We start from the raw sequence: 1,153,433 nt of genomic DNA, 5'->3' as shown, positions 1-1,153,433 counted from the left end.
TGTATAAATTACACAGGGCTTTAATGACTGAAATATCCTAGGGAACGTGCTGCTTAAATAAACCTTAAACAGACTTTTGTTGCAGTGGCTCCTTTAAAGTTCCCCAGAGCGTAAACCAGTGAACCAGCAGATACAATACCAGAGCCCTGGAGCTGACACACCTGTGTTTTGACAAGTCGAAATGTCCAGTGCGAGAAAGGTGTATGAGAAATTAAACCCTCTGATCATGAATTTAAGTGCCGACTGAAGAGCATAAGTACAGTAACATTTATGGCTTCACGCTGGTCTTTTAAGGATCAAATGAAATCATTTGATCCCTTAAAGTAACTGACTGAATTCTGTTTCCACACCTTAAAAGGTGTAAATAATATGGTTCTGTTTCCATGAGAATGTAAAGCAAAACTGCAAAAGTGACCTCAGACTGCACAGGGTTAAAGATATGCTGCGTGGGAGTATATTTTGGTGTTTTTGTCTTGTTTGCGGCTGCTTTGTTGCCATGGACGATATTATCTGCTAAGCTGTCTCGCCCTGACAGCGCCTGCTGCATCATAGTGTGCGGCCTTTTGAAGCAAAAAGCAGGTCACTTTGAAAGCTACAGGCCCTCCCTGTCCACTGCAGAGGGGTCAGGAAAAAGCAATTTGCATTTTAACACAGGGAACAGTGTGAGTGGAGTGTTGCTGCTGCTCAAGCTCCCTGAAGGGCGGAGCAGAGCCCTCCTATCACGTTTGACACCTTCTTAATAGAGAGGCATGGCCACGCCGCAGCCTGCCAACAAAAAAGCTAGATTTATAATCCTGCACTGATACATGCCTTTGATTTATTACATTTCATTGTTTATTTTTCTGTTTATTTGCCTGAACATGGGGTCAGTTCATTCTACTCAGTGATAGTTCAGAATCTAGTTTGCGACACTAAAACATTTTTTTAACTCACATTTGACCTCAACATATCAATGGAGGGATATATTTCCACTTCAGCCTCCTGTGCAGCTGTTCCATACACCTCTGCAGCTCAGTTCCTGCTGAATCGGATGATTTCTGTCCAGGTCAGGACCAAGATTGTAAATCTTGCTGCCGCTTGTGAAGGGTACACAAAATGTTCTCTGAATAATGATGTTGATCACAGCCATCAATGCTTTGATTCATATAACCTGTGATAGCAATGAAAGTTTGTATTGTCTCAATCAAATTTCTTTTCATATATGTAATAACATGCCCTGGTTATTAAGACAAGCCTCGCAGTTATTAAGGCTTCAAAAGCTCCCAGGAGTCCCATTTTAATATTACGTAGCTAGTTAGTTAGCTTAGCTAACCTAACTTTTGCAAACTAGTGAACAGCTGCAACCTATGAGTAAGACGTTCCCCCGTGTTATTTAGCAACAGTGCACCACCACATAAATAGAAAATAGACAAACATAACTTTATCGGTTCTTTTTATTTGTTTCATGTAATACCACCTGTACTAGGGCATTTCTTATTTCTTGTTCCCCCCTGTGCTACCTCATTCAAAAAATCCTGGAAAACAGTAAAGTTGTCCATTTTTTATCTATCCAACAAATTAAAAAAGTTAAGTAAAAAGAAATGAACAGTTTGCAAGCGTGGCGACAGACTTTCAGTTTTCTGTCCTTTGGCATCTCAAACATGTGACCATTAGACTGTTGAAGGACATTATAATGTCACATATTTCCTGTGCAGGTATGTCAAGCAGAAGGCATTTATAATAATGTTAAACGACACTGCCATCTGAGCCAGAGGAGGGACTGGTGATGGATGGCTCGGAGCTCAGCAGGAGTGTTGGAGATCCTGGACGTGCCGCTTTGATCAATGTCTCTCTCCACACAGCCAGTCAAGAGATGTAGTGCCTGCCATGTTCGGACCCCATTGTTTAATCCAACATATCATTTGCACACAGGCGAAGGTTAACGAGACAGAGATAACCCATTAAATGATCAATTTATCATTCTGAATTTTATCTCCAATTTTGTCCTTTTGTCTCAACTCACATACACTTGTTCACAAACAGGCGCAGCAACTTACAAGCACATCTACAAACACAAACACTCCAAAACTTCTGATAAAACCCTTCAGTAGTTGTTCTGTTTTTTTTATTCCTTGTACTTTCCTCCTTGTGTAATTTGTCTGCTTTATCTCAGCTGAGGGATTGAGCTGGCTTTGGGTGCATGTTTAGATAGCCCAGACATCCATTATCAGTCAGAGGCAAACCCGATTTAGAACCTCAGTAAAAGAATTACTCAGGAGGAGAGGAGAGCGCCGTGATTCTGTCACCTTCTCTTCCAGCCTCGGCCCCCATCGCTGCTCTTTAATTGGGCTGCTAATCAATTAAGGACTGTGTGCAAAAAGATCGTCTCAGCCAAGTGCATAAATGAGCCTGACAGAAGGAGCTGTGAGACACAGAGCGGTGACTAAACAGAACACATTATACTGTGTTTCATATCATCCTGCTTATCAGAACTTACCAAAGTTACCCCACCGACACAGAAATTGCTCTTTTCTAAATGGCTGCAGCCGCTCAAGCACGCTCAGTCGGTCTCAATGCGACCTAAGGGCGAGCCAGTTGTCATAGAGAGCGGTGGGACAATCTCTCCTCAAAGACACGCGAAAAGTGACAGAAGTAGCTCTGTGAAAAAGGAAAAAAAGAGAGCTTGAGAGAAAGTTCGAACCCTGCATTCTCTCTCACCTCTGCACACCACTGAAGCTACTGGAGCTGTTAACCCAGGCCTAACAGGGTCTTAGGCCAGGGGTGTAAATTAAAATTCAAACCTGCCTCTCATATCATAGCATACAAATATTAAATCCACTTACACAATCACAGCAACAGTTTGTTTGGCAGCTGTACAGTGTGTCAGGTATTTTGAAATACCACTGTACTGTTATTATATTTGCACCAAAGTGCATTTGAAATATTAATGAAATAAGGAATTGGCATGTAGAAAAAATGAAAACAGTTAATTGTAATTCTTTTTGTGCCCCTGCTTCCCTGGACCGCTGTTAATATGACTGAGCAGCATGTGAGCTCAGACACAGTGGACATGATTTCACAGAACCACCAGATGGGCCGCTGAGGATTCTTCTGTCCGTAAACAGGCTCTCGGTTTGGTGTCGACGCCTCTCTCCTCACGGCTGCAAACCTCCCGCAGCTGTTTTGCTGCTGCTCGTTTGATCATTAAGATCTGGACTTTGTGTTTGACTTTCACACTTCAGCCGCAGCAGGACATTTAAAGAGGTCTGTGACGTGTAGAGACTGACAATGCCATGAAGAATGAGCGGCCATTTCCACAGTTATTAAGACCGTTTAATAACTTAATTCCTGCAAATCAAACGGAGAGAGGCCGGGCTCCAGCGGCTGTGCCTGGCAGTGTGCCAGGCTCAGACTAAAGCCGTACAGTGGTCCACCTCCTGCTTTATTCTGTGAAGAGATTAGCGGGCTGCAGAACTTATGGACTCAGATTTCTCCTCCAGGTATAGACTAATTAATGTAATTAGGCCCTCTATCTCCACTCAGGCCTCTTATCAAAGCTGTTTCCTTATCACTTCTGGAAATTTAATTAGAAAAATCTTTCCAATGAATGATTTTGCAAAATTAAAGTGAACTTCAACCAGTTGATTCTCTTGTTAATTGTTGGCCAGAGGCATATAAAGAGAAGAGATGGACAGCTGGGCAGAGGTGGAAAGGAATAACAGTATGTACATTACTTACTGTAGTAGTGTACTTACAACTCTACTAATCAATATATTTTATATTAACAATGAACCAAATAACATTTGTATATAACTGGATATTTTTCTCAGGAGTTGGTGGAGATCAAACTAGGAACGTGATTATTGGACTTACATTCATTAAGCGGACAAAAATATGACTCCAAATGAACGATAATGTTGGTCTGTCTCTGCTTGATTTGTCGATAGGCTTACTGTTTATTAACACGTTAGACATGCCGACTTTATAAGATAATACGGTATGTATTATCAAGGCTGTGTGTCTGTCAGCTTGCTGTGGAGTTCTGCCGCCCTCTGGTGGCCAAAAGTCAATGACTGCAGCTTCACGTACAGGATTCAGGTACTTGAGTTTTTCATTCTCTCAAGGTCCCTAGAGAATGAATTCATACAACTTTGGTGATCGTCTGACTTTTCCTCTAGCGCCACCACCAGGTCAGTTTTAATTTGTCCAGTATTTCAGTACTCCAAACTTTGGTTTATGATCAAATATCTGTAAAACTAATGACATTCCCATCAGCCTCAGCTGTACTTTGTGTTTAGTGCTAATTAGCAAATGTTAGCATACTAAAAAACTAAACTAGGATGGTGAACATGGTAACATTATACCTGCAAAACATGCTAGCTTTGTCATTGTGAGCCTGTTAGCATGTAAGTACAGCCTCACAGAGCCGTTAGCATGGCTGTAGACTGCCTTCTTAAAATGTCAACTGTTCAAAGTTTCTGTAAATCAGCCTTGTATTAGCTTAATGTCCGACTTTCAGACATTTATATAAGAAGTTTTAGGAATTTTCCGCATGTAGGTGAGCATATAATGTAGATCCATAAGATCTGGGGTAGAAAATCCTATTTTCGGGGATTTTTTCATTCTTGATGCATTAAAGTGATAATTTGGCACCAAAAGGGACCACCCTTCACAATGAGTGCTTTTACTTTTGATACATGGGTAGGCCTACATAAATAAATACATTTTAATGCAGGACTCTAATAACGATGAGTAAATAAATGAGTATTTTTCTATTATGATATAACTAGGAATACCATTACTTAGATACAGGATTTGACTTCTTCTATCACTGCAGGCTGATATACACATCAGACACAAACGTGCACACAATAGAGATGGAAAGGAAAAGAAACAGTAAATGGTCATAAAATTAAGGTCATATTTCTTCATCTGGCATTTGGTTTCACCTTTACCTGCTGGTCATTTCTCTCCTCTACCTTTCCACACATTTGTAATAATGCCAGCAGACTCAAAATGCAAAACTCACACTCATAAATCACAAGTGTGTTTGTGTGCCTAAGTGACTCCCAGTCCTCTGCAGAGTGCTGTAGGGTGTCGGGCGTTGCGGCTCAGGGGTGTGAACAGAGAGGTAACCATGGTGCAGAAAGAGCAAACAGGAAGCCCGACACCTCAGGAAACTGCTTTTCAGACGCACAGTACAAGAAACAAGATCCGAGATCCAAAAGTAACCTTGGAAAATGGGAATGGAATGATTGTACATGTAAGTAAAGGATCATTATACAGACAGAAATTCTTGAGAAAACTGAAGAGAACCTATTTGTATGCTGCGCTTTGCTTTTATGGCTTCATGTGATAAACAAGGCCATCACTTTAAGAAAGGTTTGAGCCATGCAGCCCTCGATCAGCTGTGTGATTGATGCCTCTCCTGCTCTTTGTCTTTTTCTCCAGGGAATCCCGATCACATCACCTGCATCATGGCTCAGAAAAACACGTCTGGAGCAAACACAATCCCCAGACTTGTTGTCAAGATTATAGGCAGCAAACAAGTCAAGCAGTTTATTGAGGAGCCAGCAGAGTGAGTATAATAACAAGGCTGTTTATTTAGTGGCCGGATAAAGTCACTGTCACGATGTCACAAGCTACCGATCAAAGTTTACCCAAAAAAAACGATTAACCCATGACATGATGCTTGCTTACAGTAAGTTGTTGATTTTTATTTTACTTTTTGTTCCTTGCATTTTATCATATGTTTTGTTTATTATGTATGTCCATATTAGTGTCTTCATGTTTGCTCTGAGGCACTTTGTAACTGTTGTTTTCAAAAGTGCTACACAAATGTCCTTTCTTCCTCTTCCTCCTATCCTTCTGCTTCTTCTTATTATGACGTGCAGACATTTGGATTCAAGATGCTTCGTCTGATTTTTGACTGATGACTGTAAAAGGAATTGACAGACATTTAAAGTGCAAAAAAGATGCTCATAATCTCTAAATGTCAAAATGTATGAAATGTTCAATGCCATCACTGATTACTGCTTTTGTTTCTTATCTTCTTGTATTTTGAATCAATCCCGTTTTAGTGACTATGACTGAGGTTTATATGGGAGTTTTTCCTTGTTATCACAGAATGTTTATTATTTGTTGTGTTTGTTGTATTTTTGTTCATCATGTCATTTTGAAGTTTTAACTGTGATCAGAATCAGAATCAGAAATACTTCTATACTGATTATGTACAAAAAGAGTTGACTTGATTTGATTTGGCTTGCATTAAAGTTTCATTGGTGTTTTTCAAACGATGCAGCTCTCTTGTGTCAAACTCCACACAGAAGTACAACATTCATATTACCTTCACATGTTTTCCCCCAAACAGAGATGCTGGAGACTCGTCACAGAAAGAAGAAAATCCTCCAGTTGAAGCTGCATTCGATGATGATTTCGAGAAACCTCCAGAAAGACAAGATGTGTCCAGGTCTCACAGACAGGTCCAGAACAGAGTGGACTCTGCACTTTGGGCTGTTATCAACCAGGTATATGTGTGATAGTTTACTAATATTCAGATAAAGTAAAAAAAAAAGCAGACAAGTAATAAAATGTACCCAAATTTAAAGTGTTGGGGAGCTTTTATGCTTTTAGATATAAAAGGGAGTGAGGAATAGAAGACAAGAAAGAAAGAAAGGAATAGTTTTACCAAACAACAGCTCAAAGAAAAAAGTCACAATATTTCCCTCAAATGCAGTGAAGAAAAAGTAGAAAGTGCCGCAAACTGAAGTATTTCACTAAAGTCGCAGAACCTCAAAAAAGGAAATTAGAAGGAAGGATGGGCAGCAATATTTATTTCATATTTTATATGTAAATGAATGTGGAATCTGTGAAGAAAGCAGTAACTCCAGCTGTCAGGTAAATGCAGTCGAGAAAAAAGCACAATATTTGTCTCAGAAATGTTGTGGAGGAAAAGCAGAGTCTCCGAGAATGGAAATACTCAAGTACCAGAACTTCTAAACTGTACTTATGGAGTAAATGTACTTTATCTTACTGTCACTGGAATCTCTATTCTCAAGGTATTTTACTTACCATTCTGTATTCTGTGTTGTTTTTAGGTCAGTTCTAGGAGAGTGTAAACACAACAGACATTGGTACTGTACATACTGTATATATGAGGCTTACTTCACTGATGGTATTTGTGTTTCCCTACAGGTTCCTGACAGGCGGTGTGTGACAGCGCCCTCTGGTGATCGGTCCAGGTCCTACATTCACCCAAAGACTCACCACAACTCTGAACCCAGAGCAGCTGAAGTGCTGGAGACAACAGAACAGGTTCTTCTGCAAAATATAACGTTAAAAACACAGCTTTCAATAACACTTTACTACAGTCAAATTGTCTTGAATGACTCATCGCTCATAACACACAGAAATAAGTGGACAAAACCTACCAATGCAGATTCTGACCTTTTGAAGGTCATACAGCAAGGAGAAGCAGAGCTGTCATCTCTCGATTTTCTTCTGGGAACATCAAGGCAAAACTCCTGGGTATAATGAAGAGGAAATACTCTGAACAAAAGATTTAGCAGGGATGGCTACAGAGCTTCAACCAAAATGATAAAACAGAAACAAATTAGTGATAAAAAAAGGGTCTTTTTGGTGTTCACCCCCTTAATATAAACTCAGGCTTCCATAAGGCTTTGAATTGAATCTCTCAGATCCCCTTTGATTTACTCGATCAGGGTCCAGGCTACCTAAATAAACCTTAAATTATGTTCAGTTAAAGTTTCCGATTCCGAGCACATCCCATTTTAATGAAAACTTTTAGATGCTTTTAAGGAATAAAATAAATAATTGTTTCCTAATGAAGACAAAGCAAAATGGCAAAAATGACCTCATACATCTTTGGGTCTTCTGTGCTACATCATCCAGCTCTATGATCCACATCACAGATTCATATTACAGCACTGCTGGTAAACTGGACCGTTGCCACCATCACTGAAGATAAACTCGCTTTTTTTTCTCCCAGAAAGGTGTGCCTGAGGACAGAGATAAGGCCGAGCTCTCCTCGGCTGTCAGAGAGGAGCTGTCTGATTGGCAGCTCTCCTCTCTGAGATCAACAGAGGACGAGGTGGCGGCTCTTGATCTCACCTTCAGTGGGACACTGAATCGATCTGAGATCACTCACCTGTTTCTGAAAAACGAAGTTCCACTGAAATTACCAACATTTTCTCTGCTTCTCCAAATGTTTTCTGATAACAGTGATCCAGTCCAGGTAAGGTGGCAATAACAGTTCGACTCCACACACATGCAAAACTGTTCTCACCATTTTTTTGTTTAGTAATAAGGTACGAAATCGGATTTTTAGACACACTAGGGGTGGGGCTCTAAAAGTGGAAATGTCAATCAGTGTGAAATATCTTGACAACTACTGCATAGATTGCCTTGAAATTTGGTACAGAGTACAGTCTCCAGCGCTACGACAACAGGTCAAAATTTCTACTTTTCCAACCCTGCAGTTCATGATGATATTGCTCTACAACCAGGAATGTGATACGTCCTGGATGACAATCTTTTCTTTTGTCTTTATTAGGATCCCCATTAGCACCAGCATAAGCAATGGCTATTCTTCCCACCACACACACACACACACACAGTCATACACACACATACACACTATCGCCACATAAACACAAACAAAACAGCTCATCTCATTGAATTAACAATCAAGTACATACGGAAGAGAAATAATAGCAGCAAAATAACAATACAATATGTACTGGCAATGAGTTCCACCTGACCATGGCTCTGTACATGACTGTTTTCTGTATCCGACTTGTTGTTGAACCTTCTTTCTGTTGCATATCGTGTTTGATAATTGTGTTAAGCAGACTGAGAGAGTCACCTGTCATATGATATCTTTGGTGATCGTGTCACCAGCACATTTCTGACTAAATTTAACAAAGCATAGGTGGATCTCTGACTGACATTTAGCCAACTCAGACTGTCATGCGTGTGTCTGTTACATTAGTTCTGTAAGAGCACTGTAAAGCACAGCGTGCCGCTTTATTCTGAAGCTCTAGACTAAATCACGAAACAGTAATCGAGCTGACAGAGCTAAAGCATTTAGAACTTGTCTGATGACATCTGGTGGCATAACTTTTAAAACTCTTCTTACAACTGACACACACACCTTCCCTTTTTGCTCACAATGTTATCAATTTGTTTAGACAATGATAATTTATGATCCAAGGTTATACCCAGAAGTTTTGTCTCTTGTACGTGTTCAATAAGTATATTGTTTATATTTAATTTCAGTGTTGGTTCAGTTTTAACTGGTACCTTGATCCTATTATAACTTTCTTTTACCAACATTAAGCACCAATGTGTTGCTTGTTACCCTTCTACCACTAACGTTAACTCTTTATGTAAAATGTTATTCAGCTTTCCTATAATAGTCGTATATATCTGATGGAACCTGGGAGAATTTATAAAATCCATTACGGGGAGAATGTTGTAAATATGGATGGTAGGAAATCTTCTTTGCAACTTTCAAAGCAGGAAAAAAGAACATTTTAAAGCTGGTGTGAAGTAGCCTAACATACATACATGTCATACAAACCATGTCAAATCAAAGATGGCGAAGGATCATATCCTAAAGTTTAACATGGTAACGCACCTGTTAGCATGTTGCACTAACACAATAAAAGTTAGCATGATACCATCCTAATATGCTAATATGCTTACATGCTAAACAAGTGCTAAATGCTAAATCCTAATTGTAGGCCCATGCATGTCGACAAACTAATATTAGCATCCTAAAAGAAAATGTACGTTATAATAGTTAGACATTAAAATGTTAAAAACCATGTCAACTCCACTTAGTAGCTTTTCCAGGAGCTTTCAACTGCATCTCAAAGTCTTCTTCAGCAGAAGTTATCATTGCGTGACTTACGTAACTTTGGTCACGTGATTACAGATGGTTACGATAAATGGCATTATGTTAACAGCCTTGTGCAGTTGCTGGAGTGATTAAAGATATGTAGGATTTTTCTTAAAATAAACCCACCAAAGGCTGTAGGCCTAATTTTTTTTCAGAGCAGCTGTTTCACAAGTTTTAGATCATTTTGTTACCTTGACCCTTGTGGGGGATGCGTAAGAAACTTTACCCCAAATAACAAAATGCAATGAAACCAAGTGATGTCACCACACTTCATTTTTCACTAGTGGTATATGAGATCGATTCATTCAGTTTGTGTTGGCATGTGTTGTTACAGATTCATTACAGAAATCTCCTACAATTCATAAGACGTTCTGCATTCCCCGAGGAACTCCACAATGACAGTGAGGTAAATCTGCAGTTTTCAGGTGCAACATGAACTAACATTTCAGATTCTGTATCCACTTTATGCAAATGAACTAAAAATGCAACTTATTCTCCTTTCACCTCTCTGCAGCTTCAGCGTAGCTGAACAAGGACAAAGCTTATTCACGACTATGACATCATAAATCTGAGCGCACTGAGAATCGATGAGGCAACACACAGCAAGAAACCAGAGCCAAACTCATCTGGCCACAGCTCAAAGGACTATAATTCATCATAATGTTGTTGTGATAGAAACTGTGTATGAGTGAGAAGATTTGTCTACCTATATCATAGGATTATTACACTACATTCATTTGGCACGCATTTTGTCTAAAGCAACTTGCTATTCTTTTTTCCCTGTGCGGGCCTGCTCATCAGGAGCTATTTGGTGTTCAGTGTCTTGCTCAAGGATACTTTGGCATGCGGACAGGACCCAGGGATCAACCCACCCCACCACCTGAGCTGCAGCCGCCTCGTATGTATGAACGTTTGAAAATTAACAGCAGCAGTAGTTGGTGTCAAATGTTATTGGACATACAATACGTGAACGACTATACAGTCTACCCGTTTATCAACCATATAACGAGTTAGAGTCTTAATTCACACTTTTATATTCATTTACATACTTATTTAAAGGTTCTGTAAATGAGATTCTGAACATTAATATAGCAGCAAACAACTATTTGCTATGTGAAGATACAGTGGAGTAATGGCGTCCTGAGCAGAGGATGACGTCACACTGTTACCATTTGTCGTCACCCGAGCTTCTCTGTTCCTTGTTTTGGTAGCTGGTCCGGCCACGCACGCATGTTAGTGCATATTCGTCTGTGAGGAGAGCGATATAACCGTTTCTTTTCTCATCTAACGTGGTGAATTAAGGGTTTATTTCAACCAAACCAGGGTTGGTGATTGTTGGAACAGTGGAAAGACTAACAAAGACGGTTTTGATGAGTTTTATTTTGTTTCTGTAGAGTATGAATGAAGTGTGTTTAATGATGGTCCACGAGGTAAAATTATTGTTTTTTTTCCCCCCAATGGAGTCTGGTGGCAGGCAAGAGCTTTGAAGCAGCCGTTTCTGGTTAAAAATAAAGGATCTTACTGTTCAACAAAAAGGTCTGTCACTTAGAATAACAATCTGAGCCTGTCAGTGGCAAAAACAAGCACTTTTAGGAAGCACACTTTGACGGCGCATTTGTCCACAGCAGCCATTGCAGCCTGTTTGAGGCGCAGAGCCAGAATATTTCGGTGAATTAAAGATTTCTTTCGACCAAACCAGAGTTGGCGATTGTTGGTACAGTAGAAAATACTAACAGATGGTTTTGGTGAGTTTTTCATTTTGTTTCTGTCCAGTTTGAATTAAGTGTGTTTTACGATGATCTGCGAGGTAAAAATACTGTTTTCCCTCAATGGAGTCTGGTGCGCCGTAGCGCCCATTTGTTTTGGTCTGAGATGATGGTGCGCTAGTGCGACATTAAGTAGCAGTGAATGTCAATTACAGCTCCTTTAAACTGCTTTTTAGCCTGCAGGGGATTTCTTTGTTCCAGTACTGTGAGTGGCCACTGGGACAAACTGGCAGCAAGGCTGACTGAATGATGTTAAACAATTTGGCAATTCAATCTGATTTCTAGGCTAGCACAGCCGTGTATCCAGACAGGCTGACGTGTGGCCAGTGAGCGTTGCACTTTTTCAGCTTCCTTATTGTGTATGAAACCACATGGTATCCAGGATCATTCAGTAGTGCATACAAACATGCTGAAGAGATTAACCCACACGAACACAAGTTGTTTGCTTTTTACTTTATTTTTTGTAGCTTTTTTATATTAAGATGTTTTTCCCTTTTTCTTGCTATCCCTGCTTTTGGCACTACATACTTAGGGTGACATGTTAGATTGTTTTTAAAACAAACGTCTATTCAAAGCCTTCATCTTGTGGCAAGCAAAGTATGAATACAGCTAATAAAAATAAAGGTTTACATTTTTCCTCCTTACTTTACACATAAAATAAAAACACTTTTTTGGACCCCCTCAAAAATGGGGGTATTAAAATAGTTGACATTTGTATCACAAATCAATGTAATGAGACAAAAAATAAAACATAAAAACTGTACAAAAATGATAAAATTCATTTTAAAAATTCTTTTGATCAAATGATGCAAAGAGTACATAATGACTGATTTGTTATATTACTGACCATAAATCTAATTAAAAGGAGATGCGAGTTCACTTCTTCTGGATGAAATTCAGATTTACTTGATGTCGGACATGGGGGACCATTGGGAAGTTCGGATTCGGATGCACCACAGACCCTAATGAAAAAAGAGAACCAAAATCAGTACAAATGGAGACTTGTGATTATCTATTTTTCTCAGCAGCAAAAAATAAATAAATAAAAAACTGTTCATCATGTCTGACCTTGGGCCACGAAGGGTTTGCCGGGCTGGTAGCCTCCGTTGCCCTGCTGGATGAAGTTCTGGGGCATCCGGTAGGGCCAGGATGGAGACAGGGCGTACTGTGGTGCTTTTTTGTGCTCCCATAACCGAGAGGCTTGGCTCACACCTACAAACTGGGTCGGGTGGCCGGACTCTGTAGAGACAAGATCAAAACACACTCAAAAAAGACAAAGTTCAATAGAATCTAATAATAAAAGTTCAGTAATATTCCAGTTTGTGTAAACCAGTGTCCCTTCACCAGTGATGTAATGAACCATCCACCCACATCCTAAACAACTGCAGCTTACCTCATTTAACCCTTTACTGCCTAAAATGATCACATTTAATTCATTTTAAAGAGCAACTTAACACCCGTTTCAGCTCAATAACCCACCCTTCACATATTCCAAAAATGCATAAAGGCTGTAACTTTTGATCAGAAATTGAATCTATCGTTTGAATGTGGGGGAAAAAAACTGAATATTTTATCTGTTATCATCTGTTAAAATTTTTAATTCGATGTATAAATGCAACAAGGTCAGGCCTCGTACATCAGCAGGGGGCGTTCCCTACCTCCTATCGGTCTCATGCTCAATCTCTGTCTTACTACTGCAAACAAGAGTAACGTATGCAACTACAGCTGACAAAACAATATCGCTACACGGTCCATTTAGTAGCTGTTCTGAAGCTTTTGATAGTATCACACCATCTTCCTCGGCAGATGTAGTGTGCCCAGTTGTCATGGAATTGCACGTGTTCAGTTTCACTTTCTGGAGCCCTTTAAAGAAGTCTGTATGTTGGTTTTAACTTGAGAGTGAAAGTTGATTGACCTTGAAAACAGTAGCAGTCAAATACAGTTCTATGACGTCTGGATGACTGCAAGAGATGGTACGTAATATTTAAATTTGTTAGGGAAAATGAAACCGAACTCTCAGAACTGCTGAAATTTGATTTCGGTATGTCGTGATAGGGGGGCGTGGCAGAGTGATCAGAGTGAACGTGATGTCACCTTGTACTTCGGGGGACCTTGTGGAGTTCAAGGCAACATCATAGATTTTTTTTTTTATTATTACTACTCTGGAAAAAGGCAAAGAACTATTGTTAACACTATAGACTGGGACCAAAATCATTTGGTAGTATAATAAAGTGACTGTAGATATAATTTACTAATTAAATCTGTATTTAAAGACACAGAAACAGGAGGACACAAAGACAGAATCACACAGACGGTGCCACCAAAGTTCACCCAGTGAATACCTGACTTGACTACAGTGCCATTGCCCATAAGTGACCCAGGTTGTGCCAAGTGGTTGTGCCAGTGTCCTTCCCGTCCTGGCCCGCCGATGCCCAGCTGTCTCCCCGCCGGCTGGGCGAAGATGATACTGGGGTCGTTCAGGTTCATGGGGCTGGGGTTGCCCCCTGAGCCTGTGGGACTCCCGTTCCCCGACGCTGAACGCAGGGCAAATTTCAGGCCGGGTGGGGAGGGGGTGTTGGCAGAGGACGTGGTGAGGACTGGTCCGTGGATGGGCCAGGAGGTGGAAGGGATGTGGACTGGGTGATGAGGCTGCCCTTGGGAGTGGTGTGACTGGTGCTGATGGGAGGGAAGAAGTCCCAGTGCAGTGAGCGTACTTGGGTGGTACTGGCCTGGATGGGAGGTAGGGAAGCTGAAGAGAGACAGGGGGACCTGGGGGTGAACAGGCTGCTTCGGGGGACCAGCAGAACTGGTCTTACTGTGGGAGGGCTGAGGGGAACTGGAGGACTGGGTGGAACTCTGGGGAACAGCTGTAGGCTGCGGGGAGTAGGGCGGAGTCTGCCGACTATCTGACTATTGAGAAGAAGAAAGAAAAAGAATTAGAAATAAACAACCAGATGAAGGTCACACTTTTATTTATATATTCAAATATATAAATCATTAGATTTTGATTTCCAAATTGTGTTTCATGAACATTTTTGCAGCATCAACAGAGGTTTAAAATGGCCAGTTCACTCAAATTAGTTTAGATTTTATTTGCGAACATTTCATGATTTCATTGTGAACAATCTTTATAGGGACTGTTAATTATGGCAAACATTTGTCTATCGACAGGTGCGTAGTGTAGTGTAGTCTTGACTGAAGAAACCAAAAAATTGTCAATCACTTATACTTACACTTATCACCTTTTTCCTGATAAAATGATGATAAAATGATTTTACAATGTTATTTTTCACTTCTATCGGTCCAACAAATTCACATTCCTCCATTCCTCATTTGAATGGAGGCAGAAATCTCTATGGGTATACGTGAGAAAATGCTATACTATTTTGTAATTTCGGAGAACTGACTCCAGTGTAATGTCTGACTATCGTACTTACACATTCAGATGGCTGTCTGGTCCTTCCAGGACAGTCTGCTGCTGCCTGGGGAATGGGGATGGACTGGGAGCTCACTATAGTTCGTACCATGTGAGGAGCTGGGGAAGAATAAGAAGCCATAGAAGCAGTTTTATTTTCATCCCTAACGGTCTGAATATTAGTTGTGTCCTATTTTATATGTGTCAAGCCATTAGTTACCCTTAGCTTATAAAGCCCCTGTAAATTAACGTTTTAAAATATGTGTATCAGCATGAAAGCAGAAATACTCTCAAAAATATCAAAGAAATATTTTGTGTGGTTGTCTTCACTCTTGAAGTTATTTTCTGTGAGAGTTGACCTCTGTGAGATGGATTTTGCGGATACCTGGTGCTCCGGCGGTCCTCTGTTTGAGGTGGCGGTACTCAGGACAGTCCCTCCGTACGTGACCCATGTCCCCACACTGGAAACAACGTTTGTCCTTCGGCTCCCGCTCCTCCTCTTTTATGTCCTCGTCTTTGTCGTTTTCCTTCTTCTTAATCCTGGCAGAGAAAAGTTCAGGGCACAAAAGAAGGGATGAATAAATGGCACAGGCTGTCCTAAATATCAAATAGACTTGACTTCTGTTTCCTTCTAATTAAAACACCTTCAACTATCAATACAGTAACTTGACTTTAATTACAATGATAAAGATTCCTATATGTTCAAACAATGCCCTTCGTGGAACTAGCTTTAAATACTAAGATTCTTTTAGGTCGAAACAGCTTAACCTTCCTATGTTAGCCTAACTTAACCTATGTTACTCAGCTGGAGCTTCAGGAATAAGTATTTCTCTTACTGTTGCTGGTCTACTCGTTTCTGAAGTCTTTTCTTCTCAATCGCACCTTTGCCTCTCTGATTAACTCTCCACTGTCATCTGTTCTTTGCTCCTTCTCAAGGTGTTGCTGATATTACACAGCCTCTTTTTTTTTTACGTGTCTCTATTTTTGGGCCGTTGTGTTGCTGTTTGTTGGAAATAAAAATCACCTAAGTTCATTTTAGCTGATGTTTGAGGATGTCACTGTGGGAAAATGTATGACCGTGAACAAAATAACACATTTCTAGTATAAAAGCCTGGTTATGACTGAAAAGAAGAAAGGAAAATCAACTGAGTTGTTATCAAGATCAATGACGGCGTTTCACTTCACAGCCACTGTGTGATGGAAATGACAACACTCAGTTAGAAAGGTCACAAACAACTAGACCTGAAAACATAACTGCAAAGCTAAATACATATAAATAAAGTGAAACGGGCTATTTCTTAAGTGACTCATTTGGTAATGACACTTAATGAACCTACTCTTAGGTCAGTAGGCATACATCTAAACATTACTTATATTTCTGGACATCAATATGTCGCTGTTGCCATCGCAGCCATATGCTCACTTTTACCTTCATTTATTTTTTAAGGCAGCTACATCAAAACTGTATTGCTCCCTAATATGTTTGGTGTACTGCAGTACTGTTCAAAAAATGTTCATAACATTTTTAAATATATTTTTTACATAGTGAGAAAACACAAAGTAGCAGTTATATGAATTTATAACATATTTATTACTTCTCAGTAGTTTCTTATAGTTTTTCTTGAAATTCTACTGGGGTGAGAAAAATATTTCCATGAACGAAGTTGGGACAACCTGCGTCTCTTTGGACAGTCCTTCATGTAATGTCCAATCTTCCCGCAGATCCTGCAGCACCTGTCATTGGGCGCCAACTCGCCATCTGTCAACACCTTCGAGTCAAAGAAGTAGTCCTGCAGCAGAACACAACAGAAACAGCAGATATTAAAAACTGTTTCCTCAAGACACAGAGCAGACAGCATCGAATTCTTAACCTTTTGTGCAATTTGGAGTCATGAGTAACGTACCACTTCAGTGCCTGGGATGGGGTAGAACGGAGTTCCAAACAACTTCCTCCCATTTATAAAGGCCTTCATGATGAAGTTTGTCACTAGAGGACAGTCAAACAAGGAACATTTTCAGAGGTTTAGAGGCGGCTGAGATCACACCGTCATTACCAAAGTGCACAGAACCTTATCTTAGAAAGCACAACGTGACACGAACACCTGCTTCTTCATTCAAATATCAAACAGTCATAAACTGGTTAAAGCCTGAACTGAAAGAGCAGAACAGTTCAGCGATCAGATGTCTGTAGTAAAGGACAGAAACACCTCTGACTCAGTATCACAAGAGAACAATTATTTGCTCAATCCCAAACACTTTTGTTCTATTTTATAAAAATATTAAAAAAAAACCTTTTAGAGAACTTTATATGAGAAATACCTGAATGATACCCTCAGCAAAGTAAAAAAAAACAACGTATTGTTGGTTATGATTAAGTACACTGGAGTAAAACACTTACTTTTGCGAGAAACTCCAGCACCAAGATTATGATTCAAATCAAAGGGATCTGAAGAGAAGAACAGACGAGTGAGTAGAAAAAAAAACCCCTGACTATAACGTTAAGCTGGTAAAGACAGAGGGGATAAGCAGATCCGTGTGAGCACCTTCAATAGCGATGCATTTACTGGTCCACTGTTTCTCAAAGGTGGTGAGGCGTTTCCTTTGCCGGATGCTGATGACGTGCTCTTTGAAGTCAAATTCCTCAGTGTAAAAGCGCAGGAGTCCCAACCACAGCTCTCCCACTGTCTCTGTGTTGGGCTGCAGCTCTGACAGAACCCGACGCTGTGTAGACAGAAGAAACAACAGCTGTGACAGGAGCAACAGCAGATTTGGACTACATTCAGATCATGTCAAATAATGCAATACTGCCCCAAATTAAAGGAAACCCTAAGGAGTGTAAGTTTGAGTTTTTGTTTCATTAAACTCACCAGATCCTCAAGGTCATCACAAAAGAAAGCATTCCAGCCATCTACCATCCGCTGGGGAACAGTCTTCCCATCAAAAATCTAAAAAGACATCATACAGAGCTATTCATTATATTTCATTCAAAGCTAAACACCCCCTTATGTTTCAGGTATAGCTCATTTATTCTGTATGGTCATCAATCAGCGACTGGTACCTCCTGCAGGACGGGAATGACTGGCGGCTGCCTCTGCTGCAGGAAGTAAAGCACCATCAGGATGTAAGCATAAGATGAGAGGCTTCCTCTGGACGCATCCCCAATATCGCAGCGCTGTGAGAACAGAGGCAGGTTAGTTACACAGCAAGAGACGACACAGCAACACTTCAGTGCCTTTAATGGCTCCTCAGAAACATCTTATGTGGTGTTTAGTATATGAGATATCGGCACATCATCGATGTTGTTTGCACCTGTAAAGACACCCAACAGTGATGTCAATGTGTCTTGGAGTACACCTGTACATCCCTGCAGTAAGGTGAGAAGTTAAACCACTGGAGGTCAGCAAAGACCAGATTTTCAGGGGGTGTCAAGTCATTTAAATTCAAACTTAGCCTCGTTTGTGTGGATACCAGTAAGTGTAAGGGGAGATTTGCAAGTCATTAAATTAAAGTGATTTTTACCATACAAATTAGTTCTTACATACAAACATGATGTGCTACTAAAGATAGACAACTAATAAATTCTATATTAAACTGTTGCTCTGACTGAAGCAACCAACAAAACAAGCTTGTGACAAAAAATTCAACGTATGAGTCAATCAATGAGTTAACCACATGAAGGCAGAGACATGCTGTTGGGCTGGGGTGAGAAAAAGCTAGTTAGTTAAAGTTAAGACTGTTTTGTCAAAAAATATATTCCCCGCTTAGAGTGAGCAGAAGAGGTAAAATGGAATATAGACAACATATCTGGCACTAAAAATGGAAAAGCTGTTTTAATAAAAGGTGTAAATTGGGAGTTAAAATGTACAGGCTTCACTCTGTAAAACTATGAGGGACATTAACAAGAAATTACATTTCACAAAATGAATTAATATTAAAAACTGAATGTTAAAGTAATAACAATGTCAGGCTAAATTACCCAATAAGTTCTGTTAGGAAGCGTGATTAGCTCTTTCCCTCTCTCTTTAAACCGCATGCATTCTACTTATTCTGTACGTATATTTCTCCATGTATGCAGATATAAATGAAACTAAGTAAAGCACCTTTGCAGAGGATTGGCAGTTTCAAGTTTGATACATCACGTGGCCCACTTGGTCAATATTTCTTTTAATTGTTTTGTAATTGGCTGGTGCCAAAATCTCCACGCAACTGATTTTGTAATTGACATGAGGTCTGGCTGTTACAAACGGCTTTACTGGCTAACTTTTTTTTTTTTTTTTTTTTTTTTTTTTTAAAAGAGTTTTAATGGTGTATACCAATTTAGTAAATCACTAGTTTGAAGACCTTAATAAGAACTTTACACATAAATGTAGTAATGAATTTGCGAATAAGCTGGTGCAACCCTATCCAGATATCTAAATGTTTTTTGATGTCAGGATGGTGTAGTGTTAAGGCTGCATGCGTTTCCCTGTGCTGTTTGTCCCTTTTCCTCTTCTGTCCTAGTTCTGCCTAGGTGTGCAACGTCTGACTGCTTAATGAGGTGCACCTGGCCTGAGAATGAAGTGCTTAAAAGCTCCTGTGCCAGCATCAGAAGAGAGGCTTCTGCAGTGGGGCCACCTAAGGGTGGGGCGTAACAGTGGTGGATATTTCCAATGTCAATTAAATTCAGACAGACAAGTTTCTAACAAACCCTTGAAAGAAGAGCTATAAACAAAAAACTAAAGTGAAGAGTTACTGTATCAGTCTGTCAACCTTCACATACCTTTGCAAAGACCTTCATCGTGTATCCCAGGAACTGCACACGCGGATCCAAGGCTGCATACGTAGCCAGCATTCTGGTGTTGTGTTGAGCCTACAGAGACGACCCGTCCAAAGGAATTCATTCAGCACTTTCAATTAATAAATACATGTCTAAGCACTTTATATAACAGTGAAGGAAGGTTCTGGTATGAGGGCCTTGTTCACTCACCAGGGTGTTATAAAGGCTAATATCTCCCTCCAAACCACTCTGTCTGTGTTCAAACTTCACAATAGGCACTTTAGCTGTTGTGATGGGCAAGATGTTCCTCAGACCTGTGACGTTGGGAAAAAGGGAGGACCACAACCAGTCACATTCAGCCCTTGACACATAAACATATCACAGTTATAAAGAGATAATCAGTAAAATGTTAATTCACCTGTATGCTTCTTTAGCACTTTTGCAAGGCCTTCGATGATCTCTTTGCAGTTCAGCTTCTGTTCAGACAGATCAAAATTTAAATGTGACAGTGAAAGAATATAAGCATCACTCATCTAATCCTACTGAGGAAGACTGCCTTGCATTAAATGGCAGTGTGTGTGTTTAGTCCGACTACCTCTGCAGTCTCATGACCCTCCAGAGTCATGCAGATGTCAAGGTCACTGTCGCGGAAGCCGAAGCCGTTCTTGGAGGAGCCAAACAAGCAGAGCTGAGCTTTATCTGTGGATTCACACACACGAAGAAATTCAAATTTCTATTCAAATGTCAAACACACATTCTGTATCAATCACAGAAACGTTCTCAAATAATAGTCAGGGTTTCAGTCTGTTCAAAATCTGGGTAAAATATAGAAATAACAACAACTGTCATGTCATACTCACCACACTGTTGAGTTTCTCTTTAACAGAAATACGGTTCTCACTGTCTGATTTATTCTTTCTGACCGATTCTACTTTATTGTACTCTCACAGCGTTAAGCTGCTGTTAATGAAACTCAAATTCCTGCAGATGTTTCACAATAAATGCCTTCCAGGGAAGTCCATAAGTCTCATGAACTGCTGGAAGGCTTTTAACTTGAAATGTACAGAGGAAGCATGAAGTTTGCATTAACAGTAAACAACAACAGAAAATTAACACAGCAAAAAGGGAGAAAACAGGAAGGCTTGCTGCCAAAATATGTTAAAGACATAAATAAATAAATAAATAAACATTGCAGACATTAGAAAAAAGGCCTAGTTCTCTCTTCATTGGAGGAACAAATTGTACATAATGGCTCTAATCAATATTTGAGAATTTGTTGTCTGTAGTAGTTTATGCTTAATGCTCACCATTGTACTCCTTCCTTATAAACCTCTCCAGGCTGGCGAGGATCTGCTCCCTCTTCTGCTGCTCAGCATGTGTAGGTGACAATTCATCTACAAACAGCAGAACAGAAATTTAATCACACAGAGCTGCAATGATATGTCAATTAATCGATTGGTCAATTAATTAATCAATTAATTGGCAAATATTTATGATGGATTAATCGTCTAAGTCATTTTTCAAGCAAAAATGCCAAACAGACGTGAGAATTTGCTGCTTTTGTTGGTCTCAATTATAGTAAATGGAATATTTTGACAAGACATTTGATGACGTCACTTTGTGCTCTCGGATATTGTGAAGGGAATTTTTCAGTTTTCTGATGTTTTATAAACCAAACGATTATCGTTTAATCTAGACAGTAATCTGCAGATTAATTGATTATGAAAATAATAATTAGTTGTAGCCCTACAATCATATAATATTGATTATTTAAAACCGATTCACTGATAATATAGCAGCTTTACTAGTGGTGGAGGAGTACACCTACTAAATCCCTATCATATTATAGTTGGGAGTTAATGTAATGCAGTTTACTTTTTAATGGGTTCAAAGTACACACACAACACGTTGTGTACAACTGTCCACTATAATGAATATGAGCCAATGCCAATTGTTGCCTAACATGTTCAATGTGACGTGCAGATAGGTCTACACAACCTTTTTTAGGTTTTACTCAGATTCTTACCAAAGAGAATGTAACTTCAAACAAAGAGTTTTAGTGCAATGACTCTCTAGAAAAGACAGTGGTGTGCTATTGACTACGTACAGTAGCACAATTTGCAGAGTCCATCAAGGATTTCTCTGAAGCGCTCGTTCATAGGAGGCAGAGGCTTCAGCTCAATCTTCTTAAAGTCTTCGGGACACTCGTCCTTCAGGTGGCCATCTCGTTTGCAGATGCTGCACACTACTGTTGGAGGCTGGAACGAAAAAGTTCAAAGACCATAAATCAAATGATCAATTAGACATGACAGCCTTTATAAAGACAAAGTAAGTGCAAGCTAATGGCATAAGTAAAAACTGCAAAATTGTGACAAATAATTTCTGTGGGGCAATGTCCCAAAGTGCATAACTTGAAAATAATAGGGTTGCATTATGCTCTCTAACAACCACTGAAGCCAATGTATGGACTAAATAATAATGTGTCAATAATGCAATAAAGACCCTCGCTAAATTGAAACATCTCACCTAAGTGACATGAACCCATCGATGCTGACAGGTGAGATGATGCTTCTTCTATACTGCAGCTATAAATAAGTCTTGAAATCTACAATTTATTTTAGATTTTTTTTCAAATTAACTCTATCACGAACACTTTAGGAGCTATATAGAATAGTATTACATGATTTTGTATTTTTGGCAATACAGTGCGTTATATATATGCGATATTTTACCATTGTCAAAGTAAAAATACAATTAGTATTCAATTCAAATATCTCAATTAAATGAATTGTTGATTCCATGCTAGTGACTCTATATGAAACATGGATACAAAGGGTGAATGGTATCCATCATAATTACCTTCCCACCAGTGAAAATCATCTTATCAAACACATAGTGCAGATCCTCTGACGTAACAGGCCCGTCCGTATCCGAAACACTGCTTTCCTCCTCATCCACCTCCTCCCCCTCCTTGTCACTGTCCAGCAGGCCGTTGGGGGAGTAGGAAGGTTTGTTCCCCTCATTGAGAACCATGTCCATGAGGCTGGCATCTAAAGTCTTCTCATCCTTCTTTCTGGACAGATCTGAACCATCTTCATCATCGCTGTCAGGCTCCTCGTCATGGTTCAACCCCTGGGGCCCCCTCCGAGCGCTCTGACACCTTTCACCTTTCCAGTCGTCTTCTTCCTTGTTCACAAATGCAGCCTCCGTCTTCTCAACTCCTTCAAATTTTGCACCTTGCTTGCCTGCCTTCTTGCTTCTTTGGCGCCCCCCAGTGCCCCTTCTCTGAGGGCAAGCAAAGTATTTGTAAGCTGTTCGGAAGCGCTCCTGGATGTACTCAAACACCATTTGGCTGTTCAAGCTACGTGCAACATTCCTCTTCAAGGCAAAAGGATCTAAAAATGAAGAAAAAGATACACAGATTGAATTTCTGATATTTCTCCAGGCCTCTAAGATGAGTTTTCCAACAGAGTGGGCTCTTACCTTCAATAGCGAGCCTGCGACGAGGCCAGTTCTTCACTTCCCTAGAGAGGAGCTCCTTTAAGCGGATGCTGATGATGTATTCTTCAAGAGCAAACTCCAGTGTGTAGAAACGCAAGAGCTCTAACCACAACTGACCCAGCGACACACCTTTACCCAGGTCCAAGGTTAGGCGGGTCTTTGAGGGAAAGTCACAGAGGAACAGTTAAAAGCAGGGTGACAAAGCAAGATATCAACATTGTCCACCGTCAAAGGAGGATTTGAAATCTGGCAATCTAAATTGTTCTCTTACAATGTGATTGTGTGCTGTAGTGAGACTCACCATGCCTTCAGAAAAATGAGTATCATCAGGTTTTTTCTGCTCTGGTTTGGGTCTGCCTTCTCCTCTGGCCTCGTTCCGGTTCTCCCCTCGCACCTCCGTGGAGCTCGGAGCTCTGCGCTCCCATTGGACAAACATGTCCAACGTGATTCCAGTTAGATGATACTCATCCACACGTTTCACATCAAAGCCTTCAATCTGAACGAAGAAAATGAAGTCAAACATCACTGAGGAAAACTAGCAGTAAGCTAAGATATGATACTTTTTTAAAAAGCCAGTTAAACTCTGCAGCTCCTTCGTGGCAGACAGGTTTTTCATGCTGTATCATCATGTCGTTGGTGGTGACTTGGGGACTTGCTACAGTACACCAAGTGTGGTCATCTCACAGCTTGTGTTGCTGCCTGTATCAGCATTTAACTTGACAAGTAAAATGATTTCATAGCCAATAGGTTGTTTTTAAAAAATATGAAAACGTTTTTCCTTTTTCAGACACATAATTAAAATAAATTAATAAAGCCATTACATGAAAAATATTTGACCTTTGAGTCAAAAGTGTCACCAATTCATTGTCCAATCAACTGTGAAATATGGTGTTTTGTAGGTCACAGTGACCTTGACCTTTGAGAACCAAATTCTAATCAGTTCATCCTTGACTCCAAGTGGACAAAATTCCTTCCAGGCGTTCCTGAGATACCGCGTTTACGAGAATGGGACAGACAACCCAAAAACATAAGACCTCCAGCCAGGAGGAGGCATAAAATTGTATCAATTATTATACCTAGCATTTTTGGAGAAAAGCTCCAAGGACCTTGAGTTTTAGAAAGTTCAGCTCATTTGGGTCACTTGGAGTTTTAAGGTTTAGATTTGATTTGACTGTCTGTTATTCCTGTGTTTTGATTGTTTTGAAAAAAGGCTTCTGTAAATAGTTACCATGTGAAGCTTGCAGCACACAACTGACTTTTTAACACGTTAGTTCGGATCCGAAACACAAACTAACAGTTAGAGGCAGCGGTAAACCAGCCACTCCCGTGTTCTGCGAGGTAAAATGACTTTTTTTGTCAAAGGAGTTTGGTGGCTTTGAGGAGAGCATAGATGGATATATGGCTTCAGTTTTCCATCGGAAAGGGCTGTCTGACAGCAAGGTAAGCTGTGAAAATATTCTAAATATAGCGTACACTTAAAACTGATATTGATTTTTTGTAGGTGGGCCTTTTCTTAGGTGGCTAAAATACATTTTGCTGCTGCCCCCGTCCACAGCAGTACATTGCTTAGCTTCTGTGTCAGTACTCCTGTCTGGTTCTCCAAACTGGGGGGGCGCCGACAGCCATCTACTGCAGGTAATACACTGACTATGGATAAGTACCTCGTACAACCCCACTTCAAAAAATCAGAACTAACCCTTTAACCTAACCCCCCCGAAAATCTTGTCTTTGCTGAACCCCAGTGGTTTAACCTCTCACCTTGCTGCAGTGATGTACAGGTGCACTCCCGGACCTGGTGACATCACTGTTGGGTGAGGTTACAGGTACAACCGAGCACATTTCAGACCACACCCAGCAGTGATGTTAAATAAGCATGAACTTTCAACCAGAGAGGACAACAAAAAACTGTTTTGCAGCCTGGTGTTAAGTAACATGCAACGTGCAACTTCAGCTAACCTTTGTTCATTTTAATTACATATTTCCTATTCATCACGCAGCATCTCACATTTACAATCATCTCTCTGTGAGCACCTTGTGGCACAAATAGCCTGCAGGCCTGAAGAAAGGAATGTTCACCTCAGGGAGGGAAAAAAATGTTCCCACCTACACTTATCTAAACATTGCAGAGGAGTTCTTCCTGGTGGTAAATGCTGTGCACTAAAATACAGCTTCTACTTCATTTAAAAACAATTTCTACCAGTGATGCCAGAAATGATAAATGCATTCTTAGTTAAATGGGTCATTTTATATCTCCATGCAACTATGAATGTGAATTTGACATTTTAAAGAAATGAATCATTTGTAGCAGCTTCAAATCGGTTTTCCTCAGCATTATGCAAATGTGTTGTGTTCTTGAGTTAACGTGCCTGCTTACATCTACATCTTGTGTTAAACCCGTGTTTCCCAACACAGACCTGAGCCGTGTGAGGGTCTTTTTCACAAAACATCACACAAAATGTGGGTCATCCTGTACATTACATTAAATGGGCAGACACTGTCTACATTATACCAGGCTGTGACACTGTGACACAATTAATTGACATGATTTAAATTTCCTCCTTTATATCAAAAGAGAGACCACCTATTTAAAAGAAGTCTGGATAATGCACCACAAATAATGGGAAGTAGGCACAATTTTCATGCATTTTATCAACATAACCATTTCTCATTCACAAGGAAATTATAATAAGTACACTACCAGAAACAAGATGTAATAAAATGAGCAAAACTTTGGTTAAAGGAGAGACGTGAGCAGTTTTTGTGAATCATATTTTCTCCTTTAGAATCTGTATGCCAGAGCCCAGGTATGTATTTGTCTGAAAGCAAGTGGATCTTACAACCTCCTGACAAAGGTTCAAGCGTATAGGTTATATGTGTAGTAATTTCAATGATAACGATTGTCTTTATCATAAAATACGTCAGTTCAAAACAGGTCTCCGTTCTTCAGGTGACTTCAGGACCTGAAAAACACAACACGTCACCTACCCAGCGGCCCAGGTAGACGGGGAGGATGGGCTCTTTCCTCTGCTGCAGGAAGAAGATGACCATGAGGGCGAAGGAGTACGAGGGGATGCCGCCTTCAGCCTGGCAGTCAATGTGACACAGCTGCGGAGATAAACATACAAGGAAAAATTGCTTTGACTTAGCTTGCATTTTAGCCTTAATCCAAACTGTGAAACTGGAATTAATCTGTTCAATTATAAAATTCTCACTCATTATAGTCTGAACATTAAGTCACTAGTATACAGTATATAGAACAACATATTAAATTTCATATTTTTGCCACTTTGACATAGTGATACAGCTTGTTTGTGCAGAGAGTAACCTGGCAAGCATTGCCATTACAAGCATTTATTTCTGGTTTGTCACATTTAAAATCCAATGTGTCCAGTATCAGTATATATTTTCAGAGTGTTGAACTGGTATATTGTGCGTGTCATTTAATAAACATACTAATTAGTAAAAGACTAACACAAACAGGGTTTATAAGACCTGAGGTAAGCACATTATTTTTGAAAATTCCAACATGCTGACACCTGCTTTCGTACTAAAAAAAGGATATCAGTATTTGCTGATAGGCATAGGAATAAAAAGACACCAAGACCCATCAGAAGCTCTTTATGGTTTCTTCTTTCAGCTGAGGAGTCAGTGTCAGTCACAGCCTTACCCTTGCCCAGTAGCGGAAGGCGAGCACCAGGGGAACCAGTCTGGGCTCCAGTTTAGCCAGGGCTGCCAGGTGATTCGTGGTGAGACAAGCGACGTCATTACCTGCACTCACTTTACACAACAGGCCGCTGCACAGAAACAGAGGTGAGGGAAGACAACAATCAAAAGTTGTTCTTAAATCTTATATTATATGAAAAACACAATTATGTTACACTGAAGGCTTTATGTGTGCTGTATTGCTCTTTTGGTGTCAGACTGCAAATTAGTGTTGAAACTGCCTCAAAGGTAAAGCAAGTAGGAGTTGATATGTGCTGCAACAAAATGCAGTTACATAAGTACACTCACATTAGTTCAATTAACACAGCTGACTCTGTGCCGCCCAACATAATCTCAAGGTACCAGGTTGCAGTCGTAAAAATATTTCCTTCTTCTAAATATCAATTCAAAAATATGATACCTACATACTATAAATGATTAAAATAATCCCTAAACTCCATCTCTAGACATGTATGCAAATAATTTAAACATCAATGAGAGTAAACTGACAAAAATATACATATACACATGTAAAAATAGGCAAAAAACGGCATTGATGCATTTAAATCAACACTCACCTGCTAGCATCCCGACAGAACACAGCAGGAACTTTGGCATGAAAATCTGACTCAACGTCAGAAAATTCAGCTAGAGAAGAGAGACAGAAAAACCCAGTACGTGACCTTGAAGGTCGCACAAACACAAATTCATTGCAGGACTTTTACACAAAAGCTGAACTACACACAGTAGCATTAATCATCCAAACCACTTGGATTAGGTCCTTAAGGAGAAACATTTTATCAAAATTCAAGGCCAAAGCAGATGAGGAATTTCCAAGTAATGCGCTTCTTGAAAAAGTTCTGCTAAGTCTAATTTGCAAATGCTATCATATGAATATATCTGAATAAGGCAAAGCCAATAATTCCAGACAAACCAGAGCAATGGGTTTATGCAACTTAACAATGAATCGTGTCTCAACTCAAAGAAAATTTACAATGCACTGAGCAAAACTTACGACTGTTCTTAAGGATTTCCAGCACTTGAATCAAGACCTCAGGTTGTGTCATCTGAACAGACAAAAATAATGAGAGAAAGTGAGACCATCAAGACCAAATGTCACTGCTGATTTACAATGTCCACTTTATGTTATTAGAGAAAATACATCAGTATTTTGTTAAATAAAGACTTACTGAGGAAGGGTGGGTGACATCGATGTTGATATCACTCGTCTTGAAGGCAAATCGGGTAAGACATGACCCATAGAGACGGAGAGAACAAGCTGGAAAACCAAAGAAAAGATATTGGAAATTATATGCAGTATATTCCACACGCGGAAGGATTGCAAAGCTGTGACAAACTGCTCTTAATAAAAACAGAAGAATACTAGACACTGAGGATCAGCAAGGTCTAATTTCAGTAGGACTTGAAATTCAAATGTTTCTCAAGGCATTTCCTCTTTGTACACTACTCACTGTCTGAAATATAGACCAGGCTGAGAGACATCACAGCATACAACCTGAGAGGTGCCTCTTTATGATCTCCTCCATCCTGGTGACCACGGCCTTCCGAACGTCAAAGTCCTCCTCTGAGATCCCGTGCTGCCTGGCTGTTTCTAGGACAGCCGCGTCCACGGCCCTCAGCTGGGCAGAGGAGGCGGGCGGCAGGGCGCGCAGCTCGTTCTCCTCCTGTTTTTCCTGCACGCCAGAACCAGAATATGGAAAATACTTCATTCTAAACCCTTACTTTATGCCCATTCAGATGAGCATTAATAAAGCACAAGTCCTGGGATGAGTGACAACACAAACTTAAGATTCCCATACCATTATGTTCTTCTTGTGCCTCTTCTCCTTGATGTGTTTGTGTGCTCCTTGAATGTTCTCAATGTGCACAGAACAGAGCTTGCATAAGTATTGATAGTTTGGGTACTCAGGGGACTGCTGTGAAAACAAAGAGAGAGGCAAAAGCAATCAGTTTTTGCATGTTCGCGTGCTGTTTTTCAGTTGGAAATTTTGGGATATCTCATGTTGTCCTGCACCTGATCATAATCACAACCATTAACGCCACTTGCTCATGCTAGGTGGAGATAAAAAACAAACAAATCCGTGGTACAGGAAAAACACAGACTGGTGATGATTCCATGGGGCAAGGAGATGAGAGAAACTTAAAAAGGGAAAGAATGGAAGGGCCGTGTTTCCATTATTATCCTTATTTGTGTAAATAAGCCAAGCTCATCCAGTGCATCAGCGTTTAATTTTGTCTTAACACAAAAACAGCTGTACAAGAACTTTGGCTCTATAAAATACAGTCTCAAAGTATTGACATTTAACACCCAGTCCTGTAGAATGGACCTCTGTTAGTATTTTAAACTTAACTTGTTAATCTCAATAAAACACCAAGAAGATAAATAGCTATCAGCAATTTTTTTTCAAAAATATATTAGATCAAATTTTTTTTTTCTTTGTTTTTGCAATTGTAATGAAGTAACAAAGCACAGTTTTGCAGCCAGTTCTGGGCTAAGCTTTATAGTAAACTCCATATATGACACTGGAAAACAAGACCATATTGTTTATCCTCAATTGATATAATTACCTCTATGAAAGTTTAAAAATCCCCTCCAGACATGTTTTTATGACATAAATACTGGGAATAATAATTTGTGTCCGATATGGTTTTTCCACTAAAAGAAATGCTTTAAATTACATCTACTCCATTGAAAAAAACTGAAAATAACAATTTGTAAATATTGTTGTTATTTTAAGTTTAACTACTAGACACAACATGTCTTCTACTTAACTAAGAAGTCCATTCTCAGTGTTTGTGCACTGGGGGCTTCAAGTTTCCACATTAAGCAGCATACTGGACAACAATTAGCTTCCAAACTAGTTGTGATGTGACAAAATCATGCTTGTAGGTACAATGACCAACCCCTGCCATACATTTACTGTATATCAGGCATGAGTGGATTGTGTCCTTACTTTCAACAGTCGGTGGATGTAGTCTCTGTAGAGGCGCTCCTCTGCCTGTCGGAGGCCCAGCTGTTGCTCTGTCAGGGGTCCTTCCTCCACAGTGGGCCTCACCTCGGTGCCCTTTTCAACAGACTGATGCATCAATGCAGCAGCTTTCACCCCTACAAACAACAAAGAGAGCAGTTTAACAGAGATACATTTGGTGAGGAAGACATAATCATCTCAGGAAAAACATCTTGCAAACCCACCATGGGACTTTTCCTTTGCTGGAGCAACAATGGAGCTCTTGGTCTGCTCTGTGAGGCCTTTCTCAGGTGTACCGAGCAATGCAGGAGAGCTGGTCTCTCTGCTTGCTGAGGGGCTGCTGTCTGCAGAAAGAGACGCCCTGGAGTCAGGAGCTCGTGCTACCAGTTGCTGTTGTGAGCTTGCCACTTTCCCCTTCCCTCTCTCCCCAGAACTTGTTCTTCCAGTCAGTCTAGTCAGCCTCGAGGGCCGTCCTCTCTTCTTGTCCTGGGGGATATCTGTGAAAGTCTTGCCTTGCCCACGGCTTCCCTGGCTGCCTATATTATGTTCATCCTTTACAGCAGTGAGGTTTTCTTGTCTGCGGGGTGCAGACTTGGTACCCTCTCTCTGCGCAGGAGCCTCTTTATTTGACTTCTCGCTGAACAAAGCTTTGGCTCCTCTGGGCTGAGACTGTTTGACTGATTTTACTGGACTTAAGGACTCATCCATCCCTCCTGTCCTGCTGGTCTTGTCCCTGGTGGAGTCAACACCACACTGAGGATGACCAGGGAGGCAAGCCACCTAAAGCCTAGGTAAAAAAAAAAAAAAAAAAAAGAAATCATAGCTATCAGTCTAACTAGCAAGACTACACTACAAAAAGCATTGTGATAGCCTGTTGTGTCTGGATTTACCTATTCAGGTGACGCTAACTGACCAAATACATATGTAAACTTACTTTGCATGTAACTTACTAGGACATTTTTAACAAAGAGGAATCTTAATTCTTCAAACAAAAAAGAAGAAAATTTAGAAATACTGTAGGTCTTACCTACAAATATTATGGTCAACTAAAATGTTCTAAAAGTTATGTCAGAAAAGTTACTTACTACAAATTTTACATACAGTATCGCTGAAACTTTTGAATTTATTATTAAAACGAAAAAACAAATGCTTGGAATTTGACTATTTTATAATATATAATATGATATTTCCCATGTAAAATAAACAAGTGAATTACAAATAAAAAAATGTTTAACTTACCTGGTGAGCTAAAAATAAGATAAAACAAAAAAAGATTCCAAGAAATGTTGGTGTTGTCTTGAATCATGAAGCCACAATAGAAAATGCTTTTCAACTTTTGTACTTTAACAAATTGTGCCTTGATTTTTTTGGGGAATTCATTGCTTTTCTTGGGGACAAAACATGAAAAAATTTCACCTCCACAACATTACCAAGTGTCTGTGTCAAAAAGCTTTCTAAAATCAGTCCAAAACATATTTGTGTGAATACACTGAGAGAAGCAGTGGGAGATGGTTTTCTTGATCAGTCCACACAAAAAACCCCAACAACAAATGTAATCCTTATCTATTTTAAATCTTTCAAGTGCATTTATCACAGGATACATTCTATGTAATATCTTCTAGGGTTAGAACTAGCAGTTATTTTCACTTAATTAGTTAAAATTAAGGTAAATTAAATTAATTAATGTCTGAAAATAGTGAAAAATGCAAATCGCAATTTCCTACATTTCGAAGTGATGTCATCAAATTACTTGTTTTGTCACCAGTCCAAAATGTTTCCTAAATGCCTTAAACGGATAATACAATTAATTGATTATCAACATAGTCGCCAATTAACTTCCTGTCCAGCGATTAATCGACTAATCCTTTCAGATCTAGTGTAGATAATCAAACAACGGCAGCGGAGTAGTAATAACAGATTCTAGGTAAAAAGAAAGCTAAACGGTAAGTTTTTAAACAGATGCTTAAAAGTCTTGATTGATGTTTATGTAACGCCGTCACCCTATATGAGAATTCCACAGTTTGGGTCCACAACTACAGAAAGCAGTGTCAGTGTACTTCATTTTTGGTACAGTGAGCAGCATAGAGTCTGTAGACTCACAGGCTCTAGCAGGGACATAGCTTTGAATCATATAAACTGTAGTGAAGGCCAAGTCTATAAATACAGTTATCTGAAAACTAAGTGAAAGCCAGTGCAGGGAGTTAAGAACAGGAGTGATATGAGACCTTTTCTTTGTTCCAGTTAAAACTCTGGCTGCAGCATTCTGCTTTAACTGTAACTGCTTTATAAACTTTTAGGAGAGACTTGTGAACAGTGCAAATTCTATATAGTTTCTTTTATGACACTTCCTTCACGTCCTTGTTTGTAATACAGTGTAGAGCTGAAACAATTAATCAGTGACAGAAAATAAATCGGCAACAGTTTTAACAATAACTGACGATTGGTCAAGTCGTTTAATCAAGTAAAAATGCCAAACATTCTCCAGTTTCAGCTTCTCAAATGTGAGCATTTGCTGTTTTTCCTCTATTATATTACTGTAAAGTGAATGTCTTTGGGTTTTGAACTGTTGGTCTGACAAAACAAGAAATTTGAAGACATCACTATGGCTCTCAGAATGTGTGTTTGGTGTTTTCCTACATATATATATATATATTTTTAAATGGAGTAATCAACAGGTAAAAAATAATAAATCAACAGATTACTTGATAATGAAAATAATTGTTAGTTGCTGCCACAATGCAGTGCTTATCACACATTTCCCAAGGTTTATGCCACTGTATATCATTGAAAAGAGGGGCTTCTATGCATCTAGTGAAGTAGTTAACTAGTTAAAACGACAGTGGCGTTAACTGACCCCCTAAACACAAACTCTCATCTCATTTGGACAGAGCCGGAGCAGACAGTGCAGTGATGTTGTGTTCAAGTCTGTTTCCCCTGTCTATCCCGTACCGATACCCTGCAAGGAATTTGGGCAATGTTAGGTTTTGGTTAGGGCTAATGGTTCAGTTAGTGGAGAAACGAAACTGATGGGGAAGCAGACTTCGACACAACACCGGCACTTAACGTTATTTAGCTCAACTTCCAAAACAGAAACCAACAGGGGGAGGGGGGGGGTCATCACCCACGCATATATTATCGACTAAAAGAAATGCTCACCATTAAAACCAAAATGTGTTTCCTGCGTTATAGAGAGGATTCTCGTTGACTTCCTGGGTACTCTTTGCTTAGCCGACTTTCCTGTTTGCTGTCTCCGTAAGCTAACTAACGTTAGCTGCTGTGCCCGGTCGTCCGGCTCAGTTAGCTTACGGGAAATAAATAATAATGGCACACAGTTGCCACACAGCAGCAAGTCATTAAAAATAGAAAATACCGACTTCGACCATTGCAACAAAGAAGAACGCGTATTAACTTACTTTCGAGCTCTAAAGTTGATTTCTGATTATTGTTTAGCTGTCTCCATGGTTCTGTTCTACATAATGTTTTTCAAACCCCACGGCCCTGGTCAAAACAGCAACCATTGACGCCATGTTAACACATTACCCCGCTGCATTGTGGGAGGGCCAGTGATGACGAAGAGGGGCGTGTAACGCGCTGCGTTCAAATACCGCTCGGAAACTACTGTACTATCCCGAACACTTTTTATTTATTTTTTAATTTATTTTTTTTTGTCGTGTCGTCTCTTTTTTTTTCTTTCTTAAAAATATAAACGTTTCATCAGAAAAGGACAGGGACATTAAATAATAAAATACAAATAATTACAGATAGAGAAAACGGGATAAAAAAAACAGTTTTACAAGTTAACACATTTTAAATACAAAACATCAGTTCGTAGTGACCCAAAATTAGGGATATTTTGCATGGTGTTCTACTTGGATACATTCTTCAAGTAAATTAGCCACCAGATAATGCAGTTATTTTCTTCATCGTTTTTTCCCCCCGTTGGTTTGTCTATAAAGAATATAACTAACATTTCTTGACACAAAAAATAATCTGGATACTGGGTATTGCAATGCAACAAAAAAAATAAAGGACACTCTGTGAGCCACTTCATGAGGTAATTTGTTTATTTTGGCATACAGTATGTAGGCCATTCACTCAAACCAAAACTAAATTTCAGAACATAAAATACAACCAAAATATATCTCGTCTCAAGTGTGTGATTATTCTCTGGTTAGGAATGTGACATAGCCTACATTCCCACACAAATGAGACCCAGTTTGTGAAAACTTCTTACAGAGGAGGAGAGTTTAGGTTTTGTTCTGTATTTTTGGCTTGTGTTCATTTGTTTTATTCTAGAAAAAAAAGTAGGCCATGGCTCATTTGCCTAATGAGCTGAGAGTGAGAGGTGGAAAAGTTTTTGTTCCAGTTCTTCTCTATTCAATACATCTTCAGAATAAAAGCTCGAGACTCCTCATCTGCAGTAGAGCACACATTAAGTCCAGAAAACCACCAAAAGTGTCCCTCACTGCTTGTGATGAAAAGGACTCACAGCCATTTACTGGCTTTTACATTTTTTTAGCTTTTCTGTGGGCAATGAAATTCTATTATATTTTCATTTCAGTCTGCCATTTAAAGTTAAACGGCAGTCATCATCCAACAAATGAAAAGCTTTAGCCTTCTAGGATAACTCTGGTTCATGTACTATTTTGCTGTTAATCAGTGGTCATTATCCCTGACAAATAAACTACAATAATGAACTAATTTTACTACAAAACAAAAACAATAAGGCTGATGAAAAGTTTGAATCATAAAAATACTCGTGGTAGGTCATAATTATGATATAGTGAGTTAAAAATCTAAGAAACTGAGTGAAAATTAAATTTTGACCTATACTCTTATAATTATGACAAAACATAAATGTGTGGGGACTCACTCATTAAAATATAAATAACAATGACAAATGAAAAAATACAGAAAAATTTAAATAAGTTGATAAAATAAAACAATTCAATGTGTTTTATAATTGCATTTCAACAAGAAAACAAAATGAAAGAAAAGAATATCAATGTGTAGAGCATGCTGTATAAAAAAATAGGGATATTCACAAATCATAATGATTTTTGACTTAATACATCAAATTTTGGAATTATTTAGTTTCTACTTTTAAAAAATGTACTTTCAAAATTTTTATTCGGTATCTCCAATTTCTGAATTATTTATTTTAGAGTAATATTTTGTATATTTATTATCAGAATCAGAAATGCTTTATTGATCCCTGAGGGGAAACTCTTTTGCTACAGCAGCTCACTGTCACGTCAGTGCACACAGGAAGAGAAGTACTAAGCAAAAAAATATATAATACACTATAATACAGGTCAGATAATAAATTAAGTACGAAGTGGGTATAAGTATAAAATAAAATAAAATAAGTGTGAAGTACAAAGTGGATTTACCGGTTGATGATAATAATACGGTATAAATAGTGCATGAACTGTTAAGTTAAGTGTAGCTTATTAAGATTATAATGAGACGGAGGATATTGCACAGCAGTAATAGAAGTATGAATAAATATCAATAAATAGGGAATTTTAAACTGAGAAGAGTATATAGCACAGCAGTATTAACACAGAATATTGCACAATTATGTCAAGTATTGCAGAGATGTTATCTCAGTAAGCCTTTTTTTTTTACTTTTGACTTATCATGACGTAATTTATGACAAAAGAAATATTTTGACTTTAGACATTGCAGCTCTGCAACACAAATTCGTCAGCAAGGCTTTTATTTTGTAAGTGGCGGCCGGTGCAGGAAGTGTCGTCCTTCCTGTCTGTAACTTGACAGCCGGGACGCAGGAGCTCCGCAGGACCGTGAAGAAGTTTCCCAGTTTCAGCTGTTGCGTTGGCAGTTTGACTGTAAAGATGCTTCCTGGAGCGCTCACCGTGTTACTGACTTTATTCAGCCTCACTGAGAGCAAACAGAAAGACTTTTATACTTTTAAAGTAGTGAACAGCAGGGGGAAGTTAGTGTCCCTGGAAAAATACCGGGGTTCGGTAAGTCTGGGTCTGAACAGCTCAATCTTACAGTATATATCGGTGATGTTAGTGTCTCTCTGCATGTCAGCCGGTTGCATGAATGAATGTTGCATGTGCATGTTATTTTTTTTATAATTTTTCTTTTACTTCTCCCACATAACATTTGGGTTGTAGATTTCTAACATAGTCCTGCTGCGGATCAGCTTGACTGCAGCCTGCTCGGGATGTCCCGGCATGTAGCCCCGCTAGCCTACGTGGCAAGAGGCCTACAGAGCCCCTGCAGCTGCAGCAGCTTCATAGAGTTTTCATTAAAAAAAGAAAAAAGGTAGGGATCACTAGACCGGATTAGCCTTAATCTGCCTACAATAGACCGATCCAGCACTCACTACCTGTAACTAGTGCAGATTGTATTAAGATGGTCATTAAATGAGACGGACCACACATGGTTTTATTTGCAGGTAGGTTTCTACTTATGATTGCTGTTCTTTATTGCAATTAGCCAGTCACGTTTCAACACAGTTCTTACCAAAAGACATCACATGACAGCAAAGTAGAACAGAAGAAAGAAACTTTGAAATGTGTGGGCAGCACAGTGTTTGTATGACTGTAGTAGGAAAAATGTACTTTATATTATAAAGACTACATTTTCCTACCTGACATTTTTTTTAAATAAATCTTGTTTAAATACAAATACATTTATATATGAATAAAAGATTAAGACCAGACCTTGTGTAGTTTCCCTTAATTAGTCCTCTTAAACGGAGCTTCAAAGGATGCTCCCCTAAACTTTAAAATATCCCAATGTCCCCAGTTAAGATCTTTTTCTCAGATGTTTCCAAATTCTCACAATTACTATACCTAGTTACTCACAGTGTTTCAGACATTTCATATATAGTGTACTGTTGTTGTTTTAAGGACATTGCCGCCATTGTGGTTGTGAAGGATTTGGATTCTGTTTAGGATCTGTAATGTACATAACTCCATGAGGTTTTCAGATGCATCACACTTGGAACTGCTTCATCGTGACACTAGATGTCAGCACTAGATGAAACTGTCAGGCTGCGGTCCGACTGAGGGATAATTAATCAAAGAACGCATGTGCTTACTTTTGCAGTGAAGCGCTTCTTGTCTGTCCTCTTCCTTATTGCCTGTGAGCTGAAGCATGAAGCTGTAACATGTATTAACCTGCACTGACATACTCGTCTGTTTCTATGCTGTGACTCCGTACAGGTCCGTCCATGACCACTTCACTAACACCTAAGATAAAAAAAAGGTAAACAACAAAAGCGTTGATCTGATCAGACATACGACCTCTGATTCTGGATGGAAAACTGAACTTTTTTGTCTGAATCGCAGTTTAAATAGTTACATGTGATCTAGTTTTTTGAAATGATTTGTCAATCAGTCCAACAGAAAATGTATCAACAAAAATGTTGATAATGTTGATTAATTGTAATTTTTCAAGCAAACATAGCAATTTTTCTCTGGCTCCAGCTTCCACATAGTGAAGATATGCTGCTTTTTCTGTTTTATATCATTGTAAATTGAATATTGTTGGGTTGTTAAAACAAAACAAGACATTTGGACTCATGAACTTGTGATTGGAATTTCTTCTCATTTTAAAGTCGAAACACTCAATCGATTAAAGAGCAACTGAATAGCAGTTTAAGCAGTGGTGGAAGAAGTATTCAGATCCTTTACTCAAGTAAAAGTACCAACACAAAAATGTAAAAATACAGCAAAAGTACTCGTTTTGCCCCTGTGACTGAAATAATTCTATCTGACATTATTAGATTGTTAATACTGATGCAGTGCATAATTAGCATTTTACTGTTGTAGCTGCAGAGGTGGGGCTAGTTTTAACTTGTATACAGTTTGGTAGTTTAGTCCAGTGGTTCTCAATCTGGGGCCCCTCCAAAGATAAGATACATGGACAAGATATATGCATTTTGAAGGAGCAGGAATGAAACCACGAGTTATTTAAATGAACCGTGTGAGAAGTTTAGAGAAGTCTCTTGGTGTCACTGCTAACAACTCGTAGACTCAAAACAAGAGGTCCTAACTAGACACTGCTTTTTTATAAGATGTTACAAGCCAATAAGGTCCAAAGAATCAGGAGGAAATTGATCATAGTATCTGATGGAGAAATGATTAGGAGGTTAAGATGTGGAGATTAAAGATCGGCCCTGGTATCAGAATAGAAAACATATTCTGCCCTTCCTTTCACATATAGTCATATGTGAGATAAACACAAGCTAACAGATGATGTGCACAGAGCATGTTCTGTACATCTGCTCTCATTCAGGGATGTGGACAGCTGTTAACAGTCTCCCAGTTGCTGCTGATTGCTGTTGGGTGACTGTCAGAACCGTTACTGCAGTGTTTTCACAGTGTGTTCCTGTGGCTTTAGGTGTCCCTGGTGGTGAATGTAGCCAGTGAGTGTGGCTTCACTGAGGAACACTACAAAGACCTGCAGCAGCTCCAGCGGGACTTTGGGCCGTATCACTTCAATGTGCTGGCCTTCCCCTGCAACCAGTTTGGGCAGCAGGAGCCCGGCAGCGACAAGGAGATTGACAGCTTTGTTCGCAGAGTCTACGGAGTCTCCTTCCCTTTGTTCAGTAAAATCGCTGTTGTCGGAACTGGAGCCAACAATGTCTACAAGTATCTGGTTGGTGAGTGAGATGTGATGTTGTTGATGAACTGGTGTAAGTTTGTTCTTGTATCGCATGGAGATGTTTTCTTTATTAAGCAAATGAGCCTGAAAGACGACCAGGTTTCTACCGTAATTAACTCAGTGGAACCTGGTGGATCACATCATTATAAGGAAAATGCTAGATATTCAGAAATTACAAATGAATAGGGTTAGGGAAATGGATAACAGAATATGGACTGTACATACTGTATATTTGATACTGAAATTATATACTATTATTATATATTACAGTGTTAACCACAGGGGAAGATTTTATTTGTACTGGTCAACTCTGCTGGGGGGAAGGCGGGGTTGACAAAAAGTGAGATTTCCTAAAACTGAACACTTGAGTTGAGAAAAAAAAAGTTGAGTGAAGAAAAAAAATGGGGGAAGGAACTAAGAATGAAGGTAAAAATGTAAAGGCAGAATAAATGAGAAAAGGGTAACAATGAAATAAAGGAAGAAGTTCCCCCCCTGTTCATTTTCACTCTCCGCCATCAGCAAACTCAAAGTTTTAGTAGAAGTTTTGTCCCCTCCGCTGTAGCAGTGCTAAATTCCATAGCTCACTAATCACAGTTTTATATAACCCTTAAAAACAGAAAGAATGAATAGAAAAGCATTAGGAAGAAGGGAAGAAAGAAAGGTGGAAGTGTTTCTGGGTAAGAGGCCAAATGGAAAAAACACTATTGTTTGAAAGAATTTTAAATCGCGAAGGCTCTTACTTCATTTTCTTCTCTCATTCTCTGCAGAGTCTTCTGGAAAGGAGCCTGACTGGAATTTCTGGAAGTATCTAATTGATGTAAATGGCAAAGTGGTGGATGCATGGGGACCAAAAGTTCCTGTCAAAGAAATCCGACCCAAAATAGCTGAAATGGTGCGGCAGATAATCCTAAAGAAGAAAGAAGAACTTTAACCTCCTGTTAACAGACCCTTTACTACACAGTGTTCTGGAGTATGAGATTTAAATTTATTGGTACATGAACCAAAGGGATGAACTGAACACGTGTTCTGCTTGTACAATCTGACCTTGTTAGTATAAACCGTCACATAGCGAAAGCAAATTTTACTTGCTTTCTAAAGGCACTGATGAAACACCACTGTTTTTAAAGTCCATGTCAAGTTTTAAATCAGGTGTATAACATGTGAAACTGCAGCTTTAACTTAAAGAGCTCCTGTTCCCCTATTTGTTAGTCACGTGGATTATGTGTTTGGTTTTTTATTCATTCTGATTTGTGGAATAAACCTTTACTGTGATGAGAGCAATACCTTGCTACTGAGTTTATCTTACACGGTTTTATTTAATAGACATTTTCAGATCACAAATGTCTGTGCTTTCTTGAAAAGTCCTCATTCTGTGTTTCAAACATATTTCCCTTTCTGCTCCCTGTTGAAGTAAACCTATACACCTTCCCACTGACAAACTGTTATTGGCACTAGGCACTGTAGCTATAATAGCATACAGCCACTGAAAGAATATTTTGTCAATAGATATGGCAAGATGCAAGTTCATGTAAAAAGCATATGAATAAACAGAGCAGTCGTTCCCAACCAGACTGGTACTGGGCCGTTTGATACTGGGCTGCTAGGAAACTAAGATTTGGTGAAAAAGACCCCGGCCCTCTTAACAGCTCAAAAAGTATCGTTAACATTGTTTTATCAACTAGATACTTCATGACTTTCTAAATTTATGAGCCATGATTTTGAACTGAGGATGTATTTCAGAACCCTGCAACAGAAAATGATGCATTACTTCTGTTTGGGGTCTCAGAGACCTCAGCTGTAAAACATGATTAAATACAATAGATATTCATCTGCTTTATAGCGTTTAATTAGTGTTGACTGGACTTTTCGGATTTCTGTTATTATAATTACATATTTTGTTACATCTCTAAAAATGAACAAAGACAACACAACAAAGCAATCAAGTCAAAGTGGCAGTCATAAAGTGATTTCTTTACAACAAAATACCATGAACACACTATAAAAAAGGTTTTCAAAGTATGGGAGAGGATGGGACAGGGTAGGTTGTGCCAAACAGAATGAGGTGGAACAATTCAACAAAACCAGCCGTAGCTACCTCTAGAAACAAACGTACAAACAAAACGGCTCAACTGTCTTATCTACAACAAGAACTAAAAAAAAAATAATAATAATAATAAAAAAATACAGAGATGGCACCAACCACTAAACCTAGTGTTTCTAAACAGACTGAAAACTACATGAGTTAAAAAATGTACAGGGTAACCTAAATTTACTAACATACAACATCTTTACATATAACTCTCTTTACAACATTTCCAAGTTTGCTCATACACAAACCAGTCACATAAACAGCATCAAAGAGCCTACCCAAGACCTCCTCTGGCAGGCCTCTTTTATAGCTAGCATAACAATTGGCCAGCTTCAGAATTGGTTCAGAATCAGAAACACTTTATTGATCCCCGAAGGGAAACTTTGTTACAGTAGCTCGCCTTTACGTCACGGCACACAGGAGAAAGTACTAGCAAAAAATATAATACACTAAAAAACAGGTCAGAAAATAAATTAAGTACCAGGTGGGTGTAAGTATAAGATAAAATAAGTGTGAAGTACCAAGTGGGTTTACCGGTGGATGATGATTATGATACAGTATAATACAATGTAATAAAATAAGTAATAAGTAATAAGCAGTGGTGCATGTACTGTCGAGTTAAGTGTAGCTTATTGAGATTATTAAGATATTGCACAGCAGTAATGGAGGTATATAATATCAGTGTCAATAAATAGGAAAAACTAACATGGGAAAACTAAATATTGCACGGGAGTAGTACACAGAATATTGCACAATTATTCAAGTATGGCAGAGATGTTAATGATCAATGTCTAGTTTAGTGACCTAGGGTCATACAGACTAACACTTAGAGGGAGGAGTTAAAGAGTTTGATGGCCACAGGCAGGAATGACTTCCTGTGGCGCTCTGTGGTGCTTTTTGGGGGGGATGAGTCTTCCGCTGAAGGTACTACTTTGTTTGACCAGCACGTCATGGAGTGGGAGAGAGAGACACTGTCCAAGATGGCATGTAGTTTGGTCAGCATCCTCCTCTCTGACACCACCGCCAGAGAGTCCAGCTCCACCCCCACAATGTCACCGGCCTTACGGATCAGTTTGTTGAGCCTGTTGGCGTCCACTACCCTCAGCCTGCTGCCCCAGCATGCAACAGCATACAGGATAGCACTGGCCACCACGGACTCCTAGAACATCCTCAGCATTGTCCAGCAGATGTTGAAGGACCTCAGCCTCCTCAGAAAATAGACGCGGCTCTGGCCCTTCCTGTAAACAGCTTGCGTGTTCTTGGTCCAGTCCAGTTTGTTATCCCCAAGTGTACTCCCAGGTACTTGTAGTCTTCAACAATGTCCACACTGACCCCCTGGATGGAAACCGGGGTCGCTGGTGCCTTGGCCCTCCGTAGATCCACAATCAGCTCCTTAGACTTTGTCGCATTGAGCTGCAGATGGTTCTGCTCACAACATGAGACAAAGTTCCCCACCACAGCCCTGTACTCCGTCTCATCGCCACCGCTGATACATCCCACCATAGCAGAGTCATCAGAAAACTTCTGAAGGTGGCAGGACTTTGTGTGGTAGCTGAAGTCCGTGGTGTAGATGGTGAAGAGGAAGGGAGAGAGGACAGTCCCCTGAGAGGCTCCAGTGTTGCTGGCCACGCTGTCCGACACACAGTATAGGTTGCCCAATAAGCAGCAAAGCTGCATGGCACATATGCAAGCCAATCACCTTGTTAGGACCTGGAGAGGACACAGAAGAAAACAGAAGGAAAACAAACAAAGCCTGCTTGGCATGAACATTTTGTCAAACAAAATGAGTATATATATGAGTATATATATATTCAGGACTATAAATATATATTCTGGACTCTAAGAGACTTCATTGCAAACTCGATGAGGCTGTGGAAAACCACCCTTGAGGCCAATGGCAAGCCACTTGCACAAGTATCCATCAAATATGGCATATACCAAGGAGATGCTCTGTCCCCACTGCTGTTCTGCATAGGTCTGAACCCCCTCAGCCAAATAATCAACAAGACTGGCTATGGATACCGACTCAGGAACGGGGCCACCATCAGTCACCTCCTCTACATGGATGACATCAAGCTATACGCTAAGAGCGAGCGGGACATCGACTCACTGATCCACACCACCAGGATCTACAGCTCTGACATTGGGATGTCATTCGGGCTTGAGAAGAGCAGTCGAATGGTGACAAAGAGAGGGAAGGTAGTCCACACAGAAGGGGTCTCACTCCCAGAAGGAACAATAGCAGACATTGAGGATGGTTACAAGTACCTTGGAATACCACAGGCAAATGGCAACCTCGAAGATGCAACAAGGAAGACGGCAACGGCCAAATACCTCCAACGAGTAAGGCAAGTCCTAAGAAGTCAGCTCAATGGCAAGAACAAGGCCCAGGCAATAAACAGCTATGCCCTGCCAGTGATCAGATACCCTGCGGGAATAATAAGGTGGCCAAAGGAAGAGATACAGACCACAGACGTTAAGGCGAAAGCTCCTCACCATGCATGGAGGGTTCCATCCCAAATCCAGCACCCTGAGACTGTACGCTAGCCGTGAAGGAAGGCGGCCGTGGACTAGTGAGTGTGAGAGCCACTATCCAGGATGAAACATCCAAGATCCACAAGTACATCCAAGATAAGGCCCCAACAGATGACGTGCTCAGGGAATGTCTCAGGCAATGGGGAACAGAGGAAGACGTGCTGGAAGAAGGACCATCATGGGAGGACAAACCCCTACACGGGATGTACCACCGGAACATAACTGAAGTGGCTGATATCAACAAGTCCTACCAATGGCTAGAGCGGGCTGGACAGCACAGAGGCACTCATCATGGCTGCACAGGAGCAGGCCCTGAGCACCAGAGCAATAGAGGCCCAGATCTACCACACCAGACAAGACCCAAGGTGTAGGCTGTGCAAAGAGGCCCCTGAGACAATCCAGCACGGGTTTGTCGGGTGTAAGATGCTGGCAGGAAAAGCATACATGGAGCGCCATAACCAAGTAGCTGGCATAGTGTACAGGAACATCTGCACTATGGACTGGAAACCCCGAGGTCAAAGTGGGAAACACCCCTAAAGGTGGTAGAGAATGACCAAGCCAAGATCCTGTGGGACTTCCAGATTCAGACTGACAGAATGGTAATGGCGAACCAGCCTGACATCGTGGTGGTGGACAAACAGCAGACGAAAGCCGTTGTGGTTGATGTGGCAATACCAAGTGATGGCAACATCAGGAAAAAGGAACATGAGAAACTAGAGAAGTACCAAGGGCTCAGAGAAGAGCTGGAGAAGGCCTGGAAGGTGAAGGCGACAGTGGTGCCCGTGGTCATCAGGGCGCTCGGGGCAGTGACCCCCAAACTGGAGGAGTGGCTACAGCAGATCCCTGGAAGAACACCAGACATCTCGGTCCAGAAGAGTGCAGTACTAGGAACAGCAAAGATACTGCGCAGAACCCTCAAGCTCCCAGGCCTCTGGTAGAGGACCCGAGCTCGAAGGATGAGACCACCCGCGGAGGGTGAAGGTCAAAGTTTTTTTTTATATATATATATATATATATATATATATATATATATATCCCAATCTATATATATATATATATATATATATATATATATATATATATATATATATATATATATATATATCTATCCCACCTATATATATATATATATATATATATATATCCCAATCAATCTTCCCACCTGCATCTTAGTCCCTCATCAGCCACTTACCATATATACCAGTTCACTTCATTGTTCCTTGTCAGTTTATTATGTTATGTTGCAGTGTGCGGCTTGTTTTGGGCCCATTTATGCATGCCTTACCTGCGTGTTTGACCTGTTGCCTGTTTATTGGACTTTGGATACCTGCCTGCTCCTAATTGGATTTGTTTGCTTGTGTTGGACTTTGATTTGACCTTTGCCTGCCTCACCATCTTGTAAATTTGTGTACCTTGTGTGTGAATAAATACACAGAACTGCACTACCTCTGCCTCAGTTGTCTGCATTTGGGTCCTTCCCCTGTATTCCTGTTACCCTGCTTGCACCAACCCTGACAAATAATTAGCAAGTAGCTGCAAAACAGTTCTCATGTGATTATGATACACCACACTCAGGGCCTACATTAGGGGTGTTAGGCATATTGACACAAAGACTCGCCACCCAAGATAATACAATGGTACCTTTTTTAATTATTATGGGGCTATTATTAGAGCCTTACAAGTAAAGTAGATGTCAATGCCAGAACAAAACAGTGGCATGTATGAGTCATCGCTTTGATGACATGACATCAATGGAGTCAAAAGATGTCGCATCGTTACATTATGGAATACCTTGTGTGCAACTGGAAATGTTTTTGTAAGGGTGGTGCCACAGGAAATGTCAGGATCATCAAAATCAATTTCAGGGAATGGAGCTTAAAGTGATATAGCACTGGGACAGATTGTACTAATACACTTGACCACCTACGGATACAAAGGCAGTATGACACATGAGGTCCTTGTCCCAGTTGGGCAGATTATCTCTTTCTATCAGAAAGCAGCACAGACTAGTTCCAAATCATCCCATGAGAGACCACGCATGTTTTGTGGTTTATTTATATCTTGACTTGTACAGCTCATCTCAAATTGCATGTAAAGTCAAAACCGAGCTTTAAAAAACATTCCTGATACAATATGCCTTCATATTAGTTTGTGTTCCAATGAGTCTTGGTTAACCCTTTAGATTTCTTCAGTGGCTCCAGGACAGTGAGAACATCGCAACACCTTCTTTTGAACTTCCACTGCTACACAATCTATTTTTAAATCATTGTACTTTCTATTATTAACACAATGATGGACCTCTGAAAAATCAAAAATCATTGTACTCCAGGAGTGTTCTATTCAGTTAATTTTTTCACAATTGATGGACCGAAACGTCTTGATTCTGAAAACATCAAACACAAACACATGACGTTCACTTTTTCCAAACTCTTCAGTCAGCACAGCAGCAAATGTGTACTAAACTGTGGATACGTTTCATTTTACAATGCATTCAGTGACAATGACATGAAATTCTTTCTCACTCAACCACCACCAAAACTGTATTTACAGTCCATTTTGCACATGTTTAAACTAGACTACAATTTGTTCTGCTACATCTACAAAAATTAATAGAAAAGACCAACCACAGCTGATCACCATGTCACTTTTCCCTCCAGCTTACTCGCCATTCCTCAATCCCATAGAAAAATAATTTTTTCCTACATTCGGATTTTCTAGCCCCTGTAACTGCTAACTGAAGATGGCAGTGAACAGTAAACCCAAATCCTGGCTTCAAAAGGTCCTTTCAGAGTCCTTCTGGTAGCCTTACAGTTCTTCGTCCCTGCTTTTTCCCTGCTTTTTCTGTGTCTTCTAACTGAGGGTAAATATAAGGAGTGCGAGCAGCAGATGGATCATACCCAGTCTGATACAGCAGGCGTCACTGGCAGTTGTAGTTGTGACTGATTGTGTTGCTGTGGTGGTGGTGGTTGTTGTCATTGGGGCAGCAGTTGTTTTCATCAGTGCAGTGGTTGTAGTTGTCGGGGAAGCAGTTATTGTCGTTGGGGAAACGGTTGTTGTCATCAGGGCAGCGGTTGTTATTGTCGGGGCAGTGGTTGTGGTGGTCGGCGGGGAATTGGTTGTCATTGGGGCAGCAGTTGTTGTGGTTGGGGTGGCAGATGTTGTTGTCCGGACAATGGTTGTTGCTGGGGCAGCTGTTGTTGTCGGGACAATGGTTGTTGTTGCTGGGGCAGCAGTGTTTGTCGTCGCTCTAGTAGTTGTTATTGTCTGGGTGGTTGTTGTCTTTGGGACAGAGGTGGTTGTAGCAGTTGTCGGGGTAGCAGATGTTGTTGCCGGGGCAGCAGTGTTAATCGTCGGGGCAGTGGTTGTTGTAGTTGTTGTTCGAGCAGTGGTTGTTGTTGGGGTGGAAGTTGTCATTGGGACAGTGGGTGTTGTTGCAGGGGCAGTGGTTGTTGTTGTCGTTGGGGAGGTGGTTGTTATTGGGGCAGAGTTGGTTGTAGTTGTCAGGGTAGCAGATGTCGTTATCGGGGCAGCAGTTGCTGTTGGGGCAGCAGTGTTTGTCATCAGGGCGGTGATTGTTGTCGTCGGGGTAGTGGTTGCTGTCGGGGCGACGGTTGTTGTTGTCACGGCAGCAGTTGTTGTTGTCGGGGTGACGGTTGTTGTTGTCAAGGCGGCAGTTGTCGTTGGGGCAGCGGTTGTCATCAGGACAGTGGTTGTTGTTGGGGCAGCGGTTGTCATCAGGACAGTGGTTGTTGTTGCAGGGACGGTGGTTGTTTTGCTGGGGTGGCGGTAATTGTCATTGGGACAGCAGTGTTTGTCGTTGTGGCGGAGGTGGTTGTAGTTGTTGTTGGGACAGTAGTTGTTGTTGTTCGAGCAGTGGTTGTTGTTGGGGTCGAAGTTGTTATTGGGACAGTGGGTGTTGTTGCAGGGGCAGTGGTTGTTGTTGTCGTTGGGGAGGTGGTTGTTGTTGTCAGGGTAGCAAATGTTGTTGTCGGGGCAGCAGTTGTTGTGGTTGGGGTGGCAGATGTTGTTGTCCGGACAATGGTTGTTGCTGGGGCAGCGGTTGTCATCGGGACAGTGGTTGTTGTTGGGGCAGCGGTTGTCATCGGGACAGTGGTTGTTGTTGCTGGGGTGGCGGTAATTGTCATTGGGACAGCAGTTCTTGTTGTTGGGGCAGCAGTTCTTGTTGTTTGAGCAGTGGTTGTTGTTGGGGTCGAAGTTGTTATTGGGACAGTGGTTGTTGTTGTTAGGGTAGCAAATATTGTTGTCGGGGCAGCAGTTGTTGTCGTTGGGGTGGCAGATTTTGTTGTCCGGACAATGGTTGTTGCTGGGGCAGCTGTTGTTGTCCGGACAATGGTTGTTGTTGCTGGGGCAGCAGTGTTTGTCGTCGCTCTAGTAGTTGTTATTGTCTGGGTGGTTGTTGTCTTTGAGGCAGAGGTGGTTGTAGCAGTTGTCGGGGTAGCTGATGTTGTTGCCGGGGCACCAGTGTTAGTCGTCAGGGCAGTGATTGTTGTAGTTGTTGTTCGAGCAGTGGTTGTTGTTGGGGTGGAAGCTGTCATTGGGACAGTGGGTGTTGTTGCAGGGGCAGTGTTTGTTGTTGTCGTTGGGGAGGTGGTTGTTATTGGGGCAGAGGTGGTTGTAGTCTTCAGGGTAGCAGATGTCGTTGTCGGGGCAGCAGTTGCTGTTGGGGCAGCAGTGTTTGTCATCAGGGCAGTGGTTGTTGTCGTCGGGGTAGTGGTTGCTGTCGGGGCGACGGTTGTTTTTGTCAGGGCAGCAGTTGTCGTTGGGGCAGCGGTTGTCTTCGGGACAGTGGTTGTTGTTGGGGCAGCGGTTGTCATCAGGACAGTGGTTGTTGTTGATGGGGTGGCGGTAATTGTCATTGGGACAGCAGTGTTTGTCGTTGTGGCGGAGGTGGTTGTAGTTGTTGTTGGGACAGTAGTTGTTGTTCGAGCAGTGGTTGTTGTTGGGGTGGAAGTTGTTATTGGGACAGTGGGTGTTGTTGCAGGGGCAGTGGTTGTTGTTGTCGTTGGGGAGGTGGTTGTTGTTGTCAGGGTAGCAAATGTTGTTGTCGGGGCAGCAGTTGTTGTGGTTGGGGTGGCAGATGTTGTTGTCCGGAAAATGGTTGTTGCTGGGGCAGCGGTTGTCGTCGGGACAGTGGTTGTTGTTGGGGCAGCGGTTGTCATCGGGACAGTGGTTGTTGTTGATGGGGTGGCGGTAATTGTCATTGGGACAGCAGTGTTTGTCGTTGTGGCGGAGGTGGTTGTAGTTGTTGTTGGGACAGTAGTTGTTGTTCGAGCAGTGGTTGTTGTTGGGGTGGAAGTTGTTATTGGGACAGTGGGTGTTGTTGCAGGGGCAGTGGTTGTTGTTGTCGTTGGGGAGGTGGTTGTTGTTGTCAGGGTAGCAAATGTTGTTGTCGGGGCAGCAGTTGTTGTGGTTGGGGTGGCAGATGTTGTTGTCCGGAAAATGGTTGTTGCTGGGGCAGCGGTTGTCGTCGGGACAGTGGTTGTTGTTGGGGCAGCGGTTGTCATCGGGACAGTGGTTGTTGTTGCAGGAATGGTAGTTTTTGTTGCTGGGGTGGCGGTAATTGCCATTGGGACAGCAGTGTTTGTCGTTGTGGCGGAGGTGGTTGTAGTTGTTGTTGGGACAGTAGTTGTTGTTGTCAGGGCAGCAGTTCTTGTTGTTCGAGCAGTGGTTGTTGTTAGGGTGAAAGTTGTTATTGGGACAGTGGGTGTTGTTGTCGTTGGAGAGGTGGTTGTTGTGAGGGCAGAGGTGGTTGTTGTTGTCAGGGTAGCAAATGTTGTTGGGGCAGCAGTTGTTGTGGTTGGGGTGGCAGATGTTGTTGTCCGGACAATGGTTGTTGCTGGGGCAGCTGTTGTTGTCGGGACAATGGTTGTTGTTGCTGGGGCAGCAGTGTTTGTCGTCGCTCTAGTAGTTGTTATTGTCTGGGTGGTTGTTGTCTTTGGGGCAGAGGTGGTTGTAGCAGTTGTCGGGGTAGCAGATGTTGTTGCCGGGGCAGCAGTGTTAATCGTCGGGGCAGTGGTTGTTGTAGTTGTTGTTCGAGCAGTGGTTGTTGTTGGGGTGGAAGTTGTCATTGGGACAGTGGGTGTTGTTGCAGGGGCAGTGTTTGTTGTCGTTGGGGAGGTGGTTGTTGTTAGGGCAGAGATGGTTATAGTTGTCAGGGTAGCAGATGTTTTTGTCGGGGCAGCGGTTGTTGTTGTTGTTGTTGGGACAGCAGTGTTTGTCGTCAGGGCAGTGTTTGTTGTTGTCGGGGCAGTGGTTGCTGTTGTCGAGGCGGCGGTTGTTGTTGTCGAGGCGGTGGTTGTTGTTGTTGTTGTTGAGTGTTTTAAGCACATCTGACTTGTGCCTGTTGATCCCAGGAGAAATTGCAAAGAAAATCTTGATGATTTTGGTACCATCAGAAGATACAATTTTTTGCATATTTCTGGCCTGTTTTTGATAAGTACTCAGTTGTTATAAAAATTTAAGTGATAAGTGATATATGTTAGAATCTTACTTGAATTAGATATATAGTTTCTTTTTAAATTAAATTGTGAGTTTTAGCATGCCAGCAAACACACCACATACTGCATCAAGACAGTAGCTGCATAGTATGGTTCATTGCAATGACATAAAGCATGATAAGCATTTATAGTTTACATTTTTGTATGCAGCTTATATTAGTATACTGTTAAATAGACAATAAATGTGTATGTTTATTTATTTTTTAATTAACTTTTTTACCTGGTGAGCTTAAAGGGGCTAGCAAAGAAATCACACTATCTGGGGTGGATGTAAATCAATATAGCTAATTACTTCTACATGATCAATTTATACTTTTCATTTTATGTTAGTGCACCATATATAGATTTAATTCATATAGTTGTTTTTTAATGTCATGACCTAATGAATTCAGATAATTAATACCCATATCAATTACCTCAAAGAGCATAGGCCTACGTTTAGCCTAGGAGAAAGTAGAAATTGCTCAAATGTTGACATCTTTCTTGTTTATTTTGCTTTAGTTATAGGCTAATGATGCATAAGCTTCAAGAAGCTCACAGTGAACTGTATGTTTTAATGTTACTCCACAATGAAATGTGTTTTTACAATGTTTTCAAACTAGCCTAAATGTTTAAAATTAACATTTGAAAATCAATTTAAATTGTAAATCCTGAAATTAACTCATTTAGTATCCTTAGAACATTAGTACTGAACCTGCAAACTGTTTATCAATTGTCCTTTACAAGCCATAGGATAGGAGTAGAGACAAAATGAAAATAGCTATTGAGAGCTAAGAGATTACAGATTTGAATAGAAACTTAAATTGGTGCAGTATATATTAATAATGTCTGAAAAGCGGATTTGGTGGGCTTAACAGGGATGTTTACCCTAATGTCATTTATTGATGTCCTTTAATTTTCTTATTTTGTTATTTTTTTGATTTTACATAATTCTTTCTAGTTTAAATATGTTTCCTACCTCTTTAGACTGTTTCTTGTACTGCTGTACTGTAACATGAATTTTCCCTCTAGGATCAATAGAGTCTTATCTTAAATTTTATAAGATTTGAAATGAGTTGTGGTTAAATTTAAAAAGAAAAATCTGTTAACATTTAGATTTAAAACCCCTTCTTAAACAGTTCTGGTAAAAGTTCTGCAAAACCTTTTAAAAAGAGACAAGGTCTGTGCTGGATAAGAATGGCTTAAAGTGTCTAATATGCATTAGTAGACTCTACTTCTGCTCAAACATACCTGCACAGCTTCCAATACAATGCTCCAGTCATGACGAATATTGTAACTCATGTAATTTATTAATGTCCTTTACTTAATTTTCCTATTTTGTTGTCTGTTAATTAGATTTAAAACCCTTTTAAAGAACACTTCTGGTAAAATGAATAAATTGTGCTCCCTGCAGAAACTCTAATGTGATAATAAGTGGAGTTACCTGTGCTGGAGAGTGCCCAGATGAGAGTCAGAGACAGGATCAGCTTCATCATGATGAACAGGTAAGTGCTGTAGATCAGTTTTTCTGATAGAACTTATCATCGCTGATGCACTTTATATACTGTACAGGTGATGAATAAATTTATGACAGATGCATGCAGAAAAATGCCCCTCAGGGATTGGGTGTGTTCCCATTTTAACAGCGTGACCATTCAGGCGCTCATCTCCTCTTTTGTTACCTTAAAAATCACCATGTCAACGCATCTTCCCACACCCTTTATTCATTTCGAAAAAGTTTACTTGTGCAGCAATGTGCACCAAATCAAAAGTATAAAATATATTTTATATTTTTAATTTCTACAGTTAAATGAGAATTATTTCTTTTTGGGTTGATACTTTTTACCCTCACCTGCTTTCTGAAAATGTTTTGTGGATTTTTTGTTCATACAATTCAGTTTACTTGTTCTCTAGTTCTTATTTTTAAATATATCTTGATGTCAGACATGGAATGTCTTCATCTTGATAAAGGTTGGTAGACTGTGTAAACATCAGGGACAACAATGGAAATATATTCAGTGCTTAACTGTTAAATCCCTGATAAAGTCTGATATGTTGTGGTTTTTTTGACAATAAACCAAAAACTATTTTATCAGCAAAAGTGTTCAAAATATCAGATCTTTGAACATCTATATGGTACTGATCAATGCATTTTCACTGCCTCTTCTTTAATTTCATTTATGTAATATTATCATCTAAAATCATTTGGGTTACCTCCACAAAGTTGGAATTTAGCACAGCAGTTAGTATTTAATTTATCATTTGTTTTGTTTCATGCATTAGTGAGCCTAAAGAGAAAGAAAACCACAAGATTTTCCTTGAAGCAAAAACCAATGATCATGTCATTGTGTAGACATTGTTCTGACAAGGAGGAAACTGTCTGACATACTGTGTAAAGGAGTGACCTTACTCGTACCTTATAGTCCCACAGTTTGCTTCTCATGTGCTTCTTGTTTTTCATCATCTGGAATGAAACTGGCAACCCGTCCAACTCCATTCAATGGTGGCATTAATTACGTAGAATATACTACCGGTATACCACCAGGTGTGGCAGCTGTCTCACCTTGAGTGTCAGATCGTTACTCAGACTCACCAATGGTGTAAAGTTATTAAGTAAATTTACTCAACTACTGTACTTAAGCACAATTTTGAGGTGCTTAAACTTTACTTGAATATTTCCATATTATGTTTTATGCATCTAAATATTGTACACTTTACTCTAAATACATTTAATTGACAACTGTAGCTACTAGTTACTTTCCAGTAGGCCTGTAGCTAATGATTATTCCCATTAGTGATTAATCTGCCAGTTATTATCTCAATTAATTGATTCATTGTGTGGTTTGTAAAACATCAGAAAATTGTGAAATATGCCTGTCACAATGTCCCAGAGCTCAAAGTGACATATTCAAATTGCTTGTTTCGTCCAATCAACAGCACAAACCACAGAGATTTATTAATACAAATTTAAGATGAGGAAAAGCAACAAATGTTCACATTTGAGAAGCTGGAACCAAAGAAGTTATGGAATTGTTACTTAAAAAAATTATATAAACAATTAGTCACAATCAGTTATCAAAATAGTTGCTGTTCAATTTTCTGTTTTCATGCCAAACATATGATCAGTATATCTGATGTTTTAACAATACACTACAAACAGTATACAGTATATGGTATAAATTGACTGTAGTTCCACCTTGACCGGCTACAACTTAAAAAGGTTGCTTACATCTTACATTTTTTACAATTGCTAACACACATTTTTTTATACAGATATCACTTTTTCAGAACTCTTCACACAGTTCTCTTTTCTGACATGTGGCTCAACAGTTAATTTAACATCCAAAATGCACTAATGCAACCAAAACACTAACGACACGTAACATTATAATATACTGTATGTCACTATTGTCTTTGAAGTATTTTTTATATATTTATGTAGTATTATAAACCAATATTCCATTACTACAAAAAGAAGGGCACTTTTTTATTGCATGGATTGTGCTACCTTACAGTATACGTCACAGAAATGAATCAGAAAAGCTGTAGTATGCTTCATTAGGCTTTAGGCCTGTTTGTTTGCACAAAATGAAACTAAAGGAATTCCAGTCATGCAATACGACAGTTTTATAAATGCGAAAGTTGCTGAGTGAGTGAGTGAGTGAGTGAGTGAGTGAGTGATGAAGTCACACCATTGGTCGGTGGAGTGTTGGAGTTTCCCCACTGGTCGTTGTTCTTTCAAAATGAATAGGCGTGAATGTTAGTTACGTGCCGTAACTCCAGATGCTGAGTATAGACGGGCGCAGCCCTCAGGCTATCGCCAGTGGGTTCATTCCTTGCTCGTGTAGCACTGAAGAATTTTAGTTTACACCCACTTACTGTATGGGCCCCACCTCGGTCTCACCTTGCGTATGAGTTTAGAAGGCTGCGCCTATACTCATAGAATCTGGAGTTACGGTACATAACTAATGTTCTATTTCGTACGGGCTTCACCCTCTAAGGCAATCGCTAGTGGGATAAGGGCGAAGCAGGATGTGGTCCATGCCCCACTGGCTCCGTCCGGTACCCACAAGCACAAACACACACCCACTTCACGAGAAATCAATAACCAGTCCATACCTCGCCAATGTGTCACAGCACAGTGGCACATCACAGCATATGCGCACAGATGGCACAGAGGTCGTACAATACCTGATATTCACTGTGAGGGAATGAAACTGGAAAACAACATAAAACCTACTGCTGTGAGAAGCGGAGATGATGGTTACACTCTGCAACAGTCCAGCATAGAGCAGAGTACACACAAGACCAGTACTGCACACTGATGAAAATATTTAGTTCTCTCCACATTGTAAAATCAGTCAACACATCCATGCATCTCCAAAGGTTGCATTTTGCACAAAAAATAATAACAGAACCTTTTCTAAATAGAATATAGTACATAAACACAGCAAAAACTTTTGTGGAGACAAAAAAGAAAGCATGAATAAAAAAAATCTAAGCATCATCTCTTCGCTTAGCTGGATCTGGCCATAGCACTTCGTCCACATCACAGGCTATGTCCTCTCTCGCAAGAAAGCGAGGGAAGAATCTTCTTGAATGGTTAAACCATCCTTGCACAGACCCTGCATCAATTTGGTCCCAGGCCTGTTCCATGGCTTGAATGAGGGGTATCCTGACATAGGGCTCCTCAAGGGGGTTAAGGAAGGGTGAGAACGGTGGGAGGTACTGGAGTAAAAATTGTGGAAGCTTGTGAAACCAGTTTTGGACCAGAGCAGATCGGTGGATTCCACTGAAGGTACTCCTTTGTTTGACCAGCACGTCATGGAGTGGGTGGGAGACAGCTGTCCTGGCCAAACTACATGCCATCTTGGACAGTGTCTCCCACCCGCTCCATGACGTGCTGGTCAAACAAAGGAGCACCTTCAGCGAAAGACTCATCCCCCCAAAATGCACCACAGAGCGCCACAGGAAGTCATTCCTGCCTGTGGCCATCAGACTCTTTAACTCCTCCCTCTAAGTGTCAGTCTGTATGACCCTAAGTCACTAAACTGGACATTGATCATTAAGATCACTGCATTACTCTAGATAAATGTGCAATATTCTCTGTTTAATACTCCTGTGCAATATACTCTGTTTTCAGTTTAAAATTCCCTATTTATTGATATTTATTCATATTTCTATTACTACTGTGCAATATCCACCATCTCATAATCATCTTAATAAGCTACACTTAACTTGGCAGTTCATGCACTATTACTTACTACTTATATTATTACATTGTATTATTATAGCGTATTATTATCATCAACCGGCAAACCCACTTTGTACTTTACACTTATTTTAATTTTATACTTATACCCACTTGGTTCTTAATTTATCTGACCTGTATTAGTAGTGTATTATATTTTTTGCTTAGTACTTCTAATCCTGTTTGCACTGATGTGATGGTGAGCAGCTGTAACAAAAGAGTTTCCCCTCGGGGATCAATAAAGTATTTCTGATTCTGATTCTGATCAAATGAAAATGGAAAAGCTGTTTGACATGTAATTTTCAAAGTTGTAACCCACTGTACAGTGGACAATATTCAAATGTTAATTCAAATTTGAAAATGCACTATAAACCTTGTAACCTGATTTTCCATTTATACAAGCAATATTTAAGTCAAAATGAAAATAACATTTTCTAACAATTTGAAAATGAAAACTGCATTTGACATTTTATTTTAAAAGACTTAACCTGCTGTGCAGTGGACAATATTCAAATGCAATAAGCGAAACAGCGCTCCCGGTCTATTGCATTTACATGTCAGCGCGCTCTTATGGGGTCTAAATGAAAATGAAATCTGTCAGAGCTCTCATCAAGGCAGGTCTTCAGTTAGGACGTCACTTGCTTGAACATCTGCTGCTTTGTGCATGTGTGTTGTCCACTTGTTGCAGAAAGGCGAGAAGGCGGCCGGGCCTCACTGACTACTGGATTACTGTGCAAAAACTCAACTTTCTAACTGTATTCACTGATTTTGATGAAACTGGATGATGATGATGATGAAACTTCATTGTCAGATCGAGTCTGAAATGTTTCTTGCATCACAGCAGCTCCATTTGCAACATCACAGAGATCATATTTTATGGAGAGAATATTTTCTGGTTTCCCCTCTGATGTCCTCCGGCTGCTCTGCTTCAACTCTCTGTGATTTGCAGAGTTTCCTGATGGACAGATAGCTTTACTTGTTGCTAAAGTACTATTAGCTGACTCTGCCCGGCCTGGGAGTTCAGAGCACCGGCTGAGAGATGTTGTTTACACCGTTAGCACGGCTCCGACCAGGACTGACTCAGACAAAACATTCACCACAACACAACGAGACGTCACCTTGGGCTTTAGGAAAGTGTAATGGCCATTTTCAGTACATTTTAGAGCAAACAATAAATCGATTAATCAAGAAAACTATAGGCAGATTAATCGCTAAGTTTCAGCCTTACTGTGTCTCTTAAAATACAGAGGTAAAATGATTAGAATTGTTTCAGTCATTTTGATGCAAAAACGTCAAATATCTGCTGGTTCCAGTTTCTGCAGTGTGAGAACTGGTCCCTTGTCTTTGTCTTATATGATGATAAACTGAATATATTCCGAACTGCTTGGACTGGTTGCTGGTTGGACAAAACAAGCTATTTGAATATGTCCCCTCGGGTTCTGAAAAATGTAATGGGCAAATTTCACTATTTTCTTGCATTATATACACAAAACAATGAATTGATCAATCAAGAAAATAAGAGGGAAGGGGGGAGGGGGGAGGGAAGCACAATGCAAATACCACCTAAAATTTTAAAATAATAATAATGTAATGGTAGTGGTAATATTAATATTAATACATTTATAATAAGAAGAATGACAGCTATAGGAATAATAATGACAGTATTAGTAACAGAGCCAATAACAACAACTGTAGTAGCAGTTGTCGAGCAGGAACACGGGGGCAGCAGGCGGCCCACAATCATAGATCCAGACTCTGCAGATCCGGAGGCAGAAATACCTGCTGAAAGTGACAGAAGAAGAGAGGAGAGAAACAAGAAAGCACAGAACTACGGGAGAGAGAAGATGTCGAGTTAGGTACATACATTAATGGGATAAAAATGCATACAGACGGAGAGGGAGAGAAGGAGAGAGGAAAGAGGTGCATCATGGGAGGCCTCCTGGCAGTCTAGGCCTATAGCAAATAGTAAAGTACTGCAGAAGCCCTGGAGGCCACATGAAGTTGTATTTAAACTTGAGTACTAGATTAAGTATAGAGTAGTAGAAAATGGAAATACTTAAGTGCAATTTGGTGCTTCTAGTACTGAAGAACAGAACTTGAGTAAATGTATTTATTATATTTTCCACCTTTGCTGTCAACATAACAAAATAACTTTTAGTTCTTTTTCTGCTAGGGGACCTTTTTGAAATTCCAAGCTATCTGCAGGTCTTGAAAACTCTTAAAGGGCATTGAATTCAGTTTCCTCAAAAACAGGCATTAATAGGTATTAAAAAGTCTTGAATTTAATTTACAAAAGCCTGAAATAATTTCTCTTGCCTGCCATAGCACTAATGTTAGTTATAAAAGGAGACTTTACGCACATATCAACTAAACGTGGGATTGTTGTGACAGTGGATTGTGCTGCAGGAGGCTGTTCCATCCTTCTCAGTTTTTCAGTCAGCACCATCAGACCTGTAGCAAACACTGTGAATGAACCTAAATGAATTAAAGTGGTTAATCCATCTGTCTGCTTATCTGGGTCCCGGTCGTGTTAATTTAATTCATTGTAGCATTAGGAATTATTGTTCTATACAGCTGGGAAGTGTGATATAAAAATAAATCATTCTAGGCCATACGGTCCCTACTGATTTTCCATCATACTTTAATACTTTGGCCAGTATGATCGTGAAACAGCAATGAAATGACATTTTATGTGACATTAAAAAGGTTTTTAAAAGTCTTTAAATTCAACGTGAAGAACCCTGCACAAACCCTGTCCATAAAGTGCAGCTGTAAACAGAGTATTAATGTAACAGCGTAGATTTCAGCCCGATATTGCAATGGGTCAATAAAATGTGGCTAAAGTAGGACCACCAACTCAACATGAGGAGAACAACAACAATATCACATTCAGGTTACTTTCAAAGTAAGACAAAAGCAAAGTATTGTTCTTTTCCCTCTTTATTTGACTACTGACATTGTGTATCCATCTATTAATGATTTACTTGTAACTAGATTTTTAATGTTTTTACAGTTATTATTCCTTAAAATAGTATAGTTTATCACTGGTGTCTTCAATGAGAAGTCATTTTTGTGTGGACTTGCCATCATGCAGTAGATTGATTCTGCCAGGAGAGGGCACTGTACGGCCTTTTGTGCCTTGTTACCAGTTGCTGTTGTCACTGACGGCAACTAGATGTGAAATTTGCACCTGCACTGTGTAACCGTCGAGATACGAGAGTACAAAAAAGTCAGCAGAAGACGTAAAGTCCACTTGAAGTGTGAAACAAAGTCATAAAAACATGTTTTTTTTAAATATCAGGATAGTTTTCCCTCTCCCACTGAGTCTTCTGTTAATTACTGTGGAAGAGGATTAGGGCCACATGTGGAAAATGTATTTGACTTCTGACTTAAATAAAAATACATTTTTTAGCATTGAATTTAATTATTTTTTAATGAAGTATTTGTACACTTTGCAACAAAACTACAACTATAATAATAATAATAATAAAACTTTATTTATAGAGCACTTATCAAAACAAAGTACAAAGTGCTTCACAACAAGAGAAATTAAATACCCCAGTGAATGACGAAATATAAAGAAATAAAATACACAAAAGCAATAAAATAAACAGTAAAATAAACAACCAGTTCAGGTAAAATAATGTAACAACATTCAATCAGGTTTGATAGAAAATCCCCAGCGAGTATGTACCAAGTAAATGAAAGCCATGAAAAAGGTAGTTTTCCCTCTGTTGTGTGTACATGTATGTGTGTCTATTACATTGCTGCCTACGTGTTCCACCTCAGCTTCACCCAGACTCCATCCTCTTTGTCCTAAATTTGGATTTTCTAGCCCCTGTAACTGCCAGCTACAGAAGCCAGTGAGCAGTAAACCAAAATCCAGGCTTCAAAAGGTCCTTTCAGAGTCCTTCTGGTGGCTTCAAAGGTGCTTCCTCCATTTTCCCCGTGTTCTAACAGAGGGCAAAGATAAGGAGTCCGAGCAGCAGATGGATCATAACCAGTCTGATACAGCAGGCATCACTGATAGTTGTTGTTGTTGGTGGTGCAGCAGTTGTTGTTGTAACAGTATTACACAAACTGGTCCCACAACAGGATGGTCCGCTGGTGAAGTTAGCAACACTTGATATGAAAGGTAGGCTACCCTGGCTGGTAGCAGCTGCACACAGTTTTGCAGATACGCAGCCAAAGATTGGAAAAGAGCCGGACACACTCGTCACTGCAGATGAAAAATAACAGTTTTACTTTACAAACTATATTTTTTGTCAATTAGCCAATTTCAGGAAGAAGGATTCAAATCCTTCACTTGTAAAAGTAGCAATGCCACAATGTACAAATACTCCATTACAAGTTGAAGTTTTTGGCCCCGATTTCGATCCAATTCCTTTAATACTGGGCATCTGCAGATACCAAGTCCAAGCAGGAATTTGTTTGAAATACTTTGAGACAGTAGGCTAAAACACATTTGGAGACCAACTTTGTTAAACTATGTATCATAAAGACGGTGTAGTCCCTCATTTGTCCAGGAGTGTTCTATCATAGAAAAGGTTTCAGTCGTAGTCGTCTGCACACTGTTTTCAGAATCAAGACGTTTCAGCTCCCATCCGGAAGTCATTCTCAATTGTAAAGAAATGGGACGGGAACTAGAAATTTAAGCGTGTGTTACATAAGCCCTGCCCTCAGGGAGGAATCTGCTGAGCATCTGTTAATAGCTAGTTTCACCTGCAACTGACCTAATTGTTTCCATGATGGCCCAGTAATCAGTAAAACTATTGTTTTCTGGCTGCACCTACCTCATCACTGTTAAGTACCTGAAAAACATGTGATTGGTGTGACCAAGGTGTTAATACACAATTTTTCACAATTGAGAATGACTTCCGGATGGGAGCCTAAACGTCCTGATTCTGAAAACAGTGTCCAGAGGACTACGACTGAAACCTTTTCTACGATATGTATCATAAAGACTCACCATTCGCTTGAAAGCAGCGGTCCTCCACTCCCTTACATTGTAATGGAGTGGTGCATTGGGAGGTGATGGGGTCACAAGTGAAACACTGGAGGCTGTTATTTGTCTGAGCAGCAGGGACTGAAACAGAAAAGAACGACATTGTTTAATTGAGGAAGAGAGAACATTGAAGTGTCACGAAGTGAGAGTAGAACCTGCAGAGGACGGCAGGATGCCAGTGTTCTTTAAAAAAAATCAATGTTATCTTTTCTTATCTTAAATCAGCTACTTTTCCATCTGTACTTACAAGCTAGAGTTCCTGAGTTGCAGTTATCCGTGTTGCAGCACTTAAGAGATGTAACTGCACTCAAAACACCAAAGTTGAATGAAAATGTCTGAGAGTCCGTGGCTGGACACAGGGAGGACGGTGCACACGCCTTGATGATTTGCTGTACTGTAGTTCCAGATGAAGTGACTACAAAATCAAAGTGCAGTTTGTTCATGTTGGCGGAAAGAACACAAAACTGTGCAGTACGTGTATTTCACTGAAAAGTAATAGATGACTCGAAGAAAAGACTACCTTGAGTAGCAGCAGCTGTTACACATGACGCCTCTGAGGGACATGTTACTGATACTGTGCTTGAACACTGCACATTTAAGCAAGTTTGACACTGAAGTGCTCCAGCTGCAATGGGGAGAAAAATAGTCAATGAAACGATGATCACATCACAAGTCAAATGTCAAATCAAATGCCTGAAGTGTTTAAGGTTGCAGGGTTCTGATGGTCTATAAAGGCTGAAAATTCTTATTCTTATTGTCGTTTTGCAAAGGGATTTAAAAAGACACAAGGCCTGTGCTGGATAAGAATGGCTTAAAGTGTCTAATATGCATTAGTACACTCTACTTCTGCTCAAACATACGTGCACAGCTTCCGACACAATGCTCCAGTCATGACGAATATTGTAACTCACGTAATTTATTAATGTCCTTTATTTAATATTCCTATTTTGTTGTCTGTTAATATTTAGATTTAAAACCCTTTTAAAGAACACTTCTGGTAAAATGAATAAATTGTGCTCCCTGCAGAAACTCTAACGTGATAATAAGTGGAGTTACCTGTGCTGGAGAGTTTGCCCAGATGAGAGTCAGAGACAGGATCAGCTTCATCATGACGAACAGGTAAGTGCTGTAGATCAGTTTTTCTGATAGAACTTATCATCGCTGCTGCACTTTATATACTGTACAGGTGATGAAAAAATTTCCGACAGATGCATGCGGAGAAACCTCAGGGATTGGGTGTGTTCCCATTTTAACAGCGTGACACTCACCACCTCTTTTGTTACCTTAAAAACCGTCATGTCAGCACATCTTCCCGCACCCTTTTTAATCTCAACAATGTTTACTTGTGCAGGAATGTGCACCAAATCAAAAAAACTTTAAAACTTTCTACACTTAATTGAGAACGATTTCTTTTTTGGGTGTCTTTTTACCGTGACCTACTTTTTGGAAAGATTTTGTGTATATTTTTGTACAATTCACATATCTAGTTCTCTAGTTCTTATTTTCTAACACAGTATATCTTTAAAATCACTGAATGTCTCCGTCTTGATGAAATAATGGAAGTAAGTCCAGGACTTTTATATACCTGACAAAGTCTGATATGTTGTATTTTGATGAGCATATTAGGATGTTGTCAATAAACATAAAACAATGAATCTCATCAGCAAAAGTAATCAGATCTTTGAAAATGTGTATGGTACTGACCAATGTGCATTTTCACTGTAGAAAAATTATCTCTTCTTTACGGAATATCATCATATAATATCATTTGGGTGACTTTTGATAATTCTTACTGTAGTACACAATTACTGAATAAGTAAAATGTTGAATCACTGTTTCAGTAAATGTCTTGTTTCCTTGTGCCAGAACTGTAATAAATACATTCATTAAGATGATGGAGACTGAGACTTTGTTGATCTGGTAGAGATTGACCTGAGAGCGTTTTTAATTCATCACTAACAAAGTAGCAGGAATGTGGCACACAGGTTGTACAGCTTCTTTGTTTTGTGCGTGAGTTAGCCCAAAACGAAAGAAAAACAAGATAAGAATTTCCTTGATGCAAAAACAAATAATCATATCTTTATGTTAGACATTGTTCAGACAAGGAGGAAACTGTCTGACATACCGTGTAAAGGAGTGACCTTACCCACACCTTATTATCCCACAGTTTGCTTCTCATGTGCTTCTTGTTTTTCATCATCTGGAATGTTGGGAAACTGGCAACCCGTCTGTACCCTCCATTCAATGATGGCGTCAATTGCATAGACTGTACTGTTTTCCACTGCATTTTCTTAAGTTAAATTTAGGACTATTTATTCACATCTTGCACTGCACTGTAATTTTTATTCTACTGCTTAATCTGACTCGTTCTATTTTATCTTATTTTGGTCTTTTTTTACTTTGTTTTAACCCTTTTAAATCATATTTGTGTCTTTTTATATTGCTTTGTGTTTTTAAATCGTCTTATTGCCTTTAAAGGTGCTATACAAAGAAATTTGCCTTGCCCTGCACTACCTTACCTGTACTACCGTATAACATACATACCCTACTAACAGGCGGAACTACAGTCATTTTAACCACTTTGTATACTGTTTACATTTTAATGCATCGGTAATTATAATAATCCAATAATATAAAAGTATGTACTCTAAAGTAACAGGTGCATTGAAAGGTGATGGCGTTTCAAGAGAAACAATGCAGGCTTTATCCGAGTTAGAAAATAGAGCATGTCAGAAGATGGCAGGATGCCAATGTTCTTATTAAATCTAGGTGTGGCTTAAATCAGATACTTATCCAAATGTACTTACAAGTACAGTTTGTGAGTTGCAGAAAATCAAAGTGCAATTTGTTGAAGTTGTGAGAAAGCACACACAACTAAGCAGTATTTCACTGAAAAGTACTAGATGACATGAAGAAATGACTACCTTGAATGGAAGCTGACATCTGCTCAGACCTTAATGCAACAGCAATTATAATAATACAGTAACATAATATATTTGATCATAGCCCAATAATCCAATAAGATAAAGTATGTACTCTTTAGTAATATAAGACTCTGACAGAGGCCATTCTGCATCATGAGTACTTTCACATTTGATACTGAAGTACATTTTGATGATTATACTTAAGTAAATCTTTCACTTGTAATGGACAGGGGTGGAAGAGGTATTCGTGTTTTATGTCAGTAAAAGTAGCAATACACACTTCATTAAAGTGTAAGACTGGCAGGCAGGCAGAGATAAGGGTACAGGTAACAGGTTCTGGTGGCTGGAAAGCTCGAAGCAACATTGGCGATCTGGCCAGGAGTAGGTGGAGATGGGCAGGTATGAATACTGACAAGGGGTAATTGGGGAATGAGAACAGGTGAGCAGGTGGATGTGGAAGTCAGGTGACTGGGAGTGGTGTAAAAGTCTGAGGGCATCTAGTGGATGGGTGGAGAAAAGCAAGTCCAGAGAGTTGTTAGGAAATGCATGGATCTGAGGGAAGTGAGAGCTGGCTGAAGGGAGAGACAGAGAGGCACAATGGGAAAAAATAAAAGCAACTGAGGCAGACATTGTGACACTATCATCATATATTATACAGACCTACTTTATTTACGGTGGTATTTAAGGCTTTGTAAAACCTTAACCTGCAAACCTTCTGTTAACGGTTTTCTATTGGTTATCAGGGACCCCACGATTTATTTGTCGTATGGGATGCTGTATAGTGGTATGTGGACCCAAAAGCAGATGAAGAGGAAGCAGTATCAGGGTGAAGTAGCCGGATGACTACCGTATTTATTGTGGGGTGGTATGCAGGCAAGTACAGGCAGACCGGTAAGCAGACAGGTAAAGAACAGACAAAAAGCAGATAAGTTACCGGCTGGCAGAGGTGAAAGCAGGGGAGTGAGTCCAAGGTGGAAAACAGTTCACAAGGGAGCAGGCAAAATCCAAAATCCAACCAAAGTCCACGGGAGAACAAAGAATCCAACACAAACTCACGGTAACAATGCTCGGCAGAAACAACACCATGTGTACAACGATGATCCAACCATCAGAACTGGAGGGAAAACTAAGACAGGAAGTAAAAACACAAGACACACAAGGGAAGGAGAATACTACAAAATAAACCAGGAAGTGACAACACCTAAACTACCACATTATTTTTGAGTATAATTCAATTTTATTCACTTGTGAGAGAGTTTCGAAGCACAAGTTTGCTGGAGTTTACTACCACACCTCAGAGCACCTGACTCCCATGCTTATGTCCATTCAAGTGTCTGAATAGCAACTTAACGCCACTGACTGCACTTCTTGTTTACTTATCCTGATCTTTACCTCCCTCTTGGTTTGCCCAACAAAACACGGTCCCATAGGGGCATCTCAAAAAATAAACATTTTGTATTACATGTTTTACATTATACTGAATTCCCCTGTGTGGGTGACCGAAATAAGATGTCCTGATGTGTTTGTCAAGGTGTTTTTCAAAATTTAAGTCGAGGATATACCCCTTGAGATGTACCATCTCGTTTTAAAGGGGGTCCTCAGGCACAAGCCATGGCGGTTAACAAACATTAAGCAAAAAATAAAAAAGTAAATATGTAAATAATAATAATGATAATAAATTAAACAATCCAGTGACATAATACAATCAACGTAGTGATATCAACAAAGATATACACATAAAGATAAAGGTTCTCCCAACATCCCAAACCATGTTATCATGTTATCATGTTATACCTACATATGTTACAAGTGTTATCTGTAAAAAAAAAAAAGAAAGAAAGAACAAATAAAGGAACAGACCAAATAACGTGTGTTACTTACTGCTTTATTTTATGTTGGAATAAAATAATTGTTAAATATTTAACTGTAATGTAGTAATTCCTTTTTGATACCTTCACTTTTTTTGCATTAAGTGGGATGTTTGCTGAAATTGATTGGATGTGGCACAGCCCTACCTACCTACCTACCAGCCGCCACTGTTTAGGTTACTGTGCTGTCTTATGTCCATAAAATGTGTTTTAAAATCATTTTAGGATCATTTTAGGTCTGTGCTTCATCTTATTTTTCCAGGCTGGGGTTCTGACCTGTGGGTTTTCAATCAATTATCAGGCTCAGACTCAGCTTTGACTGTGTTTGTTACGTATAAAGTTTAACGGGAGATTTTGCCGTAGTCTTCGTTATAGGCTTACAGTCACCCATGGTTTAGTTTCCACTGATTCTTGAGACATGGGACGAAACACGTCCAGCAATTGTAACTGCTGTTGGGTTTAAAAATAAATCAAATTTTCAATTGTAGATGTTATGAGGGATTAATAATAGTATGCATTTAACACAATTATCAATTTATTTTAACCATTATTATAGGTATCAAATCTATCACACTTCTTCTCAATACATCTAAAACAGTGTGTCCACAGAGAAGAGTTCAATCATTCATATGCAATAAAATGGATTAAAATGTTTTTTAATAATTAAAAAGAGCTTGTTTCATCAAAAGCAGCACTTAATATCTCATATCACAGCAAGGTTGTTTTTCAACAACTCATGCGTGTTTCATAAGGTTTCAAAGTAGTGTCCCCACTTTTTGTCAACACCGTCAGAAATTCATTAAAATGTAAGACAATCAGGCAAAATCAGGGGCCGATGTCACTCTGAAGGACCCCCTGCCAACGTCAGACAGGCTCTGCTAAGTTTTCTAGTTTTAGAATATTTTAAATCTTAATGTTAATATTTCCTGTGTCACAACCGTGATATGTCAACACCCTCTTCCAGTTTCTGAGAAAATCATTTGAAATCTTTAGATGATTTTTTTCCCCTTAAGTAGGTTCTATTAGCATCTAGCATCAACAGAAAAAAAACATAAATGGCCACTACATGAACTCCATTTGTTTTGTGAAAGAAATACCTAATGTGTCTGTCTGACGGAGGTGACATTCAACATTTTTCTAATAATGTATAAATACTAAATATGTAACATGACAGCGTACAGTAGATTGATATTGTGGATTGATAGTCATCAACTCTAGCAGAGTTAGGGTGCAGACACATTGTTCTGAGATAAGACTGGTTGCTGGTTGGACAAAACTAGCTATCTGAATATGTTCCCTTGGGTTCTGAAAAATGTAATGGGCATTTTTCACTGTGTTCTGGCATTGATTAATCAAGAAAATAATCAGCAGAATAATTGATAAATAATCGTTATTTATAGCCCTATTAAAAAACATTGCCTAGATTTATATTATAGTCGTATAATATCTCCTACTGTAGATTTATATTTCAGTCATCTTAACTTCTCTGCAATTTGGGGCTCATGACATCACTATTACTAAATCTGGTTACACCCCTTACTGAGCCTAAAGTTTAATCTTGCATGGAAAAAATATTAAAGTTGTATTTAAACTTGAGCACTAGAGCATTAGATTAAGTATAGAGTAGCAGAAAATGGAAATACTGTACTGAAGCACAGAACTTGCATTAAATGTATTTATTATATTTTCCACCTTTGCTGTCAACATAACAAAATAACTTTTAGTTCAGTTTGTTTCCTTTTCAAATCCATCATGTCTTTTTCTGCTAGGGGACCTTTTTGAAATTCCAAGGTATCTGCAGGTCTTGAAAACTCTTAAAGGGCATTGAATTCAGTTTCCTCAAAAACAGGCATTAATAGGTATTAAAAAGTCTTGAATTTAATTTACAAAAGCCTGAAATAATTTCTCTTGCCTGCCGTAGCACTAATGTTAGTTATAAAAGGAGACTTTACGCACATATCAACTAAACGTGGGATTGTTGTGACAGTGGATTGTGCTGCAGGAGGCTGTTCCATCCTTCTCAGTTTTTCAGTCAGCACCATCAGACCTGTAGCAAACACTGTGAATGAACCTAAATGAATTAAAGTGGTTAATCCATCTGTCTGCTTATCTGGGTCCCGGTCGTGTTAATTTAATTCATTGTAGCATTAGGAATTATTGTTCTATACAGCTGGGAAGTGTGATATAAAAATAAATCATTCTAGGCCATACGGTCCCTACTGATTTTCCATCATACTTTAATACTTTGGCCAGTATGATCGTGAAACAGCAATGAAATGACATTTTATGTGACATTAAAAAGGTTTTTAAAAGTCTTTAAATTCAACGTGAAGAACCCTGCACAAACCCTGTCCATAAAGTGCAGCTGTAAACAGAGTATTAATGTAACAGCGTAGATTTCAGCCCGATATTGCAATGGGTCAATAAAATGTGGCTAAAGTAGGACCACCAACTCAACATGAGGAGAACAACAACAATATCACATTCAGGTTACTTTCAAAGTAAGACAAAAGCAAAGTATTGTTCTTTTCCCTCTTTATTTGACTACTGACATTGTGTATCCATCTATTAATGATTTACTTGTAACTAGATTGTTAATGTTTTTACAGTTATTATTCCTTAAAATAGTATAGTTTATCACTGGTGTCTTCAATGAGAAGTCATTTTTGTGTGGACTTGCCATCATGCAGTAGATTGATTCTGCCAGGAGAGGGCACTGTACGGCCTTTTGTGCCTTGTTACCAGTTGCTGTTGTCACTGACGGCAACTAGATGTGAAATTTGCACCTGCACTGTGTAACCGTCGAGATATGAGAGTACAAAAAAGTCAGCAGAAGACGTAAAGTCCACTTGAAGTGTGAAACAAAGTCATAAAAACATGTTTTGTTTTTAAATATGAGGATAGTTTTCCCTCTCCCACTGAGTCTTCTGTTAATTACTGTGGAAGAGGATTAGGGCCACATGTGGAAAATGTATTTGACTTCTGACTTTACATAAAAATACATTTTTTAGTATTAAATTTAATTATTTTTTAATGAAGTATTTGTACACTTTGCAACAAAACTACAACTATAATAATAATAATAATAATAAAACTTTATTTATAGAGCACTTATCAAAACAAAGTACAAAGTGCTTCACAACAAGAGAAATAAAATACCCCAGTGAATGACGAAATATAAAGAAATAAAACACATGAAATACACAAAAGCAATAAAATAAACAGTAAAATAAACAACCAGTTCAGGTAAAATAATGTAACAACATTCAATCAGGTTTGATAGAAAATCCCCAGCGAGTATGTACCAAGTAAATGAAAGCCATGAAAAAGGTAGTTTTCCCTCTGTTGTGTGTACATGTATGTGTGTCTATTACATTGCTGCCTACGTGTTCCACCTCAGCTTCACCCAGACTCCATCCTCTTTGTCCTAAATTTGGATTTTCTAGCCCCTGTAACTGCCAGCTACAGAAGCCAGTGAGCAGTAAACCAAAATCCAGGCTTCAAAAGGTCCTTTCAGAGTCCTTCTGGTGGCTTCAAAGGTGCTTCCTCCATTTTCCCCCCGTGTTCTAACAGAGGGCAAAGATAAGGAGTCCGAGCAGCAGATGGATCATAACCAGTCTGATACAGCAGGCATCACTGATAGTTGTTGTTGTTGGTGGTGCAGCAGTTGTTGTTGTAACAGTATTACACAAACTGGTCCCACAACAGGATGGTCCACTGGTGAAGTCAGCAACACTTGACATGAAAGAAAAGCTACCCTGGCTGGTAGCAGCTGCACACAGGTTTGCAGATACGCAGCCAAAGATTGGAAAAGAGCCGGACCCAATCTTCACTGCAGATGAAAAATAACAGTTTTACTATACAAACTATATTTTTTGTCAATTAGCCAATTTCAGGAAGAAGGATTCAAATCCTTCACTTGTAAAAGTAGCAATGCCACAATGTACAAATACTCCATTACAAGTTGAAGTTTTTGGCCCCGATTTCGATCCAATTCCTTTAATACTGGGCATCTGCAGATACCAAGTCCGATTCGATACTTATATTTACCTGAATGTTGATTAAATATGTATCTGACACAACTGAAATAACACCTGTAGCTACTAAATCTGACACACCTTATTTTTCACAAGCTTCTTTATCCAAATACTGGAGGTCCTGAATAAAGACTATAAAGTATAAAATCTGAAATTATTGATATGATGTGGATGAGAATGCCGTTCCTGAAACTGACTGATGAAAAATATTTTTCATGGAAAATAGAAATGGAAAATAGTTCCGACCAATCCACCCAAGTCCATTTTACCCCACACAATGCAACCCAAAACCGCCCGACTGGGTGGAAAACCGCCCGATCTGGCAACACTGGGTACAGGAGAGCAGCACTGTCCGAAACACTAGAGCAGGCTGAGGTGACAAAACACAGAAGAGATCAGATTTTGATCGGCGTTATTTCTGCCGATCCATTAAAATATGTCCAGATCGACCCTGATACCGATCCTTAGGATTGGCTTGGGACATCCTAAAAAGTAGCCTACATGAGTAGCTTATATCAGAAAAATGTATCAAGTCTCCAAACTAAAGAACTTCATGCAGAATAGTTCCTCTGTATTCTGTTACGATATATAGCCAACTTAATATGATTTGATTTAGAGCTGCAATGATTAGTCACTTAATCGATTAGTCGAAAATTAACTATTTTCATAACTGAATTATCGTTTAAGTCAATTATGAAGCAAAAATGGCCAAAAGTTAATGGCTTCATGTTAGAATTTTTTGCTGTCCTTGTCTTACATTACAGTAAACTGAATATCTCTTAGTTTTGGACTGTTGGTTGGACAAAACAAGACCTGTGATGTGCATTTCTCACATTTTTCTGCTGTTTTACAGACCAAACGATTAATTGAGAAAATAATTAGCAGATTAATCGATAATGAAAATAATCGTTATTTGTAGCCCTGATTGGATTCCTATTACTGATGTGTAACTGGTCAGGGTGGAGCTAATTTTACTGCTTTACCTGCTGTGGGCTGGTTGAATCTATGACCTTCTTGTAAAATGATCTGCTATAAAATGTTAATCTGTAAAGTAACTGGTCACTATATGTCATATAAATGCAGTGCAGTGAAAAGTACAATATTTACTTCTGAAATGTAATTGATTACAAGTATAAAGAAACATGTAATAGAAATGTAGTAAAAGTACCTCATACCTCAATGCACTTAAGTTTAGTACTAGTACTAGTAAATGTACTGCATTACTTTCCTCCACCAAATGATTTTCCACACCACACAAGTAGGAATTTGCTTGAAATACTTTGAGATAGTAGGCTAAAACACATTTGGAGACCAACTTTGTTAAACTATGTATCATAAAGACTCACCATTCGCTTGAAAGCAGCGGTCCTCCTCTCCCTTACATTGTAATGGAGTGGTGCATTGGGAGGTGATGGGGTCACAAGTGAAACACTGAAGGCTGTTATTTGTCTGAGCAGCAGGGACTGAAACAGAAAAGAACGACATCGTTTATTTGAGGAAGAGAGAACATTGAAGTGTCACAAAGTGAGAGTAGAACCTGCAGAGGACGGCAGGATGCCAGTGTTCTTTAAAAAAATCCATGTTATCTTTTCTTATCTTAAATCAGGTACTTTTCCATCTGTACTTACAAGCTAGAGTTCCTGAGTTGCAGTTATCCGTGTTGCAGCACTTAAGAGATATAACTGCACTCAAAACACCAAAGTTGAATGAAAATGTCTGAGAGTCCGTGGCTGGACACAGGGAGGACGGTGCACACGCCTTGAAGATTTGCTGTTCTGTAGTTCCAGATGAAGTGACTACAAAATCAAAGTGCAGTTTGTTCATGTTGGCGGAAAGAACACAAAACTGTGCAGTACGTGTATTTCACTGAAAAGTAATAGATGACTCGAAGAAAAGACTACCTTGAGTAGCAGCTGTTACACACGACGCCTCTGAGGGACATGTTACTGGTACTGTGCTTGAACACTCCAAATTTGTGCAAGTTTGACACTGAAGTGCTCCAGCTGCAATGGGGAGAAAAATAGTCAATGAAATGATGATCACATCACAAGTCAAATGTTTAAGGTTGCAGGGTTCTGATGGTCTATAAAGGCTGAAAATTCTTATTTCTTATTGTCGTTTTGCAAAGGGATTTAAAAAGACACAAGGCCTGTGCTGGATAAGAATGGCTTAAAGTGTCTAATATGCATTAGTAGACTCTACTTCTGCTCAAACATACGTGCACAGCTTCCGACACAATGCTCCAGTCATGACGAATATTGCAACTCATGTAATTTATTAATGTCCTTTATTTAATTTTCCTATTTTGTTGTCTGTTAATATTTAGATTTAAAACCCTTTTAAAAAACACTTCTGGTAAAATGAATAAATTGTGCTCCCTGCAGAAACTCTAACGTGATAATAAGTGGAGTTACCTGTGCTGGAGAGTGCCCAGATGAGAGTCAGAGACAGGATCAGCTTCATCATGACGAACAGGTAAGTGCTGTAGATCAGTTTTTCTGATAGAACTTATCATCGCTGCTGCACTTTATATACTGTACAGGTGATGAAAAAATTTCCGACAGATGCATGCAGAAAAATGCCCCTCGGGGATTGGGTGTGTTCCCATTTTAACAGCGTGACACTCACCACCTCTTTTGTTACCTTAAAAACCGTCATGTCAGCACATCTTCCCGCACCCTTTTTAATCTCAACAATGTTTACTTGTGCAGGAATGTGCACCAAATCAAAAAAACTTTTTTTTTAAAAATATAAATTTCTACACTTAATGTGTCTTTTTACCGTGACCTACTTTTTGTAAAAGAATTTGTGGAGTTTTTGGTCACAGAATTCAATTAGTAGTTCTCTAGTTCTTATTTTCTAACACAGTATATCTTTAAAATGAGACATTGAATGTCTTGGTGATCTGTACCTTACCTGTACTACCTCATAACAATACCCTATTAACAGCATTTTTTGTAAGTTGTAGCTGATCAAGGCGGAACTACAGTCATTTTAACCACTTTGTATACTGTTTACATTTTAATGCATCAGTAATTATAATAATCCAATAATATAAAAGTATGTACTCTAAAGTAACAGGTGCATTGAGGGGTGATGGCGTTTCAAGAGAAACAATGCAGGCTTTATCAGAGTCAGAAAATGAGAGCATGTCAGAAGATGGCAGGATGCCAATGTTCTTATCGAATCTAGGTGTGGCTTAAATCAGATACTTATCCAAATGTACTTACAAGTACAGTTTGTGAGTTGCAGAAAATCAAAGTGCAGTACATAAGCAGTATTTCACTGAAAATGTGTAGATAACATGAAGAAATGACTACCTTGAATGGAAGCTGGCATCTGCTAGCATCTTAATGCAACAGCAATTATAAATATAGCCGCAAGCTGCGATGTGCTGGTTCAAACCTTTTCGCACTCAACAGAAGGAAGCAACCGCGAGCAGGTTTCAGGCTTCACAAAGGTGAGCAAAGTCACGTCAGCTAGTTTAATTCTGTTTAAAGAAGGAGTGAGACCAAACACACACACGTTTCATCATCTCAATGTATGCAGCCTTTCAAGAATTGCGCACTCAAAGTTCCGCCGTTCGTCCCCCTTTCATTGGATTTGAACGAAACTCGGTGTGTATCTTCAGGAGATTTTTCTTGCGGAAGTCCAGATGCCAGGACAGTTTGCACATGTCAATTAGATGCAAATAAGGCGGCCGCAAAGGTAACATGTTGTAGGTAGACAGTAACTCAGTCATGGCCTATCAGGACTCCATCTCCCACTTCACTCAGTGGTGCACAGAGAATCACCTACTCCTGAATGTCACCAAGACTAAGGAACTCCTCATTGAAATCTGCAATAAACCCAGTACCCCCCCACTGCCTCCTTTAACAGTGAGCCAGTTGAGATGGTGGAGAGCTTGAAGTACCTTGGAATCACCCTTGACAATAAACTCAGCTTTGATTATCACACTACCGTCATCCATAAACGCTGCCAACAGAGGCCAGAGCACTCTCAGTCACACCCCACCTTCTGCTCCTCCTGTAGAGGAGCATCATAGAACCCATTCACGCTGCAGTAAGAGCTTCGTGCCCTCTGCCTCACTGCCCTCAATCAAATGACACAACAAGCTCTGTATTTCACTCTGTGTGTGTGCAATGCAGACAAGCTGTGTAACACCACATGTGCGCCCCAACTGCTGTAACAGTAAAATATGTGTATGTAACAAATATATCGCTGCTATTTCACTATTACTATATTGGCCCTAACATGAGACAACCCATGAGACAACAGCTGTTTTTGGGAAGACTTTTTTAAGATACAACTCGCTTTCACACTAGTCCTGTTGAGAAAGTTTCCCTGAGACACTATTTTTTTTAATCCAAGGAGAAAATAGTCTTCATACTAGAACGTTGGTCATACATTTGTTTACCTTGTCTATCAGTCACATAATCAAACTCTCTCCTGTCAGGCTCCTAGAAGCGGTCAGAATGATTTTCTCTTACAGCATTTTTGTCTTTTTACACGCCTCATCATTAGTCGCAGCAGTAATTCTTGGATACTTGACAGATTTTCTCCCTGGTTCGTTTGTACAGTAAAGATGTTGGGATATGCTTCAGACTTGCCTTTTCTCATCATGAATATATTTCCGCTGTGGCAGCAAAACACATTACACAAGTCTCAGAAACTCCTGCAGTTAAATTGGACTAACCAAACACTTGCTGACTAACTCTAACAGACACAATAAACAGACCCATAATGCAACACTCTCTGTAGGAGCTGGTGTGACAGCGGTACTCTCTACATTTTAAAAGAATATCTGATATTGTGAACGTGTAATTGCCGAGTCCTCAAATATAAGACGACCCCCACTTATTCAAACGTAATTTCCAGGAAAAAAATTAAAATAATATCACCTTACATTCAGGCCATGCGGTAATTACTAAAGACCTCACCCATTGCTGAGCTCCACAAAATTCCATGAATTGTTTACCAGCTCAGTTTGAAATTCAGCTACACACAAATATCATTTTTCTTTGACCCCCCTGTACTATCAGTCCTTCACTTTTCATCACAGAAATGTGGAAGTCACTTTTTGTCAGCACTAATTAGTCGTAAGTGGTGCAGTATGAGGACCCAAATGCAGAAGACCTGGAAGCGGTATGAGGATGAGGTAGCCGGATGACTACAGTATTTATTGGGTGATGTAGCTTACAGGCAGGTAGGCAGATACAGGTCCAGGTAATGGAAAATGGGTTACCAGCTGACAGTGGTTGAAACTAGGAAATGAGTCCAACCAGGCTTAACAAATCTGACAGGGAGCATGCAAAATTCAGACACAGTCCCAGGGAGACAAAGACTCCATACAAAAGAAGTCACTCATTTGTCGACCGACCTGGACTAAATACCCTAAGGGAGGTGAGACAATGAGACACAGGTGCAAACAATCAAGGGAGGGCCAACAATCAAAACTGGAGGGAACGCAAACAAAGACAGGAAGCAAAACCACAAGACACACAAGGGGAGGAGAATACTACAAAATAAAACAGGAAATATGAAACTATAACCACACATCACAGAAGACGCCCAGGTGAGAGCGTGTTCCCTTTTTCTACCTGTTTTTCTCTGTGACCAAACAGAGACCAACAGTTTTAAAACCCTGTAAATAAAGATAATACCATTTAAGTAAAAAATTAAAAAACAACAAAGGCGCAATTTACAGCAATTGATGAAATTTCTAAACTGTTAGCAAGACAAGATACAGAATTTGCGCCTGTTTAGCTACAAAAACAAGAGTTTCCTGTGGAGTGGAGCATGTTTAACTGATCAATGCAACTTATTATAAAAAAAGCATATTAGTTTCTTGCTGAATGTTCCTGCTTTGAAAGTCAAAGTGTATATAGTTCCTATTTTATTTGTGTGTGTACAGTATCTTCCTCTTTTTAAACACAGATTCCCTATACAGTGGTGTGCAAAAGTGTTGTCACACTTAAATGTTTCAGATCATCAAACAAATTTAACTAGTGGCCTAGTCACAGTCCTGACCTGAATCCTATTGAGATGCTGTGGCATGACCTTAAAAAGGCAGTTCATGCTCGAAAACCCTCCAATGTGGCTGAATTACAACAATTCTGCAAAGATGAGTGGGCCAAACTTCCTCCACAGCGCTGTAAAAGACTCATTGCAAGTTATCGCAAACACTTGATTGCAGTTGTTGCTGCTAAGGGTGGCCTGACCAGTTATTAGGTTTAGGGGGCAATCACTTTTTCACACAGGGCCATGTAGGTTTGGATTTTGTTTTCCCTTAATAATAACAACCTTCATTTAAAAACTGCCTTTTGTGTTTACTTGTGTTATCTTTGAGTAATATTTAAATTTGTTTGATGATCTGAAAGTGTGACAAACATGCAAAAAAAAAAAAGAAATCAGGAAGGGGGCAAACACTTATCCACACCACTGTATAGGGAACCTGTGTTTAAAAAGAGGAAGATACTGTACACACACAAATAAAACAGGAACTATATACACTGTATATACTGAATTTCAAATTGAATCAAAATAGTTTTAGGTAGATTTAATTTTAAATAAACATGAACAACAGAAATGCCTCTAATCCAGATAACATGTCATTTCACAAAGTGACTAAGGATGTAGGTGAGGCCAGTTAAAGTCTGTAGAAGGGATGGTGAGACGATCAAAGAAACCTGTAGATTTTCAGTAAATGCTGCAGCCAATTAAACTGATGAGTTAATGTCAACATAATTTCTGATATTTAAGAAATCCTCGCAGAACTGTTTATTGAATTTATTTTTGTTTAAAGAGTTAGTTCACCCAATTTACAACCTCTAGTGGTGCCTATATGTATATAGTTTTGATTTTAATTGTCCAGGGGGACACGCTGTCAACAGAGGGACACTGTTTCAGGAAAGACAGTTTGGTGTTGTCATTTTTTAATGCTGTGAGCATCACTAACTCAATTCCATTCACCTTCATTGTATTGTGGTGGAGGCAACAGATATCTCATTACCTAGTCAAATAAAGCCAGAAGTATCAGCATGACTAGATACTACGGCGGTAGTCACAACTACCTCAATACCAAAGCACAGCTGCTAGCCTGCCATTAACACTCTGGGGACTCTGCTGCAAAACAAACAGCTGCAACAGTCAAAATGTGATCTGTAAGTAAAGTAAGAAGAATCTGTGTTAATATTCAAGAAAGGAAGTGACATTTGTGTACTGTCAGCCACAGGGCAGGAGAGTGAGAAAATGTGAAATGTTTTGTTATCACACTGTGTCTTACAGTTTCTGGCATGTCTCCTGTTGTGTTTCAGACCCTGATGTTTAACCAAATAACACCATAAAGTGTTTCACCTGTGACGATGGTCAAAGTACCATCTGTAACAAGACAGTACAGTGTGAGGGAGTCGAGGACTGCTGCAGCAGTGGGCGTGGTGAGCCCTCGTGCTGCATAACATGTGTTACTGCTGCCTTCAGCTATTCCTTGTAATTTCCTGTTTCTGAAATCTGTAAAAAAAAAAAATGGGGTCTGGTTTAACAGTAATATTGTCATCTACAATGGCAGTTGGGAACAACACCAAAAAAGTATTTGCCTCGAAAAACCTGTTTGAAGCTGCTTCTGAGCTGAAGGACCTGCGTTTCCTGGCTGACCATCTGAACTTTACCAGTGGACCAAAATGTTGTGGAACCAGCTTTTGTAATTCAGCCTGGACTGTCAACTGAGTGTTGCTGCTTGGTCTCACTGCCCTTATTGCCTATTAGAACCAAGACCAGCGTGTAGAAGAGCTGAGAGGTAAACTGAAAAACAAACAAAAAAATGTCATTCAGAGCAGGACTACTAAATTTACCTAATTTGTGGTTTAGCAAAAGTTTCTCACACAGTATAAAAACTTTTGACAATTTTAATTTTTACATTTGACAGTTTTAACCACAACAGCAACACCCAAATAAAAAATAAAAAACACTCCTCCATTTAATGAAGCAAATATAGAGTCAGCTGCCAGTTTATTAGGTACACCAAGCTAAAACTAATGTAGTCTGATTCAACAGTTGTACCTTCATGAAGGTTGTAATGTTCAGTTTGTGTTGCAGAGAGGTGTTGATTCAACTGTATGACCATTTTGGAGGATGTAGAAACAGACAGGTGTCTCTGTTATTTAGCTTTCCCTCACTGATGTCAATGGGATGGACAAAATAAGAGAAACACCAGTCAACATTATAACCTTCATGAAGGGAGCATTTACTGCAGGACTGTTGTATTAGCCTGCATTAGTTTTAGCTCAGTGTACCTAATAAATTGGCAACTGAAGTGTATACGTTTTTACCAGAGGTGCCTAGAGTAGCTAAAACCTGCACAATATTCTTGCTATAAGTGAGTAACAATACTGTTTCAGAGGTAAAAGTTGCCATCAAAATAACTCAAAGACGCAAATCAAAGTAAATGTAAGAATTCTAATTAAAGACGACTTGGTTATTGAATAACTGGTAACTCATAATGTCATGTTGTTTATTGCTGGTGAGAATAGTACTCTGCATTAGTGTAAACAAGTACAACTGACCAGCCATAGCTGATCAGTTTCTCCCTCTTTATTATACAGGCTTCATGAATCTATCAGCAACCTACCGCCCAACCTGTTCATGGCCGTATGTTCAGTAAAAGCTGCCCCCTTAAAAACTACAACACCCAGTTGTCCTCCAGTTAGGTGTTTTCATCTCTTATATTTGTTCTCCACCTTGATGAGAGTTAATGCTATAGTGGGTTAGTATATTTAAATCATATTTCAGCATGTCTGTCTGAAAGCTCTATATGAAAATGAAAATCGTTCTTCTGTGTCACATGCATATTTTTGCTGTAATCTCTGGTTTGTTTAGTAACAGCTATTCTTCGATGTCCAAACTATCCTAATAAAGCTTTTGTGATATATCAGAATAAAACGGCTCCTGGTTTATCTGTGCTGTTATTGAACTCTGTGGTGTTTTATGATGTTTATTAGTGTATTTCACTGGTTTATATAATGAGTTCATAACTTAGGCAACCTGACCGGTGAGATAAACACATGTGAAGACAGAAAACATTTGAATCTAGCATTTTTTTAATATGTCATCACCTTTAAAGTGGCTATAATCAATATTTGGTAACGCTTTAGATTACGACCCGCAACATACAGCGTAATTCATCCCAATTTACATTGTCATTTTTTGTACTAACAATGTACCAGTACAGTACGTACAGCTACAGACATACAGGGGAACAAGATGTGAAGTAAAGGAATAAGGGGGTAACAATATGGGAACATAAAAAGTATTTTTTTAAACTATATTTTTACTATTTTTGTTTAAACTAACAGGTACTATTATTATTCTATTATTATGGTAATACTACAGGGGTACAGTATGACCTACGGAGCAACAATCTGGCATTTGGGAGGAAATTAAAGAGAAGTTATACTGTAAGTATTTCTAACTGGGTACCTATAATATTACGGGGTACAAGATTGTGACCATCCCTGAGAGCCGCACACAGGTTCTAAACGACCACGTCCCCCATCGACATTTGCTGGTGAAGTGAGTGGTAGCTGTCCTCTGTTGAGCCGTTGGTGAGGGACGCTATGTTTTCTATTGCCTATGGTTTTGTCATTAGGTTTGCTCAGTTTTGGATGCTTACAGCGTGCACAGGTCATAGGACTTTAGAATAGGTACCTAGTTAAAATACCTAGAGTGTAAATAATTTTAATGTTCCCAGATTTTTACCCTCTTTTCCCAAACTTCACATCTTGTTCTCTTATCATCTTAATTATATTGTGAACTTGTTAGCAAACAGTTGCCTTTTTACACATCCAACAGATACAGAGAAACATCGTTCATTTGGAGCCTTGTTTCTGGCCACCTGGTTCAGCAAGTTCAACATTCACTCTTTTAGCTCTGTGTTTGGTCTCTACCGACCCCTGAGGGAAATGTCTGGCTCTTTAGCTGCTAAATGCTCCACAATGGTCAGGTAGTCTCTCACTGTGTCTGTCTGCTGTTTGGTGCTCAGCAGATAGTGTACAGTGGCTTTTTAGAGCTGTTTCTCTGAAAACATCTGCCTGCTTTTGCTGATAACGTCATTATGAGAGCAGTGAGACTAAACAAAAACAGTCAAATTGCGGGACAGAAAATGAAAACAATTATCTGTTGGTTCATCACTTTGAGTTACCCCTTTCACATACAACTATTCATGTGATCCATTACAAATATTTATTGTAGCTGCTTTAAGTATTCCTCTCTAACAATAGATAATTATCAACAATCAAAGTTAAAGTTCAGACAAACATCCTGAATCCAAATTTTAATAACTGTAATAACTATTCATTAACACTTTAACAGTCAAAAACATAATGTATCGTGTATAGTGACAGCGACTGGCAATGTAAGCAAACAGCCACACATATCTCATCAGGTTTCAATTCAAATTTTGCTAAATCCTGATTGGTCCACAAAATGTTGTGACATCACCTTTTTCCAACAGAGCTTATAGTAAAATACTGATTGAGAAAATATGTTTTACTTTAAAGTTAATTTTGGTTTCCTTAAGATTTTATCCATATGATTTTTGGGGTAAGGAGTTTTTCCTTACCTGAATTGCGAGTCTCAGGATAGAGGGAGTCATGTGTTGTACATGTTGTGTTTTTTAAAATTATATTTAAAAAAATAAATAGCATTGTGCTTTGATCAACATTATTCTGGATTTAGACCGGATGTTGTTACAAACACTCAGTTGGACAGTACTTTAAATGTTCCCTCTTCATTATAGGCTCTTAGTTTTGCAGGTTGGCCAGAAACTGCTCTATTTCTCTACACATTCGGTTTCTGTTTCTTTCTTTAATCCTCTCCAGAGTTCTGATGCTGTTCCTACTATAGGGAGTTTTTAATGGTATCTCTGCTGCCCTCATGTGATATTCTATTGACTTGTAGCTCTCCTTTCGAATGAAATGTACATATTTTGCATAGCAGTTGTAAAGAATCTGTGCCCCTTCAGGATCCAGATCACTTTCTAACAGTTCCTTGAATATCTGGTCAGCTCTAACTTGGCAATTCGTCTCTGCGTATATGTTTGCAAGTTCTATCTTTTTTTTAAGTGAAGAATGGGGGTATAGAGAAATCACTTCCCTATAGAGACTGATTGCTCTGTCGACCAAGCTGCGCTCCAGGGGACTGTCCCTGTGTAAAAAGATCTTCATCTTGTAGCAGACTGCAGCACACCACTTCAGATAACGTTCATCTGGATGTCTTTCCAGAACCTCTTCTGCCAAATCAATAGCCTCATCAGCAGATACACAGATTCTGTAAACCTTTAATAATGGATTGATACCACTGTAGCTGCTGATGGGCTTTCTTAAAACCCTTCTGGCCAACTCACGTGCTTCATCTTCAATGTTTTTCCCTTTCTTAGCACGTGCCTCGAGGTAAAGAGCGGCGAGGTACAAGTTATCTGGATCGTGTTCCTTGGCGATTTTCATTTTCTCCAAGACGTCAGCCTCCAGCTCTTTGTTGCTGTGATTAAAGGCATTGACTAATGCTAACACATGGCTGGTGTGCCACTCCACCATGTCTGGCTGCATCCTGATGGCTCTCTGGAAGTAATCTGCAGCCAGCAGCTGTTTTTCTACGCTGAACTTCATCAGGGTCCAGGCTTTTTCCGCGTAGATCTCCGGATGGAGCTCGTCCTGGGATGGAGATGGGTATTCATTCATCAGGGCGTCGACCTTCGACAGGTAAGCCTGACTCTCTGCTTGTTCTCCCAGGTGGTGGTGCAGCCAAGCCAGGTTCCCGTAGTTCACCACTAACCAGGGACCCTCATCTGAGACGGTGTTTCTCATCTGGCGGAAGGCCTCTGCAGCCCTGCTGAAGAAACGCAGGGCATCATCGGTGAACCCCAGCTGGTAGTGGATGAACCCCTGCAGGTTGTAAATGTGACCCAGCCAGCTGTAGCCCTCCTCAGTGCCGATGTCCTCCAGGTTGTCCCTCAGACGGAAAAGTTTGGACCTGCTGGGGTCCATATCCCAGGTGAAGTGGCACTGCAGGGCCTCCAGTTTGGCCTCCAGTGTCGACTGATTCTGAGCAGCACTGATGGAGAATAAATATGACGAGTGTTAAATCACATGGTCAGTGCAGAAATATAATGTGCGCTGTGTTTACATAATCACTGTTTATCTCTTGTGGAGGTAGGAAGGAAGGAAGGAAGGAAGGAAGGAAGGAAGGAAGGAACAAAGAAAAAGAGCTTTTTTTTCAAATCAGTTTCAAAGCAATTGTGTTAATCTAACTCGTTAACTTGATTTGAAAAAACTTGTTTTCATTTGTGTGTGACCAATTGAAGTCATTTTTTAAAATTGGTTGACAATTTTCCTTCCATACAAGGAAGAAAGAAACAATGAATGGACAGAAAGGAAGGAGTGTATGGGGGACGCAAAGAATGTAGAAAAACGATTAGAGCAAACAAGGAAAAGAAGGAGAGAAAGAAAAGAAGGAATGAGGTAAGAAATGAGGGTATTAAGGTAGGACGAAAGACGAAAGTCAGAAAGGAAGCAGGGAAGAAACAGGGCATAATCCATAATGTTAAATAGATTAACAATGTTACTGGTGACAGATATGACATGCAGAAGACCCTCACCTCATCATCCAGCTGGTACCTGTAGTTTTCTCAATTTGAGTCTCTGGTTTCTGCTCTTTATGTATGCTGCTGCTTTGGGTGCGGCACCATAAAATCAGTAATGTTCAACTTCTATGGCGTTGTGAATGATGTCATGCTGAGCTCTGGATTTGGACCCAGAGGACTTTCTTTTCCCACTAATAGAAACCTACAGCCACATGTCTGTCATACTGAACAAGCACAATGAGTCATGACTCAACAGATCTGCATGGAGCTCACATTATCTTGTGGCTTTGATTTTTCTAGAAATAAGATCAAAACCTTGTCCCCTCCAAGTTTTTGTCTTTTACCAGAGGTGGGACACAGTCAGGAGGTGTCAATTAAGTCTCAAGTCATGAAGTCCTAAACAAGTTATTACACACCCTTCACCAAATTTAATCCCATTAAAAAATTATTGACAGAGAAAAATGGCAGTTGTTGCTCTCAAATAAACTTCACAGAATTTAAAAGCAAAATGATCAGCTGTGTCTTGGTGTGTTTTTCTTGTGACGCAGTTATAATCATTTGTTTTCTGTTAAACACATTGGAGTCTTTATGTCTGAATGTTATAATCCGAGGTTTCATCTGTTTGCCTGCACTGACAAACATACCTTTCCCTCCTGCTCGAGTAACACGATTGGCTGCTGTGATTCAAAGTATATCTGTGGTCAGGAAAATGAGCAGTTGATTCACTGCACTCTTTTTATTGGAACAAAATTTCTATCTTTGGCCATGGGTATGTTATATCTAGTCATTCCAAAACAGAAGGCAAAGGTCAAAAGGCTAAAGTCCAGGTGAAGTCGTGAGTCATAGGTGTTAAAGTCAAAGTCGACTTACAAATCTTTTAAAAATTTTATTAAGTCTAATGTCATCAGATTTATGAGTCCACACCTCTGTCTTATACCGTATAAAACCTGTTCCGTGTCAAAAGCTTTACCAAACCTTAGTGATGTTAAGGGTCTAAGGACAGAGGGTGTCGTATCCTGTTCAGACTGTGAAGGGTCAAGCCCCCTGAGGCAAATTTGTGATATCGTGCTATGTAAATAAAACTGACTTGACATTATAAATGTTTTGTTTAGGTCTTGGGCCCCCTAAGCCAGAGCCTCTATTTGAAGTGATTTGTCAATGGAGAAAGACAGGGATTGGTCGAAAGTAGGAATGTCCAGATCCTGTTTGTGTTCTCCTGATTTCAGAGTCCGATCCAGTATTTCTTTTTATGATGTAGTATTATCTATTTTTCCTACATAATACTGCTGTGGTAGACTGCAGTCAAATTATTAAGTAATTCAAAGATATTTAACAGCAGAGTAGCTGTAAAATACCTGTGATGCAAGAAATATAACTTGTCTCACTGGTTTCTCAAATTGCAACTCTACTACTTACTTCAGACTAAAATGGTAGCTGGAAATGTGACACTATCTTGCTCAATTTGTAGACTAAAAAGAGAACCAAAACTAGAAACTTTTATTATCAGTTATATGTTATATGTCTATATATTAGGGTTACTTGGATTATTTTACATTTTCACATGCAATACTGCAGAATGAGTTTTTGTGTTGTACAAAACGAGTAAGGAGAAATGTTATTTCTGGCCAACTAGAAAAGGTGCGCCAACTTGGACCCACGTCGTGGATGGAGTACTTTCTATCCGGAGTCTTTGAGGACTCGGTGGAAATACCATTAAAACATCGTTGTCCTCCAAGTGTTGTTAAACAAACTTTTGAGTTTTTTAACGATAGCCAATGATTTACCTTTCAAACAGCAGGTATTTACCTCCAGTGGTGGAATGTAACTGAGTACATTTTAAGTACTGTACCTAAGTACAAATTTGAGGTACTTGTCATTTACTTTAGTATTTCCATTTTATGCAACTTCATACTTCATACTCTGCTACATCACAGAGGAAAATATTGTACTTTTTACTGCACTACATTTGTCTGACAGCTTTAGTTACTAGATTAGTTACAGATTACAATTTTTCATACCCTTCCTGTTTCTCCAAACATGGTGATTTTGAATGTGAATGTTTCTGATAAACTGAAGGCAAGGCAAGTTTATTTGTATAGCACATTTCAACAGTAAGACAATTCAAAGTGCTTTACATAAAACATAAAAGGGAAATATAAAAAGACATTTAAAAACACTTAAAAAGAGTTAAATTGAAAATAAAAACAAGATAGAAACAGGAGAGTAAAAGTTACAGTGCAGTGTAAGGAGTTAATCATTATTTGATTTAATAAAAGTCAGCAGCAAACAGGAAAGTCTTCAGCCTTGTTTTAAAAGAACTGAGAGTTGCAGCAGACCTGCAGGGCCAGATATATGATGCATAAAGACTGAACGCTGCTTCTCCGTGTTTAGTTTTGACTCATGAAAACACTTTTTAGAGATACGTGGTTCTCACAGGACGGTGAGGCTACAAACATATGATGAATATGATGCATTGCTGTAGATTAAACTACCCAGCAGTATATAAAATAGTTAGAATTAGCTCAACCTTAAACATCTACAGCAGTAAAAATATACACATACACATTAATGCAGCAGGAATATTAATCCAGAAACATCAGATATAATAAACACTGACAGGGAACATTTTAGTAGCCTACCTTTTCTTTTCACACTTTAACTTACATTTTGCTGATAATACTTACATACTTTTATGCAGTAAGGTTTTAAATGAAGGACTTTTACTTATAGTGGAGTATTTTCACAGCGGGTATTGCTACTTTATTTAAGTAAAGGATGTGAATACTTCTTCCACAACTGATTACCTCGAATATCATGATTATACATGAGAGGCAGAAGCTGGGGCTGTCCGAAAAAATGAATGCTGGCTGGGGTAATTTATTATTTATCCTGTCGAGGACAGTAATACGCCTGACAGCGGTTATAGTACAGAAAATCGCACTAGACGCACTAGAAGAAGAAGAAGAAGAAGAAGAAGAAGAAGAAGAAGAAGAAGAAGAAGCAGCAGCAGCAGCAGCAGCAGCTTGGTGACGTCGATTGCTCTGCGACAGAAACACCGTGCATGTAGCATGTAGCAGCAGTTTCAAGCGACTTTGCTGGAGCTTGCTGCTGGTTACGAGATTAAAACGATAATGTGAAGTTTACTGACGACCCCGTGAGTAGTAACGTTATTATCTCCACAGAAAAGAGACGGCTGGAGTGTGTTAAACGTTGGCACAGTGCGCTAGAAGTAAAGTTACCTAGTTAACGTACTTCGCTGGTGTTTTTAGCTAGCTATCATTAGCTGAACTTGGTGACTAGGTAGCTTTATTTCTGACCCTTGTCGTGCTTTATTTGTGTTTTTCAGATGACGATGTGACAGCCAGCCGTGTTTCGGTGGTATTGTGGAGCAGTGCATGTCCCGGCCGCAGGAGGTGAAGGAGGGCAGGCGGAGGGTCTGAGCTCTGTGTCGGCGGCCGTCGGTGTCCGGGATGGAGACCTGGACCCCTAATCCCCGAGCCAAGCCTTTCATCCCCCGCCAACAAAGAAGCTTGTACCTCACCTGGAAATACAAACTAACCAACAAGAGGACGATTCGTCGGTTCTGTCAGGTAAGTAAAACACTGTCTCTGAAGATGGAGCTAAAATCTGGTGGTGTTTTGTGTTGCTGCAGAAGCACAGACTTGCTGTCTGCAACACTGCATATCTTGCACTTTGATCTAAATATTACAAAAACGGATACTTTAGTACTCATTAAGTTTACAAAACTGCACTAGGGTAGTTATTCTTACTTTTCACGTAGTTTTGGATTAACCAAACCATTTAAGCTCACATTTTTTCTGTTTCGATTGCCCAAAATGGAAACTCCCCTTAGGAAATGTTGCTTTGTCTTTTCAAGTTAAAGTTAGAAGAAACATCGCTACTTTCAGTCATCATGTTTTTTGGGGGACGGTTTAATTATTTTAATCCTGTTTCCTAAATAACTACACATAAGAAATCTGATCTTTTGCCATACCATTTATACCATGGTAGCTTTTCCTTTTAACATCTCTGGTTGTATTTGGTCATTTATGGTAATTTTACAAATAGATGAGCAAGACATGGAAAAGAGATGAATGTTTTTTCATTCTGTGATGGGAGTGTACAGTTAGTAGAGTTGAACATTTTAGTCACAGCGATGTGTGTGCAGTTTCTAAAGAGTATTTCATTGGACACTGCTGGTTGACTCTACCACAGTGTGTAACATTAACCCATGTGTAACAGAACTACGAAAGCCCTGACTAGAAATTAAGTAACTACAGATTTCACTACATTTTTTTTTTCCTTTCACAGGCTGGTGCTGTGCTGTTTCTGCTGATAACTGTCATAGTCAATATTAAACTCATCTTGGACACTAGAAGAGTAGCTAATGAAGATGCAGCAGCTCAAGAATATGGTGAGAAACATGCCCAGTGCTCTGTTTACATTTATGTCACTTTCACTTTATGTCACTGTATGCTCTAGTTTCAGCATTAGGCTAGAATGTGACTCTGATATGTATTATGGTCACATATTTTGATAAGTGTATACTGAATCGTTGTTTGGTCAGTCCATCAGCCTCCCCTCCCCAAACGTTTTTTAAACTTTAAGTTTTTTTAAAGAGGGTCACATGGTGCTTTGATAGCATACATTGGTGGCCAGTAGTGTATAGGCCTGTCCCTAGAAATATGACATCTCAACCCTCAATATTTGGTCTGTCTATAAGGCTTTTAGCAATTGGCATTACAGTAAGTAGGGAAAATACTGTAGTATTACTTTAGGTGGGCAAGGTATCCAGAGCAAAATTTGACAATCAAATCAGCCTTCCTAAACCTGTAAACCTCTTAAACTCTTGATTAGGGATGCCCCGATCAATCGGAGTAATTTAATATTGAGTATCTGCCGATGCCGAGTCCCGATACTTGTATTTTCCTAGATAATACAGTTGCACAGTGCACACTTCATGTACATTAAAGTTATTTAAATCAATCCAATGTATATGCTTGACAACTGAATAGCTCTGCAATGCATTAAGAAAAAAAATTGCCTGCATCCAAGCTGTTACTTAAAGGGATAGTTCGGGTATTTTGAAGTGAGGTTGTAGGAGGTACTTAACCATAGTCAGTGTATTACCTACAGTACACGGCAGTCAGCTCGTCCCCAGTTTGGAGAAGCAGACAGGAGTACCGGCAGGGAAGCTCAGCAATGCACTGCTGTGGGAGGAGGCAAAGTAAACAAACTAAATGTATTAAATGGCTTATACCACCACTCCACTTAGTGCAGCATTGGTTTTCAAAAGCTGCAAAAGACGGCGAAAACCTGTATTCTCTACCACAGCGATGGGCTGTCAGTTACCCTCTCTGTCATCTTTTTGGCCTTGTCGCTGTCTCGAGATAATTACTCTGTCCTGTTAAAAGTATCCTCCAATGTTTGTTGCTTCGGTGCAGCCTTTGCCTTAGTTACCTGAGTGAACTCACTGTATTCTGTTGAGTGTTTACTTTTTAGGTGCCGTATCAAATTGGTAGCATTGAACGCAGCTCTGTTACTACCGCCTCACAAAATGCTCACATTGCAGACATTACAAGTGGCTGTTGGACTGTTTTAAATAATTTTAAATATTTCTACACTGCAAACATTTTAACAGATTTTAATTGTGCTTCTGTGTCCTGCCACAAATTGTGCTCTCTGTTTACAACACCTGTGTGACAGCTGACGTAAAACAAAGGATCGGGCTTAGGGTCGTGCTCAATGTAACCGATCTATTTGTATCAGCTGTGTCTAACTCCTTATTGAAGCTTTATGATGTTTACACAGAGTGAAATAGTTAAAACCACGACTAGATGTCTTGTGCATAATTTCCCCAAAACTGACATATTTGGTATCTTTGAAAACTTCAGGATGTCCACTGGAATGTGTTTTCTAGAAGTTCAGTGAGTTGGTACAATGACTGGTCTCCATATGAGAATGTAAAGGTGGACCTATGGGTGGATCTGGCAGCTAAAAAAAAGTTTTAACCATTAATCTCACCTTTTTCTGGCTAGTCCAAGTCTGTTATTGAAGGCAAAACTTATAGCCTTAAGTGCCTTGTTTTGTGAATTGGTCATTAACATGCATCTCACCATGGATTTACTGTGGAGTACCTAATCTTGGTCTTACGCTCCTTTTTAGATGACGCAATACCCAACATGGAGACACCGCGCAGGCCGGCTAATGGACGCAAGGTCCTGGACATTGAGGTGTACTCCAGCCGCTCTAAGGTCTACGTGGCAGTGGACGGCACTACTGTGAGTTCAACTGATTGATTGGTGCACAGTCAATAATACCAAATCCAAATGAATAATTCTGGTTTAATACACGTTGGGTCTTATTTTCGTATCTTTGGCCATCATTTCAATCAGTAATAACAAAGTTTTACTCACCAAGTTAATTTCTGAGATCTAGTAATGCTGCAACATCAGATCTCTGATGAGGCAAAAAGCACGATCAGTCAGGTTGGAAGCTCCAGGTTAGCCAGACTTACTTGGAAGAGAAAATGAAGGAAAACAGTAAATGTATTACCCACCGACCTCCTGCTTCAACTTTGACCTCGATGGATAGATAGATAGATAGTCTTCGATGGCCCACAGTCTGCACGTGTACATGCGGTTTCAAGTTCTTTGTCATTTCAACTGTAAAATATACAGTTATAAATATACAGTGTGAGTGTACATCAGAACCTGCGTGTAGTACAAGATCTGAGTTAGTTCATATTAAGTGCAAGTAAAACGACAAAACAAGATACACAAAGACGTATAGACAAAATGGTGGTTTACTGCTTGTGTTTTTTGCACTGACGTCTTTTTAGTGATGTCACTGTGTTCCCAGGTCTCCGCAGTTAGCTTGGTGAGCACAGTGTTATTATTACTGATCGAAATGATGGACAAAACTATGAAAATAAGACACGCGTTTAATAAACCTAAACCTAGAATTATCCTTTAAAGTGACAGTGAAACAGAAGTTAGAGTCTTTTTCTTCAGTATTCAATGAGACGTATTTCCATGTGAAACAGAATATGTGGTTTAGTTACCAGAGGGATTTAGGATAGGACTAGAGGGATTTTCAAATCCTTAAAGCTAGGGTAGGTAATGCATTTCAGAAGAATCTTTTGTTATATTTGTTGAAATTCTCTTTACTGTAAATCAAATGCTCTGGGAAAAAAAAAGACAAATAAAATCTGGTATCTGTGGCTGTCGCAGGCCTGTAATAAGCCCATCCAGTCATTTCATTCGGCCCAAATGAAACGATTGGCTGGCCTACCTACCTGCACGCACTCTGCCCGAGCACTCATTGCGCATGAACATGTGTTTTGGGGGAGTGGCTTTGGAGGGAGGCCTGAAGGGAGGGGGTCAGATATTTGTTTTCACAGGTTTACCTGAAATCCAAACACACACATCTCACTACGATATTGCTCTACTAGCTAATGGTCAAGTGCGGTTTTATATATTGGACGGGGTTTGCTAGTCATGCCGTCACATTATATTGGATACATTTATGTAACCACCCCCAAGTTTGAACTAAGCTAGGCTAAACACTTACTAGAACTGTCTTTGTACCAGAGATGATGCGTCTTCTGGTTTGGGTGTGATGGTAAATAAGAGGACTTACCCATTTAAATGTGTAACTGTACTGTATAGTCCAGCAGACGGGGGGGAAAAAATCTTTATTTTGCTCATCTCCTGCAGGTGTTGGAGGATGATATGCGGGAGCAGGGCAGAGGCATCCATGTGATAGTTCTCAACCAGGCAACTGTAAGCATTTACTGTATATTCCTTATGTTTAATGGTAACAAATGACTTTTCTTTCATTTCAGTTTTAAAGCTTTTATTTGTTTGTAATTGTAGTTAATACTTATTTACCGCTTTCATCCATTGTTTTGCTGACAATATTTCTGATAGTGGTGTGATAGCCAACAAACTGCAGGCACTGAATTGATACCAGTGTCTTTGAGTCTTATGCAAATAAAGAGAATTTTGTTCCTTAAATTAAAAACACGGCGCCAGAAATAATATACAAGTTTTAATTAAATGGGGTCAAATCAGAAAGTTCAGATAAATCAGTCACTGTCTGTTGTGTGTCTCAGGGTCATGTGATGGCCAAGAGGATATTTGACACCTACTCGCCCCATGAGGATGAAGCCATGATCCTCTTCCTCAACATGGTGACCCGGGGTCGAGTCCTCATCTTCACCATAAAGGTCAGTGACTGCCACTGTCTCAATGATGAATCAGATATCAGTTATTCATGTTATATTCATGTGTCATACAGAACGGTGACAAATTACAAGAAAAATCTGAATGAATTAGTGGAGAAACATGTTTTTGTCCTGCAGGATGAGGGCACGTTCCACCTGAAGGATGCTGCTAAGAACCTGCTGAAGAGTCTGGGCAGCCAGGTGTCCCTCAACCTCAGCTGGAGGGACATGTGGACTCTGGTGGTGAAGAAAGGAGGTAGAGGAGCTCACTTTCAAGGCGACGTAACTCTGTTGTGACGAATGGCTTTACACAGTCACTCATCCCAGTGGTGTCTTGTCATTTTATTTCATGATGTTTTGAGATCTCCAACTCCACCTCAATACAATGGAGGTGAACAGAAGTTTGTTGTGGTCCCCAATGCGTTTGAGATGCAGAAACTCCACAGATGTCACTGAACAGCTTTCTTAATCCGCAGCTGATTTTTTTTGTTGAGTAAATCAGGGTTTGTTTTAAGTGGCCTGCGTGTTCATTTGTATCTAAATTAATTTCTTCCAGAAACGCCTATAAACTGTGGGCAGTTATTATGATTAATTATTTTAAGTATGTTTCCAAAAACATAGTGGAGCAAGAGGAGGAATTTTGAGTGGTAGCATTTTTTTCATAATTTTATTTATAGTTCAGATATCTGTTTAACTGCAGCTTTCATATTGCATTTTAGTACATAATTGCTTATTACATACAATAATTAATCAGTTATTGGCCAGATTAAGGACATTGCAGAAAATGGACATGGCAGAAAACTCTAGGAAAGAATGGACAAGATGCACTTTCACCTCTAGTTTACCACAACACTTTACAATGGTGTCTGTTTACATTTTTCACATGTAGTTAACTAGAGGAAAAAAAGGGTATACGAGCTCAGTGAAGGAGGACAGGCTAGGAATAAGTTTATAACAAGTTTAATCAACTCATCAGGCTTGCTTTATGCGATTACCTGTTTTGACCTGCTGGATGTGTGTTTGTGTGTGTGTTTGGGGTCCCAGGTCAGGTGTATGGAGAGAAGCACTCAAAGTCTCCAGCTCTGTCCACCTGGGGAGACCCGGTGCTGCTCAAGACTGAGGTGCAGCTCACCGCCTCTGAAGGTAAGATACAGTTCTAGTATGTTTGGAAAAGTGTAAAATATGTCTAACTGATCGTGTTGCGATGGCCAAAACCTAAACATGCCAAAAAGATGGAATATTCTCTTTATGTCTTAAATCAGAGCTACACCTGCCGGCCATTTTTGGCATCAGGTTTTAAAGCGCTTGGTGAAGATTTCTTATTAATGTCTAGCAAACTGAATGTGATCCCCCGTCCTGCAGAGGCAGAGTGCCACTGGGCAGACACCGAGCTGAACCGGAGGAGGAAGATCTTCTGCAGCAAAGTAGAAGGATACGGCAGCATCTGTAGCTGCAAAGACCCGGCGCCCATCGAGTTCAGCCCTGACCCTGTAAGACACGCAGCAGGACTCTTTACTTCACTGTTAGATTGTTTTTCACACTGTTTGCTTTATTGAGCTGCACATAACAGAGAAGGACAGAAGAGCCTAAAAAGTAAATGGGAGCTAAGGCTGACTCATTTAGGATTTTTGAGTCTAATATAATTGTTTAACATGACATTAAAGGCATTTTTGGTAACGACCTCTCAAACTTAGTTACTTTTTGGCATGATATTTTACAGCTGCACAATAAACTTAGTTGAAAATTTTAAAGAAATAGTTTGACATTTTGGGAAATACACCTATTTGCTTTCTGGCGGAGAGTTGGCGGACGGTATTTTTGCACAGAACAAGGATTGTGGATTTTATCCCCCATCACTTGCATTGGAAGCGCATTATGAAGGGATCTCCTAATAGCCAGTATGAACACGAGGAATGATTACAGCAAGCAAAACCTGTTCCAGTGTTCATATTTGCACCTGAGTATTGTTTTAAGACAGACTTGGAAAACTGTGAACCTATCCTTTAAACAAACCAGATATAACATGCAAATTAGTGCGTTTTAGAGCTGCTCGTAGGTGGATTTTGTTACTGTTTGACAGAGCCAGGCTCCCTTTTTCCGGTCTTTGTGCTAAGCTAAGCTAACCGGCTGCTGGCAGTAGCTTCATATTTATTGTACAAACATAAGTCGTATCGATCTTCTCATCTAACTTCCTGCCAGAAAGCAAAGAAGCCTATTTTCCAAAATGTCGAACTATTCCTCCAGTTACAGCTTATAAAATGATATAAATACAGTTTTAAAAAAGATTAACACAATTATATGTAGAAAATTGGTATGGTCTACCTATCTACTATTCTAAAAAGTCCGTAGAAATGTCTGTAGAAATATCTGAGGAGTGATACCTTTTTTATAAAGGCATACATGAAGGGGTTCATGTGTTCACTGTGAATGACTCTGGAGTTGAATGGAGACTATATATAGCTTTTTGCAGTTGAAGGTTAGAATAGTCTCTGAGGAGTACTGCAGATGTTGAAAAATGAAGTTCCATATTCAACACTTCCTTATGTGTATTTTTAACTCTTCCCACAAAGGTCATAGTTTTGAAAACAGCTAGGCCATATGTTCAAAGTTTCCAATCTAGCTTCACAATAAACTCGACACTGCACTTTATCGTCCAAATAAAACTCTGCTTTACGTCACAGTGTCAAACTGACAGTGAGTTTGTTTTACTCACTATATTTTCTTCCTCCAGCTGCCCAACAGTAACGTCTTCAATGTCCCAGTGGCCGTCATAGCAGGGAACAGACCCAACTATCTCTACAGGTAAGATCTGAAAGCTAATGATATGACTGATCAAAAGGACTGTAAAGCTTTTTTGTTCTTTTTCTATGAAATGAATCAGAAACAGCACAATCTAGAAATTTCCCCCAAAAGTCAGATTTGTATTTGTTTCAGTTACTCGGCACTCTTATTTCCTATCACACACAGTAAAATTGGAGGTTGTTCATCTATAAAAAAATATTTGTTGGTATTTCATAGATAAACTGCATTTCAGCATCCCAGAGTTTTACCCTTAAACAAATGAAGATAAATGCGCCTCATTTATCTTTGCATTTACAGACAGTAAATATTCCTAGAAGTAATTTACTTGCTCTACTTGACACTTTAAACCTCCCTTTTTTGGTATTGGTATTTTTGGTATTAGTATGAAGGGAAATTACAATCTAGCTGTCCACCTTTTGTGAAATTAGAACAAATCACATTCATACAGCAATACAGAAGCAAAAAGTAAATAGCCCTCATTTGTCTTTTGTGCCTAAATTAAAATTACGACCATTTGTCGTCTGATTTCAGGATGCTGAGGTCACTCCTTTCAGCTCACGGCGTCAGCCCGCAGATGATCACAGTCTTCATCGATGGATATTATGAGGTACTAGGGTTTTGTTTCCTCTTTCTTTTTTCTTACATCATATCCATCCGGTCAGTACTCCACTTATACTAACATTATGGCACTATGGGTCTAAATCCTCAGTACTTTATAAAAGATGGTCAGAAGCACACTGAATGCTTTGTCAGGTAAGATTCGCTTCCAGTTAAACACTAAAACGCGATTAGTCTCAACTTTTCATTATTTTGAATACTTCATTAAATATTGTGACTTATGGATGTTAGAATAATTATAACTTTGTTACCCACTTCTGGGTTTATACTGTAGACAATATTAAACATCCATACTTTTGAAATAATTTATTTAATCTATACAGCCAAAAGTATATGTCCATATACTATTTTTTGTTTTGTTTTTTTGGTCTGGGGCTATTTTCAAAAATGGGATGATAAAGGTTTCTCGCAGCTGTTTGTGACACTGGCAGGCCTTCTCCACTAAATTGATGACTGCACCAGCGGACTTCAGAATTAATTAGTTCACCTGTATGAATTCAGTACACCTTTAGGGAATAAAGGCGGGAGGTGTTATTTCAAAGGTCATGTTTAGGGTATTGTTTGAACATTATCAATAATAGTGTGATACAATCCCTGTGTTTTAGTACTGATTCCAGAATTATACCTTACTTTTATAAATATAACTATTTTTAAATAAAAAGTATTAATTTGGTGTTTGCGTTACTGTTGAATCATATTGCCCTGGTAGCTCGTATAACCATTCATACATTATTGTGTGTTTTCAACCCAGGAGCCTATGGATGTCGTAGAGCTGTTTGGACTGAAGGGAGTCCAGCACACACCCATCAGCATCAAGAATGCCAGAGTGTCCCAGGTATACAACATTTTTATTTATTTATTTATTTTAGATTAGATTAAACTTTATTGTCATTACACATGTACAAGTAAGGCAACGAAATGCAGTGTAGGTCTAACCAGAAGTGCAATAAGCAAGTGCAGGATATGTATGTGTGTGTATAAATGCAGGATAGAACAGTATTATGAAAATGTTTTACAAGTGGTACTATGGACATTATATACAGATGGCATTACTATGAACAGAAGTATACTGATGGATATGTACATTTGGCTCCTTATTTAAGGGTTAACACAGAATAATCCATATCAATGAGATCAGTTAACAAATTACAAGCTATTTTCACCCAGATTTTGTTTCCACTGTGTGTATCATTCTGAACTGAACGGTTCAACCCTAATATCAGTTTTGCTTTTATACTTTTTTGTTTCTGTTGTGAAAATCAACAGTCTGTGTCTGCTCTCTGTCGCAGCACTACAAAGCGAGTCTGACTGCAACCTTCAACCTTCACCCAGTGAGTACTCTGGTTTCCTTTTGTCAAGACAAACAACAAAAAGTTACTCTTTCATGTAGTTGATGAATGAGAGCAGTGAGATGTGTGTGGTTTAAGTGACGCTCCACCCAAAATCGTTTCAGTGTCAAACACTCAGACTTTAAAGGAGGCTCTTTTTTTGTTTTTTTTAGTTTGCCTCTTAATTCTTTTATTGTATTAATGGTCAGTTTATTAATTGATTCTAACTGTCAGTTATCACTTGGCTTGTGGGTTGCACTGAATACAGTAGATCTCACTAAAGCACTGACCCAGCGTGTGTGTGTTTGTTTTCATCAGGATGCCAACTTTGCCATCGTCCTAGAAGAAGACCTGGATATCTCCATCGACTTCTTCAGGTACGTCTTCCAGAATGCATAACCACAACTAAAGATGCTGATAACTGAGTATTATTATTATTATATAAGTGAGTAGAGCGGAAATAATAAGTCAACGTATCAATGAGGTGATGCACAAAACAGTAATAAACAAGTATTTTAATGATCTGTTAATTGTTTCAGTCATTTATGAAGCAACAATGCCAAACATTTGTGGGTTTCAGTGCCTCAAATGTGCAATTTACTGCTTTTCTTTGTCATACATGATAGAAAATTGAATATTTTTAGGGTTTGGACTGTTGGTTGGACACAAAGAGCTATTTAAATATGTAACCTTGGGCTCTGGGAAATTATAATGGACTTTTCTTTTTATATTTCCTGACATTTTATAGAAAAAAACCTGTGCGCACATTGAGGAAAAAAAATCTGCAGATTAATTGATAATAAAAACAAATGTTAGTTGCAGCCCCATATGTAAGAGTTCTCTTCATATTACAGCTCAAGGGTTTCACTTTTTTTCTTTATTTAACATTACTGTCTTTATGTCATATGTTCTTTTGATGATTGACAAGAATAAAATCTAAAATAAATGACTAAGATATACTAATATATATCAGCAGGTGTGTAGTTTAATTTTTAGTTAATCTTAAATTCTCTCATAAGTTTGGCTTGGAAAATAGTTTTTGTCTTGTCATAAGGGATCAGTGGGTAGAGGCCTTTCTTCAATATTGTAAGGACCTAAGACGGAGATGTTGATGCATCTCATCTGTGTTTGATTTTTTTCCTCTTTTATGAGACCGTTTGCAGATATTCATTTATGGATTATTTGTATGAGGGCATTCAGGCTCATTGGTGTTTATATTCCTGTACCCTCACCAAATTAAATGGGAAAATTAAATAAAAAAAGTTGGTTGCAAAAAAATCTTACATTCAAATTCTAAATTATCCATATTGATATTGGGCATATCTCTATACTGTGTACGGCTGTATGTACATATAGATGCTGACAGATGTGATCTGCACTATGTACACAGTATAAGACAACAACAAAAATTAACTCGATGTACAGAATAAAGCAGCTATTTTAAATTATTTCATCAAAGACCTTAGATGAGGCATTTTTATTATCATTTATATGGACATTAGCTATAATAAACATTTTTTCATGAATCTTAAGAGAAGTTTGTGTTGTGTTTTTATATCGAGCCCATTGCTACCGTGTTACAGAACCGGTTCTGGACTTTATAGTATCAGAAGAGTAGTTCCATAAACCCTCCCAGCTGCCAGAATCACCACTAGGTGGCAGTAGATCAACAGTGATAAAGCTGCTATCAGCCCTGTGAGAAACTCCAGCCTTCCTTTGTTAGGCAGACTCTGCTTTGAACTGTGTGTTTGCTGCTGTAAAAGCTCCAGCTCCCCTCCTGGGCTGACCGGCCTGTTTGAAGCGCCAACTTCAAATAGTTCAAATAGTTCAGAAGCACTCACAGACGTCATCTCGGCCAGCTTTAATGCCAGTCTGCTCTCTGAAACGAACGTCAAGCTCTCAGTTAGAGAGAGCATTGAAAACCAAATCGTGGCCTCCTGTTGACAAAAACAAGCCTGTTGTTTTTTTGTTTACTGCTATAAACTCAGCTCTTCCAGGGTGTCTGGGAGTCCTTACAAAGCCCTGAATTAAATTTTACAGACTATATATCAGACTATAGAAATAGGAAATTATTTTACATTTTAATGTATTCATTGATTTATGATTTGTTCAGTTTTCTTTTGTCAGAATTAGATTTCTTCAGCCAACCTAGTCTTCCCTCTGTTACAAAAACTTATTTACTGGCGTTACTGACCTGCTGCACTTACTGTACCTGCAGGGTCCAGGTAAACCTGACTACTAATTAACCTGCAGAGTCCCACTCCCAGTGAAAGAAAATCTTAATGCTACACCATACAATGTTATTTTAGACAACAGTTTGGGTTTGTCCCTTTCCTGTTTCAATATGACAATGTCACTGTGCACAAAGCAGCTCCATAAAGAAATGGTTCTCCCAGTTTGGTGTGGAAGAACTTGACTGGCCTGGACAGAGGCTTGACCTTAACCCCATCCAACACTTCACTAATGCTGTTGTGTCTGAATGGGAGCAAATCACTGCAGCCGGGTTCAACAACTGATGGAAAGTGAAGAGGGGACTCTTCTGGTTTCAGACTTTCCATCTTTCCATCAGTTGTTAAAGGCATTAATGTGCTGCTATAGCATCACATTAATGCCCATGATTTTTGAATGACATGTTAAACCATCACCATCATTAAAAAAATGTCACTTTGCCAGCTGTCGACTGGAACCTTCCTGCTTGACTTATATTTAAGTGTTAAATAGCCCTCCTTGATTTCTTCAGAGTTTTTATAATGATATCGTTATTAACACTGATGTAGCTGCTTTTGACTGCACTAATGTTGCTGTTGCCTTTCTGTTTTTTGCAGTTTTCTGAGTCAGACCATCCACCTGTTGGATGAGGATGACAGTCTGTACTGTATCTCAGCCTGGAACGACCAGGTGAGTGCCGACTGCTTCACCTGCTCAAACTGTACCTCCCCTTCATCCTAACGCCTTGACTCTCCTTCTGTCCATCCCTTTATCCATCTCTTTTCTGTGTCTTGTCTATTTAAAAGTGTGTAATGGCTCATTTTGCATGAGCATTTATCTGTTTCTGTCCACTGTTTTACATGGTGTTCCTCCTTTTTTCATCCCACACCTTCTCTTTTACACATGTAGCCTAATTCAGACAGCAACAAGCATGACAACGTACAAGCTCTGGTGATGGTTATTACTTTTACTGTTGCACTTGAGATGCAGTTGTGTGCGTCTGATGTCTGAATGTCTGAGCATCTCTGGAGGTTTTAGGATTGATTGGAGTGACCTCAACAATAGAAAATGAGGTGATCTGTTAGTTTTCTTCTAACCTGAGGGTGTAACCTAACATCGTTAACCCGTCACAGCGGGGGACACGACAGGATCTGTTCTAAAACATAGAATATCAACAAGACTCCCACTCTGTTTTCTCTCCTTGGTTCATTGTCCTCCATGTGGCCTCATTCACTTTCTACTCACTGAATGATCTGCAGAAAGACTTGATGCCCACCGAAAAGTTGCATGTGTCACTGACTGCTGCTGTTGTTGTTGTTGTTGTTTTTGTTGTACAGGGCTATGAGCACACAGCGGAGGACCCAGCCCTGCTGTACAGAGTGGAGAGTATGCCAGGCCTGGGCTGGGTGCTGAAGAAGAGCCTCTACAAGGACGAACTGGAGCCAAAGTGGCCGACACCTGAGAAGGTGCAGGATCGATCTTTTCTGTATTTAAATAACCCTAACCAGTGCTTTTTGATCATTTCCTACACTGGTTACAAGTTGTGCATATTTTACATCCCTGCTGACACTTTTCCAAATCACACTAGATTGATTTCCAGTCTTCCAGTCTGCCATTGGTTTTAGTTCATTTCTTTGAAAATGACTAGGTAGTCCATCACAGTCGTTTGGTCACCTTTGTCTTTATGTTTTATTCATGTATTGATTTTTTTTTTTTTTTTTAGTTAGACACTAGCTAAAGTGGAAATGGAATCAAACACAGATGTTGTGAAAGATATTTTGTGAATTTTGGTGTTGGAAGCATGGAATCAAACAGAATGAAATGAAACCCACGGCTGCCTGAAAGGAATGAAATCAGTCTAAAGAATTATGGTATAATTTGGAAAATTGTGAACAATGTGTTTTGTAAAGTACGCATAAAGTATACACAAGTCATAGTTACGGAGTTAAAACATGAAAAACCACCTGCATGGTCCTTTAAGTGTGTGAGATTTTATAAACTGTGTATGAACTGTGTGTGTATGTTTTGTGTCTTGAAGCTGTGGGACTGGGACATGTGGATGCGAATGCCGGAGCAGAGGAAAGGCAGAGAGTGCATCATCCCCGACGTGTCCCGGTCTTACCACTTTGGCATCATCGGCCTCAACATGAACGGCTATTTCCATGTAAGTTCTCAAAGAAAAACATTTTTTACATTTTTAGTTCTAATAAGGCTCCATGATACAAAAAAACGTTACCAGGACGACACAATTCAGCATCAAAATCTTCATCAATCATGTTACGCTTACATTGACTTCCATAATTTAGTTTGAAGTAACAAAGGATATTCTCTTTATCAGTCTTGTAGCAGACAAAATATTGCATTGTGTTTTGCAATATTTTTGCAAATATTAAAGGTGAAACACTGACGATATATATAGATTTGAATCGAAATGACATTAACATAACGTCTAATTGAAGTCTTTCCTTGTAGTCATTTCTGATCATATTTTCTCCCCCTGTCTTTTCTGTCTCACAGGAGGTATATTTCAAGAAACACAAGTTCAACACTGTTCCCAATGTGCAGCTGAAGAGCGTCAACAGGTGTGTACAACCAGGTTACGTGATTTCTGTTCACTGATGCAGGACTGAACTGTATGTGGAAAATAATTTGGCAACACAGTGACAGTCTTGGTGTTCTTGTGCTTGTTCTTCACAGCTTAAAGAAAGATGCTTATGAAGTGGAGATCCAAAACCTGCTGAAGTGAGTGCGATACAGAAGAGACAGTGAGCCTGTAGATGATTTAGATTACATTAAAAGCTTAAGATAGATGTTACACAATTTTATGGTGTGGATGTGTGTGTGATCCCAGGGACGCAGAGGTGCTGGACCACACTAAGAACCCGTGTGAGGACTCGTTCCTGCCTGACTCTGAGGGGAAGACCTACGTCATGTTCATTAAGATGGAGACAGAGATGGACACAACCACCTGGACAGAGCTCGCCAAGGTACTCAGTCAGAGCAGGAACACTGGTTGGTGGCCTTTTAAGAGGTCCATGTGAGTGGTTGTGCATATATGAGCCCATTAACTACTAACCAAGTTTTTTGGAAAGGATTGCAGACAGTTTTCCAAATCATACCATCAGTTTTTAGATTGATGTCCTACCTTCCAGGCAGCCACTGGATTCAGTTCATTTCTATAAAAAATCAACTTGATGTTGAGGGCTTTATATTTTGTTATTGTTACGTTGTGGTTGTGAGGTACTGCAGTTTTATGTTTTGTAAACTCCTCTCCGTTGGTCCATTCAACATTACATATTTATCATGGCTGTATTGTCAATAGTAAGGAGTGTTTTCACTTCCATTTTTTTTTTTTTGTTATTGATATTGTCTTGTCAATGTCTCGTCTTTGTCACAGGAAAAAAAATAATTGACAATAATGTTTTAGATTTTTGGCTAATGAAATTAATCCTAGCCTGCCATAAGGAATGGGTCATTAAACGCATTCTTGTCTCTCTCTGTCTCCTGCTCAGTGCCTCCATGTTTGGGACCTGGATGTTCGGGGATACCACAGAGGCCTGTGGCGGCTCTTCAGAAAGAGGAATCATGTCCTGGTGGTGGCCGTGCCAATCTCCCCATACTCGTAAGTAAAGCTCATATATTGTACTTTGTGCATTCGCATAGATGCGGGGGTCCGAGTGATGTAAATTGCGTCATCTGACCATGTTCCTGTGACGCACAAAATCTGACACGCAGACTGCACCTTTTATAAACATGTCCACCCAATATAGTATAAACAGAAAGGTGTGTGTCCAATGTCCACTTGGAGTTATATCATGGCCTTAACACCTCCACTTCTATACACACACACAGGTTGCAATAGCAATGTTTCTAAGTGTATCTTAAAAGGATAAAGGGCTCAGTAACATAATAACATGTAAAGTCGTGCTGCATTGATCCACCTTTCTTGTTGGGAGCGATTTATCCGTGCAGCACTGAATCTATATCATGATCAGGCTCGGCCTGTAGCAGTGTGGCTATCATTAGCTTTATAGATTGATCTGCAGTATTGAGTTTTGTAGCTTCAGACAGTACAGCTTCTGGTCTCTCACGGCAATTTGATCCCATGTTAACTCCTTGACTACACCGTCGGTGTAGTGAAAGCAGCATGTTAGCAGTCGCAGCTGCAGTCGTCTGTCAGTATCTACGCTGAATGTGTTTAGCTACAGCTCTGCTGTGCACTAGAAGCGTTTTAACAACGCTCACAGCCCAATGCACAATCCATGTAGTTAAGTGCAAAAGGTGGAACACAATACACATCGCAGCTACACCTGTACAGTGTGAGTGAAGCACAAACTGTTACACAGTCGACATTTTGGTTAACCTTTTTATATGAACAGGTAATTATAAATGAAGTTTGGTTTAATTAAGTAACATTTTTAAAAATGATGTTGCTATATCTCGCCCTGAAGCTAAATTTGCCCAGAAAAACTCCAAATGTAATCAATACAGCTGTCAGCTACACCTGGGCCTAGAAGAAACCTTTTGAAGTGTATCTGTTCATTTAGACACTTGTGAAACGGAAGACTGAAAAACGCATGTGAAACGGAGACATCCTGTAACTCTTATGGATCTGCGTTTTCACGAAAGCACATCCCCGCTTAAGGAATAGGGAAACCGTGGTCGCGCCATGGTGGGAACTGGGACTGGGGGTGTAGCTCACAGGTGTTAATGTCTCAAGAATGACACCAAGTGATTGCACGTTTAAAGTCATACATGAATTTATTACATGTGGAGGACGACAGACACGTTAGCAACGACCCGACATCAAACGTGACCCAACGTGCAATCCTCCCATCTCCCATTTTCAGCTTGGCTTATATAATTTTAGGACCGTTATGAATGTATAAGCTACTATACAAAAACAGGAAAGCACCCGGAGTCGTAATGTTGCTCTTTTTAAGCATAGCACATCCTCATCTCATGGAAGACAGACCCCATGTTAACTCATTTTAGTTATTGCCAAGTTATGCATTTTAGTCCTTCTGTTTGTCTACTTAAATGACTGTATGTTGTGTATATGTATTTTTACTGTTTGTTTTTGTATTGTTTGCCTGAGCTTCCTAGTGGCTTTTTCTCATCTGTAGTCTTATTTAAGTTTAGTTTATTTGTAGTAAAGCAGCAACAACAAGTCTTGATATTTGTTTGTATTTATTTTTTATTTCTGCCACAGGTTAAAAAATAAAATGTCTCAGAATATCTTTTATTCACCAAAATTTTGAGGAGAATAGAAAACAATCCTCATCCCCAGCAGCAAACACAACAAATATGTCACTATCTTTCCCATTCTTATCTTTTACCACTGCCTGTCCACTCTCTGTCTCTGTCCTCCTGTCTGTCCATCTCTTTGTCTCACGACCAGTGTGAAGAAACCAGCCAGTGTCACTCCCATTCACTTAGAGCCTCCGCCCAAAGAAGAGGGAGCACCGGTGGAGCAGATGTAGACCTGATGTTACACACACACACACACACACACACACACACACACACACACACACACACACACACACACACACTCACACTCACACTCTTCAACGAGCCCAGGCCTTAACTCCTCTTCTCCTCTCCCCACCAACAACCACTAATAATCCAGCCTGGGACCCGCAACTACAAAACTGACTTTTCCTAGCTGTTGAACTTGTTTATGAGAGGATACCTGGGAAATGGAGTCCTAATTTTTTTTCACTTTTGCTTTTTTATTTTTTATTTTTTTAACGAAAGAGGGATTAACACTACAAACTGCACTGCTAAATCCCTGCAACAGCTTGAGGAGGAACGGTGATGCTAAAAAACAAGATTGTACAACCAAAACGGTATATGACTGTCAACAGTTGTCTTTTTCATCTGTTTCGTGACAACTGTGGGTTTTCTGTTCAGTTTAAATTGAAGCTGTGACTCTTCAGCAGGAACGGTACGAATGACACAAACACACACTCACCGGAATTTTGCCAGTTTTCCTCTTAGTTTGTTGTGTTTTTTAACTACTGAGTGCTTTGACCATTTTGTACATACGTTTTAACTTATCTCTATTTATTTTACATCTATCAATCAAAAAGGAGTTTAATGGTTTGTTTGCATTTTTCACTTTTATCAAGATAAATGCATTTTTTAAGAGCCTAACGTTTACAGATAATGAAATAATGTATATACATGCATATATATTTTTTGATGACAAGTTTAAAGGGTCAGCATATTTTTCAGCATCAGATATTGAGTTTAAGTAAGAGTTGATAATAGCCCTGTGGGTTTTTACTACTATTGACTGCTTGGGTCAGTTGCCTCAGATCGGGTTTCATGAGGGAAAACTGAATGGGGGCTGGAAGAGACACAATGAGAAAATATTCACAGATTTAGCAACATACACTCCAATTAGAAACAGTACAACTGTGTACTCTGATCACTGATGAGTGCAAACATAAAAAAGACTTCCTGTTTATTTTTTATTTTTTGATTATATTGCTGATAGTTCCTGATTTAAATTTTAAAAATCCAGTTTTTAGCTAGATATAGGTAAAGTCCTTGCACAGCTACTTTTGACAGCATACACAAAACAGAAATTTGGCTCCTTTTTGTTAAATGAGAAAAAATGGGTTTTGTTGTTTGAATTCCTAAAGTTAGGTACAAGGAAAAGTATTGTTTAGGGGTCGGTATTGAAAGTGTGTCATCAGCACCAGCATTGAAAAATTTCAAACAATGCCCAGCCCTAACATTTACAGTACAAAATAAAAGTGGAAAATTATAAGAAATCAGTTTAGAATTTTAGTTCCCAGATTAAATTTTAGTTGCATTTTCTTGCTTCAGTATTTTCTTTTTGTTTTAGAAATGCTGCTTTTATTCTTTGAAAAAGAAGAAACATACCTGTCGGTCTTGCAAGGCACTGCTCCTTTCATTGTGCCGTGTGCTCACTGCAGTGTTGTATTTGCTGCATGTTCCTAAATGTAGCGTGTGTGTTAAATCTGTGAAAAATGTGCTTTTCTCTCAACCACCATAGCAGCTGGAGGCTCCAACATTAGAACAGAAAGTAGCGACATTAGCCAGGTTATACACTCGTTAGATGGGCATAATACAGAAAGCCCATCTGGGTATTTCCAGGCTGCAGGTAATTGTCAGATTACTTGAAATCTTAAGGAGCCGCGTCGCAGAAGTCACAGACAGATATTCAAAGGGTCCTCATGCATTTTATGACCTAAAACAATTGCTGTCATTGACCAGAAAATAGCAGCAGCGTTAACTCGTCTTTGTTACAGCTAACGATGTGAGGAAGGTATTTGTTTTGTTCTTTTGCCTTACTGTTTAGTTGTGTCCTTCATCTGTGGCAGAAATGTTGGGACAGTTGTTCTGAAATATCACTGGCCAGTTGTCAACAACACAGTCGATACTCCAAAATCCGTAATAAAAACACTAAGCAGTTTATATATGCTTAATAAACAGTTTATAACACTGTAATGTAGCTATAAGCAAACTTAAGGACATTTTAAAGTGTTTATTAATGTATGTCAACAATTATAATCCCTCTTATGAAGCATCTATAATGGTGTATAAACAGATAATGAATGCTTGAGAACACAGTTATAACATAGCTGTAAGCGCCAATTCATAACAGAAGTTATCTTATTGCACTCACTACAATCCCAGAAGGATGTATAATTCCACAGATGAACAGATTCACACTATGTGTTGTAAACCATTTATTAACTGTTTATACACAAGAACAAATCATGGCAGGTTTATAAATGTTAGTGCAGGAGCTGCCAATGACTCAGGTGTTAGAAATAAAAAGAACTAAAAGAAACATGTAGTGGGGATCAGTGCTAACGTTAGCAAGCTAGGCTAACTAGCTTCCACCTTCTCTTAGCCTAGCTTGCTAGCTTCCACTTTACTAGTAGAAAACAAAATTAACAGCATGGTGGTCTTCCTGACTGATAAATGTTGTAAAGTGGACAGACCTCTTAAATCGCTAACTGTACATGTGGGCTCTGAGAGTTTCCACCTGTAGCGCACAGCCGAAGTTGACAACTTGCTGCAGTATCATTGTATTTTAATATTTTTCTCTACATGAAAAGTGAGAATTAAAATTTCAGTTTGACATTCGATATCTGTTTATACACCAGTTACAGATGGTTCATTGAGAAGTTATTTATTGACAAATGCATTGTTATCCATCCAATGACCAGCTCAGCTGTGTTCTGACCATTTCAAGTAAAAGAAGAGTGTTTCTATGTGAGGAGGAGACTCCTCATCATCACCTACTTCCCCCTGGCTTTTAAGTGATGTCCAGCTGACGTAACACTGTACTGACTAAATGAATGAGCGTGTGACTCACGTTTCAATGCAGCTCGATCAGTATTTGCAGAGTGGTTTGATTTTAATGTGTGTGTATCTGTGTGTTCAGAAAACTACATAGGCTATTTACTATCTGCAGTCAGATAATCCTGTCAGACAGAACCACTGCAGTATTACAGCCCGTGTTGTGACTGAATTAATGTCCATTTGTTTCCTGGAATCTGACCACTGTTTAAGCTACTTTTTCATTTCACTCTAGTTTTTGTACGTGTGCTTCTCTCTGTTGAATCCAGAGGGTAAATAGATCATTGTCTCCTCAACGATACAGCAGATTTTGTTAAATGCTGTGAGATAATTTGGAAAATACTGGAAGGTACGTTGTATGTGTGATGAAGATCTGTGGACATACTGTAAGTTTCTGACAGAGTTTGACATGTATGAGTTCCTTTATCTTTTGTCATGGAAATGAATAAAGATGGGGTTTTTTACTGAGAAATCATAGTGGAGCTCCTTTTTATTTATTTTTTAAATTTCTTTTTTTCATTTTGAGGACGTACCCTACAGTATATTGAAATAATTCATACAGAAGGATTTATTATTAGTGCATATTTTTCATGAAATAAACTTGGAGCGATTGTTGTTAGCCCAGATTTTTGTATGCGTGCAGCCTTGTGCTGCCTGCAGATTTCCCAAGAGAGCTCCAGTCAAAGCGTCGGTGAGAGGAAACCTATGCAGCAAGGGAAATGTATGAAAATCCTCAGGGCTCGGTGGGTCTCCGCAGCCACTGCGGTCTAACAAGGACAAATGTGGCTTCCTGCCCTTTGAGCTCTGACTTTAATAACGTGTGATGTAATCAACCAGAAAAGATTTGGCCACTGTACATCGTCATAGTCCAATTATGAGAAAAACTTTCGGTTTTATTAAATCTTGAATCTTGTTAACATCCGTCACAATTTACAGACTCACTTCCTGGTTTAGACCTGACCGGTCGTCTGACTACTTGTTTCTTGACCTGTCTGACTTTTCTGTAGCAACATTGTCCTGTTTTAAGATCTCAACAATTAACATGGTACAAAATTATTATCACTGATAGAAACAATGGACAAAACTACGAACATAAGAACCAATAAACTAGAATTGATCTGATTGAAGACAGCTCAGGGTGCAGGAAAACCATCCGTCCTTTATCCACCTCATCAACAGGGACCACACTGGTGTTGAAGTCTGTCGTGTGTTGGTGAGCTGACGTCACTGTTTACGAATCTGTCTGCTGGAAAACATTTGCATCAGGTCTAATTAAGATGGATTTCCTGACTGAATGTAAAGTAATAGCAATAGGGTCATGTAGCAAGCATTTGTTTGATTGTACACACACACACCTGTCATCTCCAGCTCCAGCTCCAAACCTGGTCATTTGGGCCTGTCAGTCAGAAGTCGCTGGTTCGTATCGTTAAGTGTGTGTGTGTGTGTGTGTGTGTGTTTGCCGCTTTTTAAATGTCATTTTTGACCTATTGAGCATTCTGATGAGTCGAGCTCAGAGGCGTATGGCTGAGATGTAGATGGAATATTGATTTTGTGTGTGTGTGTGTGTGAGAGAGAGAGAGAGAGAGCCGGGGGTTATAGTTAAACATGGAGCTCAGCAGCACTGAGATGGTGACAGATTTAACTCAAAATACCTCGCCGGTGTATAATTGGATGGAAGAACAAACATGGTTTGTCTTCTTGCTCCCTTTCCCTCCCTGGATCTCCATTTCAAGAAGCCTGATTTCCATGACACACATTAGTGTGTGGCCACAGCAGAATATATAATACAACAAAGCTTATTTTGTATTATTGTATCATTAAACACATAAAAAAGGAGAACAATAGGAAGAACAGGAAGTTGTGTTCCCTTCATCCGCTCACATATTCACATTTAAACATACACACCCCCTCCCCCAACATGTGACAAATACAGTACCTCCACATACATACATACACAATGACACCTACAGTACATACACACCACCACAACTTATCATTGCACTTTATGAACTTCAACTGTACCTATTTAAATATATGAGCCATATTGTGTCAATATCAACAGTTTTCTGTGCTTTGTCTAAATAACCGCACATTTTGTTCCTTATATTATTGTCTAAGTCTCCTCTTATGTATTACATCTTTTACTATGGCGTTCTGCACTACTCAAAAAGTCCCAGTTGGAAAAAGGAAGGATTATGCACTTCGACTCCCTTGTAATGTGAATCGCCTCCAAGAAGTGCCAAGTTGAACTGACGGTAGCTTAAAATATAATGAAATGAGCAACTGGAATTAAATGCAAAGAAAATGGTGAATGAACAAAGGATTCCTGCTTAAAAGAGCAACTCAGCAACAGAGTGGTGAGTGTAAAGCTCATGAGAATGAGAGCAAGATAAGAGAACAAAAAAATGAATAGAAAAAAGAAATGACAGTGCCTTTTGTTTTTGATTTGTAAAATGCCTACAGAACCTCAGCTGCAGAGTTAGTGATAATTCTCTGTGGGTTTGTCACTATGATACTATAATAAATAGCAATAGCATGTCCTGGGAAGAATCTGTCTTTGTATTGTACTTTAGGTATCACGCCCTTTGTGTCTTTAAATGAGTGACTCTCTCGTACTCTCTCGTTGCAGTTTTCTCGTGTGTCATACAGAAACAGTTGAACAAAGTGTCTGGTTGCTGGTTGAGGAAATGGGATGAAAGCACTGTTTCAGGAGCGATAGATAACCTGCTGCACGGCTGAACAATGCTCTACCTCCTGTCTATTGTCAGGCCTTTTATTGGTCAATATTAACTTAGCCTCGTGTCACAATGCATGCAATCTTCAAGGGCAGGAGATTAGACCATTATTAAATAGTACAAAGGACAAAAGATGTACTAAGCTCTGCTGCTTTCTTTCACATGCATGGCCTAGAGGAAACAATAAATACATGTTTTTAAGTAAAGCAGGGCAGTACAGTCTTATTAGTATTGAAAACAAGGATAAATTGTAGCCTTGGACATCTCACTTATCAATGGATCATGAAACATTGGGCCCCTGGGCACAATTATGTAAAAGGCCCCCCACCTCTACTACATAGGAGCAATTGGGTCAAACTTAAAGAGATGCAAAAGTCGTTTTGGGTCTCTTTGGGGTCCTTTAGCGTCTCTTTCAGAGACATTTTGCAGGTGAAGCCCAGGGGCTCCCTGACCCCGTGGGCCCCAAGGCCCGTTCAGTAATCCATCCCTAATCTCAATCATGATACCGAGAATAAAGACAAAACAACATCGACAATTTCTCAGGAAGTGTTTATCATAGAGTTATGAAGTGGTTGGAGTCGCTGGTCCTGGATGCATTTTTCCCCATTGTAAATTGTCATTTCCAGGTTTTCTTTTAATATATCCTCAATATTCCTAAACATACAAACACAGGCATCTCCTGGATAATTTAACAACACTACCGGTTGGGGCGCCCGGTAGCTCACCTGGTAGAGCGCGTACCATTAAGGCTGAGTCCTTACCACAGCGGCCCGGGTGTATCACAGGGTGTTTGATGAAAACAGCCTGAGACTGAGCCAGTCAGGAAATGTGCCGTAAACCAAAACTAGGAGCTAAAACAGGCTAAATATCTCCGTAGAGCTGCAGAGTAGGTGATCATTTTCTACGGGTTCAGAACTGCAAGTGACACCTTTCATAATTCACATAGTAATTTGATCTATGGTTAATATAAAAAAAATATTGATTCATTGTGGCACCATTTACATTTGATGAAAAGTCTCAAGATCCAGAAAATAAATTCACAGGGAACAATCAGGTAAATGCAGTCAGCACTCAGTGAATGCTGTCTCATATATTTTATTGGCAAATATGAAATATATACACTCTGCAGGTGCTTATAAACTTTTCACTTTATATAAAATACAATCACTGGATTCTTTTCATCATAAACATTACTTTATAGTAAAGCTGGAAATCTCCCTGAAAAAAGGGGAAACCAGAAAGGAAAGAGACTGATTGTTAAATAATGCAGATTAAAAAACAAAATAATTCCTGTCATGTTTTCCCTGAAGGAGTCTCAGCTGACTCTGTTGTCCAGGTGGCAGTAGAGGTACATGGACACTATCATGGCAGCAATCTGAGGAAACAAGATAATACAAATGTTAATCTGTTTTTGCATTATATTTACTAAAACCGGGCGGACTTTGTAGTTAATCAGATGTTACAGAAGTCCATAGTAAAAAAAAAAAATAGACTATGAAAAACAATTTGAAACTGCTCTCATTCCTGCAGTGTTAACTCTTCACACACAAATTATACATCAAAAAGTTCTAACATGCATCCTTTCTCGTAAAAATGTAAAAATGTCACCCACAAGAGTTACAGATTTGGAGCTCTGACCCTTAATCCATGAGCAGAGAACTGCTATTGAAACTGAAGGCCTTGACTTTAACACTGTACAGATACTGTACTATTATCTGAATAAGGACTGTTATTTTTCAATGTTTCCCCCATAACTGCTTTCACAAAACTATCCAGCTCACATGGGCTAATTAGGCTCATGCTCAGGAAAACTGCAGCCAAGATGTCTGGGGTTCATATCTCCTGCCGACATGCATGTTTGATAATAAGGATATTACTATTACTGACTTTAACCAAGACAATCCCCTTACAGCTGGAGTTTGTTGATTGGGGATTTTTAAGCACTTTCATATGTACTGAAGCACTGTTTTTCAGCCAAAATGAGCACACGTTCAAATATGTTGCATTTCCTTTTCATGTTATTTTACCTCTAAGACTCCTATTCCTGCTGCGATGCCTCCCACAGTGTTGGCGTGTTCTTTGAGGTTTTCCAGGATATCTTTAAAACAGCCCTGAGGAGGAAAGTCTTTGTCTAAATATCTATAATTATCAATTCGTGACAAATCGACATGATACACATTAGACAACAAATGAAGGCACCAATGGCCGGAAATAATACATTCACTATGTTGCAATGTAAAACACATTTTCAGCATGAGGAAATTAATGCTCGCTGCACCTAATATACAGTAGCTAATATATCTAATTCTAACTATCAATTCATTATTATTATTATTCATTTATCAATGTTTTAAAAAAAAAAATCATGAAAAATCAATGTCCTTGAATTTTTTTATTTTATCTGACTTGTTATTTTTATCCACGCTAGTGACGGAGCTGAAGGCAGGGCACTGCTGGTTGGTCGGTCCACCACCTTGGTCCAGACTGAAATATCTCAACAACTATCAGATGAATTGCCATGAAATTTGGTTCAGACGTTCATGTCCTTCCTATGTATCATCAGGTAAGAATTTGAATTTGTCCAATACTTTGGTTTATGACCAAATACCTGCAAAACTAATGACATTCCCATCAGCCTCAGCTGTAATTGGTGTTTAGTGCTGATTAGCAAATGTTAGCATGCTAACAGGCTACACTGAGATGGTGAACATGGTAAACAATTGTCAGAAGTGCTTGTAGGATGGTCACATAGCTTCGGGAACCCCCTCCCCCACAACTTTCCGACACCGGATTGGGGGGGGGCTTTGTCCGACCATCTCCGTAACCTTCTGAAACCGACCGTCCGACATTCACACCCACTTCAGGTTGTGATTGGCCAGCTGTGCAGAGGTTAGAGAGGAGCCAGGGTTTGAACTCTCTTTTTTCTTTCTTGACGCAAAATTGATGTCACTTTTCGTGTGAACAACCGAGTGCAACACTATGAATGTCTTCCAGGAGAGGCTGAAATGTGCGCTCCTACCCCCATATTTAAACAATATCACGTGTCCTGCCCTTGAGTCTGTTTTGATTTCCGACAAGGTCGGGCAACATTGTATTGCATTATACTTCGAGATGTTTCTAATATCTGTCCGTCCCATTTATATCAATGAGGGTACACTGAATAGACTTTCCTTTTCTGCCTATACTTTGTATGTGTTTCTTATACTAAATTGCAGTGGTGTTTTCCATCTCACCGGCACAGCGCTGCGCTCTGCCTCGTCCGAGCTGCAGGCGGCACTGTTGGTCCCGCAGCAGCTGGGCGGCAGGTTTCCTCCGTTCTCCTTTTCAAACTTAGAACCCACAAAGTCTGTGTAGTTGGTGAAACCGCAACACTTCAGCTGGGAGAGGAAGGAAAACAAACCGTCATCACACAGCAGGAAAACATTTGAGAAGAATGTTTCGTGGATAACGATGTAGTTTTTATCCACAAGCATTATCCATCTCCATCGTGAATTCTTCTTAGTAAACTTTTGTCAATTAACGTTTAGTAAGCGCTTCGCTGCTGCGCGAGTTCATGTTGTCAGTTCAGCTGTTGTTACTCTGTATTGTTCTGCATTTACATTCAGAACAGAACCGTTGAAAACTTAACAGTGAAGTCGGTGGGTTATCTCAAGTGACCATGACTCTGTTTCTGGCAAAGTTTTACAAATGTCACTTTTAGAAACTTTGAGCACTATAAACTAAATTCCATTTACCTACGAACAGCAAGAATATATGTTTTTTTAACACAAGGTTTGACATTGCTTGACAGTTTTATTATACGTTGCCCATGTAAACCTAATCATTGGTAACCTGTCACACTAGTGAGAATAAAAGTTTCTTTTTCAGTGAGTGAGTTAAAATGTGAGATGGAAGCTCCCAGAGTTACTTTGACTGAAGCTATTGTGTGCAGGTGAGCTGAGGTGAACTAACGGACAAAAGCCAACAGATATTATGCACAGTGTGGAGTTGAGATTCCGTTAGTGCTTTTGTTTGATTTCAATCCAGAAACTTTAGCCACAGGCAGTTTGTCTAACTTTTATTAGTTCAGCTCAGTGAAGGACACAGCAGAACAGTGTTCCAGAGAGTATATTGAATTAGTCGGTTCAAGTAAGTCAGTTAAACCCTGCGCGTTCCTTTATATACTACAGTAATTCTAAACATTTTCTAGTATTTACTATGCTCACATTAAGTATAAAATGAGACATGCCAGCACGCAGACTGAAATATAATTCTGAATTGCCAAGAAGGCAACTGCACCACAGCCCCAAAATCCCCAGGGTTACTCTGTGTTTAGTATGTTTGTGGGTTTTTATTTATTAACTATTTTTAAATATGTGCCACTAAATTACACTATCAGCTGTGTCAAAAACTAGCTGTAATATCATCATTTCAGTGTATATTGCGCACACGGTGCATTTTCCAAAATAAACTGAATTATTCTACTTAAAGGTGACAGGATACATATACATGCAACAGAAATGGAGTTGCATTCAACAAAAACTAATATTTTTGGTTGCTAGTTGTGAATTTTTTAAATTATAAACTGGCAGTAGTTTTCCAGAGTTGCAGTTTCATTGGCATACGTTGGCGCACATGTTGTGTAATAACTTTTAAAAGTACAAAATATACTTCTTGTATACTGACAAAACACTGAACTGACAAAATATTACTGTAGTGTATACTTCATGGTGTGGAATTTGGATACAGTGTGTCTTTGTTGAAAACAAAGCTCATCAATGTAATATTTGTTAGCAGACAATTATCAGTTGCAATTTGTTGGAGAATCCTTCTGTGCACCACAGATGAGACACGAAAATACTTATAACTTATACTTATATAAAACAATAATGTCAATAATGTAACTTTCATATAAATAATAAATAAAACGCGTTTGACTGTGATAGATTATGCAGCAGGTTTCAAGATTCAGCAAGTTGATTTTCATGGAGACGAACTGAAAACAGTGGCTGCAAGAAGGTGGAAAATGAATTTAAAACCTGATTATGTGATTTGGATGATCAGCAGGAACATTAAGTATTCATACAAATGCACTTTATAGTTAAGAGCTAATGAATCCAAAACCAGTACATTCCTTTAAGCTCAAAACATGCACATGATATGATGCAGGACTTCAGAGATACTGTACCTCTGTCATGGTGGTGTTCCAGATCTTAGTGACCACAGGTGTACTGCCATAATCGTTCTGTAAAGCAGGGGTCGCCCACGCTCTGAGGATCCCCTCAGCCTGAGGAAAACACACATACACACACACACACGTAAGGACCCTCATTAACATTATGTATTCCCTAACCTCTAACCTTAAAGTGAACCCAATTCTAACTTTACCCCAAAACCAACTCTTCATCCCCTTAAACACATTTGAAGTTATAAGGACAGGGCAACAAGTCCCCACTTGCAAAAATATTTCCTTACTTTTCTTAAGTTTTCTCCCTGGCCAAACATGTCCTCATTTTCCAATATATCCTCACTTTCTAAAATGCCCACACTTTCCAAAAATGTTTCTGAAATGGCCCTGACTATCGAAAAAATGTCATCACTGTCCACAAAAGTTCACAATTACCAAAAATATTTTTACTTTCTGAAAATGTCCATGGGCATTTTTCCCAAAACACTTAGCCTAGCTCCATCAAAGGTAAAAAAAAAAAAACCCTTTTTAAAAGCCCCGGCACTACACACTATCTCTTGTAGAGTCCAGTGTGTAGATGAGAGGCCTATACATGCAAATACGCTCATGTGGATGGGTATAAAAGCACATCACATCACTGCAGAGCCTTTACCGCCAAAGTCTCAACAGTCTCACACATATACACACACTTATACACACACCACACTATAGAAACCCCTGAAAATAAAACACTGATTTCACGGGCAGGGAAGGTAATTCTCTGGGAGTCGCCTATTCATCAGAAATTAAATTAATCTTCTCTCACACAAAGCACTTGGGAAATAAACAGCCCTGGCCTGGCACCTGGAAAAAATGAACATAAATCAAAAATTGACCGAGCCATTATTCTCCATTCTTCTTCTCCTTTTTTAGGTCGTAAATGGGGAGGGGGGGCATTTACATATATATTGATGCTCCTGATGGCTTTGGTCAGGACCCATTTTGTCTGCTATTTGTGTTTATCCAAAGTGTAAAAAAGGCAGGTTATGTTTCAGGCAGGAGAAGAGTCTTTTGTTGTGAAAGAATTCCTTCACAAACACACAGGTTAGCCTTCTTTCACGCCTTCCCTCCTCCTTTCCTCAGTCTGTTTTTTCCATTTTTATTAATAATACCATCGCATACAGTCACACAAAGACCCATTTGATGAGGAGGGAGAGTGTGTGGTTTACTGTATGTGCATGTGGCCACGTGCAACCGTGTGTCTATCAGGCTTGTGTGTCTAAAAGTGCATTTTCTTCCTTCGGTGTGTGTACAGTGAAGGGGGCAGGCGTACGAAATGCCCGAGGGGATACTGGGATACATGCCACAATTAAAAGTGCCCCCCAAGAAGCTGGGAGAGCGGCTGAGATCAGCGAGGGTTATTACCAGCCAGCTAATTCATCACTGTCACTCGGCTGTGCGCCTCACCGCGTCCCGTTAAACACACACTCACATGCTTACACACTGATATGGGCCCCTACAAACATACCAACGCACACACACACACACACACACACACACAGAGACATGGTGGACAGGCAGGACAAAGCCTATAGTAACGCAGCACAGTGATGGGGGGACGATAACACATCTATCAGTAGAGTGTACACCTACACACACAATAACAATCTTCAAAGCTTCATGTGTCATAGATCTCTTGTTGCTTTACAGCGTTTTGCTGTTTTTGAAATAATTATCGATATCTTTTACTGCAGTGACTCACCGACTGCTAATTGGTTATTGTTCTTAAGAGGATACATTCAGCTGAGCATTACTTTGTTGTAATAAAAGGCGATGCTTGGTGGCATTAGTCATCAGGCACATTTCCATCCACTTGTTTGTATGCTTATATATAATTTGAAAATAATAGTTTGTGCCCCTCATTTATTACTGCATTCAAGTCACCGAGCTACACATCACTTGAAAAATAACTGATGATCTTTCTCTGAAAGAATTTCCATAATCCTCAAGGACTCTTCTAAAAATGTTCCATCTCCCGCACAATATAAATGATTTTTCACCTGTTTCCCAAGTTTCTACTAATCCAAACAGCGACGGTAGCTGGTTTGATACATGAAATGACAAAGACAAATATGTGATGTTCTTGTGTTTAGAAATAGCAAATAATAATAATAGTAATAAAGTGATGTTAATATAGACAATTATAACTAATAAAGTAAAGCTAAGAAGTTTTTAATTTGGTTCAAGTTGTACAAATCGAACAAGAAGATATCTTTGCTCATGAGTCTTTGAGGATCCTGGAAATATCTTAAGGACAGCAGACTTCTTTTTTTTTTTTTTTGTCAAGCGTCATTTAAAAGTCGATCCAGCAGACACACAGCAGCATTAGCATTCATTTGGAGTGGTGTTTGTGTCCACCCGATGAATTAAACACTTCTTTTCTCTCTGGGTTGCTCTCCACCAACTCATGAGAAGCATTTAGCTGTTAAACGCGTCACTGTGTTCACTAGCTAGTCACTAATCATGTCTGCTCTGCTTCACGGCTGCTACATCTTAAGCCGAATAGGTAGTGCACAGTGGGTTTATTAGAGCTTTTCGCTGAAACAGCTGAGACTGAACCTGAACAGTTCAGACTCATTGTAAAACTCTTTGTTTTGGGCTGTAAAACCGAAACAGTGAGCTGATAATTCTCTGTGGGTTTGTCATGTGTGACCCCTTTCACATACACATAGTTTCCATTATTAATATAAAGATATTTATTGGTGCAGCTTTAAAGCAGAAGTAATTGGAGTTGCATTATTAAATCGGGCTAATCTTTCCTCTTACTGATGAGATATTAAAGCATAGAGCAATCTGTATTGGATTACGTTTTGAGAGTACATTCCTAGACACGGAGGTCACTGTGATTCATTAAATTCTTTAAAATCAGCCCCAGTAATAAATCTCCGCCCTGGTCACTTCCGAATCACTTGGCGGAGAAAGACCACTGACGGCCTCTCATAACGCCTGCTGGAATTGCTCATTAAATCTCTGTTATTCTGACCACCTGAAGGTTATTGGCTCTTTGATTAGATGCGCCGCAGGGGCCCTGTGGCCAAAAGGCAGATTTATACCACAGATAAATAGAACAGAATAGATCAACACTTTATTTATTGTCTCCTTTCATTGTCTACGCCTCTGTCGCTTACTTATTGACACAGGCAGCTATATATATGCATATTAGATGTATATTGCCCATATTCATTATTCTGATGCTATTGTGTTTACTGCCTTATCAAAAGCAGGAGATGGGCAGCTGCTCTCACACAGTCATATCTGTGATGGAACTCAATGAAGTCCTTTGTGTTTGGAATGAACAGATTATGCTAAAGCTAACAAACAGCGCATTAAATTGATTCAAACCATATCTATGATCTCCTTAAAGAAGACAAATCTATGAGTTATGTCTTGCATTTTATTGAGCTTTAGACAACAGCTCACACCTCCCACTCTCTCTACACCGGCATGCTGGCTGTTGGTGTCTATTGACCTCCCGTCAGATGATGTTTACATCGCTCGCCTTGGTTAGCTCAGCCTTTGTAAATGACAGGCGAGAGATGGGGCAGATTTATCTCAACAAAACCGCCTGAGCAGCAGCGGCAGCAACACTTCCAGCTCAGCCTCCAAGGACATATGCACACAGAAACACACACACACACACACACACACACACACACTCGTTAGCTTCTTTGTGTGAGAGCAGGCACACTCAGGATTGGACAGGACCAGAATACATTTGATAACAGAGAAAGGGAGAAGTTAAAGGCAGACCTGTACACTGCAAAAAAACAAACAAAAAAAACCCGTCCACTTATCATATCTGTCTCTAGTTGAGTCCTAAAAACCCTGCTTTCTTAAAACATGAAAAAATCTGCCAGTGATGTAAAAATATTTGAACCTGTCTCCATTAGAAATCAACTTAGAGAGGAGTGTCTGCATCTTTAAACAGTAACTAGAACAATCGGGCTGAACACTGACTTGATGTTGCCAAAAAAGATTTGGGGCAGTCTAAGATTTTTTTTGCAGTGTGCAGCTGCTTCCCAAACTGGTTTACCCACAATACCAGCACAGACAAATGAAATTCCCAGACAGTGCAGAGTCCACTCTCCTCCGTTCATCAGCTTCTCCTGCAGATGGACGTTTGTTAGATTACCTCTCTTGCTCCTGGGGACTCAGATACATCCTCTGGATAAAAAACTCCACTTTGTAATTTCTTTATTAGGATCCCATGCCTTCACTAACCTCCTTCTACAGAGCTCATTTGAAATCCTTGTAATTATTATGCGTGGCACTAAATGGAAATGGAGCACGTGTGTGTGCATGTGCGTGTCTGAGAGGGGGACACATATGTAAATAGGCTGTTTTGCATATAAAATGCTTTAGCTTCAATATTCCAGAATAATAAATTGCTCAAAGTTAGAGACTCACACGGCCCCGGGCTATCCCGGAGTCATTAAGTAGCCAAATGTAGTGAGGCGGACATAAAGCCAGCAATTCAATGATGGCCGCAGCTATAATGGAGAATTTACATGGAGATAAAATCCAGAGTGGGATGAGGAGGTGAGAGGTTGACAGAGAAAGACAGAGGGACGAGAAGAATTAAGAGACAAAGGGAGGGGAGTGAAGAGGAGGAGTGGAGGAAGAGATGGGAGAAGGGAGGTGGTGTGAGGAGGCAGTGAATGAAAAGAAAGAGGAAGTGGGGAACTTACAAATGAAGAGTAGGCCAGAGTCACGACTGCAGCTGCCACTTCAGCGATGAATATGATGAGGATGATGGAGAAGAACTGCAGGGGGGAGACACAGAGAAAGTTTTGTGTTTTTAATTATATAAAAATAATGAAAATCTTCAATTTGTCGAGCAGTTTTCCAAAACCAAGTCTAGAGCTGCAATGATTCGTTGATCGAAACTAAATTAATCTGCTATTGAATGAATAAACTATTTTGATATATTAATCAATTAATCGTTTTTAGCAATTAATCAAGCAAAAATGCCAAACATTCGCTGGTTGCAGCTTCTTAAATGTGAAGATTTGATGCTTTTCTTTGTCATATCCAGTAGTAAACTGAATATCTTTGGGTTTTGGACTGTTGGTCCAATGATTATTCTCATTAGTGATTAATCTGAAGATTATTTTCTTGATTAATCAATTATTTGTTTTGTCTAAAAACATGTCGAAGTAGTGGGCCCAAGATGTCATCTTCAAACCTCTTGTTTTATCAGTCCAAAACCCTAAAATATTCAATTTACAATGATATAAGACAGAGAAAAGCAGCAAATCCTCAAGCTGGAAACAGCAAATGTTGGACAGTTTTGCTTGAAATATGACTCAAACTAATAATTGATTATCGAAATAGCAGATACATTTTTTGTTGATATAAAATAATAGATAAGGTATATAACATATGATGTAATAATATAAAAATAATATATAAGCTATATAATATAACATTTAATGTAATAGTACTATGAAAATCATCATTTTTCAAAAATCAAGTCACAAACTGCTTCACACAAGACAAATTAACCTGGGGCCTTCTGCTACAATGAAGTCAGACAGTTTGTCTAAACCACTTTATGTGGAGGTCAAACTGAAAGTGAGCGCGCCTGAAATGTCTGTAATAATCCCTCATCACACAGGAAAACTGTACAGTAGGTCAAAGCAGGAAGTTGGTCTTGTTTGGGTAAATGTTACGGTTCACCTTGGTTTTCTTTTCAAAATAAGTTTGTCTGACTTGAAGTTTTTGTTTACAATCTGTGATTGTTTGACTGCTCCTGTTTCCTGTCACGTCCTGATATTATTTAAGAGACATGTCACATGTTCTCAGATCTCAGCTTTTAACTTGGTAAGTATAATGTTGTTGTTCCTGATATGAACGATGGCCAAAATGATCAAATCTATAGGTAAATAAAAGACATTAAACGTGACCAGATTAGTGCTGTTCCAGCTTCTTAGATGTGATGATTTGCTGCTTTTCTCTGTTTTATATCACTGTAAATTAAATGTTGATGATATTCTATACACTAAACAATTGATCTAATAACCTATGGTTAATCAAACATAATGAAACGTTGGTTACGTATCGTAACCCCAGATTCTATTTCATATAGGCTTCGCCCTCTAAGAGCTGTCGCTGTTTGGTTTCTACTTGTTAGTTGCAGCCCTAGACCAGAATAAAATGAGGTAATCCAAGATCTAAGCTTTCAATATCTTGTGGTGCAACAATCCCTTCTCTTGAGCTTCCTGTTTATTTGAACATTGGGAACACACCTGTGCCTTTTCATGCATTTATGTTTGCATGAAAAGGCACAGGTGTGCTCTGCTTAATGTCATTATAAGTAAGCTGTGTGATTCCCTTTTGTCAACATTAGCTCTGATGAAGATCTGATTGGCTTTTTAATTAAATACTGCATTAAACCTAAGAGTATGGAGCCTCTCTCAAAAACCAAAATCTGATAAAATAATGAAAAAAAGAATAAATCAATAATTTAAATATCCAGGGTCCTGTTAGTTATCCAGGGTCCTAAACAGATAGTGTTGTACGTAACAATCACAGACTGTCGATAAAGCTTGGCTGATTACACAGAGGGACAATGAAGAGAGACAGAGCCTGAATGATCTGGTCTATCAGCTCATCCATTCTTTTTATTCAGTCCATTACAGCTGTTTCTCACGTGAGCCAGACATGCGCTGCGTCCTGCGCTGTCAGTCACTGGATCTGCTACACCGTCATCATTCAACTCCGTGGGAGATGGGGGCATGATGGGGGCTCTACGGGGGGAAAATGTGCTTCCTGTGCTCCTCATTAGACTCACTGCAGTGGACTAAGAGGTAGTTAGCCCCGTCATTAATGAGCATAATAATGTACACTGTACTGTTTGGGGGTTGGTGGTGTTGCTGATATGAATGAGGCAGGAGGGGTGGATGTGGATATTTGCTGAGCTGTTGATGATGTGAATGCAATGATAGGTGAGATACTGAATGTGGAGCAACTGGATGTAAAAGCACCTCATGAACCCATACATGATCGTTAGTGGTGTTTTACATCACACTGTCAGTGGCTGAACTCTTTTTTTAAGGGCAATGAAACAATACATGAGTAGATGGCTGAAATGTCTCACTATTGGCTTTACTACATGGTTTTACTTATTTACTTTTACCATCTTGAGTCTTACTGGGAGACACCTTGAGAAATCATCCGTGTTCAAATACATGGACCAACCACCAACTTCTTAGGAAAATATCTGGCTCTTTAGCTGCTAGATGTTCCATTTTCTTCACCAGCTGGTTGCTAACTGTGTCTTAGCATATTTAGCAAATTTTCAATTTGTCATTGTTTCCAGCATTGTGGTGTGGCTGTTTCTTAAAAGTCTGTTGTTTTAACTAACACAGCAAGCTAATGCACTATTTTTGCATGGAGTTGCATGGCAAAACTGACCAGTTATAGATATACACACTTATATCTCTTATTATATCTATCTAGAGTATGTTTTTCTCCACTTTCCCCTTTTCCTCATCTCTGTATGTTCATGACATCAAACAAATTTTTCAGTCGTTTTGCAAAGTTTTCGCCCAAGTTCAAACAATTTCAACAGACCTGGCCATACTATATGATAATTCATTTTAAAATTCACTTTGTGTTCCGTGGGAACGTTGGGAACGTTGGGCACGTTAGCGAAGTAAACCTCCACTACATCTTCACCTTGCTTCTGCACTAGTGTTGACACATTCTAAACCATGTCTTTTACACCTACCGTGAGCAGCAGACACTTGCTTTCCTTGTGGGCCGCACAACAGCCCAGGAGCCCCAGCAGCACCAGCAGGGCCCCGATAGCGATGCAGAAAAAGCCCACGTTGACGAACTGCATGCCTTGGCTGGAGAACGGCCCCAGCAGCTGGAGAAAGGAGCCCCCGTCCACGCTCACCCAGATCCCCATGGCCAGCAGGGTCAGGCCGCCCAGCTGCAGGAGGATCCAGGAAAACATGATCAACATACAGTACGTTCTATGCAAGTGTGTTATATAGGCGGCACACAAATCCCTGTCATTTATGAAAGTGGGGCATTGACCAGTTAGCTTTCTAGACGATGTTATCCGAATTTAACAATGGCGTGTAAAACATCAATAATTTGTTTGCCTTGAAGTCATTCAGGTGGGGTCAACAGCTCTTGAGGGGGTAACAGGTTTTGTAAATGAGAGGCCATCTTACATCACTAACCCTCTCTTACTATTACCTCTCAGTGACACCATGACACCCCAATCTCGTTCACTCCATTCAGAGAGGATTCCTTTTGTGAGACAGAGAGAGGTGCTGCCTCAGGCTTTCCATTACGTATCGAGGCCGAGCAACAACTTGACCTCTTTTTACTTTTCTGAGTGAAATGACTGCCTTTATCTCCCCACTCTTGTCACACAGGAATAATGGACAGCAATCCATTTAGTGATCATCTTGTGCCAGTGGATAAAGCCAGCCTTGGGGTGTACAGAAGTAGGCTATGGGGTTATGGCATGGACAGTCAAGGGGGAAGATGTTTACTGTCCTCTAAAGACACAGGTCTTTGGTGTTTCTTTTTTCAGCTCTTCAACTAAATTTGGCAAGTTTAAGCTGGACTAGACACCCCATATGTAACCAGTATTTCCACTGGTATACACTGTTACACTATTTTATTTATTACAGATCTTTTTACAGCAGACATGTAGGAAAACGGAATCATGGAGGTGCACAGACTTCGAGACAGCTGGACAAAATTTGAGTCAGGCCAGAAAATAATAACATAAGAATAATTCTTATGACACATTGCACTTTTTTACTGTTTTTCTCACCATTTACAGAATTTTCATTACTGATGGTCCTGAATCCAGCTGTAAAAATCAATCCTATCTCAATGTCAATGACAGGCTGCAATTGAATTAGAAGACAAACGATTAGAATCCTTCAACAGCACACGCTGTATGATTTTATTTCCTTACTGTCAACACTGATTGTCCCAGACTAGAACAGACTTGGTCCAGCTGGGGCCATCAGTCATGATGCCCTAATCATCACTATAAACGGCCCAATAATCGTAATGCTTTTCCCTGCCTTTAGTTTCACTCAGGAGGCAAATGTAAAAATGCATTGTGAGCTGCAAAGGCTGGTCCCATCCCAGAGCTGAAGAGACCCGAGTGTAAATTCAACACATGAATGCCTGATTTGGGCCGTTACATATGCAGTCTGTCAGACTCTGAAAGGACAAAATTAATCCTCAAAACTTGAGATGGGGGTTGCAGTTGTTGAGTTGTATAATACTGTACTATGTTACACTGTGACCATCTGCTACGAGTTTGGACAGGTGAGTTGGATCTTCAGGGTATTATCCTAAATTGGTTCAAGTGTTACACGGGCATTTTATGTTTGCCCCTCTTAAACTCCACTAGGATGCCTACGTCCTCACTGTCTTTCAGAGAATGTAGCGGGCTCAAAATTGGCAAGGCCATTTCTAAATGGGTCCCTTGACCTCCCTTTAGTACTTGCCATCCAATCGCCAAAAAATGCAATTCTTACAGAAATCTCCAAATGTCAAAAGTTTTCGATACCAAATCACAGCATGGATTTTTCTGTGGTGTTCCTCAAGGTCGTGGTGTTTTAATGTAGTATTTTGGAGGGATTTTTGGCCATTTTTATACATTTTCAAGTGGTCAAAAATGGTAAAGTTTAGCACCAAATCTGTGTAACAAATGGTATCAACCTATGAGACATAATTGGCCATCACATATTTCCATCATAAGGTTCTAAGCACTTATACACTCTAAACGTTCAAAATTTGAATAAGCGCCTAACCAAAACACATTGTTTATTACAGATTTATGAATAGAAAAACTTGCTGAGCTGTATCTCAAATCATCAGGTTCCCAGCTTTCAGATGATGTATACCACTTCTATGTGGCATATACTGATGACCTAAAGATCCCCTGTCACCCCCTAAAAAAGACAAAAATGGGTCTATGGTAGTGAGGTGTGGAGTGGAAGAGGTGATAAGCAAATTAAATTTTAAGCAGAAATTAGAAATAATGTTTCTAAAAAATAGAAATAAAGGTCTGTCTCTAATACAACCTTTTTTCAAATAAAGGCCCCACTGCAGTTTAGGTAAGTAAAGGCCACTATTTGAGAATTTACAGTAATTAAACTTGTTTGGTGATCTCTGACCATGAACACCAAAAAGGCAAGCAGTCACTTCACTAGCAGTCACTTCTTCATTCAAAGAAATCTACTGACTCAAAACCTGTAAAACCTGCTCATAACAAACAAAATCAGAACTATGTCACGTTTCACATTACAGTCTGGAAATCACCTGATCTCACTGCCATTATCTCTCCTGTCTCTCTGCCTGCCTCTCCCTCCTCATCTCTCCACCTCTGACCTTCTCTTCCTCTTCTTTTCCACCCTTTTATCCTCCTCCGCCCCCTCTGTGTATTTCACCCTGCACTACGCGCACTGAGTGATTTCTTCTTTCCTCCTCTGCAGAAACCATGTTTGAAACCTGATATTGTCTGTCAGGCTCCATCAAACCCGTTGCAGTCAGGGGGCCCCCTCTGCTCTCCATCAGGCCCCAACACTCCACATCTCCTGTCAGACGCTGAAGTCTCCCATGTGGGAATCATCTCCCCCTTCTTTTCTTTGTCTCTACTTTTCCCTACCTTGGCCCTACTCTTCCTATCTATTTCTTACTCTTCTTCATTCTTCCTGCCTCTCCCCACCTTTCAGTCCGGGGTTTCTTGTCTTTTGAACCAGTTCGGTGCCATCATTGCACCGTTGGCAAAATGTGATACGACAAGCATATTCCCCCTCTGTGTGCCACCATCATCCCTCACCAAGTATAATTATAGCTGGCATGCTGTCTTCCCTTTGATGGTGTGCCATGTGCAGGTGGATGCCTTGTCAGTTGAACATTCACATGGCAAAAGCACTGGAAGTAGATCAGATATTTGAAAGAGTGGGGGGTGGTGGGGAAGGGAAATATAGCCTATTAGGGTTAGAGGAGAGGTAATGAATAACAGGCTGCAGAGTAGGAGGCCACGGCCTCCAGAGAGGGGGAGGTGAATGGAGAGAAGAGATAGAAAGATACAGAGGGAGCAGGAAAGAGAATGGGCCCGTCCCACCCCAATTGAAATGGAATTGGTTCTCTTAGAAAGGACTGGAATGAGAAAGACGTCAGTATAAAACCCATCTTCATCAGTCATATTACCGGGAGAAGACAATCTGATTAAGTCCCAACACTCGACCATGGATCTGCACACACTGAATCACTTTCTGCTTTATTTCCAGTGTTTCAATCAGACAGCAGCTTTCATTAACACCAGTCATCTTAACTGCCAGTGCCTATAGACTCAAGAATAATAATAATCAAGCTTTGGCCGTAGCGTTGGCAGTTATGTGCATTGAAATCTTCAAAAGCTGCAGAGGAAAGTGTGAACACAGTCGTGGCCAGGGAAAAGGGGTAACATAAAATGCTGATTTTGCAAAGTAAGTTTGAGGTAAATATGTTGTTTTTTTAGTAGTATTACTTAGCTCATCACTGTATTTTTTTGTCATTTCATGACATGTTCTGATTGGTTGGTTTGTAGGCGTGGGTCGTAGCAGCATTCATATTGTGAGAATTTGGTTCTAATTTTCTAACTCTTCTAATTTTGACATAGGCTGTTTGGTCGCCAAAGCACCTTTTGGTCGGCTATCGCTGGACGTGTCTCACAGTGAGATCTAGGACTGCCAAAGATTTCAACATGTTTCTCTAACAATTGTCAACTTTTGTCAGGGACAGCCCAAAAGCACACAGTGTCAAGGGACTTTCAACATGACTCCTTGGCCTCCACCTGCAGAAGCCTGACGCTGGAGTCATCTGGAGTGATTGTAACACTACATAAACCTGTTGCAGTCAGCCAATCGCTCTCCCTCCCCTAGCGTACACACTTTTGGTTTGTTCTCCTTTAGTTCCTTTTCTCTTTTAGTTAAGTAAATTAATCAGATTACAACTTATGTGAGGGCTCCTGTCTTTCCATCCTTGAGCTGGATTGTGACACAGCGAATTACTGACATAAGTCAGTTCTCTGGTCTTATGGTGAATTCTGTTTCACTGTCGAATAGGTTTTGTGTTGTGACAATGTGTTTATAGCATCACAGTTAGCAGCTACAAATGAACAAATTTCGGATGTGCTGGCACAGTTTATATAGTGAAGAGAAACCATAACATTATTAATGTACAAGTATCAAGTTTTGGAATTCATGAATTGACTCAGATTCACATGAGAATATTGATTCTTACTACTTCTTACTGAACTGATTTTTTCCCCTGCCCCTATAGACAACAGGGGTTATTTCCTCAAATGATAAATTCTCTAAATGCAGATCTCCACTGGAGACGACTCGTCTGATGAAGAAGAGATGATAAAGTTGCAACACCAAACTTGAAATGCAGCTGCAATGGCTGAGCGTTTGCATTAAAGCATTGTCTTTATGAGCTGAAGAGAATAATTTTATCATTCTGCTCTGCTGGCTAACATTTCAAAAGGACATCATAATCAGTGTGCTGCTGCGACTTTTAGATTCTCCCGCACCACATTTATCAAGCAACAAATGGGAAGTGTGAGGAAAATGATGACTTGTGCTGGGAGCTTCATCTGTGACAGCAGGAGCCCAGGTGGGCCCGACTCGGCAGGCAAATTCAGCTTACCCCTGCCAAAGTTTCTCTCCATTTCACAAACCACATTAGTTATCAACATTAAGCCGAAGATGTGGCAAAATTAGAGCCTGTGAAGTTAATGAGATGAAAATTGCAACGGTGGAGAGAAAGTGGAGGAGAAAAGAGCATAATTTAGGTCTTCTGGCTCAGTGAGCCGAAATGTTTACGTAACGTCCCTGTTTGCATTGAAGGGCGGCATGAAATGATTTTCTATGGATTGTGTTGAAAGCTATTGTTTGTTTTTCTGCTTCACACGCGACTTGTAAAGATTTCACACATAACACCCCCCCTCCCCAACCTCCTCCTCATATGAGCATGCAATCAAAGCGGAAACATACTCACAAAGATAAGCAAGTTGAACAAGACCATCATCAATTTGACGAATGAGAAGCAGCCCATTTTAATCTGTAATAAAAGGAGAAGATAAATTGTAGCATTTCTTCTTACATCAGCCCAGACCTATCTCCCATACGCACGCGCACACACACACACACACACACACACACACACACACACACACACACAGGACTACAACGTCTACGTGGCCAGTCTTCACATGCATGCTGTGCTATTACATCCAGCCCACATCCCAGTGAAATTACTGTGAAAATTACACACTGACAATGAGTCTCAATGATAACACACACAGCTGTGAGAAACGGTAAAGATAACTGTTAGTGGGAGATCTATAGGAGAGGGAAAGCCATCTTAGGAAGGAAAATTTAAAGTGTTTACATGTAGCAGAGACATTAAGGCACAGAAAATACAAATCTTACCCTTGAAATGTGCTAATATTTCTTTATATCCAAAGTAGAGCAGATTTAAACCAGATGAAGAGTCTGAAAGCACAACTGACCTAAAGCAGCAGAACACCTTAAAAAAAGTTTAAAAAGATGCAGTTTTTTGAGTGCAAAGATGACCCTGTCTAAAAATATCCGTATAGTGATGATGTCCACGCAGGTAAAAGCCTGTGGCTGAGTGCTTTTCCTCAGGCCTGCTGGTGGAGTTAGCAGAGGACTGGGTGTGGTCCCAGAGGATACAGGTGACAGGTGAATGTTGTACAGGTACAGAGGCTTAAGTGGCAGCTCTGACCCCTGCAGGCACACAGTGACACAGATTCACACAGGATCACCTTTTCAGGGATTTGAGGTTGGAAAAGATGGATGTCTACAGTGTCTCTGCTGTAGACCTGCCAGACTCTGAAAAGACAAACATAATCCTCAAAACTTGAGACGGGAGAGTGATGAGAAGAGTGAGAGTAGAGAGAGAAGTGTTGCACAATACTAATAAAGCTGTAGCCTCTTAGGTTGAGTCTGTCAAATGTGTTTGTCATTTCTTAGCTGTGATATTGTATGAAACAACAGGAAGATACTCTTCAGTGTAGCTCTTCGAGTTGTTCTCTTACAAGTCGACTCACATTTTGTCACATTGGCTTGTATTCCGCTAAGAACATCAATGTAAAAAGACTCCCATACCCTCAACGTTCCCTTAAATGTATGTATTTATTTAATTTTGGCCACTAGGTTGCAGAAGAAACCTGACACATCAGCAGTGTAACGTTATAAGATAAAATATTTGGGATTCCTCCCCAAAAAAGCCTTTTCTGTGGGATCTTGCCAGAACAGCTCACTCTTCATTCCGCTTTAGGGCCTTTACACACCGGGGGCGTTTTTTTCGTGGGGTTAACGCCACGAACTGTTGTTTTTGTCATACTTTGTAGGACTTGAACACAAAACACGAATATTACACAGCGAAAAAGCGCCGTAGATGTTTTTCCGGAACGAGTCGATTTTTCGCACAGTGAATAAAGGCATCAACCAGTGACGTGGTTCAGAACAGACGTCACAACTCCTGACAACCTGTTTGAGTTTGTTTTTGTCCAAAGAAGCGCAGACAGTTTTTCAACCGTTAATGATCTAGAGAGGGTTTCTGCAGCAGCAGCGCAGTGAAGCCTGATCCCAGTGAGAGAGAGAGAGAGACCGCCTGGATGTGATGGAGTTGGTGCGACCATAGCACAATGGAGCCGTGTGAGGTCAGGCAGAGCACTGAGGTCGTGCTCACATTAGCTGATCAGCATCAGCTGCTTCATTCATGCTTCACAAGCATTGACTCATTCTTCAGCAGGTTGACTAGTCAAGTCCAATCATATTCATACAGGTGTAGCTGGGCTTTTATAAACCTGGCATTTCTCACTATTCATACGTCAAAACTAAACATATAACATACAAGACATTAAACAAAACAATTGACAGTTAAACAAAAGAACTCTGTTCATTTGTACATTCATCCTTGCATATTTATTTTGCAGGCAAATTTATGCTCATAAAAACGGTACTGCATTAGCACCCACTCTGGACCTTTGCCTCTGCTCTGTAGCTCTGTTGCTGCTTTCTGCTGTCGACTCTGTTGTTCATCTCTCCGTCCTTTGTTCCTGTGGCTCCTGAACACTGCAGTGGCCCCTGCTGACCACCAGAGGGGAGTAGTGAACTACCGAGACGGCTGTCGTAGCCTCCTCTCTTCATTGTTGTCCTGCAGCTTCAACTGGTGATCAGTGATTGTGTGGAGGAATGTGCTCTTCTTTGTCCAGGAAGTTGCATTGTTCTTTATGTTTACTTGTTATCACCACATCATGATGCTGTTAATTCAGTGGTACATTTTACTCACATTTCAAAGCCAGCCTCGAACTAAATATTTGATTACAGATCGTTGCATACGTTGACAGTTTTTCTGCATCCTTACCCCAGTATTTTATGTGTGAATGCGGGAGCTTACAGTGTCTTCCTTTGTCTCATCACTTGTTTCTTCCTGAGATTCTTCTTGAGTCAAAGCCCATTTACACTGAGATGCAGGCGAGAGAGAGAGAAAAAACGAGAGAGAGAGAGAAAAATGGCAGAAACCTTCCGCCCAATGCCACCTTGTTGGAGAGTAGAGCCCATATCAGCTGAAGACTTTCTCAGTAATATCACTTTAATGGCCTTATTGTGAGTTATGACAATCTCACCCACACCGTCATTAACCCACCGGTCCTTAATCTCAGTGAGAGGAGCACCTGTCAGGCTTCGTTAGCCATTAAACCGTTAATAATCTCTGCCCATGTCCACGCACCCACACACTCTGCGGCCGCGGCGCGTGGAAAAAGAAATGATTAGACGAGTGCTCTTTCATCACCTCTGATGAAAGCAGTGGCGGGCCGCGGAGATCTCGGGTGAGATGGAGAAGGTAAAAAAACAAGGGTGGCTTAATGAGGTCTGTATTATCATTGGCCCTCCAGGGCAGCTGCCACAGTTATACATCTACTGCTGCTGGGCTATTGCCATTACATGTATACCTCGTAAATCCCATGTGAGCATTGATTCATCATTTTTAGGTTGATATAATATCATCCAGTATGTGCTCAGCTGCTATAATGGTCCTAATGCTCATTAAAAGCTCCCAGAATCCTTGGTAGAGTTTCTGTGACTCACGTTAATCAGCCTGGAAATGAGGAATCAGTTAATCACACTGGCAGCTAGAATTTGCTGGTGACACATGAAAATCTCTTAAAACTCCATGTTTCTGTTTGGAAACTCTCCCTGACACTGGAGGTTTAGTAAATGTCAGAAGGGAACATTCCCTAAAAGTCCAAATGATACCCTCAAATTAGTAAATTGTGCAATCAATATACTTCATCCTTCAGAATGAGTGCCTTTGAATTTCTCGTTAATTATTACTTTTGGGGCATTTTTTATGCCTATCAGAAGTGACAGTAAACAGAGGACAGGATATGAGGGAGGAGAGCTGGGGCGTAGGCGTGTGATGCGCACCAAAACACATCAGCACGGTGCGTGTCAACTCGCCAGAAACGTAGCTGCTGCATAGATTATGTTCACCAACAGCGCTTTTTCCAGTCCAAAAAGGACTATGGCGTTGTGTCACAAAGGGAGTTGTTTAGGGTGATGGTGGGGTTAAACCAGGGGTTTCCAACCAGGGGGTCGCAAGAGGGTTACCCAAATGGGAAATTAGAGAAAAATAATTTGTCATACATAAATTATTATTTAGTTGTCTGACTTTTCTCCTGAGAGGGGAAAATCACTCTTGGATTGAACTGCTGACACCTGACACCATAGACATGCAACTTATCATGGGGGGTCGCAAGGGGTCATATTAAGGTGCAAAAAAGCTTGTGAACCTTTGGATTTAAGCTGCAAAAACACTTTGATTATAGTTAGGGAACTATGGTGGTTTGGTTAAGTTTTTAATTACTTAACCATCATGATGATCTTTCTTAACCAAGATCTTTAAGTTGCTTAAACATAACCACAAAAATATTAGTTGCCACAAGTGGTTATTATAGGAAACCCAAATAAATTGTATTCAGTATGAACATTTTACACCATTGCAGATACGTTCTTTAAAAATGTTCACTAATTATGTTGATTAAAAAAACTCAATAAGCATAATTTACAGGAGACAGGGTTGACCTAATCACTTCTTTCTTGTGGAATTTGAGGGAGCAAACTAAGGAATTCATCAGGAAGAAATTACAAAGCTGAGGTAAAGAAATAAGTGTATTGAGAGCTTAAATTCAGAATTTGGGGAAATGATTTGTACTTTGGAAGCAGAAATTACTAATTTTATGGCACGATTCGTCACAGATTTCCCCCTGGGCTCTGTAGAAACCCTCTCACATCTCTGTTATGTGATTTGTGCTCAAAGTAAAAAAACATGGTTGTTTTTCTTAGTTAGTTCCTGAAAAGCTGACATTGTGGAGATGAAAGGTTTTTACCTGACCGGGATGATACACTACCAAGTGTGTGTGTGTGTGTGTGTGCAGCAGGGCACTGACAGGCCCTCTGTCAGACATTTTCTGATATAGTAGTTCATGACCCCATGAACTATAAACCACCAGTACAGGGCCTCTTGACTTTGGACTGGCGAAAATAGCCTCTGGTCATAGAGTGTGTTTGTTACAAAAGTCAGATGATGATGATGATGAGGGTGATGATGGTGATGTATACTTGCACCTACCCTGACCTCTCCCCTCTGCAACCCCCCAAGCAGGATGTGTCACTAATCTCCGTGTTGTTGTCCTCGGTCAACAAAGGGGGAAAAAGTACGAGCTGATGAATCTCCTCCCAACGCGTCACTTTGACACGGAATAATGCCTTTAGTTGACATAATAACAATCGCTGGTCCCAGTCTTTGTGAAGTGCCTAATTATTTTCACGAGGCAAACGGTATTGAGAGACGTCATCTAAACGAGCACAGCAGTCACTTTATTATTGTTCATAATCCATTATGTTGACATTGCAAATTGATAATTTCTTTCAAGTGAGAGATGAAAATCAGGAGCCGGAGTGGCGCAGATTTAAACACCGTCGGTATGGAGAGTGGTACTCTGTGACCTCTTGTGTCTCCTGCTCTTTAATTTATCACACACACATAAGCATTGCATATTAATTCACAGCAATCCATTAAGCCATAGGGGGTCCGCAGTCTATAAATCAAAACTAAAGGGCTGGCTAATTGACTCGCACACAAAGGAACAGGACGGGCTATGAAGAGGCTGGGAAGAGATAAGAGGAGGGGGAGAAGAGATGAAGAAAAGAGGATGAGGAGGAAGGGGTTGATGGAAAATTAAGTGAAGGACAGGAAAAAGAGAAAAAGAGCAGCAGCAGTGTATCGCTGCCTTTGACCCATGTGCCTCCTTTGTTCTATGACTGATGGTATTCGGCGATGACACACATTGCTTATGAGCCCCTGTGGCCACGGGCTCGATCTCTGTGCAGCAGCAGCATATAGGGGCCAATTCTCACAGGGCTCTTAGCAGCGCTGCTAATTAGCTAAAAGGGGTCATTTGTATGCAGCTTCTCTGTCTCTTTATCGCCCGCTCTTTCTCTGTCTCTCCCTTGGTCTGTTTTTCTCTCTCGGTTATCAATCCATTTCCCCCCTCATCCTTATCTCAACTTGTCTCCGCGACTGTAATTGTATCTGGTCTAATAATTAGCGTAACGCAATAATCTAACAATCTAATAAGTTGACTGTTAGTGCTAACAGATTAGAGTTCAGAAACTTTCATTTCCTCCTCCTCAATGCTTCTAATGTACTTAAAGAAGTACATTGACGCCTTCTGATTTCTTAAATGTCTCTTACGTTTCTATATAGGAGGAATTAACAAAACAAGGGTTGATTTTTATTGAACTTTTACTTTTATACTGATAAAGTGTGCATGGAGATAGAGGTCTTCCAGGTCCGATCAGTTCCTAGTATTATACCCAAGCGGACTCGTGATCAGCTCTGATCGCATGATGGACAGGCCTGTAGCTACCATTGAGGACATGAGGTTTGTTTTCTGTATTGTTTTCTGGGAATTTGGGCGTTTTGGGTCTAGCTCTCCTCGGATCCCTTTCGGGTTAGGTCTCTTTTATTGAAAACAGATTTCTGCATGTCAAGTTTCAGAAGGTTTGCGGACTGTTTTGATAGTGTCCAAAATGCTGGACCTCTTTCTCTGATGTTGCATCTTCCCCTTTCTTGGTTTGCTTTCCCTCCTTTCCTTCCTTCTTTTTTTCCTCTTTTCCAATTTCCTTATTCACACACACCAACACACACACTCTGTCTCTCTCTGCCCTTCAGCCCCCCTTTCTGTTTCCCGGCTTGTGTAGGGGATTGATGGAGCTATGGGAGGCTGTCATGCAGTAAATAGCATGGACATTGGCTCCCCGCCACGAGATGGGAATCAAGCCTGCTTCTTGTGCTCTTAACGCTTCCCCTCTTCTCCCCTCTTTCACTCGAACTCTTGACCTCCTCCCACCTCCTCCTCCTCACCTGAAAAAACGTTAAGTGTGGAGCGTGGAGGGCAGCGAAGCCTCCGTGCCATCCTTCACTCTGACGCACGAGCCAAGCCACCATCCCTAACAAAAGGCTCTCCAAAACATCACTCCCTGTCCTTCAATCATGTCTTTCTCTCCTTCTCCTCTGCTAATCTACCCCTCCTTACTTTTGTCTCCCTTTCCTACTCCTTCTCGCCCTCTCCATTTCTTTGTTTGCCTGCTAAATGAGTTATTTCCCTGCGTCGTTTCATCAGGCATGCAAAGCGTCTCATCGCAGCATCATGGACAATGAGTCCCTCTGGCTCGTGAAAGGTTAATGCTTTGGATGATTGTAAATTGTTTGGGTATTTCAAGGGGCTGTGAAAGGGATAAGTCAACCATAAAATTTGATCGGCTGCCTCCCCTCTTTTCCTCCTCCACCTCGCTCGTCTGCAGCATCCCCTGTCACTTCGCTCAATCATTCTAATTTTCCTTGTTATTTCTATCTTTGCTGTCCTCATTTTCTCTCTCCCTCTTCACCTTCACAGTTCACTTTATCTTCATTTTGCCATTTTCCCTTTTGTTATCCAAACACGAGTTCAAAGGGGATGAGACTGAAATCTCATCCCTGTGGCGTCCTCTATGGCTTTGTCCCACATTAGGGAGGGATTTCAGGGAAATTGGCCCTCTCTCTTTATACCTTCGACCACAATTTACACCATGGGACTACAGTGGGGAATCATTTTGGCCGGTCAAAGAAGAGTAAAATGACTTTCATGTGCTCACATGGTTATCATTAGGCCCAGCTGGAGTAGACCGTGTCCCCATGTCGCCCTCCATAAAGCAATGACCCCTCAACTCTCGGAACAGTAAAGGCTGGCGTCTGGGTGGCTCAGTGGGCCGAGGCATGTTTCTGTTTCCCTTCACTGTACAGAGTGAACCGGAGTGACGGTATGCTAAGTTTGTTTTCTGAAATGATTATTACCAGTCCTCCAACAAACAAAACGTCAACTAAAATAACTTTGTTATGGTTAGGGACAGATCGTGGTCACTGGCGGCTGTTTGCAGGATACGAGCGCAGTGGTCTCCGATGTCAAAGTTAGACGCTTTTTATGCTTAAACATCCAGATCCAACATTACTCCCACCTTTGTTTCTCAGAGATTGCTGTCGTTATTGGCACAGCCACAAGAGGTACTTAGGTTTCATCAAAACCTAAACACAGGTCATTTAAAGTAATTAACCAAACGACAATGCTTTTGTTTTTATGGTGAGAATAGTCTCAGTTACTACTACTAGTGCATTGACTTAGACAATGGGAATATACTCCACTGAAAAACCTGTTTTGAGTATTAACTCACTCCTATTTATACACAAATTTGCCAAAATGGCTAAAAACTCAGCTTCTGTTTCTAGCTAGTGCAGTTGGCTGTTTAGCTTTGTGCATGCACAAACTGTCGTCCATGAAGGAACAATTAAGACTTCAGAGTCTTCCAAGTCTTCAGGGTGTGTGATAATATTGATCTTTTCATTGTTATCACAATATGCATGAAAAGACTAAAACCAACAATAAATTCATACTAACAAAAATAGCTGCAGCCAAGACTGGATTAACAGCAGGGCAAAGCAGGCAACTGCCCCGCGGCCTCAGACCCCAAGGGAGGCCCAAAAGTCACCGCATGTTAATCAGCTTGTTAATTTGATTAACTGCAATTTTGTTTTGGAAAATTTACACCAATAAAGTACATGTGGCCATGTCTTTTAGCCAGTCCTTCTGACCTTCTGTCCAAATCAAGTTTAAAGACCTTTATTATTTAAGTTTATATTGTGCTCTCACAGTGCATTTTAAAAAGACAGGGACCAGGTAGTGTTATTTGAGCACTGGGCTTCTGGTTGGTCTGGGTTTCCATTGTTGTCATTCGTTACCATTCTTTGGCCCCCTATTGTATATGAAATAAGTTCAGGAGAACAAAGTATGATCTGTCAGCCACTGACATTACCAGATATTTTGTGCTGAACATACTGTAAATGCCAATCCATGACCTACAGCATAACATTTTCCTGAGTCTGGCATTAGTAAACCCTATAATCTTCAGACTTTACAGTATGTTGAACCTTCAAGACTCTTTCTCAAAACATGAATAAACATTGCCAAAAAGATGATAGTTCGCTGCACTCGACAACACTTGCTACTAGAAAACTCCTGAAACATGCTGTATTAGAAACAAGAGAAATAGTTTGATTGTGAGGTTGTTAAACTGATGAAGAAATCAGGACTCAGTAATAAACTGGTGGATATCACATTTACAGTGTGTGTGCCCATGTTTTTTCATATGGCACAAATGGTGGCTGACTGTCACATGGGAGATTTTCTGTATAAACTGCCTCCGGGCAGATAATCGCCCGCCAACAGTACTGCTGCTCACTACAATACCAGTTCAGAGGTGTAGGACACTGCAACACATCTCAGCTCCAGTGAACTCACGTGTCAACACACATGAACAGCACGAGGACACACAAAGAAACCACAATCTAGCACAATGTCTTGTGACAATGTGTGTAATAAAAGAGAAGCATAGTAATCTGTGGTCTCAATCTACCCAATAAAAATAAGGATTGAATGAAACAGTCACAAATAGGGACTGCATTGAATTAGATACCATACATATTCATTAAGATAGGCTACATTCATATTCTGCACCTTATGTATTTACTTATGTATTCTGCAAAATATGTCATAATTTCTCATTTCATGCTGGTAAAGCTCAGTGCAGCCCGGCATACCCAGGAATTATGTTTATATTGGATGAATCTGCAGGACACAATTTATGTCAAATGTTAATTTAGTGCCAATGCAGGAAGCAGTGTGACATTTATGTAGCGTGAAGAAAAGTAAGGGTAATATGTACGACATGGACACCAGAGCTTGGCTGTCGCATCCTGTCTCAGAACGACAATTAATCTTTTTTTGCCACTACAATACATTTTCCATAACCTTAACCCATTGTTTTAGTTGTTGCCTAAATGTAACCGTAGGAATAATTCATTTCAAAGTTAAAAAGTAAAATAAAATAATTTTAAAAAGTGACATCAATGAACATGCTCTTAATAGCACAAAATTAGTTAGATTTTATCAACTAACAAGTAACTCATCATTACTGCTTATAAACTCAAGCTAGCTTAGACTCAATAACTCTGTCGTTAGTATTGGAAAACTGGAACTTGGCTTTATTTCATGCAAAGCCAGTGAGGTTTGACAATGTCAGATTTGAAGAAGTGAGCATGAATCTTGCGCTCTTGTTAGATGACATGATGATTATTTGCAGAGCTAGGTGGTGAACCCTGCTAGCACCAGTCAGCCACAACGACAGCCTGCGAAGCCAGCTAACAGTTTGTAAAATAGCTAGGTTGGCCACTACCTGGACAATAAGTTAAGACAGTTCAAGAGACGTATTTGTACCATTTAGTCCTGTTTCATGACTGACCGCAAACCATGCCTCTTATGTGGAGCAGTTTATACTCAAGGCAGAGCTAGGCTATATAAAATGAAATGGTGCAACTTACTCATTTTGGACTTTCTGACTCATTCCCTCAAAAGTCAGCACTGTCAAGACATTTTGCAAATGGAGCATGGTGTTAGTTTAAGCAGAGCACTGAAGATGAGCTTGGATTATCTGATCAGCTACTTCATCCATGTTCCATTCATCAGTAACTTGGATGTTGTACGACTCGTAACATCCAATCACATTCATATTCATATATGTAGGCTACAGCATGACCATTATACTCAGCTGCATCTCACCTGGCACAGTTCACGCTTCCTGTTTCTCATTGCCCTTCTTCAGAGGCTTTATTTAAAATTAGAAACTGAAAATAATGAGCCCGAGATGTTTTAGAAATATTTAGTTTCTTTAAACATCAATAACATAGAAATGGCCCTTTTAACGTGGCCATTTTATTTTCAACCCATACAGGCAAGTGGAAAATAGCCCTCCCAACACAAAGACTGAATGGGAGCTAGCGGAGGATGCTTGGAAATAACAGATTGTTCTAGTGACCTGCAGGGCTGATATTCAATGTAAATTCCATAAACACATATTTAATTTAACCCACGAAAAAACAAATAATAGTATTAAATGTGCACATAAACTCCTGTAGCAGCTCCTATAGAGTGAAGGTGTGTTACTGTGAAGTCATGCATGTCTTTGGAGGCACCTAGTGAGGATTGATATTGGACTCTTGAGAGGATATTTACTTTCTAGGGCGTTAGCTCTTCAAATTTTCCCTGTGGGGATTTATTTATTAAATCCATGGAGCCCAGACTGTCTGTGGAGCCAAATGTGGTCTGCTATAGTTATAATTACACAGCAGAGAGCTTGAAATGACATGACAAAATCGCTCAAACTGTCACACCAAATTTCACATTTCTACTCCAAATCCTTCAACTTTTTGACCTTGGGACTTGGACAAGATTGGATCCACGTGCTTGGAAAAAAAACTTCTGCAGGCGATCATTCATAACTACTGCGGGTGTTCAGCCTAGATGGGTTTTTTTTTCTTTTTTTGGACGTGGGGTGGAAAGAGAGGATGGTGAAGAGGTAGCTGCTATATTTGGCTGGAAGATAAATGTGACAAAATGGATAATCTGTAGCAACACACACCTTTCATACAGATTTTCATATCCTTGCACCTGACAGGGATTAATAACAGTATCTAAATAGTGTAGTGGCTCCTGCAGGCAGCAGGTTGTACACACATACAATAAACATCTTACTATGAGAGCGAGGACTCTGATTATTGAAACACATGCATGTGACAAATATACACTTACAAATAAATACGGCATACACACACACACACACAGATGCAGTTCGATCCGTGCCCTCCGGAGTCTCTGAAGCCTTTGAAAAGCCACTAGAGGATGAAGCCACAACAAAGGGAATTAAGAGGAGCCCCAACAGTCCGCCACCGGGCCTGAGAGAAAAAATAAAATATAAACTGGCCGGCAGCAGAACCGCTATCTCAAATTAAAATTTCATCTCCAGCTCCAAGAAGTATAAAGTCCGTAAAATATATATATTTATAATTTATTGGACATACAGAGCCGGTTGAGGGCTGTTAATCATATGCCATATATATACCCGCCATATATAGAGCCATATAGTTGAAATATGAATGCCATAAAAAGGATGCAAGATGTATGGGAGAGTGGAAAAAAACATGGAGTGATGTGAGAGCTTGTCTTTGATTGCAGGGAGGGAGGAACGGATGGAGGGAGGGAGGGAGGAAAAGAGTTGGCAGTGAATCTCTTTGTCTCTCTTAGCTTTTCTCCCGTTCCTGAGCGAGCCGGATCTGCCCTTGCAGCTTTTTTGTCTCGCGTCTTCTGCCCTCGCCGCCGATCGTCCCCTGTGCTGCTTCGGCTGCTCAACAGATGGCCAGTTGGCTCATTAACTTTAATAAATCTAACATCAATTAGACCGAAGGTAATTGGGATGCCGCAGAGGTGATTGCAAGGTAGCAGCGCTGCATACGAAAGCCCTTGCCCCTTAATGAATGGCTCTCATCACGCCTGAAATATGTGTGTGTGAGTGCCAAAAGGATGGCATTAAAGCATGGCACTGCCAGAAAGGATGGAAGGATGAACAGATGATTGAAGGACAGAAGAGACTATTCCTTTCTGATGTGTTACATCACATCAGCTGACCTTGATGGGTTCATGCTCTCCATCTGTGCTCAGACACCTTCTCTTTGTCCTCCTCTTTGTTCTTCTTTTTCCTACCTTCTCCTGTCATTAGCTCTTGAAATCCTTCATGTCTCATTCCCCGCATCTCTCTCACTCATTCCTGCTTTTTGCCACATATCTGTCCATCTCTGGTAACAAGCTCCTCTCTCAGCTCTTCACATAACAATACATCTCTCTCGCTGCCTATTGTCTGCCTCTCACTGCCTTTCCCCTTGAACTTTTTATTTCATTACTCCTTCCTGACCTTTGATGTAGCTCTGAGAGATGAGTATCCCTTCACTGCCTTTGTGTGCATGTTTGTATGTGTGCTTCTATGCATCTACACACTGTATACTGTATGTGCATCGTCTGTGCATGCATAATCAAAAATGTGTGTTTATTCTGTGTAGGTGCATATATCATTACTTTATTTTGCTGTACACGACTTTGTCTGCATATGTGTTTGTGTATTAGCGGGCGGACAGCTATCCATGTATCTGTCAGAGGGTTGTGCTGACTCAGCCAATCAGTGCCGTGTGTCTTCCACAAGAAGCAGATGCTTCTTGCACCTGCCAGCCTTCCTGTCTGGGCTGTAAATGTAGAAAAATTGCATGTTTGTCAGAACGCATACACAACATATGCCTTATTATGAATGCTTCAGTGCAGAGCATAACTTTTCTCAAAGAAAGGGACCGTACTCACATGTGATGCTCGCGTCTTTAATCTGAACAGATTGTTTCGTGTGGATCAAGCTGCTCTCGGCTCTGCGGGGTTCAGGCTGAACTGGAGAAACTGAGTCGTCTCTTCATGTCCACAGAATTGGTTTGTCGGCTCTACAAAGCACATGTGCTGAGCTGCTGTTGTGAGAGAAAGGCCCCCGAAAAGCTGCAGCATCGCCATGTTAATGGACAGATAGGGGTTGTAGAACCGACTGCATCAGTTTGGGGATGATTAAAGTCCAACTGAAATTATAATGCATGTTTTTTCTGCTACAGCATACAGGTCTGCTTTGCTAATTACTTGTCCTGTGCTATCATTAAAGAGAAAACATCAGTTCCCAAATAGGAGACATTAATGTGATATATTTTTTAGTTTTGTCATTGCGCCCCCTGTCTGTGATTTAACCAATCAGATTACTATTATTAAAGCAGTAACCAATCGCCATTCTGTGATGATGGCTGACGGTGACTCCGACAAACACTGACAAAAGACGGAAAGAGCTTCAGACTTTAACGCGTAACCCACATTAACTTTTTAACTAATGTTTTCGATGGGGTTAATGTTTTCGATGGGGTTCCCATCCCATGTGTTAACTAATGCAAAGTATGCTTCTGCATGACTAATTTTCAACAGCAAATGTCTTTTGAAAGGAATGTAATGCTGCCCAAATTATGTTTTTCACAAGCGACACACTTTCCTGAAAAACCTTCAGCTGTTGTGGTCATGGCTGGAGAAAAGGAAATAGATGCCATGACTTCCAAAAGCTGTTGGATGCTCTAAAGGTCTTTGGTTTGTCCAGAAACTGAACCGCTTCAGCTGAGGAACTCCCACAAAACAATGTCGATGCCATGTCCGTCTGTCCACACAGCGCGCACAGCCGTGTTGCAATGACCACAACCAAGTGACTGCGAGTTGTGATCACTATGCTGACTAATTTGAGTTTGGTTAGGTGGGTTTGTTTAGGTGTCAGTCTCTGAAAAGTTACAGTAAGTGTAAGATAGTACAATAGAAAGATCAAATAAAACATGAAATATGTATGAATTTTGAAAAAAACAACATTTTTCCGACATTTAAAAATGATCGTTAAAAAAAATCATAATTTATTTTCTGTGTTTACTATTGATACATTCGCTAAAGACACGAGGCATGTAGGAATGTTTGAAAAATGCATTTGCATGCACCCATGCATTTAAGGGTTAAGTTGTTTCTTTTTTATAAAATAGTTGCTATGTTTTTGTCTCTGTTCAGCTTCTGTTCCAGTGACACATACGTTAGTAACAGCGGCTCTGAATGAATGAATGTTTTTAGTTTAGTTACTATTTTACATCTGCAAAGCTGTTTTTATTATTTTAAAGTACCAACATTAATCAAATCAAATAGATCTAAATCAAACTGTAGGACGAATCTCAGAGTTTATGATGCGTTGAATCTTTACTAAAAGAACTGAAATCGATTTTGGTCAAACCATTGCACTCAGGCTTTTATCTGTTCGGACTGTTGTTCTTTGATTGAAGTCCCTTTGGAAAAAGGCACATCCTGTTTTCAGTAAAGCCAGAATATTGCACACTCGGGGGTGATTTGCTCAAATCTAAGACAGAGGATGGTGGGCAGGGAGTCATTTTCTCTAAGCCTTCCTCTGTGTACCATAACCTGCTCTAAATATAGGAGCACAGTAACCTCCCATCCCTCTTAAAAGACTCGCCTCTGATGTACCTTTTTTTTCCCGGTGAGTGCAGCTGGCGCAGCAGGCGAGCAGCGTCTTCTTGTCTTTGTGTAAATATCAGGGCTGGTCCCTCTGGGCTGCTGTATATGAGGATGATGTGTGTTGAGTATGGGGGTGGGGATGGAAGGGCGGGGGGGTAAAGGAGAAGGAGGAGTGGAGATGATAACCATTAACAAGAGACTAGCCGGGGTCATCCCTGATTTTATTAGACAACAGGAAATGGAATCAAGGTGGCAGGGGTCGCTTTCTTTGTTCGGGAAACTTGTATGGATCCTATGGAGAGCTGAGGCCCCACCCCCTCTCAAAGCTAGCTTCTGTTCCAGCAGCTTCTGTAACTCCATGGGTTTTCTCTTCCATCTGTCTCTCTTTAAAGACAAATGTCCCTTGGCTTTTCTGTCCATTTTCTAAGAAAAATTAGTATCTAACACTTTACCAGGCAGAAAAATTTAAACACTTGTCATTTTAACCAAGACAAAAAGATGATAACTTTGTTATAATTCAGCAATATATCTTACAAGTCTTGGCCTTTAGCATGCTGTCAAAGCATCGAGGGAGCAGTTGGTGAAAATCTATTTTTGTAAGAATAGCGTAGCCTGGTTTCAGACCTCTGAATTACGGCCCACATCTTACATTTTTTTTTAACAATTCAAAAGTTCCAGTGCTGAGCTCATTGACTCATTGGCTGTTTCCCCAGGTGGAAAAACAACCAAGCCAATCAGAGCTTTGTAGGCGGGATTAAGAATGGAGACGTCGTCTTCCTGTGCCACAGGCAGAAAAATGGCAACAAGTATGAATGCGGTCTGCGGGACATTTTCTACAGTTGCATACAACTTTCAAACAAACAACAAAAAAGGGATTACCATCACAAACATGCAGCCACATGTCAATAATGTTTGAAATACACTATGTGGCCAAAAGTATGTGGACAAAGTATCCCCAAAAGTCCTCCTTATTATTATACCACGACAGAGAATCAAAGGGCAGCTGTAAGAAGAGACTCACATTTCATTCTGCCTCTAATCAAATGAAAAGCTGCATGACCTACTTTTATATTAATGTTTTTCTGTTAATATAGTGTGTGTGGTATGAAATTTGTCTTGCATATATTGCTTTATTTGGCTCTGTGCAGAATTGTATTCGTACAGTGTGTGTGTGTGTGTGTGTGTGTGTGTGTGTGTGTGTGTGTGTGTGTGCGGGCATTGTATGAATAAAGACATCCATTTGGGAAATAAAAAATCAACACAGATGCTTTAAAGAGCTCAGCTGAACAGCGCTGAACACACACACCCACAGACACCAAATATATTAAAGTTGTCATACTTACAAACTAAATTAAAAAAAGGAATCCAACAAATGAAACTAAACCTTTTATCAAGACAAAAACTAAACTGAAATTATATAATAATAATAGACTTTATTTATACAGCACTTTTCAAAACCAAATTTACAAAGTGCTTTACATGGTTGAACCAGGATTAAATCATTTCAGGACTGAGGCAAATTAAATAATACTCCAACAATAAAGATAAATACTAATAATAAAACAGATGGACATGTTGGCAATAAAACGGTGTGCTAGAATTAATAAAAGGCTTTTTTGAAAAGATACGTTTTGAGAAGGGATTTAAAAGATGTCAGTGATTCAGCAAGCCTCAGATCATCGGGCAGGGAGTTCCAGAGCTGAGGGGCCCTGACTGCAGAAACCTTTAGTCCTGAGCCAGGACTCAGGAACAGCCAGCAGAGCCCTGCCTGAGGATCTGAATCAGGGGCGCAGCAATTCAGCAATGTATCAGCTGGGAGCTGAACCATGAAGTGCTTTAACAGTAAAATCTTAAAATCAATTCTAAAACTAACTGGTAACCAGTGAAGAGAGGCTGAAACAGGTCTGATATGATCTTGTCTTCTAGTATTTGTTAAAAGCAGAGCAGCTGCGTTTTGTACCAGCTGAAGGCACGAGATGGGTTTTTGGACGGACATTTTGTAGACCAAACAAATAATCAACTAATCAAAAAACAAGACCAAGAGTCTATAGCCACGCTTTAGTGGCTCTGCAAGACTGTACTTAGCTAAATGCTCAAAATGACCATGCTGATGTTTAGCAGGTATAATGCATGTTTACCATCTTTAGTTTAGTGTTATAGCATGCTAACTTTTGCAAATTAGCACTGAACACAAAGTACAGTTGAGGCTGATGGAATGTCATTAGTTTGCTTGCATTAGAGCATGTATTTAGTCATAAACTATAGGACAAAATAAACATTTTGACCTGATGATGGCGCTGGATGAAAAGTCAGGGGATCTAAGTTATCACAATTCATCCTGGTGACCACGAATGTCTATACAAAATGTCATAGCAATCCATCCCATAGTTTTTCAGTTATTTCAGTCTGGACGAAAGTGATCGACCAACCAGCCGACAGACCGACATTGCGATCCATAGAGCCGCTAGCATGACTAAAAGTGGATGATCAACATAATGAGTTGCAGTCTACTAACAGTTGGTAACATTGATACTTACTCAGAGAAATTACACCTGTGTAACCACGATGAGCCTGCGGGATTTATTATGCTGCATTATATCAAATCATAGGAATAATATGAGATACAAATGTTACCTGCCCTCTCTCAACACACACATCTAGCCGGATATTAAACTCCTCCAACTGTGTCTTCTCCCAGCTGACTGCTCTACAGGAGGATTCACAGCTTTCTCAGCTTTGCCTCAAGGCTGCTGTATTCACAAATACACAGACACAAAGTTCAGTGTGTTGACCCGCAAATTATCATTGTTTTGGTCGTGATGCTGCAGACGTGAACCCTGGAGGGCTGTTAGTCGAGTTTTCTGTTGTTGTCGTCTTGTGAAGAGTTTTACTGCTCTGTGTTGGTGTGTGTATCCCCCCTGGATTCAGTACAGCTGGATTAGATGAGGTTTTGATTCACTGTGGAAACCTCAGTGGGGATAAAAAAGGCCACTAAAGTGGTGAGGGAGAGGATCAGGAGGAGAGAGATGAAAAGAGGAGGGAAGAAGAAAGACAGCGTCAGTGTCTCCTGAGAGAGAGATTCCCTGACACTGTTGATCCTGCCAGTGTGTGTGTATGTGTGTGTGTGTGTGCGTGTGTGTGAGACATGGATAATGAGTGTCAACCTTCACGTTGTTCTGTATTTTGCTAGATATTCCCATGTATATGAAACTAAATGGACCATACAGATGCAATACATACATTACATGATCCCGCCTCCACACACACACAGGATGTTACATGTACCAGAGATGGGTGACTCTCACAGGAGATTCACATTTTGAATGTCAACCTGAATTATCTGTAGATAGTAGGATATTCTTGCCAAAATATACTTCCTTTTCCTGGGAAAAATACTTGCGAGACCCAGGGATTTTTATGTGTGCGCTTGTAGTGAAGCCTATCGCATGTCTGCCTTCTCCAAACCTTTTTACGCTAACTGTTGTAACTAAATACAAAAGTCAGACTTTGAAATGCTGTTATAGAGAGAGAGCCAAAGGGTAACTGGAACATTTGGGTTCTGTTCCAGAAGTAAGAAAGCCTCATTCAAAATCACACTGACGTTTGTTGTAACGAAAATGACTTTGACTTCATCTGATGGTATGCTGTGTGTTTCTCTCCGTAATGTCTAGATAAGAGTGGTGATAAAAAAAAGATTTCACAAAATGGCCTTACTATCCAAAATAATTGTCTCCTTTTCAAAATGTCCTCATTTAAAAATGTCATCCTTTTCCCCAAATGTAATCCCTTTCAAAAAATGTCCACAATTCCAAAAATGTCCCCACTTTCCCAAAAACTTCCCCACTTTACTAAACATCTTCACTATCCCATTATTCCCCCATTTTGGAAAAAGAGGTATTGACTTTCCAGAAGAATCCTCACTTTCCAAAACGTGTCTTTACTTTTCAAAATGTCCTCAGTTTCAAAAAAGTCCACCCATTCTAAAATGTCTTCACTTCACTGAAAATGATCCCATTTTTATGTTCTGACTTTCCAAAAACTCATCTTCTCACTTCCTAAAATATCGTTGCTGTCCAAAAAATGTCTTCAATGTGCAAAAAATGTCCATATTTTTCAAAAATCCACAATGTCCTCACTCTCAAGGTCTCTCTCTCTCTCTCTCACACACACGCACACACACACGCCGCCTCTTCTCGTCTCAGTGCTGATGAAATAATCAGTATGTTACAGAACAGAGTCATTAACATGGATAGATTGCGAGAATAAACAATTTGAATGTGATTGTGAGATGTGAGGAGCCCCAGGGTGTGTGTGTGTGTGTGTGTGTGTGTGTGCGTGTGTTGCGTGTGTTCATGCATGCGTGTGTGTGTGTGTGTGTGTGTGTGTGTGAATGTTTGTCAGTGTTAATACAAAACAGAGGCCCCCCTCCTGCCTCTGTGTCCCATCACAGAAACACAACCTGCCTATTTGCATGCTCACTGACTGTAAAATTGCGAACTCCCACTGAATCAACTCTTAACCAAACACATCTAATGATTTCACATTAAAATCTGATTGTTGGTTGTTGTTTTTTTCATCTTCTGTGGAGTTTGGTTTCGGGATCTAGGGCTTCAGGGAGGAGTGTGTGTGTATGCTTTTTCATTACGGAAACAGAATTAAACCCTGAGACGTGGAGAGAGAAAAACATTGAATAGGTGACAGATGGAGGTTTTGTGTGGGTGTGTGTGTCTTTATTCATAATGTTTGTGTGTTTGTGTTTCATGCAGAGACTTTTGGGATTATGTAAGTACCTGTAGGAGGAAAGAAATGTGTGTGTGATGTGAATCCCTTCCACCCTCAAAAGTCTTTTCCTCTTTCGCTTCTATTGTCCTTGTGTCGGAAACTATTTGAATTTGTTATCCGATGCTAAACAGAAAGCTTCATTTCAGTCCAACAGCTGGAACAAAGAAACTGGTTCACACCAGCAGACTTGAATGGGGTGTAATTCTCCAAAGCCCCTTTAGGGGGCACTGTAGGACATTTTTCTGCAGAGCACAAAGGATGAGAAGCTCAGAGAAGTAAAGTATAGAGCCTCTAGGATGCAGAGAAAGAGAACAAAAGAAAAGCAGAGGCATTCAAACTCTTTTCCTTTTTCTGCATTCACAGCACATTACATCTCTTTGCTGAAAAACATCCTCTCGAGAGTTGAGACTTCAAAGTTTAATGCTAAGTTTGCAAGGATTGTCAGACAAAAGGCCAACCATGTCCCTGTGCTGCATGTATGGGAATGGCACAATAACTACAAAAAATAAATAAGCTACTGTCCTTTTTCTTCCTTCATCTTTTTCTCTCCTCTCTTTTGTGCACAGGCTGTCAAGGCGTTCACCTTTGTAGTCGATAATAAGTCTGAGCATCATGTCTGAAAATAATTCCACTTTTCACGGGGAAGTATTTACATGCTGCTTGAGCTGAAAGACAGAAATCTGTAGGGATGCTTAGGAGGAGATACAGATTTGAACAACTCCAGAGCAGAGTTTACCTTGAAAATGAAAAGTCCTTTATTTATCAAACATACATATAAATGCATGTTTTTTAAGTAGAGGAAACTAATGTAACAATGAGATGAATGAAGAGCTTCTACATATTTCTGCTGTTATGGAAAAAGTTGAATTTATAGCTTGAAGGACGTCTTCAGTGTATCCTGGTGTTGTGCTCTGTTTTGTGTATGTGTGTGTGTGTGTGCGTGTGTGCGTGCGTGTGTGTGTATGTGTGCGTTTTCAGCTGAGTTCATTCTTAAAGAGAGCTGCAGTGTTATGAAACAACACTGCGCCTCTGCGGGTGAAAAGACTCTGACAGTTTATCCACATTGTCCACATCTGTAGGCAATTATGAAATATCACATGACTGTGTTTTAAATTCCAGGTGTTTGTGTTCAGGAGGTCACCTGTCACTGGTAAGTAAATGAACTTAACTAATGAAAAGCCACTGCTTGTTATACATTATGGAGACATAAACTCCACTATTCTTGTTAGCAGCTTGGACATGTTCCTCACATTGTCACAGATCAGTTGAAGTTCTATTGATATATTTACTGATACTAACCTGATAAACCATGTGTCAGTTGTCCATCAAGTGTTGAAGTTAATCATCCCAACTGGTGCTACAATCTCTGATATCCTTATACCATGGATACACTGTATTTAACCCTTTAATCGTTTAATGCATCCGCATTCTGGTTCATTACAGCTTGGATCTTATTTGTGTTGGTTTTTGGTTGAGTTTGAAAGACAGCGACTTCGTGAGAAACACTAGCAGTCAGACGATCAGGCAGTTTTTAAAGGAACCATTACCCAAGCTATGAAAATAAGACCCAAGGTGTAATAAACTGGAATTATCCTTTATGAGTGCTGGATGTGGTGTAGGGAGTAGTACAGCAGCAGTAAACTCGCCTGCGGCCAAACATGCGTTTTTCTTACCGCCGTTATATTCAAGCCTCCTGCTCATCTGAGGATACAAAATGATATCAGTCGGTCTACACCTCGTCCCTACTCGTGATTCCTTCATATAAAAGGCCCTAGCGTGCGTTATGTTATTTGCATTCTATTATTAATTGATGACTAAATCCCATCATAAGGGGAGTCGTGACTTACATTATGATTGTACTTGGACCCACTCGGTGTATGTGATTATTACGGCTGACATGGAAGTTGCATGTCCCTGTGTGTGTGTGTGTGTGTGTGTGTGTGTGTGTGTCTGATAGCATTATTAAGCCAACAAATCAACCTCAGTACTGTTGTCAAATGCATAAGAAGATAACACAGCACATGATGAAAATATGCATCAATGCATATTGAGTTGATGCAACTCTTTGAAATACACATATTAATGTATGTACACAGAAATGGGATTTATGTATGTATATATGTATATATGTGTGAATATTTGTGCTTCTTATTTTGAATAATATATTTGATATAAAGCAGCAGTAGTTGCTGATGATTAGCTGTTATTTTATATATATATATATATATATATATATATATACACAGTGGTGTGAAAAAGTGTGACAAACATGCAAAAAAATAAAAAATCAGGAAATCAGGGGGCAAACACTTTTTCACACCACTGTATATCTGTGTGATCTCACCAACAAAGAGATCTGTCAAAGTCCCCAGCAGTGTGTAAATGTGTGGAGGAATTTGTCAGGGAGCTCATGTGAGTGTACTCACGCTGTCCCATCTCTAGAGAAGTCTCTTTCTGACTACGGTACTTCTGACAGTACATTTACTCAAGTACGACTTTTAGGTTCTGGTACTTAACGGTATTTCCTTTTTAGAGACTTGCTACTTTTCCCACATTTCAGAGCGACATATTGAACTTTTTACTCCACTGTTCTGTGTTACAAGTTGTTATGCTGCCATATTTGTTCAAAATGAAAGTGTATCTGTTCTGTATGAGCGACTGAACACTTCTGGTGACAAGGCATTACGGCTGTAGTTAGTGAGACTGTCCTCACCAGAAAACGACAACAAAGATCATTTGTTCAGCCACTACACACACAAAGATGGATATATAAATATATATAGTTCATAAATTGTGCACAGCACAGAAGAAGCACACTCATTATGCCCGTATGACAGCTACAGGTCTTTAAGTAACTGAAAAGAAGGGATCCAACATTCTACAAGCAGGTGGGAGTAATTCAGGTTTATGCTCAATTACATTACCGGTCAGCTTTAGCCATTAATCCAGTTTATTCCAGACTCGGCCTTAATCACATCAAATGTTGTATTTTGATGCACAAAATGTGTAGCAAACTAAAACTACTACATGAAAGCTGCTTTGTGATTTAGTAGGGGTCAGTGTTCACACGCATCTGCCAGCTAAACTCACAAAAATTGCTTTGCCTTTGTGATGAAAAATGGTTTGAGCAGGTGGAAACAAACCACTCAAACTACCGCCCAAAGAAAATTGCATTGTGACTGTACTACCATCCGCCTTGCACTGGCAAGAAAATAGAACCTGGTATTTAATAAGATTTAGAAACTTGATTGAACCTGTAGTGGACCCTGTTCCTATTGTTGCACTGTTACTACATATTTCTTTGTAATTGCCTTTCTTTCACTGACAGCTCCTATCCCCAGATGGCAATGTTAGATAGTCCTTCCACCACTTGATCCAGACTGAAATAACTCAAAAACTTTTGGAATTGATTTCAATGCAGCAGACCTGCTAGATTTGGCTGCAGAATCATACTACATTATATCGTATGCCCTTTTGGGGGATTTTTTTCCTTAACTTCTGAGAGACCTCGTGCTAGTCAGGATCTGTTTATGTTGTAAGTTTGATTTATAAATAAATTAGAATTGTCTTTAGGATATTGTAATCCTTCAACAGTTCATGAAGCATGGACATCAAAATCAAAATCACATCAGCAAATTTCATGAAAATCTGGCCTGCAGTTGTTGAATTATCTTGCTGTAGTTGGTCAAACAGACCAACTGGCCACTAAAAACTAGTGGGACCAAAAAAACATACATACCTATAGGCAAATCCCAGAATGAGGGCTTTAATCCTAAAATGTTAAGTTGATTCTGCAGAACCAAGCCAAAATTTTCCACCAATAAAGACAACGAGTTAGAAAAAGCCCAAAATAATGAAGTATCAATTTGAATAATGCAGCAGGATTTATAGTGAGATGTTTTCAGTTTTAAAGATCATTGTTGGCCGCTGTAAACCCTTTGTGATGCTCATGCATGTGTCAAGTGCCCTCCAGAACTTGTAAAACCTTCCTGCCTACAGTTAAACTATTAATAAAAGAACACACTCCTTGGGTGAGTTTTTAATTGGCTGTGAAGCAACTTCGCATATTTACATGCAAATGACTACTTTGGTGGGAGAGAAAATGTGTTCAATGGGTTGAGAAATGTCACCTGTTCGGATGCAACCGGGATTTTCCCCCGACGCAATTCTAGTCGAACGTTACGTTGATTCCTCCACTTCCTTGCCTGATTGCCTGGAGCGAGTGTTGGGAACAGTGTGTTTTCAGTGACAGCTGCTAACAAGCGGGCTGTTGGTACCCGCCACTGCTCCATGAATTCGCTGCCTGTACAAAGGGGAGCACCTGGGGTCATGGATGAATATTTAAAACCACTTCCATATCAAATTAGATGTGACCTTGGAGTACACAGGCTTGTGCCCGATGAAGCCTAAAAAGAGCCTAATTTGCTTTCAAAGCCCCCCTCTGTCATACAAATGCCTGGAAGGGATTCCCAATGCATGAAGAAGAATTATAGAAATATCTATGCCACCCCCAAGCCCCTAAAAAACCCTTCTCTCTTTCTGTCCCCACTCTCTCTCTCTCTTAAATCATAATCTGCAGAGAAATAGAACAACGTGTGAAGAATATGAAAAGAAGCGGATGGAGGGGGAGGATGAAGAGATGGAGATAAAGGTTTGAAATAATGGTGGAGGCCAGGTTGTGCGTGAATGTGGGCAATGGTGGAAAATAACAATATAGCATCAATGAATGGATTTCAAGTACTGTATTTAATGCATGCGCTCAGATTTTTTCAAGTCTTTGTTAATACACTACTCGCCATATATACATTTATCGATTCATTCCTCCTCTCCGTGCTGGCCATTTCTTTATGGAGACTACACTGTAAAAGACTACACTTGTTTTGTGCAAAAATGCAAGGCTCATCCAAGGCTGCAGCAGTCTGAGTTAGACAGGAAGCAAACACAGTCTGTAGAAACACAAAGAGGGAATTTTGTGCTAAAAAGAAATAAAACTTGATTTGGAGAACTGAAGACTGCTGAAGCCTCATAACTCTCAAATGCCTTTTTTTGCATGGAACATGGAAATGGTCCCCCTATCTCTTAGAGTGTTGATGCATTAGGAAGGGATAGCAGTGTGGAGAGGAGCAAAGATTATAGTGACTAATAATTCTTTCAACATACCTACAGAATGTGAGTAATGAATTGAGATAGACTTGAAAAATCTATCCTTTAAGTACAATTAGGTCTGTAGGGCTGTCAGTCTACTCTGATTTGTCATCTTGGGCCGATGCTTTGAGTGTTTGTTGTCTAAATATTCATTTTTTGTTTTTAAAAATACTCAACATTGTTACTGATGTATTTTCATCAATACACCTAACACTATATACTATATCATTCCTCAGCAGAACAATTAGCTGCTATTCTACTTGAAGAATAGTTTTACAATTTTAAGTCCATGAAGCATTCTTGTGGACTCTGATATGAAAAGAGAGGGGAAAGATAGATTTTATTTCCCTCGCATGTACTGTGCAGTAACACAGTCACACCAACACAACTGCTCACATTCATAGTTCTCCTGTCAGTGTGAAAGCCCACTAGCCAGGACACTGCAGAAAAGACTGGGACCAGGGGAGGTGGGGGCAGCCTTGATGTATTTCTTGCACTGGAAAGGTTAAGAGGCTACTGGTTAATTTGTGGCAGTTCACGTGAACCGAAGTGTGATGGCTCTGCAGGACGAGCAGAGGCTGCTGGACGCATGGGACCACTGGGGCCAGCTAATGTGTGGAAGGCAGCTGTGTGTGTGTGTGTGTGTGCGTGCGTGTGTGTGTGTGTGTGTGTGATTAAGAGTGTGAGTGTAAGGATGAAGGCAGAGCAGTGGCTGTTGAGACTCTATTTCCCTCCATTTGTCTCCTAAACGGCCTCGCCTCAGGCCACGGCTGCAGACTGGATTGTACATTCTGACAGAGCCCAGCCCCCACTGTTTCTCACTGTGTGTGTTCATTTGGGTTGGCTGCTCCTATAAATATATATATTGATATACATATTTCATACACATTTTGCTGCTGGATATCAGTTTGATGTGGTATACTCTGCTGTTAATGGTAAGCCTCAGGCTCACGTGCCCTCCGTAAACCGTACCTCTCACTTCACCCTACTTTGGATATAAATGATATTGCATCTCCTGTTGACAAAGGGAAATATTGTGCTGCCCTCTTTGTTGGTTATCAAAAGCATTTGACACTGTTGATCATGCTACGTGATATAGGTTTTGATTATAAGTCCTGTAAATGGTTTCAGGACTACCTGTCTCATAGACAGCAATGTGGGATTTTGGGAAATGATCGTTCTGTATTTCTACCAGTGTCAAATTGCAAGATGCATCTTTTAATTTGAAATTAGTCCTGAATCCAAGACTAAATACATGCTATATATACATGTATATATACATGCCACAGTCATTCTACTCATTCTTGCATCTTGAAAAGGTTGGGTGGGCATCTCTAACAGTAAGACGTGACAGGCAGCGGTTTCTATTTATTTATAAAGCCCTTAATGGCAACTTGACACAATACATCACTTCCTTATTAAACTAGTCTCACAGTCATTATCTGACTCGATCTAGTGGTTGGTTGAAGCTTGATGTCCCACGTGCAAACATGTTTGGCTTTTGGTTTTTGCGCTGCGCAACATTTTACAACACACACTAAAACTCTACACCTATAGGTCAATTTAAACCCATGATTACAAACTACTCCGCACTTGAATGTAATTGTTTTTAACTGTGTTCTGTTGCTGAAAATGAGGGCATGCCCTCGATGATTCCTCGAGATTTAAATAAAGGTTGAATGAATGAATAAATATATACCGTGTGTGTGTGTGTGTGTGTGTGTGTGTGTGTGTGTGTGTGTGTGTGTGTGTGTGTGTGTGTGTGTGTTTTAATGCAGCGATTCTCTGTGGCAAAATTTTATTTCAACACTACATCTTCTTCGGCTCTCAAACATGAGAGTGCATGTGTTTCCCCAGCTTTGCTTTTCAGTATCGAATGTTTCTCTTTTTCACCAATCTCTTTCTTTCCTCTTTGTTCAACTGTGCATTTGTTACATGATTTGGTTACCCAATGGCAATGAACTCACGATGTACTGTGTGCGCATGCGTGTCCCTGTGAATGATGAGGTCAGGATCACACCAATCAAGCCTCTAACAATCAAGGAGGGTAATTAAGACTCTAACAGCTAACTGCACTGCAGGAACATGCACATACACACACACACACACACACACACAGGATCCCACACTCTTAACTACTGTATTACATTGAGATTTGACTGCTGAGGCCAGTCTGAAACAAAAATCAGATGTTTGTAAGACATGTAAGTGATAATGCAAAGTGTCTTATTATATAAAAAAAACAGACCAGGTCCATGAAGGTAAACTAATTTGTGCATTTACTCAAGTACTGTACTTTTTGGGAAATATGCTTATTTGCTATCTCTCTGAGAGTGAAGAGACGTTACGGAGCTGGAGTGTGGACATGTTAACCTAGCTTAGCATAAAGACTGGAAGCAGGGGGAAACTGCTAGCCCAGCTCTGTCCGAATTTCAGAAATACACCTACCAGCACCTCGAAAGCTCACTGATTACAAAGGTGTAGCTTTGGTTTCAGAAGTGGTGGGGGCACAACAAAGTCGGGGTGTCTTCAACCAAAAAAAGAAACTGATGAAATTGGTAAGTGTGATCTACTGATGCGTGTCCAACAAAAAAAACCCAAAAATTCATATTTACTTTAATTGATAGAGACCTATACAGTACTTAATGATAATGATGTTTTCTCTTCTGCCTGCAGATCTTCCTCCTTACGCTACGTACAGCCCCAACAATGTCCACCGACCTGCCTGAGAGGTGAAACCCAGGGCAAATCCATTACGCTCTTGGTACTGCTTGTAAAGCTTGTTTCAGTGAGCACACTGTAATAATGCAGGGCGAACATACCAACATTTATTCCAACTCAACCTGTTAAAGTGGTGGAGACAAAAATGGAGGTTTGAAAAGTGAAGACGTATTCACATTTCAGCAGAAAAACGAGGAACTTGCTCTCTGTGTTCTGCGTTGGCTGGCGCAGTATTTACCACTCTGGAACCGCTGGCGCTGTAGGCCTACTAAACGGTGCCAAATTAGCTTCAATGCTAATGTTAATAGTTTCAGAGACTCAAACCTGGCAGCTGCATCTGCATGCTGATATTTTTAGCATTTTCAGATTTTCAATGTGAATGTGCCTTGATGGAGGACTTGTGGCTGCAATCTCCTGTGGAAATTACACCCCTGACTATTTTCACACCTTCAGTATTGTTTGTTTAACACATACATGAACAGAAATGTAATAACAACAATTTGTGGTTTTAAAGTGAGGTTGCTTTCTGCACCAGTGTGCCTTAAAAGAGACCATTCAACCTAATTTACCACCATGCACTACAGCTGGAGACACAGTGCACAATACTGCGTTGAAGGAGCGGCACCATGTGTCTGTCAGGTACACGCTGCCTTTAATTGTTTATCTTGAGTGAGAAGAACAGAGAGTAAAAGGTTAATTGGACCATAATTTACTGGAAAAGTAGGAGTGAGGAAGAGAAGACAGGGAGGGAGTGAGTGATGGAGTGAAGGTGCAAGGTTCAGGTTGTTGACGGGAGGGAATACAGATCCATGACTGAATATACAGATGTGGAGGCAAGGGACACTATGCTTTTTCTAAGTCTGTTTATTGGCTATATCTTTAAAGACAAGTTAACATAAATGAAGGGCCTTTGTGTTTCTCTACCATAATTATATTCCTTTTTTAACATAATTAACATGAACTAAGCAGTTAAATTAATAAATGTGATGTCATAACAAATACAATTTACAGACTTTTTTGTGTCAGACATTTCTTAGAAGAGTGGGGTTTCGCTGGGGGAATTTGGACTTGTGACCTCAGTATTTCCCATGTCCTGATAGAGGGGGGTCAAGGGGGGTTTATTTAAACATTTTACATTTACATGTTTAAAGTTTTTGTTTCCACACTTTTCAGATCATTTTCTAAATGTCTTTCTTTGTCCAACTGAGACACAAAAACAACAGAAAATGTTAAACCTCTCATCTTGTTCTTTTAGTGTAATGCTGGTTCGCAAACATTGAAATAGTGCATTATCACCACCATCTGGTAAGAAAGTCTGGTTGGATAGATAGACTTTTTATTACAAACATGGTTTATCACAACAGGGTCTAGCTCTGTTTCTACTTTCTTTTGTGTTTCAGTGTAGCTGTTCTGCTGTTGTCTTCCTGTGTATCTTCTTCGAAAAGCTCCTTTTTCAGAGGTCCATGCTCTGAGTGAGTAAAGACATCCAAAGACACAAAAAAAAGAAGTGGTTCATCTGAGCATTCATGAAAAAGATATACAGAAGGTATGGACAGACAGAAGAAAGATGGGATGGAGAAAGAGGGGGTGGGGTGGGGTGCTCTTTGAGTAATATGATGCAGCGTGGTCCCCTGAGTCTCCTGGGTCGAGAAGTGAGAGATTAGCTGTCGAGTCAAACACAGAACTCCCCCCTCCACCACCATCCTCCATCCTGACTCCATCTGTCAGACACCACAGAGATGTCCACCAGCCTAACAGCAGGATGTCCACACACACCTGCATCTATACAAACACACACACACACACACACACACACACATGTTCTCCTGTATTTGTGAGGACTAAACACAGTGCTAACCCTAAACCTAGTTACATTAAGCACCTTTTGCCAAACAAAGAGATCTGATTTATGCCACGGCTGTCATGTAGTCATTCCTCATTTATATTCCTCACTTATTACTCACAGGTGTCTGTTATAAACATGCATTGTCCTCAATCATAGTTCTGGTCAACAGTTTAACCACTGTTCTCAATCAGAACTCAATGTATATTAAACTGCTAGTAAACATAGCAACGGTACTGATACTTCAGTTTCCATTGGCAGTTACCTGACTGGTGAAACTAACCTAATCATGGGTTAAACTGACTGCAAATACACTTTAAAACATCTCATACCCATAATTGTCTCTCATACCAAAACATGGTATCAGGGTCAGAATGGACTGCCAGGGGCAAAATGTATAAACCATACACATTAAAAGGACCTTCGCCATTTTTCACACAGGTTTCCGAATGTATGAAAATCCATGGACAGCGAGAATGTGCGCACTGGTACACATCTGTCACACCATGCGTACCATATATGCCGTCTTTTGAGTCCAATTAGTGTGATGTTGCGAGTTGGCAAAAAAGGAAAATAAAGGTGTGAGATTGGGTGACATTTTATAGAGCTTTTTACTTTCCCAATATTGTGTTAGGATGTAATCTATAGTTTTAAAAAACCTTCACTATGTGAGTGGTTAACAAGCCTTAATTTTGATGTAATGATCTTTATATAAATAAAGATTATTATCCCGATTATTAAAAATAACCTAAACCTTTAGGTGTGACCAATTAACAGGTTGTTAAAACTATTATTTTATTATATTATTGCTGATATACAGGAGTTACTTACAGTCTAATGTTTGCTGAGGACTGATGTAGAACACTGATTAAACTGTTAACAGGAACTATGTTTGAGGTGTCCTAGTATATGATTTTAATGAACACCTGTCAGCTAGTTTTTTCCTGGCCGTGTGTGTGTGGGTAACCTGTGTTTTCAACACTTTATGGGGACTCACCCACTTTCCCGAAAGTTGGTAAGTGCAAAGGATTAATGAGTAGAGCCCATGTGGCAGTATCCCTTCCATTTACATGGCACACAAAAGGCAGTTATTGTAAAATCTAAATCAGGATTCAGATCATATCGAGGTCTAATATTTAACTCCATTACCTGCCCTCTACACACACACACACACACACACACACACACACACACACACTGCCCTGTATTGGAAACATGGAGCCCTGAGGTAATAGAATTGAGTGGACACTAACTCTGACATCATTAACAGTTATCAATATCATTTCCTGGGGCAAATACTAGATTTTTGTGTTTGTGTGTGTGTGTGTGTGTGTATACTTGTACTTGCTACATAGTGAGGACTGAAACACGTTTTTTACCTACAGAGTGAGGACATTTCTGGAAAGCAAGGACATTTTGGCCGGTCCTCACAACTTCAAAGGGCTGTTTGAAGGTTAAGACTTGGTTTTAAGGCTTAGGTTAGAATTAGGTTATGGTTAGGGTGAGGGTTAAGGTTAGGCATTTAGTTGTGATGGTTAAGGTTGGGGTAAGGGGCTAGGGAATGCATTATGTCAATGACAGTCCTCACAAATATAGAACTACAAGGGTGTGTGTGTGTGTGTTGGTAGAATCATTGGGTTTCAAAGTTTGTACGTGATAGGAGGTTGATTTAATATTGATGTGCTCTTTGGCAGTGTGTGCACGTGTCTGTACACGGTGGCTGGTGGAGGGCTGGGATTGCTTCATTGGGATTCTAGCGGGATTCTAGATTCTTTCGTTTTGATACGTTTTACTTAAGTTGTCAGTTGTTAGCCGGCCAAACAAAATGTAGTCATCCCGCAAAAAAGTTGAGCCTGGCTCAACTTGCCACAACACAATGCAACAATATTTGGCAAGACACTGCACTAGCCAAGTTAAACACATGTAAGTGCACATTCCCGGTAGAATCATTTGTTATGTGAACAAACGACTCAAACAAGCCTGGATCATATTTCATCATCTACCATGGGATTTTTCAAAGTCTATAACTGTGTCCCCACCCGAAGACAAAATAGATACAACTGCAGCCCCCCAACACCCCTTGTTGCCGTGGATTCAGTGAGTTAGCTTCGGGCTACAACTAGCCCAGTTTTTTAGACTGTGTGTATTTACATTTTGAAAAACTGATAACATTAAAAGTATGCCGAATTAGGTATCAGCAGTTCCTGTTTGCAATGTGCCCATGTACAGACAGCTATCGCTGGATTACTTTGATACAGACGAAAACTTAAAAATGTGATGATTCTAAGGCAAGTTCTGGAATTACAAGGAGCGTTGTTTTTTCTATGAGCCACCGCTGCAGTTACAACTGCTGACTGTGTTGATAAGCGGCCAAATCAGCGGTCAAACTACAATAACTTCCTATTTTTTTCAGAACACCGGCATGCAACTCTCTTTGACCGCATGTCAATGTCAAATTGATTTATATAGCACATTTAAAACAACCACGGTTGACCAAAGTGTTGAACAGGGTAAAATACCAATTAAACAAATATAAAAGTTAATAACAACTACATAAAAAGAAAAGAAAACAATAAACATAATAAAATAACAGCAGCACAATAGGAAATGAAATCAAGGTGTCAAGCTCAACTAGAATTGAATGTCAACGAGAAGAGGTGGGTCTTTAGCAGCGACTTAAAAGTTTCCAGGGTCTGTGCAGCTTTTATATGAAGAGGTAAGCTGTTCCAGAGATTAGGGGCAGCCACCGCAAAGGCTGGGTCACCTCTCTTTTTGTGCGTGGATCTCGGAATATCCAAGAGCATCTGGTTGGTCGACCTCAGTGCTCTAACTGGAGCATGATAATGTAACCGTTCTGCCAGATAAGGTGATGCCAGCCCATTTAAAACCTTAAAAGCAAGCAATAAAATCTTAAAATCAATCCTGAAGTGGACAGGAAGGCAGTGGAGGGATGCCAAAACTGGTGTTATGTGATCGCGCTTTCTCTTTCCAGTTAAAAGACGAGCAGCTGCATTTTGTACAAACGATGAAGAGCTGACTGTTCTACACCCACATACAAAGAATTACAGTAATCCAACCAAGAAGTAATAAAAGCATGGATAACTCTTGCTGAAAGAAGCTAGTTTTGACAACTGAAGTAATCTGTCTATCAATTTTATAGGAGCTGTCAAAAATAACTTAGATTCTTAGCAAAAGGGGCCAAGAGTACCATGAGGGTCATTCAGTAGCTCAGGTCGTCCAAACATAACAATCTCTTATTTCCATTAAGAGTGAGAAAGTTTAAATACATCCAAGTTCTGATGTTGTTTAAGCAGTCCAACAAAGGCTGCATTTAATCTTTACTTTTAGTTTTTATTGGCAAATAGATTTGTACATCATCAGCAAAATGAAAAAAAATTAAAAGGACTATTATGTTTCTTAAAAATAAATCCCAATGGCAGCATATACAATGAAAAGAGGATGGGGCCCAAAATGGAGCCTTGAGGGACCCCACATGTGAGAGGGGCCGCAGTCGAAGAATGTTTGTCTAGGTGAACCGAGAAACTCCTATATGTCAGGTATGACTGAAACCATTTGAGGGCAATACCTTTGATACTTATGGAAAGCAGAAATCTTTCTAATAAAAAATTTAAGAAAGTTTTAAGAGTGTAGGTGTGGTGATAATTAAATGTATTAAAAAGAATCTGAGGCCTATGACTGTTACTAGAGATAAGCTCCTCGCTGGCCGATGATGTAGCACGACCCAGCGGGCGAAGGTTCCCGTGGTCCACATCGCTTCTACGGAACTGCATCAGCCAGGGTTGAGGATTCCCCATCAGCAGGTCAGGAACAGCAGTCGAACCAGGAACAGGAACAACAGGTCGTATCCACAAACCTCTAAAATCCGGTGAATGCTGGACAGCAGGAAGATGATAACATCCACCCCAAGAGACGCAAGGATCAGTCCCACAGGAGGACGTCAGATACGCCTTAAGTCTTACCAGTACACCTCCCCACTTTCCCCGTCTTCTAAACATTTCTTACAGGGAAAGACACAGGGTAGGTGGCGCAGGCCTGTAGGTATGTTAGATAAGAAGAGAGGAAGACTTGTAGTTTGGTCTCCCAAGTCATGCTTTGACAACAATTCTTCAGACTGATTCAAGTGCTTGGCGATCATAAACAAGTAAAGCAGAGACATCTCGACGACATACACAGAAAAACAAAGCAGCAGCAAACAATTCACTGAGCAGACAAGGCAGACGATTCACAGCATACACTGACGGCATCTTACAGCTCGTTGTTTTCTGTTTTAATTTTTCAATAAATAAATTAAAGGAAGGAACAAATTCTGAAGGAAGAAAAACATAACTAAACAAATGCAAATGTGCTCTGCTCACTCAAAAAGGTTAATTTCCATGGCATCAAAGTTAAGTAATAGTCAAATTTAGTGTATCTGTTGTATTTCAATGGAAGCCATTGACTGCATTATACTTACCCACAGGAGCCTCAGAGGGTCAGAACAGCAGGGTTATTACTTCAGAAAAAAGGACTGACTCCAACATTCAGTATTAATGTAAATGTCACTGTTAAATAGAACAGATTTGCTCTTCTGCAGGAGCAGCAGTGAGCATGCATTATAACTCTGGTTACAATATATGAACGTAATATGTAATTTACATATGTAAAATTACCAGTTGACTTCTGCAGCCCATTTCATTATGACAGATATTTACTAGTGCTGCATATTTCTGCGCTGTGACACATAAGCTTATACCATGAAAATTGAACAATTTCAAAGATTTGCAGTCGTCCGTGGAAAAGGTCAGTTGTAAATTACTCTCATTACTTTCAGAGGATTGTTCTCCTGCGTGGTTATTTAAGGGAGTTGATGTATAGAATTGACAGGTTTGTCTAATCCATGACAGTGGTAGAGGTACGACCTCGGTTCTGCAAGTTTAACACAAATCAAAATAAAATCTGCTTCCATTACAAATCAGCTTTTATTTTCCAACAATATTGGTCATATGAAAACAACCAAATTAATGTGTCTGAAGAAATATTCATGCTCATGTTCCACAACCTTTTCCAGACAACCCTTATGGAAATCTATTAAACATGGAAACTCAATAAGGAAATGTTAATGCTGCGGTCTTGATTTATATTAACGCAAACAGAATGTAATATTGAACATACTTTTTTTTTTTTAAAGAGCACAGTGCAGATTTTTTTTTCAAGAAAACTTAAATCCTTTCCGGACAATAAGAAACTTAAAATAATTTTCTTTCTTTAAAAATGTTTTTGTGCATTTGAGTTGTAATGTGTTTTGTGATTTGTCCGACTGATTCAAGTGAACACCAACATGGCTTAAAGCTGAACTCTGTGCTAAAGTGCCTTAAAAAAACACCCATGGTTCACCCTGACAGGTGTTTTCACTTATTTTGCTTGATGAGATCTCTTTGCAGGACTGTGTTTGATTAACATCTCCATCTCTCCTGCAGCTTTTCTTTCACCTGAGAGAATAAACCTTCATCACTCTTCTTCACTGTCCACTGAAAAACGTGTGTCTCCAAAATGTCAACTTTTCATGAAATTAGAAAATTAACCATGTTTAATTTCTGGTGCTCACAGCATTGAAAAATTAAAATTTCCAAAACCAGTGTCCTAGTTACAGTAGTCTGGATGATCCACAGACCACATGGTGAATAGTTTTCTTTTGAACTACTTAGTAGTCCTTCCTCCTACAAATCAACTTAGCTCATATCTGTGCCAAGGCGTCACTATTTTTAAATGATTGTTTTTAAATTTGGGTGTCAGATCTGCATCTTGCATCACTGTAGATATATTGATAGACAATCACTAGATGCATGTGTAGTGGTTAATGAGAAAATAACAAAAATGTTCAGTGTCTGGACTTTCTCCTATATTTCATTGAAATCTGTGAAGTAGTTTTTGAGATATTCTTCTAACCAACAAACAAACAATCTGACAAAAACACAAGACAAAATAAGTGACCTTCTTGGCAGAGGTGAATTTATTTGGTGTGCATCCAACACTTCTACACTTAACTGAAGGGCATCTGTGGAAAACAGATGATATCAGATAGAAATTGTCCCTAGTTTAATTTGTTTTAAATAGTTTCTCTCTAAACAGATTTATTTATTTTAGATTGCAAAGATGTATGACAGTCACAGCTTACGTTCCCAAGAACAATAATGTGTTTTTTTTAAACACCTCCAGCTTTAAAATGCCACTGCTAATATATATCTACAAAGTAATTGTTTTCATGCCATATTTAGTCATGAATACCAAACACGACCTGGTTGTGAGGACTCGATCTGCGTCTTCACTGCAGCGCATTTCCCTGCATGAAAGGCCAGAACAAACTGCACTTTGAGCTGTTTCATAAAGTAATACTTAAATTATCTTTATGTGGACAGATGTGGATCTAGTGAAGGGGCCACATGTCATGGGTGATTTCCACAGCTGGATTAATTGCTGTAGAGTGGTGAGGTTGCCCTTCGCTGAGCCTCCATCCTCCTGCAACTCTGACTCACGCTCTCATTAAAGTGCTGCCACAGCTGCTCAACTCCTGAACTCTGACTGCAGTCACACTAATGTTTGGCTGTGTTCATGGCAGGGCGTTCACCGTGTGTGCGCACAGGGCTCCGGATAGTGTCTGTTCACTGTGACTCTGAGTCGAGCTAATGCTGGGAGACGTGTAGAGCTCTCCACCCTTATTTTATTTTTCAGCACCATAGATACGGGCACAGGGTGGTGAGAAGGGAAAAAGTGTGAAGTATTCCTCACAAATCCAGATTTTGAACAAAGCTATCTCCAAGGTCATGCTGTTGGTAGGTGTTCAGTTCGCAGGGACTCGTATAGAGTTGTGAAGTTGGAGTAGTTATTTAGAGCATCCAGGGCTCCTGAAATAAGTCTTTTTCATTGTCTGCATTGAGAGAGAAGTCAACTACGACTCCCAAGGCGCATTTTGGTAAGAAATATCCAATCACAGACTTTAAAATTATGTTATGTGCTCCACTAACAGTGAGCTGAAGCTAAAGATTGACACTGGAAAATTGCAAAAATGTTGATGCTGATTGTATCAGTAAAATGTTCAATGACAATGTACAAAATACAATATACAATATCCTCTTGTAGTAACGACAGCATTATTAAACTTTTTTTATGGTTATGTTTAGGCACTTGGTTAAGGTTAGGGAAAGGTCTGGTTTAATACGGAAAAGGTGTGTTTATTAACATTTAACCAAAACCACGATCTTTCCTAACCAAAGTGCTTTTGTGGCCTAAACCTAACCTAAACCTAACCACAGACAGGACTCAGGATGTGAACCCTGGTCTCTGGAGTCAAAGTCTTGGGCTTTGTACACCCACCCTGACCACCTCCCAGTGACTCTGGTAAATATATGTCGCACTTAGTCCAAAAACGTTGCCTCTGAACATAATCCAAGCATCCAATTGTAATGTGTGTTAAAAACTTTTATGTGAGGTATTTCATTTGCTGTGCTATTCCAATATGACATGTGGGGACAGTACAATGGAGAGGCATGGTGGGTGGGGTGCCCTTTGTTGAACTGAGCCGCCGCCCCTCAAAACGTCCGTGCATGTTACTGGAGCAGCTTGAGGTGTTTTTTGTGGCCTGAGGCCTACTTTGGTTGCACAATTAAAATTTCATGGCACACCTAATTACTCTTTGCTTGAAAATGTCTCACAGAGACTTTAACATTATGATCACATAAGAGATTCAGCAAACTTAATGGGGTGTTATGCTTGGCTCCACCTGCCTGCACTGAACAAAACATTTTATAACCTCATAAAGTGAATTTTAATGAACGCGGTTATTGCATTTGACTTTATATTTTTGTTTAGATCTCACGGCACATCAGAATTTACTTGGCAGCAGCCCAGCTGATTGCCCCGAGGCTGCAAACCTTTCCTGTGAATGTTGATGTTAGCCTGATGCGAGCTGTTCTCTGGCTTCTGTTTTCTCACTTTATCACAACCAGAACCCACACAGCCGCCAGATCCCTATGCCCATCACGCCTCATTTACAGTCAAGCATTCCCAAATCCCAGCTCGACCTCGGTCATGGAGCATTTTTGCCTATGACCCAGGATGAAACCACCTCCAAAAAGCTGCTGCTGATACAGAACTCCCATTCCCATGACTTCTGGCTCCAACCACCCACGCATTCTTCACATGTTTGGTGAACTGAGAGAATTAATAATCTTTTAGATGTGTTTATGTAAGCCATGCTAACACTAATGGTTGCTTGCTGAAATGGAGGCTGACACCATTAGCCCGCTGGTGCAGCATGATGGATGTGACCCTTGTGATGAGTTCCTGAGCACCAGTCGACAGAGATTACATTATCCCGGACGGGCTCATATGGTCAATCTGTCTCTTTCTCCCAAGATCTCACCATCTCTCCACCATCTACACAAACACAGCGGTTGTGTTAGATTCGTAACAGCAGCCGGGACAAGCAATTAGCCTCCACTAATGCTAGACTGTTCGATTCAACTCCACCACGTGTTTGCAGAGATGACAAATCGATCAATAGTGCTCTAGGAGATACCAACATGACATCATCACCCAGGGACATTTGATACGTGTGGAAGCACATGCAACACAGAGACACAAACACCACAACTTAATCCCCAGGTTTTCATAGCTAATGCAGAACTGTCAGAGATCTCAGCCGTGAAGCACAGAGCCTACGGCATGGTTTTTGATTTATTGTTTAGCGTTGGATTTCACCTGTTGATATCGCCACCATAACGCTAAAATCGGTGTATCATATGTGGTCAGGCCGTATCATGCTTTAATTATGTTCCCCACAGTGTTTTTACATTCTTTCATTTACTTTGTGATACGAGCGACGGTGGAAACAGCCACCGTGTGTCTGCCGTACAGTCGCCATGTTTGTGGTCTTTCATTCACTGTGACAGAGCGGCGATCGTGGTGAGCACAAGGTTTGCAGTGGAAATGGCTTTGCTAGATGTGTGTTCCTGAAAAGGAAACGAAAACTGAGCTTTTTTTGAACAAGCTTCATGTTGTATTCACTCGCATCAGAAACTTGAAGGACAACACATAATCAACCCATGCTGACCAATCACAGTTCTCGCGGTCTCCACATGGTGTCGCTGTAGCCCCGATGTCTAGTTATATTTTTGAGGAGGCACACATCAACTACAGCGTAACCTGCAGAATATCTGCGGAGCCTACGCACATCTCCGTAGGCACCGAAATATAAATCCAGCTTTAGAATGAAGTTACTTTAAACATTGACAGTTATTAAGCTTTCAGTGTTACTTTCAAACCATCAGGTGTGCCAGCTGATTGCCCACTAGTGTCAGCTATGATGATGTCATAGCTGACACTACTTTTTTGTAAATTGATGCTTCTAAGCAAGCAGTGTGCACACCTGCCACAAATCACCTGTTGTTTCACAACACCTTAACCTCCTCCTGTTTTACACTGTCAACAAACCCCATGAAAAGACCAAAACCAACAATTAATTGATCCCACTGACAAGTCTGTGTATCCAACGCCTGCCATGTCTTCTTCCTCTGTGCCATAGGGCTCCATTGTTGTCCAAAAACACACACCAGTGAGCCGCACTTTGCACTGGGTGACATGTTCCTTCATCCGTTCATTACCATGAACACACACACTGTAGTTTATTTTGACTCAATCCCACATACACCATCCTGCTGCCCCGAATACTCACTAAAGCGCCAATTGTGGATTAATCCGCCGCTGAAAATAATCCCCAACAAATGCACTATTTCCTGCTGTCTGAGTAATGTTTGCTAAAAACTACAGCGATCAGCTGTTTTAGGAAATTACTGAGCCTTTTTTAAAGATGTAACTATAGCTTTACACCGTATCACACATTCTTTATCAGCAGATGCAGTTTGCTCAGTGTCATGAAACTGGAGATGTTCAAACTTTCCATTGAAATTTAGTGTAAAAAGTGGCTACAAGAATCTTATTTAAGGATTTCTTGACATTTCTGTGACATTTCGGCCTCTATAATCATACAAATCACAGAGTATGGTACACAAACACTGGGAGAACTAAATGTCTGGCTTCCTTCTACATATTACCTCTAAAATGTATTATTAAAAATAATGCGTGTGAAAATGTACTTATTGCCAACAACTCTTACTATTTTCAACACATTTTTTAAAGCAGGGGGTCTGGAACAGAAGGTGGTTTGTGGGAAAAAGGCTGAGGCTTCTGGATATTTTATGAAGCCACATCTTTTCCAAACTCCCAGCAACGAAACGTGGGCTCAATGAAATATTACAGGCTCCAGTTCACAGAAAAACAGAGGCAGAGAGCAGACAGGAGGGAAACAGCCAACTGGAGGTGGCTCCTGGCCACAGTCTGTTCAGTCCAGAAACTCATAGCGCAGACTGCTGGCTGATCACACACCAACATACCTGAAACAACCATGGTACATCCCTCTGTCACATGCACAAACAAATATCTGTCCTTACAGAGCCCCTCTTTGGGCCTCTCATGGACTGTTATTTAGTCATTTCCATTCAAGTTACTGAAACACTGCTGTGCTCCTCAAAAAGAAAGTAAAACTTTGATGATTTAACAACGCATCGTTTCAAAGACTTGTCTATCCTGCTGATACAAAACACATTTCCTCTGGTGTTTAGTGACATCACATTTTATCACATTTTACAAAGTGCGTCTTGATTCCTCTACCCGAACCAAAGAGGGCCACCAGAAATGATAGCTGCTTATTTGCTCGATGAGGAGCAGTCCTAATTCTATTTGTGGGGTTGTCACTGCACTCTGAGTACGTTATCCTAGATGCATATATACATAAAACGAAGAGATCTCTTAACTTAGCAATCCTAATTCAAAATCACTTTTTGTAGTAATGCAAATTACTACAGATTCAGCCTACAACACAACCCTGCTCAACATTATGCCATGCGGTTCCCTCCATTTGTCTAGACAGGGATCAAACTTTTTTTTTTCTTAAACAATGTAATATAGTTGTTGTATAGCTGCCTGCACCAAACAGCAGACCAAGTTAGAGACTAAGTGGTGAACATAGTGGAGCACTTAACAGCTAAGGACCCCGATATACTTCTCAGGAGGTGCTGTGACCCAAAACAGAACTAAAGGGTGAGTGAACATTGGGTTTACATTCCCCAGAAACACGACTCTAAATAAATGCTGTTGTTGCTCTGTGTGCTGGAAGTGTAAATAGGCAACTCTTTGCTAACACGTATGCCATATCAACTTTTTAAGGTATATATGTCAGTGTTGTGTTTACACCCCCAAGGGTGAAAACAATTAAAGAATGCAGGGTTATCTGTAGACGTTGTTAAAAAAAAAACTGCATTTGGATTTGTTAAAGAACGTGTCGTACAATAAGTCGGTAAACGCGGGCTAGATGAAGTTACTATAGGCCAGAGCAGCATATAGGTGTCACATACAAGTATTTCCTTCACTTTACCACTATACCTCTCTAGCACTTCAAAGTGGTCAGAAGGTGGAAACTGCCCCCATTTAATAACTGATTAATGAAAAAACATTGAATCAGTCACTGTTGTTTATGCTTCTGCCCTTCAATTTGGCGTTTGGTGCTAGATGGTGATGTCACTGCAGGACCTCAGTATACTGTGAAGATTGCAGATTTGTCTTCACTAGTTTTGTGCTTGTGTTTACTTCTGTAAAGTGTAGTCAATAAAAAAGTCTCAAATAAAATGAAAAATAAAAACAGTGATTGCACGAGAGGCACAATATCCATGCATCCATCCATCCATCCATCCACTCTGTTTTATCTCTTCACAGCAGCAGCTAATCTCATCCCCTCTTCGTTTAGCCGTCCTCTCATTCTTTCTCTCCTCATTGGCTTCCCTCAGTGAGCCGAGCTGGTTGATATGTTGGGGATTGCCCTTCGAGTCCAACCTCTCTCTCTTTCTGACACCCTTTAAATTACATCACATACAGCAAATCACTCTCAGCCTTTGTCCAGTCACATGAGCTGCAATTATGGTTCTTTAACCCAGTCTTCTTCTTTATGTGTGATAGATTGATCTTATCCTTTATGTATAGATTCAACACTACATTAAAATGCACTGAGTTGAACAAAGTTGTCAAGATGTCTGTCATCATCACTTATATCACATCTTTATTCATCGGGAAGGACAGCTGAGTTTGGAGTGCTTTAGAAATCAGGCATTGTACAATTGAAGTGTTTATTGTTTATTTGCACATATTTTAAAAAAATGATACAAAAGAAAAAACAAAGGGAAAAGAAATAGTTTTTAAAAATCGTCAAACAGTCAAAAAGGAAGGAAACTATTACAAAAACAACAGATTGTAAAGAATATAATATAAAGAGAAAACATCAGAAAAAAAATAGACATAAAAATAATTGAAAAAATAAAAAAATGATAATCATAAAAAAACATCAGCATGAAAATGCAGTGACCTGACCTGTAGTAGCTGAGGGTGTTGGTTTTTATTGAAGCATGTAATCTGCATGAAGACACAAAGGCTAGTAGGTCTTGAGAGAGTAACGTATGCATGAATGCCCATACATGCAATACGAGTACATTTCCCAAGTGAATTCAAAAGGAGCAGACTTTGTATCTCCACTTGGGGCTTAATTATGTAGACCTGATGGCTTCATTTGGTCGGAACACGTGCGAGGACAGTTGCCCTCACGTAAACTCCTGCTGCTGGTCTTTTACATAAGGAGAGGACTTTCTGTTTGTGCAGACTTTTACTCCAGCAGAGGAAAGTGTTTTACATAACCAACAACGCAAGCTGTGAGCGGAGTGTTTCCAAATTGAATCCTGAGCTTTCCCAGTTTCTTGGCCATCTGTCATGTAGAGGCAGCCACAGCAGCCCCCTCGATGGTTATTCTTAGCTTTCCTGCAGTCAAACACACAGATCATATTACAGTTACTGAGGAAGACATTTTATTCACCCCTCGGTTAACTCCCACTGTAAAAACTTACCTAACCATGGGTTCAACGTTTAACAAACACACAAACAAAACATTTTGGTTTCAACCTGATTTCACGTAAAATCAGGGCCACAATCTCCAATTTTGATACAATATTAATAATAAACATGGCTACTGAACTATAATGTGTGGGAAATATTTTTTAATGTTTTAAAAATTGTTTTATGTTGTCCACCAACTTCAATTTTATATTTTAAACAGTCTCAGCCAGCTTATTGAACTGTGCCCTCCACAGTTGTCATGGTTGTGAGTGTTTACAGGAAGTACTTAGAATGTTATCAAGTAGTATCTTGGTGACTACTACTGCTTTTTATTGTCCGTTTGGGCCTTCTACTGTCTTCAACCATCCTAACTACAACCCCAGCATGGCTTTGAACTTTCTTCTGTCCTGTTATGGTTTTCTACTGTCCTCACAATACTGCTGCCTCTAGAAAGGTTTCTACTTTCCCATTGTGATTTTCTGATTTCCCCAAAAATCTTTAAACAACCTCATTATGGATTTCTAGTGTCCTAGACCTTTATTTGTGTATTTAGTGTATTTGCATAAAAGCTACCCACTGTCCTCAGGTTGAATGTCATGGTTGGACATATTTATGTTTCCAAATATTGACACAGATGCATCCCTCTAAAACACAAATGCATCTGGAAAATGTTTATTAGTAAATATATTTAGTTCATTATAAGAATAATGCACACCTCTACCGCATGAATTATTTTCTTTTATTGAAACACCTTGTTGTATATTTTTAAATATACACATAGCATCCATTGTTATGCACATAGTGGGGCCCTCCAACTGGCATCTCTAACACGCTGTGAAAAGCATATTACTTTATATCATTTATCCATACATCTGTCATCCATCTAGCAGATGGACAGCAGTCAGTTTAATCTCGTCCTCCTGATTCTGTGTATCTGTCCAACATACTGCATACACTGCACCACTAGTTCACCTCTGCAGCACATAAAAGTTGCATAAACCCTGCGTGCCACAGCTGTGGGCCATCACAGGAAACAATAAAAAGACTCTTAAATTGCTCTGACCTTTTTAGAGAACGTTATTTGCTCCACATCAAATGTCCTCATTGGTTAACTTAGCCCCACAATGCACCTGGGGCATGAGTTTGTATGTGTGTGTGTGTGTGTGTGTGTGGTAAGCAGATGCCACCCTGAGCTCAGCCCCTTTATCATATGGATTTAATAGGCCATAACAATAAAAGCGGCATATTGAGCCAGCCCTGGGGAAATCAGCACTACTGTACAGCAACTTCAGACACGCACATGAGGCGAAGAAGCAAAGGAAATAGTAGCGACCTAATTTAAAGTCTGCACTGTTTCCCCCTGTGTTTCCCTTCCTTGTTTTCAATCTCACCGTCTACACTGCTGTCGTCTGATCAGAGTGAGTTATGGCTTTCAGTACGTAAACCTCAACGCTCAACGCTCCAAACAGACAGGGAGGAGGGAATACATTTTCTGCGTGTGTACATTCATTCGAAGCGTCTGTGTATATGTGCTCATGTGTAAAAGCATGTGTGCATGTCTGTGTGTACATCAGAGGTGCACAAGGCCCATACTGTATGTTGCATTATGCAGTGGGTCTTGTTAACGTCTGTGTCAGTTATGACAGGCTGTCCTCATGTCCGTCCCTCTGTGTCTCCCTTCATCTCGCCCCCCAAACTTCCTTTTCATCCGCCGACAGCTGTGCTTCACCCTTCCTGCTCCTCTTTGCTTTGTTCTGTTATTGTTTCATGTTTGTTTGTCACAGCTGGCAGATCATTCTTCATGAAACAAAGCCATCCCCAAGATGAAGGTGTTGGATTGTGCAGATTGTGTATTGTGTATTCAATACTGTTCTTACATTGAACAAAATGTGTTTACTAATAATTATTTCCCAAATGCCTCAGTATTTGGAAACATTGATAAATGCTGCCATGCCATTCAAAAAGATTCGTATCAACACTGAACAGTTATGACACTGGGACATTAAAAAGCCTTGTGCAGACAGTAGAAATCCACGATTGGACACTAGAAAACCTTTTGTGACAGCAGAACTCAGGATTGGAGTATAGAGGGCCTTATGAAGACAACAGGAAATCACACAAGGACAGTAGAAAACCCCAATGGAACTGTAGAAAGCCTCATGAAAACAGGACAAAGCCACGATGGGACACTAGAAAGCGTGTGAGCACATTAGGCACATTGGAAAATCCTGTAAGGACAGTAGAAAGCATTATGAAGACAGTAGAATGCCAGGATGGGACAGTAAAAAACCTTGTGAGGACAGGAGCACGCTATGACTGGGACAGCAGAAAACCATTATCGGACTGTAGAAAGCCTCTTCAAGACAGGACAAAGCCACTGTAGCTTTGTGAGGAGAGTAGAAAGATTTTTTGAGGACAGTGTTAGACCATGATTGGACAGCAGAAAGTCGTGCAGACAATAGAAAGCCACGATGAGACTAGAACTAGAGAGAGTAGAAAGCTTTGTGAGGGAAATAGAAGACCACAACGGGACAAAGAAACCCAGATGGGACATCAGCGACTTAGTGAGAACAGTAGAAAGCCAGGGCAGGACAGTAGAAGACCTTTTACTGGGACAGTAAAAATCCCTGTTTGGACAGTAGAAAGCCATGTGAGGACAGCAGAGAGTCCAGAAGAACAGGTGTTGAGTGATGATCTTGGATCCAGAAGGTGTGTTTGTGTGTGTGGTGTGATGGCTGTCTAAAGAGCCTTCGGCCTTCCCAAACCGGATTTCTGACCCATAAAATAAACTCTGATGTCTACAGTGTGTGTGTGTGTGTGTGTGTGTGTGTGTGTGTGTTATGATACGTGTGATTCATCAGACCGGTGTGTGCTGCAGGATTGCACATGTCTGTCTAAGACACCTGTGTGGAGCTTCATACCAACTATCACACGGCAAACACTTAAAGGAACTCATTGTGCAATTTGACACCCAGCATCCCCTGTGTGTGTTTCTACATTATTTGCCAGTGTCAGTGTGTGTGTGTGTGTGTGTGTAGCTTTTTTCAGGAGAGTGTTTACGTTTTCACATGTGAGCTGACCTGCTGTCTGTACACATTGGCCTCTAGTTGGGCTCATATTAACCAAACATTTTGAACCCTCTATTCTGCTCCTGTCAATCAAATCTAGCCGAGATGATTGACAGCTCGGGACAGACAGCGACAGTGAGTTGATGCTAGATTGACTTGACTTCACGCTGGCCTGATTTACCCAACCAGAATGTGCGGTTCAGACGTGTGGACATACAAACACACAAACAATTACCCCTCCAGGATTTATGATTATGCAGTCCTTGAATTATTTGTTACATTGGGAGGGCTTCCATTTTGTGAAACTTTGTAATAATAAAAAAAGGAATAGTTAAAAAAACCAGCCCCAAAAGCCCCTAACAAGCTCCTGTAATATGACCTATGAGTACAATCTGTAGGCAGATTATATTTTTGTCCTGCAAAGATTAATGCAATAGGACAAGTGATGAGTTTCCTTCTCTTGTCTGTCAATATTTATACACATTTATATTTTTGCTGTGCTATATGCTGAGTTTATTAACTATCTTATTCCTCTGTGCCATGGAGCACCATTGTCATCCAAAAACTATTAAAAACACATCAGTGAGCCGCTCTGTTGCACTGGGTGACATGTTCCTTCATCACCATGAACACACACACTGTAGTTTATTCTGACTCAGTCCCACACACACCGTCCTGCTGCCCCAAACACTCACTGGCACATATTAATCTAAGGCACAATTCTGGATATAATGTGAATGTATAGAGTTCCATACAGTAGTGATGTACAGTCGTAGTCTTTTAAAAGGATACTACACAGCAGGCTCACACATTCAGAGACTCACATTCGTATTCAGCCGTTCAGGTGTCCATTAAGTTTGGAGCGTTAGGTTGTGCAGGATGCAGCGCAGACAGTCAGATTACACCATATTCAAAGCCACGGCTCGCTCTTCACCTGTGGCTGTGAATCCCTTTTGAATTTGCCATTAAGCAGGGAATACGGCCGTGGGGAATGAACTGCAGGCAACGTGTCAGCAGTGTCGGGGCTGATGGAGCGCTGACCCTCCGCATCTCTTACAGGATCCTTGCCTAATGGAACGGTCCAGAGGTTGCAAATTGAGACTCGGCTTTGTTCGGCTGCTGATGGGATTCGGCGTGATTCATAGGCCTATTATCAACCTCCTTGAGACGTGTGCGTGTGCGTGAGCTCTGTCCACGCTGAATCCCACACAGAGTGTAATGGTCCAAGGGGCGCAAATGGAGACATGTAGTGTATTATTGCTGAGCTGATGATAGGACTCACATGCACATTATGGGAACTCTTGTGAGACACTGAGAGCTTTAATGGAAATGTGTGAGAAAGATGTTTTATGAGAGAGAAGATAGTTCTTTCCTTCACATGTCACTTTTTTTTTTCTTCCCTTGTTGGTAAGGGGAGGTGTTTGTTAGTGAGGTTTGTGTGTTTTGTTCACCCTTGGGTCCCTCAGCAGTGACCCTGATTAGATATCATTTCACCGTGTGGGGAGAAATCTGATTGAGTTACAACTAATCCAATCCCATCTTGGTTTTTACAGCTGACTACTGTTCCACTTTGCGTGTGTTTGTGTGTTTGTGGATTCATGAGTGGTTGCTGATGTGTGATCTCACTGTGAGACTTAATATCAGGCTCTGTAGTTTCATTGGGCTGTTGCTTGTGGCTGTGTGTGATCACACCTCTTTGACACCTGTAAAGATTTTCCATTACAGGGATTAGATGGCAGCTTTGGTCCCTGAGGATATATAAATAGCAGCGGAAAAATGTTAACATATGAGGTTTTTTTTATTTATAACTGAAAATAGCTGTCAAAAACCATACCAAATAATGTCGTCATTGTAATTATCTCGATCTTCTACATGTATTAAGATAAATCTTCCTCTTTCACTAAGAGACGAGTCGTTCTGCTGTGATTTAAAGAGTGCGACAGCGCTGTCAGCCCTCTGCCAAGGCCTTCGCTGTGGCCTCAATCAAGCATTAATGGATGAAGTGGGAAAATCATGTAACAGTGTGGATTTTGCCAGCAGTGTGAAGGTCAAAGGCCTGTTAGAAAACTCATAATCATTATGTTGGTGATAATTAATACTAACCTTGCCCTCTGGGGAAGCAGTGGACCAGATCTACACCGTAAAAATTGTCTCAAACTACTAAAAGGCCACTGAGAAACCACACACTGTAGATACACAAAGCAAACACAAAGAGGAAGTTTTACATTATACTTCCTACTCATAATGAGTTGAAAATGAATTTGTCAACAGGTGAACATAATCAAACCATTGAGTGTGACAGTGTTCATTACGCCCCATAACATACCGAAGGTTTAGCTATTCGTAAAGACTTACCTGTAATTAAACAAAAAAATGTACAGCTTGTCCTGAGGACGGCACGAAAGGAAAAGGGATCATCCTCTGTTGTCCATCAATATCCACAGTGCATTTTATGGCATCTGGTAGTTTTCCAGAGACCCTGACATGTACCGAAGTGTTGGTCAGACAGAAATTCTGACTTGATGGTGGTGCTGGAGGACAGTCCAGAAGGTCAGCACTAGAAGTGTCGGCAGTGATTTTGGCACAGTAGCCACAGTTGAAACTAGACATCACACGATGCTCTCTGACCCGGGGAGACTTTTTCAGAAAGTGATCTATTACAGAAAATTACAGAAAAAAGTTTTGCTATATGTAAAAACAAAACAAAGTCAATACCAAATGAGATGCAGAGCGCGACTCAGCGACCACCTTAACCAAATGATCAGGTTTTGCACTCTTCTAGAAATGTGTTATATAACTAACTGCACATGCAACATAAACTAGATAAACTAAATAACGTAATGACGTAATGTACAAAAGTTTCAAACTGTAAAAATGACATGCAAAACTCTAAATAAATACATTTTACTAACAATAAACAGACTCATCCGGAGCTGCAGAGTCTGGATCTGTGGTTGTGGGCCGCCTGCTGCCCCCATGTTCCTGCTTGACAACTGCTACTACAGTTGTTGTTATTGGCTCTGTTACTGATACTGTCATTATTATTCCTATAGCTGTCATTCCTATTATTACTAATTTATTAATATTAACACTACAATTACTATTCTACTATTTAAAAAATAAAAATAAAATAATAATTCTACATGGTCTTTGCATTGTGCCTCCCTTAATATTATAAAGAGTTCGGTCTAGACCTGCTCTATAGGAAAAGTGCAATGAGATCTGTGTCTGTTATGAATTGGCGCTATATAAATAAAATTGAATTTAATTGAATTGAATCATTATAATAATTCAATTAATAGACCTATGCAATAATATAAATATAATCACAAACTCAAATCAATTATTTCTTGTCAATTTTGGCTCTTACACATGCTCCACATTCATCTTTCATTTCATGTTAAGTTTATCCTGTTTTCATCATCGCTTAACCTGTTTCGATTAACAGTTTAGTAAAAAAAAAAAAAAGAAAATAGTGAAAAATTTCCTTTATCCCACAGTCCAACGTGACATCTTCAAATTACAAAAACCCAGAGAATGTTTAGCATTTGCTTAATAAATGACAAATGATCAAGCGATTCTTGTTGATTGACTAATCAACTAAACATTTCACCACTACACTTTAGGTGTGTGCATCCGACAATGATGAGGCCCGGAGTGCTGCATGAGGCAATGACTGGTGTGTCGTATTTCATCATAGTCCTCTCCCCCTCTCCGCAAGCCAGACCCACACACACACACACACACACACACACACACACATCCAACCACATTAAGCCAGATAGAATAAAGCAGAGCATGCTGGGATAGCGCTCTGATGACACCGTGACAAGACCGATCCCTGAGACAAATGGACAACATTACTGGCAACAGCAAACATGTTTGTGTGTATGTGTGTGTGTGTGTGTGTGTGTGTGTGTGTGGTGGGGGGGTGGAAAAAAGTGTGTGAAACCTTTATTTGACTGTATCCTTCTTTCACCTCATCTTCATCACTGCTGCACAACTTGTCTTTTGCTGTGAAATCTGGATAAATTGCTGCAGCATAGGTTCCTGCAGTCTCTTGATATCTATTGGCATTAGCGACAGTGTTGCCTGGAAACCTCCAATCAAACAATTCCAGGAAGTATAAGGCGATAATGTCAGTGATGGATTCTGGGCCTGCATCTCTTGGGTTCCTCACAGACACTTTTATCAGCATGAAGGACACATAATTAAGTAAACAGAACATGATGTATATCAGTGTGTTTGTTTGTGTGTGTGTGTGTGTGTGTGTGTGTGTGTGTGTGTGTGTGTGTGTGTTAGAGAGAGCAAACACTGCCATTAACTGTTTCTTTCATGCTCACTCTCTCCAGAAGCCAGATAGCAATTCAAAATCTGTTTATCTCCAGCCTACATACTTCATTCTGTGTTTTCCTGCTACAAATTGTCACAGAGCGATTGTGTGTGTGTGTGTGTGTGTTGTGTTTACACGTGTGGTCACAGGTCTGTTCAACTAATCGTATCGCTTTTGTGCGTGGAATCCTGAAGCTAAGCTAAAAACATTAAAGTGAATGGAGGGATAGCAGAGGGAGGAGAGATATGTGGTGATGAGGGATTATCTGTGTTTGGTGGAGCTGTGTTTGTCTTCTTGAGCTTCAATAAAATACCAATCCAGTTTTTTTCTCTCTACAGAGACCTGACAGTTTATTTGTTCAAATCAAACTGATGGTGCAGGGGGAGAAGTCGGGACTCCCATTTTGTACAGCTTAATACACTGGAGGATGCAGCAGGAATGAGGTCACTGAAAATGTCAGTCACTGAAAATGGTAAAGGTATCACTATGAAACAAGGTGTTTTGTCTGGTAGCTAGATATTGCTTAATTTTCCTATTCATTTTAAAAGGTGAAAACCTAACCCTTTAAAAATACCTTCATTTGAAAAGCAGTTAATTCATAAATTAAGTACATTTTATGAGATAGGCTATTTGAATGTTAAAGGATTAAGAGGGCCATCACTAATTAATCCTTTATTTACCCCTGAGGTGTTAGATATGGTTGCCATAGAGCCCATAAATAGTCAACAAAGTCCATTTCAAACATATTAAGTGGTTTTAAAAATTTACAGATTCAGTTCCAGTGTAGGCCTATTATTAGTGGATGTTATATGTAGGCTACTTTATTAGATTATTCAGGACACCTCAGAGTTTAAAAAATGGACGTTCAGCAAAGAAACAAATGGGAGGTTATGTTTCATGACTTAAGACAAATACTTAAGGCTGTTGAGAAGATATTTATCAGCCACATTTGATGCAATTTGAAGCACAGGTCTAGCTAGCCCCGTTCAGGACTGTTTCATCCACTGAATGGGAGACAGTCCCAGAAGGTCCCATACAAAAGCTCCAGGAAGTGGCTGTGCGCTGCTATTTAAAGCTCCAGTGTGTAACATTTAGGAGGAGCTATTGACAGAAATGGAATGTAATATTCATAAGTATGTTTTCATTAGTGTATAAATCCCCTGAAAATAAGAATCGTTGTGTTTTCGTTACCTTAGAATAAGCCATTTCATCCACAGAGGGAGTGGGTCCCCTTCCACGGAAGTCGCCGTGTTGCACCGCCATGTTTTTCTCAAGTTTCCCAGGCCAGGGGAGGGTGAGGCGAGCAGTAAATCCTACACACTGCTCCTTTAACAGAGGTGTGGCGGTTAGCCAGAAGTACATTTGCCAAAACAACCAGTTAGTCTTCAACACTGAAGTCTTTTCTCTTGTAAAACAAAAAAATCCCACTTCCAATAAAGCATAAATCTCACTTTTGTGTCGCTTGTCAAAATTGGTTTTCGAGTGTGAAGCTGGCTCTTTGTGCCACTTGGGCAACTGCAGTTCTCACCAACCATCACGTATCAGTGGGTGTTTTTCTGCCCTCCAGCCTCAGGGGGCAGTAATGGGCCCATTACAGCTTGGCGCAGCTCAATGAGGCAAAGAAGATGCTGTTCGAGAAAACTTACTTAGACAAGCAACACAAAGGGGAGATTTATGCTTTATCAGAAGTTTCAAACTATATTTTTCAGTTTTACAAGGATAAGGACTAACTAGTTAGTTTGGCAAATGTGTGTCTGTTTAACTTCCCCACCTCCATTAAAGAGCAGTGCACAGGCTCTTCCCACTGCTTTTCTATGGGACCTTCCGGGACTGTCTTCCGTGCAATGGATGGGACAGTCTCGAATGGGTTTAAGGCCTAGTTAACAACTAATGATGTTTCCAACATGCTTCCAAGAATGTTTTTAAAATGTTTTTTCCTAAATGCTGTGATATACAGACCTAACGGTAGTAAAGGATGTTCTATCTGTTCACTGAATCTAACTAAATTAGTCTTATTTGCATCTCAGGCATCTTGCATTCAGTGAACATTTGCAAAATGAACATCCTTGGAAGTCGGCAGAAATGTGTGTCACATCACCTCTTGGCTTGTGCATGTGCATTCTTGTCTTTGACAATGTTTTGCACACCATGAATGTTTTATTAAGGAACCAAATAATTAATAAATGATTAATTAATAAAGTGAGGACAAGTGACCAACAGTGTGATCAAAAATAATCAAAAATCACAATTAATTTGATGGCCTGCGATATATTTCACAATAAGATGTTATTTTGAAGGATTTGTTAGCCTTTTTAGCTAATTTTCAGTTGTGTTGTGCTGCGTGTTTTGTTTGCAGTTGGTCAGTGGTGGAACTACTGTGGATCACGTTTGTCTTTAATCAGTGGTGAGAAAGGCGGTTGATGGTATCATAGTTTCAAATTGGGCCTTATGGTGGAGGAGATGCCCTTCACTTCTCCTCCTCCTCCTCTGTCAGGTCAGACAATCATGCTTCTTGCTGAACACAATCAATACACACAACTGCTTTTTCAACCACCTTTCTCTGTCTCTGTTCTCTCTCTCATTCCCTCTAGTTGTTGTAATCTTTTTCTGATGTTCGCTCATTCATTCTAACTCCAGTCCAGCTTCTCCAGCGGTCCCAGGAGTGCCAGCAAAATGTGGAATTTCCTCCCATAGATCTGATTAAACAATTCAAATTACAAGTTAGTCCCCGACTAATTAAACTCTTTCCCGGCGTGCGTGCCAGGGACTGCGGAAGAGCGCTCTGTGCTCTTATGGGTCAGCATTGTGGAGCATGTCAAAGACGCTGTCTAACTGGGTCAGATAAGGTATAAAAATGAATTAATGCCCAAAGTACTGATGCCATCGATACTTACTCTTTTTTTGAATGTCAATACTAGAGTCAATAGGATTGAAACAAAGAAAAGTTCTCCTTCTTAGTGCATGCAGTATTTTCAAAGTGATCAAAAACACTGTAAATGGTCAAAATAGAGTGTTTGTGCTGAAATTTGTATTTTTATCAGATTTTTAATATACATTTCTGACATATTTCCAGATTTTTGTTCTTGTTTTCTTTTAAATAACGCCCCCATTCTAACAAAATAACCAGTTAGTATTCAGGATTAACTGAGAAGGCCATTATGGTGGCTCAAATTAAGGATTAGACAGTGGTCCCTGGAGGGCGGGAAGCCACACACTGATCAGCAGTAGAATTGATTTTTGCTGCCCAGACGTGAACGAACGGCCACAAAGCTTGTTTATCTGTTCAGAGCCCCCAGAAGATGAGGAAGGAGGAGGAAGAAGAGGAACAAGGAGAGGAGGTGGAAAAATCGAACAGGATCAAAAATCAAATGTCACACAAAGAAAGATCATATATTTAGATGGTGTGTCCATGTGTGTGTATACTAAACTAAATCAGTTTGTATTAACAAGTCAAGGTGACAAAATGTAAAGCTTGTAAAGCTCTAAAATCTCCTGCAAGGTGCAAAATTAACAAGAGACTGCATTTGCAGCCGCTTTGAAGAGAAAATCTTCCTCACATTCCTGTGTTTCCCTTGTCTCATTGTAATTCCCATGAAAAAAGGAGTCAGTAAGCTGTCGACAAATGCAGAATTGAGCTGAGATCGCAGGTGTGAATTCAATATGTGTCACAAAAAAACAAATCTTCTACTTGGAAAGAGATTAAATGCCAGGTTTATTTTCTTTTTACACGAGACAGAAAGCTTCCTGTCTCAGCAAAGGGCCGACCATCAGACACACTGACAAAAGAGAGGTTAAGCTGTCGCTTTAACATGTTTGTTGGGATTGAACTGTGTGTGTGTGTGTGTGTGTGTGTGTGTGCTGAAGCAGGGAGGGTACACATGGTTTTTCAATCCCTCTCCCACCTGCTTCTGCAGAAATTTTGATCACTGCACCTTTTCAGGAAATCATGAAAATCAGTCTGCTCCAAAATAAAAAAGGGGACGGACACAAAATTGTTGGGCAGATTATAGTCATGATTTGGGCATTATGGCTGATGACTGGACCGCGTTGTGTGTTTTGTGCATTTTGTGCATCATGTTCCTAATCGGCAGTCGCAATGTGTGTTTGGACATAAAATTATACAGTGCGCAATTTTCACAATTGAGAATGACTTCCGGATGGGAGCCGAAACGTCTTGATTCTGAAAACAGTGTCCAGACGACTACGACTGAAACCTTTTCTACAATAGAACACTCCTGGACGAATGAGGGACTACACCGTCTTAGTGCGCTAAAGGTTTTATAAACTTCACTCACCTCCAATTCCCTCTGTAGGCCCGCCCCTCTCCATCCAGGATCTCACCCAAACTCTTCTCGCTTTTTTTGGCCTTTTCAGCGCAAATTGCACTGCATATAAACAGCGCAAGTTTGTTTGTTTTAGTACATGCAACAATCGGCGTTCTCGCAGGATTTGCAGGTTCTTCTACCACCAGAACTCCAGTCGTTACTGACCAGTCGTTGAGTGTGTTGTCTAGTGGATTTACTCAGTCATAAGGTTTATGCTGACTGTCAAAGACCAACATCTGTGCAAGTTGGTGGAAGCAATCTTTATGTGTGAGTTGTCCGGTGTTTTTAGCTTTCAGCTAGTCTTCAGGTTTGTCCCAAGCTTAAGTGGTGTTAAAGGATTCTAACAGTTTGTCTTCAGATCAAGCTGCTGCTAATCTCTGCTTGTTCACATTATTCTAAACATTACTTTTTTTTTTTTGATTTTTTAGATTAGATTAAACTTTATTGTCATTACACATGCACAAGTACAATGCAACGAAATGCAGTGTAGGTCTAACCAGAAGTGCAATAAGCAAGTGCAGGATATAAAGTGTGTGCATAAATGCAGCATAGAGCAGTATAATGAAAATATAAGTGGTACTATGGACATTATATACAGATGGCATTACTAGAAACAGAAGTATACTGATGGACACGTACAGTAATGAAATGGACTGGACAGAACAGCAGTGCAGTTTATGGAAATAGCTAACAGTGCAGTAGATGAGTTACTGCAGTATTCAGTACATAGTACTGGAGTGCAAACTGGAGTCAGGACATCATGTGTGTCAACATCACGAGAGCCAGAAAATGAATAATCAGTAATGGCCAAATAAATGTGATGTGCCAAGAATGAGAATTGTTTAATGATGTAGTTTATGAGGTTTTATGGCAGAGCCACGGCTCAGTCTCTCTCTGCACAGTTAGCAGTCCTTGTTGTCCTCATCTCTCCATCCACTACCCCATTCACATTTAGTGTTATGTTTTACCTTTTCCAAACAGATTGTAGCATAAATTAGCAAGGAAACTGTTTTTAATGGATTTCCGTGTCTGTTTGAATATAGTCATGTGTGAGATTTCATGTTCTTGTGGGATTTTCGGGGATAACCTAGTGAGTGTTGTTCAGCTTTGTCCTCTGTGTTTACTCAGTCATTTAGTGTTTGCTTTTTTGTGACTGTCAAGAGGAAAGAAGTTGCTTCCTGTGGTGTTTCAATAATCTGTCTGTTCTTAACTTAAAACAAAAAAACACACATGTAGCCCTTATGTATTGTTGAATTCTAAAGCAATGTAAGTACAGTTTCCCAGCTGTTCAGTAGGCCATCTTTTAGATGAAACTGAAACTGAAAACAAGTTTAAATTCCTTTAAAAGTGATTTTGAGGCAGTGCAAACTCAAAGTAAATAAAAACATTATGGATTGTGTCCCTGTCTTCTAATGTTGGTTCCCATAGCAACAGATACAAACCAAATCAAACGCAAGTGATGATGTCATTGCGTTTACATATCAGATTTAGAGTATAGTTGGCAAGTTTTTATGTTAGTAATATTTCAATGAAATCTCATACAACTGACTAGTCTAACAAGAGAGAGTCACACACACACACACACACACACACACACACACACACACACACACACACACACTTACCCACACATTTCCTTGCGGGTGTCATTTTTCCACCGTGACATTCCCATCATCAGCATCATTAGAGAACCTGTGGCTCCTGTGTGTGTGTGTGTGTGTGTGTGTGTGTGTGTGTGTGTGTGTGTGTCATTCTATGTCTACAGTTTGTGATACATAGCTGTTATAGAACTGCACTTACTCCTCACTCTGCTTCTGTATTCAGCTTTGCTCATGTTTTTGGTGAACTGAACAACTGTCCGTTTACAACTAATGAATGTGAACATGAGCGTCGTTCACTCGTGCGAGAGTGTGTTTTAAGGCACCTGGCAGACGGTGTTGTGGGTCACAGGTAAGACCACGAGCCAACAGCTAAAACGTTCCTCCACCCAAGTCAAACTCACAGCATTTTGTAAAGGAAAAAAACAGAAGAAATGAGCGTGAACCGGTTCGTTTTAATCTGTGTGAGCTGAACTTTGAGCTCGCTCTTGTGAAGTGTGAACTTGCACAAAAAGCGCTCTGTCTGATCGGGGCCTTAGTTTGTGTTGCTCACAGCTGCAAAAAGTTAGAATAAATGGTGGATGGTTGTGAAACAGCTCCAGGAAACTTCAGAAAACATAAAATAAAATAAAAAGTATGATTGGCATTCTAAAGGCACAGTTTCATTGACATGTGGTGGCATAATTTCCTGTTAGTACAAAATGACATATTAATTTCTCGATGTAAAAAAAATTGTGACAGTTAATGTATAATACATACTGTATATACATTTAGTGGATTTTGTGGTATGGACAGAGCACTAGTGCATGGTCACACCAGAAAGTTGTAAAGTGATATTTATTTGCACGTCCTTGTGAAACTAGTGGTGCTGTTCTCTTAGTGACATAGTGACTACTTGTGGGGCTAGCTGACAAGACATTGTGGCTGGCAGGCTAACAGGTAAAATGCTAACATGCTAACACTAGTTAACCACAACTGCTTGCAAGCTAGCTTTGGCCTGAGGGGGGCTTTGATTGCTTTGAGTGTACTCACTGGGATTTATTTGTACTTATGGCATCTTGGTGTGGTATGCCAGCTGCACTGTGGCTGACAAAAAAAAGCCTTTCAGAGAGTCATCAAATCAGCACAGACAATCACCAGTACTCAGCTACCGTCACTCGAAGACATGCACAGACCCCGATGTCACAAACATCATCAGGAACCTTTTTGCTCTGCTGCCCTCTAGAAGGCGCTACAGGTCTATCAAGACAATGACAATAAAAGCATTCTGTTCTAGCTGGATTGGTCAGTTGGTCAACGGTGCAAGTCAGTTTTCACCAAAGTTGAATTCTGGGCAAAACCTCTGTGGAGATGTACGTCACCTCCAAGAGCAAACCCACTGATCATGGCAATTTCATTTAAATTAGTTGCCTTCAGTCTGAAATTAACATGAATCCGCATTAGTGCAACATCAGCTTGACTGCAGAGCTCGATCCATGATGGAGACATCATGTCATATTGCACAGCTCTCAGAGACATTATATAGTACTCCTCTTTACAGTCACGTCTCAATTTAGCCCACAGCTTCTTCCTGTGATGCTGCTTCACTTTGAATTACAGCAAAGTGAAAATGATGGGAGGATGGGGGAGGCAGGGGTAGGAGGAGGGGAGGTCCGCATGAAATGAAGTGATGAGAGGAAGAGGGAGGAGTGTGAATCAGTGTGTGTGTGTGCGTGCATGTCTGTTTGGGTAAACAAGAGTGAAGGTGGCAGATATCTGAGCTGAGGGGAGTCTGCAGGGCACAGATGCCAGTTGTCAAATCAGATCACTCTCTGTCACATGAACAGATGCCATCCCCGGGCTCACAATGTTTGTGTGTGTGTGTGTGTGTGTGTGTGTGTGTGTGTGTGTGTGTGTGTGTGTGTGTGAGAGAGAGAGAGAGAGAGAAAAGGTCTTGGTGGGAGGTGTCACCATCACTGTTTCCCTGGGGATTCTGGTGCATTTTACTGCCTGGAACCTGTTGCCTCTTCCAGTAAGGTTTTGTCTCTGTGGATCATTTATTTATCTAATTTATTTATCTATTTATCCATCCATCCATCCATTTTCTACCGCTTGGTCCTGTTAGGGGTCGCGGGTGACTGGAGCCTATCCCAGGATCATTTATTTATCTAATTTATTTATCTATTTATACATTTCATTCTTCATCGATGAAAAAACGATCTCCATATGGCTTCAACTTTATCTATTTATAAAGAAAACCATAACCTTAACCTCAAAACACTGATTAAAACAGCAAAAATAACGCATGGCATCTTGTACATACAGTTTTATTATTAGAAGTACATTACCGTCAGCTATAAAAACGGGCAGGTTTAATCGTCTCTCTGAAAAGAAAAAACTTGATTTTAGTGAAGATGAGGTCTATTTCATTGCTCATTTTATTGATCATTATATAATAATTTTAATTACCCTTGAGCTGTGTTTTAGGAAGGTAAGCTGTTTTTGTGGCAGATTTTATTTGTAGAGCTGAGACTGAAGACAGTTATTTGTTTACAATGTAATGTTAAAAGTAAGAAGTTCTGTTCTTGTCTGACAAATGTTTCACCACTGCAACAGAGTTTTTTTGGTGTCTTATAAGTCCATGCGTGATGGTCCCTTGTATGTAGATGACACAAAAAACAACAACTAACTAACTAACTATACTTAAATATGACCAAGAACAAAGCTCTGAGATGGCTGCATGAGACACATCTTCCTTCACTGTCACTGCAGCAGTATAAACTTCATGTCAGCTCTCTATAAAGGTGGTCAGCCGCTCCGCTGTACTGTAACCACTAAGATGTATTAAAACAGGTAAAAGGATATGCTGAAAAATAGAAGATCAAACAATAATAGATGATGTGTGTGTGTGTGTGTGTGTGTGTGTGTGTGTGTGTGTGTGTGTGTGTCCAAGACTATCTAACTAATTGGAAATAATAACATCAAAATTGAAAAGAAACATTATTTTATGATTAATTATCCGCATTTCTGTGTTTAAAATCAAACTTTATTTACGAAATCCTGTTTTTTCTGGGAAGTAATAGTTTTAGCTCTGGTGTCAGCAGCTCTGTGTGTGTGTGTGTGTGTGTGTGTGTGTGTGTGTGTGTGTGTGTGTGTGTGTGTGTGTGTGTGTGTGTGTGTGTGTGTGTGTGTGTGTGCTTCAATCAGAAAATGCCCCTCCATGATGATGCTGCTCTGTGTTTGATCCACTAACACAGCTTCTCTCTCTGTGTCTCTCACAGTAACACCACATTATGAAAACATGAACTTTGAAGTGCTCTGGCCTAGATGCTTCTCACCTGGAAGGAAAATCTGTTCTTCTCCCTGCAGAGAAATTATTCATGAGCACTGAGAGAGTGACAGAGAGATTATGCACTTTATTTCTTCCCTTCTTTAGATAGCTTAAGTTTGTGTGTGTGTTCACACTGTACGTTTTGAAGTCTGTATTTTTTGTGACGCTAGAGGCAGGGCTCCAGGGATAGCACAGTCGGTGAGCCGGTCTGTCCACCTCTTTGGTCCAGAGGGTAACAACTACAACAAAAAAAGCAGCAAATACTCACATTGGAGACATTGTAACCAGAGAATGACTGACATTTCAGCTTACAAAATGAGTTGAATGATTCATTGATTATAGTCGATAATCAATTTTTCTGTTGATTGAATAATAAACGTATCATTTCAGCTCCAGACCTAAAATAAAAAATAAAAATGATGGTGTAAATGTTCTGTTTTTTAGTCATTTTCCAGCTGTCATCATGACAGTTTTCCCTCTGCAGATTCCCTTTCAGGGTGCCAGTTCTGAAAGTGACTCTTTGTCTCGAGCTGCTCGCAGATGGCTGATGAATCTCTGTGATGTGTGAAGTTTTTTCCTCCCAAATGTATGTTAGTAAAACTTGTGCAGAGCTGCAGTGACACATCATGTGTTATTCACAAGAAACACTGAGATGTGGGTCAAGAAATAACACGTGAAACTTGCAACTCCTTCGTAGTGTAATATTCATCGTCTGCTGTGATGAAAAATGTCAAAATGTATTTCAGAATAAAACAAGGAAATAAAACCCACTTCAGCAGCTGAACCAGATCAGACACTCTGTTTTTTAATAATCTATGTTCTCTCAAATTCTTCCCTCTGCGGTTCAGCCTGTGGTCATTAATTACAAACCAAAGCAGAGAGCACCCAACTCAGATCCTCTAATACAGTACAAGCAAAAAAAGAGACTTGTTTAAAGCAGGACAAGATTCTTAGCTTTCGTTCTTGTTTGATGAGGCTAGTTTGATCTTTGCCTTTCTCCCTTCTCTTCGCTCTCACTCTCAGCAAATTAGAACATGACCCAGTTTCTGTCTGTTTTTAAGCAGAGTCTGGGTTTTTTTCAGCCGTGCCTGTCTATGGGAGTTAGATCACGCTGGCTTGCAGCCCCCTGGTGGGCGTGAAGGAGGGGGTTTTTCACCCATATGTACTGTATACTGTATATATGAAGAACTTACTGTACAGCTCAGTATGTTGCCTCAATGCCTGAAAAAATTGCAGAATTCACACATTCACTATTGATAGCACAATGCATCATGTAGCACTGGAAGGCAAGGAGGGAGCTGATGAAGTGAGAGGTGGGTGGGGGGACGATACTAGCCAAGGAAAGTACAAGAAGTGCAGTCTTAAATAATGTTTTTTGATGTTCGACCCTGCTCTTCTTCAATCAATCCCTCCATGCTGAGCTTGGCTTTCATCTCATCTTTTCTTCCTCAACCTCCTGCTGTGCCCTCTCCCCCCTCCCTCCACCATCCATCCATCCGTTCATCCATCCACTCCTCCTGCACATCGTCTCCATCACAGGCATCATCACCACGGCTCCATGCTGGGCCTCATATACTCGTCTGTCTTCCCTTCTTCTTCGTCTTCTAAGAGGGAAACATGAGGAGGAGAAGGAGGCACAAGCAAGACATGGCTTGATGAAGACAGAGATGGAGAGGGTGAGGAGGATGAGAGGACTGATGGAGATATTGTCAGGAGGATAGAGATGTGGAGTTGCAGGATGGGAGGAGTTTCTTAGCTCTGAGTGACTCATCTATCAGGAGGAACGACTGCAGTGCCCTTGGCTGAGATGAGTGGGGACCATATAGACACAAGCAGAGTGTAAGCATGTCCTTAAATGATCTTGTACACACTGATTCACAGCTGGATGTATGAGGGTGAAGTCATACACACACAGATGCTCAGCAATCATCCTGTTCATATTGAAGCCCCACAATTACTTGCTGTTTATTGACACACTGGTTTCAAAGTTCTTATTAATTAATTAATTGAATTATTATTAATAATTTCCATTGCAGATTCCGTATTTCTCATCCCAGAGAAGGAAAAAAACTCCAAATGTCAATGCCAGTGTCAAATGTATTTATATAGCACATTTAAAACAACCACGGTTGACCAAAGTGCTGAACAGGATAAAATACCAATTAAACAAACATAAAAGTTAATAACAAATACATAAAAAGAAACAAAAACAGTAAACATAATAAAAGAACAGCAGCACAATAGAAAATGAAATCAAGGTGTCAAGCTCAACTAGAATTAAATGCCAAAGAGAAGAGGTGGGTCTTTAGCAGCGACTTAAAAGTTTCCAGGGTCTGTGCAGCTTTTATATGAAGAGGTAAGCTGTTCCAGAGATTAGGGGCAGCCACCGCAAAGGCTGGGTCACCTCTATTTTTGTGCGTGGATCTCGGAATATCCAAGAGCATCTGGTTGGTCGACCTCAGTGCTCTAACTGGAGCATGATAATGTAACCGTTCTGCCAGATAAGGTGATGCCAGCCCATTTAAAACCTTAAAAGCAAGCAATAAAATCTTAAAATCAATCCTGAAGTGGACAGGAAGGCAGTGGAGGGATGCCAAAACTGGTGTTATGTGATCATGCTTTCTCTTTCCAGTTAAAAGACGAGCAGCTGCATTTTGTACAAACGATGAAGAGCTGACTGTTCTACACCCATGTACAAAGAATTACAGTAATCCAACCAAGAAGTAATAAAAGCATGGATAACTCTTTCGAAATCTTTGGGAGAGCGTTAGGACTTTACCTTGGCTAAAAGTCTGAACTGAGAGAAGCTAGTTTTGACAACTGAAGTAATCTGTCTATCAATTTTATAGGAGCTGTCAAAAATAACTCCAAGATTCTTAGCAAAAGATCGACTGTAAGATGTTAGAGGGCCAAGAGTACCATGAGGGTCATTCAGTAGCTCAGGTCGTCCAAACATAACAATCTCTGTCTTATTTACATTAAGAGTGAGAAAGTTAAAATCCATCCGAGTTTTGATGTTGTTTAAGCAGTCCAACAAAGGCTGCATTGAATCTTTACTTTTAGTTTTTATTGGCAAATAGATTTGTACATCATCAGCAAAACGAAAAAAAATTAAAAGGACTATTATGTTTCTTAAAAATAGATCCCAATGTCAGCATATACAATGAAAAGAGGATGGGGCCCAAAATGGAGCCTTGAGGGACCCCACAGGTGAGAGGGGCTGAAGAATATTCACCTAGGTTACCTTTGATACCTTACGGACTGTTCAAGGCGTGATAAAAGGATCCTATGATCCACAGTGTCAGAGGCAGCAGTTCCCTGAATCAGAAACAGTTAAGAGAAGATCATTAAAAACTTCTAAAAGAGCTGTTTCGGTACTATGGCATGGTTTAAACCCAGACAGATGAATGCCATGATTATCTAAAAATGTTTTCAGGTGATTAAAAACAACTCTCTCCAAAACTTTAGTTAGAAAAGGTAGCTTAGAAATAGGCCTGAAGTTAGAGAGAACAGAAGCATCCAGATTTGGCTTTTTAATAAGAGGCTGCACTACAGCATGTTTAAAAGCAGCTGGAACCCACCCTGAAATAAGACAGGTATTTATCAGAACGAGAGTACTAGACACAACCGTACTAAAAACGTCTTTTAGTAGATGAGAGGGAATACTGTAGGCCACACATTGTGAACTACCTCTGATAGTAAGGAAAGTGATACAGGCTCAAACTGATCGAAGACAGCTGGCCACAGAGGAAGAACAGAAGGGTCTAAGGCAAAGGAAGTGGGTGAAGGCCTAAGAGCAGAAATCTTTCCAATAAAATTATTTGTGTGTAGGTGTTGGCACAATAAGAGCTAAGTCACAGGGATTTCTAAGAGAATTAAAATGTATTGAAAAGAACCTGAGGCCTATGACTGTTACTAGAGACAAGGTTAGATATAAATTGTGTTTTTTGAATTTTAACGGCTCTCGGGTAATTTGCTAAGCAGTCCCTTAAGATTCCTCAGGAGACCTGCGCTTATCCTTCTTCCACTTCCTCTCAGCTTGTCTACATCCTCGTCTGAGAGAGCGGGTAGTATCATTCAGCCCTCCCACCTTGCCATTGGTCGGAGGGGAGCGGAGAAATGCACATTCAGGAGGAAGAAGTTCAGAGAAAGGTGTAAACTCACCAGCATGAAGCCAGAAACAAAATATCAGAAAGTCAAATATCTGTGTGTGTGTGTACAATATATTTATATGTATATATTGTATGTGTATTTACAGTATATGTATACATATATACACACATATACTGTATATGTATATACTGTATATATCTTTGGTTGACCTGTTCATACCCCGGAGACAATTACTTGTAGTGGAAAATCATCAGTATATCAATGAAAAAATCTCCTGCACTCTTGTACTGACTCTGAGCTTTAGTAAACAGGTTTGGAAATTTGTTGATAAAAACAACAAAACGAAAGAGGAAAAGGTTTGTGAGGTTGGCTGCTGGTGGATTCATCTGGAGCCAGCAGAGTTGTTGTTTATATAAATGTGACAGTGTGATACTCAAGTGAAATATTGCCTGAAGTCTCTGCTGCTGCTGAACTTGAGCCTCACAGTCAGTTTTCATTAGAACAGTGTGTTCTGCCATCATCACAGCCCCGAGCCCCGAGACGTCCTGCAGCACACAGCCATTCATCACAGCTGACACACACACACACACACACACACACACAAACACACACACAACAAATGATTCACTCTCTCAAACATACCCTCTGTTACTGAACCCTCCTCCTCTTATCCTCAGTTCACTAGCTGCTGTATTTTCTCATAGTTGGTTGTTTTATCAGTCTGTGTGAAAAGCTGAAACATGTTTCTCAGTTTCTCAGGCATGGCTCTAGGGATGGCAGTGTCGGTCTGTTTGTTGGTTGGTCCACCACTTTGGTCCAGACTGAAATATCTTAACAACTATTGGTGGTCCTCTGACTTTTCCTCTAGTGTAATCAAGTTATTAAAGTTTATCCAGTGAAACATCTCGACATCTACTCGACAGATTAGCGCAAACCTTTGTACAGACATTAATGTTTCCCAGACGATGAATCCTACTGACTTTAGTTGATCCCATTAGGTTTACATTTTGGGTTCACTGTGATAGTTTTGACAGCTATCGGATGGATTGGCATGAAAATGGGTACAAATATTTATCCCTACAGGATGGATCTTAATGACTCTTGTTATCCCTAAAAGAGCCATTTTAGCACTGAACTTCTGTAACATTGTCGGACCCACAATGGATGTTTTTTTTAAATAAGGATTTATAATAGCTGCAGCAAAACCACAGATATCATCGGTCAGAGATTTGGGTGTGTTATGCTAGTAGCAGGTAATGTAGCCTCTAGCCTCAAGCAGAGTGGGCAACAGATGTCTGGTAAGATCATTCTTTCTAATTCCACAACCTCAGATTATTTTTCAATTTTAAACTTGTAGTCTTCAGCTACAACCAACGTTGACTCAAGTGACATCACTCAAGGACATTTATCAGACTTCACACAGCTCCCCCTGGAGCCACAAAAGGCTTTATACAACTTTTTTCACATATGCTGCAGTACTCCCCAACACCTGTAAACAGACTTTGATGTGTAAAATAGGTGGAGTTCCCATTTAACTTTACATTTAATGTCAAAATGTCACATTGTCCAATACTTTGGTTTATGACCAAATACCTGCAAAACAAATGACCTTCCCATCAGCCTCAGCTGTACCTTGTGTTTAGTGCTAATTATCAAATGTTAGCATGCTAACAGGCTAAACTAAGATGGTGAAAATAGTAAACACTATGCTAGCATGCTGACATTAGCATTTAGCTCAAGTACAGCCTCACAGAGCAGCTAGTGTGGCTGTAGACTTTTAGTTTGGAAGTGCAATACTCAACTGATGGAGGACTCTCAATGTAGACTTTGAAGGAAGCAGAGCATAAATGGGCACACAACTATTATGATATATATGGAACTATAGAACTTACCACACAACATGTCATTTTTGGGGGCATTACATAGACTTACATTCATTTCCTGGAGACTTATGCTACCCTAACCATAACCGCTACTTGCCTGCCCCTTATGCTAACCTTAACCTAACCCTAACCTTAACCTAACCCTAACCTTAACCACTGACCCAAATTGTCCCCAGTGGTACAAGCCGTCCCCAGTTATACACACTTTTTCCACTTTCAACCCACGTATACACAAACACACAGATGCTCTGCTGCCACAGTTGCCTATTTAACTAAATATTTAATGAAAGTGTCGGAGCAGCTTACTGTATTCAGATGGGACGCCGTTCGCTTTTCACTGCTGATGGGATATTTATGCCAGAGCAGGGAGTCGGCTGCTATAACGACAACTGGCCTTTGAAGTTGTCGCCTCTCCTAAAAAAAATGAATAAATAAAGACATGAGGGATGGAGAGAACAGCAGCGAGAGATTTTACAGTACGAGGGAGAGAAATGTTGACACATTAGCAGCCACAGACTGCTTGCTGTTAATTGATTGCTCTCCGCTGAGGCACCTGATGTGCTGTTATTGCAGTGGGATTTCTGGCAGTTTCCCCGAGGTGATGTGGGAGTGCAGACGCTGCTGAATCAGAGTTCCGCCTGCTGCGGGCGGGTCGCTGCCGCTGCAGGTGGTGGAGAGCTGAACCTGTTTGTTCCTCCCTTGCCAAATTGTTGATGTTCTGAACCTGACAAAAGCCCAAACTGGCAACAAATTTGTCAAACAAATTTCTTATGTGTAGTTGATCTTTGAAATATTTTATGTCATGGAAATTGCAGTTGTAAGTTTTTCAACTTTTTTATATTTTTTAAAATATACATTATTTAGGTGTATATAAAAAGAAAGAAAAGTAGGAAGAAAGTGAGGGAGATGGCAGGGAAGGGTTTTTGGTTTTGTTTCTCTTTTTTTTGGTTTGCTACATTCTGATTTTTATATGCTGTTTAAAATATACAGTGGAAAAAGTCATGCATATTTCTTAGAAAAATTGAAAAAGGAATATTAGCCAATGTACCCTATTGGAACTCACAAATATTGGTAGCTCACCTGGTAGAGCGCGTACCAGGTACAAGCCCTTTCCTGTCTCTCTCTACTATCACTATCAAAGAAAAAGCAGAAATGCCAAATAAATAATCTTTTTTTTTAAATCGAGTATGGACCAAGCTCTATAAAAAAGATCTTCAACTACTGGAGTTTGCTCAGTTGTCATCATGTGACCTAATTGTGGAACTTTGGTCACATGATAACAGGTGGTTGTATACAGTGACCTCTCTCACTTCAGAGATGCTCTTTGCCATCAACTTTCAAAGATATAAATTACTGTAGTAGATAGACAAAAAAGTACATGTAGGGAAAAGGAAATGTACAATCACTTCCATCCTCTCTCCACTGCTTAGTTAAAAGTAAAGTAACAAAAAAGACGTATGTGTCTTCCTCACTCTTCCATGTAACCCAGTTTCTCTGTAGTCTCCTATCTGTTATTGAGATGTCTGAGAGGTAGAAGAAGGAGAATCAGATATTCAGTTTTGAGATCTCAGCTGGAAATCAACCAGAAGAGATCAAGAAAACACAGCGTTCTTTGTTGCTATCAGGAAATAACCAATCAGTTTCAATTTCTCAGAAACTTCCTGCTTTCAAACGTTTTATTTTATGGTTGCCTGTCAAACTACTTATGTTCAATTAGTGCAGGCACACTTAGGAGCTGCGTGTGCCTGACTTGTGTTAAATAGAAGTTATACATTTCAGATAATATTGGCTTTAATCATTTTATTCTGAGTTTACGCTCTGGAAGCTTTGAGAAGAAATGAGAAACATATCTGAAACATGTCCAAAGAAAAGATCAAACTCATCAATGAGACTAAGGTGCATGTGTTGTTTTTGAAGCTCATTTAGTGAAGTGATACTTCATGGCTTCAGGCTATGTGTGATTGTGCACAGTTACACTCTGTGTGTGAGGATCAACACAGATTTTGGCTTCAGTAAATTCATATGACAGGACACAAAATAGCTTTTTCAAGGATAGGAGGAGAGGTCTTCACAGGTCCACTCACTTCCAAGTAACTGAGACCTGACTTGAGTCGTGCCTGGTCCAAAATATATCCAGTCCAATCAGGTCTCAGGCTGCGTCCACACTAATGCATTTTAAAAGGAAAACAATGTCCGTACACACAAGCGCTTTAGCACCGTTTCAGAAATAATCTCCGTCCATACACGCCTGAAAACGCATATCACATGACCATTCACTTACACTGGGCATGTGCGCGCCAAACTAAAATAAGGCCAGCAGCATTTTCAAAAGTCTCCTTTTTAGGGGTTCGAAAACGCCAGAGTAGTGTGGACGTTAAAACCGAAAACAGATTAGTGTGGATGTAGTGTCAGAATAGTCCGGTTTTATTGCTGTCCGGCTCAGGTTTGTGTGTGGGTCCAAGCGGACGCTCTGTCTGCTCTGATCATGTGTGTCATAATCATCACAGGAGAACATGTGTTTTTTTTTAACATGAGATGGAGTGTGGGAAATGCAGGAGAAATTACATGTATCGTTGCTCTCGTCAACAATGCCAGTGTTGATGTTCTCTCTCTCTAACTGGGTCTGTTTGGGGCGGCTGCATTTTGGATTGGCTCTGTTATCCTGGGATCCCTTTCAAATATATATATATATATATATATATATATATATATATATATATATATATATATATATATATATATATATATATATATATATATATATAGATAGATAGATAGATAGATAGATAGATAGATAGATAGATAGATAGAAAATACCTCTTGTTTTTGGGTTGGGTAGGCTGCAACAGCTGCAACTATCCTATGGTTAAGAATTTAAATAAGCAACAACAAAGTTAAAAAACATCTCAAACAAGAGTTTAACACTCAAAAACTCAGCTAATCTGTTTGAAAAGAGTTTCCCCTCGCCGATCGTTAAAGTATTTCTGATTTCTGATTCATCAGGGCTGTGTGGATGTGGTTTGATCAGATTTGATTGACAGTAACCAAACCACCCACCAACTGTGTGATACCGGCCTTGAGGTCAGATATTATAATGCATTATATTATAGGCCTAAAATATAATTTATTATGTCATTGCATATTATATCACAGTATTCTATTCTATTCCTCATATTATATACAGTATGTATTATATATTATATTATTCAGACATATATCTCCATGTATATATATATATACTGTATACAGTGTTTCTGCTTCAGACTCTTAACAAGTTGCACAACTGGACTCACATTTTCACAATTATTTGCACAATTCATGTATATGCTCTAAGGTTTTGTAATGTACTTATTTGTTCATTTTCTTATTTTATTGTATCAATTTCATTTTAAAAGCTTTCATCTGTTTCCCACCTCTTTAGCCTGTTTCCTGTGCTGTTGGATGAATAACAGTTTTTATCTTATTCCCTAAATTAAAATGTATGTAAATTAAAGTTTTTAAAAAGTGTTACCATTGTGACAGTTCATTTTTAGAAGCCATGCTTTAAAAAATGAACCTCATTTATTTCAGCTTCATGTTGTCATTTGTAAACCTGATAACAATTTTGCTGTCATTTAAATTTTTCAAATGATCTCAGATTGGAACAAAACTTCATTTAGTGGCTTGAGACCATAAAGCTCTGAAGGAGTGCTGCCTCATTTTAGATGAACATTATTTATGACTGTGTGTGCTGAGTTTGTCGCTCAGCTTTCTCACTCAGTAATGCCATACATCAGAATGAATTGCTTCGGGGTGAAACATCAATTCGTGGCCTCTGATTTCATTTGCTTACGCTCTAATGTGATTTGAGTGCTTCCCGAGGTGCCATACCTAATGCAAATGGAACAATAAAAACAATAACAAGTATTTTATTGCAATAATGTTCCACACTGAGTTTACGATGACGTCTTCATGAGGAGAATTTGTGTTTCCAGCTTCCTTCCACTCAATCCTTTTTATCCTGATGTCTCTCTTCATGCTCGTCTCTTTCTCTCTTTGTCTGCAGATTTCATTGTTGTTTTATTGTTGTAGTGCTGAGATGTTGCTTTGTCTGTACACAGGAAACACACTGTCAGTCTGTGTGATAATGCATCTGTCTGTTCTGTTTGCATGTTTGTGAGTGTAGTCGAGTGGTTTGTCATTATGATCCCATTTGGCCGAGACTGTTCTGCCGTCAAAATAATCATATTTATGCACAGACTGTGGATGCAGTCTGACATCTGGCTGTCTTAATGTGCAAAAAGACTGTAAAATGCCAAAAATCCAACCTGAAGATTTGTTGATAAAATGATCTTTTCAGATATTTAACAATGAGAATGGATGCTTTCTTTGTTCAGGGTGTTTGCGGCACCAACAGCATGAAAAGACTGCGAGGCGAATTCACAAAGAATGAACTGCGGCCGCTGATAGCACCACGAATTGTTCATCATTCTCTCTCTGCGGCGTCTCAAGGTCCAATTCACAAAAGATATCGATAATGATATTACAGCGCAAACACGCCCATAAAGTTTTGCAGCTGAGTGCAGTGTGACATTGTTTTGCGTCTGTTAAATGTTCCTCTGAAATTTTCTCTAGTGGCCCCAGTAATATTTGTTCTTAAGGTGTACTGAAGTAGCAGATCACATGACATGGTTAAGCAACGTTTGAGTCAAAGAAAAGTTATGAATGCAGTTGCAAGAACAAAACTTCCCACTCATGTGGAAAGAGATGTTTGATTTAAAAGAGAAGTTATTCTAATTCTAATTCTTATTCTATTCTAATTCTAACTCCCCGTGCTCTTTCATTTGTTTCCATCTGTAGGATGTCTCTTATTTTTCTCTGACTCACTCTGTATGGAGTGATTGTTTTTTGTCGTATTCATGCAGGTTTCGCCCCTATATGTGAGATTGGTAGAATGAGAAATGAGGGAGATAACGATGCAGCAGAGCGGTGTGGTGTCAGAGTCAGAGTGAGCAGCGGAGGACAAAGAGAGATAGAACAACAGTCAGAGAAATATGAGGGCAACCTCTTCACAGCAGCGACACAACACCTGTGCATTATTAGCCTCCTTCTCCTCCCCTGGGTTACCTGTGATAAATACGCTGCTTCTCTGCTAAATGACTTCCTAGTTATCTATATCCTCTCTGCTGCTACAGACCCCACAGAACTGGAACACATAGAAATTGCACCTGCTGGTGTCCTCCATTATTTTCCTCTGGTATAAAAGATATAATATACTGTCGGTGTGCGCACTGGATGCAAACCCACTGAACTCAGTGCTTAATAAGAGAAAAAAATTGTGCCCTAGTATTATGACTCTTGTCCACCGGGGGCAAAGGAAGGAGTAGTGTGATGTTGTTATAGAGCCACAAGGAGGTCGGGGTGGATGGACGCTGCTGTCTTTTAAACACGACCATGATCTTTTCCTGGCCCAAGTCGGTTAACCTCAACCATAGCTGTGTAAGATGTAAGTTTTATTTTGTAATAGGGATTTGTAATTGTTTTGGAAGTCACTGACAATGATGTTGTGCTCCAGATTGGGGCACCAAAACACTTATTTGTGTCACACCTCCTCCTATTAAGTTGAGGCTATTAGTATTGTTGATTTAGCTAACAGCTTGTCTAGGAGACGTTTCAGCCGCATTTTCAGTTGTCTGTCTGTTACAGGAGTGACTGCAGTGATTGTGTGTTGGGCTCTGAGCCAACACTCAGTACTGTGCCTGAATGTTTCCTGTATACACAGACAGTTCAGCTGCTGCTGCTCTGCTAACATGCTGCTTTCACTACTCAGCCTGTGCAGACACTGCGTAAGATTTAATGTTGATGTATGTGTATACTATAAGGATTAATCCTGCCAGCAGAATTGACAGAGCCTTGCCTCTGACCGAAAAATAACAGGCGACAGTAACAAGTCCTGAACAAGTGACTTGTCACTGTCACGTGATTAGTGACCGTTCTCCATCAGAAACAAAATGTCTGACATCAGAGAACATGATTCGTATCCCATTTATGAACATTTAACTTTGGTCAACTTTAACTCGTGTTTGCAATCCTTCCTGAATCTTAACCAAGTTGTTTTAGTTGTCTAAACATAACCAGACCTAAACAATAGAGGGCGCACATCAAAAAATGGTCATATGAGTCATTTAAGGATTTACTGTATGTTTCATTTTGAAAGCCACTGACAAATGATTCAGATATTAAGAAGGTTGAAATCTCCTCATTTGCAAAATCTTAAAAATGTTGAATTGAGGCTCATGAATGAACAGAATTACATGAAAAGCTGGAGATTTAGGAAAATATACAGCTATAATGTAACATGCTGATATGCAGTGACAAGTGCACCAATCAAATGAATTTCAAGAACATCATTCAGCTGCTGCCTGAGTCCAATCTGTCCAGTCTGATTCTCTGCAGACACCACTGTTTCCTGCTGCGCTGCTCATCTGTAAGCAGAAACTCTCCTATGCTCCATATAGTACTCAAAGAAACTATATGCATGGCTTTATTACCTGATGACCACATGCAGAACAAGTCTACGTCCTTGTTAGTGAGAAAGTAAAAGTGAGAGAGAGCAGAGAGAGTAAACCCTCAGGGAAGAGCGGAGGAAAAGTGATGGGAGGAAACTCATCGAGAGCCGAGGGGAAAGAGAAAAAGACAAAGAGGAGAATTCACACCAACCAAAGCTCTTTCATCCTGACACTGAGTCAGAAAGATGTCTTTATGATGCCTGACTCTGTCTCAATATGAGATTACAAGACTTTGGGCACATGGGAAACAGTTTTTGACATCTATTTCACAAGAGAGAGGGTTTTTTGCTCTGTTGCTAAAAAATATAGGCCATATAGCATAGTATCATGTCTGAGACTGTATTCACAAATGTATGCATATGTACATTTGTGTATATATGCATACATGTTTGGTATTTTCCATTTGACTCATTTCTGTTTGATAATTTGTTTTATTTTCTCTCTGAATTATATTATATTTTAGTATATGATAGTCATATTGTATAAATTCTTGCTTTTTCAACAACAGCTTTTACCCATCCATGCAAAGAAATTCTTTGAAGTCCATTTCAGGTTTCAAGTTCAAGTTTATTTAATTGTCATTCCAACCATATCCATCTAAAAATACAAATGCGGCAGAAATCTTTTGGTCATAACTTTTAGACGTTTAGAACAGACGCTGCGACAAACATTAACACGTATATCCTGAACCTATGCACACCACCATCTTAACCATCTCTTCATTGTCAGAGGAGACAGAAAAGGGGAAAAGTTGAAATGGAGACGCAGGGAGAGAGACGGCCACTTTATTAGTCAAACTCAACCCTATTTGATTTATATTTAATTGTATTTTAATGCACAACCAGTGAAGCATCACTAAAATGATCTGAAAGCTAATTATGAGGGAAGTCAAGCTGAGTACCATCACATCATCCCTCTCCTTCTATATAAGGCATTTCCAGATGTACCCCTGACGTACAGTACAGTTTTAATGTATAAATAGCTGGAAATTGCTGCATAAAATGATTTAAAACTGCACGGCTGCTGCCTGGAAAGACTTCTGACTTTGTTCTTCCTCCATGAGACGATGGAGCCCTGCAGGTGTCAGGAGGGACGACGTCTGAGAGTTTATACCCTCAAATTACAAATGTTTACCTCAAATGACTAATTCCTGCTGAAGATAAACAAGCTTCCGCACAGCCGCTAGTGTGAAGGAACAGGTGTGAGTATAGAAAACAGTAGTATAGAGAAGTATATGATTCAGGATCTTTTATATTGAGCAACGTGTTTTGTATTTTATACGGCTCATGAAAAGGTACAGTGAGTCACAGACTTTAAGAAGTAAAGCTAGTAGAGCTAAAAAGGAATAATGCACTTATTTGGAATGGCACCCATGTGTGTAAAACAGGCATGAATTTAAACAAACATCAAAAACATGATATGCTATTTCACTCAGTTTTCGCCATCCCTAGAGCCATGCTCCCAGCTGGTTGAGATGGAGCTGATTTTAACTTATTTATTTACTGTTTAGGTAATTTAAGATAAGGAAAAAGAAGCACTTTATTGATCCCATGTAGGTAAATTCAAAGGTCACAGCAGGGATATGTGGTCCATGAAGTCCAGAGAGCATCCCAGGACAGAGCTGACTTCCAGTCTCTTTCTGTCTGCTTCTGCCCCAGCAGACCATTGCATAGAAGAGGGAGGATGCCACCCAGCCCAGTAACCCTTATTCCCTTATTGATGGATGATTCTGTACCTCATCATTTAGGTCCAATGTAAGCAATGCAGGAAGTAGTGTATCCTTTATAGCAAGACGAGGTGACTGGAGTTTGCGTCCTGCCACAGAACAGCATTTAACGTTCTCCTTTTTATTAATAATAACCACAGTCCTTTCTAACTCAAGTGCCAAGCACAGATGTTCAAGAAAGCAAGAATTTTAAAAAAGTTTGTCATTGAATAGTCCAAAATCAATGTTCTTGTCTGGAGATAGAGTTGGACCACCACAGAGTCATACAAACAGACCTTGGGCTCCTCATCAAGTGGAACTCTGGGCAGGGCCTGTCATGTTTTATGAGGTGAAATTCAGTGAATAAAAGACAATAAATGAGAAGAAAATTTCTCTCTGAAATGTAGTGGAGTGGAAGTATAATGCACATGTTCATACTGTGTATATCTCAGCTTACTGTTTATTGTATTTATTACCAATATGCTCTGCACTTTACTTCTGGTATGCTCGTCGCAGTACTTGTACTCACTAAAGTTGAATCTAATCTAATCTAATATAGAATAAAATGGAAATACTTAAGTAAAGTACAAAAACCTCAGAACTGTGTGGAGCTGCAGCAGTGAGACCTTTTGTGGCGATAACACTCTTGATCATTCCCTCAATGACAACATCCACAACAACACAGACTCCCCGCATGCTGCCAAAGAGAAGCTGAACCTATAGAGAGCGGATGCAGCTAACAGCTCTATCACCCATAAAGTTTTATTGAACTTTATGTGGTTTCACCTGTCAAATTACAGCTGCGAGGGAAACTCATATAGAGACACATCTTACATTGTCAGAGCTAATTTACTGCTATTCCAAGTGAGGAGTGCTGCTATCAAAAGGAGAGAATACCGTGAAATATGGATGGTGTGTACATACCAAATGTGTTTTCCTTCCACTAATTACATGTCTCTGCTCTGAGCCCCCAAACATTTTCCAAGTTGCCTCAAGCCTTTTCCCGTCACTTTGTGCAGAGATAAGAGCGTCGTCGCTGCTGCTTTTCTCTAAGTGCATCCCTGTGATCCTTCTGTTCCATATGCACAGTGTTTACTTTGCGATGCATGTGACATGAATGTAAAATATCCTCTTCCATTACCGTGAAATATTCCAGTAAAATATTAATGCATTCTCCTTTTGTTTACCCTTCTCTGAGAAACAGGGATGAAGGTCAAGCATTCTGACAGGTCTGTGCAAAGAGAGAAGCATTGAGAGAAAAAGAGTGTGTGTGCATGTGTGTGAGAGAGTGTGTGTGTGTGTGTGTGTGTGTGTGTGTGTGTGTGTGTGTGTGTATTTAGCTAGAAACACTGATTAAAGGAACAGAACAGGCAGGTAGAGAAATTGTGATAATAGAGATAATAATTGTTGGTTAAGAAAAGATTATAAAATATGTTCAGAGAAAAGGAGAGAAGGGAGAAGGAGGGAAAGGCAGGGGGAAGTAAAGGAGGAAGGAAAGACAGAAAGAAAGAAGGGAAGAAAAGAAGAAAGGAAGAAGGAAAGAAAAAATAGGAAGGAAAGAAGGGAATACATAAGGAGTGAAGGGAGGAAAGAGGGAAAGTAAAGGAGAACGGAAATGCAGAAGACAGAAGAGTGTGTGTGTGTGTGTGTGTGTGTGTGTGTGTGTGTGTGTGTGTGTGTGTGTGTGTGTGTGTGTGTGTGTGTGTGAAGCAGAGAGGACGGGGGCAGCAGACGGAGAGCAACACGATCTTTCCATTGGAGTCTTGTTTGTGTCCACCTGATGAATGAAGTCTTATGTTCACCCTCCTTTTTGCTCTGGACTGGACTCCATCACCTCCTGCAGTACATCTGGCACGCCCATCAATATATCTGTAAAATGTTCACCCACAATGCATTTCATTTGTTTTGCGACAAAATATCCGATCTTGCAATACAATACCCACTCGTATAAACTACAGCTTTATTAAACTTCTTTATGGTTATGTTTAGGCACTCACAGCACCGGGTTAGGGTTAGGGAAAAAAGTACAACATTTCCTGTTGAGATCAGGCCGCTGTGACTGTTGTTCCCGTTTCTTCCTGCCAGTAGTCGTGTTGTTTGAATGTAATTGTCCAGCGAATTTGAAGCAAACTTTTGAAATGAAAAAAAGAAAATGTGAATTAGGTGCATCTCCATCAACTGGCTTGGAGCGAACAAACTAGGCTACAGTGTAGTTGCATCAGAAGTTGGCGGTATAGGCTATGTTACGCATGACTATAATAAACAGAGTAGAAGAAGTAGAGGTCACAAACTGGAAACAAAACCAGTCGTTTGCCAACCGAAGAAGAAGAAGAAATAAAACCAGTCACCATGGCCATCTACGAGAGAAAAAGAGGAATATGGGAAATGGAAATATTGGGGAAGACGCCAACAGCTTAAACAGCTTCTTCTTCTCTCTCGTGGCGGAATAAGTGATCAGGATCAGTCATGTGAGTTAAATGTTTGCCACGCCAGATCTTTTTCGGAAAAGGTGTTTCCATCTCCCATTAAGTGCATCAACTCAAAAAACACCTCAAGCGAGCGTAAAAGCTTTTTGCGAAATTGAGGATGTTTTTTTCGAATTTTGCCATTTCCATCAACCTTTTCTAATGCGATACTTCAAAATGCAAATAAAAATATGTTGATGGAAACACGGCTAGTGTTTGATGTCCCTCTCTCTTATGTACAGGAGTGGGGGCAGACACGGGTACCTGTACATAAACAGCCTGTTTTCACTCAGCAGATGCTGCGAAGAAATCAGGTTCTCTGTGAGACCTGAGAATCAGCTGCTGGTTTCTGACTAAACCTCATTTGGCTTTGAGGTTTCATTTTTTTAAACTTTTATTTATGAGCTTCACATTACTCAGGAAGATATTAGCCTGGTTCAGAGAGCATTAACGCAATTTTTCATGCTGTTTTCTATGTTTTCAAAGCATAGTCATAATCGTAAAACATTTTTTGCAACTTGAACCTTAAAAGTGAGATGTGACAGTACAACATAAGCAGGGATTTGATGAATTTGAAGCAGAAGTCTTTCAGCCACAGTATCCTGGCAGCTTTACAGCAGCTAAGTTTCTCATGTTTGTTTAAGCAGTCTGTAACACAGGCAGCTTCACCTGGCTTCACCTTCATCCCTCTGATTCATCCCTCCATCCCTTCTGTCTATTCTGTTATCCTTCACTTTTCAGGGTCTTTACAGACAGTGAAAGTAAGTGTTTACTGTACACTGTAAAAAAAAAAAAGCTAATTCTTTACTGTTGACAGGATTAGGACCGGACATGCATCCTGATTCAGGCTCTGCTTCCAAGCTGGCATTACAAGACCAAATATGTCAAAGTCCAGATTTGAAGGATAAAACTGGAATGTGTGCCGGTAAAATGTTCATGTTCCAAGTGATATTTACCAGTTGTTCACGTGGTCACGACTCACTGTGAGTCCATCACGTGAAAAAGCCCCTGAAGGTTTTAGATCAACTCAGTGTGTTTTTCTGTTAGCAGCCTGGACATGTTGTTCCTCATCGCCTGAATGTGTTGGTGACTAATCATCGAAGGATCTTTCTTCAACTGTCCCTGCTTTCTACATGTTTAACCGACATGGGATTTTAAATATTCATCACATTCAACTTTCAGGACTAGCAACACATTCACTCCACAAGTTAATTTATGAACATCTGAGAGAAACAAACAGCATCTTCCATGGAAGAAGGACATAATTCTGGCTCCCAGCCTGTTCTGTCTCATCCACAACCTACAAACACACGCACATCAAAGAGACAGCAAATCTTTAGATAGCAGTCCACAACACTAACTGCTTCTTCGAATCTTTTATTTTTGGCTCAGTAACAAGGATCTGTACATTAATAATGATAATAATCCTGTCTTCTCTCTTTTCAAAATCCTACAGCTTTAGTTTTGCTCATTAACAGTTGTTGCTGTTAACAGTGTCCTCTTATTGTCCAGCCACCAAAATCCAGTAAATCCATGAAACATAATGATCTGCATTAATTACAGTTATTACTGTGTTCGTAGCAATAAGCTTTATGAGTAGCTGGTGACATTTTATGCCCCGGGTTTCACCTCTCAGGCTGTATACAAGCTGCACGAACCCTGCTGGGGGCGCTGAATTGAATATCAGTCATGCAAATGCAAATTAATTACAGCATTTACAAACATTTAAAAAAATGTTTTGCAAGCCATTATTATCGAACGCACCATTTTCATCATCACATCTCATTTGCTAAGTTAATACAAATGATATAAATGCCCCCTTTCCACTTTAATCCAATCACAAAGTGCTTCACAGGACAACAAATTAAAACCACTAATAATAAAAAGCAAATGGAAATATGTATAGACGACATTAAACTAAACCACATTTAACTTCCATTCAATTCTTTTTATATTTGTCGTAGTTACACAGATAGGATACTTTGCATTGGTTGTTGTCCTGATCTTTCTTCCCCTCTCCTCTATTTGAACCTCTCTTGTTGATTCATATTTTTGCTTATTTTGTATCCATCGAGTGGCCTATTTTATATTTTTAGGTTTCTGTTGTATTCTGGGGATCTTGAGATATATTACTTACATAATGTTGTCAATTAAAGATGACGTAATTGTCTCTGGTTTTTGTGAATTGCCCCCCTTTTCAACAGTGTTTTGCAGCTTGTGGCTCAAGTATAAAGATGTTGTTTCACATTGTGAGTGTAATGCCTGACGATGGTGTCCTGGCTCTTTCTGAGGTTTCTACCAAAAGGTTTTTTGGGGGGGGGGGAGTTTTTCCTCATCCGAAAGGTAAGGACAGAGGGTGTCTTATGTAGTACAGATTGTAAAGCCCCCTGAGGCAAATTTGTGATATTGGGCTATATAAATAAAATACTATGAATTGAAACATTGATATTTCAATAAACTTAGTGCTAAGAGTAAAAACACAATCCAGGTGAAATAAGAAAATGAATCTGTGCCAATTTCAAGCAAGCTCGTTTTTCCACTTGAACGCACCTCACATGGTTGATGCTCTCCAGAGGCAGCTCAGATCCAGCGTCACTGACCAGGTGCAGAAAACGCTCGATGCCTCTGGGAACAGAGCAAAACTGCTGCATATTTAAATGTCAAACATGTATATCCATACGTGGGGAAATCAGTTTTCCTCCAGTTTGAGGATGTGTGGAGTTTCTGCATGACAGTAGAGCTGTACATCCAGTGTCAGTCTGAGCTCACGTTACAGACATGAGTCACGTGGAGAGCAGGGTTGACATAATGAGCGCAGGCGTTCCTGCTCTCAGGAGTCCAGCTTTGAGCGGATGTCAGTTTTTGTTTCAGTCGTTCTTCACTTTTCTATAAAAATCCACCCAAGTTATTCCATAATAACACCCTGAATAAGTTGTGGTCTATCTGTGACATGGAGCGTGATGTCCTCGCAATGTATCCTCATACAACGGTTCGTATGATAACGAAAAGTAATGCACCATTTTTTGTGCATAATCCTGCGAATGTCCAGCAACCAACAACAGGTGTTCTGGACCGTCGTCGTCATGGTAACAATAACACGTGGTTAATGTTGTGAAACGGTCGTAGTTTGGTTAGGTTCAGGAAAAGCTCACGGTTACGATTAAAAAAAGTTACGTTAGTAACTCACAGTAAGTCACACGAAGTAAACAAGTGACTTAACTTACGTGGGTTGTGTAACTTACTTTCGTAGGTATAACTACGAAAAGTGAATGTGAACAGCCTCATGTGACAGTGAACTGAAAGGAAACCCAAGAACGACATTAGTTCCTACGTCCATTATATGTTGTAAACTAAGTGCTACTCAAAAACAATTTGCTCTTTAAAGGAATTGTTTTCTTTCCAAGAGTTAGATGAGAAGATCAGTGTTAATGTTATGTCTGGGTGTTAAAGGACAAACAAATGCATGAAAAAATGTGTTAGTCTGTCTTTCGTTACTTTCTGACTTCCTGTCTGTGGCTCTCAGCTCTCTAAGGATTACCTTTACCCAGTGACGTGTGCAGATGGTATAAAACATGTCTCTGTGTGTCTGTAAGTAAACCTGCTATAGTTGGACACTCTGGTCCGCACTCATTGCCTTCAGCAAAGTTTACACACCATCTGACAGATTAAACTCAGTCATCCTCCTGCCGCTCGTCTCAAATTGAGATCAAACTTGTCCTGAGGTTTGTCAATAAACCAGGTGTTTCTGTAAATTTACATCTTGCCTGCTCCTTCGTCCGACTCTCTGCAAATTCAAAACGCATGTTTGCCTGTGATAAGGAAAACAAATGTTCCCTGCAGTAATATGGGGAGTGTTTGACAACATAGCGAGGTCTTATCTGGCGGGTTTCTCCTGCCGCGGGAGAGGAGTGACGTGCCGAGCGAGCTCATGATGGAGGAAATGCTCCTTGGCCACCAATGAGCTCCCGACACCTGCTGCTCACTGGAGCACATCCTAACACAGAAGGGAGATGGGTTATATAAATGAGGTGTGTGTGTGTGTGTGTGTGTGTGTGGATCCGCAGGGCATTGATGCATCTGTGAAGGTATCTCGTTATAGCTCCCAAACGTGCCGTGGCGAGGTCGCAACATGCGCTCACACACTGACAAGAACACGCTTCCACATGCACATGGGACAAAACCAAGGGTCAGGGCTGGGTGGCAAAGGCCACTCATGTGTGCAGCTTTCACACACACACACACACACACACACACTGAGGTTGTGTGAGCAAACTCTGACTAGGTTGCCATGGCAATGCTGGTTTGGTCCCGCAGCAGATGTGCTTTGGTTTTGACCAGACTAATTACAGTGAGTGGAAAACAAAACAGATGTGTTCTTCATTATATCTGTGAGGTAGGCTGAGTGAAAGAAGAGATGGAGTAGTAAAGGTAGAGTCACATTAACCTGTCATCAAACTAATTACATCACATCCTTTTTGGGGCCACTCAGTTTCGTCCGACTCTCTGGGCACCCAGGAAACGCATTCTTGAATTTGTCAGCTGTACAGGCTTTAAATAAAGTAAATAGGTGGAGCAAATATTTGCACACTGGTGATTTACCTTAATCTGATTTTTTTAAAACTCTCAAATATCACATTTGGTATTGGCCTAAAAAAATCCAGTATCTGTTAGACTCCAGATGAATCTAAGGAGTGGTGGAAAGATGAACATCGGGTAGGAAATAATAAAAAAAACATTCTGCTACAAAACTTGTTTATTTTTCAGACTTTTCTCTAATCTTTGTCTTATACTTATAGTTCACCTGGAACTACAAATCCTGTAAAATTTTACCTCAGTATTTGATTGAACTACATGCAAGTCAACAACCAGTATGCACCCAGTGATGAAGGATTTAGAAGTAGACATAATTTCATCTTAAGGGGTCGCAAGCATTAAAACACTGATTTATATGTTGCAAAAACTGACACATCAATACACACTTAAATGCAGGAACCCGTCCTCAGGTACGTCCCCGTATGACATAAGATAGTTTTCGGTGTGCTATAGGCGTACACATGTTAAATACCCTGGGTTCTCACAGGTAGTTTTCCCAGGAAAAAGAAGTACTGTATATTTTATCAGTCTGCTATGATGTGTACTCTGTCCTGACAGCCTGCAGCAAACATTCTCTCGTGCTGCTCTGGGAACTCTGCTGTGTACACACAGACTCAGACAGACTCTTTGCATGTGTGAGTAATTGCGCACGCCCTATGTGATGGAGGTAGATGATGCCTGTATAATCTGACACATTTAATCTGGGACAACTAGCCTCCATCTCCTCTGGGGAGTCACACTTTCCTCTCATAAAGATTGTCCTCCCTCCGATCGGCCTGTGGTTATGAGAGACAAGACAAAGAGGAAGACGTGAGTTTGAGAGCCACGAGCATGACTAAACGCCTGTATCATCCTGATTATATCCTCTCAGTTTCTCAGTGAGTGCTTTATTGATTTCTATCGCTTTACATTTGCATACATGGCAGCGTGTCAGACTAAATGCCACATAACTGAAAGGGATGAATGGCAGAGATTTAACTGTGCAGAGGATGAGGAGTGGACGATGCTGCCGTGACAGACATTTGGGAGTGTGATGCACATGAACCAGATTGATGCATTTTGCCTCAAAATTCTTCAGAATCACAGCAGACTAATGGGGACTCGCAGACATCACTAACAAACTTCTGGAATCACAGAGACTTTTTACAGTCATGTCCGTGAATCCATTTAGAAATAATTTATGATGAAAGTGCTCCTTGTCACTAAGATGTTTTCTGCAGTATTAAAGATAATCCAGTTTATTTTTGTCTGTACATTTGCTGGTGTAAACAGAAAGTGTGTGTCTTTACTGCAACGTGACTTTTTATGGTGCAGATTTACCAAAATGTAAGAAAGTGTTGGCTAAAAATAGAGTTTAGAAAAACCATAGCAAAATCTCAAAATATATACATTTATAAGAATACAACAATTGAAAAATAAAATCAATGAAAATTTGCTATTTTTTTTAAATTTTACACTATGAATACATTTTTGACACATACATATATTTTCACTCTCACATTCATTTATTTTCATTCTGACACCCACACATTTTCACTCTCAGATTTATATATTTTCACACACACATTCATACATTTGCTCTCATGCAAATGCAGTCAATGGATACATTTAATATTATTTATAATAGATGTATGTAAGAAGAACATGTATGTATGTCTGAAGCGTCGTCCATCTTCATATACAGTCTGTGGTTTGTCGCGATGCCAGAGGCTTACAGCGGAGAGGACGGCTGGTCCAGGCACGATCTGTACGCAGATGTAAATCACGCTCTCCTTGCCCCCTTGTTTATTTTTATTTTGTTCATATTCCTAATAACATCAAGAGAGTTTACTCATGAGTGCCTGGCATGAAAAAGTATGAGACGAAAATAGCGTTTTTATTTGTATTGCTGTCATTCTCCAAACACATACAGTAGGTCAAATTAAAAAGGAAATCAAAACGGGCCCACTCAGAAAAAAAGAAAGATTTCCTATAAACCAGATTATGTTTGGAGAATATATTCAAATCTGTAGACACTGGAAGCCCAAAAGCCCTATATCACAGTGGTCCATTGGTTTGTAGTAAAGTGATTAGTTGTAACTTTGTTTGGGAATATGGGAATATGCTCTGCTAAAGCCCAGAGCTGACATGACCAGAGCCTTGAGGTTGTCCTGTTTTATTACCTGATCCTGAGGCCTTGTGTTGAACAGGGACCCTGTATCAAAACGTTCCATTAAGACCTTTTTTGTGCTTATATAATTAATTTGAGTTTAATTAAATTAAATTACCACCCAGCAAACCCGGGACCATAAGAGTGGGAGGACTGGGGGGTTAAAAGGAGTCCAGCAGCTCTTTTTTGCCCCAGGGCCCCCTGACAGGTTAATCCAGCCAGTGTGTCCCAGTCCAATGCGCTGGTGTACACAATTAAAAATGTCTCATTGTCCAAATGACGTAAAGGCGAGCTACTGTAACAAAGAGTTTCCCTACGGGGATCAATAAAGTATTTCTGATTCTGATTCTGATTCTGAAATACTGATGGTGTGCACTTATGAAAATCTCACCATCATCAATAAAGCTGACTGAGCTTTAGCTGTCGGATCACCTTATGATAACCCCCTGCTTGTCTTCAACATATTTAACTTCTTAAAACGTATTTTTAGAATTGAAACAAGTCTTTAATTGATAGCTCTTGTTTTAATGTTTCACTCATAGGGACTCTAATCTGTTTTGATCTATTTGGTTTTTATTTTACTTTGTTCCTCCTCTTGTCTCCTTTCTACTGCTGTCATTTTACCCTACTTTTAGTCTGAAAATGTTTTAATCTTGATTTGCCCTTGTAAAATGGTAGTGTTTTTGTTTTGTTTTTTCAATTTGCCTTCACAGTATACAGGGGATACAATGTCATTTGAGCATATAGATTCAGAATAAGCAGAAAAAAGGGGTAAAACTGAAAGAAAATTGTAAGAAAGTAAATACAGTAAATACCATGTTTTGACAAATTAGACATAATAGACCACCTATCCCAACCCAAACCCCACAACAAATGGACAGTAAAGTAGCATGATAAAGCACATTGTTGCCTCATTTGACAGGTGCTGCATAATACTTTATCATTCTTTATCTAAAAAGTGTCATATTGTTATCATATTGTCCAAATGTCTGATTATTCTCTTTTGGTTTTGCCACTCAGCCTTATGGACAGAATAAAGTTGAGGCGTGCACTTCTTCCTGCGCCTCGCTGTTTGTGCCTGAATGTTCTCTGCAGCTCTGAACTGAAAATGCGCGCACCTGATGACACAGCAAAGTGCTGCTGCTGCGTCATGTGCGCACCAGACAGCAACCAAGTCTGCACTGTTCTCCCATCATCCACCTCTGCAGCATCATCCCTCCGTGCTTTATCATTTATTTTATTTATTTCTGTTGTCCTAAAATGCGACCCTAGTGCTCAGGGCTACATGCGGCGACTCTTTTCCAGGTCACAGAGTTGTTATATAATTCATCACCTCTCCGCAGTTTCTGAACATCCAATAGGCTACTCCCACCTACATCCTCTGTGCCTCTGTAACATAACAACACCAACTCAGATTATAAAGCGAAATTACAAATGCAGCAGAAAATTAAGATCATCATAACAGGGTCACGCGGTGTTTTGCTGCAGCTGCAGCAGTGCACCGACCGTCCCGTCTCCGCCGCTTGCTGGCATAATTTGCAGACGGCAGGAGGAGGAGGAGGAGGAGGAGGGGTTTACTGACATCAGCACTGCCGCTCAGCACAGCACCGAGTAGGCTGCTTGTCTGCTGGACCAGACACGCCATCCGTTTATCCTGACGGGCTTCACGGATGTCTGGGCTCGCACTGCGGGGTTCAGGTAGTGTCAAAGCGGACAGTTCGCGCACCGAGGCGCCGGTGGAAGACAAGAGCTCGGCCGTACAGTTTGGACGGTGAGTTTACGGCGTGTTTGCGGGTAGCAGACAGCAGGGCAGACTGGCGCAGGGCGAGTTTAGTCGGGCACGCTGTCTGTCTCAAGTTCATATTCGCCTAGTCACGCTTGTTATAACTGATAGTCTTAGTGTCTTTCTGTCAGCCTGCACAGCAGATTGGTGAGAGATATTTTCATTAGAATATTCTCACATTTTTGTTTACTTATACTGATGCTTTCAGCATGCTTTGCCCCAAATCTATCTGTCATACAAAAAGAGTTTCAGGCCTGAGCTATATCAGTATGTTCTTGCATTTAAATCCTAATAACTACTTGTGTATGTGATGTTAACCTTAAAACTTAATTTTAAGTTTGCAGGAGCATCTGTCTGCGTCAGGAGGCTGCACAGACAAGAAAGGCGAAGCAGCAGGATTTCATACAGAAGAGGGCACACAGGGGCGCTCCGAATAAGAAGCCAAATTCTGCACTGCAGTGGATTTCCTCAGGTGTGCATGTATGTGTGTGAGTGTGTATAAGTGTGTGTGTGGGTGCCTGACTTGACAGTAGAGTCAGTACAGGCTCTGTACACTTTCTCATTAACATCGGAAGAACCTGCAGAAGCTTTGGGGCATCATCTGGAGGTCGCCCCGTCCTAGAAAACTGTGCCGCCCTCTAGTTTCCAGACCACCCAGTCTCTTCCCTCCAACTCCTCCTCTTTTTCTTTTCCCATCACAGACACAGTGTGGTGGCTAGTTAGTCTGCCTGTCCATTTGGATCAAAAAAGCCTGCAGGCCTCAGACTGGGGAGCTGTGACCGAGGGGTGGACTTTTAAAGAAATGCATGGATATTTAACCAAATCTGCAGTGTTAAAGCAAAGACCAGCTGACTGATCAATTCAGTTTCATTACACTTGGAGAACTTATATTTTTGGATTAAGAAGGTTGGGCCTGCTCTTCAGGGGGTTTTAGGGCTTAAAAAAAAGGTATTGAATTCCACCTCAGGGATCAGATTTTTATAATTTCCACTGTGTCAGCACGCCACAGCAAATCTCAGGCGCCAGTACAGGTTTACCAGGTTTAGGTTGAGTTCCAGTTTCACCTCAGGGATTTTGAACTAACAGAGTTTCCGTTTGGTATTTTTCAAGGCGTTGATTTTACTTTTAACGCTGCAAATCTCAGGCAACATCTGTATTTTTGGCTTTAGAACCGCCCTATGAACTTCTGTTGCCATGGCATCTGACAGTTTCCAGTACCGGGCGCTCTTTGAGTACAAGCGGGAGCGCGGTGATGACATCAGTCTCCAGCCAGGTGACCTGCTCACCGTCCCCAAGGCCTCGCTGATGGCGGTGCCAGGGCTGGACTACCAGGATGGGGACGAGCGGAGCCCCAAAGGCTGGCTGCATGGCACCAACGAGAGGACCAAGGAGAAGGGAGACTTTCCAGGGACTTTTGTGGAGTATGTCGGGGTGGTGAGGGTCAGCCCTCCTGCGGCTAAATCCTGGCCCAGGCCTGTACCACCAACCCCAGGGGGGTCACAGATCGCTGTGGGGGCTCAGCCTCTTGGAGCAGCTGCTGCTTCAGGTGAGTGCTGCCCCAACAGGATCGAACACATCATGTGGATGTTTGGGTTCTCTGTTTGGATCTTGTTGGTGGCTTATCAGTTGGATTGTAATCAACAGGACAGTGCTTTTCATGAAATCCACATTAATAGAACAAAAACATAACATTTTGTCAGTTTTGGCTGTAAAACCTGATGTTGGACTTCAATATGTGTCTAGTACCGGTGTGAGCTGCTCTGCTCAGACAGTATTTTGTGTGAGTGTGTGTGGTATTGCTGTGTTTGTGTGTGTGGTATTGGTATACATGGCATCTAGTTCAGTTGCTATCAAGCATGTGTTGTTTGCACAAAAAAATTTGATTTACAGATTCTGAACATTGCTTGCTTGAATTGATTTAGAATTTCAAGTTGTTCCTGGTTTGATCTGACTACAAAATTGCTGTGTAACATGAACTTGAGTTCTGGTTTGAAGATGTGCAAACAGCTCGAAATGAAAAGTCCAGCTCAAAGGTCTGCAGGTCAGTTCTTACTGTCCTTTCTGGCTGTGGTTGTATGTGGGCCTATCAGGGTCGGCCTGAATGTTTCTAGGACCCAAGGTGAGATTTTGCTTTGGGGGACCCCCTCTGCACCTTTTCACCTTTACAAAACCATTACACTGACACTAAAGCTTTGTGTGCGTCAGGGTGATCCAGGAAAGTGTGGGGCAAGGTGGTTGCCTTGTGTGTCTTGACTGCCGTCCTGGGGCCCATTTCAGAAAATGTTCAACATACAGGCTGCAATTTGCAACATGAGATCATTTTCTCTCCCATTAATTTTGACACATTCCACTAATCAAAACAAACACCATTCTTGTTACCCATGCATTAGCATGCAAGAACCCGGTAGGATTCACAAATGTACCTGCAACTTGCGAACAACAATCATTTGTGAAATGTGAGGTCCTGGGTGATGATGGTGCCCAGGAAGCGAAAGGACTTCACAGTGTCGACAGGGGAGTCACACAGGGTGATGGGGGTGGGTGGGGCTGGGTTCTTCCTGTAATCCACAACCATCTCCACTGTCTTAAGCGGAGCAACGGAGCAGAGCGTTGAGCTCCATGTTGTTCTGACTGCACAAAATCACCAGGTGGGCAAACTCCCACCTGTAGGTGGACCCATCCCCATCAGAGATGAGCCCAATGAGGGTGGTGTCATCTGCAAACTTCAGGAGCTTGGCGGAGTGGTGACTGGAGGTGCAGCTGTTGGTGTACAGGAAGAAGAGCAGAGGGGAAAGAATGCAGCCTTGAGGGGAACCGGTGCTGATGGTCCGAGAGTCAGAAACTGGAGGATGAAGTGGAGGGTCATGTTTACTGCATTATCTACAGACCTGTTGGCTCTGTAGGTGAACTGCAGGGGGTCCAGGAGTGGGTCTGTGATGGATTTGAGGTGGAACAGCACAAGGCGCTCAAAAGACTTCATTACCACAGAGGTCAGGGCGACAGGTCTGTAGTCATTAAGTCCTGTGGCCCTTGGTTTTTTGGGACAGGGAAGATGGTGGAGGATTTGAAGCAGGTTGGCTCATGGCATGTCTCCAGTGAGGTGTTAAAAACGTCTGTGAACACCGGAGACAGCTGATCAGCACAGTGCTTCAGGGTGGATGGGGAGACAGAGCGTGGTCCAGCTGGTTTGTGGGGGTTCTGCCTCCTGAACAGTCTGTTAACATCCCTCTCCAGGATGGAGAGAGTCGCTGTTACAGTAGGGGACGGGGGAGCCTCTGGGGTGGGCAGTTGTGGAGAGGCCCATTCCCCTGCTGAGGTGGCGGAGGTGGAGCAGGTGGGCTGGAGCTGGTGGATGGATTCATGGGGCATGGTGTCAGCACTGTTCCATTGTCTCTCAAAGCGACAGTAGAACTCATTCAGTTGGTTGGCCAGGCGCAAGTCGTTAATGGAGTGGAGGGGCTTAGGTTTGTAGTTGGTGATGTGTCTCAGCCCCCTCCAGATAGAAGCAGAGTCGTTGGCTGAGAACTGGTGTTGTAGTCTCTCTGAGTACCGGCGTTTAGCTTCTCTCACCGCCTTGCTAAACCTGTACTTTGACTCCCTAAACTGCTCCACTCCTGAACGCGTCTTCCTTTTCAGATGTACTCAGTGTACTTTGCAATTCTGTTAGTACAACGGTTGAAGGGCTGGTTCAGCAAAAATCACATTTTCTCACTTTCCTCTATTCATGCAGTTAGCATTGTTTTTATTTGTCCAGGTTTGAGATATTGTCCTTGGAAATATCTGCCTCCACTCCAATACAATGTAGGTGAATACATTTTTATCTAAGATGGTTACAATGTTGAGAAATGACAGAAATTTCAGAGTTGCATATCTCAAAACCTGAACAAATAAAAACAAAACAATCTGTAGATACCACTAGAGCAACAGAGTAAATGTTTTTTGTAATTTTGGGTGAAATGACCCTATAATTGCATTTACTTCTTGTATACAAACCACAAACATAGAGCACTGTCAATACTAGTACATATTGTACACCTCAAAGCCTCACTGCCTGCAGGCCTGTTTATCAGGCTACTGATCAGCTGATAACCTGCAGCTGTGCGGCTGCTGAGCTGATCTACCTTGATCCTCCAGCTCCAGTCCAGCCAAACCCCTCAGTCAAATACCAGCCCTTTTTTGAAACCCACTGGTCCTAAGTATCTCTTTTTCTTCTCTGGCTTAAGGCCATACTGGGTGTGTTAGTCTCCCAAGAAAATATCCTGTGGAATTTGGGTTTGAATTCTCTGCTCCTGCTCATACATTATTATCATCGGTTTGGTAATTTTGCCTCTTGCCTCTTCATGCTTTGACTGTAACTGCAAATGTTGTGATGATGGGTGCGTATGAGTTCTCCTTCTGTGGGAGATTGCACACAGACTGTCCTACAGTCCAACAGGAAGTTCAGTTTCTTGGTTTGCTGCCAAGTTTGGAAAATGGTTCATATTACAAAATATTATGGTGAGCTGCTTCCAGATTCCAGATAACGTGCCCTTGCTGAGGATTTCCATTAAGGATTCAGTTGGCCTTAAAAGAGGATTCCCATTTATTACAACTCGGGTAGTATTTTTGTAGCTTTGGCCATCTTATATCAGTTATAATGACATTGTACTCACCAAGTTATCACTGAGATCAGGGACCAAGGTGAAATGTCAGTAATGAACTGTGTATGCGCACAATTATGGCAAGTAAGGTAGGTACAAGTTAAACCAGGTAGCCAGTCTGTTCAAGACAAACAGTTTGAGTAATAGTTACCATTCACCATTGTTTTCTCTCTTAAATGAGTTTGAATAAATTGCTATTGATTCAGAGCTGAAACCACTAGCCGATTGACAGAAAAATAAGTGATAACTAGTTTAATAATCAAATAATAATAAAATGCCAAAATTTACCTAGTTCCAGCTTCTTCATAGTGAAGATTTGCTGCTTTTATTTCTATTATTTTGTATCTCTAGGTTTTTGGGCTGTTTCTCAATTTCATGACATTATCTTGTGCTGTAAGAAATTGTAGTGCGCATTTTTTACCATTTTGACATTTTATAGACCAAATGATTAATCAGTGTATAGATAAAATAATCTGCAGATTAACTGATAATAAAAAATAATCGTTAGTTGCAACCCTTGCTTGATTACTGCCTGTCTGATTACCTGACTGCTCATGTTTCTTGTCCCTTGATTGCTTTTTCAGTGATGTTATGTTCCTAGATACCAACAATTAAGTTGATGAGCATAATGCTGACTTCACTGATAGAAATGATTGCCAAAACGTCAGAAACAAGATCAAAGTTTTAATAAACCAGAATGTTCATTTAAATGTCAAAGACTAAGGTCTTGCTGAAGTCAGAATTATCATGGCAATAACAGTATTTCTTATTGACTCTGCAGCTCTCAGAAACATTCAGACATGTTGTCACTATTGACTCCCAATGTGATCCAGTAGCTCTCTTAATTTTAGGCGTTGACTGCTTTGCCTCAAGATTGAATGAGTGTTTATATTTATTATCTCTTACAGTATCTCTTGGTATTGGTTCCAGTTAGTTGAGTGCATGCTGTACACTAGCGTGCGAGCTGTGTGGATCCGTTCAGTGCAGCTGGATTTTTGATGATATATTTAGGACTGAGCAGAAACAGGCGGTAACGAGGACGAGAAGGACTGGCCCAAAGGCTGCCCCACTTAAAAAGCTATTCTGAATCTTGCAGGCTTTGATTAGCGTTTTTACAGGGTTGGGGTGGTTAGCTCTGTTTTAGCCCTGGCTGGCTGGTGCAGAGTCAGTTCAGATCTGCTGTGTTTATGGCTCTATTTGCTAAATAGGTCAGATGCAGAGCAACGTTCTCTCCTCTCCTTCTGCCGCCTCTCTGCTCTCTTTAATTGTCTGGCTGGTCGTCTGTTTTATGGGAGTGGGTTCGGTCCGTCATATATAAATAACATCCATACCGCTCTAGGCTCGGGTAAATATTGTTCTCATTTCCATATGTCCCTGCTCGCTGTGCTGATGCTCTTAGTTGTAGCATGTGTGCTGGCTGAGCCATTCGTCCCTCCCACCCCACCCTCCATCCATCCATTCATCCATCCATCCATCTATCCAGCATCCTGCAGCCACACAAGGCTGTATTTGTCCTGAATAAATGATTGACTGGTGCACTGTCTGCCTGAAATGCCACATTCCTGCAGTCACAAATCAGCAGCAGCAGCAGCAGCAGCAGCAGCACAGGGAGGCCTCTGCAGAGGGAAGCGAACTCATCTGCAGCCTCCATCACTGCTGACACTCAGGAATGCCCTGCTCTGTTTCAGCACTTTGGAACAACACTGCTGAGGGTTTTATATGTTTCTGGGAACAGGATTGATCAGGGATCATTTGTCAATTCAGATGAAGTCATATATAATGCATTGAGTCAGTGAGTGTGTGCAACATTTGACCATGCAGGCATGCAGCATGTTTTAGAGTAGCAAGGGCTGGAAAACTGCTTAAAGTGGGGATTTAAGCAAGAACAAGAATTTTCTAGACTTGGGGTGGATTTTTCAGGTAGAGATGTTATTTAAATCTGCACTAATCTTTATATTTATATATATATATATATATATATATATATATCGACAATGAATCAAATCACTATGTGCGCTGTGAGCAAACAAGCTCTGATAAAGCCACTGTACATTACCTGCCCAGCACCAAATGCACCAAAACAGAAAAGGTTAGAGACTAACTGGTGAACAACTTTAGCAGCTAAAGAGCCAAATGTTTTTCTTAGGAGTTGGTGAAGACCAAACCAGTGCTAAAGGGAGAGAGAATATTTGACTCGATAGCCAGAAACTCCAATGGGATGCTAATGTTGCTCCATATCTACTGGGTGTTGTGAATAAGCAACTGCCTGCCGACACATTAGCCATTAGAACTTTATATGGTGTATATGTCAGATGTTGCAATTTTTTTTGTTAAGTGATGAACCTGAAACTGTTTATGTGGGTGTGGAGGTTTGAAAACCAAATGACTTTTAGTGAAACTAAACAAAAAACATCAGTGTGCTATAACACAGTAAAACAATTTAAACAGAGTGCAGGTGGAAGGCGTGATGTTGAATTGACATTAGTTAATGACCAAACAGCAGCACGAAGTGGCTGAAGCAGGTAGAACAATATATTTAAATGATGTACATAATTTACAGCAAACTTTCTTCAATTCATCTTTTGACATTTTAGTACAGTTAAATATAGTCACAGTAATTTGTCCATCTAGATTTAAATGATAGACTGTATGTTTGCCATTTGTTTGTCATGGTGTTCTTGCCACACAGGCCATGGTTTCAGGTCAGCACAAGCGGCATGTGCCATTGCATTTGCTGACTATATATATAGTATAGAAAGCATGCCGAACCAGCACAAACCGGCACTGCGTTGGTCAGGTTTTGCAGCACTCCCATTGTGCTTTAAAGTCCGACTCAGCGGACCTTATCAACAATATAAGAACATGCATGTTTCAAAGCGGATTTATCAGAGGAAACTGAAACCTTGGTAGCTAGTGATCCATTTCCTACCACATGATTTGCAACAGTGAATCTGTGACTGTCTCATTGCTGTATGAGTGAACGTTATTTTACCTGCAAATGGCTCTCGGTTCTCTCCCAAAGTTAAGCTACATTTTTCCCTGTGGCCTTGTTTCCTTGTTCTTTCTTTACTTCCACATCATCCATCCATTTCTCTTCCTCTCCTCCCTCTGCCTTCCCTTCCCTCTTCTTACACTCGTTGTCCTGAACAGTTCAGTTCCCTCCCAGTTGCCTCGCTGATTAAATCAGGTGTGATACATAATAGCTCTAACAGGGCTCATAGCACTAACCAATGTGTAACACTATCTGACACCGTGCGATTGTGAACGGCCTCCTACATTTCCCTGAGGGGAGCTGTTTGCTGGCTCCATACAACATTAATTATGACAGCAAGCTAATGAATCCCCTGATGATTTCCTCGTCACTATCTACCTACAGATATATGGGAGAAATGTTAAGGTAATCAGAGTTCATGCTGAATCTAACAGGCTAATCGCATGCAGCGCACTGCTCTCCTGTGATAAGGCAGCAGTGTCTTTTATCTGCAGACGAACCCTGTAGCTCACGACACTCTGTTCCTCTTTTATGTAAATGAGGGATGCAATTAGAAGTAAACCAGAAGACTAGACATCATTGGTTCGTTCTACCAGAGCTTTTGATCAGAAGAGCTTGGTCAAGTAAAACAAATGTTACACAACATCCTCCATTTCATCACCACAGAGAGATTTAGTGTCGGACAAGAACTGAGTTCTTTGTATGACAACCTTCTAACCTGAACCGTAAAACCAAGTCTAAACCCTCCAACCTCAAACAGCTTTTTGAAGAAATGAGGACTGGACAAAATGTCTTCACTCTGAAGGTCTAAAACTCAAAAGATACAAGTACAAGAGCACACACATGCACTCTGGCCTCTCGTTTTACGTCAAAGTGTGCTGATGGAAAGATCAGTGGTGGAATGAACAAAGCCGGCGGCAACGATACTGAAAAGGTGGGAATAAAAAATAATGAGCTGTGTGGGTGGTCACTCTGCCAGTAAGTCAGTTACCGAGTTTAACAGAAGTAAATTTCAGTTTACCACTGAGATCCAATTTTTGTTCCTAAAGTTTTGCTAAATTCAACTTTGTCTTACGCTGACCTTTTCAAGGGACATTCAATTAATGCAGTCTCAAATAATAGTCGTTTGTGGCACGAACAAAGGCTGCCCATAAAGGAAGGGTGGAGTTACCTGTACTGTAATGGCTGTACTAAAATGCTAAATTTGGCATAAAGTACATTTCCAAAGCACTAATTTCATTAATACAATAACGAGGTCATGTCAAACTCACCAATGTTCGGTGAACGGTGTTAAACTACTGTCAATGAAACTCAACATTTCCTGTTTGTTTCACATTATTAATGTGCCAGGAAAAAGGGTGGAATTATGCCCTATGAGCCACTGGAGGGATTTAAATATGAAACATCTGAACAGGAAATGTTGAGTTTCATTGGCAGTGGCTTAGGAGCAAATGAAAAAACGCAAAGAAGAACTGACAAATAACAACAACTGGAATTAATCACTGTGTAAAAACAGCATTTCTCTTAATAAAATTAATACATTTTTGTTGTAACTGATAAAATTAACTACATAAATAAGAGCAATTGTGTACAAAATGTCATTTTCTTTTAACATGCTACACATGGATAATAAAGGAAAACTATACAATTAAAAATACTAGTGGTGAAGGTTTTGCATCTACACATAATATGAAAGTTCTATCTGATGTATTGAAGATAAATATAGATAGGTAGGTAAATACGATAAAGATAAAAGATAAATTAAGGCATCATTACATTTACTCCCATGTCAATATGACTCATAGGAGATGAGGCTGGACAAATACCTGCAGATTGGCCTGCACATTTTTCACCTGACACACACACATACATCAAACAGAGGTTGTCAGTAGGAATCACAGTTTTTAATTGAGCTCCAGGAATTTTGAGTGTCTCTGTGTCTTCAGAGGTGCGTCGGTGCTGAGCGGGGCAGCGGATCAATGTGATCAGGGAGGTGATGAAACGCCGCTGCACTCGATAATGACCGGGAGATCAAACACATGGAGAGAGAGAGACGGGAGGGATAACACACAGAGCAGTAATTGCCAGGCTTGCACAGTGACTGTCTGACGCGTGTGGAAGTGTGTGCATTCACTGAGGTGTGTGTTAGCGTTGATAGCCTGTGATTGCTGCTGTGCAATGAGTTCAGGGCTGGCTCCTGGAAATTTAAAAAACAATGCCAACCGCGATCAGTTAACGAGTGGACAATCTCCCCTCACTCTACCTCTCCTGGCTGACAATCGCACATGCTCTGCAGAGAAACACAGGGAGAGAGTCTCCTGTTTAATGTCTGTTTAAGGTCTACTTATGCTGTTGTTTTGCCGATGTCATTCGGTGCCACGTTGGTTTAGATAGTTTCCTCCTCCACATGCGGCTCACCTGCTGTTGTGAAAACGGAATTGCAGGTGAACAAATCCAAGACGCGAGTTGGGTTTTTTGGGCGACAGTTAACGGAGCAGAAACAGAAAGAGGCGGGGCGAGGCAAGCCGGTGTGTGTGCAGGAGTCCAGAGGTGTAGGTATGTGTGTGTGTGTGTGTGTAGAGAAAAGAAAAAAAGAACAGAAGAGAAAAGCAAAGTAAGCAGATTAAAGTAGTTTGTGAGTAAAATAAGGTGGAGAAAATCTTGTTATACACCCCTCTGTTGTAAAATGATAAATAAATCTACCTTGTATGTATTATCCCCCCCCCCCAAAAAAGGTAACGCTTAAAATGTATTATTGAGTGCCACCAATGTAAAAAGTTAGTCTGGAGGCCTGGCTGTACAGCGAAGAAAGAAGTGTTGTTATTCGGAAGAGATTTAGCCGGGCAGATGTCTCCGTGTGAGGATGAAGTGAGACAAGAGGAAGGAAGGCAGCTTTGTTGTGTTTCTGTCAGTGGACTTTTTTGTCTGTTTGTCTCTTTTTTTCTGGTACCTAGTTTCAAATTTAATAAGAAATTGATTTAAATCACAAACTATCTGATCAAAGAATAAGTAAGCAAGATTACGAATCTGACAAGACATTTGATGCCAACTTTCGTTACTTGACCCTTTTGGATACTGGGTGATACATTGTGACACATTTCTGTTGGTACCAAAAAATTATTGAGGTTCAATACCCAGCACTAATCATCATCCCTGAGGCTATTTGATAATTTTTTGACAATAGTGCCATTTTTTAAAATATCTTACTTTAGGACAAACCATTATACAAACCATTATTCCTATTTAGAAGATGCCAAAGTTCTCAAATGTTAAATGTTGTCTAAACAGAAGCAGCACAAGCTTAAATAAAATAGTCAAAAGTTGGCAAGAAATATAAATCAGGAACTGTCTGATCAAAGAATTAATAAACAAGATTAAGAACGTAACCAGACATTCAATGCATATTTTAATGATTTTTCAAAACTCAGTGATACAGACACCATTTTGTCTGTGGTGAAAGCATATTGAGGTTTGGTACCCAGCCCTAATCATTTGTGTCATTTTGTCTGTTTTTGTGTCCAGAACTTATTTTTAGAGTTTTGCACTAAGAAACATGTTTGAATTGGAACTAATTGCTAACATCAAAGAACCAGACGTTTGCTTATTGATTAGTAAAAAAACATTCCAGTGGCAATTTTTGGACCTGCTGAGCTTAAAAAGACGAAAAAGTATAGTTATAACAAGAAATAATCCAAAATGATTAGCTGCAGAGAGGAAGATGGTCTAACATGACTCCACATTTCCTGGAGCAGGTACAGTATATGAATTAAGTATTGTTGTTGTAACCAGTTGTAGTCATAATACGTCAGTTAGCTATTGCTACATTGTAAAACTCAAGTAAAAACAAGCGAAAAATAGACATTAAACTTGTACAGTTTGTGTTTTCTCACATACTAAAATTAAATTAAAAGAATCTGAACAAGGTTTTGATAAGGACTAGAAATTATAATCATAAAATTGCAATTTGAATCAATCTATGTAACAAATCAGACTTGTAATGAATGAAAACCAGGACGTCTCCAACTCCAGGTTGGTCCAAAGCTGCTCTGACTGCTGCTACGTGGAGTTATGGGTTAGCAAACTGTCCCTACAGCTGCTTCTGAGCCAGCACAGCCGCTCCAGACAGCGATGCTCACAACTCTCCTGCTGCTATAGCTAACATCACAACAGCAGCATATCTTGGCAAACTAGAAAGTAAACTGTATGTCTGTGGGCAAGTCATTTAACGTCAGCTGACACACAAATTATGGCTGGTATAGTGTTGTGTGGCTCGGTGCGAGCCGCTTTATTTCCCATTCACAGAGCCAGGGCTGCGTGCAAACACCAGAGTTCTTTTTCAGCGCGCACACTGAACGGACAGCTAGCGGACCGCGAGGAGATATTCGCTGAATTTGACAAAAGCACATGTATTGGATTAGTATTGCATACCCCACCTTTAATTCTCTGCCAAAGTTGGTCCAACTATGCACCCTTAATACCTAACCAAATCTGGCAGCTGTATATGGGCCAAAGATGGCTCACATTCAGCCGCAGTCGGCCCGACTTTGCTGGATAATGCAAAGGACAGTATTTCACTTGTTTAGGGATTTCAGTCTTCCTCATTCTGTCTTGATTTCAATGTACTGACACTCAAAAAAGGGATTATCTCAAACCGCTGGCAGAATTTTTTCCTATTTTGAGAATAATGAGTCTTGAAGGCTGAATTTGAGAAAGAATGACATATTGTGTATAGTAGCACATAAGAATTAGTTTTGCCTTTTGAAGTCATAGACCTTTTTTATATTTATAGTTCTACGTGTTAAAGCTCCGCTTTCTACTTATTTTTATTGTTTACACTGTATGTTGTGGTTCATAGTCGTGTCACAGTGAAACTGAGCAGGACAAGTCCTTGTCACAGATATTTGTGTGTGTGTTTCAGTGTTTTTTTCTCTCTGCTGTGACACCCATGTGGAAATGTGGAGTTGTGAATTGGCAGAACATCCTTTGGCTGCTTCTCTCTTCCTGTCTGTCTTTGATTTCATTCTCTCCTTCAGTTCTCCATCTGAGAAAGTCATTTAGTCTGTTTTTGTATTCAAAAATCTCACTTCCTTACACACTTTTCTTCTTTCTAATGCAGTGACGGGCCTCTGATCACAACACTGGTTTTAGGAAAGTGACTCATTTCTTCAAAATTGTTAAAACAAGTTGATTTTTACTGGAAACAGGTTGAAATAATCTCACTGTGTTGGCATTTTTTAAAACTTAATTTAAGAAAAAGAGATTTTTTGGACTCAGTAACAGACGCACACACACATTCACACAAACACACTGATGCCCTGCTTCGTGTTTTAAAGTCGGCACAGCAGTGCTTTGCGGTGCAGTGCGTTGGTTGGCCTCCCTCACTGCGAATCCATGCGGCGTGATGCCAGGGCTGCATGCCAATTAGGGTGTCGTAACAAGCGTCTTAACGACACAGGCAGTCTGCAATTTACTCCGTCAATATAACCCCCATCACAGACACACACACACACTGACAATACACACTGACAAAGAAAAGGTCACACGGTAGATAAACAGCTTCACAAGGTGCAGGGAGATGAACATATACTATCAGAATGGAAAACCGACAGTAAATTGCTGCACTCGTTCAAACTTCCCAGAATTTATGATATAGTTTCTTTCAAACATGCACTTTTATATACAAAATGCAATATTATTTTCAAACCAATTCACTTTTACTCAGTCATCTAATCTTAATCTGCCCAAACATCTCACTAACAGAGGTCAATTTTCATTAAGATACAAATGTCCTAATTTATGGAACTTTTTAGATTAAAATTAGATCTTTCTCAATGTCCTACAGAACCTGTTTAAAAGAGATTTAAACTTCTGAATAATTTTGTGGTATTTTTAATTCATTACCTATACTGTATTTATCATATACATTTTATATTACTTAGGTATATGTAATAAATAATTCCCTTTCGGAGGGTTTCACCTTTCTCTGTACATTGCCCGTAACTATTTTTATGTCATTTGTTTGATTTAACTTGTGCAAGTACATAAAGCGCAAACTCAAGACCATGACATGAAATTCAATTTGATAACTTTTCCTTTGGAGTAGTATGGTAACTGAGTACAGTTTTGAGGTCCTGTTAACTTGAGTGTTTCCATTTTGGAAGACTCTACGTCTCTACATCTCAAGAGGAAAATATTGTAAACTTTGCTTCACGAGTTACTGGTTACTTCAAAGTCACATTTTACATTCAACATGAGAGCCCAGTAAACAGGGCTGTTGTCGGGTCAAAAAGATCAAATAAAACTGTATTGACCCCGAGAAGGAAATTCAGCATTATAGCAGCACAAGAAACACACCATGGAGGTACTGTATGAACAAGATTGAGAAAAGTGAAATGATACCAATAACATAGTCGTTCAATCTGACTTTCTCTTGACAGAGCATTTAAAAAAAGCAGATAATAGTTTGGAGGAAAACAGACAAGTGCGGTGAATGATAAGAAGCTGCTTTAAGAAGCTGCCAACCAGATGGTGTGATTTATACAAAAGTGTGTACCTCCAAAATAAAAGGCTTCTTTCATATCTTTTCATTTTTCTTCATGTTTCTTTTCCCTTTTTTTCTCGTCTGCATGATACATATTTTCTCTTCCTTCTTTCCATCATAGCTGATCTGAAATCATGAAAATCCCCATATTTGGAGATAAAACATTTTAATATACTCTTCTTCACAATAAGTACTTTTACTGTAGACATTTGTGTACATTTTACTGCTAATATTGTGAAAGCAAAACATTTAAAAGCATGATTTAGATTTATTTTTTTTCTGTTGCTATACTCCTTTTTTTACTACAGTTAAGGCATTTGAGTATTATATTTTTTCCCACCGCTGCATGCTAATGTCTTCCATCTCTGAAATGCTATTGTTTTTGGAGGAGGTGAGATTTATTGTCCCTGTTTTTTCAGTTACGATGGTCTGTTTTAAACTGATGACTAGGGATGGAGCTGCTGAGTCGTTCAGTGAAAAGAGAAGGTGATACATATAAACACGGCAAACAGCCATGAATAAAACAGGAGCAGAGGATCCTGGGAGACTGCGAGGAGGCAGCGCTTTAATTCTTTGATGCTGCAAGGCGATGACCCAGCCATACAGTATGTTAAACTGCAGATCCAGACTGCATCCTGCTGTTCTGGGAACACATCTGTGAGAGGTTCAGGTCAGAGCTTCAGGAGGCTCAGCGAGGCGGACCGTCGGGGAGAGCTGTTGTCAATAAAGCTTTTATTTTACTGGCTGCCTAATTGGCCTTGGAATAACTGCGCTTAGTTGAGAGGCTTCTCCTCCTGAGCTGAGGAGGATTTACTTGTCAGCAGTAAAAGAATAAGCACACAATAACACGTACACACTCACAAAACAAACAGGCGTTATTGATTTATTTTTCTATGTGTGAAACAAAACTAAAATTCAAACCGGTTTTTAGCTGGAAAGCAAAATGTAGGGAGGGGAAATTGAAATATTTTCTTTTTTCCTTTCTCTCTTTTCTACCTTTCTCTTTTCCTTTCTTCATCCTCCTTTCCTTTCTTACCTTCTTAGCTGATCTTAAAACATAAAATCTCCATTTATAGAGGTACTAGATTTTCTCACTACAGTAAAACTAAACATTGCGCTCAAAGATCATTCTTGACCTCAGAAACAGCAGTTGAGAAAACATTCCTTCCACAAGGTCCATTTAGCAGCTGTTCTGGAGCTTTCGATTACATCACATGATCTTCATCAGCAGATGGCGTTTGCCAGGTTGTCAGAAAATGGAAAGTTGAAGGTGTACAATTCCATGACTACTGGGCAAACGGCATCTGGTGATAAGATTGAAAGCTCTAGAACAGCTGCTAAGTGGCCCTTGTTGTGAGATTGCTTAGCCAGCTCTGTACTCTTATTGTTATTTAGATTTTTCATGTATTATTTATTGAGTTAGCTGTTTGAATATATATTTTGCAATTATTATTTAAATTGAGGTTTTCTTTCAAGAAAATTCAACATCAACAGCTGCTTATAAACTCAACATACACAATTCTAACCCACATCACTGCCTCTGGACTTTGTACCAATTTTCTGTTTATTGGCACCAGATTACAAAGTTCTGTCCAGTAAACCCTCTAGGAAATTACTAGAAAATTACAAACCTGTAAAATAAAGCTGTTACCATTTTAATTTGCAACGTAAAGGTTTAAAATGCTTTCTCCACATTGCCCAAAATAAAAACTGTTGTTTTTCTGGGGGGAAATATGATCTCTTTTCCTAGTTTTTATCAGTATACGTGCCGCAGCATTCTGGATCAGCTGGAGAGTCTTAAGGGACTTATTCGGGCAGCTTGATAATAAGAAATTGCAATAGTCCAGCCTAGAAGTAACAAATGCATGGACTAGTTTTTCTGCATCTTTTTGAGACAGGATGTGCCTGATTTTTGCAATGTTACGTAGGTGAAAAAAGGCAGTCCCTGAAGTTTGTTTTGTGTGGGAGTTAAAGGACATATCCTGATCAAAGATAACTGTGAGATTCCTTATGGTGGGGCTGGAGGCCAGAGCAATGCCATTTAGAGTAGGCATGGAACAATATGAAAATTTCATGTCACGATAATCATCAAAATATGCTTAAAACTCTAAAACATACCGGAATCACTTTACCTTAATTTTGTTAAGAAACATATATTTCTCTTGCATCACAGATAGGACACACATCTTTTTAGTTCAAATCTAACACTCTTAAATAAGGTATAAAAGAAATGATAAGGTCTCCCTGCATAAACAAAGGATAAATACAAAATACCAACAATGTGTGAGTCTGTTTTTTAAATCAGGCTCTATTTTTCACGTCTCTACCATGATGTCAAATGGTGCAGACAACAATTCCATCAATTGCATCAGTATATTTACTCTTGACTTAAGAAATACAATAATTATCCATTAAGAAAATTAAAGTCCAACTGGCATTGTTGCATAGAATCAAACTGTACTACTTTGGATCTGTTTTAGTAAAAAAAACAAAAAAAAAACCTGAACAACACTGTGGCACTTTTTTTGTCATCAAACAGTACTGCTAGCCTTGTGGCCTAGAGAGTAAGACATGCCAAACCTTGGTAATTCAAAATAAATCAGGAAATCAATATTGGACTGTATGTTAGCGAGCTAGACAGATTTTTCAAGTCACTCGTGAGGATATTCATGATTATCGATCAACTTATCTTGAGTGTTTTTTAACCCGATCCGCAATAAAATCGTAGTAACTATATCTTTAGATAACGAGTTTTGGAGGTGTTTGGGGCCAAGTACAATAACTTCAGTTTTGTCTGAGTTTAACATCAGAAAATAGCAGGTCATTCAGGTTTTTATGTCCTTAAGGCATGCTTGAAGTTTAGCAAACTAATTGGTTTCATCTGGCTTGATAGATAATAATTTGGGTATCATCCGCATAACAGTAAAAGTTATGGAGTGTTTCCTAATAATATTTGCTAACGGAAGCATATATAAGGTGAATAGAATTGGTCCAAGCACAGAACCTTGCGGAACTCTGAGACTAACAAATATTTTCATTATCGATTCATCTGATAATTACTTTATTGATTAACACTAGAACCGCCAGGGGTCGCTGTATACCTAAAACCGCCCACGGGTAAATTTTACCTGCTGTTAGAATGCATTGATTTTGTGATTATTTCTGCTACACGTTGCTCAGACACACTTTGTGCAGACATTTAGCACCTTGGGTGTGCACTTCCCACAAACAGCATCCCAGCATTTCAGGCATTTACAGAGTGTTTTACTGTGTTTGCATTCCGCCTTCACCATACAGGTCATTTTCTCCTGTGCTCTTCTGCACCTGTGAATGGCACGTCCATGCGCAGTGGCTCTTTTGATGCCATTCACTCCACGCTGTTGTAGTTATATTGTAAACACAGTCTGAATTTAAATAAAGCATACAAGTTAGAAAAAATGATTGACAGTGTTTTTATAGTCCTACATGATAATAAAAATAATCTAGAATAATAATCTAAGGTGATCTTCCTGCTCGTTTGTTTCGGACTGGTGTGCATCCAAACAATTACGCACACATAAATATTTATTGAAAAGAAACAATTCGTATCAATTCCAAAATTCAAAGTAGATATTTACCCAATGAAAAAATGTATAATGACCACTTTTGCTAAACAATAGGCCTACACTGCGGTCTAAAACTCCTACTCTCCGCAGGTCAAAAAACACATAATAAGGGCGCCACAGACCACCTGAAGGGGCTGCAAAACACACCTGTGTCAGAGGGAAAGACTACTTTAGACTAAGTCTATTTCATAAATATTTATGGGCTACATTTGATAATATTAGTATAATAGTTTTGCCTCACTTTTCACGAAGGCTCTGGATCTCCGTCAATCAACCCTCGACACCTCTCCTTCACTCAATGCAGAGAGCAAGTCTAATGCCTGTTTAGCATTCCTAACTCTCTTTCTCTTATCCAAACCGAAGGTTAGCATATGACTTGACACAGCACGGTAGGATGTTTATTTAATGGCACGAAATTAACTGCTTTCTCTGTCGGGGTAAATTTTACCCGCTGGCCCTTTTTTTAAAACTCTGGCTTTATTTTTAACAATAGGGGGTGCCACGTAACACACTTTTAGGAAAAGTCCAAGACTGGGGGGCTTGAATATTGTATTGAAACAAAGGTACATACAATCGAAAAACAGCAGTGGGTTTTTACCCAGTGGCAGTTCTAGTGTTAAATGTTTGGTCCATAAAATGTCAGAAAAGAATTTGAAAAAAATGCCCATCTGAATTTCTCAAAGCCCAAGTTGACATTTCAAGACTAAGCCAACCGGTAAATATTTGCATTTGAGAAGCTGGAACCAGTGATTATTTGGTATTCTTGCTTAAAAATATGACTTAAATGATTAATTGATTATCAAAGTAATTGCCAAGTAATTTTATGTTAATCAACTAATCGATTAAACCACCAGCTGTTTGAGCTCTGAAGACATGACCTCAGTGTTGTTATTGGTAGCTACAGCCCTGCCTGTTTTTACTGTAGGAATAATTTTAAAGTACGGCTTTTACGTGTGAAGGGCAACCTCTTAAGAGTCAAGAGTTTGAAGCTATAAAGCAAATTAAAGTTGACGTGTTGCTTTGTTCAACAGTGGCATTGCTGCTGCTCCTGCAGAGTTAGACGATATACTGGAAGCCGTCAGCAGCTGAGACTCCACCTGTAAATCCTCTTCCTCCCTGATTCATGTGCAGTGACTCGGGACCAGGTTTTATGTTAAAAAAGGAATGAAGGGGTGAAAGAAATCGCTCTGACCTGGGGGAGATCTGCTTTCTCTCCCGTATCCCCCCGTTCTGCCGCCTGTTTATGGGCACCTATAAAACCACACAGCTTTTTACGGCCTCCTCCTCCTCCTCTTCGCTGCATTTAATGCTCTCTGAAGTCTCTAGATAGACATGGGTACAAGTCATTTGACCAGTTTAATTTCAGCAGACGGAGGCATTGTAAAAATAATTTAAGCAGCACGTTTTTATCTCAGAGTCAGTCTTGCGTTTCGGGGGTTTGATACATTACATTTATGCAGCTGCAAGTTACCGCAATGTTGGTATTAATGAGCAGTTACATTTTCACATAATGTCTTAATAAAAAGATCTGCATATGTGAAGGGTTGTGAAAACATCTTTTGTCTGTTTATTATTCATGCTTGCGCTTACATTTTTATTTTGTTTTTATCTTTTAGCAACAGTGGAATAAACTTTAGATGTTATACAACCAAATGTACCTGCAAGCAACAGTTATTGATTTATTTTTCTACTTTTTTCTCTATTTTGTAGTTTACTCAGTCCATCATTTCATTCTCAACTTTAAGCCACCACTTTACCTCCACCAGTAAAAATGATTTCTGAGATTTGAAGCAGCCCTTTGTTTGATGACAGTAGAGTGAAACTGCACTCTGGTCCCAAAGGTTAAAGAGCAGAGCGGAGGTTTTATTCTCTCTTTGCTCTGGTGGAGCTGTTAACGTTAATGCAATCAGAGAGAGAGAGAAACAAAAGACAGTACTGCACAAAAATACCACCTTAATATCAGCCATAAAACAATAAGAAAATATGAGTAGGCATTGCTAGCTCCCTCTAGAGGCTGCAAGTTATTGAAGATCCTGTGGGACTAAATAATGAAAAAACTGTTAAGGTCATGGGATCACCGTAGCCTGGCCTTGGTTCTGCCTCATTCACGCAGTGCACACATTCATCTCCGCAACAGGCAACCTTGACCTGCTGCGGAGTAGAAGGTTGTTGTGTCTGTTGAGCTGTCGATTTCTGACACTTGAAGGCGTGTTCGTCTTTTCCCCTTCCTAATGAGTTTTCCTATGGAGAGAGCTTAAAAAAAGAACCTTGTGGCAGTGCTTTTTTATGCCTTGCCGCTGTGCTCAATGTTGAATCATGATCTTAGGCTTACGATGATTTTGGAAAAAGGGGCCCAGAACTGTCCAACATCAGCTTAAAATTGTACCATGATTTTGGTTGGAAGACTGTAGCAAAGCCGAATGTCAGCCCTCAGAGGGGGTGGGCAAATAAAAAACAAAGGCGCCCTCCTGTTAGCTGGTTCATGTTGGTGATATAAGCATATGTTACACTCTGCACTGTGCTCTGCACCACACCTTGTGGTGAGCGCAGCTCATACTGGTGATCAGCAGAGGGCTTCAGCCAACGAGAAGTGTGGGAAGTGATAAATTGGGCTGTAAAAGTTATACTGAGCTGCAGATTTAGAAGGATCAAATCTAACAGAGCCACACACACACACACACACACACACACACACACACGCACATCCACCATCCATAAACCAAACCTCTCTTCTCAATTGAGCCATTGTTTTGGTATTTGAGCTGACGAGAAGAGCATTGTAGTGCTTGGCACCACTGGTACGGAGAGAGAAAGAGAGAGAGTGTGTGTGTGTGTGTGTGTGTGTGTGTGTGTGTGAGCCACAGAAGCCAACTCACGCTATGAGAGGTGAAAAGAGACTCTTTTAAACCAGAGGTGTCTAGGGACAGAGGCTAAATCTGACACACACACACACACACACACACACACACACACACACACACACACACAAAGCTTCTGCCCTTTTATAGACGGATCATTGAGATTTTTTTTTAAATGCCTCCCTTCAAAGGTTATGAAAAATACGATCAGTGACTCTCATAGTTATTTAATATGCAGAAGATTAACAGTTTGTCAGTCATTTAAGATTCACTTGAACATTTGTGGGGTACGGTCACACCCAGAAGTGTCTCTCCTGGTCAGACAACCTTGCAAAAATCCTCAGTGACAAAAAGTAATTTTCTTCTTCCCATTGGATTGGACATGCTGTAAACTACCTCTGACTGACTTCGATTATTTAAGAGCTGCAGTTGCTTTTATTGTGGATATTAAAGTTGGTTTCAGCCTCAGAAGCATCTTGAATACTGAGTTCGACATTTAGACCGGATAAATGTGCAGGCAGGTCACACTGATGGAGAGAATCTTTTATGAAATCCTGATTTGACCAGAAGAACGGTTTTGTTTACCAGTAGAAAAACAAGAGAAGCTGTGTGCAGAAGGAAAAGGAGGTCAGCAGTTTGTCCTCTTCTGCCCACATCGAGCCCACAGGTCAAACACTGCTTCTTCTTCCTGTCAGCTTTCATCTTCACAGAGAAGAATCTGCTCAAGTCCTCAAAAAAAGAAGAAAACTGAATGATACTTCAGCAGTCTACACACACAAACACACGCACACACACACAAACACACACACACACCTCAGGCCTCAGTTTATATTATCCTCTAAACATTTTTTTCTGCTGCCCTCCACTGCGACATGAAGGCGTTTCAAGTCCTTCCAGCAGGTCATCCAATACGTGAGAACACACTCAAACACACGGGTAGTGTTTGCTTAAACAGGACACATTTTGCCATGGCAACCCCACACACGTGTGTGTTTGTGGAGGCGGGTGAGGGTAAACACACAGGTCTGAGTTTACACAGTCAGCGTGTATGTGTGGAGGGGACAGTGACTGCAAGCTGGAGCGGAGCGAGCCTTCGTTTGATGGCTGAAATGACAAATCACAGGCCTGTGGCTGATTGCTGCCCTCGCGATCTGACAGGATCTTCAAATAAGACTGAAGCGGTGATATGATAGGAGGCAGTTTGGCGTCACGTTTGAGCAGATGGATTAGTTTATAATGTAATTCATACTGCTGCTTACTGCTACAGCATACTGCTTGTTTTTGTTATTGAATTTATTTTTGCCGACTCTTTCCAACCAGTAGGAGGCGCTAAAATATGATCCCTCACTGGCTACATATCCATTATTGTGTTTTTTGGAATAAGTTGGAGGTAACAAGACTGGGAATTGAACCGCATGGTTCTGATGTATGCATACACTCAAAAACCATGCATATGTCATTTACCACACATGAAGTGGTATTTGTAAAAGATGAATGTGTGCACCTTACGCATGATTCAGACGAGCTTACACATGGTGCTCTAGAGTGAGCCAAGGATGATACAACAAGGTGGAGATGAAAAATAGAGACTAAATAATAATAAACAATAATAATAAAACGATACTAGCTAAGCCGTTTTCACCGATTGTGTGTTTTTTTTTCCCCATAGGCACATTTTAAAAAAGTAATTTTGATTAATTACTATTTTGTTTCCAATTCGGTTTTATCATTCTTTTTATTTACATTGGAGACGTAATGTTATTTCCCTGTGTTAATGTTTTACATTTTATGGCGCCCATTCCAATGATAGTTGCTCTGTGGCACATACGTCGGAAAACTTCGTCGGGCTTCCTACGTCTTTCATGCTTTTAACCCCACAGAGCGCGGCCATTAAAGCCCTTCTCTGGCTGAGTTGGCTGACTCCCTGCACACATGAATGGCATGAAAATAATTTAATTGTATGGCTCTTCTCACAGCGTTTGTGACACTCAGAGAAAAATATTCTTTGTTTTACAGCATTCTCATTTGTAATGATTGTGGGGAAGATTGTTTTTGGGTCAGTGGGCATCATGTGACCAGCAATTCTGACTGTGACCACAGCACCAAAATCACCTCACAGCCCCGTGCTGATGCTGGGGTCTTGGATCTGGGACTGCAGGACCAAATGTGAGTTTGCTTAGGCCCCTTATGCCAGCTTTGGTTAGGTTTTGGGGGACTTTGGACCAGTTTGAGCTAAGAGTCATCTCCAGTTAGCAGCAGTCAGCACAGCTTTGGGCCAATTTACTTGGCCCAATTCAGGTACATCAGTCATCACCAGTCTGCCATGGATGCCGCAATAAGGCTATTGTTTTCCAACAGAGGTTTAACTACAAACATCAATAATGGCTGCATTCTATTTAGCTGTTCCAGTTTTCGAGCCCTAGCATCGTGCACGCTGGTTTACTGGCACGCTTACATGGAACACTGGCATCACTAATACCTATTGCTTTGATAAATACATGTTTTCAGTTACGTTCCTGTTCTAAAGCTTGATAGAACAGCACATTTATAGAACAGCACATTTTCTCTACTAAATTATTTTGAAATGGAATGCCATCATCTTACAATACGCTAACCATTATTCATTTCTACCAAGCTTTTTAAAAATCAATTTTCATCATCTATCATCACAGAAGTGGCTTTTCACAGTCACCTCGTGTTTTACTTCATCACCCTTTCATTAATAATGAGGTTCAGGTTGTCTTTATTTATCTTCAACTTTTTCCATTATAAATACCGAGTGGATTTATTTTTAGATCTGACTTGAGGGTTGGGAAACATGGGAATCTGAGTTGTAGATGCTGCAGGCTGTGGGAGGCTCCCTGTGACAGTTCTGCAGTGTCAGCTGAATCAGCGTGTGTTTGTTTGTGAAAACACACCTGATGCCTTATGGCAGATGTTGTTATGTTACACTTTCTTCACACATTTGTTTGGTTTGGAGGGTCAGCGTTTTGCTCCTCCTGACTGATTAACCTCCTCTCTCGCTCTCCGTCCACTGTTACTCGTTCCTGCCACGTTTGTAATTCCAGTGGAAACATTTTCCTTTTGGAAGTCCTTACCTTGCCTTTTCCTGGTCACGCTGCGTGGCTGCACACTACATGTATGGAGGCAGGTGTGTGGGAATGTGTGTGTGTGTGTGTGTGTGTGTGTGTGTGTTGGTGTGTGTTTGCTCCACTGACTGACTGAGTGTCATTATTCCCTCTGTCACACAGAGACAAGACGTCTTTATGGAAGTTTAATGACTCTCAGCTGTTTTCACACTCTGCAGCTAACTGATCAGAAACACCATCATTTATTAAACATAACCAGTTATGCTAACGTGCTCATTAATTATAGTAATTAATCAGCAAGTAGTGTGACTGTTTTTATCACGCTCATTTTCCCAGAACACGAACTATATTGATATAACTCTTTCTGAAAGTATTGAAGGGCTATTCCATCTAAACATACAGCATGAAGCCTGTTTCTTATCTCAGTTTCAGAACAACAGTTTTTTAAGGTTAAAAAGGGAGCAGAAAATTACTGCAAGCTGAGAATCTGAGTTCTCTGAAGCCAAGGGATATTTTGTGGCAGAAAGAAAACTGTCAACACATTTTTGGGTCAATTTTAAAAATGTGTTGTTTCCTCAAGAAGCTATGAAGGCGTAACTCCTTATCAAAGGTTTGTCTTTACTTTTTTTCCTTTTTAGCAGCTTTAAGGTTGGAAAGATCTGTTTGACAGTATACCATATATTCTTTGTCATCTTGTGCAATCTCTTCATTGAAGCCATGTGATGATGATTCCATCAAAAGTACAAAGATGTATTTGGTATATTGGGAAACTTTGGGATCTTTGCTAGAATGTGAAATAAAATTCTCTGAGTTTGAAGATTTGGCTGCATAGTTTGAGTTGATTTGTTTGGAGGGCCGTTTGCCTTATTTATTTATATTTGCATTATCCTTGTTAAATCATTTATGTACTGTATAGTTTTTATATTTTTTTACACTCAACTATTGACATTAGCATCAGTCAGACTCTATTAGAAACTACATCTGTGGGCTTACCCATACTGGCAGCTGAAGGGATGTTAAAATACCATGACAAATATTGGACATTCTGTCAGACATTCATGGTCCCCAGAGGTTGAGTTCTCTAGCCCCCTCTAGCAAGTCAAAATGTTCTGTGATTCTGTGAATTATCTCTATAATGTACTGTATTGGCTTACATTTTGTACAGACATTCATGGTTCCCAGACAATGTATCCTAATGACTTTGTTGATCCTATCAAGCACCATCAAAATGTATTTGGTTAAATACCAAAACCAAGGACTAAGGATCAAAAACAACCTGTGAACCAAAACTTTTATCCATTTTACAATTAGATTTTCTTTACAATGAGCATTAAAGCCTCGCAAAATTGCTTGCATGGCTGTAGACTCATCTTAGGCTTCTTAGTTTTAAGAATAATCTGTGGGAAAAGCGTCACCTTTCAGCTCTGCAATCGGCCTGTGAAGCCTGAGACGATACCTGTATTTACTGTCTTTGTTTGCAGTGCAGGAAGAAATGTGCTCTCTCCCTCTTTTTCTCGCTCTCTCCGTGCTTAAATTGTATACGCAATCTCACCTTCCAACCTTTCTACCTCTGATCCTTCTGATTATTATTCCTTCTCTCCCTCCCTTCTCGAACACCTGAACGCAACGGCCATTCAAATCTGTGGAGAGAAAAGGGGCGATTTTAGCAGAGTAAAGGGACTGTAATCGCTTCTCAAATGAAGGGCTTCTATCTGTAGATCTACTAGAGTGGGGAATAGAGAGATAATTATAGATGAAAAGTAACATTCTGTAGAGACAGTCTAATGTTTTATTAATGGAAGAGCTCACAGATGAGAGACATATTTACCGTCCGGTCATTAGTCATTACTCTCTCTCTCCTCCTCTTGTTCACTCTGTGTCTCTGCAGACTTTGTTCTGATCTAATTTTTCCCCTATTAACTTGGTTTAAAGTCACCACTGCTGCTGCACTCCAGGGTAGAGCTGAACTGCCCCTGAACTCACCACGCCACCTCTGACACACACACACACACACTTGGCTCGCTTGGTTTGGTCCATTAATGTCTGGCTCATATGTCTCGTATCTCTGCTCTTCTGTTCCAGCACTTCCCCCCCATCATTCTCTCTCTTGTTGTCTCAATGTCATTAAGTCCTCTTTCTCTTTCCTCCCTGTCATCCCCTTGTTCTCCCTCTGGCATCACAGCGCTGCGGTTAAAACCAGTTTAAATTAATATTGGATGACTTTCTCGCCCTTTTTCTCACTTTGGCAGCAGACAGCAGATAAAACACATGTGTGGCGAGTTAATACAAAGGAAAAAGCCATGACCCCTTTCCTTTAATGTGATTTTTATGTATATCAGTTATCCCATGTAGTGCTGGGAGTAGAGCTGGGTGTTGGTACCGAAATGGAAATGAGTACGTAACACAAGGTATTAAAAACTGCCAAGTACAGAAAGTTGGCATCCAATGGCCAGATTCTCAGTCTTTTTTATTGATCTTTTATCAGATGTCCAATAATTTCCAACAGCTTTTTGCCCTTCCCGTTTCTTTCTGAGGTCTTCTGACAAGGGTCTCCTGGCTGTTCTTAGATCCAGGAGTGTTAGTTGTTAATGCTCCCAGACTTGGTAATGCCTTGCCAGAGAAACTCAGGCTTGCTAGTTCAGTGTCACTTTCAAGTCCCTTCTTAAAAGAGCACTCCGCCAGCTTAGCATTGCATTGCTATAACATTGTCAGATTTAGGATGGACAGTTTCAAAAAAAAAAATCAAAATCTAAATTGATGCAGCAGAATCAGAGATATTGTCTTTTTAATTGCATTTCTTGTTCTTTCCTGTCACAACCTGGCGCCTACATTACCCACAATACAGCTCGACTGGTGGACCGTTTGGTTGGAGATTTGTGTGTGTTATGCTAGTAGTAGCCTCCAGCCTCAAGCATGAGATGAGGTGCGGCTACAGAGGTCTGGTAAGCTCACTTCTTTCTAACTCCACACCCCCGGCTTTGTTTTGTTTTCAAACTTTAGTCTCTACATTTATCAGACTTCACACAGCTCCCTCTGGAGACACAAAAGACAAATTTTTTCACATATGCAGTAGAACTCCTGCAAACAGACTGTGATGTGTACAATCGATGGATTTCCCCTTTAAGACATAATTCTACAGAACCTTTTCCTCTACTTATGTCATTTTCATTTATTTAATATTATTGCATTTAGGCAAAGCTGTGTTTATACAACATTAAACATTTCTGAACTTATTTTGTTGAAGGAAAAGAAGGGTGTTACAGAAAAACATGTTTTGTTTTCTCAAAAAAAGTATTGTTTTGGTATTGGTACTGAAACCCAGTTTCACATCAGCATTAGTATCGAAACATTTCAAACAACACCCGACCCCAGCTAAGAGTGGATGTTTTAGAATATCCAAGTACTACGCAGGAACTAGCTCATAGGTTAGGCACCTGTCAGCCAAGAAACTTGTTCCATTTGTCCTGGAGTGCTGCTTTGATTGCTCATCAACTCCTTTCACAATACCCGTTTTTATCAGTCAGGTTCTCGGCTGAGCTGGCTGTCAACCTTTCCCCTCGTGTTTCTTTAATTCATCCTGGAGGCCTCTCTAACTGGCTCATGGGAAGATCTTGGAAGGCTCAGCGTCAGTTGTACGAGCTGCTGTGCTCGAAATGCTGACAACGGTCCCGTTGACTCTAATCAGGAAGTTCCAGAGACTCTCCAAGACATGTCTCGACCCATTTGAGGCCCTGGATTTTGAAGGAAAACAGAAGTGGAAAACAAAAGTTCGGATTTGTTCTGTCACCCAAGACAAATCAGTGGAAAGGACATTTTTACCACGGCTGAGAGGAAAGAACTTGGCCGGGTCTGAAAAAGCACTTACCTCAGACTTTAGTGCACTTTTCTCCTGGTTTATTGGGAGGGCAGTGTGCCACAGCAGACTGGAACCAAAACAGCTGTTAATGGACCAGTTTAGGCTTTTTACGTGAAACTGTGCTCTGTGTTTAGAGCTAAAATATAATAAAGTAGCAGAAACTGTGTTTGGCAACTGTTGTAGCAGCTGTGTGGAGGTGGACACTTAATAAGCCTGTTTGCAAAGAAAACTTTTTAGGGACTAATTTCAGTTGTGAAATTGAAACTCTGTGGCTTACATAGAAGTGCATCAGTCACATCAGTGTTTTACCAAAGTCTCACTTCACAATGTTGTTACGCACTATAACAACATATCTTCCGTTGAACTTGGATGTATGAAACTGAATCTCGTCAGTCGCTTTGTGTTATGACTCCGATTAACTGAACCTCAGATTAACTGAAAAGTTACCAGCAGCGTTCATCCAGCATCCAGTCATAATTCCAGTATTATGGCTGAATACTGGGAGTTAAGAACCACGGTACTTACTGGGAACTCTCAAATCAACTCTCATTTTTAGCCATGGCATGGCTCTAGGAATGGCAGTGTTGGTCGGTCTAGCGCCATCATCAGGTCAACATTTCAGTCAGTCTAATACTTTTGTTTTTGACCAAATACCTGCAAAACTAATGGCGTTCCCATCAGCCTCGAATGCACTTCGTGTTTAGTGCTAATTAGAAAATGTTAACATGCCAACATGCTAAGCTAATACCTCAAACATGGTAAAGATTATACCTGTTAAACATCAGCATGGTAGCACTGTCATTGTGAGCATGTTAGCATGTACATGTATGACCTCTGTATGTGCGTGTTGAAGAGTATCGTATGTACTGAAACAAAGACACCTCCTCCAAACCTCATTACTGCTACCACACAGCTGTCATAGCTTCGTACTGAAGTCTGACATTAAATCTTGCTATCATAGTACAGTGTTTCCCACAGAATGACAGTGTAACTGTGGCGGGGACGGGGACGGCGGTATATTTGTCTTATTTGAAAATATTATATATATATATATATATATATATATATATATATATATATATATATATATATATATATATATATATATATATATATATTCTAGTAGGTTATTTCTTATTTCACCATTTTAATTCTACTTAATTCTCTTATTTTAGTTTCTACTCACAAACTACTTTACTCTGCTCACCTTGCTTTTCCCTTCAGTTCTCTGTGACATCGGCACTTACAAGCTTTTCCAAAACAGCGGCATAAGTTGCCCTCCATTAAACAGGAGACTCTCTCTGTGTTTCTCTGTAGAGCATGTGCGACCGTCAGTAGACCGCACAGGAGGGGTAGAGCCACAGGAGATGTGCACTAGTTAATTGATCGCGGGTGGCTTCGTTCTCTCGGATGGATAAAAAAAATGGTAAATTCTAAAATGGCTCGCCAAATAGACTTTGGCAGCCATTAATATACCTGGGCGGCCCGCCCAAGTAAAATCTACGTGTGGTAAACACTGTAGTAATATAACTGCAGTTTTTCTAGAACAAGTTCAAACAAAACCGGGTGAAAAATCTGTAAATAAAGAAACCGATAAACAGGCCTCCATCAACAAATTAGAGCACAAAATGTCAATTTTTAACTTCGGTATGACACTTTTGTGTTAGCATATTATGGTTTGGAGAAGGCGTCTTTATACAATATTCACATGCAATATTCTTCAGTACGTGCACTCACATGCCTATGAGTACATTTTGGTGAGAATTCCCCATAAATCCCAGGATCTCAGTTGGTGATATTCAACCCCAGAGACAGACTGAGTGACAGACATGTCTCTCTGGATTTATACAACTCTCTCTTCCTCGCTTCCTCTGTTTCACATCTCCATCATTTCTCATTTTGTGCGATCTGACCCCATTTCTCACATCCCTGACTTCCCCCTCTCTTCTCACTCACTGCCTCCATCTTTCTGTTCAGCCATCTCTCAGTCACTCTCCTCTCCTCTGCTAATTATTCAGTCCCGCCGGGGTTTCTCTCTCTCTCTCGCCCATTTTCTGTTTCTCCTCGCTCAGCAGGGCACTTCCCTTTGGCTGCTCTGTTTGCTTATTTCCACTTTACACAGAAAACGCAGACTATCAAAAATAACACACGGTGCTCCCCACTTGTGCTAAATATGACATTTAAATGTAAGCGATGTCTTTTTGATTACATGCATGTTTGCTGCATGCAATTGTTGTATGTGTGTGTGTGCAAGCGTATTAGTGCATTTGTCACCCCGTATTAGCCGACCTATGCATCTTCTGCTGCGTGCCCGCCAACTGCGTCCACGAGAGATTCAATTATACACTGTTTTAGGACACACAAACATCCATACACACACATTATGAAGCCCTCTGGTTCGTGTTATCCCCCCACACCCCCCTCCGCCTGAACACTCCCACCATCACTTACTTTTCTCATTTAATAAAACACCACTTCACTACACCATTACCTCTAAAACAATCTCTTCCTCATTTATCATTTTCTCCTCCATTTCTCTCTCACCCCCTTATCTAATCGTACCTCCAGCCCCTCTGAGCTCTCCTCTGTGGCAGATTTTGTTATACATCTTGCATTCTGCAATTTATTCTTCCCATTTATCATTTCATTACTTGGCTTTTAAAGCAACCAACCCCCCTCCTCTTCTCTTTCTTTCCTCTTTCCCTGCTGCTTCTTCTGTTGTAATTCTGTCTCTTTTTTCACTGGATCCAATTCTAGAAAAATCTGTTTCTAGATCTGTTTGATTTGATTTTAGGAATGGAAAAGGCAGTAGCAATATCGGAACCGTATGATTCCCTTGACTTTAAACCCTAGAAAAGCAGCATGCATTTGTCTCCCTCATATATCATTCATCGTCTCCTGAATTGTAAATCTATCGTTAAATCCATCTTTCAGAGCCCTTGATCGTTGGGTAATTCTGAAATGGAAGGTCATGCATTTTCCTCTGTGATCCAGATGGATCAGGCTGGAAACCTGACACCCTCCAGCCCAGGGAAGAGCGGCCTTGATGGTTCCTGATGACAGCACTGGCAGCCCTGTGCTCGTATCAAACAGAAAACGCTAAATCTCTGCAAATCCAGAAACAGTTATGGGTGGCGTTTTTCTCAAAAGAGCCATGAAAAGCAGCTGCACTGCCATTAGACACTGGCAGCAGAGAGAGACAAAGAAAATGAGCAAGGTATTAGAGAGGATCAAGGTGAGAGAAACTCATCACAGACTCAAAACGCCCGGCTCCTGCTCTCCACAAAGGGCCAATCGTTGTCAATTACTGGAGTAAGCAAGTGAGAGACGGAGGGAGCGTGAGAAAAAGAGGACAGAGGGATTTCTGAACCCCCGCTTGGTGCAATCACTGTCACGGAGAGAGAGCGGGGTGATGAAGAGAAAAAGTGTCAGAGCCTGATAGCTGCAGGGTGAAATTGCCATCATTAAACAGCAAGTGGCAGAGGAGCGAACAATTTCTGGGTCTAAGTCCTTTTTAAAAATGTTCTTAAACTTTACCCAGCAAATACTTTCCACCCTGCTAGCCTTCTGTTCTTTCTTCTTTCCAACAGCTGTTTTTTTTTTTTTTAGCAGAGCAGTCCCTAACTAACTAAGTTCTTGTACTAGTTAGTTAGGGACTAACTAAGTGTTTTGGAAGACTTTTCTTCCACTGTGTTTCAGAGAAATATTTTGTATTTTTATTTCACTACATTTATGTAACAGCTATAGTTACTAGTTACTTTGCAGATTAAGATTATGTAAACATTTTCATCATCTTATAAAATATGATACATTATTATAAATTAAACTATTCAACAGTATGTAAAGTAGCTAAAATTAGCTCCACCTCCACTAGCATTGTAGCTAGTGGAGGTGCTCTGTGGGTTCTTCACTATGAGCGAACCCTTTAAAACTGCAAAGACTTTTTTTCGGGGGCATTTTAGTCTTTATTCGGAGAGATAGCTGCAGAGAAAAACAGGAAAGGTGGGAGAGAGAGAGGGGATGACATGCAGCAAAGGGCCACGGCTGGAATCGAACCCGGTCCACTGCGGTAAGGACTCAGCCTTAATGGTATACACTGTACCAGGTGAGCTGTGGTTAGTGCAATAGGTACATTTTGCTGTCTTCTCATAGCATACTATACTACTTTTAATTAAGTACAGCATATGAATGCTTCTTTTGTTAACTCAGAGAAGGGGCTGATTCCCCTGATGCGCTGTCGCAGCCCTGTAGGATTTGAAAAAAGATTTTAGAGAAAAACTCTAAAACAAATGAAAACAGATCTTCTGTTGTTTGTTCAAAATCGACTAAAATTGCAGAGCACCATGTTGGATCTTCTTCCATTTGGTTTAAATTTAATCCTCTGGCACATAAAAAGACAATAAATAAATACATAAACATAGACATAGTCATATTTTGTAGACACTTGATTTTTATTTTTTTAGAGCAAGCAAACATTCATCTAGCAGCCATGTGTATTATGTGTCTCCAAATTGTCAGCTTTTCATTAAATGATTTTTGGTTAATTTATGATGTTTTTGGATTTTTAGCATAGGAGAATTTCCTCAACCCGTAAGCCTTGTTTTGCTTTTTAACAGGGGTTTTTAGCCAGTTTTACAAAGTGACTCACTGAAGAACAATATTTTTCGATTTTATTTCCATATCTTTCATGCTCTCTTCATCCTGCAGCTCTCCTACTTACTGCCTCACTCCTTCACATTTATTATTCCACTCTGAATTCTACCTGTACTCCTTTCTTCCAGCTGTAGGGAGTTATGTAATCTCTTCCTCTCTCCATCTTAATAATTCTCTTTATAGATCCTTGCAGCTCCCCTTTCTTCGCCTGCACACACACAAACAAACACTTTGGTGTCGTCATTGGTGACTAAAAGCTTGTCTCTGAATCTCACAGCAGTGGCAGAAGCTTTCCCCAAAAAAAGAACTTGGCTGCAAAAAAAAGATCAAACAGAAACACTGGCTCGCTCCTGCAGAGCTGGCACGAACAGCCGGGGGATTTGGGTACATGAAATAGCAGGTGGGGGGGATTCCAGGCAAAGGTTTGAAAGTGTGTGTGTGTGTGTGTGTGTGTGTGTGTGTGTGTGTGTGTGTGTGTGTGTGTGCTGCGTTGAGTTTTAAGCCTGTAAGAGAGAGAGGATGGCAGAGTGATTAGGATTGTAGTTTAAATTTGGAGCTGGGGAACCTGGTACCCAGAGGATTTCTCTGCTTCTTTCTGTCTTCTCTCTTCTCTTCTTTTGAAATCAGAACAGATAACTTTCAGAGGCGTATGGAGGAGTGTAGTCAAAACTTCTTTTGTTTAATCGCAGCGGCAGATATGCACAATGTTACTTACTTCCACAAATGTCTGTAGGGGAAGAGAGAGATGTGATTTAAGGGGTTGAGGGGGAGCGATGTGGTACTGTTGGAATTATACGAATTCTAAAATCCTTTGAGGAATCACAAGTAGAAAAATCCAAAGAGAAACGGGAGGAGAAACAGGAAAAAAAGCTGCTGTTAATTTGCTCCGGGGATAGTGGGCATACAGTCATTTTCAGGAGGTGATCAAGCCCAGTCATACAGTGCCCTACATCTTAAAAGGCAACTCAGATGAACTTTTCATGGTTAGTGCTACTCAGCCTGTGAACACAGCTGTCTTCTGTGGCTCTGCATGAGCTTGGCCTTGGCTCGGAAACTCATTACAAACTCGGGGTGTGGGGTTTACCAGGCAGATAGGGTCTAATGAAAAAATAGTTTTGGTTCAATGCTTTTTTCTGTGCTTGACCCATAGTAGGGACTGAAGGTCAGGATATTTTTCACTGCTGCACCTATTTTGACCTTTCCTTTTTAGCCATACTAGCAGCTCTCTTGGTCCAGACTGAAATATCTAAACGACTGTTGGATGGATTGTCATGTTCCCCTCAGGAGGAATTGTAATAACTTTGTCTTGTGCGATCTTTGTCTTTTATCTATTGCCACTATCAAATCCAAATTTCAGCTTATTGTCTCCAGTCCAATACTTTGGTTTATGGTACATACCTGCAAAACTAATGGCATTCCATCAGCCTCTGTACTTTGTGTTAGTGCTAATTATCAAATGTTGCTGATGTTAACATTTAGCAAGTACAGCCTGACAGAGCAGCTAGCATGGCTGAAGACTCTCGGGCACATCCCAATTCCCTTTATTTGATCGTTCCTTGATCCTTGCTTGACCCTGGAAATCTTTCTGGTCCACCATCATGGAGGCTGTTCCAATGCTCTTATTTCTGCTCTGAGAAGTGAGGACCTAGACATGAGGACCAACAAGGACACAAGACCAACCTTTGCAGAAGTCTTTTACCAGACTTATACATCCCTTTATTGGAAAAGTGTTAGTGATTGGATGCTGCAGCTGATCTGACCTCTCTGAAACAGCATCCCAACATCACTGCAGCTTTATACCGAAGTGGACAGACAATTTTGATCAGTTAGTTTTCCTTCTAATCTGCATCATGGAAAAGATGCAGTGAGGCAAATGTGGGATGGTTTAATCTGTGTCTCGCAGGTCTTCACTGGAATACTCCATAAAATTTAATTTATTCCACTGATCTGGTGGCTCTATCTTTTCAAAGTCATGCTGTGCAGCCAAACATTATTCAAATCCACAAAACTTTATTTTAAATTTTGGTAGAAATCCAAAGTTTCCAAAGATACCAAATATGCCATGCAAACGTTTGGGGAAATGTGTCTAAATTGATCAAAACTCAGTGTAAACATCATATAGCTTCAGTGAGCACCTGGAACAGATGATAGATGATGCACAGTATATTAAACGTTGACAAGAAAAAAGGCACAAAGCTTAGCAAAAGCAAGGGATTCCTCCTCCAGGACGTCTTTCCTAAAGTAGGATCCCACCTCTCCCTCCTCCCTCCACTCTCGCATGCATCCTAATCTCACCTCTCATGGTAATCTCGTAGTGTTTATCATATTAATCTTTATGTCATTTAAGTGCTGACACCTCGTTGCACGCAAGGACTCGTGACGTTCGTCACCCAGAAGCCTGCTTGTTGGAGTTCATTAATTTATCAGTCCATCAAACTAGATTTATGTTCTGAAGCACCCTTCACTCAAAATCTAAAAATATAGCAACAGTGAAACATTGGGAGGCATAGGTTAAACAACAAATAAACAAGGAATAAAAGTATGAGTCCTTTGCTAATTTTCTGCACTTTGGCTTATCTCACCTCTAGAGGCTGTAGTGTATCGATAAGTGACTGTTATAAGTGTTAGCTTTTATAAATGATGATGTCATCACTTAGCCTCAGCCTGCTCCCCGGCTGCCGTCTGGAAAGAGATACAGAAGTGCCTGCTGTCGTACCACCAGACTATGAAACTGATCTACTGTGTATATTTTTTTTGAGTAGCATAAAGGGAACTACAACACAAAATCTCATTATACAACACTGTGTTGTAAAATGATCAATACATCTATCTTGTATCTTGTATCTTCTACAAATGCAATCATTTTCAGAGTCTAAAACTCAAATTGGTCCTCGCAAACGTAGATACACGAGAACACACACATTTATGAGAGCTGACAGTAATTAAAGTACATTGAGTCAGGAATTCATTTGTATTTATTTTAAATATTAAAAAATGATGAACCAGATGAAATAAATCTTTTGTTCTTTGGTAGTGATGAGTCTTCAAGTTATTGTAACATAAAGCCTTTGTTACGCCTGGCTGTCATGGATCTGATGGCGCTAACATTGCTCACTCACTCACTCACTCACTCACTCACACACACACACACACACACATCACCTGAGATTAGTAATTCCCATCTGTCTATTGCGGTAGCGAGGTATTAGCTCGCTGAGCTAAATCTCTGAAAATCCTGATTTATCACACTTATGCATCCCACATTATCCTCCCCTAACCCATACACACACACACCCACACACACACACGAGTCATTGCCATTGTCTTGCAGATCAGTGGTTTGTATCTTACTCCAAAAAACAGACACACACGCACCAACACACATGGCTTAAACAAGAAAAACACCGGTTGCTAATAAAAGCCATTAGATATTGAGGGAAGGTGGATTTAATTACCTGAACTATAATAATGTCCATTTGCTCACAGCACTAATTCAGTCAGTACAACATACAGTCGTGCCATACTCAACACCTGCTGCTCACTCACTAATTATTTACTTTGACATTTGTTTGATGGCTGTTAAGCTTCTGTCAATGAAATGCAGATGTTTCACATTCAAAGCCTGCCAGAAAAGGGAGGGATCATACCCTTTGACTCAGTGGAAGGGTTTTAATGTGAAATATCTGTGCAGGAAGCGTTGAGTTTCACTGACTTTACATCAAACAAAAAAAACGGCAAAGTAGAAGTGATTGGAATTACTGAGGGAAAGAATGTGAGAACAGCATCAATGTGGAAAATTAGGAATAGATTACTGCATATGGCTAATTAAAGTCAGGCAAGTTTAAGTTCAGGAAATTTCCCCCATTGTTTTTGGAATCCTCCCTAATTAGACCAAACTAACATCATTCTTTTGAGTTTTACAAAACAAGAAACATCTGAGTTTGTCGAAATTGTTCTGGAAATGTATGGAGCGTGGCAGTCTTTAGTTTGTGGTATGATGACACAAGCACACAAACACTCACACATTCAGCAGACAAACACAGCAAAATTAACATGTTACCGTCCTCTTCAGTGTCCAGTGTCCTGCTTTTCATGCAGCTCGGCCTGCATTTTTAATTGGATCAGTGATTGGATTGATGATTGGAAGCTTTATTTATAAAAGCTGCTGATGTAGGTTGTGGGCTGACACTGCAACACTGACATATCCCACAATCCCACACTGCCTGGGTTCATTAATCCTTGTGCACAGTTTAATCCGAGCGCGCGGTTTAGCAGTCTGTGTGCACGCACCATTAGTATTTTTTCTACCATGTCACTCCTGATGGACTCTGTAGAAAACCTCTAGCTAAACACTAATTGGCTAAAAGCCACCAGTTCGCTAGCTTGCTCACTACTTGTCTAGTTAGTCTGCTCACTAGCATGTTAGCTTGCTAAAGTGCTCGCTAGACTGGACGATGACATGTCAGTGTACTCCACTGAGGGACGGTTCTGGGGATTGCCATTTTTGTCTCCCTTATTGTTACTAAAAGAGGTTTCATCATTAGCATTCAGCATTGAGACAATGGGGACCTGCATCTTCATTGTATTCAGATGTGATTTTCTGACATGTATGAAATATGATGGTCTTAATGGGGGAGATACACAGTGTGAAGGCTTAGTAGAACTTATCAATATGCAGCATAGTGTTGATGTTGTTTATCTTTTTAATTTTGGAAGGGCAGCAGTGTTGCCTAAGAGCTTATCAGTATGTCAGCATGTGTCATGTGTATTTGCATTTGGAGCATTTCTAAATAGATAAGCAATGAAGTCTGAGTTATTACTGGTTTATCTCAGGCAGCAACACCTGTTTGACACACGGCACGCACGCCGCATGTTTAAACAGAGAATGGAGCATGAATGTCAAACTCACATTAAGCCTTTGCTGAAAAATACCTCCTGAAATTACATGTCTGAGCTGGTGCTGTATGCTGCCTACATTACATATATGTGTGTATGAATGTGTGTTATGTATATGTAATATGTATGTAAATAAGTACAGCACTGGCCATGAACACACACATTAATCGCCAAGATGTTTGCTAGCATGTGGTGTCCCTATGGGTTTTATGTCAAGGGAGGTGTGACATGTGTGTGTGTGTTTGCTATCACAACAGGCCTGTTACTTGTCCACATATAAATGACTTTACCTTCTACCCTGTCATTTTCCCTCCTCATATTTCTCATTCCTATCCAATTTTTATTCGTTTTTCATCTTTCTTCTTCCTTTGTTCCTCTTTTCCTCTACTAATCTCTCTACTCCTCTTTTTGTTTAATCCTGCTCTTCTTCTGGTCTACTTTTATCTTCTTTATCTGCTTCCAGTGTTGTGCATGAACGTGTTAAAAGAGTGCCGTTCATTGAATACGCTCATGTTTTTGGTGAACAGTCAACTGAACATATCCGTTTGCATCCGTTTACTATTGAACGTGCGCGCTGTTAACTCCCGCGAGAGTTAGCGACGCTCACGCGCTGTGTTTTATGGCACCCGGCATGCCGGCGTTTTGGGTCACAGATTTTTGAAACGACACATCGAGCTGAAGCATCCGACCAGTCTTGGGAAATATCTGCGAGTGAATGATGATCACAAGAAATCATTAACAAAGGGTAGGACGAGCCAACAGCCGCAAAGTTCCTCCACCCAAGTCAACCTCACAGCATTTTGTGAAGGAAAAAAATGGAAGAAATGAGCGTGAACCAGTTCGTTTTAATCTGTGTGAACTGAACTTGCTGAGCTCGCTCTTGAGACGTTGAACTTGCACAGCGCTGTCTGCTTCTTCATCCCTCATTTTTCTCACTTCTTCCCCTCTTCTCCGTCTCCTCACTCCCCACTTAAACCATATTTCCTCCTTGTTCCACCCTTGTTTTGAATCATTTTTAAATACTGCAATTTCATATTTTTTCCACATGTGGTTTACTATAAATGCAGTTTTAAAGCGGTACAGAGTGATGCAGCTGAACAATCGATGGAATTAAAAGAGAGAAATCTAAATGAACAAAGGAAGACAAATAAAAATTAGCAGCAGATAAACTGACCATTTCATTTTTCCCCCTTTCTTTCCTCTTCCTCCTTGGATCAGTGTCTCCTGGCACATTCCATCCCATATTTTAGACATTTTAGTATCAGGTTTGACTCTGCATACATCAGAAGTAATAATGATAACATGACATTTAGAATCTGTTTGCATATGAGGTTTCTCATTAGAGGCCAAACACATATGATTAACTCCTTGCCTAACCTTGTCGGCTGATGCATGGCCGGCTAAAACCTTTCTGTTGCTCGGAGCAGAATTTCATTTGATGCCCCCACCCAACAATCGAAAAGGAAATTGTACATTATTATAAGCAGTGTTCTTTAATAAAATCATAGTAATATTTGAAAAACGTAGAAGGCCGTTTAACACAAGCCACTATCTTTGTTTGGATGAGGAAAATATTCACAGTGGACGGAAGTCTTTGAGGATTCTAGAAATACTTTAAAACAACCTTGTGTGTTTTTCAAAGACTGTCAGAGGGATTTATCTTCTAGAAAAACAGATGCTTCGCTCTCTAAATGTAATAATAATACAAGATGATGGCGAAGAAACAGGAGGACCTAGGCTATTGATATCATTCACATCTTTTTAAGGCTTTATGAAACCTTATTGGTTGGAAACATTCAGGTTTTCGAGCTGTTTGTATCTTTTAAGCGACAGTGGAAAGGGGACGGATGCACATAGGGACCCCCGCTGAGAGAGGAGAGGCTCAGCTGGAGAAGCTAGCCTAGAGATATTTAGCTACACCAACATACACATATTTATACATACTTCCATGCATATGCAATAACTTGTGATGTTCATACTTACATTTGCATAGGCATCTTTTCAAAAATACACACATAGTAAGAGCACATACTGTCCACAAAGACTTGCATGTCTGTTTCTGCTTCCACACATCAGCATACATACAGTATATGTAAAAAGAAAAGCACATTAAATTCATACTTAGATGCTGGTAGTGAAAATCATTTATAAGTTAGGGGCTCAGCTAAGGATGAGGATTATATTCTTTTTTATGTTGTATTAATCATTTAGTCTTTTAAACTTGAAAAACATACTTTTAAGAAGTTATCACAGACCATGTGATATCTTCAAACTGAACCGAACAAACACCCAACATATTTAATTTATAATGATATGAAACCTGTAAATACAAGCAAATCCACACAATTTTAATGTAGAAACCAACTTTTAAAGCAAACATTTAAAATATTATTAATATTGTAATTTCTTTCAGTTGATAGACTAATCGATTATCTAACTAATTGGTTCAACAGCTACTATGCTGTATAGAGTATGTATAAATGTACCACAGCACTCTAACTGCTATAATTTGTCAATTTGTTTAAAGCTAATGGTGACAATTCAGTTATGCTTATTAACGGATAATTCTGGTTTATTACAACATGGTTCTGTGGGTTTGTGTAGCTTTGTCTATTATTTCTGTTGATTATGACAACATTGTACTCACCGTCATTCCTGAGATCTTGGAACACAATGACATTGCTACGAAGTCAGATGGGTCAAAAAACACGAGCAGTCAGATGATCAAACAGGTTTTAAAGAAACAGTTTATTCAGATTATCTAAACCACTTGATTTGGAGGTAATACTGAAAGTGGAACCACCTGAAATGTTGGAAATAATCCCTCATTGCACAAGAAAACTGAAATTAAGTGTTTATTTAATGTAATCGTCCCAAATAAACATTTCTTTTTGACGTTGTTTCTGACACTCAGTTTAGTTGTCTAAACCAAAGCCATCGTACGACAACAGAACATACAAAATGTATGTCATGGTAATGTTTAAAAAATACCCCCCCCCCCCAGAGCAGTCTCTCTACCTGAAGGTGTCAGTCAACCAGCCTGTTAAATATTCCAAACAGCTGCTTTTACTATGGCTGTAATGCACACCTGATAACACTAATTGCATCCAGGGAACACAAATACACTGTCCTCCAACTTCACACACACACACACACACACACGCTCCATCTTTCCATTTGCAGTTGACAGCTAAGACGATTGCTGCTCTGGTGCTAATTCCTTATCTCTGCCTCCAAGCCAAACTAACTCACTCTGATCGCTTTTTTTCACATTAATGCCACTTAACTCCAGCTCTTCCTCCACCGACACCACTTCCCCCCTCACCCGCCTACTCTTTACCTTTTCATCCATGTGTATACTCAGCTGAATGGAAATTTCACCTTCAGTGTACTCTGCTCCCCCTTTCTCTTCCCGTATCCAGTAGGCAATGTGAGGAGGGATTTCTTCCCCCCTGTTAGCAAAATGAATCCCCCTTGTTAATCTGCCATCCCCCCTCTCCATCCCCTAGTAGCAGAGAGAGTGCAGGGGCAGAGGGTTGTTTAATTGAATATGTTAGTCGAGTCTGCCTGACTCATTGATCCTTTATCTGCCTGAGGTTTGTGCAAGTGGCTTTGAAAAACCAGCAGCCTGACTCTGCTGTGTATTGATAAATCCATGGCGCTGTCCGTGGTGCTGAAGTAGCAGACAGGTTTGTAATTGCACCTTTGTCTCTCAGTCCTGCCCTTCTGTCAGTTTCGTCTCTAAACTATATACTATAAATACTCAATTCTATACTATATTGTAGCCTACAATATATACTGATAGAGCAGTATCACCGTCATGATCAAAGTGACAAGTAGCAACATGTACATGTAGTCGTGCTCCCATTGGGCCAATATGGGGACCACTGTAAACTGACACCGCACATGGACTTGAGCACATCCAGTCACCTTGTGCAACATTTATTCACTAAATTATTTATTCACTAATATTCAACATTTATTTATGTGGTTTTGCAGACCTCATGGGGTTTCTCAGACCCAAGTATGACACGTCGGTCACAGGATAATGTTGATGTTAAGTGGATCTTCAGTAAAGATTTTCTTTTTGTCAAACTACTGTTTCCAAGGCCAAGAATGAACTTCAATGCTCAAAAGAAAAAAAGTCTTTAAACTCTTTTCATGACTCTGTAATAGGGACAGAATGAATGTAATAATTATAATAAACTTAATTTACATACCACGTTTCAAAAGAAGGTTATAAGGTTTGCTTTACAAGACACAGCAATAAAAGAGTCAAGTAAAAGAAATAACTAAAAATGGTAAAATGGAAAACAATCAGATTAGCTAAGATAGTAAAATGATAAAGATTAGCATCTTGGTTATGATCAAGTTTTTGGAGTATCTCAATTATGCGTTTGTATATGTAAACCTGGATGAGCCCTTATCTCAGTTTTGTGAAACCTGAATTTGCTACCTGCAGTAATATATATTTACATGCACACTAGTAATGTGGTTTTGATCACATTATTTACATGGAACATGAGAAACCTGGTTATTCAGCTCATCGTATACATAATTCCTAACAGGATCCTGGTTTCTGCTTGTCTGCGTCGCTGCAGGCATGACTTTGACTCTGTGCCATTCAGCGAATCTGTCATTTCTGGTCCGATTCATTTACCTCAACAGTTGAGGATGAACCCAGTTTGGTTTCTGGCTTTCTAGACTCTTGTGGATGGGACTGTTCTCTCCGTCTGATCGCCAGTAATGTGATTATGTACTCACTTTCAGTGTGTACATCATCAGCATCCTTTTATCTTTTTTTTTGTTTGTTTGTTTTACTGACCATCCACTGCGTAATGCAAGTCAGAATACTCCAGCTAGCACATTACATATTCCAATTCCCAATTTCAATTTAGTATGCATGTTTCTGTTTGTGTCTTTGTTACAATGATGTGTTCAGATTTTACCATTCAGTACAACAATAGTTATTTATCTTCAAATATCACAAAAAAACCCCACAGAAACAAAACACAGGTTTTCAGAACGACTGATGAAATAAATCGCCTTTGAGAAAGTACACTGACCCTCAGCTTGTACCTACAAAAACTTTCCCAGCGCCAACACTTTGACCTCACTTTGCAACAACGTCCTCTGACTCTCAAAGGTCTGAAACTCACAACTGGTTCTCACAAGGGTAGACAACTCACATCCTCCCACACATGTACACACACACGAGGTGACCCACCCCCCCTCCTGGCCTCTTTATCGCTGCCTCAGAATAGATGGTCCCTTTTCTCTGGAAGTTCATCCATTTTTCATGCTGCTCGCCTCCTGACTCCTCACCTGCCGCTGTTACACACGTAGCCCCCAACACCGCGGCCAACCACAGGAAATGTTTGCTGTCCGATGTCTGCCTCCAAAAACACTGGCGGACCTCACTGCCACACACACAAACACACACACAGTGATTAGATTCCAGCTTGCACACACACATCCTCACTGTCTGTATGCCCAAGGTTTGTGTTTGTACCTTTGTTTGTGTGTGTGTGTGTGTGTGTGTGTACTTGCTACATAGTGAGGACTGAAACAGGTTTTTTACCTACAGAGTGAGGACATTTTGGCCGGTCCTCACAACTTCAAAGGACTGTTTGAAGGTTAAGACTTGGTTTTAAGGGTTAGGTTAGAATTAGGTTATGGTTAGGGTTAGGCATTTAGTTGTGATGGTTAAGGTTAGGGTAAGGGGCTAGGGAATGCATTATATCAGTGATGGTCCTCACAAAGGTAGAAGTACAAGGATGTGTGTGTGTGTGTGTGTGTGAGAGAGAGTATAGGGCTCAGCAATATATTGTCAAATAATCAATATTGTGAGTAGATCTCTTGTTTGAATTGTTACATGATATCATGCTAGAGTGATGATACAGTTTCCGTTGTCTTTAAGCAGTGTTTCTTAAAGCTTTACTAAATCAATATTTTTCAGTGTAACAATGGATCAAATGACTCTCTGTAATGTGAAAGGTGTCGCTCGCAGTGCTGAACCCACATTGAAACCAAATCTGCAGCCCTACGGAGGATTTGAGCCTCTGTTAGGATTTTTGTTTTGCCACAACCAATTAGTAGTGACTGATGTGTCCACCTAGCAGACATCATTTTCAGTCAACACTGTGGTAGAGGTTGCTAGGAGAGTTAGTGTTTGTCATGCTAATCGAATGAATACTGTTTTGGCTCAAATAAAACCACCATGATTGTTATCAGATGACCCCCTCCCTTTTTTCCACCACCTGTTTATGGAAAAAATACTTTTTGAAGATAAGAAACACTATCAGATTAGTTCTATTTGGAAAAGACTATTAGTCCAAAGATAAGAAGCCTTGCCTTTGCTCTGGTAAAAGTGAAACATGAAATACTTCCGTTAAGATTAGTTTAGCTTGTCCAAGGGCCGCTAATTCTTAGTTCTGTTTATCACTCACATGCTCACACTTTCCCCTGTCAGGCTCTGGAAGAGCTTATTATCATGACATTGTGTGACACTGGTCATTTGTGGCAGCTTGACGGATGATTCTGTCCCTGGTCTGTTTCTGTAACGACATCGGTAGATCCTTTACGCTTGCAACAAGCCCCAAAGGTTAAACTGGACTTCCTAAATACTAAAACACTATAGATGCTATAAACAGACATATCCTGTCCAGACAAATGCAATTTCTCCAATTCAGAGTTGCTATTTCCATAAGATCTTCAGGAAGATGACGTCCTCATTCTTAATCCAGCCTACAAAGCTCTGATTGGCTAGTTGTTTTTCCAAAATTCCAAAACAGCCATTAATAAACACAACTGCTGCGATTCACACGTTTGGATCCAGGCTTTACTCACCATCATTGAGCAACTTCTACCTCTCTGCTTCTATCGTCTTTTCTTGCATCGGATTCTTCTGTTTCTGTGTCTGGTGTGGAACATTGCGTCAGGACTTTGAACACATTTGAGTCACATCAGTCTAAATCTTTGCTGATTGTCGGCAGTTATCTGACTGAGTCGGGGATATTTTTCAGATTTAAATCTTGTGAAAACTTAGCTTTGCAAGGCTTTTGTTCCCCAATGTATGGTCAATTTATCAATATCAAAGTAAATATAGTAATATAAATATTGTGGTATTTAATGTTACCAGTATCGCACAGGTCTATTTGTCTTTATATATACTGTATGTGTGCGCTCCTCCACTCTGCTCTCCATCCTGTGATGTTCTCTTAACCTTGTGCCTCGGCTCTTCGTTGTCCCATGTCATCCTGCTCTCTCTCTCTCTCTCTCTCTCTCTCTCTGCTTTATGTCACTTGACCTTCAGCTCTACACAAAGACAAGGACACTTCAGCGTGTGTGGAAATGCTACATATGAGTGTAGTAAAACTGTTATAGGCGTACTGTGTAACAGCCAACATCTGTCAGAATGTACAAATGTTCTCCTGTTAGTAACACAAGTGTCTCTATGGATAAATGTAGGGGGGTCGGGGCTGAATGTCACAGTGCTTCTTTCAGCCATACTTGGGGACGATCTTACTATCATTGTTTTTAACAATGTCACTTGTAAGTTTTTGGGTGTTCCATGGGAGTAAGTGCATATTTTATATTTTTTAAATACTGTATGTGCGAGTCCATCCATAAAGTTATGCTGTTTTGAGCTGGTCATCTCAGTTCTCTTAAGAAGACTTATAGCTTGCACATCAAACACTGCAGTTGCTTCTTGGCAACTTGGCGGCTAGTTCTAGAGATGGCAGTGCCGGTCGCTCAGTCTTGCGGTTCAACATTTTGGTCCAGAGTGAAATATCTCAAAAACTATTGAATGGATTGCTGTGAAATTTTATTTGAACGTCCCAGTGGCTTTCGTGATTCCCTGACTTTTGATCTAGTGCCACCAACAGGTCAAAATTTCCACTTGTCTAACACAGTTCATGACACCTAATGGCTAACTTCCTGTCAGCATTGGCTGTACTTTGAGTTTAATGCTAATGTAGCATGCTAACATGCTAAAATGCTTAATGGTACATGATAAACTGCAGCATGTTAGCAATTTTAACAGTTGTTAACATGATAACTGTGAGCATGTTAACATGCTAACATTAACAATAGCATATTAGGATAGCATACAAACATAGAGCTGAGTCTGTTAGCATATTTTGAGATGTCCTAAAGTGGCCAATTCACTTCAATACAACTTTATTTATCCCTACTCAGATCAGTTGTACGCAGCAGCTCGCGACCCAGGTCAACACACACACACACAATTAGTAAGTCAAAAAAACACTGTTGATCCCAAAGCTATAGATTTTTAGCTAGTAAGCCAGATTTTGAGCTAAAAGTGGAATTCAGTTAATAAATAATGTTGTTTATCCAAGATGAAATAGGTATGAAAGAGATACCAAAAGATTTACTTGATCTTAATCTCAGTAGATACATTTATTTGCAGAAATCTAGGGGAAGAAAGTGTTAACTTGCAAAAGGTCACATGCATAAATGCATCAATCTGTACTTGAACTGTATATTGCTACAGTATATACTGCACCGTACATGTGTGTTTGTGACACACAAGCAGGTGGACAGTGACCTCAGTAATGCAGAAATGCCCTCCATCAGGGCAGCGTATGTACCACAAGACTTCCTGTGGTCCTGTGTGTGTTGGTGTGTGTGTATACAGAGGGTGGCAAGGGGCCCAGAGGTGCGCAGGGTTAATGGATGGGGCCCCGTACCTCCTGCTGACAGCAAGTTAATAACCAGACAAACATACATACACACAAACACACACAGAGGCGGGTAGGTGGAGAGTGTGAAGGAGAGCAAAACACATCGGTTACCACAGGCTTTTCTGCTGATAGGAACAATATGAAGCGTTCATATAGTACCTCAAAACAATTCTTCTCTCAATAAGCACTCTTACTTTCGATACTTAAACATATTTTCCTGTTGGCTGTTTACTTAATAAAACGTAGAATACAGGGATTTTATTTAGTTTCCATTGTGATGGTGTTACTTTTACTTAATAACCTTAAAGGAGCATACCAGAGTTCTGAAAGGTTCTTAACAACAAATCATTCATACTTGAATGATTTTTGCTGACCGTTTTCAAATGCATGCTTTATAGAGACTTGGCACACTTGTAAAAGAGTGCTCTTGTTGCTCAGTGTGTTCCTTCTGAGTTTAAATAAAGGCTGAATGAATGGATAAATATTACGTTCTCAGTATGTGGTAATGCATTTTAAGTGCAGATTAATTAAAAATGTCAGCATAATGATGATCTAATTTAAAGCAGACTTGATGTTCACTGTGATGAAAGATTCTGGCCATTGACTTTCATAGAAATAAATGGAATAAAATGAACAGTAGAAGAAATACATTAAAAACGCAACAGTAAAGATAAAACAGTGCTGTGAAGTGTGAAATGTCCCGCTGAAAACACATGTGTGTTCAGCAAAATGTGCATATGTAAATAAGGGCAACACACACACACACACATGCAATGAGAGGGGGAAAGATTCAGAGTACGAGACCTCTGAAGTGAATCAAAAGCTGCAGAGTTGAACGAACGCCTTTGACAGGAGGATCAGCGCTAATGATTTTAATAGTCCAACATCACCCCATTAATACACACACACACACACACACACACACACACACACACTCGTTTACATATGACAGGGACAGACATTTCAAGGTTGTACTGCAAGCTGCTTCTCCCTCTGCCTTTTTCTCCCTTCTCTACCACTGAGATGTCTTTTCCACTAGGTCAGCATTAAAATCAGGTCTTAAGGAAAGTGACATTAGCGATGATAAATGAGTTACATGTTTCATTAATCACCAAGCTGAAAGGTGTGCAGAGAGAGGGAGAAAGAGGTGGCGAGAGGGATGAACGTGTGAGAGACGGAGCGCTCTCGTGCTCCTTTGGCCTCTCTTTGTTTGTCAAAGTGAGCAGCGGCTGATTTATGCGTGCCGGACGTAAAACGAACACTTAGTGACAAAGTCAAATAGCTGCGGAGCTTCCAGCTTCCAGGGAATAATCACATTTAATCATAAATTCCTTTTTGTCGGCCGTTGAAAAGCCCTGGCAGTAATTATGTGAGTTGAATGCACTCAACGTGGACGAAGTTGAGCCAATTACGCTGGAATTCCACCGGGCACGGCTTTATAACGTCGCGTCTGCGACCCGGTTTTGTTCCGTTCTCCAAGCTGCTTCATACCCCACCGGGAGCGTCTCAGAAGCAGAGTGGTTTGCCTGGCCAACATTGTTGACTTGTTGATTTGGTCCTTTTTCCTTGAGTTTAGTGCTTCCACCATGGATAATTAGCCTACGTAGTTAAATGGTTTCTATTTTTGTCTGTTTTAGTTGTGTCTTTTGTTGAGATACAACCAGGAGTCTGCACAGGGTGTTTTATTTTGAAAATTGCCCAGATTCTCTGTGCCGTTTCTGTGTCTAACTTCCTGCCCGGTTCATCTGCTCTGTGCAGCTTGACGCGGCTCCCGTCAAAAATGCGACGTAGCCGTGCCCGGTGGAATCCCGGGGTTAACAAACTGGGAAGTCCTTTCAGCAGCAAACCGCTCCGTTTACTTGTCCCGTTTGAACCCTGCCATGTTTGCGTGGTGACGAGAGGAAAAATGCTGCCAGGCGTCTTTGATGGAAGGAAAGCGTGTTGTGTTTAGCTTTTGATCTCACAGATCCTTCACAAAACTCTTACAGTGTGAACAATAAGAGCTTCATGTCATTATGACGACAATCACTGCAAGTAGAATGTCTTGTATATGTCGGTGTCAAAACGTTGTTCGGGTATTTACACCAAGAATTTAAAAAGTGTCGTAATTTAAATGCTCTCAAAACTCATTCACTTATTCCAATTTAATACAAGGAATCTGTCTATCTAGCTATTCACTGTGGCACATTTTAAAGTTTATTCCTGCCTGTTAACCAGACAAAGAATGCAAGGTGAAGAAATACACAGGATTTATTTGGCGTTATGTGTTGCTGTTCACTTTGTCTGTATTGACTGTATCCACTGGGCTGGCAAAATAGACAGGATTGGGATTTATCAGTTTATAAGATGTCTGAATGTTATCAGTTGCTTCTGAAATATATTTGCTGGAATATTCCTTCGTCTTTAAGTTTCAGGTCTTAGTGCCGGTCTGATTCCACCAAAATCCCATTATGAAATGAGAAAATCTATTTTTACAGGAGACCGCCAGCTGTCAAAGATATGATTTTTTTTTCACTGTTGTTTTCAACTCCGTATGGCTTTATAGATGGCAACGTCAGTCTGTGGGTCCAGACTGTAATATCTTAACAATTATTGGATGGATTGCCATAAAACTGTATACAGACATTCATGCTCCCCAGAGGATGAATCCTGTAGCGCCACTATGAGGTCAACATTTGTGGTGACATATCTCAACAACTATTGGATGGACTGTCATGAAATTTGGTGTTATATAATTGTGTTGTGTGATATACAGAATAATGTACGGGTTATTTTAAAGCTGCATTATGCGATTATTTTTCAACACTAGGGGGCAGAAATGCTGCAAACATAGTAGAAACACAGCCCTAATCGGCCTAAACTGTTGGGAAACAATCACACAAATGATTCAGTTTATAACGTTCTATTTTCTTCACTAACTTTGTATTTTGTCATTTTGTGATGGACAACTTGATTTTTAACATAAGTCATTTCAAAGGTCATCAGAAGTCAAACATAACAACTGGCAACCAAAACTAAACAGTGATCCAAAGCAAGGCTAAAAGCTACGTAGAACTGCACTGTTTGATTCTCATTGGGTTAAACATTACAAGCAGACGATTTCACAGCACACAGAGTCATTTTAGTCAATTTCACTATCTAAAAGAATGATTTATGCAGGTCTAAGGGCCTTCTCTGAGGCTTTCTGCAGGTTTTCAGAGTCCAGCTCTTCCTCTGAGCGTTTGGAGGACACCATTAAGATTACCATTTAGATATAACACATGGTGGGATCACATCTCCCTTAGCTCAGGACGGAGAACCACCTCGTCAAATACCACCACAGCACCGCTTATAGAGCTGCTCACATTCTCACAATCCTTTGTTCTTATTGTCTCCCATACAGTCACATACAGTCACGCAAAGCAGCTAATGTCACTATTAACCTGCATGAAAAATTAGCTTTTGCTTTCCTTTCTTCTTCTCTTCTGTCTCTCTTTTTGTCTGTATTTTCCTTGTCTTTCTGTAATTGTCTTATTTTTTGTCGCTTTTTGTTTGTTTGTCCTCATCTTTCTTTTTCGTCCTTTTCCTTCTGTCATTCTTTGTTTCTTTGTCTTTCTGTCTATTGCTTTCAATCATTGTATTTCTTTCTTTTTGTCTTTCTGCGTCTATATATTTGTATCCCTTTCCTTCTTCCTTATCTTTGCATTTCTCTCTGTTTCTTTGTCTTTCGTCCTGTCTTTTTGTCTTTTCCTGTGTTTCTTTCTGCGTTTCTCTTGTAGTCTCTTTCTCTCCTCTTTTGTAAGGACCAAATACACAACCAGGGCTTTCTTTCCCTCTCTAGGGGAAGTTTTCCGAGTTTTTACACCAGCGTCCTGCACCGAGAGCAAGATGAAGGAGCAGACAGAGTGAGGAGGAGGAGAAGGGATGGGAGAGGGAATGGAAATTAAAGAGGAGCGATAGCAGCGGACTCTTAGTCTTATCTTAATTATGAACATGATGACCCAGCTGGGCTGCTCGCTGTGCGACAGCCGTCTGACGGTGACCACTGACAGACACACATTCATCCACACAGACCTAATAAACCTGTCTGACTCCCCTAATCAGCTCATGTTCCCCCGGATGGTCCGTGTGTGTGTGTGTGTGTGTGTGTGTGTGTGTGTGTGTGTGTGTGTGTGTGTGTGTGCGCGCTCACTCTGTCCCTTGAGACCAGGTGAGCAGCGAGGATGAGAGATGATGCTTTAATTGCTTTTTCCTTCAGCTCTCCCTCATTCCATCTCCAGTGTCTGTTGTCTCAGCGAGCATGGCAGAGTAACACACACACACACACACACACACACACACACACACACACACACACACACACACACACACACACACACACACGGTGGTGCTGCTGCAGAGGATTTCAGTGGTTTCATTAATGTTGTGGTCAAGTCTTTTCTAGCTGAGCTGTTTTAATACAGTCAGAGCCAATGAAGATCTCTCTGTCTGAGTGTTGTAGCGGTCTGTGGTGGGACGGCATCCACTGGACCCATCACAAAACTTTCCAGTGCAGGAAATGTGTACTCATCTTGTATGCTGGATATCCGGGGCCGGGTCACGGTTGCAGGAGGCTAATCAAGGTAGTCCAGACGGCCCTCTCCCCAGCAACGTTTTCCTGCTCCTCCTGGGGGATCCCGAGGCGTTCCCAAGCCAGATGACATATATAATCTCTCCATTATTCTGGGTCTACGCCGGGGTCTCCTACCAGGTGGACGTGCCTGGAAAACCTCCAAAGGAAAAAGTTAGTCGATTGCAAAAATCCAAAGTAATTTTGCTAATCAATTTGTCATTTAACATTTTTTGCTGGTTTCACCTACTCAATGTGAGGATTTTCTGCATTTCTCTGTTTTATATCTTTGTAAACTGAATCTCCTTTGGTTTTGGACACTAAGTCAGAGAAAACAAGCAATTTAAAGATGTTTCTTGTAACATTTTATAAGCTAAACGATTAATCAGTTAATCAGAAAAATATTGAAATTAAATGATAAAGGCTAAATCATGAGTCGCAGACCTACTCCAATGCATGCAGGTCTGGACTGTAATGATCGTCATTGCTGAGAGACCTCTGAAACTGTATGTACTGTTGTCTCTGAGAAGCAGAGGAGTGTCATCGTGATGTTGTAGCATCGCACCTCTTATGGGAAAGTTCAGGGTGGATGGTTGCGCACACAGTTTCTGACTTTGACATCGTGTCACATTGCCTACTAACATTAACATTGGTTTCTTTCTGCTATTTCGAAGGTCAAGAATGAACTTTCATTCTCAATGTTTTGTGTTGTTTTGACCTTTTTTCCTTGGTTTCTCTACGGTGTCTTTAAGATGCTTTGTTGCTGGTTTCCCTTCTGCTAACACTGTTCAGGAAATAATGATGTTAAGGGGAGCTGTGTACTGTAATTGATGAGAAAATGTTACCACATTGACTATTGATGAGCTACAAACATCTAAAACACAAAAATATTGGCTAAACAATTCTAAACAATATTAAAAACCAAGCAACTTAAATTAGTTTACTCTACAGGGGAACAGGAGCGTCTGGGGAACAGGAACGGGTTAATGTGACACGGTAAAGTGCAGGGTTAGGTCTGGACTTTGACATTTAGCGGTTCATGTTCAGGTTAAAATATGGCTCCTAGGAATGAATACAAGTCAACACAATGTCCCCACAAGATTAGTAGTACCAACATCTGTGTGTTTTTATATTAAAGCATTGAAAGCTTTTTGCATTTAGATGTTCAAGTCCTTTCCTGCTCGCATTGGATGCAGTATAATGAAAATGATGGGAAGCTGTTCTGTTGTGAGACATTTAGATTATTTGCGAAAGTTGAAAGTTCATATTCAGCTGTTTGATAAATAATCCATGATTTAAAGGTGACAAAACCTACATAGGGGATTTATCTGGCAATGTGTGCTGTGTTAAAGTTCACTATCTCCCCTTTGAATGGACTTTAAGCCAAGAAAGAAAGGATTAGGGTCTGGCTTTATCCCTTTATAAGAAGTGTGAATATCATCGGCTGCATCTGAAATGTGTTTCCAGAGAATCCTTTCATTTTTACGGTCGGCTTGGTTCCTCCGAAGGACAGTCTCTGCCTCCCAAATCGCTTCGAAACGACTCCCTCGTTAAGCCGACATATTACTCCCATTCCTAGAGAGAGCCAGTTCAATTAGCTAATGAGAGACGGATAGCCGGGAGGGAGGACGCCCGGCGCTCCTCTGATCCTCAAGGTTAGAGCTGGACGGAGGGAGAGGGAGCAGTTGGTCTAATCTCCACAGAAGGGGTAATTACATTCAGCAGCCTCTACAGGGGAGAAAATAGCCGGCGAGCGATGGTGAGAGAAAGGACAGCTGGGAAAGAGAGAGCGAGCGATACGAAGACGTCCATGATCTCAGTGGGGAAAGCAAAGCCTGTTTTTATTACCGTTCTAAGAATTAAACCTAAAGGTCCACCTGAAATCTCAAAAGTCATCAATGTTTACAGTCAAAAATATTAAATATTCAAATTTATTGTTGATTTTTTTGATTAACTGAAAGTAAGAAGAAGGTCTTTCGTGAGATTTTGGAAATGCTTCCATGCCTCCAAGCCTCTGAGTGGGCGGGCCAGTGTGTGTGTGTGTGTGTGTGTGTGTGTGTGTGTGTTTGATTGACAGCTGAGCCAAAAGGAGCACAGAGATACAATGTTAACAAACTTGCTCTGCTAATGGTGGCTTACAAGCCAAAGACTGTAGCTCTAGCAGTGGCGTTAATGACTAAAGACCACACCATTTAGCATCTAAACTCACTGAAAATTTTAAAGCGGTATCTTGCAGACTGACGTTAGCAGTGCGCTGTTAATCCAGTGCAGCTGCTCCTTCAGCGAGCTGAGGTGCAACATAAGACATGTCCATGTTTGTACATAAGGAGGACACATTAGTTAGAAACGTCTGTGGCTCTTTTAGTGTCTTCGGCTGCTGTCTGACTGTTGGTCAGTGTCACCGCCGGCCCAAGACTATTACTGCTTTATGCAAATACAGTTTAAAATATCACTATTTGATTGGCTGTGTGTAAAAATGTTTCTTTCTATGCTGATAGAAAAACAACCGCCTTCTGCCTTGGTTTATGCAAAGACAGGGGTCGCCATGATGAAACCATAAAACACAAGATCTAACTTTCTTCCTTCTGGGTACTGATTTTTTTTCTCAAAAGAGAGCACAGGACATGTGATGTATATAGCTCTCTCTCTATATATATATAGCATTATATCACATTATCAATCACAGAGGTATAGCCAATCAGGATCAAGGATTTTAGCATATATCCACATACTGCATTATGTTGGGTTTTGGTCCTCCTTGTCTCTTTGCTTGTTAGTTGGCAGATTTCAGTGATACTGTATGTCGTATAAAGTTCGACCATGTGCAAGACCAAGTGATGAGTTTTTTCTTATGAACTACTTTAATGAATAATGATTGTATGTGTGTGTGTGTGTGTTCCGTGTGTGCATTTATGAATGTCTAATATAAGTAATAATAAAATAACACAGCTAAGCTCAGATGACTCCATCTGTTAGTGCTGCTTCCCCACTGAGAGGACAATGAAGCTTTTCCTTCCTCTACATCTTCCTATTTATCTCACTCTCAATTTAATGGCCCATTGGCCAGCTAGTGGAGGCCCCTGAAAAGATTAATCCAAAGCTCAGCCTGGGGGAGATTCAGTCCACAGGAAACCTGCTGGGGCTCTTTAACTGTATGAGGCTGGAGAGAGGGAACATGTAAATGAAGTGAACCTACGAGAAGCAGGTGAGTGGGAAGGTGTAACAATCTCCTGCTGCTGTGAGATAGGCTACATGCTGGATGTCTGTCAGGCAGAGTGGCAGTTTGTGGTTGTTTGGGCTGATTTTGTTTAAGTTTCACTGAAGAGTTTTAGTTAACTGTGATCTAAATCCAGTTTCGGTGGAATTACGCAGAAGTAGGATCCGTTTCTGTTCTCAGTAACGTAGTGATGTACTTCAGCAGGTGAACAATCACCTGTCTACAAAAAGGAAAAGAGAATATTTTCAAGCTGTCATGAGCTAGGTGATGTCACCTCGCCCCTTTGTCATTTTACTGAGAACAATTGAAAACAGTGTCTCGTCAGTCATCTGCCTGTGAAACAACATGCAATGCTCGATCCTTTGGAATTCTGTGTGGTGCACATTGACATGAACACAAAGCAGAAATCCGTTGATGATGATCAATCTGCAGAGGTTATATTATTAATGTTCAGTTACTTCAAGCAGCGCATTGCTTACATTGTAAATAGAAAAATGGACAAAGCCTTTGACCGTCTCTGACTTCCCTCAAACATGCAGAAGGAGCTCAGAGGAGAACCGCTGAACGGAGCGTGTAGAGGTTTTCAGCATCTGCTCCGGAGGACCCCTGGACGATTCCATCTGGGGGGCATTCTAGGCACATTCAACTGAGAGGAGACCCAGAACATCTGGCCTGGGAACGCCTGCGGATTGGCCATGAAGAGCTCGAGAAAGTAGCTTGGGAGGGATATCTGGGCGAGGAGTTTTCAGGGGTCCAACCGGGACATGTCCAATTTATATTCTGTCTCCAGTTAGGGACGAAGTGTCTGTAGCCTATAGTTCTACACCATCCTCTGCATAGATCAGCAAAGACATTTACACTTGACATTTATCATCTCAGAACTATTATTCCAGCTTTACACATAGGGTATGTTTGGTCAATACTTGATGTTACATATTTAGACACCAGAGAAACTCTTGTACAACCAGAAGTGTCACATTTCTGCTGAAGTGCCGCTGAGCAAGGCACTGAATTGCTGCCACCTTCAACAGAGTGACTCTGCAGGCAACTTCATGTTTTCACCCTACATGGGAGTGAGTGGAAATAGCATTTTCCTTCAGGGATCAATAACGAGTCACATTATTACCTTGACAGACCTGCATGTTTATGTACGTTGCATCAGCCTCCTGCTGCTCTCTGTTTTATTCTCTGACTGCACGTCATGAAAATGTATCTGAGCTTTGAAAAAGTGAATTAATTCAGGTTTAGCAGGTTTATGCTCCATTGCACCCCTGGGTGACATACTGTATGGGGGGGATGGTGTTTATGGCTTGTGTAACACAAAGCTAATTTCAGAGAAATGCCCGTGTGGTCGACAGATTCTGGCTCCACTATTATCACCATTTTGCAGTACGGGCATGTATATTTAGAAATGGCTGCCCACACAACATCACACTCCTGCAGTTTTTCTTCACCTCCCAGCATACTTCATATTAATGTACGTTCTGTATGCATGAATATTCATGTACGGACTTTCCGAGACGCAGTGAAACAAACATCCTGTGCAGCTTCTTTGTCTGCTGCTGCTTTGCTCTTGCCTGGTTCCTCACTGTCTCATACCTGTCTGCTGTAAATATTACAGTCTATGATCTGTTCATCAAAGTTTATAATTAACATTGTAGGAATTAATTAACGGTATTCATATCACATTCTCCCTCAAAATGAAACTAGTACATTCACTACAGTATTTATGTTGCATTTAGTTGTATTGTGCTTTTTCAGTTAAATTACCTCCAAATAGTAACACGTCCCCACCAGTCAACATGTGTGCCTTTCAAAGCAACCCATGTGAAATTTCCCAAAATGTAGTTAGAGAGTTAAGTTTAAGCAGCTATAACTACTTGGTTAAGACAAGATTTAAACATTTTAGGAATTATGCTTGCTGTAAATTCTCTAAACGCTGGTCTTCAAGTAATGAGTCTCAGTAAATAATGAACAAATATACTGTTGTTCATTCACTAATTGATTCCAGACACTTTTAATTTTCTGTTTTTCACGGCCAGAGTTAAGCTACTGTGATTTAAACTCAACCCTTCCTGCAGGAGTTTCACATTAAAAGCCTACCACGAAAGGAGAGGATTTTGCTTGTTTTGAATACCGGCTTTCATTTGAGAATTAATAGTTCTTGTTTGGTGCAGAAATACGAGTAACTTTTGAGATTTTGAGTAGAACTGTGGTACAGTTACATTCGAACTGTCACAGCTCTGGAGAAAGATGGGGATTCCTCTGAATTACTAAAACCACAGCATTTTCATTTTGAATCTCTAATGACACAGAGAGATGATGATATCATCCACAGTGTATTACATAAAGCCATTGTGTGTGTGTGTGTGTGTGTGTGTGTCACAGCTGAAAGCCATGTGCATTTCATCTGTGGTTGTATGTGAGTCCAAACTGTGACAGAACATCAGCTGACCACTGCGGTGTGGAGGGTTGTGCTCTGACTGTAACCTTGTTTCACTCGATTCATATAATTACAATTGATTTCCAGTTTTCTCTCTTTGTGTGTGTGTGTGTGTGTGTGTGTGTGTGTGTGTGTGTGTGTGTGCTGCAGAATTACAGATACTCTGTTCCTACTCTATAAATCACAGGCTTATTCTGTTAATTGTGACATTGACTTTTGTACACAAAATATTTTAGTTTATGTAGTTAATTATGTAGCTTTATTCTATTTATCTCTAACAGTTTCTGTGGCTGCAGCTTTTTCAAGCAGTTTACAGTGTATACAGTATTCTCCAACAGCATTCTGGGTAATCCCCCATCCAGGGTTGTTGTTGTTTTAATGAATAATTTAACATCTGTCCAAGGGACAACAGTTGAAAATTAGCAACATACACTATCACATTTACAGTGATGCCGAATGTGGATTTTTCTCACAGGATGCCAATGGGATTTAAACCTCAATACAAATGTTCACGCTTACTGTCAAGACTCAGACTCAGCAACATGACAGTATGACTTTATGCAAATGTCCTCTGATGCCCGTGAGCGAGGACCAATAGTCAAGTCAAGTCAATTTTATTTATATAGCTCAATATCACAAATTAGCTCAAGGGGCACTACAATCTGTACAGCATACGCCACCCTCTGTCCTTAGACCCTCGATTCGGATGAGGAAAAACTCGCCAAAAAAATACTCGGGGGAATAAATGGAAGAAACTTCAGGAAGAGCAACAGAGCACCGAGTAGTTTTTTTACTTCACTTCACAATGTAAAGGTGCTTTAAACAAAATGGAGGAAAAGCTGATCGTCGTGGTCACTACGTGTGTTTCCATCCACTGGTTTCTATGCACATTGTCAATTTTCATTTAAAAAAAAACAGAGGAAATGCGGGAAATTACAAAAAATGGCGAAATACTGCAAAACAGTTTTTACGCGTGGCTGAGGTGGAAAAGTTGGTGTATCGAGAAAAGCAAAATGCGACAAAGCAATGGAAACAGACTTAGCAAATAAATAATCACGTACATGAAAGCAGGTGACTTAACCGCCCAATCAAGCTTCTAGTGAAGAGACAAAAACATCAGATCTGTGTGGAGCGATGAGGAGGCTGTAACCTTCCTCACATTAATACATGAGCCTAACTGAAACGTCATCTTCCATCATGTCTTCCATCGTTTGAGCTTTGACTGGAGCTCTTTTATTTACATCACCTCATTGTGTCCTCTTCTTTAATGGTTTAATAAATTAGCTCCACCAGCTGTTTATCTCGATGCACCCAACTCCTAATACTTAGTGGACAGTAGTGGATGGAAACACACATTAATTCTCATTTTCTTTTGCTGATTAAAATTCTTTGCTACATTTGGATGGAAACGTGACTACTGGCTTCCCAGTTCTCTATAAAATAACTTTAACGAGCTACTGGGACTCACACCATTATAAAATGGTTGCAGCTGAGTATGTAAATGACATGGTTAATGAAGTTATTCAAAACATACTCATGAGAGGCAACAGACAAAGTGAATAAATGATAAAATGAACGATTTTAAATTCCCACGCAGACTGGATCAGCTGTCTCCGCCTCTGTTTCTCTCTGTGTTTCTCTTGCTCTCCTGCTGCCTTCGGAAAAAATGGATGGGGTCAGAGAGCTGTGATGGGGGTCAACAGCAATCTGTCACCGTCCCACCCCGCTGAGACAGACAGAACAAGGACTGTGTTAATATGAAGAGAAGAAATTAGAGACACTTCCTGAAAAGAAAAAAAGAAATGGTAGAGAGAAAGAATACAGAAATTTTACTAGAAATCTTTTGAGATGGATTCCCGAAGAGAAGAAGTATAAAGAAGCCTGAGATTTGTCTTAACAACTGCTAACAGCTTGGTGCTAAATTGACTCATGCAGAATTAGAACCAAAGAATGAAGTGTGTTCTGATACGTGTGTGTAAAACCCACCGAGACATTATATGTGACATTGAGCTACAAATTAACTGAGGCCGACATCTGTGGGTTGGCGAATGTACAACAGTGAGCCTCAGTGGGAAAGAAACAAAAATTCACCTGCAAGAAATTTCTAATCTGCTGGCCTCTTTTGTGAGTTTTAATTAAATTTAATATAAATGATATTACTGAAAGCAAATTAATTATTTAGCACCCTTTGTACACAAAACTACTTGTTAGTCCTTATTGTACTGTGGTGTGGAGAAACAAGAAGGTAGAAATTAACATCAGTAATATTAATAACAAAAACACTAAATAAAGACTTTTCCCTCCACCCAAATGCAGTGAAGGTAAATGATGTTTTGTTTGAGGTGCATCAAAAGATTTTTTTGACAACTTTTATTATCTTTTTTTATAGTTTTTAAAAAACAGATTGAGGTGACAACAACAAAACAATTAAATAAAGCCAGAACTGTCTACCTGGTACCCAGGGATAAGTTACATTAGGGGGTAAAGGTACGACAGTTACATTTAATGACAGCAGTTACTGTGCCTTTAATCTGTTCCACAAGGAGAATGTGGTTGTCTGCAAAATGTATTTGCATATACTGTAGATATATGTGTGTCTATACTGTATGTGTGTTTACGGTTTTGTCACTCGTTCCTTTGTCTCTCTGTAACTGTGCTCATTCATCTTAAACGGAGATTTGTCTTGTTTTTGTCTCCATTCGTGAGCTTTGTTCCAACATAAAGAACGACAGATCGCCTGGAGTGATGAAGATCTGAGGCTCCCTGTATATGCGTGTGTGTGTGTGTGTGAGAGGCGCTCGTAGCATGTCAACAGTCCTAGTGAAATATTTATGTGAGTCAGTGCCCACAGCTTTGTCACATACAGTATTATCAGCCCTCACAGTATTATAGAACAGCGCAGTATAGCAGATTATACACACTTCAGTAGGCAGCTGAGACGTCGACTTTAACTGTGTGTTTGAATGAAGAGGATGAGCTCTGCTGTGTCGTCTGAGCTTGTTTGGGTTCATGTCATATGTGTTATTATGTTTATATTTTCTTTATTTGCACTACAAGCGGCAAATATAAAGATGTCCCAAGCCGATCCTAACGATCGGTATCTGGGCCGATTCAGGTCTGATCCTAACTGAACTCTGCTGTGTTTCGTCCACTGCAGCCTGCGGGTGTTGCAGCGCTGCTCTCCTAAACAACAGCCTACAGCAGCATTTCGCTGCATGTCCAAGTGAAAATGTGTGTGAATGTGAAAAAATCATTTAGTTGCACTGGTGATTGACTCTGTTCTGACACCCGGGTTGGAAGAACTCCCTAAACTCTGATGGTAACAAATCTGTTATCTGTCCTCTCTCTTTCTCATTAGCAAAGAGCAAACATGTTTAGCTAGATTCTCAATTGTAGCCGTCGCCGGCGGCAGGTCATATCGGCTGTCTCTAATTAACGTTAATTCCTTGAGTAAGTTGATGGCAGGCCAGAATAACACTTGGTTTGTGTGCTCTCTTCAAGCTAGTGACTGTACTCAGCCAAAGATTGTTTACGAGGGAAAAGAAGCGCCACTCTGTAACAACTCCCAACAGAGTGATACGTCTTCTCTCTAGCTGATCGTCGTCAGTTTCTGGAGTCACATTCTTCCATTTAAACTTTCCTTAAGATCATATCAATAATTGAAGCTTATCAGCTTTATAGTTTAGATCGAGTAGCTCGTGATAAACAAGGTATGCCAAATTAGGAAGGCTACAAGTGTTACAATGTGTCAGATACGTATTTAATCAACATTTAAGAAAATATCGGATCGGACTCAGTATCAGAGATATCCAATATTACAGAACTCGGATCAGGGACAAAAAAACTTGACCGGGATCTTCCTAATAAAGACTAATGTCCATCTCTATGTCCCAAACCTTAAGTAAGGACTAGCAGGAATGTACTTATTTGTTGGGTCAACAGTCAAAACATCCCAAAAGCATTCACTCTGCGAAAATGATAGAATGATGATTAAAGCAATAAATCTGGAACAAGCGTGGATTTGGCATTTTTATTAAATAAATCAATTGTTAAATGGTAGATGTCATCAGTAAATTTTCTGTTTATCAACTAATCAATGTATTGTTTTACTTTCTTTTCTCATATGTGAACAAGCTTTTTTTGTTTAGAGCTCTCTGTTGTCCCACCTCTCTCACTTGATTCATCTTTCCATTTTGTCCTCGCTCATTTTCTTCTTCCATGCATCTCTTCTTTGTTCCCTCTCCAGGCATCTAGTGTACATTATAGTATATTCAGAGCACTTTCAGAGAATGGCTCTGGAGAAAGACTATATACATTTTCTCATTTGTCCTTCAAGGCAAGCCTGCACACTGGACATAAAAACGAAAGTCTTTTGCTGTTTTAGAGTCTTTCTGAGCATGATTGTGTTGCTGCTTCTTTTGTCTGCAGAAGGTGAGTGAAAACGGTTAAAGGTTGATGGCCACCCAGCGCATTTGTATTCATGAAAACAACAGTAATCTGCTGATGGGTATTCTATTCGAGAGCGGAAAAGTGTTGAGGTATCGTTTTACTGTGTTTGTGTTTAGTTGTGAGTGCACACCAGCTCTTGTGCTCTCATTAATGTATAATACAGACAAATGGTACAGGAGCTGATGTATGATTGTGTATGCACATGCACACACACGCTCTACAGTATACTGTGTGTTCTAGAGGCATAATTTAATAGGAAGGTTGTGGTCTCTGTGCACTCTAATCCTGAACTGTGGCAATTACTGGATGTGCAGATTCCTCTCTCTTTCTCTTTGTCCTCCGTGCGTATGTCATTAATGGTGGAAGAACTACTCAGATGCTTTACTTAAAAAATAAAAATAGTTATTCTATATATTGCTTATTGTCACCAGATCCCTTGAAAAACAATGTGTTAGTTTGTCTAAATGCCTTCTGACTTCCCTACCCTCTCTGTGGCTCTCAGCTCCGAGCCCATTGGTTCTTACAGAAGACGTAAATCTTTAGAAACACCTCACAAACATAGTTTTGTTTTTTAAAAAGGGTGCAGTTCAGTGCATTTTACAGAAAAATGGGTCCCCCATGTGTTTACTTAGGGTTAGGGTAGTATAAGCACAATCCATTATTTTGTATAACAGGATACCTTAGAATCCATTATGTCTCTTATACCATTGTTACTTACCACAGGAACCAAAAGGCTGTGTTTAAAACATGGAGGAGGATTTAAAGTGTTAGTAGTCAGTTTAATCTATGGTTAGCAGAGTTTCACCAGTCGGTTAACCTCTAACTGAAGCATCAGTACTGTTGCTATGGTTACCTCTAGGTTAATATACTTTTACTGTAGCACCGTGGTTACATTGTTGAGCGTAAGTGTGTTTGAGGTGACCTGATATATGATTTTTTTACATGTGACACTAGCAGCCCAATCAGGAAGTTGTGTATTTTCCGAATCTTTCACGGCTGACTTTGGTAAAAACATAAATAATTTCCACAATGACGCACACATACACACCCTCTGCCCTGTGTTTCACCCTCACTCTGGGCTCGGCCTCTTGGCTGTCGCTCTGGTTGGCTGTGACACTTTGTTCTAGTTTGTTCTCGCAGTTGTTGGCCAATAAAAAGAGTGAGGCATGATGGGAGTTTACCAAATAACATGAGTTCAGCCAAAGGCAAAAGTTTCAAGCAGAAATAAACTGAATTCTACGCCAAAGGCCGGAGTTGGGTTGGGTCCTGCAGAGGCTGCAACACATAGAGAAACACTGGCTGGGTTCTGTGTGTGGTATGAAATGTTAATGCTTACACAGAGAAATTCAAATGTATGGATAGCTGCTGCATGCATGCATACATACATGTAAATAGTCACCAGTGAAGTGTGACACACACATCATGCATGCACAAACGCATGCTGAAGGTCAGAGCTCAGTGTGACAGTCAGCTTCATGCTTAATGCAACGAATACATCAGGATCAAACATACAATGTTGCATCTTTTCATTGTTCTGTCGTTCGGTATCTGTGTAATTTCTTCACCTCTCATTTTTTTTGTGGGGACCAATTGCAGCAGCACATTTTTGTAAAGTGAGAACATACAGTATTTAGAAAGTCAGGACATTTCTGTCAGCAAGCTTACACACGGCTATCGGGATGAAGATAGCCACTTGATTTAGCTGACTCAGACTACTGTAGCCTCATTATAGCTTCGGCTGAACTTTAGATGCATTTTTATGCATCTAAAGTTCCATCTTTAAAGGACAAATCCACTGTGTGTGCCAGCTTTATGGCATTATTTAGCCTCTTTTAGCCCCTAGTTTAGGTTTTATGTCACATTTCCTGTCTGGTTGGCTGTGAGAAATTAGATGTTGAATGTGAACCTGTGGCATGTCCTCACATGTATCTTTAATAATGTATTTGAGGCCCTGTTGAGCAGAATGTCAGGTTGTTTGGTAACATGATGCCAGTGTGATGATGAGTAGCAGGAGGTGGGTGATCTATCAGCGGTGATAAATGAGAGGAAGGAGAGAAGAGGATGAGTTAGAGGGACTCTGTGGGGTCCCTGCCTGTTACAGAGAGGGTCAGACTAGATATGATGTTCCACTTTCAGCCAGCTTTTAATCAAACCAACTACTTACTGAAATCATATTTACTGGTTTAATATTATTATTCTGTAAATCTAAATTATGTAATGTAAGTAGTAATGAGAGACAGATTAGATGGCAAAAAATCCATGAAATTGAGTACAATGGGCCGTGAAAAGAAACACACTGGGAAAGGGAGTTTTCAAAACAGTCTCTCCTTACAACTACATTTTCACACAGCAATAACTTTGACCAAAAAAATATGAATGTGACAGAAGAGTTTTCTGTGATGAATGACTTTTCTGTGCAAGTTGATTTTCATAGCGTACTGAAATGATCCGAGCCCAGGGGCTGCTGGGAAGGAATCCATATAGAAACGTACAGTATTTATATTTAATTTAAGACTGTGTGCTGTGACTCAGTCATTCTGAGTCACAGCATGCGTTTTGCCTTTGACAGCTGATTGAGCACCTGCTATGACATCACTGACTGGGGTGTGTTCAGAGGTGCAGCTCGCAAATGCGGGGTAGATGAATTTGCTCCGAGTTCACAAGTATGAACTCCGGCTTTGAGTGCCGTTCCATTGTACTTTTTCTGTCTGCGTTCCAGACAGTGTCGGAGGTCGGAATTTCAAATTATTGTAGTCATGGATAAAAGAAACCAGCACTGACTGTTGGTAGGAGACAATATGCAACATTGATCCCCAATGTCAAAGTCAGACACACTTGCCACAACTAATCTTTGAGGCTTACCCTCAGAAAATTCAACCTAAATCAGTGGTAAATGTGTGAGGACCTGCTTTGTGTCCCCGGGTGAGATGTGATTGCCTTCAGTGTGACTGTACGAACTTATTATTGTCCCCAAAATGGGAATATACAATGACAAAAACACAAACACGCAGTCTTGTGGCAGCAGTTAGTTACATTAACAGCTACAAAGTCTTGGAACAGTTGTATCTGATGATAATAACATATCAGGGTTATACTGTGCATTGTAAAATATTTACCACAAGTTATACATGCCTTACATTGCTGCTGTCCATTTTCCAAAACACAGTCTTAAATGTTTCAATGTCTTTCAGAGCAGCCATTCATTTGACTTAAAGGCTTGAGACTGAACTTGCAGACCCCTGAACGGTACACATTCCTGCCAATGGTTTCACATTATTTCACTGACCTACAGGTGGCAGTAACATACCAAGATATGCTGCAATGCGCCAACAAAGAGAGGGAAGAAGAAGAGTGCAAGCTAGCACACATGTAAACAATGCTGGGTTTAAAAATACTTAAAAAATCAGCCTGGCAATTTTTTTCTGAGGAAGGAAATGCACTTCACACGTTTGTTAGAGCTCAAGGATACACACTGTTTTGGTGAGTAACACTGAATGTAAACGGAACCTTTGTCTGTTTACAAGAAAACTGCACAGGACGCGTTCAGTCTCAGCAAGTTCATTTTCATAGTGTAGTAAATTGAATGGAAACCAGTAGCTGCCTGGGAAACATCCAAACACCACGACAGGGTTTAAAATGTGGTCAACGGTAACTTAAAGTACATAAACTCAAATGTTTGATGCCGACTTTAATGTATGAGGTTCTATTTGTGCCAAAGATGTGTTAACAATTACTTGTATACCGTACTTAACTATACATAACTTTGATTTAGTTTATTCCTCATGAGGTTCTGTTCGTGCCTAAAGCGCTGTGTATCCTGGCATGAGGAACGGCATCTGTTTGACATCCTTACCATTTAATGAGGACTAATGTGATTTCATTGATGTGATAAAGTGATTTCCAAGTCAAGGCAATAAAAACTGAAATAAATATGTGCATCAACATATTTTTAGCACAAGTGGAACCTCATATTGAAGTATAAACGGTGCTGTACCGCCTAGAGGACAGATATAATGTGCATTTAAGCTGGATATTGAAAATGGGTACGCTAACACAGCAGTAATGCGGTCACAAAGCAAAATAAATGACTTGCATTTGTTTGTGTGAAAGACATCATATATAGCATTTAGTTGAATTTCCAGACAAAGGCAGTGTCCATGTTTGCATGCATACATATGAGTGTATGTGTATGCATGTATGCTAATGTATGCATATGTCTGTGTCAGAGTGTGCCCATACAGTAACCCTGTGTGAGTGTGTTCTGGCCTCGTGGCCCTGGTTGTCGGTCGGGGCCCCTGGGGAGCGGAGAGGCGGGGTTTCCTCGGAGCAGGGGGCTCTCGTGGGAGATCGGTCAGGAGGAGATGGAGGTTCAAGGTTTCACAGGGCTTTTTACGGAGGCTTAGCTGCTAATGTCACCACTGCACAGGGTCTTTCCGTTAAGATTCAACACATATGAGGAAGAAACATCAGGCTGTTTACACCAACTGGGACGAAAATGCAAAGCTAGCACTCGTTTTAAAGGTGAAACGTTTTCATGGGAACCGGTTTCTACTAATGAAATCAACAGTGACGTTCAGGAATTGAGTACTCAGGACTTTGTTTCTGGAAAGTCACGTGGCTGTTGAGTTTTGCATTTAATGCAATTCTGAAATGTTTTGCGCTGCACATGTAAAATTCCATTCACCTCCACTGTACTGGGCTGGCAGAAGTTTCAGTTGGAGATAAAGTCTCTATGGCAAACAACTGAGGTTAAGTGGGAAGATATGTTTCGTTTCTTTTGATTTGTGTAAACTGACCATTTAAAAACTTGGTTTTTGATTCTACTTGACAGTCTGACAGCAAATCCTGGACCTGCTGAGTGTCCGTGTACTTCGCCAGTTATGCATGAGTCAATGCACTTTTGTGCACTTAAATTAGCTCTCAATTGTTTGCTAAACTACAGTGATACAGTGAAATGTAATCACTGCACCACAATAAGAGCATGGAGCAAGGTGGTCTAACATGAGATAGTATTTCCTGCAGCTTTGATGTCATAATGCTGCAGAATCAGCTCATGCAGGAAATTCATTTCAAGTAGAACAAGTGGAAACAGCAAACATTCAACATGTGCATGGCAAGATGGATGATAGTCATAGCTGTCTTTGTTTAAGTACCTCCTCATTTCCCAGTACATGTGGTGTTCAAGGCCACAAAAATACTTGAACCTGCTCTGGAGACATAGCGCTAAAAGAGGGAGAGATGCTGGAGAATGGTAGAGCAGAAGCAAAGATCAGTACAGAACAAAGAAACAAAGAGGAAGAAGAGCAGCAGCAGACGAGGAAGAGATGGAGAAACTGGAGCAACTGGCAACCAAAGGAGGAGAAGGAAGAAGGGGGAAAAATGATATGAGCAGCGGTACAGAGGAGATCGTCATTTCAAGCCTTCACATTGGTCACAGGATACGGCCGTCACTCTCCAGCAGCCTGCAGCAGGTCACCTCAGCTCTCCACCTCATCTCTCTCTCTCTCTTCTACCTACCTGTCTATCTGTCTCGTATCCAGACCCACAGTTAATTGAACGCTGTGGCAGAACAGGACAAAGGTCTGGCCTCAGCAGAAGAACCCCCCCCCCCACACACACACACACACATCAAATCCAGAGAGAGTTGGCATTCCTTCAGCAAATCACAACCCAAGCTGAGTACAGACTCAGAGGGTAGATGGGCATCTCCCTGGGATTCTATGAACTCATGTTTGCAGCCACATGGGACACACAGAGATACCAGGTCAAGCTGAAGCAAGAAGAAAAAATCTTGATACTTAAGTACTGTCCATGAACACCAGTCCTGTCTCCTGGAAATGACGTTTATATACAACTAATTTGCAACAGCAAATATTTTTTTAGGGAAACGTAATGCCGACCGAATTCCGTTTTCTATTAACATAATGAGGACATGTTGATACTGAACATATGAGTAAAATGTTCACTGACAACATACTTTATTTGTTTTCTACAGAAATAGGCAATCTTGCAATACACCATCCACTCATAGTGACTACAGCACTATTTTATGAACTATTGACATTTAAGCGAAATCACAGTCTTTCCCTAATCTTAACCAAAGTGCTTCCTAACCCCGGAAGGAGTTCGGACGTGAACCCTTGATTCTGCGGTAGTATGAATTAATATTCAAGTCTGGGAATAAATTTTCACCAAGTGGGAAAACAACTGAAACAACTCAGATCAGACAAAATATAGAAAAAGCATGCATACAAATGTATTTAAGTTGAGTTAAATACATTCTTCCCTTCGTACTTCCCAACAGTAACAGTTCTGCGTGGTGCACAAGTCAGTTCACCTTCAGGTCAAACTGTATTTTGGCATCAGAGCTGTTTCGTTCAGTCACTTTTAATATGGGAACGATTTGTGGGAAATCATTTTTTTTTCTTCCTGAAACAACAGAACTGAACCGCTCACTGCTAAATGTGACTTCCCTCTGAAGCAGCTTTCAGAGAAAAGGTCACAGTCCTGTCCAGCCAGGGCTGGAGTCAGCTGCCCCCTGGTGTCACTGCACGTTACTGCAGGACTGAAGCCTGCCTGCTGGAGAAACAGGAGAAAGATCAGAGACTTTGAATCTCGACTCTGCAGAAGGACTCTGGATAAAGATCAAACGTACTTAGAATCTCCTGTGAACATCAAAAATAAATTTATTTAATTCATACTGAGTGTTTAAGCATTTGACCTAAATGTGATGCATTATACATCAAGAGAATATCCTAATGTATGACTTATCTGCAGCCCCATAGGCACCGTACGTCTCTCTCTGTCTATAACTGCACCCACTTACGTTGATGTTCAGGTTTATGTTCAAGTGTGTGTCTGTGTGTGTCTGTGTGTGTGTGTGTGTGTATTATCAGTTTAAATTGAAAAGAACTGCGGTTCAGGGTCTACTACATAAATCAGCCAACACTGATCAATAAATCATTTTCAAATATTGCTGATCAGAGACCACAGCTGTCTGTAGGCGGAACGCAGATGTGTGTGTGTGTGTGTGTGTGTGTGTGTGTGTGTGTGTGTGTGTGTGTGTTCCTGTCTCTTTGTGTTCATGCAGCAGGAGGGGAATGACAGCGGGTAGAGAAGGGTATGTGTGTATGTTTGTGTGTGTGTGTGTGTATACCAGTGCAGTATATGGTCTATGCAGTTCAGAGCAATGGAGCATGTTTGAATGACAGAACACCTCAGTGGCCGAGCGAGGGGAGGGGACTAAATACTGACACACACACACACACACACAGCACACACTGTGTGTCTTTGTCTCTCGCACTGTCCCAGCTGTACAGTGCTTACTGACTGTGTGTGAGTGTGTTGCCTGCTGCGTGTCTGTGTGCGTCCTCGCCACGAGCTGCCGTCTGCTGCAGAGACGCTCAGCTGCATTCTTCCCATCTGCCGCTCTTCTCTTCTCTTTGCTCCTCTTCTCCGTTGTCTTCCTATCTTCTTTCTTTGTTCTTGTCTTCTTTTGCTTTTGCCCTCCCTTCTCTTCTTCTCTGTCCTGCTCTTTCCGTTCTTCTCCTTTGTCCTCTCTTCTGTTTTGTCCTCTTCCCTCCTTCTCTTTTCTTTTGTTCTATTCTTTTTTGTCCTCTTCTCTGTTGTCGTCTCTTCTCTCTGTTTTCTCTTATTTGTTTCCTCTTCTATTTTGTCCTCCCTTCTCTTCTTCTCTGTTGTCCTCATCTTTTCTCTTTTGTTATGTCTTCTTCTCATCTCCTTTGTCCTCTTCTCTTCATCCTCTTTTTCTCTTCTGTCCCCCCTTTTGTCCTCTTTTCTGTTGTCTTCCTTCTCACTTTGTTCTTGTCTTCTTTTGTCCTCCTTGCTTTTCTTTTCTATGTCCTGCTCTTTTCATTCCTCTGTTTTGTCTTTTTTTTTCTTCTGTTTTGTCATCTCTTTCTATTCATCTACCTTTTGTCCTCTTCCCTACTTCTCTTTTCCTTTGTCCTCTGCTTTTCTTTTTTGTCTTTGTTGTCTTCTTCTCTTCCCTCTTTGTTCTCTTCTTTGTGTCCTCTTTGCTTTTGTCCTCCCTTCTCTTCGTTTCTGCTGACTTCTTTTTTCTCTTCTATTTTGTCTTTTTCCTCCTCATCTCCTTTGTCCTTGTCTTTGATGTTTTTGTTCTATTCTTCTTTTCATCCTCTTTTTTCTCTTCTCCTGTATTTTGTCCTCTTTTCTATTGTCCCTCTTCTTTTTCTTGTCTTCTCTTGTCCTCTTCGCTTTTTTCCTCTTCTTTTCTCTCTCTCCTTTGTCCTCTCCTCGTCTGTCCCCTTCTCTGTTGTCTTTCTTTCTTCTCTTTATGTTCTTGTCTTCTTTTGCCCCCTTTGCTTTTTCCCTTCTTCTCTGTGGCTCTTTCCATTCTTCCATTTTGTCTTCTGATTTGTCCTCTCTTTATCTTCATCTGCCTTTTGTCCTCTTCCCTCCTTCTCTTCTCCTTTATCCTCTTCTCTCTTTTGTCTCTGTTTTCTTCTTCTCCTCGCGTTGTTCTCTTCTTTGCTTTTGTTCTCCCTTCTCGTCTTCTCTGTTGTCCTTTTCTCATCTGTTTTGTCCTCTTTTTCTATTCTGTTTTGTATTCTTTTCTCCTTCCCGTCCCCTTTGTCCTGTTCTTTTCCCTTTTTCCTCATCCTCTTTTGTTCATTCTTAAGTTCCTGCTCTTCCCATTCTTCCCCTTTGTCCTCTTCTCTTCTGTTTGTCCTCCTTTTTCTCTTCTCTCTTTTCTATTGTCCTCTCCTCTCTTATCCTCTCCTTCTTTCTCTCCTCCCCTTTCTCTCCTCTGGGTGAGATGTTGCCCTCTGTGATGCATTGTGACAGTGATGTTAATGGAAGCACTGTACATTTAACGACCTCTGCCGCTTCTTGTTGCTCACACACACACGCACACACACACACACCTGAAACTATACAAAATACAATCGGTGCAGCAGATACAGGTCTGTACACCTGTAAACACGGCAGATATGTGTGCTTGTTGTTTCCTCGACAAAATTGGATCGTGTGTGTGAGCATCACAGGACCAGTGTCATTTAACTCAGCATGACTGACACTCGGCTGCATGTGTGTGTGTGTGTGTGATATGACACAACTGTCACCAGCACAACAAAAGAGCGAGGGAGTAGCTGAGCCGGGAAGTGAGGGTGAGAAAGAGGAAGTGAGCAGAAATGGAAATGATGAGCAGAAAAAAATGATGAATAAAAGGGATGAAAGGAAGAAAGACATGAGAACGGGTTGTAGAGGAAATGAGGGAGGAAAAGAGAAAACATGAGCGAGGCAGGAAGATGAAAGATGAAAGAGATAGAACATGGAAAAAGACAGGTACAGATTATTACGGTACACTGGTAGAGATGTTGTATCTGCATTCAGTACAATGTACAACAAAGAAGGAACAAGGTGAAGGTTCAAAACTCTAACAAATCTGCTTTTTGAATTAACAGCGTTCCATAGGATGGTAAAGTTAAAGCGATTGGAAAGAGTGAATTAAATCTGCATTTTTGGTTGAAGAGAGAAACTCCGAGCAGCAGAGCGGTCAGTATGGCATGACTGCTGCTGTACTGACAGAAATAGTGCTGTGGAAAATATTATACAGAATTTAGCTTGTGAGCCATTACAGTACAGCTAGCTGCAGCCCCTTTCATAATGTTCTGAACCAGTTCGGTGCCAGGCACATTGTGTACTTTACAGGTTGAAAATACAGCCTCATGAGTTCCACGTGAAAATGTGATTGTGACAATGGAACTGGGTGTGTTCATACCTCCAGCACCTCATCTCCACGTTCTCTGTTCTCCACCATCACAATATATCCTGCATTAGCTGAGCGGTTTGCATCGTAATAATTAATTGGAGAATCCTGTCTTTCTTCTAATTGATTCCCAATAGTGGAAGTTATGACAGCTGCTGCTGCAGCTTGTGGGCTGTAATCAACTCCCACATGTTGCTAAGCCTTTTCACATCCACTCCAGCGGATTAGCTGCTGTCAGACTGCACATGCACAATCTTTACATTTTTGCAGATATCTGATGATTTTCATGGTAAACATATACAGTAGGTCTGTGTAAAAATCTTTGGATGCTAGTTTTCAGAGGATGAAGAACAAGCGGCAGACGTGTGTGTGTGACATGCCATCAGCCTGTGGCATGTCAAGTTTTGACCTGAGCATGAACTCAACACTGACATTTACAAGGTCTTTACCCTGCTGTGTGTGTGTGTGTGTGTGTCGGTGCGCGCTGGTTATTCGGGCAGCAGTATACACTCCCTGGAGGGTACACACACACACACACACACACACACACACACATTCCCTGGTTTATCTGTTTAGATGGATGGATTGCAGAAATTGCTAGGTAAAGGCTCTCGGTCTTGCTGGTCTAATAACTGGCTGAGGAAAGTATTTGAGCTATTCTTCAGCGTGGCCTTTAATATCTTTTTCCCCCACTACATATATCCACCAACAGCCCCAAAACAATTCCCCTTCAGTGTAGTGTAAGACATAGACTACGCAAATGAAATGAAAGTTGTAATAAACCGGAATTATCTTTTAATGTTAATGATGTGTGATGATTTCCAAACACAATACTAATTAAATACAAAGAAAACTTCAATTAATATTTTACATAATGATCTCACAGCCTGACTTAAAAAAAAATCACGGTGTCATTTTGTTTTGTGCAGAAACCGGTTTATGGAGTAAAACAGCACCCAAAGGAGTGGTTTTCTTTCCTAAGTAAAATAATAAGAATAATAAAAGGCAAAGAAGGCACATTAAAAGTTAATGAGTTGGAGTTTATTTAACATTATTAATAAATAAATAGTTGGGGGTGTCGTAAGAAAGAAAATCATAAAGGGAGCTGTGGTTGTTTTTATGTTAATTAATAATGATAATAAAGTTCTCTCTCCCCCCCCCAGGTGTGGAGGCGGAGCTTCTGTCTGAAGTGGCTCCTGCGGTTGTTCTGAGACTCATCGAGGCCGTTGAGAAACACGGTGAGAGAATACAAACATGAACGCAGATGTGTAGCGAGCATGTTTATTCGAGGAACAACATTAAACAATCTCATGTCTGTGTGGTAAGTGCGAAAGGGAAACAGCTAGCCTGGCTCTGTCCAAAGGGAAAAAACTCTGCCTACCAACACCTCTAAAGCTTAATGCTAACCTCCTGCACATACCCAGAAATGTAAAAACAGCTATTTGAAATTGTAGGGGGAGTTGCATGTTGGAAGTACTGCCTTAGGAGAAAGGCAGGCTAGCTGTTTTCCACTGCTACCAGTCTTGTGAGACTGATATCCATCTTCTCATTTCACAGTTGGAAAAAGCTTAAACTGTATTTAAACAACAGCTTATTTAAAAAAAAAAAATCAGCTTCTATCTATCTATTTCTATCCCGTAAGGGCAGCAGGTGATGCATTTTATAATCCAGCAGGACTGCATGAAAAATGTAATTTAACTCAACATCAGTAACCTGGAGCCATAGTAGCAGACTTTACATCATTTGTAAAGTATAATATATACTGTATATATCAATCAGTAAGTAGCCTAAAGGAGAAACATGTTTTCATGTTGACACACAGCGACTTCCTCTCTCTTCTTCTTTTTTTTGTTCTGCAGGTTTGAACAGTGAGTCTCTGTATCGAGCTCCTCCAGTAGCCTCCAGTGGACCTGCAGAGCTGCGACAGGCTCTGGACTCAGGTACATACTCCACCAGATTAGTCAATTATTGAAGGACAGAAATTCAATCAAATGTGAGGATTTGCTGCATTTCTCTGTTTTATAGCATCGTAAATTGAATATGTTTTGGTTTTGGACTGTTGGTCAGACAAAACAAGCAGTTTGAAGATTTTGTTTTTGGCTCTGGAAACCTGTGATGGGCTCAGTATCTCCCTCTGAGCACCACTTGACACAGCTAACTGCTTTTTTCCTGGATTCTCACGTGTCTCCGTGTCCTGTTATATCATTTGTAATATACTCTCAGCTTGTCATCAGGCTGCTAGCTGTTGCCTGTTCTCATCTATGTAACTTATTTTACATCTTGCAATGTTGAAGTAGGGCAGGTCAAGGAAAGGGGTGAAGGGAAAAGCCTTCCAGTAGGAGACAAAAGAGAGAGGAAATGGAGCAAACGAGAGAGTAAAGCCGCTTTCAGACGTGCACTTCTTCGTCTGAATAAGCGAGCACCCAATAACACATTTACATCCATGCAGCACGCCTGTCGTGGCCGGGCAATTGATCCGTACAGTGTGAGCATAAACGTCACAGGTTCTGGTCGTGCAGAAAGGCCGATTAAAACGTGTAGTGTGTATTAATATAATGTACAAGATTAGTAAAAATGCAGTGTCTGTCCAGCTTAACTTTGATCTGTGCCAACTGCTTACAGTATGAATGTCCAGCAGCTGGTTAGAGGCACAGTTTTTTAACTGTGCTTGGATGCCATCTGACTTCATAAATTAAGCAACATAATTCTATATTCTATCTAATGAATAATGAATTTGATAATGATCCACCAGTGAAATGCAGGACGAGTGTCCCTCACACTCAGAACGGTCATTAATTAAACCACGCAGATAAACATTCAGTGGCAAAATAAGTAAATCCATCCCTGTGAGAGAACAGAGAACACTCTTCTTCCTTCATATCAATATTATAACTCAATACCACCGTTCCTTCTTGTGCACCAGGTGCCAAATATCATTACAGCTATTGTGGCTCTATCGGTAACTGTCCTGTCATGTTTGATTAGAGCCATAACGAACATTTGTACACAACAGACAGCTGTCTCTGAATGACATAAAGCCTTTATTTTAACAGATAAACAAAGCCAGCAATGTTGCAGATTCCATGTCTGAAAAGTGTACAACTTAAAGTAAGAAAAACAGATCTTCAAGATGTGTAGTGGTGTGATATATTTAGATTCTCTGCCGGTACAAAGCTATAGCAACATATTTTGTGGTATTTGTTCACTCGCATTAAAAGGCAGCAACACTTACAAGTGCTGTGAATCTCAACAAGTGGCTCATCACCAACAGCCAAACCTCCCGAATCTGATGATGAATCTTGCCCTCCTCTTTGTATTTAAACCAATACAAACTCCTGCTGAGGCTGAACCGGGTCGTATCAGGCTGCTGAGGCTGAACGGAGACGAACTCACTCAAACAAAAAAGTTGACCAAGTTTGAGTTGCTGAAGTTCAGGTTTGGCACCACCAGGGAGTGCTCTGACTCCGTACTTTTTTTGGGGGAGCATGGTGGGGAACTCTAGGCTCTACTTTGAGTTGGAGAGAGGAGAGAAAGGAGGGAGGGAGGGAGGACAACACTATTTCACAACACTTATTCAGCTACAGTATGATGCTAGTGATTGGAAAAAGGTTATTTAGTGCAGATATTTCATTCATCATTTATACGTTTATGCTTATGTTTATTTATGCTGCCTCACCTGCACACCGGGAATCATTATTTGATTCATTATTTTAGCATTATTATCTTATTTGCTCCTGTGCTTTTCCTGCTGTGACAAATCCGTTGTCTCCATTTTCATTCTTGAATGTCGGAGTCCATGACCACTTGCAAGAATGATTTGTCGTTTTTTTTTACATGCTGTTCAATAAGAAGTCATTTTCTTGCTGTTCAATAAGACCTCAAAGGAACTTTTCTGTTCAGGTAATTCATGACCGACTGTTAAGGCCACTTTCACACCTGTAGTTCGGTTCCTTTGGAAAAAAATATCGGAGTACACAGCCGTTTTCTCATATGAACTCTGGACAGTGTCCTGAGAATCAATTGCCCTTTCACACACGTAGCACACATCGGGAGATAGTCCATGTCAGACGCATTCTCACCTACTGGAAATACTCTGCTTGGTGTAGGCGAGGGGTGGAGCCGGGGTGGAGCCAGGGTAGAGCGTGCAGCAGGACACGACGCAAAACGTACGCTGGGGAAATCGCAGTATACAGGCAGGATGTTTGTATTCTTCCGGTTGCATGTCACATGATAGATAGATATTCACACATGGGCTGAATCGGACATTGCATGGACTTTGTACTAGGGTGCTGGCAGGGTAAAGTTTGTTTAGTGGCCAGTCCGACTGATTCGGACATTTGCGTTCTCACGTACAGCTCCTCCGGGTAATGTCTAGATAAGTTCAGGGTTGCAGTGCATGTGTGAAAGACGCTATACAGTAATATGGACTGACTCGTTGATTGGACAGTTTTGGTGGTGTGGTGGTCTACATCATTAATGTTATATGGACGCCAACGGGGAATCAAAGTCCAGTGTACGGAAAATGTTTTCATTTAACTTGTCATGTAATTTAGCACAATTACAGTACATCTCATATAGACTGCTTGAGAGAGCGCTTCCTCGAGAGTTTACAATCAGCAGGTGGATTTAATTGTAGTTTAGCTTTTGAATTGATGCTAAAACTGTATACGAATCATAAAACCTGTGGTTGGTCGTTTGCTTTCACACAACAAACGAAGCACTTGGAAGCAGACAGAGACTGTCCTAACCAATCAGGTTAGCTCTGAGAGCACCCTAAGGAATAGATTCATCTTGGTCCCATGTTTGCAACTTTGCAACAACAGTGAAGAATTTCCTGTGCCAGCATACCACTAACAAACTACTGCATCAAGTCGTGTAGCAGTTAGAAGCAAGCGGGTTGTCCTTGGAAATTTGCTTCCACAGTTCTTTATAAATATTGGTGATCCAGTTCAGCTTAGAAGGCATTCTTTGGATATAAAGTTGTTACCTCTGTTCCAAACTTAGCCCAAGTTAGATAAAAAAGTAAATACAAGTGAGTATGATACCTGAAATACTGAGTTAAAGCTGCAGATAATCAGCCTGTTGGCAGCTGTGAGAGGTAGCAGTTCAATAATTATTAATAATAAAATGAATAATAATTCCCCTCAAATTCCTCTAAGATAAACTCTTAAGATTTATTCTTATTCATTGTCAGTTTGAGCGCAAGAGCTTTATCTGGGCAAATATTCCATGAACTTATGGGATGTCTACTGCTCTTTAATTAACTTTCATGGAATCTGCAACATTGCTGGCTCTGATATTAGGGAGGAGACTGCTGGCTTTTTATAAAAATATTTCCTGGTGCAGCTTCAAAGTCCTGACCCTTTAAATGTTTCATTCAGAAGATAAAAGTCTACTTTTATTTTGTTTTAAGCAGTCAGGATCATAAGACCCAAAATGAGAATAAATGACTTATGATGGATATTTTTTTCAGTGCACACCCTATTGTCTGCAGCTCTGCAAATCGAATACAGTATATTGAGCAGCAAGAATAGATTTGGTGTAGAAGAAGACGTACACACACACCCGCACACCTGGCCTCCATGGGCAGTGGTGGGAGGTCAGCATGGGGCCAAAGATATGCACATACTGAAAGTAATTGACTGAAAAGAACTGACATGTAGGTACTTTGCAGGCTTGACACACACCCCCACATATATGTTGAGACAGCAAGGGGGCTGCATGAGAGAAATCCTACTGCAGTCACACCGGCTTTATGGACAGTAAGGGGTCTAATACACACGGACAGATCTTATGGAATATATATGAAAAGAGGTGGCTTGTGTGCTGATTTGTTCTGACATGTGGCTGGGAAGTTGTGAACACACACGAAGGACAAGTTTGGTTTGAATGTTGGAGGACAGAGAGGGATGGTCTGATGACTGTGATGTGTGGGAAAACCTGAGGAAGGTAAGTGGGACGGCAAAGAGAAAGAAAGACATGTCTCTTTCCTTTTGCCTTGCTGTTACATACAGAAATATCGCTACGTGTCTTTTCTCATTATCAGAGTTGTCGGTTTGAGTTGCACAGGCAGATAAGATGAAGGTAAAGAGGAGAAATACATAGTTACATACATTGTTTTATCATTATAAACTTTATAAAGATAAAATGAATGGCAGAGCTGTTGTATTGAATTGCAACAGATTGTACATGTGGATAACCATGCTTAACCTTAGTTATGTCAAAACCTGTACTGCTAGTTCAAAAGGAAACTGATTTCCATGTGTAATGTTGCCATGGAGTCAGTCTCTTAGCTTTTTGTGCCTGTATTTCTTTACCCTCTGGTTCTTGTGCAAATTCACAAGGAAATATCTTTATATCTTCTAAATTTGGTGATTGTGAGGCAAGTTAAGTTATAAGGAGCATCTTTTTTCTTTGCTTTCTAAGCAGATTCATTATCAAACAGTATATCGCTATTCCCGGAAAGAGATTATCGATTCAACCAGAATGTGTGTGATGTCTGTGTGTTATGACTCTGAGAGGAAGGGTTAATAAATATGATTCTGGGACTTTGTGTAACTCTGATTTTATTACGTTCATTTGTCAGTAGCCACGAACAAAAAGCATTAAGGTTATACAAAGAGAAGTAGACTGTAGATAAATGTAGATGGACTTTGAACTAACCAATGCAAGTGTGGAAAACCTTTTGGATGTAGTTTGAATGTGTAGAAAGTTAAAGATTTCAGATTAACTGTAAGATTCATACTTTAATAACACTGTTATACCTAAATGGGAATGGGATGATAAGTTATGTTTGTGCAGATGCATTCTAAAATAATTAAAGGATTTTGTTTGTTTGTTTGTTTTTTACAACTTGTTTTCATAGTTTTGCCCATCATACTCATCAGTCAAGATTTTCTTCACTGACTTCATAGCTGCAATCTAAGGGACTTTAGAGGGGTTCAAAGTGCATGAACCTTCAACTACACAGGTCAAGGTTTAACCAGGAGATCTGCACGTCTGGACACTTAAAACAGACCTCAGCTTCATTGTCATCATAACTGACAGGAATAATGTCCAAGACTAAAAGAAAAAAAAAAGAGTTAATGGCCTGTATCAGTGTTTTGCAGAACTGGTTTGGTATGTTTCATGGATCATTATTTGAACATGATGCAACACAGTCACTGTGCAGGAAGAGTATCAGGGCTGCTGCAGTGCTCTGCCTGTCTTTGTTGTGTATGTGCTGAATGAGTTATGGAATAATGTTATGTAACAGGGAGTTGTTGCATTGTACAGGCACTCTCAGGTTATTCCACAGCCTCTGATCCCGCCTAATTGTGTGTGTGTGTGTGTGTGTGTGTTTTATTCGTCTATGTTGTTGGTTGTTGCATATGTACAGTATTTTCATATCAAAGTAAGTGTGTGTGTACCTGTGTGTGTGTGTGTGTGTGTGTGTGTTTTATTCGTCTATGTTGTTGGTTGTTGCATATGTACAGTATTTTCATATCAAAGTAAGTGTGTGTGTACCTGTGTGTGTGTGTGTGTGTGTGTGTGTGTGCATGCGGGTGTGTGAGAGTCACACAGGCTAAGAAAGCTTTCTAGAACATTACCTCATCTATTTGACCTCCGATTGGTACACGGCCTGGATGTTGCCATGGTGATAGCTAGCCTTTTTTAGCCGGTTGGTTCTGCCGTGCCCACACATCGCTCAGTGTGTTGGCCCAGTAACGCTGTGTGTGTGTGATTGTACTTCTATCTTTGTGAGGACCAGACTGAGTTTTAGACCTTGAGGGTGATGACATTTGTGGAAAGTCAAAACATTTGGGATAGTGAAGACATTTTTTGAAAATCTGGGACATTTTGGAAAGTGTAAACCTTTACGGAAGGTGGAGACATTTTGGATAGTATGGACATTTTTTGGAAAGTGTGGACAGTTTGCAAAACTGAGGACATTTTGGAAAATTTGGAACACATTTTTTAAAATAGGACATTTTAGGAAAGTGAGGACATATGTAGAATGTGAAATCATGTTTGGACTGTGAGGACATTTCTGTCCAGTCCTCACTTCTTCAAAGGGCTGTTTTAGGGTTAAGACTTGATTTTTGGATTAAGGTTAGAATAAGGTTTAGGTGAAGGGTTAATGGGTTAGGGAATACATTATGTCAAAGAGTGTCCTCACAAGTATGGAAGCACCAACATTTCTGTGTGTATGTGTGTATGAAGTAAGTGAGCATATGGGCATTTTCATCACTGCTGGGTTTGTGTGTATTTGTGTCAGTGTCTTGTGTGTCTGTTTGTACACTTTGACCTAGTTAGAATTTGCATGATGATTGCATGGGTGTACTAACAAGCACACACACACAGACACACACTGTGCCAACTGGTCAGGCACAGAGTGGGCAGTCTCTGCTTTGGAAATGATGACTCATGTTGGCTCAGACTGTAGCAGAATATACTTTGTCTTCAACACAAACTGTACACTCACATACACAACACACACATAAACAGTACATGCTCCACAGCGTACATACAAACATATAGAGACCTACTACAGCTCAGTCTGCTAATGCATACACATAAACAATCAATAATTATTTTTGTGTGTTTAATAATTTCTCAAACTTTACATTTGACATTATGAGAACCCTCTGCTCCTTCTCTCACCTCTTTCTCATCTCTCTCTCCTCTCCATCCACCTCTTGGTTCAGATAGATGGAGACATACTTCCCATCCTCCCATCCAATCCGTTAACTGCTCACTGGTAACAACCTATCAACCAATCTGCGGCCCTGGAACCATTAAAAAATCTTTTTTCACTGCACCTCCTTTATGTACTCTTCAATATCCCCCTCTCGCTTCCCTTCTCATCTCCTATCTCTTTCTCTCCCTTTTTTATTCACTCATTCCTCACGTCTCTTTTCCCCCTCCCTACCTCTGTGACAGGAGCCGCTGAGTTCAGCAAAACACAAATTAACAGAGCTCCTCTGCTCCATCTCTCCGTCCGTTTCTTCCGTCTCCATCCCTCCATCCTCCACATCAGTCCTTCCTCTCGTCTGTCGGTCTCGGCCCTGCTATTGGTCAGAGGTGATGTCATCATCTTCCTCTGGCGCCTGCCAATAGCCTATCAGAAGCAGGTGTTTTTACAGTCAGCTGGGGAATGAAGAAGTGCAACCACACACACACACTCATACACTGACACACAATAGATGTGAGGTGGAAACATAACAGCTTCTGGCTGCAGAGGTGTGTCAGTGTGTCTTAATAGAATTTGGTAAAATTCAAAAATTGTGTTTTTAGTAACTGTAACCACAGTCTTTCCCTAACCTTGACCATATTGTGGTGATATTGTAGAGAGAGCTAGAGAACTTCGATAAAGGGGTCACTGGACTTAATAGATGTTCTTATTGTTTTGCAGAATTGTCCAATTTTGACATTTGTGTCTGGCGATATAGTTGGGGTTTTTGATGGTGGATACAGGTAGTTTGAAGTTTTGCTGATACACTACTGCTGATATTTACTGAACTGACTACTTTTGTGCCACAAATTACTGTCTCGAACCATTCTAGCCAGATGTTGAAAAGGTGTAAATGCATACGCCTCTCTGCGACATGTACATAATCTTTACTCATCCCAAGTGAAGTTTGTCTTTCTCCCTGACTTTGAAAGCCTGTCAGAAACAACAGCACAGCACAGCTGTTTATACAACACGTTCTCACGCGAACTCGTACTGAAGCTGGGTCAGTGGCCCTCTGCTTCAAAGGATGGCAGGGCTGCGGGGAGCCAAAATAAACTGTCACACTGGCGGTCGCACTCACAGGTTTAGGCACAAAAACCACTTGGTTAGGCTTAAGTTACATGAGGTACAACGCACTTCAGTTACGTGATAGAATAAATGAGTGTTCAAACGTTGTAAAGACATCATTTACTTTTGGTTTCACACAGGACTAGAACCCCGGTCTCCTTGGTGAAAGTCCTGTGTTTGTTTGGCCCATCCACCACTCAACACGTGGAATAAAAAAACCATCATATCCACCATATAATGACACATCAGATTTTTAATGCTGCAACTACTAGTTGCAGCGGTCAAAGTCGACTAAATTCAAAATGTACATGACACCCACAGAAAATTCTCTCCAGCGCTGTCCCTCCCCCTCCTCCTCCTCCTCCTCCTCCTCCTCCTCCAAGAACAATAAACAAGCTCCCAGCATCCATTCAATGATGTCAGCTGAAAACACACAACCTGACCCACTGTCTGCAAATACTGTGGATATACAGTATTTACTATATGTAAATTCCCTGATAACCTCCATATATACATATGTACGTATGTATGTGTCTTTTTCTTCTCTTCTCTTCGTCTCAGTGTGCTCACTTCCTGTCTCAGATTCTTATCTTTGCCATATGTTGCCCTGTAACATGAACGACTAAGGCGATACCTGTGGCTTCACCACACAGTTCATTTTTTGACATGTTTTATTCTCTTTTCTTCTCACTCTGCACCTGCAAGCTGTTTTATTTAGTCATGTCTTACTCTTAGTCCTAACCCACAATCACAGTGTGTCCCCGAGAAGGCACATTTGCAAATGTTTTTACCCGAGTTTAGCCTTACAGGTAGATCTTCCTTTTTGGCATACAAATCCCGACAGCTCCTTGGCTGGGATTGGTGGCCTGATGGTGCAGTAACACAGAAATATGCTCCCCAGTCTCATTTCCCTCGCTCACTACTTAATTTGAGTCGGTTCTACTTTGCCATTATTTCATTTATTTCACTATTAAGCTACTTTACTATTAGCTTTTACATTAAAAGTTCTCCAGTCACTTGAAAGACATAACTCCTCCCTTTCCTGGTAGTCTTTTAATTTGAAACATCTGAAGGATGTGTTGACTTTCTTTGACAGTAGTTTAACAGCGGTCAAAAAAGCAGCAAACTAGAAGTGATTGGAGTTAATAAGTGGAATGAATACAGTTTTTTCTGTTAGTGCTGGAAATGTACATTATCCTGAATTTCACATTAGTACAGGTAATTCCTCCCCTTAATGTTTTCACAAATCTATTAATTGTAGATTGTGGATGATTTAAGTCAACATTAGTGCCAGACTTCAGGTTATCAGAAAGTATGAAGATTGAATGATTTTCAGTACGGACGGATCAAATCATTTTTAATAGAATTTCTCTTTAAAGTCATATCTCTGTTCAAGATGCAGCATTTCTAGAGTACAAAAGCATACTTGGTCTGATGTTTTTTATGAATCTTAAGTCCTGACTCAGCAACTGGAGGTTTTCCACTTTGACCAACTCTCACACTGACGAGGCTTCTCTCAGATCAGATTGGTGGCTTTTCAAATCTGACATACAGAAAAATGAAAACACAAGTTTTTGTATGAATGCGGCACATTGAGTCTGAGACTGTCAAACAAAAACCAGAACTGTGTGAGAAATGTGCTTTTTTACAGAGGAGCTGACTTATCCTTTAATGCAGATTCTGTCTCAACTATTATTAAATTTTGGCCTTTGGATGAACTTCTCTCTGCAGTCTGAGTCTGTTCAGTTTTTTCACTTCACTTTGTTCCGTCTGCCAGTTTTTTTTTTTTCCAGAGTTTCCTCACCTCCGTTTCTTTTTCTCTGTATATTATTATTTTCTTTCTGTCTCTCCGTCCTGTTGCATCTCTCTGAGTACATGTTGTGATATCAGTGTGTGAGCAGAGCCAAGGACAGATGGGTAGATGGAGAGGTGAGCGGGTTCACTTGTACAAATATGCACACACTAACACATACATTTCCAAAAACACACACACACACCAGCAAACTCCTGCACAGCAGCAGTGATGGGAAATATTTGACTGTATTCAGTATAGAAACAGTATAAGTTTAGAGGGTTCAGACTGAGATGATCACCCCAGGGACCAAACACAAACACATACAAACACACATGCTGAACCCTGTCCACTTTTTTCTGTGGTCAGTGAAGAATGAATATTTCTGTCGCTATTTTCTTCCATTTTTTTTTTACTCCATAGTTTTTTTTAGTACATCACTCTCTTGTTTCTCTCTTGCCAAACTGCCGTTCAGAGCAGAAGTGGACACATTTTAAAGCAAGCCCCCTCCTCAGACCTTAAAAATGTCTCTAAATGACCAGAAAAACAAACACATAGAACTGTCCATACAGACACAAACTTTAAATTTTATTTTAATGTCATTTCATCTCCACCCAGTAAGTGACAAGCTTACTGGACAGCTTCCAGGTGTGAATGTGTAACTGTGTGATGATCCCCGATCGTCTATACATACTGTACACCTGTTCCCTAGCAGGATCTAATTGGATCTTACTGCAGCAACATTTTCTGCTTGAAATGAAAACAATAGCGCCGCTGGCAAGCAAAGCGATTCTGTTCTCGGGAAACAAACGGTACAACAGGAAATCTTCCTTGTGTGCAGTTTGGTGGCTCTGTAACAGGCTCCGAGCGTGAGTCCTGTAGTCAGATTACAATTTTGTTGTTCTGTAAAGAACAGGAAAATGATGAGACAGGCAACAGGTAGTGTGCTTCCTTCTCTCACTTCTGCCAGACTGAAGACGAGAGCCGGCTGAGGGCCATACCATGCAGTCTCAGTAGGAGGCGATGCCCCCTTTGGCAGAAATCCGATTTCCGCCACAAGGGAAACATAAACTTACACCACATGAAATAAGTAAGGCTCTTCTACAGCAATATACATATGAAAACTGTACAAAATATACATAATTAACCAAATAATGTGACCACACATTTCTGGGCGTCACAGCTACGTCAGAACACAACTGTCCAGTCGGAGCAGAGGATGTGACTTACGTGCTCAGCTCAACACACAGAGCTACTGAGACGGCAGAGACTGCCTACTGCTTTGTGTCTGTATGTGTGAATGCAGTGTTATTCCTGATATCTGTCTTCAGTCTTTTATATGTTTTGTTGTGTGATGCCAAAAACAATTACATATTGTGGTCAACCAGCCAACCAACCAAACACTGGAAAAGTGTTAGATCATCAACCTTTTTGGCCCTGCAGTTCTGTTAGGGCCAAGTCACACCAGATTGTGGCACAGCAAAATGTGTGCATCCTCACAAAATAGGTGGTGCTGGAAGCTTGGTTTCATAGTGACTTGTGGGGCTAGTTGGCAAGCTAATGTGGCTCTTGTGCTAGCCACGATCATGCTGGCACTAGCCAGCCAAAATAGCCAAGCTAGCTGGCTTGCTACCAGTTAGCTAACTATCAGTTAGCAAGCCAGCTAGCTCAATCACACAGTTTATTCAAGAGACATGTCTCATGACTGACTGCAGACCATGCTGCATGGCTTTTATACTCTAACAAAGCAAGGCTTTATAACATTTGATGGTAGACACTGCTGATATGATAGCTACCTTTCTCTGTTTTGGATTATTTGGCTATTCGCTCCATTAAAGGTCAGCACTGTCAAGACATTGTGCTATTGGTCAATAGTCAGTTCAACTGAGCTCTGCGTGGGTGTACTTCACCTACTGTATGCGACCAAATCCACTGATTGCTGCGAGTCCACTGGAACAAACTGATAATACTGAGATAATACAAAGGCGTCACATAAGATAGATACCAGTCACATCTGTGCATCCAGTACAGAGACAGGTCTACAATGTGTTTAGCCTAGCTTAGCACAAAGACTTGAAGCAAAGGGAAAACTTGTAGCCTGTATGTAAAGTGGAAAAATGCATCTTTCAATAACTCCTAAGAATTTCTATGAAAAAAACACACAAAGAAATATGGCCCTAATACATATAAAGTGCATAGTAAAACCTGTTGTTATAGGCAAATACACATAAAAGCAATCAAACATGCCTGTATGTACATAAACACACATAAACCCACTATCTGCATTAAAAAGTGTAATAAAGTTTTAAGCAGAAATATTTCATCACAAACAGTTACAATGTCTTTAATGGTGTCTTTAAATGTTAAATATTTCCTCAGATCTTGCCCTCTTTAACGTGTTACTAAAACTGCCATTAAACTGGTCACAAAGCTAAAAATTTAACTACATAAGAAGTACAAACACACAGCATTATAATGTGTCAAAAGAACGCTTATATGTTGTATATATGGATATCATCTTGTATAAAACATTAGTTTTTCCTTTAATCATGGCTGTGACTGCAGAAACTCATCTGACGTCACATCTTTTGACATCTTTTCTTCACATGCTGGTAACGGACTCATCTCAGACAGAGTCGTGTCTTTGACTCTGAGTGAAGAATAAATTCAGATTTAAATGTGAAGAATGGAGGCAGTTTCAACTCCTCAACATTACATTGTCAGGACCAGGGCTGGAGTAGGACGGTAGGGGGCCTCTGGGCAAAAGTGAGCTGTGGGCCCCTATGTTGTCCTCTTGCCTTTAGGTACCCATCAGGTACAGTGCACGCTTCATTAGCCTATATTTTGCTAATATTCTTGTTGTGGAGTGTTATGATAATCTGGCCTTGGTCAGCACTTGTGTAAAGTTGCCGTTGTCTTTTTATTTTAGTTGTGTTAATCTATTTCCTGTTTTGTATTGGTCTTATTATGGTCTTTTTAACGTGCACATCTTTATTAGATTTTTTTATTTGTATTCATGCAGTGCGATTTAGTCATTTTGTGTATGATGTGTTGAATGTTGTCCTGTTTGCACTAAGAGCTTACCAAATAAATTTCCTTACAGCTTCTGTAATGCCTTAACTCATCTCTACATACAAATTTAGTCATGAGATTGAAACCTTGAAAACAGCAGTTGACAAGATAGTTTCACCACAAGGTCGATTTAGTTCTGGCATTTTCAGCCATATCACATGATCTTCATCAGCAGATGGAGTTGGCCCAGTTGTCATGGTAATGTAGATATTCAACTTTTAATTTTTCTGAGCAGTAGGTCTGCGCGATAAAACGATAGCGATATGTACCTGCGATAGACACGTCATCAATAGCGATACGAAAATAGTTCGATAGAATGTTCGATAGATTCACTTTAATGCATTAAATGCAAACCGTCATGAAAGCATGAATACGCCCTGGCTCATAAACAACCTATCATATCCCTTGATAATGGAGCTGCTAAGAGTGAGTGACACACAAACAGCAAATTAGCTGTGCAGCTAATTTAACGGTCCTAGCACCAGAGCTTTAGACCGCCAGGAGGAGGAGGAGGAGGTTTTCAGGCCCAGGGCGGGGGGGACAGAGCGGGGAATGCTGGTGCGGCCGGACCGGAACCGACAGAGACTAGTTTGACGACAGGGAATACAGTACCGAGGTGATTTACAGCGGCTCCGACCAGGACTCTGACTCCGGAGACGGAGTGGGCAGGAGAGGCGTCAAGCAGGAGAGCAGCGAACAGAGCCGATCAGCAGAGAGCCAGAATATTTTTCACATCTAACTCGGATAATTAAAGATTTATTTCGACCAAACCAGAATTGGTGAAAAGAGTGTGGAAAGACTAATCAGTCTAATCAGAGTTTTATTTTGTTTCTGTTGAGTTTTAATGAAGCGTGTTTTAAGATGAGTTAACAAGGCAGTTGAGATGGTCTTAGTTCAGAAAAAGAAGAATTCAGAAGAGAGCTGGTGTAACGAATTCTATCACCTCTTGAAGAGTTATTACGAGACAGGACTGGCCGGGGCTAGCTGGTTAGCATGCTAACTTCAGTAGATATCTCTGCAACACAATACATAGAGGTCTTTGAAATAATGTCAAAACAGTTATTTCTTCACATTCTGATGATCATTTTAGTTAATTTCTGAACGTTTTAAATCTTTAATTCTTACACAGTGCACCTGGCTGGCTGTTATCAGATGTGTTGTTCAGTTGCACCATCAACATGTGACACGACAACAGAGAACAGAGAAAATGAGTGCAGACAGTGAGGTAATCGTTGTTGAAACTCAAAAGTGTGGTGGTTAAATTCTAAATAAAGTCGTTAAATTCAACCTTTTTTCTCTTGCTCTTAATTAAAAATAGGTAATTAAAAATGATCAGTAATTATCGATATCGACTGAAATGAAACATTTTATCGTGATACATTTTTCAGCTATATCACCCAGCCCTACCGAGCAGTTTAACGTTTAAGCCAACATGGATGAAAAGTCCTTAAAGTCTTCACATTTCTGAACACATTTTGGCTGCACAGCATGAGAATGACTGGCTTACTGTCGAGTTGTGTTTTCAGAAGTTCAGTGTGTGTGTGTGTGTGTGTGTGTGTGTGTGTGTGTGTGTCTAATGTGCAGCTGCTTTAGATTCGTGGTGATACACAAAAACAGACAAGTTCATTACAATGAGGATCCTCCATCATCATGTTGCGGAGGAAATTCACGAATCTATAGATGAACTTTCGGGACTATTTCACAAACTGCCATGATATTTGGTTGGTTTTTCATGAATCAGCAAACCCATGACCCATTTGTGTGTGTTTCATGTTTGCTGATTGGTCTGTTTCTTTAATAGGACATATAATAGGAGCTTAAGGAAAAGTTGGCTATCTGTCTGTGAGTGTGTGAGATGAAAGATGAAGAATAATTTATTCAATAAAAAGACACAGTGTAGTTTTGTTGTTGATGCATTAAGAAACAGCGACTCCACTGTTTGTCTCCACTTTGAGATTTTCTGCATCAAGGGTTTAAACATGATCATCTCTAAGGTCAGATGAGAACATGAAGCCACACAAAACAGTCAAAAGATGTGAATATCCTTCCATGTGTTTCCTTTTTGACATGTTAGCCCTGGTGGTTAACAACTCCCAGTGAGGGTACAGCAGTGGCGTTTAACATTTTGTTCATTTGACATTTTGACTTTTCTCATTTGGACCAACCCAAACGTTTGAAACTAAAAGGACACAAGAAAGTTGCGGTCAGTTAAACCGACAGTTAAACATAAAATTAACTTTGTTTTCACTCACATCAATCAACATCAAGCTGTAGTTTAAGTTTTCTAATGATGTGTTCACAGTGTTGCTTATTTAGTTCAACAGATGCTTCTCCTAAACCTGAGCTGTTGGTGTTTTCTGCTGGTTTGTTTGATTTTCGCCATTTTGTCTGTTTAATCTTATCAAGGGTTAAAGTCAAGTCAATTTTATTTATATAGCCCAATATCACAAATTTGCCTCAAGGGGCTTTACAATCTGTACAGCATACGCCACCCTCTGTCCTTAGACCCTCGATTCGGATGAGGAAAATCCACCCAAAAAATGGAAGAAACCTCAGCAAGAGCAACAGAGGAGAGATCCCTCTCCCAAGACGGACAGACGTGCAGTAGTGTACAGAATAGACCAACATAATAAAATTACAGAAACACACAAGAGGCCAAACTCAAGCACACCATTCACACAGGGAGGAGAAAGGAACAGACGCCTAGAGGGAGAGAGACATGGACAACAGGCACACCAGGGGAAGAGAGAGAGAGGCAAGAGGAGAGGCTGAATCTCCTGGATGATGAAGATCCAGATCCAAACATCTGGAGAGAGGCACTGACAGCAAGGAGTGGTAGAGAGAGGGAGAGATGCAGACATCTTAAAGTGTCTGTAATCTGTAATCTGACATGAGCCAATGAAGAGAAGCTAAAATTGGTGTGATATCATCAAGTTTTCTAGTTTTAGGTAAGATTCTAGCTGCAGCATTCTGAAGCCTTTTAGTACTAGCATGCGGTACACCTGACAACAACAAAAACATGTTTTAATTTGTCAAAAGATCTGGCCATCAGTGCGTTTAATTTAATAACAAAATTTCTCCCTCAATGTTTTTTAGACGATCTTTTCTTTTTTCATTAACATTGCAAGAGCAGTAACCATTTCACCTTTTCCCCCTGGAGCTTCTTGTGTCTCTGCTCATGTCATACCACATATCATATTCAGACTGCATATTTGTCTACTGTTGTACCACCTACCTCAGACAGTAGTTCTGCTTTATGCAAACTGTACATTAATATTATGTGACACAGCAAGCAGAGAAAACAAATAATGCCTCCTTTAATTTCAGCTGCATTATGTCAGATTATCTCTAAAACCCATGTTTCACTTTGAGTAAATACTGTAATCCACTGCACTGAATGTCAGATTCTGACATTTGGTTATGGAGATAATTATTTCAGGTGTGAGCAGAAATGCTGGCTGCTGCCATGGCAGTGTTGAGTCTAATAATACTTTACCACGTTAACACATTAGCTTTGGATTCCTCAAGAACCTGTTGTTTATTTCCAGGAGAACTGCTTGTTTAAGTGGAAGCTCTCCTCTCAAAAAGCATTGATTTAAATAAGAATCTCTGTTGTACTCTAATTCTTAGTTTGACAGCCAATTCTGCCTCTATCAGTCTCTAACTCTCTCTGCTTTAGTTTAATCACTGCCATTGGATTAGCCGGTACCAGATTTTCCACAAATCCACTGGATTCCATTGCAGTTTCTCGTCTGAAAATTGCTTGTTTGACTGAATCAGAGTGCTGTAATGCTGGCGAGAGCAGATGATCACACAGCTTTTGTACTGTAATGAGATTCTTATTGGAATGCTGCTGCAAGGGCACACACACATCACAAACAGGCAAACACAATGCACAGAGCTGAACACAGGTTTTTTGTAGTACATTAAAGTACAGCTTTATCTGATTAAACCATACTGCCGTCATTGTGTATGAACAAGGGATTGATTTTGTCCTTCAAATTTCCTGTGGCTCAAGTTCAAGTTCAACCAGAGTGCGTCTTTCTGCGGTGTCAGTTCTGGATGTTGCGGCCTTGGACAGCACACAGTACGAGACAGCCTTTAGTTCAAAAGAGATGGGGACCTTCACTGGGTCATTGAGCCTCTTTTACGTCTGTGATACGACCTCTATATATCCACTGTACCTGTACATTCTGATTCCAGATAGCAGGGAAACGCTCAAACAGGCCTTGCATTTCTTCCTCTTTTTTTTGTTCCTGGAAAGCTCACTGTAGCAGACAGCACTGAGCCTGTCTGTGATTTGACAACCTTGACCAACTTAAATTGAAACTTTTTAAAATCATTATTGTCAGTGTTGTGACAACCTTGAATGTTGCCTGTATTTCTATGAGCAGAAAATTGTTCAGGCACACCCAGGGTTGACTAAGAAAATTAAAAGATTTCCCTGCTGACTGAGAGTTAAGTTCTGACTGTTTTTATGTTACTACAATACCCAGTAGTCATTGCAAATGCTGTGTTGATGCTGCCTTCATGTGGGATGTAAGTTAGCATTGAAAAGATTCCTATGTTTACAGCTTGCGAGCGTTCACATGATCAACAAATCAAGACGTGTGAGGGTTAAAAACACTGTGTATAGTCTCTCAGTAACTATATCCATTAAATTTGCAGTTAATTACCTTGAACAACAGACTTTTGCTGACATGACATCTGTATTATTCATGTGCCAAGTTGGATAAATGCGAGCTTTCAGAAAAGTCCTAGTTTCCCAGTTGTAATTATGTGGCATTAGCCTAGCTACAGTTAACCCCTGTTAGCATGCTAACATTTGTGTCAGAGACTTAAGAGACTAAACCCGGTGTCTACGTACTGTTAAAATACATATCACCTGAACAAAGGCAAAAGTTTTAGGAAAAGTTCGTATCAAACAGTTATATTTTATTTGATAGCAGCTAAGCTCTGCTAGCAAAGTTTAGATCCATATAAAATGCTTTAATGTTAGATACTCCGAAGTTGTCTTATTTAAATGTTGTGTATTGTCACCTTTCTTGCTAATATTAGCTACTGGTAAGACTATGTTCAGGAATCACCTGGTTTTGTTAAGCGTTAACCCCGCAGCTTCACTGTGAGGACAGGACTTCTGAAATGATACTGCGTGCTGTCAACGAGGCTAATGATAAGCTAGCTCTTGATGCTCAGTAAATACCTCCAAAACATAGGCTGACTGCTTGTCAAACCTCAATGTCATTTTGTATTTCTACATGTGTTAAGTACAGAATATCAGACGTGTGGGTGTGTAGGCTTTAGAGTTGTTTAAGGGCACTTTTGACGGAGCTGACGGCTGAGTAACGAAAGTAAGGTAACGAGCAATGTAACTAACTAGTAATGGTAATGTAAGTACTTCTTCAATTAGTAATATGTTATGAGTAATTAATTACATTTTTACATTAATTGCTTACCACTGCTCTCTAGTGATGTTTGATCTTGAAGGAGGACACATATATTACTATCTTTTTATTATAGATGTGTTTATTCCTGTTTTTATTTCTGGTTTTGTTCCTTATTATTATATAAAAATACTTTTTATTTTATTTTCATTTAAGGTGTGATGAGTAACGTCAGGTCTGATTGTGTACCCTTCGTAAAAATGACTTCACTTGACCCTCAAACAAGAAATACAGACAAACTATTATCCACGTACATCTAACACTCCACCCAGTTTCATTCAAGACAATCAACCATTCCTGCCAAATGGATCCTGTGTAAGATGCAGAAATCCAATAACTAGTGTCTGCTCTTGACTATTGACCCAGCTTCAATCCATTCATTCATTCATCCATCCTTTCATTCATCTGCCCATCTGTCAACTGATCCATAGTCAGTGTCAGACAAAGGCTTGATTACCTGATCAAGTATGGAGAGGAAACTGGCCGTGTGTGTGTGTGTGTGTGTGTGTGTGTGTGTGTGTGTGTGTGTGTGTGTAAGCTTATGGTCAATGATATGATGTAAGCAAAAAGAGACAGAGGATAGAGGTAAAAAAAAAAAACAGAAGGAAAAGAAGATGAGAGAGTTGATGGAAAATGAATCACGATTGAGAAGACAGACAGAGACAGATCGAGGGTGAAGTGACCGGTTGAAGTTGTTCCTTCGGGAGGAAGATCAGAAAAATCAGCCTGAACCTGTCGATGCATCACAACACATGTACGTGAAGTCATAATCGATAATGACCTATTTGGGTATGAGTGTACACGTAGATTTGTGTATTTCTACATGTCTGTCTTTGTCACGTTAGTTAAATGCTAAACAGCAAACGAATGGACCTGAATCTTCAAAGCTTATCAGTCGTCCTACTGTGTGTGAGTCTGTGTGTGTTGAAATATTCCCACTACAATGGTAAATCTGTTCACCTGTTTAAAAAACATACAGCTTTTAGGACCCAATAAAAAGAAGGGGGGAAAAAAGAAATTACTTGATAAGATGGAGATTTTTTTCAGTGAACAGGACAGGTGACATAACATGATAAAAATGTAGACCGGGAAAGGGGACGTTTTCTAGAAGGTAAGAGTGGAACAGGGAATTACAACTTAAACTTTGGATAGAGAGACAGAGAAAGAAAGAGGAGAGGATTGAATTGATCTGGCGATTTTTCTTTCCCAATCCCTCAGTGAGCAGTGTAATGATGCTGCATTGGCTGTGGTCCCAGAGTATGAATCTATTTCATTAGGTGTGATTAAAGCTGCCCTGCTGACTTAGGCCTTCCTGCCCGGCACACCTCACCTTACTCCTCTGACCTAACTCAACCGAGCTCCCTCTGCTACCTTTTCTTTCTTTTTTTGCAGAAAACAGCTGGAAACAAGGTTGATGAGAGCGCTAAGACTGAATTAAACAGTAAATGTGCTGCAAAACCAAAACTATGAACTTAAAACACAGTCATTTGATCTGTTGTTGATATAAAATGTGGATTAGTGCAGCTTTAAGGTCATCAGCAGGAAAGGACATAAAATATGTTTTCTTCCTCCACTTCTGAAACCATTGCTGGGAAGCCCTGGTCATCTGTGTCATAGCTGGGAACACATCTGCAGTAAACAAGTCAGCAGACACTTGCCTCTCTTTAACAAAGGGATTTAGGCTACTAGCCTCCTTGGCTGAAAAACATAACACAGGCCTGTAGATTCCTCTGGGCTTAAACACTTTTCAGGCTCACACACACACACGCGCGCTGTACATCAAAACGGCATCTTAAGAGTGTGGACAGGCGAGAAAGGTGCACAGCAAAATGAATTTGTATGTCCTTGCGAAGTAGGCGGTGTTAGAATCTTGGTGATGTAGTGACTCTTTGCACGGCTGGTTGGTGAGCTACTATAGGTGGTGATCTTACAGTAACATGCTAGTTAGCTTGAAACATGCTAGCACTAGGCAGTCGTGATAGTCCATCTGCTAGCTCAGAAGCTAACGAGCTAGCTAGCTAACTGGACAAAAAGTTCACACAGTTTATACAAAAGACATATTTTTACCACAGACTCCTATCTTATACATAACTACAAACCAGGCTTATTTTGAACACCTAATATGATAGCTTCTTCCTCCTCTGGTTCTCCATTCCCTCAAAAATCAGCTCAATAAGACAGCTTAAAACTTGTCAAACACATTACTTTGCATGTATTGAGTTCACAAGTTGAACTCTATACAAATTCTTCTTGTGGATTTTCTGTGCGCAAATCCGCTGATCTGAAAGGAATGGATATTGTTTTTATTTATGCTTGCTCCCATAAATGCAGGTGTAACAGCAGTTCACATGTGCTCAAATTGCTACTGCGTTGGCTTGTTCTTTTTTCACATTGTATTTTTCGTTTTGGTTACAAATCAACTTGTTATTGTCTCCGTGTTGTGCGGCCCATCCTGACGAGCCTGCCCTGAAGGCCCTTTGGACCAACCAGAAGGTTAACTGGGTCACTCACGGCTCTGGAGTTGCCAAAAAGAAGCACAGAATAATCCCACTAGGACACAGACAGATCCTGTTTAAGTAGACCACCACTTTATCAGGTGATTTCTGATACAAACAAATAGCTGCTGTTAAAGCAACTGTCTGCGATTTCCATCATGGATTAAAAATAGTCATTTTTAACATTCTGTGAAAGGCCTATTCTTGTAAAATCTTATTTATTTGTGTCCAGATAACATTCGTCTGATTCTTCACAGCACTAAATAATGAACCCAGTGACTTCAAAGCAATCATGTGCATACCTTCAGAACAATCGTGCCATTTTGCTCTTAGCGTGGGAAAGTCGTGTGTCAGCAAAAGTTTTTGACATTGCTGCCTCCCTCCACTCTTTGAAGTCATAACTAACTCATGATTCATACATACATTATCTACTGTACTGAAACTCCTGTTTTGCAGACCTAAATATTGTCATTGTCCATTGACACAAAGTAGTTACACACAGACCTCGTCAGACAGAGTGACTACGCTTTTAACGTAACAACCAAATTAAACAAGGGGATTGGTCTGATTTCTCACTAAGGTCAGGGGTTGTTCAACCTGAAAAAGATAATAATCAAAAAATGTGAATAAATCCATTTATTGATACTAACCTAGCAAGTAACACATTTTAATACGAAGACCCTTTCACTATGCCATACAAATAGTAAAAAGTAGTATTATTTCAACAAGTCCTCCAACCCATAAGACCACATAGGTCGTTTGTTCTTACCCTCTAATACGACGAATGAGAATATAACGAATAATGATGAATATAATGGTGGTCTATGGGGAAAATGCCTTTTGGGCTGCAGGGAGTTTTTTGTTGCAGTACCACAGCTGGCCACTAGGACAAATTGGCAACAAGGCCGAAAGGCTGCGCTGAATCTAGCTCTGTTAATACATCCATGCAGCAAACTGACTGACTCCATCGTAACATCATACTTCCTGTTATATTCATCCTAAATTGAAATACGAAAATTGTATATTTTTGTTTTACACTATCACTACTTTTTTGACGGTACTTAGTCTCAGAATGTCCTATCAGCATTGTTCTTATATCCCTGGAACATTGACCTTCTCCTCTGCCCATTCATGTACTTACATACCAGTTCTGCATATCCTCACTTATCCTGTGGAACACGCACTGGCTGTGTCACAGAGTGTTGGATCATTTAATGTGTGTCAGTTGACGCCCATAGGACACACCGAACATGTCAGACAGAAGAAGTAGTCATGGTACAGTTGCCAGTATGTGCTGATCTGGGGAGGAAATGTTATATTTGCTGCTTTTCTGAAAAGTCGACACTTGATGACACATGTCAAGACTGTGTGTGTTGCCCTCAACAATATATGGCATGCATAGCTAACACATGTGGTGACTACGCCATAAGCCTGTTAATGAAGAAAGTAAACAAGAAAACAAGCTAAACTGCCTGGGGGTTCAAGGTTAACACACTTGTTGCTGATCACGATGCTTCTTGCTATGAATGCATTTTAAAAGTTAAAAGTTAACCTAGATATATTATCTGCATTATTATCAAAGTTTGACAGCTAGACAGCTGTTCAAGAGAGATTTTTAGCAGTCACTCAAACAACTATACAACTAAGTGGAGAAGAAAGAAGCTTGGTTGTAGCATCATAATTAGCCAGTATTGCCAGTATCTTTTGCGCATGATGTGCAAACTGATATAACACCATCACCATTGCCGTTTTTGTCACCAGCACAAATCCCAACCTAATAAAAAATAGCACTCAAATTAACAAATTATAACCTGCTCTTCATTAATCAAATTGTTTTATGCTCTAATACCCCACACACACACACACACACACACACACACACACACACACGAAAAAGTGTATTAATATCTTTTCATGAACCTAGGTCCCATGGCAACACCAAATTTGCTCTGTCTGGGTGTTGGGATGATCGAATGATCCCCCAGACAAATCACTGCACGATAACACAGGCCTCAGCGGTGCGATGTGAAGAGGTCATCCATTGATATTAATGGCCTGGTGGTTCACTGGCCTGTGGTGATTGGTTAAGTTTATTCAGGCATTAGTTAGAGGGGCAAATCAATGGGATTTAACAGTGTTTTGACTCCAGAGGGTCTGCTGCATGAGGGGAGCTGGAGGTGGAGGATGGGATGAGGAAGATGAAGGATGGAGGGAAACAAAAAGTATGAGAAAGAGGAGAAGGAAGGAAAGGAAAAGAAAGCAAAAAGAGGAGCAAGTGGAGCTGGTGTAGGAAGATGAAAGATAAAACGCAAACAGGAGAAAGGTCGAGGAGGAACAGGAAGAAGAGAAGCTGGGGAGGAAGGTTAAGAGCAGAATTGAGGAATGACAAGTAGAGGTAGAGTAGAGGAGGAAGGTTGAGGTGAAAGATGGATGTCCTTTGCTAATCTGCTGGAGCGCTCACGCAGACACGCAGGCTTGTTATCTGTTGTTTTGTCTGCCGTATAGTATAGTTTTGTAAATTCTCTTTATGTGTTGGACATCTCAGCATCTTTTTATCTGTGGCTGAGTGACAGTTTTCCCCTTTTCCCAGAAACAACTGACCGTGAGACTTGACTCACTCTGGGTAATCAGATCACCACTGATCCCTCATATATTTTCCTAATATAGAGTTTTTGGCCAAAGTTAAGACCCCATTAGTTCGTACAGTACAGCTTACAGTACGTGTTAACTACTTAAAAAGTAACTTAACACTAAATTCACGTTTTTAGTTAGTGAATTGTACTATATGTACAGTCGCTTTCTTTCATTTAATTTTGGTCCTAATTCATTGTAACAGTTGTTTGCAGAGAAAATCAGTCAATTCTGCCGTATAGACCGCAAAAAAATGAGTGAACATCCATGATATTGCCTTGTACTCCACTCCCCAAACCTACAAGGGTTCATCCTCTGAAAGCATGAAATGTGCTCAGTAAAGCTCATTACAGTCGTGGCAATTTGGCCAGATGGCGGTGCGCTATGCGGAGGAAAGTGACCAAAATTGTTACCATGCATCCAATCGGGACCATGAATATCAGTAGCACTATTTTAAGGGGAATATGGCATTTCAATTTCAAAATAACATCATCATGATCCAATCAGTGCAAAATGCCTAGTTCCAGATCTCTTGACCACTGCCCACATCTCAGATTTTTTCAGTGATTCATATCAGTTCATTTTCAGTGAAACATGAACATGATGTCAGAATGAATAAATTAAATGAAACGAAATGGCAAGTCAGTCTGATTATCAGTCTACCAATGGGTCCATTAATATCTATAGCAAAAGTTTACGAAAATCTGGCTTTTACATTTTAAAATAACCTTGAGCTTGCTTCCATGATTAGGCCCCAGATCAAAAAAACATCACTGTATCATATACATAATCTCTAACACTTCCCCCTTCTCTTCCTGTCTGTCTTCTGTCCTCTCAGATCCAGTCTCAGTGGACCTGGACCAGTATGATGTGGTATCTCTGACTGATGCTCTCAGAGGTTTCCTGCAGGACCTGCCCGCCCCCATCATCCCCGCCACAGTCTACAGCGAGTTGGTCTTCACTGCTCAAGGTACAGTGTGGTACACTGCAACATACACAGGTGCACTGATGTTAGCCCTGGCTAAAAATGTACCATGCCTCTGGTGGTATCGGCACTTATAGAGAGTTTTGGTTTTATTTGTCAAGGTTTTGACATATTCACCTCTCAGATTCCTGCCTCCAGAACAATGCAATGAAGGTAAATATCATTTGGTTTGTGGTGCTCAGCATTTAAATTAAAAATCAACAGCAAAAAAATCAGGTAATGCCAAAGTTAAAGATTTGGCAAACTTTTGGAAGCAAAACTACCAACACAACTATGACCCACATAAAACTTGAGATTTTGAGTTTTTCTGTAGCTATAAGCAGCATTTTCATGGCTGGTGACTGGTGTGAGTTCGCCAGTAATCTGCTCTCCACTCTCACGCACTGCAGGCTTACACTCTGGAGCTCAGTCTGAGCTCAGGGTGTTTTTTTGCCTCTGTCACTTGGCATGACGCCGACACTCATCACACCTGACAGACTTCTGCCATATCTGGATGTAAAGACGACAAGGCTGTACCCTCTCGTCAGCATCAAATTTCTTCTAATCTCCTGACAGCTTCAGGATTACAGTATATAAAAACAAGCTCTGAGCAGAAACGTGGCTCGGTGCCAGGTTCTCTCTCTTTTCTCATTTTCTGTGCAGCTGACCTGCCTGTTCACCCTTTCACCTGCCGCCCACCTCGCCCAACAGGCCCTCCTCTCTCCAGCTTTTAGGGACTCTCACACTCTTATCTATTTTTAATGAACCCTACCTACGTGGATGGTGTGCGTGCTGGTGTGTGGAAATAAAGGAGAGTCAAAGAGAGACAGACATATGGACAGATGAACAGACAGATGAGTGTGTATTAGCATTGTGCACGTTAGCGTGTGTTTGTCAGGACAGAGGCATCATCTGAGCTTGCAGGAAGTTCGCACCAGCTTCCCTGAAACCTTCTTTCCAAAATATTACTTGGCTAAGATCCTCAACATGATCTCCAACTGAAAACCCCCTCAATTATGTAAGTGCTTTTCTCTCTCTCTTGGTCCTCGTCCTGTTAAGTGACAGCCTTTTTTTATTTTACTTATTCATGGAAACATTTTAAGTCAGGATAAACCACTTTGAAAGGATGCATCAAGTACTTTGCGCAGGTCGTCCAAGGTCAAGCCCACTGAAATTGAACTTCTTATTTAGGAAGGAGTCACTTGAAAAGCATTGAGTGATTCCTTCTGTGAAATCAGAGGGCATTATAAAACTGGTTTTGAGGTCTTAAGCATTTCATTTGTACAGTAAGAATAAGTCACTCAATAACATTGAGAGATCCCTGAAAAATAAACTATTTGCTTGAGGAGCTTTTGGTGAGAATCTTTTCTGTCTCTTCCTGCTACTTCTTCTTCTTTTTTACCTGACATTTAGGTCTGTACTTCTGTACCTTAGCATCCGGGTTGACATACCAGAGGTTCTATTGGATATATTTCTCAGTGAGCATATATCTGCACATATTCAGCAACAACATACAAGTTGCCCAAGGTGCCAATGTGAGCTTTTTGTTTATTTTCACTCACTCAAACCTGTCATCTGTAGCCTTAATTAACAGTTAAGACTAAACTGCCATTTAGGTTTTTCTTCATTACTCATCGTGTTAATTTGAGTTGTTTGGGACTGGGTTTTTTCCCCTCAACCAATCAGCATTGACTGATGTGTCCGTCCTTTTGATTTCATATTTAGTCGACAATTTTTACAACAACTGACACAGAGGTGGACCTCATCCAAACTTGTCACCATTTTCTGTTGTCATTTTCCTGGCTCTAGCACAGAAAGATGGCATCCCCATTCTTAATCCTGCCTACAAAGCTTTGATTGGCTTGGTTATTTTTCCAACTGGGGAATAAGCCGTCAATGAGCACAAAACTAGACCTAGGTTTGGTTTGGAGGAGCCTTGATCGATATACTTCCCCCACAACCACCACGCAGTTAAAAAAATTAATACCCTTTGTCCTAACTAGTGCTGCAACTAATAATTTGTATTATTTATTTATTAGAATTATTTTTTTCCATTATTTGATTAATCTTTTTAAATGGCAGAAAGTAGTGAAAAATGCCCATCATAATGCCCAAGGTAACATCTTCAATATACTTGTTTTCTCAAACCAACAATCCAAAACCCAAAGATATTCAATTTAAAATTATATAAAACAAAGAAAAGCATATTAGATAAATGACTTAAACAATTAATTGATTATCAAAATTGCTGGTGGTTAAGTTTTGTCTGTTGACTACTCAACTAATAGACTAATCGTTTCATCACTAGTCCTACCAGCATGTCAGCCACAGACACTTTCCTCAAGGACAGTTTATAACAAACGGTTATACAGATAGATCTGACGGAAAAGACTCTGCTCTTTGAGAACGCTATCAAAGAATTTGCTGAGAATGAACATTCACATCTAAAGTCAACAATACCAAAAGTTAAGCACACGAGGAGGTGGTTGGGGTGGTGGAGGGTGCTGTGGCAGATTACAGTATTGGCATAAGTGTGTCAGCAAAGTAATAATGAGAAGCGTACGATTATAATGGCTAGTCATATTCACCTGTATGAATATGATTGGATGTTACAAGCCAACTAGTAGTCAAGAAGCAGATGAATGAGCCAGTAATGGTGGAGCATGAATGAAGCAGCTGATGCCAATCAGCTAATGTAAATAACTTCAATGCTCGTCCTAAACTAACCCAATGCTCTGTTTTTGCAGATATTTTCTGAAATACCAAATTCATGTGCCGTCAGTTCTTTGCTTTTCATAGCCATGTCTACCAAGTTGATAGGAATAAGTCTTAGTTTGACTCAGATAAAACAAATATATTAAACAGCACTTTCATCAGCAAACAGCAGTATCATCTGCAAAAAAAATTGTATTTGTTAATTTTTTGCAATTGCATTTTTTAAAACTTTTTTTAATAATTATAAATGTATACTCCATGTTTTGTATATACTGGACTTTGAGGGGGTGCCTTTGTGATTATATCCATATGGATGGAATCAGTAAAATTTGCCTCATATAAAGACACTTAGTCTGTCCCGTCTTAGTCTAATCCTTGGGATTTGTTGATGTTGTAACAGTTAAAATCCCCTCTCATTCCTTTGTATTTGTTACCTTTCCTCTGGCTGTCCTGCTCTCTGGGAGTCATGTCATTCTTTCATCTGTTTGATCTGTGTCCATTTTTCCAGTCAGTGGCTCATCATGGGAAATCCCCATACACTGTTAGAAATAAAGATAAAATGTCCAGAGTTGGAAGGGATTTTCAAATACCTTTTCAACCCTACTGACCTACCAGTGGGTCAGTTGTCATAGTCATCATCCACAATTCTGTTCAACCGCCCCAAAAAATAAGAAAAGGAGTAAAAAAGATCATACAGTCTTTAAAGATACTATGGTGAATTTGGGGAAATGTGTGTAAAAATATCACATTTGAACATGAAATCTGGCAGCAAAACATGTTTTTTTAAGCTAAATTAAATCTAAATATGTAGGCTTATGTGCATAGCTGAGTCAAATTCCATTTAACCCTCAAATTAGTCCAATCATTTTCTGTTTCAGAGCAATCTTCATTCTGTTGTTTTTTTTTTTTTCAGTAACAGAATAATTACATTTGTTGTCATCACATGGATGTAATCCTCCAATAATCCTCCTCTCATCTGTTCCTGAAACATTCTGACCACAATCAGCCTTTTGTTATTAGGGCTGTACCATTTTTCTGTTTTATTATTTCCAGCTTTTTTAAAGAAAGACGCGAGGATCGTGATGCTGTCACATGTGCGAAAGCGCCTTAAACCATTTCAAAGTAATGACTGCAGAGGAGAGATTAATAAATGTGATGTTGTTTGTGATTTGAGGTCAGTAGGGAGTTGCAGTTGAAACTTCTCACTTTTTAGGTTTCAGGTGGAAGAGTTTCCTCTGTATCTCAACCTTTTTATTTTCTAAATTTAAAAGTTACAGTTCACGCCTCCCTTATTCTTTCTCATCCTCCTTCTGTCTTTGGTCTCTGAGTTACTAATCTTAATAATTTAATCTTAGACCTTCTACACTTGCTCCCCTCTGCCCTTTTTATTTTTTATCCATGTTCCTCACCCCATGCCTATTTTTTAGTTTTGTGAGAGTTAGTTAACCTTAATGGTCTCACCATCATCGTCATCGTCTTGTGATGATAAAGGCCAGCTGGCTGAGAGTGACTGACCACTGTCCATCTAGACCTTCAGAGGAGACGGAGTAGAGGAGAGACGCTGATGCAGACAGGGACTGTGTTGACTCCTTTAGAGATGAGATGTAGGATAAACATGTTTAATGAGACTATAAGGATCTGATCAACACAACATTACCTTCTTATCAATCTGATAAGATGACTTTTTTCTATATTATTCTTTTTTTTTAATGTAATTTGCCTATTTGGATTTTTGTTCACCCAAATAACGTGTGTGTGTACTCACCCCAGCCCTAACCCCTCAAATCCAGTAACAGCCTTCTGCTTACAAGATGATGTTTAGCAGTTAAAATGTTTACCATTGTCACCATTTTTGTTTAGCGTGTTAGCATGCTAACATTTGCTAATTAGCACAAAACACAAAGTACAGCTGAGGCTGATGAGAATGTTGTTAGTTTTGCAGGTATTTGGTCATAAAGCAAAGTATTGGACAAGTAAAACCTTTGAACTGCTGGTGGCGCTAGAGGATGTCAGAAGGATTACCAAAGTCATAATACATTTTTCTCTGGGGAACATGACTGTCTGTACAAAATTTCATGGCAAACCGTCCAAAGTTGTTGAGATATAATGTTACTGCTATCAATCACATTTTCATCCTGTTTGATCTGAAATAAATCAGAAGGGCCAACCATCACCTCTGCTTTCTGAGGGCCTGGCATGATCTCATGTTCCTCAGTATCACAGCCGAAATGATGCACCTGGACTTGTGCTACCTAGACATAATCCCTCAAATTTGGCATTGCTTTGGCTGGCCAGCTGCCAAACACTGTGTCCTTGGAGAATATTGAGGCCAAAATTATCCTGCATCCCAGTCATAACAACTCCTTCTTTGTACACCTGTATGTACAGGTGGACAGGTTGGAGAGCACTAGAGCACCATTTGTCTTCGTAAAGCTTTTGACAGTTTAATGTTTAATTGATGTTTAAGAAAAGTATTTTATATGTGGATGGCTATTCTGGTTTCCTCAAGATACTTCATGCAACAACTGACCTCATTCCTGTGATCATCATCTGATCTGACTGGATAATTTATTAAGCATCTATGTATGTAAATGGAACTTGTGTAATGCAATAAGGTTGAAGTTATTTGGCAGAAGCCAAGCAACTTACAATAAGTGCTTTTAACATCCATCTCTAAAATAGTCCTGTGGAGAAGCTCTAGTTGACCCCAGTTCGCCCCCGATTCTCACGGGGCCAGATGGACGGGCCAAGTTCCCTCTCTAGCCTTGACCTCTATTGACCAGTGGGGTCAACCACAATCCATAATAACAGAGGGAGGAGGGCTGTGTGTGTGTCTGTGTGTGTGTGTGTGGGTGTGTGATGGTCGTCTATGATCAGTAGTGGTCAGACAGAGAGAGGTGACTTCCATGACCCCCATCAGGCTGCAGCAGATTGTCAGCCATCCATCACCACCCACCTGCCCACCCAACACACACACACACACACACACACACACACACACCTCAAGTGTCCCTGAACTTCCTTGAGCCCCCCAATGCTCCTTGACAGCTACAAAATATATTATTTATAATCCTTATGATAGTCCTTATATCAAACCCTATTTTTGACACTACTTGTGGTCGTCATTTTCTAACGTGACATGATGAATCCTCTCAGCCCACGGTTTGTTTGGCTACACTGCACATCACTTGCTCCTCTTCTTTTGCATTTCTGACATTGAAGCTCAGAGCATATTTGAAAGACCAGAATATACAGTAAAGACAAACATTACACTATTCAGACATTTGGTTGAGTAAATATTGAAGAGAAAGAGAGAATAAAACAGAAATGATGCTCGATGGTTGAGCTTATATAAGAGGCAGTTTTTCATATGTAGATATGGTTTCGGGGTATTCAGATTAATACCAAAATAACATAAATAACAATGAATACTTTCCAAAAATCAGAAGCAGAACCAAAAAACAGAGCTTTGAGCATGAGCCTTGTTTGCTGCCCCCAGTAAAGTGTGATTTCTAACCTGGATTAACAAAACACACTTTCCATTCACACTAATAACCACAGGTGTAGCCTGTGTATTATGACCTAATAACTAAACTTTTTAAAAAGTTTTTTTACATCACACACTCCCTGTAGGCCTGAAAGGTAAAACATTAGTTGTAAAATATGCTTAAATTTACTAATTTGTTTGTAGCTCAGTAATCCATTTACATTGGTTTTGAGCGACATAAACAATGTAAACAGCTCACATAAATGTACGCAGATATACAGATAATTCCTGTAGAGAAAGACACCGATAATTTACAGTACACCACACACACACACACACACACACACACACACACACACACACACACTAATGGTTATTAAACAAAGCCACTTTCCCTCTGAAACGTCTTGACCTCTCCTCTCTGTCTGTCTGACCTTTGACCTGTCGACACCAGCCCCCAACACAGGAAGATAGATACACGGATATATGCTTGAAGCTCATACACATACAGTATACTTTGATATATGCTTGAAGCTCATACACATACAGTATACTTTACACAGTAACACATGCACATGGACAAACATGTTCTTTTCACAATGTTTTAGCTGTAATCTCTGCTGTCGGTCCTCCCTTTCCATTCCCATAGTCATTGTTGACATCTAATTCATGGAAGACCTTGGGATTATGGGAAATGGTGTTTGTAGTAGGCCGCTAAAAAGAGAAATATGTTTTAAATAAGGATATTACTTTGTTTTTACAAAAATGACCATCCCTGTCTAGACAAATAGAGTAAAACAGACGTCATAATGTTATGTAAGGTTATGTTTTAGGGCTGGATTTTTATGAATGTCATTGTGATTTTGAATGTGTTTTCCTACTCAGGGAACAGCTGTGGAAATATGAAGCCTTTTTACAGCTAGTTCTCTCTTTCTTTCTCCATCTCTCTAATCAGTCAGCTGTTAAATATACAGTCAGTTGTTCAATCGGTTCTTCCAGAGTTATTGCTTAGTTATCGATTTGGAACACTTTAGTTCCTGCACAGAGGGCCAAATACACCAGTACCTCACATGGTCAATCAATACATATCAGCAGTCTAACACCTGGATACATACAGCATATACACATGCAGATACATATACATACACATGTAGAGCACTGCATCACACAAATCACTGTACAATATACTGTATATATATGTAAAGCAGCAGTCCAGTTTAGCTCTTTCCACAAACACTGTCCCTGTGTGTTTAACCAGTTTATTCTCTGCTACAAGCCAAGGTCCACTTATTTATCCACAACAACTGAAAAAGAGCATTTTGCATTATACCAGCCCTACTCTGCAGTCTTTGGTAACCGTAGATGACACAGTATAATCTTAAAGGGACGGTTAGTAAAGGACAGAAATGTAGTTTTGTGCATTTTATTTTCTGTTCACTTTAACTTTGTTTTAATGTGTTTCACATCTGTTTTAGTTGCTTTTGCAATGATTAAATAAAGGACATAATCCTGCAGTTACTGTGAAATCTCTTGGTAATTCTTTTGATCAAAGTACAAAATCCATACTTTATAAGAGGTTAATATTCAAGGTCATTCATGTATGCTTATCATGATCAGGCTAATTCTTATGCACCTCAGGTTTCTGCACTTAAAGCTCCAGGCAACACAAAGCCGACTTCTACGAATGTTCGCTCCATGGAAAGAAACAGATAACGGTTCTTCCTCACTGACATTCATAATCCTTTGAATAACAGAAGATGTTTTTAAAACAGGACATTCTGACATCAAAGAGATGTAGTACATTCTGGTTGTGGATGCAATGTTTTTACTTATGTATCCCCCATTGCTGAGCCATTGCTGTGAATCTAACATACTTGCAAAACAAGAATAATGACAAAATACATACAGGAAAACTGAATGTTAATGATACACAAATTCAGTAAATTTGTGTATCATTAACATTGAGTATTCCTGTATGTATTTTGTATTGATGGACGTTCTTAGGGCCCACACACATACTACTGAGCAGATAAGGCGTGTAAAAAAAAAAAATCACTATATTAAAAAAAATAGACAAATCAATGTAATGCAATGAGCTGTGATCCAGTGTACGTTAAAAATGACAAGTTGCGGTTTTACGGAGAGTTATGTGCTGGACTATTTCTTGGCCATGAGCAATAACTTTGGGAATTCTCCACTGGTTGCCTGGCAACTTCACAGCGACAACATGGCTTGCCACTTTTTCGGCAAGAAAAGTGAATAAGCGTGTTTTCCAGAATGTCAAACTATTCCTTTAACATAACAAAAAGTCATTGTGTTAGTTTTTAATTACTTTCAGAGTTGTGTTAAATAATGATATAATGATCACAGTACAATTCCACTAAAATATTGAATTATTGCTTCACACATTAAACACAGTCACAGTCAATGAACAGAGGGAAAATTAAGATAAAAGGGAACAAACATTTAAAACGAGTATTTGATTTTGCAAAAGATGAGTCCTAATCAGGTTTGGTTGGAAAACTATGGCTTTAATTTCACTGTTCGGTCTCAATTAGTCAGTCTCACCAGCACAAACTTGATTATAAATTCAGACTTATACTATAAAAATACTGAATCTAAAAGAAGAACTTTGTTACAAATGGAATCCCTGAGCAGACAGCAGATTCAGACAGAGATAAATGGACTTGATCAGTCTGGTGTTCAGTGGCAGATCTGTGCTCTCCCACTGAGTTTCCCCCCGTCATAAACCCAGCACATAGCAGGCTCAAGGACAGATGTTTTCTTGTTTGCAGCTTGTTTGTGGTAAAGGACCTATGGTGAGAGCTCTTGTCAATACATCTGGTCCTCTTCAAACACGGCCCATTGTCTGAACCCTGGCTAATACAAGAAAAGGAGTCGTATTATCCCCTGCGCTGCCTAGCTGTGTCACTTTTACAAGCATTCGTATGCGAAGCCCCGTGACTTTTTTTTCTAAGCGTCTGTTAGCTGGCTAGCAGCTGGCTGCTGGACTGGGTCTGAATTCAAATCACTGATGTCCTGCCAAGGCCATACATCTCCTGAAAGCCGACAAGCAGTTGGCTACATGTTTGGATGGATATTGAATGCATGTGGCATCCAGGGTATCAGCTCAGATCTCCACCAAGCACGAAGACACAGAGATGCATGCACTTTCATCTTACTTTATACAGCATGGTTTTCTTTACTTCTGTAAAACAGCTGATGTGAACATAATGTAATGTTGGAACTAGGGGCAAACTGTTAGCTCCATCAAAAAGAAAAAATAAACCTTCCGACAACTCCAAAGCTGATGCTTACCTTAGATGATCACTGCGACAGTCCATCCACCTGTTATATGTGCTTTCTGATTTTGCACTTTGAAATCATTTAATAGTTTAACATAGTATAGTATAACAGTGTTTTTAAAGGTTAGGTTACTTTTTCCATGTACATATTGTTAGTAAATTATAGATTTAAAAGACTTAAAAACTTGCAGCATGTCTACACAAGATGTGTTCAGGCACAGTGTTGAGTGTAGTTCACCCGCGTTTTGGCAGTGCTCAGAGCCCAACACACAGTCACTGTAAGTACACGCATGAAACTCAAGATAATGGATTGAAGTGTAAACATACACTAGATCTGCTCCATCAGACGCGTGTGAGACGGACGACTAAAAATCACGACTGAAACGCATCCTGAGACATGCCGTTACACTTAAAGCTCCTACCGATCCTTTCAGCTTTCAGTTAAGGACAAGTTGACGTACTGATAAAGATGATGAGATGAAGGCTGATGGGAATAGATATTTCAGTTTAAATAAAAAACAATATTGCGTGAGCTGCTTTAGCTTCTTCCTCTAAAAACTTTCCTCATTACATACTTCTGCTTCAACAGAAAGACAAAGAATAGAAAAATAATAAAATAATAATAAAATTGGCTCACAATAATGCTACATGGTATGTGTTCAAAATTCATTTATTAGAGTAACATAGAGTAAATGATCAATCTTAAAGGGGAACAAAAGGCTGTGTGGGACCAGGATTACCGATTAATTAGAGGTGAATTAGTGCTGTCCTTTCAGATATGTAATCTTGTTTTTCTCTCTTGAGAATATTCATACAGCATTTCACACACTGATTTGTATTTCCTTTGTTGGTTGGTTAGCAAGGAAATCATTTGGATGGAAAACATTCACTGTAGAGCCAAAGAGACAGGTGCTTTTGTTTTGTGGCTGGCTAGGCTTCGTAGTTACAATGAAAGAAAATCTTAATGCTACAGCATACAACTGTATTTATCTCATGTCAGTTGTGATAGTGCAGTGGAGACAGAAATGAATGGGCACATAAAAGATGGAAAAAGAGCATTTGATGAAGCATTAATTCACCTGGTTTAATGGTGTAAAGAAACCATTCCGGTGTTGTTTTTGTCTTGTAGAGAGTCAGAGTGTGGAGGAGTGTGGGGAGAGGCTGAAGAGGATCCTGGAGTCTCCCAGCATCGCTCAGGCCAACCACCAGCTCCTGGTCCACCTCAGCAGACACCTGGCCCGGGTCAGCCAACACAGCAACGCCGGTCCCCGGCTGCTGGGACAGGCCTTTGCCGAGGCCGTCTTCAAGCACTCTCCTCTCAGGTACGCGGGCGTCACCCTTCATTCATTCCCTCATTCATTTACACATTAACTGAGTGCATTTTCTTATCCGTTTAAATCCTCTGCCGGTACAGCTAAAACATAGTTCATCCTTTAGCCTTCATTCTTATCAGTGCTCAAGGTGTAACTGCAGTCAACAGGTTCCACTTTAACATTGAGGAGGATTAAAACACATCCTCTTTTAACTTTGGTAAGAGGTATAAGAGACATAACACATTTCCAGATGTTCATATATAGAAAGCAAAGCAATCCCCGTGGAAGCACCACTTCACCTTCCGGCATTCAGGGTTATATGTATGGTTGTTAATGACAGTATCAGTCTCTGGGGGACAGGGAAACAATGACGCTTCCCTCAAGCAGGTAACTGGGAAAATAGAACAAACCTTGAGTAACAGAAGAGGTAACCCCCTTTCTGTGAACCGCTGGTTGTGGAAGTATTTAGGCAACAGCATTTTAACCTCTGTAATTGAGATACACCTTGGGAATTGTAGTTGACTGCTTTCCTACAGTTTTTATGTCCACAGGTTTGTATCTTTGACTTTTTATCAAAGAGCCAGATGTTTTCTAACACTGTTGTTCATTTTTTGCACTGCTGATTCACCTAGGAGAGTTTCATGTCCATCTGAGTCTTAAAGTGCTCTAACTCGAATGAAGGTGACTTTTATTTTTTTATTGCATAAAAAAAGCATTGATTATTCCAAACACTTCTCTTACAAAAGTCCCACAGCATTTGGGTGGAGAGGGTATTTCCATTTCTTTTCTACATTTGTGAATCAGCCAGCCAAAGAACTAAACATTTTGACTGAATGTAGGACACTGAAAGTGGCACTTTTTTAAAACTCCATCCACAACACCCCCATTTCCATGACAAAACTCAAATCAATTGAGCGATATTGACTTGATCCAGCGCAAAGACCTGATATTTCTGTAGTAAAACCTCTGCCCTTGCTAAAAGGAAAACCAAGCCTGATATTTGGCTTAGCTGGAATATCAACATCCTGCAGTATAAGAGCTGGATGTTTGAACACTGAGAGAATGGCATTAACAAGGCTGATGGTATTGTTTTGTTTCTCTGGACCCTGTACAAGCTCGCCTGCGTCTGTTTTTCCAGAAATTACTGAGGAATTTCTCCTTGTGGCGTTGTGTGCGGTGGAGATGTAGTGGATTTGGGGAGGTAGTCAGTGAGTCAGAAGCAGCGATTGTTTGCATAGCCTGGTCAAGCAATTCACCTCTGACGTGCACAACGGGCGGATAAAGGGCGGTGCAGCGCATCATAGCATGCCATGCCATTTCAACCAGATCCCATGTTAGCTTATTTCGTGTGTGTGGAAATGTTGATTAGTCTTAGATGGTTCTGGAGTGTAGACTTCATCTGCAAGTAATTTGACAGTCACACATATTCTACTGTTTGGGCTTCTTGTCAACACGTCTCATGAAAAGACCAAGACCAAAAAACATTTTTTATAAAATTGATCCTACCAACAAGTTTTGTGTGTATATCCAAATCCTGATTGAATACACATAGTTCAGTGGTGTCCTTTACAATTTGACCACAATTTCTGTTCATGTTTGTGTTTTTGTCAACAGTGCGGACGTGATCCCGGAGCATCACGTCAGGATCTTGGAGGCTCTAATCGCAACAGGAGGTCTCATGGAGATGCAGGCTGCGCCAGGTAGGATAATCAACATGCATGTGCACACAAACTTTCTCCCTTTTCCATCTATACACATCATATGCATACACTCTTTTATTCTTTCTCTTAGCAACCTTAATATTTGTTTGTAGGTGTATAACAGTATATTGTGGCATAATATTGTGCAATATGATCTCGCTTGGCTTGGATTTTTTTTGTGACACTGAAAAATCACACCAAAGCTTATCTTCTCTGTTTCTCAACACTAATACATGAAGTTCATTTTCCAAATGTTCTGCTCATTGACAAGGTGCCTGAAGTTTGTTTCTCAAGCGTATCACCATACATTTCTCACAGTGGAAACATGACATTCCCTTTCCCTTCCCCACTGCACCACAAACTGCAACGGAAAACACACTTTTGGTTTATGAATATGTGGAAAACACAAACATTTTGCCCAAGCTGCTGTGATAAATTGGGCATGAAGCATGAAATAACAGCTTTAGCTTGGCTCTTGTTTAGTTTAGTTGAATGTACAGAGTTTATGGTAACAATTCTCAGACCTCAGCATCATTCCTCCGAAAGCATAGAAAAACAACATAATTTCTTAGAAGGTTAAAAAGCTAAAAGGTTCTGGCCAAGGGAGAAACATCGTGAAGTATGATATGTGTAACTGGACGTCAGATCAGGCCACTTCGGACAAAAGCATATGTGATGAAAGTTATACTCCAGAGAGGCTGTATTTAGCAAAGTTAAAAAGGCTACCAAAAAGTCGCCTATATGTCACCTGACCATCGTTCTGCTCATCACAGTGTCCCCACAGAAAAAAAATGGTATCGAACGAGGAATCTTCTGCCTTTCTGGTTTAGACATCTCCCATTCAAAGAAAAAGTAAAAACGTTTACAGGTGTTATTAATAATTTTGGCATCACAAATATAATAAAAGCATCATATTGCCAACGTTGGACACCCTGATCCTTCGAGCTGCTGCCAGCGCAGGAGCTCAGCTGCTGAAGTGAGGTGAAGTGCTCAAGTAAACCAGGGATGTCAGAAGATTTTACACGGCCATCAGAACTGGCATGTAAATTGATGATTTAATCTACTGGCCATTGTGCCCTTGGCAGTTGCAAATCCATTATGAGAACAGCTGTATCATCCCTACATTTTCTGCTTTGCCCGTTGCTGGCGTGATTGAAAGAAAGGCTTATAATTTCAGATGGAATGGGTCCAAAACTGTTCAGCCAAAACTTGACTCTGGAGCATAAGCAACTTAGGAAGCATCATTTTGCCCCATAAACAGCATGTTGGGAGTTATGGAATCCATGTTACTCACATTAGATTAATTGAATCCTATTGGCTTAGAATTGAGGATACCCTCAACCTCAACCAGAACTTCTTCTGTTCAACTTCCAACAGCAAGGTTATTTATCATGGATCTTATCTCCCTTTCGTATACATCTCAAAACTTGGGAGAATTTTGAAGACTTGAAGAATTGTGACATTTGAAAGCACTGTCTAATTAGTCACTGCACATACAGCATACATATTTTCATTGGAAAAACACAAGATATATATGTACAAACTCATTCAGGCCTGTACTTCGGAAGCACAATAGCCTGGCATCGGCAGACTAATTCAGTTCATTTCCAAGGGGCATCATCAACGGGCGCAGACCAAAATGCCCCAGGACGCAATTGGATAGACCTACAACCAATCAGAGCAACAAACGTGTGATGTAGCATAGTTGGTAAATTAAACTTACCAAATCCTGTCAGAAGTACGGCAAACACATCTTTCTTATAAAGAAAGCTTTAAGTGCAGTTGTATGTTCTATTCTGGGTTCTGCTATTTAGACTGAATGAGAAAAAGTCAGTGGTAGGTTTATGGGGATAATACTTTTACTATGAGAAGATTTACCACAAGTGCTATCGTTGTTGCTTCTGGTGGAACATTTTCAAAGTCAGCTGGTTCACCTGATACCATATGAGGCTGTTTGGTCTGATACTTAATTTTTTGCTGATATCGTTTATCTGAACCAGTTTTTCTCTGATGCTGTTTTGACAAATACTGTATAGTCCAAGGCCACATTGGTTAATGTCCACTTTATTCCATTTCGGATGACTCTGAGAACTGATGCTGAGGTCTAAGAAATGTCCTAAAATGTTCACTGTAGCCGTGTTTATAGATCAGGGCACAAACATGTAGACTGCTGTAGCTTGGTTTTTTAGCAATACTAAAGAAGAACTTGCACAGGGACGCTTTAACCTGCATGTGAATCTTTGGTGTATGTCTGCAGAAATAAAATGCTGTGGAGAGATCAATCATGCTCTATGAGGACGAACGAAAGGTCAGATAGCAGGTGTGTGGCTGATTGCAAGGGCCAAGCCAGTCTGCTGAGGTCATTGTCTGTGGGTCAGTGCATGTATGTGTGTATAAAAATGTCAGTAGGTCAATGTGTGTGTGTGTGTGTGTGTGTGTGTAAGGTTGTACTAGTCTGTTGAGGGCCATGGTATTGAGGCCAGGGTCGACATATTGGTTACAGCAGTGATTATAGTGGCTGCACAGGGGTTGTGTTTCCTTTATATGGAGCAGTGGTTCATTTAGAGGTGATGTTGGCAAGGTGCTGGACTAATAATCAGATCAGAGTCCTATTTATGGTTAAAAAATGACCAGGCAAGGACATAACCTGGAACATCAGCTTTGTCCAACACCGGATAGATAGGCTGGAACTTGCCTCAGACATTTCTTTTGCCTAATTTTTTCCTTTGACACAGTGGATCATGGCCCTTTGAATAAACATATTCATTACATGATTATTATCAATGTCACAGCTGGTTACGTTTTTAGAGCCAGAACCTTTTCAGTTAAATTGCTAATTTCTCATCTACCTTAACTAGTATCTCTTGTGGCGTACTACAAGGTAGGCCCTCTTCTTTTCTTTCCATTCATGCTACTTCTTGGTCAGAAAATTATCCAGTTTCCCTTCTTTGAGGAATCATAATCAAATCTTGTTTCTAAAACGTATTTCTAATCAAGCTAAGACATCTTAATAGAGCCATTTCCAAAATTGCCACAGAAATCACAAGAAGCTAAACCATCAATAGAGACCTTACCTTTAAAGAAACAGTTGTGACCTTTTAAATCTGCTATGGAGTCAGAAATAGTTTTGGAGCTAGCGACTACTGACCCTTAGTTGCTCTGTATCTTAAGGCACTTTGGCATTGGCTTCAGCTTTCAGGTACAGTGGTGAATACTCATTCCAAAGCAGTGCAGCAGACAATCACAGACCACACACACAGCTCATAGAGCCACAAATCAGACTCAACCATAGGTGGGACTCCAGTGTCATTTGTTCGATTTTCATTTTTTCTGGGTGACACACAAAACGACAGGATAATGTCTGGAGAACGATCAATTATTCATGGAATAAACCTCTGTCCTGCTGGGTGGGGAGATAGAATGGATACATCAGGGGTCGGGGCTGGGCTGCCACAGGAGATTCGTGATTTTTCCTGATTCTGAATATCTTTTAAATGCAAATGTTAAAATGTAGCCTGATGGGAAACACACACAAGGACATTCAACATGCTCAGGTTTATTTAAAAATGTCTAAACACTGTTGACATTTCACAGGGCTTCTCGTCAGGGTGTCCAGGTTTTGTTTGTGCGTCCTCATTTGCTCATTGGATCGTTTCATCATGTTAGGAATTACAGTATTTTGGTATTGAACAGAAAGTTATGTGTGAAATAAAGTCAGTAAGCTACATTTAAATTAAGCAGGAGAGAAAAACTGAGAGCATGTGCATACACCTGTGTAATTACTTGTGTGTGTCTCATAGGTGTGTGTGTGTGTGTGTGTAATGGCAGACAAGCTTACATCACAGCAACAAAAGGACCAGAGGGAGCTGTTTTGTGCTGTCTTTGAAGTGTGTCTTTTGTAACATCCCTTACACAACCCTCTCTCAGTGGGGTGTCTGAATAAAGCCTCAGAACTGTAATCAGGGGAATGATGTGGGATATTGTACTGATGTAACAGACTTACACAGTTCTCCATCGTCGTTTATTCTCTCAGGATCTCGGTCTGCGTCTTATTTACACAGTCATATCATGAGTCTTGAGCATCCAGGTTTTGTCCAGACAAGAATTGTCTGCTTAACAAGGCAGGCGTGAATTCAGCCAGGCCGAGAGAACAAACTGAAGTCATTAAATATGACTGACAGATCTGAATATAAAACAGCAAAAGGTAACAAGAGTTGCATGTAAATGATAAAATGATGATACATGGCCACGCTTGAAGGCGGGATGAAAAGCTTGCTGTCATAGAGAGGGGTAAGACGCCGATGATTCGTACCAATGGAGATGAAGAGCAGCTAAAGAGACACGAACAGTGACTGATGTAGTTGTGTGAAGAACGAAAAAGAGCGTTTCAGAATGAACCTATTTTCACATGTGGTCAATCACTGCACAAAGTGGGAGTGATTATTGGATTGCCTATTTTGGAAACTTGTCGGGTGCATGCCGCCAACTCCATCATTGGAAAGGGAGTTTCACATGCTGTTGGATGATCCAACAAGCACTTGTTTTGAACCATACTGAGGCGTCCCAAGACATGTTGGAGTATCACAAATGAACAACCCTGTCTCCTAGAAATTGCATTTATATAGTACTAAATAGTTTTCCCAGTTACTTTGTGGTGGCAAATGTAATCGCTGCACTCTGAATTACAAGTTTGCCCTGAAATACAATAATTCTGGAGTCTCTGTATGATTATGCCATTTTCAGAACCTGGCAACGCTGATCAGCACTAACATTGAGATGTTCAGTCATTTAATGGTTCAAGGTGTGGGTGCGTGTGTTTAGATCATGTTGCTGTTTCAGTGGCCGGACAGGGTGACTGCCTGTCTGACTGAGCTTCCCTTTGCTTGATGAATGCAGACGGAGGAAGACGGAGGAAGACGGGGGGGGGCAGAGAGAGGCAGGCTAAAACAGGGAGGTCAGGTTCATGTGTGAGCATTTTTCTTACCCATTACCTCCCCTGCCACCCCTGCAGACAGCATTAGTGGAGGTCAAGGGTTAGTGCCTGTTGGCGGTATGTTAACCCCTTAACAGAGGTTTGTGACTGTGTGTGTGTGTGTGTGTGTGTGGATGCCCATTGACCTCTCAGGAGAGCTGCCCTCCAAGCCATGTTCTCCAAATGGAGTCTGAATATACGACCGGTACTGCTCCACCTGAGTGCTCCTACTCGGGCATCTCTCCACAATGTGTGTGTGTGTGTGTGTGTGCGTGCGCGCTTGGCTCTCTATGTGCACATTACTTGCATGTGAAGCCTCAGTCTTGTCCAGCCAATCTGTCAACCAGCACGCTAGAATCAGTAGGAAAAAAGGGAGGATTGTAAACTCCCAAACACACCCATTCACATTCTGGCCCTCTCTTTCTGCTTTTGTTATGAGCTGTTTTCCTTCCCAGGCACGCAAACCGTGCCCGCAGCTTGGCAAGAATACGACATACACTAACTCACACATACTCACACACACACTGACACTTACACTGCACAGACTGGTTCTCTCTGCTCTCTCAGGCAATTTATTTGGCTGGTAATGTAGCCGAGGAGGGTTCGGTGGTAAAATCTATTGCTCAGGGACTTCATCAGAAAACTGGCTGGTGTTACGGCTGACATTGTCTCCCTCTGTTCACATCATTATAGCCCTCTGTTCAGATTCTTCCTTCTGTGTCTCGCTGGTTTTGTCCAAAGTTCAAAAATACACCTAAGAGCACCTCTACAGCTCATGAATTAACACGTTGTATTTTGTTTGTTTAACCTGTGTATGACCAAAAATCTAAAAATGACAAATTTTGGTTTTAGGGTTTCCCCCAGGTTACAGCAATTGATAGTAATAGTCCACCTGATCAATATGAACTTTAAACTAATTTCTACTCGATGCAGACTTTTGAGTGCAATGTGTATCTAACTGGTGAGTATCAAGCTAACTTTAGCCTGTTGTCTGACCTGCAGTGCAACTGTGAGGGGTTTTTCTCACAATCTGCAGGTTTCCTTTTTACCAGACATTGCAGTGTGCCGCTCTGATTAATTACTGTTAAGTGAACGTATCATGTCAGTCCCCTGCTGATTCTGACATATCTTGTTATCAATATAGTCACTACAGGTTAGGTTTGGTCCCTGTAAAGGCACAATGGTACCAACCCTGGCAACCTCACTGTGATGACAAGAGTCTGAGATGCTGCGCACAGTTATTTCCCAAGAAATAGTCCCAGCGTAAATATCCCCCTAAAACCACAAATTGTCATTTTTACATTTCTGTGTGCAGATTAAACACCAGGATACGTGTTGATAAGTCAGCTTAAGAGTTTTTTGTAAAGCTGAAACAATTAATGAATTTGATTCATCACTTAGTTGTTGACAAAATAATGTAGTCAATCCATTTTACAGTATTTGCTGACATGTTATAGACCACGTGATTCATCAATTTAGTAAGAAATTGGTATTGACCGATAATATAAAAATATAATATTTGCAGGCCCTTGTTGGAAGACATTTTTTTCTCTTTGGACAGAGCCAGGCTGGCTGTTTCCCCCAGCTTCCAGTATTTATGCTAAGCTGGGCCAAACACATCCAGCTCTGTATTTAACACACAGATATGAGATTGATATTTCATCTTAATTGGAAAGAAAGCAAATAAGCATATTTCCCAAAATGTTGAACTAGCATTTTGATATAAAAACCAATGAAGGGAAATCAGAAATCTAAAGCCCCTCAGCTGCTAATGTGTGAATGACCTGTATAAATACATAAACTGTATGTGTGTGTCAGTTCAGTAGCCAATGGAGTGAGTGTGTGTCCTGACTCTATCCCATTGGGAGGAAAGTGCCAGCTTAACATTCAGTATAATCCTACTGTACGGGGTCAGCAACAGGGCGCACACAGACACACACCAGCGTATCTGAGTATGTGTAGGGGATCATTATTGTATAATATGATTAAGGTCAAGCAAGTACTGAGCTTTTAGCTTGTGTATTTATTAGTATTTGGCATGTTTGTGGGTCTCTGTCCAGCCTGTGCTCCTTCAGCTGCACACAATTACATGGCTCAATGTACCAGCTAATAACACAAACACATGCACACACAATGCAATCTATCCATTCTCCCATTTTTTAAACTTCTATTTCATAAAATTCCCATGTCGTCGTTTTGGATAGAGAGGCTCTGATTGCGGGTGAATTGAGGGTTACACTGGGAGAGATTCATTTTTGTAATACTTACAAAAATGAATCTCAACAGGGGTTTTGTTTTGCACCGCAGACCGTTTTTATATTCACAATGTTGAAAATGTTCTTGTGGAGCTATGTTGGCTAAATATTGGGATATTATAATACACATGGCACATTAGGCCTTTCCTCCCTCCTCAAAAAGAAACTCAAGCAACATTTGTTTTTGTTTGCTAGCTCATGTTAGCTAGTTGCAACAGTCATAAGAAGAGATCGTGTCGCAAAGTGGGTGATGATGGACAGATAACCTACTTCAGTTCAAAATCAGTATCCTGTTAAAGGCATTTAATGAAAAATGCAGCACGGACAGAACACGGCAAGTTCAAGCTCATTACCCCACAAATTATTATTCACCTTGGTTTTGTTTTTTGTTTTTCCTGAATCACATTGTTTTGTTGCAGCCCAGTAGCAAATGTTCTGTGGCTCGATGGCTGGAAACGTCTGCTTTTTAATAATGAATAAACTTGCATTAAAATCCAAACACTGCGTTAAGATTGAAAGCTAATTTCTTAAGGTTTTTACTGATCCTCCTACAAAAACATTTTACCTGGATTTTACTGAGATCCACTTTGGATCTTTTAAGATCACCAAGCAGATCTTCCCTCTCTCTAGCTTTCTTTCTTTCTTTCTTTCATCATATCATGATGTCAGGGGTCACAATACAGCGTGAGATGAAGGTAATGGCCTTTGAAATGACTTTGTTAGTCCCAACATGAGGTCGGGGGGGGGGGGGTCATAAAACATTCACACACACACACAAACAGAGTCAGGGTCACTGCTGTCAATCTAAGGTGGTCATGAAATCGTGAAAGCCCTGATATGAACAAGTACCTCCTGATAATGTTCCTGATAAGGTTAATGATGTCACCAATTTGCACTGTTTGTCAATGTAGTTGTAATTTTCATCAAACTATTGGTTTCATCAATATGTGTGGACAGCCCTGTCCAGAGATACATAGTTGGTTTGTTCCAGGCCCTTTAGTTCCAATGAAGGAAAGCCTTATTGCTACAGCATACAATTATATTTTAGACAACAGTTTGCTTCCAACCTTTAGTCAACAGTTTGTGCTTGTCCCTTTCCCATTTCAACATGACAATGCCCCCGTGACAAAACCAGGTCCATAAAGAAATGGTTTTCCCAGTTTGATGTGGAAGAACTTGACTGACACAACTGCCATCTTGTTCCTCTTAGCACTGGTTGTTTCTTTTAGTTTGCTTATTATGAATTCAAGCCCTATTTGTCACAACCATTCAGAATTCCCTATATAATTGCATCCAAAACAGAATCCTATATAGACATACCCTCCATGGTGAAAGTCATTGTCCTGGAACTCACTTGGTTTTCTTAGCTGGCTTCATTCGGCTAAATTTCCAAATACAGAACTACAGATAGCGAACAAAAACAAGGTCATGCCCTCTAAGTGTAGCAGATAGGCTAACCAGGCAGTTAGTGTCCAACATTTTTAGCCATGTTAGTCGAGTGATTCTAAGGATAGCAATTCGGCCAGTCTGTCAGTCCACCACTTTGGTCCAGACTGGCAGACCTCCACAACTATTGGATCTGTTGCCATGAAATTTGGTACAGACATTCATGGTCCCCTCAGGATGAATTGTTATAACTTTGATGAACCCTTAATTTTTCATCTAGCTCTATCATCAGGTCAACTTCACCTTGTCCAGTACTTTGGTTTATGACCAAATACCTGCTAAACTAAACCCACATTTAGCCACATTTAAATGGTTCAAATTCAGCAATGAAGTCCTCTTCCCCACAACACAGCACCATCCCTCAGTCCTACACAGCCTTATCCCTCAGCTCAGTCTCTATTAGAAGATTATCTTATAATACCCGTCATCCAGCACACTGCTCTCTGGTTGAGTTGTTTTATGATGTATTCTGGGAAAAAGCACTCCTCTGGTTAATGTCCAAATTCTACTGTAATGTGCTCATGTAAAGCTTGAATTAACATCAGTCAGCCCCTGGCTCCTATGTTTATCCCTTCATTTGTAATTTTAAAGATCATAAGGTCTCAGAAGCTACACTTCCTGCCGTGTACTGCCCCTGTCTTATTATCATGTTTCTTTTAGCCCTTAATTAACATGTAATGTTATATACATTTTCAATCTAACATATATATCAATATCGGAAAATATCCTTATTAATATTGTGATTTTGTTTTCAACTAAAAAAATATATAAATTCTAGGTGGTATTTACATTGTGCCTCCCCCCCCCTCTCAAAACCTAACACGGCAGCGTCTAAAGTCTGGTTCTGTGCAAAGTTTCTGCCTCTTAAAGGAAGTTTTTCCTTGCCAGTGTCGCCAAATGCTTGCTCATGGTGTTGGGTCTCTGTAATTAATATTATAAAGAGTATGGTCTAGACCTGCTCTATAGGAAAAGTGCAATGAGATAACTTCTGTTATGAATTGGCGCTATATAAATAAATTGAATTGAATTTAATTGAACTATATTGCCCAACCCTATGTGCTGATATTGCTGTTATGCAACTTCATTCAGAACTACGGAACAAGTTGATTTTCTCTAAACACAGGCAGTACCGGCTAAGCATGGTTTTGGTAATTTGCAGGTGAAAAGACATCTAGACGTCAGGTTAAAACTCCACTAATTCTGATTGGGAAAAAAGGTCTTGAGATGTGTAGGTTACATATAATCTTTGTTTAAACAGTAATTATTGATTGATCCAATTGTGTTCTGTCTGACAGTCTTCTGTTGTCCATCTGTCCATCATTGCAATCAATTTGGGTAGATTTTCCGTTTGGCGGCTATACGCCACACTGGCGGGTAAATGTTTGTACCAAAATAGTCATGTAATAACAAAATCTGCTGAGAGTCTCTACCGCGTTTTGGTGTCATTTACGGGCGTGCTGCTTCTGTTCTCTGCTGTCTGTGTCGGAGTTTGACAAACAATCAATGTTAACTATTGGTTTCACACAGGAAATTAACCCCTTTCTTCTGTGTGAAAGCCTTGTGTTTGACCCATTACTTTTATGTTTAAGTACATTTAATAGCAAATACTTTAGGAGAATTTTGAGATCAAGACTTCTTGAGTTGCATTCAGGTCTGAATTGATTAACCGTTGATCAATATATTGAAATAATTTTGCTTCAAATTTTGCTCTGGCCTCTTTAAATCATAATACCTTATTATCTCAATGAAATGTACTGAAACAAATGTATATGTGACACAAAAAGGCAATTTATTATTTTGTCCAGTAAAAAATATGCTTGGCCAGTGGATACCAGTCCCAGACACTGGTCATTCTTAACATATTTTACCTCCGCTCTCTGTGTGTTATCTGACCACCCTGCTCCTCACCCGTGTGTTAAATACAGTGGACTCATAGTTCGAATTTAGTTTTGTGTTCAGTACCAAAATATCAGACCTTGTCTTGGGATGCAACCTCATTACAACAGAGTACTGCTCATATTGCATCATGTCTCACCAGTAAGAACCCTACAGACTTTTTAGTATGTGGATGCTCAGTGAAGGGAGCTCTGAAGTCGAGGCAATCTACTACTGAGAGAAGAATCTGTTACAGTAGAGAATCATAATAACATACTGCAAAAACTTCCAAGGAGTGAGCTGCAATTATTTCACTGGCAGTTTACGGTTAAATGATTTATTTTTCTCCACGCAAGTCATCAATAATGCATTGAACTTATGACCAAAAGTTATAATGATGCACATAACTACATGATAAAATGAAAATGAAACATGATTATCTCATGTAGCAATTCAAAAAGCTTGTTTTTGCTTCAGCTTGGGGGGATGACATGTGAGCATACATGCACGCATTCATAGGCGTGTGCATGTGATCGACTGTCCAGCTCTCCTGTGAACAGACGTGTAGTTTCCACCAGCTGTACATGAGACATTTGCTCCACTGAAGGGCAAATGTGATGTAAAGAATATGAGGCAGGGATGGATGGGTGAGCTGAAACCAGCCGTGAATACCAATGTGCTGCCTCCTGTATATGTCTCTGTCTGCCACCACCTCTCTCTCTTTCTTCCTAGCTCTTTCTCTTTGTTCAGCCTTACTTCTCTTTCTCTGACATCACCTGAAGGGGCCAGAGGCAGTCAGAGCAGCAGTGTTCTCTAAAACATCTGTTATCTCTGCTCCAGAATAAGAAAGGACTCTCAGAATGACAGGATTGTTTGACCAGGTTCAACCAGAAACATACAGTTTATGTAAGATAATACCCAACTAGCCTACGCACTGCAAACTCATGCAGCACTGTTCTTAACATCCCTGTGGAGGTAGAACACCTGAGTCCTCAAGGGGGCAACACCATTTGGGCCCAGAGTGTCACATACATTCAGAAAGTACTCTGAATTATTACAATTTTAGCCATTAGATTCAATAAAGATTTTAAAGTTTCACAGCCCAGTGTGTAACATTTAGGAGGACAAGTATACAGATGATGTAAACTGATTTATTTTATCATGGATGGGTTTTTTTTTTCTTTGCAGTGTAGCTGGCCGTAGAGGATGCTGGGAGAAAGGTAAAAAGGAGGATGGATATAGAGGGAGGGGAGAAAAAGAGGACCTTACAAACATCTACTTATCCCTAGATGTTCCTCCATCAGTTTATCCCTAAACTTAGCATAAACAATTCGTCACCTAGGTTAGCTAAGAGAGGCCTAATTCACATCATCTGGAGTCGTGAAACCCCGGAGGCTGAATTCACAAAGCCTTCCAAGGCTGAGAGCTGCGCCAAACTGACCAATTTAGGAGTAAAATTCAACAAAATAAAAGGCAGGATGAAGTGCTTTGTGCATGCTGATCAGCCCACTATGTGGCCAGCTGTTCCCAGAGCTGCCCAGAGGTAAAGAAAACCGACTCATTAGTAATTCAAATCGGGCTGAGTCAGGAGGAGAAAACAGTAGGTCTGATTTAAAAACAGAATTATTACTGCTGAAAAACAACAGATCCCCAGTGAAATGTGGAGGGAGAGAGGAGAGAAGATGTAGTGAGGCAAAAACAGACAAACAGACTTGGAGAGAGAAACATAAATATGGATGCAACCTGATACCATGACCCTGTGTTGAAAATACAGCATGTTTCCAAAAAACTGATGGCGAACCTGATGTTCAGAGATATCCCTTATATGACAGTTAAAGTGATACTCTGCCCAAAATCTACTGTGAGCCATGAGCATGTATTTATGTATGTGTGTGCATGTGAGCAAAAGAGAAAACTAAAAAAAGACTATTTTCAAGTCTACAGAGGTTAAGTCTTCTTAAAGGCCCTGTGTGTAGGATTTAGTGGCATCTAGCAGTAAAATTTCAGTTTGCAACCATTTGAATACCGCTTGCCTCACCTTCCCCTTCCAAGTATGTAGGAGAAACGGTGGCCGCGAAAACGCAAACGGCCCGGTCTAGAGCCAGTGTTTGGTTTGTCTGTTCTGGGCTACTGTAGAAACATGGCGGTGTAACATGGCAGCCTCCATGGAAGGGGACCCGCTCCCTATGTAGATAAAAACATCTTATTCTAAGGTAATGTTTTTCTTCTTTTTTGGCCATTGGGGGGCAGAAGAACATGTTGACACACATTGTCCTGACATATCTTTTCACAGGGGTACTTCAAGGATCACTGTTGGTCTCCTTCTCTTCTCAATATACACCACCTCCAATTATCCAATGACCTGGTTCCTCTTATCATTGCTATGCTGATGACACCCTGCTATATCCATCTGCATTGCATATTGTCTGTGTATCCAAAGCCTGATATATCTTATTCCTCTGTGCCATAGAGCACCATTGTTGCCCAAAAACTATTAAAAACACATCAGTGAGCAACAATGTAGTTTGTTTTTATTGAATCCCACATACACCATCCCACTGCCAGAAATACACAACAAATGTGGATTAATCCGCTGCTGAAAATAGTCCACAACAAATGCACCATTTCCTCCTGTCTGAGTAACATTTGCTGTGTCCAGCACCTGACACATTGTTGGTTTGGGTATTTTCATGATTTGTTGACAATAGTAAAAATATAGAATGAAGTCAACCTTGTCCTTTAACATTAGAATTTTTAACATCTTCACATTCAACAGACAACAAAGGGACTTGGATTTTTTTTTTCCACATCCTGACTTTGCAGCCTCCACCACCTGACCTGCTGTGTTGTTTTACAGGCTCGACAAGTTACGGCAACACACTTTAACAGCTAATCTGTAGCAAGCTGCCCTGCAAGCCTGCTGTGCTCTGCTTGCTCAACCACACGGAAAGTTATAGAGCCCCATTATGATGCTCTATCAAGCCCCTCATATTGCTTGAAGGTCAAGGGCACTTTATATGAAGGATATGAAATCAGCCTGATATTATAAGGACTGAGATGGATAAAAGAGAGAGAGAGAAAGAGAGAGAGAGTCATTTCCCTCCTTAGGTTCCTATAAAGAGACGATCTCACCTTTCCTCTGATGCTGGGAGGTTTATGGGCAGCCGGGGAGCTGTAATTGGTGGCTGGCAGGCCAAGCTTTGAGGCAGCAGGACTACGGGTGACTGTAATCTGCTGGATCTTATGGCACACATACATGTGGTTGCATATGTGCTGTAGCTACACGCACACACACAACCAGGCCACATGTTCTGATGTGTTTGTGGTGCCTTTGAGGGATCAAGAGTAATGAGTTTTGTATTCTCAATAGAAAAAATCTTTCCTTATCTTCTGTCTCAGACAAAGAGACATGTTTATTATATTTTAAGGCTGTGGAGAGTTTAATTCACTAACTTTTATAAGCAGACAGTGGTTCAGTGGTGAAAAATATACATTATACCATAGGGTTTCCCACATTTTGTTAGATATGATAAATATGATATACATGAAGCATGGTTTAATCCGACTGACCACCGTCAGCCTTTCTGGAATGCTCCACCTCCTTATATAAGTGACCTTGGAAAGGTACGGTGTCTTGGCACACAGAGGTGATGTAATTCAGTTTGTCTTAATGGCATATGACCTAAAAAGCATCATACAAACAATAATGTGAAGCCATTTGTGACAAAATGAAAGGTTGAAAAAGTTGAAAGTTAAAAAATGAAGGCTAAGGCTGGGTATTCAACATTATCAGTTATATGATGATGATCAGTGTTGTGCATGAACGTGGTCAAAGAGCGCTGTTCATTGAACGCGCTCATATTTTTGATGAATGGTGAACTGACTGTATCCGTTTGAAACTGATGAACGTGAGCTAACGCTTGTGAAGTATTAACTTGCACAACACTGATGATGATATTAACAAAGTGTATTGCTATGAACTTCAATTTGGATATATCGGTGATTGTGGCAACATTTTCCACATCATATAGATAAAAATGTTCCTTTTCATATTGTGATATTGATCTCAACCACTTTCACAGCCATAGTCCTGGTCATTCCTCTGGTCTTATTCTCATAGTTTTTGTCTATTATTTCTATCAGTTATGATAATGTACTCATCAATTTAACCTCTGAGATCTGGCAACATGGTGACATTACTAAAAAGAAGTCACACTGGGCATAAAACAAGCAGTCATTCGTTTTGTGCAAAATTTCAAACTGGTTTAATATTTCCATGCATCTGGACGGCTGTGTAATTTTTGGAGTAAAACCGAGATAGCCAATAAGAAGAAAAACTGACAAGCAGGAAGAAATGGTGGGGTGCTCCTGGTGTAGCTCAAAGGGTTGATGGACAGCTGAAATGTGGCAAGATGCACATAATGCATCATTAACACCATTCATATTGCCAGTGAGTTAGAGTGTGTGTGTGAGAGAGAGAGAGGTAGGTGACATCAGGCAGTGTGTGATGCAGTGTTATTTTCTGATATTGGTGTGAATCTGTTTGTGATTACAGAGAAGAAAATCTGTGAAATGATGCAACCTGATATCAAAATAGAGCCTTAACATTCTGTACTTTCACTGTTTATTGTATTTTTAAAATTTCTTAGAGGGTCTGATCTGCAGCATAATCAGAAATTCTTATATTTTCGTTCTTACAGCAACTTTCTGATGCGTGGGAAAATACAATCAATATGTGAAAATAAATTTAAACTTAATCTATTCCGTTTCAGAAATCGGAGTGTTTTGTCAGTGAAAATGTCTGAAACAGTAAAACGAGGAGCCTTACCTGTGTGTCTCAGCCTGGTGGTCAGTGTTTGTGTCCAGCAAGCTGCTCTGACCTCATCTCTGGCGTGGACTCAGACCCTGCAGTTAACGGCAGATGTCCTTTGCTTCTCCTCTTTCACCTTCTCTCTCTATCTCTTCTCTTTTTTCTCTATCCGTCCCTGCTTTGCTGTGTTTTTCTCCTCTCCTTCTTTGTTGTCCTATCTTTGTCTTCCTAGCTGATTTTGTCCTGCATCCCTCAACACCTCGATTCAAATTTACATCCTCCTCTGCCCTCTCTCCTGGACTTCACTTCACTGTCTCAGTCAGCCTTCCAAAAGGTATATGAGCATTATATGATCTGCCGCCTCTGTGATTGAGGTTTGATTAAGTTTAGGCAGCAGCTTAGCACTTAAGTCTTGCTTCTGTGCAAATGCAGTCTCAGTGGCCCTCCTTCCCATTTATTCTCACGCATGTACAAATAACTTAATTGACCCTCAAAAGATCTGCGATACTGTTTGTGCTTCAGTCTGCAAAATCTGAAATCTAAGGATATTTCAACATACTCTACAATACTGTGCGATACTTTTGCAATAATGTTGGTTTGGAGAGACAACATTATAGAAGATTATTCCGTCGTTGGTTGCTTAGGAAGTTGTGCTCAGTCTTGATGTTAGTGTTGAAAATCTCCTGTCAGTGTGAAGTGCTGCAGATGACTGCTTGAAATTACTTTCAGTAGCCACTTGATAAGCTAATTTTTTCTGACATCCTTAGTAACATGAGTAGATGATGACAGATCTGCAGCTGATCCACTCTCTGTGGCTGTTTATGAAACTGAGGGTAATGCTGTTTCGTTTATCAGCAAGCTAACTATTATGACACAAAAAATAATCATTCAAACTATTCTTTCAGCTATTGATAATAAGAATTATGATGGTAACATTTGAAAATACTGATAAAAACAAACTTTTAATTCCAGACTTCTTAAGGACCCTCTCCTATGTAGTTAGTTCTGCTTTTCCAGTACTACGATGCAACTAAAGGCGGGGACACACATTTCGACTGTAAGCTGATTGTGAATGTTACCAACTACAGATCGGTCCAAGTTGGACCCGGTCTGTTCCAGTCTGGGTCAGTTGGTGTTGACAGTCGGCAGAAAAAACATATAGTGTGTGATATGTAAAGATTCAGTCTTTAGATCCAGTCACTGCCAGTTGTTCTCATAAAGATTTTTTAAAACATGTTTGATATTTGCAACTGACATTGGCAACCGATGATGTCACTTGTGTGTTGCCCAAGGGAGACATACCGGTAAACAAACAAAAGAAGAATGGCAATTCCTCCAATTCCCTTTGTAGGCTATACAGTCCACGTTGCACACGCCTCTCCATTCTCCTCTCACCCAAAGCAGCTGGTTGCCGTCCATGTTGCAACAATTAGGGTAATCTACCGCCAGAACTCCAGTCATTTCTTACCAGTCGTTCAGTGTGTTGTCTAGTGTATTTACTCAGTCGTAAGGTTTATGCTCCTTCCTGACTGACAAAGGCTAAACTCCTTAATGTGTGGTTTGTCAGTCTTTGTAGGTTTTGGCTAGTCTTCAGGTTTGTCCCAAGCTTACGTTTGGGCACAAAAATTTGACGTGGCAAACTAGGTGGCAAGATATGACCCACAGACTTACTGTCAAAGTTATATGCTTTGTGCATCCAACGACAAAATGTCAATTACTGTAAGAGGTTTTGTGCCGCTATAACAATGTCACACTACTTCCTGCTTTGCTACTGAGGGAAAAGAGGCATTATTTACATTATTGCAAGAGGTTACTTGTCAGGAAGGTGTAAACATAGATAATTTGAAGCATATGAAAAATGACCATAGTGGTGTTTCCACATTATCCGAATCAGAATCAGGAATACTTTATTGATCCCCGAGTGGAAACTCTTTTGCTACAGCAGTTCACTATCATGTCAGTGCACACAGGAATAGAAGTACTAAGCAAAAAAATATATAATACACTATAATACAGGTCAGAAAATAAATTAAGTACCAAGTGGGTATAAGTATAAAATAAAATAAGTGTGAAGTACAAAGTGGGTTTACCGGTTGATGATGATAATACGATATAAGGCAATAGTGCATGAACTGCCAAGTTAAGTGTAGCTTATTAAGATTATAATGAGACAGAGGATAATGCACAGCAGTAATAGAGGTATGAATAAATATCAATATCAATAAATAGGGAATTTTAAACTGAAAAGGGTATATTGCACAGGAGTATTAACACAGAATATTGCACAATTATGACAAGTATTGCAGAGATGTAATGATCAATGTCCAGTTTAATGACTTAGGGTCATACAGACTAACACTTAGAGGGAGGAAATAAAGAGTTTGATGGCCACAGTCAGGAATGACTTCCTGTGGCGCTCTGTGGTGCTTTTGGGGGGGATGAGTCTTTCGCTGAAGGTACTCCTTTGTTTGACCAGCACGTCATGGAGTGGGTGGGAGACACTGTCCAAGAGCTGTTCTGAACTGAACTGTTCTGCTGGAGTTTCCACTTCAGCTTCCTCCTGTACTTCTCCTTTGCCTCCCTGATCTTCACCTTCAGGTCAGCGTGGATTGCCCTCACCTCCTCCCCATTACCATCAGTAAAGTCCCTCCTCTTGGCATTCAGGATGTCTTTGATGTCCTTTGTTACCCACGGTTTGTTATTTGGATAACGATGGACCATCTTAGTTGGGACATTGCAGTCCACACAGAAGTTAATGTAGCCAGTAATGCACTCAGTAAGCCCGTCAATGTCCTCTCCATGAGGCTCACAGAATGCATCCCAGTTTGTCACTTCAAAACATTCCTGCAGTGTCTCATAGGCCTCCTCCGACCATCTCCTCACTGCCCTTGTGGTCGCAGGCTGCCTTTTAACCAGAGGCACATAGCAGGGTTTGAGGTAAACCAGGTTGTGGTCTGACCTACCCGGGGGGGGGCTATATGCATCCTTAACGTTAGCATACAGCAGGTCCAGTGTCCTCTCCTCTCTAGTAGGACAATTCACATACTGGGTGTCAGTGTTATTGAAACACTGACATGGTTGAAGTCACCTGAGATTAATATGAGTGCACTCGGGTGTTGAGTCTGTAGTTGTGCTATGGTGGTGTGAATGGCGTTGCTCACCGATGCCGAGTTAGCAGAGGGGGGGATGTAAACAGACACAACAATGGCATGTGAGAATTCACGTGGCAGATAATATGGCCCACAGCTTACAGTTCAATGTCTGGGCTACAGATACTCAGCTTGATAGTAACGTCCATTTTATTCGCAAGCGATCTCACGTTGCCCATTACGAGAGAAGGCAGACATGGCTTAAATCTCTTGTTTTTAAGTCTCTTTTGTCTGCACCCCTCTCTCTTCCCTCGCCTATTTGTTCCACCTCTGCATCCTCGGTGTGTCCTCCTCCAGATCTCAGTGGGGACGTCGGTTGTCCTGGGCGCCATGCTGCTCGGCTTCAGCGCGATCATCTGCAGCGGTGCCCTGACCAAGTAGTAGGAGAAGAAGTTCCACAGCGAAAAAAGTACTAAAACACTTTCTACTTTCATTTTCGTAAAGAGCATAGTTTAAATTATACTTACACACAAGTTACCCAAGTTTGGAAGAAAAAGGAAAGCTAAAAGTTGGAAAAAGTAAGACGACGAGACGGAGGCAGCATGCACATTGGCACATGCGCACTCAACTCAATTCATTAGGCAATGAAAACCATATGAGATAAACATAATACAATGACAAACTCCTTCAGCAGCTCTGTGACATGTAAACCAATCAAACGTGTCCTCAGTTGGCCCTCAGTGAACTCCTCATTGTGGTGCGACTTATCAGGCGGCTGAGAGCGGCTGATCTGTCCCGAGCCCAAAGCTGTGTTCAAGGACCTGATTAAATTAGCTTTCCAATGAGCCCAGTGTGCACACTTTAATTCCCGATTTTCTGACTAATCTCATTAGCTTCATTCTGGCTCGACCCGCTCGCTCGACCTAAAGGGATTCCCCTCGACGTCTGCACCCACAAAGCACACATAGACACACATCTACAGAGGACTAAACACACATACACAAATCGACAAACAGTGGGCCAAAGGAGTTTTTTATTCAATTAGTCAAAAAGTGGGAGAGGTTCCTGATGCGGATCAAATCAAATAAGTGGATTGTGTGTGTGTGTGAGAGAGAGAGAGAGAGAGTGAGAGAGAGAGAGAGAGAGAGAGTCAGAGAGTGCTAATGCAGAGGTTCTGCTCCTCTACATATGAGATAATGGCGCTGATCTGTAACCTTTGGGTTGCTGCATGCCCCATTGTGGCTATGACAACATTCTCAAAAGTCTGGCTTTTTACATTATCTGTGCATGGCAACAACAACATGGTTAAGGCTAGGGAAATATCGTGGTTATTTCCATGTGTAGATATTTAGTAACTGCTAATCTCTACGTAGTATGCTGTGTCTGACAATAGAACCTTCCTCGCGTCAGTAAGTAAAACCAGTTAGTCAAAATCTCTGAGGGTGTCACACTGTCCCAGGTCAGCTGATAATACACTTAAAGGTGTCCCTGTTGGTCCAGATCCCAGCAGGATGACCAGCAAAGGTCAAAACAACGAGGGCGGTTTAAAGAGGAGAGAAGTTGGCAGGGAGCTGAAGCTTTTGGATATCAGTGAAAATGCGTAGGTGTTTGCAGTTTTAGCCAAGCAGCATCTTTTAGACGTCAATAAAAACTGGAGGTGATGGGGTCACAGCTCAAAGGAAGCTCTCTTTTTCCCATTTTTTACCAGTTCCAGACGAGTTGTATCCTATGGGAGCCAGTAAAGATTCACATGGTCACTGTTTTAGTTTCAGACAGCATCAATGTTTTATGTAAAGAGGAGCTAGCTGCCCACACTATTTCTTTTATTTATTTATTATTTAAGAGAGAGCAGTGAAGGAATAAAAAGAGGAGTGTGAAAGTGAAGCACGAGCCAGTTTTCACCCCATGACACGAGCACCGGGGCTCCTCCTGGCCAAAAACATTGTTCTGTTGTCTTACCGTGCGCTTTGTTGACTCTTTCAGTATCAATAGTTCCTATTGAGTTGTACTTGAGTCAAAAGTTGAAGAACTTTTCTATTGATTGAGGCTGAGAATTGACTGAGCCAGCTGCTGTGAAGTCTCTGAGGTAGTCGGCTTTGATCTCAGAGATCCACAGCGAGGCTGTTTAATAAGTGATGAGGCAGCCGATGACTGTGGCCAGGCCTCCTCATAGAGATAATCCATATCTGATATTATATTCACACACACACACACAGACTCACACACTCAGGCTCTCTTTGACATACTACTTAGAGCAGTATACTGTTTGATGGTCGATAACTGAGAAGTCAGCAGAAATGTGTACCACATCAACCCCCGTAATTGTGCGTGCACATGTGCACTGTTGTGCACATGCTCATAGAACACAAGGCTGAATCAAAATGTCTGGACTTGCAGACTCACAGACTTAACAGGCGAGTTCCTTGGAAGTCCACAAGTGTCGATAGCTGTCCAAATCCATAATTAATTCTATTCAAGTCCACATGAAACCTCATGCGAACTTTCTGCAGACCTCCAGAGAGTCCACTTCCAGACTTTGCTTGGATAATTATTCATAATCCACAGCAATATTGCTATGATGTAAAAGAAATTAATAATATGTGAGGTTTGATATTACACACAATGTATACGTAGGCTGAATAATTTGGACTTTGTTATAATCTGCAAAGCTAGACGGGCAGACATTTTTTTTCCATTTACATGGTGAGGATCCTCAGTTGAGGGTTTTGTGTGAATACAATATTGTGTTTAGCAGCTCATAAAAGGGAAAACTTCAGTGTGCATTCTGACCATAATTGTTATAGCTATGAACTATGTAAAGCAGCAGACCCTGCATATATCATGCATAAGTTGTCAATATCGATTAAGCATTGATCAGAAACAAGATCAGTCAAGTTTGAAATTTAAGTACAACTTCAATTCAACACAGGTTGGGAACTTTTACACACAACTCAGGTGAAGCTGTTCAGACATTTGTGGCTAGTTTCATGGAACAGCCAATCAAAATACAGATAATAATAATGATCATGATAGTGTTAGTGACAAATAATGATGGTGATGATGAGGAGAAGGAGGAGAATAATGGTGGTGGTGGTGATGATGAAGAAGAGCTAAGTGTAAATGATTACTTCTGTTTTATGAATGCTAAATGAGCTCTCATTATGTGTCATAATTGGCAGCAGCTCTGTTGTCACATATGATTAATTACTCTAAATGAGGATTATAAGTCTGCAATTACTCAGTGATAACAGAAGGACCAAGTCCTGATTATAAGGGTTAATTATTATGACCCACCTGTACTCTGCTGTTTGTGTGTGTGTGTTATAAACTGGGACTTCTCTTATTAGGGGTCTACTGCCCCCTCTTTCCTCAATGTCAATTAGGTGTCTGTTAATTCTTTGTAAATGTCATTTAGAAATGTCATATCTTAAAATAATCAAATGAAGATTCTGAGGTCTGTCTCTCTCTGCTCTGTCCTTTTTTATTGGTTTGGTTAAATGAAAAACTGGTGGCAAACACTCAGCTCTTCAGGAATTAGGAATTACTTGAATTATTGAAAAATGGCACTGAAAAATGTACTAGTTTTTCAAGTGCCACCAATAAATTACCAAATCCATAAATGAGTGTGTGATACCTTGATAGTTAAAACATAAAAATCACAAAATCTGGAGCTATTAACATATTTGTGCCTTTTGGTATACTTAATTTTACTGGGCATGGTCTGTGTTTTGGAGGTGAATTACTTATTTTAAAAAAAATCTTATCTGAAGCCCTACACAATCCCAGGTCAGTTTTTGTTGTACTAGCTTTCCCTTTTGAATTTATTTTCTCATTGAGGGTTTCAGTCTGTCAGAAAAGTTGAAAAATGTTTTCTGTCCTTAAAAATAGAGCATTTAACAAAGATAAAAGACCAATTATTTTGTTAGACTTCAACAACTACTGCTCCCATGACGCTTTGGCAGCACTTCTATGTTATACTACTAGTAATAATCCAAAAGCATGACATTTCTGCAAACTAGTTTGGTTTGCAGTAGTTGAATGAAGTGATCATTACTGTCTGCATTGTGTCTTCCTGTATTTTATGACTAGAAGCATGCTGGACTTCCTACAGTTCAACAGCGCTATAAATCTGGCACCTAATATCTATTATACTATACTGCTGCTCATTAATGTTTGCATATACACAGCAGCCATAGTAACTTGTGTCGGATTATGTGTGTGTGTGTTGTATTGAGCCTGGTGAATCCCCCTCCCTCTGGCTCTAATAATGTTAGGAGCTGAAAAAGCTTTTCTTAGAGCCTTATTTCTGTTTCCAGTGTAAGACTTTGTTGGAAGTAATGAGAGCAAGAGCGAGTTGACTCCGGAGGAGGCAGAGATAATGATGACATGATGAATGAAGCGAAACAGCATTATTATTTTTTCTTTTCAGAGTTGAAGTGGATAGACAGATGAAGGGGAAATTTGAAAAGAGAGGTGAAGAGAGGGGGGCAGAGGAAAGAAAAATCTAGGTAAAATGACAATCAGAGAGAGATTTTCAGGATATTTTATCTTCTCGAATAAAACTACAGCTTCAATTTGCTCATAAAAACCTGAGTGTAAAGACTAGAATTTAAAGAAAAAGTCATCCAAAAAAGCTTTTATGCATGGCTGAGGTGGAAAAGAAGGCATATTGTAAAAGAGAAAATGTGATAAAAGCAAAAACATTTTTTTAGATAGACTTTGATGTACTGTAGACAAAGCATTCATATCCCAATTTCACACACCGTTAAAGGCTCAACAGTAAGAATTGGTGATTGTCCAGGGCAAGTAAAATGGCACATCGGGCAAGTAAATCTAGGAACTCTAGGGGGAAAAAAACTTAACGTTGAACCCTGCCATTAAAGGCCTTCACTCCATCAGAAAGACCAAAAAATAAAGAGAATGGATGGTTGTCATAATCTCTCAGCAAGAACAGAAAAGTAAAAAACAGACATCCAAAAGTGCAGCTTCACCCCCTTTTCAACTCCTTAGTTCTTTCATTGTTCAGTTATGTGTTTAAGGAAGCACAGTTGCAGATTCAGCTATAGAACAGCGACAACCTGCCATTTACCCATGATCCATAATCTGATATGAAAGGTCAAAGGTGGGTTCAGTGTATCTGTTTCATGCCCAAGGTTTGAGTTAGCTCCCCATCTTCTGTTTTATCCCTACAATGAAAACATGGCTCTGTGTGTGTGTGTGTACTTGTTACATAGTGAGGACTGAAACACGGTTTTTACCTACAGAGTGAGGACATTTTTGGAAAGTTGTGCTGTTTGAAGGTTAAGACTTGGTTTTAAGGGTTAGGGTTAGGCATGTAGTTGTGATGGTTAAGGTTAGGGTAAGGGGCTAGGGAAAGCATCTTGTCAATGATGGTCCTCACAAAGATAGAAGTACAAAGAGCTGTGTGTGTGTGTGTGTGTGTGTCCAGTGTCTCGCCCAGCCCGTCCCTCCCTGCCAGGTCAGCCGGGCTGCTAATGATGTTGTCAAAGAGGAATGTGGAGCAAAAAGATCTTTCTGCTTCTTTGCACGCACATGGACACACAGATGCACACACACACACACACACACACACACACACACACACACACACTTTATTACACAGAGAGTCAGAACAGAGCTTGATTTATGCAATATCAGAAATAAACAATGCGTGTTGTTACAAACTGCACAGATGCTGTTTTTGAAGCAGCTTTCTCTGAGTTTGTGTTTGTACCCATCAACTGATTAAAGGGCACCAAAAGTTTTTCTCACACACACACTAACACACCTTTCGGGGTTTTTTTTAAATTTAGTTTTCTTACGTTTATTCACATACTGAACATTTCACTCACAATGTTTGTTACTAAAGTCTGGGGATGTGACAAGTGTTACAAGTTACTTAGAACATGTAATCAATTACACATTTTTGGATTTACTGGAAAGTGTGGTTCTCCTTCTCAGCAGAAGCAGTAGGACAGCAAACCAGCTTAAAAGTCACACTAAGGGCACATTTCTAACAGCAAAATTCCGTACTGAAATCAATTCATTTTTGTGGATTTGCTGGAATAAGTGGATTCACTTGCGGAGGCGAGGTAAAGCTGCACAGAGCTTTGTAAGAGCTGTCACTTACAGTAGCTGGCCAGTGCTAGCATATTACCAGCTAGCAAGGATGTTACTGGCTAGCTCACCATCCACAGTAGCTCACCTGCAAGTAGTCACACCATCACAAAGCTTCCAGCTCCACCTGCTTTACACACAAGGACACACAAATGAATTTCGCTGTGCCACTCTCTGTTATTAGCATTACTGGGATCAGTAACTGTAATGTAATTACTGAATTTCAAACTGTAAGCCCTTACACTTATCATTACTGATAAAAGTAATCATATTACCGGTGGACTGCACTTATTTAGTGCTTTTCTACCTTAACGAACAAAGCGATTTACAATTTGCCTCTAATTCACACACACACTCATCCAAGGCGCTGGCCTGCCCATCAACAGCAACTTGGGTTTCAGTATCTTGCTCAAGGACGCTTCAACATGCGGACAGTAGGAGCTGAGAATCGAACCATCAACCCTGCGATTAATGGACGATCTGGTCTACCTCCTGAGCCACAGCCGTTTAGGACACATTACTGTAATGCGTTACTCTTACTGTTACTACACTGATGCTCGAGCACGCTCATTTTAAAATCAAATTTGGTGTGTTCTCAAAAGTTGTCAAACAGGCTACTGAGTGCAAATGTCAGGATACTTGCTATGACTGGATGGTTGTCTGACTGCATGTGTTCTTTTGTATGTTTTAAAACTGGGGTCGGTCTCCAGATTTCAGCAATTGCAAATTACAATTGCCAAAACTATGAAAATAACACCTACTATAGTTTGTAAAACTAAGCAAAAAAAGAAACAAACTGAATTGTCCTTTAAACATTTGCAGATCCCTGGCTACACGGCCAAACAAACAAACAGATATCCTCATTCACATTTTCACACACACACCGACTGTGACACACATTTTCAGCCTCTCTCGCTCTCTCTCGCTCTCTCTCTCTCTCTCTCTCTCTCTCTCTCTCTACCCACATGTTCATGTTTTCACAGCAGCTGCTGACAAATTGACACAATCCTGGGAATTTTCCCCACATGGAAACCTACATTTTTTGTTTTATTTTGGATCTCTCAGCAGGGCGAGGTCACTCTAGGAAAAAGAGAGAGCATGCTGTCCCTGTCAGTCTCTCGCTCTCTCTCTCTTTCATTCTCTCATTCTTTGTGGTAGCAGCTTTTCCCAGGCACGACCTAACTGACGTATTGGCAACATTTAACACACACACACATAAGAAATAACACATCAGGACAAACTGTGTGTGTGTGTGTGTGTGTGTGTGTGTGTGTGTGTGTGTGTGTGAGAGAGAGAGAGTGAGTGAGTTCAGGCACATGGCTGCAGTGATGTTATGAGTCCAACAGCTAGCATCTCTTCTTCACTGGAGAATATATTTTCTAATCTTCTAACCTGAACCGTCTTACCTCATATTCTGTTTTGCTCGAATCGTGCTCTTCCTATCTCTGTTGAGGTCCGGAGGCCTGTTTCCTCCATCCTCGTCTGAACTTCTCTGTATTACAGTATTACCTGTTCATCCTCTTCCATCTCTGCTTTAACCAGCTTAAAGAGCAGCAGGTTTGACCCGGGCAGACCTCTTAGGTCTGGGTCCCTTCTGTCCTACATGTCAAAACCTGCCTCGCTAATACACCGATCAACCACATCACAGTCAACAGACATGAAACACAATCTCATACCTCATCGCACTATGAACACTATTAACAGTCAACCACAAGACTTAGCCGCAAAGGTGCTGTCAAAGCCACAGTAGTACGATAAACACATTTAGCTTTATGGGCATAAATTCCACAAACATGTTTTGGATTTTAGAAACTTTTTAGAAACATCACTGAAAGAAACATTTGAAAGTTTCTGGCCAAGGCTAGTGTAGCAGGTGCTAGGGAGGTAGCTCTACATAGCCTGCCTTGCTAATAGCTCAAAAAATAGATGAAGAGAGTGGTAATTTAACATTGAACTGGATGTGATCCACTATTAACACTTAGAATAAGAAAAGCGACTCCAAACTGAGGGAAAGGGTTATGGTAGAGAACTGGACCAAAGCCTAAGACAAGAAGATTTGTCTTCATCACAGACAGTATTTGTTCACGCCTGTACTGAACAGTCTGTGCTTCTGAATATCCTGAGTTGAAATTAGCAAACACACCCGTCATGATCAGATTCAAACTCTGAGCTCTTTGAGCTCTCTGTGCTGTAATTCACTCAGCTCCACCTGGAAATGTTCTGGCATGCTCTCGTCAACTGCATGTGGATTTGTAAAGAGTCTGAAGCTGAATTTCTTAGCTCTAAAGCTGAGAAACCATCCTGTAACTTGTTAGAGTGTGTTCAGTTTGCGCACACATCATCTGCTGTGAGACCGGCAGTCTCCAGCATCAACCTTCCTTCTGTTCTTTGAGCCGACCTCTGAGCTCTGAGCTGTCTGGTATCAGTTTATGAGCGAGCGAGAGCTGCAGCTTTTTGATATGCAGCAGGCTATAGCGTGCTCTGTGTGGCAGCTAAGACTTACAGATTACCACTAATTGCAACCAGAAGGGCCAAAATGAATTTACAACCTTCATTTGTATGCAGGCCAGATCAAAATTTGTGATAGTCTGAATCCTAGCCACAGTGCTTTGTTGTGTGATCTGATGCTGAAGACATTCAGAGTTTGGTGACTGAACAGCCTCATTACACGATAAGACGACAACATTTCTTCAGACATTAAGGGCCGCAGGAGTTAAAGGTCAGCTCATTTACTTCTCTTCCCTATGAGAGGTGGAGTTCACCAAATGTCAATGGTAAAAATAGAGTTGATGAAGTTATAGTGGGACTGATGCATGTTCTTTTCATTTTAAGTCATGCTGGTGACTCTGTGGATGGCAGGGTCAGTCAGTCGGTCCACCACTTCCAGACTAAACTATCTCTACTACTATTGGATGGATTGCCATGATATATGGTTCACATATTCATGAACTATTCTGACGTTTCACCAAGCGCCATCATCAGGTCAAAATTTCAATTTGTCCCATACTTTGGTGTACTTTTTGCAAAATGTAAGCCTGCTAATGTTACTGAGCTCAGCCAGACACCACTTTAACTGGCTAGTTAAGCAACCCCTTGACTGTGTTGTGTAATGATGGACGGGAGGCTTACTTCTATTTCTGCACTGCCGTTTATTGTCTGGATAGGAACAGAATATATGTACTGGTCAGTCATACAGTTGGCTTGCCCCTGTCATCTCAGACCCAGCACACTACAGAAGATCAACATATTACTTTAGCACTATGTCTAGCTAGCTAGATTATTGTTAAATGGGTTACATCCACTCGTTACACTCATTAGATGCATTACAATAAGTCACAACACCAACATAATCATTCAGGGGACATACTGAAATCCATTTTTGCAGAGTGCTGAACAACATACCTTGGGCATATATCTCATGAACTGGCAAATATTCACAGCTACCAGCAGCATTTACCTACTGAGAGAGGGAACCTGTGAGCCAATAATCCTACACTACTGAATTTATTGCTGTTGGACTAACCTATCCCATTACACGTGCTAAACTAAAATGAACATTACCTGCTAAACATCAGCATCGTCAGTTAACACTGTCATTGTTAGCATGCCGACGGAAGCATTTAGCCCGAAGCACCACAGTGCTTAAGTACAGCCTGACAGAGCTGCTAGCTTGGCTGTAGTGTCCTAGTGTTGTTAAGAATTAATCTGGCAAACTTTTCTCCACTTCTCCAGAGAGTTTGCCTCATTTGTATTTGTCTGCTACTGTTTCCCCATCAAGCTGAACTGTTGTTGTCTTTTGAGAACACACATTCAAAACCCAACTAACTCTAGCCTGATAATCTGACTAAATTGCCATTTTGTTTTACTTTACATTAAATTACTATATACTTATATTACTATTCATAACTTTTTGATTCACTAAAAATGTGATGTTTGCAGCGAGTCACGGGTCTGGAACCAGGCTAAACTAACCCAATGCAGTAACTCATCATCCTGCAGCTTTTGAGACATTGCGCGTTTGAGAACTGATTGATAATGTGGTATAAACTTACAATTTAAGCGAGCTACATCATTTTCATGATTCGTTATTGCTCCAACTGTGTGTGAATGTCGTCTTTGTGAGTGCTGGCAGCACTGATGTTTGGGTCAGGACCAATAGAAGAGCCGGTTCAGACCCTCTTCACTCAGGCCGACGGGTAGAAAAGATCCTTTCAGAGACGCAGTATTGTTGATGTCAAACTCATTCAGGCTGCCCTCTGGCTGACACCAACACGCCAGCATGTCCTCTTTCATACTGCAACCAGGAATGTGCAAGATTTGTATTATTTATTGGGTGGAATTGTTCATCAACCTGATTCTTTTCTTTTACTGATTAATTTTGTTTTTCTTTCACTTTTTTCACTCTTAAAAGAGGAAATTTGTCAATATTCCCACTTACACACACACACACACACACACTCTCTCTCTCTTTCTCACAGTGTGACATTCAATTCAATTCAATTTTATTTATATAGCACCAATTCATAACAGAAGTTATCTCATTGCACTTTTCCTATAGAGCAGGTCTAGACCGAACTCTTTATAATATTAATTACAGAGACCCAACAAATCCCACCATGAGCAAGCAGTTGGCCACAGTGGCAAGAAAAAACTTCCTTTAAGAGGCAGAAACCTTGGACAGAACCAGAGTCAATGGTGGGCGGTCATCCGCCACTGCCATGTTAGGTTTTTTTGGGGGGGGGGTGGCACAATGCAAAGACCACGTAGAATTTTTAATTTAAATTTTTTTTAAATAGTAGAATAGTAATTGTAGTGTTAATATTAATAAATTAGTAATAATAGGAATGACAGCTATAGGAAAAATAATCAGTCAGTCAGTATCAGTAACAGAGCCAATAACAACAACTGTAGTAGCAGTTGTCGAGCAGGAACACGGGGGCAGCAGGTGGCCCACAACCACAGATCCAGACTCTGCAGCTCCGGAGGCAGAAATACCTGCTGAAAGTGACAGAAGGAGAGAGGAGAGAGACGAGAAAGCACAGAACTACGGGAGAGAGAAGATGTCGAGTTAGTAACATGCAGTAATGGGATAAAAATGCATACAGATGGAGAGGGAGAGGAGGAGAGAGGAAAGAGGTGCATCATGGGAAGTCTCCCGGCAGTCTAGGCCTATAGCAGCATAACTAAGGGATGATTCAGGACTCACCCACGCCAGCCCTAACTATAAGCTTTATCAAAGAGGAAAATCTTAAGCCTACTCTTAAATGTGGAGATGGTGTCTGCCTCCCGAACCCAAACTTGGATCTGATTCCACAGGAGAGGAGCTTGATAACTGAAGGCTCTGGCTCCCATTCTACTTTTGGAGACTCAAGGAACCACAAGTAACCCTGCAGTCTGGGAGCACAGTGTTCTAGTCGGATAATAAGGTATTATGAGATCTTTAAGATACGATGGTGCCAGACCATTAAGAGCTTTGTAGGTGAGGAGAAGGATTTTAAATTCTATTCTGGATTTTACAGGGAGCCAGTGCAGAAAAGCTAATATTGGAGAAATATGATCTCTTTTCCTAGTTCTTGTCAGTACAGGTGCCGCAGCATTCTGGATCAACTGGAGGACATATTGGACATATTGCCTGGGTTTCCGGGTTGGTCATGAGGGCTCATGCCGGTGTGTGATTATCCCCAAATATTGCCCTCTTCTTCTCTTTATTGCATTTTACCTGTGTCACGCAGGGATTTCCTAGAATAAAAACCCTCCTGTCAACAAGCACACACCACGCACGCTAATACACACACACACATCATCAAATAATCTCACTCGTACTCTTGAAGACAGATATTCTCCCTCATAGTCTCATTTTCTTTTTTTTTTCCTTTTTTTTCCTAGCATGCGCGGAAACATTTTGACAGGACATGTCTGAGTCTGTTACATCACTGTCACCGAAATGTTTGAACTCAGCACATAGAGGAGCTTTTCTGTTTCACAGCTGCTGTCCCCGCTGGTTCCTATTCCCCCATTCACAGACTGCACTCTTTCACACTGATTTTTTCCTTCGAATTTCCCCTTAATTTTTACATAAGGGTACTGTATTAGCCTGAATATATGACGACCCCTCGGCTATCCCTAATTTTGCACCACCTGGTTTTGGATACCATAAATTCTCATATAAAAGGTATTATTCAAATAATGGTGTGGCAAGAATTAACAAATAAAGGTCAGTCCCAGATAAACACATTGTAAAAAACACTGCGGTTTGGTGGAATTACCTGCACTATAATGTGGCGCTGTAGCCACTGATTATTTTCGTCTGCTGATTATTTTCTCGATTAATCGATTAATCTTTTGGTCCATAAAATGACAGAAAGATAGTTAAAAATGCCTATCACAATTTTCCAAAGCTCAAGTCCAGATTATCAAATCACTTGTTTTGTCCAACCAACAGTCCAAAACCCAAAGATATGAAGTTTAATACCTTACCCTAAATCCTTTTCCTTACTCATCAGAATTTTCACACTGTTCAGATTTTCTGACCTAAATACATAAACCAGTTACGAGGCGTTAATCTCTCCACAGTGTCAGCAGCTCCGTCATTAGCTCATAAAATAACTCTGCATAATAAAGAAGTGCTCAGGGGCCTCAGTCACAGCTGAATGTTTGATATTTTAGAAAGGTTAACATCCAAGACAGTGTACAGGGTTTTCAGATGCTGTTTTTTGTAAAAGTTTGACCAGTAGAGGGAATGTTCCAGACCCAAAGTCCTCATATGCAAACAACAAAGTGCATCATATTGATGAATTCGAGCATTTTCTGATCTGCAACCTCTGTGATGGTCTGGCCAAGTTTAGGCAAAAATACTTGGTTAAGGTTTGAAAGAAACCAAAATGTGACTGTTAGTAGGAGACAGGACATGAGTCACAGTCTCTAGCGTGAAACTCCTTCCTTAGAATCTGAGAGTCATTATCAGCACGACCACAGACGAATCTTGTCAGGGAAAAAAAAACATAGGTCATTTAAGCGTTTTGGCAAACAATGAGCGTTTTTGTTTTCTGATGAGGGTTTTTTTTCATCTTAAGGCTGTTTTCAGTCTTATTCATTTTATGTGTATATGTTTGTTTGTTAGAAGAATATTTCAAAACCGTGTTCATAAATTTAAAAAATGTTTTGGTGAGGACCAAAGAACGTGATTAGATTTTAGTGTTAATGTTAAGAATTCTTAACATTGTTAAATGGACATTTTTTTAACTCTTTCATTATTTTTCTCATGACACTCAGATCTTGCCTCGTAATCTAATTTAGAAATTTTCTTCAATGTCAAAAGTAATTGAATGATTGTTTGTATCTATGGTTACAGTGCAGAAATATAGACTAAAAAATGGGGCAAAAATGTAGCTTACAACTTACTACTTAATGGCAACATTACACTTTTAACATCACCCAAAGCATTATGGAACCCTGATGGCAAAAACTCAAAACATATCCATCTAAAAATGGAAATATTGCAGTAAATAAAAAAATTGCAGTGACAAAATGCTGCAAAACTAGCCTTTTTTGTAATGCAAAAAAACCCAAATAATTTCATATCATGTAAAAGATTTTCTTTCTCATAAAAACTGCCCCAGAACATAGCACCACTGACATGCCAACTGTTGGAATTTCTGAATAGACTAACGTATCCTGAAAATAATATATGGCACATGTAGTGACTGTGCCAAAAGCCTGCAAGTAAAAGGGGCAAAAACAGCTGAGGGTTAATGATTGAAGGGTATCAGTGTGAGAGCTAAAGTAGATGTTCTTCAGGTTCCTTTTACAAGTAAGGATACATTTGTACTGTGAGATGAAGGTGATGAAGTGTCATTGAGTGTGTAAGTATGTAAAAAACATGTCCAGGAGTGACTGACTGCAAACACTGACCCCGAGTGATGACTGCCTTCACGCACACACACACACACACACCGCAGGCAACACAGAGTGATGAACTGCAGCACGCAAACAGTCAGAGATGTGCCACCTTCTATCACTGAAAAATGTTTGGTCTGTCACACAGTCCCTCTGAGAGAGCGCGCACACACACACACACACACACAGTGGGCTCTCGTAGTGTTGTTGCGTGACAGAGCCTGACATGTTTCAGCTCTCGCGCTAGAGTAGTTCACTCACTCCAGGAAAAGTAAGTGTGTGTGTGTGTGTGCACATGTGTGTATAAAAAACAGTGAATAAAAGACCAGTTTGGTGTTGGTTATGCATCATGGATCCAATGCTCCCTGGAGAATGCTCCCTTCGCTTCCTCACACTTTTCTCTTCCATCTTTAACTCCTCGTCCACCAGCTCTTCTTTTTTTTCTTACTCTCCCCTTTCCATCACCCCAATCCTTCTTTCTCTCTGTTCCATCTTTCTGTCTCTCCTCCCCTCTTCGATTTTCCTGTCCTTTCCATTCATCTCCCCTTCTCTCCTCTTCTTCTTACTCTTCTCTCCTCTCTTCTTGTCTCCTTTCTCATCTTTTCTTCTCTAACTTTTCCCAACATCCCTTTTATTTCCTCTCTCCTTGTTTCCTTCCTTTTCCTCTTCTCCTCTCCTTCTTTCTCTCCTCCACTTCCCCTTTCTCATCCCCTTTTCTTCCCCCCTCTTTTTCCCCTCTACCCTTTCCTTTCCTTCTCATTCTTTTCTCCTCTCTGCCTTCCCTTTCCTGCCTTCTCTCCTCCCCTCTCCTCCTCCCCTCTGTTCTCTCCTCCCATCTTCTCTCGTCTTCTCTTCCTTGCTCTCCTCTTCTGTCCCCTCTTCTTCCATCATCTCATTCCCCCATTGCTCGTTCATCCTCTCCTCCTCACTACATCTTCTTCTCTCCATCTCACATGATGGATGGCCCTTGGAGGCCCCGGTGGTTTGGACAGCTCGGAGATCTCTCATTGGCCCACAAGAAAGACAAGGACACGGCAAACTGTCTGTGTGTGTGTGTGTGTGGTGTAAAGCTGAAAAAAATAGTCCTGAGAGCACTTCAGCACATGTGTTTTTCTTCTCTGGAGTTTTCTCTCCAACAGAGAGAGAATGAGGTTGATATAACGTGTGTGTGTGTGTGTGTGTGTGTGTGTGTGTGTGTTTGTGAAAAGCAGCGCACACAGGGGGTGGGATTGCGTGCCCTCTCCATCTCCCTCTCACGCTACCTCTCCCTGTCGTCCTCCTCTTACTGTCAGGTGGAGGAAGCGGCGAGCGGAGGAATAGCTCTTGACATTGCTCTTTGCATGACACGGGATGTAGATTGATTGGCTCTGCCTGTGTGCACAGCAGCGTAAACAGCGAGTAAACAATAAGACAAGAGGACAGATCGATGAATCAAGCTGAACTTTGTCCTAGAAGCTCTCTCTTTCTTCTTTTTTTCTTTCTTCATTACTTTTTTCCCTTGAAACGGCAGTAGTCAAGACTTTTCTGTGTGAAAACATCTCTGAGATCAGGATGCAGTAGAAAGGAGCTTCAAATCCCAAATCACCTCCACCTAGAAAATGATCTTTATTTGAATAGTAGTTTACTAGCTTTTGATGACCATGAAAAAAGAACCAGGTCCAAACTGAATTTCAGATGCCAAAATGTATATCCCAAAAGAAAGAAAAATGCAAAAGTGTTCAAAAAGGACCAATGCACACCGAGACAAAACTGCACACTTTTTTATGTTCTGTTTCATTTTCTTATCACACAGCTGATGGTCTCTCGAGCAGTGATAATAAGATTTTGTTGTTGAGATGTTTGCTATAGTGGCAGGAGAGTTGTAACTATAGCTGTCTGGAGCTGGTGTGCTGGCTCTGGGAAATCTGGGAAATCAGATGTCCTACACCTCCTATTGAGGTATCCTGAGGCATTCCCAGGCCAGATGGAATAAATAATCCCACCAGTGTGTTTTGGGTCTGTCCTGAGGTTTCCGTCCAGTTGGACATGTCCAGAGTACGTCTACAGGGAGGCATCCAGGAGGCATCCCGATCAGATGTCCAAAACAACTCAAAAGAGTCATTCAGTGTCAAGGAGCAGCAGTTCTACTCCGAGCTCCCTCTGAATGTCCGAACTCCTCACCCTGTGAGCCCACCCACCCTGCAAAGGAAACTCGTTTCAGTTGTTTTTGTTTGTATCCACAATCTCATTCTTTTGCTCACTACCCAAAGCTTGTGACCATTGCCCAAAAACATCAAGATTCTTGTGCTCGTTATCTCAGAAGATCTTTATGTCTTGCATGCTAAATTGTAGCATCTTAACAGGTTATAAACTGGCATCTTGAGGCTTTAAAAGCATTGTAATGTCTTAGCGCCAAGTGTTGGCAGGTTGGGCTTTCACTTGTGTGGGAAGAAACTCACCCTAAATCAGTGACTTATACTTGAAGGAAAATTGGTCTACTTTTGTGTATCGTTCTTGTTTTGTCGTTTCATGGAACAGGCACAAGTGCAACATATGGAAAATTCAGACCATAGTGTAATAATGGACCTCTGCCTTGTGCAGTATTTTCCTGTATCAGGACATCTTGTAGGACATCATTTCTTATCACCTTTACTTCAGATAATTCTGGGCTCAGAAAGTTAACATGTACCCATTCATAGTCAAAACTGTGTTCAGTTTATGTTTGTATTTTCTGTACTTGATTATAAAGTTTTGCATTCATTCTTTGCCTTTACTATGATCCACAATGTCATGGTTCACAAACAATGTGTAAAATGCTTCAGAGAATAAAACTGGTTTTCTTAATCTCTAGGGAAAAGTGCTGACATGTTGAAATGCTTTAGACCCCTGGCCTACTTTCCTATCTGAACCCACTCATGTCAGTGTTTTAGTAGAAAAAAGTTTAAATATAAAATACGACATAACCAGACTTTGTCAGGACTTATTTCCATCGTTGTCCCTGTCGTTTTCATAGCCCGCTAACCTTTATCAAGAAGGACTGTTCTGAAAAATTGGGAACTAAACTAAAATCCTGGGAATTAGATCACAAAAGTAGGCAATCAGTATTTTTTTTCAAATAAATAACAAAAAATATCATATTTCACACATCAGTTGTACGACATTGTTCAAGGTGCAAACATCATTGGATTAAAAGATAAACCATAAACGAATGCAATACGATATCCACATTCTATTTAGGAATCCTGTCAAGCTGTCTATACTGTACACTAGAAATGTATACTGTCCTGTCCTCGTGTTTGCCAAATGCACACGAGGCATTCACTTCACACAGTTCCCTCTCTGGGGAATAGAGACTGAGAGTGGGAATTTTCCACTTTTACCACACCTTCTCTGCCTTTCTTTCTCTCTCTTGTACACACACAGATACCTCTGACAGGTTCAATGTATTGCCACACACACACACACACACACACACACACACACACACACACACACACACAATTACTTGAATTAATAAACCTGCCTCTCTCTTTGTGGACTTAAGTTCTCTCTGAATCTTTCTGCTCTAATGCACTTTAACCTAAGCTCGGTTTCATAACGTCGCCTAAGCTCCCGCTGCGCTACACGTACCCCTGCTTTTACGTGCGCTCTCATGCACTTTACATTACTAAAAGCATTGGCTAAATAGGATTCAGCGTGTCTGCCGTGTTTTCTGCCCCTATAAGCTCTGCAGGCTTTCAGCTGTGTCAGCTGTCTTTGTGTGGGTGGATGTGTGTGTGCACGTTTCGCCGTGTATATAGATACTTTATATGAAGTATGTTGTGAGTGCATCATTGTGTGTAGTTGTCTGTGAGTTTAAACAGAGGGAGAGTGAGAGGCAGAGATCAGTGTGGGTCAGTGGGATTGGCTTAGCCTTGCTGTATGGTTTTAGATGCAGCAGAGGGCTGCAGGGATGTCATGCTAAGCTGATTAAATGTTCACACTTGGGGTCAAGTCAAGCAGCCACTCAGTGTCCCCAGTTGAACTGCATCCAGCACTTAAAGCTTTCTGTGGTGTGAGTGGAGAGCTTGACAGCAGTGAGTCAGGTGTGAGTCACATATTTCTAACTAATTATTTGCACTTACCATACTGTTTCTAACTTTTTCTTTGCATTCACATGCATGTAGAGATAGGCGACAAATTAAAGGAAAAAGTAAGTAGTGTCTTAGTAAGGTGCTGAGCCACCAAAAGCCTCCAGAACAGCTTCAGTGCTCCTTTACGTAGTATGTAAAGGTCAAGGTGTACGGATCATCACTCTGCTGCAACATACAAGTTCAGAAATGACATTACACATGATTTAAGGTGATATTTTAACAATATTATGAACATAAAACATAATAACTATTATCTATGAGTTTCCAGCACAGATTCCCCCCCTTTGGGACTACAAGTCCCATAATTCTCAATCATATGGTTAAGATACACACATACTATTTGCATAGTTTCAGGAAGGAATCAAAACCAAAAAATGTCATTGATGAAACAATACTTATCTAGCCTGTGATGACAGAGTCCGTCTTAGGTCAAGCAACTTAGCTCTCGTTATCCTTTGGATGACCATAAATCATGGCTCCTCATCTTGAGGGAGTCTGTTAGCACAAGCATACAATCTAGTAAAACCTCTCCTCCCAAATTTAGTGTGGGGAGCGAGTAAAAACCAGAATGTACCTAACTTCCTTTGGCCAATACTTGGGAAAAAACCTCTGATGACATAAGATGTAGAGACATAAGAGAAGTATTAGCCTTAATTCTACTTTGTCATATACACATTTTTAATTCACAGTTATAACACAATTTGCCACGTGCCGTTTTTGGGCTAACATATGTTTGAGCAAGCCTATTAAATCATCTTTTACATCTCTCTTCGAAAGGATACAATGATACAATGTACAGATAAAACAGTTATTAGATATGGAATCATGTTAAATGCATCTAAAGTTAAACATTTAGCAGACTGATAACAAAAAAAGCTGCAGATGTGAGCAGAAATCACATGTCTTCAACCATTTATTCCTTCTTCAGCTGTGGTAAGTATTATTATGACTTACCCAATGGACTGGGTATGTCACCCTTGTTGGCAAGCAGGTCTTAGACCATGCTCGCTTGACCAAGAGAGGCCTAGTTCAATCTTTTGCTTATGGCCAATGTCAGTTGATTAATCATAAGGATTTGGGAGCTGGCCCCGACATGGCTTCCAGCTCCTCTGATTGGTTTGACCAGACGACATTACCTCCTACCATTACCTTGACAATCTCTGTGTCTTTCCAAGCTTCTTTGGTTACTCTTTGCAGGCTTGGATCATGACCTGTTCCTGGACCTTGATCTCTACATACCAAGTACTCATAATGGAAATGTCAAAAAACTAGATAGTATGTTCTTATCATAGTGGTCTGTGGTCGTGTTTGTGAAGTTGGAGTCAATCTAGAGGTGAATTTACCAAGTTTTTACTACTATTTGATACGGTCCATACATGTCAACTAGTGGTAATAGCACAAATTCACCCCTTTCCCATTTCCCAAATCTAACATTTAGTGTCATTCTTTCTGAGGCTTCTGTCATGTTGTGTGGGTCGTGACGCCAGTGTTCAGGCATCTCTCCGTGCAGATATAGTACTTCTTCCATAATCAAACTAGTGTTGTGTCCTCCTTACCAGAGTCATCAGTATCTGAATCGTCACCATCTGAGTCATGGTCTACTGTTGTAGAGGGTTTCAGGGACCCATTTGGGGAATTGGGTACAGATCTGGAAGGTTACTAATTGGGTGGTTAGATCTTATTAGCATTTGAGCACTCGTTTTGGAGACCACCAAATTGCCAAGGATTGGAATGCAACAGCCATTCCCAACGTTATTATACAGATTAATGCAGTTACTCCAGTTTTTACTTAAGTTGCTCCCCAATTACACAGGTTAAAGTTCAACCATGAAAACCAATCTTTTCCATGACCTCTTTTCTGAGACTTTTCAATTTAGCTATTGCCGTAGTGAGTGTTGCTGCTTGCACTCTTGCACATCTACCTGACCAACCTGAAGGGAGAGTGGACCGTAAGATAGTTTGATAGATCACATAGCCAAAACTGATCAACTATTACTTGAGTTTGGTTACGATATGGGCATGCTGGAGGTGATATCATTGCTTTGTACTTTTTTGCATCTGATTTTATTGTTATCATTGTTAAAAGTTTTAAACCCGCTTTGGTACAGTTTTCCGTCATATTCCAAATTACATTACACTTAGCTCTTGGAAGGCTTCCCCTTAGTGTTGGTCCTAAGTTCTCATAACATTCAAATTCTCCTACCAGGTGAAGGGTGGGATGTTTTTTGATTCAAATTGAGTAGGCAAACGAACATCTAGTTTGTGGAACCTTTCTCCTATCCTGCCTTTACCATCTGGTCTAGAGTAATTGCTAAGGTACAGATACTCTTTGGATCCCAAAAACATGAGACATTCAGTGCCCAACTAAACTTGGTGTTTGTAACATACAGTTTATCTAGTCTTGCTTATGAACAAACATAACAATTGCTCATTTTGTTGTGATTACTTGTGTATCGGATCCACAGGTACCAATGGTTGGTTAACACTTTCTCATACATTGTATCTAGTTGATATTCCTTGGGGTTAGAAGTAGGTTCTGTATTTTCTTTTTCTCTAGAAAAGAAAGCTGTGAGACTACTCAAGAGATTATTTACACTGTTCTTTAAGCCATTTGCCGTGCTTTGCAATATGTTGCCAACAATCCCTTCAGTTGGGGGAAGATTGGGGTTTTCAGAACTAGTATTTCTCTTTGGTCTTTAATTTTAATGCTTTTTGAGTTCTGTAGTTCTAAGTCCTATTCATTTAGCACTGGTTTGTGTGGTAACAGAAGCCGTTAGTGGTTTTACTGTGGGGACTGTTGTTTCCGGTATTTGGGTAATAGCATTCTGAATTTAAGGGGTTCTACTTTTTGGACAACTGTTGAATTGGTTCTAGGAAGAATCAAACCTGGTTTACCATGTGTTTTTCTTATTGTTTCCCACTGTAATCTGTATTTGTCATCATTGTTATTTCCCATTTTGAGCTTTAGTATTTTAAAGTTACATTGAGTCTGTCCCCATTATCTAATGCTATTAGCACAGTCAATTCCACAATATCGTCAGTAAGGATTTGAGGTGGTATTATAGCTTTCCATTTTATCTGTCCAAGTCTATCTGCTGGTAATTTTACAGCGCAATTATTGATATCTCTTACACATCCTTGTGGTAAGTTAAATGATACGGCCAATGTAACCAAGCTTGGTATTTTGACATCCATCTCTGATCTGGTCTATGAAACATACACTCATCTTTGTAGCATCCAATATTTAGATCCATGGAATAAATTTGAGTTGGCGGTTCACACGTGTTAATTTGAGTTATTGAGTAAAGCTACCATTACCATCTAGCATTCCTTTTAATTTGCAGATATTATTGTCTGGTTTCTCAGGCATCATTAAGACTATGGCCGTCATTAAGACATTTTCCATCAAATGAGATAGGGCCAAATTGTCAGGTTTTAGAGGATTATAATCTGCGTTTAGTCCTTATAGAGTCTCTTGTTGAAAAGGGTGTGTGCGTTCCTCTTCGGTTTTGTGTAACATTGAGCTCACTAGCCCCCACAGCAGGGCCTCTGGTTGGGTTACCCACTTCCCTTGGTCAATGACTTTAGAACACAGTTCTCCCTGACAAGCGATATTAAGGTTGGACCATGGAATATCATAGTTTCCATACTCCTGTTTTTGCTTTAGCCACCAAAAGGTAATTACAGGATTGTCTTGTCATTATGTACTATTCTGTTTCAATCTGGGTGACAGTGGTTCTTACACTCTATTTAATCTTTTACAAATTTACAAAGGAACACATGTTATACATCATAAATACAATAAATTAATACAAATCCTAAATACAACGAATTAACACAAATCCCATATCATTAATTTTTGTTGGACACCTTTCTGTCTTGTATCCATGCGGCCAATACACAATCTTCTAATAATTCCTGCAAAATAAGTTTTGGCAAGGTAAGAGTGGCTGTGGGTTTTCTCCATTCTTGATCTATTTGCTCGGGTCGTTGGTTTAGGTAAATGGGACAGCTGATTGTTGTTTCAAGATTACCTACTATTTGTAGTGCTTTTTGAGTGTTTTTGATATATACTCCTGTGGTTATTTGTAACTGGTCATCACTATTTTGAGCTTAACAAATGTTGTCCCAACATAAAACTGAATTAACATAGTAGGCTGAGTTTGGAGGTAACTGGCAATTGCGTTTAGTTTTGCTTAATACTATTTTCCACTATGAGTTTTCTAGTTCTACTGTTACAGTGTTTAGTGGTTTTAACCAGTAAATAAAGAATTTACATAAATTCAAAATTTTAAAAAAGTTTTCTTGAATGACTAAGGCTAACATGATTAGACCACACCGTAGGACCTGCTCTTCATCTTTCCTATCTTGTGTTAGTGGTTCATAGCTCTTGTCAGGAAAATCACTTCCTATGTTAAGGTTGCTGACTGGTCTCTCTAATTTTCCTAGTCTTTTGATCAGGCAACTGGCTTCTACCCCTTTCTGCCAAGGTGACCCCTGTGCAGTGCATGCCTCTCTGGCACATACTGCTCGAAACCTGTGTTTATACTCGTGAGTTAAGACGGTGTAGTCCCTCATTCGTCCAGGAGTGTTCTATCGTAGAAAAGGTTTCAGTCCCATATCATTGGGAAAATGAGACGGGATGGGACGGGTTCCCCTCCCATTTTTTCATAATTGAGAATGACTTCCGGATGGGAGCCGAAACGTCTTGATTCTGAAAACAGTGTCCAGATGACTACGACTGAAACCTTTACTCGTGAGGTGTTAAACAACATGTTCTCTTAGAATCAATTAACATTGTTCCCCAATTCTCATTAGTAGCTTCCCATCCCTTAGTACCACAATTACTTCAGTTTCCCTAAGTCTTCAGGACAAGGTACAGATAGTAGATAGTAGGGAACTCTGCAGTCATGTCAGCTGGACTGATTGGTTGATCCGCTTGATCTGGTCCACATGCTTCGTTGGATTCAGAGACCTGTCCTGAATCACAGTTTGAAGTTGGTTTGTTAGCTGATGTGTGTAAGTAATCAAAAGCAGAAAACTCACCACCATCGATGTCTGTGTGAAGGTTCGAGTCTTTGTTTCCCGACTCATCCTCCTCTCCATTGTTTTGATCTTTGGCATTTACTCCAGCTGGAGGAGATGGTACCATGTAGGTGAGCCCTTTACTTGGACCGCCACCTCATAGAGGCCCTCCCTTCTGGGTCCGTTCCACCCTTTGCTCCTTCTCGTTGGATTTTTCCTGTAACTGGATTTCTCTATGTATATTAGCAATCTTTTTTACAAACATCTCTTTTTCCAAAATATCTAATATTTCTCCCTCTTCTGTCTGTATCATTAGTGTCTCACAACCATGAGTAATTATCATCAAATATCAATGGGATCAATGTAGCTGGATGTGAAGGTTGATATCAAAGTTAGACAGAATGGTTGCATTGTAACTTGATTTGGGCAGCTCTTATGTGTTGGGTGTTAGAAGTCTACAATACAGATTTGATATACCCAAGACTTTACAAGTGAAGTCCCTAACAATAGTTGTAGCTGTAACAGCTCACAAACAGACTGTCATTCCCTGCGTTACAGGAGGCAGTGTAGAAGAATAGAAAACCATCAGGCAGTAATGAGAGCCCTGTTTCTGGACTAAGATGCCCATGTTGAAGCCGTTTGTCTCCAAAAAGGAAGATCACTGTCTGGTGCAAACGTGAGAGCAGCCTTCAAGTCTCTGACTGCAAATGTCATGGGTTCAGATCATTGAAGGGGTTCAGATGTAGAGTTCAGAGTAGCAGAATAAACAACAAAGTCCATTTCAGTGGCTGTGGATCCATGAATCCAAAGCCTGCCGAGGGAGCACATCTCTGCTATCTGGTAGAGGAGGAGACAACCATTTTTTCAACTCCCCAGTTAGTTGACCCAAGACTGACAGCTTGGTGAGCAATGCTTTATGACCTTGTTCAGTCAAAATATTTCAGGAGGAGAATAGAGTCTGTTCACATGCCTTCTCAGAAGCAACATGCCTACATCAGGTCAATAAGGCCAAGAAATCTCTCTTTTACCTCTGAAGCTTATTTTGTAGGATCAATACTAACTATCAGATCGTTAATGCCGAACACAAATGCATCACTGTATAAAATTTTGAGTCATGAGGTTATGAGGTCAAATTAGAATCAACACCAGCCAAATCTTTAACTAAGCGCCATTCTCCAGGTCTGTTAGCTTTAGAGATATAAATATATTACTGGCTAGAAGCAGGTGTCAGAACACCTTGTTCTAGAAGAGAACCAATAACAGATGTAATGTCTGTACTTGTCTTTTCATTAGGTATATGATATTGCCCACATTTACCCACTGTAGAACTTCTTTCATTAGTTCTCAAGCTGTTTGCTATTTCCCTCCTCTGTTTCAAACATCAAGTCTCCTCCATCCCATTGTGCTCCTCCTTTATTTTATGATTTTTGATGAGTTGCCATCTACCCTCACACACACGTCAAAAGCACCTCCCTCTGGCCATCTGGTTGCAGTGTTCTTTGCTCTTCGCACCCATCTTTGGCCAATCTAATCTTTTTTTATTTTCAAGAAGTGGATTTGCTTTTATTAAAATTTCTTCCGTTGTTATTTTTGTAGTTGCCATGATTATTTGTGCCACAAATTTCCTATGGTCATGTCTTGACTTATTTAACACTTTTGTTTTTAGATTTTTAGTATTTAAGTAAAATCCCAAGGCTTTAATTTTATCAGTTTTTCCAAGAGAAATTTAACATTATTAAATTATTAGTTAATAAGTTGAATTATTTAATTTGCTTATTATTTTCCTTTTGTCTCCCACCGTGCACACCATCTTAATTGTGCCAATGTTAACGTATAATTCAATTATTACATTTTTTATTTTTTTTGCTTTTAACATGCAACGTTTTATTACACGATCTTATTTTATGTATTCTTTATTGTACTATTGGACATTAATACTGTTATTCAAAGTATTTTTGTGGCTCTGTCTTTTGAGTCCCCTCCCCACATTATAGTTATTTTATTGATTTTTTTTCTGTGCTTCTACCACTGCTTTTTTTGTTTTATGGCTTTGAATGAGGTTCCCTTTAAAATGTGTTTTTAACCATTTAATGGTTTTAGTTAGAGAAACCCTCTATTATTTATTAAACAGATATGTCACCTTACTTTGTAATTTTACACAGGTCTTATTAGGAGATATTCTATTTGGGCGGGGTGTTTTTGCACAAAAATGTCCTTTTTCCAGGCTCATGTTTTTTAAGATAAACATCCTTTTTCAAAAGCACCGCCCTCTGGCCATTTGGTTGCAGTGTTCTTTGCTCTTCGCACCCATCTTTGGCCAATCTAATCTTAGTGCTCCTCTTTTCCTGTTATTTTCTCTTTATTTTTTTCTCCTTTATTGACCTCTATAGTTGTTTTCTCTTCCTTTTTCTAATCTTAATCTCCCAACCTTATCTCACTATCTCCTCCACAATACCCCTTTAAGTAGTGTAATAAAACACTGTCCCCAAAGCCAGCACAAAACACTCTGTCTGTGTTTTTTTACCTGCTCTGGTCTACTTTTCTATACACGTTATCATATAGTTTAATATTATAGTTAATAATTAATCAAACCTGTTTCTAAAGATTACACCCGGTTTTTCCGAAATTCACATCAATTGATACATGGCAAAATAACAGTTATGAACGTATAAAAAACTCAAGGTAACGGTTATGAGTTAAAGTAGTCTTAACATTTTTCTAGGCCATTCTGGCCTAAGGTCTTATCACACGGCCTCTATCTCTTTTACATTATTTATTTTACCTCTGGGTTTAAGGCTACTATAGTATTTAAAACAGGACCTCTTGTCCTCTTGCCCGTGTTTGACCTATCGTCCATGCAGACCTGTCTATACTAATTTTAGACACTAAACTTTAGCAGTAGCCAGTCATTATTTTCATTTATTATACTCTGATAACCCGCCTCCTCTTTATAGCCAATTGTTGGTTCTTTGTTTGTTTTTTTTTTATGCTACTTCTTACCAGTTTGCGGAACAGAAATCCAGAGTAGTATCTACACACAGATTTTTACTAATAATAAGCAAAAACATGCTTACCCTTTTTAGTGGCCACTCACTGTGTGAAGAAAAGCTCAGAAGTTCCATCCCCACCTGTGGTAGCTTGCTTTTGTCCAATCCTGTTCGTGATGCCAATTTGGTGGTTGAAATCAAAGGTTTGGAGGCAACGTCATCAGAGTTTTTAAAATCTTTATTAAAATCAATAGAGACCTGAATCGGTTTGCAAAGCGACTGAAATCACACAAGCATATCATTTAGTATTTATACATCTCATCATAACCCCACGCACCAATTACAGCAGGTCTCGATCGATCAGGGCCTGATTTACTTTTTTCATATCCAAATTAAAAGCACAAGCACTGATTGTATATTTGAGTCTAGACTTTGGAATAGCAGCTGAGGTTTGTTTGTCTTCATCAAAAAAACTTCTTGGGCAGACCAGCCCTGGGTCGAGGTGTACAGATCATCACTCTGCTGCAACATACAACTTGAATGTCATTGCACATGATTTATGGTGATATAACAATATTACAAACATAAAACACAAGTATTAACTATTATCTATGAGTTTCCACCACTAGTAGTGGTGTGGAGCAATGTTTTTATGAACTAGTACCGGTTTTATGTATATCTCTTACATGTGTTGAGTATGTTCGAATTTCTTTTTTGCAAATGTTTTATGACGAAGGAAACACGTTTCTTAGGTCTCAAGGACAAACACAATGCGTTTCAGTCAAAAGCACTGAATGTAAACATAAGTTTTCAAGAAAACTCCACAGGGTACCTTCAACACAGATTCAAAATATTTCAAAACCCCAAAATATGTAAAACCTCTGACATTTTTTAGCTTTTTGGGAAGACTGATGAATAAAATCATCCATAAGGAAATACATTGAGTTACAGAATTTGGGGGAACAGAGGCTAGCTAGGACTCTGGGTCTGTATAGTGCCCCCTCGCAGTCACACAAGTGTCACATAAGTATTTTTTAAATGCAACAATACATGAAACTTGTTTTATGAAGCTCAAAGTGTATGTATGAATGATAATTTGAATTGATGGAATATGCAGCTGATAATGCTGGAAAATACCTTCTTATTCTTAAATTTGCATTTTGTGCATGTACAATAGCACAAAGAAGACAATGAAATACATTAAAGAAAATTTTTACTGGAAATGAGATACAGTGGATGTTTCAGCATGGCAGATGGCACTTTGGTGTAAGCTACAGCTAAAGACTATTGTCACCATCAATTAATCTATTTTTTTATCATATTTTGATTATTGAATGAATCGCTTATTTTATACAAAGCCATAAAATAGACCAATACCCAACAAAATAGCAGAGCCGCAACATGTAAGATTTCTTACTTGATTAGCAGCCAGGAATAGCCCTAAATATTAATGATTTTTTTTAAACACACTAATCTTAGTATTTCTAAGTTGTTGCTGAAGATCACCAAAACGAAAATCAGTTATCAGAATTGTAGCAGATTCATTTGCTGTGAATCAACTAATCAATCGACTCGAGTTTCATCCCACACATCATCACTGCCTTAAGAATCGCGAACCACTTGTGTGAAATAATACCCACATACGGGTGTGTACTAAAAAGGGTACAAATCTTTGTCTTTGAGAGACAATTGTGTACCCTTTAATGCCAGTCCATTTTTGTACCTTATCAAAGTGTACCAGTTAAAGTACAATTGTGTACCCTGCAAGACATAAAAGTACCTTTTAAACTATAGTACAGCAATGTACCCATTGAAAGGGTACTGTTATGTCCTATTAAGGGTACCACCCCAGCAACAAGCTATTCTGGACTTTAAGGAGACAAAAATGTACAAGAATTCTCCACACAATAATTGCTTCTTGACTGTTTACTGATGTCAATGAAAAGATAATTTTTCAGATGAACATGACAGCATTTATGGTAATAAAAAGTTAATTCATTGCAAATATAGTTACAATATATCTATAATTTATCTATGTCAATATATAAAATAAGATGAAACAACATGTTAAATGATTAACATTATACACAGCATATTTTGTTGCAATAACCCACCCATCATCATTAAAAAAACAACATTCTTTTAATGACAAATAACAATCTACAGATGGGGGGGAAATTAAGGGAAACACCTGAATACGTAGCCTTTACTTTGAAGGGATTCAATGGTTCTATTATGTTCTGGAGGCCATTTTCTTTGCATGGATTGGGTCCAAATTTACCCCTTGATCCAAGGATCACTGCAAATTAATAAAAAGATGATCACCCATCCACAGAGCATAAGGGGTCACTGACTGGTGTAGTGAATACAAAAATTATGTGAATGCTATACTTTCAGTCACCAGATCTCCACCTCATTGAAAACCTATGTGAAAGTACAGGATGAAACTACACCTACTCTGAAACTACAGAATACATACAACAAAAGATACTTTTGATACTCCTTTGATTTGTCCCCCATCTGTATGTACAGTATGCATCAACAAAACAGTCTTATCAACATATTTAGTCAGAATACTTCAAGGTAACAAACATATTTAGTCAGAATACTTCATGGTAACAAACATATTTAGTCAGAATACTTCAAGGTACCAAACATATTTAGTCAGAATACTTCAAGGAAACAAACATATTTAGACAGAATACCTCTAACTCATTTCCTGGATTTAGCACAATCCAGTCATTGTCAACTGTGGCACGGTAAGCATGGAAAGATTGTCAAAAGAACAAGGAAATAAAAGTTTCCCACACAACACCCAAAAAGTCTCAATGTTCAGAATGTACTTAATTTTCAAGAATAAAGCGATGGCTTCAGTGTGTATATGACCTACAACAAAAACATCCTCAAGGGCATATTTGACACCATTAACAGATAAAGATGACATGCTGAAGCACTTTATCCTGAAACTGCACATGTTTAAAACTTTGGTTTAATTTCAGAGCGTTCTGTAAATCACCTGGAGATGAAAATAGCATACTAATGCTTTTGCTGAGCGTATTTTCAAAGTCACCTAAGAATCTATCTGAAGAAAACTCCCAGTATTGCTTCATTTGATGACGGTTGCTGAGAGTTGCAGTTATGTTTACAAAGTTCCTACATTTGCTGGCAATATTTTTGAAATATTGGTGCTTGCTTTCATACCTCATACACCACAAAGGGCGAAGAGGACCGTACATCAGCATAAGTCTAGGAAGGTGAATTAAGTAGTGGCTGGTGTGAAAACATTTCCAAAGACTTCAGTTGTCTTATCAAGGAATTCTTGAATCAGCAATTTTAAATGAGCACGCTCATCTTTTCTCACTTTTGCAGCCATTATAATATCCACGATTTCTGAGCATACTAAGAACACATGCCAATATGGACTATCAGGTGGGATATGGTGAGCTATTAAAAAAGGCAATAGTCTGAATAGGCACCATTTTTGACTGGCTGTTCCAACTATGTTAGAATTTTGAAGGATTTGTTCAGTCAATGGCACTGGTTTGTTTGGTCATTCTTCCCGATACATACATTTTTCAACTCATCATTGATTTCATGTATGGTTATGTGCATTTGATTATGAGCTTTACAGATGACCAATTTCATTACTAGAGGCAGATCTCCCTCCAGCAAATCATGCATTACATTTGGGGGATGACACTTGGTCACGTCAAAGTGAGGCAGTGCATCAAATGCACAATTACCATAGACACCGTACAAAGCAGCACTTTGTCTTTTATTTTTTACATAGTCTATGTGATATTTATGTACTTCAGTTGTTCTAAGAACAAATTATCCTCACAAAACTTTTGTTTTATCTCTTAGTGAGAGGCCATACAAAATCGACATATCCGGCCAGTATTGAAAGACATTGAAAACCGCCATGTCATATGAGCAGAGACGTTGTCACATGAAATAGTTGCTATAGCAGCTTGAATTGTGTGCTCTACTTCATTAAGAGTGAAGCCCTCTCTGGAGAGCATCTTGAGGTCAGCTATCAAGGGTTGTAGTATAGTTTCAAGCCCAGACTCTTTCACATGTGAATGGCGAACCATCAAGGCTAAGTGAATGAGACTCAACTTTGAGCGATATTTTCCACTTACAGTATGTTTCCAACTGTATAATAAAAAGCACAGATTTTGTACTTATTTCTTTTAGCTCCAAGTGGGTTCACAATTTCAAATTCATCTTCATAAAAATTAAGACTTAGAGCCTGAGGGTGATCTTTGAAAAGTGAGTGCTCTTTAAAGTATATCCCATCACTGTAATCGGTCAAAACGTCATCATCTCGGTTTCTGTGGTTATCCAAAACAATCTGTTCCCACACATACTCTACCTGGCAATATTTTTTTAATATCTGTTTGATTGGGACGTAAGAATCATTTTCATTCCTGAATTGTCTCTTACTGTGTAACTGTCATGTCCATTTTTGATTTGCAGTGTTCTTTTATTTTGATTGGTGACTATATTGAATTGCATGCTTTCTGAAAAAAATCTGAAGTAGACAAAAGTTGCTGGAGTTCTGGGCAATCAGAGGTGCGGAAACCATTCTTATCCAAATGATAAGAAATGAATGAGTCATAGTTTTCTTTAAAAAAAACACAAAAAATTTAAGTTATCAACAATATCTTGTTGGACAGAAAGAGAAAGATTATTTTTTTCAGTACAGTTGAGAATGAAGCCAAACAAATGGTCTCTTACATTCTCAAGCAAACTGTCCATACTAGGTGGTGTGGGCTGCTGAACTGTGTGTGTGTGTGTGTGTGTGTGTGTGTGTGTGTTCAACTAGTTCTTCGAAAGGTTCTTCAGTTACTTCTGAGCAACTCAAAATATTGTCTTTGTGTTTTCGATAAACATGCCACCTAAAAGAATGATACTTGGAAAAAGCCGACTGGCAGTTACTTATCCCACAGGTTATGCTGAAATGAGGTTCGTGGGCATGTACAAGTCTAATATGCTGAATCAGTTTCCTTAGAGTAAAAGTCTTCTTTGAACATTTTGAATATTGATGCAGTCCAGGCATAATCAGTGAGATCAGTGTCTTTTGAAAGTAAGAAATGTCATGTTGAAGACGAAGTACATGCAGAAGACTGCGATAAAGGCCTCATCCACTGAAGTGCAGGAACAAACCTCAATTCCTTCGACTTTTACAACACTCTGACATTGTCTGGAGAGGGCAGTTTTCCAGTCTTGGTCTTTCAGTTGAACGGTTGGATATGGAGTTGTTTACCTCTCCAAGAATAATGAAATCCTCAATCTTCTCCTTGAAGACGGATGGCTTAGGTTTAGGCATCATTTAGGGCAGCAGTAGAAGTCTGCAATAGAAGTCTATATGAACCTTTTTCAGAATTTCTGTTAAGTGTTAATGTACAGACTGGGGACAAATTTAAGCGCTTTAATTTGTCCCGTAGCTCAAGTTGGCATCAGCTTAACTGTTCTGATTTACCCCTGAGGATGTTCTTAAGAATGGATGTCTCCTCAAGAGATCTTCAGTAGGCATTCCTTCCGCTATTTCTCTGCATCTCCTTACAAAGGTTTTCATCATGTGGTCTTTCACCAGATTCACGTCGGGATGCAACTTTCTGTTTTGCTCAAGCAGTACCTTGAACTGAGTCTCAACAGAGGTTGCATTCTCCCCCACAATGCATGATTCCTTTATCAAAGCAGACAATACTGATTACAAATAATGTGCACACAATATGACTAGATATCTTGCCTTAGCTTTTGTGAGGCTTTAATAGGGTGTGGGGACTTACTAGAGATGGTTAGAGTCATTTGGGACACGAGGATGCAGATTCTGCTGTGGTCTTTGATGTTCTTGTTTGCCGAAACTTCTCTTTGACCCGTTTCACTTCCTCATTGTTGATTAATGGAGCCCGTTCTGTTTTAAATTTTCTCTTGAGTTGGCTGTGCCAGGTATGCTGGTTGTTCTAAACAGATATCATGAAAGTAAATTATGTATGCTTCTGTTAATTTGGAATCTGTTAAAGGAGAGACCAAAGTAGAGGTACGTACATAACCATTCCCATGTACATCCGTTAAGAAAGGGTACTTCACAATCAATGCTTTGACGACCTGAACGATATCCCAATTATTTTGTTGCAATACTTTTGTTCCTTTTGGATCGGTTCTTTGGCATCCAATCGGCTCTGGACATCTTGTGGGAATTGGAAATTACTGCAGGCAGTCTGTCGCAAGTAGGTTCCAAACTGCAGTATAGCAGGGGAATCACATTATCTCTGCCAATTTGCAACCATTTTAATGCAAGATTAGGACAATAACACCTCAATGCAAGAACAGAAAGGTAAAAAAGTTTCACATTTATTCCATTCTTACCTCTGGTTTGCTGGGGACACAGGAGCTTCACGATGTTTGTTGTTCTGGGTTGACTGCTTGCAAATTAAGGGTGACCTCCTTGAAGCGGAATGTGAAGTCTCTGAATTTGAACTGCTTTTTGAAAGACTTGTCAAAGAGATACCCGATCATACTTTCTGTGAGTCCGCAATCCACCATTTCTCCATCCACTTCATTGTCTGAAATGTAAATGAAAAAGCTGTTAAAGACACAGAAGCACTGAAACTCTGGACATGAAAGGCAAGATTACTACAGAGAATGACTGACTATTCATGAATTGGGTTAAGAACAGAACAAAGAAATCAATACTTGTGGTAAAAGGGTTCTCAACTGGTTGCAAAAAGAAGTCCGATTGCATTAGTCTTAATGGCAAACTGACCCTACAGACAGAGACAGACAGACACACAGTCAGATAAAGACAGAGAAACAGGCATACAGACAACTACAGACAGACAGACAGAGGCAGATGGAGACAGAGAGAGACACAGACAGACAGACAGACATTAATATACAGACAAACAGATAAAGAAAGAGCGAGAGGCAGTCAGACAACCAGAGACAGAGTCACACAGACAGAACGTAGTAGTAGTAGCTGTAGTAATAGTAAAAACTCTAGTAGTACTGTAAGTAAAAATTGGCTGATTGGCTTAGCCTGACGATGTTGTTTCTCATGTAGCCCTCACTGAAAAGCTGAAAGAACAAAAATCGCAGTCAGGGAAGGAAGAATCAAGGTGTGTCATCATCGTGTCATATCTGATTTTTTCTTTGCTTCTCTTGAAAAAAAGGAATAAAAAACACCTAATGTAAAAGCAGGAGGACCAAGATATATTATAAATAATATTTTGCAAAGATTTAGACTACCACACACCGACTGTACTTCGCCTCTCTATTGCTAAACTTTAATATCTTTTTGCTACCACCAAGGGTATCTAAAAGCCAAAAATATAGCCAGAAAAATTGGCCAACAAAAATGTATAATGGTCCCTGAAAAGGAAGAGCTTGCATTTTTCTGTTTTTACTGTCATTCATTGATGCCAACTTTGGAAATAGCAAATGAGCTACACAAGTTTTTCAATGATGCAGGTAATTGGGGTTGAAATGGTACAAATTTGTTCTGTTTTAAATCACTTTGTACCCTTTCTGTTAGTCAAAAGGTGCACTTCTGGCCTCTGTGAGACCAATATTGTACCTATGAGGGAACATTATTCAAAAGTGTACCTGTAATTGTTCTTGTCTCGTACCTCCATTTTTGAGTGTGTGTGTATGGTAATTTTTGCAGTTTTAATCATCATCAGCAGTAAGGCAAACCTGGCACAGCGACGTGTAATGTGTAAGAGCAGCTGAATGCCTGTGATTTTGAAGAGGTCTGTCCATGCACCTTTGCCAACTAAAGTTACGAAAATTTCCTTGCATTCCATTTGCATTTGTGATAAGGAGGCTGAAACCCAAGTGTAATTTCATTCCAAATGAGCACCAAAATTGCATTGCATTGCCCGATCAGCATAAACACAGCCACAGCTGCGCCACTCCACCCACCTTGGTCGTTGCAAGTGGGTTTGTTTGGAGGGGTAAGCACCAAAAAACATAACACTACTGCTGAATGAAACTGCATTGAGAATGCATTTGTGCTACCACTGACTTGGCAACAACACATAAGTAGGGTCCTTTGTCAGGAGCATCCTAGTCAAGATCAAATGTGTCATAAATTTGTCAAACTTAGCCTAACTGAAGCGAAAAATGTGTGCTTTTTCAATTGTTAAATATATTCTTATATTTTTGGTTCACTTTTATAAAAATGGAGAAATGCGTAATATATAAGAAAATATTTAGAACTTTATTTTATGTCTGCATGAAAAAAATCTTTTATTTTAGTTTTTAAAAAAGAGACGCAGTCACATGGGAGGTGTTTCACTGACTGAATCAGTAGTGACAACCAAAATAATCAGATCGTTTGAGGGAAAAGTCAAAAGATCTGAATTTTACAAAATCATCTTCTCGATGAGGCATAAGTCTAAAAAAATATCCACAGATCGCAGTATTTTGTTGCAGCTCTGACTGGTTAAATACCGAACTCATGTAACATAACCTGGCAATGCCTTATTACCAAAGTAAATACCTTTTGAGGCTTGCCAAACCTCAATGAGGCAAGAAAAAATTTTGGCTTTGGTTTTCCAGGCTAAAAGGGTGGCAACCTAACAGCAGAACCGTGACAACATGACCAAAAGCTCTGAGATGTGAGTGAGATCCTCAGTCACGCTCAAGTACAGAACGGTGGAATGCTGCAGAACCAGACAGACCAGTTTTGCATTAATGTGATGAAGGCACAATGTAGAACAATGCAATAATTGCTACAAAGTACAAAGGCAGAATTTGTGAGTGAGAGGTGTTTAGAAGCAGGGTAGGCAAGCAGAGGAGGCTCCGCTTTTTCAGGATTAGAGTTTATTGATGGTTTTTCATCACAACTCATCGATCCATTTTCTCATCTCCTCATTCCGTCATAACCAGTAGGTTGTGACTGGACGTGTGACCAGACTTGAGTGTGTGTGTGTGTGTGTGTGTGTGTAAACCGTGTGTATGCAGCATGTTATGTACCATCTTAGCACAATGCTGCTAATGCACTGCAATATCTCCTCCCTTATAACCTTAAGTACATCCAGTATTGTAGTGCTCGAGGAGAGCACACTGTTCATAAATTTAGACTCTTGTGGGCAGAGTCTATCACGTTTGACAGAATATTACTACATGTGTAATGTTTTCTGCACCGCCCCTACAGTCATTTAAATAATTAAAAAAAAAAACACACATTTGTTCTGATTTCTGACCAAGCCGTCATGAAACAGGTGATAAAAGGCTCAGTCAAACTCCAGCCATTTTGGTTATTACTCTGGGCTCACACCAAAGCATTTTAAGCAGGATCCATATGACATATGAGTGTTTTCTGATCTGTCACCTGAATGGTTGGCGCCCATATGGTTTTAGTTTTTATTTGATTAAAGCATACTTGAAATATACATTCAAATGGGATAAGTTTATGTTTGTAAATTATACATACCTTGGTTGCAGACCTGTGAATGACCCCCACATCAAGTGAGGGTCATTTTCTTTAACCAAAAATGGTTAATCCAACTCTCATAGGGAGGCAGGTTCGAAACAGAAAAGAAATAAATGTAAATGTTGTACAAATAAATCTCTACAGGTATTAAAGGCACAATGGGCACAATGTCAGACTGAATAGGGAAGTGAAAACAAAACACGGTTCAGTCCGATTGTCAGGCTATCCTTCCTTCCTTTCTTCTTTTCCTTCCTCCCTTCTTTCAAACTTTCCTCTCGACCTTGCTACCTTCTTTCCTCCTTTCTTCTCTTGTTCAAGTTTTCTTTTTAAAATTCATTTTTACCCACACAAACCAACAGTTGAATTATTTCTGATCAGAGTGCAGATCACAATCTCAGACAGTTTAGTTCGGACTCATTGAGTTTTTTTCCCCCCTTTTTACAGATAATTTGACCTGTATGTGTGCGTGCAGGACGAGACAGACGGGGTAATGACTCTCTAATAGGGCTTAGTTCAGCTGTCTGCATAATGCAGTCTGGCCTTTGTCTAATCTGAGCTCCGCTGTCTGACTCGACACACTCGGCCCCCGGTCAACACGGGGTTAACCTACAAAGAGAAAGGGGGAGGAAACGAGAGGGGGAAAGGAGAGAATGAGAAAGAAAGGAGATGTCATGAAAATAGAGAGACAAGTAAAGGGTTGTGGCAGTCATCCAGACAGACAGATAGCATCACGGTGGAAATGGGTGATCTGGATGAAGAGGCTGCAGTTAATGGCCGCTCAGCTTTGACCCTGAGCAGAGGTAATGATGCTCCGATACAGGCAGAGCAAATTAGCTGTAGAGGGAAGGAAGGAGGGACAAAAGTGGAAGAGGTAAAATAAAGAAAAGGGGAAACTAATAGAGACAAATACACAGCATATACAGAAGAGTGTGACAATAATGTTGAACTTTAACCCTGCAGAGGTAATGATGCTGCTAGTTGGGCTGCAGCAACAAATTAGGAGGACAGGAAACGATGGAAAAGAGAGGATGGAAGAGAGAAAGAAATAAAATGAAAGAGAGGAGGAGAGAGGGAAGGAAAGGAAACTAAATGATAAGAAAAGAAATGGGAAGGAGCGAGAGGAAAGGAAACCAAAGAAAGGAAATGCAAATAAAGGAAAGGAAAGTAGAGGAAATGAAAAGATAGGAAAGGAGATGTGAAGAGGGGAAAGGAAAGGCAAGGAAATAAAAAGATACAAAAGGAAATTAGAAGAAAACAGGAAAGGAAAGAATAGGGACGGAAAGACAGAAGGGAAGCAAAAAATAGGAAGGAAGCAAAGGAAAGAAAGGAAAGAAGACATGGGGGAAGGAAACAAAACAAAAGGAAATGACTGTAATAAATAAGCATATCTTCCAGTTTTAGAGAAACATCCTTGGTTGGTGGTGGTGACCTTTAACCCCTGCTACAATGCTAATGCTAAGACCAGCTCAGACACAGAAAGAAAGAAAGATGGGGGGATGAAAGGAGAGATACGTAGAATAGAGCGAGTGTGTTCACTGCAATGAGGTTGAACTGTAACCTCTGCGAAGGTAACGACACCACGAGGCCCCGGCTAACAGATTAGCCACAGTGCTAACTAGTGGAGTGTGAGCCACAGGGGAGCCATCTGGTCTAGAAGACATGAATCTTATGTATGTGGAGAGAGAGCGAGGTGGACCCGGGCTGGGGGTTGTTAGATTGATGGTCCCTTATCTCAGTCATGTTGGCCCACAATCCCCAACTAGACGGTCAGGGCCTCATCCTAATGATAATGTTCATGTTAGTATGTGTGTGTTTGGCAGATGAGGTATATATTGTGTTTCCTGAAAAATGATGAGCAGCACAGCAGAGTTCTCCACCCAGAAATCAATGTCTCATTTACATCAGAGCTGCATCCAGCACCGATGTTGTCCTTGTGAGTCACCAATCTAATTCTGTGTAGTGTGGTTTACACAGAAAACATTCATGTTTAATGGTATTTGTGGTTTTAAAATTACTTCCTTGGAATATATAATTCTTCTGAGGAAGAACATGATTGCTCTCATAAATAAAGTTTATTTTTAAACACAGAACTGAAGGCAAATAATCATAATATGGTCTTTAAGTAATAACATGTATATTAGATTGTGGTAATATTTTTACTATGCCACCATACAGAATTGTTTAATACAGAATTGTTTTTATCTATCATGTGGCTATATAACAGCATCTGCGTCTTTATCGCACGGAGCTGAGGTTATTACTGAGTTAGTGGCAGCTGAGGAGCCATTTCGGCTGTTGTTTTGGTGGTTTGATTAATTTCTCTTGGGCAGGAGTTTTCAAAGTCCAACACTGTGGGCCCCCCTCTTTGAGACAACTGTGCACGCCCAAACACCCCTGTCCTTGTTTAAAATAAAATTATGCCGAATTAGCTATTTTAGCAGTTCCTGTTTGCAATGTACCCATGAATGTACAGACACATCACTGGATTACTTTGATACTGAAGAAAACTTTAAAACATTCTGATTCTCAGGCAAGTTCTGCCGTTATAAGAATGATTTCTAAGCGCATTTAAGGATGTTTATTTTTGATGGACATCAGAGATACTGATACCCTCGGTTATGGGTTATGTTATGAGTTATAACTCAGAGAAGAAGTACTATTTTTGACGCAAATTGCAGACATCGGTTGCTAAGGGTTTTAAAGTACCTTAATATCCTGCATGAGCTGTGCGCCACAGCCGCTGCTGCTGTAACAGCTGACTGTGTTGATGCTCGGGCCAAATTCCTGTCGGCATGCACCTTTCCCTTTCACCTGACGCAGTATCTTTGCCTCACGTTTCTCCCTCCGTACTCCCCGTCAACTCTCCCGTGTTCCTCACAGTTTGACAACCTCTGCTGTTATACATTTAGTTGTAACATTAGAGCGATTTTCTGCACTCAGTGCTCCACCTGCTGAACTTCTTTTCCCTCTGCTTTGGTGATGGAGTCCTGCATCTCTGATTAAAACCCAGTTTGAACTACCTGCATAATTTACAGTTTTTGCACAGAAATTGCTGCAGATGAATGTCAATCCAGTTGTATTGTAATAACGGCATTTCAACATCTGACAGATGCATAGTAGCGAGGTTTGGACAAGGCTTCTTTGTTTCGTTACATTTGATAGTTTTAAACACAAACACATATGCTAAAAATCCCAGGGTCCCACAGGTATTTTTCCTGTGAAAAGGGACGTGATTTTGAAAAGAATTTCCAGGAAATACCAGGATCTCCCGATATTCAACCCTAATGCATCTGCATGATTGTGTGTGTAAGTATACAAAGACACTTTCTAAGTCAAAGACCTCCCAAATGGACAGTAATGTCTGTATATGATGGCACCAGGATGAAGCTGATTCTTTTGCTGTCACCAATATTTTTAAAAGACATTAACATTGATGTTAATGATACATTTAACAAGGAGAATGACACAACAAGACACAAATCAGCAGCTGTTTTGACAAAGAATAAACCAGAGGACCTATTTTTGGCACAAATGGAACCTCATACAAACATAGCCTCTTTCTTTTTCCTTTCTTTCTCTCCATTAACAAACCTCATACTGTGCTCCGATGTTGCTTGCTAGGTCGTCTAAAACCTTTCAAGTACAAACTCATGTTTTGGGGGATGAGGAGGTGACAGAAGTGGAGGGTTGTGTGTGTGTGTGTGTGTGTGTGTGTGTGTGTGTGTGTGTGTGTGTGTGTGTGTCACTTACAGTGACAGTGAGATCAGATTTCAAAGTATGCAGTGTCATCCTCCATTATTCCCCAGTATTGAAGAATAAACTCTGCTGCTGTTTATGTTACTGCACCTGCACCTATTTAGAGAAAAGAATCTGTTCACAGTTCACAGTTTAGTTTCACAATATTAGCAGCGTGCTGGGAGCAAATTTGGGGATTTTGGAGTTTGCCGCTTCCAGAAGTAATTGTTACCACTCTAAATTCCCTTTTGAAAGTCAATTGTTTCAAGTTTGTTTCTGAGAAATAATGTTGTTTCTGTCAGTTTGGTGTGGTCAATGGATGTACATACCTGGTACCTCAACAGCCATTTCTATGGAGACACTGGTCAGAGGTGCAAATCTAGTCTAATCTTTTATCTTAATCCCTTTTAAACTCAGTGATGGGATGTTTCTTTTGATGTCCACAGACTTGTACCTTTCAGGTTTTAGCCCTAGAGAATGAATTGTAATAACTTTGGTGAACCACTGACCTTTCATCAGGTCAAAATTTCCTTTGTCCAATACTTTGGTTTGTGACGAAATACCTGCAAAACTAATACAATTCCCATCAGCCTCAGCTGTACTTAGCAAATATTAGCATGCTAACACGCTAAACCAAGAAGGTGAACAAGGTAAACATTACAACTGCTCAACATCAGCATGTTAGCATTGTCACTGTGAGCATGTTAGCATGCTGATGTAAGCACGTAGCTCAAAGCACCGTTGTGCCGGCACAGCCTCACAGAGTTAGTAGCGTGTTTTTAGACTCTTGTTATCAAAGAATCCGATATTTTCTGACACGGTTGTTCATCTTTTGAACTGATAATACAACCAGGAGAGTTTCAGCCTCAAAGTGCTCCAACAGTTAGTCATCTTATATTGTCTATGAGAAAATGAACTGATCTTTACATCCCTGGACGCATTAAATAAATCCTTCACTTCTCTATTGGGAATTTTCAGCTTTGTGAAAAATTGACATATTAAGAACATTTTTGGTAGATTATTCTCATCAAAGAAAATTGATTTTATTCCAGCTCTCTTGTATATTGGTTCCTTTCACTTACCCAACTTCCACAGCTCATTATGTAAAGACCTGTGATCTTTTGGATCAGGGTAACATCCTCTAAACTTGGCATTATTTGAATGGTGCTTTTGACCCTTTCAGTTTGTATCGAGCAGCTTTTCTGCAGACAATAGAAAAATCCAGAACCTTCTCCACCTCAGTACAGCCTCAGTCTGTCCCTCCCACCATCCTTTTCTTCCTCTAATAGGATTTCCATCCATTAGATCTTTTATCATGACCTCCATGCATGTTAAGGAGGGAGAGATGAGCTGAGGTGTATGGATGCGGGGAGGTGATAGGGAATCAATAGGCCTATAAAATGGACAATCAGGCAGTGAGGCAGTCGGCTGTTAGCCCACAACTGCCTGTTCGAGGTCCTGAGGGGGAATATTAGCTTTGTCTGTGTGTCTGTCTGTCTGTCTGTCTCACCGAAGAGCCTCTAATTGAAATGTACAGCCTGTGTCCTTCTCATTACGTCTGTCTTCTGATTAAAATGTAAACCTGTCTGTGATAGTCTGGCTATGAGCTGAGATCATTTCACAGTGAGCTGCAGGTCAGTCAGCAATGCTAGGCTAGGAACATTTCACCCACAAAGAAAATTAAAAGAGAAAATGCATCATTAGAAGACTTGTTTCAGAAATAATTTTGTTTACTACATTATTTTTTACTCTATTACCTGGGATAATCAAACCATTAAAGGAATTAATCAAATTAAACCATTAAATGGTGAATTCAAATCATCTAAAAAATTGTATTTAAAAATCAAAAGTGAAATTGTGAAAATGCAAAAAGCTTTTATGGAGTAACGTCTTATCATATTACAATTTTACATTTAAAATGGAAATTATTTTTTTTATTTCTGATTGAATTATTTAATATTTAATCCCATATAATGATGGTCTACTGCTGATCTGAGTACAGAAAAAAGGTATTGAGGTCAATTAAAATTGCATAAGAATAAAACCTTTCCAATAGAGATAAACTATCAGACATAAATACACATGAAGCAGAAAGGCAAGGATTATATAATCTTCTGGAATAGTATTTCACATATGATGTAAGTGCAAGCAACAGCATCTGATTGGCAGAAACATCTCACTAAAAAGATTTCAGATTTCGTTAATATTATCATAAAAGTGTTGGACCATATTTGAACACTTTTAACCCTGATTTTCTCCCTTCAATGTAGCCTCTGAGAGAGTTGTAGTAGTAGTTTTAAAGTTAGAAAACCCACCCCTTGTTGTAAATGATGTTTACACTGAGTGAAAAGTTTTTTATGTCTGCATCATTCCATTAAATGAAAATACAGTAGATGTCTTGTGCATCATATTTCCCCTAATTTCAAGATATTTGGTATCTTTGAAAACTTTGGGATCTCCACTCAAATTTTAAAAAAATCATTTGTTTCAATCATGAGGGCCAGTAGATGAACATTTTCTACATTATTTACACTGAAGCTGTTCTAAAAGTTTTAAGTGGTGATTATAATGTGTTTTTGCATCATACTTAATAAAGCCACCTTAAGCCGCTTATACTTCCCTGTTTGCTATTAAAGGAAATTTAAGTAACATGACCCCATCTTGCAAAATAAACAACCTTTACTATTTGACAAAAAAATCTTATCACATAGTTTACTTTTTCCAGAGCTTTCAGCCACAACTACATCTGCTGATGAAGGCCACGAGATGTGTCTGAAAGCTCCAGAAAAACCAAGTGAGTGTGATAAGAATTCTTGTCAAGCTGTAATCAAAAGGTCAAAAATGAAGCTTCAAGCTCAGCAATCTCTATTTTTAGGTCTGTGTACATGAAGACATGATTGAGGGGAATTCTAAAGATTTTAAAAATGTTTAAGGGATGTTTGTCACCTAGTAACACACGCGCACATGCACAGATACAGATACACACACGTCTCATCTCTCACATTACCTTTGACCTTTCAGACAATGGTCCGGTCATGCTGGCGTCTCCTTTGATAGAGAACTCCACCTCCTGCACTGTGTCACACTTACTCACCCTATCTGGACAGTCACACGTACACACACACACACACACACACACACACATGCACATAAGAAACAGATACCGACACTCACATGAAGGAATATGTATATGTACGTGTTTGTAACAATTCAATTAAATTTTTATTTATATAGCGCCAATTCATAACAGAAGTTTTCTCACTTTTTCTATAGGGCAGGTCCAGACCGTACTCTTTATAATATTATTTATAGAGACCCAACAAATCCCACCATGAGCAAGGAAAATCTTCCTTTAAGAGGCAGAAATCTCAGGCAGAACCAGACTCAGGGTGGGCGGCCATCCGCCGCTGTTGTGTTGGGTTGAGGGGGTGGGGTACTATGCAAATTCCACCTAGAATTTTAAAATAATGTAATGGTAGTGGTAATATTAATAAAGTAATAATAATAAGAGGATTGATAGTCAAAGGAATAAGATATATGTAAGGAATGGTTATAAGACTAATAACAACAACTGTAGTAGCAGTTGTCGAGCAGGAGCACGGGGGCAGCAGGTAGCCCACAACCAAAGATCCAGAAATACCTGCTGAAAGCGACAGAAGGAGGTGAGAGACGAGAAAGCACAAAACTACGGGAAAGAGAAGATGTAGAGTTAGTAACATGCAGTAATGGGATAAAAATGTATACAGATGGAGAGGGAGAGGAGGAGAGGGGAGCTCAGTGCGTCATGGGAAGCCTCCCGGCAGTCTAGGCCTATAGCAGCATAACTAAGGGATGGTTCAGGACTCATCCAAGCCAACTATAAGCTTTATCAAAGAGGAAAATCTTAAGCCTACTCTTAAATGTGGAGATGGTGTCTGCCTCCCGAACCCAAACTGGGATCTGATTCCACAGGAGAGGAGCTTGATAACTGAAGGCTCTGGCTCCCATTCAACTTTTGGAGACTCTAGGAACCACAAGTAAACCTTCTGGATTTTACAGGGAGCCAGTGCAGAGAAGCTAATATTGGAGAAATCTGATCTCTTTTCCTAGTTCTTGTCAGTATACGTGCCGCAGCATTCTGGATCAATTGGAGAGTCTTAAGGGACTTATTCGGGCAGCTTAATAATAAGAAATTGCAATAGTCCAGCCTAGAAGTATCAAATGCATGGACTAGTTTTTTCATTTTGAGACAGGATGTACCTGATTTTTGCAATGTTACGTAGGTGAAAAAGGCAGTCCTTGAAGTTTGTTTCATGTGGGAGTTAAAGGATAAATTCTGATCAAAGATAACTCTGAAGTTCCTTACGGTGGTGCTGGAGGCCAGAGTAATGCCATCTAGAATAACTATATCTTTAGATAATGTGTCTCAGAGGTGTTTGGGGCCAAGTACAACAACTTCAGTTTTGTTAGAGTTTAACATCAGAAAATTGCAGGTCATCGAGGTTTTTATGTCCTTAAGGCATGCTTGAAGTTCCGCCAACTGGTTAGTTTCATCTGGCTTGATCGATAGATATAATTAGGTATCATCCGCATAACAATGCAGAGACCTTTAAATTAAACAGCCTGAAAAGGAGAGATCCTTTTTTGGTCGAACTGGTCAAAAGTCATGTCTACACTCCTGTGACAAGGCATCACAAGCCAAAGAGGTTGGTAAGCAACAGCTGACAAAGCTATCGACATATTTATGAACCTCATACTTCAGGACACTTTTGCTTTTAAATTTTTCTTCTACCTTGTCCACTCTTCGTTGCATTTCTCTCCTGCTGTCCCTTCATCATCTCATTCATGGATAAATATAAATGATTCTAGACTAGTCTATTTTCTCCTCCCTCCTCCTGGTTCCTGCTGGCTCTCCTCTGCAGAGCATTTTTTCCCATTTCCCCTCCGTGCTCCGAAATCAAAATTGCTTTTGTTATTGAGGGCAGGATTGTGTAACTCTAATCTGTGTAATCGAATTGCAACACTCAGCACAAGCATTTGCAGCCCACAGGGCGCTCTGAATGTGTTTGCTCGCATGCAGAGTCAAGTTTTTCAGATTTACATTATTGACCTCGTGTCTCAGGGTGAGAGAGAGAGAGAGCGAGAGAGAGACATGGGGGAAATTACAGAGGCTGTTACAGTCAAAATGGGCTTGTCCATCAGAGCAGCCAAGCATAGCAATGCTCACCGGTAGGCAGACAGTCACAAGAACACTCCTATACACAGTCAGCTGGTCAGACAGACAGACAGACAAGGACTGTACAGACTTCCAAACAACGTTTTTGGATTTGGCTTCTTTTAGATTTGCACTGACTACTAACAAGTGAACCAGGATGAAACCAGGCAATCCTAGATTAGCCAGACCACTATTTTCCTCTGGCACTTCAGGGGAAACATTGTTTTCAGACTGTCCACCTGTACACTAAGCCAGCTGAATTTGAAAATGCATTTTTCTTCTCTCCATTTTGGCCTTCTGTCCGCTAAAGGTGTATATATAACTAGAGAGCTTAGAGACTTAGTCGCCGTAGCTGTCGTGCACCTCCTCACTTCGGGGCTATGGAGTTACCACATGGAGAAGGCAAGAATTGTGACTGGTCAGTTTAGACTGTTTTCTCCTACAAGTTCCAGATGCCCGTGGAGATTGTTGATAGTGAGGACAATATTAAGCAAGTTAAAGAAAGACAGAATAGTCTTTCTACATCTTGTAAAGCCACTGCAAACCTTCTGTCTACCATGATAGCCTCTCACAAAGTGAGTGAGAGAATGTAAACACACCGATTGCTGTAGTCGCCTATTCAATTATGAGATAAGGCAAATCTTCACATCGTAGCTCTATATTACAAAGTGAATTAAAGACAGTTTCTGTGGGAAATTAGAGCATGATATGTACAAAACGTCTCTTTAGGATGGAAAATTAAGCTTTTTCAAATGTGATCAAATAATGATTTCATAGGATTGGATAGTGATGATTTTGGCATTTCAGTGTGCACAGAAATCCCAAAAACTTTACTGTGAACAAATTACGTTTGTCAGATTTAGCCAGTTTAGTACTAAAGCAAAGACAAACTGATGTCACAGAGGTGTGAAATCCTTCAAGTCTGGATCAGACAGAAAGTACTAGGAAAGAGATTGTTCTAGCAAGCTGCCTTCAGCAGACAGTTGTGGGATTTTTCCAGTCCTCAGCTCTTCTCAGACCTGCCTGATAACCCTTTGCTCTCTTTCCAACATTTATTTTGCACATATGGACTTGATTTGTGCTCAGGCAGATAAAGGGCTCCTACATTTGATTGCCAGGGTCCTCCAGGGGCATTTTTATTCAGAAATCACCTCCCCAAAGTATTCAGCCACTCGAAGCATAAGAACATAGCTTTAGGGTGAGATTTTAATGCAGCATCTCTTCTGCCTCTTCAGTCACACTGAAGATATTTTGATTTGATTTGATCATTGCCCCTTGAGCAATGCTGTACGTGAATGTATTGGACATTTTCAATATTCCTTGTGTGGCAGCTCATATATAATGAAGAAAATAATAAGGCATGTTGATGTCGAATTCTTAACAAAAACTTTATAAAACAGTCCACTTTTTGCAGAAGTTAAAATTTCTTTCTAAGTAATTTTTATCGACAGCTAATATGTCTTCCCTCTCCATCCAGCTGATGAATATTCCACATCACTCCTCTAACATCTCCCCGCAGACTGCCCGAGGCCTGGAAATCTTTACAACCCTGCCAGCCCGTGCCTACTTGTCAGAAATATCTAGTGCAAATGTGTTCTCATTTGCCAAAATTCACTAATGGAAGCTAATAGAGACAGAGTGAGATTACAGACACATGGCCTCATGGGAACAGTGTCAAATTCCTGATTTCTCTACATGCAGAGCTCTTGTCCTTTCTGTCCACATTGATGGTAGATGAATTTGAAAGTGCATATTATTTTCCCCCCCCATTTTAGCATCCTATGTAGAGTTCCCAACCTGAGTGTCAGGACCCCCAAGAGGGATCACAAGATAAATCGAAGGTGTCGGAAAATGATTAACAAGTTAAGAAAGAAGATAAAATGTATTTCTGATACACAGAATATTTTTTCTGACTTTTTTCATATAAAACGCTGGAGTGTTTTACTCATCAGAACTCTGAAAAAGCTATTCAAATAAATCAATCAGAGAAGGGAACATCTCTTTGGTTGAACTGCTCACAGCTCATGGACATACTGTACGCAGCTTGTGACAGTGGGTACTGAGTAGGCACTGCTTGGCTTTAAAGGTTGGGCAGCACTGATCTAGGCTAAGATGAAGTTTTCCACCAATGAAAATACAGCTTTTTATGTTGATACCGCTGTCAATTATGTTTTCGGTCCAATTTGTTTGTCTGTTAATTAGCTGGAAATCTAAAAAATCTGGTGACAGATTTCAATAAAATTTGGTGGAAAGATCCAGATGTAGACGAAACATTTCTAATTAAAAGCACATATTTACATGATTGATTACTCCTCCTTACTGATGAATATACGTCCGATACATTTAAATATACTTGCATTTTTCTGCAAAACCTTATTTTCATTAAACAAAGTTCTCAAATGTTAAATGTTGTACTAACACAAGCAGCCTTACATTAACTTTGCCTATATAATTGTATAAAATTGGCAGAATTTTGATCTAAATCAAGTATTGTATTAATCTGAGCTAACATTTGATACCAGCTTTAGGTACTTGAAAGCTTTCTATACTCTTTGGTCAGCACCAAAAAATATTGAGGTTCGATACCCAGCTCTATTTCTAAATGACCTCAAACATTTTTTACTTTTCTGCACTGAAATGTGTTGTTAATATTAGGCATCATATGCCCTGATACCAATATAACTGTGATATATATCCACCACGCTGATATAAATTTTCTACAGCAGATGTCGCACTTATTAGACTTGACTTGACTATTCGCTTCACACCTGCCTCAGACTGGCCTTAATTGTGACCAGGCTTTATTATCAGAAGGTTCTTATGTCTAAGAACGCGACCAGACTGGAACACCGAGGTCAAAACACTAATTGAAAATGCAAAATGCTGATCCTTCAATTACTTTGAACATGGACTTTGTCTGTCTGCCTGCCCTGCACCCCAACCTTAACCCCACACCTCAAGCCTCCATATGTGATCTCCATACCTCTCGCTCTTACTGTCCGGCCCATTGTTAGCGGTGGCGCTCACCCCCAGACACCCCACCTCACTCCCCTCACAGAGACCTGAGGATGCTTCCCATGGACAACGAGGGCACAAGGTCAAGACAGGGGCGGACATAAATCTGTGGCCTCGCCATCTATCCCCCGACCACCCCACCCTATCTACAACACACACACACACACGTACACACACACACACACGGGTCCAGCTAACAATAGGCCCTCTCCATCTGGGTGTAAATAATGATAATATCGTGGTGGTGAATGGTGCCCTGTGTCCAGGCGATAAGCCCAATATAGTTATAGCAGTATGCGGGGGGTGAAAGGGAAATGGGGGGCATTGTCCTTTATCTGTGTCATGGCTTACCCATCTTGTGTGTGTGTGTGTGTGTGTGTCACACTCTTAATTATTAATGCCTGAGCCCTCACCATTTTTCCTCATGCATCTCCTCTTAGCCGTTTCGCCATTCCCCCTCCCAAACACACACTCACCCTCCAGCCTCCCCCCTTCCCACCCGGCTGACGCCTCACCTCATTCTCTATATTATTGCTTTTGTTCTCTCTCCTCTCTCTCCTGGTGTTGTGTATGTTCGGGGATTTCCATTGTTCTCTAATATCCCTTCCTCTTCTTTCCTTCCTCGTCATTAATTATCCCAACACCACCACAATGGGCTGTTTAACTTCATTTGCATGTTGCTTTTTATGCTGTTGACAATCAATTAGCCTGCAATGATAAAATCAGAGACGGAAAAGGAAGGAAATGCTGTGACTGGATACAGTGTGAGGGGGAGGAGTCAGCTGGACAGGCATGGGCTTCATCAAATCAGTAATACTGCTCGGGAATGGTGGTCTAGCAAAATGATCATATATATCTGAAAACTACAGTAGTTGCTTCCAAAAAGAGAACTTCGAGGGATTGTGGCAGAGTAAAGGCCTCATTATGCTTCACAGAAACTAGGTTGTACAACCTGTCGACCAACCACGTCTAAAGGCAAGATTGTTTCTACCTGTGTCCACCCTCGAAGGTGGGGTGAAAAGCCCGCTGTCACAACCTCCTCCTGGCTGCTTCCTCAATATGTTTCCAGTTGTGTGTCTTTTGTGTGTCTTTGTAGTCTCGACACAATGAATTACAAATGGGCGCACACTTTCTCACAGTCGGTTGTCCTCGGAGGCATTCATGGTGTTGCATTCGGTTGTTCAAATAAATAGTGAATTAAGTAGTTGTGTGAAGAATGAAAAAAGAGAGTGCGCATACTTTCACACCTCCACACACCTGGTCAATCACTGTGTAAAGTGGGTGTGATTATTGGATGTCGGATACAGCCCCTGCTGTCAGAGAGGGGGTTTCAAAGGCTGTTCGTTGGAAGCATACTGAGATCTTAACTCTGTTACAAGATGCCGCTCATGTCTTTTACACATTATTAGAAGCAAACAAAAGACAAAACAGCCATGAGGGTGTAGATTGCCACCTTTTTTTTACTACTTGTGTTTTTCAAAGGCTTTTTTCCCATTTGATCAGAGGTTGCATTTACAATCCCATCAACATGGTTCTTACTGCATATCTCTGGAACGCTGAATGCCTCAGTATGCTTCACACAAAGTGCTTGTCTGATCATCTAAACTTCTTTCCACCATTGGAATTATGGGGGGCTGTGTCTGACAATTTTTGTAAAACAGAAAATTTTACTTTACTTAATGCATCGATTAGCCAGGTGTGCGAAGATGAAACGGTCTCTCTCTCAAGTGCTTTTTTTAATTTTTCACACACCTACATGTCACTTTCCGTGTGTACAACTGAGTGCAACACAATGAATGCCCTCCAGGTCCTTTCAAAAGTGAGCACTGTTATCCCCATTTGTATGTGGGCTACGTATTCCATCGCGAAGATACGGTGGCCGACAAGGGCAAGCGTACTGCAGCTTAAGAAAACACATGCAAATACACAAAACACAAGCAAATTAAGAAAACATCATCAATTTGACAACACATTTAGAACGTGCGCAACCTTTATAAAACACACTGCAAATAGCCTACACAAACGGCCTGCAAATACACACAACACAACCAAATACACAACGGAAGTGTTTCCAGAGGACACTAAAAAGTGCTGAACACGGCTTGGACACGCTTGTTGTTGCCACGGTTTGTGACTCATGAAGTTATTGAAGTCGGGTCCGTGTATCATCCGTTTATGTTTATGTTGTGGGCTTCTGACTTCGGCTACTGCTCTACTCTGCGCATACACTGCATGCACCTCACAAGACCTTGCAGAGCGAACAAGTGGAATTCTATCAGTAATTTTAATGATTTGTGAGGAGATTTATGACAACGTTCATAACAGGCTACAGTCTGTCTTTCATCACTGATGAACCTGGTTATTATATCTGATTAACAGTAGTTTTCCAACATTTCTTTCAAATACCTTCAAATTTACCTTAATTTTCAGTTTAAAAAATGCTTTACAAACGTTTTCTTTGAATCAGCGTGCTCCTGCACACTGCAGATCAGACTGTGCATGCGCAAAGTGGAGAAACAGTACAAAACAAAATAACAGAAAAACAATGAACGGATGACTGACTGTGTGACTTTTTTCACAAACCTTTTTAGTGTCCTCTGGAAACACTTCCATTATTGTTGTGTGTATTCTTAATTTGCTTGTGTTTTGTCTGTTTGCATGCGTTTTCTTAAGTTGCAGTGCGTTTGCCCTTGTTGGCCGCCGTACGATGAGACCACAAAGACAGAGAGGTCTTGGCAATGGGATGCAGCCAGGAGGGGGCTATGACGGCAGGGTTTTAGCCCTGCTTTCCAGTATGGACATTCAGGAAGAAACACTTTTGCCTGTTCATGTGGCGACATGTCATATGAACTCGTCCATTTAAAGCATACAGAACCTTAACACTCCCCTCCATCCAATCAAAAATGCCACTAATGCCTATAACTTGAAAAAAAGAATAAGGACTTATTTTTTCCAGTTAATATAAGAACATATGGAACATGGATTCTCAGAAACAAAGTTGAAATAATTAAAACTATATTCAGTAACTTTGAGGATATAATTAAAAGAAAACTTTCAAATGATAACTGTGGGTGAATAAACTTCCTGAACCATTTCAGAACTATATAAGGCAAACAGTCATTAAAATAATGTTAGATAAAGACGCCAAAGTTTGCGAGTGCAGAATGGATTTTGTTGAGCAGCTCTGACAGTGTTTGTTTAACATACATTGAGCACTGGGACGGCACTGAGGAGAATCTTATTAGTGTAATAAATTCAGGCAGCCGGGCAGACATCCTCCCTCATGTGTCACATTGGTTTGAAGGGAGCTGGAGCAGATGTCGCTCTCTTTTTCTTTTTTCTCCCCATTTTTCTCTCTTCTCAATGGCAAATCTCCATATCATCATTTTCTTTTGTTAGCCTCCCTCCTGCACCTTCTCCTCCTCTTCCTATTGGCATCCCTTCTGTTTCCATGTCTCTATCTATCTGTCTCTCTGACGACTCTGCTTCCTTTCTGTCATCCCTCTCTTTCTCCTGCTTGGGCACAGTAGGGGATCTGAGACGCTCACACACACACACACACACAGAGTTGTCATTTATTGATGTTGCAGGCGTTGGTGCATCTGGCCAGTGTCAGAGTGAGAGATGTCTCGGGCACGTCATTGTCATTAATGTTGGGCTGAAGCTTGTGACATGCAGGGAGACGACCTGACAGAGAACACACACATACAAACAAATGGAGAGAGATGTGTAGAGAGAGAGAAATGGGTGAATTTAACCTAAACTTTTTGGTTTTATTACATGTACAAATTTTTAACCACATTGACTCAACCACTCAGTTTTTTAACATCATAAAGAAAGTCAGGTTTTGGTGAGGAGTATCACTAAGTTTAACCCAAACTGCAAAAAAGTGAGCTCAAAGTTAACCAAGCAGGCACTGTGGCAATGTGATGAACTAAAAATAAAACTTGTAGCATTGTTGTGAAAAATAGATATACACTTCAGATATGATTTTAGTTTAACCATGGGCAGTTAAGTCTAAATTTGGGTAGTTGACGGCCTTAGCATACACTGGATGTACCGTACAGACAGAATCATTTGTGGCGTGTAGACTCTAAGGTTAACGATTATTATCGAGTAATCAGAAAAATGACGATGAATTGATGGCTGCAGATTTTTCTTTCTCTTGATTTTCTTTCAATCAACTAATCAATTCATCTTCAACTATTTCAGTTTTAGTTGACTCTTCAAATGCCGATGATGTGTGTTGCTTAACTAATGTACGTGAATATACCTTCAATTAAGTGGTTTAATCATTAATGTGAAGATAAACTGAGGAGCATAATCATTTCATTTCTTAAAAATGTTTATGTAATTTAAGAGTGATTTGAGGAGCTGAGGTAAGCTGTTCCACTTAGAGGCTCATTTACATGAAGATAAACTTTTTTTGCGTTAGACATCACGTATGTTGGAACTCCGCTAAGTAAAAATGACATGGATTAAGTACAATTAATTACACATCATTACACATAATCATTTTCACTTTTCAAAGAAACATTTTAGCTCTAAAGCACTATAATATCTGCACGCTGCATTCTCCAGCTCTAAACTAATTAGACTGAGTTTTGACTTTTGACTTTTTTTGTGGCTCATGTCTGATCTCTTCACGGCTGTCTGGACAGGGAAAAATGTAATTCTGTGTGGGCTTTTTTCCAGTTCAGACATCCATGAAAAGATCAGATATGTGCCATAAGGAGACCTGCCACGCTGCTTTGAACCTATGAAGCACGCATGGACCCGAAACAATCAAAACGTAATTTCAAAAAGTTAAACCTTATGGAATCATAGTCATCGTATGAGAAACCCTCCCTGCTGCTTCTTTAGGCTATGGTTTGGGACTCCACATTTGACAGAGCAACAACATTTGTGCCTTTACAGTTTTTTAATCCACAAAATATCTAAATGAAAGGGTTTAAAGCCCCACGGTTTGTGGAAATACTCAGAACTTCTGTTTCCTCTGATAACCACTTTGGGATTGGATTGTGTTTTGCAAGATTTGTACAAAAATTAGTTTTGGGACACATGGCAGCTCATTCAGAATGACGTTCAATCTGGGAAATCTAATATTTCATATTCCTCTGTGTGTGTGTGTATGTGTGTATTGCAGCATTGTCGTGACTCATCTCTACAGATTAGTGTGTTGACAATTTATTTCAGCAATCACTGCTGTCAAAGGGCAGTTTGTTTTTGCGAGTACGTGGGATAGTTGATGATGGAGTGTGTGTGTGTGTGTGTGTGTGTGAGTGTTTGGCTCAGGTTGCTGTTTACATTCTTGTCTACAATGGTTGAAGAGAAGGCGCCTGTTCGATTGTGTATTTATCTTTACTCTGAAACACAATCAAAATAATTTCATTACTTCCTTCTGCTCCTCTGTTTTATCAAATGTTTCACAGAATAAAAATTGATTCTGGTTCTCCAGAGTTCTCATTTATCAAAATGTGAATAGAACTGGTTCTGAATCTGTGCCTAAGAACTAACCGCATGCGCAGGAAAGTTTGCATTTGTGCACACCTGTACACAATGATAAATGATGAATCCCACCAATGCTACATCCATCTGCTCAGGCACAAATAGCCTTATTTACACAAGGAAGCTCCCCCAAAACACCATCTCATGTAAGATAAGATAAAACTTATTCCCAAAAGAAATTCCTTTGATAATCAATATACATAGGTAGTAAAATAAAGTATACATACTGCAATAGAATTTTTTTAAAGTAGGAAAAAAAAACAAAGTTGCATCTATATTACTGTGTTCCCAATGATACATGATTCAGTCAAAAAATAAACTTGCTTTTCCATTCTGCTTAATGATTTCTGTAAAAGTAAGATCTCATCATCGATACCTCATCCTCAATCACAAATAACTATATAAAAAACTGACGGGAATAATAGAAACATTGAAAGAAAATCAAATGTTTTCTTTAAAGGCTAAGGCAGGGGATATTCTACATTTTTCTGTCAACAAATCTCATGTGCAGACCCAAAAAAATAATGAATGTATCAACTAACAAGTGTTGTGTGTGAATCACAGCCTGATGGATCTTCTTCCTCCACTGTTGTCCAAAAACTATTAAAACACATCAGCGAGCCGCTCTGCTGCACTGGGTGACATGTTCCTTCATCACCATGAACACACACACTGTAGTTTATTCTGACTCCGTCCCACACACACCGTCCTGCTGCCCCAAACACTCACTAGAGCACCACATGTGGATTCATCCGCCGCTGCAAATAGTCCCCAACAGATTCACTATTTCCTCCTGTTTGAGTAACATTTGCTAAAAACTACAGTGGCCAGCTGTTTTAGGAAATTACTGAGCCTTTTTGAAGAATGAAACTATAAATTTGTGAGGTGCTTTTGAAGATTTACATCTTCAGTAGGAACCAATGGGTTTGGAGTTTGGTGCCACAGACAGGGTAGCGAAGTCAGAAAGTATGGAGAGACAGATTAACACATTGTTGGTTCGGGTCCTTTCATGGGATTTGTTGACAAAAACAAACATAGAATAATGCCAGCCTTATCCTTTAAGTATGTGTATGTCCAGGTTTTTCAAGGTTATTTGTATACTAAAGTAGCTGTTCATCTGGATGCACAGATGCCTCAATGAGCCGCATACACGTCACAACACACACACACACACACACACTGGTCACCAGTTGTCGGTAGCGTCTCTGCCCCAGGGCAGAGCTTTCATGCTACATTTCCACCACTCCGCCAAACCTCAACCTCTAATCCATCATTTTGGACACACAAGTGAACATTGTACAAACACACACACACACACATCTACAAATACATTCACTTTCATTCAAAGCTACAAACCTTCACAAGTTCATACACACAAACAATGATTATGAAATGTTTTTGACTTGTTCTCACACTTCTCACACACACATGATGTATCTGCCCTGTGGCCAGTCAGTGGTCTGGTGTTGCTGCCCACTGGGTTTGAGCTGGAAACAGCTGCTCAACCTGATAAGACCCCTGGACACACACACACACCCCCACACCCACACACATAGTTTAAAATCATGTGTTTAGATTAACACATCTCCTCGTCCTGAGCTCTGAGTCAGTTCTCTGGTGGGCTGAACGGACGTCACACTGTGAAACAGAGCGTCAGGCAAAAAACAAAGAAAACCTGCCTTAACACAGCTGATAGCTCACATAGCGTACAGCTGTGGTATTCACACCGTATGTTAAAGGAGCACTATAACATTTTAGGACATCCGCTCTCAGATGAGAAGATGGATCAGTTTAAACTTCGCGTGTCCAGTGCAGACATATGCAGATGTGTTGAAATCAAAATAAACAGCAATTTAAAATCCATACTGTGTAAATTGAACAACAAAAAGGCAGAGCAAACTAAACATCAACATCAGAAAGAAAGTTAAACATTAGCAATTATACAAGGAAAACAAAAACAAACTACAAGCCTCCCATGGAGCGAATTAGAAGCTGTGAGAGTGTGTGTTTGTTTATTTGATTGTGCACATGAGAGTGGTGTATGAAGGGAGCCGCCGAGCCTACACATACACACACCACACACACACACACACACACACACACACACACACACACACACACACACACTGTGCATGGCGTCGCTCTCTCTATGTAAAGCCTGATTAATACATGTTACAGCTGACCTCTCTAATCTGATTACACAATCTGTCCATAGAGGAGAAGCTAAACCTGCACATGCAGCATCAACACACACACACACACACACACACAAACCACACAGTAAAAGTGAAGATGTGAACTCTCCAACTTATTGTCACTGCACACACAGACACAACAATAGAAACAGACACAATGTTCATCGAATTAATGAAATAACTGCAGCCAGGGACGGTAATGACTTTGCGTCTTAATGCAGTGCAAACTGCAACCCAATGTCTGAAGCACCAACGACGTTTAGTTTCAACTGTTTTAGTGTTTCAAAAGGTAACTAGTGCATATAAGATTTCAGGTTCGCCTCGTCCCTGAGCACAGCGCAATTTCAGCTGCTGTCTGCCGCACAGACATCAAATGGGGTCAGCTTGTGACACTTCATACAACGACACGATTGTAATTTTGTTACACATTAAATTTAAATTTCCCTGGGCCAAAAATAAAATAAATAAGACAGCAGCTGGCAGGTCATAGCTTGCATAGCCTGAAAGCTTTAATATTGGTGTTTGCATTGAAAGGACTTGGTGTCAGTTATGCTTATGAAGACGTGAGACTACCCTTGAACCTGCCCTAAATGACTTGAGACTAATCTTTAGACTTGCTCTGACGGATGTGATACTTGACTTGGATTTATCCACAAAAACCTGAAAGCAGCTTAGCTGCTCTATTAACTATAGTGCATTAAAGAATTCTAGGTTTTGTACGATGCACTCACAGCCAGGTCTTTCTTTTACATAGTCATTTCTTTCTATATTTGAATTCTGAAAACCTTATTTTGTTAAACCAAGTTAGCAATTTTAGTGCAGTAAAATGTTTAAACCAGTTTCTAATAGAAATCAACTTGTTTAAAAAAAAATCTAAAAATGAGCGACAGTATCTTAAAATAAAAAAGAATATGACAGGTTGAAAAATAGAATAGAAAATACTTAGCTGGGAAACAGCTGGAAGCAGGTAGAATTAGTCTTACTGTACTGGCCAATTGCTTACTTGTTTTACAACAAGTAACTTAATTTTTGGAGTAGGGATCCCTTCAAAACAACTACAGAATTCTTTCATAATTGGCTGGTGGCAACGTAAATTATACAAATAGGCTATAACATGCCAGAAGCACTAGTATGGTCCTTTAAGATTTTGAAGATATGAAATATTAATGGGCAGGAGTGAGCACATGAAGCAGTCCTGCCCCTGTGTTCCTGTCTGGTGCGTGCTCTGGTTTACATTTATCTTTTTTCATTTGTGCTCAGGATTTGTGGATGTCACTGTCGGCCCACGTCCCGGCTATAATTATTCAGCAGACAACATGTGGGTGACAGCATGGCCTAGATTGGAGTGAAGTACGGCGCCCGCCTGGTCCCCATGTACAGTACAGACAAAGAGCAAGACGAGACACCTGAAAAGAGAGACAGAATGTATGTCAGAGAGAGGGGGAGGAAGAGAAAGAAGTATATGAAACAAAGACAGGGAGAATTTCCAAGCAAACAGATCTGTATTTCTGATATTTACTGTATCCGCTCTGTCTCCTTGGTGACATGTAGCCTCTTAGCCTGATTAGCTTGGGGGCACAGTAACTGACCGGGGCTAAAGTAACAGCTGGCCAATGGAAAAGAAGGATGAGGTGATGACCCCATGTCACCTCTGTGTCTTTGTGAGATGCACACATAGAAACTGGTTTTATTAGTCTCAATTTGAGCAGGAGAACTAGGTCACTGAAACAAATTCGCAAAATTGGCGTTAGCTTAAATTTAATAAAGAAAGAAGATAAGAGGTATAAGCTGTATCTACATTTGTTAACAGTAGTTTTTTAAGTCCATGAAAAAAAGTAAAATGATGTTGCTGTTTCTGTGGATAGATCCAAGGCTTTTGATTATGTCAGTCACAACATTTAAGCAGTTAAATAATCTGCTTTACATGGATTTTGATAATTGTGCAAACAGCTGGTTCAAGTCATATCTTTCTGGTGAAGACAAATCCCCAAATTGTTGATAACGCAGGTCCCGTGTTGTTTAATCAATACATAAAGATTTGGTTTCCAGCTCAGCACTGCAATATAAATGTTTATGCTAATGATACCTGATGATGGCGCTAGAGAAGAAGACAGGGGATCACCAAAGTTATTTATCCTGTGGTAAACATTGATAGCTGTACTAAATTTCATGGCAATCCATCCAATAGTTGTTTGACAAAATTTTCTTAACCCATGGTCTCCTTGCTTGCTGTTTCCTGAGCTTTTAATAATATACCGCAGTCTTCGTGAGTATATGGATAATAATGGGGAGCTGTAGAGACATTTCACTCTGAACCAAAAGTGGTGGACCGACCAACTGACCAACATCGATGTCCCTAAAGCCCCGCCGCTAGTATGGCTAATGATTCAAATTGGATTCCTGGACTAACAGAGCTTGTTTCTTCTTTTGGAAACATTATAAACTCTACTATACAACTATATCTACCTTAGATTATGGAGATATCTAGTATGTGCATTTTGCTGCCAATACCCCTAAACCACTGGATGACATTTCTTTATATTAAAGTATTATTTACTTTATTCTTTTTATGTACGCTTTGCCAAGATGTTTTTGTATCAAAATATCATGCCAATGAAGTTTCACCAAATTCAAAATTGAATCCAGAGAAAGGTAGAATAAGCAGACCCTGCAGAGAGAGAAACAGCTCTCCACCAAAAGGTCTTAATCAGGCTAAGTAAGGAGACACTTAAAATCCCATTAGAATTAAATGCCTACTGAAGCAGCTCCCATTACCCCAGCTCAGTGTGTTTGTGAATGTGTTGTGGAGTGCATCTTTGCCTGTGTGTCACAGTCATTCATTTATGGACAAGATACACTATTACATTTCCATTAAACTGAACCATGCTAACAAACTCACCTGGATTAACTTTGCTGTTGTCCTGTGTGGAGCTCTCCTCCGTCTTTGCTGTCCTGATCTGAACCAGTGTGGAAATCCAGGCCACCTCTGGAGCAAAGGGCTTTCTTTTTCATACACCACTTGGTAGAATAAAACATCGGTACTGTAGTCATTTCATAGGAGAGCGGATGTCAAGGCTCTGACATTGCTCTGTTAACTTTCATGGAGGGCTTATGTAACCGGGCTCCCTGGTTGAGTGGACCGGTGCATTTTGCTGTTAGCTAAACCATCCATTTACTGCTCCATAGCTCTCCCTTCTTTTCTTACAGTCATTTAAGTTTTCATTTATTCAGAGACAGCAGAGTAGAATATAAAACACCTACATATTCTTAACAAGAAATTAACAAAGAACCTGCAATAGCATTAATCCAGTACGTCCTACCATCATCCTGTCAGTGGATTGTGTTTACATGCCTTTCCGCCCAGACACGTAACAATGCAAAGATGTGGACTTCTCCAAAATTGCAATTAGGTTTTGCCTATTTTACTGTGGTATAAATGTTTACTTTAGTGCGTATTTAAATGTGCATCAAAATACAACTTTTAATGCTTTCAAGGCAGAGTTTGTACTAATTTAGATTAAGTCAGTGGTTCTCAAACTGGGGGATCTCTCATTCACAACTGCTAGTAGAATGTCCAAAGACACTGTCCTTTATTTTCAGTTAGTTAAATAATATGTGCATATGTTGTGTACATTATTTATGCATTTATGAATCTTTTGACGTGGCACTGGGATGTTATGGTAATTAACCTTCTGAGGTTCTCTACACGCGTGAGCTGTTCCAAAAGATTCAAAGTTTGTTCAGTGAGATCGTTTGGAGTATAGCGGCCGACTTTTTACTTTAAGCAAACCTCTGAACCATTTGAAACATTAGGAGATGTAATAAACTACAGTAGACTTTTTTCCTTTCTCACCCGTGGGGTCCAATGAAGGACTGGGTTCAGCTTGACTAATTATCAATATTGCATTTGAGCATGGAATTTCATTCTTGACCTTTGAAAACAGTATTTGTAACAAAATCAAAGCTCAAAGGTCCACCAACCCTCAACTGCATCCCAGTCTTCATCAGGAAATGGTCCTCTTTGCTGAGGAAGATTGTGAGATGCGGTTGAAAGCTCTGAAAAGACAGTAAGTGGACCGTTCAGCTTTCATTATCTTCTTACACAACAATATTGCAGTTCTATAATACACACTTTTTTTCAATGAATCTACTACTGCATCCTTCTCTGATGGCCGTGTGCAGCTCTGTCACCCATGGAGACCACAGTGATAAATATGCCCAAATCCTGTGGCACTTTTAGCAACATGAAGAAGAGCTGGTTAGTTTACATTCAGTGGTAATTGGATAGGCAGGTTAAAGGAATAATCAGCTGTTTTTCAACTTTGTCTCCATGTGGTGTATGCCTTTAAAGCATGATCCAGCTAAATCCAAAAATAGCTTTAGCAGTTAGAATGAAACTGAAACCACTGTGTGAGAAGGGTTTTATTATTATTATTTTGCTCTTATGGGCCTAAATCTGCTACAGCAGTCTTTTGCAAAATGAGGGAAAGGAAATGTAATGAAGTGTTTAGTCATGTGGAGGTTCCCCACTGTCTTCCTTATATCTTCTATTTGGTCAGCTTGTGCAAAAACTTTGATTGGATTTGCTTTTTTGTTTCTGTTTGAGCTTCCTTTATATCTGTTTATGCATGCATTTGTGTATTTTCTTGCTCTGTAAAGTTATCTTTTTCAGGCTGTTATGCTGCACTGGCTGCTGAGTTGAGGTAAAGGAGGGGATAAAAAAGAGAGGCATTGTGCCTCTTAGCTATTTCCACATTACTAAGCAATCCTTTCTGTCCATTTTCCCCTCCTGCTTCAACCCTGCCACACCTCTAATCTAATATGTAGTGGATCACAAGCTGATCACACTCTGCGTGCAACTTGCTGAGAGCTCAAACACACACACATTGTGCTTCGTGGCACTCCTGACTTGAACAACCAGTCTCAGTTTTGCGCCCGACACCAAAGGTCCTTTTTATGTCAGGCTAAAAGTCATTTCAGGCCATTTCAACTTTACTGTCAGCGATTCGCAGTCCAACTGTTCTGCTTTACCAAAGGGCCCTTGTGACATCTGATGAGTAATGAGGTGAGAAAGTTTAAAATAAAAAAGATCAATGGGTTTCATTAAAATCCAGCACCTCAGATCAGCACAGCAGGAGCCAGGGGAGTTTTTTTCGAGGTAGGGCGTTTGGTGATTGGGGGGGGCGGAGGCGGGGGTGTCTTTGGCTGTCACAATGATATTCAGATGCTCAGTTACACATTCTGTTCACCCTCTGTTTGGCATGCCAGAGTTAACTCTTTGCAGGCTCGTAGACTACAGACCAGGCTGGGTTAGAAGCCTGAGTCACAGATTATTAGTGCACTGTACTGACCTAGAGGAGCACACAGCTTCTGTGGGCCAGTACAGCTGGCCAGTCATGACCTTTAATAGTCAAAAGTCATAACTAGGAGTCATTCGTTCTTTTGTTTATGGTTTAATGTGAGAAAGATTTCACCGTTTAAGTTTTTAAGATCTACATATGATTTGAACCCTGAAACACTCACCGCCTGTAGGTTTAAAAAGTGGCTGCCATGCCATGTGAACGAGCAAGGTACAAACTGTTCAGAGCCACCTTTCAAGCATGCAGAGGGTGAGTATTTGATACTTAAATGTCAGAGTTTTAGTGGTTTATTCTTTCCACCGGCTGATCGATCAGGATTTTCTGAGCCACATCAGCTCTCACACAGAGAGTTCACAACAGCCACTGCAGACTGTACTTTTCAAACCTTCAAGAAGTGAGGGTTTACTCAAAACATAGATTTCGATCACTTTTATGTAAGCAGATGGCACATAAAGTAATACATAGACGATTTTATAAACTGGTAAGAAAGTTTGACAGAACAATCCCAAATCAGAGTCCACTCTAGCTTTTTCCAGGGCTTTGGAAAAGACCATGTGACAGTTGCAAGTTCTGGGGGAAAAGCTAGTAAATGGGTGATTAGATGAGTATTATTGATTGAAACTATTATTTCAAGGTCAAGAATGAACTTTGATGCTAAACTGTTAAGCCAACACGGACAAGACGTCCTAAAAGCCCTGTGGATGAAATAACATCTTCTGAGCTCTTGCATGTCAAGATATCCATCTCCAACAACTGAGCAAACGTCATCTGCTGATGACAACCATGTGGTTAAGTAAAAAGCTCCTGAAAAAGCTAGTAAAAGGACCTTGAGTTGGGATTGTTTTGTTAAACTATTTCCAAGTTTTAGAATCAGCTTTGGTGCTTAGGTAAAAGATTCTCTGAATTCTCTTTCTTTTGTCTTAGAATCACTTTTTGATGAATTCATCTCACTGGTTGGTGTTTACATCTGTAAATATGTTTCCTTACCACTGCCATGAAATGCATTCATGAGGTTGTATATTTCTATTAGAGATATAGATTAAATAAATGTAGTAAGTATCTTTTGGAAAACAAGCATTTTTAACGTCTGACTTGTGATGGGATGGAGAAGGTGCTGCTGGCAATGAACAGATCGACGCAGTGTTAGGCGCTCCTCGGTAATCCTCTGTAAAAAAGTAAAACAGCTCCTGATTTAAATTAGCCTAAAGGATGTGGCCTGGACTGTCCCGCAGTACACTCCTACTTACTTCTGGAGAAAAGTTCAATCTAAAGTCTCAGAAAACAAAAAAAAATACACATAAAATCTTTGTAAAAATTATAAAGAACATTGGTTTTTTTTGTATATTAACTGCAAAAACAATATACTTTGGAAATTATATTCTAATCAAACTGTAAACTATAGGTATATGTGGAATTGGGACACAGCAGTGATAAGGGATTTTTGCTCCCATATCACATCACTTCCCTCAGTGTGCTCTGGGTATCAGCTCAGTTGATGCCCACACTCAGAGGAGTCTGCTCTTGATCTCAAACACCCACAGCTCAGCAGCTCCAGCTCCAGACCTGTTGGCAGCGTTACCGCATACTTTTATCCAGCGCAAGACCATCACGTTTACCCCACATGCTCCTCTCCTCCTCTCCTGCTCTTTACTTTTCCTTTCTGCCGGCAGCAAATCCTCCATTTCCGCTCCAGGGGCGTTGGAATCCCTCTCATGTCAGGCGGTGTCGGTCAGCTTGGCTCGCTCTGACGTGTTTCATTTAGTTTAGTGTAAGCTTTGGATGTCGTGGAAATACAGTAACTGTGTGTGTGTGTGTGTGTGTGTGTGTGTGTGTGTGTGTGTGTGTGTGTGTGTGTGTGTTGGGGTGGTGAGGGAAATCTGTGGCAGGTGTACAAACAGATTCACCCTGAGAGCCAAAAGGGACAGACAGAGCCTGTTTGTCACACTCACACACTGCCTGCTGTGGGGACAAAGGTGGAGGGTCACCGAGCACGTAGGGGCATAGCAACACACACACACACACACACACACACACACACACAGTTACTGTATGTCAACATAACAAACATCCTGTAAATGCTGCTGCTGCTGCTGCTGCTGCTTCTCCTCTCACTGTCCATTCAAATGACCTGCTGTTTTGCTTTTACACCACAGCTCTATTCTGTATCCATTCCTAGGAAGCTATAGCCTGAGCACTGACACAGCTTCAACTGTGCTGCTGCTCGGCCTAAACTGGGATAGATGAGGTTTTCTCTGTTCCTTCTAGCTAGGTCATCAAGCTAGTATGGTAAGGGAGATTTACTGGCCACTACATCTACAATAATGCCATTGCAGTAAATCTAAATGGAGAAACAGTTGTAATCTTTTGAAAAATATTTGCTATTTACTAAATGTCTCAACTTTGCTCAAACGTCACTTCAGCCACGTTGCTGGTTCTACTCTGGACATTAAAAGCGCTTAGACCTTTGGGGGTCGGGTTTTGAAATGACTGCCGTCATCTTCAGACATGTAACATAACAGGTTTTCCATCCATCCATTCATTTTCTGCAGCTAGGTCTAGGTCACGGTGCTAGCAGGGTAAGCAAAGCAGCCAAGATACCGTTCTCACTAGCCTCAGGTGCCAGCTCCTCCTGCAGTGAATTAACTTTTCATTTTCCTAACAGATGTGTGTTGAATCAATCTGACAGGAGACAGACGAACAGATGAAACCTCGTATAATCACATACAGACACTAAGACAAACAAAACATGCAAAACTTTCAGCTCAGAAATTACAGGTGATTGTAAATGCGTCGCAGGTATAACACATTAAGACACACCTGATCAGGTCGCTCTAAAATGTTTCTGTAATATACAGTTTGTTTGAGAGTAAGAAATACATTTTAAAAGCATTCATTATTTCACTAAATTTACTACACTCATTTTACCTCTTTCTGAAATTTTGAAATTGCAGTCACATTTACAATTACATTTGTTGAAGGAGACACAATATTCTGCCACAGACAGTCGGTTGCAGTTAAACGTTGTGTTGCTATAGCAACCCCTACTGGCACAGTTCCATGGCAGTTGCAGTTTAACTGACACTGTTTAGCTACAGCCACCATTTTGTCAGATTTGTGATCAGTCAACCTGACAGGCATCTTTGATCTACTCCTCAAATGCCCCTCGTTGGCGCATTATCTGTAGCTTCTCTTTATTATAGCTGTTTTGTGATTGTTGATTTGGGATTATTTTAGTTTTTCTGCGTGCAGTTTACTGCTAACCAAGCTAGCCATTATACTAGCTGTTTGAGGCTAATGTGTTGCTAACATTCTAGGTAACTGTTAATTAGCTCTTGGGGTAACTGTTATGTGTTTTACTGTTTTTACTCTTGGGAACTTATATGTTTAATAAATTAGTAATAATTATTCATTACTGGACTGACTTGATGCTTCATGTCTTCCTGGAATCAGGGACAACGTAACTGATTCGACAGCTAGTCTATACTTTAGTACGTCAGGTTTTATGGTTACTGTACTAATTAATTTCAATACTTTTGGTCTAACTCTGTTAATGGTATCTTGTGTTTTTCTTATTTGTAATCACTATCGTTAAACTTGTTGTGTTCAATCAATACTGTTTTCATGGTTTCACAGTTGCTTGGGGCCAACTTCTGTCTTCAGCTTTTATTGGATGTGTGTTTATCTTGCTGCATAGCTGTGCACCTGAACGTATAGTGAGGACAGGAGACATAATGACTTGTTTACGACTTGAAACACAAAGTTTAGTTCTTGACTTGGCACTTGTTGGTCTTGACTTAATAGCCAAGACTTGAGACTTTCGTGTGACTTGCAGTTCAAGGAATTTATCCCATCTCTGCCTGAGCCCATACACGCCTCACGCTTGTATCTATGATATCATTCTTCCGGTCATTACTCAAAGCTCATGGCTATGGGTGAGGGTCGGAACGTAAGTGAACTGGCAAATGGAGAGCTTTGCCTTTGTGCTTAGCTGCCTCTTCACCATGACAGTCTGGTACAATGCCCACATTAATCTGCCAGGTTGGACATTCAATAAAACTATGTGAAAGATGTGTCCTTAGTAGCACATGTTGTATTTTTCCATCAGATTGTTTATAGAGGAAGCTTTGCAGTTGGTTTGAGCATGTGTTTAGTAGCTGCACAGTTGGTTTCAAACCCAGCTTTGTCTTGTTTTGTGCCCCTCCACAGATAACAGATAGGAGGAGGCAGATTGAGAAGGAGTGGTATAGTGGAGAGGTCTGAGTGGAGCAGGGGAAGATGGGAGGTCGTCCTCCTGACTGATGTGCTGTATTAGAAATCAGATAAGGAGTGTTTGTTCTCTGCTGTAATCTCGTCCAGGGCTGCTCTGCCTCAGTGCTGCTGTCTCTCCAAGAGCTTGATCATTGTTCGTTAGCTGTTGATAAAACAAGGCCTTAAAGGATTGAATGGGAAGTAGAAAAACACAGACATACACACAACCACACAGTTCTTCTGAAGCTCAAATGGTCTTATGTGCATTTCTTCACATTTGTTAGGCTTTTGTTGAGGCTTTTATACCTGTAGCATTAAAAAAAACGTTTGTTTTTGTAGCCTTTTTACTGCAGATCATATCCTGTGTACTTTACATTACTGTCAACCATTTTGCAAAGCATACCATTGTTTAAATGTGGTTAGTCAGGCAGCCATTGGTTTCAATTCATTTCTGTACACTATAAAAATCTACTTTTATAGACTTAAAACTTGCTAATATAGGAATCCATTACAGCCTGCTTTTATTTCGGTCAAACTTTTCAAATTAATCTGTACTTAAAATTACATTACCATGCAAAATAACATAACTGCTGCAACAACAAAAGGAGACAAAATACTGACTTTGATTCTCTGCAGAGTGATTCATTCTCCGGTGAAATTAATAGAAACCTATCTATCTACCTGAAGCATAGGACAGCATTAACAAAAACAAAATCAACTTATTAGGGTCATTTAACCAAATAGCTGTTTTTTTATTTGCAGTCCCAGGGCATGTTGATGTGAAGTAAAAATGGTGAGCAGTGAGGTATATGCCACTTTTTACAAATTCTTTAAAATACAGGGGGGAAAAAGTCTTATGCAAAAACATATAATGGCTCTTTAAGTTGAGGAACACTCCCAATAATTCCAGTTTTTTACAGCTGGCATTATCCTTTAAGATGGAGAGAGGAAAGAGTCCAGTGTGTTTCCAAAGCAGGTCTACCTCACTCTGCTCAGCCTGACAGCCTTGTAGCCTGCCTACTTGACTCTCTGTCCATCTGTCTGTCTGTCTTTCTGTCTGTCTGTCTGAGCGGCTGGCTGACTGCTACTGCATGAATAATGCTGAGCCATGGTGCCCTGCTGCCTTGACAACCAGTGGAGAGCGAGAGGAGAGGGACGGGGGGAGGTCTGTGTGGGTAGAGAGCAAATATAGAAAAGAAAAAAGGGGGACAGGAGGAGGAGGGCAGGAAGGATGGTGCTGGAGGATCTGATCAAGTGAAAACACTGAAACAATGAAAATATAGGGCAAAGAAAAAACGATAGAAAGATTTGGAGAGAGGGAGTAAAAAGGGAATACTTTATTTAGGGCAGAGAAATGGAGAGGAGATGGGAAGCAAAAACAGAGGAGGCATCCGAACAACACAAGAAGAAACAGAAACGAGTGAGAGGAAAAAGGAGAAAGAGAGGCAGCTCAGCAGTTTTGGATGCAGCCTGCAGCAACCTGTTTCACAGTGTCACCAGAGTGTTGCATCATGGGATCAGGACCAGGGGGACGCTCACATTGCAGGATGACATCACCCGTTACAGTCAGCTCTTGTCTGCTTGTCTCTGTCTTCCTGCCTACATAGGGAGAAAAAGATGTGGATTGTTTCAGTTTTTGTTTGCTGTCTGTCTGTCTGTCTGTCTGTCTGTCTTTCTGTCTGACTGCTCATCTCAAAGTAAGCAAAACAAAGAGCGAGATCGACAGATGAACAGACAGACATAAACGGAGAAGGGAAAAAGACGCAGATGCTCTTGGAGAGCTTCGGCCTTGTGTGCCAGCATGATATTGCAATCTGAAAAAGAGAGAAAAGGAGGAGGAGGGGTGTAGAGATTTGGGTTTGGCTCAGTTGGAGAGTGTGTATTAGTGTGTGTGTGTGTGTCATCCATCTCCTGCCCAACTCTAAAGCTGTATCCCTGTTTGGCTCTCTGACTGTCCACTGCACCCAAACACGGAGAGAGAGCTGGTTGAGAGGCAAGGCATCATCCCTATTTTTGACTGCAACAGCAAAAACCCATTTCACTGTGTAGCAAGACTTAGCTACTGTGGGTCCCTTGGCCTGAAGGCAGACACCGTGACACAGCGTACTGGTAATGACTTTTATTATTCCAACTGCTCCGGCTCTGAGCTTGCTCGATCCCCGCCTCTGGTTTGCCCGGCTAGTGGCAAACCATGCAACGATCACGATGATCCCCCGCTTCTCTAGCCGTCCGGCTGAGTTCCATGTGTGTGTGAGAGTCCTCAGGTCTCTCACACACAGGTCCCTCAGCATAATTAGTCCAACAACATCTGCGACAATTAGCTCTCCCTGGCACTGCTCACCTGAGACACTCCCCCACCTCTCCCTCTCTGCAGCTGACTCTAAACCACACGTACCTCCACACACTGCAACAGTAAAAATCATATTTTTTGTCCTTTTACCACCAAAAATGCACACAAGAGGGTGACACGAGAGGGAAATTTTCTTCCTATCTCACTCAGTGTATTTCTTATCTCTTTTGGCATTTTCAATCTTGCCTTCACCCAATCCTGTTACTATATGTAATTGTTTCCCATGCGGCTATTCCAGAGCTTCTGTCCAAAGTCCCTGGGTACGTAAAGTATAAATATGATTTTCTGAATTTAAATTGAGCAAATGCACTGCTAAAATGGCTTTTGTCATTTACATTCTTGCCTTCACCCGATCCTGTTACTGTCAGTCCCGATCCTGTAATTATGTCCCTCTCGACTATTCCAGAGCCTCCGTTCAAAGTCCCTGGATAGGTACAAATACCGTTTTGTCATGCCCTGTACTGAAGTCGTGACCCGACCCTGTTACTTTTACTCCCCATATTTCCCATGTGTCTATTGCAGAACTTCCATTGTATGGCCCTGGTTAGTTATACAGTATGCATGATTTTCAGTAGTTCAGTAGAAGTTCAGAAATAATCACAGGTCATTACCCCATGCTAAACTGGCTTTTGTCAATCTAATAGTAACACTTAAATCAGCTGCTTTACAGTAGACCACGGCAGTAGACTGAAAAGACACAGACACAAGCTTCTCAGTTTTCAATAATTAATATACTGTAAATCCTTTTAGTTACTTTGAGACTTTACTTCTGCCTGTCTGCCTGCAGTGTGAGCCTGCCTGTCAGCCTGAGTTTGCACAGGTGGAGCAGGATCAGTCAGTGCCAGGAAAGGAACTGAATCCACTCTGAACTAACTCTAACTGTTTGGTAACCATGGTAATTAGGGTTAGGACCTGATTTAGAAAAAAATCCATTACAGATGAACAGTTCCTAAGTCAATGTTCCTGTCCTAACTTAAGATAGGAAAAGTGTGTTACACAAGCATCCTAACTTCCCAACATCTTAAGTAAACTCCCCTAACTTTAGCATAACCGTTAAAGTACCCCTCCACTCAAAAATTGTGTTTTTCTTAAGTCCCCTAAACCTTGACTTTACTTTCTGTGTTTTTTGTTACTTTTTATGTAAGATAATCATGTTAAACAAAATATTAAACATAGATTATTTTTACTTTAAACTTTCACTTTTCCACCAGGCAGTGTTAGCTGACTTGTTTAATCCGTATGGCTGCTCTTTTATTGCTTTCACACAACCAATGAAATGTCAACAGGCGGAACTTATTCACTGATCCGGATCCAGCACATCGTTAGCGTTGGTCTGTCCCGAGTTAGCGTTTCCCAAAAACAACATCTTTGGATTTCTCTACAGATGTTCCCAACACTTCTAGCTCATCTGTCTTGAAGTTAAGTGCCCATCGTTGTTTTTGGTCCATTTTTTGTATGTTTCAATATATGTTTCAGTATGTTACAAAGTTGTTTAGCTCAGCAGGATGAGAAAAGTAGCGTTGGTTGCTACGTAACAGACATAAAAGCAATGTTGGATTGAGTATTCAGGATTTCCTAACCTGAGATAAGATAGAATGAAGTAAGATAAGACAGGATTCCTAAAGTTAGTTAGGATTTGCTTCTGTAATACCAAATTGGGCAATATCCTATCTTAGACTCTTCCTATCTTAAGACTTAAGATAGCAAGTTTCTGTAATATGGCCCCAGGAGAGCTAAGGAAGAAGAGAGCTCCTCATTGAATTAGCTGAGCTGGAAAGTTTGAGACAGCGAAGCTAATCTGTGTACTTGAGTTGGAGCACACATGACTCCAGGCCAGCACACAGCTCACTAAGACCCAAGCAGCCAATGTAAACCCAATGTGCAGGATCCACCGGAGGCAGTGGTGCTTCAAAAGGCCTGATCAAACCAGCCTCTGTGATGTGAACTACAGCACAGTGTTTAGTCCATGATGTTTAAGAGATGTTTATTCACTCAGAAGAAATGTACTTAGCAGGGGTCTTCTGAACGTCTTTGTCCTGGATGTGTAACTTAGCTGCGAATCTTTTTATTCACCTGGGAACTGAAGAAATGTTTCTGAAATCTGTTTTTTCACAAGAACAAGTTAACAGTGAACTACTGTGCTCATGATGAGGTCTATAGAGGACATGGGTAAAAATGATTTGATTAAATGTTGTTTTCTTGTGATCACAAGACGCTTACTTGGTTATCTCAACATAATCTTAATAAGTAATAATTTTTGCAATCATGAGAAACGAGTTTTTCTTATCATTTTCTGATCTCCACATCTCAAATACATATTGAATTCATGTCCCGTGTGCAGTGCTGGTGAAGGCAAGTCACACAGTCAGAAGTTCAAGAAAGGATCACCGCACACGAGAAAACTGAATGAGGAAAAAATGATTCATAAATATTATTTTTCTATGGAAAGTAATTCTTGACATTAAATGGTAAGGTTTGGCTACATGAAGGTTTCTTTGTAGACAAAAATCTCCGTTTTTAAATTCTGGATTTAAGACTATTCTTATTTCCAGTTCATTTTCTAGTTTTTGCCAGTTTTTATCAAGCATGACCATTAGTCAGCACACGGGATGAGCATTTGCATCCTTCAGATATCAGCAGCAGTATGGGGGGTTTGTGTCGTCCACAGTGTTTCATTGGCCATATGTAACAGAAAATATGGCCTCTCTGCATGGCTCACTGCAGTGACTCGATCCCACTGACACCGTGATTGCATGCTCCCCACACACACATACAATTCTATGGTAACCCTGAGCTCCAACTGCCTTTTTTGATCATTATTTGCTTGTTTTAACACTTTTGTTGAGTTCAATCCCAGCACACCTCATGGCTGCACCATCAGATCAAATATAAATATTCTAGATATTTTGTGCATCATTTTCTACACATTTCCCCAAAACTGAGTCTGATATCTTTGGAAACTTTGGGATCTTGACCAAAGACAGAATGTCTGCAGAACATGAGTTTGTAAAGATGTCTCTGGCAGTGTTTTTATGGCTTGCAGTGTGAATGTTGCCATATCAACAGCAACAGAAAATCTAATGCTGAGAACAAAAAGGTGACTCCTCAGTCACATTGTGCATTTTAATGATAATTGTAGCAGCGATGTAGGCGGATGACACACCGTGTACATCCCTGCACCTTCCAAAAACGCTTATGCATAATATATACAAAAGTGCCGCACCATATTACACAACTTTTTTGTGTGTGTGCGTGTGTGTGTGTGTGCTCTCCCAGACCCCACTCTGCCGATGTCTATGTTTAGCAGACTATTCGTGTCTACAGTTAAATTGTACTTTCCACTCTAGTTATTACAGTGGCAGACGAAATATGAAAAGCGCTGAGGGCCATGGATAATAAGCACAGAAATAGAGCAGGCAGTGAGCAAACCTCAGCCTCATCATCACTGTACAGTCAAACATCCCACCCCCCACACACTCATATATTTATGGACTGTTATTTCTAAATCCATGAGACAAACATGTCCCGACCAAAACTTCAGGACAAATGGAACCCCGTCTCCCTTCTTCTCTTCCTTTACCGTCCTCTTTCTGGCTCTTGTGCATCGTTTGCTTCAGTCTAGCACTGCAGCCAGGCAGCTGAGGATCTCTCCTCCCCCTCCTTCCATCCATCCTTCCCTCACTCTACTGCTTCTATTTCTCCCATGACAGCAAATGCTCAATCTGTAGGCTTTTCCTTTCAAAGAAAAAAGGTTTAACCACATGCTCAGTGGCTGATAGATTGTACAGTAGCTACTCCCTGACACCAGGGAACGTGTCAGGGAGATATACGACACTATTGTGTCTCTTTCTGAATCACTGCTTTATTACAGCACGTGCACACACACACACACACACACACACACAAAGTCACACAGACACATGCCCACACAGGGGACCAATTAAACATATAAAACACAAGACTGAAAACTGCACATATGCCCATTTGTTGACACAAGTAGAAACAAGAAAAACTCAATTTCTTTAAGTCAAATAGAAATTCACAAGTAAAATATTACTGATAGTCCTCCATTTCCAAATGCCACTTCAGTCAAAGTGTTCAAAGGCTGTCCTCAAAGACCAGCAGAAGACAATGAATATGGCTCCAAATTATGTCTACCAAGTTGTTAATAAGCCTTTCATATGTATTTTGCTTTAAGCGACACTACAGTGATGTTGTATTGCACTTGCATAAAGATGGAGGACTTCAAAGAAAGACATTAATTAAAGAAAATCGAAGCAGGAGACACCGAGACATCCTGTCTTTTAGTCCCTAGTACAGTATGTGTCACGCTCCTAAAACAGTGGATCCAACAATTTCCATAATACAGCTAAGTAGTGTCTCTACATCAGACCCTTGCAGACCCACACTCAGCCCAGACCTTCGTGTCTAAGACCCGAACCAGCTGAACTGGCAAATTTGAGACCCAAACCCCACCTGAGACCTTTGTAAATTCTGGCTTTATTTCTGTTAGCTCACCAGGCTAATGCAATGCATCAGCTACACTCTTTCTTTTCCCACTCCCACTTGGCATTGTGTGTACTTGCAACACATGGCACCTAGTGATGCAGATGACTGGCACAGTCAGAGAGAGAGACATTCAATACGGGCAATTTAATCACCTAACATGTCTTTGGACGGTGGGAGGAAGCCGGAGCTACGGTAACACGGGAGGACATGCAGACTTCTGGTCCGGTATCACATCAATTGGCACCCGCTACTCTTCTTATCACACTTCTCTCTTGCACAAAGTGTGGCTTCACAAGTGTATTTGTTAAATGTTTATCGGATTGCAACTTTTTTTATTTTTTCTGATACCTGATCCAGTGTGCCATGCTGACAACACAACATGGTCAAAAGTATGTGGACACCCAAACATTACACCCATATGTGATTGATGAACATGTCATTACAAAACCATGAGCATAAATCTGCTTCTATAACAGCCGTCACTCTTCTGATTTAATGCTTTCCATCCATTCAGCCACAAGAGCATTAGTGAGGTCCAATACTGATGCTGGGTGATCAGGTCTCATTCACAGTCGGCGACGGCGTTCCAGTTCACCCGAAGGTGTTGGATGGGGTTAAGGTCAGGGCTCTGTGCAGGCCAGTCATGTTCTTCCACATGGGAAAACCATTTCTGTATGGAGCTCCTTTGCGCACAGGGACTTCGTCATGTTGAAACAGGAAAGAGACACTGTTGATACAAAGCTGAATGGAACACTGTTGTCTAAAATATCATTGTGCACTGTAGAATTAAGATTGCCCTTCATTGGAATTAAGGAAGTAGTCCATACCAGGAAAAACCGTCCCAGACCATCATACATTGGCCATTATACACTATATGGCCAAATGTACATGGACACCCTTATACTTTTTGGCCATACAGTATAGTGTATTATGTTCTTTTTTTGGAGAGTCAAGTTAAATGAGTTTGTGTGTCTCTCTCGCTCTCTCTCTCTCTCTCACACACACACAACATAATGCAGATAAGCTGGTGGTTCACAGGTGTTGGAGGGTCACGATAGCTCCATTCAGCCGTGTCAGTGTGTGTCGCCCTCCTCGTGGTGTCTGGCTTTCTATCTCATTTCACAAAGTACAATAGCTGCTAATAAAAGAGTGTTTGAGTTAAATGATTACATGCTGTGGTTGTAGAAAATGACACTGTGTTCTGATGTGGTTTTGGAAGGCGTTGCTTTGGGCACAGGTGGTGTGTGACCTTAAATGTTCTTCACACGTGCACAAATAGATAATGCACAACTTAAAACAGGCACAAACCTCTGCGCACACACACACACACGTAGAAACTCACAGATTGCATCTAGTTTACTGAACTGCTTGTTCTTAAGGAGCGACAGCAGCAGTTAAAGTTTTTGGACTCAGACTAATTCCAGGGACGTATTTAGATCAGTTTTATCTGAAACTCACTTAAATATAATCCGCTAGACTGAAGCATAACAGACAAAACCCTGATAGAACCAGATGTGGGTCCATGATCCAAATATATGCTTCATGGCCAAACATTGTGCAGCCCCAAACAACTTGTTACACTGGATTTGTGGGAAATGTGTTTGAAATGATTCACAAGATCTCTTCGTATAGTCAAAATGAAGTGTTGGAACAAGCAGATGCAGGATATATTTATGTGATATCGCACAATGTGGAAAAAAATTATTAAAGGGGACATTTTTATAGGAAAAATCAAAGTTGAAGAGTTAAAGAGCATGTTACTTTAGCTTTGACATGCCTTCATGATTAAAAAATCATGTGTGCATGGATTCGTGCTTCCCTGCTGCATTCAACTCAGTAGGTGGCATATGATATGAGCTTCCAGACAGTGGATTTGTCTGTGCTTAAAGCCCCTTAAAAGAGACATTGTTAGTGCCTCAATGGACGTTATGGTCTCTATGGCGACAGAAATGGCAAACTCAACACCTGATTCCCAGGAGCTCACCTGGGCTTCTCTCTCTCATACACACACGCAGATTCTTTTCTCGAATTCTCTGTGCGACACCCCCCCACACACACCTGCACACACGCAAACAGGAAGAATTATTTAGAGGTATGATTGACTGTAGGTTTCTGCGTATTCTTACATTGTTTTGTCAATGTAAAAGTGCATACGTATTTTAAGTCAAATGTATTAAAGTATCCAAAGAAGAAGTAATCCTTCTGAACAATGGTCCCTTCCTGAGTGCTAAATTATTGATGTGTGAACCTGTAACCAATTATCTTTAATGTTGTTTCTGGTCCAGCTGGTGCCACGGCTGACTGCTTTTTTATTCTGCTGGGTAGTTTAAAGGTATTGTTCAACACTTTGTGAAATATGCTTATTTGCTTTGCTTTTGGCAGTGACATGCAGATTTCAATCTCATGTCTGTGTGTTAAGTACAAAGCTGGAGTCAGGACATGGTTAGCTTAGCTTAGCTTAGCATAAAAACTGGAAGCAGCAGGAAACATCTAGCCTGGCTCTGTCCAAAATAAAATAAAAATACATCTACTGACCAGGGCTTCCATGCTGGAATTATTTCTTAATGAACCACCTCCCAGGACTTCTGTGCAGTGTCTCCTGCTAAAGCACAGGTTGCCAGATATGGTTGGTAAGCACATTTTGGTTTTGGTCTCTGTACAGACACAACGGTACCAAACCTGGCAACCTCACTGTGATGACAAGACTTCAGGAAGCTGCACACACTCACTGCACCGACTATTGTTCAACGAGACATTGTTACAACATGTAGGCCAACTCTTCTAAAACCAAAAATTGTTGTTTTTACATTCCTTTGTATGTATGGTTTAAGCAAACAAGATACAACAAGTTAAATATTGAACTTTCCAGGTGAAGGTGGGTGTAATTTTGAAGCAGAGGTAGGCCAGCAAATTTTTTTCTGTTTCCAGTCTTTATGCTAAGCTAGGCTAACCACGTTCTGACTCCAGCTCCATATTGAACACATACACATGAGATTGATCATCATCTCACTCTTGGAAAGAAAACAAACAAGTGTATTGACCAAAGTGTTAAACTATTCCTTTAGCCTTTATAATCATAAGAACAATAATAATACATCATATTTCACGAGCTTATGCTTATTTAATGGTTAATGTAAAATCTGAATCTGCAAAGAAATTGTGGAGTAAAAAGTACCTTATTTCTCAAGTAGTCTCATAGAATGGAAATACTCAAGTAAAGCACCAGTACCTCAAAATGTTACTGAAGTAAAACTGCTGAATAAATGTACTTTTTACATTCAACCTCTGGACTCATCAGCTCCCCTCGTAGATTAACAGATCACCAATGGGTAATTAGGTAAGTTTCTATGCAACTGCAGTGCAAATTTAGAGCAATTTTTTTTTAAAGAACTTTGCCAAAACAAAATACCAATCAGTGTTTGTTTCTATCAAACAGTTTTTCAAATATTTTCAAGAGGGCATATCGACATTACATGATTAAATGAAGCCAGTAACTCTGGTCCATCACTGCATTCCACTGCTGCTTATAAAATGGCATTTATGTTATTTTAATGGATGAATTTGTGGTATTGTCTGGCACATCTCCCTTTATATTTTTTATTTTTGGTCTTTTTGGCAAAATGGAGGCACATACCAGTGACAGCAGTATGAAAATGCTGCAAAAGTGAAAGCTTAAGAAGGTTCCACGACATCAGCATTTATTAAAAAAATTCTGCTGTTATTGCACTTTTGCTTTTATCACTTTGCCAACATCTCCGCCTCAGCCAAGCTTAAAAGTTTTGTTCGACATTTTTGGCATTTTCTGTTTATTTCTGGCATTCAATTTTTTTCAAAATGCACCTAAAACATGTGGATGGAAACATACATAATTGGAATTTGAAGTTTTATTTGCAGTCGTAGGAGGGGTTGATTCATATGTGACTAAACTTCATATGTGATTATGCATACGCTATGCAAATAGGCCACTTGATGCCACTCGGCTCTATTGTTGGGAAGGTTAAATGGGGAGCAGTGTGCTGATGGCCGGGGACAGCGCAGATTAATACTGCTGTTCATCCTCCTCCCTCTGTCTGCCCCTCCTTCTTCCTCTCTCTTTCTCTTTTGTATGATGCGGGGCAGAGTCAGTTCCTGTGTCATTGTTAGGGATCCATCTGCCCGGCCACACACACACTCACTCACACACACACACACACACACACACACACACTCACACACACACAGCGGCAGCAGCAATTATACCTGTTTGACACACAGAGAGGAGCTTTGGGCTGTGTGTCCAGCACGAGCCATCTGTGAAACAACCATCCACACACACACACACACACACACACACACACACACACAATCATGATGTGTATGTGTGTCTGCTGCATTACATATAATTAATTCACTGACATTCCCCCAGCCCCCCTCTTTTTTTCTGTATTTGGGCAAGAGGACCCTCTGTCCTCCTTCTTCTCTTGTGATTGTCAGACGAGACACACAAGTTTAGGGAGGGGATGCATGGACGGACGGACGGATGGATGGGTGGGTGGATGTAGAGGGAGGACAGAATGGATGGATGGCAGATTGGGGAGCAGACCTTCATTTATTGTTGCTCCCTAAAGTAGGACACCAGGCAGACAGATAGATAGACAGAGCAGCTGTAATTACTGGTGGCAGCAGCCTCCATCTGAAGATATTGTATTGATATTAGGCTGTTAACAGGAGATTACCATGTGGATGACTGGGGGTCTGGGCCAGGCTGTGTCTCCACTTTGTGCTTTGAGGGCAGCTGATTATGATGAGGCCATTGTTCTTTTTGTATTTTAAAAGTGCTGTACTTTCTGTTCTTGGCACAGGAATAGAAGCAGAAAGAGGGATTAATATGCTCATAGTTTTAATTATTTTTTTAAGCAGTTTTCACCAAAAAAAAAAAAGCCCAGATTTATTGGAAACAGTTAATCAGCTTAAATAGACTGTCATCCTAATTTTTTGTTTGCACACACAGAACACCCCAGAATATGCTTCTGTAGATAGAAAATAAAGGTTTTAACTCTTCAAAAAACAGACCTGTGGAAAACCTACCCAAACCCAACATGAAAAAAATACATTTTAAAAACAGAGAGACTCACCCTATAAGATCCTAGGATGAGTAGACTGGATCTAAAATGCAGTCGACCCAAATGGACCCAAACAGAGAGAGAATAATAGAGATAGGATGAACAAGCAGGTGTGGTCAAAAAGAGCAGCAATGCATGTCCTAAGAATCAATGGAAAGTCGCCTCAATGAACACATTTTTCTCCTGTGATGATGATGGTGATGATGATGATGATGATGTACCATGTGATCAGAGCTGGTAGACGGTTCGCTTAGATCCATTCCAGTATTAGTCATATCGACACAAAAACTAGAGACCTAAGGCAATAGATCGGGACCCTACCCGGACCCAGTCAGACTGAATATGATCCCAGGTCAGGTCTCAGTTGCTAGGAACTGACTGGAACTGTGAAGTCCTCTAATAATAAAAATTAAGGAGACAAATGGAGAGAATGCTCAAAAGGTGATTTTGAGATATTTTGAACTGATTTAACTGTTTATCATAGTCAAAATGAATACTTGTAAATTCCAAAATGTTACATAAACCTGCATTAACAGATTGTTTGGCCATTTGGGGCAGCAAAAACTAGCTGTAAACACAACACTTAACATAGTATCACCTTTTAAGTTGATATGGCGAACGTGTTAGCAAACAGTTGCCTAATTACAAATCCAACGAGATACTTGGCAACATTATCAGTCATTTGGAGTCGTGTTTGTGTCCATCTGATTAATTTAAGTCCAAAATCCGCTCTCCTTTTAGCTCTGTGTCTCTACCAACTCCTGAGAAAAATATTTGGATCTTTAGCTGCTCTATGTTCCACTGTCTTCACTAGCTGTGTCTGTCTGCTGTTTGCTGCTGAGCAGGTAGCGTACACTCAGCTAGGAAACACGAAAATGAAGCAAAACAGTAAAGTTGTGGGACGCAAATCCTAAACAATGTGCTGAAAGACACTATAAAGCTCTGTAGAGCTGAGGGGAACTGCAGAGTTGGGTAATAATTCTCTGTGTGTTCGTCACTACGTGGGACCCCTTTCCCATAACACGCCGTCATTTGATACATTGTACATATAAAAATATTGATTACAGCAACTTTTAAAAAATTAATCTGAAAATAAGGAGCTCTACATACAGTATAAGTCCGAAACAGACCTGAAGCCACAATCCTGTAAATCCATAATATCCATTTTAGCAGGTGTGTGTTGATGTGTGTGTGCAGTAATCCCTGTATTATAGGTTTCCTAAATACATGTTTGCCCCTCTCTGGCATCCCTAAGCTCATGTTTAAGCTTCCATATCATTTACTGTAACTGTACTTACCTCACTGTAGGCGGCTTGGTTCACATTGTAAATGGTACCTTTCCCTTCACTGGAGTTAATTAAGCCCACTGAAGAAACAAACTATAGCTCCAAACACATCACTGCAACGGAAAAGGATATTATGATCAAAGGGGGTACATTTTCCACTGTTTTTGGGACAGGGGTCTTGTAAAGTAAGATAGTATAATTAGCTTGTGATAGTTTATTAAATGTGGCATAGTGTAGCATCAGCTACAGAGCAGCACCTCTGGAGCAGGCAAGGGTTCAGTGTCACACTACAGCAGCAGGGTAGATAGTTGCTGACGTGGGTGCCTAAACTCAGTCACACAGTCTGTGGGACCCAATCTATAATCTCAGAGACATTGTAGTCTCTGTCTCATTGCTTGTTTTTCTACTTTACATTGCTGCAGACCATTTTCCAAACCACACTGGAGTGATTTAGGGTTTTTTAATGTGTTTTTCCTACCTGTCCGTCAGCCATTGTTTGAATTCATTTCACTATGGTATGGAAATGAACTTGAAACAGAGACATGAAACATGCTTGATTTGTGTATTCCACCATTGTTGTCACTTTGCATGCTAATACAGCTGAAAGAGTAGATCCATTTGGGAAGTCTCCACTGTATTACCATGCAATGAAAACTTTTACAAAAAACTTGTAAAAAGAATTTTAGATTTTCTTATTGTCAACAAATCCCATGAAAAGACCGAAACCAACAACGTGTTATTCCGTCTCTGAATGCTTACCAACTTCCCTATCCTGTCAGTTCTTACCTAACTGCTCACAAATGTATAGTTTTTTTTTTTTTTAAAGGCTCAGTAATTTCCTAAAACAGCTGGGAAATGTTTAACAAACATTACTCAAACAGGAGGAAATAGGCCATTTGTTGGGGCCTATTTTCAGCGGCGGATTAATCCACATTTGGTGCTCTAGTGAATATTTGGAGGGTGTATGTGCAATTGAGTCAAAATAAACTACAGTGTGTGTGTGTGCTAATAGTAATGAAGGAACATGTCACCCAGTGCAACAGTGTGGCTCACTGATGTGTTTTTAATAGATTTTGGACAACAATGGAGCTCTGTGGCTCAGAGGAAGAAGATATATCAATCTTTTGACACAAACAATGTTTGTTAGCAGGATCAATTTATTGTTGGTTTGGGTCTTTTCATGGGATTAGTAGACAGAAGGAAAAATCTAGAATATCACCAGCCTTGTCTTTTCACATAAATTAATTAGAATATGGTATGGTAGTTCACTGTGATGGATTACATAACTCAAGCAAGTCTTTCTGTTTCAAGTTGATCTCCATACTTGTAGCTTAGGAAAAGCACATTCACAAATGCAAAAACATTCAGGTCTGCTTTGGAAAATGTAAACATGTGTGATTTGGCCTAAATGTGCAAAATGGTCCTCTACCAATGTTTGGTAGCTCATTATTCGTGTGGCTTGTTATGTCATATCCCAGTCTGGCTGCAGCAGGAGCAGCCAGTAGTTTGTAGTGACATGAGCGAGTCAGTAGGAGGGTGATGATCTTACTGGAGAACCACAGAATTTGCAACATGCTCTTCTGAGACTTAAGTCATTTCCCTATTGGCATTTAAATTCAGCTTCTGAGCTTGCGCACAGAGGCTCGGCCAGCGGTGGGCCGGGGAAAGAAGGGGGCTGATCAAGGGGTGACGTAGCATTAAATAAAATCCTGGCAGAATGAATGAGTGGAGTAATTTCCTCTTAGGTTAGATAAGAGTAAACTGTATTCATCGTGTGTTATTATCCATTACGGCAAGGATCTAATTTGTATTTAGTTTTGGTGTGTCACAGTTGAAAAAGGTTGTGTTCCCCCCCCTGTAATCCGCGGCGGAGTGGTTTGTCCCAGCCGTTGTCAGCCTCCGCCAGCCTCCTCTTGTCAGTGCTCTTCTTAAAATGAAGCTAGCAAGCCGGCGGTACCTGCGGAGGAGAAGGAGAGGGGACTGAAATGTAGAGCTGGCATCTACTCTCCCACCGTTTAAAGGACGTATATATATATATATACACATATATAGAGGGCCTTAATGAAGTGCCCCAAGTTATTAACACTATTATTATGTCGGAGGGAGCAGCCGCAGCCCGGTGCTTGCTGTACACAGTTCGTCTATTTATTCCAGTCTGAAGCAGGAATTCAGATAAAAGACTTCCAAGTAACGTTAGTTAGATAGATAGATAGGTTAACTTGTCTAACCAAGTGGGGTTTTTTTTTTTTTTTTTTTTTTTAAATACGTTTTATGCGCATTTTTTCCTTTTTGTGGAGGAAGACTGTCAGGTTAAGCCGCACGAAAGCAATGTATAATACAGTTTGGACAACGGAAAAAGCCGGTGAGGAAGGAGACTGGAGGGACGTGATGATGCCCTACTCCACAGAGCTGATATTTTATCTGGAAATGGACCAACCGCCAGGTAAGGAGGCCTGTGAAGCTAATATCGGACATGGAAGTGAGGGCTGGAGCTAGCTGGAGAGGAGAGGAGGTGTTTGGTTTGCTGTCTGTTCAAATTGGTGGAAAGTTTTAAAGCGCACATCCTGCTGCTGCTCAACCCCCCCGCCGCCGGTCCTTAACGATATTTGGGTCGTCTTTTTCGAGGGATTTCACGTGTGTCTGCTCATTTTTGGTGATATTTTTAGTTTTGGCAGTGCATTATTAGCCACTGTTCCAACATTCGCCTAGCATAAGGTAATCTTTTTTTGTTTGTTTGTTTTTGTTTTATGGGAGGCAGGCAACTCGAGTTTGAATAAAACGTCTTGGCGACATTTTGTATTTCAATTTGGTTATAATCATAACAGTTTCCAACACCAGTGACAACGCTGTAAACACATTACGCTCGGTGGTTCTTGCTCTACGGTGCAGAAATGCTCCTTTTGTACATGTATATGCTGATTTTTGCTTTGACACAGTAGCTGCTGCTCTCCAAACCTGCACTCAAAAGACTCATTTTGGAGACAATAGTCCCATGTAATCTGCACATAGAGGCAGCCGAAATCCTTCTCTGACCATCTGCATTTAATGTGGTATGATAAATGAATGGCAAAGATGGCAGACATCGTAGCCCAAATAATTTTGGACTAAAATGCAAAAAAAATCCAACGCAGTTCGTTGTAGCCGAATTTGCTCCTTGAAACTAGCAACTAATTTCTGCAACCGCCTGCGTTTGAATCTGTTCTTACTCCACAATCAAAATGTAAATGCATCCATCCGGATCATCCCGAAATCAGCTCTGCCCGGTGCCGACAACCGGAAAGGGGGGATGGGACACAGAGAACAGAGAGGGACCGGAATAATGAACGAAACCGGGAATAAAAGCTCCCGGGCATTTCATAGTCATAACATCGTTCACTGCCACGCACCTATAAGTCTTTGTGCCCCTTCCTGGCCAAGTGTCACACAGAAGGGAATATGTTTCATTCATTCGTTCCTTCATTCATTTGTTCCTCGGCAATTGTGCCGGTGTCATTTGATCTCCCCCCTCCTCCTCCTCCTCCTCCTCCTCCTCTTCCTCTCTGAATGGATCATGGCGCAGATGTGGGACGTTGTGTTGTTTCCAGGAGGTGCTGTTAAATGCAGTTTGCCCTGTAGCTCTGTGCCTTTTTCCCCTCCTTTCTCTTCCCCAATCTATCTATCTATTGAGGTGTGCTGTATATTCTGCAGCCACCCTAAAGTGCAGTATTATGTCTTGTCTTTGGCATGTTGCAGAAATAATGCAAACACAAAACTCCTCTTGGTTCAGACGCTTTTATCGAAGAACGCATTCCAGCCTTTAGATCCTATATTTCCTATAACCTATATTTCAGATGTATTTTCACCCTATGTGAAGTTTGTGTCAGCAAGAAAAATGTCATTTCATCTGCACAGCTACATTTTCTAGTCAGTTCTTGCATCCTGAAGTGCAATATGGATTCTTTTAAGTTTGAGGTATATTGAAGTCTAAGTAAAGTGGGCTGGTGCATTATGTCCAGCCTCTTTCTGCTCATTTAAAGTCAAAGCCTCCTTCTGGCTGCGCGAGAGAGGAATTCATTCTCTCTCTTCCCCTCTCCATTTGAGAAGCATTGTGTCGGAGCTACAGTTGAGTGAATGGACAGTGCTCCCCAATGCGTCGGGTGTAAATGCAACACGCTGACTCTTTGCTGGTGATTCACACACACTTAACTGCCACTGGACCTTGGCTTTTTATAGCATCCGGAGCCATTAATTCATTCATGCATATAAGGTGTCACTGTCATTGCTGAAAAATAGTGATGATAAAAAAAAACCTCAGCATTTGTTCTCATTCCATGCTGTGAATAATGCAATCAGCGAAGACAGAAATGTACAAAAGGGTGCATTTTGGACTTCTGCTAAAATCAGGAGTGATTCAAGCTACCAGCAGTGTGTTGTATGGTACTCTGTGTGTGTGTGTGTGTGTGTGTGTGTGTGTGTGTGTGTGTGTGTGTGTGTGTTGCCTGAATGAGCTCATCCTGTCATCAATTACATCAGCTTAAACCGCTCTGCATCTTTTTGTTTCGCACAGATATAGCCGACTCTCAGCTAGTCTTTGTCTCATCGTATGCAGAGTGTGTCTGCGTGTCTTTTGTCTTAACGTACCTGACGAGTAATCTAAAGAGCTGTGGAGTGAGGAGAAAGAGGCAAAGTGACAGAGAGGCTGAAAGAGGAGGAACAGTGGGAGAAATGAAAGAGAAGGAAGGAGGGATGATAAAGGGTTGAGGAGAGAGGTGGAGACGTTGGGAGAATAGAAGACAAGTGTCCCACAGATGTTCATTAGACTATTTATTACACTGGAATTGAAACCTGAAAGCCTCAGTGACAGTTATAGTGTGTGTGTGTGTGTGTGTGTGCGCGCCTTTGTTAGCAGAGGTGGAGTGCCACTGCTCCCCCGGGGGAGGGCAAAACCTGCGTTTCCACTGGTAACTTTGTGTGTGTGAAGGGAGTGTGTGTGCGTGCGTGGATGTGGTGTGAACAAAGAGTCTCGTCTTTCAATGGAAAATCACCGGGACATTATTGTTAAAGGACCATACCGGAGTTTTTTGGGGTTTTTTTTTTTTTTTTTTTTTTTTGCATGTCTTGGCTCATTTACAGCAAATCCCATATACTGCACATTACTGTCCAGTCTATTCACATCTAGCCAGCATGAAAATCAACTTGCACAGGCTTGAAACTTCTCCGATATGGCTCTTCATCAGTTTACATCATGTCTATATTTGATATTGGTGATATTGATGATGTGGTGCAGATTTTACAAATCGATCTGTACACTGCATTATTATGCAACAGTAATGTAACTTTGACAACAGTAAAAGCAGTAGATCTGCCTTTTCAGTGGAATCCTATCAGGATGATTTTATCATATTATGATGTTCTACAAAATTCGTTTGTCCAAATTAATGATTTGGAGCAAAATGAAATGAGTTTTTTTGTGACTACACTGAAAATCTATTTAAATATTTGTAAACCCGATTTTTCACTTTTATCAAGTGGTCAAAGAAATCCTTTTGACAGATATGGTGGCTACTGTGATGGACTAATTAATCACATTTCAAGCGCAAACCTATATTTTTAGAGTGCATGAAATAAGCAGAAATGGCTACCTGGGAAGTACAAAAAACTAGTTTGTTTTGGAAAACGGTAAATATACATGACTTCTTTCTTTGGGCTAGAGGCCTTCAGGTCTGTGGCATCATTCATGCACAGCAAAGATGTCAAAGCCTCTTTGCATATAGGACGTAATTATCATTTGCAGGATTGGATTGACATGTGGCCCATAAGAGATGTAATATTTCCATATGTGTCGCTGAGTGATGAGAGCCTTTTGTCAAGATCATAATCTGAACATAAACAAAACATTGTTCTAAACAAAACATCATACAGTTTATATATAATGACAAAAGTTATTACAGAATGCGCATCAAAGTTCATTCATGATCTTGAAAATAGTAATTTGACAAGATCCACTTTCTTCATCTGCGAATAGAGTTTGCTCTGTTGTCATGGAGATGGACCTGTTGACAGGAAGATTAAATTCATAGCTCTTCAAACAAAAACACCTAAAGGTCGGAAGGGTTCGGATGGTGATGATCGTAGAAGAAATTTTAATTTAAAAAATCCGTTTGTATGCACAACGCAAAAGCAGATTTGTATTACAGTATGTAGAGTCATACTGGAATTCTCAGGGGAAAAGGTTTTTTAAGTATTGTTCAATTTTAAAAAATGTATAGAGATCAAATTATTGGACTTCATGATTAATATTTGTATTAGTGGACTAACAATTGGTTGAATGTGTTTGGCAGCTTCTCAAAAGTGAGGATTTGCTGCTTTTCTTGGTTTTATATTATTGTAAATTGAACATCTTACGTTTTGGACTGTTGGTCAAACAAGACATTTGAAGACGTCACCTTGGGCTCTAATGAGAATTCGTCACTATCTTTTTTTTTTTTGTTGACATTTTATAGACTAATCGATTTTTAATTAGAAAATAATCAAAAAATAAGCATTTTTATTTGCAGACCTAACTGATTCCAGTGTATAGTGTATTAAGTGACTGAAATGAACCATGAATGAGTGACTAAAGGAGTCTTTTACAGACACATTCAGCTGCCAGTCGCACTGGGATCAATGGGAGATGACCTGTTGATTTAGCGCTCGATGCTGCACTGCTGTGTATGAGTGTGTGGTGTCCCAGAAGGAATGGATATACCACAGGGTAACTCCCCCTCCCTCCCTCCTTTCTTTCTTTCGCTCGTGCATTCCCCCCCGTCCCCCCCCGTCCCCCGTCCCTCGCTGCCCCCTGATTGGCCAAGGGGGCGGGCCTCCGTGTAGGGATTTGTTAGCGTGTCGTCTGTCTTTTAGGATCAGCCTTGCACGCTCTTTTCTTCAGTCTGAAGGAGCTGAGAGCAGGAGGAGGAAGGGGAGGTGGTGGAGGAGGAGGAGGAGAGAGAGAGAGAGAGAGCAATAGAGAGAGAGAGAGAGAGAGAGAGAGAGAGAGGGAGGAGGGAAACAGCTGAGAGACGAGTGGCAGCATGCAGCTAACTGAGAGTGCGATGGTTGAGGACGGTAAGAGACGGAACGGGACAGATTTGCAGTTTTGGTGTATTTTTCTTTTAGTTTCTTTTGTTGCTGCCTTTGTTTGTCTTTTCTTTCTTTCTCAGTTGCTTGACTCACTTTTCCTGTTCCAATCTGTCCATTTTATTTGCATGTTTTACTAGTTTTCCACTTCTTTCTTTTTCTTATATTTCATGTTGCAGCCCCCTCCTCTTTGATTCAACCTAAAGCTTCAGAGTGTGTGTGTGTGTGTGTGTGTGTGTGTGTGCATTGGTCTTCATTCTTTCTCTGTTGCTTAGTGTGTCAGTCGATCCACAGAAAGTCACTTAAGCAAAAATGCAAACACTCAGGTTCCAGCTTCTCAGGTGTGAGGGTTTGCTGCTTTTCTCTGTTTTGTATATTATCATTTTAACATTTTAGACAGTTGGTTGGGAAAAATGAGAAATTTCAAGATGTTGCATTGGGCTCTGGGAAATTGTGATTTTCACTATTTTCTGACATTTTGCAGACAAAAATTTTAAAATATTAGTTAGTTGTAGCCCTCGTGTTGCAACAATCTAGACTCAGATTGGAAAACTCTTAAGTCTTACGCTGTCGAGCATCTCCATGTGTGAGAGGTGTGTGCGTGTGTGTGTGTGCTTTCACAGCCGTGATGCTGGAACACACCCACATATTGTAGATGCTCAGACACACCACCTGCAGCTCCTTACTTTGTCCAGATGTAAAGTTGTGGAAGTAAAACAGGTTGAGAAGCAGATGTCTTTGGAACAGTTAATTCATGCCACATGCTTTGAGTTTTTAGTTGCTTTTGCAGTGTGTGCCACAATTTTGACTGTGTGTGTGTGTAAACTCTTGCAGTAAAGATATTTGGTAACGTAACTGCTGTACTGCGTCACCGATCAGCTTTGTGTGCACGCATGATTTTTAAAGCTTTCTGTGTTACCAACGGATGACTGAGGCTCGTACTGATGCTTTGTGTGTTTGTCAAGTGTGAGTTTATCGTGTGTGTGTGTGTGTGTGTGTGTGTGTGTGTCAGTCCGTGCTGACCGTCATTGTTTAGGAGAGCTGTGGGTTTCTGCCTTCATGTGTGATGACAAGTGAAATAGCTGTGTGTGTGTGTGTGTGTGTGTGTGTGTGTGGCTGAGCGCTGCTCCTTTGTCTGGTGAGGGGGGAGGAAGGAGGGGAGGGAGGCTGCGCTGACGATCGCCTTTGTTCACCGTCCCTCTTGCTCTTAGAATATTATGCAGTAGCTGTGACTGATATTTATTTATTTTTTTACAGATATATAGAACAATAGTTGTGTAATATGAATAGTTTTCATACTTTGACATTTTCTGATTCTGTCCTCTTTGGTAGGACGGTTGTCATTAGCAAGTTTGACTTGTTTTATTCAGGACAGCTGTTGAGAAGAGCAGACTTATCCGAAGTATATTTCTGTGTCAGAGGGTCAGGCTCCGTAGATGCTGCAGAAGTCACTGACACTGCTTGATTTAATGTTTCCAGCGGACCTTTGCAGGACGTGTGTGTGTGTGTGTGTGTGTGTGTGTGTTCATTGTCCTGTTGTTTCTCATAGTAGTGCTGAAACGAGAAGTTAGGCAAAAAGCAATGAGAATTTTTATGATGACAATAAAAAAACAAATCACTTTTAGTCATTTATCAGGTAATGTCACCAAATTTTAACTGGTTTCAGTTTCTTAGTCGTGTGGATTTGCTGCTTTTATGTGCTTTTATATCCTTGTAAGTGACAGATTTCTGGATTTTTTTTTTTTTAAGTGTTTCTCAAATGACAGCAAATTTTAAGATCTTTTGATACTGTCCTTTGTGTGGTCCATGTTCTTCCACACTGGGAACAACATGCAGACACTTAGCACAGTGTGTTTAAGTTATGTTAGAGTAGTTAGAAAATATTTTGTTTTTCTTTGTAACTTTTAATTTTTTTTAAAAATGTTTTCCTGAAATTAAATAAATCCACTGAATAAAAGCGTGTGAGAGAGTCCATAAAGTGCTGACGGAGGGGAACAGTGCAGCTGCAGTAACTGACTGACTGCCGTGGTGATGAGGAAAAGGAAGGAGAGAAACGAGTCAAAGAGTGAGGGAGAGGAAAAAGTGAGAAGGACAGCAGGGTTGAAGGAGAACAAAGAAGAGGAAGAAGAGCTGCCACTGTATCACCACATTCCTCTGAACTGAAACGAGTGTGTGTGTGCCCCATTTCTTTTTTATTAGCAGTCCGACCTCGTTGTTCTCAGCATGAAGTGAGCAAAAAGTCCTAGGGTGTTTACAGTTACCACTGTTACCAGTTATCAGTTGTTTGTGTAAATTCAGATTGTGTATTTCGCTGCTCATAACACACAATGCCCTGTAGTGTTTTGAAATCACACACATTACCAGATAGTACGTATAGATAGTCGGGTAACAAAAAGGATCACTGGCGTTCAGGGTTGATGAAACCCTTTGGGGGGCCCTAAGTTGAAGTTACAGGCCCACCACAACACTTAGCTACAGTTGAGTTGCTTTATATGGAGGTTTAAATATTAAAAGCAGCTGCAAAAATGTATTTGGAATTTTAATGGTGGCAAAATAACACACTTCACATTGTTAATTAGCTAGTTTTGGGGCCCTCTGCTGGCTTGCGGCCCTAAGCAGCCTAAGCAGTTTCTATTTGACAAACAGAACATGTATATGCTGCACATTAATGTCCAAACCAGAGCTAAAAGTAGAGCGACTGTTGCATTCATCAGGTGGCCAGAAACTCCAGTGATAATAAGATGACAGTGTTGCTCTATGACTGCTACAAGTAACAGCTGTTTGCTTACTTTTTTTACTTTATCATATTTTTACATGTCAGATTGTGTTTTAGCTTGTTCTGCTGCCCCCAAGTGGCCAAGAAAATAGTTAAAACAGCTTTAATTACTACAGAGAGATACTTTTTTTTTTATTTATTTTTTTTACAGATGTTAATGTTAATGAAGAAAACAAGAATCTAACTGTGTGTAACAGTGATCAGTAGAGTATGGGGTGTCAGTGTTACAATGACTCACAGTAACACAGTAGCCGTGAGTGAAGTGTCACGTTAACATTCGTTGGGACAGTGAGTAATGATCATGTTACTTCACATACGCAGAAATCATGTTGGGTATCATTTCTCCAGCCTTATTCATCTCTCCCTGTGCATTGTGGGAATTCCCCCTGTCTGTTTGTCATCCATGTGTGCGTGTCGTCTGGTAATTTGTGAGGCCAGAGTGTTCCGGGACGGTTCAGCCTCTCACATGTGCGCACTCTGCAGAAGGAGAATGCTCCTCCGGTGGCATTTCAGGGTACATTCATCAGCGTACTTTCCCCTTTCAAAGGACGCCGTCCACATCAGTGTGTGTGTGTGTGAGTGTGAGTGAGTGTAAATTGATTTGTGATGTAGGAGCTCTCCAGTAATTTCCCTGCTGTTCCCTAAACTGTATCCAGATGTGCCTGGAGACCGCTCCAACATGTACTGTTTGTTTTTTAGTATTGTGGGTTATATTCAGGCTAGCGCTGTTTGGCACACAGCATGGCAGCAAACACAAGAGTTTGTTAGCCTGTTAGCATTCACTCAGGCTGAATTTGCCTTTTAGACTTTGAAACGCTGTTTCAAATGTTTTTCTACAAACCCCCTTTTTGTCATTTAACAACAGAAGCCTGATGTTATATGATGTCTGAACACAAGCAGCCACACAAGAACTTCACCTAAATCAACTGTTTAAAATTGGCAAAATTATGATTTGTATCTGTTTACTGAATAAATAAACAGATAGATAATTGCAAATGTAAGCATGCTGTCTATGCCAACGTTTGCCACTGTGCCGTGTGCATTTGTGGTTTTGTTGATTGCTTGATTGCCCCACAAAATCAATAAACTTTTAATAGGGGGAAAATTATGATAATTATGATTTTTTTTAAGTATACTGTTCAAAAAGCCTTTAATAATCCATCCATTAGACTGTACAGTATTTCAGAAATGGAATTTGACACACACATATCTGTGTACTAATAACCTAAGTTATTGTTTTTGTTAATAATAAAGGGTATCGGTCATGAATATCATTCAGAGTGCCAACCAGAAGCTAAACGTCAAGTTTCTGCCAGATGGCTAACATTATCTGCTGTGATAACTACAGAATATTAACTACAGCAGGTCAGTGGGAGGATGAGTGTTGGCAGAAAACCTCTTACAGACAGCCAATAACTTTAACTCTGCTTTTAAGGTAGGTGTGTGTGTGTGTGTGTGTGTGGTTTATGACACACGGAATAATTACTGTGATGATGTATGGGCTGTGTTTGTCATGCCACTGTTTTCCTGTGTGATTAATAACAATGCGGTCACCAACTGCACCGCTGCATTTGTGTGGAGATAAAAATACAGCTCCTGTGTTGTAATTTGCATATGAAGTATGTGTGCATGTTTGGAAATGAAGTGACAAATTCTCTAGCTTTTTCTGGTGTGATTGTTTATGCATATGGTCATACAAAGCAAAATGTCCAAATGTTAGTGATAAAATATCTGGAGAGTCTGAAGTTGCTTCGCCTCCTCTTCATCTGCAGTCATGGATGGATGGTTTAAGTTTGCTGTAGAAAATACAAAAAACTGAGGTCAAGTTACAGTGTATATATACCAACTCTTTTTCAATAGTAACATATTCTCTCTTTCTCGCCTCCAGCTCTTCCTCCGAAGCCAGCGAAGCCCCAGCAGCCCTCCTCAGTCGGGGTGGGAGGGGGCAGCAGCAACGGCACCAAGGACGGAGGAGCAGTAGGCTCACTGCAAGAGGCTGAGTGGTACTGGGGTGATATATCCAGGTAACACACACAGGCTGTGTCTTAAGAGTGACTGATCTTCTTACCAAAAAACAATTATGAATCAATAACATTCTAATAGTAGGTAATCTATTAGTAGTCTAGTATCAGTTGGGCTCTACTTAAGATATCCACCAGTTTCCTTGGAGTTTAGTTTCAGAACATCAAAACAACTTCTTGATGTTTGGGAACAGAAATCCTTTTTATAAAATCTGTATTTATTTTTTTTTTTTTTGTGTAAATCTGTAAAAAGTGATGAGTCTTAACTGTCACTGCCTTACCTTCCTAAGTGCAGGTTAGCTCTCAGCCACAATCCACACACACTCAGATGATAACCACACCTACGGTGCAGACAGCCAGTCTGCCACCTTTAACACACAGACTCATCCAGAACAGAGATGCTGTTGGCTGGGACCAGTCTGCCCAGTCACTCCCTGCATCATTTAATTGATGGACTGGTGTGTGGCTGCGGGGAAAGTCCTAATCGCCTGCCACTGATAATTGGAGGCAGGCTTTTCAAATGAACACCATCTGTACACGGATCACTCAGCCAACTCAACACTATTTTTCTCTCTCTTTTCTGTTCTGTCTTCAGGGAGGAGGTGAATGATAAGCTCAGAGACATGCCTGATGGGACCTTCCTGGTTCGGGACGCTTCCACCAAAATGCAGGGCGACTACACGCTCACACTGAGGTAAAGTCTTAGTTTAGTTTGCAGCAGAGAGTCATGAATGGAGTGTGTTGAAAACCACAAGGGGATTTATGGACGCTGGAAGGGGTAGATTATTTCTTCTGCTCCACTTTTGTGCAGCGATCCCTCTAGTTAACTACAGATTGAGGGAAATCGTGTGTTGAGAAGCATTTTGCCTACGCAGCATCCTGGTAAACGAGCAAATCACCCACTGCCCTGGAAATAAAGTGCTTGAAAGGGAACTGAGCCCTGAACTAGAAGCTGTAAAAGTGTGAATATTAAGGAGCATGTGTGTTTTGGGATGCATGTTCAGCATTTTTCACTATAAAAGTTTGAATTTGGTGTTGATATGTACTCATCTTCTTGCCTGTATCTTCTTTTTTTCTTTTCGTGTTCAGGAAAGGGGGCAACAACAAGCTGATAAAGATCTACCATCGGGACGGGAAGTATGGCTTCTCCGACCCCCTGACGTTCAGCTCGGTGGTGGAGCTCATCAGCCACTACAGACACGAGTCTCTGGCTCAGTACAACACCAAGCTGGATGTCAAACTCATGTACCCCATCTCCCGCTTCCAGCAGGTCTGCACACACACGTCCATCCAACAAGATACACATTGGCCGATTATGACTTTATTTAAAAGGTCTTTACAACCTGGGTCTTATTTTGAATATTTGTTTTCACTTTAAACTATCTGCAGTAAACATCCAATACATTATAGACCTGCGGTTGAAACAAGGTAGAACAGGTATACATTGTAGAACTGCTTTCTAGTTCAGCTTTAATCTCAGTTACTTGGCATTGCTGCATGGCCGAAAGCATGCAGACACCCCTGTCCCCTTTAGTTTTTCATGGCTTGGGCTTGGCCTCTTAGTTCAAGTTCAGGAAAATCTTAATGCAGTGGTTCCCAACATGGGGGTTATAAGGATAAATCGGAGGGGTCACAAGCCGCAAAAGGGATGGATCCAGTATCTTAATGCCATACATACATACTGTATATTGTCAAACACCTTTTGGGATGGACCTCACTCATGCTCTTGTGGCTGAATGGTAGCAAATCCCTGCAGCCAGGTTCCAAAATGCTTTGAAGTGACATGTTCAACCATCACATAGAGGTGTAATGTGTTGCTGTTCACACACCTTTGGCCATATACTGTAGTTTATGTGAACAGGCAATTTTGCAATGCAGTGGATGACTATAAAGGACAGTTCAGGTGTGTTCCCTTTTTGTTTTCTCTTCCAAAGAAGTGGTTTAGAATATCTGTTTAAAGCCTGTCTGGTAGCTCCTATTGGTCTCATTTGTAAGGCTGTGTTCTCTGGTGTTGGCACATCTGCAGGTCTCTGCATTGAAGCTGGCGAGTCAAATGTGATCTTAACCAATAGGAAAAACAAAACGAAACACCTTTCCGACCAGTTTCTTCTTTAACCTCCCCACCTCCTTGTGCTGGCTCGCGCTGGGGGTTTCCACTCTAAACTGCAGTGGCAGCAAGATCTGTGCTTGCTGAAATATTGCACACATCCGCGGTGTCAAAGGCTCGTTGTTGCATTTATTCCCTTGCTCCACGCATTTGCCAGGCGAGCCATTACTTGGAGCGATGCAGTATCTCTGAGGGTGCACACCTTGCCGTTCACCCAGGGCATTGTGGGTGGTTTATTAATGATCCTGTTCAGGAGTCACCCTCAGTAAGCAGAATCAGGGAGCAAACATGCACTTTCCCCTCCGTCCTTAATTACAAATAGCTCTAACATGCAGCCTTTTCTTTTTTCTTCGTCCTGTCTCGAGTTTCTGTGCACGCTTGCTCTCTAATGCTTTTTATTTCTCCTCCTCAATTCCTCAGGACCAGCTGGTAAAGGAGGATAATATTGATGCTGTGGGGAAAAAGCTGCAGGAGTACCACAATCAGTACCAGGAGAAGAGCAAAGAGTACGACAGACTGTACGAAGAATACACCAAGACGTCGCAGGTACACATACCCATGTTATGACTGAAGTTTGGTTGTTTTTTTATGGTTGTTTCCCGTCCACTCACTTACCTCCTTTTCTCTCCTCCCTCAGGAGATCCAGATGAAGCGGACAGCCATCGAAGCCTTCAACGAGACCATCAAGATCTTCGAGGAGCAGTGCCACACACAGGAGCGCTACAGCAAGGACTACATCGAGCGCTTTCGCCGTGAGGGCAACGACAAGGAGATCGAGCGGATCATGATGAACTACGAGAAGCTCAAGTCTCGGCTCGGAGAGATCCATGACAGCAAGGTGCGGCTGGAGCAGGACCTGAAGACACAAGCCATGGACAACCGCGAGACTGACAAAAAGATGAACAGCTTGAAGCCTGACCTCATACAGCTCCGCAAGATCAGGGACCAGTATTTAGTGTAAGTACAGAAGACATAATTGATTGAGTACAGCAGACATGGGACATCATCTTGTTAGGACACAGAGCATGACTCAAGGACTTCAGAGGACACACACTCAGTTCATTAAACAGAGTGTGAAATACATTGATGAACCATGGCCCTGGGAAAAAAACATCTTGCCTGGAGTCCTGTTTGTCAGATCAGGAGGGTGATATAGTTAATTTACACTTTGTTTATTATCAAAACTAGAATAGCTACAAGATGCCTGTGGATGAGACTCACAGGCTGTCTTCAGACCCAGTCTCTTGTATCCAGACAATGTAGGGGCTTGTTTAATGGAAGCAGGATTATGTATAACTCAGGTGGGTCAATACTAAGTAAATGCTTAAACCCAACCACCAACAAAATCCGGACTGCGGGCTGAAGAAACAAAGTGGTTTTAGTTTTCCCCCAAACCCTGTGTAGGGTGTGCTCCTGTGAATGTGTATTTAACTCATGTTTGAACCCACAACTGTGATTTCATTTTTCATTTCTGTTGATTATTTTTTATTGATTGTATAGACAAAACGATTAATCAGTCAAAATAATATTGAAAAATGCCCATCACAGTTTCCCAGCGCTCAAATGAGTCTAAAACTCAAAGATATTAAATTTGCAATGATATAAAATAGAGAAAAGCAGCGTTTTTGTTTACATTACAGTTTCCAGAAGTAAAGGTAACCAGAAGACAAAAGCAAATCCTGTGACCCCTTTAGGGGTCCCGACCCCCAGGTTGGGAACCACTGATATGTTATGATCTAGTCAATTTTCTGTAAAGTCAGTGGAGAAACAGTTTATAAATTAAATAACCAAACCTAGAAATATATGGTTTTGGCTAATCCAGGGAGTTATCCGACAAATCAAGCCAGATATTATAACACTGTAAAGCAAAATCTCTGATATTTGACACCTTTCTATCTCACAATATACAGTATATCATCCTATCACCCAGGACACATTTTAGTCCCAAGGCCCAACAACACAGTCGTGGCTCAGGCTGCTCGATTGGAAACTCGTGTTTCCTTTTACTGAAGGTTCAGCTGGAGATTTCTTGCTTTATTTCTAGGAACGAGTTGAACAACATTTCAGCAGAGCTGGCCTCATTCTGAGAAGACATTTGTTGGAGGCTCGCTAATTTGATTTCTGTTTAGTCTCATGCTTGTTCACTGCACCATAAACAATGTTGTAAATGAAATTAGCCTTTTAAACCGATTCCTAGTAGTAGTAATGGATATCTCTCTCTCTCTCTCTCTCTAGCTGGCTCAATCACAAAGGAGTTCGTCAGAAACGAATTAACGACTGGCTAGGAATCAAGAACGAGAACACTGATGAGTGAGTCTCTACTTTTGAGTTTTTCTGCCAAACCTTTGGCTGAAGATTAAACAAAAATGGGGTTAATGCTGTAATTGTACATATGTCTGTGTGCACAGAGCAACTGTGGTGTTAATTTAATTTGTCCTGATTTTAAAGTACTGAGAATATAAAATTTCGTTCTGTGATTTAAGTCCTCCATGTATCTCTTGTGTAACTGTATGTGTGGGTGCAGAGGCTACTTTGTGAGTGAGGAGGATGATAACTTGCCTCACTACGATGAGAAGAGCTGGTTCGTCGGGGACCTGAACAGGACGCAGGCGGAGGAGCTGCTCCTCGGGAAGCCGGACGGAGCCTTTCTCATCCGAGAAAGCAGCAAAAAAGGCTGCTACGCCTGCTCTGTAATGTGAGTACACACAAGACATGATTTTAGTGATGTGCATCTGAAATGTCAATTTCCAGTTTTTGAGATACTACACTCACACGGTAATCTATACTCAAAGCCCTCAAGACATCATACAGGTGTTTGCAATATTTAGTCCTTCATTTACATACATGAGGACTATTAGAAAACCTTTCAAAATAATGCAGTTCAAGACAACACCATCACTAAATTCAACCATGACCACGAATTTGTTGTATCCAATACGGTTTTTACAGTTTCCCAGTTACTTCCAGTAACAGCCGTCAGAGGCCGTCTCCTGTCTTCGGCCTTTATGGGAAGCGTGTTCAGCTCGCTGCGTTCCTTGATTTGCTGAAGTATTATTCACAGGATTAGCCAATAACAGACATTTCCGTTTTCATTTGATCTATAAATATAATATAGTCATGTGATGAAACATTATTGCCAGACCTCCATCGTGTCAAGCTCAGAGAGGTGAAATAGTGTTGGAGTCGCAGTGGACTGTCTACGGAGTATTGATGGAGTCCGTTGCTGGTCCTCGCCCACGTACTGTAACATTTGCACGTCGCCAACAAATGAGGTTGGATGATGTGACAAAGTTAAAACTTGAGTGAAAGCATCAGATTATTGCTATGAAAGTGTAACTCGCTTCTGACAAGGCTGAGTTAGCAAATCTAACAGAACAGTGCCAGATCAGAACACTGACCTCGGATACAGGCTGCGCTAGTTTACACTCTTTTTTCTGGGCAGACTTTCTCCAGTCCTTCTTGAGCTGGACGAGAAGGAGTTCTGGCTTCACAAGATTAACCTCTACAGGATCCCATCTAGCATTAACCAGGCTTGTCCTGCCCGCCCCGCTCTAATTTCACCTACTTAAGGTAACCAGCCAGGGAACCGTTTTCTAAGGCAATAATTTGTAACTCGGAGAATCATTAGCTTGCTCCTGCATTTGGACCTCATCCACATTAAAGCCATGTCTTAGTCCTCTTTGTATTATTAGTGCCCTCCCCCACCGATGGTCTGATGATCACAAGTATCAACACTAATGCTGCTGAGAAGTTTTAATCTGTTCAGCAATTTACTTAATCTGAGTTTAATCTCCACTGGCTGCAGTCGCTCTGTCCTTTTTTGAATGTGTTGTTGGAAAGTTTAGGCAACACGGAGAGGCTGCAGAGAGAGACTGGAGGCAGGAAAGTAATAAGAACCGGCGACTAGAGGATCCATGACGAGCAAAACCCTTTTTCTGTAACCATGCTAACTTCATGTAATCAACCTGTCTCTGACACAGTATCCACAAAAACTGAACATTATGTCAGAGCCGTTGATACCTAACATACTGGTGTATACTCTGTGTAACACTTCTCAAAACACAGTCAACTAATTTACTTTTGTGTCTGTAAGAGTCCTAACTACTGCACATTAACCCAATTATTGGATTAATGAGTACAGGATAAAGCAGGTTTGAGGAAATAATCTGAAAATGCGGACAGAAAACATTCACACATCGTTTTAAAATGTATCTGCATATGTTTAACATGCAGCAGAAGATCGTGTTTTTCCCCTCCTGAATGCTTTAACATCTAAATTCCTGCCTTGCCAGCTTGATTGAACCTGTCTTCTGTTTGTCCTCAGTGTTGAAGGTGAAGTGAAGCACTGCGTCATCCACAGCACACCGCGCGGCTTCGGCTTCGCTGAGCCCTACAACCTGTACAGCAGCCTGAAGGACCTGGTGCTCCATTACCACCAGACCTCCCTGGTGCAGCACAACGACTCGCTCAACGTGCGCCTCGCATACCCCGTCTACGCACAGATGCCCTCCGGACGCAGATGAACCCCACCCCTGCCTGGCCACACCTCCACATAGACAACAAACCAACCCCCTCTTGGGGAAGGGAGAACGGGGAGAGTGAAGGAAGGGAGGGAGGGGGATTGGTTGAAATAAGTGACCCCGAACACCAGACCCGATAAAGATAGAAACAAATTAAACACTTGCTGCAACACACACGTCAGCCACCTTGGAGTTATATATTTTTACAAGAACAATTTCGGAGGGCATTCTTTCTAAAGACTGCTTGATTTGCACAAGGAAGTTTTAAATGTTTGTGAATGTGAAAAAAAAAAAAAGTGACTGACGGAAGGAAGGAAGGAAACTTGAGTTTCAGGTTGACCCCGCTGCTACCTAAACTCCAGCTCAGACTTTTTACCAGAAACTCAAAAACCACATGAATGACAACGAAGACGGCAACAAAACATTCCCATTTTAAAACTTTTGTTTTAGTTTCCCGTTATTTTCATTTAACACCTCAGATGATTATATTACGACCTTTTTGTTTTGTTTCTGGAGTTGTTTTCATGTTTCCTTTTGTTTGTGGTAAATGCAAGAGGAGATGATGTCAAGTGTCTGTTCTCTGTCCCTCTCCGTACGAAAAGCAAAAATAATGTAGCATAACGATACAACGGACACTTATTTTATGAAGTGTTCCTCCATGTAGACTGCTGCTGAAGGGTTAGGGAGGGGGGCACACAAGCGACACAAAACAGTTTTGTAGTCTTGAAAGAAGGACAAAAGGCTTGCTTTTATAATAACTGTATTGTGTTTTTTTTTTTTTGCTTTGTTGGGGCGGGGGGGTATTTTTTGCCAATGTGTACATGGCAATGTCACAGATCAGAACCAGAGACCAAAGTTGGTGTCGAGAGGGAGGGGGAGGGCAAAGAGTCAGGTAGTGTGTGTTTCTTAGGCTTTTTTTTTTTTTCTTCTTTCTTTTTGTGAATGAAGAAAAGCAAACGAATGGTGTGTTTGAGACCACACATAAAACCGAGTTTTGGGCCACGTGCTTGTGCACCAAATAGCCTTTTTGGAAAACCAAATGGTACGTAACCAGAAACACCAGGACCTTCTGTAAATACAGATGGTCAAGTAAGAAGCACTTAAACGAGTCCCATTTGTGACCTCAGCACTCTGTACGTTACTCTGTGATTGTCTTCCCTATGTAAATCCAAGTGGAAAAGTCAAAACTAAAGCTGAAACGAGTAGATAAATTAGTCAATCGACGGAAGAATAATTGCTAACTAAAGTTATAGTTTTAAGTCATTTTCCAGCAAAATCTAAAACATACTTCAGCACATCACATTTGACTTTTATACATTTTTCACTATTTTTTGACAGTTTATAGACCAAACGCGTAATTGAGTCATTGAGAAAATAACTTAGAAAAATACCGCTGAAGATGCAACTGATTCCACACGTCTTTCTGCCGGGACTGAAAATGTTTGTGGAAATATTGTATTCAAACGTAATTTTCACCCCAAGCAGACTTGACTGCTGGACATGCATTAAGTCCACTGACGCTATGGCAGGCCATGGCAGTTTGTGAAAAATGTTGGATTTTAAACACTTGCATAGGGAGCACTATGACCAAATCACAGCATAACATCCAGAGCGCTGAGGTAACAAATGTTGCTACATTTAAACAAGACAAGAAAAGATTACAAATGGTCAGTTTCACCAAAATCCTGAACCATGGAACCTGAAACCCATTTTATGTGTGGTTTAAAAAAAAAAAAAAAAAAGAGTGAGAGATACATGAATATATGCTAACGACTGTGGGTTGAAAAACTGGGACTCTGTGTTTTGTTACAAAACTTACAGAAATAATAAGCTTTGATAAAATGTTTAATGTGTAACACAGAGAGCAGGTAGATGGAGGCGATGTCCCGAGCTGAAGACACATGCTTTAGAAGTAAATACTGAAAACTTGAAAGAACGTGCAATCTAGCGTTGTGTAGTTCAGCAGTCAAGAAGAGAGTGAGATGCACTAAGGTCCAAGAGATAATCAAAGTGCACAGTGAAGCTTTTGGAGTGAATTTCCGTTTTGTTTGTCTGATTGCTTAGTTTCCTCTTATTTTGTGAATTTTTGTTTTGTTTTTTAAACTCAGAACTTCTTGCCGGTGCTTGACTTTATAACCAGTGGAAGCATCACACAATAAAAAATATCTTGAAAAACTGAAGAGAACAACACAACCAAGTTGCATTCTATTCTTCCTAAAAAAATTTAATTCTGTATTTCTGATTGGCTGTTGTCACGAAGATACTGCTCATCCATTGGCAGTTCCTTTTGGGGAGACATTTCTAAGACGGTCAACGGGGTTGACGTTGTGTCTCGGGGGACCTGGACCCAGGACAGTCATCCCGTCGCTGCCTGTCTGATAATCTGCAGCTATTTTAAAGATCCTAATGAAGAGGTTAGAGGTTAGCAGAGCGGTGAGGAAGAGGGCTGATTTCTTGACCCTGGTTTATGGCAAACAAAGGCAGCTGTTTTCAATTCACTCCTCCCCCCTTTCTCTAAAACAGAGATATACACTGATATACAGTTTTTTTTTTTTTAGTTTTTTGACAGGATAACATTTGAGAGGGCATCTACCAAAAAACTCTTTTAAAAGACAAGACGACGCTGGTTACAAAGTCAGACAAAGCACCACCCTCCCTCTGTCAGCTGTGGTGTTTTTCACAGCATGATAAGCCAGCATCAGAGTGTATGGACCACAATGTCTCTCTCTCACACACACACACACACAGAGGTACGTCTGAAGGAGTGCATCAGGTTGTAGGAAGAGGGCCATTGTTTGAGAAGCTGCAGAGGAGTCATTGAGTGAATGATACAACCTTGGTTGTACCCACCATGTGTTTATCTATACCCCCGTCTCAATGTCCTCCTCAACATCCTACAGTGTAGTAACCCTTGACGGTATCACCGTTGTCTACCCCCACACACCCCAGGCCTTGTTATAGTCTGTTCACATTAGGTAGATGACTCGGGGGAGGCGAGGTTTGTGGAGCTGAAAGCCATTGATAGTAAGCGGTCTGCCCTTAATTTCATTACTGGACACGTAATCAGTTTCCTAAAGCCGGCAGTACTTAATCCAGTTTGGCCTGTTTTCAGACTGCTGTCCAGTCATGTTAAACATCAAAATGGAGGTAAAACTACTTAAATAAATTTCAGAAAATTTGCCAACAGAAAATGCAAATCAGTTTGTGTTTCCGTCAACTAGGATTACGCAAATATTCCAGAGAAGGCGCAACAAGATCATGTATTTAAAACGGCACCGGTAACACTGGGTCGTCATGACATTTCGTTGCTGCTTTCTGTAATCCTACATTTTTATGCATTGTACAGAAGCAAAATTGGCTTCGTCAGTGTCTCTATTGGCATATTGATAAAGACGAGGTTTAAATAACGCCAATGGAAACATTTCCACTTCAAGTATAGAAACGTTTTGGTGATATCTTTTCAAATTGATGGCATTTCCATTTTGGTCTATTACCAGTGCCAGTTAAAAATGCACAAAAAAAAGTAGATGGAAACACAGTACTTACACGAAAGACCTGGAAGTCACAGTAACAGCGTCCATGCCGAGACAAGATTGGAACAGACGGGCGTGGCAAGTTCCTAAAAACAAAAAGTAAACAAACCTACATGAAAATTAGCATAATTGTAAGAGTAAATTGTTAATACAGCCTGCAAGCAGTTGAATAATATATTTGACATAGCAACAACTGCAGAAATCAAAGCCAAACATCACAAACCAATTGGCTTGTGAGCGACAGGTCAAATTGGATTAAGCTTGAAGCATACTGCCAGCCCAAGTTGTCCCTCGCTACCGTCCCCGTTTAGCTAAAGCAGTTATAGGAGAGACTGTAGTAACACAGCTGGACGCAACAGTTGCAGCATGAAGGATGTTAGCTGTGCCCCATTTCAGGGGCCACCTTGGAATTCAGCTGAGAAATGTGACTCTTTTGTCCAAGTTTGGACAGAAGTTTGTGGGCTTTCATATACCCAAACTTGACTTCATTTTGGTATATGTCTGACAAAAGATACAAGTTTGAGCGCTATATGACAGCCATTTCAGAGATAAAATGCTAAAACCATTTAGTAGATAACTGTCGCCATTTTCTCCACCGTCGGCTTTGCTTTGTTGCTGTCTGAAGCTTTCTCAAGCTCTCTTATTATTGATATTTGTTGCTCTGACACACTTTTCTCCTATTTAGCATGATGTTTCTGCAAACGTTTGTATTTTAGAGCCCTCCAAAGCTATTGCAAACTTCTGCAGTTTCCCAACTGCTTTCCTTCACGACAGGTCGCACAAACTGTGGCTTGTACCAAGTATTAACGTGATGTTTCAGGGTAAATTTGTCAATAAGATTTTAGCTTTTGTTTTTGTTCAGATAGCCAATCCAGTGTTTTTGTATCTGGTATCCGCCCCATACGGATACCAGAATCCACTGTGGTTACAGGCGGGAAATTGCGAGAATTAGTGAGGATACTGTGGTGAACTGCAATCTATCTCGTTTGCGGAGGTCTAGGTTTAGCCTTCCCCTTTGTAGCCGGCATTCTTTAAAGTCATCTGCCTCTGAATTGGGACACAGCGTTTTTTGTGTTTTGTATCTGTTGCTGTCCACCTGTGATGACGGTCTTTGTTCTTTCTCTTGGACTAACGGGACAGCAAGGCGGGGTTTGTCGATATAATCTTGAATGTACAAAAAGGATCAGTCCGGGTCCAAAGTTTTTTTTTTTCTCCTTATTTTTTAAGCACCGCAGTCATGTTCGTCCGTAACGTTAACAAGATGATCCTAACTCGCAAGGTGCTATCGGAATTGCAGGCCCATTCGATTTGGCAGACTTTTAATGCCTCCCTTCATTTCCGGTCATTAACCCTCAGGTGTTTCAAGTTTACCGTAGAAACTACCACACAACAAAGCCAGCGATTTGAAAAAAGAATCAGGGTTTTTTCTGCATCGATACTTAAATCACTCTCAGTCGATTAAGTTAGATCCCCACAACTTTGACTTTTGTAGTGTCCTCGCTTCAAGAGGCTTGTCCTTCACGGCTTCCTGTAGCTTAGACACAGCATCATCACCAAAAGGATGTCACAGTCTTTGCTTCCCCTCCATCACCACACAGTCTGAAGGTTTATTTTATTTTTTTTATTAGCCGATTTGTTTTTCGAATAGGGAACTCAAAAAGCCCTAACTCTATTACTTGAACAATATTGCATTGCTCACTGTTGAATGTCTTTATATGAAAATATACATTTATTAAAAGAAAAACAAACAAAAAACGAAGAGTTCCCTTTTGTTTTATGGTGAGCAGGGCCGAGGTTTTTAGAGTTTTATGACAGATGTACAGTATTCGTTACAGGCAAACGTAGAGCTACTTTAGGAGGGACGGCGGCGCTTTTTGAAACTTTTCTCAGCGATATTTTCGGATCTTTTCCTTCACAGAGGGCTTGTCTGAAATTGCACACATTATCATCTACAAGAGACTTTTGTTAATATTTACCTGTGAAGTCTGCGTATGCAACATGAGTCACATTTACACAGAGATGTCATCTATCATATATATAAAGCTAAAAGATATTACAGTTTGAAGGGTTGTTTGGAGTCGGAGTCGCTGTTCTTTGACTGTTTTCATTTTCCCCCAAAACATTTAGACCAAAGATTTCAGTTCTTGTTAATCCTTCAGTTGTTGATCATTGGAAATTGATGTTTCAGTGATGTTTTTTTTTTTTTTTATCTCCATTGCCTTTATATTATAACAACTCAGAAGATAAAACCATGTTGTGTGGATGAGTGTCCCATACAGCTAGCTAGGATTGTTGGTTGATCTGTTCATTTGTGTTGAAAAGAGTTCAGACATGTACTTTTGGCATGTCAGGAAGGATCCATCTTTAAAATCCTTGTTCCATGATGTCCCAGTGGTAAAATCAATAAGATTTAACTTGATCTGCACTCTTCAGTTTATGTGCTGTTGATATAAACTGACTTCTGTTGAGGATTTTAAAGAAAACTACCAAAAGGCACAGCTTTCTCACTCATGCTACTTCATATATTTGCACATGATGACCGTAGTTGGAGTTTAGTTTGGTTTGCAATTTGAAACTTTTCTAAATGTCCTGCAGAAATCTCAAGAACACAAAATGTATTTTGGGGGATTTTAGATTAGGTTCTCTTCAAATTGGTGGCAATGCATTTTTCACATTTTAAATATCTAGTTTGCACATGATATCTTGTTTTATAGGACTTCGGGAGCTTCATATCTTAAAAACACAGACACAGATTCGATTACCTTTAGCTTCTTTCTGTATTTGGTGCGTTTTAAGATGTCACCCTGTCCATGATTTGACTCAAATTAATATGTTTGATTTGGACACTTCCAAAAGAAGTACCTAAATCAAATTCAAAAGAATGATGTGAATCATGAAGGCAAAACTTTCACCTCAGACAACAGCACCAAGTGGAAGTTCTACAGAATATGGAAGGTCAACAGGGACGAAAATTTGGCATTAAGTGATTGGTTAACGCAGATCTAAGGTTTCTGCTATTCTGCGACTATTTCCCTTCGTGTCTCACTCCACCACAACATGCAATATTCCCTTTTCTGTCAGCGAGGAGTTCGTGATGGAGGGGCAAATGTTTTCCCTCAGGTGTGTCCACCCCCACAGTACAGGTGTTTCCGAATGGGCAGGGTTTCACTCGTAGTAGTACGAAGAACAGGCGAAAAGAAAAGCAGTTTAAGGAGAGTTAGTGGGACAAACCAAAATATCTGTTTTGTCAAGTTTACTTTTACAGACTGTTTAGTTGAGTTTTCACTTTGGAAAACTCAACTGTAACTCAAATAACTCCACGAAACAGGCTTAGGTTCACCTCAGAAAATAAAGGTACATTTTGATTCAAACAAAGGTGCAGTCTCTGTAACACAAAGGTACAATAAGTTACTGTCACTTTTTTTTCTGTCTGAGTGTTTATACTCACTACCACCCCAGGACTGTTAAAAGAGCAACTCTCGGTTGTTCCTGTACTACAACTATTACTACAAATACTACTACTTGCCCTCAAGCAGTCCTGCAAAGTTTTATTTGCAGCCAGGTTTGAATATGTTTGATTCTCACGAGGAGTCGTGTTGTGTTCTTACCACTGCTTATCTGATCACAGTACCCAGCACAGCTTCGAGGAGTAACAGCTTCTTATATATACGAAAATAAAGAACTTTAAAAAAAAAAAAAAAAATAACTAAAAAAAAGATTTTTAAAAAAGTGTATATGACACCCACCCTTCCCCTCCCAAACTTTTACCCCTTTTTGACATACGTACAGATCCAGCATGCATATTTGGTACTTGACTGTTGTTTTTTGTGTATAAAAGAAAAATGGTAAAAAAAGATGTCTTTGAAAAACAACTGTTACCTGTCTGTTTATGATGTATTCAGATCTGAATTTAATATAGCAAATTTAACATCACTGCTTACAGCTGAAACAAGTTCCAGTTCTTTTTGTGTCAGTTGTTTAATGCTATAACGTAGTACTGAGAAAGGGGGCCATTACTTTATAGAAATCTACATCGACTGTTGGCACATCAGATGAATAAGGAGATGTTATTTAAGAATATTGGGCTTTGAATATGTATGTCCTCATTATTAAAAGTTTTCCTAATGTCACAGATTATGTTCTGTAAACTGTAGTTAATGTTGTCTTATTGCAACAATGTGATCAAAGATTTTAAACAGTTTGGCGAATGTTGCTCTTCGGGTGCATTATTCGACGTTGCAGAAGACCTCTACAGAACTGATTAGATAAAGAAAAAAGAATTTCTGACTCTAAGGTGTCAAGATGCAAAACCTACATGCAAAATTACTATCCTCTGATTACAACAGTTTCATTCAAATGACTTGAACGTGGTAGAAGATTTTGCGGCCATTAACGTTGGTGTGAAAAGGCCCAAACACCCAACTGTTTGAAAGAAAAATTTAAAAGACAAAATTCAGGCTGTAAGACCGAAGAACCACAAACAGACTTGTACAGGAGGATGTGCGGCGATGATTTCCTCCTGTGCAGCTGTTTGACTGACTGTAATTGGTCTCTTTCTCAGTGTTATTCTCTGCCATACCTGCTGCCGGCTTCTATTGGTATTCTCATTTGAAATGGTTTTGGCCAATTACAGTTCACTTTACTTTCTCGTATTGGTTTCAATAGTTTGTTGGTTGTAGATTCTCCATTTGTTTATGAGCTGAACTCGTGTACGTTTATCAGTGGAGCTCCACCATATTCAGTTCTCTTGCAGAATAAAGAAAATATTTTGTTCAAATACAAACATTTGAGTGTCTGTATTTAATTTTAAACCTTTCCTGCACAGTTTATAGCCATGAGTATAACTACACTTCTCATCATTAAAGTATTATACATTATGGTTAGGTTTCCAGTGATATCTAATAAGGTAACTAGACCTTTAAGACGGTTTTGTCTTTTCTAGTGCTGGAAAAAAGTACATTTACTAAAGTGCTGTACTCAAGTACAGTTTTTAAGTACTTGCATTTTACTTGAGTATTTACACTTTATGCTACTTTATGCTTCGCTTAATTTCAGAGGAAAATATTGTACTTTTTACTCCACGTCACAGCAATTATAATTACTTGTTACTGCAAAGATTTAGAATTACACTGAAAATAAATGTCCGCTTGTAAAATATAAAGCATTACTATAATTTAAACTAAAAGTACAAAAAGTAGTTAAGGGCTGCATCAGTAATAATACATTACTATATATTATAGCACTCTGAAAGGGCCATTCTACATAATGAGAACCTTTACTTGTGATTACATTTTTAAGATACTAGTCATTTTGAATGCAGGACAATTAATTGTTATTGACTATTTTTACTTTGTTGTTTTGCTACTTTTACTTCAGAAAAGCTCGGAATATGTTTTCCAACACTGGTTATTGGTTGCTATACTTCAGCATTTGTACTAAGACTAAAACAAATGTGTTTATCATCAGCTTTGACTAATACATCAGCTTCAAAAGTGAGAGTCATGACTGAACTGTAGACATAATGTAGCTATAAAATATAGGCAACAGGTCAAAATATCACGAAATGCTGAGTTTGTCATGGTGTCAACATTGATCGCTTGATAACCATATTAATCACACTGTTGGGTAGATGTTTTGAGTTTAAAACAGTGACCAGATATGTTTATGTTTCCAACACACTTCATAGGCTTCTCAAAGCACCATCTATTGATGGGTTTGACTATTTTATTCATGTCAGTATTGTAAAGTCATCTACCATCTACCAGAGTTATTGAAAAATGAAACTAACTTTCTTTGGAAAAACAAGTTAAATGGAATAAAGTCCTTTAACTTGTGTCTGTATGTGTGTGTGTGTGTGTGTGTGTGTGAACCCGTTGGGTGAAATCAATAGTGTACGAGCATGAGTGAATCCTCTATAAATGATTCCTGCCTGCCGCATTAATCCAGACTCTGCAGCCTTGAGAGTGGCCCTCTCTGCCAGCCCTCACTTATTAAAAGCCTATTTCTCCCAGCAAGAATCCAAATTCATTATTCTGCTCTATATAAGGCTTAATTCTGATGCCTCGTTTTGAAAATGGAGGCCGTGGCCCCTCTGTGGATCACAACACACAAACCTTGAAACACAGGATGGGAAACCCCACGGGAGCCAACTCTTAAAAGTACGGACTTGTATTTGATCTCCTCTCCTCCTTTCACTTGCACTTTGAATTACAAATTCCATTCAATTAATTTTACATGTTTGCTCCGTTTCCCTTTTTTGGGCGTGTTAATTAAAAGCGTGGAGCGAGATTCAGAGCGGCTGTAATTAGATCTCGGTGAGACATTAAACAGAGCAGCGGGGCATGAATAACCGTGATTTAAATGTTCCTTTTTCTTTTTCTCGCTGGCAGACGTGCGTGACATGTGCCAATCAAATCACAGGAGCGCACACACACACACACACAAAATACTGTGGCTGTCATATTATAGGTCTACTTTATTCATATAGAATTCACTATTTAGACCCTCTTAAATGGCTGACATTTATCTTTGCTGACTCTCACACACACACACACACACACCTGGTGACAATGAACAGGAAAAACCTGGATTTTATTTTCATCATTGCCTGGTGATTGAAATAACCCAAGGTGGAAGAAGTATTCAGATCTTTTAAAGTAAAATTAGTAATACCACAATGGCATTTTCAATTTGCGCATAAATAAATCTCACCGTGGAAACACCGAAAATTCAAAAAATTCAAAACATAGCTAAAAAGTTTTGACGCTTGGCTGAGGTGGAAAAGGATGGTTACATGTTAACCATGCTGGACGAAGGTTTGGTCTGCACGTCCAAAACTCATGAAACGTGGCGGCTGTAACTGCGTTAAATGACGTGAAAAGCTTAAAATGCATCGACATGTCCTGAAAAGCGGCGTGCTGTTTATACGCCATCCCATGAGATCACGCTGTTGTACGAGTCAAAAAAAAGCAACAAACAAGAAGGTGACTGAAATGGTTCTGTCACAGAAACGCAACGCAAGATGGAAAGCTTTTCGTGTTTTTCCACAGGGCCCTCTGCACAAAACAAATTAAAGTAACCTTCAGGGCTGAAACAGGTTTTGGCAGTTCTGTTGCTGTAAGTGTGGAGCAATAATTGATGTTCCTTATACATACAGCTCCCACCCAGAGGTTTGATAATGTTCTGTCTGATAACTTCTTTGCAATGGGCATCATATGAGGTGAGGTGTCCATAAACAATGCTAAATGCATTCACTTGAGAATCTCCACACTACCTTCCATTCCAAATAGACATGACACCGAAGGAATGGAAGAAGTACTGCGAGGTAACACACAACATCTTGCGAGGGAATGCAAAGGAGCAAAATACAAAGGAGTGCAATGGAAACCCACTTGGCGAAAAAAATCATGACGTACTTCAAGTATGTGACTTAAACGTCCACCGGAGAGACGACGACATCAGATCTGTGTGGAGCGATGAGGCCTTAACCTTCCTCCAATTAATACATGAAACAAACAAACGCCATATTTACATTGTGTTTTCTACATTTTATTTCAGCGTTTGAGGATTGACTGGCACCCATTTAATTACGTCGTCTTGTCTCTTCTGCAATGGTTTAATGGCACCCGACTGGAAAATTAGCGAACCAACTCCTAATAATCGCATAGCGGTAGTGGATGCAAATGCGCATTAATTCACATTTTCTTTTGCAGATTTTCTCAAAATTCTGTTAAAATTTGCTCTACATTTGGATGGAAATCTAGCTGCTGATGTATTGACATGTAAGCACTTTAACGTTGTACACTAACTACTTTATACACTTTTGGGTAGTTTAATTTACAATAAGGCATTATAAACTAGTAAATAAATGTAGTGGGGTAGAGGTATAAAGAAGCATAAAATGGAAACAAGTAAAAGTAGATCTCAAAATTGTAAGTACAGAGTAAATGTACTTTCCATCACTGAAAATAACACGTCTTCAACCTGAGCGCACAGCCACGGTGAGTACATTAGGTCAAAGATAGACGAGGGAGCAGAATACAGTTGACTTTTAAAACAGACAGATTGAGTAATGACATATAATACTTTGTCCTTTTTTATTTTCTGAATACATTTGCTTAAACTGGTTTTTTGTTTTCAACTCGTGTGATAGTCGGACTGCTTGTGTTGTTTGCTGGATATATATTTTACACATTATATGTATTTTTGTTCGAGTGGTGTCTTTGTTTTCAGAGTTTTTCATGGCCGTTTCAGAGGTTGTGTTTTAGTGTTAAGAATAAGTTGGTTTTTGTTGTTTTAGCATGTTAAATATTTTTGACTAGCTCTTTTTTAAATTGGTTTTATCTGAATACACTCACCTTGTGTGTTTTAGACTGTCTTTGTCCCATCTCAAAGTCATGCTGGGGTTCTTCTACTTGGTCCGTCCCCACTAGACAATCTTCAGCCCTGATGAACACAAACAATCAAAGAGGGAAAGAAGATGATGAGGTGACTCTGCTGAGAAAAAGCTTCCAAAATGCAATCAAACCTTTATAACATACTGAATTTCTGCGGCATGAAGTAGATCTGTCAATCCTTTGTATAAATTTGAAAACTGGGCAGTGGATTCAGAGGTCTGGAACAAGTCTACTCCAACACTTCAAATGATCCTGACTGACACACATGACTCAGAAGCCCCTTGTGAGCTGGACTTGGAGGCCTCCGCAGACATTCATCCAGATGTAGATGTGTGATTAAGACATAACAGGGGAGAGAGCCTGCTTTCTAATGAGGATGCAGAATATGTGCTCCCATCATCTCCTCTCAAGGGGCAAAGCTTTTTATGTTTGGAAGGATGGAACTCAACTAAGAAATTTTATCTCCTGTGTCCTTGGCTCTTGAAAACACGTTGCCCCTATCACCATATAAAGAAAGAAAGGATTCACCACTGAGCCTGTTGCTAATTTTGGATACAAAAAAAGCAGCCCGTCCTGACCAGAAAAACGGCCATATAGGTCGATTATGAAAGCAGCTTATTACGACCCATATTTATGTTTATTGTTAGGTCGCGACCTGTAGCGGCCGTAGTAATTATGGCGGGTTCGTGTCCTGTGTGAAACCAAGTCAACGTTGACTATTTACTACTGTTGACTACTATTTAAAGTTAAATAATGTTACGTAGTTGACTTACGTCATGTGACTTACGTCATGTGATTCATCTGGATGAATGTCTGCTGAGGCCTCCATCAAGTCCAGCTCATACTGTATATCTGAAATCTTGCCTTTAAGGGCTTCAGTAAATAGTAAAGCTTCAATATTCTATTTGCACGTATCTGCCTCTCAAAGTCTCTTATTAGCTTAAAAAAGGAGGTACTTTATTAAAATAAAGAAATGTGATTTCTTGATGGATTATACAATATGTAATAAATGTAAACTTTAGGTTCGCCTAGAAAATTTCTTTTTCAAAATGCATTTTATCAGAATTCTGAATGTGTCAAATATGAGAGAAATCTGTAAGGTTTTTGGTGAAACTGACAGCAGCTGTGAGCTTACAGCAGCATCGGAACCAATGAATAAATGAGGCAAAAGTTGATGAAGTGCAACAACAAACCTTTACTCAAAGTAACTTTACTCAGCTTTTACTCACGATCAAACCATGTCACTACACTCTCTGACTTTGCAGGGGTCAAGTGTTAACATCTAGAATGTGAAAAACTTACGAAAGCGTCATAACCAATAAATAACACAATAAATATTCAGTCGACTCTTTACGGCCTCTTCTTCCATTAAGGAGAATGGGGACACAACCAAACTGTGACACACACGTTGCTTGGACCACCATGACAACACATAAGGAGGGATTTCAACCAAGCATGATAGCTTATTTTGCTCCTGAGGACCAGAGCTATTATTACATTGACGGATAGTGAGATACACCAATCGGTTCATGAACAAGCCTTTGTCAGACAGCAGGCGGGATTGCATTGCTCTGGGACTGATGGTCAATGAATAATAAATACAGAAAATTACAGCAATGAAAGAAAGCTACAGTAAGTAGAAAGAAGTACACAGGTTGATGCCAACATCACAGTTGTCATCATCACTTGTCACCAAAACCATACAAAGAAACCAGCAGGCAGGGGACCACCCTGTCATATTCACAGCTGCTAACAGGCCAAAATTATGTTTAGGTTGAAAAAGTCATATCTGTTCGTGCTACCAGTGTTGGAGGTAAAACCGTCCCGGTGGTTTCTGCTTGCTTTACAGAAATTTAAAAAAATACTTATTTCTGCTAAACTTCTAAATTGTACACTTCTGAGTTGTAAGTACACTTTGCTCTCTTTCAACTGAGAGTGTATAAATTATAAAATAAAAATGACTTCTGGCATGTATCTGTAACAATGAGAGTCCTCACTTCTACAGCAGAGTTGAGAAATGGTGTTCCTGCTGTTTCTGTTTGTTCGGCCTGCAGAGGTCTGTTCATCCAGAGTACGTGCGTGTGTTCACAAGCACATACTATATATACAGCGTGAATATAGGAAATCAGTTTCAAATCAGCTTGTTCTGTTGATATAATAAACTGAAAAATAGTTGTACAGGGAGCAAACAGTGACAGCAGGAAATAACCAAGCTGCAGTGTGAGTGCAAACAGGGACAGTGTCAACTCAGATGCTGCATTGCACCCAGAATTCATAAATTCATAAAGGTATCAACAAATAGCTCAGAGAAAGTTTTTATATACTTATATTTAGGGATTAAACTTTTATTAGATCTGTGTCGTGGTGCAAAGAAGTCAAAGACATTATTTGAAAGTCTACCCATCAGCTAGTCATGTGCTTTAGCTGCAAAAAGAATCAATCAGATGTTCATTTAGTGGAACAATTAAAGACAACTTTAAAGTCATGGTTAGCCCTGTAAGGGTGCAGCCTGAACATGCAGCAAAACAACCACCGCAAACATCACCAAATGCAGCAGGTATGTAAGAAATAAGCAATCAGGAATGTAGGGGCTCAGCTCCCACACACACACACACACACACACACACACACACAGCGGACAGCGGACAGCAGAGCAGAGCAGAGAGGCCGCAGTGAACCAAGTAAAATGAAGGGAACGTTTTCCTCCAGCTGTAGCAATAGTTTTGGGAATATATCCAGACATTCATTTATATATGGTGGTTGCACTTGCAGATTTGCATATCAGAAGACTGGACTATTGGCCTTGGCAGAGGTCTGCGCTCTCAGAGTGGCCTTCTAGTTATTATTGGTTCTTGTTGTGTTTTTTAAATTGTTACCTCTGTCTGCCAATCAGATTTCCCTCAATGAACAATAAAGTTTTAATCTAAGTTCTATTGATAACTACTCAACAGACGCTTCAGTGACCTTAGAAATGCCTTTCTGTCATGTTGAATTCCACTTTCCAACCTACTGCCCTGTAAAGCTGGGAAATAAATGTTCATAGTGGCCAGGTTGGCAGTTCATCACAGAGCACACTTTGATGAATGTTTGCTTGATAGGCTGCAATCTTTTCAAAATCAATACCCCCCCTATTGTTTTTCTCCTCTCCATCCAGGGCTGATTCACCACACTGAGCATGTACCGTCACCGCTCCTAAGCACACCTGCGTCTGTCTGTGACAAGATGTAATCTCGGTTCTATTTTTTGGAAGCAACATGACGGATTTGATAGAAACTTGATGGTTTCAAGTTAAATGTGTGTTGAAAATGAATCTGCCATAAGTCCCAAAACAATCGACAGGTATCTTCATAAACACCAGATGACAACTAAATCTAAGTTAAATATAAGTTGCTGATGTTTATCATATTTTAATAAGATCTTTTTCTGTTTTCTTATCTGCTCCTCTTTAAATTTGTTGTTTTTGGTGTTTGCTGTCAATGCAAACTCAACACTTCCTCCATGTCTAACTGTTGTTTTGATAAATTCACTATTTCCACAAAGTCCTGTCATGTCGCTGTGGCTCATTTTAACCAACTTATTGTTTACATTCACTAATTCATTCCAGTTGCTTCAACGTTGCTGTTTTTTAGACTGCTGTTAACTTTCGACACTTCCTGTAAATGTTTCACATTAAAAGCTTTGCAGCCGCTCAAAGGGCATAAAATCGGCCTTTACTGGTAGGCTTTTAATGTGAAACATCTGCAGGTGTTGGGTTTCAGACTATTCTAACAGCAATTGAGAAAACAGCAAAGTAGGAGGAACTGGAATCGACGGGTAAATAAAAATGTATTTCTGTTAGTGAAGAGAAACTCGGAGCAGCAGAGTGGTGAGTATGACAGGACTGTTGTTGCACTGATGGAATTAGTGCTGTGGAAATGTACATTATACTGAATTTACCATGTTGCCATTATAGTACAGGTCATTTTTCCCGGACTTCATTAGCAACTGACCTTTATCTGTTCATGCTATTTGAATAGTGGTTTTTATTGGAGAATTTTTGGTAAACATGCATTCATAATTTTGTGCTTCAGAATAATACTCGACAGAAAATATATGACCCAAAATTGACATTAGCAGGTCAGTTCATCTATTATTTTATTAACTTTAGCTTTAACTTTGGTTAGATGATTGATGCAGTACTTTCTAAAATGTAACATAAATTGTGCCAGTTTCTCTAAAGCTCCATTAAATATTTGTGACATTAGCACTGAATCAAATCATCAGATCAGGGTTGGGAATGACAATGATCCCACTGAGAATAAACACTAATTACTTTAAAATAATAGTTTAATTGCTGACTACAATTTAATTTCTTTGTTAACCAGGAAAATTATTTTTATTTGTTTGAATTGACCATTTCCAGCCTTTTGAGCCTTTGATCAGTATTTCATAAGATTTTGTTAACACACATACATGTCTAGTGCTTTTAGTCATTCCTGTAACCTGTGATATCAAACCTTCATCAGACCCATCGGTCAACTTACTGGACTCATCTAACGGGACAGCAAGTTGGGATGTCCGTTCTAAGGCGTCCTATTAGTCTTAACTGCTGTGAAGCTGTAACAGTGCAGCTTTCAGCCAACTGCTTCGTTCTCTGGACCAACAAAATCAAAACAATAGACCAAAATCCATGGGTTCTCAGCACACAAGCTAACTGAATACTACTCCCCCAGAACAAGATGGCAAAAAGCCTGTGACCAGAAATCAAACAAAGAGCCAGATATTTCCCCTTTCATCTGTACGACCCCAGGCATTCGTTTCACTCTCCATCTGCTCATCTATGATCTCTGTCATATGTGAAGTCAAGATGCAAACACAGACGCACTGCAGGATCAAATCATTAAAGATCAACATCAACATTAATGTTCAAGCAGTTAAATTTAATCAAATACATGATGTCTTATTTTAGATTTTTGTGGATTTCTCGCATGTTTTTCCATTCTCTCCCACATCGAAAGGAAAGTAACAGCAGCAGCAGTTTAGAACTGCAGCTGTCCATCTCGCCTCTCAGCACTGTTTCGCTAAGTTTCCAGCTCATTATTCATGCTTGATGAAATCTTCTCTGCTTTGCTGAAGTTTTTGTGATTTTCACATTGACTCTCATTCAGCTGAGGCTTAATGTCTACTGCACTCAGCCTTCTGTTACTTGAGACCTTTACAAATGTCTCCGATTCTGCTGTTGATCTCAGGCTGCCGGGCCTTTTTCAGACTTCTTCCCACTTTTGCGATGCTTTTGATGGCGTCAGCTGCAGCGCTCCCAGACAGTTTTGTGTCAGTTTCTCTGTGTTTTATTAATGGAAAAACTATACATAAAATCAAACATAAAATCCATAAAATCAGTGTCAGTGTTTCTACAAATTAAACTAATGTTTCAGTAGTAGAGACCTGAGAATTATTTCTATTTTGTTACATGAAAAACCTGCAGAAAAGATCTGAGTACTTTTTTCAGCCCTGAGTGGTATTTGTAGATTTTGCCCTCAGGCTGCAACAACCTCCACCAGCCAAAGCGTAGGGCAGTCTGTGTGTAGTTTGAGAGGTGAAATCCAGGGTAAAAAAGTTCATAAAGCACTGGAATATTTGAAGGGGACCTAGATAAGAGTATCAACATTTCAACTGTGTTCTGGATTTGGCAGTTGGACAATAAGAGGACGCTGTTAAGAGAGGTTTAATTAATCAAATAAAGCTGAAACTCAGGGATGACGCCATGATTTAGAAATACTAAAGTCATGAGTCAAATTCCCAGAACAAGTTTATTTTAAACTTCCATTTTTTAAGTTTTATTTGAGTGGAGCAGATTTTCCTCTGAAAATCAACTACCGCTTATAAAAGACAACCAATTAAACTCTATCTAAAAGAACAGAACATTATACCCCAGAATCAGAAAATGATGAGTCAAGAGTTACTGTTTTATTTCCCAACATGAGGTCTACATCTTGTGTCACAGCCCTCTCCACTGCCAGGAATGGAATCTACTGAGTCCTGGTGGAAAAATACTATGACTAAATATACTGGAATCCTAAGCTTTAAAATGTGTTAGTTTTACTTCCCCCAGGGTTGCTTAAACAAATTCCAGAAAAAAATACTGAGGGCATGACCTCCGCGTCCACAACGGTAAACTGTAACTGCTGAAACTGTATAAGTGGGGGGATAAAAAAGAGAAATGTTAAACGTGAGGGGGGCCGGTTCCTCCCATCCCCAGTGAAAATGACATGCTTGAATACCATTTAAAAGTGTGAGGCAATACCTTTTTAGTCTTCCATTACACATTTTCACCAATGGGTGACAAATGAATATCACTCTATCACCATACTACATTTAGTACTGTATTAGTTAATGAAAACATTTCAATGATGAGCTAATTGTTGCTATTTTGCAATATTTTTAATTAAACTGACTGAAAGATAATTGCAGGGTAACATATTCCCAATGACAGAAGGTAATGCATTATTTAAACTGTCTAACTGCCCTTTAATTAACCTGACTGTCTCTCTGTTACTCTGACTCTGATGGTGGGACTCTATCCCTGTAGTACAGCTCGTGGCCATTATACTAGAATGTATCATCATCCCTGAACTCCACTGAGCTGCTGGAGGAAGACGTGGAAACAGATTCACCTGTTGATTGACAGATGTACAGTAGCTAACAGAGTTCAAATGTACAAAAGACATCAAAACTATATTCTGTGTGCATTCTCCAGCAGAGGCCCTACAGTACAAAAACAGCCAGAATGCTGACTTATCTGCTGCACAACTGGCTTTCAGGGTCACTGCCTGCAGCGGGTTGACTCCCCTTCTGCCAAATCAACATCACTGTAATGAGCTCCTGCTCTGCCTACACCTCCATCCATCCCTCCACACCTCCTTATGCTCCATCCATCTCTACCCAATAACCACTATTTTCTCTCCATCCCTCCCTTAACCTTTCCCACTGCACCTCATCTTCCCACAGCCTAAGCTTTTCAGCAGAGGGAGAAATGGGGGGGGAGGCGAGAGGGGTGCATGCTCTCGAGGCACAGCAGGCAGGCACTGAGCGCCGTGGCAGCAGCAGGGGAATAAATTAGAGGCAGACACAGAGAATAATAAAGTGATAATGAGTTTGCAGCTGGCCGCTGTGCCAACCCCAGGCACAGCCCAGTGAATATTTACCACCCTGCTAATAAGTCGTGATGAGGTCTGAATCAGCAGGCATGCCAGGGAGGGCACCGGCCCGGCTACAAGACATGAAGAAGAAAATGATGGGGGAAGGAGAAGGTGGCATAGTAGTCGGACTGCAGAACAGACCCACAAACGCATACACACAACCTGGGGGAATTCATATGTTGCCTAATGTATATATGCAAGTACATACCCTTTTATACACAACATACACACCAACACACACTTAAAAATCTTGTACTACAGGGTAGTACACTCTCTGTATGTGTGTCTCATTCGCACACTGTGCATTTCTGTTGCATGCATATCCTGTATGTTTGCATTGGATTTACATGTATGTATTGCACAAGCATGTCTGACTACTTATACAGCAGCCTGAACATCTCTATACATACTTCTGCATACATCTGAATCATCACCATCTGATTTATGTCTCTGTATCACCCTATGTACCTCCTCCATATCTATCAAGCCATAGTTATGTACTGTATATCTCAATATTAAAATATATAAAACAAGTTGGTCACTTCAAAGTATCTTGGCAAATAATGATTTGTCTTACAGAGTTTTGGAGAACTGCTTCAGTGTTGTGCACATCGGTGACATACTGTATAAGCGGTTACATGATTTTAGCCATGCTAGAGGCGTGGCTCTAAGGATGGCAGTGTCTGTCGGTCGGTCATCAGTCCACCCTATTGGATGAATTACCTCGACATTCGGTACAGACATTCATGGTCCCACAGAGGATGAATCTTAATGATTTTGTTAATCCCATAATTTTTCATTTAGCGCCACTAACAGGTCAAACTTCTCACTTGTCCAATGAAATATCTACTGGGTGGATGGACACAAAATTTGGCAGACATCCATTATTCCCATAAAGAATCCTAACGACCTCCTTGGTCCGCCGACTTCCCCTCTAGTGTCAACAGCAGGTTGATAGTTTTAGTTCAGAGTGCCAGAGGATTGCCGTGGAATTTGTTAGAGACATTCGTGATCCCGAGAGGATGAATCCTACTGACTTTGATCCCCTGACCTTTCTTCTCATGCCACCAGCAGGCTGACATTTTTGGTTCACAGTGAAATTTTTCAAAATTAATTAATTAGATGCCTTGCCATGACATTTGGTACTTAGGATGAATAGGAATAACTTTAGTGATCCTGTGATTTTTCAAAACAGTGCCATCACTGTATCAAAATTTCAGTTTGCAACTTCAACTTACAATTTGGTTTTGGTGTAAAATATGTTACAGCTTGTCTTTCTAGTGCCACAACGTCCTTTCATCTTAATCTTTTCTTCCATCAAACTTCCTGATATGGCTGAAGTTTGAATGCAGACCTTGACTTTCAGTGGTGTACGCTTACATTAAAGTAAAGGATCTGTGCAGTGTTTCCAGCATTGAGTGAAACACTCTCAATAAGGTGACATGTTTCATCTGGACAGCCCGTGCTGAGCAGTGAAGGCAGCTCTGTCTCAGTCTCTCTGAGGTGGGCTCCACTGAAGCCCCATTACTTTAAAAGCTAAATTCACAGGTGTTCCTCCTCACATGCCAGCCGCTAGCTCCAGACGAAGGCCAGTCATTTACTCTTCTTCCCGTACGTTCTAACATACACACTCATAATGTATGAACACGCCGCCCATAGCTGCACTATAACAGCTCCATTCACAGCTCCCAAAAATAACAACACAGTATGCTGGCAGGGCGGGGCCCACCTCCACCCCCCTCATCCTTTACTCCTTTCCTTTCATATTCAGTTTTCTTTTACGCTCAATAAATGTTGACTTTATTTTGGTTCTGCTGAATTCCTTAATGAGGCCCTCGGCTTCCATGGGCCAGACCAGGCAAATCCAGCAGCCTTATAAGGCCATGTGTGGCAGAAAGAAAGAAATGTTGCTGTTTGACATACCTTCAACACTACCAACCTCTGTCTCTTTTCTGCTCTTTGTCCCTCGTCTTTCTCTCACTTTTGCTACCTGTCTGTTCTTTTTTCTTATAAACGTCTATACATTATGAATGTTTGTAAATCTCTCATTTTCATAACTATCAGGGAAAAGGGCGTTTATTTTTCTTATTAAACTAATACTGATCACAAAGGATGTAGATAAATAAAGGAAACACATTTGAGAAATACACTAGTGGACATGGGTGTCCAAATACTTTTGTGAACTTCTTAGCCAGAACTGTTTTCTAGGCCCCTTAGTTCCAATGAAGGGGAATCTTAATGCTATTGCACAATGATATTTTAGACAGTAGTGTTCCAACAGCTTGTGTTTGTCACGTTAAAACAGAAAAGGGACAGTGTCCCCGTGCACAAAGCCAGCCCCATAAAGAAATGGTTTTCTCAGTTTGGTGTGGAAGAACTGGACTGGTCTGCATAGTCCTGACCTCAACCCCACCCAACGAATTTGGGATGAACTGGAACACAGACTGAGAGCCAGACCTGATCGACCAGCATCATTGTTGGACCTCACTGATGTCTGAATGGGAGCAAATCCCTGCAGCAGGCTCAACATCTGGTGGAAAGACTGAAACCAGAGGAGTGGAGCCTGTTAGAGCAGCACATTAATGAACATGGTTTTGTTTTGTTCAACTATATATGGGTGTAATGTTTACGAGTCCACATACATGTTCAGGCGTCCACAAACTTTTGGAATGTTTCCATTTAGAGCACAATACAAGATAGTTTCACACTGTAATTATTCAAAGTAATGATATTGCTGTACAGACATAAAGTCCAGTATCCAGCCAGGACTGGATTAAGTCAAATAAGAAGGTTCCTATCTGAAGCAAACAACACTAAAAGTCTGAAGCCTTACTAGCGGCCTCTAGAGGCAGCAGTATTCATTACATCCCACAATATCAAAGTGTGTAGTCAATATAAAAAACACCTGATATAGTCCAAAAAGGACACACGTGTGGACAGCAGTGGACAGCAGACGTGCATGTGAGGACAAATATTACATTGAGTGTCTGTGTGTGGGAGGATGTGTTTCTGCACATGCACACTAGACATCTAAATGGTTACCACGGGTAACCAACAAGAAGCTCATTTGTTGCTGTATTCTGTATCTGGTGTCTTTATTTTCCTTTAAAAGATAAATTGGTGCACGGTGGCAGAGCGGCTAAAGCTCCTGCCTCCCAATAAGGAGATCGTGGGTTCGTGGGATCGATTCCCGGACCAGACCAACATCACACAATCTCTCTGGGTGGAGTCTGCATGTCCTCCCCGTGTTACCGTGGGTTCTCTCCGGGTTCTCCGGCTTCCTCCCACCGTCCAAAGACATGCATGTGTAGGTTAATTGATAACTCTAAAATTGCCCGTATTGAATGAATGTGAGAGTGAATGGTTGTCTGTCCTTGTCTGTGTCTGTGTTAGCCCTGCGACGAGTTGGCCACTGTCCAGGGTGTACCCTGCCTAAGGCCCAAAGTCACTGGGATAGGCTCCAGTCACCCGCGACCCCTAACGGGACCAAGCGGTAGAAAATGGATGGATGGATGGAGATAAATTATAAATATTATATAAAACAATGGATTTCCTCATACAGACTCTCTCCATATCAAGCATCCATTTTGATAAACTTGCGGGTGGTGCATGGTCGTCCCTGCAGATTTCCTCGCAGACGGTCGTGGACACGAGCAGCTATGAACAGCATTGCCGCTATGCGTATGTGGAAAGTATAAACTTGCCTTTGGATTGAAGAAACAACATACAGATTTTTTTTTAGCTGTTCTTCGAGCCTTACTAGTAGTGAAAGCAAAAATGTAAAGAGTGTCCTGTGGATGGCGCTGGAGGAAAGTCCGTGAGGGGGGGTAAAATAAAAAATTCATCCTCTCGAGAAAATGTATGTACTCAGTAAATCCCGTGTGAATCTGGTTATATTTTGATATTCGAAGTGTGCAAATGAAAAAGGTCAGATCTTCAAAATCATTAAGGATTCATCCTCTTGGGGTCATGAATATTCACTGGAAATTTCAAGTCAATCTGGCCAGTCGATATCGTGATATCTTACTCTGGAGAAGTGTTGAAACAGATGGACTGACTGATGACCGTCCTCCGAATGGCAGGTTAAATGTTGCAGCCAAACTGCTGACTCAGCTCTGACTCACGTCTGACCATGCAGTGATGACACTCGGCCCTTCGTCCCACTGCACACCGATCTGTCTCAAGGCTCGCTGCTTACTCTGCACACCCGGACTGATAACACTAATCATCAGTACTATCTTGAGCATATAGTGTGTGTGTGTGTGCGTGTGTTTAAGTGTGCTATCTTTGCAAGGTCTTCGCCGCAGGCAGACGCACAGCCTTCAGACGGAGGTCCTGATGGAGACGAGGCAGAAGGCAGAGATGTGACAACCAGACTGATTAAGAAGTGTGAAGCAAAGCAGGGACAGAGACATCATGCTGTCTGAGGGCAAAAAACTTTATTTACTCAGTTAATATGAATCATTATGACTGGTTGAACTTCAAATGTGATCAATTATAGGACATTTGCTAAATCAGGTAGGCGCATTGAAATTGAGATATAATTGTTCTTGCCGGTTGGCGTCAAAGTTTGTCCTGCATTTGGATACAACAGAGAAAAATGACTTATCTCTGTACTAAGTTGTGAATAATGTGTATAAATGTGAATAATAACGTTGAATAATGTGTATGAATGAGCTTTTTGGTAGAGATTAATTTCAGGCTAAGTTTAGGGCTTTCCCAGACCAAAGTTGACAGTCGTGACAGCAACGTGGTGAAATCTTTGGTTCTCAATCCAAACCAGTGGACGTTGATCGCACTGTGAGACACGCCCACTAACAGACAGACAGTTTTGAGGTTTGGGGATGAGAGACAGCTTGCATCAAAATTCTGACAGTGGCAGAAATTCACGACCAATATTCTGCAATGTGCCTGCCGCTATGACCAATAGCGTCTACAAACCAACCAATCGGAATAAAATGACCGCAAATCACTCATCAACTCCATCAAAGAGAGTTTGGAGACGGTGACTTCACTAAGCACAGCTTTTCAAAAGTGGGGCATTCCGTCAGAAATCAATCCCTTCCTGACCTCAGCCCTTTCCATTTGAACTCTTTTCCCTACATGTTAACGTAGGAGAGTGTTCGAAGGTTTGATTAACCAGAATTACCAACCATTCAGGAGACAGGGAACCTCAAAGTTGACCCATATTGGGCTCGCACCCCACTTAAAGACACATATTCATTTTTTAATATGTTAGGGTAGACACTTATTTACATCTCCTGAAGTTTTCATGTTGTGCCCGCTGTCAGTTGAACAACAGCCTTCTGAGAATATGGTGGGGAGGTCAGTCTGACACATGAATCCTTAATGGTGCCTTATGATTTTCTGTTTCACCTCAAATATTAACTTCCGATTTCCCATTTGTTTATTTTTACATGACTGAAAAAAAAAAATTTAAAAATTGTTGTAAACACTGTTGCTGCTCTAGAAACATTGTTATATTTAAAATATATGACATCTATGACACACTGCGTCCTTTTTCTGATTCATTTATTTATAAAGATTAAACATGACAACTAACTTTAGTTTTTGTTGTTATTTGATAAGTGCTAGTAAATAAAACAATTTGTATAGGGCAAGTAAAAATTTACTTCAGGCAAGTAGATTTCTGACTGTGAAAAAAACCTTAACGTCGAACCTGTAATCACAGAACCATACTGTTCTGTTTCTTTTTGAAGAAGATATCTGTGTCTTTAGGTGGGGGGGGGGGGTCCAATATGTATCCACTTTGAGGGCCCCTGTCTCCTGAATGGCTGGTCATGTTTTCAGTTACTGACCACAATCACATTCTGCACTTTTACACACTGCTGATCCAAACTGTAAACGGATGCATGTATTTTATGACTGTGACCGTAGATAGAAGTGCAGCTACATCTCACACGCATGAATACAGACGTGGTTCATTTACTCCAGAAATGGCGTTCGTATGTTTAATTAGTAGTTAGAATATATTTTAAAATCAAATCTATTTCCTCCCAGCTGGACATTTTGCAGCTCCACCACTGACCTCCGTCTGAACTCAAAATGTTGAAATGAAACTTGAAAAAGTAGATTGCCAAAATAAGGAAACACTTGTGCAACCGAAGGATTCAAAGAGCATTAAACCTGTGAGGTAAGATTTTCCTGGCAGGGCCGAGGTTCCTCAGAGGGCAAAATGAACATGAATAAATACAACATAATACTGAATAATCATCCTTCATCCTGTGGTGAAGGATTTCAGGCCTGATTGGAGCACGTTCAGTGAGATTATGGACCTCGATTGGACACCGAGATTGATGAGTATGAGAACTGCATAAACCATTAGTCATGGCTGCTTCAGTCACCTGGTCTCGACCCAGCTGAACAGGCCTCACACTGCATTTTCCATTTTCGACAAAACACCAGATGATGGGATGTCTCATGGCAGAACAGAGTCAGTTTGTTTGTGGACCTTTTTTGTGGCTTTTTTTTGCCATGACACGTTATGTGGAAGGTTTATTTTGTGCATTTATATGGAAGAGAAATGGATCATCTTTTTTTCCCCCAGGTGCTTTGAAGTGACACTGCACCCAAAATCTTTACAGCATCAAACACTCGCTGTATGCTTGAAGGCTGGCTGTAAAAAGTGTATAGTTTAGGGGAGAACAGCATAAGATGAATTCATGTCAGTTACCATAAATATACATTTTCGTAGTGGAAAAAAATTCTCAAACCCCTGCTGCAGCATGATACACTTCTCCATCGTCCTTCCAAAGTTCCAAAAATCATACGTTTGCCAAAATCTGGCAAAAGACAAGACCTTTTGAATTTTGACAAATCACTTATATAATATAAAGATTTTTATATATAACAATGGATCAAATGACAATGTATATTGTAAAAAGTGTCGCTCTTAGTGACAAAACCAAACCAGAATTATCAATTACCCTTACCCTTAGCTCCATGCAGTGTTTTAGCAACCTTCCGCTCATTATTTTGGTTGTACGGCCCACAAGCTTACTTTACTTTTGGTTCAATCTCATGAGCATTGTTTCAAGCTGCATCACGCTGATAAACCCACTGTACACACCCTGCCCAGCACCAGACAGACCAAGTTAGAGAATAGCTGGTGAAGGAAACATCTAGCAGCTACAAAGCAGCAGACCATCAACATGAACAAAAACACAATAAAGCCTAAGAGCTTGTTTCCATCCCACAAACAGTAACACTAGACACACTCCAAGCTTTATTCATAACATAAATCTGGCAACAAATGTTCCATTTTGAATCTAGTTCAAGGTTCATGTACTGTGAAGCTTCAAGGCTAACAAACCTCTTATCAAACCGTTTATCTCCTATCCCTCTTTTTTTTTTTATTAGCAAACAGCAATGTAGAAAACATTCAGGTCACAGCATCTCAGTTTAGCTGGCGGTAAACATCACACATCTGGAAGCAGATTACATCAGCTGTAGCTAATTAACCTTAATGTCGTAAGCGATTTGACCACAGGCCAAAATAAAACTTTAAAATATCTGGTTAAGGTGCTCTCTGTAAGCCAGTGTCCGTATTCAACCAAAGATCGTTTGTTAGAGAAAGAAACACCTCTCTGTAATAACTCTCTAGGACTGAAACACTCCACCTGATCATATCAAGTCAGTTTCAATAGTCAGAATCTCAGTTATACTTCCATGCCTTTCATGCTTTTCATCATTTTAGCTGATCACAGATTTACAGACGCATACGTCAGTCAATAAGAAATATTGCAATACAGAAATGTCAAAGATAATTTTGAGGTGATTTAGAAAGTTTGTCCACCAGAGCAAAGAAAATATTTCAGGGTTGCCCACACCACACTGTACTACATTTAATGCTCATTATAGGCTGCGTTTTTGTGTATTTGACTCTCTTAATTTTCTCTCAACTTTGTTGTTGTGTTGTTTACAGTTTTTATTGATACTAATTACATTTCTAGTGACATTAACCATTTAATATTGACATATTTGCTGTGTGTGCATGTTTTTGAGAGCAAAATGTCTCGCTCAGTCTGTATCTTGGTCACTATTCTTTAATAATCACATTTAAAAAAGGTCCAGTGTGGAGGATTTAGTGGCATCTAGTGTTGAAACTGCAGTTTGCAGTCATCTGAATACCGCTCGCCTCACCCTCCCCTTCCAAGCGCGTAGGAGAAACTACAGTGGCCGCGAAACTTGAGAAAAATGTAAAAGGCCCAATCTAGAGCCAGTGTTTGGTTTGGCCATTCTGGGCTACTGTAGAAACATCAGAATCAGAAATACTTTATTGATCCCCGGGGGGGGGGGGGGGGACTCTTTAGCTACGGCAACAGGCAGCATGCAGGCTGGCGCATGCGCACTACATGGCGGTGCAGAGGCTGTTCTCATTTACTTTTCATAATTATACCTACGAAACGTAATGCACTATAATTCGTATATAACCCACGTAACATGGAGCCACGAGGCTGCAACCTCTAGTGGCCTCAGTAATTATGATGGGATCAGATGAGGAAGTATAAAAAGCGTCAAAGGGAGGTGGAAGGGGTGGATGGACGGGTTCATGTCCCGTGTGAAAACAAAAGTCAATGTTGAGTTATGATTATACACTAATGCAAACATACTAATATTATATTCCATGTCTGCCAATAGCTCCTCCTAAATGTTACACACTGGACCTTTAAGGGATCCTTTTTACTATCAAACATCGATAGTCAAAAGTCCAGCATTGGTCAGGCTCTACTTCTTTTTTTCCCTCATCAGTGTGTCTTTGTTTGACCGGCAGTATGTTTTATATATCACCAGCTTTCTTTAATAATAAAGTACAGAAAATATATATATAGGTTATGGATGAAGTTTCACTTCAAGACTTCTTGTTTAATGTGACGTTCTTTGATGAACAAAATGAGAATCTACAGCTTCAGTAATTCTCAGACAGAATCCTCTTGAATCTGTATATTTTCAAAGCTTCATGCTTGGGTTGGATCTTTTACTTGGCTGTGAAAATCTCGCCCTCTGAACATCCTCAAAAAAACACATTCAAGTGAATATTTATTGCAAAAATAAAGCCAAAATCCAGTTAATTTTTTATTGATCTGGACTTTATAGAGCTGAATCTGTTGGTTGGCTCTATTCTTCCTGCAGAAGTGCTATTTTTTCTTTGGCTGGTTCAACAGTTCAAAGTTCTGAAATGGTCAGTTCATACTCATGCTGGCAGGCAGACTGGTGGGTTCACCGCTGGCTAACGACTGCAGAGAAACCTGCAGACTCTGCAAACAGTAACGACAGACATGTTTATGCAGTTGGAACTTGTCAAATACAGGAGAGCAGCACTTAAAGAAACCCTGAAACTTTGAACCTTGTTTACACAGAACGGGAGTCTAAGAGAAGGAGAGGAGGGGCTGCTGAGGTGAGGATGTTGGTTTTGGCAGCAGAGAGAACAGACTGCTACAGAGGTGAGACCAGCTGCTGCCACCTGACCTATCGGTGTGTGTTTGTGTGTACACTGTAGTCTTTGAAGGTGCATTAAGTTACAGCCCTGATAAAGGACTGTCATGTTCATCAATTCATTCCAACAATAGATCAAAGCCATGTTCATTAACGTGCTGCTCTGACAGCCTCCACTCTTCTGGTTTCAGTCTTTCCACCAGATGTTGAACCTGCTGCAGGGATTTGCTCCCATTCAGACACAAGGAGCATCAGTGAGGTCCAACAATGATGCTGGGTGATCAGGTCTGGCTCTCAGTCGGTGTTCCAGTTCATCCAAAAGGTGTTGGATGGGGTTGAGGTCGGGGCTCTGTGCAGACCAGTCAAGTTCTTCCACAGCAAACTGGGAAAACCATTTCTTTATGGAGCTGCTTTGTGCACGGGGACACTGTCATGATGAAACCGGAAAACACAAACTGTTGACACTATTGTCTGAAATATCATTTGGTGTATTCACATACATTGAAATAACCAGTTTGCAGTCAGCTTTCTGCATTAATCAGATTTGTTAAAGGTCACCAGAAACTGTTTTTCCAAAATTGGGGTATTAGAGAAACCTGATTTTCCCAGTTTGCTTTCTTGGCTGTGTATACACATAACAGCTTTTCATATCAGCTTTTTACATGTGAGGATGTGCAGACAAAGAAAGTATTGCTGCGCCAGCAGAGCGGCGAGATTAAAGGAAAGATCATTACACGGTTAATAATAATGTAATTTAAAGTCCATCTAACACTGGAACTGAGCCAATGTACAGTAGCTTCTATAAAACTAAATAAGTCTGTTTCCACAGCTCAACCATTCTGCAAACTTCAGACACATTTGTGCTGTAAGAAAAAACAGTGCTCTCACCACAGAGCCCCTCTCTGCATCGTCATTCTAAATGATTAAACAACATAAATCTGAAAGCAGCGTATTGTAGCTTCTAAAATACACTAAAAATAAGTAAGCCATGGCGATTTCTCTCAGTGACCTTGTTGCTTGTGGGCATATAAATGTACTCAGTGTGTAGCTTTAACATTTCCCTGCTTTGGAACTTAGTAAAAATAGCATCAGACTAAACGGTAAATGGACTGCACTTAATTTGCCCTTCACCCATTAAAACACACTTGCCAGCAGAGCTACCAGCTGTACAGGTGCTGGCCTGGCCACTGGGTGCAATTTGGGGTTCATTGTCTTGCTCAAGGACACTTCAACTAGTGAATAGAAGGAGCGAGGTATTAAACCACCAACCCTGTGATCAATGGACAACCCGCTGTAGTGCTATGGTAAAGTCAGAGGTTAAGCTCTGAAGAATTTCAACAACTTGGATCAATTCCACTTTTGTTTGATTCAGCAGTTGTGATAACTAACGGAGGAACGAGTTTGACAGTGCGGTTAAATCATAAAGCAGACTCCTGTGTTTGTGTGTCGGCAGTCATGTGTTGAGCAAGGACGACTTTTCTTTTTCCTCTCTGCATCATGCTCTGGAAAACTACTGTGAACACTTTGAGCACAGACACCTCACTGTCCTGAAAAAGTCAGTGACAGTTCTGTTCTGTTAAGTGTACTATATTTAGCACCATACAGTGTGTGGGCATGTAAGCAGGTACCAAAAGAGTCAAATCTGAGCTTCACATCTGGTCATGTGCTGTTACTAATGCCTGTATTTATAGTCACAATACAAACCCTGAGGCATAACAGAACATCAGATCTCATTTTTATAGGAAGAACATTGTCACTTAAAAAAAAAAAAAACCTTGGTCAGTAATTATGTCATGGCTTATAATAGTCTATGGTGTGTCAGCAGTAGCTATTTTTAAGCCTCCAGCATGTGGCCTGTTAGTGAGGTGTGTGTGTGTGTGTGAGAGAGAGAAAGCGCGTGTGTGTTTATATTTGACTAAGGCGAGTGGTGGTTGAGAGGTAGGTCAGGGGTGTGTGAGCAAATGACAGGATGTGCGGTCAGGCTGGTTCACAAAATCTGCTTACTAATGTTGGTAAAGATAGAGCTGACCTCTTCGTCGCCATCAATGGCCCCCCTGTTAACCACCGCCTGTCACACACACACACACACACAAAATCACACATGTGCACACCTGAATGGAGGCCAGTGTATTACAGGGTGGGGACGTGCACTGTTATACCAACACAGAGAGAGAAAAGTGCAGGATGAGAGAAAAAGACAGAATGAGTCTTTATATCTGCTGGCCATTTGGGTTTATGACAGTCAGAGATTGTGGTGTTTGTTTCCCTGACACACACTGACACACACACAGTGCTTACACTGGAGTATAAAAAGATACCAGTACTCTGAACGTGCACATGTGTGATTGTGGCTTTTATCGTATACACCATATCCTGTATGACTGCTGTACATCCAATGGGAAATCTCTTTCTGTATGAAAACACATGTTCTGTCATTGTTGGAACTTTAGTGTACAATATACAGTTAACTTTTTTAGGTAGTTGTCCAGTGTACACAAATATGAACAAAACCAAGCCTGATATTCAGTCTAAATTGTCATTTTGTTTCACTTAAAAACATCAAACCAAATATCATGTCCAAGCCATTTTCTGTTTGGGAGCTGGTAGAAAAAATACGTTTAATATTTGTGTGAGTCGACCTCCAACAACCTGTAGAGCTGCAAAAATGTAATCCAGTTTTCTCACCATTTTTCTGATGCTATTCTTCGGGCTCTGACACAGAAAGATGATATCACCATTTTATATTCCACCTACAAAGCTCTGATTGGTCGACTGTGTCTACAACTGGGGAAAACAGCCGTCAATGAGCACGGCACCAGATTTGAATCAGTGAACAAATCAGAGATGTGGAACAAGGCTAAAGAAAAGCTAGCCTAAAGATTACAAAGAGAGAGACTAAATGCAAGGCCATAATGTTTGTAGATGACTTATGAAGGCAAATTAAATGTCACATTGAAACTAGCAATGAGGAAGTTGAGCTACATGAGTAGCTGCTGCTGCAGTTATTTGATGAATAACTTGTCAGCTGATGGGGGTTTTGGAGTCTGAGTCTTACGTCTTTGCTTCTTTTGGCATTTTGAATCCATTACAGCAAGGACATCCAGAGATGTATGTGCATCTGCGTTCACCATGAGGTGACGGTACGCAATACTTGAATGGGCCAATACTCCATACCTGTGAGTACTGACCCATTTCAAGCACTGGCGATACGCACCGATGAGCACAGACGCCGCTGCTGTCTGTGTTGCTTCTCCGGTGTCTTTTCAGAGCTCCACTGACTGGCCGCCTGCTAAACTGCGGCTTCTGCTGGGAGTTTAACTGTACTCAGTGAAAGCATGTGAAACTATGGTTTACACGTGGTATCATATTAACTAAAGAATGTCATACAGCCCTCAGTGGCTGTCACCTTCAAAGTCAAGAGAAATGTCACCGAATGCATACAAGCAGCAACTTTCCTCCTGAATTCACCTTTGAAGTTGACAAGCGCTGAAGGCAATGTGGCATCCAGTAAGTTGTTTCTGCATTCTGTGGAAGTTTGTTGCAGCGGTTCACAGTTTGGAGTGGAGGCCTGAAGTTTCAGCCCATGCCCGACACAGCCAGATTCATTGTTGTAAAATCTTTCATCAAAAACTCCGAAAACCAATATTTTAATGTCAAAACATTACAAACTGTTTAGCTCTCCCTTACATAATTTTACTCTTTATACCCATCGCCAACACAGCCGAAAGACCTAACTAGCAGGAAAGTGACAACTTGTTGACATCACTCCTGTTCAATGTGTGTGTTTTAAACAGAAAGTACAGAATGATTCTGCTGCACAGTGGTATGCGTGCGCGTGTCTGTGTGTGATGATGTAGGACAAAATGATCACTAAATCAGCATATTACTGTAATTTTTATATCTAAGGCAATACATGTACACATACACGATAAGGCATGTTGCTTTGCCCACACCCAGCCTAAATTGTTCATGATTTGTAGTCTTGAGACTTAAGTCAGATCTTAAAAGTGAGAGGTAAAGGCAAAGTGGGACCATGAGCTGCTGAATAGTAAAGTTCCACTGTTGTTGTTGTGATGTGGAATTTAATCACACTGCTAAAAATGTACTTAACTGGAATCAAACTGTAATTTTCCGAGGAGCTTTGAGCTACACAGAAAGAAAATCTGTGTCTGTTAAACTTTTCCCTAAAGACAGAAATGTTTCACTTTCATGAATTATGTGGCCTTTACAAAGAACACAGAAATAAAGAGCGAGATTTCAAGCTGAGAAAGTCTGAGCTCACTTAAAATTCAGAACAAGTATATGCAACGGATTAAAGGAAACGAAAGAAAGAAAGAAACTACGGAGAAGTAAGATTGAATTCGGCAAGTGCTTGAGTTAAATTGGAGGCGACAGCAATTCCATTTCGGAGAGTTTTGCCTTGAGTACCTCCAAGTGCCCTGGCCTTCGATACAGAGGAGGGGAGGGGAGGAGAGGGGAGGAGAGGAGAAGGGTTAAGAAGAAATTAGAGGAGGGGGAAAGCAGAGGTTGAAATGAGCAAATGGAATACTAAATATAGACAAGTCACACAAACAGGAGTGGATGGAAATGTACTAGAAATAAAACACACGTTGCACTGGGTGGAAGAAGTGAGCATGCCATGTCAACTGCAAATGTGTTCATCAGGTGACTCCTTCTCTCTGCCTCCTTCCTTCCTTCCTAACTTTACCTTTTTTCTCCATCCTTCTCTTTCCTCACTGACCTCTTCTTGAGGTGAGGTTTCTAAGGCTGCATTGATGGATTAAAAATAAATGAGAATGTAAACATAGCATGAGAAACAGGTTGCTGCTCAATGAGCTGCAAGCCACAGCGGTCTGTGTGTTAACAGAGAAACAACACAAACTCACTTTGTCTCCACATTCATCAAATCCTCAGTTGTTCTCCTTCCTCTCCATTTGTCTTTTTCAGTCTCCCTGCCCTCCACACACTGAGGCCATGTTCACACTAATGTGGATAAATGTCGAAATGCCTTGTGTCAACATTTTGGGTTTTCAGATCAATTATACAATTATAAAATCTGTTGATTTTTTGTCAAACTTTTCTTTTTAAAATTATTTTCAAATTCCAGTTCTACAAGTCTACAATACGTCTCTACTGAATGGTTTCTATTCTTAGGAGGATCATTGTTCTTAAAGAATTATTTTCGTCTGAGAAATTTCTAAAAAGACTTCAAATGGACTTACAGATGGGGTTGGAATAAAGCAAAGACTAAATTCAAGCACAGAGAACTGAATGGAGGTCAGTTCAGTGCTGCTCAGGTTGACAACAGACTTCTTGTCTGGGATCGGATCCATGAAGGGTTGAGTTGATGTTTCCCTCTTGCCCCGCCATGCACGTTTAGCTTTTAACATCTGCTGGTATTGGGTTTCAGAGGTGGGAACTGGCTCTTGTCCAAAAAAAAAAAAAAAAAAAGGATGTCAGAATGGTTTGGAGAGTTATGTTGGGCCTTCTTCTTGTTTGGGATGGTGGAGTGAAGTCTCCTCCTTGGGTATGTGTCTTTAAACCGTACTTTCTGTTGATTGGATATTGGATTTTGGATGTTGCTCAGGTGTAGTGGGAGGTTTAGGTGCTAAGCTGTCGTTATGTTTGCACCAGGGATAGGTGTATCCATTCATCTTTCTTTTTTGCCCTCCATTTGTTTGAGCACAGCCTTGTTTTCTCTTGCCAGTGTCTGTTCATTCTTTAGTGCCTCATTTTGGAGTTTGCTTTCTTCCTTATTAAAAAGGTATTGCATGGTGATGGTCATCAATGCAAAAGAGCACTTGGGCTCATGATAACAGCTTCTCAAATGTGAGAATTTCCTGCTTTTCTCTGTTATATATCATTACGGAAATGTGTTTTGTTTGCTTGTTACAAATTACCTGCAAAGTGCCATTTCCTAGATTATTGACTGCTAGCTGTTGAGTTGGTCCTGGTGCTGCAAGTTTGTCCTGACATATTAAGGTCTATTATCCACCTCCAGTGGATTGATTTTATTTTTTATAATTTGTTTATCAATTAATGCTTTTTTATTTGATTTTGAATTCAAAAATACATGTACTGGACTATTATATAAACATTTATTTCCTTCTGTCATACATTTTTGATTTATACTGATTTTTCTCATTTGAGATGATAATCTGTATGGGTTTTTATTTTTGCTTGTGCAGTTTCCCACAGTGCGGTTATGGACCTACAAGTGAGATGTTTGCCATCTTACAGGGTCATACAGTGAATTTTTTCCCCTTGTGAAATATGGAGTACCTCAGGGCACTGTTCTTGGCCCTCTGCTTTCTCTTTATATATTATACCTCTTGGCCAAATAATATGCAGTTTTGGAACTGCGTATAATTTGCTACGCTGATGATACTCAGCTGTATGTGCCTGCAAAGGCAAATGATGATGCTCAAATTAGAAATCTAGAGGCCTGTTTATCTGCGTCATTTCCTGCTCCTAAATCCCGATAAAACCGAGAGGCTGGTCATTGGCCCAGCTCGACATAGACACCAGTTAGATCAAGTAACAGTAACTCACGACAAATGTGTGATTTCTCAAAGTTCGACAGTCAAGAGTCTTGGTGTTACACTTGATCCTACCCTCTCTTTTGATCAGCACATTAAAGAAATCACAAAGCTCGCCTTTTTCAACCTACGCAACACAGCTAAAATTACTTTTCTGATGCGGAGATCCTAATTCATGCCCCTGTTTCATCTAGATTGGATTACTGAAACGTTTTGTTGTCTAGCCTACCGCGCGCTACTACTACAAGCCTTGAAATGGTTCAGAATGCCGCAGTTCGGATCTTAACTAAAACCAGGAAATGTGACCATATTTCACCAAAGGACGTTTATTAATCGGAAGGTTCTTGTTTCGATCACCGGCTCCTCCAGAGAGAGTGTCCTTGAGCAAGACACTGAACCCCTATCCTGATGAGCAGGTTGGCACCTTGCATGGCAGCCGCTGCTATCAGTGTATGAATGTGTGTGTGAGTGGGTGAATGCTGGCATGTGTTGTAAAGCACTTTGAGTGGTTGGTAGACTAGAAAACCATTACATAAATGCAGTCAATTTACCATTTCTGATGACTTATAAAAAGTGTAAATGGGTTCGCCCCTTATCAGCTCTCTGATCTCATTGAACCTTATGTCCTTATGTCCCATCATGTCCTCTCTGCTCTCAGAATACTGGGCTCCTGTGTGTCCCCAGAGTTAAAAACAAGTCAGCTGGCTGCAGGGCACCTCTCTCGCTCCTGGCTGTCGGAGTCTCATCCAGTCGTTGATCTGGTTCTTCGTCCCCCAGGAGATTTAGCCTCTCCCCTTCTCTCCCTCTGCTATCATGGCTCTCTCTTCCTCTGTGTGTTTGTTTCTTTCTCCTCTTGTATGAATGCTGCTGTCCTCTTTCCAGGTCTCTATGGTGGAGAGGAGGTGGTGTGGCTCAGATCCTACTTAGTGGGCAACACCTGAAGCTGCTCAGTTGTCCACCTACATCCATCCTCTTCACTTATGTTTTACAATCTACATTTTGTAGAAAAGTATATGCTATGATTTTATGTTGTGAATCTATTCTGTACACATGACATCTATTTCCTGTCTGTCCGTCGTGTGAGAGGGATCCCTCCTTTGTTGCTCTTCCTGAGGTTTCTTCCATTTTTTCCCTGTTAAAAAGGTTTTTTTTAGGAGTTTTTCCTCATTCAAATCGAGGGTCTAAGGACAGAGGGTGTCTTGTGCTGTACAGATTGTAAAGTCCCTTGAGGCAAATTGGTGATTTGTGATATTTGGATATATAAATAAAATTGACTTGACTACGGGAATTGTGGCGGATAAAAGGTAAGTTATTGGCCAGAAACCATGCCAGAATAATTTCACCGGAATCAAAACATTTGACATGAACTCTTTCAGTGCATGGTAGGTTAACATCCAAATAATATGATGAGAATTAAACCCCCACTACCCAAATATTTGCAAGCTTAAAAAACCTACAACTAATCAGGTATGTCACTTGTTGGCGCCCTTTCTGGGGAAACTGAAAATAAGCTGACTGCAAGTCCTGGCTCATTCTGCTTTACCACATACTTGTGTCCTCTCTCTCTCTTCCCAGCAGCCATCAGTCTGGAAAAACATTTCAAATAATAAAGGATCGCCAGCTGCCCATTTTCCCTTTTAAACTAGCAGTTCAGCTATAGCTGGCATCAGCTGAGACTCACATGGTCCCTCAATGAGCCCTAACACTGAGGACAGTCACTCAGCTCATTGTCCACTGAATAAAAATGTCTGTCTGTCCGTCTAGTGAAAAGAAGGAGTCAGCTGATAGTCATTAGTCGTACTGGCAGTCCCACTTCTCCTACAGGGACTCTGGGGCCTGGCTGGTCATGTGAGAAATCAAACTAAACTTTGAATGGCAGTAAAATAACAGAGGGGAATCTGCACAGAGAGGTCACACAGTGTCTCTCAGAGTAATGTTGGTGTGGTTTTAAATACACCAAAGAATTATTAACATATTGTATTAATTAGTCCGTGCTATAAAATATTGCAAACCAAACAACATGCGGGTGCATCTGACTCAGCAGTATACCTAGGTGAACACTTTACATGATAGTGGTGAACTTTAAAGTAACAGTTGAACGTTTTGAGAACAACATTTATTCTCTTTCTAACAGAGCAGGGGCGGTTCTAGGGGCAGTGGAGATGTGGCGCTTAGCCCTGAAATCTATGAATCAGTCAGGGGTCACGCTTCCATCAATAAATATTGCTATATAAATAAGTGCTATATAAATAAATGATTATTTTTATTATCATTATTATTACTACTTCGAACACTCAGTTAACTGTAATAATATAGCTTTTGCCTCCTCCACATATCAAACTAATTAAAACAGCTATTTTTTAAATAATGTATAACAAACTAGCCTGTAATCTGACTGAATTGCCATTTTATTTCACTTTATTGATTTAAGGTGGCGTAACCTATGGAATAATACATAATTAAAAAAGCCACAAAGGCGCATAACAAGTAAAATAAGCAAAGTCTGACATATTTTGTGACAAACAACAGCACAAAATGCTGTTCATCCATCTAATCCATCCAATCCATCTTTTGGATTGACAACCAAAGATTTCACCACATTTTGTCAGGGCCTACTGTTAAATGTTACCCCTCTGTTATCCACCAGTCTTTCTCAGCCTCGTTAAACTAAAGAAAGGAAATAAGCGCAGACAAACAGAGGACATTTACATAATGCATTTAAGCAAAAGCTTTTTAGATTTTTTGGACACTAATTTTTACCTTCACAATAAAGTTTTTACTACTTTACAATATGATACATGCTATAAAACAAATACACAGTCTATCCAGGTAGTGCGCTTAGTGTTTAATCCAGCAATCCAGTCCACAGCAGTTCACAGCTAAACACACAGGCAGGAAACCAGACTGCTGCCGTAAGAGAGATGCATTTAACTTCCTTCTCACTGACATGTTTACAATACCTGAACTGGAAACTGGAGTGAGAGAGAGAGACAGAGTGTGTGTGTGTGTGTGTGTGTGTGTATGGTCATACATACCAGACACTATGGGTCTGCTGGGAAGTGTGAAACAGACATGAGCCAGAAAGACAAGACGCCTCGTTTGTTTACAAGAGTAGTGTAGAGAAAGAGAGATGAAAGAAGGAGAGAGAAATGGGCTGAGAAGAAAAGAGAGCAACGAACTGTACATGATGTGGGTCTTTATATATTTGGAAAATGAAAATAAAATTGTACACAAAAAAGGAAAAGAAAAGAGAGCAACTAGGATGAGTAAGAAGCCAAATAGATAAAACAGAGCATGGTGAAGAAAACTAAAGACGACTGTTGTAAAGAGAAAACGCAGAAGACGCCTTTTAGGAAGGTTGAAACTATTTTCCACTCAGCAAGCTTCCAAGATTTGCTCACCTACTCAAGTCCATCAATTTCTGTTGTGTGTGTGTGTGTGTGTGTGTGTGTGTGTGTGTGTGTGTGTGTGTGTGTGTGTAACTGAGGGGTGACTCCTACCTGTGTTATTTTTGGCCCTGACAACCTGTTGAATATTTTGTAGAAATTTTCCAAACTTCTGTACAGAAATGTAAATGTGACCTTTCTTTTTAAAGACATTCTTAATTAAATGACTTTTTTCTAAAAAGTCGGCTTCTTGTGGCGATTGTAAAAAATGATGGGTTGAACAGAGTCTGAATCTCTGGGGGCAAGTATGTTTTATTGACAGATGTGCTTTATGAAAAACACCTGGCTCTTAATGTCAGAAATTTAAAAAAAAAAAAAAAAAAAAAAAGCTTTAATTTTTCTTTTTTCTTGGCTGCAGTGTTGTAGTACTCGAGATCGGTCTTGGTCTCCAGACCGGTCTCAAGACCATTTTTGAAGGTCTCGGTCTCATCTCAGAATCGACCGTATTTTTTCTCGGCCTTGTCTCAGTCTCAAACAAAGAGGACTCAGGATTTTATTTTAAGACCAGACCAAAACTGCGGGGATATCACTAAATTGCCTGTGTATTGTCTTATTTGTTAACATCTTTGGGGTTATCTGAGCTCGGGCTTGTGAAACTACAAATTTACAACAGAAAACCTGGGTTACAAACTGGGGGCGTGGAGTTTAAAAGATGTAGGCTATCCATCTAGCAGATAGAAAAGGATGTATCAAAGGGACGCTGAGTCAGGAACTGCTGCCAGTATGGGAAGATTATTGGGTTGGACCAAGCCACTGACAGGATTCAACATAATCACACTATTTCATTGTGTTGCACCTCTGGGAAAGTTGTGGGTTTGTGTGTGCGCAACAGTCTGGAGGAAAAAATAAAGTGGTGGAAAGGAAAGGATAGGTTTGTATCAGAGGCTGTGTTTTCATGTATAGTTGCAGCTTGAGCCTCTCACAGTGAAGTCAACATTATATAACTTCAGATGTAACCTGCATCCTCGCCAACATCGACTTTTCACTTCACTTTTAGCTGTGAACTCACTGACACCGAACACTCATGCACTCCCACCACCTGGCTTAGACACATACACAGACATACACACATACACAGAATGATCTTCTCCTAGAAATTAATGCACATGTACAGTATTTCTCTCACATGCCCACGGATTGACACATTCAAATGTTACCAGGAATCACGGCATAAATAGACTCAGACACAAAGTTGCAGCAGGTTGTGCCATCTCATCTGCCTCACCCCCCTCCTGTATCCATTCCTGCCCTGCGTGACACGACATTTCAACTCCAGCCATCCAAAAACATTCTGACATCTCCAGCTTTCTCGGCCAATGGTTTCATCGTTGACAAGTCTTCCTTTAGCAAGGCAATTTAACGCCAGCAATAGATAAATGTGGTATTTCTGTGTAGCTGTGTGAATATGAGGTATATGAGGGACTAAATGTTTTCAAAAAGTCCATGTGATCGAGTTAATGAGCCGAGTCAACAGTCTCGTTCTGCAGAAGACCTGAGATCAACCTTTATCCTCAGCAGCACGTATGAACCGTGTCAAGCAGACGTATGAATCACTTAACGGCAGCAGAAGGTTTTTTCCAAGCTTCACTGTATATCACATTCTCCCGAAGGTCGAGTTTAAAAGCAGCTGCGATAAGAAACTTTTACAGCAGGCGAAGAAAAGAAGACTTTACCTGACAAGTCTGTAAGTGCACAGAGCTGATGTGTCCTCAGCTGATCTACTAGTTTTCTTTGTGTTACTTTTTGTCTGACAGCTAATGCTAGAGCTCTGTGTTTACGGTAATCATGCTCAGTTGGTATTTGCAATTATTCAGAGAAATATAATATATAAGATATATAATAAGATACCAGGGGAATGAAGAAATGAAATGAATAAAACTAAAAATAAGGAGCCACACAAAAGGCTGCTGTTGTGTCCTGATTCAGTGTCCTCAACTCCTCTCGTTACCATAACGGTTATATAAAATGGTACAAAAGACCATTTTTCTCCTCTTTATAGCCATCTCTCTCACTAGCCACGTTTACATAGAGCCTTGTATTCCTTGTAAATCGGTTGAAAAGCGCAAACAGAATAAAAATGCTCCATATAAAAACACCTCAATAGGAATAAACAGGCCCACACCGATTGAAATTTCAAAATCGGTTGCAGAGGGGTAGGTTAAACCTTTTCATAAACCAATCAAAAGAAAAATTGTACCATGTAAACGATTAACCTGATTACTGTCTGGCTGCGTTCTTTCTGTGCATGCCCTCCGTCGTGACAAACGCGCTCCACTTCCAAAAAAGAAGCATGCGTTGTCATCATGCTGTTGCTTGATTAAGAGCGACACACACGATAACGGCAAATACTGCGCTGATCAGACGATAGACATCCATCTTCAGGGAGCTGATCAAACACATGCCAGGTAGCCTTTGAGGAAGACAGATGCATGAGTATTCATCACTTTTGCGCATGTCACACAGCTGTAAACACCAGACTGCATTAGATCACATCCATGTAAACAGTTGACTCCAAATCTTCAAATCAGAATGATTTCAATCAGAATGACAAAAAAAGTGTGCATGTAACCGCAGCTACTGGCTGCATCCATTTCTCCCAGAGTTCATTGCTCTGCGGAGAGCTACAGGTGCCCGCCCAGTGCCCCCATATCGCAGTGTGTCTGAGCTGAGGGATGAAACATGGCGACACAGACGGATTTCTCCCTCTGATGTTTTTTTCATGCTGCGTCCCTCCCCCCCAACACACACCTTCACCAAATCACTCATTCACTCGCTGCCAGCGGGGGGGGGGGGGCTCGCTCACAGGGTGGGGGATGCGTTTCTTTGCCAAAAAGACAAGAAGGGAGACGGAAAAGAAGTGAAAACCAGACTGATGTCTATCAGTGCATCGAGGCTTATTTATGGAAAGATACAGAGGAATTATATTTATAGACAGCTGAAGTGAAAGTGGAACATATTGTTATGTTCCAGAAGGAAAAAAACTCATTTAAAAATCACACTGATATTTGTGATAAAGCAAGTTGCTAAATATCCAGCCCAACAGTGTGTCATGTGGTTCCCCCCATTTGTCCACATAGGGACGGTACAGTTAAAAACAAACAATGTTGTACATTAAATGTTTGTTTTAGTGGCCTTTAACAAACAACGTTTGTTTGACAGAAGTTATTTGCAGACACTGCTCACATGATCGCAAATGGCAGAAGTCACAAATGGGCTCCAGGACTGTTGCATAGTAAATGTTAGCAGCTTGAGGCCAGCGAGCTGTGAGAACAGACAGTGAGGACCAACCGGTGTCTGTGTTTTTAGAAAGCAGTGATTACAGCTTAAAGCTGGACAGATGGCATTAGAAGAGAGCAAGGGTGAATATCACGGACACAAGAGAAACATTTCATGCACTGCCGGGCTGGAAAAACTATTCGTTGTTTCCTTGTTAATATCACAAAAGGGTTCCAATTCTAATAGCAAGTTCTGTAGTAAGTACAGGTACCATAGATACAATACGGGATGCTAGGAATGCAACATGAGGTAAGCTATTTAGTTTTCGGTTGCTGCCTAACTACAGTGACAGTTACCCTGTCCAAATCAAGTTCAGCTTTGCTCTCTTTTACCCCGGCTCTACACTGTGAGCATTTCACTGCATATGAGAGTGAAAATTAGAGTGTGCGAATGTGAAAAATGATTTGGGAGCACCAGTGAACTGAGCTCAGACACTGAGGTTGGCAAAATGCACAAATTCACTAAACTCAGATGCTAACAAATCAGTTCTCTCTCCTCCTCCCTTCTGATTAGCAAAGAGCAGCGTACAAAACATTCAGGATGCAGCTTCTCATTTTAAGCCGGCGCTGAAATGACAGCTGTCACTAATCAACGTTAATTCTGATGTTAATTCTTTTAAACTCTCTGGCTGAGGACAGACACTGGCTGCAAAGATCTTTTGTGAGGGAAGAACCTCCACTCTGTAACACCACTGTACAATCAGAGTGTGTTGTAGGTCCAACAACTATAACATGTCGGTCCGTCTTCTCTCTAGCTGATCGCTTCATGTCAATTTCACGAGTCGGAACCTCCCAGTTAAACCTTCACTCATATTGAATCAATAATTTAAGCTTATAAGCGTAATTTTACTTTTGCTTTCTGGATCGCTCAAAGCAACAATGATTCTCAGAAAGAAAACCAAATAAGTGAATTTCCCAAGATGTTGAAATATTCCTTTAAAATTAAAAATGCACAGAAATGGCCCAATTAAAGCCCAAATGTGGTCCCTGCACGCGCTATGTACGCCTCTGCTGATGAACGTGCAAGAGGACCGAGAGAGATGTACAGCAGAGCCTTTCATCTGCGTCCACCTGCAGGGTGGAAAGCTTTATCTTCATCATGAGACTCCGTTTTGTTCACAAGAGTCCAGTCATGAGCTGCTCTTCTCATTGTCTCGACTCAGCAGGGATAGTCTTTCCCTTCCGATTTCACTCAGCCAACAGCAGTGACGAGACAGCAAACCCACAATGCTTTACATCTGCTCACTTGTTCCTTAACCGTCTCTTCATTTGTCCTCTGGCGTGTCCCCGACAAACACAGGCACTTCTGTTGTGCTTGTGTCTGGATGTGAACCGGCCTCCATGATTATATCATTGAAACACCCAAACCACACGCCGTAAATTGCACGCTGCGTAAAAAACTTCATAACGGCCTTTCCAAGTCATTGCATGGTTTACTGTTAATTAAAATTTCATTTACGGGAGTCGGGTAGTGAGAAAGAAATCTGCTGTTTCAGCAGTCTGGGACACATAATGGATGCTTTATGAATTGTCAGTGAAATGAAAAAAAAAAAAAAAGAGTTTATAGACAGTTGGGACAAATGGCAGCCATTGTGAAATTTAAACAAGGCTTGGCTCTCGTACCACAGCGTGGTTTGTGAGGTGGGCTGGTTCGTACAGTGCTGGCAACAACTTAAGAGTCCATATTTCACGCTAAAGGCAAAGATCTCAGCCTCTCTCATGCATTAACAACACATTAAGGCCACATCAAAAGCAGGCTTGTGAGAAATCTTGAGTCACGAGGGCCCGACAGAAATCAGTGCACAGGCAATCGATTAAAAAGGCCATCAGATGCATGGCCGCCTCCTGTGGCAGCTTTACAAGGCCGGGGGGGAAGAGCGCCGAGACGAGTCTCTCTCCCATTCATGAAACCATAACTGGACATGAATGTCTCATTTGTGGATTACATACATGTGCTGCCCCATGTGTGAGCCAGGGTCATCTTGCATGGTCAGGTTTACCACTGTTATTTTCTCTTTGTCTCTTTGCCGTGCTCTACTACTGCTCGGTGTCGTTTCATGCCTCAGCTGCATTTAGCTTCATGTGTTTCCAGTTAAAATACGGGCCCAGTGTCTGCTGGTCTGAATGTGTGATTGTGCTGCAGCTGAATAATTAGTCTGAGGTGACAGAGAAGCAATACAGTACATCCAGCAGCAGTAACACAGTCATAAAGATGTGGTTCGGGGTGTGCTTTAGTGCCAGGCCTACATCTTTAACCCTAAATTCACCACAGTGAAATATTGTATGTACTGTAAAGTGTCCAGAAATAGAGGTGGAAGAATTATTCAGACAGTGTGTAAACAAAAGGCGACAGTTTGTCCAAATGATCTAAATCATTTTATTTGGAGGTAAAACTGAAAGCGAGCTCACCTGAAATGCTGCTAATAATCCCTCATTGCACAGGAAAACTGTGTGAACAATTATAGCAAGCACAATGTTGAAGCAGGAAGTCAGCCTGTAAACTGCAATGGATGTTTACAACAGACAGTTTGGGTAATATATTTACTGGTCCCTTCTGTTTTCTCTCCCAGAGAAGTTTGGCTAACCTGGAGGATTGTTTACAACAATCTTATCCTCTGACAGCTCGTGTCTGTGGCCCCATTAGACCTATTTTTAGCAATGTCGCCACATTTTGAGATCTTAGCAATTACTTTGGTGGCTACAATGTTATCATTACTGACAGAACTGATGGCCCAAAATACACAATAAAAAATAAAACTATAGTAAAAAAGTAGCAATACCATAATAAAAAAGAAAGTTGTGCCAATAAAATGGCTTAAAGCTGCATTATTGACACATCCAGCAGTGGCGTTTGTGTCCACTTGATGAATTTAAATCCAATATTCACTCTTTTTGTGGATCCACCGACTCCTGAGGGAAATATCTGGCTCTTCAGCTGCTAGATGTTCCACGTTCTTCACCAGCCAGTCTCTAGCTGTGTCTGTCTGCTGTGTGCTGCTGAGCAGGTAGAGTGCAGCGGGTTTATCAGAGCTTGTTTGATGAAAACAGCTGCCTGCTGCTGCTGGGACTGAACCAGACAGGAAATGTGGAGAAACACCAAAACTAGGAGCTAAAAGAGGCTATTAGCAAAAGTAAAACTACTCACTATGCAGAAGTGAGTGATCAGAGTGTCTCATTTCCACGTAAATTATATTATTGGGTTATTATTCATGATCAATTAAAACCCCTGCATCATTTTAATGTTGTAATTGGTTTATATACTGTTTGGTACTTAATCTATGGCAATGCTTCATACTGCATTTCATTAACTGATAGTATGTTCTGTTTGTAAAAGCTTTATCTGCAAAGTACCTAGTGATATTGTATCTGTAAAAATATAGTGAAGTGTAATAGCATGAGATGACATCTCAAGTAAAGAAAATGAATACTTCAGTACTTGAGTAAATGTACTTATTTACGTTCCACTGAAATGGTTATGGAACAGTGAACTGCACCAAATCCATTCACCAACAAGTAGCATTACTTTGCTTTCATCATGTCAAAGTAAACATTGTATCTAGAAAGCAGGATTAAAAAACAGCAGCCAAAACTCACATCTAGACAGCACTACTTACACAGTTAAAATTACATTTTCATTTATTCAGTTTGCTCGTGTACTGCAAGAGGCAACACTGCAGCTGCGGTAAATAGTGCAACAATGGCAACTACCATTATTGTACAGTTTCAAGTGTTTTTGCATTTTTTCATAATATTATACGAGACCGTTTACAACCCTGAAACCAAATAAAACAGGTCACAGTGCCACAAAACGTATTCTCCTACTGTGGTATGTAATTTTAAAAGATGATTTTGGCGCACACACAACATTACAATAGCTTTTGAATTGCAAACAGCAATTATGTGCTGAGCGAGTCTTGGGCTTTAAAATTTGCCTTCAAATTTCTAGCAAGGACACATACAACACAATCAGAACAATAGCACTGAAAAGGAAAGTAGTGCTCCTTTTATTGCAAGATTACTGAAAGCTGCAGGCTGCAGAGCAAATATACCGATAGAAATTTATCTTGGCTCGACTCTGACACACATACCAGGTAAAAAAAAAAAAACCCTGTGGCATCCTGGATCTATATCCTGTCAGACAGCTTTGACACGTGTTAGCAGGAACATTAAGACCTGTGTGTTTAAACTGATCACACGCACAGCAGTTAGCACGTACGCTTTGAATAGTTGTTTCATTTGGGATCTGGTTCCAGGTTGGCAAAATACCTCTATATATAAGTTCCGACACTAACGAATTTCTTCTTTTCTCATCACCTCTTTTTATTAGCAAAAATAAATGTACAAAACATTCAGGTTGCAGGCTTTTTACTTTTAGCCAGCTCTGATTGTTGCTTTTGCCAGTTGAAAAGCATTCAATTCAATTTTATTTATATAGCACCAATTCATAACCGAAGTTATCTCATTGCACTTTTCCTATAGAGCAGGTCCAGACCGAACTCTATAATATTATTTACAGAGACCCAGCAAATCCCACCATGAGCAAGCATTTTCTTGGCGACAGTGGCAAGGAAACTTCCTTTTAACAGGCGCGCACACACACAGAGACAGAGACAGAGAGAGAGAGAGAGAGAGAGAGAGCTTGACAGCTGTAGCTAATTAACGATGATTCTGTGAGTAACTTGCCTAAAATGAAATCCAAAGATCAGATCACTGCTCTACAACTTTGAATGAACTCTTGTGTTTGGTCTCCACCAACTCCTGAGAAAAACATCTGGCTCTTTAGCTGCTCGATGTTCCACTTTCTTCAGCAGCTAGTATCTAAATGTGTCTGCCTGCCGTTTGGCTCTAGGCTGCTAGTATACAGTGGGATTATTAGATTAGATTAGATTCAACTTTATTGTCATTACACATGTACAAGGCAACGAAATGCAGTTTAGGTCTAACCAGAAGTGCAATAAGCAAGTGCAGGATATAAAGTGTGTGCATAAATGCAGGATAGAGCAGTATAATGAAAATATTTACAAGTGGTACTATGGACATTATATACAGATGGCATTACTAGAAACAGAAGTATACTGATGGACACGTACAGTAATGAAATGGACTGGGCAGAACAGCAGTGCAGTTTATGGAAATAGTTAACAGTGCAGTAGATGAGTTACTGCAGTATTCAGTACATAGTACTGGAGTGCAAATGATGCAGTATATGTAGAAATAAATAGTCCGGTAGTGCAAATGTGTCCCCTCAGTGTCCCCTCAATAAGGTAAATGAGGGGACAGTGGAATCAGCGGGGGGCAGAGTTCTGCCAAAACTGGAGACACACTGAGCCTTGCGATGTACACGCGCCGCCATTTTGGTCGTTAAAGTTCGTTAAAATCAGAGCTCGTTTGATGAAGACTGAACCAGACAGTAAATTTGTAGACCAGTTAACCGAGACAATGAGCTGAAAGATGCTAAAATGCTCCAAATAACTGCAGAGGGGGGAAAAATTAACAAGTCCTCCAAAATAAACAACAAAATACGTTGTTTGTCCAGGCCTTCTAGAACGAAGAGTTTTCTGATGTGACGCCTCTATCAGCAGGACAACATCATGTCTGTGTCTTCTAAAACCATTACAAATCACCGTTGACAAATAAATCTGTTTTATGATGTGAAAACGCTATGGTTAAGGTTTGGTTAGGTTTAGGGAAAGATCATGGTTTTGGTTAAAATAAAGTATTTAATTAAGGTTAGGGGACCTTTGTCGTCATGGTTACAATAATAAACACATGGTTAGGGTTAAGGAACGAACGTGGTCATGGTTTTAAATAAATGCTGACAGTTTGAAACAGGAAACTAACAGCTGTCTCTGGTGTTAAAGTCCAACGTTTTTTTGATCAATCCATCCACCCCAACCTCCTCCTCAGTCTCTTGAAAAGTCTCCGCGGCTTCGTCACGTTGAGCGACCCATTACACACTGCACATGCCGTGCGATTCCGTTTCAATATAAAAATATTGATCAGTGTAGCTTTAAATGTTGAAATAGTTAATGATGACTTCAAGTTTGAGACGCAGGACACATTGAGTTTCTTCAATTTTTTTTTACCAAAACTTTCACTAAGCTTAAACAAGTGTTTAAGTAGTATTTGGTACAGCCATCCACTCAACCCTCTCCCCTGAGACTTACTTGTGGTTTCCTTGTGGGTTGGAAAATTACATAATCCAGGCAGTAATTACGATTCATCCAAAATGCATTTGACAATTAAAATAAGTAGTATAAAAAATATATTTAGAAGGAAACAGGTTTACGTCACGTATAATCACTTCTTAACTTTCCACATGTGGCCTCGCAGTTAAACAGAACTGTGACACTGTGAATGAGGCACAGTTCACATTCAGGTCAGTGCTGACACAAACACAAACAGACAAGTTTAGATGTCATTCATCATCTTTATGTAGCTGCCAGTATAGAAACCTCTAAATATTTGATCCTGTTTCCATCAGAGCTTTTAAGAGCCCCACTGGGGAGCTTCACACCGAGGGAGAGAGAGAGCAGCAGCCTGAGTCTGATTAGAACGGCGCACCTTTCACACCCCACAGGAGGCGTCCTTACATCTGCCTGACTACAACCCTGGGTCCTCTAACATGATGTTACAACCCCACAGTCACCCTCATTATCCAGGAGCCCTGCCACACACACTGACAGACAAATAGAGCACCGCCACAGCCACCACCACTAGCATCATCGCTGCCACGATGTGTTTACAACTGCTGTCACATCCTGAAGAGGCACCGAAACATCAGAAATGTTTTGCAGCGTGTGGTGCATCACAGAGCGTTTTCCCCACCTTTCTATCTATCTGTCAGACGTGCCTCACAGAGAGACGGGTTGAACGCCGGGTCAGTGCGTCTAGCATTTTTCGCAGCATTCTCAGGGAATCCTAATCAGCGTCTGGGCCTTTTTAGAAGAAGGGGTTTGCTGTGAAAGTGGGAAGTAAAGGAGCCACTGGGGCAGTAGCGACAGCTGCCTGCTACAGAGAGCCCACAGGCTTCAGTCGGGTCATCTGTCTGTGACCGGTGTCTTATCAAAGAGCGAGGCCCTTCACGTCTCCATCCATCCGCCCGGCTCTGGCTCCAGCCGCTGCATTGCTCTGGCTTTAATTATCTCCTGTGAGAGCGGAGCAGCCATGCAGTCGGCTCATTAGGTCTGTCAGCAGGGACGAGCAGTAACCTGCAGTAACCCCTGCCATCTCCTCTCCTCTGCCACTGGTTTCTCACCCACTCTTCTCCTTTTTCTCTCTCCATCTCACTGTCACATGCTTTTCAGCCATGCACTCTTCATGCTGCTCTGTCATACCTCACCTTTCTACCTTTCTTACTTTCTTGGGTGCAAGAGTTTTGTTATATTTTGTTATTACCAAAAGAAGATTGGTAGGTTTTTAAGGCTAATTTCTGGGGCTGATTTCAAGTAAATTATATTTACATAGCCCAGTTACTATTGATGCTTCCCTTTATCTTCCCAATACTTGCATTCTGCAACCTGACCATTTTGTATGATAAAGCTTTGGGCTTTTGTGAGTTTGTAAGAAATGTTTCTTTCTCTCTCCGATTTGTGTCATTTGTTGCAAGTAGATATGTAATGTCCAGCAGGAAGAGGGAAACAGACAGGGTGTAGTCAATGCATTGCATTAATCTGGCAAGCTAAAAGACAGTAATGAAATAAAGCAAAAATATAGCCTGGAGTTGGGTTTGGATCTCAAATTTGGCAGGTACAATAGGAGGAATCAGGGTTTGAGTCTCAGTCTTATGACACTGCAACACTGCAATAATCTTCATCTTATCAAGTCAATATATTTAGTCAATATCTAATATTTAGTCCTAAAAGTCTTATTTCCTTAAAACAAACCAAAAATCTGCCAGAATTGAAATCTTGATTTTAATGCAGCAATCTGCATTTTTCTGTCTAGTTTCAAAGCACTGACATCAATTTCTAGAAAATGTTTGAAACAAGTTGATTTGTATTAGAAACACATTGACTTTAATCTTACTGGACTGTCAGGGTTTTTTTTTCATTTATTCTAAGATTTTTATTCATTTCTTATGTTAATTCGGTGTTATGTTTGGTCACGCCAATCAATGCTAATCAGGTACTTAAGAGTGATGAGGGAGGTGCAGCCAGAAAACAATGGGCCTGATTACTGATTACTGGGCCATCATGGAAACAAGAAGGTCAGTTTCAGGTGAAACTAGGCAGGGTAAACAGCACTCAGGAAGACTCCCCCCTGAGGGCGGGGCCTAAGCAACACAGAGTAGCTTAAATTTCTGAGTTCTCAGACCATTTTCACAATTGAGAATGACTTCCGGATGGGAGCCAAAACGTCTTGAATTTGAAAACATTGTCCAGACGACTACAACTGAAACCTTTTCTACAATGTTAGTAAGCTAAAAGAGCATAACCCTATCACATGATTTTTAGTATCTATAGTGGGAGATGTAATTGGAACTGTGGGTCTTTTGTAGTGGTGAAAAAAAGCCTCTTCCCTCCTCCACTCCACACAAATATCCATCTTATCCAGTCATTTTTACTGAGAACGAAAAGTCTTAGCACAAACAATCTGCTCATGCAGAAAGATTATGTCAATGGGAAACCCATTACATAATCTAAGTTGTTTTAAGAGACTTTTCTAAAATGAAGACACAATTCTGCAATTTGCATCACATATCACAGAATTATTATTCTTATCTTCCTGTATATCTAACCGGCTTATTATATTACCTAATCATTCTTATACTATGCTATTGTATAATATTATCTTGTACTTTCATACATATTATTTTACACAATTTTAAATGTATTTACATTCCATATTAATATTATTAATTTCATATGTTATATTATTTATAATGCCCCTCACACTGTATACTGTTTTGCACATACTTAACTTTTTTAAATGTGCATCCTGTTGGTGCCTTTTGTCCATTTTTTGTGCTGCTGTAATATGTAATTTTCCTTCAGGGATCAATAAGAATATTCTGTCTTGCTTCAAGACACTGACATTCATTTCTAGAAAATTCTTTCTACAAAAAGTTTTACCACACTGGCAGTTTTCCAATTATTTTAACAAAAACAATAAGACTGTTGGGACTAATAGACAATACATGTTAACAACAAGTACTTTTTGTCTCCTGATAAGAAAGATCTTTGTAGTGCACTCTCTCCTTCTACTGCTTACTATTATTTAATCTCATCCCACCAATCTCCTTGTAAAAAATGGTTATTTTTGGGATTTGACAAACGCAGGAGTCAAACTCCGGTCACTGGTTCCACAGCAGCGGGGGGCTGGGAGTGCTGCGGGAGCGAAACAGATCTGCTGTATTTCATTTAATCTTCCACACAGAAAATTCTGACACCCAGCAAGACAAAAAAAAAAAAAAACATGTTTCTTGGAGGATGCTGTAAAAACGGGTTCATATCGAGGCCGGCGAGATAATGAGAGCAGAGAGAGAAGCAGGAACTTGTTTACAACAAGCTCTCTCTACCCCCTTTCACTGTTCCTTCCTGATCCTCTCTGCTCTGAAGTCTGAATTAAGTCCAACGGGGAGTGCCAGAAGTACAATTATCGGGGAATGATTGCTACCTGTTGTTGACAATGATTTGCCATAAAAATACAATTTCCCAGGTTATTAAATAGGCCTTCCCATCTGAGGTGCAGTTTATTCTTAAACCTGCTGGAGCCAATCAATGCAGAGCGCTCCGGGCTCCCACTCCATTATTTAATTACTCCTCTGTCAATCAATGGAAAACACATTTTTAGGAAAGCCAATCAATATGGAGAGGTGACTTAACTGACGAAAGGGATTGTTACCTGACTGACTGACATACTGAAAGACAGACACACAATACACACACACACACACACACACGAATGTGATACAGTTTAATGTGCCTCTGTAGAGCAGAGTCAACAAAAAAAACACACATTCAAAATTGACATGCTTGCCTGTGCAGTACAAATGTCTACGAGAAGACACATTTCCACAGTGTGAGTAGCTGAAATCATTTGTATTATTGAAAGGAACAAAAGACGGTCTCTCGACGAACATCAGAAACGCTCCTTTAGCCTCTGAGTGGGCGGGCCAGTGTACATGTTTGACTGACAGCTGAGCCAACAGGGACACACAGACATAATGTAAAGTTGTGGTGGGCTAGAGGTTAAAGTGCCGACCATGAACCACAACCCTGGTTCGCGTCCGGCTGTTTGAATGTCATTGCACATATCTTTTTCACCTCATTTCCAGTCATCTCTCTCTATTGTACACTCTCTAATAAAGTTGCACTGGTAACACTAACGTAGACAGTGTTTTGTTTGAATTGGTGTTGAAGAATAAGCAACTAAACTGACAGGTGACACTAGCAGTGCACGTTTCCCTTGTTAAATGTTTGTTTGGTAGCTTGTTCAGCAAGCTGAGGTGCAACAAAAGACAAGTGTCCATACTTAAGAGAGATATTAGCCAGAAAGCTAATGAGGACTGCTGTTCAAAGACTGCTGTTTGACTGTTAAAGTCCCCTTCCAGACACATTTTAAAGTATGTAAAAAATACTCTGCTATGATTAATATTTTGTTAAACATGATTATCTTACATAAAAAGTAAAATTAAAAAAATTCTGAAAAGGGGATGGAAGCACATCTATTCTTTCTCCCTCATAAGAAATTCTGGCTGTATGAATGCCCCGCCCACCACAGAGCATGGATGTGGGTGAGAGACATACATCCATGGTGAGCGAGCGGTGTGCGTCAAAATGGCTAGCGTTGGAGGAAACATCGGAGAGACTCAGCCGTACATGTTTGAGCCTCAGTCAGACTCAGATGAGGAGTCTGTTGTGCACCAAAATCTGCGACTAGCAGACGTATGAGAATGGTAAGTGTAGTTAACAACTTTTATTTGTTTATGCTGTTTGTTAGCTTGTAACTGGCAGTGGCTGACACAGCGTTAGTGGTTGTGAAACATACAATAATATCTGCTACGATGTTACAGTGTGTTCACATTATTATTGCGTAACGTTAGTAGATAGTGGAAGGAAGCTCCAGGGTCTGGTTTGCATCCAGAAACTGCACTCTACCATGTTTGCTGTCAAAACTTTCACTACGCTACCTAGTGCAAACTCTCTTCTCTGTACTGACAAGTCCGCTCTGCGCTGGAGGTTTCAGGTTTCTTTGCTGGTCACATTGCGATTGGCTTTCGAATTTGTGACGTCCCAAATCTAGCTTTCCCAGAGTACGTTTGAATCTCCGATTTTAGGAAAGCGTACAGACATCTCCCCCTTCAGTAGAGGAATGTGAAAACACCTCTGTAGTGACAAACTTTGCAAAGATACAAGTCAGTCAAGTCAAGGTCTGACATTTTAGGGGAATTAAACATAAGAAAAACTCATTTTTGAGTGGAGGGGTACTTTAAGTCAGTGTCACTGTCAGCCAACGACAGAACAGTAGTGAGTTTGTATTTTGATGGATTTCTGAACCCATACCTTTCGTTTTGCAGTTTGGAGAGGGCTGAGTGTGCAGCTCTGACAGTGAGTTAGCCTGCTTCTGAATCTCTGCCCACATCTTTCATTTTTTTTTCAGCGATTCAAATGTGCCTGCTGCTGTGCTCATTAACAGCTGGTTAAAAAAAAAAAAAAAAAAAAAACAACGGAGCCAATCAGAGGAAATGGCAGACAAAATAGTGACAGAAATTTGACAAGTAAATGGCGACGAGCTTGGATGAGATCACCGCAGCTGTACAGGCTGTCATAAGTTGATTTACAGAATTACCAATTCTTAAATCGCCATATTTCTTTTATAGACATAATAAATGTCAACTGCTCCTAGCAACCGTTACTGCTAACCACTAGGGCTGTCACTCTCTCAAAAAATTAAGATCAAACAAATTGGACCTAACATGTAATTTCTTCGAATCAATACTAATGCAACCCATGAAGCTTAACCCTAAACTGAAGTGGCTCCGTTCATGTTGTGCCTCAGGTTGCTCAGATTTGTTGTCATGCTAATGTTACTGTAAGGCAGCTGCATTTTCAAAAGCCAGCAAACAGCCATACCTTTATCCACGATTTCTATCAGTGTTGGCGAATCCAAAATGCTTCCACACTAGTTTGGTGCCGTGTTCGACGGATCGACTCTCAGATGAAAACAGCTCTACTAACTGAATTTATGTCGACTGGAATTGGGTAACGTGAACATGATGTCAGACTAAATAAAGTAAAAATTAAATTACAACTCTAACAACAAGTTGGTTTGAGCAGGCGGAAATGCAAGTGAACATAATCCACTGACAATACGGAGGCTGCTTTTGCCTCCACAATCAGTCTCTATAATCTCGTTGTTTATTTCTCCAGGCCATTGTGTGACTTTATAGTACCGTAGCCTCCCTCACATCTGCCAATACTATGCTTTGCTTATGCGGAGCTGGTACGGGTTTGGACCCATGCTGGACTCTGTATGACAGTGATACATTAGTTACACAGCGGATTAATTAAACTGGCCCCTACTGTTCAGACACAAAGGAGAGAGAGAGGTGAACAGAACATCTCCGATGCTCAACTGACACACACACACACACACACACAAACACACACACACGGTCAACTCGGGTGGTCATCCGTCATTGGCTGGAGACATGAAGAGGGTGTAATAGTTCTGTGACCATCATGAAAGGTGTAGAGTAATTGACCTCTGCTTGGCGATTGATCCAATGATGACAGATAGGACGGATCACATGACCCCATCCGTGTGTGTGCGTGTGGTAATTTAATCTGCTCTCATATTGTTGTTACAGTGTGATCAGCTGACTTTATCCCTTTGTCATCGACGTCCGTAACCGTCTGTCTCTCAGCAAGGCGAGGTGGTTAATGCTACTGTTGCCGTGCCGACCTGAATGCATCATCTGCAGTTTCTCACCCTGTATAAACATCCTCCTGTAGTTCATTCATAATACAAACTCTCAGCCAGAGTCAGAGCACCGTCCTGTCATGATGACACACTGCAGGCAGGCCGAAACACACACACACACACACACACACACACACACACACACACACACACACACTTGTATACACACAGACGTCCAGACCTTTGAGACTAAGCCACTTGTCTGAGCTTTACACACACATATAGAGGAAAGTTTGTCGAGGTGACCAGCAAAGCAGCAACCAACACAGCTGAACGTTGAAGCCACAGCTGAAGTGCTTTAAGCTGCTGGATTAAGTCGGGGATATACTTGCTTTTAACTGTTTGGATGAGCATGATGGCTAGCATGGGCACCCTGAAACCTCTGAACTTTAATAGTGGATGTCTTCAAAAACGCTAGGAACAGCAGACTTCCATAAAATGCAATTAAGCCCGTGAACAATGGGGATAGTAAATCAGGATGTGAAGTTAGTTCAGCAGAAGACTGATGAAACAACAACAACAATGGCAGAAAGTTATCAAGAAAAACTAATCTACGAATCTAGATGGAACAACGCCCTCTTTTTCTGAGGCACCTAACTAAACACGGCTGCATGTTTACATTGTGCAAAATCAGAAGTTCTCAAGGAAACATATTCTGGAGTCTGGTAAAAATACTTTGTAATCCTCCAGCTACACATAGTAAGCAGGCTAGTATGTGAACAAGGACAATTGTGTGGCAGCCAAACACTCGCCTGTAGGTTTGAAAGGTAGCTTTTGTAGCTTGCTTTTCCACAGAGGACGGCAGCTGTAGTGGATTCGTGGCAGTTATAATGGATTCACACCACCCCAGCAGAAAAATCCACATCTCCCCCAAACACATGCTGCTTTACAATAAATCGCTAAAAAAGACTAGTTCAGGCGGAGCTTCGTAGCTATGATTAGGCAATGCCTTAACACAGAAGTAGTGTATTAAACTAAGTTGTGGAGAAACTATCGTTACCAAAATGATGAAGATCTCTAATCATCAGTAGAAGAACCCTTTGGATTGGCATGAGCCCCTGACCTTTCCTCGTGACACGCCGTGAACAAACCAACAAGCCAACTTAAGTTCTCAGAGCTCAAGGTGACATCTTTTGGCATGTTTTGTCCAACCAACAGTCCAAGACCCAAAGATATTTCATTTACAATATAAAAAACAGAGAAAAGTTGCAATTCCTCATATTTGAGAAGCTGGAACTAGCAAATTGGCATTTTTGCCTGATAAAGGGTTTACAAAAAGATTAAGTTATTATTAAAATAGGGGGCCCCACTAGACTTATACTTGTGTTAAACACGAAATGCCACTGAAATATACTGATTTTAAATTATTTTAATTAATTCCTGGAATATTCCCACAAATTCAAGACCAGGGATAATAAGCAAGAATTAAACAGAATGTTATCAGCCCCTAGAAACAAGGAACATGAATACTTTATGTATTTCTCATCTGTTTTTATTCACTACAGGTTTTTCCTCAGTTGGGTACATGATATGAGTAATAACAAACCAGTTTTAATAAACCTCGGTCCTGGAGGCAAGAGTCTGAAAATCTTGTTTGAGTCCTGGGCTTTTATAGTGATTTCACTACTTGTACTATCCACATCTCAAAATTAACAAAAGTTGATTCAGTCTTTGAAGGTTTCAGCATAAGTAAGCCGAATCCACATGACAGGTTCTCCTTAGAGGAACCAATTACACTGAATTCATTATGGAGGCAGAAATTATCCAGAATATTTTATCACAACTCGAGTAACTGTTGCTCCGAGGGACAAGAGTCACTCAGACTCAACACGAGCAAGTAGGGTAACAGTGTTTTTTCAGAAAGCTATTTAAATTTGAAATTAAGTAATTTCATTTAAAAGTTTGGAACAGTGAATTTTGAGATGTTAACTATCGTCCATATTAAAATCAGCTGACATGTTATTTAGATGAGATCTGATGCTTGTTTGTGATCAGACTGCATGTGGAACTACCTGATACGTTCCTCAATGAATCCCACTGTCAGCTCATCCCTCACTGTACACATGACTCCATAAAAAGGTCAATGGTTCACACAGTGGTAAATTGAATATCCAATAGGGGACCTGATCAATTGACTGATCGATTAGCCAGTTCAAAGGCTGATTAAATTGATTTGTAGCAAATTAAATCCCCATGTGGAGTGAAGGTGGCCTTGGCTCAGCACTCAAGGTGAACGCTCACTCCTGCAAACAAGTCAACAGAGACTGAGCGTATTAGAAGTAATTAGAAATACTTAATTAGTAGTACTAGAGTTTATACAGTATACTGTGTGTTCTGCACTTCATGGAGTAAGATGAGCGTTGACGAGAACAACAATTAGAGTACGTCAAGAAAGCGCATACGGTTAAAAATAAACATTTAAATGAACATTTAAGGATCACCACCCGAATGCAATGGATGATATTTTATGTAATATAAAATGTTTCTTACCGATATAATATATCTGGAATGTACTACTGAATATGTCAAACTGAATACACCACATGTGTTTTATTATGTGTTTACTTCAATATGACATAACAGTAGTTGTGAGAGTGCGGCTGTGTTTGTTCACCCAACAGTGGAGACTGTTAGTTACACTGTTACACACAGTCCAGTTTTCCATGACATATTTACTACTGTGTAACAAGCTGATTACTTAAAATTATACTATCAATTTATTTATATATATGGGAGAAAAGTTGTGTTTTGATTCATGGTGATAAATCAGATTCCAGAACAACAAAGTAAATATCAGCTGGTTTGGTGATTTACAATATGATGATTGCAAATAATATTAACTTAAACATCAACACTCTTGAAATGTTTCACCATAGAAACATAAAGCTGCTGCTGCAACACAAAGTAAGCTAGTTGAGCTAGTTGTAAGCAAGATGTACGCTAGTAAACGCTTTGTGCCAAAGATCTGTAATCTGATATCTGTGGTGGATGTGGTGGCGTCAGACCGTATGAGCTAAAAAATGTGGACGTGCGTTCCCAAGTCAGAGAAACAATTACTGAGAAGTAGCACACTTGCTTTAATTCTGAGAAACCTATAAACAGGCCGTACTTCAGTACACAGTATTTCATGCATTAGAAAGCCGGTAAATGAATCACTGCTCTGCACGGCTGAATAAAAGGCCCAATCAGAAATATCCAATTGTTAATGGAGTCTCTCTCTCACACACACACACAGGATCTAATTTAGCATTTCTATAGACTTGAAAACACACACAATAAGGAGGTAGTACGGTGTGACTAGCATGTATTGATTAGTGGACTGTGCATGATTGTTGGTAATCTGACTGCCCAGCTGCTCACACACACACACAAAATACTCCCCCATGCAAATATGCAACTTATATATCCTATAAAACACAAACATCCACACACTCGTGCTCTGAATGTTAACGGTGAAAGCCTGCAGTAATTAAACAGTAGTGAAATGTAATTTCACACACACACACACACACACACACACACACACACACGCTTGAGATCAACTTGGGTGATTTATGATTCTGAACGCAGCGAACACACACACACACACGGATCTCAACACTCGTCCTCCTGTGTCCACTCTACCACCCACACAGTCTCACTTAATAATGATTAATCTCATAAAAAGCCCAGGCGTGCTGAATAATGGATGCTTGTCTCCATTCTTGCAGTTTAAATATATACATATTACCCCATGAATAATTAACACCTTCATTTCACAGCTGTCTCTTAAACACAGGGTGGAAAGGAGAAAGGACTTAGTTCACCACTGCCCATCCTCTCCCGCCTCTGCAAGGCCAACAGGGTGTAGAACGATTTATCAACAAAAATTTGATATTTCAACAGAAATTAGTTGGACACAGCTGGCATCCTCGTTCAGGTTCCTAGCCGGCACACACTAACATCTACCAATAATATGAATCTAACTACAAACACTGTCCTCCTCAGAAAAACAACAGCGTTGGTTGTCTGTTCAAATGCCCAAAACAACGCATGTTTATGAGCACTTCTAGTAGCCATGTGAGTTACGACTGTTGTCTGTCAGAAACAACTGCAAAGTTAACATGACGACGAAACGCTGCAAAACCTCTTACAGGGTTGGGTCAACAAAGCCTTCGACTTGGACAAGAGGCCACTGTTCACATCCCAGTGCCCACCGACAGTTTTCTTGTCATTTTGAACTATGCTTGGGTGCTGTCAGAATGTAGGCAGTAGAAATAAATGTCATATCAAATAAAAGATGACAACTTTATAAAAGGGATCTGGGCTGATTAGACAAGTTAGAAGAGATGGCAAGTGTCACTTGCGCTCATGATGTACATTGATTAAACTATGGATATAAAGTCAACTGCATAAAACATGTCAAAATCCATCACTTATTATTTTCCAACTCAAACGTGTTCTCCAACAGCGCTGTCACCGTGGTGAGAAGGAAATGGCGGTTTGTGCTCTGTCTCATGCACTAGGTGCCAAATATCACTCCAGTATTGCATCCTATCCGTAACAGTTCTAATAGAGCCATTACAGGACATTTATGTAACAGAGACCTATGTTTAGAGGCCAAACCCCCCCCAGCTAGCATGGTTACAGAAAAAGGGTTTTGCTCGTCATGGATCCTCTAGTCGCCGGTTCTTATTACTTTCCTGCCTCCAGTCTCTCTCTGCAGCCTCTCCGTGTTGCCTAAACTTTCCAACAACACATTCAAAAAAGGACAGAGCGACTGCAGCCAGTGGAGATTAAACTCAGATTAAGTAAATTGCTGAACAGATTAAAACTTCTCAGCAGCATTAGTGTTGATACTTGTGATCATCAGACCATCGGTGGGGGAGGGCACTAATAATACAAAGAGGACTAAGACATGGCTTTAATGTGGATGAGGTCCAAATGCAGGAGCAAGCTAATGATTCTCCGAGTTACAAATTATTGCCTTAGAAAACGGTTCCCTGGCTGGTTACCTTAAGTAGGTGAAATTAGAGCGGGGCGGGCAGGACAAGCCTGGTTAATGCTAGATGGGATCCTGTAGAGGTTAATCTTGTGAAGCCAGAACTCCTTCTCGTCCAGCTCAAGAAGGACTGGAGAAAGTCTGCCCAGAAAAAAGAGTGTAAACTAGCGCAGCCTGTATCCGAGGTCAGTGTTCTGATCTGGCACTGTTCTGTTAGATTTGCTAACTCAGCCTTGTCAGAAGCGAGTTACACTTTCATAGCAATAATCTGATGCTTTCACTCAAGTTTTAACTTTGTCACATCATCCAACCTCATTTGTTGGCGACGTGCAAATGTTACAGCACGTGGCGAGGACCAGCAACGGACTCCATCAATACTCCGTAGACAGTCCACTGCGACTCCAACACTATTTCACCTCTCTGAGCTTGACACGATGGAGGTCTGGCAATAATGTTTCATCACATGACTATATTATATTTATAGATCAAATGAAAACGGAAATGTCTGTTATTGGCTAATCCTGTGAATAATACTTCAGCAAATCAAGGAACGCAGCGAGCTGAACACGCTTCCCATAAAGGCCGAAGACAGGAGACGGCCTCTGACGGCTGTTACTGGAAGTAACTGGGAAACTGTAAAAACCGTATTGGATACAACACAAAAAAATACAACAATAGTGATTACAATAAAGATACCATAAACAGGAGAAAGACCAAAAGGTGTTGAATTAGTTCAGTAACAAAGAAACTGGATTCACAAAATAATGGACTGACAGATTAGTTACAGTGTCCCGTGTGCCAGGAAGAACCATCAAATGAACCATCAACATTAAGTCCTCATAGCCAGTACAAACAGCAAGAGTCCACAAGAGTAAAAGAGTCAAACACATAACAGTTGCCAGTAAATTAACAGTATGTTGTATTAACAATACATTAGCAGTGATATTATTATCATCCTATTATCTTACTTATCTGTATATATTTTAATATCACAATTCTTCTGTTTGTGTGTTTTTATTTTCCACACGCTTTGGCAATCTGTTTCCCAATAAAGCCCAATTGAATTGAAAACAGGAAAACTAAATTCTACTAAATGACAATTCAACAATCACACAACAGCTGTAATAAAGAGTACCTGCAGATAATGCTCCAACAAGGAAGTAGATAAAATATGCCTGTTCATATTTGCTCGGTCACACATCTGACAAAATAAATAAATAAATGGATGTATCTATGTCAGGTAAACTGTAACTGTGCCAGTTTGTTGTGGTTGCTACTAGCAACAAAATGTTCAATTAAAACCAACTGCTGGCAGCAGAATAGAGCAGATCATTTCTGCTTTTAATAAAAACTGAATATTATAACCTTCATGAAGGTTTATGGCAGCACTGTTATATTAGCTGCATTCATTTTAGCTAGGTGTCTTGCTATGGCAACGGCTGCGCATGTAGATGCAGTGGCTGGTAGCTCCTTCAAACCTGCTACATTACTATCGGTAGAAAGAAAATAGTTCCTACATGAAACCGCTCACAACAAGGTCTGCGGATTATCTTGAGTGACCGTTTCATGATTTCTGGAAAGAGACGTTGCTGTTGAGTTGTTTAAATGTACGTATTCGGCGCTTTGAGCTCCGCAAGCCGAGTGTCATATAGTTCCATTATATTCGAAAAATGCAGACATCTCTACGGCCGATATCTCCAAAACTACAACTCACACCGAAACAATCTAGATGGATAAACAGCGCTACAGGTGAGAGGAAAAATATGCATTTTTGATTTTTGGGTGAACTGTCCCTTTAAGGCTGCTCCTGGCTAAGGTCTGAACGAAGTGAGACTCAGGCTCGCCAAATCAGAGACTGTTGTGCCCACATCTTTACAGAGACCTGCTCCACGGCTTTGCCCAAACTGAATTCAGCTGTGTCATTTCCGCAGTTAACTTAGAAATGATGCAATTATTTACCAGACATGATGCTCAGAGCAGAATACTTCTGGGCACGAATGTTTTCTGCCCTCAGTCCTTGCTGTAAGGCAGGTCAAACCCTGCACGCCAATTTTCAGTATTCAAAAGGTATTTACTGGAAACCTTCGCTGTGTTTGTGCCTGCGGAGCAGGAATGCACCCAAGGACAGCAGACAGACCATCAACAACAGAAATGTTTCCATTCTGTAGCCCGGTCACGTCCAGTAGCACACAGCAGAATTTATGTAAACACGTATTTTAGCTTTACATAAGATTTTACAACTGACTTCTATTCATAATGAGATGCAGAGAACAGCTGAAAACATGCCTCATGGCCTTATGATAACATAGATAAATAATAAATAACATATAAATAATTGGTAATCAGCTGCTGCAAGTATAATGCTGCACAATACAATCCCGGCTGACGCTTTGAGTTTACCACACTGTCTATGTATTAAATAACAGAGCTGAATTTTTAACTGTGCGGTGCTTTCAGTGGAGCACATCTCACATCACAGACTGGCTGACCAGTCAGAGTGATTTAAAAAATCATTCTTCTGTTTCTTTATTGTCCCAGAATAAATATTCTCTGTATGAATTGACATGCATTGATAGTATATTTTGCACGTAGGCGGGAACATTTCATGTATGCACGTGCATGTGTACAGTACAGGAAGGCTTTGGTGGAGGATGCTCTGTGGGCTGCAGCTGAGAGAGGAAGAACTGTTTCACATCTAATTTAGTCCAAATGTCTCCTCTTACCTCCAAGTGAACTGTAATGTTGGAGTTACCCGTCCAGATTCCACAGCTCATCATCAAAGAGTGACGCTCCAGTGACAGTCTAATGGCTGATGGCTCACAGTATATAAAGGGATGAGTAGTTCCCTGCCAATCCAGTCCCATGCTGTCTTACACTGCAGTATGTCAAACCCAAACAATGGGATATCACTGCGAAAATCAAAACTGAAAAAGTTTGAATGCTCAGAAGGTTGGATTTGGCTAGTTCAGCTGAGATCTGAATGTATAGAGCTGTAAGTTTGAGAGTTAAGGGCAAATTCAAGGACTATGAGAACAACAGGAAAAGGAGAAATGTGTTTCAGGAGAGCGAGCTCTGGCTGCCAAAGAGGCTGCGGGATCTCCTGTTGATCAAAGCCCGTCTCTCTCCTATCTCTCTCCATCTCTCCTCTCGATTTCTCCTCACATCTTTTTTGACAGTATTACCAAATCCCCACGAGTGCCAGTTGGAGAAGCAAATCAAATATTCTGTATAATCTGCTGATGGCAAGAGTGAGAAAACTTCTCATGAACTGCATCCAAACACATATTTCTGACATCCCAGAATATGTATCTTCATAGTCATTAAATACAGCCGGCACAGAGCCGTCCAAGCCAATCTGCACACCTATACAGTATATATATATATATATATATATATATATATATGTAGTGGAAAGCTCTCAAAGCATGTGATGTACCAGTGAATCTGGGCCAACGTTCTTTAACCGAGTGAAGCTGAGAGATGATTTTTCTGGATTTGTACAAAAAAAAAAAAAGCAACTCATCTGATTTCAACATCCTCAAAAAGACGATTTGTGTTGCAAATGAAAATTATGAGGAACGATATTTGTTGACAGCATTTTTTCCACAACGAAGAAAAAGACAAAAACTACATAAAGTAACCTTTCAAAATGGAAAGTTTGATACCATGTGTTACAATTGCAAAGGCAAATTTAAAACGAATACTACATGAAATGCAGAGCACAGTAGCCTCAGGTCAAACAACCACAGCTCCCTATCCAGCCTTTCGTAACAAACGTTACTGTACAGACCTAAAATCATGGGTCTGTGATGAAACTCCATATTGATTGTAATCCTGAGCAGCGTTACGCAATCTTTCCACGCATGATGAATTCATGATCTACTGTATGAAATGAGGCCACCCAGTGAATCTAATCTGCATACAGACGGCAGCTAATATAGCATTTTAAAGTTAGTTTTCGCCGGGGAGGTTTCTCCCGAGAGCTGTGGCCTCCTTTAGATGAAGCATGGCTTTACCAAAGGCTCGTCACCGAAGAGCTTCACTCAGTGACAGCAAATCTCAACATGCCACTACCTTAATTATTCTCTTTACTTAGGGGAACATGGGCATTTAAAAAAAAAAAAATCTTTGCCATGTGCATTTGGGAAAAAGTATCTGTAGGGACCCAAAAGTAAAATACTTATTTATCTGGAACAAGTCTCAAAGGTTTAAAGAGACAAAGAGAGAAAACATGAAGGAAAAATTTGTTCAGTTTCAATAAATCAAACAACAGGACAAAGCACACTGACAGACATCTCTTGTCACTTCACCACCAGCCAAAGCACAAAGCAAAAAAGCTCAAAATACAGCACCAAATCTGAGAACACATTCATGTGGCTCAAAGAAAAAGCCTTCTTACCTGTCTGTGAACATCTCTTTGATTCTTTGTTCCATTCGTCCAACAGGTGGATCACAGAAGAATCAAAAAATTGGCTCCAAAATGATCCTTAAGATAATGATGTGACTGTTTCCCTCCCAGTCCTCCTCAAAGTAAAGTAAACTGAGCGATTTCCCAGTTAAGCAGGTAAAAAGTGGTCAAAAAACAAATGATTGTGTGGAGGGACGTTTAGGAACTACTTCCTGGTTTCTCAGTGGGTCATAGTGTCAGGTGTTTGTGATTTGCCTCCAATCAGTGGAGACAAAAGGAATCAGTGGTGTTAGTCGCCCCATGTCCACCAGGGGGGCAACAGCAGCTGCCAGCAGTCGATCACACAACCCGGTTAAATGAATCCGGTGGACTTTGCAGTGATACAGATCAGATTTGAATTCGAGGAAGTAATAGGACACAGAAACCCTGTATCTGCTGATGTGGCTCTCAAAACACAGAAGAAGAGGAAACGTTCACTATATAACACCCTTCAAACATGAAATGCACCTCGAAGTTTCACATAAGAAGACAAACAACTCAAACCACAGCTGATTATTTAAATGTATTCATGTACACATGCAACCTGTTTTAAACACAGGAGTCAGATATGGCTTTTATAATAATAATAATAATAAAACTTTATTTATAGAGCACTTATCAAAACAAAGTACAAAGTGCTTCACAACAAGAGAAATAAAACACCACAGTGAATGACGAAATATAAAGTAATAAAATACATAAAAGCAATAAAATAAACAGTTCAGGTAAAATCAGGATGAGCTTTCAGATAAAAATGTGTTTTGAGATGAGACTTAAACGAAGACTCTGACTCAGACAACCTAATTTCTTCGGGCAGGTTGTTCCAGAGCCTCGGGGGGCCTGATAGCCAAAGCTCTGTCCCCCTTAGTTTCCATCCTGGACTCAGGAACAGACAGGAGACCCCTGCCCGAAGATCTCAGACTACATGAAGGTTCATAAGGGATTACAAGGTCTAAAATATAGTTTGGAGCCATGAAGAGCCTTAAAAGTAATCAAAACTTTTAAAAGTTGATGAAAAAACTACCAATAAATAGATCAGATACAAGCAAAAGAAATCAGAGCTGGGCATCGAGGTTTGCAGCGCACACAGCCTGAACTCACAGCTCGGGTCATTTACTTCTGTTGTAAGTCTCCTGAAACACTGAAACTTATTTCCTCCTGCCCGTCCATGTGAAGACATGAAGACTACATGGCCAGACGAATGTGCACATCTGACCACAACACCCATCTATGATTAATATATGATTCCAACACCAGGGGCATTAACGTGCTGCTCTGACAGCCTCCACTCTTCTGGGTTCAGTCTTTCCACCAGATGTTGAAGAGCATCAGTGAGGTCCGACACTGATCATCCCAAAGGTGCTGGATGGGGTTGAGGTCGGGGCTCTGTGCCAGTCATGTTCTTCCACACCAAACTGGGAAAACCATTTCTTTATTGTCTAAAATATCGCTGTGTGATGTAGCATTAAGATTTCCCCTCAGTGGAGCTAAGGGGCCCAAACCAGGAAAAACTGCTCCAGACAAAACAAAAGCATGTGTACAGTGGTGTCTACATACTTTTGGCCATCCTGTACTGAAAGCCTGCAGTGCATTATGTCAACATGCACATTTTGGGCCACATTTTATCTCAGAACCTTGACCCACTTTCGATGCCAGGAGATAATTAAATTCACTCCAAAATAAACCCAAACCTCTGCACGCCGGGGGGGGGGGGGGGGCCTTTTAGTTATTGCAGCCCACAGTTGGTGGAGTAAACTTTAATTCTATTTCCAAAAATGGACCAATTAAGCATATAAAGCTAACAAAATATTAAAAATAAACCACTTAATGCTCTACGGTGTACACAGCAAATTGTAAATGCACTTTTTTGTAATTATGTTTGAAAAGCATCGTCCTTTATAAAGATCTGTGTGGCTCTTAATCTAATCAAACAGTGCCCTCCTATGGCTTAATTGGGTAATCTACATTTTAATGCCACCAAACCCTTGTTGGTAATTGAATATATACTTGTTTTCCAGCTCAGTGAGTGACATTGATGAAGCACAGAGGGTGAGGGTTTGTCGCCACAACACTATTACAGTTGGAGAACACCGGCGAGCGCGGAGGTAATGATCGGACTGCCAGCTCAGCTGCACTGAGGAGAGAAACAGATCCGAGGCGAGGGAGCTGCACAGAGAAACAGAGAACAAAGATGCTGATCTGCTGTTCTGATCTCGACGTGTTCGCTTCTCTGTTTATCTCATGAGACTGATTTAGATCCGGAGCAGGACGTGGGAAACAACAGAGGATGAAAAAGAAGAATTGACAGAAGAAGGAAAACAAGCAGGAAAAAAGAGCAGAAGTGTTCAGGGAGGACAAAAGTTTGGCGGAGGGATGGTGGGGAGCGATTAATAAGACATTTCTAAACTTATTCCTTCATTACTGTGTGTGAAGCCAGAGGCTGGGTTGAGGTCTACACAGCCTCATTAAATTATGGATCACTGTAGCCCAGCATGGACATGGACATGGACACACACACACACACACACACACAGTCTCCACTACTTTAAGGGTTTGTTTTTTCTGCAGGAGTGTGTGTTTGTGTGTTTGCAGGCTGCAGGACTGTGTGTGTACTTTATGAGTGTTTAGAGTGCATGCTCAGTGTGTGTGTGTGTGTGTGTGTGTGTGTGTGTGTGTGTGTGTGTGTGTGTGTGTGTGTGTGCTTCAACATATCTTTGTGAGGACTCTAAGTGAGAGCATTTTTACGGGTCCTCACTTCTTCAAAGGGCAGTTTAAGCGTTAAGACTTGTTTTTATTGGCTTTATAAGCCCGCTGTCACTGTGGGGGTGAGACACAAGTCTGACACGGTTGGACAATCCAACAAGCACTGAAGCATACTGACGCCCTTCAGGTTAGAGTAAGGTTAGGGTTAAGACTGGGTTTACACATGTAGTTGTGTAAATGATGATGATCAGCATGCATAGACATACAAGACACTACCACGCTGGAGTGCAGTGCATACATTTTCAGATGATACAAACATACAAAAATACATCATTTATTTAATCTTAATATCTACAGCAAAAATCAGAAATTACTGATACAGAATATTCGGTAATAAAGCATAGAATTATTTAATTCAGTTACTAATTTAATAGTCCATCGTGCTCTTTTACAAGTTAGCAAACTTCAGAACGTCAGAACTGAACGTTTGCTTCAAACCTGGATAAAACTTTTCTTTTAATGACATTACAAAATAATAGAAATATTACATATTTCTTTAGAAATAAAGCATTTCTGTCTCCACAAAAATTGAGTTAAGCTCTTTAGCATGTGAGCACACAGCACTGTGTGGGTTAACACAGTATGCAAATAAACGTGTGTGCACTTCTATACTTCCAAACCAGCACATTTGTTGTTCCAGTCATGGACCTTTCCATTACTTCAACTCAAGGTTTTTCAGGATGCATGCAAACCCAGATCCTCCTTTGTCTTTGTTGCAGCCAGGAGCCTGGGTTCTGGACTCTGTATGGTCCACATATTCTGGAATATTCTGGTACATGTGTGTTTGTAGGTACTCAGATATGTGTGAATGCTCCTCGGGTTTATTTCAGGCCGTTTCTTCCTGCAGACGAACTCCTCGCTGCTCTCTGATAGAGATGTCAGACCTATCAAACAGCTCCTCCACTGCACGATCAGAGAGGAACGAGGGAGGGAGGGAGGTAAAAAATGAATGGAGGAATGAATAGAAGAGAGGGGAGAGGAGGAGGAGAGAGAGGGAGATACAAGTTCAAATCGATGAAGGCTGGAGGAGGGGGAGGGTCAGAGTCGAGTGTGAGTCTAAAGCTCCAGCAAGCAAAGAGTGAGTCCAGAAACACACGGAGAGATAAAGAGAATGATTAAGTGGCCTCTGAAAAGCAGAATGAGATGTCTGGACTAAAAAAAATGAATGAGGAGGAAAGTGAGAGCCAAAACAAAGAGAATGTGCTCCAGCAGCAGCCCCTGCAGGTCAAACACTGAACTGAAGCTGTGTGAGCGGGCTGGTGAAGGCTGAGTTTCCACTGGGACACAAGTCACAGTTTTCACTTGGTGATTTGGCTGTACGCGGAGATTCTACAGTACACTTCATCGATGTGTTTATACACATGCAGGATGTTCTAAGTGAAAAACACGGGAATCAAATGTGACTCTCTTTAAAACTACGAAGTGGCCAAAAAATCTATCAGATATGGATCAAATCTGGACTCGTGGGGCCAAACAAAAATGATGCATACACCAGTTTCTACACAAACACTGCTAAACAATCAGGACCTGCCGTAAGCATGTGAGCATGTTATACATGCTGACTGACCTGGGGAACTGAGGGGAATCTAATAATAAACATTCATTTGTCAGTGAAGACATAACCAAAGCACCAGGGTAGAAAAAGTGACAAAACAATATAAATAAATATCTGAAGTGTACGGGTGTAATAAATCCCTACATGAGTTTGTTCAAATAAAGTGCATATAGCAGTGTAAAAAGGTGAAACTTGTTCAGGTTGTTGGCCAATTTTATTTTTGCAGTCTGTAAAAAAACAGTAAACACCTTTATACACACATTTATAAAGCTAAGTTTGAGTCATTACTTTAGTGTGCTCACTTTTATTATTCGTCTTATTCGCTGCGGAGACATTATTTCATTTCCTTTTCCATTATGTTCCTGTGTTATCCGAGACATCAGTAGATGATAGTTTGGTCAGCTGTGCATAACCTCACAAAAAAAGCACATGTGAAATACGATGTTTCATGTGCACATGTATTCATGTTGAATGCTGTTTTACATATGATAAACCACATGTGCATTTTTGTCATTTATCAGATGTCATGAAGTGAAATTGATGTTTTACATTTCACATATAAAATGTCCAAACCACATGTGTTTACGTGTGAATTTTTCTCATGTAATGTGGTGTTTCACATGTGATAAGCGACTGAGATTTTCAAACTGCCTATGCTTTACAAATGTGCTGAAAATAATGCGCATGCACATCTGTGTCTTTGAGCGTGCACAGAAATGTAGTCATGCAGCTACACAGCAGCTGGCCCCAAGAGAGCAAACACAGCCAGGAGAGCGGGAGGCAGATCTGTATTCAGTCCAGGTAACCAAACGCATGCCTCTGTTTGTGTCAGTGTGTGTGTGTGTGTGTGCCTCTCTCTCCCCGGGGCGTTGCGTGACCGTGCTGTGAGGACGGGATCTTTTATCTTGGCTGACGTCCCAATCAATCAGCCAGACACTGATGGAGACCCAGGGTGCCCACACACTCACACACACACACACACACACACACACACACACTCACACATACACATCTGGAGCTCTTAACCCCTTCCTATCAGCCCTTTGTTGAACAGCAGCCTTTTTGTTCAGAGTCAGGAGGAACGTCTTTGTCAGGCCCTGGTTGTGTGTCTGTGGTCTGACCTTTAACACACACGCACACACACACTCAGACATTAACCTGAGTGTGTTGCCGGCTCTGCGGGACACTTTTGTCTGATGAGGTGAATCCAGGTAAAATCCATAATGATGTCCTTTGTTAAATCTGCAGGAGGGGGGGTGAAATCGTGTAAACAGCTCTTAGAAAGAAGGACACATCAGGTGGACAGTGAACAGCGTTCTTCAGATGGAAAACGATCTGAATCCGATGTTTTCAGAGCATAATGAAACAGGTGACAGAGGCCAAATCATCTCAACCTGCAGGGTAATGGGTGGGAAAACATTTTTTAAAACGGGACAGAAACCACAGTCTCAAGTTGCATCTACTTCAAATAAGAGCAAAACTGCTACTGCATCTGAGGTAGATTCTTCTTTTGTCACGGTTTCATTTTCTTTTATTTCCAACAATAACACCCTTGTAAAGTCCACAGTCCACTCTTTTTTTTGTACATAGCATTCGAAAGACGTAGTATCACTAACGGCCACTAGATGGTGAGTGTAGTGAAGTCAGAGACTTCTCTGTACAAACACAAAATCTATTTATTTTTCACACAAGATATTTTGACCTCAACCACTAATTTCCCTTCTTAATATGTGTAACGGAAGGAAAAAAAAAAACTGAAGGAAATTGCATCCATCGGATTTGGGCGTCTGACGCTTTTTTATAAAAATTATTATTTATTTATTTATTATTAGTTTTTAGCAGCCTTTAACAAACATAATTCCCCGTAAGCCCAAGACCATCGCAGGTAACGATCAGCAGCTTGACAGACTGAGGCAAGTCAAGTGGACTGGACAGGGCTGGCCGCCATCTCTTTTATCATGGAGGGACATAAGGGAGATGGCTTAAGATGTCCTAATGAGAGCTGTAGTTTTTTAAGTGCTTACAAATGAATTGTTGTTTAGATTTATTAAAATCCCAAAAGCTTCAAATTCTGGTATCAAGTGCTGCAGTAGATCCTCATTTATCTTACATGGACAATAAACCCGAGGAACAGATTTCACATTTTGAGAAAGACCAAAGAAGGAAACCCTCAGCGAGAAGTTGGACTGAATCACAGATCGACTTTGACAAAAAAAAAAAAGACAAACTGGAGGAAAATAACAGAAAGACTGATAATAACAGAGTTCCTGATAAGTAAATCTGTCAGAGTCTAGAGAGAAAAGTCCTGGGAAGTATAGATGAATGAGTCCAAGAAAGACCAGGTAGAAAATGTAAGATTAAGTCTGGGGAACATCAATAACCTGTTCTGTCCTGGAATGACTTCTCTGCATCTCTACCGCTTTTTACAGCAAAGAGAAAGCAATTCATTTGAACACCCATCTTTCCTTTCAAACAGATATATCGATTTGAACAGAGATGCCCGCTCTGCCTCCACAACAATCCGTCTCTGTTCCTCCCCACAATGGCAGCTATTTCATGTGCTATTAGTCTCAAAGGCGTCATCATCTCGGGTGCAGTGGGATAGACGTTACAGTAGCCATACATCAGCCACAACAGGCCTCATTAAGTACCTGGCACCTGCTACCTACAGAGACCAATTAGAACACAGGGAGTAATGAGATGAAATCTCTCTCTGCCATGCCACGGCCAATCACGAGCCAGATTTAATCACTGCAGTCCGCTCATTAATGCTGATGAGGAATTTGAGGTGACAATAGAAGTAACTTTGTTCTTTGTTCTCCCCTGTGGCTGATAACGAATGGGCAAGTTGGCCGAGGGGGAATCTGAGGGGAGGTTTCGTTCAAAAAGGAGTGCAAGAAAATTAAGAAATATAAAAATATATAGAAAAACATGGACACAGCAGCTGTGACATTATTCAGTTTTCTGCAGATATGATTTTAGACCTAGAGTTTTGCCATTTGTTGCCATCTTTGTCAGTTATTGGAGGTAGAAAATTTTAAATTTGTGTAGAACAGTTGTGCCTATGTGTGACAGGCAAGTGGCAACCACCACAGCTGAGTGCTAGCCGAGACACCTGTCAATCCAGCAAACGCGCCCAACAGCTCAAAAACTTCTCCTTAATCAAACTGCTGTTCTCAAAATAGATAAACTCCTCCCCCGAACAGCGATAATCCAATCATAGCTTAGCAACAGTCGATGTGCATGGGACACTCTGCATCTAAACAGTTTGTGTTGTTTCTTTTTTAACGCTTTCCCAAAAAAAACACCAGAGCAAAAGTGTAAGGAACGGATTAACATTAGCATGCCCGGCTAATTAGCTTACTACATTTTTTACATACTTTCAAAACAAGGAGTGTATCATTAGCTAACAACATTATTGTATAGTTTTACAGGTTACGTTAAAATCAGTTAAAACAGTTCAGGACTGGAACATCCCCGGTGTGGGAGCCGCTCCTAAATGCTACTGAATCAGAGTTTAGGCTAACGTTAGTGGCTTTCTCCTGATCTTTATTGAATTTGGGCAAGCCAACGCACAGAACCAAACTTGTTACCCGAGAGAGCGTTATGTTTCCCCAACTCTCCTGTTAGTCTTCATCCTCAAACCTTCTGTTGTAAAATCAAATGTTTGGAAATATGAAAAACAGAGCAAAAATCTAACCTCTGTGTTGGTTGGAATGAATAACATTTTAATTCCATTTTTAATTAGCTAGCTAGCCACAGCTGATTAAATCTGCCAGCGACAGAAAATCAACCGTCATTGGCTTGAGCTGCTTTTGTCTGTGTGAAAAGGTAAACCTGCTGCTGTTATTGGAACTTGTTTATGTGCGATGCTAAAACAAAAAGCTTGACTGGTGTCATAAGAGTAAGGGAAGGAGGGCTTAATGAATATTCAATTCAGATTGACTAATTGAGACACTAACTTGTGGAAATAATTAGCCTTCAAGTGAGTTTTGTCATGGCCACTAGAAGAACTGCAGCACGTAACTCCCCCTTAAAACCACATTTTTGTCATTTCTGTTTATGTGCAGGTTACTATCGCGAGTCAGTCTTTCTGGCTATCTGTTTTCTCCTGCTTCCAGTCCTCATGCTAAGCTAGGCTAACCGCGCCCTTCTTAACACACAGACATGAGATTGATATGGACCTCATCTCCTTTAAAGCACTTCAGCACCAACTTCAACATTCAGTTTCTGTTTGGTGAAAAGCTTGTACCATCAAAATCAACTCTGAAAAACAACCTTGTTTTTAGCTGAATGATAATGTTTTTTTTTTTTCACTTTTCCCAGCGGGGTTTAAAGAAGTTTTAAAGGCCAAAATGGACAGAAACACACAGAAGAGCGTGGACTTCAGGTTGAAGTGAAAAACATGAAAATCAATGAAACACACACACACACACACACACACACATATACACCTTTACGTTCCTCATGCTGCAGTGAGTTTTAAAGGAATGCCAAATATGGTCCACTCATCCCTTTGAATGTAGAGTTACTTATTTTGGACAAAAGTAGCAAACGAGAAAGACAGAGACAAAAAACATCAAGGAGGTTAAGATGCTGTAGCATAGATTCTTGCGTGTCCAGACATGTGGGAACGTTTCCCTGCGTGCACAGAGGCAACGGCCTTATGGAAATAAGTCTAATTTTAGATGCGTTGCTGTATTGTTACTGGTGTTATTATATTTCATGTTATGTGTTCTACAACGTTTCCACTATTTCCACACTTGATTGGTTGCCGTTGTGGTTATTACAAGCACTAATGGCATCATTTACTCTGAAAGAAAGGCTTACCTTGTTTTCTAAATTAAAAAGGAAACGCAATATATCCATTATTACATGCCATGCGTAGAAATGAGTGTACACATACCCGCCATGTGTACACTCATTGCTATGCATAGCATGTAATAATGGATATATTGCGTTTCCTTTTTAATTTAGAAAACAAGGTAAGCCTTTTCCTGCGCGGTTGATAAATGAGGCCGCTGCATTCAAAACAAGGACCTTTTCTGGTATCTTCTGAGCAGGAGTAAGAGTGTAGTCCAAGTGTAGTTGCATCTTTTTGTTTTTTATTAGTGTAATGATATCAGGACTGTTTGAATTTAGATTTTTTACTGCGCATATGGACTAAAATGTGCAGCAGAGGAGCAAAACCACCCAAATGAAATGGATTAATCAGCCTAATTTTCAACATGCAAACAAACTCTACAGCATAGATAAAAGGACAATAATTAGCCTAACTTTTGAGATGTCCCGAAATACGATGGTTTTCACGGGTTCCTGGGTATTATGTAAGGGGTCCAAGACCCCCTGAGACCCCTCATATTTTATACACTTGATGTCAGGTAGTCATTCAAACGTTAAAAGCTCTTCTGCACCTAATGGCCAGTTTTCTTGTTTGACTGATGGCACGTGGCCGGAACACAGGAAGTCAATATATTTGGGCCTTGTTTTCCCCAGTTCACATTCCCCGGTCCGCTCCTCTCCCTCCCTCGATGCTTCCTCTTTCTCTCCCCTCCGTTCCTCCCTGGCAGCCTGGAATGAATTTGGCCGGTCATATAGAGCCGTGTCAGAGAGAGACGAAGCTGGCAATTCATCACCCTGTGCTGCCTGCCTGTCACTGCTTCTCCATGTTTTTTTCTTGTGTGTGTGTGTGTGTGTGTAGGACGGCTGTTCGCCTGCTGTCAGAACTCCTCACTACCACCATGTGTACCTCCATCCCCTCAGGACCTCCAGTAAAGACTGAGAGAGGCCCTTCGTTCTCCTCCTCTGCTCTGACAGCTCCCTGCGGACACCTGGATGGATGGATGGAATCGAGACGGGGAAGGAGGAGGGTGAGGGTGAGGCAGAGGGGGAGAGGGACCCAATTATCCCAGAATGCAGTGGTAGGTGGTGTTTAAATCAGGTGGTGCCACCCTTGACCTCAGCAGTCCATTGGCAGGAGAGTGAGACGCTTTAGCAAGAAGCTGCACTACCGAGGAAAGCTAATGGAGCTCCATTTTACCGTCATTTCTTTCTTGAAGTGCGGTGGCCCTGCGGCGCTACACAGATTAGCCATTACCCTCCATAAATGTACTGCAAGCCCCGCTGAAGCTGTCTCTCAAGACCATTAAGATGCCTGAAATCTCCCACAGAGACAGAGACAGCGGACACACACGCCCATTTGAAGCCATTAGGGAGCTTTGTGCTGCAAAAAAACCCCACAGCTTAACTGACTGGATGATGCCACATTACTGATAACATGCAGAACTGCAGGGAAAATGAGTTTAGAGATAATTTACTGCCACTTTTCTGCTCACGCTCACTCCCCGGAAGGAAACCAGAACGTGATGAGAACAAATGACCAAGAATCAAATGCTTGGCATGAACCGGGGGGGGGGGGAGATTTAACGTCACATTTATAAAATGAACTGAAGAGAGCAGTTTGAGAGGAAAGTGCTACTGTTCCCTTCCGAGAACAAAAAAGTAGAACACACTGTAAAAAAAAAGAAGTCATTTCAGCCTGTAAATCAAATTGAGTCCTTAAAGCCTGTGCAGCGTGCAGTGTAGCAGCAGCCCGAGGCACGCTTTAAACCTGGGGCCACTTATCATTTATTGTTTCGGACTTCATGTGAGTTCAGCAGCAGAAATCCTTAATGTAGAAAGCACGATGATGATAAAGCAGAGTGAAAGAAAAAACACCATAAAACATAATCAAGACGCTGCGAAACCAAAGCGTACATAAAAAAACTTTATTATTGTTGTAAGGTAAGATTGACAACAACATGCTTTTACCACAATAAAAAATAAAAAGATATTGCACTGGTTTTACTCTAGCAATGTTTTTTCCCTCTTTCTTAACGTCTCAAGCTTTTACGGTGCACAGCTGAATCTTCCTCCTCGTCTTCAGTACTCTTTAAAGACAAACACAAAACACACAGCTTGGAAACACTGCCCTCGTCTGCAAGAGTCAAGTCCATAAAAATCGTTTTATGCTGCTCGACCGAGCAGAATCGACCTCCTCAGACACAGATACAAGCTTAACGGACTGCACACTGAAACATCACTGAATCTCATGTAACGGTGGTTTCTAATAGTTTGTGTGTGTGTGTGTGTGTGTGTGTGTGTTAGTGGTAATAAGGCTTTACCCTCGTACCTCGTCATACTCAAAGTCACATGTTTGAATCTATGTGCCGCACAGACAGAGCCGGTTACCCTACATGCTCAGAGTCAGAGGTGTACGCAAGCTCATTACTGCCAAAACCACAACGGATGCTTCCATCAATCTGTAAGTCAAGATTTGATATCTGGTCACAGGCAGAGACAGAATCATCAGCACAAGACAAGTTTCAAATGCTCCAAATCCTGATTTGGTCCACGCTCAAAGCTACGGCTTGAAAACAGACGAGAGAATGCAAGGACAGACTGTTCTGCACAAATTAAATTTTAACTTTCAGTTTGGAAATCTGCTCAAAGTTTCCTGCAGCTGTTTTGGCAAATTCTGAGTTTTTGAAAACGTGACGGGCCAACTACTTGGAGGTTCTGGCTTCAACAGGGCTCACCAATAAGCACGGATGTTAATCAGTGTCGAAACTACTGCATGAGTTTCATTAAATTCTGAGCTCTTGATAGGGTGAAATGTGTCCCTGACATTGAGTATTTTAAAGGGTCAAGCTGGAATCGAATCGTCAGGTGAGAGTCCTTATTTTTTTGATCAGATGGTTACTGATTTAAATCAAAATGTGTCAGTTTCAGACTATTCCAAAGTACGGACTATAGAGATGCTTGTGTTTATACGACATTTAACTTTTGAGAACTTTAGCGTCTTTGGTGGATGTCGAAAATGTTTATATTTCTCAAAAGTGTATTGGCACTAGTGTTGAAAATGTTCAAACGCCCTGACGAGTAACAGTAACTGTCAAAAGTGAAAAGTGCTCGCTAAAACTGGTGACACAATTCCACACGTGCTCTCAAATCCCGACTGATTAGTTTCAGCTTGACTTGAGTCGCAGCTGTTTAATGAACTTTCGGAGCGGTGGGTCTGGTTTGTGGGCTTCTGCCACAGAGCAGCAGAGGTGCATGATGGGTAAACACAGGCTGGAGGTCGAACAACTGCTAACAGAGTGTAACTGCTGAACCGACCGGACCGGGACAGGACAGAGGAGCCTGAGGGAGGCTGGGTGGTGTTTGTGTGTGTGTGTGTGTGTGTGTGTGTGTGGTCAACAGGCTTCAGAGATTAATGACTCCACCAGGAACACTGACACTTGCTTCAGTCTCCAGCAGATGGCTGGACCATCATCTTTACACACGGGAGAAGGTGTGTGTGTGTGTGTGTTTATACTGTCTATGGAGATGGTGAAACTGGCATCCCTACATTAGATGGCTCTGGTATTGATCTGAACGTATGTGTGTGTGTTTGTGTGTGAGGCAGCTGTCCATGTAGCACTAATTGGACGACCAGCTGAGAGCAGATGGACTGGAGTGTGCATGATTACACACAAACACACGCAGGTTCAAATTGCGTAAAGAAAATCACAACTCCAGCTGAAGTCAACAGCAGGCGCTTAATAAGAATGTAAAATAGAAACTGAAGAGATTCAAGCGCAGATCAGAACTCCGACTGATGTGGAAGATTTTTAGTGACAAAACTATTGAGCATGAACACAATTTCAGGATTGAATTAACCCGTCTATAATTAATTAGTCAGGATTCGAGAGCACACGGGGGACAAATCATTAAGCAAAAAACACGTTTCAAGTAGAGCCCAACAGGATTTTTGAGGCACCGATACAGATATTTGATTGATTGATATAAATCAGCGATATCTGTTTCTTAATAGAAATACACTAAGGATCCCTTAAAACTATGACATGGAGAAACTGTTTCTGAATGACCTAAGACAGATATTTCTTGTTAACTTATCGGCCAACATCTATGGTGATACTGATATATCTGCGATAAGCTAAGATCCAGCTGATAATATTGGCCCTGCTCTAGTGAGCCACCATTTTGAAATCTGCTCTTAGATTTTGAGCATTTAAGCACAGTAGAATAATCACTTTTTCACAGCTGAAATCTTTTAAATCAATGAAAGAGCGAATGAAGCTCACTTAGAAGGTGGAGTTTAACAGGAAACCATCCAATAGAGTTGACTTTGCATGTGAAGAATATCCAAACAGAGCAAGAAGCTTTGAAGATAACGAACAATGGAGACCTTTTGCTAGGTTTCAGGTTTGAATATACGACATAAAACATTCGTTAGCTTAAGAGATTAGAGAATCCAGGTATTTTACCACCCTGGGACTGGATCCAAACAAAAACCAGCCATCAAAGGCCAACCCTACTTGTTGCGCACTCAAATCTACTGACAAAACTTGTCTTTTGGGCTCAAATCTTTATATATGCTCACAATTCTGTCCTCGCTTGCTCTAAAAACTTCTTCAGTGCTTACGAATCTGTCCACGTTTGCACTCAAATCTGACCTGCAGAATGACTTCCGCTCAAGATTATTTTTGTGCCACCTTGACCTCTGTTGTTTCTGAGCAGCGTGACAAAAGTGAGTCATTAATCTCATTTCCCTGGTGATAACCACGCTAAGAGGCAAGATGTTTGGGTTGTGTAAATGAATAACATCCAATGTGGTCGTTTAATCGACAAAACTATTCTTTTCAAGTCTGACGCTAACAAAGACAGAAGCAGTTTAAAACTCATTAGTCATCAACTTGCTGACCGTCTGATTGGCCAAAGCATACTGCAGATAAATCCTGAGAGGTCAACAGCTCAAACGATGGGAGCTGCTTCCTCTTCACGAGTCTCAACGCCACTGATCTGTTCCACAGACACACCTGCTAACACACTTCTGCACTGCCGTGAGACGCCCAGCACAGCGTGCACAAGAGCGGAGATGATTTTGACATATGTGCGCTGAATCTTCCTCCTTTCTAAACATCCTGACCTCTTCATCACACAGCTAAACATAAACACGCCACATTATGATCAGGAGTCACCTAAACATGTGGACAAGTAGTTGGTAATTATCCTAGCCTGTCAGAGGAGGTTTGATTGCTACAGGCAACAAGTTCCATTGACAAAAAAACACAAAGAAAAATAAAAAACAAGAACATGTAAACATAATACAGAGATTGCCTCAGTCAGTGTTGATGTCAGTTTAACACTGTCCTTTAAACTGAAATCAGTGAACTCTGCTGTCTCTCCAACAGGGACACAAGCCCAGTAAAGACACAAAACACTGAAGGAGGTTCAGTTCACTTTAAACTCAAGACAGGAACATCCTGCTTTTCAGAGACGCAGGAGCAGAAAATGTTCAAATGTACGACATGAGTGGACTCACACCACGGCTGGGCTCCGTGTGCTTTAAGTCGATTTTGAAAGGTAATTTTCTTAAAAATGTGAAACAAACCAAAACAAAAAACAATCTGCAAACTGTTTCTTGCTTTCAAATGTATAGTAGGAAATCAGGGAGGTGATCAGGACAATGCAGAAGAAATTAAAGGTGGTATATTCAGGAAAAAAACATGAGGAATTGATTTGAACAGGCTAACTGCATCTTTCCTCTGAAGCAATCGTAAAACTGAGCTCCAACCCAACACACAACAGTGGTCAAACGTCTCGACCAGCTTTCCTTTTAGTGACTTTTAGTCTTTTTCATTGGACAAATGAGATAAAAGTTTTGTGCAAAGCCTGACGCCCGACACAGATGCGTAGAGAGCTCGGCCCACATACACAGGTAGCAGAGTGTCCTGAACAAAGTTAATCCTAAAACACACACGCAAACACACTCAGGGTATAAAACAGATGCACAACAGAACTTTAAATATTCTTATATATATATACATAGATAACCATGCACAAATTAACAAACGCTCTCTCCCTCACACACACATATACAAAGTAAAGTCTGATGACTTTACAGGAGTAGAGGCAAAAACAAAAAACACAGCAAGTTGGTCCAGATAGCAAATAAAAGTCCCGCAGCCTTCAGAGGCTGATCGGGGCTAGAAATAAAAAGGCGGTGGTCCAACAGAACAGTGTTTCTAAAATAACCACAGTCAGTCTGAGCATGCTCAGTTTGGATTCTTCAGCTGAATGACAGTGTGGTGAAGCAGTTTCTGCTTTTGCATGTGTGTGCAGGCTATAAAATCAGGTATGTATTCAAATCCTTGGCTTAATTTCCGTATGTGTGGTAAAGGGCGTCTGAATCTAAAGTTCTGACTTAAAACACATCCAATAAGCCTGGCTAATTCTGCTCATAGTGGAATAAAGTGAAGAACCAGAAAGATGACTAATGTGTAGTCGTGCTTATGCTAACATGCTAGAGTTGGGTTTTGATGGGATTTTATTAGATCTGAATCCAGTATTGAATCAGCTTTTCCAATCTGAAGTTTTTATTGAATGTATTTAGGGTTAGCTTTTAGCATTTGTAGGAAACTAATTAGCTACAGCTGACACACTGTATAATCTGCCAGCAGCAGCATTTGTGTTTCTAACTGTTGAAAGCGACGGTTAGCAATGCTCTTTGTTAATATAAAACAGCAAACACTCGATGAGGGTTTCGTTAGTGTCGGAGCTTAGCGATACTGGGTATTATCCAACCTGAAACCGGATCCAAAATGGACCCAACAATTGAAACCCAACCCTGTAGCATCTTAGCTAACGGTCACATGTTGGACTACAACTAACGTTTTCCTACTTTCCAGTCAGTCAATGCTTTCCAAATGTTTAAAAATCAACTTGGAGAGACTTAAAACTTGAAACAGCTCTGGGAAGGTTTGCTCAAATAACAGACAGTGAATAAGGATAAGCTACAGTGAAATATGTGCAGACTTGGTAAATCGGCACAAACATTAATCTAATCCAGCACATTCCCAGTAATCTCTTCATATCACTAAACCAAGCCTGGAGTCTGTACTCAGGGAATACATCTCTGCTGCCGCACACTTGCAATGTCGGATCACCAGGGACTACAGTGAAAGGATAATTTAATTTAACCTAGTTAGCTGGGTGCTGAGTGCACATTGACGGTGCAGATTTAGCCCTATTAAAAACACTGTAATACATTTACACAGATTGCTAAACATACGCTGCACTTTATTGCTGAGATACAATCTTTTTCGAGTCATGGCTGGGTAGACATTGTTGGGCAAGCAGGGATGGGAAGAGAGTGTTCCATAAGACACGTCCTAATCGATTTGAGGAACACGCGAGTAGGCTCTGCCAAACATCAAGATGAAAAGTAATGAGGCAGCACAAGAAGATTATGAACGAGTAAGGTGTGTGTAATGTGTCTACATTTTAAAATTGTAAGTGCATGGACCACTGAGCTCCTTATTTCTATCCCCGTACATGTTTGCAGAAAGAGAAAAAACGCCAACACCTCGTGGCATTTAGTGGCTGTAACCAAAGAGTCAGGACACCAAAATAACTCACATGAACATTAAGAGCACAGAACAGCTGGAATGGAACTAGGACTACCACATTTATCTCTGCTTCTGATAGCTCTTTGTCTCTCTCTACACCTTTTTTTTGCTTTGAAAGTCAAACTTTCTGATTAGTGTGAAGTTACTAATATGTTTTCTTCCAAACATGCAGTTTGTGTGAGTTTTAAAACCTCAAGCCAGCACTGAGTGGTGTGATCTGTACATTTTGTTCTGGTTCTTTGCTTTTTGCTGCTACGTCTTCTTGCAGGTTGCTTTGTCTTGCTGCGAGGAGGCGGACACGGTGTTGGTGGTGGCGGCGGCAGTTGTCGTCTGTGGTTCGGACCTCTTGCGCTGTGGCTCAGATGCTGCAGAGGAAGTGGGGTTTGTGATGAGGGCAGGCTGAGCGGCTGCTACACCAAGCCGCTGTGCAGATGCAGACGTGGCAGCGTTATCCCTACCTGCAGACCCTGATGTGGGCCTTTCTGGGACGTCCGTGCAGGATGATGATGGCTGGGCTGCGCGGTCTTTCTGGGTTGAGGATTTGGCCGACCTCTGCGAGGTGGTCGGGGAGGCAACTCGCTCAGTTTTCTGTCTGGTTGGGGACTCCAAAAGGTGAGGCGACTGAGGGGTTGGGAGCTGTTTAGAGAGACATGAGAGGGGATCAGTTGGTGGGACTTCTGGGGTGCCACCTCTGGATGGTTTCTGGTCCTTCTGGCTCTTGTCTGCAGTGGTGCTAAGTTTGACGGGGCCCAGAATGCTCTTAGCTACTGTTGCAAGCTGGGACACAACTTTGTCCACGCCACTCTCATGGGCAGGAACTGGGGAGCTGGAACTGGAGCTGGAGCCAGAAGTGGACGAGGACGACGCACTCAGACTTACAGCAGCAGCCGCAGCACAAAGTCTCCGATTGTCAGCCTCCTTCTTCTCCTTGGGGATGCCAGGAGAGGAGCAGGAGGTGCGGGGTGTCTCTTGGCTGTCAGTGGTTCGGCAGTCTGTAGTACTGGTGGTAGTTCTGGAGTCTGTGGTATTCGTGGTGGTTCTGCAGTCGGTAGTATTTGTAGTGATGCTAGAGGGGACTCTGGTTCTAGGGCTGTCCAGGGTTTGGTCCCCTTCCGTGGGCTCTGATGGTACAGTCTTCCCCCTGAGATTTTTTGAGTCTTGTGGAGGAGTTGGCTTGAGGAAAGTGTCCTTGCTGACTGAGATGAATGCACTGCCTGGGGTGGAGAAGGGAAGGGGGCCCTGAGTGGGTTTTGTGGTATCGCTAGGCCCCAGAACCGTTCTCTTTTGACTTGCACTGTCTTCTGCGGATGAGGCCAACCTTGTGTCTTTTCCTCCCACAGAGGAGGTGGGTTGACTGGGTTTCGACTCTGTAACAGAGGGGAGGGTGTGTGAGGGAGTGGGCCTGCCTACCTGCGCGGGCCCTGTGTGGGTGAATGTGGCATGAGGGGTGCAGGGGGAGAGGCAGAGGGACGGCAGAGTGCCTCCAGGGCCCGTTCTCACAGTGGTGGGCCTCAGCAGGGGAGGAGGGGTGAAGGTTGTTCCCCTGCGTCCGTCCTGACTGTCCTCTGAGCCCTCATCGGTCTCGTCCTCAGATGAATCGACCTCGTGGATGGCATCTTGCTTCTGTAGCGATTCCCTCCGCTCGGCTCTGTCCTGCCGGATGGCGGACAGTTTGTCCTTCAGCTTGATCTTCCCGGGGACCAGGCCCAGCGAGCCGGACACCGCGCTGAGGGCGCCGTCCCCTTCCTGACGCCCTAACTTCCTGGATGAGGAGGAGTGTTTCTGCAGGCTGCCCTTCTCCACGCCGCGTCCTGCTGAGGACAGCAGACCCTCGCTGGCTGACTCCTGAAGGTCAATGAAGAATAAGACACAGAATATTTTGACACAATATATACGGATATAAAAATCCCATAATATTCACAGTAAAGTGAGCAGCTAGACATAGATAAGGTGGCTTTCATACTGAGATTTGCTATCTGGCAGAATAAAAAAATAAGTTTGTGTAGTTGTGTTTTTAGTTGTGTTTATGTATTGTTTACAAATTAATTCAGATTCGCCCCAGTCAGGCACACTCCCCCTGCAATGCCTCTGAGTTCCCCAGGGTGGCCTACACCTAAATTTGGGAACCACTGCTTTAACATCATGTAAATAATATCTGCTAACTGCTAAATCTTTTTATAATATATCCTTTTAAAGACACTATCAAGGGACACTATTATAATTTCTTTAAAGCCATATCATCAAGCAGTTAAAACTTCACAATTATAGACACTATTATGAAATCAAAAGTCACTGGGGTGTGATAAACTCATACCTGAAGGCTCTGTAGGCTCGGTTCTCTCTGCAGAATCTCCTTCTTAAACTCTGAATGTGAGATGTCCAGACTGTGTTTCCGGCTCCCTACAGCCGCTCCCACCGCCAGCTTCTTCTCCCCCACTGCTGCCACCCCAGAGGGAGACGAGGGGGAGTTAGACAGGGAGGCGGCCAGTTTCTCAGCTGACTGCACCCTCTTGAGGAGCGGAGACCGTGGAGGCTCTGCACTCTTAGGCCTGGATATCTGCCTCACCAGGGGAGGGGAGGAGTGGAGCTTCACAGGGAAGGACTGACCCACTGCAGACTGTCCCAGAGCGTGGCTGGGCAGTGGGGACGGTGAGCGCTGTGGTGAGCTGCTCTGAGGGGTGGGTGAAGGTGTGCGGGCCAGAGGGGAGAGGGGGATGTTGCCGGCAGACTTGCGTCGGGGTGAGCGGTACTGCCGCTGGAGCTTCGGGGCGAGGCCGTGCAGGGAGCTTGGTCTGATGTGGCCGGAGCTCGCCGGGGAGTTTGGGACACTGGAGCTGGGAGAGCTGCTCTGAGATGAGTTTCCACCAACTGAGGGGTAGAGAGAGAGAGTACATTAATAATATTTTAAGTTAATATATTTTATAAACTAGATTTATTTTTTTATGTATAGATTACCAATGTAAATGAACATGCATGAATGAAATACATAGGTTTTATTTTTTTTTACTAAACTAATATTGGTATATATGTGTTTACTATACTGTTAAAAAATACATAAATTATACAAGCATATTTCTTTTAATTTAAGGTAACATTGTTTTGTTTGTATACATTCAATGTAACAAGCTTGCAGTCCCACATCAAATATCTAAAATGAGTTTGTGTGAGGATTTGCTGCTTTGTTTCTCTGTTTTATATCACTGTAAACTGAATATCTTTGGGTTTTGGACTTTTGAAGATGTTCTGGGATCTTGCGATGGACATTCTTCAACATTTTTTCACACTTTATAGACCACAACAATGAACAAGTAATTGAAAACGTAATAAACAGTTTAATCAACAATCATTACCTGCAGCCCTACTCTATCTTTGTAAGTACAGTAATCGACATTTTTTATTCTTTGGTTTAGTTTTGTGTAGATAAAGATCTGCTTACAAAAAAGTGACAAAACTATCTTTTAAAAAGGAAGAATCAGTGTTTGCACGTTTCACTCCTGAGAAGGAATAAATACGGAATTTCGTCTTCATTCAGACTCTCAAATATCACACTGAACTGTGAGATGACTGTATCATCACACCCCTGATGTCCACTGTGTGCATGTTAACAGGTTATCATCATTACAGTACAGGTGAGAGTTTCTCTGTCTCTTACCTGAGTGGGTGGAGTCTGGCGTGGACCTGTAGCCCTGCGTCGGGCTACGTGGTGACAGGTTGTGTGTGGGCGAGCCAGGGCCGCTCTCCCCAGAGGACAGAGAACGGTTCAGAGAGGATAAACTGCGACTGGTGTGGAGGAGAGACGCCTGCTTGGTGATCTTCCTGAACAGAGACGTCCTCTTCTTACTGCTAGAGGAAACAAACAACAACTCACTCAATGAATCCTCACATTAAATACACGCAAAGTGATGTTTGATATAACACAGGTGTGTGTCCCACCTGTCCTGTCCCTCCTTGCTCTTGGTCTTCTTGTTGCGTCTCGCCATCTTGGATTTGTGGCTCGTCTTTCGAGCGGGGCCGAGCTTGATGGACGTGTTCTCAAACGGGGTGGCACAAATGGACACCTTGGCTCCGCTCTGGACGATATACAGAGCATTTAGAGATGTGGATTGTCAGGTTTTGTTTAAATTTTTTATTTCAATTTAAGTTCACTTAGATATTGGTGTAAATTTGAAGTTGTATTTTTTATGTTAAATGTGTTTTACTTTAATTCATGTAATTTGTGTTAAAGTTTCACTACTTTTGGCAGGAGGGGAAACTTTTTAGGACATGCATTTTGTACGTTACCAACATATTGAAATCAGGGTGTTTTTAGGATGAATTGACATTAATTTTCAAGTGTTTAGCATTAGGTAAAAAAATATATAGAATTTCTATGTCTCTAAAAACAGAATAAGGAAAAGAACAAAACAAGAAAATAAATTTAAAAACAAAACCAAAACAAAAAGTGTGCACTGTGTCTGTTTATCAGTACTGTGCATTCAAGACATGCTTTTACTGAATTAATTAAGTAGAATTAAGTGTACTTTGTGTCTATGTGTTTGTGTCTGTACCTTCAGGATGAGCTCCACCACCTCTGTGTGAACCAGACCGTGAACCGCCTCTCCGTTGACGTGGGTGATCAGGTCTCCCTCCCTCAGCCCCGCCTCGTGGGCCGGACCGCCCCCCTCCACATGCTGAGGACGAGCAGAGAGAGATGGTCAGAGTAAAGAAAAGAAAGAAAGGTGGAGAGAAAAGAAGAAGCGAGGAAGAGAGGGAGAGAAAGAAGAAGAAAGAAGAGATGCTGGGTGAGAGAAGTGAATTGAGATGCAGGCAGATGTATTTAAGATGTATTATATTTTTTGCTAGTACTTCTGACGTAAAGGTGAGACAAAAGAGTAACAAAAGAGTTTCCCCTCGGGGATCAATAAAGTATTTCTGATTCTGATTCTGACCTATGGGCTGAGCCTGTTCTATAGTTGTTTACTGCCATCTTCTGTCAGCAACAAGAATCCCAATTCACTGCAACCACACTGACACACCCATACAGTGATTCTGAATCAAATATACTTCAATAATAATACACCTATCTGATATTAATACCTATATTATGGTAGCTATTGCGACTATTCTTCTACACTTTTCATTTTATATTAAGTTAATTGCAACTGACATCTGAACTCCTCATTTTTATAATTTCAGGTCAAGCTGGTCTTCTTATATTAATCTTATATTAGCGGCTTCTCTCTCCCCTCACTTTCTGTCATCTCTCCACTGTCAGAAACTCTAATTAAGACAAACAAAAACAGACTAAAAAAGATTTTAAAAATCTTAAATTAATGATGTTTGTGAGCTTGACACCTCAGACTTTTTGAATAATCACAGTGACCACGTGTTATGGCTAAATCTGTATTTTTGTCAGCATTAGTGTTTCTCTGTGGGACTCACCCAGACCATGTGGTGTACAGTGTAGATGTCAGAGTCTCCCATGTATACTCGGATGGCCCTCAGGGTGAAGCCATACTTCTTGCCTGCTCTGTGGATCACGATGGCGGGCTTTACGCTGCTCACGGCCGGGGACAGGTCTCGGCTAGGGGAGGAGTCCCGCGACGACGGATTGGATGACAGCGAGTGGGGCGACATCGGGCTGGCCAATGGAGAGGCTCCGTGGTGGTCTAAGAACAGACAGAAAATGGACATTTGTGTTGGTGAGGTTGGTGTCCATATGGAGTACAATCACAGATTTTTTTTTCTTGTCAGGCCACAATCACACTTCATACATTATTATCCAGAGATCCTTTAATTATCTTTTGGTCTGATTTATTCTTTTTCGTTTTCTTTTTATTCTCTATTTTCTGCAATAAATCAGCTTTATGTTGTAAAGAAAATCATACTTAATCAGCACATCAGAGCCACAAGATTCGTGCACCGAACTCAGTCAACTCAATCTTGCAAAAATACATGAAATGTGATCCTGGCGCTCAGCATTCAGCAGCAGTATCTCCACCCTCGTGCTCCCACCCCACACTGACCTGCAGGGATCATCAGTGACAGTGTGGTGGCAGAGGCTGACTTGATGACCTTGTTGAGTGGTCTGGAGCTTGGCGTCGCTGTGTGTTTGTCTGCATCTCCAGAGAGCAGCCGATGGCGAGCCCTGCGAGCCGCCAGGTCGCTGATGGCTCTCGGAGTCAATGGAGAGTCACTGTCTCCTGCACCTTTAGCAGCTCCACTGGCAGCGCCATTACTGCCGTTAGCTCTGTTACCACGATCACACACGTCGCCTGAACTACCCGCTGCAGAGAAGGAGGGTGAGAGAGGAAGCTCAGATGTAGGTTTAGCGGTTTTCAACTTTTTAGGCTAAATGTAAAGAAATTCGAGACATATTTGTAGACATATCCTTTAGAAAGTTTTCAGTTGATTTTTCTCTGAAGTTAAGTTGACAGGCAGAGAAGTTGAATTTATGTAAATTTCTCACTTTCGAAATTTCACTAGGAATAGCGGGGAAATATCAAGGTAATAATATTGGGGATCAGTGTAAAAGAGAAATAAAATCAGATAAATAAAGGCTTATGTTGAAACTGTAATTCAAATTCAAACTGAAGACAATTTCATGACTTATAAGGCAAGGTATTTGTACAATTTACATTATGAGACCTGGAGACACCCTGAAACACATCCATCTGTTTCCCATAGTGCTGCTGTTATAAGCAATAGCATACTGTATTTATCATCACAACTGAACAGACCATTTTCCCGCAACTCACTCAATCCCCGTTGACACACCAGACTAGAATGGTTTTAACCACTCATTTAAAAGCGAAAACGACATTTGTGTACAGTGTGTGTTTGTACTGACGTGTGAGCGTGGCCTTGCTCAGCTGACTGGAGGTGGAGCTCGGTGTGGTGGGAGACTCATCGAGCTTCAGCTCTCTCTCCACTGGGAGCTCTGGGATGGCGAGGGGCAGCTCGTCACACCGCGGGCCTCTCACTGCACTCGGACCCAACAGGCTGGGACTCTTACGACTTCCAGCCGCACCTGAGGGACCAACAATACAGAGTCAGGATTTGTGTTACAGCTGATTATAATCAGTTTATATTTTTCAAAGGATATCTAAGTATTTATTTGTAACTATTTCCCTAAGTGCGAGTTGCAGACTAAACATCCAACTACTTGCCTCTGTCTGACAGACTACTTCTACGACTAAACATTCATACATTTTGGGAGTTAAAGGCACGGCTTTCATCAATTTCTGCAACTGTTTTCAAAGCGAGGCTTAGGGTGCAAATAATGTGCATCTAAAGCAGCCTCAACAACTGTATTTCATTCTGTTCACTATTTCTGGGCCAATCTGCAGGACAGTTTCCTCCTGAAAGCCAGTGACCACAGGCCATCAGTTTTACCTTGGCCTCCCTCTTCCTCTGAGGAGATGGCGAAGCGTGGCATCTCAATGATGGCTGAACAACAGCGTCTCCGGACTGTCAGTGGTGGGCTGGAGTCACTCTCTGTGTGGGACGACTCCGAGACAGACAGGCGCTTCCGCAGGCTGGCGAGGTAAAGTTAGAGAGGAGATGAGAAACATGTACACGTCTAAAACACATCAAAGCAACACATAAAACTATAAACATAAAAATGGCTATGAAATACTAATACTATACTAATACTAATTTCTGATTGGCTGGTAGGTGCCTGTCAAAATCATACAAAATGACACCTCAAACATAGCTCCAGCTTTAAACTGTTCTGAATCACTGCTCACGGTATATTTAACTGCAGGTCACCATAGCAACATTAGCAACAGACACTTCAGGCTCTGTTAGCATTTAAGTGACTAGTGAAACTGACCTACCATGGGTTAAATTGACTACAAGCACACTTTAAAACATAGGAGAATTTAAACACAGCATCTCGTTGTTTCTTTAGTAAGTGTCAATGGTATAAAAGCCAATATGGACTCTGAGGTGTTCCTATATAGAAAATAATAAACTCACATATGGCTCTGGGAGAACAAAACAACCTAAATTAGGCCTCTCGCATCCCGGCTTGTTTCTTGTGTGACTCAATAAACAACTGCAGGAAAATATTATGCTAACTGCACATGCGTATACTTCCTCCTGTTCTCTAAGACTAAAAATTATTTTCACAAAACAGGAGATACAAGTCCACAAATGGCCGAGGCGGTGTGGTTTTACAGAGGTGAAGAACTCACATCTCCGGAGATCCCACCAGCCAGGATCGATCTCTGGACTTGAGTCCGCTCAGGCTGTCGATACGATCGCCTCCCTCCTCACTGAGGCTGCGTTTGGTGGGAGGAGGAGTCCTCTTCTCCTCGTGCAGAGACAGACGCTCCATACTACTGTACACCTGCACACAACACGCCATATGTGATACAACATTTCATGTTTTAGTCATTCCCGGAACCGTTTTGGACCTGTGACTCCATGTTTAGGACCACAAATTCATGACTCCCAGCAAACAGTAAGTTGTGAAATTGTCATGTGAATCTGATTATTGTATTCTGTTCTTAAGCAAACAACGAGAACTGCAGCTGGCTGATATTAAACTATATATAGAAACAATATTAAGACCCTATTAAATCTAGTTTTTCATTTAAAGATATAAAAACCAAGAAAACACTCCACCAATGCTGCAAAATCCTGAAAAAGTGCGATTTAAAAATATAAGTATCTGGATTTAAATCTGCTTCAAAATACAAACAGTGACAGATAACCGAACAGATTCATGTGCCAGGTTTGTTTCATTCAAGTTTGTGCAGAATTTCATGAACTTTTTAAATAAATAATTTGGATCCACAACAAAAACTCTTGTTCCTCGGGCCAATGACATAACATTTTATTGAAATCTCTTTACAGTGTTTTATAGAGAAACAAACAAATTAAAGGATATTTATCTATTGAGCCATGTTTTTCAATTGCTCACATCTCAGGAGAACGTTCAGAAACAGCTTGATTTATTTTAAAGTTGGATCAGTGGATGTATTAGTGTGTACCTTGCTGAAGCGAGGTGAGCAGGAGGAGAACTGTCGAATCTCCACGTGTTCTTCATCATTGGTGTCGTCCTCTTCTTCTGAATCTACATGGTGGTACCGATCGGAACGAGCTGAGAGAGACACACGCAGTGATTAGGTTGTATGTTGATGACAGTGAGGACGTGGCTTTCAGAGAGCGAGAGATTTGGATGAAGCAGTCAGAGACATACTGTCAAAGTAACTGGTGTCGTCCTCAGACTCCAGCTGGGGAATGAACTCGGCCTTCTGCCTCAGCAGGCTGTTCCAGTCCAGGTCTGTGAAGAATGGGTGCTGCTTCACCTCAAAGGCACTTCCTGTGGAGATGAAGGACAGATGGAGAAGACAGAGAGGATGGAGAACAGGGGGGATGAAAGGTGAAGGAACAAAGAGAGAGGAAACAGATGAGAACAGACATTGGCATATACAGTATCAGATTTGACCAAACACTTGGTGGAGTCTGCTTGCACCTTCATTTTGAAACTCTGAGTGTAAAAAAAAACAACGTTGTCAGATTCAAAGAGTAACCCATGAGACAACAGAACCCATCCCGATGGAGTACTGAGTAAACGTGCACAAAAAAGAGAAAGACACACACAACAAGGGCAACTAAAAACTGTGGACAAAGAGAATCAGGTTCCTGGAAAAACTTTTCAATAACTTTTCCTATATTCTTAAAAACCCATGACAGTGTGAGTGATATGTGTGTGTGTGTGTGTGTGTGTGTTACCTGTGCCCAGTCTCTCCAGGGGATTTTGTCTCAGCAGCTTGGAGATGAGGTCCTGAGCCTCCTGAGGCAGAGCTTCATCCTCCTCTGGCCAGATGATCTCATCTAACACAACACACAAACACAGCGTGACCACATGGATCTTTGGTAGGTAGTTGTCTTTATTAGCGAGAAAACAAATAAGAAATTATCCTACTTACTACTCAGTAGGACTCAAGGGACAACTCTGATTTATCATGATTTAGCTTTAGCCATAGTTTTTAATGGGTATGATAACATTGCTGAGATCTGGGAACACGGCGTAGTAGCTATAACGGGGTTTGCTTACAACCTGCCTGATGTGTCAGTGTGTTCCAGCAAGTAACTTGGTGAATACAATGTTATTATTACTGATAGAAATAATGGACAAAACTTCAAAAATAAGACCCAAGTTTTAATAAACCAGAATTATCCTTTAAGTATTTCTTCCATCACAGTCAGGTGTTTGTTTCTCACGCTTTTCTTTTCTTGCCTATTAAACACATCTTCTCACCAGTGTGTTGTTTCTCTGTGTAAATGAATCTCGCTACAGTTAGTCTTACTAATTTCTGTTTATTGTTCTTGCATGACTTTTCAAACTTCAGTTCCACAGACGGCACCGCAGAGTTTGAAATCCACTGCCCTACACGACGCACCTTACTGACAAACATCCTGCAGACAGATAAAAAATACAGAACACATTCAAGGCACTGTTTTTTCCTATCTCATTAGTCATTCTGTAACTCCTCACAATTACCCTGTGACCCCTTAGGTGGGTCCTGACCGCCGGGTCGGGAAACTGAGTACCCAATCACACTAGAAAGTGGCACAGCAAAATTAATGTGTGAATCTTCATGACGTAAGTGGTCCTGACGAAGTGACTACTTGCTGGGCCGAGCTATTCTGGCTGGCAAGCTAACGGCTAACATGCTAGATTGCCAGTAATGTATTTGCACCAATCGACTCCTGTCTCATGACTCACTGACTGCAGACCATTCTTTTGTGGAGCAGTTTATACTCCGGCAGTTATATGAAATTGGATGGTGCCACACAGCTAATATAACAGCTTCTTTTAATTTGGAGTCTCCGGATTTCCTCTCTGAATTTTCTCTGTTATAAATTCTGGTGTGATCGGGCCCTGACGTCTGATTGCCTGTGGTGGCTGTAAAGTGGCTCTCTACTGGTGTTGCTCTACAATGATACTAGTGAGTAAAATGCTATCTAAATTGATTGCAATCATAGCCAAAACTACAAAAATAGGATCTGTATTGTAGAAAACCAGAATTGTTGTTAAATTGCAGTTGTGGTCTGTCAGCACTGTTACTCACCACTGATGACCTGGCCAAACAGTTCCTCCGGTGTGTCTCCGAAGAAGGGAGCACAGCCCACCAGGAACTCATACAGGATGACTCCCATCGCCCACCAGTCCACCGGCTTCCCGTAGCCCTGACGCAGGATCACCTCTGGAGCGATGTACTCTGGAGTGCCACACACCTGAAGGGGCATCAACGCACAGAAAATCAGCTTGAGACGTGAAATAAACGCAAATTCAACCAATCCCCAAGATATTTGCATGATCTTGCAATTTTATCAAATACACACAATTTTTCTGCAAAAAAAAAAAAATTGTAATAATCACAGCAGGGAGAAAAAAGTTACAGAGGTGCATTTAACTCACTGCACAGGCTATGATTATCAGTAACTTCTTTAAACAGCTGCAATTTAGCAGTTTTTAAACATTATTTAATTTTATTGCAAAATAACACAAAACCATTTAGCACAATGTTTTGGAAAAGCTGTTGCAAATCATTGTTGTTCCATCATTTTGGGCCACAAAAAGACTCGAGCTGGTACCTGTTTATCGAGGAACTCTCTGGTGTCTTTCTCTATGTGTCCTTCATACAGGTTTGTGGTCAAACTCATCAAACCGATCTTTGAGAGACCGAAGTCTGTCAGCTTAATGTGTCCCATGGAAGTGATGAGGAGACTGCAGGAGAGAATATGAAAGGTTTGAGCCCAAATACAGCTTCGTTTTAGAAAAACGTCCATTACTCTGTGATAATATGTACGGTGAGCCATCTGCTAAAATAAAACTCAGCACAGTTCTACTTTCTTACAGTAGGTGTGAAAACTAATATTAAACCTAATTTTCTATCACCCAAATCATATATTAGGAAAAATATGGCAAACATTTGTCTATGAAACAATGAGACAACACATCCTTTAATTTTATTACATGGTGAATGTGAAATAATGGCATGCATTTAAGTGGAAATAAGCGGGTGCAGAACAAATATGACTGTGTGTGTGTTTGAGTCTTACTTGTCAGGTTTGAGGTCTCTGTGTACGATGCCATAATTGTGAAGATACTCTAATGCGAGGACGGTCTCTGCAAAGTACATGCGAGCCATATCGACCGGCAAAGCCCCGATATTCTTCAGCAGCGTGGCACAGTCTCCGCCTGCAGAGGACAGACACCACATTAAACACAATATAGCTACTACCGATAACAATACACTCTAACTATAATAATAATTATCTTACCCTCCACGTACTCCATCACCATGCAGAGGTGTCTCCTGGTCTCAAAAGAACAGAACATGGAGACAACAAACGGGTTCTCAGCAAACGTCAGGATGTCTCGTTCCACGAAGGCCTGTTGGATCTGGTTCCTCAGGATCAGGTTCTGCTTGTTGATCTTCTTCATGGCGAAACGCTGCCGCGTCTCCTTGTGACGCACCAGAAACACAGCACTACACAGGACAAGAAACATAGTTTCAGTCGTAACAATTCTTCATCAACCAACTTAAGCTACTTATTAGAAAGTTGAATTTAACACATTCACTTAAACTGTTGATGTGATATTTTGTAATGCAGCAAGTATGTATTAATATTAGAATATCAAAGATGGAAATCTTGTGCTCTCTTACCCGTAGGCTCCGTTACTGATGAGCTTGATGTTTTCAAAGTCTTCCTCTCGAGGTGTTTTGGGTTTAGTCTGCGGTGGAGCTGCTGGGACCGTGGTGCCTCGGCTCTGAAACACACGAGACAGAGCATGTTTAGAATCGATAAAGGGATGGAAAGAAGGCACAACCTTATTTCTTTAAGCACTAACTAAGGCTCATCCGTTTTGGTTATTCACATTTTCAAAAAACAAAAAGAAAAACACCTGAACTTTTTAGAAATGATAGATACAAGCTATTTGAAATGAACTATGAATGACTGATGTGCATGTTAATTAAAGAAAAAAGTCAACCATTACATAATTTCCTTTTGCAGAGTGTTTTATTAGGTTTATGCTGTCAGGCATAACACCTATTAAACATAATAATGATCATAATAATGCTAATGATAAGATAATGATATGATTATGTGCTCACATCCACTGAGTCATCAGTCTCTGGGGTTTCTGGGTTCCCGCTGTCATAGCTGCTCAGCTGGGCCATTTCTACAGAGAGACACAAGTATCAGTTACCAAACTTAGCCAGAAGAGGAGACATCAAGAAAATAATGTGACAAGGAAAAACGTTTTCAATGTGGTCTCACTACACGCAAAATCAAATCAAATCAAATATTGATTCTGAGATGGTGTTACCCTCCAGGGGGTCCCTGGTGAGGCCCAGCTGGCTGATGATGTATCGGGGGATGTCAGACTTGATGCCCTGGCCCACCTTGGCATGGCCCTCTGCTGCTTCCAACAAATGATAGAACTCCTCAGGATCAAACTCCTGCAGGGGAGGGAGACAGGAGGGAGGGAGGGAGGGAGGAAGGAGGGAGGGATGGAGTGAAGGGAGAGAGGGGGGAAGAGGGAGGAAAAAAAAAAAGAAAGGTGAAGATTTAAGCTTGTAAAATGGCAGACCCAAACACTAACAATGATACAAATTTACAAAAAATGTATTAATGTCAGTTTTGCATCAGTTTTTGGTGCTGCAGCTTGATTCAAGGCTGTTTATTTCCATCTTAAAATAAAGTATGTAAGCAGCTCAGTCTCTACACTCTTTAACTTTCTTTCGAATTGGATATATTTTTTGTTTGACCCATGTGCAAAATCCTGTTTGCAGATGGTCTTGAGCGTTATAATACTTGAGAAGTAAATATTTTACTTTTGATAGATTAATAGAGTGACAGGAGCATCTTAAACACGTATCCCCTTAAGCTCCACGCTGTGACAGGTAGGTTTTTTTTTGGTTTATGAATTGTGGTAATTTCCAGTAACTATTTGATTGCAAGCAGAACAAGATTATTTTAACCAGATTTTTATTTAAGAAATGTCCTCATCACTGGTGATTTCCTCAAATCCAGCTGATTAAAAGTGTGGTAGGATAAATTGAATTATGTTTTAATACAGCTCAATCATAGAAAAGGTTTCAGTCGTAGTCGTCTAGACACTGTTTTCAGAATCAAGACGTTTCGGCTCCCATCCGGAAGTCAATCTCAATTGTGAAAAAATTGACCGGGAACTCAGAAATTTAAGCTACTGTGTGTTACATAAGCCTCGCCCTCAGGAAGGAGTCTACCTGAGTATCTGTTGATTACCCTGCCTAGTTTCACCTGAAACTGACCTAATTGTTTCCATGATGGCCCAGTAATCAGTAATCAGGCCTATTGTTTTCTGGCTGCACCTCCCTCATCACTGTTCAGTACCTGATTAGCATATGATTGGCGTGACCAAGGTGCTAATACACTGTGGTAAACTTTGGACAGATTGAATCTCAGACCACCATTTCTGTTCAAAGAGGGTTTTTCTTTTTTCACAAAAATGGCTTCCTTGACGCCCCGTTCAAACCAACTCTTCTCTCTACTTAGAATCTCCACCTCGCTGTCTTCAAATGTGTGGTTTGTAGCTTTTAGATGCAAATGCACGGCGCTCTGTAATCCCGAGTTAGCGTGTCGTCTGTGCTGATAAAGTCTTATGTGAAGTGGCTGTTTAGTCTCACCTATGTAGCGTTCTTTGCAGTTTTCCTCACTGCATTGAAGTGAGTAAACTACATTGCTCTGTTTTTGTGTGGGCATCTTGTCCTTAGGATGAACAAGTTTCTGTCTTAAAGTGTTGCCTGGTTTAATACAGCTCAAGCAAAAGGAAAATAAACAATATTTAGTGGGTGCTGGTTTCATCCCAACTCAAGTTTGGTCTTGAAGGTATTATATCTCAGGCCCTTTTAGATTCAGTCTTGGATTGGAGCTGAATGGTCCGGACTGCAGCCCTGTTTGCCAACCTGGAGACAACCACCACCACTTTGCTGGTTGTGATGCATAAAGAGTGCTGTGACCAACAATAAAACCTGTCCAACAGCAGAGTGAAGGGAGATGACTGGATAGACAGCGCTATGAGAGGAGGACAGAGGTTCTCAGCAACCCAATTTAACTCCTGTGTCCTCTGACAAAGACATATACACTACTGCTGTTACACCCTCACTTCTGCAACACACACACACATGCAGCATGTACAGTATACATGTAACCACACACTCCCTGCCTCCTCTTTTATCTGTGTGCTTCCATTTGTAAAAAACCCATCCTGTACGGTGTCACAGCTTCAGCTGCATGTGATTAGTCAAAACTATTGATGTGAGCACTGGGGCAGCCTCACCCTCCTCCCTCCCCTCCCCTCCTCACCCTTCACTGCCCCTCCAATTATCCCTCTGTCTTCTACACTTGGTTTTTTCACTCTGTCATTATCTATTCTCCCCTCTCCACTTTCTCTCTCCTTCTCTCATTTGTGGGCTCACACAAGGTTGGATTCACCTGTTTGACCCCAGATGTGCACCATCTTAACCCAAACTGATGGAGCTCTGTGTGGAGGATGGAGAAAGTGCCTCTGCAATTCATATATAAAACCCTGCCCTACCAGCTGAGAGGTGTTAATGTGTGCGTGTGTGTGTGTACATTAGGCTGATTTAAAATTCTCAGAGGAAGTCCATAAATGAATTGCTGTGGTTGAATCATTTCACACCGGGGAGCAGGAAGCTCTAAATTGTTTATTAACCATGCATGGAGTCGAGCTGTACAATATGAAAAAGCTATTCCAGTTAATACTGGTCATATTTTTCCACAGCAATCTTTCAAACAGACTCTAATTTACACCACTGTGCAGTAGCGTGATTAACATGACTACTCTGTGCTACTGTTGAGGAGTTCGGTCCGTTGCTTTAAAGTAACAATTGTCATATGTGCTTATATGCGCATGCTTTATGCTGCTTTATCTGTGGTTTAATGTTGTTTGTCTGCCTTTTGTCTTTATCTAAATGTGGCACATCATAATGACATCAGTGGTGGAAGGACTATTCAGATCGTTTACTTAATTAAAAGTAGCACTACTGCAAGTCCTGCATGCAAAATATAAATAAATATACATATATTATATAAGTATTCTCATAAAAATGCATGTATTATGCAGAAAAATGGCTCTTGTGAGTGTTTTTATTATATATATCATATCACTGGATTATTATTGGATTATTGCTACTGACACATTAATGAGTAAGCAGCAGTTGGCCGAGGTGGTGCTCATTTTAACTACTTTATACTGTTAATAGTTTAATCTATAATAATGCATCACATCTTATAAGCTGATTTGAGAAATGCGGGTGCACTTAATAATATGAGTCTGCTACACATTTCACCTTGCACATGTGTGTTTCAACAATATGACCATGGTCAGTCAGTCAGTGGATACAGGACATTCAATGATCATGTGGCTGTCAGCGTTTCTCTCACCAGACACTCCAGCAGACGAGCTGGCCGGGCGATGATGATCATCAGCTTCTTGACGAGTTGTGTGACGAAGGTAACCTCCACACTCTCTGAGCGCTCATGAGCCTGGACACACAAAGACAACAAAACAGCAGGAGGAAGGTTAGCTTAGCAGCACGAGAGAAAACATTTTACCTTCAATTTCAACGTTTATTTTCAAATGTTAGAATTCTTTAGACCACACGAAAATGCATCTGGGAGATGACTGATCCCTCATAATAATATCTATTCATTATTTTTAATTATAATTTTAATAATTCATCATCATGAAATCTTCTTTGACCTTGAAGCTGTGCAGAGAATGTCTCTTGTATTGTGTTTGTCCTTCACAAACAAAGCCGAACGAGCAGTTTGAGGACAAACGGACAGTGGAGTCCTTCCTTCAGCGACACCTGAGAGGTAATCTAAATCAGAACGACCTCCGCCTCGCTCCCTGATATCCACCGTGAAATGGCTGTCAGTGTGGAGACAGAGCAATTTACCCAGAAATCCACTGTAACTGACTGCAAACACTGATCCCCGGAAAGAAATGGGGTGGAAGTGAAGTGTGTGTGTGCGTGTGTGTTTGGGTGCAGATTGGAAGCTGTAACAATTACAAACCATCCACTGTAAAACATATTTCATTCTCAGGGGGGCAATGTGTGTGTGCACATGTAGTCTCATGTGTGTATGCATTTATGAATGCAGCAGATATGTATGTATCTATAATGTAAGTACTGTATGAATGTGGCAGACAGAGAGGAGGTGGTGGTTCATAAACAAAGCATGGGCTGTTCATTGCTGTTAGCCTAACAGAGCCATGCTAACAGATGCAGGAGGCCCAGGGGCCCCGACCCCTCCTGAATTATTTATAACTGTAATGAAACCTGGAGGGGAGGCGGTGTCTATGTACTGTATGTGCATGCTAAATATGTATTAGGGTGTGTATATGTAAGCGTGACACAGTGAGACTGAGTGTGTGTGTGTGTGTGAGGTGACTGTACAGGCCAGTGATCGGTGAGTAATGGACAGCTGAGGGACGAACTCCCACTGTGCAGCAGCTAATTAACCAATCACAGTGTGTGTGTGTGTGTGAGATAGACTGTATATTCACTCTGCCTGTCTAATGTGAAAGAGATTCCCTGGTGGGTGAACAGTATAGTAAATGTGCTTTAACAGCTTGTATGCATGTGTTTACTGAATGATATGATCTGTAGATATTAGTTTAATGTTTTGACATAATTGGTTGGAAAAAGCTTTAGCTGCACTGATTGTTTAGACAAAAGAAAATCTGTAAATGAAGGATAAACATTTACATAAAGATGAATTAGTCATAGCTTTTATCAAATTGATCAATTTTAATGTTCATAATAAAGGCTAACTTAAAACACAAATTACTTCATTTAATATTTATTATAGTTCAGTATAATGCATTATTGTTTTAAAGTTTTAAAGGCTACATTGTTCTATATTTGAGTCTTATTTTCCTCAACTTTGAGATACTTTTGATAATTTGTGTTGTTGCTTAAAGTTGTTATTGGTACTAATTTAATATCCAAGGAAGTTTACATTAGAAAAACTAATTGGAGAACAAATGTTACTGTGTCATTTTATGGGTTTCATACACTGTAGGAAATAAATAAAATCCACCTGGTGGACGAATGTTAAGTCATCCACATTAACATCAATGTTTTTCTTGTCATTTAATTGTGTAATAGTTCAGTATATACATATATATGTGTAAATGTGTAATGTTTCAAACTACAGAGGTTAAAAATGATCTTTTCATTCATGTTTATGGTTATATCAATGTATATTATATTGAAAATGACTCAACAGGAAGCACTCTTCTCATTGAGCGGTCAGTATAAACTCTGAATATTGGTTTATGTTAAGTGACAGCAGCTCAAAGGTGGAAATATATTTTTACTCGTTATTTCACACTGCCACGTGAACATGCACGACATTCCAGGAGATCTAGCATCATGTGTTGTTCTGCAGGCAAGCAACTCGTTTCCTGACAAATGAATGGGACAGAGGTGATGTCACCTATTGTTTAGCCTATTAGGGAGTACTCATCACTGTCTCCAAGCAGGTAATGTTTCCACCTGAGTCCAGCCGAGAGCCAATTAAAACCAGATGTTTGCAGCTGTATCTGTGCCCTGATAAACACGCTGAAGGTTCAGAGTGAACGATCGATGCGCAGTAACAGATCGCCAGAGCTGAGTTAGCACTCTGCCTTCCCCTCTGCCCTCAGGTGACCTACAGGGGTCTCTCAGGGGTTCCAGCAGAGGATGGCCTGGATGCAGGTTGCCATGGTGACTGCCAGGCAGGTCTTTAAGGCCCCGCGACAGGGACGGATGAGGGAGAGGAAGAGAGGACGAGCAGTGGAGAAAAGAGAGAGGCGAAGGAGAGGGGTAAAGGTGGAGGAGAGATAAAAGGCAAGACCAGGAGCAGAGGAGGACAGAAGGAGGAGAGGTGAGTCGGCCTCCTGCGAGCTCTGTAATGGGGTCATGACATGAGGAGAGAGAGAACGGATGGATGAATAAAGGAATGGATAAAGCAAGGAGGACAAAGGCAAAGGACTGAGACATGTCAAGACCAGAACGAGTGAACTGATGAAAACTAAATGTTAACAGAGGATGGATGGTTTTATACTGAAAACACACGTCAACTGATGTATGAATATTTCACAACAGAAAAACTTAAAGGCTCAATTTCTCAGACGAAGAGAGCCGAAGAAACAGGCTTTCAATATTTTTAAAAAAAAAAGTTTTTCTATATAAAATTACAGTTAAAGGGTCAATTCACCCAAATCACTGACACCAACACCCCAAAAGAAATTCCTTTCACTTCCACTGAATTTGGGGACGCAGACTGATATTTCAAATACTGGGAAAATGAAACTAGGGTTGGCTATATTTGTGACAATATTTACCGTCAGATGATTTAAATTTGCCAAGAGACTTTCCTACACTGTTTATGCCAAAGTACAGGTATTTATTCCTTTTAAATCTCTGGGTGTTTCTGCATTTACAGGATTATTATCAAAGTAATGAAGTATGTTGTTGTTGTTTTTTTAAAGTATGTAATTAACTGGATCAGCCAAAAAAACAGACGTTCACATTTGGTTATTTTTTCTGTAAATGGTTGCAATTTTCAGAAAACTTACTGTATCACATATATTAATATCACAATACAATATAAAGTTACATATACATATACCATAATAAATTAGAATATATAATAGATTAGAACAAATTACCACCCCTGCATGAAACCAACAGTGTCCTCCATGGTTAGATATCACAAATGGAATGATTCTTTGTGATTTGGGTGAACTGACCCTTTAAACTGAACACCACCAGCATATAAAACCAAGTTTAGATCACTGTCCAGATACTGAAGGGTTTGTCTGACACAACAGGCAAACTGAGCTGACAACTAAAACATCTGGGTGTCCAACAGTTCTCAAAGTTAGATGTTGTTCAACTAAACTCACGCAGCGAAGCAGTGAGGGCACCATTCATCAGTCCTTCATGTCCTGAAAGGAAAATCTAATCATGGGCATCCTTTGAAGTTGTAGAACATCTAGAGGCACTAAATGAAACATACATTTGTATACTAGACAAGTATAGAACAAGTTTTAAGTATATTCTAAAAAGCATATTGTCCCTTTACTACTTAATTATTAACTGATCCAAAAGAATCTATCAAAATACAATATATCATACCACCAATAAAAATGGCCTGATGACTCATTAAAAAGTCTGAATTATTAACAAGCTACAGAAAAAAAAACACCCATAGCAGTTGACTGATTACAAGAAGATTTAATAATTAATGTATTTGTCATCGACCTCTGGAACATGCTCAGTATTTCTTTTTTTTTAGATTTTCAAAAGCGGTCACACCTCTTACAAAACAGCGACAACAAGCACTGCTGTTTTTTTTTATATAAATAATAATAATAATGAAGAATCAAGGACTTTCTGTGTATATCACTGACAGGAAGTTACAACCAACTAAAACCAGTGAAAGGTGAACAAGCAGCTCCGTGTAAAACCACCTAAAGCAGAACTAAACCTGAGCTGAAAGTGATTTCAAAGTTAGAGTGAGTTGTTATACTGTAACATTTTCTTTAACAGCATCAAAAGCTAACATGTTTCAATGTGCCCTCGAGTCTGACTGAAACTACGGAGAAGTTACAAGGCTCATCGTCTTCGTCATCATCCGTGTGAACAAGTTTCAGCGTGCTAATAAAGCTTGACCGAATCAAATTGACTCAACTGTAAAGTCTGCGTCTGCCTCCTCCTCCTCCTGCCAGCTGTGAGTGAACACCTTCCACTCGCTCCTCCTCATCACCTCCTCCAGCACCTCCTCCTCCAGCCTCCTCTGCCACGAGATGCGAGACATGTTGCCACCAAAAAAAAACAAAAAACCCCCAAACGAGGAATTTCCACAAACAACGGACGCAGGGAGGCTGTTTTCACACCTCCATCCACCTGTTCATGGCCTCATACTCTCCTCTCCTCTGTAGGTCTGCTCCACCTGCTGCCGCGCGCCAAAAAAACATGCTAACGCCGCCTAATTGGTGATGTCATCATCCTGCCCGCATTGCAGCTTCGGCGTCTAAAGCTTCTCCAGATGTGCTCAAGTCCATTTCCTCACACCCTCCCATAGCATTCGAACAGGCTTCATGCACATACATCCACCTCCCGTCTGTGATCCCGCCGGCCAATCAGAAAAAGAGGAATCCCCGTGAATCCCCGCCCATGCCAAAACCCTCCGACTGCACCTCCTTCACCCCTCCTGTTCGACTGGGAGAGTCATCTGTCAGCCCCCGGTGACTGCTGGAGTGTGAAATTAAAATCGGGGAGGATGTGTGTGTGCGTGCTCGCCTGCATATATGCGTGTGTGTCTATGATTGAGAGATAGTTTGTGTGTGTGTGTGTGTGTGTGTGTGTGTCCCAGTAGAACAGAAGGTCAATAAGAGGCCGGTGGGAGCCATAATGTTACCCCCCCCCGGCACTGGAAAACTGAGCTAATAGAGATGTCACCACTGCCCCACACAAGTAACTATATTTCTATGTTCACACGCATTGAAATACATGCTTAAATACACAAAAACTGTCCGGAATGGTCCCATCATGCCATTAGCTGCGATTAGCAAATCACAGTTGTTTGTCAGTAATAAACAGAGCAAGTGTGTGTGAAGGAATGTGTGAGAGCTGAGGGACTGAACTGGGCCGCAGTCTTTGTGCCTTCGTCTGACATCACATGGCAATGACGGCAGTAACCATGATGAGTGAACGAAGGAGCGCGTCACGCCGTGAGTTGTTCCAAGGTAAACCGAGCGTGACTGGGAAGGTGCCATAGTCATGATGCCTTCATCAAAGTCCAGCATAGACTTTTTTCACAGCAGACATTTTGATTTGTAACAGGAGGAAAAACGGAAATGCTTTATTTTAGGGGTCCGTAAAATCCTAATAAATTCCTGCGGAGTTTGGTACTTATTGCAGGATAAAAAAAGACAAAGGTTTGAGGTAGTTATGGTACTCAGTTAGTTATTCCATATAAACCTAAGTACATATTTATTATTGAAAGCTATTCTTCATATTTGTTGAATTGTTTGTTTGACAAATTTAAAATTTTTATATGTTCAGCTGACCTGCCTTGCGCTGACTAAAGAGGCCATGTTAGCAGTTAATTGGAATTAATTAATTGGAAGTTTACAAATTGAACACACCAATTTGCATAATTCTTTCCAGGAACCTGCCTATGAATTACCAGTTACATAGTTCATTTCTAGGAAAGAATTAGGAAACTGTGGGAGCCGTAAAATCTGAATTTGCTCCCATAATGCAATGCCCTGACTTTGATAGATGTGATAATTAGTAAAATTAGCAACTCGTCTGTCCGTGATGCTGATTCATAAATGTCTGAAATGTCAATTTACTGCTCACTATTGATTAAACTATTGAGCGTTTAATATATTTGAAATATTGAATGAGTAGACGAGGGAGTGATTTGAGACACAGCCAAACTGTTACGTATATATAATATATAACACTGTTCATGGCTGCATTCCCTTTAGGTTTACCATTTTCAGGGCCCTAGTATTGTATATGCTGGCTCAATGAGAAACAAATGGAAAGGAGCCATTGTTAATCAGTAGCACCTGTGCTTTTCCTGCTGGGACAAGTCAAAATGAGAGAGATGGACATGATCTGATCTGGTCCGGAGCTCTTTTTGTGTTTTGGTAAATGATTTTGACAAAAATAACTGTGGAGTTACTTCTACTATTAATAATTTAATATCCACCAGAGCTCCAGAAGATTAAAAAAAATGTAATGTATTTTATGCCTCATGTGAAGCAATGGTGCTATTTATTAAAATACATCTTGTCCATAATACTACGGCCTTTCTTCAAATATTCCATCTTGAGGGGCTAAACATTTTTGTTTGGTGCACTGGGATATTTCTATTTTCTATTGATTTTTTAATGTTTGTTTGTTTGTTTTACTGTACTGCCCTTCATTTTCATAAGAAGCAATATTTTTTTTTAACTTTCTTTATATGAAAATTCCCTAGGAGTACAATCAAGTTGCAAGTAAATTTACATCTTACAGATATGATAGTGTTTCACAATCTTACTTGGTTAAGTAATGGTTACTTTTGCTTTACTTGTTGCTTTCTAACAGAATGATTGAATTTGAAATAAAAGTTGCTTTTTGCAGGGCAGTGAATAAACTGTTGTTCGACTTACATCTTGCAGCAGCTTCTCCAGGTTCTCCTGGAGCTCGTAGAAGTAGCGGGAGGTGATGAGGTCCTTTCTGCTTTTCTCCAGGCAGTCTCTGGACAGCTCTATCAGCTGATGGTGGATGAAGCTCAGGACCCCGTCGGCCAGCGGGCAGATCTTATCTGGGGCCGAGGAGGAGAGCAGATCGGCCAGACGCTCCTCCATTTGAGCTGTCGCCTGAGGGGGAGGGGAGGAGGGGGGAGGCAATTAGAGGGGGGAGAGGGATGAGTCACAAAAGAGGTACACGCATACCAGACACACGGAGACACACACATGACCAAAAACTGCATGTGCACAGGAGTAAATCCCTTCACACTAAATAATTAATTATTCAAAAAAGAATCTTTGACACGCATGTCTGCATATGTGGGCCTGTAAGCCTGAGATAATACATTTCCTTGCACCGTTGTACTATGATACAATAAGCATTCTGATAGTCTTTAGCATATTACACCTTCACAATACCATATTCACACAAATATATGAACAAATATTTAGAACTGGACACAAAAATTAAAGTCTGAGAACTTTTGAACGTTGATTTAACACTGGCCGACCATGATTGGCCTCCTTCCTTGACCGGTCATATTTTTTGAGTGTATATTGTTTTATGTTCACGTGCTGTTACTGTAAACTTAACCCTTTCTGCAGTTTCTTTACAGTAAAAGCCCTCCAACAAAGAGAAGTGGTTTAGCCTTTTTTTAAGCAGCTGCAGGAAGTGTTACGTCACTAAGTCGCTACCCTGGCTTAGCTCAGGCTGGTTAGATTACAACTGGGGTTGGAAATTGGTCTAAATATACACAATCAGGAGCTTAATCTTTTCTCATGGTTGGATCTACACACCTGAAATGCTTATTACAATTTGGGTTTCAGCCTCAAACTTTCAAAACACATAATAAAAGGTAAACAACACTTTTTCCCCCTGTGACTTGTTTCCAATGTGTTGCTGTCCATTGCTCTGCACTTCCCGCCCTTTTGCTTCTGCATGTCTGCTAAATCCACAGTGAACTGATTCTGTACAGGAAGTGTGTACAAACTGCAGTACAAACCTTGGGGAACCTTTCCTTGTACACATGGTTCATCATCATGATCTCATGGTCGAAGGAGATAGGCGAGCGCCCAGGACTGAAACAAAACAGACAAATACAGATGAATGGGGTCATGGAAGCCTTCATGATGCAAATGTATTAATTTCTTACTGTATAATTTGACCCAAACTGGACCATTTTATTGTTTTATTGCATTGTCTTATGTAATTCTATCCACCAACAGAAGCAGATGCATCAACCTCCATGTTGCCAAATCACAAACTACTACTCTAAGTCCAAGAAAAATGTATTACTGTATTACTATATTGAGTGTTGATACTCTAGAAATGTTAAAATATTAACACATTCTGTACTGTACTTTGAGCACTTCTGTCTGTACAGCTTGTCTAGTGTGAATCCTGTCAAATAACACAGCACTTCAACATGTGGTCAGTGTGTGTTTGACCTTTCTGTTACCTTAGCTGTACATGGGTCTCATGTTTTTACATTCATGCTTTAAAAATGTTAGGTTGAAAAGGTATCAATATATAACAGTGTTATAGTGAGCGCTTCTCGTGTATCATGAGAGAGCTCAACTTTTTTCTGAAAGATAAATCCTAGATAATCTTTCAAAAACCCATGAGGTCTTACAGCTATATTGGAGGTATTTCCAGAATCCTTCCAACCATCTGCATAAAACAGATATTTTATTTGTTTCCCAAGGTTGGGACTCTATTTCTTATTATCTCCTTGCTCAGCACATGTTGTTAAATGACCTTTTTGGGTTTCCAAATATTGTCAGGGATTATCCTTCAGAAAAACAGATTCTAAGCTCTGTGACTCTCTGTAATGACTATGCATGAGAAGCACAAACTGGGGCTAAGTAGAAAGTGACTTTTTATTTTTCTTCACACACAGAGGTTTAGAAAAGATCCAAAATGTAGACTATTCTGGACTTTATTCTCTTAGAGGAGGGAGTGCTGCCTGCTCCTGAGCTGCAGAAACAGAACTGACCAGACAGGATGTGACAGACAGGATCCGTCAGCACAGAGGGAATAAAAGCAGGATGGTGGTCACGCACTCTAACGGGACCTTGGGGTCTTCATCATATGTGTGTCTTCAGCGGTGTAAACTGAGGACCATGACAACCTCTGGACTCACATGGCTGCACACAGAGACCGACACAAAGGTAACGCCTCTGGAGATGTGTGTGTGTCTGCGTGTGCGCGTGGCTGTCAGTAATAAACCAAGGCTGTCAGCAACCGAACTGCCTCACTGCAGCGAGTGTCCGTCAGTTTTCAGGGGTTTTCATGACCTGACAGACTGACAGTGATGTCTCCTTCAGTCCATACCAGCTCCAACAGAATATCAATCCATCCGTCTTTCACTCGGTGGACTCCATTTTCTCTTTATTTCCCTCCTCCCGGGACTCCTCGCTTTTCTTATTCTATCATACACCACCCCCCGCCTCCAACCATTCTCTCCAATAAGACAAAATAGCGACAGCAGCAATATCCTTGACCTTTCTATGTCTCACTTTCTGGAGAATAGGGGATGACGACAGGTGACGGTGTGTGTGTGTGTGTGTGTGTGTGTGTGTGTGTGTGTGTGTGTGTTTGTGTACACAAGTCATGGGAGAGAAATTTCATTCCAAGCAATTTTTGGTTTTGTTAGCCTGCTGTATTATTCATTTCATCCATTTATGACTGTAAACATTTCCTTCTAAATATTGCAACTGCAATGTTAGCGATTGGTACACATGGAAATATTCTCCATGTTAATAAATTATTTTGTCCAAAAATCTTTTTTTTTTTTTTTTTTTAAATCTGCCAATCTGTACAATGTCAGCTTGTTTTTAGAATTTTAAGACTCAAAACCTGTTTTCTTGATATTAATTCTGTCTCGTTTTTCAAGATACTAATATTCGTATAGAGAAAATGACTAAAACAAAGGAATCTGTACTGGGAGCCCATCTCACCACAACTTGCGTATTTTCTTCTCATTTTAAGGAACCAAATAACCAACACACTGTTGATAACTTGTACTTTGTCACTGATAAATATACTGACTTGATATAGGACTAAATCGCTAATAAAGTTAGAACAGTGTGTGGGATTCTCTGGTTCCTTCTCAGTCCAGTATTTTTGATCCTACACATCTGTCAATGAGACTATTTGAATGGTGAACCTGAAATCAAATGACTAAGGCAAAATTTACAAAAATCAAAAGTAAATCAAACATTTCAATACAATATAAAACAATACTAATCAAAATAAAGACTTAATCAAACCAAATAAAAAAGATAAAACAATAAAATAAAACAACTTTCTTTTTCTTTTTAACAAAAAGTATTTTAAAAACATTCCTAGAGAGACTGAGTGTTACAGACTGAGAGGAAGGTAGGTGAGGTAAAAGTATACATTTGGGGCTCCACATGTCTTTGTTAGTATGAGTCATCAGTACACACACACACACACACACACACACACACACACACACACACACACGACCTGTGCGATGAGGTAATGCTTTAAGTCATCCATCGGCAGCTCAAAGTCCAATTACCAGCTTAATAGGAATGAGAGCAGCCTGAATGTGACAAATGAGCTAAACGTCATGGGGGCTGTTTATCATTACGCCAACGCATACGGTGACAGGTAACACACACACACACACACACACACGAAATACAGTACATAACCGTGCTTCTATGTTTCTTTTGTTTTAACCTGCTTTGTTGTGCTTTGTTGTGATATTTTTTGGTAAGCTTTTAATGTGAAAATATGCAGGAAATGTTTTCATTTCATTTCAATATTTCTGTTAAAAAGAGAAAATCAGAGCATTATTCTAAAAGTAAGTGAGAACAAACAAAACAAGCCTCACCTGTGCGCCTGCACACCAACACACACACACACACACACACACACACACACACACACACACACACACACACTCAGCCATTACTGATGTACGTCAATCACTCAGAGCTCTAACACCTTCAACTTTAAAACTCTCCTTTCATGTTCGTGTTTCTTGAAAAAGAAAAATCAATCAAAACCCGCCTGGCTCTGCCACGCGGCTCAGTAATTAAAGGTTAGCCTTGACAGAGACGGATTCAGTGCCAGAGGCTGTTATGTACATTCTTTAATTTTCACAGAATATCTTCTTCTTCTCTCTGTGTTATTCTTCTTGTGTGCTCGTGGCTCTGAGCAGCCCGAGCCTTTATTAAAATAAAGCTCCCGTTCAGAGCGAGCTGCAGTGGAGGTCCAAGTGAAATCCCAGGGATGAATAACGCAAGAAAGCCAGACAAAGGCTAATTACAACACGGCTATATTTCTACTGTAATGGGAAATAAAAATCGCCTCGCAGCAATCCCTGAAAAATGCCTTTGTCATTATTTTGAGAAACGACCTTGGAGATGAGGCTTTGGAGGAAGTTGTGAGAGTTCTTTTGCTTTAATGTGGGGCTGCAAGTTCAAAAGTTAAGACTGTGAGAAAGAGAGAAAATATTTATGAAATAGAATATAAGATGTGTCCCAACTCCAGGGTGTTTTATAAAATTGCATAATTAAAACATTGCTGGAAAGCTAAGTGGTGATGTCACATGTAACAAAAGGCACTCAAAATGCAAAAGAGCTTATTGGTAGAGAGGGTAATTGAAGTAAATCAGACGAGACAGCGAATCAGATGGTGGCGGTGAGGCGGGTGGGAGAAAGAGGTGAGGACGGGGGAGAGGCTGTGTGTGTGAGAGAGAGAAAAATAACATTGATGCTTCACAACTGAGGCGGGCGACTCGGGAAATGAGAGGCCTAATTGACCGTGACAGAGAGCCGGGCAGAACGGGGATGAGGTGTGTGTGTGTGTGTGTGTGCGTGTGTGATGAGTGCTGTGATTGTATGTGTTCACAGAAACCTCAACATCCCGTGATGAGATTCACGATTCGATTAGGCAGGAGGAAGGTACTTTGGTGAAGTTTTTGTTCAGTAAATTCTAAAACAGTAGAGGGAGAACCACGCCTTTAAAAACAGGATTATTTTAGAGACGCGCCTTAATTCCTGTTCTACAGTATATACCAGTATATCTTATTGTATTTGATCTGCTCCCGTTTCAATTAGCCTCCATGTTTACCTGTTGCCTTGATATATTCAGCATAATGTCAATTTCCACAGTACTAATTCCATCAGTAGCCGTGTCATACTTACAGTACCGCTCCGCTGTTCTGTGTTGTTCTTATTAACAGAAATGCTGTTTTCAGTCACTAATCAGTGTTAAGCTGCTGTCAATGAAACGCCCAACTTCCTGTAGATGTGTCACGTTAAAAGCCTACCAGGACATGGTAAATGGACTGTGCTTGTATAGCACCTTTCTAGTCCTTCGACTACATGTCATTCACCCCATTCACACACATTCACACACATTCATACACTGATGGCAGGTGCCAACTGCTAATCAGAACAAAAAAAAAACTAATCATTCACTCACCAAAGGCACAGTTTCTAATTTACCTGACACATATCTTTCTACTAGACCTGCACTAACCATGTACAGCACTGACACTATAATTGTAAAAGGTTGCTAATATGGTCCAAATAAGTAATTTGTGCTTTTGCTATTTTACTTCTCATCAGTCAGTCATTTTATTATCCCAAATGCGAAACTTGACAACACAAGTACAAAAACAAAATGTTACCTGTACGTACAATATACAGAAACAAAACATGTGCAATGTAAAATGCAATCTTATCTACCTATGAGTGTTCTTATACAGTTTGTTTTGTGATGTACTGTATGTCACTTGACTGCTGTATCTGTGCAAGAATTAAGTTTTCTATCTACTGCAATTTCCTGTTACCTACTGGCCGACATTAACGAGAATCCGATACACCTGTGATAAGTTACAGTTGGCAGATAAATCAGTCAGCCTCTACTACTGATTGTGGTAGTTTGGAGATTTTAAAATGTGACAAAATATGAGCTAGACTATGTTTGCTTACTCTGACACATGGAAAAGGAGTTTTCTATATAATACGTGACTACTGATATGTATGATAGAATAGACAAGCCTGTAACAGTGGCACATGCACAGTATGATGGATGGATGTGGTTTGCTCATTCCCAGTGTATGGAAGAGTGGATGGTGGACAGACAGAAAGGTAGGGGGGTGATAACAGGTGATAGATATCCTGCAGAAATTAAACTGGACAAGAAAAGCAAAACCTGAGCGAAGGATGGGCTGAGAGCGGAACAAGAAATATTTGAGATGAACAGAGAAACTGTTAAATGATTAAAAAAAAAGGCGACTGTCATCGCTCATGGCATAGTAATAAAATTAGCATATAATTGTGCTCTGCACCTCATTTTCATTTGTTCACTCTCTTTCATACACAGGCACACTTGTCCCCCCCCTCCTCCTCATGGGTCCAATCATCATCTCTCCTCTCAGTCACTCACTTCATTTCTCTCCCTTCACATCTTTTTTAACTTCCTCTTTAGATCTTAGAACATTTTCCTCCCACTGGTATCTTCATTAGCGTATTTTATCAACTTGGAACTGGATCCTGAACTGAACCCGAACCCTAATCCTACTCTCTCTCTCTCTCTCTCTCTCTCTCTCTCTCTCTCTCTCTCCACAGCTCTCTGTTGGTTATTTATCTGGACTTGCAGACAGTCTACGGACTGCTCACTAAGAGCTTTTTAATGACACTCACTGCTGGTGGACTAATATGATGTCAGGCTTTCCACTGAGGCTCATCCACCCTGCACATGAGGGGGGTGACTGTTGGCTACAGCCGAAACCCTTTCCAAAGTCACTTCCAAGTAAATTAACTTGCAGTGTACTTCATCTCTATAATTACAGCACTTTGGTTTTGTCAGCTTTTATCATATTCCTGATAAAAGCTGGAACATTTTATAACATCTCATTCTCGACGTTTTTACTTGTTCTTGTATGAAAATTCTTCTTTTATCTTTACATGATTTCTAATTCTATTCAATTTTACAGACAGAAAGAGAGGTTATATAAGGACACAGGGTGACGGTGGATTACCTGAGATGGCACTTCTTTACACACACACACACACACACACACAAACACACAGAGAGCGCCTGACATCAATCAACAAACACAGTGGGACTCTTATCAGATACACACCATGAAACTCTGTCTCGCCTCTTTCATCTCAGAGGATGACAGAATTCAATATCTCTCCGTAAAGAAACAGAGGAAAAAGCTGCTGAGACAAGAGGTGGAGGTGAGACACTAAGTGTGGGTGAAGAGAGAGAGAGAGGAAAAAGATAAAAATAAAGAAAGTTTTAAGGAGGGATGACACTGAAAGGCAGTGACAGGCTGAAAATCAGTAAATGAAAGTGTGTGAAATCTAAAAGCAGCTCTTGACAGGTAGAAACAGAGATGGAGAAACATGAGCAGATAAAAGACAAAAGACATTTGAGACAATGAAAGAAACACAGACGGACAGACAGATCCACAGGTAGACAGGTGAACAGGTGAGTGTCACTGATATAAACAGTGAGGACTTACTACTCGCTCCCACCTGTCATGGACACGTCAGAGGGACGAGTCTGACCTTTCTGAAGGCTGACACCAACAACACACAAACACACACAACCACACACAACCACACACAACCCAGGGCATCAACGTATGCTAATGTTATGCTAAGTTGGTAAAGTATAAGTCCAGTTTATTACACCTTGGGTCTTATTTTCATAGTTTTGGCCATCATCTCCCTTATTTTCATTTCATTCATTACTTATGTGGCACATTTAAAATCAATATAGGGACAAAAATGAGCTGTGTAACATCAAGCAACGCAGTCTGTCAAATACAACAGCTCAGCAATAAATTCTAACTTTAGAAAGATAATAATGTTCAGTTTTGATATTTGAATATTAGAAACACATTTGAATATAATGCAGTCCAGTACAACGCCATCACTACCTACGACCTCAGTAATTAACTAGGGCTGCACGATATGGTAACAAAATCATATCATATTATCAGATATTATGATTGCAATATGATTCACGATTAGTGGGAATGATCATTTTTGCATCACAATTTTCATTTTCACTAAAAAAAAATCATGATGATGTGACATTTGTCGGGGTCTGTACCAAACAAACATGTTTTCTTACATCTGGAGAAGACTGCAGGCCGGGGCAGCTCTGCAGCACCACAGTACTTCATTATGATGCTGTTTTGTCACACATTTTACCTTTATCAAAAAATTGCAGCTTCTGCAATTTGTATATTGCACTTGGCCATACTGCGATTTCGATAATATTGCGATTAATTGTGCAGCCCTATAATTAACATATAGTTGAATTAATACCTCTCTGACAATGTCAACAAAAACTGAACATTATAATCGTTGTAAAGGTAGAATACGTGGCAGAGCCGTTGTACTGGATTGCATTAGATTGTATAGGTGTAGCTAATCAAGTGTCTATCACCCTTAGACATACAGAGTTACGCGGGTCCAAATGGTAAAGAATAAAAATGGCTTTTGAGGCAGGACAAAAAGGTTTCAGTAGCAGGAGGATTTCTAATATTTAAGAGGGAAGCTGTCACAGTCAAGGGGCAACGACGGCAAAGGCGTGATCTCACTCTGCTTCAGCCGAGACTGTGGAACAGCAAACAGGTTTAGGTCAGAACATCTCAGAGACCTGGAGGAGATTTAAAATGTCTGAGATTGGGTCAGCCCACTGAGAGCCTTAAAAACAAACAATAAGATTTTAAAATCAATTCTATAATGCACTGGAAGCCTCTGAAGAGAGGCACGTCCAGGAGAGATGTGGTGGCTGTTTTTTTTTAGTGCCAGTGAAAAGTCAAGCAGCAGCAGCTGGGACACGAAGACTGACTGATATCTACAGTACAGGAAATGAGTCTAACCGACAAGAAATGAAGGGGTCGAAAACTTTCTACATTGGATATTGTTGTTCGCATTTGGAGCAAACAGGATCTGACTTGATTTGCTTCTCAAAGTTGAAATCATAACATTGCACTCACCAAAGTAATTGCTCAAATCTGGGAACACAGTGAGTCAAGAGTCTCAACAATACTCATCAGACCCAGAAGAGACCTGCATGAGTGTGCTTTTCTGTGTGTGTTTTGTCTTTATGGTTAAGATGGAGTAATTTAATATATTTATTTTGTCAAAGCAGCAGTATTCACATTCAGTGTTCAAAATTGCACTCCAGCCAAACAACAAACTTTTATGAATATAAATGTTCTAGCAGTTAGTGGCCATTGGAGGAAGAGCATCTTAATGCCCTTTTCACATCGGCTTCAACAGCTGTGGTGGCTGCTGCGTGCTGCAGAGACACAGACAGGGCTTTGCACAGTGTTTATGTGGGTTTTTCTTAAAGTGTAACTTATGACAGAACTCCTACCTGAGGCTGCGGGAGCGCGGTCTCATGGCGGGGGAGCGGCGTCCCTCCTCGTCCGTGATGCTCTCGGAGCTGAAGTGTTTGGTGAGGAAGTGCAGCTCGTCCGGAGTGGGCTGGAAGGGCAGCTGGTGCAGCTTCTCCTGAGATGAACAGGAGGACTGTGAGAGGAGGAGCACAGAGGGAGCACAGATTACAACCAGCACTGCAGCTACTGCGGGGTTAGGCTGGAGCTAGGCTAAGACTAGGGCTAGTCCAGGTCAGGTGAGTTAGTTACAGGAGAGGACAGGGAATGCAGGTTACAGTCAGCAGCTAGTTGGAGCTAGGTAAGTCTAGGTTTTTCTCCCAGTACCTTACCCTGTCCCTGCGATTCACAGCCTTTAGTATGGAGTGACTCAACTCAAAAGAGACGCTAGTTGTGACTTGTACATACATCAGAAGCCAGCAGGGCAACAGAAGCCACACATACAACAAAAGGTGTACATGCCAATGTTCTTCTTTTTCTTATGTTTTGGATCAATTCCACAAGAACATCAGTAAGTGATGCTAACAACATTAGGCTATGGATGTTAAAATGTTAGTCCAGATGATAAATATCTAACTTTTAAGATCAACACCTACTGGAGATTTTGTGTGTTAATTTAAAGTCAACCACAAAATTTGGTTTTGGTTCTATGAGACGTCTAGGATACATAAAGCCATTGCTCCAACAGCATTTCTAGGACTATGTTTCAATGTGAAGCAGGTCCAAAATACACATTGCAACGTCATTGCAATACTTTTGAAACAGTGGTTATACCATAAAAAGGAAACATTCATTTCCCCACCAAATGTATCCCACTTTTAACCTACATGTCTAGATGTCTTTTGACCTGTAAATCAGCAAATCAATAATTACTGGGCACTGAGGGAAGTCCTTTTCTTCCAACAAGTCATTTATTTTCCCTAATGAGAAGAATCAAAGAAGCCTTGGTCCTCTGTAAATACAGTGAACTAGCAGGCACGCTAGCAGTCTGGATCTGCACGTTAAGAGCTCGCACAGCCAGCTAACTCGGCTCACTGCCTTTGAAGCATGCTGAGCCTCATTCTACAGGCAGCAGGTACACAGAAACCGCACACTGGGGTATTAAGAGGGGAGATGAAGGAACAGCAGAAGGTAGGAAGGGAGAAGGAGAAGGATTAGACCAGCGGGACTGCTGATATGTCCCTGGGAATTAAGGAAAAAAGGGGAGAAACAGACCAGGAAGCAGAAGTACACTTGAGGGCATCTGAGGGGAGGAGATAAGGAGAGAGAGGTGGAAGAACAAGGGACTGGATCATAGCTGAGGTTTATCTGAGTGGAGGTTTTGTTTGCTTGTTGCTGTGCAGTAATGTTAGACGGAGCCAAAAGCATTTATTTCTGGGTTTTTTTTGGGATGAACAGTGAAGCGCTTTGAGCGGTTGAAAGACTAGAAAGGCGCTATACAAGTAGAGTCCATTTACCATTTACAGATCATTATAAAATCCATAAAATTACATGCAGAGACATGCAGTACAGTAAAGATATTTACCGAGACAGTTGAGCTGGGAGTGTTGGTGCCATAGCCAGAGGAAGGTAATGAGGCCAGGGACCAGCGTCTGCCGTCCGTCCTGGGGTAGAGGCAGAGAAAAAAAAGATATGAAAACATCCATTTTTTAATATTCAAAAACATATTCCAGAACAGCCATATCAAGGAGATGCAACACCATCACATACAGCAAAACGATGATTCAATTGAAGGAGGGAAAGTACAAACACAAAGAGAACATGGACTCAAACGTAGCGGAAAAGCCATGAGAAGGATCCACTGAGACCCAGCAGACATTAAGTAAAGCATGATGAGTCCACACCTGAGAGCCACTCGGACCTGTCTGCTCCTTACAGATAGGTCACCTCCCCACCCTGGATTTTACACTTTTCAAACACCTTTTGGATTTGGTTTATTAAAATGAAAGCCAGCTGTTACTCTGTAATTTTGTCATTGTCGACAAATCCCATGTAAAGACCCAAACCAGTAATATGTTGCAAAAGTTTTTATCAAACTAACAGCAGGAAATAGTGCATCTGTTGGGGACTATTTTCAGCGGTGGATTAATCCACATTTGGTGCTCTAGTGAGTGTTTGGGGCAGCAGGACGGTGTGTGTGGGACTAAGTCAGAATAAACTACAGTGTGTGTGTTCATGGTGATGAAGGAACATATCACCCAGTGCAGCAGTGTGGCTCATTGATGTGTTTTTAATAGTTTTAGTATAAAAAGCAGAACCCTGGCTGACTGTAGCCCCAGTTTGTGCCTCTCACACATAGCTGCTGGTAGCGTTAGCAATCCCGATAAGCGCCAAAAATTATGTCGTACATGAATGAGATTTATTTCTCTTCAGTGGCAGAAAACACAACACATGGGCCCGCAGAAAACTGTGCTGTCTTCAGAGCTTAACAAGACATTTAGGGCCGACAAACAGTAACATTAACAAAAGCTCTATGGAACAGAGGAATAAGATATATCAGGCTTTGATACACACACAATAATATACATTTATTGTTGGGTTTTGGTCTTTTCATGAGATTTGTTGACAGTAAGACAACATGAAAAATATGGAATATTATACGCAAACCTTACTCTTTAAGGAACAACCATAATTTAACCCAGAGATCTCAACATTTTGTGACCCAATCCCCACGTTTGGGTCCCACTGCTTCTCATGACTCCAGTGATCAGAAAGTTTTAGTTTTTGGGAAGGCTCAGTGAGTGTCACATCAGTTGAAGGCAATGTTCCTCTTTTAAACCTGATTCATGTACAGAGTGTTTGTCAGTAGGAGAGGAGACCCTGCAGGGTGCTCGATGTCATTCAGTGTGTGTGCGCTCAGCCATGCAGGACGAAGGGCAGGAGGGTGGCAGCAGGAAGAGGGAGGAAAAAGGTCTACGGTCAAAACTGAGAGGTTACCTGTCAGCCCTGTGTCCGTGACTGTGAGGGAGACAAGACAGTGGTTTTCTTTTTATAGCTGTTAGCAGCTGGAAGTCACACAGCCTCAAACTCACACACACACACACACACACACACACACACACACACACACACACACACACACTTTCCAAGCCTGCCCCAGCCCTCACTTCTCATGTTTTTGATTTTTTAACAATTATAAAAACAGGTCACGAGTAATTAAATAAATAATTCAGCGGCGCTCAGCTGGTCAACCCAACTAAAGTTGGAGACTTCAGCTGCAGATTAAGTGCATTTTTTCCTAAAAAATAATGTAAATAGGAATGTAAATTGTACAATATCACTTAAAGTGCTGTACTTAGGATTTTATGGAGACACAAAGACATTATGACTGAAATAATCATGTGAATAATTACAGACAAAATATATAACTGTAAAATTGTGAAATAATCAAATAATCCATCTTTAAAACTCAGCTCTTTGTTATCAAATATTAATTCATCCTCCATTTCAGAATAATATGGAGCCCCCAAAGTCAGGAAAGATAAAAATGTTTATCTTGTGGCTTTAAAAAATAAATAAATAAGAAAGAATATATAAAGAAAGGGCGAAACATTTAAAAAAGAAAAAATGTCAAAAAACAGTCATCACAACATTAGAATCATTGTTGTAGGACTGACTGCTGCACACTGCTTAAACACTTTACTTAGGTTAACAGTTTGAGCTACATGACCTTCTTAAACATAAAGCAATCCTAACTCTCCTTTCCTAAGAGAAAAAGAAAACAAAGAAGCTTTTGTGCAGCCGGCCAGACTCTCAGTGACCTGTCATATCAGCCTCCACCACACGGTGTCACTGCTGTCCCAGCGTCTGCTGTGAGGCTGCAGCACTGAGGTCAGTAGTTGGACAGAGAGGGATTTCCAATTCAAATCAACATTAATGCTCTTTTTGGCTGCCATACAGTGTTTGATGATGTTGTCATGGAAGTAGCCCGGGGGTTCAGTACGACAGGAAAGGTGTGTTACCATGGAAACACCATAATCTTAATGAACATTTAAGAGGCAGGCTTGCAGAGAATTTCTTTACATTTTACCAAACTTTTATATGAGCTTGTGTTTATCTTGGTTTTAAAGTGCCTGAACATGCATGCCTCTGTCTGTCACAGGCACATGCAGAAATGCTCATAAACACCCACAAATACACAAGAAACACACACACACACAGCACACACTCTTACTCCCACACCCTTCCCTCTCAGTAATTACTATCTGTGCTGAGAGCCCAGACAGATAAGAGGTTTATTAATCCCGGTTTGAGTGACAGTGTCAGAGTGATCATCTGCCTCCTCAGCAGCTCACACACTATCATCAGCAGCAGCTCGGCTCTCGAGGCACCGAGGCCTCTGAGCCGCTTCACAGCGTTCAAAAAGATATCGACATTAAAAGCTGAAGCACAGCTCATCCATTCTGGCCTCAAATTCTTCACTTCCTGTCTGATTATAGTTCTTTATTTTTTTATTTTATTTCCCACAAAATATTATTAACTGTACTGTTGAAGAACTGCTGCCTGTGATATAAAAGATTTTTGAATACTGGTGCCAATATGATATCTGAGTTTCAATAGCAATATCTAAATAATGCTTTAGTTTACGGGATATAAACAGGGCAGTGGACAGGATTTAAGGATACTGACATCTTGAGAAAATGCTAAAAGGCTGCTGGTTCTGCTCCAGATCAGCCAGAGTTCCTAAAAAACAAATGATGAAACTGCAAAATGTTTGTGTAAATGATATTTTTATAATCCCAACTTCAACCAGATTTTTTACATTATTGATTTTTTTCATCCTACCCTACCTACAAGATGCACAATTTTGTTTTCCAGGTGTGACCCTCAAACACACCTTCACATCTGAGTGCCTCACCTGCGTGCAGGAACAAAGGAGAAGTGTGCAGCTGTGTTGGGGGAGAAGTTGCGAGGGCTGTCCAGTGGGCTGGTACCTGAGAGACAGAAAAGAGGGAAGGTAAGCACACTAAACAACTATCTATTTGTTTACCTCAGCAAATGCTAAGGTGATAGATTCAGATATGGTCAAATACTGTACAACACTACTTTCGACGTACGGACACAGCAGTACAGCTTCCTGTTAGAGGATTGAGCTCAGGAACAATCACAAGAAATGAGCTGTTCTGAAACTAATTACTATATGATGAACAACAGTTTCGGAGCTGATGAGTGGACTGACCATATTTTGTTAATGTCTGTCTTTTTTCAAATAACAGAGATAGTCAGCAAAGGCATTTAGTCCAGTGGAGCTTCTCAATGACATAAAGCTTTGAGTGAATGGGACCTCTAATATTACTGTGTGAAAAGGGAAAAAAATCTTTATAAATCCAAACGCTTTTAAACGGATAAAAGCTGATAGTGTAGTGAAGTAAGAGGAGTTATTTCGGACATCCAGAGACATCAAGTAAAAGTTATTTTTTTTATTTTCTTCACAGACACTGCTAGCTGACTGCTAGAGAAGTTCAAGTCTTGGATGGACACGAAACTCTCTTGGTTGAATGATCAGTACAAAAGATTGACAACTGTGTTAGAAAATATCTGGTTCTTTGATAAAAAAAAAGAAAGGCACTAACCTGTGGACATAAAAACTGTAGGAGAGAAGTCATCTATGACTCCCAAGGTGCATTTCAGCATCAAACACCCAATCACAGAGCTAAAAACTCTCTTATGTGCTCCACTAATGGCGACCTGAAGCTAAAGATTAAACTTTGTAGAAGCCTGACAAAACATTCAGCAGACAAATCAGTTCACCGTCAGATTCTGGGTAAATAATTCTGGGATGACCCAGACCCAAAACTGATGGCCGTAACATAGACTTATAGAATTGTTCAATTATCCAGGAGATCACTGTGTTTCCATGCTGAGGAATATTTAGGATATAATTTTTAGAAAACTTTTGAAATGTGAATTTACAGTGGGGGAAAAATACCTCCAGAACCACCGTCTACTCAAAATATAAACAATTAAAAACTAAAAACACAGAGGTGAATTCGATTTGAAGTAAGTTCCTGCTGCATGTTGAGGCTATGTGAAATCACAGAAAATAATGGGCCTCTGTATGAAAGCAGAGTGCATGTGTGAAGTGTTCTGCTTGTTCCTTTATCCTCCGTTTTTCCATCTTCTTCTGGCCCTCAACAAGACGCGAGCAGGATGAGTGAACAAGAATGTAAATGGAGGGTTTATGGAGGAAAGAGGAGAATCTCAAGTGATGAGGACAAATTAAATTGCATGAGACAAAAAGAGAAAAGAGAAATACAGGAGTTGAGAGGAAGGTGGAGGGTGGAGAGATAAGAGGGCTGACTAATCCGTCTCCTATATCCACAGAGACAAGTGGATTTAGATAAAAGGAGGGCAAACTGTGTTTACACTCACTGCTACACAGCTGAAAAGATGCAGAGACAAATGAATTACAGAGAGAAAAAAATTCAGCCTTCAAAAGGAAACATGAGAGGAAAGAGAAAAGAGGAGAGAAGGTTTCAGTGGAGAAAGGATAGAAGATGACCAAACCCATGTACCATGTCTCATATTAATATAGTTGCTGTTAAACAGTATGACAGGGTGCAATAAACATATCAAATTGCTAAGTATAAAAAGTAGAACCCTGACTGACTGTAGCCCCAGTTTGAGCCTTTCACACATAGCAACTGGTAGCGTTAGCAATCCTGATAAGCGCCGATAGATGGCGTCGTACACGAATGAGATTTATTTCTGTTCAGTGGCAGAAAATACAACACATGGGCCCGCAGATAACTGTGCTGTCTTCAGAGCTTAACAAGACATTTAGGGCCGACAAACACTAATGTTTACTGCGATAAACGGCATGGCTATGTACTGACACTCTGCCACACACACACACACACACACACACACACACACACACACACACACACACACACAGGAGAGCCTCTTGTAGAGCTGCTATCCCAGGTACAACACTGGTACCCACACAGTAACTCTCTCAAAAGGGCCATAAATGTGCTTCTAGCGACTGTCTTCAAGTGGCTCCACCGAGAGGGTCGTCTACTTTCTGTGCCCGAATCCGAAAAACTGCTACATCCATAAGAAGTAAAAACATGAAAATGGCCACCAAAATGTTGACAAGTGTGAATGACATCAACTCACCTGTAAAAGATATCGTAAGTCAACTTATGCTGGCATCAAACTACAGGATATCAACGCAATAATGGCCCAACCTGACGTACGTGAGGTGTCAGAAAAGAAAACAACAATGGCTGTATCCGCGCCATTTGTCATATAGTGGAAGACTAGGAGGCGAAGAGAAAGAGGACTGATGCTTTAATTCATTTCAGTGAACTAGTAAAAATCAGTATTAAACCAATATTAATCACACCTGTGTGTGCCATGTTTCTAAAAAACATTAAGAAGGTGTTATTTTTCAGCAGTGGTCCTAGCAACCGTTACTGCAACTTCCATGTGGACTGAAAATGACGTTGGCAGGTAAGATACGTCTGATACCATCGATATAAATAAAAAAAAAAGGCTAACATGAACTCAATGTCACACTGAATAATTAAGTGGAAACGAAACAGTAATTCAGTCTGATGCTCTGTGTTTTAATCAGGTTCAGCAGAAAGAAGAAACAATCATGCACTGAACATAAAACATCTGCTGTGGAGCTGACACCCAGAAAATAGATGAATAAACCTGAGATCAATGAATAAGCATACGGACACATCCATACATACACAGCGTAATGGATACGAATATTCAAGGCCAGTCTATCTGCAGGGAAACACAGCACTCTGAGTGTCGGTGTAACTAATAATTCAGCGGAGGGAGAGGGCGAAGGTGACACACACACACACACACACAGATGGATGGGATGGGAAAGGCTGTCGGCCTCAGAAACAGAAGGAGAGATTAAGTAGTCGGACATTTGCACATCAATTATGCATTTTCCTCAGCAGCGTGTCTGGACAGAGCAGAACCTCAAATATTAATACGAGCATTTGCTTTTTGTCAGATGGGAATCTCTGTTTCCGTCTGTAGCTGGAGTGCAGAACATGGACGCACACATTCGAGGGAACACGGGAGTTATTAGTCAAACAGAAGCTTGTTAGTGTCCGTCGCACTTGTGTGAAGTGTCTCATACATGACCTTGTGTGTTTCGTGGACGTTGCTGAAGTTACATTTAAAAGACACCGAGGTCTTACTGGCGCTGTTAGCAGGCTAGGGCACTGCACTGGCACACTTCATGGCTCCAATTGTGTGTGCATACATGTGTGTGTAGTCAATGTAAGGCTTATTCACAGACAGAACAATCCATCTTTTTCTGTAAAGACAAATCACACACAGCAGTGATGTGTAAAAAGTGTGTTTGTGTGTGTATATAGGACCGTCGGGGCTTCTCAGATCTATTTGCATGATAATATGTGTGTGTGCTCTCAGGCGTGTGACATGAGCTCGGTGTTAGCAAAGGCTTTTGGGATCTCTGTGTCCCAAACCACCTCAGAAACCCTCATCCTTGTTTTGAAGTGATAATTGATTTTAGTGCTGAAATGATTAGACAGTCAGTCAATTAACTGATTGACTGAACATCAAATAAATCGCCGCTAATTTGCTGCTTGGGCTCTAGGAACTGTTGACATTTTATAGATTTACTGAATAACTGATAGAAAGATTTATCAGAATGAAAAATTATATTTAGTTGTATTTCAAAAGTATAGCCTTCTGCACTCTGCGCCAAAAATAAGACGCACTTCCAGTTGGAGGCCGAGATGGGGGACGAAGAGTATCTGATGAGGGAGGAAGACAAAGACTGAAGGTGGAGAGGTCAGATATTATCTTATTGCAGATATATGGCTATTGGCATATATGTCGGCTGATGAGTAACAAGATACTGCAAAGAAATGCCAAAGATTTGTTTACATACTACTCAGCACGAGGGAGTACAGATTATTTTTCCGACTGTAAAATGCCCCACTCAATGCTCAACTTGACCACTATTTGATAAAATAAATAAATTTCAGGGATCCTTACAAAAAAAATGTGCATTATGTGTCTATGTAAAACAAATTCTGCCAATATTAGTGATTATTTAAACTTTCAAGTATTGACATTAGCCTTAAAACTCCTGTATCTGTCTCACATGTTTTCATTGAATATTGTGATCATTCACTCCAGTTGCAAATCTGTACAAATGGAAAAGTGCTGTAATGGCACACACCTCGTCTAAGATCACTCCACATCTACATGACAACAGTCCAGGAAAAAATGTCTTAGTGTGAGCAGAACAGCAATTAAGAGATTTTGAAAGTCTTGTGGCCGGCATTAAGCTTTAAGTGAAATAGTAGCAACAACCTTAGAAACACGCCAATTTTCCATTTCCTGTTGACATGTTATATTACTGACAAACACGCTGATAAACCAGTGGTTCCTCAGAGGATTTACCCAGGTTTACCCATAATCGATTATAATTGAATTTGTTGGTACTCATTTCACACAAAAGACTGATAAGCTACCTGTTCTGAGAGGACAGTTTGTTTGGTCGTTACCCATCTGTTCGTTTGCACGATGCTCAGGTTTCTTTTGTGGCCCACTGACCCACAAGCAGTCACTGGTCAGTGACAAGTGCCAACTATCAGCCAAAGTCACAGAGGTCACTCGTTCCAGCTCTGAACTGATACTACAAACACCAAAATGCGTCATTGATAACACAGTCATGTGATGCCCACAGGGGTCCAGAGTGACTTTCAGCATGGTGACATTCCCTGATTGGTTACAGAGAAAAATCGAATCACTCTTACTTTCCACAAAGAAAATCACTCTATGGATTGTATTTTGAAACTGAACAATGAAGCCAAGTGGAATGTAAATTACCTGGTAGGCGGTCTCATCACAACAGGTACAGAAGCTGCTTTGCTGTCACATTTTTAGAAGTTTTTGTGCTGCAAACTGCAGTGACAGTGACCTACTTTAGCAAAGACCAAGAAATGCACCAGTGCATGAGTTACATGCAAATGTAATATCTGCTTTGTGCCTCTTCAGTCTCGCTCCCTCTCCAGGGAGAGTGTGGTTGGGATAACAAAATACAGCAATAATTAGGGAGGGGGCGGAAAGAAAAAAACTTGTATTTCCTCAGGAATGTGTGACAAGAAACTGAATAAGAGAAAAGCTTGAAACCCCTGCTGTCTTTCTTTCTGTCCTTCATTACAATTACAAAGACGAGCGGCGGATTGTTTGACAGAATTCATCAGAAGTCAGAGCACACAGCGCTGCCAATCATCAGCTGCTCTTTGCCAAATAACAGCTCGCTGTCAGCCAGGAGGGGAGAAGGAAGTCGAGGGTGGGCGGAGAGAAAGAAAAAGAGAAGATGCAGATGTTGAAAGGAGAAAAGGGGATTATGGGAATTATGGAGATGACTAGCAAGAAAAAAAGAGATCGAAGTGGGTATGAGAAAGGATTAATGCAAACTTTCAACATTTAATAGAAGTAATTTTTGGAGGGGATTGGTCCTCATCAGCCCCTCAGGATATTAGACTTTGAGGACTCTCCATTTGATTAGCAGTAAATGGTTGAATGATTGAAACCATGATGAAATTCATGATTAGGGCCAGAGAGAGAGATGGAGAGAAAAAGAAGAAAAAAAGCAATTATCTATGTATAAAGATGGTCTCTGGGAATGAAGGGAAAGGTTTAATGTCCTCCAGTGGTGCATATTAATCAGTTAAGCACCAGCCAACAGTGAGATATCACAGCTAAAGGTTTCTGTTAACGTGTAAGTTTCTGTGGAGGTAAAATTTAGCACAAGGCTGAAACCCCACTTAACCTTTTATTTAAACATTTAAGCCTAAAAGCAATATTTTACTGCGCAGCAATATTAATTAGTGATTTTTAATTAGCAGTATTTATTTCCTCGGCAGGGTCCTGGACACAAAAAGACAGGACTGTGAGCCGGACCGCAAGACTGGTGGCATTGCTACCATGGCAACACAGCAGCCACAGCAGTCTGGTGGATGGGGACGGAGACGGCAGGAAGGAGAAAAAGAGGAAGAGATGGAAGGATGGAGCAAAAGAAGGACAGAGTATTATGGATGCTGCACCACACTGTGACCCCCAAACCGGCAACCACAACGCCACCAGACTACCTGACTTTCATACACCCTTTCCGTCTCTAAGGCTGCAACTGACGACTGTTTTCATTATTGACCGATTCATTTAATATTTAGTCTAGAAAATGTCAAAAATGAGGACCAAAGCACATCACACGCTCCCTGAGCCCGGACTTTTGTTTTTAAATGGCTTATTTATTCCAGCCAACAGCCAAAAGTCTCATTGGAGTTTATAAATTTATGCTCAAATCAAATGAAAATCTTCACGTGTGAATTATATGACGCATGATATAAGCTCGCAAACATGCTTTTACTCTCTTGTCAAAAGTTTTTTTGCTCCTTCCATTTATCTGCTTTTTAAAGTCTCTTATTAGCTTCAAATATAGATTTATTGCACATTTTCTTTTTCAGAATAACCTGGGCTGTTTGAAAACGAATCGACATTTATATTTTATTATTACTGTTTTGGCACTTTCACTGTAATTGGATAGAGTACAGTAAAGAGCACCGACAGCAAACGGAGGGAGAGAGAGATTGGTATGACATGCAACAAGGTCGAACCGAGCCTTCCTGACAGCGATCAGGACGCCGCCCCTTCAACATTTATTGTGAATAATTACATTCAAGAGTCCTGAGCAATTATATACAGGTAGAATTCAGGTTCACCTAGAAAAAGACAGCTACAAAATGCATTTATATACGCATGAAGGTGTTAAACACAATAGCTCGTTACAGTCAACTATGGGTTTACAACAGCCACATAACCAATAATAATAATAATAATAATAATAATAATAATAATAATAATAATAATAATAACACAGGTGAAAACTAATAGAGTGCAACAATAAGCCATTACTCATAAATTTGACTGAAAACATTTACTAAGACTTTACTAAATAACATTGAAAACTATTTATAATAGTTCTTTACAGCCTCTTCCGTCACTTCAGGAGAGTGGGACACAAGCTAACTTGATGGGCACGTGTTGCTTGGATTTCCATAACAAGATGCTGGGAGGAGTTACAAAACTTGCTTGTGAGGAAGATGAAAAAAGATGTTTTGAGTGACAGTGAGATACACCAATTGATTTACACAAAGATTTCGCCTAAAGAGCATTTGCATTTGAGTTTTTGTGTTTGTACATGTACTTGTATTTTTAAGAGGTCAGAACTTACTGGATAAAAAGGCATTTCAACAACACCACAACCACACAAGTGTGTGTGTGTGTGTGTGTGTGTGTGTGTGTGTGTGTGTGTGGGACAGGTTGGCGAGTTCCATTATTTCCTGAGCAGGAAATGAGACGTCAGCTGAGCACAAACACACACCGTTAATGAGGAGCTCTCTCCTCAGAGACAGATATAATTGTCGATATTTTACCATCTTTCATATCCATCCTGCCGTCTTTCTCTCTTCCCATTCAGTCGCTGTCACCAATCCATTTTTATTCCGTCCCTCCAATCTATATTTTGAGTCTGTCGCCTGCTCCCCTTCAGTCACCATTAGTCAATATCACTATTATTCATCTCTCTCTCCCCCTCTTTACATTTGAAGGGTGGAGGGGGCTGGGTGGGTGTGTTGCTGGTGGTGGATTTGGAGGGTTTTGTGTTCTTGTCTTACATGCTGTCAGGCGTGTTCCACAAAAATCCTGTCAGAGCACACAAGTTTGTTTCACTATCCTCGTGGGGGACAGTCATTGACATAATGCTATCTCTAGCCCCTTACCCTAACCTTAATCATCACAGCTAAATGCCCAACATTAACCCTGATCCTAACCTGTACCCTAAAACCAAGTCTTAACCCTCAAAAAGCAGTCTCTACCCATGGGGACCTAAAAGTCCCCGTGCATTCAGGTTAAAGTCCCCACCGTGATATAAGAACATGAAACACACACACTAAATATGTGCAGACATACTACATTTCACTAACATGTGTGTGCAGTGCCTGTGAGAACGGCTGCTTTTCCTCAGAAGCTTCATAAGAGTCAGTTGTTACTTTACACTGAAATCAACAAATCTTTTTTTTTTTTTAAATTAATCTGTTGATTATTTTTGTTGAATAATACACTGTGAAACATTTCCATTAAAATGTCCTAGAGCTCTAGGTGATGCCTTCAAATAGCTTGTTTTGTAAGACAAGATTTTTTCAGTTTACAACGATATATAAAACAGAAAAACGAGGCTGGAACAGAGACGATGATTGCACTTCTTGCTTGATTAGTGACCATAACGTCGAGCTGATTATACAAAATTGTGGTCAAATAATTTTCTGTTGATCAAGCAGAGATCAAGTGACTTTCGAGTCACTTGGCCAAATGGGAAACATCAATTAGAGCCCAACCCATACTGCTTTTTGGGTCTGATGCAGATATCAATAGGATATATTGCCACATTATTATTTATTTTTTTACGTTATCACATAAAATAAACAAGCATTTTTGATAAGGATCTATTAAACTTAGTCTTTAAAGAATTGTGACCAAGATATGTAGTAAGTGGGACATTTTAGAGATGACAAATAAACTTGTCAGTGCTCTCAGATATACCTGTGATATAGATTAAAATCAGCCATGCTATGCCAACTTATCGGTCAGGCTCTAACAGCAATGTAAGTATCAGTTTGTCCAGAGCTGAATTTATATGATCTGTTTTATACCCACATGCTCCTATCAATCAATTCAAAAAGAGCACATGTTGATGGTTTTATTGCATCATACATTTACAGGAAAACAGTGCGTAGTGTCAACTAGGCCTGTCGCGATAATTATGTTACAATATATGGACATGACCTCGACCATTTTTGCTGACCTCGATATTGCCCGTTGTGTTTCCATGCGTGTTTGCTTACATAAGAATGTCACCAACATTTTAGCCGACATGATGTCAGAATGACCAGCAGTGTTTTCCCGGCATTATAAGACTTCGGGCGCAGCGCTGAAGTGTTTTCTCACAGCGCCTGAGCCCAATGAACAGAAAAATCTATGCTGAGACACGTTTTGCTGTCACTTCCGGTCGCGCTGCTTCTGTCCTCTCGTCGTCTGCTCTCTGTGAGGAGTTTCCTCTCTCCACACACCAACTTGGCGACTTTCTCGATAGATTTAGCGACTTTTCAGACCCTCTTAGCGAATTTAAGTGACCAGCAACAAATTTAGCGACCTATTCAGACCATCGTGCAAAAGGCGAGAAATATATTCATATTTATTTTATTGTAATTCATTCCCATACATGCTGCTCAGAGTAGTCGCAGTCCTCGGCTCTTCTGCCAGCAGCGCCGGGTGTCGCCTCTCCTCTTGTGCTGTGTGCAGACAGTCAGTAGGTGCAGCAGGTTCGAGCTTCTCTCTCGCTCTTTTCCCCGGGTCTTTGGATTACAGTGATCCTATAGCTTGTAAATATGTAAATAGTTTGTTCGATCTTCTCCCTCCCTTTGTAGATTTAAAAAAAAAAGTTTTTACTTCAAATATACAATGTCCCTGTAGTGAATTTGTGATTATTTGGCTAAAGATTTCTCTGTCTCTGCCTTGCTGCAACTGACACAGCCCCAGTGTTTTATGCAAATGAATGAGATGGAATGAGATGAAAATGCCCTTAAAATGACAATAATAACGTTTGTCGCAATCATTGCTGGTAAAATATATTTTCCAACAAAAGTAGTTATCGTGACAGGCGTAATGTCAACAGCTGAATGAACAAGGTCTCTTGGCAGGCGGCAGGGCAGGATGTCATTCTCTCGTGTAGCATCATCAGATACAACACACTCTCAATTTGCACAAATATATCCAACCCAATGAAGTCATCTTTAAAAATCTGGACGATCTGTGGTCTGTAGGCAGCCTTAATCCATGCAATCAAATATCTCGCTGTGCTGTGCTCAGTGTGCAGTCTGAGCTGTTAATTGAGCATTGTTGGTGTGTGATAGTAAACAACATGACTCCATGTAACACACCTCACCTGCTGTTACTACACACACCTTTCAGCAGGAACAAATGAACATTGCTGCAAAAACAGGTGATACAACACCTTCAATTAATAATGATCATTTTTTTTGCTCTCAGGTACACTAAAGATGATGATGTCAGTCGGTTCGTCTGTCTGTCCAACACTTTAGATATTGTGGATATTCATGGTCCCCAGAAGATGAATCAGTGTTTAGTCTGGTGCTGCTGCATCCGTTACTTTAATCAGTTTGCTCTAATAAACTTTTACTTTAAACCACACTCAAAGTTGCTGAAAAACTGTGGCATTTCATTAGTTTCCAAACTGCTAATAAGGCTGCTGCTGGTATCAAGGTAATGTTAAGGTATTTAAAAAATAAATCTTATTGTTTCAAGTCAGATGAAGTGCATATATATGTGTGTGTGTGTGTGTGTGTGTGTGCGTGCGTGCGTGTTACCTGTGTGTCCATGCAGAGGTGAATGGGGTCGTGGCAGGGTGGGGGAGGTGCTGGATGTCACAATCAGGCTCTTCCGGTTGCTCGTCCGACAGCTGAGGATAAACACCAAACTCAGCTCAGTGAATTCATCCAAATCCGAGTTCAGATTTTAAATCAATACAGTCCACATTGCAACTGTTCTATCTGCATAACATCTAGAATAGCTAGAATGTCAAGAAGCTTTGCAATGAACCACACACAGATTTCCAATCACTGATTTTGTGCAACTGGCTTCTCTGAATGTAAACAAGCCTTATTTTGGCATTTCTCCACACTGAGCTATAAAGTTAACAGCCACAGTCACTAGTCAGACACACATTAGGAAAACACACTTTCACCTCTCACGCATGTAAAAGTCAGTCATTTGTACCGGTTCCAAAAATGTCCAAACACCCCAGCAGCTCTGCATCAATAACAGCAGGTGTCCACTCTGGCTGTCAGACACACATCTGATCACACACATTAGACAGCGTATGTGTGTGTTGCTTTCATACATGCACTGCTGGTGAACTCACAGATGTTACAGTTTCACTGAGGCGAGAGCTGCTCCACACACTGTGTGTCCTTCACACCAGAGGACAGTGATGACACACGCAGACATCAGTCAAAATCACAGCTACAATCAGGCAACACACAGCCAACAGTCACAGCGACTTCCTTTCGTTCACCTTAAGCAAGTAAAATACAAACCACTTCTTTTGTCTAAATTTGCTTTATTTAAACAAAGATGTTTATTTGCTGCAATCAAGAAAACTGTTAAATATGCTGTAGCCTATTTGCCTGGAAACAATAATAATACAGTGGAGGCAGATGAGGCACTCCATCAGCCTCTAATAGGCCGATCTGAACACTGGGTACGGCAGCCCTGACTGGACAATTACTGTAATTTGTCACAGATCTTCAAGTGGAGACAACAACAACAATCCTAAATTCCCTTTAAACAATTTTTAATGACTAAATATTCACAGATAATACTGTCAGCTCTCTACTGCAGGACAATAATGTTTATATCTGTTTTAATCCATTGTCGCAGTTGGGCAAACTTTGATCTTTTATTTCCACAAGGTTTTTGATGCACCCATAGAAGTGTTGTTTTCATGTTTTGTCTGATGTTTTGTTGTTTTTTTTATAGCTGGATCCTGAGAGAAACATTTCATTTCATCTTAAATAATATAAGGCATTATATGTTTAGACTAGAAAAGGGTTTTTGATTTTGTCGTCATTATCATTTCCACTGGAGTGTTACATTGGAGAATGTCGATTCAGGCTCCATCGCTAATGACTGAACAGTCATTATGAGGTTGATCCTGCAGTGAAATGGTTCAGCTCCCCTCTGGGCTGAAATTACTTTGTGTTTGTTGTGTATATATTTGTGTGGGTGTGTGCACACACACTGCTGTACAAAAGATGCTTGTAGAGGAAAAAGCCATCTGCTTTAAAGCTGTGACATCTGTCCCCAGACAGAAGGGAAGAGGAGGAAATGAAGCGCCAGTCTTCACACCTAACAGCTCCAACACACCCACAGGTTGAGCTAACAGGATTTTCCCTCTTTGTTGTTCGCTCTGAAGCTCGGAGTGTCCGTAATGACTCGAGACGAGGCTCGTTACACTCAGAGGAAATGACATACGGAAGAGGCGGCTGTGATGAGACCTCCAGGTACACTGGGATGATGCCTTTCTAAAGTAACACATTTCTACAGCTGCCACCTCTCAAGTCCAAAACACACCGGCAGAGTATGACGCAAGTTAAGACAGATGCCATTGTTATTTTCAGTGAACACCATCACACCTTCAGTGAAGTTGGGCAACCCAAGAACTGAGCTTATTACTGTATAAAAGATGTTCCCAGGGGATCTATTCTGGGTCCTGGGCTGTTCATCACATATAATGATGACACTGCATCACACTGATGAAAGTATCTCTATGCCGATGATGGCTCAGGCTCAGTCTATAAGCCTGGCCACTGAACAACTGCAGCTTGACTTTAACAATCTCCAAAGGGCACTTTTTAATCTGAAAGCTCTTTTAAATGCAGACAAAACTAAATTTATGTTGCAAGAAAAACATATGAACATCCCATTTTCAAAACTGTCACACTTAATTGTGTTTGTACTGATCAAGTCGATGAATATAAATATGTACTTGAGCATTTGGATTGATGACGAACTCTTTAGAACACATCAAAGTATTCACCGATAACCTAAGGGCGAAGTTGAGCTTATAGGGCCTCACAGGTTGTCATTTGTCATTTTGGATTAGTTGCCAAGCTTCAAGAGGGCGAACTTATCTGTCTATCCTGTCAGAGGGCAGACACCAGAGGATTAAAGTGGAGGAAGAAGAGGGGAGTTGCGAGCTGCAGATAGCATAACTCTTTGTTGAGACCGTGACGGACAATGAATGGTACCTCTCATTCCTAAAGTACTTTGGTTTAGTTTCTGTCTGTGTCTATTTGTAAACCTAAACGAACTGAAACCAGTGTTCAAATTATGGGGGAGCCAGGGGGGCACAGCTCCCTAAAAAAAGAGACCCGAGCTTCTCTGGAAGCAACAAACTTTTGAGTTAGAGGTAGGTCTCGAAAAACTGATAAATAACTCTCAGCATTTCAAATGCTGCAAAGAATGATATAAGAACATAAAATCTAATTAAAATCTAATATCTTGTCATCTATAATTTTAAATGTGTGTGCGCAACTCTGTCCTGTTCAGTGCAGCTGACTTTATCTTCTGTCAATATTGCGTGTAACAAGATTGATCTGGACACGTGCAGGCTGAATTCATGTGTTGTTGTGTACGCCTGTGCGTAATTATTGTGCATGGATTTGGTGTAAGATCAGTGATTCTCTGATGGTGCTGGCTGCCAGACTGCACCTCCTGACAGCAGGTTCACTTCAGCAGCCTCTTCCTTCAGTTCTTCTGTGCATTAACTGAAAACTCTGTCAGTTTGAAAATATCTTAAGTGAAGAAATGGACACACACACACATGCGCTTCTGACTGGCTCTTGCAGTGCCGGCACACTAACAGCATGTGTGTTGTGTTAATTGGTCCATCACATCTGCTGGCTGTAATTATGTAGTCATGTAGTGTAGTGTTTCTTAGAGGCCGAACCTGCCTGGATGATCACAAGACACATGAAGCGATTAGGGCTGAAATCTTTGCTACAGTTAAATGATCAGTGTGACGTCTCCGTTAGAGGTTTGTCTTAATGGAGCTCTTCATCTTTGCTGTTTGTGTGCTCTTCTAAGTCTATGTTTGTGAGGACCAGTTTGACTTTTAGGCTTTAAGTTTAAGAATATTTTAGGAAGGTGAGGACATTTAGTCTGGCCCTCGCTTCTTCAGAGGGCTGTTTGGGGATTCGGGTTTTAGAGTTAACATAAGAATAAGGTTTAGGTAAAGAAGAAATGTATTATGTCGCGTGTGCATATGGGGAATATTAGGTATTTGATCTATGGCGGGCTTGTGTCTACTTCACATACCCACCTGACAAATAATTACTGCATGCCATGTAGATATGGCATGCTGTGTGTGTGCGTGGACATGTGCGTATATGTGTCTCCTGCCATCTGTTGAGATGTGCAGCATCAGCAGTTTGAGTGTAGCATGTGGTCTACACACACAAACACACACACACACACACACACACACACACCTGTGTGAGGGATGAGCTGCCATGTTGGATATTCAGTGATGTGTGCTCAGGGAATTTTTTCATCTTACACACAAACACACACGTTCTAGTGGTATAACTAGTAATTAAATGGAATGAATTAACTGGAAGTGTACCAATTGAAGACTGCTGCTATTTCCCTATTATAGCTACCAAATTAAACAGTAATTTTGCAGGAAATCCTCTGTGAATATACAGTTGCGTATCAGTTCATTTCTATGAAATTATGGAACCTGTAAAAAAAAAAAAGCATCACCAAACTTTCACAGAAATCTGGCAACAAATCAGTTGTTGTCTTGTTGTTTTGAGTAGACAGTGCCATTAGAGAAAAGATCAGAAAGGAAAGAAAGTAATGAAGGAAGAGAAAATGATGCAAGAACCCCCCCCCCCCCAAAAAGAACTACCTTTAACAGGGGAGGACATAAAGATGACACTTAAGAGCCTGCAGCACACTGTGAGTCCCACTGAGACTAAAGCACCGCTCAGTTTGTGTAGGTTAATTCACAGCTTTGTTCAGCGGCTAATGAACAAAGCTCAGTGGCTGCCTTATGAATATGGATTTACATCTGAGCAGGTGCATCGAACGCACCTTTCAAATGACTGAGGACGAAATGAGAAAGTGATGGAGCTGAAGTGTCTGTAATAAAGACAAGCAGGAGACAGGGAGGGGTAAGGTCAAAAAGGGGGCAGGACATGGTGCGATACAATAAAAAAAGAATTCTCCAAATCTTAATGACTTTCTGTCTGGGCGGAGGATGGAGAGAGGAAGGTACGACTCCAATGAGTTGCTATAGGTTGACAAGCCACAAACATTAACTCACTGTATACTTGTTTCTGGCTTTTATACACAAATGTCCCTGCTGCAGCACAGTTTCACTCTCTGAGAAACTGTGGTTTTCTATTTTCTTTCTCCTGCAGGCATTTTGGATCCCTGCTGGGAAACATGTTTCCATTATGCAGAACTGACTGAAGGCAACATTTCTGTGCGAGTGCGTGTGTGCGTGTGTGTGTAAAGAGTGCTTTTGCGTGCCTCTCGTCACCATCAAAGCAGCAGCCTGTCAGGTAACAGCACAGTGACTGAGTGCTGCAGGTGAACCGCCGCTGCTCAGTTTCATTACTTTCTCTGGCTGAAGAAGCATTTATGACCAAAACGTCTGTCTAAATTGGTCACGGTTTTACCCAAGCGAGGATGGGAAATCAAGAAGTCCTTATGGTTGCCAGTTTCGATAACTTGGATCTTATTTTGGTAGTTTTGCTCATCGATAGCTCATCGATTTAACAATGTTTTCGGTTCACTTACAGTTTGCAGCTGCATTACAGAATTCGTACCTACATCAAAATATACCTACTGAGGGGGCACAAAGCACTCCTTTTGAGTTGTCAGCCATCGAAAGGAAAAGGTCAACATTATGGGAAATATGGTTATTTGCTTTTCTCTCCAAGATGAGATGAGAAGATCGATATCAAACAAGCCTGGCTCTGTCCAAAGTTCAAAATACATCTACTAACACCTCTAAAGCTCACCGATTAACATTTGTATCTTCCTTACTTAATCCGTGCATTAACAGAACTGTAAAAAAGTCAATTTGTGGTTTTAGAGGGAGTTATGTGCTGGAACTATTTCTTGTTGAACAGTTGTGAGGTGACTGTGTGCAACTTCCTGAAGTCTTGTCATCACAATGAGGTTGCCAGGTTTGGTACAATTGTGCCTGTAAAGAGACCAAAACCTAAACCTGAGCTCAGCGACCGTAGCTGGTGACCTGAGCTACACCCGGAGATACTGCACAGATTACAGTGTTATTCGTCAAGAAATAGCTTTAACTCCTCCTACAACCACAAATTGTCATTAAACAAACTAGATGCAACTCCACAATACATTCAACAATTTGAGGTTTGTGGGAACAACAAGACAATCACATCAGTAAACGACAGAAACCTGAGTAAAATGAAAGAGCTGGGAGGTATGTTTCCGTGTTTGCACATGTGTGTTTACTCGTGTTTTACCTGCAATATGAGCAACTGCATATAACCTCAGAATGTAATAACTTTGCTACTGTAAAACTCATAAGACGCACAGTCATAGAAGTAGACATACACTGATGTGACAGAGCTGACAGGAGAGAGATAGCGGAAACTAGCGACGAGCAAACAGCTGTGTGGGCGTTAAACTAAACCACCTGACACACACAGTACACACAGACACATACACCTGACAGAGACAGACACACACACACACATCAGACAGCAGGTGAGTGTATGTGGATAAGATCTACAGCTAAACTCATTTCCCACAGTGCACTCAATAATGCTGGTCTGAGGGTTACAGCCACCACAGGAAATCAATGCGACGGCCCACAGTGTGTGACTGTGTGTGTGTGTGTGTGTGTTTCCTCCTTATTCACTCGTGTCTCCTGGTCTGCTGTGAGTTTGTGTAAGTAGCTACAGGGTTAACGCCTTTAAGGAAAAACACATTACAAACAATAAGAGAGACGCAACCGTTTGTAGTTTTTGTTTTTGCAAATCCACATCTTTTTCTACATAAGACAATAACGACCTGTTGCTAATAAGACTAGCTACAGGTACAGACTTGGTGTGAAGCACTGTATATCAAAAATAATCTTTCTTAACCTTTCAGATTTATATTGATCTTTTACTTATTTTAGACTGCATTTTATTTCTGCATATTTCTTCTGCAGCTGTTTGTGTTTCGGCTTCTTTTGTTAAATAATAAAAAGCTTTTTGGAGGAAAAAAAAACGTGTTTAAAGGTACTAAAAACAAATGTATATAACATCACAATTCCCATTTATGCCATGTGACTGTTTTTTGTCCTTTAAGTTTAATGCAGTTTATTTTTTTATTCCCTACGGGACGGAACGTGATGATCGTGGTGAGGAGAAAGTTTCAGTCCAGTTTAACTGAAAAAGAGAACATGCTCCACGTTGCTTTCACCGAAACACCTGCATAAACATCATTATCATCAAAAAGTACCTGAAACACAGAGCAGCTTAAATGGATCAATCAAAAATCTCCTTATAGCCCTGATGTTAGTTGCATTTATCAGGAGGTGTTTGCTAAAGGGGAAACTCCAACATACAAAGCCTCCCTTGTAACATGGAGACTGGAAGACAAAAATCAACCTTTGGCCCTTCTAAAGGCTGGAACCTGCTTCTCCAGCTGCACATGAGCAAACATGCACAAACATGCACACGTGTGGCTGCTTCCTTTTATTATTGTATGGAGTTTGAGTATAACATTAAAAGGTGCAATGTGTATGAATTGAGGCTACTCTCCACCTGTTGCTAGTTAGCTCAATTAGCTGTGAAGCTAACCGGGCCTGAACTATAATTTAGTTAAATTTCAATTCAATTTTATTTATATAGTGCCAATTCATAACAGAAGTTATCTCATTGCACTTTTCCTATAGAGCAGGTCTAGACCGTACTCTTCATAATATTAAAATATACTATCAGACTATCACCTCTCGAGGTACTAAGTGGTATTACGAGACAGAACAAGCCGGGGCTAGCTGGTTAACATGCTAACATTCAGTAGATATCTCTGCAACACAATACATCGATGTCTTTGACATAACGTCAAAACTGTTATTTCTTTACATTCAGTTGATAATTTTAGTTAACTTTAAGTCGGACCAACCATTTAGCTTGTTAAGATTTTGGAGCTGTGTGCATCGGCTCCATTTGCAAGCTTCTGCGACCTTATAGTTGCGCAATAACACCCTTTTCTGTGTAGGTCTGCGGAGATGTTTATGTGTATGTATGTATGCATGTGTAAAGATTTTGATAAAATTTTAAACTAAGCACTTGTGAGCATCTGGTCAGTGAAAAATGAGAGAGGACAGAGAAGGAAATAGGAAATACATTCTGACAAGCTGTGTTGTGTTAAAAATGACGCAGAAGCACACTCCTAACTGATTGACGTGCAGACACAATGACCTTGTCTTTCACATTACGTTATCTAAAAATCAAAGCAGACTGTGCACATTCCACATTTGTACATCTGGTATTAGAAAGGCTGTGAAAAAGCTGTGGAAGATAGTTTGACATATCTTAAAGGTCCAGTGTGGAGGATTTAGTGGCATCTAGTGGTGAAATTGCAGTTTGCAACCATTTGAACACCGCTCGCCTCACCCTCCCCTTCCAAGTGTGTAGGAGAAACTACGATAGCCGCGAAACTCGCGAAAAACACGAAACGATTCTTATTTTCAGGTGATTATACTCTAATGAAAACATACTTATAAATATTATATTCCATTTCTGCCAATAGATCCTCCTAAATGTTACACACTGGACCTTTACGACAAGGTCAGAAAACAGCAAGAGAAATTCTCTCCCAACCCTTCAGGTCACTATTTTTCTGTGTGAGTGATGAATCAGTTTTGTCCTGATTACAGCTCAACACAAACTGTCGACTCCAAAAACTGCCAGAGCCTGTTGCTATGCAGGAGTCCCTCCTGTCTCACTTCACAACCTCTTCTTTTTTAAAATCACTGTTGAGGCAAATACACACAACAGGAGGCGGTGACAAGGAGCAGAGAAGAAGAAATCTGTCCGTGGCAGCTAACCGTTATTACAGGGAGGAGGAAGAAAATTGCTGCTTCAAAGATAAGTACAGCTCTGTCTCTGCCTCTCTTTCCTGTTGGAGAAGCCACTTCTGGCTCTGACTGACAGAAGAGAGAGAGGAGAGGAAGAGGAGAGGTCAACTGAGGGAATGACAGAAAAGAGAAGAAGAAATGACGACATATGGTCGCATGCACAAACGTCAAATCACGCCTTGCAACCTGGACTTGCACCACAAACATGTAAATCGTACGCAGATAGAGGGGATTTAATAAAAAAGAACACACACTGCAGTTCTAGGATACATGCCAGCAGTGTTACATGTGACAGTAACTTCCATTCAAACACAGAGTTAGACAGAGCGCCCTGTTTATCCATCAAAAGACAAATCCAGTGAGCTGACCTTCAAGTCAGAGCAACTCCTGCTGAGCATCTAAGACCTGCAAAGAGGAGGAGGAGGAAGAGGAAGAGGAAGAGAGAGGAGAGGATGCCGAGGATGGAGCGGCAGAACATGAAAAAGAGAAAAAAACAGCAGAAAAAAAAGAAAAAACTAATCGAGACACAAAAATGAAACGAGGAGCGGAGAGGACAAAAAGAGGCAGGCTACCAGAGACGAAAAAAATCTGAACTAATAAAAAAGGATGGACTGAAAATAAGCGTGTACCTCTTGGAGCGCCGCAGCATGCTTCTCTCAGGCAGTGAGAAATTGGAGAGCACCGTCCAGGAGTCAGACATGCTAACGCAGGCACACGACCATCGCTGTGACACGGCGACACTCGGCAGAGGACGTGGTTAGCAAACAGACGCTAGCTTCCACCTGTCACACCGGCGAGAGCAAGTGTGTGTGTGAGAGCTGCTGGTGTGTCTACCCTCTCCTCCCTCCCTCCCTCCCTCCCTCCCTCCCTCAGATCCTCTCTCTCTCCCCTCAGCAGTGCCCCCTCCCTCCCTCCCTCTCTGATGCTCTTTTCTTCTTCTCACCCCTCTGTTTCTGAGTGGAGCTCTTACTGACTTCAATGTACAGTGGAGCAAAGACGGACTGGTTATTAAAATCTGCAGATGTTTGTTTCCACCGATGAACTGCATCAGTGATATTTTCCCGTCAATAACCCTGGTATGAACACAGCCGGCTGGTGCTTCCTTACATTTCAGTAAATGCTGTCTATAATTCTGAAACACATCATTTTTTAGCCTTTTTCCACCACAGGTAATGTTATAGGAACCCAGGAACCTGTTTAGGAACTCAGGGACTTTACCCACATTTACACCGGAGGAAGCAGGGCCTTTCCTCTGACATGAGATTGGGTGATATGACCATACATACCATGAGTCAATATACATTTTCCTACCATCAGGTATTTTGCCATACCGTTTATAATGTGGTATCCATCCCTTTAATATCTTTGGGTGTATTAGACCATTATGGGCAATAATGCTAACAACGAGTCAGTGCCTTTATTTGTGTGACATTTAATTCACTTGATTAGACAAAAGCATTCTTTTTGGTAATTTTTTCTAGAAATGTCACCATATATGTATCGATATCGCGATTCTGTGCCAGAGGATTTGATTCGTATCGCCCACCCCTACTCTGACATACTCTGAAAACTTTCCTGACCTATCTTTTTAATCTCATGCTTTGCATCCACATCTCATGACCCCTCAGATTTATCTTGCGACCCCCTGCGGGCTCCTGACACCCAAGTTGGGAACCATTGTTGCAATGTTTACTGATGTTAAAAACAAAGTTTTGACTCCCTGACTTGTCTTAAATGAGCAACATATAAAGTGTGAGAGCAAGAAAGAACACGAGCGAACGAGCGAGTGAACAACAGAGAAAAATAACAACTGATCTGTTCTATGAGTCAATGCCGTTATGCAGTAAAGCAGGAATAAATAACCATACAACACTCGGCAGCTTGTTTTCCACCTTTACATGTCTCCTTTACATCCATTCATTACATCACTGTTGCTACTTCATCTTGTTTAAAAGTCACGTGTTGTTTTTACTTTGAACAATCGTCACAGTTCTCCAGATAGACTAAGCAAAAGGGATTTTTAGTTTCTGATTTAGTTCCTGGGGCTCCTCAGTAACTTGAACTGTTTAAATGAAAAGAGCTATTGGTGAGTAAAATGTTATCATCGATAAGTCTTATGGCCAAAACTATGAAAATAAGTTGCAAAACAAACTGAATTTTCTTTCAAAGTAGCCAGAAAAAGACTCTTTTCTAGTGTCACCAGACAAACACGCAGCTCATTAGTGCTGTTTGCTGGTTCTCAGAGCCCGTTCAGCTGAGCGGTCTTCTGCTGTACGTGAACGTTGGGTGACGAAAACAGAAGGTCAGGAAACTCAGTAATGGAGGCAAACAGAAGACAACGCACACTTACAAGCAGGTGTGTTATGAGGTGACACAGCACGTCTCTTACCTCCAGAGGAAGGGGTTTCCTCGCTGGTGAACAGGGGCTGACAGAGGGCCATCGGAGGAACAGAGGGAGGGAGAGGAGGACGAGGGGGAGGAGAAGGGGAAGAGGGTGACGACGGGGGGCTGAACGACGGAGGGATGAAAGGAAGTGGGGGACAGCAGGTGCTGGAGGAGGCTGCTGTTGCCGTGGCAACGCAGCTGAGCCGGCGACCAGATTCTGCCAACAGAGGAGGGAGGGGAGGAGTGGAAGAAAGGATGAAGAGAGGAGGAAGAGAGCAGGGTAAGGACAGAGGGATGTGTGATGAGGACTGCTTGATCGCACGTGTGTGTGTGTGTGTGTGTGTGTGTGTGTGTGTGTGTGTGTGTGTGTGTGTGTTGACTGTATTCAAAAAGCTGTTAAGAAGACTGAGGGGAAACTTCCATCTGTTCTCTAACACCTGTTCTTTTCTCTTCTGTCTGTCCTGCTGCACCTTATGCTGACCTGTAATGTGTAATACAGTGCACAATTTTAGGACTACAACTATCAGTTTTTACATGTAAGTTTAAGAGTTTTGACTACATTTATTTGGATTGTTTAATCTAAAATAATAAATGCCTGTCAGAAGTTACCAGAAACCAAAGTAATATCTTAAAGTGAGCCTATGTAACTTTCGCTGAACACTGTGGCCACAAGTGGAAATTACACTGAAACTAATTACAAGTACAAAAGGCATTAAGTTAGTAAACTGACTTGTGTCTGTGTAAAGTTTGCTAACATAAGCAACCAAAAGCTACTGGTCATACCAAACCAAGTAGGGCTTTAAAAGCAAAAACCCCCGAGTGTATTGAACAGGGGTCTGTTCAAGATTGAATTATTTCTTCTTTAAAAAGTTACCCATCCCTCGCTTTAAAAACACCAAAGCCGGCTGGTTTAGAATAGTATGACATAGAGAAGAGTCAGCAAATCTTCGTATTTGGTTTTCTTTACTAAAAAAAAAAAAAAAAAAAAAAAAAGTACTGCTACGATTAAGTATTGCACTTACATAAACTTCAGGGACTTTAGAGATGCAGATTTTTTTTTTAAAAGAGCGTTAAAGATCATAGCAGCCCCTCTTACTAACAAACTCTACGCCCGCAGTTTGTAACATAGACTCTCTGACCCTGATGACATCACTATGTCACCATCAGCTTTGACAAAGCTCCTCCAGAGCCACAGAACAGTTTTCAAAGGCTGAATAATCTATATCAATAACTAGTAAATTAAATGCAATCAAATGCCCCTTTAAAAAAAAATCCATAATTAATAATTATAAAAACCTCTGCAGTATGTGGAGGGATTTGAACATCTTTGTCAAGACACTGGTTGGTCACCTAATAATTTCAGCTCCTGATGTGCCTGATTTTAGATGTTTCAGTCATGTCTGCAGACATGATTTAACAGGTCCTGACAGTACTGAGTTCATACTGTTTGAGCGTACGGCCCCAGCGCCCACTACCCACTGATCCATACTGTCTCTGCCTGCCTGCAGATGTCCCCTCACAGCAGGCAGGAAGCCGCGCGCACTAACTCATCACAGTTGAATGTGAAATGGCTGGACAGAAAGTTCTGGATCAACTTCACAGAGCTCGGCCGGGACTCCACGAGATGAAGTGTCTTTCAAGCAGAAATATCATGAATCAAGATAATTCTCATTTAGTCTAATAATGACTTGCTCTAACTGTCACAGGAAGAAGCACAGATACCAGTTTGTGAATGAAAGTGCAATTTTAGAAGGACATAAATCATCTTCCTTGGCTCTACAGAGTTCAGTTGGCACAGATCTGCAGGGCATGAGGACCTTATGGTGGTGGTTTCCATGTCCCCTCCCCCCTGCTGGGTGGGACAGAATGGGTGAGACCACCTGCTGGGAAGTCAAGGGGTACACACATTTCAGTATATGCAGTGTTTCCCCTACATACTGTAGGACCATCTGTGGTGCACCTTCCACAGTTTTAGCACGGCCGTCGCAGAAACAAAATTATAATTAAATGCTGGATCAAATAATAAAATCGTTAAATAAAAAGTTCCAGAAGAGTTTTTCAGAGATTAGGTCATAGCAAGACCATCTGAACAGGATTAATTAACAAACAGACTCCAGAAACAACAACAAGAGCCTTGAAAGTGTTGTTCCTCTGAATATTATAATAAATTAATATTATAAAACATTTTGACAACACACTCCCCCAAGTCAACAAATCAACCATATAAATGCAGCCAAGCCTAGAGGCTGGATAGAGGTTGTCTTGTTGTGTCTGTGTTGGTTTTTACATCCACAGAAAGTGTGTAGAGCTGAATAAATTCAGCGACAGCAGTGTGTAAATACTTTAAAATACAACATTTTTCAAGACCTTAATTATTGGTGGACCAATTAAAGAGGTGTTTTGGGCTATAATTAATACCTGGGAAGCGACTATATACGAATACGAATATACTCTGAACAGCTTGTGCAATGCACCTTCTGTAGAGAATTAGTTCATTTAATCATAAAACATATTATAAAATATGCTTGTATTTGCATATTTTTTTCTTTGGTTAAATATCAGTAATTACATGTTAGAATTATAATTATTAATTTATCAACGACCCCCACAGATAGAGGGAAAACATGTGTCATTTGTATGCATGTGTTTGAAAGAGAGATCCTGCTAACTGTAGCCTGCTGAGCTGATGAAGGACTTCACTCCCTGCTGGTATCGCACTCTCATGTTTCTGTCTCATGGTTTTCCGTTCCACCCGAGTGTTTCAGTGACACAGTATGTATGTACACTATGCATGTACTGTATTATGAATGTATGTATGTAATGTAAGCCCAACGTGCTGCCCTGTTCACACCCATATCTCTAGTGACAGTGACGTAGTTACAGAAACAATGTAGGCCTGTCAAACATTTATTTTTAGGGTGGTGTTTTCTTTATCCCTCTCTTCCACACAAATCATAAGTCTCCTTTTATTATGTTCAGCAGGTATTATAGTTTGACGGTAATTTTAATTCCACAGCTAATAACAGAACATGATACATCCTGGTATGTTTTCACCCAAATGTTTCCCAATTTCTGAGCCAATGTCCAAAAAGGTAAAATCAAATCAGTGTATTTCAGTCAGCTAGTGCTATGTCAATGTTCTGAGGATGACGCAACAAGATTAAAACATCAACATTTATGTTAATTAACTAGTTATGGTAGTTCATGTCCCCCACAGAATCAGTTGTAATAACCTCGGTGATCCTTTTTCTATAGCACCGTTGTCAGGTCAAGATTTCACTTTCCCAAATACTTTATGACCAAATACCTGCGAAACTAATGACATTCCCATCAACCTCAGCTGTACTTTGTGTTTACTGCTAATTAGCAAATGTTGGCATGATAACATGCTAACTTATGGTGAACATGGTAAACATTATACTTGCTAAACATTAGCATTGTAGCATTGTCATTGTGGGCATGTTAGTATGCTGATGTTAGCATTCAGCTCAAAACACAGCCTTACAGCCTCACAGAGCTGCTAGCATGTCTGCAGACTCTTAGTCTTTTAAAAAGATATTTAAAATGATATTTTAAAGATTTTTAAAGCGATCTAATGTGCATTAATATAGTTGGGTGTAAACATACTGTAGCTACAAATGAAAAAGAAAAAGTAAAAAGAGAAGGAAGTAAGATACACAACTGGTTGCTTTGATATGAATCTGCATTCTCTCTTTCTCACACACACACACTCTCTCTTACTGGAGGCGGAGGTGTGGGGCTCCTGCTCTCTCCTTCCTCCTCTTCATCTTGTGTCCCGGGACAAAAGGCTCAGCTGTAATCTTTAATAATCCACCGGACTGCATCAGCTCATCTGTCCGTCAAACACATACTGTACTGTACTGCCCATCCGCTAGCTCCACACAGAACCAAAACCTGTCCCACAGTTAGTCCTCCATGAGTCAAACCACTGACTGCGCTTTTATATATAAAGGAATGACCAGAGATTGGGTCTGTGTGTTACGTCAGCACACGGAGATGCACACAGTTATGCGAGGTATCTGGTGTAGAGTGTGCCTTCACCAGCAAGCACAGGCTTGCTGAGTCACAAACCAACAGACTGCCTCAAGACCCACACAAACACACACATGGAGCTATGTGCAGACCACACACACGTCTGAGCTCAGTAAACAAACTCTGTATATTACACAGCAACTCATTTGGGATTCCTGCTTTGTCATTTTGTCCAAAGTAAACTAAACACCCTTCCTTCCTCTTCTTGCATAAAAATGTATCCAAAAAAGTCAGAGAAAACATCAAGTTCTGAGTAGTTCCATCACGTCAGATAATAAAGAGGAAACTGATCCTTCAAGTTCAGACTAGTTGCTCGTGGCGGACCCTCAGCTCCTGCCAGTTCCACCAGACACAAGACTCAGAGGGATGCTCCCAGTTGCACGTCCCCAGGAACAGAGTGCCTTCCCTGGGTACAGTCTGCCCGTTAATCCCTCTCAGTTCCTGGAAGTGTCAGCTTGTCTGATCGCTGTGATCAGGCTGTCCGCTGTCAGACGAGTGGACTGACTGAGTCCTCAACAAACAGCCGTGAGAGGGACGGAGAGACGGAGGGAGGGAGGAGGGTGAGAGAGAGGGAGGTGGGAACATGAAGACAGCAGGGAAGCCTGCTTCATACACATTATTTATAGTTTTCATTGTATAAAGAAAAGGAATTTATTTTCAAATGCAGGCAAAAAACAAACTTCAGGTACTCAGTCGTGTAGAAGCAGGAACAAACAACTTTATTAGTTACGTGGTTTGTTTATAAGATAAATAAAACACTAATTTCTTCCTGTGTAGGTCTTCATTGTTTATTATTTCATGACTTTATAAATAACTTTTTAGGAATTAGTTTATTTTCTAATGAAGTTTCTTTTTAATTCAAGTATATATATATATATATATATATATATATATATATATATATATATATATATATATAACGTCTATATATTTTTAAAAATTACTTTAAATGAATATGCTTTCAGTTCATATTCTGAGCTGAGAAGTCTGGTCTGTAAACTGTACTGAGTCCTCTTTTTGGTGCATTGAAAATAAAAATACAGGTGACGAACTTCTAACAATTTACTCCTCTCCTCTTCCAGTGCAGGTATTTTTCTTTGAAAACTTGCAGAAGCTGAAAAGTTCAAGTGTTCATCAAACATTAAAACCTTAAAAGGACAATTCTCGTCCTCTGTCCGACACACTAACACAGGGGACGATGTCATGATATTATCAGACCAGCTGTCCTCGCTCCGTCTCTGTTCTGGCTTCTGAGAAGCCCGACGACACCACTGACCCCGATGGGCTAAATGCAGCTCACATGCCAGATTGCTAATTCATAAACAATGAACTGGATCACAGACAGCTCTGACTAAGGTAGGGTCACACACACACACACACACACACACACACACACACACACACAGAGTTAATGTGGAGTGATTACTAAACTGACGTAGGAGCAGCCGCAGGACATGAGAATGTCATTACACATCAATCTGGACCTGTGTGTGTGTGTGTGTGTGTGTGTGTGTGTGTGTGTGTGTGTGTGTGTGTGTGTGTCATGAGAACCAGTTGCCATTTTAAAATGAAACCTCGAAGCAGTAATTTCCCCTGGAGGTTCTTCCTTGTCCTCCTCGTCAAAGCGACTCTGTTCTCGGTCTAACTGATACCCATCAGAGGAAAGATTAATCTAACTGGTTTATTCAGTTGAGTTTAAAATAAAACTGAAATTAGTAACATACCCAACAGCAAACAAACAAGTCCTCCGTGAGCGGTCTGTCTTAAAAAAAGCCAAACTCTCACTCGCTCTCACTCTCATTTAGTGCAGAACAATTTATCGTTTTTGTATCAAAAGTGGAATTCATAAACAGAAAATACCACGTTTTTAATCTATCTAATCGGAAACTGACGACTTTGCCAAATGACATGACAACACTTATTACCGTGAAGTGAACTACTATGTAACTGCTGTCAATCAATATATTGACAAAAATATTGAGTAATGTCAAGTAACTGGATTTGAACTAAACTGGTGACATTTTGAATAGAATACTATCGAACAGTATCAGTATGTGTAACAAAATTGTCTCAGATCAAGTTCAACTTACTCGCTTTTTCTGAGCTTCAAGATGAAGATTGTGAGATAAAGCCGAAAGCTCCCAAAAGGCTTAAAAGTAAGTGGAGCTTGAGTTGTGATAATTTTGTCATAAATATTCAGTGGCGGAAACAAAGTACATACAAAACTTTTTACTTAACAGCTATAGGTACTAGAAAGTTTTCCGATTAAAAGCTTAAAAACCTATAATGAGCTTTTAATCTACAATGCATTGTTTTACTGTAAATTAAACTACCCAAAATATATAAAATAGTTTAAATTAATTTTAATTAAATGCTGCTTATGTGTTAATACATCAGTATTATATGTAATAATGTAACACTGGCATGGGCCATTCGAAGAACTACATGCTTGATAAAATATATGGTTGTTCACTGCAGGACAGTTTTTGTTAGTGCTGTTATCACAGTATCTATCTACTGGAAGATATACTTTATTTTATTCTCTCTTGTTTTCTCTTAATGTCAGGATGAGATACGCTTTATTTGCAATTTTGTGTTGCATGTATAAAAACATGATCTGATTTATGTGTGGGCCAGAGAAAGATACAAAAACAGAGCATCTCAGCAGTAAAAAAGTGAAAGAGCACTGTCCGTCTTTGATTTGACGATCAGAGACAGAAGACGGACTTTGTTTTAGTGTCATCATCTCCTGATCTGTGTCCATTGAGCAGACAGCAGGACGCCGCCGCCGCCGGCCAACTGTCACTTCCACCGAGTGGACTCAGAGACGCTTCACAGCAGCCGGCACTCTGCCTCCAAGCTCACAGTAGAGCCCGAAGATCGCACAAACTACCAGAAACTCACCATCCAACCCCTCAGGCTCGGGTCTGATATTATCTGATAAAGCAGCTCTGTGTCTTCAAAGAGCTACCAGGAGATATGGGAGACGTTTTTATTGGGGCTTTGGACTGCAGCCACAGCCCCAAATTTATACTTTATTATCATTATCTCCATGGTTCTCCAGGAGTTCAGAGATTGGGAAAACAGGAACAGGACCACTACAGCAACCTTTGGATGATCAATACAAAAACTGCTCATTTTTAGGTCAGGAAACGTGCATACTGTGTTTTTATGGGGGTTTGTGAAATTGTTCAGCAACCTCTGTCAGTTCTTTAGGCTAATACATTTTTATTCATTATTTTTCGTTTTGCGCCTCAAAAGTTCTGTTCGTTTCATTTCATTTCCTCATCCCAGAAACTGATCTAAGGGCCTTTTCTCAGAAGTTTCAGGTGCTGCACACACTGCCTGTTCTGATTGTGCAAGTGCTATACCAAAAACAGGTTCAGCTGACTCTGTCAGTGAGTACTTTTACACGTACACCTGATAATAATCGGGTATGTGGAGTGGCCTGGTTATGTGCTGGCACGTAAACATCATATCTTGATTTCAGGACCCCGTGTAAGCCCTTATCTGGAGGAGTCACAGTCATGCCTGCACCACCACACATGACCAGAAACCTAAATACTATTAGAATACATTATACTGTATACAGGGAGATGAACATCCATGTTTCTCTGTATTCCATGTAAAAAGCATATCCTGAATATGACTCAAAATCAGGATACTAGTGTGCATGTAAATGTTTCCACCAGCTAGTGGACCTGCGGCCGGTTTCTCCTCTGCAGTAAACAGTGCTGAAAGAACTGACCTGCACCTTATCTGACCCCTGTTGTTGTGGTGTTTAAGTAGCTCAGGGAAACTTATATTCCACCAGTTCGTAGACGCATGACCGTGTGTCTGACTTTTGTTTCCAAACATGTAGAACCTTTCGAGCAGTACAATAAATCAGCTGCCTGGCACACACACACACACACACACACACACACACACACACACACACACACACACTGATATAAATAGGTCTGCATCTATCTGCAGTGGGATGCTCAGCTGTTCTGGTACACACACACACACACACACACACACACGGACTACATGGGCTTTTCAACTCTGTCCTTTAACCCTTTACTGGAAGCTCTCTCTGTATAACTTATGTATAACATATATATGATAAGGATTAACTAACGTGGGACGTGGTTTCCGAGTGATATTTAAAGGACTAGTAAGTGAATTTTTAGGCTAACAACAGTAGAGGCACAGTAAAGATTTTGATTAAACACACACACACACACACACACACTAGAATTTAACACAAAGCTAAAATCTGCACACCGGTCAGAAACTCAAAGTCTCCACAGAAGCCCACTGACAAAGATTAAATGTTTTTATTCAAAAGATTACACCTTATACACCACCTTATGATGTAGGTGTCTGTGTTTGGTTCATTGCATTGCACTCTCAAAGCTTTCCAAACTTTTCCAGATGACAGCTCTGGAATAAAAACAACGCAGACAGGACAGGCCCTGATTGGGCAGAAGACAGAGGGGATGATGGGTACTTACAAACTGCCTCTTCTGGGAAGGCTCAGCTCCTTCTGAAAGACAGAGAGAAAGAAAGAGATTTTTACTTATTGAGATCAGAGTCATTTTCTTTATGTCAAACTGTGCAGCACTTGTGTCGTTACAAAAGGTCAGTACAGCCGTTCGACCAACAGGTGTCACTGTGACATAACTTGTACAGGCAGCTTCAACATAAGACCTCATGTTTTTCCACTGGTCAAGTGTTCACAGTCTGTTATTGTGCTTAAAAGCTACAAGAATAACACATACCCTGTTTTATGAACTCGCTGGTATTCAGGCTTTACTACTTAGCCTAATTTTTAACATGATTGGAGCAATTACACTAACAAACAAATATAACAAATCTGTTGCAAATCATATAAAAAGGACAGCAGCGAATGAAATTTATTTAATTAAGCCCACAATCTTCACAGGTCCCCTCATCTTAGTGCGAGGACCAGTCTCATCTGGAACTCAAATAATAAATTGCTCGAAGCCAGGTAACCTCAGAGTCGGTAACAGAAGTGTAAAGACCCTGTTGAACTTCTTCACATTGAAACATAGATTCAATAAGACAATGTGTCCATGTATGAAAGGTGAGTTTCTTTTGTGCACCTGAGCTGAACCTTCTACAAGCGACCACAAGGGGGCAGAGGAGTGTCATAATAACCATGAGCTTACAGAGGTGACAACTCTGCAGCTTGATTTATTAACAGCCGAGCCTGGAAGCTGAGAAGCAACCAGCCTGCCACTTTTGACAAGGTTTCTTGTCAAACAAAGCTTTATCCTTTATGCTGCTATTATCTGACAGCTCCTAGAAACAGTTCGAGAAAACAGACCACCGACAGCCTTCCCGGAAAGCACCATCTGGCCAATAGCACTAATCAGAGTGTGTGTGTGTGTGTGTGTGTGTGTGTGTGTGGTCGAGGTACATGGATGTCGATACCGTGTGTTGCCAGGTTCCCAAAGTAGGTCAACAGCTGGTTTAAACTTTGAAAAACATCATTACCACCTTCATCAGCATCCATCAGTGTGAACAGTACAGCAATGCTTCATTCAGACTGAGCAGTTCACACACACACACGCACACACACTAATTTAAAACTTTTTTTGTGTTTCCATATCTATTTATTTAATTCGTTTTAGGGCTGCGACCGACAATCATTTTCATTATCAATTAATCTGCCGATTATTTTCTCAATTAATCAATTCATTGTTAAAAAATGGTGAAAAAATGGCATTTACAATTCCTCAGAGGCCTCAGCGATGTCTTCAATTTGCTTGTTTTGTCCAACTAACCGTCTGAAACCTTTAGATATTCAATTCATACACAACAGAAAAACAGAAAATTGTTCCTTTTGATAAGATGGAACCAAAAAATGGTTAGAAATGGCTGAAATGATTAATCAAAAATAAATATTTTAATAAATAGTTTTGGTCGACTAATCAATTAATCAACCGATTGCTGCAGCTCTGAAACTGAGTCTGCTGTAATGCTGCCTTCGTGTGCGATTCTATTAAATGTAAAAATGACTTCCCTAATCAGCTGTTAGACTGTGAATGCAGCAGCTTCCCAACAGCACATTAAGAAAAACAGCTTCTGTATGCTAAGAGGAAGTCATGCCTTGTTTATTTATGTGTTAAATTTATGTGCAGAGCAGTGAGAGATGCACCTGCCTCCAACCTGTTTTTATCTCTCCATCACACCTTCGGTCTGTCGCACACACTCTAACACACTCTGTGCTCCAGCGTGGGACGGCTGTGTCATCAGAGTCAGATAGGCTCCCTCTATCTCTTCATATCTCTGTACGCAGATAAGCTAATGGGCATAATGGAGTTTAGTTGAAGCACAGCGAGTGGGTGAGTGACTGTATGGTAGAGGTCTGCAGTGTTAACAGCGTGTGCCTTTGTGTGTGTGTGCTATGACAACATCAATAAAAATTTTGCTAGTTTTCATTTGGCCTCCCTAAAACAGAACAGCCAGAAATGTACCAATTAGCTGGTGTGTGTTTGTGTGTGTGTGTGTGTGTGTTCCTGTCAGTCAGACTGGACCCAGTGATTCTATTAGTCCTGTGAACAGATGTTGCCCAGACCCAGAGGGACAGGAAATGGCTTGAGCATCACAGGAGAGAAGGCGACCTTTTATAGTCCTCTCTGCTGTTCCCCTCTGTCTCCTCTAAGGTTGTGTTCACACCGCAGGTCTTAATGCCTCGTTATAGTAGAGCGCTGACAGTTTTCCTCCGCCCACCTGTTCATCTACGCTTAAAAATGCCACATCTGATTACACTCAAAACAACGACAAAACTTGACATGTGAGCCGAAGCTTTTAGCAGAGCCAAAATACAAACAGGGCAGAGATAATAACAGAAGGTGGAGGGCGAGATGAAGTTTGAGTGAGTGAAGTTCACACATTATGATTTCTGGAACAATTATTGCTACGACCTGAATGTCATGACTTATCAGTCCAAGTTCAAGGGCCACTGCCCTGATTTTAACACATAAAGCCCAGTTTTTACCGTATGTTGTTGCTCCTTTATGTGTTTGGACGGTTTTCCTGGTTTTGTGTAACATATCGCTCTTCTTCTCTCTGTACATTGTATTAAATGTTTGTCAATAAAGTTGGGGGGAAAACTATACATTTGTAACAGAGAGACATGGATGTACCAGGCGGGGAGGGTTGGGCTAATGAATGTTGCTATTGAGTTGCATTATGGGAATTGTAGGATCAAGTGTTTTTGGAGCTTTGACCCACACTAGAGACTAAAACTCCGATGCTTCATTTTTAACCATTCTGTGTTTTTAAGGTCTCTTGTAAAACATCCAACTTTATGGAAGTTAAATCACCGGAGTACTACTCCTTTAATTTTAAGATTAGTTTTAACATTTGTGATTTTTCAAGCCCCCTTCATTCAAAAATGTGTTTTCTTCTTGTTCCTTCACTTGGATGTTTGAGCGTCACAGTGCAGAATAATCTATGTGCTTGTTGATTTTGTGACATCACAAATAGTTTGGAGCCAATCGCAGTCCAGTATGCAACTTACAACAGCGTGATGTAGAGACATGATGTGCACGCTGAGAATGGATTCTTAAACTTTTGAAATGAAAGATTTTGCATATTTGGATTTTGGATTTTTCAATGAGGGAGAAGGGGCAGATGTAATTTTAAGAATTTTTAACAAGGTCATTGAATATTTTACGGACACAAAATTCGGAACAGTGTATTTTTGTATTTTGTTTTTTTAGGAGATCTTTAAACAATGACAGCACAGGTATGTGCGGGAGAAATAATAATAAAAAGAAATAATTTAAACAAACAAAAATCTGAAAAAAAAGAAGAGAGAACTAGAGATGGGGGAGTTGTGTTTAAGTACTTTATGCTCGTATTATCCATCCGCCCACACAGATCTCTGTAATGCGAAATGATGCTTGTCTGAAACCCTCGTCTGACAGTTTATTGCATTATACTGTGTGTGTGCATGTGTGTGTGATGCAGCTGCTGCTATATGAGCCCTGAGGGAGGATGTTCACCCCAAAGCCATCCTGAAAAAATAACCCTAGAGGGAAAAAAGCTAATGCCCAATAAAACACACACACACACACACTGCAGCCTGTTTTGCAATAAACAAACCAAACAGACACAAAGCTGAGCTGTGATGAAGTTATCTCCAGTGATGGCGAGGATAAGAGGAGCAGAACACAAAGCCCGAAGCAATCTGCCCGATGGTATACCGGCATCGATAACACACTTTATGGCTGAGAGAGAGAGAGTTGGGAGGGTAATGTAATTAGAGAGATGGAGCGAGAGAGGAGAGGGTGAGTGGAGGTAAAGAGATGTAGGTTAAAAGGTAACAGCTTACTAAACATGTTAAGATGCGAGGTCAAAGCCTGAACTGCTGATGGAGAGTGGATTGGTCAAAGACAAGTTCTTGGTTTCATGACTCGATCCAAAATGTATTCTGAGTCCTACGCAGATCTAGTTTTGCAAACCCCCCCCAGTACCCGCCCTGCACCCACAAAGCTCAGTAACAGAGCCGACCTGCACCAGTGACCAATGAGCCGTGACGTCTCATTTACTGCAGTTATATGCACTTCAGTCTCTAGGTCACAGTAAACTTTCTGCAGTAATATGATTGGCAAATGTCATCTAAACAACTAGATTTCTCCTGGAGAAAGGTGATTTCTTGGTAATGTATACACAGAAAGCAAAGGCTTCAGACAGGGATAGTACTGCTGTGACAGCAGTGCAGCGGGATGAAAGAAAAGATCATTATGTACATGTAGAGATGCATTCTTGTATTTAAAATAATTCCATCAAAGTCCAACTAAAACTGAAGCTACACAAAATAGGCTCAATAAGTCTGTTTGATTTTTAATATTCACACATGCGCTCTAAGGAAAGCTGTGATGCCTCGCTCCATCATCCCTCCAGCACACATACACACACCCAGAGATGAATCAAATCAGATCAAAAATCAGAAAGCATCGTCTTGAAACACTTTTCCAGTTAAAACGGATTAGTAATGCTTCCAAAATAATTCTGTGGAAGGGGAGAAATCTGAGTGTGTGTGTGTGTATATGCAGATTATTTAGTATGTACAGCTTTATTTGAGTGTCAACAGGAAAGCGATGACATGAAATGAGGGAGAGAGAGACGGGGAATGACATGCAACAAAGGGCTCCGGCCGGACTTGAACTTGGGATGTTGCAACCACATGGTCGGTGCTCGAAACCCCCAGGCTACCAGGGCGCCCCTTATATGCAGATTTAACAGTAGCCAGGTTACCACATGTAAACCCACTGACTGACTGACCACCACGAACCGCTGCTGCAGACCAGACAGCGGTGGCTGTCAAGCATTAACTCTGTATCTGCGACTGACAGCATGACAAATCAGACACACACACATATAGTCCAAACTGGTAGATAAATGGCTGGGCAGACACACAGCTGTCAGCAGGTGTCAGGAAGAAAGAGCTCAGATTCTCTAACAAACATACAGCAGATACGAGAGGTGACAAATACCTGAACACACACAGTCAGGTGGCACTGTGCCTCCCAAATCTGTCCCTGCATGACCCAAAAATCTTGACTTGTTGATTGAGTACTGCTCTGCAGTTATGTTCATAAACCTCCATATCTCTCCATCCTGTTTGTATTTGTTTTAAGGCCTAATATTATCTACAAAGACAAAAAATAATTCCTTGGAGTAGTTTCGAACCCAGTGAACCCATTATACTGATTCATATTCGTGGAACAAAGACAATCGATACACTAAATCAGGTCTTAGCTCATACAAATGAGTCTATTCGCCTTGTGTTCTTTGCAGTGTGTAGCCAGTATTTCTTCTTAAGGCTCTGACAGAAACATTACTCTCAGGTTGCTCACATTTTCCCAAGTAATGTTAAGTTTTAATAGTCACTTATTTGTGTTAATTGAACTTTGGTTTGCTTACAGGCAAGAAACACTACAGTAAATATTTCCTTGGCTTGCGGCAGTGAGTTGATTCAGCTATAACAAAAGCTTGAGAAAAGGCTGAAAGGTTTGATTCCTGTCAGCCATGACAGAAACAAGTGTTCATTTTCAACACATTTAATTTAAAAATACACAACTTAATTTATTAAAAAGAGATATCTTTATTAAGATAATTAATTAAATTAAATATTTGAATAATTAAATCTAGGAATGGGGTAGTGGCAGTAGTCTGAAGATATTTTACCTCTTTTAATTACAAATTAAATACCAATAGTTTGGGGGGATAATCGCACACGTATGCGATGATCGCATACGCATGATCATAAAAAAATGCACCCTGCAGCATTTATCCAAGAAACAGGCCTTTAAGACTCAAGAGCAACATAAGAGTAGATGTTCCTCTGTGTGTTTGCATGTGAATGTCTACAAAATGCCTACGTCTAATGTACAGTACATGTGTTTGTTTGGGGGGGGGGATTTAGTTGAGCTACAAACATGCAATTAACAGGATAATGCAGGGGAGCTGAGCTCCACCAGAGACAATTAGAGCTGCAGCAGCAGCCGGCAGCGAGGATTCATTATCAACACTGTGAATATTGATGAGAAAAAAGTGACAACAAAGAGACTCCAGGATGAGACACACAGTGCTCCGACAGAAGATGCAGGGCAGAGGCTCAGAGAGGCACACTGATGCAAAAACAAGGATATTTAGTGTGTAAATTGCCCAGTACATTACATGATACATGCAGAGCAGACTAAAGAGAACAAAGTGGTCTACTGTTACAGGAAAATTCTGGTTTATTCCAATTTTTGGTCTTATTTTCAGAATGCAATTATAACAGCAAAATTTTAAACCAAAATAATTTCAATGAAACTGCTGCATTTGGTAGATTTGTGTGTGGAGGCAACATTACCAATTGCAAATCATCTTAACAGAATTAGTTATGTTAAGATGGTTTGCAATTCCCTTTGAGGGAAAGGAGAGTTCAAAATGAAGGAATTTATCATATTAGCCGCGTCACACCATTCGTTTTTATACAACCCTGACCTGTCAGAATATAAACGAATCAACAAAAGAGACGTAGCAAGGTCTGCAGTCAGTTGCGAGACAGGAGTTGGCAACTGGCAAGCTACCTTGGCTGTCTAGAGCCAGCATGATACCGACTAGCTAGATTATTAGCAGTTAGCTGGCCAGCCACAGTAGCTTGCCAACTTGTTCTGCAAGTAGTCACCACATCACCAAGCTTACAACACCATGCAAATGAATTCCATGTTTCACAATTTCCACTTTCTGACCAGGACTGTAATCAAAGGCTAACAAGCTAGGCTAACATGTTACTGTGCAGTCTATTCACTACCCTATTGCTTAAATTGGTCATATTATGGTCATTTTCAGGTTCATTATTGTATTTTGGGGTTGTACCAGAATAGGTTTAAATGGTTTAATTTTCAAAAAACACCATATCTTTTCCTCACACTGCTACAGCACCTCTTTTCAGCCTGTGTCTTAGGTAAGGACTACTAGCCAATCAGAGACAGAGTAGGACGGGTCCTGACGGGCAAGGTAGTGTGATTCAAAACAAAGGCGCTTCCGCCGGTAACTATGGCTTCGGTTCAGCCGTACAGGAGGCTGATACCGAAACACAAGCAGAACAACCCGAACCTGCTTCACAACTTAGACTGGAGCGAGACGTTTCCGAGTGGTAAGTTATTAATTTGTAACAAATTTATCTTTCATAGATAACGTTTTAACTGTGCACTGTCTCTACATCACAGTAACAACTTTATGTTACGCCCACTGACTGCCTGGAGGGTGTCTAACGTTATTTTAATTTCATATTTAGGTGTACTAGTGGAAACTGCTCAATTCGTGCATTATGACGCGTGTCACACAGTGATATAAATATGTTACGGAAGTAAAGGCTGGACTGCAGTCGAGCTGTTTTCAGGCAGTTCAGGAGCAGAGCTTTCTGTAGGAGAGCGTAACTACCTTTGGGGTGGACTTGCACAAAAAAGATACATAGCACAATAATAGAAAAGGAAAAAGCCAAAAAGCATAATATGACCACTTTAAAGGATAAGTCAATAAGTCAATTTGCCGATCAACAGAAACGTAATCAATGAATAATAATTATTTATTAAGTAAAAATTATGTGGTTGCAAGTTCTCAAATATAATGTTTTCTCTGGTTCATTGTAAACTGAGCATTTTAAAGTACTTTCAGCTTTAATAACGTCTAATGTGCTTTTGTCATATTTGCCATTTTATAGATAAAATCATTTATCAATTAATTAAAAAAGATAGTGAAAATAACCATCCGTTGCAGGCATACTATACAACAGAAATACAAAACGCAGGTCTGAGAGCTTCATCCAGAGTGGAGACACAACACAGACATTTTTCTAAGCCATCACAGCGATAAGCACTCACACACAATTAGCCCCCCATGATCACTTCGCAGCAGCCTGATTCTAGGTTGTAAAATGAAACCAGCTCAGCTCCTGATGATAAAAGGACCTGTTTGGCCTTAAATTTGGAAATTAATCTCAGCAGTGACTCAAAAGGAATGGACAGGGAGAGGCTTTGTAGGGATGTAAATTGTTACGCTGCCATATGTGGGATTTTTGTTTTGAGTCATTGTGGTGTGGTAAGAGACTTGAGACTGACCAATGACTACAGACTGATACAGACTTTGTGCTTAAATAGTTAAAAGGAATCTGCATCAATTTTCTACAAACCCTTTGCGAATGAACAGATTACCACCATACTCTTGCTGAGTGTTAGTTTAAGAACGATAATATGGCACTGCTTTTGAAATAAACATTAAAACGTCGATAGCTGGGGAAACAAAACCCCAGCAGCAACATGATGAACGACACCCATAATGTCGGAGATGAAAATGCAGTGCTAGAGTGAAATACAGCCTTTAACAGCAACATAAAGCTGCTCTAAGTGAATGAGCTAATTGTCTGGTGGCGTTCTGAGGACACGAGCAGTGTCCTAATGAAAGCTCTGCTGCAGCTTAATGGCCGCCAGGAAAGACTCTCCACCACAGAGAGAGGCCCACTGGGACCAGTAAGGCTCTAACAGAGGTGTGTGTGTGTGTACACATGTCTGTCTTTTACTATGTGTGTGTGTGTTTTGGGTATGGGACACAAGGGTGTTTGTGTCCCAGAATAACACACTTTACTATCAAAGAGCATTATAATTTGCCTGGGCCACACACTGACACATTAACACAACTAATCTCCATTACTGGGGTGTGTGTGTGTGTGTGTGTGTGTGTGTGTGTGTGTGTGTGTGTCTCTCACCAGGGGGATGACATCCATTTGGGTTGGCTTTTAATCTTCCAAACGAGCAGATATAACTCTTCCTACACTAATGCCACTAACAGCCAATAATTGTGTGTGTTCACTCGGTAAGAATGTGTGTGTTTGTGTGCTATTGTGTAGGTGAAGGAAGAGGACGGTCATTATATAATTGTTATAGATTGTGTGTGTGTGTGCGCGCGCGTGTGTTTTCAATCATTAACGTGACTGATTGACATGAAAGTGGGGCTTAGCTGAGATTAGTGCAGCTGTGACCCGTCAACTTCAAACCCTTTAGGTGCCATAATTTAGGGATGAGCAAAGCTGAATTAAAGGCAGATGACACATTCAATCAGTACTTAAAGAAAATCTTAGCTGACGGCAGTTGAGCGCTAAACTCACTGAAACCCACAGTATAGGGATCTTTATCACCGTCTTGTGCCTAATAAGTTGGTATGTCATTTTATTTTTTGAGAAACCAGATGAGCTGCCTCCTCTTTTACTTCACTGGTTTCTTTGATCAATTCAGACCAAGACCCAAATGGTCCCTCAGAGAACGAAATCATTGTTTCTCTAATTCATGATGGTGGTTGAAGCCTGGATAATAAATAATATAATAAAACTTTATTTATAGAGCACTTATCAAAACAAAGTACAAAGTGCTTCACAACAAGAGAAATAAAATACCACAGTGAGTGACGAAATATTAAGAAATAAAATACGTAAAAAAAACACAAAAGCAATAAAATAAACAATAAAATAAACAGCCAGTTCAGGTAAAATCCGGATCTGCTTTCAGATAAAAATGTGCTTTGAGAAGAGACTTAAATGAAGATGTCTGGATGTCCTAAACTGACCTTAAAGAGTCTATCAGAGCCAAGTGTGATTCCACTGCTGCGATCTCTCATGAACGTGTCAGAAATGGAAATTATCTATACCTTGTGTCAGGGTGTTGAACTGTGTGAATTATTTGAGATTGGAAAATTAAATCAGAGCATAAGATAAGTCGCTTGAATTTTCTAGAGATCAGTTTCGGTAATCCTAAAATATTAATATTTAATATTCTGATTCAAGTAAAAATGTCAAAAATGTGTCAAATTAAGCTTTAAAATATGTGAATGTGCTGCTTTTCTCTGGTTCATATCATCCTAACATGGGCTTTTGAGGTTTTTTGACTGCTGGCTTTAAATTTTAGTACATTACTGGGGTGTTCGATGGGACTAGACTAAATTATTAAAAAACAGATGAATCAATAGTAAAAAAATATTATTAGTTGCTGCTCTTGTACTGTCAATCACACTGAGAATCATCATCTTGTCGGCAGCTGTAAGCAGCTTTCAGACAATTTCAGCTCAACTCAGGTTGTAGGATTGTGAAATTAAAAAAGTTCATAGAAAATCTTGCACCACATGCCATTCAGTTTGTAGACACCCTTGACCAAAGTGACAACAAAGCTGCATAAGTCACAAACCAACAACATGTGGCATGAAAGTCAGTGCTGCTACCCATATCATCACAGAGGTTATCCTAATATGAATATGTTCCAGTATTTACAGAAGTATAGAAAATCCCTAGTGATCAGAAATGGTTTAGAACAGCTTTCACCACCTACATCCATCTCTCCATCTATTGTTTCTCTACAGCTGCACTATTCACTCATCAGATCACTCCACACACACTTCCTGTGACACTGCAGGACATCCACATGTGCAGCTGTGGGGTCTATCGAACGGACTAACGGATATCCAGAAGTGTACAATTATCTAGCCAGCGTGTTGGTGTTGGTCCCCTTCCACAGCAGAGACAACCTGCTAATTAGTTTCAGCTATGAAGAACATCACCCCCCACACACACACACACACACACACACACACACACACACACCCACACACGCCCACACACACAGCTGAAAGGAGCTAATCTGGCCTCATCAGCTTGTCTATCATGAGTTCCAGTAGGCCGACACTTCCTCTAGCGAGATGCTAAAGCCGCTATCAGCGCCGGCAGAGAAAACAAGCTAATCCTAATTGGAATTTACACATTCAAATGAAATCTGCAACGCCTCACTGGAAGGGTTTTATCTGCAGACAATACAGAGAGGGAGTGGCAGGGTGGAGGGGAGAGAGATGGATGGAGAGTGTGTGTGTGAGACAGATTGGCAGGTGGATTTGAAACAAGCTTTCCTATAATCATTAAAACAAAGAGCTGTCTGGTGTCTGTTTCAACATGCTGAACTGAACTGATCCGCACTGGGACTCCTGTATTCTGCATTCTGCCACTATTCAATAACGATCCATTTCAATTGTCATTTAGGCTGACACAGGTATCAATAAAGATATTTTTAATGTCTCTGCTCTACCACCATGTGTCTAAGCTTCCATCAGTGGAGTTCGACCTTTACAATAATCCTCCAGTCAAAGATCTCTGTTGTTGGACTTTCTGCAACATGTCAATGACTGTCACCAGTTTTAATAAACATCAAAAGGAGGAAATCTGCTCCCTATTGACTGATAATTATCAATCAAGGAAGAGACCCACTGTCTGCCATGGTCAAAATTACCTGTTAGGGGATACAAGGGTAAAAAAATAATAAATAAATAAATAAGGTGGGGGTATCTATACTGGAATACTGCCTGGTGCTGTGTGGTAGTTTGATTTTACACAATAAATCAATAAATTAGGAAAATGCAACATATAAGCACAAAACTGAAATACTGAAGGAAGTATTTAAGGAAATACTCTGAAAGACCAGGCCTTATGATCACATCAGGGCTCAACACTAACTTTTAAAAAGGATGGCAACCAGGCATCAGCTTTTGGTTGCCAAAACTGTAAATATGGTTGCCATTTTCAGTCTTTATATTTTGAGTAATTAAGATACTATGTCAGCTTAATAATGAAAATGTGACATAAAAGAATGTTTAAGGGCTTTTTTACAGTATCCGAACTGAAGTTTATGTTTTATCTGATACTTTACAGAATTTGAATCTTTAGTGTTACCAGTTAACGGTTCCACCCTCAATTCCTGTTATACAAAATACCGGCATTCGTTCGTGACGTCGACGGGTTAGTCGAACTTTGGAGTTCTGTGAATTTAACCTCTCTTTAGAGTTGCAACTTTGTAATTTCCCACAGAAAGTCTGGCGTTACCACCTGTACTCCGGTTCAGATGAGGCGGCAGGCTCCTGGAAATGAACGGCCCGGACGATGAATGGATGGCTAGTAGTGGGTAAATAGCATGGTGGGTACAGCTGCAGGCTACCGGTAAGCTACCCTGTGTCTCTTTGAAGTGTTGGTTTTTTTCTTCGGACATGCGCCCAACACGCGCAAGTAGGCGTGGGTTAAGAGAAAAAAAATACTGGGAGAATCGCTGATCCTGCTTTCTTACTTTGTTGCCAATTTCTCAAAATGGCAACCGTTACTGTCGAGTCCTGCACATTATAAAGCAGGATCCACTAAAAGGCCCTTATAGTGGGTCCTTATAGGAGATCTGGGCCCCAGGGCAGTAGGCTAATTTACCCAGTTAATAATGCAGCCTTGATGTGCTCACAGAGTTTTGGACAACTGTATCAGACACTTTGGGCACTGCTATCATTGTCTTTTCCAAATTTAGATCAGTGGTTCCCAACTTGGGAGTGGGAGTGATTCCCAAAGGGTCGCAAGATAATTACTGGAGGAAATAATTAAAAAAATTGGGGGGGGGGATTCTGCATAGTTATAACTCATCAGGCCTCTGAAAATTATTCAAATGAACAATCTGAGAAGGGAACATCACTCTTCAACTGAACTGCTCACAACTAATAGACATGTAAACGGATTGTTCATCTGGACCCTCCTGTTGTTGCCTGACCGGACTCCTGTGTCAATGCCGCTGTGTCCGCAGATACTGTATCAACAAAGTTGTTGGTGAGTTTAATGTTATAAACACTGGAGGGGGCCAAAAGTACAAAATAAAAAATAAACAAATAAAACCAGATTGTACAAAAATGAAATATACTCAGAGGACAGAAAAGTTGTTTGTGGAAAATCTCATTAGGTGTAAAAACTATATATTGTGAGCAGGTGTAAAATAACATATCTCATATAGATATAATAAAAATTCAAATCAGACAATTTAATTAGATGAGTGTCTTTGCCTGCAGGCGGTGTCTGTCCTGCAGGGTGTAAAGCACTGAACTGTGGACTGGCGTTAACGCTGACTCGGTCTAATGGCCTGATGGGAACTGTTCCTGATTGACAGAGGTGGGATTTCCCCTCCCTCTCCTCCCCCCGGCCAATAGTCTAAGATCTGACGCACTTCAGCAGCTTGTTTGGAAGAATAGAACAAACACTAACGTGTGCACACAGGCTGCAGCTTGATACAAATGTGCAAAGTGGTTTTGAAAACGAGGTGAAGCTGCTTCACTGTGATGCGTGACCCAGATTTCAGCAGAGCTCTCAGACTCCGACGCTGACTGCAGGAGCAGACCTCTCTCTGCTTTTATAAATTTATAACGGCAGCAGGCTGTGTTCAAGTGTATGTGACAGAAACAAAGTGATCTATATGTATGGAAAGAAATGAAGTCATTTCCTATTCCTTTGTGTGTCTCTGTCTTTTCATCCCTCTGGTCTGCCCTCCCTCGCTCCTGCAGTTTCAGTTTATTATCAGGAAACCAGACGAGCCTGTCATCCCTTCTTCATTCACTGGAAACTGCTTCAATTTGCACCTTTCTGCTGCAAACCCCCTCTTGTCTATCTATCAGTCTACTGTACACCCTCCCCCAGCGCTGGATCTAACAAAGACAATACAAGCTGTAACACTCCTGCTGAGTGAACTCACACCAATATCAACCCAAATGTGAAACCAAGCAGTCTTACTATAAGCTGCAACTAGTGATGTTTCTTCTTTCAAACACCACGCCTGAACAAATCTTTGGTTCTGGATATCATGTAGTTTTACTGTGTGAGGGTTTCCTACAGCGTATTACAGCAGACGCACACCACCTTGCTTGAAATGAGGAGAACCTCGCTAACAATTTCAGAACAATCAGAACAAATAATAATAATCAGAACAATTTATTACACTTTAATGAAAAGTGACATTAACATTAAGGGACAAAGAGCAGAGCATCACACAACAAAGGCTACATATGTAATGAGCGAGGAAAGGTGGTTCAATATGTCACAGTGAAGAGTTAGGGGTGAGAAAAATACTCACTACTTGTTTAACAAAGCACAAGCTGTGCTGCTGGTCAAACCCCAGGCTGAAGTTAGGCTGTGTTCAGACCAACTTCAGACCTGCATGAAAAAATGCAGCCCCCTTCTTCATATGAACGAGGCCAGTCCGTTGACACAGCAGGAGTGCCAATGTAGAGGAAGAAAAAAACGCAGGGTCATCTGGCAAGGAAGTTGAATCAGGCTCAACGGTGTCTAATTTAAAACACGCAAGTGCACATTCTTTTTAGATTACTTTGTAATGTGAACGCTGGATTTCTGCTGTTTACTTCGCGATCGTAGTGACAAAAGATAGAATGATCACCGTGATAACTTTCAGGAGTTGTACAATCCTGTCTCAGAGTATTATAAACTGCTGTTCAGTGTCTTGTCGTCTGATAAGTCTTCAAACTCATGGATCTGTTACTCAAACTGGACTTCCTGGATTGTATTTCATACCACACCGTACTTGAAGCAACACTCCCCCACCAAAGCATTGCATTGTTTTAACGGAAGGCTGTTTTTCGATCTGACCAATCATTTAGTTTGATATTCACCACCTGGTGAAGTTTTACCCTATATGGTCTGCACTGAGTTAAAGTTAGGTAAAAGTTAGATATTTGATCAGAGAGTTACTTTAAATAGAGCACAGAGCCACAGATCTGCCTGTTTGTTTGCTCCTCCAGAACATCCTGTGGCTGAATCCAGCATGTGTCACACAGTATAAATCTGAAACACAGGTGGGTTTTTATAGATTATAAAAACATTTTTCAGCTTTGCATTCATACAGCTCCATAAAATTCCCACCTCAGGGATTCCTTGTGAAACCAGTCCTGTCTTGGTAGCCGCTGAGCAGTTAAGGGTTACGTGCTTTGCTCAAGGGTGGAAAAAGCATTGGTCATTCACTTTCCTTGCCCACAATTTTGCCGACTGCTTCTGAGATTTGAACCTTTAAATTTTTAGCTCCATGAGCAAACTTTTCTAACATCTACGTTACTGCCAACCAGAGTTTTACTTATTCCGATTTTCATAAAAATAACAGCAGAGCAAAGAAAAGAGGGAGATGAAGAGAGAAAAAAACTGGATGATGAAATATTGAAGCAAGAGAGCAGGAAAACATTTTGAGAGAACAGATGAACACTTTCTGTAATGGGATTAATCACACAGGAAGAAAATGAGTGAGGAAGAGGGGGAGGAAGACTAATTATTAGAGGTGAGATGAGAGTGATAAAGAGAGAGAAAGAGACAAAGAGGAGTTTGATAGACAGTTACAGAGAGAGATGATTCCCTGGAGGGAAACTGGTGAGGAGAAAGAGTGACATGTGATCCGTCTGGATGTGAATGCTCTTTCATTGCCTCGCCCTCACCCTCGCCCTCACCCTCCCTCCTCCCCTCCCCTGCTGTGCTCACAGACAACACCACTCACAGCTCATCTGCATTGTTAGAGCTGATCTGCTTACAACGTGAGGGTTCAGTGACGGGTGGGTGGCCTCGAAAATTACAGATGAGGAGGGAGATGTGAAGGGAACACAAGTATCTGGGTTGAAGGGGGAGCAAACATCACTCCACGCTCGAGAGCAGTCGGCCTCTAAGGACTTCAGTAATTATCATCATCAGTTATACAAACCGCTCTGATTTTAGTTCTCATTTAAATCAGGGCAGTTCCCTCACATCTGGGAGTAAAAATCCAATTAAAGTGTTCCCTAGTTGCTCCAGAGAAACTGCAATCCAACTGCCTAATGGACATTTGATTTCTGTCTTTGCTCCTTGAGGTGATCCGCTCATCCTACTGTATCGTCACTGTGCTGACATGCAAAGGACACAATCTCTGCATCAAAACCTGAGTGACAGCTAAATTGAAGACCAAAATCAATTAATTTCAGTGGAATTGCTGCAATCAGCGGATTCACTCACACGGATGAAGTAAATCTATGCTGAGCTTTCCATTAGAGTTGCAGTAGTAATAGCATCAATTTTGGCAAATTAGCAAACTGTCTTGACAGTGCTGACCTTTGAACGGAGAACCACACAGTCCAGAGTGGAGGAAGTTATTGTATCATATTGCAAGTGCCGCACCATCCGATTTTATATATTCCTGTTATGTTGGAGATAAATTGCTCCGAAAAAGATGCATGGTCTGTAGTCTGCCTCGAGACATGGGTCAATGGGTACAAATACATCTCTTGAATAGACTGCTCACTTATTTGTCCGATTAGCAAGGTAGCTAGCTTCGTGGCCTATTAAGGATAACTAGTGCTAGCATGTTACTGGCTAGCTAGCATGTTACTGCTTAGCTCACCAGTCAGAGTAGCTCTCCAATTAGCCACACAAATGTCATCAAGCTTCCAGCCACACCTATTTCGTAAGGATGCTCAAATGAATTTTGCTGTGCTGCTTTCTGGTCTGACCAGGGACTTACAGTGGGGCACACAGTGTGCTGATGACCATCACCACCAACAGCTGACGTTTCAAGGTTTCAAGAAATGTATTGCTTTTCCAAAAAGAACTCTACAGACAGCAAACTTGCTGTGTTGCTCCACCTGCATCTCCAAAGCCTGAGATAACACCAAGAACCAGAGTCCAGAAGTTCAGGAGCAGCTGCAGCCAACTGCAGAAAAGGTTTGTATCATTAGCGGGTCAACCCTGTACTGCGCTATTCACCCTAACAATGATCTCTATTTAAAGCGCATTTTAAGATGTTCTCTGTTGTACTTTACTTATGCCTTCAAGCTGCATTGACTCCAGAATTGGGCCATGTAGGGGCAGAAAAAACACACACCTCTGAGATACCGTGGCCTTGGTGACACTGAATGTGACGTAAAACCAAAACTATGAGCTACAAGAGGATAAAAACCTCTATAGAGCTGCAGAGTTGGTGAATGACCCCTTTTATATAGCACATTACACGAAGACATTTGATCCATTATTTTGTTCCAGCTGTGATAAACGGCAAATAGCAAAGGCAGTTACACACCATTTCGTGAAGGAATGACAGCAAATGAAAAAGTTAACACCACCAAAGCAACCAGTGTAAGAAGTTAGTGTGGACCCTTGTAAATGCAGTGCGAATCAAAAGAGCAAATTGGTTTTTTTGTTGCTCTCTATGTCAAATAAATAAATAACTGCTTTCAAACAAACAGACTGTACGGTGCTATGTTTGTTGTTGTTGAGTATAAAGATTAAGAAAAGAAATTGTCCGGAGGAAACAGGACTGTGTGTGTGTGTGTGTGTGTTATGAGTGAGGACGGGGTGGCGTCTAGACATTCAATTTCACACTCTTTGAAGTTTGCTGCCCGCTGGCCAAACGCAGCCGTGTGGATGAACTCAACATGAAGAGACAACATGGAGGAGGGAGGTAGGAGGAGGAGGAGGAGGAGGAGGAGGGATGTTACATTTTCCCTTTCCCTCCTTTTCTTCTTTTATTTTATGAGCAAAAGAGTTTTTTTGTCATTTCCCCTGTGATATCAGTAAAGATGGCATCACAGCGGGGAGTCGAGATCAGGGTTTGGTATGTGTACAGTGTGTTTAGGTAGATGGGTGTGTGTATGTGTGTGTATTTGTACAAAGCAGCATGCAGGAATGTCCTTCAGCTGTCAACGCTCGCCTGTCTATGAGGATAAATGGGCTTTTTAATTTTATAAATTATGATTATTAATTTTTTTTAACATTTTCTTTTCTTTAGGTTTGGATTTCCCTGGTTCTTTGAAAAGCATGCATGATAAAAAATACATGCATTCATTAACATGTTCCCAATACTGGTCCTTTAACCCAAACAGTTTATACTGCCTTTTTTAATTCTTTGACTTTTGGACGCTTCGATTTTAATATGGACACTGCTGAAGTACTCTTCTTTGTAGGATGAACTGGAAGTTTATCATACATCATAGTAAAATAGTATTTATGAAAGATATTGGTATAATAATTATCTTGTTATTATTTACCTTTTTAGAGACCTACAGTAGACCTAATTCGACTTTTCAACAGTAATTAATTGGTTTTGAGGGTGTACCGAACCGAAGAAAATGTAGCGAACCAAAATTCCTGAACAAAACTGTCTGGGATGAATATAAGTACCGTCACACGTCAGATGACAAATATATTTATTTTAATCCAACTAGTGGGTCGACTCAAGGAATGCCATTAATGTGCATAAACTGGGGCGTGGTACTCAGCATCTGCAGATACTTTAAGTTGAGTTATCAAAACTGGTATGGGGAGAGAAAAGGTTGGATCAGTGCATCATTACCTATCTGTATCTACACTGTAAAACTATACAATAAAAACGGCAAAATGTGTGCACATGTAGGTGTGTTTTATGATCATCTGTCCATGTTCCAGTTCCCCTCAGTCTCTCAGACTGATACAGTATATTTTATGATTTTGTTTATTTTATGATCAGAATCAGAAATACTTTATTGATCCACGTAGGGAAACTATAGTGATACTGTAGGTCTACTGTAGGTCTCTTAAAAGGTAAATAATATCAAGATAATTATTATACCAATATATATCCCCGTAGGGAAACTATAGTGAACTATAGTGTTTGTACCGATGTGTGTGCGTTAAGAGAAGGCCTGTCTGTCTCTCTGACCAGCTGGCTGAAGTGCTGATGTGAAGTGCTTCTGTGGTTACAGGTCACTTTCTCAGCCTCTCTCACTCTCTGTTCAGAGGCTGAGCTCATATTATTCTCCCAGCGGTCGCCATGGCTACCAGATGAGCTCATAGCTCGTTTCCAATTGGCTAAACCAGTCTGCTGGCGGGAGACAGAGAAAGAGATGCGGGACAGTGTGTGACTTAAACAAAAGAAACAAAGGAGTAAGAAAGTGCAAAAGCAAGAAAAGCAGCAAAAAAGAGAAAGTGAGAGAAGTCTGACCACAAGAGCTTGTAGATGTGGGACAGAAAACAAACAACAGAACTCTGTTCCCACTCTCCTTCTCTCTTTCTCGTTCCCTCAATCTTTCCATCCATCCCTCTCTTTTTCTAGAACAAACAACAAGAGACCCAGCCAAAGTCCAGCTAAGCCCTCTAAGCTGTGTTTAACCTGCTCTTGGGTCTGAATGTGGCTTTACATTATCAGCTAACTCAACATCTAAACAAGCCCTGACCCCCAAAAGGGACTCTATGCAGTTCAGAACTTGCTGCGTAACACCTCTGAAACTTTCAGCAAGTTTTGAAGTTTCAATTCAGACTTCAGGAGATCAGTTTTCTCCAAGAATAAAACCAGAATAGACATTGAGTATTTGTGCATGCACACTATTGTCCTGAGTTTGAGTCTTACCCTGGATTTGATATTTGCCACATAACGTTTACATGTAACTCTGGAAACCTGGTTATTCACCCTTCTGTATACATGACTCTCTCTCTCTTGTTAGTTTTTCCTATTTATTGATATTGATATTATATACCTCCGTTACTGCTGTGCAATATCTTAATAATCTCAATAAGCTACACTTAACTTGACAGTACATGCACCACTGCTTATTACTTATATTATTACATTGTATTATTATACTGTATTATCATCATCAACCGGTAAACCCACTTGGTACTTCACACTTATTTTATCTTATACTTATACCCACCTGGTACTTCATTTATTTTCTGACCTGTTTTTATAGTGTTTTTATAGTGTATTGTATTATATTGTTTGCTAGTACTTTCTCCTGTGTGCACTGACGTAAAGGCGAGCTGCTGTAACAAAGAGTTTCCCTTCGGGGATCAATAAAGTATTTCTGATTCTGATTCTTCGCAGTGTTCGTCTCCTCTACATCCAGCAAATCCATTATTTTAGTTTCAACTGAGCTACCGGAATACTTAAGGTCTACCCCCCGGTTAGGTTTTTGGCTACCTCAAAACTTGCTACTTGCTCTGATGTTCCTTGAACAGTTCAGACAGGGAGAAAGGGTCAGACTGACTTCAGGTGTCAGAACAGGTGACACTGACTGGGAGTGATGACTGTTGGCCTCATTCAGACAGTGACATTCAGAGTACACAGTGCACTCGTTCTGTCTGTCTCTGTCAGGTTATCACTCTCTACAAGTGACTCAGTGTCCTCTGAGTGTCAGTGGAGGAGATGTCAGAGTTACAGATAATGTAAGAGGAGTGCAGGTATTTGTTTTTGCTGTACAAGTCTTTGTTGCTATAGAAGGCTCAGGTGCTTATCATGTACAAGGCTGTAAGTTTGAGTCTAGACCCAGTCTATATTTGTCTGCTCAGTCTGTTTTCTGACTTACAGTCAAGCAGAAAATGGGTTTAACAATGACTTCCACCCATTCTCATTCTGCAGCCATGCACACACATCCTCGCATTCAGCTTTATTTTCTGACAATAACGCTCTGTGTGGTGTTCATGGCTCTTGTATGATTTCTGAATCCACCCGCACACAAGACGGACGAGTCTGATTGTGTTAGCAATGAGAAACTTCCAGATCAGTTACTTAAGTCAGGAAAGGTTTCTCCATGACGAGCTCCTGGTGTCATTCCAGCTGCATCAGCTGCACAATCTTTCATCCTGATTGGTCAGAAACACTGGCTGCTCTCACAATCCCCGGGACGAACTGGGGTACATCTGCTGAGCTGACACAATGCGCTGTGGGTAATTAATTACCAGATTTGTGGTGCATTCCAAAACACAGAGGTTACATAAACTACTGCGGGAAGAAAAAAACTTGAGAGGAACTTTTCATGAAGGTTAAAATGACAGCATCATTGTGTTACAAAAGCTGAGTTATAGGGGTATCTAATACTTTTTTGGACCTGGCTGAAAGCACTAAGTATTGAAAACTGTCAAGTACAAAAAGTTGGCATTACTTATTATTTGATTAGATAGTTTATTAAAAGTTTTAGACAGTTTAGGTTTTATAGAAAAACATGTCGAAAAAAATCAGTGTTTGGGTAAACTCAGGTATCGCATCAGCACCTTCACTCGAATCACAACATTTCAAATGACACCTGGGCCTACATATGACCAACAATAAAAAGCCCAAAGGACTATATCACACAGCAAAGACTACATATTTAATGAGTCAGACTACTGTTTAGATTGTGATCCCAGACTTCCCAGACTTTCTTAGACCACAGCACCCCCATAATCCCCCCTTTTTAAGATCTATTCACAATGTCAAATCTTTCCATTGCTGCTCTGACAGTTGATAGTTCTGACTGCTCTGTAACTGGAATACTCTATATAGCGGTCATGTCATCCGCTGTGGCATAACTGCATATTTATCAGGGTTTATAATATGGAGATTTTGATAGTTACTGCTTATTTCTTGTGTTTGGTATTTTTGACAAACGTAACATTAAAATGCAGTTAAAGTAAATGTCACCAGAAGCAAAGCTGCTGGTCAGACACCAGGATGAAGTTTGATAATCATAAGCTAGATTTACCCAGTTTTACTCATTGTGGTCTGCATCAAGTTGGTTAGTTTGAAGTTAGATATCGATCAGCTTTGACTATTTTTGTGTCAGTACAGTAGATACATGAGGATTGCATCAATGACCAAAAACTATTGAACCTCATTGCTTTTTTGGTAACGACCAAACCGTCAACTAACTAAAGCTGGCATCAATACAGAATGTATTTTATTCAGCTTTAAGTTCTTGTATGGCTGCCTGCAATGGGACAACTTTGGATTCTTTTGTTAAATGGTCAGGGTGAAAACACTATCTATCTTGTCCAGATGCTAAAAACTGTAACTGTGAATTCTGTCGTCCAAAGGACTCCCAACACTGTCATCTGTTCCCAATAAAATTTCTTCATTACATTACGAATGTACATTACATGTAGAACACTTCAAACCCAAAGTGGCTCTTCATCAGATATTGGAAAAAGGATTGTTATGATATCTGAATTGAAACTCAGGTATTATATTGGCAGTAGTGATGAAATTTGTGTTGAATTTTCAAACGACAGGAATAAGATGCAGTTTGATCACAGTAACGATCAACAAGCATCCAGTGTGTCTGAGACAAGTGAAGCGAAGAAAGAACTGTGCTGTCTGCCCTTTTCTTCTTTTTCTTTTCAGCACTGGAGTTATTGTGGGTGATTACAATAAGTCAAACAGTGCTGTACATCTCCCTAACACTCAGGCTCACACTTTCCTCCCACCCTCCCTCCCATCCTCCCTCTGTCTCTCTCTTACACTTCGACACCAGGATGGCAGCAGGCTTGCCACCCTCTGGGCTTTAGCTTTTATCATGTTGAGAGATGTCTGCCCGCAGGACGACAGATAAAAGGAAGACGAAGGGGGAAACGAGGAGGAGGAGGAGGGTAAAAAGAAAGAAGCGGGGTGGTTATGGAACCATGCAGGGAAGGTTCTGTGGGTTCAACTGAGAAAAGAAGCTGCAAGAATGACAATAAGGCATAAAATACATTGTAATTATAACGCAGTGTGAAGGTTTTTGAAGTTGAGTTCAGGGCTCCTAGTGAGCAAATCCAATCTCACTATGGGACTCGGACTGCAATTGACGCTATTGTTGTTATAAATGATGGATTACTTTTTTTTTATTGTATACGATGTCAAAAAATACAGAAAACACCCCTCATGTGTTCTTCTGTTTCTAGTAATGCCATCTGTATATAATGTCCATAGTACCACTTGTAAATATTTTCATTATACTGCTCTATGCTGCATTTATGCACACACTTTATATCCTGCACTTGCTTATTGCACTTCTGGTTAGACCTAAACTGCATTTCATTGCCTTGTACTTGTACATGTGTAATGACAATAAAGTTGAATCTAATCTAATCTTAGAGGCCAGGGTGACGTCGTCAACAGCTTCAGTCCAAAAACCAAAGATATAAAATTTATATATTCAAATTCTCACATTTGAAAAGCTGGAACCATTCATTCTTTGCCGTTTTTGCTTGATAAATAATGATTTATTGAATATCAAAATTGTTGTCAATTAATTTTCTATCGACTAATAGCGGATATTAACTGAAACATACCGAATTTCAAGGTCCGGTCTTGACAAAATCTCACCTCAGAAAGATCCATTTAGTACTCAGTCAAAGATCATTTGTGAGGGAATTTAAAGTAAATATAAGTATCAGACTCTGTAATGGCAAATACCCAATATCAAAACACTCAGACCTGGATCGGGGCCGAAAACATTTTATTTGGACCTTCCTACATATATTTTTTTTAAAAACACAGCGCCTTTCTGTGTGGAGTTTGCATGTTCTCCCCTCCTCTTTGCGAGGGTTTCCTCCGGGTGCTCCAGTTCCCCCCACCATCAAAAACATGTATGTTAGGTTAATTCTCCTGTCAGGGACCAAGGGGCCGGCTTAGAACTGGAGTTGGTCCCCGGGCGCTGCACAGTGGCTGCCCGCTAATACTTAGCATGGGTTAAATGCAGAGAGCAAATTTCACTATGTGTTGTCCTGTGTATGATTGTGCATGTGACGATAAAACTTATATTTGATTTGATTTTAGTCCTCGACAAGCTTTCTTTATGGTGTTCAATAAAGACAAATCGATACAAATATTCAGGCTAACTCGACTTTATGAGACAAGGTTATTTCAATATGGGGAAATGTAGCTCCATCACTGATAATCAATCACTGCTACAGACAGATCGTTACACTGTAGCTGACAGCATTAAATACTCTTTGCCACTCTCGCCTTCCTCTATATGTCTGGTTTATTGATAGACTAACAGGAAGCCGGCAGAAATTACATCCATTTTTCTTGGAGCACACACAGCGCATTAATAGCTCTCTGCATTGTCAGATAGTGCTGAGAAGCCATAGCGGCTGATTTTCTAGGCTCTTGATAAGCAGCAGCTGCAGTGATTTCTGCACAACAGTGGACTGGGGTCATAAGTTATTGCACCGCTTAACAGGAGCAGAATATCGACTTACCACAAGGAGCAGAAAAACACAAGGATAAAAGCTCCGGAGAGGGAAAATCAACAACGGGAGGGAACAAGATGTTACTCTAGTTTCTGAGTAACTTTTTACGTGAACTCATATGACCTAAACTTTTTTTTCAGTCTTTTTCCTCGTTGTAATATTCAGTGGCGGAAAGTAACTAAGTACATTTACTCAAGCACTGTAGTTAAAGGCAAAGTGAAATATAAAACCAAGTTCTTATCCTGTGTCCCTGTGTTAACTGTTCAGTTAATTGTTCTTGGTATATGTAAAATATATGTTAAAAAGAGCTTTTTTAGTGTTTATAAATTAAAATCCCTGTCTTTCCTCTTCATGTAAAAATATTTTTGATGGCTCATTCTGAACTCAGAGGTGTAAAACCCTGCCCTTCATATAAACCACACATTTCACCTCATTAACATGTAGGTTGCAGCAGGTAGCAGAGTGATATCATGAGGCAGTGTTTGGATATATGTGCACAGCAAGTTGGTGCTTTTACTGTGCCCACATGTTGCATTTAACTGGGAAATACTTCACATGACAGAAGCTAAAGACACTTTAAATGCCATTTCTCTTTGACTTTAAGTACAGTTTTTCTTTGTTTTCTTGGTACTTGTACTTTACGTGCATATTTCTATTTTATGCTACACTAGTAGTTAATATTAATTGCACCATGACCAGCTACAACACTAAACTGCATTAATGATATTAGTCCAATAATATAATATATACAACAATTTAACAACGGGGTCATCCTTAATAAGTAATTTTACTTTTGGGTTAGGGGGAAGGGTTAACGTTAATGGTAAGTTAGGGTGACCTACTTTAAGTATACTGTACTGTTAACACTCCTTGTGGTGAGACAGTTTAATCAACTATTTATTCATAATAAACACTGTGCATCGTAAGTCATTTCTGTCATCTCTAAATGATGCTGGAGTGATGCAAGGAAGATAAGCGAGTAAAACATGCGAAGAGGTGCGTTGGCTTAGCGGAAAGCACCCTAATGTCCTGAGTCTTACCTGGCTGAGCTCTGAGGCCATCTCATTGGTCTCCTTGATAATATTCAACCTTAAACTGTACCAGCTGACCGAGCGTCTGCAGGCCAGAGACCTCCTGTCCCTGCCTGCTTCTTCATTAGCCCGGAGCACCCGAGGACAAGCCATCACAACCACAACACACACACAAACACTCCCAGAGGACCTCCTGCAGGACTGCGGTCCATTCCCAGCGAACCCAACACTTTTAATAACCCCTAATCCATAAAGACGATTTGCTTGTTTGCTTTTAATTGGCTGGATTTTGCCGTCCATTAGCCTCATCTGTGTTTTTTCTCTCTTCTGGGTTTATTAAATCTCTCTTTCACACAGTCACACACTCACCTATCATGAATTACTCAACCCATTTTGCTTTGACATTGTTTCTCTGCCAAAAGACGAGATTACCCAGAGCCGCTGAGCTTTTGCAAGCCCTGTAAGGAGAAGGGGCATTCAGGGGTTAAAGCCATAGAAGGAAAAGTGACATTTCTTTTTTCTCTCTCTCTCTCAGCCTGGGTACCTCAGGGTCATCAATATTTCACAAGAGCGAGGGAAGGAGAGCGGCACGCTCGGTCGACTGTGGCTGGAGGAGAGGAATGAAGGAGGTGGAGGAGGGAATGAGCAGAATCTCTCCATCATCCTGAGAGCCACTGCCTCGACAGAGCACCATTATAACTTAGAGCCAATACAGTGTATGATTAAAACAGAGCAGGAAAGAGCACAAGAGTCAATGAGATCAATAAAAAGAAACAAGAGTCTGAGAGAAAATTAATAAAGCTAATGAGCAAAAGAGAGGAGCAAAGGAGCAAAAGGGAAAAACTGAGTGGGGGACGACATGTGAAGGCTGAACATATTAAACACCACTGTGGGTAGTCTGGTTTGTCACTGTATGATTTATATGAGTCATTAAAGTCCTATACTGTAGATAGACTGGCATTGTTCTTAAGGGCTACCAAGCAACCTGGAATACAATGGGTTGCCAACTGGCTTGTTATGTCCAACCAACAGTCCAAACCCCAAATATATAGAGTTGTGAAGTGAGATGAGTTGTTTCAGGAAGTAGTAGTCTGGTTCATGTACTCACTGACAATGTGAGGTGGCTAACAGTTGGAGCAATTTAAGTCTTGAATGGACATAGGACTCTCCCGGTTAAATGATCAGTACAAAGATGAAAAACTGTGTAAGAAAATATCTTGTTCTTTGATAAAAGGTCTAAGGTCAAAGCCTGTGGACATAAAAACCGAAGAAGAGAAGTCAACTACGACTCCCAAGGTGCATTTTAGTTAGAAACATCCAATCACAGAGCTTCAAATTCTGTTGCATGCTGTGCTATCAGTGAGCTGAACCTAAAGATTACATTTTGTAGAAACCTGATCAAATATTCAGCAGTTTAAATCAGTTCTCTTTCACATTCTGGGATGAGTTCAACTATTACGGTGCAGTATTTTGTTCCTAACTTCAATGACAAAGTGTTTCTGAATTTTAGGAGTGTATGTTCTTTGTCATTTCCATCCAGTCTGTCTCCTTTTTCTTCTTGACTGATACACGAACATTTTCAACTCGTACAGACACGTCTTTGTGTCAATTTGCATTGCCCTTGTGAGAATTCACATCTAATCGTGACTTTCCATCGACTTTCTATGCAATCACGCTGCCTCTAAAATTTGCTTTGCATTCTGTCTGTGAACCTGGAACCACCTAATGTTTCCCATCTTTTGATAAAAAATTTAATCAATTATAAAAATTGGTGTACATTGCTTTTAGCCAGTTCAACACTATTCAAAACATTAAAGAAAAAGCAGAAACAGAAATGATCATGTTAGCTGGTATGATTTCTCAGCATTTGTCTTTCTTTTTAAAAGGAAGATTTTAAACTTTGTGTGACTAAAGGCTTTTTTTAGGCTGTGTGTGTGACTGTGGGATTCTTCCTGTGGGCCTCTGTCAATGTTTACTATATAGAAGCTTTCACTCTGGACCCTGTGTTCTGCATCGCTGATTGATTAACGAGCAGTAAAGACAGAAAAGACTCCCACTCACTCTGTAATTCACTCTACAGCAGCTCTATTCGGAGCAACTTCTCAATATTAAATAATTCATAAAACTAAATTTATCGTCATATTTTGATATCTAGTCATGCAGACAGTTTTGGTTTTATTTGTTCAAATTTTGAGATATCTGTCTCTGGGATTTCTGTCTCCACCTCAGTACAATGTAGGTAAGGGGAAAATGTATTTCTAATGCTCACAGGATTGAAAAAATGGTTCTTTTCAGAAACAGTGTCCCCGTTGCTCTGGATAATCCACAAAACACACTGTCGACGTTTTTTTTTTATTAGAACTACTTTAGGCAGGAAAAACAGTCCCTAAGGAATAAGGAAGCCTGCTTGTATTTCATTTCCATGAAATGTGAGTGAGCAGACACGGAGCGCAGAGTATGCCAGTGAAGAATCGTCTCTAAATCCATGTGACAGCAATTTGGGATGGAAGGAGACGCCACCTGATAGGAGCCGATTGCGTGCATGTTGGTACCCAGACAGGCTGATGTCAGCACAGAGCCTCGATAAAGATTCTGGATTTAATACACAGTCGGGAACAGAGAGGCTTTTGTTTCTGGAAAAGAAAACGCCTGCTGCTGTTGGAGCTGTGAATGGCAGCACTAATCCCGCTTCTCTCCACACTACAGCGGGACACATGATCACACGCACAGAAGCATACAGCACACATGCACAAGCTGAAGGACCCACACCTATTTTACAGAGGCTCAATCCTCACCATTAAAGGCTAGTGCGTGTACTGTATTGTTTCATTATAATTTTTATATTAGGGAAGGCATTGGAGTGGTGCCATCTGGTTGGAGTGCAGGAGTGAAATGGGAAGGTGTAGCTATCTTACACACAACAGCATGGGGGCCAGATTACAAGCCCTCCAGCTGTGGGAAGACTTTTGCAATATGCAATCTGAAGATGATTAGTAAAAAGTAAATATATCACACCTTACAGACACATCTTCATTCTGCAGTTAAACCTTCACCCATCAAGCACAACCAACGTCCCCTCAGAAGCATTGCAAACCCAGCCAGCACTACTGGTACAGACACTTAAGCCCACTGTACTAATGACTCTTGTCTTGAACATAATAGTTTTATTGTTTTTGTGTTTCTCTAAGAACAGCCCGCAGTGGAGCGCCACTGTAGCCGCATGGTTAAGGCGCATGCAACATGGCCACGTGGTAGCAACCGTCGCTGGCGACCTTTCTTGCACATCATACTCCTCTCTCACCCCCATTTCCTGTCTGCCTCTTCAGTGTCGCTGTCTACTAAAGGTTAAAAAAAATAAGCCCCAAAAAATAATTAAAAAAACAAACAAAAAGAACAGAATGCAGCCATTTATTTGTCCCTCAACCCCTCCTTCCTTCATATTTCCCTCTTTACCCCCACATCCTGTAATAGAAACAACAGAGAACTACAAACAGAAAGCAGTAACCAGCTTCACTTCAGTAGAATGACTCAGAAGTTAACCACGGTCGCTATCTGTTTGACCTTTCACCCTTAACCGCATTTACAATCTCTCACAGCCGAGGTCAAGTGGTGGAGTTCTGCTCTCTGTTTGGTCTCTAAACACCACATATCCTCCATCTTCCTCAGTCCATCAGAGCAGCCTGATAGAGTCCTGATGGAGTAGCGACCTCTGACCTCAGGCTATATGCTATCTGACCGGGGAAGCTAATCAGAGGACGCGTGACCTGACAGGGCTTCAACGACACACAAAGAACAAATGCTGCTCACGCATCCTCAGTATTGAAGTGCTATATGTAATGTTACAGTAAGCGTGGGCTGGTCTGTTTTTGGTGTTTATGACCCGTTAGAGGCGAGTCCTAAGGACAGGGATGTTGATCGGCCCATCCAGCCATCCGTCTGTCCAACACTTTGATCCAAAGTAAGACATCTCCCCGAGGGTGGCAACTAATGATTATTTTCCTCATCCACTTATCTATTTATACCTTTCCATTTTTCTCTGTTAATTGGTTGATAAATGGTATAGCTTATATAGTTAGCTAGTTAGTTATAGTATAGTTTATAATGATAACAACTAGGCAATTGATCAATTAGTAATCGAGAATTTATCTTCAACATTTTGTATTGATATTGTATTGAAGGACTCATGGTTGGACATCATGTTGCACTCTGGAAAATTGTGTATGGCATCCGTAATCTGACATTTAAACGATTGATTAATGGATTCTGTAATAGATAATGAAAATAGTCATTACTTGCGGGCCTTTATGAGATAGAGACAAGCTTCGAAACATCACATTGGTGAAGATGGAACCTATTTTATTTGATAAATTACTTAATCTATTACTAAAGTTTTCAGCAATGAATTTTCTGTTGATCAACAATTCGATTAATTGTGTAATTGTTCCAGCAATAATCTCAACAACCACTGGCAAGATTCTCTTGAAATCTGGTATGGATATTTGTGAACCCCAGAAGCTTAATCCTGTCACCTTTGGAGACCTCCCTTGACCTTTCCTTCAGTGCCATCAGGCTTAAATACCCGTTTCATCAACACTTTGATGCATGATAATTTACCTTGAAAACGAATGGCCTAATCTCCATGAAAGCTGCTCTAGACATTTATAAACTCCAGAGGATGATTTGTTGAATGCCTGACCTTTGGGCCATAATTTCCACTTCAAAACCCGAAATATAACAACCCAAAAGGCCATGGAATTTCCTGATGACATTCCTGTTCCCCAGAGGATAAAGCCTTTTGATTTTAGTGACCCCATTACGTTTCCTCTGGCACTACCCTTGGGACAAACTTTTACATTTTATCTTCACAATGTTAAGATTCTAAGAATAGCTAAATTATGAGCGTGTAGTTAATTCAATTCAACACTGCAGCCTCTAGGGGCCGAGGTTTCAGACTGTTGGTCATGTTTTAATCCGTCCAGCCGACTGTATTGGTTGCCAACTATGGGAATCCAGCCACAAAAAGGATTTACAGAAACAAAAAGTGCCAGAGGACCGCTCTCCCAACAAACACAAACACACCAAGCCCAGACAGAGCTGCTGTGTGGAGACAAACAAAATACAGTTGTCAATCAATGTCTCAGTTTGTCTGCTTGGCAAAGTTTTCACATAAAGGGATCCTCTATCCACGAAAACACACACATCAACACTGCAAGATTCTCATTTCCTATTAAGTGTGAGAGTTATGGAGTTAATGCGTCTTGTGCTTCTAGTTTCAAAATGAAGCCTCAGCCCTTTGTACATTTCTCACTTAAACTATAAAACCCTGCATTTTTTGTGAGCATGCATGCATGAAGACATCCTATTAGAAGCCACTGCATAACAGCATGCTGCTCTTAATAGTTGAGAGGACATTCTTTAATGATCTGTACTATGCTTTTATATTTGAATTTGTTGAAGTTCTAGGGTGTCACTTATAAACACTTTTGATTACAGTGAAGATGTAATATAGCTTTCTAATGCAGCAAAACCTACTGGATTATATAACTCATGTATACTCATGAAACAAAGTATTGTTGCACTGAAGTTTGCAATGCAAAATAAAAGTGAGATTAAACATGGTCAAGGAAGAGTTGCAGATACTGCATAAACCAACTTCTTGTGGTGTACCTCAAGGGTCAATTCTGGGCTCTTTATCTCTCCATTTACTCCCCCTCGGTCACTGGGAAATAAGTAGAAGTAATATATCTTTGAATTTCTATGCAGAGGACATGCAATTACACCTTCAAAATTGACAGTAATGACACTTACGTTTAATGATAGAAAATAAATGAATCAAAAGCTAGATGAAGAGAGTTTGTTATAGTTTGTGTAAATATATTATCAAGACACTATCACATTGTGAAACCTGTATCTGGAAGTTAAAGCCTGAGATAGAACAGGTGCAGTGAAGTCCTGAAATCTCAGCAAATCCAGGTCATTTCTCCCTGCCTGGTGTCCTCATTCGAGGCCTACTTCGTCTCCACACAAAGCTATTTAAACACTGTAAATACTGGATCTAGAACATGCTTCAGAGTGTGAGGGAAGGGCTGATGGGAAAGAGGTTATCTGAGGCTGAATGCTAAAACTGACTCAAACATACATTACTATTCCCACCCTCTCTCAGGGGTGGATGAGGGGCTTGAGGGGGGAGACTGTTGTTTGCTGACTCAATATTTCTGGAGCCTCTCCATCTACAGCCCTGAAACCCTGAAAGCACTAAACTGGGATGACAACGTCTGATATGTGTAAATGCAAGAATAAAAAACTGAAAAAAACATTTGATAAATGTGCTACTGACATATTTTCTCACATTCAAACACTGATTTAAATGTGCATTCCAAAGCTTTTGCATGTTTTAGTTAATTTACTTCAAATCACATTGTTTGTTTCTGCTGACCATTTGACACAGTGGTGGTTTAGATTTCCTAATGTGGTCTTCATACATTCCAGGAAGCCACTGGTTTCCATCAATTTATGTTGAGAATAAAAATCAACATGCAGAGATATGAAACTTGCTTTGAGATACTGTGGCTAATGAATCCCAGTTAACATCATGTTTGCTTGATATTGCTGTTTAAGTTACCTTGTTGTACATAATACCATATCTTAGAGTGTAACAGATCACTTGTTAAGAGCAAGTTTTAAGTGTCTTTTCTCTATAAATCTGATGATTATATATTTGACTAATCGATAATTTTGTTATACTGATACAAAATGACCTAAAATGGTTAAAAATGCTCCTAACAAGTTTCAAAAGCCCAAGGTGACATCTTCTATTGATCCATCTATTGATTGGTTATTTTGTCCCACTAACAGTCCAAAAGCCAAAGATATTCAGTTTACAATTACATAAAACAGAAAAAAGCAGCAAATCTTCATATTTGAGAAGCTGGAACCAGAATTTGTTGTTTTTGCTTAATAACTGACTTAAACAAACTGGATTTGAATTCATTTTTTTGGATGTGTGTGGTGATGTGTTCAAGCTAAAACTACGTGTTAAGATGCTCTTTAACTCGATTTTCATATCACTCTAATAAGATAACGAACTAAAAGATGTTAATACATTGGTAAGTTCCTTTTAATATATTTCTAAAGTTGTAAATGTCTGATATTTTTCAACGGCCTGATATAAATATGACAGCGTGTCTTTTTGTGTTTTGATACATGACGGCTTGTTGTTGCTCACTGGGCTGTGGCGTCATTTATCGACTACCACCAGAGAGAAACTGGATAGGTCTGGTGAGATAGTGTGAGCGAGTGAGAGGAGTTTGAGTGTGTGTGTTAAGAGTGCTGGTATGCTTTCTTTCCTAATCATCTGGAAACCTGATAGGGTAATTGTTCGAGTGTGCATTTGAACAATGACGCTGTGTCAAAAAATCGCAATGTGTGCACAGAAATCTTAGTAAGAAAAAATGCTGAATGTGGTTTCCTGCCCACATTCTTTCCTTTAACCCTTTACCGAATCAACTGCTCCAAGTCAAATTCTCAATGCGTGACCTTTGACCCCTATGAACTACAGAGGAATCCTAAGCTCCACTCTTGAGTAACAAACTGATTCTTACCTGGAGACCCCTGCGCCTCAAAATACTCGAGTCATCCATGATTCCGTGAGCTCAGATATCTTTTCCTTTTTGGTTTTCTTTTTACAAAGCTACAAAGTTCAGGCACTTTCTAGGAAGTCCGTCCACATGCAGGAAGTTACAATACAGCCTCCTCGTTCCTCCTTTCTTTGTCCATCAACTGTCAACAAATTGCCATGCCATCCAAAAACAGACCGAGTTGCCAAGCAAGTTATCCTATATTCAAGAGACTGTCCTCTTTGCAAAACAGCCCTCTGCTCATTGTCCAGGTCTGTAAAAAAAAAAACTCTACAAGCCCTGCTTTTTCTTTGACGCTTCTTCAAATGAGTCTCCAGTTGAACAGACCTGGTTTGGTTCTTTGAAGAGCATTCCTGTACACACCTCAAAAGAGAATTGGTGTCAAAATGAGTGAAAGTTTCTAATTAAAGTGGATCAATAAATTTGAAACCCAAGGCTTCAGGGATATTCCATTTTGGCCATCTCTGAATCATTCCAAAAAATGTTTTTTTTTAAAAACCATAGAGAAGAAAATTAAAAGCAGTCTTCTAGTTTTGGCTCTGGATCAGAGCATCAATTCTCTGTTTTTTACTTCCTCTATCTCTTTTGTTTATACCAGCTGGTTGTAGAGAAAGGTGCGGTCTAGATGTAAACGACTGAGGATCGTCCTCTCCTCTCTTTCGCCGTCAGAGCACGTGTTGTTCCTGAACTCGGCCTCCGTCGGCTGCTCTTCCATTCATCCGTTCAGCGCTGGACACACCCCTCCGCCTCTCTCTCTCATACAGAGGTAGAGAGTCTACACCCCAGCGCTCGCCTCTCTGCTTTCTAACCCACCGTTCTCTTGTCCTCTCCTTTTCCGTCCACCTCCCACCCTTAAGGCACTAGTCCAGAAGAGACTCCACTGCCTCCATTATTCATAGGTGACTCGAAATAGAAATTAATGACGACAATGGGGTCTCAGGGGGTGGATGAAGGGAGGGAGAGGAGGACTGAAGGGAGGCGAAATATAAATGGGGAAGGCACCAGCTTGCTACCCTCTGGCTTAATTAGAGCCGAGCTGTCCCGAATGAGGTCCCGAAATCACTGCAAAAACACATGCAGGGAGTTGGCTTTCAAGAGTTTCTTTCAACAGGGGTGTCAGTCGGGACAGACAGACGGAGTGTGTGGATTGATGAGTGAGTCCACAGAGTTTTTCTCAATCACTTTTTTCTGTTTGGAAGAAGAAGAAAAAAAAAGAGAGAGAGAGAAAGGGAATCCAAAAAACAGTAACACACACACACTGCCCACGCTTAAAGCCACTGGACTCGCCTGGCGGCAGAGAGAGCAGACAGAAAGCAAGAGGTTGTTTGTTTGCTAGCAAACGCATAGTCCACTACGCGAGGAGGCACCTCGCATCCATCTCCATGCCAACCGGCCAGGCCAGATTCCATCTGGTTAAAGTCGGCAGGAGCTCAGGGACTCCCACACACACTCACTCACACACACACACACAACTGTCGACTCCACATGCAAGCCCTGTCACACACACACTAGTCATCTCTTCATCTCCACGGCCCTCTTCTGCGTCCTCTCCTGCATCTCTCAGTCTTTGGTGCTGTTCCAAAAGGCTGCAGGAAGGAGGAGATCCGGCACAGCTGAGAGTTATAACACAAGAGGAGGAACGAGGGAGGAAGGTCGAGTGGAGATATTGTTGTCCTCCCTTTGAGAGAAGTGCAGATGTGGCCTCTGAGCAGATCCCTTCCTTCCTCTCCTCCTGTTCTTCAAATCTCTCCGTCTCTTCTGTTGTTGCTGTCTTTGCTCTCTCTTATGTGTCAGTATGCTCACATGCTCTGACTCCTCCCCTGTTCTTTCATCACACACTCTCCCTTTCTCCACCTCTCTCTCTGCGGAGACGGCCAATCAGGCGCGAGCAGAAGACAGAGACTTTGCTGGCGATGAATGGAGGGAGGACAAGTGCTCCGCCTCCCCCTCCCTCACTCCCTTCACTCCCCTTCACTGTGTGTCCGCCACCACAGCTTCACTCACTCTAATCAAAACAAGAGGGTGTGTTCACAGCGCGCGCACACACACACACACACACACACACACAGCAATCTGTGGTTCATGTTTTATTATTGTGTATGGATGAATTAATCATGAGTGCACTGATCAGAGGCTTTGGATGATTACTTATTCAACATGATGAATTTAAACACAGACAGGTCTCTTCTTATTCAACACCCATTGGCTCCATCTTCTCAAATGTGACGATGGCCAAAAATAAGTGGACAGGCAAACATTACACCTAAATGTGATAGTTGAACATGTCATACCAAAGCCATGTTCATTAATTTGCTGCTCTAACAGCCTCCACTCTTCTGGTTTCAGTCTTTCCACCAGACCAGTCAAGCTCCTCCACACCAAACTGGGAAAACCATTTCTTTATGTAGCTGCTTTGTGCACTGGGACACTGTCATGTTGAAACCGGAAAACACAAACTGTTGACACAAAGTGGGAGGAACACTATTGGCTAAAATATCATTGTATGCTGCAGTATTAAGATGTCTATTCATTTGGAAAGTACAGCAAAGTACTTTTAGCCACATGGTGTATCTGTGCTTTAAAGTAAATGGGCTAAAATGTGCAAAAACACTGCAATGGTCCTTAAATAACTTACAGTGTATCATCATAAAGTGAATATCTTTGCATTTCAGACAAAAGAAGCTATTTGGTCACTTCGGTTTCCTGGAAATTGTGATGCACTAAATGTTCAACTGAAATTAGATTATTGATAGGTCTAGGGGATATAGCTGAAACATCTATCACAATAACATGTTTCATTTCAGTCGATATCGATAATTGATACTTCTTAATTACCTATTTTTAAAGGAGCAATGTGTTAGAATTTAAGACTAAAGAGTTTAAAACATTCAAAAACAGAAAAATACAACCATACACCTTCTGAATTCAAGTTTCTCCCTTTAACCAAACTGAGGCCAGCTTAATTGCCTTGTTAACTCATCGTAAAACACACTTTATTCAAACCCGACAGAAACAAAATAAAACTCACCAAAACCGTCTTAGTTAGTCTTTCCACTGTTCCAACAATCACCAACTCTGGTTTGGTGGAAATAAATCCTTAATTCACTGCGTTAGATGTGAAAAATATTCTGGCTGTACAGCTGTCGTTGCCTCTCTGATGCCCGACCTCCCTCTCGCTCCTCTCCCGCTTGACGACTCTCCTGTCCCCGCCTGAAGCTGCCGTGACTTTGTCGTCCCCGGAGTCAGAGTCCTGGTCGGAGCCGCTTTAAATCAACTCGGTACTGTATTCCCTGTCGTCAAACTGGCCTCCATCTGTCCCGGTCCGGCCGCATTCACTGGGAGGCTGCCGGCTCGCCCGGCTCTGGTTCGGGTGCCCATATCGGCGCACGACAGCACCGCTCCTGAAAACCTCCTCCTCTCGGCCGTCCAAAGCTCCTGTGCTAGAACCACTAAGTTAGCTGCACTGCTAACTGAGCTAATTTCAACAACAATTTCCTCACCGTCTGCACTCACTTTCTCCCTCCACACTGTTTCTGTTGTTGTTGTCACGCGTCGATGGTGCAACCGAACAACTCCTGTTAAATGATTGGCTGTTTGCGTGTCACTCGTAGCACGCTCCATAATCAAGGGATATGATAGGCTGTCCGTGAGCCGGGACGTATTTGTTATGTGCTTTCATGGCGGTTTGCATTTAATGCATTAAAGAAAACTACATTCTATCGAACAATTTTCGTATTGCTACTGATGAGATGTCTATCGCCGGTACATATCACTATCGTTTTATCGCCCAGGCCTAATTATCAATAATGAAAGTAAGTGTTAGTTGCAGAAATAATTCCTGGAAATATGTTTTTTAGATACATTTTCATTGTTTTGGAGTTGAATGTCATTATCGTTCCATCTGAATAAAGACAGGATGACAAATAATGCATAACAGCCTATGTTGAAAACCAGGGCACTATTTTTAGCTGATGAGCCTCCTCTGCAATAAACAGACAGAGAGACAGAAAGGGGAAAAAAAAGGGAGAACGAGGACAGAAAAAACAGATACAAAGGGAAATGTAGGCAGAGATTTTGAGGTAGAGAGGGAAGAGAAGGCAAAGTGGCTGGTGTCCTCCTACGCTCTACAGAGAGCGATGTACTGATGACTCACAAAGAGATGAGAGATTGTTAATAAGGAGGGATGGGTGGGTTGAATAACTAAGAAAAACACCACTACTTCTCTAACAGTTGCAGGCGATAAGGAGCTGGTCTGCGTCTGTCTGCTGGCGCATGTATGCATATACTGTGATTGTACAGCATGAACACAACATATTGTGCGTCTATGGACAGATCAGTCGGTTCAGAATCTGACTGGCCTCTCTTTGTGAGGAGAAACAAGACCCTGAGTAATGTTGGTGTAACATTATGGAGGCCCCTCCCCTCTTTGTCGGGCCCCCCAGCTCCTGGTCAGAGCCTCTGTGTTAATGAGAGCAAAGGTCAAAGGGGCCACAGAGAGGAATGTTCATACAGCCACATTGAGACTGACTGACACCGGCTCACTGACCGACTGGGTCGACTGACTGGTCGTTGACCGTCTGGTTCTACAAACGCACAGAGGCCCAGATAAGTAGCTGGTTTGCAATCCATCCAATAGTTGTTGAGATATTTCAGTCTGGACACTGCCATCCCTAAAAATATGTAAGCAAGGAGATTACAAACTAAATCATTGGCAGCCTTTAGTCTTGTCACTGCTCTAAACCAACCTAAAAAAGAATTTAAATGAATAATAATAAAAAATTATTAAAATGTTAACATTTGGAAGTAGCCGTAAAAGTGAAGTATTTTGTTTTTGTCTTTCACTCAAGTCCACAGTTTCACTTTTACTAAATGATAAATACAGGCCATGAGTTTAACCACTGCTATATACTGTGTGTCTACCCTGAACAAAAGGAACCACTGGATTATGTTATTTTTATCTTACAAGATGCTCAGAAACCTGAGTGTAGGAAAAAAGGAAGAAAGAGTGATGGTGAACGAGAGAGAGAGAGAGAGAGAGATAAGAGAAGAAGAACTGTTTTCTTCTCTGCTTCATACACAACTAATTAAACCAAAAGCCTGTTCCTGCTTTGTTTTACGTCTCTGCTGTATTGGGGGTTAATTGAAGCGGTGGCCCCGGCTGTCTGTCAAAGACGAACTGCCACTGAACTCTTTCTCTTATTTCTGAGTCTCGTAAAAAGAATAAAACAACTCGTGTTTCTTTGACCTCCCACCCTCCCTGTTTGACCAGAGAAACACTCAGCGCTCAGATAGCGGCAAATCTGTTTTTAGCTGACAGCGTCAGGCTTGTTGAGCCCTGTCAAAACCAGAGATCCAGTTACCTGACTTTCTAGTAATGTTTCAGTGTCTAGTAATCGGAAGGTTCCTGGTTCGATCCGAAGTGTCCTTGAGCAAGACATTGAACCCCTAACCACTCCTGATGAGCAGGTCGGCACCTTGCACGCCAGCCTCTGCCGTCAGTGTACGAATGTGTCCATTTACCAATTTATCTCTAATGACACTATAGTTAAATCAGAGCTCATTAGAAAACTAACTACCAAAATCTCCTAAAAATCAGATTATTTAATGCCGGTTCATCCAAATATGAATCAAAACAGCAAGCTGTGAAACTACAAAACTGTTGTGCTGCAAGAGATACTTTTATAATCTGATTTTCCACAAGATTTGTGTTTTTTTTATTTTCATGAGTTTTCATAGTAATACCAGATTTATTTATTAAGTTTTAACTAAAACTGCAAATAACGAGTCCATGTATGGCTAGACAAAATGCAAGTCGAACATGTGGACGCACGCATGCACTCAGACCTGTTCGGTTCATACAGACATCACATAATGCAGAGTGATTTCGGGGCGGTTACTGAAGGTTCGCAAAGTCAAACGGTTTGAAGGGAGAGGGTCAAGGGTGAAAAAGACGTCGCATGTGCACACAGACTCACACACTTTCATACACATGCAGTCATTTGAGAGTTTCCACTGGACACTTTTACACTGGCATGTTATCGTTTCACATTCCTGACTAACATTCGGTCTAACGTGATGATACGGAAACAAGTGACCTCCGACTGGTAGAGGCTGAAGATAGAATCGAATATCTCTGACCATTGAGCCCAAAACACACACACACACACGAGATATAGACATGTGCTGTGAGTATTATCATTGCACAATATTGATAGAATATGAGGTATAATGAACTTCAATACTGTAGGAGCAACATCAGAGGCAATAAATCTAAGAATGGACTAAGTAACAACGCACTATAAAATCCTATTGTTAGTGTCCACTGACAAATATGTGCCAAAAACAATATCTAAATCTAGATTTGGACCAACTTTTATGAAGCCACAGGTTAGCATTTTGTGGCTAACTAAATCCTGCCTGCAGTTGCTTCACTGTAAAAGCTTTCCAGCTGCTAGGACAGGCTTGATTTAAAAAAAAAAAAAAAAAAAGTCGGAGAAATCACAAGAAAACTGGAGCAGGTGTTAGCGGTTTTCTCTTGTAAATTACATATTCATCATGTATTTTATGTGCTCTTGTGAGTGTTTATGTTCTGATTGTTTTAATCAGTGCCTATGTCTGCAAAGCACTTTGTAAAAAAGCTGAACTGATTAGTCGATTGACAGAAATATAATCAATTATTTTGATATTTTTGGTAATTGATTGATTAAAGTCACTTTTTAAGCTAAAATATACTTTTCCTTGATCCAGACTCCAAATTGTGAGGATTTGTTGCATTCCGTTGTCTTATTTGACAGTAAACTGAATACGATCAGGTTTTGAACTATTGGTCGAACAAAACAATCAATTTGATGACGTCACTGCGGGCTTTAGGAATTTTAACTGGAAATGTTCTCTATTTTCTGACATTTTATAGACCAAACTATTAATGGATTAATCTAGAAAATAATCATATTTTCAGCCCTACATTGTAAACCTTTTTGAAAAGTGCTATATAAATAAAATGTGATTATTATTATTATGATATTGTTGTAAATTACATTGCAAAAATCTATTAAAAATGTGTGATAAACTGTGCAGCTGCAGTCAGTGGGTAAATGTTTTGACCTGGTGGCCTTTATGGTGACGCAGGTAATTTCTTATCCAAAGCTTCATGAATATGGATTTCGTCATTTTGCTGTCCACAGAGGGTTGTATAAAGTTTTTTAAGGAAGTCTCCTTTTATTTACAGTTTGGTTGCTTAATTAGAAAATATTGACCAGGACCCAAACCACAGACGTGTACACTCACTAACTCACCACCAACACGTCTGTCATACAGTCACACATGCAAGCACACAATGAAAAAACATGAATAGTAAGTTATTTTGCACACACACACACACACACACACACACACACACACACACACACACACAGGCTGATGTGCCGTCATCCGCATTGTGTAATAAAGGAGCAGAGACACAGAGCTCCTGTTTGTGTTACTTCATTCATCAGCTTGATTCAGTCGTAGTCAACGGGAACTCAGAAATTTAAGCTACTCTGTGTTACATACAGTAAGCCCCGCCCTCAGGAAGGAGTCTGCCTGAGTATCTGTTGATTACTCTGCCTAGTTTCACCTGAAACTGACCTAATTGTTTCCATGATGGCCCAGTAATCAGTAATCAGGCCTATTGTTTTCTGGCTGCACCTCCCTCATCAGTGTTAAGTACCTCATTAGCATATGATTGGCGTGACCAAGGTGCTAATACACTGTGGTAAACTTTGGACAGATTGAATCTCAGACCACCATTTCTGTTCAAAGAGGGGTTTTCTTTTTTTCACAAAAATGGCTTCCTTGACGCCCCGTTCAAACCAGCTCTTCTCTCTACTTAGAATCTCCACCTCGCTGTCTTCAAATGTGTGGTTTGTAGCTTTTAGATGCAAATGCACGGCGCTCTGCAATCCTGAGTTAGCGTGTCGTCTGTGCTGATAAAGTCTTATGTGAAGTGGCTGTTTAGTCTCACCTATGTACCGTTCTTTGCAGTTTTCCTCACTGCATTGAGTAGAGTAAACTACATTGCTCTGTTTTTGTGTGGGCATCTTGTCCTTAGGGTGAACGAGTTTCTGTCTTAAAGTGTTTAAACACATTGTTCCTGTTTTCTTTAAGATTACTGGGCCATCATGGAAAAAATTAGGTCAGTTTCAGGTGAAACTAGGCAGGGTAATCAACAGATACTCAGGTAGACTCCTTCCTGAGGGCAGGGCTTATGTAACACAGAGTAGCTTAAATTTCCAGTTCCCGTCCAATTTATTATTATTATTTTTTTCACAATTGAGAATGACTTCCGGATGGGAGCCGAAACGTATTGATTCTGAAAACAGTGTCCAGATGACTACGACTGAAACCTTTTCTACGATAGAACACTCCTGGACGAATGAGGGACTGCACCGTCTCAGCTTGATGAGTTGGTCTACTGTTGAGTATAACTGTCCTGCAGCCAGCTGGCCGTCTGGACAACAGCCCAGCTGATACCTCTGCTCAGAGCATGTGTGTACAGATACACTGACATGGAGCACACAATGGGGGTAAATGAGGTTTGGGGTGATAATGGCAGTGCTAGGAATAGGCAGCAACAATTATACACAATACTAGCCAGTGCAACGTTTGTCCACTGCAAAGATGGACAACTAAAGAAAAGTTTGTGAGAAAGAAGGCAATTAAATAAAGCTTGAGAGAAAGATAGCTAACAGAATTGAGCAACAATCCAGTCTGAAAATGAAAGACATGAGGCCTGTGTATTGAGATGACAGCTGAGTGTGTGTGTTTCTGCATTATGCTGACAGGTTGCGTGCTGCTCTGCCTGCGCATTGTGCTGACTGCGTGTTTGAATGTGTGTGTCAGCCTCTTCAGACAGGACAGCAGGAGAAAGCTCAGCCTGAATAAATTAAACACGACGGTGAAGCTCTGATGAGAACGCTGCGTTAGTCAAGTCCATCCATGACAGGAGACGGAGGTTGAAATCTTTAGGAAAAAGCAAAATCAATGTGTGCACGTCTCTAAGACACACACACTAGAAAGAGCTTTGACCTTACATAATCACAAGCCTTGGAAATGAGTTCCCAAGTCCCACTATTTTCTCTCAGCAAGACACTTCTTTATCATCCAGGCAGATGGTAACGGCTGCTCTGCTTGGCTTATTGAGGCTGGATATGTACAGAAGAAGAAGAGGAATTTTTAATGCTTGTGTAAGAAGCCCAGTGTCATGGGAGCTGAAATTATTCTGGAAGATTTTATACCAAAAGGTTTCACCTCTTTCAGGTGGTGAAATCTAGCCTAAGTCAAGTTAAAGTAGACACAGGATATGTGATGGGAAATTCTTCTGTTTCCTTGTGATGGAGGTGAACCTAAACCTTTAACATTGGTAATTATGTAATTATTACGCCACATTAACACTTAAAATTCCTCTCTGCTGAACTTTTTAGCTCTTTAAAAACTGCTTTAAAAAGCAGCTGAAAATCTTGTTTCTGCGGAACTTTAACTTCTCACCTCAACGCAGTGATGTAGAAGTGTACTACAGGTGACATCACTGTGACCACACCTAACCACACCTTTTAGTGATGCTTGATGTGGTTGGAGGTGCAACAGACTTAGTTTTTGACTATAAACTATGTACACAACATTTTCACTCACTCTATTGGAATGCATGTTGTACAGTTTTAGAAGTGGAGATTGATTTGGAAAGTCTACAAAGCTTTACCCTCACAACTGATTTGACCAAAAGATGCAGTTGATGTTTACTATGATGAATTACACAACTCAAGGAAGTTTGAAGTTTCTGCTAATTAATTTTGATAACATACAGAAATGCATGGACACCAACTGCAGCCTTAAACGTTAGAAAATGTACAAGACTCACGTGTTTAACTAAATGTTGCAATCAGACTCAAAGCCAGAACAAAGAAGAGAGATCACATAACCATTTTAATCATAATCTAGACCTAAAACTACAAGAAACTCCCTGTTGTTCACCTAGCGGCCTTCGCAACTTATTTAAATCTCAAAAAAAAAAAAAAACACTTGTTATTACACTAAATGAATTTCTGCATTTAGTGTAATGTCTGAGCTCTGCCTGCGTTTATTCACCTTATTAATTTAGGACATCGTATGAACTGAACGACTTAGTTTTTTCCAATTTTGTATTTACTTTTTATTTATCATGACAGAGCAAAAAGTTCTGAAACTAATTATGAAGACATTTCTCAGTAGTATCAACAGAAAGCGCTGTGAAGGGGATACAAAACAAACAGTCTTATGCAGTGTTAGAACTACCTGTTTTAATCAGGCAAAGCCAAACAAAAAAAGAAAAGATACTTCAGTCCAATTTTTCCGCATTATAAATGTGCAAAACATAAAAAGTGTCAAGTTAGGTTCAATTTTCTCGTCTTTTGCTTTGCCCCTTAAAAAAGACATTTTATCACAGATCTCCGCTTCCTCAGTACCCCCTCTCTCTGCTGCTAATGTGAAGCCGTGTACAGAGGGCTGTGCTCCCATTTTTAGTAACGTGGAGATCGAGGCATCGCACGCTGTGATGAAGCCCAGACCAGATCAAAGCTTAAGTGAAGAAGAGAGGGGGAAGTGGAAAGTGAGAGAGGGAGAGGAAGAGGAGAGGGGTGGGGGAGGGATGGAGGGAGGAAGAGATGAAAAGGACACAGCATAGCATAAAGCTTTTTCCCCCCCATCGGAGGGGGGTTGATAAGAAAACGCTGAGTAAGGCGGAACAAGCTTTACACAGTGATTGGGAGAGAGGGCGGATGAAAGGGAACAAGAGGAGCAGGGAGAGAGAGGGAGAGGGGGACACAGGCAAAAAAGAGGAGACAGAGAGAGAACGAGACAAACAGAGGACAGACCTCGATTTTTCCTCACTTTTATGATTTCATGGTTATGTGAAATCTAATTTCAGCTCTCTCACAGTCCTGAACGCAGCATCAACAGCTACCCATAAGGCCTTGTTAACAGCTCAAGAAAAGGGAGGTTGGGGTTCAGTAGCCGGTTCAGTTTTGGATCCGGTTTCAGGTTTATAAAATACTGCATTGCTAAGCTCTGCTAAGGGAATCTCATATTGTATCTTTTAACAATCTTAGCTCTTTTTTATTGGCTTTTAGGTAGCAGGCTCGTCACCATCATCTTCACTGGTTAGAATGACAAACATCGCTGCTAGCTGATCATATGAAGCCGTAAGTAACTTTCCTAAAGAGCAAACTGCAGTTTGGCCAATAGTTACCACACTCTCTCTAATCTGGTGTGTGTACTGCGACAAAGCTCATGTATTAAAGGAAGCAGCACCACTATACGACCGTGAGTAAACTGTTTGTTTTTGTAGTTCAACAGGACCAACAGAGCGGTGAGTCTTCTCTGGAGAAATGAAGTTGGCTGATAAACTCAAAGCTATTTCAGCAATCGGAATCTCGCAGTTAAACTTTGATTCATATTGTTGGCAGGCTTTCAATGTGTCAGATACATTTAATGAACATGTCATATCTTCTGCTGCTTATATCTTTTTTTTTTAATTGGAGGTTGCCGGTTGTGAACATTAATTAGGCTGACACTCAAAAGTGCAGTGGTTTTGGCTTCTTAGTCAACAAAAGGTCTCAGTTATATGTGGGAATTTTAATTTGTAACTTTAGTTACTTACGAATGTTGAAAGCTAAACCTAAATAGATTTGATAGGAGATTCGAAATGTTTCGTATTTGATGAAATGCTATTGAACCCCAACCCCAAGATGGTGGTAATGCAGCACTGAACTACATGTGATCCACCGTTAAATACAGCTCCATGCTCTTGTCTCCAGTGTGTAGACGTGATGATCATTGCTGTTGCTACTAAAGATAGAAACGACCTCCGAGTGGCATCCCCATTTCAAAGTGGAGTTACTTTAAACCATTTGTCAATTAATCAAATTGGCCAAAATTTTACTACTGTAGCGTGTGGCGTGTTATCACAGAGAGCAGTGGAAGTCTGTTCTGACCAGGGTTAGAGCTCAACTTGACTATTTCTACTGTCAGGAGAAAAAGGCCAATTGGAAAGCAAGCTCTTGACAATATAGAGGCCCAAACACACACACACACACACACACACACACACACACACACACACACACACACACACACAAAGGCTGAGCTTATTTAAAAGTGCTGCTGAAGGCTGTTTTATCAGCGGCTGGCCAAGTCAAATCTTCTCTCTGCACGCTACTTTGAGCTGATCTTTATCTTGTAAATGTGTGTTGGATTTGCTCTTTAACTAGCGAGTCGAAAAAGTTCACGCTGGTGATGTGTGAAGTGTAAAATGTGTGTGTGTAACACAGAGTTCAAACTCAGTTCAAGACATTGCTGGCGACAGTGTTAGCTCTGGTCAATGCACTTCTGTGCTGTGTGTGTTTGCTGTTCGTTCAGTCGAGCCACACTGGAGACTTTTCAGCGGCAACAACAAACAATGCAGCCTGTTTGAAAGTGAGGCAGAGTTCCTACAGATAGACAGACTGTTGTTTTTCTGTCTCGTTCCTTCCTCAGTGCAAACAGTGAGCTTTGTTTTCGACACGCAGGGGAGTGCAGTGAGCAAGAGACCTGAAGTTTGTTCAAACGCTTGGGCCGCGCTGCCTACCTCTACCTGTGAGTGACGGCTGCCTCGTTGAACTGCTGCGGCTCACACGCATGTGGTGTCCACACAGACAGCACTGCTGCTGCCAGCCCTGTCTTTCGAAATAGAGTTTTCCTTTGATAAATACAATCCAATTAAAGCTTTGTTAACAAATGAAGGGATTCTGTCCACAGAAACACTAGAGGGCTTTTAATCGGAAACTGATACAGGAGGTGTTGAGTTTTTTTCATGTCTTCGACATATTCATGCCATCTTGGACAGCGTCTCCCACCCGCTCCATGACGTGCTGGTCAAACAAAAGGAGCACCTTCAGCGGAAGACTCATCCCCCCACAATGCACCACAGAGCGCCACAGGAAGTCCTTCCTGCCTGTGGCCATCAGACTCTTTAACTCCTCCCTCTAAGTGTCAGTCTGTATGACCCGAAGTCACTAAACTGGACATTGATCATTAACATCTCTGCAGTACTTGAATAATTGTGCAATATTCTGTGTTAATACTCATGTGCAATATTTAGCTTTTTCCTATTTATTATTCATACCTCCATTATTGCTGTTGCAATACTACTTATTACTTATATATTATTACATTGGATTATTATACCAGTAAACCCACTTGGTACTTCACACTTATTTTATCTTATACTTATACCCACCTGGTACTTATTTTCTGAACTGTTTTTATAGTTTTTCTAGTGTATTGTATTATATTTTTTGCTAGTACTTTCTCCTGTGTGCACTGACGTAAAGGCGAGCTGCTGTAACAAGGAGTTTCCCTTCGGGGATCAATAAAGTATTTCTGATTCTGATATTCTACAGATATGGACAATGAACCTGTAGTGAAAGGTGTAATGCTGCTGGTATGACTATCAACAGATCATTTCCACTGTATTTCTGCTGAGAACCGGGCGCGTCACGCAGAAAAAATAGGCGAGACACCGACTGTCTAGATGAAGTGTTGCTGCAGCTGCACAGTGCGTGACGCCCTGCTCACACGGGCTGCGTGGCTGCTCCAACCGGTTAACATGGCCGCCGAAATGAAAAGCAAAAGGCTTCGCGACGCACACGCGCTGCCCAGCCGTAGGACCAAGACCCAAGAGAGGTGCGAGAATAAAGCACTGGAAACAGCTAACACACAACTGACCAATGATACTGTGTACACTATGATTGGATAAATTAGAGCCCCTACCTCTACTGAATTTTCAAAATCTCTAGAGTCAATGTATCTAGAGTTATCACAGTCTGAGTAAACTGAAAAAAACATGTTTACACATTCATATGTAATGATAGGCAATGTAATATGACAGTATATCAGATATTAAGATATCTTGAGGTTATATCAGTACTGGTATCTGGTACTGGTATACTGGTGGCACTGCAAAACAGTGTCTTTACTTCTGGTAGAAATACTATAAAATAACTCTCAGGAAGTTGTATTGCTGCTTTACTACAAATAGCCCAAACTAAATAATAATTAAACTACAGCTACTAGGAAGCTATGAGCAAGAGATAACTTTTACAGGACTCCAGACTGCGACCATTTAGTTGCAGGCACAAAAAAGGCATACTGTTCAATGAATGAATAAAATATGTTCAAATACCAACAGCAGGACTGCCCAGGAGATCAGTAACTCTTATAAATCAGAAACTGGTACCAATTTATTTACCAAATTACACATTTTATCAATTTAAGACTAGTTTTCGGTACCCATCCCTGTTCTCATTCAATCCCATCCACTGTTTAGGTTTTCACGAGTTAAAACACAGAGATTCATTTTCAGAATTACCCACATTACTGAGAACATGTAGATGGATTCACCTTAGACTCGTCAAGGCTTAAATGTCTGGCAGATTGAAAGCTTAGCCCATTAAAGGGAACTTGTATTTATGTCCAGTAAGTGTTGGAAAGACGTTGCACTGCTATTATGACGAGAACTGAGTAAGGTCATAAAACCTGAGAAAAGCAACGCTGATCGATTTTCACTATCACCATCATCTCAAACCTGGAAAAATCTATCATTTCTTTATTTGGGAAGAATCAAGCTTGAGTATGACCTCAGCTTCTGGTAACACTGTAACAGAGACATAAAAAGAGAGGTGGACATGATGCATGTGGAAGGACGAGAGAGATGGTTGAAGACTGAGGACGCCACTGCCCGCTGTCTGATCCTCATCAACTCTGAGAACAACACAGTCCCAGGAGGCAGAAAACACAACCCAGATGATACGCACACAAATCAAATTACACTGTGGGTATAATCTGACATATAGTCTTACACTAAATCAGTAGACTTTGCTCGTCTGTGAGTGTTTCCTGAAAATGTCATGGTCCAGACTGATGTTTTTAATCACATTATCAACAAAAACAAACTGAAAACTGTGTTGTACTCACAGCGATCAGTGTAGTATAATATTTAGGGAGGTATAGACAAACATTTTTCACAGTCAGACTGTGCGTATTCGATGTATACTGGAAATAACGGCAGCTAATAATGTGTTAACAGCGAGAACCGAGTGCAAACACAACACAGGGGTTTTACTGAAGGATGATGTGGCTCACAGGCACAAAGGAGAGATGTGGAGGAGAAAGACGAGAAATAACAACAACAGAAAGAGATGGAGAGGGAGGGGGAGCGTCGGTGAGATGGAAAGACAATTCAATTTCCTCTCTGTCATCAGAGAAGGGCGATAGGGGCGCTCAGAACTGGATTACCTCATCCCAAACAGAACAGGACAGAGTTTGAATGTCTGTATGTTCATGTGAGTGTGCTGCAGGAAACATCCAATATAATGATCCACTGGAGTCAAGGGGCTTCCTGCTAAACTAGGATCGACTCTGTCTATAACCTGGGACAGAATTTTCTTCAAATGTCCTTCAATCAAAATGAGTCTCTTCACATAAAATCAGAATATCTTCTTGAATCTGCACGAATATTACAGCAGACAGACAAAGTCTGAGACTAGCTCGTGAAGAAAGTGGAACATTTAGCAGCTAAAAAGCCAGATGTTTCCCTCAGGAGCTGGTGGAGATCAAACCAGAGCTAAATGGAGAGCAAATATTGGACTTTGGCTCTGTGTCTGCTGGATTTGTAAAAAGCAACTGTTTGCTAACAGGTTCACCATAATAACTTTATAAGGTGATAATATGCCAGATATTGTGTTTTCAGACTATTACACTGCCCCCAAGTGGCAAAAAACAACAACAACAAGACGGCCACCGCATGAAACCATGTTAACAGCATTTATCAATGCATACAACTAAAACTTGAAAATGCAGTTACACTGCGGGTCACCTAGTAGTGACAAATAGTATTGACACATTCAGGCGTGTAAATGTGTTGTTACATTGGCTTGTTAGATTGTGTTGTAGTAAATACTTCTTATTGGTCAATTGTCATTGATGAGGAGATGCTTGATTTGATGCGCCAGAGCAGGCACATACCAAAAGTAAACTTCTAACATCATCAAGTTTGATTTTTGTGGATGAGAAAGTTGTGATTATTATTATTATTATGTCAGAAATGGGGTCCAAGTATCCTCGCCCACTTTTGGACGCTCTTAAAATGCTGTGAAATAACAAATTGTGTTAGCAACATCTTTGTCAAACTTGGAATAAATTTGACTTCACTACTTCAATAACAATGAGGAGAAGATGTAGCCAAGCAACAGCTGAAAAGATGTACTGATGCAGACCACTGATGAGTTAACTATTAAAAGTAACAGCAAGCGGTTACCAGATAATAATGCACATCCTCCGGCCAATCAGAATCTAGTATTCTCTGTGGAAATGGTATGGTAATAATATATGATTAATTGTGTAGCTCTTGCTCACATTGTTCCGAACTTGTAGAAACCCCATTACCAAAAATCAATGGAGTCACGTTACTGTCAGAGTCCATTGTAACATTCTTCATCAAACATGGTTTTTACAGACTTGAGTTTTCTGTGGATCGGTAAGGAAACAAATGGGAACTCATCAGCTACCAATGACAGCTTAAGCGAGAGAGTTTTGTATTGATGTGGCCAAATCAATCCATTTCCCTCAGCGGATTAAAAGAACACACAGCGTGGACTCACTACTTAACGCTCAATAACAATCCCTCTGTAGATGTGAGCTGAACAAATCCTCTCCACCTCTGTTGCTGTTCTTCCTTTCCTTCTCAATATCCTGATGTCTCGCTTTCTTTTCTCTGGCTCATTCTCTTGACAGGATCATGGGAAAAGTGTTCAGAAACTATCCTGTTTGTAAGTAAGATCACCACAGGAAGACGGCCTTTGAGGTGACGAATCCACTATTGCTCCTTTCATTCTCAACTTTCTCAAAATCAGAACTGCTGGCCCTTGCTTTCCCGCTGCTGCAGCATTTTATCATTATTTCTCTTTGTCACAGAAGCTTTTTGATGAGAATCCAGTTTCATTAAAAGTCTTTAAGAAATGTCTTTGGTTTTAATCAAACTCTAAAGGGAGAATTAATGGTGTTTGCCATCCAGCTGCCAAAGCACTGATTTGTTTGGGGCTTGTGGTTTGTATTTTCACCCTCCTTTTATACATTTTGGCTTGTGAATCCAATAAAAGCTGTTGGCAAATGATGAAAAATGCTATTAGGAGTGAAGTGAGAAAGGAAAACAGATGACCGTGAGGAGCAAAATGGAAGCCAACAAACAGCATCAACAAAGAAACAAAGACCACTGAAAGGTCTCTTAACAGCAGACACAGGAACATTTTTAATTGTTTTTATGTTCTACCGTCACTAAAACTGGCAGTTTGTTGTTGCATTTCAAGGTTTTCTATTGTAATGACTATAACTCCATGAAAATAGCATAGTGAATTATAATGGCTTAAGCCCCATTCTGACTTGATTAACATTACAGGGGGAGGAAGGGAATGCAATATTCACTGTGGGAAATGACAGGATATGGTCTGTAATAGACTTCGACATTCTGCAGGACTAGCCAAAAGAGAAAGACAGAAGCCTCCCCAGGGGGGCATGGGAGAGCTGAAGGGGAGGCGTGGAGCGAGAGACGTGAGGCAAAGATACTGTGTGAGGTGAATTTGAGTCAAAAATCATACTCCCACTCTGAGTCATAATTCAAAGTCAAATCTTAACACACAGACATGGAACTCATATTGATATTATTTAGTGTGACCTACATTTCCCAGGTACATCATTATCTCAGATGTCTGTCACAAATTAACATGAATAAAGCCACTTAGAAATCTGGGAGGGGAGACACTTCAGAACTTGCCTGAGAATCATCACATTTTTGAGTTTTCTTCAGTATCTAAGTAATCTAGTGATGTCTGTACATCCATGGGTACACTGTAAACAGGAACTGCTAATAGCTAATTCGGCACACTTTTAATGGTGCAAATTTGCCAAAATGTAAACAAATACAGGCTGAAAAAAAGAAAGGGCTCAAAAGCAAGTACCAGTAACTAACCTACCTGTAGCTGGCTGAAATTACAACAACCTAAGCTCTTGCTCTCTTGATGGCTGTCATTTTTCTGTCGTCTTATTGGTTCCCAAATAGACCTACATGTTGGGTATGTTCCCATCTATCAGATAAGCAAAAACATAGACTTCCTCCATTTTCATGTTTTTCAAGTCAAATTTTAAACATTTAGGACAAAAGAAGAATAACTGGATAAAAAACTGACACAGACTGAATCGGAGCTTTGATTTCTGCCAAGTTTCCTGTCCTGCTGATGTGATCTGCAGTCAGTCTTTGATCTGCATCCTCTTTGCTGTTCTGAGAGTTAACTGTTCCGATTTCCAACCTCGTGCCCAACGTTTGAACCCCCAAACGCAGCCTAGCCCTCACTTCACCTCACACTTATCTCCTCTAACGCAGAGCACAGCTGATCTGTGGGGACTCCATCACCATCTCACACTGAACCATAAGATCTAATCTCTTAAAAACACAGATTTTATCACTGTGGACATCAGGGAATGTGTGAAAAACACATCTTAACCCACAAAGGAATTTGTATCTCTGCTACTTGTACATGTCATGCCCTGCTGCTATTGTGTTTTAATCACCTGTGTGCTACTGCTACCCCAGACACGTCTTCTTAAGTGTTTTATTATTTTGGGTTTTTTGCCTTTATTCTGATAATGCAATTGACAGGAAAGGGGGGGGGGGATAACATGCAGCAAAGGGCCACGAGCTGGATTCGAACCTGAGCCGCTGCGGTAAGGACACAGCTTTGGCACATGGGGCACCCCAAGTCTTGTTAAGTTGTAAGTAGGGCTGGGTATCGAACCTCAATACTCCTTGGTACCAAAAGAAATGTGCCCTGTAGCAGAGAGTATTGAAACTGTTAAGTACCAAAAGCTGGCACCACATGCTTGCTCAGAATTGCAGTCTACGTTTATATATTCTTTGATCAGACAGTTCAGAATTTAAATCCAACTTTTGCCAAATTTAGATTGCATTTTACAGCTTGCACAGCTGCTATAAGTAGTAGTAGGGTGTAAAGGAAGGGGAAGTTAAGCTCTGTTAAGTTTCAGGTATAAAGTGAAGTTTATAAGGCTAAGTTAAGTATTAATTTAAGATTTAAGTGAAGTGAAGATTTTTTTGAAGTATACATAGTAAGTTAGTAAAATATTGGTGAAATGAAGTGAAGTGAATAAAAGTAAGGTTAGGCTAAGTAGCGTGTAATGTTAAAGTTGGGTTAATTATTAAGTTAAGTTGAAAGTAGTAATTGAAGTAAAGCTAAGTTACTAAGCTAAGCTAGTGAGTTCAGTTAAGTAGTACGTTAGGTTGTAAGTAATAAGTTAAGGAACACCTGAAGTGAATTGAAGTGATGTGGTGTAGAGTGAAGTTAATCGGATTTAAACTAAGTTAAGCACAGAGTTAGGTTAAAGTTCAGTTAAGTAGCAAGTAAAGTTATAAGTCATAAGTGAGGTCAAATAAAGCTAATTTACTGAGTTAAGTAATAAGAAGTGAATGAAGTGAAATAACGTGAAAAGTTTTAACAACACCGTAAGACTAAAGGGAGTGCATCTCATTTCTTTCTAATCTAATGCTATTTCTTTCTCTGACTTCCATATATTACTGTATGTTCACTAAGGTGATAGCAGTCAGCTCTGGTGTGTTTTACACTGGTGACAGTCTGTGGTTACTCAGGCCATGAGGGAGTTAGCCTGGATGTCCTTGGATGCTGGGAACTGATCCGTATATAGGTCGCTATTGATTAGGAAAAGGAGTGATCGATGTTGAGTGGAATACTCTGGGGAAGCCACACACAAAGACACTCTGCACAAGCTACAGTGACCATATAACATTAGCACTGTGTTACTGGGCAAAAAGATGAAGAAGATAGCACTGAGGTTCAGATTCATGGAGCCACCACTAAGAGAAAATTTCATTTGTTGGTAAAGTTCCAAGTATACTCCAACAACAAAATTGCATTTGGTGTATTCTCAGAGGAAAAATGACATGTTTGCTACCAAAACAATTTCCAGCCAGCAGAACCAAGAAGCTCGCTCGCCAAAAATGTCTTATTATTGGTTTCAGGTTACATATTTCCACAAGTATTACTGTGTTAACTTCGTGTTTTGAGGAACTTTTGAGGCTTGTCTGTTCCCATCCTGACTCGCAGCTCCTTCATCTGGCATTGACTCTGTTATGTTAAACAACTATAACTGAAGTTGCAGAAGCTGTATTTGACAGCAGTCTGAGAACACTCCAATGCGATTTTATCAGAAGCAAGAAAGAAAAGAAAATGTCTCTCTGTCCTTAACTCCTCCTTTCATTCGAGCACCGTCACTCTATGAGACTGACAGTGTTAAGATAAGAATACTTTACCATGTAAGTGTCCTCCAAGTGGCATTTAAATGACTACTTGTGGATTCAGGACACTTTCTGGTGTCTGCTGTGTGAGTGAGGTGAATCAGAAAGCATTAGCTCACAGACAGACATGAAAACAAGCTTGGAGAGAGTCGTTTCCGAAATCTCCCAAAGGATGACAACAGTGCAGCTAGATGTGACACAAAGGAACAAAGGACTGTCTATGTGTAATGAGAACTACAGGAGCAGGACTCAATGACCCCCATCTCCACCTGGTATTAACTTGCAATCTGTTTGTAGATACGTAATCTGGATAATGACATCTGATCACAGGTCATTATATTTAAACACGGTGTCAATAAGCCTTCTCGTTATCTCAATTCCGTCCGTATTGTCAACAAATATCAATGTGCAGGTGAGGTAGGGGAAATACTGATTCCTCAAGTCAAGGTATTAGCTGATACCAAGTACTGATCTGATAAGGACGCTCTTCCTCGCCCCCCCAACTTAAAATCTGTATATCTCACTGCATAGAACTGAATGGGGTCATTATCTTCTCTGTAAGGTAAAGGACATAACTTCAAATCACTTCTAAATAGTAGAAAGTTACTATTTATCTAGTGACATTAGCTCACAGCGAGACATGAATGTAGCAGAGCAGAAAGCAATGAGTGTCCTGCTGTGAGAATGCTAGAATAACAACTGCTGGCAAATGATAAATAAGGCAATATTATGCTCAAAGGATTGCTGTGACAAGATGCGACTGAATAAAAGTGGAATCATTGAATTTTAGAACGGCGTTGACTAAGAAACTGATTTAAGGTGGATCGGTAACATCAGGCTGATACCCAACCAGCCCAATAATAAAGTCAGCAAAGATGCACTGAATCAGATATTGTACGTGCATCTCAATTATTTTTCCTTTGCAGAGGAAGACCTTGCCTGTAGCTTTTTGGCGGGCAGCTTGAGATAGCAGGAAGACGCGGAGTCAGGTGACCTTTCAGTTTGTGTTTTTTGTTTTTCTTAAAACCCCCAAAAAATATGCCTTCAAATCTGAAGTATTTCTCTAGAACATTAAATATTTATGACTACAAAGAATCAAGGTTAAAAGAAAACATGGATTGTTTAATTCATTAAGACTTTAACGGTCAAAAACTAAAACTAATCTGCTTTATCAGGGCTGCGTGGGTGTGGTTTGATCAAATTTGATTGATAGGAACCAAACAACCCAACAACTGTGATCAGATTCTGATTCAGTGGCTGCTAAACGCTGAATGGTGCACAGAAGTACGTGACATGATCTTTTTCCAACTGAGTCTAGCCCCTCCAGCTGGAAGAGCACAGAGGAGAACAAAACAACAACACAGAAATACAGAAACCTCTCCTGTGAAAAAAAGAAATAAAAGAAATAAAACTGTCTGAAGGCAGAAAGTAGTGTGATCATGTAGGATCCCATCACTCATACGGCCTTTAAGAATGTGGTCGAACTGTACATAGGTCATTTACACCTGGCTGAGATCTGATTACGATGCGAGACAGACCACCTCCAGATCTGGTCTGGACGATCCGATGGCATTCTTACTACATTCATTCTGCGTGCATTTACACCTTGAATTTAGAGCCATAACGATTACAGATTATTCTGCCAGGCTTTTCTTTTTATGCCGGCAATTTTAGGAGCCTAATGTGACACCTCCAGCGGCTTGGTTTGTCCCAACAGCAGTACGAAACCTAAAGATATTCAATTTACTAAGATATAAGACAATAAAAGCAGCATATCTTCATATTTGAGAAGCTGGAACCAGCAAAAGGTCGGCATTTTTGCTTGAAAAATCTTTTAAACCATTATAAAAATTGTTGCCAATGTGTCTTCTGTCTAATGACTAATCAATGAATCTATTAATTGTTTCAGCTCTACTTCCATTAACATTCATTTTTTCCTTTTCCAGAAAGAGATTCGATGTTAAAGCCAGGTGTAAATGGGATCAATAAGACAAGTGCAGACGTGAAATATTCTGTGATGCAATCCAAAACTACAAGCCAGCAACAAACACCACCTCTGTGATGCTTGAAAAGTTCAGTTTTTTGTTGAGAAAGTGTCTGTGATTAAACTTTATGGTTATTTTTGAGGCTGCAGTAACACAAACACACATGTTGCACCATCAGATGTACATACTCACACTCAGGCAGGTGTTTCTTCAAATAATTAATACCTCCAGTACAGATCAATACATTTGCACTGTGATAGATGGCTGGCAACATAATGCACAGAGAAAAAACTCCAGATACACAGAGAGGGAAGGACGGAGACAGAGGGTGAGGAACATGAAGGAATACATGGAGAAAGGAGCAGCAATGGGATCTTCTCCTAAACTGATGTGGTCGGCAGAGATCACATATCTGCAGATCTGTGGCTGTAAATGGAGACCAGGGCTGCAGTTAGAGCTCTAAATGACTTGTTACAGTCCAGGACTAAAAAATAAATAAATAAAATAAAAAATAGGCTGACCTAAATTGGCAGGTACGTGGCTGAACAGAGGCTGAATGCACAGCAAGCCGGGGTTCACAAGACAAAAGAAAGAGACAACGAGGAAGGTAGCAGGAGGAAACAGCAGCGATAGAAAGCCAGAGAGCAGTGTGTGTGCCGTAACCCTGTTAGTGTGATTGATGTTGGACATTAGGTTTTAGACCAGAGGAGACTGGTGGGTCGGCTCAGCCCTAAATCCATACATCACCACAGTACAGAATATCCCTGCCCTGCTCCATTAGAGAGGCAATAGCTCACTCTCCTAATTAACAACCATTCATTTGTGTGTGTGTGTGTGTGTGTGTGTGTGTGTGTGTGTGTGTGTGTGTGTGTGTGTGTGTGTGTGTGTGTGCTTACAAGGCAAAAAGCTTGAGAGGCAGCTAATAAAACTAAGTAGAGCAGGTTTCCAAATAAGCCACCAAGCTGTCAAAAATCCCCCTGCCACTTTAACCGCGTGTTGTTCGGCTCATCATGTATTATGTTTGGACGCAACAGTACATCAACGCGTGTTCACACTAATAACTTATATTGTGTTTGGAGCAAAAGTATTAAAACTGTTTACATACGATCCTAAGCAAAGCGCAATTTCTAAATCAATAAAGTAGCAGCATTATGTTTGGGGAAAATACTACCAATGTCTAATGTTGTTCAACGCCAATGACATGCCACAGTGTCTTTATAGAGTTTACACATTAAACATTCTAACATTACAATGTTATCAAGCAGCGAAGGACTTCGTATGCAGTCTAACATACAGTATTTTGCATTTTACTGCTTTAAAAAAAAATCCAATAGGTACTGCATGTGTAGTGTGTGCTTTTACTTCTCTACGAGCCACGTCAAAGACGAACTTCCATCTCTTTATGGTGAACAACACGTCATACATTTTTTTATTTATCTGAAACTATTAACTTTGAGAACACAGGTAAAATAGAGCTGAGTCAATAAATTGATTAGTCGATCAAGGGAAATTAATTAGCAACAACTTAAATAATCGGTTAAGTCATATTTTAAGCAAACGTGTACCAAAATGTATTGATTCCAGCTTCTCAAGTGTCAATATTTCTTAGTCTTTCATTATAATATAATGAATATTTTTGGGTTTAACGATTAATTGATAATGAAAATAATCTTTAACTGCACTCCTGATGTTCAGCAATTTTTTTGACATTTAGTAATGAAAAAATTACGAGAACAAACAAAAAAACAGAAGCAGAATCAAATAATACAGTTTAACTGGCAAACAGGGATTTTACTTGCTGACTTACAGATATTAAATATTCCATAGCTTACACTAAAAAACTGAAAACGTCCCAGATTTGAGCTTATTTTCAGCCGCGTATCAAAAATGTTGTGATTTTCGTTACAAGATGAGTGTCAATTACAATAAACTGGTGGTGAGAACAGCTCGACACACCGGCTCCACTGACAGAACGTGAAGAGGGAAAAGACAGAAGAGCTGCTGATGATCCTGCAGATATAAGTCCATCTCGGTCCCAAACTATACGTTTACGCTTCCAATGAATCTCCAAATGTCCTTTTTGAAAAGTAAATAAACAAAACTAACGAGCCCTATTAATTGCCTAAGCTTCAAACACACTGGTACACAGTTGTTTCTGTAAGTTAACCAGAGGCAGAAAAGAGGCAGTCACAGAGAAGTGGCAAAAGGGCTAGACATATAGAGTTTCTGTGGGAGAACAAGCACTTTGTGTGTGTGTGTGTGTGTGTGTGTGTGTGTGTGTAACCTCATGTGGCGTGGCTGTCACACTCTGCTCTCCGTGTAAGATACCAAACATGCACACACTCGTCTCAAAGTGCAAATGAGAAAACCACACTGCGTTCAAAACATCATTAACCAGAGCTCCCAGGGTGTGAGGACGACACACACACACACACTCACACACACACACTCAGTCTTTAGTTCTATCTTTAAGTCCCCGTTATTGTCCACATTTGTATCTCTCACCCTAGTTTTAACTTTAAAGCAGAACGAGGACACATTTTTCTGGGGAAAATATGTAAACTTGCACAACACACACATCACAAATAAGAGGTGTTAAAAAGTATAATGTCCAATCCCACCTAACATAGATAAGAGCTATAAACTAGTGTTGACATTAAAAAAAAAAAACAAACACACACATTGGGCCTCATGCAGGAACATTTATCATTTATCCTAATCCTAAACTTTCTTCTTTCCGTCAGGTTTGCTTGTACAAGTCTTCCAAGTCGGGCTGAAGCAAACACAAAATTGTTGTAAATTGCTTGTTTTAACTTGATGAATGCCACCTGTGGATCAGTAGGTGTAGGTTAATAAGATTTGATCATTAGCAATAATCAACACCCATAAATTGCTATATAGGAATACCTGTTCTGCTGTGACCCAGGAGCAGAAGGAAGAGCTTTACAGTGTGGAGTCCTGTTGTCGGGAATCAAAAGACAAACCCATTTAGCAGTGTCACTAATGGTATTTGCGGACCTTAAAAAACTGAAACTATTACTACAAATGTCAGCAACTTCATTGCAGTACTGACATAATTTAGTAGACTACATCTGTTATTTCAATGTGTTAGATACATATTTAAATCAACAAAATATCAAATCGGACTTGGAATCGGCAGATACCTCACGTTAAAGGACTCGGATCGGAATCGGGAAAAACAACCTAAACAGAATATTAATATAACATAAGGTTTTATTTTATTTCAGCTGATTCTGGTGACATATTTAAACTCCAAATTAATTCAGATTAATGCATTAAAATGTGATTTCCCCCCTGTGGAGAAAGGCAGACTCTCTGTACATGACTCGTATCACAGGCCCGGACCTCTCGTGAATTTTGTTCACGCTTCTAAGAACGAGAACATGATCTCTTAAATCCCTTAAGTGCCACTTAAGAACGAATCTGTTCATACATGTCATTATGGCATTAGGCCCATTATGTAACTTCATCAACATGTATTGCTATAATTGAAGGGTGTACTGTACATTGTGTTTACATCTTTGGGCTGGTACGCATTTCACTTATGATTTCCTTACTTAAAATATACTGAAACGTAGATTACACAATTACAAAGTACTCCTCACAAGGATGGAGGAACACACACACACACACACACACACACGACGGTCATACTGTCATGGATCTCTTGCAAATCAAGCCTTTCATTCCCGATTAGCTCAGTTCAGGGTTTTATTTATGAAGCTCTAAGAAGCCAGCAAAATACACGTACGTTTACTTTTATCACCTTTGGGGAAATTGCATTAATTTCCTGGAGACTTACCCTAACCAGTACTTGCCTAACCTTAACCCCTGACCCAAAAACCAGCCTTTTCTTAATTGGGGACACAGCTTTTGTCCCCAATTGGTCTTTAGTCCGAAAGGTGACCCCGAAGGTAGCCTAAACCCCCCACACACACACACACACAGACACTGAATCAAAAGCCAATTAAATCCTCTATAATTAGAACAGACATGTTCCACTCCCTGTTCTAAATGAAGGGGAAGTTCTGCCTCACTAGACCTCACTAATCAATCCCATCACGCAATCAGTCCACCTGTCAATCAATGGCTCAGCCACAGTGCCAGGTCCGCTTATCAAAGAAAGGCAGAGATAGGTGTGTGTGTGTGTCTTATACAGTCTAATAAATAAAACACTAACCACTGAGAGCTGTCTGAGAGAGTCTGGATTGAAGGGTGGGATTTGTGTGTGAGATCAATAAGAAGTGTGTCCTCTGTAAATAAGTGTGTGTGTGTGTGTGTGTGTGTGTGTGTGTGTGTGTGTGTGTGTGTGTGTGTGTGTGTGTGTGTGTGTGAAAGTGTCCTGCTGTTTGCACTTGAGATGCAATTATCTGGAAAGAAGGGAAAAGAAAATAGAAAGATTTGGATGGAGAGAAAGAAGTTGAGGTAGACAGGAAGAGGAGGGCTGCAGACAGAAAGGAAGATGAGTTTTGTAGTTTTTTTTTGTTTTGTTTTTTAACTCTGCAGGGTACCAGAATTCATTGTTAACAAATAGAGACACACACACACACACTTCGACCAACATGAAATTCCAGTCACGGACACCATTTCCAGACACAAAAGAATTGCGTAACAGTGAAAAGTTTGTCCTGCAAGCTGAAAACTAATCAGAGAGCGTGAGAGCAGAGAAACACAAACACAATGAAAAATAACCAGTGAGTGACTGTGAATGTGTAATTGCTCATCTTGGAGCAGAGAGTCCTTGGAGCAAACATCCATCGCCAGACCACAGTGGAGTTATTGTTCTCAAGGGAATATGAGAGAACAGAAATAGAGACAGACATTTCACCCAAAACCTCAGCAACAAGAATTAAGGATTAAAATTCTCAGTTGAAAATGAAGAACGTTTTCACACTTGGGCTGATGGGACAGGTTCTTCTGGACTCGAGGCTGGTCTGTTTGATGAAGTGTGAATGCTGTTACCAAACTCACGTGCGGCCCAGAAATGTGGTCTCGGTCCAGACTCCATACAAATGTGTAGGCGAACTATATGATACATTTACGTCCGTCATCGTGAAAATATTGTATAAACGTGTTGACAGAAAAATTCTGAAATATTCAGGTAATGAGCAAGCAGCTTAGGCCGACACGTAGTGCGAATGCTTACACTGAGATCACAGATCACACTCTGGTTTAAATCATTGTAAATTGACTATCTTTGGGTTTTGGACTGGACTAGACAAAACAAGACATTTAAAGATGACACCCTGGGCTCTGGGTCATTTCACAGAGTAAATGTCCTATCAATTAATTGAAAAAAATAATCAACTGCTAACTAACTGACCTTTCGCTAAACCCCTCCTCTGATCAGCAACTGGATTTCCCTACATGTTTAAGCAGTGTGTACGGTGCTCAAAGAAGAGCGATGCTTGGTGTCTCAAAAGTTTGGAGGGTGGCGTCTTATGCTCGCTCTCTTAGGTCCAAGCTGGGTTAGCTTAGCTCTTATCCCGGGTCTCTTCCTTCTCTTCCTGGGGCGATCGCGCCACTTTGCAGTGGCGTTGGTCCAGCTGGTCCGGCTAGGTGGTCGGAAGATGCCGTGGGCAGTGATCTTCTCAAGGGCCGCTGCCCTTAATCCAATCCCTGTGCTTCCTTTTCCGATGTTAATGAGTGTATTTCTGTCGTAGGCCTATGTGCCAGAGCTGATCCCCGGACAGTCCCGGACCAATTTCACCCCCCTTATTCCTCATATCCTCAAATCATTTTCTCTTGTAAAAGTGAAGCATACTGTTTGAAAATGCAAACAATAAAGCACAGCCCAAATCTAACCCCTGTGTTGCTTGCTCATGGGTTATGTTAGAACGAATAACATTTTCATTACATTTTAGCTCAACACTGAAATACACAAACATTGCCGCTCCCTTGTAACGTTACACAAGTCCTTACAGGTGGACTGATTACGTTACAACAACTGGTGAGGATGCTAATGTTAAAGCAAAATGTAGTGCCTAATCAAACCCAACATAAACCTTCTGGGCTCTCAGAAGGTTGTTTGTGTTAACACTGTGAAAATGTGTGTGTGTACATCTGTATTCCCTCTTCTTTAACAGTGTACTCTGTTGGAGTAAACAGAGGCAAGACCAAAGCAGAGGCCTGTGGGGATCCAGAGAGCAGAGCCACATTTTATCTTCACTCTGCTTTTATCTCCCATCTGATGTATGGGAATAAATAAAGCTAGCATTACTCACAAATCTCACCCCCCCCCAACACTCCCAAAGTTAATCAAGACAAGCAACCGAGGCTCGATAAAGCTATCGATTTGCACAGGAGGCTCAGAGCTAAACAGGAGAGACAGTAACAGTAAAAAAAAGAGTTGAGTGAAAGACGACAAACACATTCGCAACATATGTGAACTCATGACAGTTGCCAAGGTGACAAGGACACTGTGTTCCTGCAAAGTTAGATGCGTGGGCATGTGTATTAGTATGTTTATCAGTGTGTGTGTGTGTGTGTGTGTGTGCGCGTGTAGGTTCAGGATCTTTGTAGTGCAAAGTGAAGGGTAACAGGGATCACTGTACATCTTGGGCTACAGAGACAGGCTTGGCCAGTTTGACTGCAACGGCCAATGACGAGGCTAAAAACTGACAACGTTTGTGTCTGTCTGTGTGTGTTTTTGGTCTGTGTCTGTGTGTATAAGAGTCAGATTTCCAGCCACATGTGCAACATGGCTCTAAGAAAGAAAATGTCAGTCTGTGTCTGTTGGTCCAACACTTCTGGTTCAGAGCGAACTGTCTCAATAACTACTGGACTTTTCATGTAGCACCACCAACAGGTCAACATTTCCAACACTAACATCTTCTGCTGTACTTAATGCTAACATAGAATGCTAACATGATGAACAATGGCATCTTGCACAAACATGCTAAATGTTAGCATGTAACCTGATAAAGTCAATAAATGATATACCACCCATTTTAATACGTCAACATGCTACCTGTATGCAGGTTAACGTGCTAAATGTTAGACTGCAAGACAAATTATTTGTTTACACTCTTCATATAATTTATTGACGTAGTTGACATCAGGTTTACAGTATTGCATAAACTTAAAATACAAACAAGAATGAATCTAAAAAGACAAAAAATAGAACTTCCCATCGAGTAATGAGTAGCTGATGCCTAATGGACATGAATTCTGTTTTTATAACTGGAACAGCTTTTCTATCCATTAGCAGCCTGCCTCTCACACTTTCACAGAAGACTGAATGAAAAGCTGAGAGCGTGCTGTGGCATCTTAAGTGGGTGTGATATCGAGGCTGAGGCATGAAGCTACCAAACACGGTCAACAGTAAGCTCACACACACACACACACACACACACACAGGCATAAAGATATAGTACATTTCACCTTTTCACTCTTCCATTTGCACTGAAGAAGTTCTACATTTGCAACTGTCACTTGTGTTACACTGTGTTTATGAAACCACCCACTGGCTCTGCATTTTAATTGGCATCATTAAATTGTCATCTTGTCTCATCTTATACCCAGACATACACAGGAACACTTAAATGAAGCAGTGAGGAAGATGAGGGATGAGGAAGGGATGGATTTACAGAAAAAGAAGACAGACATACCTGATCCATTTCAACAAGGCCATCTCAGGAGTCTGATTCAGCTTTATGTAAGTAGAGGACTAAGAGGGCAGCTAAGACACAGAAAAGCAAGGATTTTCAAAACTATTTGAATAAGAATGCAATAATGTAATAAAAGCTGGTACTTAAATAATAGCCATAATACTGTTTTCATTCACTTATTATTTTGAATTGCTTCTACTTTGGTTTTTGTTTTTTTGATTGTTGTTAAGATGCTGTGAATAAAACGTAATACTTTCTGCAAATGTTTCACATCAAAAATCTACAGTACCAGGAAAGGGAGGGGTCCCCTATCCCCTTTTGAGTCACTGTAAGTCTTTTAAATGTGAAACATCTGTGCAGGAAGTGTTAACTTTCAGTCGTGGAAGCAGCTGCAAAGTGGAAGCGACTGGAATAATTTAGTAGATAAAAAGTATTATTCTGTTAGTTAAGAGAAACTGAGAGTGGTGAGTATGACAGTTGTACTGATGACGTATTTGCTGTGGAAATGTATCTTTTTCTTCAACTGATCAAAACAAACGGGTAAACATGGCATAAATAGCAAAGTGAAAAAGGGGCATTGTAGAACTTTTAAATTAAACTGAGGTAATTAGACAAAAAGGCCTGTCTCTAATATAAGCCTGTTTAAAATAAAGGCCTAGTTCTCTCTGCGGTTTAGGTAAATAAAAGGACACTATTTGAGAATTTAAGGTGTGTAAAACAACATTTGATAACGACAGTACAGTGAAAACCTGAAAACAGCAATATAGCATCCCAAAATGCCAAAACTTCCTCCCAGATCAATGATGATGATGTGAAACTTAACTGTGCACAGAAGCAAATGTTCACAGTAATTTGTTTAGATCTTTGTGTGTTAATGGATACCACAATTAATCTTTATTCACTTTTGCAAATCAGTCATAATTACCTACCTATTGGTTGAAATATTAGACAAACTGACGATGGTTGCGATTATATTTATAATTGCAGGTTTCATCCAGACGCCGCTCCCACATTTATTTTAATTTAAATGCATGGCTGCAGTCTTCAAAAAGGCAAAAGGGCAGAACAAATGGAATAAGTTTTCCTTGAGAAAAAAGTTCTAATTTCAACTGGAAGCAAATCTCTTTTCTCAGCTATGAAAAACCGACACAGAAAAGACTGAAAATAAAACCTCTTTATGCTGGCTAATTATTTCAGAGAAATTAGTTGCCTGGAGCCTCGGCTGATGTTGTGCTTTGTTTTCCCTCTGTGCATTCCAAATGTGCACTGATCGCATGCAGACACTTAATTTTTCATGGTCTATCCCTAATTGCTGTCTGCAGTCAGTCATGCTGGATCTCACCGTAGGAGGTGACTTTTTGCATGAATAAGTGTGTGTGTGTGTGTGTGTGTATTGGCAGGCAATTAACTCAATATAGTCAAAATCAAGTGAAAGCAAATGAAACAGTAAACCTAATTCTGGTGTATTCTTGAGTGTGAGCCTTTGAGTGTGTTTCTGTGGATGATTGTCATGTGCAGGCAGGAGGTAATTAGCCAAATATAATCCAACCAAAGAGAAAAAAGGAAAACGACAAGAAAATGAACACCCCATCTGACTTCTTCCCATTAGCAGCAAAGTAGTGGAACATCTGCAAGGCTGGAAATGGAGTCAGGTTAATTTTTTCATACGCACACACACACACACACACACACACACTGGAAAAACACTTCAGGTCTATCCATCCAAAGCTCTCCTTTTCCATGCTTGGCTGGCTAAAAGCCCTTTGCTGCTAATAAGGTAGGAGGTGAAACCCAAAGTGGAAAGAAAGAAAGAGATGATGGAGAAAAAGATGGCAGAGAATAATAAAAAACAGTTAATACATAAGCCCAGAAAGAGCAAGTAAGTGATGGAGACAATTTACAAATATGGTAAAAAGAGGTCAGGAAGACCAGAAAAGCAAGAAAGAGATGTAGGAGACCTAACGAAGATATGCTGGCAGATATGCAGAGGAGGCTGGTGGTAATTACAGGTTCGGCGGCAGCTGACAGGTGACTCGAGGGCCTCTGCACTGTTGAATACACTCCTCACATTTTCACCCAATTAAAGTCTGTCACCGTGAGGAAAAATTGTAAAGGTTGCAGCGATGACAAATGAGGAAAGAGGCGCAGCAGATAGAGCCCAAGGGCTGCACAGTTAACAGGACATAATCTTAATTCTGCAAAATGGAAGTGTTTGTTATGAAATCAATCCCCCTGAAACTCCTGCTGTGGTGAATAAAGAGCTTTAATTATGTGAGACCAGTCGCATGCTTCAATTATTTATTAGCCTATTTAAATCTTGTAATTACGGACCACATTAGGAGTAAGATCATAAAAAGGAAAATAGGACTTAATAGCTGCTCCGACTTTGCGAGTTACTGCACTGACAAAACTTTAAAAGAGAAAGTAATTTGCAGTAAAGGGCTCCAGAAGACCTTTTTTATAATGGTCGCTGGTCACAGTGACTTCTTTACTTATAAGCCCATCTAAAGATTTTGTCAAACCCCCAAATTTGGGGTTATTTTTCTCTGCCCTTTCATCCCTTACCATAGTGACTTATATCATGAACTATCTGCTCAAACAATCAGGATTACAAATCTGACCAGACATTTGATTCCAGCTTTTGGTACTTGACATTTTCTGATGTAACGGACAAATTTTGGTCAGTAACAAAACAATATTGAGGTTCACTACACAGCCCTACTCATAATGTAGTTTGCATTACAGGAAGTCCTGAAATTACATTTGCAATAGTGGGGGTTGTATTATATTTCTAGACATTTACAGTATTAACAGATGTTCTCAGTGAATGGAGCAAGTGCCGGTCCCAGAGCCTGACAGATTAAGAAAGTGTTGCATTATGGGTTGTTTGTAGGCTTCCTGTTGCTAGGCTAGCAAGTTTCTTCAAGTCCATTTATAGTGTGTCCTTCAGAGCTAATGGGCCCTGAAAGTCTTCTGGAAACCAGTTTGACACAAAAGAGTTTCTGACAGCTTGTGTAACATGTTTTGCTGACACAAACTCAAAATAAATTTGAGTGTGAAAACAAGTCGGAAACATCTCTCAACATCTTTACTAAAGAGACAAAATTAATTAAAATGAGACAAATGAATTTTGGACAAGTCACACAAATGTGGCATTTACTGCAGATTTTCTGCTTTCATTTCATGGTTCAGTTTTACTAGAGGAAAGGCTTCAAAGATGAAGACTGTCTCCTTGAAGATGAAGACTGTTCTTGGGCTGATAGTGTCTTGAGAAAACTTCCCCAATAGGACTAGTCTGATTAAGTGATGATTATCATAAAATAAGTCTAAACAACAGCTGCTGGAAAAGGGGGTGTCATCTTAAATTCGGGCCAATACAGTATTTTAAAGGAATGTTGATGTTTGTTAAAGTGACATGGAAAGTTAAGAGAAAATAAATGGGGATACTTGCGTAAACTTCTTAAGATATGCAAGAAAAATATGCACAATTGTGTGTTTATGTGCAATTTATTAGTGAATGTTCCTTTTTTTACTTTTTACCGTCCTTCCTGACAGAGCAGACAGCAGGCTGGACAGGGCTGTTCACTTCACCTCCAGCTCTAATTTCCTCCACCTCCCTCCACCCCTCTCTCCCCTCCTCTACCCCCTGTGTGAGTTTTGTTATTACACTCTGGCTTGATTTATTTATTCTGTCCATCACAGCGTTGCTCTTTTCCCCTCCATCCCACCCTCTGCATAATATTTTCCATCTCATCACAGGATGCTCCACTGGAGTTGTCGAATCTCTTGTCTGCTGAGGTGTGAGATGTAAGATGGGAAGTCAGACCTGTAACCCTCCCCGGCTTCCTCTCTGTCCTTCACATTTGACAGAGAAAATATTTCAGCAGCAAGCAGATTTCACTTTTTTTGCTACCAGCAGTATCACTGCTACCTCGTTGCTAAGTCTAACAAACAACTAGGACTGCAACTAAAAACGATTTAAATTTCAAACAGACTGATTCTTTCAGCAGTAAAACAACACTGGGTGTGGTAGGAACTTGATGGATAGATGGATATCTCAGAACATGGACAAACAGAACCAAAACTATCTGCATGGATAGAAACTAGTAGATGTTTGTGAGAAAATGTGTTTCTGGTAATTTGGGTGACCCAGCCCTTTAGCAAAAGTTGCAGAATATCTTGTTAAGCTCCAAAACAGATGACTGACTGTTCTTCTCCTTGAAGAACCCACCGTACAAACATCAAATTCCTCCTGATCTACTTAGGAAGATCAGGCTTTATCATATATCTAAAGTCACGTCATCATCACGTCATAGCAAAAATCAACAGTGAAATTTTCAAAGACGAAACACCCCGAACAGGTGCTATTTAGTTGTCTCAAGAATGTAAAGTAAATGAGTGTGTGTGCACATGCCCAATATGTGTGTGTGTGTGTGTGTGTGTGTGTGTATCTATATATACGACGGGCATGTGGTGTCCTGCTGTTCCTCAGCAGGTGAAGTCAGAACAGCACAGGAACACAGTTTCCACCTTTAGCTATGAATCATGCTCATGACAAGGACAACTGAAAGCCTGTGGCAAGATGAAGAGGTGTGTGTGTGTGCACGTGTGTGTGTGTGTGTGTGTGTGTCAAGTGAATGTGAAAATAAGCAGAAGAGACATCATGTAGATATGGAAGGAGGAGATAAGCTGTGCGAAACACACAAGCGCGCACACACACACACACACACACACACACACACACACACACACACACACACCCAGTGCTCTTTCTGTTCACCATCTCCTCTGAGAGAGTCCAACCTTCAACATGAGTCATCACCACAGTATCTGCCCTCAGAGCACTTCTACTCTGATGTGCTTTCTACAAGGAAAAATCTTGCAGTCAGAAAGAAACTCATAAGAGTGTTTACTGGTTTCGTTTGGCCCATTTGCTAATGAATGAACAAGAGTACAGAACTGTACTAGCACTGCAGATGAATTGCTTTTTAATTAGTAGTTGCTGTGTGCAACAACCACCACCAGGAGGCATCTGTGATGCATCTGCAAATAGTGGAGCCCATGAAAACACCACAATCACGCTCTTGCAATAGCTATGTTTAAATTACATTGTTGAACAAATTTTACATGAATTTCTTCTTTCTTCTTCTGAACTTTTGGCAAAATAAAATGTGAATCAGTATGTGCTTCCATATTTGAGAGGATATGACAAGATGACATCATTAATGTAGCATCAGAAACCCACCCAAGATGGTCTTTGTGTTTTCTGTCATTTTTCAAATTAAATAGATTTTCTTTCACAAAACAAGGCAAGAAACAAGTGGTGAAAGTCAGTGGTGTCAAATAAAACCAGTAGCTTAAAACCAATATGTGTAGGACTTTTAGCCATGCTAGCAGCATGGCTAAAAGTCCACTCGCAGTATTGCAACGAAAAATCTCCCTGCGGCCCAAAAAGCATTTTCCCCATAGGCCACCATTAGAAAAGAGACGTCTGTAAAACTGTTGACAGGGCACCTCATACTGCAAACAAGGTCAATTATGACTTTCTATTATGAATTTTTGATCCATGAAGGTTTTATATTTGTAAAAAACTTTCCTCGAGCCGAGAAAAACGATTCTGTGATATCATCACAATGTCAAGTCTATGGGCCGAGCAGGAACTCGCGGGCGGAGCCAGCGGGAGAAACACTGCTGCGCATATTCAGTGGGCGGCAGACCGCGGAAGTAAACTCGGAAGCTACAAAACTTTTTTGGCGTATGCGCCAGGCGAGCAATTCTCATTGGAATGCATAGGCACCATCTTGGTGTCAAGTATCCAGGTCTAATAATACATCCATGCTCTAGGGAGGATGATGTCGGTCTGTTGTCAGTCCACCACTTTTGTTCAGACTGAAATATCTCAACAATTATTGGATGTATTGCCATGAAACTTTGTACTGACATTCATGGTCCCCAGGGGATGAACCCTACTGACTTTGGTGATCCTCTTGACTTTTCCTCTAGCACCACCATGAGGTTGATATTTTTGGTGAAATGTCACAACAATTATTGGATGAATTGCCATGAAACTTGGTACAGACATTCATATCGCCCACAGGACTTTGGTGATCCCTTAACTTTTCATCTAGCGCCATCATCAAGTCAAAAATACCATCAGCCTCAGCAACTAGCATGGCTGTAGACTCTTAATCTTGTTATATGCTTACAGTATTTTATAAGAAAGTTTTCAAATTCCCTATAAAAACTGCTGTGTTGCTTCAGCCCATTCATCCCAGAGGCTCTGGGGGCATTGCTAGTAACAGAGTGTCTTTTTTTGATACTACGACTGGGGGTCACACCCAAGTGTGGACAAATACTACTCTGCTGCCTTTAACAGTGAAGACAATGGTGTACAAACTTAACAACAGGATGACAACATTTACTGAGTCCTAGTGCTGCACAAACCTTCAAATCCTGTGAAAACACTAATTGTCCAAAACAGACCAAAACAAAAATAGATCTCTATCAACTTTTTGTGCTAAATAAGCAAAGAAACCGTAGAATAAAAGTCCAATTTAGGTGACGTTTGGAAGACGGTACAGACAGAGTGTTGTACTGGGAGGGTTGGGTTGGGTCCCCAGTGAAATCTAGATTGGCCACTTTGGTACATATTCTCCTGCACACACTCATTATGTTGACTGTTCTGATTTCAGTCATAAATATTAAACCTGCTGAAATAATCTTAATGGGAACAACTGGGAACAATTCTCACACACTTTATCCTTTTATCTCCCAACTGTCAACAGCAAACACACCTGGACTAAAACTGACTCGGTCCAGTTTGGTTTCCAATCAGTTCTGATTTCCAGTCACAGTGTCATCAGCGTTGCAACAAGCTCAGTCCATCCTGTGGAAAAATGCTCTGACATCAAAGGCTGACGAGCCGTTAAACCGGCCGTCTTCGTCATTGTCTCTGTCAGTCACGACGGAAGAGACTAGGTAAGAGCACAGTAATTATTCATCATGTTCTCATGTATATTTAAGTGGCAGCTGCGTCAGCCTGTTCCCCCACAGCTCCAGCACACCACGACGGATGATGAGGTCACTGAGGCCGAGGCCTAATGTCTGCAGACAGCAAGAGTACTTCACAAAGAACTGCCTAAACGCAGTATGTCTGAACACTGCTCAGTTTATTCCAGGCTTTATTTATTCCCTTGTTTGCATTCCTGAACATCTTGCAGAGAACAGTTTGTCTCATGTTTCTAAGATGAAAGTACACCATATGTCTTAATTAGTGAACTTTGGATGCATTTTTATAGGCATTTCTTAAGTTTGAACAGAGCCAGGCCAGCTATTTCCCCCCCTGCTTCCAGTCTTTATGCTAAGCTACACTAAACATGCCGTGACTCCAGCTCTGTGATTATTTTTTATTTCACCATATCCATACAACATATACACATGTCCAAAAGCAAGTTTACAAAAACGGAACATAAATACAAAACAAAACCAACATATCTATCCATTCTGTCTTGGTGTGGTAATTTATTTATGTTCAACATTTAAAAATAAAGAGAAAAAAAAGACCTATTTATACGAAGAAAATAGTTTAAAAAATGAATTTATTAATGTCCCTGTTTGTCCTCTGCCATAAACTTTGGGGATTCATATTGATCTTCTCAACTTGAAAAGAAAGTAAAAAGTCAGATTTCTCAAAATTTGAAACTACCCCTTAAAGGTAAAAACCCAGTTTAAAGCAACTGGTGTTCCCTCTCAGTCTCAGGACCTGTCTGACAGTGAATTCTTGGCATTTGGTTGCCATCAGTGGCAACTAGGGATGGGAATCGAGAACTTGATGCTGAAATTCAACCGTGGCCTTCTGTCGGGAGATGCAGTGACTTCAATGGTGAGTAAGAAAAAGTATAAATAAGTAATTTGTTAAACTATGAGTAAAGGAAAGGTCAGCTAGCTGCTAGGCTAATTTATGAAGTGTAAAATGCCGTAGGCTTAAGCTAATAATGATGACTATGATGACTAGCAAAAAACGATTGTTTTGTCTATGAACCTTGACAGCGAACGAATGCTGGTATTTTGTATACCGGGAATTGAGGGTGGAACCATTACACTAAAGATTCAAAGTCATTAAATGTGGTGGGGTAAACAGATAAACAACAAGGCTAGAGCTTTTTTTATTCACCTCAATCTGGTTGTGATCTCCTTGTTTTTTAAACTCTCATGTGTTCCTCCTTCCCTGCAGAGTCTCACTGCGTTTAATGACGATGGGCAAAAAAAAACAAACTTGAGCTCGGGCTGCAACAATACAGCAGCACTCCACTTTCATCTTCAGCCCTGTATTCCCCTTCCAGCAGTCTTTCATTTCTTTTTCTCTCCAAAACGAATGCTAATAATATGCTAATCTGATTGTGTGTTATTGCAAAGTTTCACCTCTTCAGTGAATGAAGATGCTTTGTCAAAGAAGGAGAAGTGAGCTCTCAAAGACACGTCATTTTCTTTCTTTTTCAAATACAGTGTGTGTCCATATACTGTCCAGGTGCTGAGCATTCAGGGAAATTTTATTGTAAACACAAAAACACAGACACACACACACACCACCTGGCACTTGCAGGTGTTACCAGGCAAGGTACTTGGTTGTTAGCCTGGGAACACATACACATGCACTTAAACAGAAGTGTGTCAGAGGGAGAGGGCGCAGGAGCGAGCAGACCCTCGTCCATTAGTCAAGAGGTAAACACCATCTGGATGTCCACAAATGTTTCCCCCAACACGCACATACACACACTCCATGAGCTCCATTCATTTCACTTAATAACACACACACACACACACACACACACGGGGACACATTAACAACACAGGTGCTAACAACACAAACACACAGAGACCCTGAGGGAGGACGTTTTCTGTCCATTAACATCCTGGGTGGCACGTCACACTTTCTAATCCACAACACAGAGGGGAAATAAATTCTTAAACACTAATCCTCTTTCTGCAGCTGCATTAAAGAGATTTTATAAGTGATGTCATGTCAACTAGGGCCAGGTCATATATCAACACTGACTGTTCAGCAACATGTAAGTACGATATATTGGCTATTACTTTGGCATATATCCTCAGTCAAAAGTCAAGTCAATTTGATTTATATAGCCCAATATCACAAATCACAAATTTGCCTCAGGGTCCTTTACAATGTACAATGTACCCTCTATCCTTAGAGCCTCGATTCGGATGAGGAAAAACTCCCCCAAAAAATGTTGACTGTGATGATGATAAAGGTAATGATGGCTGTTGTTGTATTGTAACAGTACAGTTCACCACTACAGTTAGAGATACAGTATATGTTTCTTACATGTGACTTTCTTCCTTTATTTTGAGGAAAGTATTTTCAGTGAGAAAATGGAGGAGAACATATAACACCAGTAATGATGAATGGACATACTCCCTGGTCACCATTAAGAAAAGACAAAGGAAAAACAGCCACAGCAAAGAAAGCAGCCCGGAAAAAAGTTAAACTGTGACTTTCTTTTTAAACAGCATGACAGATAGAGGAACAATTAAGTTTAAAAATACCAAAATTAGCACAGCAAAATTATGAGAAAAAACAGGCCCTATAGAAATCACCCTCTACAAAATACAATACTGTATTTAATAAAATATGACACAAAAAGGTAAGAAGAAAAGCAGAAGAGTAGAAAAGAGATGGGTGAAAAACATGACAAGTGAAGTGAGCCAGAGGGGCGCAGATGTTGTTCCTAAATCCTAATGTAAGTCAATTCAAACCACGAGATGGAGCTTTAAGCCCAGTAATATAGAAACTCTGACAGCCGTGACCCTGAGGAACAACACTGGACTGAAATATGATGCGCATGAACCGCTGTTTACTAAGAAACAGAGTGACAGTGAGTGAAACAGGGTCAGAGAGACAGAGAGAAATAGTGTACAGGAGAGACGAGAGTCTGCCAAGAAAAAGGAAAACATTAATAAACTCGTCCTTGAGAAATATAATAACCTGCGATTATTCGCTTAACTAGAATAACTCTGCAGATCACATTTTCCGTTTTAAATCCAGGCTACAGTTTCCTGCTGGCTGCATCGACCAATCCCTCTCACAGAGTCACACAGAGGAAAAGAAAAAGGTAATTATGAAGTCATCCAAACGAGCCAAAACAAACGACAGACACAATTCATTTTAGCTTAATGGATTCTTGTGCAACTAATGCTCACCACAGATGGTGGTCCTTTAACCAGCCCAATGAGACACAGAGACTTTTAAAAAAGATGTGTTTTTATCCCCGACACAGTATTTACTGACTTTATGTGCTGAGTCTGCTGAGATCTGCTTAACATGTAACTCGATTTTTGTGTGTTTTTTTAGAGTTTTGAGCTGTAGAGGCTGGAAGAGGGCACAAACAATACAAACAAAGCATAAAACAGATATGAGACAAAGCTATTGGTGATGTTCTTCACATTAAACACTGATGCCATCTGCTGGTGGATTTCCAGTACAATATTACTGATATATATACACATATATGAAAACTCGCATCCTAAACCTGATCCTCTAAGCTATTCTTGGGCCATTTTAATTACTTTTTATTACCATATGTCTTCATCATGCGTTTGTGACTGCACTTTCTATTTCACTTTAACAAACAAAACTAGAATCTTAACACAAGTTTACCGTGTTATACTACTTAATGTTACATTATTTTACTGTATTGTATGCCTGTTTTAAACCTTTTGTTTTGTTTCCTTATTGCGTAGACTGTAGCACTGAAGGAATACAATTTTATTCCCCTGTAAAGTACTGTATATGATGTATATGTATATCAAGCTTGATCAGGCCACAGCAGGTTAAGTTCAGACTGGGCTCTAATTTAGCTTTGTTCCCTCTGCTTCATCAAGTTGGGTTCAGCACAGTTTGCACCCTTTATTTACAGGCGCATGGCATACTGCATGTCTTAGCTAGGGATGTCATATATTGGTATTTTTAGGATACCTTAGGTTATTCAGAATTGCCATCAATTGGCATGCGAGTCGTACTATACATATTCTAGGACAGATTTCTTGGAAAAAAAAAAAAGCAATTTGATTTTGACATAACTTTTGACATTTTATATTTATTAGTTGCAACCCCTTCAAGCAGCTGTTGACTGCAGCTTAAATGCAGAAGCAACTTACATCTACCCTGTAAATACCTATTCAGAGAAAGAAAGAAAGAAAGAAAGAAAGAAAGAAAGAAAGAAAGAAAGAAAGAAAGAAAGAAAGAACCGTACGACTCTAAGTAATACATGGGAAGCTTGAAAAAAAAATATATGTTTAGTTTTATGTGAGTGTGGCTGAACATGGAAAGGTCAAATCTTACAGCAGGCCATATTCCTCTAGTAATCCCCTCTACAACCAGCAGGGGTCAGTAGAGCATACACATAAAAAAGCACCTGCACTCACTGCAGAGCAACGTTCATCTAGACTACAGTCATATGGGGTCAGCACTGCATTGTGCTGCATCTTGACCCATTACACTCACAAGCAAGCAAACACACACACAAAAGTGCACACCACACACTGTCATTTCTGCTCCATTTCTTCCTCTCAGCAGTGAGCAAACAAGTGTTTCTGTGGATGTTAAGTGCCCCTGTGCGTGTGTGTGTGTGTGTGTGCGGCTGGTGGCTCTAAAATACTGAGTCATCCTCAATCTGCCTCCCTGCATTTAGCTGGCAGACTTTCAGTCCAAGAGACAGGATCCATATGGAGCCAGACTCTCACTGTGAGTCTGCAAATATCCGACTCTCCGTGGCACATGTTGGGCCGATTTCTAGGGCTCTTTCCATATATTCATGATGTAATCAATGTTGTGCCTTTTGTAATGTTAGTCATTTACTTGGTGATGACCCAGTAGGGTTGGAACTATGCCTGTTACAGTGCATTAAAGTTTTGGAAAATGCTATCCTGGGCTTGGCAGAATAGCCCACGTGGACAAGTGCAATTATCTTGTCCTAGCATTTTCTTAATTTAAGAAAGTCTGAACCTGAGAGTAAATTGTGTGTGTGTTGGGTTTGTGTACTGACCAGTCCGGTGAGTGACGGAGCAGACTGTCCCAAGGCTTGGCTCCTCATACGGACCAGGTTGTTCACCTCCCCTCCTCCTGCAGACATTCCCCCGGTGGCCCCGGGCCCTCCAAAACCTCCAGAGGGCCCCTGCCAGGCCAGCTGACTCACCCCGGCGTGCAGACTGCTGGACAGAGGCAGCAACTGCTTACCTGTGTAGAAGGGAGGAGAAAGGGAGACTCAACTCCAACAAACTGGGCTAGAATCCCCCGTGGACCTGTCTGTGTTTCACTCACGTTTAGTGATTCATAGTCAGACCTGATTAAGATATTATTGGTCTCCACCCTGAATAACTGGGTGAGATTCAAACTGGCTCAAACTCAATCACAGCTCGCATTAATCATTCCCAATGCAGCTGTTAATTTCCTAAACCCAAAAGACAAAAGAAACACAAAGAACAAACCAGTCCTTGTGAAAAACAAAAATACAACCAACCATACATTTCTGAGCTGCTGTTTCACATGGGATTAATATTATAACATGACCTCTGAAATACGGCAATTTTTACTTTACAGATTATGGACATGGCAGATTGGCGCAGGATTAAGAACACAAGTGCCCACGAATCACAGGATGAACTCAGGTAAAACTGGTCCCGAGTGAACGGAGCTTAACACATCTGTGGATTTCAGACTGGGTGGGATCACATTTAAATCTCCAAAAAAGTCCAACTTGTTTGTTTAAAGATGGAAACTGTGAGTCACGACATCTTGATTTGAGAAATGTTTAATGATATGATTATACGGAGATAATGAAAGCTGTTTTTTTTTTTTTTTCACCCAATCGTGTGTGTACATGGGTGTGTGTGTGTGTGTGTGTGTTACCGGTCATGGCCATGCTGCTGCGTCGGGCCCAGCTTTCATCCTGGCTCAGCTGTCGGTGCAGTTTGGATTTCGTTGCAGTGGTTGCTGCAGGCGACAGGTCAGGGTTACTCAGCTTCCTGAAGAGGAGAGGAGGGGGAGCTGCAAACTCCTTCTGGAAAGATGAAGAGGATGGAGAGAGACAAGAACAAGAAGACTCATAAGAATTTGTGTCAGGTCATATTTTGAGTGTCAAGCTATTCATACTGTTCACAAATGATCCCTCATCAAGGTCATCAACTGTCAGAGTAAGAGCGGAAGGTCAGAGATGTCGTTCGTGCAGGTGACCTGATAAGTCTTCCTTCATACATGTTTTCATCCTGCACAGGTCACCAAACTGATCGATTTTCTCTACTACTACGTCCAGATATTGTGTCCATGAAAAATACAAACCGAATCTGCAACGGACAACCTTGGCGGAGTCCAATACTAACCAATTTTTTTAAAACTTAGATATAAAAATAAAAACACACACAAAACACCTTCTTGCTATGGTCAAATGTACTGAATTTTTTTAATTTTCCGATTTGTTACTGACAAATATTTGCATATCAGCCCTGCAAAAACTGTATAAAACAAAATGTAATGCATATCCTAAACCTGGTTTCAAGTAAAGCAGAAAAATCCCAGGAACTGGAGCCAGACAGTGTAGGGTCCCTGTGAGAGAGCAGGTTGAGAGCCAAAATAACGTCATAAAACACAACGCTAACCACTCACTGACACCACATCTCTTTCTCACATGGCCACAACACACACACTTGTCTGAACAGAAACCCCTCCACACACACCTGTTTTTCTCAGTAGGCAACAGGAGCAGTTAGCAGTGGAAGAGGCACTCAGCGGGGTGATGCCGGCTCTCCGTCATTAACCGACACTTTCAGCCATGAAAGCTACGTTACCAAGCTGCTGCAGAGCGAGCCGAGAGTCTGATTTATAATTCAGTTTGACAGTGTCATAAAGGAAAAGTTCCTCTGGACTTCCTCGATATCCCCAAGCTTTCCTACGAGACACTCCACAGAAAATACAGTACAGCCAACACACACACACACACACACACACACACACACACACACACACTGACGGTCTGCGTGTGGGATTCTGGCTCAAACGATTTTGGAAACATCTGCTGTTACCATGGAAACAAGGCCTGCCTGGGCTCATATCCTCCTCTCTCTTGCGGGGGGACCAGCCCTTGACGAGGCTTTTCCAGAAACAGGACAGCCCACGTTAACACACACACACACACACTGAGCTCCCAGATGGCTGCACGTATGATAGAGCTTTACTGAAAGCTTCCGTTACTCTCTGCCAGTAAAACCTGAACCAACCACACCCCTCAAAATAACTAAAACACACACACAGTGTAATCATGTGCAACCGGTATCCATTAACTCAGGCTGGAGCAAATGCTCTGCAACAGGCCGTCAGTGAACTACATACTTTTGCATCACGTTAACATATGAAACTAACGGACATGTGTCTCATGCTTCCTGCATCAGAGGACAGTTTCTAACTTCAGCTGTAGTAGTCATGAAGGCCAGGATTCAGTGAGGATAGGAGTGGGCAATATGGATGAAATCCTCTATCACGGTACATTTTTTTCTGTAAAATCAGTTAAGTAACTCCTTATGGATAAAAGACAGGAGCGTCTGTTATGGTTAATCCAGCAAATTAAACACCTGAAAAATCAAGTCCCTTCATTACATTGATACAGATATCATGTAAAAATCCAACATTGCCAGACAGCCATAAGTCCTGCTCATTCATTTGCATCAGTGTCTGCAAGGGTCTAATACAACACGATATACTTATGGGATAGACACCTTGGAATACATTACATTTTTGCCTGTGTAAAAAGCCAGAAAACCAAACATCTGGGTTCAATTTGGGGTTCAGACACCCGGCCAATACAGGCTTCACTCTTACAGTGCTATATTTTCAGAATACTATAGTCTCAAAACACAACAATCACTCTACAGTCTGAAAGGTTTATTTATTAAATATCTTATATTAAAAGTTACTGAACACTTCACAACAACAAAAAAAGTCTTCCACAGAAGACAACTTCATACAATATTTACTATGAAGCAGCTACAGGACGTATTCAGTTATAGATTAAATAAATACATAGAGTTAAAATCATTATCACAATATTAGTGAAGATATTTTCTTCTGCATTTGAAATAATAAGTCTTGTTCAAAGCACTTAACTTCTATATATATATATATGTGTGTGTAAAACAATGTATTTTTGTTAGTTTTTAATTACATTCTTAAGTGAGAGCTGTGAGACTTAACTGCAGTCTGGATAAACATTAAACCTCTAACAGACGCAATCAGGGTAAACAACGGCTTTTCACGTGCTGCTGTGGTCAGGGATCATGAATCAGAAATGCTGTAACACGAGCAACATTGATCACGTTAGTGGGGTATAACTGAGGCTTTATCCATGAATATAAATACAAAGATCCCAACAGCACCTTGTTTCTGCTTCCCCATTGTTATCTCATTTAAACATGTGAGCAGAGAAGATATTTCTACCTGTCCAACATAAGACCAATTGTTGTGTATCATTGCATTATTGTTGATTGACAGCTTGAGTTGCTACAACCGAGCCTGTGCAGCTAATGATGGTATGTCTCTGGGGTAAAGAAGCTCAATGTAATACATGCTGAGCGCTGCAGCACACTGAATCCATCTGAATCCATTGTCACTGTCCGTTAGTCTGCTGCAGCTCTTTATTTAACCAGCAGGTGGCAGACAGACAGTAATCTGCTGAGGGAGTGTGTGATTACAAGCAATTTGCTGATCTGAGCCTCTTGTGCAGACTGAAAATTAAATGTACCAACATGGAAGACAGCTAAGAGGTCAGTGTGTGTGTGTGTGTTTGTGTGTGTTTGTGTGTGTGTGCTGGCCTGTGATGTACCGCAGCTGTCACCGCACAGACACACACAGTCAGCTTTACAAGACTTTTGCTATCAACACGCACTGCACAACTCAAAATATAAAAGCAGAGAAGTGACATAGTGAAGTAAACACTCCCCCATTAGATTTCAAACCCTGTTCACACTCAACAGATCACATTTTCACATAAAAATTCACATGCAAACGTCTCCCAGGTCTACAAAGGGCAGATAAGAAGACAGACACATATCTACACCACATATCTAATGTGTGTGTTCAGGTAGTCATTAGTGCAGCAGGTTAGCTCCACCCGTCCCACCGCCAGAGAATGAAAGAGCAAACACACCCGCCTGTCCGGCACGGTGAACATCAAAGTCTTCAACACAAACTCCAAAGGACTGATATGGTTACTGTTTGCAAGGGGACTCGAGGACAGGACGGGAGGGTGTTTCACTTACACTGCAACATCTACTTGGGATGTCCAGGCTAATCCACAGAACTGGCACCAATTATGGATTTGTATATTCTTTGTTTATTGTAACCTACAGTGCTCCGGATACACCAGCTTTATTGAAACACTGACACGGTTTCGTAACATAGAACAACACAGTGAATCTTAAAATGACTTACAGCTTGTGTCAACTAATACAGTGGCCAGAGAAACTTTGGTGCTCTCCTTCACTCGCAGAATTATTGCTTGATGAGCTGCTGCCCTAGTACATTAGCTAGTAATTGACCATGCACTAAGCTTTGTCCTCCTTAGCTGCTGTTACTTTGCCTGTGAAGCGTTGCATTGCAGCACAGCACTAGGCTTGCAACTAACAATTATTATCATCACTGATTTATCTAACAATTATTTTCTCAGTAAAACATCAGAAAATAGTGAAAAATGTCCGTTCCTAGAGTGCATGTCATCAAGTGTCTTGTCTGACCAACAGACTAAAACCCCAAATTATCCAATTCACTTTTATTTAAGACAAGCAAAAGAAGAAATTCTCACATTTGAGAGGCTGGAACCATAAAATGTTTTTGTTCTTGGAAAATGATTTAAAGGTCCAGTGTGTAACATTTAGGAGGATCTATTGGCAGAAATGGAATATAATATTTACAAGTTAGTTTTCATTCGTGTATAAATCACCTGAAAATAAGAATCGTTTTTCATTACCTTATAATAAGCCCTTTATATCTACAGAGGGAGCGGGTCCCCTTCCACGGAGGCCGCCATGTTGCACCGCCATGTTTCTACAGTAGCCTGGAACGGACAAACCAAACACTGGCTCTAGATAGGACACCGTAGTTTCTCCTACACGCTTGGAAGGGGAGGGTGAGTCGAGCGGCATTCAAATGGTTGCAAACTACAAATTCACCACTAGATGCCACTAAATCCTACACACCTTTAAACGACTGATCACCAATTAAAATAGCTGCCGATTAATTTTCTGTTGATTGACTAATCGATTAATCAACTAATAATTGCAGCTCTACATAGCAGTGGCAGTTTTGCAGCCATTTTTAAAACAATGGCTCCTTAATTTCAGACAGAAGTTCAAGAAAGCAGCTTCTCATTTTAAGCTGGTGAGTGTTGATTTCACTGAAGTGACAACTTATGCTGGCAGAATTCAGCTGTAGCTAATTAACATCAACGAGTTAGTTGGAAAATCCATCTCTAGCTGACTTTTTAATGTTTCCCGCAGACTCATATGAAAATAAGAACCCTGCAAAAGGGTCTTAATGAGTATTGAGTCTCATAATCCTGCATGCGTTGCCAGCTAGTAGTGACAACCCTGTGTAGTGGTTATATAGTGTTGCACTACAGTGCATCACATCTTAGTGCGGTCCACAGTACCACAGACCACACCTGACCACACCCAGCTGTGATGCTAGACTTACTTTCCAACCCACAGAGGTCAGTGCAGCTATACTTTTCCTCCACACAATATGAGTTCCTCTTTTTGATGGCCAGTGTACCTTACTGCACCGATAAAGTGTATGAAAATGCCTTTACTGCCATGGATATGGGATTAAAAATAGGTCAAAGCTGTTGTTAGGTTAATTAGATCATTCAACAAAAAAAAGCTCCTTGAGAGCTGTGTAGGCTATTAAGTACGGCCCCAAAAAGCAGAGTTTAGTGGTAAAAACAAAAGAACATCTGAGACACTGGAGTGAAATAAACCATCAGATTTTTAAATGAACCAAGATTATGATTACTAGGTTAGGTCTCTCAGATGAGCACTCAACAAAGTGCTCAAGAGGGAATAATAGCAATTCAGTTTGTGATCCAACTTCCCTTTGATACAAAAATAGATTTGTATCAAAGACAAAGGGATAGAGAGTGATTCAGAAATTAACAGGGACAACAAAAGCAACCATCAATTATCTGAAAAACTGTCAAAACATATGATTAATGGATAGAAAGTCACGTACACAAACAATATATTTGTTCTTTTCCTTAACACCGAGAGGGAAGTAAAACCAGGATTTCATAATCTTCTTCTCCTTTCCTCCATTCTCTCTTCCTCCCCCACTCTCCCAGCTTCCCTCTGGACTCGTGTTCCTGCCGCATCACATTTAGGCCGACATTCATCTTTTGTCACGTCCCGTGGAGAGCCGCGCCACACTTTAATGTAACATGTACATCTACAATTTATCACGTGTGTCACCTCACAGGGCTGAAACCAAGCTCCCAGCTGGGACCAGCGCTGAGGTCCTCTCTCACAAAAAGCACAGCAAGAATACAAAGATAATGCAGTTGATGGACACAGATCTCATGAGCGGTCGTTTGGTGCATCACGTAGGTTGAAAGCAAAGCTGAATTCTACCACCGACCGTACACACAGACAGGCAGTGGGCAGAGTTGCGCTCGTCAGCAGAGCAGCTCACCCATGGTCTCGTACTTTCACTGCAGCTCAGGCCCACACAGCAAAAAAAAAAGAGAGGTACAATCAATCTTGTGTATTGTTTTCTTGGCAGCAAAAGAGTCCAGACGATCCAAAACATGATTTAAAAACTCTCTTGGCTCTAGAGTGTGTTGACTGTCGATTCAATGAGCTGGCGGCTGAAGAAGTGCTGCAAAATTACCCCAATGGCTTGGAAGTGAATTTTAATGCAGCGGATGCAAATGCACAGCACAGGGAGACAGATGGGTAGACATTACACAGCAAAGTGCACCATGTGGAATGAAGGATTAAACAGGCAGTTTGTTGTTTGAGTTGTCTGTATGTTGTTTTTGTTAGCTGGTTTAATGAGGAAACTATGTTTTTCCCGAACGCTCTGTGTGTGGGTGTGTAGGCTGACCACCAGCGAATAACTAGAGTGTTGCCTCAGCATCAGGACAGACAGTGGAAGGCACATTTCAACATTCAGCACTTCTTTGCATTTTTCTCTTCAGTTTCGCTCAGTGGAAAGATAGTCCAAGCAGTCCTTGCCACCAGAGGACCCTGTTCTCATGCCACAATATATTGATGTGTGAAGACAGAAGATCCAGGTGAACAATCTGTTTAAAGACTTCTGCTGCTTTTACATAACTCAGATTAAATACCAAAAATGATGAGCCTTAGTAGTAGTAAGTACCTGGACTGGTCTTCAGTGTGTCAAAGCTTGTGAGTGAAGCTTTTGAACTTATTTTTGATTGTGTCTATCATTTCTGAGGTTAGAAAACATTGTACCCACCTGCCTGAGCGTCTGACTGTTTGAGTTTCTTGACCTCTTTTAGCCTATTTACTACAAATTATTTATATTTTATATAAGTGCTGATGTTCAATATGTTGTTAGATTGATGTCCTACTTTACAAACAGCCAATGGTTTCCTGTAACTTCAGTATGCTAAGGAAATCTAACCGTAGAGCCATACAAGTAAAGCACAGTGATCCAGAGTAAACAAATACTTTGTTTTTTACTTACATTACTGTCATGGCAGTGCAGTTGCAAGCAGGGACTGTTCTGAAATGAGTAAGCAGCTATACATTGACCTTTAATGTAACAAGCAGCCAAATTCACATTATCTTTTTTTTAACATCCATGACTGCTTTTTGTTTGTCTTCTAGGTTTAACTTTCCATCAACACAGCTCACAAGTGAAGTCTCTGGGATGACTTGATTCGGGCTCTGTACAAAGATAGTATATGGTATAGATATGTGTCAAATGTAATTTGCATTTTGGTGACAGCAGCTTCTCCTCTGGGAATCATCGTCATTTGTTCTTTCTCAGCCATCCTACAGTGTCAGCAGACGAAAGGCACATTACGTAATTATAACACTGTTTACCTTAGCGTGTCTCTCTCGTCAACCTCTCATGTATCTCGACCATATGCCAAAGAATAAGTTAACAACTGCAGCTTTCCGTACTTTTTTGGATACTTGGCGCTACACATTTCACATTTTGGTAGGCAGTTTACATTTGGTACAAACACATTTCAGTAAAGTATTGAGATTCAATAACCAACAGAAATTTAAGAGACAACCATTGTTATCATTGATTAATAAGTCATTTATCAAGCAAAAAGTGCTTCACATTCAGTGATTCCAGGTGCCATCTAGTCAGACAAAACAAGCATACCGTAAAACTTAAATTAATAGGCCGGGCTTTTATTTGCTTCAGTCGCTGAACTCAGCCTGCCTATATTTGGGACAGGCCTTTAATTCCTTTCACACAAAACTCAGCAAAGATGGGAAATACTATCACATTGTTTATTTAAACCAGTATGAATATTATTTGTATAAAAATTAGGCTATCGAATAACATATCAATTATGAATCATTCATTTAATCTAGCTCCGAGAGACAGTGCATCTGGTAGGCCGACCTCATGCACAGACAGAGAGAGAGCCCTATCAATATACCGGTAGCCTACCTTAGAAAGGATGCAAGCTGAAGGTTACCGTAGTTATTTCAACTTGGATTCATTTTTATGAAAACGTTTTGATCGGTGGACCCTTACGGACTGAAGGAATATAAATAATCAAGGAATAGACACATATTCAGACTTTATGACCGCTTCAAAGGTAGGGAGGCAACACGTTTTTTTCTCCGTCTGTCTTGTTTACCATGCCGGTGAATCTGAATGAATGATACTTTGGTGTTCATGGTTTCTGTAAAATGAACTGAAGGATTGAATTGTATTTTCCCAAAAGTCTTGGGCATGTTCGTATTGACAAAAGTTTAAACATTTGTATTTTTATGCGCAATCTAAGCAGCTTAGAATTAGCTCAAGCGGGCAACCCAGTGGGCTTTACAAAGTCTTATACATCCAAAGAACTTCTATAAAAACCAAGCCAGTCGTCTAATTGAGACCTGCATTAATTTGTCAAAAACGTGTAGCCACACCCGGCCAGTAAAAGGGACACAGCGTTTAATTGGGGCTCGGCTTATAATTGAAGTTTTACGGTAAACAAACCTGATGAAGCACAAACGAAACACATTCGCTCTTCCAGTACTTGCAAATATTGCTAAAATAAATTAAACAATTGTTCTTGTGCGTAGAGAGCTGAGTTTTGGTGTGAAGCAAACCCATTTTTTCATTGTGTCCAAATAAAGCCATTTCAAGACATCATCTTGGGTAAACTGTGGAGCATTTTACACAAATTTATGGGCTAAATGATTAACCAGTTGATAAAAAATAAATAAATAAAGGTACAAATCGATCTTTATATGGTGTCATCTCTCAGGTAACAGGTAACCCTTCATTTTCCATGTAGAGAAAATAAAATGCTGGGCATTGTTTGAAATTTTTTGATACTAGTGCCAATACAATACCTGAGTTTCAGTTTTTCATTGATCCAAAGAAGCCAAAGTTCTCAAATGTTAAACGATGTCTAAACACAAGCAGCCATAAAGGAACTTATATTAAAAACAATTTAAACAAAGAATCAAATGACAGCTTTTTAACACTTAACGGTTTTCAATACTCGGACACATTTCGGTTGGTACCAAAGAGTTTTTAAGTTTTGATACCCAGCCCTAGAAACAAATGTTTGAGGGGAGTCAAAGGTGCTCTGGGAAATGTAGAGACCGAGGCAGACACAAGTCTGAACCTGACCCTGTCGAGTTTGGAGTTGAGTGTGTGCGTGTCGCTGTTGGAGGTGAACAAGTTAACTGAGCGAATCTAGCCTGTTACATCACGAGATTAATCACATGTGTGCCTGAGCAGGATTGCATTGCATCCTATCTGCTTCCTGTCTGTCAGTAGGGGTAAGGGCTGGAGTGCTGCGTCAGAGCTCAGTGTGAGTGTGTATGAGAGTGTGTGTGAATATATGGCTGGTAATCAGATCTGATACAAGTGCTGATGTGTTCCAGCTGTGTTCAAGCTGGAACAAGGTACTCAGGGGAAAAAAGGGAGGAAGAAATATGACAGCGAGAAAAATGTAAGGAAAGGAAGCAGAAAAAGGTAGTCTTAGTAGTCTGACAGATGGATGTGAATGATGGAGGGAATGTAGGGAGGAGTGTAAAGTGAGCCAGGAACAAATCTGCCTATCCTCAGCTGTGGTTTGTGGGAAACAGTTTGTCCACACGCAAAGTAAGAACAAAAAAGCCCAAAAACTCCAAAAAACAATCCACAGTCCCCCACATAACACCAGGGAGAATAACATGATTTAATGAGCTTAAACGCCACAATCAAAAGACTTAATGTGGTAAAAATCTCATTCATGTCCTGACATGAAAGAGTGTGAGGAATGTTACTGTGATTTTTGTGTTTGCGTAAAGCAACCACAGGTCAAAATTGAGTCCATCTAAAGAAAACAGAGCTCCAAAATGCACTTGGCTCCTGGCATTACTAACGTGATGCCAAGCACGTCTACTCCAATATAAGCAACCGGTTCTTCTTAATGACACTTTAAGTGGACTAAATGTTCCTTCAAATATGCATAAATGATCTTAGCACACACATAGTTATGTTTTTGGAAGTTAGCGAAGCAAAGCGCACCACTCCTCACGCTGCTCCCAGTTCTACAATAAAACGTGTTCCAGATTTCAGATGATAGACAGACAGATTATGGATGATTCTTTTTTTGATAGTGATTTGGATCTGGAACCAGGACTTGAGGCAAATTTATGGTTTCTGTGTTCGTGTTGTTCCCGGTGAGATCAGTATCTGTGCAAAGGAACAGCATTTTATGGTTAATCAGTAACAGCACAGCATCCCCCCTGCCTCTCGGCGCTGTTGTTAATGGCAACCGTACCATCACAGTAACAATTGAATATATTATAGCCTCTGAATTGACTGCGAGTTCATTTTTTGACAGAAGTTCAGACCTTAAAGTAAATCAAACGACCTCACCACACAGACCCTTCACACCGTGGACTACGCCCATACTTCATAGAGCATGGACTTACTTTCCTTGCAGTTCTGCTCTTTTCAGAAACAGTAAGTCAGACAGAAACAGACAGCGAGAAAAGTGAAGACAGTGGAGTCATTCATTGGACACAGCGTACAGTCCAGCCCAACAGTGTATCAGTCCGCTGTGAACTACACAGGTCAGGAACTCACACAAAACGTGCAGAGACGATTGGGAACACTTCCATACTGCTGAGAAAATGCAATAAATATTAAATCTTTATGTTGCAGAAAAGACATTCATTTCCTACTGTTACAATTCTCAACTCCACTAGGAGGTCCCTTATTGCATGTTCCTCCCTCTTAACATAGTGACTGATAAAAACACCACAGTGTGCAGGTGGATCAAGAGACAAAATCATTCATTGAAAAACAAACACACGCATCAATGCCATGTTAGATAGGAGGCAGCCATGAAATGCCACGATGTACTGTATTTACTAAAAGGATGAGTTACTGATGCCCCATTAATTATGTCCTCTTGTCACATCCTCTTGAATATAAGGAAGTTTATGGGAACACATACTATTTCACATTTTATTTTGAGAGAGTTGCAACAATTAAATGGAAACTTAACTACTTTCTAGCTGCACTCCAGTAGCAACGGCAACAGTATTCCAGGTTTTGAAAGACATACAGTGGTGTGAAAAAGTGTTTGCCCCATTTCTGATTTCTTTTTTTTTTTTTGCATGTTTGTCACACTTAAATGTTTCAGATCATCAAACTAATTTAAATATAAGTCAAAGATAACGCAAGTAAACACAAAATGCAGTTTTTAAATGAAGGTTGTTATTATTAAGGGAAAACAAAATCCAAACCTAAATGGCCCTGTGTGAAAAAGTGATTACCCCCTAAACCTAATAACTGGTCAGGCCACCCTTAGCAGCAATAACTGCAATCAAGCGTTTGCGATAACTTGCAATGAGTCTTTTACAGCGCTGTGGAGGAATTTTGGCCCACTCATCTTTGCAGAATTGTTGTAATTCAGCCACATTGGAGGGTTTTCGAGCATGAACTGCCTTTTTAAGGTCATGCCACAGCATCTCAATAGGATTCAGGTCAGGACTGTGACTAGGCCGCTCCAAAGTCTTCATTTTGTTTTTCTTCAGCCATTCAGAGACCCCACGACAACATCCAAAGAACTGCAGGCCTCACTCGCCTCAGTTAAGGTCAGTGTTCATGACTCCACCATAAGAAAGAGACTGGGCAAAAAAACAGGCCCAGACCATCACACTACCACCACCATATTTTACTGTTGGTATGATGTTCTTTTTCTGAAATGCGGTGTTACTTTTACGCCAGATGTAATGGGACACACGCCTTCCAAAAAGTTCAACTTTCGTCTCGTCAGTCCACAGAGTATTTTCCCAAAAGTCTTGGAGATCACCAAGATGTTTTCTGGCAAAAATGAGACGAGCCTTAATGTTCTTTTTGCTCAGCAGTGGTTTTTGTCTTGAACTCTGCCATGCAGGCCATTTTTGCCCAGTCTCTTTCTTATGGTGGAGTCATGGACACTTGTGTTATATTTGACTAATATTCAAATTTGTTTGATGATCTGAAACAGTTAAGTGTGACAAACATGCAAAAAAAAAAAAAAAAAAAGAAAACAGGAAGGGGGCAAACACTTTTTCACACCACTGTATTTCATTTACAGCAACATATTAATAGTTGTTAACTTTCAGGCAGTCCACCCAGGTCCTGCTTAGCAGTATACTGTATCAGTCTTGGGCCACACTGGTTTATCTAGAGTGCACCTTATGCAAACAGGTGGGTATAACATAGAGTCAGTGTATTATGTTTAGTATAAAGATCAATATCAGGTTGTTTTGGGGCTTTACAGGCTGTCAAAACTTCCACTACATTTGACTAAAAAGTAATGAAAATCTACTAAAATGTTTATGTTAAGTTAGGACACCATAAATTAATATTTTATTTGATGATTATATTATAAAATGATGAATAATTTGTGAAATTTTTTAAAGACCTGCAACAATGTATATAGTGTGTCATCTGTGTTTGTGCATATGCATTTGCAAGACTCCAAATCAAGTTTAATAATAAATGTTCTGCTTTCTACTTAAAAGTATCTAGACTTATGGCATGAGAACCCACCAGCGTTACTGTGCTGGTAGGAATTATCAGTGTGTGTGTGTGTGTGTGTGTGTGTGTGTGTGTGTGTGTGTGTGTGTGTGTGTGTGGATGGCTTTTGTCTGCTGAACATAACACTCATTACTGCTCAACGAAAGGACAATGAAACAAGAGAGCAGGAGAGGAGGTCAACTCTGGGCCTAGTTAAAATCAAGGTTATACATTAATTAGGGACTCACCTAATTAAAGTACTCTAATAAGGTTGGTGTGTTTGTATGTTAGTGTGCATTTTGTATAAAAAAGGAGAAACATCCAAAATGTAGCCTTGAACATTTCCCGGGAGTTTCAGGATTGCTGCTTTGGGGCTTACAAAAGCTTTAAAGAAATCCTCTGGATTTCTTTTTTCACTTTATTGCTAGGGTTTTTATATATATCACAGATTTCTAAATTCAGGTTAAATTTGTAGTCTTACAAGTCCAGCCAAAATCTCACAACTCAGTTTTTGCTACAAGATTTTAGCCTAAAAAAATATCCCAATCCGTAAATCCTACCTCTTCAAATCTCTTTAAATAAGCAAAGATTTCAGTAAAATAAGATTCTGAAACTGCATGCCGTCTTTCTGAATGTTCATAAACCTGTTTGGCTGGAGAGTTACAAAAAAATCTAGCTTTTCCAGAACAGCTGCCAGGTTTTTATGCCATTTCAAAAATTGAAACGACTGCCCAAATAAACACCTAATGAGCCATGCCAAACCACAGTGAACACAGCAAAATTTGTCAGCTGGTTTTGTGAGGTGTTAAAATGCAGCTAAAATCTCACTGTGTATGTCCTTTCTGTATTTTTAGTTTAGGTTACTGCAGTTAATATTCTGTCTCTCTGTGTTCTGCAGCTTTCAGAGCAGAGATCACATCATGGCAGGTAGCAAGGTCATCTTTAAACGAGAAGCCCCAGGTTAAAAGGCACCATGTCAGCAGGCATGCACCCTGCTGAGGAATACTCAAACCCCTCCAAGGACCTGGTTCAATGCAACAAAATGATCTTTGGCCTGATCTTTCTGTGAGTCCACCAGCTACAGTAGCAACTACATCTACATTACGTAGCCACTATTTAAAAAGTCAGTGAAGAGCACGCCCACACCAAGGCAAGGTTGGGAGAGATAAGAGACCTTCTGAGGAGAGTCCACCTCTGGGTCAACGTGAGGTCATGTCTGCCCTCCAAACACACAGTGTGATCAGGGGCGGAGGGTGAGGTCAAAAAGAAGAAGAAAAAGAGGCCACTCAGCCAGAGGCAGAATGTACGTGTTTTGTCAGATGGTCGTTTTTGGCGTCAAAATGCCAACCTCGAACTTTCCATGTCCACAATCTTTCAAAACCATGTAGAGTTGGTTTCTGTTATCTGACTACATCACGTGCTGAAACCTATAATGAGGGGCTTTAGGCGGACTGGGCTGCCCCTGCTACTGTACACCGTTCTGTGCTGGCTGTGCCAAATGGAAATGCTGCAAAGGCCAACACACGCTGGTCTATGCCCGAAAAATGTCCACCACATCAATTTTGTTGATTTGCTACTGGTGCCACAGCAGGTTTTGTGGCTTTTAATCTTTTTGTGGCTTTTAATCTTTTTGCACACCTTTCATTTTTTGGCCAGCAACCACTGATTTTACTGAAATTGAAATGACAACCATTGTCCTAATTAAGATTAATTCCCAAAGTTGGCCAGAGAACAAATGAAACATTTGACCATTGTCTGTTTAGTGATTCTCTACAAGCCGCTTTCTGTTCTCTTCTTAGTAGAGAAAGAAACATCACTATTTTTTCAAATTTCAAACTAAAGCTAGTGGAGTGTTTTTGTGGTTCAGAAAGACCAACAGATCTCACCGATTGTGTCACATCATTTGCCGCTACATCAACATACATAGGTTAAAAATATGAAACTTCAAGCTCAACTAGATGTCTTAGCTAGGCATGCCATATACTTGGTATTTTCACACTACATTTGGGCTAAAGAAATGCCTTCATTTGGCATGTCAGTGGTGCTATACATGTTATGGAATATTTTTCATGACAAAAAAAAGTTTTATAGTGTGAAATAAAACAAAAGAAGAAAAATGTTGTTTTTTCTTTTCCTTATTTCAATTTGGGATGAACATCTTTTTATTTTTTTTCCATTAGTTTCCATAATATTTTGGGTGATGCAATAGAAAGGATAATGACCATTACCAATCACCAGTTACCATGGAATCAGTGAGCTAGCTGTGGGCGACACCTGAGCCTCCTTTCTTTAGGCTATATATATATATATACACGTTTACACATTTGATGAACCTAAAGGGCTGCTATATCTGATGGAAAATGTGTAAATGTGGTTCAAAAGGGTAAATGTTCTAAATCACAACCTTCAAGATTCTGACCTATATAGCAGCCCATCACATCTGTCTGTGACGCTAATATTAGCTCAGCAGCTACAAAGCAGAGCTGTCAACAGTATCATTTAGTCATTTTCAGTCAGGCTGCTATCGTTCAGATGAAGTTAAGAAGAGGAAGGCGGAGTTGCAAAACTCCAAACCAGAGAGACTCGTACATTACACCAGTGTTATAAAATTACTGACAGCACACAAAGCTACAGCTAAAGCATGACATGCTGAACCAGTGAATAAAAGAGAAGCAGAGAGCAAGAGACGACCACAATAAAGAAGAAAGAGAGGAATGATAGATGAGGTGTGTGTTAATATGAGGTCAGACTCAGCAGGTGACCTCCAGCCTGTCTCCTTTAACGCCCCCTCTCCCAGTGTGAGGTGACCTTCACTGGCCAGCACAGTCCCACTGGGGAACCAGAGGTAAATAAACCACTGCAGATCCACAGTCCAGATAACAAGATGGTTGCTGTGGATCTCTTCATTAAAAAGGGGAAAGGTTTGGAAGCAGCCGCAGCGCTGGCTACAGTGAGAAGAGGCAGAAATGAGGAGTGAAAATGTTACGGGAGGGAGGTTTCTTTGTGAACAGTGGGTCGCATTCAGAAAATGTCACGCTGTAAAATGTCACACCTCCCTCCTCATCCTCATACTCTTTCTTCTGTCTGCACTCAGCAAACTGTCTGTGCCAGGACGAGCTAAAGGCACACAAAAGGTTGGATCTTTCCTTTACTTTCCACAAACAAACACAGACTGTTGTGAGAAAGTAAGAGAAAGTAACAACGACAGAGTTGGTTTGGGTGAATATGAGGATTTCAGCTGGAAAAAAGCCAATTCAAAAAGTCATTTCAGTCTTCACGCATGAGTTTGTTTGTAGAATTTAATTATTTTTCAGGGCGAGGCTCAGAGATGGAGTCCAATGATGAGAATTTAAATAAACTGAGAGGGATTATGTGGATTGTGGATGTAATGAAACTGTTCCTGGATGGCCACCAGCTAGACGAGCTGATCACTTTGTCATGGATGATATGAAACAGATGGGGACGGCTCTGCTTCTCAAAAGTTGGCACTAATTCATAAAGAATTCACAAAGTATAAAAACATTGATTTTCTTGATTTTCAGTTGAATGCTCAAATATCAATTCTTAAAATCCCAAAATTGCTCTTTGCATCTGTGCCTTTTCTCTGTAAATGTGTACATTTACACTAAATGTCATGTGTAGGCTGGTACAGTTTTATTTGCCTTGGTTGTGTATTTAGGTCCACAATTTAATAATCAGGAAACTGTGTACAATTTAGCCTATAATTTGATCTTCGAAAGAAAACAATAATGTTGCTTACTTGTGGAATAAAAAGAAATGCTAGCCCCAATGAACAATTCTCAGATGCACTTTCATAATTACTTGGTGTTACGTAATTAATTGGTGTTAATTTGATGTAATTGGGAGAGGGAGCATAACTGAATCTTGAGTCAAATGAAATGAGCGTGTAATAATTCTCTGTGTGTTCATATGTGAGGTGTGTTGTATGTTAAGTGCATATGAGATAGTGTGTTTGTGTTCCCAGAGGAGACAGTGGAGACAGAGTGACTCAGTAGACAGCTGGATACAGTCTTACTGTGGAGACACCTGGTCAGGGTGTCTACCTGTCTGAGACTCATTGCCAGAGGAAATAATGTCTGGAATTTTCTTCATATTGTAAAATACTGTAGTTTAGGTATGAGTTTATCTGATTTTCCATCATATAAATTTAAGATATCTTTCTCAGATAATAATTGGAGAATATGAGTTAAAGATTGAAAAATATCTTTTTTGTATTTCAAAAACAATTTTTTTTTTACGTGATTGTTTACAAAGATTACTGATGTAAAAAAAAAAAACTTTAAAAGCTTCAGTAACATTAATAAAGTACATTTAGAGGATGTCTAGTGTTGGTCTCTGTATTTAAGTCCAACTGAAATACCAGAAGTCATCCCTTTTGCGAAGTCAAAAATGACTGTCAAAGTGATTTTGAAATTGATTGTTAATATATTTTATTGAAACAAGAAAATACTTCTTGAAGGCCAGGGTATGCTCGAAACGAACCCCTTCCAAATGTCCACACTCAACGGCGGAGCAAAGAGCCGACTGTCATGGAGAAGGGTGAGATGATAATCATTTAATTAACGGCAGACGCTTTCAGACAGTCTCTCCTCAAAGACATTCATGATGTTGCACTCGTTTGTACAGACAGAAGTAGTTGCACGAAAAATGAAAAAAGTGAGATTGAGAGAAAAGCTAAAACCCTGCTTTCTACTTTCTCACTTCCGCACGCCTGACTAATCACTGCTCGAGGTGAAGAGTGATCGTCTGATTGTTTCATAAAGTTACAAAATTTGTCATGCTCTCTTTCTAAAAAAGGAAAGGCAAAGGTCATATGTTTTACATTATAATAACCTTGCAACACACACATACGCCCATGCAGTTTTTATGGAGGGAACCATTTTAAAAGAGATTTGTGTTCCATGTTTTGTCTCTCCAGCTCTTCCCACCAGCCAACACCACCTTAAGCACTGGATTGGGTGGGCATCTATCAAGGGAATTAACAAACAAAGACAACCTTGTCACTAAACATTAGCCTGACCATCACAGAAGCCTCCGTGTGCAACACTCAGATACCTTCCCCCCTCAGCAGCTCCTTGTTTAGAGGTTGAGGAACCAGCAAATTGGATTTTCACAGCTCCACTCTGCTTAGCATAAACTCCATGCTCTTCCTATTCATGATGTAATTTGTCTGCTTCGGATTTCAAAGACACACAACTGGGGCAGAGGGTGCTTTAATGGCCCAGAGCTGTGTCCTCGTTAAGGCTTTCTGCAGCAGATAAAAGGAGGATTTTGGAGGAAGCATGGAAGACGCTCAGTACAGTTTATAGTTTATTTATACATTCAAAAAGGGCAGAATTGTCCCGTTGTGACATTTTTTAGAATGGCAATCTCCAAGCTGCGCAACTTACTTAAATTACAGCTTTAGAAAATATTTTGTTTTGTTGCTGCTCTGTTAATCATAATTTGCATTTAAACATCACCAATTTTTGATTTTCTTCTCTTTTCTGAGTGTACTGATAGCTAATTTCAGAAACATTTCAACACAAAATGTAATTAGGAAGCGGCCCCAGTCAATTTTGTTAATTACGTGTTAACTTCACTTAGACTGTAAGTACAAATATCAAAATTTTACAATTATAATGTACTGTAGTGCCATCATTCCATTTCCAAATAGGGTTTTAAATGCATATTTAAAACAAGATGGCGCCACGTATGGCAGCCTCTGTACTGCGCTCTCTTGTACTTTTTGTGTTTTTGTTTAGTTTTCTGCTCTCCCTCTCTGGTCACATTCACCAGGGAAGAACTTTTAAACATCGGACTATTCACTGGTCAAACTTTTTCATCGGTCTTCATCGAAGCGGAAAGTTTTTACCGAGTTATTAGTCGGAGGAGCAGCAGCTCTCTACAGCATTTGCCAGAGACACCGACGTGGGAAACGATCAAACTGCACTCCCGTCAATATATCTGGTGAATGTCCGCTCTCTGCCCAACAAGATGGACAAACTGCTGCTCCTCAACAGAGCAAACTCGGCCTTTTACAGATCTGCCCACCTGTGCTTTACTGCAACCTGGCTCGGTGAGCACATCCTGGACACTTCACTACATCTGCCGGGATTCCATCCCCTCCGAGTGGCTGCAAAATACAAAACTGTATGTGTCAAGAGATTTGTATGCCTTGAGTTTTTCTTTTGTATAGACTGTGGGTTTTCAACAAGGTATATGAAGATGTGCGGCCACTGAAACTTTGGCTATTTAGTTGGATCCCTCACACATTGACCTGACAGTGAGTACGGCTCAGGAAACCTCACCTCATTGCTAAGGGTTAGCTTATTAGTGTAAGACAACTGGTATTCTGCTGGTAAACCATTAAAATAATTGAAGAAGGTGTCCAGATAATCCATATTCCTATGTTGTAAATCTGATTTTAGCACTGACACTTGACACCGCTACTACAGAACTGTCACTTTCTGCCACGAGTTCAGCTCTGCCCACAAAACACGTCATCGCCGTTAACAAACACAAAAGAGGTCTATACTGTATTAAAGGAAGCCTATCGCTCGATCCCCCGTGCAGCTTTGGGACTCTCTGTGCACTGTCTGGCTCATCTTCTTCCAACATACAGGCAGAAACTAAAATCTGCTACGCCTGTGGTCAGGACTGTGAGGAGATGGACCAATGAGGCAAAGCTGGAATTATAGGCCTGCTTTGACTGCACTGATTGGAGTGTTTTTGACGCTGCAGCCACAGACCTGGATCAACTCTCTGACACTGTGACATCTTATATCAGTTTTTGTGAGGACATGTGTGTGCCGACTAAAACCTCCTGCCCATACAACAACAATAAACCCTGGTTTACAGCAAAACTCAGGCAGCTTCGTCAGGCTAAGGAGTAGGCCTACAGAAGTGGGGATAGAGTCCTGTACAACCAGACCAGAAACACGCTGACGAAAGAGATCAGAGTAGCTAAGAGGAGCTACACTGAGAAGTTGGAAAACAGGTTTTCATCCAACGACTCTGCATCAGTGTGGAGAGGCCTGAAGGAAATAACCAGCTACAGGAAACCACCCCCCCCACACTGTGGACAATCACCAACTGGCTGACAACCTGAATGTGTTTTACTGTAGGTTTGACATGCCCACATTCACACCCCTCACCTGCTCCGACATCAAACAACCACCTACGCCCCCAGTCCCCAAAAAACCCTCCATCACAAGATTAAATGACTACAGGCCTGTCGCACTGACGTCTGTAGTCATGAAGTCCTTTGAAAGACTTGTGTTGAACCACCTGAAGGACATCACAGGACCTCTGCTGGACCCCCCTGGAGTTTGCCTACCGGGCAAACAGGTCAGTGGATGATGCAGTCAACCTGGGACTGCACTACATCCTACAACACCTCGACTCTCCAGGGACATACACAAGGTTCCTGTTTGTGGACTTCAGCTTGCCGTTCAACACCATCATCCCGGACATCCTTTACACCAAACTCACCCAGCTCACTGTCCCAGCCCCCACCTGTCAGTGGCTCACAAACTTCCTGACAGACCGGAGGCAGCAGGTGAGGCTGGGGATCATCACATCCAGCACCCGAACAATCAGCACCGGCGCCCCTCAGAGATGTGTGCTCTCCCCACAGCTCTTCTCCCTCTACACCAACGACTGCACCTGAGGCAACTCAGGTGACACAACAGTCATCAGCCTCATCAAAGACGGTGACGAGTCTGCATATAGACGGGAGGTTGAACAGCTGGAGCTGAACAACCTGGAGCTGAACACGCTCAAAACTATGGAGATGACAGTGGACTTCAGGAGAAGCCTCCCAACACTGCCAGCCATCACCATATCCAACAACACGGTGTCTGCTGTGAAGGCCTTCAGGTTTCTGGGATCCACAATTTCCCAAGACCTAAAGTGGGCATCCAACATCAACACCATCATCAAAAAGGCCCAGCAGAGGATGTACTTCCTGTTCCAACTCAGGAATTTCAAACTGCCTCAAGAGCTGCTGATCCAGTTCTACTCTGCAATAATCCAGTCTGTTTTACTTATATCCCTGTAAATTTTGTATAATTTATTGCTCATGAGATTCCTTTGTGTCTACATATGCTTTCTGTGATGTGTTGGCAGCTTGAGGAGCAAAACTGAAGGAGCAGGATGTGACGCATCATTTGATCCAAATAAAATTAAAAAATGTATCTCATGCAGAAATACAGAATGACCTTTAGAGATCTGGTGTGCTGTGAGATGTGAACTTCGAGAACAGAAACAACATGGACTTTGGCAGTACAGCAAGTCAGAGCCATGAAAGCAGGAGAGAAGGCCTTTAAAAATGGGAGAAACTTACACAGGGATTGCTGCAGCTTGGACGAGAGCGAGCATCCCATTTAGAGCCGATTTCCAGTCCTTTAAATCAGGCTTTCATTTGCCAGGACTCTGAAGATTACACAGCATTATATCTGGCAACATAAAGCCTCTGGATTCATCACCAAGTCTGAGAGGAGGGGGGAGTTGTTCTCTGGTAGCTACATCAAATCATGAGCGCTAAACTTCATCTCCTATCAGAACCGAACTCAGTCTAATGATTCAGTATTTGAACTTGTTGAGGTGCACCTGAACCTGATCTGTCTCAGCAGATAAAATGAGGACAAAAAAAGTTGAGGTATGTGTGACAAGATCAATGAAGAATTCCACATGTTTTAATCATCATCTTCAGAAACTTATGCAAGAGGTCTGGCTTTGGGTCTAATGACACTGGCCTCTCACGCTACTCAGAGGAATAACAATCAAGTGCTTTCATGAATGCTCCACTCCTACATCCAACCGACTGCTGGAATGGAATCCATCTTCATAATTCGCCATGGCAAGCCATTACTTTTCCAAAGCACAGTCAGGCTCTCTCATGCTACGTAATACAAAGCTAGCATGCTACATTATTCCCATAGGGGTCATGCTGCGCTTACTGCCAGTATAAATGTGTGGTTTGGCTGCTGGGTCAACGCGGTTAACCAAGCCCTCTCTGTTTTCATTCTTGGCCCGAGCTGTCTGTCAAAGATCAGCGAACATGGAAAATAATAGCATGTTTTCGCAGGTCTCCATGTTGTTCCTGAAGTGATGTGACCTTCCAGCCCTCCCATCCCCTCACCTCCCGGGTCCTTGTTAGAGGCCAAGGAGGGTCAGCAGTGGTAGTTTTTAAGTTATGTAAAACAGGCCTTGTATTAATGAGTTATAATTAAGATAATATCCTGATTCAACTTTATACTTTTTTATGTTATTTTACTGGAAACTGCTTTACCTATTTAATTCTCGTCCAATTAATGACTCTGCTTTTTATTGGATTTTAATCTGTTGCCTTGTGTAAAGCTCCTTGTAACCTGGCTGTTAAAGAAAGTGCTCTACATATACATTTATATATACATATAATTATCATTATTAGCCTAATTAGCATTTCAGCAAGTTAATACCAGCAATAAAGTTAAATCACAGATTTGTGAACTAAAAGGACAAAATCTTGTCTTTTCAGTTCAGTTCCTCACATGATACAGCTTTTGAATGACTAAAAGATGAAGTCTAGTGACATTCTACATCTTTTTTATTATCAATAAATCCATCAAATGATCCAGAGCAATAATTATTTGATCCTACTAATAAGTTTTGTTAGTAGGATCAAATAATAGTAGTGCATTGTTGTCCAAAAACTATTAAAAATACAGAAAGTATTGACAGACAAACTAACACATTGTTGGTTTTGGTCTTTTCATGGGATTTCCTGACAATACTAAAATTACACGTTGAATAACACAAGCTTTATACTTGGATGTGGTGATGTTATTCAAGAGGAAATAATCCTGTTAAAATTTTTAATGAAAACCTTCACCTTTACCACGTGTGCAGAGACGGTACTTTTCATACATTATGCAACAGTAACAGTGAATTTTAATAGTCTGGCTGTCTCAGTCACCCGAGGACAAAGCAAAGCTAAACAGAACTCACAAAATTAAAATGCAGCATGTCTGATTACATTGGCTTCTTATTGGTAACAGAGGTTAATTTAAATCCCCTTGCTGTTCTTCAATAATCAAAGATCTGGTCAATACATGAAATCATACTTGTTAAACTCAACAGGACATCCAGATAAACCTTAAATTAAAATCCATTTATTTTATAAAACAATGTGGTCTACCATTTTAAATTCAGTCACAGCCTGCTGTTGCTTATTGCAACACACAACCAGTTTGGCTGCATGTGATCAGCCAGCCCAAACAGCTCTGCTATGACTTAGGATAAATAGATGGAAAAAGGAGACTGAGAGAAGGTAGGACAGAAGAAGGGATGGTGAGGAGGAATAGGTTGGTAGGAGGCGAGCCAACAAAATGATGGAGAGCTAAGCCAGAACGCAAACATGGAGGTTATTAGCATAAACTGCAACAGCTTCATCAAAGTGTGTACAGCAGTCTGAAAACATACACACACACCAAAATTCACAGAGTTAAGCGCACACACACAAACATGGGCATGTAGGCACTTGGTACAAATTCCTACACTGCTTTAATTAAGGTGTAATAAAAACTGTAATGATCCCTGAGGGGACATTCATAAGGAAACTATGTTGCATCAGTAATTGTTTTTGGAAGACCTGTAATGCTGCTGCAATATATTCACTGCAAACATGTTTTAGCTGGATATTTCTTCACTATACACACACACGTGACAACTACGGTATGGTTACACCTACGTTTAGGAAACTGAAACCATTATTTTAAGGTTGGAGAAAGACATTGTGGTTGTAGTCAATAAAAATGTAATCTCTGTCACACAGTATGAGACATACAGAGCCCGGTAAGTGAGGGAGAAAAATGGTTTCCCCCAGGAAATTGTTTAGCCTAGGTGATAAGCCACCCACGTACTGACGGATCCTGTCTCATGATCTATTTAGTTAGTAGATGACATTAAATATATGGCATGCTGTGTGAAATGGCGCCTTTGCTCCACTGAAAGGTTAATGTATTATTTCATCAAAGTGTATTAAGTTTTTTTTCCTAACATTAGTGGAGGTGGTCCTCATTTTAGGTGAGGTGGCCCACTTCCACTATAAAAACACTGTAGGAATCCCTGAATTTGTGCACATAAATTAGTAATTCGTGCTCTCAAATCAATTAATTTCTACTCTCAAATTATAATGTGTTGGCACAAGTTGACAAAGCACAAAGTTAAACAATAGTGTTAACATTTCAACATGTGTTTAAGGATTGTCAAACACAGCACATCGGCGAAATACGGAGTCCATCTATGATCTACATCCAAAATAAAAAAACTGCAATAAACCCAAGCAACTCATTTAGATTAGATTGTCCATGGTCTGACAACTGCCACTGTTTATTTTGCACTGTATTAGGCTACACAGTGGTATATGTGCACCTAACTGATAGCTGCCAAAGCTGGACAAGACTGCTGAACATCCAATGTAGCATCACAAATGTATAAAAGAGTGTCAAAGGAAAAAGGACAAATGCAATTAATGTGATAACAAACGATATTAATATGAAGTCATGAATTCAGTATTTATTGGCACCAGTAACTTTACTCTATTTCAAGAACACAAACTAATCATTTATGTACATGAGTTGAAGAAAAAAATAATCCCAACACCCGCTGGGCTTCAGAGAGACAGGATCCACACAGTGTCCACCGGTGTCGAAGTCAAATGTTTATTAGCACATCCACCAACCTGACATCCACACACTTCTCATTGTGTACAGACTGACCTGCTGCTTCCTTCATTGGCTTTTAACAAATCCACTGAATATGATAAAAGTGTCCAATAAACATTGTGCAGCATGACATTTCCTCCAAAACAGGATGTCCTGGTCATGTTTCCCTGATCTCAAACTTTTAATAGAGTCTTTTAATAATAAGTATCTGCTGGTACAGATATTTAGATTTCCCTATATAATACAGCTGCAGACACACACACACACACACACACACACACACACACACACACACAGGAAGATAATTTCATTACATGACTGTAGTACAATCCCACCTGAGCAGAAGCAGCACTGCCAAAACCTCCACCTGTGTCCTGGGACGGACTCCAAGGCTGTGTGCTGCTCTCCTGCGTGTGTGTGTGTGCGTGTGTGTGTGTGTGTATGAGCCCATTGTTTCATGTGTGTGTGTGCTCATGTACATGTGGCTGTGTGTTGGTGTGTGGCAGGAAGAAAAAGCACACCGCACCAGTTTTTGAGCTCTGACTAATCTTCCTGAACAGCAACAGAGTCGCTGAAACAGACTCTGATCTCTCTCATCCAGTCCGACATCACAATAATGAACTGTACAAAAGCTGAATTTACTTGCTTCTACCTACAAGTTAATGCCTTCTCAGCTGGCAGACTCTTTGATATGAACACACTTTTTAAGAGATCATTCCAGTAAATCAATAAAGTAATATCTACTGCGCAGGGCGGCCAGTTCTTTGATGCCTGGGCCGTCGTAAATGTTTACAATCAGTCAGTCTTCCTGCAGCACAAACAGGAGATGTGAAGGGCAACACACACTGGCGGCATCATGCATCAAAACACCGGCCCCTATTGTTTTTTACGTAAGCCTGCATACTGGCAGCGCCTTGATGCGTGTCATAACAAGTTGATGCTCATCTACACATTGGGACACACCACAGTCTTACTTGCCAGCATCAATGTGAGTCACCGCTCAAGAAAAGCACCAATTTTATCACATTCTCTCCCCGGATTGGCACATCTCGTCTTCTGTCTGTTGGCAGGTCAGATGTGTGCTACGAGATACGCCACGACATACGACATGACGTGAAGCGTCACTACCGGTGACTGTTGCATTTAAGAGCACGTCCACTCTAAGCCCACTAAATTTGAAAATAAGGTCGGGTGATAATGTCAACCATCTGAGATTTTGCAATAATATTTGTACCAATGTCTCTAGGCCTATCTTTTTTAAATAGCTGGTTGTATTCCACCATTGCAGGCAACGTTGCAAATCATTAAGAAGGTGGAAATAGTGGTTTTACAGGATTTTTGCATGTATGTAATTCACTGAATTAGCTAAAAACAAACACTCCCATCTGGTAATTCATCTAGAAAGTGTTTCTTGATTGAATTTCCAGATAATTCACTAGATCACATATATCAATATATAAAATCATTTGTACTTACATTCTGTCCACCCCTATTTGAAAGTTCATCTTTTCATTCTGGGCCTCCATCCACAGTAAACTGGCATTTTTCTCACCTGGAAACTAAGTTTTTTGAAAACCGTCTGCAGAAAGAATGAAACTGAAAAACACCAGCCTGTACACCAGTTTTGGTGTAGACCAGGAAAACTACACTTTTGAAAAACAATGACAAGCCTGCTTAGACATGTTCAAACGCTGTTTGTCAGCAAAGAAGCCAACTTTCTGTCTTCTCAAACCTGCTCTGTGATTACTCATTTTAAATGTCAATATAGCTGACAACAAAGGTGTTGTCATCATTTGTATTTATTTTGTTAGCAGTGCAGTAATTACTGTTCACCTGGATAACAGGTAGCTTTTATGAGTTGCAATCAAATCACAAATCATAGATCACAGTATTTTATATTTGTAGATAACGGAGGGGAGAGCAGACAGGACAGAGGTTTAACCAGCTAACCGTGACTTGTTTTATATTGTTTAGGCAGTTCAGTGTGGATGGAGACCTTTAAGAAACCAGAAAATGTGTGGATGTCTTTTTCACACAGATTTAGCAAGCTTAGTTTAGACATAGTCGCACAGTGAAGCCTACACAAACATCGCCCAAAATACTTTGACGTTTTAATTGTACTGTGTGTGACTCTTTATTGGTTTACGTGAGTCATTTCTGTAGCTACACCTGCCATCCATGTCACACTGTAACAGGCCTTAGCATGTGGCATGTCTGAAGTGAATAAAAACCTCTCTGAACACTGTATTGTAACTGGCTGGCCTACTCACTGCTGGCGTGTTTAATTCCCTGAGGATTAAACTGATATCTGAACTCCAATGCTTTAATTCCTGGGCGTGTCCCTGCCATGTGTGTGTGTGTGACCGCGTGGCATAATCACACGTTTCAGCTCAGTCACATCTGCAGGACCAGACTGCTTCTGGTGAAAAAAAATGATAATAACAAGGCCGGGGAGTGTTTGCAGAAGAGAGGAGGTTGAAGTTGAAAGCACTGAGGTGAGAGTGTGAAAAATGAGGTCAAGTTAGAGCCACAAAGTTCTCTACTGTGGGCTTTCATTACTATATGAATAACTTCAAGGGGAAACTGAGTGATGTCAAGTTTCATTTTTTTCTTCCTTTATGCAGGGACCTTATGCATCATACCTGCTCTGCTACTAAACAAGCCACAATCTGTCATTTTTGCCTGAGCGAGTCCACAGAAGCTGATGAAGCTAAAACAAAATCATTTTCTTTTCAGGAGTTTAGATCTCAGGTGTCTGTCAGACACAAACATTTACCAGGATGATTCCCAGGACAGTAATGATCAGATCAGGCTGCAGATCACACTGTGACAGTTGTGCATTATGATATATTTGATGACTTTTTTTTAATACTGTGATGGTTGCATGAGATTACATTAAAAAAGTGTTTCAAAACAAGCACTTAATATAATTTCAATGTTCTGATGTCTATACTGCAGCTACAGGCAATGATATGCGCATATTGTATTTGTTCTGTAATGATGTCAAGATGATCTGCTGAAAAACGTGTTTAAGGACGGATCAAATACTTTGAGACTTGGTATGGAGATATTCTGCTGGAAAAAAAAGACGGAGATTTTCTTTTGGTACAGAATCACTTCAATCAACAACAACATTTGTCAAGCAAGTTAACTAATGTTCAATGCTAATTCAAAACACTTCAGGTCACATCTTGCAGCTGCAGGCAAACAATTCGCACAAAGTGTTTCAGCGAACTCACGGCTCAGTAAATGTTGGTCTAAATCTCCATTTCTGCTGCCTCAGTTTGGGCAGTATGATGATAATGAGACAAAGAAATTTGTCAACCGTTTTGTTGCACCATTTGTACCAAGGTAACAGTCCCTTTCATTCGTTTGGGGCATTAGTGCAAATCAATGAACAGGACTGTTTTATGAAAGTATGGAATTTATAGGATTTGACGCCTACATGTGACAACTCATGCTGCATGTTGGGCGGTAACTTGGCTTTATTAATCACATCCACTCTGATATTTGCAATGTGTTTTTTGACACACTGACACATACATTTCAACAATAGGAATAGAACTGTCCACCGGTTATTAGGACTACATGACAGCCAAAATCAAAGGCTCCTCTTTCTGCACCCTACCAGTAACACTATAGCAGACTTAATATGATTCTGGGGTGTATTGTAATGAGAAAGATGACAACTTACGGATTAGCATAACTTTGAAACTTGAATTAATGACTTAAGTTAACGAATGCAGCAGAAACACTGGCACCTGTAAATGCATCATGAAAATACCAGATAATGAAGTCACACCAAAATGTCTACCTGTACCTGTAGCCAGATAAAATGCTATTTTGAATGATTCAACCTGCAATGAAACTAGGCAGTCTATTGAAAGGAGATTTAGGTGGATAAGTGTCCATGTTTTGTGATTGTTTCAGACTGTGTTTGTGGTCCTATAGTTAGCTGCTGAGCTGGAGGAAGCAGGATGTTTTGCTGGAAGCTCCTTCGCTGGCCACAGCCCAAAGGTTAATAACCCCCAATCAGGACAGGGAGGGACGGCCACAGTGACCTCCACAAACACCACACACACGAGACGGCTCATGCCTGTTTGATTTACACTAAAGCACGGTACATCAACATGCTGTAAAAACTGTCACACCCGCTCAAACAACTCTTGAAATGTGTATTGACACAGTTTGTGTGTGTAAACAATGAGATCACTGTGAAATGAATAGAGTTCCAGAGACGTTTCCTCCACGATCACATGTCCTCGGCCTAGTTCTCTCAGTATCACGACGAGGAGGATCTGGCTTCAGACCAGCACTTAAAAGCACTCAGTGAAGGAAGTCAGGCGAGCAACAAACACCTGCCAAACACTGAGTGGTTTGGACTCTGGCTGCTGATTGGTCGACCTCATTTCACTGACTAAGAGAAGCAGTGAAAGTGGCTGATGGTGGATTTCATGAATTAGTTTCTTTCTGTAAGTTAGAGTTCATTAGAGAACTCTTAAGCGTTTCTGAGTTTTTGTAATGTCTTTTTTGAGCTGAGTGGGGATGGATTAAATCAGTCACATGTATTGGTCAAAGAGGAACCATGTTTTCAAAATCTGTGGGCCTTTTTCCTAAAACAAAAATTCACAATATTTTTTTCTTTCCATGAGCAACAATGTGCTCCCCATTGGATTATTCTGACTCAGCTAGAACATCCAATATTTTGGGAAACATATCCATCCATTACTGTATCTAGTGTATACTGCTTATCCTATGCAGGGTCAGTGGGTGGCTACAGACTATCCCAGATTTGGGAAAAGTAGTTACTCGTCGTTTCTATTCAAAGAGTTTCTGACATGAGGTCACTTGATAAGCAGATGGGGTAACAGGATATAAGTAGGCCTAGGTCACAAGATCGGTTTTACATATGTCAGTATTTACATATAATTCATTTGAAGCTTCCTCCACAAATTGAAATATCTAAGGTCCAAGGGCTGTAGTCAACTAAAGAAACTGAAACTCTACCTACTCTTCAACCAATCGACTGGCCAATGGGGGGGGGGGGGGTTCTGCATGTTATCTGTAGATTAACTTAATCGGCCACAGTGCACTGAGTGCGCTCTACCTGGTAGCGTGAATGAGCGCTAATCAAGTAGTAGTCACAACACCTCGAGCAGCACGGTGATGGTGACTTTGTTTTCTGATTCGCTGGTTTGATTTTCATCTTCCTTTACCTTCCTTGGAAAACTGCACTGAGACCAACCCTACCTGCCACACCGATCTCCACTACATTTGGATGCATCGAACATTGTCAAAAAGCTGTATAAAGGGGCGCCCCGGTAGCTCACCTGGTAGAGCGCTGTATAAAAATGTAAATTGTGCAAGATCAAATATATGCGTATGAATGTTTCATGAACAAGGCTTAATGAGTGGTCTATTAAAGTGCTGAACAATTTGTCAAGTAATTAGTCAGTAGTCAGCAGACAAAAAAGTAACATCGGGAACCTGTTATTAACTTTATATTTTTAAGATTTATTATAGAAATTCTCAAATAAAATTGGGTATTCAAATACTGGTTAAGGCTCAAATAATACATTTCAAGGTCCACTTGAGCCAGTTCTGGAGCTTTCGATTGTAGCTGCTGGAGTTTGCCCTTTAATGACTGTTCATCCATGGTGGACTCAAGCTTCAAATTTAAATTTCTGACCTTTGAAACAATAGTTGACAAAACACTCTCACTTCAAGTACCATTAAATAGCTGTTCTGGAGCTTTCGATCAGATCATAATAATATAACTTATAATGTACTGTCAATTAAATGTTTCAAATTAAAAACCAGACAGAAAAGGGAAGGATTATACCTTTTGAGCATCTGGTAGGCTTCAAATGTTTCAATCACAGCAGCTTAACACCAATCGACAAAATAAAAAGTAGAACCAAGTGGAATTAATTGGTGAGTATTCCTATTTTTTTTTAAAAGATTCTCTGAGTACAGTGATAAATATGGCATGGTAATGTTGTTGTACTGACATAATTAGTGCTGAGGAAATTTGTCAAGACAACATGTAAAGATTGATTGATAATGAAATTTCTGCTTGTGACATTCCAGCTTCCCTCAATCCGTCCCGACCTTGCATTCAGAGGTCCACACTGTGAGCTAAAACACAGCTAATCCCCCACAGAGAGAACAGATAACTCAATACACACACTGTGGTAGATACACGCAAGCAGACTGCATGATCTCACTTTCTTCAATCGCTAACGCACAAAACAAAGAAGCCTCAGGGGACACAACAAAAAAAAAAAAAAAAAAAAAAAAAAAACCGACTGCCTCTAATGTTCAGCTTTTCAACAGACTGAGAACAGACACAGCTGCCAAACACACACACACACACACACACACACACACACACACACACACACACTAGTCTTCAACATTAACATCGAGCTGCCAGGTCATAAAACTTAATGGGCCCTGGAAAGTTTCATATTTATTAGTTTAATCTCAGCTTTCAAACTCTACATACAGCTAGATTAACAAGAAACATTACAAATAAAGACTTCCAGGAGGAGCGGACAACTATCCCCTGAGACCGCTGACAAATTTATATTGTCTCACGGTATATATTTTTATATCACCCAAACTTATATGTATCATCATGTTCAATCAAGGGAAATGTATCCTTCTATGAAGAAGTCTTGCCCTGTATTCGAGGAAAAGACTCTTTCCTCTTCCTGTCATTCACCTTTATCTGATGGCCTTTGTTTATACGGTGACGAGTCAGAAAATTCACAAAATATGAAGTGGACTAGGTAGGTTGAGAAATGATGACAAACTCGTACTATTGCCTCGCCATTGATCTCATAATGTCATTAATCTGAAATGGATTTTATTGGTCAAACACTGACAGCTAATTTTTAGAGAAAACAACACAACTGTCGCAGATAACTACTGATTGGTTTTATGCAATATCTCCTGGTCTGGATGGTTCATAACGTAGCAGAAGATCAGAAATGTGCTTTGGCCCTAAATCATTCAGTGTTTTATAGACCAACAGCAGTATGTTGAAATCAATTCTTTGACAGACAGGAAGCCAGTGTAAAGACCTCAGAACTGGAGTGATGTGATCCACTTTTTTGGTCTTTGTGAGGACGCATTTGGGGGGCTACATTTGAGTCCATTATTTGGACTCAGTACACGTGAAGCACAGCATGAAGCGGCACAGGTGTGCTGCACAGCTCATTAACTCGATTTTGTGTTTACTAGAATTAAATCTTGATTACGGGGCATTTGTGAGAATAATTAGCTTCACCTGAATTTAATCTAAAACAAACATTAGGTTGCTGGGATGTTAATTTAACTCAGTAGACAACTAAATTGCATCACTGTATGAGAAAAACAAGACGGTATGGTAGACTATGACCACATAGTCTGGGGGGTGGGGGGTGGAGAGGACCAGGGGGAGGTGGTGGAGAAAGAGGAAGGCAGGAGAGTTGATGAAAAAAGACAATAGAGAGGAGGAGAACAAGGAACATCTAGTAAAGGTTCTCTGTGAACGGCAGAGTAATGTGGCATTCAGCTCAGTGTGAAATCAGCACATCACTCAGTTACAATGACTAGTGGAAGGGAGAGGCATAATGCGGCACTAAGCAGGGGCAGCGTGATGGATTTTCTTCATTAAGGATGTTGCATTGGAAGCTAAAAACCAGGCTCTGAATCTTACCTTTTCGGGATTTAACGGACCAAAGCTTAATTTGAAGCTATATATGAAAAGCTGCTGTTAAGAAACTGCAGCAAGGTTTGAAAGAGACGACATGCTTTGTCTCGTCTCTTTCGTGTCATCTTGTGTGTGGTTTAATTTCTCCTGCCCGCATCGCTCAACACAGATTGCCACGAGATAATAGGAGGCAGCACAGTAATAAATGCCATTAATATGCATTGATGTATAGGACACCTCTAGATTATAATTCTGGTTAATGAGAGCTTTATAATTAATGTCCTTCACCCTCCTGCATCTGTGCCTCCCCATTTGTGCCCTTCTAGGCACCCTAAAATAGCACACATTAGCCATTTGGGCTCCATCAATCAGCCCCTTGGCCTGTGCAGCACTGGGATGACTATCAGCCGGGGGTCCCAGAGGTCGTTCTGGCTCAACGGCTCCTCAGCTGCACTCTGATCGCTCATAGCTGGTTAAAGCATGGGAGTAGGAAATCACTCTCCCATTTCATCGCAAGGGAGGGTAGCAGGTTTAATGGTTAACTTAACGGACACTTAATGAACAGTAAAGAGTAAAGAGCCAAGGCTACCGTCGGAGATCACAAAACTCTAGTAAGGCTGGGTATTGTTTGAAAATGTTCAATACTACTGCCAATACCTGATATTCATTACCAATAAACAATACCTTTTTTTCTCCAATGCCTTACATTGAGTAACATAACTAATATTTTTCTCAATCTATACAATCTAAAATGACCAAAATTATGATTTTAAATGACAAAGTATCTGTTCAAAGAATAAGTGAACAATATCACAAATCTGACCAAACATTAGATACCAGCTTTCAGTTAGTGACAATTTTCAATGCTCATTGCTATGGACACTTTTCGGTCAGGACTCAAAAAGTACACAGGTACCTAATACCTAAAACTATGCAGGCTTAAAGACCGGAGATCCCACACATTAACAAGTATATATAAGAGGACGACAGATATACTGAATACAGTCATGTCATTAGGCAACCTCCGAAACTGTGTGGAACTGTACCAAAACATACATATCAATAGGAAATGAACTGTACGGTAGCTGAGATGTAACATCATTTGCTCGCCATTGTCATGTTTAACAAAGATGTTACTTTAATAGTAATCCATTGCCAAAGATTAAGTGATTGATTACACTGCTATACAAATTCCACTTACATAAAAAAAATCTTTTTTTTGTATGAACTATCTCATTACAAGGATTCATGGAAAGCAGCAACCTGAACTATGTGGAATTCATATTGCCAAACATTATAGTAAGTCTCTGTAACATTGATTTTTGGCAGAATTTTAGCATCACATTTTGTTAATATAGAAGTGCAACATAAAGCAGGATTAGTTTGATCTATCTGTTAATGACCTGGATTGCCTTACAGTAGGACCGTGATGGATTTTCATCTGGATACTGAGCAAGTACATAGTGGCACACTGATAGAAACCAAAGAAGTGTTGTTTCTGAATAGTTTTATTTGTTTTATAGTGTGTGTATTGTTTGTTATTACCTTAATTTATGCGTAAAAATGTTTTTGAGTTGTAAGAGCTCCGTCTCCCTCGTGTGCTTGTGTGTCTCATACAAAGTGCCTTAAGAAACCTGTGTATGTATATATATTATTCTGGTTTAAGTCCCCGACTTCTTGCTTAAGGTGTGACATCTCATTGGTGTACATTGATTTTGTTAATAAAGATGGTATTTTAAAAAAAAATCTAAACTCATGATGTTTGAATTATAACAATAATCAGCTATATAATCATAAAGTGTGTAGCTGTTGATTTAGTCCTGTTCCACTATTAAAATTTCAAACAAAACTGGCATCTTAAGAAAGTCTCTTTACTTACTTTGTGAATGTCAAGAGACGGCAACATACTGTACAGCATATGTACTGTAGGGCTTCAACTCAAATCCTGTCTGCCCTTTTTGTATGGTACGCACACAGCCTGGGACTAATTTGTCGATCATGACAGCAAGCATGACTTACTGTGGTGATCAGATAGGGAGGATGTGATTTGCACAGCAGAACAACCAGACCTAAATCCGCTATAACATGGCCTCCATTCCTGTTACCTAAAACCCCTCTGAGCTCCGGCTGGAATCCAACAAATGCAGGAGGGAACGCTGATCACATAAACTGCAAAGCCAAATAAATGTGAGAGCTGATGTAGAAAATATGAAATGTTTAGATAACACTGGTCAGACCATTCGGTAAGCTGTCCAAGGCATCTGGTCCTTCAGTGTGTGTGTTACAGTCCTGCACTACTGACTACTGTAGCTTTTCATTCTGTCTACCATAAAGCAATCTTAGATTTCTCTGACAGGAACATCCACGGCAAACATAAAGAGAGATTTCGGTTTCTGTCTGACCTTTTTCATCCACTCAGCTGTTTGTCACACTGAGGTAACGGAGCTCAAAGATCAATGAAAGGTCCCTTGTTTTGACTTTTTTTAATTAGAACAGACCATAATTGCCAAAGTATATTTCATTTAAAAATGAAGGAAACAAGCCTTTGCTGTAAATTTCCACACAAATCTAGACTATGCAGCCTGCATCTAGTGAACCCCCCTCCCGTCTCTCCCACCCCCATTAACACTCTACTGTCCAGTACATTGTTAATCCGCTGTAGGTTTCAATCTACTTCCAGTCTACCCTAATTAGCTTGATCCTGCTGGGGGCTTCGACTGAGAACAAGATCTCTCTCCTGGGTGCTGCAATGTAACACATTATCCTCCCATCTCAACAACTTAGCTCGAGATAGAAATCACTGGATGCTTTTTTTCCTTTATATGAACCACCTCATGGGTTTGTTACTCACTCCCAAACTCACTTATTCACATTTAGCTGCAGCATTTAGGCTGCAGACAAAGTCTACACCTGCCAACCCGTGTCACCTACAGGCAAAGGAAGTGACAGCTACTGCAGTTTTAACACGCCACCTGCAGGCAATGAGTGTTACAGCTCTTAAATAGGTAGTGTTTTCTTTGAGTGTGTGTTTGTTTTACATTTAACACTTAATTATGTCACTCCAACCTCCAGCATATTAAAAATACAACTCACTTCGTAGCTATAAAAACTTCTTCCAAAAAGGTTTTGTAAAAGTGTGTTTAATTCCTATTCTAAGCATCTAAGCACACAAAGATTTTTCAGGCGCTGACCATCAGACAAGCGGACTGAGAGATGCTTTAAACAGCAGATATAAATGATTTCAATAACACCTAAGATACTTCAAATGTTCACCTCTGCACCGCCTCCTTTTTTATTTCAACAAATAAGCTTATTATTATTATTATTATTATTATTATTATTATTATTATGAGTTACTGGGACAACCCCTTCCCAGTCCTGGAAGACAGAGGGCAAACTAGGCTGCAGTGTGAACCCAGTACTCTTATATTCCACTTAACAAAACTGTTATATTTTGCTAATCTAATATGTAGAATATAAAACCTCTACCATAGGTCAGACTGGAAGTGCAGGTCTGAACCTGCCGGTGCTGCAGCTCTGCAGTTGGATGATATTGAGGCCTGGGCCTGTTTTCAGGTGCTTTGCACCAATGACACAGTGTGTCCTTACACAAAGGACTGACGCTCTGCAGTCAGTGTAGCAAATACAGCAAAAGCCATGAAACACAGGCAACATTTTGAGGTGGTATTACATCAGTTCAGTGCTCGATTGCAAGTAAGACAACATCGAGAGCAGAAGGAAAGGCGGGAGGGGAAGAAGGAATGTAGTACAGTCAAAAAGACAAAATACAATGACTCAAGGAGGGACATTTGATTTGCAGCTGGTAATACCATGAAACACATACAGGAACATTTAAAATATTTAAAAAGGTTTCTCCAAGTGTTGACAGGTCTTAAATCAGAGGTTAAATTCAGGAAGTTCATGCCTAAACTACAGCCGGGTATCACTCAAAATGTTTCAATAGCAGTGCCATTACTATACCAGTGTTACAGTGCTAATCCTCAAACTATGCCTTTTTCAATACCTTACTTACAATCCTGAGCATACACAAGCTTTTTTCAGACCTTTTCACATTTAATCAAATATTGTGTTAATAGAACAAAATTATAATTTCAAACAGGCAACATCTGATCTAAGAAGACTACAAGGACAATTTCAACAGCTTTACATTTTTTTCTGTTACTGCTACAATCATAAATTCAAAAAGAAATGAGGTTAAACGCCCAACCTAAGCTCAAGGAAACTGCCTCTTGCAAAGAAGAAAGAAGAGAAAGACCATGCAGGAATAAAAAGTCAACAGAAAAAAGACAAGAATACAATGACTGATGCAAAAAGCAGGAAGATGCATTTTAATATCCAAATAAGTTAAACAAAGAAAGGCTGCATTTCAGAGCGATTTTAGTCAATATTTGACAAAGTTAAGAAGAGCCTGCGCTGGATTTGCCTTTTTAATGTGGTGAGTTTGATCTGAATACAACACAGCAAACTTTCGGAGCTGAAGTAAACAATAAGGAATAGGAAGAAGGTCTGTTCACACAGCTGCAATAAATGCCAGTCGGGCCACTGCAGGAACATTGTCTGAGAGCGGTTATTGTGTGTAGAGGACTGCATTGCTTTACTGCTCCCATTTAACCATGTCAGAGAATACATGTGACCAGTAAAACAGGTGGGTCAGGACCATAGACAAATACAAGACTGAAAACGTCCCAGGAGGACAGGAGGAACGGCTCCATCAGCCAATCAGCTGGTAGGAACCTGTGAAAGGCCCTACGAAGGGAAGATGAGACGTTTTTAACAAGCAACTGCAACTTACTTCAGGAGATATTAAGATTAAGATTTGTGGAGCTCCCAGAGTTTGTTTTTACACGGTTTTACACAGTTCAAATTACTCCGCTTGTTCTCAGTAAAATAAAAAAACATAACCATAAGAGTCATTTTCCAAGACAACACATAATTTGAAAGCGATTTCACTACAAGAAAACAAGTCCACGGTTTCCCAGGATGTATGAATCCAGGCCAGGACACTGTGACCAAACATTTGGGAGAGATGCAAAAATGGCAGTTATGATAAAAGAAATTTTAGGGCAAAACATTTCTTCTATTTCTTTCGTCATTTTCTGATGTATTAAAAAAATAAGAACGCTATTTTGAAATTTATCGTTGTTTGTAAATTTTTTAATGAGTTGTTTAATGTCAACAATTGTAAATGTATTCTTTATTTATTTTTTTTTTTTTTAAATCAAAAAACTGTGAAACGCCTGCAGACTGTACAGGACTCAGCTGCTCGGCTGTAAACCAGGACCGAGAGGTGCGACCCCATCACACCTGGTTCAGCCTCTTTACATCGGCTCCCTGTTTGTTTCAGGATCGATTTTAAGATCTTGTTGATTACTTTTAAGGCTCTTCATGGCTCCAGACTATATTTTAGACCTTGTAATCCCTTATGAACCTTCATGTAGTCTGAGATCTTCGGGCAGGGGTCTCCTGTCTGTTCCTGAGTCCAGGATGGAAACTAAGGGGGACAGAGCTTTGGCCATCAGGGCCCCGAGGATCTGGAACAACCTGCCCGAAGACATCAGGCTGTCTGAGTCAGAGTCTTCGTTTAAGTCTCGTCTCAAAACACATTTTTATCTGAAAGCAGATCCTGATTTTACCTGAACTGGCTGTTTATTTTATTGATTTTGTGTATTTTATTTCTTTATATTTCATCATTCACTGTGGTGTTTTATTTCTCTTGTTGTGAAGCACTTTGTACTTTTGATAAGTGCTCTATAAATAAAGTTTTATTATTATTATTATTATAAACAAAAACAACACATTTTTTGAATACATTTAGCCAGGCCAACTGAAAAAATACTGGGGAAAAACAATAGATTTTTGTCATTTTTTGAATAAATCTGTTGAGGCCAAAGTAATTTAAAAAAAGAAAGAAATTTATCATTTTTTATACATTTTTTAATTGAATTATTTATTTTTTTTTTTTTGACATTTATGCATTTATCTAGCAAGAGCATGGATGGATTTCTATCCCTGTTACAGATGATGCATACCTGTCCTGTACAGGTCATTTCTATCAGACTGGTGGAAACAGGTTACATGTAACGTTTCTTAAACTGTTGGGAAACTTAAGGGTCCCTGGACAGAAACAGCTGACAGATTCTTTGATTGCAGAGGATGTTTGTTTTGATGTGTGTTTGGGTTCGATCCCTGGCAACATATTAAAACACACGCTCTCGCGTTAGGAAATGACAATGACATCATTCATTTCCCCTTGCTGTAACAGTAAGCGGCTAAAACCTGCTGTCCATGTTGACGCTGGAAGAGAAGCTGAAGAGCTGCTGTTTGAATCTATACACAAGCCAGTGCTCCTACACGAGGAACTGCGTGTGTTACATGTGTTAGACTAGTCAGACGTGAGGGTGGGTCTGTCTTCAGGTCAGGATATGGTAAAAATATAACTGCAATTAAAAGTCAAGTTAAACAGCAGATGTTTATACGGGTTCTGTTTACAAGGAAGTGACTCGCTGTTTCTTTCTATTATGAAACATGCAGAAGGGAAGCTAGTGCCTGGTCTACAATACCTGCAACATTAAATAGATTTTTTTTCAAAACCAATATCCTGTTTAGTGCCAAAACAATTAAATCAATGGACATAAAATCTATCAGCAAAGTCATGAGCAAAAATGCCAATCATTCTCTGGTGCCTGCTACTAAAATGTGAGCATTTGCTGCTTTTCTATCATTGGTTGGACAAAGCAAGACATCTGTGGACGTCTCCACGGACTGTTTAATCCAAAACATAATCAATAGATTAAATCGATAATGAAAATAATTGTTAGCTGTAGCCTTAATCCTGTTGTTACATGATTTACAAAACTCAGTTGGACGAGTGAAATCCAAGCAGGCAGCCCCTGGAAGCATTACAGCGCCATAACAGGGACGTGATTTATTCCCCAGCAAGTGTAAGCAATAGGAAGATAAGTCGCGCTGGATGAAAACACTCTGTCTGGTCCTCCATTTCATACTGTTTCACACAAAAACACATAAAACGGCAGCAGCTCAAAAACATCTGTCTGACTTCCCATGATACCATAAAGCACACTCCCTCAAACTCAACACCTCCCTCCCCTGACTCAAACCTCGCTAAAAAACATTTAAATTGTCCCGTTAAGTTGATCTTAAGACAAAGTGCTGATGCTAGGAAAAAGGTTATAAAACATGACAGTTGCGGCCAAGTCTTACTACATTTTACCTCATTATTCACATGATATCCCAAATGGCAGGGTGGTGTCGTAATATTGCATGCGGAGTCAGTCATATCAAACGTCTGGAGATTGAGGAACATGACTTCATGCAGAAATGTGAAATTATGAGCTACAGCGATGACTTCATCTTTGGATGCAGTTCTTATTATTAAAAGAGGACCATGTCTGTGTTTATTGCAAACGAAGACTAATAAAATCTAAATCTTTACAATTAAATAGAAATTAAGAGTTCCTATAAAACATATTGTTGGCCTATTAATGCTGGTCATCTGCTGTAGCGTTTGAGATTCCTGAATAGTGTTTCATACAAGCAGCCATTGATTTCGACTCCTTTCAGTCCAGCATGCAGCTATTTTATTTTCCTGACAGTTGCAGGTTCATGGCTAACGTTGTATATACTCGAAGCAGAGTGATATATTTGCATGTTGGGTTTTTTTGCATCATAACAGTAAACCTAATTTGTGCCTTATCAGTGGTGTCATACCGCAGACAGCTGCAAAATGCCTGTATATCGGTCTACGATCAGTATGTTCCAGTAGCTTCCCTCTTGATGATAATTCAAATGTTACTGTGTTAGGGATAATCTGTCTCAAAATGGTTGCCTTCATGTCATCATTTTCAGAGCTACTGTACTTGATGCACAGTGTTCGAATAAATCTGCTTGTAAACAGTCAGTCGAGTTAAAGTTAGTTAAAGTTCACGTGCATTTTTTGCAAAGCCACAGAACTATGAAATTAACGAACGAGCTATCCCGGATTCACACAGCCGAGTGCAGAAAACACTACAGAGAGGGGTGGGCGCATAGAAGTGTTGCTATTGCGATACCTGTGTCGCTTAAAACTTTTAATTTCAATTATATTTAAATTTGTATTCATTTTCATAAGCAAAGACCTGATACCAGGGTAGGCTCCCTCCTTCCTCCACTAACTGCCAAATCACTTCAAAGGCATCATTGTTGCACACCTCAAAGCAGAGATTAGCTGTCATAGTGCACTTTAGACCTTCTCCAGTGCTTTACATTTGTTTCCCCTAGCAACCCAACAGATGCACACACACACACACACCCATTCATACACCTGGCCACAGTACCCAGCGCTCGGTGTCCGCAATGACTGAGCAAAAATCATATCTTAATTTGGTCACTTCTGATGCCAGCTGTGAGATTTCTGCTCACTGCAGCGTTTAACGCCACAAATGCGGAGCTGCAGCAACAGAGGAAAGCGGAGGGAGAATCCCCAGTACCACCCAAACATATTTTACTGACCAGTGTCCTTCAGAAAGGCACACAGTCTCCAGGCAGGCTGCATGTACGCTCTATGTGAGGATGAGCTGCTGCAACTGCCCATCAGCTGCAGCCATGAAAGTAGTGTAAGTAGCTTTTTGATATTTCACTGCTGACGAAAAACACTGCCTCAGTAGTTTTCTTTAAATTGTTGCATACAATTTTGCACACAAAGTGCCCAGTGTATAACACTTATTCATCCCCATAAATAAGCAGCCTGTAATGCAATTAACACTAAATTATACCGACGTGTGACTGGGTGTATTCAGGCTGTTCTTACTAACAATGCCCTGGAAAACAGCCTGCATTGCAGTATTACAATGAACACGGGATTTGTTACGAGTATGGTCCTTTCAGCAGATGAGCAGGCTGTGCCAAATAACAAAGCTGATCATGTTGATTTGAAGCTCAAATCTACATGAATTTATGTAATTTTAAATTAGGTTTTGCATGTACCATACAGTTCATACTCTCTGGGGTTTGTTTGTGGCCCTGTGCGTGGCCTGACAGGCTCATCGTGGCTCAAGGACACTTCAATCTTACAACACAGTGCCTGCATGACTTTAGTAACTCACCGCATCTTTCTCTTCTCCCCCGCTCTGATGCTGCTCCATGTTACAGAGTTTCCTCTTGTTTTTATTTTCTGTCCTCTTCATCTTTCACTTAACTGTTAAAAAAAAAAAAAAAAAAAAACACTTGCTTGTTGACAGCCTCTAATGTTGTGGCTGAACCCCTCTCGGTAACTTCAGTTAGCTGGCTAGCAACGTGTCAGTTCGGCTGGTGTCGACTTCAGTGACACCTCACTGCCAAAATGAAATTCATCGCTTGTTGATGCTTGTTTTTTTTTTTTGAGAGTCCACTCAAGAGTTTGTTCCAGCCAGCCATGCCTGGTCAGTTGCCAGTCCTGCGGCTAGCTAATTTAGAGCCTAGCAACACTTTTCGTGCCGACTCCACATCTGGAAAACCCGTTGTGACAAGCTGTCAATCAACCTTGCAGCACTAGCAGCCACTAGTTTCTCCTTGAAGACGCTTAAAAAAAGGTTCACAAGGACAGTCTGTTATTTGCAGGGTAAAAAATGATCCATGCTGGGCTGTTTTCTTGGTGTAACAGTTCATCCAACCCAACTTGTTAGTCAGTTAGTAGCGGCTGCTGCTAGCTACCTAAGCTAGCTCCCTGCTGCGTGACTAGCTGAGCGGCTAGCCAGGCTACCTGCTAACGTTTACCTGCCCAGAAACACCGTAACACCCATGACAGTTCTGTCTCCGCTCTTAACGGACGGATTCCAGTTTATTCCCGCCTGTTTCCGTCTCGGTGATTTATCCGACAGCGAATGTCTTCTTCAAATGTTCTCCCATCCTCAGATAAAGGCAAGGCTCTGTGTGTGTGTGTGTGTGTGTGTGTAGACACCGGGTCGAGGTCTGTGTTAAACTGCAACCGCGGCGCGGAACGGTACGGCTTAGCCTGTTTCCTGACTGACACAGACACTGCGGTGTCAAGCTGCCAGGAACTAGAATACAACATCCGGTTGAATTTTCCTTTTTGCCAAAATAAAAGCATCGTTTCTTCAAACAAACAATTTGGAAACTAACTGGAAAAAAACCCTTGCGTATTTCTTTGTCCCTCCCAGGGCGGTATATCACTGATGCCTTTTTGTGAGGGAAAGATTTCCATCTACTGAGTGAAAGAGGGTAGCATAGTTTGGAGGATTTTCACAATGAGATATGTGTATGAAATGTGATTTGAATGTCGAAGATGCCTTGAGATATATGCAACTTAAAAGTTGTATAGCTGCTGTGTATGGTACCCACAAAAAGCAAAATATGGCTGAAGGGTTTTTTTCCCTAAAAAAACATAAATAATAACAATATCACTGGTGCCTTAGTGTGTAAACAGTAGTTTAATATAATGGACGAACTTAGAGGCTTGCGATCTGACTTGTCATGGTGTAGAAGATGTAATAAAATAAATCAGAATCAGAAATACTTTATTGATCCCCGAGGGAAACTCTTTCGTTACAGCTGCTCACTGTCACGTCAGTGCACACAGGGATAGAAGAAGTACTAAGCAAATCAAAATATAATACACTATAATACAGGTATCAGAATCAGAAATACTTTATTGATCCCTCAACTCTTTGTTACAGCTCACGATAAATTAAGTACAAAGTATAAAAGCTAAAACAAGTGTAAGTACCTGAAACATTTCATGTATACAGTACATTTTATAAATATATATTGACATCCAGGTATTTGGTCTACAATGTGGTGATATTTTACTTTGTCTGCATCCCTGAGCCTTCATTTCCAAGTGTCACACGTTTTATTTTGAAAGCACGCTAATCCTCTTCCTTTCTCTGGTTTCAGTTTCACCTGCTCACACAGCTCAAGTAGCTCAAGTGATCATTTCTTTATGTAAAATTCCACGCAAACTCATCACAGGCAAGGAATATGTAAAAAAATAAAATAAAAGTAACTTAGATCAATTTTCTTTTAGATTGAATACCTGCCTGCGTGTGTCTTTGTGTGTGTGTGTGTGTGTGTGAGAGAGAGAAGGTGTCATTAGTTTTAGTGGAGTCTGCTGCCACCTGGCGAAAGACAATAAAACATGCCTTGAATATGTGTTTTTACCTTAACGTGACTGTTTTTTTTATTTCATAACTATCCTAATTTTTTTAATTAAAGGAAATAAGTAAAATCCTAAAGTTATTATGACGGTGAAACAATACAAGAAGCCTGATAATAATGATGTATTTCTGAGAAATGAATGTATCCCCAGACATATGTGTATTTATATACAGCATAGAATATTTAGTGATAAGACTACCATATATTTTCAAATCTAAGTTACATTTCACTCTTTGGGCCCATATATTTTACTATAGGCTGTATGCTGCACTATATTTAAATAATTTCTTCACTGTGACACTTTGTTTTTAAAATTAGTTATTTATTCCTTGTATGTAAAACGCTTTGAAACTGCCTCAGTGTATGATTTGTGCTATATAAATTCATTTGTGTTGTCTTGCTTTTTTTTTTTTTGTATATATAACTAATATAAATAATTCAGCATTATTTGTAACCCGACGTGTTGCTTTTTGCTTGTGGGACTGTATTTGACTTTAATCCAGAGAAACAAAACAAACAACAACAAAAAAGAGTGTAATTTAGTTAATCCAAGAAAGATGACAAACAAGGCAGATGTTGTTTTGTCCCCCTTTTATTAAAAAGGTTATTTTCTTTGACCCCAAAACATTTTTAATAAAGTGAACATGCATACAAATACAGCTGGTCTTTGTCGAACAGCAACAAAAAAAAACTTGCATTCAACACTCCCTTTAATATGTACACACATGAGATGTGGTTCCTAAAACCACACGGACACTAAGAAAGACACTAAGTTTGACCTTTGACCTGTGGGGAATTACGCATACAAATATTCAAAATTGATCATTTTACACCTGATTTGACAACATACAAGTTGTTCACTTTGGTTGAGCTTATTGCTTTATAAATATATCATTACAGTGCTCTTTTATGCTGTTACTTTGCCTTTTCCACGTTAAATATAAAACTCTGATTCATATTAAGCCAAAAATGAGTGGGCCATTAAAACCGCCGCATTGATTTGATTGTCAAAAAACTGGACACATTCATCCAAAAGTCAGTTTGTTTAAATCAGTTCAGCGTCAGAGCTAAAACAGATGACATGGCACTATACCCAGGCCTAAAACACCAACAAAAAGCAACCACGAAGGCTATTATTGCACAGTAACCCAAAAATTGCATATTTTCAGTAAAAGTATTAGAGGGCAGTGAAGCCACAGTTCATGCACAAAAAGAAACAGCTAGCGTACTATACAGAGAAATCAAGAAAAACTAAAAAAAAAAAGAAATGAAACGTGGAGAAGCCAGTGTAAAATACCCAATTTCAGAAAAGTTGATTTGCACAGTGAGCGTCACAAATCCTGCAGAAGCTTTGAAGAAAATTTCCTAGAGATGTTCATCCCGTTCTCAAACTTCGTCACGCCCCCCCCCTTCAGAAGCCGAAAACAAAGTTCGTGCCTCCCACCACCACCACACGTAAACTGATGGAAGTAAAATAAATGATTCAGGTCAGCATGATAGCATCAGCAAACTCTTGTTTTTTTTTATTTCCATACTTAAATCATGTTCATTCAACTTAGTTCCACTCCTTATTTTTCCCCTGGTCATCCACCCCCCCCCCTGCAGTGGCTCTATGCCCCCGCCCCCAGGGGGGCCCGGCCCCCCAGTTTGAGAACCACTGATTGATTTTTTTAAAAAGTGATTGTCATCTTCAGGGAAATTCAAACAAACAAAAAAAAGATTCACAAATTTAGCAAAAAAAAAAAAAGAAAAACACCTAAAGGATATATTTAAAAGTGTGGTCCATTTTTCTGATCACAAAAATGAAATGTCATCTCTCTCGCTATTAAACTAATTTCCTTTCATGTGAAACAGATTGTCAGATCGGTCACTGAAGGCATCGCACAAACCGCTGAGCGGCTTGATGAGCGCAGTCTGTAACGTGTGCTGGTTTTTATTTACACAACACAGCAGCTTCAGCAGCTTTCCAACACTGCAGGTTACTGCAGCAAACACTGGGTTGGACCCATTTTTTATTTTTTTTAAACATCTGAAGAGAACTGACTTCATATTTAACAGTAATACTCTGAGTTTGAGGACAATGAGCAAAAATTCTAAAAATTCTTCTAAAATTGGTGTTTTATTTGTGAGTAAATGCACAAGAACATCATCTACCAGCTACTTGACCAAACTGTCTATTGGTAGTTCTATAGTATTTTCCATATGTTTTTAGTAGTTGGCCATTTTTATACCAATTTTTGTACAATTAGGTCAAAACAAAAACGTATCTACTGTACCATCAGAGAGTATGGCTTTGTTTCCACAAGCTGCTCGAACCACATGCAACTACTCTACACACTGACTACAAACATGAGCCTCAACAGAGGCGGAGAGGAAGCACTTTGCAGTTTGTTTTTGGCCTTTTCAAAGCCCCTTTCCTGCTGGCATCAAGTGGATTTTTGTTTCTTGAATCCCTGCTGAAGTATGAGGCTGAACATGGCTTCTGAATGGGAGCTTATGATTTATGAGTTAATGGAGAGTATTTCCTCTGATGTGGTTGCTATAATTGTCAAACTGAGACTGGATATCACATTCGGATTTAGGAAAAACAAGAACAGGGCGATTTCACTGTTTTTCATCTGCTTAGACCACATATGACCAGGTCCAGATTAAAAACTGCTGTGGTTGGACTTATCAAACCACGACTGACTGACTGACTGTTTTAAATCTGGTTTCTTATCTGTTGTTTGATTAGTGAAAATGGGGGCGGGGGGCTGAATCAGAAGCTATGAATCAGAAGCCAACTTCAGCCAAACTCAGACTGGCCTCATATAAATGAGAGAAAACATTTCAGTTGATGGCCTCAACAAAAGCCCTCATAACACCTACACACATTATACCAATATTAAAACAGTTACATACATTCATAAACTATCATCAACCAGCGGAAATCTAACAGCACTAACATTCTTCAACACTCAGAAAGACGCCACTCAACTGAAATGATTCTCCATCCAATAAGAGAGCCAGAACTTCGAGCCTTTTCTGATTGAACAGGAGATGAGGAGGAGGATCTTGGGGCTGGTGCACTACAGGAAGGCTGACTGCAGGGGGCGCTGGCGGTGAGCCGGTCCCAGGACAGCAGCGGAGGAGGAGATGGGGGAAGTCCGGCGCCTCATGACACCCCAACCAGGAGAGAAGGCGAGCTCACAGAAACCTCCTGCGCTTTCACCTGAGACATTCAGAGAGTTATTATTATATTTCTGCATAACTTGTTGAGTGTCAGGCCAGAACAGTTTTTGATAAAACATTCCCTCAGATTAGTAATTAGTATCCTCAAAAAATAAACAAATTCTCTCAAATTTATACTGTTGAGTATTAATGAAGTATGAGCTTAATTCCACTCGTGCTTGTCACCTAGACACTCCCTTCAACATAAACGATCCCTACAAAACACGTTCCACTGATTATTTTGCCACAAAAACTTTATGAAGCTGCGATTGTCATCCAATCTCAAGCTTCTGCAGCACGTCGTGGGTACAGATATATAAAGAAACAGAGCAAAGAAGCTGAACAGAGGGAAGAAGGGTGCCTGGTTAAGAAAGGGGGGGGGGGGGGGCAAATGATGTAACTCTTGGGTTGGTGTACAAATTATTCATTTGAAGGAACTAACGTTTACTGTGCACACAAGTTAGTCATTTTAAGGGAATGATTTGTAACTTAAGAACACAAAAACATTTCTCCCTTCACACCTTTAGACTCAGTGGATTATGGCTTGGAATAAAAACAAGCTGACAGTGAGTAAGCAGACGAGGAAGATCCAAACATTACCGGTGAATAAAATATTAAACTTCACACTGCTGTTTGTGTTAAACAGCACACATTCTCGCCATGCGAAACAAATCATTTCCAGTGCAGAGGTGCTTTGTAGAGTTTTCTCTTGTTAATAAACACATTTCTGTTTACATTCAGTGTTTCTCATGGTCTTCCTCTGTATCTTATTTCACCTTTCTTCATGTTTTATGGCTTGCATGCATCCGCCTCTGTAGTCACCCGTGGGCTTGTATACGTGCGTCTCTGTGAGTGTTGTTAGACACGCATCAAAACATTTCTCCATAGTGTTCAAAAACTTCACGCTGTGCCTTTTAAATCCAACTGAAATCACAAAAGTCATCTCTTTTGCAGACATAAATCATTGTTGAGATCATTTTCAAACGTATTTTTATTATTAAAAGCAAGGAAAAACGAAAAAGGTCTTTATGCATGAGAAACGCTCTCTTACCCTTAAAGGGGCATTAGCGCACAATGTAAAACAGCTTGCTCTGATAACTAGCTCACACGGTCAGACAGTGTTTTGCTGCAGCTGAGTTCATTAGACATCTAGCCTGAAAACTGCCATTAGCTGTGCCCTTTTACTCCAGCTCGTTCAGCGAGACAAGATGCAACACAGGACATGTGTCCGTGTTATTAGATGAAGATGGAGACATCAGCAAAAAGCTAATATGGGTTGTTGTTCAAAGTGGCTCTTTTTGTGTATGAGGCTGCTGTGCGGCAGGCAGTCTGCCTGATAGAACAGTGACAGTTACCGGTGTCTGAACAGAAGTTTGAAATGATTTAACTGGCTACATGCAACAATGTTTTTAATACCAGGGTTTTCATCAAAAAACAAGCAGCTTCATTGTGTTATCCAGGCACTGAAGCGAGCACGGGGAACCATACCTTTACCAGGCCAGGGGTGTGAGGAAGAGGAGGAGGAGGAAAAAGAGGAGGAGGAAGGAGGAATGGAGGAAGAGGCACGGCGAAGGGAGGAAATCCTGAGCTCGTTCTCCTGAGGAGACTCAGCAGGAGTCCGAGGAAAAAGAAACAACAGGAGAGAGGTGAAGGAAGGAAACACTTCTGATCACTTTTCTCTGCTTGTTAAGAAAATCACTTGTGTTCCATCATCTCATCCTTAGTTAGTTAATCACCTGCTAGGATAAAAGGTTGATTATGCTCGGTGAGGAGCGTGCGAGAACTCATGAACTCACCTGTAAGTTTGTCTTGGCTTTCCTCAAGACGTCCTGTGTCCTCGACACTGTAAGCAAACGCACAGAGCACCTGCGAGTCAGCATTCGTTCTTTCATCAGTACAGACAGAGCAGTAAACACAAGACTGACTCGGGCAACACCAGAGCTGCTCTGGGACTGAAAGATGAAGAAAGAGGGAGAGGGCTGGGAAACACAAGAACTGGAAGAAGACGACGCTAGACAGTGAAACAGATACAGATGATGATGAAAGATTATCCCATCTCACGGTAATTCATCTTTTCCATAACTCTGGCTGTCTGACTCTTGGATCAAAGTATTCCAGTTCTGCAGTGACTACGAGATCAAATAAGACAGACAGCTCTGTAACATTAGACGAAGACAAAATGTAAATATCACTGATTTGTCATTACTGGCAGAATTCCAGGATTGTTTTATGTAATAGGATAAAACAGTATGATATATGGTTTTACATGATCTACTAGAGAGACTAGGAACATCAGTGACTCACGCTGGCTGACTATAAAGTGCTCCATGCTATCTTTGGTGCGGTTGGAGCTCTTCACTCTCTCCATGGCGTCCTTTAGAGCCTGTTCTTGCTCTGAGAGCCTCAGACGGAGAGAAGCGACCTCGTCCCTCAGAGACTGATCCTATAAACACACACACACACACACACACATTATCATTTTAGTGTGTATCCACACATCCAGGTACACGCACAAGAGATCAATGGCTACTGTTAACACAAGGCTTTATTTATGTAATCAATCACATATGGGATTAAAACAGCAGCAAAAGCTGCAGTAAATGATCTTTTATTTTGCATAAAATCATTTTAGGAAGTTATTTAGTCTATGATTGAGTCCTATAATCTTATATTCTAAAAGGAAGTGAATACATCTTCAATTGGAGTTCACCTGTCACCACTGCATACCATCAAATTAAAAACATGCTCTGGGAACAAGTGGAATTATCTCACAATTATCTCTCTATTATCGTGTTTTGAAAATATAGTAAGTCTTGATGCCCAAACCATTTTTGGCAGTTTATAAAGGTTTGACATTTGCTGCTGTAGACTGAAGTCTCCAGAGATTCAGCTATTACCTCCTGGAACTAAATATTACTGCCAAAAAATATCAGCCAGTGTTTTATAACATATATGATGTTGAAAAAGTACAACGTCTGTGCTGACTTCACTAACAGGAACAAAGCCACAAAGAAGGATCAAAGAAGGCAGCTCTTGGTTCCTTTACATGTTCCATCAGACTCTTTCTGCTTTCTGCTTTTTCTCTGAAACACCAAGAAGCGTTTGTGCTGACCTCTTTGGATTCCTCGAAGTTTGGCAGAGCTGCTCTCCAGAACATCCGGAGCAGCGAGCCGGCCTCCTCCAGGATCTGTCGCAGGGTTTTACTGTCAGACAGCAGCTTCCTGACAGAACCGGAGTCTGAAGGCTGAGACGCACAAAACACGAGATTTTAATAAAACGTGTAACTAATGATTCATCCATCAGCTATTTTCCCTGTTAATCCATGAATCAGTCACTTAATAATAATGTAAAACTAAGACAAACCAGATATTCTTTGCAGTGAAATATTGATGACAATGTGGGTTATAATAAAATAAATAATATGAATGAATACAGAAAAATAAAAGTGAATCAGTGAAGCAATAAAATCAATTATTTTTGAATCATTTCTTTGCTGTGAAATGTAAATTCATTATTCTTTCTTCACAGTTTAATTGCAGTTCATTATCATTTCAGTAAAGAATCATTTTATTCCAAAGTTTATTTTTATTATAATAGCATTTTCTCATTAAATGTTAAATTTCACACTGTTGTTTTTTGTAAACTGTTGTTGTTACGGGTCCTTGCCCCCTCCACCTTCAGCCAAGCACATGCCCCCAGCCTCTTAGAAGTCTCAATACTAAATGTATTATATTTTATAACGATGTGAAGGATTTGAAAACTACTTTCCAGTCTTATTAAGAGACAGGCTGAAAGCAACACACCGATTTCCACATGGATTGTCTAATTTTTACACAAACAAAAACTTGTGTCTATAATAATAATTTGATGCTATACTGTATATATATATAATTCTACACATTGTGGCTTTAAATAACACAGCAGACTCTAAAAGCTGCTTGGTGGGAATTTCCATCTTTTTACTTATATACATCGCCTATAATTGAATCCAAAACAAGCCATAAACCTCAGTTAGTTAGGATCTCTCACCTGATGAAGGCTGAACTCCTGCGCGGTGCTCAGGGAATAAAGGGTGGCATCCATCCTGCGGAGGAGAGTGCTGCCATCCAGGATCTGCTGCTGCAGAGCCTTGAAGTCATCAATGTGGCCCACCGCATGGCGGCCATGACGGTTGGCGAATGAGCCGTCTGGGGCTTGACCCTGTAGGGTCGAGGCTGCTGGGAAGGAAAAGAAGAGAATTCGGAATAAGGGCCGGAGGTAGACACGTGACTTCTGTGTGCTATGAAGTGCTCTCATGTGACATATGAAGGTAACGGTAGAACAACTGAAATCTGATAAGTTAACAAACATAAAAAAGGTTGTGACAAATATCTGCTTTCATAAGTAAAGATGATGTTTACGCCTGAATGTGAGATTCTCACCTGGATCGGCTGCTCCGGTCTCTTCTGCGTGTTTCTTTGCAGGATGTAGAGGAGAGGAAGGACTGACGAGTCCAGTGTCTCTTACAGGCGGGGAGGGAACATTGTCTGTGGAGGAAGATTTCCATCAGTTATGAACTGCAAAAACCAAAAGAATCAAGAGCCCATATTCCATCTTATTTCAAGATGCTGTTGGGTGTCGGACACACTGACCACTGAAGAGCTGCCTCCTGGATCGAGGCTGTGTGTCAGCCTGTCCGCTCAGCTGCTGCTCCAGCTGAACGTGCAGCTCTCTGGGGTCAAAGGTCGCAGTGCTGTGTCCGAGCTGGCCACCTTCACTGGTCTGACCTGCTTGAAAACACACAAACACAGATAAGTAATACAAATATTAGCCAGTGTATCTAGTGTGTGTGTATGAGTGAGAGAGGAAACTGAGTTATTGACCTATATCATACTATAATTTTGTAATAATGGGCTTTGGGGGCGTTCAAGTACTCTCATACTCTTTACAAAACACAACTGTGAAGCCATTTTAGCACTACCACGTCCCTGAATGGAGATGGTCCCATAATTCCCTGTACAAAAACAAATATTAGGGGCTTAAAATGTCTCTGGACGTTCATATAGCAACCTCTTACCTGAGTGTGTGTTTGTGGTGACTCCACACACTCTGTGGTACACCTGCAGCTCACACTGAAGAGATTGGACCAGACTGTGGCTCTCACATAGTTGCTGCTGGAGGACACTCACCTCATGCTGGAGTCTATGAAAACACACACACATGACATAATAATACGTTATTTAGCCTATTATTGTCATATCCAGCTCTTTTTATATGAATCAACTGAGCTCACTTGCACTTTTATACTTGTGAGGACCCTAACGGATGTAATACATTCTCTAGCCCCTGACATGGTGTACTGACACAACGTGGAGTACACGTCTACATCACTGCAGCAAGGTGAAAAGTCAAACCATTAGATGTCACCAAAGATTTTCAGGGGGTGTTGAGTTGCTCTTTAACTCTCTAACCACAACCCATCGAACCAAATTTTAAGCCTCAAAACACAAATGTCTTCACCTTCTAAAAATGTCTTTACTTTTCAAAAATGTCCTTACTCGTAAGATTGTAAACTGGTCATCACAAAGTACATGAACGAACACACACACACACACGCACCTGTTGATGGTTTCCTGGTTCCTCTGTCTGTCCTGTTTCAGTTGTGTAATCTCTTGGTTGCGAGCTTCAGCCTCAGTTTGCAGCTTCCTGCTTTGCTCCGCCCACCTCTCAGCCTCTAGCTCCGCCTCCTTCAACCTGGCCCGCGCCGCCTCCCTCTGCTGCTCTGCCTCCTTACTGCCCTCTTCAGGGGACATATGACAGTACAGAGCTGAGCAAGCAATTTGACCCTGAGCCGAACCAAAACTGTTAATAACTTCTGTCTGATAGCAGGCAGAAAAGCTCTAAATCTGCTAAATATAACTGTTCAGAAACCAACGGATGATTTTACAAATGTCATGGACATGTCTTCTGGTGGTGAACATCAGACTGTACCTCTGGTGGCCTGCTTCAGCTGGTTCTGCAGACTGACGTTCTCCTCCTTCAGAAGTCTGATCTCACTGGAGAGCTGGCCGACAGAGTCCAGACCCTGGATGTAGATGTTGGTAGGAGCACCTGGAGAGGACAGGGAGACGTTAAGCAGGTGATGTTTAGCGTGTGCATGGTAATGTGCTAACAAGCTAATGTTTTGCTTATATTAGGTCTTAAATCTCTATAACGAGAGTAATTACCAACTTTACCAACTGAACACTTTCTCTTTTTTCCTACGAAATTACATACTTTTTCCAGGTTCTAACAAATTAACAGCTTCATTCAAGGAAATTACTTGAGAAATTCCAAGGAAATCAGTATGAAACTATGAGACTTGTAAAACAAAGCTGTACCATGTTATTTTGAAATATGCATCTGAAAACCATTTCAGGATCCATACTGCCTATTCCAAGTTCTATGACTGAGGCTTCTGTGTGTCAGATTGTGTGTGTGTGTGTGTGTGTGTGTGTGTGTGTGTGTCACCTTTCTCAGTGGCGGTGCGGGCCAGTCTCTCCTCCAGTTGCTGTCGGAGGCGATCGTTGGTCTGGATGGAGTCCTCCAGTCTCTGTCTCAGACTCCTGATCTCTCTCAGGTGCTCCTTCATCAGGTCTGAACCTGCAACGAAAACACAACTGATAATCTGCTATGCGAGACCACTGTTTTGTTTTGTTACACTGTTCTCTATTTCTTGCAGAGTTGCATTACTGTTCTGTTCTGGCAATGCAGCATAAAGTTTATATTAATTTTAAAAGTCTGCACTGCATTACCAAACAAGTAGGGATAATGAAACAAAAACAACACAGAGAATCTAGGCTCTAAAGTCCACTTAGTAGTTTTTAGAGCTTTCATTCAGGAAATTGAGTTGGTAGTTGAAAGCTCCAAAAATGTGGAACTTTGTGCTAAGATCCTCCTTATAATATACTTTCCCCAAAGGTAAAAAATGAACACCCAAAGTCACGGATTTAACTGTGTATCTTACCTGTGTTGCTGGTGCCCGACTGGTACCCCGAGGATCCTGAAGACAGGTCGGCTCCAAGTCTCACTGGTCGGGTGCCATAGGCCATATCCCGCAACACACTGCTCTCCAGCAGACTGGCCCCAGCTTTCATCGCTGAGCTGGCATCCAGACTGCTGCTGGTAGCGCTACTGAACGGGGAAGGCTGGTATCCATGGTAGGAGAGAGGCAGGAAGGCAGTGGAGTTGGGCTGCTGGTGGGTGAATGGGAAACCCTGAAGAGGTTTGGACTGGGGAGTGGAAAACCCTGAGAGGAGTATAAAGTAACATCAAGTAAGTATATATATATATATACATATATTAATAAAAGAAAAAAACACTGCAGAAAAGCCCAAGAGGGATAGAGAGACACACTGGTCTATTTTTTTTTAAAGTTAGAGAGTGTTAGTGAGACACAAATAAAGGGGAGAGTAAAAGACTGAAAGAGAAATGAAGGGATTTCTTTTGACGTAGGGAACGACTTAATCAGCCAAAAGAAATCGGTCTGGTTTGGGATTTCTCAAAGTTTCATCCCTCATTAGCGTTTAAAGATCACAGCAAATCCTTCTCCAGATGGGTGCTCTGGGTTCATTAAGCATCAAATGAAGAACAGTTATTTAATGAGAAAGAAAGTGCAGTGTGTTAAAGATAAAGGCAAAGGGAAGAGGAAAAGAAAGAAGCGAAGGCAGTTGGGGAGATGTGGATTATTAAAGCTGGTCAACTCACTTTATTTCACTCCCTGTGGATCTACATGCAGCAGCATTAACATAGTGATGGTGAGGCAGCTGTACAGTACCAGCTCAACGGCTAATCCTTTCTGGATGTTCAAATGTATTTTTATTGCTTCCTTTTGTCCTTCACATACAAATAACAATGATTCAGTTGTTGCTCTACTCCTTAATAGATGAAAGGTTATACGTCTTTCCTCCCTTACACAGTGGATCAATCTGGCTTCCTTTCATTAAAGCCACTGTGTGAGGAATTTGAAAACCTATCACACGTAGACTGCACCGTTTCAGACTCATCTCCAAGGTGCTTCAACTACATGCGCTTGATTTTGGCTACAATCAAATAAAATCAAACATGTCTGAAAGCTGTCGAAGCATGTAGGACACCTCACGCTGAGGTCAAGAAGCTTCTCTGAACAGCTCAAACTGGACGAGCCATTATGATGAGTGCGGACGCCATGCCAACTCAAGGGCATGAAAGTTTAGCATTATTTTCATCTTGGTACTTAAATAGTTGCACTGTACTTTTGGCTTTTGGCTTTCTGCTCAGCCATTAGCAGGTTTTATCAGGCCGTCTGCCTCCCTTGCAAGAAAATATGCATGAGGAATCTGCAAACTATAAGTTACAGTGAGCTACACAGGACTCTCTGTCCCGTCAGATTTCTCTTTTATTTCCGTCATTTGTTTTTTTCTTCTCTTTGTCTCCATTTTCTAACATACTGTCTACAAATGAAGTTAGAAAAGACACGTCACAACTCTCTGGAAGTTCAAACTTTTAATGCGGAGTGGCTGGGGGAAGACACACGATTTAGGAAGTTGGCTGGAAAATCTGCTCGTGTCCGCTGACCGTGTGTGAGTGCAGAATAAAAGTTTACACTATTCCCCAAAAGTGTCCTTGCCAGTGATGGCTTGATTTTGTGCTGCTGAAATTCTCAGTCTGGTATGCTGCACAGTCTTATTGAGCTTCAAACACACAATTAGTTTAAGTTTTTAACACACTCCTGTACACAAACGCATGCATATACAGTGAGACCGACGCACTCTCATTGTCTCCCAGCTGCCTTTGTAACATCTGCAGCTCCTGATGCACCTCAGCCAGGGAGAAACCCACTCCCCCGTTGCCTTGGTAACGGGTTTGCAGGGGCGTGGGGTGGGGATGGAAGGGCAAAGGTACCCTCTGGGTGGAGGAGGAGGAGGGCGGAGGGTGGAAGGGGGTAGAGGTGAAGACTGAGGCTGGAGCTGGGAGGAGAAGAAGAATCCAAAGCACAAGAATGAAAGAGAGACAGGACAAAGAGAAGCAGGACTGCGCAGTTCAGAGGCATGAGGTGAAGGTATAACAATGCAGCAGAAAAACGAATTCACTGTTTACAGCCTCGGTCACGCTTCTGTGCCCATTCCTACCTGTCCGACTCTGCATGTCTACGGGTTTGTGTGGCGAGCTGGGGCATTGCATGCTGGGACAGCTGAGGCAGGACTGGGATCTGTGGGATGAGGTGATGGATGGAGGGACAGACGGGTGACGTGACATGGTGCCACTGTGAGAGTGGCAATCTGGAAATGAAAAGAGTCTGTTGTCACCAAAGGACATGATGGATGGAGCAGACTGTGGACAGACAACAAAACAGCCAAGCAGGTGTATGTGTCTGTGTGTTTCACCCACTCAAAGCATCACATTTAAAAGTTAAGAGTTGGACTTAAAAGGACAAGTGGTGATATTCTATATGTTTGTTATTGTCAACAAATCTCATGTACTGACCCAAACCAGCAGTGAATGTATTGTGTGTGAATCACAGCCTGATGGATCTTCTTTCTCCATTGCTGTCCAAAAACTATTAAAAACACATCAGTGAGCCGCTCTGCTGCACTGGGTGACATGTTCCTTCATCACCATGAACACACACACTGTAGTTTATTCTGACTCAGCCCCACACACACCGTCCTGCTGCCCCAAACACTCACTACAGCACCACATGTGGATTCATCCGCCGCTGGAAATAGTCCCCAACAGATGCACTTTTTAAAAAAAAAGATTCAATCTTAAGTAGGAACCAGTGGGCTTGGAGCTGAGAGTCACAGACAGGCAAGTATTGAGAGACGGACTAACATACTGTTGGTTTTGGTCTTTTCATGGAATTTGTTGACAATATTTGGTTGTATCAATTATTGTATTGACTCCTTTTCTCTCCACTTGCACATATACCATTCAGGTACTGCATGTTTTATGCAGCAGTGTACCAATACATCCGAAGCTGGGTGAAGGGTGCCATGTTCTCACCTGTGCTGAGTCTGGTAGAAGTCCGTGTTTCCTTCTGACCGAGCTCGCTGGCAGCATCCACATCAGAGCAAAGCTCCAGGTCCTCATTCGTGGATCCATGCTCATCAGACACATAGGACATGCAATCTGATTGGCTGGTGGTGTCGGAGAGGGCATGGCTGCTGCAGGGCGTGTCAGAGCGATGAGGGTGATGATGGTGGTGGTGCTGGTTTAGTTTGGCGCGGAGAGACTCGATGACCTTGTCCTTTTGCTGCAGCTCCTTACTGAGCCTGTACACAGACACACACACATACACACACACACACACACACACACACACACACACAGATAGAGTACATATATATATAATTAATATGTGTTTTAGTTATCAGTCAAGTCAGTCCATTTACTTTATTCCAGACCACAAACAGTTTGGTTTAGGTTTTACGTTTCCATTCCCAGACCAGCGGGATAAATCTGGGTGGGGAAAGTGAAAGACCAGCTCTTGCCCCCCCAAAGCTCTCAAAACCCAACTGCTCCAGTGGAGTTATGACTTATGCACTGGGCAGCTCCCAGGGGTGAGTGAGTGTAAGTGTATGAGTTTGATCAGAGTTCTTGTAAAAGGAAGCTTGGCTCTCAGTGATAGTCAAAGTGATACCCGATCCAGGTAACCAGGTCCAAAAAAGATTATGCTTCAATAATTCTGCATTAAGACAAACAAATAAGATTCACAGCAACATTAGTGTTTTATCAACAAAATAATAAAGCAAAATATCATAAAAAGCCGTTAGAATACTCTAAAGAATAACATTTAAATCACCAGCACTGCAGACTTTACACATGGCTGTTAGAGTTCCTTCTTTTTCCAAATTCAGAGAACTCTATGCTGCAGAACCTTATTTTAACCACATGTCAGATACTTAAAACATAACTGCTGTTCGTTTAGTGATGATGGTTTAATTATTTCATGTGTTTATTATTATTATGTGCAAGAGTGATTTGATTTTGACAGTTTCAGCAAAGATTCAATGGATCAAAAATTCTCACATTTTGGCTTCAGTTCACTTTGATGTTAGTCATTTCTATAATTAATGGCTCTGTAAATGTAAACCGTAAGAAGCATTCAGTCAACGGTCATTAAACATGTGTGTGTGTGAATGTGTTTACAAGAACTAGTTATAGATCTTTAGTTCATGGCATATTTATTGTAAGGAACAGCTGGTGTAGATAAAACCAGTTATTCATTAAAATGTGCCTTAACTTGCTCCTGCACTGGTCTGTCAGATCAGGTTTTGTTTCATACTTGGCCACCATACGTGCAAACATAAAATTCTGCTGTAAATCAGTTAAATTATCAAACTGCTCCATCCACGTATTTTTTTTAAATGAAAATCTGTAAAACTGAAAAAAATCAACCTTTACTGCACAGAGAGAATCTGCAGCTGTATTAGCTGCTCTGTGACTTAAAGGATAACAAACATTAATGAGTTAATGAGTCACCTGCCTGCTGATCTGGACTGTCCCACTGAGGCTTTGCTGACCGCATCGTGTTGCTTTAGGGAAGCCTCTTAGTGACTTACGCATACATGACACTGCATGACATCATACAGGTAAAAATGCAGACTCACACTCTCACAAGAATAAGATATTTACACTGACATGAAATGCCTGAATGGAAAACCAGGAAGGGCAGACATGGAGAGGAAGGTGGAAGGACAACAAGACAAACAACACTCACAAATAATGACACGAGTTGCGCATGCAGTGTGTCCCCTGCAGCTGATTTAATTAACAGTGACGTGTTGGTCCACAGATGCTGAGGTGAAGGTCATTCATCTAAATCAATGACAGGCTGATGCACACACGTGCAATACACACACACACACACACACACACACACACATCTTGTATTTTCTTTCCAAACAGATGAGACTTCAAATGTAGCAAAATATACCTTTAAAAAATACACTTTCTTTACTTTCCTTCAGAGAGTGAAATGAGACGATCAATATCAACGTGATGTCTTTGCGTTACAGAGCTGGAATCAGATGGCGTGGTTAGCCTAGCTTAGCATAAAGACTGGAAGCAGGGAGAAACAGCTAGCAAGGCTCTGCCCAAAGTTAAAAAATACACCACCTCAGCTCCTTACCAATTAACACATTCTGTCTCATTTGTTTAACCTGTACATGAACATGTACATGTATTATTAATATTAACAGGCATCTTTTATCTATGTCTTATCTTGTTAATTTGTTTTTTCTGCAATGAGCTTAGTGCTAACCAAGCTAGCTATTATATCAGCTGTTTCAGGCTAATGTGTTGCTAATTCAACATTCTAGGAAGCCAAACTATTATGTATTTTAATCGTTTTACTATAATCTTATACAACTATCTTGTACTTCCTGTGTGGACTTGAGCTTGATTTTTGTTTCTTCCTGTCAAGAGGTACAATGTAACTAACCTGACAGCTAGTCTATACTGTTTTGTTTTCTTTGTTACTGTACCTTTGGTCTAACTAATGTTTGTGGTATTTCATCTCTTAAATCACTATTTAACTAACTTGTTGTCTAATATTGTTTTCACAGTTGCTTCCAATAAAAATTACAAAGGCTAAGTTCTGTCTTCAACCTTTAATGGAAAGTGTGTTTAGCTTGCTACATAGCTGTGCACCATCACAAATAGGGAGGGCAGAGGATGTGTTAAGTACGAAGCTGGAGTCAGGACATGATTAGCCTAGCTTAGCATAAAGACTGGAAGCAGCGGGAAACAGCTTAAGTTGTAGTGTACTGTCTGTGCTTAATGCGCAGACATGAGACATTCACTTTTTAACTTATTTTTATTTTAAAGAAGAACATTGTAATGTTGTTTTGAAAAGTGCTACACAAAAAAGTTATCATTATTGTTGTCACATGTTCTTTGTGTGTCCGTCTTACTTGTTGAGTTGTGCGAGCAGTGCTCTCCTCTCCCTGTCGGTGAGTTTCTTCAGCAGCAGTAGTTCTCTCTCCTGAGCCTTCCACTCCCACAGAGAGAAGGAGAACAGAGAGTCTCTGTACAGTGGGCTGCTTTTCGACAGCATGGACTTCCACAAAGGAGCCATCAGCCACCTTCAGCCCCCTCGGCTTCCCCGGCCGACAGCCCTCTCCCTGGGCTACTGACTGACCATCCCTCCCCTGTCTTCTCTCCTCTCTCTCAGACTCTTGGGTCGGTTAAAACTTTCTCTGTTGCAGTTTTTACTCCCAGCCGTGTCTCCAGAGGTAACCGAGCGTGGCTCATTAGCTTAGCTTCCGAGGTCCTGACCCCAGACTGCGTATGACAGCAGGTACGGTGGACAGGCACAGCGTGAGCAAGGGATAAAGGGATGGAGGGATGACGGAGTGTATGGGCGATCAGGTGAAAAGCAGAGCAAATCCTCCGATTAGGTTCAGGCTTCCCAGGGAGATGGATTTTGGTGGCTCACACACACCTACACACAGATCCTGTGGGTGTATGGGCTAGGACCACAAGTGGTAACCCAAATAGATCCCAAATCAGATTCCAAGGTAGCTAGAACGGCAAGGATACAAAAACGAGCATGTGGAAGGTGCAGACCGAAGCCAGAAAAATGTCCATTCACACAGCAGATTTAAAGGATTTATGCATTAGTGGCAACAACGGGACGTCCAACCACAGCCGATCAGTCTGATGGTTTGATGATAGGAACGAGAACAGCTGCCAGCATAGATCAAGCAAGTTGTATCCCGAGTGCAGCTCAAACAAAAGCACAGTTTTGAGATTTTACCCCACCAGCGTGTGATGAGGTGAAGCATGAAATGAATTTAAATGCTTAAATACAAAAATTATTATTATAATTAGCTCTATGGTGACTCAACTGCCTGAGGAAACTTGCAGCTGCACTCTTGGTCTCCCTCTTTTCTCCTTTTTTTGTCTGCAACTCTGCTAAAATTCTCCTTTTCTCTTTCTACTTTTCCCTGTCTCTGGTCCTAACATGAGTCTTAAATAGTGCCCTCAAAGGAAAGCCTCGTATATTCCCACTCTGGACACAGCCTATACCACCAGCAACTGCTGCAGCAGCAGCCCCGAGGAAGAGATGTAGTTACGAAAGAGCAACGCGAAGAGTGAGGAGAGGGGAAAGAGGGATGCGCGTATAAACAGATGTCTGGATCTCGAGGGCTCGTGCATTCACGCTGCACTGCCCATCAGAGAAAGAGAGAAACAAGCTGAATGAATGATCATCCACAAAGCAACACGTCCACTTTCTTCTGCTTGTTTGTTTTCAGAGCACATCTGTCCACCAGCAAACAAAACGCATGCTTCCTCTCTGATGCAAGAGTGAATTCGTAAATAAGTGTGGTGTCCCACATTGGAAGAAGAAGCTTCAGGATGATTCTCACAAGAAGAAAACTTTAGATCCTTGAAGAAAATCCAAGAACTGATACTCAAGTAAGTAGGTGAAAAAGCAGACAAATTCAAGTCAAGACCACATTATCATCTGTCCACAAATAAAGAAATCCAGGTTTCTGATGAGTAAACCTTACATAATACAGATCAGAGCTGGATGTTTAGCACCATGTGCTCCTCCTGACACACCGAAGCAGACAGAAGCTCTCTCTCTGCCGAGCCACGTCCCTCTGCTGCGTCCCCTCACGTTTCCCCTCGCTCTAACTCTCTCTTTCTCTCTCTCTGCATTTAGCTGCTCCTGACCTATTTCCCTCCCCATAGGAGGACTTAATAACTTAACCTTGTTAAGCCATGTCAACATGCCCCGAGCTCAACGCAGCCAGCAAAAGCCTCAGCTGCATTACGCCATGAGTGCCGTCACACTCGCACAGTATATAGACATGCATACACATAATGTATATTTAATTATACCAAAGTCAAGGAACATATTTGTTTTCCATTGACTGGCAGGCGCCTGTAAACATTCACTTACAGTTTTCTTTCCCCTTAAGTAGCTTAAAGGTGGGAAAAATCTTTTTGTTCCCTACAGTTTATGAGGTGTATCAGCTTATTCCAGATCTTCACTGAAGCTATATAATGCTTACACTAAGTGAAATATTCAAATCCACGACGTGTTTTACGTCTGCACCATGAAAATAGTATAGAAGAATCATTTCTCCAAAATTCAGCCTGCAAGATTTGGTTACTTGGAAACTTTGGGATCTCCACTAGAATTTAAAATACATTTCTGTGGGTCTGAACAATGTTTGGCTGCACAGCCTAAGTTTTTAATGACTGGCCCACTGGTGAGTCAGTGAAGTTTAAGGGGTTTAGTCAGTTGTGAAATACCACTGAACAGATTTGCCAAATACGTGATGAAATAATGTAATTGCTGCATAGACATGTTTTTTCCAATTCAGGAGCAGGGCAGAACATTGATACCAGGGACCGGGGGTTAAATCCTACATCCTGCTACTAAAACACTGGTTAACGCTTGGAAATGATCATGGTTTTAGTTAAATATTGAAAAGTTAACACATCCTGTCTCCTGCTTCAAGCAAGTGTGGACTTTTAAACATGTTAATATTGCTTTTTGTAACAAGAGATGTTGTAGGGAAAACAAATGAAATATGTTGGCAATAAACATTTTGCAGAAACATTCTTTTAAAATGTTCCTTATTATGTTGATAAAAAAGAAAAATCTGGGTGGCATCATGTTTCTTTCAAAGCAAATTTGCTGCTGCAAATTAGTAGTATAAAATTGTCAAGTTAGGATTGTTATTTGTCTGTATCGGGACATCTTTTCATGCATTATCGCCACTTGATTGTCTGCACATCTACATGTTTACACACACATGTCACACAGTCTTAGTGTGAGTTAAGATAATGCATAGGTTAATGCACAGGCTACAACCCCCACACACTGTATGTGCACTCCGAATCAGAGGGACAGTCTAAATGAGATGGCTGTCGCAGAAAACGCACTCGATAATTCTCCTTCGCATCTGGTCGGCCATCTGTGCTGCAACAACATGATGTTACGTTACTGCAGGCCTCTCGCTCTCTCTGACTCTCTGAGGGGCAACTCTAATTATTCACAGAGCATTGTTTGCTTATTGGGGATTGACCCAGCACTCACCCTTTCCTACCCAACAACAGCGGTCGAGCTCAAAGGACCATGCCATGTGTTTTTTGCACGTGTTAGCTTACGTATTAAAAATCATTTTGTTCAGTCAGTTTGTTAAAGATTTCTAAATTGTGATTTGTTTTTCCACCTTTCAGGCAGCCATTTGATTTCATCTCACGCAGGTATGAAAATCAAAGAGCTGTGTTATGAAACAGAATTAGGCGTCGTGTTACAAGTGACTGAACATTCAGGACGTTCATCGCTCATCCAGAAGAGATGACCACAAGCTGCGCTTTTAGCTGCTGCCTAAAAGAGACAGTGTTTGCAATATTAATAAAACAGGGTATATACATTAAGCTTTAACCAGTAAGGCCTAATAGGATGTTCCTGCTGAGGTTTGGAGATTATTTAGAGTAACTGGAAAAATCTTATTTTGTGCCTCAGTAAGTCCTCGAACATATTGCATTTTCAAAGAAATTTTATGCTATATTATCTTAAGAGGCATATTTGAGAAAAGACTTCTAACTTCCTCTATACCAGCGACTCCCCACCTCTACTGTTTGAGGACCAAATATGGCGTCACTTACATCCAACATTAGCCGCACCTTCACCTCTCTGCCAGCTCAGAAATATGACGGGTTTTAAAGCCACATGACCAAATACTAAACTCATTCAATGACACATATGTTTCTGTCTTTTTTCCTTTCATACTTAACTTATTTAAAGGTTCTTTGTAAAGTCTTGTCTGAGGACCATAATGAAGGACACACAAGATGTCTGTCTCATAATAAAGTTGCTAATTGTTTACACAGTGTTTATCTGTGCTCTGCTGCAAGCCGGATTTCCCCAGTGGGACAATAAAGAACTGAAATTAACTTACTGTAATTCATGCACCCTGCAAGTACAGAAGGTGAAATTGTGCCAGAGCCTCTAGATATTTGGGATCAATGGTTGATGTGATTTTGATGTTTAACTTTTAACCAGTAAATGTTAAATCATGTCATTCATCTGCCAAAGAATATGGTCCCCACATCCCTGACAGACAATCACCTTAAAAAGTCATTGTGGCAAAAAGTTGCCTATTTCACTCATCCATCAGACACATGATCATCCCATTGGAGTCGTTTTGGGTCCACCTGATGAATGTAAGTTAAATATTCACTCTCTTTTCGCTGTGTTTTTGGTCTCTGCTAGCTCCTGAGGGAAATATCTGGCTCTTCAGCTGCTAAATGTTCCACTTTCTTCACGAGCTGGTCTCTAGCTGAGTCTGTCTGCTGTTTGCTGCTGAGCAGGTAGTGTACAGCGGCTTTATCAGAAAACTGCTGCTGCTGGAAACACTGAGACCGAACCAGACAGGAAATGTACCACAAAACCAAAACTAGGAGCTAAAAGAGGCTAAAAGGCTCTGTTAATTTGCAGTTGGTGGGAATTCTCAGTGGGTTTGTCGCTATGAACAACACCTTTCACATTACACATAGCAATCTGATTTATTAATAGTATAAAAATATTATATTTATATTATATTATATTATTTCCGGAGCTACCTCTTTAGCTCCACTACTGGTAGAGCAACAGAATAATGGTATGTTCATTCTGTATTAAACAAAGAAATCTACAGCAGGACTTTAGACTTTTTTGTTCCTCTTGTATAACAGTGTATGTCCTGATCTCACTTGCGCTGTCCTTTTGTCCTCTCATTATCTCTCTCTTTATTTTTTTTGCTGTCCGCCTAATTAGCTGAACAATCGAGTGGACAGTTAAGGCCCTTGCTCGGATATCAGCTGTGCCCCGCTGGTCAGGACTGCCCAGCATAAATTAATGAGCTTCATGGTTTGGAAGAATGGGTGGTGGTGGCGGTAGCGGTAGTGGGTGGAGGGTTGCCCAATCATGGCTTTGCCCTGCAGTGTTGTGACATCAGAGGACTTTGGGGTTTTGTAATGCAGTGATGTCAGAGCAACTTCCCGGATTTAACAAGTTGCTGAAGGGCCCAATGAGGCGTCCAGCCAGCTGCGACCAGCAGCAGGAAATAAGACTTGACATGGTGTGTAAGAAAAAAGATGAGTGAAAGAAACCAAATAAGGCATGTGGCACAGAAGAACAAAGATAAAAGACAAAGATTTTCTCATATTTTCTCACCAGTTAGCACAGAAACATGTGGTTTGAATGACGCTTTCTAATCAGGTTTAGTCAGTACTGATGCTTCTGGTCGTCCCACGGTCCAGATTAAAGCACAGGGGAGATCGGGCCTTTGCTATGGCTGCTCCTAAATTATGGAACAGCCTTCCCCTCCACATCAGGACCTCACCTACAGTGGACACTGTTTGAAAAGCCATTTTTATTCTTTGGCTTCTAAATCAGACTGACTTTTGACATTTTGGATTTGATTTGTGTTGTTTTTTAAAAATATATTCTCTATTTATTTTGTATTTTAAATATATTTGATTTTATTGTGTTACTGTTTCATATATTTTGTGCCGGCTGTTCACGGCTTGTTTCTTTTAACGTGTGCAGCACTTCGGTCAACATCTGTCGTTTTTAAACGCGCTTATGAATAAATTTGACTTGACAATACTGTGATTCTACTCTTTATAAGGAAACTGTTTGCTACCATGCCAACGTTAGCTTGCTAAACTGTAACCAGACGTTGTGTCGTGTGATTCACGACCTTCACAATGACATGTAGGGATGGTTTTAAACAGGGCAAGTTCACTAAGGAAGTACACTGAGAGAGACATCTAGCCTATCCGTGCCCTTCTGGTAGTTAGATGTCTAACAGCCCACCCCCACTTTTCCTCCATCATTAATGAACCAATTAGCTCTGTCGTTAATTATCCAGTGAGATCATCACTCATTATCGACTGAGCATCTGATTATTCTGCCCTGAGGAACAAACATCGGCCCGAGCGTCACACACCAATACTTTCCACTGACCAACATCGAACCTGCTGTTACGCAGAACTCGACACCACGGCAGAAATTCAAACAGAGACACAACACACATAAACAGGGAAACAAAGACATGTGAACACACAGATAAGTGAATGAGCACTGACCGGATGGCGAGCAGCTCTGTCTTCTCATCTGGATCTTCAGGATGATCTCCTGTTGGAGCACTGATGTCATTAGGTTGTAAAATAACATTCAGTTACACTTGAAATTAATCAGCCTGCTAATGAAATCTGTCACTTCTGAAAGTCCATATCTTGGCTGTATATTGCAGTGTATAATGAAGTTAATAAAGCCAGACCACTCACGTCCGCTGATCTTTGCGCTGACTCGCTGTGCCAGAGCGCTGCTCTGAGCCAGCTGGTCCCTGAAGCTCTGGCCCATGTAGTAGTCGATGTCGTTGGCCCTCAGCAGCTCCTCGAAGGCCTTGGTGGTGTCTCCCAGGTGCTGGGTGAGGATGCTGCACACGCCCCGACCCTCCCTCAGCCGCTGGCGCAGGTGAGACAGCTCTCTGGCCTGAGCCTGGATCAGAGTGTCGAATTTACTACAGAGAGAGAAAAACAGAAATGAGCGTTACGTATAGTAACCATGACAATCTGTGAAGTAATACATAAACAGTAGCCTACAAATTGCTGCTGTTGATGTTTATTTTTTGTTAATTATTTGGATCCCCATTAGCTGTCACCAGCACAACAGCTACTCTTCCTAGGGTCCACAGGAAGAAAAAGAACTACAGCAATTTAATTTATAATCAAATGCCAACTATCAACCAGCCAAAAACAACATACAACATTAAAATTCTTCTTTCTATTTTTGTCACAATTAACTATGTAAATCCTGTGTTAGTCAGGACAGTCTCATTAGAAATAATATTCAGCTGTTTTAAAAAAAAAAAGTGGGCTTTTAAAAAAAATAAAGAACGGTAAATTATTCCAATTACCGAGCACTCAGAAATGTTTTCTTAGCTACACTGAGCCATTTGCAAGTCAGTACAACCTAATGTTTAATGTACTTGGAAATATAAATGAATAATACCTTTTGATAGCAGATGTCCCTCTGCCCTTTTTAAATGTAGTTTTGTCTGTATGACTAGTCCGAGACACTTTCTGAACAACGATAAGTTCAGTTTCTGTAACTGGCTCAATAGCATTACCCTAAATTGTGATGCCCAACTGGTGTTTTTTGTCTTAAATATATGCACTGTTAGAATTTAAAATACACACTCATGTCTGTTGCGTAGTTTCTAAACCCTGGGCTCGGGGGCATTGTGTATTGACAGTAAATTTCAGGACTGAATCAGCCTCTAAATGAAGCTACAGTTTGGTCACACATGGCAAATGGGACAGCGTGTTCCCAACCTCATGTCAGTTAATCCCCTCTGACTGTCAGGTCAGCTGAGTTTACATAAAAACATCTGTGGCTCTGCTTGATTAACATGGACTGATACTGGTGGAGGCTGATGGGATGTTTAATGCCTGTAGTAATTAAGGGATCCCTGTACAGACTGAACCATATCAGTGAGGATTGCTATGGTTCAGTAGAGTTCTTCTTTTCTTGTTCTAGATTATTCATTTTATACCTTAATCACAGGATTATGTCAGTATTTATTTTAGCCCATTCATGACAAATCATTTATACTGTAAAATCTCAAACCGTGATCAGCACTTCCTCCAGGTTTACATGTTGTTTTGATATAATGTCCATTTCCATCATGTCATGTCATACTCACCTCTCTGCTGAAAACACTTCCTCTTTTATACCAGAAACACTGTTTTCATTCACTAATGATTTCTAATCACTCCCACTTTACCATATTTTCAATCACTATTAAGCTACCATCAATGAAACACAACACTTCCTCTACAGATGTTTCACATCAAAAGCCTTTCGGCACTAAAAGGACACAATCCCTCCCTTTCTTGATCTGCTTTTAATGTGAAACATCTCCATGAAGTGCATTTAACCCCGTCTCTATCTCCACAGCAGCTGAAAAAGAAGCTCTACAGGGTACAGGAGGATCAAAAAATGCATTCATTAAAAAACCTAATCTTAGGAGGGAAGCAGCAATGAAATGCCAGGATGTATCAGAGTTGATTAATTATGTAATCCTGTCATGTCCTTTTGAATACGTTTGCATGAAGGTATTTTGTCTTTTTATTTCTATTTTTTCAAGTTTTTTAATAATTATTATTTAGATCATTTAATATGTTGCTGTTACTTTACCTTAAATAAAAAGATAGAACTTATTCCCTGCTCTGTTCATGTATATATGTAACAACTTTCCAAATAAAAAAAAAATTAAAAGAAAGGAAATTGCAGTTTCCTGTCCCTCACCCCGGCCAGGTGGCAGACTTTCCGTCCTCGCTGACAGACTTTTTGCCTCCTTTCCTCAGCTGGTCCTCCAGCGCGTCCACGCGGGACACCAGCTCCTGCAGGCCCCTGTCTGAGTGAGGGTGACGGGGTGAAGCCAGAGGACCTCCGTCGGATGATTGCCAGCCCTCGTCGTCCTCCGCTCCGCTCTGGGAAGGCGAGGCCTGGAAGGACCAGTTGACCTTGCGGGGTGTGGAGGGTCTGTAGTCGCTGGAGGTGGAGAGGGAGCGAAGCCGGCTCTGGAGCCCGCGGATCACTCCCTGAGAGCGAGACAGCTGGGAGCGAAGGTCCTCGACGAGGCGCTGGAGAGATGACTCGTCTCCATAACCGGAGCTCTGGGTGGTGGTTTTAGTGAAGGTGGAGCTGCTGCTGGCAGGCCACCACTGGGAACCACAGTCCAGAGATGTACACATCTCCAGGTCATCAAACTCTGTCAGGGAACAAACAGTGCACACATTCATCAGATTCATCAGGCTGATCTCCCATCACATATACTCAGGCTGATTAGGTCCACTAACTAAAACTAATGCAGTGTAATGTAACAGCCCTGCAATAAATCCTAATAGTTTAACATGAACTATTGCACACAAATAGCAAAGGAGAAAGTCATAAAATCACACTAAAAAGTAAAACCAGATTAAATAATACATAAGAATAAATAAAATATTATAGTATGTATAGTATATAGTATTTAAAAATGTGTGTTTGGCTTGATGTTTACAGAAAAATATGTATGCAAACAGCTAAATGTGTCAATGTACTGTTTACTGTCAGGGCTGTCCTTTGCTGCCCTCTGGTGTTTTTGTGATGCTACTACAACTAACCAGCAGCACTGTTTCCAGGAAATGTATTGATATTGTATGTTTTTAAATAACTTTAACCTTTAGCAAACAAAGCAAATAAAAGGTTTAGTTTCCTTTACTTTCTTTGTGTAAAATTAATTTGAAGTTGAGTCCTCAGAGAAATTAAACAGTTCACAGACCATTCTGTAACAGTCAGACATACCTGGGCTGCTGGTGTCTTCCCTCTCGGCCTCGTTCTCACTGCGGCCGCAGGTCTCGTAGCCCAAGTCCTGCAGGTCTACCTGGATCTGCTTACTGTCCTGCTGTACTGCTGTTTCTGCTGCAGAGACACAGAAGAAGAAGAAGAAGCTTTACTCCATGTGTGTTTGCAGTTGACGTCACTGGAATCCATCTTTTCTCTTCATGAACTTCACAACATCTGTTTTAGCCAGTTTAAGGTCGACGTGTTATTTTATGGAATTGTTTCAATTATTGATATGTTTGCTTTGCTTATTTTGCAAAATAGATATAGATGCAATCACACAACACTTTAGATAAGTCATCGGTCCGTCCACTCACTGAGCAGCTCCCTGTAGTCTTTGAGCTGCTCGGCCTGAGCCTGCACCGTGGCTTCAGACACCATCAGCCTCTCCCGCAGCTCTTTGCTCTTCTGCTGCAGGTGAACTGTCTTCTCACTCATCACAGAGGACGCAGCGCCCTGCTGCTGACCGGCTGACAGCTCGCTGTGCAGGCCGTCCTGGATGACAGAGAAGGAAAAGACATAAAGAAAACACGTTTTAGGATGGCTTTATTTTCACGGACTGTTTTTGTCCTTGCAGAGTCTGGACCCCCTACCTGTGAGGAGATGGTGAGCAGGTGCAGTGACTCGGGTCTGCTGGCTCTGTTCTTCCTCTGCTCTTCACTGGTCTGGATGTTGGTCTGTGACAGAGACAGCTCGCCATCCCAGGCGTCCCATAGCTCAGAGCTTTCCTCCTCCTCCTCTTCATCCTCCTCCACCCCTTCAATGGTCACATCCAGCTCCTCCTCCTCCTCCTCCTCTTTGCCGTCCAACACCTTCTGGTCATCACTCTGTTTACTGCCGGGCCTGTCAGTCAGCTGACGCTTTAATTCTTGGTTATCTGCTTGCAGGCTGAACAGAGCTTTCCTTCAAAACAGACGGAGAGAGATAGACGGTTAAAATAAACATATTGACCTCTAGTGGCCAAAAAATTACTTAATGCATCTTTAAGTTTAATGGATAACTTTGGTGTTATTCTATATTATTTCTTATTGTCAGCAAATCCTGTGAAAAGACTAAAATTAACAATGTGTCAGTCCGTCTCTCAGTACTTTGTGACTTCCTGTCTGAGGCTCTCAGCTCCGAGCCCATTGGTTCCTACTTAAGATTGAATCTTTAAAAACACCTCACAGATTTATAGTTTGATGTTTAAAAAGGCTCAGTCATTTCCTCAAACCGCTGCTCGCTGTAGTTTTTATCAGACAAACAGGAGGAAATAGTGCATTTGTTGGGGACTATTTCCAGCAGCGGATGAATCCACATGTGGTGCTGTAGTGAGTGTTTGGGGCAGCAGGACGGTGTGTGTGGGACTGAGTCAGAATAAACTACAGTGTGTGTGTTCATGGTGATGAAGCAACATGTCACCCAGTGCAACAGCGCGGCTCACTGATGTGTTTTAATAGTTTCTGGACAACAGTGGAGCTCTGTGGCTCAGAGGAAGAAGATACACACACAACACTTGTTAGCAGATACATTCACTGCTGGTTTGACTCTGCACATGGAATTTATTTACAATATAAAAAATATGAAATATGGCCAGACTTATCCTTCAAGTAATCGTCTTACCTCATCTGTGAAAGTGAGGAGAAGCCGGCCTTCTCCAGCTGAGCTTTCAGCTCTCCCAGCTCTCTCTCCACCGCCCTCTTCTGCTCCACCAGCTGTTTGACCTCCATCAGTCCCTGACCTTCAAATAACAGATCCTGGGATGGAGCCTTTCCTGTACCTCCAGAAGCCTGTTTAGACAGCCAGTCAGAGTTGTTTCTGAATTATTAGTTAGAAGCCCCTGAGGTGTAACTTACTATACGAGCTAAATTACAGTTGTGTCATTGAATGCATCTTTTTTTATTGTAAATGGACCAGAGATCAAAGATTAATGATCAAAATTCACAGCAGCTTCTCGCCTCATAAAACTCCAACCCTCTGGCATAAATCTGTTTCCCGCCTTCATTTAGTTTGAAATGTTGCACCGAGGCCTCCAACAAAAACTCTTGTGACAAGTTCTTGTTAACATACACTTCATATATACTTTATTCAAAGTACTATATATAAACTATCTACGCAAACAAAGCTGAAACTCTAAATATAAACTCAACATATACAAAACAGCTGAATCTTTCTCAGTTATCCAATCAGAACCAAACACATAGAGGGCCAGCCTTCAAAGGATACAGCTCCAAAAATACAGAATTTTCAGAATAAAAGTACACAACAAAATGTTACATAAACAGTAAAGACACAAAAAATCCCAGGAATAAGTATTTAAGACCTAGGGAAAAATTTAAAAACTGCAACGTTCTCTTATTAGAAAACATATTAAAACGATAAAACTCTACTGCTAAATCCCTCATTCATCCCTCTTGGATACAATAGTAATAAAAGATTGTCACGTTTGAGATTTGTCAACATTGAAATGTTTGGCCTCCATTCCCCTCAAATTCCCTCTTAAATAGCTTTAAAGTGATTAAAAATATTTTTCAATCTTCAGTAAAATGAGCTGTATAACATGGGTTTGTAATGATAGATGGGGAAAGCATCAGTTCAAATGAGATGTATTCATACCTTGGTGTTGGCCACAGACTGGACATTCAGTTTGGACTCCTCTTCATCAACACTCTCAGTGTACTCGCTGTTCAAATCATCATCAGCCTCGTCTTCATCCTCTGAGCTCAGTTCTGCAAGAAAAAAAGTTCGATTTCGACCATTACAAGGACTTCTTTAACATTTCTCTCATCTTCACTTTGTGCAATTCAGCAACAGTTCTACTGAGTGTCACACTGTCAACACGGAGAAAACATCTGTGGAGTTCTGAAATAGCTGCTCACTTCAGCTGACGTTCTTCACTTTCATCGTGATGCTGGTCATTTGTAACGCAACATCCGCTGCTTTAGGTCATATATGAGTTTAACTGTATGTGCGTACGTATAAACAGCTCGTAGTTCACTGATATGAAGATCAGAATCAGTGCAGTGTTATTAACTGCACTGATTGTGGTTAAACATCAATACAGTGATCTCACATCTGAACCCAAAGATCTGTGCGTCAGTGAATTAAAGACGCTCGAGTCAAATTTTGGGATTTACTCCAGAGTATGAAGCCACTGAAAAATACTTTATGAACAGAATGGACCAATAGGAGAGATGGGTTTACAAAGCTTTAAGATATTTAAACAGAGCAGGATTATGGGTAATCTGAGCCTATGAAATTTGACGTGCATCTGTAGCGAGGTATATCCTGGCCTTGACTTACTGAATGTACTGGTGATGAAATGAATTAAATGCTACGGCAGGTCTGGCTCTTATTAGCATCATGCCAAAGTTATTTTCTAGAACTATGTAAGCCTCTATGTTACATTACTACTTGGATTTGGTCTCATATCAATATAAATTTCACACACTGAAGTCACGTCCTCAGTATTGTTCTGAGGTTGAGGGTTTTTAACAACCTGAGGAGGAGTTTTCTTTCTACAGCTACAGACAAATTAGTGGGCTTTTAAAGGCTGATTCAGAAATTCTTTAGAGTATTTATCATATATGTGACTGTTTTAGGCAAATAAATCAATCAATAAAATGAGGGGATTTAATGTTTCTCCACCAGAATTATATTACTAACAGCGGGGAAATTCACATCGTCATGTTGGAGCAAATATAATTGTTGAATTAATAAATATAACGTGAGCTTTAGGGTGACTGGTCAAACATTTCTTAGGGGAATTCGGACTCTGATATTTCGGATGCTTGAACTCACATTCAAATTAGTGTGAAGTATGGTATGCATATCATTATTGTGTAGTTTTGGTGCTTGAGGCACAAATCCACACAACAAGGAGAGAAGAGGTGATCGTGTTCCTCTCAAACTGGACTCTGTGCGTACGTTACTGTGTGAAGTGTTTCTTTTTGAGTGTCACTGAGTGTGTTGATGAAGTCACTGTAGAGACGGGGAAGTAATAAAACTATTTTTTTCCTATTTTATCATAAAAAGCCTCCTGTGGACAGGTGCTGTAAATTAGCGTTTTGCTACAAACACTAAATACAGTGCAGCTGGTGCTTGTGCATAATTGTATGTTGAAGTTCTGCTATTGCTATGTCCATGTAAAACAAAATGAACTTAACTTGGGCCAGTGTGCAAATATACAATGTACAATGTACAAACTGTGAAAACCTCCTAAAAACACAAATGCATGATGTACGTGCTGCAGGTTCATTTATTGAACGGCTCAATTACATGTAAGGGTTTGAAAATGTATGAATAAAATATAATATCTGCAATCCAACAAATGTGGCTGACCTATTTTATTTTATTTATTTTTTTAAACTTTTATGGAGCCTGTGGAGACACACCTTACATTCTTCAGCTTTTTGTGAAGATCAATAACAAGAAAAAAAAAACATTCATACTTACTGTGCTCCAGTGTGACACTCAATTTTATGATATTATTCATTAATATGGAACCACAGAGATGAAACTGATGGTTGTTGAATTGCACAGAGGCTCATAAAATCACAAAAGCAAAGTGACATTTGAAAACTCCATAAAAGTCAGCTGTAAACTAAGTACACAGAATCATAATCACATAAAAGCAATGTGGAGTGTGCTTATGTTTTCATATTGTTCAGTAAAACAAAATGTGAGTTGGGTCAATTGTCATACAATTTACAGCATTCAGAAACGGGCTCATTCAAGCTGCTCAACATGCAAAGGCACACACCCACCCACATATAAGCTAATATATTATCACTGGCATACGTAACCACATATTATGACAAAATACAAAACATTTACAAAACCATTAAACAGAGGAAATGATGCTTTGTAGCCTCCAAAATAGAAAATATGCGTAAGAGAAAGCAGTTGAATGAATTGTTCAAAATGACATTTCCACTGAAACATTTACAAAACAATTAAATAAAACATTTTTTCCAGTCATTTTTAAACTGGCCATCACTCAGGACAATACCCAGATGGCTTAATGTGAAGAGCATTGTTCCAAAACGACAAAATGATTAGAAAAACATGCTATATTCACAAAATGAATAAAAAACATAAATAATTCTAGCAATTTTCAGACTTTAAGTCGCCGATGGTGCAAAGTTTTGATGATTGGATCTGCATTTTCAGGAAATGAGTTAATTAGTATTTATCAATTATTTGATGTATTTTTTTTTGTTGTTTTTGTTTCTGTTGTATTTTGGAATTGGACCTCCACCCTTTCTCCAACTGAAACACCATTATTTCCTTTTTTGTGGGTCGATATTTCCTTCTATACTGAACCCCTCAACAACAGCACAAGCCTGAAAATGACCCTTTTTTTTACTTTCAAACAATGTAAAGTTCGTCAAGTTTGAATGAAGATTCAACACGATGCCGTTCCAAAAGCGGTTAAAAAAATCATGCAGCTTGTTAAGGGGTTTTAACTCCTACAATTAACTGTCATTAATGAAACAGACGTTTCTGTCATCAGTGTTAAAGGTGGGGTGTGCGATTCTAATCCAGTACACGTCGTTTTGTCAGATTCTGCGAATATCTCCTGACGGCCCGCTAGCTGTCTGTTCAGTGTGAGTGCTGAGAAACCCTCCGGTGTTTGTACTCAGCCCCGGCTCTGTAAACGGGAAACTAACAAAGTGGCTCGCACCGAGCCACACAACACTATTCCAGCCATGATTAGTGTGTCAGGTGACGTTAAATGACTTGCCCGCAGACATTCAGCTGACTTTCTAAGCCATGACATGCTGCTGTTGTGATGTTAGCTGTAGCAGCAGGAGAGTTGTGAGCGTCGCTGTCTGGAGCTGCTGTGCTGGCTCTGGGAAACCGTCTCGTCCTCTCTGGCTGTTAGCTTCTCAGCAGCAGCTGTAGCGACAGTTTGCTAACCCACAACCTAGCTAACATTAGTTATGTTACTTGCTGTGTCGTTGTTCGCTCTACATCATGGTATTTGTCATATTGGATTTCTCCAGAATCGCATACCCCACCTCTGAGAGGCGTGCAGACCTGTGACTGAACTGTTGAAAAAGGCTTGGAGTTAGTCCACCATGTTACCATCATTGGTTACAATGCAAAAATGTTCAGTGTTAGTATTTAACATGTGTTGGCCACCACCACCACAGCAGGACACTCCACGCAGAGCCCCACACCACAGGCATGGCTCCTGGGGGAGTTGCTGTTACAGATACTGTCCCATGCTTCTCTGATGCCCACCTCCAAACTCAGGCTGCCTGCTGTTGGGCCGATCACGGCCCAGGATGGGGCCTCTGGCTGGGGGGCCGTCCTGCTGCGCCAGGCTCTCCCTCAGCTCCTGGACCTCCTGGGTCAACTGCTCCACCAGCGGGAGACCTGAGGGCTCCACCATCTGCCTCTGGAAGTCCTGCACAACACACACACACACACAGAAGACCATGAAGACCATGACATGTATACACACATGCATTAGCAAGAAACACATATACACAACACAAAATACTGGTTTAACAGAGGATAGAAAGCTGCAGCTGCATTTACAAAATGCAGAACAAGGTCATTACATTTTTGCCATGTTGATTCTGTTGCCTTTTTAAAAAATACATTAATACTGTTATCTGAGTCTCTCGTATTGTGGTAAATATTTTGGTGAATGTATTTTGAATGTTGGTAAAAATGCTCTTTGGAAGCCTGGAGTCTGTATGCATGTATCTCCAAATTTGGTGATTTTGAGCTTTTAAGATAAACTGAAGGATTAAGTGTTCATTTAAGGGTTGAGAAAATGTTCCTACTTCTTAAGCCAAATAAACTATTTAAATATCTGCTGAATTATCTGAAAAAAGGCACTGTCACGAAGCTGAAAAGTTTGTCTTAGCTAATGACAAGTTGACGTTAAATAGCATTTGTGTTGAAAAAGAGAAACTCAGAGCAGCAGAGTGGTGAGTATGACATGACTGTTGTTGTACTGATGGAATTAGTGCTGTGGAAATGTACATTATACATATTTAACAATATTATATTGTAGTACAAGTAATTCCACCTCCTACAACGTTCTTTACCCGTCTATTATTTCAATCTTGGCTTTTTATATGAGAATTTACGTTAAGATAAAATTACAAACATCATCTCAAACATAGAGAGATTCTGCTCCCTCCCTCTCACTGACCCTGATGATCTCCTCCTTCACATGCAGTGTCCTGGTGAGGGAGTCCACCCTGGTAGCCAGACTCCTGCTCAGCTCCTGGCTCTCCTTCTGCCTCCTCAGAGCCAGGCGCAGCTCCTCCTGCACGGCCTGGAGCTCCACAGCCGAGTCTGATCCGGAGTCAGACCTCGATCCGATGCATGAGCTCAGCTGTCTGCGGAGCTCCTGGAGCCTCATTGTCTGCTCGGTCATCACCTCACCGAGCCGGCTCGCAGAGTCCTGCAGGGAGATTGTTGTCATTTTTCCATACGTGACTCTATACTGGACCTAAGTGCTTCTACTGAGCTCCTCCGCTCTACCTGAATGTACTGGTCCCTGGAGCTGATGGTTCTGAGCAGCTCGTGGACCTGCTCCTGGTGCTCCTGGGCCTGGCGCATCCGGTCGGCCAGCACTTCCTGGAAGAGGCGGTCTTTGAGCTGGAGTCGGATGTTCAGCTCCTCCAGAACGTCGCTGGGAGCTGACTGGATCTGAACCAGCAGGGAGCCGCGCAGGTCCTGCAGCAGAGAGAAGAAGAAGAAACGTGAATCCACAGCGAGAAAAGCAACAGAAAGGTCCACTCAACAGAGCGGGGATGACAGCAGTGATGTCAGGAAAGTGGATGTGTTTTTGTGTTGTTTTTAACATGATGCAAAGCCAATCTGTCATGTCCCATCTGATAATAAAGCTGCAAAGTTGCATCGTCAATTTCCCACCTGTTCTTCAAATGTGGTTTAATTAATCCAGGCTAATATGATGTGAGCCAGCTAAAACAATCCTTATAATTCTCATCCAGCTGTCTTGGTTCTTCTAGGGGACTGATTTGTTGGTCTTATTCATGGTCATTCTGGCCATGGGTTATGCTAACTTTGCACTCGCCGCATCTATTATAGATTCTGGAAATGTGACACTGACAAACGCAGTACGAGCCGCCTAAAGCTTTCCAAATAAACTTCACTTTTACACTAATCATTTTAAAAGCTCTAAGTCCGACTGAAAGTAAACACAGAAATTAGCCCTCTGGATTAGCTATTGTAGGAAAATACTGGAATTTTCTTTGAATATTGGAAGTTATTTTGAATACTCGGATTGGAGGACTGTACTTATTATTGACTAACATGACACTATGACCACAGACAGAGTGAAAGACTTTTCAGCAGCTGCACAGTTCTTAATATAAAGCTGAGGAACGGATTATAACTGATATTAATATTTTAGTAAATCCATTTCCTTTTGGTCACTTCCTGTCTGTACCTGGGCCTCCTGCGTACGAGCGTGCAGCGCCACCTGCAGTTGGCTGATGATGGTGTCTCTCTCTCTTAGGATGCGACTCTGTCTCTCTTCGCTCTCCTGCTGCTGCCGCTGGACGTTCCTCCAGGCGTCACACACCTGCTCCACCTCCAAAGTCTTACCACGCACCAGCACCTCCAGGCTCTGGCACACATACAAACACACACACACACACAACCAATGATGAGTGGTGGAGGTAGCAGAGTGAGTAGGAGAAGCAGTGTGATTTGTGTGTGTGTTCTTACAGTGATGGTCTCCTCGTTGTTGGCCAGGACGCAGCACTGCCTCTCCAGGTCTCGCTCCTTCTCTCTGAGCAGCAGCTGAAGCCGACGAGTCTCCTCCTCTTTCTCGTCCACGCAGCGGAACTTCTCGTCCACTGCTCGCTGAGGGGCGGACGAAAACAGTGTCAATCATCACTGAACCTGACAGTTTTGGTTTGGCCTGGCCCTAATTATAGGAGCCGTATTCACAAAGTATCTTGTCTTATCTTACCACCAGCAGTCCAATATGGCACCAGACGTTTCTAGATAACAGTTTCCTCTTACGGTCTGTTTACAAAGCTGAACTGCAAATCAGGAATAGCTGACCCCATTGCAATGGATGACATCATGTTTCATAAACAAAATTACTCACTATGTCCACAGTGACTGGTGAATAATGTGAAATTAAGTCCCATTGAGTTATTGTTTCAGATCCTAAATAAGGCTTTCCTGATTAAAAAAAATAAAATCAATAAAAGGCTACAGGAAGCAGAGGCACTACTTAAATTAGACTACATAAATTAATAGATAAATAAACCTCTGGATGAAAACTTCTGATGTTATTGTGACGTTTGGAGGTGAAAATACAAGGTAGGCACACAATATAGTACTCATACACCAGCCGCAAGACAAAATTAACTCACAAGAGCTCACAGGATGTACTGTATGACCATTGTGTGTGTGTGTGTGTGTGTGTGCGTGTGTGTGTGTGTGTGTGTTTTGTTTACCTCCAGAGCTCGGTCTCTCTCCTTGATACGCTGGCGCAGTTTCTGAAGCAGAGAGTCTCTCTTGTCCTTTGGATCCTCCCACAGCTCACAGTCCTGATTGAAACAAATAGTCAGTCACACACCAGTGTGTGTGTGTGTGTGTGTGTGTGTGTGTGTCTCTGTGTATGCGTCATAGACGATAAAAAAAGTGGGGCCAAAAATTACCACAGCGGAGGAAATGAAACCATCTACAGCGACTCTGGAATTACTGAGTCGCTTCAGTTCAGTCTGAGGAGCATCTAGTGGTCGGCAGAGGAACTTCAGCTTGTTGCACTTCCACATTCAGCTGTGGGGTTTCTGTTTGGTATGTGCAGCATGCAAAGCATCTCCTGTGATATGAGCCCTATATGAATACTATGAATGTTTGTACTGTAAGTGTCGGTGCTGATGCAGGTTTACCTACAAGCATGAGAGGAGCTGTTTACTGTATACAGTCTGTTTGTCAGGTTGAGTGTGTCTGACCTCTATCAGCTGCTCTTTGGTCAGCAGGGACGTCTTCAGCTCTCTGATGGTCTTCTCTCTCTTCTCGTCCTCCCTCTGTCTCTCTTGCTCGCCCTCTCTCAGCTGCTCCTCTCTCTCTTGCAGGACTGATCGGGCCTTCTCCAGAGCCAGCTGCAGGTCCTAAAAATCACACACACACACACACACACACACACATCAACATAAAGTACAAAGAGCCAAGATACGAGGTGATCTTTCAGAGAACACAACTGATATATACAATCTGATCCTTACTAAATTTAAACACAGACAATCAGGCAAAAAGATGCTTAACAACAAGTAACAAGTAGAACTAATAATTACAAAATAAAAATGTCTTTTTAAACACTTCTCCTTTCCTCACCTGATTGTGCCTCTCTGTCTCCCTCCTGTGCTGCAGCGCCCCCTGCAGGTCTTTCTCCAGCCTCTGCAGGGCTCGGCTCAGGTCCTCCTGCGTCCTAGCTGCCTGCCGCTGCGCCCGCTGACCAGCCTGCAGCTCCAGCTGAGCCTGGAAGAGAGACGCCTGCAGAGCCAGAACCTCACCCTGACCTCGGATACTCTCAGCACCAGACACCTGCAGCGAGGGCGAATAAAAGACGGACAAACACACAAGGAAAGAAAGGGACAAACGAGGAAAGAGAGACAAAGAAACCTCAGCAAGAGAAGAGGAGCTCTGATTTGAGGGGGGTGAGGGGAGATACCATGAGTTGGTTTGCTAGTCATGGTTGAACAAAACAAACCGGGAAACCCTCCGTCCCCACTGTTAAAAATTAACAAATCGCTTACTGACTGAAACTCTATCTATGAAGACTGTGGTCAGTCAGAAACAAGTCATTTCAGTGGCTGTGGTATAAATCTGTGTATATTATAAAAATGATCTGTGAGCACAGTCGCTCACTGATGTGAAGAAGCCACATTGGTATCATTCAGCGTCAGTATGGAGGACAAACCTGCAGCTGCTGCAGCTGGTTGCGGTTGGCGAGCTCTTTGAGAGAACACAGCATCTTATTCTGTTCCTCAATCACCCGATACAGCTCTGCAGCCTGCTCACACACAAACACACAGAAAAACACAATTTCTATAAGAAACTGTGCATTCTTTGTCTATTTCCACTTTTGACACTGCTGTGTCTAAATGTATTCCTTCCTGTCTCTTTCTAGTTCTTGCCTATCTATCTATCTATCTATCTATCTATCTATCTATCTATCTATTCATTCATCCGTCCCTCCCTCCCTACCTGTGCCTCCTTGGAGTTAACAGTATCAGTGATGTTCTGGATGTTTCGCTCCTGACGCTGGGCTTCCTCTCGGGCCGAACGCAGCTCCAACCCCATCTCACTGAGACGCTCCTGCAGCTTCTACACACACACACACACACACACACACACACACACACACACACACACACACACAACTGACTCAGTACAAAGCATTACAGAGCTTCGCTGTAGACTAATGTAAAAACTGGTTCAGATGAATGAAGTGCAGGTGTGGAGGTGGGAGGGGTGACGTGTTTATACCTGGTTCCTGGTCTCGCCATCTCTGATCTTGACTTGGAGCAAGTGGACCTGGTCCTGGGCCTTCTGCAGCTCACTGACACACTGACCTGCAGCACTCTCATACTGACTGAGCTGGCCCTGCTGCTCATCAATCAGCCTCTGAAAGACAGGAACAAAACACAGGTCAGCTAACAATGATAATACGTAGTCGTACTGTATACAGGAGCAAAATTAATTATGGTATGACTGGACTTGCATTTTGTGACAGGCACTGGTTGTTGTTTTTCCTCTAACCCTTAACATGTATTAAATCTAAATAATAGTTGATTGGTTAATCAGTGGTGAAACAGTTAAATGTGTGTTGTCCCTGCAGCTGTTGTGTGAATGATGGAGTGAAAGTGGAAAGTGATGTCAGCTCACTGTTGGATGACTTCCTGGGGAAGCGGCTGTTGCCACGGCAGCATGTTGCTGACTTCCTTGTTTTTGTTTTTATGATCTGTGTAATGATATGATGTCACTCGGCCCTTTGGGGCGCTATTAGTTGTATGTACAGCTGTTTCAACTGGATTCCAAAACAATACAGGGTCAAATTGTAGAAGTGAAGGAAAGATATATAAGAAAATCATAGATGACACCTTTTGTTTTATGGGCCCCATAATTTCCTACCAATTTAATGGAAAGAACTATGTAATTTGGTACTACAAATAGAGTATAAATTCACCTATTTTAGTAAAAAAAAAAAAGTCAAATCATGAAACAGACCTCTGGTAGAAAGGTCAGCAGTTAGAGCAAAGTCATCGCTAAATAAACCAGAATCTAGTTTTGAATACTCTGGAGTCTTTATCAGTGTGTAAAAGTCACGAGTGTAAATTTCCTCCTTCATACCAGTGAGAGGTTTGTTGTACAGACTGGTATATTGCTGTATAATGGACCAACGCACCAAAACGTAACGGGCCATAACAGAGCTGTCTTGTCTCGGTTTGCTCCTGGCACACTGAACCACATTCACACTAATCATTAACATAACAATAGAAGTTATGAAACTGGATCTGACTGAGCAGAGCCTTCACACCGACCGACTGCCGCAGCGCTTGGAGAATGTTCCCATGGCAACGCAAGTGTTGCTAGGATACCGACCAGGAAGAGTATTTGTGCTCCCCGAGAGGGTAATAAAGGCAGCGGGTGAGTTCGGCTTCGTCAGCGGTGAAGGAGATGAGTAAGACAGAAAATCCAGAGAGATTTGACCGTGTTCAGTCTGGATGGCAGGCACACAAACCGGGAATTAGCTGGTCGATCTGCTTAAAAGGTGGTGTTGAATTTTGCATCAGCTGGACTAAGCCTTCATCCGATTGTCAGATTTCTTTTTCTGTACGTTTTTACAGATTTTCATTGCAAACAACCTGGGTATTTTTTTAAATCAGGTCTTACGTTCATCAGACATCCAGAAGTTGTCCCGTTTTAGCCTGATAATTAGACTGAAGTGCCATTTTCTCTGTTGGCAGTGATTCAGAGGTCCGGAACAAGGCTAGTCCTGTTTTTACTGCTACAAAAGGACACTGTCAATTGCATTTTACAGTTAACAGGCCCCCATTTCTCCGCTCAGAATATGATTCCACTAATGGAAAGTGAAGGAAAAAAATGTGGAGAAAATGCAAAAAAAAGCGTCTGATTACACTTTAGATCAGACAGCATCACATCAAGTCATCAAAAATCAGAAACTACAGAATGTTTGCACAGAAAATTATATTTTTACAGTTGAATTTTTACTCAGATTTTGCCTTATTAATTTCTTTTCATCCAATTTTCCCTTTTTTTAGGATTCAAAATGATAAAAAAATATTATTATTATTTTCAAACGGCACTCTAGTGATTTAGTATTGCTCTTCTATAAAGTAGACGGACTTGCAAGAGACAGATTAAAAAAAAAAAAGAATGGTCAAAAGCTGCAGAGGCTGAGAAATCCTTGTATGGGTCAATATCTAAAAAAACCTGGATCCTACATTTCCCATAATGCAACCCAATAATGTCTTACAACTTCCTTGGCTGGGAATTGAGTCTTTCAGACTCCACATACCCAGTTCGTAATGCAGGCTTTCCATTAAAGATGTGTTGCGTCCACGTCAACATAACCCTGATGACATCACTATGACACCATCGGGGTTATTTAGTGAACTCCTCCAGAACAACAGAAGATATTATACAACTGTTTTCACAGTAGTATTAACAAGTAAACTGATCTTGATGTGTAAATTGGTTTAACCCCTTTAACAAAAATAATGACAGTGAGAACACATTTCTAACTGTCCTGCCTAAGTGAGAGCAACAACACGGAGGTCAGAGGTCATCTAGTGACCAGGTGCCGCGTGGCTACCGATCTACCTGCTGAAAGCGGAACGGCCTGCACTGAACATAATCATCCAGCCACTGTTCCTCCATCTCTGCCAGCTCCGCCTGCAGCTCCTGCTGGGGACACGGGGTCACGACCTCCGGTACAGGCTGGTGGGGGTACAGCTCACAGTCCGCTGCCCCTCCACAGGGCGACCTCAGCGGGACGGGCAGGGCCAGCGACAGGCCTTGCTCCAGTTTGGCTTTGACCAGAACTGGGAGCTTGCTGCCCCTTTGAGGCTTCACTGGCCGGTACTCCCAGCCCCTCAGGAGGCTCAGCATCATCTCAAGGCCAGAGAGGGAGCTCTCACTTGTGGGTTTATCCCACGGCGTGTCCCTTCTCGCCGCAGCCTCCTCTGCATCTTTCTCTGGTGCAGTTTCTTTGTGGTTCACAGGAGGGCAACTCATGTCCACAGCGGTGTCGAGAGATTCTACAGATGATGCCGGGCTGGGACTTGTCCTGTCACACATGGTCTTATCAGTGTCCAACCCAGCTGAAGAGGACTCAAAGGCGACAGCTGTAGCCTCAGATGCTGCGGAGGCTCTGGTGGGGTCGTCGACCCCCGTGGTGGCTGTCGAGTAGCGCGTAGATGGGCCACAGGATGTGCTCCTGCGCCCAACACTGCGAGGCACCTTGCACACTGCCTCGTAGTCAGAATCAGCAACACGGAGCGCTGCACAACCCCTGCACCGCCTCGGCTTCTGGCCAGAGAGAGAGTCTGCTCCTGGGCACTGGAGGTGGTGGTGATGGCTGTGGTGGTCCGGGGCGGGCTCCTCCTTATCAGCCCAGGATTCATACACAGAGTAAGTCAGATCGTCCTGGATCATATCTGAGTATCTTACAACCTGCAGGGCTGACAGATCCACCACAGGAGTGTCTTCAGACCCTGCCTCAGTCCCAGCAACTCCCACAACAGACCCAGGCGGAGCCACAGCTCCATCCTCTGCATTGTTCTTCCGGAACAGGCCTCCGATACACTGCCTCAGCCGGTCTTTCTCCAGCAGCAGCTTGTGGAGGCGCTCCAAAGATAGCGCCTCCACGCGGGCGATGACCGTGTCGAAGCGGTACATGCGGTCCAGCATGAAGGCGCACTTGGAGCAGGCAAACTCCCCGTGGCCGTCCCGGGTCAGCTCGCGGCCCAAAGCGTGGGACAGCAGCACCTGCAGGTTGACTTTGGCAGCCGGGTGGAAAATCCATCGGCGCTGGTTGCCACAGAGCTCGCGGGCGCAGATCCTGCACGCCTCCTTCATCTTCACCACGTCCAGCATCACAACAGCATGCAGCTGTCAATTAACTACCAGCAATATAGCAGCGCTCAAGCCCGTTTCTTTTGCTGCTTGAAAAAAGGTGTGAACGTTTCTTTGGACTGTAAGATGAAATCACAACTGTGTGATCTTTAAAGTGCTGATTTTTTGCCTGGAGTTTTGTACAGGTGTGGTCCAATAGTTTTTTTTCCAGGTGTGTCGCATTCATCCAAACTAAAAAAAAACCCCACACTGATTTAAAAAGTTGGGACACATTAAAGAGTTCCTGTACATTACAAGTGTTGTACAGAGATGCTTTGATGTGGTTTATCCCTCTTCAGCCTCCGTCCTCTGTCTTCCAGTGTCAGGTCCTGAAATGATTTTTAAAAAAAAGTCTTATGTGTTTTTAAATGTGTTTTATATGTTTCAGACTCCATCTGCCGAGAAAGACAGTGTTTTACAATCAATCAATTCAATCAGTTCTGATGGAGATGAAACAAAAACTAGGTCACTTTCTGATGGGGATCAGATCTAAAGAAGCCGCATCAGCAGCCCTCAAAACACAAATCTCGTCGGATCACGCTGACAACGTGATCCGCAGCGTTCATCCAGTGAAGCAGACTTCCAGGCAGAGCGGATGTGAGTGACTCTCTGTCATGGGTTACATTTTCACTTCCACGGTGGTAAACTGCACACACACGTGCTGTCAGATCGATCCGGGTTTTACTCCGGTCGGTTTGTCCTCAATGATCCCGGTGTAGAAGCGATCCTCCGGTGTGTGTGTTTTTTTTTTTTTTTAGGCTTTTAAATCAATGACGTCTCTCTACATGACAGCATCTCCCCGCTGCAGCCGCTGCCCCCGTTATTACCCGACACAAACACGGGGGGGAAAAACCCGATCTTTCCTCGTCGACGGTCTGGATGTTTATAGATTCACCGGAGACGGTCCGAGTCCCCGTTCCGCTGTCTTCTCACCGGCAGAGGCGTCTTCAGCTGAGGATGGAGGGGGAGGCTGTCAGACCTCGAGCCGCTTTCGTAACGAGACGACGAGGCAACGTTGACAGAGACCAAAGATCCTGTACGTGTGAGAAGATGTCTCACTCCGCAGCTTTAACTAGTCCCGTTTGCAAAAGTGGGCTGTCGCCCCCCCCAAAACTATTATTTTATTATTCCTGGGAATATTCCACATGCATAACTCATTTTGCCCAAATTAGGCCACAGGGATTCACTGAAAGTGGTCAACCAGTGGTTGTTAATACATTTACTCAAGTACAATTTTGTGGTACTTACACTTTACTTGAGTATTTCCATTTTATGCTACTTTATACTTCTACTTCACTACGTGTCAGAGAGAAATATTGTACTTTTTACTGCACTACATTTATTTAAGAGCGATAATTACTAGTTACCTTTCAAATTAAGATTTTACATACAAAACATATGATCAGTTTATAATATATGATCAGTTGTCAAATTAAACCAAACGTATATGAAGCAGTTAACATCAGCTCCACCTCGACCAGCGACAACATTAAAGTACCGCTTACATATTAATACATCAACAATGATACAATAATATAATAGTATAACACTGACAGAAGCCACTCTGAGTACTTTTACTTTTGATACTTTAAGTACATTTTGTTGCAGGACTTTTACTTGTAATGGAGTATTTTTATCCTGTGGTATTGCTACTTTTACTTGAGTAAATGATTTGAATACGTCTTCTACCGCTGGTAGTGTCTAAAACCACTAGAGCTGTCTCATAACAATAAATATAACAGCTACAAGTGTCAAGTGTAATCGAACACGACCCCCACCGGCCCGGCTTGGAGTTGCTGATGAGGCTGAACATTTGAACGCAGCCAAACGTAATGCTCTGGCTTTTGTCACTCTTGATGAGCAGTAATACTGAGATGGGAGGAAGCTGCCGCACCAACACACTCGTACGTGGATCTGATGCTTTCAGAGCTCCCGTATGGTTTGAGTACGTGGTGTTGTCACTGACCTCTTACTCCTTCTCAAGACTCCAAAACATTTTATTCACCTATTTATTATTATCATTATTATTATTATTATTATGATCATCTACTTTTTTCTAATTTATTTATTTAATTTTATTCCTCATGTATTTATTGTACTTGCCATATTTGCTCTTGTGTTCACTGTATTCACATCTGTAACCACCGTTACAGTCATTCGTTAGTTACTGTGTGCAAAGACTTCGGTTTGTTTAACGAGCAGTTGGGGTTTGCTCCTGATTTATGCTTCTTGGTTTGAAAAATCAATAAAACGATTTTTGAAAAGAAAAGAATAGCGTCTAAAACGTGCCTTAAAGTTTCACAAATTGCATTTGCTTTATGAATTCTCTCAAGGATTCAGTGAGAACAGTAACCCTTAAAAAAGTGTTATGAAACACTGGGACATCATGGTGCCAAATGCATTATGATTTCCATTATGAATCTTGGTTTGTATTATTTTGTATTTTCACATATCTATTATTATCCTAGGCTACTTCTAGTTGAAACTGATGTCTGTTTGTTGTACAAGGCTTTTGTTAATAAAGATTTTAAAGTGGGCGTTCCCCTTCTCGCAAACAAAATACTCTTCTTGTGAAACCGCATTAAGAAGAGGCTCAGGTTAGAAATCTGTTAACATCTTTTTTTGTAGGAGTGAGACCTCTTGCTGCCGCCTGGACTGAACCATTTTACTGGAAACAGGAAGGCTGTGGAGCCCTGCCCTTTAATGCACTGACTGTCTCTTTTTAATAAACAATTGGGAGTCCTTCAGGCAAAACACTAGATGACTTCATTTTTCCTTTCCTTACTTAATTATGTTTAAAATTAATTATTTTTTTCCGTTAAAGTAAAGGCCAAATCAAATATATTTTAAATGGCATTAATAACAGCATTTTGAGTGTTTTTTTATATTGCTCATGATCAAAATATAAATATATCTAGGCCTGTTTTACTGCTGTGCTTCCATTACTGATGTAAATGAACAAAATTATAAAATGTTACTGACTTACTTTATGAAGAAGCTATTAAACTCTCTAACTCGGCATTTGGATCACAGGCTGTGCCTTTAAGATGATGAAATTAGGTCTGAAAATCATTTTGTTGTTTATTGGACATTTTTATTGGCCTTTACTTTTTTCTTCTTTCTTTTTAAAAAAATATTTTTATTTCATTTTCCCCTTTTATATATTTTATTTTGGTTATTTTGGTTATTTTATTCTTATGTCTGTTTTGGACGGTTTAGGCCTACCATGTTGTGGTCACCTGTGGCTGAGGATTACTCCAGTTGGCTTTCAAGCCTGGACACTTGCCTATTTGAATCGTTTTGATGTATGTATTTAATGTTTTGCGTGTGGTGATGTTTTGATGAAACACTGCACAGCATCAGTAAATTAACCTGATGGTTTTCTTGCATTGGATACTTGTTGGTCCCCCCTGCTCGCTGTGCTGTTCATTTTGTCTGCTTAATTAAAGCCGCTGCATTCAGTCTCCAAAAGGACTTTATGTATGAACTTCAGCGGCTAAAAACAATTCATTTCTCTTTATTTCCAGATCATTAATATCAAAACATTGCTTGACAACTTCTGTATTACAAAATACTACATTTTTCATTTCCATAAAGCTTTTTCGTGTCAGTATAATTCTGTACACCTGCGTGAGGTTTTTGAGAGTGTTTTCCATCAGGCTCATTAAATTCTCTACATTGTCAGCGTGGAATGAGTTCATGCCTTTCCCAGGGGCACCCGGTCCTAGTCCAGCCTTCACATGCATGTCACAGAATGAGGGAGAGGAGGGAGGGACGGGAGGGGGCGGGAGGGGAGGGGGCTCTCATTTCCCGGGAACTCGTGTCACATGACGCTTTAATCGAGCAGCAGGACTTAAAAAGCTGATGTCACTTTCAGGATCTTTTTCCCACAGACTCACAGATACACAAGTCTTCATCCGTCTTTCATTATCGCAGCAGGCTGGATGTGCTGTTGATAAAACTGTCCTCACGTGATTTGTTTTCCTGTGTGTGTGTGTGTGTGTGTGTGTGTGTGTGTGTGTGCGGACCACCGCAGGACTCACTGACTCTCTTCTGGCCCTGACTGCGTCTACATTTGTCACCCTACCAGCCTCTGGAGACACCACACCAAAACACTGATCGGCTGGAATGAGGCACGCAATCAAAAATCAATTAATCCTAATCAGAGATAAGTGCCAAACACTGCTGACAGACTTCACCCGCTGTTTATTTTTCTCAAAGTGGCATAAATACCAAAGTGTGACAGCGGAGAATTAATGTTGACGCAGACAGAAGAGGTGTCTCTGCTGATTTTCTTCTCTCAAACGTCTCACTTGTTGGTGTGCCAAGTAAACAACTGATTCCTTCTGGGCACGCTGCAGCCGCCTCATGAAACGAGGCTGTGTCGAGCAGCCAGCAGACAGTGAGCTGATTATAATTGTAACTGGCGTCAGTGAGGAAGCGGAGGCTAAATTAGTAGGACTGTACTGTACGTGTGAGCTGACTCTGCACTGACCTGAGAGACTGTGTGACCTAATATTAGAGAGAGCAACACAAAGAGGGGTGATGTGAGGGCAGGACCCCCACTTTGGATGGGACCAAGGCTGGATTACCAACCGGGCAAAGTAGGCAGTTGGAGGGCCCCAGAACTCCAGGGGCCCCCAAAGCTCCATGCTTATTGTGTGTCAACTGGTTTGTGATAATTGAATTGAAAAGCAATTCTGGATTAAAAAGTACTAAAAAAGGCCCGGGTAATATTTTAGTATACACATTGCACAAGATGGACAGAGAGAGAGAGAAAAGAGTATTTCTGTTTGTTTTAGTGGCGGACGAAATACTTTATTATAAGTTAGTCCTGCATTTGATAGCTAACGTAACACAAGCTGCTTGCTCTTTAAGTGAAATGTTCTCAAAGTAAAAGTACTCAATGTGAAAAATACTTGAAAACCTCGTATCTCCAGTTTTAGAGATTGTCCTGCTTTAAGGTTAGTTGAAGAATGAAAGTAGGGAAAGAAATAAGTAAAGCAGGAACCACAGAAGTATAAGGAAGCAAAGAAATAAGGAAGAAATAACAGCGTCAGAGGACAATTTACAAAACCAAGGAAAGTAAAACTAGCAATACCAAAATGGAAAAATATTTTGTTACAAATTAAAGTCCTGTATTTAAATTTTATTCAGTTAAAAGTAACAATATATTAGCAGTAAAATGTTCTCAAGTATCAATGGTAAAAGTAATTTGGTTCATTTCAGATTGTTAAATTATTGTTACTTCATAACCTGTTGGGGAGTGTAAGCTCATTTAAGGCACTTGTTTGGTTTATCTCATGGTTTTCATGCAAAAAAAGGATCTGCAAAATAACCACAGCTGTACGATAAATGTAGTGAAGCAAAAAGTACAATATTACTGAAGATAAAAACAGTACTGCGAAGGCCTCAGTGATACATGCAGTGTAGCACCACTAGGTGGAGCTACCACTCTATAATCTGGAGGAATAACTGAGAAGATTCATGGCTGCAAACTTGGCTTCACCACCAGCAAAACAAGCTAAATTAGTCAGTATATGTGTTGTAGTCAACGTCCAAAATACACTGTAACAAGGTGAGTGTCTACTGTACATATAAACACATCTCATTCACACACAGTGTTAGGCAAATGTTTTTGAAGTAACCACAAACATATCAGCAGCTGTATCAGGATTTATTAAAACCAACAATAAATGACCTGCGGTGTATTTTCAGTTGAGCACTGACAGTAATCGGCACTGTGTGAATGAAACAGTAACCATACAGGGGCTGTCCTCAGCCACAACATGCACGTGTTTCCGTCTTTACGGTGGTTTGCAGCTCGTCTGCTTTGCCAAAGTTCCACTGACCCACATGTCGGTATAAAAACAGTTTGATATCTAAGTCTGTCTGGGGTTTGAGCCAAAACACAAAGATAGAAGGGAGAAGAGGAGCGATGAAGGTAACCCGATAAGGAATGTAGCCTGCAACTGGATCACCTGACTGGGTCACGTTCAGGACCTGGACTTAAGGTCTTAACCAGGGTCTGCATCTAAGCTGCTTGAAATGAACTTGAAATGAAAGTGCAACGCTCAGACTTGTAATAAATACAAGCCCAGTTGTCTTTAGCATGCAGTTTGATGTGTATTTAAGGTAACTTAGCATGTGTTTACTGAGGAGGTGTGGACGGGGCAGAAATACCTCAGCTTCTCGTTCTTTCTTCTTGAGAGAAGAGGAAAGATCGTGAACTATGACCTCAAGCTCCTCGACCCGGAGACCCAACGAATGTTTCTGCTGCGTCAAGTCCTCGATCACCCTGAGTGAGAGAGAGAGAGAGAGAGAGAGGAGCACAGGTTAAAATGGTTAAAGCTGCAGTGAAGTTCATAGATCTAACCCAGAGCCACTGCTGGGCTCAGTTACAGTATGTAGGTCAGAGCTCTGGCTCTTTGTTTGTGACAAGGTCAGCCGATACCAGTGTCAGTGTCAGTAACAGTGCTGTGAATAGCGCCGATATCAACAGTGACCAGCAGTAAGGATGCAACTAATGATTATTTTAATTATGAATGAATTTCTGTTATTTTTTGACTTATTCATAAACTGTGTAGTCTATAAATTCTATCAAGCGAGGAAACAGTGCAAAAAAATCTGGGACTAACTACTGCATGAACGTTTTCAATGTGAAGTTAAAGTCACCTCTCTTTATCATCCAGGGCCTGCTGGGTGAGCGGTCCGTCTGAGCCTCCACTCTCCTCCATCCTCTCCACCATCTCTCTCTCCAGAGCCAGGCAGCGCTGAGCCTCAGAGTCCGCCAGCGAGGCCATCCGCTCAGCCTCGTCTCGCGCCAGCGAGGCCTCCTGAATGCAACGCAAACAGCAGGAAAAGCTGGTGACTGCACAGATCAAATCAATGCAAACCAGCCTAAGGTTTGTCTGTCTTGTTTAAAGATTAATTCCAATTTATTTCAGTTTTTAGTACTAAATGAATCCCATGAGTAAATGTGTATTTGTGTGTCTGTACCTCTTGTAGCAGCTGAACTTTGGTTTCGAGGATTTCCTGCATGTGGCTGATCTCCTCCTGTCGCTCCGCTAGGCGCCGCTGCAGCTCTGCTTCATTCTGATTGGACAGGCTCTCTGCCGTTGACCTATGAGGTTGTAGTTTCAGGCAAAAAATATTTTATGAAAGGAAGCTGGAAAGTTAATTTGCCTTCTTTAGGGACACGACATCTTGTCTTAAAACATTAGACATGCAGACTAGTTGACTACATTAACAAACGTTATTTAAAGCAATGGCAACTAAACTGTAAACTGTATGGACTGTATTCGTTAACTGTATTCATAACATGTCTTAAAATAAATGTTTTGAAATCTTTCTTTTTGAAGCCAATGAAGATGTTGGTTGAAGAGACCATAAAGTCAGTAAATAATAAATGTATTCAATAAAAACAGCTGACTTCAGAGGCAGACGGGTTTATTTCTTCGGCTTCCTTTTCCATGTAGACGACAGACGCTCATGATTTATTCACGTCTGGTCAATTAGATCAGCGTGTCATTAACAGGAGACTTTCCCAAAAGACTCACAGACTTGTCTCACAAGGTCATAATGTAGAAGAAGCAACATGAGTTTTATAGGACGTTATTCTTGAATTGGCCTTGGTTTTGTCACTGAGTCACTCTGTCACAGTAGAACATAGAACATGTGCTTTAAATATTACAAATCTAACACATGTTGGTATCAATTGTTGAGTGTTTTGCTGATAATGCAGAATTCAGCCATTTCCCAAAAATGTGTCCTCTTTCTCTTGACTGTAAACCAACTCAAGTAAAGCAAACTAGAAAGGACTCAGATAGCGCCTGTACAATCCTCTGCGCTTTATTATTTAAATAATTTCATTGTGATAGACAATCATGCAAATGAGGCCATGAAGCCTGTTTGAAGATATTCAGGCTTTGTATAACGATGAATGGTGCAACGGCACTATATGTTTATGTCAAATCGGCCACACCCACAAGATCATATGTAAAACACTGTGAACGGAGCTCTCCTGTTTGAAAGGTGCTATACTAATTACGTTTGATTGAGTGATTGATTGAACCAGTTACAGAGAAATGGCATGAAATGAAAAAAAATATAATAATAATACATTTCAGGCTTATCCAAGTATGTAATGAACCAAATTTGATGGGATCTGCACACAATGTGGTGAAAAAAACAGGCAACCAAATTAAAAATGGGTTTCCCTCAGAAAATTGTTTCGCAGGGGTGTTAAACCGCCCAGATTCAATTTGATTAGTAGATGATGGAATGATTGATGATTAAATATGTGGCATTTGCTTTGTGAAATAGTACCTCTGCTCTTTTCCCCTGCAATTTATGTTTTCTTTATTATTGATTTATTTATTTGTTTCCATTTGTTATGATGTTATCCGAGGTGGTCTGCAGTTCGGGTGAGGTGGCCCACCTCTGCTATAAAACAATGTGGGAAAACCTGGCTTTATAAAAGACCACATGGCGATGATATTGGATCTGGATCCATACTGAAAACGAACCGCTCATTTCCTGGCTCATTGCTTAACTTTCAACCAAATTTAATTGATATCTGTTCACAGAATTTTGGGATCTCCTGCAGACAAACAGACAGAAGAAATAACAAAAGACTTAAACAGAGTGAACTTTGTCTCCAGGGGAAAGGAAACATGGATTCCAGAGGGAAATGTCTCTCTCTGGGATTTTTATGATGAAGCCAGTCTGTCACTGCTCCACCACTCAGCAACTTCGACAGCCAGAAGGTCACACTCCGCTTTTCCTCCTCACATCTATCAGTCAGGCTCTGTTAATAGCTCTAATGATAAACTGTGGCCAGAGAGTTTATTTATGAAACAGCAGGGCAGAGAGAGAGAGAAAATGCCTCAGCACTGACCCCAAACTCCACTCAAACATGCAAACATTTACTCTCCTCAAAAGCTGGAATCTTCGCCCCTTTTCATTATTTTGACAAAGTGCTGAATTGACTGATTGAACTAACTGCTGCCTATACTGCATGATAACACTGTGTAACTGAGCTAATGGTGTTTTTCCTGCATCCATCTACTAGGAAAAGGATTTTGACGTGCTGATTCTCTGCACCATCTCTACGCACATAAGTGTAGAGGGGGTTCAGCATGATGAATGGGAAAACTACGACACAAATCAATAAAACAAACTCATTCAACTGTTGATCCCAAATCCAAAGGTTTCAAAATGTACAAAATGTGGGTGACAACACACACATGCCATAATCTGAGGAGTCACCAGCTCTTCTTTTCCCTACCTTTCATCATTTCATCTGTGTGCACTCATACAGCATTTTGTGAGAACAAAAGCTGGACCCGCTGGTACAAATGAAAACTAGGTTATGGAGGAACACTTGAGTGGATATTGCCAAAATGCCAGTGAGAGCAAATATAATATTTTCTAAAATGAAAATCTCCACAGTTCAACAAGTCAGTAAAAAAACGATGCGTTGTATAGACAGCCCAGTGTCTTTGAAAGTACATTCATATTGGATGACTGCAGCACTAATCTCATGCCAACATTGCGTGTCAGTGCAAGAAGCAGTGTGACATTCATATATCTCAGTGAAAAGTGGTGTTCATCCAGCAGTCAGCGTTTGTTTGACTAAATATTAAAAAATGAAGACTTTCCCTGTTCCAAACCAACTAGTTTATTTGCCTCAACCTAACCTGACCTTAAAGGATCAGTTCACCACATTTACGAAAAACATGGTGTCTGTACATTCAGGTGGTTTTATTTGTCCAGGTTTTGAGATATCTTTATTTGAGATTTCTGCATCCACAACAATACAACGAAGGTGAATGGAAATTCAAAGGTTACTCTGCATAATCTACAGAACGTGTCGTGAACAGTTTTCATTGAAACTACTTTCTACAGACGTCCTGATGAAAACTGTGGACAGCGATCTAAACCAAGGCTGTTTGCATGCTTAGGTATTATTCGGATTAGGTGAAAAAATATGGTTTGTTTTTTTGTGAACTGACCCTTTAACTAAACTCTTGCTCCATGCTCAAACACTGTTGGAATAACAGTACTTGAAAAACATAGGCAGTAAACTTTCAAAAACATTGAAAGTTATTGAACATATTCTGCAGTTTGCAGACTCAGTATCATCCTACTGTTTGGCGAGTGAGTCTGCAGCGGAGCGGAGCTGAAGAAGAAGAGACACTACGAGACGGACAGCTGCCTCACAGACAGGTGCTGGAGCTCAAATAGTTCCCGACTCAGCAACACAACAAACCGCAAGACACCTCTGCCCTTTACTCTCCCTACTCCCATACTCTCTACGCCCTCCCCCTTCAAAACAAACCCATGGTCGGCCCCTCACCCCCTCACCCTCATCCCCTCTTCGTCCTCCGTCCCAGAACACAGAGCCACTTCATCCTCTTCAAAGGCATTTCAGTGCTGAGTCCATACATGGCATTCCTCAGAGCTTAGTTCGTGTTGTGATAGCTAGGTGAGTCTACAGGCCAGCGAGTTCGCGTGTGATGAGAGGCCGCCGGGTCCCGAGGGTGCCGGGCTCTGATGTACTGATGGACTCATGGGAAATAATCAAACTACGATGACAAGAGTGTTTTTGTAGTTCTCTGTCAGGTTTCCCTAAAGGCATTTCAACAAATCAGCAGCTGAATATCTGAAACCACTTCTGAATATATTTGGTTCTATAGGTAATATTCTGTGGGTGAGTGGTTTTTGGACACATTTGGAAGTTCAAGACCTGCGGATTCTCAAACGGACATAATCACGGTCACTGAGAGTGTGAAGAAATGTGAAACACAGTGGTTATCGATGCAGGAAGAAGTCGAATACTCACAGTGCTTTGTTCAGAAGTTGTTGTTTCTCCTCAAGTTCGTTTTTCAAACTCTCCACTTCAACCTTCAGCTCGATGTTCTGGAAAAGAGATTAATTAAACAAAACAAGAAGAACTTGCAGATAAGAAGAGAGAGATTACATGCATAAGTCACAACTTTAGCTGTCCCTCCCTCTCTACACTCCCTTCTCTGCACCAACTAGGTTTTTGCTGCTGTATATATGTAGCTATGTTAAGTAGCTAGCAGTCAAAGCTGTGTTTGCAGGGTTTGATCACATATCATGATATTTCTGACCTATAACCGGTCAGGGACGACTTGCTGTGCTTTCAGGAGATATTTATAGAAGAAAAGCTAAACCCTGTCAGAAGAAATGTAAGCGCATTTTGAAAAATGAACAGTAATAACTTTGATTTGATTTGATGACCAGGTTGAGGCATTTGTTGTTAACCTGACTCGGATAGAGCAATCTAATTCAGAAAACACAAAGTCTTTATGGAAAATGGCTGGATATATCATGACAACCCCAGGTGATGGCTGGTCTGATATCATACACTGATTCATATCAAGGCCACAGAGAATACTAGTTTCGGATTTCGGTTTCTGACCTAAAACGTATTTCCAGTCAACAGTTTAGTCATAATTTTCAGTCCATGTGCAAGGAAGTTAAAACTACTGGTAGCCATAGCAACAACACTAATGCTACATCGTCAGTAAACTCATTGGTGAAATGAACCTAAGCAAATCATGAGTTACACTAGAGCTGGGCAAAAACTCTAATCTACTGAATGACTGACATTATGAAACTCCTACTGATCAGGTGTACTCATATTACAATTTTCAACAAATAAATTGTCTGAATTCATCGTAGTTAAACTGATAAAAGCGACAACAACCAGTGACACATAACCAGAAGTTTAACCAATCAATTAGCCTCCAGTCCAGTCCAGAATCTCTACGTGAACCTACTGTATTATTCAGGACAAACAAATCACAAACAGCATGAGAAATACATCTTTCTGCACTGATTGTTGCATTTATTTATGAAAACAACTGTGGCAATTAATTATGACATAGATTTTAGATCATATTGTCAAGCTTTCGGTTACACACAGCCTGGTATTAGCATAATAATGCACTCCAAGGTGTACCAATATAGTAAATACATGAATGGACTCGGCAGAGGAAACCATTGCTTTCCTATATTATGTCATGCAAAACCAACATATCTCCAATGTTATCTATTCATCCTTAAATCATTATTTTTTCATATGGAGTTCTGTATCGCAGGGAGACACAAAATGAGCTTCCCAAGTTGCACGTGCTGACCTGTATTTCAGGGAGCTCTGTAGGACTATAAATAGCTGGTAGGGATATGAGCACCTGCTGTATCTGCTGTATCCCCCCAGTGTAATACCCACCACTCTTCCATCCCCTCCCCTGCACCCAGCAACACTGCCACTTTTAACTTTTGGCTCTGAACGCAGCAACAAACTGGACCGAACTGGCCGTAAGTTTGCTCACGTGCAGGTATCTGCCTGCAGTGGTGTTCAATCTGAAATTACAGTTCAGTGCTCCTGTAGTGACCTTCTGTACAGCAGGTCCGATTACTGACATACTGACACACAACACAGGTGTTGCGGCTTCTACCGGACATGCAAGGGCACTCACGTGCAACATGTATACACACATGCAGTGTGCACGCATGCATGCAAACAGCAGGCCTGAGGGGTCTCAGGCTAACATAATGTGGGTCATTGGGTCTCTAGTAGCCGTCGGCTACCATTCTCTCAGCAGACATGTGAGTCTCTTTAGATACACTACATTGCCTGTTTGTGCCCTTCATCTGTCCTGGCAGGCAAAACAATGTATTTAAAGCTCATTGTATTAAGTTTTTTTTTCAATTTTAACTCGGAAAACCCACATTATTTAAAAGGAGTAGATGAGTTTCAACTGTTTTTCATCCAGGTTTTATGTTCTCATGCATTACAGCGGTGTCATGTTTCCTTCTGCAGGAAAACAGTGTTGAGCACTGTTGACGGTAAACAGGGTCCTCCGGGAACAGCGAACAGCTCAGAATGAGATCATGCTGGCAACACATTACGTATGTACATACAGAACAGCTTTCACACGTCTGAAATGTATTTTTCTTTGATACAGCTCATGAAAACCGTACTAGATTTTGACATTAAGACCCAGTTAGCTGTAAAATCAGAAGAAATGTTCTAATAAATAGATGCTTACAGTTCATTAAGGCAAACAGGTGCTGCACTGGAAGCCTGTGATGGAATATAGTTTCAGTATTTGCATGATTAAAAACTTGAACATCTGTTACCACCATACAGAGCTCATGGACTAGCCTGTCCTCTGTCCACCGACCAAGTTCATCTACCTGCTATAATAGACACGGCTGATATCAGAGTGGTTCAAACTGGCTCACCATCATCTTGTTCTCTGGAGGTTCAAAACTTCCCTGAAACAAACATGTTTGTGTCACAGTAGATGTAAATACTTTTGATGCAGCAATTTTGACAGTGAATTGTTACTGTTTATTCGTGGCATGCTCATTTTAATATTCAATTCAATTTTATTTTTTATAGTGCCAATTCATAACAAAAGTTATCTCATTGCACTTTTCCTACAGAGCAGGTCTAGACCGAACTCTTTATAATATTATTTACAGAGACCCAACAAATCCCACCATGAGCAAGCACTTGGCGGCAGTGGCAAGGAAAAACTTCCTTTAAGGGGCAGAAACCTCGAGCAGAACCAGACTCAATGGTGGGCGGCCATCCGCCGCTGCCGTGTTAGGTTTATATAATATATAATATGGCCTTAAGACGGTGTAGTCCCTCATTCGTCCAGGAGAGTTCTATCGTAGAAAAGGTTTCAGTCATAGTCATCTGGACTAGTTTGTAGCTTTTAGATGCAAAAAGCTTCTAAAAGCTACAAACCACACATTTGAAGACAGCGAGGTGGAGATTCTAAGTAGAGAGAAGAGTTGGTTTGAACGGGGCGTCAAGGAAGCCATTTTTCAGAAAAAAGAGAACCCCTCTTTGAACAGAAATGGTGGTCTGAGATTTAATCTGCCCAAAGTCTACCAGAGTGTATTATCACCTTGGTCACGCCAATCATATGCTAATCAGGTACTTAACAGTGATGAGGGAGGTGCAGCCAGAAAACAATAGGCCTGATTACTGATTACTGGGCCATCATGGAAACAGTTAGGTCAGTTTCAGGTGAAACTAGCTAATCAACAGATACTCAGGCAGACTCCTTCCTGAGGGCGGGGCTTATGTAACACAGAGTAGCTTAAATTTCTAGTTCCCGTCCAATTTTTTCACAATTGAGATTGACTTCCGGATGGGAGCCGAAACGTCTTGATTCTGAAAACAGTGTCTAGACGACTACGACTGAAACCTTTTCTACGATAATTTGGCCTTAATTCTCACAAACTGATAAATAAAAATACTCCAGTTCACAGTGGCTGAGAGGCCTTAAACAGCCGCGGAGTTTGCTCTGAAAATACTGAGACAAACTGTAGCTTGCAGCCTCTCTGAGGCCCAGTCGTCCTCACAGGCAGAAACTTATGACTGACAGTTTGTATGAACTGTTGCTGAGCAGCCCGAGACCTGCTGTCAGTACTAATAACTGTCAAACACAAAACTGCAGCTCCGAAAACAACCAGGCTGACTGCACTGTAAAGCAGATAACTACAGACATGCATCTAGTGCATGCAGACACAGTGGATTTCCTGCATGTATCATTAGTCCATTCAGTCCCGATTTCTCACTCACCCTCTTGTGCACGTCATCGCTGCTCTGCTCAAACTTCTGCTGGATCTTCTCCTCCAGGAAGTAGATCCTGAGCTTCAGGCTGAAGTTCTCCTTCTTCAGGTCGTTCAGGTGCTGCGAGATAGTGCGGCAACCACAGAAACCAGGGTTAGACATGATGACAGGTGGCTCTTTTGTAGGGGGCATTGCAGCCCCCCATTTAGTACGGCATAATATGTTTAAAGACAGGGCTGAAGAGAAACAGAGCTGTCTGACTGAAGAATCAAACTATCCTGATGATACAGAACACAGATCAGGTCTCTGCTGTCTGCTGCTGTCACACATCAACAGGCTGGAACAAGAACAGAGTCGTGCTCAAAACATAAAGTGGACACGAGCTCCTCTCAGTTTGGATTTGTTACAGGAGGGTCGGGGATGGCACACAGGCAGGCAGGAGGGGATTATGGGAGGTGGAAGGGGGGCGAAGGGCAAGGGGGTGTTTCCTTTTTTACCATGAGGAAGTCATGCCAAGAATCTGAGATTGGGAGAGAGTGTGTGTGTGTGTGTGTGTGTGTGTGTGTGTGTTGATAACAGGCACAAGTGCTGAGCTGCTGTAGGAACCTCTTAACATTCAGACTTGTGAATGTGCGGGAGACTTGATCAGTTTCTTCAGTTTGACCTTCGTTTAATTAAGACCGTTGGCTTGAGATCGAAGGAGACTGTCGTCATCAGAAAAATGACAGCATTGGTCATTTTGTTAAAATAAAAAAAAATGACTGCTGTCTCCCAAAAGCAAAGGCGGGTGAAGTGTGGTGTTGCCGTGCTGCAAAAACCTCGTCGGGAGTGAATGGATGGGCACTGCATACAGCTGTTTGCATTGATTTTTTTTTTAATCATGACCATTATTTTCCCCTAACCTTAACCAAGTAGTGTTAGTTGCCTAAACTTTACCGAACCTTAAACATAGAGGTGACAGAAAAAGGCACTGACAACATGACAAAATTCATCCTGATGACGAAAAAAATCATTCAGGCAACTGAGGCATTATGTTTGTACTGATATTTATGACATGACTAAACATGAAGAACGATGTGATGCAAGCTGTTTAAAATACATAGTACCAGCACCAGTGGAGCTTTGTTAAATACAAAATATCGATAGGTGTAAGTATTACAGCCAGTGGAAAACCTGACGGCTCCATCACGGTTAACAGAAACCACCCTACACAAAGACGTGAGCAGTATATGATCTAATAACACGACAAGAACGAGGCCTTTAGAGGACAGCTGTTGAGCAGTTTAATTTAACTGGAGTGTGAGTGACAGCTGTTGGAAGCACCACAAATACAGAGTTAGAAGACAAGTGGTAAGAGAGAACAAGGAGACTGCAGGGCTGGAAGAATCCAAATGGTCCCCTTTTCCTTTTCACCACCTTCCTTTGACCTTGAAGGAAAATTGGTCATATGGTCGAGGAAAGATGGGATGGAGAATTCATAAAGAGTTCAGAAAAGACAGCAACAACATTAAAAAAAACTCTGAATTAACTTACACTAAAAAACAAAACATGTGCATCTGCATTGCGCATCATTTTGTTGGAGTGAGGAACAGTGAGATGGCAATGTCTCAGTAAAGCTTTGATTTGGTGATTTGCATTAGATGTCTAGGTTAAAATTAGTCTTGTCGTCTGCAAATGACCAAAACTAAACATATTAGGAAATGAACTAATATGTTTAGTAGTTTTCTAACTTGTGAAAGTTAGGAAACTTCTTCCATGTAAGCTGCCTCACCTAAGAATCCTCTCGATGAAATAAGCAGAAAAAAGCCAATTCCATGCAATAAGACTGCTCTAAACTCCTGAGTATGATCCTTGTAAACATCTCATGGGACAAATCAGTCTCTGACCACAGGGAGGCGCTAACGCTCTACCTGAGCTCCGAAAAATTCCAACATCTCTGCAGATCTCTGAGAGAACGGCAGCGATCCGGAGGCTATTTAAAGAAGCCGTTGCCCTGCGGCTGTCACTGAGGAATGCTGCGCTGGGAGACGCTGATCCCACATGCAGGGCCGTCCAATGTGCTGGCACACAGTATGAGACTGACTGACTGCAGATTACAACTACACACGAGCATATGGCTGAATGCAGGAACACATGCTGTATTCACATTCTGCACATACATGCACACAAGAGCTATACTCAAATAGAAGAGAGCGTATATGCAGATAGTTTGCATCTTATGTATACAGAATTAAAGACACAAACAAAAAACTGCACAAACACACACACTTGCATAAAATCCTGGCTGGATTAAGACCTCCATGGGCCTCTAATGGACGTTTTCCCTGTCTATTATATTTAACACTACTTTCTTAGTGTTTCCTTTAATTTCCATTTAGTGTAACACTGATATAGACCTGCAGATGTGTGTAAAATAACCACACATCTGTTTCTCGTAGGGCCCACATCTGTCAATAAAGCAAAGATAGCTGTCACTTTCCTTACATTTAATTTTGTGCTAGTCCCATTTATTGGCAGCAATTTTAGCCTTTTCTAAAATCTGAACAGATGAATTATGGCTTGTAGGATGTGGGAACAAAACTGCAAAAAGTGTGGATTTGGATCTAAGAATAACTGCTACACTGAAGCCTTTACACAGTAAAAACAGAGGGATTACCACTGGATTTGGGTGTAAAATCAGCACTGTGTGAAGCCTTATGTCACACAAAAAGAAGAGCAATCTTTAAAAAGCAACGTAACACCCTCTTTTCGCTTGAACACACCCGCTTCATTCATTCAGAAAATGCATCTTTTTTGAACCCAAAGAACTGCTGTTGCAATAAGAGAAGCTGTCGGCAGAGAAACTAGACCAGAAACTTAAACTTACTCTCATGTGCATTTTAAATACACACTATGTCCAAAACTATGTGGACATCTGTGTGACGTCAACCCTGTCCCCAACATCTTTGGGATGAACTTGTGGTATTTTATTTCTCTTGTTGTGAAGCACTTTGTACTTTCTTTTGATAAGTGCTCTATAAATAAAGTTTTATTATTATTATTTTTATTATTATTATTATTATAACAACTAGATAAACTAAAGCACATATGGCTGAAATGTTCGGGTGTCCACATACAGCACGTCCACAGGTCTTCAGAGACCCCATGATTGGCTGACTACTGAACACATTAGCCAGAGCTATTTGTCAATAACCAATATTCAGGAGGAGAGAATGATCCAAAAATATATTGCTGATGACAACACTTTATAACAATCTCAGTTTGACAGAGTTTGAAAACACAAAACCACAATAATTTCTTCAAAAAATCAAACCAGATGAGATTTACGGGTAGTTGTCTGCTTTGGGACACATGTTGTAAGAGGTGATCAATGATTGAATTGGACACACTCTCTCTTACACACACACACACACACGACTGGCCAAAATGATCGAGGGGGCATCACCTACACTGAAAACTGAAAACCAATCTGCGTCGATGAGAGCTGGAGAAGAGATGCCGACCGCAGCAGCTCATCCAGAGGTCAGGCAGAGAGAGAAAAGACTGAATTTATTACAGCACGACATGCCCGTGAAATGAAATCATCCTAATTCTGTAGGACTTTTCCAGCAACAGAGCATAATCCAATACTAGAGAAGGGAAAAAAAGGAGCATTAGAACATTTTTCCAGGCTCGTAATACTCAAACTTCTACCCCACTGCGTCCTCTTATTTGGGAACAAACTTGGACCCCGTTTTTAGAATCAGAAAGGACCTGAAATATCTGGGCACAAGAGAGGATCCATTTCAGATATTTTCCACGGTCCCTTTCCCCATTCCTGTCCACTTGCATGCACCATTGATGGCTGTTTTGTTGCCATGGCAGCCTGGCGGGAGGCAGCCATAACAGTTTACTAAAAAGCTCAGCCTACTGCTACATCTTTGTGTTGAGAAAGGTTTAAAAACCACCTCTACAGGAATAGGAGTGTAATTGAGAGTTTGTATGTGAGTGTGTGTGTGTGTGTGTGCTTTGGATTGGCAGAGCGCTGGGAGTTTTCCCCCTTTACCGGTAACAGGAGCTCCTTGATGCCAGCTAGCTCGACATTTTCCAGCCGAGCTCTCTGGCAGTGCCAAACCCCTAATGCAATTCTGCAGGGGGAATGTCTGATTGTGTTTATTGTGCTGCCACGGTCCACGGTAGACATGGTAGTTAAAAATTATCATTTGTAAACCTAATTAAATCGTCAAGAGAGCCACTAAAAATATCCCCAGGAGCTAATTAAAAAGAAAGAAGGGAGACGCACTGTAGAGAAACCAGATAAAACCTGCACACTGGGTGGATGCTGCAACATAGTTTATATATTCAACATCAAGTAATTTTAATTTATAGTGCCTTAACAGAATAGTTCAGCATTTCGGAAGGTACCTGTATGCTTATATACTTATTTTACGAGAGTGAAATGAAAAGATCGATACCAATCTCATGTCTGTGTATAGAGCTAGAGTCAGGACGTGGTTAGCTTAGCTTAGCATAAAGACTGGAAGCAGGGGGAAACACCTAGCCTTGCTCTCTCCAAAGTTCAAAAATACACCTACCAACACCTCTAACGCTCAGTAACTGACATGGCCAAAACCTGTGCTCGCTGCCTGGATGTACTTCACTTTGATTCAAATCTAATTTCGCCTGAGAATATTATACTCACTTTAATAATGATGTTAAGTCATAGACCATCAGCTACATGATGAAGGTCTAAAGTTGTGTTCAACTCAATGTGTAGCAAATTGTAAATGTCGAGTGATTGCATACTAATACAATGCAAAGACACACGTGGATGCGAACTAGCCCTGGGCAGCGCAATTTGAGGGAAGGCACGTCGGTGCGAGTTGAAAAGGTTTCAGCTTAAGCAAAAGATTTGACCTTATGACTCCAGTCTGTGAACATATGGAGAGAACAGAAAAAGGAGAGAAATCTGGAGGAAAATAAAATGAGTTCCTGGTCAGTTTGGAGATAAGTCAAAGGTTGACCTGTCAGCACACACACAGTCGATGCACGTGTTGCTAGCTAGCTTACAGCTAATGTCTAAACAGTTGGTACATTGACTGTTTGGGGCGAATAAAAACGGACTGCGCAAATACTCAAATGGGCAAATCTGCACTCATAGTGTCTGAACACACCTGAAACCTGCAACAACTGATTTTTTTGGCCACTCGGGGGCAGCGAAAACAAGTTGTGAACACAACATTGACACATCATCACCTTTTAAGTTGATATATTGAATTTCTTAGCAAACAGCTGCTTATTCACACATCCAGCAGTTGCGGAACAACATGAGCATTCATTTGGAGTCGTGTTTGTGTCACCTGATGAATTTAAGTCCAATATTCACTCTCTTTTAACTCTGTTGGGTCTCCAGCAGCTCCTGAGGGAAATATCTGGCTCTTCAGCTGCTAAATGCTCCGCTGTGTTCACCAGCTGCTCTCTGACTGTCTGTCTGCTGTTTGCTGCTGAGCAGGTAGTGTTCGGTGGCTTTTTACAGCTTCTTCTCTGAACACAGCCGCCTGCTGCAGCCGAAAACAGTACGAGAGCGGTGAGAGTAGACAAACCGACAGGTGAACATGACTAATACGGTTCAACCAAAGTGACACTTTTAAATTAGATTGAACATTGTGAGAAAAAGAGCGTTGTGTGTGTTCACAGCACAGACCGGTTTCTTCTACATTTAAAGCAATACGATGGAGTGAGAAGATTTGAAAGAGCCTTAAATCACCCAGACAGCTGACTACTGCAGACTTCAGAGGTCACACTGCTGTTATTAGTGAGTATGGCACAGAGACTGTGAGCCGCATTCATTCTGACCACACACACTGAATCCATATAATTGAGGTTCACTGCAAATGTTCATAAAAAATAAAATAGATTAACAAGGGAGAGAAGGCCACGTGCTACTGTTCTCACACTGTTAACAAAAACTGAAGCTAAATACATCAAGCAACTTTTAACAAGTGTGTAAAATAACCCAATTTATTTTTCTTAGATGGAACTATATTTATTTCCATTTCATTTTCCAGTGAATAATCATTTCTCCTCACACCACAAGGCTCATAATGATGTACAAAACAGTTGGGCTGGCGTTCAGAGAAAGTACAGCTCAGTGTTTGAGATGTATTTATTAGGAAAATGTATCAAGCAGAAAATTTAAAGACTGACTGTCTCCAAAGGAAAGCCTGCTGAGGGGCGTCAGGGCCCGAACCAACCCGACCAAAACACAAAGCGATGTGATGAACTACAGGCTGAATCACGCAGAATGTCAAATAAACTTAGTTACAGCTATCTAAATGTAAGCGTAATTCAGATTATATGAGAACATATAAGAGAAGTGGAGCTCTAAATAAACAATGGACAGTATTACTAATCAAACTTTATTAGTGCATATGCTGCAACAAATTACTTCAAATTGGTGTAGGAAACAATATAAGACTTTCCAATGCAACTATGCCATTTATCAGCTTTATTAGCTGTTTAAATCTGTTGTTTGGAACCAACATAAACAAGCACAGGTGCAAACAATGAACAGCTGCCCGTTCTAGTGGCAAACTGTCGCTGTGTATTAAGCCATATTTTGGTGAAATTATGAATGTTTTGAACCTAGTAAACACACTGGTGTACAGTGGAGCGGTGAATAATACAGCAGCAGCGGTTTAAGAAGTCTATTGAATTTTAATGCTGTTTTTTTTTGCTGAAAAACTGTTGCTTTAGGAATCTACAGCTACATATATCTGCAATCTGAGCTCTTTCAAGACTATAACGGGTAATAGTTTGAAGCAGAACAGATTTTCAGCGGAGTATTCCTTTAAAGCGGACTGTTTTTCCTTCTACAATCACGTTGACCAAAACTGTGTATGTATTGGAGGTGGGTGATAAAGTCTGTAATGGTATACTGTATGTAGTTGTATACAGTATAATGGTGTTGCTATAATGTAAATAATGATATAGTAAATTTCATAGAAAGTCAATTAAGGAATCAATTACAGATAAGAATAACCAGATGAGAATGCCTGTTGAAATAAATACTTCAAAAATCCACCTACTGCATTACTTTGATGCAAAATAAATATTTTAAATATAAATAAATATAAATATAAATATTATTATAAATATTTTTCTATATAACAGTCCTGCTTATTGATTAGCAACATTGTCCACAATGGTCTAATACAACAAGAGATATTAAAATGTCTGACAGAATACAAATCTCAACCTTATCTGACTTCATCTTGATTGAACAGAAATAAGATACAAATCTTATTAAAACAACATCAACATGATTTCACGACTAAAAGAAACCTCGTTCAGAAATCCCATCTGTAGATCACAGACTTTAAGTGCACTGGTAACCTCATGATCCAAGCACCATCATGTGTCTGGTGAAGCTATCAGTCAAGAAACAGTTACAGCTGCAAAATCAACAATGTGCAAGTCGCCCCCCACAGGATGCTCAGTTAGCTCAAACCACAAGGCAACAAAATATATCAGAGCTAATGAGCAGTTTTCACCAGTAAATAAGTCTAATGGGAACTACATGAACTTCAAAGTAAACAGAGCATCTCGGGAGACTTTTAACAAGTACAGATCTGTACGTGTCACAACAGTTAGAGACAAAAGACATTACAGGGGGTGGAAGATATCTGGATGTAGACTTCATCTGCCTCCTCTCACTTTCCCTCACTCTTTGGTTTGGATAAAAATCATTCCCAGATGTGGTGGCAGCAGCTGTATGTGAGTGAAGGATGGTGTGGTGCGAAGGAGGTGGCAGTGGAGGGTCGATTGGTAGGGAGGCTTTAGCTCAGTGCCAGCCTCCCATCAGGGTTTTTTGGGATGAAACTGCACCGATGGAGTAGAGGGTTTCGGTACGAAGGCCGCTTCGATTCCTTTTCCAGCCTGTCTGCCAACTTCAATGTGGTGAAAAAGAACCGACAACACAAACAAAGAAACACCCGACTGTGTGACGCGTTAGCTTCCAACACATCAACACATTAAGTTCAAGTGCATTTACACACATCTTATTTTCCACCCCTCTAAGATGGGTTTGATACTGTGTAAAAGCATACTGCACATCCCATAATGTGCACAGCGGGGACTAAACAAAGTGTTGCACATCAAGAAGAGGTCAAGATGAGTGTGCTGCGAGCAGGCTGCGGCGGCGGTTTCAGTGGGAAAGAGCAGGTCACACGGCTGAAAAACCCCTGGCTGGCCTCAGTGTTTAGCTGCAGCCCTCTCTGCGTTTCCATGGCTATTTACTCTGAGCGCCATTGTTTTGCTTTAATGATGCCAAGAGAACAAGAGGCATGAAGCAAAACAGGATCTGAATCTCTTTAACTGCACACAGAAACACACTGACTCCAGACATTCAGATACACACTGTGGCTGCGGAGCGAGGCCTGAGCTGGAAGTGGATTATTCACCTCTTCGCCACAGCAGGGACAAGCGAGGGCCAGAGCCAACTCTACTTTATAACACAGGATCAAAAGCGCTGCTCATTTATATGAAACCAAACCCTGCCGGCAAATCATCTCGGCTGACATGCAGTTCTGAATGAAATCACATTGTAGTTGTTTGGGGAGGAAGCAACAGACATAAATAACAAGCAAAACCTGTTTAGCGCTATAAAGCTATGCAGCAGAGATCACAGAAAGGTTTTAGGATACATGTCAGTGTACTCTGCTGTTTTATCCCACTTTTCATTGTGTTTCTACATGACCTGAGGAAACCAGAACATTTCTGCTTTGAATCTGAATTTTGCAGCTTCCTGCACAACTAATGACGTTACAGTAACTGAGGTTAGGGAGCAGGTCCACAACTAAAAACACCTCTAATCACCCGTCAAACCAGTTAACATCTTTCACGGAAATCAAAGAAATATGTTGATTTAAGTGTTCTTATATAAGTCGACTTATAAACAGCCTGTGCAAGCTGTGTCAGTCTCATCCACACTCAGAGGAGGACAACACTTCCATTCTTAATCCCACCTACAAAGCTGTGGCTTGGTTTGGCCTGCCGAATTACTGAATAATATCAGAGATGTGAACAGCAGCTCAGAGGTCAGGCTACATTTCCTGCAGAGGCTTTCAGTGTTAAAATGGCTCAAACAGCTATATGCAGATTTTAGAGAATTGAATTTAGACTTAGAATCTGACCAAGCAATCAGTGCCACCTTTGTGTACTTCGTTACGTTTTCAAAACTCTGTGCTATCAGCTGGTTCTCAGAAACTGAAGTTCAATACACAGCTGTCTCTTAAATTGAGAATCACAGAAAAATAAGAAAGCATTAAATATGACGAGGCCTTGGTTTGACCCTGCAGTGGAAACCAGTTTTCTATTCATGACCAAACATTCGCAGGCTAAAAGGTCAGAGCTACCATAGTGTGCGTGGAGTTAACGGTCTATTTCAGTTTAAACCACAACTGATGTCATGTATTTTGTACGGAGCAGGGAGTCATAAATATAGTATCTGATTCAGGGCAGCCTGGGTCATTTATCCCTGCTGCCTGACTGAAAGGCCCTCTGGGGCTAATCAAGAGGGCCCATCCATCGCTACAAAGACTGTATTTTATATCACACCGAGTACCTTCACTAGATACACAAAGATCACTCTCTACCAGGTGGAACCCAAGCCGGGCAGGTCCAATTTTACAGGACGGGTGACTTTAAAAGGCTGGAACTGACTCCAGGTCTGCGGGAGCACGCTCATTGGATAAGGATCATATGTTCCAGCACCACTTCCCCTCCTGACCCAGGCTGTCTGAGATACCTGACCCCCGGAAGTGAGCACAGGCTGTGACGGATGGCCCGGAGCCCGGAGCTTGGGTTGATGATGCAGTGTGATACTCCCAGAGAGGGAGGGGGGAGAGAGAGGGGAGCGGGGCCTGGACTCAGGCAGCTCCTGGGGCTAAAACACAGCTGCTGCTGATGCTGCTGCTGCTGCTGGCTTTGAGTCCGACCGGCCTGCCAAAGAGGAAACTTTGTCAATTCAACACTGACGGGTCAGTGCAACCTGTGTGTCAATGTCCAAGTTTACAGAATGAAGGCTTCCAGGGATGTTGTGAGTCTGCAGTAAATATTCATCTGTATGTGTGTGCGATGGGGGGGCATGCATGAACATTCCTGAGCCTGTAGACATGTTGACATCTCACCCCTGTAAGAATATCTGAATATTAATTGCGCTGTGTTTTGCCAGGAGGAAGACAAGAGGCAGAAAAAATCTGAAATCTGAGCCAACAAACAGCTTTTTCTGGACGCAGAACTGACACCCGACACTCTTTTACAGCGCTGCCTCCATCCCTCCTTCATCCCTCCATCCTCCTTCATTCAGAGGTGTGAGCGCTGTGAGTCAGACAGACAGGAAATTACCTCATCCAAGGACTGACGGTAAGGGGATCAACACAAAGATAAAGATCAATAGAGGAAGGGGGGGCACTTAACAGCAGGGGGCTAATGTGTTTATATGTTTGTCGAGTGTGTGCATATCTGTATGTAAATCCAAATGTACAAATGTTTGTGCTGCAATAGTTGATTAAATCAAATGAGAACATTAATCAACAACAGTTTTTGATAATCAGTTAATCATTTAAGTCATTTATGAACCAAAGTGTAAAACATTCTCTGGTTCCAGTTTCTCCTAGCTGAGGATTTACTGCTTATATCTTATCTTAATATCTTAAGCTTTCTGACAAAACATGTTTGGCTCTGATGAGCATTTTTCACAATTTGCATTTTATTTTATGGACAAAACTTCCACTGAAAATAAAACGGATTATCTAGATAATCATTAGAGGCAGCCCTAGCAATGTGAATTTCAAGAAAGCTGGCAAAACAAAGGGAATCTTTGGAGAATGGCAGGGGTCTCGAGGAAAAAAAAAATATTGATTGGAAATCACAGATGAGAAGCTGGTATGCAGATTGCAAAAGACAGCACAAGGATTAATAAACTGTGGCAGACAAAAGATTTATTTTGAAATGATTAAACAGCGTGAACAGATTATCTGTGTGCATACATTTACCCCCATAAGCTCTGACCCCACCAGATCAAACTTACAAGCAAATCATCTGCAAGTTATGTACATGTTAATAATTTATGTACGCGAAAACTAAGTTCTGACGTGTAATGGGTAATTTTTTTGCATTCTGCACACACTGATTGCTATTAATATTATTTTCTGTATAATATAACTCCTGTAGGATGCTGAAAGTATCAGTTTGTGCTTCCACCATCTACTGTATTGAATATGTTCAAGTTTACACTGTTAAAACGGCAACAGCAAACCCCTTACAAATGCGTATGAGCATATTAAAACCAGAGTCTAAGCAGCAAACATACTGTATGTAGAGTGTGTGCTCTTATTTCATCTGTATGAAGGAATCACGGTCTCCAACCAATGGGAAGGCACATATTCCTTGCAGAGCAAAGACGTAGTATTCTCATCATGCAGTATTCTCTCGCTATCTCGACGACCACACCGTCAATCACACTCCCTCCCGCTCTGTATGGTTCATGCAGTCAGCCCTCTGTCAGACAGGGGAGGAGTCAAGGGGGAATTTAGAATGAGGTTTAAGGAGAGTGAAAGAAATAGAAAGCAAGAAGGAGACAGAATTCACTATATGGTCAAAAGTATGTGGACAGACCAGTACTTTTGGTCTGGGTCTGTTTTCCTGGTTTGATTCCCTTCATTTTTCATTGATGCGACAGCTCGACATGTACTCATTCATTTGTTCGACATCTGAAGACTCGATGTGTAAGAAAAGTCCACGTGTGTCGTAACTCGTATCATATTTCGGATGCCTCGTTTTCATCTTTGATCCAAAATGACAGTACAAAATGAACACCCAGATATAAAAGTTTTGGCTCTTAACCTTGTATTTGTCAAACCAGCGCTCCTCCGGGTCTGCCCTGGAAATCTCTCCCTTCATTTGTCTTTATCTCACAGACACGCTTCACTATAAGCCAGATGATTCAAACACAAACCGCCCACACGCACCTCTTTACATCACAGCTCGGATTTGTCACCCACAGAGAGAGAATCTATCAGAGGCGACCATTTTCTTTCTTTCTTTCTGTCTCTGCTTCTTCTTCGTCTTCTCTGCCCCCGGTAGGATCAATAGCCTCCTAATTGAGTCTAAATACACACATCACCTAATACAGAACAGACAGAAAATCATAATCCTGTTTCATAACCTTTCCCTAGGAGCTGATTGAAGCTTGCAAGCTAATCACTGCAAAATTTGATACCTTACCACTTAAGACTGTATGGATTTTACAACACAATTTGAGACGCTGCTTAGTTCTACTCAACAAGTGAAGCCAGGACACCTATCAAAAAGCAGAAACATGGCAGCCATCACCATCAGTGACCCTGGTCAACAATTCCAGCCATACAGTCTCGGGTTGATCTATTCACTTGCCTTGTTAGCGGTTCAAAACAAGTCTCAGTGGTTCTAAGATGAAATGAGGTTACACAGAGTTTAAAGCTCCACTAATTCATTGCTCACAGTGACAAACCCATAGAGAGAAACACAGGTGTCTCCCAGATAATTTACGCATAGGTTTGTGTTTTGGCCATTAAATTCAACTTATGATTTCTCAGAAATTTTCCATTAGTTTTGGTGGATGGCTCTAAACACTACGATACCCACGAGCCTCAGTTGCCATTGTTATAGATAAGAAGCCAGTAAGAAGTGTGAATCAGGACTGTAGCAAATGCATACGCTTTGTTGTTGCATATGGGAACAAAACATGTCACCATAGTGTTGGAATTCAACCCAAACTGATCCAGAATCAGAAAAGGAACTGATTTAAAGCACTGAATGTTTTATCTGATTTCAATAAAAGCACAATCTTTAGCTTCAGCAAACTGTGATTGAATGTTTCTTATTGAAATGCACCTTGGGAGTCGTAGTTGACTTCTTTCCTTAGTTTTTATGTCCACAGGCTACCTCTGAGTTTTTAATCAAAGAACCAGATACTTTCTAACACAGCTGTTCATCTTTTGTACTGATGATTCAACCAGGAGAATTCCATGTCCATCCAAGACTCGAAGAGCTCCAACTGTCAGTCACCTCACATTGTCTGCGTAGAAAATAAACAGGACCTTTACTTCTGAAAACCTGCGCACTCAAAATAACTCCACTTCCCTACTTTACAATAATGCTGACTCAGACACCTGTCTGTCAAGAAAGAAAGCCAGAAACTTTTCTTCAAGCGCCAACATCGCTGGGATAATAATGTCAAAGCTTTGTTGGTGCCAGCATCTAGTGGCTGTTAGTGGCAGTGCATCTTAAGACACCTCTGCACTGGCTTCAGCTTTTGGCCATGGTGTTGGCTGCTTGTCAGCAACAAAGTTTTTGTTGTACAGAACTGGCAGAAAAGTTGTAGCCACAATATCAAACATCTTTCAGGCGCTGCATGTGTGTGCTGACTGTTGGCGCTTGTACTGGAAAGACTTGATTTCTGCAGATCTGACAGGAAATCATCCTGCTAAGCTAATCTTCCACAAACCTCTCGCTCGGTGGCGGTGCCAGAGCTAATCAGGAGACGTCAACACACACATACACACTCGGTAATGAGCACATGCAGAAACATTGCATGTAGAAACACACATTCTCTGCCGCACACCCGAACAGTTGAAAACAATGATTATGACAATTCATTCATCTTGAGACCAACGCGCACGCTAGACCTCAGAGACAACAAGGAAACCAGAAAGAGTCAGCACAATCTGCATGTCTAAACATGGAGTCATTACCAAACCATCTCCTGAGCAGAAACTAATACCTGTTCCCAAGCCTCTGCACTGTACACATGCAGGCAGCATGGGCAAGGCCAAGCAAATGCTTTCCATCAGTTTGTGTAAGCAATGATAAACACGTTACATCTAATCATAAAAGCGTGGATTTCATGTTACGGTCGGGGCAGAACTTTTGCAGCCAAAATGCCCAGTTTTCCCATAGTTGTGTTTCAGAGGGAGAGTAGGTCTGTGTCTCATTTCTGTGTGTTTATGGCAGATCTAAATTATGGTATCAGGTTCGCCCCAAACCGAACCAACTGCCAACTGTCATGGCCGACCCTCCCATATAGGCCACTTTTGTCTCTGGGAAGTAGTGTAACCCAATCTATCCCCGAATTTCTGGCTGTCCGCTTGGATTCATTTTTGCCGTACGGGGAAAGAGAGAGGAGACAGGTCTGAAAAAACAAACACAGACCTTCAGAACAAAGTTAGTGGTTCTTTTTTTTCTTTTTTTTTTAAGTTTTTTCCCCCAAATAGAAAGCAGAGGAAATGCTGCCGGCAGCCACGTTTTGTGAATGAAGCCCAGCTGACAAACAGAGCAGGACTTGGACTGTAAAGACCTCACGATGTGTGTGTGAGTTTGTGTGTGCAAGCCTGAATTTATACAGCCTTCTAAAGCCAAAACACACACCAACATGTAGGCACAGACAGACAGACAGACAGACACTATCATGACTGTAATGACAGGGAGATGCATGTCAATGATATATCTCCATGTTTCTATGATAGATGAACTATGATGTGTCATTTCACTTGAATTTGCAACACACAAGTACTCCAAGAGATGGCGATGTTACAGAGGAAAGTCGGGTGTCAAAAAGCTTAGAAACCCTTCACTCAGCATGTAGGTCAGGACGCAGTGATCAAAATGAAATCAAAATGAGTCTGAAGAAACTGTTCTCCATGGCTGCTGAAATAAAGATGCCAAATCCCTTTTCAGTCCCTCTAACGTAAAGAAGGTGGAGCAAAATATGGCAGGATGCATATTACAATATAAACACGGTAGGTTCTGTTACATATGCCCCCCCCCCAAATACCAGAGGATCCATTTTTTTAAGGTTGCAGAAAAAAATTGAAAAATACAATAAAAAAAGACTTAAAAGTTCAGCAAAATGATGACTTTTGTGTAGTACCCTGCAATATATCATGCATTTTACAAATGTGTGCTTCCTTGACAACAATCATGAAACTTTCTTAGGGAACTATTTGTTGCTATATATGTACAGTATATGAGATGTATATCAATTCAAATAGTAAAAGGTTTTTTTTGTCTAGATTTACTCGCTTATAGGAGGAGAACTTGTCTCCTCAGACTGACTTTCAAAGATCACTGCTAATTTTAATACAATTAATGTATTATTTATTGGGCTGTGGAGTAAAATGTATTTATCAGTTAGACTCCTAGCTCCCAAAACTCCTAATCAGTCTGCCGTGGTAATCCACTTTCTAAATATATGTTTTAGAACTAAAAAGAAGGGGACAGCTAATAAGGCTGAAAAACTGATGAATCTGCAATCCACTCTGTCTTATTAAGTGTTAAGTTTAATTTAAAAATGACGACATATGCACTATATTCAAGCTAAATGCACTCCATCCTACCTAAAATGTTAATCCATCAAATTGGGTACTGGCAATATCACAAAATGATTCCTGGAAGATCTGATTAGCCAATTGCCCAACTTCAAGCTAAATAGACTTGTTTTTAACGAATTTGAACTACAGAAAAGTTTGAGTTTTGTTTAACTTATTCAGAGTTTTACTTGTGTCCACCCTGTGTCAGTCAGAGAAAACACAAAACACACTTTCCTTTGTAGAGAAGTGCATGTACACTTCAAGTTTCATTGGTACAAATATTCAGGTGTTTTTTTTGTATTCTGGAAACCATAATGTCTTTAAACTAATGAAGGTCATGCATCCAGGCGGCACCGCTACAAGTACATTATAATCCAAGTTTGCACATGTTCGTTATGTGCCGAGTATGTATTCACTGTTGGCCTGTAATTACAAAAACATATGGCTGGTAATTAGCTGCTCGACTGTTTTCCTTAATTCCTGAAGAATTTAACTTTTTGAGGTTTGAGGCTTTCGTCCAACAGAAGCTCCACACACACACACACACACACACACACACACCTCTGTACAGAACAATGTGTGAAGGAAGGAATGTCAGTGAACAGTGTGACGAGTGAATGTCCACATGGCTGAGCACCGACTGTACGTAGATGGTACTCCACAGACTATATGCTGACCTACAGTATAGTATATAAAATACAGTACGTGTACAGTTGCACATGCATGCATTGGTGAGTGTGTGTGTGTGTGTCTGCATGTACTGTATATACTGGATGTGTGCCCTCGTTTTTGTTGTCTGTGGATGGAAATCAAAGGGACAGAGAGCGGAGCCCGAGGGCCTCGCTGCACTGAACCATCAGTTGGCAGGATGAGGAGGGACTGTATAATGAGACAAAGGGGCAGGGCGGGGGGAGGGAGGGTTGTGGGGAAACGGGGGTAAAAGGAGGAACAAATGACGTGATGGAGGGAGGAGGAAGAAGAGGATGGAGCGACAAAAAAAGGGAGATATGGGAATGAATCAGGGCAGAGGTCACGTGAACCTCCTTTCAGTGCGAGCCAATTAAAACCAACACCGCCTCCTCTGGTTATGTTCATATGCAGCTCTGGTGTGTTGAGTGTGGAGGTCGAAGTGGTCGACTGGCATCTTCCTTCAACGTGTCCTGAGTTGATGTCCAATTGTTTTTTTTTTTGTTTTGGTTTTTTACAGCGGACGGATGTAGTCAGCTTGGATTCGCAGCAGTTACCATGGATTTCAATAATGACTTAAAGTCAAGCTACAAAAGATAGATTTTTGGCGGAGTATTCCTTTACTTATGAGGTTTTAGATGCCTAAATGTAACCATGCATGATCATACTTTACAGTATGTGTTGATGTTGTTTGTAGGAACATACCATTTGAAGCTGCGCTAATTAATTGTTGGCCTCTTGGGGACAGCAGAACAGTCATCGTTCAACATTAACATATTATTCCCTTATAAAGTCGCTATGGCTAACATGCCTGTACTTCCACAACCAGCAGACACAGAGCAACGTGATCAGCCCATTGGAGTCGTGTTAGTGTCCACCAGATCAATGTCAGTCCAATATTCACTCTCCTTTTAGTTCTTACTTTGGTCTCCACCGACTCCTGTGTCTGTCTGTTGTCTGCTGCTGAGCAGGTAGAGTACAGCGGGTTTATCAGAGCCTGTTTGATGAAAAGAGCTGCTTGCTATTGCTGGAAATGCTGAGACTGAACCAGACAGGAAGTGTGACGTAAAACTGCAGCGACACGCTCACATTACACGTAGCCATTTGATCAACTGGCAATATCTTCATCACCCAAGTTAACATGACAAAAGTCTTTTGTCGGTTCGTCACTGCAAGCGAGACCTTTCAAATTACAGTGCACGTAGTTATTAATCTATTGTTAATATAAATATTGCAATAGATTTTGTTAGAGAATTAGAGTACGTTTTACACATACCGTATGTACAATATGAACATGTGATGCATTAAAAAATTGTTGAACATAATTTGTAGGAGATTTAATGTTACACCTGGTGTAACTATCATACTGTTGGATAGTTTAATCTATAGCACTGCATCATATTTCATAAACTGATCATATGTTTTGTTAGTAAAATCTTAATCTCTAAAGTAACTATACAGCAGCTGTCAGATAAATGTAGTGGAGTAAAAGTATAAAGCAGCATAAAATAGCATTGAAATACTCAGGTAAAGTTCAAGTACCTCAAAATTGTACTTAAGAGCAGTGTTTGAGTAAATGGACGTAGTTACTTTCCACCACTTAACTGAAGATATACGTAGCAAGAAAACTATTTTCTCATAAGATGAAGAGAAAATGCATCTTCTTGACAGGCTTTGCGTAGTTATGTCACTGCTTTTATTTCCCACATTACATCACCAATGACAGCTGAACAGGACTGAGGATATCGGAAAAGCTTTGTGTGCGTGTGTGTGTGTGTGTGTGTGTGTAAAAAGCCCAGTTTGACGGCTGCCACAGTGTCAGTCAGTCTCTCTGCGTTTAGCGACAAACATATAATTATTCTGAGGACAGAGGGGACTTCAGGACATCAGCTCGACACTTGGTGGCTTTGAATCGTGTGAAGACTTTAAATGTTTCAGATTTTAGGGTTCAGAAACTATTTGGATGGAATTTGCATTGAGGGACACTTCGACTGCTCGTCTCCAAGAATTTATTTTCAAGCTTTTTATGACTCATCAATAAAATTGATTTTTTTTTTTCCCCTTTTGACTTACTTCTTTTTGTTAAAATGTCTCTGCAGTATTAACTGAATATAAAACCACAAACATGGGAAAACATTGTGGCACTGCCAGGTGAATTATGCATTCCCCCAGAGCCTGGCCGCCTGGCCCGGCGCTGCGGCTGCACTTCATTAGCTATCTCCACTCTACCTTTCTCTGACAAATTCAATAAATGTTCATCTGGTTCCAATTAGGCCCTCGTTAGCAATAATTGGCCTGGTATTTACTAACAGCATTACTCAACACTGGCTGGCGCAGGCTGGGCCGGTCTGATCTGAGCCAGGCTACCCTCAGCCTTCTGGGTATGTTAGTTACCTGCCAATCGTCTGTGCCCTGCAGAAACCTGCTATCTCCAAAAGGTCAACTTTCCACAGCTTGAAAACCCCCTGGATGATTTCCCCTCATTTGCCTCACTGCCTTTTTTAAACTTTCCCTTATGCATTTGTTACATTCAGCAATAGTTTTACTCGGTCCCAGGGCTCAGCGAACGCTTCAACTTTGTCCAACTCCATGCCAGACAAGAATGCCGATTTTGGACGATTCTGCTAAACCCCCTGGCTCACATTCAGTGACCATGTTTTGTTTTTTTAACTTCCAATGCTAACTTTTAAAAAAAGTCTTGCTTTCTACAATATCTATGCGTAAAACCTACGGTATGGTTAGGGTTGGGCAAAAAAACACTTGGTTAAGGTTCAGGAAAGATTGCGGTTACGGTTAATAAAAAGGCGAACATTAATTGCAGGTTTCCTGCTTGAAAGTTGGATGTGCTTCACGCCCATCCACCACCATGACCTCCACACATTTACTCAGCCTTTACTTTAAATTCTAGCAAAGAACCCAATGTCTCCACAGATACAAAACATGTATAAAATGACGTTGCAAGACATCTAGAATATTTGAGGTATGTAACAGTATGTGAATTTGTCTCAAACCAGTCGGTACAGGATGTTCAGTTTGGTGTGGGACTGTTGATGGTTTGGTACCCCTACAAACCAAATAATTACTGTTGAATTAGTCATATATACTTTAATAAGGTCTAAAAAGATGATGCAGAAATACTGTATATCACACAGTGTGGAAAAATGTTTTTGTAAAGTTACTGAAAGAGAAATGTAATGGGAGGATCAGGGTCGTAAAAGGTTAACATATGTTGGGCACGAAGGCGGCACTGCCATGCTGTCCAGCTCCACTCAGCCTCGCCCAGCGGGGGCAAAGGCAGTGGGCCTTTAGTGCAGAGTTTGATGGTTCAATTCTAATGTTTCACTGGCAAGTGAAAATATTTTCACAGTATAGAGAGGTTACTCAGCTGTTAAAAGAGAACAGAACTCCCGATATGTTTTATGGATTACATGGATTACTGCCATTTCACAGACTGACAGGGGATTTCAATTTGAGAAAGAAGAAGAGGATTTGAATAGTAATAGTAGTTTCTTAACCACGTTACTTTGACCTGGCTGGAAAACATCATTCATCATTCATAATGAGTTATGAAGACAACAGGGGTGCTAAGAATGTGATATTACCATGTTTGGAGATGCGCTCTGCAATCTACTCGAGAAAAGTAGTTGCCTGTCGTGACCCAACATGGATGTTATGAATTTCATGTATTTTCAGAAAAATCAAGCATATGCCCACTAACATCACATCACAAGTCTGCCATCTTTGCTGTTGAACTGTCACCACAGCAGAAGGCAACAACAATGTCTTAGTCCATCTCTTAATACTTTCTGAATTCCCTAACCTGTCTGTGGCTCTCAGCTCCGAGCCCTTTGGTTCCTACTGAAGACTGAATCTTTAAAAACACCGCAGAAATATATAGTTTCAGTTTTAAAAAAGGCTCAGTAATTTCCTAAAACAGCTGCTCGCTGTAGTTTTTAATCAAACAAACAGGAGGAAATTCGTTGGGGACTATTTTCAGCGGCGGATGAATCCACATGTGGTGCTGTAGTGAGTGTTTGGGGCAGCAGGACGGTGTGTGTGGGGCTGAGTCAGAATAAACTACAGCGCGTGTGTTCATGGTAATGAAGGAACATGTCACCCAGTGCAACAGTGCGGCTCACTGATGTGTTTTTAATAGTTTTTGGACGACAGTGGAGCTCTGCGGCTCAGAGGAAGAAGATTTATCAGGCTTTGATACACACACAATACTTGTTAGCAGATACATGGGCCCCAGTCATTTTGGACAGAAAAACAAGGCTGTTTGAAGTCTAATCAGGCTTGAAAACATGTTGAAGGGCCCTGAAGAATGATCACGTAAGAAAAGGAGTTGCAGGGTAGTGGTTGAACTCATAACGTACTATCGAGAGTGTCAGTGATAGACAATATGAGAACAAATGGATAAAGAGAAACAGAGGCAGATAGACAGAGGAGCAATAGACCGAACAAGACAAGAAGGAAGATTTCAAATAGAAAAGCGAGTGGCTGATGAAAATCAGGAGTTTCTCTCGCTGCTCCCGGTCTTCCTTTTTCCCCTCTGCTAGCAATTATTCCATTTAAAGGCTCTCTCAATCACCGATAAGTTAGAAGGTTTTACCAAAAAGCACCTGTCCCTAAAGCACAGCAGAAAAACTCTCAATTTCAACACCCCATTCTAATGCGCTGATTCCAGGAACCCTACATTGGAAATAAATGATGACACATGGGTGCGTATAGACCAGTTCCAAGTTAGGATTTTTTTTTTCAAACAAATATTTTTCCTCCCTTTTCTCTGGCAAGTGGGTGAGTTTTCTCTGGTATGTGAGGGGGGGGGTCTGTCTGTTCTGAGGTCTGCTCTGCACATGTCGCTCTTTCACAACCTTTTATAAGTTATCCCAACAGAGAAAAAGAGAAGGAGATTTAAAGGAGGGGAAGAAGAAGGGGGAAAGACAGAAAGCGGGGAAACTGCTGAATGTATCTGTGAGAGAAAAAGAGAAAAGAGAAAGAAGGGTGGAGAAGAGTAGATGAATAGATGGCTTTAATTACACGCAGATCTGGCCATTACCAGCAGAGAGACTCTATAAAACAATAACAAATGGAGACCATCAGTCAGTCCGTCAGTAATAAGCTACAACAACCAGTCGGCTGATGGGAAACACACCTACCAACAATCAGAGCAACGAGACTAAAAACATACAAAAGGAGCCTTGTAAAAGTCTATATTCAATTTCCTCTTCTAACGAATAGGTGTTTTTGAGAGAAACGCGTCACATTCGCCAGCTCTTTGGCAGTTCGGAGGATAACGGTCAAATCTGTCCAACTAGTCGGCTTTCCCTGGATTTGAGGCAGGCAGAAGTGGTGTATCAGCATTTGATTTTTATATCCTTTGTGTGTCTTGGCCTTTGAAACATTTTGTACTTTGAGTGTTTGTCCAAAGCTTTCTGAGTTAAAAGCCTGGCCTCAATTGTGTAACACTTAGGCCCACATACTTGATTTTGATTAGATGGTGATCCTCATACAAAGCTCTCTCTGCAGGGGAAAGAACAAACACAGGGCATTTTACTGCAATACAGCAAACACTTGAATCTTGTCAAATGTTTTAGTTTTAACACACATAATGTCTCATGGATGGTACTGCGTGCTAAGGCTGGGTATCGAACCTCAATACTTTTCATGGGACTGACCAAAATGTGTCCGTGGCACTGAGTATAAAAAACTGTCAAGTACTGAAAGCTATGCAGTTATGTTAGGCTTCTTTTCCCAAATGAAAAAAATCCTGTATACCGTAATTAATCAAATATTGATTGGGCCTTTGTTTACCTTAACTGCAGAAATAAAATATATTTTATCACGTTTTAGTGCGACAGACGTGTCCCTGTTTTCTGATCTGTTACTCTTTTAATGTGTTGTTGATACAAACTCAACAGTTCCTCCATGTTTACCTGTCGTCTTGATAAATTCAGTATAATGTGCAATTATACGTCATGTCTCATACCTATACCTATAGACTCATGTCATAGTCACCCCGAGTTTCTCTTTTTAACACAAATTTTGTTTTCATTCACAAATCATTTCCAGTTGCTTCACCTTTGCTGTTGTCGATTGGTGTTAAGATGCTTTTAATTTGAAACGTTTACAGTAAGTGTAAAGTTTCCCTGATATTATCTTAACAGCAATTAGTGAAAAAAAACCCTCCAAAGTGGAAGCATTGGAAATAAGTACTGAATGAAAACAGTATTTCCGTTAAAAAGCGAAACTCAGTGCAGCAGAGTGATGAGTATGACGTGACTCTGCTGAACTGATGGAATCAGTGCTGTACAAATGTGTGTTATGCTGAATAATTTACCATGTGAGCCATTATAGTACAAGTAATTCCACCCCCCGCTCAATGCTTTTTACAGTACAGTTCTCAAAGTAAGGTATTGAAAAAAAGTATTGTTGTAACTCGGGTTGCATATATAATAACGGCAATATCAGCTGGTATGGTCGATATAAAACACGGCAATAAAATATGGAACACAATACGCAGCCCTACTCCCTGCAAGCCCGTTTCAGTTCCTTTATAAAAGTCTGTCAGGTATGTTACACACAGAGAGCAGTTTCAAGAAGATAAACAGGGCAGTTATAGGTTCAAATTAGCCATATCCTTTTCCTTGTGAAATGAAAACTTAAAAGTTAAAATCCATCAAATAGTCCTAAAACTACAGAAAAGATGGCAGAGCTTCCAGCTGGCTAGCAAAGTGAAAACCAGGTAACTTGACTGTGAAAACCAGGACAGGTGCAGTTTTCTGAGGCTAACATTACCATTAGCATTATCATTAGCATACGTGGCTTGAACATGCACATTCTGTTTAAAGATCCATTTTGTTTACTGAAATACACGCAACAGCAAGTACCGAGCGACTGTTCGTGTGTTCCCGTGCCGGTTACCTGCAGGTAGAAGTGCCTACTGCCAAACAGGAAGCAGGAGAATCCAAAGGAATGAGTACAGGGGAGAACCCAGACTGTACCAAGGGAGGTTCAGTAAAGAGCCCCCCTCTTTATTAGGGGGGGGGGTTATTGCGGTTGATAGTCCTTTCTAGTTAAACAATGTGTATTGTACATATTTCTGTTTTGTAATGTTAGAAGGAGTTTTTTCAATGGAAATATTTCACTTATACATTTATTGATTTTAAACTAAAAGTGGTTTGTCTCTGTGGGAGGGGCTTCCTGTGTAAAGCTGGGAGGTAAGTGCTGCTCAGGGGTCAGTTCAGTTGGACATTTGATAGAAGAGTTTCCCTTTGGTTTTGAATATTTGATCACTTGGTGGCTATTTTGCTCCATTTTTGGAAACATATCTTCACAACTTCTCCTACACCTGCCACCTCTTCTCTGTTCTGGTGAAAATAATGATATAATGATAAAATTAATACATTTATTAAAATCATACATAGAAACAAATGATCTAGAGCCAATTTAGGAATAAAAAAGGTCTTCAGTAAGTCATGTTTAGAGAGGACCAGCCAATCAGACACAAGAACGTGAAGTATGTCAACCCAATTGTTAATTATTTTGTTCTAAAAAAAATCTGTAGATTTTCTCTCTCTGGAAGTCCTGTATTTTAATTTGTTTTTTAAAAGTTCACTTTTAGATGTGAATCTTTCAATATCTCTAGTAGCAATTAGCTTGTGACTTAACTACATACAATTAGACCAGATTTGGACAAGTCTACTTTAAACCACTTATTTGGAAGTGAAAACAAAGGCTAACATTAAAATAATTACTGTAGTAAATGGTCATTATTTTGCAGTGCAGCTTCCTTGCTTCAGACCTGCTGTGCGTGTGCGCTGCAGCTGTGTGCACATAGTGAATGCACCCAAAATGTCTGTTTTAATCATTCAGTGTATTGTAAAACTGAGATTTAGTTTTTTAACTTCGAGCTGTCCGACCACGTGTCATGCAGCTAATAGAGCCTAAACCATGACAGAAATCATTCCGTTTTTTCCCTCTAATGTTCTCTTACACTTGACATTTTTTGTTGTCTTTTCTTGAACAAGCTGGCATGAATCGTGGTTTCAGTCATGTGAAGTCATGTTAACATCACAGTAACGTTTACTGTCTTCTACATCAGACATTTTCCTCAGAAGGTGGTTGGTCAGATGCAGAGTGTATACAGACTGTGGTTTCTCTGCCTCTCTGACCCCAGCATTAAAGGCTGGCTATACTGTCAGGGTAATTGCAGGATCTGGCCTGCCACTAAGTAGAAGACTGATTCATAAAACTACTTTCTTCTTCTTTTGCCTTTTTGTTTGTAACTGTTTCCACATGATCTGTGGGCTCAGGGGAGGGGAGATGTTGAAATATAATACATAAATACCTTCTGAATAACAGAAAAACACACAATGGAGCTTTGGAACATACTGAAAACCAGATAGAGAAAACATACTTGCATATGGAGATCATCAAAGGATTCATACACACACATCCATGTATCAGACAAAACACACGCACTTTGTCAGTGATGCAAAATCATGTCGGGGTGCTGAAGGTGATTTGAAGTCTCTTACGCACCAACATACATGAACAAAATAAGACACAAGCTTGTCAGAAATAAAGCACAGTCTGTCAGGTGTTTCCAGCCTGACGTTAACAGTCAGAGCGGCTGTGTTACCGCTGGGAGTGTGTTGGGAGCAGATTACTGTACACTTTAACTGAACAATTATCATCCATGACCGACGCCGTGATCAAGTCAATATGTCTTCTCTGACCCGCTGGAGAGGAGCACGAATTTATTGCACACGCCTGGGATCAATTAACAAGGTGGAGCTCAAACTACCAACGTCCCTCTCCGTCAGTCATTCCCTCTGTCTGTCCAGATGGTGGCGCTAGTGCAGTATTGTGAAGCCTGTCTGAACTCTGCCGGTCCACAGATGCTACCAGATGCTGATGACATATTTATGTGGTTTTTGTATGCAAGTGAAGATGATTGTGGTGAAAATCCACCATTGTAGTCCTTCAGCCATAACTGCTCTGTTAACATTTGGTTTTAAAGATGTTTAACTTCTTTCTATCTTTTTTTTAAATGGCCGAATTAACCTGTCACGGTGGCCCGGAGCAAAAGTTTGCCATTGGGCTCCGGTTGACCGCCCCCCCCCACCCTCTCTGTATTGTGCTTGTCCAGTGCAGACTACACACTGCAGCTTTATGATAAGACCAGATACCCAGAAACCAACTTCCATACTGGAATAATGCTACCTGAACCCAGGTGGTGTGGTATTTTGTGGTAATTTGATTAAACACAAGTATTTATCTATTATTTAGCCTTTAATGCTGGGGTCAGAGAGGCAGAGAAACCACAGTCTGTATACACTCTGCATCTGACCAACCACCTTCTGCATCATGTGAGCACAATATAAAATAAAATAATTTGGATCTTAAAGCCAGATTTCGACACAGGACCCTTCTACATTGGGCCACAAGATTAGATAGTAACGCAGAACCCGTCTTAGTTGATACTGTATTGTACTCAGAGGAAAAAACTCCCAAATAATCAAATTACCAAAACCACCTAATATCCAGTGACCTGGACTTTTGGGGCCCCTGCGGGTTTGGGGCCCTGGAGCAGATGCCTTCTTTGCCCAGTTGGTGAGCCAGCCTTGAATGGGTCCTTATCAGTGTGCTAAATCTTGTGGTTTCAGGCCACCATCATCCTGTCAAGGACACAGGTGATGTCTGCAGATTAGGACTCATAAATATTGACAAAATCAACTATCGTAACATTTTTGACCAAATCCTTTTATGTGAGAATATATATGAATATTTTAATAGGCGCTTCAGATGACATTTGCACAAAGTTATGAGAAAGTAAATCACTGGTGATGAGGATATGATTATCAAGCAGGTGGAAAAAAGAAACAGTTGCTATGGAAACAACCTTGTAGTGTCAGTTTTGGCCATTTTCAGGCTTTCAAGTAAGCTGAAACCTCCTGAACTCCTCCATGAACTGAGGAAAACAAAAAGAGTTTTCTGAGTTCCTGAAAATTCAACATTTTTGAGGTTTTGCAGTGAATTGTAGGCTGTAATATGTGACAGTATTACAATGATCACAATTACAGCTGATGTCGGGTCTCATATCATATTATATATGGATAAATTCATACAGTTTCTCTCCAAGCTGGTTTCACTTTTTTGTGACAAACACATGTGGTGCTGTCATGTGATATATGACAAAAGGACACTGAATGTGTGTCTGTGCTCGTGCACATACCAAAGATTTTAGAACAAATGTGATGAAGCACAGCAATTGTCATCCTCTTCCAGCAACTGGCCATTGAGAACATTTTGTTTGTGTGCATGTGTGTGTGTGTGTGTGTGTGTCAGTGTAGGATGGCTAATTTGAGCTGGAGAAGATCTGCTGGTTGGCTGAGCTGAAAGCTGAGCCGCTGTGTATTGATCTGCAGCCTGTCTGAGTGCTGCTGCGGTGAAAACTGACTCCTGTGCTGTCAGCACGTCCATTAACGCTCATCAGCTCATCCACCGGATACACTGTAAAAAATACACTGGACATCATAATGCCACAATGCACAAACCCTAAAATCTGCTTCTCCTATATCCTGTGTTTTATTCCCCAAACAGACTTTAAAAGAAGCAGCAGAGTCGGGGGGGGGGAGAAGCAAAAATAAAGCGTTTGTTTTAAAAGGTTATCATTTTTATATTTTACTATGGCTAATAAGTAAACATAAAACAGGTATTAACACTAGATATAGAAATATCTAATCTAAGCACCTGTTTTTCCATGTATTAGCCAAATGAAAAATACAAGACTCAGATTTAACTGAAGATTTTTTGTAGTGTAGGTCAGTAAGGGCGCAGACAGACAACCTGGCATCAATATCTTTTCTTAGTGGGAGATCTGAGAGAACCCGAGAGGAGGAAATTTGTATCATACTTCAATATCAAGGAACTAGTTTGGGTATGGATGGTGTTTCCTGAAATAAAGAGAACAGTCTGAAAATATTTGTTCCCATAAAGCTGCACAGCTTCTGTTTCCTGTTCTATTCTCCTTTGTTACAACACATCTAAAGCCCCTTTCTTGCTCAAAGAGGTTATTTTTACAAAAGACAATTCCCCAAACTCATCCAATTTCTTTTTCCATTCTGTTCTGTTCTCTCCTCTCTGTCTCATTTCCGACATCCCTCCTCCCTAAGCCGGTTGTCTGTTTTCTGTCACGCTCTCCACATGTCCAAATTATAAACTCATATGACGCATCATCAACGCTGCCCTATTAAAGTCTGTGGCTTCCCAAAACTCCATTTGACCCCAAACACTTCTGCCCATCCACCACATTTGTTTCTTCTCTCTCTCCAAACACTCTTCTGTGTGTATGTGAAATTATATTTCCCATCATTTCTACCATAATAAAATTCTTCTTGTGTTGTCAGACATGTCGATATGTTCCACTGATAAAAGTTGCATAGCAAACCGTCTTTTCTTTCAGGTTTTATTTCTCTTGGCCACATCCACAACAGAAATAGGAAGGTGTGTAAATAAAGTCGCTAAAATCTGATAGAAATATACTTTTGGGTTATTTTCTTTTTCTTTTCTTTTTTTTTGGTAGAACATTTTTAGACATGTATGAATTTACTGTGAGCCTCCTATTTTCTAAAAGGAGATTTATCCTGGTATTTAAAAGCCTAAATTAGTGCCATGTTGGATTGTGTTTAAACCCTGTGGGAAATTACACTTTTTCTTCCATACACATTTTTGCAGGAAAACTCATCTCGCAGTGTTGCCTCCACATACACAAAAAACTGCCTCAAACGCTCTAACAACCACGACAAAGCAACTGCAATGACAGCCATAAGAGCCACGTGGAAACACACATAGCAACCAGTGCAATAACCCCTTTTAACCCCTTAGCCCTAACAATTGTCCCAAACCTTATAGAGCCCTGGTAAACCCACTAGCATGTACTGCTAACAACCAACTAGCTGCATACAACACACTTGTAACACCTTAGCAACTATTTAGCATCCACCTAACAATGAACAGTGTCTCAACAGGTAGCAACACATTAGCTACAGTTTGCAACTTAAAAAAAACAAACATACTGTCCTCCCAAAGAGACGGACAGCATCAGTCAAAACAACATATGTTTCCTTTCAAGCCCTCTAGTGGTCGTTTTAATTATGATGGAAGCAAAGGAGGAAGTCAGGTGACGTTATAAGTCTACATAGGGAGAAAGTCAGGGGGGATGGATGGGTCAACAAAGCGCCAGACTTTTACACGGGAGACCGCTGTTTGTTTCCATTTCAAACCGAAAAGCATGACCATAATCAGTGCCATGGTTATTACTGTAACCATGGCGACGAAGCTCTCCTAACCTTAACGAAGTAGTCCTTTTAACCCAAACCACAATGTTTCCCTAAACTTATATTTGAACCCACACTTAAAATGTCTTATTATTAAAGGGGCCGGGACTGGTTGAAAAAAGTGACATTTTTCAGAATGAGGTAACACGACCTTTTGTGCATCTGTCATCTGCTAAATTCAGACAAATGTCCAGCTGATTATGACATTACATCATTGTGCTAAATGACAGAGCATCATTCGGGTAAATATTCAGTCTCATCTGTAAGGTGACTGGACATTTCTGTGTCGTCTTTTCCCGTTAGCCAACATCACTGCCCCTGTGTTTCAAGTGTTCATCAGCTACATAAAGCAGTGAATCAGAGCCAACAGCTTGAGGGTTGAACACACACACACACACACACACACACACACCCACAGTATTCTGACCTATTTTCAAATGCCACAACAAAAACTAGCAGAGCACAAGAAGCGAGGAGGACATAAAAGACTCCTGAGATAAAGGGAATTAAAAGAAATGTGCCATTTTAATCACATGCTCACTTCAGCCCTGCTGTCAGCTGCAGGATCGGGTGTTCTGTCTGTGTTTTGGTCTCTGTACAATACTGAGTGTGATCCATTATTGCCATTCTGGTAATGGTAATCCAACTCTGACAGACCTTTCATAGCGTATGTGGCTTCTTAGAAGTGAACACTGAGACCGAGGGCAAAATAACAGATTAACAACCCTAATTTGTCCTGAGGTTTTAATGGCCAAAATTATACGCAATCCTCCCCCTTCTTCTATCAATCTAAGTGTCTCTGCGGTCGGTTTGAATTCACATTTATAGGCAGCCATGTGCTTTCAATTTCTCCTGTGGACTAATAAAGGCCATTTGAGGAAGGGGCATTTTGATTGGGTGATTTTTCTTTTTTCTTTTTTGAAAACCTCAGGACTGCAGAGCATGGATGTTTGACAGTTACAAACGCTGCTCTGGCAGGTTCATGTTTCTTCTAACCAGCCGGCTGCAGGATTGATTCTTTAAACTGACGCAAACACACACACACACACACACACACACACACACACACACACAGCCATAACCTGGATTCAATAATCCAGACTGCTCTATTTAGATGAGAGGACCAACATATGCTACCACTGTCAGAAAAACTTAATGTAAAACTACAGTGGCAAAGAAAGGTCAACAAACTTTAATCTGCTCCATCAGAATGTGGAACATTTTCAGACAAGACCCTGACTGTTACGTCTCTGCTCTTTATTGAAAATCAGTTGTTTCCGTTTGTTATAGTTTGAGAGGCTGAACTGTAAATACTCCAGACCGCTGATGGAAATCAGATAAATCACATTCTGAACTCTGGCCTGAAAATCTCACAATGTAAGTTTTATATTATTTCTTGCCAGTTTCTGAATTCTAAGCACAGACGTGCTCAGAGAAAATGCATCACATCATCATGTTTTGTAATGTTTTCAAACAAACCCTATTTTTCACTGGATTGGTTTTACCTGGGGACCTCATGTGATTTAGGAATTCAGGTGCCACATGTGTGTTTTGTGACACACATTCTCACAGGGAAAAGGTTTAGATATGATTGAGACATAACATCCTCTTCACAGTCAACCAATCACAACCACAACCAATCAAAAGTTAGAAGCAGCTCCTGAATTTGCCCACAAAATGCTAGCAAAATTCAAATGAACAATTTCCGCTGCTGCCTCCAAAAGTTTAAAGGAGTCCTTGCAAAGTGGGACTTCTGTGGAATTTGTACTTTACAGGTTACGGACATGGAACATTTGCCGGAGACAGACGATCTCTGCAATGGCAGAGGTTCATAAATACAATTTATTATCATCTGTTTTGCTAGAAATTCCCAGAGTTTTCCACAATGTAGTGCAGGACATGCAACACATCACCACACACTCTTGTCAGTTCTCAAACATGACACAAACACACAATCTGCTGAGTGCATGCACACCAGAACAGCGGTTATGGAGAAAAAGAAGTGGCTGCATTTTTAAAGGCTACAAGATACCAAAACTGAATTTGTCCGAAGATAAATAATGTATGCAAAAAACTAGCTGAATAGAAAAAGTGTCACACTAAACAAGTGAAAAATGCTAACTAACTCGCAAGTGAGCTAACTAGCTAGCAAGCTAATCAGCAATTAGCATTACTCTGCACTGCTCACAAGTTAGTTAGCTTGCTTGTAAGCTAGTTAGCAGGTTTCAGTCACTCGATGCCATCTCATGGAAGCCGGACATTTCTAAAATATTAAATGGGAATACTGTTGAGAATGCAAACTCACCAGGTGGTTGAGAAATCTTCTAGCGACCTTTCAGGTAGCAAAAACGATGTCAGGTGGGAGTAAAATGACAAGAAACATTATTTGTTTCGACAGTGATTGGTTTCTCTCAATAAAGTCAATATGAAGCGTGTAGAATAAAAAACTACAGGATTTCTTCCTCATTCACCAACAGGAGCGCGACTCAGCAGCAGGGTGCTCAGTGCTGCTAAGACATTTTGACATGTCACAGTAGGAAAACAGAACGGAGCCATCGTTTATGTTATTAGTAACACCTGCTTTTCCTACTATGACAAGTCAAAATGTATTTGGTTAAAAGGGCAGATTTAGATTGTAGTCTTATCTATATCTGAGATGCACTCCGGTCCTGTGCCATCTTTGATTTTACATGGTTTGTATTGGAAGATACCTCTCTCTGTCGACATAAATCATGCTTTTTGTTTGTATTTTACTCCCACCTGACATTGTTTTTTTTCCACCTTAAAAGTTGCAAAGAAGATTGGCTAAAACCCGGTGTGTTCATATTTGCAATATTTACCCCATGGCAAATGTTATGAACACCTAAACAAATGAAACGTCCTGTTAGTGCACTGTGGGAGCTGTGTAAGACTGTTTTTCTGCTTGAAAGGTGCTAGCTTGGGAGCTAGTAAGCTATTTTCAGTCGCTCAGTGCAAGACTCTCTTCTAACTGGGTATGTGTATGGTATTAGTGTTAAATCTGTTATCAGTGGCGGTACCATGCAACAAGAAAATAACTTTGACATCAAACAAAGCTCAGACATGATTTCCATTATGAATGAGGTTACAAAAGCAGGTTTCAAGCCTCTGCAGGTTGTCAAAGCGCAGTGAAACACAGAACATCAATGGGTTTATCAAAGGTGGTAAAAACACATTCAAACATCTAAAAACGTTCTTTGGAAAACTGAGCAGAGATGATTTAAAGTATGATTTGTGGTAAATGGTGTGAAACATGCAAAAACACTGGACTGGTCCTTTAAAGGTATTTTTTTTTGGGGGGGGGTCTGCAACATTTCGACGGTAATTCAAACACACAACATCAGCAATCTCAGCCCTTTTTCCTCATCCCTCCATACAAAGCCAGTGTTTAGGTTGCCTCCCAGTCTGCTGTCTGTACTGATGTCTGCATATAGCATGACTCATCCCTTCATCCCTCAGTGGGATAGTCAGAGGAAAACTTCAAAGGAAAACTGCCAGAACATTATAATGTAGCCTCCAACCAACCAAGATCAGCTTTCTGCCTCTGCTCGTGTAGCTTCGGGGGAAATATCTCTTCATTCTGCAAATACAAAGCTTTATCGTTAAAGCTTTTATACCAGTTCAAGGTGCATTTACGCACCACGAATAAATCACCTGTATGGTGAAATATCAAATAAACCTAAAACCAACACAGTTATCGTGGATGGAGACATTCTCCACTATAAAAAATGTCACACCTGTCAAGCCAGTCAAGTCCATTCAAGCATGAAAAATGTACAATATCAGCACAGTTACATATGGCACACTGTACTGGCTGATATGAATAAACGGCAGGTTTCCACATGTGGGAGCAAATCATTTCCATGATCCTCTACACACACAACCTTCAGCAGTTCTGCCATCTTTACTGTAGTTTCAAAATGATTTCTGTAACATGACAATGCTGCAGAAGGAAATGTGGAAAGTTACTGATTTCAGTGAACATCCGTCCTCAGGCACATGCAACAACTAAAACGAAGTCCTAATTCATGACTAACATGTCAGAACATTATGATTCAAAGGTCATATTATACTGTCTGCAAGTCAAGGCCTTAATTATCTCCCATATTTATTTTTACACTTTAGCTAGCCACTAGGCTAGGCTGCAGTGTGTGTACCTGCAACCCCTTATTGCAGGTTGAGTGTATCTTTGGCAGAGGTGTTGTGGTGAGTATGCACAGGTACATGCCGTATACCTACCTCTGGGCAGTGGGATTTACCGTATACCTACATAAAAATAGCTAGAGATACAGATCATTGTCCACCTTGCAGAGAAAGGCTGCAGCAATACAACAGGACCCTACCTGGCCTGAATATTATTTAGAACCGGTAAGTCATGTACACTGTTTATAGGAAGTGCCAAAGTTTGCAAAGGAAGGGACATAAATGAGGTGTGATGCAAAGCCTTTGAAATATTTCCTCTTCGTTCTATAAATGATCACCTGTTCAAAAGATCAAATTGGCCTTCAGGTGAAAAACAGCCTGCTGCTACTTTCTGTGTCTCCGAATCAATCAGACGGTTTACTCTGCAGGTGGATTTGATCTTGTCCTGCTGTAGTTTCATATTTCATCTCATTTGACCTTTTTCCCAATCCAACCCAAACTCTCCACATGAATTCAACATTACTACAACTAGCACCTCCCCCCTCTATAGCTCTGTCCTTCACTAAAAACAGGAACAGCGTAATTGCAGAAAGCACCTCCAGAGTTATATCAGACCCATAATGCACCTGGCACAGCTCCCAGAATCCATTATGCTGGCACAGAACCAGAACCAGAGGAAAACTACTCCTTCCATCTTCTCGGTTCAAAACCAAGCTACGTGGCTTTTCATACAGAATGCTTCATTCCAACTTCCAACAATATGTCTGTATATGTGGGTTTCACTTACGTGTTCATATATCTTCTTTTTATGTTGGATTCTGTCTTTGTGTAAGGCATTTTCTATGATCATGAATACTTGTGGCACTCCGTAGACACAGCAATACAGAAACTTTTGAAATAGCGGTTTAGTTATCAAAAGGAAAATTAGGGTATACATGTGTTTTGCAATTTCAAATTACTTCTATTGAAGTTTGTGTCTGCACAAAGACAACAAAACTGCAGAAAAATGCTTAAATGTCCTCTTTTTCTAAAGTTAAAGGCTGTCAGGAAACAACTTAATAGTTCTATTATAGCCATAAAGTAGAGCAGTCAGATGAACAGCAGGGTAATTATTTCCGATAACATAATACAGGTGTTGTCATTGACGTCATTAGATTACTGTTATGTGATCGTGGGTCATAAATGCCATCTAGTAACTAAAGGAAACAGGGATCCCGGACCTTAAAAAAAGTCACAATTCTTTAGTGCAGTTTGTCAAAAACCAGAAACAGAAGAACATGTCAGTAACAACAGCTTGAATGAGTATGTCAGCCATGTTTCTGAAAGGTTGACATGTACAACAGTAGGTTGTCAGTAGTACGTTGGTGTTAAATGAATCCACCTGGAAGAGCGTCTCGGAAAAGCTACATTGTCCATGTTTTTCTGTGGTGGCAAAATGCCATGTGTCGAATTCTGTTTCCCAGTTAGAAAGTGTTTCGCACTATCCAATTAGGGTTGTGAGTAAGGGGGCAAACAAATCAAAGGGGCAACGGAATTTGTCATAACACCAGTGTGGATGGAAGGACAGCATGAAGACAAAAAGATGTTTTGACATTTGTCTGGTAGTGATTCGTCCACAGGATACTGAGAGCGATGAAAGCCTTTTTTAATGTGATCAGCAGCAGCCACATGAAGGCTGATCCTTCTCCTATCCTTTGTTTATCGTGACCCGTTGCACCCTGGGTCCTCCAGCTGTCAGAAACACTGCATTAAAACACTGAACTCAATTCTTAACATGCAGCAATGCCAGCAGCACGAACACATCGAACTACAATCAGCAGTTTCAGTTGATTGTATCGGCTGAAAACAAGTACTGGAATTTGACCAGAGACGCTTTGGATTTAAATCAAATTAATTTCTCATATTTCTCAGGTGCACCACAGCTCTAAAGTTGCTATTGGTGGAAAACTGCATCTGAACTCGGTAACCATGATGAAGAGCGGCCGTCTAAATCCTTTCCAAAGCTTCATGGCACAACAGATCCACACCTCCAGTCATTATATAAATTATAATAAGACATCATCACTAAAGGTGAATGCAGAGCTCTTCAGCTGTAAAACACGTATTTACATTTTAATATAGATCCCTTAATGTGCACTGTGCAGCTGTATTATGTTGGGAAATACAGATATCAGATAGGGATTTGGTATTGGCAGATACTTGATTTTTAATGACCTGGATCAGGACGAGGGGCAAAAGAATAAAAACCTGACGTTGCAATATCCTTATTATCCATCTAAGTGTGTACATAATGAGAGAAACAGTATTACAGCATGTATAAGAGACAGAAGGACAGGAGGAAAGTCTTTGACTCATGCAGAGTTTCAGTTGCCACATCATCTTTCCCAAACACACCTACATAGTCATTACCGCAGAGCAGAGACAAGCCTGGACACATCTGAAGCACAGCGCTATGCTAACATTAGTGGAGCCTCATTTTCAGCAGCACTTGCAGATCAGTTTATATTTAGCCAGCTCGTCTTCTCAGCACAACTGCAGCATCAAACTCTTAAACTTTCTCATACAGCACGTATCATGTGAGTCTCAAGGTGAGAACACATCTTGTATCAGAGCACATGTTCTTACCTGTTCAAACTCCCTCAGGCTGTGCATCTGTACCGGTGGGCCTTTATCTGTCTCATCACACGAGAAATCTGCACAGATAGAAAAATAAATAAATAGAATAGAACACAATTTTTCTTTATACAGAAAATAGGTGTGGGAGAGTAATGACGAAAGACCAAGTGGTCATTGAGACCATCTTTCTCAACCTTTTCCACTGCAGAAACTTAACAACCTGTAACTTGGGGCTTCCCATGGCCTGGATGTTGAAGAACCCTGTGGGGCTTTAGCTTTATTTAGGTTATTCCTTGTTTCCACTGTATTTTCCAAACTAGGGTTTTTCAGATATAAGTCATTTAAAAGGCAACAGCAGAACCGTCATTTTTACAAGCTGTTTGGTAGGAGAGTGACGTCAGTGACTGTGGGACAGACAACAATGGAAAAACATTGTTATTCAGTTTCTTTTAAGTTTCCATGAACATGAGATACAAGTTTATACACCAACAACAGAACGTCCAGGTCCTCTTGTGTCACTTTTCAGAGCGCAGTTTTTCGCTTTGCTCCACTGTGCTCATTGTGATCTTATTTCGTCTTTTGGCTGCGTGTTGCATCACCATTTCTGCCTGAGAAATCTCGTGTTCCACCATTCAGCTCCATCTGAATGTTTTCGTGTCCACAAATACTAATGAGAGCCTGGACATCTTGGTTTGTCCAACAAGTGCTCTCCATTGTTCTTTGTCTTAAACGACTGGTTGTCCTCAGCGATGCAGACATGCATGTAGGTTCGGTCTCAAGCACAATAAAGTCAGGCGTTCCTCAACCAACTATATCAATCTAGCAAATAACACATTAGGATGAAGGTGGAAGTGTTTTTTGTCAGACCAAAGAAGTGTCTGCAGATCTTCCTGTCAGGCAACACCCAACAAACTCAACCGATCAGGTTATTCGGGCAGCCGGTATGCAGCCTGAGAGGCAAACGCTGTGAGCACATGGTAGCAACATACTGTAGAAGAACAAATCAATATTTTCATCAGTTTAGAACTCTTCTCATCTGGATTTGACACTGTTTAATGAGTAAATCACAATGAAATTGTAAATGTGGGATGGACAAAAATAGCATTATTAGAAGTGAGGGGTACATTAGCAATTAGGATACAGAAAATAGCAAAATGGAGGTCACTGTTGTGTTCGTTGTAGCTATTCTATCCTTGTTCTGATGTGACAACACAATGGCTTGACCAACCAGTAACAATGGCTACGCGTTACGTTTCATTAAGTTCTTCCAGTGGAAAAGGGCTACAAATCCCTAACATTTTCAAAAAAAGCCTGATGCAGATAGCCTGATGCAATGGATTCAGTAACATATTCTGTTAACAGCTGACAACTACATATTTAAGTCTTGACATGTTTCAAAACCAAATTCATATTGAGCTTGACAGTTAATTCTTGACCTCAAAAACAGCAGCTGACAAACCAATCTCCAGTCAACTTTTGAGCACTTTTAGGACTTCTAGTCCATTCTGGCTAATGAATGGAGCTTGACAAGTCATTCGAAACTTCTTTTGCTGATGGAGACCGTGCAGAGCAAGCACATAAGTGAACCTCGAGTAGAAAATGTTTTGTCAACATTTTATTTTTTTCAGTGGAAGATCAGCAGCATTTTCAGAAAAGCACACAAAGAACGGGTTTGTCTAGTAGACTTTAATGCAAATAAATGCATTTCATCTGTAAACCACACTGTTTAAAAATCCTCGTAAATCCTGACTACCTACATTAAAAATGTTCCACTGTTACTGCGACTGTTACCTCTGGGCTTACTGAGCAGCATCTCTGAGACGTCCTGATCAACACTTGCCTCATTATAACCCCATTAAACCTGGATATATGGGCCGTGTCCACACACACACACATGCAGAACCGACATGGTGTATTTGGGTCCAGCTGAAACACTTCCAGAGGCCTTAAGACGTCTCAAAGCCAAACTTATCCTCTCTAAAAGGCCAGGAGCGTTCCCAGAAAAGTCCACACAGGAGGGATTTGTACAATAGTTCGTGTTTTATTCCTTCAAAAGCGGGGCCAATTGGTTCGCAGTAGAATAGGGGTGGGGGTGGTGGAGTGCCAGATCCCGAGGGGTGTAATCAAGACGTCTTTGGCAGAGCACAGATTTCTGACGGTTCCTTAAAATTGCAGCACATTAAATATTATTAAAATGCTGCTTTGTAACAGAAAGTTAGACGGTATTCTGAAGCAAGGCCTGAGATGTTAACTGCTGCAGCGCCTGGAGCAGGCCAGGGTGCAAAATATTACACAACGCTGATATGAATGACGCACTAGTACAACTATGCAAACACACACACATACATATGTTGTGTTACTGTACTTGTGAGGACCCTCAATGACGTGTTCCCTTTGTCCAAACCCTAATCCCAACTAAACCACACCTGAATGTCTAGCTTAATAGAATAGAATAGCTTAATATCATGTTTGTGTACAGGTTAAACAAGCAAGACATGTTCATTAGTGAGCTTTAGAGATCTTGGTAGGTGTATTTTTAGTCTTTATGCTAAGCTAGGCTAACCACATCCTGACTCAACACAGATGTGAGATTGATATTGATCTTCTCATCTCGGAAACAGCATATTTTCCAAAATGTTGAACAATTCGTAATGTATCGGGTGACAATGGCCCAAATCACAATTCAAAACATCTGATTCTCTGTGATCATTAAAAACTGATATGTGACTGTAAATTCTAAAACTAAAATTAATGGGAAAGTGCTCACTTGGTTCACCGTCAATCAATTAATTCCAATGAATTGCCAGTGCAACCCGTAGAGGGTAGATGAACAAGAAACAAGGTGCTTTTCCAATAAAATATTAACATTTACTTTCAAATCAAGCTGTCAGTTTTTACAGTCATCAAGAGTTTTTGCAGTTTTTTTAAGGAAATCAACATAAACTCCAAATAACAATGTAACTACTTTATAATTTCTTGGTTCTTTCTTAAACTCACAGATGAGTAGTTAGTACCGAGTAGTTAGTAAATAGATCAGTAGGTACTGTCTCCAAATATTCTCTATTTTTTCTGTTATTAGTACCAAATTACATAGGTCTTTCAAGGAAACGTCCTGGGAAATTACAAGGCAATTACAGAACCTGTAAAACTAAGCTTTACCAAAAAAATCAGATCAAGACCCATTTTCTCTGCTGCGCTGTCTAAATGAAGCAAAAGTCGTCAAACACCCAAAATGTGAAGTACGAGATCACACACACCTACAGTGTTAAAGGGGTGGTGGCTGTTACCAACACACTCAGTCATTCCTAGACTCATAGTGGCGACAGACTGTTGCTCCTACCAATAGCTAAGTAGTCAACACAGCAGCTCGTATCAGGCCGAGGGGGGTAAAACTGTAATGAGGTGTTTAGTTTTTTCTGGAAAAATAAACCTGTTAAGTCAAAATTAGTATGACAAATGAGACAGAGAATGCCTTGATTAGAGATCATAGAATTTGAAAACCCTATTGAAAATAGAGTGAAGCATCTATCAGCGTATTAAATATATTTAGGATATTTACTTACCCATCATGGGTCCGATGCTCTTTGGCCTGGCCCGTTTATCTGCACCACAGTGCCTGAAACAAGAGACAACTATCAGCCCAGTTCCCTCAGACTCAGCAGTCCCACGTGTCTTCACCAGCAGCCACATACTGCTCCTTCCCCCTGCACTGAAACCTGTTTTTCATGATTTATTGCAATTAATAATTTTTCCACCTATACCCTACCTGCTGGTGTCCTGTCAGCTTCACATGTCACTGAAAATGTGGTAAATTCTCAAAAGCACAGAGGGTCAAAAATACTCCTGGGTGAGCAGAGCTGAAGGGGGGGGGGAGCTTCCCACTGACATGTCAGAGACAGCAGGCGCAGTCACACACTGGTGGTGGAAAGTGAGTCAGCGCATGCTTTAAGTCACACAGCCATCACTCACCAGCTGAGAAACAGTAAACAAAGACGGAGAGTTGAAGAATCCATGAAATCCTTCCACCAACTGGTCAAGACTTTATTAACAAATGAAACCCTCAGGGGCTTCCTGAGAGTATTTATAACTTACAGAGTTACATTAATTGTTAGATTACCTAATGAAAAGACTTCATTGGTTGGTAAAGTGAAGGTTTGTGGTTTTTCTGTAATATATTCTTACCTAAGAGTAAAAAAGGACTGCTTCACTGTAACACTGTCTCAACGTGGCTTAAAGTTGGTCAATAAGGAGGTTTTTTTAGGATCAGAGGAACGTGGGCTGGATTTTCTCCCCATTAGCACGTCCTCTGAGTCTTTCATGAATAATCAATGAGCAAGATGAAGTAAAGCAGAGGCTTTAAAGACTTCTTTTATTAACTAAAGAGAAGATCAGGCAGATGAGGGAGCTACACACCAGGGTGAGAATGTAATGAGCTCCAACTCATTGTCTCTGAATAACACAGGAATCAAAGGCTTTCAGTGCAGAGTATATTCACCTTTTTAACAACATTTTGACCACCTAGGTGTGTGAGTGTGTGTGTGTGTGCTAGTCAACAACGACCTCCATGCTGGCCTGAACAAATGAGACTTGGTGATGACAGCTGGAGCAGCAGGGGACTGCAGGAGATGTGAGTAAATGTGTCCTGTGTGACAACAGAAGCTGAGTAGACAACAGTAAAGGCCGCAGCAGCTGTGAGGCAGCAGACCGACAGAACTCTGATCAACAGCCTCAAGTTGTTTGTGCTCTCGTGTGTGGTTACCCGTCATCAAACCTCTGCAAATCAGCTCCCTGTTAACTAATGTTTCAACAAGCTAATGCAACTAACGCTTGCAACACACCCCTGACCTTCAGGAGGCTGGGGTTTCTGACAGGACACTTAACATAACTCCCATGAAATTCAAACCCTTCAGCAGAAAGAAGCTAACCTCTTGGACCCTGATTTTCCCCTTAAATGTCCCATTAAAGTGCATTTTATGGCACATTCCACGACACGGTATGTTTAATCGTTCCAGCACTTCATTGAAACTGTATGTAGTAGCTATGGGTGATAAATCAATTTATTATTGGTGGTGTGAATAGATTTTCTTTTATTAAATATCTTCAGACAGCACTAAAGGTCATCCCTAAGTTATTCTGAAAGTATATCTAGATCAGGTGATTAGTTGATTTGGAATTTAATCAGTGACGTGTTATTAATCAAGTAAAAATACTGAGCGGTTATATCTTCAGAAAGATTTGCTTGATTCTGTAAACTGCACGCCTTCAGGTTTTTCAACTGTTTGCCATAAAGAATAAGCAATGTTGACTCCGACAAGCCAACTTCAAACAACTAGTGCCAACACAGACCGAATGATGCGTAGCTGCATGTCGTAGCTGGTAAAACTGCACTTGAACACATAACTGATCGATTGTCTATGCACCTGATCCAAAAAGGATCATGGAATAACAAACACACAAACTAGCCAACCATTTTCACACCAGCAACAGTTTCAGCATGTGCTCGGATACAAATCAAAAACATGTCTAATAAAAAGCACTGCAGAGTTTTGCTTCCATTGCACTGACATTGGGGGTCTTTTGATTTTGGAAGAAGAAAAGGCGAAGACGATACATATTAAACGGGTAAAATCACTGACAGCCAATCAGACTGCTCTGTCTCACTGACTGCCCTGTCCTGGTGGACCAGGGGTAAAGAACATGAACTGCAGCGTCCCCCATTCGCTTCCTGCCAGGGACCTCTGTTTCATGTTGCCCCCCATCTCTCTCCCATTGTTTCCTGTCATCTCTCTACTGGTGACTCTCAATAAAGAACAAAATGCTCAAAAAAACTTAAAAATGCTCAGTTATCTGAATAGCCGCTGATATGGGCCAGTTAAACTAAACATTGCAAGTGACGGTCGACCACAGATGATCACCAGTTGGCTCTCAACAGCCAACTGTTACAGTACATCAGTTTGAGCTCTGGAAAACTTGTGATGGCCATTTGTAATGATCAATTAATGCAAAAAAAAAGTATTAATAATGCAAACAATCGCGAATTGAAGTCCTGATAACATCCACATGTTGATATTGAAGTATTCAGTCACAAATGTTGTCAGTATTGTCCTGTCCTAGCTATATGATACTCAATACGTCACGTTTTAAACAGCTGCAACTTTACATCCAAAGGAAATATTCTCGATGTTTGGTACATCATTTTAACTCCACATAAACATAAACCCACATAAGTTTATTTCATATTGTGGTGCAGATCCTAAAGTTTCCAAAGATACCGAATATGTCATGCGGGACCTGTAAATGTGTATAAATTAAATTTTTCCAAATGACAAGACATCTAGAATAGCATATTTCACTCAGTGTAAACATCATATAGCTTCAGTGAAGAGATGTAATTAGATGATACACAACATATCCGATACTGCCTGGCAGTGTGGAATAAGATGAACCCTAAACCTACTTAAGAGGAAACAAAAGCGGGAAACTGTATGTTAAGGAGTTAAAACACATTTATCAATACTAATATTAAACATATTAAACAAACTAAAAGTTCTGTAGCTTTGACAACATGCATAACGGACCCACTGTTGTGTCTGGCAGGCATGAAGAGGTTAAAATGAACACAGATAATAATTCAAGCGTTTGCTTTGAAATGACTGAAATTAGCTCAGCCAATAGCTGCCCATCATCCAGGAACACCACACGTGGGAGACCTCATTATGTAACACTGGCACAAAGGTCCTCTTTTCATTGTAAGGTAAAGAAGACTTTATTTATCTGCATTCACTGCAGAGGAGAGGCTTTTCTATTCACATTACATTCATGAATGCACACCCACACATGCATACACAGGCACACAGAAAACTACAGTTCACAAACCACGCACACACCAAAATGACTCATTACAAGAGCTGTTATCCTCCAAAAAGCCTTACCTTCCTCTATAAAGATATCCACTCATCTTTCAGCTGCATAAATTAAAAAAAACACAAATACACTTCAGTAGCTCCAGAGCCGCTCTTCCAGTCTCTCCTCAACCCTCAGGTGAGTCAGGGTCCTCAGTCCTTCACAGACCTGAACACATCCGATTATCTTCCAACTGCTGTAGAGCTCCAGACAGTCAGACCCGGCCAAAATACCAGCCTAAAAAGGGAGAGTTGTGAGCTGGTAGGAATCTTCCAGCCAGTTGTTTCTGACTCCTCAGACCCGGAGCAGAGTGACCACAGTCAGGCTGTTTGGCCGCGAGGCTCCCGGAGGAGCGAGCCAAGCACCCAGGCAGTCATTCGACGTGGCAGCAGCAGAGAGAGGAGGTAAACACCAGTGGGGAGCAAAGGTACACAAACTGCCTGGTTCAGCATGAAAGAGTGATCTGTTTCAGCATGCTCCAAAACAGACGCTTCACTAGGTGTGCGTGTGTGTGTGTGTGTGTGTGTGTGAGTGAGCGTGTGTGTGAGTATGTGTCAGCATGTGTACAAACCACACCAACGTCTTCTTGCCATTGCTTGTAAAACAGTCACTAAACTGTCAATTGACTTTTTGCCTCCGGTATTTTTTGAAGGCAGGGTGGGGCACAAGAAGGGCACCCATATATATATATGTGTGTGTGTGTGTGTGTGTGTGTTTATGCATCCTCTCCTCCCCCTGCAGGTGTGTTTGACATGTTGGAGCAGGCTTCCAGCAGGTAAAACAAGGTATGAATCCAGACACTAATCTCCTCCAACACAAAACACACTTTGAGCTGCTTTACATTTCTGCCTGCTGGTCACGCACGCACACACACACACACACACACACACACACACACACACACACACACACACACACACACACACACAGATGACTGAGGATCTTTCTGATAAAACCACATTGGTCTATTATCACGCTCTTAGAAAAGCAGTTCAAAAGACAGCGGATCTGTACTGACTGGATTCAAACAGACAAGCAGCACATTCAGGCTGGTGCAGGGAGTTCAGGATCAAAGACAGACAGCGGCGGCCCGGAGTCAGCAGCAGAGGTCTGGATCAACGTCCACGAAATTCCTCCTCAGTGCTTCTCCAAACAGGAGGGTGTGGTCTTGTGGAGTGCGCGTTTCTGTGCACGTTCTGGAAAAAAATCCTGTTTTGAATTGGGTTTTTTTGTTTGTTTGAACCTAAAAGACCTTGCTGGTGCTTCTGGGTACGTTAAGTCGTTACTATAAATGATCAAATAGTGCCTTTATTTACTTCAACTGAAAAGAGAAACAGAACTACAGACTGGCCTCTTCTAATATGAGTGTTTTTAATCATATTATAGTAATCAGAATCAGAAATACTTTATTGATCCCCGAGGGGAAACTCTTTCGTTACAGCTGCTCACCATCACGTCAGTGCACACAGGGATAGAAGTACTAATCAAATCTAAATATAATACACTATAATACATGCAAGATAAATTAAATACCAAGTGGATATAAGTATAAAATTAAAATAAGTGCAAAGTGGATTTACCGGTAAGAAGCCTGATTCTGACCTTCTGCCATTTCCCATTTTAAATGGCTTCTGTTCCAGAATCTGTTTCAAATTAAAACACTTCCGGCTGTTCAGGGTACACACTCCCTTCAATTCCCTGGAAGGCTTTTATTGTGAAACATCTGTAGGAACTGTTGAGTTTCCTTAACAGCAGCTTAAAGCTGAAGTAGGCGATATTATTTCATTACAATTTCAGTTGAAATACCTCATTTTGACCATTGCATGTCACTAATATTATTAGTCTGCGGACGCCCGCCCCTTTGCATTTAGTTTTTTTTTTTAAACTGGACCCCGTCTGAATCAAACAACCAATCAGGCTTAGCTAACTAGCCAATCACAGAGACTCTGTACAAACATGGGTCATCCGGTTTCTGCGTGTCTTAGTTCGTCCCTTCCAGAGCCTGAGATTACAACGAAATAATATTGCCTACTTCAGCTTTAACACTTGAGGAAAAAAAAGGCAAAGTATAATTGGATGGAAATTATGAGCCATTATTTATCACTTTCATTTACTATTTACTACTACATGTCACAATCTAAAATTTCTGCTGATTTATAACTATTTGCATATCTACTACTTGACACCAAGTCATTAATAGAAAGCTGTTTTTTTTTTACAGCTTTCAAATAATTTGTAGTTTTCAAAACCAGGTTTACAAAGTGCGTCACAGATACAGAAAGAATAAAAGCGTTTGAATAAATAAATATAACAAACACAAAGACTGCTCACTGTTTGTCTTCAGACCACTCAGTGACTAAAAAGGCCCCCAGCAGCGTGACATGGGGGAGTTTCAACGTGACGTCCTTCGATGCGTGGGAGCGACAGCCAATAGTCTCTTTTTGATTTTCATGTAAAGACGCTTTAAACAAAATGGAGACAAAACTGATCATAATGGTCAACGGCTTCCCAACTCACTACAATATAACATAAATGAGCTACCAGGACATGAAGAAGAAAAACGATGGGTGGAAACTGATCCTTTTCAGAAATGGACTACTGCATCGTGTACAGTGGCAACGTCAGATAATAACTGCCCAGTCTGAGCTGAGAATGTAAGTTGTGCTCAACACTTAAACACGCCTGAAAGATACAGACTCGTGAGAGACAAGAGACAGCCTGCTACTTTTGAATCTGTACGTGTGAATGAGCTGTAAAACTTGCAAAGACTGAACACAAACACCTGCAGCGTGGGGGAGTTAAGCTTTTGCAAGATTCATTCCAGATTCAGGACTGCGTAACCTGGAGTCTGCACAAACACATACATGGACTGTTGGCTTGGGTTAAAATTCAAGGAATCTCTCTCTCTACCTCCCTTTCTCTAGCCTTTCTCTCTTTCGACCAGAGCAGAGGTATCCTTGCATACCACACATACAGACGGCTCACTGCAGGTCTGAGCAGGGGAGGAGACAGACCATCAGAGGTCGGACTGGGAGGTTTCCCCCGCGCTGAACCAAACACGTTATGCAATCAGTCAAAACAACAACCCTTCACTCTCTGATTTACTGCTCAGTTCACTTGGAGTCTTGGATGTTTATTATTGTGTTTTTAACTTTCTGTATCTTGGGTTTGTAGTCTAAGACAGTGGTTCACAACCTGGGAGATAGGATCCCCCAAAGGGGGTCAGTGTGAGGGACCATGAGATGTTTAACAAAATAGGAGGGAAAAAGAAAAACAGATTTCGGCTACATAAAATGTTTATTTTCGCTCACTTTTCTCAAATTTTTACTTTTTAATCTGAGAAAAACTTGATAGTTTTACCTCTTCAGGAAAAACTAAACTAGTTCAAGTAAACAGATGAAACAAGCTGAGAAGGGAACATCACTTTTTGGTTGAACTGCTTGCAACTCGTAGACTTCTGCAACCTGTGACAAGAGGTCGCGAGTAAAATGGCCACAAGCCAAAAAAGGTTGGGACGTAGTGCTCTAATTAAGAGCTGTCACAGTTGGTGTTGTGTCTGCAAACCTGAGCCTTTTAAGGTGACTTGCAACAGTCTATTCCTATTTGTATTCTTTTGTATTGAATGCAGATTTAGTCTGAGACAGATCGCATCCACATATGATGTCAGTAAGTGTCTCATAATCCATCTTCACTTGTGATCTAGTTTTGTTTCTCCACTCAACATGTTCATAAATGCACACATCATCTCTACGATGTTGTTTTTGCCTGGTCCAGGTTACAGTTTAAAGGTAAATGAGATGAGGTGACTTGTCTTCCTCGCATGAGCCTTTGATTCATTTCCCCTACTCTTATTTTATTAACGTTGCTAAATTTTTACCACTATAACATCACATTAATGTTTTTTGTTTTGTTTTACGTCATTTTACTTTACTTTAATTGCATCTTATCCCTCACTGGTGTCCATCATGGCTTACACCTGCTCACTCTAAATGTTACATTATCATTCAGCCGTTCTGCCACAGGAACGTTTCTCAGTTTTTGTCACATTTTTGACTCTGTTGTTGCTGTGCAAATGGGTAAGTATTAGATGATGAAAGTGTCTCAGTAAGAAAACTTGTGATCAGATTATCTTGGATGAGTTACCATATTCATATTTAGCAGATTGGTTGTGATCAGACAACCTGAGACAGATTCTAATGATCTGAACCGGGTCAGACACAAACAATGAGACCAGGTCAGTTCGTGCAGGATTTAGAATCGGTCGAGCTGGGCGCGGCCGCTTGATGCTTGAAGTTCTGACACACTGAGTTCGTCACAAAGTTCACCAAGGTGAGTGATGTTAGAAGGTTGTTATTTCACTTTGAGGTGGTGACAGGCTATCCCGTCAGCTCCCTGACTGAGCGAAGGAGGGAGGGAGTTACAGTAAGAGAAGAAAAAAACAGATGTGAAATGAGGAAGAAGAGGGGGAGTAACTCAGTAACTCACAACCTGTAATTATCCTGCTCACACCTTTCCTCCACCCTTCCCTCCTTCTTTCTCCATCTTCCCATGTCACCTTCCGTGTCCTCCCTCACTGGCTTCCTCCTTTTTCTTCTCTGTTTAGGCAGCTGTGACAGCGCCATCATGCTCTCAAGCTCCATCACCTGAACCTTCTACTTTCAGACTAAATTCTATAAAGCTGCACTTCACACACAGGTAAATCTAGACTCTGCTACCAGGAGCTGCAAGCGTAAAAATGACACAAGATCACACAATTATCTGTAGTCGGAAAACACAGAACTACAACTGAGCCTCACCAACGAAAAGACAACAATCAGTGCCAACAAAGCGCACTAACAGAAAGTAGAGGCATCAGCTGGCAGGCCAAGCTAGTATCAACAAATCACACCAGAGGAAATCATCAACTTCAGCAATGTGACGTGATTATGCACATGCCCTGAGACATACACAAATGTACAGAATACAGCATACCAAATCATTTTCAGTGATTGTTTACAACATCTACAGAGCCTGGATATAATCTACAGCACGTGTTGACATTATCAAAGACAACACGAAGTTGTTTAATAGGCTAAATCTGGAGTTTGTCCACGAATCTGTGTCCAGAAACAAAAACAAAACTGCATTCAACGCAAGTGGCTCACTTAGATTCGGAAAACTGTCACTGTTTACACTGTTCGGAGCTCCACTGTGATATATGTGCACCTAACTGAAAGCAGTTCAAGTTAACCAGGATTTCAGAAACAAGAAATGTAATAACCTAACATGAAAAGGAATGAATTCGTTTTTTGCAGCCACCTCAATACCAAAAGACAGCTGCCAGCCTCCCAACACTCACCGCTCTGTTGCTTCCACATTTGGGGGTTCAGCTTATTTGCTGTCTTACAAGGCGTTAGATGCAGGGTTGATATCAGCTGTCTTATTTACATGTCGTGTCTTGTTCCTGGCTAGCAAGCCACAGGTAAGCCTATATTTAGGAATCACCTGGTTCGGTTCAGAGCTTTGTGAACCCCAGAGCTTCACTGAGCACTGGACTTCTAGAGAGCTGTGTGCAGAAGCTAGCTGGTCAGTAAAAACTTCCAAAACGTGGCTGCTTGTTAAACCTCAACGTCTCATTTTCTGTTCCTACACACGTTAAATACAGAAGAAGTGACGTGTGGCGTTGGCAGCTTTGGAGCTTCAGAACGTTTGATGGAGCTGGGCTTGGCTGAGTAACAAAAGTAATGTAATAAGCAATGTAACTAATTACTTTTGCTGTTGAGTAATTAGTAAAATAATGTGATTACTAAATTCAGTGACAAATAAGTAATGAGTGATTGATTACATTTTTCGTGCAACTTGTGCCAGCACTGCCCCTGACGCCTGCTAAACTCCATAATCATCACTTTATTTTCTTTAGGAATTCAAATCTCAGTGTTCATTATGATCTCTGGGAGGTGAATGGGCACCCACTGCATCACCAGTACAATTTGCCAATAATGTTTGAACTTTTCAAACTTCCAAACCCAGAAATCCTGAGATCACCCTCATAATTACCAACGCAGCTGTTCTCTGATCAGTTAATAAGAAAGGATAACAGGGGATGAGGGGTTGAGTCTGTGGAGTCCAGCTTTTCTCTGGACGGGGTGATTTCAGTTTTATATTTCACCAAGAAGTTTTGATCCTGGTGGTGGAAAAGATCTGAGTAACCGCACCCGACATCAGAAACTCATCTGAGTAATTGGAGTAAATCTACGACATCTGACATACATGTGATGGAGGAAAAACGGCCTCTGTTGCAGCTGCATTTTGTGGTTCAGGCCACACAGGTGCTTTTTTAATTTTTTTTTTTTTTTTTACATAATCTTGACTGGAGCCACTTGTTATTCAGTATTCAACACGAGATTTAAAGCTCTTTTCTGAGTCTTTCTGTAGAGAAGGAGCCACAGACCTCCTCACGCTCCCAGATCAGATCCAGGGCCTGTGTACCTTCCCTCTGTTGGGAGAGGTGTATGTCTAATTACCTCGGCCGTTCTGTACAAGCTGTCAGTGAGTATCAGTGTGTTTGCAAGGCCAAGAGCCTGTCAGAGAGACCTGGACTGACAGGAAACCTCATGCTGGTGTAAAGCTAATCTAACAGAAACGCGATGATTTCAATTTCGAAATCTGCAGCAAAAGCTACACCCAAACACATCCGATGTGATTTGCAGAGCTTTGTTTGGTTCGGTGTGAGCATGTGGCCATTAGTATTGTCCTGCAAATGTTTTGACTAAAATCCAGTCAACAGTCCAAACATTTATTATTAATAAGCATCATGCCAACCCCCATCCAAGGCTCATGTTACTAAACACCACTTTCACAAATAATCAATAACTCAGTGTGATGTGTTGGCTCAAATAATAACAATATGCTCTTAGCAGTGGAGTGTTCAAATGCTTTACTGCAGTAAAAGCAGAAATACCACTGTGGAAAAATACAAGTAAATGTTTTTTTTTTTTTTTTACATCTCACCTTTAAAAAGCGTCTAAAAACTGCAACATTGTCTAAAAACAACGTGTTGTCAGGAAGCTTAAAACAAAGCTGTTTTTTCTCATTTCATGAAAAGTTGACATTCTGAAAGTTTTCATTGCAGCATGCAAACAACAGACAAGCACTGCTAAGGCACATGACTAATAGTAAACATCTAAAGTACCTATTGTAGTAAGTTTAGTTTCAGTGAAAACCTTGTAGCTCCAGTTTTGGGGATTTTCAGATCAGAGAAAGGAAAGAAAGGAAGAAAGACATGAATGGAATAAATACAGAAGTAAATATACTTAATTGCTTTATTACTTCTGCCTCTAACAGCAGTAGTGTTAAAAGCTGTGTATTTTCTTCAAGCAGAATAAAAACACAATGTGCCATGCCTGAAGACTACGTCTCTCATGAAATATTCTTTTATTGCCTATGATTTGAAATCACAAGCAGAAAATAGCATCTGCTTGTCTCTGATGACTGAAAATATGATAGATATAGTAGATGCCAACGTGAATTCTGGTTATATATTTCCAGCCTGGTTAGTGCTGGCTCGAGGATAAAGCAGGTCGAAGTCCAGCACAGACATGGCTGAGCCCCACATGAGTTCAGCAAACCGAAGCTCTGCTCGCACACCAGCTCAGAAAGAGAGCGATATTAAGTTAATATCCTGCACGGTCCATTTCATGTGACGTGTTAATCAGTGACCGATGATCCCATGAAGGCAAATATGTACAACAAGGTCAAATAATGTGGTTTGCCTGAATGGACCATTAAACAGTTGACATGCGTATAACTGATTATGGGATGCAGAGAGACACATCCGGCAAAACACTTCGGTAGCCAATCAAATAAGTGCAAGAGCACATTCCTACTACATTACTTTGCAACGTGAACGCTGTATTTCTACTGTTTACCTCACGATCATCGCAACAAAAGATCAAATAGTTTGCAGTGTTCTGCGTCTGATAAGCCTTCAAATTCACAGATCTGTCACTCAAACTGGACTTCCTGGATCGTATTTCATTATTTCACCTGTGCATTGTCTTAAAGGTCCGGTGAGTAACATTTAGGAGGAGCAATTGGCAGAAGTGGAATACAATACTTATAAGTACGTTTTCATTAGTGTATAATCACCAAAATATCGTCTTCTTCATGCAACACAACCCCAGCAGTGTCTGAGCAGGCTCGTACAGTAGGTCGCCATTTTCAGTCAGAATCCACTATAACATTGTTGAAAAGCTTTTGTGTGTGGAAAACACCGGCTCAGTGTGGACGGAGGCCCAAAAGGTCTGAGGCCCCACTGTGTCTGCCTGTCTTGTCTGCATCTGATGATCTGTGAATGGTTTGTATGATGTTGATTCACAGCTGTGCCTCTTATTGTCCTAGTTAGAACACGAGTAACATACTGTAATGATGATTTGCATACAATCTTATTTTAATACTTTCAATCTCAGAATGATGCAAATATGTGGATTTAAAGGACCATGTGTGTGTTTTTCACGTTTTAGCCTATTTAGCTACGACATATCCCAAAGTTTTCCAGGTAGCCGTCGACCTCTGTTCATTCACTGCAGTTTGAAAATCAACTTGAAGAGACTTGAAACTTGCTTGAGATAGCTAATGCATCAAAAACCCCTCCGAGGCAGAACTCCTCACACACTCTGGGCCTGGTGGGTGTCACACAGCTCAGGAATCAATAAAGCAATACTGAACAGGAAACAGTTATTGGCTCAGAGCAGTCAGACCCATCAGACAGCTGTCAGCCACCAACCACATCAACACACTGGATCCTGGTTTACAGTGAACTCGTATTGGGCGAGTACATGCTGTGTAGGCCTGCTGCAATAAAAGCAACAAATTGTTCACATTTATGTTATTATTCTTTCATTTAAAGTTTGTAGTTTTCATGCAATGCTATTATCACACTCTCTTAATTCATACCAACATGTGAAACCACTGACATCACGCGCGACAGTCCTGCACGCAGTGAATCCGATCATTACCTCTCAGTTCCGGACTAGTGTTGTGTGTCGCGGTGGCAGCAGCTGTCCCCTGTCCATCTTCTAGTCATGTCGACGGGATCCTCCACGCACATCCCCGGATCACCGGCATCCTTTAATTAACCATCAGTCATCCAGAGTCCGGATCCCTCCGCCAGCATCCCGGATTATTACCTCAGTCTGCGGGCAGAGATGCTGCTGCTGCTCAGGCGCCACCGCCGATGTTCCCGTTTCAGCTCATTGGTCGGTAGCAGAAAGGGACCCCCCCCTCCGCGACCCAATAAACTGCAGACTGGATTTTCACGCGTCAGATGCTCTCTCCCCCCCCCCTCCTCCCAGCGGTGCACCCAAACATCAAACGAAAAGCCTCGTGATGCGGAGGGGAGGCCCGTGCACTCATTTTGGCGCACAACCATGTGAGGGGCTCATCATAAAGCGTGTTAAAGAGGAGAGCCGGGCAGGAGAGGGATGACACCATCCACATGTAAACAGATCAGGTAACTGCGTCACACAAGGTGGGGAGAAACAATAATGATAATAATAATCATGTAGGACACAGGTCATGTCCTCGGTGTTGTTTGTGTGGTGGGTTTAATGACCTACATTGTACAGTTACACAAAACGCAGCCATGGTGGGTGTCTTTAAAGGTGAAAGGTTGCAGAAGTTGTCCACAAACATGTTGAAACTGCCTTTAGACCGTTGTGCAAGAAGATCAAAATTACATTAAATATCACTGAATTAAATGAATATAATGTTCAAAATTGGATCGATTCCTGACCTTAGCGTTTCTGAACTTCTGGACAAACCCCAAAAAAGGAAAAGAAAACTTCTTGCTTGCAAAATGTGCAAATATTTAGCTTCTGACATCCAAAACAAAACAGAAAAATCTGGGTATTGATCAAAAAAATGGAGAGATGGCACTTTATTAAAGTGTTTACAATTTAGAGGTTGTTGTACTTGTTGACTATTTCCATTTTAGCCTAAATTTATACTTTTACTTCACGACATTTCATGTAGTAGAAAACCTCCAGAGTGACTTTGTTCTCTCCTACCTACACGATGACATGATCGTAATAATCTCTGTATAAATTCAGTGCTCATCTATTGGTTTTTCACATTTTGCAGTTTGCTGTTGCTTTTCTTCACTCCTCAGTTCCTCCACACAGCAGATCTGCTTCCTGCAAGTGGGCCTGTGCCAACCATTGCTTTTATGTCCCCTGGTGGTCAAATACTGAACTACACCCCTTTGTTATTCTTGCTCCATTGTCACTTTTCCTTATGCAAAGTGGCGTGTGTGTGTGTGTGTGTGTGTGTGTGTGTGTGTGTGTGTGTACAGAAATTACTCAAATAGTTGTGTGCATGAGATGACCAGTCTGGATACATGTGGGCTCAATGTGTTTTCTCTGTATGAGTGGGAGTCACTCTGCAGACTGAGTAGAGTGCACTTATGATGGATCCAGATGCACTCTACACACACACACACACACACACACACACACACACACACACACACACACAGCCTGATGAGATGGACACGATGGGCCCTTCTGACTTTTGAACCAACTTTGTGCATGTAAACAATGAAATGTCTACAGAGAGAGAGAAAGTAAGAGTGAAAAATAGAAACAGAGTAAGAACTGTCACTGTTAAGGAATAGTTCATCAGTGAGAAATACACTTATTTACTTTCTTTCTGAGCGTTAGATGTTCTGATGGATATCAATCTCATGTCTATGTGTTCAGGACAGAGCTGGAGTCAGGATGTAGTTAGCCTAGCTTAGCATAAAGACAGGAAACAGGGAGAAACAGCTAGCCTGGCTCTGTCAAAAGTTCCAAAAATACACCTACCAACACCTCTGCAGCTCACTAATTAACACAAACGTATATATCTTTGTTTAATCTGTACATAAACAGAAATGTTAGAACAACAATTTGTAAATTTAAGGGGAGTTATGTGTTGGAACTATTTCTTGGCGAATATGATCATCACATAGCCGAAATTAAGTGAACAGGCAGCTACAGACTATATAAGCGAGGTTGTCATCATGTTGAATTAGTGTTCTAAACTTTAAAGCTATTTAAGGGTTTATTAAAGGGGGGAATCTATGGGTATGTGTATGTCTATGTGAGTCCTCTCCCATAGAAATTTGTGTGTCCTTGCATGAATCAAACGTGTGTATTGCCTGTGGGTGTGTAGATTTGTTGATGAGTGACGTTAGGTTTATGAATATTTGCACTACTTACTCTGTTGTAGAAAATACTCAGCCCTCTCTTCAGTTTCCTGCTGTGTTTGTTTGAATTTGTCATAATTGTGCGTGACGTGCCGGCTGAAGTCAGGACATTTCAGCTGACTGTTAATATTATCTCATTCCTGCAGCCAGAGCCGATCAAAACCTTCATCGCTGGAGGATACACCCCGGCCGTCCCGGCCTGGCACTGATATCTATCACAACCTCAACCCTGCCTGCCAACAGGTGGGTCCGCCATTACAAACACATGTTACACATGTCTAAAAACTAAATCCCATTAATTAACCCACATAGCTGCAAGCCCCACGCTAAGCATATTCAACGCATTCGCTTTGTAGAGTTACTGTTGAATGATGGAGGTGACCGATGTTGGTGATGATGGTGATGGCGATGGTTCAATGATGACGAATTCGAAAGTATACAAAGTTCCCCTCAAAATAAAATGCTACTCAAAATGAAAGGACTTTTCTAACTCATGACTCAAACTATTTCCAAAGTAACTAAGCAAATCACTTAACAATCTACATTCAGTTCACATGAAAACTATCACGCTCTTGGCGTCTTCCACCTGGAACAATTAGTGGCCAAAAAAAACACCTTATGTATTCTTATTTTAAAGCAGACAGGAACAGGAATTGTTGGAACGCAGTGGCAGTGCACTGACGATCACGCAGAGGACAGGGGGAAAGTGGCTGGTGTATTTACTGCGGGGCTGAATGAGGAAACGAGGAACGGGTGTGGCTCAGTCAGGGAATGACCAGTCCGGAGGGCTGGAGGGAGCTGGGCCATGGTGACTGACCATGACCGGGAATCTCGAGGGCATCTGGTGGAGAGAGAAAACAGGGATTATGGGGGAGGAGGAAAGGGAGGGCAGGTGTCACCATGACAAAGACATCGATGCAAGTGGGATCTAAAATCTAATCTGAACACTAATACAATCGACGCAGCAATTTAAAAAGAAGCTATATAGCTCCTGCTTCTTTGTATCTGCTTAAACTTGTTCACAAACTGCCACAACTAGAAAAACAGCTAATTAAGGCTTAGACTGAACAATGCGCTCCCAAGGCCTAACAACGGGACATGTTCCCATTCTGCTGACATGACATGCAAGTCGTATTTACCTTTCTATGGAGCTAGAGGCTTCCAAGTCATGCTTTCAGTCTTTGTGCTAAGCTAGGCTCCTATTTTTCCATGGGAATTACATCTAAATGAAATCCAGTATTAACACTAATACAAGCTAATTAAAAAGGAGCTACACTGTTTATTTGTTTTTCTATTCTGTGCCAGCCCGCCAGCACAGAAGGTGTTCTGCTTTTATTTTGTATTAACTTGTTAACAAACCGCTACAAGTATGTACCATGATGAAAAAATAAGCTAATTTAGACTTAATTTCTGTTTAACTGGTGACTTCCCATTCTTCCAGGATAGCGTGAATGCAGCATCAAATTTACATTCTAAATGTTAGCATGTTAATGCTAGTGTTACAGATGAAATCTTTGCTAAACCTTAGCTCAGTGTTACATGCTAAAAGTCAGCATACCGTATGAACATCTAGTAGTTGTTAGTATGCTAACTGGAGGCGTGTTTGCCTAGTCTTGTTTAACTTTTGATGAAGCGACGCTAGTAGTTCCTGTACTTCCAGTTTTTGTCCTAAGCTAAGCTAAATGCTTCCCTGACTTTTTTTTTTGTTCTGGATGCACATGATGATCCAGATCTTCTCATCGGACTGTGGGTAGGACAGGAAACACGCTCATACGGTATTTCCCTAAAAATGTTTGTTAGCAGTATTAGTGGGTGGAAACTGGAGCTCTGTTGCAGAAAGCCATGACACAAAAACCTGTGGTTTCTGCAGGATAAATATGAACTGCAGTTACAGTTACAGCCATGAGCTAAGACAAACTCCTCAAATGAACCGTAGGCCGCAGGTCAGAGTTGTGTTTTGATGAACCACTAGGTTTTTCTCTCATTTCTGCTTTCCCTTTCGTCCCCACCTCATTTTCTCCCACTCCCATCATTCCTGCTGTCTCTGTAGATTTCATGTGTGTGCAGGGCAGGCAGCAGGAAAAGATCCTCCACAGCACAATAGTCCAACAACACACATAATGAGCGCAGAGGGGACAATAAAGATGAAGAAGAGTCGTTCCTCGGGGGAAGTGAGGCGTCAGCAAGATTTCACGAGGCCCGTTCAGACTGATGAGTCAAAAGAAAAAGAAAAACAAAATTCCTCAGATTTAAAACTGTCGAGCTGAGGAGCAGGTCGTCCAACTAAAAACACTTGGACGAAGTTTGATGATAAGTTGCTGGTATCATTTTTTCAATTCAGATTCAACTTTCTGCTCTGCCAAGTTGGTCTCTTCATAGAAACTTGTAATTACAGAAGATCAGAACACACACATTTTGGAAACTGCTGCATCAGAGCTTTTTATGGCTGCATGGCTCGGTTTAGTTTATCACGCTGCGTGTGTACCGGAGTCATCTGTGCTGTCCTGTGCTTGTGCAGCAGAGCATGGACACAGGCTGGATCACATGAAGGACCCATTCTAGTCCAGATAGGCGATTCGGGAAGAACAGGGTGTAACTGAGGTCCTTGTCATTTTTCTGGGATTTTGGGGATTTTCGCAACCTGGGAGGAGTTTACAACAAAAAGCTACACATGGTGGGTATGCTACTGGTTGATTCAAATACTTTAAGACTCAATACATGTAAATTTGACTAATTTTAGAATAAATAAATAAAGTATTCAAGTTCATTTAAGTTTGAATGAATCAGAACCAACATGTAATTTGTTCAAATTAATTCAAACCCAAACCACAAAACCACTAATCCTGAACTAACATTACATTGTGAAATTGACTTGGTTCTATTCGTTCGCGGTGCATCTGCTGCCTCAGTTGATCAAAATCAAACTAACTGGTTTGATTTGATCAAAGCTCTGGAAACAAAAGTGGACCTTATGTCTGAATTTATTTTGTCATTCAGATTTGATGATGTGACAACGCTATGGTTAAGGTTTGGTCAGGATTAGGCACAAAAACTACTCGGTTAGATTTAGGGAAAGATCATGGTTTGGGTTCAAATGGGTACTTTGTTAAGGTTTAGGGGACCTTCGTCATCATGGTGCCAACAATAAACACGTGGTTATGGTTAGGGAACGATCGTCGTCGTGCTTAAAAAAAACAACGTTGACCGTCCGACGTTTTGTTGACCCAGCCATCCAGCCCGACCTCCTCGCTATGCAGACTTCGTTGCTCTGTGATAACGACTTCCTCCTTCGCTCCGTCATAATTACTACGGCCACCAGAGGGTCGTTTTTGGGGCTCGTGCTGGCAGCACTGATGCTGCTCTTCTTGGGAGGACAGTCCCACGAGAACAGTAGTGTAGTTTACTAAGTGGGTGACAGGTCATGCAGTAGATCAGAGTATAAGGAATGGCCTGTTGCGCTTCACACTGTGAATTTAGACTCATTTGGACTCATGACATCAGTATTTCCAAAATCCTGGCTACTGTCCCAGGTAAGAACATAATTATCAAAAAAAAAAACATCTATATATAAAATAATTTGTAAAAAGTTTATTTTTGTATGCTAATCACAAATCGTCATTAATTCCACTACATGTCCACACACATACGCTCAGTAAAGATATTCCAACCTGGCTCTCTGTCTAGTACATACGGAAAATCCAGCCAAGGCTCATTGCTCGGAATTTATGAGTGCAGATACGGAAGTTGTGTCTCTAAAAAAGCACTCCAATAGCTAATCAAAGTGAAAAGAGCCTCAGTGTGTCTGCAGAAACTGTGATGGTAGGAGGCGATTACTGGAACTAGAAAAACAAAGAAACAGAGCAGCGTCAGAGCCAGCTGTCTCAAAAATCTATTTCTCAGCGGTGACTCACTCTCGCTAATCAGGTATTAGTTTAAACACCATTGTTAAATGGGGACAATACAAACATTTCCTCTCGGCGTGGAGCCCATCAGGCGCCTGCCACTTACACTAAATGGATAATTGAGAAAAAAATAAACTGTGGGGTCCACTTGCTGCAGGCCAACTAGATCTGCAAGTTGGTGTGTGTGTGTGTGTGTGTGTGTGTGTGTGTGAGGGAGAGAGCTCGGCCTTTGGTTTGCTCAGTGTGTGTGTGTGTGAATGAGAGAATAGGGCGAGCGCATGCATAGCCACCAGTGGAGGAAAATTGAAGGCAGATTTTCCACGGCAGGCGTTGGCTCCAAATTGCTCATTCTGGACGGGGAATTTGCTCTGGCACGAGATGTGACAATGATATTCATTTCAGAGCTCGCCCCCATTTATACCAAGCTGAACACACACACACACACACACACACACACACACACACACACACACACACACACATAGGCCCCAGCTGAACCAAAACTATTACAGAAAACTCAAACTGCCTTCAAAGGAGAAAAAGAAACATTCCTCATAGCCTCAAGTTTAGGCGCTGATCAAAAGGCACATGCATAAACTCTATCCCGCTCTTATACTCTCTTTCTCACACACACACACACACACACACACACACATTTCTGTATCCCTTGTTGGACGTCCACATGCATGCCCAGACCTGTAACATGTGCCCGCATTCGGCTGATTTGATCCAAGCCCAGTGTCATGTTTCCCCAAATCATCTCCAACTGGTCAGTATGGAGCCCATTAGAAAAAACTCAAGCTCAGTCCGCCGCACAGAGCAGCACGGCCTGTGTGAGGAGAAAAATGTCAGAGATAAAGACACAAGCATCATTTCATCACAGAAAAAATTACATTAAAGAACTGAAGTTTCTTTCCATTTTAGAGCAGCAAGACTCGAAACTGGTAAACTTTTGTGTTTGTGTGGCAGGTGTTCGTTGACAGACACGTCTGACTTTGATCAATTTAACTCAGATCACTACTTGATAAATAATAATTACAGTTGCGTATCAAACCTCAACGTGTCTGTAGTAGTACTGAAAATATTGAAAATCTGAAGTTTTCCTTTAATCCTTCTTCAGACTCGTAGTTCATTTTTAAAAATCAGATATCTACTGATTTAAATCATAATTTTGGCAATTTTAGACTGTAAGTTTGAGAGTCAGATAAGGGTTTGAAAATATTCTCATGAAACATGCATGCATATAAAGTTATATTCATCATTACAAAAAAATCTCCTTCTTATCAAGTCCGTTTTTGTCTATAAAGTCTTATTTCCCACAGAACAGCGAGAGTAATTCAATTTGTTTCACTTCAAATCAACTTGTCAATTCCATGACAACTGCGAGACTGAGGAAGATTGTGTGTTCTGATCGAAAGCTCCAGAACTGCTACTGAATGGACCTTGTGGTGAGATTGTTTTTGTCAACATGTTTAAACTATTTTCTACGGTCGAGTTTGATTTCTCTTGATTCTAGTGCCGATACCAGCCGTATACTTTCTTCTTTCAAGATGCCTTTGTAGACAATTCTTGAAACAAGTTTACTTCCGAGCTAACATTTAGCAATTTTTATTACTTATTTTAAGCACATTTAAAAAGCATTTATAGACAGGAATGACTTGACGAGATTAGTTTGTCATTCGTTTGATTAGTTGAGGAATACTCGATCAGTTTTAGGACACTTTCCTCTTCCTGGTGGTCAGCAGCGTCTCCTGACCTGCAGCTGTGTGGACTGTCAGTGTCCAGCAGAGGGAGTAAGACTGCTGATAATCTGAGGAAGAGTCCTAAAGGTTACACATGAACACTACAGATACTGCCATCAGCTTTACTGCCCTGGGGGAGTGGAAGTCACAGTTGTCTCTGAGCAACAAAAATCTGGTCGTTTCCTGTTTGAACTTCTTTTAAGTTGGAGTTGGAGCTGTTGGACTGGACGGCTTTGCGGCTTTGACCCTCACTTCATCTCTTCAAAGCGAGCTGAACGAGCCTGAGGTTTGGACAGTGTATCACACACACCAGCTGACAGGTACATACGATCGTGGACACTCAGCAGGCTTTGCTTATAATCTGACTGATACAACTGTCTTTTTAAAGCAGTTTACTGCTTTGTGTCAGCCACGAAAGAGTGAGAAGAAAACCCAAACTGACTAAAAGGCCTGGTGGAGGAATAATGTCATTTTCCCTGTGGTCAGTAAATGTCTGTGCTTCTGAGACTTCATACACATTTCCCGGGTCACACGTGTTCTGCTGCAAGAGGTCGAACTTCCTGTAAGAGATCAAGAAAGTCCTCCAAATACTTAAAATAGTTCATGTGCCATGAGTGAATATGAACTCTGGCGATGATTATATAGTGACGATGTCTCGGAGCTCACATCATGTCACTCACCATAATTGTTGTTTTGGTTGTTGCCCTGTTGGACCTCAGCAGGGCCGAGAGAATTAAAATGCTAATTCATCCAGGACCAGAACGCTCACAACGGCCATTTAAGTCAAGCCAGAAGCATTTATCACACCATAATTAAGTTACTTTCAGGACGAGACAAAACTATCTTTGTCACTGTGTTACATTCAGCATGGGAAAATACGGCCTGTGACATTTAGGTTTGTACTGACATCTGGTACTTTTGAACCTGAAAAGTTCTGTCATTTGGCAGAAAATGCAGAAACAGCTATAAAACAAAAGGAAGCATGAGCTTTTGGACAACTTTTATCTAAATGCAAAATCATACCAGGATAATTCAGATTTATTACAAGCTGGACCTCATTTTTGTAAGTTTCACCATCGTTTCTATCAGTTGTGATAAAATTGTACTCACCTAATTAACAGCTGAGATCTGGGAACATGGCAACATCACTAAAAAGAAGCCTGACAGGTCAAGACCACGAGCAGTCAGATGATCAGACAGGTTGGAAAAAACGTTGTAAACTGTAAACTGTTGTAATCATCCATCACAGTTTACAGACCCACTTCCTGCTTCAACTTTGACCTACCGCACGTAACTGTAGTTGTGTGCACACATATTTCCTGTGCAATGAGGGATTATTAGCAACATTTCAGGTGCACTACCTTTCCATTTTACCTCCACATAAAGTGCTTTAGATAATCTGATAGTCTGATCATCTGACTGCTCGTGTTTCCTGACCCGTCAAACTTCTTTTTAGGGATTTCACTGTGTTCCCAGATCTCAGAAATGAACTCGTAAGTACAATCTTACCATACCTGATACAAATGATGGCCAAAAAATAAGACTCACGTTGTAATAAATTGGATTCATCCTTTTACCAAGCAGTTTCAGTTGGATAAACTTCTTGCAACCCTGTCGCTAGACGAGAACGGTGTCTTATTGGAGATATCGGACGATGCAAAGCCCCATGATGTTCAACGACATAACATTCAGTGCAAAGATTTTAAAAGGTAATTATTACAATATCTGCACATGGCAACGTTGTGATGGTTGGGGAAAGATTGTGGTTCCGTTTTTTTTTTTTTAAAAGCAAGAGGACGCAAACTCCACCCTCTTGCATGAAAGTCAGTTCACCTCATGCCCCTCCACCACCCCGACCTTCACACCCTTAAGGGTTCAGTATGCCTGAAACGAACTAGCTCGTACAACATATTGTTCAACCACGTCGAAAGTCAAAGTGTGTCTACCTGTCCACACTGGAGGGCGGCGGCTGCATCCCTCTGCCTCCCTGATCTCTCTCCAACGACGAAGTTCAAACCTCGCCTGCTCTCACGTCTCCACACACCTGTCCAGTCACCGTCTAAAGTGGGCGTGACTGTCCGATTGTCTTTTTTTTAAAGTAACAAAAATTGGCGTACGCAAACCCCCCCGATTCTGAAGTTGGACAGAGGGCCCTTACCGTCTGCCTTGCCACATAAAGCGCACACTATTCCTGTATTGGCGCTGAACACTGGCACTGAAAATCATGCGCTGCAGTAACGTCCAATATGAATGTAATTCTGAGAGATTCTGGGCTGCTTTCTTGCCCTGTCGGACATCGTTGTAGTGGTGTTACTATAAAAATAATGGTCTCCAGGTTCTAAGAGAATTTAACGACTTTTGAGGCCATTAAACCATTGTGAAATCCTGTGTATACTTTCAAATAGCCTGTGTTAATCAGAAAAATGAACCATCTTTTTTTAAGGGGAAAAAGCAGCCAGATTTTCTCAGTTCCTGAAGAAAAGAAACAAGCACTCGTTGGCGATGGGAGTACAGTACATATGGTCATCAACATTAACCTTGAGATGGCAGTTTGAAGTTAATTATGTTTCCTTTACAATCCAACAGAGGGTGTATTCGAGCCTGCATCTGTGTTTATGAAAAGTGTGTAATAATAGTGACTTAATTACACAAACAGTGCAAACTCTCAGTCAACTTGACTTTGCGTGGAAACTCCACATCTCGGGACATTCTTTTGGTTGTTCACCCAAACCACACACTGTTAACAGCTGTGCAGTATTTCACTCAGACTGCTTCGAGATTTTCTCTTTTTTTTTTTTGTGCCGAGCTCTTTTCCAAAACCACTCATTAATAAAGTATTTGTGATCATGTGGCACTGACAGCAGGACAAAGATCACTGCATGCGGAGAGGGAGGGACCAAAGCCAAAGTTAAGAACAAAAAAACGCGAGAGAAAAAAGGAGGGATAAAGGAGGGAAAGAAGGTGGTTGTTTTAAGGGAGAAGGGTTAAGAAACGCTCTCTTTCCCGCTCTCTTGCACATACACACTCTGCACGCAGACTCCCCGCCCCTCCCTCGCTCTTACTGTCTCCTCTGTAATGAGCTCCAGATGTGCTGCTGAGGATGGGGGTGGGTGGGTGAGGGCGAGGGAGGAGGGGAAGGAGTGGTGGTGGGGGAGCTGCCTTGTATGTCATGTGCTCAGGCGTGGAGAGACGCTGTCCGAGGGGACGCTGTCAGCCCTGATGGAGTGGCTGGCCAGGGCCTGGGGGCGAAGAGGGGGGAGGAGGAGGAGGAGGAGGAGGAGGAGGAGGAGGGTCAAAAAGATCTCCACATCTGGAATCACTTCAGGTCAGCCCAGGCCTGGCCGTGAAAGGTGAGACCGGGCGCCTGGCAGGGGAGAGGGGGACAGGGGTCTGACACTGGACATACCACAGTCAGGGATCAGTGATCAGGAAAACAACCAACAGCAGAAAATAAAACGGCCGAAAAGAAAACAGAAATATCCCTTTTTTAATGTGGCATACAGGAAAAGCCCTAAAGTCATATCACTGAACCACCTCTTTATTATGACTAACCCTCACTCGGCTCAAACACACAACTGAAGAACTTAAACAAGTGGAGGAAGTCCTTAAATCCTTTACTTAATTAAAAATGGCTAAACTGCAATGGAGGAATTGCTCCTTTACAAGTAAAAGTCCTACATTCAAAATAAACAGATTCATAGCAGTAAAACCTTCCAAGTTGGAGATAATGAAATGATGAAAACCTTCCCAAATGTTCATGCTTTCATGGGGATTTTCCTACTTTCAGATCAGATGAAGGAACACATGCTAAAGTCAAAAAAATCTCAGACCTCATTCCTTTTCTGAAACTCAAAGTCAAAAACGCACTTTCATCAAGCGACAACAAGAGCTTCTAAAAGAAAAGCAACACAGATATTTTGTGAGCTCATCACATGTTGCATGTAAAATCTGAACCTGTAAAGTAACTCCAGCTGTCAGATGTAAAGTAAAAATGACCATAAAAAGACTTTAAAAATGGAAATAAGTTCAGTAAAGTACCAGTATCTCAAAGCTGTACTGAAGTAGGAATACTTCAAAAATAAATCGAAACAGAAGGCTAAAACACTTAATAGCTGATGATGGATGCCAAAGACCAACATGGAGTTTAACTTTAGGAAGCAAGAAACAGCGGTGAGACAATAGCAAACAGCACATTTTAAAAGTTTCCTGAAATTTCACATGTTCGTTTTTACGCCGAATTTAGCAGAAGACAGAAAGGATTTGGAATATGTTGTAGACAAAGTCTCACAATATATTTAGTGTTTGCTGTTGTCAAAGCACTCTAAACTCTAAACTCTTTGAAGGGAGGTTAGTCTATGACAAAGAAGCAGGCAGCGTTAGACTTTTTGGGGTATTTGTGAGTTGTAAACAATAAACCTCTCCAAAAGTTATTTCCACAGGCTACGTGCTCATGTGACGGCACCTATTGAGCACTTTCTCCTCAAAGTCTGACAGGAATCGAAACGCTAGCACATCAGCTGCGATTCCATTCGACCCCACTTTTATTGCCCGTGTGCACCGTTCGAGGACGAGCGTCGACATGTGTTTGTTGACGGCGAAGGTCATGAGGGGCCAAGGAGAAGAAACACCTTGTATGACAGCCGCAGAGTTAAACGAGGCCCAGGGGCCCTCCATATTAAGGAGAGGATTTCCCTGCTCATAAATATCCTGTTTTTAAGATGGAAATTTCAGTTTGCAGTAATCAGGAAAAAAGAAAACACACAAAGCAGGAACAGCTTGAGGTTTCTGTGAAGGAGAATCTGTTCTCGAGTTGTAAATCTCTCTTTTATGGGGCATGCACGAGGTCCAAGATAATTTTGCTTTCCAAATAGACTATAAACATACATTTCTTAAAGTTTCTGAAGCATAATTTAAGTCTGACTGCATTGTGGCAATCATATATTTCTGTTATGATGATTTAAAAACCTTTCAACCATAAAGATTCACTCAGCGTACTCCAAAATGTTCTCCAAAAAGTGGAAAACTGGTATTTTTCCCTCTTTTGGATCTGTTGAATTGGACACTGTGCCATTGCATTGCTTGAAATGCATTTTTATTAATATACAAGTTTTTATTCTGTTACAAATAAAGGATATCATAGGAAATTAAGAGAAACTACTGGTTTTGGATTCAGAAATACATTAGCCTCTCCTTTATATTGGACTATTACATGAAAATCAAAATGCGTTGAAAATGTTTGCTCGTCAGTGGTATAACATGGAAAGAAATGTGGAAAAACAAAACTATTTTTTTTTTAAAAATGCGTAAATGTCAGAGGAAGTCCTTGTCGGTTTGTCGTTGATTTTAAAAGGAAAGAAAAGTGTTGTTGATCCCATCCTAATTTGGTGTGTAATTTTATCCAACACCACAGCCAAAGGGACAAAGGGAATTCCACGTAGCCCATACATGAGTCTCCGTCGAGAACAAGTTCTCTGATTGAAAACAAAATGCTCTTTAAAAAACTCGCCCTCCATTTCAGTCACAATCACAAATGTAAAACTACGCAGATATTCGGCTACAGCATCCAGTCTAGATGTCTTTTTGTACAAAGAAAAGTTCAGTGATGCTCAGGAGAACAAAAAAAAAAAGGCGGCTTAGGGAAAATCCTGCCATCACTCGGTGTCCAACATTTTGCATATATGTGTAGTAGTATGCAATCGAGGCTGCTCCAGAAAGGAGAGGAGACTTCGTGATCCAGGCTGTGTAAGATGATGCTCATCCCAGAGACGGTGTCCGTCCGCAGGGGTCCAGCGGCAGAGGGTCCCCTCCCCTCCTGCGCGAGCCCCCAGCCTCTCCTCCTCTCAGTTGACCGTGGGCACTTGGTTCAAGCTGTACTCCTTGGCTTTGAGCCGCAGGTTGGCGATGCTGTTGGCCATGTTCATTCCCTGGGACGTGTTGGTGTTGGAGCAGGTGGGCGGGTAGGTGGCCATGGCGCTGAGAGACAAGAGGAGGGGAAAAGAGGGGAAAAGGTTACATCACCTGTGGCTGACAGCGAGCTAAAGCTCAGCATGAGCCGCAGCTGTGGAAATATGAAAAGGAACAAAGAGGTATCGCTGATCATGTGAAAAGATTTTGACTAAATCTGACGTTAAGACACTTACAACCCAAAAACCCCCAAAGGAACTGAACCCGTGTTTTTGCATTTTCACCTGACTGTACATCACATTACGTTTCCATTTTTCGTAGCATGTAAGATTTGTTGATAAGCTTTAACTGTGCAGCCTCTTTGCTCAGAACTTCTTACAGTTTAAGCCTACGGTCACTGACTTCACTCTGGTAAAGTGCCCCGCTCCGTCTCTGTGGTCGATTAGTTAACTGCCTTTCTGGATATTTTGTCTTTGGAATTAGTGGCCGAGAGAATGCACCGAGCTCTGAGTTTTAATACTGAAGTTACTTAATTAATAAAGTAAAATAAATGGCAGAATGAATGAAAGAAAGAATTCTTGTCTAATTTGTGTCGATTTTTTTCTTTTTTGTAAAATTGCATTAGTACTGGAGTGTGTTTTTTCACCTCCTTAGGACTGAGGCAAGATCTCTCTTTCTGGCTTTTTTACTAAACACTTGTGTCTCTCTGAGCACGATTTATTGACTTGTTTGTTTTTTTAACTAAAATGTCATACATTTGTGCCGCCTTTGTGTTCAGTTCATGCCAGTAGCCAGTTTACAGAGGCTACAAATGTGCTTTATTTTGGTAATCATGCCTTTGTTTGTCGAAGTGATGTCCTCCTCTCTGTTTCTACACATCAGACTAAATGTTTTCTTTTATGACTCATTCAGTGTCTCTTTATTCATGCTTTCAAGATTCATCTTAATCATCACGAGATACATGCACATGGAGCTCGGTAACAATTATCTGCACAAAAAGACGATAAAATATCTGTCTAAATAACTTTCTAATATCGTTTCCAGTTCTTTTTATATTCTAGAGGGACATGACCATGTTGTCAATATGAAAAATAACTAAATGTAGTAAATGCTGCCATGTCCACGTAAGACAAATTGAGAACAATAGAGCAGTGGTAGTTTTTTCATCTTTTTGTGAACATTTAACTTAAAACACATTTGTAGTCAGCGGCTTTTAACCATTCCAATATTTCTCTGAGACGACACATTGCATGTTGTATATTTCTTTCCTCAAAATTGTGATTATTCTTGTTCTTTTCTTTTCTTTTGTTGTTTTGTCTTGTTTCTGAAAACACTTTGGAACCAGTGCTTTGTGTTAAAAGCACTGAGCAGTTATCATTGTGTGATAATTCAGCTGAGAGTGCAGATGGATTTAAAATTGTCTGCACTACATTACCACAACACGATATAACATTACAAAAATCAAAGCAGACACGACGCTCACTGATGGATGTTTTAAGCACCAGTATCTATTGGTTTTACTGAACAGAAATAATAAATTAGTGGAAACCAATGGCTGCCAGAGGAAAGGAAGAAATTCTGAAACACTCAATTAATGCTTTTGAAAAAGGGTTGAAATGTGCAAAAACACTGGTATGATCCTTTAAAAACCTCATTGTCTAAGTAAAAGTGTCAAATTAACACAAAAACATTCAAAAGGCACAATGCAGTTCAAGAAATACAATCAGAAAACTCCTTTAAAATCAAATAAAAAAAATGTACAGCTTTTGAGAACAGTAAATGAACTAAAACGAGAAAAAACAGCGGTATTCTTCTTTAAAAGAGAATACCACTAGTTTTCTTTAACAAGAAAAGAACTAAATGTAGTAAAGTGAAAGCGTACTTGTTCTCTGAGGGCAGCATTTTCTGTGGCACTCGCACTGGCCCCCCCTCCGGCATCGGATACCAGCTTTAGGATAATATACAGTGAAGTGTTAGCACCACATTAGCGTGTTCCACATAGCATTATTCCTGCTTCACAAAAGATTTCCCTCGCTGCTCTGCATCCAGCCAAGAAGCTCTCAGTGAGTTTGAGCCGCGGCCGCAGGGTTTGACATTTTATACCAAGTTTCATAACGGAGGATTACTGTAAATCATGACCAATGTAACCAGAGTCACAAAAAATGTTGCCCAGTAGAGCTCTGTCTCTCTGTGTAGCGTTCATTATCTGGTGTAGTGTAGCAGAGAGGGGTCACAGGGGTCAACTGTGGATTTAATACGGTTTGTTTTCACATTATCACCTCGTCAGGAGGGTCACAGGATCTGGCCCCGCCCCGCCCCGCTCACGCTGACAGGGGGGAGCGATGGGAGCGAGGGCGAGGAAAAGGGTGTTTTGATTCAGCGCAATTAGTTTGGAGTTATATATGTGCAAGACTGGACTGTTATATATGCAGTGTAGAAAAATGGCTGCAGGGAAGACAGAAGCAAAAGGTCACAGCAGAAAAGGACAGAAAAGGAAAAGTCAGAGTATCCACGACAAATCTGATGAACAAAACAAACATCGAACATCGATGGAGGAAGGACTGCAATCGTTTACTCAAGTGTTACAGTATTTTATGATTACTTGGGCTCAGTTTCACAACAGAGTTTCAATGTCCAAAAGCTATATTAAAGAGAAGAACATACAGTATTTATGTACGATATTCCTAATTTTGGGGCGTAACATCTCATGTAGCATGCAAAATCACAGTTAAACAACTGCATTAAAAAAAAGGTTATGCTTCATGCTTCACATTTAACAGAGCATCACAGCATCGAATATGTTCATCAGTCATTGTTGCAGTTTATAATAATGCAGTTAAACAATCCTCATCAAGACAGAGTTTACAGGGATCGTTACAAGAACAAACTTGCAACTTACACAGAAAATTTGAAATGATTTAGGCTAAGACTTCCTTGTGAAAGTCTGCATCTTACATATTGAATATACTGTAATAATGTGAATATACTGTAGATAATGTGGTCTCAAGTCTGACTACACTACAGTAAATCCTGCATTCATACAAGACAACATTTGTGACTGACTGTACTTCACTAGCTTACTTTTCTGTTGTCTATCAACCCCAATGTCTGTGTTTTTATTCAACACATCCAACAATAGATATTTTAATCACTTAAAAGTTTACAGAATCATTGAAATTGTACTACAGTGCAGGAAAGCATAAAACAAGAAACTGCAATTTGCTCTGAGGATTGAGCATGTGATTTAGTGTTTTGCACTTTGTATGTCAGCACAGCAGTTTGTGCTTAATCGTTAAATTTAGAATGGCAGTTTGGCAGAGTTTTGTTGCTTTAAAAGTTAGGCCAAAGCAACCACAAAATACTGTAATATCACAGAGGATACTCCTTTACAAGTAAGTGTTCTGTTATCAATTTTTACTTAAGTAAAATGGTTAACAGGGAATCAGCTGTTTCTCTGAGGAATTATGTTCATATATAATTAACTATGTTTTGGGGGAAACGTAATATTGAACAGACTGTGTTTTTTAAAATCAACATATTACCAAACTGTCCGTAACAAACATATCTGCGAAATATTTACTGCCAAAGTTTTTCATCTGTTTTTCTTAGGATATTCGCTCATGGGAACTGAGGCATGATAAAGATAGACAAAAAGAAAAAGAGAAAAAAGTGTCCACAGCTACATGTCTGAAAGCCAGTGTGTCGTCTAACTGCAACAAGGCTGTTTTACAGTCTAATAAGTTGACATTTTGGAGATGTGTACCAGGACAACAGGCCTGTTTATCTTATGTTGAAAGCAAAACCTAAATCTGCAAAGTAACCAGTAACTCAGATATATATACTGGAATAACAAGTAGCAGCTCCTCATACATTCAGTGCGGTGTGATGATCTTATTCTAAAATTGAAAACAGAGCTTGGTACAAAAGTCTTTAAAGCAAGTCTGGAGTTATTCTATAGTTTTCCTCTTGTCAACACATCTTGTCAAAAAAGACAAAAACCCAGCAGTGAATGTATCTGCTAACAAGTGTTGTGTGTGTATCTTCTTCCTCTGAGCCATAGAGCGCCATTGTTGTCCAGAAACTATTAAAACACATCAGCGAGCCGCTCTGTTGCACTGGGTGACATGTTCCTTCATCACCATGAACACACACACTGTAGTTTATTCTGACTCAGTCCCACACACACCGTCCTGCTGCCCCAAACACTCACTACAGCACCAAATGTGGATTCATCCGCCGCTGCAAATAGTCCCCAAATAAAGGCTAGTGCCTCCTGTTTGAGTAACGTTTGTTAAAAACTACAGTGACCAGATGTTTCAGTTGACTACTGAGCCTTTTATAAAAATGAAAGTATATAGTTGTGACCAGTTTTTAGTCGTCAGTAGGAACCAATGGGCTTGGAGCTGAGAGCCACAGACAGGAAGTATTGGGAGACGCAGTAACACACTGTTGGTTTGGGTCTGCACATGAGATTTGATAACAATAAGAAACATATAGAATATAAACAGACTTTTCCTTTAACTTGCTTTTATCCCATTTTGATGTATTCAGGTTTATTTATTGCTGAGTTGTTTGCTCTCATTGGAGAATTGTGTATAAATAGAGGCTGAATGAATAAAACTATACACATTAAAAGGTATGCTGACCTGCAGCTCAGAGTCCAGCTGGATCAGAAGAGATGAAGGTGGTCAGAGGAACTATGTGGAGTATATGCAGGTAGAAGAGGAGGAGGAAATGAAACAATAACAGAAAGCAGTGCCAGGGTCAGTGTGTGTGTGTGTGTGTGTGTGTGTGTGTGTGTGTGTGTGTGTGTGTGTGTGTGTGTGTGTTACGGTGGTGTTAACGTGTTTATTCCTACATCAGCTTGTGCTTTTTCAACTGGAGACTCGCAGCAGCAGAAAACAGGAGTACGTCAGTACTGAAGTACAGTTTGGGGTACTGCAGTAGCAGTAGTACTTGACTTGAGTATTTTGAAATCTGGGAGACTTTATTCTTTTTACTCCACTACATTTAACTGATTGCAGTTTGACATTTTTCAGCTCATATAATGTTTTTTCTATTCTATTTTCTCCTTCTTTCCTCCCTTTATCAGTCCCTCATTCTTTGCTGTTTTCTTCTTTCCTTCCTTCTTACTGTCTCCTTACTGTTTCTTTTCCTCTTTCTTTCTTGAGGTTTTCACTAAACTCTACATTTCTATCACAATGATTGTACTTTTACTGTTGATACTTGAATCCATTTTACTGGTGAAACTTTACAAATTTGACTTTTTGAAAGCAGGACTGGCAACGGAGTCTCTTTTCGTCCAGCTTTTACTACCTTTACTTAAGTAGTTTGAGTTCTTCTTCCACCGCTGTACTGCAGCTCAGCAGGGCCTCCACTTGTTAGCACAGAAGCCGTGCAGAGTGTAAACAGGGCGTGTTGTTGGAATGTGAATGTCAGGTGAGAAAACAGAGTGGAGTCTACCTGTAGGGGGCAGCACTGCCCCAGGACAGGTAGTCGTTTGGGCGTGGTGCAGGGCGCGGTACGATTGGCTGCTCCACCGCAGTCACATCTCCTGAGTAAGATTTGAGGAGAGAGGCGTTTTTGCTGGCCAGCATGGCGCGCTCGTTCCTGCGGAACTTGGCTCTCCTGTTCTGAAACCAAACCTGGAATCAAAGAGAAAACATCAGGCTGAACGATGTCTCAATTTAAAGTGGTTTTTCTTGTTTTTAACCTCTTCAGCACTGTACTGGACGCTGCAATCATTACAGACTCTTTACAGAAGACCCCAAAGTTCCAAAGATACCAAATATTTAGGTCGAACTTGGGTGAAAGGGATCTAAAATGATGCACAAGACATCTTGAATATTTCCATTTGATGGCCCAGAATCAGTAACTTTAAGGGGTAAAACAGTTTGATCCTTAATAAACCAAAGTGACGTGCTAAATGTTGTTTTGCTCCATCAACTAGCTTTCAACCACATCTCATAGCCTTCATCAGTGACTCAGGTATCATCAACTGAGACATCGGTCACATGATAAGAAGCGGTCGTATGTGGCGTTCCACACACGGTGACACTCTGCCTGGCTCCATTCGCTGATGAAGACAGTGAAAGCTCCTGAAAGCTAGTTAGTGGACCTTGAGTCGAGATTATTCATGGTCCCAAAGTCTAGAATGAACTTCCACGCTCAAGTACTCTAACTCTTATTTATAATTGCGTTTTATTATTTAATTTAGGTCATCCTGACCGCTTTATTTGCAAATGAAGCGAACGTTGAGGCTTAAAAGTTAAGAGACTCTGTGTTTATATTGTAGGATGTGGCATAGACTTGATTAAGGCTTTTTTGTTAAAGTCAAATTTATTTCTATAGCACATTTAAAGCAACATGAGCTGACCAAAATGCTTTACAATACATATACATAAAAACAGATCAACAGAGCCACATAAAAAAAACACTTAAAAAAATGTATGACTAATGACATCATTTTTTCCCAGCACTAATTCAGATGTAATTTTGCGTTGTTATTGTGTAGTCCTGTGGCCCCGCCTGATAAATTATTTGCACTTTAGCCCATTTTGTTTCAGTTTGGTTTTGTTAATCACAATAATCAAAAAATGTCTAAAATTATCAAAGTTTTTCTTTCTTCATGTGACACAAGATTTTTTCCACACAATGTGGGTCAGCAGCATGATACCTAAAGTATTGATACTACTGAAACTGAGTCTTTGTTTTGAGTATCAATAGCTGATAAGATCATTACCAAAAAACGGATCTGCCTCACACGAGATCGCAACACTGCTCTGCTCTCGTTTCCTCTCTGCTGGTCTGTGAGCAGCAGTCCGGTTAGTTAGGCAAGTGACAGGGAATAACAGAAAGAGATTCCTAATGTTTGGCAAATAATTTGGTGACAATGAAAATGTATTCACAAGTAGCCTATTAATGATGCATTCGCTGCATATAGCACAACACATGGCTCCCCCCATATAATGTTACATAACGCGATAAAAGGTTTGGTGAGTGCGGCCCTGGCATTTCTTGGTTGTGAATCAAAACTAAGTTTTTTGATATTCAGAAATGAAAAGTTCTGTGTCTACTTGGTGTAGAGACTCAAATCGTTGGCTGGTTAAACAATCTGAGATGTGTCACAATTCCTGGTTGTATTCCGGCCTGAGACCTTTGTCACATGTGCCGACTGCGTTTCTCTGTACTATATACAGACAAATAAAGGAACAGAGGCCATTAAAACGTTTGGAAAAAATCGGAAATCTAAAAACTGTTTTTTCTGGATGATTTTCTGTACTCAAACTCTGTCACTGCCTTAAACTTGTCGTGCATCCCCACACTCTTCCACACACACACACACACACACACACACACACACACACCCTTCATCTCTAATTCACCATCTACCCCTCATCAGCCTCCCTCCCCTTCTTAAGAACATACTCCCCCTTTGCTAAACAGATGATGATGTGACTCGGGGGGTGCTAATGTTGTTCCTCGCTGTGAAATCAAATCCATTATTAGAAGTCGTGGGCGCTCACAGGGGCTCGCTGTCCGCTGACGCACAGCCTCAGGAATGAGCCCAAAGTCTCTTTTATCAAAGGATTTCTGCATCGCTCTCTGCTACACATTAATCACAGATGTGCTGCTTCTCTCCCTCCAACATCACTATTTCCTCTTTCCCACTCACTCTGCCCACAGAACAAATACTCTCACTGTTGTGTTCAGAAGACAGGCAATTATAATGTACAAAAAAAGCATTATAGATACATATTTATCTGCAGTAAATGCATTAGATATATTATTTCTTGAGTCATACATGTATAATTCATATCATTATTAAACATAAGGCCTGTTTGCATTTAAAGGAATAGCTGCATGACCTTTTCTTGAGTCGATTATAAGTAGAGAAAATGTACTTTGCTCATTTCAAAGTTTACCCAGTACAACCAGTTCCCCCCCAGTTATCAAAATCCCAGTTTTGTTCCTCCAGCTTTTTCAGTTTTACAGTTGCACTTTGAGTGCCTCTCTGGAAACAGTGTCCTCTCTTTAGCTGCTATAATCCAGATGAAAGAAATTCTGATTACACAAATCCCCTTCAATTCTCCCCTGTGCTCACAGCTTATTATTATAGCAAGTATTATTGTATTATCGTAGTATTTATTTCACCACAACAATGAGTCATTTAAATATTCTAAATAAAATATGAATCAATGCAAAGGGCAGTGATCCAGAGACAAGAATGGATTTCTGGTGACTCATTCTTTGACTGTATTTATTTTATATTTTGTGGAAATATTTAGTCACTTCTGAAACCAAACCTACACCCACTGATTCAATGGTCAATTTCACAAAGATCAGTAAAAATTCATTTAAGATATTAAATCCATGCTCCAGGTTGTTTGATTGACTACATTTGGAAGTGTTATATCACTCATTTGGCCAATTACAACATCATATTTAGCTCCTGTTCTGCTGCAACCCTCATGTGTTGAACACATTTGCCGTTTATCACTGATCTGTAAACCTCTGAGGAAATTAGACGTCATTACATCCACTTTTCTGATCACATCCAGTCCTCTGGGGCGTTTACAAACTGCTCGCAGACTCTAAACTATCAGCAGTTATTTAAGAGATCATGTGAGAAAGATAGAAGATGCTGACAAGTTCTTATCAGTTCCTTTGAAACCCCATAATGCGAAATCTAAACATGTTAATAGGCCCTGATAACTACTAGCCACTAAGCAGGATTATAAACTAAATCTATTAGTGTAAGAGCAGATGGACCTGGGCGTGCTGCTGGTTCTGCTGCTCTCTGTTGATAATACAAACAAAACAGTTCATGAATCATTTAATAAATCCCTTTTGAGTCATGAGAACCCTAAAGGTTCCTTCCCAGAGGGTTGCCAAAACTTCAAGAACCACTTCTGATGTACCAAGTAATGCAGCAAGTTTCTGACTCTGTGTGTTTATAACAATCTGTTTATTTTTGTGTCCCTACAGTAAAAGGGGTTTACAGTAGAAAGCCCACAGGCCCCTTCCTACTCCATGACTGTGCATACTTTGCAATCTGGTGAGTTTTATGGCTTCTTCTCCTTTGATCAAAGGTTGAACCCGTCTGATAAATCACTGCTGCTGGAGGAAAACCTTCAAACCAAACTTCAAGGAATCAGGCTTTTATTTTGTAAGGGAGGAGGATATGTCAAAATAGAAGTCTGTAAATGAGGTTTATAGAATCATTCGAATGACATGGGATTAGTCTGCAGTGATGTCCCTGCTCATACCTGGACTCTGGCCTCGGTGAGGTTGACCCGGCGGGCCAGGTCCTCTCTGACGAAGGCGTCGGGGTAGTGTGTCCTCTCAAACACTCTCTCCAGAGCCTGGAGCTGGCTGCTGTTGAAGGTGGTCCTGTTCCTGCGCTGCTTCCTCTTCTTCTTCTCCTCCGTGTTCATCTGTTCATCTACAGGGAGAAGAAGAAGAAGATGATGTAATATAACCTTTATAAGGCTTGATGGGAACGCAGGTGCTTATAGTTTGTAGCTGCAGACACTTTGCCGGAGGAGGTCAAACTCAAATCCCCGTGTCTGACCACATCAAATTTGAATTATAAATAGAGCTCCCTGTGTTCATGCAACGACTGCTGCTGTTCTGAAAAGCTGGCCCCTCCTCAGAGGCAAAATAATAACAGATCTTAAAAGCAGCAACGAAGACTCATAATGACATCACATATTGTTAGTATGATTTCACGAGTTAAAAATCTGCAGAGGTGGAAACTAACAACGTAGTCGCTGTTCGCACGAGTATGTTAGGTTTTTAGAAATATTTAAACTACCCAATAGGATCGCTTTAAACTGAAGCATTAAAATACTGCTCAAACATGAAGATGAACATATCAATAACTCTGAAAGGGGCAGTTCTTCAAAACAAACACAACATTAATGTGGACGCTTTTGTTCAAGCATCTTAGATTCTTTCACATGCAAACACACACATTAGGAGCAGTTTGGGGTTCGGGTCTTGAGCTCCACCCAGCAGTTAATGGCCAACCTGCTCCACCACCTGACCTACAGCTGCTACTTTTGTACTTCCGTGAAATTTTGAACACAGAACTTTAGTTTAACAGGACGTGTTTACGTTTCAATATTACTATTTCTACTTAAGTGAACGCGTAAAATACAACGTCCCCGTTTGGAACCTGGCAGGGGACCGTTGTCGCATTTCAGTTCTCTCTCTCCTCACATTTCCTGTCTGCCTCTCAACCCTATACTATCAATTAAAAACCAATCATCTTAAGAAAAGAAAAAATACACAGAGTGACGATTGTGGCATTCATTTGTTTTTTCATTAGAAAAAGAAAATACTGAAATCGCAAAAGAATGTCCTCGCTGTGTTGAAGGGTCCATTCACCCAAATAAAAAAATCATGTGTGGTGCTCCCAGCTTAGAAAAAGCAGGACATCACAATAATCCAACAGGGACCGTTACCAGAAACAATGTCCCAGTTACTGTGGACAGCGTCCTCTGTGGATTATTATATAGTAACAGGAGCATTTTCTCTGGAAAAAGGATGTTGCTGTTTTTGAAATTTTTTAAATGCCATTTTTTTAATGTTGTGAGCACCACAAATTAAATTCCATTCATCTTCACTGTATTGGTATGGAGGCAGAAATGTCTGAGACAGACATCTGAAAAAACCCACAACTATCAGCAGGGAGAGATACCACTACAGGTTTGAAAGAAAATCTGCTTTTTTGGAATTTGGGTGAACTGATTCTTTAAGATCCTTTGAAAAAAACGTTTTAATAAATCCTGGGACCGCACCAAAAACAAATCACTTGTTCTTTGGACCATCGCCTAACTAACGAACAAACAGACAAATGTACAAATGTACAAGCAAACAAACAAAACTGGACTGAAAACATAACCTTCTTGGCAAAGATAAAGATATAACCATGTTGGATCTCGAGCATTCAGTCTAAATGCTCCTGCAGGGTGGAATCAGTGTCGGTGCCTCGTGGCTCCACAGCAACACCACAAAATAACACTTTCACATCGAAAAAAAGACTGTGATCTTCCATGTTCCTGCCTAATTACACACACACACACACACACACACACACACACTTAGAGAGAGCTGGGAAGTCACTGGTGTTCTGCAGCATTACAGTGAGGAGCTGCTGCGACTTCATTTGAGTATTTCAGTGCTGAGACTCCGCTGCGGTTCTCTGGCAGCTGGAATAATGAGTTACTCTGCAGATTCCCATTTTACATTCGACATAAATAAGAATTCCTGTTTTCAGCCTGGTTGCAGCTCAGGGACATTTAGACACTGAAACTGGTATAAAAATGCTGTCTTTCATTAAATGTACATTTTGTAGTGCCAACTAAAATTATTTCTTTACTCTTTTATTTTATTTTAGAGTTTGACAAAAGTTTTATTTCTTTTGAATAAAATGAAATGAAGTTTGCGGTGGAGGACAAACGTTAGAGTCAACCTAACATTAGTTGTTTGTTAAAAATGTGGAGCGCACTGGTAAAAAACTCAAATGTTTTAATGTCTTTTATGATCCTTTTTAGATAAATGTGACCCCCCCCCCGAATTTATTTGCAGTTTGGCTGTGTGTTGGCTACGTCACATAGACCCAAAATGTTGTTTAGAAACCTGATTCAGAAACTGATACATGAAATTGGTTTAATTGGGTATTGTAAGAAAAACATTTTGCAGATATGTTTAGTATGAATATTTTGTCAATATGTTGATTAATAAAATTGAACCTCTGCAGCGTTACGTCATTTTGAACGCAGGACTTTTGCTTGTAAAGGATTTTTCCACTGTGGAACTTTTACTTCAGTAAAACATTTTGCATCATAAAAAATCTTGTATCTCAATTCTTCAGGAATTTTTAAAAAGAGCCTCAGTGACAAGATGACTTTCAAACATTATCTAAACATGAAATGAATAGTTCAGTCTTGACTTCGGAAACTGTAGTTTAAAAAATAATAATTTCTGAGCTTTCAATCGCATCTCATGGTCTTCCCCAATAAATCTAAAATATCTAAATCTCAAAGGTTTTAGATTACATACTCAACCTGTGGAGAAGGTATTTTATCTAAAAGCTGGAAAACTGGGCGATACAACAAATCCCCAAAAGCTGGAGGTACAAGGTCATAGTGGAAAAACCTTTTATGTCCAACTTTGTTTTCATTATTTCCAAAATGGCAGATTTGAATATCCACAACACTCTTTAAAAAAAACAACTCTATTCAATGGGTATTTTACCTTTTCAAGTATGTTTTAATGCTAATACTTACTTACGGTGTAAGTACATGTTTTTCCTTTAGAACTGACTGAGGTCCTCAGCCGGACTCGAACTCGTTCGACCACTAAGCCACCAGGACGCTTCTGTACAAGAGCCAAAGTCTGCAGGACTTGTAATGGAGTATTTAGCTATTAGGGTATTACTGCTTTTACTTCTTCCACACACACACACACACACACACACACACACACACACACACACACACACCTCAGTGTCACACACTCTGTCATGGAGCAGATGCTGCAGTGTGTCAACACCCAACCATGTTGTCTAATTAGAGAAAAACGGCCCCCCTGCAGTCTCAGCCAATCAGGAGACAGCTGACACTAAACTAAATGTAAGCTCATCTGCTGGTTAAAAATGACCAAATACAGCTGCGGCTGAAATAAAGCAATATGTGCTTGTGACCCTTGATATATTAGTTTATTTTAAACATAGAGACCAAGAAGTCGCAGCTCACATTGTTTCATTTGAAGGATTTTTACAGGCCGGATCAGTTAAACGCATTCAGTCTTTCCCCAGGAAAAAAGCAAAAACTATAACTACATATATATATATATTTATGAATTGAATCATCTTGTCAGGACCCCTTTGGGGATCCAGAGTTTATCCACCTTTTACAGCTGATGTAAATTTTATTGATGCAAATTTACTCCAACCCTTAACCCCAGTCAAAATATCATTATCATTTTTTTTTTTAAAAAACACTCCATCAAAATCCTGCACTCTGAATAGTGCTGACAGTAAAACGCACTTTAACGTCCAAAGTAAAAGTGCTCGTTTGTATTTCTTGATTCTCCAGGTGCAGCTCCATATGTTGTTAAGTTTAAAAACGCTGCTATACAATCTTCTGGACCTTTGAACCTTTATTATTAAAAAGGAACTACACCCACTCGTCTCTCTGAGAGCTGCAGCATCTGACGGATGTGAGAGTTCTGTACTTCTCAGAAAAAAAGCAAAGATTTGTTTAGTGTTTGCTTTCTTTGCTCCTCATTTCTGTTTGTTTGCGGAGCGGAATTTAAAATCAATAAAGGCTGAATTTTTCCTTCTTCTTCCTAATCCTGTTAATCATTTTGTGGCCTTTCAGATTTATCTTGCCGACCCCTCGTGGGGGTCCTGACCCCCGGGTTGGGACTCAGTAGATTAAAATACTTTATGAATTTATTATGTTTTGCATGTAAAATCTAACTCTGCAAAGTAAACACTAACTCAAGCTTTAAGGTTACATTTTTTTGGATTTTATTTAAGTGAACCTGTAACTGCCATAACCTTTTTTATTTAAACATTTGCTACATGCAGAATTTGCCTAAAGAGCACAATATTTCCCTCTTAAATATAATAGGAAATTACTCAAGTAAAGTACCAACACCTACAGTCTTAGCAGTGTTAAACTGTCTGCTTTGTTGTATTTGCATTCATGCAGTTCTGAATGTCTATGAGGAAACGTTTCAAGCAGATGAGGCCATTTTCCCCCCCAGAAGCCTCCCATCTCGCCTCCTCAGTCTGAAGTCAGTGCAGCAGCTCTGAGGCTGCAGGCTGCTCGGTTTGGATACTTTGGTAAATGGGGGGAAAAACAGACTGAAGTGAAGGATTACTGGGAAGTCGGACGCAGTAAACTGCGGCTGTAAACGCTGATGGCTGCCCAGCGACCGCGCATAGTTTCCCCCCAGAAATCGGCCGTTTCACAGGCTGGAGGTCCAAATGAAACGGTGACGTTACGACCGGAGAAAACAACGCGAGTTTTGTCTGCTAGAAGCGGAGACCGCTGAGCTGTCAGTGAGCTGAAAAATACATATTAAAAAAAAAAAAAAAAAAGCACATGAAGTCAGTCACAGTCTGAGAGCAGCTCTTCACCGGGCCGGGAAGAGCTGCTCCCCTCCGGTGGCGCGTCAGAGCACGGTGGGTTTAAAGTGGGGCAGGTACATCACATGTAAAACTCACAAAATAGTGAGTATATTTTCGTGAGTCTTCCCTGTATGAGTGCAATATTCTGCTTGAGCTGATTTCGTTGTTTAGCGCGGTGAAAAGGTGGCACGGAGACAGCAGGCCGCGCAAAGTGGCCTCGGCAATGATTCCGTTTTTAAAATGTGACCAGCTTCAGTTTGGATTCGGGTCTGTCCTGGATGACCAAAGTGTTTTCGTTTTGGACAAAAAAAATCCAGGCTGAAGGAGAAAATCCAAACATCTGTGCTCCTCCGGACAGGCGCGTGGCCTCGGAGAGCTTTGCACGAAGCCTGCAGGGCGACATTTACCACAGCAAATCAAAGCATCATCATCATCACCACCACCATCATCATCACCATCACCATCATCGTCCCGCAGCCGCACGTGTGGCCAGCACGTGCGATTAGATTGATCTCATTAGCAGCTATCAGTGAAAGTCAATTAGTCCTCGTGCCAAAACCCATTCACGAGCGCGAAGTGATCGATTCCTAAAATAGAGAAAAGGAGAAATTTCATTTCGCTATTTTACTGTGAAATGTTGTTTCATCGATGGAATATTTCCGTGATATTGTGAGATTATTTTATTTTATTATTTATTTTTAAATGCCCAAAGTTATTCAGACCAACTGTTGCTTTCACGTTCCTGTCACTAAATGGGAAAAACTTTGCATTGATTAGGCTCCAGCGCGTGCCATCGTTTCTGTGACTCTGCGTTAATCCGGTAAGAGCCCCGGAACGGACGCGCTCCTGCGCATTACAAACTAATAAAAGCCCGAATTAAACCACAAATGTTTCTGCTCATCAAGCCAGTGTTTGTTTTCTAAACTGATTAATCCCGTCTGTTGTTTTTTTTAAAGTCATCTTTTAACACAATAAGATCCGATGAGATGCTGTTATTTGATTCCTTAATTGCTGCAGCGAAGACACGCGCGGTAATTATGACAAATGATTAGGCTCCGATATTGTGAGAGTGTTTGACAGGCCGACAATGAGCGCGAATTAACGACGTGACCTGGCCACTTCCTCCCGCATATTTGTCACACCCGCCGCTCCGATTTTTAGCCTTAAAAAAAAAAAATAACAATAACACTCATTAAAGCCTATAACGTTTCTGTCAGCCTCCGCAAATGGCCCTCTGAGCAGCGGAGGAGGAGGAGGAGGAGGAAGGAGGGAGCGTTTATTTGCTTTCTCGACGGTGCACCGAAGAGGGCGAGCGGCAGGTTTCTGCGCTTTCCCCGGGTTTATCCGAGTTTTAGTCGACTTCCATGCACAATAAAGTTGGAAATAATAGTTCTGATTTTCAAGCGGGGCCGTCAGCGGAAGCTCAGCGGGCAGTACCCGCTTCTTAGTTCACCAAACTCGGCTTACATCGGCCTCATTTTTGCGCGCACACACGGAGGAACGGAGGAGTGATGGTTTAAAAAAAAATCTAGCTTTTATCATTATTTAGTGATAAATTACTCCAGATGTCGATCACCAATCCATCACACACGTGTCAGCTCATCATGTGACGCTCTTACGTATTTTCAAAATAAATGTATATCAATTTTTACTCTTAAATAAAAAGATCAAAACGTGCACCATTAAAAAAAAAAAAAAAAAGTGGCCTCATTTAGGTCAACAGTCACGAGAAAGAGATTTATTACCCCCCGAGTTTGACTCGCAAGGTTACTCCACTGACCATGTCCACCAACATCACCATACCTCACTGACATCAAAGTGTTAATGGTAAATTAATGGCCGTTTTGAGGGGGAGGCAGTCAGGGATGATGCATTGCCAAAGCTCACTAAAGGATTCCTTCCATGCGCGCTGCTTTCTGCACAGCTCCATTCATGCTCTCTGCACGCGGACACGCCGGAACATAATGAAAACAAATGACTTTACTTTTCAGCTTGTCATTAGAACTACATTTGTGTGAAATTTGCAGTATTTTCCAGAGATCAGACCTGATAACGTGTTGTTTTCACATCTGCACTAAAACACACCGGGGAGGGAGATTTTTAGATTTTGGTCACAAGACTTAAAAGCTGTTTTGATCTCTTCTGCTCAGTCCCAGTCTGTGTTCGGGCTCTTGTCGGTCTGCTTTTCACTTACTCTCCTGCTGGGTCGTGTCGCTCCCGCTGGTCAACCCCGGGGACTCCAGCATACTCCTCCCCGCCTCCCCGACGCTCTCGTCCGCCTGGGTGCCGACCATTTCCCCGGCCTCTTCCAGATCCAACAGGTGGCTGACCGAGAAGTTCTTTTTGGCTTGCAGGTTGTCCAGGTTAGACGTGATCGGGCTCTCCAGGCGGTTTGATATCGAGGCTTGCCTGTCCATTACATGTGCATAGCTAGAAGTCATGACGCAAGTGGGGAACAGCGGAAAAAACGGAGCGGCAATAAGAAGAAAGAGAAGAATCACAAGCGAGCCAAGAAGATCCTTGCATGCAGAACGCGCAAGCAGTGCCTCCAGAAACCAGCCAGAGAGAGACTCGGTTCTTCCGAGCAGAAAGCGGATCTGTTCACATCCAGATCAGCCGCCGAGGGCACAAACAAACTTCTGCTAAGTTTTCTCCTCGCCTGCTTTTCCCGATCAAACCCCTACAGCCAATCCATCCGGCGGCGCGCGTCAACAGCAAACAAGAAAAAATACCAGCCTTTGCTCGTCCTGCGGCCCGAGAGCGACTTTCAAAGGCGTTTTTCAAAGAAGTCCTCTGAGAAGAAGCTCTCTTCCCACTCTGGTTGAGTCACATCTGAGCAGGAAGAGCTGCTGCTGCTGATGACGACCAGATGCGCAAAGCTCCGTGTGCGCGCAAAGTTTGCTCAGCGGCAGCTAGGCGCGGGGAGGCAGGACGTTACCGCCGCACCTCCAGGCTATAGACCCTATAGTCTCTCTCTCTCTCTCTCTCTCTCTCTCTCTCTCTCTCTCGACTAAATGAAAGAGAGCCCCGTAATTACGTGGCAAAGCCTTTATGTTGTGTCTGACGTTTCACAGGCCCCCACCACGAGGAGCAGCCCCCCCCCTTCAGCAGAAACATCACCTTCAGCACCATCAACACCCTGGTTTGGCCTGTTTTTGTTCCCCTGGCTGGCAAACCTCACCGCCTAATGAGTGTGAGCGAGGGGGGGGGGGGGCAGCAGCCAGCAGAGCCTGCAGGCAGACAAACTGTTGTTATCACTGCTTGTGTGTTGATAAACCCACTCCGACCGTCCTGCGGTCTGCCACCCATTAAATCCACCATAACCCGTGCCAGTCAGTCTGTCCACATGAGCAGGCTGAGCTGTCAGGCTGGCAGAGAACAAAAAGATAGAGACGTTCTGTATCCACATGAATGCATTATTTAAAACGTGTAGAATAAATTATGGAATAATAACTTTATGTTGTCTTAAATCTAACCAGTGAAAGGATCTAAGTATATTTACTCAAGTACTGGACTTAAAGGGTCAGTTCACCCCAAAATCAAAAAACGCACATGTTTCCTCTCACCTGCAGAGCTGTTTATCCATCCCGAGTGTTTCGGTGTGAGTTGCCGAGTTTTGGAGATATCGGCCGTGGAGATGTCTGCCTTCTCTCGAAGATAACGGGACGGGATGGCGCTCGGCTCGTGGAGCTCAAAGCGCCGAAAAAATACATTTAAGAAACTCAACAGCAACGTCTCTTTTCAGGAATCAGGACCCGGTCGCTCAAGATAATCCGCAGATTCGTTGTGAGCAGTTTCACTGTCATTGTCGGTGTGTGTGTGTTCTACTGTTCAATACTTCTTCTTTTTGATTTCAGCAGATGGGTGAACTGGCCCTTTAAAACAAACACACTTTTAAACATACGGGCGGGTTTAGTAGGCCTCACAGGACTGATGGTTGGTGATAACATCTATTCCATGGCTTGACAACAGTACAGTAGCTGGTCTACAGGGATTCCTGCGCTCTCGTCGCCGCCACGTTCTGCGACACGTTGCTCCTGATATTTGGTTACTTTCATAAAACTGCCCAGCTGCACTGAGATTCATCTAATTGACATTGAATCAGCCACTCCACTGCTCACAGGCCTGTGATTCTCAGGTAGTTTACAGAGGCTCAGCCTCTGGACTGCCCACTCCATCAACTGAACTCTGAATTTCTCCAATTTCTATTTTGGACAGTCTCTTCTAATTTGATCCGAGCAGGTGAGAATCTATAGAGAATATTATCCTTTTATTCGGAGAGTAAGTGTTCTCGAGTATCAACAGCAGCCTCTGTCAGAGTGTCATGAAAATGAAAATCCCCCAAATCAGAGACACTGAGTGGAGTGAAATTCCCCCAGACTGGAGAGTTGGGGGAATTTTCATGCTTTCATATCAGTGGAAGAAAAGGAGGAAGAGAAAGAAAGAGCGCTTCCCAATCGGGACCCCTCAAGGAGTCTCAAGACAAGTTTGAGGGGTCACACTCAAAATAATGTTTAATCTATTTGATCAGATTTTTGTGAAATACTGGATACCTTTACCTCTTCAGGTCCTTTAAAAATGTTTCAAAAGAAACCGATCTAAGGAAAGTCACTCTCTGGCTGAACTGCTCGCAGCTATAACAAGCCATAACTTGTGACGAGGGGTCACACGTAGACAGGACTTTATTTCAGGGGATCACGTCACAAAAAACACCAGAAATGTTAGGAACCTCTTCTTTCAGTCATGTCGTGTCACATGTCGTAATTTTATAAACTTTTCTCCGAATCTGTAAAGAAAGCAGTAAGTCCAGCCATCGGATAAATGTCGTGGAGTGAAAAGAGACGATGTTTCCCTCTGAACTCTAGTGCAGGAAAATACAAAGTCTCCCAAAACTGATGGGTTGTTGGTACTGAACTGTAGGTTAGTTGGGTTGGAGAGGTGGTGGGGGTGAAAGGACGAAGGAATGGAGGGAGCTGGATGGTGGAGGTGATGTGTGTGTGTGTGTGTGGTTGGGGGGGGGGGTCATGTGTTCAGATGGCAGGAGTCGACTCTGGGCTCCAAGCTGCCATAGACATCCCGTAGCTTCCAGCCCCCTGATCTGGGAAAAGAACACTTGATGCCATCAAAGGGACGCGGATTGAATCCAGATGTGCCTCTCTCGTTCTTTCCATGTATTTAATGAAGGCACAGGGATAGAGTAGACTTTTTCATCATTAGTTTTCCCCCCAGATTCTCTTTTCCTGCCTACAAGTCCATTCTGGTGCCAGCTAGGGCAAAAAAAGAGGAAAAAAAGGCCTCCCCATGTCTCAGACTCACAGTCTTCTCCTCCAGGGCCCCTATTCTTTGTTCAGAGCTCGATGTGAAAGTGGCCTGTTTGCTCCGGCTGCTACAGTTTGTCTGTGGCAAATGGAAACGTCCAAACATCTCGGAGAGGAAAATGCCATCCTGCAGAGCTGACGTGAGCAGGCAGAGTCTGTGAAAGAGGCTGAAAATCTGTATCGGGATGAATACATTTCTGCTCGGGGGAATTCACAAAGTAGCTTGTAAACTTTTTAGAAATGCATTTTTAATTGTCTTTAAGTCTTTGTGTGTTTATTTGGCCAAATAAGAGCAGGAGGAATACATAAGCAGCTTTGTAAACTTCATAACAAAGAGCTCATCAAAATATTTTCTATAAGCAGGTGAGCTTCATTTAATTAAAGAAACATTAACTCATTATTTTAACCACTATCAAGTCAAATGAAGTCAGTTTATTTACAGAGCACATTTAAAAACAACTAATGTTGTCCAAAGCGATCAGATAAAACAGGATTATGAATCAATAATTAATAAAAATCAGTAATAGCTTAAGAATCGATAATGGTCCAATAACGACAGCAGAGGATAATATACGCAGCAGCGTATTAAACAATAATTTCAGAGGTTAACAGTTAAAGCAAAAGTTAGTGAGTAAATGATTTTAGCATCATCTCAGTCAAAGGGAACAACTGCTGAAGACTTGAACTTAAAGTCCACTTGTTTAAACAGCCCAAAATCCCAGATTTGTCTCAGAGAGACCCTGAATATTGATAAGGAAACACTCTGTAGGGGCGTCCTGATGGGCCAGTGGTTTAACACAAATACCATGTAATCACAACGTCCCTGGTTCGAATCCAGCCGGGGACCCTGGCTGCATATCATCCGCTGCCTCTCACTACAACTCGTGCGTGTCTCTTCATTGAATTGATTGAATTGAATAAAAGCTAAAAAGCCCCAAAAATAATCTTTTTTTTTTTTTTAAAAAAGGAGGAGAAACATCAAGAAGAGCAACAGAGGTGGAAGAAATTATTTAAATACATCTTCCACATCTTCAACAAAGTCCTGAGTGACAATTTTGTCTGTTAAACTAAATATTCAAAAAGTAACACTATATATATATATATATATATATATATATATATATATATATATATATATATATATATATATATATATCAGAAATATCAGCACTTCACGATAACTTGTGCTTAGAAACTTGCAGCTTGTTGAATTTGACTGCACTTCAGTACAAATTTAAGGTACTTGTACTTTACTGGAGTATTTGCATTTTGTGATACTTCATACTACTTCTCCACTACATTTCAGAGAGAAATATTACTACTTTTCAGATCAAGATTATATAAATAAAACATATAAACACGTGATAAAATGCGAATTGTCATAGATTAAACTACCCAACAGAAAATAACAGCTCTACCTTGACAACATAAAATGTTGCTTACATGTCAATGAATAATAATAATTCATTGATATATATGATAAATATAACACTCTGAAATGTTTATGCTCTACATGTTTTTACGAGTATTTTTTTCCATTGTGGTATTTCTAATACTTCTTCCAGCACTTCTCCTGATTACTCGGGTTATTATAAAGCCTTCAGAGTGTCACAGAGTATGTTTACACCTGTTGCAGCAAACGGCATCATTTCAGACTTTGCATTTATGAAAATCAAACGTGTACAGCTGCCTCACAGAGACAGGACAACGTGCATTCCCACGATCAAGAATGAACTGTGACTAGGAACTTATATTCTTCCTGTATGCCTTATAATAACAAGAATAATGTAAGGAATGATATTGCGTGAGTCCATGAGTCTAAAACCAGCATTAGCGCTGTTTTACCTGTGTGTGTATGTGGAAAAGAGCTCAGTTTAACCATCTGAGTGTATCTGTGTGTCATGTGAGTTTGTGTCTGCAGGCACACTGTATGCCAACCACTTCACTGTTATTCTTTGATCTACAACACGGAATATTTCACCGTTTTTAATCCCTCCAGCTAAACCAACAGTTCACTCATCAGTGTTCCCGTCTGAGTCCGACGGGCCAGTTCTGGGCTCAGATTTAACTTTGATAAAGTGCCTCACATAAATCTTAAAGACTGATCCTTTTCACTCCGATACAGTATTAAACTGCACAAGCCCAAAAACAGGAACGATCATAAATGAATGCAGAGCTTCGCTAAATTGGTTTGAAATGGAACTTAATCACAGAGTCATGAAACTCCACACTTTAACTCATGTCAGGACCGAGAGCCTGAACAGGGATAATTAGGGTCTGTGCTGGTTTGTAGTCTGGTCCAGCTCGAGGAGACGGTGGGTGGCAACTGAACGGGGAACCCACAAAAACCTGCTGACCCTCTGAGACCGGTGTGAGTCCTGATGAGGAGAATTCAGCAGGCAGGTGAGCGTGTGATCTCACAGCGAGGACGCAGTGTTTCTGCGTGTTGGCGTTTACACCGAAGCAGGTGACGCTCTGATGACCAAACATTTACTTGGCCTTTTAGTTTTCAATCAAAGAATAAAGCTACAACCAAGAGCCGATGGAGTCACTTCTCAGACTCAGACCTTACATTCAGCATGAGGTCAAATCATAAAATATCGCTGTTTTCATGTACAAATCTGTTTTCGTGTAAATATCTCCAAAATGTCAACTTTTCAGCCGTTGTTTCAGCTCAATAGATAATAACGTATTTAAGATATTCTCTTAAGAGTTGTGGAGGTTTTTTTTAAACCTATTGTAGAGCAGTGGAGGAAAGTAAAAGAGTACATTTACTGAAGTACAGGTTTGAGGTACAGAGGATTTCTGATTTCTACTTTACAGTACATCAGGAAATTGTACTTTTTACTCCACCATATTTGTCTGACAGCTGCAGTTACCAGTTACCTTGCAGATAAAGTTTTTACATATAAATCATAGAATCATCTTCTGCAATGTGATGCCTTGTTATAGCTTAGCTGCAGTCTGGATCTGTGGTTGTGGGCCACCTGCTGCCCCCGTGTTCCTGCTCTACAACTGCTACTACAGTTGTTGTTATTGGTCTTATTACTATTATTATCATTATTATTCCTATCACTATCATTCCTATAATAATAATAATAATAATAATAACAATAATCTCAGATGGCCGCCCACCCTGAGTCTGGTTCTGCTCGAGGTTTCTGCCCCTTAAAGGAAGTTTTTCCTTGCCACTGTCGCCAAGTGCTTGCTCATGGTGGGATTTGTTGGGTCTCTGTAAATAATATTATAAAGAGTTCGGTCCGGACCTGCTCTACAGGAAAAGTGCAATGAGAAAACTTGTGTTGGCGCTACATAAATAAAACTGAATCGAATTGAAAATAATACTTGTCATTAGGTTTTAAATGCAGGACTCTGCACTGTGGTGTCGCTGCTTCTCTCACCAGACCTGTCAGTCAAAATGGATGCATTTAAATCAAACCTCCCTTTTGGTCTTAATGTGTTTCCTTTCTCTGCTGGTTCTGTATTAGCTCAGTCCCTCTGTGCGGTCCTGGCCCCGGGCTGAGGATGATGATGATGATGACGGTCCCGGGCCGCCGCCCTGCCGCCGCCGCTGTCCAGTGACCCCTGGTGCTGATTGGAGTAACGCTTTGGCCCCTGTCCTGTTTTATTTCCCTAATTGGGGGTGAATGGCCTCCTTGTTGACTCTTTACATCCTGTGCAGGGAGCCATATGTTGCAGACACGCTCCCCCTGCGCTCCGCCTGATTGCAGCGGCTGCACCGGGATTTCTCCTTGTACCGACTGCTGCTGAGCTGCAGACCTCTCACACGGACTCCGAGCTGATTACAGCGTTCAGAGGAGGCTGTCAGGGGCTGCAGAGTCAGGGCTGGAGACTCAGGGCTGGAGACTCAGGGCTGGAGACTCAGGGGCTGGAGCTGGTTCACGACACAGCAGCCTTAAAATGTCAGTGCTCTGGCCCGGTTGTGTTAAACAAAGGGAGAAGTACTCAGATCCTTTACTTTTCACATTATGCTTCTCTCTCTTGCACACACAGTAAATATTTCATATACACCAACACAAGGCTGTAGTACAATCGTGAGGTACTTAGACTTGATACTTTACACACAAACCATGTGATCAGTTAATAATATATGATGAATTTTTGTAGATTAAACTACCCAGCAGCTTATAAAGTAGTTAAAAGTAAGTAATAACAATCCAATAATATAATATTATAACACTGCCAGGGTCCACTCTGTTTAATGAGAAATTTTACTTTTAATAAGTACATTTTGCTTATTTTCTACCTTTGCTTAAGGGGGTTTTGAATGCAGGACGTCTACTTGTAATGGGAGATTTTTATATAGCAGTATTGCTACGTTTACTGGTGAATACGTCCACTTCCACTGCTGTAGACCAGGAGGAAGCTGCACGACATGCGCACTAGGCCTGCGTGGTAACCTTCATCTGTCCAGATGTTTTATTTATCTGTATATCTGCTGCTGTAATGCTACATTTCCCTCCTTGGGATCAATAAAGTCTTATCTTATTTTGTACCTTGAACCTATCTTATCTTGAATATATCTGAGAAATTCCTAGTAGGCATATGTCTAAAATCACTTAATAATACAGCTGATTCTGACACTGGCCTATCACAACGGAAAGATTGTCCATTAACAGTAAAAGGCTCTTAATTTAAAAAAAATACTTTCATAAAAAATAAGTAAGCCTATTAACATTAAAATGCACTTTATTGCACATGTAAATGATTTAATTATTAAAGTATCGATGCATGTTAATGTAGCTTATCAATACACCCGCAGCTTTGTATGAAGTAAAATAATCTAATTATGAAAATCTCCAAAACTGGAGATGTGAGTTCCCCCCCCCCCCGTTGCTTGGAAAAACTTTGCATCTTCAATCTGTATCTCGCGCGTGCAAAGAAATGTGGACGATCACGTGCTCTTCTGGGTTGAAAGAGATCTCTGAACTCCGCAGATGACTGAGACGCATCGCTGTCATCCAGCTGAAACCGAGGCTGAAAAGCGGGCTTTTTGGAGACACGAGAACAGTACTTTCCGACCCGGTGTCGGTGTGTGTGACCTGCAGACGCTCTCCAGCTGCCGGATGGACGCGATGTAAACACCCGTGCGCGGCCAGTAATTGGATTTAATCGCGTTATACGAGCTGTGTGCGCGCCCTGTGTGCGCTTTACGACGCGTGGTGTTGTGCTGTTGTTCCTGCTCACACGCTGCTGCTGCTGCTGCTGCTGCTGCTGCAACTGGAACCGGGCTGCGGCGGCCCGACATAAAACAGCCAATCTGCTCCTGATTAAAACAACACGGAGTTTACAGAGCAAATGGCCGTGTGAAATGAATTCAGCCGCACTGATTCTCGTTATTACACCCCCCAAACCGCCCAGAAAGTCCGAAGGCTACAACACCGCAACATTATAGCTGATCATCACAAGACATAAATAAATCCATCAATTAATTAGTGGCTTTGCTCCTCCGGGTTTGGGGTCAGTTATTCGGTTTGGTTGGTCTTATTATTTAAACTTCGAGTGAATCATTTCCCCCGAAGCATTTTGAAACAAGTCAAACTCATTTACTCATTTATATTTTTATTTGCTTTATCCTCAGGAACAACATCTACACTCACTTTCGGTCGAACTGAATTTCTTTCCCATCGAACATTTAACCAGCCGCGTCACGAAGCTTTAATCGATTAAAGTGCCGAAAACGTTTTCGGTGAAAGAGTTGAATTTTCTGTTTGTCGTCCAGATTGCTCTGTTTGGAGTCTGCCAGTGGAAAATAGCATTCATTCGGCTGAAGAGTGAAGCTTTAAACCAAGAGTAGGAGTGAGACTGGGTTAATTATCCAGCAGCAAATCCATCCGGACAAGATTTTGTTAATTGCCAAATTCAAATTAGGCCCAAATATTAAACCGGAACTGCAGTATTTTGTATGAGTGCAAACACATTTAAATCAGATCAAACGTGACTCCGGATCCACCCGACAGTGAGTTCAGAGTTCAGCTGATATGGAGGTGAGGCCCGTCTCGTCCAGATGGCTGAGACTTTCAGGAAAACCTGATTTGGGCTTTTGACTTCTCGGGTTTCAGGGTCTTTCTCGACCTGTCGAGGGACGCCAGCGCCACATAAATCACACTTTCCTTTATGAAGCCCGCGCTCTCTGAAGTCCGGCCCAGCGCCCAACACACACACACACACACACACGCACACGCACGAGAGAGAGAGAGAGAGAGAGAGAGAGAGAGACCACTCCCGAATGAAAAGGTATTTCCAATGCAGAAGCGATTTCTGCAGGTTGGATGCTTTAATCTCCGCAGCCTGTAACTTCTCATTTGTCTTCCAATCCAGAGCACGTTTCTGTTCACGAGGAGTAATTATCATCACTCCCATTTAAAACTGAAGCAGTGAGGTGCATCATGTGAAAATGTAGAGGAGTTCAGTTTGCACAATTTCTAATCGCAAAATGTTGCTTTTCTACTTAATATTTCATTTAAAAAGGTTGGTTGGTTTTATTTTATCAAGACAAAAAAACCCCTAGAGGGACAGAGGTGGAAGAAGAACTCAGATGCTTTATTTAAGTAAAAGTAGAAATACCATAATTACAAGTTAAATCTAAAATTTTACTTAAGAGTACAGAACTGCACTTGCAGTATCAAAGTAAGCTAAATGGCCTCTTTCTTACTGTTCTGTAGCCTTTTTACACTTTTTATTATTGATGCATAAACATGGAAGCAGCATTAGAGAATAAAGAGAAACGGAGTCCTGAAAAGCTTATTTTCTCAAAACAAGGTGAAGAAACTGCCTGCAGAATATTTTTTTATTTAAGTCAATTTGTTTCAAATTGATGTGACTTTCAGAATAAGGCAGGCTGCTGCACACCTATTATGAAAAAATGAAAATTGATTTTAGAACTTTTTTTTAAAACGACTTGATTCGATTTATTACTGAATATGCATCAGTACATAAATGCATCATATTTTAGAAGAATCTGAAAGTAAGTTGCCAAATAAATGGAGTAAAAAGTAAAATATGTCCCTTTGAAATGTGGATAAAAGCATAAAGCAGGAAAAATACAAGTAACTCAGAATTGAACTTGAGTAAATGAACTTCGTTACATTCCAGCAGCGTATTTTGTTTTTATGGTGATGATCACAACGAGTGGAAATGATGTAATTCAGTCCTTTATTGGACTGTCTTTATAATTTGGTTAAATTTGAGCTGAAATCTGCTCCTCAGACTTCAAACGTTGACCTTGGAGGTTCTGCAGGGACAGACAGGACGGTGGTCACTCTCCCTCTCCGAGCTTCTACCTCCCCAACTAATTAAAAAAGCCGCTTTTACGGCCTCTCCTTCAGACGGCCAGATGTGACCGGAGAGCTGTAAAATCTGAAAGCGGTTTACAGAAACACTTACTGCACTTTAAAAACGACTTGCAAAAGCGATGAGAGTCCCAGAGTGGTCCCCGTGTAAATTCCTTCCAGGAGCCCAGGCTTCAGTCCTGCGGATAACTCGTCATCTTAAAGCTAAAATGATAAGCACGAGGACACAATACACAATATGCTCCTTTTAAGTTTATTTTAGTAAAATATACTGTAGTATACTAAATATCACCTTTTTAAAAAAATTGCCCCATTAAAACAACTTCTTATACGCATCAGTCATTTGCCTTACAGTCATTTAACATACAGACTACAGAGTATACAGACTTTGGTCCGGCCCACATATGTGAAGTTTAATATCAGATTGTCATGTATTATTTTCGACACATTGTTCCACGTGCAGCGAGACAAAGTCAACTCCAAGTCTGCGTGCATACATTAACAGATATCATCTTACCATTCAGGAGGCTCCTCGGCTGCACTGACGAGACGAGGACTCGCTCTGTGAAACGCGAGCCCAGCGCCAGCTACCACGTTCATCTCCAACACACAGGACAGGAGGGCTCACGTTTGGAAGAGAGACGGATTCCCGCTTCGCTCCGTCTGCATGGCTTTCCAGGAAGTAAACAGGAGCCATCTTTCATTGTTGCCACAAAGAGACAACAATCAAAAACAGTCATCTTTTGAATTCAACTTTTGCTCAGCGAGATAATTCACATGATGGAAAACCACATGTTTGAGCTTTTTTTTTTTTTTTTTTGGAAGCACACACACACACACACACATTAAAAAAGCGGCCGCCTGAGGATAATGGCTGCGAGATAAGTCTTCTGATTTACTCTGCAGCAGAATATGACTCTCTGATCCTGCAGGTACTGACGCACCGAGGGCTGGGTGTCGTTTCAAATGTTTCAATACTAATATCAAAACAATACTTTTCAGATACCAAACCTTTCTGCAAAAGTCTTTCTTCATTTAACAAAAGAAGCCGAAGTTCTCGAATGTTAAATGTTGTGTACATACAAGCAGCCGTACAAGAACTAAATGAAGTACAGGTTGAAATCAGGAACTATCTGATCAAAAAGTGAGAAAACATGATTAGGAATGTGACCAGATATTCGACTGCAACTTTCAGTACTCGACAGTTTTTGACACTCAGTGCTACAGACCAACCCTGTCTGCTAAAAATATGATTATATACGACCAATAATCTGCAACAGCAAATAGCTTTTACAGCCCAGGTTACATCTTTTATCAACATAATGAAGAAAATGTTTTTAATGAACAAATCTGCAACGTCGCAAACAGGGACGCAACCTTTCTCCCCCAGATACCGATCCAGTACCAAAGCTCTCTTTTTCAGTGGAGTTACTCTTTAACATTTTTATGGTTTGGTTTAGGCAACTCAAAGCACTTTAAGGTTTACGACTGAGGTTAAATATTGAGAAAGTCAAAAGGTGACATGAGACAGGACGTGCTTTTCAATATTTAATAACCAAAAGCACAATCTTTCCCAAACCATAACCAAAGTGTTTCTGATGTTCCTGGTTTGTACGCCCACCATTCACCCCGACCACCTCAGTGCGACATCGGGGGCCGTACCACAACACTGGAAAAACTGTTGCCAGTAATTACGCTTCCTCCAAAACACTTAGCAGTTTAGGAACGGAATTTGTAGGAGACAGGAGTTGTTGCACCAACTCATTTTGGTTGGTACCAAAAAAAAATGCTGATGTTCGATACCCAGCCCTGGACGTTACAGCATCTCTGCAAAGCAAAGACATTTCATCTGGGTGACAGTTTTAGTGGAAAACATTAGTGTTTTAGATTAATCCCTACAGTGAGGAACGTGTCTTAATGTCCAGTGGCTCTCCTTTCTGAGCATCAGGAGGCAACAATTTCACTCTGAACACAGCTTTCCAGTGTTTTACAGTCTTGTTCAGTCTTTGGTGGTTCAATCATCGGGTGGTGCTCTTGCTGGCCGTCACCTCCCCTCTCCTCCCTCACAGTCTCTTCCTCTGTGGGTCTACAGTCTTTGGTTGATTGCACTGTTTCCTCCTGAGTCTCCACCGAACCGTTTCCACGTGTCCCGTGTCTCTGCGTCTCCTTCTGCCTCTCCAGCTCCTCCTCAGTGGCCTGAAGCTGCAGCTGCTGCATCAGCTCCTCCAGCTTGTGGGCTTTACGCAGCTCGTTCTGCTGGATGATGGTGCAGAGGTGCTCCGTCAGCTGCTCCTTCACCTCCGTCTTCTTGTGCAGGTCCAGCTTGGCTGTCACGTACTCCGCCTCCGCCTTCTCATAACGCTTTCTGAGAAAGTATGTGAGGAAACATTGAGAGAAAATGCAAACGGAAACTCAATAACAGGACTGCACAGCTTCTCTTGTATCCTCTGCATGGTACAGAACGTCTCACCTTTAGATACGATGAATAACTGTAATTCTGTGACAGCAGGAGTGTTTCACTTCATTTAGAATAACTGCTGCAACAAATCCAAGTACTCCCGGCTGCATTCCTTGTGTTGATAATATCCACTATGACCAAATAAGCTGAGCGCACATCATGCAACATATTTCTCTTTTAACACCTGCTTTTTGTCAAAACGTAACCACACGAGTATAAATTCTGCTTCTTCAGGAGAGAAATAATCCAGCAAATTTATTTAGGATTTAAGATAAGAAGACTACACGGCTGACTGGTATTAAGTCCACAACCTTAGGAAGAATACTGGACAAAGCCACCGAGGAACAGGGCTGGGTCTAGCGCTGAAATGATCAGTCAAATAACCGATTAGCCTATTAACAGAAAATGTATCATTAACAATGATAATCAATTAATTGTTTTAATCATTCATCAAGTAAAAATGGTAAATATTCTCTGGTTCCAGCTCCTGAAATCTGAGGATTTTCTGCGTTTTTTAAATGTATTTTATATCCTTTTTAAATATAATATATCTGAGTTTTGGACTGTTGGTAATAAAAAGACGTTACCATTGGTTCCGAGAACTTGCGGCGGGCACTAATTAATTCATTAATTAAAAAAAGAATCAGCAGATTAATTGATAATGGACTAATCGTTAGTTGCAGCCCTAGTTGGGTGAACACTGATACTTCTTTGGTGCTGACTGAAATGTGTCTGCAGCTACGCTAAGCAAAGTATCGACAACTGTCAAATACTGAAAGTTAGCAGCCAATGCCTGATCAAAATCAGAATCTTGTCAATATTTGATCAAATAACATTTAATATTCTTTTGCTAAATGTAAAACATGTTTTTGGTAGAAAAACATCCATATATTTCTCAAAAAAAAAGGGCATAGTTTTGTTATCTGTATTAAAAAGGCGGTATTGGCACTGAATATTTTCAAACCCAGTTTTCCCTCCCGAGGACAGACAGTCCTCTCACAATGTCTGAATGCAGAAACATTGTTTTAATTGTGAAGAACAGAACATCACATGCTGTTTGGAAACACTGTGGTAACTAAACAGATGATGTCAAACATTTCCAAAAGTTGCATTTCACCTCAGGGTTTTATGTTGTACCTCAGAGAAATCTCAACAATTGATTATATCAACATAATCATAACAGAGAACCCAGTGTGATGAGTGTGTGAAGGTCAGGTCCTCTTCCCGTTATACAAACATCTGTAATGAAGAGCGTTCATGACATGGAGCTAATCTTTCTACACAAGAGGCTGCACAGACAAATCACAGCTACAAGCACAAGCTCAGACGCAGCTTTACTGATCAATGTTGGTAAAAAAACACGATAAAACCCATTTACAGTCTTTAAACTTTCTGTGGCTGCTGTGAAAGTTTAATACTGCACTGATTAAAAACTGTTGAAAAAGAAAAACTTGTATTGTGATTCAAGATGTAGCAAATTATAAAAATGTATATATAAAGTTATATTTAGCTAATTTTTCAGGGTTTTGAGTTATAATCCTGCTTCATTAGCCTCTGTATGTTGAACATCTGAGCAGGACTGTCTGCTGAAACTGGTTCAAAGTGTTGAGAACACATGTGGCGTGCGAGTGGAAAAGTGGAAAAGGGCTCCATGAGTACTGGAAACGAGCTGCAGGGGGCAGTGAGAGCTTTACAGTGGATGTACAGTTCTTTACCTGGCTCACTTTTTGTTTTGTTACAAATAAAGTGCTCACAGTGCTGTTTACTGCAAGACTGTGATCGAACGTAAAGTATTTTATTTAAAGATTATATGAAATCCTGATATCTTAGTGACCCTTAATTTACATATGTTGCAGTGTGATTGATGTCCCAGCAGTCATCCAATTCATCTGTCCACATGTCAAAGTGTCTTTGAGGAAAACCAAAGGCCAAGTCAGCACTTTACATGAGTGGCATTGTGTAGTGTACATTGTCCTGATTAGGGAGAAACTCCTTTTACCTGCTAATGGAGTCTCTGGGAGGGATGTTCAAACTCCAAGACCAAACCAACTCATTTTTGAACCTCAGGTATTTCAACGTATGTTGATGTTAACTCAGTTAGCAGAGCTGTTGCTTCCTCAATCAGAGTTTGAGAGTTAAATTCCCACTGTGGCAGGTTAACTCTTTTTACTTACAGCTACTTAAGGCCCCTGTACATGTTACTTTGGGCTGTCCCAGGAAGAGTTCACAATTGTGAGAGAAACGTGGGGAGATCTTTGGTTGTCAGTCCAAAACGGTGGCCCTATATCTCACTTTGAGACACGTCCACCAACAGCTGATCAGGAGCTTTGTTGCCCAAAGACAGCCTGCGTCAAAACTGTGAAAATAATTCTCACAAAGTGTCCAACAGCTACAAACCAGCCAATCAGAATACAACATGAAATGATGCAAAATACACTGGCCGATGCTACACTGAGGGCCAGTTTCTTTTTTTAATCCAGCACTATGGCTACATTTTCAAACATGAGAGCAGTGCAGCTTAATGACGGGAGTTGATGACGTGTCTCTGCTTGCATATTTTTGTTCTATTTACATTGTAGTGCTACACTTCCCCGGGCATCTGCCCCACAATGTGACCTCTCGCCAATCTGATATGGTAAAGTCTGATAAAGATTTAATTAGAAAAGGTTACGTAATGTTTCGTTAGACATGCCATGAACCTGCAAGATTGCCATTATCACACAGTGTGTAGGGGAGCTTATTACATACTGAGCTGCCTGTTCATTAATTCACTGTAACACTACAGGAGTTCAGTAGCAGCCAGGGGACACAGGTGCTTGGGATTTGTCTGAGTGGATCCCTCATTGATTGAACTTGTACAGAACTGTGCACTTTTTGTAACTTCTTATGTCCTCGTGTTGTCTCTCTACCTGGCAGCGGAGTAGTCCCAGCTGGCTTGTTCGATCTTGCCTCTCAGGATGCCGATATCATTGGACACCATGTCATCGAGGGCCTGGAGCTCCTTCTGGATTCTCTTCAGCTTCACAGCCTCTGCCTGAGTCTGTTTGGACCTGGGGACATTTACAAACTTTAAAAAAAAAAGTACATTTCATCTCATGGCCTCAACTGTGTTCTTACTTTATTCATTATGGCGATTATTCCCATCTGTCATGTACCAAGACAGCCATACTTACTTCTCAGCGATAGTTTTCGTCAGCAGAGCTTTCTTGCGTATATTTCTCGCTTCGATTAACTTTTGCTCTTGCTGCAGTTGCTCCAGACGCGTCTTTTCCCGTCTGTGATCAAACACAAAGATAACTTTACACACAAAAATTTAAAAATTCAAAAGACAAAAAAAAAAAACCACACCATGAAAGAGTTTGGGGTCTGACACCATCCTTCAGATTTACTTCCAAAGAGACAAATATCTACTTGATTAAAAGCTCATTGCATCATATCATAACTCATAACATTCACTGTACATAGGCAAAGTGAAACTGAAATGTTAGGTCTGTGGTGCAACACATGCTTATCTCAACATATACTCTACATAAAAAAGGTTCAAGCATCAATAGAATACCAATAATATCTGTACATGTTAGCATTTCAGAATATCACAAAACTTTGGGCTCAGCAAATAATAGTCACCTAAAATTAATTTGGATTTAAAAATCAATCCCTGCGTTAGTATCAGCCTCCCGGTCACTCGTGTGATTTGCTGTGTAAGTAACATCAGGTATTTTTGTGATCTGACAGACAGTCTGCCCAAAATGATAAAGTGTTTGTCCAGTGAAGAAGAACAGATCAGCACCGTCTGTGAAAACAGTGGACGTTTTACAACAAATGAAACCTCAACAGTGAGTACAATATTAAAAAAAACATACTAACAGTTCCACCTCTTGTTTCTCCAGCTCTTTGACGGCCGGGGTCTCCTCCTCTGGAGCCGGCTGATGGTTTCCAGTCGGCTTCACCTCGCTGGGTTTCTGCTGCACCTCCTGTTTGACGGTCGGAGGTTCTGTTGATGCTGTGGGCTGATGCTCGGGCTCTTCCTTCGGCGGCGGTTTGGTGAGTTGTTGCTCCGAGGGGAGGCTAGGAGACGCGGCTCCGGCGTTTTTCTGAGCGGCTAGCTGAAGGGCCCTCTCCCGCTGTAACTGTTGCCGGCTCCGGTTGGCTGGAGCCGGTTTCCGACCACGGGCTGCCGCTGCGGGCATCGCTGAGTCTGAAAATACACGTGGTCATGATTACTGCCATCATTCATCAGCCTAAATCTAAAGTTTGATCAAATAAAATAAAAAGTCAGCCACTGTGGAAGCCAAAGGGAGTCAGATGCTAACTTATACGGCTAACATTAGCAGTGAGAAGTGTTACCTTTCTGCTGCATCTTCCGTAGCTCCTCGTCAGAAAAACCGGCCCAGCCGCTCATTTTACAACTTCACACCTAAAACACCCCAAACAAGACAGCAAAAATGATGCATATAGAAAATGCTCTGATTACTGACCTAAAATAATCATTCTAAAGTTTCAAAATACAGACAAACTTATGAAGCTCTAATAGCCACCGCCATCTTTGTTTATTACTGCCACGTCAAGGACCCCAAAAAGACCCGTGAAGTTGAAGTTGCAGATATCGCCTGAATAAAAAAACAAATACTAACGTGAAATCTAAATAAGAGAATACAAATTTTCCGTCTCTTATCACCATAGATATTTTTTATTACAAGTTAAAAAAAATTGACTTCTTTATGCATCTTTGCAAATAAATATGAAGTTGCAGGTAATAATACAGAAGGCATGTTGATAAGCTACATATCCGCTCCATAAATCTCTTGTGAAAGTTTCCATGAACTAAATGATTAGGTTTTCCTGTGCCCATTGTGGTTTTATGGTTTAGATATAGATTCCGATTATGGTTTCATGGTATTTGATCAGATAAACAACATAACAACATTTTCAAGATAAATGGTCCATTGCTCATAATAAGACATTTGTTCACAGCACACACTCATGCCTGATTACAAAAACACTTCTGATCATTTCCAAAAAAACATTGGTTGATGCTAAAAAATATTAAAATCATTCAGGGTGTTAATTTAATTTTCCACTCAATTTCCACTAATTTCATCCACTGCCTCGTCCAGATCTTTTCTTGCAGAGCGACTGCCTGTGTGTCGGTGGGGGGTCAGAGGTCAATTAAAGAGCTGCTTCATGTGAAAGCAGCATCAAATTTAAGTTGCTGTACAGCAAAGTGGAGAGCTTGACACACCCTGTTGTCAGAGTGTGGCCTATTTAATTTGGTCCCTATTAGTTAACAAGCCGGTTATTGTGATACAGATATTAAAATAAACTACAATTAACTAGAGAATCAATTCAGCAGCCAACTTGAATTTTCTAATTTTTTGGTTCCTCCTTAAATATTTAATTATAAAGACTACCTATCTATCTATCTATCTATCTATCTATCTATCTATCTATCTATCTATCTATCTATCTATCTATCTATCTATCTATCTATCTATCCCAACCACAGTTGTTATATTTTAAACCATTTTTTCTTTTCTTTCACAGTAATCATTTTCTAATTTTCTAGCAGGACTGCCTCTCTGTGCAACTTTCAACATACACAGCTCTGACCAACTGCTCTCTGATTTACCACAGCACACCTGACACCAAAATGTCTCTTATTTGAACCTAAAATAAAAGTTTACCACAGAAGTGGACAATTCCCCTCCACACTGAGTTTAATGTGACTACTTCCTGTCTCATCCAGAAGAAAGCTGCTGTTCTCTAGGACAATTATCTCAAACTGCATTACTCTACTAAAGGTGCAGAGCAGTATGCTGGGAGTATGAGGGAGAGGAGAGGAGAACACAATTTGCTTCAAAATGTATTGTTAAAAAGAGGAACAATCTGGCCAGTGGCCCCCAGTTCATTTCACTGAGTTTGAGACCCCTGGTTTAAAGCATATCAGACACACATTTAGTGTGTGTTCAGACCAGCAGAACAACAAATCCTTAAGGGCTTGCGTTGGTGTTGCTTCAGGTACAGGAGAGAAGACGAAATATGATCCAGGAAGGCCGGTCTGAGGAAGAGATCCATGAGTTTGAAGGTTAATCAGAAGCCAAAACACAGCACCGAGGTTTATAATACTATAAGACAGGATTTTACAACTCTAGAAAGTTTTCACAGTGAGAATCATTTTATCCTCCATCTTCATCATCGTGAGTTAAACTGTAGAATTACACCGTTCACATTACAAAGTCATTAATCAGAGATGTTTGATTGCATGTATTTGATTGGCAACTTTTTTGCCCAAATACACACAGTGCTATTGTCAGTCTTAGAAACAGGTTCCACCATTTATCACTCGGTGGGGTTCCACTTTAAAATGATGTCTGACTTTTAATTCGACTTTTCCAGCTACCCAGAAAGCCGTAAAGTTTCTTATTCCTGTCATGTCATGTGCTTTTCTTGTGAATATCACCTATTAACTCATACAAATTGACAGCAGGAGTATCATGTCTGGTGAGTCAGTCGTGGAGGTGGAGGTGGGGTCTATGGACAGGAAACAGGACAGAAGGTATTTCAGGAAAGGATATGATTTAGTTTTTTTTATTGCCTTCCACTGTCATTCAGCACACGCTATCACATACTGCCTTCATTTAGCTCTATATTCCATCATTACCTTCATATATGCATGACTTTGTGCTACTTATTTCCTTCAGTAATTGGTCAAGGTACAGACATAAAGCGTGTCTTTTCAACCTTGGCAGTGCTGAGGAGTCGGGTGATGCAAAAACAATGACCTCTGCTTGGCAACTAATAAAAACTGGCCTCCACATCTTTTTTGCATCTGGGGGCCAATTATGTGTGAGTTAAAAGGCGAAACACCTCAGGAGGGCATAAATCGCCGGCAGAGTGGAGACAGGGCCAGGCATGGAGGCCAGATGGCAGAGAGACAGCCACTTTGGGTTCAGAGTGTGTTTTGCTGCCGCGGCGTCGGGCAGAGGATGGGACAGCCTTGGATCCCTGATTAGTGAGCACCAGAGGGGACCACATGGCTCATTACTGAGATGACCTGCAGAGGCACATCAGGGTTAGAGGTGGGGGAAGTGTATAAATCCCTTGTAGGAATGGGTGGTACTGGTAGGAGAGAAGGAGGCTGATGACTGCGCTCAGTTCAGAAGTTCAGCGTGTCAGATCTGTCGCCCACGTGTGCTGAGATGCGTCTTCTTAGAACCAGAGAAAGTTCTTCCACTCTTTTACACAGCAAGTGGACATCAATCTGAAGTTAATTTACACACGACTAGTTAAACAAAATGTTTTTTCCAGGTGGGAACCAGGACGATTAATTGTGTAAAACCATCAAACATCAACTTGACTACCTGTTACATAGCTTAATTGCTCAACTTGTACCTCTGATCAATCAAAATGTCAACTCTTGTCAACACTTTAAAAGGTCTTAACTGGTGTTTTTGCACATTGTATTCCGTTTACTAAAAATCACTTATACTTTATATTTCTGCCAATCATTTTTCAAAGCATTAACCAAAAGTTATTTCGGGCATCCAGGGTTTCAGAAGTAAAAGTCCTGTTCATTTTCTCATAGACAATGTGAGGTGACTGACAGTTGGAGCCCTTCAAGGCTTCCACATGAAACTCTTATGGTTGAATCATCAGTACAAAAGATGAACAACTGTGAACTAGAACATTTCTGTCAGAGATCAAAGCATGTGGACATAAAAACTGAAGGAGAGAAGTCAACTACGACTCCAAAGGTGAATTGCAATATGAAGCATTCAGTCGCAGAGCTTCAAACTGTCTCGTGCAAGGCCCTAACAAAGCTTGAGATTACACTTTGTAGAAACCTGATAAAACATTCAGCAGTTTAAATCAGATCAGTTTTGGATCAATTCAGCGACTATGGTGATGTGTTTTGTTCACAAATGACCGTTTGCTAAACCCTTCCACTAAACAGCAAGTCACACCTTAGCAACCGTAAGCAGGCACAGCAGCTTTGGACTCCTTCACATGCTGAAGTGGTGTACATGGAGCTGTAGTATACAAACAGTTGGGAGGGTGGTGTCTTGATTTTTGACTTCCCAAAACCAAAAAGTGCAAAATTCTAAGGAAAAATGGATTAAACAGTTTGTTTATCTCCTCTAACGTTTGCATGTCAAGCTAACTAGCTTACCTACAGGAGTAACCTCGTGCAACTTCCATGACCTAGGGTTATATTATTAGCTAATAACATTATATTGTGGAGATAAAGGTTACGGTAGAAAAAGCCCCATTCAGGACTGGAACATCCACTGTGTGGGAGTCGGTCCTGCATGCTACAATATCAGCGTTTAGGCTAACGTTAGTCCTCTCTGATTTGGGGAAGTCTACATTCCAGCAACCCTGGCTAAACTGGTTAGAAAGAGAGCGTTACTTTTGCCAAACACTTTAGTCCTCATCCTCAAATCCTTTTCTAGTAAGCATCTGCATAAAGGTCTGTGTGTTCAGACATAACACAAGGTGAATTTTAGAGGTGGTGCCAATGCATAGAAAGTCAATGGAAAGACATGATTGGATATGAATTTGCCTGGCGCAAACTGACACAAAGATGCATCCACGTGAATTCAAAATGTTTGAACTTGAGCAAAAGAAATTGCACTTATCCCTTTATGAATCTACTTCACAAACGCACAGAGACGAGAGGAAATAGGAGAGAGACAGAAAGGGGAAATTACAGAAAGTTCCTGGTGAGTTCAGTCAGAAACACACAGACAGACACACTCCCACACACACAGACGATGTGTCCGTCGCTAGCTAGCTTGCAGCTAACGTCTGTACAGTCGGTACATTGGCTGTTTTGGGGGACGAACTTCATAAAAACGGTTCAACAGTCAAATTTGTGCAAATGAAGAGAGGTGGAAATTCAATTAGCGTTCTGTCTGAACGCGCCTTTAGCCTCAGTATTTAGCATGATACGAGGTTAAAACAAGTCAGCCAACCAGTTAAAGTTAATTAGCTTGCTAGCTACAGCAGGCCACACCCTCTTAGCAACAGTAACGGATGGGGGCGGGGCTTAGCAAAAAGGTCACATGCAACAGTCTATGGTTGCAATGACAAAGTGTTCTGAATTAGCTTCCTCTCCATAGCAACAGTGGCTGAGGCTCATGGGTATCGTAGTAGTTGCAGCCATGTGCAATACCAAACTGATCAGAAACAAAGTTAAAATAATGATGTTATGATATGATGAAATGAACTTATAGTATCACTTGATTACCATTATGTGGACAGGGGTGTCCACATACATTTGGCCCTATTGTGTATGGGAATTTGGGAGATAGATTTTTTTTTTTAAATAGAAGATTGACTGCTCGTGGTGTGCTAAGTGTGCACATCACCTTTGCCCTCCCTGCTATGCATAAAGACAGACAGCCCGTGGTGCTCAATCAAACAGGAAGTGCAGTGAAAAATAAACAACCAATCCGAGGAGACGTGTATCAGAGAGTCGGAGCCTGAACGAAATTGAGGATGATTAGGGGTCAGGCCATTGCTGTGGCTCTGAGCTGGAAGCTGGAGAAACGTCTAATTGGTGTTTAAATAAAATCTGTATGCCGGGTCCACGCTGACCCCTCAGCCTTCTTCTCTCGTTGCGGTCAGAGCACCTCTTCTCCCCCTCAGCTGCTGTTCTGAATTTGTCCTTTAATTTCCATCCCTGACCTCACGTCCCGCCATCTGCAGCCAGTTTGCAGCGCTAAACAGCGGCCTGACATCTGCACGCTGTTTCCCTTTATTCTCTTCACCCTCAGCGTCTGTCTCTCAATTTTCCCGTGTACGGTATTCTTTCTCCCTGTTTTCTCTAGAAAATAATTTGTATTGATGTTTTTCTTTAAGTTGCTTTAAAAAAATGTTTTGCCACACAGTATATTCTAACTCCAATTGTTCCAGCTTTAATTGAAAATATACAAAGTATTACACTTAGTCAAGTCAATTTTATTTATAAAATTACATACATTTATAATCTGTACAGAATTCAACACCTTTAGTACTTGGACCCTGAATGAAATATTCAAACACAATAAGCCATGTTTTTTAAGGCAGCACCATAAATGGCAGTATTTCTGGAAATATTGATGTCTTCTGCATCATTTTATAGACATCTGTCTAAATTCTAGCTAAGATATTGGTATCTTTGAAGACTTTGGGATGCTGAATAAACATTTCTGAGGGTTTGCAAGGTAGTTTCACCATAAATCTGCTCCCATTTCCCCCCAAAAAACTTCCTGCAGGATCCTGGGATTTTTGCCATGTGTGCTTTCATGCAGCTGTCGTAGATACAGTGCAACCTTAAACTGCTGTTACAGTCACACAACTGGATAAACCTCTCACCTGCAGTTTTCGTGCTAAAATAACAGCTTTGCAGGTCAGCTGTGTGACAAAATATTTGTTTTAGAATAAGTGTGAACAAAGGAGACTGGCCATAGTAATTATGACGGGAGCAAAGGAGGAAATCAGGTGACATAATTATAGAGCAACAAAGTCCATGTAGGGAGGATGGGTGGATCAACAAACATCAGACTTTAACACAGGAGATCGCTCTTCATTTCCCGTTTCCAACCGACAGTCAACTTTGTTTTTTTAAAGCACGACCACGATCGTTCCCTGACCTTAACCGCATGTTTATTATTGTCACCATGACGACAAATGTCCCCTAACCTTAACAAAGTACTTATTCTTACCCAAACCATGATCTTTTCCTAAACCTAACCAAGTGCTTTCTGTGCCTAAATCTAACCAAACCTTAACCACAGTGTTGTCACATCATGAAACTGATTTGTAACGTTTTTGAAAGGCACAGGCAAATGATGTCGTCCTGCTGACGGGGGTGTCAGATCAGAAAATGCTTCTACGTATCGCTCGAGAGGGCATGGACAAACAATGTCTTTTGTCTAATTTGTTTAATTTGGAGGACTTGTTGGAACAAAGCACAGAGCGGAATCTGTAACCTCCATCACAAATCAAAACAGGTGCAAGAACAAGAGCAAGGCTCCCATCCCTCAAAACAAAACATGAAATCACATGCCGAAATGGCTACATGTGACAGATTTTCCTTTCCTGCCACTGCAGCAGTAATAACGTCAGGCCAGCTCTCTGCAGACGATCTCATGCTCCCTTATAACCACTCCGACGTTAAACTGGTAAGAGGATATGAAGAGGATCAAATTACTGTTTGAGTTTTTTACACTTCAGAGATGGTGAATTCTTCTGAGGATGTCGTTGTGCTGCCAAATAACTAATATTACCACATTTTCTTGTGATTATGAAAGAAAATTAGAATAAACATGATTTTCTGATCGGCCATTCTGTTTTTAAAATCAAAATTTTTGGTCAGAAATCCTGAGAATCATTTTAAAATCACACAGTCCTTGATGCTGATGAGGTTAAAACGTATATCACAACACATATATCATCACTTAATTCTGCTCAAGTTTGAGGCTAGCAAACCTCAGAATAACGGCCGCACCTAAGCTCCTCTACTATCATTACATTCCCTCTAGACTTGGCTAGTCCGTGTCGTGCCAACTTCACGCCAAGCCCTCTTAATGTTCTTGGAGAGTGTCCCTGATCCATCTGAACAGAGGTCTGTGCTGTAGACTCTGAGGAGTCCCACCTGTAAGGGGGAGAAACAGGACCAAACAATGCCTCCCTGTCTCACCTGCCTCCCAGCTCCATTTGGCAGTCAGTTCGGCGTGCAGGCCTTTTGTACGCACCGGTGAGCTCTTTGGACAGCGTTCAGGCTTTCAACACATTTCAACAGGCCCCTCAAGAGTCTGACATCCAGACGCTCAGGCTCGTCCCGGGAGCCGAGCCACAGTTGCAGCCTCAAGCACGGAGCAGCGCGGACGGGTGAAAGTCAGGGGTGTCTGGGTCGGGCTGTCGGTTTGTGTTGAGATGAAAAATACAAGCAGTTAGATAAGACAGACACTCAGACACAGAGAGAGGAGAGCAGGACTAGAACAAAAGGACACAAAGGAAGTACTAGAAGTGGAAATAAGGAAGTAAATCAGAGCCAGCCTCAGGCATACAGACCCCTCATCCATCACAGGTCGCTCAAACAAACTGCAAATGTGAGCTCACTTTGGGCTCCTCTGTTCTTTTGTTTTGTGTGAAAAGTATTTAAAGGAAATCTCTAACATTTAAGCTTGTTTGGTTTCTTACTGAGAGTCAGATGAGAAGATGGACATCGATTTAATCTCTGTGTTTCACGCAGCTGACTGGTGCCTGTTCTCACCAAAAAATGACAAAACTGGTTGTCTGTTTCAATGCCTGAAACAAACTATGTTTAGATTTTCCATGTCAAGAAGCCTGTTGTGGTAGTGCAACTCATGACTCTTGTCTCTAATGTAATTTAGTTCGGAGGACTTGTTGATATAAGGGGTGGAAGTAGCCAATGATAAATTGTGGTTTAGGGAGCTGTTCTCCAACCAACCGATTGCACGCAGCATTTCTGAAGTCCTGACCACACTGTGGAATTGACAACTTTGCTCACTTACTCTCGGTTGGATTGATACATCTTACAATAAGGTGATTTTGGAGTCGTTGGTAGGTGTATATTTCCTGTTTTGCCAGAGGCTAGTAGTCTCTTCCTGCTTCCAGCATTCGTGCTAAACTAGGCCAAACACATCTTAGATTATGTTTTCTTGTTAAACAACAGTCAGGACTGTGCGCAGCTTCCTGAAGTCTTGCTGTCACAGTGAGGTTGCCAGGTTTGGCACCATCATGCCTGCAAAGAGGCCCAAACCAAAACCTGCGCTTGACAGTGTCTACACAGCCAGGGATGCTGCACAGAAGTTCGATTTGCCTGATGATAGTTAGTAGTTCTACCACGTAACTCCCCCTAAAACCACAAGTTCAAGTACAGGTTAAACAAGATATAACGGGAATCAGTCAGTTTTCGAGGTGGGTGTATATTTTAACTTTGTACAGAGCCAGGTTAGCTGTTTCCCCCTGCTTCCAGCCTTTACACTTAACTAGGCTAACCACGTCCTGACTCCAGTTCTGTACCTACAGAGCAAGTTGCAGGTTGGAGACCCCAGTGAATCAATGTGTAGGAACATGATGTAGTTTCAAAAAGATATACATATATACACTACAGTAACTTCTGGAGTCGTTTTTGTAAGAGAGTTTTACTTCCACATCAAAAAAGACGAATTGGACGTGGCGGCCAAGTTGGCGCCAGTTCATCATTCAGAAGTATGGATCCTAACGCTGGTTTTGACACTGAAGAGGTTGAAAATGTATATTCATACGCATATGACGGACCACAGCCTTATAATTACGAGCCTGTTAGGGGTCCAAGAGACCAGGAGAGAAATTGAGTTGTGGTGTGAGAACCAGTGGAGGACTGGACAGGTATCCTGCTGAGTGACTGGTTAACGATAGCTAATGATAGCTAACGCTCCGTTCACGTCACAATATTGAAAAGTTTGCAATCACATATCAGGCTATAACAAAACTATTGGTTATCTAATACTGGCAGGAGTACTGATAATTACACAAACTAATGTGCAAGTATCAGCTTCTATCAGTCGTATCTGGCATTAGCTAATGTAACCCCACACTGCGTTTGACGGTGCTGTACCTAACCGTGATTTGGAAATCAGCAAACGTTAAAAAGTCTGTTTTGAGCTGAATATCTGACGGATCCGTGACCATTACTCCTGTCGGCAGCAGAACCAGAAGCTGCTGCTGACGGTGGACCTGACGAAGCAGCTGTGTGTACTGAAGGAGCCACCTGCTCCTGAAGGAGCAGCCTGCACAAACACAATGATTCACCATGATGAAAAATGGGGGAATGCAACGTAAAACTACTGTAAAAAGACAGACTCGCTAAATGACAACCGCTCAGACTCACTACCACCTACCACTGCACGTTGAGCTGAGGCAGCGTCACGGACAGCTACTCCCTTTTGTTACATAATATGATGCAATGTTGAAAAAAGAGCATTTTTATGAGCATTGCAAAAATGGCTGCTTTTTCCTCTGAATTTTTGCCCTTATATCTTTTAAAACATATATGGTCATTTTCAGGAAAGGTTAAGTATAAATTTTGTAAAAAAAATTCAACCTTCAAATTGCTCTTTAACACACAGACATGAGATTGGTATCGATGTTCTTATCTCACTCTCAGAAGGAAATCCAATATGTGTACCCCAAAATGAAATATTCCTCTAAATTTCATAAACTGTATTTACTTCTTATGGTTCCCGTTTGGGGGTGCGGTCGGCAGTTATCAAGTCGGCCATGCAAAAGGCTCGTGCCCTCCCTGAGATATGTGATTTAAAAAAATGACAGGGAGCAGGAGACACTTGTTGACACAGGCAGGTTATTGGCTGAAGAGGGGCGTGTTTTTGCATGGATTGACCCTGGCTGAACCTGACTTAACCGAGTCAGAAAGTTTGGGACTTTTTAAACAGGCAATCACATGTGATGACAACTGATTCATTAGACCTCGAGCTTTGCCCAGAATTCCCCATAAAAAGACCTCAATCGAAGTCTCGTAGAAGCTCATTAGGAGGGAAAATGTGGTCTCGTACACCAGAGCTCAAATAAAGATACAGCTGTCTCCAGCATGGCCTCGAACAATTTGGCTGCCGAATCAGATTCTTAATCAAATTATTTTTAGCTATGGCACATTTAATCCGCTGTTGTTTTATTCATTAGCCGTTCCATGAATTTATTGTGGCTCTGGCGGCCTCGCTGTCTCTCATCTCAGCCATTTCCCAGAGTGTAACACACACACATCTGGTCCCACTCAAGGAATGGGAGAGGGGGAGAATGCCTATTAGCAGTCTCTGGCAAAGGTACACCGTGAACAGCAGTGCCCTATCTCCCCCGGAGTTTCTGGTAGTCTTGTGCTGTATACAAGCTCTCACTCAGCTCGTTTGCCACGCCCTTATTACCTGATTTCATTACGAGGGGAACAAAATGAACAGGAGTCATGGATTTGGGTGTTTTTTGGCAGCGCTGGAGGTAAGGAGCCCCCGCTGAGAGCATCGTATAGAGATTTATGGCACAGACATCAGCCTCAGCTGAGTTAATCACATTAAATCCAAGTATGTGTCGTGTTTGTGGATATGCAAAGAAATAATGACTCATTGTTCCAAACAAAAAAAAGCTGTGATAATCACACTAATTTATGACCTTCCCTTGTTAGGCCTTTTTATGTTCTTCATAAACAATTACATAAAACTGGTTTGATTATTTTCAAAATCAAATTTTATTAGGATCACTGGATTGGAGATATAAAACAATACAAATGTGGGTTGAAACAAGAGGTCATACATTTTAAAGAGAGCGCCAAATAGATGAATAGAAAGCTTTCCTGTAAACAAGCTTTTATTAAAAGTAGCAGCCAGTTGGTAAAATATCTCTGATGCTCTTTTGTCTTTGAAACGTCTGTTGTGATTTCAAAGTGTTTTAACTTGTTTTGATTTCTTGCACAGAGATCAGCATGGTGCAATAAAGGATAAGGAGACATCATGAACTGAATCCAAAGAATGAAAGTTTTGATGGTGATGAACTCTCAACCCCTAGCACCACCGTGACCAAAACCACAACCACACATATAATTCATTCCCTAACCCCATGACTTGAGGACTGGACACAATGTCCTCATTTTCCAAAAATATCCTCATTCCAAAGCGTCTTCACTTCCCGAAAATGTCCACACTTTTGCAAATGTCCTCACTTTGTCCTCACGTTTCCAAAATGTCCGCACTTCCTAATATGTCCCCACTTTTCCAAAAAATGCCTTATTTTCCCATTAAAAAATGCCTTTACTTTACTCACTTTCCTTAAACGTTCTCACTTTGTCCCCACGTTCCCAAAGTGTCCTCACTTTCCAAAAATGTCCTCAAAAGCATATGTGTATATGGAAAAAATCACATTTGACAAAAGCCAAATGGATGTAAAGTAAATGTAACGCAAAGTTAGAAATACAAGAGCACGCATCCACTACGCCAGAAACGCAGTAGAAATTACATTTACTCAAGTATTTTATTCTAAAGTCTTTCATTCCTTCTGTCTTCATTTCCTCCTTTTCTTTCATCCTTCCTAAATTTTTGTCCTTCCTTTCTTACTTCTTCTTTTTACTTCTAAGAACGCCTACCAAAACTAGGGAAAACTCAACTTTTTCACTGTAACTAATTTTATTTTCATACATTATATACTGCCACACTTGTACAGTGCACAATTGTAATTGAGTATTTTTACACTGTACGTCGGAGTACGTCTTCCACCGCTGTTACTGAACAAAAACCAGAAAAGGGTATCTGAGGAGATGGTAAACTGAAGGGGTACAATGTAAGTTGTCACACACACACACACACACACACACACACACACACACACACACTGATCAGGATATCCTCCCACAAACACACAGTTAATCAGATCCAGGGACTGAGTTGCCGAGCTATTCCCCTCAGAAACCACCTCCATATTTTGTGGGCCTGATTCTAAACACCATGATGCATTTTGCTCTGGGTGACAGATTCCTGAGCTGCATCACCAAACCACAACAGGCCAGCTGATACTGGCGGACTGGGAACATGGTGGTCTGATACCATGGGAACCAGTTACAAAGATCGGCACTCTCACACACATTCATGCTGGTACACAAACAAAAACAAATAGTGATATACTGTACATAACCTGGAAATGCCAACACACACACACACTTTAAAATACAGCATGTGTGATTACTGTACCTACAGGCAGGTGTGCATATTCATTCAACATAACAAACACAAACTTTAGTAGAAACACGCGGTCTTTACTGTAAGTGTTGGATGCTGTAGAAGATCAGTTTGTGACGAAGCTTAAAGGGCAAACATGGCAACGGAATTAAAGTGGAATGTAACATTTTTCAAATGTCATCGAGTTAAATTTCTAGTTGCTGTTTGATTTCTGATGCCACGTGTCTCAACCTACCAGTCCATTGTTTCAACAATCCAAATAGGTCTGGTGCTGTGCTCATTGACGGCTGCTGGAGAAACAACCGAGCAAATCCCTTTGCGGGCAATATTAACAATGGGGACGTTGTATTCTTGTGCCAGAGCCAGGTGATGTGGATGAGACTGACGCAGCTGTACCTGCAGAAGAAGCAACGCTTTAATCAACATATTTTTGATTGACATGACAAACGTTAAGTTAACTGCACCTAGCAACGTCTGCCATAGCTTCTGTCAGCTGAAAATGACATTAGCGGGACAGATCGTCACGCGTTGCTGATTGGTCAGTGCAAAATTATCCCACCTAAAAAAACAAAAAACAGCTAACATAAACACCAAGTCAGTCTCAATAATAACGGCCAAACAAAGAGCAATTCAGTCTGTTTTCAGGCTAGAAGAAAGTTACCATAACCCCACGGAGGAATTGTTTGGAAAGTAAAAACACTACTGGCTAAAAAGTAGCTACTTAGATACATACTGTGTATGATGCAAAGTGAACTGACGCTCAGTTATCATTTGAGAAAAAGTCAACACTGATTGTGTGAACAGCTTTAAACAGCCATCTTGACAGGGAGCAGCGGTCCAATAGACAGCCGAGTAATTTGATTTCTGCCGTTTGTTTATCTAATTTGAGTTACAGCTTCATAAATGTATCTGCTGTCGCCACCACAGCAGTTTTTCTTAACACCCGTCTAAATTTATTCATGAAAAGAGGCGTTTGAATCTGCGGCCAAGCTCTTTCATCAGTGCGTTTGTTGGTGTTGATCATTTCTCAAAATGCTTCTCCCTCGCTCTGTCTGTCTCTGTCTCTTGGTGACATGATTACCACTGCACCACATCAGAGCCCCAGTGCTGTTATATGTCCCACATTTAACGTAAACATGAGGGGTTGCCATGGGGAGGCTGGCAGGGCTGCCCGTTTCTTTCCTATCATCATCATTATCAGGCACCTCAAACGTTACACAACACTCTGCTTTCCACCACAGCGCCTGCCAGAGCTACACAACCCTTACATGCCATTTATGTCAATCAAACACTCCCGATACAACGTTTCTCGAATCCAGTAGATCCCCAAAATTCCCAAATTTCAAGCCGGTTCTGGTATTATCTTGCCCCTTTTGGTGCCACAGTGGAAGAGTCACTGTTCCTGCTAATGTGACCTAAGTTGACTCCATCGCATGCTTTTACTCATTAGGGCTTGTCCACACTAATGTAGATACATTTAAAGATGTCTTTTATGTGTCATAGTCTTTTCCACACTTTGCATTTTCAGATTGTTTTCTCCCAAAGAACCGAAAAACAGCTAAATCTGCTCTACTTCCACCAGCATCTGGTACAAACATGGTCTGTTCCTCTTCTTGGTCTCTCAGAAGGATGAAGCTTTGTTCTGTCTCCTCAGACTCTCTCTGTGATCTTTTATTTAGTCTTTGAATACCAATCACACAATACAGGTGTTGTCAATAATGTCTGATATGCCTGTGGTTGACCATTATATATCAGCGATTTCAAAAAGCTCCCTGTTCCCCATCCACACTACAACACAAAGGCACATTTAGTTTGATCCATTTTGGAGTTTTTGAAAAGTCTTCATACCTAATTGATAACATTGTTTTGTTTTTGTTTTTTGCAAATGCATAGCAAAACAACCCATATGAGCATTTTGCTGATCTTTTGCCGCCATTGGTAAGATGAAAACTAGATGTGTGCGGTACGACAAAATTTGGTTTCGATCCAATACCAAGTAATACCAGGGCCAGAATCCCCAACATCAGTGTTTCGTTTTGTTCTTCTCTGCTTGTTAAAATGTGACACAGCTCTTAATAGTAAATAACAAATGTTTCTCTGAACTAACAAGGTAATGCACTGCACGCATGCACATGCTGGCGCACTCCAGCATAGAAACATTGGGTTTTCCTGCACAAAAGCTTCAAGAATCTAGCTTAACTTTAGTTGCAATTCAAGGCTCTGCACAAGTAATTAAAGTAGTTAACTCTACTGTTTACAACAAGACTGAGTACAAAGTTATCGCTGTAAAATCATGTTTCATAGTATTATAAACCGCTGTGCAGTGTTTTGATGTCTGATAAGTGTTCAGACTCAGGGATGTATAGTGAAACTGGACTTTCTGAAGCAACACGCCTCCACTAACTCAGCTCCCCGTGTGCTTTTTAACGCAGTGCTGTTTTCGGTTTGAACGCCCATTACGTCTGGGAAAAGACTGCCACAGTTTAAAGAAACTGACATTGACTGTTGGTAGGAGATGGTCGCACTACAGTACAGTAGAATAGAGTAGGCCTACCCTTTTTCCGGTGATGGCAGTCTCTTTGTGAAAGCTAATTTTCTAGGACCGAAGGTGCAGGCTTCACATTGATGCAAGGCCAAAAACAGAGAGAAAACAATGCATTTCTACGTTTATCTGCGTTAGTGTGGACGTGGCCTGATTTGTGTACTGTTACACCCTTTTTTCTTTTACACCCTTGAACATTACTCTCTCTCTCTTTCAGCCTCTTTTCTCTCATCACACAGGTCCCCTGGAGCCCCATTAATAAGCATGTGTTTGTAATTACATCCCTCTAGCCACCAGTGACATGGAGGTGCCCTGGCACAGAATCACTGGCAGCTAGTGCCTCTGCCTTTATGTTTATGCCCCCTCCTAACCCTCAGCACCCTACCACGCCAACCCCTGTGCCCAAAATAGTTTAATGAGGAGCTTTTTAATGCATTTATTATGGCAGAAACTGGCACCATGTACCGAAGCCTAATGCCACGCCGCCCCCACCTCAGCTCGCTAACTAACCGCCAGAGGTAATACTGTGTGAGCGCCTTGCCCTCAGGATTGGGGAACATTTAAAGCCTGTGTTGCTATTTTGTTTTTAATATGCTAACCCTTAACCACACACTCCTGCACGCACCTACCTCGGCATACATTTTGCTTGCACGTAAAAACGCATTCATGCACAAACACACACACATACACAGCTGTGCAATCAGGCATCCTCGGGGGCAGTGATTTACTACCCGGGACTATTTTATTAATTTAATTACACATTTACAATCATTCTTCTCAGAGCAAAACAGGGAGAAAAGTGCTGCCTGTGTGTTTTTTTGCAGAGGCAGCCAAACCTTGTTTTATTTTATGGCCGAGAGAGAAAGATGTTGTTTTATTTTACAAGTGGCCTCAAGGTTTCCTTAATGTGTTAGAAACATAAAGGGCGTGTCCTGTAAAGCAAAGGTTTTAATGCTCTTTTTGTTTGTTTGGTTTCTTCTCTTTAAATTTCCACCAGCCCGACGAGGGAAACAATCACTCACCATAAAACAAATAGGGAAGCATTTTTTCATTCAATTTTCTAAACCCAAGCTGTCTGTCAAAAAGAAAGTGTTGTAGAGACAATGCCGGGCCTTCATACTGAACCTGCTGAGGATCTGCTTTTCGTTCCACTCTGTCATTATTTCTTAAACTGCGGATCAAAATGGGCCATTAGTCTGTGTCAGACGGCTTCCCACATGACAAGAATAAAAATGAGCCGTCGTTAGTTTGGGTTAAAGCAGGCTGAGATGAAATTTGTTTCATCCCTGAAGGGGAAAAAATCTGTCACAGCATTGTCGCTCCACCAGGATGTGAGCTGCATGACAAATCATGCATGACAAACCAGCAACTCAGGAGAGCTGTTTGTCAATGCTACTTTAGGATATTTACTTTATTTTGTTTTCTATAAGAGTTGCTGACTAATTGGTTCTTCACACTAAATCCCACACAAAGTTTAAGAACCCTCAGTCTATGCTTTTAACAGACTCCAGTCTAGAGCCAAGAATGCTGTAAGTTCGGAAAAAGCTAAAAGACAACAACTTGTAATGTGTGAAAGTCAAACCCTTAAAGCCTTGATATAACATATTGGTGTAAAGACAAAAACAAGTCCCCTTTTCTTGACTTAACATTTTCAGAAACACTCCTGAACTCCTCAGAGCTTTTAACTTGTTCCTTGTTTCCCCCAAATTGCCATTCCAAACCACTCAAGTCACATTAACACATATTGATATTACAACAGGGTTTGACAGTTGAAATTTGAAATTGTTGAAGAAGTTCAGACACAAATGTCTTATGGGCAAAAAAAAAAAAAAAGTGTTAGTGAACTTGTGGTGTACACTGCTTGTCCTGAAGGCGTACTGTCTCCCTTGTGTTGTAATCTCAACCAAAGAACGCACAGTACCAAATCTCAATACTCCACCAGGTCGTGACCTGAGCTGAGAAGTTAGTGTGCATATCACGCCAATCATCTTATCACCTTTCTCTATAGGGGCCAGTCAGATACACTGCCATTTGCATGCATGGATCTGTCGTTAGCATGTGGCCGTCAGCTCTCAGGGAGGTTCGTCTGCGGTGGAAAACATCAGTCAGCCGCCAGCGTCTGACAGAGCTCATTACTCACGTTACCGGCTGACGATGGCAAGGAGCCTCGGCTTCAAGTCAAGACATCCAGCATCGCCTGTTATTTGGGCCCTTCAAGTGCCGGGGCAGAACACACACAGACAGGGCTAAACACAGCCAGCGTAGCCACCAGGAATGTGTTTTTGCCTTATTTCTGTTGACGTGTAAGAGCAGCGAGAGAGAAGCATCTGTCTTCGTTTTCCTTGAAACTCTATATATGCAGAACAAGCCTTAATGCTGTCATTACACGTACTGTCTTATTGCTGCAAATCAAATCCATGGTCATGGAATTGGTAATAGATATGGCTGACAATCACCGCATGTGTGTGTCAATGTGTGTGTGCCTGCAGAGGTGGGTACAGATTATCCAAGGGCCAGGGGGCAAAATTGGAGAAGGGGCACCTCTTATGCACACAGGGTCAGGGCTACATTTAGGATAAGGGTTTGTTTTTGAGGTCACACCAGAGGGGCACCTGGGAGGGGTACTTGGATTGACCAAAGGGGCACTTGGACAAATCGAAGGGGCATTAAAACCGAGTAAAGGGGCAATTGGTCACTTGATCCATCCAGGGGGAGTGGCTTTGGGTGCACTTTGGCTAATCATAGGACGCATGAGCCTGTCATAGGGGCGTTTGGTCAATCATAGGGGCACAAGGGCCGGTCAGAGAGGCACTAGGGGTGAACATAGTGGCACTCAGGCAAACCAAAGGGGCACCTAGGGCATCAAAGGGCACTTGGGCCAACCAGAGAGGTACTAAGGGCAAACTGAGGGTCACTCATGCAGACCAACTAAAGGGATACCAGCTGACCAAAGGAGTACACGGGCCATCAAGGGGTACATTGGGGTATTTTGGGCCAATCCAGAGAGCCACTTGGGAGGATTAGAGGGCCACTGGGGCAAATAGAGGGGCATGTGGGCAATTAGTCCACCAAGATGGGCACTTGAGTCTGTTAGTGCAAAGACATATCATGACTTACAAAAACAAAAGGCACTTTAGCTTTTCCCATTTGTCTCTTGTGGCAAACAAGCTGTGCTCTGATTACTGTTCCCCTTAACACACACAAAAACAAACACGCATACGGACACAGAAGGCACACACACAAGGTCTTCCATGATTGAAGGAACGATTACACCAAACTACAACACCTGTTAACATTCACGTCTGTTACTGTGCATGAGCACAGCCTGAATTATGGTGAAAAGAAACAATTTCCCACCACTGCCGCCGAACTTTGTAAAACAAGTTGACTAACCTCTGGCCCGCAGAAGGCAGATTATTACAAGAATTTATCTTAACAAAAACAGACACACACGCATTAAGCCATCACAGGAAGAATGACTCGCAACAGAGATTACAGCATCCTCCGTGAGTCAAATGTGTGATATGCTTTATGAGGACGAGGGAAAACAAAAACATATGGATCCACTTTGATTTTATAAATGGAGGATCTGTTGGCTTAACAGTGTCCAAGGTTGTGACACGCACATGCACAAAATACCCACACACATACATTCACTCTCTGAACCCATAATCAGATCTGAATCCCATTTGTGCCATAAAATATTTATGATTGCACACACAGACATTTCTTATCCAGCATGAGAAAAGTGTAGATTAGTGTGTGTGTGTGTGTGTGTGTTCGGGGAGGGGGGAGGAGGAAGGGGGGAGGGTTCCAAATTAGACTGTAATTGAAAACAAATCCACATAGTAGTTTTCTTGGAGCTGTAATGAGGTTAAGTCACCATTTGCCTCCTCCACTCCGTCAGTGAGAGTGAGGAATCATGTGAGACGGAGACAAGCGAGTCACTGCCCTGCGCCTTGGCTGCTCCTCTGTCATGGGAGAATAAAGCCAGCATCACACCTCATCCATCCAGCTGCTGGACAACTGCACACACACACACACACACACACACACACACACACACACACAGGCCCTAAGCAAAAAAATCTAATTAAACTTAAAAAATATCAGTGTAATTCTTATGGAAATTGGCAATTAACAAAAACATAAAAAAACACCGGAAATTGCAAGTATTTTGTCAGCAGTTCCTACAATGTGGCATACCTAACCCCAAATTAGTTCTTTGTAATGAACTCAGAAGTTGTAACAGCATTCCCTAATACCCAAATTTGGTTTAGCACATCTCAGAGTTGTTAGTTGTTATACTTGCAAAACATGTCACTGTACACCCCAATTAAAAAATTTCGTACAGCAACCCCAAATCTGTTATTTGTTATAATCCCAAAATATGTTATAACACACCCAACACCCAAAATATTGTAGAGCACACCTCGAATTAGTCAAGTTATAATCCTCAAATTTTAAAATATCTTATAGTGGTCCCAAATCCCAAAATATGGTTGAGCACACTTTAAATTAGTTTTGTGTTATAATCCCTAACTTTCTTATGTGATATCATAAAGCTGCCTTATCAAAATCAGGATATCTTAAAAAATGACAGGAAAAACAAGAAAATGTATTTCTTTGTGGCCCCTGGTGCCTGCATGTATATCTACTCACTAACTAACACTGAATGATTTGATGTGCAACAGTGCACCTGAACTGAATGCCTTGTTGTGTGTGTGTGTGTGTGTGTGCATGCATGTAGTCGAGCATGTGCTCTGCGTGTTAGCTGGAATAAAAACCCAGCCAAGTGGTAATACATCACACTGGTGGGAGTTTGGTCCTCACCACATCTCCTCAGTGGTGGAGGATCCTCCACTCTGTGATATTAAACCCTGGTGCAGTGCATCATCATGATAAACCTACAATGTCTGGCAACCTCGCAAAGCGCAGCAATGCCCCCTTATTTTAGCAGAACAAAAGCTTTGAGCTGTCAAAAAGCACCCATCTGGAGCCAAGGAGAGAGGCTTCATTGTTCTCCCTCCCTCCACCTCTCCTCCACGACCCCATCTTCCTGTTGTGCTGGTTTGGCAGCAAGAAGGGGATTTTTATTTTGGTTTCTCTGCTGGAGGTCAAAGTTCCCTGGGATGTGGAATCAGAGGAGACGTTGCCATGTTTCCCCTCCCTCATTTTTCAACCCTTCCCAGCAGTCCCTCTGGGATAGTGAGTAGCACATTTCATCTTCCATGAGAAACGGCAGTGAGCTGCATGGTGGAGCTGCGCAGAGCAGCGTGATCACACGGCGCGCAGAGGGTCTGTGCAAGCACGCAATCCCACGTATGATGCGTAGGCAAGCATGCGAGTGAGCACATGTGCTGCTGCAGATGATTTCACACACACACCCAGACACTTAGGTGCTCAATGCTCACTACTTATTGATCTATGTACAACCTGGGTGATATTTGTGTAGTGTGAGCCATAATTTGTATCAGTTATGGAAGCATTTTACTCATTGACTTCAGAGCAAGGAAACAAGGAGTCTACAGTGCAATATGATCAATTAGATACATTTTTAAAGTCAACTTTAACCCTGTTATCCAAAGCTCTTACCAGGAACATAACTGTCCATTATAGTCATGCATTGCATTTGAAAACTATGGTAGGTACGGTAGGTTAGTGTTGCACCATTGCTCTGAAATCCAATGGACCAGACAGTTCGGGTAATAATTAAGAGTCCACCTTTGTTTGAACTATTAATATCAGTGGTTTATGTAATTGCATTAAATTGGACGTTTGACCATGTGGCGATGCACTGTGGAGGTTGTAAAGCTGGGTTTCTGTGTCTCTGCAATTAAGCTGCAGTAAAATGTCATCATAACCAATAAGAATAATGGCTAAAACTGCAAAAAAAGACCAAACTTTTTCTTTAAGGCTTTGGGTGGACGTGATGGAGCTCTTTAGGGGCCCAGGCCAATTACATCATTATCTTAAGTTGACTGAGGAGAGGCCTTGAGACCTTTTTCTCCAAATACAATCAGACGAACATTCATCACAGAAAAAGGCCTTTTTCTTTACTGTTTCCACCTCTTTCTTTTAAATCATTTTTTGCAGCCTTTCCTTTTGCACATGACTCACAGCAGAGATGTCTTGATGACACACCTCCACGTGATGCCAGGTAAGCATCTGACACAGCGGTGAGTGGGCTGCAGATGTGTCCGGCAGCAGAAGCAGCAGCGTTCCTGTGTTTCCGCCCGACAAACAGCAGAGATGACTCTCCCTTGTTGTTGCGCAGCAGAATGATGAGTCATTAAGTGTTTTTAGGATGCCTTTTTAGATGTTTGCTTCCCTCCCCGTCCTCCCGCCCGCCCGCCCGGTTCAGCCCGGCTGTTCATTGCGAGTTAGGGGGGTTTAATATTTTCCGTGCACTGTGTCCAGGACATTTACAGTTGGCGTCAGGGTACGCTGTTGGTCTGAGGGGAGGCACTTTGAAGTGTTTGTGGTTTTGCCACATCTGCAGGCAAGATGTGCGTACGGGGCTGGGGGTTCGGGGGATGGAGGGAGGAGGCAGTTCAGAGGAGGAGGAGGAGAGTTTCTGTCGATGCTGCTAATGTCATGTGACAATGAACAACATCCCTTAACTCTTTCCAAGGATCGTTCGGTCGATCAGAGCAGACCGTGGTGGCACGGTCGTTAAATTCTCATTTCTCATAGGGAAATGTGTGCAGCATACATGTTTTCTATCAAGAACTAAATGTGGCAGGCATCATATGTTTGTGTACACACACAGACAGGGATCCTGTCCACAGGAAGAAGAGGATCATGAGGCTGCGCTAAAAGAGGGACTTTCCCAACATGTGCTTTTTATGTTGTGAGGGAGGTGTCTCTCCTATAATGTTGATAAATGTCTCACATTACTCCAGCGTTTAGGCTCAACACAAGAAAACCAGATGAGCTGATTAAATGCTTGTTAGTACAACTTTGCAGAATTATTGTTTTCAGTTTGTTTCTCACTTTCTAAATATAGGCGAAAAAGCTCTAAAAAGAGAATCCAAACATCAGAATCATGGTTTTAAAAGTCCAACCACAGAGCAGGGGTGAAGCCAGGGTGGTGCCCCATTAAACCGGAACGCGGTACCCATTAAACCTCTCGTCAGACGTTGGTTGTCTCAGTCTGCTCCTCTTCTTCAGAGCCCAAACTTCACCCTGCAAGCCGCCAAAGCAAAGTGGAGCGTCTATACAGAATTAAGCCCCCGCCGCAGGGACATCGATTTAATCATCAGTTTATGGAGCTGGATTTCGCTGAGCCCATAGTCGCCGCGCCCACAAGTATTTTCACATTTCATTAGCTTGCGGGCTTTGCCAGTGTGGCGGTGAAAGCAGAGGGAGGCGGCGGTGAGCTGGTGTTGATCTCAGCCTTGGAATTTTGACTTCTTTATTTTCCACACTTTTATTCCCGCCATCTTCCTTTGCCTCCCATGCTCCCAGACGCCGGCGCTGCCATTTGCAACCATTATTAAAGTCGTATTTCACAGCTTAGTTCATAGAATTGCTCAACTTGCTTCAAATTAGTAGGATTGCTCAACCCCAGCTCCCCTGCAAAGCATCAGAGAGAATGATGGGTTAGCGGTGGATTTCACACAGTTTCTGCCATCGAGCTGTGAGCTGCCATCTCAGGTCAGGATCACTCGGCTCACATCAGGTTCAAGTTTGAGTCTTGGCTCCTGTACACATGGCAGCAAATTTCCTCACACCATAAATACTGCAATGATTGAGACTGTAAGTGTGACAGAGTCTTTGCCTGCAGATACAGGCTCACTGTTGAGGCTTTCACTAACCTGCTGAATGCTTGAGAATTTATCCACATGAATATCTCCTGCGCTTTGCATCATTTTTTAGTAAATATAGTTAGATGGCTGTCAGACGGCTGTTTTCCTGCAATAGACTTTTGACCAAACTTGAGTTCATATAATTCAATAAATCTTCATTAAATTAGCATAAAGAATAATAAAATCATTTAAATACTAAACTATAAGAAATGCACTTGCATCATAGGTCTAAATCATACACTGATTTCTCAAATCAGTTTGCAGAATGTCAGTTGCATAATTATTAATCTCTGGTTTTAGAGCCTTTAATCTGCTTTATGAAAGATTTTATAGTTTTTCATTTTAGAATAATGTTATGATTTAACCTTTTAGTTTGATAGATTAGGGCATGTAGTAAAAGGGGTTGAAGGGTCAGGACTGAGGGTCAGCAGTGGTGGAGATGTTGAGTGGTGCCACAGCAAGATGATGAAGAGTGAATTGTTTGATTTGTTGTTGCAATAAAACTAAAAATGGCCCAAGCCAGGAGAGGCCTACCAGCCAGAACAGCTGTTGTGAGTCCAGTCCTGCGGCTAAAGGTGCGTCAAACCTGTCTCTCAGGACCACCCTAATGTCAAACTTGCAACACCCCCAGATTGGGGGCATGTTAGGTGGAAGGCAGGCCGTGTTTTCACATTTCCAGCAGTATCCCAATGTCTTGCTGCATAACAATATGTTTAAAGCTATTGTACTATGAGGGGTCGCTCACAGTGACAAACTCACAAAGAGCTGCCACGAACTCAACAGAGCTTTTCAGCATCTTTCAGCTAATGGTTTTGGTTTTACGACTCACAGGTCTGCTGTTTTAATTCGCTCTCAGCTCTCGTAGCAGCAGGCAGCTGTTTTCATTAAATAAAGCTCTGATAAACTAACTGCACGCTACCTGCTCAGCAGCACACAGCAGACAGACTCAGTCAGAGAGCAGCTGGTGAAGAACGTGGAACATCTAGCAGCTGAAGAGTCGGCAGAGACCAAACCGGAGCTAAAAGGAGAGTGAATGTTGAACTTACATTCATCAGGTGGATGCAAACACCGCTCCAATGGGATGATCGTGTTGCTCTGTGTCTGCTGGATGTGGAAATAGGTTCGGCGTGTCAACTTTATGTCCATGTTGTGTTTACAGCTTGTTGCTTTGCCCCAAGTGGCAAAAAAAATCAATTAATGCAGCTTTAAGGTAACAAAGCTAATCATCAATAAATTGTGTGCAGCTGCAGAAAAGATGTGCCAGCCAATCATAAGATTACCAAAGCAATCCTCGAAATTGGTCTCATGATGTTTTTGATTAGACTTTCCTGAGTGTAGCTCTTCCATGTTGTACTATGGCGGTACGTTTCTTTTTATCGTTTTCCTACACTTTGGTTGTGAAGTAGCGCATGATGTCTGCTCTTCCGAGGTGCTACACGAACGAACTTTGACTTACTTTCTAAACCCAGTGGGTTTTTATGATTCTCCCTCACATTCCCTTTTTAACAGCACTGGATTTTTCCTTTAATTCTCTCATGTGTGTAACTAAACAAACAAACAAATAAACATTTTGTGACCGTTTCAAGGAATGAACAGCGATAAAATGCTACAAAGAAGGGAAGGTATTTCCTATCCACATCAATCTAAGTATTTGATGTCAACTGTGAAACGCTTTGATGCATGCTTTTACTTGATTATTAACTTCGACAATTAGCGTCACTTATCATCTCAGTTCTACCCAAATTACTTCCAACTATCCTCCTTCCCTGGAACAGTTGGCCCATATGAGGGGCAAATTACTATTAGGTTTGACTAAAAATGACGCCCATGTGAGTCCAATAAATTTCCCCCTCACTTCTTAACCGCCGGGGTGTTTCAATGTTCCCCTTGTATACAAGCCCAGGAACACGACTGAACAATGTCTCCTTCCATCATAAACTCCTTTAGTGTGGTCTTAAAAGTTCACATCCTGTTTTCCTCCAAATGCAAACACCCTGCTTGAGGTTGAGGATCTTCGAGTGGCTTAAAACCAGGAGAGGAAAAAAAACACGTAAGAGGCGTAAAGATGCTGCTGCCCTTTCCTGTGTGGGAGTTGAGGGAGGAAGAGAATAAGGAGTCATTTCAGACTGAGAGAGGCGTTCACTGCCTCTTCCTCTGTCTCTCTGCTTGCGTAATTGATTAGGAACATCGATACTGTCCTCACCCGGAAAACGTCAGCATTGGTTGTTTAAATGCCTAAAACGACCTATATTTATGTTTATCTGACAAGCGACCTCCTGTGATTGTATGAATTCTACATTTTGTGCTACACATGGAAAGGAGGAAGTAGCATTTGTAGTAGCGTTTGGAGAACTTTCTGTAAGAGGTGAAAAGTAACTAACGGTGAGTCCATTTCCTCATGTATCTGACAGCTGTAGTTACTTTGAAAATTAAGACTACGAAACTATCCAACAGTATATAAAGTAGATAACTAGTTACTCCACAGAACGTGTCCTTATGAAAACTGTTGACAGTACTTTCCCTAACCTTATGGCTGCACAAATTGCTTTGCGGCCACTAGAGGGCAGAGGAACTCCGCGAGAAGCTGACAAGCACGAACCTCTGACATATTATTATATCACCTTATAAAGCAGTTATGACAAATGTGTAAGCAAACAGTGACCTGTTAACACACCGAGCAGATACAGAACAACATGCTCATCCCACTGGAGCTATTCATCACTGCGAGTGACCCCTTTCACATTACACGCAGTCGTTTCATTCATTGTTAATATAAAACATTTGATTAGTGGAGCTTTAATAAAGTGTTTTGCTTTATGATAACCACACCTTAACAGTTGTAATGCAGGAATATTGTGGGAATAATTGTGTTTTAAAAATTGGCAGTAAACATTCAAATACATTGCCAATGAATGTAGCGTGGAGTTTTACAGAACTGTCCAATTACAACAGTTGGCGAGTGGGCTGCATGCTCTCACTGTATAAATGGCAGCACACACATATACCAGGCTCCACAAAATGAAATTGAATAATAAACTGTTGGCATCAAACCGCAACTTATTATGAAGGCTGAACCCCCACCGGCAGAAATGAGCTCTGCCTCCCAAGATCAAGAGGCAGGAAATACCTGCCGCTGAAGGGCCGGCTCTCTCAGGTCCCAGCAGATTTACTGGAGCAGCTAATGGCTCCAGCAGCGGGGCCTGTTTCTCTGCCCTCCTTCTCATGAATACATCACATCACAATTGCACACACAGGCCAAACACGCACACACACACACACACACACACACATACATGCAGATACACACATGCATACACACAGGTATTTTATGCTTAAAAGGGATTTGTATCATCAATACCACAATGACAACAAAAATAAACTAAAAGTAAACAAGTGTTAACGGGCGTTCAGACCAAAATAATGCATAAGAAAGGGGCTGCATTTGTGGGGGCGTGTTGTTTCAGGTACCAACGACACAATGAAATTTGATCCAGGAAGTCCAGTTTGAGTAACAGATACGTGCGTTTGAAGGTTGATCAGACGCCAAAACACTGCAAGGAGGACTGTAATACCCTGAGACAGGACTTTACTATAAGGTGGCGATTATTTAATTTTTCGTCACAACAATCACGAGGTGAAGAAGGAGAGAAGAATGGAAAAGGAAAGGAAAGAGAAGGATAGAAATAAGGAAGGATGGAAGAACGGACCAGGAATGATGAAAAGAAAGTACAAAAAAAAGAAGGAAGGAAGGAAGGAAGGAAGGAAGGAAGGAAGGAAGGAAGGAAGGAAGGAAACATATAAGGATGATAATAGAGATGTTTTTCTCATGTTGAATAAAAACTCAACAGAGTACCTCAGATAAATGTAGTGGAGAAAAAAAGGGCAATATTTCCCTCTGAAATATAAAGATAGAAAAGTAGAATGTCTGGAAATATTCAAGTAAAGTACCAGAACCTCAAAACTGCAATGAGTTACAGACCTTAAGTAAATGTACCAAATTACTTTCCACCTCTAATGCTCAGTCATTCAACACACTCATATATGCACACAAACACTTGACTCCCCGCACACACTTGACTCCCTGAAGACACACAACACGCTCAAACCTCTGCCTCGCCTGGCTCTCTGCTCTGACTCACGTAGGAAAAAAAGATTTAATCATGGGAGTAAATTGGCTCAGTGGAAAAATTATTCGTCGGGGCATAATGTGCATGTGCGAGCCATTTTGACTCATTACGCCGTGATCTGAAAGGTTATGGAATTGAAACCAGCATGAGGGACGGAGCTTCCAAGGGCACCGAGAGCGGCGGGCCCCGAGAGCAGCTCCACATGTTGTCTGACAACACGCTGCCACGGCAACACTACGGGGGACGGCGGCAGGAATTGTGGGTAAATCTAATTGGGTGGCTCTGCTCTCAAACCTCACTCAGAGCAATGAAATGAGGTGTTTGTTGTACCAAATTACACTGAATTAATGTACACATTTGCACTTACCACACACACACACACACACACACACACACACACACGGATGCCATCATCTGTGGTGTTTGTTTCCAGCTGTGATTTGCTGTGTGTTATTCAAACCTGCGTTTTGTTTGGAATCAGGGGGCAAAACGTATTTGTTTACAGGAGAACATATACCACGTGGCCACAAGTATGTGGACACCCAATCATTCCACTCATATGGGTTAGAACATGAACATATGATTGCAACACCACGTTGGGCATTAATGTCCTCCAAATTAAATGTCAAAATACGTTGATTGTCCATGACCTCTGTAACGACACATAAGCTGTGTCTCAATTCAGGGGCCGCATCCTTCAAAGGCTGCATTTGAAGACCGAATGTGTCACAGCTGATTTGTACATGTTGTTTCTTCATTGTGTGTGTTGCTAAACCTAACCAAGTAGTCATGTTGCCTAAACCTAAATCTCGCGAGGGTTTCTGGAAATCCAGGGTTACCATCGAGACAGGACTCATTTGAAGGCTAATTCAACAGGAAATGCGGCCTTCTTTTCCCAAATTTGGAGGATCCAACAGCTGGATCCTTCGTAGCCCAACCTATCCCAAGATTCATTGCGCGCCGGTGATGATTGGATTTTTTCCAAAAAGAGGATATGGCGTCCCCATCAGCGGCCGAGGGTGATCTCCATTTCCTCTAATAAATGGCGAAACAAAAGAAAATGGGTAACAAAAAGGGTAAAGGCGGGAACAGCTGGTTACACAAATAGGAAATCCTCCGTAGACCAGACCATCTCATTTAACAACGCTCGGTTCGGCCTTCGAGGTCTGCGAAGGCCTGGTCCTTCGAAGGACTGAATTGAGACACAGCGTTTTCTGATCTGACGCCCCCTCAGCAGGATGACGTCTGTGCCTTCCAGAACCATTACAAATCCCTGCTGCAAAATAAATCTGTTTTACGATGTGACAACACAATGGCTAAGGTTTGGTTAGGTTTAGGGAAAGATTTTTCTCCATTGTCTCTGTCATTACACTATGTTACGAACAATCCCATTGTAACACAGTCTCTGAAAATGTGGTCTACTGTTAGGAAAAACTGTAGATGGCTCTCTGCTTGCCCCTGTTGGTCCCAGCCTGCCCTTCTCTCTGGCCATCATAGATGACTCTTTTGGTATATAGAGACTGAATGACTGAATGGCAACATGAAGGCCTTTTTTACAGATAAAATATTTCCTATCTATGAACAACTGTGGAATAAATTTAATTTACCACAATGCCACTTTTTCAGATTCCTCCAGGTTCGTAGTTCTATCACACTGAGCCAGACAGCAGCCTGCACCACAACGCAAGAGCCACAGACTCTGAACAACAACCCACATTAGCTTTCCTGCTAAACTCTCCTTCTTATCTAACTTACAGACATGAACACACGTCTTGTCCTGCACTATAGCTTGTTTTCAAAGCCACCAAACAAACATTCACCGGGGAAAAGTGCACTGCTAGTGTCAGTTTGCAGGCTAGATAGCTAATTAGCTGCTCAGCTGCAGCACATTAAGATGCTGCATTGGCTTACTGTTCTCTACCTGTCTGACCGTGACACAAGTTTGTTTACTTAGTTTGTCTCTCGCTCCCTACAGTGTAACACCGGCACTCCTTTGACTACCAAAAGGGATGACTAAATGGGATTTCAGTTGGACTTTAACAAAGTGTTTTAGTTGCCTAACCTCAACCCATACCTTAACCAATATATTACTTGCCCTAAAAACGACCTTTCCCTAACCTTAACCATGCTGAATCATTACGAAGATGTTCATTGCAACCAAGGAGCCCAGGAAAAACAAACCAAAACCAAAAGAACCTTTCTGTCTGCATACTTTTGGCCTTGGTGTATAAGTGTGGAGTTTACTTCTCCAGTCCGGTGAAAATTTCCCCCAAATCTCCACTTTTGCTTTATCTTCTTTGGTAAAAAAAACTAAAACAAACTACAAATGTCATTTTTATTTCATGTAGCTGTTTGCCCGTTTGTTCAATAAAACATATTGGAAACAAACAAAACAATAGCACATTCCAACAAAAGAATTGTTGTTTTTGTGTTGTGTAATATATTTTGAAGACAGACAGAAACGCACACGCACAAACAACACACACAATTAACACCCACATACACCGCAGAAATCTTACACCAGTGTTTTATAGTGTGCAGGCCTCAGTGTCTGGCTCTGCACATGTAGATACAGCCAGAAACATACTGGCCCTGCATTGGTCCATCATGGTCACGGTGAATCACATACAAACACACTCACACACACACGCACGCACAGTCCAGCTCCAGATGGGAAGAAATTCCTCCTTTTGTTGTTGTTGTGAGCAATGCTTTCCGTCAAACGCTGCTCAGCAGAAAGGTCATTTTGGGAGGAGAAATGATTCCTCGTCTTGGTATTGTTTCTTTTCCAATGAACACAGAAATCTTAGCGTATATTAAGCTGAAGGTAGGACCCACTGTATGTGCTCTCAGGCAGTCAGGATGTCGTCATTTGTCATCCTTTGTTTGGCTCAGAGATTAAACCCTTACAGTCAGCAGCACCTGATCCGGGCTCCAAACCCACATTGCTGGATGAAATATTACATGCTCGGGGCCGGGCCTATAAAACGCCTGTATAACTAATCCCTGCCCTCTGAGCTGAGGAGAGCTGAGTGTGGCAAAAAAAACCCACCCTCAGACCCTCAACGACATGCTGGGAGAGTTAAAACCCCGAACGGGCAGCCAAAGAAAAAGCAGCCCAAAAATCATCAGGTCTAGTTTTTTCAGTGACATGATTTACTATGAGAACTGGAGATGAAGAGAAAGCACATTCCTCTGGTGTGGATTCTCTCAGGGACTGGAGGTTAGGCTTACTCCTCTCCGTCTCGCTGAAATCATCCCGGCTCCAGAGACATACTGAGGTTTCTCTCGACTGCAGATTCCACAAAGACTCTGTTCAGGATGAAAGCTCAGGCTGACTGAGCTGATGGCTTTGCTCTGGAAAATGCCCCCTTTGCTGCTTCCTGGGGGTGTTTACTATCTTCACATGAAGGTGGAAGCTTTAGCGTGACCATTGCATCTTTACAACAAAAGTTAGTGAAGACTAAAAGGCTAAAGCACTGTCAGCACCCCATAGAGGCTGCAGTGTTCATTACACCCCACATTGAGAAAGTAATGGGGCTTAAAGTTGGTCCAGAGGGTTAGGGAAAGGAGGAACGGCTCATTAAAATGAGGGTTTTGATAAAAAGGTTTTGCACATTTCAAGCTGCAGTTTGTGGGTTCACTTGCCTGTTCACAAGTCCTATGTGTTTTTGGTTTAGGCATCATGTCTCTCTTTCTATTTGTGATCCCAACCTATAAATAAGCCTACTTAGAAATAAGCAAGAGAGAGAGAGAAAAGGGGCCGCACAGGAGAGAGTGGGCTAGCATCAAAATCAAACTAAACATCAACTGAAACCTAATGTAATCATTTCTTCTTTGAGGTTACTTCCTAAATTAAAGAAGAAACGCTCAGCGTCACACAGCAGGTTTCATGTACTACTGAATGCTAAAACGTCTGTCCACAGTGACAAGATACACGATATGTTGCAAATATCAACCATGTGCGATCGGAGGGGACCCTCCCCCGAGGCAGTTGTGACACCCGGGAACTACTTGTCTTTTGCAGTTACCTTTGAAAGAGTTACAGATTGGTACCAATAGTCGTGGCCTTTCAAAACACGCAGAAATTTCAGCTGTTCTGCGTTACGAATCACCGGTATAGGCACCGCCATTTAAAAACTGATGAGTCGACGACGATGTTGGCGCTCGCAGCACGTGTGACATGGGTCTGTGGGTTCCAAGCAGCCAAATGAAGTATTCATTATGATCATTTTCTGCTATAGTTACAGCTGTGGCTTCAAGTTGAACTGTTCCCAGCAGTGTTTTGCATGTTTAGTCGATGACACTTGCCCTAAATACAGTGCTGGTCACTACGTCCTCCTGTGGTCTCTGTCTTCCTCCTGTCTCTGCGAGCCGTCTGAGATATACTGTGGAATCAGGCCCAAAGCTCTGCTCCGCTGACGTGACTGGACAAATTAGTGTTACTGCAGCTAATGTATTCGAACTGCTGCAGAGCGGCTGCAGAAGACATTGAGAAGTATTAGAAATGATAGCCTTGACTGTCAGCGACGCTAACCACTCCTGAAAAGGTGACAGCACATTTGGCTGCTATTTGCTGGGGGAGGGAAAAATACCTACAAGTTTAACTTTGGGGCATTTTGATCTATAATTCATACGGGATGTGGAAAATGTGTTTGGTATATTCACATCTCAAGAGTCCTTCTGACGAGAGAAACATGCTGTGGAGATCATCTCACGCCATCGCGCCTTCAACACTTTGATGATTTTGTACTTTCTCAGTGCCAGTCTACTCATTGACAAACTATCCTTTCATAAAAAGCTCAGGGAGGAACAACGCCGCACCACTCCCGTCGAGTGCTTACGCACGCAAAAGCTGAATATTTGAGGCGACTCCTGGATGTGTTTTATGCAGACAACATCTGACAGGCTTGAAATAAAGCCAGGGCAGATATGAAAGCAGGCACTGTCTGTCAAAACCAGGAAATAATCAACCCCACCATCCACCTCAGGGGCCCAGCTGAAAGTCATTACCCCAAAACAATGTGCTGCTTCTACTGTTGGTCTGAAAAAAAAAATAATAGTAATAATACTTAGGAGAATTACCATAACGATTTGAGAGGATCTCAATTATCTCGTGTTTTGAGCCCACTCTGGAAGATTGCAGCGCGGTCACCGTCGGGTGTGGACGGCCTGTACTGTAGGAATATTTAGAGAAAATTGGTCAGCATTTATGTTCCAGCTGTGATTATAATAGCCAACGGTGATTACACATCTCTAATCCTATTAGCCTTTGTTTGGAACATGGGATGAAAATATGTGAAAAGAGCATTCAAAAATCATAAAACTACATCCATATGCTTTCCGAGTTTGGCATTTTTATTTTTGAAAAACAATGCAGCTAAACCTCTTCAGCTGAATTTAAGCAAATATACAGTAAGGTGCACGGAAACGCATTGAATCAGTTCTGGAAAGAGGTATTTAAGCAAGTAAAGCAATTTAAATAAATATACTCTAAATTTAAGCACTACACAGAAAGAACTGCACAGAAGAAATCAATATAAAAATGACTATTAATCTGCAATATTACAAGCAAAAGTATAAAACACATACTTACATCAAAACAAAATTAATATTTACACCTGACCTACCTGTGAGTGCACTGAATGAACATTATTTATACTGCAAAATAAAGTAACAGTGAACTGCATGGTGTACTGAAACGTGACGTTAAGACCTCCACCTGGTATTAGCATGTGTTCTGTATCTGGATGTCTTTGCTGGAAAAGCACAGGTTAATGCGAATGTAAATGCACACAGTGTGCATCGCAATTGGAATACGGTCAGACTGGCCAGACCCCATTAGGAGGTGGTCTAGTATAAATGCAATCTATGGCCATATTCTTAAAGGAAAAATCGCGCCCCCTCGAGCTGCCTGTCAAAAGCTACAGATGAGCTCTTCCTCTGCAAAGGAAAAATAAGTAGAGCCTATACACCATGGATGTAAGAGAGCAGCCACTCGCTGCCAATTTGTCCCAGTGGCCACTCGCAGCATTGCAACCAAAAAATCCAAAAAACATTTTCCCCACAGACTTCCATTCTAAAAGACAAACTGTAGAACCTTTGGCAGTACACCTCAAACTGCAAACAAGGTCAATTATTAATCTTTGTATTGTGAATTTTGAAGTTTTATATTTGTAAAACTTTCCCAGAGCCTAGAAAAGTGATTTTATTTGCGTGACATCGCCCCAGTGTAAAGTCTATGGGAACATGCAGGTGGAGCCAGCGGGCGAAACATTAATGCAGTGGGCTGCTTAAAGCAAACCCGTCATTCCAGGCATTCTTCTTCCTTGCAAACGGATGTCTTCAACTGTCTCCGTCTGTCACGTGCCCCTGGCTTTGCTGCCCGTGAGCTGGGATGCACGGTGCATGTTTGTTGACAGGTCCACCAGGTCCTCCTGCCTAACTTGCATACTGAGATCTGATCACACTGCAGGCAGAATCAAGATAACAAAAACGCTTATTAATGCCATGTGTAAATGCAAAGGCCTGTGATCAGATGTCATTATCCAGATACAGATTGCATGCTAATCATGTTCAAAAATATAAAGCAATATAGTTTTTAAAACAAATCTAACATGATACATTATTGTTGTTGATATGTTGTACTTGTGCTGCAACATGCTGGATTTAGTCAAAAACAGATACAAAACATTCACTCAGAGGAGAAACCAAACAGTAAATCTGAATGCACATGTTTTTCCAGTGAGCCTCGTGGTTCTCCCACGGTTACACTGCAGAGAACTGAGGGTCTTTGATGTCATCATCAAGATACAAACCCCTGGAAGTGGTCGGCTGACAGTAAATTACAGTCTGGCTTTGTGTACATACAGAGTGCCTCTGTAGAAGTTTAATGTCCTCGAATAGCTTTATTTCATTTCTGGGCTGAGCAGAAAAAGAACTCCTGGCTCCATAAAACTGCCATCACACCGTCCACACCGCTGTTTCAGGATTTATCTCCTGATGACATCGGGAAGATTTCTGTCAGTGTCGTTGTAGTTTTCAGAGACTTGATCACAAAGTGGAATAACATGTGAATTCAGCTTCAGGTTGGATTTTCCTCTTAGTTCGTGTCAAATGGAGCAACAACAATCTGAATCATTTTACATGAATGTCATTTCTATTTCATAGCAATCATCCAGACAGGCATGATGATCTCAGGGAAGCCTTCCTGCCTCTCAACAGCCAGGACCTCCAGGCCGGCCTTGGCGATGATGCTCTTCATGATGTCCAGGTGGCGGCTGATGCTGCTGTCGATGGGGTCCAGCTTGCAGCCCTGCCGCGCCATATTGTCCTTTATTATGATGACCCCGTTTGGACGCAGACTCTTCTTACTGCGAATCAGGAAGTTCATCAGGTCCTTGTCTGTTAGGTGGCCTGAAGAGAAATACGGGTAAGGAATGAAAAGAAAAAAAACAACTAGTCACAACTGAGATACCGGTCCCTTGTTTCCATTAGTTTTCCTACTGGTGTACGCCAAAACGTGCCCAGGTAGATGGAGTCAACAGCACTTGACATAAAAACAGGTTACATTGCTTCATGCATCATTTCTTCCAAAAAAGCAAACAAGACCAGAAGTCTTTGTCAGCAGCTCCTCCTGGAGGATCCCGAGGTATTTCCAGGCCTGATGGGATATATAATCTCTGAGGAGTCACTCCTGTCAGGAAATCATTACTAGTCTCATCTAAAAAAAAAAAAAAAAAGAAGCTCAGTATCCCCTGGAATTATGTTCACATTGGACGATTCTACAGCAATTTACATCCAATGCCAATGAGTACGCCAATGTGTTTTTTAACTAGCAGGCCAGAAAGGAAGGGTGTGGGGGTCGGGGTCGGGGTCGGGGTGGTGGATGAGCGTGTTGTGCATCTGACTTTTCCTCTGGAGGCCGCAGTTTGTGTCCTGTTGGTTTTTTTTTTTGTTTTTGGTTTTTTTAACTGTAACCACCATATTTCTAAGAACCAAGAATCTCGTCTAGTCTGGCATGACAGTCTTAAAACATACAGGAAGGCCCTCCGTAATGCCAGAGCAGCTTATGACTCATCATTAATAGAGGAAAATAAAAACAACCCCAGGTTTCTTTTCAGCACTGTAGCCAGGCTGACAGAGAGTCACAGCTCTATTGAACCATGTATTCCTGTAGCTCTCAGTAACGACTTTATGAGTTTCTTTAATAATAAAATTTTAACTATTAGAGAAAAAATTAATCACGTCCTGCCTTCAACCGGTACCGATTTATCTTCAATTATTATCTGATATTAACCTATATTTTGACTGCTTTGCTCCTATCGACCTTCTTCAACTAACTTCAACGATTTCTTCATCTAAGTCATCAACCTGTCTCTTAGACCCCATTCCTGCTAGGCTGCTTCAAGACGTTTTACCCTTAGTTGGCACTTTGTTACTGGAAATGATCAATCTGTCTTTATTAACAGGCCATGTAACACAGTCCTTTAAAGTAGCTGTAATTAAACCGCTTCTTAAAAAGCCCACTCTTGAGCCAGGGGTTTTAGCCAACTATAGACCTGTATCTAACCTTCCCTTTCTCTCTACGATCCGTGAGAAAGCAGTCGCCAATCAGTTGTGTGACTTTCTAAATAACCATAGTTTACTTGAGGATTTTCAGTCAGGGTTTTGAGTGCGTCATAGCACAGAGACAGCACTGGTGAAAATTTACACAAATCTCTCTCTCTCTCTCTCTCTCTCTAAACCTAACATGGCAGCGGCGGATGGCCGCCCACCCTGAGTCTGGTTCTGCTCGAGGTTTCTGCCTCTTAAAGGAAGTTTTTCTTGCCACTGTCGCCAAGTGCTTGCTCATGGTGGGATTTGTTGGGTCTCTGTAAATAATATTATAAAGAGTTCGGTCTAGAACTGCTCTAATGGAAAAGTGCAATGAGATAACTTCTGTTATGAATTGGCACTATATAAATAAAATTGAATTGAATTTACCTAACCTTAACCAGTTGTTTCAGTTGCATAACCATAACCATGGTTTATTTGCTATAACCACAATCTTTCCTAGACAGGAATAAGTAACAAAATGTTGGTATTAAATGTAAATGTAACTGCTGCTCAACATTTTGTCTGGTGGTAGGGTTGAAATAGGACAGCGCAGTGACAGGAGAATCTCTCTTTGTTAGCTCAACGTGGCACCGCTCTACTAGCAATGAACAGACTACAAACTGAGATCCTTCTCATACTTACACGCCACCCACTGCATCCAGATGACGTCGTACTTGTTTTTTGGAGGTGTGAAGTCCTGCAGGTTGTAGCAGTAGTAAGTCTCAATGCGGTCGGCGTCGTCACCAAGGTACTCCTCGTGTGCGTGGAGCAGAAAGTGCTCCATCATGTCCGCCATCTCCATTTTCTCAAACACAGGAAGGAGGACGCCTTTGGTCACACGGCCGATCCCGCAGCCACAGTCCAGGGCACAGTGTGTACCGGCCTTACCCGGACCCTGTGGGTGAAGAAAGGGATTCATAATTGTAGCAAAATTCAACCTTATTTAGAGGTTTATCTAGAGGCCATAGTCAGTAAAATACCTCATTGAAGACCGTTTGTAATAAAAACGGAGGCGACCATAAAAAGAAGAGCTGGATTTATGTTTCACAGAAAACAAAATGTCAGTTTCCCTGCAGCATGTTATTACCATATCTATAAGTCATAGAGGAGTCTATTCTTTATTTTCTGTGTTGCCAGATGTCAGGCCTCTGTACCTCAAAAGCACCGACAGCACAAACAAGTAGACCTCAGTTCCTCAGGGCAACCAAACTATGAACTTTACCAAAAGGGAACAAAAAGTCACCTCACTTGAATCATGCTGGTTTTTCTTCCTTTTCATTTGGTATTCTGACCTCACTCCAACCCCTCTGCATCAGGGGCCCCAGTGTGTGATTGTATGAAAGATGGGGCCCTGAGGAGCTCTGTGCTTGTTACAGGAGGCTTCCTGGTTTCGGTGAATTACTGCCATATTGCTCTGTGCGTATGTAGCTCAGTTTAAACTGGATGTATTCTAAATCTTTTCCTACCACATGGAGATGTCAGGTTTAAACAGGAGCTGTTCACAGCCAGGGTGGAGAGTTTGGTACAGGATGATGTGTAGCTGAGCACACATTTGTAGAAGTGTTGTTGGTTTATCATTCATTTGCATTTAAGTGAGGCGTTAAAAGTGAATTTCTGAATATTAGATTATATTAACTATTTCTAGAGCACTAAATGCAGTTCTGTAAGGCTTTCAGTCTTACTGACATGTACCACGCAGGTATTAAGTGTTGTGAAACAGAGAGCTTTTGAACTAGATTATGTTTGTACAATTTACAACCAATAATTCATAAAACCACAATGTCAACAATATCTATGCTGTGTTATAGAAAACTGACCCTGGATCTGCCATAAACGATCCAATCACATCTCTGCTCAGATCCGACAGCCACTGTCGCCACTCACACCTTCTTATAAACTCTTTGTTTTTCCCAGCTTTTGGTTGGTTTAAGTGCGGTGTGGTTATCCTCAACTTTTATGGTACAGAAATGCTTCCTGTAACCTCTTTGTCTACACAGTAGGATGCATAGTGTGTTCCACAGCCTGCATAATAAACACTGGCCTGTAATCAGAGCTGCAGTTAACTCTGTGAGCTCATAGATGTATTGTGAACTGCTGTACAGATTCATTTGCAATGCAAACTGAGTTCTTGGTGCACAGCAGTCCTGTTGTCTTTGGATGATTATTTGGTTTCCAGCATCTTTCACTGCTGGTCTACAACTTCTCACTGGGTTTAATATCTCTCACGTTCAGTTCAGGAGGAAGACCCAAATGCAGGACTCGGGCAGGCAGGTTGAAGAACAAAACATGAGTTTATTCCTTACTTAAACGGCAACACAACACAACAGGTAAGTAATCCAAAAAAAAAAGACCAAGACAAAAAAATAACAGGAGCCCAACAAAGGTAAATCCACACAGAGGCACAGGACTGAAGCTAACACGCTGACACTGAACAAAGGAAACACACAGACTCAGGTAGGGGGAGACAACGAGACACAGGTGAAAACTATGAAAGCAATCAAAGACAGGAAGCACAACTACCCAAAACCATGACAATATCAGTCTAGTGGAGAATAGTTCAGGCCTTAAAAAACATAATACATCTCCTTTTGAAGAGATGGCACAATTTCTATCAAACAAAAATTACTGACAGTCCAGGGTTTTTTTTGTTTCTGTGAATTTTTGATGTCTTGGTTTTATTTGTGTCATAAAACACTGTACCTAGTGTTTCCCTGCCACAATGCAAGGATTGTTTAGTCAACGAGAGGAAGATCTATCAACATATTCTAAAGCCTTAGATGCCCATCATTCGACATTTAAGTAGTGAAAAGAGGCAGAGTGGTGTGTTTCTCAACAACTTATCATGTCAATGTGCTGAAAAGGGCAATTCTTTAATGATGAAAAGAAATATAGACAAACTACAAATCTTTCGGCTTTGTACTGATTACTGACTGTTACATTTAAGACGGCCTTTGATTTGAATTAGTTTCATCCTATTTGGAGCTGAAAGCATTAGTCGATTAACTGACTACTCGATCGACATATTCATATTCGTATTTACCAAAGCCTTTGCTAATTTGTTAACTGTTTAGGTCATTTACAAAGCAAACATTTTCTGATGCAGGAATCTCACATGTTAGAATTTGCTGTTTTATCACTGCAATCAATCACAGATCATCAACAGATTAATCAATAATGAAAATAATCGATAGTTGCAGCCCTGTGTTTTCTGCAATGATAACCTTGTGAAACTTACATACAATCAAGCATACCCTGGAACCTATCATGGTTTCATGACAGACAGAACGTAAGTGCTGAGAATAGAAAACTGACATTTACAGTAACGTATTCAATGTACTGTATTTGAACACTGAACGCTGTGAATCACAACTGAGCTGTGTTAACTCAGGGCTTGTTGTGTTTACATTAGCACCAGTGCAAAAGTAGCCACTTAGCTTCTGCAGTTCCTTTAAAGCATCCAGTCTTAGCAGTTTATAATTAGAGCTCCTGCAAAACTGATCCTCTAAATAACCCAGTCTCTGGGCCAAACCCATTCCCCTGAATTAGCACTTGGACTCTCCCAACATCCAAAAAAAACCCTCTAGTCCACACTGACATACACTCGCACGAACACACAAAGATGCATGTGTGCACGCATCCAAAAATGTTGAGACATCTGATATCCTGCCGGTAGCTTCATACTTAGCATACAGACACAAGGGCATCATCAATCTTCTCGTCTAACTCTCTGCAAGAAAGGGAGTGAGCTCATTTCCCAAAATGTCAACGTTTTCCTTTAAAATGCATCCCCTTAGGTCAATTGTACATCACATTGCAATTTATGAAACTAGAGATTTTTCTCAACAGAACAGACATAAATGTGTCCTCCTTCTCCACTGTAAACAAATTAGTACTAGTAAAAAAGGGCCATAGTACAAACTGACTAAGAGCTGTTGGCTGAGCTTTTCCTGTATGGGTGTTTATGGGGCTGGCAGCAAGTCTGTGCTACTATTAGAAACTCAACTGAGGCCTACTCCCAGTGAAACAAGATGGAATTCTTTTTACAGTCAGGATGATGAATTTCTCACTCAGAATAGATTCTGACGTGTATATTCAGAGATAGCTGCAACTGAGTAAATTGATATGCTAGTGGACAGCAGTCAGAAACCTCAGTAAAGTGCGTAAATGACAGAGAAACTCAAATGTTTCCGTATCAGCTTCCCAGATGTGACTGAGCCTTCGATCTGTTGTGACTCACCACAAACCTCTTCAGAAACTGCCGGGAACCCTCCAGATCAACATTGCTTATCTCCACAAAATCTCCCATCATGCCCTCCTCCGAGGCGGGGACGTCCTCATAGAACTGCTGAGCTCTGTAGTAGAACTGTTTCTCTCCCTTGATGTACTCACAGGTGACTGGAAACAGCTTCACTGTTAGGATGGACACACACAAAGAGAACAGAGGCAGCACTGAAGACGGGGTTATACTGTGCCATATTAGAAAGTAACAGTTCAAATAAATTGGTAAATGTAATCTACTACTTACTGATAAAAAAAACGTTACATACAGATTCTTAATACTGTTCATTACTTGTTAGATGAGAGTAACTTCACACCAGGATGAAAAGCTTGTTTCACCTCTGACCACAGCCAGCATCACTGATGGTTGTTGGGTGTGGTCAGAAATGTGCTTTGTTGCACCTATAACCACACCCAGAAGTGATGTCATGGTGTCCGGGAGTGCACCTGTACATCACTGCAGTAAGGTGAGAAGTTAAATCACTGGAGGTCAGTAAAAACAAGCTTTTCAGGGGGTGTTAAGAGGGTAGCAGTCTGCTCCTCTAACACTGTTAGACTCACAATGGACAGTTTAAATATCGATGCAGCAGAACCAGAGATATCGTTTATTCAACGCATTCTTCATCCTTGTCAAAACCTGGCACCTACATTACCTGCAATGCAATGGGCGGTTTAAGTCCAGCTCGGACCAGTCAGTAAGGATCGTGGACTGGTAGCTGGAGAGAGCAGCCCACTCGTCTCTCCCCAACCACTGCATGTGTACGCGGTGTTCGTGTGTGTGTGTTTCGGGCCTATGTGTGTGTTTGTAACAAATAATAATGGAGTGAAAAAACAACTTTTTTTCACATTAAACACACTTATTTATTCGAGTTCCCCTTTAAATGACTCTTTCACATGTACTCCAAGCCCAATCTGAGATAACCCCTGGTGACATCAGCAACAAATACATAAATAAAAACCAAACAAAAAGTCCCTTAACAACAACTGCAAAAATATTCTGGCAGTCGAAGTCGTGCGAATAATCGCTTTGCATCAGTCTGAATGAATCTTTTGTGTCTCACCAGTAATGGAGATACAAATGTAAGATTTTACCTGTGGGTGGCGCTACAGATCAAGGGCCATTCAAATCAAAGGCATTCGTCCTCTGGGAAACATGAACATGTTCAGTAAATTTCACAACAATCTGCCCACAAGATTTAACAATGTTTGGTGTAAAAGTGCACATTTTTGCCTGATGGTGGCGCTAGCAGAGAGGTCAGGGCATTGCCAAAAATACTAAGATTCATCCTTTGGAGACCACGAACATCCATAGCAAACCCCATGACCAGCAGTTTGGAGACACTCAGTGTGGACCAGACTCACAGACCAACTAACATCACCATCAGAAAACAAAACAATTGTCACGGATTATTACCAAATCTAATGTTATATCAGTGATTACAGTTTTAGGCAAGTTATAAAGAATTAGTAACAGGTTATTTCCAACAGTAGATGCGACATGACACTGGCCTGCTCTGTATGGAGAGGAACAATCTCAAAGGAAATGTAGAATGATAATTTGATTACCAGAAGACTATAAATAAGGACGTGTTGCACTACTCTTACACTCTGCTCAGCTGTTACATGATACAAGATAACAAGCTGGTTGATTCATCTCCAATGTTGTGCATTTACAATCTTCGTAGCAAAAAGTTAATATTACTGAGGAACTGTGAACCTCAAAGGACCCTTCTGTCCTCTCAATCATGGTAGACATTGTTTTGAAATTGTTCAATTATGCGTTGTACTACAACACTCTTCTTTTACAATATGATGTCAATGACATACTGTGACATTAAGAAACTTAACAACTGGCTTCTTAAACTATCCCAACCTCTCACTGCCACAGTTCTGCTGAGCTGCAATAAATCCTGCAGTATGAACGCAACATTTCCAAAGGCTTAGATGACACGTTGCTGGCGCGCAGGGGGTTGGAAGCGGGGGTCAGTGGGGAATGTCTGTCCTCTTGTCAAGGATCTCCAGTGGCAGAATTCATGACACCACAGTGAAACATTAAGAGGGGGGATTTATTTCCACCTGGACTCCCTCCTCCATGCTAGAAACATCAGGACGAGGCAGAGAGCCAGGAAAGGGACTGAATCGTTCAGCACCTGGATATCAAGCTAAAAACAAAGTGTAGAAACAGATCGTTTATGCCGTGACTTTCCTGCCCACTTGGTTATGAAATGTTTGAGGATTTTGTCATCCGCCTAAAGCTGGCAGTTACATGTCATGTGACCACTCAGGAAGGCTTTCAGAGGAAGGGTAAGTATAGAAACATCGAGCAAGACCGAGGGCGGGGGGGGCGACAGTGTGACGACATACAAGTCTGCCAAGGAAGTGTCAATCCAGTGCCACCACGTTCTTCTATCTCACACCTTCAAAGTGGACCAGTTCATTTGAGAGGCGCGACTGACCTTTGACCTTCGATGGAACAGGTTAAGACATCTGTTGATAAAGGGTCTGAAGATTGATGTTTATTTCCGATGTCTTAGGGCTAAATTTAAATCCAGTGATACCCCTCCAACCAGTGTACAGCGTATTATTTTAGATTTACTCATTTTGCTTGACATTTACTGTATTAAGACATAAAAAATAAAAATATATATATATTTCATTTAGTCCATTTAAAGCCTTCCCGGCATAATCCGACCGCAGCCCTCTGACTGTCATGTATAGCACTGACTGACATGAGTTAGTGCTTTCATGCTTGACATGCCATGCCATTAATGGGCCTTGTATCAAGTTAGTGGTAAGAAAGTAAGGCGTCTTTGAGCCAGAATGGCCAACGGGTCAGGATCTGTTTCTCATGATGGACAAGTGTACACCCTGGAGAGGATTAGGTTAGACTCAAACTTAATGCCGTCTGCAACGAAGAGTAGCCTGTCACGATGGAGAGCTTGTTATGGGCTTGTTAATTCACTGACCAGCATATGTAACGAAAAATGCATTTATTTATGATGCTTCTCGCAGTGAGAACAAATAAACAGAAAGTACAAAGGATTTGGTAATGAACAAATTCAACTCAGCACCATATTCTTACATTATATTCAGTGTAATATGCAGCTTCTGTTCCACTAGCTTTTGGTTCTCAATGTGTTTTTAACTTTAAGGATTTCTTTGACCATTCCTTATGAAAAGCTGAAAAATGATATCATTTGTTGTAAACGAATAGTTCAACCTTATGGGTAACACCCTTACTTGCTTATTCGATGAGAAGATCAGTATTAATCTCGTCTATGTGAAACTGTTCCAGCATGTAACTCCCCCTAAAACCACAAACCTTTATATGTTTGTGTACAGATTAAACAAACCAGATACAACTATTAAAAAATTACCTTTAGTGGTGTCAGTAGGCATTTTCACCTTGAACAGAGTCAGGCTAGCTGTTTTCCCTGATCCAGTCTTTATGCTAAGCTAGGCTAACTACAACCTGACGCCAGCTCTGTACATAACAGTACAAGTGAGATTGATATCCATCTGAACATCTCACTCTTGGAAAGAAAGCAACTAAGCGTATTTCCAAAAATGTTAAACTATTCTTTTAAAGCTATGTTATATTTGTTGAAATTCTCTTAACATCCCAACAGCAATCAATAAATCAAATGCTCTGGGGAAAAAATGAAAAAACCCTCGTATGTGTGGCTGTCGCAGGCCTGTAATGAGCCTACCTGCCTGTCTACCTGCGCGCACTCTGCCCGTGCACTCAGTGCGCATGAAAATGTGTTTTGGGGCAGTGGCTTTGGAGGGAGGCCTGAAGGGAGGGGTTGGGATTTTTGGTTGGATACTTTCAAAATCTAGCTGTCTCTTGCTAGTTTCTCCAACGTTACCTACCCTAGCTTTAAGCTAAATGGGTAAATATAGTCAAATTTGTGCAAATCACAGTTTTAACAAACATAAACTCATTGTGTTAGCATTCAAAGGCTGGAAGATGTTTCTCCCGTCTGTATGTAAAGTGCACGAGTGTCGTTCAGAGACATTCGGAAGGCTCGTTTCTTTTATGCATATACAGATTTTGGGGATAATATTAAAATAACCAGCTCAGTTCCAGTGTTACTTTTTTGAGCCCTTCTCCCAACAGGAAGATCAATGAACCAATCAGGTTGCAGGACCACACACACTGATTTGGGAGGTGTGTGCGTTGTTCCTCTGTGAGCCTCTACAACCTGTGGTTGTTGTTTAGTTCTAACAAAATGTTCTTTGTTAAAACCAGATCATGTTACTTTCGCTGAGCAGTGGCCACATGGGACACTTACAAGATGATGACACATTGAATTTCACTTAATTTTCCAAGATTCTCTTAGGTTAAGACGCTGATATACTCCAAAACTGACACAGACGCGTTTCTGTTTTTACTACTTTGGACGTGTTGACATGTGCGTATGTGGACTTCCACATGCTGCCCAAAATGTCTGTCTAGCTATTTAAAGTTTGCTAACATTTGCCACCATAAGCTACTGGTCATATTGGGCCATGTCAGGCTGTAGCAGCAAAATGAGTGTATTGAATTAAACGAGGCTGTGTGTTATTACATACTATGAAACTGATCAATTGTAAGAGCAATATTTAGCTTTTTCTAAGTTACATGGTCTTGCTTTGATGCAACAAGGTGTTCACATTTTCCTGTCCTGTTAAGTATTAGTAAATACCCATTTAGCTTAGAAGAAAGACTGAAAACCCCAGAAACATGTTTCAGATTTTCAGTAAGGCTGAGAATCTGTGTATTTAGTGCCCTTATTAGAGCATTCACAATCCTCAATGCACTTGCTTCTTAACACAGGAACAAAAACAAACTCATTAATCCCAAGTCCATTCATGTAGATTTACATATTTACATTTTAAAGATGTGTATGCATCTATGCATACACACTCTTTTTGGACTTGATAAACACTACAAGGGGTGGACACAGCATCATAAAATCTCCACACAGCTTTTGATGTGAGTGTCTACAAAACATGTAGTATTTAAAATTACTTTATTTGTTTATTATAGTGCAAGATTATATTTGAATTGTAGCAGGACAAACCAGAGAATGGGCTTTTCCAGTGAAACACCCCAAAGTTCATAATCATTGCAAGTGTTTTTGTGTTTAGTATTAACCCTGTACACTTCACATTACTGCTGGCACTTTCCAAAGTGCACCATGTTGTTTTTTTTTTTTTACATTTTTGAAAGTGTTTTCCTACCATCCGGGAAGCCATTGTTTTCCATTCATTTCACTACAATATGTAAATCAACTTCAGGTAATTGATCCATTACAGTGAACATCAGGTTTGCTTAGATTCTTCTCAATCATTGTGGCATTATTATGGGTATATTCAGAGTTTTCCAAATCAATATGCACTTTCCAGTGCAGTACCTCGTGATGAATATGTGACTTTAACTAAACTAATTTAGAACATTTACATTTACTGAGCTGCAAGTTTAAAGTCCTCGTAAGTTATTTTTTATGAATGGAAACTAATGGCTGCCTGGAACAAAAACTCTAGGAAATATAATATGTTTTACTGCATATGGTATACTTTGGAAAAACATCAACGGCAATGTAAAGTGATTTGTACTCAAAACATGCAAGACCTCAGGCATGCTTCTTCAGCTTTGCCCAATCTTTAATGGAGTCAAGGGTCAGGAAAAGACCTGTGTGTGGCCCTTCTTCTTACCCACAGGAAGCTTCTCCAGCAGGTACAGGTAGCTGGCAAAGAATTCGCTCCTCAGCGTGTGGTGCAGGTGGAAGGACATGCTGTGGCGACACATGGTGTCGTCTGTCTCTTTCCAGCGATCCCTGAACGCCTGGTGAGCGGCCTTGTACGCAAAGTTGGGTGATGAGCTGCTGCTCTCATCTTCAACTGAAATCTCCATTTTGGCTGTATGCGGCCTCGCAGCACCTCACAGAGCGGTAGATAGAGGAGAGTAACACGCTGTTTCTCCAGCTGCTGCTATATCTGTCTAGCTGAGTGTTCAACGCGTCTCTGCCAGCGTTCAAGTGATCGGCAGAGATCTTTTTCACGGGGCGGTGCTCAGGACGTCCCGCCAGATTTACAGATCCCCTGTTAGGGACACTGACTTTGGAGGAGTGAGGGAGGGGGGCTAGGGAATGGAGGGAGACACCTGCTGTCTCAGGACGAACAGAGACAACTGAATTTCAGGCTTGAAATTCCAGCAGCACATGAGAGTCCATACGTCCGACCTGTATACAATGTGGTCCTAAAATTAGCAACGTCTTCTCATGTTTGTATACATGGCTCCCGTTTTTTCTGGCACAGTTCCTCAGACACCAGAGAACAAAGTTACAATTTAAGCTCCAAGTCATGTTATTCTCTTTCACAGACCAAACTGAACATGTGATTTTTCCCCCTTGTATATTAATGCAGAATGAAAGCGTCTGGGTTCTTAACAAACATACATTAAGTCCTCAAGAGGATTAAAAAACCTACTTAGTCCCAGTTTGGGCCCCTAATTCAAGAATTCTCAAAGAGTCTTCTGGTCATTAGGATAAAGGTTAGGGGTAATATCTGCGCGCACACACACACACCCACACACACACACAAACAAAACAGAAAAAGAATGCGACTATTTTGTGATTTATACATTTTGAATTCAAAATTTCTCCATTGCTTGTACAATGTGATTGGTTGCTGTGGCATATCCATTGTCAGGAAAATGAAGAGTTGATTCGCTGCAGAATTAAATTTTTGAATCATCATACTCTCAACATATATGTTAATCCTGGCCTGAGGAGGATAATAAAGCATTCCAATTCAAAAGGCTACAGCTCTGGTTAAACCACTCTCTGGGTTTTTCGGAGATCACAGGGTTTTATCTTTCAGAAACAAAGGATGCTTAGCTCCAACTCATGCAATGATAATACATGAGAGGCAAAAACGTTGTGGTACTTTGAATTTTGGTTAAGCACCTCAACAACTCACTTTCACTTTTCCAAACTGCTGTTGATGTTTGTTTTCTTTCTAAAATGATATTTTCAGCCTGTGGAGTCAGAAGTCAGCCTTCAGAGTCTGTGTCACTCTTACTGACACCTCGCTCTTTGACCTCAGGATGAGTTACAGTAGTTCGGTGATTTAAGTAGCTGTTAGTAGTTCCCATTCCTGACTTTGCGTATAAAAGGACAGCTTTTCAGATGACACAATGGCTGCAGATGTGGTGTCTGTTATGCTGAGTAGGACAGGGCATGACATATACTTATGTCTTATACTGGCGAACAAAAACAAACTATCTACATATGTTCTTGAAGCACCAGTAATCATTCAGTCAGTCACCAGGGAATAATGTATATTTTTGACACCTAACACAAATAATATTCTGATATATCCATCACGAGCCACAGACTAAATTTAGTGCGGTGACATCAGCTGACCGGTGCTGAAACATGCAAATACCTTCGGGAGAGCAGATTTACCATGTTGCAGTATTAATTACACCTACTTGTCATTTGTTTATCACTCATTTGTAACTTTAGTTAACTAGATACATGGCTGGTGTGGAGTTTATATAGGAAGTTGATGAGGTTCATGAAGTTTTCAAAATTCACATGAAAAATGCCTCCCTGAAAAATAAATCTTTTATCTTATTACGAAGTCTCTGTCACAGCCTGTCATGTCCTCACCAGCCTGTAATCACTCACACCTGCTCCTAATTACACTCCTGCCTTCAATCAGCCCCAATCACACTCAGTATAAAGCCACTCCACTCTCGTCACTCAGTGTCCGACCTCGTTTGTGTATAGGACTCCATACACCCGCTAACTACAGCGCTTTTTCCTGATTGTTCCAGTGTTTCTCCAGTTCTCCTGTGGCTTCCCCTGATCCACTCTGCCTATCTCCATGATCTACACTTCTGGCTGTCGTCTGAATAAAGATATTTCCTTCCATCTCGGTGTCCCCTGCCTGTTATTCCGTGACAGTCTCAAAAGTCTTATTTCATTAAAACAAGTTTAAAAATATGCAAGCGCGTGGAGATAATCTCATCGTGTTTTAAAAACAAATAAACATATCAAATGAATTGTCTGTAATCAAGTGTCATGTCTCTCGAAATGTTGTAGTGATCTGCTTTATTCTGTCTTCATTCGAGATACTCATTTCTAGTAAATTCTTGAAATAATTTATTTGCATTGGATTGGAAACATTTTTGTCTTGTTTTAAGGAAACAAAACTTGTAGGACTCAATAATAAACAAACATTAGTTGATAAGACGGAGAGCTTTGCAGTGTTTTTTGTAACCTCACCACCCTGAATGTCTCAACGAGCGAAACCTACAGTGGACATGAACAAATAACAATACAGTATATTAGAAAACACTTACTGTGGTGGATGTTAAGCTTAAAGTGATTAACCATAGAAATAGAAATTTGAAGAGAACCCACTTGTTGGACTAAATTTACACCCACAAAGTATAAATAGTCAAAGACAGATCCTTTTTTACCTTCAGGCCATGTTCAGAGTGATCTAACCCTGACTCCCACTGGTGGCCTCTGTGGCTTCAGCCTGCAACCAGACCGACCATCACACAGTATCTGCAGATACACTCCTTTCTAAAAGAGGAACAGCTGTTTCGACCAAACTGCTTTATTCTTTTAATAACGCTGACGAAGAATTTCTAGATTTTAGTAATATCAGTTGCATATTAAGCACTGTAAAAAGTGAGTGTGTGTTTAATAATTTAAACGTCTGGTTTTGAACATTTCACTCTCATTCTCTCTCAGTTGTGCAGATTTCCATCTTTGTTGCCCAGTTCCTTACATTCGTTGCCCACCCTTGGCAAAACGTACCCTAAATTTTCCCTATAAACTTGGATGTATCGCTTTATAAATCAGGTCTACTGTATATTCACTGAGTGACGAGAAAAATACAGCAGCCCTCTAAAAGGTATAAGGTTTCAATACAACAGTCCATTGTGAAACTTATCATTTTAAAATTGTTATAGGCTGTAGTTGTATCGGACTGTATGGAGCCCCCGAAGGGTCACGGTGGGAATTTTTGTTTTGAACTGTGTCGGTACTGACGTTAATCGTGATATTTAAAAATGAAATATTGATATCATGTTAATAACACACATATGATAATATCGTGTAAATAATCCAACGCCTCTTTAATCCGTTCCGTTTCTTTAGGTTAGAAAGTGGCAGTAATGCACCTTGACGCTGGTTGCCACCCGCCGTAAAACGTAAAAAAGAAAAAGACGCAGTAACTAGCTAGCTTTTAGCTAGTTTTTAAGCTAGTTAACTTCTAATTTTCTATAGATATTGCGATAATATCGTTATCATGAATTCTTTTGGCCCTGATAATACGATATCATGACAGCCCTATTTTGAACTACTTTTGCGTTCTCTTGCAATACGTTTTTTGTTACCTTGCAATAAATGTTGCATTCCCTCGCATTAAATTTTGCGTTACCTTGCGAAATTTTTTGCACCCCCCCCCGATCCATAGGAACGGTTGGTGCGTTGGTCCAGTTATAATACACTGCCGTTCAGGGAAACGCTCTGCAGATATAGGAGAGATGATGTGACACTTTGTTGAAGCTGTGGATATGGTTAATGCTCCGACTACGGCTGCATTTGTGTTTGAATCTACAGTGCTATGGATATGGCTATGGATGTACTGGGACTACTCAAGTGCACCCAGGCAGGGAAGCTGGTTTCTGGGTTGGAAGAATTTCAACAAAAAATAAAAAATAAATCCCGCCGTGACCTTTCGAGGGCTCCGTAGGACTGAAATGTTTGCTCCTGCTTAAATCAATTACAATGCAGTGCAATGATAACACCACTAAGTACAGACTTTAAATGTACTACATTTAGCTCAGCTCCTCCCTTAAACAGTGCAGCTCATTGTATCTTTGCAGTCCCTTTCATTTTTTTGTTAGCCATGCTAGCAGCCTAGCTCTGAGGACAGCAATGGTGGTCAACAGTCGGTGGCTGGTTCAGCACTTCTCTCTTCTCTTGACAGGTGTTTTATAATCAAAATGACACAGACAGTACGGACTCCAGAGGACGAATCCGCCTCTTCGTCTACCGCCACCGTGAGGTTGATGTTTGCTTTTGAGTGAAATATCTAGACAACTATTGAGTGGATTGCCAAGATATGTGGCGCAGACATCGATGGTCTCCACAGGATGAATCCTAATAACTTTGGTGGTCCTGACTTTTTATATACGTAGCACTACTTCCAGCAGGGCAAGGTTTTCACTTATCAAGTGAAATATCTTCACATCTACTCGATGGATCGGCATAAAGTTTCGTACAGACATTCATGGTTCCCAGATCAAATATTTAAAAGTTAAAGCAGCAAATCCTCACATTAGTGAAGCTGGAACCATGAAATGTTTTTATTTTTGCATTAAAAAATGACTAATTGATTAATCGACTAATAGTTTCAGCTGTACTTGTATAAACTGTTGGGTAGTTTAATGTATAGTATATATCCTATTTTATAAGCTCTTCATATGTTTTGTGTGCAGAAATCTTAATTTGTAAAGTGACTAAAGCCGTCAGATAAATGCAGTGGAGTAATATTGCCCTCTGAGATGTAGTGTAGAAGTAGAAAAGACTCAAATAAAGTAAAGTAGCCGACCTCAAATTTAAATGTACTCAGTTATTCCACCCCTGGCGTTCAGAGCAGCAGAAGAAGCTGCCCCAGCTCCGTCTGGGATGAGATCTAGATGGGACACACCTGGGAGTCATCAGGTGCGCTGCAGCCTCGTCCTCCGCGGCTGCAGGTGGCAGCAGAGCTAACTTGCTCTCCGGTGCATGCTGGGAACTGTGCCGCCGCCCTGGCAACAAGCTGAAGAGATGCACAACATCCGGCCGGCCTGCATCAGCATCAGCTGGACGCGCCTGGGAGGAAGAGCATCTCCCGGGATTTCTCATCGAAGATGGACACTTTGCAAGCAGCAGATCCGCGCTATCTGAAAAGGTAACAGCTGCTGGCGTGTTTCCGTGTGTGTGTGTGTGTGTGTGTGTGTGTGTGTGTGAAGCCACCTGCTGCTCAGCTGAGTCGTGACAGTGTGACCAGCCTAACGGCAGCCTAACGGCCGCTAACCGACACGTCCGTTCAGGGTGTGAAAGGTAGATCAATACGTTAAGAGTTGCATCATTTTGAGGGTTGAAAAAAAAAAAAAAAAAAAAAAAGCAACAGCCACCATCGATTTGAAGGATTTGGGAACTAATGAGAAGGATTAGCGGTCAGTCAGACCTCAGTGTCCTGCTGATAGGAGTGGAGGCAGTCTTAAAATACACAGACACACTGGAGCTGCTGGTGTGACCGGTCAGAAAACAGCAGCACAGTCAAGGGGAAACACTGAAAATGACAAAAAACACAACAAACTGCTATACGCAGTATAAAAGCACTGAAAGTTAACATCATTTCTTACCTGGCCTGTTCTAAATCCTTATAATACAATTAAAAATGAAACAGTACATGTACTGAAATGTTAAATACATTCACATATCATTTGATTTCTTTACACAAACAGATGTTGGATGTTTTTAAAAGCACTCATTGATTCTGGGTAAGCTGCTCTAAATCTCGACCCCCAAGAATCACATTTATACACTTTCACTGAACCTTGACCGTGCCTGGTATTACACCTGGAAGTATTCCCCTGGCTTCCTAATCCTGACAGGAATATTCATGTTTACGTTTTACGATCCATGCTTACAGAAGTGCTGGATCTCGAATAGGCAAACTGAAGCAAAGCAGAATGAGCGTTTAGGAGCAGCGAAGTCACTGTTGGATTACCATGCTCGCTCTGTCTCTGTATGCCCCGCAGGAGAGTGAAGGGCTGTACTCTCGACGTCCACCCGACCGAGAAAGCCCTCGTCGTTCAGTATGAGGTGGAGGCAACTATCCTGGGAGAGCTGGGGGACCCGATGGTTGGAGAACGCAAAGAGTGTCAGAAAATGTGAGAATTATACACTGACACTAAAAAATGTACTGTTTGATTACCTTACACCTGAAAACCAGGACTCAAACGTCTCTTACCTGCTACGATGTGGCTTGTCTTATGTGTTTGCGCTCCCTTCAGTATTCGCCTGAAAAGCTTGAACACCCACACAGACACGTCCTCTTTGGCTCGGAAGGTGGTGGAGGAATGTCGGCTGATTCACCCGTCGAAACTCCGCCAGGTGGAGCAGCTGCTCTTCTATTTGCAAAACCGCAAACACTCAAATGGTACTGAAGAGTTTATCGTGACTACTTTACAGCCAGCACTGACGTGTTTGTAGTTCAAAGTGGAAGTGGAAGTCATTTGTCACGAGAGGCCTCTTTGTGATGCTGAATATTGCCTTTCACAGACAACCAAGAGAAGAAACGCATCTCACCTCGAGACTTCACACCTTATGCAGGAGTGGAGGTATATTATTATCGATATAGCGCAGTATTGTACAGTATACAGTACGTTATGTGTGTGTATATACAGTGCTGAAGACGTCTCCCAGCTGTTTTATTTCCTTTCAGCTGGACGAGGAGGCGAGCATCAACAGCATCGACGAGTATGTGGAGCTGCTGTATGAGGACATCCAGGAGAAGATCAGAGGAGCCACACTCATCTTCCAGCTGGCTCGTAACCCGGACAACCTGGAGGAACTCATACAGAACGGTACCGTCCTCTGTTAGGGACAGAAATGCTTTATTCAGCTTCAGGGCAAGTTGGTTCGTACAAAGGAAACATATTTCATCTTTTAGCTCCATTCTTCATGTGTTCACGCAGAAACGCGGGAACACCAACACCATGATAAGTGCGCGTGCGCCAACGTGCGTGCTGCCTGTCGCCGTAGCTCCGTCTCGTCGTTTTCCAACTTTTAGCTTTCCTTTTTCTTCCAAACTTGAGTAACTTGTGTGTAAGTATCATTTAAACTACGCTCTTTACGAGTGTAGAGAGTGTTTTGGTACTTTTTTTCGCCGTGAAACTTCTTCTTATCAACCAGTAAATCCACTTTGTACTTTTTTTATTTTATACTTATATCCACTTTGTACTTAATCTCTCTGACCTGTATTATAGTGTATTATATATTTTTTGCCTAGTACTTCTATCCCTGTGTGTGCTGACGTGACAGTGAGCTGCTGTAACGAAAGAGTTTCCCCTCAGGGATCAATAAAGTATTTCTGATTCTGATGCCTACAGCCAACACCAATGTGTTGATTCTCTATAATAATATTGATGTAGATATGCCTTTTTTAAAATAATTGTACAAATGCTGGTTCAAAAGCGGTAAAGCTTTCTAGGTACGGCCATCTTAAAATACTGAAGTGTTTTTTTTTTCTTCTATTCAGTTGCTACTTTTAGCAGTTTTATTAAGAGACACTTTATTTTCATAGTTTTTTAATATATTCTTAATTTTATAGCTCTTGCCACACTATTGGAAATGGAATACAAAAGTTCTCAGATCCACATTTCAAGTTTACATCGCTCTGATTACTGGCTCAGTGCTTTATTGGGACCAGCCAGAACCTGTCTGTAGCACAGTGTGTCAAAAATTGTCAAGTAATCGATTCAATTTAATGTCGATTAAATCAAAGTGCAGCCAGTTGTAGACTTTTATTTAGGCAAAGCCCCTGTTTGCTTAGTCTCCATATCAGCGTATAATAGACGACTTTGGGCTTCTTCTTTTTTTGAAGTTGCGTATTTTTGGGCTTGTTTTAAAAAAATATGGTTGCTTGTTAGGAAAATCTGACAAGCGACTTCATTTTTTTATTTTTTTTTGACATGCTCACAGCCTCACAAATGATATCAGTGCTGTAGTGTAATTCTCCCACAAATCCCCACGTGGGCCGATCCCGCCCCCTCCTCCCCCTCATTGGAGAAAAATCAGTGTCATGTCAATCATGTTGTGGCCTAACCGATCTGGTTTTATTGCGGTTACTGCCGAGTTACGAGTCAGATTCATAGGTTTATAGTTTTATTTTTAGAGTGCACCATTCTTATGACTTCTGACATTGCCCTCGGGAATATGTACCCTTTGTAATTAAACAATACGATAATACAGTAGTTTATAGGTTGGTTGTTTCTAATTAAATTTAAACAAGTCTTTCATTTTAGAATGAAGCCATTATCGGTGTACCAAATAATATTGACTACTCTGATTTATTCTTTTTCTTTATAGATGATAAAAGAAGTTAATGGAGCACATGATTCTTTCCTTTTTTAAATTTAAATCAGCATTGTTATAGCCTTTTTATTTTCTGGCGATGCAGACTAGATGTCGTCAGATTACATCACGCTTTGTGAGTAATCCATCAATCACATATTCTGTCAGTTTAACTGCATAATGTTTTCCAAGCTGTCAGCATCACCCTAAAATACAAGAGCAAATCTGTTTTTGCTTTTCAAACTCCGAGTGGTTTCATTTTAACACGTAAACAGGCTCATTTATTGAGGCTGCAACAGACTGTATTAACAGTTAAGCTGCGGTTGCTTATTTGTCTCGCGAGAGTTGCCAACACTGCCCGTACGGCCAAACATTAGGCAGCAAACAAGTATATTTCAGTGTCTGTACCGAAGCTCAGGGATCAAAAAACAGACAGCACTAAATAAAAAAATGTCACATGATAACGTGAGATTTTGATCAATACATTCACTTAGTAATGAGTGAAAACGATTAGTTGAGCACAATTTATAGTTTCTGCATCCGAGGGGCCACGAAGAGAGTCCGCGTGACATACAGTTCATCATCCGTCCCTTCACATACTGTAGCTCATGTAGAGAGAGGAGCTTTCAACAGCATCTCATGGTCTTCCTCAGCAGATGGAGTTTGCTCAGGTGGTCGTATATGCAGAGAAGATGGTAACCCCTGTCATGTGAATGGCCTCCTTGATCTTTTTCTGGCCATCCAATGACTGTTGGTGTGACAGCTATCTCTGTGACAACTGCACAAACTCCACCTGCAGAGGAAGACCATGAGATGTGGCTGACAGCTCTGGAAAGGCCAAGGATGAACTTTCATGCTCAGTCATCCAGAATGAATTCATTCTCTGAAAATAATCTTTTTCCTGTCAAACTGGATGCAATCGCTAAAGTTCAAAAGTGCAATCATCTTCTCCATATTACCAAATCTGAAGCTAAAACTGTATTTGGATGTAAAGGGATTTTCTTCGATAGGACTGATCAGAATACCGCTTGAGCGTAGAATCCGTTGACTTATCGGCTCGTCCGCTCTGCTCTCCTTTTAAAGAAAACACAGCTCAGCTTCAGTTCTGCTCCCTTCCGTGACAACCGGGCTGTTTCTTCCACAACAGCACGGAGCCTTCATCCTCTGCGGCCGTGGCGCGATGGCACGGCTTCATTTGTATCTGTCATAATGCGTCGTCGGCTCACTCTGTCTGCCGCACCGCATCAACCGGTCCGATGTTGATAAGAGCCGAGCGTTCGTGTGAACCGAGAGGCCTGGGGTCAGCGTGGAAACAGGAGACGAACTCCGGGACGCACGTCTTTATGTTGAGAAGCACCCATAGCTCAAAATCCCCAGGAGCCTCCAACCTCATCGCATTCCCCCACGCTTCTTTAAATTAACGTCCAGCTGCACTGCTCTCTGCTCAGCCTGACTCTTGAATTCCACACTCAGACGCTTTGCTGTTTTCTTTCTCAGCTGTAGCCTCCTTTTGTCTGACCTTTTTTCTATATCTGCCTTTGTGTGTGTGTGTGTGTGTGTCTGTGTGTTTGTATGTCCATTTTGTGTGTCCTCATTGATTTGTGTTTGAATGTCTGTGGTCAGAGACGGCCCTTGGAGCCCTGGCCAGAGTTTTGAGGGAGGACTGGAAGCAGAGCGTGGACCTGGCAACAACCATCACCTATGTCTTCTTCTGCTTCTCCAGGTAAACCAGCAGCACCTGAAGTCAGACGTGCTATCTGCATCTGATTTTGTCTCTTCGTTCCAACGTTTCACTGTCATATGGTTTTAAATCAGCTGTTTTTTGGAGCCCTTGCTTTTGTTTCTTTATAGCTTTGATCTCTGACTCTAGTTTTTCTTTGCGTACAAAGATCTTGCTTTTGTAGCACGACATCATAGTCTGCTATTCCAATATTTGTTTTGTTGGTACCGAATGCGATGTGGCTGTGGATTTTGAGGATTCCAGATTAAAGTGAAGTTATAAGATTTATTTATTTACAGTTTCCACTCCTGCATGGCCGCAATTGTCTGCATGATGTAAATTTTGTCACCTGCACGTGCCTGCTAGGACCATGCGCACCGACAAACATGTGTGAACACATCCGTGTATGCAGACATCCAGTGTAGTATAAGCAGACCCGTGGGCTGTGTCCACGGTCTGTGTTTGGACTACATCCGTGCCTTTAATTTGTTATGATGACTAAACTGATATATATTAGGTCAGTCAGAGTGGGGCAATTGGAGTACTTCATTCCACAGTGAGACCAACCCATGGATGCCCTCTTAAAGAGGAAGAACAAAGTATATATCTAGTTATGTTTTCATGTAATCTCACTACATGGCTAAAAGTATGTGGACAGCTGAACATAACATCCATATGGGATAGTTGAACTTGTCATTCCAAATCCACGGGCATTAATCTCTCGCAGTCTGACTTCCACTTCATCCCAAAGGTGCTGGATGGGGTTGAGGTCGGGGGTCTGTGCAGACCAGTCAAGTTCTTCCACACCAAACTGGGAAAACTATTTCTTTGTGGAGCTGCTTTGCGTACGGGGACAAACACAAACTGTTGACACAAAGTTGGACGAACGCTGTTGTCTAACATTTCGTTGTACACTGAAGTATTACGTTTTCCTTTCATTGGAACTAAGGAGCCCCAACCAGGAAAAACAGACCCAGTGTCATCTTATGTATTTGAAGCACAAACCCAGTTTACCAGATTAGGGCAGTCAGAACATTTTGCCAGCCACATGGTTGCCTCCTTGTGTGCAGTATTTCTAAATTTCACTTTTAACAGCACTGACCCTTACGGTCAGTTGCCTCTGCTCTCTTCTCTTTTCACTGCTCTCCCCCTTTCTTACAGTAGTCCTCCACCTTTGGCAGCGTACCTAGTACTGAAGTTTCACTCTCCATCTGGGGGTTAGGAAACACTAAAATTAGCCCTCACTAGAATAATACATAAACGTCTGTCAGAGCTGATTCAGGCTGCGAGCGGACGTGTACGTCTGAAAACTGATCGTCACTCTTGGCTCGTGTCCATCTCCATGTTATGCTATTTGGATTGTGAAACAGTTTAAGTTGGACTGATTATAAGTCAGACCAGGACATGCTGTTTGACTGAATGTGTTTTGATTTTGACAGTTTACTTTGTAAACTACTTCACGGGTGACGGATTGGGTCATTTCAATGACAGCTCCCAGCTGGAATCCCATACCCAAAAAAAGTGGATTTTCAGTTTTTGAATACATTTTTGGATAAATGGTCTTTTTCTCACTAACTCTTTATTTTCTCCTCTAGTTTCTCCCAGTTCCATGGCCTGGTCACACATTTCAAGATTGGGGCCCTGTGTATGAACATCATTGAGCATGAGCTGAAGAGGTGTGACCTCTGGCAAGACGAACTACAGAAGAAAAAGAAGGCCTATATCCTTTTCTAAGAGCTATCCAACTGAAAAATGTTTGATCTAAAATCCAGCTTTTACTATATAAAATAGATGATGTTTGTATGGAAAGTATGTTTTTTGTATGTAACTCAGACAGGGCTTGGCGACAGTTTCCGTGGTACAGGATAAGAGGTTTTTTGTGTACATTTGAGTTCCTTGACTGATTTCACATGAAGAATTCTCTGAGAACCAGAGTCTGAAGAAAGAACATGAGAAGTCCTCCAGAAAGTACCAGAGCCTTCTGACCAAGCAGGAGCAGCTTCTCAGAGGTACTGTACTGTCAAACTCATCTTACCTGCAATGTCCACCAGGCGTGGCTGCATCACGTTCCAGCTGTTGCAGCTCCTGGAGATAATCCGCTCCACCATCCTTTCGTGCTGGCTCCATTTTTGCTGGGGCAGCTCGCATCTCTGAATCGTGTAATTCACTTTTGAATGTATATAAATGCCGGTGTTTATTGAGAATTGACTTTAAAGTGGCTATAATCAATATTTTTATAATAACAAATTCAAATTACAATATGAAAACAATGTGAAAGGGGTGGCTCGTAGTGATAAACCTGCAGAGAATCAGCTGAATCAAGTTGTGAGGGTCAGTGTAGTCAGTTTCTGAGACTATGCTGGCAGTGTACTCCAGATTTAATTGAATTTGGCGTGCTCTCAGACTGCTGTTGAATAAGGTGCTATGAGTAAACACCAGTCTACTCACTGACTCCAGGTCTGTTTGTTTAAGCTCTCCAGCTCCTCTGTCCAGCTAGTTGGGCAATGGCAAACTTTATTTAGAGTTATCAGATAGTTTGAACAAAGGTATGTGCAAGGCATCTAGAATATGTGTGTTTAACTTCGGTGTCACTGATGTCAACATGTAACTCAAAGTAAGCATCATATAGCTGCAATGAAGAATATACAGTAATGTGATGTCGTACAGTGTGGTAAGTAGCTTTTCTGACTATGTATGTAAGAAAATATTTAGTTATACAGCACTTTTCAAAACAAAACTTACAAAGTGCCTCCCAATTAAAGGTCCAGTGTGGAGGATTTAGTGGCATCTAGTGGTGAAATTGCAGTTTGCAGCCATTTGAACACCGCTCGCCGCACCCTCTCCTTCCAAGAGTGTAGGAGAAACTACGGTGGCCGCGAAAAATACGAAAACGCGCGCGGCCCTATCTAGAGCCAGTGTTTGGTTTGTCCGTTCCGGGCTACTGTAGAAACATGGCGGTGCAACATGGCGGCCTCTGTGGAAGGGGACCCGCTCCCTCTGTAGATGTAAAGGGCTGATTCTAAGGTAATGAACGATTCTTATTTTCAGGTGATTATACACGAATGAAAACATACTTGTAAATATTATATTCCATTTCTGCCAATAGCTCCTCCTAAATGTTACACACTGGGCTTTAAACAGTTAAGCACAGGCGGGATTGTAACAGAAATGCTGACGTGAAAAGTTGAAGTTCATCAACAACAATTTTCAGATTTTCGTAATTTATTGTCATGCAGTAGAAGCGTATTTGTTTCCAGCTTCTCCAATGTGAGGATTTGCTGCGTTAAACAAAAAAGCAAAAACACCAGCGAGTGAATATAAGTGAGTCACAGCTAAATGACTGTACAAGAAACAATCATTTCTGGTTCCCAGGATGATCCTGTTGTCTCTTAACGTATTCCACCCTGTAGTTGCTCTGTGTCTGCTGCTGAACCTGGCTGAAGACACCCGCACAGAGCTGAAGATGAGGAACAAAAACATCGTCCACATGCTGGTGAAGATCCTGGACCGGGAAGACGAGGAGCTGCTGCTGGTGGTGGTGTCCTTCCTCAAGAAGCTCTCCATCTTCCTGGAGAACAAGAATGACATGGTGAGAGAGGGAGGGAAGGAGTAAAAGGGAGAGGAAGCGTTATGGGAGGTTGATATATTCTAGATAATCTGTAGACATTATAAAGATATATACCTACTATTTATTTTTCACTAAAAGCACTCCTTTGACTTCTCTTTCCTCCCCTCCTTTTCGTTGCATCTTAACTCCGATATATTCCTGCTTCTAACAGTGTGTTCGCATGTGCATGATGGCTTCCCTCAGAGCACTAGTGCTGCATGTCCTCCACAAATTAATGCAACACGTCGGCAGGATGCAATTAAGCTCACGAACGATGCCGACGGTATATCAGGATGTGAAGTCAGGTCAGCAGGCTCTGAACAAACACAACAACAATGGAGGAAGGTTTTGAAAATAAACCATTAGGGCTTTTGGCCGCCGGCAGGAATGATTTGGCCCCGATCTCCCCCACGGGTGGATATAACTTTTAACCTCGACCCCCATCCAACACCTTTTGGGTGGAACTAGAACGGTGACTGAGAGCCAGGTCTTATCACCCAACATCAGGGTCGGACCTCGCTGATGCTCTTGTGTCTGAATGGGAGCAAATCCCTGCAGCAGGTTCAACATCTGACAGAAAGAGTGGAGGCTGTTAGAGCAGCACATTAATGCCCATCGCAGTCACATGTTCAGCTATAAAATGAGGGTGGAATGTTGGGGTGTCCACATACTTTTGGCCATGCAGGGTCTCTTTTTTTGCTTTTCAATATTTGTTTACATGAAAATGATTATTTTTTTCTCTTTACAAACGATTCAGGGTTGTTGTGGACTCTGTGCTAAATTATTACACAGTTCTGACCCGCAGAGATTCTGCTCATGTTCCTCTAATTCAGTGTTATGACACAACATAACATTAATCATGGATTTGTTAAGCAAAATAAGAAAATAATCCTGCAATGAAGTTATAAGTAAAACTACTCGGATTGGAACACATTTTGGATTTAACTTGCTTTAATTAATCGACTGCTTGTTGGAGCAGCTCAGCCTCACCTGTTCATTGTTTGAAATCCGGCGTCTGTGCGTTGTTTTGTGAGGTTTTTTTTTAAATCATTGTTTCTACCAATAGAATCAATCACCTAATTAGACCTTCTTTACTTCTCTAATTAATGTGTTCTTTAACAACATCGTTTTGTGACATTTAAACTCAATTAGTCAAATTTAGAGGAAACAATCATTCTTTATTTGTTCTGTAAAACACTGCCACGGTCTTTTTGACAAATAGCTGTTACCTTGTAGAAATGCCAGTTGAAACCACGCTTATCAAATTTCAATTTAATAAATGCACGTGTCCCACAGCGCTCGTACAGGAACCTCACCGCTCCGACTTTCCTGAATCCAGCCCCACCTGGTTCCAATCTCACTCAGTTTGTGGGTCTTTATCAAAGCCAGACCCTGTTAGGAACTGGTTTTATCTCCTTGTTTCCCCTTCAGTGTATCTTTGATTCAGATTAAAGAACCCTTCAGGGGGTTTAGACCCACTCAAGCATGTGTCCAGCAGGAAAATAGTGGTTTCAACACTTGGACTCAGTTGAGTATATCAGTTTACACAAGGGAAAGGGTTTCCATTTAAGGACTTGGATGTTTAATTGATTCAAAAAAAGACTGAACACTTAATGATACAGTACTGTATGTCATCAGGTTTTATTTACTCAGCAAACATGCTGTGACTTTCTCCTGATCAGATAAGACTTCAGCACAGTCTGATAAGGTTTTTTTTCCTGCTGCTGTCGCTAATGGAAGGGGAATGTCAGTGGTAATTGACACAGGCTGCAGTTGATTATGCTGCTCGAGGTCTGGTTTGCGATGGTGCGACTGGAGCTGGTTTTGCACACAGTAGCAGTGAGTGCGTTTTAACTGGGAGCAGGTTGCATCACCATGATATCTGGCTGTGGGGGACCACAGGAGAGGGGAGCAGACATGTTGACAAGCACGCCGGACTGACTGGCGTTGCTGTGTCACACTGACGGCCACAGTGACAGCCTGCGGGTGGAGTCGAAACACAGTTTCACACAGCGGCGATCCCTGAAGAGTCAGCAGTCACGAGTTTGTCTCTGAGTTGTGTTTGGTGTCATCAGCTCAACACCTCCACCTGCCTGTAGGTCATGTGAACCTTCTCCAAGCTGGACACCAGCCTTAAAAGGAAAAGGGAAAGGCAAGATTTCAGTGTTCTATGCCGATGTTCACTAAATGTTATCTCAGAGACAATTCAGTGTTATAATTCATAATTTTTCATATAGTCATGACATAATTCCTGTATTTAAATACAGGGCTGTAAAACTGACAGATAATGTAATGTAATTACATTTTGTATAATAATGTCATGCTGATTTTCTGCATGTTCCAGCAGAAAATAAAGTCAAATGTAATTTTTCTGCCATGAAATATAAAATATATTTACATCACAGTAGTATTCAGATCCTTCACTTAAGTAACAATATAATGCCACAATATAATAATTTTCCTTAAGTAAAAGTACACAAGTATAATCAGCAAAATGTACTTAAAGTATCAAGAGTATTCATTATTTCTTTCAGAGTAGTATATATAGCATTATCGGATTATTATTAATGATGCATTAATGCGTAAGCAGCATTTTAACATTGTAGCTGGTCAGTGTGAAGCTAGTGTTCCTGGAGTTACATTAAGAGAAATTAGTATCTACTGCAGCACTTGATATTAAAAACTGAAACCTTCAGGATTTAAACAAAGTGAAACAGCGGCATACAAAACACGACAGCTGCCGTGAAATCTTTCCAGCATGGCAGCGTGTGTGTTGTATTTATTATTATCGTAACTGCTTCTCCCTTATCCACAGTATCCACCCACGCTCTCTTCAGATGTCCTCTTGCGAACGTTTTAGCTGAAACCTCTGCTGTCTAAGAAACATCTACATCTTTCGATACTGTCTGTTCTCATACCTCAACACTCAGAAAAAACAGAAATACTAAATGAACAACAATATTACATTGTTTTGTGAAAAATGTACGACTCCTGTCTAGACAAATGTAGTGGACCACATAGCATACTGTTGTGTAAAGTTATGTTATAAACTGGATTTGTTGTAATTTACATTATCACAGACGTCAGTGTGCTACTTCTGGAGCAGAACCTGGAAGTTTTAGTTTCACTTGTTGTGCCCGTTGTCTGCAGGCTGAAACATTTGCCGTGGAGAAGCTGGCTCGGCTGGTGCCCTGCGAGCACGAGGAGCTCCTGAGCACCACCTTACGCCTCCTGCTCAACCTCTCCTTCGACACGGCGCTGCGCAGCCAGATGGTCCAGGCAGGACTCGTTCCCAAACTCTCCTCCCTGCTCGGTAATCAATTTGACTGCTTACCAATGATTGCGTGTTAGTGTTCCTGACTGTTTGTGTTTCTTTTGTTTGTTCCTGTGGATGTGTTTATACTGGTTCATTGTGTGTGTATCTGTGTGTTTATGACTGTGGTTGTCCTGTATGTATTTGCCTCTGTATCAGATTCAGGTTTTCACTGACAGAAACAGGCACATGTCATGAGAAACACTCATCCGTCCCGGGCCGGCGGTGGAGCCTGTAATTTGTTATTACTGAGGCGTATGTGCAGGTGCAGCTTTTACACAGCGCCCAGGCCTTGAGCTGCCTCTGGTGACCATTAGAGCAGTGACCTCCTGAAGGCTCCAGAGCGTGCGATTGGTGCGTTGTCTCATCCGTGGGTCGTGTGACACGGTCAGAAGCATCTTTGACAGACCTTTTGAAGCCTCTCAGGGGGAGGCTCAGGTAACGGCGCATAATTAATATAATATATTTGTTAGAATAACATGCCAGAGCCTCTGCACAAATGTTGTTTTTGTAGGAGCAAGCCGGAGAGGTCTTCAGAGATTTAGAGAGGGCTGTTTTTTGGGAAGTTGAGGGTGGGGGTTGCTCATTCAGGAAGCGAGGCACACACATAATATAACTTAACACTGAAATATTGCGCCTGCTCACAGTTTTGACACTGTTGAGTTTGCCTGTATTTGTGTGTTGGTGCGTGTGTGTAATTCGCTCGGTATGTGAGCCGTTGTGTCATTAATCATCTGCTTTCGCTGCCGACGGTCCTCTTTTCAACTGACACACTCTGCGTGAGGACTCTCGTCTTATCTCTAAAGAGAGAAGGCTGCGAGGGGGCGGGTCTGTCAGCCTCCACTCTCTCCATCCAGACCTGACCCGAGGTCATGGCCCCTGATTATAAGATGAAAGTGGAGAGGGAGCCTCCACTTGTCATCATCGCCTCCCACTTGATGCATCCCACCACTGCCTGAACTCAGCAGAAAGTAGAAGATTCCTCCTTGTCAGCTGTGTCGTCATTTTTTCATTTCACAAACGGTTAAAAGTACAATCACTTAAGACATAATGGGGATATGTGAAATGGGACACCCTGATGAGCTTTCTGAAGCTTGAGAACAGGGGCCCAGACTCTCAGCAGAGTGCATGTATAATACAGTGACATTTAGAAGCAACCAAACACCCAAGACTAACCAAAGACCCTAAGAAACTAAAAACTAAAAAAAACTACCTAAACCTAAAAAACTACTAAATAGTCCCAAAACATTTATTTCATGAGTCTAAACATCGGTTAAATAGGTAAGACAGTAAATAGAGACATATGGCACATGGAAATAACAATATTTTACGGCTAGTGCAGAAACATTTTGTCAGTTAGTTGATCAACAGAACTTTCAGAATCAATTTTGAGAATCATTTATCAAGCACAAATACCAAAAACATTGTCTGGTTTCAATGTGAGCATTTGCTGCTTTTCTCTGTTTTTATATGTTTGGGTTTTGACTGTTGGTCAGACAAGACATTTGAAGACGTCACTCTGGGAAACTGTGATGTTCCCAACCTCTTTAACCCGTCGCAGGTTACGGCCTTAAACTCAAATTATACTTTTTCTGCGTCCACATAGCCCAGAGGGTCTGCGTGATGGAAATCTCGTCATCTGCCCATGTCCATGAAAGTCCATGCAGACTTCTTGCTGAAGTCCTTGCGTCGCCCCCACACATCCACCTATGATGACACCCAATAAAGTGTATTAACAAAACTCAATCTCAGAGTATATCAGGGCCTTAAAGCCCAACATTTATGACACCATGGACTCATGGACCGTAAGCACCGTTTGCACATGGACATGTTCGTGTTTGTGTCCTAAATACTCCCAGTGTAGTAAAACCAGAACCAGGTCCACTGTCTGTGTCCATGTTCGTTTTGGAGTCATTCTGGTCCTTTTGATGAGAGTTGAGAGCAGTTCAAGTGTTTCACAAGAAAAAAAGCAAAAATCTGAGAAAAGAACAACAAACATGACAGAAATATTTCTTTCTCTCTTAAATCATCTTGGGACCTTATCGGTTCCTGGGACCCGAGTCGGGTTTCACTATTATAGACTAAACAATTTAGTTGAACTATTATAGACTAAAAAAATGAATTAATTAATTCAAAAGGATTGACGGATTAGTAGATGACTGTTTATATCAGCTAGAGTTGAAACAATTAGTTATTCGATTAGTCGAAGGACAGAAAATCTATCAACAACAATTTTGATTTTTAAAAATACCAAACATTCTTTGGTTTCAGCTTCTCAAATGTGAGGATTTGTTTAAAAGAAATAAATACATCCACAGATGAATTAATAATGAAACACAATCATTAGGTGCAGCCTTATTAAATTAGGAGACTTGAGTGGGGGTGGGGACCTCCTTTTCAGAGCATGTGACCCTGTTATGTGGTGTGTGTGATGTCTCTGAAGACCAAACCCAGCTTGCTTATTTATCCAGAAAATGCAATAACAATGGAGCGGAGCTGTCCGCAAACCGAGCCCAGACGGCTCTTAATGTGTGCGGGTGTCATTTTACGAAGGTTAGGCGGTTTTAAATCAGGCTGGGGTGTAATTGGAGTTTAGCTCTCCCACTAACTGCCCATGAACAGTCTAGTTAATTCTTAACAGCTCCCCCTCACCTTTTTTTTCCCTCCCTCTTGCCCCAACCCAACCAGTGTTTTGAACATTTAATGGGATCTCTCTCTTCGCCCATAAAGGATCCTCCATGTTCCTACCAGCAAAGTGAGGGAGTTCGCCAGGTCTGGAGGAGCTTATTGCCTGTGTGTGTGTGTGCGTGTGTGTGCTTGGTTGTTTTCATGTGCATTTTAAGGTATTGGTTGAGGTAAAGGTTCGCTAATGAGAAGCACATGTTCTGGCCAATCGCTGGCTGTGCTGGAAGGGCCGGAGCAGCGAGCAGCGTAGCTTTAACTTATTAAAGGCAGTAAAATTGATGCTTCCTCCTGTTTTCCCAATTAAAGCTAGAAGCCGTCTCTCCTCGGCCCTCTCTCCCTCCTGTGATTCCAGGGGTTCACTGAGCACATCTGGATCTAATACTCAGCGATAAGGCTCCCTGTACGGCCAGTGACCGAACACGGCTGGGACCAGTTTTAACTGGACCTGGTTGGGGCTTTGGAGGCTGGTGGGCATTACAGGAGGTCTGTCAGTGGTTCTGGTCCAGCGAAGAGCCTCTCTCTTAACACTTCTCTTAATGAAAAGTTCCCGGGTCAAACTCTGGTCTGAACTCTATTAATTCTATCTGGCTGGCTCCTCCTCCAGGCCTGCAGCCCCCCAGCTCTGGTCAGAGGTCAAACTCATAAAGGTCCTGGGCTCACTGACAGTCTAACACTCAATCCATTATGTCTTTATCTCCTTCATGCTGTTGCTGAGGCTTGATAAGCTCACAAAACTGTAGTCACAGGGAAGGTACTCATTTTACTGGACGAATGTTAAAGGTTCAGGAAACACACTTTCTGACTTATCTCTATCAGTATCTATCCATGCACATAGTTTTGGTTTTATTTGTCCAGGTTTTGATATATCTGTCTCTTAGATCTTTGGCTACAACGCAATACAATGGAGGTGAATAGAATTTAGTTTGTAGTGCTCACAGCATTAAAAAACAAGATTAAAAGCTGCAAGTATCAATATTTTAATGTTAACAACGGATCAATTGACTATATGTAATGTAACAGGTGTCGCTCATAGTGACAAACCCACAGAGAATTAGCAGCAGACTCTATTCTCCCTCAGCTCGAGAGAGATTTTTATCCTCTTTTAGCTCCTAGTTTTGGTTTTACGTCACACTTCCTGTCTGGTTCGGTCTCAGTGTTTTCATCAAACCCGCTGTACTCTACCTGCTCAGCAGCAAACAGCAGACAGACACAGTCAGAGAGCAGCTGGTGAAGAACGTGGAACATCTAGCAGCTGAAGAGCCAGATATTTCCCTCAGGAGTCGGTGGAGACCAAAGTAAGAACTAAAAGGAGAGTGAATATTGGACTTACATTCATCAGGTGGACTCACCACTTCAGTGGGATGATCGTATTGCTCTGTGTCTGCTAGACTGTGCTAACACTTTTGCCATAACAACTTCATGAGGTTTCCAGTTTGTTCTGCTGCCTCCGGGTAGCAAAAACAATGTTGATGCAGCTTTAAAAAATTTAACATGAATGTGTTTTTCCACAAACAGTGTCCCGGTTACTCTGGATAATCCACAGACCTCACTGTCTACAGTTTTCAGTGGAACTGCTTTCTACCGAAGAAATAGTCCCTCTGTTCACAGTGAGGTCTGTGGTTTATCCTAACGACTAACTGGGTCACTGTTTCAGGACGGAGAAGGGAAGTTCTTTAAATGATAACGGTGGCATTATTCTATATGTTTCTTATTGGCAACAAATCCTATGTGCAGAGCCAAACCAACGATGCGTTAGTCCGTCTTTCAATACTTTCTGACTTCCCCACCCTGTCTGTGGCTCTCAGCTCCGAGCCCATTGGCTCCTACTGAAGACGTAAATCTTTAAAAACACCTCACAAATATAAAGTTTCATTATTAAAAATGGTTCAATAAATTCCCAAAACAGCTGGTCACTGTAGTTTTTAGCAAACGTTACTGAAACAGAAGGAAACAGTGCATTTGTTGGAGACTGTTTTCAGCTGCAGATTAATCCACATTTAGTGCTCTACTGAGTATTTGTATTTATTTCCATTCACTTGCATTGTTTTGGCAGAAATCTGGATATCTCAACACCTGGACAAATAAACATTTGTGATTTGGGATAACTGTGCCTTTAAGGAGCCTGTAAAGCTTGCCTTTCTCAGCCAGTAGCCTGCTGCAGTTCCACATTTATCCTTTAAATATTGTTTTAACTCTGGTTAGCTGCCTGTGAGAGACGACAAACTGAGAAACTGCAGTCGACTGGTTCTGATTCTGCACTGAATGCTTTTTGACCTCCAACAGGAATCGCTGTTAAAAAGGCCATTCAGCCCATTAATATTTTCAAAAAACACACAGCTCTCCTAGATGTGGTCATTGGCATCCCGCAGAGCGTTACGGCACAACCAGTCATTCATCCGTTGACTTTCCTCCTCCTCCTGTGTTTATGTTGCAGCTGATGAGGACCAGAGGCAGCTCAGCATGTGCATTCTGTACCACATCAGCATGGACGACAGATTCAAGTCCATGTTTGCCGACACAGACTGCATACCGCAGGTAAGACTGGCTAATGTACACCGCCAGCAGACCAAGACAGACACATTAGCATCGGCTGCTAACGGCACCCGGGAATTAATGCATGAGAAGCAGAGCGAGAGGGAGGGACGCACGCCACATCTGGAACCGAAAACCACCAGAGGACTGCTGCTCAGTCTTCGCTCTCGCTGTGATGACAGCTCTGTTTTTTCCCTTCTTCTTCTCGTTCCACTGAGTCCATGAAAAGATTCTTACGCCATTGCATCCTTTTCTGTGTCTTCTTCACATATTAGCCTCTTAATTGCCATTACTAAATTGAGACATCAGCACAGAAACAGAATTGTTTGTCCAAACTGAAACGAAACCTCAGACTGATTTCTTTCAACTTTCGATCATAACATTTTGTTACAGTCCCTCCTGATTGAGTTGACCCGGTCAGTCGCTCCTCTCATCAGCAGCGATTAGCTAAATGTGCGTTGTGTTTGTTTGTTGAGATTGGGTGTAAATGCCGGCCAGATGTGGCCGGGAGAGCCGGCTGTTTGTTCAGAAGGTCACGTCAGCAGCAGATCTGAACCCCAGGGTCCCCGTGGTAGAAAGGATGCTGGCTAGCAGCATGACCAGGATGTGACCTCCGACCCCGCCCCGAGGCCCGCTCACTCTCTTCTCTTACTTCTACCTCCATTTCTCTAACGTCGTCCATCCATCTCTTGCTCAGAGTAAGTTCACACTAAGCTTAATGTGAAGTTGCATCTTTTTCTTTCTGTCTTGGCCTTTTGTCCACACGGAGCCTTCATTTCACATAACCGAAACATGATTTTTCTGTTTTAGTGTCGACGAGAAAAACAAAGCTTTTGGAAAACTATGACATATGCCTGCTCTGTCGAGGTCAGAGGCTGTGGGACAGTAAAATTAAGAAGGCAACTTTCTGCTGCCGCTCTGTGATTGGGGCTGTAGCTACTATTGAGAACACCAAGGTCGTGTCCTCAGTAATATTTGTGGGACTTTGGGGATTTACAGTCACATGAGGAGGACTTGCATGCTACAATTATACACATATTTTTAAAACAAATTTAAGACTGATCTGGATCATTACGGACTAAATTGGACTGTTTTTAGGAAAAATATATGAATCAATTTAAATAAAAAGGATTCAGTATTCTCCACCAGAATTTTATACAGTACCTGGCACCAGACCATAATGTAGAGAGAGAAAATTTGCAGAAGATATAATTGAAAAGAAAAAATAAATGTTGAAATTATGTGATTTTTTTGGGACTCCTGGCCTGGAAACAGCCCTGCCTGTAATCGCTCGTTTTAAATTCCAATGTAGCAGATCACACAATACAGGTGTTGTCATTAACCTGTATTAATATTGATTTTATCAGTGAGGTGATCATGAGACAGTGATTTGATTGACATCTGATTGATCATTTTCTGCTTGTTCAGTGTCATGACAACAGAAAAACTAGATTGGGAGTTTGTCTGTACTAAAGTATAAGTGACGATGAAGCACAAAAGGTGCAGAATACAGGTTTAACCGGCTGAGACTGTCTGTCCCACTGCTACCAGATGTTTGCTGTGATGAACTGGTTTTTTTCGACTAAGAAGAAGACATTTAACCGTTTCCCCGTTGTTTAGGTGTTGGAGTGTGAACGGAGAGAACAACCTGATTGATGAGCGTCAGTTCTTAAAATGTAGCCAGCTTAGTGTGGACATAGTCTCAGCGGTTAATTTTCATTTTGTTTCTTTATCCATCCTCATTTCCCCCAAAGGCACAGTCCAAATCCCCACACCAAAACCCCTTTTGTCCCATGTAATGTCTACATGTCCCTCCATCTGTCCTGTTTGTAAAAATACATCCTTAACAAATTGCTTCACCCCATTTGTCACCTTTTATACTCTCTCACCTATTTTGTAATTTTCAGACCTCTCTCTTTTATCACTTTCCCAGGCTAGTGACTGACCTGCCCCTTTCCCCTTCTCCAGCTTTTAATGGGGTCACCATTTGGTGCAGGATGTGGGGTTTCCAGAACAGGGATGTCAAGAGTGAGGGAGGAGAGGAACAGAGGTGGAGGAGGAGGTGGAGGTGGGGGGCAGAGGTGGCTGTGTTGGTCGGACTGCAGCGTGGCGCTGTGGCCCTGACTGGGCCTCCGGTGGCTGTCTGTGGTAAATAAGCAGAGGCAGGTGCCAGAGAGTCTAGACGGGGCTGATTTGGGGTCCGGGGCCCCTGGTATGTGATACCTAACCCAGGCCCGGCCCAGCCTTTCTCTCCCTCTCTCTCTGATTCCTGACTCCTCACAGGGAAGCAGTGCACCTCTGCCACCCCCCTCAGCTCAAAGCTTTTCCTGTTTAATGTTAAATCAGTGCAGGAGAGACGGACAGACCGACGGAGGGAGGGAGGAGGTGGAGGTTGGTGTTTGGGAGGTTAGGGAATGGCGCCTTCCCCTTATCTCCAATACTCTTTTTCTCTTTCTAACGCACAAACTCTTATTTTTTAAAATCATTTTGTGATCGGAGGAGAACGCAGGGATGCTCTTTAAAAACCGGAGGTTTTTCAAAATGACAAATTACAGCCAGGCTCACAAACGCACACACAGCGTGAAGAAATGTTGCCCCTCTTTGGCTTAAGCATGACCTTCTGCTGCTTGTTACCTCGCTTCAGAAAAGAACAGATACGGCTGACCAAAGAATTCACCGAGAGGACGCACTGTAATGGTTACTCTTCAGGTTTTGTCATCAAGTGATTGTGTGATTCACTCCAAGTTTGTTTGAGTTCAACTACGAAGTATTTATAGCTTCCAGCAGGTTACATAAACACACTGATACGATGATATATAGGCCTGTTATTCTAACACTACGAACACTTGAATACTCACTTTAGTTTAGCTTGAATCTCAGTGATGAACTAAACAGTTAACCTGTGATTGACAGCTGATGAAGATGGTGTTTGACTGTGGGGAGGAGAAGATGGATGTTGAGCTCCTCTCACTCTGCATCAACCTGGCTGCTAACAAGAGTAATGCCCAGGTCATCTGTGAAGGTAGGAACTCCAAAGAAAGGGCAAAGACATTTTATCCCACCCCATGTTGTTAAAGTCTAAAATGAGCTTTTCCTCCTTGCTTCCTTTCTCCCTGTCGCCCTAGGTAACGGTCTGAAGATGCTGATGAAGCGTGCTGTGAAGCTGAAGGATGTTCTAGTGATGAAGATGATCAGAAACCTTTCTCAGCACAACGGACCCACCAAGAGCCTCTTCCTGGTCAGTACTTGTTTTGAACTCAAACAGTTGGGGCTTCCTGTTGGCCTCGTGTTTAAGGTGCATACCACATACTCCTCTCTCGCTCTCACTCACCGTTTCCTGTGTGCATCTCTACTGTAATCTTTCTAATAAAGGCACAATGCCAAAATAATCTTTAAAATAAGAGCAGGGAGCACATCCTGTGTTCTCAAATGAAACTTCAATATAAAATCTTTAAGGCTGATTCATGAGCATATTCATCCAATTTTTCATAATTTGTACGGTGATACTTTACAGTCATGACCTCTTATCGATTCTCATCAGGCAATGATGTAGTGCTGAAGCTATTAGTCGAGTATTTTGATAAAAAGTAAGCAGTCCAACAATAAATGTGGTTTGGAATCATATAAAAAAGGTGCTCCTTAGAACTTCAGACATTGTGTCATATTAAATTGAGATATTTCCTGCAGTAGCAAAAGTACTTCAGTGGTTGTTGTATTTACATCCATGATTACAGTGCAAGCAGGAACTGCTAATAGTTTATGCAGCATGACTTTTCCTGGTGCAGATTCACCAAACAAAATTACACTTCCTCTTTACATTACCCAAGGCATGATGGGAACCCTGATGGCAAAATCTCAAAATGTATTCATTCGATAAGAAAAAGAAAAACAACAGGAGTGACAAAATACATGAATATTAGTTTTTCTTTTGGTTTTACCGGTACATTTTTTGACTGTACTAAGGCTCTGAATGTCCAGTCACCTGACACTCTCCTCTATCCATTCATATAGAGATTTACTGTGTGGTGAAAACCTCTGGCCATACAGGCAAAACACTTTTTTGATGGCATTTTTGAGTAGCCTGCCTTAGTCTGAAAATAACAATAAATGACATGGCATGCCTTGTTAGAACATGTAGTGAATGCCGTAAGCCTCTAAATGAGGGTAAAGAGTGAATACTGAGAAAAAACAGCTGTGGCTTCAAAGAGTTACATAACGAGAAAAGGGGAGTTTGGCACACAAGTGAAATCTGTTGTCAGCTGCGTTGTGTTTTTCAGGTTTGTCTTGATCAGCCCTCATTTAAAAACTCTCATTGATCAACATGTTTAAGTCAGTCTGCGTATGGACGTGATCCACTCACGCTCCTGTGTCTGCTGGCAGGACCACGTTGGCGACCTGGCAGCTCAGATCACTGAGGAGGAGGCCGAGGAGTTTGTGATCGAGTGTCTGGGCACGCTGGCCAATCTGACCATCCCCGACCTGGACTGGGCGCTGGTACTCAAGGAGTACAACCTGGTGCCCTACCTGAAAGACAGACTCAAACCAGGTGTGTGTGTGTGTGTGTGTGTGTGTGTGGGAACTACTGATTCCTTTACCATTTGACTGACCACATGGACATTTTATGGTCTTCATCAGCTGCACCATATGAGAGTTTTTTTGTTACATGGTCAAAATGTTTTTTGCAATATCTTTTAAACCCACTGTTACAGAAAAGCTTTAAACACACAGTAATGCATCCATACATGCAGCTCTCATCTACCTCCCTTTAAAACCAAAGGCCAGGTCTCTCCCGTGCCCTGTCTTAACCTCTAACTACTCTCCCTAAATCACACTATCAGTGAAGTGTCACTGCTCATGGATGATATGAGGACAGAGAACCCTCATTAGGCCTTTACCTTTCATGACCACTGACCTCCTAACCCTCAGTTTCCCTTCTTTGTCTTTGTTAAAGCAGAATTAAAAGTCTAGTGCAATCTTTTTAGGTTATTTAGTTGACACTGTACGATAGAATGGTAGCACATTTTGTTCAACATTGTTCGTGGGACTAGATGTCTTCATAGGTCCACTTGGTTCCTAGTAACTGAGACCTGACCTGGGACACGAGTTAGATCGGATCAAAATTATATTTCTTGTAATCAGGTCTCGTAGAGTCCTGTATTGCTGCAGGTCTCAGGTCTGTGTGTATCTGAGCAGACTCAGTTTAGGCCTGTTCAGGTAAAACCACACGCTGGATCGAGTTTAATTATTGTTGGGTCCTTTTTGAACTGGGTCACTTGTTTCTGAAAATGAATTGATGCACATTTGGTATCTTTAAAAGTTTGTCCCTCAGATTTGGGTTTTCAGCCAGGCCCCGTGGCACTTCTGTCACTGGTAACGGTTACAGCTGGGGATCATTTGACATCCCTAATTGTTTTCAAAACTCTGTGCTACGGCCACAATACAGTCAGTGCTAAAAATTTATTGAGTTTTGATACCCATGGTGATGGTGTTTTGGCGGGAAACCAGCCCATATTTCCAACAGTTTGAGAAATGATTGATTACACAAAGAGATCTGAGCGATCTTTGGTAACTTCCAGCTCTCTTTCTTTCACCACTAAACCCTTGAAGAACTAATTCCGTAAAAACCGGTTCCTCAAACAAAAAGGGCTGATGAGTCATTTATTGATCTAAAAATGAGCCACTGGGTTCCTTTTTAAAACAAAATAGATGTCCTCAGACACAAATGGAAAAACCTTGTTTTTTTTCAAGCGTAGTTTTCCAGACTACATTGGTATTAGGACACAGCAGTCAAAAGAATGAACTCCAGCGGCTCTGTATGGTCAGACAGATGTGTAAGCATATAGTCACAGAACATGGATGTTTTCCCTGGCTCCGCGCTCTGTTCTGCTTGTATTCAGAGGCCAAATGTTTTAGAGGATCAATAATGGTTTCTTTGCCAGTCATCCACTCAACTTGTGCTTTTCCCTGATGCCAGGTTCTGCTGAGGATGACCTCATTCTGGAGGTGGTGATCATGATTGGCACCGTGTCCATGGATGACTCTTGTGCAGCCATGCTGGCCAAGTCTGGCATCATTCCTGCTCTCATTGAGCTGCTGAACGGTAAGATCTTATAAGCTTTGGGTCAGGAAGCAAAAAACAGTTGTAGCCCAGGAAAATAATAGAGAAGAGACATGAAGAAATGGTTGTGACTATTTGAATTCTGTCTGAGCAGCAGACTATGAACTTACACACTGGTCAACAGCTCTGGAGGAGCTTTCCAAAGCATTATGAAATGTAGGATCTAGTATTTTTTGAGTTTGACCCATACTAGGGACTAAAAGTCAGGATATCTCACCCTCTGCTACACAGATATTGACCATTCTTTGTCTCATGCAAGTCCCCCAACTTGCAAGAGACAAAGTACGATACTAAATTGCTGGAATATACACCTTCAAAAGTCTTCTATGCACCTAAAAATACTTAACTGGTGGTTTTAGGTTAGGTTAAGTTTTAGTCCCGTAGTAATGTGACTCAGTTCTAACAGTGTCTCCACATTACTACATTTCTTTTTTGAATTAGAAAATAATATTTACATTCATTTAATTATGTTAATTACAATAGTAGTTCTTTGCCTTTTTCAGGAGAAATTTTCAGGAGAAATTTTAGTCATTTTGCAAATAAAAACCTCAGGATGCGGGAACAAAAAACAGAAAATGACTGTAAAGTTTTGTTGAGCAGAAGGGATGGACCATGACGTAATCCACCTCTCTACCTGTTTCCATCTCAGCCCAACAAGAGGATGATGAGTTTGTGTGTCAGATTGTCTACGTCTTCTACCAGATGGTCTTTCACAAAGCTACCAGGGATGTCATCATCCAGGACACACGTATCCTTTTGCTTACTTGTAAAGTATTGTAGATTTCTGTCTCATTAGATGAGATACATTTTTAGATAGGTGAGACATTAACAAGAGTATTATGGGTAGCTTCCGCCACAGTCTTGGTGACACTATTTTCAGTCTTTAGCGTATGTCCCTTTGGTTACTCCTAGTACTGCCCTGTATGTATCTCTCCTCACTGTTTATTCCCATCTGCATTTCCATAACAACCTCTTTACCCCCTCGATTTACTTTTTTTTAACCCTCTGGGTATTCTAAGCTGCCTGTAATTGTACACAGTTGTGGTAGGTGGCGGCTTGTGTCATATTACAAATATCCCTCCTGTCAGCATGTTTTGATTGATGTTTTTCTTTCTGCGTGTAGAATTTAACGGGAATATCTGATTTAAGCACTGCTGACAGAGGGAGAGGCAGAATGTGTTCACAGGAAATATAGTTTCCTTTGCCACAGGGCACCTCTCTTGTCTTTGTCTTTAAATGAAAGAGTAGGAGCAGTTGTTCCTGCCCACAGTACCGCCACATCCCCATCTTTCCCCCTGCAAATGATTAAGGACAGACAAATGATTGATTTAGCATCAAAATGTCCATGAGAGGATGAAATGTTGTCTTTCCTTGAGTCCTAATCTCAGAAGCCCCTGCTTACCTCATCGACCTGATGCACGACAACAACGCAGAGATCCGCAAAGTCTGCAACAACACACTGGATATTATCGCTGTGAGTATCCACATGCCTCACAAACAACATTTCAACACTGAAAACCGTCTTGCGACTTTGGAGCTTAGTTTCAAAATAGTTTTAAATAAAAAATACATAGGAATTTGATAAACTTTACTTTAAAAAAGACCAAAATTACCACTGCCCCAGGGCAGTTGCCCGCTTTGTCAGTTTTGGTAATCCAGCCTTAAAAAGCTTAGCAAGCTATTTGTTTGCACTCACACTTTAAATGATACTGCTGCAAGTTATAAAATGAAATGTAAGATAAAAATGTATATTTAAAATGTTCATTAAAAAACAACAAACAGGTAGGAGTTTCACAGGGTCAGTAATTCCTCCAGCAGCTCGTTTCCATACAAACATGAAATGTTTTTCTACAGCAGATTTTCTTTCAGTTCTGCACTCTCACCGTCTCCTGATGTGAGCAAGTCAAATTTGACATCAGCGATTAACTAACCTTTGAATTCCTGAGTCACCTTGTGACTGACAGGTGTGGTCAGCTCCCAGTCAGTGTGTGATCGCTGCCAGACCTCAGATCAGCATAATTAGCTGTAGATTATAGCCAGACAGTGTAGTGGGGCAAAGGAAGTGTTTCATTGAAATTATCAGTGAGACCTATTAAGATGTGAACCACATGAAAGGCAGCCAGCGGACTCTGGAGTGTGTCAGCAGCTGGACAGCAGAGGTGAGAGAGAAAGCAGAGCTGTGGACACCAACACACAGACACACACACACACACACACACACACACACACAATCATTACTGCCTGGCTGTGCGGCGTCCTTTTGGCAGCTCACGCCATAACTGTGCAGTCCTGAAATGTTCGCCTTTGATCATTGTGGCCCTGCTCATGTACAAACACACACAAACCCACACATGGCTTCACAAGGATCTTTGTAGATGCTCCAAGTGGGACAGAAGCCTAATTCACAGTGATATTCTTAGCCTGGCCATATTTCCAGAGGAATATGTTGAAAAGCTCCCAAAACTGTTATGCACTTCCTCACCCCTGCTGTGATGAGCTCATTCTGTCATGAGCTCAGCTGCTAATAACTGATTAGTCATATTAAACTAATAAAAGAACCTAATTGCTCCGTCAAAACCTGAGTCATGGTGCTATTTCAGCCTCTGCTGAATCAACCCGCTGACTAAATGTGTCACTCCAGCGTTTAGGCGGCAGCAGAGAGCGGGGGCCTCTGTGTGACGGTCAATAGGCCCGTTTGAGTCCGGGGCCTCGGGTGGCTGTCGGTGCCCATGGGGCTCTGCTTTGCGTCTGAATGTTTAATCTTTCAGACCGGGGGATTGCAGTCTCAAAGGCCGCCTTCATCGCTCCCCCTTCAGCCCCTGCAGAGAAAAGAAAACAGAACTCTGTGGTTGTCCTCCGCCGAGCTACGCACGCAAACGGCCGAGCCGGACGGACGGAGGTTTTTATTAGCTGTAGTGGCTACACACAGTCATACATACATGTACCTGCACACACACTTCCTCTCTTTTTCTCTCTCTCCTTCCATGCTGAGATGGTTCATTATGGTGATCAGTAGAGTGCTTCACTCAGGCACCATATTTCTAACAACGTCAGACAGGAAGTGTCTGATTAACAAGACGAGACTGCTACGTTTTTGAATGAAGACTCATCTGTATGTAAAGTTCTGCCCCACATCCCTAGAGCGCGTGGCTCTGAGGATGGCAATGTCAGTCTGTCAGTCGCACAATTTTGAGTTGTACTGAAGTGACCCTTCAACTATTTAACGGATTTCCATGTAAGATAGGCATGATGCACAGAAGATGAATTCTAATGACTTTGCTGATCCCGTGACTGTTCCTCTGACGCCAACAGCAGGTCAAAGTTTTCTCTTTTCCTTATCCAATTTGTGAAGTGGCACATAACTTGGTACAGACATTCACGGTTCCCAATCGATGAATCCTGCTGACTTTGGTGATCCTCTGACTTCTGTTCTAGCGCCACTGTAAGGTTGCCATTTGTGGCTTTGAGTGAAATTTCTCAACACTTACTGGATGGATTGCCATGAAATTTGGTTCAGACATTCATACCCTGACTTTTTATCCTACGCCATCATCTGGTCAAACTTTCAGTTTGGTTTATGACCAAATACCTGCGAAGCTAATCACATTCCCCATCAGCCTCAGCTGTACTTCGTGTTTAACACTAATGAGCGAATGTTAGCATGCTAACATGCTAAGATGATGAACATGGTAAAGCATGCTGACGTTTCGTTTAAAGCACCGCGCTGTGCAGAGCCACTAGCATGGCTGTAAACTTGTTTTCCACACTTACTTATGACTGAGCACACGGATGAACCGCTACCTCACCAAACAATGCGGTAACGGCATTCAGTTGCAGTTTATGGCAACATCTGCTATTATCATGTCATTTAAAAATCATTTCCTAATGGCACTATGTGCAGGACATTTCTGACTTCAGCACATAGACAGCACCAGTTTCCACAAGGACTGTCTCAGTTTTCTACAAAACAAACATGAATGCCATAAGAATACTTTTTAAAAATGTTGTAATCACAAAAATTCTACACATAGTTGCTTTAAATTAACTTTGATATGGAGCCGTTGATTTCAGTTGTACTGTCATGTGGTGATCCTGATTGGTCAGTTGGTGTCCCCCAAAGTTGGTGTCCCCCAGCATTTCAAATTTCTGCCATTATAAACCTGTAAAGTGAGCGCTGTCCTCTGACCTATATTAACACTGACTGTGATAAGACCTCTGGTTCACTGCTCAAACCATCAGCTACATTTCCTTCATTGTTAAATTGTCCATAATAAACCTTAGTGGAAATGCCAGAAAATATCAGACGTTTTTACACTTGTTTGAGGTGTAAGTTGGTTTACTGAGAATGAGAAGATGCAATAAAGGCTGGTGGAAACACATTTTCCAAATATGCCTTGACATGGCGATAACTCCTTCTTCTACGACTGTAGGCAAACCATTCGTGTCCTGCTGCCGCTCATCTTTACCCAAGACCAAAAAATAATGAGTGAAAAGAGCGAGAATATCGTTTTGATTCCAGACGGAGGCTATGACGCAAGAAATCAGCAAAAACTGCAACAAGGAATGAACCTAGGGCTATTTAGAAAACTGTGAAATAGTCCTTTTAAACAAAGGTCACAAGTTTATTTCCAGAGCAGAACAATGTATCAGTCAGTAGTCGAGTGTCATCGAACCTGTTCCTGCTGAACTCGTCCCACAATAGAGGGTCTGTTAAGTGCTCAGATTTCTCTGGTTTTCTGTCTCCCTCCCCCCAACCCTCTCTTCCCTCCACATCACTGCAGGAATATGACGAGGAGTGGGGAAAGAAGATCCAGGCTGAGAAGTTCCGCTGGTACAACGGTCAGTGGCTGGAGATGGTGGAGAACCGTCAAATGGACGAAGCAGGAGAGCCCTTCCTGTTCGGGGAGGACGGAGAATCCTTCACCGGGGACGGAGACATCCTGGAGAGACCTGACCTGTTCTACAGTGCTGGTACTGACGGCCTTAAAGCAACAGTTCATTGTTTTGTAATAATAACAGGTTTATTTGCCTTTTGTATCTGAGAGTGAGATGAGAAGACGTTTCTTGTTTGTTTAACCTGAACATGTGTATTAACCCCGTGTTTGTATCGTTTCATCCAGATGGGGTCATGTCAGCAGACGGGGCCTTCAGTCCTGAGTTCTACACCGACTTCCAGAATGGAGAGCTGGGACAGACCGGATACATGAGCAGGTATGGAGCTCTCCGTTCACCTAAAGCCAAATCTGAATCCGGTTTCGAATCCAGTTAGAGAATCGGAATCAATTTAAACCCTTAATTAAATCCATCTGCTGATGTGAGTGCAGCGATTTCCCCTGGTCAATCAGAAGGTGAAAAGGAGTTCAAATAGAGGTGTGTCAGTATTTTAACAGCTCCTCATGAACACCATGAGTTGCTATCTCCATGTAATGTTACTGTACAAGAGGTCGTCCTGTTTCTACCTGTTTATCATTATTTATGACATATGGAACACATGAAGTTAAAGAGCTGCTGGACCTGCTGTCACTGGAATTAGATTTCCTCATGTAGCACTGATAATGCAGCATGACAGTCGCCAGAACTGTCCAATCAACAGTCCACATGACTTCATGTTCACAGCTCTTAGTTCAATGGTAATAAGTCAGTGTGAACACAAAGCCGCACCAGAACTAGCATTGAAGGCAACAAGTGACCTGAACTACTAGGAGTGAAAGAGACCTCAGAAGAATCCCTCTCCAGCATCACTCTACAAGTGAACTTTTGTCTTTACTGAATAATCTTTGGCACCTGAGTGCACACACCAGCTTTCATAGAGCACATTAAGCAGACAACAGATGAGTTTAATTTTGGCCCTATGGAATTAACACCACAGCTGATATAATCTTTGGCATTTCATTTGGCGAAAGCAGCGGTCAGCGCCGGCTAAAAAGGAGAATCCTGCTACCTGATTGTTTTGTACGCTGCTCTTTGCTAATAAAAACAGAATGGAGATTTGTTCTGAAGATGTGTTAGCCTCGGAGCTCAGCGAATACGGGTATACGGACCCCAACCCAACCCTGCACTCAGACACACACACAAAATATGTGTGTCTGAAACATGATTGTGAATGTGAGTATGAGATGGAGGCTGTCAGCAGGGCAGGTTGTCTTTGTCCAGAAACGCTGGCCGTGTCCGAGAGGAAACACTAAACTGTGAGTGTTTACCTTCAGCTCTCTGTGCCTCAGGCGGCTCGTCCACCAGCCAGCACTGCCCTCTCATATTGTTATTCTGAATCTCTATTCGCTGATCTGTGTTATTGAACCAGGCCAGGCCTGAGTCAACAAACCTCGCCAATCCCAGAAGGCATCGCTCCACCCTCAACAGCAATACTCCAGCTTTGAGAACAAACACTCCCCGGCTGTCTCTCTGTCTCCATGTTCTTGTTTGTCTCTCTTACAGTCTCCATGTTTCTCTCTCTCTCCTTCCTCTGTGGCTCCAATATATCAACTGCTTTAGTCCCAATACGCCGCTGACATTCCACGGCGAAACATGAAACTGAAGCCTGGGATTTAAAAATCAATCCTGTTATCACTAAGATGGACTTTGAGTTTTTTCTGAATCCATTTTTAGTCCCAATATCGAGCGACAGCTAATTCGATACGCTGCAGAGATGATGAATAGTTGAGGAAATAGAGGGTTTATTGTGAGTAATTTGTCTTATTTATTATCAAACGTCTTGCGTGCGATAAGCTCGTGTCGATGGATTTTTTTCCTCCCCCCTCGCTGGCAGGAATGTTTAGTTTGGCTGCTGTTGAGAGGCTGACTGTGACTGGCTGAATCCACGACACAGTCAGTCCAACGAGACGACAGCCAGAGAGAGAAATCCCAATCGGTGTCCCCTTCACTCATTTCTTTATTGTCCTTTTTTGCTCTCTTTCTTTTCTCTTTCTGTCGCTCTCGCTCTCAGCTTTGTAACTGATACCTTTTGAATATACTGAGAGCGCCGGGGGAATTGGCGTCTGTGAGACTGTTTTAATTTGGCCGCTGGACTCTGAGCGATCCAGGTTAACATAATAATCAAAGCCAGCTCCACCGCTTATTTTAAGCTATGTGTGAAACATGGTGTGAATGGGGCCTTTTAAAATGGAAGTAATACTGTACAATCACTGTTATTTGTATGAACATCAGAATGAGCTTTTATACCAACTGTATAAAATGAAGAGCCTGACCGATACGTTGGCCAGGCCAGTATTATCGGTTGATTTTAGAGTATCGTATCGATGTTCACAGTATGTGAGCTGATCTGTGAAGAAACTGCAGGACAGGAGTGTCTGAAGAGAACCATAAAATGAGGTTTAAATTAATACATGAAGACAAATTAGTCATTGCTGACCCGGGGAATCAACCGATAGGGCGAATATGTCCTCCGTACATAGAAATATGGCGGCGGAGGTAGAGCAGGTCGCCCAGCTCCTCCTGTCCAAGACACCGAACCCCAGTTGATGCTTAGGCCAGCGCAGCCATTGGTGTGGGCGTCGGTAAATGAGAGGCACTCTACGGGTAAAAGCACTAAATAAATGTAGTCTGTATGTTGGCTTATACTGTAAGTACAGATGTGTTCATTTAGAAACAGTGTCACCATGACACAGTTTGTCGCACTAACAAGTTTATTTTTACAGTCTAAAATGTCCCGTTCAGTCACAGTTTGGCCACAATTCTTTAAGAAACCAAATGTAAGTGATCCTTATCAAAATATCATCTTTTTTATGTTAAAAAACAGATTTTTTTAAACTCTCAAATACTGAAATATCAGTACACAATCTGCCTCAAACATTCAGTATCTGTCTGGTTGTATTGGTGACAGGCAACTGTCAGAAATTAATTTAAGGTTCATAATACTTCATGCACACTACTTCATTTAATGTTTATGAAAGAGCTGTTTATTGTAGTTTGTAGTGTTTTTTTAAGAGGCTCCATTTTTACATATTTTTAAACTTATATTTGTGTTGTTTTTATTGATGCTAGTTGTAGTGAAGTTCCTGTGCAGTTTACTTTTAAAAGTATCTGGTGTATTTGCTGATAGTTATGTTGTTTTGTTTTTTTCAAGATTTTTTTTTTTTTTAACAGATGATAGTATAGCGACAAATCAGGAAATGAGGGGAGAGAGAGAGAGACGGGGGTAAGACAATCGCACCCGGGAACGTTTTGGTTTTATGGTATGTTTCCTAACCAGTTACGGCCCGTGTAATGCGTTTGACAAATGTATTTTTCAACTGTAAAATATCCCACTCAATACATAATGTGTTGATCTCAAGTCCTTAATAACCAAATTTAAGTGCTCCTTAAAATGTTAGTTTATGTTCTGTTTATGTTAAAAACGGCTACAAGATTATGTAAACTCTCAATATCTAAATGTTATTCGAGTATTAAGTCCTGCTCTGATTAAATGTATAAATTTTGCACTGTAAGGACAGAGGGAGGGATAGATTTCCCAGAAGTGTTAACAGTGCGGTAGTCAGGTAAAGAGAGGTGTCCAATAGAAAGAGGCGTGACAGACAGACAGTGTGTGACTAGAGGACTGTGAACTCGCCAACAGGGGAATCAATGAGCGCTTTGAGAGGCTGTCAGGATGTGACGGGCGCCGGGGAGCGAAAGGAGGAAAAAATAAAGGAAAGGAAGGTAAAGCAGAACACTGTCACAATCAGGTGAGATGTGGAGATACGCGGGGAGGGAGGGGTGGCGGGGGCGAGACCTGGTTCTTTACCAGGGCCGGCGTGTTAGTTAGCTGTAACCTGAGGAGTGACAGCAGGGGAGAGATCAAAGCCGGGCCCGGCCGGGGCCCTGGAGGAGACATACGCAGGGGGGCCAAGGGTCACCCCATAGGAGCAAAAAGGCCTGATTCCCTTTCCTGTTTACTACCAAGGAATGTTCTGTGCGGGATGGGACGTGTCCCCGCAGCTCAGCACGCCGCTCCCTGCAGCCGCTCCTCTGGGGCCAAAATGGCGTTACTGGGAACACTGGTTCCCTTGTCTGAAAGACCCCAAACCACCATCTCCTCATTTTGTTGTGTGTCACAACACTGATGCACATATAAAGTCAATAAGGTGGCAGACAGGTTGATTTGCATGTTTCATAATGAGAAATATCACAGCTGACAGCAACTGTGTCAGGCGTCATTTCTGGTATTCAGAACAGGACAGAAAGAAAGTCTCTCGCCCTGCGGGGTAAATTAGATTTCCTCCGCTGCAGCGTTTTTAACGTTCTGGCTGTGACTGGGGCTTTTCGGTTGACACCAAAAGTAAGATTTGTTTCCCAGCCCTAGTTGAGAGCCGTAGATGAAGATTATTTGATGGATTCGGTTTCCATTATGATAAATTATTAGGCACATGCAGGTTTTATGATATTAGTTTAGTTTCTTCGCTTGTTGTCTGTTGAGAAAATATTTTAGCAGGAACATACACAAACTTTTACAGATTGACAAAACACTAAAAACAATATAACAATATAAAAATACTTGGAAAAATTGATAATAAATCATTAGTGCTTTGGAACGGTTAGCTTCACCTGGACTCTGACTAACATCCAAAATAGACAGAATAGCAGAAAAGTGATAATACCTTTTTCTGTTTAAGGAAAGATTCATTAGTCTGCCCAGACTGCCTGAGTGGCTCTGACGTTAACATCATATTATTGTGTCAGAGTTCACCTGAGCTAATGGACGAACACCCACGATGCAGCACTCACCTGTAAGCTGTCAGAAACAACACATTTACTGGAACTTTGACTTTATACAGTAACTGAAATGATATTATGTGAAATATAAATATGAAAGCAAACTCAGGGTGTGTTTAACTCTTTATGCCTCTTAAAAATATTCAAATAAAACAGTCAGAAGGAAGAGTCACGATGTGGTTCAACTGGTCACGACCTGTAGACCTGTGCAGCCTGTCACAAAGGATCACAAGCACTTCTCTTGACTGTTGAAGTTGTGTTGTTACAACGAAGCTGAGTCTTATGCTGGCCATGAGGTCCCAGGGCCTGAGGGGACGTCTTCAAATCTTATTATGGGCCCTTTTCACTATTTTTTTGACATTATATCGATAAAACAATTAAAAGAGAATTAATAAATAGTGATGAAGATAAAGAACAGATATTGCCCCTAATCAAACTCCAGTATACACTCATAATTGTACAGTAAAGTGGATCAAAGCTGTGCGCATTAGGAAGATGACTGAACGTCAGGACTCATACTGTACAGATCCTGGACGTCCAGGCTGGGGTGTAACGAGCCAGCCGGCCGCAGAAACAGGCAGACAGGCAGGCGGATGGTGTGACTCAGAGCTCCAGTGTTCCTCCAGCCTCCTTTAGCCTGGCTCCCAAATCCCCCCTGACAGCCGTAGCGTGCAGAGAGGAAAAAGACATATTTCTGCCCAGGGAGGAGGGAGAGGGGGATGGTGGTTGGGGGGCAAAGGCAAAACAGAGAGGAGTAGGAGACGAGAGGGGGGGGGATATGCTGCAAGCTGTGTAACTGATCGCTGGAAGTGATTTGGCTAAAAACAACACGTCATTATAGGCGCATGCAGGGGCAAAGCAAACAGCTCGTATTTTAGAAGGCCGGGAGAGGACGACGGGCCGGCCGACGCTCCCAAAGACCAAAGACGGGATCCGTGTGAGATGGGGTGTCATCCATCAGAGCCCGGTTTATCCATCAGCCGCTCCGTCCAGTCGAGGCGGCTGGGCCCGTCGCTGTGACCCCACCACCAGACACAAACTCCCAGCAGCTGGGCAGAAGATGGAGCGTGAAATGGGCCCCCACCCTCTGTATCCACATCCCCATAGTAACTGATTTATACGGTGTAGATACAGGCCTTTTATCATCCCCCTCAGCAGGCCCCTGTTGCCGGGCGGAGGGCAGGGCCAGGTCCGCCAGGTTTGGCCGTCAGCCTCCACCCTCGTCACGGCGCGGTGTTTTGACATCTCTCCGGGTTTTATGGCTTGGCCGCTCTGCTGTTTACCCCTCCAGCCATGAGCAGTCTGTAACTCACACACTCATTGTGGATGTCCAACACCTGCATCAGGGCAGATGAATTTTACATTCACTTTTTATGAGCTTTCTTTTTCATCATCTGGTACTATGACCGAGTGAGCGCTCCGGCCCGGGGGTGGGGGGGTTTCCCGAGACATGTCTGGTGTCAGAGCGCCACCTGGTGGTGTCGTGTTATACAGTGAAATATGTACCTGAATATGTGAACCTGACTCTCTCCTTGTAATATCCCATTATGTGGCCAAAAGTATGTGGACAACCAATCATTCCAGCCAAGGAAAGTATCCCAGGATAATTAAAGGATTTAACTCTGTGTGCCTCCTCCACATGCATGTAATTCTGTCTCGCTGTATCAGATTGTGTGAATTTTTCCCATCTCTCTTTTCTTTTGTCCTGTCAGTGTGTCAGAGCAGTTTGTTCCAGCAACAGATCGACCCGTCAGCGCCTACGGCTTCCGCCCTGATGAACAGTTTTTCTACAACAACTACAACACTGCCTCCCGGTAAACCTGGAACCTGCTACACGCTGTCTCACACATAAATACTGTAGAAACGTAGTTCACTCTGCAGACGTGTCTCTGATATCCACGGTGTGCTACTAAAGCTGCGTGTAGACTGTGGAGGAGTAGTATCAACACGTCTTTTCTTTGTGCATCTCTCAGCGCTCTACAGGTCCTCACTGCAAATCATCTTAACCATCACTGAGTCTGTTAATAATAATAATAATAATAATTATAATCATTTTCTTGATGTTAAAGCACCAAAAGTAATCTGTTTGAATATACTGACACTCATTCAGGGTAAATTCCTGAAAGGAGGAGCTGCGCAGGAAGTATCCCGCCCAAATAAAAGTTTAAAAATAATTATTTTCCTTTTTCAAGAATAAAATGCTTAAGACTCCCCAGTGGAAGTACATGACTCATTGATACAGACCTCGCAAACCTATATGTTGAAGTCAGTCTTAGATTCCATTTTAGTTTTAGTCAAACAAATTTGTAAGCAACATTTTAATGTTTGCTTTGCTTAAGTGATTAAGCGAGTGATGCTGTGTAACAGCTTAATATTTTTCTGTTTCATGATAAACTCTAGTCTGATTTTTCTGTCCGGTTTGACACAACCGCATGTTTCTTGTTTACCACAGTCTGCCTAATGTGATGATTCACAAACCTCATTTTGGGCAAAAGAAAACAGCAGAACGAATGAGTGTGTTTCAGAGGATAAGTCTGGTGTTATTCTTTATTTTTCTTATTGTCAGCAAATCTCTTGTGCAGACTCAAACAACATGTCAGTCCGTCCCTCAGTACCGTCTGACTTCCTGTCTGTGGCTCTCAGCTCCCATTGGTTCCTGCTGAAAACGTAAATCTTTAAAAACACCTCACAAATATATAGTTTCATGTTTAAAAAGGCTCTGTAATTTCCTAAAACAGCTGCTCGCTGTAGTTTTTATAGTGCATTTGTTGGGGACTATTTCCAGCGGCGGATGAATCCGCATGTGGTGCTGTAGTGAGTGTTTGGGGCAGCAGGACGGTGTGTGTGGGGCGGAGTCAGAATAAACTACAGTGTGTGTGTTCGTGGTGATGGAGGAACATGTCACCCAGTGCAGCAGAGCGGCTCACTGATGTGTTTTAATAGTTTCTGGACAACAATGGAGGAAGAAGATCAGCTGTGATTCACACACACAACACTCGTTAGCAGATACGTTCAGTGTTGGTTTGACTCTGCACATGGGATTCATTTACAAGAGGAAAACTATAGAATATCACCAGACTGATCCTTTATCGGAGATAATATGTTACAGAGTCTGGAGGCTTCTGTAAACCAGCCCGGGGTCACTGGCTGAAGAAGTTGTAATTGGTTCCAAACTCATTTTGCTCGTGACATCACAGGTCATAGTCTTCAACCAAAAAATATTGTCTTTCTTTCTCAGATTGTTTGATTTGAATGATTTTTCGAGGCTTGATGAGGTTTAAGTATCCTCAAAAGCAAAAAGCTAAATGAGAAATAAATACTCTCTCTCTTATCCCTTTAATCATCTTGTGACCTCTCTGTTTCATCTTGAGTCCCCTAAGGGGGGCTCCTACCCACAGGTTGGGAACCACTGAGTTATGCATTATGCAACATGTAGTTGCATTAGATACTTATACAATATTTTGGCAACGCTTTGTTTTACAGGTCTGTATTTTCTTAATTATTTCCTACGATGTTTGGTGAAAATAACTGTGTAATTTGGTACATATTACAGGGAAAATACTGTAGACCGTGTTCACTTGGTACACTTTAAATGTAATTAATGCCTAGTATAACCTGGAGAGTCTTGTAGTCAGTGCACAGCAGGTCACAGGAAAACATCCAATTAAACAAATGTGAAGACTACAGCTTCCAGTAATAAATGAATAATTAGTAAATATTTACTTCATCTTAAATTGAGCTTTTCTTTCAAGGAAATTACTATAAACTCAAATAACTGAGCATTGTCTCTATTTCCCCTATAATTAGTACCAAATGACACAGTTCTTTCCAGGAAACTTCCTAGACAATTATTAGAAAATGATGGACCGTAAAATAAAGAGTGTCTTTTCCACACACACACACACACACACACACACACTGTCTGTCACTAGAAGCACTGCAGTAGACGCTGGATTAAGATGTCATTTATTTCTGTGAATGTAATTTAAGAAGAAATGTTAACAGCCTTTATTGTCTTATTTTGAAAAATGTGTTTTAAATATGAGCAAATGTTAAAGAATCTGCTGCATTTTTTTTTTATTCTTGATCTTGTCCTTGATGTGCCTGGAGCGCTGCTCGCCTGCTGAAATACGAGATACTTTTTCTGTGGTGCAATATATCAAATAAATGGAAGGAATATTATTGTGGTCAACCTGTATTTAGTATTTAATCTCTCACAGATGTTGGATTACTTGCAGGTTCTTGATATGTCTCAGTACAGTGTGTCTGTGATTGGTTAAAAATATGTTGTGGACCGTAAATAAATAATCAAAGCATCATGCTGTATTTGTTTTATTGGCAAATAAAAGCATTTACTGTTTGTGTTGTTTTCCCAACATTCAAACCAGAGAGTGGAGAGTTCACACAGAAACAGTTTGAGGGCATGTTTGTTTATAGACTCTTATTTTATTATTCATATATTCACACAATGTTTCCATTAACCGGCGTTCATCTGGGGGGCAGTTTATGGTCAGACGTTCCTCCCTGTACTCACACTGTAAACTGTCTTACTAACCATGTTTGTATGAGATGCTCTACACAGGTGGAGTTGATGCTCAAGCACAGACGTTCAGACTCGGCCCAGTCTCTACGGCAACCGCGTCCACATGAAAGTGGCTGGTTTCCGTCGTCATGTGATCTAAGGCACGTGGAGGTAAAGACACATTGATGAGCTGCTACTTTTTAGAAAATCCTTCAGTAGGTCCAAATAATCACATTAAGGAGAGAAAAATGTGCCTAAACTACAGCTGTGGTGTGAATTTGGAAGTGGTATTTATCAAGCTCATGTGGTCTAATATATTAAAGTATCTATCTGTTATAATGATTTCTAAACTATGTTTGTGTTTAAGCTAGTAGGCTAGCCGCATCCTCAGCTCCAGAATACAGACATGAGATTGATATCCATCTTCACAACCCACTATCAGAAAGAAAGCGTATAAGCAAATTTTCCAAAGTAGATTTTTTTTTTTTTAATAGGTTCATAATCTACCACAACATAATGGAATTTCCAGAAATGTCGTCAAAATCTTGGTAAAATAATTCTAAATCTAGATTTTCCAAAACTAAAAATAATTGTAGTGTTAAAAAAAATCCCGTCAAAGTCACTGAATGAAACAGACCTGTTGGTTTTATACAGCTGACACAGCTAATATATTGATGTGTAAATGATTTGTATAAATAATTTACCATAAATTCATGCATATGTGTTTAAAAGTGTCCGTGGAAGGTTTTGTGAATGTGTCTCAGGAGTCTTCTTCTGTTTCTGTTTAACTCCAGGACATTTTGAGGCCGTGCAGATGGGCAGTTCTGCCAGAAATGGAAGCTACTGTTCTGGTAATGGTTTGGTTCCCTTCAGCACAACATCCTTCGTCCTTTTGTCCCTCGTCTCGAAAGAACAGTAATGCTGTTGTGATCGGTCGTCATGATGCTTCACTCCTCTTTTGGAACTCCACTGGGATAATGCTGCACCAGCTCCTCCACCTCGATCACCTCCACCACCAGGTCACGGATCTCCTTGATGCTGTCCAGGGGCTGGGCTTCGGGGCTGGATGGGGGTTCATCTTTGGCGGGCCCCGAAGACTGAGATGTTGTAGCATCTGCTGCCTCCACGCACACTCCTGCCTCAGTGTCCCCACCTACTCTGACGTCTCCGCTCACAGCTTCTGTCTGGACCCGAGGAGACGGCTCGTCGCTCCTGGTTTTGTCCTCAGCGGGACGGTCTGAGCTCACAGGTGATCTACCGAGGTTCGTCGAGACTTCGTCCTCGCTGCTCTGAGTCACTTTGACTTCCTCCGTGGACTCCACGTGTGATGGAGCTGACTCACTTCCCCCTGACACGTCCAGAGAATTAGGGTTAGGTGTGAGTACAGGTGTTTGACCACTAGAGGGAGCCTGTAACTTGATTTCTGAGATTCCACAGTGTGTCTTTTCTTCACTGCTGGCTACAGTTTGGGAACCAGTACCTTCTGCTGAAGTGTTTACTGGTTCATTTGTAGGACCAGGACTTGGTACAGGAGCTTCTATCTGTGCTGCTGCTTCTACATCTGTCTTTATACTTTCGACGACAGTGGGGATTTCTGCTTCTGTTGTAGCGTCTGAGCTCTGCGTCTGAGGCTCAGCAGCCGTCTCAACTTTTTCTGTTTTGACAGAAATCACTTCCTCTTGGATCACAGTCTCTGGAGCTGCTTTTACGTTTACTTCCTGTGTCTCACTCTGGGTGGCTGTATCTGCTAAAGCTGCTTCTGCCTTCACAGTCTGGACGACATCTTCTGCTTTGGGTGCCGGGACCTCTGCCTCCTGACTGACAGCGACACTCTGAGCTGCCTCTTTTTGTTCAGCCTTCCCCAGAGGCGTCTTTATAACGGGCACGTCCACTGAAGCTTCGCTCCGCAGCACACCGTTCTCTTTCTCCTGCTGCTCTTCCTTCTGGGGGCTGGACGACAGACCGTTGACCGCAAGAGGAGACGGGAGCTGGGGCTCAAAGGAGGTTTTAGTGGGGGAGGCGAGCGCCATGGCGGGGCTGCCCGGAGTGGAGACCGACGGGGAGGAGAGGCTGGAGCGGCTGGACTGACTCAGCAGGTCTCTGCTGTCTGTGAACAGGTTGTACTTCTTCAGGCTCGCCGCCTCCTTCACCACTGAGAGACGAGGAGAAAACAGGAAGGATTAGAGGCGTCTCTCCGTCCCTGTGAGGGACAACGTGTGTGTTGCTGATGTGTCATTGTCAGTGTAACTTGTAAGCGCTATCATACCTTTGGTGACCTCCTTGTCCAGAGTTTGCAGGAGGATGCTCTCATAAACGTTGTCAACATGGATGAAGTTGGAGTGTTCGGCGTAGATGAACTGTTCAAGACCCTGAAGCTCCTGTACAGAGAGAAACATACATGGGTCGTGTGTGTGTGTGTGTGTGTGTGTGTGTGTGTGTGTGTGTGTGTGTGTGTGTGTGAGACTCACAGTTTTGCAGGTGGGGGCCAAGTTCTTCTTGATGAAGGGCAGAGTGATGGACACGAGAGCCTCCCGGGAAATCCTCTTTCTCACTGTGCTGCTGTCGTAATCATATTGCTGGAGGACAGACACACAGGAGACAGGACTCATGACTGCAGGTCAGTCCGTCGTGGGTGTGTCTTTTTTAACAACCTAGGTCTTATTTGTTTTTATCAAAGTGTATTTTGTAGTGCAGAGCTACTTTCCTGCTTCAACTGTTACCACAGTTATACAATGTAATATGCAATTATAATAAACAGTTCAGGTATGTTCATCTTTGATATGTCTAAACCTGTCAGTTATATTGTGCTGCGATGTCCAAAAACAACAAATCAAAGACCCAGGTTGTAAAAAAAAAATCCCTGTAATATATACTGTAACGTATTAATGGGACAGTATCTGTACAGCATCATGTGACATGCTTTTATGTCTCATAAAGAATGTTATAAGTGTCCATCATGTAATTGTTTTTTTTCCTTATAGTTATATAGGAATTATAGGAATTTTTATTTTCTCATAATTCTGAGAAAGTTTCTCGTAACTAAGTTGCTGATGCATGCAAGGTAGATAGAAATGATAAGATACTATTATTATGACTTCCTATGGCACAATTATGAGATACTAAGTTTTGAGAAACTCAGAATGATAGTTTCTCATAATGAGTCAGTATCTCACAATAACTATTTCAATATTATGAGAAGGTTTCTCATATTTGAGTCTCTCATAATGACTTAGTATCTAATAATTAGGAGAAACGTCCTCCTAATTATGAGATATGAGAAACTATCATATTTTATATTCTATTTAAATATAAATACTCTCATAATCATGAAATAAGTCTCAGTCTCATTTTAAGGTTGTTCAGCTAGATTAATTTAAATGAATCTAATTCCAGCATCAAGGTTTTGTGTTCTTGCGTTACAAATGGCGGCCTGACCTTGAGCACTCTGTGTTTGGCCTTTTCGATAGCAGGGATGGCGTTGTCTGGGTTGTCCTGGACGGCTTTGTGGAGCAGCTGCTCGAATGTGTAAGCTGCATTCTCAATCAGCTGAAACAAACACACACACACACACACACACACACACACACACACACACACACACACACAGGATGAGCTCAGATCAGACAGATGTTTAATGCCCCAAATACAGAGCAGAAAAAAAGCTGGAAATCCCATCAGTGTGAAATATCAGCAGCCTACATCTGATTCATTGTGTGTTCACACAGCTGAGTTTTTCCATTGTTTCAACACTGAAATGCTGAGTCAGTGTATGGAAACATTCCAATCATGTGTGTGTCGTAAATGTTGGCTAATAAAATCCCTCCGCCCTCTCTGTCTGAGCAGAGCTGAGCTGTCGGGCTGAAGGAGGAGAAAGTGAATGACTGTATTCGGGACTCGAACTCACAATGTCATGATCAGATCACTGGAGGTGTGATCTGCCCCAACCCAGTACAGTGCTATGCAGATGATGTCCAGTTAGCCTCTAGAGAAGAGAGTGTGATTAAGAACGTGCTCACCGGGACAGATTCATTTTTGCAAGGCCTGGAGGTCACGGACACAAAATGGCTGTTCTGTCCGAGAGGAGGAGTGGAGGGAATCGTCAGCGCCGCTCAAAAGCTGCTACATGCCCTGTGTTCACAATAGCTACAAAACCCCATACGTGTATACTGTCTCGGTGAGGCATACACTTCTCTTGGACATCAATTCAACATCGCAGGAGAATGGAAGGAGCAAGTTAACATCATCTCGCCTGAGTTTCCATCCAGGTTGGACTTGATCGACAGATGCCCACTGCCTCGGACTATGAAGTTGGAAGCTATCAGACAGGTGGCACTGTCTAAAGTACGACACCTGTTCTCCAACGTCCACATCCAACAGAAGGTGCTAAGTGAAAGACAAAACAGTGAGCTTAGTCCGAAAGAAACCCAGCGGGAAACTTGATACCCACTCTGCTGGTTTTGGGGTTTGGTCGGACTGGCCGGATCTGAATGATCTTTGTGTCTGAACTGGAGAGTACCTGGAGTGGGCGCAGTCTGACTCTGGGACCTTTCATGAGGATCTCACCTCCGTCAAGGCAACAGCCCCATACGGTGAACACAGTCACCTGCTAACACCTACAGGTGCCCGGCGAAATCTTTCAGATTTATTCAAACAACACTGGACTGGACAAAACCTTCATGTCTTCCCTCTGCTCATTCTGTCTCTCACTCATTCCCCAAGAACACTGCGCTCAATGCGGACATTGTCACATTCACAGTAAAAGCCAGACTACAAGTCTTCCCACCAGACTCTATCTGGTTTCCTACTACTCAGGTCCCTCATTGTTTGCATCACGCCACAGAACAGATCTCTGAAACAATGTCACACATCCTGAAAGGCTGTGACGCTTACAAAGGATCGTACGTAGCACATCACGACACAATACTGGACCTCATAACAAAAGGACCTATCGAAGGACCTTCCATGTTCCATCTCTGTAATAGTAACCCGGGTATTTTTTCACATCTCTCTGCCAGTACACCAGATGTTGTAGTGGTCAATGAAGAGTCCAAGTCAGTGTTTGTTTTAGAGGAGGCCTGCACCTTTGACTTTAGCTTAAAGGAAGCCTTTATGACCAAGGTCATTAAATACCAACCACTCCTAAAGACCATCTCAGAGCTGGGTTATAGGTGCAGATATTTGGCAGCCTAGGACATACTCACAGGTTGGTTGTAAGAAGGCTTCAACAACTTGGGAAAGGGGGCTAAACTGCTTGCAAAATACTGTGCTGTCTCCGTTACCATTGGTAGCTGCTGTATGTTTTTCTATTGTGAAGACCTACGGTCCATGATCTTGTGAATGTACTGCACCTCCAACATTTGTGTCCTTGTACTGTTCTCTTCTATGTGGACATAAATAAACTGTTAGTGTGTGTGTGTGTGTGTGTGTGTCGGTGAGAGAGAGAGCAGCTGTACCTGCTGCAGGTCGATCTGAGCGCTGTGGATCACTTCTGTGATGTTTGAGAAACCAAATCTGTCCCGCAGGTGCTGCAGCCTCTCCTGCAGGGAGCCGATCTTCTGGTAGCAGCTCAGCAGGTTCGGGCTCGCCATGTTAGCAAGAGCCTGAGAGAGAGGAGGAGGGGGAGAAGGAGGAGGGGGAGGAGGGGGAGAGGAGAAGAAAATAGCCTCGTTAGCTTTACAGAGCAGAAAGGAGCCCGGCAGGGAAACAAAACAAATGTGTGCCTAAAATTATTGTCAAATCAATGTCAAACATAACAGAACAGTAGGAACTAAAGTTACAGGTTGCTGTGTCTACTTCAGTCAGTTAGGGAGGAGCACCCAGAGAGAGGGCAATCCAGGAACCCATCGGCTATCATCTGACCACGATTTAGCTGCATTCATATGCAGATATCTGTTTATAGAGATGAGCAGCAGGGTAGCAGCTGGATATTGATGAGATGCCTACAGATACTGAAATATGAGATTGTCACATTCATTTTGTTTACAGTTGTGATGCAACATTGGACGTTGTTATAGCAATACTGGCCAGCTTTGGCTGCTATCAGTTAGTGCACTGTGGAGCCTAATGCAGTGCAAAATAAATATGGACTATGTGATCTAAATGAGCTGACTGGATTTCATACAGTTTTGTAGGGCTGCAACTAACAATCATTTTTATTGTCGTTTTTTTTTTTCTTCTCGATTAATCGTTTGGTCTGTAGCACGTCAGAAAATAAAGGCAAAGGTGACGTCTTCAATTAGCTTGTATTGTCTGACCAACTGTCTAAAACCCAAAGACATCCAGTTTACTATCACATGAGACAAAGAAAATTAGCAAATCCCCACAACTGAGAAGCTGAGCCCAGAGAATATTTGGCCTTTTTGCTTAAAAAATGACACTAACGATTATTCAAAATACTTGCCAATTAATTTTCTGTTGACCCACTAATCAGTAATCAGCTAATCATTTTCAGCTCTACAGTTTGGATTTGGTTTTGGACAGAGATGTGGATATAGTTCAGATTCTGACTAAAGTTGTGCTGTCTTTGATATTTCCTGAACTTGTGTTAGAATGTAAACAAAATTGTCTGATGACACACACAGAAGTTATTAATTCACAAGCACAAATGAAGTTTTTTCCTCGTGACACCTGCTGGGCAGCCAAACACAGCGTGTGTGGTCTGGTGATCCCTCCGACCCGGGGGTCCATTGGGTCAGGGGGCCCCTAAGCCAATGCCTCCTTATGAAGTGACAAATAATATTTTGCGTCGGAAAGTCAAAGGGCTCAGACAAAAGTCTGATTCCAATCTTTATCGTTTTAATATCGAGTGTTTGACCAAAACAAAGTCTGATCGACATTTTTTTGTTGTTAGTTTCTTTCCTTTATATAACACAGTTGCACATTTAGGCTACAGTAAACCCACATTCAATTTAGTATGGCATTTTCAATATTTTAGACAGCTGAGTAGCTCTGTTTTATTTAACACTGTACTATAATATTGTAGTTTACAAATAGTTTATAGTAATATTTTGCACAGAGCCCTGTATTGGAGGAGTGTGGAGTCAGACAGCCTCTTTTCAACTCCAACATCAACAAACTACAAACTACCTTTCGATTAAGCCTTCAACTGAATATTTCTGGAAAACTGAATAAGGCCACACTCAAAAGATAAACTCTGTAAAACTGCAATAAATTCAGCAAATGGAAAACAAAATCTCGAGGTGACAGTAAAGATCATTACTTCTCAGTGCGTTGGACCATTTGACTGTTTAGTCACTCGTTTCTTATTACGTCTGGTTTGGTCTTCGATAACAGAAAAAAAGAAAAGAGGATATTTATTATTAACAAACCTTTTTCAGTTGCTCCTCCTGCAGGACGTCCTGACACACCTGGTCCATCATGTTTTCACTCAGCTGCCGTCCCTCCTGGAAACCAGAGCTGATTGGCTGCATCAGTTCCTCCAGGACTGAGCCCAGGTACGGCTGGACGGACTCAGAGCACAGCTTCTCTGCTGGCTCCGATACCTTGGCTGGAGAAAGAAATATAATGTTTATTCTCAGAAAACACCCTGAACCCTGAACCCCTGCTGCCTGCAGAGAGGACGTCACTGCAGGTGTTTCACTGCAAGATTCACCCTCCGTTACCCTTCTGCTGCTCTTCAGCGCCATCCACCCACAGCCAGTTTCATTGACATTGATCACAGAGGAATGCAGCTCATCCTGTATTTCACAGCGCTGAGGATCAGTCAATGTGCAGAGCAACAAGGCTAACAGAAGAAGTTTGTTACCTCGGACTTTTTCCTCCAGCTGCCGCCTGCAGTTGAGGATCTGGTCCATGTCGGAGTGGATGAGCACCTGCTGCTGCTGGACCGACGTTTGACATTCCTCCTTCAGTGCTGAAAGTCCCTCCAACAGATGCTCCTGGACCAGGATGTACGCCGCCTCCACCGTCTGGGTACAATCGGTGAATTCATCAAACAAAAGCCATTTAAACCATTTCAAAAACATTATCATTTTCTTACTGCTTGACAAAATGCAGTCGCTCCGTATGAAGATGTGCAGTTTTACAGCTACAGTAGAGCCACAGTATAATGCAGGAATGGCCCACAGCATGAATGCATAATATATTATTTCAGATTTAACTGGGTTAAATTTGTGAGCCAATCAGACTCCATCAAATATAAACGCTGAAACATACTTTTACATGGGTTTTAAATGCTCCTCATATGCCAATTTGCAAATGAAAACAATTTTTCATTTTCCTTGTTGACAAGGAAACGGCAGCATAAAAGTATCAAGTTAACAGTGTGACTCACAGCAAACCAAACTCTCTTCTTCTCTGTCTTCTTGGCTTTGAGACGAGGCAGCATGTCTTTCTCAAGAGACGGCAGCAGCTGCTCCATCACCAGGTTGGCCATCACCTACAAACACACAAATCTAACGGATCCATATCAAAAATGTTTTAAGAAAATTACTATCCACTGATATATCATTATTGGATTTTTTTTAAACTCCTAAATATTGATAAATATTGGCTTCAAATATCCAGTATTGGTCGGGCTATACTTTAAAATACCAAACATATCACAGGTTACTACACGCCGAAGTGATTTGATCACATCATTTTGTGTCTGATCAACAACAAATACAGGACCAGATTAACCAATTTGGCCGTCTTGGGGTAAAAATTAGTTATGAGACCCTTATTCAAGTTAGTTTGTTTGTAATTTGATAATTAAATATTCATTTGAGAATATGCACACATGTAAGCATAGCAGTGACTATTGAACTATCAAAGGTCTTTCAACTGGCTTTAGACTCAAGGCTCCTCTACGAGACCGAGTTAAAACATTTGAAATAGTTGAAATACTGACGTTTCCACACTTTGCCCAGTAATCAAGCCTAGTTCAAGAACCTCATTCAGAAGGGCAGCAGTTCATGAGAAAATTGCAAACATATTTTGAGATGTGAAGAAATCCTTCTTAAAGAATTCTCGATCCACGCCAAATCCAATCCTAAAGTTTTTGAGATAACCTGCAAAAACATAACCTGGTGGAAATCAGGTGTGTAAAATAGTCCACTATGATAATGCTCTATGTCAACTTATACTCACAAATTTAGGCCTCGACTCCACTATGTCATATCCTGAGTATATGGCCGCATATGGTAACGGATATCAAATTTGATTGATAAAATAAACAGCCGGGTATACTTCACTTTGTTTAAAGGGGCCTATTATGTGCTTATGTGCATTTTTTTGACACAGTGACACAGTAAAGAATAAGTTTTATGTGAAATGTGTCTGGAAATGAAATACTACATCTGTAAGCCTGCTGATGAGTCTGTTTTCTAACCAACACCTCCTCAAATCCAATATGAAACAAAGAAAAGCAGGAAAATCCTCACATTGAAGAAGCTGCTGCCTGGAAATATTTGGTATTGTTTTTTTGATCAATTACGTAAATGATTACTAAACACGAATATGTAAGTGAACAATCTGCGCACACACACACACACACACACTTTCTATCCAAATAACTGTTTGTCAAGTCTTAACTTGATTGATTTAGGATTTTACAGCTGTGGTTGTTTCTGCTGCAACATTTCATTCATTCTTTTCATTTCTCAGCTCTGACTTGCGGGCGCACACACACACACACACACACACACACACACACACGATAGACAAGAAATAAATGGTGATGAGTGAGTGCTAGCATGTGTACTTTGGTATGTATTTTTACTGCATGTGTATGAACAGCAGAAAAAACAGGAAATGTCTGACTTATTGCTAAAACAAATTTACTTTAAATGGTGTGTGTTGGGGGGAGGGGCAGCTTCCTGCAGCAAGTCAAACTTCCTTTCCCCTCCAACTAATTTTGAACAAACACAATGTGAGCGAACAACAACACAATGGAGCATTTATACTGTCATTATGTGGGAGGATTCCTGCTCCGCTTTAAAGGGAACAGAGAGGAAAACAGCAGGAAGCACAACAGCAGAGCAGAGAGGAACGTAAAGAAGGAAGAACGAGAGAAAACGAGAGTAAGGAGGACAGTCTGAGTGAACAAAAGCTCAGCTCTCCTCCTGTGTTTTCTCAGTCACCATGCTCATAGTATTTCTTTGCTGCTGGAAGCCAAAGATGAAAGCAAACAGAGTGAGAGGATGCAAATGAGCCATGTCTCAGCCGTACCCGCCCTGCATTGTTCCCACATGCAAATACACTGCAGTCTGTAAACAGGACAGTGGAAGCTTCTCTATTGTTATGTCTGTGAACGGCAGAATGTTAGAGATTTTAAATGAAACGGTGACACTGAGGTTACAGCAACAGGCCTTCTACCAAAACCCTCTTTCAGCACTGAAGGTTACTTTAATTTGTTTTGTGCAAAGAACAGAGGACCCTGTGCAAATACACAAAGAGCTTTCCAACCTGCGTTGGTCTGCATTCCTGCTGTACCTCCGCAGGTGGTTCAGTGCCGTCTGCTCTTTCTGTGACAGAACCACTGACTCTGTTTGCAGCATTTCAGTCGCCATCTCGTTTGTGTTTTTTTTTTTGACTCATACAAATACAGAACATTAGCTTTATGAGGTGGATTCAACTGCGCATCTGTTTTTTCCGCCTCTGGAGACGTCTCCCTTTCCTCAGTGAACCCCCTCTGGGGTTCAGTACAGCACAGAGTACTACTACACAGCAGTAGCACTATATCAGCAGACTTAATGCCCAGTTCAAAAGTAAAGCTCACTGAGCTGATATACTGTTGCGTCGCGCTGGGAGCAGCTGAGCGGAAACAGACATATGGCTCTGAAGGAATGGAAGAAGAAAAGTACTGCGAGGTAACGCAAAAGTAGTCCTCAAAAACATTCTCGCTGTGACCTTTAGGGGGCTCCGTACGTTAGCGACTGATTCATTCAATAACTCTTTATTGAATGAAATGATGTCGGGGGGGGTGTAAACAGAAACTCGTTTTACAGTGCGCTAGCATTTCCCGGCAGGCCAGCATGTTAGTTAGCTCACCAGCTACAGTAGTTCACCAACTAGCCCTGTGAGTAGTCACTACGTCACCAAACCTCTAGAACCAAATATTTCACTTAGGCATGAGATGAATTTTGCTGTGCCACTTTCGGGTGTGACCGGGTCATTAGTCTTTTATTCCTTTACACAGGGGATATTAATCCTGTAAACATATTATGTGCTGTATGTAGTTTAGTTTTAATGTAGTATGTATTTTTATGAAGGAGAAGCCAGCAGGAGGATCTAAAAACACACAAAATGAGTTGAGAGTTTGGTACGTACCCTGACATCACTTCCTATCAGCATGTCCCAGACCTCGTATTTGCCTTTGTCCTGTCTGTAGAGCTGGATGGCTTTGAGGAAGGCCTGCACTTCACACGTCTTCTTCTTCAGGAAGTCTGACAGAGAGGGAAGAGACAAAAAACAAAACACATAGACAGGTTTTAAAGAAAATCTAGTCGATTATAAACGGCCATCACAATGTGCCGTCACTTTGATGAAGCGCTGCGACATGACATTTATCAGCGGAATTAAATGCAAAGCTTCACCAACACGCTCAGCTGCACAGAGCAGAGATTTCTCCTTCATCGACATGACTAAACGTCCTCGGAGCTGGCGTGGTGAGGCGGTTGCCATGGCAACTGTCGAAAGTGGTTTAAGTGATACTATACAACCAAAGTCTATCTTGCGAGTATCAAACCCTCGGCTTCAAAGTTTGCAGTCTCACTGATAGAAGACAGCGGCTGTGATCAGTTTCATTCAGTCAGTTACAGATTACAGAGCTGCTACTTCTCAAATCACAACTGCAACATGATCCATTTCTGCAGTGTGTAACATGGATCATTAGTGACCATCTACTGAACTATGAATGTTAGTCATTTTTAATCAATATGATACTGTAGGTAGGACCATATTATTCCATATAAAGGGCTGAAACTAACAATTATTTTCATTATCGATTAATCTGCCTATTCTTTTCTATTTAAACGATAACTTATTTAGTCTGTAACATGTCATAATAGTGAAACTGTCCAATTAAAAAGGTGTTTAAGTCTTTAAATGTCTTGTTTTAACCGACCAACAGTCCAAACCCAAAAGATATTCAATTTTCTATCATATAAGTGTCAGAAAACCAGCAAAGCTTCCCATTTCAGAAGCTGGATCCCTGAGTTATTATTGGCACTACTATCCCAAAATTTCAAACGACACCCAGCTTTAAATTGAATAAGACAACTGCCATGGTTGTATTTTTTCAGAGGTTATTTTCCAAGTGATGCTCCCATGTTTTTTGTTATGTAGAGTATTGTAGCAGAGGATGGTAAACCTACTGTGTGTGTGTGTGTTTCTGCGGTCTCGGGGCGTCTCACCTTGGTTCTGGTGTCTGATGCAGTCTGACAGGATGGAGATGAAGGCAGCTTGTTGGGCCTGTTGTCTGAAGCAGAAGTAGTAGTCTCTCCTGTAGGGCAAACGCAGGTAGACGGGAAACTGTCCGGGCATCCCCGACAGAGGAGGAGCAAAGTCCTCCTTCACGTCTGAAACAGAAATCATCACGTACCGTTTGATGAAGTCTACAAACGGTGTTCGAAGGTCAGCTGATGGTGACCACCATGGCTTTCTTACCACGATGTTTTAACCACAGCGGCGATGTTTGGTTGGTCGGTTTGACAGAGTGAACCATCTTGACTAACTATTATCTGGCTCAGATATTAATGTTTCCCAGAAGCTGATTCCTAATAACTTTAGTTAACCTCTGACTTTTCATCTAGCGCCATCAACAGGTCATTCCCAACGCTTCAGTCCATGACAGAATATCTCCAAAACTAATGACACCATTTTCTTTTGTCTGAAAGTTGCTTCATCGACTCAGTGGGGCCTTTATGGGGAAGACCTGGGCCTACATGTACAGTAAGTGGGCTGATTATTGGTTACTGTGTGAGTTACAATGGAGTAGTTAAAAATCACATTGAAGCATTAATGCATCATTCTTCCTCAAAGCGCCAGCGGCTGTGAACAGCTGCCTGTGACAGACTATCTGAGAAGAAAGAGATGCATGATGGACCTCTGAGCTTTCATATATAATGTTAATAGGCTCTTACAGCTTCACTGGCTCTTCTACTTTCTAAACGACCAAACCAGATGACACTTTGACCTCCTTCAAGCTGAGTAAAAAGGTCCTCGGGTCGGCCCAACAGTACGAGCACAACACAACAAACTGTCTTGACCATTTATAGCAAATGGTTATACAGTTAGATTTGGTTGAAAAAGCTCTGTGATGAAACTCTCAATAAACACATACATGAGCATTAAACCTTAGCGAAGTCAATGGCAGCGAAAGCTTCAACACATACGGAGAAGGCTGGGGTGGCGGAGAGAGCAAACAGTGTTGGCATGAGAGCTTCAGAAGGATCGGGTTACAATGGCAGTGCTGCACACCTGCACGAGTATGATTGGACGTTACTAGTCAGCTGGTAGCCAAACAGCTGATGAATGAGCAAATGATGGCGAAGCATGAATGAATTAGAAGATGCTCTGCCTATCACGCTTGTTTGACTCGTGACCATAGACGGTATGTAAAGATGGACGACGCGTCTCCACTTCCTGCCACTGTACAAAAATGAAGCCAAAATATCCCGGATACGGGAGCTGCCATCTTGCGCTGGTGACGTCATTTGGAGCCAGAGTCTGTGCAGTAGTGATCGGGGTTTTTACATTTTATATTAATCCTGTAGTCATTACTAACCTGTGTTCACCCTTTCATACAGAAGCCGTGTTCTGTCTGGCCCTAACTTCCTAACTTGTTTGGGAGCTAACGGGTGTCTAAAGGGCCTTAATCAGCCACTTAATCAGCTAATTAATTAATTAATTACTTAATTATGTACTCAGTCCACTTGTGCTTCTGACCTGCTGTGGAGTATTAAACACAGTTTAGGGTTAGGGTAGGCTAGTTGACCAGGTGGATCAGGTGTGTTGGTTAATCCAGGTCAGCGCTCTGTTCTGAAGGAGGCAGTATTCTGTCATGCAGCGAGGCGTCTGATCCCTGCGTGTCATGGAGTGCGTCACACGGCTGCTTTTTGTGGGAAACAGTAAATCCCTTGGAAACAGTCCGTCCCAGAGCCTGTTCAAACCTGCCTGCATTTACAGAGGAAACCCGTTCTACAGCTGGACACTCAGCACGGTGATGGGTATGACTGAAGGATTGTTCCACTGAAAACTCATGTTATCAAACACTCGCCTGCAGGGCGGCTCTGAAAACTGGTTTTTGTAAGACATTTAAAAGCTGTTTCCTGCTGCCAGAGGAAACAAGGTCCTGATCAAGCAAGGACAGCTCAAGGAAAAAAACTAAAGATTGATAATTTGCCAGAGTCCAGAGAATTAAATAAATAAACAGTTAGACTACAATATGTGCTCTGTGTGGCATATTTTCACCTGATTTTTTAACATGGATTTGTGTGTAAATCCATGTATTTTTAAATATTCCGAATAAACACGGACAAATTACTTTTTGTGAGGGGAGGCTGAACATTAGCATGTTTATCAGACATTAGTCATGTAAGGATCTAATATACTATCTGCACACATAAAACACTCCATTACAAGTAAAAGTCCTGAAGTCCTGATACTTAAAGTATCAAAAGTAAAAGTACTCATCATGCAGAAAGGCTCCTTTCACAGTGTTATATTATTATAGAATATTATAGTATTCTGTTTACTTTAGTAGTAAAGTACTGCATCATATCATATAAGCATATCATGTGTTTTTTATGTAAAAAGTAACTATAGGTATCAAATAAAGGTAGTGGCAAAAAAAAGTACAATATTTCTCTATGAAATGTGGTGGAGTAAAAGTATAAATAGTACAGAATGGAAATACTCAAGTAAAATACAAGAATGTCAAAATTGTACTTGAGTAAAAGTACTAAGTTATGTCTATCTTTAGCATATTAGCATGTTATGTAGCATTATATTGCAGTTATTAAAGTAGAGCTGATGCTGACAGGAATAGTGAAAAGACAACATACTCTTACTCTGAATTATAGCATAACTATAAACCAGAATAATTACATTGCTGACCAGAAATGAGGTAAAGACAAACGTTAATCAGACTAACTTCAGACAGAGTCGCCACATGTCGTGTTACAACAATGTACGTCAACACCATACCAATAAATCCAGCTCAAAGCATGTTGGCATTAGTAAGCGTGCCTATTACTATTCTCTATTACTCAAAGCATGATGAGATTTCTAAGTCTTTTACTCACTGGTATCATCAGGGAAGCACCTGTCCACCATGGCCATGTACTTCTCCTCTGTGGTCAGAACGGTGCCCCCTGTAGGCAGCAGCTTCTGGCGTGGAGGACTTCCTTTAACAAACGTCTGATAAAGAGGACAGAAGAAAAACAACAGACAAAGAGGTGAAATTGTCCTTTTATATGGGAGTGTATACACAATCAGCTGGCATGTGTTGGCTTCTTGGTCACACTCACCTCCAGGCTGTCGTGACACTCCAGGCAGTAGTTGGCTCTCACCACCATGTACCGCTCCCTCCACTTCCTGCTGTCATCAAAGTAAAGGATGCCCTCCTCATACAGCACCTCGCCCTCCTTAGGAGCCTCCTGGTCAACACACACACACACACACACACAATGAACAGACAGCTGACTTCTCTCTGCAGGGAACTTCTCATTCTTTAAATAACTTATACTCAGAAAAAGGTTAAATCCACTCATTTAGAAATCCTTTCTACATTTTATATTACAAAATCCCTTAAATACAGAATGGTAGAGTGTCAGCATGTATGTAATTACAGTATGGCACAATAACATCAATGACTATGTCCAAACTACATTTGGGGAAATGTCCAACAATTCATCCGACTACAGTGATTAAAAGGTTCGGTTCAACCAAATAACAAAAAAAAGACTTCAGTGTGCCTGTTACTCTTAATCAACAGACATGGCTGTGATCAGTTTTTATTAGCTCTGCAGAAACAGTCCTTAGAAAAACTGTCTTCATTGTGTGGATTAAGCTGCCAGTCGGGTGGTCAATCAGAATCAGAAATACCCCGAGGGGAAACTCACTGTCACGTCAGCGCACACAGGGATAGAAGAAGTACTAATAGAATAGAAGTAGAAATAATAATAAAATAAATCTGCAACGAGACAATTATTTCTAGTAAGAAACAAATAGCCAAAACAAAATCTGCATCGCAAAGAGTGAAGAGAGAAAATAACTCAAGGTGAACGTGCACGCTCAGATCCGCTCCTGTGGCCGTTTCTTTTATACTTGTATGTAGTACGTTTCTAACCTACAGTTACCCATAACACCCTTCTCTGCACAGGATGGCAGAGACGTTAACGTGCATCTTTCAGAGAAGCATAATAACGAGCTTAAGGCCTAAAAGATTGCACTTTGGTGAAGTCTTACGATGCCTTCAAGAAACCAATGCTGGTTCTCTTGAAGACAAATAGTGTTGAAATCTTGTTAAAAGCAAACTTCAGGCAGTCACACATATATATAAAGTATGAGCAGGAACAATTAGAAAGTCAAGACAAAACTATTATTAGTTTATGAGTCAATTTAAATAACAGATCAGTTTTGATGTTGAGAAAATACTTCAGCTTGAACTTTTTATAAATTCATTCACGGGTGTGTCCTGATTGGATAATTGGGACAAAAGGGGGGCTAATAACCTTTGTTTACTTTTTGTTCATTATTGATTGTTTTCTATCAGTCCTTTCTTTAGTGAGTTTGAGGGAAGCACATTTTTGGGATATCATCCACCTGAACCTGTCTTTGTAATTTAGGTGAACTGACACTTCTCTTCTCCGTCTGGCTCTCCCACAGCTGGACGACACGCAGTTATTCTGCCAACCTGTGACCAAACCTCTGATTCATTAGACCCATTTTAAAGAGTGAATGGGCGGCCGCTGATTCAGGGGTCTGGAACCAGTTTAAACATCCTGACACGTACCCTCTGTTGGAGCAGCTGTGTGATCTTCTCTTTGTGCTGCTCCAGATCATCTTCTACCTGAGAGAAACGAGCCACCGAGAACTGCTTCCTGTAGTACGGACTGAACTCCTTCAGCTCAGCCTCGGCCTGGCCTGCAGGGAGACAGAGAGAAGAGGACACTTGTTAGCTAATTTTTTTTTTTTAACTTTAGAAAAGGCACAGATTACGCTCGAGGACGGTGTTGAATACTGAGCAACAGCCCAAGCATTGAAGCTGACCTGGACAGGTCAGATTTCAGCTCAACAATAAGAAAATGGCTGCTCTGGTGTGGGCGTGTTGTTACAGGTAGAGCCAGGGCATCCAGTTCGAAGACTTGTCAAACACAAAGACGCCACATTTGTACTCACTTCAGACCAACATGCACCGAGAGCCGAGACACTGATTTGACTGACAGGAAATTAATCAGCAACTATTTTGAAGTCAGTGATTCACACGTGAGCAGGGGGAAAACTATGGAGAGAACTAAAGTTGAATGAATCATTTGGGAACAATAAACAATATTCAGGGTAGCGAGATTTATTCATAAAGCAAAACCACATGTTAAATACAAGCTGGACAGACAGAACGAAAAGAAACAAACACATCGGTAAAATCCAAAATCCAAAGCAGTCCGTCTTGCTCTCGTGTTGTCTTTACAACTTAACATTTTTCAGTAAACTGAACCTAATGAGAAACATTCATGAAAAGAAACGTATTTCAATAAAATTCAACCTTCTGTTACTATAGTTTCCCCTATATTGTCACTGTTTGACATGACTGAAAACCAAACCACTGCTTTAAGTCATTTTTGAGGCAAATCTGCCAGACAGTCTCTGGTTCCAGCTTCTCCAACGGGAGGATTTGCTGCTTTTCTCTGTTTTATATCATTGTAATCTGAATGTCTTTGAGTTTTGGACTGTCGGTCGGACAAAACAAAACATCTGAAGAAGTCGTCTTGGGGTTTGAGAGCTTGTGACGGGCATTGTTATAGACTACTGTTAAACTAATGGTTAATAAATTCATTATTTATCGATAAATTGCAGCCCTACATTTGACCTTATAGACTAAACAGTTAATTATTACCCATTTCAGTAACTAACCGCGCCCTGACTCCAGTTCTGTATTTAACATGAGGTTGCTATCTCACTCTCAGAAAGAAAGAAAGAAGAGTATTTCCCAAAATATTGAACTATTTCTTTAAGATTCATTTGCATAAAAAGAGCCATGCTCAACTAAAGGCAAACCACATGAAGCTGGAACTGAATTTGTCATAACTGCTCAAAACTTTTTGGACGTCTGTGCAATGTTGCGTTTGCCAAAAAGCTTCACACACACACACTCACACAACAGAGCTTTCTAAAAAAACAAAACCTGAGTTCATCTTTACACTCATTTTCCATCTCTCCCTCTGTGCTGAGACATGCCAAAGTCTTCCTCCGGCCTGGATAACACACACCAGATGATATCACACTGTACCCAAGGTGATCTCTGCATAGTAGTGTAATCAGGTCACTAAGGCTGCTGATCGTATGAGTAATTTCCATCTAGTGTCCAATGAGACTCTGTATCTCTGTCCAAGTCTCCAAGGCCACTCTCACTATACAGTATAGCATCAACCAGATCCCTTTCCCTTTGTGCTCCCTCCTCAGTCCCTGCTGTGGTCTGTCAACCTATGACTGCTGGCAGTACATTCAGATGATTACTGAGAGAAAAGAAAAACCTCTCCGATTTCACTCCGTTCCTGCTAAACCAGGCCAGATCCCTGACCCGGTGGGATTCAGTTTCTTAGGAAAAACAAAACAAAGCTCAGCACACAGACAGAATGAAGCTCTGTCAAAGTCACTGGAGAAGTTTCCCCATTTTCTGTCTTCTCTCTGAGCGACTGCAAACCACATCACTGGGAGAAAATAAAATTCATTAAATGAGTATTTACCCAGACTTAAATGCTCAATATCCACCATTTTTTATTGGTAATTGCCACTGACACATCCTCCACTTAATGGATCAACATGCCTGAGCGTGCAGCTGCTGTTTGTTCTCTCTCTTACTGTACAGTCAGTGTTAATGTCGGGGTTTATGGCTCTGTCATTATCTCTCTGGGTAGCAGCAGGATGTTTTACAGCGGGGATGATGGCACAGGGCCACAACAACCGGCTGCACATCACTATGGAAACTGAACCTGCGGTGCTCCATCGCACTGTGTGTCTGGGTTAGGGATGTATTCAGATTAAAAAAAGAGTCGAGAAAGGAAAATACGTGTGGGTTTCTGCGGCTCAGTTACAGGGCAGAGAAACAAACAAAGTCTGGGAGCATTTTTAATGACATCAAAGTTAATCCCCTGATCTTTACCTTAAAATTCGTAGTAATACAAATAGGCATTTGTAACATTATCTATTATCAAGTATCAAGTCTCTAGAAATGAAACTAAACAAGTAGCGTTAGTGTATTAACAATACAGCAGAGGTTAGCAGTTATATCTTTCATTATTTTTGCCATTATAATTTGATAATTTGTCATGCAAGAAATTATATATATATTAAAAAACTAAATAAATAAATGAGAAAATATATTTTCAAAAATAGATGAAGGTGTTTGGTGTGTTTTCGGGGGTATATGAAGGATTAATTGAGGGTATGTTGTTCACGGTGTAAGTAAGGGAGAGGTTGTTTCTTCATCAGCAGCTGCAGTTTGAAGCTGTTGATGAGGGATCTCAGGGGACCTCCTTGTTTTTTCCTCAGTCCTGAACAATGCAGCGTGTAAAAAGGTTAGCCCTGTCTCTCGGCTCCCCGGTGACCCCGATGAGGCCGTTCCCCCACTGATCAGCTAATCAGAGTGGACATCCTGCTCCCAGTCGTGGGCAGTTTCCATCTCCTGACCAGAAGGTCCACTGGATGGTCTGTTCGTCTGTCCAAAACTCAACAACCTGCCAGATTTACGTACAATTGTCTGTGCATATTTAGGGGGTAGGATCCAAATGTTTGCTGACCCCATGACTTTGTCTCTAGTGACACCATCAATACAAAAAAATGTCTAAATCTAATGGGCATGTTGCCACAAAATTTAAACACCGCATTCGTGCTCCCCAGAGGATGAGCTCCATTGTCTTTCCACTTTGTGCCACTGTCAGGACAAAATATTGGCTTCTACTTCTGCACAACAGCATCCAGTCAGGTGAAGGTTATCCTTTTTCCAATAAAGCAGAAGCCGTGAGTCACTCTGGGAGGATCATAAAAGCTGCAGGTTTCATCTTACAGACGCTAGAGAAGTTTTATTCTTCCGTTTCTGCACTGCAGCTCCAAATCCTGAAAATGGATTTTATTTGTCAGCTGGTTCAATCCTTCAGAGGCTTGGTCCGCTCTGGCTGCCAGCTGTGAGAGACATTTTCTGTTATAATTGACTCATTCTCTGCAATTTGAGAAGCTGCAGCACAAATTCAGGGTGGAGAAGAAACTTGTTCTTCAGTGATTCCTCCTCCAAGTTCATCTTGGTTCACGCTGCTCGGAGTTGATTTGAATGGCTGTGACATCGGCCTTCATCGATTTGCTTAGCTGCTGTTTATGCAAAATATCTCCAGCCACTCTTTGTTTAATATATTCCCATTTCAGGTTGAATGGTTACATGCAAACACAGGAAGGTGCCCGGAGGAGGGATGAAATATTCAGACACACCTTCATACGGCCTGTCAAAAGTTTAAATATAGAAGATTTGCTGATTATAGCTTCTTAAAGGTGAGGATTTATGCTGGATATGCCAATGATATCTTTGGAAAGTGCAAGTCACACAGAATCTAAAAACATGTGCATCATGTCTGTGTTCAGAGTTATGACTCTGAGAATGAATTGAGGCAACGGGGCACTAAGTGTTTTTAATTACTTTAATCGTCTCCATGAGCTGTGCGTCACAGCTGCTGCTGGAACTGCTGACCGCGTTGGTGAGCCGTCAAATCAGCCACACTACAATAACTAACTCACTGTTGGTTTTAGAGCAACGGCATGTACCTGTCTCTTTCACCTCACACGCTATCTTTGCCTCACGTCCCCCCGCCCCAACTCTCCCGTGGGAGGCGCCTCACAATTTAAGAATCTCTGATCTATGCTGTTTTGAATGTTATATGATTCATACTGATGCATGCACACACTTAGAGCTTTGTTACTCACATCACCTTGTACATAATCAGCTGTGCGTGAAACCAGAACTATCAGTAACATCACGTCGCAGCACGCTGCACACAGCTCTGTCCCTCTCTTTCATCATCAGTGACCATTTTCTCATGGTAATTGGTTTATTTTTGGTATTTGTGTACGGTTTTGTTTTTGTTTTTCCAGGGACAGTTCTTATTAAATCAGCAATACTGTAAATGCTGCTTCTCATTTTCTGTCCCCTGGCACGAGTAAAAAACATTCACACCAATCAAAACTGAATATTGTGCAAAGTGGTGGACACAGATTGTAAAGACATTATATAAAGCAAAACAGACAAAGACAAAAGTGTCATAAAAAGCAACATAACGGAGTCACGTAGAGCAAATTAACCACAGCAGACAGACCTCGCCTCTAAACACACAGACACATCAGCAGCACTCAAGTCATGCAAACATTAATGTGTTTATATTGAGACTAATAATGCGGTCACTACAGTGATGTAAAGGTGGAGCCATGTTAACCACAGACTGATTATGTTGACGACATCATGCTCATAGTTGGACTTTTCTTGTCTCGTTACTGAAGGGCGTTCCAGCCTGTAAACACTGAGCATGTAATGTGAGAACTGGGTGATTTGTTCCAAGATGGTTAATTCCAGTTAAAGTTGCTCACTCACTCTTTGCCTGAACCTGCCAGCTTATCTCATAGACCTAACACATACAAAAACTGTTTTTCTAGGCTTCGGGAAAGTTTTATTATTAATAAATCTGTATCTCTCAGATACTTGGTGCTTTTTGCGACCTTTGTTACGGGGAACCCTTCAGACGGGAGCAGGAGTTTTGTTTACCTACGTGACCATGATCATATCTGAGCAACGCCCCAAATAGTCATGTAATTTCTAAGGCTGACGTGAAAGCCTCAAAGCTTCTGCCACTGCCATGGTAATCCGAGTCCAAATCAGTATTTGAATGATGCGTGTTAATTATTATAAGCATTACCCCAAAGAGGGCAAACGACGAACACCACACACTATATTTTAATTGGCCAGACAATCGTGACGCATGTCCCCATCTTAACCTACATGTCTGCGGCCTGTGGGTGGAAGTCGGAGAGAGCATGCAAACTCCACACAGAAAGAACCTACCAACGGCCGCTGTTCGTGTCCCGTGAAACCAAAAGTCAACGGTGACTTATTTTAACTTATGTACGTAAGTTAACTTAGTAACGTATTTAAGTCACATACGGAACTTAACTGATTTAACTTAACTGACGTACTTATTTTAACACAAACCATGATTTTAAACCTAACCGAACTGCCACCGTTTTACAACATTAACCACATGTTTATTATTGTTACCATGACAACAAAGATCACCTGACTATGATGATGAAGGTCACCTGACGAAGCTCACCTGACTTCATTCTTTCCTGCATGTCCAAAACTCATGAAATGCGGCATCTGTAACGGCGTAAAATGCGTAGACATGACATACGAAATGTCCTTAAAAATGGCGTGCTATTTATACGCCATCCCACGACATCACGGCGGACAGTGCTAACCACTGAGCCACCGCCAAGCCTCTCTATCCACATTTTAGCTGCCAGCAAGTCTGACCAAAGTCTGGAACATGCCTTACCAGTAACACCCTCCTCTGAGTAGACTTGCAAATATTTTCAGAAAACCATAACTCCAGCCATAATTTCTTTCTTTATACATCCATGGTACATTCTTCCAAACTATGAGTTTCTCATATTTTGGGACTCACACAACAATCTAAGTCTTAACAGTCTGCTAGTAAAACACTTGACTCTCTACTGTTTGTTCATTTATTCTTGAACACTTCAGAGAGAGCCCTGAGTGACCGACAGGACTGAGGTCAGAGGAAGGTCAGCGGTAATAAACTGCCCGACTGTTGGGCGCTATGTTCTGTGAGGGAAGCTTAACATTTTTGCTGATGGTTTGTCATTTACCAGCTGCGTAACATTTAAAATACTGCAGGACAATATGACTGTGTGGAGTTTGTTACACCTGTTGCACATGAACAAGAACATGAAACCCGAAGAGCCACACCTATGGACTAATCCGTGTTGCAGGTGTAAGTAAAGCAACGCAGTTACTGCGGTGGCACCTCAACTGTAAACCCACAGAATAATCCAGCGGTGTGTGTAAAGGCGTTCACAGGATTTAGTAAAGGATTTAGCCAAATTTGAACAGCTTTTGTCAAAAATACATCCAGGAGTTGCTGTAGAATCTGCCTCGTGTTAAAATAGAGTCATTGAAATACAGCTGAAAGGTCAAATGTCATCTCGACATCTAAAAAAAATCTTATTATCCCTCCACTTCGTGGCCAGTATGGACAGAAGCACAGTGACCAAGAACTCTTTAAACATACATATTGGCATGTGAGTATTGTATATAGACAAATTTGAAAACATGCCAGTCTCTCCTTTCACTGGAAGGTATGTTGGTATGTGAACTATGAGTGAGAGTTACTACAAGCCACCGTTTGACTGGAGAGACCTGCTCTTCCCGTCTTTACAGTTATTGCACTTAAACACAGAGTTCTTGCAGGTTTCATCACATTATGTTGAAGTCTTCTTGATGTGAAATGTTATTTCAAGATAGGCTTCAAGATATTTTATCTCTTCTTTTATCTTTTATCTGCACCAATAACTAACTAGGTGCTTTGCACCTTGACTTTTCAACATCTTTCACTTGAAGGTCCAGTGTGTAACATTTAGGAGGATCTATTGGCAGAAATGGAATATAATATTTACAAGTATGTTTTCATTCGTGTATTATCACCTGAAAATAAAAATCATTTTTCATTACCTTAGAATAAGCCCTTTATGTCTACAGAGGGAGCGGGTCCCCTTCCACGGAGGCCGCCATGTTGCACCGCCATGTTTCTACAGTAGCCCAGAATGGACAAACCAAACACTGGCTCTAGAGAGGGCCGCTTGCGTTTTTCTCGAGTTTCTCCTACACGCTTGGAAGGGGAGGGTGAGGCGAGCGGGATTCAAACAGTTGCAAACTACAATTTCACCACTAGATGCCACAAAATCCTCCACACTGGACCTTTAAACCAGTCACCTAGTTTTTGGGACATCCTGCTAACAAACAAACAGGACTAAAAACAAAACCTCCTATAAACTAAACAGAACGATTCAATTGTGAAAGCACAAAATCACTGTGTGTGTGTGGTTTGTGGAACACCTTCTGCAGCACAATGAGCCAGTAAGATTTAGATATGATTATTTCGAAATATGAAAAAAGTTGTCCAACAGGTAAATCGCAATAAGCTCAAAGGGTGAAAGAGAGAATGAGAATATCCCTGTGGGGGTCTGAGAGCGTGTTGACATTGACATCAGCACACGCGTGTTTTCACACACACACTAACAATCATGACACAAACACACGATGACTAAGTGCACAAGTATGCAGAGACACTGCTGATATCTTCAACAGTTTAAAGTTTCCACACAGTATCATTCACTGCTAAAACTCACATCAAGCCAGAACTCATCGATAAAGCACATTTCAAAAATGCCCCCAAGTGATTTATAAAGAAGTTAGAAGTGCAATAAGATCAATAAAATGCTTAGAAATAATGAATGTTATTTTGTACATTTATGGGCATTATGGTGGCCTGCTGCTCAGAGGAGTCCAGAGAAGAGCCTCTTTGTGTTGTCAGGAGGAAATACCTGAGACACAGAGTAAGTCGCTGCAAGGCAGAAAAATGTCGGACAAAGACACAGTGTGTGTGTGTGTGTGTGTGTGTGTGTGTGTGTGTGTGTGTGTGTGTGTGTGTGTGTGTGTGTGTGTGTGAGAAGAGGAGGGGCGCTGTGTGTCGCTGACAGAAATATTAGTGTGTGCGTTTTCTAATTTTGAGAACGCACACACACACACACACACAGCGAGGAGCAGACCAGAGAGACTTCCAATGCAAATCCATCAAAATGAAACACATTCCACTTCTCCTCTCCAGTTTAGCAGTGATTTGTTCCCAAATAATTTCAGGTTTCTTGCCCTCGTCACATTACACGGGGTCTCTTCAGATTTCTTTATACACAGCCCATTCATTAGTCATGTGACATATAAATTACCAGAAATGCTAGGTATACAAACCAACATTGCTTCTCCTCTTTCAACCATATACTTCAAAAGCTGGAAAGATAAATTAATTAATTAATCAATCAATTAGTCGATCAACAGAAGATTCATCAACAATCATCGATTAACTGTCAAAAGTAATTTATCAAGCAACCAGACTAAGAGTCTCCAGTCATGCTAGCAGCTCTGTGACGCTGTACTTTGGCACAGCAGTGCTTTCAGCAAAATGCTAACATCAGCATGCTATTATGTCCGCAATGACGTTGCTAGCATATTGATGTTTAGTAGGTATAATGTTCTTAACGTTTAATGTGTTAGCATGCTAACATTTGCTAATCAGCTCTAAACACAAAGGAAATGGCTTTAGTTCTGCAGGTATTTGGTCATAAACCAAAGTGTTCGAGACATTAAACCTTTGACCTGATGGTGGCGCTAGGTGAAACGTCTGAGGATCACCAAAGTTATTACAGTTCATCCTGAGAGGACCAGGCACAAAAGAGGATGGTTGGGGTGGTGGAGGAGCTGCAAACAGTGTTGGCATGAAGGTATCAGCACAGTACTCGGTGAGAAGTATCAGGTTTTAATGGCGGCGCTGTACACCTGCATAAATATGATTGGACGTTACTGATCAGGTGGTAGCCAAACAGCTGAGGAATGAGCCAGTGATGGTGAAGCATGAATTAATGAAACAGCTGATGCCAATCAGCCAACCATTTCTGAAGGTATAGAATCCTTAGATACTCGAGTCCATCTGCTGCACAATAAAACTTCAACGTGTTTCCAAGGTTGCAACTCCATTTCCTGATCAAAACAAAGACGGTAACTGGACATAACTCCTTAGCTGTGTCTCAATTCTCGTTCTTCCGTACTTACACTTGCTATTTTGCGTTCACACTGACAATTATGGCAAAATGCAGTGCACTATGAGTCCCCGGATGGTGTTCCCGTAACGGTGTGGAACGCTGGACACTTCTCACCCTCAGTGGTTGCCATCTTGGCTACGTAGCTGAAGGGGAGGGCAGCTGCAGCGTTTGCTCCGGTTAACACCAGACTATACAAATGTAAGTTATACATGTGTTTTTCCCACTAAGTACCACTATACTGTTGTCGAAAAGAAGCCATAAGTATGTTTACTGGGTTATTTTGGCGGTAAGGCTCTGTCCAGTTCCAATTCGCCAATAAAAAGAAGATGGAGAAGAAACAGTCAAATGTTGCGACCGTCATTTTCAGCGCACAACAGCAGTGTTCGATTTGAAACAACACGGCCCTGTAGAAATTCACGCACTACGCCAGTTAGTATATAGTGTAAACACATGTAAGTGTACTAACAGAAGTATCCAAACTGAGACACGGCACTTGCTTGTTTTGCACAACAGAAGAAAAATATAAACACATTATTGTGTATAAAAAGCTAAAATAATGGAGAATGACACTGATATAGACAATATAACTAAGAATTAATCTTTTTAAATTGTGGTACACATTCATTTCCGGCTGACACATTTGTTAGGAAACACTCACAACAAGTCAAAAATCTTTTTTATGGTGCAGCAGACAGAACATCTTTTTATCCAGACGGTTAGAAGAGTCTTTGAGGATTCTGTGTTTTTCACAGATGGTCAGGGATTTATCTTTCAGACAAATGGATGCTTAGGTCAGCGACGGTGAATACATAAGAGACACAAGGCAGGGGATTGTCAATAATGATAGAGAGCTGCATTTGGAAAGGTTACATCAATAAACATCCCTCACACAGCTGACAGGTTTTACCGCCCTGATGCGATTCCACTGACAGTAAAGCTGCTCTCTGACTCTCACATACCCCGATTATTAAAATAGAGTAGCTGCTTCAGATGGATATCACCATTTGTAAGCTTTATAAATCAACGTATCTGTCTGTCAGTGACTTTTATGAGCTGCAGAGCCTGTTTGACACTCGCATGCCATCATACCGGGATGACGTCAGGTAAGAACGTCAAGGTCTTGACGCCCAGTTCTGAATTTCTGCTGACATTTTTGCCTCCATTCCTCGTGAACTAGAAGGGCACTCGGAGAGCACAGACCTCCGCCAAGGCCAATAGTCCAGTCTTCTAAGATATACACATCTGCATATCATAGAAGTTATTATCATTTTTAAAAAAGAATAAATTCAGTACAGGATAAGAATTTATATATTAAATATAACTAAATATTGTTTCTAGAGAAGCAACAGTAAAGTTTACAACAGCACAGTCAATATATACACTCAATAATAATATTTCAGTGGAAACAAATCTAAAATGTCAGTAAAGTAAACAGCCTAATATTCCTGACATTAAAATACTGAGTGAAGAATGAAGAACACAGACATCAGTCAGTGTCGGTCCTTCCTCCTGTCCTCTGTCCTCTGTCCTCCTCCCTCTGCTGCTGCTGCGTTCACTGCCTGCAGGTGCCGCTGGTAGAGTTGGCGTCAACTCAAGTACAACTGTTACCTTCCCTTCACCTGATTCACTGTCTCCACCGCGGCCTCACTGCTCTGCTGTGTGTGTGTGTGTGTGTGTGTGGACACACAGAGAGGACAGAGAAGCTAGCGTGACCATAAAATATTTTAATATGTTTGTTTGCCATGGATCCGCTCCAAAATGTAATGGGTTCTTCCTTGGCCCGTGCTACACCCTTCCACCAAGGTTTTCCGTAATCCTGCTGACAGACAAACGGCACCGGACACATAATCTGTAATAACCTGCATACAGACATGAACGTTCAGCTGTAAGACGGAGAAACCTCCATCTACACTGAGCTCAAACTGAATATGGCCATTGGCCTTTGGTCTAGGCTTCTTAGTTCCAGTGAAGAGAAATCTTAACGCTCCAGCAAACAATAATATTTTAGACAACGGTGTTCTTCCAGTTTGTGTTTTCCGGTTTCATCGTGACAGTGTCCCCGTGCACAAAGCAGCTCCATAAAGAAATGGGTTTCCCAGTTTGGTGTGGAAGAACTTGACTGACCTCAACCCCATCCAACACCTTTGGGATGAACTGGAACACAGACTTGAGAGCCAGACCTGATGACCAACATCAGTGTTGGACCTCACTGATGCTCTTTGTGTCTGAATGAGAACAAACCCCTGCAGCAGGTTCAACATCTGGTGGAAAGCCTGAACTGAGAAGAGTGGAGGCTGATATAGCAGGGCATTAATGCCCCTGGTGTCGCAGTCACATGTTCAAAATGCATCTGCAATGTTAGGCTGTCCACACACTTTTGGCCATTTAGTGCAGAAAAGCAGTTTGCCTGCAAACAAAATTCTCCTGACATGATGTCAGAGCAGTGAGAGTTAATTATTGAGCTCATCCCTCCTCTCTGAACTCAGATGGGTCACAGATGATTCTGCACATCGTGCAGTGAAGCAAGAAATGAGCCTGATGTGACAGCATAGCTTAGCTTAGCTTAGCTTAGCATAAAGACTGGAAGCAGGGGCAAACAGCTAGCCTGGCTCTGTCCAAAGTTTAAAAATACACCTACCAACACATCGAAAGCTCACTAGTTCACATGGATCTCGTTTGTTTAATCTGCACACAAAAACACAAGTTGTGATTTCAGTGGGAGTTAGGTCATCACAGTGAGGTTGCCAGGTTTGGTGCCACTGCGCCTGTACAGAGAACAAACTGACTGTATCTGACTGCACAGAAGTACTGTGCGGATGGATACACTGTTGTTTGTCAAGAAATAGTTCCAGCACATAACTCAGCATATAATATATGTACCGGTTATATCGTTTCAATTTTCTGAAACTCAACCATGGTCATATTGTTCCACTGTTTCATTTCTCTGAAACATTTATTGTTTTATCGTTTCTTTTGTAGAATATTTTATTTTTTTTGGTTTATTTTATTCTATAGTATTCTTTTTTTTTTTTTTTTTTACTATTTGTTAGTTGCTTTCTGGAGCTAGGCACAAACGAATTTCACTACACAAAACCACAAGGTGTCATTTTTACATTTCTGTTAGTGTACGCGTTAAACAAACGAGGCAGAACGTGTTCAGCTTCAGAGGTGTCGGCAGGTGTCCTTTTGAACTTTGGACAGAGCCAGGCTAGCTGTCTCCCCCTGCTTCTTTATGCTAAGCTAGGCTAACCCCATCCTGACTCAAGCTCCATATTTGAACACACCAACATGAGACTGATATCGATCTGAATATCTCACTCTCAGAAAGAAAGCAGGGACATGCATTTATCAAAATGTTGAACTATTCCTTTAAGAAAGAATATATAGGGGATATTTTTTGGGTGAACAGCCCTTTACTAGAGAATTATGAGAGAATTTACAGGGGTGCAATGAGGCTCCAATTTTTATAGTTTCAGCCTATAGTGTCCTTTCCTTTCATACAGATTTGGTGACGTAATTACATACTTTCTGAGTTCAAGGTGAAAAGTTGCATGGCAGCAGTATTTGCAGTATCTGTGTTCTGTGGACACTCGGTCAGTCGGTCTGAGTAAACAACAGGTGGGTCTCCAGCAGAGAGCCTGAGCAGCAGCAGTTTCCTCTCTTTGTGGAGAGCAGCGGATTCAGATCTGAAGGGGGAAAGTTTCACAGTCTCACGGCTCCTCTGAATATCTGAGGGATTGTGTAATGGCAGCTGGAGGCAGAGTGACACAGCATGAAGAATGGCAGACTGACAGATGAAAACACCAAAGCGTGGGGATGCCAGAATCTCTACAACTGTTACAGCACTGTTAGTGAAATTTCTGCTACAATTAGATTTTGTAAATGGGAATGCATTTTAATTACAAACACATACATAATGATCCATTTCGGGTGCCACATATGCTGTCTTAAGAGATGTTGTAATGCTGCACTGAGTTAAGTCCTGTGTTTCCAAAGCAGTTCGAAGGAAGAGACGTTACATTCTTTGAAGCCACTTGAGAGACTTGCAAACACTCAAAACACCAGCTCAGTGACTCAATATGCTGTATGTGCACAGGCAGGTAGTTAGCTTCGATGTAAATTTGAAAACGCACGGCATTCAGAGCAGAGCGCTGCTTAAATTTGACAGCAGGAGCCATCGCAGCATCACAGCCAGCCATGCTAACTTTAGCTGAAGTTAAAGGTTCTCTGTGGAGATTTTGACCTCTTGTGGAGCTGTTTTTCTGTTTATGTACACATGCACACATGCGGGTGACGTGATACACAGTCCTGCCAATGGTTTCACACTATTCCACTGATCGACTGCTGCACCAACAAAGGCAGAGAAGAAGAAGACTGAAAGCTACTTAACTTGGATGTAAACAACAATGCAGGATTTAAAATACTTTTTAAAAAAAAATTGTCTTTGCAAATGGTTTATGAGGAAGGAAATGCACTGGACATGTTTGTTGAAGCTCAAGGATTCACACAGTGAGATTCAATGGTGTTCAACTGTGTGTTTTTCTGTGTTTGCATTATTTTTGATATTGGGGAGTGGACTGCCGCAGCAGCAGCCGCTTTGCTCAGAAATGTCCAAACTGCGAATATACGGCATGTTGACCCACTAGGTCGCCAGTGTTACCGCCATTACACACAGCTGCTGAACGCGTAGTGTTAGCTGTGTTTTCACTCACTTTGAGAGCATTTCAACCTGTCCGCTATATTGTCCACAGAACGGAAACACATCCACATTGTAGTTACACGATCATCATCAGCGGACGGCTACACGTAGTAAAGAGGTTTATTTAACAGTACACAAACTGAAAATGCTGAACGTTAAATGAACGAATGAAGTTCAAATACCGACTGCTGCAGGAACTTTACGGTATTCCGGTTCTGACCAATCGGTAGCCCTCCCTATACATGAGTCACTGACGGTCTTGATGAGATGAGCACTGGTCTGAAGGAAACAGAAACTCCACAGAGCAGACAGCAGAGCAGATGTTGCACCCTGCTGAGCTTCTCTGTTTGTACATCCACTAAAACATGTGGATGATAAACATGAGTCACCACACTGCCAGATGTTAAAGATACTCATATTCTAAACATCATCATTGTAAATAACTTCTATACCAGTGGTTTGGTATATTTCTTTTCTAGGGATCCACATTTTATTAGCCTCACAGAACCAAACTGCATCTCACAAACTCTGTTGTTGCTGTTAGATTTTAGTCTGGAAAATATCCCATAAGAATCCATAAAGCCCAACAGACACATGTTGGAGCAATTAGTGAAATATGGCCTCCAGAACCTCATTATCCAGTATTTAAAGTAGGAGTTGCAGATTTAATTTGAATCAGAATTCTGTATCTGCACAGCCCTTTTTCTCTCCTCAGAGTTATCCAGAAACAAAAGCAGTGACAAACCTGATTTTGCTAAAGAGAGTTTAGAAGAAATCTGACAACGTTTCCAAAACAGCCACCATGTTTTCCAGTCTGATAACTGGAAGCAAAGACCAGTGAGCCCAGAGAGTGGTGCATTTGTTCAACTGAGTGTGGGGAAAATCTATCCAAAGCTAACACACAGACAGGGGGATTAAAAAACACATCCCGGTGCATCAGTCTGAGGTTTGAAAAGTGCAGGGCGATTAAAAGTGTTTTCATTAAAACACTACAGACCACCTTCCACCTTGTCTGATTTTTAGAAACTAACTTTTCTGATTTGGTCTTTAGATTCTTTGGTCAGACATCGATTACCTTTTTCCATTTTGATAAAGGTTGGTGTGCTGAAAAAAAACACGGACAAATGAAATAAGTGGGCTTTATTGCGATATTATCCTCGATGATTGTTATCAGGGCTGCAACTAACGATTAACCTGCTGATCATTTTCTCGATTAATCAGTGAATCACTGAAATGTAGATTGTTTTGTTCAACCAACACTCCGAAATAGATAGAGATGCTCAATTTACTAAAACACAAGACTTAGAAAGAGCAGCAAATCCTCGCAAATGACAAGCTGGAGCTGAACGGCTTCATGATTGATCGATTATCGAAATAGCCCAATTATTATGCAGTCGAGCCGCTAATCGATTCATCGGCTAATCGTTGCAGCTCTAGTTGTAATTACTGCTATTATTGTGAATTTTAATCAGCAAATAATTCATAACAAACAAACATCATAAAGGCCATTGTGTACAAATTAAACTGATCACGAGATGAGATGTGTCGAGAGATGAAATTAGTTAGAAATAAAAGAAAAGTTACATATCGCACAGCCGAAAACACAAACAAACAGAGACACAAAGAGGACAAATGACATCAGTCAGAAAAAGCGCCTCAGCGTCGAGGGATCATCGGCCTCCACCAAACTGGACTCACTTCATCAACTCAGTAAACTACCACAAACTATTCAGCAAACTCTCCCATACACACCCACCACACCCTCCACACACACACACACTTTACTGCTGCGGGCCGAGAGAGGGATGTTTTCACCATGAGGAATGGATGCACAGTGTCACTGCTCTGAGTTAGCCCTCCGCGAGACGGCAGCCAGGAAAAACTGATGAGGCGAACATGAAAGCACAGACGTGTCCCAAAGTCTGCAGACTGAGGCCACGAGCTGCCTTTACACACACACACACACACACACACACACAACTATATGAGCTGCAGGAGATAAAAAGCCCCCGAAGGACCCCATTAAACAAGAGCCTGAAAGCCGGTTTCCTCCAGCCTTGAACGCATGCAGAACATTTGCAGGCAGGATGAGGATTCCTGTGATACAGAATATACCAAACTAAACACATTTCCATGATTTTCAGAAGCGCTTCACGGGACACATGCTCGGCACGGTGTGGCACACGATCAATATTTTTACTTTTCCATTCCCATTTTGAACATATGATACTCTGTCCTGTAACCAGCAGAGGCATGGCAACCAGTGTCAACATCAACCACAGGCATGGTGGTATTTTCTCAGACGTTTCGAAAGGAGACCAGATCATGCTGCGTTTTAAATCATCGCTGCCCTTTTTGTCTTTGTTCTCTGTTCGCCTTTTCCTCAGCTGTCTCTGACCGTTCACCTTCATTTCGTGGGTTTACAGCAGCACGGTTTTACTGAGCCTTGACCCCGTCTGCTGTCCATGTGACCCACGAAGCAGCCTCGATCCTGCACACTAGACTCATGTAAACAACACGGGGGCAAGCTGTTTCATATTCAACCTTAAACTAACTTCCACTCCATGCAGAGCGTCGGGGAAAACGCGTGTCCAGCTGCTGATTATGAAACTGATTTCAGGTCCGACCTGCACTGCGGTGGTGAGCTGTTCCTCCCACGTGCCCCACCTGACTGTGACCGACTGAGCCGAGCCGTCTCGATGTTTCCCGACTTCAGAGTAAAAACTCTTTTTCCTGATATTGTGCATTTGCTGAAGTAGGAAAGAGCCGCAGATTACAAATCTTTGTGTTTATTTACCTGGATGGTTGGAAACGTCTTGGAGAATTGTGGAAATGGGTGTGGGGGGCGGGGTCAGGCATTAATCTTTGAGTAATTCAGATGGTGAGTACTGTATGATCATAATACATGAGAGGCACAAACTGGGGCCAGACCTGACCTGAAGCACAAGTCAACTAAGCAGCTGTTTGGGATTTTCACCAAACAAAATGAGGGTTAACCAAATTCTGCTTACGGCCGCTAAAAACGCTGGGACCAGCCCTGGATTATATGAGGGAGACAAAACAACCGTTGCACAGCTTTTATTAAAGCCTTTGTTGGTGTGTGTGTGTGTGTGTGTGTGTGAAGCCGCTGCTGGTCACCAAACATCCTCCTGATTCATCGGATTTATGGGAATGTAAAGACCAATATCACAAATGAAGTAGCAGCATCAAAGTAACAACATGATCTTCATTAAAAGCCACTTCCTGCTCAGATATTTCTGAATCAGCTGTCTGATTCGGTCTCTTAATGTTGGCACATGCAGGCCACCGTCCGTGCGTGAACACCTGTTGGCATCTGCACCTGTACGCTGTGTGTCATTCACACACACACACACACACAATAATAAAACACATCTTTTGTCCTCTCCACATACCCACATGGACAGATACGAGACAAAAGGGGGAACAGGTCTCGGCACTCTCTCCCATCCTGTCCCCTGCGGGACTGGACAGGCAGGACCGACCTGATCAGCCCCACATGGACCTGAGCCAAAAAAAAAATAAAAAAAACACACCATTAAATCCCCTCCTGAGTCTATTACCTGGCAGACAAACCGCCTGGAGGAAGACGGGTTTGAGAGCAGGAGAATATTTCTGTGGAAAGATTAGAGAAACCAGGACAGACGGGTTCCTGGCGGAGGCGCGCAGAGCTCCGGAGACGGGCTGAGGTGACATTAATCAGCAGGTATTTTCCAGAGAAACTCTCAGCTGAGTGACATTTACGCGTCAGGACGAGATTCCAGCACAGACGGGACTGAGACACGGTTCCGATTAATCAGACAGAAGCTGGAGTCCACTGGTTACCGAGACAAGAGCGCGCCTCTCTGACCGATTTACCGATTTCCACTTCACGCTGACAATTAGACGTTAAGCTCCATAACAACACGAAGCGACAGAGGCGGAAGTTTCCTGCTAGAAGCGACAGACACGAGCCGGTGTGTGTGTGTGTGTGTGTGTGTGTGTGTGTGTGTGTCCTCGGTGTTGGATGCGGCTTCGCTCCAAAGTGTGAAGGTTTTCATCTTTACCTTTAATGTAGTCGGATCTGGTCTCATCCAGCAGACTGGACGCGGAGATCCCCATGGTGCAGCTGCTGGGAGAGGAGCCACAGGTAGGTTCGGTCCTCAGGTACAAACACCGTCACATCGATCTGCAGCAGCAGGAGTGAAGGAGGAGGGGAGGGGAGGGGAGGGGCCGCCTCCTCCTCCTCCTCCTCCTCCTCGCCCAGTCAGACACTCCTGATGCTCTGAGCTGCGTTAGGGCTGTAATGATCTAATCCAGCAGTTATTCGACACCATTCAACTCCTTCCACAATGATTAATCAGTTCTGCCATCAGTTGAATTCCTCATGTGTGCTCTCAGACACTTAATCAGTCAGATTACTGTCGGCCCCTGACTAACGTGTGTTTTTAAATAAACTTTATTTGTGAACCCAGAACACGTGCAGTAACATTTAGTGTCACCAACATAAAGCACCGGCAGACTGGAGTGAACGGAACCGGATGAGACTGGGTGAGGCCTGCAGCATTTACTCCAGTGCTGTACTTAAGTACACATCCGAGGTACTTGTACTTCACTGCAGTCTTTTCTGTTCACGCCGCTTTCTGCTTCCACTCCGCCGCGCCTCAGAGGAAATACTGGACTCTTCACTTCACCACATTTATCTGACGGCTTCAGTTACTTTGCAGATTAAGATTTTTACGCACAAAACATATGAAGAGTTTATAAAATCTGATGTTTTGTTATGAATTAAACTTTAAACCAACAGTTTATACAAGTAGAGCTGAAACGATTAGTCGATTAATCTAAAACTGTTTTGATGTTTGGAGTCGTTTCTCCTGTAAATCCCTTCCTGGCTGCAGCTCCTCAGATGTGCAGATCTGCTGCTTTTCCTCTGAACGACTGTAATAACTGTAATGTGCGTTTCTCACTGTTTTCACGAGTTTTCCAAACCGATCGATCGATCAATGGAGAAAAGCATCATCAGCTGCAAACTTATTTACATCACTTGACTCTGGCAATGTGTTGAAACAGAACTCATCACTTTACATGGAGACAGTTTAGTAGTCAGTGGTTAGCCCAACTGTGAAAACAGCTGTTTAATGTGTGATGTCATAGTGATGTCATCAGGGTTCAATCAAGCAATTTGTCCCCAAAGGGCATTTTGGTTGTGCAGCAGTGAAACAGTATAAAACACAGAACACATCATCATGTGTTATATGGAACTGGGTTGGAGGCAGCTAGTGGTGGAATGGAAAGGTGCCTGAACTTTCTTATGGTTTGGAGGCAAATATTGTACTTTTTACTGCACTACCTTTATTTGATAACTTTAGTTACTTTGCAGATTCAGATTTATTAATACAAAATATAAATCAAGCAATGAATTATAATATATTATTAAGCTCCCCGGCAGTTTGTAAAGTAACTGAAATGAGCTCCACCTTCACCAGCTGCAACATTAAAGTGATGTGAAGACGTTAATGCACACATAATAATTATAATATACATTATTCTGAAATGGGCTATTCTGCATAATGAGTACTTTTACTTTTGGTACTTTGATGCTAATTCTTACTTTTACTTAAGATTTTGAATGCAGGACTTTTACTTGTAACAGAGTATTTTAACACTGCAGTACTGCTACTTTCACTGAAGTAAAATATCCGAATACTTCTTCCACCACTGGAGACAACAAGTTTATAACAGAAGTGTAAAAGACTTGGGGGGGGGGGTTAACACCCCTTGTAAATCTAGTCTTTGCTGACCTCCAGTGGTTTAACTTCTCACCTTGCTGCAGGCCCCCAGGCCCCGTGACATCACTGTGGGGTGTGGTTACAGGTGCAACCGAGCACACTTCTGAAAACACCTGTCGGTGGTGCTGCGTGCGCTCAGAGGGGAAACGGGCTGGAAGCACTGCTGTCCTTTAAATCTCTGCCAGCTGGTGATCAAACTGCGGCAGGTGGAGGAGACGCTGTGCTAAACTTTGACTTTTCTATGTGTACATGTGGTATTTTGTCTACATGCCCCCACAGTGCTGACGTCATGCGGCAACTTTGGAGTGCCACCTGAGAAAATGCCCTGATGGCTGTCCGCTTGGACTTGCAGACTACAGATTTATAACAGAAAGTCTGTGTTACAAACTGGAGGTGTGGAGTTGCTGTCATTTCTAAAATGATTGATTTTTTTCTTCTGATCATTGAGTTTTGAAGTTGTTTGTGTTTTGCACCTCAGTGCTGCTGGGAGGCGTCGACATCACCGCAGGCAACTGAGCAAGAGCCAATGAAAAGCAGCCTCCAGCTACACAAAGACACATTCACACACAGCTAAACAAAAACAGAGTTTTTATCTGTTTTTCCACAACAAAGACAGGGACTTTAATACACTTGTTTTCTAAAATACGGTCCAAACTAAACCTGGAGAAGCAGCTTTCAGTTTTTCTGCTCCACATATCTGAAACCAACTGTTCTTTTAAATCAGAGCTTCAGACTTCTCTTACTATTTATTCTTATCTCACACTGCACTGTAATGTTTATTCTGTTTGATTTGTTTTATTGTATTTTTGTATTTTTATGTTGTCTTCTCATATTTCCTTGTTTCTTTTATATATTTTCCTTTCTGTTGAATGAAACGCACTTTGAATTGTCTTGTTGTTGAAAGGCGTCTGTTCTAACTGATGTGTCCTAGCTTATTTCTCATTGGGAGTAATGAAGTACTCTAACTTTACTTCCCTCCAATTCATTCCCGTTCACAGTCCTGTAAGCTGAGGACTGATAGGACTGTGGTTGTTCTGCACTTTATGCAACTAAAATAACGTCATTTCTCAGTGATTGTAACTGTGGAAGATAGACTGATATGTAGAACTGGGACAGTTAGAAACATGAGGCTTAAAATACATCTGTGCATGTTTGTCTCTCTCATTGGGATTTTCTGTGGCTCAATAAAGAATCACAACATGACATACCTGAGAAATCAGCAAATTCAGGCTTTGCAGAAAGACTTTATTATGTTTTTATAAGACAGGAGAAACAAAAAAGGCAAAACCTTTTATAGCATATGGATTCAGAAGAGAAATCCGAAACAGAGAAACAGTAGATAAATTGGGCTCAGGATCAGTTTCAATAAAACTTCACATCAGTTTTGGTTTGATTAAAGACTTTCTACTTTGTTCTAGTAAACATCCAAATAGAGAGCAGTTGGTGGGTTTGTTTTAGACATCAGTGCAGTGCAGTCAGAACTTTGTTTAGGTTAACACAAGCAGTAGAGGCGGAGCAGAAACAAGACGAGTAACCGAGCACACTGACTGTTTCCTCTCGGGTGTTGCGAGTGCGAGCCGACCTTGGCCCTGCCTGTTGTTCTCACGCCGTTTTCTCCGTGCTCACGCTCGTCTGAGTGGTGGTGGCGTTGGTGTACGTGGGGACGCTGTACTTGGTGAGGACCGATTTAAACTGCTCCAGCGTGGCATCGGTTCGAACCCCCGTCGGGTCGAAGTGAGTCCGACTCACCCTGAAGCCGGCCTCCGTCAGGTACTGAAGAAACTTGTTCAACCTGTGCAGAGAAATAATAAACATAAATAAAATGTTATGTCTGTATTCAAAGTTAAAGCACCTGAAGTTTGGTTTTAAATCTTCAGTGTTTATCTATAATGTTGAAGCATCAGTCTGGAGTTTATATTTTTCTTATTTCAACAAATCTCATGTCCAACAACACGTCAGTCCGTCTCTCAGAACTGTCTCACTTCCTGTCTGCGGCTCTCAGCTCCGAGCCCATTGGTTCCCGCTGAAGACGTCAATCTTTAAAAACACCTCACAGATATACAGTTTGATGTTTAAAAAGGCTCAGTGATTTCCTCAAACAGCTGCTCGCTGTAGTTGCACTACCTGCTACACACCCAGAGGAAGAGTCACTTACTTGGGCATGTTCATGCCTCTGATGCTGTGGCGGTGGATGCTGTAGTAGAAGGGCGGATGTTCCAGAGAGGCATCGGACTTCAGCTTCTTCACTACATTTCCAGACTCCTCTCCGGTCTTTCTCTTCCCTGCAGAAAAACTGAATATTAGATCTGAACAGAAAACTGAACTGAGAGGGATTCGTGTTTAATTAACCTCCGAGCCTCTGCTGAGCCCATCTTTACAAACTCACGTTGTTTGGTCAAACTTTGTCCAAACCTACAAAAGTTTAGTTAAAATTGTGAGTTGAGATTCCAAAGATGTCAGCCTAAATTTGGGGGAAATATGGCATAATGATAATTAAAAAGATGATAATATAACATAAGATACATTTCCATAGTCAATATTACCATTGGTTTTGATGGTGCGGCTATAGAACAGAATATAAAAACATAACTTTTAGCTTCAGTGAAGTGTTTGAACAAGCAGATAGAGAATATGTATTGATATGTATTAAAAACTGTCAGAGTAAAATAAACTTAAAATCAACAGTTTAAGAGGTTAAAGTTGTCACTCAAATGTAGGTTTTCCCTGCAAAGCATCTTCATCGTAAATCTTCTGTTGAGGGTACAACATAGTTGGGCTACACTGCCCTCTAGAGGACAGGGGTAGAGCTACAACATGGACCCTGCAGTTCTCCTAGTTTTCTTTTGCATATTCTGCTCTGAGCTCTGAATCTCGATTCACCTGTTCTGTGTTCTTGTTACACACGACTGGACATCACATAGAGGTTCGGGCAACAGTCCATGTGAATGCAAGCGTGTTGCAGAGCAGAAAAGCAGAAATGGAAATAAAATTTGACAAGTTCAACTGGTCCAAACTGGGACAGGACCTCATTATATTATATTGATTATAACAACAGTGCCTGACTCACCAGACTGATCAGCAGGACCCGACTCCTCTCCGCTCTGTAACGTCTTGATGACGACTCCACACTCCACTGCGGGGGAAACAGAATATTCTGTAAACACGTGTTTCCTTATAGAAACACGAGACACCCGTTACAGATGAGAGGGGGGATGTCGGACTTTTACCCTGGTTGGTGAGAGCGGACGGCCCGTGGACCAAAGACTTGAGGGTGGTGCACTCGGACTCGCAGATCAGAGTTTTGACGAGCGGCTGGATGTCGTCCATATTGTGCTGCACCGCCGCCGACAGCATCCTCCTCAGGAAGCCCGTGTTAAACAGAGGACCACACCTGGACACACACATCTGTAACTGTACTATACCTGTGAGGACCATTTCATAGCTTGTAATTCTAACCTGAACCCAAAAACCAAGTCTCAGAGTCCCAACTATCTCAATATCTCAATAGTCGTCATTTTTGCATTCAGATTTTGTTTGTTGCATACACCAGTGCTACCACCAGATGGCACCAAAATGAGGATTTTTCAAGTAGATATTTAGTAACTTTACATACTGCTTAGAGAGATGTGTACGTGACTGACGCTGTTACTGCTGCTGTGTGCAGTGACACTGAGAGGTCTTTTACCATAATGGTCCCAGCTGCACTGCTGTCTTTCCAGGCAGACTTCCATGACAGTTGCAGGGCAGCGTGTCTGGAAGAAACACAAGTTAGGACACGATTTACTTTCCATAGTTAGCTTTCAGCGCTCCTTCTCTGCAGAGAAAAACAACAACTTCATATAGAACAGAAGGAAGAGAGCAAACTGACCCGACAACAGCCAAAAGCATTTTATATTTTGGCCAACTCACTGGATGATTCAATGTTCACAAAACTTTTTATAGCTTGTAAAAACACTGTCAATAATGATAAGAGGAATCTTTGTGCATCAGGCTCAGAGTTTAAGTCATAAATAAAATTGTGGCTCTTGCAATTCAACAATTACACTCTCTCAAATTGTGATGCAAGGTGCACTTGTCATTCTCCTTTTGCTGCTATAACTGTAAATACAACACACACACACACACACACACACACACACACACACACACACACACACACACACACACACACACACACGCCTCCTCTGGGGCCATCTTTAAAACATCCATTACAGTGTCCCCTGTGTAACGCCAGGGACCAGGATGAAAGTAAGTCCAGGACTTTAGGACTCTATCCCTGACAGTCTGATATGTATTATTTTTTATAAATATTTTAGAATGTTGTCAATAAAATAAACCATCACATTGGGTTTGCTCCCGTGCATCAATACGATCGAGGGAAGCAGCAGAGACTCACGAACTCGCATGAAGTACGCACTCTCAGTGGACTCACCGTCCACCATGTTTCCCAGTTTGAGGAAGACTCTCTCCTCACACCACTGACAGTGGACCAGTTTCCGTAACTTCTTCGCTGACTCGTCAGCCTGCGTGGGACCTCTGAGGACTCTCACCACCACCAGGACGAAATGCTCCAACGCCACCGCCAGCAGCACCTCGATGCCTTTGTTGCAGCGAGCCGCCGCTCTACAACAGACGGCGAGAAATCAGGATTCAATTCTGACCGTTTCCTTCAGCCTTAGCATCACATTAGGACAGATACACATCCAAATTAAAAGTTCTACCTGGCCACAGTGGCCACGACCATGCGCGCAGCCAGCTCTTTGTAGTACTCGGTGCGTACGATGTGACAGCCGTAGTGACGCAGGGTGACGTTGGGAGACTTCGAGTACAGAGAGCCCGTGTCTGTGGACGTCACAGAGATGATGCCCAGGTTCCGGACGTTTCTGAAGGCGGCGTCCAGGTAGTTCACCGCCGTCCCATACGGATCCAAGTGACTGACAGATTCAAGAGATAAAGTTACTGATTAAATCACTTTGTTTCTTTTATCTTGCAGAATTTTAAAAAAAAAGCTAATCCCCTTTTACAGACAAGCAAAATTTGTGAAAAACTGACTTGATAATGTTTCTTAAAACAAGCACAGAAATCAAGCCACTACAAAACACACACTGACCTTAAAACTAGTAGAAAAACACTTGATATAAGCAATGAAGGCCTTCCAGATCAGTCTGGTATTTTCTATATGTTTCTTATTGTCACCAAATGTTCAGACCCAAACCAACAACACGTCAGTCCGTCTCTCAGAACTGTCTGACTTCCTGTCTGCGGCTCTCAGCTCCGAGCCCATTGGTTTCTACTGAAGACATGAATCTTTAAAACGACTCACAAATATATAGTTTCTTGTTTGGCTCAGTAACGTCATGAAACAGCTGCTCGCTGTAGTTTTTATCAAACAAACAGGAGGAAATAGTGCGTTTGTTGGGGACTATGTTCAGCGGCCAGTAAGCTAAACCGATTACAAACCTGATCCATTCTTCCTACTTACATGTAGTCGAAGGGCCGCAGGTGCATGATGACGTTTGCGTCCATCTTGGCGACCTCCACCGTAGCGATGGACCCTCCCTTGACTTCACTGCTGCCCACTTCGGGCCCCCTGGGGCCTCGCGAGCCTCCATCCACCCGGATGTGGTTGAGCTCGCAGTTCTCTTTGATCATTTTGACGCACGTGTCGCTGATATCTGTTATGGTCACTTTGACTGCGTTACGAAGGTGCTTCGCCCACTGGAGGCCCATAATCCCTGAGAGACAGACAGGACACGTACAGCAGACAGAAGGTGGAGGTTCAATACTGTGGTGTGGGTCTGGGATTGACAATGTGTGGTTACACCTGATAATCAAACTTGTGCGCTGGCGCAGCCCGCATGCTGCCCGTTGCCGTAGCTCCGTCTCGTTCCTGCCTGTGGCCATCAGACTCTTTAACTCCTCCCTCTAAGTGTCAGTCTGTTTGACCCGAAGTCACTAAACTGGACATTGATCATTAACATCTCTGCAATACTTGAATAATTGTGCAATATTCTGTGTATTACTCCTGGGCAATATTTAGTTTTCCTATGTTAGTTTTTCCTATTTATTGACACTGATATTATATACCTCCATTACTGCTGTGCAATATCTTAATAATCTCAATAAGCTACACTTCACTTGACAGTACATGCACCACTACTTATTACTTATATTATTACATTGTATTATTATACTGTATTATCATCATCAACCGGTAAACCCACTTGGTACTTCACACTTATTTTATCTTATACTTATACCCACCTGGTACTTCATTTATTTTCTGACCTGTTTTTATAGTTTTTTTAGTGTATTATATTTTTTGCTAGTACTTTCTCCTGTGTGCACTGACGTAAAGGCGAGCTGCTGTAACAAAGAGTTTCCCTTCGGGATCAATAAAGTATTTCTGATTCTGATTCTGATTTGATTAAATTTTCTTTAAACTAGGGCTGCAACAAACAATTATTTTCATTATTGATTAATCTTATTTAATTAATCCATTACTCATTCTGTCAGAAAATGACATAATTTGACAGATGAAACTAGCAATTATTGCTTATACAAAAATACATGTCATACAAAGCGATGTTTTGTGGTATTAACTTGTTTTTTAGTCAGTGGAGTTCTGCATATTTTAATGCTGTTTTGTTATTTCAGGAGATGATCGCGGTCTCACCTGTGGCTCCAAAAGCATCCAGACACTCCAGCGGGTTTCTCTCTTCAGCCAGAACAGCCAGCGAACAAAACACCAGCTGCCTGAAACACACACACAAACAAATTCTGCTTAAATGGATGTTCGTAATCACAGGGTTTTTTTGTAAAGATCTGCAGATATATTTTTGTAAGAACTCGTCTCATGTGCGTGCCGACCTGTTGGTCTTCATCTTGCGGTTGAAGTAGGTGTCGCTCTTCTGCGGGGTGGTGTGGTTCGGGAGGAGCTGGACGTTGGTTCCCAGTTCTTTCATGATTTCATACGCCTGACCAGACGGAGCTGGAACACATTAAACACATTACATCACACTGAAACATCATCACAGTATCATCACCTTCTCCGTTTGTATTTTGTTGCACGAGGAAGAAAGAATCTCTGAGGATGAACCAACTGGAAGCTCAAAGCGGTGCCTCAACAGACAGGACGTCTGAGGAATACGGAGATCTGCAGCACATGGTTGTAGTAAGAGCTTTTTAATAAGGTGCAGCAACTAGCGTTTGGACATAAAGCATGTCTTCAGCGGAAGAAGAGACAGTGGTAGTGCAGATGTTCTTCATACAGCATATACATGAAGAAATTAATCTATCGTGTTTTCATTGCTTTTTCCAGGAAGATTCCAAGGAAGTTTGATGGTTTCTATGATGTTTTTATGATGTATATTTATATATGCTGTGGCAATATGGCATTGGCAAAGCAATACCCAAAACCTTCCATCCTAAGTGTGAACGTGCTGCCTATTTACACGTCCACTAATCTCTATAAACAGATATCTGCAAATCAATGCAGAATCTGTAGGAACGGGAGAAGATTTTGGTATCGAAGCGTTCTGGTTTCCGTTTGTAGTCCGAGTAGTATCGGCCAGTCATGTTTGAGCGGGCTTTGGTTGCATGCAGGTAAACAGTCCATGTGGAGAGCAAAAGAGGCAGAACGCACTGGCTGAAATGCAATCTCGAAACCCATCGACTATCGTCTGACGACTATTTAGCTTTTTATCAATCTCGGAACCCTAGAGATTAACTTTTTATTAGCTTTTTTTTAAATATATCTGCATTCAAATCGTCGTGAAACGATATCCGATGGGTTCCGAGATTGCTAATCAGACAATAAATAATGACCAGCGCACGGAAGAGGAAGTCTTGGCCCAGATATTTGTTATCCGGATATTCGCTGGCTACACCAGAAGCCCCGAAATACTGGCCATTGCCCCCAGAGGCTAAATCGCCTCCGACGATTGCCGATGGGTTCGGAGATTGCACGTCCACCAACTCCTGAGGGAAATATCTGGCTAAACGCTCCACTATGTTCACCAGCTGCTCTCGAACTGTGTCTGTCTGCTGCTGAGCAGGTCGTGTACAGCGGCTTTTTACAGCTTCTCCTCTGAAAACAGCTGCCTGCTGCGGCTGCAAACGACGCCATGAGAGCGGTAAAGTAAGTTGTGGGCCAGAAAACCAAAAAACTCCGTAGGGCTGAGGGGAGCTGCAGAGTTAATATAAAAAATATCGATTATAGCCATTTTAAAACCAACTGAATCAGAAGTTTTAGTTGACTTAAGTTGGAAAAAGCTTCAACATTTTGCAACTAGGTTCATGCAACAGCCAGTCAAAACGCTGAAATAATGTCACATGACTTTCAGTTGGTTACTACTACAACCAAAGGATACTTTCTATGACCAGCTGATTTCATGAACAACAACAACTTAAGAGCAGCTTGACTTCATCAGACAGGAGACGGGCGACAGGAAACGAGGGCGAGCGATGACATGGACTCCAGCTGTGGATGTTGCGATTGCACGGTCAGCGTCTCAAACCCCTCGGCCACCGCGGCGCCCAACCACGAGCAAACATGTTTAAGGTCTGACATGAATGCTGGTGACGTGGATATGAAAGCTAAACTAGTGGAGGCATTTGTTGTTCATTTCATTCAGCTCAAACAACAACAACTCTTGATCTTAGCAACAGGAAAACACACATTTAGGTCTGATCATGATATTACAGTGGCCAGACCAGACTGTTGGCATATTAAAGGGGCATTCCACCAACTGTGCACATGACGATCAGTTTACTCCACACGAGGAGTGCGACACGGTCTGTGTTGTTGTATAATGTCATCTGTGGCTCTGGAGGAGCTTTGTCAAATCTGAGAAGATAACCAGCTTCAGCCTGGAGACTACAAATCTTTAACAAGACAACCGGTGTTGCAACCTGGAGGTGCGGAGGTTTAAAGATGTGAGCGTTTACCAGCCGGGGGAAGGCCCAACAAAGAGACAGTATAGAGCTGAGGGAAGTGTAGGATCCAGTATCTAAAAGTCTGGATATCTCAGCCCTAACTGCTTCAGTTTTGACCATTCGTTTTTAATTTGTCTCTTGTGAGGCCCCGTGTCGCCCCACGTCCAGCCAGTGGAGAGAGTGTGCCGAGAGGGTGTCAGCGTTTATTACCCGGCTCCTCAAACGGTGCGTCCGAGCTCCCGGAGTAGCTGGCCTCAGTCTCTCCTTTGTTGACGTGACGCTTCAGGTGGCTGATCATGTCCGTCTTACGGGCGATGGTGACAGAACACACGACACAGTGGTAGTGAGCCACGTGTCTCCCCGATGCCTGGAAGGGGTTGATACAAAAAATAACTGGTGAAGGAAACTAAATTTAGGGGTGAATGAAGAAAACTAAAGAACTGCAGCAACGTCATGGTTGCGTCACGTGGCAGGACTCAGGGAAGTGCAGACAGAACTGTTTCAATGCAGTATGGTAACACTTCACGTCACGGCTCCTGTAGTGTCCGAAGGCAATGTGACGCCTCATGTCTTAGGACGTTTCCTGGAAAGGGCGTAAAGGATGTAATTCTGAAGTAATCGTAGGGTAAGCGGAGAAAAGTGTTCAACTTAAAATTCTTCTACTTAATTCATTCCAATTCTTTACTGTTACTAGTGTCACTCAGAGAGTATTTTGCTCAGCGCACAAATCTCACAAAAATCTAAACTTTGTTTTCAGCGTGATCACAAAGTTTCAGTGGGTTCTTAACAAGCGTACAGTCTCAGAAACCATCGAACCATTACCTCGAAGATGAATAAGAAATTACAGGACTGTAAGCTGTTATCCGCTTTCCCCTTAATCAATAAAGGCCAGAACCCAGACAGCTATAATGATTGGACGGCAAATTATTCTTAGGAACTGGAAGATGCCCGAGGAGCCTCCTGAGTGAGGGGAAGTTGCTGCACAGACAGAATGTCATACAGGATGTGACAGAGGGGGAAAGTACGTTTCTTGTGTTGTGTCATTTTGTATTTTAGTCTTCTTTCTGTGTTTGGGTGGGCTGCGAATGGGAAAATGGGGAAGTTCTGTTTGGAAAGTGGGCCGTTTCTTTTTCCTGATTTACAAAACTGACTTTACATTTCAAAATTAAAACTTGCAAGTCATAAAAACAGAAATGACAGGACACTTAAAATAAAGCGTTGACGGGAACTTGATCTGCAGACGGTTTGTGTGTTTAATTTCTCACCTGATCTCCGCTGAGGCTGGGCTTCAGGTTTCTGCAGGGCAGGTGGCAGATGCACATCCTCTGGCCTGTTAAAGGTCAAAGGTCAACAGTGATGTTGTCTGAATTAGGATCTGACGAGTGTCTTCACATTCAACCTGATTTACTGAGACCAAGATATCAGTAGACGTCACTTTCACACACACGTCTGGAAATCATTATTTTTAGCTTTGTGTAAATTTTACAGACCTTTACAAGCAGCCTACAATATATGGCCAAAAGTATGTGGACTCTCCTGTCCATGTACCATGGAGCTGTTCGTATGCTCTAGGCTCCATAGCTCTAACAGTATACATTTACTCTAAAATCTATGAACATGGCAAAAATAATGATAAATTCCCAAAGTTAGGTCTTAAATCTGCTTATTTTGTCAGCCAAGAGCTTCAGAGGAATCTCATTTACCACAATGTGAAACAAACAAACCAATAAATCCTCGATATTTTCACTTGATAAGAGACTTAAATGAAGAACTGTTCATTTCTGTCACACTCATTTTCACTGACAGGGTGCGCTGGATGCAGGTGTGGCTGTTTGGACAACAGCGTTCGTCCATCTTTGTGTTTGTCCCTTTCCTGTGTCAACGTGACAGTGTCCCCCGTGCACAAAACCAGCTCCATGAAGACATGGTTTTCCCATTTTGGTGTGGAGGAACAGGACGGACTGGGGTTGAGGTCCAGCACCTTCGGGATGAACTGGAACACCGGCTGAGAGCCAGACCCGATCCCCTGCATCAGTGTGTGACTGTGTGCTTCATATTCCTACCTTCAAACTCCACGTAGACCTTCCAGTGGAGGTTCTGCAGGTGTCGGCGGAGCTTGTGGCTGTAGCAGGCTTTAAACTTCTCCTCAGGACACAGAGGACACGACTTGCGTCCCGCTGATGAGTGAAAACACAGCATCACTGAGGCTGCAACTAACAGTTATTTTCATTATCGATTCATTTGCTGATTATCTTCTTGATTCATCTATTAGTCGTCTATAAAATGTAAAAAAAAAAACAACAACTGTATTTTAAATGGCAGTTCATGCACTATTACTTTATACCGTATTATTATCATCAACCGCCAAACCCACTTTGTACTTCACACTTATTTTAATTTTATTTTAATATAATTATTTTAATTTTATACTTATACCCACCTGGTACTTAATTTATTATCTGACCTGTATTATAGTGTATATATTTTTTGCTTAGTACTTCTATCCCTGTGTGCGCTGACGTAAAGGCGATCTGCTGTAACAAAGAGTTTCCCTCGGGGATCAATAAAGGATTTCTGATTCTGAAGACACCCATCACAGTTATATGACATCTTAAACTCAAAGATATTTTCTTTACTATCACCTAAGACCTAAAAATCTGCAAAAATTACCAACCGAGAAAGCTTGAACGAGTTCATTTTTGGCATTTTTACTTGAAAAAACAGTTAATCAATTAGCGAAATAGTTTCTGAATCTTTTTTTTTTTAATGGCCTAATTGATTAATCGTCCTCTAATTCCTCTTCTGTCATTTAATTTCTTTTAATAAACAATAAGAAAAAACAGAAGAATGATGAAGATTTACTGAAGAACTGAACTTACCACCATTGAGGTCCACCAGCATCTCGAAGCCTTCCAGTTTAGTTTGGATGGAGATGTGTCTCTCTGTTTGAACAAAAGGAGAATATTATTTTAATCAGACAAGTTTTTCTGTAAAGTTATCCTGTCAATAAAGTTTCCTGTTATTAAATTCCACAAATACAGATGGTGATGAAGCGGACAGCCATTTATGAGTCTGTGGTGGCCGGTGCTGTCCTGTATGCTGTTGCATGCTGGGGCAGCAGGCTGAGGGTAGCGGACGCCAACAGACTCAACAAACTGATCCGTAAGGCCGGTGACATTGTGGGGGTGGAGCTGGACTCTCTGGCGGTGGTGTCAGAGAGGAGGATGCTGGCCAAACTACACGCCATCTTGGACAGCGTCTCCCACCTGCTCCATGACGTGCTGGTCAAACAAAGGGCGCCTTCAGTGGAAGACTCATCCCCACAATGCACCACAGAGTGCCACAGGAAGTCCTTCCTGCCTGTGGCCATCAGACTCTTTAACTCCTCCCTCTAAGTGTCAGTCTGTATGACCCGAAGTCACTAAACTGGACATTGATCATTAACATCTCTGCCATACTTTAATAATTGTGCAATATTCTGTGTTATTACTGCTGTGCAATATTTAGTTTTCCCATGTTAGTTTTTCCTATTTATTAATATTGATATTATATACCTCCATTACTGCTGTGCAATATCTTAATAATATCAATAAGCCACACTTAACTCGACAGTACACGAGCACTGCTTATTACTTATTACTTATATTATTACATTGTATTATTATACTGTATTATCATCATCAACCGGTAAATCCACTTGGTACTTCACACTTATTTTATCTTATACTTATACCCACCTGGTACTTCATTTATTTTCTGACCTGTTTTTATAGTGTTTTTAAAGTGTATTGTATTATATTGTTTGCTAGTACTTTCTCCTGTGTGCACTGACGTAAAGGCGAGCTGCTGTAACAAAGAGTTTCCCTTCGGGGATCAATAAAGTATTTCTGATTCTGATCACTGATCAATACACAGAAACAGCTTTTATTAAATTACCAATAGTTGTGGTTGAGGGTTTGGCATCGCTGTCTGCAGCAGCTTCGTCCTTCTCTGCCTGTTCTGCAGCTCGGTCACCGGCTGAAAGTGCAGCTCCACCATCTCCACCTTCACACACAGAGAGGATTAACCACTGTCACCATGTCAGGGCAAATCGCAGGAGGCGCAAATATTTGTCAGAATACCTAATATTTTAAATGAAATGTCCTGGCCTACACATCATATTCTACAGACTTAAGAAAACATCTCTGTTTGGTACAGATCCCTGCAAAAAATTTAAATTAAAATAAATAAAAATCACACCATAATCACTTTAATATATGAAAATTAGAATAATTCCCTCTAATATTGCAATATCAGTCAAAATATTCGCTGTATCAGATTGTAGCCACAGCCCTGGTTTAACAGTATATTAATACATAAATGAGAAAAAGAAAAATAAGATGTTGAGAAATTTTAGAGGCTTTTTTTGGTGACTGAACTTCTTTTTTGGGGGGGTTGTGGATGATCTGTTCCCACTGTATGTATGTAAACATGACATATTAACACATGTTGTTCACTAAAAGTTAACAGCATCTTCTCACAGGTTTCAACACCCTGTCCTCCTTCCAGCCTGCTGGCTGCAGTTTTCTTCCACCGTGTTTGGGCCGACGGCTCGGTGACCATTAAGCCGCTAATAACCCGATACGAGCCGGACAGCTGATGCCCAAACTCAGCGGCTCTGCGGTCCTGTAGTGCAGCTCCGTGATGAGACCGTGTCATCCGAAACTGTGGCGCAACCCAAATCTAACACTCTCACAAAGCCTCTGCTAAGGGATGCACTACTGTGAGCAACTGGCAACGGCAGCGGGTTAGCTGATATTAGCTGAAGCCCCTTTGTCGCTGTTATTGTTGACTATTTAGGTCCTACGGCGGAGCTCCGTGGTGAGGCCCTCGTTTAGTTCAGCACTTACAAACTCAAATTCTCCGTGAATTCACTGCGCAGCGCCGACGGGGACTAAACTACAATTTATTCTCCAACTTACGGCGCTAAATTTTAGTTTTTAAACGACAAACGGGTGCAGTTTACTTACGTTTGATATCGACGTCCTCCTGGTGTAGCTGAGCAGCGTCTGCCTCTTTGAGCTCCGCCATTACTAACCAGCTACAGCAACACACGCAGGAAATGTTCCACCGTACGTAGTTTACGTAAACTGCGCAGTTTTTTTTTAAACGTAACTGGCTTCTGAATTTCACCGCAATTTAAAAGAAAACCGTCAAATAAAAATTAAACGACTAAGTAAAACACAAGTGTATGACAGTGCGTCCAATGTGAAAAGTGGTGAAAAATGATCAAATATGAGCTTTTGCGTCGGAGAGGAGCGTGAGCAGACAGTAACCTGCTTCCACCTGTAGGCGGCGGCAGAGCGTCACAGTGCAGGTGTCTCCAGGTAACCGCTGTCCCAGCTGTTCGCACCTGTAACACTCCGCAGACAGCCGCGCACTAAACGTGCAAATGTGATTACAATATTTGCACGTGACACCTACATATTCAAATTACAGCTTCAAGAAGAAAAATCTACTGTTTCTAACTTAAACCGGGACCGAGAGGTGCGACCACATCACAGCTGGTTCAGCCTCTTTACATCGGCTCCCTGTTTGTTTCAGGATCGATTTTAAGATCTTGTTGATTACTTTTAAGGCTCTTCATGGCTCCAGACTATATTTTAGACCTTGTAATCCCTTATGAACCTTCACGTAGTCTGAGATCTTCGGGCAGGGGTCTCCTGTCTGTTCCTGAGTCCAGGATGGAAACTAAGGGGGGCAGAGCTTTGGCCATCAGGGCCCCGAGGCTCTGGAACAACCTGCCCGAAGACATCAGGCTGTCTGAGTCAGAGTCTTCGTTTGAGTCTCGTCTCAAAACACATTTTTATCAGAAAGCAGATCCTGATTTTACCTGAACTGGCTGCTTATTTTATTGCTTTTTATATATTTCATCATTCACTGAGGTGTTTTATTTCTCTCTCTGTGAAGCACTTTTTAATTTGTTTTGATAAGCTCTATAAATAAAGTTTTTTTTTATTATTATTAAATCAACTTTAAGGACAGACTTGGATGCTTTCCTCAGACAGATCTGTGTGTTTCCATTCCTGGGAAACGAAAGTCAAGGCGCGTTAAGGCGGAACGGAAAGGCGAATTTCCGCGTCGCTTTGTTCGCGCGAATTTGCTCGCGCTGATCAAAACTCACCAGGAAGTCCAGGTTTGTGATTTTTTTATTTTATTTTTTATTTTTTTCCTGTTACTTTCTTCCACTTTCTCTCGCGTGTCCTCCTGCCTCTCTCTGCGGGTCCGCCAAGAGGAATTTTAACTTCGCCTCAAGTCGGCCGCGATGCAGCAAAGTTCGCGTCCGTTCGCGTCTCCGCACAGCAAAACGCCCCTCCTCTCTGCAGCGTGAGCATTAGAAGCTGCTGCTGCTCGACATCATCACATCACTGGCAGCAAAGCAGACGCTGGACATCATCAAGAGAACTGCGGAGCCGAGGAAGCAGAAGCTGAATGATGAGGTGAGGAGCTGCTTCTGCATTATTACTGAGAATTACTGACAAAATATGAACATTATGGATCCGACAAATCAGTGACGCAGTTTTCAGTCACAGCCCCCCCCCCGCTTCTTTCTTTATTCTTTACTTACTTTACTCTCTTCTTTCTTCCCTCTCAGCCAGGGGCACAGGGATTTTAACATTCAACTTTTACCCCACAAATATATAGTTCTGGTGCAGAAACTGGAGAAACACTTTTTTCTAAAAATGTTATTTAATAAATGAATTGTTTTCGTCATTTTCTGTTTAGTTTTATTTTTTTTTAAATTTGCTCAAAAAGTGTATGAGCCAAATGTATGAATCCTGCGATGGTTTTGATTTGTTTAGGACGCACTATGGATGTATAATAAGTCAATAAGTTCGTATAATACATCCATTCACACCTTCTTTTTGGTTACTAACACTTCCGTTAATTGGACAAAGAAACTACGGAAGCAGGAAAAGTCGTTACATCATCATAACGTTATGCTCAGCTTGGTGCCATTTCTACGGAAGCCTGCGGGAGATGCATGGAGAAGCAAACTAAGACTCATCCTATCTATGTCGTAGGACCTTTGATGAAGAAATTACACATTAATAATACATCACGGACTGATTTTTCCCAAATGTGCACGTTTGTTTATTTGCTGTTGGTCTCCAAATAGTATCCAAAGATGATTACAGGCAGACTAAACAGGGCTCGGGGGCGAGTCAAATTAAAAATGCTCACCAGGGCAAAAAGTTGCAAGTGAAGTGCAACTTCTTGGTGTCCTGTTTGATAGCAAATTTATGTTTTGAGCAACGTATCACTAAGCTTGGCTGTTTATTTTATTGCTTTTTTGTGTATTTTATTTCTTTATATTTCATCATTCACTGTGGTATTTTATTTCCCTTCTTGTGAAGCACTTTGTTTTGATAAGTGCTCTAAAAAAAGTTTTTTATTATTTGTATTATTAAGTGTCCCTTAATATAAAAAAATATATATATTGCATTTAGGATGAATAAATATTGTTAACTGAATCTTTTATTTCGATCTGCAGGCTGCTTTACGATGACTGACAGGGCTAATGACGGCTGTTATGGGAATATCAAGTATTCAAATGAAACATTTACAAACCTCAATATTTTCAAGGGACACTTCACTTGCAAATGAGCATTTTCATTTGACTCGCCCCCGAGCCCTGTTCAGTCTGCCTATTATCATCTTTGGATACTATTTGGAGACCGACAGCAAATAAACAAACGCGAACATGTAGAAAAATCAGTCCGTGATGTATTATTAATGTGTAATTTCTTCATCAAAGGTCATACGACATAGATATGTTGAGTTTTAGTGTGCTTCTCCGTGCATCTCACGCAGGCTTCCGTAGAAATGTTGTGATGTAATGACCCTTCCTTCTTTTTTGTTTCCTTGTAATCGGCCAAGGAAACTAAGGAAGGGTCATTACATCATAGTGACAGCTTTCAAATTTTGCATTGGTGCCAGACTTTTGTGTCTATTTTATCTAAGTGTGCGCGTTCGTTTTCCTTGTTATTGGTGTCCAAACAGATCATGGCTGCACTGTTCTCATTATGCGGCAACACAATTTAACAGCAAGCCAGACTCCGTCCAATAAATGCACAAGAGTCAGGGATCATCTTAATTGCGCCTTTAATAAGATGCCGTTGTAGATGCATAAGCAATCCAATAGTGTTATAGCTGGTGCAATGACAAGGAAGCTATGGTTTACTGCTACATTAATTAAATTATAATAATGCACTTGCACTTTACATAAAACATAGTTTAGCACAACAGCCTACATTATGTTTTAGCTAATATTAGCTTAGCACCAGGAAAGCACGTGTTACATCTCTGCAATTACAGCATATAAAGTTCACAAACGCATCCTCCTCACAAATATCACCAAATATGATTAGAACATGAGGTTACATAACACATAAACTGCTTCCACAAGCTTAAACGAAAGGATGGCAGCAGATAAGATGCCTGTCTGCTCCACGTTAGAATGCAGGTAAATGAACAGGATACTGGAATGTCTTTGTTAAAGTCTTATCTGAATGAGGAAGTCCTTTTCTTTTCCGGAATATGGCGTGGAGCTGTAGAGCCAGGACACGAGTGCAAACACGGGCTGAGGGGAATCCAGAGGACAGGTAGATCATCAGCGGGGATGTGAGTCAGGTATACCAACTTGGTAGGGTTGAGAGGGTTGGTAGTGAGTGAACGGGAGGAGTGCTGCGTTATAGTGCAGGTGGGTGATTGCCGACAGGTGAGGTGACACTGCCTCCACTCTTCCAGCACCAACTTGATAGCCAGCAGTTCTGTTGCCGATGTCGTAATTCCGCTCTGCTAGGGAAAGCTTCTTAGAGAAGTAAGCGCAAGGGTGGAGTTGAGGAGGCTCTCCGTGTCGTTGGGACAGCACTGCTCCCACACCGGTGGTGGAGGCATCCACTTCGACGATGAACGGGAGTTCCGGATTGGGATGAGTGAGAATGGGAGCAGTGCAAAAGGCTTCCTTTAGCGTCTGGAATGCGGCTCGAGCTTCAGAGGTCCAGGACAGAGACTTGGGTGTGCGACGTAGCATGGAGGTGGAGCAAGTTCTTGATGAATCGGCGGTAGAAGTTAGCAAAGCCTGGGAAACGTTGGAGTTCCTTGACAGTTTGAGGAAGAGGCCAGGTTTGGATGGCTTGAATCTACCCCTGGTCCATTTGGATGCCATCAGCGCTTACGATGTAGCCGAGGAACTGGACCGCGGGGCGATGGAACTCACATTTCTCGATCTTTAGGTAGAGTTTGTGTTTCCTGAGTTGTTGGATGACCTGCGTCACGTGGTGGCGATGTTCGGCCAAGTTCCGGGAGTAGATTAAAATATCGTCGATATAGACGAAGCGGTGGAGAAACTCCCGAAACACCTCGTTCATGAAGCCTTGGAAGATGGCGGGTGAGTTGGACAAGCCGCACGGCATTACCAGATATTCATAGTGGCCGGAAGGGGTGTTGAATGCTGTCTTCCACTCGTCCCCCTCCCGGATCCGAACAACGTTGTAGGCACTCCGCAGATCCAGTTTCGAGAATATGCGAGCCCCACGGAGTTCCTCGAGGGCGGCAGGGACCAGAGGAAGAGGATAGGGGAGCTTGACTGTTTGACTGTTGAGGGGCCGGTAATCAATGCAGGGCCGCAAGCCTCCGTCCTTCTTGCCCACGAAGAAAAAGCTCAAAGCCGTGGGAGAGGTGGAGGGTCGGATGAAGTTTTGTTGGAGAGCCTCCTGGATGTAGTCCTCCATAGCCTTGCGCTCCGGGATGGACAGGGGATATACACGCCCTTTAGGGGGAGTGGCCCCAGGCAGCAGGTCTATGCCACAGTCCCATGGCCGATGATGTGGTAAGCTGGTGGCTGCCTGTTTACTGAAGACATCCTGGAACGCCAAATAGTCAGATGGGATTTCAGGGGCATTCTGTGGTTCAGGACTCTCCACTCGGGTGGAATGTACGTGTACAGTAGAGTTACTGACCGGAGGTTTTGGAATTTGGGAGCTGCAATTCTGAAAGCAGGCTGGACTCCAATGCAGAATTTCACTGGACTCCCATCTGACTTCAGGAGAGTGTTGAGAGCCAGGGGCGTCCCAGGATGACGTCAACGGTGGGTCCCTCCAGTACCAGAAACGAGATTTGTTCGCTATGCAGACATCCTACGTGTAATGTAATGGGCTGTGATTGGAATCGCACTCTTCCACGTCCCAGTGGTTTTCCCTGGATGGTTTCTACTTTCAGTTCTTCATGGCGTTGAAACGGTAATTCCAGTCTCTTTAATAAGTTCGGCGAGATGAAGTTGCTGAAGGAGCCTGAGTCAATGAGGGTATGTACTGCAACAACATAACATGGGGTGAGTAATTGGACCTTGAGAAGGGTTAACTTAGAAATTGAAGGATTACTGGGGATGGTACTCACCGCAGGACGTGGAGGACACGCCCGAATCTGGTGTCCAGAGGTCCCACAATATAAACATAGGCCATTAGCGAGACAGCGTGCACGTTCTTGCTGAGAAAGACAACTGGTGTCCATCTGCATGGGTTCTGGTACTGGAGAACAGGCAGCGGGTGAGAGCTGAGAATGAGCTGTTATGTCAGGGAGACAGGCTGTAAGGAGTTGAGTGATTTTTACGGTCTTTTGCATAAAGCTTTACAATACAACATTGTTATCATAGATGACCATCTTGGCTCGGAGCTGTGGATTGAGACCTTGGCAGTAGGCAGTTATCAGGGCCGTTTCGTTCCAACCGCTAGAGGCCACTAGAGTTCGGAACTGCAGTGTGTAATCACTTGCTGAAGAACTGCCTTGACGATGGCGGAAGAGCTGATCTGACACTGCTAGTTCTCCGGTAGCGAGACCAAAAACTTCCTGGAAGTGAGAGGAAAAGTTATCGAACGAATTAACAAGGGGAGATTGAGAATTCCAGATGGCTTGAGCCCAGAGCCCAACGCTCTTCCAGAGAGGAGGGAGATGAGGAATGCAACTTTAGCTCGTTCGTTTGTGAATTTATGCGAGTGCATTTCGATGAACAGGGATACCTGGAGTAGAAAACCGCTACATTCAACCGCCTCACCCGAATAGTTGGAGGGAATGGCCATGGGACTGGCAGAGGCAAATTGATGGTGTGGATCTGCAGATAGAGCCGCTCGAAGGGCGCTGACCAGCCCTTCGAAGGGATTTTCCACGGCGGGAGCAGAGTGCGCCATCTCCAGATGAGTTCTAAGGTCTGGTCTTCTGTCAGCAGGTAAACACAGGACACAGAGGTAAGTGCAGATACGATGGTATGTTTATTTACAACAGCAGGCGATGAACACAGATGAAGTAGAATGCAGGTAAGTGAACAGGATACTGGAATGTCTTTGTTAAAGTCTTATCTGAATGAGGAAGTCCTTTTCTTTTCCGGAGTATGGCGTGGAGCTGTAGAGCCAGGAGACGAGTGCAAACACGGGCTGAGGGGAATCCAGAGGACAGGTAGATCATCAGCGGGGACGTGAGTCAGGTATACCAACTTGGTAGGGTTGAGACCAGACAGTGAGTGAACGGGAGGAGTGCTGCTTTATAGTGCAGGTGGGTGATTGCTGACAGGTGAGTGTAATCAGTAGTCTGGTGATTGGGATCTAATGACTGTGGTGGGCGCAGACGGTGGTGTCTGTGTAGGCTCCCTGACACTATGAGCCACATGATACGGAAGATCTGGGTAATTTTTGAACGGGGCCCCACCTCCGAGGCTGTATCCAGTCCTCTTCATACATCCATGGTCTGCTTCTTGGTATGCTTGAGGTGAAATGGCTGCTTTCGGGTAGAAAAGTTCTTCCCGTACAGACAGCTTACTTCCTGTTCAAACAGAACCACCACTAGGAGGTGCTAAAATAACTAAAGCCTGGGGCAGGACAACGGCTCTGTCCAGCAGCTGCAAATAGCTCATCTCAAGCCCGTTTGGCTAAACGGGGCAGGTCCGACCTATTATTGCTGACCAGACTGCAATTATAACCAGATCAATTTATTAATGGCTCTGACTCAATGATATGGCCTGTCAGAGTTAGGTAAATATCCTTAAGCCAAACTAGGAGTTGCCCGTATGCTACAATTTCTTGCAGTTTGCATCAGTGATTTACATTCATACTAGTCATCTTAGCCTATATTATTAGCTAACACACACACAAGTCATGAAAACGATAAAGCTAGAGAGGCTGTAACATTTGTTATCACTCACCAACACCGTAGCTCCCTGGCTGAAAAAATAAAGCACCTTCTTCAAACCCTGTGTGTTTCTTTTACACCTTCACAAGGATTATTTCTTACTAACGTTAACGGTTTTATCTCCAAATTAATGTAGGACTTCTCAACAGAGATACTGTTGGCTAACGTTAGCTAAACAAAGTGCAAATACTAACTTGGTTCACTGACGAACAAAGTAACAAGTACCGGTAACTGATAAAGGTCCAGATTTATAAACTCCGGTGGGGAAAAGCTCCAGTATTCACACTTTAATTGGCACATGGGTGTTGTTTCACATTATTTACCTGTTAACTTGCAAGGCAGGATTCAGACAAAGAGGGTCAGTAGGGCTCTAATATTTTCTGTTGACCGTCACAGCTTGCTTAAATTATTCCATTGCAACTATTGCTTATCAGTCTTTTTTTACATAATAAACAGTATAAATCACATAAGCTACTGCGTTTCCTCAGTAGTAGTTAAGGCTCTAGATATTTCCTCATTTCTTTCTTCCAGTCTTTCTTCCTTCCTCTTTCTTACTTCTTTCCTCATGCATTTTGTGTCCCAATCATTTCTTTCCTTCCTGTCCATTTAATGCTCCTTACTCCATTTCTATCTTCCTCCCTCCACATGACATGAACCGTCGTTCTCCAAACATAGCACCCTTCAGCACGTACTGTATGAACCTACTGATGATGAGTTTTAATATTTGTTATTTTTATTCTCCATCAGTGCTGCTCAGAGTCCGACAACATTGGAGTCCAAACTGGAGGCCCTGCAGTGCCACTTCACCTGGGATCTGGACCCTGGCAGGTCCAAACTTTTCCGACTCAGGGACAAGCTGGAGGACATCGGCACCGAGGAGGGAAACAGCTGGCTGGGTCACATTTACAACCTGCGGGGGTTCATTCAGTACAAGCTGGGGTTCACCAAAGACGCCCAGAGTTTGTTCAGCAGGGCTGCAGAGGCCTTCCGCCAGATGAGAAACACAGATGAGGGCCCCTGGTTAGTGGTGAACTACGGGAACCTGGCTTGGCTGCACCACCACCTGGGAGAACAAGCAGAGAGTCAGGATTACCTGTCGAAGGTCGACGCCCTGATGAATAAATATCCATCTCCATCCCAGGACGAGCTCCATCCGGAGATCTACGCGGAAAAAGCCTGGACCCTGATGAAGTTCAGCGCAGAAAAAAAGCTGCTGGCTGCAGATTACTTCGAAAAAGCCATCAGAATGCAGCCAGACATGGTGGAGTGGCGTACCAGCCAAGTCATAGGGTTAGTGAATGCTTCTAAACACAGCAAGACAGGGCTGGGGGCTGACATCTTGGAGAAAATGAGAATCGCCAAGGAACAGGATCCAGAGAGCTTGTACCTCGCCGTTCACTACCTTGAGCAATATGCTAAGAAAGGAGAAAGAATCGAAGATGAAGCGCGTGAGTTAGGCAGAAAGGTTTTGAGAAATCCCATCAGCAGCTACAGCGGTATGAAAGCAGTACTAAGGGTTTACAGGAACCATGTATCTGTTGATGAGGCCATTGATTTGGCAGAGGAGGCTCTGGAAAAACATCCAGATGTACGTTATCTGAAGAGATGTGCTGCACTCTGCTACAAATGGAAGATCATTTTTTTCAGGGAAAGTCGCCCAAAACAAAGCGCGATAGACAGAGCAATCATTCTCCATAAGGAGGTGATTTCTCTTTACCCTCATTCTTCACTTGTGAAGAAAATAGACCTCGCAAATATATACGCAAAGTCAAATCCGTCTAAAGCTGAGCCAATATACCAGGAACTACTAAAAAGTGACCTGGAACCTGCAGACAAACAGATGCTTTACAACAACTATGCAAAATATTTAAACTTCGATCGGCAGGATCGTAACAGGTCAATAAAATATCACATGAAGGCGGCTGAGATACCGCAACAATCCTTCTTTCGTGAGAACAGCATCACAGTTCTGGAGAAGATTAAAGACAGAAGCAGGAACCGAATGTGTAGAGAAATAGAGGAGTTTCTGGCCAACCTGCAAGAGCCATAGAGTTTTTAACAGAACTGGTTCTAAATCCAGAAAGAAATGTAGGTATCCCCTTACCTAAAAAAATCTGGACTTACTCATTAATTTGATTACATACACATTAGGAAAACTTGTGGAAAAGATTTGTGGAAATTGTGGAAAAGATTACTTCTTAAAATAAAATAAAAATGGAAGTGAGAAACTTACAGTGAAGACCCACTGATCGCAGTGACATTAAGTCAAGTTTGGCCCAGATTTACTTCACCCTTCAAGTGAATCCTCTGAGGGTGATTCCATTGAAACTAACTGATTTTGCCATTTTAAGTGTTAGCATGATCAGGCCTTAAATTGGTCAGTATGCTTCAACCAAAGTGCTTGTCAAATAATCGGAACCATTTCACCATAAATGCGTCACAACTCTCTGCACACTGGTGCCCTTTTTATTTTCTTTGCCCCTGCCCCTCAGACAGCCTGAGTCCACCAGTAGTGTGGGGGGAGGGGGTTTCCATACATGCCAACTGTTCAGTCCAACTCTGCTTAAATTTGCGGGGCCGTCCTGCCCATAGACTGTACAAAAGGTCCTGCCCATTTTGACAACAGCTAACGTTAACTTTGCTGGCACGTCTGCCTGTGCAGAGATCAGCTGCACATGCACCCTTTGGGTTGCCAGGTTGCGGTGACAGATGGGTTGAAATTGTATGTAGTGTGTGGATTGTGTTTCGTAGACGATCTGGCAACTTGGGTGACGTCAGACATCCAAAACTTGGATCCGTGTATGATGATTATTCATAATGAAGTTTGAGAGCCGTGCAAATCACAGGAGTTTCCTGGGAGAAATCACAACACGCCACACCCAGTGCGGTGATGGTCTTGAAAGACGAGAGAAACCCAGGGAAAACGGGAGTGTTGGCAGGTATGGGTTTCTGATGCTGTTGGACCATTTGACAAGCACTTTTGTTGAAGCATATTTACACCTTTAAAGGCCGGTCACATCAGTATTTAAAACTGCAAACTTTTGCAGCAAAATCAATTTGTGGAATTGCAGGAACCAGAGGATTCACTTGCCGGGGTGAAGTGAATCCACTAGAATTTTTCATCACCCAATAGGTAGTCATCTGGACAGTGCTGACCTTTGAGGGATCGGAGAGCTGGAGGGTCAAAAATTGGAGGAAGCTATCGTACCTTATTAGTTGTGTGTCACCATCCAGTTTTATTTAATCTCCTCTGCCAAACTAAACAGTAAAATGCTGCTCAAAACATGGTTAGCAGACAGTAATGAAACAGGAGTCAATGGTACAAACACACCGTTGTGAATAAACTGTGTGAACTTATTGTCCCGTTAGCGAACAAGCAAGTTAGCTCGTTAGCTCTGAGCGCCTTTTTCCCTCTTCAATAACTGTTTACTAAATGAAATGATGTACAGTTGCCAGAACAAACTGTTGGCTAGCATGTTAGTGGTTAGCTCGCCAGCTACAGTAGTTTACCAACTAGCCCTGTGAGTAGTCACTATATCACCAAGCTTCTAGACACAAATATTAAGCGTGTGGATAATTTTGCTTTCTGCCGTGATCGGCCTTAGAGGTTACACCCTCAGCAGCATGCAGCAACAACCTTTCAAAACATGTAATGTACGATCAGTTCATTGTTGGTTTTAATCTTTTCATGGCTAACACAAAGAAAAATCCATCATATTTCGAGCTGTATCCTTTAAAGACAGGTTTCAACAAGTGTCTGCAAGTTTTTACACTACAGTAGTTAATGGAAGACAAATATCTAAAAACGTATACATTTGCACTGAGAAACTGTCAGCAGTAGTGTACTCGATCTGTATGAAACAGACTGAATCATTCAGTAACACTGGTGTGGTCCTTTAAATAACATCCACTGTGGACATGTTCAAATGTCATTACATAATCCAGTAAATTACATTATTAGTTCAAATAGATTTTGATCAGATGTTCCTTTTATTAACTTACATGTAACCGTGGTGTTTACTATATTCCTGCTGTGTTTATTATTTTCCTTAGCACTGTATTTTAGGTTTGTATGAGAACATTATAGGGTTGCACGGTGGCAGAGCGGCTAAAGCTCCTGCCTCCCAATAAGGAGATCGTGGGTTCGTGGGATCGATTCCCGGACCAGACCAACATCACACAATCTCTCTGGGTGGAGTCTGCATGTCCTCCCCGTGTTACCGTGGGTTCTCTCCGGGTTCTCCGGCTTCCTCCCACCGTCCAAAGACATGCATGTGTAGGTTAATTGATAACTCTAAATTGCCCGTATTGAATGAATGTGAGAGTGAATGGTTGTCTGTCCTTGTCTGTGTCTGTGTTAGCCCTGCGACGAGTTGGCCACTGTCCAGGGTGTACCCTGCCTAAGGCCCAAAGTCACTGGGATAGGCTCCAGTCACCCGCGACCCCTAACGGGACCAAGCGGTAGAAAATGGATGGATGGATGGAGAACATTATACACTCTGTATGAAATTTGCTTTGCTGTAAGCCTTGGAGTGGTGACATATAAACCTCTCTGATTGGTAATGTAATAGTTACTTTGATGTATAACCTGAATATTATCGCCAGATTCAACTGATTGTATTCTTAGAAAGTATGTTAAGCTGTGTCTCAGTTGTACACAATACTAATACTATTAAATATACATTATGTACACTAAAAAGTCTTCTTTAAGTTTTTTGTGTTGGTGGTTACAGTACACAGGGCACTGGTGGACGTCAGTCAAACTAAGACTTTTGAAAGCCACTGCTGACATTTAATTTGGAAACTTTAAAGGAAGGAAAACATTTGTTTAATCATCCAAAAAGTGTCTGAGATTTTAGAATGATTTCGTAATAAGTTTCTTGGAAATAACTGTTTCATTTGGTACTAATTTTAGGGGGAAATAGTCATTTTCTTCACAGAAAAGCTGAATTTAAACCCAAGTTAAGATTAATTTATTATTGAAAACTTTATTGGCACCATATACGTATGGCCACATAGTGTAGCATGAAAACCTGATCAATAATGGCCATAATAATAAAACGGGGAGTATTATTAGAAGTTTTATGAGTCTGTGGTGGCCAGTGCTATCCTGCATGCTGGGGCAGCAGACTGAGGGTAGCGGACACTAAAAGACTCAACAAACTGATCCGTAAGGCCAGTGACATTGTGGGGGTGGAGCTGGACTCTCTGGCGGTGGTGTCAGAGAGGAGGATGCTGGCCAAACTACACACCATCTTGGACAGTGTCTCCCACCCGCTCCATGACTTGCTGGTCAAACAAAGGAGCGCCTTCAGCGGAAGACTCATCCCCCCAAAAAGCACCACAGAGCGCCACAGGAAGTCATTCCTGCCTGTGGCCATCAGAGTCTTTAACTCCTCCCTCTAAGTGTCAGTCTGTGTGACCCTAAGTCATTAAACTGGACATTGATCATTACATCTATGCAATACTTGACATAATTGTGCAATATCCTGTGTTAATACTCCTGGGAAACATACTTAAATTCCCTATTTATTGATATTGATATTTATTCATACCTCTATTACTGCTGTGCAATATCCTCCATCTCATTATAAATAAGCTACACTTAACTTGGAAGTTCATGCACTAGTACTTTATACCATATTATTATCATCAACCGGTAAACCCACTTTGTACTTCACACACACAATTTCACAATTTATTATCTGACCTGTATTATAGTGTATTATATTTCTTTGCCCAGTACTTCTATTCCTGTGTGCACTGACGTGATAGCAAGCCGCTGTAGCAAAAGAGTTTCCTGTCGGGGATCATAAAAGTATTTCTGATTCCGATCTGATTCTGATTAGATGTTTCTATCTCAGAGGGTTTGAACCACAGAATGTGTCTGAAAGGCTACAGATGGAGCGAGTGACTGTACATACACACTGCTGAAACCTGAGGGCTTTACATCAGCAGTAGAATAAAAAGCAGCAGAAATTACTTGCAAAAAATAAATTCAAATTTCATACAAGATTTAGAGAAAAGATGTCTGCCAGTTTGCAGGTAAAAAGGAAAAGATATAAAATTGACAATGATGTGTCAACTACTGTTTCCAAGGTGAAGAATGTTTTTTTTTGTTACTTTCAACTTTTACGTCAACATGGATGAGCATAAAACACATACAGCTATATAAGAATATCTCCAAGGTAACAGGTGAGCAGGTGAACATGATCAAATATGAGCTTTTGTGTCGAGGAGAGAAGTGTAATCAGACAGTAACCTGGTTCCACCTGTAGGCGGCGGCAGGGCTTCACAATGCAGGTGTCTCCAGGCAACCGCTGTCCCAGCTCTTCATACCTGTAACACTCTGCAGACAGCCGCAGACTGCTAGATATAGCTTCAAGAGAAGTTGGGGGGAAAACTGTTTCTAACTTTAAATCAACTTTGGAGAAAATTTTAAGGACAAAAATATTTTAGTTTGACAGACAGATGTAACTTTTCATAATGAAAGGCAGGAAGAGAACTCAGAAGTATGACACAAGACAGGCGGGTAACATCAAAGTTCTGTTTACTGAAGTTAATAGAACAGGCAGAACCAGGGGCATAGGACTGGGGGGACAAACGGGACTGAGTATGCAGGGCCCTCATTTGAGGAGGGCCCACAAAGATACTAGAATGAATAGCTGGAAGGGCACTATAGTGGACTCTGGGGGAGATCGTCCCACGTGTGCCCCCATGTTTGAAAAATAAAAGCCGCAAAAAGGGCCCTCTGAGATGCCCTTCCAGTGAAGAAAACGCCTATATGGCACTGCATCCTTGTGCTTTTCGCCCCTGCCCCTTACTGCAGGGCTGGAGGGAGTGGCTCGATCTGGAATGACAGAGAGAGTTGGTGTGTGGCAAGGTGAACCAGAAATAACATCCGGAGCTCCATCCGGAGATCTACGTGGAAAAACATTGGACCCTGATGACGTTCAGCGCAGACAGAAATCTGCTGGCTGCAGATTACGTCGAGGTTCACCAAAGACGCCCAGAGTTTGTTCAGCAGGGCTGCAGAGGCCTTTCGCCAGATGAGAAACACAGATGAGGGCCCCTGGCTAGTGGTGAGCTATGGGAACCTGGCTTGGCTGCACCACCACCTGAGAGAACAAGCAGAGAGTCAGGATTACCTGTCGAAGGTCGACGCCCTGATGAAAAAATACCCATCTCCATCCCAGGACGAACTCCATCCGGAGATCTACGCGGAAAAAGCCTGGACCCTGATGAAGTTCAGCGCAGACAAAAAGCTGCTGGCTGAAGATTACTTTGAGAGAGCCATAAGGAAGCAGCCAGGCATGGTGTCGTGGCGTACCAGCCAAGTCATAGGGTTAGTGAATGCTTCTCAACACAGCAAGACAGGGCTGGGCCCTCTGAGGACAGGGCCCTCTGAGATGCCCTTCCAGTAGAGAAAACGCCTATATGGCACTGCATCCTTGTCCTTTTTCGCCCCTGCCCCTGCCCCTGCACCGACACCTTCACCTGCCCCTGCACCTACACCTGCACCTGCACCTGCCCCTGCCCCTGCACCTGCCCCTGCCCCTGCACAAGTAACTACACCTGCACCTGCCCCTGCCCTTACACCTGCACCTGCACCTGCCCCTGCCCCTCAGACAGCCTGAGTATACCACAGGGGCATGGAATGAGTTGAGATGACCCAGGATAAGTACTGTGGCTGATTGGAAAATGAAAAGCAGGTGAATGAATGGGCGGGGAAGGTGAGGTGAGGGAAACGGCAGTAAACGGGTTACTGCAGGGCTGGAGTGAGTGAATTGATCTGGAATGACAGTGAGAGTTGGTACGTGGCAAGGTGAACCGGAAAAAACATGAAGAATGTTATGAGCTGGCTGGAGGTGTGACAGATATGTGGCTGTAGGTTTCCATTCATGGGAAACGAAAGTCAAGGCGCCTTAAGACTGAACAAAAGGAGGATTTTCAATTTTGATGTTTTTATTTTATTCCAAGTAAACAATGAGACTGATTAACAATTGATGTATCCACTGCAATGTGTGAAACTTCTTTGTGAGTACTGAGGAAAGTTTTCCCGTCAGACTCATCTGGTTCTGAGGATGCTGCAGCAAAACGTCACACGCTGCTGTCAAGATGTGATTTACAGTGTTGTGAGGGCTTTAGGAAAGTCTTTTGCACAAAAGTGTAATGAAGTCTGACTGTAATGCTGTGGTTTTGTTGGCTAAATTACAAAAGCATTGCACACGTAAATATTAGGCTTTATATGCAAATGTCCCACATCTGAAATTCGTTTTGGTTTCATTATGAACATTTCATGTTACACCTGCTCAACGACATCACATCATTTAAAGCGAAGTAGAAGTTGGACATCACTGACATTGTGCCAGCGAACCCGAAGCAGCATCAAGAGCAGAAATCAGCCAAACGGACGCATAGTCAGAGAACTGCGGAGTCGAGGAAACAGCTGAATGATGAGGTGAGGAGCTGTTTTTGCATTTTATATAAGTGTATGAGTAAATAATGAGTATCATTATGATGTATTGAATGTCTTATTATTGAGTCCCAGAGCCCAAAATATGAACATTATGGATGCTACAAGTCCATGACGGTGTTTTCAATGACTGCTCAGAGTGCTCCATTATTTCCCTTTGCTCTTTTCTCTCCCTTCTTTCTTTATTCTTTACTTACTTTGCTCTCTTCTATGTTACTTGTTCTTTTTTCTTTCTTCCCTTACAGCCAGGGTTATAGGGATTTTAACATTTGTATTTTCTTTCTACTTTTTATCATAGAAAAGGTTTCAGTCGTAGTCATCTGGACACTGTTTTCAGAATCAAGACGTTTCAGCTCCCATCCGGAAGTCATTCTCAATTGTGAAGAAATGAGACGGGAATTGGAAATTTAAGCTACTCTGTCTTACATAAGCCCTGCCCTGAGTAGCTTAAATTTCTAGTTCCCGTCCCATTTCTTCACAATTGAGAATGACTTCCGGATGGGAGCCGAAACGTCTTGATTCTGAAAACAGTGTCCAGATGACCACGACTGAAACCTTTTCTATGATAGAACACTCCTGGACGAATGAGGGACTACACCGTCTATATACTTTTTAACAATCATTAGTAATTGATTGTTTTCTGAAAGTTGTGTCCCACACTGCCAGGAATACAATTCTGCTGGAGAAACTGGAGAAATCCTAAATCCTTCTATTTTGTTTTCATTTAATGAATTAATCATTTAGTTCATTTTTATTTCACTTTATTTTTTACTCAAAAAGAGAGAATCAGCCATAAAACCCTGTAATGTGTTTCCTCAGTGGAAGTTAAGGCTTAACTTCCAGCCATCTTTCTTCTGTTCTTTTCTCATTAGTCCTTTCTTTTCTCCTTCCTCTTTTCTTACGTCTTTCCTCATCCATTTTTCCATTAGTATCTCCTCATTTCCTCCCTTTATTACTCCCTTTCATCCTTCCTGTCTTCCCTGTTCTCTTCTGTGTTTTGCTCCATTTCTTTCCTTTCCTTCCCTCCTTCCTACGTTCCTTACTTACCTCCTCCTTCCATACAGCTTTCAGCCATCTTTTCTTATTTCTTGCCTCGTCCCCTTTTGCCTTTTCTTTCTTCCTTATGTCCTTACCTCCTTCTTTTCCTCCTTTTTCCTTGTTTCTTTCTTTCTTCTGTTATAGTTATACTTCTTCCTTCAGAATCATGTTTAATGCCAAGTAGGTTTTCACATACAGAGAATTTTCTTTGGTATTTTGGAGCTTAAAGGGACAGTTCACCCCAGCAACACCCTCTCAAAACATGTAATGTACGATCAGTTCATTGTTGGTTTTAGTCTTTTCATGGCTAACACAAAGAAAAATACATTCGTTTTCGAGTTGTATCCTTTAAAGGCAGGTTTCAACAAGTACCTGTGATTTCTGGAAAAATAGCACTACAGGTAAGAGGAAAAGTACGGATTTTGATTTTGGGATGAACTGTCCCTTTAACAATAAACATAGTAAGAGAAATAAAAAATAAAAAGCAAGTCCTGCAAAAGTCAAGAATCATGAAAATTAAATTCTTCCATCAATTCCCTTATTCACTCTTTTACATTTCACTTTTACTTTTTTATTGCCTTACTACTGGTGCATTAACTTTTCCTTACTTTGTTTATTCCTCATTCCTTTCCTCCCTCCCTTCCTTCCCTCCCTCCCTCCACATGACATGAACTGTCGTTCTCCAAACATAGCACCCTTCAGAGCGTACTGTATGAACCTACTGATGATGAGTTTTAATATTTGTTATTTTTATTCTCCATCAGTGCTGCTCAGAGTCCGACAACACTGGAGACCAGACTGAAGGCCCTGCAGTGCCACTTCACCTGGGATCTGGACCCTGGCAGGTCCGAACTTTTCCGACTCAGGGACAAGCTGGAGGACATCGGCACCGAGGAGGGAAACAGCTGGCTGGGTCACATTTACAACCTGCGGGGGTTCATTCAGTACAAGCTGGGGTTCACCGAAGACGCCCAGAGTTTGTTCAGCAGGGCTGCAGAGGCCTTCCGCCAGATGAGAAACACAGATGAGGGCCCCTGGTTAGTGGTGAACTACGGGAACCTGGCTTGGCTGCACCACCACCTGGGAGAACAAGCAGAGAGTCAGGCTTACCTGTCGAAGGTCGACGCCCTGATGAATAAATACCCATCTCCATCCCAGGACGAAGTCCATCCGGAGATCTACGCGGAAAAAGCCTGGACCCTGATGAAGTTCAGCGCAGACAAAAAGCTGCTGGCTGCACATTACTTTGAGAGAGCCATCAGGATGCAGCCAGACATGGTGGCGTGGCGTACCAGCCAAGTCATAGGGTTAGTGAATGCTTCTAAACACAGCAAGACAGGGCTGAGGGCTGACATCTTGGCGAAAATGAGAATCGCCAAGGAACAGGATCCAGAGAGCTTGTACCTCGCCGTTCACTACCTTGAGCAATGTGCTAAGAAAGGAGAAAGAATCAAAGATGAAGCACGTGAGTTAGGCAGAAAGGTTTTGAGAAATCCTGTCAGCAGCTACAGCGGTATGAAAGCAGTACTAAGGGTTTACAGGGACTATGTATCTGTTGATGAGGCCATTGATTTGGCAGAGGAGGCTCTGAAAAACCATCCAGATGTACGTTATCTGAAGACATGTGTTGCACTCTGCTACAAATGGAAGATCACTTCTTTCAAGGAAAGTCGCCCAAAACAAAGCGTGATAGACAGAGCAATCAGTCTCCATAAGGAGGTGATTTCTCTTTACCCTCATTCTTCATTTGTGAAGAAAATAGACCTCGCAAGTATATATGCAAAGTCAAATCCGGCTGAGCCGATATACCAGGAACTGCTAGCAAGTGACCTGGAACCTGCAGACAAACAGATGCTTTACAACAACTATGCAAAATATTTAAACTTCGATCGGCAGGATCGTGACAGGTCAATAACATATCACATGAAGGCGGCTGCAATACCGCACAAATCCTTCTTTCGTGAGAAAAGCACCACAGCTCTGGAGAAGATTAAAGAAAGAAGCAGGAACCGAATGTGTAAAGAAATAGAGGAGTTTCTGGCGAACCTGCAAGAGCCATAGAGCTTTTAACAGAACTGGTTCTAAATCCAGAAAGATATGTAGGTATCCCCTTACTTAAAAAAATCTGGACTTACTCATTAATTTGATTACATACACATTAGGAAAACTTGTGGAAAAGATTTGTGGAAATTGTGGAAAAGATTACTTCTTAAAAATAAAATAAAAATGGATGTGAGAAACTTACAGTGAAGACCCACTGATCGCAGTGACATTAAGTCAAGTTTGGCCCAGATTTACTTCACCTTGCAAGTGAATCCTCTGAGGGTGATTTCGTTGAAACTAACTATACATTTGCACCGAGAAACTGTCAGCAGTAGTGTACTCGATCTGTATGAAACAGGCTGAATCATTCAGTAACACTGGCGTGGTCCTTTAAATAACATCCACTGTGGACATGTTCAAATGTCATTACATAATCCAGTAAATTACATTATTAGTTCAAATAGATTTTGATCAGATGTTCCTTTTCTTAACTTACATGTAACCGTGGTGTTTACTATATTCCTGCTGTGTTCATTATTTTCCTTAGCACTGTATTTTAGGTTTGTATGAGAACATTATACACTCTGTATGAAATTTGCTTTGCTGTAAGCTTTGGAGTGGTGACATATAAAACTCTCTGATTGGTAATGTAATAGTTACTTTGATGTATAACCTGAATGTTATCGCCAGATTCAACTGATTGAATTCTTAGAAAGTATGTTAAGCTGTGTCTCAGTTGTACACAATACTAATACTATGAAATATACATTATGTACACTAAAAAGTCTTCTTTAAGTTTTTTGTGTTGGTGGTTACAGTACACAGGGCACTGGTGGACGTCAGTCAAACTAAGACTTTTGAAAGCCACTGCCGACATTTAATTTGGAAACTTTAAAGGAAGGAAAACATTTGTTTAATCATCCAAAAAGTGTCTGAGATTTTAGAATGATTTCGTAATAAGTTTCTTGGAAATAACTGTTTCATTTGGTACTAATTATAGGGGGAAATAGTCATTTTCTTCACAGAAAAGCTGAATTTAAACCCAAGTTAAGATTAATTTATTATTGATAACTTTATTGGCGCCATATACGTATGGCCACATAGTGTAGCATGAAAACCTGATCAATAATGGCCATAATAATAATAAAACAGGGAGTATTATTAGATGTTTCTATCTCAGAGGGTTTGAACCACAGAATGTGTCTTAAAGGCTACAGATGGAGCGAGTGACTGTACATACACACTGCACCTAAACCTGAGGGCTTTACATCAGCAGTAGAATTAGAAGCAGGAGAAATTACTTGCCAAAAAGAAATTCAAATTTCATACAAGATTTAGAGAAAAGATGTCTGACAGTTTGCAGGTAAAAACGAAAAGATATAAAATTGACAATGATGTGTCAATTACTGTTTCCAAGGTGAAGAATGTTTTTTTTTTACGTTCAACTTTTACGTCAACATGGATGAGCATAAAACACATACAGCTGTATAACATTATCTCCAAGGCAACAGGTGAGCAGGTTAACATGATCAAATATGAGCTTTTGTGTCGAAGAGAAGTATAACCACAAGCTAACTTAGTGCGCATGCGCCAACATGCATGCTGCCTGTTGCCGTAGTTCCATCTCGTCGTCTTACTTTTTCAAACTTTTAGCTTTCCTTTTTCTTCCTGGTACTTAATCTATTTTCTGACCTGTATTAGAGTGTATTGTATTATATTTTTTGCTATTACTTTTTCCTGTGTGCACTGACGTAAAGGTGAGCTGCTGTAACAAAGAGTTTCCCTTCGGGGATCAATAAAGTATTTCTGATTCTGATTCTGATTCCTAACCTGGTTCCACCTGTAGGCGGCAGCAGAGAGTCACAATGCAGGTGTCTCCAGGTAACCGCTGTCCCAGCTCTTCATACCTGTAACACTCTGCAGACAGCCGCAGACTGCTAGATATAGCTTCAAGAGAAGTTGGGGGGAAAACTGTTTCTAACTTTAGATCAACTTTGGACAAAAATGTTTTCTGTTTATTTTTAGTTTGAGAGACAGATGTAACTTTTCATAATGAAAGGCAGGCAGAGAACTCAGAAGTATGACACAAGACAGGCAGGTAACATCAAAGTTCTGTTTACTGAAGTTAATAGAACAGGCAGAACCAGGGGCATAGGACTGGGGGGACAAACGGGACCGAGTATGCAGGGCCCTCATTTGAGGAGGGCCCACAAAGATACTAGAATGAATAGCTGGCAGGGCACCATAGTGGACTCTGTGGGAAATCGTCCCACCTTTACCCCCATGTTCGAAAAATAAAAGCCGCAAAAAGTGCCCTCTGAGATGCTCTTCCAGTGGAGAAAACGCCTATATGGCACTGCATCCTTGTGCTTTTCGCCCCTGCCCCTTACTGCAGGGCTGGAGGGAGTGGCTCGACCTGGAATGACAGAGAGAGTTGGTATGTGGCAAGGTGAACCAGAAATAACATCCGGAGCTCCATCTGGAGATCTACGCGGAAAAAGCCTGGACCCTGATGACGTTCAGCGCAGACAAAAAGCTGCTGGCTGCAGATTACTTCAAGAGAGCCATCAGGATGCAACCAGACAGGGTGGAGTGGCGTACCAGCCATGTCATAGGGTTAGTGAATGCTTCTCAACACAGCAAGACAGGGCTGGGCCCTCTGAGGACAGGGCCCTCTGAGATGCTGTTCCAGGGGAGAAAACACTTAAATGGCACTGCATCCTTGTGCATTTTCTCCCTGCCCCTGCCCCTGCTCCTCCACCTTCCCCTGCACCTTCCCCTACACCCCTGCACCTGCCCCTGCCCCTGCACCTGCACCTGCCCCTATGTGAACCGGAAATAACATGAAGCATGCACAGAGCCCACAAGGTCTTCACGTAGGCTGGTTGGGACGTAAACCTTATCCTCTGGGTCTCCCGGCGGAGCGGGTTCGGAAGCTCTGGCGGCCCGTATCTGGCCATCTAAGTCCCATTGGATGGGGCAGACGAGTATGGCTGGAGGGAGGATGGTGTTAGAATAAAAATGTACATAAGTTATCCCATTTATGTTTTGTTCTTAGTAGCCTTTAAAGTACACAGCAATGCTGTGTGTATATGTGTGTTATTAAACTTGTGTCTGTGAGATTAACAGGAACGCACCCTGCCATACCGACAGGGCAGGCTGACACCGCACCAGATGGTCTCATGAGTTGTGGCTGCCATCAAGGCCGCTCTCACGAGATAGACCTAACAACATCACTTTGTTTCTTTTCTTATTGTAGCAGTATATACTTCCCCCACCCTTTAGAAAACTATGTAACAGGGAATCTCCTAAACTGAATAAAAAAGAGGAGGCTGCATGGATGCACTTCAGAGTGAGTAGGAGATGTAACTGAATGCATCTATGCTTACTCTCCTCGAGTAAAACTTAAGTTAATGCCTTTGTCTTTCTTTCCTTGTATATGATTTAAATGTTCTAGGTATCTTGAACCTGACATTAACTTGGTCCTTCGAGGCGGATTCCAACATATCCAGAGTTTCCAGTGGACACGGAGGATTCCAGGGAAGACTGTGCACAGCGGCCCCTAGGTGGGCTCCTAAGATCCTTTTGAGAGGAACTGGATTTCCTCCTCGTCAGCTGGAAACCGAGGATTGACGGAATCTGGAGGAGTTAGACGAAAGGCTGAGGACGGCGGAGTCCTGTCGCTGACTTAAATTCCGTGAGTAGGTTTTAAGTTAAAAACCTGTGTGACTGCGGCTGTTTAGCGCGTCAAAAGGAAACCTTTGTGACTGCGGCTGTTTTAGCGTCAAAAAGAAAAGCCCTGAGGATTCTAGACCCTATCAGGCAAGAGAATAATTTGGGTGGAATCCCCTTTTAGTGAGACTAAAAGTTAAAACTCCATGGTAAATTAGTAGGCCTCAAAAGTGTGCGAAAAAGACGTCTGTAAATAAGTAAATAGGAGTGTGGATGATTGTGTGAGTGAACGGAGACAGAAATACCATTTGGTATTTTTTTTCTCATACCAAAACAGTGGGAAAGAAAGCAATAAACCTTACAGGAAGCAAAGGCAAGAATTCTCCACTCGAAAGAGTTGAAGTGAGAATTACCTGGAAAGGTATTTTAATTATTGCCCCACTGATAACATCCCAACGTTTAGAACACCCTAGGTGTTAACCCAGCGTTGGACCAAAATACATAAAAAACAGCTCCAGTATGGGCAAGAGTCAAAGTAAGCCCAAAACTAGGGAGGATTTACAGTGTAAAGATTGGAAGTATATAGAAAAACAGGATCCTGATAAATTAAAATATTTGGATAAATGGGTAAAAGATTACGGGTTTAATGGTAAACTAAACGTCAAAACAATTAAGCTACTACAGGAAACAATACAAAACAACACTAACAAAGATCCTAAAAAGATGAAAAAGTCAGGTTATGAGGAAACCAAATATTGGATAAAAGTAGCTGAAAAACGTGAAGCTGGAGAAAGAGACAGAAAAAAGAGGGAAAAAATAGGAGAAGTAGATGAGAAAACTGAAGAAAAACAACAAGTAATGTTTCACAGACAGGAGGATGATGAGACAGGGCCGGTAGGAAGAAGGGCAGAACAGAGAAATGAGGAAGGTGCCTCAGGGGGACCTCCTCCTACAGCTCGACTATACCCTGATATTCCCCAAGAGGGACCCCCTGAGTATAATACCACACCTCCCAGAGCACTAAGATCAACCCGAGGTACTGCAGGCCTCGGATGGTCTAAGAAATTGGGAGCAGTTTTTTCCCCAACTAATACTCCAACCGTTGACACAAAAGTAGCAGATGAGTATCCTATGATACAAGTAGCTAATCCAAACACGAATGAAGGCCAACCACCAACAATCCTTGTTTATAGAACTTGGAACATGAATGATGTTAAAAAAGCCTTAGAGGGCATAACTCCATACAAAGAAGATGTCACGCAATTTGTAATTGACATGGAAAAAGTGCGAAAATCCTATCATCTAAATGGACAAGAAGTCCAACAAATCTGGATGTGTGCTCTGGGACCAGATTGGCATAACGTTAGAGGAGATTGGAATCCTCTGAACACAGCAGGTGACGGTCCTCTTCCATGGGACAGCCAACAAATGGCAGTAGAAGTAAACGGTCTGGCAACCAGAGCCACAGCCAGGTTTAAACAAAAAGCAAATTACACTGAAATAGGCAGAGCAAGACAAAAAGACGATGAAACTTTTGATGACTATAGACACCGCATGACTACAGTGTTTAAAATCCATTCGGGACTAATTGACGACAATAATGACCAAGGAGCTTACAGACAACAGTTGAAAAATGCTTTACATATGGGCTCAAAAGACGCAATCAGAAGCTGGGTGCAGAGGCACTACATTGGACTGTCTACTGGTACCCTTGATGAGTACATTAATTATGCTTTGCACGCAGAAAAGGTTGCTAAAGAAAAAAAACAAAAAGACAGTAGGAACGTTTTTTGGTGAGGTAGAGACTGAGGAAGTGTTTTACCATGACCAGAATAGAGAGAGGGGGAGAAACAATAGAGGGCGTAGATTTCATAGAAAAGGACAGAGAGGAGGCAGAGGCAGAGGAGGTTTTGGACAGAGAAACAGACAGAGAGAAGCAGGGTGTTGGAACTGTGGGAAAGATGGACACTTTGCTGTAGATTGTCCTGAGAATAAACAACAAGCATGACTAGAAGCTAATGCTACTCAGACACCAAGATTAGATGACGTCAGTGATCACGATGAAGTTCTAATAAATTACCAGGACTTGCTTGCAGTACATTTTGAGAAACCAATGGTGACTTTATGTGTAAATGGAAAACCAATTGATTTTCTTTGTGACACAGGAGCATGCAGAACAACTTGTAAGGAAAGTTTCCCTAGGGCTAAATCTAGTAATAGCAGTATTGCAGTACGAGCAGCAGATGGCAAATTGACTCATGTGGAAGAATCTGAGCCAGTCTGGTTGAGGGATCCGCAGGGACAGTCATGTCAGATATCTGTCTTGATGTTCCCAGAGTGTCCAGTAAATCTGTTGGGACGAGATGCTTTGTTTTTGTTGGGATTAGCTCTTGTTCCTACATCACAGGGAAGGATAGAGGTAAAGAGAAAAGCAGAACTAACCCAGGAAGACATCTTTGTCTTAAAAGGTTCAGGGCTACCTTATTACTACTATTCTTTAGATGTCCCAAATAAACCCCCACACGGCACTGCAACTGCATTAATGACAGAGGGAAGACAAGTTATTTCCAGACCACAAGACAAAATGGAGGAAGGAAATTTGCATGTCACTCTATGGTTCAAAATCACTCCAGGACCGGACACAGAATATGAAGCAAAATTAGACAGAGCAACACCTGTTAAAATCACAATAGATTACATTTATTCGGATGCAGAAAATACTGCCGTTGCAGGTGTAATCATACCAGATAATTTAAAACCACTAAACAGGTTGTGGCTTCCATCCCATATTTCGCTGTATAAAAATGAAAACTTGCAGTGGAAAGACCTGGGGAAGCTGGTTCAGCAAGCCAAAGCGGCAACTGACTGGACAGCGACCTCCGTCAACACGTGGACAAGCGCGTCCACAGGCCTGACTAAAAAGCACTGTTTTGGTCAGTCCAAGTCCAAAAGGCGTGCACCTCCGTGGTGCTAGTGTAAAAATTGACATGTGTTTTTACTCAGGAAGAAGAAAAGCTAATTCAAAGTGTTCCTGACTCATTATGGTCCAAGGGACCAACAGATGTAGGGCTAGTTAAAGGAGCATTACCTGTCCAGATTAGAGCTAAAACAGAATACCGTCCTTGTGTGAAACAATATCCACTGAAAGCAGATGCACGTGAAGGCATTAAACCAGTGATTGAAGATCTGATAGCTGCAGGAGTCATTATAAAGTGTGACGATTCACCATGTAATACACCAATATTTCCAGTAAAAAAACAAGCACCGTCAGTGGGTTGGCGAATGGTACAAGATCTGCAGGCTGTAAATAATGCTGTAATACAAAGAGCACCTTGTGTGCCTGATCCGCACACCCTTTTGAACTCATTAAGACCAGATGCTAAAGTCTTTACTGTAGTTGACATCAGCAATGCATTCTTTTCAGTCCCAGTGGACAAAGATAGTCAGTTTTGGTTTGCTTTTACTTATGAAGGTCAACGTTATACATATACCAGATTGCCCCAAGGATATTGTGAAAGTCCCACAATATACTCACAAGTGATGAGTGCTAGCATGGCTAAGTTCCAACCCCCAGGAAACAGTCAAGTTTTGTTGTATGTAGATGACATACTTTTAGCTTCTCCAGACGAAGACATTTGTAAAAAAGACTCCATAGCACTGTTGACACATTTAGCTGAGCAAGGCCACAAAGCAAGTAAAAATAAGCTGCAACTGTGCAAAACACAAATAAAATATTTAGGTCATAATCTTAGCTCAGGAGGAAGAACAATAATTGAAGACAGAAAGACAGCAATCTTAAAGGCTCCAAAACCACAAAAAAAAAACAAAAAAACAAATGAGTTCACTCTTAGGGTTAACGAATTACTGCAGGTGTTGGGTACCTAATTATGCTGAAATAACTGCTCCACTCCAGAAATTAATGTATGATGAAAACATTAAAATGACTACTCCATTGAAATGGACAGAAGAAGCAGAAAATGCGTTCTGTACTTTAAAACAAACTCTCGTTTCCAGTGCAGCTTTAGCATTACCTGACTACAGCAAAACATTTGTGCAAATGGTAGACTGCAAAGGGAAATTTATGACTTCTGTTTTGACACAACAGCATGGCGATAAGATGAAACCTATAGCCTATTTCTCCTCTAAATTAGACAGCGTAGCATGTGCCCAGCCACACTGTGTTAGAGCGGTGGTGGCTGCTTCTATGGCAGTAGAAACTAGCGCTGCTATTGTGTTATTTCACCCACTGGTGTTGAAAATACCACATGCAGTTTCAGCGCTGCTGCTGCAGACAAACATGACTTTTCTGTCTCCAGCGAGACATCTGTCATGTATGGCTGTGTTGCTTTCACAATCTCATTTAACTATTGAGCGATGCACAACCCTCAATCCAGCTACACTTCTGCCACTTCCTGATGATGGACATGCACATGACTGCCAGGAACTTGCTGAACAAACAGCAAAAAGCAGACCTGATCTTACTGATCAACCTTTAACAACAGGAGAAACTATTTATGTTGATGGCTCTTCAAAAAAAAATTATCTAGGAAAAACACAAACAGGTTATGCTGTAGTGACCAAAGATAAAATATTAAAAGCTGAACAATTATCCTCACACTACTCTGCCCAAGCTGCAGAGATAGTGGCTCTAACAGAGGCATGTAAATTAATGAAGAATAAAGACGCTACTATCTATACAGATAGTCAATATGCTTTTGCTACAGTCCATACTTTTGCACAGTATTGGCAAAATAGAGGAATGATCACATCCACAGGGAAACCAGTAACACATGCAGACCTCTTATCTAACCTGCTCAAGGCAGTAGTGTTACCAAAACACCTCGCAGTTTGTAAATGCGCAGCTCATACCTCAGGGACAGATCAAGTATCACTAGGGAATGCATTTGCAGACAAAACAGCTAAACAAGCAGCCGAGGACAGATAAAAGTGCTTATGCTGACCTCGGACACTGTTATGACTGATACAACACTCCAAGACATGCAACAACAAGCACCACAGAAAGAAAAGGATTTGTGGGTAAAACACGGAGCACAACTACAAAATGACATCTATGTATGACCAGAGAAAAAACCAATCCTTCCACACAACCTATATAAATGGGCTGCAATATTGAGCCATGGTGTTACACATGTCTCAACAGGAGGGATGGTGGGACAGATAAAACAACATTACACAACCTATGGATTTAACTCTTATTCAAAACATTTTTGTAGAGCATGCTTGATCTGTGCTAAGCACAATTCTCAGGGAAACTTAAGACCTAGAAGAGGGTGTTTCCCCTCACCACAGTATCCGTTTCAAGTAATACATATGGATTTTATAGAGTTAAATCAGAGTGAAGGAAAAAAGTATTGTCTGGTCATAATGGATGCCTTCTCTAAATGGGTAGAGCTGTTTCCAACCAAACACCCAGACGCATTAACAGTGGCAAAAGCGTTATGTAAAGACATAATACCCGTTATGGAATTCGGAAAAACTTTATAGTGATAATGGAGCACATTTTGTAAACCAATTGATCAAAAAGATAGGAATAATGTTTCACATTAATCTAAAAAACCACTGCGCATATCACCCTCAAAGTGCAGGATTAGTGGAACGAATGAATGGCACTATAAAAAACCGTTTAAAGAAATGTATTGAAGAAACAAGGAGACCTTGGACTCAGTGCATAGATTTAGTGAAAATGTACATCAACATAACAGCAACTTCAGGTTTAACTCCATATGAAATGTTGTTTGGTAGACCATACAGGCTGCCACAGTTTAAAAATCAATGGGAGCTGAGTGAAGAAACCAACTTAGCAGACTATATGAGAAAAATGTTAGAAAAACAAAAAGGAAAACAAGCTGATGAAAATCCTTCTGTTTCTCAACAGGAGATCCAATTAGTGGGACCAGGCGATTGGGTGCTGATACGAAGTATTAAGAGAAAACATTGGCACTCTCCCAAGTGGGAAGGGCCTTATCAGGTATTGTTGAACACTCCCACAGCCATAAAAATAGCTGAAAGATCCACGTGGGTACATCTTACTCATTGCAAAAAGGTCATCTCCTCCGACAGTTCCGCAGAGAAAAGTGACTCACAGTCTGATAATAGAGTGGACTCAGGTGTGTAGAACCTGAGTAGACTCGAAAGTCAGTGAAGTATTTCCAAGACACCAGACTCATTAGAGGACACTCTCGGGGAAGATGGCGACTAGATGGATAAGCGATGCAATTAGGTGCTGGGGAGTGACAATTGTATTCATATTAATTTTTCTTTTTACCTGGTACTTATGGAAAGCTCCTGGAACTTCCCTAAATAGCACTCATGTTCCGCCCACTTCATCCCAAGGTATCACCCAACCACATGCTAGAGTAAAACGTGGAGTAGGATATTATCGGCCCACTAGCGTTCTGACGACTTCCAAAAATCCATGTAATGCGACCGGAGAAACGATGTCTAGGACCTATATTTGCTACAATACCACTACCTTTATCAGCACAGTAATCATCCCTATGAACTCCTTTCAGTTGGGCGGTTATGTAGGAAGCGAGTGGTATGATTGGACATTCTATTTAAACTCAGTGGGTTTTAAACAAACAGGTATAGACTGGGGATGGGTTTTCGCCACCACTGATAAAACCTGGAGGTCCGATTCCTATGGCTGGCGACCATGGGCACAATATTGGTCACGTGTGTTAACTCTAGAAAAGATAAAACTTGGAAACTCACCCTCCTTAGTTTTAAGATTTAATACCACAGTCAATCCATTATTGGAAAAACCCCCGTCGATGCCTAACTATCCAAATCCACCTTGTTACATTTTAGCTCTGTGTGCCTATTGGCCAAGTCATACAGACCCATGCACTTATGTGGCACTGTGCCCTAACATTACAGAAACACCCACTGCCGCAACAGACTCAGATTTGCAACCTGTGCCAGGACTGACGTTGGGGCCTAGGTCCACAACTAAAGTAAAGATAAAGATCCTCAATAAAAGACCTGACACTGACGAGTGGTTTCAGGTAACCACTGGAGTCTCAGGGAAAAACAATAATTGGCTGTTAATGGTAGAACAGGCAGCAAATGCAACTAAAGCCGACTGTGTTGTGTGTATGGGCCCCCGCCCCTTACTACAAATAGTTCCTGCACCTATTCCAGCTGAATGCCTGTTGACTGTCATGAGTAAGACATTTCCAGGACCAAATTGCAGTTATTGGGACGGTATCTTTCCAGTAACAAAAGGCGTAAGAATCAAACCTCTATTCTCTAAAGCACCAGGAAACTTCTCATGTATTAACCTGACCGGTAGGGGACCGCGTTTAGGTAGCCTTGCAGAGATAGCATGTCCAGTTACATTTCCTGTTTTTACACCCTTCACCCCAGTGTCTCGGGCTGACATATGGTGGTGGTGTGGGGATGAGTGATTATTTGACAAATTGCCTAAAGGTAATACAGGATTGTGGGCATTGGTAACCCTATTGCTACCAGTAAACCCATATCAGCTGACGCTCTGTATACACAAATAACCAGTACAATGTCCAGTGAGTGGAGACAGAAACGCTCCTCCTGGCGCTCTGAAACTGATCCTACATATATAGACGCTATAGGAGTTCCTCGCGCCGTACCAGACGAGTACAAGATAGCAGATCAGGTGGCTGCAGGGTTTGAGTCCCTGTTCTGTTGGTGGTGCACGATTAACAAAAACGTAGACCGAATCAATTACATCCATTATAACGTACAGAAATTGGGCAATTGGACACAGAGTGGGTTTGAGGCTGTTCATGGACAGCTTTTCTCTACGTCACTGATGGCATTCCAGAACCGCATAGCTCTTGATATGTTGCTTGCAGAGAAAGGAGGTGTGTGTGCTATGTTCAGAGAGCAATGCTGCACCTTCATTCCTAACAACACTGCAGCGGATGGCAGTCTCACCAAGGCCATAGAAGGGTTGAAAACTCTGAATGGTAAGATGAAAGATCAATCTGGTGTAGACGCCACTATGTGGGATTCTTGGTTGGATGCTTTTGGGAAATACCGAACCCTGGTGTCCTCAATTCTAATATCTCTAGCAGTCTTTGCTGCAATATTGACCTTATGTGGATGTTGTTGTATTCCGTGCCTGCGTTCTTTGTCTACTCGTCTCATCACCACAGCAATTGCACCTATGGAGGACCGCTTAACTCAGATGTATCCACTTCTGCAACAAAATCAAGATGACGATGAAGACACAGATGACGAATCAGAATATTGGCCTGATTTGTTCCCTGATCCAGGTGACTATGAGTCGCCCCTGTAAGTAATCTAACACACACTCTGAGTGTAAACATTTTGCCAGACTCATAAAAATGATCTTGCAGTCGAAAATCTAGCGAAGAGACTGATTGAGTGATATGAGAATTTGAGAACAAAATGTGATAAACAGGAGGGAATGTTAGAATAAAAATGTACATAAGTTATCCCATTTATGTTTTGTTCTTAGTAGCCTTTAAAGTACACAGCAATGCTGTGTGTATATATGTGTTATTAAACTTGTGTCTGTGAGATTAACAGGAACGCACCCTGCCATACCGACAGGGCAGGCTGACACCGCACCAGATGGTCTCATGAGTTGTGGCTGCCATCAAGGCCGCTCTCACGAGATAGACCTAACAACATCACTTTGTTTCTTTTCTTATTGTAGCAGTATATACTTCCCCACCCTTTAGAAAACTATGTAACAGGGAATCTCCTAAACTGAATAAAAAAGAGGAGGCTGCATGGATGCACTTCAGAGTGAGTAGGAGATGTAACTGAATGCATCTATGCTTACTCTCCTCGAGTAAAACTTAAGTTAATGCCTTTGTCTTTCTTTCCTTGTATATGATTTAAATGTTCTAGGTATCTTGAACCTGACAGATGGGTTCCGGTGTTGGGGATTCTTCGGGGGCATGGATTCTTGAGAGAGAGTCTGCTTTTATGGTCTTTTCTCCGGGTCTATAGGAGATGGTGAAGAGGAAACGGGTGAAGAAGAGGGCCCAGCGGGCTTGGTGCAGGTTAAACCTTTTGGCGGAACGGAGGTTCTTATGGTCGGTGATGATGGAGAACGAGTGATTAGCTCCCTCCAGCCAATGCCTCCACTCTTCCAGTGCCAACTTGATCGCCAGCAGCTCCCGGTTGCCGATGTCGTAATTCCGCTCCGCCGGGGACAGCTTCTTGGAGAAGAAGGCGCAAGGATGGAGTTGAGGAGGCTCTCCGTGGCATTGGGATAGCACTGCTCCCGCACCGGTGGTGGCGGCGTCCACTTCAACAATAAAAGGGAGATCCGGATTTGGATGGGTGAGAACGGGAGCAGTGCAGAAGGCTTTCTTTAGCTCTTCGAATGCGGCTCGAGCTTCAGGGTTCCAGGACAGTGACTTGGGCTTACGACGGAGCAGGGAGGTGAGAGGAGAAGACATGAAACTGAAATTCTTAATGAATCTGCGGTAGAAGTTTGCAAACCCAAGGAAACGTAGGAGCTCCTTAACTGTTTGAGGAAGAGGCCAGTTTTGGATGGCGTGGATGTTCCCCTGGTCCATTTGGATGCCCTCTGCGCTGACGATGTACCCGAGGAACTGGACCGTGGGGCGATGGAACTCGCACTTCTCAAGCTTCAGATAGAGCTGATGTTTCCTGAGCTGTTGGAGGACCTGCGTGACGTGGTGGCGATGTTCAGCCAAGTTCCGGAAGTAGATGAGATTGTCATCGATGTAGACGATCACAAAGCGGTGGAGATACTCCCCGAACACCTCGTTCATGAAGCCCTGGAAGACAGCTGGAGTGTTGGACAGTCCGTACGGCATCACCAGGTATTCGTAGTGGCCCGAAGGGGTGATGAATGCTGTCTTCCATTCGTCCCCCTCCCAGATTCGAACGAGGTTGTAGGCACTCCGCAGATCCAGCTTGGTGAAAATGCGAGCCCCACGGAGTTCCTCGAGGGCAGCAGGGACCAGAGGAAGAGGATAGGGGAGCTTGACAGTTGGCTGTCGAGGGTCCGGAAGTCGATGCAGGTCCGGAAGCCTCCGTCCTTCTTACCTACAAAGAAGAAGCTTGACGCCGCGGCAGGGCAGGGTAACTGGGAATGGTACTCACCGCAGGACGTGGAGGACGGGTTGGGCATGCTCTGATCTGGTGCCCAAGAGCCCCACAATACAAGCACCGGCCCTGGGTCAGACGACGTGCACGTTCTTGGGGAGAGAGCCGGTGGGTGTCGAGTTGCATGGGCTCTGGTACTGGAGGACAGGCTTCGGGTGAGAGCGGTGAATTAGCTGTTTGCTCTGGTTGACATGCGGTCAGTAACTGAGCGATTTTCGCGGTTTTCTGCATGAAAGTTTCGAATCCAATGCTGTTATCGTAGATTACCATCTTTCAGCAGAGTTGGGAGTTTAGACCTTGGCGATAAGCAGTTATGGCCGCTAGCATGCAGAACTGCAGGGTGTAGTCACTTGCCGAAGAACTGCCGTGCCGCAGGTAGAAGAGCTGATCGGAGACGGCCAGATCCCCGGTGGCGAGACCGAACACTTCCTGGAAGTGAGACGAGAAGTTAGAAAAAGAGTTGATCAGAGGGGATTGTGAGCTCCAAAGGGTTTGAGCCCAGAGCAACGCTCTTCAGGAGAGGAGGGAAATGAGAAAGGCCACTTTAGCTCGTTCGGTGGTGAATCTTTGCGAGTGCATCTCGACGTACAGGAAACCACTACATGCTACTGCCTCACCCGAATAACTGGGGGGAAGAGCCATGGGACTGGCAGAGGAAGATTGTTGATGGGGATCCAGAGACAGAGCCGCTCGAAGGGCGCTGACCAACCCTTCGTAGGGATTTTCCACAGCGGGAGCGGAGCGCTCCATCTCCAGATGGGTTGAGGTCTGGTCTTCTGTCAGCAGGCAGACACAGATCACGGAGGTAAGTGCAGTGACGAGGGAGTTTTTTGCAACAATATGCTAAACACAGGTAGAGCAAAAACAGTAGACAATGTGGGCAGGAGCTAGGAATGTCTATAGAGTCTTATCTGTTGGAGTAGTCCGTTCTGTACACTGGAGGAGACGGGGAGCAGGAGAACCAGGAGACGAAGACAGACACACAGGCTGAGGGGAGTCCAAAGTACGCGGGAAATCTTCAGTAGTGAAGTCAGTCAGGTCGAACCGCATGGTAGGTTTGAGACCAGACAGTGAGTGAACCAGGGGAGTGTGGCTTTATAGTGCATCGTGAGTCCGGCAAAACTGGAGTCTAAACTGGAGGCCCTGTAGTGCCACTTCTCCTGGGATCTGGACCCTGGCGAGGGGGGAAAAAGCTCGCTGGGTCACATTTACAACCTGAAGGGGTTCATTCAATACAAGCTGGGGTTCACCGAAGATGCCCAGAGTTTGTTCAGCAGGGCTGCAGAGGCCTTCCGCCAGATGAGAAACACAGATGAGGGCCCCTGGTTAGTGGTGAACTACGGGAACCTGGCTTGGCTGCACCACCACCTGGGAGAACAAGCAGAGAGTCAGGCTTACCTGTTGAAGGTCGACGCCCTGATGAATAAATACCCATCTCCATCCCAGGACGAGCTCCATCCGGAGATCCACGCGGAAAATGCCTGGACCCTGATGAAGTTCAGCGCAGACAAAAAGCTGCTGGCTACAGATTACTTCGAGAGAGCCATCAGGATGCAACCAGACAGGGTGGAGTGGCGTACCAGCCATGTCATAGGGTTAGTGAATGCTTCTAAACACAGCAAGACAGGGCTGGGCCCTCTGAGATGCCCTTCCAGTGGCGGAAACACCTATATGGCACTGCATCCTTGTGTTTATTCGCCCCTGCCCCTACACCTGCCCCTGCTCCTGCCCCTGCCTCTACACCTGCACCTACACCTACACCTGCACCTACACCTGCACCTGCCCCTACACCTACACCTGCCCCTGCCCCTGCACCTACACCTACACCTGCCCCTGCCCCTGCATCTACAACTGTCCCTGCACCTGCACCTGCACCTGTCCCTTCCCCTACGCCTCAGACAGCCTGAGTATACCACTGGGGCATGGAATGAGTTGAGATGACCCGATATAAGTACTGTGGCTGATTGGAAAATGAGAAGCAGGTGAATGAATGGGCGGGGAAGGTCAGGTGAGGTAAATGGCAGGAAACGGGTTACTGCAGGGCTGGAGTGAGTGGCTCGATCTGGAATGACAGAGAGCGTTGGTACGTGGCAAGGTGAACCGGTAATAACATGAAGAATGTTATGAGTTGGCTGGAGGTGTGACAGATATGTGGCTGTAGGTTTCCATTCATGGGAAACGAAAGTCAAGGCGCCTTAAAACTGAACAAAAGGAGGATTTTCATTGCTTTCATAAGGAGTTATTTTCAATTTTGATGTTTTTATTTTATTCCAAGTAAAATGTAAACAATGAGACCGATTAACAATTGATGTATCCACTGCAATGTGTGAAACTTCATTGTGAGTACTGAGGAAAGTTTTCCTGTCAGACTCATCTGGTCCTGAGGATGCTGCAGCAAAACGTCACACGCTGTTATGAGGGCTTTATGAAAGTCTTTTGCACAAAAGTGTAATGAAGTCTGACTGTGGTTTTGTTGGCTAAATTACACACATTATTCTCCATCAGTGCTGCTCAGAGTCCGACAACACTGGAGTCCAGACTGGAGGCCCTGCAGTGCCACTTCACCTGGGATCTGGACCCTGGCAGGTCCAAACTTTTATGACTCAGGGACGAGCTGTAGGACATCGCCCCCGAGGAGGGAAACAGCTAGCTGGGTCACATTTACATTCAGTACAAGCTGGGGTTCACCGAAGACGCCCAGAGTTTGTTCAGCAGGGCTGCAGAGGCCTTCCGTCAGATGAGAAACACAGATGAGGGCCCCTGGTTAGTGGTGAACTACGGGAACCTGGCTTGGCTGCACCACCACCTGGGAGAACAAGCAGAGAGTCAGGCTTACCTGTCGAAGGTCGACGCCCTGATGAATAAATACCCATCTCCATCCCAGGACGAGCTCCATCCGGAGATCTACGCGGAAAAAGCCTGGACCCTGATGAAGTTCAGCGCAGACAAACAGCTGCTGGCTGCAGATTACTTCGAGAGAGCCATCAGGATGCAGCCAGACAGGGTGGAGTGGCGTACCAGCCATGTCATAGGGTTAGTGAATGCTTCTCAACACAGCAAGACAGGGCTGGGCCCTCTGAGATGCCCTTCCAGTGGAGAAAACGAATAAATGGCACTGCATCCTTGTGTTTATTCGCCCCTGCCCCTGCACCTACACCTACACTTGCCCCTGCCCCTGCCCCTACACCTGCCCCTGCCCCTGCACCTACACTTACACCTGCCCCTGCTCCTGACCCTGCACCTGCACCTACACCTGCCCCTGCGCTTGCACCTACACCTGCACCTGCCCCTGCCCCTCAGACAGCCAGAGTATACCATTGGAGCATGGAATGAGTTGAGATGACCCAGGATAAGTACTGTGGCTGATTGGAAAATGAGAAGCAGGTGAATGAATGGGTGGGGAAGGTCAGGTGAGGTAAATGGCAGTAAACGGGTTACTGCAGGGCTGGAGGGAGTGGCTCGATCTGGAATGACTGAGAGAGTTGGTACGTGGCAAGGTGAACCGGAAATAACATGAAGAATGTTATGAGCTGGCTGGAGGTGTAACAGATATGTGGCTGTAGGTTTCCATTCATGGGAAACGAAAGTCAAGGCGCCTTAAGACTGAACAAAAGGAGGATTTTCAATTTTGATTTTTTTATTTTATTCCAAGTAAAATGTAAACAATGAGACTGATTAACAATTGATGTATCCACTGCGATGTGTGAAACTTCTTTGTGAGTACTGAGGAAAGTTTTCCCGTCAGACTCATCTGGTCCTGAGGATGCTGCAGCAAAACGTCACATGCTGCTGTCAAGATGTGATTTACTGTGTTGTGAGGGCTTTATGAAAGTCTTTTGCACAAAAGTGTAATGAAGTCTGACTGTAATGCTGTGGTTTTGTTGGCTAAATTACAAAAGCATTGCACACGTAAATATTAGGCTTTATATGCAAATGTCCCACATCTGAAATTTGTTTTGGTTTCATTATGAACATTTCATGTTACACCTGCTCAACGACATCACATCATTTAAAGCGAAGTAGAAGTTGGACATCACTGACATTTTGCCAGCGAACCCGAAGCAGCATCAAGAGCAGAAATCAGCCAAACGGACGCATAGTCAGAGAACCGCTGAGTCGAGGAAACAGCTGAATGATGAGGTGAGAAGCTGTTTTTGCATTTTATATAAGTGTATGAGTAAATAATGAGTATCATTATGATGTATTGAATGTCTTATTATTGAGTCCCAGAGCCCAAAATATGAACATTATGGATGCTACAAGTCAATGACGATGTTTTCAATGACTGCTCAGAGTGCTCCATTATTTCCCTTTGCTCTTTTCTCTCCCTTCTTTCTTTATTCTTTACTTACTTTGCTCTCTTCTATGTTACTTGTTCTTTTTTCTTTCTTCCCTTACAGCAAGGGTTATAGGGATTTTAACATTTGTATTTTCTTTCTACTTTTTAACAATCATTAGTGATTGATTGTTTTCTGAAAGTTGTGTCCCACACTGCCAGGAATATAATTCTGCTGGAGAAACTGGAGAAATGCTAAATCCTTCTATTTTGTTTTCATTTAATGAATTAATCATTTAGTTAATTTTTAATTCACTTTATTTTTTACTCAAAAAGAGAGAATCAGCCATATAACCCTGTAATGTGTTTCCTCAGTAGAAGTTGAGGCTTAACTTTCAGCCATCTATCTTCTGTTCTTTTCTCATTAGTCCTTTCTTTTCTCCTTCCTCTTCTCTTACGTCTTTCCTCATCCATTTTTTCCATTAGTATCTCCTCATTTCCTCCCCTACATGTAACCGTGGTGTTTACTATATTCCTGCTGTGTTTATTATTTTCCTTAGCACTGTATTTTAGGTTTGTATGAGAACATTATACACTCTGTATGAAATTTGCTTTGCTGTAAGCTTTGGAGTGGTGACATATAAACCTCTCTGATTGGTAATGTAATAGTTACTTTGATGTATAACCTGAATATTATCGCCAGATTCAACTGATTGTATTCTTAGAAAGTATGTTAAGCTGTGTCTCAGTTGTACACAATACTAATACTATTAAATATACATGATGTACACTAAAAAGTCTTCTTTAAGTTTTTTGTGTTGGTGGTTACAGTACACAGGGCACTGGTGGACGTCAGTCAAACTAAGACTTTTGAAAGCCACTGCCGACATTTAATTTGGAAACTTTAAAGGAAGGAAAACATATGTTTAATCATCCAAAAAGTGTCTGAGATTTTAGAATGATTTCGTAATAAGTTTCTTGGAAATAACTGTTTTATTTGGTACTAATTTTAGGGGGAAATAGTCATTTTCTTCACAGAAAAGCTGAATTTAAACCCAAGTTAAGATTCCTTTATTATTGAAAACTTTATTGGCGCCATATACGTATGGCCACATAGTGTAGCATGAAAACCTGATCAATAATGGCCATAATAATAAAACGGGGAGTATTATTAGATGTTTTATGAGTCTGTGGTGGCCAGTGCTATCCTGTATGCTGTTGCATGCTGGGGCAGCAGACTGAGGGTAGCGGACACTAAAAGACTCAACAAACTGATCTGTAAGGCCGGTGGCATTGTGGGGGTGGAGCTGGACTCTCTGGCGGTGGTGTCAGAGAGGAAGATGCTGGCCAAACTACACGCCATCTTGGACAGCGTCTCCCACCCACTCCATGACTTGCTGGTCAAACAAAGGAGCGCCTTCAGCGGAAGACTCATCCCCCCAAAAAGCACCACAGAGCACCACAGGAAGTCATTCCTGCCTGTGGCCATCAGACTCTTTAACTCCTCCCTCTAACTGTTAGTCTGTATGACCCTAAGTCATTAAACTGGACATTGATCATTACATCTATGCAATACTTGACATAATTGCGCAATATCCTGTGTTAATACTCCTGGGAAATATACTTAAATTCCCTATTTATTGATATTGATATTTATTCATACCTCTATTACTGCTGTGCAATATCCTCCGTCTCATTATAAATGAGCTACACTTAACTTGGCAGTTCATGCACTAGTACTTTATACCATATTATTATCATCAGCCGGTAAACCCACTTTGTACTTCACACTTATTTTATTTTATACTTATACCCACTTGGAACTTAATTTATTTTCTAACCTGTATTATAGTGTATTATATTTCTTTGCTTAGTACTTCTATTCCTGTGTGCACTGACGTGATAGCAAGCCGCCGTAGCAAAAGAGTTTCCTGTCGGGGATCAATAAAGTATTTCTGATTCCGATCTGATTCTGATTCTGATTAGATGTTTCTATCTCAGAGGGTTTGAACCACAGAATGTGTCTGAAAGGCTACAGATGGAGCGAGTGTCTGTACATACACACTGCACCTAAACCTGAGGGCTTTACATCAGCAGTAGAATAAAAAGCAGAAGAAATTACTTGCCAAAAAGAAATTCCAATTTCATACAAGATTTAGAGAAAAGATGTCTGACAGTTTGCAGGTAAAAAGGAAAAGATATACAATTGACAATGATGTGTCAACTACTGTTTCCAAGGTGAAGAATTTTTTTTTTTTTACTTTCAACTTTTAAGTCAACATGGATGAGCATAAAACACATACAGCTATATAAGAATATCTCCAAGGCAACAGGTGAGCAGGGGAACATGATCAAATATGAGCTTTTGTGTCGAAGAGAAATGTAATCAGAGAGTAACCTGGTTCCACCTGTAGGTGGAAGCAGAGCGTCACAATGCAGGTGTCTCCAGGTAACCGCTGTCCCAGCTCTTCATACCTGTAACACTCTGCAGACAGCCGCAGACTGCTAGATATAGCTTCAAGAGAAGTTGGGGGGGGAAACTGTTTCTAACTTTAAATCAACTTTGGAGAAAATTTTAAGGACAACAATGTTTTGTTTATTTTTAGTTTGACAGACAGATGTAACTTTTCATAATGAAAGGCATGCGGGGGACACAGAAGTATGACACAAGACAGGCAGGTAACATCAAAGTTCTGTTAACTGAAGGTAATAGAGGCATAGAGAGATACTAGAATGAATAGCTGGCAGGGCACCATAGTGGACTCTAGGGGAGATCGTCCCACCTGTGCCCCCATGTTCGAAAAATAAAAGCCAAAAAAAGTGCCCTCTGAGATGCCCTTCCAGTGGAGAAAATGCCTATATGGCACTGCATCCTTGTGCTTTTTGGCCCCTGCCTCTGCACCTGGCCCTACACCTACACCTACACCTGCACCTGCACCTGCACCTGCACCTGCCTTCAGACAGCCTGAGTATACCACAGGGGCATGGAATGAGTTGAGATGACCCGGGATAAGTACTGTGGCTGATTGGAAAATGAGAAGCAGGTGCATGAATGGGCGGGGAAGGTGTGGTTAGGGCAGGAGGGAGTGGCTCGATCTGGAATGACAGAGAGAGTTGGTACGTGCCAAGGTGAACCAGAAATAACATGAATGTTATGAGCTGGCTGGAAGTGTATCAGATATGTGGCTGTAGGTTTCCATTCATGGGAAACGAAAGTCAGTGAGACTGATTAACAATTGATGTATCCACTGCAATGTGTGAAACTTCTTTGTGAGTACTGAGGAAAGTTTTCCCGTCAGACTCATCTGGTCCTGAGGATGCTGCAGCAAAACGTCACACGCTGCTGTCAAGATGTGATTTACAATTTTGTGAGGGCTTTATGAAAGTCTTTTGCACAAAAGTGTAATGAAGTCTGATTGTAATGCTGTGGTTTTGTTGGCTAAATTACAAAAGCATTGCACGCGTAATAATTAAGCTTTATAAGCAAATGTCCCGCAACTGAAATTTGTTTCGGTTTCATTATGAACATTTCATGTTACACCTGCTCAACAACATCACATCATTTAAAGCGAAGTAGAAGTTGGACATCACTGACATTGTGCCAGCGAACCCGAAGCAAGAGCAGAAAATATAGAATTTTGATTTTGGGGTGAACTGTCCCTTTAACAATGAACATAGTAAGAGAAAATAAAAATAAAAAGCAAGACCTGTAAAAGTCAAGAATAATGAAAATAAAATTCTTCATCCATTACTTCCCTTATTCACTCTTTAATATTTCACTTTTACTTTTTTATTGCCTTACTACTGGTGCGTTAACTTTTCCTTACTTTGTTTATTCCTTATTCCCTCCCTCCCTCCCTCCACATGACATGAACTGTCGTTCTACAAACATAGCACCCTTCAGAGCGTACTGTATGAACCTACTGATGATGAGTTTTAATATTTGTTATTTTTATTCTCCATCAGTGCTGCTCAGAGTCCGACAACACTGGAGTCCAGACTGAAGGCCCTGCAGTGCCACTTCACCTGGGATCTGGACCCTGGCAGGTCCAAACTTTTACGACTCAGGGACAAGCTGGAGGACATCGCCCCCGAGGAGGGAAACAGCTGGCTGGGTCACATTTACAACCTGCAGGGGTTCATTCAGTACAAGCTGGGGTTCACCGAAGACGCCCAGAGTTTGTTCAGCAGGGCTGCAGAGGCCTTCCGCCAGATGAGAAACACAGATGAGGGCCCCTGGTTAGTGGTGAACTACGGGAACCTGGCTTGGCTGCACCACCACCTGGGAGAACAAGCAGAGAGTCAGGCTTACCTGTCGAAGGTCGACGCCCTGATGAATAAATACCCATCTCCATCCCAGGACGAGCTCCATCTGGAGATCTACGCGGAAAAAGCCTGGACCCTGATGAAGTTCAGCGCAGACAAAAAGCTGCTGGCTGCAGATTACTTCGAGAGAGCCATCAGGATGCAGCCAGGCATGGTGGAGTGGCGTACCAGCCATGTCATAGGGTTAGTGAATGCTTCTAAACACAGCAAGACAGGGCTGGGCCCTCTGAGATGCCCTTCCAGTGGCGGAAACACCTATATGGCACTGCATCCTTGTGTTTATTCGCCCCTGCCCTCTGAACCTGCCCTTGCCCCTGCCCCTACACCTGCACCTGCACCTGCACCTATATCTGCCCCTGCCCCTACACCTGCCCATGCCCATGCACCTGCACCTGCCCTTGCACATGCCCCTGCCCCTTCCCTTGCCCTTGCCCTTGCCCTTGCCCTTGCCCTTGCCCCTGCCCCTCCCCCTGCCCCTCAGACAGCCTGAGTATACCACTGGGACATGGAATGAGTTGAGATGACCCGGGATAAGTACTGTGGCTGATTGGAAAATGAGAAACAGGTGAAGGAATGGGCGGGGAAGGTCAGGTGAGGGAAACGGCAGGAAACGGGTTACTGCAGGGCTGGAGGGAGTGGCTCGATCTGGAAAGACAGAGACCGTTGGTACATGGCAAGGTGAACCGGAAATAACATGAAGAATGTTATGAGCTGGCTGGAGGTGTGACAGATATGTGGCTGTAGGTTTCCATTCACGGGAAACGAAAGTCAAGGCGCCTTAAGACTGAACAAAAGGAGGATTTTCATCGCTTTCATAAGGAGTTGTTTTCAATTTTGATGTTTTTATTTTATTCCAAGTAAAAAATAAACAATGAGACTGATTAACAATTGATGTATCCACTGCAATGTGTGAAACTTCTTTGTGAGTACTGAGGAAAGTTTTCCCGTCAGACTCATCTGGTCCTGAGGATGCTGCAGCAAAACGTCACACGCTGCTGTCGAGATGGGATTTACAATGTTGTGAGGGCTTTATGAAAGTCTTTTGCACAAAAGTGTAATGAAGTCTGACTGTAATGCTGTGGTTTTGTTGGCTAAATTACAAAAGCATTGCACGCGTAAATATTAGGCTTTATATGCAAATGTCCCGCATCAGAAATTTGTTTCGGTTTCATTATGAACATTTCATGTTACACCTGCTCAACATCATCAAATCATTTAAAGCGAAGTAGAAGTTGGACATCACTGACATTGTGCCAGCGAACCCGAAGCAGCATCAAGAGCAGAAATCAGCCAAACGGACGCATAGTCAGAGAACCGCTGAGTCGAGGAAACAGCTGAATGATGAGGTGAGGAGCTGCTTCTGCATTTTATGTAGGTGTATGAGTAAATAATGAGTAACATTATGATGTTTTGAATGTCTTATTATTGAGTCCCAGAGCCCAAAATATGAACATTATGGATCCTACAAGTCAATGACGATGTTTTCAATGACTGCTCAGAGTGCTCCATTATTTCCCTTTGCTCTGTTCTCTCCCTTCTTTCTTTATTCTTTACTTACTTTGCTCTCTTCTATGTTACTTGTTCTTTTTTCTTTCTTCCCTTACAGCCAGGGTTATAGGGATTTTAACATTTGTATTTTCTTTCTACTTTTTAACAATCATTAGTGATTGATTGTTTTCTGAAAGTTGTGTCCCACACTGCCAGGAATATAATTCTGCTGGAGAAACTGGAGAAATGCTAAATCCTTCTATTTTGTTTTCATTTGATGGATTAATCATTTAGTTCATTTTTATTTCACTTTATTTTTTACTCATAAAGAGAGAATCAGCCATAAAACCCTGTAATGTGTTTCCTCAGTAGAAGTTGAGGCTTAACTTTCAGCCATCTTTCTTCTGTTCTTTTCTCATTAGTCCTTTCTCCTTCCTCTTCTCTTACGACTTTCCTCATCCATTTTTTCCATTAGTACCTCCTCATTTCCTCCCTTTATTACTCCGTTTCATCCTTCCTGTCTTCCCTGTTCTCTTCTGTGTTTTGCTCCATTTCTTTCCTTTCCTTCCCTCCTTCCTACGTTCCTTACTTACCTCCTCCTTCCGTACCGCTTTCAGCCATCTTTTCTTATTTCTTGCCTCATCCCATTTTGTCTTTTCTTTCTTCCTTATGTCCTTCCCTACTTCTTTTCCTCCTTTTTCCTTGTTTCTTTCTTTCTTCTGTTATAGTTATACTTCTTCCTTCAGAATCATGCTTATTGCCAAGTAGGTTTTCACATACAGAGAATTTTCTTTGGTATTTTGGAGCTTAAAGGGACAGTACACCCCAGCAACACCCTCTCAAAACATGTAATGTACGATCAGTTCATTGTTGGTTTTAGTCTTTTCATGGCTAACACAAAGAAAAATACATTATATTTCGAGCTGTATCCTTTAAAGGCAGGTTTCAACAAGTACCTGTGATTTCTGGAAAAATAGTACTACAGGAAAGAGGAAAAATATGGAATTTTGATTTTGGGTTAACTGTCCCTTTAACAATAAACATAGTAAGAGAAAATTTAAATAAAAAGCAAGTCCTACAAAAGTCAAGAATCATGAAAATAAAATTCTTCATCCATTACTTCCCTTATTCACTCTTTTATATTTCACTTTTACTTTTTTATTGCCTTACTACTGGTGTGTTAACTTTTCCTTACTTTGTTTATTCCTTATTCCCTTCCTCCCTCCCTCCACATGACATGTACCGTCGTTCTCCAAACATAGCACCCTTCAGAGCGTACTGTATGAACCTGCTGATGATGAGTTTTAATATTTGTTACATTTATTCTCCATCAGTGCTGCTCAGAGTCCGACAACACTGGAGTCCAGACTGAAGGCCCTGCAGTGCCACTTCACCTGGGATCTGGACCCTAACAGGTTCAAACTTTTCCGACTCAGGGACAAGCTGGAGGACATCGCCCCCAAGGAGGGAAACAGCTGGCTGGGTCACATTCACAACCTGCAGGGGTTCATTCAGTACAAGCTGGGGTTCACCGAAGACGCCCAGAGTTTGTTCAGCAGGGCTGCAGAGGCCTTCCGCCAGATGAGAAACACAGATGAGGGCCCCTGGTTAGTGGTGAACTACGGGAACCTGGCTTGGCTGCACCACCACCTGGGAGAACAAGCAGAGAGTCAGGCTTACCTGTCGAAGGTCGACGCCCTGATGAATAAATACCCATCTCCATCCCAGGACGAGCTCCATCCGGAGATCTACACGGAAAAAGCCTGGACCCTGATGAAGTTCAGCGCAGACAAAAAGCTGCTGGCTGCAGATTACTTCGAGAGAGCCATCAGGATGCAGCCAGACATGGTGGAGTGGCGTACCAGCCATATGTTAGCATTAGCCAGTCCCTTTAATTATAGCAACAAAGAGCTGGAGGATAACATCTTGGAGAAAATGAGAATCGCCAAAGAACAGGATCCAGAGAGCTTGTACCTCGCCGTTCACTACCTTGAGCAATGTGCTAAGAAAGGAAAACTAATCGAAGATGAAGCGCGTGAGTTAGGCAGAAAGGTTTTGAGAAATCCCGTCAGCAGCTACAGCGGTATGAAAGCATTACTATGGGTTTACAGGGACTATGTATCTGTTGATGAGGCCATTGATTTGGCAGAGGAGGCTCTGGAAAACCATCCAGATGTACGTTATGTAAAGACATGTGCTGCACTCTGCTACAAATGGAAGATCATTTTTTTCAGGGAAAGTCGCCCAAAACAAAGCGTGATAGACAGAGCAATCAGTCTCCATGAGGAGGTGATTTCTCTTTACCCTCATTCTTCATTTGTGAAGAAAATAGACCTCGCAAATATATACGCAAGGTCAAATCTGGCTAAAGCTGAGGCGATATACCAGGAACTGCTAGAAAGTGACCTGGAACCTGCAGACAAACAGATGCTTTACAACAACTATGCAAAATATTTAAACCTCTATCGGCAGGATTGGTCAATAACATATCACATGAAGGCGGCTGAGATACCGCACAAATCCTTCTTTCGTGAGAACAGCATCAGAGTTCTGGAGAAGATTAAAGACAGAGGCTGGAACCGAATGTGTAGAGAAATAGAGGAGTTTCTGGCGAACCTGCAAGAGCCATAGAGTTTTTAACAGAACTGGTTCTAAATCCAGAAAGATATGTAGGTATCCCCTTACCTAAAAAAATCTTTACTTACTCATTAATTTGATTACATACACATTAGGAAAACTTGTGGAAAAGATTTGTGGAAATTATGGAAAAGATTACTTCTTAAAATAAAATAAAAATGGAAGTGAGAAACTTACAGTGAAGACCCACTGATCGCAGTGACATTAAGTCAAGTTTGGCCCAGATTTACTTCACCCTGCAAGTGAATCCTCTGAGGGTGATTTCGTTGAAACTAACTATACATTTGCACCGAGAAACTGTCAGCAGTAGTGTACTCGATCTGTATGAAACAGTCTGAATCATTCAGTAACACTGGCGTGGTCCTTTAAATAACATCCACTGTGGACATGTTCAAATGTCATTACATAATTCAGTAAATTACATTATTAGTTCAAATAGATTTTGATCAGATGTTCCTTTTCTTAACTTACATGTAACTGTGGTGTTTACTATATTCCTGCTGTGTTTATTATTTTCCTTAGCACTGTATTTTAGGTTTGTATGAGAACATTATATACTCTGTATGAAATTTGCTTTGCTGTAAGCTTTGGAGTGGTGACATATAAAACTCTCTGATTGGTAATGTAATAGTTACTTTGATGTATAACCTGAATATTATCGCCAGATTCAACTGATTGTATTCTTAGAAAGTATGTTGAGCTGTGTCTCAGTTGTACACAATACTAATACTATTAAATATACATGATGTACACTAAAAAGTCTTCTTTAAGTTTTTGTGTTGGTGGTTACAGTACACGGGGCACTGGTGGACGTCAGTCAAACTAAGACTTTTGAAAGCCACTGCCGACATTTAATTTGGAAACTTTAAAGGAAGGAAAACATTTGTTTAATCATCCAAAAAGTGTCTGAGATTTTAGAATGATTTCGTAATAGGTTTCTTGGAAATAACTGTTTCATTTGGTACTAATTATAGGGGGAAATAGTCATTTTCTTCACAGAAAAGCTGAATTTAAACCCAAGTTAAGATTCCTTTATTATTGAAAACTTTATTGGCGCCATATACGTATGGCCACATAGTGTAGCATGAAAACCTGATCAATAATGGCCATAATAATAAAATGGGGAGTATTATTAGATGTTTTATGAGTCTGTGGTGGCCAGTGGTTATCTTGTATGCTGTTGCATGCTGGGGCAGCAGGTTGAGGGTAGCGGACACTAAAAGACTCAACAAACTGATCCGTAAGGTCAGTGACATTGTGGGGGTGGAGCTGGACTCTCTGGCGGTGGTGTCAGAGAGGAGGATGCTGGCCAAACTACACACCATCTTGGACAGCGTCTCCCACCCACTCCATGACTTGCTGGTCAAACAAAGGAGCAACTTCAGCGGAAGACTCATCCCCCCAAAAAGCACCACAGAGCGCCACAGGAAGTCATTCCTGCCTGTGGCCATCAGAGTCTTTAACTCCTCCCTCTAAGTGTCAGTCTGTATGACCCTAAGTCATTAAATTGGACATTGATCATTAACATCTCTGCAATACTTGACATAATTGCACAATATCCTGTGTTAATACTCCTGGGAAATATACTTAAATTCCCTATTTATTGATATTGATATTTATTCATACCTCTATTACTGCTGCAATATCCTCCGTCTCATTATAAATAAGCTACACTTAACTTGGAAGTTCATGCACTATTACTTTATACCATAGTATTATCATCAGCCGGTAAACCCACTTTGTACTTCACACTTATTTTATTTTATACTTATACCCACTTGGAACTTAATTTATTATCTGACCTGTATTATAGTGTATTATATTTCTTTGCCCAGTACTTCTATTCCTGTGTGCACTGACGTGATAGCAAGCCGCTGTAGCAAAAGAGTTTCCTGTCGGGGATCAATAAAGTATTTCTGATTCCGATCTGATTCTGATTCTGATTAGATGTTTCTATCTCAGAGGGTTTGAACCACAGAATGTGTCTGAAAGGCTACAGATGGAGGGAGTGTCTGTACATACACACTGCACCTAAACCTGAGGGCTTTACATCAGCAGTAGAATAAAAAACAGAAGAAATTACTTGCCAAAAAGAAATTCCAATTTCATACAAGATTTAGAGAAAAGATGTCTGACAGTTTGCAGGTAAAAAGGAAAAGATATACAATTGAAAATGATGTGTCAACTACTGTTTCCAAGGTGAAGAATTATTTTTTTTTTTTACTTTCAACTTTTAAGTCAACATTGATGAGCATGAAACACATACAGCTATATAACAATATCTCCAAGGCAACAGGTGAGCAGGGGAACATGATCAAATATGAGCTTTTGTGTCGAAGAGAAATGTAATCAGACAGTAACCTGGTTCCACCTGTAGGTGGAAGCAGAGCGTCACAATGCAGGTGTCTCTACGTAACCGCTGTCCCAGCTCTTCATACCTGTAACACGCTGCAGACAGCCGCAGACTGCTAGATATAGCTTCAAGAGAAGTTGGGGGGGGAACTGTTTCTAACTTTAAATCAACTTTGGAGAAAATTTTAAGGACAAAAATGTTTTGTTTATTTTTAGTTTGACAGACAGATGTAACTTTTCATAATGAAAGGCATGCGGGGGACTCAGAAGTATGACACAAGACAGGCAGGTAACATCAAAGTTCTGTTAACTGAAGGTAATAGAGGCATAGAGAGATACTAGAATGAATAGCTGGCAGGGCACCATAGTGGACTCTAGGGGAGATCGTCCCACCTGTGCCCCCATGTTCGAAAAATAAAAGCCAAAAAAAGTGCCCTCTGAGATGCCCTTCCAGTGGAGAAAATGCCTATATGGCACTGCATCCTTGTGCTTTTTGGCCCCTGCCTCTGCACCTGGCCCTGGCCCTACACCTGCACCTGCACCTGCACCTGCACCTGCCTTCAGACAGCCTGAGTATACCACAGGGGCATGGAATGAGTTGAGATGACCCGGGATAAGTACTGTGGCTGATTGGAAAATGAGAAGCAGGTGCATGAATGGGCGGGGAAGGTGTGGTTAGGGAAATGGCAGGAAACAGGTTACTGCAGGCCAGGAGGGAGTGGCTCGATCTGGAATGACAGAGAGAGTTGGTACGTGCCAAGGTGAACCAGAAATAACATGAATGTTATGAGCTGGCTGGAAGTGTATCAGATATGTGGCTGTAGGTTTCCATTCATGGGAAACAAAAGTCAGTGAGACTGATTAACAATTGATGTATCCACTGCAATGTGTGAAACTTCTTTGTGAGTACTGAGGAAAGTTTTCCCGTCAGACTCATCTGGTCCTGAGGATGCTGCAGCAAAACGTCACACGCTGCTGTCAAGATGGGATTTACAGTGTTGTGAAGGCTTTATGAAAGTCTTTTGCACAAAAGTGTAATGAAGTCTGACTGTAATGCTGTGGTTTTGTTGGCTAAATTACAAAAGCATTGCACACGTAAATATTAGGCTTTACATGCAAATGTCCCACATCTGAAAATCGTTTCGGTTTCATTATGAACATTTCATGTTACACCTGCTCAACATCATCAAATCATTTGAAGCGAAATAGAAGTTGGACATCACTGATATTGTGCCAGCGAACCCGAAGCAGCATCAAGAGCAGAAATCAGAACTGCAGAGTCGAGGAAACAGCTGAATGATGAGGTGTGGAGCTACTTCTGCATTTTACATAAGTGTATAAGTAAATAATGAGTATCATTATGATGTATTGAATGTCTTATGATTGAGCCCCAGAGCCCAAAATATAAACATTATGGATCCTACAAGTCAATGACGATGTTTTCAATGACTGCTCCATGAGGAGGGCCCACAAAGTTACTAGAATGAATAGCTGACAGGGCACCATAGTGGACTCTGGGGGAGATCGTCCCACCTGTGCCCCCATCTTCGAAAAATAAAAGCCGCAAAAAGTGCCCTCTGAGATGCCCTTCCAGTGGAGAAAACGCCTATATGGCACTGCATACTTGTGCTTTTTCGCCCCTGCCTCTGCACCTCAGACAGTGCCCCTCAGACCTGTGCACTACAGGTAAGAGGAAAAATATATATTTTTGATTTTGGGTTGAACTGTCCCTTTAACAATAAACATAGTAAGACATAGTAAACTTAGCTCCTCCTTCCAATGCGCTTTCAGCCATCTTTTCTTATTTCTTGCCTCATCCCCTTTTGTCTTTTCTTTCTTCCTTATGTCCTTCCCTCCTTCTTTTCCTCCTTTTTCCTTGTTTCTTTCTTTCTTTCTTTCTTTCTTTCTTTCTTTCTTTCTTCTGTTATAGTTATACTTCTTTCTACAGAATCATGTTTATATCCAAGTAGGTTTTCACATACAGAGAATTTTCTTTGGTATTTTGGAGCTTAAAAGGACAGTTCACCCCAGCAACACCCTCTCAAAACATGTAATGTACAATCAGTTAATTGTTGGTTTAAGTCTTTTCATGGCTAACACAAAGAAAAATACATTATATTTCGAGCTGTATCCTTTAAAGGCAGGTTTCAACAAGTACCTGTGATTTCTGGAAAAATAGCACTAGTAACACACAGTTTTGGATGGCGTGGATCTTCCCCTGGTCCATTTGGATGCCCTCTGCGCTGACGATGTACCCGAGGAACTGGACCGTGGGGCGATGGAACTCGCACTTCTCGAGCTTCAGATAGAGCTGATGTTTCCTGAGCGTGACGTGGTGGCGATGTTCAGCCAAGTTCCGGGAGTAGATCAGAATGTCATCGATGTAGACGATCACAAAGCGGTGGAGATACTCCCTGAACACCTCGTTCATGAAGCCCTGGAAGACGGCTGGAGCGTTGGACAGTCCGTACGGCATCACCAGGTATTCGTAGTGGCCCGAAGGGGTGATGAACGCCGTCTTCCATTCGTCCCCCTCCCGGATTCGAACGAGGTTGTAGGCACTCCGCAGATCCAGCTTGGTGAAAATGCGAGCCCCACGGAGTTCCTCGAGGGCGGCAGCGACCAGAGGAAGAGGATAAGGGAGCTTGACAGTTTGGCTGTCGAGGGTCCGGTAGGCGATGCAGGGCCGCAAGCCTCCGTCCTTCTTACCCACGAAGAAGAAGCTTGACGCCGCGGGTGAGGTGTTGCCCCAGGCAGCAGGTCAATGGCACAGTCCCATGGCTGATGTGGTGGTAAGAGGGTGGCTGCCTGTTTGCTGAAGACATCCTGGAACGCCACATAGTCAGATGGGATGTCGAGATCTGGCGGTGGGTCAGGACTCTCCACTCGGGTGGAATGTACATGGACAGGGGAGTGACTGACCAGAGGTTTGGGAACGGAGGAGATACACTGTCGAAGGCAGGCTGGACTCAACCGCAGAATCTCGCTGGACTCCCATCTGACTTCCGGAGAATGTTGAGCGAGCCATGGGCGTCCCAGGATGATGTCTACGGTGGGTCCCTCCAGTACCAGGAAGGGGATTTGTTCTCTGTGCAGACAACCTACATGTAGGGTGATGGGCGGTGATTGATATTTAATTCTTCCATGTCCCAGCGGTTTTCCCTGGATGGTTTCTATTTTTAACTCTGCGTGACGTAGAAACGGTAACTCTAGGCGTCTCAATAACAACGGCGAGATGAAGTTGCCGGAGGAGCCTGGGTCAAGGAGGGCATGTACTGCAACGACAGAATGTGGGGTGAGTAGTTGGACCTCAAGAAGGATTCATTTTGAAATGGCAGGGTAACTGGGAATGGTACTCACCGCAGGACGTGGAGGACGGGTTGGGCATGCTCTGATCTGGTGCCCAGGATCCCCACAATACAAGCACCGGCCCTGGGTCAGACGACGTGCACATTCTTGGGGAGAGAGCCGCTGGGTGTCGAGTTGCATGGGCTCTGGTACTGGAGGACAGGCTTCGGGTGAGAGCGGTGAATTAGCTGTTTGCTCTGGTTGACATGCGGTCAGTAAAGTTTCGAATCCAATGCTGTTATCGTATATTACCATCTTTTGGCAGAGTTGGGAGTTTAGACCTTGGCGGTAAGCAGTTATTAGCGCAGTCTCATTCCACCTGCTAGCGGCCGCTAGCGTGTGGAACTGCAGGGTGTAGTCACTCGCCGAAGAACTGCCTTGCCACAGGTAGAAGAGCTGATCGGAGACGGCCAGGTCCCCGATGGCGAGACCGAACACTTCCTGTAAGTGGGTCAAGAAGTTAGAAAAAGAGTTGATCAGAGGGGATTGTGAGCTCCAAAGGGTTTGAGCCCAAAGCAACGCTCTTCAGGAGAGGAGGGAAATGAGAAAGGCCACTTTAGCTCGTTCGGTGGTGAATCTTTGCGAGTGCATCTCGATGTACAGGGAAACTTGAAGCAGAAAACCGCTACATCCTATCGCCTCACCCAAATAGCTGGGGGGAAGGGCCATGGGACTGGCAGAGGCAGACTGTTGGTGGGGATCCAGAGACAGAGCCGCTCAAAGGGCGCTGACCAACCCTTCGTAGGGATTTTCCGCGGCGGGAGCGGAGCGCTCCATTTCCAGATGGGTTGAGGTCTGGTCTTCTGTCAGCAGGCAGACACAGAACACGGAGGTAAGTGCAGTGACGAGGGAGTTTATTGCAACGATATGCTGAACACAGGTAAAGCAAAAACAGTAGACAATGTGGGCAGGAGCTAGAAATGTCTATAGAGTCTTATCTGTTTGAGTAGGCCGTTCTGTACACTGGAGGAGACGGGGAGCAGGAGAACCAGGAGACGAAGACACACACACAAGCTGAGGGGAGTCCAAAGTACGCGGGGAATCTTCAGTAGTGAAGTCAGTCAGGTCGAAACGCATGGTAGGTCTGAGACCAGAGTGAGTCCGACAACACTGGAGTCTAAACTGGAGGCCCTGCAGTGCCACTTCGCCTGGGATCTGGACCCTGGCAGGTCCAAACTCATACGACTCAGGGACAAGCTGGAGGACATCGCCCACGAGGAGGGAAAAAGCTCCCTGGGTCACATTTACAACCTGCGGGGGTTCATTCAATACAAGCTGGGGTTCACCGAAGACGCCCAGAGTTTGTTCAGCAGGGCTGCAGAGGCCTTCCGCCAGATGAGAAACACAGATGAGGGCCCCTGGTTAGTGGTGAACTGCGGGAACCTGGCTTGGCTGCACCACCACCTGGGAGAACAAGCAGAGAGTCAGGCTTACCTGTCGAAGGTCGACGCCCTGATGAATAAATATCCATCTCCATCCCAGGACGAGCTCCATCCGGAGATCTACGTGGAAAAAGCCTGGACCCTGATGAAGTTCAGCGCAGACAAAAAGCTGCTGGCTGCACATTACCTTGAGAGAGCCATCAGGATGCAGCCAGGCATGGTGGCGTGGCGTACCAGCCAAGTCATAGGGTTACTGAATGCTTCTAAACACAGCAAGACAGGGCTGGGGGCTGACATCTTGGAGAAAATGAGAATCGCCAAGGAACAGGATCCAGAGAGCTTGTACCTCGCCGTTCACTACCTTGAGCAATGTGCTAAGAAAGGAGAAAGAATCGAAGAGTACTGCCTGCGTGAGTTAGGCAGAAAGGTTTTGAGAAATCCCATCAGCAGCTACAGCGGTATGAAAGCAGTACTATGGGTTTACTGGAAATATGTATCTGCTGATGAGGCCATTGATTTGGCAGAGGAGGCTCTGGAAAACCATCCAGATGTACGTTATCTGAAGTCATGTGTTGCACTCTGCTACAAATGGAAGATCATTTTTTTCAGGGAAAGACACCCAAAACAAAGTCGCCCAAAACAAAGCGTGATAGACAGAGCAATCAGTCTCCATAAGGAGGTGATTTCTCTTTACCCTCATTCTTCACTTGTGAAGAAAATAGACCTCGCAAATATATACGCAAAGTCAAATCCGTCTAAAGCTGAGCCGATATACCAGGAACTGCTAACAAGTGACCTGGAACCTGCAGACAAACAGATGCTGTACAACAACTATGCAAAATATTTAAACTTCGATCGGCAGGATCGTAACAGGTCAATAACATATCACATGAAGGCGGCTGCAATACCGCAACAATCCTTCTTTCGTGAAAACAGCATCACATTTCTGGAGAAGATTAAAGACAGAGGCAGGAACCAAGGTGTAAAGACATAGAGGAGTTTCTGGCGAACCTGCAAGAGCCATAGAGTTTTTAACAGAACTGGTTCTAAATCCAGAAAGAAATGTAGATATTCCCTTACCTAAAAAAATCTTTACCTTCTCATTAATTTGATTACATACACATTAGGAAAACTTGTGGAAAAGATTTGTGGAAATTGTGGAAAAGATTACTTCTTAAAAATAAAATGAAAATGGAAGTGAGAAACTGAACAGTGAAGACCCACTGATCGCAGTGACATTAAGTCAAGTTTGGCCCAGATTTACTTCACCCTGCAAGTGAATCCTCTGAGGGTGATTCCATTGAAACTAACTATACATTTGCACTGAGAAACTGTCAGCAGTAGTGTACTCGATCTGTATGAAACAGGCTGAATCATTCAGTAACACTGGCGTGGTCCTTTAAATAACATCCACTGTGGACATGTTCAAATGTCATTACATAATTCAGTAAATTACATTATTAGTTCAAATAGATTTTGATCAGATGTTCCTTTTCTTAACTTACATGTAACCGTGGTGTTTACTATATTCCTGCTGTGTTTATTATTTTCCTTAGCACTGTATTTTAGGTTTGTATGAGAACATTATATACTCTGTATGAAATTTGCTTTGCTGTAAGCTTTGGAGTGGTGACATATAAAACTCTCTGATTGGTAATGTAATAGTTACTTTGATGTACAACCAAGTTTCTGAGATTTTAGAATGATTTCGTAATACGTTTCTTGGAAATAACTGTTTCATTTGGTACTAATTATAGGGGGAAATAGTAATTTTCTTCACAGAAAAGCTGAATTTAAACCCAAGTTAAGATTCATTTATTATTGAAAACTTTATTGGCGCCATATACGTATGGCCACATAGTGTAGCATGAAAACCTGATCCATAATGGCCATAATAATAAAACGGGGAGTATTATTAGATGTTTTATGAGTCTGTGGTGGCCAGTGCTGTCCTGTATGCTGTTGCATGCTGGGGCAGCAGGCTGAGGGTAGCGGACGCCAACAGACTCAACAAACTGATCCGTAAGGTCAGTGACATTGTGGGGGTGGAGCTGGACTCTCTGGCGGTGGTGTCAGAGAGGAGGATGCTGGCCAAACTACACGCCATCTTGGACAGTGTCTCCCACCTGCTCCATGACGTGCTGGCCAAGCAAAGGAGCACCTTCAGCAGAAGACTCATGCCCCCAAAAAGCACCACAGAGCGCCACAGGAAGTCATTCCTGCCTGTGGCCATCAAACTCTTTAACTCCTCCCTCTAAGTGTCAGTCTGTATGACCCTAAGTCATTAAACTGGACATTTATCATTACATCTATGCAATACTTGACATAATTGTGCAATATCCTATGTTAATACTCCTGGGAAATATACTTAAATTCCCTATTTATTGATATTGATATTTATTCATACCTCTATTACTGCTGTGCAATATCCTCCGTCTCATTATAAATGAGCTACACTTAACTTGGCAGTTCATGCACTAGTACTTTATACCATATTATTATCATCAACCGGTAAACCCACTTTGTACTTCACACTTATTTTATTTTATACTTATACCTACTTGGAACTTAATTTATTTTCTAACCTGTATTATAGTGTATTATATTTCTTTGCCTAGTACTTCTATTCCTGTGTGCACTGACGTGATAGCAAGCCGCTGTAGCAAAAGAGTTTCCTGTCGGGGATCAATAAAGTATTTCTGATTCCGATCTGATTCTGATTAGATGTTTCTATCTCAGAGGGTTTGAACCACAGAATGTGTCTGAAAGGCTACAGATGGAGCGAGTGTCTGTACATACACACTGCACCTAAACCTGAGGGCTTTACATCAGCGGTAGAATAAAAAGCAGAAGAAATTACTTACCAAAAAGAAATTCCAATTTCATACAAAATTTAGAGAAAAGATGTCTGACAGTTTGCAGGTAAAAAGGAAAAGATATAAAATTGACAATGATGTGTCAACTACTGTTTCCAAAGTGAAGAATGTTTTTTTTTTACTTTCAACTTTTAAGTCAACATGGATGAGCATAAAACACATACAGCTATATAAGAATATCTCCAAGGCAACAGGTGAGCAGGTGAACATGATCAAATATGAGCTTTTGTGTCGAGGAGAGAAGTGTAATCAGACAGTAACCTGGTTCCACCTGTAGGCGGCGGCAGGGCTTCACAATGCAGGTGTCTCCAGGCAACCGCTGTCCCAGCTCTTCATACCTGTAACACGCTGCAGACAGCCGCAGACTGCTAGATATAGCTTCAAGAGAAGTTGGGGGGAAAACTGTTTCTAACTTTAAATCAACTTTGAAGAAATTTTTAAGGACAAAAATGTTTTCTGTTTATTTTTAGTTTGACAGACAGATGTAACTTTTCATAATGAAAGGCATGCGGGGGACTCAGAAGTATGACACAAGACAGGCAGGTAACATCAAAGTTCTGTTAACTGAAGGTAATAGAGGCATAGAGAGATACTAGAATGAATAGCTGGCAGGGCACCATGGTGGACTCTAGGGGAGATCGTCCCACCTGTGCCCCCATGTTCGAAAAATAAAAGCCGCAAAAAGTGTCCTCTGAGATGCCCTTCCAGTGGAGAAAACGCCTATATGGCACTGCATCCTTGTGCTTTTTCGCCCCTGCCTCTGCACCTGGCCCTACACCTACACCTACACCTGCACCTGCACCTGCACCTGCACCTGCACCTGCACCTGCCTTCAGACAGCCTGAGTATACCACAGGGGCATGGAATGAGTTGAGATGACCCGGGATAAGTACTGTGGCTGATTGGAAAATGAGAAGCAGGTGCATGAATGGGCGGGGAAGGTGTGGTTAGGGAAATGGCAGGAAAGGGGTTTCTGCAGGGCAGGAGGGAGTGGCTCGATCTGGAATGAAAGAGAGAGAGTTGGTACGTGCCAAGGTGAACCAGAAATAACATGTATGTTATGAGCTGGCTGGAAGTGTATCAGATATGTGGCTGTAGGTTTCCATTCATGGGAAACGAAAGTCAATGAGACTGATTAACAATTGATGTATCCACTGCAATGTGTGAAACTTCTTTGTGAGTACTGAGGAAAGTTTTCCCGTCAGACTCATCTGGTCCTGAGGATGCTGCAGCAAAACGTCACACGCTGCTGTCAAGATGTGATTTACAGTGTTGTGAGGGCTTTATGAAAGTCTTTTGCACAAAAGTGTAATGAAGTCTGACTGTAATGCTGTGGTTTTGTTGGCTAAATTACAAAAGCATTGCACACGTAAATATTAGGCTTTACATGCAATTGTCCCGCATCTGAAAATCGTTTCCGTTTCATTATGAACATTTCATGTTACACCTGCTCAACATCATCAAATCATTTAAAGCGAAATAGAAGTTGGACACTGACATTGTGCCAGCGAACCCGAAGCAGCATCAAGAGCAGAAATCAGAACTGCAGAGTCGAGGAAACAGCTGAATGATGAGGTGTGGAGCTACTTCTGCATTTTACATAAGTGTATGAGTAAATAATGAGTATCATTATGATGTATTGAATGTCTTATGATTGAGCCCCAGAGCCCAAAATATAAACATTATGGATCCTACAAGTCAATGACGATGTTTTCAATGACTCCTCCATGAGGAGGGCCCACAAAGATACTAGAACGAATAGCTGGCAGGGCACCATAGTGGACTCTGGGGGAGATCGTTCCACCTATGCCCCCATCTTCGAAAAATAAAAGCCGCAAAAAGTGCCCTCTGAGATGCCCTTCCAGTGGAGAAAACGCCTATATGGCACTGCATACTTGTGCTTTTTCGCCCCTGCCCCTGCACCTTCACCTGCCCCTGCCTCTGCACCTCAGACAGTGCCCCTCAGACCTGTGCACTACAGGTAAGAGGAAAAATATAGATTTTTGATTTTGGGTTGAACTGTCCCTTTAACAATAAACATAGTAAGACATAGTAAACTTAGCTCCTCCTTCCAATCCGCTTTCAGCCATCTTTTCTTATTTCTTGCCTCATCCCCTTTTGTCTTTTCTTTCTTCCTTATGTCCTTCCCTCCTTCTTTTCCTCCTTTTTCCTTGTTTCTTTCTTTCTTTCTTTCTTCTGTTATAGTTATACTTCTTTCTACAGAATCATGTTTATATCCAAGTAGGTTTTCACATACAGAGAATTTTCTTTGGTATTTTGGAGCTTAAAGGGACAGTTCACCCCAGCAACACCCTCTCAAAACATGTAATGTACAATCAGTTCATTGTTGGTTTTAGTCTTTTCATGGCTAACACAAAGAAAAATACATTATATTTCGAGCTGTATCCTTTAAAGGCAGGTTTCAACAAGTACCTGTGATTTCTGGAAAAATAGCACTAGTAACACACAGTTTTGGATGGCGTGGATCTTCCCCTGGTCCATTCGGATGCCCTCTGCGCTAACGATGTACCCGAGGAACTGGACCATGGGGCGATGGAACTCGCACTTCTCAAGCTTCAGATAGAGCTGATGTTTCCTGAGCGTGACGTGGTGGCGATGTTCAGCCAAGTTCCGGGAGTAGATCAGAATGTCATCGATGTAGACGATCACAAAGCGGTGGAGATACTCCCCGAACACCTCGTTCATGAAGCCCTGGAAGACGGCTGGAGCGTTGGACAGTCCGTACGGCATCACCAGGTATTCGTAGTGGCCCGAAGGGGTGATGAACGCCGTCTTCCATTCGTCCCCCTCCCGGATTCGAACGAGGTTGTAGGCACTCCGCAGATCCAGCTTGGTGAAAATGCGAGCCCCACGGAGTTCCTCGAGGGCGGCAGGGACCAGAAGAAGAGGATAAGGGAGCTTGACAGTTTGGCTGTCGAGGGTCCGGTAGTCGATGCAGGGCCGCAAGCCTCCGTCCTTCTTACCCACGAAGAAGAAGCTTGACGCCGCGGGTGAGGTGTTGCCCCAGGCAGCAGGTCAATGGCACAGTCCCATGGCTGATGTGGTGGTAAGAGGGTGGCTGCCTGTTTGCTGAAGACATCCTGGAACGCCACATAGTCAGATGGGATGTCGAGATCTGGCGGGGGGTCAGGACTCTCCACTCGGGTGGAATGTACATGGACGGGGGAGTGACTGACCAGAGGTTTGGGAACGGAGGAGATACACTGTCGAAGGCAGGCTGGACTCCACCGCAGAATCTCGCTGGACTCCCATCTGACTTCCGGAGAATGTTGAGCGAGCCATGGGCGTCCCAGGATGACGTCTACTGTGGGTCCCTCCAGTACCAGGAAGGGGATTTGTTCTCTGTGCAGACAACCTACATGTAGGGTGATGGGCAGTGATTGATATTTAATTCTTCCATGTCCCAGCGGTTTTCCCTGAATGGTTTCTATTTTTAACTCTGCGTGACGTAGAAACGGTAACTCTAGGCGTCTCAATAACAACGGCGAGATGAAGTTGCCGGAGGAGCCTGGCTCAAGGAGGGCAAGTACTGCAACGACAGAATGTGGGGTGAGTAGTTGGACCTCAAGAAGGGTTAATTTTGAAATGGCAGGGTAACTGGGAATGGTACTCACCGCAGGACGTGGAGGACGGGTTGGGTATGCTCTGATCCCACACAATACGAGCACCGGCCCTGGGTCAGACGACGTGCACGTTCTTGGGGAGAGAGCCGCTGGGTGTCGAGTTGCATGGGCTCTGGTACTGGAGGACAGGCTTCGGGTGAGATCGGTGAATTAGCTGTTTGCTCTGGTTGACATGCGGTCAGTAACTGAGCGATTTTCACGGTTTTCTGCATGAAAGTTTCGAATCCAATGCTGTTATTGTAGATTACCATCTTTTGGCAGAGTTGGGAGTTTAGACCTTGGCGGTAAGCAGTTATTAGCGCAGTCTCATTCCACCTGCTAGCGGCTGCTAGCGTGTGGAACTGCAGGGTGTAGTCACTCGCCGAAGAACTGCCTTGCCGCAGGTAGAAGAGCTGATCGGACACGGCCAGGTCCCCGATGGCAAGACCGAACACTTCCTGTAAGTGGGTCAAGAAGTTAGAAAAAGTTGAGCCCAAAGCAACGCTCTTCAGGAGAGGAGGGAAATGAGAAAGGCCACTTTAGCTCATTCTGTGGTGAATCTTTGCGAGTGCATCTCGATGTACAGGGAAACTTGAAGCAGAAAACCGCTACATCCTATCGCCTCACCCAAATAGCTGGGGGGAAGGGCCATGGGACTGGCAGAGGCAGACTGTTGGTGGGGATCCAGAGACAGAGCCGCTCAAAGGGCGCTGACCAACCCTTCGTAGGGATTTTCCACGGTGGGAGCGGAGCGCTCCATTTCCAGATGGGTTGAGGTCTGGTCTTCTGTCAGCAGGCAGACACAGATCACGGAGGTAAATGCAGTGACGAGGGAGTTTTTTACAACGATATGCTGAACACAGGTAAAGCAAAAACAGTAGACAATGTGGGCAGGAGCTAGGAATGTCTATAGAGTCTTATCTGTTGGAGTAGGCCGTTCTGTACACTGGAGGAGACGGGTAGCAGAAGAACCAGGAGACGAAGACACACACACACAAGCTGAGGGGAGTCCAAAGTATGCAGGGAATCTTCAGTAGTGAAGTCAGTCAGGTCGAAACGCATGGTAGGTCTGAGACCAGAGTGAGTCCGACAACACTGGAGCCTAAACAGGAGGCCCTGCAGTGCCACTTCGCCTGGGATCTGGACCCTGGCAGGTCCAAACTTATACGACTCAGGGACAAGCTGGAGGACATCGCCCACGAGGAGGGAAAAAGCTCCCTGGGTCACATTTACAACCTGGAGGGGTTCATTCAATACAAGCTGGGGTTCACCGAAGACGCCCAGAGTTTGTTCAGCAGGGCTGCAGAGGCCTTCCGCCAGATGAGAAACACAGATGAGGGCCCCTGGTTAGCGGTGAATTACGGGAACCTGGCTTGGCTGCACCACCACCTGGGAGAACAAGCAGAGAGTCAGGCTTACCTGTCGAAGGTCGACGCCCTGATGAATAAATACCCATCTCCATCCCAGGACGAGCTCCATCTGGAGATCTACGCGGAAAAAGCCTGGACCCTGATGAAGTTCAGCGCAGACAAAAAGCTGCTGGCTGCAGATTACTTCGAGAGAGTGATCAGGATGCAACCAGACAGGGTGGAGTGGCGTACCAGCCATGTCATAGGGTTAGTGAATGCTTCTAAACACAGCAAGACAGGGCTGGGCCCTCTGAGGACAAGGCCCTCTGAGATGCCCTTCCAGTGGAGAAAATACCTATATGGCACTGCATCCTTGTGCTTTTTCGTCCCTGCCCCTGCCCCTGCCTCTGCAGACAAACACCTGTCCCTGCACCTACACCTGCCACTGTCCCTGCACCTTCACCTGCCCCTGCACCTGCCCCTACACCTGCCCCTGCCCCTGCCCCTGCCCCTACCCTCAGACAGCCTGAGAATACCACTGGGGCATTGAATGAATTGAGATGACCCAGGATAAGTACTGTGGCTGACTGGAAAATGAAAAACAGTTGAATGAATGGGTGGGGAAGGTCAGGTGAGGGAAATGGCAGCAAAGGGGTTACTCCAGAGCTGGAGGGAGTGGCTCGATCTGGAATGACAGAGAGCATTGGTACGTGGCAAGGTGAAGCGGAAATAAAATGAAGAATGTTATGAGCTGGCTGGAGGTATGACAGATATGTGGCTGTAGGTTTCCATTCACGGGAAACGAAAGTCAAGACGCCTTAAGACTGAACAAAAGGAGGATTTTCAATTTTGATGTTTTTATTTTATTCCAAGTAAAATGTAAACAATGAGACTGATTAACAATTGATGTATCCACTGCGATGTGTGAAACTTCTTTGTGAGTACTGAGGAAAGTTTTCCCGTCAGACTCATCTGGTCCTGAGGATGCTGCAGCACAACGTCACACGCTGCTGTCAAGATGGGATTTACAGTGTTGTGAAGGCTTTATGAAAGTCTTTTGCACAAAAGTGTAATGAAGTCTGACTGTAATGCTGTGGTTTTGTTGGCTAAATTACAAAAGCATTGCACACGTAAATATTAGGCTTTACATGCAAATGTCCCGCATCTGAAAATCGTTTCGGTTTCATTATGAACATTTCATGTTACACCTGCTCAACATCATCAAATCATTTAAAGCGAAATAGAAGTTGGACATCACTGACATTGTGCCAGCGAACCCGAAGCAGCATCAAGAGCAGAAATCAACCACACTGACGCATATTCAGAGAACTGCAGAGTCGAGGAAACAGCTGAATGATGAGGTGAGGAGCTGCTTCTACATTTTATATAAGTGTAGAAGTAAATAATGAGTAACATTATGATGTTTTGAATGTCTTATTATTGAGTCCCAGAGCCCAAAATATGAACATTATGGATCCTACAAGTCAATGACGATGTTTTCAATGACTGCTCAGAGTGCTCCATTATTTCCTTGTGATCTTTTCTCTCCCTTCTTTCTTTATTCTTTACTTACTTTGCTCTCTTCTATGTTACTTGTTCTTTTTTCTTTCTTCCCTTACAGCCAGGGTTATAGGGATTTTAACATTTGTATTTTCTTTCTACTTTGTAACAATCATTGATTGTTTTCTGAAAGTTGTGTCCCACACTGCCAGGAATATAATTCTGCTGGAGAAACTGGAGAAATGCTAAATAATTCTATTTTGTTTTCATTTAATGAATTAATCTTTTAGTTAATTTTTATTTCACTTTATTTTTTACACAAAAAGAGAGAATCATCCTAATAAAACCCTGTAATGTGTTTAATAAAAAGCAAGTCCTGCAAAAGTCAAGAATCATGAAAGTAAAATTCTTGATCCATTACTTCCCTTATTCACTCTTTTATATTTCACTTTTACTTTTTCATTGCATTACTACTGGTGCGTTAACTTTTCCTTACTTTGTTTATTCCTTATTCCCTCCCTCCCTCCACATGACATGAACTGTCGTTCTCCAAACATAGCACCCTTCAGAGCGTACTGTATGAACGTACTGATGATGAGTTTTAATATTTGTTATTTTTATTCTCCATCAGTGCTGCTCAGAGTCCGACAACACTGTCCAAACTGGAGGCCCTGCAGTGCCACTTCACCTGGGATCTGGACCCTAACAGGTTCAAACTTTTCCGACTCAGGGACAAGCTGGAGGACATCGGCACCGAGGAGGGAAACAGCTGGCTGGGTCACATTTACAACCTGCGGGGGTTTATTCAGTACAAGCTGGGGTTCACCGAAGACGCCCAGAGTTTGTTCAGCAGGGCTGCAGAGGCCTTCCGCCAGATGAGAAACACAGATGAGGGCCCCTGGTTAGTGGTGAACTACGGGAACCTGGCTTGGCTGCACCACCACCTGGGAGAACAAGCAGAGAGTCAGGCTTACCTGTCGAAGGTCGACGCCCTGATGAATACATACCCATCTCCATCCCAGGACGAGCTCCATCCAGAGATCTACGTGGAAAAAGCCTGGACCCTGATGAAGTGCATCAAAGACAAAGAGGCTGCAGATTACTTCGAGAGAGCCATCAGGATGCAGCCAGACATGGTGGAGTGGCACACCAGCCATATGTTAGCATTAGGCAGTCCCTTTAATTTCAGCAACAAAGAGCTGGAAGCTAACGTCTTGGAGAAAATGAGAATCGCCAAGGAGCAGGATCCAGAGAGCTTGCACCTCGCAGTTCACTACCTTGAGCAATGTGCTAAGAAAGGAGAAAGAATCAAAGATGAAGCGCGTGAGTTAGGCAGACAGGTTTTGAGAAATCCCGTCATCAGCTGCAGCGGTATGAAAGCATTACTATGGGTTTACAAGAAATATGTATCTGTTGATGAGGCCATTGATTTGGCAGAGGAGGCTCTGGAAAACCATCCAGATGTACGTTATCTGAAGTCATGTGTTGCACTCTGCTACAAATGGAAGATCACATCTTCCGAGGAAAGTCGCCCAGAAAAAAGCGTGATAGACAGAGCAATCAGTCTCCATAAGGAGGTGATTTCTCTTTACCCTCATTCTTCATTTGATAAGAAAATAGACCTCGCAAATATATACGCAAAGTCAAATCTGGATAAAGCTGATGGGATGTACCAGGAACTGCTAAAAAGCGACCTGGAACCTAAAGACAAACAGATGCTTTACAACAACTATGCAATATATTTAAACTTCTATCGGCAGGATCGTGACAGGTCAATAACATATCACATGAAGGTGGTTGAGATACCACAACAATCCTTCTATCGTAAGAGCAGCATCAGAGTTCTGAAGAAGATTAAAGAAAAAGGCAGGAACCAAAGGTGTAGAGAAATAGAGGAGTTTCTGGCGAACCTGCAAAAGCCATAGAGTTTTTAACAGAACTGGTTCTAAATCCAGAAAGAAATGTAGGTATCCCCTTTACCTAAAAAAATCTTTAATTACTCATTAATTTGATTACATACACATTAGGAAAACTTGTGGAAAATATTTGTGGAAATTGTGGAAAAGATTACTTCTTAAAATAAAATAAAAATGGAAGTGAGAAACTTAACAGTGAAGACCCACTGATCACAGTGACATTAAGTCAAGTTTGGCCCAGATTTACTTCACCCTGCAAGTGAATCCTCTGAGGGTGATTCCATTGAAACTAACTATACATTTGCACCGAGAAACTGTCAGCAGTAGTGTACTCGATCTGTATGAAACTGAATCATTCAGTAACACTGGCGTGGTCCTTTAAATAACATCCACTGTGGACATGTTCAAATGTCATTACATAATTCAGTAAATTACATTATTAGTTCAAATAGATTTTGATCAGATGTTCCTTTTCTTAACTTACATGTAACCGTGGTGTTTACTATATTCCTGCTGTGTTTATTATTTTCCTTAGCACTGTATTTTAGGTTTGTATGAGAACATTATACACTCTGTATAAAATTTGCTTTGCTGTAAGCTTTGGAGTGGTGACATATAAACCTCTCTGATTGGTAATGTAATAGTTACTTTGATGTATAACCTGAATATTATCGCCAGATTCAACTGATTGTATTCTTAGAAAGTATGTTGAGCTGTGTCTCAGTTGTACACAATACTAATACTATTAAATATACATGATGTACACTAAAAAGTCTTCTTTAAGTTTTTTGTGTTGGTGGTTACAGTACACAGGGCACTGATGGACGTCAGTCAAACTAAGACTTTTGAAAGCCACTGCCGACATTTCATTTGGAAACTTTAAAGGAAGGAAAACATTTGTTTAATCATCCAAAAAGTGTCTGAGATTTTAGAATGATTTCGTAATAAGTTTCTTGGAAATAACGGTTTCATTTGGTACTAATTATAGGGGGACATAGTCATTTTCTTCACAGAAAAGCTGAATTTAAACCCAAGTTAAAATTCATTTATTATTGATAACTTTATTGGTGCCATATACATATGGCCACATATTGTAGCATGAAAACCTGATCAATAATAATAATAAAACAGGGAGTATTATTAGATGTTTCTATCTCAGAGGGTTTGAACCACAGAATGTGTCTTAAAGGCTACAGATGGAGCGAGTGACTGTACATACACACTGCACCTAAACCTGAGGGCTTTACATCAGCAGTAGAATTAGAAGCAGGAGAAATTACTTGCCAAAAAGAAATTCAAATTTCATACAAGATTTAGAGAAAAGATGTCTGACAGTTTGCAGGTAAAAACGAAAAGATATAAAATTGACAATGATGTGTCAATTACTGTTTCCAAGGTGAAGAATGTTTTTTTTTTACGTTCAACTTTTACGTCAACATGGATGAGCATAAAACACATACAGCTGTATAACAATATCTCCAAGGCAACAGGTGAGCAGGTGAACATGATCAAATATGAGCTTTTGTGTCGAAGAGAAGTATAACCACAAGCTAACTTAGTGCGCATGCGCCAACGTGCATGCTGCCTGTTGCCGTAGCTCCATCTCGTCGTCTTACTTTTTCAAACTTTTAGCTTTCCTTTTTCTTCCTGGTACTTAATCTATTTTCTGACCTGTATTATATTTTTTGCTATTACTTTTTCCTGTGTGCACTGACGTAAAGGTGAGCTGCTGTAACAAAGAGTTTCCCTTCGGGGATCAATAAAGTATTTCTGATTCTGATTCTGAACCTAGTTCCACCTGTAGGCGGCAGCAGAGAGTCACAATGCAGGTGTCTCCAGGTAACCGCTGTCCCAGCTCTTCATACCTGTAACACTCTGCAGACAGCCGCAGACTGCTAGATATAGCTTCAAGAGAAGTTGGGGGGAAAACTGTTTCTAACTTTAGATCAACTTTGGAGAAAATTCTAAGGACAAAAATGTTTTCTGTTTATTTTTAGTTTGACAGACAGATGTAACTTTTCATAATGAAAGGCAGGCAGAGAACTCAGAAGTATGACAAAAGACAGGCAGGTAACATCAAAGTTCTGTTTACTGAAGTTAATAGAACAGGCAGAACCAGGGGCATAGGACTGGGGGGACAAACGGGACCGAGTATGCCGGGCCATCATTTGAGGAGGGCCCACAAAGATACTAGAATGAATAGCTGGCAGGGCACCATAGTGGACTCTGTGGGAAATCGTCCCACCTTTACCCCCATGTTCGAAAAATAAAAGCCGCAAAAAGTGCCCTCTGAGATGCCCTTCCAGTGGATAAAACGCCGATATGGCACTGCATCCTTGTGCTTTTCGCCCCTGCCCCTTACTGCAGGGCTGGAGGGAGTGGCTCGACCTGGAATGACAGAGAGAGTTGGTATGTGGCAAGGTGAACCAGAAATAACATCTGGAGCTCCATCTGGAGATCTACGCGGAAAAAGCCTGGACCCTGATGACGTTCAGCGCAGACAAAAAGCTGCTGGCTGCAGATTACTTCAAGAGAGCCATCAGGATGCAACCAGACAGGGTGGAGTGACGTACCAGCCATGTCATAGGGTTAGTGAATGCTTCTCAACACAGCAAGACAGGGCTGGGCCCTCTGAGGACAGGGCCCTCTGAGATGCCGTTCCAGGGGAGAAAACACTTAAATGGCACTGCATCCTTGTGCATTTTCTCCCTGCCCCTGCCCCTGCCCCTGCCCCTGCACCTCCACCTTCCCCTGCACCTTCCCCTACACCCCTGCACCTGCCCCTGCCCCTGCCCCTATGTGAACCGGAAATAACATGATGCATGCACAGAGCCCACAAGGTCTTCACGTAGGCTGGTTGGGACGTAAACCTTATCCTCTGGGTCTCCCGGCGGAGCGGGTTCGGAAGCTCTGGCGGCCGGTATCTGGCCATCTAAGTCCCATTGGATGGGGCAGACGAGTATGGCTGGAGGGAGGATGGGTTCCGGTGTTGGGGATTCTTCGGGGGCATGGATTCTTGAGAGAGAGTCTGCTTTTATGGTCTTTTCTCCGGATCTATAGGTGATGGTGAAGTGGAAACGGGTGAAGAAGAGGGCCCAGCGGGCTTGGTGCAGGTTAAACCTTTTGGCGGAACGGAGGTTCTTATGGTCGGTGATGATGGAGAACGAGTGATTAGCTCCCTCCAGCCAATGCCTCCACTCTTCCAGTGCCAACTTGATCGCCAGCAGCTCCCGGTTGCCGATGTCGTAATTCTGCTCCGCCGGGGACAGCTTCTTGGAGAAGAAGGCGCAAGGATGGAGTTGAGGAGGCTCTCCGTGGCATTGGGATAGCACTGCTCCCGCACCGGTGGTGGCGGCGTCCACTTCAACAATAAAAGGGAGATCCGGATTTGGATGGGTGAGAACGGGAGCAGTGCAGAAGGCTTTCTTTAGCTCTTCGAATGCGGCTCGAGCTTCAGGGTTCCAGGACAGTGACTTGGGCTTACGACGGAGCAGGGAGGTGAGAGGAGAAGACATGAAACTGAAATTCTTAATGAATCTGCGGTAGAAGTTTGCAAACCCGAGGAAGCGTAGGAGCTCCTTAACTGTTTGAGGAAGAGGCCAGTTTTGGATGGCGTGGATGTTCCCCTGGTCCATTTGGATGCCCTCTGCGCTGACGATGTACCCGAGGAACTGGACCGTGGGGCGATGGAACTCGCACTTCTCGAGCTTCAGATAGAGCTGATGTTTCCTGAGCTGTTGGAGGACCTGTGTGACGTGGTGGCAATGTTCAGCCAAGTTCCGGAAGTAGATGAGAATGTCATCGATGTAGACGATCACAAAGCGGCGGAGATACTCCCCGAACACCTCGTTCATGAAGCCCTGGAAGACAGCTGGAGTGTTGGGCAGTCCGTACGGCATCACCAGGTATTCGTAGTGGCCCGAAGGGGTGATGAATGCTGTCTTCCATTTGTCCCCCTCCCAGATTCGAACGAGGTTGTAGGCACTCCGCAGATCCAGCTTGGTGAAAATGCGAGCCCCACGGAGTTCCTCGAGGGCAGCAGGGACCAGAGGAAGAGGATAGGGGAGCTTGACAGTTGGCTGTCGAGGGTCCGGAAGTCGATGCAGGTCCGCAAGCCTCCGTCCTTCTTACCCACGAAGAAGAAGCTTGACGCCGGCAGGGCAGGGTAACTGGGAATGGTACTCACCGCAGTACGTGGAGGACGGGTTGGGCATGCTCTGATCTGGTGCCCAGGAGCCCCACAATACGAGCACCGGCCCTGGGTCAGACGACGTGCACGTTCTTGGGGAGAGAACCGGTGGGTGTCGAGTTGCATGGGCTCTGGTACTGGAGGACAGGCTTCGGGTGAGAGCGGTGAATTAGCTGTTTGCTCTGGTTGACATGCGGTCAGTAACTGAGCGATTTTCGCGGTTTTCTGCATGAAAGTTTCGAATCCAATGCTGTTATCGTAGATTACCATCTTTTGGCAAAGTTGGGAGTTTAGACCTTGGCGGTAAGCAGTTATGGCCGCTAGCGTGCAGAACTGCAGGGTGTAGTCACTCCCCGAAGAACTGCCGTGCCGCAGGCAGAAGAGCTGATCGGAGAGGGCCAGGTCCCCGGTGGCGAGACCGAACACTTCCTGGAAGTGAGACTAGAAGTTAGAAAAAGAGTTGATCAGGGGGGATTGTGAGCTCCAAAGTGTTTGAGCCCAGAGCAACGCTCTTCAGGAGAGGAGGGAAATGAGAAAGGCCACTTTAGCTCGTTCGGTGGTGAATCTTTGCGAGTGCATCTCGACGTACAGGAAACCACTACATGCTACTGCCTCACCCGAATAGCTGGGAGGAAGGGCCATGGGACCGGCAGAGGCAGATTGTTCGTGGGGATCCAGAGACAGAGCCGCTCAAAGGGCACTGACCAACCCTTCGTAGGGATTTTCCACAGCGGGAGCGGAGCGCTCAATCTCCAGATGGGTTGAGGTCTGGTCTTCTGTCAGCAGGCAGACACAGATCACGGAGGTAAATGCAGTGACGAGGGAGTTTTTTGCAACAATATGCTAAACACAGGTAGAGCAAAAACAGTAGACAATGTGGGCAGGAGCTAGGAATGTCTATAGAGTCTTATCTGTTGGAGTAGTCCGTTCTGTACACTGGAGGAGACGGGGAAAAGGAGAACCAGGAGACGAAGACACACACACACAGGCTGAGGGGAGTCCAAAGTACGCGGGAAATCTTCAGTAGTGAAGTCAGTCAGGTCGAACCGCATGGTAGGTTTGAGACCAGACAGTGAGTGAACCAGGGGAGTGTGGCTTTATAGTGCAGCGTGAGTCCGGCAACACTGGAGTCTAAACTGGAGGCCCTGCAGTGCCACTTCTCCTGGGATCTGGACCCTGGCAGGTCCAAACTTTTACGACTCAGGGACAAGTTGGAAGACATCGCCTCCGAGGAGGGAAAAAGCTCGCTGGGTCACATTTACAACATGCAGGGGTTAATTCAATACAAGCTGGGGTTCACCGAAGATGCCCAGAGTTTGTTCAGCAGGGCTGCAGAGGCCTTCCGTCAGATGAGAAACACAGATGAGGGCCCCTGGTTAGTGGTGAACTACGGGAACCTGGCTTGGCTGCACCACCACCTGGGAGAACAAGCAGAGAGTCAGGCTTACCTGTCGAAGGTCGACGCCCTGATGAATAAATACCCATCTCCATCCCAGAACGAGCTCCATCCGGAGATCTACGCGGAAAAAGCCTGGACCCTGATGAAGTTCAGCGCAGAAAAACAGCTGCTGGCTGCAGATGACTTCGAGAGAGCCATCAGGATGCAGCCAGACATGGTGGAGTGGCGTACCAGCCATGTCATAGGGTTAGTGAATGCTTCTCAACACAGCAAGACAGGGCTGGGCCCTCTGAGATGCCCTTCCAGTGGAGAAAACGAATAAATGGCACTGCATCCTTGTGTTTATTCGCCCCTTCCCCTGCACCTACACTTACACTTGCCCCTGCCCTTGCCCCTGCCCCTACACCTGCCCCTGCCCCTGCACCTACACTTACACCTGCCCCTGCGCTTGCACCTACACCTGCACTTGCCCCTGCCCCTCAGACAGCCAGAGTATACCATTGGAGCAAGGAATGAGTTGAGATGACCCGGGATAAGTACTGTGGCTGATTGGAAAATGAGAAGCAGGTGAATGAATGGGTGGGGAAGGTCAGGTGAGGGAAATGGCAGTAAACGGGTTACTGCAGGGCTGGAGGGAGTGGCTCGATCTGGAATGACTGAGAGAGTTGGTACGTGGCAAGGTGAACCGGAAATAACATGAAGAATGTTATGAGCTGGCTGGAGGTGTGACAGATATGTTGCTGTATGTTTCCATTCATGGGAAACGAAAGTCAAGGCACCTTAAGACTGAACAAAAGGAGGATTTTCAATTTTGATTTTTTGATTTTATTCCAAGTAAAATGTAAACAATGAGACTGATTAACAATTGATGTATCCACTGCGATGTGTGAAACTTCTTTGTGAGTACTGAGGAAATTTTTCCCGTCAGACTCATCTGGTCCTGAGGATGCTGCAGCAAAACGTCACACGCTGCTGTCAAGATGTGATTTACTGTGTTGTGAGGGCTTTATGAAAGTCTTTTGCACAAAAGTGTAATGAAGTCTGACTGTAATGCTGTGGTTTTGTTGGCTAAATTACAAAAGCATTTCACACGTAAATATTAGGCTTTATACGCAAATGTCCCACATCTGAAATTCGTTTTGGTTTCATTATGAACATTTCATGTTACACCTGCTCAACGACATCACATCATTTAAAGCGAAGTAGAAGTTGGACATCACTGACATTGTGCCAGCGAACCCGAAGCAGCATCAAGAGCAGAAATCAGCCAAACGGACGCATAGTCAGAGAACTGCGGAGTCGAGGAAACAGCTGAATGATGAGGTGAGAAGCTGCTTTTGCATTTTATATAAGTGTATGAGTAAATAATGAGTATCATTATGATGTATTGAATGTCTTATTATTGAGTCCCAGAGCCCAAAATATGAACATTATGGATCCTACAAGTCAATGACGATGTTTTCAATGACATTATTTCCCTTTGCTCTTTTCTCTCCCTTCTTTCTTTATTCTTTACTTACTTTGCTCTCTTCTATGTTACTTATTCTTTTTTCTTTCTTCCCTTACAGCCAGGGTTATAGGGATTTTAACATTTGTATTTTCTTTCTACTTTTTAACAATCATTAGTGATTGATTGTTTTCTGAAAGTTGTGTCCCACACTGCCAGGAATATAATTCTGCTGGAGAAACTGGAGAAATGCTAAATCCTTCTATTTTGTTTTCATTTAATGAATTAATCATTTAGTTAATTTTTAATTCACTTTATTTTTTACTCAAAAAGAGAGAATCAGCCATATAACCCTGTAATATGTTTCCTCAGTAGAAGTTGAGGCTTAACTTTCAGCCATCTTTCTTCTGTTCTTTTCTCATTAGTCCTTTCTTTTCTCCTTCCTCTTCTCTTACGTCTTTCCTCATCCATTTTTTCCATTAGTATCTCCTCATTTCCTCCCTTTATTACTCCGTGTCATCCTTCCTGTCTTCCCTGTTCTCTTCTGTGTTTTGCTCCATTTCTTTCCTTTCCTTCCCTCCTTCCTACGTTCCTTACTTACCTCCTCCTTCCGTACCGCTTTCAGCCATCTTTTCTTATTTCTTGCCTCATCCCATTTTGTCTTTTCTTTCTTCCTTATGTCCTTCCCTCCTTTTTCCTTGTTTCTTTCTTTCTTCTGTTATAGTTATACTTCTTTCTTCAGAATCATGTTTATTGCCAAGTAGGTTTTCACATACAGAGAATTTTCTTTGGTATTTTAGAGCTTAAAGGGTCTGTTCACCCTAGCAACACCATCTCAAAACATGTAATGTACGATCAGTTCATTGTTGGTTTTAGTCTTTTCATGGCTAACACAAAGAAAAATACATTCTTTTTCGAGCTGTATCCTTTAAAGGCAGGTTTCAACAAGTACCTGTAATTTCTGGAAAAATATCGCTACAGGTGAGAGGAAAACTACTGATGTTTGATTTTGGGGTGAACTGTCCCTTTAACAATAAACATAGTAAGAGAAAATAAAAATAAAAAGCAAGTCCTGCAAAAGTCAAGAATCATGAAAATTGAATTCTTCATCTATTACTTCCCTTATTCACTCTTTTATATTTCACTTTTACTTTTTTATTGCCTTACTACTGGTGCATTAACTTTTCCTTACTTTGTTTATTCCTTAATCCCTCCCTCCCTCCCTCCACATGACATGAACCGTCATTCTCCAAACATAGCACCCTTCAGAGCGTACTGTATGAACCTACTGATGATGAGTTTTAATATTTGTTATTTTTATTCTCCATCAGTGCTGCTCAGAGTCCGACAACACTGGAGTCCAAACTGGAGGCCCTGCAGTGCCACTTCACCTGGGATCTGGACCCTGGCAGGTCCAAACTTTTCCGACTCAGGGACAAGCTGGAGGACATCGGCACCGAGGAGGGAAACAGATGGCTGGGTCACATTTACAACCTGCAGACGCCCAGAGTTTGTTCAGCAGGGCTGCAGAGGCCTTCCGCCAGATGAGAAACACAGATGAGGGCCCCTGGTTAGTGGTGAACTACGGGAACCTGGCTTGGCTGCACGACCACCTGGGAGAACAAGCAGAGAGTCAGGCTTACCTGTTGAAGGTCGACGCCCTGATGAAAAAATACCCATCTCCATCCCAGGACGAGCTCCATCCGGAGATCTACGCGGAAAAAGCCTGGACCCTGATGAAGTTCAGCGCAGACAAAAAGCTGCTGGCTGCAGATTACTTCGAGAGAGCCATCAGGATGCAGCCAGACATGGTGGAGTGGCACACCAGCCATATGTTAGCATTAGTCAGACCCTTTAATTACAGCAACAAAGAGCTGGAGGCTAACATCTTCGAGAAAATGAGAATCGCCAAGGAACAGGATCCAGAGAGCTTGTACCTTGCTGTTCACTACCTTGAGCAATGTGCTAAGAAAGGAGAAAGAATCAAAGATGAAGCACGTGAGTTAGGCAGACAGGTTTTGAGAAATCCCATCAGCAGCTACAGCGGTATGAAAGCATTACTATGGGTTTACAGGGAATATGTATCTGTTGATGAGGCCATTGATTTGGCAGAGGAGGCTCTGGAAAATCATCCAGATGTACGTTATCTGAAGACATGTGCTGCACTCTGCTACAAATGGAAGATCACTTATTTCAGGGAAAGTCGCCCAAAACAAAGCGCGATAGAAAGAGCAATCAGTCTCCATAAGGAGGTGATTTCTCTTTACCCTCATTCTTCACTTGTGAAGAAAATAGACCTCGCATATATATACGCAAGGTCAAATCTGGCTAAAGCTGAGCCGATATACCAGGAACTGCTAGAAAGTGACCTGGAACCTGCAGACACACAGATGCTTTACAACAACTATGCAAAATATTTAAAATTCCCTTTGCGGGATCATGACGGGTCAATAAAATATCACATGAAGGCGGCTGCAATACCGCACAAATCCTTCTTTCGTGAAAACAGCATCACATTTCTGGAGAAGATTAAAAACAGATGCAGGAACCGAATGTTTAGAGAAATAAAGGAGTTTCTGGCGAACCTGCAAGAGCCATAGAGTTTTTAACAGAACTGGTTCTAAATCCAGAAAGAAATGTAGGTATTCCCTTACCTAAGAAAATCTTTACCTACTCATTAATTTGATTACATACACATTAGGAAAACTTGTGGAAAAGATTTGTGGAAATTGTGGAAAAGATTACTTCTTAAAATAAAATTAAAATGGAAGTGAGAAACTTACAGTGAAGACCCACTGATCGCAGTGACATTAAGTCAAGTTTGGCCCAGATTTACTTCACCCTGCAAGTGAATCCTCTGAGGGTAATTTCGTTGAAACTAACTATACATTTGCACCGAGAAACTGTCAGCAGTAGTGTACTCGATCTGTATGAAACAGGCTAATTCATTCAGTAACACTGGCGTGGTCCTTTAAATAACATCCACTGTGGACATGTTCAAATGTCATTACATAATCCAGTAAATTACATTATTAGTTCAAATAGATTTTGATCAGATGTTCCTTTTCTTAACTTACATGTAACCGTGGTGTTTACTATATTCCTGCTGTGTTTATTATTTTCCTTAGCACTGTATTTTAGGTTTGTATGAGAACATTATACACTCTGTATGAAATTTGCTTTGCTGTAAGCTTTGGAGTGGTGACATATAAACCTCTCTGATTGGTAATGTAATAGTTACTTTGATGTATAACCTGAATATTATCACCAGATTCAACTGATTGTATTCTTAGAAAGTATGTTAAGCTGTGTCTCAGTTGTACACAATACTAATACTATTAAATATACATGATGTACACTAAAAAGTCTTCTTTAAGTTTTTTGTGTTGGTGGTTACAGTACACAGGGCACTGGTGGACGTCAGTCAAAAGACTTTTGAAAGCCACTGCCGACATTTAATTTGGAAACTTTAAAGGAAGGAAAACATTTGTTTAATCATCCAAAAAGTGTCTGAGATTTTAGAATGATTTCGTAATAAGTTTCTTGGAAATAACTGTTTTATTTGGTACTAATTTTAGGGGTAAATAGTAATTTTCTTCACAGAAAAGCTGAATTTAAACCCAAGTTAAGATTAATTTATTATTGAAAACTTTATTGGCGCCATATACGTATGGCCACATAGTGTAGCATGAAAACCTGATCAATAATGGCCATAAAAATAAAACGGGGAGTATTATTAGATGTTTTAAGTGTCTGTGGTGGCCAGTGCTATCCTGTATGCTGTTGCATGCTGGGGCAGCAGACTGAGGGTAGCGGACACTAAAAGACTCAACAAACTGATCCGTAAGGCCAGTGACATTGTGGGGGTGGAGCTGGACTCTCTGGCGGTGGTGTCAGAGAGGAAGATGCTGGCCAAACTACACGCCATCTTGGACAGCGTCTCCCACCCACTCCATGACTTGCTGGTCAAACAAAGGAGCACCTTCAGCGGAAGACTCATCCCCCCAAAAAGCACCACAGAGCGCCACAGGAGGTCATTCCTGCCTGTGGCCATCAGACTCTTTAACTCCTCCCTCTAACTGTTAGTCTGTATGACCCTAAGTTATTGAACTGGACATTGATCATTACATCTATGCAATACTTGACATAATTGCGCAATATCCTGTGTTAATACTCCTGGGAAATATACTTAAATTCCCTATTTATTGATATTGATATTTATTCATACCTCTATTACTGCTGTGCAATATCCTCCGTCTCATTATAAATAAGCTACACTTAACTTGGCAGTTAATGCACTAGTACTTTATACCATATTATTATCATCAGCCGGTAAACCCACTTTGTACTTCACACTTATTTTATTTTATACTTATACCCACTTGGAACTTAATTTATTTTCTAACCTGTATTATAGTGTATTATATTTCTTTGCCTAGTACTTCTATTCCTGTGTGCACTGACGTGATAGCAAGCCGCCGTAGCAAAAGAGTTTCCTGTCGGGGATCAATAAAGTATTTCTGATTCCGATCTGATTCTGATTCTGATTAGATGTTTCTATCTCAGAGGGTTTGAACCACAGAATGTGTCTGAAAGGCTACAGATGGAGCGAGTGTCTGTACATACACACTGCTGAAACCTGAGGGCTTTACATCAGCAGTAGAATAAAAAGCAGCAGAAATTACTTGCCAAAAAGAAATTCCAATTTTATACAAGATTTAGAGAAAAGATGTCTGACAGTTTGCAGGTAAAAAGGAAAAGATATAAAATTGACAATGATGTGTCAACAACTGTTTCCAAGGTGAAGAATTTTTTTTTTTTTACTTTAACTTTTAAGTCAACATGGATGAGCATGAAACACATACAGCTATATAACAATATCTCCAAGGCAACAGGTGAGCAGGGGAACATGATCAAATATGAGCTTTTGTGTCGAAGAGAAATGTAATCAGACAGTAACCTGGTTACACCTAAATAAAGTATTTCTGATTCCGATCTGATTCTGATTAGATGTTTCTATCTCAGAGGGTTTGAACCACAGAATGTGTCTGAAAGGCTACAGATGGAGTGAGTGACTGTACATACACACTGAGCTTTTGTGTCGAAGAGAAATGTAATCAGACAGTAACCTGGTTACACCTGTAGGCGGCAGCAGAGCGTCACAATGCAGGTGTCTCCAGGCAACCGCTGTCCCAGCTCTTCATACCTGTAACACTCTGCAGACAGCCGCAGACTGTAGATATAGCTTCAAGAGAAGTTGGGGGGGAAAACTGTTTCTAACTTTAAATCAACTTTGGATAAAATTTTAAGGACAAAAATGTTTTCTGTTTATTTTTAGTTTGACAGAGAGAAGTAACTATTCATAATGAAAGACAGGCGGGGAACTCAGAAGTATGACACAAAACAGGCAGGTAACATCTGCTATTAGGCAGGCACCATAGTGGACTCTGGGGGAGATAGTCCCACCTGTGCCCCCATGTTCGAAAAATAAAAGCAGCAAAAAGTTTCCTCTGAGATGCCCTTACAGTGGAGAAAACGCCTATATGGCACTGCATCCTTGTGCTTTTTCGCCCCCCCCCCCTTGCCCTTGGCCATGCACCTACACCTGCCTCTGCCTCTGCCTCTGCACCTGGCCCTACACTTTCACCTGCACCTGCATCTGCCCCTCAGACAGCCTGAGTATACCACTGGGGCATGGAATGAGTTGAGATGACCCGGGATAAGTACTGTGGCCGAGTAGAAAATGAGAAGCAGGTGCATGAATGAGCAGGGAAGGTCAGGTGAGGAAAATGGCAGGAAACGGGTTACTGCAGGGCAGGAGGGAGTGGCTCGATCTGGAATGACAGAGAGAGTTGGTACGTGGCAAGGTGAACCGGAAATAACATGAAGAATGTTATGAGCTGGCTGGAAGTGTATCAGATATGTGGCTGTAGGTTTCCATTCATGGGAAACGAAAGTCAATGAGACTGATTAACAATTGATGTATCCACTGCAATGTGTGAAACTTCATTGTGAGTACTGAGGAAAGTTTTCCCATCAGACTCATCTGGTCCTGAGGATGCTGCAGCAAAACCTCACACGCTGCTGTCAAGATGGGATTTACTGTGTTGTGAGGGCTTTATGAAAGTTTTTTGCACAAAAGTGTAATGAAGTCTGACTGTAATGCTATGGTTTTGTTGGCTAAATGACAAAAGCATTGCATGTGTAAATATTAGGCTTTACATGCAAATGTCCCACATCTGAAATTCATTTCGGTTTTATTATGAACATTTCATGTTACACCTGCTCAACAACATCACATCATTTCAAGCAAAGTAGAAGTTGGACATCACTGACATTGTGCCAACGAACCCGAAGCAGCATCAAGAGCAGAAATCAGCCAAACGGACGCATAGTCAGAGAACTGCTGAGTCGAGGAAACAGCTGAATGATGAGGTGAGGAGCTGCTTCTGCATTTTATATAAGTGTAGGAGTAAATAATGAGTATCATTATGATGTATTGAATGTCTTATTATTGAGTCCCAGAGCCCAAAATATGAACATTATGGATCCTACAAGTCACTGACGATGTTTTCAATGACTGCTCCATGAGGAGGGCCCACAAAGATACTAGAATGAATAGCTGGCAGGGCACCATAGTGGACTCTAGGGGAGATCGTCCCACCTGTGCCCCCATGTTCCAAAAATAAAAGTGGCAAAAAGTGCCCTCTGAGAGGCACTTCCAGTGGAGAAAACGCCTATATGGCACTGCATCCTTGTGCTTTTCGCCCTTGCCCCTGCACCTGCACCTGCACCTGCCCCTGCACCTGCCCCTGCAACTGCCCCTGCCCCTGCACCTGCACCTGCACCTACACCTACACCTACACCTGCCCCTGCCCCTGCCCCTGCCCCTGCCCCTGCCCCTCAGACAGCCTGAGTATACCACTGGGGCATGGAATGAGTTGAGCTGACCCGGGATAAGTACTGTGGCTGATTGGAAAATGAGAAGCAGGTGCATGAATGGGCGGGGAAGGTCAGGTGAGGAAAATGGCAGGAAAGGGGTTACTGCAGGGCAGGAGGGAGTGGCTCGATTTTGAATGACAGAGAGAGTTGGTACGTGGCAAGGTAAACCAGAAATAACATGAATGTTATTAGCTGACAGAGTCGAGGAAACAGCTGAATGATGAGGTGAGGAGCTGCTTCTGCATTTTATACAAGTGTATGAGAAAATAATGAGTAACATTATGATGTATTTAATGTCTTATTATTGAGTCCCAGAGCCCAAAATATGAACATTATGGATCCTACAAGTCAATGACGATGTTTTCAATGACTGCTCAGAGTGCTCCATTATTTCCCTTTGCTCTTTTCTCTCCCTTCTTTCTTTATTCTTTACTTACTTTGCTCTCTTCTATGTTACTTGTTCTTTTTTCTTTCTTCCCTTACAGCCAGGGTTATAGGGATTTTAACATTTGTATTTTCTTTCTACTTTTTAACAATCATTAGTGATTGATTGTTTTCTGAAAGTTGTGTCCCACACTGCCAGGAATACAATTCTGCTGGAGAAACTGGAGAAATGCTAAATCCTTCTATTTTGTTTTCATTTGATGGATTAATAATTTAGTTCATTTTTATTTCCCTTTATTTTTTACTCAAAAAGAGAGAATCAGCCATAAAACCCTATAATGTGTTTCCTCAGTACAAGTTGAGGCTTAACTTCCAGCCATCTTTCTTCTGTTCTTTTCTCATTACTCCTTTCTCCTTCCTCTTCTCTTACGTCTTTCCTCATCCATTTTTTCCATTAGTATCTCCTCCTTTCCTCCCTTTATTACTCCGTTTCATCCTTCCTGTCTTCCCTGTTCTCGTCTGTGTTTTGCTCCATTTCTTTCCCTTCCTTCCCTCCTTCCTACGTTCCTTACTTACCTCCTCCTTCCGTACCGCTTTCAGCCATCTTTTCTTATTTCTTGCCTCATCCCCTTTTGTCTTTTCTTTCTTCCTTATGTCCTTCCCTACTTCTTTTCCTCCTTTTTCCTTGTTTCTTTCTTTCTTCTGTTATAGTTATACTTCTTTCTTCAGAATCATGTTTAATGCCAAGTAGGTTTTCACATACAGAGAATTTTCTTTGGTATTTTGGAGCTTAAAGGGACAGTTCACCCCAGCAACACCCTCTCAAAACATGTAATGTACGATCAGTTCATTGTTGGTTTTAGACTTTTCATGGCTAACACAAAGAAAAATACATTCTTTTTCGAGCTGTATCCTTTAAAGGCAGGTTTCAACAAGTACCTGTGATTTCTGGAAAAATGGCACTACAGGTAAGAGGAAAAAAACAGATTTTGATTTTGGGTGAACTGTCCCTTTAACAATAAACATAGTAAGAGAAAATTAAAATAAAAAGCAAGTCCTACAAAAGACAAGAATCATGAAAATAAAATTCTTCATCCATTACTTCCCTTATTCACTCTTTTATATTTCAATTTTACTTTTTTATTGCCTTACTACTGGTGCATTAACTTTTCCTTACTTTGTTTATTCCTTATTCCTTCCTCCCTTCCTTCCCTCCACATGACATGAACCGTCGTTCTCCAAACATAGCACCCTTCAGAGCGTACTGTATGAACCTACTGATGATGAGTTTTAATATTTGTTATTTTTATTCTCCATCAGTGCTGCTCAGAGTCAGACAACACTGGAGTCCAAACTGGAGGCCCTGCAGTGCCACTTCACCTGGGATCTGGACCCTAACAGGTTCAAACTTTTCCGACTCAGGGACAAGCTGGAGGACATCGCCCCCGAGGAGGGAAACAGCTGGCTGGGTCACATTCACAACCTGCAGGGGTTCATTCAGTACAAGCTGGGGTTCACCGAAGACGCCCAGAGTTTGTTCAGCAGGGCTGCAGAGGCCTTCCGCCAGATGAGAAACACAGATGAGGGCCCCTGGTTAGTGGTGAACTACGGGAACCTGGCTTGGCTGCACCACCACCTGGGAGAACAAGCAGAGAGTCAGGCTTACCTGTCGAAGGTCGACGCCCTGATGAATAAATACCCATCTCCATCCCAGGACGAGCTCCATCCGGAGATCTACGCGGAAAAAGCCTGGACCCTGATGAAGTTCAGCGCAGACAAAAAGCTGCTGGCTGCAGATTACTTCGAGAGAGCCATCAGGATGCAGCCAGACATGGTGGAGTGGCGTACCAGCCATATGTTAGCATTAGCCAGTCCCTTTAATTATAGCAACAAAGAGCTGGAGGATAACATCTTGGAGAAAATGAGAATCGCCAAAGAACAGGATCCAGAGAGCTTGTACCTCGCGCGTTCACTACCTTGAGCAATGTGCTAAGAAAGGAAAACTAATCGAAGATGAAGCGCGTGAGTTAGGCAGAAAGGTTTTGAGAAATCCCGCCAGCAGCTACAGCGGTATGAAAGCATTACTATGGGTTTACAGGGACTATGTATCTGTTGATGAGGCCATTGATTTGGCAGAGGAGGCTCTGGAAAACCATCCAGATGTACGTTATGTAAAGACATGTGCTGCACTCTGCTACAAATGGAAGATCATTTTTTTCAGGGAAAGTCGCCCAAAACAAAGCGTGATAGAAAGAGCAATCAGTCTCCATGAGGAGGTGATTTCTCTTTACCCTCATTCTTCATTTGTGAAGAAAATAGACCTCTCGCAAATATATACGCAAGGTCAAATCTGGCTAAAGCTGAGGCGATATACCAGGAACTGCTAGAAAGTGACCTGGAACCTGCAGACAAACAGATGCTTTACAACAACTATGCAAAATATTTAAACCTCTATCGGCAGGATTGGTCAATAACATATCACATGAAGGCGGCTGAGATACCGCACAAATCCTTCTTTCGTGAGAACAGCATCAGAGTTCTGGAGAAGATTAAAGACAGAGGCTGGAACCGAATGTGTAGAGAAATAGAGGAGTTTCTGGCGAACCTGCAAGAGCCATAGAGTTTTTAACAGAACTGGTTCTAAATCCAGAAAGATATGTAGGTATCCCCTTACCTAAAAAAATCTTTACTTACTCATTAATTTGATTACATACACATTAGGAAAACTTGTGGAAAAGATTTGTGGAAATTATGGAAAAGATTACTTCTTAAAATAAAATAAAAATGGAAGTGAGAAACTTACAGTGAAGACCCACTGATCGCAGTGACATTAAGTCAAGTTTGGCCCAGATTTACTTCACCCTGCAAGTGAATCCTCTGAGGGTAATTTCGTTGAAACTAACTATACATTTGCACCGAGAAACTGTCAGCAGTAGTGTACTCGATCTGTATGAAACAGGCTGAATCATTCAGTAACACTGGCGTGGTCCTTTAAATAACATCCACTGTGGACATGTTCAAATGTCATTACATAATCCAGTAAATTACATTATTAGTTCAAATAGATTTTGATCAGATATTCCTTTTCTTAACTTACATGTAACTGTGGTGTTTACTATATTCCTGCTGTGTTTATTATTTTCCTTAGCACTGTATTTTAGGTTTGTATGAGAACATTATATACTCTGTATGAAATTTGCTTTGCTGTAAGCTTTGGAGTGGTGACATATAAAACTCTCTGATTGGTAATGTAATAGTTACTTTGATGTATAACCTGAATATTATCGCCAGATTCAACTGATTGTATTCTTAGAAAGTATGTTGAGCTGTGTCTCAGTTGTACACAATACTAATACTATTAAATATACATGATGTACACTAAAAAGTCTTCTTTAAGTTTTTTGTGTTGGTGGTTACAGTACACGGGGCACTGGTGGACGTCAGTCAAACTAAGACTTTTGAAAGCCACTGCCGACATTTAATTTGGAAACTTTAAAGGAAGGAAAACATTTGTTTAATCATCCAAAAAGTGTCTGAGATTTTAGAATGATTTTGTAATAGGTTTCTTGGAAATAACTGTTTCATTTGGTACTAATTATAGGGGGAAATAGTCATTTTCTTCACAGAAAAGCTGAATTTAAACCCAAGTTAAGATTCCTTTATTATTGAAAACTTTATTGGCGCCATATACGTATGGCCACATAGTGTAGCATGAAAACCTGATCAATAATGGCCATAATAATAAAATGGGGAGTATTATTAGATGTTTTATGAGTCTGTGGTGGCCAGTGGTTATCTTTTATGCTGTTGCATGCTGGGGCAGCAGGTTGAGGGTAGCGGACACTAAAAGACTCAACAAACTGATCCGTAAGGTCAGTGACATTGTGGGGGTGGAGCTGGACTCTCTGGCGGTGGTGTCAGAGAGGAGGATGCTGGCCAAACTACACACCATCTTGGACAGCGTCTCCCACCCACTCCATGACTTGCTGGTCAAACAAAGGAGCAACTTCAGCGGAAGACTCATCCCCCCAAAAAGCACCACAGAGCGCCACAGGAAGTCATTCCTGCCTGTGGCCATCAGACTCTTTAACTCCTCCCTCTAAGTGTCAGTCTGTATGACCCTAAGTCATTAAACTGGGCATTGATCATTACATCTATGCAATACTTGACATAATTGTGCAATATCCTGTGTTAATACTCCTGGGAAATATACTTAAATTCCCTATTTATTGATATTGATATTTATTCATACCTCTATTACTGCTGTGCAATATCCTCCGTCTCATTATAAATAAGCTACACTTAACTTGGCAGTTCATGCACTAGTACTTTATACCATATTATTATCATCAGCCGGTAAACCCACTTTGTACTTCACACTTATTTTATTTTATACTTATACCTATTTGGTACTTAATTTATTATCTGACCTGATATAGTGTATTATATTTCTTTGCCTAGTACTTCTATTCCTGTGTGCACTGACGTGATAGCAAGCCGCTGTAGCAAAAGAGTTTCCTGTCGGGGATCAATAAAGTATTTCTGATTCCGATCTGATTCTGATTCTGATTAGATGTTTCTATCTCAGAGGGTTTGAACCACAGAATGTGTCTGAAAGGGTACAGATGGAGCGAGTGTCTGTACATACACACTGCACCTAAACCTGAGGGCTTTACATCAGCAGTAGAATTAGAAGCAGGAGAAATTACTTGCCAAAAATAAATTCAAATTTCATACAAGATTTAGAGAAAAGATGTCTGACAGTTTGCAGGTAAAAAGGAAAAGATATAAAATTGACAATGATGTGTCAACTACTGTTTCCAAGGTGAAGAATGTTTTTTTTTACTTTCAACTTTTACGTCAACATGGATGAGCATAAAACACATACAGCTGTGTAACAATATCTCCAAGGTAACAGGTGAGCAGGTGAACATGATCAAATATGAGCTTTTGTGTCGAGGAGAGAAGTGTAACCAGACAGTAACCTGGTTCCACCTGTAGGCGGCAGCAGAGCGTCACAATGCAGGTGTCTCCAGGTAACCGCTGTCCCAGCTCTTCATACCTGTAACACTCTACAGACAGCCGCAGACTGCTAAATATAGCTTCAAGAGAAGTTGGGGGGAAAACTGTTTCTAACTTTGGAGAAAATTTTAAGGACAAAGATATTTTAGTTTGACAGACAGATGTAACTTTTCATAATGAAAGGCAGGCGGGGAACTCAGAAGTAAGACACAAGACAGGCAGGTAACATCAAAGTTCTGTTTACTGAAGGTAATTTAACAGGCAGAACCAGGGGCATAGGACTGGGGGGACAAACGGGACTGAGTATGCAGGGCCCTCATTTGAGGAGGGCCCACAAAGATACTAGAATGAATAGCTGGCAGGGCACCATAGTGGACTCTGGGGGAGATCGTCCCACCTGTGCCCCCATGTTTGAAAAATAAAAGCCGCAAAAAGTGCCCTCTGAGATGCCCTTCCAGTGGAGAAAACGCCTATATGGCACTGCATCCTTGTGCTTTTCGCCCCTGCCCCTTACTGCAGGGCTGGAGGGAGTGGCTCGATCTGGAATGACAGAGAGAGTTGGTATGTGGCAAGGTGAACCAGAAATAACATCCGGAGCTCCATCAAGAGATCTACGTGCAAAAATCTGCTGGCTGCAGATGACTTCGAGGTTCACCGAAGACGCCCAGAGTTTGTTCAGCAGGGCTGCAGAGGCCTTCCGCCAGATGAGAAACACAGATGAGGGCCCCTGGTTAGTGGTGATCTATGGGAACCTGGCTTGGCTGCACCACCACCTGGGAGAACAAGCAGAGAGTCAGGCTTACCTGTCGAAGGTCGACGCCCTGATGAATAAATACCCATCTCCATCCCAGGACGAGCTCCATCCGGAGATCTACGCGGAAAAAACCTGGACCCTGATGAAGTGCATCAAAGACAAAAAGGCTGCAGATTACTTCGAGAGAGCCATCAGGATGCAGCCAGGCATGGTGGAGTGGCACACCGGCCATATGTTAGCATTAGGCAGTCCCTTTAATCACAGCAACAAAGAGCTGGAAGCTAACGTCTTGGAGAAAATGAGAATCGCCAAGGAACAGGATCCAGAGAGCTTGCACCTCGCCGTTCATTACCTTGAGCAATGTGCTAAGAAAGGAAAAAGAATCAAAGATGAAGCGCGTGAGTTAGGCAGACAGGTTTTGAGAAATCCCGTCATCAGCTGCAGCGGTATGAAAGCATTACTATGGGTTTACAAGAAATATGTATCTGTTGATGAGGCCATTGATTTGGCAGAGGAGGCTCTGGAAAACCATCCAGATGTACGTTATCTGAAGTCATGTGCTGCACTCTGCTACAAATGGAAGATCACATCTTCCGAGGAAAGTTGCCCAGAACAAGGCGTGATAGACAGAGCAATCAGTCTCCATAAGGAGGTGATTTCTCTTTACCCTCATTCTTCATTTGTGAAGAAAATAGACCTCGCAAATATATACGCAAAGTCAAATCTGGCTGAAGCTGAGGCGATATACCAGGAACTGCTAGAAAGCGACCTGGAACCTGCAGACAAACAGATGCTTTACAACAACTATGCAAACTATTTATACTTCAATTTAGAGGATAGTGACGGGTCAGTAAAATATCACATGAAGGTGGCTGCAATACCGCAACAATCCTTCTTTTGTGAGAAAAGCATCACAGCTCTGGAGAAGATTAAAAACAGAGGCAGGGACCGAATGTGTAGAGAAATAGAGGAGTTTCTGGCGAACCTGCAAGAGCCATAGAGTTTTTAACAGAACTGGTTCTAAATCCAGAAAGAAATGTAGGTATTCCCTTACCTAAAAAAATCTTTACTTACTCATTAATTTGATTACATGCACATTAGGAAAACTTGTGGAAATTGTGGAAAAGATTACTTCTTAAAATAAAATAAAAATGGAAGTGAGAAACTTACAGTGAAGACCCACTGATCGCAGTGACATTAAGTCAAGTTTGGTCCAGATTTACTTCACCCTGCAAGTGAATCCTCTGAGGGTGATTCCACTGAAACTAACTATACATTTGCACCGAGAAACTGTCAGCAGTAGTGTACTCGATCTGTATGAAACAGATTGAATCATTCAGTAACACTGGCGTGGTCCTTTAAATAACATCCACTGTGGACATGTTCAAATGTCATTACATAATTCAGTAAATTACATTATTAGTTCAAATAGATTTTGATCAGATGTTCCTTTTCTTAACTTACAAGTAACCGTGGTATTTACTATATTCCTGCTGTGTTTATTATTTTCCTTAGCACTGTATTTTAGGTTTGTATGAGAACATTATACACTCTGTCTGAAATTTGCTTTGCTGTAAGCTTTGGAGTGGTGACATATAAACCTCTCTGATTGGTGATGTAATAGTTACTTTGATGTATAACCTGAATGTTATCGCCAGATTCAACTGATTGAATTCTTAGAAAGTATGTTAAGCTGTGTCTCAGTTGTACACAATACTAATACTATTAAATATACATGATGTACACTAAAAAGTCTTCTTTAAGTTTTTTGTGTTGGTGGTTACAGTACACAGGGCACTGGTGGACGTCAGTCAAACTAAGACTTTTGAAAGCCACTGCCGACATTTAATCTGGAAACTTTAAAGGAAGGAAAACATTTGTTTAATCATCCAAAAAGTGTCTGAGATTTTAGAATGATTTCGTAATAAGTTTCTTGGAAATAACGGTTTCATTTGGTACTAAATAGTCATTTTCTTCACAGAAAAGCTGAATTTAAACCCAAGTTAAGATTCATTTATTATTGATAACTTTGAGCGAGTGACTGTACATACACACTGCTGAAACCTGAGGGCTTTACATCAGCAGTAGAATTAGAAGCAGGAGAAATTACTTGCCAAAAAGAAATTCAAATTTCATACAAGATTTAGAGAAAAGATGTCTGACAGTTTGCAGGTAAAAAGGAATAGATATAAAATTGACAATGTGTCAATTAGTGTTTCCAAGGTGAAGAATGTTTTTTTTTTACTTTCAACTTTTAAGTCAACATGGATGAGCATAAAACACACAGAGCTGTGTAACAATATCTCCAAGGTAACAGGTGAGCAGGTAAACATGATCAAATATGAGCTTTTGTGTAGAAGAGAAGTGTAACCACAAGCTAACCTAGTGCGCATGCGCCAACGTGCATGCTGCCTGTTGCCGTAGCTCCATCTCGTCGTCTTACTTTTTCAAACTTTTAGCTTTCCTTTTTCTTCCTTGTACTTAATCTATTTTCTGACCTGTATTATAGTGTATTGTATTATATTTTTTGCTATTACGTTTTCCTGTGTGCACTGACATAAAGGTGAGCTGCTGTAACAAAGAGTTTCCCTTCGGGGATCAATAAAGTATTTCTAATTCTGATTCTGATTCTGAACCTGGTTCTACCTGTAGGCGGCAGCAGAGGGTCACAATGCAGGTGTCTCCAGGTAACCGCTGTCCCAGCTCTTCATACCTGTAACACTCTGCAGACAGCTGCAGACTGCTAGATATAGCTTCAAGAGAAGTTGGGGGAAAAACTGTTTCTAACTTTAAATCAACTTTGGAGAAAATTCTAAGGACAAAAATGTTTTCTGTTTATTTTTAGTTTGACAGACAGATGTAACTTTTCATAATGAAAGGCAGGTGGGGAACTCAGAAGTATGACACAAGACAGGCAGGTAACATCAAAGTTCTGTTTACTGAAGGTAATAGAACAGGCAGAACCAGGGGCATAGGACTGGGGGGACAAACGGGACTGAGAATGCAGGGCCCTCATTTGAGGAGGGCCCACAAAGATACTAGAATAAATAGCTGGAAAGGCACCATATTGGACTCTGGGGGTGATCGTCCCACCTGTGCCCCCATGTTCGAAAAATAAAAGCTGCAAAAAGTGCCCTCTGAGATGCCCTTCCAGTGTCCCTTACTGCAGGACTGGAGGGAGTGGCTCGATCTGGAATGACAGAGAGAGTTGGTATGTGGCAAGGTGAACCAGAAATAACATCCGGAGCTCCATCTGGAGATCTACGCGGAAAAAGCCTGGATCCTGATGACGTTCAGTGCAGACAAAAATCTGCTGGCTGCAGATTACTTCAAGAGAGCCATCAAGATGCAACCAGACAGGGTGGAGTGGCGTACCAGCCAAGTCATAGGGTTAGTGAATGCTTCTCAACACAGCAAGACAGGGCTGGGCCCTCTGAGGACAGGGCCCTCTGAGATGACGTTCCAGGGGAGAAAACGCTTATATGGCACTGCATCCTTGTGCATTTTCTCCCTGCCCCTGCACCTGCACCTACACCTGCCCCTGCACCTGCCCCTACACCTGCATCTGCCCCTGCACCTGCCCCTAGGTGAACCGGAAATAACATGAAGAATGTTATGATCTGGCTGGAGGTGTGACAGATATGTGGCTGTAGGTTTCCATTCATGGGAAACGAAAGTCAAGGCGCCTTAAGACTGAACAAAAGGAGGATTTTCATCGCTTTCATAAGGAGTTATTTTCAATTTTGATGTTTTTATTTTATTCCAAGTAAAATGTAAACAATGAGACTGATTAACAATTGATGTATCCACTGCAATGTGTGAAACTTCTTTGTGAGTACTGAGGAAAGTTTTCCCGTCAGACTCATCTGGTCCTGAGAATGCTGCAGCAAAACGTCACACGCTGCTGTCAAGATGAGAATTACAGTGTTGTGAGGGATTTATTGCACTTTACAAAAGAGTAATGACGTCTGACTGTAATGCTGTGGTTTTGATGGTGAAGTGGAAACGGGTGAAGAAGAGGGCCCAGCGGGATTGCCGCAGGTTAAACCTTTTGGCGGAACAGAGGTTCTTATGGTCGGTGATGACGGAGAACGAGTGATTAGCTCCCTCGAGCCAATGCCTCCACTCTTCCAGTGCCAACTTGATCACCAGCAGCTCCCGGTTGCTGATGTCGTAATTCCACTCCGCCGGGGACAGCTTCTTGGAGAAAAAGGCGCAAGGATGGAGTTGAGGAGGCTGTCCGTGGCATTGGGATAGCACTGCTCCCGCACCGGTGGTGGCGGCGTCCACTTCAACAATAAAAGGGAGGTCCGGATTTGGATGGGTGAGAACGGGAGCAGTGCAGAAGGCTTTCTTTAGCTCTTCAAACGCGGCTCGAGCTTCGGGGTTCCAGGACAGTGACTTGAGCTTACGACGGAGCAGGGAGGTGAGAGGAGAAGACATGAAACTGAAATTCTTAATGAATCTGCGGTAGAAGTTTGCAAACCCGAGGAAACGTTGGAGCTCCTTAACTGTTTGAGGAAGAGGCCAGTTTTGGATGGCGTGGATGTTCCCCTGGTCCATTTGGATGCCCTCTGCGCTGATGATGTACCCGAGGAACTGGACCGTGGGGCGATGGAACTCGCACTTCTCGAGCTTCAGATAGAGCTGATGTTTCCTGAGCTGTTGGAGGACCTGCGTGACGTGGTGGCGATGTTCAGCCAAGTTCCGGAAGTAGATGAGAATGTCATCGATGTAGACGATCACAAAGCGGTGGAGATACTCCCCGAACACCTCGATCATGAAGCCCTGGAAGACAGCTGGAGTGTTGGACAGTCTGTATGGCATCACCAGGTATTCGTAGTGGCCCGAAGGGGTGATGAATGCTGTCTTCCATTCGTCCCCCTCCCAGATTCAAACGAGGTTGTAGGCACTCCGCAGATCCAGCTTGGTGAAAATGCGAGCCCCACGGAGTTCCTCAAGGGCAGCAGGGACCAGAGGAAGAGGATAGGGGAGCTTGACAGTTGGCTGTCGAGGGTCCGGAAGTCGATGCAAGGCCGCAAGCCTCCGTCCTTCTTACCCACAAAGAAGAAGCTTGACGCCGCGGGTGAGGTGTTGCCCCAGGCAGCAGAACAATGGCACAGTCCCATGGCCGATGTGGTGGTAAGAGGGTGGCTGCCTGTTTGCTGAAGACATCCTGGAACGCCACATAGTCAGATGGGATGTCGAGGTCTGGCGGTGGGTCAGGACTCTCCACTCGGGTGGAATGTACATGGACGGGGGAGTGACTGACCAGAGGTTTGGGAACGGAGGAGATACACTGTCGAAGGCAGGCTGGACTCCACTGCAGAATCTCGCTGGACTCCCATCTGACTTCCGGAGAATGTTGAGCGAGCCATGGGCATCCCAGGATGATGTCTACGGTGGGTCCCTCCAGTACCAAGAAGGAGATTTGTTCTCTGTGCAGACAACCTACATGTAGGGTGATGGGCGGTGATTGATATTTAATTCTTCCATGTCCCAGCGGTTTTCCCTGAATGGTTTCTATTTTTAACTCTGCGTGACGTAGAAACGGTAACTCTAGGCGTCTCAATAACAACGGCGAGATGAAGTTGCCGGAGGAGCCTTGGTCAAGGAGGGCACGTACTGCAATGACAGAATGTGAGGTGAGTAGTTGGACCTCAAGAAGGGTTAATTTTGAAATGGCAGGGTAACTGGGAATGGTACTCACCGCAGGACGTGGAGGACGGGTTGGGCATGCTCTGATCTGGTGCCCAGGAGCCCCACAATACGAGCACCAGCCCTGGGTCAGACGACGTGCACATTCTTGGGGAGAGAGCCGGTGGGTGTCGAGTTGCATGGGCTCTGGTACTGGAGGACAGGCTTCGGGTGAGAGCGGTGAATTAGCTGTTTGCTCTGGTTGACATGCGGTCAGTAACTGAGCGATTTTCACGGTTTTCTGCATGAAAGTTTTGAATCCAATGCTGTTATCGTAGATTACCATCCTTTGGCAGAGTTGGGAGTTTAGACCTTGGCGGTAAGCAGTTATCAGCGCAGTCTCATTCCACCTGCTAGCAGTCGCTAGCGTGCAGAATTGCAGGGTGTAGTCACTCGCCGATGAACTGCCGTGCCGCAGGCAGAAGAGCTGATCGGAGATGGCCAGGTCCCCGGTGGCGAGACCGAACACTTCCTGGAAGTGAGATGAGAAGTTAGAAAAAGAGTTGATCAGGGGGATTGTGAGCTCCAAAGGGTTTGAGCCCAGAGCAACGCTCTTCAGGAGAGGAGGGAAATGAGAAAGGCCACTTTAGCTCATTCGGTGGTGAATCTTTACGAGTGCATCTCAACGTACAGGGAAACTTGAAGCAGAAAACCGCTACATCCTTCCGCCCCACCCGAATAGCTGGGGGGAAGGGCCATGGGACTGGCAGAGGCAGATTGTTGGTGGGGATCCAGAGACAGAGCCGCTGAAAGGGCGCTGACCAACCTTCGTAAGGATTTTCCGCGGTGGGAATGGAGCGCTCCATTTCCAGATGGGTTGAGGTCTGGTCTTCTGTCAACAGGCAGACACAGATCACGGAGGTAAGTGCAGTGACGAGGGAGTTTATTGCAACAATATGCTGAACACAGGTAGAGCAAAAACAGTAGACAATGTGGGCGGGAGCTAGGAATGTCTATAGAGTCTTATCTGTTGGAGTAGTCCGTTCTGTACACTGGAGGAGATGGGTAGCAGGAGAACCACGAGACGAAGACACACACACACAGGCTGAGGGGAGTCCAAAGTACGCGGGGAATCTTCAGTAGTGAAGTTAGTCAGGTCGAACCAAATGGTAGATTTGAGACCAGACAGTGAGTGAACGGGTGGAGTGTGGCTTTATAGTGCAGCTCAGAGTCCGACAACACTGGAGTCCAAACTGGAGGCCCTGCAGTGCCACTTCACCTGAGATCTGGACCCTGGCAGGTCCAAACTTGTACGACTCAGGGACAAGTTGGAAGACATCGGCACCAAGGAGGGAAACAGCTGGCTGGGTCACATTTACAACCTGCGGGGGTTCATTCAGTACAAGCTGGAGTTCACCGAAGATGCCCAGAGTTTGTTCAGCAGGGCTGCAGAGGCCTTCCGCCAGATGAGAAACACAGATGAGGGCCCCTGGTTAGTGGTGAACTACGGGAACCTGGCTTGGCTGCACCACCACCTGGGAGAACAAGCAGAGAGTCAGGCTTACCTGTCGAAGGTCGACGCCCTGATGAATAAATACCCATCTCCATCCCAGGATGAGCTCCATCCGGAGATCTACGCGGAAAAAGCCTGGACCCTGATGAAGTTCAGCGCAGACAAAAAGCTGCTGGCTGCAGATTACTCGAGAGAGCCATCAGGATGCAGCCATACGTGGTGGAGTGGCGTAACAGCCAAGTCATAGGGTTAGTGAATGCTTTTAAACACATCAGAACAAGGCTTGGCCCTCTGAGGACAGGGCCCTCTGAGATGCCCTTCCAGTGGAGAAAACGCCTATATGGCACTGCATCCTTGTGCTTTTTCGCCCCTGCCCCTAAACCTGCCCTTGCCCCTACACCTGCACCGATACCTGCCCATGCACCTGCACCTGCCCTTGCACATGCACCTGCCTCTGCCCCTGCCCCTTCCCTTGCCCTTGCCCCTGACCCTGCCCCTCAGACACCCATCTGTTCCCCCATGTTCGAAAAATAAAAGCTGCAAAAAGTGCCCTCTGAGATGCCCTTCCAGTGGAGAAAACGCCTATATGGCACTGCATCCTTGTGCTTTTTCGCCCTTGCCCCTGCCCCTCAGACAGCCTGAGTATACCACTGGGGCATGGAATGAGTTGAGATGACCCGGGATAAGTACTGTGGCTGATTGGAAAATGAGAAGCAGGTGAATGAATGGGTGGGGAAGGTCAGGTGAGGGAAACGGCAGGAAACGGGTTACTGCAGGGCAGGAGGGAGTGGCTCGATCTGGAAAGACAGAGACCGTTGGTACGTGGCAAGGTGAACCAGAAATACCATGAAGAATGTTATGAGCTGGCTGGAGGTGTGACAGATATGTGGCTGTAGGTTTCCATTCACGGGAAACGAAAGTCAAGGCGCCTTTAGACTGAACAAAAGGAGGATTTTCATCGCTTTCATAAGGAGTTGTTTTCAATTTTGAGGTTTTTATTTTATTCCAAGTAAAATGTAAACAATGAGACTGATTAACAATTGATGTATCCACTGCAATGTGTGAAACTTCATTGTGAGTACTGAGGAAAGTTTTCCCGTCAGACTCATCTGGTCCTGAGGATGCTGCAGCAAAACGTCACACGCTGCTGTCAAGATGTGATTTACAATGTTGTGAGGGCTTTATGAAAGTCTTTTGCACAAAAGTGTAATGAAGTCTGACTGTAATGCTGTGGTTTTGTTGGCTAAATGACAAAAGCATTGCACGCGTAAATATTAAGCTTTATAAGCAAATGTCCCATAACTGAAATTTGTTTCGGTTTCATTATGAACATTTCATGTTACACCTTCTCAACAACATCACATCATTTAAAGCGAAGTAGAAGTTGGACATCACTGACATTGTGCCAGCGAACCCGAAGCAAGAGCAGAAAAATATAGAATTTTGATTTTGGGCTGAACTGTCCCTTTAACAATGAACATAGTAAGAGAAAATAAAAATAAAAAGCAAGTCCTGTAAAAGTCAAGAATCATGAAAATAAAATTCTTCATCCATTACTTCCCTTATTCACTCTTTAATATTTCACTTTTACTTTTTTATTGCCTTACTACTGGTGCGTTAACTTTTCCTTACTTTGTTTATTCCTTCCTTCCCTCCACATGACATGAACCGTCGTTCTCCAAACATAGCACCCTTCAGAGCGTACTGTATGATGAGTTTTAATATTTGTTATTTTTATTCTCCATCAGTGCTGCTCAGAGTCCAACAACATATAGATACAAGTCAATGACGATGTTTTCAATCACTGCTCCGTCAAGAGGGCCCACAAAGATACTAGAATGAATAGATGGCAGCGCACCATAGTGGACTCTGGGGGAGATCGTCCCATCTGTTCCCCATGTTCGAGAAAAATAAAAGCCATAAAAAGTGCCCTCTGAGATGCCCTTCCAGTGGAGAAAACGCCTATATGGCACTGCATCCTTGTGCTTTTTCGCCCTTGCCCCTGCCCCTCAGACAGCCTGAGTATACCACTGGGGCATGGAATGAGTTGAGATGACCCGGGATAAGTACTGTGGCTGATTGGAAAATGAGAAACAGGTGAATGAATGGGCGGGAAGGTCAGGTGTGAGGGAAACGGCAGGAAACGGGTTACTGCAGGGCAGGAGGGAGTGGCTCGATCTGGAAAGACAGAGACCGTTGGTACATGGCAAGGTGAACCAGAAATAACATGAAGAATGTTATGAGCTGGCTGGAGGTGTGACAGATATGTGGCTGTAGGTTTCCATTCACAGGAAACGAAAGTCAAGGCGCCTTAAGACTGAACAAAAGGAGGATTTTCATCGCTTTCATAAGGAGTTATTTTCAATTTTGATGTTTTTATTTTATTCCAAGTAAAAAATAAACAATGAGACTGATTAACAATTGATGTATCCACTGCAATGTGTGAAACTTCTTTGTGAGTACTGAGGAAAGTTTTTCCGTCAGACTCATCTGGTCCTGAGGATGCTGCAGCAAAACGTCACACGCTGCTGTCAAGATGTGATTTACAATGTTGTGAGGGCTTTATGAAAGTCTTTTGCACAACAGTGTAATGAAGTCTGACTGTAATGCTGTGGTTTTGTTGGCTAAATTACAAAAGCATTGCACGCGTAAATATTAAGCTTTATAAGCAAATTTCCGCAACTGAAATTAGTTTCGGTTTCATTATGAACATTTCATGTAACACCTTCTCAACAACATCACATCATTTAAAGCGAAGTAGAAGTTGGACATCACTGACATTGTGCCAGCGAACCCGAAGCAAGAGCAGAAAAATACAGAATTTTGATTTTGGGCTGAACTGTCCCTTTAACAATGAACATAGTAAGAGAAAATAAAAATAAAAAGCAAGACCTGTAAAAGTCAAGAATGATGAAAATAAAATTCTTCATCCATTACTTCCTTATTATTCACTCTTTTATATTTCACTTTTACTTTTTATTGCCTTACTACTGGTGCGTTAACTTTTCCTTATTTTGTTTATTCCTCCCTCCCTCCACATGACATGAACTGTCGTTCTACAAACATAGCACCCTTCAGAGCATACTGTATGAACCTACTGATGATGAGTTTTAATATTTGTTATTTTTATTCTCCATCAGTGCTGCTCAGAGTCCGACAACACTGGAGTCCAAACTGGAGGCCCTGCAGTGCCACTTCACCTGGGATCTGGACCCTGGCAGGTCCAAACTTGTACGACTCAGGGACAAGTTGGAAGACATCGGCACCAAGGAGGGAAACAGCTGGCTGGGTCACATTTACAACCTGCGGGGGTTCATTCAGTACAAGCTGGAGTTCACCGAAGATGCCCAGAGTTTGTTCAGCAGGGCTGCAGAGGCCTTCCGCCAGATGAGAAACACAGATGAGGGCCCCTGGTTAGTGGTGAACTACGGGAACCTGGCTTGGCTGCACCACCACCTGGGAGAACAAGCAGAGAGTCAGGCTTACCTGTCGAAGGTCGACGCCCTGATGAATAAATACCCATCTCCATCCCAGGATGAGCTCCATCCGGAGATCTACGCGGAAAAAGCCTGGACCCTGATGAAGTTCAGCGCAGACAAAAAGCTGCTGGCTGCAGATTACTTCGAGAGAGCCATCAGGATGCAGCCATACGTGGTGGAGTGGCGTAACAGCCAAGTCATAGGGTTAGTGAATGCTTTTAAACACATCAGAACAAGGCTTGGCCCTCTGAGGACAGGGCCCTCTGAGATGCCCTTCCAGTGGAGAAAACGCCTATATGGCACTGCATCCTTGTGCTTTTTCGCCCCTGCCCCTAAACCTGCCCTTGCCCCTACACCTGCACCGATACCTGCCCATGCACCTGCACCTGCCCTTGCACATGCACCTGCCTCTGCCCCTGCCCCCTTCCCTTGCCCTTGCCCCTGACCCTGCCCCTCAGACACCCATCTGTTCCCCATGTTCGAAAAATAAAAGCTGCAAAAGTGCCCTCTGAGATGCCCTTCCAGTGGAGAAAACGCCTATATGGCACTGCATCCTTGTGCTTTTTTTCGCCCTTGCCCCTGCCCCTCAGACAGCCTGAGTATACCACTGGGGCATGGAATGAGTTGAGATGACCCGGGATAAGTACTGTGGCTGATTGGAAAATGAGAAGCAGGTGAATGAATGGGTGGGGAAGGTCAGGTGAGGGAAACGGCAGGAAAGCGGGTTACTGCAGGGCAGGAGGGAGTGGCTCGATCTGGAAAGACAGAGACCGTTGGTACGTGGCAAGGTGAACCAGAAATACCATGAAGAATGTTATGAGCTGGCTGGAGGTGTGACAGATATGTGGCTGTAGGTTTCCATTCACGGGAAACGAAAGTCAAGGCGCCTTTAGACTGAACAAAAGGAGGATTTTCATCGCTTTCATAAGGAGTTGTTTTCAATTTTGAGGTTTTTATTTTATTCCAAGTAAAATGTAAACAATGAGACTGATTAACAATTGATGTATCCACTGCAATGTGTGAAACTTCATTGTGAGTACTGAGGAAAGTTTTCCCGTCAGACTCATCTGGTCCTGAGGATGCTGCAGCAAAACGTCACACGCTGCTGTCAAGATGTGATTTACAATGTTGTGAGGGCTTTATGAAAGTCTTTTGCACAAAAGTGTAATGAAGTCTGACTGTAATGCTGTGGTTTTGTTGGCTAAATGACAAAAGCATTGCACGCGTAAATATTAAGCTTTATAAGCAAATGTCCCGCAACTGAAATTTGTTTCGGTTTCATTATGAACATTTCATGTTACACCTTCTCAACAACATCACATCATTTAAAGCGAAGTAGAAGTTGGACATCACTGACATTGTGCCAGCGAACCCGAAGCAAGAGCAGAAAAATATAGAATTTTGATTTTGGGCTGAACTGTCCCTTTAACAATGAACATAGTAAGAGAAAATAAAAATAAAAAGCAAGTCCTGTAAAAGTCAAGAATCATGAAAATAAAATTCTTCATCCATTACTTCCCTTATTCACTCTTTAATATTTCACTTTTACTTTTTTATTGCCTTACTACTGGTGCGTTAACTTTTCCTTACTTTGTTTATTCCTTCCTTCCCTCCACATGACATGAACCGTCGTTCTCCAAACATAGCACCCTTCAGAGCGTACTGTATGATGAGTTTTAATATTTGTTATTTTTATTCTCCATCAGTGCTGCTCAGAGTCCAACAACATATAGATACAAGTCAATGACGATGTTTTCAATCACTGCTCCGTCAAGAGGGCCCACAAAGATACTAGAATGAATAGATGGCAGCGCACCATAGTGGACTCTGGGGGAGATCGTCCCATCTGTTCCCCCATGTTCGAAAAATAAAAGCCGCAAAAAGTGCCCTCTGAGATGCCCTTCCAGTGGAGAAAACGCCTATATGGCACTGCATCCTTGTGCTTTTTCGCCCTTGCCCCTGCCCCTCAGACAGCCTGAGTATACCACTGGGGCATGGAATGAGTTGAGATGACCCGGGATAAGTACTGTGGCTGATTGGAAAATGAGAAACAGGTGAATGAATGGGCGGGGAAGGTCAGGTGAGGGAAACGGCAGGAAACGGGTTACTGCAGGGCAGGAGGGAGTGGCTCGATCTGGAAAGACAGAGACCGTTGGTACATGGCAAGGTGAACCAGAAATAACATGAAGAATGTTATGAGCTGGCTGGAGGTGTGACAGATATGTGGCTGTAGGTTTCCATTCACAGGAAACGAAAGTCAAGGCGCCTTAAGACTGAACAAAAGGAGGATTTTCATCGCTTTCATAAGGAGTTATTTTCAATTTTGATGTTTTTATTTTATTCCAAGTAAAAAATAAACAATGAGACTGATTAACAATTGATGTATCCACTGCAATGTGTGAAACTTCTTTGTGAGTACTGAGGAAAGTTTTCCCGTCAGACTCATCTGGTCCTGAGGATGCTGCAGCAAAACGTCACACGCTGCTGTCAAGATGTGATTTACAATGTTGTGAGGGCTTTATGAAAGTCTTTTGCACAACAGTGTAATGAAGTCTGACTGTAATGCTGTGGTTTTGTTGGCTAAATTACAAAAGCATTGCACGCGTAAATATTAAGCTTTATAAGCAAATTTCCCGCAACTGAAATTAGTTTCGGTTTCATTATGAACATTTCATGTAACACCTTCTCAACAACATCACATCATTTAAAGCGAAGTAGAAGTTGGACATCACTGACATTGTGCCAGCGAACCCGAAGCAAGAGCAGAAAAATACAGAATTTTGATTTTGGGCTGAACTGTCCCTTTAACAATGAACATAGTAAGAGAAAATAAAAATAAAAAGCAAGACCTGTAAAAGTCAAGAATGATGAAAATAAAATTCTTCATCCATTACTTCCCTTATTCACTCTTTTATATTTCACTTTTACTTTTTTATTGCCTTACTACTGGTGCGTTAACTTTTCCTTATTTTGTTTATTCCTCCCTCCCTCCACATGACATGAACTGTCGTTCTACAAACATAGCACCCTTCAGAGCATACTGTATGAACCTACTGATGATGAGTTTTAATATTTGTTATTTTTATTCTCCATCAGTGCTGCTCAGAGTCCGACAACACTGGAGTCCAAACTGGAGGCCCTGCAGTGCCACTTCACCTGGGATCTGGACCCTGGCAGGTCCAAACTTGTACGACTCAGGGACAAGTTGGAAGACATCGGCACCAAGGAGGGAAACAGCTGGCTGGGTCACATTTACAACCTGCGGGGGTTCATTCAGTACAAGCTGGAGTTCACCGAAGATGCCCAGAGTTTGTTCAGCAGGGCTGCAGAGGCCTTCCGCCAGATGAGAAACACAGATGAGGGCCCCTGGTTAGTGGTGAACTACGGGAACCTGGCTTGGCTGCACCACCACCTGGGAGAACAAGCAGAGAGTCAGGCTTACCTGTCGAAGGTCGACGCCCTGATGAATAAATACCCATCTCCATCCCAGGACGAGCTCCATCCGGAGATCTACGCGGAAAAAGCCTGGACCCTGATGAAGTTCAGCGCAGACAAAAAGCTGCTGGCTGCAGATTACTTCGAGAGAGCCATCAGGATGCAGCCAGACGTGGTGGCGTGGTGCAACAGCCAAGTCATAGGGTTAGTGAATGCTTCTAAACACATCAGGACAAGGCTGGGCCCTCTGAGGACAGGGCCCTCTGAGATGCCCTTCCAGTGGAGAAAATGCCTATACGGCACTGCATCCTTGTGCTTTTTCGCCCCTGCCCCTTCCCCTGCCCCTACACCTGCCCTTGCCCCTGCCCCTACACCTGCACCTGCACCTATACCTTCCCCTGCACCTGCACCTGCACCTGCCCCTGCCCCTGCCACTACACCTGCACCTACACCTCCCCATGCACCTGCACCTGCGTTTGCACATGCACCTGCCTCTGCCCCTGCACCTGCACCTGCACCTGCACCTACACCTGCCCCTGCCCCTACAACTGCACCTACACCTGCCCATGCACCTGCACCTGCACCTGCCCCTGCACCTGCACCTGCCCCTGCCCCTCAGACAGCCTGAGTATACCACTGGGACATGGAATGAGTTGAGATGACCCAGGATAAGTACTGTGGCTGATTGGAAAATGAGAAGCAGGTGAATGAATGGGCGGGGAAGGTCAGGTGAGGGAAATGTCAGGAAACGGGTTACTGCAGGGCAGGAGGGAGTGGCTCGATCTGGAAAGACAGAGACCGTTGGTACGTGGCAAGGTGAACCAGAAATAACATGAAGAATGTTATGAGCTGGCTGGAGGTGTGACAGATATGTTGCTGTATGTTTCCATTCACGGGAAACGAAAGTCAAGGCGCCTTAAGACTGAACAAAAGGAGGATTTTCATCGCTTTCATAAGGAGTTATTTTCAATTTTGAAGTTTTTATTTTATTCCAAGTAAAATGTAAACAATGAGACTGATTAACAATTGATGTATCCACTGCAATGTGTGAAACTTCATTGTGAGTACTGAGGAAAGTTTTCCCGTCAGACTCATCTGGTCCTGAGGATGCTGCAGCAAAACGTCACACGCTGCTGTCAAGATGGGATTTGCAGTGTTATGAGGGCTTTATGAAAGTCTTTTGCACAAAAGTGTAATGAAGTCTGACTGTTGTCAGCGCGTTTGTTTATTTGCAATAGAGAAGTCTGGAGAGAAGCTATTCCTTAATTTGGCATTTATTAAAGCATTGGAGGATTAAAAGCATCTTGTACAAGGATCTTTTCTATTCAGAAAACCACAGTCAGCAAGCTGTTAATCTGTAGCCATCATCCTAAAAAAGAATGCTGTTCTTAACATTACACAGAGTTTTAAATAAGAATGTACAGCCATCTGATAGGTTTCTCCAGAGGTGAGGAGGAGCTGTGGTTTAGACTTAGCTCTCCCTTCGGTGGTGAACAAGCTGGTCCCAGCCTCTTGGCACACGAGTCCACCCTTCATGTGGAGACAGCGCCCTGGTGGAGGAATCCTACACTTCCTCTGTTTGAAAGTTGCTAAAGTCTCTGCTTCGTTCCCCAAAACTGATACTTTTCCTCTCATGGTCATTACAATACATACTGTCCTCAGTACATGATGTTCTTTCTGATATCCCTGTTTCTTTGTATAAATGTAAGCCTGTTTGCAACAGCTAATCAACTTCTCCCTGCACTCAGCAAGTCTGCAGGACAACACTTTGATTTGTTAAGCCTCATGCCCTGTGTGTGTGTGTGTGTGTGTGTGTACAAAAGTTTCAACATGGTATTAATATAATAGGCAAGCAACCTTCATTTAAATTATTAATTCTCACACTGTAATGCTGTGGTTTTGTTGGCTAAATTACAAAAGCATTTCACACGTAAATATTAGGCTATATATGCAAATGTCCCACATCAGAAATTCGTTTCGGTTTCATTATGAACATTTCATGTTAGACCTGCTCAACAACATCACATCATTTAAAGCGAAGTAGAAGTTGGACATCACTGACATTGTGCCAGCGAACCCGAAGCAGCATCAAGAGCAGAAATCAGCCAAACGGACGCATAGTCAGAGAACTGCAGAGTCGAGGAAACAGCTGAATGATGAGGTGAGGAGCTGCTTCTGCATTTTATCTAAGTGTATGAGAAAATAATGAGTATCATTATGATGTATTGAACGTCTTATTATTGAGTCCCAGAGCCCAAAATATGAACATTCTGGATGCTACAAGTCAATGACGATGTTTTCAATGACTGCTCAGAGTGCTCCATCATTTCCCTTTGCTCTTTTCTCTCCCTTCTTTCTTTATTCTTTACTTACTTTGCTCTCTTCTATGTTACTTGTTCTTTTTTCTTTCTTCCCTTACAGCCAGGTTTATAGGGATTTTAACATTTGTATTTTCTTTCTACTTTTTAACAATCATTAGTGATTGATTGTTTTCTGAAAGTTGTGTCCCACACTGCCAGGAATATAATTCTGCTGGAGAAACTGGAGAAATGCTAAATCCTTCTATTTTGTTTTAATTTAATGAATTAATCATTTAGTTCATTTTTATTTCACTTTATTTTTTACTCAAAAAGAGAGAATCAGCCATAAAAACCTGTAATGTGTTTCCTCAGTAGAAGTTGAGGCTTAACTTTCAGCCATCTTTCTTCTGTTCTTTTCTCATTAGTCCTTTCTTTTCTCCTTCCTCTTCTCTTATGTCTTTCCTCATCCATTTTTTCCATTAGTATCTCCTCATTTCCTCCCTTTATTACTCCGTTTCATCCTTCCTGTCTTCCCTGTTCTCTTCTGTGTTTTGCTCCATTTCTTTCCTTTCCTTCCCTCCTTCCTACATTCCTTACTTACCTCATCCTTCCGTACCGCTTTCAGCCATCTTTTCTTATTTCTTGCCTCATCCCCTTTTATCTTTTCTTTCTTCCTTATGTCCTTCCCTACTTCTTTTCCTCCTTTTTCCTTGTTTCTTTCTTTCTTTCTTCTGTTATAGTTATACTTCTTTCTTCAGAATCATGTTTAATACCAAGTAGGTTTTCACATACAGAGAATTTTCTTTGGTATTTTGGAGCTTAAAGGGACAGTTCACCCCAGCAACACCCTCTCAAAACATGTAATGTACGATCAGTTCATTGTTGGTTTTAGTCTTTTCATGGCTAACACAAAGAAAAATACATTATATTTCGAGCTGTATCCTTTAAAGGCAGGTTTCAACAAGTACCTGTGATTTCTGAAAAAATAGCACTACAGGTAAGAGGAAAACTACGGATGTTTGATTTGGGGGTGAACTGTCCCTTTAACAATAAACATAGTAAGAGAAAATTAAAATAAAAAGCAAGTCCTGCAAAATACAAGAATCATGAAAATAAAATTCTTCCATTACTTCCCTTATTCACTCTTTTATATTTTACTTTTACTTTTTTATTGCCTTACTACTGGTGCGTTAACTTTTCCTTACTTTGTTTATTCCTTCTTTCCCTTCCTCCCTCCACATGACATGAACCATCATTCTCCAAACATAGCACCCTTCAGAGCGTACTGTATGAACCTATTAATGATGAGTTTTAATATTTGTTATTTTTATTCTCCATCAGTGCTGCTCAGAGTCCGACAACACTGGAGTCCAGACTGAAGGCCCTGCAGTGCCACTTCACCTGGGATCTGGACCCTGGCAGGTCCGAACTTTTCCGACTCAGGGACAAGTTGGAAGACATCGGCACCAAGGAGGGAAACAGCTGGCTGGGTCACATTTACAACCTGCGGGGGTTCATTCAGTACAAGCTGGGGTTCACCGAAGACGCCCAGAGTTTGTTCAGCAGGGCTGCAGAGGCCTTCCGCCAGATGAGAAACACAGATGAGGGCCCCTGGTTAGTGGTGAACTATGGGAACCTGGCTTGGCTGCACTACCACCTGGGAGAACAAGCAGAGAGTCAGGCTTACCTGTCGAAGATCGACGCCCTGATGAAAAAATACCCATCTCCATCCCAGGACGAGCTCCATCCGGAGATCTACGCGGAAAAAGCCTGGACCCTGATGAAGTTCAGCGCAGACAAAAAGCTGCTGGCTGCAGATTACTTCGAGAGAGCCATCAGGATGCAGCCAGACGTGGTGGAGTGGCACACCAGCCATATGTTAGCATTAGGCAGTCCCTTTAATTACAGCAACAAAGAGCTGGAAGCTAACGTCTTGGAGAAAATGAGAATCGCCAAGGAACAGGATCCAGAGAGCTTGCACCTCGCCGTTCACTACCTTGAACAATGTGCTAAGAAAGGAGAAAGAATCGAAGATGATGCGCGTGAGTTAGGCAGAAAGGTTTTGAGTAATCCCGTCAGCAGCTACAGCGGTATGAAAGCATTACTATGGGTTTACAAGAAATATGTATCTGTTGATGAGGCCATTGATTTGGCAGAGGAGGCTCTGAAAAAACATCCAGATGTACGTTATCTGAAGTCATGTGTTGCACTCTGCTACAAATGGAAGATCACATCTTCCGAGGAAAATCGCCCAGAACAAAGCGTGATAGACAGAGCAATCAGTCTCCATAAGGAGGTGATTTCTCTTTACCCTCATTCTTCACTTGTGAAGAAAATAGACCTCGCAGATATATACGCAAGGTCAAATCTGGCTAAAGCTGAGGCGATATACCAGGAACTGCTAGAAAGCGACCTGGAACCTGCAGACACACAGATGCTTTACAACAACTACGCAAACTATTTATACTTCAATCGGCAGGATAGTGACAGGTCAATAACATATCACATGAAGGCGGCTGCAATACCGCACAAATCCTTCTATCGTAAGAACAGCATCACAGTTCTGAAGAAGATTAAAGACAAAGGCAGCCACCGAATGTGTAGAAAAATAGAGGAGTTTCTGGCGAACCTGCAAGAGCCATAGAGCTTTTAACAGAACTGGTTCTAAATCCAGAAAGAAATGTAGGTATCCCCTTACCTAAAAAAAGTTAAAATGTCATTACATAATCCAGTAAATTACATTATTAGTTCAAATAGATTTTGATCAGATGTTCCTTTTCTTAACTTACATGTAACCGTGGTGTTTACTATATTCCTGCTGTGTTTATTATTTTCCTTAGCACTGTATTTTAGGTTTGTATGAGAACATTATACACTCTGTATGAAATTTGCTTTGCTGTAAGCTTTGGAGTGGTGACATATATAACTCTCTGATTGGTGATGTAATAGTTACTTTGATGTATAACCTGAATGTTATCGCCAGATTCAACTGATTGTATTCTTAGAAAGTATGTTGAGCTGTGTCTCAGTTGTACACAATACTAATACTATTAAATATACATGATGTACACTAAAAAGTCTTCTTTAAGTTTTTTGTGTTGGTGGTTACAGTACACGGGGCACTGGTGGACGTCAGTCAAACTAAGACTTTTGAAATCCACTGCCGACATTTAATTTGGAAACTTTAAAGGAAGGAAAACATTTGTTTAATCATTTATTTTGTCTTTTCAAAAAGTCCCATTAAGGCTTTATGTTACATGTCTGAGAATTCAGAATAATTTCCAAATAAGTTTCTTGAAAATAACTGCTTAATTTGGAACTAATCGTAGGCCAAAACAGTAATTTCCTCGAAAAGAAAAGCTTAATTTAAGCCCACGTAAAGATTAATTCATTATGTATAAAATCCAGGAGCATCAGCCATGAGTTGCGGGTCCTCGTCTTCCTCGGGAATCAATCACACGTACAAAAACACACGACTGATGAATCAGGGTCTTTATTTCTACGACAAATGTCAGGTCAGAGTGTGAAACTCATTCTTAACATACAGAAACACATTTATAAACTGTATAAATTGTAATATTACAGGCAGGTCACTTGTCCAACATCTAAAATTTAAAGTACTTGCAAAATAAAATTTAAAAAACTCAAATTTCATACGAGATTTAGAGGCAAGTTTGGAGGTAAAAAAAACAAAACAAAACAAAAAAAGAGAGTTAAAGATGTAAAAGTAAAATCACTCGTTTCCTCTTCGACTCTTCTTGTGACTCTTTTTTGAACTCCTGTCATGTGAAAGACAAAATGACGTTGAATGGAAATAATTCAATAAATGGTTCACATCTCATTACTAATAATAAAGTAGTGACAACACATAAACAGGGCTGGGCATCTCGACCGCAGCATTTTGTTCATCAGCTGAGGAAGACCGTGTGATACGATCGAAAGCTCCAGAACAGCAACTGAAGATTGTTTTGTCAACTACTGTTTCCAAGGTGAAGAATGATTTTTTTTAATTTTTTTTTTAATTTTTTTTTACACTTTCAACTTTTAAGTCAACGCGGATGAGAAGTCCTTAAAGTGCTGAGAAAAAAATGGAAATTTGAATATTTAAAATTCAAAACTCCTTCATCTGCATGAAGATCATGTGATACAATAAAAAAAAAAGCTCCAGAAAACTGCTGTGCAGACTTTGCGGTGAGATTGTTTTGTCATCTGTTTTGGGTATCTGTGGCACCGCATATAAAAACCCGCCGAGTACTGAAAGTTGTCTTTGAATGTCTGGTCAGATTTGCCAATTGAATGACTTCTTCTTTGAGCACACGGATTTAAAATGAGTTAAATAATGTATTTTTAGGAAAAGTTGCTGTTCAGCTGCTTGTGTTTAGACAACATCTTTATTAGACGGTGTGGGAAAAAAAGTATAGTTTAGTATCGACACTATTATCAAAAAACTTCAAACGATACCCAGCCCCACATATGCGGATAAACACGACCAAAGTGTTTGGAATATTTTTTTTAATTATGTGAGTAGAATCAAAAGGTTTTAGTAACGATAACAGTAGCATCGCTCACCTCTCCGGGGACTTTGAGTGGCTGCGGTGTCTGTGGCTTCTGTGGTGACCTGGTTCAAAACAACGACAACAACGTCTTCAGAATAAGAACCAAAACAACTATCTTCAAATCATCACATACAGTTAGAAGAGAAAAATGAAAACCACCAAACTGAAGAGAAGAAGAAGAAAAAAACACAAGAAGACTTTGATCAGAAGACAAAACGTATTCATCCATGAAGACGATGTTTTCTGAAGGTAAAGGCCGATTAGATGACCGTGTATTATTAATATTCTCTAGTTTACTATCCTGCGTGGAACTGTTTGTTTGTTTCTGTCGTACAATTTATCGTCTAATTAAGAGGGAAGAAAGGGGAGATGTACTTCTTGTCATTGATCCAGGCTTGTTATTTAATGATCTGTACGATGTGCACATTTGTATATTGTTTGTTGGTTTCACTTAACATGCACATTGTCATCTTTTAATTGTTAAGCAAAGCAGTTACTGTCTCTACCATCTGGTTGTTTTTGGTTGTCTTTTGTTGTAGTTGTCCTGATCTACATGTATTATGTATTTTGAATGTATTGTGTATTTTACAGGGATTTCAATCCTACGTTACATTCTCTTCGTCATGTGTAATCCGAAGATGTATTTAAGTTAATAACTGCTGCCTACTGAAAAGTTTTACTATCCATAATATCTCTCTCTCTCTCATATATATATATATATATATATATATATATATATATATATATATATATATATATAAAATATAACTGTCATTATATTGAGAGGCCTCTAATATTTTTTGTTCTGCCCATTTACATTAGAAACAGCTCTGAATATTAATAGATCATGATCGTAACTAAGACCTTAATGCTAAAACATATAATCTAACACCTCTTTGACGGTCTCTGAACGTTAACAACACTGAACATTACATTACTGCATTAGGTGTAATGTACAGGTGTACCTAATAAAGTGGCCACTGAGTGTATATTCATTGAATCGTACCACTACTGCTGCCTGCCCTGCTCTCTGCTATCAACGGGCCTGCCACCTTCTGGTAGAGCAGTTCTCCACATCTCATTGAAAATAAGCTTCAGATTGATTGATTACAGGGTTGTATCTAACTAACCTCCCCGTGTGCATTCGGACCCAGCACACACACACGCTAACATCCATCATCTATCTATCGTTTGACAGCCTCTACGGGCCAGTAGGAAGTGACCCTAACCTATCCCCTTTACAAACTGTTTTTCTCTGTTTAGCATCAGTGCATCAAACTAGAACCCGCAGCCTGCTTGTTTCCGTTTCTTTACCCGGGGATTTGGAGCGGTGGCGTCTGTCTCTGGACCGGCTGCGATGGCGCCGGGGGCTCTTGCTGCGATGGCGGTCTCTCCGGGGCGATGGGCTGAGTGCATACAACAAAAGACGTCAATGAGAATAAGCTACAAGTATTTTATTTAAGAAAGGTGACAAAAGATTTCAAACGTACCTCCGCCTCTTCGGAGATCTGCTCCTCCTGAAAAAAAATAAATAAACCCACAAAAGGATTTTATTTAGAACTGAGTTCACGATTTATAATCACTTTACAAAATTATTTTTTTATTATTATTTTGTCTCCTTCGCATATGACATACATCCGAGGAATATAAATTCTTAATCCCTTGCTATATTGAAGGACAATTAAAAACACAAACCGTCTGGGTGAGCGGCTGCGTCTGTAACGAGGTGACGGAGATCGACGAGGTCTGTCGTTGTCACGGTAACTGCGTCTGTGGGGTTCGGGGGTCTGGAGTCTCTCCGGCTGCGGGCGGAAAAACACAAACGTTTTAAAAACCTGTGGAAAAGCACCACATGGCAACAAACTGACCCTGTTCTGTAAAAAGTTAATCAGTAGTTAGTTGATTGTGATTCTTTAAGTCTACGTAGTAAAAATTCAAAAGATTTACACTTTAATAACTTAATCTGTGAGAGTCAGCTGGCATCTGACATGTGTCCTGTTCTTCATATAAACTAAATAAATTCATATATATGTAAAAAATACTATCGCTACCATAATCACTCATGGCGACTACATATACACATGCACCTCAGGGCTGTCACTTTGCATTTAAATTTTAAAGTATCATTTGAACATGGAAAAAAAATTAATATTTGATGTTTAGTGATATGACCAAATTTAAAATTCACAGTGTAACAATCGCTACAAAGTCCTTGCACCCCTTAAAGTCTTGCGGACAGGTGCGCCGGATCAAAAACTGACTCAGAATTTCACCCGATGAAGGTCTCGGGACTGAAACGTTGTTAATATAGTCGGGTACAATTGATCGACAGTGTCCGGGATTTTTTTGGCTCTTTCAAATTTCACTGTGCGTAAGGGTCAGGTTATGCTCGAACAGAACTAGTTCGTAAGACGTGTTGTCCGACCACGTTGGAAATCGAGTGTTTATAGTTGTTCTGAACGGCCACACCGGAAGGTGGAAATAAAAGCCGAGAGAGGGGGGAGAGAAATTGTTTAAATATAGAGAGATAACGGTGCAGATTATCAGACGGTCTCTCCTGGAAGACATTCATAGTGTTCAACCATCCAGCAAGCAGCTCCGATGGAGTATACTGGCAGCTTAAGTGCAGCAGGCCTTGCCTTATACGCCACGTGACCTATAGCGTGTGTAGTTTTCCTGTCAGTAAACTAGAATATTATAGTTCTCTCAGTTAATGCAAAACAAAGGAAGAAAGGGAGGCGTGCTGAACATAATCATGACACCAAACTACCTGAGACGTAATGTGGAAGGTTTGGTTTCGATACCACAGGTGGAAAAACTAATACAGTAAGACTGTTTGCTGCCTCTTAAAAATGCATCTGCTTCACAGTAACGTTACCACGACGATTAATAATAACAATAATAATAATAATACTAATACTACTACTAATAATAATAATAATAATAATAATAATGTATATGAATATTATCAACTGGCTCAAAGGTGGGGTATGCAATTCTGGAGAAATCCAATACCATGACAAACAGCGACGCTCACAACTCTCCTGCTACTATAGCTAACATCACAACAGCATCTTGGCAAACTAGAGAGTCAGCTGAACGTCCGTGGGCAAGTCGTTTAACGTCACCTGACTCACAAATCATGGCTGAGTGGCTGGAATAGCGTTGAGCAACTTTGTTTGTTTCCCATTTACAGAGTCAGAGTTTGCTGTGTACAAACACTGGACCGAGAGGAAACATTTGCTGAATTTGACAAAGGCATAACTGATGACTGAGGACGCCAGTACACTTCACAGCAAACCAGCGCTCACATGGTGTTCCACAAGGTTAATGAAATGTTACCTTCTCTTCTTCCTCGTCTTCTTCTTCACTGCTCTCCACCTCATCCAGGTCTTCCTCCAGAGCGCTGATACGTGGGTCTAACATCTCAGCCTCCTCAAGGACATGTCTCTTCTGTAACACACACACACACACACACACACACATTAGAGGCGTAGGCACCTGAATCAAGCTGTTTGTGAGTAGACATGATGTAAACGTACCTGCAGGCGGGGCAGAATGATGTCACACATCCTCTCTGAATGAAGAAGCTCGTCGATGAACTCGTCCACATGCATCAACTCAAACTCTAAAACAAAAGTAAAAAGATGAAGAAGGAGAACAGAAGCAACCTGAATGATTTCATCACACATTCACAACATAATCGGGGTCTCAACAGAACTAAGACGACGTCGCTAAACGCTACCTGGAATTTAATTTTGGCCCAATAAACGAACCAAATGAATGAAATACTTAAATATAAGCCTGTGATTGAACATTGGTGATGAAAGTTGTGCAACAGCTGCATAATTGAGAAACATTAAGTCTAGATGTGTTTATTACAACTGATAGAGCGCTCACTGTACTGGAGGGTATGTTTCATCTTAATTTAAGGCCAATCACAGGGCTTTATTCCACAAGCCTGCTGGGAAATATTTGTGTGACTCTTCTGTGTTTGGATAAGGAACTGTGAAAACCAAGAGCTCCTTAAACCACATTGTCTTGTTTTCTAGGTATGCATGTGCAACACAACAAGACACAACATGTAAATCAGAAAACTTTGGAGTCGGAAGGTGGATTGTTTCTCCTTCGATGGAGGTAGGCTAGCAGTTTTCCCCTGCTTCCACTTTCTGTGGTAAGCCAGGCTAAAAACGTCCAGATCGTCTTCTCGTCTGACTCAAAAAGTGTGTTTCCAAAATACTATTTCTTTAAAAGACCTCCAGATGTACAGAGCGCCTACAGGATAACTGTCTGACTAACAGGAGGCACATTGTGGCACGGCCAACAATAATGACTTAAATGAATCATTCGTGGAGTGACTTTCAAAACTCACCTCCATTTCTGTTCTGACTCTTTATTTTTCTGTAATCGTTGTACAGCGGCTCCAGGTATTTGTAGCAATCCACTGCAGTGCCAGTTAACCTCATGTACATCGCTCCAAGTAAACGAACATATCTAATAAAAAAAACAAAGAGAGCGAGCGTGGTAAGATACACACAACAAGCAACAGTATGAGCAAGCACATATCATCTGAGCTCGGCATGTACATGTATTGTCTATATCTTCATTCTGATGTCCTTGTGGGCTTTGTGAACACACCTAACGCTGAGGAGTACATTGAAAACACTTTTTCCTGATGGCCATGGCCATTTGTCTGATAACCGTTTGTATTTTCTCGAATTACAAAACGTTACTTATCTCACACATTTTTCACACTTCACGTCACCTTTTGGATTTATAATAAATTGATCCCTTTTTTGCCTCTGAAAGGCCAGTCAGTGTGCAGGCATTTTTCCTATGTTTTGTTTGGTTGGTTGGTTGACGAAAGGAAGACAGCGCCAGCACTTTACAGTTTTTTAACAATCGCTATGACAGTTTTTTCAATACAATTAACAAGTTTCCTAAACTCTTAACACGGTTAGCACAACATCCGTCTTTGTAGGCTAAACACTTAACACATTTCTTGTTGCTTTGATACAAAATGCACACAGTTAACACCGATTTAAAATGCTTGAACTTCTTTTACACACAAGCTCAACCAAAACCAAAACATTTTAACATTTAATGACCAAGTCATTTTACAGTCAGATTTACAAACGCTTTCACGCTGTATGTCAGATAACATCATGTTCTAAACATAACTTATATAGGCTAAAGTCAAAGCGAACAGCTGCAAACACAAATATATTCCCTGTGTTTTATTCCACTGCTAATGAGAAACAGCTGATTGCAATTATGCAAATACATAAACCGCAGCTGATTCCCATCAGGAACCACACTCAGGTGTTTCAGTCGCATGATCACATGTTCTGAAAGAACTCTTTGGGCTGATGTTGTGTGGAAAAGGAACAATATGCATGCATTTACTAAACTCGAAACAACAACGTAGAGAGGCTTCAAAAGAAACTACAATGCAGAACTCAATCTGTGATCAATCCAGTATCCTGTCTGCTGTATCAGGTCAGACCTGACACACAGAATACTGCAGTTTCTGTCATTTTAGCTGATGATAGTGTTTTTTTGTCAGTGTGTTATGATTGACTAAACGTGTGTTAGTGTTTCGAATAATTATTTGATTGTAAAACATGTTTGCAGTGTTTTGTTAGACACGGTGTATTGTGTGTTAGTTTATTATTGTATTTTGAAAATCAGTTTTGGGGGTTTAGTTTACAATGTGTGATTCTGAGCATGAAATTAACCATTTTGCCAGTTGTGTGTTTTAGGCGTGTTGGTGCGTTAAGAGTTTAGGAAAATTGTTAAATGTATCGAAAAAACTGTCACAGCGATTGTAAAAAAAAAAAACTGTAATCTCTCAATGGATTGAAACTCACTTGAAATCCTCATTTTTTATGAACTCAACGATGATGTCTTTTTCAGGTTGAATCTGCAGCATCTTCAGAGTGAGACAGAGGAAGGGAGTGGGCTTGATGTTCCCACCATAAACTCCACCAACATACTTCAACTCCATGGCTTTGTCAACAACTAGCTCAGCTGTGGATGACACAACGTGCACACACTTCATTAACAGTCATCGTGAAACAGAAAAGGCCAAGCACAAACTGACGGAGGTTCACTGCTGTCTAAAATATAACTGTATGCTGTGGCGTTAAGATTTCCCTTCACTGGAACAGGAAAAATGACCCAGAACAAAAGTACACAAAAGTATGTGGACAGGGGTGTCAAAGTAATTTGTTTTGTTTTGTTTATTCTCTGGTAAAAAAACAAAAACAAACAATACACCACAGCTGTATGCAGCAAACTAAATAAACAGATTACAGATACAGGTGTTGCAGCAGCATAAGGGCAGAAATAAGTGCAGATAAATAAAGCAAAACATAAATAATTAGAAGTATATAAAGTAAAAATAAGAATAGAAATGAAAATAGAAACTATACAAGACCTATTAAAGACAAAATTACAGGGCAACAGTGTGTGATTAGTAGCAGCTGAGTCAGAAAGGTTTATGAAAAACAGCATACACCGGAATAATATAAAATATGATTACGTAATGATAGCTACTGTTTGTCTGTATTAATATAGAAATATAAAAGATAATCACTACAAATTAGTGTTAAAAGAATTAACCGAAGGACAGAAATTTCTATAATCATTTAAATCCTATCAAGTAAAAACATCAAAGATTTATTGGTTACAGCTTTAAAAATGTGAGGGGTTTCTGCTTTTATTTGTTTTAGATCTGCACTGATTAGTTGACTAATCGATTTGTTGATCGACAGAAAATAAATGAAAAATTATTTTTTTTTATATACAATTGATTGTTCAAGTCCACTTTTGATGTAAAAACATTACACATTTGATGGAGCTTAAACGATGATAAAAAATAAATCGTTAGTTGGAGCCCTTATTTGTCTCACACTGTTGCAAAGTGAATTTATTTGGAGACTTAACTTGGGTCATTTTAACATAATTAGCTTTAAGTTACTTGCTATTTTTGACATTTTAATAGATCTGAAGTAACATTAGAGAAATACTGTTAGCTACACGATCCTAGCTGGGGGGGGGGGGGAGCAGTTGCAGAGTTTATTTCTTGGTTAAAATATACTAAAGTAACATATATGCTTCCGTAAACGTTAGGGAATGTTTTGCTTCACACATTTCACATGAAATGAATTACTTTAAATAGAGAACAGAGGGGTTAGCGGCCACATTAGCCAACGGGAAGCTAACATTAGCTCGCTAGCTAACATTGCTACTCACCGGTCAGACCGAAGCACTCCTCCTTCCAGTATTTAGACTCGTAGATTCGAGTCCGGGTGATTTTCTCCACCAGATACTGCGGGTTAGTCCCGTGTATACTGTTAGCATCTTTAACGGTTCTGTTTGCCATCGGAATGTGAAATGAGTTACTGGACTAGTATGGACACACAGCAGCAACAGCAGACTGTGATCCGGAAGCGGAAACGGAAATGCTTCCGGTTCGTTTTCTTCAAAATAAAAGCGTCGTCTCCGAATCGGCCTGCAGGTGTCGCTGTTGGACTGCGTAAAGAATGACGCATGTTGTGACGCGCAGAGGGTCACTGGTTGTAGTTCTGTTTATTAAAATCAAACAAATAACAATAAAAATAAACATATATATGTATATTTTTTTAAAAAATCACAATTATAAAACATTGATTTAGAAGAAGGTACATTTTTAAATATGCTTTACGGGAATCTATAATTTTTACCAAATGGGAGAAAGAGCGCCATAAAATTAGAATTCATGAATCTAATTGACAATTAACCCCTGCATACATATTTCTGCATTATGATGCACTAACAATATATATAATCATCTATAAAAAATGTTTGACAAATTGAAACTACCATTTTCAATGTCAACAATGAACCTTTGAACAAAATAATGTTTTATTTCTCTCTTTACTACAAAGAGCTGTAGTGGTAATTCCTTCGGAATAAAGAAACACTCAAGGCAATCACTCGTCTTTCTGTAGGTTTATTTCAAGCGTCTGCAGACGGACTCACAGCAGCAAAAACATACATCGGTATAATCTGCTCTGAATGAGTAAAGAGGAAAAAGAGCATCAGTTATTTATCCAGTCTTCAGGGTCCGGCTCCTCAGCCCGGGGAGAGGAGTGTCCCTGAAGTCTGGACATAACAGTCAATAGGATGTTTTGTAGTTCCATGTCATCATTATCAGTGTACTGTTCTCATCTCGCACACCAAACAATCATACGCAAATGAAGTATTGACGCCAAACAATTATAATAACATTTGTATGTTATTATATCAGAGAGTCCGTTTGTTCTTGCCATTACAATTCCTCTCTTTTTAGCATAAAATCATCTTAAAATAAATGCTAATCAAAATAATTAAGAACAAATGTTAAGTAGGAAAGGAAAAAAAAATCAAACAACCAGACAAGTGGGGAAAACCCCACATATACTTATCATTAGCTTATCCAGCGAACTTCAATTCAATAGCCTGTCATTAGCAATCATTATCATTATAACTGGACACAAATAGGAATGAACTAAAAAATTTAATGAGACTAAACCAAAAAACTAAGTTATAACCAATATGCGTGCGTGAATCAGCAAAACAACAGAACTATTATTATTATTATTATAACTGTAACCATTAGATAAATAGCTCTAGCCGTAATATATGAGCATACATGAGCATTTTATTCTAAATTCGCATCATACTTCAAAACCCAGCTGGATGTTTCTATTGGCATATTCATATACTGACCCATAGATGATTTAATTGCTGTAGCAATCATTGATCTGAAGCAGCAGCAGGTCAAAAGGAGGAAGAGCACAATAACTAGGAGCACGGGTGCCAACATTTTCATCAACACATTCTTCCATCCTCCCATAGTCAGCCATGACCACATATCCCATCCTCCCACACTCTGGGAGTCCAGGCTTTTCTCCTCATGCAGCGGGTCGTTCAGGTGGGAAACAACATGAGTCATATTGTCTGTGATGTCTGGAACATAGGTGCAGCAATCAGTCCCAATAATATGACAAACTCCTCCTTGACCAGCCAGCATCAAGTCCAAAGCCATTCTGTTCTGCAGGGCCACGTTTTTGATCCCCCGCATGGTAGGAGTGAGAGTGGAAAACCCTACCTCTACCAGTGCCGTCAAGTTCTCAAGATCTATGGCCAGGTGGTCTATCTTGTGTGCATTATTCACAGTCCCCCACCAGGGGAGGATGCCACTGATTCCTTTCTCCCCTGGTGACGCTCTCGTAGTGGATCGCCGTGCTCTGTGTGGTAAGTAATAGTGAGCATAGTGGGTGTGAAAATGAGTGATGGTGGGTAGAAGGTTCACAGATGTTATCAGCTTAGCAAGGTAGCAGGTGCCACACCACCCCGGTCTGAGGGATTGATAAACATGTTGTCCACATACCCACACGTGCTCTCTTAGGGATCCAAATCCATCCTCCGTACGCATCAGGACGATGGGATTGTAGCTTCCTGGGCGGTGTAAGCTGGTGGTGTCAGTCAGATTCAGCTGAGCGATGTATGTCCCTTGTTCCACCCGGTGCCGCATGTTGTAGTGACAATCTGTTTGCATGCTGAAGTCCCCAGGAAGTGGTCTCTAGACGTGTAGCACTGTCTGGTGAATCCAACCGTACCGGCCTGGGACGTTGGATTGGTAGTCATGATGGGCCGATGAATTCCTTGCTGGGTTATTTGGCTCATGTTCCAAACCCTGGCTGTGGAGCCGTCGTAGTTGGTGATGCTGATGTTACATAGCTTGAGTGCAGCTCCCATGTCTCTCACTGTTCTGTTCTGCAGAGTAACCCCCCCGGGTGAATGCCACCATGACTCCTAGGGTCTCGGAGACATTTAATGGCGTGGGCTCCCCTGGGATGGAATCCCCCACCCCATGGGGGAGCTGCACACAGGCGTAGCAGCTCTGGTTAGTCACTTTTCTGGCAATAGTCAGTATAGTTGCATACCATGTGTTGTCTTCCAGCTGAGCTGGGATGTTGGGGAAGATGGGTGGCACCTCCCTTTTGACCCCTCCTTCTTCTGTGGTTAGTTGTGATTTGAATGTTTCCATTAGTGAGACTGATGACAGGACAATGATGACAGCGGCCAGCACCCCGTCTCCGTGGCTTCTCAGTCCGTCACCCCTCCATCGCCATCTTTCTCTGGTCTCAAGTGTCATCTTATCAGTTGTGTCACCTCTGCCTACCCCCTAATCAGTGTGCCCGTGATGTTGGTTCGGGAGGGTAGTGGTTCTAGGTGGTCCCAGTGGAATCTCTGTGCTCAGAGAAACCCCCCCCTCGGGACCGCCACTCCCCTCAAATACCCCCTGAATGCACAAGGGGAGGAAGGTTCGGTTCACTCGCTGATCTCGATCTCACTTGTCTGGTGTTTGGCTGCTGGCCCCGGGTCTGGTACTCGTATGCAGTGGGTGGCGTGGATCCACGTAGCTCTCTCTGCCCCCTTTACAGCTGTTTCAGTGGTGAGCAAGATCCAGTAGGGACCATTCCACCTGCAAGCCCACCAGTTCTTCCGTCTGAAATCCTTCACCACGATCCAATCACCAGGCTCCAAGTCATGCAGTTTCCTCTCTGCAGCCTTTGGAATGGCTTCCTTCACCTGTTTGTGAATATCAGAAAGCACAGTGGACAAGTTTGTGCAATAGCGTAGCATCTCATCCTCACATTGGCTGGTGTCAGGACATTGTCTTTTCACTGGCCCAATATCAGTGTTCAATGGCCTGCCAAATAGGATTTCAAAAGGGCTGAGACCCCCCCTGCTTCTTATCCTGGACCTCATGTACATCAGAACAATGGGCAGTGCTTTTGTCCAGGGCAGCCCTGTCTCATCACAACACTTAGCGAGCTTGTTTTTCAGAGAACTGTTCTCCCTCTCCACGGCTCCTGCGCTGGCTGGGTGATAAGCACAATGATGTTTTAAATCAATACCGAGATACTCCCCTACACTCTTCAATGCTGCGCTCATGAAAGGTGTGCCGTTATCGCTGGAGATCTTATCTGGAATATCCCAGCATGGGACGATATCTCGCATAAGACTCCTTGCTACTGCTGCTGAATCCTGTTTGGCCTCTACCCATTTAGAGAACATGTCAGCAATGACCAAACAATATTTCTTTCCCTCGCTGGGTGTCAGCTCAGTGAAATCCATCTGCATTTTTGGCAAAATAAAATTTTTGAGAGAAGTTGTTAAATCCCTTTGCGAACCAGCATCTGTTCCGCTCCAGCACCATGCTCCTCTTTGACCCATGGTCTCGCCCATGGGTCAACACAACATAATAATGGAACAGATACTTCGGTAAGCATGGTCTGTCACTTGGTCCATACCACACTTTGTCTGTGATAGTGCAGCCTGCCTTTCGCCACACTGCATTTTCCTCTGCCGTTGCTCTCGTCTGCAGTTCCTGCAGATCAGCTGTAGGTGTCAGAGGTTCATTAGTTAATGCAACACATAGAGTGGTTGGTGTTTGTTTGGCAGCAGCTTTTGCTGCCTTATCCGCTCTGGCATTCCCCTGCGAGATCACGTTTACAAATCTGCTTATGCAACAGCACAGCATCCAAGACTTCAGCAACCAGTGTGTGATGTGCGATGGGTTTGCCTGTGGATGTAAGTAAGTTTCTGTTTGCCCAGAGTTTTCCAAAATCATGCACCACTCCCCATGCATATCTGCTATCTATGAAAATGTTCACAGTTTGGTCATTAGCACATTTACATGCTTCCGTTAATGCAACTTACTCTGCTGCCTGTGCTGAGTAATTTGATGGGAGTGGTTTAGCCAGAATTGTTTCATACAATGTTGTTACTGCAAACCGTCTGCCGCTGTAGGGAGGAGAGTTTCTGGGTTAAGCACTGTATATCTCTTAACAGTGATATTAGGCATTTCAAGCAATATGGTGTTGTATCTTAACCACCTGGCTGTTGAGAGATGTGATGTTTTCTGTTCAAGCAATATCATTGAGACAGCATGTGGAACCAACAATGTCAGATCAGCATAACCCACAATGTCACGTGAGGCTATGACAGCTTTCTCTGCAGCAGCCACAGCCTTCAGACAATTTGGCAGCCCAGCTGCTACCGGGCCAAGCTTGCTGGAAAAATAGCCTACTGGTCTCAGTCTCCCCCTATGTTCTTGTAGTAGTACAGAAGTCATGAACCCACCCCTCTCGTCAACAGTCTGCGTGAAAGGTCTGTTACTGTCAGGGAGACCAAGAGTTGGGGGTGTCTGGAGGGCCAGCTTTAAATCCACAAAAGCCTTCTCCGCTTCTGGTGTCCAGTGGACTTTGTCTTTTGCTGCAAGACCTTTCCCATGTACAATATCTGCAAGGCGATTGAGCAGAGCTAGTGTGTCTTTTACACAAGCTTCTCTTGTTTTAAGCAGATCATGAGGTCATCTACATATTGTAGCAGCGCACTTCCTTCTGTCAATTTCAACATTTCCAAATTGTTTTTTAACGCATCGTTAAAGATTCCAGGACTCTCCAAATACCCTTGGATGAGTCTGGTGAATGTTAAACTCTTAACTTCAAAAGAGAAAGCAAACCGATACTGGCTGTCAGGATCCACTGGGATGCTGAAAAACGCATTAGCCAGGTCAACAACTGAAAACCACTTACTCCCAGGTGGCACCTGTGAGAGTATTGTGTGTGGGTTGGGAACATTGCATGCTCTTGCATGTACTGCTGTATTTACTGCCCCCGCAAGTCCTGCACGAATCTCCAATTTTGTTACTCTCCGGCGTCCCGGAGTTTCCGTACGGGGAAAATAGGTGTTCGGACTGGAAAATTTGTGCATGGAATAATCACTCCTGCTTTTAAAAGAGAATCAAACACCGGTTTAATACCGTCAACAGCTTCCTTCTTCAAAGGATATTGGTTCTGACACGGCCTGTATGAAGATTTTGGTGTGATTACTACAGGCTCAGCATCTTTGATTAATCCTACATCATACTTGTGTTGTGCCCACAAGCAGGATGGTGCCTGATTTAACTCAGGAATTTCTGAGACGTCTTTCACAAAAATGTTTTTGTCATGACTTATTTCATCATCTGATGTTACCAAACTGGCCATTAAAAACTCCGAATCTGGAATGAGCTCAATGCTTCTTACCCCTGTTGCTATAGCTGAAAATCTTTTCTGGAATACCTGAAGTTGGTTGTGAAACTCCACCCCTGCGTCTGATGTCTCTACCCAGCCAGCAGCTTCCTCACAACGTCTGGTCCAAGGGCCCAAGCATTCCCATGTATCCTGCTTTGCTTTGACCAGGGGGACATGAGGATATGTGTTAGGGACCTGAAACAAAGCTTTACACAGTGGATCATCGAAAGCTACTGAGACAGTGCATCTTTTATCATTCCAGTACAACCAGGTCAGCTTTAGTGTGTTTCTCTCTTTGTCTTGCCTGAACCATGTGTCCTCAAAATGTTTATCAACCCCAAGATGTACATGTGATGTGCAGTGTAACTCTTGTGGCGACTTGATGTCTATTCGTGTATAGTTGTCTGGAAAGAGAGCTGTGACCTCGGTAATCAGAGTGTTATTTAAAGAGCCAGCAGCTGTGTGAGGCAGTTTCCATTGATAAGAGTACATCAGCTCCCTGCTACTGTGTTTCACATATTGCGATGCAGTGTCAGAAATTCTGGCTACAACGATGCCTTCAGGAGTGGAAATCAGAATAATCCCTAATCTTATCATCATATCTCTTCCGATAATGTTGATCGGGCATCGTTTAGATAACAAGAATGAATGTTTAAAGTGTTTCTCAATTTCTTCACTGCATGGCAATGGTGTGGTATACCTTTCCACCAGGGGTGTTCCTGAAACTCCCACTGTCCTCACAAATCTGCCGCTCATCTTTGGAAGGACCGCAAATTCTGACTCTCTGATGACAGAATCAGTCGCACCAGAATCCACAAGAAAAACAATATCTTTTCCAGCAACATTGATTGTGTGTTCAGGCATGCGTTTGTACGCATCATGTGTATATTCGGTGTATATCTCTGCTGGGGCTTTGTCATCAGTGGCTTGTGTGTGCTCAAGGTAAGAGATAGCCTCACTTATCAATGTCTGTGTGTGTGTGTGTCGGTGTCTCATGCTCTGTGTCTTGTGTGTTCACATGCTCTTTCGTGTCAGTGTGGGTGCTCTTACGTAACTGATGTGAAGAATGCTCTGTCGTCTCCAGTTCAGTGTTCAAGCCAGCTCCTTCCCGACCTGGCGTCGACACCCCATCTAGTCAATCAGCCTGCTCATGATTCTTGGGGCAATCGTTTGCCCAATGTCCCATTTTACCACATTTGAAACAAGCGTCACTCCTTCCTCGTCCTCTTCCTCTTCCTCCACGTCCCCGTCGGCCTTGGTCTCGGCCTCTGTTCTGATTCTCATACGCCCTCAGCTGCGCCATCTGTCCGTCAGCTGCGTACTTTTCTTCCTTTGCTCATCTTTGAGGAATTTTTCTGCATGGATAGCGTGTCTCTCTATGGTCTCCAGGTTACCATACTCCCAGGTCACGCATATGTCCATGGTATGAAAATCAGCTGTAAGGTCCCATCTCCTGCTGCCACCTCCATCATCGGTGCAATCGCTTTTAAGGAGGTGCAGGAGTTTGATCTGGGCCGGAATTCTTTGTTGCTTCGAGTGCGATGAGGGCTGGAAGGGCGATTGGAGGTGTTTGGGCCACCCCGATGTGATTTGTAGGCCTCTTTGGGTGTTGGAGGTGCGGGAATGAAGGATCCTTGTCCTCCTGTTGCCTCATCCAGGTGTATCGAGGCCGCAGTTGGTGGTTGCGCCTCTACTGGTGCTGCTGCTGCTCGTTGTTGAGGCTGACTTCCTTGACGGCGGCCGAGTCCAGGTCCAGATCCAGCTTGGCACACTGTGGGACATACTGAGACACAGAGGTGTTTGGCTGATCTGTCCCTGCCTTATTTATTTTTTTATCCCTGATATGGGCTTCATGCTGCCAACAAGCATAAGCTTTCCAGTCTGCTTTAAATTGCTTATTTCTTTTCTTTTGAGTGACTTGTTCTTTCTCTTCTAATTTGCCTTTTAATATCTCTGTCTGTCTGAGAGAGAAGCTGCCGGTTGATGGAAAACCAAATTCTTTTACCCAGATGTCCAGCTGGTCAATGCTGTGCTTACCATAATTGGTAATCATGTAGTTTATATTAAGGGATTTCAACATAGGTGATAGCAGTTTTGATCTTTCATTCTCAGAAGTTTTGCTATTGTTGTTAGAACCCATATTTATTCTTTAACCCGCATTCCCCAACTATAATAACTTCTTTTGGTGTTTTAAATGGCCTCTTTGTGCTTTTTAATATTTTGGCTGGATTCTTAGGAGCGCTTCTGCCACAATTAAGAGGAAAGAAAAAAAGGACCTTGAAGCTGGCTGCTAGGGGAAAGACAGTTAGATAGTTTACAGACTTCCTTGAGAACGTAGAAAAGGTTTCAGTCGTAGTCGTCTGGACGCTGTTTTCAGAATCAAGACGTTTCGGCTCCCATCCGGAAGTCATTCTTAATTGTGAAAAAATAAATAAATAAATGGGACGGGAACTGGAAATTTAAGCTACTCTGTGTTACATAAGCCCTGCCCTCAGGAAGGAGTCTACCTGAGTATCTGTTGATTACTCTGCCTGGTTTCACCTGAAACTGACCTAATTGTTTCCATGATGGCCCAGTAATCAGTAATCAGGCCTATTGTTTTCTGGCTGCACCTCCCTCATCACTGTTAAGTACCTGATTAGCATGTGATTGGCTTGACCACGGTGCTAACACACTGTGGTAAACTTTGGGCAGATTGAATCTCAGACCACCATTTCTGTTCAAAGAGGGGTTTTCTTTTTTCACAAAAATGGCTCCTTTTACTCCTCGTTCAAACCAACTCTTCTCTCTACTTAGAATCTTCACCTCGCTGTCTTCAAATGTGCGGTTTGTAGCTTTTAGATGCAAATGCACGGCGCTCTGCAATCCTGAGTTAGCGTGTCGTCTGTGCTGATAAAGTCTTATGTTAAGTGGCTGTTTGGTCTCACCTATGTACCGTTCTTTGCAGTTTTCCTCACTGCATTGAATGGAGTAAACTACATTGCTCTGTTTCTGTGTGGGTAACTTGTCCTTAGGGCGAACGGGTTTCTGTCTTAAAGTGTTGCCTGGTTTAAAGAAGACAGGAACAACGTGCTGTCTAAAGATCCTTTGTAGTTTTTCAGACAGTCCAGATACATAAGGGATGGAGACACCGTTCCTTCTTGGTTCTGTTCCACTTTTGTCCTGTTTTTTGGCTCTTTTAACTTTGTTCATAGCCTAAGTAGGATAACCACAGGCTGAGAGTGCACTCTGGACATGCCTTTCCTCTTTCTTCTTACCCTCTGAGCCGGTGGACACTTCTTGGGCTCTGTGTTGTAATGTCCCGATTACACCCAGCTTGTGCTGTAGTGGATGAGAACCAACCCAAAAAAAATAATAATAATATTAACCCTTCAATGTCTCTAAGAGCGGCCTGTTTTATTGTCTTCCCAGATCATCCGTTTGGTATTCACACTTTTTGCTTACTCAGTTTTTTAATTATTTTATGTTTTGTTTTGTTTTGTTTTGTTTTTTTGTCTTTTTATTTTCCCTTTCACACATTCACATCTCTGAAATTCAAATTGACAAGGCTATGGGACATTGCGAACTAGCAAGTGGGGTTGGAAAAACCCGGGGCGGAAATGGAGTCAGAGGAGAAAGTTTATTTTTTGGATGTTTATCACTGACTTTGTATCGAAGCGTCAGAGAGATAAAGCCCTGAAGATTCGTGCATTTAGAGTTATAGACTATGGCACGGGATCACTTTGGGTGGACGCTGTAAATAGTTTAAACTGTGAAGCTGTTAAAATTAAAAGTAGGTGGCGGTAATGCGCAATTAGGGACGCCAACCGCCATAAAACTCAACAGAAGAAGAAGAAGAAGCAGCAGAAGCAGCAGCAGCAGCAGAAGAAGCAGCAGAAGCAGCAGAAGAAGAAGAAGAAGAAGCAGCAGCAGCAGCAGCAGAAGAAGAAGAAGAAAGAAGAAGAAGAAGAAGCAGCAGAAGAAGAAGAAGAAGAAGAAGAAGAAGAAGAAGCAGCAGAAGAAGAAGCAGCAGCAGAAGAAGAAGAAGAAGTGAAATTGTCTCTCTCATTTTGTGGGGTTTTTTTGTGTGAAACTTGATGTTTATTTTTCACATCGAGTTTGGGAAACTGCGTCCAAAGTCGGTGTCTTTTTTTTTTTAATCGACTTTGGGGAGTATGAGCTGTCTCAATATGGCGACGTTTAGCATGGCGCATCGTTTCCGCATAGTCGGCGGCTGCTCCGCCATTGAGGCCGGAGGTAGAGAGGGGGGGAGGCGGACACGGACAGAGCCGGAGCCCGGAGGCCCGCATTCAGTCAGATTAGTCATATAGTGAGATCTTAGTCTCCTAAACCGATGCGCAATAAGAACTACAATGGGAAATATCCGTGCCACTTCATAGCATAGGTAACTTATGGATGGAGCTAATTAGGGACTACAGAGGGTCTATAAAATGAAGTCTTCTAAGAAAAGGGGCGATAACACTGAGCCACCGACTCCCATCTGACGCAACCTTCTTCCTCCTTCCTCCTCCCTCCTTCCTCCTCCCTCCTTCCTCCCTCCTTCCTGTCAGCTGTAGTAGCTGTGCATCGCTCAGTCCTCGACCTCCACATGGTGAGTAAAACGTCTTATTGCCAGACGTGTCTTAGTGTTTAAACTGAAACCTCCAGTTAGGAAAAATAATAACATTGTTAAAGTGATGCAGTTTGTCAGAGATTTAAAAAAAAAAAAAATGTTTCTTGTCAGGAGGGGCAGGAGGGCTTTTACACACCAGATCTCATTCAAAAATGTCATATTTTATTCACGCCATCAACAGAAATGGAGTTAGTTTGTTAACAATCTCTCTCTCTTTCTCTCTCTCTGCTGCTGCCAGCCTGCATCACACTTATTTATTGATTTATTTAGGAGGTGTAGCAAACAAATTCACACACATGACACCGGAGAGACTGTCTCTGCCTGAGTGCCACCCTGAGTGTTACTGCAGTCCTGTTTCCAGTGTGACAGTGTTAACGTCATAATCGGTGTAATCTTTGTTGCTCTGTTTGAGAAACTGATTTTTTTTTTTTTTTTTAAATATGTTGGCTTTAAACAAAAAGCTTGTGGTCCAGACAGCGTTTAAAACAAATTGCAGAGATGCCGTGTTGAAGTTGTATCGTACTACAGTCGCAAAGGGCTAATTTCCCCTTATTCATAAGCGTGGGGACAAGTGAGACCCTGGTGACTACCGAGGCGTCTGTGTCAGCAGTTTTCTGGGTAAAATCCTTGAAGACTCCATCTTGATTAAAAATCAAATTGGCTTCCTCCCAAAATACCGCACCACTGACACCCTTCACGCTTTAATTAACAAACATGGACAAAAAATGGTAAGACATTCGCTTATTTTATTGACTTCAAGAAAGCTTTCGACTCTATTTGGCACGCAGGGCTCTATCACAGACTTATGTATGATCTGGTTAAATCAGTGTGTTTGTTAAAATCGGAGACAAACAAACTGAATCCTTCACCCAGAGCAGAGGTGTTCGTCAGGGCTGCAACTGAACACTTTATTTAATGTGTATATAGATGAACCTGTTGTACAGTGCGTGGATCCTACTACGTCTAGCTGTTGCTGCAAAGTGCTGTCAGACCTGGGCCCTGGCAGGAAATACGAAGAAAACTAATGCCGTGATTTGTCAAAAACGCCCCAGATGCCAGGAGAACAAATACCAGTTTACCAAAACTAATCGTATCAGTGAACACAGTATGAGTTATACCTACCTCGGTATAACCATGACAGCATCAGGGAGTTTCAACACGGCAGTGAATGCACTAAAAGAAAAAGCTCTAAGAGCTCTAAATGCAATTAAGATTAAAATTTGGCAGATACATTTGACACGTACACAGAAAAACAGAATTAGGCAGATACCTGCTGATAGTTAACATTCAAAAGTGAGCGCTCGCATGTTTTAATCACCTTAAATCCAGCCCTCCAAACCCAAGAGATGAGCCCAGAAAAGAGCGCCCTATGTCAGCTGGAGCTGAGACTGACTACTGGCCCTCAAAAAGAGACGATGAACTGGCAGAATATCTCTCTGCTGTCAGGGACAGAAAGCAGAGACAGGCTTCCCAACAAACTGTATTGTCTTCGTCTCCACAGATGAACCTCAGTTGTTTCAGCTCATCCGACCCAGCTGCTGTGAACGCCAACCTGGTGTACGATGAAGACACTGAAAGTGGGGATCTCTGGAGCAGAAGCAGTCAGGACGTCCCCCTCCCCCTCTGTTCCTCCTCCTCCCCCCCTCCTGACTCCCGCTGCCTGGTCTGTTGGGACCAAATCGTCTTCGCCGTGTGCCGTAGCCTGACGGACGGTGTGAAAATAATAATGGAGGCTGTTGGAGCGCAGGTCAAAATCTCAAAGAGCGGTAAGAAGCTTGCAGAGTTTGATTCCACTGAGAAAAGCTTCACTGTGTGCAAGTAGTGACGGGAATTACGGCTCTTTGAAGGGAGCCGGATCTTTCGGCTCCCGAGCGGCTCTTCGTTCAGTGCCACTTCTGCTGGTCGCCGCCTCAGTTACTTTACTCAGTTACTATATGCAAGATTCTTCATCTGCAATATGTTGAAATATTCTGTCACATTGACGGTTAAAAAGTGGGATACGTCAAGAATAACTTTCCTAGTTGTACAACAAAAATAACACCCTGCTAATGTAATAGTGTGGTTAATAATTACACAACTCTATACAGACACATCAATTTAATATTTCTATGATATGATGTGAAACAAAAAATATTTCTGCTCTGATCGGCTCCCATCGTTCGCTTAAAGGAGCGACTCACACATCACTAGTGGCAAGAGTAACTGCAGCAGTAGCACTACTAGAAACAGTGGTTTCGTAGGAGTAGTAGCAGTAGAAGTAGTACTATTTGAATTGTTTTTATAGTAACAGTAGCAGTTGATAGTAGCATTATTAGTGATAGTGGCAGTAGTACTCCTAAAAAGCAGTGGTTTTGTATTAGTAACGGTACCAGATGTTCCACTAGGAGCAACGGCTTTGGAGGAGTTTTAGTGGTAGTAGCAGTATGACAGCCGTATTAGTCGTACTAATAGAAATGTAATCGTTAAATAGTAGTAGCATCAGTAACAGTAGAGACTCTAGCAGTGATTGCAGTAGTGAACAGTGTTGTTGTAGTTGTGATGACTAACCACGAGCTCTGTTTTATTACAGGATGCCCCAAACTTCCCTCTGATGGTAAGTGGCATTTAGCTTTATGTCTTTTGCACTTTGTCTGTCGGATAGCATGAACCTCAGGTGTGTTAGACCCCTCCCCCTCTGACAGGTAAAGACCATGTGTCACAGACAGTGGTGGGAGACGTATCCAGGTCTTTGACCTCAGTACAAGTAGAAACGCCACAGTGTAGAAATACTCCATTACAAGTAAAAGTCCTTCATTTAAACATAAAACTACAGTATTGTTATTATTATTATTAAGTATTATCAGCAAAAGCTGGATTTAAATATGCTGTAGTACACTGTGGCAGACTGTAATGCACACAGTCAGTAATCAAATCATCCATGTTTTCTATTAATTGTAATTTATATTAGTCCAGTTTATGTATTGTATAAAAAGTTAAAACAAGAAGCCTGAAACTGGACACACAGCCGTTTTTCACCTGTATCAAAGAAAATATGAAATTGAAGAGGCGATCCTCATCTCCCACTGCTGCCGTCTCTTCTTTCCTGTGTGTCTGACAGATGCTCACGCGGTACAGCTGCACAGTCTCATCGCCGCCGCCATTACCTCCGTCCTCCTCCTCCTCATCATCATCGGGGTGGGCTGCGGCTATAAACGCTGGAGACGCTCCAAAACTGAAAAGGAGTGCGGAGAGTAGGTGTTTTTAAAGTCGCAGTCAGTGGTACTCTAACATTCATTAAGCAGTAAATGTACAGTACAGCGTATTTATACACGTTTAAACAGTAGTACAATAAACTATCGAGGCCTTTTATGGATCATCACTGCTCATTGTTATCAGTCTATCTGAGGAAGGGCAGGTGTAAAGATATTTAAGATTGCAGCATGCCAATCAGGAAGTAATTCATCACAAATGAAACAATATGGAAAACTGAATATTGAATAAATGTATTAATTCAAACCTGATGATGAGCCATACAGTGGCAGTCTCCGAGAGGCGCGTGCACATAGAAACAACCAGTGTTTGTTTCCGATAGTCTGTACGTGTCTTGAGTTCAGAGGTAATGAAAAATCCGGTGGCAACAATTTAATGACGAAATAATATTTTGGCCTAAAGCCTCTTCTTCCTCTTTCTGTGCACGAAAGTTTATCCGACGCGATAATATGAGGCTTCGCCAGTCTTGAGTTAGTCGATTCGAGACTGGTGAAGCCTCGTATTATCGCGTCAGATAAACTTTAGAAGATATTTGTACACAGAACAAGGACTGTGGATTGGAAGCGTGTTAGGAAGGTATGAACAGGAGGAATGATTACAGCGAGCAGAACCTGCTTCAGTGTTCGTGTGTGCACCTGACTGTTGTTTTAAGACGGACTTGAAAAACTGTGAACTTTCTTCCATCTATAGTTTCCTGATCAGCTCTCCTGTGTCCTCAGGGTTCAACACGCAGTCAAACCGGCGAGCTTAAACTGCGGCTCAGCGCTTGATGCCGGAGGGGGTGATGACATCACCAAGGCTGACAACTGAATGTATCATGTGATGTCATCACAGAGACAGAAGTTGACTGATGCTATTATATTTAATGGTGGGGTGTGTGCGATTCTAATCCAGTACACGTCTTTTTGTCAGATTCAGCAAATATCTCCTGACGGTCCGCTGGCTGTCCGTTCAGCGTGAGCGCTGAGAAACCCTCCGGTGTTTGTACACAGCCATGATTTGTGTGTCAGGTGACGTTAAACGACCTGCCCACGGACATTCAGCTTGCTTTCTAGTTTGCCAAGATGCTGCTGTTGTTGTGATGTTAGCTATAGCAGCAGGAGAGTTGTGAGCGTCGCTGTCTGGAGCTGCTGTGCTGGCTCTGGGAAACCGTCTCGTCCTCTCAAACTGTCCCTACAGCAGCAACCCACAACCTAGCTAACGTTGGTTACATTACTTGCTGGTGTTGTCGTTCACTCTCTATCAGGGCTAGTCAGTTACAAATTCAATTGGGCCAGATTTTCAAACCAGGAAATGCAGATGGGCCAGACATTTTCAGCAGCCTACTTAAAACCTTTTGTTTAGTTTTTGGTAAATTTTGAAACAAATGCAAATGAATGAAATAAAAAATAGATGGCGGTAAAATTAACAAACACTCGCCAGTCCAGGCGGCGTTAAACTGACGGGTTTCATTGTCGAATTTGCGTTTCACGGTTTTCAGAGACACGTTTTCAGCAGAGCACTTCCTGCTTGCGACTGCCGACAGCCAGATGTGTTGAAAAGCTGCTCAGCTGGTCGGAGCTCACGTGAGAAAACGTTGATTTGTGAAAGATGTGATCGGCGGCGGCACTACATCCGTGAACATCCTGCCCGATTGGTACTGAGCATGTGCAGCTCTCAGCAGAGATGAGAAGGAAGCGAGACGGCTCCCTCGTTAGCTGCTTCCACACACTGTATATGTAGTTTACTTATTTTGTCACATATCAGATTCATGTACGCTGGGCCGCTCGGAGGCTGCTGCTGGGCCAGATGTGGCCCGCGGGCCGCCAGTTGAATAGGCCTGATCTATATCATAGTATTTGTCGTGGCATTGGATTTCTCCAGAATCGCATACCCCACCGTTAAGAAGAGTACTTATTAGGGGAGCCCCGGTAGCTCACCTGGTAGAGCGCACATCCCATGTGAAAATCTTTTAATATTTGAAATGAAAATTGCATTTATAGCTTCGCAAGTCTGAAAATGTTTGGTTTAGGTACCTTGAAGGTGCTTGAATTTATGCTTAAAGAGCTGTACGAGTTTATTCACTCATTTGTATGTTTAGTAGTTTAATAAACCTTTCATTTAAAAAGAAGCTGGGGTTTTGTGAGTTATTGTGTATGAAGTATTATTGTCACTGTACACGAGTCAAGCAAATGTGTTAATAAATGTGTTAATGCTAAATATTTTTGGTGTCTCTTTGAGGCTTATTTTAATTATCGTTACATATTTTGGTGTCCTTTTTAAACCATTTTCCCTACACCGACTACACAGCAGAGCCTATCAGTGGCGGCAGAGCTCGCTTTATGTATTTACTGGAATGTGAAAATCTGGAGGAAGTAAAGGTTTTGATGCAGAGTGTAATTGCTCTCATGATGACCGTGTCAGTCTGTGAAATATCTTACAAAATATCAGATGAATCACCATGCAGGAGCAGTGTCTTTACTGCACGTGCAGAGGAACTGTGACTAAGAAGATAAACAGCTGGCTGTGGTTTACAGCTAGAGGCAGGATTGCATAACAGTGGTCATTCTGAATAATAAGTAGCCACGCGCTCAGAAGCACATGGCTACTTATTCAAAATGACATCAACATTTCAGGGTGTGGAGAGGAAGCACATCCTCATTGGACCAACAAGTGGATGACTCATCATGTGCAAGCACACATGGTTCATGATACTAAAGCGAAAGTAAGTGCAGTCAGCAGCGGGGGAGGAAGTACTCGGTTATTTTACTTCAGTAAAAGTAGTAAAACCACAGTGTAGAAATACTCTGTTACAAGTAAAAGTCCTGCATTCAAAATCTCATTTATGTTTAAGTACAAAAGTATTCACATCAAAATATACTTGAAGTGCCAAAAGTAAATGATCATTATGCAGAATGGCCCATTACACAATATTATATTACTATATTATATTTTCCTGATCACACTCACAGACTTTTGCACAAGTAACATTTTCAATGCAGGACTTTTACTCATAACAGAGTATTTCTACAGTGTGCCGGGCTGGACTGGGAATGAAAAATGTCCCTGGACGTTGCTGTTGAGTTTTTCAAATGTATTTTTTTGGCGCTTTGAGCTCCACAAGCCGAGCACCATGTACTCCCGTTATCTTCGAGAGAAGGCAGACATCTCTACGGCCGATATCTCCAAAACTCTGCAACTCGCACCAAAACTAATCCAGATGGATAAACAGCTCTACAGGTGAGAGGAAACATATGTGTTTTTGGTTTTGGGGGTGAACTGACCCTTTAAGTAAAAGTACACACTGAAAATACTCCACTACAAGTAAAAATATTCAAAACCTTAATTCAGTAAAAGTATAATCAGATAAATGCACTTAAAGTGTGACAGTGAGAGTCGTCCCTGTGCAGTAAAACGCTTCCTGTCAGTGTTTTATTATATCTGATGTTTCTGGATTCATATTCCTGCTGCATTCATGTGTGTGTTGCATTTTACTGCTGCAGATGTTGGGTAGTTTCATCTGCAGCAATGCATCATGGTCTATAAGGTCATCACGTGTTTGCAGCGTCGCCGTCCTGTGAGAACCACGTATCCAAGTCTTCCTGAGCTCAGAGAAACAGCCTGTTTTCAGCTCTGTGACGATGCGTTTCCCAGCTGATCCGAGGGGGGGTTAAAGAGTTTATTCAGCTTCAGGAGGAGGAGAGTTTCCTCAGTACATGAAGGAAACTCTTCATCCTTCAGCTCATCACAAACATCTGGAGATACGAGGTTTTCACTGGACAGGAAGGGGATGAAACACTGATCTGTAAAGTAACTAAAGCTGTCAGACAAACGTAGGGAAGTAAAAAGTGCGATATTTCCCTCAGAGACGTGGCGCAGTGGAAGTAGAAAGTTGCAAAAAAGAAAAGACTCAAGTAAAGTACAAGTACCTCGAATGTGTACTTAAGTTCAGTACTTGAGTAAAGTTACTTCCTCTGCAGTGCCCGGTCTGCCGGTGTGGTATGAATACGTCCTCCACCACTGCAGCAGCTACAGGCCTTTTTATTATTTTTCAAATATAAACTTTATTCGGTATGTTGAAGTTTCCAGTAGGAATCTTGATTTGTATTCTGCAAACTAGAGTTAGCAAGGCACTGTCGACAATAAATAAAAGGTACGCTGATACATTAAAATATAAAGAACAAGTATATAAATATATATATATATATATAAATACAAGGCAAGGCATCTTCAGATCCATATTTTTTATATATTACATTTGCAGCAGAGCCGATTAAATGGACCTTTCATCGTGGTCAGAACACCAGAATCTGCCATATTGTGACTCCTCTTTTGTAATGATGGTGTGTCTCAGCTACATTCAGTAAAGAAGGATAATAACTTTTTAATTCGTTTTTAAAACTTCTACTTATTTACATAAATGAATGTGATGTTTACCCATAATTATGATGGCGTTGACCGCATCTGATATTTCTTTAGAGAGGTTATCTTTGTAAATTAGACTTCGGTGTGTGTCAAATGATGTGATGTTTTCTCGTGAAGGAACGAGAAAGGAAGAGATGTTCTGTGGTTTGAGAAACAACAGGGGTCAACCTCACATCCAAATCAGCAGCTACAAGTCAATCAGAATCAGAAACACTTTATTGATCCCCGAGGGGAAACTCTTTCGTTGCAGCTGCTCACTGTCACGTCAGCGCACACAGGAAATAGAAGAAGTACTAATAGAATAGAAATAGAAATAATAATAATAAAACAAGTCCGCAATGAGACAATTATTTCTAGTAAGAAACAAGAGATGTGCAAATCAGAATATAATACAGCAAAGATAAATTAAGTACAAAGTGGATTTACAGGTTGATAAGTATGTACAGTATAATAATACAATGTAATAATTTTAGCGGGGTGCTAAAAGCCTGTGCCACCCAGCTTTGTGGAGTCCTTCAACACGTCTTTAACCTGAGCCTGAGTCTTCAAAGGGTCCCCATTCTGTGGAAGACATCTTGCCTCGTTCCTGTGCCGAAGACGCCACGTCCCAGTGGCTCAAGGACTACAGACCGGTGGCGCTGACCTCCCACATAATGAAGACCCTGGAGAGACTAGTGCTGGAACAGCTCACGCCCATCGTCAGACCCCTCCTGGACCCCCTTCAGTTCGCCTACCAGCCCCGACTGGGAGTTGAGGACGCCATCATCTACCTGCTTAACCGCATCCACACCCACCTGGACAGGCCGGCAAGCACGGTGAGGATCATGTTTTTGACTTCTCCAGTGCTTTCAACACCATCCGGCCTGCCCTGCTGGGGGGAGAAGCTGGCAGCGATGCAGGTGGACGCCCCCTCGTGTCCTGGATTGTGGACTACCTGACTGGCAGACCACAGCATGTGCGGCTGCAGCACTGTGTGTCAGACAGCGTGGTCAGCAACACTGGGGCCCCTCAGGGGACTGTGTCTCTCTCCTTCCTCTTCACCATCTACACCACGGACTTCAGCCACCACACAGAGTCCTGCCACCTTCAGAAGTTTTCTGATGACTCTGCTGTGGTGGGATGTATCAGCGGTGGTGATGAGACGGAGTACAGGGCTGTGGTGGGGAACTTTGTTTCATGGTGCGAGCAGAACCATCTGCAGCTCAATGCGACAAAGTCTAAGGAGCTGATTGTGGATCTACGGAGGGCCAAGGCACCAGTGACCCCGGTTTCCATCCAGGGGGTCAGTGTGGACATTGTGGAGGACTACAAGTACCTGGGAGTATACTTAGATAACAAACTGGACTGGACCAAGAACACTCAGGCTGTTTACAGGAAGGGCCAGAGCCGCCTCTATTTTCTGAGGAGGCTGAGGTCCTTCAACATCTGCCGGACAATGCTGAAGATGTTCTATGAGTCTGTGGTGGCCGGTGCTGTCCTGTATGCTGTTGCATGCTGGGGCAGCAGGTTAAAGGTAGCGGACGCAAACAGACTGAACAAACTGATCCGTAAGGCCAGTAACATTGTGGGGGTGGAGCTGGACTCTCTGGCGGTGGTGTCAGAGAGGAGGATGCTGGCCAAACTACACGCCATCTTGGACAGTGTCTCCCACCCGCTCCATGACGTGCTGGCTAAACAAAGGAGCACCTTCAGCGGAAGACTCATCCCACCAAAGAGCACCACAGAGCGCCACAGGAAGTCATTCCTGCCTGTGGCCATCAAACTCTTTAACTCCTCCCTCTAAGTGTCAGTCTGTATGACCCGAAGTCACTAAACTGGACACTGATCATTAACATCTCTGCAATACTTGACATAATTGTGCAATATTCTGTGTTTAATACTCCTGTGCAATATTTAGTTTTTCCTATTTATTGATATTGATATTATATACCTCTATTACTGCTGTGCAATATCTTAATAATCTCAATAAGCTACACTTAACTTCCACTGCTTATTATTTATATTATTACATTGTATTATTATACTGTATTATCATCATCAACCGGTATACCCACCTGGTACTTCATTTATTTTCTGACCTGTTTTTATAGTTTTTATAGTGTATTGTATTATAGTTTTTTGCTTAGTACTTTCTCCTGTGTGCACTGACGTGACAGTGAGCTGCTGTGTAGAGTTCAAACGACGGGGCTGAATGTGACACTTGTATGGTCACCAGCACATTTAGGAATCAAAGGAAATGAAAGCGCGCAAAGGAAGCCGCAAAACCCAATCGCACATTTCAGTACTGCTTAGTAAAACTGATGTGAAAACTTCAATTTAGCACAAGTTGAAAGAAAGGTGACAAGAGCAGACAGGAAGGTGGTTACAGTCAAAGAAAAGTAGGTGTGATGAGGGAAACGGGGGAGGAAACAGACATATCCAGGCCACGTTTTGGTCTCGCAGGATTAAACAGCACGTTATTTAAACACTGAAGAAACTGCGGAACATGTTAAAGTTTACTGTCCAAAACATGACGCTGAGAGAAGAGAACTGACGCTGAACCTTAAAAGAAATAAATAATAATACGTTTCTTTGTGCGATCTATCGTTGTTTCAGCGTCTGAGCAGGCAGAGAGAATAAAACTAGTGGTTTTTGATTGATTTTTCTCTTTTTTTAAATTTAATTTCATTTAATTTAATAATTAGTGGATGTATCACTCCAGTGCAGTTGGTGGCGGTAATGCACCATAACGATTGCTTGCTAACAACTTCACGAAGAAGAAGTCCCCGCCTTTCACGTTGTTGTTTTTACCCGCGAAGAAGAAGAACAAGCTATTTTCGCGCGAAAAGTTGTCGGAGGAGTTGCGTTTGTCTCAGCAGAGTTTCTGTAAATGTCCTTTATTTCTCGATCCGGGTTTTGAACTAAAGCGGACAAACGGCTTCTTTTCCCGGAAACAAACAAACAAACAAACAAACAAACAAACAAACGTTTTCTCTTTGTATTGATCGCTGTTTTACCTGCGCTCGTGCGGCAGACAAGGCCGGAAGCAGGATGAAGTATTTCACCCGGCGGAGAGTCCGAAGAGCCTACGACTGGCTCGGCGAGCCGTCACGGTTCAACAGGAGGTTAAAAACCTACGAATATCGGTGAGTAAGTATAAAGTGGTTGGGGTTTGAGACTTCATTTATAATAATAATAATAATAAACTTTATTTATAGAGCACTTATCTTCACAACAAGAGAAATAAAACACCACAGCGAATGACGAAATCTAAAGAAATAAAATACACAAAATCAATAAAATAAGCAGCCAGTTCAGGTAAAATCAGTATCTGCTTTCAGATAAAAAATGTGTTTTGAGACGAGACTTAAACGAAGACTCTGACTCAGACAGCCTGATGTCTTCGGGCAGGTTGTTCCAGATCCTCGGGGCCCTGATGGCCAAAGCTCTGTCCCCCTTTAGTTTCCATCCTGGACTCAGGAACAGACAGGAGACCCCTGCCCGAAGATCTCAGACTACGTGAAGGTTCATAAGGGATTACAAGGTCTAAGATACAGTCTGGAGCCATGAAGAGCCTTAAAAGTAATCAACAAGATTAAAAGATTAAAAGATTAAAATCAATCCTGAAGCAAACAGGGAGCCGATGTAAAGAGGCTGAACCAGGTGTGACGTGGTCGCACCTCTGGGTCCTGGTTTACAGCCGAGCAGCTGAGTCCTGTACAGTCTGCAGGCGTGTCACAGTTTTTAGATTAAGACGAGTGAACAGGCCGTTACAGTAATCGAGGCGTGACGAGATAGATGATCATAGATCGGATTTGATGCTGGGCTTTACAAACAAGCTTGACGTTGATTGTGGAGGCAAAAGCTGGAGTTTTGCTATAAAACTACAGTGATCAACAAAGTGGACTCGTGTCATGCGGTTGTTCTTCGTCTTGTTGTGTTTCAGCTCTCTGGCCATCCGTGTGGAGGGTCTCCCGAGGACCACCGTCATCAACACGGGCCAGCACATCCTCATAGAGGGAGAGGACGAAGACAACCCGTACGTGGCCAGAGTCATCAGGCTGTTTGGTGACGGTGAGTCCCGCTCAGCGAGCCTTGCTCCGACAGACGTTACACTCGACTTGTAGCCGAACGTCTTCTCTCTCGTTGTGTTTCAGAGAGCGGGGCGCAGAAGAAGGCGGTGGTGCAGTGGTTTGTTCGAGTGTCTGAAGTGCCTTTGAGCAAACTGAAGCTGCTGGGCAGAGAGCCGCACTCGCAGGAGATCTTCTACTATCAGGGTCGCAGCTGTGACGACGAGGTCGACGCCGAGTCCATCCTCAGACCCGTGCAGGTGAAGGACAGAGGGACGCTCACTTTCAGTGACGCGTAGAGTGACTGAAATAACGGGTGATAGTAAGTGACGCCGCTTGAGTCGGCGTCGGTCGGGGCTGGAGACTACAAGTTTGAAAATGAAACAAATCTGTTGGTGTGGAGTTAGAAAGAAGTGAGCTCGGCAGACCTCTGCAGTCCGCTGCTCGTCTCTGCTGCATCGACTTTTTTTTAGCTGTCCGTCGTGAGTTTAACAGCGTTGGAGGCGTACTACGCTAAATCAGTGGCGTGCTCTTCAAGTCTGTGTGCACGAGCCGCTTTTTGCACGAGGCCGAATGTTTCTAGAGAGACAATTTATTCCCAACCACTGATGCAGATGTCTCAGAACATAAGCACATAAAACCGAAACTATCTTCATGGACGGATACTACTAGAGGTAAGAGAGAAAATGACTTTGTGATCTTTAACTTCCTGTCCTTTTCTCTCAAAGGTGAAGCACCTGGATGGAGCAGCTCCGTTCCCGGACTCTGACGATAAAGACACTCTGTACGTGAAGCTGTCCTGGGACTCCAAGAGCTTCAGAGTGGCTGATTCTGCTCTGGTGGACTCTGGTTCCTCTGAACTCGCTCCGGCTGCCTCCCTTCCTCCCTGTCCGAGACCCTCCCTCCCCCCCGCGCCCCCCTGCTCCCCGCCTGCAGCGGCTCCAGCGTCTCGAGGCCCCTCCCGACGCGCCCTGCCGACTCCGGACCTCGCCATCATGAGCAGGGCCTCGTCAGGGGAAGCGAGATACAGCAGGGCCACCGTGAGCGCGGGGAAGGCCGGTGCTGCAGAAGCCGAGTCGCTGCACTCCGCCACCAAACTGTCGGCCTCAAAATGTCTGAGCGCCAAGAGGAGGAACGCCTCGGCCAGGACGCCCGGTGTCCGCAAGAAACTGGAGCTCAGCAGTGAGTGTTCAGGAAGCTGTACCGGCAGAGTCGGTCCGCAGCGTTACGCAGCACCTGCTTTCTGGTTATAGTGGTGGTGGATTTTAGACAAATACACAATGATATAAAAGTAAGCTGGAGCCAGATAATCGATCAGTGAATTGACTACTTCTGTCGTCACCATCATCATCTGGTAACGTTCTCTCTTCTTTGATGTATAAATGCCAAGTTATTAAAAGTGACAGCAGTAAAGGAGAGCTATACATTTAGCTGAAGGTTGAAACACCAGTTTAGGTGCATCTACAATACAAACAGCTCTGCAATTAATTCGATCTTTGGAAAGCAAAAAGTGCTTTAAACCACAATATTTATGACAAGATAAGCCAGACATTTTATAAAAACGCTATATTTTTGGACAGTTTCAGAGTCATTCGGCTTTGTGGTCATTTTTGAGGCCTGATAGTTTAACAAATGATCCTCCATCATTTTTTAGCGCTGCGTTTAATGAACGATTGACCTAGAAATGGCCGGTAATTATTTAGTTCGCTCTGCTGGTTAATGAAGTCTTGAAGTCGTGTTTCTGAATGTGACTCAAAATGTTTTCTCTCCCGGTCCCGTCAGGTCCGGACAAGACGTCGATGACCCGTGAGGACATCCTGAGGCAGCTGCTGGACGAGGATCTGGAGTCGGAGGTGACGTTGGCTCACAGGCTGTCGTCCTCTCCTCTTCGGGCCCTGCCCGTCACCCACAGACTCACCCCCCTCAGGAAGGCCCACAGAGCCCCCGTCGCTCAGGACGCTTTCCCCCTGAAGCCCTACAAACGGCCTGTCTCTGAGATGGACAGTCCTCCGTCGTCTGCCAGAGACGACTCCACCAGGTCAGAGTCGACCCTCACGCAGTGTTCACATCGTGCTCAGTGTAGCGTTTTGCAGGTTTAAAGCAGCGATTCTTATGTGTTTATGCTACAAAAAAATTCCTGCAAAACTGAAACATGATACTGAAACGTCTTATTTTTAGCCACGCTAGCAGCAAGGCTCTAGGGATGACAACGTCTGTCTGTCGGTCTGCTACACCCCAGACTTCTCCTGTAGCGCCACCTGAGATTTGAGATTTTAATTAAAATATCTCAACATCTATTGGATGGATTGTGATGAGACGTGCTTCATCGTTCACGCTCCCCTCAGGATGAACTGTAATAACTCTGCTGATCCTCTGACTTTCCATCTAGCGCCACCATCAGGTCGACATGTTAACGTGTCCGACACTTTGGTTTCTGATCAAATACCTGCAGAGCCGCTGATATCTACGCGACGGTTTGACTGAAACGCTCGATCTCCAGGATGTAAACCTTTTTCACATTGTGCAAAACTAAAATATGAATAAATCAAATGAATGCAGGTATTCGCCCAGCACAAGTTGGCACATATTAACATCCTGTTTTCAGAAATCCGGATACGTCTTTAACCTGGTTTAGAGAAACTTGAACATGCTAGCGAGAGTACTCAGAAATACTGTGGCATGTAAACACCTGATCCAGGTTTCTGAGTCACTGTCAGCCATGTGGACAAACTGGAGTTAGGCAGAAAATAAAAAATAAATAAACGATGTGATAAATGTCTACACGCTAAAATGAAAGTTAGTAGAAGTATTTTTCAACCACATCTCTGGAAAAAGGAGCTTTTTATTTTATTTGTCAGACTATTTCCAAGGAGAGGAGTGAACGGTCACTCTCAACGTAGCATTTAAAAAAAACAGAAACTAGTTTAAACCAGATATAACCTGTATGAAACTACAGACTCACCGGTGCCTCTTCCAGGGAGCCGCTGGATAAAAGTCCTCAGCAGGGTGATGCGACGGAGGGGGGGTTACCGGCCGGCTCGGTTAACACACCCAGAAGACGAAATGCCACGCCGAGGAGGAAGTCTGCCACCAGGGGGCAGAAGTGAGTCAGACACCACAGGCCTGGTGGTTGTAATAACTGTAATAAATGAGTCCTGGAGCACAACTAAGAGATGTGTCAGAGGAAAAGGCTGTAAAGGTCTTCACACCCACAGTTCACACCTGTGGTGGTTTTAATTTTTTTTTTATGTCCTTTTGAGGTGTGAGTCTGCACAGCCGGTGTCACAGTATTAGTGGAAACAGTCGCACGTGACATAATGATTAATGGGGAGGATGAGTAGGTGTTTCCACAGTGTTTGGGTTCATTGTTCTCTTAAACACAGCGACGTGACCCCTAATATCCAATGTGTCTTCAAACAGAGCCGCCACTCCTTCTCGAAAAAAGGACCTGAAGACCCTGAAGGAACCGGCCCTGGGAGTGCTGTGAGTACATACGTGTATATATTTACTTAATATTATCTCATGAGATAAAGATACTGTGTGAGATGAAAGGGACAGGTGCATGCAGGCAGGAAGTTAGTTATTGTAGAAAAATCCTCTGAGTCATAACTCCCAACACACAGACGTCATACACAGATTTGTAAATTCACTGTGACTTGCACTTTCTGTCGTAAATAAACGTCCATAAATGCTTAGAATGGATAGAAAAAAAGACACTCTGCAGAACCTGCCTGAGTCCACTGCAGACAGGAGCGGCTACTTTTAGTGCTGCCACTTTGGCAAAATGTAAACAAATATGCAGCAGGCCACCAAAACGGGGCTCACGTTGTAGCCCACAGTTAACTGACTGACTGCGTGGCAACATTATTCAATTCACTTACATTTTATTTATATAGCGCCAAGTCATAACACAAGTTATCTCATTGCACTTTTACTACAGAGCAGGTCCGGACCGAACTCTTTATAATATTAATTACAGAGACCCAACAAATCCCACCATGAGCAAGCACTTGGCGGCAGTGGCAAGAAAAACTTCCTTTAAGAGGCAGAAACCTCGAGCAGAACCAGACTCAGGGTGGGCGGCCATCCGCTGCAGGTGGAGGCAGCGAGGGAGAAGTTTTTCTAGAGGGAGAGGGAGAGGTGGAGGCAGAGGAGAGAGGTGTTTCTAGAGGTGGAGGCAGAGAGTGGGAGGGAGGCAGAGGGAGAGGTGGGAGAGAGGTGGAGGTGGAGGCAGAGAGGATTTTTGAGAGAGAGAGAGGTGGAGACTTCCTGCTTACATCCCCAAAGCCCACAAATTATGGGAACTTTAGTTGCAAAATGTAGAACATGATTCCCTCGGACGTCGCAGTAAGACCAAGAATAAGTGTGACAAGATAGATTCATGTTAACTTTTCTTTCGTGTTGAACTAACGATATCTGTTTGACATTATGAGGCTCAGAATGTCTCATCAGTAGGTTTCTTAAATCTCTGGAACATGGGGACACTCTTCTGTCCGTTCATGTACAGACATTTGCTCTGTGTTGAAAACTAGTGGACATACAAACAAAAGTCTCACTTCAGTAGAATATATACTGAAGGCCTTGATTGCCGACACAAGACAGGGGTTTTACTTGAAACGTCTGTGAGTTTGACTCGTTTCCCATCAGTTAAAAAAATATTTCCCTTTTCCGCCTGACGCTGAGAAATCGGCATCAAAGTATGACAGATGTCGCCTTTTTTAATACTGTTACTGTGTGACGTGGACAGGGCTGAAGCGGATAATGAAAGCTCTCCGACGCTGCCGGTCGCCAACACGCCGAGGAGCTCCAAGAGGAAGTCGGCCCAGCTGGTGTCGTCTCGCATCAGAAAACAGCTGTGAGTGCAGAGACGGCCTCATCGTGACTCATGATTGGTCAGTTCACTGTTCAGCACTTTACAAATGACCTCTGAGTACTGAGCGTCACCGTCTGTTTGATCAGGAATCTTCTGGACAACCAGCAGGACCTGAACTCGGACGGCGAGGACGAAGACGAGTTTGTTCCCTCCAAGAAGGAGCTGCAGAGCAGCAGTGAGGAGGATGATGATGGGGAAGAGGAGGCGGGGCTGGATAGTGATGAAGAAGTAGCGTTAAAAAAGGGCAGGCATGCTGCTGCAGGGCCTCGTACTCCTCGCTCAAAGCAGAAAACTCGCTCCTCGACCAGAACGCCGCGAAAAACTCCCAACAGGAAGGTAAAAGTCGGGCAGCTGGAAAATCCCAAAGAATCTGGTCACCGTTTTGTTTCTCACCTCGTCTTCCTCGACTGTTTCCTGTTTCGACAGATCGCACCGGGCACGCCACGGACTCCTCATCGCGCCATTCCCAGCATCCCCAGCAGGTCTCTGCCGGCCCGACAGCCCGCTAATGTTCTGGAGGAGGCGAGAACGAGGTGAGACACACCAATCCGTGACCTCTGACCCTGAAATACAGGGTCCAGATCGACACATCATCCTGATCTCTGATTGGCTGGCAGGTGTCTGTTAACGCCTGTACCCACTGATTTCACATGAAGACTTTGGGTTTCAAAGATTTGTACAAATTTGAAGCTTTATTTATTCAAGGTTCAAATCAGGGCTGCAACTAACCGTTATTCATCATCGATTCATCATCGATTAATCATATTTTCATGATTACTTGTTTAGTAAACTGTCAGGAAAATAGTGAAAAATGGCCGTTGCGAGGTCCCCGAGTCCAAATGTCTCGCTGTCCAACAGTCCAAAAGCCAAAGATATTGTGTTTACAAAGATGTAAAACGGAGAAAAGCAGCTAATCCTCACAATTGAGAAGCTAAAACCAGAGAATGTTTGAAGGTTTTTATTGATAAGTGACTAATTGATTAAGAGATCAACTGACTATCAAAGTAGTTTGCGATTCATTTTCTCTTTTTATCGAATATCTGACTGTTTCAGCGCTTTAAGTACAGCGTGATAGTAAAGGGAATGTAAAACAGTCAATGATCGGGGTTTTTGTTCCCAAAACTGGATGAATTACCGTCATGAATAATCATGAAAATAAACTTTATTATACTTTTAGCCTCATTTTCCAAATCAGAAACTGACATTTATTTATGAGCATGTCTTAATAAGAAGGTGACTTTTTATCTCTCTCCAGGAAACACGAACTCTTATCGTCCTCGTGGCGTTGACCTTTGATGTAAACATCACAAAGGAGCATTTATTTATTGAGACCTCAAGATTTTATTGAAACTAAAGTGTTACTCATTAGTCATTAAAGCAGATGTTCTACAGAGTGAAGTGGGACATTAAACACGTGTTGTGCATTAATGTGTATTCGTCTCTTCAGGCTGCACGTCTCCTCGGTGCCGGAGTCTCTGCCCTGCAGAGAGCAGGAGTTTCAGGACATCTACAGTTTCGTGGAGAGCAAGATCATAGACGGCACGGGAGGGTAAGATCCAGATCAGAGGCTGAATCCTGCTGGTTGAGGCCAGTTAAAGAATCTGACTCCAGAGACGGGATATCAGTATGTTCAAAGGGTTTATTTCAGCTAAATAGCTGTTACTTCGTGCCAGTTTATACCTCAAATGGCTAAAACCCGACAAAATCTCAACAATTACCTGAAAATTCGAACAGGAGATTTACTTCTATAGTTTCAACAACAGCAGAGTAGACCACATGGAAAGCGGTCTCGGCTCCTGGTGGTGCCGCCGTGACCGAGTAGCAGCCACTTCACCGACAAAGGTCCCGACGAGTCGCTGGTCTAAGGGTTCACAGGCTCCCAAAGTCCGTCCCCTGTCCTGGAGCTGGGTGTCAAACATCAGTGCTCGTTGATTACAGACCAAAATCTGCCCCTGTAATCAAAAACGGTACGAGAAGTCGGCATCAGACGTCTAGTCAGTTTAATCTCAGGTTAGATTATTGTAAATCACTGTATTCAGGATTTAAAGCCACATCAGCCTGTTTGAGCCTCTTCACTGGTCAGCAGTCTGGTTTTTTTTTAGATTTTACTGATCACCTTTAAAGCACTTCATGGTTCAGCTCAGTTATTTTACCTCAGATCCTCAGGTGGCTGCTCCTAAGACCTGGTTCAGGACTAAAGGAGACCTGGTTTCATTCATTATTTTATTTCCAACATGTCTGTTTTTATGATTTAAAACAAAAAAAAAATATTGTTATATATAATTGTTGGGTATTATATTCCATTTTATATTGTATTATTTTGAAATTGTCTGATTTTATTTGCCTCCTAAAATGTTTTAATCCTGGTTCTTTATAAATAAAGTTTATTATTATTATTACATATTATTGTCATTTCCTGATCTAAAACCGGAAACTTTTCTAACTTTAGACTCTATTTTATTTTCTTTAACACCGGTGCACTGAGCAGTTTGGCATATTTTGTTAAATGGAAGGGGAAAAAGGTTAAAACATGTTTGCATTCCCCTGAAACCAAAACTAAACTATTTAAAAAATAGTCTTGTTTTGGTTTCAGTACAATCATATTGGCACAAACATGGAAAACATGCAAGCGATACCAAGTGTTCCCCCGAGGCACGGGTCGACTCGGAGCAGCTTGTTCCTTTCTCAGATAGTTTCATTTAAGTCCTCAGGAGAAAAGGATTCGGACTCTTGCTCTTGGCGGCCGCACCGACCTGTCGTGCTGTGGTTTCTGTTTCAGGTGTATGTACATCTCAGGCGTGCCGGGCACGGGGAAGACGGCCACAGTCCAGGAGGTGATGCGCTGTCTGCAGCACGCGGCCGACGTGGACGAGATCCCGCCTTTCCACTTCATCGAGATCAACGGGATGAAGATGACGGATCCTCATCAGGCCTACGTCCAGATCCTGCAGGTGAGAGCGGGGAACTTCACACCAAGTCAAAAGACTCTCCGAGGGTCTCACTTTGAGCCGACGGAGACCAATCGGGAATGTGAGCGGAGAACATCGTGTTTTTCAGAAAACCGTTTTATCGCTTTGCTACAGAGTTGAGCAGCGCGTACTGACCACGTTTACACGTAATCTGATCTGACTCTGCAGCGACCTGATTACTAAAACATACTTATTATTATTATCATTATTATTAAAAAACCCTAATCTGAGTTTAAACATGGAAGTCTTTAGGATAAATTAATTTCAAAGGTCGCATCTATCCGGGTTTATTTTGAATGTTAAAAAATTGGATTTAAAAAGTGTTTCTGGATTTTAAAAAGTTTACAGGGCAAACACTCAGTAGCTAAACCGCATGTTGTGTTTTGTGTTTTTTATTGATTTGATGGACTCAGCAGCTCATTTGTGGGTTTTTTCTCTTTATTCACTGAGCTCGTCGCGAGAGACGCCTGTTTTCGTTAAACTGCAGTGTCTTCTGGCAGGAAACGAGCAACTTTTGGATGCATGGGGACGTGAAAATTGGTTTAAAAATGTTTTTGGTGTCAAAGCAAAAACAGAGTTTTAAACAGCTGGTTTCCTTTTTAGTGGATCAAAGGATTAGAAAGTGAAGTAATGATTTACACAGGCAGATAATTTGGCCATCTGCGTAAATGTTAAACGAGTGTAATGTCTTCTGGCTCCGGAGGAGGAGTCTGAAAAGGTAACCCCCGATGATGTCATGGTGATGGGTTAGCTCAGCTCGGAGACCACAACGCTATAACTGCCATGCAAACTTAGGTGTGGGGTTTGAAAGAGGCGGCCATTTAGGAGGCAGGATCAAATAAAGAGCCTCTCTACGGTTGCATTGTGGGAAATGTAGGATCCAGGGTTTTGGAGTAGGCCCACACTCTGGACTAAACGTTAAGATGCTGCACAGATTTTGGCATTTCTCTAACTAAATTACTAACTAAATTGCTGGAGTAACTTTAAAGCAAATTCAGCAGCTGTGAGAAGGTGGATTTTTTTTTTTTCTCTTGAATGAGCTAGGCTAGTAGTTTCCACCTGCTTCCAGTCTTTGTGCTAAGCTAGGCTAAACATGTCCTGGACCTCTCTCTGTACTGTACGCAGAGATAAAACTAACGCGCATCTTCTCATCCAGCTCTGGAGAAGGCAAGCGTCGGACTGTTTCTTTTAATTATAGGAGTGAATTGTGTCCCAGTTGAACTAAAACATCGGTTCTCGTCTCTGCAGAAACTGACGGGCCAGAAGGCCACAGCCGACCACGCGGCCGCTCTGCTGGAGAAGAGATTCGGCAACCCTGCACCCAGGAAGGAAACCACCGTGCTGCTGGTGGATGAAGTGAGAACTCGTTCATTTTACAGGTTTAACTGCACAGGCAGTAGGTGTCGCCACCACCCAAGAGAAGTTAACCTTGCAAAATATCATCTACAATATGATTACACAGCAAACAAGCAATTTTCTCTGGAAAGGCATTCAAGTTTTCGGAAAGCAGCACGTTTACATGCGACGGCTACAATGGGCATTTCCCAAAACAGTGTGATAACGTCATTTTACAGGAATACAATTTAAAGACTGTTTTTAAATTGTCAGTTTAAATAAAAAAACATTGCCTTGCAAACCTTAAGGATAAAGGTGATTTTTCTATATTTTTCCTCATGTTCAAACCAGCAGTGAATGTTTCTACTATTAGTAGTGTGTGTGTGTGTGTGTGTGTGTGTGTGTGTGTGTGTATCTTATGTACTATTTCCTCCAGTTTGTTGGATGAAAACTACAGTGAGCAGCTGTTTTTAGGAAAATACTGAACCAATGGGCTCGGAGCCAAGAGCCACAGACAGGAAGTCAGACAGTACTGAGAGACGAAGTAACACATGTCTGCATGCGAGATTTGGTGACAATAATAAACATATGGAATAACATAATATAGCTTTAATTAACAATATGGCCACACTGAAACACGATGTCCTTTTTCAGAAATACTTTATTGATCCTCGAGGGGAAAACTGTTTTGTTAGTTTCCCCTTTTTCTTATGCAAAGGGGATTTCATGAGTGCGAGAGACACTGTCTTTCTCCAAACGCTTCCTAAAAATCCTACAGTTATTCCACTACACCTCGCATGTACTGCCGCCTGCTTCAGGTGACGCAGGTGAAAGGGTTAACCTGCTCCTGGAAAAACGGAGACAATTAGAAAGTTGCGATATTCCTCCTCCAAGTGAGTTTTATGATCTTAAAGCCCAGTCGGGTACCTAATGTAGAAAACGTCGCCTTCGGCGTGTTTTGTATGAAAGTATAAAAGTTTTTATAAGTGAGTTGATAAAATGTTATTTTGCTCTCCGGACCTCTGACCTTGAATAAAAATCAGATGTGCACCTGTTTAACCAACACATCTGTGATTATCCTTCATTAATCAGTTTGACAGTGTATATTCACTGGAATCATACATATGAATCATCAATATAGTGATAACTTCCATTTAGCCAAGAAAATACACTTTTTAAACTTCTTTTTTTTTGTTTTTGTTTATTATTATTCAAGTATCCACTACATATATTTCATGAGCCTGGACAGACGTGGATGTAAACTGCAACTTAATTGGTTGGCGGTGTGACCAAGATACATACACGTACGAGCGGGAGAGGTTACAGCATAAAAATCAACATGTCAGAGCTGGAGACGCAGTTTCTAAATCAAACCTGCAGTTTCTCGTCACTTATCAGACGACACACACACAGATACCGATACATCTGCAGTGCAAATGTTTTCTACACGAAGAAGATGCGGCGCTGATACTTCCCAGGGCGCTGTGTTAGCCATGCTAGCGTCTCTAAGGATGTTATTCCACCACTGTGGTCCGGACTGAAATATCTCAACAGTTATTGGATGGACTGATATTCGTGGACCCTGGAGGATGAATCCTAACGATCTTCTGACTTTCCTTTTTTCACTTTTCGGGGGCCACCAGCAGATTCACATTAGTGGTTTAGATTTAAAGGTTCCCGTGGAGTTTTTTGGGTTTTTTTTTTTTTGTTTTACCACTAGTTGTGCTGTGGAGCAACCAAGAGTGGATCCCCGTTTTGCACAGGCACGTTGGCAACCAATGGTTTGACGTTATTCCACTGATTTGACAGCCGGCGGTAATACGTTAAGAAACGCAGCAATGCTTCAACAAATGCAGGGAAGAAGACAACTGCTAGCAAGCAAACGTGGTTGTAAACAATGAAGGATTCAATCAGCTCAGCAAATGTTTTTATGAGGGAGGAAATGCATCCTACATGTTTTGTAGTGGCTGATTTACCATGATCCAAGTTCCCAGGCCACTAGGTCTGCATGCATCTTAGTTTTGACCCCAACAGTTTACTCACAGGTCCAGGCGGCAGAGAAAACGTTGAATGAATCTCACCATCGCGCCAGGTGATTCTGTTTTAAAGTTGCATCCCAGCCCAGTACCGATTTGATCTTCTGTTCCTACTTGCATGACGAGAAGTAACACGATCACACGGTCAAAAGCTTGTTTTGACCCAAAGTTTTGCAGAGTTTTCTGCATCCCACCTGCACAACGTTGTCGTCATGTGACTGCATGACTAACCCTCTTTTAACCCTTTTTGTGTTTTGGACTGTAGTTGGACCTGTTATGGACCAGGAAGCAGAACGTGATGTACAACCTGTTCGACTGGCCGACGCGGCGTCACGCTCGCCTGGTGGTGCTGACCATCGCCAACACCATGGACCTGCCAGAGAGGATCATGATCAACAGAGTGGCCAGCAGACTGGTGAGGGAGCGCAGCCTGTGCTGATGAACCCTTTAATGTCAACACTGTTCAGGCTCAGTGGAGTCATACCGTTACCTCTACACTCACTGCTGTCAACTTATCCAGATGTCACACGCATGTAATGATTCATCCAAAAGCTGGACATTTAAGTTCCTCTTTAATGCACATAGGGGGGAACTGAGACACTTTTGATGCTGTAAATTTGTTGAACTCTTTAACCTCAGAAAAGCTTTTTCTTCTGAGAAGTGACTCTGCAACATTTTCTACCACATCTCTTAGTCAGCTTGAACCGGACGGGAAAACAGCTGGATTGTAACTGCAACTGTCATTTTGTTACACTAGCAGGAAAAACATTTACTTTGGAGACAAAGTTGTTCAAAATTTAGGTGATTTTCTGTACAAAAACAAACCTTGATGCGAAACAAACTGTTACATGATATTACAGTTTTTTCCAGTTGCTAACAAGCATTCTTCAATACTGAAACCACATTTTGAAAACTCTTCACACAGTCAGCGAAACAGAAGTCGATGTGGACCAAATAGTGAACCATTTTGCATCGCTTTCAGACAAAATGCATTCAGTGACCGCACTTCAGGAGCTTCAGGCGCTTTTTCCATTCGTACTCCACAACATGCAAAACACTGTGTATTTTCAGCACATTGTTCTAACGCTAACACACTGCATTCAAAATGATTAAAAACACATTCAAAACAGAACGATGGCAAATTCCAAGCATTTACGCAGTAATTATTTAACAATATTCTCAATTTTATAGTCAAAAATAAAAAAAAAATTAAAAAATCATTACAAGCTAATTGCAATTTTAGCTGAAATTCCACCCAGGTGTTCTGCCTTAGTCTCATTACCATGATTTAGTATAAAAGGGGGACAGTTTGGAACAGAATTTGTTGGCCAATATGGATCAGAGAAGAGCGTTTCAGAGAGGGAGAGTGCGTGGAGGACAAAGGAGAGGAAGGCCGAGACTGGTGATCTCTGATGAGATAAGAGCAACAATTATTGACCTTGTAGTAAAATCATGGTCTCTCTTTGAGAGAAGCTGGTCTAAGGGCGCAACCAAATCTGCCACGTTCAACAGTTGCATCAATAGTACGCATTTTCCGACAACACAACAGGTGAGATGAGCATCCCTTAATGATAGCTGAATCACACATTACAGTAAAATACAATATAATGTGTACATTTTTACACATGTTGACATCTTGAAGCCTATTACAATACAGTAATAGCTGTGATTTACTGTAGGATCCAAAGGTTGCCCACGAGAGGAGGGAGAGGCAGAATCTTTTCTGATGCGCGAGAAATTGCGGATTGCGAAATTCGGGAGCGAGTGCTGGCAGACAATGGCACTTTTAAAAATGTGAATATGGTGTAGCACAACAACAATTGCCAGAGTCCTAGAGAAACATAAAATAAGGATGAAGCAAAACTGTACACTGTACCCTTTTGAGAGAAACAGTGAACGCGTGAAAGAACTCCAGTATCGATATGTCCAGGTAAGATGTCTGTTCGGTAACCAAACAGGGTGCGTACACATTGATGCATAATCGTAGAAAAGGTTTCAGTCGTAGTCGTCTGGACACTGTTTTCAGAATCGAGACGTTTCGGCTCCCATCCGGAAGTCATTCTCAATTGTGAAAAAATGGGACGGGAACTCAGAAATTTAAGCTGCTCTGTGTAGCTTAAGCCCTGCCTGAGTCTACCTGAGTGTCTGCTGTTTACTCTGCCCAGTTTCACCTGAAACTGACCTTCTTTTGTTTCCATGATGGCCCAGTAATTAGTAATCAGGCCTATTGTTTTCTGGCTGCACCTCCCTCGTCACTGTTAAGTACCTAATTAGAATATGATTGGCTTGACCATGGTGCTAATACACTGTGGTAGATCTTTGGGCAGATTGAATCTCAGACCACCGTTTCTGTTCAAAGAGGGGTTTTCTTTTTTCACAAAAATGGCTTCATTGATGCATAATGTCAATTACTGAGAAACTGTTTGCAATTTAGAGGGTAATGGAGATGGAAGCCAGACGAACTCCACATACTCTTATCTTTTGTGGATGAAGCTGGATCCGACCTGGCAAAAACACGACGCAGGGGAAGAGATGTAATTGGACAGAGAGCGACTGTGGATGTCCCAGGCCAAAGGGCAGCTAACATCACGATGCGTGCAGCAATGTCCATTGAAGGTTTGCTGTTACCCCTCATTGTCCCCTACAACACAGAGAGGCTCATGTTCGACTACATGTTGGACTTGTGCCAGCAGAGGAGCGAAGCCAACTCATTCTTGTGTGGGATTGCACCCACTGCTGCAATCACAGAGTGGAATGCAGCACATCCCAGGATGTCAGTATTATACCCGCCTCCATACTCCCCATAGAGGAGTTATTTTCCACGTGGACGGCGAAGGTTTATGACCACCATCCACATGACCAGATGACGTTATCGGAGGCAGTGAATGCAGGGTGTGGACACATTTCTCCTGAAGGCTGCTGGGGCGGGATTACACATCCCAGGAGGAACTTTCCAAGATGCCAGAGACGACATCAGATGTGATGATGAGAACAGAGAGAGCAGACTAGAAGCATCACTGTAATTTACTTTAATGAACAACTACACATGTTGTTACAGTAATGTGTAGAAAGTATTTTATTTTTTTTATTATGATTGCAGCCTTTTGGTTATAATTTTCAAGTGCTATATTCATATAAAAAAAATGAAATTTTGATTAATTTCTGATTCATTCGTGTTACAGATGCTTTCAATAAAGTGAAACTGTGTTACAGTATTTATGTGGAAAATCAGTGAAACTTTAAAAAGTTCATCCATCATGTGATGCTCCCTGTTGTTAGTGTTTTTTAGGTCAGTGTGTGAATGAAATGTGTGTTTTCTGAATGAGAAGTGTTGCCAGTGTTTTGTAGGTGAGATTAACCGTTTGGCCAACATTCATGCTGCTGATGCAGACTGTGTGAAGAGTTTTGAAAATGTGGTTTCAATTATTGCACAATGTTTAGCAACTGAAAAAAAACTGTAAGCTGAGTTGTTGCTCTGTTTGTATAAATGTTTCCAGGGTTTGACCAGGATGTCGTTCCAGCCGTACAGCTTCAAGCAGCTGCAGCAGATCATCATGTCCAGGCTGAACAAGGTGAAGGCCTTCGAGGAGGACGCGCTGCAGCTGGTGTCCAGGAAGGTAAACGACCAGGACGTCTTTCACACCTTGTCACCTGACCTGAGCTCATTCACAGGTCTGTTCACTCACAGCCTTCGTCTCCTCTCGCAGGTGGCCGCTCTGTCGGGCGACGCTCGCCGGTGTTTGGACATCTGTCGCAGGGCAACGGAGATCTGCGAGCACTCTGCCGCCGACCCTTCTGCCACAGGATTGGTGGGAATGAGTCATGTGATGGAGGCGCTGAATGAGATGTTTTCCTCCGCTTACATCACTGCCATCAAGTGAGAGTCTCACTTTCGTCACATTAATGAAACACTGATGGACTTATGTGTGTGATGAGACAAAGTGACTAATATGTGTTTTTCAGATGCGCATCAGTGCAGGAGCAGCTCTTCCTCAGGGCGGTCATCGCTGAGTTTCGGCGGCTGGGATTGGAGGAGGCCACCTTCCAACAGGTGAAGCTCAAACGAACACAAATAACTAGAAATATATACTAGCAACCTTTCGCATCCTGCTGTTTGTTTTTACAGAAGTTATCCACTGATGTCTGATTAGGAAAGAAATAATGAAAACACACAAATGAGGAAGAAGATGAAATGGAAATACCCAAGTACCTGAACGAATGGGGAAAATGGGCTTTCTTGCAGTTTTATTTTGTTTCTGTCCAGTTTGAGTGAAATGTGTTTTTTACCATGATCTGGTCAAATTACTGTTTTTCTCAATGGAGTCTGGTGCGCCGTAGCGCCCATTTGTTTTGGTTTAAGATGCTGGTGCTCTAGTGCGACAGGCAGTGAATGTCGCTTACAGCTTCTTTTTTTTTTTTTTTTTAACAATAAAGTTCAGCAACAAAAGTGTGCATTAAAAGAGGAACTTCCAGCTTTTGGATGAATCGCCACATGAAAAAGACAAATGTACCTTTTGTTTTATGAAACCAGTGACTCGTGTGTGACATTTGGATACGTTGACAGCAGCGAGTGTAGAGGTAACGGTATGACTCCACTGAGCCTGAACACAGTGTTGATATTAAAGGGTTCATTGGCACAGGCTGCGCTCCCTCACCAGTTAATCTGATCAATCACTTTATTCAAATTGAGGATGTTAAAAACATTTTAGGGCGTAACATTTGACGACAGACATTCGAAGCTTCATTCGAAAACCTCAGTCGACGCTTCAAATGTAAAAAAAAAAATAAAATAAACACAATAGTTGTTACAAATCTCGATGGGATTTTTAATGAGGTTTTCTTATTTCTGGAACTGAACCTGGAAGTTTCGGTTTCATGTGGCGTTGGGTCAGTAGGGGCCATTTTTGCCCCGGGACCCCTAACAGGTTAACCTGGCCCTGCACAGACTCTGTGTGGTCCATAGTGTGGCATCACATGTTGTACTCGCTGTAGCAGAACAGAAATATATCCCAACACGACGTTATGAGTGACTCGTGGTCCGGTCTGGATTGATTTGCACTTTGGTCCAGATCCTGACCCTGGTCCTGAAGCACAGAACCTGAGTAAATGTACTCAGCTTCCCCCCCTCTGTTTCGTCTGTCAGGTATTTGTGCAGCACCAGGCGCTGTGTCGGGTGGAGGGCCTGCAGCCCATCAGCGTGTCGGAGGGCCTGGCGGTGTGTCAGCGCCTGGGAGCCTGCAGGCTGCTGCTGCTGGAGCCCAGCCGCCTGGGAGTCCTGCAGCGCGTCCGCATCAACGTCAGCCAGGACGACGTGCTCTACAGCCTGAAGGCCGACTGAAGGAGGATCCTCTTCAGACTAATTTACCTGAACCACGTGAGGACTTTAACCTGTCTGAGTGCGGGCACGCAGCTTTGAGTTTTTAAACCTGAAATGACTTCAACTACTCTTAACGACTAAGATTAAAACCAAAACCCCACACTCAGTTATTTTATGAATCGTGAGTCAGCAGAGGCAAAGATCTGGAGCGCTTGACCCAAACTAATTTTACTGCAAAGTTAGATATATTTTTTGCATTTGTTGGTGTTTTTTTTTTTTTTTCCATAAATCAAGCTGTTTGTCTTGTTTTTAGGTGAGTTTGTGATGTCCCCAGTTTAAGTCTTATTGCTCTTTCTGGAATAATTTTTAATGTTGTATAGTGCATCGCATTTCTATGTTTCAATACTTAAATATGCAATAAAACTCCCATCTTTAATATAAACCGCCCTTAATTCGTGTTCTTGCAGTGATAGTATGAATACCAATACAGCAGATACAGCTGTCGGTCTGTGGGGTGGTCCTCGAAACGTCAGGGTTTTGGCTTCGGCTGTAGCTGTAACTACTCTTACAGTATCTACCCACACCTTTACTCAGAACTGTGTGTTTCCATGGTAAGTGAGTGGCACCAAAGGACAAAGGAGGCATAACTTATAATTGTGGTTATTGTGGAGGAACTCTTGTGGAGGAGATGTGTGAGTTTTTAGAAAGCAAAGTAACATCAGAAGCCACAGCAGCTCAGCTGTGCCACGGGTCTGCACTGCACTGAGGATTTATGATTCTTTAGGGGGTTTTTTGTTTTGTTTTGTAGATGGATATTTTCTGCTGGACTGAAGGGAGCCTTTCAGTTTCTAATTCACACAGAACCTGCCTTTTTTTCCGCCTCAGAAGTGTTCAGTCATTACTCCAAGATGGAGCGGTTCATCAACAATGAAACTCAATACAAACTGTGTACAGTTCCCTTTCTAAATTCACTTAATAGCTTAAATTAGTGTTGATGTAGTGTTCATGTGGGTTTTTACGATTCGGTTTTAACAAGATGACACAAACGCAGCATTAAGGTCATGAACAGCTTTGTGCAGCATTTGAGTTCAGACGTCTATCTGAAGTCTCTTTAGTTTGATTTAAGTCGACCGAATAAAGCAGGAGAAAAGATTAGGCTCCGAGGCAGTGTAGTGACACATCTACAGGATTTCTGGCTGCGGCCTCGCCACGAAAGTAAAGACAGAGGTCTTTTTATAGAGCTTCTGTGATAATTACTTGCCAGACGCTAAATCGCTCTGAGGGCTTTTGGTTTCCTGCAGTAGTCGGTCGCGTGTGCGTGCGCTCAGTCTGATGGACGGCAGCATGCGGTGGGTACAAATATTAACCATTAAGAAATAACACATTACTGTAGGTTTCTGAAGACTAAATTACATCAAGTCAGAGGTCTGGCATCGAAATGTACCGACACAACAAAAAAAAAACTCTGAACTCAGCTGTTCTCCCGCCCTTTATCTCCTGTGTTTTGCTGTTTTCGTGTTGTGAAGCGTCTTTGAGTTTACCCGAAAGCGCCATATTAGTTTGATTTTATTATAGAGAGCCAAGTCATGACGTCACTTCCTGACCAGCCTCTTTTCCACTGGCTTCTGCAACTCAATACAATCCCTCCACTCGGAGTTTCTTTCATGTCTGGCTCCACTACAACACTATGCTAGATGTTTAAAACTAAGTTAAACGACTGCGACTTTGTGAGCACAGAAAAAACTACAGCTCCCATGAAAATTAACAAGTGCAGGTACATCATCGTAACCTTTAGTCCAAAGTGTTTGTTTTTTTTTTTTCCAGCTTTCTAGCTGTAATCTCTGTCCTGCTGTTTATTACAGACACGTCTGAACTAACCAGACACCATGACCTTTTAGCCCGCGGTGGTCTGTGGGCTTATGGGAAATGCTGTTTGTTAAAGGCCACTGAAAACGAAAAATATCTACAATTGTTTATTATTTATTTTTTTTAGTATGCACAGTCCTTAGGTGAACTTAAAGTGAACCACGCAACATACTGTTGAGAAATACACTGTTCCTAGGCTGGATTTTGAGTTATTAGCGTTGTTTTCTTACTTACTTGTGGAACAGAATCTGGTCAGTAGGCGCCCAAAAGCACATTTCTGCCCCGGGACCCCTAATATGTTAACGTGGCCCTCTGATACCACACTATGGACCACGAGGTTTTAAGAAAATGTTGTAAATGTGACATTAAACCAAATGAAGCTACGGCGACGGGCAGCATGCGGGCTGGCGCATTCGCACACGACTTAAATACATTTCTTTAGTGCCGATATTTCAAGAAACCGAGGTGGACTCCTATTTCGGCACTTTTGAGCGTATTGCTGCTGCTCTCCATTGGCCTCCAGATGTTTGGTCAATGTTTTTACGGTGTGAAATACATGGCAAAGCTCACGGGGCAGTATCGGCACATTATGACACTGTTAAAGCTGCAACCCTGCGTGCTTATGAGTTGCTCTCAGAGGCTTAGAGGCCACAAGAAAACTTCTACTCACACCTATGTGGAGGTTGCTAGGGACACGGAAAGTTTATTTGACAAATGGTGTACTGCTTGTAAACTTGAGGATTTTTCTTCTCATATGATAGCAGCTCATTGATAAATTACTCATCTGGATTATATTTGATGAAACTCAAGTTCTTTCAAATCAAGTTTACAGTATTTGGTTTGGAAATCAACTTTGGGGAAGTGTGTAGTTCCTTCAGGGTTTCGAATAAACTAAATGGACACGTTTCAAGTGAGAGTTGTAGGAACAATCGGGGCCATGATGTGGATCTTGTGGTGGTGACCGATAAACTTATCCCAAACTATCAAACTAAGAGTTGTCGAAACACTTGACTCAGCTGGAGTTATTAGCTGCCTGCAGTGGGACTAAAAACACACCAGGTCACCCTAAAGGAAAGTAGTATGTTTTTATAATTATATACTAATGAGCACGTGTGCCGTGAAATGCAGTAGTCTGTAAACCTCAGCAAGCTAAACCAACAGCAACTGTGGCAGACCTCTTTGGCCCTGGGTTTCGCCTCTCAGGCTAGATACAGGTTGTTGCACAACACTGGCGAGGGAAGTGGAGCTTGGTTAGCACGGGAGTCTGCACCTACCATTAAAGTTCCCCTCCAGACACAAAAATACTCTGCTGTGATTAATATTTCGTTTAACACGGTTTTCCCACATGAAAAGTTTTTAAAAAAAACTCTGGAAAGGGGCTGGAAGCACATCTACTCTGGATCTCTGAATGCCCCGCCCACCGCCGCTGCAGGTGAGGCTGACCGGTGCAGGTGAGAGCATGGATGTGGGCGAGAGAGCGTCAGACATCGGAGGAAACATGTTCGAGATGAGGAGTCTATCGTGCACCGAAATCAGCGACGTGTCAGAATAGTAAGGGCCATTAGCATCTTTTATGTTAGCTTGTATATCTGCTAACGTTATGTAATAACAACGTGAACACGTGCACTGCTTCCTGGTCCTGTCTGGAGGGTCACCCTCAGCGATGGTGGCGAACGAGTCGCTCCTTTAAGCGAACGATGGGAGCCGATTTAGAGCAGAAATACTTTTTGTTTCACATTATATCGTAGAAATATTAAATAGAGTTGTGTAATTATTTATTAACCACACTATTTCATTAGCAGGGTGTTATTTTTGTTGTACAACTAGGAAAGTTATTCTTGACGTACCTCACTTTTTAACCGTCAATGTGACAGAATATTTCAACGTATTGCAGATGAAGAATCTTGCGTATTTATTTCTTGTAACAAATAAGAAAGTAACTGAGGCGGCGACCAGCAGAAGTGGCACTGAACGAAGAGCCGGCTCCCTTCAAAGAGCCGTAACGCACGTCACTAGTAACCCTGGATTTGCGGAAACTCTTAGGTTTAGGCAACAGAACGACTTGATTAGGTTCAGGAACGCGCTCGTTGAAGAAACAAATCCAGGGTTAGACACGACCCGCTTCCTTTCGCCGCCCAGTACTTCTTTATTTTTCTAAATGCATGAACTTTTCCACCTGCCTGTGTGGTGTAGCTGTGTGTCTGTCTTCCTGTTTGTCTGCTTCTACCTTCCTGAAGTTCGTTAGTGTGAGTCATCCCCCAAACGTCCACGTTTGCACTACAAACTCACAGGATTACACTTCACATACACCAACCAGTATGATGAGCGCTTTTTAACTGATGTTTATTAGCCATACTTTCTCATTTATTTGTTTGTTTTTTTTAATCTATTGTTACTGTTTTTATATTGTTTTTACTAGCATTTAGTTGTTGTTTTTTATGCATGCAAATACACAAAGGAAATCTTGTAATCTTATTTATTCCTGCAGGAATCGACACGTGTTTGTTTTGTTTGTTTTTTTTGTTCCACATTTTATTGTGCAAGTTAAAGTCGGCTGCCACTTCATCTTCTCTCCGGAGAAGAAGGATGTGGTGAGTGCGCGAACAAGCTGCACCTGATTTACTGTAAGAGAGAGCCTGAAGAGATGATTCATGAGAAATGGGTGAAATGGAAGTTGTTTATTTTTATTCAGCTGTTTGTACCTGAACCTGCTTCGGTTTTTCTAAGAAAAATGTCACCTGGCTGAATTCCTCGAAAGACGAGGGGGGGGGCTTCCTGCTTGAGTTAACACCTCATTGTTTGAATGTGACTATTCTTACTCAAGTACTGGTACACATTTGAGTTTCTTGTACTCGTGTATTTCGATTTCACGCCGCTTTCTGCTTCCACTCCGCCGCGTCTCAGAGGAAATACTGGACTCTTCACTTCACCTCATTTATCTGACGGCTTTACTTACTTTGCAGATTAAGATTTTTACACACGAAACATATGAAGAGTTTATAAAATCTGATGTTTTGTTATGAATTAAACTTTAAACCAACAGTTTATACAAGTAGAGCTGAAACGATTAGTCGATTAATCTGAAACTATTTTGATGTTTGGAGTCGTTTCTCCTGTAAATCCCTTCCTGGCTGCAGCTCCTCAGATGTGCAGATCTGCTGCTTTTCCTCTGAACGACTGTAATAACTGTGATGTTTGTTAATAACGTCGAGCTTTGGACTGTCGCTCGGACACGACGACACGGCGAAGGCGTCACTTTTATATACGAACCCAACATACAGCACATGATGCATGTCTTTGAGATTCTGACCTCAGCCTCCATCACACAAACATGGATCTTCTCAGACCTCTTCTCCAGTCAGAACCAGTTTCTCCAGAAACCGAGACGCCCCTAAGTCCGAACTCCTCTGATGTCCCCTTCGAGTTTGCTTCAGCTACCTCGACCACAAGTTCAGTGACTCGTTTATTTTAGAGATTCTATGAGCTTATGAAACATGACGCGACGTTGTCGACTGAACCAGCCAACCGTATTTAGAATCAGTAGAGCTGCGATGATCGTCGATTCATCGATTAGTCGTTCGACAGAAAATTAATCGGCAACTGTTCGGATAATTGACTGATCTTTTAAAGTACTTCTCCCGGCAGAAAAGCCAAATACGCGACGGTCCTGGCTTCTGAAACGTGAGAACTTTCTTTGTGTGAATGTCTTGAACCGCTGATCAGACGAAACAAGACATTTTGAAGACGACAACTAAACAAAGTTTGCTCCCTCTTCACCAGCTACAACGTTAAAATGCTGCTTTTCACGCATTAATTCCTCAGTAATAATAATAATAATAACATGCAGCAGTAATCGTGCACATACGTGCTTTGCTTTTACTGGAGTACATTTATATTTGCAGTTTCGCTGCTTTTGCTGGAGTAAAGCATCTGAACACTTCCTCCAGCGTCCATGCATCAAGTCATCAGTCTCTAATATAAATATGTAAAACCTGCCTGAATTAGTCTGCATCCGAGTGAGGTAAAGTTTACGAGAGCATGTATTGCTTCAACTGTTCTCATCATTTAATATTTGGAAATGTACAGTATATTTATACACGTTTAAGCAGTAGTACAATAAACTATGGAATTAGGAATATAACAACAAGTGTTCACATGTAGCTTCTTTTCTCAGCCTTTTATTGATCATCACTGCTCATGTGATCAGTCTGTGTGTGGAAGGGCAGGTGTGAAGGTATTTAAGACTGCAGCACACCTGCACACCTTGACTGCAGCTTCTCCAACTGCGCAGGAGAGCCTGTCATTGGCTGCGGAGCTCGCGTGGGGTTATTTTTACTGGAAAGTTCACAAAAGTTTGAAGTCTGTCTTTATAAAACATTTAGATGAGTCACCATGCAGGAGCGAGGAGGAGGGCCTGTGGGTGACCCGGCAGTCCTCGCAGGGGCCCCCAAGACCTGCTTGAGACCTAAACTACCTGACGCGCGTGAGGGTGGAGTTAGTCCGAAAGGCTTCGCTGCAGCTCCCTACTGCCACAACCGGTCATCAGCACCGGGGCTTCCCCGAAGGAACCACCCGGATCCACGTTTTAGGATCGCTCCTTAAATGGTTTTACGCACACCCAAAGAGGAAGAACGTCACGTGGCTGCTGCTGCTGCAGCTGCTGATGACGCGCGTCCGCACCGCGTCTGTCCGCGTCCTGCTCACCTGTGGAGCTGTCCAGACGCTTAGAGAAGTGGACTTTACGCGACTTCAGAGTCCTTTTCTTCGCAGATGTTGACCTATAAGTCTCCTCGCTGCTGGTTCGGGACGTTTCCGAGCGGATTACTGACGCCTGGAAACCAGAGTCGGATGAAGTGAAACTGTCTCTCTCTTCTTCGCCTTTCCAACTCCGACATTTTGTGTTTTTTATGTGTGAAACTTGATGTTTATTTTTCACATCGAGTTTGGGAAGCTGCGTCCAAAGTCGGTGTCTTTTTTTTTTTTAATCGACTTTGGGGAGTATGAGCTGTCTCAATATGGCGACGTTTGGCAGGGCGCATCGTTTCCGCATAGTCGGCGGGCTCCAGGCAGCTGCTGAGGCCGGAGGTAGAGAGGGGGGAGGCGGACACGGACAGAGCCGGAGCCCGGAGGCCCGCATACAGTCAGACTAGTCATAAAGTGAGATCTTAGTCTCCTAAACCGATGCGCAATAAGAACTACAATGGGAAATATCTGCGCCACTTCATGGCACAGGGATATCAAATTTTACTGTTTGACTTTGTGATGTAGTACTGAAGAAAGAGGACTAGGCCACAAAGTCCCTTTTCGTGGTGTCCCAAGAAAAGAGACACCACGCCCCCTGAGCAGCGGGTCACAGGCCCTCCTCCTCGACACCACGCCCTCCAGGAAAACAGCAGAGACCTCTCTGCAGAGGAGAGACCGGGACGTTCCTGGTCAAACACTGGGCGAGGCGGCCGATGGACCCGCACAGAGAAGACAGAAGGTATGCGTTTATTATTTCTGCCTGTATTAAGACGATCTGCTGCTGGTTAAAGAGTTAATGCTGTTTGATTCAGTTCAGAACAGAAGTTATCTCGCTGCACGTTTCCTACAGAGCAGGTCTGCACCGAAACTTATACTGTTATTTACAGGGAGACCCAACAATTCCCACCATGAGCAAAGCGCTTGGCGACAGTGGCAAGGGAAGAGAGAGAGATTGACAGGAATCAGAAATACTTTATTGATCCCCGAGGGGAAACTCTTGAGTTACAGCAGCTCGCTGTCAGTCAGAGCACACAGGGATCAAGTAGTTCTAATAGTAGTAGAAATAATAACAACAACACAAGGCCGCAACAGTTATTTCTAGTAAGAAACGAGAGATGTGCAAATCAGAGTATAATACAGGTCAGGTAAATTAAGTAGAAAGTGGATTTAGAGGTTGATGGGTGTGTACGGTATAATGCAATGTAATAATATAAGTTATAATAATGCAATAATGAGTGCTGTCAAGTTAAGGAGAGAGAGAGGGAAAGCACCGATTCCACCTAGGTTTTTAAAATAATAATAAAACTGTACTCTGTTTTGATAAGTGCTCTATAAACACAAAGTGCTTCACAACAAGAGGAATAAAACACGACACGAAATATAAAGAAATAAAATACAGAAAAGCAATAAAATAAACAGTTCAGGTAAGATCAGGATCTGCTTTCTGATAAAAATGCGTTTTGAGACGAGACTTGAACGAAGACGCTGACTCAGACAGCCTAATAAACAATGTAATGGTAATATTAATAAAGTAATCGGAATCAGAAATACTTTATTGATCCCCGTAGGGAAACTCTTTATTACACTTACACACAAGTTACAAAAGTTTGGAAGAAAAAAGTAAAGTTAAAAGTTGGAAAAAGTAAGACGACGAGACGGAGCTACAGCAACAGGCAGCATGCGGACTGGCGCATGCGCACTACACTTAATAAACAATGTAATGGTAATATTAATAAAGTAATCGGAATCGGAATCAGAAATACTTTATTGATCCCCGAGGGGAAACTCTTTTGTTGCACACAGGAAAGTACTAAGCAAAACATACAAAACAGGTCAGAAAGTAAATGAAGTACCAGGTGGGTATAAGTATAAAATGAGTGTGAAGTACCGAGTGGGTTTACCGGTTGATGATGATACAGTATAATAATACAATGTAATAATATAATATATAAGTAATAAGTAGTAGTGCATGTACTGTCGAGTTAAGTGTAGCTTATTGAGATTATTAAGATATTGCACAGCAGTAATGGAGGTATGAATAATATCAATATCAATAAATAGGAAAAACTAAAATAGGAAAACTAAATATTTCCCAGGAGTATTAACACAGAATATTGTACAATTATGTCAAGTATAGCAGTGATGTCTTTTTCGGGGGATGAGTCTTCCGCTGAAGGTGCTCCTTTGTTTGACCAGCATCCTCCTCTCTGACACCACCTCCAGAGAGTCCGGCTCTCTGGAGGTGGCGCTACAATCAGCCTGCTGCCCCAGCATGCAACAGCATACAGGACAGCACCGGCCACCACAGACTCATAAAACATCCTCAGCATCATCCGACAGATGTTGAAGGACCTCAGCCTCCTCAGGAAATAGATAATGATAGATAGGTTATCTATCATAGATAATGATTCCCACTGAGGTGTTTCAGCTGCACGGCAACTACAGTAGGAGAGAAACAGAAAGTGCTGTTGTGCTATAAACACTGCTCCAAACGTCCACGAGAGGTCTCTCTTGACCCAAACACTGTACCTGCAGCGCGTGCAGTGCAGTTCTGCAGCTTCGTCACAGCCTCACATGTTCAAGGGTCCTCGGGCAAACCCACTGAAGCCCAAAATGACGCTGTGCCTTCGGTATGTGAGTGTGTGTGCATGCTTAGTTAGCTTCTTTGTACTGATGAGTGTGTGTGTGTGTGTGTGTGTGTGTGTGTGTGTGTGTGTGTGTGAGACATGTATGCTCCGAGTGGTCAGAAGACCACTCGAAGTATTCATACAGTTGGAGCTTTGCTCAAGGGTGGAGCTGAGTTTGCCTCAAACACTGGATCCCCCTGTTTGAGCGAGGCTCCAGCTGGTTTCCCAAAAAAAAAAAAATAAATAAAAAGTCACAGAGCCTGGAGCACATTCAGACAAACAAAGCATTGTTCACATTTTCTTAA

General features: G+C 41.3%; 27 protein-coding genes, 2 long non-coding RNA genes and 2 pseudogenes across 80 annotated transcripts; 17 read left to right on the top strand and 14 right to left on the bottom strand.

Annotated features, from left to right (window-relative positions):
- Positions 1–3,328: 3,328 nt before the first annotated feature.
- On the top strand, positions 3,329–12,296 carry LOC122877590 (uncharacterized protein C1orf87). Its single transcript, XM_044199345.1, has 8 exons — positions 3,329–3,479; positions 5,063–5,242; positions 5,431–5,557; positions 6,350–6,506; positions 7,174–7,293; positions 7,988–8,233; positions 10,236–10,307; positions 10,416–12,296. Exons 3-8 carry the CDS (start codon positions 5,457–5,459, stop codon positions 10,428–10,430), a joined length of 711 nt encoding a protein of 236 aa, XP_044055280.1. The 5' UTR covers positions 3,329–3,479; positions 5,063–5,242; positions 5,431–5,456; the 3' UTR covers positions 10,431–12,296.
- tut4 (terminal uridylyl transferase 4) lies at positions 12,106–33,601 on the bottom strand. Of its 5 annotated transcripts, none has more exons than XM_044199334.1 (31): positions 33,445–33,601; positions 33,188–33,332; positions 30,256–30,818; positions 30,017–30,168; positions 28,862–28,978; positions 28,558–28,735; positions 28,232–28,320; positions 28,057–28,108; positions 27,620–27,689; positions 27,007–27,133; positions 26,325–26,444; positions 23,641–23,835; positions 23,322–23,496; positions 22,698–23,233; positions 21,946–22,096; positions 21,146–21,232; positions 20,434–20,537; positions 20,257–20,314; positions 20,049–20,152; positions 19,842–19,931; positions 18,141–18,254; positions 17,950–18,027; positions 17,626–17,803; positions 17,481–17,528; positions 16,987–17,069; positions 16,757–16,872; positions 15,468–15,622; positions 15,105–15,202; positions 14,010–14,577; positions 12,736–12,906; positions 12,106–12,629 (listed from the first exon to the last, which is right to left on the bottom strand). In XM_044199334.1, exons 3-31 carry the CDS (start codon positions 30,737–30,739, stop codon positions 12,544–12,546), a joined length of 4,584 nt encoding a protein of 1,527 aa, XP_044055269.1. In that variant the 5' UTR covers positions 30,740–30,818; positions 33,188–33,332; positions 33,445–33,601; the 3' UTR covers positions 12,106–12,543. The 5 variants fall into 5 exon arrangements, with proteins under 5 accessions (XP_044055269.1, XP_044055270.1, XP_044055273.1 ...); XM_044199335.1 differs by adding an exon at positions 31,271–31,278 and having other exon boundaries at positions 33,188–33,597; XM_044199338.1 differs by lacking the exon at positions 33,188–33,332 and adding an exon at positions 31,271–31,278 and having other exon boundaries at positions 33,445–33,590.
- A 2,193-nt stretch (positions 33,602–35,794) lies between these two features.
- On the top strand, positions 35,795–39,958 carry gpx7 (glutathione peroxidase 7). The gene is made up of 3 exons (XM_044199344.1): positions 35,795–36,021; positions 38,414–38,675; positions 39,445–39,958. The coding sequence occupies exons 1-3, from the start codon at positions 35,890–35,892 to the stop codon at positions 39,606–39,608; spliced, it is 558 nt and encodes a 185-aa protein (XP_044055279.1). The 5' UTR covers positions 35,795–35,889; the 3' UTR covers positions 39,609–39,958.
- Positions 39,959–58,983: 19,025 nt separating this feature from the next.
- LOC122877585 (urokinase plasminogen activator surface receptor-like) lies at positions 58,984–71,471 on the bottom strand. Of its 4 annotated transcripts, none has more exons than XM_044199333.1 (5): positions 71,298–71,471; positions 70,785–70,886; positions 70,512–70,679; positions 70,230–70,346; positions 58,984–59,268 (listed from the first exon to the last, which is right to left on the bottom strand). In XM_044199333.1, exons 1-5 carry the CDS (start codon positions 71,347–71,349, stop codon positions 59,003–59,005), a joined length of 705 nt encoding a protein of 234 aa, XP_044055268.1. In that variant the 5' UTR covers positions 71,350–71,471; the 3' UTR covers positions 58,984–59,002. The 4 variants fall into 4 exon arrangements, with proteins under 4 accessions (XP_044055268.1, XP_044055266.1, XP_044055265.1 ...); XM_044199331.1 differs by lacking the exons at positions 70,230–70,346; positions 70,512–70,679; positions 70,785–70,886 and adding exons at positions 60,019–60,135; positions 60,302–60,469; positions 60,575–60,679 and having other exon boundaries at positions 71,298–71,401; XM_044199330.1 differs by lacking the exons at positions 70,230–70,346; positions 70,512–70,679; positions 70,785–70,886; positions 71,298–71,471 and adding exons at positions 60,019–60,135; positions 60,302–60,469; positions 60,575–60,679; positions 61,111–61,244.
- Positions 71,472–77,966: 6,495 nt separating this feature from the next.
- On the bottom strand, positions 77,967–81,672 carry LOC122877584 (interferon-induced protein with tetratricopeptide repeats 5-like). Its single transcript, XM_044199329.1, has 2 exons — positions 81,533–81,672; positions 77,967–80,988 (listed from the first exon to the last, which is right to left on the bottom strand). The coding sequence occupies exons 1-2, from the start codon at positions 81,538–81,540 to the stop codon at positions 79,680–79,682; spliced, it is 1,317 nt and encodes a 438-aa protein (XP_044055264.1). The 5' UTR covers positions 81,541–81,672; the 3' UTR covers positions 77,967–79,679.
- A 2,822-nt stretch (positions 81,673–84,494) lies between these two features.
- Positions 84,495–105,518, top strand: pomgnt1 (protein O-linked mannose N-acetylglucosaminyltransferase 1 (beta 1,2-)). 2 transcript variants are annotated; one of them, XM_044199327.1, is made up of 22 exons: positions 84,495–84,671; positions 84,864–85,107; positions 85,829–85,931; positions 87,683–87,798; positions 89,236–89,301; positions 89,634–89,747; positions 89,883–90,000; positions 90,789–90,887; positions 91,107–91,234; positions 92,476–92,546; positions 93,078–93,153; positions 93,916–93,999; positions 94,454–94,495; positions 94,811–94,869; positions 97,318–97,390; positions 98,038–98,166; positions 98,739–98,864; positions 99,218–99,282; positions 99,398–99,442; positions 99,552–99,687; positions 100,213–100,322; positions 102,102–105,518. In XM_044199327.1, the coding sequence occupies exons 2-22, from the start codon at positions 84,988–84,990 to the stop codon at positions 102,181–102,183; spliced, it is 1,962 nt and encodes a 653-aa protein (XP_044055262.1). In that variant the 5' UTR covers positions 84,495–84,671; positions 84,864–84,987; the 3' UTR covers positions 102,184–105,518. The 2 variants fall into 2 exon arrangements, with proteins under 2 accessions (XP_044055262.1, XP_044055263.1); XM_044199328.1 differs by having other exon boundaries at positions 84,495–84,746.
- A 3,318-nt stretch (positions 105,519–108,836) lies between these two features.
- LOC122877582 (tetraspanin-1) lies at positions 108,837–126,774 on the bottom strand. 2 transcript variants are annotated; one of them, XM_044199325.1, is made up of 8 exons: positions 126,457–126,774; positions 126,023–126,085; positions 120,720–120,926; positions 117,676–117,750; positions 112,949–113,047; positions 111,015–111,158; positions 109,809–109,892; positions 108,837–109,156 (listed from the first exon to the last, which is right to left on the bottom strand). In XM_044199325.1, the coding sequence occupies exons 2-8, from the start codon at positions 126,077–126,079 to the stop codon at positions 109,097–109,099; spliced, it is 726 nt and encodes a 241-aa protein (XP_044055260.1). In that variant the 5' UTR covers positions 126,080–126,085; positions 126,457–126,774; the 3' UTR covers positions 108,837–109,096. The 2 variants fall into 2 exon arrangements, with proteins under 2 accessions (XP_044055260.1, XP_044055261.1); XM_044199326.1 differs by having other exon boundaries at positions 126,537–126,774.
- An 82,990-nt stretch (positions 126,775–209,764) lies between these two features.
- On the top strand, positions 209,765–436,194 carry pik3r3b (phosphoinositide-3-kinase, regulatory subunit 3b (gamma)). 4 transcript variants are annotated; one of them, XM_044199321.1, is made up of 15 exons: positions 209,765–209,954; positions 210,311–210,438; positions 281,419–281,493; positions 282,115–282,195; positions 306,309–306,440; positions 317,071–317,263; positions 318,869–318,954; positions 427,245–427,380; positions 427,973–428,071; positions 428,467–428,647; positions 429,905–430,030; positions 430,122–430,441; positions 431,720–431,794; positions 432,009–432,179; positions 433,809–436,194. In XM_044199321.1, the coding sequence occupies exons 1-15, from the start codon at positions 209,854–209,856 to the stop codon at positions 434,005–434,007; spliced, it is 2,103 nt and encodes a 700-aa protein (XP_044055256.1). In that variant the 5' UTR covers positions 209,765–209,853; the 3' UTR covers positions 434,008–436,194. The 4 variants fall into 4 exon arrangements, with proteins under 4 accessions (XP_044055256.1, XP_044055255.1, XP_044055257.1 ...); XM_044199320.1 differs by lacking the exon at positions 209,765–209,954 and adding an exon at positions 211,136–211,512 and having other exon boundaries at positions 210,310–210,438; XM_044199322.1 differs by lacking the exons at positions 209,765–209,954; positions 210,311–210,438; positions 281,419–281,493; ... (2 more) ...; positions 317,071–317,263; positions 318,869–318,954 and adding an exon at positions 417,408–417,928.
- LOC122877581 lies at positions 432,044–498,397 on the bottom strand. The gene is made up of 4 exons (XR_006378288.1): positions 498,135–498,397; positions 445,895–445,982; positions 437,551–437,623; positions 432,044–432,172 (listed from the first exon to the last, which is right to left on the bottom strand). It is a non-coding gene; the product is annotated as an uncharacterized LOC122877581 (long non-coding RNA).
- Positions 498,398–509,253: 10,856 nt separating this feature from the next.
- On the bottom strand, positions 509,254–699,675 carry mast2 (microtubule associated serine/threonine kinase 2). Of its 17 annotated transcripts, none has more exons than XM_044199303.1 (33): positions 698,750–699,675; positions 657,870–658,020; positions 657,007–657,197; positions 582,402–582,433; positions 573,851–574,063; positions 563,147–563,238; positions 552,544–552,619; positions 550,623–550,643; positions 549,211–549,289; positions 547,667–547,821; positions 539,277–539,352; positions 538,195–538,404; positions 531,411–531,512; positions 528,289–528,421; positions 528,074–528,141; positions 527,624–527,727; positions 527,238–527,446; positions 527,016–527,154; positions 526,548–526,680; positions 526,022–526,187; positions 524,679–524,780; positions 524,143–524,265; positions 523,934–524,043; positions 523,133–523,287; positions 522,327–522,469; positions 521,782–521,961; positions 520,958–521,218; positions 520,374–520,600; positions 519,500–519,622; positions 518,886–519,022; positions 518,605–518,795; positions 517,267–517,820; positions 509,254–516,797 (listed from the first exon to the last, which is right to left on the bottom strand). In XM_044199303.1, the coding sequence occupies exons 1-33, from the start codon at positions 698,828–698,830 to the stop codon at positions 515,205–515,207; spliced, it is 6,330 nt and encodes a 2,109-aa protein (XP_044055238.1). In that variant the 5' UTR covers positions 698,831–699,675; the 3' UTR covers positions 509,254–515,204. The 17 variants fall into 17 exon arrangements, with proteins under 17 accessions (XP_044055238.1, XP_044055239.1, XP_044055241.1 ...); XM_044199304.1 differs by having other exon boundaries at positions 518,605–518,792; XM_044199306.1 differs by having other exon boundaries at positions 547,667–547,803.
- Positions 699,676–701,375: 1,700 nt separating this feature from the next.
- On the bottom strand, positions 701,376–807,417 carry LOC122878294 (phosphodiesterase 4D interacting protein). Of its 10 annotated transcripts, none has more exons than XM_044200911.1 (43): positions 807,272–807,417; positions 794,936–794,988; positions 791,382–791,449; positions 756,185–756,295; positions 752,393–752,469; positions 748,546–748,669; positions 748,222–748,382; positions 747,730–747,844; positions 737,896–738,033; positions 737,614–737,733; positions 737,327–737,419; positions 736,741–736,950; positions 736,359–736,517; positions 735,858–735,950; positions 735,115–735,252; positions 734,834–735,013; positions 733,903–734,097; positions 733,568–733,822; positions 732,643–732,808; positions 729,010–729,122; positions 728,017–728,183; positions 727,008–727,317; positions 726,732–726,909; positions 726,376–726,492; positions 725,335–725,800; positions 723,309–723,544; positions 723,108–723,156; positions 714,012–714,280; positions 713,138–713,287; positions 712,778–712,975; positions 710,995–711,276; positions 710,499–710,630; positions 709,980–710,099; positions 709,608–709,788; positions 709,066–709,190; positions 708,641–708,778; positions 708,431–708,535; positions 708,039–708,226; positions 707,122–707,253; positions 706,314–706,452; positions 705,806–705,852; positions 705,498–705,606; positions 701,376–704,010 (listed from the first exon to the last, which is right to left on the bottom strand). In XM_044200911.1, exons 2-43 carry the CDS (start codon positions 794,940–794,942, stop codon positions 703,868–703,870), a joined length of 6,504 nt encoding a protein of 2,167 aa, XP_044056846.1. In that variant the 5' UTR covers positions 794,943–794,988; positions 807,272–807,417; the 3' UTR covers positions 701,376–703,867. The 10 variants fall into 10 exon arrangements, with proteins under 10 accessions (XP_044056846.1, XP_044056845.1, XP_044056848.1 ...); XM_044200910.1 differs by lacking the exon at positions 807,272–807,417 and adding an exon at positions 798,305–798,871; XM_044200913.1 differs by lacking the exon at positions 807,272–807,417 and adding an exon at positions 795,139–795,230.
- Positions 807,418–820,218: 12,801 nt separating this feature from the next.
- On the bottom strand, positions 820,219–838,199 carry prrx1b (paired related homeobox 1b). 3 transcript variants are annotated; one of them, XM_044200917.1, is made up of 5 exons: positions 837,391–838,199; positions 830,317–830,492; positions 826,511–826,692; positions 822,936–822,995; positions 820,219–821,118 (listed from the first exon to the last, which is right to left on the bottom strand). In XM_044200917.1, exons 1-5 carry the CDS (start codon positions 837,635–837,637, stop codon positions 821,061–821,063), a joined length of 723 nt encoding a protein of 240 aa, XP_044056852.1. In that variant the 5' UTR covers positions 837,638–838,199; the 3' UTR covers positions 820,219–821,060. The 3 variants fall into 3 exon arrangements, with proteins under 3 accessions (XP_044056852.1, XP_044056850.1, XP_044056851.1); XM_044200915.1 differs by having other exon boundaries at positions 820,219–821,116; positions 822,930–822,995; positions 837,391–838,193; XM_044200916.1 differs by lacking the exon at positions 822,936–822,995 and having other exon boundaries at positions 820,219–821,116; positions 837,391–838,190.
- A 9,860-nt stretch (positions 838,200–848,059) lies between these two features.
- Positions 848,060–854,872, bottom strand: gorab (golgin, rab6-interacting). Its single transcript, XM_044200914.1, has 6 exons — positions 854,799–854,872; positions 854,633–854,702; positions 854,153–854,483; positions 853,459–853,560; positions 853,195–853,335; positions 848,060–850,192 (listed from the first exon to the last, which is right to left on the bottom strand). Exons 2-6 carry the CDS (start codon positions 854,685–854,687, stop codon positions 849,772–849,774), a joined length of 1,050 nt encoding a protein of 349 aa, XP_044056849.1. The 5' UTR covers positions 854,688–854,702; positions 854,799–854,872; the 3' UTR covers positions 848,060–849,771.
- Positions 854,873–887,397: 32,525 nt separating this feature from the next.
- On the bottom strand, positions 887,398–905,133 carry ntmt2 (N-terminal Xaa-Pro-Lys N-methyltransferase). Of its 5 annotated transcripts, XM_044200183.1 has the most exons (5): positions 900,072–900,482; positions 894,331–894,503; positions 890,736–890,988; positions 888,710–888,911; positions 887,398–887,964 (listed from the first exon to the last, which is right to left on the bottom strand). In XM_044200183.1, the coding sequence occupies exons 1-5, from the start codon at positions 900,268–900,270 to the stop codon at positions 887,937–887,939; spliced, it is 855 nt and encodes a 284-aa protein (XP_044056118.1). In that variant the 5' UTR covers positions 900,271–900,482; the 3' UTR covers positions 887,398–887,936. The 5 variants fall into 5 exon arrangements, with proteins under 5 accessions (XP_044056118.1, XP_044056122.1, XP_044056120.1 ...); XM_044200187.1 differs by lacking the exon at positions 900,072–900,482 and adding an exon at positions 904,995–905,133 and having other exon boundaries at positions 887,398–888,911; XM_044200185.1 differs by lacking the exon at positions 900,072–900,482 and adding an exon at positions 902,728–902,792 and having other exon boundaries at positions 887,398–888,911.
- Positions 905,134–905,179: 46 nt separating this feature from the next.
- kifap3a (kinesin-associated protein 3a) lies at positions 905,180–940,931 on the top strand. Its single transcript, XM_044200180.1, has 20 exons — positions 905,180–905,336; positions 906,193–906,324; positions 906,448–906,593; positions 906,716–906,774; positions 906,879–907,020; positions 910,133–910,232; positions 911,825–911,949; positions 912,140–912,238; positions 913,640–913,818; positions 916,987–917,149; positions 922,269–922,369; positions 925,280–925,388; positions 925,492–925,604; positions 926,747–926,912; positions 928,341–928,466; positions 929,134–929,232; positions 929,873–929,958; positions 933,266–933,455; positions 933,605–933,695; positions 939,905–940,931. The coding sequence occupies exons 1-20, from the start codon at positions 905,296–905,298 to the stop codon at positions 940,008–940,010; spliced, it is 2,373 nt and encodes a 790-aa protein (XP_044056115.1). The 5' UTR covers positions 905,180–905,295; the 3' UTR covers positions 940,011–940,931.
- Positions 940,932–942,508: 1,577 nt separating this feature from the next.
- niban1a (niban apoptosis regulator 1a) lies at positions 942,509–977,900 on the bottom strand. Of its 2 annotated transcripts, XM_044200740.1 has the most exons (14): positions 977,575–977,849; positions 959,675–959,805; positions 958,188–958,316; positions 957,963–958,077; positions 955,071–955,235; positions 953,986–954,101; positions 951,008–951,112; positions 950,480–950,642; positions 950,043–950,221; positions 948,168–948,314; positions 946,150–946,260; positions 945,183–945,290; positions 944,981–945,092; positions 942,509–944,866 (listed from the first exon to the last, which is right to left on the bottom strand). In XM_044200740.1, the coding sequence occupies exons 1-14, from the start codon at positions 977,627–977,629 to the stop codon at positions 943,662–943,664; spliced, it is 2,841 nt and encodes a 946-aa protein (XP_044056675.1). In that variant the 5' UTR covers positions 977,630–977,849; the 3' UTR covers positions 942,509–943,661. The 2 variants fall into 2 exon arrangements, with proteins under 2 accessions (XP_044056675.1, XP_044056674.1); XM_044200739.1 differs by having other exon boundaries at positions 944,981–945,290; positions 977,575–977,900.
- Positions 977,901–979,115: 1,215 nt separating this feature from the next.
- LOC122878219 lies at positions 979,116–980,502 on the top strand. The gene is made up of 2 exons (XR_006378431.1): positions 979,116–979,692; positions 979,778–980,502. It is a non-coding gene; the product is annotated as an uncharacterized LOC122878219 (long non-coding RNA).
- A 21-nt stretch (positions 980,503–980,523) lies between these two features.
- On the bottom strand, positions 980,524–993,400 carry trmt1l (tRNA methyltransferase 1-like). Its single transcript, XM_044200738.1, has 16 exons — positions 993,246–993,400; positions 992,173–992,280; positions 991,116–991,178; positions 990,300–990,413; positions 989,502–989,566; positions 988,447–988,603; positions 986,170–986,290; positions 985,976–986,055; positions 984,782–985,034; positions 984,021–984,233; positions 983,732–983,922; positions 982,985–983,051; positions 982,527–982,690; positions 982,367–982,432; positions 981,455–981,581; positions 980,524–981,091 (listed from the first exon to the last, which is right to left on the bottom strand). Exons 1-16 carry the CDS (start codon positions 993,304–993,306, stop codon positions 980,902–980,904), a joined length of 2,040 nt encoding a protein of 679 aa, XP_044056673.1. The 5' UTR covers positions 993,307–993,400; the 3' UTR covers positions 980,524–980,901.
- A 1,036-nt stretch (positions 993,401–994,436) lies between these two features.
- LOC122878212 (interferon-induced protein with tetratricopeptide repeats 5-like) lies at positions 994,437–1,005,157 on the top strand. Its single transcript, XM_044200732.1, has 2 exons — positions 994,437–994,715; positions 1,001,206–1,005,157. The coding sequence occupies exons 1-2, from the start codon at positions 994,708–994,710 to the stop codon at positions 1,002,506–1,002,508; spliced, it is 1,311 nt and encodes a 436-aa protein (XP_044056667.1). The 5' UTR covers positions 994,437–994,707; the 3' UTR covers positions 1,002,509–1,005,157.
- Positions 1,005,158–1,008,573: 3,416 nt separating this feature from the next.
- Positions 1,008,574–1,057,648, top strand: LOC122878210 (interferon-induced protein with tetratricopeptide repeats 1B-like). 3 transcript variants are annotated; one of them, XM_044200727.1, is made up of 3 exons: positions 1,008,574–1,008,919; positions 1,010,737–1,010,916; positions 1,055,691–1,057,648. In XM_044200727.1, the coding sequence occupies exons 1-3, from the start codon at positions 1,008,912–1,008,914 to the stop codon at positions 1,056,883–1,056,885; spliced, it is 1,383 nt and encodes a 460-aa protein (XP_044056662.1). In that variant the 5' UTR covers positions 1,008,574–1,008,911; the 3' UTR covers positions 1,056,886–1,057,648. The 3 variants fall into 3 exon arrangements, with proteins under 3 accessions (XP_044056662.1, XP_044056664.1, XP_044056665.1); XM_044200729.1 differs by lacking the exons at positions 1,008,574–1,008,919; positions 1,010,737–1,010,916 and adding exons at positions 1,029,854–1,029,943; positions 1,034,046–1,034,554 and having other exon boundaries at positions 1,056,092–1,057,648; XM_044200730.1 differs by lacking the exons at positions 1,008,574–1,008,919; positions 1,010,737–1,010,916 and adding an exon at positions 1,054,628–1,054,821 and having other exon boundaries at positions 1,055,592–1,057,648.
- LOC122878216 lies at positions 1,015,809–1,018,581 on the top strand. Of its 2 annotated transcripts, none has more exons than XM_044200735.1 (2): positions 1,015,809–1,017,519; positions 1,018,101–1,018,581. In XM_044200735.1, the coding sequence occupies exon 1, from the start codon at positions 1,016,207–1,016,209 to the stop codon at positions 1,017,482–1,017,484; it is 1,278 nt and encodes a 425-aa protein (XP_044056670.1). In that variant the 5' UTR covers positions 1,015,809–1,016,206; the 3' UTR covers positions 1,017,485–1,017,519; positions 1,018,101–1,018,581. The 2 variants fall into 2 exon arrangements, with proteins under 2 accessions (XP_044056670.1, XP_044056671.1); XM_044200736.1 differs by having other exon boundaries at positions 1,015,809–1,017,525; positions 1,018,107–1,018,581.
- LOC122878213 (interferon-induced protein with tetratricopeptide repeats 1B-like) lies at positions 1,035,487–1,039,289 on the top strand. Its single transcript, XM_044200733.1, has 2 exons — positions 1,035,487–1,035,751; positions 1,037,228–1,039,289. The coding sequence occupies exons 1-2, from the start codon at positions 1,035,744–1,035,746 to the stop codon at positions 1,038,522–1,038,524; spliced, it is 1,305 nt and encodes a 434-aa protein (XP_044056668.1). The 5' UTR covers positions 1,035,487–1,035,743; the 3' UTR covers positions 1,038,525–1,039,289.
- A 4,019-nt stretch (positions 1,057,649–1,061,667) lies between the features above and the next one.
- Positions 1,061,668–1,062,786, top strand: LOC122877900 (interferon-induced protein with tetratricopeptide repeats 5-like). Its single transcript, XM_044200090.1, has 2 exons — positions 1,061,668–1,061,727; positions 1,062,169–1,062,786. The coding sequence occupies exons 1-2, from the start codon at positions 1,061,668–1,061,670 to the stop codon at positions 1,062,784–1,062,786; spliced, it is 678 nt and encodes a 225-aa protein (XP_044056025.1).
- Positions 1,062,787–1,063,613: 827 nt separating this feature from the next.
- On the top strand, positions 1,063,614–1,066,569 carry LOC122878215 (annotated as a pseudogene).
- A 3,688-nt stretch (positions 1,066,570–1,070,257) lies between these two features.
- Positions 1,070,258–1,088,087, top strand: LOC122877898 (interferon-induced protein with tetratricopeptide repeats 5-like). Its single transcript, XM_044200089.1, has 2 exons — positions 1,070,258–1,070,346; positions 1,087,304–1,088,087. Exons 1-2 carry the CDS (start codon positions 1,070,339–1,070,341, stop codon positions 1,088,085–1,088,087), a joined length of 792 nt encoding a protein of 263 aa, XP_044056024.1. The 5' UTR covers positions 1,070,258–1,070,338.
- LOC122878214 lies at positions 1,070,952–1,074,622 on the top strand (annotated as a pseudogene).
- A 4,994-nt stretch (positions 1,088,088–1,093,081) lies between the features above and the next one.
- LOC122878211 (interferon-induced protein with tetratricopeptide repeats 1B-like) lies at positions 1,093,082–1,096,454 on the top strand. Its single transcript, XM_044200731.1, has 2 exons — positions 1,093,082–1,093,238; positions 1,094,719–1,096,454. Exons 1-2 carry the CDS (start codon positions 1,093,231–1,093,233, stop codon positions 1,096,019–1,096,021), a joined length of 1,311 nt encoding a protein of 436 aa, XP_044056666.1. The 5' UTR covers positions 1,093,082–1,093,230; the 3' UTR covers positions 1,096,022–1,096,454.
- A 400-nt stretch (positions 1,096,455–1,096,854) lies between these two features.
- On the bottom strand, positions 1,096,855–1,105,406 carry prpf38a (pre-mRNA processing factor 38A). The gene is made up of 10 exons (XM_044200737.1): positions 1,105,191–1,105,406; positions 1,103,804–1,103,963; positions 1,102,306–1,102,427; positions 1,101,476–1,101,561; positions 1,101,276–1,101,386; positions 1,099,629–1,099,735; positions 1,099,424–1,099,450; positions 1,099,248–1,099,339; positions 1,097,947–1,097,995; positions 1,096,855–1,097,156 (listed from the first exon to the last, which is right to left on the bottom strand). Exons 1-10 carry the CDS (start codon positions 1,105,318–1,105,320, stop codon positions 1,097,111–1,097,113), a joined length of 930 nt encoding a protein of 309 aa, XP_044056672.1. The 5' UTR covers positions 1,105,321–1,105,406; the 3' UTR covers positions 1,096,855–1,097,110.
- An 830-nt stretch (positions 1,105,407–1,106,236) lies between these two features.
- LOC122878039 lies at positions 1,106,237–1,111,639 on the bottom strand. The gene is made up of 2 exons (XM_044200355.1): positions 1,111,097–1,111,639; positions 1,106,237–1,108,556 (listed from the first exon to the last, which is right to left on the bottom strand). Exons 1-2 carry the CDS (start codon positions 1,111,538–1,111,540, stop codon positions 1,108,296–1,108,298), a joined length of 705 nt encoding a protein of 234 aa, XP_044056290.1. The 5' UTR covers positions 1,111,541–1,111,639; the 3' UTR covers positions 1,106,237–1,108,295.
- Positions 1,111,640–1,114,928: 3,289 nt separating this feature from the next.
- On the top strand, positions 1,114,929–1,121,019 carry LOC122877909. Of its 2 annotated transcripts, XM_044200102.1 has the most exons (5): positions 1,114,929–1,115,639; positions 1,117,162–1,117,426; positions 1,118,230–1,118,253; positions 1,118,758–1,118,890; positions 1,119,629–1,121,019. In XM_044200102.1, exons 1-5 carry the CDS (start codon positions 1,115,637–1,115,639, stop codon positions 1,119,717–1,119,719), a joined length of 516 nt encoding a protein of 171 aa, XP_044056037.1. In that variant the 5' UTR covers positions 1,114,929–1,115,636; the 3' UTR covers positions 1,119,720–1,121,019. The 2 variants fall into 2 exon arrangements, with proteins under 2 accessions (XP_044056037.1, XP_044056034.1); XM_044200099.1 differs by lacking the exon at positions 1,114,929–1,115,639 and having other exon boundaries at positions 1,115,646–1,117,426.
- Positions 1,121,020–1,126,088: 5,069 nt separating this feature from the next.
- Positions 1,126,089–1,144,334, top strand: orc1 (origin recognition complex, subunit 1). 4 transcript variants are annotated; one of them, XM_044199597.1, is made up of 18 exons: positions 1,126,090–1,126,438; positions 1,127,239–1,127,366; positions 1,127,450–1,127,622; positions 1,128,091–1,128,544; positions 1,129,145–1,129,400; positions 1,130,319–1,130,465; positions 1,130,783–1,130,845; positions 1,132,110–1,132,217; positions 1,132,322–1,132,571; positions 1,132,662–1,132,768; positions 1,133,683–1,133,784; positions 1,135,015–1,135,186; positions 1,136,453–1,136,560; positions 1,138,841–1,138,990; positions 1,142,073–1,142,192; positions 1,142,283–1,142,452; positions 1,142,539–1,142,626; positions 1,143,719–1,144,334. In XM_044199597.1, the coding sequence occupies exons 1-18, from the start codon at positions 1,126,344–1,126,346 to the stop codon at positions 1,143,911–1,143,913; spliced, it is 2,886 nt and encodes a 961-aa protein (XP_044055532.1). In that variant the 5' UTR covers positions 1,126,090–1,126,343; the 3' UTR covers positions 1,143,914–1,144,334. The 4 variants fall into 4 exon arrangements, with proteins under 4 accessions (XP_044055535.1, XP_044055532.1, XP_044055533.1 ...); XM_044199598.1 differs by having other exon boundaries at positions 1,126,091–1,126,438; positions 1,130,340–1,130,465; XM_044199600.1 differs by lacking the exon at positions 1,138,841–1,138,990 and having other exon boundaries at positions 1,126,089–1,126,438.
- The last annotated feature ends 9,099 nt before the right edge of the window (positions 1,144,335–1,153,433 follow it).

Source organism: Siniperca chuatsi, linkage group LG6 (assembly GCF_020085105.1).
Source record: "Siniperca chuatsi isolate FFG_IHB_CAS linkage group LG6, ASM2008510v1, whole genome shotgun sequence".
Classification (NCBI taxonomy): Eukaryota; Metazoa; Chordata; class Actinopteri; order Centrarchiformes; family Sinipercidae; genus Siniperca; species Siniperca chuatsi.
Note: the sequence above shows the minus strand (reverse complement) of the source record. Positions and strands in the feature narration are given on the sequence as shown.

Coding starts and splice junctions, on each gene's coding strand:
- LOC122877900 (XM_044200090.1), top strand. CDS start 1,061,668: ATGCTACTGCCTCACCCGAATAGCTGGGAGGAAGGGCCATGGGACCGG. Junction 1,061,728..1,062,168: donor GGGACCGGCAGAGGCAGATT/GTTCGTGGGGAT, acceptor GTGGCTTTATAG/TGCAGCGTGAGTCCGGCAAC.
- pomgnt1 (XM_044199327.1), top strand. CDS start 84,988: ATGGAGACCTGGACCCCTAATCCCCGAGCCAAGCCTTTCATCCCCCGC. Junction 85,932..87,682: donor TGCAGCAGCTCAAGAATATG/GTGAGAAACATG, acceptor GCTCCTTTTTAG/ATGACGCAATACCCAACATG. Junction 100,323..102,101: donor GTGCCAATCTCCCCATACTC/GTAAGTAAAGCT, acceptor TCTCACGACCAG/TGTGAAGAAACCAGCCAGTG.
- gorab (XM_044200914.1), bottom strand. CDS start 854,687: ATGAGCGGCTGGGCCGGTTTTTCTGACGAGGAGCTACGGAAGATGCAG. Junction 853,336..853,458: donor ACGAAAACTATCGCTGAGAA/GTAAGTATGGCT, acceptor AAATGTCCCCAG/GTCCAAACAGACTCAGGCAG. Junction 850,193..853,194: donor TGGGACTACTCCGCTGCCAG/GTAGAGAGACAA, acceptor ATACTTTCTCAG/AAAGCGTTATGAGAAGGCGG.
- trmt1l (XM_044200738.1), bottom strand. CDS start 993,306: ATGGCGGAGCTCAAAGAGGCAGACGCTGCTCAGCTACACCAGGAGGAC. Junction 983,052..983,731: donor ACTGGGAAACATGGTGGACG/GTGAGTCCACTG, acceptor TGTTTCTTCCAG/ACACGCTGCCCTGCAACTGT. Junction 982,433..982,526: donor GTCCGCTCTCACCAACCAGG/GTAAAAGTCCGA, acceptor TTTCCCCCGCAG/TGGAGTGTGGAGTCGTCATC.
- LOC122877590 (XM_044199345.1), top strand. CDS start 5,457: ATGGCTCAGAAAAACACGTCTGGAGCAAACACAATCCCCAGACTTGTT. Junction 6,507..7,173: donor TTTGGGCTGTTATCAACCAG/GTATATGTGTGA, acceptor GTTTCCCTACAG/GTTCCTGACAGGCGGTGTGT. Junction 8,234..10,235: donor ATAACAGTGATCCAGTCCAG/GTAAGGTGGCAA, acceptor GTGTTGTTACAG/ATTCATTACAGAAATCTCCT.
- LOC122877582 (XM_044199325.1), bottom strand. CDS start 126,079: ATGGGCTGCTTCTCATTCGTCAAATTGATGATGGTCTTGTTCAACTTG. Junction 120,927..126,022: donor TGTTCAACTTGCTTATCTTT/GTGAGTATGTTT, acceptor ATCCTCCTGCAG/CTGGGCGGCCTGACCCTGCT. Junction 113,048..117,675: donor CTCTGGCCTACTCTTCATTT/GTAAGTTCCCCA, acceptor TGTTTTCCTCAG/GCTGAGGGGATCCTCAGAGC.
- gpx7 (XM_044199344.1), top strand. CDS start 35,890: ATGCTTCCTGGAGCGCTCACCGTGTTACTGACTTTATTCAGCCTCACT. Junction 36,022..38,413: donor TGGAAAAATACCGGGGTTCG/GTAAGTCTGGGT, acceptor CTGTGGCTTTAG/GTGTCCCTGGTGGTGAATGT. Junction 38,676..39,444: donor TGTCTACAAGTATCTGGTTG/GTGAGTGAGATG, acceptor CATTCTCTGCAG/AGTCTTCTGGAAAGGAGCCT.
- LOC122878294 (XM_044200903.1), bottom strand. CDS start 741,528: ATGCTGGACGTGGTGAAGATGAAGGAGGCGTGCAGGATCTGCGCCCGC. Junction 726,493..726,731: donor AGACTACAGGGAGCTGCTCA/GTGAGTGGACGG, acceptor GTGTCTCTGCAG/CAGAAACAGCAGTACAGCAG. Junction 708,779..709,065: donor CACCACAAACACACACTCAG/GTAAGAGGTTGC, acceptor TGTGTTTTCAAG/CAGGTCAGACCAGTGAAGGT.
- prpf38a (XM_044200737.1), bottom strand. CDS start 1,105,320: ATGGCAAACAGAACCGTTAAAGATGCTAACAGTATACACGGGACTAAC. Junction 1,099,451..1,099,628: donor CGCAGCCGCTCACCCAGACG/GTTTGTGTTTTT, acceptor ATTTTTTTTCAG/GAGGAGCAGATCTCCGAAGA. Junction 1,097,157..1,097,946: donor CACTCAAAGTCCCCGGAGAG/GTGAGCGATGCT, acceptor TTCACATGACAG/GAGTTCAAAAAAGAGTCACA.
- kifap3a (XM_044200180.1), top strand. CDS start 905,296: ATGGACACTTTGCAAGCAGCAGATCCGCGCTATCTGAAAAG. Junction 907,021..910,132: donor GGAGGAACTCATACAGAACG/GTACCGTCCTCT, acceptor GTCTGTGGTCAG/AGACGGCCCTTGGAGCCCTG. Junction 925,605..926,746: donor CCACCAAGAGCCTCTTCCTG/GTCAGTACTTGT, acceptor GTCTGCTGGCAG/GACCACGTTGGCGACCTGGC.
- LOC122878210 (XM_044200727.1), top strand. Junction 1,010,917..1,055,690: donor AACCTGCGGGGGTTCATTCA/GTACAAGCTGGG, acceptor TTTCCGACTCAG/GGACAAGCTGGAGGACATCG.
- ntmt2 (XM_044200182.1), bottom strand. CDS start 900,270: ATGGAGATTTCAGTTGAAGATGAGAGCAGCAGCTCATCACCCAACTTT. Junction 890,989..894,330: donor AGTTTCTGAAGAGGTTTGTG/GTGAGTCACAAC, acceptor CTTCACCCACAG/GGTCCGGGTAAGGCCGGTAC. Junction 888,912..890,735: donor CTGGATGCAGTGGGTGGCGT/GTAAGTATGAGA, acceptor ATTTCTCTTCAG/GCCACCTAACAGACAAGGAC.
- tut4 (XM_044199334.1), bottom strand. CDS start 30,739: ATGGATGAGTCCTTAAGTCCAGTAAAATCAGTCAAACAGTCTCAGCCC. Junction 30,169..30,255: donor AGCAAAGGAAAAGTCCCATG/GTGGGTTTGCAA, acceptor TGTTGTTTGTAG/GGGTGAAAGCTGCTGCATTG. Junction 28,321..28,557: donor CATAAAGAGGCACCTCTCAG/GTTGTATGCTGT, acceptor TTGGTTTTCCAG/CTTGTTCTCTCCGTCTCTAT.
- niban1a (XM_044200739.1), bottom strand. CDS start 977,629: ATGGGGATCTCCGCGTCCAGTCTGCTGGATGAGACCAGATCCGACTAC. Junction 955,236..957,962: donor GTGCTTCCCTGATGATACCA/GTGAGTAAAAGA, acceptor TTTCTGTTTCAG/ACGTGAAGGAGGACTTTGCT. Junction 944,867..944,980: donor GGACAAGGAGGTCACCAAAG/GTATGATAGCGC, acceptor CTCGTCTCTCAG/TGGTGAAGGAGGCGGCGAGC.
- pik3r3b (XM_044199320.1), top strand. CDS start 211,161: ATGGCATCTGACAGTTTCCAGTACCGGGCGCTCTTTGAGTACAAGCGG. Junction 306,441..317,070: donor GTTGGTCTTCACTGCTCAAG/GTACAGTGTGGT, acceptor TTTGTCTTGTAG/AGAGTCAGAGTGTGGAGGAG. Junction 430,442..431,719: donor ATCAGGGACCAGTATTTAGT/GTAAGTACAGAA, acceptor CTCTCTCTCTAG/CTGGCTCAATCACAAAGGAG.
- LOC122877585 (XM_044199330.1), bottom strand. CDS start 61,213: ATGATAAGTTCTATCAGAAAAACTGATCTACAGCACTTACCTGTTCGT. Junction 60,680..61,110: donor GGGCAAACTCTCCAGCACAG/GTAACTCCACTT, acceptor TCCCCATTGCAG/CTGGAGCACTTCAGTGTCAA. Junction 60,470..60,574: donor AACAGCTGCTGCTACTCAAG/GTAGTCTTTTCT, acceptor TTGATTTTGTAG/TCACTTCATCTGGAACTACA.
- LOC122878216 (XM_044200735.1), top strand. CDS start 1,016,207: ATGGGCAAGAGTCAAAGTAAGCCCAAAACTAGGGAGGATTTACAGTGT.
- mast2 (XM_044199303.1), bottom strand. CDS start 698,830: ATGAAGAGGACAGAAAATAAAAACAAGAGGAAACTCTGTAACATGGAG. Junction 658,021..698,749: donor GGGGAGAAGAGAAAGATGCG/GTGAGTTACTAA, acceptor TCATCTTTCCAG/AAGGAGTTTGCAGCTCCCCC. Junction 527,447..527,623: donor ATCAGTAACGGAGCCTACGG/GTAAGAGAGCAC, acceptor TGTCCTGTGTAG/TGCTGTGTTTCTGGTGCGTC.
- LOC122877909 (XM_044200099.1), top strand. CDS start 1,117,030: ATGTCAGCTGGAGCTGAGACTGACTACTGGCCCTCAAAAAGAGACGAT. Junction 1,117,427..1,118,229: donor GGTCAAAATCTCAAAGAGCG/GTAAGAAGCTTG, acceptor GTTTTATTACAG/GATGCCCCAAACTTCCCTCT. Junction 1,118,254..1,118,757: donor CCCCAAACTTCCCTCTGATG/GTAAGTGGCATT, acceptor TGTGTCTGACAG/ATGCTCACGCGGTACAGCTG.
- orc1 (XM_044199597.1), top strand. CDS start 1,126,344: ATGAAGTATTTCACCCGGCGGAGAGTCCGAAGAGCCTACGACTGGCTC. Junction 1,127,623..1,128,090: donor CCATCCTCAGACCCGTGCAG/GTGAAGGACAGA, acceptor TTTCTCTCAAAG/GTGAAGCACCTGGATGGAGC. Junction 1,130,466..1,130,782: donor TCTGCCACCAGGGGGCAGAA/GTGAGTCAGACA, acceptor GTCTTCAAACAG/AGCCGCCACTCCTTCTCGAA.
- LOC122878039 (XM_044200355.1), bottom strand. CDS start 1,111,540: ATGTACTCTTATCAATGGAAACTGCCTCACACAGCTGCTGGCTCTTTA. Junction 1,108,557..1,111,096: donor AGTTTCACAACCAACTTCAG/GTATTCCAGAAA, acceptor ATTCACAAACAG/GTGAAGGAAGCCATTCCAAA.
- prrx1b (XM_044200915.1), bottom strand. CDS start 837,637: ATGACTTCTAGCTATGCACATGTAATGGACAGGCAAGCCTCGATATCA. Junction 830,493..837,390: donor CGACACGACCCAGCAGGAGA/GTAAGTGAAAAG, acceptor TTCTCCCTGTAG/ATGAACAGATGAACACGGAG. Junction 826,693..830,316: donor TCACCGAGGCCAGAGTCCAG/GTATGAGCAGGG, acceptor CTTTGATTCCAG/GTTTGGTTTCAGAACAGGAG.